The 1105703-nt window shown below is 44.7% G+C and overlaps 5 protein-coding genes across 6 annotated transcripts; 4 read left to right on the top strand and 1 right to left on the bottom strand.

Moving 5' to 3' along the window:
* The first annotated feature begins 52264 nt into the window (after positions 1-52264).
* pprc1 (PPARG related coactivator 1) lies at positions 52265-79179 on the top strand. Its single transcript, XM_041209310.1, has 13 exons — positions 52265-52390; positions 62063-62224; positions 62708-62863; positions 64031-67370; positions 68414-68467; positions 68904-68937; positions 69194-69255; positions 69530-70313; positions 74914-75063; positions 75483-75585; positions 76753-76874; positions 77226-77377; positions 78844-79179. The coding sequence occupies exons 1-13, from the start codon at positions 52295-52297 to the stop codon at positions 78945-78947; spliced, it is 5319 nt and encodes a 1772-aa protein (XP_041065244.1). The 5' UTR covers positions 52265-52294; the 3' UTR covers positions 78948-79179.
* A 14112-nt stretch (positions 79180-93291) lies between these two features.
* Positions 93292-154095, top strand: rrp12 (ribosomal RNA processing 12 homolog). Its single transcript, XM_041210283.1, has 34 exons — positions 93292-93493; positions 94862-95094; positions 95680-95763; positions 96568-96644; positions 108853-108958; positions 109080-109196; positions 110561-110699; positions 110934-111061; positions 116644-116742; positions 116997-117088; positions 118119-118230; positions 128163-128263; positions 128598-128712; positions 130485-130627; positions 131933-132054; positions 132277-132341; positions 135473-135635; positions 136216-136370; positions 136866-136933; positions 137600-137693; positions 138070-138228; positions 138324-138404; positions 140416-140521; positions 140768-140875; positions 141306-141463; positions 141814-141905; positions 144798-144953; positions 148063-148229; positions 148687-148794; positions 149744-149793; positions 150483-150552; positions 153311-153384; positions 153571-153653; positions 153836-154095. Exons 1-34 carry the CDS (start codon positions 93355-93357, stop codon positions 153936-153938), a joined length of 3867 nt encoding a protein of 1288 aa, XP_041066217.1. The 5' UTR covers positions 93292-93354; the 3' UTR covers positions 153939-154095.
* Positions 154096-187503: 33408 nt separating this feature from the next.
* On the top strand, positions 187504-216985 carry LOC121289685 (neurotensin receptor type 1-like). The gene is made up of 4 exons (XM_041209309.1): positions 187504-188398; positions 204575-204873; positions 214601-214726; positions 216860-216985. The coding sequence occupies exons 1-4, from the start codon at positions 187504-187506 to the stop codon at positions 216983-216985; spliced, it is 1446 nt and encodes a 481-aa protein (XP_041065243.1).
* Positions 216986-317719: 100734 nt separating this feature from the next.
* On the top strand, positions 317720-846355 carry sh3pxd2aa (SH3 and PX domains 2Aa). 2 transcript variants are annotated; one of them, XM_041210524.1, is made up of 14 exons: positions 317720-317972; positions 380791-380871; positions 428716-428791; positions 484499-484575; positions 522428-522519; positions 559896-559904; positions 563053-563072; positions 674919-675050; positions 751850-751963; positions 803545-803662; positions 824196-824545; positions 836234-836283; positions 839595-839714; positions 842597-846355. In XM_041210524.1, the coding sequence occupies exons 1-14, from the start codon at positions 317895-317897 to the stop codon at positions 844610-844612; spliced, it is 3333 nt and encodes a 1110-aa protein (XP_041066458.1). In that variant the 5' UTR covers positions 317720-317894; the 3' UTR covers positions 844613-846355. The 2 variants fall into 2 exon arrangements, with proteins under 2 accessions (XP_041066458.1, XP_041066460.1); XM_041210526.1 differs by lacking the exons at positions 317720-317972; positions 380791-380871; positions 428716-428791; ... (2 more) ...; positions 559896-559904; positions 563053-563072 and adding exons at positions 613416-613438; positions 770762-770845.
* A 76299-nt stretch (positions 846356-922654) lies between these two features.
* LOC121289684 (sporozoite surface protein 2-like) lies at positions 922655-958633 on the bottom strand. Its single transcript, XM_041209308.1, has 2 exons — positions 958573-958633; positions 922655-925263 (listed from the first exon to the last, which is right to left on the bottom strand). The coding sequence occupies exons 1-2, from the start codon at positions 958631-958633 to the stop codon at positions 922655-922657; spliced, it is 2670 nt and encodes an 889-aa protein (XP_041065242.1).
* Positions 958634-1105703: the final 147070 nt, after the last annotated feature.

Genomic DNA, 1105703 nt, shown 5'->3' with positions numbered 1-1105703 from the left:
CTTCTCAAGGGCAATTAGGGATGGGCAATAAATGCTGGCCTAGCCAGCAACACCCACATCCCATAAAAGATTTTTTAAAAATTGCATGAAATTGTACTATAGAACAAGTTGACTTCTATCCAATTTGACTATACTACCTCCAGCAGGATCTGGGTAGTTGGGCCATGGGCAGTGAAGTTTCTCTGGGCTAGTTTAAGACTAATTGCTGGATCAGGAACATTGACCAATCCACTGTGAGTTGTCGCATTATTTTAACACAAATTTAAATTACCTGATACCTACTCACTGAATAGTCACAGTGCCTAAGCGGGAAATTTACCATTGTTTGTTAGCTGAAGATTTTGCTGTGAAATAAGGATATTTATGTGGAATTCAGACGAAAAATTCCAGCGACTGCACATGCACAGTTAATTGCGAAAATCAGGAATTTGATGCCCTGCTCCTCCAGATGTTGCACTATACTGGTATCTTGCTGAGAGACTTAGCATTCAAATACGTGGAACAGCATGATGTTGTTGTACTTATCTGATATGTACGTGCTAAACTCACCAAAAAAAGTTAGGGCTTATCCATTCCAGTATAGGTGTGGTCTTAACGGGATGGCAAGTCTTAATTATTGGTAAATAACCCAGCTGGCACTTAAAACTAACTTTTATAAACATGGAGTCTAATCCCATCAGTATTTCATTATTGGAGATTTAAGGTATTAAAAGTGCCATTTAAAACATTTTTCTTGTCACTTTTTTTCTGTGTCCTAATCCAATCTTTATTTCCTTCTCTTTATTTTGCTTTTTGTACCTGACTTGATATTGAATTCACTATTTAACTTATACTTCCTGATTCTGACTCTGTGCTGCTCATTAACAGTTCCTCAGTCTGATTGGTTAAGGAGACACACTGTTTCTTTCTCCGTTCACACAGGTTTCAGGTTCTCTATAGAGGGTGCTCTGTTGTTTGTATGGTTGACTGACAGCAACCTCCAGTCAAAGCCCATATGAAGCCTGTTTAAGTGTAATGGAGTAGCACTGTTCGTTCACCACTCACCATTCATTCCAGCTAAATGTGTCTGCACGCACGTGACACACTTCCCAGCTTGCACTGATACACTGAGGCTTGCTGTGGGCAGGGCCCCTTAGTCCAGGGTCAATCTGAACCCTCATAGAATAACACTTGTTTCAGAAGAATTCTGTACAGCAAGAGTAGCCTTCATGGCACAGCAACCCTGAGTGGCACTGAGGCAGTGTGAGAGTATACAGAATATCACATGCCACATAGCACTGGGCAGGCCTACATAAGGTGGACTTTGATCAACTGCTGTCAATGAACAAACGCACACTCACCATGTTGAACACTTGTGCCCTCTAACATGCTCATCCTCTCTCTCACACACTTGCGTTCTCTTTCACAAAGCTGATCCCAATCTGTTCTCCTTCATGGCCTCTCACACTCTTCACCCATCACAATCCACTCGATAATGCTTTGTAGGATGAAGCCTGGCTGAGTTCCCCATCCTGATCCTGGGTTACAGAGGTGAATTGGAACACTGCTGATGGTATCAGCACAGAGTCATTGAGCTGGAGGCTGAGCTGCAGACACTGTGACACATTCAGGGAAGGGGAAAGTTACTTGGACACTTTGTACCAGGAGGCAGCCACAACCCTTCGGGTACAGTCATCTGATTTGGTCAGTGGTCAGGGACAGGAGGGTGTGACTGCAAGTGAGGAAGGTAAGAGAGTTGAGAAGGTAGAAGTGGAAGAGCTTCAGTCTTTGCAATTGTCCAACAGGTTCAAAGTTCTTGCAGCCTGTATGGACAACAGCAGTGGTTGTAGGGTGGATGAACAAACTGACCATGATACCATGGTACAGGAAGCCATTCAAGCAGGAGGAGTTAATAAGAATGTATTGGCAATAAGAGACAGTATAGTCACAGGAATAGACATAGTTTTCTGCAGCCAAGAGCGAGAGTCCAGAAGGCTGTGTTGCCTGTCCGGTACCAGGGTTCAGGGTATCTGCTCTGGATTGGAGAGGAACTTGCAGTGGGAGGGGGAGTATCCAGTGGTCCTCGTCCATGTAGGTACCATCAACATAGGTAGAACTAGGAAAGAGGTTCTGCTGAGAGCATATGAGCAGCTAGGGGCTAAATTAAAAAGCAGAACCTCAAAGGTAATAATCTCTGGATTACTACCTGAGCTATGAGTAAATTGGCGAATGGTAAATCAGTTCAGAGAGTTAAATGCATGGTTCAAAGATTGGTGTGGGAGAAATGGGTTTTGATTCATGGGGCACTGGCACCAGTACTGGGGAAATTGGGAGCTGTACCATTTTGATGGTCTATATCTGAAATGTGCTGGGGACCAGTGTTTTGGTGAGTCGTATACCTAAGGCAATAGAGAGGGTTTAAAACTAAATAGTGGGGCCGGGGATCAAATGAGGGGAGATGTGGTAAATTAAAGGGAGAGAAGAAGACAAGAGAACAAGGTAACAATAAGAGAATTGATAATCAGAGCGTGGCAGGAAGGGACAGAGAGTAAAAACTAAAGAGTGTACCAGCACATAAGGCTAGAGATTGCAAAAATAATTAAGACAGAATTCCATCTGAATGCACGCAGCATTCGCAGCAAGGTAGATGAATTGACAGCTCAAATAGATATGATCTAATTGACATTATGGATTCATGGTGCAGAGTGACCAAGGCTGGGAACTGAATGTTCAAGGATATTCGACATTTAGGAAGGAAAGGAGATAGGGTAGCGCTGTTAATAAAGGATGAGATCAGTACATTATTGAGGTAGGATCTTAGATCAGAAGATCAAGATGAAGGGCAGAATTCTCTGTTCTGGAGACTAAGTCTGGTGGGGAGCAGGAAAGTTGGCATGATTCCTTCTGGGCAGTGGGGCAGGAGAACACAATTTTTCACTTTTCAGCTCATTAATTATGCATCCGCGAGGAGCTCGGTGAACCACGTGGTGGAGCGGGAAGGAAGTCGCCTGCCCCGCCATTACCATCTGGGGATGAAGGTCTTGGCAACGTATTTAAGGGGCACCCAGACAGACATTCACTCATTGCAGACCAGGAGCTCTGCATTACTCCTGAAGAATCTTCACGGCCGCAGACCGTACTGGAAAAGTTGGTGGATATGAGCGACCACATCCCAGGACATACAAGGGCACCTCTAGCATGGCCTTTTGCCCATCTCTAGATAATAGCACCACCAGGGATACACCCATTGTCACCACAGTGAACCCTATTCACCAGCATCTTTCCCTTCCAGAGCCCCCACTGCATCTAGCTACTCAGGCCCTTGCTCCTCATGGCCCTGTGCCAATCAGCGATAGGCACTCCTTCTCCTCATCTGGATGACAGTCATTACCAAGGCAGGGTTGTCTGCAGCCTGCATCATCGACGCCTCAGTGGATGTGTGGACGAATTGAAGTGATACATTTAGTGACCATGTCCTGTGCAAGTTTCCCTCCATCTCAGACCCAGTGGCCAGCGCTAAGCCCTGTGCCTGGCCTCCGTCTGGACATGGCATCCCCACCCCACCCCTTCCAGGTGAAGGACATCCTGGGGGACCAGAGATGGCTGTTCCTGCCATTCATACATAACCGTGTATGGAGACATTGCTCTTTGACCAGGGTGATGAGAGCCATGTACAAGAAGCCTCAAAGGGACACTTTCCGCTTGTCTCCACTATCCATGAAACTATAGAGAGACCATTGCCTCGGCAGCATAGAAAGACTAACCACATGATTCCTTGTCAGCCATGACCATTCACCCAGGAGGATGGAGGTTTGGAGTTATGAGTTGGCTGCTGTCCACCAGCCGTACCCCTTGGGGCCATCCACCTCCTTCCCTCCCTCCCTTCATCCCTGCCTCTGACAGCAGCTGATGGCAAATGGGACAGAATGAACTGCAGCTCCACACCTTGCTGGGTCTTGATGTTATGAGACCCATGATTCGGGAACAACCTTCTGCAATGTGACCTTCGCCCTAGACAAGAGAACACAAGTGAGCACCTTTGACATCCAGTTGCCTCAAAATTATTCGTGTGTCCCCTTAATCGATCACATGTGCTGACTTTAAACTCCACCCACCCAAAAAGACCCTCCCACCTCGAGGGATCTCACTGACTTACTAATTGTGTGGTTGAGGACAGATTTGAAAAATTGTTCGCTCCATCACCTTCTACCCTCCCACTGTCACCTACCAACTTTCCCCATCACTCTTGTCCCATCCAATATCACCATTCCTCTCTCCTCTGTCACCCTTGAACCTTCCCCTGGTTACCCGGACCCTATTACAATCCATCTCCACATGCCTTTCCTCCCCTCAGAGCCGACGCCATTACCATCCCCATGCCCACCCTGACCTTGCCCCCTCCTGTTATCCGAGACACCTGTCTTACCCACCTGGTGAGATCTTCACCTACTAGACTCAGCCTGGACCTGGCACCCTACCACATCCCACTGCCCCTTCTGACTGTGACTGTTCCCCTCCTATAACCACTACCCTGAGTTCTCCCCCCAGGACCCCACTGTTGACACCACTGACCCCACCCTCTAAGACACCCCCCCCTCCCCCACCTTTTGCAGACACTCTCGTTTCCCCCCTTCCCAGACGTTTGCCCCCCCCCCCTCTGCTTTACTTGACATTGCCCCCTCCTTCCCCAGGCACTCTTGCCACCCTTCCCCCTGAAGCCTACCTCTCTTGTCCAGCCTTGGCACAGTGTTTGCTAACAGCCCTCAAAATTACATGAGGTTCCAAAGAAGGAGAGAGCAACATCTACGGACCTCAGAGTCATGGAAGAGGTGAAGCTTGCTGGGTGCATGCCACTTATATAGAGTTATGAAACTGAACATTCTAAATTATCGCTCGCAGGGAAATAATTACGGTAACGTGGCCTTTTAATGAATGTGCAGGTGATGCTAATGCAACTGGAATTCCTAACTTTTGTTTTTGAAAGTTCCACCCACCTTGAGAGTCGGGAGAACAAAATTCCAACAGTTTATCCTGCTGTCAGGAAACAGATATTATACCTCCTGCCAAATTAAGTGCCCCTGCCCACCACAATTTTGGCTACTGGCAGGAATGTAAAATTCCACCCATAGATTCAGCTTGGGTGGTACTAAGAAAGAGTAAGGGGCAACAAAGCTTGGTGAGAGTTGTTTATAGGCCACCCCAACAGTAGTAATAAAGTAGGACATGGTGTAAATCAGGAAATTAGAGGTGCGTGTAACAAGGGTAACACAGTAATCATTGGGGACTTCAACCTACATACAGACCGCGTAAATCTAATAAATAATAATGCTGAGGAGGACAAATTCCTGGAATGTATACATGATGGTTTCTAGAACAGTATGTTGAAGAACCAACTGGAGAACAGGCTAGTTTAGGCCTAGGATGGTGCATGTAAAAGGGCTAATTAATCTCATTGTAAAGGAGCTTTTAGGGAAGAGTGGCCATAATATGAAGGAATTTTACATTAAGTTTGGAAGTGATGTAGTTGAATCCAAAACTAGGGTCTTTAAACAGAAGAAACTATAAAGGCATGAGGGGGAAGTTGGCCATGGTAGATTAGGAAACCACGTTAGAAAATATGATGGTAGACAGGCAATAGATAACAATTAAAGAATTAATACATGTTTTATTGCAAATATGCATTCCTTTGAGGAAGAAAAAACCAGCAGGAAAGGTTATCCAATGTGGCAAACAAGAGAAGATAGAGATTGTAATAGATCAAAGGAAGAAGCTTATAAAATTGCCAAAAAGTAGTAAGCCTGAGCATTTGGAGCTTGTTAGAATTCAGCAAAGGGGGCCAAGAAACTGATAAAGAAAAGGAAATAGAATACGAAAGTAACCTAGCAAGAAACATAAAAACAGACTGTCAAAGCTTATGTGGGTATGGAAAAAGGAAAATATGAGCAAAGACAAATTTGGGCTCATTACAGGCAGATACAGGAGAATTTATAATGGGGAATGAGGAAATGGCAGAGAAACTAAACAAATACTTTGAATTGAATTTTCTGATCCTGCCGGTGTCAGGTTTCATGGCGGTGGGAGCATTAAATTCTGGGAGAAGTTAAAAGGCAGAATCCTGCCAGCAGGAAATCAGTTCAGAATTTTCCCCTCACCACTTTCATGGGAGGCTGATGGTGGGTCAGGTTTCCTGCTGATCCAATTCAGGGACACCGTTTACATGCATTACCATGTCATGAATATTCATTTTAAATGCTACTCGCCGGAATCACACTCTCCCTCCCAATTATGTGCCACAAAAGTGGGAAATTAGAGCAGTCTAAATCCTGACTGGATATAAGTGGCGTGCAGGTGTCCACCCTCACTTCGCTCATAAGGTGAGTGCAACATTCGGCATCGACCTCTAACAACACTGCTCTGGTTTCTCAGCAATGCCAGTGTTGTGCCACACTGTTAGGACTGGTCTGCTCCACAGTGGGTGCCTTCCTATTCTGGAAGGACAGCACTCTGTGTGTGTTGCGCATCTCAGGCAGGGCTGCACTATGAAACAGAGACCACCATTGCAACCAGTGGGGCTGTGAGGGAGGGCAGGTGGTGGATGACAGAGGCATGGGGTATGGTGGGGTTGTTGGGGCAGTGGTTGTGGGTGAACAGTGGCAGGCAAAAAGGAGACCGAGAATAGGGAAGCTGGAGTCCAACATGGAAGTCTGGAATGCAGACACAGAATGGGGTGGATGAGAATCGAACTGTATGAATGGGAGAGGGTGCATGCAGACTCAGGCATGTGGGGGTGTTTGTGTCAGTGTGGTACAAGAGGGATGGGTTGCACAGTGACTCATGGGGGTGGAAGGGGAAGGGAGACTGTGTTTTGATCAGTCATAAAGGAACAGGAGAGCTCATTGAAAGACAGTCATAGTCCTTGATCTGGGGCCAAGAGGTTGGATTGAGAGATTAAAGGCAGTTGGGACTTTGTGCATTTCACAGTCAGGGTTAGAGATTAAAGGTAGTCCCGGGGCTTTGCAGGTCATGCTGCAGATCTATGCATGGCATGTATGTCACAGTCCTGCTCCAGGGAGGAACAAGGCCTGTGTGCTCAACTGGGATGAGGCACATTGTGCTGTGCAGGGCATGTTCATTGTCTTACAGTCAGTGGTGTCTGAATCGCTACTGGCCGGAGATGGGATGATCATGGTCAGGGGAGGCATCTGCAGCCTGTAAACTGTGAAAAGGTAATAAAGAGGGTGGGTGCCCAAAGCTCTCCTTGGGGGGGGGGGGGGGGGGCAGGTGGCTGCAGGGCATGGGGGGGTTCTCCTCTGTCACTGTACACACAGCCTCAAGATGTGGAGAGGTGAGGTCCACATGGGGCATGGGGACATCAACAGTGATCGGTTCAGCAGGGAGGGCTGGAATATCCACAAAAATGACAATAGCATCCTGGGTTAGTGGGGGAGGCTGGAGAATAACCTAGGGAGATATACCTCCCTATTGGGAGGTTCCAGGAAGATTGGAGGGACCCGAACATTGATAAGGGGAGGGTCGAAGCTGGTCTCGAAGTAGAAATGTAGCACTACCATCTTGAAACCCAAAGTTATTGCGCAGTTTAAAATCAAAACTGGTAAAGAATCTGCATGGGAGAAGACTGAGGTAGTGTGGGAGGAGCCCACGGTAGAGTAGGGGCCCCTTCAGGTGGCACCCTCAAAATGCTTAGAGTCAGAGCTGAGAGAAAAGAGGAAGACTTCCTTGACAAGGTGTAATTGGAGCCACTGCATTATGGTGCACTGTAACGAGAGACAGCAGGAGTCACTGGCTTCACAATAAAGTTGCGCCATTTGAGCATTAACAGAGAAGTCTGAGAATGGAAAATGGACAGCTGCTGCATATCTGCCAGATCATCAATGAAATCCTCTAATGTGCTTTCTCCAACTGGCATGGATAATGGGCCAAAGGGCATCCAGTCATTGCTGAAGTGCAAGTTGAGTTAATCAGTATACCAGATCAGATTTCAGGAGTGCCTTTGGTACATTTCATGAATGCGCCCAAAACTCTTCCAACCACTGTGGGATCGTCATGCCAAGTATCAGGATTGGCATCTTGGTCGCCGAGATCTGTGAGTTTGGGCCTCAGCTACGAGGCTGTATCAGTGAAAAGCTAGTAGCGCAGATGCAGCTCCAGGACATGACAGTGGCTTTCTCTTTGTGAGTGGGAGGTCCACTGTATTTCACAGAATCACAGAATCATAGTGCAGAAGAGGCCCTTCGGCCCATCAAGTCTGCACCGACACGTGAGAAACACCTAACCTACCTACCTAATCCCATTTACCAGAACTTGGCCCATAGCCTTGAATGTTATGACATGCCAAGTGCTCATCCAGGTACTTTTTAAAGGATGTGAGGCAACCCGCCTCCACCACCTTCCCAGGCAATGCATTCCAGACCGTCACCACCCTCTGGGTAAAAAAGTTTTTCCTCACATTCCCCCCTAAACCTCCTGCCCCTCACCTTGAACTTATGCTCCCGTGTGACTGACCCTTCAACTAAGGGGAATGGCTGCTCCCTATCCACCCTGTCAATGCCCCTCATAATCTTGTACATTTCGATCAGGTCGCCCCTCAGTCTTCTCTGCTCCTACGAAAACAACCCAAGTCTATCCAAACTTTCTTCATAACTTAAATGTTTCATCCTAGGCAACATCCTGGTGAATCTCCTCTGCACCTCCTCCAGTGCAATCACATCCTTCCTATAATGTGGCGACCAGAGCTGCACACAGTACTCCAGCTGTGGCCTCACCAAGGTTCTATACAACTCCAACATGACCTTCCTACTTTTGTAATCTATGCCTTGATTGATAAAGGCAAGTGTCCCATATGCCTTTTTCACCACCCCACTTACATGCCCCTCTGCCTTCAGAGATCTATAGACACACACGCCATGGTCCCTTTGTTCCTCAGAACTTCCTAGTGTCATGCCTTTCACTGAATACTTCCTTGTCAAATTACTCCTTCCAAAGTGTATCACCTCACACTTTTCAGGGTTAAATTCCATCTGCCAGTTATCTGCCCATTTAACCATCCCATGTATACCTTCCTGCAGCCCAAGACAGCCAACCTCACTGTTAACCACCCGGCCAATCTTTGTGTCATCTGCAAATTTACTAATCCTACCCCCCACATAGTCATCTATGTCATTTATATAAATGATAAATAATAGGGGACCGAGCACAGATCCCTGTGGTACGCCACTGGACACTGGCTTCCAGTCACCAAAGTATCCTTCTGTCATCACCCTCTGCCTCCTACAACTAAGCCAATTTTGAATCCACCTTATCAAATTACCCTGTATCCCACGTGCATTTGCCTTCTTTCAGTCGCCCATGTGAGACCTTGTCAAAGCCTTTGCTGAAATCCATATAAAGTACATCAACTGCACCACCCTCATCTACACACCTGGTCACCTCCTCAAAAAATTCAATCAAATTGTGTTAGGCATGACCTCCCTCTGACAAAAACAATGCTGACTATCCCTGATCAAATCTTACCTCTCCAAGTGAAGAGAGATACTCTCCTTCAGAACTTTCTCCAATAGTTTCCCTACCACTGACGTGAGACCATAAGACCATCAGACAAAGGAACAGGAATTAGGCCATTCGGCCCATCGAGTCTGCTCTGCCATTCAATCATGGCTGATGAGTTTCTCAACCCCATTCTCCCACCTTCTCCCCGTAACCTTTGATCCCCTTACCAATCAAGAACCTATCTATCTTGGTCTTAAATACACTCGATGACCTGGCCTGCACAGCCTTCTGTGGCAATGAATTCCATAGGTTCTCTGGCTAAAGAAGTTTCTCCTCATCTCTGTTCTAAAAGGTCTTCCCTTTACTCTGAGGCTGTGCCCTCGGGTCCTAGTCTCTACTACTAATGGAAACATCTTCCCCAAGTCCACTCTAGCCAGGCCTTTCAGTATTCTGTAAGTTTCAATCAGATCCCCCCTCACCCTTCTAAACTCCATCGAGTATAGACCCAGAATCCTCAAATGTTCCTCATGTGTTAAGCCTTTCATTCCTGGGATTGTTCTCGTGAACCACCTCCGGACTCTTTCCAGGGGCAAAACATCCTTCCTGAGATATGGGGCCCAAAATTGCTCACAATATTCTAAATGTGGTCTGACCAGAGCCTTATAAACCCTCAGCAGCACATCTCTGCTTTTATATTCTAGTCCTCTTGAAATAAATGCCAACATTGCATTTGCCTTCCTAACTACCAACTCAACCTGCAAGTTAGCCTTAAGAGAATCCTGGACTAGGACTCCCAAGTCCCTATGCACTCCAGATTTCTGAATTCTCTCCCCATTTAGAAAATAGCCCATGCCTCTATTCTTCCTACCAAAGTGCATGACCTCGTACTTGCCCACGTTGTATTCCATCTGCCACTTCTTTGCCCATTCTCCTAATCTGTCCAAATCCTTCTGCAGCCTCCCCGCCTCCTCAATACTACCTGACCCTCCACCTATCTTTGTATCATCTGCAAACTTAGCCAGGATGCTCTCAGTTCCTTCATCTAGATCATTAATGTATAAAGTGAAAAGTTGTGGTCCCAACACTGACCCCTGCAGAACTCCAATAGTCACCGGCCACCAGCCTGAGAAGGACCCCCTTATCCCCACTCTCTGCCCCTGCTGCCAGACAGCTAATCTTCTATCCATACTAGTACCTTGCCTCTAACACCATGGGCTGTTATCTTACTGAGCAGCCTCCTGTGTGGCACCTTGTCAAAGGCCTTCTGGAAGTCCAAGTAGATAACATCCATTGGCTCTCCTTTGTCTAACCTACTCGTTACCTCCTCAAAGAATTCTAACAGATTTGTCAGGCATGACCCCCCCTTGATGAAACCATGCTAACTTTGCCCTTTTTTACCATGCACTTCCAAGTATTCTGAAATCTCATCCTTAATAATGGACCCTAAAATCTTACCAACAACCGAGGTCAGGCTAATCGGCCTGTAATTTCCCGTATTTTGCCTCACTCCCTTCTTAAACAGGGGGGTTACATTAGCGATTTTCCAGTCCTCTGGGACCCTCCCTGACTCAAGTGATTCCTGAAAGATCACCACTAACGCCTCCACTATCTCTTCAGCTAGCTCCTTCAGAACTCTGGGGTGTAATCCATCAAGTCCAGGTGATTTATCCACCTTCAGACCTTTCAGTTTTCCTAGCACTTTCTCCTTAGTAATGGCCATCATACTCACCTCGACTCTCTTGAACTTTGGGGATGTTACTCGTGTCTTCCACCGTGAAGAGTGACGCAAAGTACTTATTCAGTTCCTCCACCATTTCTTTGTTCCCCTACTTCTACTACTTCTCCAGCCTCATTTTCCAGCTGCCCAATGTCCACCTTTGCATCTCTCTCACCCTTTAAATATCTAAAAAAAACTCTTGCAATCTTCTTTTATATTACTGGCTAGTTTATCCTCAGGTTTAATCTTCTCCCTCCTTATTTCTTTTTTAGTTGTCCTCTGTTGGTCTTTGTAGGCTTCCCAATCCCCTGGTTTCCCACTGCTCTTCGCCGCATTGTATGCTTTCTCTTTAACTTTTATGCTGTCCCTGTCTTCCCTTGTCTGCCATGGTTGCCTCATCCTTCCTTTAGTATGCTTCTTCTTCGTAGGGATGAATTTTTGCTGTGTCTCCCAAATTACTCCCAGAAACTCCTGCCATTGCTGTTCCACTGTTTTTCCTGCTAGGCTCATCTCCCAGTCAATTCTGGCCATGCCTCTGTAGTTGCCTTTATTCAACTATAATACCGTTATATCTGATTCCAACTTTTACCTCTCAAATTGCAGAGTAAATTCTATCATATTATGGTCACTTCCTCCTAAGGGTTCCTTCACCTTAAGCTCTCTTATCAAATCTGCCTCATTACTAAATTGCTACACATCACTAAATCTAGAATTGCCTGTTCCCTAGTGGGCTCCACCACAAGCTGCTCCAAAAAGCCATCTCGTAGACATTCCACAAATTCCTTTTCATGGGATCCACTACCAACCTAATTTTCCCAGTCTACCTGCATATTGAAATCCCCCATGATCACTGTAACCTTGCCTTTCTTACATGCCTTTTCTACCTCCTGGTGTATCTTGTGCCCCGCATCCTGACTACTGTTTGGAGGCCTGTACATAACTCCCATTATGGTTTTTGTACCTTTGTGGTTCCTCAACTCTACCCACACAGATTCTACATCATCTTACCCAATGTCATTTCTTGCTATTGATTTAATTTAATTTCTTACTAACAAAGCAACCCCACCCCCTCTGCCAACCTGCCTATCTTTTCGATAGGATGTATATCCTTGGATATTTAGCTCCCAGTCCTGATCCCCTTGCAGCCATGTGTCCGTGAATCCCACCACATCATACCAGCCAATTTCAATCTGCGCCACGACTTCATTTACCTTATTTCGTATACTGCGTGCATTCAGATGCAACACCTTCAGTCCTGTATTTCCCGTCCTCTTTCTCATTGTCATCCCTTTATCTGATGTGCTTGAAGTTAGATTCCTAGCCCTTTCCAAACACTCTGTCCTATTTTGTGTTCAGGGGACTTTAATAGCCTCTCCTGGCTCTCCTTTCTTTTCAGGTTTTTCATATTTTTCCATGAAGTTGAATCCACCCCCCCACATGCTAACCTGCTGCTTTGTTTCCCATTAATCATACTTCTTGGAGTTTTACCCTTCCCTACCACCACCCCCCCCCCCCCCCTTCTAGTTTAAAGTCCTGTTGACCACCCTATTTACCCTTTTCGCTAGAACATTGGTCCCAGATTGGTTCAGGTGGAGACTGTCCCACCGGTACAGATCCCTCCTGTTCCAATACTGATGCCAGTGCCCCATGAAATGGAGCCCCTCTTTCCTGCACCACTCCTATAGCCACGTGTTCACTTCCCTTATTCTCACGTCCCTATGCCAATTTGCACGTGGTTTGGGTTGTAATCTGGAGATTATAACCCTTGAGGACCTATTCTTTAACTCACTGGCCTGTAGTTCCCTGGCTTATCTCTACAACCCTTCTTAAATAGCGGAACAATATTAGCTGTTCTCCAGTCCTCTGGCACCTCCCCGTGGCCAGAGAGGAATTGAAAATTTGGGTCAGCCCCTGCGATCTCCTCCCTTGCCTCCCTCAGCAGTATGGGACACAAATCATCTGGACCTGGATATTTGTCCACTTTTAAGCCTGCCAACACCTCCAATATCTTGTCACTCCCTATATCAATTTGCTTAAGAACCTCACAGTCTTTCTCCCCGAGTTCGATACCTTCATCCTCATTCTCTTGGGTGAAGACAGATGTGAAGTATTCATTCAACACTCTAGCGATGTCCTCTGGCTCCACCCATAGATTGCCCTCTTGGTTCCTTATGGGCCCTACTCTTTCCCTGGTTATCCTCTTCCCATTGATATACTTATAGAATATCTTGGATTTCCCCTACTTTTACCAGCCAGAGCTTTCTCATATCCCCTCTTTGCTCTCCTAATTGCTTTCTTAAGCTCCACCCTGCACTTTCTGCATTCCACTAATGCCTCTGCTGATTTGCTTCTCTTGTTCCAGCTAAAAGCCTTTCTTTTCCTTCTCATCGTGACATGAAAATCTCTGGTCATTCATGGTTCTCTGGGCTTGTTACTCCTTCCTATCACCCTACAGGGAACATGTTGAGCCTGTACCCTCCCCATTTCTTTTTTGAACACCCGCCACTGTTCCTCTTACATTTCTCCACAAGTAGCAGTTCCCAGTCTACCTTGGCCAGATCCTGCCTTATTTTACTAAATTCCACTCTCCCCAATCCAAAACATTTTTTTGCAACTTGTCGATTTCTTTTTCTTTAACAAGCTTAAACTGTACCATGTTGTGGTCGCTATCGCTAAAACGCTCGCCCACCACCACCTCAGCCACCTGTCTGGCTTCATTCCCCAGAATTAGGTCCAGCAATGCACCGTCCCTTGTTGGACCCTCTACATATTGACCTAAAAAGTTCTCCTGTACACATTTCAAGAAATCCACTCCATCCAAGCCCTTAACAGTTTGTCTATCCTAATTAATGTTGGGAAAGTTGAAATCATATAACCCTATTTTTATTGTTTTTACACATCTCCACAAATTGTGCACATATTTGCTCCTCAATCTCCCGCTGACTGTCTGGGGGTCTGTAATAAACATCTAACAATGTGGCTTCCCCTTTTTTACTCCTAAACTCTACCCACAAAGCTTCATCCGTTGCCCCATCCAAGATATCATCTCTCCTTACTGCAGTAACTGACTCCTTAACAAATAATGCAATGCCTCCTCCTCTTTTACCCCCTCCCCTGTCTTGCCTGAAGCTTCTATATCCCGGAATGTTGAGCTGCCAATCCTGCCCTTCCTTCAACCATGTCTCAGTGATGGCTACTATATCATAATTCCACATGTCAATCCTCACCCTTAACTCATCCGTTTTACCTGTAATACTCCTGGCATTAAAGTAGAGGCCATCCAGCCTTGCCTTACTCCCTTGAAGCTTAATGCAGCTGTACTCCCTCTGACTTGATTGTTTTACTGTATTATGATGTATCCCTATTCTGCTAACATTCTGTGTCCCCTCCCCCTGCCAAATTAGTTTAAACTCCTCCCAACAGTCCTAGCAAACCTGCCCGCAAGGATGTTAGTCCCACTCTGGTTCAGAAGTAGACTGTCCCGCTTGTACAGGTCCCATCTTCCCCAGAAACAGTCCTAGTGATCCAGGAATCTAAAACTCTCCCTCCTGCACCAACTCTTAAGCCATCTGCGCTACTCTCCTATTTCTGAGCTCGTTAGCAAGTGGCACTGGATGTAATCCAGAGATTATAACCCGAGAGGTCTTGCTTTTTAGTCTACTGCCTAACTCCCTGAATTTTTGATGCAAGACCTCGTCCCTCTTTCTACCTATGTCATTGGTACCGACATGGACCTCTGCCTCATCACCCTCCCCCTTCAGGATGCCCTGCAGCTGTTAAGTGACATCCCGGACCCTGGCACCAGGGAGGCAACATACCATCCTGGAGTCACGTTGACGGCCACAGTAGCGCCTATATGTTCCCCTGACTATAGAATCCCCTATTACTATTGCTCTTGCTCCCTTCCTCCCCTCCTGTACAGACAGGCTGCTTGTGGTGCCAGAAGCTTGGCTTTGTCTGCACTCCCTGGCGGAACCAGCGCCCTAATCAGCCTGCAAAATGGAATACCGATTTGCGAGCGGAACCCCAGGGGACTCCTGAACTACCTGCCTGTTTCTCTTGGACTGCCTGGTGGTCATCCATTCCATTCCATCCTCAAGTCCCTTCATCTTTGGTGTGACCACCTCTCTAAATGTGCTCTCCACGATGCTATCAGACTTGCGGATGCTCCACAGTGTCCCCAGGCACTGTTCCAGCTCTGAAACCCGAGCTTCCAGGGGCTGCAGCTGGACACACTTCCTGCACAAATGCTGGTGCCAGGCACTGGAAATGTCCCTGGCCTCCCACATGGAGCACGAGGAGCACACCATGGCTTTGAGCGCACCTGCCACGACTTATCCCTTTAAATTAAACCTTTTAAGTCAATTACTCTAGGGCCCTTCTTTCCTGATCCTCATTGCTGTAGAATATACAAAACTGCAAACCACAAAAAGACCCTAAACTATAAGCGATTCAAGTAGTAAATACCTTACCCACTAATTACAAGTGATTCCTTTCCCTTGTAGCTTCTACTGCTACAGCACGCTCTGAAGATTTAAGAAGTTGGACAGCAAGGAAAAAAGTGCAAAGAGCACCTTGTACCCTGTGCACCGAATTTCCGCTTTGCACCAAATTGCAAATATCCGCTCTGGCTGTGCCCCACTCAAGGTGTGCTCTCTTTCTCCTGTTCGTGTGCAAGCATATTTGCCCAGTATGTGTTAAGCTGTTGCAGCTATCGGTCCACAGGGAGAAAAAGGAGTTAATAATGGAGCCTGTGCGCAATGCTGCCTTCTTGATGGCAGTGACCTGACTGAGGAGGAGAAGGGCCCAGCGCCGGCGAGCACAGCTTCAAGACGAGGCCTGGCCTGAGGTCCATGGTCCAGGGGAGCCCCAGCAAGACCCAGAGGCTGAGGAGGTTAGACCCATCCCATGGAGGAGACTCACACGATCAAGGATCTACTGAAGAAGACGTTCCTATCTGGAGATGAGTGATAAACAACGCCGCATGCGTCTGCGCTTGTCAAGAGACGTGGTGGATCATATCTGTCACATTCTGCAGGAGGATCTAATGCCCCATGGACTGGGAGAACATCCCCTGCCAGTGCCCCTGGAGATCACTGCCACGTTCAATTTTTTTGCCAGCGGATTGTTCCAGGGACCCACAGGGGACCTATGCAGCATCTCACAGTCCTCAACACATTAATGTATCAAGGATGTGACAGATGCCGTCTACAGTAAGGTTCATCATTATGTGAAGTTCACACTCAATGGAGCTAGCCAAGCTGTTAGATTTCGGGGGTTTGCAGCTATCTCAGGCTTCCCTGGAGTACAGGGTGCAATCGATTGCACGCAAGTCGCTTTGAGAGCTCCTTAGCAGCAGCCCCTGATGTTCATTAACAGGAAAGGGTTCCACTCCATCAATATTCAAATGGTGTGTGATCATTAGAAGCACATCGTGCACTTTTGGGCTAGGTACCCTGGGAGTTGCCATGACTCATAAATCCAGAGTCACTCTCAGGTGCTTCACATATCCAAAGAGCCTCAGCGATCACAGGGCTGGCTGCTTGAGCATAAGAGGTACCCACTGAAATGATGGCTCATGACACCCATGCATCATCCTCAGAGTGCCTCAGAGGAGAGATACGATGTGGCGCAGAGCTCAACATGATCCATCATAGAACAGACCATTGGCATCCTGAAGATGTGTTTCTGATGTTCGGGCCGCTCAAGCATGGCTCTGTGGTACGCTCCATAGAGGGTGTCCCCCATCGTTGTGGTCTGTTGTGTCCCTCACAACCTGGCGCTTCAAAGGGGGGGGATCCCTTGCCAAAGGGAGACATGGGGGAGGCTGAGATGTCCTCTGATGATGAGGAGCAGGGAGGGCAGAGACCAGCAAAGGGAGATGGAGGTCAGCTCCCATGTGAGGATGCCATCGTAGAAGCACGACGTGGAAGATGTGCCCGTGACACACTGATAGCCACAAGATTCCAGGAGAAGTAAGGTGCAGGCAACAGGACACAGCCACATCTCCTCTGTCTCTTGGTGCCATCCCAGTTCACAGAAAGGCCTTTACAACCAGTAACATCGAGAGCAAGTTCAGCATTTGGACTTGCACTTTCAATCCTCATGATTCACCAGGACATAATCTTTGAATCTTTGGAAAGGTCAGCGGTGAACCCTGTACCCGTGCACTCTGGCAATGAAAGTCGACACACCAGCACAAACACTGTGTCAAATGACTTGATGCAGCCATCGCCACCTTAATAAGGAACTTTTTGTGGACACTGAGATGTGCGCACGGTTGGAGAGACCAGCATGGCTGCAGATCTTTGGCATTGCCAATGAAGACAGCCTTCTCATTATGAGAAAGAATTACAGCCAATCCTCCAGGGCTATTGAGTGTTGTGTTGTCTCGTAAGGAGTGGAGCTTAATAACACATTTGCAAACATGTCCAGCAAAGAGTTTGACATATCTCCCTGACATAACATGGGGGTCGAGTAATTTTCATGAGTCAGGTAGACATCACATGAATGTGAGGCTCACAAAGGAAGGTGATCACTGATTGGCAACATGGCTGACCCTTACAATAAGAGGGCATGTAGATCCAGAAGCATGATGCTTTCAAATGACAAGTCCATTGTCATGACTGCAAATGTATTTACAAAGGTGCATGATGTACACAGTGATTGAACACCTGTGACCCAGAAGTAATGTCAAAGTTTCATAATTTTTCTAATTCCACCACTACATCTCGGTGCATCCCTGACATCCACAGCAGATGTGGAGGCAGCCTGCTGACTGCTCCGCCCTGTTGTCTTTGATGAAATCCTGTAGAGGGTCTGGACTTGGAGAGCCCTGGCCTGCTTTGGGTATCCTGCTGTGGGGCACTGTCCTCGGCCTGCACAGCTGGTGGTAATGGACCACAGGCAGAGGGGATTCGGATCATCCTGGACACTCCTGGAGTCACCTGGATAGATGGCCTCTGGGTCTCCAGTGGGTCCCCCTCCATATGAGTGCACAAGGGCCCCTGCCTGACCCTCTGAGCAGAAGAGGTACTGGAAGGAAGTCAAGGTGCCCTGCTCCCTCTCGCCTAGACATTGATGGATCCCACCAATGCCTGTAGCGATGGAGTGCAGGTTCAAGCACAAATTCAGCAGGATCTGCTGGACCAAGGTCTCTAAGGCAGCCGCCATGCTTTCAATGGCGACCTTGAGGCACTCAAAAGTCGGAGCCACGGCATCAGACTGGACGTGGACGGACTTCTCCATCCTTCGCTCTAGTTTGTTGACTGCATCGGCTGTTGTTGCATCTCAAGGAAGTTAGAGATGGCCACTTGCACAGGCTCATCATCTGACTCAGACTCAGAGGCTGTCTGATCTCCAGCTGCCCTCCAAATACCAGAGACCTGGGCTGTCACTGCCTCTGAGAACTGCGGAGATGTGTCAGTGAGGTGTTCCCTAGAATGTGACCCCATGCTGAACCCAGATCTATGGCCCACCAGCATGTGTGTCTCTACGCTGATGGAGGGTGCAGACGAACGCACAAACAGGTCTTCATCTGAAGCATCCTCAGCATCCTCCTCTGAGGTGGCCTGGAGGATGGGGCTTATGGTTGGTCTGGGGCTCAGTCTGGACTGCTGGTGCCTGTCAGAGACAGGAGATAGATTTAGGTCAAAAGCAGCAGAATACAACATTGCCTGTCCCTCACTGTGAATGTCAGGTTGTGATTAACTCAATGAGGACTCATCCGTACTGGCTTTCTGGGACAGGGCGAACTCGCCTTCCCCACAGGAGTGATCTTTGTCTTCACCTGCCAGCTCGGTGGCATCCTCTTCAAACTGGGCTTCTGCTGTCCATCCTCCAGTCTAGGATATCACCTTTTGGTTGTGAGTGAGCTCGGCCTGCATTAAGTTAAATGGAATGGAACGTGATGAGAAGAGATGGAGGAGAGGTTGGGAAGCATGCATGCCTGCTGTAAAGGCTGAGCCCTTCACAGTAAGGACTGAGGATGGAGCTTGTGCAAAATGATAGATGGGATGCTGGTGATGTTAAAGTGTCCGTGAGACAATCAGTGCTGATGAACACTCAGACCCTGGAAGCTTGTCTAGGAAGTCTTTATTAAAGTCGTGATATCACGGAGAGCCTAGTCGCATACAATGGAGCAAACCAGTCTCTGACTAACACCTCTTTAAACACATAGATATAGCAAAAGGTTCATGACAGAAACTTGGGCAATTACAATAGTTTCAAATGGCTTCAAAGGATAGCGATCAGTGTTAATGATTTAACGATTAGGACAATGCCGATGGTTCAGCAAATAGAGAGTGTTAATGGTTACATATCCTGGGCAATACACACACAATAGTTTTTTTCTCTCTCTCTCTTAGATTTTACCACCATATCTGACATCCGGAGCCCCTTAGTCTGGGAAGGTAGCACTGGCCCTTTGATTTGCTAATTTATGTGCTGGCTGCGTGACTGTTTGGGGACATTCTACAGTAATTTCATTATACATGTATTTTAATTTCCTTTCCCAATTATACGTAGTTTATTTCATTCACAATTATACGTGTATTTTATTTCATTCACAATTATACGTGTATTTTATTCCTCCACACCCACATAGAGCAGGAGGAGCATACCACGACTTTGAGTTCTTCTGCCAAGACTTACCCCTTTAAATTAAATTAAACCTTTTGTAAGATACTTAATATCAAATAATATCAATTATTCTAGGGCCCTTCTTCACTGCTTGTCATTGTTACAGAATATAGCTCTTACAAATGATGAACCACAAAATAAGACCTTAAAACTATAAACGATACAAGTAGTAAATACTTACCCGACCGTACTCATGGTACTCAAAGGATCACCTTGTTCCCTCCTCATCAAACTCCCTCAGTCACCAAACTCCAATTTAAGCACTCTACTGCAGCCCAACACAGCACTCCAGCACAAACAAAGTCAGCACTGTAAGATGTCTCCCCCGCTAATATTGTGTGAGGTCCCTGAGTGTAACCCTTTGAGTGCATGATGTCACGATGAGAGGGTGAGATTGGAGTGAACTGAATGTTGATGTATCCTGGCGGAGCAGATGAGATGATTCATCTTCTTCCCTCACTGGATGGCATTTCTTGGGTGGGTGCCTGGTGAGCTGACCTCCCTTGCAACCGCCTCCTAGGCCAGTGAGGTGAGACAGATGGGTTTCCTGGAGCCATCCTTCAGGTAGAGAACATCCTGGTGCTGGCAGACTCCATGGATGAGGACCTCAAGGGAGTCATTGCAGAACCTGGGAGCATTGTTTTTCTCTATAGAGCCATATCAAGAAGTTCCCTGCACACAGCTGGCTTGCTGAGAGTGATCTGTGTGTGCAGGTGGCGTTTAAATATGGTGACCGGACCTATAACTCCATTAGGTAACGGTGGGGCAGATACATCAGTGCCCAGCCCGCCATGTGATTCGGAGAATTAGGCGATTTCCCATCCCGCCACCCAGCGGGAAATGTGCCACAAAACCCAGCCGCCACCGCACTTAGTTTCTGGAATGGAAAATTCTGCCCTTTGTGTCTGTCTTCACGGAGGAAAATACACAAAACCTCCTTGAAATACTAGAGAACCAAGAGACTAGCAAAACTGAGGACCTGAAAGAAATTAGTATTAGTAGAAAAGTAATATTGGAAAAATTAATGGGGCTGAAAGTTGACCATCCCCCTGGACCTGATGATCCACACCCCAGAGTGTTAAGTGAGGTGTGGAGATAGTGAATGATCATCTTCCAAAATTGTATAGATTCTGGAACAGTTCCTGCAGATTGGAAGGTAGCAAATGTCACCCCACTGTTTAACAAGGGAGGAAAGAGAACACGGAAAGACAGACCTGTTAGCCTTACATCAGCAGTGGGGAAAATAGCAGAATCTATTATAAAGGATGTGATAACTGAGCACTTAGAAAGGTGACCTTATTCAAACAGAATTATTACAGGGCTCGACAAGGTAGGTGCAGGGAGGATGTTTCCCCTGGCTGGGGTTCTAGGACCAGGGGACACAGTGTCCGAATAAGGGGCAGGCCATTTAGGACTGAGATGAAGAGGAATTTCTTCACTCAGAGGGTGGTGAATCTTTGGAATTCTCTAACCCAGGGGCCTGTGGAAGCTCAGTCATTGAGTATGTTCAAGGCAGAGATCGATAGATTTCTATGTATTAAAAACATCAAGGGATATGGGGATAGTGCAGGAAGATGACATCAATGTAGAAGATCAGCTATGATCTAGTTGAATGGCAGGGCAGGCTCGGGGGGCTGAATGGCCTATGCTCCTATTTCCTATCCTGGGGAAACACTTTCCTGGCACCATAGAAACATAGAAACTTAGAGAATAGGAGCAGGAGTAGGCCATTTGGCCCTTCGAGCCTGCTCCTCCACTCATTATGATCACGGCTGATCATCCAACTCAATAGCCTGATCCTGCTTTTTCCCCATATCCTTTGATCCCTTTTGCCCCAAGAGCTATATCTAACTCCTTCTTGAAAACATACAATGTTTTGGCCTCAACTACTTTCTGTGGTAGCGAATTCCACAGGCTCACCACTCTCTGGGTGAAGAAATTTCTCCTCATCTCAGTCCTAAATGGTCTACCCTGTATCCTCAGACTGTGACCCCTGGTTCTGGACTTTCCCACCGTTGGGAGCATCCTTCCTGCATCTACCCTGTCTAGTCCTGTTAGAATTTTATAGATTTCTATCAGATCCCCCCCGTCATTCTTCTGAACTCCAGTGAATATAATCCTAACCAACTCAATCTCTCCTCATATGTCAGTCCCGCCATCCCATGAATCAGTCTGGTAAACCTTTGCTGCACTCCCTCTATAGCAAGAACATTCTTCCTCATATGAGGAGACCAAAACTGAACACAATATTCCAGATGTGGTCTCACCAAGGCTCTGTATAATTGCAGCAAGATGTCCCTGCTCCTGTACTTGAATCTGCTGGCTATGAAGGCCAACATACCATTTGCCTTCTTTACCACCTGCTGCATCTGCATGCTTAGCTTCAGTGACTGGTGTACAAGGACACCCAGGTGTCGTTGTACATTCCCCTCTCTCAATTTATAGCCATTCAGGTAATAATCTGCCTTCCTGTTTTTGCTACCAAAGTTGATAACCTCACATTTATCCACATTATACTGCATCTGCCATGCATTTGCCCACCCACTCAGCTTGTCCAAATCACACTGAAGTATCTCTGCATCCTCCTCACAGCTCACCCTCCCATCCAGCTTTGTGTCATCTGCAAATTTGGAGATATTACATTTAGTTCCCTCATTTAAATCATTAATATACATTGTGAATAGCTGGGGTCCCAGCACCGATGCCTGCGGTACCCCACTAGTCACTGCCTGCCATTCGGAAAAAGACCCATTTATTCCTACTCTTTGTTTCCTGTCTGCCAACCAGTTTTCGATCCATCTCAATACCCTACCCCCAATCCCATGCGCTTTAATTTTACATGCCAATCTCTTATGTGGGACTTTGTCGAAAGCCTTCGGAAACTCCACTGGCTCCCCCTCATCAATTCTACTCGTTACATCCTCAAAAAATTCCAGTAGATTTGTCAAGCATGGTTTCCCTTTCGTAAATCCATGCTGACTTTGTCTGATTCTGCCACTGTTTTCCAAGTGCTCAGCTATTAAAACTTGTATAATGGACTCTATAATGGACTCTAGAATTTTCTCCACTACCGACATCAGGCTGACTGGTCTATAATTCCGTGCTTTCTCTCTACCTCCCTTTTTAAATAGTGAGGTTACATTAGCTACCCTCCAATCTGTAGGAACTGTTCCAGAGTCTTTAGAATCTTGGAAGATGACCAGCAATGCATCTACTATTTCTAGGACCACTTCCTTAAGTACTCTGGGATGTAGATTATCAGGCCCTGGGGATTTATCAGCCTTCAATCCCATCAATTTCCCCAACACCATTTCCCTACTAATATTGATTTCCATCAGTTCCTCCTCTCACTAAACCCTGCGTTCCCCATCATTTCTGATATGTTATTTGTGTCCTTTTTGAAGACAGAACCAAAGTATGTGTTCAGTTGGTCAGCTATTTCTTTGTTCCCCATTATAAATTCTCCTGTTTCTGACTGCGAGGGACCTACATTTGTCTTCACCAATCTTTTTCTCTTCACATACCTATAGAAACTTTTACAGTCAGTTTTTATTTTCCCCGCAAGCTTACACTTGTACTCTATTTTCCCCATCTTAATCAATCCCTTGGTCCTCCTTTGCTGAATTCTAAACTGCCCGCAATCCTCAGGTCTGTTGTTTTTTACTGGCCAATTTGTATGCCTCTTCCTTGGATCTAATACTATCTCTAATTTCCCTTGTAATCCATGGTTTGGCCACCTTTCCTGTTTTATTTTTGCTCCAGACAGGAATAAACAATTGTTGCAGTTCACCCATGCGCTCTTTTAATGTTTGCCATTGCCTATCCACCGTCATCCCTTTAAGTAACGTTTCCCAATCCATCATAGCCAACTTGCGCTTCATACCATCGTAGTTTCCTTTATTAAGATTCAGGAACCTAGTCTCAGAATCAACTACGTCACTCTCCATCTTGATGAAGAATTCTATCATATTATGGTCGCTCATTCTCAAGGGGCCTCACACAACTAGATTGCCAATTATTACTTTCTCATTACACAATACCCAGTCTAGGATGACCTGTTCTCTGGTTGGTTCCTCAACATATTGGTCCAGGAAACCATCCCGTATACACTCCTGGAAATCCTGCTCTATGGTATTGTTACTAATTTGATTTGCCCAATTTATATGCAGATTAAAGTCACCCATAATTACAGATGTTCCTTTATTGCATGAAATTTTAATTTCATGTTTAGTGCCATTCCCAACATCACCACTACAGTTTGGGGGTCTATAAACAACCCCCACTAAACTTTTTTGCCCCTTAGTGTTTCTCAGCTCTACCCATACAGGTTCCACATCGTCGGATTTAATACTTTTCCTCACTATTGCTTTAATTTCCTCTTTGACCAGCAATGCAACTCCACCACCTTTTCCTTTTTTTCTGTCCTTCCTAAATACTGAATACCCCTGTATGTTCAGTTCCCATCCCTGGTCACCCTGCAGCCATGTCTCCATAATCCCAACTATATCATACCTGTTTACATCTATTTGCGCGGTTAATTCATCCACTGTATTCTGAATGCTCCTCGCGTTAAGGAACAAAGCCTTAAGGCTTGTCTTTTTAACATTACTTGTCCCATTCCCACTATTTTTCACTGAGGCCCTGTTTGATTCTTGTCCTTGATTTCTCTGACTATCACTTTTCTTCTTCCCCTTTCTGTCTTTTGTTCTTGTCCTTAATTCCCCCTCCTCTGACTCCTTCCATAGGTTCTCAAACCCCTGCCATTTTAGTTTAAACCCTCCTCAACCACTCTAGCAAATATTCCCCCAGGACCTCAGTCCCGGTCCTGCCCAAGTGTAACCCATCCAGTTTGTACTGGTCTCACTTCCCCCAGAACCGGTCCCAATGTCCCAGGAATCTGAAACCCTCCCCCTCACACCATCTCTTCAGCCACGTATTCATCCAATATATCCTGCTATTTCTACTCTGACTAGCATGTGGCACTGGAAGTAACCCTGAGATCACTACCTTTGAGGTCCTACTTTTCAACTTACTTCCTAACTCCCTATATTCTGCTTTTAGGACCTCATCCCTTTTTTTAAACTATGCCGTTTGTACTTATGTGTACCATGATCACTGGCTGTTCACCCTCCCCCTTCAGAATGTCCCGCAGCCACTCTGAGACATCCCCGACCCTAGCACTAGGGAGGCAACATACCATCCTGGAGTCTCATTTGCGGCCACAGAAACGCCTATCTATTCCTCTTACAATTGAATCCCCTATAACTATTGCATTCCCACACTTTTTACTCCTGTGCAGCAGAGCCAACCATGGTGCAACAAATTTGGCTGTTGCTGCTTTCCCCTGAGAGGCCATTCCCCTCAATAGTATCCAAAGTGATATATCTGTTTTGCAGGGGAATAGCCACAGGAGATTCCTGCACTGCCTGCCAAGCCCTCTTGCCCTGCCTGGTGGTCACCCATTCCCTTCCTGCCTGTGGTCTCTTAGCCTGCGGTGTGACCACCTCTCTATACATGCTATCCATGATACTCTCTGCCTTGCGGATGTTCCACAATGTCCCCAGCTGCCACTCCAACTCCGAAACCCAGGCTTCCAAGAGCTGCAGCTGGAGGCATTTCCCGCATGCATGCTGGCCCTGGGCACTGGAAACGTTCCTGGCTTCCCACTGTCATGGAAAAATGGAGTGAACACTCAGACCCTGGAGGCTTGTCTAGAAAGTCTTTATTAAAGTCGTGATATCACGGAGAGCCTAGTTGCATACAACGGAGCGAACCAGTCTCTGACTAACACCTCTTTATGCACATAGATATAGCAAAAGGTTCGTGACAGAAACTTGGGCAATTACAATAGTTTCAAATGGCTTTAAAGGATAGTGATCAGTGTTAATGATTTAACAATTAGACAGGACAATGTCGATGGTTCAGCAAATAGATAGTGTTAATGGTTACATATCCTGGGCAATGCACACACAATAGTTTTTTTTCTCTCTCTCTTAGATTTTGCCACTGTATTTGACATCTGGAGCCCCTTAGTCTGGGAAGGTAGCACTGACCTTTTGATTTGCTAATTTATGTGCTGGCTGTGTGACTGTTTGGGGACATTCTACAGTAATTTCATTATACATGGATTTTAATTTCCTTTTCCAATTATACGTGTAGTTTATTTCATTCACAATTGTACGTATATTTTATTTCATTCACAATTATACACGTATTTTATTCCTCCACAGTCCCTCCTTGTTAATCTTTTCTTTTAGATTAATACCAGTGAGGAATAATATCTTCATCATCATACGGGAGTTCATAACCATGAGGAAAAGGCTGGTCCCTGGCACAGTAAACTTTCTCTCCCCACCAATGGGCTTCGCTGGGGCCAGTGCGCATCATTTGGGGAATGATTGGGGCACCCCCTAATCCAGTAGAGACACTATTGATAATCTGGGAGCAGCAAATCTGTAAAGTAACACACGCACAGCACCCTATGATACATGCTACGACTATCCCAATTAAAAAGTATAGCAACCAACTTCCCCAACCGGAAAACCAACCTAGTATTGTAGACCACTGAGAATCTTTTTTATAAAAATTGCTCGAACTTTCCCCAGCCTTCTTTATTTCTTGTACCTTGTCCATGCTGTCCCAAGTCAGTGATATTGTCAGAGACATTGGGTACATAAGTGCAGCACTCTGAGCCTATCATAGCACAAGTGCCACCTTTTTCAGCTAGAAGGAAGTCAAGGGCAATCCTGTTTTGTAATACAGTTAGGCGTAATGCTATCATTTCAGTGGTGCTAGCTGAGATCTGCTTCTGTGTTTTAATCAGAGCATCAGCCGTTGAATTAGCGACTTTTTCAAACACAGCTGCCAGGTTGATAATTTCACGTGAATTACAAGCCGATCCATAAGGGGCCAAAGCAATCATCCAGAATCGTTCAGATTCCGAGATGCCACAGCGATGTAGGCACCGATGTGGGTGCATATCTGATTTACCTACATGGCGAAGACAGGGATTGAAATATGCTAGGTAGCAACAGCCACTCCAGGTGGGAGTGGTTTCGTTCTTTTCCGAATTTCCTACAGGCACATTAGAGAAAAGGGATAGTTGAGGCATCCCAGGCAACCAGGGGTAAGCTTTATCTCCACAAACCCAGTATGTACCATTAAGAGGGTCTGGTGGATGTTCAGTACCAGCGGGCTTTCAGACAGATAGGTCAAAGATGTATGATACTGTAGTATGACAGAAGCTTCGTCCCAGATCATAAGTGCTGAGTGTAAGGTTGGGACACCAACAGGTGGCATTTACCGGCTCTAGTAGGGGTCTAATTCTAATCCCATGTTCTGTATAGTTTCACCCATTGGCAGGTGGAGAGCGACGGAATCAACCCCTAAACATATTGTGCTACGGTGTTACAATATTAAAAGTTCGAACGTCAGCATACTCATTTAGAGGAACAGCATGCCAATTACCCGTCTCACCCCCATGTTGGGGAGTCTGGGAGCATTTCCAACAGGTGCCCTGTCCTACCTCTCTAGCATAGGTGCGGCATAGAGACAAAAACGTGTTTGGGTGAGGGTCCCTTGGGTATACCCCGCGGAATATAAAAAAGAACAGTATCCAATATATAATACAAGTTAAATCACTTAGTAACAGTTGCTGTACTATCGCCGGACAATATTTTTTTACAGCAGGTGACGTGGATCCAGTCTCCCTTCCCTTCAACCTTCAAAGCTGTCCGAGCTGTTAGCAACATGAGGTAGGGTCCTTTCCACCTAGGAGAAAGAGAGTCTTTATTTAGATTTTTTACATACACTTGATCACCTGGCTGGAAGTCATGTATATGAGTATCTTCTGCGGTCACCTGAGCCTGCCTTACCCTCTCATGCAATTCAGCTGCAGTTTTGCATAGTGCTTGGGCGTAAGTCAAAGTCTGTTCATTGTTCCATACTAAGGCTAATTTTTCGGCACATACAGGGGGCTGGGCTCCGGTAGTCATAGGATGTCCCATAAGACCTTCATGGGGCGTTATTCCAGTGGCTCTATTTTTTCTATTTTGCATAGCATAAAGCACTACTGGGAGTGCTTCTGGCCACAGGACTTTATTATCCCGACAAACTTTAGACAGGGCGTTTTTTAATTCCCCATTTTCCCTTTCTACCATCCCTGAGGACTGTGGCTGGTAGGAAATATGCAATTTCCACTGAAATCCCATAACCTGCGCTAAGTCTTTTACTATCTTTCCGGTAAAGTGAGTCCCTCGGTCACTATTTATTCCCATAGGTATTCCGTCTCCAGGTATTATTTCTTTCCACAATATTTTCACTACCATTCGAGCATCATCTTTTCGTGTGGGGTAAGCTTCTACTCCATCGGGTGAACATGTCTACTATCACTAACATATACTTATATCCCAAGGCCGGAGGCATATGTACAAAATCAACTTGTAAATTTTCGAAGGGTATCTTGGGCATTGGGAGGTGATCATACTTGGCTGCTGGCCCTTTGTTATTCCGCCGGCAAATTGAACAAGAGCGAGTGATTTTTTTGTATGGTTGGGGTTATGCCTGGCGCAAACCATTGTTGGTTAATCGCATTTTGCATCCCTCCTTTGCCCATGTGTGCCTGTGCATGCACTAGGCGACACAGGGGCAAAAAACAGACTTCAGGGACATACCACCCGCCCATCTGGATGAAACCAAACTCCTTCCTTAGGACTGCATTGTGCCCGGTCCCATGATGGCTTTTCCTGTTGAGTAGAGTTTTGTTGCGCTGTCTGTAGTTCAGAAGACTCTAAAACAGGAATGGGAGGGTGGCTGGATATGCGGAGAGCTTACAGGAGAGGTACTTGTGCGGCAGCTACTCCCTTGGCTGCCTGGTCAGCATGGGCTTTCCCTTTGGAGATATCATCAGTTAAATTAGTGTGTGCTTCACATTTAATAATTGCCAGGCGCTTGGGCAACTGAATTGCTTCGAGGAGGTTTAATACAAGTTGGGAATGCTTGATGGACTTTCCCGCTGATGTAATAAAACCTCGATTTTTCCATATCTGTCCGAAGTCATGCACAACACCAAAGGCATAGCGGGAATCGGTGTAAATATTGGCTATCTGATCACCGGCCAGGATACAGGCTCAGGTGAGGGAAAAAAGTTCCGCTGCCTGCGCTGAAGTGCCAGGGGGCAATGCATAGGCTTCCACAGTGTGGTGCGGGTCCACGAGGGCATAACCGGCGAGGAGTAAATAGTCTCTTGGTCGATGAGAAGAGACGTCGGTGTAAAAGATAACATCCGGATCGAGCAGGGGATTCATCCGCAGATCCTCCCTGGGGGAAGTGGTTCGTTCCACCACTGTGAGGCAGTCATGCTCCACATCAGTTGAGGGCTCTGGCACAAAGGTGGCAGGATTAATTGCAGGTGATCAGCAATAAGTGTAATTGGAGTGTGATAGTAAAATTACTTCCTATATTTACGTCATGAAGCAGTAAAATGCTGTGTAGCGGCGGAGTTTAAAAGTAACATGACAGCATGGGGTACTTGCACCTTACAAGGGTGGTCGAGGACCAACGGTAAAGGTTTTTCGACCATGGCAGCGGTGGCTGCGACGGCAAGGAGACAAGCAGGTATTCACAGTATGACAGCAGGGAGAGCCGTAGAGTAGTAAGCAACTGACCTCCATTCTCCTCCATGGTCCTGTGTAAGCACTCCCGTGGTGATTCCTTACTTCTCACAGATGTGCAACTGAAAAGGGCGCGCATAGTTAGGTAGTCCCAAAGCCGGGGCTGTTGTTACAGCTGTCTTGAGGGCTCGGATTTCTGACTCCCGTTCTGGAGTCCATTGAACGAGTGCGGGTGCTTCTTTCAGAGTAGCAGCATGGAGGACAGCATCATGCAGGTGATAATCGGGTATCCATTGTCAACAATAGCCAACCATGCCTAGAAAAGAAAGGACTTCCTTTTTAGTCTTAGGAGGGGGTATTCGTAGGATAGTCTGTATCGCTCAGGTCCTATTTGCCGAGTTCCAGCCTTCAAGGTGAATCCCAGGTACTGGACTTGCGACTGGCAGAACTGTACTTTAGACCTCGATACCCTGCGGCCTCTTGTAGCTAAGAGTTGGAGCAAAGTCACTGAGTCCTCTACACAGTCTTCCAGGGTAGGTGAGGCCACTAAAAGGTCATCAGCACACTGTATCAAGGTAGAGTTTCCATTCAGACAGCATTCTTCCAAATCATATTTCACAGCAGCTGCATACACAGCAGGGCTCTCTGTATACCCTTGGGGAAGCCGTGTCCAGGTATACTGTCGTCCTTTATATGTAAAAGCAAACAAATACTGGCTATCAGGATGGAGAGGGATGGAAAAGAATGCAGAACACAAGTCAACTACAGTGTAGACCGCAGCTTCAGATGGGATAGAGGATAGAATCACATTTACATCGGGCACCACCAGGGCTTTGGGAATCACGAGGTTATTTACAACTCGCAAGTCCTGCACAAAACACCATTCATCTGGCTGTCCAACTTTAGGTATAGGCAGTATTGGTGTGTTACAGGTGCTGACAGTAGGCTTGAGAAACCCTTGTTGGAGCAGGGAGTCTATGACTGATGCAATGCCCGCCTCGGCTTCAGGGGTCAGTCGGTACTGTCGAACGCAGGGCAGCACAACTCCTTTCGTAGTATGACACGGTGGTCCGGGGCAGTGAGCACTCGGCCTACATGAGTTTTGTGCAGGGCCCACAAATTGCTATTGATTATGTCCAATGCTGGAGGGCCAACAAGGCTGGGCTGCCCAGGGGGCTGCTGCTGCTGAAATTCAGCAAGAGGGTCGATTAACTGACAGGAAATACCAGAGCGGTATATTCTACCCTCAGCAGGTCCAAACCACTCAAAAGATCCAATGCATTCAGAGGTACAGGCCGACTCTAACTGCTTAATCATGGGACCTATGTGCTTTGCCAGGAAGGGGGGCCGAATAGCAAGTGTCAAGTGGGGCGCTGAATCAAGGTCCATACGGTACAGGGTCTGCTGCTCTGTGGTTAGGTGCACTGGGACGCCGATGCCCACTTCCCCGAAATAAAGGTAGGGGTCGGGGCTGATGGAGGTTAATTGTTCTGCAAGACCATTGGCCCTTTGGTGATACTCAGGGCCATCTTTCACTGTAATCCACGCAGTACAGTGTAAGCGAGAGTAATACTGCACCACCTGTAACAGGCTTTTCAGAGTCCTAACAGGAGTTAAAAACGGCAGCTTATCAATTTCCTGCCACAAGCGGCCCATTTTTGCCGTATAAGGGTTACCCTCAAGTTGCCAGCAGTATAAGGTCGGTTCGGGCTCGGCTTCAGGGGTAAGGAGTAGGGACACTAACTGATGGGTCTGGGGCGAGGGTATCTCCATATACATGCCCTGAGGGGTACAGTAGATAGTGGCTTCTAATTTGCACAGGGTCTGGCGTCCTAGCAGGGGTAAGGGAGTGGTTGCTGATACTATCAGTGTCTCCTCTACATGGTTGTTTTTTAATGGCAAAACAACCCGTTTCGATAAGGGCTCTGATAAAGGAACACCAGACACTCCCACAGTCACTACCCTGTTCTGACTAAGGGGTAATCCCAGGGAAGGGGGTACAGAGGACAGGGTAGTGCCAGTGTCCACCAAGGCTCATAAATGAGTATCTCCTATTCTAAGGGTTACCATAGGTTGTGCTTTAGAGTCTTGGGAAAGTGATATAACCGCTCCCTGTACCATAACCTCCCCTGGGCCCCGCTAATCTTGCGGAAAAGGGTTATTATAAGTAAAGGAGGGAACTTCAGTTATCGGCTGCCCATGTGGCATAGCAAGCTCCTTGGGGGGAGTAGATTGGCAGTCCCGGGCCCAGTGCCCTTTCTTCCCGCACTTACGGCAAATGTCTTGGGATTTGTCCTGTCTTGGACCCCTAGCCTGTCCCTTACGTCTGCCCTGTTCCTGACGATAGAATTGGGTCTTTTGTTGTTTGGGGCCCTCCCGGGGGCTGGCAAACAGTCCCTCACGGTCCATATTGGCCAAAGTAGTGGTAATTCCGGACCAGAGCATAGTTTGCCAATTTAGATTTCGCATCTTAAAGGCCTGGGCTTGTTGGGGCAGCATACAGTTCAGCAGCGTCTGAATAGCCAAGGGCCGGTTGCCCTCCAAGGGAACACCTGCATACTCCTCCCAGATATTACAGAATCTGGCAATAAAATCAGGGGCGCTCTCATCTTTCGTCCGCAAACACCGAGTTACTTCCCCCAGGTCCCCATGTCTCTGTGCTGCCCCCATAATGGCAATTTGTCCCCTCCCTCGCAACCAAGGCTCTAAACTTTCATTTCCCATGTCAGCTTGCTTCTCAACGGACCGCCAATCCCCATTTTCCCCAGGTGGCATCGGAATGGTATCCCTCAGTGTGGCCCAGGAGCTACCATAAGCAAATTTAACAAGGCTTGTAAGTCGCCTGGAAGGGGTTGAGCACACATGTGGAGCACACATTTGCTCCAACCAATTGAGGAAGGCTGCGGGACGCTTAATGGGGTTGGGTGCCTCGGCTACCATGGCGCAAGCCTCAGCTGGGGTCCAAGGTTTAAGTATGGCCATGTCTCCGATCATTATTTTAGGGGCCTGAAATGCATGAGAGGCAGAGTCAGCTGCTATCTGTCTAGAGATGCTTCGCATGATGGCTCCATTTAGCCGAGTCGCTTTCTTACTTTCACTATCAGATTCCGACCCCCTGAATCGGGAAGGGTGTTTACGCTGGTCATCTGTCGGGACGGGATTTGATGGTCCTGGACCCACTTCTGCCTCTGCTCCAGCTTCCGCACACCCGGTCTCGCCACTCTATTAGACTGTCTGCAAGTCGCTACCATCTCTATTAGTTCTTCTGTCAGGGAATCAGGGAGAGGAAGCTGACAAGGGCTGCCAGAAACGGGCGACATGAGTCTAGAGAACTGGGGATAAGGCCCCAGTAGTCCGCAGTTAGTGGGATAAGGCGGAAGGGCAGAGGGGTTTTCAGGCTCTGGAGCTGGAGTTTTCTCCTTTAGGCTGGTATCAGGGGAACCCCTCGGTTGGTTGGGGTCTCATTATCAGAAGCCTGTTTATTCTTTTGTTTGGGGGGCTGATGCCGCTTTGCAACCTCCATCCATTTTTCAAAACAACCCAGCATATAATCAAAATCCCAAGTAGGATCTCCGGCCCCATTCGCAACTCCATCCCACCAGGTCTGGATGAGGGGTATTTTAAAACTGCCGCCAAACGGCCATTCCCCTTGTGTCCAGCCATATAAGTCACTACTAAAAGACACCACATACCTGACATCTCCCGCTTCTGTTATAACATCGGCTGGCGACCCCGGGGGGGCCAGCGGCTCTCCTAGCTTCTGCCGAGCCCTGGTTACCATTTTCATACGTTTTTCCATTCTCTTGCCCATCTTCAAAGTTCCTGATTTGGGTTTTGGCTTCGGTCTGTTTTTGAAATCCTGAGGAGCCAGGGATGCGGCAGATGACTCCCTGCTGCTACGATTTCCCATTTTATCTGGAAAGGAAACACACTTAAACAGCGCAGCGTGTTTTCCCTACCTATGTGCTCACCGTGTTTAAGAGTTCCTCAACAGGTCCTCCAACTCTTTGGGTCTTTCAAATCTTTTTGGTCGGTAGCTACCCTTTTTACTCGCAGTCCCCCTTTCAGCTGGGATGCTAATTCACTGCAATCCCCCTTTCAGCTAGGATGCAGTTCGTACTCTCCCCAACTTAGGAGAGTCTCTCCCTTTCTCTGTGAGGGTTTTTTTTCAGAGATCCGATGGTCCAGGTTTTCAATTACCTCTCCAACTTAAGAGGTTACCTCTCCAATTTAAGAGGTTACCTCTCCAACTTAAGAGGTTACCTCTCCAACTTAAGAGGCCACTGGATCCCATCCTCGTCACCATCTGTCACGGAAAAACGGAGTGAACACTCAGACCCTGGAGGCTTGTCTAGGAAGTCTTTATTAAAGTCGTGATATCACGGAGAGCCTGGTCGCATACAATGGAGTGAACCAGTCTCTGACTAACACCTCTTTAAACACATAGATATAGCAAAAGGTTCATGACAGAAACTTGGGCAATTACAATAGTTTCAAATGGCTTCAAAGGATAGCGATCAGTGTTAATGATTTAACGATTAGACAGGACAATGTCGATCGTTCAGCAAATAGATAGTGTTAATGGTTACATATCCTGGGCAATGCACACACAATAGTTTTTTTTCTCTCTCTCTTAGATTTTGCCACTGTATTTGACATCCGGAGCCCCTTAGTCTGGGAAGGTAGCACTGGCCCTTTGATTTGCTAATTTATGTGCTGGCTGCGTGACTGTTTGGGGACATTCTACAGTAATTTCATTATACATGTATTTTAATTTCCTTTCCCAATTATACATGTAGTTTATTTCATTCACAATTATACATGTATTTTATTTCATTGACAGTTGTACGTGTATTTTATTCCTCCACACCCACATAGAGCAGGAGGAGCATACCACGACTTTGAGTTCTCCTGCCAAGACTTACGCTTTTAAATTAAATTAAACCTTTTGGAAGATACTTAATATCAAATAATATCAATTATTCTAGGGTCCTTCTTCACTGCTTGTCATTGATACAGAATATAGCTCTTACAAATGATGAACCACAAAATAAGACCTTAAAAACTATAAACGATACAAGTAGTAAATACTTACCCGACTGTACTCATGGTACTCAAAGGATCACCTTGTTCCCGCCTCATCAAACTCCCTCAGTCACCAAACTCCAACTTAAGCACTCTACTGCAGCCCAACACAGCACTCCAGAGGAGACAAAGTCAGCACTGGAAGATGGCTTGTTTTTATACTCTCTGAATCTAGCCTCTTAAAACCTGTTTAAGCCAGTTATCTATTTAACTCGTAGCTGCAAGCAGAGCCTGTATAAATTCTGTTTTAAAGCTGGCCTTAAACTCACATTCTTCCAACCCAGACAGCAACTTTTAGTTAATTACTGAATTAAAGAAAGACTAGACTTTGGATAGAAATTAACCCTTAAATTCCCTCAGTCACCAAATTCCAACTTAAGCACTCTGCTGCAGCCCAAAGCAGCACTCCAGTGCAGATCACACTCCTGATGTGCCTTGTAGATGGTGGACATCCAGGCTTTGGGGAGTCAGGAGGTGAGTCATTTGTCACAGGATTTCTAGCCTCCGACCTGCCCCTGTAGTCACAGTATTTATATGGCTAGTCCAGCTCAATTTCTGGTCAATGGTAACCCCAGGAAGTTGATAGCGGGGGATTTAGTGATGTTAATGCCGTTGAATGTCAAGGGGCAAAGGTTAGATTCTCTCTTGTTGGAGATGGTCATTGCATGGCACTTGTGTGGCATGAATGTTACTTGCCACTTGTCAGCCCAAGCCTGGATATTGTCCAGGTCTTGCTGCATTTGGACAGTATCTGAGGAGTTGTGAATGGTGCTGAATATTGTGCAATCATTAGCGAACATCTTCTCTTCTGATCTTATGATGGAAGGAAGGTCATTGATGTAGCAGCTGAAGATGGTTGTGCTGAGGGACTACCCAGAGGAACTCCTGCAGTGATGTCCTGGAACTGAGATGATTGACCTACAGCAACCACAACCATCTTCCTTTGTGTTAGGTAAGACTCCAACCAGTGGAGAGTTTTCCCCTGATTTTATTGCCAGAATATTGTCAGCCTTTGCAGTATCCAGTACCTTCAGATGTTTCTTGATATCATATGGAGTGAATCGAATTGACTGAAGACTGGCATCTATGATGCTGGGGACCTCCAGAGGAGGCTGAGGTTGGATCATCCACATGGCACTTCTGGATGAAGATTGGGCTCCCCCAACATTGAGGATGGGGATATTTGTTGAGCCTCCTCCTCCAGTGAGTTGTTTAATTGCCCACCACCATTCACAACTGGATGTGGCAGGACTGCAGAGCTTAGATCTGTTCAGTTAGGTTGTGGAATCACTTAGCTCTGTCTATCACTTGCTGCTTATTCTGTTTGGCACACAAGTAGTCCTGTGTTGTACCATCAAGGGTACTCTAGCATTGGATACCATTCCTTTTCCTCTCATGCGAATGTGTTTAGTCTGTAACAAAATGACCTCCTGTTTGACAGCCTCCCATTGCACATTTACTGTTTTCCCAATTTAACCAGCTTGCACCAGATGGTTCATTAGCATAGGAGATACGAACATATGAATTGGGAGCAGGTGTCGGCCACTCAATAAGATCATGGCTGATCTGATTGTAACCTCAACTCTGCATTCTCGCCTACCCACAATAACATTTCACTCCCTTGCTTATCAAGGATCTATTTACCTCTGCCCTAAAAATATTCAAAGTCTCTTCATCCACTACCTTTCGAGGAAGAGAGTTCCAAAAACTCAAGATCCTCTGAGTGAAAAAAATTCTCCCCATCTGTTTTAAATGGGCAACCCCTTATTTTTAAACAGTGACCCCCTAGTTCTAGATTCTCCCACAAGAGGGAACATCTTTTCCACACCCACCCTATTAATACCCCTCAGGATCTTATATGCTTCAGTTAAGTCACTCGCCTCTTAGTCTTCTAAACACCAGCGGATACAAGCCTAGCCTGTCCAAGCCGTCCCTCATTAGACAACCCGCCCATTCCAGGTATTAGTCTAGTAAACCTTCTCTGAACTGCTTGCAAGGCATTTACATTTTTCCTTGCATAAGGAGACCAATATTGTACACAGTACCCAAATGTGGTCTCACCAGTGCCCTGTATGACCGAAGCATAACCTCCCTTATATTGTATTCAGTTGCCTTCGCAATAAACAATAAGATTCTATTAACATGATTTCCCTTTCACAAAGCCATGTTGACTCTACCTGATTGCCTTGAATTTTTCTAAATGACCTGCTATAACATCTTTAATAATGGTTTCTAACATTTTCCCTGTGACAGATGTTAAGGTAACTGGCCTGTAGTTTCCTGCTTTCTGTCTCCCTCTCTTTTTGAAAAAAGGAGTTACATTCACTCTTTTTCAATCTCATGGAACCTTCCTCGAATCTTTGGAATTTTGGAAAATTAAACCAACACATCAACTATCTCACGAGCCACTTCGTTTAAGACCCTAGGATGAAGTCCACCAGGACCTGGGGATTTGCCAACCCACAGTTCCAACAATTTGCTAAGTCCCACTTCCCTGGTGATTGTAATTTTCTTCAGTTCCTCCCTCCCTTCCATTTCCTAATTTACAGCTATTTCTGGGATGTTACTTGTATCCTCTATAGTGAAGACCATTGCGAAACACTTGTTCAATTCATCTCCCTATTTTCCATTATTAATTACCCAGACTCACTTTATAAAGGACCAATACTCACTTGTTAACTCTTTTCTGTTTTAAGTATCTATAGAAACTCTTACTATCTGTCTTTATATTTCTAGCTAGCTTTCTCATGTACTCTCATTTTTCCTCCTTATTAATCTTTTAGTCATTCCTTTCTGCTTCTTATATTCTGTCCAATCTTCGGACCTGCCACCCATCTTTGTGTAATTATATGCTTTTTCTTTAAGTTTAATAATATCTTCAATTTTATCAGTTAACCACAGATGGTGGGTCCTCCCCTTGGAATTTTTCTTTCTTGTTGGAATGTATCCGTTCTGTGTATTCTAAAATATCCCCTTAACTATCCTCCACTACATCTCTATTGACCTATCCTCATTTGCCAGTTCACCTTAGCTAGTTCTACTTTCATGCCTTTATAATTGCCCTTATCTCAGTTTAAAATATTAGTCTTAGACCCACTCTTCGCTTCCAAACTGAATGTAAAATTCAATATTTTGATTGCTGCTACCTAGGGGCAACTTCACTATGAGGTTATCAATTAATCCTATTTTGTTGTGCAACACAAGGTCTTGTATAGTCTGCTCTCTAATTGGTGCCAGAACATGTTCTAGGAAACTATCCCAAAAACATTCTTTGAATTCCTCATCTGGGCTACCTTTGCCCATTTGATTTTCCCAGTCTATGTAGATTAAAATCCCCCATGATTATCGCCATACCTTTCTGACAAGCTCCCATTATCTCTTCCTTTATATCCTGTCCTATCGTGTGGTTACTGCTAAGGGCTCTAATGCCATTCCCCACAAGTGATTTCTTGCCTTTATCATTTCTCATCTCTACTCAAACCGCTTATACACCCTTGTTTCCTGAACTTAAGTTATCGTTCTCTAATGTGCTAATACCATCATTAATTAACAGAGACACCCCTCCACCTTTCCCTAGCTTCCTGTCCTTCCTAAATGTCACATACCCTTCAATATTCAGGTCCCAATCTATGTCATCCTGCACCCAGATTGTACTTATGTATTTCTATTTGCAATATCAGTCCATCTGTTTTGTTTCAAATGCTACGTGCATTCAGATACAGACCCTCTGGGTTTTGTCCTTTTATTATTTTTGTAGCATCTAGCCTTATCCTGCTGATTTGCTTTTAGATTTTTACTCTCTGTCTCTTCCTGTCACAGTCTGTTGATCATTTCCACATTAGTACCTTTCTCTCTTGCCTTGTCTCTACTCTTTGATTTACTGCATGTTCCTAAATTTGATCCCTTGGCCTTGCTATTTATTTTAAAACCCTCTCTACTTTCCTAGTTACGCAGCTTGCTCGAACACCAATCCCAGCATGGTTCAGGTGCAGACCATTCCAACGGTAAAGCCCCCACTTTCCTCAGTGCTGGAGCCAGTGCCCCAAGAAGTGGAACTCACTTCTCTCATACCAGTCTTTGAGCCACATATTCATCTCTCTGATTTTATCTACCCTATATTAATTTGCATGTGGCTCAAATAATAATCCAGAGATTTGAGGCTCTGCTTTTTAATTCGGTACCTGGATCCTACACTCTCTATGCAGAATCTCTTTCCTAGTCTTACCTATGCCATTGGTACCTAGATGGACCACGACCACTGGATCCTCTCCTTCCCACTAAAAGTTCCTCTCCAGACCTAAGCAGATATCCTGAACCCTGACACCGTCCGGGCAGACAACACAACTGTTTGGACTCATGCTGTCGCCTATAGAGAACAGTATCTATCCTCCTGATTATACTGTCTCCTATCACTACCACATTCCTCCTCAGCAGCACCCCCCAACTTGAATGGCATCCCCTACCATGGTGCCATGGTCAGTTCGCTCATCTTCCTTGCAGTCCTTCTCCTCATCCACACAAGCAGCAAGCACCTCGTGCCTGTTGGACAAAGTCAGGGGCTGAGGCTCCTCCATCACTACATGATGGTTCCCCATACCTGCCTGACTCGCAGTCACACCCTCCTGTTCCTGACCAGTTCTAAAGTTCTGTCTAACTTAAGAGGAGTAACTGCCTCCTGGACCAGAGTGTCCAGGTAACTCTTCCCCTCCCTAATGCCCCACAATGTCCGCAACTCAGACTCCAGCTCAGCAGCCCAGAGCAGAAGTTGCCTAAACTGCAGACACTTTCTGCTGACGTGGTTGTTCAGCATTACAGTGCATCCCACAGAGCCCCACATGTTACAGTCTCAGCACACTAGCAGCCCTGCCATTTTTTTCCGTCTTTATTTCTTTAATTCGTCAGTTAGTGAATTATTTACACAGATAAAGGAATAGAAAGTTGCACTCACCTATCTTGGAGACAAGGAAGGAAACACACCAAGCACTGGAGGCTGAAAAAAAAGCAGAAAAAGGAGCAGCTCTTTCCTCCTCTGCACTGAATTCCCACCTGAACCAAATTCCCAACTCCTCACATGGGCCAGATTTCCATTGCATCTTTGGGTAGGACTTGCTGAAACAATTGACCTATTACCTGGAGCAAAATGACAGCCCAGCTTTTCAGTCCCCACCAATCAGCTAAGGTTCTAGTCACTTTGTAATAACATGACAGAATGGACAGGTTCCAACAAGAAACAGATAAACTTTGTTACAGAGAGCTTTTCAGGTGCTACATGCTCATCAGGAAGCCCCAATCCGGGATTGCCTGTGCTTAGGGCTCATTGGTCGGAGATTCCCAGAACATCACGTGACCCCTTATAGACAGCAGGAGAGGCTATACCTTCAGTTACTATATTTGTTGCCCCTTTAGTTTTTCACAATTTCTATTTACAGGGAAACATTTGAATCTCTATCAACATATACATATACACAACTTCAGGTGATTAAAGATAAAGACTCTTAGGTGCTCTCCTTATAAGGCTAGAGCAGCATAGCTCTATCACTTGAGATTCCTCAACAGGATCGACAGGGTCTGGAACTGCAGCATGAGACACATCATTAGAAAATGGCCTCCTGGATTTGGCAACTTTACAGAGACATCGAGCATGTCTATTCTAGGTTGATCTGTCACCTCAGGAATTAACGGTTCAATGTTAATCACAGACGGAATAGTTGGTTGTTGGAATGTCTCTAGTATGAATACAATCTATGTTCTTACAAATGATTCTATCTTCCACTTGCACTTGGAAAGATAATGGACCAGTCTCTGAGACAATGGTTCCAGGAACCCAACAAGGTCCACTTCTGAAATGTCACATGAATACTGTGTCACCTACACTGAATGTGCGAGCTTTGCTGTGTATGTCATGTTTCAATTTTTGCTTATTCTGATTCTGCTCTACCTTTCCCTCTAGATTTGGAAACACCAGTCTTAACCACATACATAGGCGGCATTTCAGCAATAAGTTGAGACAGTGTTGAAGCTGTAGTCAAATGTGGCATTGTATGATAACTGAGAAGGAAGAGGGAAAATCGAGATTCAAGAGTACCTTCTGATAACCTCTTCATACCAGACCTGAAAGTTTGTCAGCTCTCAGCTAAACCATTTGATGAGGGATGGTAGGGGGCTGTTTTAATATGTCTGATTCTATTCAGATTCATGAATTTCTTAAACTCTGTACTGGTAAAGGCTGTACCGTTACCAGAAATGACGATTTCTAGTAGGCCATGTATTACCATCAGACCATAAGACCATGAGACATAGGAGCAGAAATTAGGCCATTCGGCCTATCGAGTCTGCTCCGCCAGTCAATCATGGCTGATAAGTTTCTCAACCCCATTCTCTCGCCGTCTCCCCGTAACCTTTAATCCCCTTACCAATCAAGAACCAATCTATCTCAGTTTTAAATACACTCAATGACCTGGCCTCCACAGCCTTCTGTGGCAATGAATTCCATAGATTCACCACTATCTGGCTAAAGAAGTTTCTCCTCATCTCTGTTCTAAAAGGTCTTCCCTTTACTCTGAGGCTGTGCCCTCGGGTCCTAGTCTCTCCTACTAATGGAAACATCTTCCCCATGTCCACTTTAGCCAGGCCTTTCAGTATTCTGTAAATTTCAATCAGATCCCCCCTCATCCTTCTAAACTCCATCAAGTATAAATCCAGAGTCCTCAAATGTTCCTCAAGTGTTAAGCCTTTCATTCCTGGGATTGTTCTCGTGAACCTCTTCTGGACACTCTCTCCAAGGCCAGAACATCCTTCCTGAGATACGGGGTCCAAAATTGCTCACAATATTATAAATGTGGTCTGACCAGAGCCTTATAAACCCTCAGCAGCACATCCCTGCTTTTATATTCTAGTCCTCTCGAAATAAATGCTAACATTGCATTTCCCTTCCTAATTACCGACTCAAATGCAATGTTAGCATTTATTTCGAGAGGACTAGAATATAAAAGCAGGGATGTGCTGCAAGTTAACCTTAAGAGAATCCTGGACAAGGACTCCCAAGTCCCTGTGCACTCCAGATTTCTGAATTCTCTCCCCATTTAGAAAAGAGTCTATTCCTTTATTCTTCCTACCAAAGTGCATGACCTCGTACTTGCCCACGTTGTATTCCATCTGCCACTTCTTTGCCCATTCTCCTAACCTGTCCAAATCCTTCTGCAGCCTCCCTGTCTCCTCAATACTACCTGTCCATCCACCTATCTTTATATCAACTGCAAACTTAGCCAGGATGCCCTTAGTTCCTTCATCTAGATCATTAATGTATAAAGTGTGGTCCCATCACTGATCCCTGCGGAACTCCACTAGTCACCGGCCGCCATCCTGAGAAGGACCCCCTTATCCCCATTCTCTGCTTCCTTCCAGGCAGCCAATCTTCTATCCATGCTAGTACCTTGCCTCTAACACCATGGGCTCTTATCTTACTGAGCAGCCTCCTGTGCGGCACCTTGTCAAAGGACTTCTGGAAGTCCAAGTAGATAACATCCATTGGCTCTCCTTTGTCTAACCTACTCATTATCTCCTCAAAGAATTCTAACAGATTTGTCAGGCATCACCTCCTCTTGATGAAACCATGCTGACTTTGCCCTATTTTACCATGCACTTCCAAGTATTCTGAAATCTCATTCTTAATAATGGACTCTAAAATCTTACCAACAACCGAGGTCAGGCTAATCGGCCTGTAATTTCCCTTCTTTTGCCTCACTCCCTTCTTAAACAGGGGGGTTACATTAGCGATTTTCCAGTCCTCTGGGACCCTCCCTGACTCAAGTGATTCCTGAAAGATCACCAATAACGCCTCCACTATCTCTTCAGCTATCTCCTTCAGAACTCTGGGGTGTAATCCATCTGGTCTAGGTGGCTTATCCACCTTCAGACCTTTCAGTTTTCCTAGCACCTTCTCCTTGGTTATGGCCACCATACTCACCTATGCCCCCCGACTCTCTTGAACTTTGGGGATGTTACTCGTGCTTTCCACCGTGAAGACTGACGCAAAGTACCTATTCAGTTCCTCCACCATTTCTTTGTTCCCCACCACAACTTCTCCAGCATCATTTTCCAGCAGCCCAATGTCCACTTTTGCCTCTTTCTTATCCTTTATATATCTAAAAAAAACTCTTGCATTCTTCTTTTATATTACTGGCTAGTTTACCCTCAGATTTAATCTTCTCCCTCCTTATTTCTTTTTTAGTTGTCCTCTATTGGTCTTTGTAGGCTTCCCAATCCCCTGGTTTCCCACTGCTCTTCGCCGCATTGTATCTTTAACTTTTACGCTGTCCCTGTCTTCCCTTGCCAGCCATGGTTGCCTCGTCCTCCCTTTAGTATGCTTCTTCTTCCTAGGGATGAATTTTTGCTGTGTCTCCCAAATTACTCCCAGAAACTCCTGCCATTGCTGTACTGCTGCCTTTCCTGCTAGGCTCATCTCCCAGTCAATTCTGGCCAGCTCCTCCCTCATGCCTCTGTAGTTGCCTTTATTCAACTGTAATACTGTTACAATGATTCCAGCATTTTCCTCTCAAATTGCAGGGTAAATTCTATCATATTATGGTCACTTCCTCCTAAGGGTTCCTTCACCTTAAGCTCCCTTATCAAATCTGCCTCATTACACATCACTAAATCTAGAATTGCCTGTTCCCTAGTGGGTTCCACCACAAGCTGCTCCAAAAAGCCATCTCGTAGACATTCCACAAATTCCTTTTCTTGGGATCCACTACCAACCTAATTTTCCCAGTCTACCTGCATATTGAAATCCCCCATGATCACTGTAACTTTGACTTTCTTACATGCCTTTTCTATCTCCTGGTGTATCTTGTGCCCCACATCCTGACTATTGTTTGGAGGCCTGTACATAACTCCCATTATGGTTTTTTTACCTTTGCTATTCCTCAACTTTACCCACACATATTCTACATCATCTGACTCTATGTTATTTCTTGTTATCGATTTAACTTCATTTCTTACTAACAAAGCAACCCAAACCCCTCTGCCAGCCTGCCTATCTTTTCGATAGGATGTATATCCTTGGATATTTAGCTCCCAGTCCTGATCCCCTTGCAGCCATGTCTCTGTGATGCCCACCACATCATACCTGCCTATTTCAATCTGCGCCACAAGCTCATTTACCTTATTTTGAATAATGCGTGCATTCAGATGCAACACCTTCAGTCCTGTATTTCCCGTCCCCTTTCTCATTGTCGTCCCTTTATCTGATGTGCTTGAAGTTAGATTCCTAGCCCTTTCCAAACACTCTGTCCTATTTTGTGTTCAGGGGACTTTAATAGCCTCTCCTGGCTCTCCTTTCTTTTCAGTTTTTTCATAATTTTCCATGAAGTTGAATCTACCCCCCATTCGTTAACCTGCTGCTTTGTTTCCCATTAGTCATACTTTTTGGAGTTTTACCCTTCCCTCCCCACCCCACTTTCTAGTTTAAAGTCCTGTTGACCACCCTATTTACCCTTTTCGCTAGAACATTGGTCCCAGATTGGTTCAGGTGGAATGGTCCCAATGGTACAGATCCCTCCTGTTCCAATACTGATGCCAGTGCCCCATGAAATGGAGCCCCTCTTTCCCGCACCACTCCTTTAGCCACGTGTTCACTTCCCTTATTCTCACGTCCCTATGCCAATTTGCATGTGGCTCAGGTAGTAATCCGGAGATTATAATCCTTGAGGACCTGTTCTTTAATTTAGTTCCTAGTTCCTTATAATCCCCAAACAGGTCCTCCTTTCTAGTCTTACCTATGTTATTTGTCCCGACGTGGACCACAACAACTGGATCCTCCCCCTCCCTCTCCAATATTCTTTCAAGCCGATCAGAGATGTCCCTCACCCAGGCACCGGGCAGGCAACATACCATGCAGGACTCTCGATCCTGCTTACAAAGGATACTATCAATTCCCCTAATTATAGAATCCCCTACAACTACCACTTGTCTTTTTGCTCCCCCCTCTTGAATGCTCTCCTGTGTTACGGTGCCGTGGTCAGCTGGCTCATCCTCCCTACAGCCCTGTTCCACATCCACACAGGGAGCAAGTACCTCGTACCTGTTGGACAAGGTCAAGAGCTGAGGCTCCTCTGTTCCTGAACACAGGATCCCTCTATCTGCCTCACTTGCAGTCACACCCTGCTGACCCTGACCACTGACCGAACTTGAGGTACTTATTCTACCAGGTGTGACCACCTCCTGAAACAAAGCGTCCAGGTAACTCTGCCGCTCCCGGATGTGCCACAGCATCCGAAGCTCGGATTCCAGCTCATCAATTCTGAGCTGGAGTTCCTCCAGCAACCAACACTTGCTGCAGATGTGGTCACTGCGGCTCGCAATGGGATCTGCCAACTCCCACATCATTCAGGTACAGCACATCACCTGCCCAGCCATTTCAATTTAGTTAATTAATTTATTAATTAGCTGTGCAGTGTTTTTTCTTCAATTTGGTGCAGATTTCCTACCAAATAATCAGGTCACAGCTTTCCTGTGACGTCACTTTTTCCGTTTTGGCTTCAGTTACTCTGTGCCCCGAGGTCACTGCTCCGGTGCTCCTCCATCGCCGTGTCTGCTCCCTGGAGACAAAGCCGCAAATCCCCAAGGTAAGCTAGATTTATACTCACTGCTCCGGTTCTCCTCCCTCTGAGTCTGCTCCCAGGATTTACTCACCAATCAGCTGCTTTTTCTTTAAAATTCGCTTTCAGAAGAGTGTCCCTCACAGGTCTGGTGTACTCCTGAAGGCACTGCCTCTTCCTCTGTCTTTTCTTTTTAGTTTTGAGGAGGAGGGAGGGATGGAAACACTACAGCACTGTAATGTTTGGGGCTATTCCGTTCTTTGACAGTGGGTCCTCCTCGATTCCCTCCTGAGTCGCAGTGGCTGCGGTGATTTCTCCCAGAATGCTTCAGTCACTTATCACAAGCGCCCTCTGTTGTATGCTAATACAATGATACAGCTTCTCGATAGTTGTGCTCAATGTTGGTGATCTAACTTCGTATACATCCATCCATTTAAAATATGCATCGATGGTCAACAAAAACATGGTACCTAAGAATGTTCATACGTAATTGATATGTAGTCTAACCCAGGGTCGACCAGGCCACTCTCACAGATGCAGTGGAGCTGAAACAGACAATTTCTGTTGTTGCTGACAATGGAGACAATGCTTAATGTTACGATCCCCAGCTGAGGTTACCACAGGACAAACCTGATCCCAGAGTGGAACCCAGACTGATAGATCCTAACATTTAATTTGTTCATTTAGATACATGGAGAGGGGCTACTGAACAGAATCATCAGAGTCAGCTAATGAACTTTTAACAAAAGCACAAAACATTTACTAAACAAGATAAGATGAACTATATTACAATACTCCACCCACAACTTTCCCTTTACAGATACATATAGATTCATAAGGATAACACAGGTTACAAAAGCTATCTTATACTCTCATGTTCACAGTAAGTATATAGTCCATGTAAATCTCTGGCACCCTGTGGTCAGACACACCACACTCTGAAACCAAGTGACAGGTGCCACCTCAACCAAATGCTATGGATCTCTCCTCAACTCTCCCACAGACGATTGTCCCACCATTAGCCAAATGGTCTCACTGAATTCTGTCTTTCACACAAAGGTTTCCAATCTCCACTCTCTATGGACTCGCTTTGGGATCTTCTCCCAAACCAATGCTTTCTCTCAGATACCTTCTGCAAGGGTTTACCTCCAGGGCTTTCAACGCTCCTTGCAATGTTCCTCTCCCCTGGGTCACCACATGCATTCAAGCTGTCTTCCACACACTCTTTCGCACACTGACTCAGCCGCCAACAATGCCACAGCTTCACATGTCCATAGCAAAGAGTTACAGACCATCAGCTGTCTCTTTAGACTTTTTGGCCTCTTGAAAGCTGTTCTTGCTTTAAATCCACTTTATGTAGCTTTTGCCTCTTTAAATCTGAAGCTTGGAACCTTTCTCCCTGTCCCTCACTCTTAACTTAACGGGAGCTTTTCCAGAATAGAATGTCTGCTTGGGACTTTCTCCTGTTCCACTCCCCTGGATTTTGGGGTCTTTTCTTTAGCTTTGGGCTGGCTATCTGTCCATTTTGCTCCAGTCTCTCCTGGAAGCTACTTTCAAAACCAACTGAACTCAAACAGCTTCCAAACCAAACTGCTGTTTCTACTTTCTTCTGTGTGTGTCTGTGGGAGGGGCTTGCCTCTCTGGACCCCTGTTGCTAGGCAACAGCCAGTTTCTCTACTTTTGTTTGTTCAACTTGGCAGTTTCTGTACTGTAGTGGTTAGCACGTTCACCCACATGCGAAAGGTCCCCAGTTCGAAACCGGGCAGAAACATTATGGGCTTGGCCTAAATAGCCAAGTGGTTATGGTACTGGGTTTGTAACCCCAAGATCAAGAGTTCAAATCTCACCATGGAAAACAATGAAAGAATGTTAGATTCCCTTTTGAGTTCTGGTATGATAGCCAAGTGGTTATGGTACTGGGCTTGTAACCCCAAGATCAAGAGTTCAAATTTCACAATGGCAAACTATGAAACAATGTAACTATGGCTTGGCCTAAATAGCCAAGTGGTTATGGTACTGGGCTTGTAACCCCAAGATCAAGAGTTCAAATCTCACCATGGCAAACTATGAAACAATGTAACTTCATCTGAATAGGAACAGATGGAAACGTCTTTGTACTCGAAAGAGTTACCTGCAACAGTTGTAAAACTCTCATTAGAAATATAAGCACCTTTTATAGTGAAACTAAAACTCAATTTGACCTTTTCTTAAAACACAGATGTGGAAGTGAAAAACAAACTTACTTAAACTATCTCTATTTCCTAATATTGACCATGCTTTCAATGTCACTGTCAATGCCTGGCCACCAGACATAGCTTCACGCAAGCATTTTCATCTTTGATATGCCTGGATACACACTGTGAAGCTCTGTCAAGAGTGGTTTTCCACCTTGTGATGGGAAGAACTCTTGATCCTCACAACAAAATTCCATCTTGACAGCTTAACTCTGTGTCCCTGGCATGGAATGGTCTCAAATCTTCAGATACTGGCGAATTTGACCGTCTTTGCAAAACAAAGTCTCTGACTTTCTAAAATATTGGATCTCTGTTCGTCTAATTTATAATTTGCTTCACACACACAGGCGAAGGATCCAAGAAATTCAGTAATAGCACAACTTCTTGTGGAACAGAAGCATGTACAATGCTATCTGGTAATGGGAGACAACTGAGTGCATCCACTTTTGCAATGTGTAAGCCAGGGGGTACATAAAAGTATACTCATATACAGATAATATCAGAGCCCAATGTTGTATTCTTGCTGATGCTATTAGCGGAATGGTCTCATCTTCACTAAATAAACCCATTAATGAGCCTTTCTGATCCATTTTCCATTCTATGTGATAACACAGCTCCTACACCATAAGGAGAAGAATCACATGTTAATACCAACCTTTTCGATGCAGTGTATCAATAAACATGACAAATGCAACAGTTTCTTTACTTTCACAAAGGTTTCTTCCTGTTGTGAATTCCGCGACCAATGGTGATTCTTTTTTAACAAGTGTAATGGTGCTGTCACAGCTGATCAGTAAGAAGCGACTATAATAGTTGATCATATCCAGGAAGGACTTGAGTTCAGTTACATTGAATGGGGAAGGTGCATCTTTGATTGCCCAAAATTTCTCTTCTACAGGATGCAAACCCACGGCGCCCACCCTGTAACCCAGATAAGTAACATCTGGTGCTTGAAACATGCATTTTTCCTTCTTTAGCCATACGCCAGCTTCCATGAACCTTCTTAGCACCTCCTCCAGATTGGTCAAGTGTTCATTCTCAGTTGACCCCATGATCAGAACATCATCTTGGTTTACTACCACTCGGGGAAGTCCTTGCAAAAGACTCTCCATTGTTCTCCGGAAGACAGCACATGCAGAAGATAGCCCAAAGGGGGTGAGTGTGTTGACAAAGACCCTTGGGTGTGTTAATAGCCACATATTCTCTCAACGTGCTATCCAGTTCTAATTATTAGTAGGCGTGGCTCATGTCCAATTTTGTATTGGACTTGCCTCTGGCCAGTTTTGCATATAAGCCATTTATTCTTGGAATGGGGTGCTTGTCTAGTTTTGCTGACTTATTTATGGTCAATTTATGGTCCCCACAAATGTGTGAGGTTTTGTCAGGTTTAACCACTGGAACTATGGGTGCTGCCCATTCCAAGAATTGGACAGGTTGGATGATGCCCAGCTTTTCTAACTGACACAGTTCTGCATCCACCTTCTACTTCAACTCATAAGGAACAGGTCTGGCCTTAAAGAAACATGGTGTCGCCTGAGGATCCACATATATCTTGGCCTGCACGCCTTTTGACTTCTCTAATTCATCCCAAAATACACTGTCATAGTTCCTTAGCAATTCAGGGACTCCTCTTGTTTTCAGGTGAAATATCTCAGACCAGTCAAGCTTGATCTTCCATAACCAGTCGGCCTAAAAGACTGGGTCTTTCTCCTTTCACTGTTATCACAGGCAGCTGGGCTGTCTGTTGCCTAGAAGGTGCTGGCACTGTGGCGATGCCCTTTACCTGAATAGATTCTCCAGTGTATGTCTTCAGTTTAGCGGTTGTCTGCTCCAGGTTTATTGGCAGTCTATCTGCATTAAAGCATTTGAAAGTGTGCTCTCCCACCACTGTAGTTGAGGCTCCCGTGTCCACCTCCATTATTAGTGGTTTCTCATTAGCTTGGATTGTGACAGTGATAGGTTTGGTTTTTACAGTGGTGACGTTACACAGGGAATAGATGTCAGTATTGGCAGCTTCAGGTTCTGCTGTAATTTTTCAATCAATCATGTTGGTTTGCTGCTTTATGGGCTGTTTTGACTTTGCCCTGCATTGCCTTACTATGTGACCTTTCTCATGGCAGTAATGGCATTCTGCCGCCTTGAATTTACAGGTGTCCTGTCCGTAGTAGCCTCCAGACCTGTAAGAAATTAATCTTGGAGTCGCTGCTGAAGTGTTTCTACTCAGCCTTTTCATGTTTCTAACAGCAGACATTGCCTCTTGCTTCAAGGCTGTGTCTCTGGTTTTCACGCCACACCCGGCAGTAGGTTCCCGCCCTACTTGATGGAAATTACCCTGTTATATACGTTGCAGCACTTTCCATGGCAATTTCCACGGCACACTTAAAGTCGATGTCAACCTCTGCGAGTAAACGGCACTGAATGGCATTGTCCTGAACTCCACAAACTAATGGGCCCTGCAGCTTATCTTTTAATGTATCCTCAAAGTCACAGTGTTCTGTCAACTGATAAAGGTCTGCCACATGGATTATGATGGACTCTCCCAGGGCCCTTACTCTGGAATTAAATTTAAAATGCTGCATTACTACGGAAGGCTTCAGCTGGAAGTGCGTTTTCACGAGGTCCACTAATTCATTATAGGACTTAGAATTGGGCGCACTCAGGTCTGCCAGGTTGTGGATGAGATTGTATGTCTTACTCCCACATACACTCAAAAGGAGTGCTTTCTGCTTTCCCTCCACGGTAATTTTATTTGCTATGAAATAAAACCCAAGGCGCTCTATATACTGGCTCTAGTCTTCCAGTCTCCTAGTCGCACAATAAGGATTGATTCTGTAGAATAGTGGCATGATTAGTGAGTAGTCTTTTCTTTTTCTTAAGATTCGATGTACTTACAGTAACAAGGTGAGGTGCAGCGTCGGAGCTATCCCATTCTCGTTGCCAAATGTAATGACTTAATGGAGCAGACAGGTTTCAACAAGAAACAGGTAAACTTTATTACAGAGAGCTTTTCAGGTGCTACATGCTTAATCAGGACTCTCGTCAGGAAGTCCCACCCTTCGGATTACCCAGGCTTAAGGCTCATTGGTCGGAGCTTCCCAGGACATCACATGACCCCTGATAGATAGCAGGAGAGGCTATACCTTCATTTAATACACATTTATTATGGAGTCTGCCAAACGAAGTTAACTTGGAGCCAAGCTTCAAATGTGAGGCAAGCCATATTGATGTAACAAGTTTCCACTCAATCTCCCAAATAGAACTAGATAACTGTTAAGTGTTCAAATGCATTTTCAATTTGTCCCGCTATTTGTAAGGTTAAATCTCATTCTTCTGCACTGCCACATTCACGTGCTGGGCATGTCACAGCTTATTCACTTAGGCTGAAGATGGCTGCACAGAAATGAACCTGAAGAAGGGTCATACAGACTTAAATGTTAACTCTGTTTCTCTCGCCGCAGCCACTGCCAGACCTGCTGAGTTTTTCCAGCATTTTCTGTTTTTATTTCATAAATGAATCTTGTCTGTTGGCAAAAATATTTAAAACAATCTATTAATATCAGAACTAATTTGTGCCAGTGATGTGACAAACCTCACAACAGATACAAACTTCTAAATACATTGCTAATTAATTTGGATGAATACTTTGCAAGTGAACCTGTGTTTTAACACAGACTGCAGAGGCCAGAATGCCCTTCAGAGAATGCTAACGAGAATCAGAACTAAGCTTCCATTCCACAAACAAGTCCAGGATTAGCTGACAGGAAGCCAATTCTCTTTCAGTACAGTTTGTGGCAAGTCATTTATTCATCATAGGCCAGCTCTTTCCAGAATATTCTGATAATGCAGCTGCTAGATTAACAAACTGAATCCAGATTGGGAATGTTATCAGTAAAGCTCACTGCCATTCTCCCACAACTGTGAAGAAGAATTTTGGGCTTTAAGTTTTATGTCACAGTGTGAGAATCTTTTTAGTTTTAACACCTAGTGTCTCAAATTTACAGGAGCAATGGGCAGTGCACCTCAATGTACTGACACCAAACTAGGAAATTATATTATAAAAGCAAAAAACTGTGGATGCTGGAAATCCAAAACAAAAACAAAAATACCTGGAAAAACTCAGCAGGTCTGGCAGCATCTGTGGATTGTCCTGCTTTCTACCCTTAATTAGCACATTCCTCAGATAATATCACCATCTTCAATACCTCTTTGTCCTTTTGTCTGTGACATCTTTTTGTTATCTCCATCTATCACTGGCCTTCTATCCAGCTCTACTTATCCCACCCACCTTTAAACTAGCTTATATTTCACCTCTCTTCTATTTTTACTTCGTTCTGTTGAAGGTTTATTCAGACTCGAAACGTTAACTGTGCTCCTCTCTGCAGATGCTGCCAGACCTGCTGAGTTTTTCTAGGAAATTATATTTATCAGAATAATACCTGATAGAACATATGGAAAAATATGAAATTCTGCAGGTGGACGGAAAGGGCTGGAATAGCAATGGGGCAGAGAAGGCTACAGCCAGAGGCAAACGTTACAGCCTGGGGCAGAGTGTACAGCCTGGGACAGAGGGTACAGTTGTGGGGTAGAGAGTACAGCTGGGGGACATGGGGTACAGGTGGGGGCTGGGGGAGACAACCTGGTGCATTTGGGGTTGAGCCAGGAGGTGGTAGAGCCAGGGGGCAGGGGCACAGCCAAGGGCAAGGGACTACAATCAGGAGGCAGGGGTACAGTGAGGGCCAGAGGTTACAGCTAGGGGCAAGAGGGTAGAGCTAAGTGTTGGACACAGAGACTGGCATTAGGCTTTGCCAGGATCAAAAATGGCGGCGTCCATGCCATGCTGATTGATGGGTGTGGGGGCAGGGAGGCGGAAGCGGAAGTCGAGGCCAGGGGGCGGAGTCAGTCAGGCCGGGTCGGTGGCTGCAGATGGAGGCGCCATGGGCTGCGGGAGCCTGGAGCCGGCGGCTGAGGGAAGCCGACCACCGAGGCACCGAGTGCAGCAGGCCCGAGTCCGGCTCAGAGGTGAGCAAGAGCCGCCCTGGGGTCTGGGTCTGGCCGGGGGAAAGGCCCCGGCCGCGGCCTCCCACCCGGGAACCGGCTCCAGGAGCCGGCGTGTGACACGTGTGCGGCCGGGAGCCGTGGACCGGGGGCTGGGCGAGGCCGGGGTCCAGGGGGAGCGGGCTGGTCTGTGAGGCCGTTATCGGTGTGGTGTGGCGTGGTGTGGTGTGGTGGAGGGGCAGGGGAGCCGGTGTTGGGCCTCAGCCCGCGGCCGCCACATGACTCCCGGGGGGCGGCCTCCTCGAACGGGACATGAGGGTGAGCCGGGGGTAGGAAACTACCCCCCCGCGGGCCTGGGCGGGGAGCGGCACCGCGAAGGCTGAGGCCATTCAGCCCATGGTGTCCATACTAGCTCTCAGCCAGTCGCATTCATCCTGTAAATGTCTTCTCCAAATGTGCCCAATTCCACCTCAACACAATATTGCAAAGAGATGTGAGGAGAGAGCGAGAGGAATACCCCGAGCCGAGCAGTCAGCAGCACCCAGAGGATCCAGCATCTAGTCTATACTCAAGTAGCAGTGAGGGTAAAATAAAAGAAAGGGTCCAAATTCTATTTAGCTAACATGTCTGGGGAGTTCAATCCTGCGATTTGCACATCCTGTGCTATGTGGGAAATCCTAGTCGCTCCTGGTGGTCTGGATGACCATGTGTGCAGAAGTGCCCCCAACTGGAGCAACTCAAGCTTCGGATTTTGGAGTTTCAGCAGCAGCTGGGGGCACTATGGTGCATTCATGAGGCTGAGAGGTTTGTGGATAACACGCTTAAGGATGTGGTCTTAAGGAAGTGCAGGCAGAGAGGGAATGGGTGACTGCCAGACATAAGAAGGGATCCTGGCAGCCAGTGAGGGAATTCTCCGAATGCATCTCACTCACAAACCGTTTGGAAAACAGTGAGAGTGATGGTTTCTCTGTGGAGGCTGACCAGAGCTGAGGCCATGGCACTGTGGCTGGTCCAGCTGCTCAGGAGGGGGAGGAAGAAGTGTGGAAGACCAGTAGTGGTAGGGGATTCATTAGTGAGGGGAGTAGACAGGCGCTTCTGCGACCGTAGACGTGACTTGATGATGGTAATGTGCCTCCCAGGTGCTGGGGCCAAGGATGTTACGGAACGGCTGCAGGGCATTCTGAAGGGGGAGGGTGAATAGCCAGAGGCCGTGGTCCATGTTGGGACCAATGACAACGGAAGAAAGAGAAATGAGGTCCTGCAAGCAGATTTTAGGGAGTTAGGTAGGAAACTGAAAAGCAAGACATAAAAGATCGTAATCTCCGGATTACTCGGTGCCATACAGTAGTGAGTATAGGAACAGAAGGATAGAACAGATGCATTTGTGGCTGGAGAGATTGTGCAAGAGGGAGGGTTTAGATTCCTGGGGCATTAGGACCATTTTGGGGGGGAGGGTGGTTGGGACCTGTGCAAGTTGGACGGGTTGAATCTGAACAAGAATTGGACCAATGCCCTCACGGGGAGGTTTGCTAATGCTGTTGGGGCGGATTTAAGCTAAATTGACAGGGGGATGGGATCCGGAAAAATAGTTCAGAGGGGAAAGAAGCTGTGATGGAATTAGAAGTTAAACGCTAGCGAGTGAGTCTGCAAAGCAGAGGAAACATAGGCTAGATACGGAAGAAGTGAGTTTAGCAAGGCGAAATGGAATATATAATACAAGGTGCCTGAGGAACAAGACAGGTGAGCTGAGGGCACAGATGGGCACGTGGGAGTATGATAGCTATGACCGAGACTTGGCTAAAAGAAGGACAGGAATGGCAGCTCAACATTCCTGGTTACAGGGTATTCAGATGAGATAGAGAGGGAGGGTGTCGCAATATTGATCAAGGAATCAATTATACAGTGAGGAGAGATGATATCTTGGAAGGGTCATCAAATGAGGCCATATGGGTAGAAGTAAAAAACACAAAAGGGGCAAATACACAGTTGAGTGTATACTATAGGCCCCCAAACAGTCAGGAAGAGATATAGAGGATCAAATATGTAATCAAATTTCAGAGAAGTGTAAGAATGATAGGGCAGTAATATTAGGGGATTTTAACTCCCCAAATATTAACTGGGATAAAAGCAAAGAACTGTGGATGCTGGAAATCCAAAACAAAAATACCTGGAAAAACTCAGCAGGTCTGGCAACATCAGTGGAGAAGAGCACAGTTGACGTTTCGAGTCCTCATGACCCTTCAACAGAACTAAGTAAAAATAGGAAAGGGGTGAAATATAAGCTGGTTTAAGGGAGGTGGGGGGTGGTTGGGACAAGAAGAGCTTTAACCTATAGGTAAAGGGCCAGTGATAGGTGAGATAACCAAAAGATGTCACAGACAAAAGGACAAAGATGTGTTGAAGGTGGTGATATCTAAAGGAATGTGCTAATTAAGGGTAGAAAGCAGGACGAACAAGGTACAGATAGCCCTAGTGGGGGTGGGGTGAAGGAATTTAAAAAGGCTAAAATGTAGAGCTAAAACAATGGATGGAAATACTTTTAAAAATAATGGAAATGGGCGGGAAAAGAAAAATCTATATATTGGAAAAAACAAAAAGGAAGGTGAAAATCGGAAAGGGGGTGGGGATGGAGGAGAGAGTTCATGATCTAAAATTGTTGAACTCAATATTCAGGCCCAAAGGCTGTAAAATGCCTAGCCGGAAGATGAGGTGCTGTTCTTCCAGTTTGCGTTGAGCTTCACTGGAGCAATGCAGCAAGCCAAGGACGGACATGTGGGCATGAGAGCAGGGTGGAGTGACGAAATGGCAAGCATAGGGAGGTCTGGGTAATGCTTGTGAACAAACCGGAGGTCACCCAGTCTGCGCTTGGTCTCTCCAATGTAGAGGAAACGGCATTGGGAGCAACGAATGCAGTAGACTAAGTTGAGGGACGTACAAGTGAAATGCCGCTTCACTTGAAAAGAGTGTTTAGGCCCTTGGATGGAGAGGAGAGGGGAAGTGAAGGGGCAGGTGTTGCATCTTCTGCGGTTGCATAGGAAGGTGACATGGGAGGGAGGTTGAGGAGTAGGGGGTGATGGAGGGTGTCATGGAGGGAACGATCCCTACGGAATGCCGCCAGGGAGGATGAAGGGAAGATGTGTTTGGTAGTGGCATCATGCTGGATTTGGCGGAAATGGCAGAGGATTATCCTTTGAATGCGGAGGCTGGTGGGGTGACAAATAGGGAAGGGGGGCCCTGTCATCTTTCTGGGAGGGAGGAGCAGGTGTGAGGGCGGATGCGCGGGAGATGGGCCGGACATGGTTGAGGGCCCTGTCAACCACAGTGGGTGGAAAACCTCTGTTAAGGAAGAAGGAGGACATGTCAGAGGAACTGTTTTTGAAAGTGACATCATCAACAGATGTGACGGAGGCGAAGGAACTGAGAGAATGGGATGGAGTCCTTACAGGAAGCGGGGTGTGAGGAGCTTTAGTCGAGGTAGCTGTGGGAATTGGTAGGCTTGTAATGGATATTGGTGGACAGTCTATCACCAGAAATTGAGACAGAGAGGTCAAGGAAGGGAAGGGAAGTGTCAGAGATGGACCATGTGAAAATGATGGAGGGGTGGAAATTGGAAGCAAAATTAATAAATTTTTCCTAGTCCAGACGAGAGCATGAAGCAGCACCGAAGTAATCATCGATGGACCCGAGAAAAGAGTTGTGGGAGGGGGCTGGAGTATGACTGGAACAAGGAATGTTCCACATACCCCATAAAGAGACAGGCATAGCTGGGGCCCATGCGGGTACCCATAGCCGCAGCTTTTATTTGGAGGAAGTGAGAGGAGTTAAAGGAGAAATTGTTCAGTGTGAGAACAAGTTCAGCCAGATGGAGGAGAGTAGTGCTGGATGGGGATTGTTCGGGACTCTGTTCGAGGAAGAAGTGGAGAGCCACCAGGCCATGGAGGTGTAGAGGGATTGGATGTCCATGGTGAAGAGGAGGCGGTTGGGGCCAGGGAACTGGAAATAGTTGATGTGATGTAGGGTGTCAGAATCACGGATGTAGGTGGGAAGGGACTGGACAAGGGGAGAGAGAAGGGAGTCAAGATAGCAAGAAATGAGTTCCTGCCCCACGGAACTCATTTCTTGCTATCTTGACTCCCTTCTCTCTCCCCTTATCCAGTCCCTTCCCACCTACATCACCAACAATTTCCAGTTCCCTGGCTCCAACTGCCTCCTCTTCACCGTGGACATCCAATCCCTCTACACCTCCATCCCCCACTGGGATGGTCTGGTGGCTCTCCGCTTCTTCCTCGAACAGAGGCCTGAACAATCCCCATCCACCACTACTCTCCTCCGTCTGGCTGAACTTGTTCTCACACTGAACAATTTCTCCTTTAACTCCTTTCACTTCCTCCAAATAAAATGTGTGGCTATAGGTACCCACATGGACCCCAGCTATGCCTGTCTCTTTATGGGGTATTTGGAACATTCCTTGTTCCAGTCCTACTCCGGCCCCCGCCCACAACTCTTTCTCCGGTACATCGATGATTACTTCGGTGCTGCTTCATGCTCTCGTCTGAACATGGAAAAATTTATTAATTTTGTTTCCAATTTCCATCCCTTCATCTTTTTCACATGGTCCATCTCTGACACTTCCCTTCCCTTCCTTGACCTCTCTGTCTCAATCTCTGGTGATAAGACTGTCCACCAATATCCATTACAAGCCTACCGACTCCCAGAGCTACCTCGACTAAAGCTCCTCACACCCCGCTTCCTGTAAGGACTCCATCCCATTCTCTCAGTTCCTTCGCCTCCGTCGCATCTGTTCTGATGATGCCATTTTCAAAAATAGTTCCTCTGACATGTCCTCCTCCTTCCTTAACCGAAGTTTTCCACCCACTGTGGTTGACAGGGCCCTCAACTGTGTCCAGCCCATCTCCCGCGCATCCGCCCTCACACCTTCTCCTCCCTCCCAGAAACATGACAGGGTCCCCCTTGTCCTCACTTATCACCCCACCAGCCTCCGCATTCAAAGGATCATCCTCTGCCATTTCCGCCAAATCCAGCATGATGCCACCACCAAACACATCTTCCCTTCACCCCCCTGGTGGCATTCCGTAGGGATCATTCCCTCCGTGACATCCTGGTTCACTCCTCCATCACCCCCTACTCCTCAAACCCCTCCCATGGCACCTTCCCATGCAACCGCAGAAGATGCAACACCTGCCCCATCACTTCCCCTCTCATCTCCGTCTAAGGGCCTAAACACTCTTTTCAAGTGAAGCAGCATTTCACTTGCACTTCCCTCAACTTAGTTTACTGCATTCGTTGCTCCCAATGCGGTTTCCTCTACATTGGAGAGACCAAACGCGGGTGACCGCTTTGCAGAACACCGGTCTGTCCACAAGCATTACCCAGACCTCCCTATCGCTTGCCATTTCAACACTCCACCCTGCTCTCATGCCCACATGTCCGTCCTTGGCTTGCTGCATTGCTCCAGTGAAGCTCAACGCAAATTGGAGGAACAGCACCTCATCTTCCGACTAGGCACCTTACAGCCTTCTGGACTGAATATTGAGTTCAACAATTTTAGATCATGAACTCTCTCCTCCATCCCCACCCCTTTCTGATTTCCCCCCCCCTGCCTTTTTGTTTTTTCCAATAATTTATATAGATTTTTCTTTTCCCAACTATTTCCATTATTTTTAAATGTATTTCCATCCATTGTTTTATCTCTACTTTTTAGCCTTTTTCGATTCCTTCACCCCACCCCACCCCACCCCCACTACGGCTATCTGTACCTTGCTCGTTGTGCTTTCTACCCTTAATTAGCACATTCCTTTAGATAATATCACCACCTTCAACACCTCTTTGTCCTTTTGGTTATCTCCACCTATCACTGGCCTGTTACCTAGCTCTTCTTGTCCCAATCACCACCCCCCTTAAACCAGCTTATATTTCACCCTTTCCTATTTTTACTTGGTTCTGTTGAAGGGTCATGAGAACTCGAAACGTGTACTGTGCTCTTCTCCACCGATGCTGCCAAACCTGCTGAGTTTTTCCAGGTATTTTTGTTTTTCTATTTATTAACTGGGATAGTTTTAGTGTGCAAGTCAGGGAGGGAGCAAAATTCTTAAGTTGCATCCAGGAGAACTTTTTTAGCCAGTACGTAGAAAGCCCAATAAGGGAGGGGGAAGTTTTGGGCCTAATATTTGGAAATGAGCCCGGGCAGGTGGAGGACGTATCAGTAGGGGAGCATTTAGGAGATAGTGACCATATCTCAGTTAGATTTAGGATAGTTCTAGAAAAGGATAATGTTGGGCTGGGAATAAAATTTCTAAACTGGGGAGAGGCTAATTGTACTAAGATGAGATACGATTTGGCACAAGTGGACTGGGAGCAGCTACTTGCAGATAAAACTGTGTCAGAGCAGTGGGAGGCATTCAAGGAGGAAATAGCGAGAGTATAGGGCGAATATATTCCAGGAAAGACAAAGGTGTCAGGAGGCAAGACTGGAGAACCCTGGATGTCAAGGGACATAAAGTTTAGGATTAAGAAAAATGGAAAAGCTTATGGCAGACACTGAGGGCTCAATACAGCAGAGTCCCTAAAGGAGTATAAAAGTGCAGAGGGGAATTTCAAAAAGAAATTAGCAAAGCTAAGAGTGCATGAGAAATGGTGGGTAGAATGGAGGAAAACCCAAAGGGGCTTTTTAAATATATAAAGAGCAAGAGAATAACTAAGGAGAGAGTAGGGCCAATTAGAGACCATAGAAGTAATGTGTGTGGGGACCTGGAAGATGTGGGTACAGTCCTCAAGGAATACTTTGCCTCAGTCTTCACAATGGAAAGGGACGACGCAGGTATAGACATCAGGTGGAGGACTGTGAAATATTAGAGAGAGAGGAGGTATAAGCTGGTCTAGCGGTCTTAGAAGTGGATAAATCCATAGGCCCAGATGAGATGTATTCCAGGCTGTTGAGGGAGGCAAGGGAAGAGATATCAGGGGCCCTGGCAGTAACCTTCAAATCCTCTGTGGCCACAAGTGAGGTGCCAGAGGACTGGAGGACTGCTAGCATTGCCCCATTATTTAAAAAGGGAGGAAGGGATAGACCAGGAAATTACAGGCCAGTCTGTCTAACCTCGCTGCTGGGGAAGTGACTGGAAAGAATTCTGAGGGACAGAATATATCTGCACTTGGAGAGACACCGATTAATCAGGGATAGTCGGCATGGATTTGTTAAAGGAAGGTCGTATTTGACAAATTTGAATGAATGTTTTGAGGTAACCAGGAGAATTGATGAGGGTAATGCATTTGATGTGGACTACATTTACTTTAGCAAGGCTTTTGATAAGGTCCCTCGTGGCAGACTGGCCAAGAAATTAAGAGCCCATGGGATCCAAGGCAAAGTGGCACGTTAGATCCAAAATTGGCCAAGAGGCAAGAAGCTGAGGCTGATGGTAGAGTGATGATTCCGGTGGGGTTCTGCAGGGCTTGGTGCTGGGGCCTTGCTGTTTGTGGTGTACATAAATGATTTGGACTTAAATGTAGGGGGTATGGTCAAGAGGTTCACGGATTACAAAAAAATTGGTCGGGTGGTAAATAGTGAGGTGGATAGCTGTAAACTGCAGGGGGATACCAATGGACTGTCAGGTGGGCAGGGCAGTGGCAAATGGAATTCAACCCGGAGAAGTGTGAAGTAATGCACTGGGGAGGGCTAACAAGGCCAGGGATTACGCTGTGAGTGGTAGGACCCTGGAAAGTACTGAAGAAATGAGGGGCCTTGGTGTGTATCTCCATAGATCCCTGAAGGTAGCAGGGCAGGTAGTTAAGGTGGTTAAGAAGGCATATAGGATACTTGCCTTTATTAGCCGAGGCATAGAGTGCAAGAGCAGGGAGGTTATGCTGGAGCTGTAAGACGCTGGTTAGGCCACAACCGGACTACTGTGTGCAATTCTGGCCAGCACATTATAGGAAGGATTTGATTGCACTGGAGAGGGTGCAGAGGAAATTTACCAGGATGCTGCCTGGGCTGAAGGCTGTGAGCTATGAGGAAAGATTGCATAGGTTGGGGTTGTTTTCCTTGGAGCAGCGAAGGTTGAGAGAGGACCTGATAGAGGTGTATAAGATTATGAGGGGCATGGATAGGGTGGATAGGAAGGAACTTTTCCCATTAGTCGAGGGGGTCAGTAACCAGGGGACGTAGATTTAAGGTAAGAGGTAGAAGGCTAAGTGGGGAGTTGAGAAATTTTTTCACCCAGAAGGTTTGGGACTCTGGAACTCACTGCCTGAAAGAGTGGTTGAGTCAGAAACTCTTAATGTTCATTTGCGCTGCCATAGCCTCCAGAGCTATGGGCCCAGGGTCGGAAAAAGGGATTAGCATTGTCAGATGTTTGTTGACTGGCACGGACACAATGAGTCAAATAACCTCATCTGCGCTGTAAACATCTATGAGATGAAGTGAATGGACAAAACTTTGACAAATGAATTTCAATGTGAGGTCATCCACTTTGGACTTTATGAATGGTGAAAAGCTAGAAACAGTGTGGAATTGAAAAGAAACTTGGCAGTCTGGTACATAGATCATTAAAATGTTATGAAGAAGGTACACAAAATAATCAAAAGGCTAATGGAATGCTGGCCTTTGTAGCTAAAGGAGGTAGGAGTCATTTTTTTGGTTATGCAAAGCTGAAGTGGCACTCCATCCACAAACATTCACTCCCTCCATCATCGACACACAGCAGTAACAGTGTGTACCATCTACAAGATGCACTACAGGAATTCACCAAGGCTCCTTCAACAGCACCTTCCAAACCCACGACCACTACCATCTAGAAGGGCAAGGGCAGCAGATAAATGCACCCCCCTGGAAGTTCCCCTCCACATCACGCACCATCCTGACTTGGAAATATTTCACTATTCCTTCACTGTCGCTGGGTCAAAATCCTGGAACTCCCTTCCTAAGAGCACTGCGGGTGTACCTACACCACATGGACTGCAATGGTTCAAGAAGGCAGCTCACCACCACCTTCTCAAGGGCAACTAGGGGTGGGCAATAAATGCTGACCTGGTCAGCGAAGCCCGCATCCCGTGAATGAATTTTTAAAGTAGTTAGACTGCACCTGGAGCATTGTGAGCAGTTCTGGGATGGATATATTGGCCTTGGAGTGATTTACCAGAATGAAACTTGGACTCCAAGGGTTAAATTACAAGAAGAGATTACACAAACTAGGGTTGCATTCTTCAAATTTGGAAGTTTATTTGATTGAAATTGTCAAGGTATTAAGGAAGAAAGGTTAGATACACTATTTTCGCTGATCGAGGTATCTAGGATGAGGGGGCAAAATGGTTTCTTCCTGAACGTATCTCGCGTCTCAAACTCACTCCCACTCCCAAATGCCTACCTGTCAGGTTTCACCCCTGCTCCCAAGGAGCAGATATAGAATTGACTGGTGACATTGGAGCTCAGAAACCATCCTGTGTAAAATATCAAAAAAGCTGGTGATGTGGATAAGTCAGTGAGTGAGAAATAAAAGTAGGAATTGAGCTGTGTTGCTTGGGTTTTGAGGGGAGGATTGTCTGATTTCAGGTTTAGTAGCAGGCACCTAGAGTTTGCTTCATACAAAATCTTGGTCTGTTCCTAGAGGATTGTGAGAACACACCTATTGATTCACCTGTATATCCATTCTCACGGCTCTTCATTCTTTGCAATCGTTTTAGGGTGACAATCTGCAGGATTGTCATTCATCTTCCAGCCTCCCTTACCTCACCATCGCAGGACTGGAGACCACAGATCCAGAGACTGGAGGGATTTTGGGAAGTTTTTCCAGCTATATTGATCAGTCCATAATCTCCATTATTGAGGATACATCACAAACAGAGGTGGGTTAAAAGTCGTATTTGCGCTGATACATCTTCGTGCTGTGGGGTATGAGCTGACCCTGTGCCTGTTAATGGCAAACTAACTCCCATTTCAGTGCATTCTCCGTCAGGTATGGCTTTGCTAAGAATGTCCTGGATTCTCAGTGTTGTAGTGACACTGTTTGTGTCATTTCAAATCCCAACAGCCCTCTAGGCATCCGAGGCAGCTTTTTCCCCTCCTCCCCTCTGGCACTCAAACCAACCTGCCCCCTCTCTGGTTGCCCCTGGGTGCTGACAGGTTGAGACACTGATATGGGTCAAATGCATCCTCTATCTTCCTGGTCTGAGCAGTTGACCCCCTGGTTGAGGGAATTCCGAAGTGTTGAGATTATCTTTCTTTGCGGCTTTACTCCTCGCTTACGTCAATCTTGTATTCACACTGCTCGTTCCGACTCTCGCTGGGTGCACAGTTCTTGTCTCGTATTGACACTTATCTATTTCCAGATTAAACCACATCTGGATGAGGAGAATGAGGCAACACTGCTGACGGCCCTGACTGAGATACTGGACACCTTCGATGATGAAAATGCCTCACCCTTTGATTCAATTCCTGACTCTGAGATATTTGCCTTACCAAAGGGTGAGCTGGGGTGCTCTCTGGTAAGTGGGGATAAGGGTGCTATCTAGTGTAAGGGATGTGAGGGCAGGGAATGGCTGGGCAGTGCTATGGGGGGAGTGGCTGAGTGCTGTGCAGGGGGGCGGGGAGGAATGGCTGGGCGCTGCGTGGGGGGGAGTGGCTGAGTTCTGGGGCGGAGGGGTGAGTGGCTGGGCAGTGCGTGGGGGGAAGCAGCTGGGCAGTGTGAGGATGCTCTCAGTTGTGAAGAATTGCTGGTTAATATTAGGATGATAAAGAGGAAGTGAACATGTTCATTCAGCCTCTCAAATCTGATCAGTTATATCACGGCTGATCCGTGTCAATTCTACCTGTTTTTGCTCCGTATTTCCTGATGCCCCTACCAACAAAAAATTATTAGTACAAAAACAAAATACTGCTATTGCTGAAATCTGAAATAAAAACAAAAGCGCTGGGAAAAACTCAGCATTCTGCTAATATCTGTGGGGGGAGAAAGCGAGCTAACCTTTCGTCAGACCAAAACGCATTAATCTGTCTTGAAAGCTCCAGTTAACTGGTGGCATCCTCAATGTTTTGGGGCAAGAGTGTCCCAGATTTCCACCCCACTCTTTGTAGAAAAAGGGCTTTGAGACTTCACTTCCAAATGTCTCATTTTAATATTGTGTCACCTGGTTTTGGATTCCTTGTCAGATAGGATAGTTTTTCTGTATTTATCCTATTGAATCCTCAACTCATTTTAAACACATTAATTAGATCACCACTCAACCTTCTAAACTGAAGGGAATACAAATACCTATGCAACCTGTAAGTATAATGTAAACCCCATAGTGCATAGGTATAAAAGATCATCAGAAAGGTTAATGGAATGTTGGCCTTTATCTCAAGGGACTGGAACCACAAAGGGGAGGAAGTGATTCTGTAATTATATAGATGCTTGTTTAGACCCTCTCTGGGTAACTCTGCAGTTCTAGACTTCACACCTCTGGAAGGATATATTGGCATTGGAGTGGTTACAGCACTACTTGCAAGTCCAGCAGTTCACTGAATGGCTCAGATACACCTAAATCATTGTATGTTTCGACAGTTCCGGTCCCGCCATTTACAAATATGGTGAATAAGTGATTCTTGTATTGAGCTGTCTTGCGCGCTCATTCTTTTTCATGCTCTCTCACACTCTTGTCGTTCCCTCATAGGTTGGGCACCAGTCGTATGCCATGCTTCCGGATTCGGGAAAGGAACCTTGTGGGCACTTGATCCCAGCTGCTGTCAAGGGTCCGAATGCCCTGTGGCGATCAGAGAAGCCGGTGAGCAGAAGCTTTGGAGAGGAGATTTTGCAGCAACGTAGCGATGGTGAAGAGGAGGAGGAGGAAGAGGATCTGATCAGTAATGGTCAGGGTATATCAGAGTCAGGCAGTGAACTGCTGCACTTGCAAGCAGTTGAACAGCTCAATACAGCTGGGTTGGAGAGCAATGTAACGCTTGTAATTGGGCCGAATTTGCCATGTGGTTACAATGTTGAGCATGCTTCACTGTCTGACCTGGTCAAGTATATTCAGCCTTACTGTTTGCCCAATGGGGTCTTATGCCTGGAGACAAGCACAGACTCAGTAGGCAGTACGATCGAACTAGAAGTTCAGGTGGTCCAGGAGGGTGAGCTACCAATGGTGCTGTGCGAGAACGGTGAATGCCTGATGGAAGCAAAAGGTGAGAGTGGCAAGGGGCGGGATGCTGAAGAGTCCATGCTAGCCAACGACTCTGGCCCAGAGAACCTGCCACAAACCTCAAAGCAACAAGAAGCCTTGCCTGCCCCCTCAGTGCATCTGGAGGATCCCCCAATAGCCTCCTTAAGGAGGAGAGGGCGGCCGAGAAAAACAGCAAAACCCACCGAGACCCCGGTTATTGGAGTCCAGCAGAACATCACTGAAACACCTCGTACACGCTCGAGCCTCCAGACACGGCTTCAAGCAGCAGAGAACAAGAGGAAATCCTCCACTGAGGCTCAGCCACTGCTGGCACACAAGAAACAGGGACAAATGGCTGTTCCTTTACAAGAATCGAGACTTTTAGCCCAGCAGATGCAAGAGATGGAACTTGGCATGAGGAGAATCCAAACCAGAGGGAGAGCTGCTGCCAGGAGAGAGAGTAGGCAAGGGGCTACAGGCATCAACATTGGACAGGGCCCAAGAAAACCATCATCTGAGACCCAGTCTACACTGAGCGGCTGGAGCTTTTCCCAGGCAGAGGAAGAGGCAATGGAGCCGCATCCTGGGTCTGGAGAGACTGGTGCAAAACAGGCCATACGCCCTGAGCAACCACTGGGCAATGAGCCCTCCCTGACGCCCCGGGCAACCGAGTCCGCACCGACGCCCTGGGCAACCGAGTCCTCCCCAGCACCCCGGGCAACCGAGTCCGCACCGACGCCACGGGCAACCGAGTCCGCCCCGGCGCCCCGGGCAACCGAGTCCTCGCCGACGCCCCGGGCAACCGAGTCCTCGCCGACGCCCCGGGCAACCGAGCCCTCGCCCACGCCCCGGGCAACCGAGCCCTCGCCCACGCCCCGGGCAGCCGAGCCCTCGCCCACGCCCCGGGCAGCCGAGCCCTCGCCCACGCCCCGGGCAGCCGAGCCCTCGCCCACGCCCCGGGCAGCCGAGCCCTCGCCCACGCCCCGGGCAGCCGAGCCCTCGCCCACGCCCCGGGCAGCCGAGCCCTCGCCCACGCCCCGGGCAGCCGAGCCCTCGCCCACGCCCCGGGCAGCCGAGCCCTCGCCCACGCCCCGGGCAGCCGAGCCCTCGCCCACGCCCCGGGCAGCCGAGCCCTCGCCCACGCCCCGGGCAGCCGAGCCCTCGCCCACGCCCCGGGCAGCCGAGCCCTCGCCCACGCCCCGGGCAGCCGAGCCCTCGCCCACGCCCCGGGCAGCCGAGCCCTCGCCCACGCCCCGGGCAGCCGAGCCCTCGCCCACGCCCCGGGCAGCCGAGCCCTCGCCCACGCCCCGGGCAGCCGAGCCCTCGCCCACGCCCCGGGCAGCCGAGCCCTCGCCCACGCCCCGGGCAGCCGAGCCCTCGCCCACGCCCCGGGCAGCCGAGCCCTCGCCCACGCCCCGGGCAGCCGAGCCCTCGCCCACGCCCCGGGCAGCCGAGCCCTCGCCCACGCCCCGGGCAGCCGAGCCCTCGCCCACGCCCACGCCCCGGGCAACCGAGCCCTCGCCCACGCCCACGCCCCGGGCAACCGAACCCACCCCGACGCCACCATTTCCTGTCTCTAACTCATCATCTCCCACAGTCCTCGAAATCGCTGGCAATGAACCCAAACTGCGACCAATCAGCCTTGAGCAGTATCGATTACGACTCCAGCAGCGGAAACAAGACGGTGTCTTCTCTGCACATGAGAAGCCATGGATCAGCCTTGACCCTGGCTGCAAGAATGCTTGGCCCGTTGTCCCCATTCAGTCCATCGTCCATGGGGAGCTCAGCGTTCTGCCATTGGAAACCACTGGGCATGTGGTCAACAAACAGTCTAAGAGGCATAATGGGCAGCCTTTGTCCCCTCCCGCCCAAACTCTGGCCCCTCCCGCCCAAACTCTGGCCCCTCCCGCCCAAACTCTGGCCCCTCCCGCCCAAACTCTGGCCCCTCCCGCCCAAACTCTGGCCCCTCCCGCCCAAACTCTGGCCCCTCCCGCCCAAACTCTGGCCCCTCCCGCCCAAACTCTGGCCCCTCCCGCCCAAACTCTGGCCCCTCCCGCCCAAACTCTGGCCCCTCCCGCCCAAACTCTGGCCCCTCCCGCCCAAACTCTGGCCCCTCCCGCCCAAACTCTGGCCCCTCCCGCCCAAACTCTGGCCCCTCCCGCCCAAACTCTGGCCCCTCCCGCCCAAACTCTGGCCCCTCCCGCCCAAACTCTGGCCCCTCCCGCCCAAACTCTGGCCCCTCCCGCCCAAACTCTGGCCCCTCCCGCCCAAACTCTGGCCCCTCCCATTTTACCCCAGCCTATCCAGGCCCTGACCTCACCTGAAATACTGACCCTGCCCACTCTGACCCCACCTGCCCAGTCCCCACCGTGCTGTGTCACCCAAGAACAACCATGTGAGTTTCAGTACAAGACAAAGCAGAAAGTGGTGATCTCTCCAACGCTCCAAAGGGGCCTGAACCCCTTGGCCAAGACCCAGATCCCAGCCCTAGAGCCTTGGCCAGTCCAGGCCACATCAGTCCAGACACCCTTTGTGCAATCTACAGCAGCCCTCAGCCCACCAACTCTGATCCAGGTAGCTCCAGAGTGTCCCTCAGCAATTCCTGCAGTCTCAGCCCAGCTGGTTGCAGTCAGGACGTGCATTGCTGCCATGGAGGAGGATGTTCCAAATCCGCAGAATGATTTGCTGTCAGCGGAATCTGTCCAGACGTCCACAGTGCAGACCCTGCCAGTCAAATCTGCACCAGTGCAGCAGCTTCAATCATCCAGGGCAACCCTAGAAGAGGAAAAGGCCGATCAGGGCACACTGAGCTCCTCCATGGAGGAGACCAGGGCAAAGGACATCGCCAAAGGTATGCAAATAGCAGCTGATAGGTCGAGGGCGGGTGCACAGTTTGCAAATGTATGAGGAGGGTGTATTCCAATAAATCGTGACCAGTGTTTGTCTTGGGATGTCCTGCCCTGGTCTGATTGACTGAGATGTGAAACCCCCAAGGTGTGTCTTCTACCTTGGCTCTGGTCTGCAGGCATTGCCTTGGCCTCTTTACCAGGCTCTTTCTCCACTACTAGTTATCCTTAACACTGCCACAGCCAGCCGCTACTCAACTACAGGCATTACTGTTGGGCCCACTGGGCACTAGGTGTGCATTCACACTTTTATCAAGGGCGTTTGACAATGATCTAAAGCAGTTCCCCTGCCATGGGGCAATTAGACTGCGCTACCTCAGGTCAGCAAACGTTGGTGTGATCAGTAACTGACTCCTGGGGTATCCAGTCTGTTGGCCCTGTAGATAAAAGGTGGACCCTGATAACCTCCAGCTCAATGCAGCCTGAGAAAAGCCATCCTTTGGTATGTTTAATCTCTTAACCCGCTGCCGCGAATTTAACTGCAAGCCCAATAACAGCATTGCCACTCTCTCTGGTCCAGGAGAGTATTGCCCAGGCCCTATCTCCATATGTAATTAGAGTTTTCACTAATTGTGCACTTCACAGTAATAATTATTCACACTAATTATACATTCTATGTTGATGACAGTAACACACTGACACTGCCAGATAAAGTCACATTCAGGGCTGGAAATTCCAGCTGATGTTTGAAGCCTGAGAGACAGAACTCCGTGTAGAAATCACCAGTTTGCAGTGTTGATTGGGGGGGGTGGGTGTGGTGGTGGGGGAGGCGTACTGACACTGGCCTAAACCCCTGTTTCCTGCCCTGTTGGTGCTCACTAGCCAAAAGTTTCCAGTTGTTTGGGTTTGAGGATTTTATGGGGCAGCTGGTCATGGGGGGAGCAGGTGTATTGGGGGCAGGGACAGCGATATAGGTCCATAGGGGGGGGTGGGTACACTGGCTGTTTTTGTTCAGTCACTGATGGTTTCTCTTCCCCACTCCCGCCAGGTATCGAGGCGGCCGATCTGATGAGTTTGTTGGAACAGTTTGAAGTCAACGAGGGTGAGGAGAGTTTCTGTGGTGCAGTGGGCGGTGGGTTGGGCTGCGAGTGGCAGGAGGGCAACAAGCAGTGGGTGGGGCAATGCAGACAGTGGGGTGGCGGTCGGGCAGCATGGCAGCGGTTGCGGTGGTAGGTGGGCAGTGGGTGGGGTGGTAGGTGGGCAGCGGGCAGTGGGTGGGGTGGTAGGTGGGCAGCGGACAGTGGGTGGGGTGGTAGGTGGGCAGCGAGCAGTGGGTGGGGAAACAGGCGGCAGCGAGCAGTGGGTGGGGTGGTGGACAGTGGCTGGGGTGGCAATTGGGAAGCGAGCAGTGGCTGGGGTAGCAGACAGTGGGCGAGGCTGGGCATGATTGGTGGCTTGGAGCTGTGCGTGGAGTCAGAGACTGCGATTGGCTGCTGTTTCCTGACTGATTTTTTTTTCCCCCCCCCCCAACTTTTCAGTGACAGAGGAGCCACCCCTTGGAAACAGCAGTGGGTGAGTACAATCTAACCTCAAAGAATCAGCCTGTCCTTCCTTCAGTGTCTGTCCTAAGAGGAGTGCTGCACGTCATGGTGCTGAGAGAATACAAGTGTCTCTGGGATTATGGGTGGGAGGAGGGAAGCAGGAGAGCATGTCTGCTCCTGTGTTTGAGTAGGTGGGGGATAGGAAGAAGACTAGTGTACATGTTATTCCGGGTTGTGGGGGATGATTCTCTCTATTGGCAATTCCCTGAACCGTGTTGTGTTTTCAGGTCGGAGGAAGAGAGGAAACAATTTGATCACTTATTTGGGGCGGAATTGGCAAGTACTGCAGGTGAGTCTTCAAACCACCCGGCAGAGAAGTGGGGTGAAGGTGGGACAAGTTGGCAAGTTCTGGATTGGTGGGGGGGGGCATTTTGGGGGGTGTGCGGTGCTTGGTGTGAATGTGGGTGGGGTTAGGGGCCAGGGGTTGGGGCGTGTGGACGGGTGGTGGACTGAGAATGCCAGGTGCTGAGTTTCCCTTCAAGCTTTTGTTGTGTCTGTAATCCTGAGCAGAAAGCGGTTTTTTGAATTGTCCACTTTTTATGATGATCTGTGTCTCTTGGCAGGTTTGACACCTCCAGCAACCCCGCCTCACCAGATTTGGAAATCACTCCCCGCAGCAGGATTTCTGGGGAAGCGGAAGTTTCAGGGATCAGCTGAGCCTTCCCCAGGTTCTCAGTTCAGGACTGTGAAGCTCATTGAACCGAAACGTCTGCCACAGAATAACCGGTCGAAGTGTTTGAGCAGTGAGAGTCTGCAGCCTGCCACCAAGACATCGCTCACTGCCTCCTTCGGCTTTGGGGATCATGTATATTGTTTACCCAGATTTAGCAGCCAGTCATCATCACACAACATCTGTCTGCCAGTCATGGCCCAGCCAGATGTTGCCTGCCGCTGGAACGTTAAACACCAAGCAAGTATTACCATTAAACCCATTACCTCATGGAATCGTCAATGTTGGAGCCCCACTCACCGGGTCCTGACAGCTGAAGAACAACAAGCGTCTGATCCTGGCAGTGATGGGAACACAACAGATTCCCAGGAAACAACGCAGGAAGACCGGGTGTCCTCTAGCACTCTTCCTAATGGAACTACGAGCGTGGAACCTGATAGCTGCTTGCAGGACAGAAGGAACGTTGGATGTGACACCACCCTGGGGCTCAAGGGAGGCAGCTGTGCAATGCTATCTCCCTGTAGAAATGGAGAGACTGAGGGGGACAAACCCTTCGATTCTCCCCATCGTTGTTCAAGGACTCGGACCTCCACACGCTACAGACGACAGCGATATCACAGCTCCTCCAGCTCCACGTCCCGGTCCAGATCCCATTCCCCTGTACAGAAGAGGAGACGGTAAGATTTAAATGAAAGCTCTTCAGTTGAACAAGCTTCTACATGTGTCGAAACATTTGTGATTTAATCTCTGGACCGACCAATCCAGCATGAACCCTCTCAAATTATTGAAAGGGATCCAGGTACACAGATCATTAAAATGTCATGAGCAGGTTCAAAAAATACTCAGAAAGGCTACTGGAATGCTGGCCTTATGTCTGCAGACGAGAATCCAAGGGGGTAGAGGGCATGCTTCAGCTATGCAAAGCCCTGGTTAGACCACACCTGAAGTAAGATCATAAATAGGAATTGGCCATTCAGCTCTTTGAGCCTGCCCTGCCACTCAATAAGATGTACCCATAACTCTTGACCCAGCCAATAACCCAGCCTTCACTGCTCTCTGGGGTGGAGGATTCCAAAGATTAACAACCCTCTGAATGGAGAAATTTCTCATCTCCGTCATAAATGGAGACCCTCATTTTTAAACTGTGCCCCCTAGTTCTAGATTCCCCCACAAGGGGAAACATCCTCTCAGCATCTATCCTGTCAAGCCTGCTTAGAATCGTTTTATATTTCAACAAAATCACCTCTCATTCTAAACTCCGAGTACAGGCCCAACTTACTTCTTGGCAATCGCAAATCTTTGCAGCTTTGTTCATCTTTTCTTTCAATTTGATACCATCCTTAACTTCCTTACTTAGCCACAGACAGTGCATCCTTCTCAGTGTCATCTTTTCTCAATGGAATATATCTTTAAGAATGATAAAGTATCTTCTTAAATGTCTGCCACTGCTCTCTACTGTCTTTCTTTTTAACCTATTTTCCCAGTCCACTGTAGCTAACTGTCTTCTTACCTTTGTAATTGCCTTTATTTAAATCTAAGACATTCATTTCAAACAAATTTCTCACCTTCATACAGAATGTGAAATTCTGTCATGTTATGATCACTCTATCTAGAGGATCCTTTACTTTGAGATCATTAATTAATCCTGCCTCATTGCACATTACCAGGTCTAAAATGGTCTATTCCCTGGTTGCTTCCAGAAAGTATTGTTCTAAGAATGTCCCAAATGTTCTATGAACTCACCCTCAAGGTTACCTCTGCCAATTTGATTTGTCCAATCTATATAAAGATGAAAATTGCCCACTATCATTGCAGTACCTTTCCTACAAGCCTCCATTATTTCTTAACTTATGCACTGTTCTACAGTGTGACTACTGTCAGAAGGCCTATAAACTACTCCCACCAGTGTCGTCTTTCCTTTGCTATTTCTTATCTCTACCCAAATTGATTCTGCATCTTGATCCTCTGAATCAAGATTGTTTCTCAGTACCGTACTGATCTCATCCTTTATTAACAGAGCTACCCCACCTGCTTTCCCTTTCTTCTTGTCCTTCCGAAATGTCAAATATCCTTGAATATTCAGGTCCCGTCTTGGTCACTTTGCAACCATGTCTCTAATGGCTATCATACAAAAATGTTTATTTTTATTTTGTTCTATCAGTTCATTCATCATAGTACCAATAGTGTGCATTCAGCTAAAGAACCTTTAATTCTGTTTTTTTTTTAGCATTTTTACCTGCTCTGACCTTATTTGCTGGTGCACTGTTAGGTTTGTACTCTGTCCCTTTCTGTGCATTCTGTCCATTTCTGTCATACTCTGGTAATCATTATCCACATTGTTGCTCTGCACTATTGCCTTGTCCTTTCATTTTAACTTTCCAAATCTCCCCTTGCGTGAACTTTCTCCCCTGCCCTCTATTTAGTTTAAAGCCCCCTCTAGTGCCATAGTTATCAGTCGCCAGAACACTCGTCCCAGCATGATTCTGGTGTAGACCGTTCCACTGGTATAGTTCCCACTTTCCCTAGTACTGGTGTCAGTGCCCCGTGAAACAAAACCCATTTCTCCCACACCAATCTTTGATTCACACATTCAACTCCCTAATCTTAATTTCCCTATTCCAATTTGCTTGTGGCTCATGTAGTAATCCAGAGATTATCACCTTTGTGATTCTGCTTTTTAATTTTTTTCCCTAGCTGCTCATAATCCCTGTGCAGACCCTCTTTCTTGGTTCTCCCTATGTTGTTAGTACCACATGGACCATGACAATTGGATCCTCCCCCTCCCACTGCAAGTTCCTCTCCAGTCCAGATGCCCCAAACCTTGGCACCAGGCAGGCAACACAGCTCTAGGGACCCTCACTCTCAGCTGCAAAGAACTGTATCTATCCCCCTAACTATACTGTCACTTACTATTACATTCCTATTCATTCTCCCAACTTGAATGGCTCCCTGCACTGCAGTGCCAGGGTCTGTTTGCTCATTCTCCCTGCAGTCCCTACTCTCATTCACACAAGTTGCAAGAATCTTGAAGCTGTTGGCCAATGTAGGGCTGAGGCTCCTCCATTTCTGCCTCCTGGATTCCCATACCTGTCTCTCTTACAGTCACACCCTCCTCCCTTGACCACAGACCAAAACTGAAGTAGCTAGCCTAAGGGGTTTGACTGGCTCCTGGAACAAAATGTCCAAGTAACTTTCCCCTTCCCTGATGCATTGTGGTGTCAGAAACTCAGGCTCCAACGCATCAATATGGAGCTGAAATTCTTGGAGCTATAGACACGTACTGCAGATGTGGTTGCCGTGGACCCATTGGTGTCCTGCATACCCCACATGCTACAGCTGCAATGCATCACCTGCCCTGCCATATTTAATGTATATAATTTAACTACTTAGCTTTCAAGTTTAGCAATATCACTCTACTATTGTCTGTAGTTATACCAAGCAGCTTAACTGGTTAATCTATAAATTTAATTCAATACTTATATCTCTCCAGTGCTGGTTTAAACTACTGCCTGCCTTTGGAGAGATAAAGTCTTAAAAACGCGCCGAACAATCACCTATTTGCCCACTTAAATCTTTAGTGCTCACCAGATTCTGGAGGCTGAAGAAAAATAAAAAGCAGCAACTCCTTCCCCCTCTGCACAGAATTCCCACATATACCAAATTTCCAAGCTAGTACTTATGCCTCGTTGCACTCAGGCCTTATCACACCCTGTGCTTTTGCGTACTATGAGCAGCTCTGGGCAGCACCCCTTAGGAACGATGTATTGACCTTGGAGGGAGTGCAGCGTAGATTTATCAGAATGATTCCTGGACTCCATGGGCTAAATTACAAGGACAGATTAAACAAACGAGGGTTGTGTTGCCTGGTACAAAAGCAAAATACTGCAGATGCTGGAAATGTGGGAAGTGTCATACGGACTTGAAATGTTAATTCTGTTTCTCTGTCGATGCTGCCAGACCTGCTGAGCTTTTCCACCATTTTCTGTTTTTATTTTGTATTCCCTGGTGACATATTAGAAATGTTCACGGTATTAAGGAAAACAGATGGGGAGATAAAAACTATCACCCTGATTGGTGGGGTCTAGGACCCGGAAGATAGTCTAGAAATTCGAGCCAGACTTATCAGGAGTGAAATTAGAAAACGTTTGTGTACACAGAGTGGTAAAAGTTTGGAACTCTTTCCGTCAAATGGCAATTGATACTAAATCAATTGTTAATTTGAGATTGATAGACTTTTGTTACCCAGCCTTATTAAGGGATATGGGACAAAGGTGGGGTATTTAGAGTTAGGTCACATAAACCATGGTCTCACTGAATGGGGCTAGATGACTTCATCCTGTTCCTTGCCCCTCCAGTGGCCACTGGTTTGAAACCTTTGAAGCCACAGCCCCTGCCCTTCTCTCTTCCCCGTCCCCCCCTCACCACCAAACTGTGTTAAAGAGCCAGCCCACAATCATTGTCCCCACCTTTCAATCACAGTAAAGGGCTAGCGTCAGTATAGAAGCAATAACTGGTCAATAAAGTTGACAAGGGAGGGCACCAAGCAAAATTGTCTTGAATATTTCTTACTGAACGACAGAAAAAGAGTGTGCTCTGTAAGTTTTAACAGCGGCGACCAATCCTGAGCTCTGTAGATGTCGTGAGCTGGTGGAGGATGTTCTGAGACCAGCTGATGTGGCTCAACCTCACGGCGGTGCAGTGATGGTTAGAACAAAATCACCCCACGGGCCTTGGCCAAGTAAATGCAGTGCTCCAGGTGTGACCACGATGTTCCCTGCAAAGACCAGCACCTGCACCTAAATTCAGTGTGAATCTATGAGCACATGGACCAGACTGACACTTCCACGTTTCCTACATTACAACGGCAATCACACTCCAAAACAACTTCATTTCCTGGAAAGCACTTTGGCTCATCATGAGGTTGTGAAACTTTTGGATGACTGTAAGCATTTGCAGCCAATTTAAGAAACTTGTCCAGGGAGTAATGAAGAAAGCCTCATGGTCCAGTTCAATATTAACCTACTGACAACAGGAGTAACCTTCTGTTCTGTTTTTGGAAAAGCTGCTTTTTATAAAGAGAGAGCTGGTTACATTGGATGCAGCAAGAAAACAGAATCTAGAAACATCAGCCTCCTTTTGCTTTGGCTAGACCACAATGGATTCAGTCTCCACTCTGTCTTGGGTGCCATTTAATGCTGTCTGGTCACAGGGATGGTTTCTGGGAGGGGAGGGAATGAGTTAATGTTTGGCCATTAACCCCTTTCTTTTTGGGAACAGATACTGCAGGAGGCGATCCCGTCATTCCCGACACAGTTCACGATCAGATTCCAGATCCAGCTCACGTTCCAAATCGTGTTCTAGATCCAATTCAAGATCTGACTCTGGATCCAGGTCCAGATCCTCGCGAAGGCGCAGTGTTCGAATGAGGTGATGAGTCACTGACTCTGGGTATGGGGTTTGTGGGGGTAGCCTTCACAGGGGGCATTTCCCAGGCGAGCATGCAGGTGGTGGGGGGGCGATGATATTGTGTGGGGTGGAGGTTATGGGGCAGGTTATTCATATGAGTGGGCGTCAGTGTGGGGGGTTGGGTGCCTCCCTGGGGCTGGTGTGCAGGGTGGTGCTTATCTCCTAGGGCAAGTGGGAGTGTGAGGTTTCCTGGTGGGGATTCCTGCACTAGATGTATGGAGAGGGAATTTTCTGGGTGGGAGTGGACCTGTCGGGTTTACCTGGGTCTGGGGTAGCTCTGGGACAATGGGGGTCTCTGTTTTGTTCTGGCTGCCCTGGCTCCCCTGTCCTGTTGTTGCTCTGAGTGTTTGAGTAAATTTTAACAGTTGCTGTTCTTCTAGCTATTTCACAGATGCTTATGATTCATACACTGAAGAACCGAGAAATCAATATTCAAGACAAGAAGCTCGTGCACAGAAGAGTAACCGGAGGGAGCTCGCTATAGTAAGTACAGCACACAACATCCCACTGTTGCTCGAACAGCTTTGCTTAGATTGGGCCAGCAAGACCAGTGCCTCCTGCTCTGTGGGACATGACCCCTGCCTCAGGATCCGCCGCTCTGTGGGACATGGGACATGACCACAGGATCCGCTGCTCTGTGGGACATGACCCCTGACCACAGGATCCGCCGCTCTGTGGGACATGACCACAGGATCCGCCGCTCTGTGGGACATGACCCCTGACCACAGCATCCACTGCTCTGTGGGACATGACCACAGGATCCGCCGCTCTGTGGGACATGACCACAGGATCCGCCGCTCTGTGGGACATGACCCCTGACCACAGCATCCACTGCTCTGTGGGACATGACCACAGGATCTGCCGCTCTGTGGGACATGACCACAGGATCTGCCGCTCTGTGGGACATGACCACAAGATCTGCCGCTCTGTGGGACATGACCACAAGATCTGCCGCTCTGTGGGACATGACCACAAGATCCGCCGCTCTGTGGGACATGACCACAGGATCTGCCGCTCTGTGGGACATGACCCCTGACCACAGGATCCACCGCTCTGTGGGACATGACCACAGGATCCACCGCTCTGTGGGACACGACCACAGGATCCGCTGCTCTGTGGGACACGACCACAGGATCCGCTGCTCTGTGGGACATGACCACAGGATCCACCGCTCTGGGACATGACCACAGGATCCGCCACTCTGTGGGACATGACCACAGCATCCGCCGCTCTGTGGGACATGACCACAGGATCTGCTGCTCTGTGGGACATGACCACAGGATCTGCCGCGCTGTGGGACATGACCCCTGACCACAGGATCCGCCGCTCTGTGGGACATGACCACAGCATCCGCCGCTCTGTGGGACATGACCCCTGACCCCAGGATCCCCCGCTCTGTGGGACATGACCTCTGACACCAGGATCCCGCGCTCTGAGGGACATGACCCCTGACCCCAGGATCCCATGTTCTGTGGGACATGACCCCAACCCCATGATCCCTGACTGCAGAGTACAATCCCGTAGCTTTTTCCTCTTTGCTTTCCCCAAATAACTGGGCACTGATGAGTGTAGGTTTCAGTAGTTTGCGCCACAGTGATTCTGAGCCAAGGGGCAGGATTTCCAGTCACATCCAGATCTATTTTTAAACAGGAGGAACGGCGGGTTGTTTATGTGGGGAAAATCCGGAACGGAATGATGCGTGAGGAACTGAGGAGACGATTTGAGGTGTTTGGAGAAATTGAGGATTGCAACATTTATTTCAGAAATGAAGGGTAAGATCAGAACCTGTTGGGTGTTGGTCAGGGAGAGCTGTGCTCCCTCTTCCCCTCGCGGCCATATTGAACAATACCTTGAGCATTTTTGGAACATCTTTGTGAGCACCTTGGACACCTCACTGTCGGCCTTTGTGGGCGGACTCTAAAACAGCACCAGCTTTCTCTATGACCATGCCCGCCTTCTCCGGTGCTTTCCCCTAGTATATGCAGTTTGCGATTGTTCTCTCTGCTGTTTTGTTAAAAATTTTGTTAAACCTTGTCTCGCAGTCAGAGTTTTAGCAGCAAGTCAAGAATTTCTATTCAGTCTGGTTCTTTGAATCTTTTCTAACTGGAGGTGATTTCTTTCAGAGATAACTACGGGTTTGTCACATACCGTTACACGTGTGATGCCTTTGCTGCTATTGAGAATGGCCAGACATTACGCAAGCCTGATGAGTTGCCCTTTGACCTCTGTTTTGGTGGCCGGCGACAGTTTTGTAAAACCAATTATGCAGATCTAGGTGAGTTCAGGAAAATGCAAACCGAAATTTTAACCATCAGTTTTATGATCCCACCTCCCCCATCCCACCACAACCGGGCATCCTCTAGTAACTGGAGTTGCCTCAGTTCACTCCTTCCTGGGGAGTCTCATTGATCTGGGGGGCGTTGTGGGAGGGCAGGGTGTGGAGATCACTCCTCTTACGGACTTGACTATCCAGCACTGGAGTTGAATCTGGGGATACTCCTCACTGTATTGGGGTGAGTGCTGCTGGCCAGGTTAGCATTTATTGGTCATCACTAATTGCCTTTGAGAAGGCGGTGGTGAGCTGCCTTCTTGAACAACTGCAGTCCGTATGGTGTAGGTACACCCACAGTGCTGTTAGGAAGTGAGTTCCAGGGTTTTGACCCAGTGAAAGTGAAGGGACAGCGATATATTTCCAAGTCAGGATGGTGGGGAACTTCCAATTGGTGGTGTTCCCATCTATCTGTTACCCTTGTCCTTCTAGATGGTAGTGGTCGTGGGTTTGGAAGGTGCTGTCGAAGGAGCCTTGGTGAGTTGCTACAATGCATCTTGTAGATTATACACACTGCTGCTACTGTGCATTGGTGGTGGTGGGAGTGAATGTTTGTGGATGTGGGGCCAATCAAGCGGGCTTTGTCCTGGATGTCAAGCTTCTTGTGTTGTTGTAGCTGAACTCATCCAGGCAAGTGGAGTGTATTCCATCACACTCCTGATTTGTGCCTTGTAGATGGTGGACAGGCTTTGGGGAGTCAGGAGGTGAGTTACTCGTCACAGTATTCCCAGCCTCTGACCTGCTCTTGGCCCGCAGTATTTATATGGCTGGTCCAGTTCTGTTTCTGGTCAATGGAACCCCCAAGATGTTGATGGTGAGGGATTCAGCGATGGTAATGTCATTGAACATCAAGGAGCAATGGTTAGATTCTCTCTTGTTGGAGATGGTCATTGCCTGACACTTGTGTGGCATGAATATTACTTGCCATTTATCAACCCAAGCCTGAATGCTATCCAGGTCTTGCTGTATGTGAACACAGGCTGCTATGGTAGTGAAGAGTTGTGAGTGGTGCAATTATAAGTGAACTTCTGACCTTATAATGGAAGAGCGAGGACACTACCCTGAGGACCTCCTGCAGTGATGTCCTGGAGCCAAGATGACTGACCTCCAACAACCACAACCATCTTCCTTTGTGCTAGGTATGACTCCAGCCAGGAGAGTTTTCCCCGGTTTCCATTGACTCCAGTTTTGCTAGGGCTCCTTGATGCCACACTCGGCCAAATGCTGCTTTGAAGTCAAGGGCAGTCACTCTCGTCTCACCTCTGGAGTTCAGCTCTTTTGTCCATGTTTAAACCAAAGCTGTAATTGGGTCGGGAGCTGAGTGGCCCTGGAGGAATGCCGGGTTACTTCTCACCGTAATGCGGCTGATCCTGATGATATTTCAAAGAGTAATTGGTGAATTTTTTTTTCAGATTCCAGTCATGCGGACTTCAATTCTTATTCAACCAAAAGCAAGTTTGACTCTTTAGACTTTGACACTTTACTAAAACAGGCCAAACGGAGTCTTCGGAGGTGACAGCAGCGACAGTGGAGGAGGGGAAGGAGTGTGGGGAGGGTCGAGTCCGAGGGGACTGCATGTCTCCTGTTTACATGCTGCTACTGGATCAGATTAAGATTTATATAAACTCTGGGCAGGTGTGTGAATGACAGACTACAAGTGGTAACTTGCATTTCTTGACCAACTGTGTGTGAAGCTGTGTACACCTTCAGAGTGAAAAAAGAAGCCTCTTTTAACAAATCTAATAAAATATCACAAATACTAAATGCTGCTGCTCATCATTTTAAAGCATCATATGTGGGGTAGGAGAGGGAGACTCTGGGGGAACAGTTTGAGGGAAAGAGAGTGAGGGGGGGTGGGAGAAGGAGGGATGGGGGTGGCAAGAGAGAGACAAGCACTGTGAGGTGAGGGAGGCAAAGAGTCAGTCCCACGAACTTAGCCCATGTGTTTCTCCAGCTCTGTCTTCTATTCTCACAAAGTTGGCACTTTTATTGCTTCCTTGTCCCAGACCACTGGTGACGCAGTGATATAGGATGATTCAACATACAGGGGAACGACATTGTGACTGATTTGGATGCAGTAGACAAGGAAAGGCTGTTCCAGTAGCTGAGGGTACAAGGACTAGGGGACATAGATTTAAGGTTTTGGGTGAGAGATGCGGGGGGGATGAGTGAGTGAGCTTTTTCACTGTGAGTGGCCGAGACCTGGAGCTTGCCGCCTCTGAAGGTCGTGAAAGCAGAGATGATCAGTGATTTCAAAAGGGAATTGGATTGGCATTTGCGAGAAATTTGCAGGGCTACAGGGATAGAACAGGGGAGTGGGAATGACTGGGTTCATTTGCAGAGAGCTGGCATGGACTTGATGGGCCAAGCGGCCCATCCTTTTATACTCTAATGATTTTGTGAATGAGGCTATTCAGCCCATTATGCCTGTGCCAGCTCTTTGATAGAGCTATGCATCCCCTTGCTCTTTCCCCATTACCCTGCAAATTTTTGCTTCAAGGATTTCTCCAATTCCACTTTGTGTTGCTATTGAATCTGCGTTCACCTTGCATGAGATGCATTCCAGGTCACACTAATCTGCATACAAAATGCTTCCTCATCGCCAAGTGTTCTGGCAAATAGATCTCTGGTTTCTGGCACCTCCTTATTTGCTTTGTTAAAAGCCCTTTTTTTGCCTGCAAACTTTGAAATTTTATCCAAGGTCTTCTATAAGCATGTAAATAATAGAGTAAAAGAAAGGCTAGGGCCGATTGGATGAGAGAGGAGACTTGCATGTGGAGGCTGGAGAAATAGCGGACCTGCTACCCAGGTCGAGGTGAGAGAGGAGTATCTGGTACACTCGAATTTACAATTGAGAAGTTAAGCTATCTTTACTTAAAATTGATAAGGTACCAGGACAGGATGAGATGCATTCAGCAATACTGAGGGAGGTGAGAGTGGAAATTTCAGAAGCCCTGCTGATAATCTTTCGGTCTTCCTTAGACATTGGAGGGCTGGAGAATTGCGAATGTTACACCTTTGTTCGAAAAGGAATGGAAGGATAATGCAGGCAAGTAAAGACCAGTCAGTTTGACCTCAGTGGTAGGGAAACTTCTGGAAATTATAATTCGGGTCAAAATCAACAGTCACTTAAACAGGTGTGGGATAATTAAGGAAAGCCAGCGTGGATTCATTAAGGGAAAATTATGTTTAACTCCTTTGGTAATTGGTTGATGAGGGCAATGCTGTTGATGTGGTCTATGTGGATTTAAAAAGGCATTTGATACAGTGCCACACAATGGACTTGTGAGCAAAATTCTTGCCCATGGAATAAAAGGGAAAGTAGGCAATTAGATAAAAAAAATTGGCTCAGTGACAGGAAACAATAGTGATAAACAGTTGTTTTTCAGATTGGATGAAGGGTTTGTAGTGGAGTTCCACAGGGGTCAGTGTTGGGACCCTTGCTCTTACTGATATATATTAATGACCTAGATTGGTGTGCAGGGCAATATTTCAAAATTTGCAAATGATACAAAGATTGGAAGTGTTGTCAACTGATGAGGATAGTCTTGAACTGCAAAATGACATTGTCTATTGGTGGATTGGGCAGACAAATGGCAGATGAAGTTCAATGTAGAGAAGTTGAGGTGATTCATGTTGGCAGGAAGAATGTGGAAAGATAGCATAAAATAAAGTGGGAAACTCTAAAGGAGGTGCAGGAACAAAGGGACCTCAGTGTACATGTACATAAATCATCGAAGACGGCAGGGCAGGTTGAGAGAGCAGTTAACGTATATGGTATCTTAGGCTTTATTAATAGCATTGAGTACAAGAGTAAGTATACACAGAAGGAGGTCATATTAAACTTGTATACAACACTAGTTATCTGAAGTACTGCGTCCAGCTCTGGATGCCATACTTGAGGAAGGATGTGAAGGCATTGGAGAGTACAGAGGAGATTTATAAGAATGATTGCAAGTATGAAGAACTGTAGCAATGAGGAGAGGTTGGGACTGTTTTCCTTGTGGATAAGAAGGCTGAGAGGAGACTTGATAGAGGTATTCAAGATCCTGAGGGGTATGGACAAGGTAGATAGTGAGAAACTTCCCACTCAGAGCATCAAGGACTAGAGGGCACAGATTCAAAATAATTGGCAAAAGGAGTAAATGTGATGTGAGGAAAAAATTTTTCAGTCAGGGTGGTTGGAGTCTGGAACAAACTTCCTGAAAGGGTGGTGGAGGCATGTTCAATTGAGGTATTCAAAAGGGAATTGGATTGCTATCTGAAAAGAGAATTTGCAAGGTTATGGGGATAAGGCAGGGAAGTGGGTTTAGGTGGAATGCTCTTTCAAAGAGCCGGTGCAGAATTGATAGGCTGAATGGCCTCCACTGTAACAATTGTGTACCCAAGTCCAGGTCATGAATATATATCCAAAATAAATGGGAAACACCATTGTGTATTCCCCTCCAGTCTGAAATACAACCATTCACCACTATCTGCTTTCTGTCCCTTCAGTACATTTTGTTTCCATGTTGTCATGATTGCTTTAATCTCATGGATTTAAATTTTACTAACAAGTCTATTATTGGAACTTTATCAAATGCCTTTGAAAGCCCATATACACATTAATTGCATTCACTCATCAGCCCACTGTTAGTTCATCAATGAACTATCAAATTAATCAAGCACGATTTGTATTTGTGGCAAATCAGTGCTTTCTGTATTTATTAATGAATATTTAATTTTGTCCGAGATTATTGTCAAATTTTCCCCACCCTTGGGCTTACTGGTTGTATTTGCCAAGTTTATCCCTCACCTATTTTGCACACTTGTAACATTTGCTATTCTCCAGTCCTCTGGCACCACCTCTGTATTTAAAGCCAAAAGGAAGATTATGGCCAGTGCCTCTGCAATTTACGTTTTTGCGTCCTTCTGTAAGCAAGGATATACCCCATCTGGACCAGGTGATGTTTCCACTTTGAAGACTACCAATCCCCTTTACCTGTTTTTATCTATCCAATTTCTCTACTTCATTACTGCATCTTCATTGACAGCATTCTTATTAACTCAGACATGCCCTCTTCCTTCCACGGGATAGCTTTTTACTCCCTAATCAGCTCCAAACTTCCTTTGACTACCCTTTTATTATTATATTAGTATTCGAGGGAAGACTTTTGGGTTCTCTTTTATTTTACCCTCCATTCTCATGCTCTCATTTACCTTAGATCTCCTCTTTCTATTTGGCTTGTTTCTCTACTGAATTGAAGAAAATAGACTTGTATTTATATAGTATTTTTCACAATTCTTAAAACACTTTGCAGCCAGTTAAGTACTTTTGGAAGTATTGTCACTGTTGTAATGTAGGAAACACAGCAGCCAATTTTCACTCAGCAAGCTCCCATTAACAGCAATGTGGTAATGACCAGATAATTGTAATCTTGATTGAGGGATAAATATTGGCCCATAAATGCTGGTTTTTTTTGTTTAATTAGAACTTCCAAAATCTTTAGTCATCCAGGGGTCTCCAGCTTTGGATTTCTTTTTGTTTTCCTTGTGGAAATGTCTAACCTGTACCCAAATTATCCCCCCCCCTCGCCTTGAAGGTCTCCTATTGCTCAATTATTATTTTTCTTGCCAATCTTTGATTCCAATCTACCGTTGCCAGATTTCTTTCCAAAACTCACTGAAGTTAGTCCTCCTTTTGGGTGTTTGAGTTTGATTATTCCTCCTTGACCTTTTCCATAATTCCAAATCTAATGCTTACTGTTTCCCAAAAGCTTCCTCACTGAAACTTGCTGCACTTCATTCTCCAGAACCAGATTCAGCACCTGTTTTCTTCCTTATTAGGTTGGAAACACATTTATCAAGGAAGTTTTGTTATTGGAATTCCTACCCTTTTTGTTCTTTCCCCTGCTACTATGCCTGTCTATATTAGGATAAAAACAAAAAAACTGCGGATGCTGGAAATCCAAAACAAAAACAGAATTACCTGGAAAAACTCAGCAGGTCTGGATAATTGAAGTCCCTCGACTTTTTATCACTACCACTACCTTTTCAGTTTTTGCTTTCTGGAATTTGCTCCTCATCTCAATCTTAAATGGGCGACTCATTTTTAAATTGTCCCCCCAGTTCTGGATTTTCCCACGAGGAAACCACTCTCCCAGCATCTACCTTGTCAAGTTTCCTCAGAATCTTACAAGGTCAATAAGATCACCTCTCATTCTTCTAAACGCCAATGAATATGGGCCCAACCCGCTCAACATTTCCTCATAAGACAATCTCTTCCCAGGAATTGGCCCAGTGAACTTTTTCTGAATGCTTCCAATGCATGTTTATTCCTCAAGGAAGGAGACCAAAACTGTACACAGTACTCCTGGTGTGACCTCACCAATGCTCTGTACAGTTGTAGCAAGACTTCTATTGTACTCCATCCCCCTTGCAATAACAGCCAACATGCTGATTCCCTTAATCATTTGCTGTACCTGCATGCTAACTTCTTGTGATTCAAGTACCTGGACACCCAGATCCCTCTGCACCATAGCGCCTCTCCATTTAAATAATATTCGTCCCACCAAATGTGACAACCTCACATTTACCCACGTTATAATCATCTGCAAAATTTTGCCCACTCATTTAACCCATCTATATCCAGAATTGTCCAAAACTTGCTTTCCTACCTATCTTTGTGTCGTCAGCAAATTTGGGTACAATACAGTCTGTCCCTTCATCCAAGTCATTAATATAGATCGTAAATAGTTGAGGCCTCAGCATGGATCCCAGGGGCACGCCACTTGTTTGAATTTGCCAACCTGAAAATGACCCACTTATTCCAACTCTCTTCCTGTTCGTCAATCCTCGATTCATCAACCCCAACACCGTGAGCTTTTACCTTGTGCAGTAACCTTTTTTGTGGAATCTTGTTGAATGCCTTTTGGAAATCCAAATACACTACATCTACTGTTTCCCCTGCATCCACATTGCTTGTTACATCCTCCAAGAATGCAAATAAATTTGTCAAACGCAATTTCCCTTTCACAAAAGCATATCGACCTTGCCTGATGGTATGATTTTCTGAATGTCCTACTATTTCCTTAAGAATAGGTTCCAACATTTTCCCAATGGCAAATGTTAGGCTAACTGAATAATTGTTTCCTGCTTTCTTTCCTTGAATGATGTTACATTTGTGGTTTTGAATCTGCTTGGACCTTTCCAGAATCTGGGAAATTTTGGAAGATTACAACCAATGCATCCACTATCTCTGCAGCTACCTCTTTGAAGACTCTAGGATGATTGAAACATATAAGATCCTGAGGGCTCTTCACAGGGTGGATGTGGAGAAGATGACTAAAAAGAAAGTAAAATCGATCATGTCCTTGAATTCATCCAAACCATTGAATATACAACAATCCCTCTGGGTTCTTCCAGAGCAGACAATGAACATTCTGAAAGTAAGCATACGGATGTGGAGAGGATGTTTCCTCTTTTGGGAGAATCTAGAACTAGCGGTCACTGTTTAAAAATAAGGATTTACTCATGACAGATAAGAAAATTTTTATCTGAGGTTTGAGAGTCTTTGGAACTCTCTTCCTCAAAAGGTAGTGGTAGCATAGTCTTTGAATATTTTCAAGGCAAAGCCAAATAGATTCTTGATAAACAAGAGGGTGGAGTATTACAGTCAGATCAGCCATGGTGGAGCAGGCTCGAAGGACTGAGTGACCCACTAGTGCTCCTAAATCATATGTTCATGTGCAAGCCATCAGATCCCGGGGATTTGTCAGTCTTTAGTTTTCCTAGTACCTTTTCCCCAGTGATCAAGATTGTTTTAAGTTCCTCCCTCCCTTTTGTCTCTTGATTTTCTGTCTTCTACCGTGAAGACAGATACAAAATACTTGTTCAAAGTCATTGCCATTTCCTTGTTTCCCATTATTAATTTCCCTGTCTCACCCTGTAAGGGAGCAAAACTCAATTAGCTACTGTTTTTATACAGAGATAAAAGCAAAAAACTGAGGATGCTGGAAATCCAAAACAAAAACAAAAATACCTGGAAAAACTCAGCAAGTCTGGCAACATCTGCAGAGAGGAACACAGTTAACGTTTCGAGTCTGCATGACTCTTTAACAGAACTAAGGAAAAATAGAGAAGAGGTGAAATATAAGCTGGTTTAAGGGGTGGGGGGGGTGCGTGGGACAAGATGAGCTGGATAGAGGGCCAGTGATAGGTGGAGATAACCAATAGATGCCACAGACAAAAGGACAAATTGGTGTTGAAGGTGGTGATATTATCTAAAGGAATGTGCTAATTAAGGGTGGAAAGCAGGACGGGCAAGGTACAGATAGCCCTAGTGGGGTTGGGTGGGGGCGAAGGAATTGAAAAAGGCTGAACAGTAGAGATAAAACAATGGATGGAAATACATTTAAAAATAATGGAAATAGTTGGGAAAAGAAAAATCTATATAAATTATTGGAAAAAACAAAAAGGAGGGGGAAATTTGGAAATTGGGATGGAGGAGAGAGTTCATGATCTAAAATTGTTGAACTCAATATTCAGTCCAGAAGGCTGTAAAGTGCCTAGTCGGAAGATGAGGTGCTGTACCTCCAGTTTGCGTTGAGCTTCACTGGAACAATGCAGCAAGCCAAGGATGGACATATGGACATGAGAGCAGGGTGGAGTGTTGAAATGGCAAGCGACAGGGAGGTCTGGGTAATGCTTGCAGACAGACTGAAGGTGTTCTGAAAAGCGCTCACCCAGTCTGCGTTTGGTCTCTCCAATGTAGAGGAAACCGTATTGGGAGCAGTAAACTAAGTTAAGGGAAGCGCAAGTGAAATGCTGCTTCATTGGAAGGAGTGTTTGGGCCCTTGGATGGTGAGGAGAGGGAAAGTAAAGGGGCAGGTGTTGCACCTTCTGCGGTTGCATGGGAAGGTGCCATGGGAGGGGGTTGAGGTGTAGGGGGTGATGGAGGAGTGAACCAGGGTGTCACGGAGGGAACAATCCCTACAGAATGCCGCCGGGGGGGTGAAGGGAAGATGTGTTTGGTGGTAGCATCATGCTGGAGTTGGCGGAAATGGCGGAGGATGATCCTTTGAGTGCGGAGGCTGGTGGGCTGATAAGTGAGGACCCTATCATGTTTCTGGAAGGGAGAAGAAGGTGTGAGAGCGGATGCGCGGGAGATGGGCCGGACATGGTTGAGAGCCCTGTCAACCACCGTGGGTGGAAAACCTCAGCTAAGGAGGAAGGAGGACATGTCAGAGGAACTGTTTTTGAAAGTGGCATCATCAGAACAGATGCGACGGCGGCAAAGGAATTGAGAGAATGGGATGGAGTCCTTACAGGAAGCGGGATGTGAGGAGCTGTAGTCGAGGTAGCTGTGGGAGATGGTAGGCTTGTAATGGATATGGTGAACAGTCTATCACCAGATATTGAGACAGAGAGGTCAAGGAACGGAAAGGAAGTGTCAGAGATGGACCATGTGAAAAAGATGGAGGGGTGGAAGTTGGAAGCAAAATTAATAAATTTTTTCAGGTTCAGACAAGAGCATGAAGCAGCACCGAAGTAATCATCAATGTACCGGAGAAAGAGTTGTGGGAGGGGGCCAGAGTAGGACCGAAACAAGGAATGTTCCTCATACCCGATAAAGAGACAGGCATAGCTGGGGCCCATGTGCGTACCCATAGCCACACCTTTTATTTGGAGGAAGTGAGAGGAGATTAAGGAGAAATTGTTCAGTGTGAGAACAGTTCAGCCAGCTGGAGGAGAGCAGTGGTGGATGGGGATTATTCGGGCCTCTGTTCGAGGAAGAAGCGGAGAGCCATCAGAACATCCCAGTGGGGGTTGGAGGTGTAGAGGAATTGGACGTCCATGGTGAAGAGGAGGGGGTTGGGGCCAGGGAACTGGAAATTGTTGATATGATGTAGGGTGTCAGAGGAATCACGGATGTAGGTGGGAAGAGACTGGACAAGGGGAGAGAGAATGGAGTCAAGATAGCAAGGAATGAGTTCCGTTGGGCAGGAACAGGTTGACACGATCGGTCTGCCAGGACAGTCCTATTTGTGGATTTTAGGTAGGGGGTAGAAGGTAGAAGCGGGCCATCTGAGGTTGGGAGACTATCAGGTTGGAAGCTGTAGAAGGAAGATCTCCAGAGGAGATGAGGTCAGTAACAGTCCTGGAAACAATGGCTTGATGTTTAGTGGTGGGGTCATGGTCCAGGGAGAGGTAGGAGGAAGTATCTGCGAGTTGACACTCAGCCTCTGCGAGGTAGAGGTCAGTGCGCCAGACAATAGCACCACTGTACATCAAGCCATTGTTTCTAGGACTGTTACTGACCGCACCTCCTCTGGAGATCTTCCTTCCATAGCTTCCAACCTGATAGTCTCCCAACCTCCTACCCAAAATCCACAAACAGGACTGTCCCGGCAGACCGATCGTGTCAGCCTGTTCCTGCCCCATGGAACTCATTTCTTGCTATCTTGACTCCATTCTCTCTCCCCTTGTCCAGTCCCTTCCCACCTACATCCGTGATTCCTCTGACACCCTACATCATATCAACAATTTCCAGTTCTCTGGCCCCAACCGCCTCCTCTTCACCATGGATGTCCAATCCCTCTACATCTCCATCCCCCACCGGGATAGTCTGGTGGCTCTCCGCTTCTTCCTCAAACAGAGGCCCGAACAATCCCCATCCACCACTACTCTCCTCCGTCCGGCTGAACTTGTTCTCACACTGAACAATTTCTCCTTAAACTCCTCTCACTTCCTCCAAATAAAAGGCATGGCTATGGGTACCCGCATGGGCCCCAGCTATGCCTGTCTCTTTATGTGGTATGTGGAACATTCCTTGTTCCATTCCTACTCCGGCCCCCTCCCACAACTCTTTCTCCGGTATATCGATGATTACTTCAGTGCTACTTCATGATCTCGTCTGGATCTGGAAAAATGTATTAATTTTGCTTCCAATTTCCATCTCTCCATCATTTTCACATTGTCCATCTCTGATACTTACCTTCCGTTCCTTGACCTCTCTGTTGACAGGGCCCTCAACCATGTCTGGCTCATCTCCCGCGCATTCACACTCACACCTTCTTCTCCGTCCCAGAAACATGATAGGGTCCCCCTTGTCCTCACTTATCACCTCACCAGCCTCCACATTCAAAAGATCATCATCTTTTGATGATGCCATTTCTGCCAACTCCAGCATGATGCCACAATCAAACACATCTTCCCTTCACCTCCCCGGCGGCATTCCATAGGGATCGTTCCCTCCGTGACACCCTGGTCCACTCCTCCATCACCCCCTACACCTCAACCCCCTTCCACAGCACCTTCCCATGCAGCCGCAGAAGGTGCAACACCTGCCCCTTTACTTACCCTCTCCTCACCATCCAAGGGCCCAAACACTCCTTTCAATGAAGCAGCATTTCACTTGCACTTCCCTCATCTTAGTCTACTGCATTCGTTGCTCCCAATGTGGTTTCCTCTACATTGGAGAGACCAAACACAGACTGGGTAACCTATTTGCAGAACACCTTCGGTCTGTCTGCAAGAGTTACCCAGACCTCCCTGTCACTTGCCATTTCAACAGTCCACCCTGCTCTCATGCCCACATGTCCATCCTTGGCTTGCTGCATTGTTCCAGTGAAGCTCAACGCAAACTGGAGGAACAGCATCTTATCTTCTGACAAGGTACTTTACAGCCTTCCGGACTGAATATTGAGTTCAACAATTTTAGATCATGAACTCTCTCCTCCATCCCCACCCCCTTTCCAATTTTCCCTCTCCTTTTTGTTTTTTCCAATAATTTATATAGATTTTTCTTTTCCCACCTATTTCCATTATTTTTAAATGCATTTCCATCCATTGTTTTATCTCTACCTTTTAGCCTTTTTTGATTCCTTCACCCCACCCACCCCCACTAGGGCTATCTGTACCTTGCTCGTCCTGCTTTCTATCCTTAATTAGCACATTTTTTCAGATAATATCGCCACCTTCAACACCTACTTGTCCTTTTGTCTGTGTCATCTATTGGTTATCTCCACCTATCACTGGTCCTCTATCCAGCTCATCTTGTCCCACCCCCCCTAAACCAGCTTATATTTCACCTCTTTTCTATTTTCCTTAGTTCTGTTGAAGAGTCATGCAGACTCGAAACGTTAACTGTGTTCCTCTCCGCAGATGTTGCCAGACTTGCTGAGTTTTTCCAGGTATTTTTGTTTTTGTTTTGGATTTCCAGCATCCTCAGTTTGTTGTTTTTATTTTAGAATACTGAAAGGCCTGGATAGAATGGACGTGGGGAAGATGTTTCCATTAGTAGGAGAGACTAGGACCCGAGGGCACAGCCTCTGAGTAAAAGGAAGACCTTTTAGAACAGAGATGAGGAGAAACTTATTTAGCCAGAGACTGGTGAATCTATGGAATTCATTGCCATAGAAGGCTGTGGAGACCAGGTCATTGAATGTATTTAGGACTGAGATAGATAGGTTCTTGATTGGTAAGCGGATCAAAGGTTACGGGGAGAAGATGGGAGAATGGGGTTGAGAAACATATCAGCCATGATTGAATGGTAGACTCATATCAGCCATGAGAGCAGACTTGATGGGCCGAATGGCCTAATCTCTGCTCCTATGTCTTATGGTTTTATAATATGGCCTTGCTGATGCTCACAAGCCCTGAGAATGTGTAAGGTTCAGCATTCTCTCTGTCCCAGCCTGAACTTTAAATGTTAACTACTTAGCAATTGTGGTTTTGCATGCTGGGATGTTTTAAGTCAAGTCCCTTGACCATTACTGTATTCCTTTGTTTCCCCCTAACAGTCCCCCTATCTAAGGAAAGATATACTGGCATTGGAGGCATTCCGGAGAAGGTTCACTAGATTGATCCTGGTATGGAGGGATTTTCTTATGAGGAGAGGTTGAGTAGGTTCAGCCTGTACTCATTGGAGTTTAGAAGAATGAGAATTGAAACATATAAGATTCTGAGGGTGTTTGACAAGGTAGATGCTGAGAGGGAGAGCCTAGGACCAGAGGGCATAATCCCAGTGTTAGGGGATGCCCATTTAAAACAGAGATGAGGAGGAATTTCTTCTCTCAGAGGGTAGTGAATCTGTGGAATTCTTTACTGCAGAGGTTGGGTCATTAAGTATATTCAAGGCTGAGATAGACAGATTTTTAATCAGTGAGGGAATCAAAGGTTATGGGTAAAAGGCAGGAAATTGGAGTTGAGGATTATCAGATCAGCCATGATCTCATTGGATGCCAGAGCAGACTCGATGAGCTGAATGGCCTACTTCTGCTCCTACATCTTCAGGGGTTTTTTTTTTGGAAAAATATTCTTCATTCATAAAATATCTGAAAGAACATTAGAAAACATTTCTAAATGGTCATCACAAAAAGTGCAATCAGATTCAACTTTTACACATGGATCATGAGATGCTTCAATACAATTAATGCATGTTACAGTCATTTCAATATGGTCATTAATATTTCTCACAGTGCAAGTGAATGGTAAACCAGTAAAAAAATGGAAGTAGACACAGGAACTTCCACTACCGTAATTGGAGAACACACGTTCAGATATTTAAATAACGGTGAACATCAATTAAATCTGGAACAAACATCTGCCAAGTTGAAAACATACACAGGTGAAAAAATCCAAGTAAAAGGTATCAGCAGAGTAACTGTCCATTATAGAATTAATCGGCACATCTACCAGTGCTGGTATTGAGAGGACCAAGCCTTCTAGGGTGAAACTAGTTAAGGGAAATTAACCTTCATTGGCCAGTGAGATTTGAAAAAGAAGCTGGAAGAGTTCATATCTTGAAAAAGGAACAAGGCAAAGTTTGGCAGAAAGAGCATGGAGAGCTCAAGGGCCACAACTGGATGAAAAAGGAGTGTGTAAGGACTCAACGACCTGAAGAAATGCAGTCTATCTCAAACAAAAACATGGAAGAACAGCAGAAGAAACTCAAGGAGACCCTGCTGAATGACAGAGATCAAGACGAAGTGAGTAACCTTTGCAAGGGGAAGGAAAACCTGTTGAAAGACCTTCACACACAACAAAATCCCTCAGGTTAAAGTCTGTGCCTCTGAACCAGAACAAAGAGAAACAGAATTCAGCACCTTTCTGAACAAACTGAAGAAATAGTTGACAGAAAAGACACGTCAATTTTCAAGTTTCTAGGAGGCCGCCAACAAATACAAAATGAAGTCAAAGAGGCTTTAATAACTAAAATCAGACAGCTTTCCAAGAGGCGAGCAGATAATGAAGGTTTGAGAGACTCAGCTACTGAACTAAGACAAGTTGAGGTTTCACCTGAGAGAAGTCCGGCCAACAGTGAAGTCAAAATGAAGGACAAGTTCCAAAAAGACAATAAAATAGTGGCTGGTAGCACCTATAAACACTCGAAGGAGGCAATAAACAAATTATCGAGCTGTGCCTACTTTGATATTATTCCAGTCCCTCACACTCATTTGCTGGATGATAATGCCGAAGATAATATCAAAGAGGTACTAGTTACTTCCAAGGCCTTATCTGGAAAGAATTATAGATGCTGCAGACAAATGTGAAGGAGTTAACAAGTGTTTCATTGGAGACCAAGTTTGTTTGCTTTCTTTTCCACTACAGAATGAACCCCACACAACGATAGGGGCAACACCTGCAGACAAGACTGAGCCTAATATTTCCAAATTTGGAGGAAAAGGTGGAGGAGTCAAGGAAACTAAAAAGCTGCACATGACTTGCATAGTCAGAGAAGCAGTATATTTGAATTCAATAAAAATCTGCAATTAAAAGTCTGATGGTGACCATGAAACCATTGTCGACTGTTGTAAAAATCCATCTTAGCCCCCCCTTTAATCCCTTTTTCTATCCTCTTTCCCCAAACGCTAACCCCTCCCCTACCCCACCTCCCACAAGATCCATTTGTCACTTGTTTCATGTTCTTTCACAGAGTGCCAACCCTTGTTCGGCTATTCACACATTCTGCTTTCTTACCTTTATGCCACTATCAGCACCTTCTTTAGTCTTCACCACTACCGTTAACAGTCCCATTATCTTGTGTCCATGACATCTTTGTCAATCTCTCCTTGGCCCCCACCTATCGCTGACCTTCTATCCTGCTTAACCTGCTCCACCCCACCTTAAACAGTATAAATTCCATCACAGTTCTACTTCTCTGTATCTCTGAAGAAGTCATACAGACTTGAAACGTTAACTCTGTTTCTCTTTCCACAGATGCTGTCAGACCTGCTGAGTTTTTCCAGCATTTTCTGTTTTTACCCTATTCTTCTGTATTCAATTCGCCTCACAAATTATAACATTCCATTAGATTTTCTGATCCCTACTGTACCTGCATACTAGCCTTTTGCAATTCATGCACAAAGGCACCCAGATCCCTCTGAATCTTAAAGTTTGGCGATGTGACTACAGTTCCGCTCCGGGCCACAGGGGGCGGTGTGACTGCAGTTCCGCTGCGGACCACAGGGGGCGATGTGACTGCAGTTTTGCTTCGGGCCACAGGGGGCGGTGTAACTGCAGTTCCGCTCAGGTCCACGGCGGGGGTGGTGTGACGGCAGTTCTACTCCGGGCCACAGGGGGCGGTGTGTGTGTAGTTCCGCTCTTGGCCACAGGGGGCGGTGTGAGTGCAGTTCCGCTCCAGGCCACAGGGGGCGGTGTGACCAGTTCCGCTCCGGGCCACAGGGGGCGATGTGCGTGCAGTTCCGCTCCGGGCCACAGGGGGCGGTGTGAGTGCAGTTCCGCTCCCGGCCACAGGAGGTGATGTGCGTGCAGTTACGCTCCGGGCCACAGGGGGCGGTGTAAGTGCAGTTCCGCTCCGGGCCAGCGGGGGCGGTGTAAGTGCAGTTCCGCTCCGGGCCACAGAGTGAGCTGTGTACCTGGTGCTTGCTGGCTGGAGCCTGGGACTCAGTTCGAGCCGGGGCGGGGGAAGGTTGGAGAGGATGGTGCGGTGCGGGCGGCTGCGGTCCGGAGTGAAGCCCAAGCTGAAGCGCTGGCGGAAAGGGCAGAGCAGCGAGTCCAACCCGGAGACACACCGCTTCCGGGAGGCTGCGCGGAGCCGCTTCTTCAGCAAACCGGCAGGTGAGAGGCTGAGGCCCCGGCGCATGGAACTCGGCCTTGGGCGGCAGGAAAACCCGAGGCTTCAAGCGCACGTGTGGGAGGCGTGTGGCTGAGTTCAGGCACATTAAACACCGCCCGCACCCCAATCAGGCTTCCCTCACAGACCGGCCGCCAGCCCCAGCCCGGGCCCCGGCCCGTGGTTAGGTACAGGGTAAAGCTCCCTCTCTCCCAGCCAGGTTACTGTACACTCTGTTGTGCTCGGTGGCTTGGATTATATTTTACCCGTGGCCCCAGGCTCTGCCCCGGGTGGGGAGAAGGTGAATTCTGTTGCTTGGTTTGGGGTTGGCTGGAGGAGGGAGCAGAGAGGAGTGTGGCTGCCAGTGGGTGCTGACTGGAAGCTCCTTCCCCTCTTCCTGCTGCACTTGGAGTTCTAGTTTTTGTCACGGGTGCAGCAGTTGATGGGCCGAGTTTACCTGACTCTAACTGATAGGCCTGGAACCAGTGTAACTTTATCTCTGGGTTGTGGAGACGCTGCTGGAGAGGCCGAGCTCGGTGTAAGAGACGGCCTTTGGATGGTGAGGAGACAGCTGTTTGGCTCAATGTGAAGGCGAGCAGGCAGATGGTCTGATGTTGCTCAGTAAATTTGCTATTAACTTTAACAGAGGGATCTGGGAGTTCAGATGCATAATTCCCTGAAAGTGGCGTCACAGGTAGACAGGGTTGTAAAGAAAGCTTTTGGCATACTGGCCTTCATAAATCGAAGTATTGAGTTATAGGAGTTGGGATGTTATGGTGAGGTTGTATAGGACATTGGTGAGGCCAACTTTGGAGCATTGTGTGCAGTTCTGGTCGCCTAACTACAGGAAGGATAACAGTAAGATTGAAAGAGTGCAGAGAAGATTTACTAGGATGTTGCCGGGTCTTCAGGAGTTGAGTTACAGGGAAAGATTAAACAGGTTAGGACTTTATTCCTTGGAGCGTAGAAGAATGAGGGGAGATTTGATAGAAGTTTACAAAATTATCAGGGGTATAGACAGAGTTAAGTGCGAGTAGGCCCTTTCCACATAGATTAGGAGAGATAAACACGAGAGGACATGGCTTTAGGGTAAAAGGTTTAGGGGGAACATTAGGGGGAACTTCTTCACTCAGAGTGGTGAGAGTGTGGAACGAGCTGCCATCTGACGTGGTAAATGTGGGCTCACTCTTAAGTTTTAAGAATAAATTGGATAGTTACATGGATGGGAGAGGTCTGGAGGGTTATGGACTGGGTGCAGGTCAGTGGGACTAGCGGAATATTATTTCGGCACAGACAAGAAGGGCCGAATGGCCTGTTTTTCTGTGCTGTACTGTTCTATGGTTCTAACTTCTGACCTTGTGTGTTTCCTCCAGGAAAGAGTGATCTGACAGTAGATGTACTGAAACTGCACAATGAGCTCCAGTCCAACAGTTTATCATTTGGCCCAAGAGAGACTTCGGCAGAAGAGCCTCTTGCTGAGTGTGAAGAAGGTGCCCTCACAGAGAAAACCTCTGGCACCTTCCTCAGTGGACTGTCTGATTGCAGCAACCTGACATTTAGTCGAGTTCAGCGCTTATGGGAATCCAACTCAGCAGACCACAAAGAGGTGAGTGTGGACTACACTTTTCCAGAGCCAGGTACTCAGGGCATTGTGTGAGTGCTGTTCATCTGTGACGCTGAACAGTGAGTGTGGAGTTATTCAATTCTTGCTGAGACAAAAGGCCTGATTGAGGCCTCAGTGTTCAAGTAGAGATGCTGGAATTTGACCACGAACAAGGACAGTGTGTCCATTCGTACACTGTGCGCGTTGTATTCACGCACACTCTGCGCGTTGTATTCGCGCACACTCTGCGCGTTGTATTCGCGCACACTCTGCGCGTTGTATTCGCGCACACTCTGCGCGTTGTATTCGCGCACACTCTGCGCGTTGTATTCGCGCACACTCTGCGCGTTGTATTCGCGCACACTCTGCGCGTTGTATTCGCGCACACTCTGCGCGTTGTATTCGCGCACACTGCGCGTTGTATTCGCGCACACTCTGCGCGTTGTATTCACGCACACTGCGCGTTGTATTCGCGCACACTCTGCGCGTTGTATTCACACACTGCGCTGTATTTCAGTGTACTGAATTTGGTGTGCTGCATGTGCGAACTGAGAGAGTTCATACTGACTGCCTCTGTTTGTTTCCCAGATTTGTGCCGTTTTGGCTGCTGTTACTGAAGTGATTCGCTCTCAAGGTGGAAATGAGACAGAGACAGAATATTTTGCAGCTTTGGTAAGTGTTCATCCCGTGCTCCTCATCTCTTTACCCACCCATGACTGTCATCTCCACTGGTGACCTGTAATGGCGAGGTGAAGGAGGTCTCAGCTTTATAAAATGATTCTTCACAGACAAGACACGTTTCAGACCCAGTTGTTTTTTTGTCAATTCCCCTGCCCCCCCCTTTCCCTTGGACCGATTGGAGGAGGGCGGGGATATATATATGGGTGGCGGTGGGCTGATATCTCTGGGTGTGCCTGAGTGGTTGGGGGCCTCTGAGTGATCAGGCTGTTTTTTGGATTGTGAATTGTGCATGGGAACAGGGTATTATATTCACCAGTGAGCTGTGTCCATGCTCCCCAGTCTCATCCAGTAGAAATTACTGGCCGTCCACAGAATACAATGAAAACATTGCAGGCTGGGCACTAATTTTGATACAAATACTGTGCATGCAATCTGCAAAAACAAGGGCATATTTATTTAATGCCAAAAGATTAAAGTTCACTTGTTTGCTGTGTGAATGATTGTTCAGACCCAGTGACAGAGCCTGTTGTTTATTTGCCAATCAGAAAAGCAGTTAGCCATATTGGGATTTTCTAGAGTCACACTTGGAGGCACTTGTCTTAGTCCCACAGGTGTGCTGGATGAAGAAAGATGTGCTGTGAAGGCTTTATGGTTATGGAACTCACAGACCAAGTAAAGACCCTCCACAAGAAGGGCCGTTGTGATTAATTGTTGCCATGTAGGATAGAAGGCAGTGAATGTGATAGCTGTGTGAACCCCCAGCCTGACTATCTCATGTTCATGTCTCTCTGCCAGATGACCACGATGGAAGCGGTTGAATCAGAGGAGTCATTTGCGGCTGTTGCCTACCTGCTGAACCTGGTAATGAAACGGTAAGTGCAAACATTGCAGAGTTCTGGGGTGTTGGTGAGTAAGGTGTGGTGAGTCTGAGTGGCATTATGAGTGGAAATTGCTGCAGTGCTGGCCATAATTTTCCAATATCCCTTAGGTACAGGAGTACCAGAGGACTGGGGAATTGCAAAAGGAGGATGAGGGATAAAGCCAGCAACTGTAGTCAGTTTAACCTCATGGTGGGAAGCTTTTAGAAACAATATTCCGGGACAATGTTCACTGTCACTTGGATGAATGTGGATTAATTAAGAACAGCCAGCCACAGACTTGTTAAAGGCAAATCGTGTTTAACTTGATTTGAGTATTTTGATGAGGTAACAGGGAGGATTGATGAGGGCAATGCAGTTGTTGTCTGTATGGACTTGCGCTTTGATTGAGTGCCACATAATAGGATTGTCAGCAAACTTAAAGCCCATCAAATAAAAGGGGCATGGATATGAAGTTGGCTCAGTGAAAGGAAAGAAGAGTTGCTTTTTGGACTGGAAGAGGGTGCCTAGTCTGGTTTCCCAGGGGTCAGTATTGGGGCCACTGCTTTTCTTGATCAATATTAATGAACGAGACTTGGGTTACAGAGCACAATTTCAAAATTTGGGGATGGCGCAAAACCTGGAGTTATTGTGAACTGTGAGATAGGCTTCAAAAGGATGTAGACAGATTGGTGGAATGGGGGGGAAAATGACAGATGAAATTTGATGCAGAGAAGTGTAAAGTGATTCATTTTGTAGGAAGAATGTGGAGAAACAATATAAAACAAAGGAAACAATTCTAAAAGAGGTCCAGGAGCAGAGGGACCTGTGCGTACATATACATAAGTCATGGAAGGTGACAGGACAAGTTGAGAGAGTGGTTACAAGCATAAAACATCACTTTTTAAAATTCATTCATGGGGATGTGGGAGTTGCTGCCTGGGTCAACATTTATTGCCCAGCCCTAGTTGCCCTGGAGAAGGTGGTGGTGAGCTGCCTTCTTGAATTGCTGCAGTGCATGTGGTAGGTACACCCACAGTGCTGTTAGGGAAGGAGTTCCAGGATTTTGATCCAGCCACAGTGAAGGAACTGAGAGTGGCTTGGAGGGAAACTTCCAGGTGGTGGCGTTCCCATCTGTCTGCTGCCCTTGTCCTTCAAGATGGTGTTGGTCATGGGTTTGGAAGGTGCTGAGTAAGGAGCCTTGGTGAATTCCTGCAGTGCATCTTGTGGATGGTACACACTGCTGCTGCTGTGCAACAGTGGTGGAGGGAGTGAATGTTTGTGGGTGTGATGCCAATCAAGCGGGCTGCTTTTTCCTGGAAGATGTCAGCTTCTTGAGTGTTGTTGGAGCTGCACTCATGCAGGAGAGTAATCTATCATGCTCCTGACTTTTGCCTTGTAGATGGTGGACAGGCTTTGGCGAGTCAGGATGTGAGTTCCCCGTTGCAGGATTCCTATCCTCTGACCTCTTGTAGCCACAATATTTAAATGGCTAGTCCAGTTCAATTCCTAGTCAATGGTAACCCCCAGGCTGTAGATAGTGGGGATTCAGTGATGGGAACACCATTGAATGTCAAGGGGCAATGGTTAGATTCTCTCTTGTTGGGAATGGCCATTGCATGGCACTTGTGTGGTGCGAATGTTACTTGCCACTTGTCAGCCCGAGCCAGGTCTTGCTGCATTTGGACATGGACTGCTTTAGTATCTGAGGAGTCGTGAATGGCACTGAACATTGTGCAATCATCAGCGAACATCCCCACTTCTGACCTTATGATGGAAGGAAGGTCATTGATGAAGCAGCTGAAGATGGTTGGGCAAGGGCACTACCCTGAGGAACTATTAATAAGGGCATAGAGTATAAAAGCAAGGAGATTATATTGAATCTGTATAGAACACTGGTTCAACCTGAACTGGAATATTGCGTCCAGTGCTGGACGTCACACTTTAGGAAGGATGGGAAGGCATTTGTAAGAGTGTAGAAAAGATTTGCAGAAAAGGAAAGAGAATTGTTCCAGGGATTAGAAACTTCAACAAAGGGGCGAGAAGAAGATTGGAGAAACCTTCTTTCGAGAAGAGATAATTGAGAGGAGTTTTGATAGAACTGTTCAAAATCATGAGGGGGTCTGGGCAGAGTAGAAACAGAGAAACTGTTCCCACTGGTGGAAGGATCAAGAAACAGAGGACACAGATTCAAGGTGAATGGCAAAAGAACCAAAGGCGACATAAGGTAAAACATTCTATACAGCGAATGGTTAGGATATGGAATGCACTTCTTGGGAGTGTTATGGGTGGTTATGCTGGAATTGTATAAAACACTGGTTACGCCACAACTGGAATACTGTGTGCAGTCCTGGTCACCACATTATAGGAAGATTGTGATTGCACTGAAGAGGGTGCAGAGGAGATTTACCAGGATGCTGCCTGGGCTGGAGGGTCTGAGCTATGAGAAAAGATTGGGATAGGCTGGGGTTGTTTTCCTTGGAGCAGTGAGGGTTGAGAGGGGACCTGATTGAGGTGTATAAGATTATGAGCGGCATAGATAGGGTGGATAGGAAGGCACTTTTCCCATTAGTCGAGGGGTCAATAACCTGGGGGCATAGATTTAAGGTAAGAGATAGAAGGCTAAGAGGGGAGTTGAGGAGAAATTTTTTCACCCAGAGAGTGGTGGGAGTCTGGAACTCACTGCCTGAAAGGGTGGTTGAGTCAGAAACTCTCGTAACATTTAAGAAGTATTTAGATATTAACTTGAGTTGCCATAGCCTCCAGTGCTGTAAAATGGGATTAATGTTGTCAGATCTTTGTTGACTGGCGCAGACACAATTGGCTGAATGGCCTCGTCTGTGCTGTAAATGTCTATGAGTTTAAATTTACTCATGGCTTTCAAAAAGAATTGGATGATTATCTGGAAACTAAAATTTGCAGGGCAATGGAACAAGCTTACCTGGGCACAGCTGTCAGGGGTTCAGTGGACTGAATGCCCTCCTCCTGTACTGCAATCATTCTCTGGGGTTTACTGAGGATGTAACTGGCAGAGTAGATAAAGAGGAACTGATGGATATGGTCTATATGGCTTTTAAAAAACATTCTGTAGGTGCCACACCAAAGATTGTTGCACAAGGGCTCATGTCATTGGGGGTATTGTGTTATCATAGATAGAGAATTGGTTCAAGACCAGAAAACAGTATGAGTAAAGGGAACATTTTCAGGTTCCCAGGCAGTAACTAGTGGAGAGTTGCAAAGAACAATGAGTTAGATGAAGTTTAATGTACAATATTCAAATTTGCTGATGATACAATGCTCTGTGGGAAGGTAAAAGTGAGGAGGTCACAGTCTGCAAAAGGATAAAGTTGGATTAAGCGCGTAGACAAGAAGTTGGCAGATGAAGTTTACTCTGAGGAATTTTTAAAAAATGTATTAATTCATGGGATGTGGACATCGCTGGCTCGGCCAGCATTTATTGCCTGTCCCTGTCGTCCATGTGGTGTAGGTACACCCACAGTGCTGTTAGGGACAAAGTTCCAGGATTTTGACCCAGGAACAGTGAATGAACGGTGATATATTTCCAAGTCGGGATGGTGTGGACTTGGAGGGGAACTTCCAAGTGGTGGTGTTCCCATGCACCATCTGCCCATGTCCTTCTAGGTGGTAGGTTTGGAATCCTTTACCTGGCCTGATCTACTGTGACACCAGACCACAGCAACATGCTTGACTCAGCTGCCCTCTGAAATGGTTTAGCAAGCCGCACAGTTATATCAAACCACAACAGAAAAGTTGATAAGGAAAAAAGCAGGATGGAACATCAACCTAGGCACTGGAAACAACAACGGCAAACCCAGTCCCGTCAACCCTGTAAAATCCTCCTTACTAACATCTGGGGGCTAGTACCAAAATTGGGAGAGCTGTCTCACAGACTACTCAAGAAACAGCCTGACAGTCATAGTCATGGAATCATACCTTACAGACAATATCCCAGACACTACCATCACCATCCCTGGGTATGTTCTGTCCCACCAGCAGGATAGACCCAGCAGAGGTGGCAGCACAGTGGTGTACGTGCAGAAGGGAGTTGCCCTGAGAGTCCTCAACACTGACTCCGGACTCCATGAAGTGTCATGACATCAGGTCAAACATCGGCAAGGAAACCTCTTGCTGATTACCATATACCACTCTCCCTCAGCTGATGGATCATTGCTCCTCCATGTTAAAACCTCTTGGAGGAAGCACTGAGGGTGGCAAGGGCGCAGAATGTACTCTGGGTGAGGGACTTCAATGTCCATCACCAAGAGTGGCTTGGGATCACCACTACTGACCGAGCTGGTTGAGTCCTAAAGGACATAGCTGCTAGACTGAGTCTGCAGCAGGTGGTGTGGGAACCAACAAGAGGAAACAACCAACTTGACCTCATACTATCCAATCTTACCCAATTAGCCTTGCAAGGTAAATTCGGGCAAAGTCAGCATGGTTTCATCAAGGGAAGGTCATGCCTGACAAATCTGTTAGAATTCTTTGAGGAGGTAACGAGTAGGTTAGGTAAAGGAGAGCCAGTGGATGTTATCTACTTGGACTTCCAGAAGGCCTTTGACAAGGTGCCGCACAGGAGGCTGCTCAGTAAGATAAGAGCCCATGGTGTTAGAGGCAAGGTACTAGCATGGATAGAAGACTGGTTGTCTGGCAGGAGGCAGAGAGAGAAGGGGGTCCTTCTCAGGATGGCAGCCGGTGACTAGTGGAGTTCCACAGGGGTCAGTGTTGGGGCCACAACTTTTCACTTTATACATTAATGATCTAGATGAAGGAACTGAGGGCATCCTGGCTAAGTTTGCAGATGATACAAAGATAGGTGGAGGGACAGGTAATATTGAGGAGGCGTGGAGGCTGCAGAAGGATTTGGACAGGTTAGGAGAATGGACAAAGAAGTGGCAAATGGGATACAACGTGGGGAAGTATGAGCCATGCACTTTGGTAGGAAGAATAGAAGCATAGACTATTTTCTAAATGGGGTGAGAATTCAGAAATCTGGAGTGCAAAGAGACTTGGGAGTCCTAGTCCAGGATTCTCTTAAGGTCAACTTGCAGGTTGAGTTGGTAGTTAGGAAGGCAAATGCAATGTTGGCATTTATTTCAAGAGGACTAGAATATAAAAGCAGGGATGTGCTGCTGAGGCTTTATAAGGCTCTGGTCAGATCACATTTAGAATATTGTGAGCAATTTTGGACCTCGTATCTCAGGAAGGATATGTTGGCTCTGGAAAGGGTCCAGAGGAGGTTCACGAGAATGATCCCAGGAATGAAAGGCTTAACATATGAGGAACGTTTGAGAACTCTAGGTCTATACTCGATGGAGTTTAGAAGGATGAGAGGGGATCTGATTGAAACTTAAAATACTGAAAGGCCTGGATAGAGTGGACATGGGGAAAATGTTTCCATTAGTAGGAGAGACTAGGACCCAAGGGCACAACCTCAGAGTAAAGGAAAGACCTTTTAGAACAGAGATGAGGAGAAACTTCTTTAGCCAGATAGTGGTGAATCTATGGAATTCATTGCCATAGAAGGCTGTGGAGGCCAGGTCATTGAGTGTATTTAAGAGCGAGATAGATAGGTTCTTGATTGGTAAGAGGATCAAAGGTTACGGGGAGAAGGCGGGAGAATGGGGTTGAGAAACTTATCAGCCATGCTGGAATGGCGGAGCAGACTCGATGGGCCGAATGGCCTAATTTCTGCTCCTATGTCTTATGGTCTTATGATCTACCTGTCACAGATGCATCAGTGACCACCAAACTGTCCTTGCGGAGACCAAGTCCCATTTTCACATTAAATATACCCTTCATCATGTTACGTGGCACTACCACTGTGCTAAATAGAATAGATTTTGAACAGATCTCACCACTCAAAACTGGGCATCCATGAGGTGCAGTGGGCCATCCGCAGCAGAATTGTACTCAACCACAATCTGTAACTTCTGGGCCCAGCATATTCCCCCGCTCTACCGTTACCATCAAGCCAGGGGATCAACCCAGGTTCAATGAAGAGTGCAGGAGGGCATGCCAGGAGCAGCATCGGACACGCCTAAAAATGAGGTCTCAACCTGGTGAAGCTGTAATTCAGTACTACTGGTGTGCCAAACAGTGGAAGTAACAAGTGATAGATGGAGCTAAGCAATTCAACATCCAATGGATTAAGACTAAGCTCTGCAGTCCTGCTCCATCCATTCGTGAATTGTGGTGGACAATTAAACAACTCATTGGAGGAGGAGGCTCCACAAATATTCCCATCCTCAATGATGGGAGAGCCCAGCATGTCAGTGTAAAAGATAAGGTTGAAATTTTCGTAACAATCTTCAGCCAGAAGTGCCGAGTGGATGATCTATTTTGGCCCCCTCTGGAGGCCCCCAGCTTCACAGTTGTCAGTCTTCAGCTAATTGGATTCACTCCATGTGATATCAGAAAACGGCTGAAGGTGCTGAATAGTGCAAAGGCTATGGGCCCTGACTAAATTCTGACAATAGTACTGAAGACTTGTGCTCCAGAACTTGCCGCACCCCTAGCCAAACTGTTCCAGTACAGCTACAATAATGGCATCTACCCGGCTATGTGGAAAGTTGCCCTGGTATGTCTTGTACACAAAAAGCAGGACAAATCCAACCCAGCCAGTTACAGCTCCATCAGTCTACCCTCGATCATCAGTAGAATGTGTCATCAGATTGCTATCAAATGGCACTTAGCAATAACCTGCTCACTGACGCTGAGTTTGGGTTCTGTCAGGGCCACTCAGCTCCTGACTTCATTACAGCTTTGGTCCAAACATGGACAGAAGAGCTGAACTCCTGAGGTGAAGTGTGAGTGACTGCCCTTGACATCAAGGCAGCGTTTGTCCAAGTGTGATATTGAGGAGCTCTAGCAAAACTGGAGTGGGAATCGCGGAAAGCTCTCCACTGGTTGGAGTCATATTTAGCGAAAAGGAAGGTGGTTGTGGTTGTCGGAGGTCAGTGTTTTGATATGGCAGGTGGTAATTACCGCCCTGATCAAATCCCAAAGGGAAACTTGGCCAAATTTGTCTTCCCCAGCATATCCCCACAAATAGCTTTGTGTGACTGCATGAGCTTTTCCAAATCACTTTGACACCTGGCTGGAAGGTAACTCAATATTACATTTACATTTTTAAACAGTCCTTCATTGTCCAATTTAATTTGAGGAAAATCAATTTCATAATCCTTCATTTCTATCTCCTTTTCCTTACCTACCACTACTAAAACCTCCTTTTGGTTACCTTTCCTGTCAAAGTACTTTTTAAGCATATTTACATGACACACACTCTGGTTCTTTCTTCTATTTGGAGTATTTATTAAATAATTAACTTCATTCGGTCTCTTTTCAATCCGGTGAGGCCTACTGAACCTTGCTTTTAGTGGTCCACCTGATATTGGGAACCAGACTAACACCTACTCCAGCAACAAAACTGCAAGCTTTTGCCCTCTTATCTGCACTTGTCTTTATCACTTGCTGTGATATCTTTACATGTTCCTTAGCTACCTCACATGCTCTGTTCAATCGCTCTCTGAATTTTATCACACAACCCTGGGGAGAGTAGTTTCCAAACTTTGACCCACTAGTTTTTCATGAATCAAGTGGCCCCCTTACTTCATGACCATAGAGTAATTCAAAAGGACGAAACCCTGTTACTTCATTAAGAACACCCCAATAGCAAATAACAAGAATGGAATCCCTCGATCCCAGTCCTGTGGGTAGCCTTGACTATATGCTCTCATCATAGTTTTTAAAGTTTGATGCCATCTCTCTGAAGCACCCTGTGATTCAGGATGATAAGCTAAGGACTTAAACAGCTTTATTTCTAGGCTGTTCGCTACTTCCTTGAATCCTGATCCAACTGTATTTCTTTTGGTAACCCATACCTTGTAAAATAATTGGTCAACTCCTCTACAGTTCTCTTTGCTGCAATATTTTGTAAAGTTATCGCTTCCGGAAACCTTGTAGACATAATTGTCAGCAAGCACTGAATTCCACTTTTGGCCCTACACAATCAATCAGGACCCTGGTAAAAGGCTCCTTAAATGCTTGAATCGGAATTAAAGATGCAGGTTTAATCACTGCTTGAGGTTTTCCTGTCACCGGACACGTGTGACATGTTCTACAGAATTTGACTGCATCTTTACGCAATCCAGGCCAATAAAAATGTTTTTGTATTTTTAGTCTTAGTTTTCCTAATGTCCAGCTATTGGAATTTCATGAGCCACTCTCAATATTTCATTTCTGTATCCAGCTGGCATTATTTGATCTACCAGCACCCACTTCTCAACTGCTGAGTATGAAACAGTCTCCATTTTCTCATTAACATTATTTTTAAGGGCATAACACTGCATCTCAGAATAATCTGTCGAATATAACTGCTTTATTTGTGGACCTTTCTGCTGTAACTCCACTACTTTCACTGAGCTAAACACTTCAGCCTCACTCTATCCAACATTCTCCTCCTGAACAATCTTTACAAAGACAGACCCTGCTGACTGGATGTCAGCGTCCTTCCCCTCTTCCTGTTTCAACCTGTGAGTTTGTGATCTCTTTACTATACAATCTGTAAACAATCCAGGATGCTCTTCCTGCAACATGTCTGTTGATTGTGTCCTTATAGGCTGCTCGACTACAGTAGGCATCACCAACATCTGTGACACAGCTATATCATTTCCCAAGATAAATTGAACCTCTGCAATGGGCAATTTTTCCACTACCCCAACAATCACCTTGCCTATTTTCAACTTACTTTTTTTATTACACAATGGAATATGTTTAGTTTCTCCATGAAATCTAAGTGTTAGTACTCTTTCCTGCAAATCCCCCCTCTGGCCAACAAATAACACTACCCCATAACATTAAGGACTGACTAGCCCCTATGTCCTTTAAATTTTGGTGCCTTTACCTGGTCCACCCTGTTCACATGGAAAGACTTTCCCTTCATATATAAAGTCTTTAAACATGTCTATAACCTGCCCTTCAGAGAACTCCCTTGGGTAAATTGTGAATACATTCCCACTCCTTTACCTACCACTGATTCTTCCTACTCTAGCTTTACACAAACCACTGGTTTTTCTTGCCTCTGAATCTCTTAACCCACAGTACTTTTATTTCCAGAACTTTTCTGTGTTCCAGTTACTGCAGTAGATTTTTCCTGTAACCTCCAACACATTGACTTTGTGTGTCCAACCTTATTATAATGGCAACTTTTAAGTCTTCAAGTGTCACTTCTACCCTCAGCACTTTTCTGGTCTGAGGACAAGTTTCCTGAGAATTCCCAGCTGTCCCTTCTCTTCCCTGACTACCTGCCTTCCCATGTTCTGTCCTTGGATTTAAAAGGGTGACGGAAAAAAGGAACTGCTCTATGGACTAGCTCATAATCATCAGCTATCTCTGCTACTTGCCTTGCCGGTTTAAGCTACTGTTCTTCCACATGGCTTCTAACTACCGAAGGAAGTGAATCTTTAAAGCCTTGCAAAAGAATTATCTCTCTTAGAGCTACATATGTTGTCTCTACCTTTAATGCCTGTATCCACTTCTCTGGGCTGGCTAGAAGCTGCTTCTTCACAAGCCTGTCCACCTTTCAAGATCTCAATCACTCACATACAACTTCCAATCTTTCCTTAAATATATTTCTCCCCTTTGATCTCTAAATCCCATAGTTTCAACCTTGCTTTGGAAGTCATTTTTCCCAGAATAGAAAAATCTTTCATCTCATCTTTATGGCCAGCATTTTTGGGAAACATAAACTTAATAGCTTTGCCTTATTTGTGTATGATTTTGCCAGTTGTAAAACATCATATCATGCATCTTTGAAATTCAAACAGCTCTCAACTTATCTACAAATGTAAATGTTAGCTGTAACCTATTTACTTGTCTTAATTAGCTCATCCATTTCCTTTTCAAAATGACTGCTTTTACACAAAGGGTTCCTTTAATGGTTCTAACCTTGCAGTCTGACTGTCTTTAGTTTAATTAAATTAGTCACACACACAAACATACACGCACAAGCCTGCTTCAGTACCCCACAGTGATATTAGGAAAAAAATGAAATTTCCTTTACAATCAGTCATCTCAGTCCTGGCTAATCGTTGCATGAGTTCCTCGGGGTTGTGTCCTAGGCCCAGCCGCCTTCAGCTGCTTCATCAAAGACCGACCCTCCACCTTAAGGTCAGAAGTGGGGATGTTCAGTACCATTGTTGACTTCTTAAAAATTGAAGCAGTCCATGTTCATATGCAGCAAGACCTGGACAACATTCAGGCTTGGGCTGGTAAGTGGCAAGTAGCATTAGTGCCTCAAGTGCTAGGCAATGACTATCTTCAACAAGAGAGAATCCAACCATCTCCCCAAGACATTCAGTGGCATTACCATTGCTGAATCCCCCACTATCAACATCCTGGGGTTACCATTGGCCAGAAACTGAACTGAACTAGCCATATAAATACTGTGGCTACACAAGCAGGTCAGAGGTTGGGAATTCAGCGGCGAGTAACTCACCACCTGCCTCCCAAAGCTTGTCCACCATCTACAAGGCTCAAGTGTTCTGCATCTGTGTCCCCCCCCCCCCCCCCCCCCCAGCTCCTTCTGCGACTGCCCAAACAACCCCTGGCTCCTTCCATGCCCACCCCACTCCCCCGCCCTTCCCCCTTAGAGAGAATGTAGCAAAGGTTCATTGGATTGATTTCTGGGAGAACGTTGTCCTATGAGGAAAGATTGTGTTGAATAGGCCTATGGCCTCTGGCTTTTAGAAGAATGAGAGGTGATCTCATTGAAACAAGATTCTGAGAGGGTTTGATGGGGTAGATGTTGAGAGGTTGTTTCTCTAGGTGAGTCTAGAAGTGGGGGCAGAGTCTCATGATAATGGGACGGCTAGGACTGAGATAGGAACATAGGACTTAGAAGCAGGATTAGGCCAGCTGGCCCTTTGAACTTGCTCTGCCGTTCAATAAGATCATGGCTGATCTGGCTGTGGCCTCAACTCCACTTTCCTGTCTGTTCCCCATAATCTTGACTCCCTTGCCTATCAAGAATCTGTCTAATTCAGCCTTGAATAAATTCAATGACCCAGCCTCCATTGCTTTCTGGGGAGGAGAATTCCACACACTGACGACCATCCTGAGAGAAAAAAAATTCCTCATCTCAGTCTTAAAAGGTGTCCTCTTATCCTTAAACTGTGTCCCCTAGTTCTAGTCTCTTCCATGAGTAGAAACATCCTCCCAGTATCCACCCTATCAAGTCCCCTCAGGATCTTATATTTTTCAATAAGATCACCTCTCATTCTTCTCAACTCCAATGGGTATTTGCCTGATCTGTTCAACCTTTCTTCACAAGATAACCTCTTCATCCCAGGAATGAGTCCAGTGAACCTTCTCTGAACTGTTTTTAAAGCAATTATATCTTTTTTCAAATAAGGAGACCAAAACTATACACAGTGCTCCAGATGTAGTTTCACCAAGGCCCTGTACAGCTGCTGTAAAGCTTCCCTACTTTTATATTTCGTTCCCCTTGCAATGAACGTCAATATTCCATTTGCTTCCCTAATCACTTGCTGTACCTGCTTACTAACTTTGTGATTCATGTGCCAGGACACCCAGATCCCTCATTACCACCAAATTCTGCAATATCTCTTAATTTAAATATTACACTGCTTTTCTATTCTTCCTGCCAAAGTGAGCAAGTTCGCATTTACCCACATTATGCTCCATCTGCCAAATTTTTGCCCACTTACTTAACCTTTGCAGACTCTCTACCTCCCCTTGAAAACTTATTTTCCTACACATCTTGGTGTCATTGGCAAATTTAGCTACCATACATTCGGTCCCTTCATCCAAATCATTGATGTTGATTGTAAATTGTTGAGGTCCCAGCACTGATCGCTGTGGCACTCCACTAGTTAGAGCTTGCCAACCTGAAAAATACCCATTTATCCCTACTCTGCTTCCTGAGGTGAGGGCAAATTTCAGAGGAATATGAATCTTTGGAATTCTCTACTCTCAGTTCTTGAACATAATCAGGATAGAACGGTGGACTTTTGGACATAAAGAGAAATAAGAAATATGGGGGTAGAACAGGAAAGTGAAGTTGATGTGGATCGAGGGGCCGAATGGCCTGCTGCTGCTCCAGTTGTTTATGTGCTCATGCTGTAACTAAGAGTGTCTCTCTTGAATCCAACTGTATTATTATTCTGTTTGTTGATTGCAGTGTTCCTGGTCCTGTCCTAATAAAGAAGTTCTCAGACACAGCAAAAGTTTTTATGAATCTCTTGGCTGCTCAGACGGGCTCAGGATCCACAGCAGCTCTGCGATGGGTGGGTGTGATCTATGTGTTTTAATTGAAATGGTCATGTAGTGTTGCCCCGTGGTACTCTCACGGTGTTGTAAAAGTGTTGCGTTTTCATTATGATGTGATCTTATTTCCTTGTCTGACAGATTCTCTCCTGCCTCTCCACACTGCTGCGCAAACAAGATTTGGCTGTTTGGAGCTTCCCCTCGACACTCCAAGTTTACCATGGCCTCCTCAGCTTCACTGTACATGTTAAACCAAAGGTGAGTTGGCCAATCAGGATCTGAGGTGATGAAATTACTTGGCTGATGGGGTGTTCCTAATCCATCTGGACTGTCACTGGACTGCAGACGCAGAGCAATGGAGACGAGCTGATGGTATGAGTCCAATGGATGGGGCGGCTGAGTCTTGTGTTGGGCACTGCCATTTGGTGTTGGTGACACTTGTGCCACATAGCCTGTGGGTTAGCAGGGGAAGAACTGAGCGGGGGCTGTGTTGAGTGGAACAGAGAGGTTCACAAAAATCTCAGGTTTAAAAGTAACAATTGATTTAGCATGTGGAAGAGAGCTCCAAACTTCCTCCTGCCTTTCTGCATAGAAGTGTTTGCTAATTTCACTCCTCAAAGGTCTGGCTCAAATTTTTAGACTCAGCCCCATAGTCCTCAATTCCCCAACCAGCAGAAACGGTTTCTCTCTATCTACCCTATCTGTTCCCCTTAATATCTTGGAAACTTGGATCAAATCACATCTTTACCTTGTGAATTCCAAAGAATACAACCCTAGTTTATAATCTCGCCTTGTAATTTAACCCTTGGAGTCCAGGAATCATTCTGGTAAATCTATGCTGCACTCCCTCCAAGGCCAATATATCCTTCCTAAGGTGCCAGCACAGTGTGATCGAACCAGGGCTTTGTATTTCTGTTCATGACATTTTAATGATAAATGTAATGGGCCTGCTAAGTCTCTTTGGGCTCAGTGCCTCCTTGTAATTTTATGCTTCCATCTACAGAGCTTGCAAATTATCGGTAAATTTCTATCCCATCAGCAGGGTTGTTAATGAACACAGTGAATAATTAAGACCCCAACACAGCCTTGCAGGACACCAATTGCAACATTATGTCCATTATCTCTACCCTCTGTCTTCTGCCACATTTCTAACCAGGTCAATAATTCTCTTTCAATTCCATGAGCTTCAATTTTAGCTAAGTCTCTTATGAAGGACTTGATCAGATGTTTTCTGGAAGTCTATAAAAATTTAATCCATAGACGTTCTGCTGTACACTGCTTTGAACTTTTTGAAGAAGTGACCAATTAGGTTTCTCAGGCAATGCCCTGCCCTTATCAAATCTCATCAGCCGAAAATATTTCAAGGTATTCACCCTATCCTTAATTATACATTATAATAATTTTCCAACATTAGATGTTAGCCCAATTGATCAATAATTCCCTGGTTTCCCCCTCTCACCTTTCTTAATAGCCGAGTGACATGAGCAATGTTCCTGTCTAAAGGAATCGTTTCCTAAATGAGAGATGCTGTATGTGGGACCAGGCAGATACTGTGTGTGAAGTGGCCTTCAGGGCAGTATAATTTCTGAGGTGTTGCTGACTGTTTGCTTCCTCCCACCCAGGTTCGTAAGGAGGCACATCGTGGAATCTGCTCTGTACTAAAGGGAAGTGACTTCATGTTTGGAGACTCAGCTCCGCCCCACCACCCAGCCGCGCAATCAACCGCCAGATTCTGCATAAAGGAGATTGAGGAGTCTGGAGGTTTGTGGTGAGGGAGTAAAGGAGGATTTCTCTGGGGTGTGGGTTGGTGCTCTCTGGGTGAGGTGGCTGGCCTGGGAGTAGGGAGGCTGCATGGGTGGGTTGGAAACCTGGTTGGGATGGCTATCGGTTTTAATGGTTGGGATCGGAAGTAGGGCCGGTGTATGAATGTTGGGTTGTGGGGGAGCACTGGTTGATAATACCCATTTTTTGAACGGCTGTGTGTGTTTCTTACAGGCAGTGATGAAGGTACTACGACTCTGCACGTGTTGGGTTTGCTGAAGGACGTCCTCCCTTGTTTCCCTGTCAGCTGTGTAAAGTCGTGCTGTGAGATTCTGCTCAGGGTCATGACTCTCAGTCATGTGGTAAGGTGCACAGTTAAGACTCATAAACCCAAAATTCCTGGTTCCTTTAACTGGACAGGATAGTGAACATTAATCATAGAGGCCATTCTCCCCATCGAATCTACACCTGCTCTTGCAAAGAGCAATTGAATTAGTCCATCACCCCAAGTCTTTCCTCATACCCCTTTAATTCTCCCTCCTTCAGATATTCATCCAATTCCCTTTTGAATACGATTACAGTAAGCACTGACTTTAAGTTACCCTGCTAAAAGTTGTTCTGCTTTAATGTCATTTATTCTTTAGGGCCTTTTTTCCAATTTGTGTCACTATTTTTGGTTTTACGTTGCCTGCACTCTGGCCCCCATGTATTGCTCCTGCCTCCCCTATTGCTGCACTCTGGGCCAGCTACCACCATTTTCTGATGCCAGAGCCGCTGTTGCAGTCACCAGAGGCCCAATCTGTGAGGAGAGCAGGAGGCCCAAGATCTGGGAGCAGGAACGCAGGGCAAGGGCAGGAAGCTGCCAGCTGCTGATCAGGTGATGAAGTATGAGTTACCTGGGATGGGGGAGGGATGTGGGCGGAGGGAGTGAGGCCCCCCTGTTCCTTTTGTGACCTCCTACCCAACCCCCTTGGCTCCTTCTTCCAAAGGGAAATTTGGTCATACTATCGCAACGATTTTACAATTTATGTTTATCACGAGAAGGTATGTGTACTGAAGTCAGGAGTAAAGATTCCACTACTGCTTTTGGAGATTTTAAATATTAAATTAAAACATTTACTAACAAAAGATAAGAAAGCTTCAACACACAAGATTAAAGTTATACAGTTATATTTCTATGAGATGCCCCCCTCATTCTTCTGAAATAGTCGACTCAATCTCTTCTCATACGTCAGTCCCGTCATCCTAGGAATCAGTCTCCCTCTATAGCAACAACATCCTTCCTCAGATAAGGAGACCAAAACTGCACACAATATTCCAGGTGTGGTCTCACCAAGGCCCTGTATAATTGCAGCAAGGCATCCCTGTTCCTGTACTCAAATCCTCTGGCTGTGAAGGCCAACATACCATTTGCCTTCTTTACCGCCTGCTGCACCTGCATGCTTACCTTCAGCGACTGGTATACGAGGACATGTCTCGTTGCACATTCCCCTCTCTCAATTTATAGCCATTCAGATAGTCTTCCTGTTTTTGCTACCAAAATGGATAACCTCACACTTATCCACATTATACTGTATCTGCCGTGCATTTGCCCACTCACTCAGCTTGTCCAAATCACACTGAAGCATCTCTGCATCCTCCTCACAGCTCACCCTCCCACCCAGCTTTGTGTCATCTGCAAATTTGGAGATATTACATTTAGTTCCCTCATCTAAATCATTCATATATATTGTGAATAGCTGGGGTCCCAGCACTGATCCCTGCAGTACCCCACTAGTCACTGTCTGCTATTCGGAAAAAGACCCATTTATTCCTACTCTTTGTTTCCTGTCTGCCAACCAGTTTTCTATCCATCTCAATACACTACCCCCAATCCCATGCACTTTAATTTTATATGCTAATCTCTTTATGGGACTTTGTCGAAAGCCTTCTGAAAGTTCAAATAAATCACATCCACTGGCTCCCCCTCATCAACTCTACTAGTTACATTCTCGAAAAATCCCAGTAGATTTGTCAAGCATGAATGTGACAATAGCTGAAGGAGCATTGGGTCAAGGCGTTCCTGCCTCCCTGGAAGTTACAGAGCTCTTCCTCCATTCCCTCAGCATTCTCCTCTTCTGACTCACCCTCTGTGGCTTTTGGAGCTGCATCAAGATCCTTTTCCTCCAGTGGGTCCCCCCCTGCCAGTGCCAGATTGTGGAGAGCGCAGCATGCGACCATGATCAGCGACAATCATTTCCATACAGACGAGGCCAGCCAGGCTGACCGAGCCAGAGGATTTGCAGCAATTGTTCCCCCGCATCCAGGATGCAATCGACTGCATACATGTGGCCATCAAGGCGCCAGTGGATCAGCTGGATGCCTTTGTCAACAAGAAGGGATTCCACTCCATGAACGTGCAGATAATGTCTAACCACAGGATGCAGATTCTGCAAGTCTGTGCAAGTTACCCTGGCAGTACCCATGACACATATATCCTGAGACACTCCTAACTGCTAAGGCTCTTCAGTGTTCCAGCCTGGCTAGATGGATGAATGGCTTCTGGGTGACGAGGGCTATCCGTTGAAAAGGTGGCTTATGACGCCTTTCTGTCACTCAAGAACCGAGGCAGAGCAGCGGTACAATATGGGTCATGCCTCCACAAGGGCGGTGCTGGAGAGGACAATGACTGGACCATTTCGGAGGTCCAGAGCGGGTGTCACTGATCGTGGTCGCACGCTGCACTCTCCACAATCTGGCACTGGCAGGGGGGGACCCACTGGAGGAAAAGGATCTTAATGCAGCTCCAAAGGCCACAGAGGATGAATCCAGTAGTGAGTCAGAAGAGGACAATGCTGAGGGAATGGATGCAGACCTCTGTAACCTCCAGGGAGGCAGGGACACCTTGATCCAGTGCTCCTTCAGCCATTGTCACATTGACATGATCGATATTGGTGTTGATGGTCCACTCCAATAGACATATTAACCAAACCAAACTGAACAGAAGATTACCTGTGAACAGCCCCCCTTGTGCTCATGGTACCTTAAATTTACGTTTGCGAGTGCTGCATCTTGGTTCAGACTAGCTGTCTTGAATCGAATTAAGACACATCCACAGATTAAACCTCTATTTTAAAAGAAAAATATTTTCCAATAATATATACATTAATAGTTTCATGACAGTGCCAACATAGTGCTTATGCTCCACATGGACTCCTCCACGGCTGAGATAGTGGCATGCAGACCCTCATGGATCTCTGCCAGATCGCCTGGCACATGCCGCTGGACGTCCAGCGCCTGCCGCCTGATGGATGACTTTAGAGGCTCATCATCTGCCTTCGACCCAGCATCATCCTGGCCTCAAGCAGTCCTCCGACTGCTGGCGCCTTGGACACACTTTGCCTCCACCTGCACCTCAAGTGAGTGTGAAGTGCCCTCACTAATGTGCACTGACAATGTAGCTGCGCTTTAACGCCCAGTGAGGTGCTGGTACCTGTGCTGGTGACTGGTTCAGAGTGCTGAGTGTGGCGCAGGTGCAGATGAAGCCCGGCGGCCCTCTGGCATCAAGGGTGGCTCTTCGGGGTCCTGAGATTGAGTGCGTGTTGGTGAATCTAAAAGGGAGAACAAGGAAATATTGTTAGTTAAAGTCATCACACTGTCACTGTATATGCCAGGCACCCTGGTGAGACAATGGAGATCTGCATCACGGTGCCATCGTCTTTCAGAGATCAATGGGGACTCCAGGTTCGAGGCTCCCATCAATGAAGAAACTACATTAAAATGGTTGCACATTCCGAAACTCTCACCTCTGTGCACTGTAGTCTTACCTTCGTCTGCCACCCGAACCTCTCCATGTCGGCTGCATGGGGAGCGTGCTGACTTTCCAACTCAAGGGTGTTCTCCTTGAACCTGGTCAGCAGCAGCAGGTTGGGCGGGTCACCACCTGTCCATAACCTCTCCGACTGATTATGGCTCGTCTTCTCCTGAAAGGACAGAAGAGCATTGATTAGTCCACTCTCTACCTGCAGCGCCATTGCAGACTGGCCAACCCCACCTGAGGAACACCTTGCAGGGCACATCAGCGTTGTGGCCCTTGAACCACAAAGCACTCAGTCCAAGCAGCCAGGGCTCACCCGCTTGGCCAGCTCCAGCATCATTGACAGTTGGCACTCAGACTCTAACACCCTGAGCTCCACAGAAGGACAGCCAGTCCCTAAAACACTTCTGCACACCAATCCATGTACAATGTCATGACTGCTGACCAGGCGGCCCCCTCCTCCCAGGCTTTCTTCGTCCGATGTGGTGGCCTCCTCCTTCCGTCCCCTCCTGGCAGACACTTCCTCCAGGAGCATGGCGAGGCCCTCATTCGAAAAGACTGCCCACCCATCCTGCCCTCTTGCCTGGCATCTCCAGCCAAGGCCATAGGAACCATCTCCGTAACGCAGACTGTATGCTTCTTCACCGGCAACCTTCAAGGGGCTGCCTGTGCCATTTTTAAACTGCCCATCAGGTCACCATTGGACCCAGCGCATGGCGCGCCCGGCCCTTCCTGACCATTGGGAAGCCGTGTTTCGCGCTAGGCAGGCCTTAATTGGCCAGCCAGTGTGAAATAGTGATCATGGGCGGCGGCCGGTTTCCCAGCTGATTCCAAACCCGCCAGCTGACCTGAACATTTAGGCCATAGTCTCTGTCCTTGAACCCCCTTTAAATTTTACAATTTATTTTATATTGTCTCCCCTCATTCTTCCTACTAAAGTGTGTTAGGATATTTCTTTACTCCTGACAAGTTTAAGGAATAGTGCATAAAGGTTATTTTCCACTGGAGATGAGATCCTGTAAATCCCAAGTGCAGATGAAGGCAATTTTGGCCTGGTTTTGATTTACTTTTCATATTTCTCAATTATATCTTGTACTTTGATCCATATTTAAATCTGTGCCTTGGGATCCCTGGACCTTTTGTGATCAGGAGATTGAGACATCTGTCCTGTGTTTGTTGCTGGGGCGAATGTCCCACTGTTTCCACTTCCTGTTATCAGTTCTGAGTAGAAGGCTATGGGCAGCAGCTATCACTGTTGCTATTTACGATTCACTGGTCACTGAGAGACCCACTTCATTCTGGCAGCTGCTATTCTGAGTTGCCCTCGGGTGCTGCCCTGGAGCGCCACTTGTCAGAGCTGTGGAAATGGGATGAAGTGAACTCTCTCGTTTCTCTGTCTCTATGAGGTATGGCGTTCAGTGAGGTGTTGTCAGCTCAGAGTGGAGCCTGCAAGGATTGGCTCTGAAAAACAGCAGAAGAGTGAGCTCACCCTCCTTATCCCAGTCCAAGGCCTTGCTTCCTCCATGAGCATCATCACGTGCTGTTGAATTGCAAATGAAGGTGTTGCAACAGCTCATAGAGCAATTGTAACCCAGGGGTCTTTGCACCCAAACCCTTGCTGCCCCTCCCTGAGACCCTCACTGGCCACCTAGCCCCCTCCCGTCAAAGAACCTCGCTGGTCCCTTAAGGCCCCAGCCGAACCCTGAAACCCTCACTGGTCCCCTCAACTCCCCGCCCTGGCAAAGACTCACTGTCCTCCAAGACCCTCGCAGGTCCCCTAAACCCACCTCCCCCAACCTGAGACCCTTGCTGGCCCTGCAACCCACCCCACCGGGCTACCTCTGCTCTCCGAGACCCTTACTCCAAACTACCAACCCTCCAAGACCCTCGCTGCTTCCCCCCAGAGACCCTTACTGGCCCCCAATATCCTCAGACTCACAGTGCCCCCAGAGCCCCTCTCTGCCTACCCCTCCCCACTGAGCCCCTCATCGTCCATCCTCCCTACGGACACACTCGTCACCCCTCCTCACCCCAAAGACCCTTGTCGCCCCCTCAACCCCCCCGGAGACTCTGTTCGCCTCTCCTCCATGCCCCATTCCCCTCGCGGCTGACAGTGCAAGCTCCCATGTCACCCTCTTTGTTTTGCAGATGGTGACGGCGTGTGCAATGCAAGCATTCCACGGACTCTTTGTCGCCAAACCAAACCCAGCAGCCCTGACAGCAGAACTCAACGCTCAGATCATAACTGTGAGTGAAGACCCCAACAATGGGATGGGCACATGGGTGATCGAGGGAGGGGTGCACGTTGGAGTGGTCAGGGCACAGGTGACCTGGAAGGATTGGGCAGTGTATGTGTTTACCTGGGGTGGGTTGTGAGGTATGAGTAACCCTGGGAGAGGTTGGGTGGCCTATATGGGGACAGGGAATGGTCAGTGGTTTTATGTGAGCGGTGCTTGTGTGTATTGGTTAGCATTTGGATGAATGCTGTATTTCCTCTTCAGGCTCTGTATGATTATCTGCCGAATGTGAGTGACCTACAGCCTAGCATGGCCTGGCTCACCACCATGGAGAAAGCTCATATCAACCTGTGCAGGTAGTAAATTTGCTTCAGCAACTGAGTGACAATTTCACCGCACTTGGGGAAGCAGGATAGCATGCAATTCAGGCAGCAGGGAGTGTTTATTTTGGGTTCTGCAGCAAGGCAGAGTTTAGGATGTGGGGTTTATTTTGGGGTCTATAGGGTACGGAGTTTTTTTGGGGTATGTGGTGGCCAGGATTTGTTTTGGGGCCTGTAAAGTATGGGGTTTATTTTGGGGTCTTTGGGGTACGGGGTTTATTTTGGGGTCTTTGGGGTACGGGGTTTATTTTGGGGTCTATAGGGCATGTGGTTTATTTTGGGGTCTGTAGGGTATGGGGTTTATTTTGGGGCCTGTGAGTGATGGGATTTTTTTGGGGGTCTGTAGGATACGTGGTTTATTTTGGGGCCTGTGGACGATGGGGTTTATTTTGGGAGTCTGTAGGGTACAGGGTTTATTTTGGGGGTCTGTGGGTGATGGGGTTTATTTTGGGGTCTGCAGGGGTACGGGGTTTATTTTTGGGGTCTTTGGGGCACAGAGTTTATTTTGGGGTCTGTGGGTGATGGGGTTTATTTTGGGGGCTGTAGGGTACAGGGTTTATTTTGGGGCCTGTGGGTGATGGGGTTTATTTTGGGGTCTGCAGGGGAACGGGGTTTATTTTGGGGTCTGCAGGGCTACGGGGTTTATTTTTGGGGTCTCTGGGGCACGATGTTTGTTTTGGGGTCTGTAAGGTATGGGGTCTATTTTGGGGTCTGTAAGGTATGGGGTCTATTTTGGGGTCTGTAAGGTATGGGGTTTATTTTTGGGGTCTGTAGGGTAATGGGGTTTATTTTTGGGGTGTGTAGGGTATGGGGTTTATTTTTGGGATCGATAGGTTACAGGGTTAATTTTGGGGTCTGTAAAGTATGCAGTTTATTTTGGGGTCTGCGGGGGACAGTGTTTATTTTGGGTGGTGGTGGTGCGGGATTTTGTTGTCGCCCTGTGCTCATTGATCCTAAGTGTGCCTTTTGACCCTCTCATGTACCCACTCTGACCTCCTGTTGTTAGGTTGCAGGATTCGTTATGTTTGGCTCATCTCCCTCGTCTCTTCTCCACAGCCATCAGTTGCCTCCTGTCACCCCACTCACAGCTGATGGCAGCTGCAGCAGATACCATGAAGGTAGGCTAGAGTCATTGCCTTTGCTGCAAGGTCATTTTTCCCTAGTCACAAAAATATATGGGAATGATCCCTCAGAGGTACCTGATGCAGGGTTCGAATCATATGCTGTAAAGATTTTGGTGCAAACAGAACATGTGAGAGAATCAGGTTGATGCACACAAATCATTGTGGCCTGAATTGATGATTGAATTTTTGAGGGCAGAGGAGGTAAATTGTGTCGGTCAGCTTTTGCGGGGTCAGTGTACTGAATGTTTCAACTCCTGTCTACAGTGACCTGAGACCCCAGGTGTTGAGAGTCCCAGTAAAATGTTTACAGCACAGGAGAAGGCCATTTGGCCCATCGTGTCTACACCGGCTTTCCAAATGAACATTATGAACTAGTGCCATTGCCCTGCCTTTTCCCATACATTTGCACATTGTTTCTATTCAAATTACCATCTAATGCGCTCTTGAATGCCTCGATTGAACCTGCCTCCGCCACACTTCCAGGCAGTGCATTCCAGACTTGAACCACTCGCTGTGTGAAAAAGTTTTTTTCTCATGTCACATTTGCGTCTTTTGCAAATCACTTGAAATCTGTGCCCTCTTGTTCTTTATCCTTTTACTAGTGGGAACAGCTTTTCCCTACCTACTCTGTCCAGCCCCCTCATGATTTTGAATATCTCTATCAAATCTCCTCTTAGCCGCCTTCTCTCCAAGGAGAACAGTCCCAGCCTCTCCAATTTATCTTTGTAACTGAAGTAAACCTCTTCTGCACTCTCTCCAATGTGTTCACAGCCTTCCTATAATGTGGCGCCCAGAACTGTACATAATATTCCTGCTGAGGTCTAACGAGTGTCTTATATAAATTCAGCATAACCTCCCTGTTCTTTCATGCCCCTATTAATAAAGCCCAGGATACTATATGCTTTATTAACTGTTCTCTCCACCTGTCCTGCCACCTTCAATGACCTATGCACATATACACCCAGGCCTTCCTGCTCCTGCACCCCCATCAAAATTTCACCCCTTATTTTATATTGTCTGTCCATGTTTTTCCTACCAAAATGCATCACCTCACCCATCTCCACCATGAACTTCATCTGCCACTTCAACTTGTCTATGTCCTTTTGAAGTTCTACACTGTCCTCCTCACAGTTTACAACACTCCCAAGCTTCGTATAATCCACAAACTTTGAAATTGTCCCCTGCACACCAAGATCTAGGTCATTAATATATATCAGGAAAAGCAGTGGTCCCAATACCGACCCCTGGGCAGCTCCACTACAAACCTTACTCCAGCTCGAAAAATATCCATTGACCATTACTCTCTGGTTCCTATTTTTGAGCTAATTTTTTAATCTATGTAGCTACTGTCCCTTTTATTCCATGTATAACAACTTTTCTCACAAGTCTGTTGTGTGGCACTGTATCAAATGCCTTTTGAAATTCCATGTACACCTCTCCACGACCTTTTGTGTCACATCTTCAAAAAATTCTAGCAATTAGTTAAACACAATTTCCCCATTAGAAATGCATGCTGGCTCTTCCTTATCAACCTTTATTTTTGCATGCGACTACTAATTCTATTCGGAATAATTCTAGAGTCTTGCCCACCACTGAAGTTAAATTGACTGGTCTGTAATTGCTGTGTTTATCCTTACAACGTTTTTTGATCAAGGGCATAATGTTAGCAATTCTCCAGTCCTCTGGCTCCACCCCGAAGTCCAGGGAAGACTGAAAAATTATGGCCAGTGCGCCTGCAATGTCTACTCTCACTTCCTTCAATATCCATGAATGCATCTTGCCTGGTCCCAGTGCCTTGTCAACTTTAAGTACCGACAGTCTATTCAACACTTCCTCCTTATCAATTTTGAACCCTTCTGGTGACAGTTTCCTCATCTGTCACCACGGCCAGGGTAGCATCTACCTCCTTGGTAAAGACGGATGCAAAGTATTCATTTAATACCTCAGCCATGCCCCCTTCATCCATGTGTAAATTCCCTTTTAGGGCCCTAATTGGCCCTACTCCTCCTTTTACCACCCTTTTACTACTTATATGCCTATAGAAGACTTTGGGATTCCCCTTTATGTTGGCTGCCAGCCCTTTCTCATAATCCCTCTTTGCTTCTGTAATATGCTTTTTCACCTCCCCTCTGAACCTTCTGTATTCCTCTTGGTTCTCAGTTTCTACCTGACACTTATTCTTCTTTAACTTACTTTCTAGCTCCTTTTTCATCCAGGGAGCTGTGGATTTGTTTGCCCTACCTTTTCCCTGTTGATGGAATATATCTTTGACTGTGCCCAAACCGATTCTTTTTTGAAGATATCCCATTCTTCAGCTACAGTTTTTCCTGGTCTTTCGTTCCAGTCTATCTGGCTGAGTTCTGTTCTTGCACCATTGAAGTTGGCTCTTGTCCAGTTAATTATTCTCACTCAGGATTGTTTATCGTCCTTTTCTATCATCATCCTAAAATGTACAATGCAATGGTCATTGTCTCCTAAATGTTCCCCACTGACACTTGTAAATGAGGTAGGCCAAATAGATCAAGAACCAGGTCTTTTCCTGTTGAATTGGACAGATAACTGCTGTAGAAAATTCTCCTGAACACAATCCAGGAGCTTTTGCCTCTCTCCACCCTTTACATTACCACTGCCCCAGTATGCATTCAGGTAATTAAAGTCACCCATTATAACTACTCTATCATGCCTGCATCTCTCTGTAATTTCCCTGCAGATTTGTTCTTCTACGTCCTTCTCACTATTTGGCGGTCTATAGACTACACCAAGCAATGTAATTGAACCCTTTTTGTTCCTTAGCTGTAGCCAAATGGATTCTGTCCTTGAACCCTCTGGAGCATCCTCTTCCTCCTGCACTGCAATGCTCTCCTTAACCAATACTGCCAGCCCTCCTCCTTTCCTTCCTTTCCTATCTTTCCTGAATACCTTGTACCTGGGAATATTTAACACCCAGTTCTGCCCTTTCTTGATCAGGTCTCTGTTATCACCACAACATCATATTTCCACATGGCAATCTGTGCCTGTAGCTCCCTAGTCTTATTTACTGTACTCCGTGCATTCATATACATGCATATATAGTAACCTTGATTTAGATTTTGTTGCTTTCTCCTTCACCCAAACTTCACCTATGAACTTACTATTTTCTGTACTTGTGCTATCTGTCCCTCCCAGTATTTTGTGCACCCTGGTATTCCTCTCTAATATTCTGTCTCAAATCTGTGCCCTCCAGTTCTCAACACTTCCGCCAATGGGAACAGTTTCTCTCTATCTGCTCTGTCCAGACCTCTCATGGTTTTGAACACCTCCATCAAATCTCCTCTCACCCTTCCCTTCTCCAAGAAGAACAGTCCCAACTTCTCCAATCTATGTAATTGCACATCACTGGAACCATTCTTGTGATTTTTTTTCTGCACTGTCCCTAATGCTTTCACATCCTTCCTAAACTGTGATGCCCAGAACTGGGGGGGGGGGAGGTGGTGGTGTATTGGTATTGTCACTGGACTGGTAATCCAAAGACTCAGGGTAATGCTTTGGGGACTGGGGATCGAATCTGGAATTAAAACCCGAATGATTGTCGTAAAAACTCATCTGGTTCACCAGTTTCCTTGAGGGAAGGAAATCTGCCGTCCTCATCTGGTTTGGCCTAGCTGTGACCCACAGATCTGTAGTAATGTGTTTGACTCTTAAATGATCTCTGAAATGGCCCAGGAAGCCACTCAGTCACAAAAAGGAATGAAACCAAATGGACCACCCAGCATTGACCTAAGGACCAGAAACAACAGCGGCAAACTCAGCCCTGACGACCCTGCTAAGTTTTCCTTACTAACATCTGGCGGCTTGTGCCAAATTTGGGAAAGCTGTCTCACAGACTGGTCATGCAGCAGTCTGACAAAGTCATCCTCACGGAATCATACCTTACAGATAATGTCCCAGACATCACCATCCCTGGTTATGTCCTTTCCCACTGGCAGAACAGACCTAGCAGAGGTGGCACAGTGGTATAGTCAGGAGGGAGTTGCCCTTGGAGTCCTCAGCTCTGACTCTGAACCCCATGAAGTCTTATGGCATCAGGTCAAACATGGGCAAGGAAACCTCTTGCTGATTGCCATGTACCACCCTCCCTCAGCTGATGAATCAGTGCTCCTCCATGTTGAACACCACTCATAGGAAGCACTGAGGGTGGCAAGGATGCAGATTGTACTCTGGTTGGAGGACTTCAATGTCCATCACCAAGACTGGCTCAGTAGCACCACTACAGACTAAACTGGCTGAGTCCTAAAGGACATAGATGCTAGGCTGGTTCTGCTGCCAGTGGTAAAGGAACCAACAAGAGGGAAAAACATACTTGATCTCATTCTCACCACCCTGCCTGCCACAGATGCATCTGCCCGTGACAGTATCGGTAGGAGTGACCACCGCATTGTCATTGTGGAGACAAAGTCCTGCCTTCACATTGAGGATACCCTCCATTGTGTTGTGTGGCACTGCCACCGTGCTAAATAGGATAGATTTTGAACAGATCTAGAAACTCAAGAATGGGCAACAATGAGATGCTGTGGGCCATCAGTAGCAGCAGAATTGTACTCAACCACAATCTGTAACCTCATGGCCCAGGATATCCATCCACTCTACCATTGCCACCAAGCCAGGGAATCAACCCTGATTCAATGAAGAGTGCAGGAGGGCATGCCAGGGACATCACCAGGCATACCTAAGAAATGAAATTTCAACTTGGTGAAGCTACAGCACAGGACTACTTGCGTGCCAAATAGCATAAGCAGCAAGTGAAAGACAGAACCAAGCGATTTCACATCCAGTGGATCAGATCTAAGCTCTACAGTCCTGACACATCCAATCGTGGATGTTGGTGGGCAGTTAAACAACTCACTGGAGGAGGCGGCTCCACAAGTATCCCCATCCTCAATACAAAAACAGAATTACCTGGAAAAACTCAGCAGGTCTGGCAGCATCGGCGGAGAAGAAAAGAGTTGACGTTTCGAGTCCTCATGACCCTTCGACAGAACTTGAGTTCGAGTCCAAGAAAGAGTTGAAATATAAGCTGGTTTAAGGTGTGTGTGTGTGTGGGGGGCGGAGAGATAGAGAGACAGAGAGGTGGAGGGTGGGGGGGGGTGTGGTTGTAGGGACAAACAAGCAGTGATAGAAGCAGATCATCAAAAGATGTCAACGACAATAGTACAATAGAACACATAGGTGTTAAAGTTAAAGTTGGTGATATTATCTAAACGAATGTGCTAATTAAGAATGGATGGTAGGGCACTCAAGGTATAGCTCTAGTGGGGTTTTTTTTATAATGGAAATAGGTGGGAAAAGGAAAATCTTTATAATTTATTGGAAAAAAAAGGGAAGGGGGAAACAGAAAGGGGGTGGGGATGGGGGAGGGAGCTCACGACCTAAAGTTGTTGAATTCAATATTCAGTCCGGAAGGCTGTAAAGTCCCTAGTCGGAAGATGAGGTGTTGTTCCTGCAGTTTGCGTTGGGCTTCACTGGAACAATGCAGCAAGCCAAGGACAGACATGTGGGCAAGAGAGCAGGGTGGAGTGTTAAAATGGCAAGCGACAGGGAGGTTTGGGTCATTCTTGCGGACAGACCGCAGGTGTTCTGCAAAGCGGTTGCCCAGTTTACGTTTGGTCTCTCCAATGTAGAGGAGACCACATTGGGAGCAACTAATGCAGTAGACTAAGTTGGGGGAAATGCAAGTGAAATGCTGCTTCACTTGAAAGGAGTGTTTGGGTCCTTGGACGGTGAGGAGAGAGGACGTGAAGGGGCAGGTGTTGCATCTTTTGCGTGGGCATGGGGTTGTGCCATAGGAGGGGGTTGAGGAGTAGGGGGTGATGGAGGATTGGACCAGGGTGTCCCGGAGGGAGCGATCCCTACGGAATGCCAATAAGGGGGGTGAAGGGAAGATGTGTTTGGTGGTGGCATCATGCTGGAGTTGGCGGAAATGGCAGAGGATGATCCTTTGAATGCGGAGGCTGGTGGGGTGATAAGTGAGGACAAGGGGGACCCTATCATGTTTCTGGGAGGGAGGAGAAGGCGTGAGGGCGGATGCGCGAGAGATGGGCTGGACACGGTTGAGGGCCCTGTCGACGACCGTGGGTGGAAAACCTCGGTTAAGGAAGAAGGAGGACATGTCAGAGGAACTGTTTTTGAATGTAGCATCATCAGAACAGATGCGACGGAGGCGAAGGAACTGAGAGAATGGGATGGAGTCCTTACAGGAAGCAGGGTGTGAGGAGCTGTAGTCGAGATAGCTGTGGGAGTCGGTGGGTTTGTAATGGATATTCGTGGACAGTCTATCACCAGAGATTGAGACAGAGAGGTCAAGGAAGGGAAGGGAAGTGTCAGAGATGGACCACATGAAAATGATGGAGGGGTGGAGATTGGAAGCAAAATTAATAAATTTTTCCAAGTCCTGACGAGAGCATGAAGCGGCACCGAAGTAATCATCGATGTACCGGAGAAAGAGTTGTGGAAGGGGGCCAGAGTAGGACTGCAACAAGAAATGTTCCACATACCCCATAAAGAGACAGGCATAGCTGGGGCCCATGCGGGTACCCATAGCCACACCTTTTATTTGGAGGAAGTGAGAGGAGTTGAAGGAGAAATTGTTCAGCGTGAGAACAAGTTCAGCCAGACGGAGGAGAGTAGTGGTGGATGGGGATTGTTCGGGCCTCTGTTCGAGGAAGAAGCTAAGGGCCCTCAGACCATCCTGGTGGGGGATGGAGGTGTAGAGGGATTGGACGTCCATGGTGAAGAGGAAGCGGTAGGGGCCAGGGAACTGGAAATTGTTGATGTGACGTAAGGTGTCAGAGGAATCACGGATGTAGGTGGGAAGGGACTGGACAAGGGGAGAGAGAAGGGAGTCAAGATAATGAGAAATGAGTTCTGTGGGGCAGGAGCAAGCTGAGACGATCAGTCTACCGGGGCAGTTCTGTTTGTGGATTTTGGGTAGGAGATAGAAGCGGGCCGTCCGAGGTTGGGCGACTATCAGGTTGGAAGCTGTGGGAGGGAGATCCCCAGAGGAGATGAGGTCAGTGACAGTCCTGGAAACAGTGGCTTGATGTTCAGTGGTGGGGTCATGGTCCAGGGAGAGGTAGGAGGAAGTGTCTGCGAGTTGATGCTCAGCCTCCGCGAGGTAGAGGTCAGTGCGCCAGACAACAACAGCACCACCCTTGTCAGCGGGTTTGATGACAGTGTCATGGTTGGACCTGAGAGAACGGAGTGCAGTAAGTTCAGAGAGAGACAGGTTAGAATGGGTGAGAGGAGCAGAGAAATTGAGACGACTAATGTCGCGCCGACAGTTCTCAATGAAAAGATCGAGAGAAGGTAAGAATCCAGAGGGAGGGGTCCAGGTGGAGGGAGAATATTGGAGACGGGTAAAAGGATCCGTTGAACTGGGAGAGGACTCCTGCCCAAAGAAGTGAGCCCGGAGACGAAGACGGCGGAAGAAGAGTTCAGTATCATGCCGAGCCCGAAATTCATTGAGGTGAGGGCGTAAAGGTATGAAACTAAGTCCTTTGCTGAGCACTGAATGTTCAGCATCGGAGACGGGAAGGTCAGGGGGTTTAGTGAATACACGGCTGGGGTTGCGATTGGAAGAAAGGGTGGGGACGGAGGGACAGGCAGGGGTGGAGGGTCCTAGATGGGTGTTGGTGTCGATGAGTTGTTGGAGCTTGCGTTCCTTAGCACTTGAGAGAAAGAGAAAAAGTTTCTTGTTGAGGCGTCGGATGAGCCGAAGGATAAAATGAAACTGGGGGCACGCGCAGCTTTGAAAAAGGGTACGGCGGTGCTGCTGGAGGGAGAGGTCGAGTGTGTTCATATGGCGGCGCATGGCACTGAGTGTGGATTTCAGAATGTGACGGGAACAGCAGTCCGAGAAACGTTTTATGTCCCGGAGATACCTGTAATCCTGGGTGGGTTCGAAACATGAGGGGTGGAATTTCAGTTGAAATCCACGTGGGGTAAGTCGGAGACGGAGACAGTCACTGAGAAAGGAGATATGGCTGTGAAAGCGGGTTTTAGTAAACACCTTGTCAAACACTAGGAGGGAAATGGAAAGCAATGAAGGTGAACAAGGCAACAAAGAGATACGGAAATCTTGTCGCAGAGAGGAACAGAACTTCTTCAAGGAGGTACTTCAATGATGGGGAAGCCCAGCATATCAGTGCAAAAGATAAGGCTGAAGCTTTTGTAGCAACCTTCTGCCAGAAGTGCTGAGCGGATGAACTATCTTGGTCTCCTCTGGAGGTCCCCAGCATGACAGATGCCAGTCTTCAGCCAGTTTGATTCGCTCCATGCGATATCAAGAAATGGCTAAAGGCACTGGACACTTCAAAGGCTATGGGCCCTGACACCATTCATTTGTAATCCTGAAGACTTGTGCTCCAGAACAAGTTGCACCTCCAACCAAGCTGTTACAGTACAGTTGCCATCTACCCGGCTATGTGGAAAATTGCCCAAATATGTCCAGTACACAAAAAGCGGGACAAATCCAACCCGGCCAATTACCGCCACATCAGTCTACTCTCAATCATAAGTAAAGTAATGGAAGGGGCCATCAACTGTGCTATCAAGCAGCAATTGCTTAGCAATAACCTGTTCATGATGCTCATTTTGGGTTACATTAGGGCCACTCAGCTCCTGACCTCATTACAGCCTTGGTTCAAACATGGACAAAAGAGCTAAACTCCAGAGGTGAGGTCAGAGTGCCTGCCCTTGACATCAAGGCAGCATTTAACTGAGTGTGGCATCAAGGGGCCCGAGCAAAACTGGAATCAATGGGAATCGGGGAAAACTCTCGGCTGTTTGGAGTCATGCCTAGCACAAGGGAAGATGCTTGTGGTTATTGTTCTGTCATCTCAATTCCAGGGCATCAGTGCAGGAGTTCCTCAGGGTAGTGTCCTAGGCCCAACCATCTTCAGCTGCTTCGTCAATGACCTTCCTTCCATCATAAGGTCAGAATTGGGGATGTTCGCTGATGATCACACAATGTTCAGCACTATTCGTGACTTCCCAGATACTGAAGCAGTCCATGTCCAAAAGCAGCAAGACCTGGACAATATCCAGGCTTGGGCTGACAAGTGGCAAGTCACATTCACGCCACACAACTGCCAGGCAATGATCATTGCTGACAAGAGAGAATCTAACCATCGCCCCATGACATTCAATGACATGACCATCGCTGAATCCTCCACTATCAACATCCTGGGGTTTATCATTGACCAGAAACTGAACTGTACTAGCTATATAAACACTGTAGCTACAAGTGCAGGTCAGAAGCCACGAATCCTGTGGCGAGTAACACACATCCTGACTACCCAAATCCTGTCCACGATCTCCAAGGAGTGTGATGGAATACTCCCCACTTGCCCGGATGAGATAGCACCACCAACACTCAAGAAACTTGACACTGGTCAGGACAAAGCAGCCCGCTTTTGTGGCACCCCATCCACAAACATTCAGTCCCTCTACCACTGACGCACAGTAGCAGCAGTGTGTACCATCTACAAGATGCACTGCAGGAATTCACCAAGGCTCCTTAGGCAGCACCTTCCAAACCCACGACCACTAACATCTAGAAGGACAAGGGCAGCAGACACAAGGGAATGCCATCCCCTGGATGTTCCCCTCCAAGCCACTCACCATCCTGACTTGGAAATATATCGCCGTTTCTTCACTGTCGTTGGGTCAAAATCCTGGAACTCCCTCCCTAACAGCACTGTGGGTGCACTTACACCACATGGACTGCAGCAGTTCAAGAAGGCAGCTCATCACCACCTTCTCAAGGGCAATTAGGGTTGGGTAATAAATGCTGGTCCAGACAGCAAAGCCCAAATCCTGTAAATTAATTTAAAAAAATACTGAATGTAATTAAGGTTTCTGATTGCTCCTGCTTAATGCTGTTTGTACAGGTGTTGCTGAGGGAGTGTGTGGCTCCATTCGCTACTGATATCGGAGTCTTTGTTTCATCCTCCCCCTCGGGACATGCCTCCCACATCTGTAAGATGTTCAGGTGAGATGTTTGAGCTCTCAATGGTCTTACTGTGACTATCCCACTTGCTGTCTCTGCATGTAGGAAATAGGGTCACTGTGGAGGAGTGGGGTGGGGGGGGCTGGACAATTATGTGGATATGGTCAGTATGGGGAAGGAGGGGTCAGTATGGGGGTGATCAGTGTGGGTGAGGGGGGCTGGATAGGTTCAGTCGGTGTGGGAGGGTTAGTGTATAATTCATGATATCTCGTCTTGCCATCAAGAAATTGATTGATGAGAAATAAATCTTTTTATTGTGCTGTGATTGATGTTATCCCTGTCATGTGGTGCTGATTGGTTGCTGTTTGTATTGCAGGGCAGTGGAGGATGGGCTGGCCTATCGGTTCTACTCTTCCTGGGCCTTTGTTCTACAGGTTCTTGGCACATTCTTTGAGGTCATTGGCGCACAAGCCTATCCGGTGATGAAGCAGGTGAGAGAGAGAGAGAGTGAGGCCTGGGACGGATGGTGAGTGAGTGAGGCCGGGAACGGATAGAGAGAGAGAGAGTGTGAGTGAGGCCGGGGACGGATAGAGAGAGTGAGGCCGGGGACGGATAGAGAGAGTGAGGCCTGGGACGGATGGTGAGTGTGAGTGAGGCCAGGGACGGATAGAGAGAGTGAGGCCTGGGACGGATGGTGAGTGTGAGTGAGGCCAGGGACGGATAGAGAGAGTGAGGCCTGGGATGGATGGTGAGTGTGAGTGAGGCCGGGGACGGATGGAGAGTGAGTGAGGCCGGGGACGGATGGAGAGTGAGTGAGGCCGGGGACGGATGGAGAGTGAGTGAGGCCAGGGACGGATGAAGAGTGAGTGAGGCCTGGGACGGATAGAGAGAGAGAGAGTGTGTGTGATTGAGGCTGGGGACAGATGGAGAGAGAGAGAGTGAGGCCGGGGACGGATGGAGAGTGGGTGAGTGAGGCCGGGGACGGATGGAGAGAGAGAGAGTGAGGCCTGGGACGGATGGTGAGTGAGTGAGGCCGGGGACAGATGGAGAGAGAGAGTGAGCGAGGCCGGGGACAGATGGAGAGAGTGAACGAGTGAGGCCGGGGACAGATGAAGAGAAAGCAAGTTAGGCCTTGGACAGTTGGAGAGAGAGGGAGTGAGGCCGGGGACAGATAGAGAGAGAGTGAGTGAGGCCAGGGTCTGATGGAGAGTGAGTGAGTGGGAGTGGGGCAGATGGAATGTGAGAGAGAAAGAGTGAATGAGGCTGGGGACAAATGGAGAAAGTGAGTGAGGCAGGGCACAGATGGGGAAAGAGCGAGGCCAGGGGCAGGTGGATGGAGAATGAGTGAAGCTGGGGACAGATGGAGAGAGAGCGCGAGGCCACGGACTGATGGAGAGAGGGAGAGAGAGATAATGAATGAGGCCGGGGACAAATGGAGAGAGGGAGAGAGTGGGTGAGTGAGTGAAGCTGGGTACAGATGGAGAGAGGGAGGGAGTGAGTGAGGCTGGGGGCAGATGGATAGAGAGAGTGAGTGAGGCAGGGGACAGATTGAAAGAGGGCGAGTGAGGCCGAGGACAGATGGAGGTAGCGAGTGAGGCCGGGGACGGATGGAAAGAGTGAATAAGTGAGGTTGGGGGCAGATGGATAGAGAGTGAGTGAGGCCAGGGACAGATGGAGAAAGTAAGTGAGGCAGGGCACAGTTGGGGAGAGAGTAAGGCCAGGGGCAGGTGGAGGGAGAGTGAATGAGGCCAGGGACATATGGAAAGTGAGTGTGAGGCCAGGGACAGACGGAGAGAGAGAGAGTGAGTGAATGAGGCCGGGGACAGAGGGAGGGAGAGAGAGAGAGTGAGTGAATGAATGAGGCTGGGGACAGAGGGAGAGGGGCCAGGGCAGGTGGAGAGAGAGGGAGATGGAGGCTGCTGATTGATGAAGAGAGAAAGTGTTATCAGGGGCAAATGGAGAGAGACTCAGAGAGTGAGTGGGTCTGAGGGCATTTGCTTGGAGATAGATCTGGTTAGTGAGCCTGAATTGTTTTTTAATAAAAGATCAAGAATTACATTTGTGTGGCATGGCTTCATGACATTAGAGTGTCCGAAAGCACTTTAAAGTGAATGAAGTCCTTCTTCATGTATAGGTCATCACTGTTATATTGGAAACAACAGCCAATTTGAGCACAACAAGCTCCCACAAACAGCAATGTGATGATGAGCAGATAATTTGTTTTGCTTTTGACTATCTGTTCTGACCATGTCTCTGTTTTCAGTGTCTGCAGGCTCTGTCTGATCTGCGAGAGACTCCACATTTCCCCCATACTGGTGAGCTGGAACGAGCAGTGGGAATGGCAGTGGAGAGCATGGGGCCTGAAGCTGTTCTACAGGCGATCCCCCTGCAAATCGATGGCACTGAGTGAGTGATGTATTCGTGGGAAAGGGAATAAAAGGAATACTGGCAAAGTGGAAACCAAATTGGCTAAGGGACAGAAAGCAGAGGGTAACAGTGAATGGTTGTTTTTCAGACTGGAGCGAGTGTACATTGGTGTTCCTCAGGCGTCAGTGTTAGCACCACAGTTCTCTTTGATAGATATTAAAATTTGGGTATACAGGACATAATTTCTAAGTTTGCAGCAGGCATGAAACTCATATATAACTAACAGTGAGGAAAACAGAAAGGGACTTAAGGAAGACATAAGACATGCTGGTGAAATGGACTCACATGATGGATGAAATTGAACACAGAAATATGAAGTGTTTTTTATGAAGTCTAAGGAAAGGCAATGTAATCCAAATCAATTTTAAAAGGGATGCAGGAACAGAGAGATGCGGGTGTATGTACACAACTCTTTGAAGATGGAAGAACAAGTTGAGAAGATTGTTAAAAAAGCATATGGGATTCTTGGCTTTTTAAACAGAGGGTTAGAGTACGAAGCAAGGGGGTGATGCTAAACCTGTTTAAAAACACTGGTTTGGACCCAGCTGCAGTATTGTGCTCAGTCCTGGGCCTTTCAAGTGAAGAAGGATGTCAAGATCTTGGAGATTTACTGGAATGGTATCAGGGATGAGGAACTTCACTTCTGTGGGAGGAACTGAAGAAGCTGGGATTATTCTCCTTAGAGCAGAGATTTGATAGAGGTGTTCAAAATCAGGAAGTGTTTTTGATAGAGCGAATAAGGAAAACTGATTTCCAATGGTAGAATGGTCAGGGACTCTGATTTAAAATGAAAGACAAAAGAACCAGAAGAGGAGGAAGGCTCCTCAATGTCCCCTCCCCTCTCACTGCCTCCATAACACCCAACTGCTCGCCTGCTAATTCTCGACCTCCCTGCCTCCCGCCTCGCTGCCTCACTGACCCCCCCCCTCACTCACTCCCTCCCTGATTCCTCCTTCGCCGCAACTCCAGAAACAACACTGTATCCAGTGAGGATGGGACCTCAGGCTTTACCTGCTGGTCTGAGGTGTCTGCTGGTGGGGTGGCAGGTGGGATGCCCTGCTGGGGAGGGCATTTCTGCACTGGTGGGGGAGTGGGAGGCAGGTGGGTCTGGGCAGGTAGGCATGTGCTTTCTGAGAGGGAGTCCATTGTGCAGTTTAGGCGACACCCAGGTGCCAGAGCTAAGACAGATCTAGCTGCCTGGCGTCTGCAATATGTGGGATTTAGGTCGTGTATGTGTTGCACTCACTGGTTGCCTTCTCTAGCTAACATGCCTTTTTATTTTAGGGAGAGGTTCGACTTCCCCCGGAGCTGGCTCATTCCTGTGATCCGAGACCATGTCAAACACACGCAGCTCACGTTCTTCAACAAATACTTTCTTCCCTTGGCAGCAAATCTCAAGAACAGAGGTAGTTGGGGGTGAGGGGCGGGGAGGGGGTGAGGGGCAGGGAGGGGGTGAGGAGAAGGGAGGGTTGAGGCCACACTGACATGGGAGTGTGGTATGGAAGGTCTGTGGGGAATGGGCGAAGATGGAGGAAATCCTGGCATTGTTTGTGGCTCCAGCCTTTAAATGTCTCTGATTGTGCTGCCTGTGTGTCCTGATCCTGAACTGATTCTCTTTCTTTCTGCAGCTCTCGAACTTGCTCAGTCTGGCCATCCCCTTGAAGCTAAAATTTATGACACATTACAGTGGCAGGTAAGGCCCTGCAGATGGACCTAGTGAGAGCAGTGAATCAATATAGAAAGGGAAGGACAGTGATTTATCCCTGTGCTTTCCTTCTCATAATTCCGTTCAATATCTGCCTGCTGCGGTTTGTTAAACGCTGCCTTCTCACTTGGAGCGCAGTCTAGTTTAGGGCAGTGAGGTGCAAGTCCATTCTATCTTTGGGTGGGTGGCTGGGTTCCAGGATTTTTTATTCGTGCATGGGACGTAGGCATTGCTGGCAAGGCCAGCATTTATTGCCCTTGAGAAGGTGGTGGTGAGCTGCTTTTTTGAACCGCTCCAGTCCATGTGGTGTAGGTAGATCCACAGTACTGTTAGGGAAGGAGTTACAGGATTTTGACCCAGCGACAGTGAAGGAATGGCAATATATTTCAAGTCAAGATGGTGAGTGACTTGGTGGGGAACTGCAGGTGATGGTGTTCCAGCTGACCTCTTCCTTCTAGATTAGTGGTTCTCAAAGTGTGGTCCTCAGGGATCCTCCAGTTGTCCAGTGAGTCCAAAATACAAATCCCACAACATCTTAGATCAAGGCCAACACAAGAGAAGAGACCCAAACTATCATACCCACCACTCACATGAGGTTTGTTTTAACGTGGCAGGTGATGTGAGCCAGGTGGATCAAATCCACGAGGGAAACTTGACCACGATATCGCACTGGTTTTGCAATTTGCATTTATTTCGAGATGCTTGCGCTGAATTCGGAAGTAATAAGTCCACCAAGACTTCAGAGATTTAAAGAAAAACTAAATTAAGCATTTATTAACTAAGGAAAAGATTTCAAGCACATACATAGGTCTACAAATTACTACTATAATAATTCCTAAAACCCCTCATTAATCTGGCTTCCAGTTACACCCCTGTTAAAGCAACAGTAAAAATAAAATAGATTTTAAACAGATCCAGGCAAGTCAACATAATACCCTGGTCAGTAGAATTCAAAGTGGCTATTCCCAGCTTCGATTTCTGTAGACAGCAGCTTAATGCACAAATACTGGAGGCTTCTCACACTTCTGTTAGATCTTACAATGCCTTCCCTGAAAACATACTCTCGTTCTCCTTTATACATGTTTCTCCATTTTAATGTAAATTCCATTGATCCCTTATGTCTTTGGAGCTTTACCTTTCTTGTAATATAAATATTTTCATGGTACTAATATTGTCAGTAACCTTTGGGAAAATTAAACACACTGCTTGGCCTAGCTTCTCTGGCTAGGTGTAAACATCCTACCATCTCTTTGAAATTCAAACTGCCCTGATTTATCTAAAAAAGCAAATTCCCCTTACCTTACATTCTAAGACTTCAGTCATGTTTACATTTTTAGCATTTCAAACCTAGCTTTTTTTGATGAATCAAACCCTCCAGACCAGCTGTCTCCAATTCAATTAAATCTCTCACACACACAGAAACTATCCAAACCCCACTATTAACCTCATTTTACAATAAATCACAACAATATTATGAGAATTATTATACTTTCATGACATGTTACACAGCCAGATCAGCTCCCACGTATATGGCACATTAGTCATAACTGCACGCAACAACAATGTAGCTTTCTAAATAAGATTTTTATGAAATCTTGTTTATAAAACTACATTGTTGTTGCTCACACCTATGATAACTTGCGCCCCACACAAGTTACAGTTTAGTTTGTTTGATTAATATAAATGTAAGATAAGTATTGATGATTGTATAACATATATTAGAAATGTTCAACTCAATGTATTGTCTTGTGATATTAATGTTTACAATATGAAAATGTCTATACTTTTGTTTCTACACGAATTAATTTACTTCATAAATTCTCATGAAGTCTGATTTTTTTTTATTAGTGGAAAGTGAATGTAGGCGGCGCATAGGACTTGTAGGCAGTCCAAGCAGTCTTTTGCCCTGCCTAATTGGTCCACAGATGGAAAAATTTAGGAACTGTTGTTTAGGTGGGACTAGTCATGGGTTTGCAAGGTGCTGTCGAAGGAGCCTTGGTGAGTTGCTGTAGTGCACCTTTTGGATGGTATACACTGCTGCTACTGTGTGTCAGTGTTAGAGGGAATGAATGTTTAAGGTGGTGGATGGGAGGTCAGTCAAGCGGGCTGCTTTGTCCTGGGATGGTATCGAGCTTCTTGAGTGTTGTTGGAGCTGCGCTCACCCAAGCAAGTGGGGAGTATTCCAAAAAACAAAAAACTGCGGATGCTGGAAATCCAAAACAAAAACAGAATATCCTGGAAAAACTCAGCAGGTCTGGCAGCATCGGCGGAGAAGAAAAGAGTTGACATTTCGAGTCCTCAAGACCCTTCGACAGAACTGAGGAGTATTCCATCCTGACCTCTAACACTCCTGACTTGTGCCTTGTAGATGGCGGACAGGTTTTGGGGAGTCAGGAGATGAGTTACTCGCGTTAGGATTCATGGCCCCTGACCTTCTCTTGTAGCCGCGGTATTTATATGGCTAGTCCAGTTCAGTTTCTGGTCAATGGTAATCCCAGGATGTTGATAGTGGGAGATTCAATGAAGCTAATGCCATTGAACGTCAAGGGATGATGGTTAGATTCTCTTTTGTTGGAGATGGTCATTGCCTGGCACTGTGTGGTGTGAGTGTTACTTGCTGCTTATCAGCCCAAGCCTGAATGTTATCCAGCTCTTGCTGCACATGCACACAACTGCTTCAGTTTCTAAGGCATCTCAAGTGGTACTGAACACTGTATTCAGCAAGCATCCCCGCTTTTGACCTTGTGATGGAAGGAAGGACATTGATGAAGCAGCAGAAGATGGTTGGCCTGAGGGCACTACCCTGAGGAACTCTTGCAGTGATGTCCTGGAGCTGAGATGACTGACCTCCAACAACCACAACCATCTTCCTTTGTGCTAGATATGATTCCAACCAGCAAAGAGATTTCCCCCCAGTTCCCATTGACTCCAGTTTTGCTCGGGCTCCTTGGTGCCACACAGACAGCTATTGCCTTGATGTCGAGGGCAGTCACTGTCCCCTCACCTCTAGTATTCACTTTCTTTTCCCACGTTTGGACCAAGGATTTTCCTCAATGTTGTTGCCTTTATTCGAGCTCTGGACCGTTTGCTGATCACTTTAATGTTTGTATTTTATTTAGATTTGGACATTGCTGCCAGGATTCTGCACTAAACCCACAGATACAGTGGTGGCTTTTAAAGGTATTGCAAGGACCCTGGGCACGGCCATCAGTGACCGGCCAGACCTCCGACTCACCATCTGTCAGGCTCTTCGCACTCTGGTCAGCAAAGGCTGTGAGAACGGTGAGTTGTGGCCTTGTTATCAGAGATTTCACCTGGACAAATACTGATTGAGCTCCAGAAACAATCCAATTCTGGTCTGATCTGATCCATATCCAATTGCTGTCTTATCTGGATCCAGGCCCAATCCCAATCCAAATCATGTCCAGCCCTGACTCAGGTCAACTGGTCCTCTTGGGAGAATTTTGCTGGTTCTGGATTGAGACAGTTATATTGTATGCCTAGACTATTGCTGCTGCACCTGAGGAACTCTGCAGGCCGTTGTATTCAGTTTGCAGATGTTCAAAGAGCATTTGGAGAATAGTTCCATCAACCAGGAGAGTTTCACCCTGGCTAGTCCCATTAACCGGGAGAGCTTCACTCTGGCCAGTCCTATCAGCAGGGCGGAAGGTCAGACTATACAGCAGGAAGATTTCCTATGGTGGTTGTGGGGTGAGGCAGGCTTTAGGGGAGATTCTGGTTGGGAATAGGAAAGTGGTACTCTGTTAATGGGAGCTATTGAGCTGAATGACCTGGGAGAGGTAGGATGGGACTCGTGTCAGAGTGATTGCCAACTCTTGTCATTTGCTGTTTATTCTTCCAGAGGCAGATCGGGCTGAAGTGAGTCGATTTGCCAAGAATTTCCTGCCAATCCTGTTTAATGTTTATAGCATGGAACCAACCAGCGGAGAGAGTACAGCCTATAGGCTGCCTGTACTCGACACAATCAAAGTATACCTGACCCTAGCTGACCAGCAGGTGAGTTCATCATCACAAACCTGGAAACATTTACAAATCTTGCCTGATTTGATTGATGGGAAATCAGAGTTTGGCAATCTTTTAGCCTGTGACTGGGCCCTTCGACCATGCTCCCTCAGGACTCACGTTTGCACTGACGCTGCCAATCATACTCAGGCTCTCAATCTTACGGGCCTCATGATCCCACTCGCGCTCACAATCCACCCAATTCTCTCACCGCCCCCCCCACTCTCTCAACACCCCACCTGATGCTCTCACCCCTCCGCCCGACTCTCTGGCCCCCCCCGCCCGACTCTCACCCCCCCACCTGTCTCTCGCTCCACCCCCCCACCCCCCGACTCTCACGAGCTTTGAGTTGCATTCTCTGAGCCGAGAAGGTGTGAGAGTTGTCTGAAATGGAGTGGGGTTTGTTGATTTATCGACTCAGTGTTAATGCTGTCATTGAGCGCAGACTAATAGATTGCACTGTTGGCTAATGTCTTTCAAATGTTTCAGCTGGTGTGTGGATTCCTAGATAAGGCTAGTGAGAAGCTGAAGAATTTAGAGAGTTCAGAGTTCACAAGGTAAGGAGAGAATCAGTAAAACAACAGAGCCAATGATGTTGGGTAGATCGCCAGGACGCTGACCGGGCGCCGCGCACCAGGACGCTGACCGGGCGCCGCGCACCAGGACGCTGACCGGGCGCCGCGCACCAGGACGCTGACCAGGCGCCACGCACCAGGACGCTGACCGGGCACCGCGCACCAGGACGCTGACCGGGCGCCGCGCACCAGGACGCTGACCGGGCGCCGCGCACCAGGACGCTGACCGGGCGCCGCGCACCGGGACGCTGACCGGGCGCCGCGCACCGGGACGCTGACCGGGCGCCGGGCTCCGGGACGCTGACCGGGCACAATGCCCCGGGACGCTGACCGGGCGCAGGGCCCCGGGACGCCGACCGGGCGCCATGCACCAGGACGCCGACCGGGCGCGGGGCCCTGGGACGCCGCGGTCCAGGCATGAAGAGACTTTTCCTGACTTCCTGCTCTTCAGTGCAGTCAATAGTTTAATGTTGGGTGTATTTGTTGCAATGTTATGTTTGTCAAATAGTCATTGAGTTAGATTATTGTATCACTAAAATGAAAAAAATATTTCTTACATAAACTAAAATTAAAAAGCTGTGACTAAATGATCTAATTTCTAAGATTAAAGAAAGACAAGTGTATTCTGAACTTGCTGGTTTCCTTTAGGTTGTCTGTAATGGATCTAATTGTGGCGATGGCACCCAAGGTCACTGAGCCCAGTATGAATAACATTTACCAGACCATCATCCCATTCCTGCAGGTATGTAGTGACGTCATAGATGTCTTCTTGAAAGTACCACAGGCATGCTGAGCGTGCTATTTACCCGGTTTCAAAGAATTGACTGCAAAAGTGGTCAAGTCCAATATGTGTTGGTGTAGCATCCACAGTACTTTGCACTTAAAATGAAGGCCTGGCTGTTCAGGGGTGACGTCAGGAAGCACTTCTTTACATAAAGGATTGTGGAACTCTGGAAATTGTTGGGCAAATGACTTAAGCTAAGCAGATGGGGATCAAACCACAGATTGGTCATGATCTAATTGTTTGGCAGAAGAGGCCTGATGGGCTGAATGACCTACTCCTGTTCCTGTTTATATCTGTGTGACCTGACTGTGCTGCTTTCCTCTTCCTGTGTCAGAGCAAAGATCACCGTACCCAGAAGAAGGCCTATCGGATCCTTGAGGAGATCTGTGGTGGGGAGAAGGAGCCGTGCAGACTGTTTGTTCACAAGCATTTGGAGGAGTTGAAGCAAACACTACTGGATTCCTTAAAGAGTGCAGCTTCTCCTGCAAAGAGGGTGAGTCTGCTAGTGAAAGGTGGAAGATTCCTGTCTGTGAAATAGGATATTGAGGCAATCATGGAGTTAAACTCACTCTTATTTTCTCTTTCCAGCCAAGGCTGAAGTGTCTGATTCATATCGTCAAACAGCTGTCAGTGGAACACCAGGAGTTCATTGTAGCACTGCTTCCTGAGGTAGGACACAGTCAATCATTCGAACAGCTTCTTTCCCATCTGGTTGTAGACTGACATACCTGGAGTGCTATCTTGTGGGGGTATTGCCTTTCAGATTGTATTGTTTCCCAGTTCAGATTGTTGTAGAAGATCCCATGGGACTTATGGAGGAGCAGGGAGCTTTCCTGGTGTCAGTGTTGGCATTCCTTCCCTCAACCAGTATCTCAGAAACAGATGATTGCTGGTTGTTCCTAGTGCTGTGTTTGCTGCCATATTTACTCACAAAACAGCAGTCATTGTATTTCAAGTAGTCATTTATGAGTTAAGTATCTAGCTACTGTTCAAATGCAAAACATTAAATAAACTTATAAAACCTCTGAACTGAAAAGATTGGAACGACACATTTTTCAAGATAAAATTTGTAACCATGAGACCAGAAATGTGAGGTTTTACCCATTGGGAAACATTAAATAGCCTCTGAAAAAGAGATGGCTGAAGGGAGACCCAATACAGGTCTTTAAAATTATGAAAGGCTTTGGTATCGTGAATACAGAGACAGCAAAACGAGGGCCATCAGCTTATAAGATAGCCACCAAGAAATCCAACAGGGAATCCAGAAGATATTTATTTACCAGAATGGGGAGAATATGGACCTTGTTACCACAAGGAGTAGTTGAGGTGAATAGGAACATAAGAGATAGGAGCAGGCCATTCAGCCCCTGAAGCCTGCTCTGCCATTCATTTAGATCATGGCTGATCTTCTCAATGCCACTTTCCTGTATTACCCCATATCCTTTAATATCTTGAATATGTGGAAATCTATTGACCTCTGCTTTGAACATGCTCAATGACTGGGCCTCCAAAGCCCTTGGATAGAGAATTTCAAAGGTTCACCGCCCCCTGAGTGAAGAAATTCCTCCTCATCTCAGTCCTAAATGGCCTGCCCCTCATTCTGAGACTGTGCCCCCTACTTGTATATCCACCTGCCCCCGCCAGCCAATCTAGGGGAAACACTTTTCCTGCATCTACTCATCTACTCTGTTGAACCCTGTGAGAATTTTGTACACTTCAATGCGATCACCTCTCGTTCTTCTAAACTCTAGAAGATTACAGGCCCAGTCTCTTCAATCTGTCCTGAGGACAATCCCACCATCCCAAGAATCAGTCTGGTGCACCTTCATTTTACTCCCTCTATGGCAAATATATCCAAGTATGTCAAAAATAAAATCTTTAAAAAAAAATATTTTATGGGATGTGGGTGTCACTGGCAAGGCCAGCATTTGTTGTCCATCCCTAATTGTCGTTGAACTGAGTGGCTTGCTAGGCCATTTCAGAGGGCAATTAAGAGTCAACCACATTGCTGTGGGTCTGGAGTCACATGTAGGCCAGACCAGGTAAAGATAGCAGATTTCCTTCCCTAAAGGACATTAGTGAATCAGATGGGCTTTTATGACAATCAACAACAGTTTAATGGTCAATATTACTGAGACTAGCTTTTAATTCCAGATTTTATTAATTGAATTCAATTTGAACCCGTGTCCCCAGAGCTTCAGCCTGAGCCTCTGGATTGCTAGTCCAGTGACGTTTAGTACTCTGCTACTACCTCCCTCAAATGCATTGAGATGCATTTGAAGGAAGACAAGATAAACATGAGGTTATAAAGGAATGGAGGGTCATTGCTGATGGTTAAATGAGGAAGGGTGGGAAGAGGCTCAAGTGGAGTATAAATGCCAGCTCATTCTGATTGGGTCAAATGGCCTGTTTCTATGTTGTGTATTTTGTGTCATTATTTGGCACTATCAAAATAGAATAACTGGATCATGTCAGAGACCGAACCCACGTGCTTGCGCTGTGAACATTCCATGTCATAGTTTTGAAATCCAGGTTGAATTGCGGGAATGCAGTGATATTAACACTAGCCCATTGTATTGGCACTACTGTACAGGGTAGCTGTTTCACGATGTTGATGTTTGATGATTAGTAATGTTTAACATGGCCACACAATTAATTCTGAAACCCTTCTAATCTGAAGGTTATAATCTGCATGAAAGAAGTCTCGATTGGAGCTCGTAGAAATGGTTATACCTTATTGGTTGAAATTGGACAGGCCTTTTTGAGGTTCTATGAAGACACGAGGGGTGAGTTTTTATTACTTACTATCTCTAGCAGCAAATTCTTTCTGCATTGCTTTTTAAATTGATGCTGATTCGATGTTGCGGTGTCAGTAGCAGTAAGGAGCTGTTGGGGTCAGGACTATTGTGAAACTTTGCCTGAGCCCAGTGGTGCACATGTCAATACTCTGGCTTTCCATCTTGAAGGGACTGAGAGGGATTGAGAACCTTGTGAGGATGTAAAATTCCTAACAAGCTGTGTTTATTTTGTAGAAGCTGTTAGCCAGTATCTGGCATTGATTTATGCTGGTTTAACCGGATCCGTTACTATGATCAGCTGCACCGTTCTTGCACTCACTCGCCTGGTGTTCGAATTCAAAGGTATAGTACAAGAAATTTAAACATTTAACACAAGCTGATATATCCCAACCCTTCTCTCCTATCCTCATTGTATATCAGTGAGAATTCTGTCAGTCATCTGTTGGCAAAGATGTGAAACCATATTCTGCCCATTTAATGGTGTAATTTGGTGTTGGAGTGGCCCAGCCAGTGGATCTGTGTCCTGTGCAACGTCCTCCCTGAACTTGTAGGCCAGACTTAGGTGCTGTATGAAATGTTCATGAGTGTGGCTGCTGGACCAACCTTTGCTGGAGAAGAAGGGAAGGTTGGATTATTGTGTGAATTGGAGGAGATACTGTGTGTAGGATACTGCTTGGGAAATGAAAAAGAGGCACAGCAAGTGGCTAACAGCAGGATCTGTTGGAGCTGACACCAGGACTAAAGATTCTGATTTTCTCCCTTTCGCCCTCAGATAAAATGGACATGGTGAGCATTGAGCAGCTGCTTCAGAACATCTGCCTCCTGCTTCAATCCAAAACACGGGATGTCGTTAAGTCAGCCCTGAGTTTTATCAAAGTTGTTCTGTTTATCATGGATACAAGGGTTCTCGCTCAGCACCTTCAGGCCTTGGTGAGCAACACTATTCACTGCCGCTGGCCTCTCAGTGCCCCCCGTAACCCAGCTACTCTCCTCCCCCGTAACCCAGCTACTCTCCTCCCCCAAAACCCAGCTACTCCCAGCCCCTGTAACTGCTGCTCCATGCCTCCAATCTTGCAACTTATGATGGCACATTGAATAAAGTGCATTCTACCTCATTTCTCCACTCCTCCCTTACCTCCTGCTGCCTCTGTCCTTCTGCCCCTCCCCATCTCCTCCCTGTACTCTTGTGCCTGTCACCCTCACCCTCCATTGTTGCTTTTCTTCCTTGCTCTCCCCTTCTCCCTCATCCTTGCTCTAAATTCTTGTTCTTTCATTGTCAGATGGAGAGTATTGGTAGTATGCGAGATGATATGAGGCGGCATTTCCGTGTGAAATTGAAGAATATCTTCACAAAATTCATTCGCAAGTTTGGGTGAGTGCAGAAATTTAACAGCAGGTATCATTTTCCTGCTAGCAAAGATTGAACGTGGTTTCACAGTGGTTACATGAATTGTGGTGGACAGTTAAACAACTAATTAAACAACTAGGCTCCATCATTATCCCCATCCTCAGTGATGGGGGAGCCCAGCACCTCAGTGCAAAAGATAAGACTGAAGCATTCACAGAGATCTTCAGCCAGAAGTGCTGAGTGGATAATCCATCTCGGCCTCCTTCGGATATACCCAGCATCACAGATGTCAGTCTTCAGCCAATTTGATTCATTCCGTGTGATATCAAGAAACGGCTAAAAGCACAGGATACTGCAAAGGCTATGGGCCCTGAAAATATTCCGGCAATAGCACTGAAGACTTGCGCTCCAGAACTTTCCACGCCCCTAGCCAAGCTGTTCCAGTACAGCTACAACACTGGCATTTATCCGGCTATGTAGAAAATTGCCCAGGTATGTCCTGTATACAAAAATCAGGACAAATCCAACCTGGCCAATTACTGCCCCATCCATCTACTCTCGATCATCAGTAATGTAATTGGAGGAGCCATCAACAGTGCTATCAAGTGGCACTTGCTTAGCAATAACCTGCTCACTGGTGCTCAGTTTAAGATCTGCCAAGGCCACTTGGCTCCTGACCACATTACAACCTTGGTTCAAACATGGACAAAAGAGCTGAACTCAAAGTGAGGTGACAGTGACTGCCCTTGTCATCAAGGCAGCATTTGACTGAGTGTGACATCAAGGACCCCTAGCAAAACTGGAGTTAATAGGAATTGGGGAAAAGTCTCCACTGAATAAGAATCACAGAATTGTTACCACGTAGAAGGAGGCCATTCAGGCCATAGTGTCTGCACCAGCTGTCTGAGCATTTTAACTTAGTGCCAACCTCCTCTGACTTTTCCCCGTAACCCTGCACATTGTTTCTATTTAAATAATCATGCAATGCCCTCTTGAATGCCTCAATCAAACCTGCCTCCACCACACTTCCAGACAATGCATTCCAATCCCTAACTACTCGCTGTGTGAATAAGTTTTTTCCCACCTCGCATTTGTTTCTTTTGCTCTGGTTCTCGATCTGTTTACAAGTGGGAACAGTTCCTCCCTATCTACTGGTTGGAGTCATACCTAGCACAAAAGAAGATGGTTGTGGTTGTTGGAGGCCAATCATCTCAGTTCCAGGACATCACTGCAGGAGTACCTCAGGGCAGTGTCCGAGATACAGTCATCTTCAGCTGCTTCATCAATGACCTTCCTCCCATCATAAGGCCAGAAGTGGGGGTGTTCGCTGATGACTGCACAATGTTCAGCACCATTCCTGACTCCTCAGATACTGATGCAGCCCATGTCCAAATGCAGCAAGACCTAGACAGCATTCAGACTTGGGTTGATAAGTAGCAAGTAACATTTGCACCACACAGTGCCAGGCAATGACCATCTCCAACAAGAAAGAATCCACCCATTGCCCCTTGACATTCAATGGCATTACCATCGCTGAATACCCCACTATCAACATCCTGGGAATTGCCATTGACCAGAAACTGAACTGGACTAGCCATATAAATACCGTGGCTATAAGGGTGGGTCAGAGGCTGGGAATTCTGCAGAGAGTAACTCAGCTCTGGACTCCCTAAAGCCTTTCCACCATCTACATGGCACAAGTCAGGAGTGTGATGGAATATTCTCCAATTGCCTGGATAGTGCATCTCCAACAACACTCAAGAAACTGGACACCATCCAAGACAAAGCTGTGTGCTTGATTGGCACCACATCCACTAACATTTACTCCTTCCACTGCCAATGCACAGTAGCAGCAGTGTGTACCATTTACAAGATGGACTGCAAAAGCCCACTAAGGCTCCGTAGGCAGCACTTTCCAAACCCACAGCCTCTACCATCTAGAAGGACAAGGGCAGCAGATAGCTGGGAACACCACCAACTGCAAGTTCCCTTCCAAGTCATTCACCATCCTGACTTGGAAATATATCGCTGTTCCTTCACTGTCGCTGCGTCAGAATCCTGGAACTCCCTTCCTAACAGCATTGTAGGTTACCTACACCACATGGATTGCAGTGGCTCAAGAAGGCAGCTCACCACCACCTTCTCAAGGGCAATTAGAGATGGGCAATAAAAATGTCAGCTTAGCCAGCAATGCCCACATCCCGTGAAAGAATAAAAAATAAAAACAGTAACCCCTTGACCCTGGGAGGACTTGGCACACAGAGATCATGAGATAAGCTTGTGAATTGGTTTAAATTAAGGCTGCACAAAAGAAACATTTATTCCAGAGAAGATGCATATTTGACAGATCTTTCTACTTTTATATCAGTAGATTTTGGGTCAGAATACAATGACTGGAAGCTGCCATAAAGCCTTGTGCCTGCCTCCAGTCTTATCCCAACCTCAGTGCTCATTCCTCCCCTGCAGCCCATGCCTTTTCCACCGGACCCCCTCTTCTGAGTTTTGGCCAATTGGTTCTGATGGGACCAGAGCTGAGCATCAGTGAGCTGAACCATTTAGTTCACAATTAATGGCAACTTCTATCACTTTATTAATGATTAGGAGGAAGCTGGTCTGCTTTGATTTGTCCTTTTTTTCCATTGGGTCAATGCCAGTGTTGTCACAATGTTGGAGCAGCCTAGCTTGGGTAGTTTCTGAAGAGTTCTCGGGAGCTGAACTGTTATAAATCAGGAGTCTTTGAGCTCTGTGCAGCTATTAGTAAAACTCTGAGCTGGGTGCTGCCCATTACTGAGTGAGCTGTTCACTTGCTGTAGCTCTGTTTTGTGACTCTCTTTTGAAATTATGAATTGAAGAACCTGCATTTATTGTTTTCCTTTGGTTTGCTTTTCACCTACATCCCTCTTTCCAACTCTTCAGATTCGAGATGATTGACAGCATGGTTCCAGAGGAGTATCACAGGGTACTTGTCAACATTCGCAAGGCAGAGGCACGGAATAAGAGGCACCGGGCACTGAAACGAGGTGTGAGAGACTCAGATAGTGAAGACGAAACTCCAAACTGGAATGGGGACAGGTGAGGAGTATAATAATCTCCAAGGGATGAGTGACCTCACAGCTCAGCACAGCATAGAGCTCAGAGGATCTGTAGCTTCCTTCACATGGAGTAATAAAAGACTTTTAAAGCATTTTTATAGCACTTTTCACAACCTAAGTTCACCTCAAAGTGCTTTACAGCCAATGAAATACTCTTCAAACATGGCCACTGTTATAATGTAGAAAAAACAGCAGTCAATTTCCACAGGCCAAACTCTCTCAAACAGCAATGAGATCATGTTTTATTGATGTTGCTTACGAACATACAAATTAGGGGCAGGAGTAGGCTGCTTGGCCCCTCGAGCCTGCTTCCACCATTCAATAAGATCATGGCTGATCTGATTTTAATCTCAATTGCACGTTCCTGCCTACCCAATAATGTTTCAACCCCTTGCGTATCAAGAGTTTATCTAGCTCTGCCTTAAAAATATTCAAAGACTCTACTTCCACTGCCTTTTGAGGGAGAGATTTCCAAAGACTCACTACCCTCTGAGAGAAAAAACTTATCTGCATCTTAAATGGGCGACCCCTTATTTTTAAACAGTGATCCCTAGTTCTAGATTCCCCCACAAGAGGAAACGTCCTCTCCAAATCCACCCTGAAGTCCCCTCAGGACCTTACATGTTTCAATCAAGTCGCCTCTTACTTTTCTAAACTCTAAACTCGTTTTAAAGGAAGTGGCTGCAGAGATAGTAGAGACATTGGTCAAAGTATTCCAGAACTCTCAAGATTCCAGGAGAGTCCCAGCGAATTGGAAAACCACGAATGTGACACCCCTGTTCAAGAAGGGAGGGAGACAAAAAGCAGGAAACTATAGCCAAGTCAGCCTAACATCTGTCTTTGGGAAAATGCTAGAGTCCATTATTAAGGAAGAAATAGCAGGACATTTATAAAAGCTTAATGCAATCAAATAGAGTCAGCATGGTTTTGTGAAAGGGAAATCATGTTTGACAAATTTGCTAGAGTTCTTTAAGGATATAACAAGCAGAGTTGATAAAGGGGAACCAGTAGAGGTAGTGGATTTGGATTTCGATAAAGTGCCACATAAAAGGTTATTGCACAAGATAAGAGCTCATGGTATTGGGGGTAATGCATTAGCATTGATTGAGGATTAGTTAACACACAACACAGTCGGGATTAATGGGTCTTTTTGGAAAGATGTGATTAGTGGACTGCCACAAGGATCAGTCCTAGGGTCTCAATTATTTACTATCTATATTAATGACTTGGAGGAAGGGGCAGAGTGTAATGTATCCAGATTTGTTGACAGTACAAAAATAGGTGGAGGGCATGTTGTGATGAGGACATAAGGAATCTGCGAGGGGATATAGACAAGTTGAGTGAGTGGGCAAAAACTTGGCAGTTGGCGTTTAAGGTAGGAAAGCGTGAGTTCATGCACTTTGGTACAAAGAATCAAAAGGCAGACTATTATTTAAATGGAGAGAGACTCCAAAAAAGTAGAGCACAGAGGGATCTGAGTGTTCTTGTGCTTGAAACACAAAAAGTTAGCATGCAGGTGCAGCAAGTAATTAAGAAGGCAAATGGAATTTTGGCCTGTATTGCTAGGGAGTTGGGTTTAAAAATAGAAAAGTCTTGTTACAACTGTACAGAGTGTTGGTGAGGCCGCACCTAGAGTTCTGTGTACAGTTTTGGTGCCTGTATTAAGAAAGGATATACTGGCATTGGAGGCGGTTCAAAAGAGATTCACTAGGCTGATTCCTGGGATGAAGGGGCTGACATCTCAAGAACAGCTAAACAGGTTAGGCCTTTATTCATTAGAATTTAGAAGAATGAAGGGTGATCTTATTGAAATGTACAAGATTCTGAGGGGGCTTGACAGGGTAGGTGTTGAGAAGATGTTTCCATTATTGGGGAATCTTGAACTAGGGGACATAGTTACAGAATAAGAGAATGCTCATTTAAAACTGAGTTGCAAAGGAATTTCTTCTTTGAGGGTAGTGAATGTGTGGAATTCTCTTCCCCAGTGAGTTGTGGAGGCTAGATCGCTGAAAGTATTAAAGAGGAGGTAAATAGATTTTTGAAATATTGGGGAGTTGAGGGCTACGAGGAGCTGGCACGAAAGAGGAGTTAAGGCCTCAGTGCAACACTCCATCAGTACTGACCTTCTGACGGTCCTTCCTTCGATAACACCTTCCAAGCCCGTGACCTCTACCATCTAGAAGGACAATGGTAGCAGGTGAATGGGAACACCACCAACTGCAAGTTCCCCTCCAAGGCACACACCATCCTGACTTGAAACCATATCATTTTTTCTTCACGGTCACTGGGTCAAAATCCTGGAACTCTCTTCCTAACAGCACTCTCGGTATTCCTATACGACATGGATTTCAGTGGATCAAAAAAACAGCTCACTACTACCTTCTTGAGGGCAATTAAGGATAGGCAATAAATTCTGGCCTAGCCAACGATACCCATTACTCATCATCGAAGTTTTAAAAAGCTCCCTCCGTACTGACCATCCAACAGTGCAGCTCTCCCTCAGTATTGACCATCTGACAGCGCAGCGCTCCCCCTGTACTGACTGTCCGACAGTGCAGCCCACCCTCAGTGCAACACTCCCTCAGTACTGTCCCTCTGACCGTGCAGCACTCCCTCAGTATTGTCCCTCTGACAGTGCAGCACTCCCTCAGTACTGACCCTTTGACAGTGCAGCACTCCCTCAGTACTGTCCCTTTGACAGTGCAGTGCTCCCTCAGTTCTGACACCCTGTCAGTGCAGCTCTCCCTCAGTACTGACACTCTTGACAGTGCAGCTCTCAGTACTCACCCTCTGACAGTGCAGCTCTCCCTCAGTACTGACCCTCTGACAGTGCAGCTCTCCCTCAGTACTGACCCTCTGACAGTGCAGCACTCCCTCAGACTCCTGACTGTGAGATGTGAGTTCCAACTGAGCCATGGCAGATGTAAGAGTTGTCAGTGCGTTATTCTCTTTGTGATTTCAGCCTTAGTTGAGAGATAATGTCAAGGAACTTAGTCTGTGCGGGGTATCAGTCTGTTCCAGTGTAATTTGGGGTCGTTTGAGATTCAAGACCTGCTTGACTTAGTCTGTTGGTATGATTTCTACTCCAGTATTGAAGAGATCCTGGCTGAGACTGATTCTGAAGACGAGAGATATGAGAAAGGAGAGAAAGCAACAAAGAACCGGATGACCCACAAGAACCGCGCGTGGCTGAAGGAAGGCGAGGAGGACGATCCCCTCAATTTCCTGGATCAAAAAGTGGCACAGAGAGTGCTGGGTAAGAATACAAGTGACAGGAGCACAAGTAGGCCATTCAGTCCTTGTCATTCAGTAAGATTGTGGCTACTCAACCTCGGCTGCATCTTCCAACCTTATCACAAATATCTGGATTCTCTTAAGTGTTCAAAAAGTGCAGGAAGGAAGAAGGGTGGGGCAGGTGGGGTGTTTGAGCAAGGGGAGGGAGAGTGTTTGTTGTGGGAGGTAGTACTGGAGGGAGGGGGTGTGAGATTTTTCTGTAGAGTGGCTGCAGGAGCACAAGCCAGACTGCATTTCTGGATGGTGTGCGGACTGTGTCATTGTGGGGGTGAGGGGCTGGTGCCTGTGCCAGGTGTCTGGGGCTGGGTTAAGGGCCAGGGGCTTGACATTGAGCAGTTGGGCTGATAAATTCCCAGGTAATTGTGTTTGTGACAGTAGCAGCTTTTCTTCCACCTCATTCAGTCTTCAATCTTTTACAGCCACTAAACCAGAGCTGAGGAAGAAAGCCAACATCAAACATGATTTCCCAGTGACCTCAGATGGCCGATTGGTCATCAGTCAAGAGGCGAAGGACAAACAAATGAATGGTGAATATTCTCAATATTTTTACTTTCTCCGTAAATAGAGCCCGGACTGAGAAGCCCTCCTCCTTTGGCCAGCTGAGTCAGAGACCACTCTTACTCCCTCCAACTCCCCTTTCCTGGTCAGCGTCAGCTGAGCTGCCCCCTCTTGTCAGTGTGGCCCAAGGTGCCGTGTCCAGTCAGTGTGACCCCCAGGTGCTGTGTCTGGTCAGTGGGGCCCAAGGCGTCCCCTCTGGTCAGTGTGAGGCCCGAGGTGCCCCCTCCGGTCAGCGTGCGGCCTGAGGCGCCCCCTCCGGTCAGCGTGCGGCCCGAGGCGCCCCCTTCCGGTCAGCGTGCGGCCCGAGGCGCCCCCTCCGGTCAGCGTGCGGCCCGAGGCGCCCCCTCCGGTCAGCGTGCGGCCCGAGGCGCCCCCTCCGGTCAGCGTGCGGCCCGAGGCGCCCCCTCCGGTCAGCGTGCGGCCCGAGGCGCCCCCTCCGGTCAGCGTGCGGCCCGAGGCGCCCCTCTGGTCAATGTGTTATTCTGTAGATCACTAATTCTGCAAGCAAACTCCATTGGTGATTTTTTCAGTTTGACTCTGAAAAGTCTTGAAACAGGAAACACACAGATCAGTCGGTGTGAAGAATGGCAGAAACCAGCTGCTGAATTTTCTGTTAGTTAGACTCAGACGCGCACTTTTCCTGCCCGGGGAGTTGACGTGAGTTTACCCAGTTAGAGGTGTGAGGGCTATACAAGGGGTCTCCCAGTTGGGGTGGTGCAGATTCAGTACATCTCCAGTCAGGGTGAGATGGAGGAATGTGGTGTCTCCTGATTGGGAGGGGGTCCTGGTCAGGGTGTTGTTGGAGTGGGGGACGGGTTGCGGGGGGCATCTTGCTCTGCTTTGTGTGCTGGAGCCTCTTACTAGGTTGGTTGCTCCAAGTTAACTTGATGATGACGGCAAAAATTCCTTTGTTATCAGGTTCCGAAGACGAAGCAAATGAAATTTTGGAGGAGATTGGAGTGAAAACAGTGAGTGTTTGTCCTCATTTAAACAGAACTTTGTTCAGCTTCTTCCAGTGTTGAGTGACAGCTATTTGGCACTTCATCATAATCACCCTTCCTCAGGGCAGCCTTGATGCTCCTCATCTGCTTCCCACCCACCATCCCACTCCACCTATCTGTCCCCCCCACCTCAGCAGTCTGTGTTCCCCCCCCCCTCCCCAGTCTCTGTGTTCCCCCCTCCGCCACCTCCCTCCCCAGTCTCTGTGTCCCTCCCCGTCCCTGTCTCCTCCCCACTCCCCATTCTCTGTGTTCCCCCCCACCTCCCCCCCCAGTCTCTGTCTCCCCCCCATTCCCCAGTCTCTGTGTCCCTCCCCTGTCCCTGTCTCCTCCCCACTCCCCATTCTCTGTGTTCCCTCCCACCTCCCTCACCATTCTCTGTGTCCTCCCCACCTTCCTCCCCAGGCTCGGCGTCCGGCCCCGCCAGGCTCGGCGTCCGGCCCCGCCAGGCTCGGCGTGTCCCCCCCCCCCCCCCACCCCCGCCAAGCAGAATCAAGATACCAGGACAAAGGCATATGCTCTGGAAAGAACATGAACAAGTGACAGATGGCCCTTGTGGGGGTGTGGTGGGGGGAGGGAACAGTGGTGGGATAGAAGATTGAAAATAGGATATAAGGGAGAGCGAACGGAGTTAATGTTTTTAATTTGTGCCTTTATAGAAACCTGTAAAGAAGCGAAAGTTTCAAAGTGCTGATGATGATGTGATGCAGACAGATTCCTGCTATAAAGGTAAGTGGGAAATTTTCTCTGGACCGCTTTCCTCGGTTTAATGTATTCAGTTCCCATTCCCTCTAAGAGCATAAATGTGTTTAGATGGTGGCCATTGGGCACCTGAGGCTGCTCTGCCTCTCAATAAGATTGAGACTCATGGAATAGGAGGGCCACTTTCCAATTGGATAGAAAATTGGCTTAAGGACAGAAAACAGTGAATCATAGTAAATGATTGTTTTTCAGACTGGAGGATGGTAGACACTGATATTCCCCAAGGGTCACTGCTAGGACCACTGCTTTTTTTGCTGCAGCTAAATAACTTGGATATTGAAATACAGAGTAAAATTTCAAAATTTGCTGATGAAACCAAACTTGGAGGAGTGGCTAACAGTGAGGATAATACTAACTACCTGCAACATGAAATAGATAGGCTAGCAGAACAGGCAGACAAGTGGCAGATGATCGATGGACCAAATGGCCTCCTCCTGTGCTATAATTCACTCTGCGAACATGCCTGATCTTCAACCTCAATTCTAAAAGATGTGCAGGAGCAGAGGGGCCTGGGGATATATGTGCACAAATAGTTGAAAGTGGTAGGCAGGTTGAGAAAGAGGTTAAAAAGGCATATGGGATCTGGGCTTTATAAATGGCAGCATTGAGTACAAAAGTAAGGAGGTAAACCTTTATAAAACACTGGTTTGGCCTCACTATTGTGTCCAACTCTGGGCACCACACTTTAGGAAAGATATTAATACATTTGAAAGAGTGCAGAAAATATTCACGTGAATGGTTCCAGGGATGAGGAACTTCAGTCATGTTGGATAGATTGGAACAGCTGAGATGATTTTCTTTAGGGAAGAGACGTTTGAGAGGAGATTTTTTTCATGAGGGGTCTGGGAGGCATGGATAGGGAGAATCTGTTCCCATTGGTAAAGGGTTGAGGATCAGAGGACATAGATTTAAGGTGAATGGCAAAAGAACCAAAGACAACATGAAGGAAGAATAATCCCCCACAGCTCATGGTTAGGAATTCACTATGAGTGTGTGCTGGAGACAGATTAAATCAAGGCTTTCAAAAGGGAATTGGATCAACATCTGAAAGGGAAAAAAAATTGCAGGGCAATGACAAAAGAGCAGTGGAGTGGGATTAGCTGAGTTGCTTGAAGGGCCAAATTACCACCTGTACTGTAACCATTCTATAGTTGCCTCCAACTCCACGAACGCTTATCCTGTGCACAAACGTTTCATGTGGCATTTTATTGAAAGCCTCCTGAGCATCCAAATATAGTGCATCAACTAGCCCCTCTTTACCCTGCTAGTTATGTCCTCAAAAAACTATCAAACATGATTTCCCTTCCACAAAATCACGTTGACCCTGCCTAATTGTTTTATGATTTTCTAAGTTCTCTGTCACCATTTCCTTAATAACGGATTTCAGCACTTTGCCAGTGACTGATGTCAGGTGAACTAGTCTGTCATTCCCTATCTCCTTTTCTTGAATAGTAGGGTCACATTTGCTGCCTTCCAGTCCATGTGTACCTTTTTAGAACATAGGGAATTCTGGAAGATCAAAACCAAAGCAGCCACTATCTCTGTAGCATCCTCATTAGTAGCCTAGGATGTAGGCCATCAGGCGGCCACGTTTTGTCAACTTAAGTCCCATGAATTTCTCCAGTAATATTTCTTTAATTTTTTTTGTTCTTGGGATGTGGGCTTCGCTGGCTACATGAGCATTTATTGCCCATCCTTAGTTGCCCTTGAGGACGTAGTGGTGAGCTGCCTTCTCAAACTGTCCATGTGGTGTAGGTACACCCACAGTGCTGTTAGGGAGGGAGTTCCAGGATTTTGACCCAGCAACAGTGAAGGAACAGTGATATATTTCCAAGGCAGGATGGTGAGTGGCTTGGAGGGGAACTTCCAGGTGGTGGTGTTCCCATCTACTTGCTGCCCTTGTCCTTCTAGATGGTAGAGGTCGCAGGTTTGGAAGGTGCTGTTGAAGGTATATCCCTAAGTTCCTCATGTTCACTAGACCTGTGGTTCCCCATTATTTCTGGAAAGTTTTTTGTGACTTCCACTATGAAGACATATATAAAGTATTTGTTTAATGTGTCTGCCATTTCCGTAGTCCCCCTGTATTCTGCCCATTTCTGTCTCTGGACCAATATGTACATCTGTTTACCCTACGTCACTTTATGTGGCTGAGGTAGTGATTCGGAAATTCTTACCTGAGAGCTTCTGCTTTTTAATTAACCAGCTCCTTAGACTCTCAGCAGAACATTCCTCATTCCTACATGAATTGCGACAACTAGACCCTCTCCATCCCACTCCAAGATCTTCTCCAGCCATGGGGAGATATCCTTCAGCCTAGCACTGAGCTTTGTTTAGTATAAGAGTTCAATCCACACACCCCTCCATGGCTTGCTATCATGTTCAATTATGGACATAAAGTAAAGGATGTGCTGGCTTTTACACTAAGTGGGTATCTTTGGGTTCCAAAGAGGAATGTTAGGTAAGAATTAAGGAGACTAGGTTGTGGCCAAGGCAATAAGAGTGTGAGGTGGGGGTGAGTGTCAATGAGGGACTGTGGGGCATGGATATGGTGGTGGGGGGTGCTGTTGGTGAGGGCCTACGGTGGGTGGGTGAGGGTCTGCTGGGGTCAGAGAAAGTTTGGGTTTTCTCTGTTTACATGCTCTCTCTCCTCTCTCCCCCACCGCCCCCCCCCCCCCCACCCCCCCCCCCCCCACCCATCTTTATTAATCTGTGGTGAATGTTTCAGCTGGAGGTTCTGGGATTCACAGGTCGACACTTACAAAGAAAAATAAAGAGCACGGTGCAGAATATAAATCACTGGTGAGTGTGAACATTCTACAGTTGTGAGGAATCAGCTATATCACACTCTGTGTGATTGCTGCATAGCCTCAATGGTGTAAAACTAATTTTTATATTAATTTGTTTGTCTCTGATGCAATTTTAATAAGTCTGCTGTTTCCTCACTAAATCTGATAAAGATTTTGACATTTTCCCCATTATTTTCAGAAAGGAAGAGGGGATGTGAAACTCAGAGGAAAGCCGGATCCTTTTGCCTATGTCCCACTTAACAAATCACAGCTGAATCGAAGGTGAGGCTTGGGTACTGATGGGAGGTAGTGATCAGGATCCTGCTCTCAGCAGTGTGTGTCTACAGGGTGATGAGTGTGAATGGAGGCAAGGTTGGCACAGTGATTCATGTGGATGCAATGTTCCCATTTTTGCTGGGTTTGAATATTTGTTCTAAAAAAAATTCTCTTCTTTGTTTCTGAAGGAAAAAGGCGAAGATTTGTGGCCAGTTCAAGGGTCTGGTTAAAGCTGCGCAGAGAGGGGCAGGAGCTGGCCGCAGATTACAGAGGAAGAAAAGGACAGTATGATGATTTAGTCAACTGGGAGAAGCTGCTGCTGTTTGAGAACTCAAGTGACTAACTCATTACTAATTTTGTGCATCAGTGATGTCTGGATACAGAATCTCAAAGCCCTAATCTTATTTTCCTGTTAATGGAATGAAATTAAATATTTTCAGAACTCTCACTAAATGCAGCCTTCATTGAACCTCAGCTCTTGGAGATTCAGAAACCCAGTTGGGTGATGTAAGGCATGGATCGTTAGTTGTTGAGGATTCACAGAGTCATCCTTTGACAGGAACTGCTCTGCAGAGTAGATTCTGGCCACAGTTTCCCCTTCTCACTGCAACCTTCTCATCATCAGTTTCTCCTGGGCGCAACCTTTATAGAAAGACACATTCCATGTATTCAATTAGTGTGAACATCAGATGACCAGAATCAGCTACATTTTGCTCCATCTGTGCCCAGCTACAGAGATAGAATTTTAATTTATTTATGGGACTTGGTTGTCACTGGCATGACCAACATTTATTACCCATCCCTAGTTGCCCTTGAGAAGGTGTTGGTGAGCTGCCTTCTTGAACTGCTGCTGTCCCTGTGGTGGAGGTAGACCCACAGTGCTGTTAGGGAGGGAGTTCCAGGATTTTGACCCAGCGACAGTGAAGAAATGGCAATATATTTCCAAATCAGGATGGTGAGTGACTTGGAGGGGAACTTGAAGGTGGTGGTGTTCCCGTGGGTTCCAAAGGGAAATGTTGGGTAAGACTTTAGAGGACTAGATTTTGTAGGGCAGTAATTATCTGTGGGAGGGAGTGCGGGGAGCGGATATGGTGAGGGTCGGTGTGGGAGGAGGGGGGTGAGGATCAACGGGTAAGGAGAGGGTCTGCAGGGGGATTGTCAGTGGGGTCTGCGGGCAGGTGGGTGTCATTGAGGGTCTGCTGCCCTTGTCCTTCAGGTTTGGGAGGTACTCCAATCTTTCTGCGTGAGGAGCCACAATTCCATTTTTTTTTCTCACTCGGGATCAATGGGCAGATTTCAGAAAAATACATGAATTTCAAAAAAAAGTTAAGTATGAAGAAAAGACACAACTTGCTGAGCAAAAATAAAGCAATATCCAAGCAATAAATTGATAATTTTACAAAAACGTTATGAATAAGACCATTAGAGTGGAAGAGGGTGTGCGTGTGTCCGGCTTCTCCCAGTCTCAAGCTGTTTACTCACTCATCCTGACCCACATGATAGTGGGTGGCAATATGTGTTGGGGGTATGGGGTTGAGGGTGACTGAGAATCCTGAGATTGGGAGTGAGCCAGGCACATACACTCACTCAATCTCTCTTTCGTCCCTCCCCCACCACCTCAGCCCAGCAGCCCCTCTCTCTCTCCCCAGGTCCCACAACACTTTCTGTCCCCCAGGCCCTGTAGCATCTTATGCTGGCCCTGGGCCCCACAGCACCTTCTCTCGCCTGTGCCCAGCAGCACCTCCCTCTCCCCCACAGCACCTCCCCACCCCAGGCCCCATAGCACCTTCTCTCGCTCGGGCCCCACAGCACCTTGTCAGCAGCAAACGTGGGAGAGTAACAGCCTGTGATCAAAGGAGCAGCCCCTTTGCAGAATCTTCAACTTCAATTACCTGTCTTAGTGGCATTTTGAACAGTGGCCTTGGGGTCACATAGAATGGCTTCAGGGGCCACCGTGGTTGGGCAAGCCTATAGATGGTACACAGGGAAAAGCTGCCAATGTGTGTTGGGGAAGGAGGGCTGCTTTGTCCTGGATGATGTTGAGCTGCTTGTGTGTTGTGGAAGGTGCAATTGGAGACTATTCCATCGCACTCCTGACTTGAACATTGTGGATGGTGGACAGCCTTGGGGAGTCAGGAGGTGAGTTGCTTTGCTTCTGACTTCCCAGCCTCTGGTCCCATTAGGATATTTATTTTTTAATTCATTCATGGGGCAATTGCCCATCCCTAATTGCCCCTGTTTCGAGGGCATTTAAGATTTCTTTCCCTAAAGGACATTAGTGAACCAGATGGGTTTTTACAACAATCGACAATGGTTTCATGGTCATCATTAGACTTTTAATTCCAGATTTTAATTGAATTCAAATTCCACCGTCTGCCATGGTGGGATTCAAACCCAGGTCCCCATTACCCTGGGTCTCTGACTTAGGCCAGCAACAATATCACTACGCCATAGCCCCCTGCTTTGTCAATGGTATCCACCACCCCACTCCTCAACCCCAGTATGTTGAAGGTGGGAGATTGTGCCGGTAATGTAATTAATTATTTGTCAAATGGGGATGGTGCTGGGAGGTGATGGCATAGTGGTATTGTCACTGGACTGGAATTTCAGAGACCCAGGGTAATGCAGATGGTGAAATTTGAATGTAGTTGGCTCTTGCAATGTAGTTGGATCTTAAATACTCCCTGAACAAGGGCAATTAAGGATGGGCAATAAATGCTGGTCTGGTCAACATCCCATCCCATCCCCTAACCACATCACATGAACGAATAATAATTGCTCATGTTGGAGCTGGCTGTTATCTGGCACTTGTGTGGCACAAGTGTTACTTGCTACTTGTCAGTCCAAGTCTGAAAGTTGTGCAAGTCTTGCTACGCTTGCTACCACGCTTGGATGTAGATTGAGGAGTTGCGAATGTTACAGGACATTGTGCAAGGTCCTTGTAGAAACTCGCCTGCATGTTGGAGCATATATTGGAGCATAGACACAATTGGAGCTATTTGAGTTGAGAGAAGGATAGAGAGGACATGTTCTGAATCACTTGTTGGGGTTTCTAACATCAAGAGAAGTGAGTTTCTCACAGAAAACCCTGCATCCTGCTCATACATTTCCATTGAATGCTTCCCCTGCCAGATAAACATGTAATGTTTTTCTTTGTGATCCGCTTTCGGCGAGCCTGCTCGCTTGTAGGGAAGCTATGTCATGTTCAACCTATCAAGTTCCATGTCGATCCCAGCCTGTCATGATCACGTTATCAACTGCAAGTTATCTTTCCTGATACATGGTCCTGTCGTTCCAGCTTGCACCTTTGTTCTTTTGTTTGTTTGCCTCATGCGAAGGATTTGGTCCGCTTGTTGAGCAGACACCATACTATGCTGCAAGCACCCATTGAAGCAGACAGACTGTGGTGGGTCAGCACCTTACTATTTGGAGGCTGTCCAACTTGAGGTGGGCGGTGGCCGACCAGTGGAACGTTATGGTCCTTCCCACCATCAGAAATAACTCGTAGCACCCATTCCCTATGCCAGTCATGTCGGGTTTAATCACTTGTAGCTGCTGCTTCTCATGTTATGTAACTGGAGTGCCCTTTCCAAGGTGCAAACCTGGACAACTTGTCTTCATCTTAACCCTTTTAGCTCCCCTAATCATTCTACGCTGTACCCCTTCCAAGGCCGATTTATACTGCTGGAAATCCAAAATCAAAACAGAAAATGCTGGAAACACTCGAGGTCAGACAGGATCTGTGGAGAGAGAAACAGAGTTAACATTTCAAGTCTCTACATGTTAAAAGGGCTGTTTTGATAAATTCAGATTCAATTTACTTTAGCGCACGGCCTAATAACTGGAACCCAAATTACCCCTTTAAACTGATTTAGGTTAACAGATATAACCACCTGGCAAAGACTCATACTGAATTAGCAAAAATACCAAAGTTTATTGATTATAAGCAAAAGAAAACAATACATTTGTCAATCAAAGACTCATCAATCAACTAAAGACCACTGCTTGGGAGGGTGGTGGAGGTGGGTTGCCTCACATCCTTTAAAAAGTACCTGGATGAGCACTTGGCACGTCATAACATTCAAGGCTATGGGCCAAGTGCTGGTAAATGGGATTAGGTAGGTAGGTCAGGTGTTTCTCGTGTCGGTGCAGACTCGGTGAGCCGAAGGGCCTCTTCTGCACTGTGATTCTGTAATCAATCAACTTAATGAACTAAAACTTATCAACTAACTAGTAAGAGGAAATAAAGGTAAGGTATACTTCCCAAAACTCTCTAGACCTCACATCTTCAAATGGATGGTCATTCCAGAAGTGGAAAACAAGCTCAACCCTTCGTGCTGATAAGGTAATCACATCTGTCTCAGAAGAACACTGCACCTTCCTGGGACCCACACGAACAGAAATGCTCCTCTGTCCCTTGCCCAGCATTACAATCGTGATCTCTGCACTGACAGGAAACTCATTCCTGTCCACGAAGATCTAAATTGGTTCCTCTATACTTGGCATATATAACAATATGGTTCCCGTAACCCCTTTTTATACCTGAAAAGTGATGTCAACCCATCTCAGCCCATGTTGTAAATGGCTAGTTGGTCAATAATGTTACAAGGGTTAATTTCATTAGTTCTGGCTAATTGCAAATATTACTTAAACTTAAGACATTGAACTGTTTCAAGATGTGTTCCTTATCTTAATGCCTTACAAGCATCTCATTCATCAAGCCAAGACTGAGTCAGTCAAGGCCGGTATGCTCTTGATACAGCGGGGCTCTTGGTTAGTTCAGGTTCTTCCTCTCCCAGCCTCTGCATTTTTAATCCTTACAGAAGGAAGTTAGTGGAAAAAATACAGGAAACTGACTTTATTAACTATTGATTATCAATTACTTATTCTTCAATTACAGGGTAATTGAGTTATTTTCTTATAATATAATCATTGGTTCCCAGTCGGTGACTATAGTCCCGTATTAAGTTAGCTTGTGAAAGGTTAGCAACATCAACTTGGCTTCTTTTCTGCCCACATGTTAGTATAAAATGGCGACTTAACCAAGTCAGTTATTTGCAGGATACATGTTTATAACAATCCTTTAATAATAAAAATGGTTGAGTTAAGCAAGCACACTAAATCCTATCAAACAAAAATGTAAAATCTAGGCTAGTTACAAGCCAGTGATCTTTCATCAGAACTGGAAATAGTTAGAAGTAACAGGTTTTCCCTTCCAAATAAAAGATGTTGCTATGGAAACCTGCATGGGTCCTAACAAAGCCCATTTCATGGGGCATGTGGCACGTTCTTTGTTTGAATCCTATTCTTGAAGTTTGATGCCTAAAATTTAACTTAGTCACTGTAAGTGAGATCTGATCGAGACTAGGTATAGGTGAGGCATCATTTATCTCCTTTCAATTCCAGATCCCTTGAGCTAAAGGGCCACATTGCATAGCACCTCTATACCTCTATCAAATCTCCTCTCAACCTTCTCTTTCCCTTCAGGTTGCTTACCCAATTTCCTTTGAAAGCTACGATTGAATCTACGCCCACCATTCTTTTGGGCAGTGTATTGTAGGTTGAAAACATCTGCGTAAACTTTTTTTCCTCGTAGCCTTTGGTTAGTTTTCCAATCCCCATTATTCCTAATCCTCTTGCTCTTGACCTTTCCACTATGGGAACAGTTTTTCTCTACTTACTTTTTCTAGGCCCCTCATGATTTTGCACACTTATCAAATCACCTAAGGGTAATAGCCCTAACTTCTCTAATCATGCAACTGAAGTCCCTCATCCTGGAAACCATTCCAAGTGGAATGTAACTCTTTCGAGTACAAACTTGTTTCCATCTGTTTTTCAGATGAAGTTACATTGTTTCATAGTTTACCAGTGTGAGATTTGAACTCTTGATACTCTTTCGAGTACAAACCTGTTTCCATCTGTTTCAGATGAAGTCACATTGTTCCATAGTTTGCCATTGTGAGATTTGAACTCTTGATCTTGGGGTTACAAACCCAGTACCATAACCACTTGGCTATTTAGGCCAAGCCCAAGTGGAATGTAGGTGCAGCTGGCAATGTTAGCATTTATTGCCCATATCTAATGACCCTTGAGATGTTGGTGTTGAGCTACCTTCTTGAACCACTGCAGTCTGTTTTGTGTCAGTATACTCAGTGATGTTAGGTTGGGAGTTCTGGGATTTTGGCCCTGTGACATTGAAGGAATAGTGATATGGTTTCAAGTCAGGTTGAGAGAGACTTGAAGGGGAACTTGCAGGTGGTGGTGTTCCCATGCATCTGCTGTTCTTGTTCTTCTAAGTGGTAGAGTTCATAGGTTTGGAAGATGTTGAAGAAGCCTTGGCAACTTGCTGTAGTGCATTTTGTAGATTGCACACAATATATGACAAACCTTCCTAATGGCCATAACCTAAATAAGGTGAATAAAATAATATTCAAAACCAAATAAAACCCCAAAAACCCAGACAGCGATTCGTTGTTGGTCATTGTGAAGGAGGGAGGTGCTCAGTGGAGAAATTCAGTAAAACCAGGCTAACAAGACCAGTTTTAAAAAGAGTGACAGCATTACTAAGTAATGACAGACTGACAAACTATTGGAATGAGGGCGGTCTCAGCCAAACTACATCATTCTGTAAAACAAAAAGTTAATCCTTGCATTCTGTAATACTGAAACTAGAAGGACTGATAGATCCTGGAGGCAACCAATGAATTGGTGTTTGGCTAAGTGTCAATGAGACATAAGGTTATGAATAATGAACCCCTTAATCCCCTGTCCAAATAGTGCAATGTTTTCAAAGTCTATCAACATGGGATGACCCACATACACCAATACGCCAATGTGTATTTCTGTAAGTAGCCTGTGACACAGCCAGTATATATGGTATTTTTGTGAAATAAAAAAATGCCATTCTGCTGGATAGAAATGCAATCCAGCCCAATGTGATGGAGATCTGACCTGCAAGTACAAGCGTTCTATATGAAATCAAATTGGCCTTGTCTTTATTTGGTTCCTATGATTCTTTAGCAAACATTGACCATGAACTTATGGTGAGAATGTGGAATTCGCTATCACATGGAATAGTTGAGATGGGCAGCATTGATGAATTTAAAGAGAAGCAAAGTAAGAAAATATAAGTGGGAGAAAGGAATAGAAGGGTCAGCCGAGAGGGTGAGAGGAAGTTGGAGGAGGGACACTTGTATGGAGCCAGTATTCACCAATTGGGCCAAATGGCTGGTTTCTGTGCGATTATGGAATTTGGCACTAATGTCTATTACAGACAAGACCAGGGATAGTTGATATGAGGTGAGTGTTTGCAAGTTGTGCCATGAAGAAATATTAATGTCTATAATGTTATTGGAAATTATTTTAAAATTAGAATTGTAGTTATGTGTGTGGCTTAATTGGATTAAAACCAGCCAGCCTGGGTGCTTTGATGTACAGCAGTTTTGAGATGTTAATTAGGTATATGTAAGGAGGTTAAAAGGTAAAGTGCAATTTGCATTTTTAAATAAACCATTCAAAAGATTGGGTGAAATCTTGCACCTGGCTGGTTGGTGCCAGGCAATGTTTTTGCTGACAACTGTGTCTGCAAAAGAAACGAATTGAAAGGAATCTCATTTTTGAATTCATAAGATCAAATGTGCTTTGCCTGGTGTTTATTTAAAGTCTACGGTTTACTGTTGACTTGGTGAAGATTTACCTGGGAGTGATTAATTTGGGGATTTGTTTAACAGTTATGGTAGTAATTTGTAGACATGTGCATGTGTTTAATTTATTGTTAAATTAATAACTTTAATTTAGTTTTATATTAAAAACATTGAGGCTTGGGGGTTTTATTCCTGGATTCAGAGCTGCATCTCAAATATACCAATTGAAAATATAGATTATGACAGTTGTTTAAGTTTCCCTCTGGGATTTAAACAACTCAGCCTTTACCAACAGCTGTGTCACAACAGTTATTGTAGTTGATTAGACCTTCCTCCCCCAAAAACTCAGTATTTCTAAAAATCTCAATTCAACAAAACTACCCTTGTCAATCAGAAGCACAAGATTCACTGTCTGTCGAGCCTGCCATCCACCATGTTTCCACTCCTTCTACCATCTTTAGAAACAATTGGGAGCAACTAATATCCTGTCCCAAATGCAAAAACAAATTATTGTGGATGCCGGAAATCTGAAATAAAAATAGAAAACGTGCAACAGGTCTGGCAGCATCCGGAGAGAGAATGGAAATAACATTAATTACCTCTCATCATCAGAATCTGCAGTAATTCAGCAATTCCTTACCATTGATATTTATTCTTCCAGATCTGGCATAGTTTCCACTATGACACTCTACCACACGTCAGTTCATTGGCTCTGCCATTCCCTGGTCCTAGAAAGGCTGAGATTTGAAGCTTTCTCATAGGTGGTTTCCTGGCCCAGCACCTCAATAAGACTGTCATGGGGGCAGCTTCAATCAAAATATCTGACTTCACAATCACAATCTTAATAAAGAGATATTGAGAAAAAACAAAACATTTAAATATTTAATCAGAGATTGCCATGAATAAGAACAGAGCAAAATAATTGGAGAAAAAGAGAAAGGGAAATGTGTATGAAAGTGATTTTAATGCCCAGCAGGATCTTCCTGCAATCCATGTCTTAGGCAATTTGAGAGTAGTTTAAATCACAAGTGAGAGGGATGACATGAGTGTGGAAATCAGGCAGAAGGACTGTGATATAATTAAAGAAATTAGCATAGAAAGGGAGGAGGTTCTAAGTGGTCTGGCAGGCTTAAAAGTAGATAAATCTCCAGGCCCAGATGAAATGTATCCCAGGCTGTTGAGTGAGGCAAGGGAGGAGATTGCAGGGGCACTGGCAATAATTTTCAATACCTCTCTGGCCACAGGAGAGGTGCCAGAGGACTGAAGGACAGCCAATGTGGTACCGTTATTCAAGAAGGGAGGAAGGGATAAACCAGGGAACTACAGGCCAGTCAGTCTAACGTCAGTGGTGGTGAAACTATTGGAAGTAATTCTGAGGGACAGAATTAATCTACAATTGGAGAGGCAGGGATTAATCAAGGACAGTCAATTTGGTTTTAAGGGGAGGTCATGTCTGAGCAATTTGATTGAGTTTTTCGAAGAGGGTGAGCAGGTGTGTAAATGAAGGCAATGCATTTGACATAATCTACTTGGACTTCAGCAAAGCTTTTGATAAGGCCCCACATGGGAGACTGATAATGAAGGTAAGAGCCCATGGGATCCATGGCAATTTGGCAAATTGGATCCAGAATTGGCTGATTGGCAGGATGCAGAGGGTGATGGTCGAGGGGTGTTTTTGTGACTGGATGCCTGTGTCCAGTGGGGTTCCACAGGGATCGGTGTTGGGCCTCTTGCTGTTTGTGGTATATATAAACGATTTAGACTTGAATGTAGGAGGGTTGATCAGTAAGTTTGCAGATGACACGAAAATTGGTGGGGTGGTAAATAGTGAGGAGGATAGCTTTTTGAATACAGGAGGATATGGATGGGCTGGTCAGATGGGCTGATCAGTGGCAAGTGGAATTTAATCCAGATAAGTGTGAGAGGTGATGCACTTGGGCAGGATAAACAAGGCATGGGAATACACGATGAATGGTAGGACCCTGGGAAGTATCAAAGATCAGAGGGACCTTGGTGTACATGTCCATCGGTCCCTTAAGGTAGCGGGCAGGTAGATAAGGCAGTTAAGAAGGCATATGGAATACTTGCCTTTATTAGCCAAAGCATAGTATATAAGAGCAGGGAGGTTATGCTGGAACTGTATAAAAAGCTGGTTAGTGCCACAGCTAGCGTGCAGTTCTGGAATCCGCATTTAGGAAGGATGTGATTGCACTAAAGAGAATGCAGAGGAGATTTACCAGGATGTTGCTGGGCTGGAGAATTTTAGTTATGAGGAGAGATTGGATATACTGGGGAGATTGAGGGGGGACATGATTGAGGTGTATAAAATTATGTGGGGCATAGATAAAGTAGACAGGAAGGAACTTTTCCCCTTGGTGGGGTGATCAACCGGGGCCATAGATTTAACGTAAGGGTCTGGAGGTTTGGAGGGGATGTGAGGAAGAATTTTTTCACCCAGAGGGTGGTGGGAATCTGGAACTCACTGCCTGAAAGGGTGATAGAGGCAGAAGCCCTCATAACATTTAAGAAGTATTTGGTTGTGCACTTTGTGATGCCATGGTATACAAGGCTATGGGCCTAGTGCTAGAAAATGGGGTTAGAATAGTTAGGTACTTGTTTGACTGGTGCAGACTCGATGGGCCGAAAGGCCCTTTTCTGTGCTGTAGACCTCAATGACTAAACTGCTTTGCAACCAAATCACCGAAGTAGATTCAGAGTAAAAGTGAAATGGATTTATACTTTGTGCTGCTGACTATTATTTATTACTTGCAGCAATGTAACAATTCTCATTCATGCTCCTATTCAGTGGGCTGAAGGTATCAGAAGCTGGTTGTTGATCTGGTGCTTTATTCATGAATATGAAAGTGTTGCTTTCTCCGACTGCATATCTGTTGCATATTAGCTCTCTGCCTCTGATGTTCCAATTAGCAGCAGACTGAGGGGAGGGGACTGAGAGTTTTCTCCTAGTGACACTGAGTGAATCATTCTGTCAGCTCTCAGACTGCAGGAGCATAGTTCTGTCAGATGGAAGAGCAAAACAAATTGTATGCTGAGGTAATGAAGAAAGAAAAACCTGCAGTAATTCAGCAATTCTTTACTATTGCTGGTCATTATCGCAGATCTGGCATAGCTTCTGCTGCCACTCTACCACGCATCTATTCCTTGGCTTTGCTGCAGTTGGTTCGTCACAAGACCCAGAAAGACAGAGATTGCCCGTGGTGGGACATCAGTGATTCTAATGTGATCTTTTATAATATTTTACTGCACATCGATGAGCGCAGGCTTTATGGGGGAACCATGGCACAGTGAGTACAAGTAGTGAATGTAAGAACAGAAACCATGAGGCCAGTTCCAGAATATTTAGATTCTTAAACCTGGACCATTTGGGTCCCGTTCTCTGCAATAGATTGTGATCCAAGCATGTGGTGGGTATAAAATGGGATCAGACTTAAGTTTGCTCACTGGGAGCCATGAGCGTCAGATTCCTGTCCTCAGAAAAATTATAGGCATTTGGTGAAAATGTCATTCCCTCCAATACCTGCATGCATGGAATGCTTATCAATATGTTTCACAGCAGAAGTGGACTGTGGATTCATCCTCACAATCCAAAATCATAGCCATTGACCTGTCGCTGTGACCAAGGGTGGGGAATTAATCAGTGAAACAAATTGGGAGCTAAAAAGAAGGGAAAAAATTGTGAAGCAGACAGGACCTGAGAACTGAGAGTGGACTGACTGTTTACTAATGAGTGTACGATTGTGCTCACCAGTTACCTGTAAGTGTGTACTGGCTGTGTTCACAAGTGCTCCACTGAGTTTGTTATCGACTGTGTTCACCAATGAGTGTGGATGTGTTCATTGGTAAAAATGTAATGGATGTAGTGTATATGATCTAGTGATCTTTGTGGCTTGGATTCCCCCATTCTTGATGTTAGTTTGAATCTGGCGCCAAGTCAATGGGACCTCCAGAAATAGTTATGTCATCAAGCAGGATAAGCAACCAGTTACATTTAAGTATTCTCAAAGACAGCAAACCAGAATGTGAAATGCACTGATTATCCTTAACTTTTAATTAAGTTTCACAGAGAGTGAAATAAATGATTGGAACATGTACATGGGATTAAGGTAGAAGCTAAAATATCTTAAGCAAACTTTAAAAAATGTTATTTTAAAAATATGGGGATAATTAAAATCATAATAGAGCAACTTGGCATTCCAGAAATACAAAATTAGTTGATCAAGACCAGAAAGGTTTTTCAACAGTAATTATGAACTTGTATGCTGTTAAAAACTCAGATATAACTCCATTCAATGGAGTGTAACCATTTCAAGGGTTTTGCGGTGAGACATATAGTCTGGGGTCTTCAACAGTGTATTTTTTGGAGAAATGTAGAATTACTGACAGCAACTTTTGGATTCTGTGTTTAACTCTGCACATGTGGACTCAAAAAGATGTTGGTTCAGAGGCTTAATGACGGCAAACACTAACAGTTTGGCTATCATTATTATAGATAAACCTGGTCCTATGTATTGCTAGAGTTTATCACAAGAGATGTGGAATATAAAAGCAAAGGGGTAATAATAATGTAAAACCTTAGAGCTCTGATTGGATTGAGGTGACATTTATGGGAAGGATATTGGAGCTTTAATGATTGAGGCAGAAACTGTGTCTACATTCAAACTTAAAATTGGTTATGTAGATAAAGAAAAATGGGATACAGGGATATGGGAGCAGGATGGGTAACTATTTGTCCATGTGGAAGATAAATATTGACATGGACTGGTTGGGCGAATGTTTAACTGTTAGGTTTTCTAGTTAGATATGCTAGGTGTGTATTCAAAGGGCAGGTGGGTGTTGGGTAGGCCCAGGAGAAGCCGGGAAATGGCCCCCCACCCGTGATCGGCCCCCAACTGTGATTTCACACTGGCTGGCCAATTAATGGCCCATCAGTGTGAAAGATGTATCAAGGAGCTGAGCGCTGCTGGGATGGGGGTGAGAAGAGTGAGAACGCTAAAGTCTGTGCATGCGTGGGGTAGCGTGCACTGAAAGCTCCCTAAGGGCACAGAGCTGCCTCAGGGAGCTAAAAAATTGTGGATTCAAATATAAAGATTTTAAAAATGAGAGAAATATGCCCCCACATGTGATTCAGTCATATTAAAAATGATGTTTAAAAATTTTTATTTATTTTTTAATTACTGTTGGAAACCACATCCCACTTATGGATGAGGTTTCCTAAAAATGCAAAGACTGCTTGGCTGATTTGCCCTCCCACCAACCGAACGGTTGAATGGGCAGTGAAAAATAAGTTTAACTTAATTGATTAAGGGCCTTAATAGGCTTCTTAACTATCAGTGGGCTCTGCCAATTCTCTCACACACCCGCTGACCAAAGTATCATGAGAGTGCACGATGATGTCTGGACACTCGCTCAATGCCATCGCATGTGATTTTACGTCTGGTCAGGTTGGACACGTACGTGCCTGTGGGATGTAAAATCCTGCCCAATGCGTTTGTGTGTTGGAATGTGTGTCTCAATGTATATTTGTGTGTTTGATTGTGGGTGTGAATGTGTGTGTGTTTGTGTGAATCTATTATTACTTCCAAACTCAGAAACAATTTTCCATTGCATCTGTGCTGACACTTTGTTAAAACAATCCATACTAATCCATTATTCCACAGTTTCTCCATCATTCTGTATGCAATCGTTCATCACTGACATCACTGCTTTAAATATTTACCTAATTTTCTCCTGAAAGATGCAATGGCCTCTGTCTCAACCAATCCCTGTATCAAATCATTCGAGGCTCCAACAGTTCCATGTAAAAAAATTTCTCCAGTCCTCTCTCCTCACTTTCAGAATGATAATTCTAAATTAGTGACTTAGGTGAATTCCGATGAAAGGTTATCGCCCTAAGACATTCACTTTGTTTCTCTTTGTTTTTGTGCTAAATTAATGACCCCTTATCATTGGCTCCCAATCAAAGGAAATAGCCTTTCCATTTTCATCCCATTAAAATGCTTCAAAACTTAAAAACTTCTATTAAGTCTACTCTTACTACCTCTGTCTGCTCCAGTGTCAGTCCAGTTCCGATATCCCAAGTCTCAGCTCAGACCATCTCTCTCCCTGGCATCGTTCAGGTTAATCAACTGTTACCACTCTATAGCCTTAACATCATTTCTATAAAGGGTTGTGTAAAACAGCTCACAGTCTATATCTGTAGCCTATGCAATGATTTGTATAAATATATCATTACTTCTCTGTACTTGTACTGTAGGGCCCCATTCATAAAACTCAAAATTCTGCTAACCTTTAATGACTGTAGTTACCCTGCACAGACACTTTCTGACAATTTGATCCATTGGGTCTTGCTGTTTATCCACATCATTCAGAGTCTTTTCATTAAGTATTAACTCCCATTCCTTGTTTTTCTTCCAAAATGCATTCCCTCACACTTATTCCCATGAAAGTGCATGTGTGACTTTTCTGCCCATTGCTGTTCATCCTGAAATTTTTACTCCTCATTGTTTGTCAAACTTCCTGCTTTTACGCTTTACCCAAGTCCAAATCATCTTTCAAGAACAAAAGTAAACCCCAGGTTACAGTACTATCTCCACTACCCTATCTCCACACCAACAAACTCCCTTTTGCCTTAATCTTTTGTTCCATTATCATCAACCAACATTTTATCTGCTACTACATTTCCACTTTTACAATATGCTTGAATCTTTCTAACATAGAAAATAGGAGCAGGAGTGGGTCATTCAGCCCTTAGAGCCTGATCCACTATTCAATATGATATGGCTGATCCTCTATCTCAACGTTGTACTCCCGCACTATCCCCATCCCCCTTGATGCCTTTTACAGCCCAGAAATCCATCTAGTTCCTTCTAACATAGAAGTTACAACACAGGAACAAACCTGAAAATCCACAAGAACACATCTGCAGAATTCCCTATATCTATACTGGGGGGAGGTAGTGGGGATGTCACTCAACTAGTAACCCAGAGGCTCAAGCTAATGCTCTGGGGACACAGGTTCAAATTCCACCATGGCAGCTGGTGGAATTTAAATTCAATGAATAAATCTGGAATATAAAGCTAGTCTCAGTAATGGTCACCATGAAACTATCAATTGTTGTAAAAATCTATCTGGTTCACTAATGTCCTTATGGAAGGAAATCTGCTGTCCTTACCCAATCTGGCCTACATGTGACTCCTGACCCTGTAATTGACTCTTAACTGCCTGCTGAAATGGCCGAGCAAGCCATTCAGTTCAAATGCAATTAGGGAAGGGCAACAAATGCTGGCCTTGCCAGCGATGTTCACATTGCATGCAAGAATAAATATTTAATCAAGCATTTCAAAAAATTCTCTTTGTCAAAAAAATGTCTTTAACAAATCCACGGCTGTCCTTGATTAGCAAAAATTATCTAAATTTCTATACTTCTAAATGCTTACTCCTTTTATCTTGGATTGTAGATTTCAAAGATTTGCTCACAACCATTGTTAGAATGATATATACTTACAACTGATTTATACTTCTCTCCCTTTGTTACATCAGCTACTCTCCATTTTCACTGCATAAATTGTATATTGGTTACAAAATTGTGACCAGGGCATCTGCATAGTGAGATAGCATGTGAAAACTATGGAGCAAGTCTGTAGCTTGATCTTCAGCGCCACATTATGTTGACTCTAATGAACTGAACTGGACTCAGCTACAGTTTCTGACAAGGACAAGAGCAGTAAGACCATGTAACATCATAAAGGTTCAATAAAACCAAGCCACCTTTCACCTCTTGTGAGGTGAAATAAGACAAAGCTAAATAGTAGAATGATGATACTGAACCTCATCCCTCCTATTCACATCTTTAAAAGCTCCTTAAAGCTAGCTCTCTGGACCTGGGACCCTTCCATTCCCAGGGATCTAGGACCTAGCTGGATAGTGTTTGAGCTTCCTATTTAAAATAAATTTTTTTATCAATGCAAGAATAGTTTTATATTGAATATCCTGATTTAATAGGCTCCTTTTAATTCACATAAACTCTGCATGTTTTGTCCCTCAATTATTCCACCTCACTCTACAGGTGACACTTCCATTTTTGTGTCAGTCAAACATACACATTGAGAGTGCCCAATACCACAGTGCTGTTATTAACCTAAATTCTCTAGCTTTGAAAAGAGGCTTACTTTTAGTCCCCTTTTCGCTGGAACATATTTTTGTTAAAAATATTTCACTGTTGAAAGTATGTAGACCATAACTGTTCACAAAACTGGTTAACTGATGATGGTTTGATCATCTGTAAACTGTGCTCAGATTATCAATGGCAAAGTTTCAAAAACAGTTTCTTCTTCCACTTGTGGATAAAACCTCCCTGTCACATTTTGAAATTTTGACTATTTGGCCTGGAACAGATTTTTGGTTTAAACTATAAGATCCATTTGATATGAATTCTGATTCAAGAATAATTTTCCAAAGATCTAGCATTATATTTTAGCAGGGAAAGGATTGGAATTGTTGGGACGCAGGGAGACTGAGCATGTAAAGGAGATCACCTGAAAGGACATGGTCCAATTATGAAAACCGTTATCTATATCAGCTCATCATGCCAGCCTGACACTTAAAGTAAACATAATGTCTTAATAACAACTTCATGTCACATCAGAGAGGAGCTGACAGAGAGCTCACACTTGGGTGATTGGGAGAAGGAAAAGTGGTAGCTCAATTGTAATAGCCTTATCAACTTGTCCTGTCACCTTCATAGATTTGTGTATGTACTCTCCCTGTTCCTGCATGCTCCTTAGAATTCTAGCATTTAGTTTATATTGCCTCTCCCAATTATTCCTTCCTATCTAGCACAGGCTTGACATTTGCAGCATTCATAAACCAGTTCTCCTGGCACTGGAGCTATTTCCCAGCCAGTGTAGTTATCTGCAACTCTTACTCAATATGCAGCACAGAGAACAGAGACTTTCACATTTAATGCTTATTCAAGGCTCTCTGAGCAGACAACAGGCTGGGGAAAATCGTAGACTGCCCTTTGCGTTCTCAGTTTCTTCTGCTCTGTCTGCAGTACCAGAACCTGCAGGATACAACATCAACTGCATTTATGTAGTACCTTTAATGTAGTCAAGCATCATGTTTCATAGGAGCAGCTATCAAATAGAAATTATGCATTGAGCCACATAAATAGAAATTAGGACAGATGACAAAGTTTGGTCAGAGGTAGGTTTAAGGAAGTGTTTTCAAAGAATCCTGGAATGATTACAGTACAGAAAGAGGCTCTTTGACTTGTCATATCTGTGCTGGCTCAATGCAAGATCAACTCATCCACCACCCCCCCCCCCCCCCCCCCCCACCCCCCGTCCCTGCCTCTGCACCTTTTCCTCATAGCCGTACAAACTTTTCCCCCTCAGATAACAATCCAATTTTCTTTGAAAGATACAATCAAATCTGCCTCCATCGCGCTCTCAGGCAGTGCTTTCCAGATCTTAACCAGCTGCTGTGTAAAAATGTTCTCCCTCATATCACCATTGCTTCTTTTGCCAATTACCTCAAAGCTCTGCCCTCTGGTTTTCAATCCTTCCATCAACAGGAACAGTTTCTCCCTATCTACTCTGTCCAAACCTCTCATGTTTTTGAATACCTTGATCAAATTCTCTCAATGGAGAGTAGCTCCAGCTTCTCCAATCTATGTAACTGAAGTTCCTCTTCAATGGAACCATTGTGAATCTTTTTTGCACCCTCTCTAATGCCTTCACGGCCCTCCTAAAGTGTGGTGCCCAGAACTGGACGCAATACTCCAGTTGAGGCCAAGACAATGTTTTAAAAGAGAGGAGAGAGAACACAAGAAATAGAAACAGAAGTAAAACAACGTCTATACCAGCCTTAAATGTATTTTAACAATGGAGCACCACAATCCTCTAGGGTAGAGAATTCCAAAGATTCATATTCTTTGAGTGAAGTAATTTCTCCTCATCTCAGTCCTAAATGATTGGTCCCTTATCCTGAGACTGTGCCCCCATGTTTTAGATTCCCCGACCAATGGATCAATCTCTGTTTCCACCCTACCAAGCCCATTCAGAATTTTGTATCTTTTTATGAGATAACCTCTCATTCTTCAAAATTCCAGAGAATATAAGCCCAATTTACTCAGCCTCTCATCATAGGACAACCTCCTCATCCCAGGGACCAATCTAGTGAACCTTCGCTTACCACCTCCAATGCAAGTATATCCTATCTTAAATATGGAGACCAAAATTGCACACGGTACTCCAGATGTGGGCTCACCAAACCCTGCACAACTGTCGCAAGATGTCTTTATTCTTTAATCTAATCCCCTTGTAATAAAGGCCAACATGCCATTTGCCTCCCTAATTGCTTGCTGCACCTCCATGTTAACATTCGCCGTTCCTTATAAGTTTCACACTGTTACAATCTTTGGCCAGACCCCGGGACATTGTGGGGTGGGAGATGAGACAGAGTCAATAATGTTTTCTTTATAGTTTCAGATTCAAGATGCTGACCAAATGAATAAAATGACAAGATTCAACGGGTTTTGAAGAAACAAAAATAAACTTTGCTTCTACAAATTCAGAAAGGTAACACAATTTACAAATATGTATCTGATACTCTTAACATTCAGGGTTAATGTGAGGTACATGTGAGTTAACAGACAAACTATGGTTGGACACGCCACACTACACAATAGATGACAGATGCAACCAAATCCGATTCCATGGATTTCTCAACAACTCATCCAGACGTTTGTCACATTGTCACAACTCACTGGGGATAGTGCACTGCAATATCAAGTCCTACTGCTTCCTGAGAGATAACAAATGTGATAAAGTTTGATCGACCCACCTAATTGTTTAATTTAGGTTAACAGAATACAAGCACCAGGTTTGTAAACTTAATAAGTAAATAATTGTTTATTCAACAAATTGTCTTTAACCAGTGGCAAAAGAAAGAAATATGAACTGCTAATTTCTAACTCTATAACCTAAACTCTACCCCTGCTTAAATCCCTATACACATACATACAAGGCACATAAGACACAGATAAACATGGATTTTAAAGGTGGGATATAACAGTTCAATAGCACCAATTTTGGAGTATAGGATTTGATGAGTTGCTTTTGATCGATGTCTTCCAAATCCCTTTCAGTTCTTTGTTGATGACATGAGGTGGTCTTCCAGCACTTTCAGGTTTCAGTTCACTGATTGAGCACTTGCTTTTCAATGTCTCTAATGGTGATTTTCCCCTTTTCCTCTTGACAGGGGTTTTCAGAGAAAGCAGGTTATAGAGATATGAGGAGGAAAAGCCAGCTCGCTATTATTATAGAATTCTGGAATCTACCACACGCAGGAGCAAGAGGTTTTAGGTCTTTTTCCTTTCAGGCTAGGAACTATTCTGCTGCACTGTTCTCACACAAACCCTGGTCACCTGGTCAGGAGCCAATTAAAATGTTGTTGCCAGGCAGTTCCCCATTAGACCAGACTCCTCCTTGGCACCATCCTGTCTTTCATGGCACATTCTGTTCCAGGACAGCAACTTTGTATATATCACTCACACTGTTCCAGTAGACACTTACTTCAAATTTCAGCCATTGCAATTTTAGTCCACAGTCCAACAAAAATAAAAAGATGCATTCTTTACATGCCTCTATGCTTAAAAGAGATGAAACACCATTTTAAAAATGTGTTTCATCACAAGGTATGTGACACATGGAAAACAAAACACAAGACTTACTTCCATTCATCCTCCCCCAACCCTTGTACAATCTTCAGCATTTCTTACTCCTTTAACTTATTTTAGTATTTTACACCTGGGACAATGCATCCGCGATCACATTATCTTTACTGGCAATGTGAATGATCTTTATATTGAATGGTTGAAACAATAGACCCCATCTAAACAGTCTCTCATTTTGAGTTTTAAACTTTTCAATGATCGCCAACTGATTACAGTCAGTGTGCAATAGTGTTTCTTTGTTATTGTGTCGAACATAAACTTCAAACGTTGAAGAGACAATAACAATGCTGGAGTTTCTTTTTCCACTGTAGCGTACTTCCTCTGATATTGATTTAGTTTCTTGGAAAGCTACCCCACCGGCTTTTCTATCCCTAATTTAACATCTTGTAATAGGACTGCACCTACCCCCAACTCACCAGCATCAATGGGCAATTTAAAAGTTTTGGTAAAGTCAGGTTCATTTATTTGAATCATTTATTAAGATTGCCTTCAACTTTTCAAAGGCTGCTTGGCTTTCTGCTGACCATACCATTTTTGCCTGTTTTCCTAACAAATTGGTGAGAGGTACAGCTATTGTGCTGAAGTTAGGCGCAAACTTCCTATAAAACTACACATTCCCAAAGACCTCATGATTTCTTGTTTAGTTTTAGGAATGGGAAATTCTATTAGAGTATTCACTTTTGCTGTTCTTGATAACATTTGCCCTTGTCCTACGTGGAGACCTAGGTAAGTTACCCTTTCTTTTGCAAATTTGCTTTTGACCGGATTTATGACTAAGCTAGCCAACTGCAATTGCTTAAACAGGTCCTCTAATTGCTTTACATGTTCTTCCCACGTGTTACTATGTATTACGATATAACCTAAATAAACCACACGGTTAGGTACTTCAGCTATGACTTGATTCATAAGTCTCTGGAATGTAGCTGGGGTGTTTTTAAACCAAAATGGCATTGGTACAACCCACTTGGTGCAACAAAGGCAAATACTCCTTTAGCCCTTGATGTTAATGGCACTTGCCAGTACCCCTTCAATAGATCAATTTTAGAAAGAAATGAGGCACTGCCAACCCTATCGATGCAATCTTCTAACTGAGGAAATTGGATACAAATCTGTCCTCATTACTACATTCACTTTCCAGTAGTCTATACAAAATCTAGATGGGGCTTGGCCTAAATAGCCAAGTGGTTATGGTACTGGGTTTGTAAACCCAAGATCAAGAGTTCAAATTTCACAATGGCAAACTATGAAACAATATAACTTCATCTGAAACAGATGGAAACAGGTTTGTACTCGAAAGAGTTATAAGGTGTGAAAGAAATTTGCATTTTAGCTTGGCCTAAATAGCCAAGTGGTTATGATACTGGGTTTGTAACCCCAAGATCAAGAGTTCAAATCTCACAACGGCAAACTATGAAACAATGTAACTTCATCTGAAAAACATGTTGCTTGGCCTAAATAGCCAAGTGGTTATGATACTGGGCTTGTAATCCCAAGATCAAGAGTTCAAATCTCACAATGGCAAGCTATGAAACAATATAACTTCATCTGAAAAGGATGGAAATGTGTTTGTACTTGAAAGAGTTACATTTTAGTTCAAATCTCACAATGGCAAATTGTGAAACAATGTAACTTCCTCTGAAACAGATGGAAACAGGTTTGTACTCAAAAGAGTTACAGTTGAGGCCTATATATAAAAAATCAAGAGTTCAAATTTCACAATGGCAAACTATGAAACAATATAACTTCATCTGAAACAGATGGAAATGGGTTTGTACTCGAAAGAGTTACAAAATCAAGATGATCCACCTGACTTAGGAACCAGCACTACAAGTGAACTCCAGCTGCAATTGATTTTCCAGCATATATTGGATTTCTGCTTCTAACTGAGCTTGTTTCTCTGGGCTCAGCTGATAAGGATGTTGTTTTATTGGCACTGAGTCTCCTTTTTTTATTCATTCATGGGATATGGGCTTCGCTGGCTGGGCCAGCATTTATTGCCCATCCCTAGTAGCCCTTGAGAAGGTGGTGGTGAGCTGTCTTCTTGAACTGCTGCAGTCCTGTGTTCACATCATATCTAGCTGATGTAGTACATCCAGGTGTATCCCTAAAAATTCCCTTATACTTCCGAAGTAACCCTTATTAGATCTTCCTGTGGTCCTTCCTCTAAATATGAGAACACAGTATCTAACTGTCTCAGTACTGTCTTATTGGTTAGTGGAATTGTAGGAGGTTCGCTCTGGGCACTGTCTACTTTTTCTGCCTCTCTTACTGTCTCTGTCATCCTCCATTACTCCTACCACCTGGCACACATGCTCTTTCCCATCATCTTCTCTGCGATGATATTGCTTCAACATATTTATGTGACATAACTGTTTCTTCTTCATACATAGAGTCTTAGAGGCCTACAGTACAGAAGGCCCTTCGGCCCATCAAGTCTGCACCAGTCAAACAAGTACCTAATTATTCTAATCCCATTTTCCAGTGCTAGGCCCATAGTCTTGTATGCCATGGCAGCGCAAGTGCACGTCCAAATACTTCTTAACTGTTCTGAGGGTTTCTGCCTCTACCACCCTTTCAAGCAGTGAGTTCCAGATTCCCACCACCCTCTGGGTGAATAAATTCTTCCTCATCCCCTTTAAACCTTTTGCCCCTTACCTTAAATCTATGCCCCCGGTGATTGATCCCTCCACCAAGGGGAAAAGTTCCTTCCTGCCTACCCTATCTGTGCCCCTCATAATTTTATACACCTCAATCATGTCCCCCCTCAATCTCCTCTGCTCCAGGGAAAATAACTTCAGTCTATCCAATCTCTCCTCATAACTAAAACTCTCCAGCCCAGGCAACGGCCTGGTAAATCTCCTCTGCACTCTCTCTAGTGCAATCACATCCATCCTATAATACGGATTCCAGAATTGCAAGCAATACTCTAGCTGTGGCCTGACCAGCGTTTTATACAGTTCCAGCATAACCTTCCTCCTCTTATATTCTATGCCTCAGCCTACTTAACCACCTTATCTACCTCTCCCGCTACCTTAATGGACCGGTGGACATGTACATCAAGGTCCCTCTGATCCTTTGTACCTCCCAGGGTCCTGCCATTCATCATGTATTCCCGTGCCTTGTTTGTCCTGCCCAAGTGCATCACCTCTCACACTTATCCAGATTAAATTCCATTTGCCACTGATCAGCCCATCTGACCAGCCCTGTAATCGAAAGGCTATCCTCCTCATTATTTACCACCCCACCAATTTTCGTGTCATCTGCAAACTTACTGATCAACTTTCCTACATTCAAGTCTAAATTGTTTATATATACCACAAACAGCCAGGGACCCAACACCGATCCCTGTGGAACCCCACTGGACACAGGCATCCAGTCACAAAAACACCCCTCGACCATCACCCTCTACATCCTGCCAATCAGCCAATTCTGGATCCAATTTGCCAAATTGCCTTGGATCCCATGGGCTCTTACCTTCGTTATCAGTATCCCAAGTGGCGCCTTATCAAAAGCCTTGCTGAAGTCCAAGTAGACGACATCAAATGCATTGCCCTCATCTACACACCTACTCACCTCTTCAAAAAATTCAATCAAATTTGTCAGACATGACCTCCCCTTAACAAAACGATGCTGACTCTCCTTGATTATTCCCTCTCTCTCCAATTGTAGATTTATTCTGTCCCTCAGAATTGCTTCTAATAATTTCACCACCACTGAGGTTAGACTGACTGGCCTGTAGTTCCCTGGTTTATCCCTTCCTCCCTTCTTGAATAATGGTACCACACTGGCTGTCCTCCAGTCCTCTGGCACCTCTCCTGTGGCCAGGGAGGTATTGAAAATTATTGCCAGTGCCCCTGCATATTTCCCCCCTTGCTTCACTCAACAGCCTGGAATACATTTCATCCGGACCTGGAGATTTATCTACTTTTAAGCCTGCCAGACCACTTAGAACCTCCTCCCTTTCTGTTTTTAATATAATTTCTTTAATTATATCACAGACCTTCTGCCTGATTTCCATACCCATGTCTTCCCTCTCACTTGTGAACACCGACACAAAGTATTCAATTAGAACCCTGCCTATGTCTTTTGACTCCACCACAAATTACCTCTATGGTCCTTAATGGGCCCTACTCTTTCCCTAGTTATCCTCTTACTCTTAATGTACTTGTAAAATATCTTTGGATTTCCCTTTATTTTACCTGCCAATGCTTTTTCATGTCCCCTTTTTGCTCTTCTAATTTCCTTTGTAAGTTCCCCCCTACACTCCTCTAGGGCTTCTGCTGTTTTGCGCTCTCGGTATCTGCCATAAGCCTCCCTTTTTCTCTTTATCCAATCCTGTATATCCCTCGACATCCAGGGTTCCCTGGATTTGTTGGTCCCACCTTTTGTCTTTACTGGAATATGTTGGCCCTGTACTCTCCCTGTTTCCTTCTTGAATGAGTCCCACTGCTGTGACGCAGATTTACCTTAAAGTAGCTGCTCCCAGTCCACACTGGCCAAATCATATATGATCTTATTAAAATCAGCCTTCCCCTAGCTTAGAACTCGGACTTCTGGCCCAGCCTTGTCCTTTTCCATAACAACCTTGAATCTAATGGAGTTACGATCATTGTCTGCAACATGCTCCCCTACTGATACCTCTACCACTTGCCCAGCTTCAGTAACTAAAATTAAGTCCAGGACCACCCCCTCTCTTGTAGACCTTCTACATACTGACTTAAAAAGCTCTCCTGGATGCATTTTAAGAATTCCGCTTCCACTAAACCCATCACACTATTACTAATCCAGTTAATGTCAGGGAAGTTGAAACCCCCCACTATTACTATCCTATTATTTTTATACTTCTCTGAAATTTGCCCGTCTATCCGCTCGTCTATTTCTCTCTGACTGCTTGGGGGCCTATAGTATACTCCCAGCATTATGATTGCTCCTTTTTTGTTTTTCACTTCTACCCATATGGCTTCATTTGAGGAGTCTTCTAAGTTGTCATTCCTCCTTACTGCTGTAAATGATTCCTTGAATAATATTGCGATACCCCCTCCTCTTTTACCTCCTTCCCTGTCTCACCTCATGCACTCAGGATAAGCCATTTCACTAACTCTACTAGCTATCTTGTTGGGGCCACTGAATTTCGCTTTCAGGGGTTCACCCTGCAAAGGCAACAATACCAAAGCTTCAACACCTGCTTGGAATGTTCTAGTTGTAGCATGTTTGCCTACCCATTCTTTCATTTTAGCTTGGGAAATTTTTAAGTGCTCTCGTGCTACTTTAAATGCTCCTGTGAGTCTTTCTAGAAACATGGACACGTAATCCAACATGGAAGATTCATCTTTCTACTTTAGAAACTTTGCCTTAATCACTTTTAATAGATGTCTTATTTCCTGACCATTGGTCAATTCAATTGGACTAAATCCAGTAGATTTACATGGAAAATCTCTGGTAGCAAATAGTAAGAAATCTAATCCTTTGTCCCAATCCTTTGGGTATTCCTGGCAATAGGTCTTAATCATGGCTTTGAGAGTCTGATATTATCTCTCTAAAGCTTCCTGTGTCTGTGGATGATAGGTGGTAGCCTTTAGTTGTTTGATATCCAAACTGCTGATTATGCCCTGGAAAATTTTAGACATGAAGTTAGAACCTTGGTCAGATTGTATTTCAATTGGTAGGCCATAATGAGTGAAAAACTGAGTTAACTTCTCCACTACCATCTTAGCTGTAATTGTCCTTAAAGGAATAGTTTCTGGAAATCAGGTTGTCATATCCATGATTGTAAGGAATACTGATGCCCTGCTTTCGTTTTGGGTAATGGTCCTACACAATCTACTAATACAGCACTGAATGGTTCTTCAAAAACTGGCATAGGTATTAAAGGTGCTGATTTGATTACATATTGAGCTTTACCTGCTACCTGACATGTATGACATGTTTTGCAAAATTTCACTATGTCCTTACGAAATCTTGGCCAGTTAAAATGTCTGTTTATCGATGCTTGGGTTTTCCATATTCCTACATGTCCTGCCACAGGGATTTCACATACTACTTGCAATATCTTTTTATGATATTTTGGTGGTACCACTATCTGATGAATAACCATCCATTACCCATCTGCAGGTCTGTGAGGGTGTCTCCATTTCCTCATCAGAACTCCATTTTTAATGCAATAGCACTCCGGAACTCCTTCAGCCTCAACTTCGGTGTGAGCTGACTGTACTAACTTGTTTAAATCTGGATCTGCTTTCTCAGCCTCAATTAATGAAGACCTGCCGAACACTTCATTTGAATTATCCTCATCCTTAAAGAAAGTTTTGGCTACTCTAACATCTGGTCGTGGTATTCCTTTGACCTCTGGTGATGGATTTTGTTTAGCCATTGCCCTAGTCAGCAAACATGATGGAAAAATACCAGGAACTTGTTCTTATAACTGCTCCATCTCTTTAGCCTCTCTCGGACTTTCCGTAATTATGGACGAAGCTATAACCTTCACTCCTGCCAAAATATTCCCCAGGAGTAAATCAATTCCATGCATGGGTAATTTCTTAACCACTCCTACAACCACCGATCCAGACAACAAATCACACTCCAATTGCACTTTGCAATGGAACTGGATGTACTCTCCACTTATCCCGTTTACTAATACTTTTGCTTCCATTGAACTCTCTGGGGGGAGAACTAGGTCTTTCTCCAGCAAAAGAGTTTGAGTAGCTCCTGTGTCCTATAATACAGTTATGGGTTTAGCTGCATCATTTGATGAGAAAGGGGTTATCTTTCCTTTAGACAAAAACCCTTTATATCTCTCATCTACCTTACTCACTTCACCTGCATTCACAGCAGTGTTTACCTCCGGACCTTATTTGTAGTTAAAGCTACAATTTGACCCATGGCATTTTCTTTTTGAGTTCCTTTTTTGAACTCATTCTTACAAGCTCCAATAAGTCCCATGGGCTTTCCTAGCAACTTCCAGCATTCTGAATGACTGTGCCCCCTTAGGTCAATGGAAACAATGGAATTTCACCCCCACCCTCAGTATCTTCCTTCCTGATCTGGGGAGGAAATCTCAAGGTATTCCCAGCTATCCATTCTTTACCCTGGCTACTTGCCTTCCTTTCACTCTCCCACTTTCTTTCCTTTTCAAATTTATCGGGTGATAGAAAAATGTTTTAGTTTTAAGGATCAGCTCATAATCGTCAGCCATTACTGCTGCCTGTCTAGCAATTGCAACCCTTTGGTCTTCAACATGGTTTCTTATTACAGAAGGTACGGAGTTTGTAAATTCTTCCAAGAGAATGGTCTCTGAGAACTTCATAGGTATTTTCAACTCCTAATGCTCATGTCCACCTGTCAAAACTACTTTGCTTAACCCTTTGACCTTCAATGTAAGTTTGCGCAGGCTGTTTCCTTAAATTTTGAAACTTTTGTCTGTATGCTTTAGGGACCAACTCATACGCACCCAAAATGGCCTTTTTCACCACATCATAATCCCTAGAAACCTCCTCTGACACTGAAGCATAAATTTCCTGTGCTCTACCTGTCAATTCGTTCTGCATGGGCAATGTCAGTTTTCCTTTGGTCAGTTCATCTGCTTAGCTATGAAGTGAAATAAAGAATGCTTCATCATCCCTTTCCTCAAACCTTGGAAGAGATTATACATATTTAAACATCTCACCACTGGGTTAGAGTCATAAAGTCATAGAGTTATACAGCGCAGAAACAGGCCCTTCAGCCCATCGTGTCTGTGCCGGCCATCAAGCACCTATCTATTCTAATTCCATTTTCCAGCACTTGGCCCGTAGCCACATATGCTATGGCATTTCAAGTGCTCATCTAAATACTTCTTAAATATTGTGAGGGTTCCTGCCTCTACCACCCCCTCAGGCAATGTGTTTCAGAAAAACATTTTCCTCAAATCTCCTCTAAACATCCTACACCTCACCTTAAATCTGTGCCCCTTTGTTATTGACACCTCTGCTAAGGGGAAAAGTTTCTTCCTATCTACTCTTTCTACGCCCCTCATAATTTTGTAAACCTCTATCAGATCCCGAAGCAGCCTTCTCTGCTCTGAGGAAAACAAGCCTAGCTTATCCAGTCTCTCTTCATAGCTGAAACTCTCCAGCCTAGGCAACATTCTGGTGAACCTCCTCTGCACCCTCTCCAGTGCAATCATATCCTTCCTATAGTGTGGAGACCAGAACTGCAGCACTCCAGCTGTGGCCTAAGTAGCATTTTATACAGCTCCAACAGAACCTCCTTGCTCTTATATTCTATGCCTCAGCTAATAAAGGCAAGTATCCCATATGCCTCCTTAACCACCTTATCTGCCTGTGCTGCTGCCTTCAGGGATCTATAAGCATGTACACCAATGTCGCTCTGATCCTCTGTACTTCGTAGGGTCCTACCATTCATTATGTATTCCCAAAATGCATCACCTCACACTTTTCAGGATTAAATTCCATTTACCACTGCTCTGCCCAACTTACCAGTCCATCTATATCATCCTGTAATCTAAGACTTTCCTCCTCACTATTAACGACATCACCAATTTTTGTGTCATCTACGAACTTACTGATCAAACCTCCTATATTTGTGTCTAAATCATTAATGTACACTACAAACAGCAAGGGTCCCTGCACCAATCCCAGTACACTACTCGTCACAGGCTTCTAGTTGCAAAATCAACCTTCAACCATCACCCTCTGTCTCCTGCCACTAAGCCAATTTGGGATCCAATTTGCCAAATTGCCCTGGATCTCATGGGCTTTTACCTTCTTGACCATTCTCCCATGTGGTACCTTGTCAAAAGCTTTATTGAAGTCTATGTCCACTACATCAACTGCACTACCCTCATCTACACAACTAGTCACCTCCTCAAAAAATTCAATCAAATTTTAGCACCTTAGTGACTAGAAGCCAGTGTCCAGTGGCGTACCACAGGGATCGTGCTGGGTCCCCTGTTATTCATCATTTGTATAAATGACATAGATGATTGTGTGGGGGGTAGGATTAGTTTGTAGATGACACAAAGATTGGCTGGGAGGTTAACAGTGAGGTTGAGTGTCTTGGGCCACAGGAAGATATAGACGGGATGGTCAAATGGGCAGATAAGTGGCAAGTGGAATTTAACCCTGAAAAGTGTGAGGTGATACACCTTGGAAGGAGTAATTTGACAAGGAAGTATTCAATAAACGACATGACACTAGGGAGGTTCTGAGGAACAAAGGGACATTAGCGTGTGTGTCCAAACATCTCTGAAGGCGGAGGGCCATGTTAGTGGGGTGGTGAAAAATGCATATGGGACACTTGCCTTTATCGATCGAGGCATAGATTACAAAAGTAGGGAGATCATTTTGGAGTTGTATAGAACTTTGGTGAGGCCACAGCTGGAGTACTGTGTGCAGTTCTGGTCGCCACATTATAGGAAGGATGTGATTGCACTCGAAAGGGTACAGAGGAGATTCACCAGGATGTTGCCTGGGATGAAACATTTAAGTTATGAAGAGAGGTTGGATAGATTTGGGTTGTTTTCATTGGAGCAGAGAAGACTGAGGGGTGACCTGATCGAGGTGCACAAGACTATGAGGGGCATAGACAGGGTGGATAGGGAACAGCTGTTCCCCTTAATTGAAAGGTCAGTCATAAGGAGACACAAATTCAAGGTGGGGGGCAGGAGGTTTAGGGGGGATGTGAGGAAAACCTTTTTTACCCAGAGGGTGGTGACTGGGCGAGTGGTGGAGGCTGGTTGCCTCACATCCTTTAAAAAGTACCTGGATGAGCACTTGGCACATCATAACATTCAAGGCTATGGGCCAAGTGCAGGTAAACGGGGTTAGGTAGAAGGTCAGGCGATTCTCACATGTTGGTGCAGACTCGATGGGCCGAACGGCCTTTTCTGCACTGTGTGATACTGTGAAATTTGTTAGACATGATCTCCCCCTGACAAAGCCATGCTGACTATCCCTGATTAATCCCTGCCTCTCCAAGTGGAGATTAATCCAGCCTCTCAGAATTTTTTCCAATAATTTCCCTACCACTGATGTTAGACTCACTGGCCTGTAATTACCTTATTTATCCCTACCAACCTTCTTGAATAATGAAACCACATTTTCTGTCCTCCAATCCTCTGCCACTTCTCCTGTGGCCAGAGAGGATTTGAAAGGTAGTGTCAGAGCCCCTGCAATCTCCCCCCTTGCCTCACATAGCAACCTGGAATACATCTCACCTGGGCCTTTTTAGCCCACTAAAACCACTAATACCTCCTCCCTTCCAATGCTAACTTGTTCAAGTATATAACAAACTCCTTTCCTGATTTCTACACCTACATCATCCTTCTCCATAGTGAACACAGATGAAAAGTAATCTTTCAAAACCTCACCTATGTCCTCCGGCTCCATGCACAGATTGCCACTTTGATCCCTAATGGGGCCTACTCTTTCCCTGGTTATCCTCTTGCCCTTAATGTATTTATAAAGTGCCTTGGGATTTTCCTTTATCTTGTCCACCAGTGCTTTTTTATGCCCCCTCTTCGCTCTCCTAATTACTTTTTTAAGTACTCCCCTACACTTTCTATACACCTCTGGGACTTCTGCTGTTTTCAGTCCTCTATATCTGCCATAAGCCTCTTTTTTTTCCCTCATCCATTCCTCTATATCTCTTAACATCCAGGGTTCCCTGGACCTGTTGGTTCTTCCCTTCATCTTTCCTGGAACATGTTGGCCCTGAACTCTCACTATTTCCTTTTTGAATGATTCCCACTGGCCTGATGTAGACTTTCCTACAAGTAGCTGCTCCCAGTCCACTTTGGCCAGATCCTGTCTGATCGGCCTTCCCCAAATTCTGGTCCATCTTTGTCTTTTTGCATAACTACTTTAAATTTTACAGAGTTACGGTCACTATCCCGAAAACACTCCACCACTGACACTTCTACCACTTGCCTGGCTTCATTCCCTAAGATTAGGTCCAGGAACGCCCCTTCTCTTGTGGGACTTTCTACATGCTGGCTCAAAAAGCTCTCCTGGATGCACTTTAAAAATTCTGCCTCCTCTAAGCCTATCACATTAAGACTATCCCTTTTAGTATTGGGGAATTTGAAATCCCCTACTATTATTACCCTATTATATTTACACTTCTCTGAGATTTGCCTACATATCTGCTCCTCTATCTACCCCTGACTGTTTGGAGGCCTATAGTACACTCCCAGCAAAGTGATTGTCCCCTTTTTGGTTTTAAGTTCTACCCATAAGGCCTCATTTGAGGAACCTTCTCAGCTACCATCCCTCCTTATTGCAGTAATTGACTCCTTGGTCAATAGTGCAATGCCACCTTCTCTTTTACACCCCCACCCCCCGTCATGCCTGAAGATTCTATACCCTAGAATACTGAGCTGCCAGTCCTGCTCTTCTCTCAACCATGCCTCTGTGATAGCAATAATATCATGTTCCCATGTGTTAATCAATGGCCTCAATTCATCTGCCTTACTTATAAGACTTTTTGCGTTAAAATAAATGCAGTCCAGCCTTGCATTTTTCCTTTGAGCCTGAACAGGCCTATATATGCTCTGCCTTCCAGACTGTCTTAGTTTCTCTTCTATATTTGGTTGTGCATCACCCCCTATTGCCCCTCCACTCTGTATCCCATGCCCCTGCCAAATTAGTTTAAACACCGCCCAACAGCACTAGCAAACCTCCCCACAAGAATGTTGGTCCTGTTCCAGTTCAGGTGCAACCTGTCTGACTTGTACAGACCCCACCTTCACCAGAAACAAACCCAGTGATCCAGGAAACTAAAGCCCTCCCTCCTGCACCATCTCTTCAGCCATGCATTCATCCTCTATCCTCCTATTCCTATGCTAACTAGCACGTGGCACAGGGAGTAATCCAGAGATTACAACCTTTAAGGTTTTGCTTTTTAATCTGCTACCTAGCTCCCTACATTCTTGTTGCAGGACCTCATCCCTCTTTCTACCTATGTTGTTGGCACCAATGTGAACCACGACCTCCAATTGTTCACCCTCCCCCTTCAGAATGCCCTGCAGCCGTTCTGTGACATCCTTGACCCTGGCACCAGGGAGGCAATACCATCCTGGATTCACGTCTACGGCCACAGAAGCATCTGCCTGCACCCTTCATTAATGAGTCTCCTACCACTATTGCTCTTGCACTCTTACTCCTCCCACCTTGCGCAGCTGAGCCACCAACTGTGCCATGAACTTGGATCTGGCTGCAATCTCCAGAGAAGCCTTCACCCTCACCATTTTCCAACACAGAAAAATGGTTCTTGAGTGACATGCACTCTGGGGCTTTCCTGACTACCTGCCTACCTCCCTTCTTCTGACTGGTGGTTACCAATTCCCTCTCTGACTGCACTTCCTTAAGCTGCGGAGTGACCACATCTAAAAACGTGCTCTCCACGTAACCCTCAGCCTCACGCATGCACCGCTGTGTCTCCAGCTGATGCCCAAGCTCCAAAACCCATTGGTCAGCTGGTCAAGCCGGTGGCACTTCCTGCACATGTGGTCATCCAGACTGCAAGGAGTATCTAAGAGTTTCCACATGCTACAGGCTGTACAGCACATGGGGCTGAGCTTCCTTGCCATATTTTTAGTTGTTTTTAATTAAAAGACCATTCCCTTAAATTTAAGTCCTGCTCTGCTCAGTGTAGCCCCGCTCAGCTCACTGAAGTCTCGCTCTTTACAGCCCCATTCTGCTCACTGAAGTTTCACTCTTTCTGATCTGGAAATAAGTCCTATCTCACTTACTGGCATCCCTTTTATAACTGCCAGCATTCTAAGCTAGAATTCTCTGACTTTCTCTTTTTCTCTTTCTGTTCTTTCCTATTCAGGTTTATGTTTCTCCATTTCTAACCTCACCATTTCTAATTTCCTCTGGAGATCAAGTTTTTGCATTTCCATTTCTTTCCTTTTCTTTTTCTTCTGCCTCTAGTTCCAATTTTTTCATTTGCAACTGAATTTGAGCTCATTCTATTGAACCACCCCTTGGAGAACTGGGTCTCTTGGGTATTCCTTCCAATTTCAAATGCTGTACCATCTCTTTGATTATCTCTGCCTTCCTAGCTTTGGCAGGCAATCCTACTCTTAGTTTACTTAGGTTGAAAATTTTAAAAATCAAGGCATTGACAGACTGGGAGCCAATGTATGTCAGTGAGCACCGGTACCATGGTGAATAGCTACCCTCGGTTTAGTTGGTAATGGTGGATGAACATTCTGGGTTTGGGCTGGTAGCACTGGTGTTTCATTGGCACTTCAGTTTCCCAGTGAACTGATGAGACAGTAAGAGCTGCAAAATACCACCTCAACTATCCCATTTTCCTGGCATATATCCTGCCTGAATGAGTGCAGCTTCAACAACACCCAAGAAGCTTGACAGCATGCAGGACAAAGCAGCCCGCTTGATTGACACCTGATCCACAAACATTCACTCCCTCCACCACCATGCACAGTGGCAGCAGTGTGTACCATTAACAAGATGCACTATAGGAATTCACCAAGGCTCCTTCGACAGCACCTTCCTAACCCACAACTGCGACCATCTGGAAGGACAAGGGCAGCAGACACAAGGGAACACCACTACCTGGAAGTTCCCCTCTAAGCCACCCACCATCCTGACTTGGAAATATATCACCGTTCCTTCACGTTCCTGAGTCAAAATCCTGGAACTCCCTCCCTAACAGCACTGTGAGTGTACCTAAACCACATGGACTGCAGCGGTTCGAGAAGGCAGCTCACCAACACCTTCTCAAGGGCAAATAGGGATGGGCAATAAATGCTGGCCAAGCCAGCAAAGCCCACAACTCATGAATGAATAAACAAAAAGGGCTCTTAAAGTTGGATTCCAGACTGGTAATGATTTAATCCATATATGTGACTTAAATATGCACTCACACACACAAATATCTCTTGCAGTATCTAATCTAACTGTTCTTTCCTTTAGTAGCATCTGTTTACTCTGAAAGGGAAACATCCTCAGGACTCAGACTCATTGATAACCAGTGCTGATTTGGAACAATCAATGCGGAGACAAGTGTGCGTGACATGATGGCCGATGCATTGGGTCACCCAGGACTCCAGTGATCCTGATTGAACTATGAAATAAAGAAGTCAATTCAAATTACTGAGAATCTCCAAAATAAAAGGAAAGATGTTCTGCTGATTTGTGAATTGAGTTGGTGCAATAAGTCACTGTCAACCTAAGCAAATCTCTCAAATTCTGTCCAATTTATCACACAATATTTGGATTTTCCATTGAATATTTTTGAACCAATATTCCAGTCTTATTAAATATGACAACCACTTGAGGAAATCATGACTGGTGCAGCCTAACCTTGGGATACCCATGTCATTACACTAGCCTGCATTTTACCAACTGCATTACATGGATTTTAGTGGATAAAATTACATTCTAATTGACTTTAAATCTAACTCTAGTATTTGGAAATGAATTGGTCTATGGCTGGTCATGTGGATCCCTGCATGATACACATCAAGTCCTTCACTAATGCATCAAACCTAAGAGACTCAATTGAACTCAATAAAAATTCACCAACTCAACAGCACCTGCTGATTGGATCCAAGCAGCAGGAACCAGGCTATGTAACAATTCCAGTCACTCTATTTTATGTTTTACTTTTTCTCTTTGGTGTATTTGCAAATGGTTTGAGCATTCTGACACTGCTGAAGAATGGACGGATGAAGGCTAGTGCCATTCGCTTCTACCTCCTTAGCCTGACATTGGCCGATCTGCTGCTTTTATTGACCATACCAGTGACTGTGTACAGGTACTACTGGCAGTACTATCCCTGGCTGCTCAGTAACCCTGTCTGCAAACTTTACTTCATGGTCCGACAGATCTATTGTGCTACAACTAGCTGGACTATTATTGCTTTTACTGCTCAGCGTTATATTGTCATTTGCCATCCAATGTGGTCAATCACTGGTCTACGACAATCTCGAATGGTTTATTTATTGGCAGTGATCTGGGTCTTGTCAGCCATCTCATCTGTACCATTTGCCATTGTTTATGGGCAATCAGCTGCCTGTGTCTTGGACTATACTGCCACTTCACAGGATAAGACTATCTTCTACTCCACTGTGTGTGAGATGTTTGAGCAAGAGCCATTTACCATCTACAAGACTGTGGTCCAAATGAGGAGCATCCTATGCTTCTTAGTTCCACTCACCGTGATCATCATCCTTCACCTGTTAATATTTCGACATTTAAGTGTGAATAGTCGCCAGCGGGAGGAGATGGGATTAACACATTCTTGGAGCGGTCAATGCTCAAACCCTCTCACCAGTTCTGGAAGTCTGCCTGGAACAGAAAGGAAGGCCCTTCAGCTGATGGGTGAGTAAATATTTTCATTATCATTCTTTGCAACTATCAGGACCAACTTCTTTCAACACATTATAGGGAAGGGAACCTTGTGACATGGATTAATATTTGGCTGGGATGTAGGAGATAAAGATTGGGATAATAGGTCTGTATTCTGTATGACATGGTGTGACAAATGGATCTGTATTGGGGCCTCACCTTTCTACTTTGTGGAGGGCAGTTAGGGATGGGCAATAAATGTCAGCTTTGCCAGCGATGCTCACATCAAGAATGAGTAAAATAAACCCATATTTATCAATGACTTAGATTTAAGAATAAAGTTATATATCTCAATGGGAAAGTGAGAAAGTGATGCTTCAGTTGTACAGAGACTTGGCCAGTCCTCATCTGGAGTAACTTGATTCAGTTTTGGTCGTTAAACCTCAGGAATGATATAATAATCTTGGGGGAAATCCAGCACAGTTTCAGAAGAAATATACCAGGGATTTAATTATGAGGATAAATTTCACAAACTTAGCTTGTGTTTCTTTGAATTAGGAACGTTGAGTGGTGTTGTAATTGAGGTGTTTAAAATGATTAAGGATTCAATAGGGTAGATCGAGAGAAGCAAATTCCTCTGGTGAGGAATCCAGAACAAGGGAACAGTTAAAGTTAGAGCTAGAGCATTTAGGAGTGAAATTAGGAAACACTTCTTGACACAATAGGTAGCAAAAATCTGGGGCTGGGATTTTCCATGCTGGCTGGTGTCAGGCGTGTTCGGTGGTGAGAGTGGGCAATATGGTGCAATTGGTTTCACGACATTGTGAAACCAGTTTGTGATCGTCCACTCAACCTGCCAATGGCAGGCTATGTTTCCAGTCATCGGACATCAAGAACCTCATTGTAATGCATCTGCATATCATTATTAGGCCAGCCCGCCAGAATCATCCCCCCACCCTCACTGGATCACCCATCCACATTGGTGGATGAGCACGCTGATGTGTTTCACAATAGCACATAAAAGGTGTGCACTTGGCGGGCTGCACTTTGGGGGGAACTCAGAGGTGAGTACACAGCAACGACATGCATTGCTTGCCAGGGTAAGGTGGGTGAGGTAAGCGGCCATGCTTTTGGGACACCTTATATAAAATGATCTTTTCTCTGCAGCTGAAACAGTTCAGGTGCAGTCACATTGACACGCATGGAGTTGGGCCTCTAGCTTATCTGCCCACTCAAGCAATGCAGAGACATCAAAGTGCCACCAAGTGCTCCAGAGCTTTTCACCCCATGGACACAGACTGCAAACTCTGAGCATTTTAGAGGACTCCAGAACAATTGGATGACTGGACACATTGTACAATCTCCTTGCTAAAGCTGGCCATGGAACAGTCACTGCTGGAGGTCATCACAGCCTCTTGCAATGTCAGTGTGTCGGTTTGGACCAGTCTCCCCCATGGTTCAAGCTAACAATGCAGCCTTGCAGTGCAGGTTAGGAGAATGCCCGCACCTGAGCTGAGAGCACAGCATGCAGTCCAATGGGCAAAGCTGCCTGCCAATCGGTTGGGTGGAGTGTGTCAGAGGTGGGTGGGGTTTTGGGTAGCCAATAAGTGTCCTACTCACTGGCCATCCAAGTGGTGGCCAGCACTCTCCAGGAAGCATTAAAGGGTGTACGCATAATTTCCAGGGACCGTGCACGACACCTACGTCCTCAGTCAGTCACAGATCCCTGAAGTCTTCCAGGGTCCACAGAAGCTGCAGGGATGGCTCCTCGGGGACAAGGGCTACTCGCAGAGGCCGTAACTGATGACACCCGTGCAGCAGCCTCAGACTGCACCAGAGCGATACTATAATGAGGCTCATGCAGCAACTCGCAACTTGGTGCAGCAGACCATCGGGATGCTGAAGATGAGGTTCCGGTGCCTGGAATGGTCTGGTGGAGCCCTGCAATACAGTCCACAGAGGGTGTCACACATTGTCGTCTCCTGCTGTGCCCTTTAAAACCTGGTGCTGCAAAGAGGAGAGGAGCTGGCTGAGGAGGAGATTGAGGAGCTGGAGATCTCCTTTGATGAGGAGGACATCATCGGGATGAGGGTGAGGAGGTCCACAAAGGTGGCGATGACGAAGCTGAGGCCCTTGCACTGGCTAGACAAGGCACTTGTGCTCGGGAGGCCCTCATAGCTGCTAGGTTTGTAGAGGATGATGATGACATGCAGTGAGGAGAACCCATTGATCCTCACATCGCATCTATGAATGTTTGACTCCAGCCTAGCTTATGGCAGCGCACATATCCTCTGTGAGAATGCTCCTGTCATGGAGATGCAGTGGAGGCACTAATAGTCACTCGATTGCAGGAAGATGATGACAACAGGCAGTGAGGACACTCCATAAATCTTCACATAGCCTCTGAGAATGTCTGACTCCTGTCTGGCTGAGGGCAGCTTGATTGTGCTCTGTGATCAGGGTTATATCATAGAGACAGAGCCATGAAATTTCAGAAGCATCTGATGCTTTGTCCTCCTTCAGGACCTGAGCTCTCCAGAAGCACACAGAGAGAACGATGGTACTCTGTGATGCCTACCCACTACATTCTGGCAGCAATGACAAGCACCACCAGGCATCAGTAATGTGTCCAGGGAGTGTGAGGCCAGACCATCACTTTTGTCTGAAGGCTGCACAGAGCACAGGGAAGAAGCCCTGACTGGACTGAGCCACCTGCCTTTATCTTTTGCAGAAAGGTTTCACATCTGAGTGACAAGAACACTGCTCATCAGAACAAGGAGCCATAGGCAGGGAGACATTCTTGGGAGATTATTTACAATAGTGAACATTATGTACAAGTGATTAACACCCGTACCCAGGCTGTGCAGGGACAAATAGCCAAGTGGTTATGGTACTGGGTTTGTAACCCCAAGATCAAGAGTTCAAATCTCACAATAGCAAACTATGAAACAATGTAACGTCATCTGAAACAGATGGAAATGTGTTTGTACTCAAAAGAGTTACATCTTGGCCTAAATAGCCAAGTGGTTATGATACTGGGCTTGTAACCCCAAAATTAAGAGTTCAAATCTCACAATGGCAAACTATGAAACAATGTAACTTCACCTGAATAGGAACAGATGGAAACGTGTTTGTACTCGAAAGAGTTACATCTTCTTAATGGCTTGGCCTAAATAGCCAAGTGGTCATGGTACTGGGTTTGTAACCCCAAGATCAAGAGTTCAAATCTCACAATGGCAAACTATGAAACAATGTAACTTCATCTGAAACAGATGGAAACGTGTTTGTGCTCGAAAGAGTTACATCTTCTTAATTTCTGGTCATAAACCAGCTGATCGCCACCATGTTGTGGTATCGGCTGGTCGCTTTGACCCCTCCCCCGGACTTTGTCACAAGAATCCAGAAATTGTTAGTCGACTTCTTCTGGGACAAAAGATTGCTCTGGGTCGCTGCTGAGGTTCTGAGTCTCCCGCTTAGGGAGGGTAGTCAGGCGCTAGTGTGCCTACGCACACAGGTGGCGACTTTCCGCCTTTAGACCCTGCAGCAATACCTTTACGTCGAGGCTCCTCCTAGATGGTGTGCCCTGGCTACATATTTCTTCTGTCAGGTGCACGGCCTGAATTATGATGTGCAGCTCCTGTTTATAGAGCAGAGGGGCCTTGGTGGCTCCTTGCAGGCGTTGCCCGTCTTTTACCAGGACCTGATCAAAGTCTGGAACGTGGTCGCCTCATGATGCAGCTCTCCCCGGTCAGGAGTAGTGGCTATCGTCAGAGAGCCGCTGCTCAGGAATCCGCCCCTCCGTCCTTTTCAGTGGTTGGCGGAGAGGAGGGCTGTGGCCGCAGGGGTGACCAGGATCGGGGACGTGCTGCGTGGCGGAGGATTGGGCTGGATGCTCCCGCAGGAGTTGGCGCATGGCACGTCTGTGAGTGTCCAAGTCGCAGCCGATGCCATCCAAGACCTGAGAACGGTCGTGCTCGGACCCGATGTAATTTTGGGTCTTGAGGTGGCCCAGCTGCGCGGTGGTCTTCCGTCTGAGCGTTCCCCTGTTCGGACAGAATTCCACATTGGCCCCAAGCCCCGAAACCTCCCTCGGGTGCTGGTGCCCCGCAATATGAGCCGCCTCGGGGACATGCTCTCTGTGCCCTTTGGCACAGCAAAGAGGAGCATTTTGTATGGACTGCTGCACACCTTCCATTTTCTCGCCCTTGTCCACCGCCCGGACACGCCCTGGTGTGCCTTGTTGCCGTCCGGCGGCGGAGACCCCGATGGGAGGCCCTCTACAGAGGTGTCCTCCCCCTTTCTATCAGGGACCTGGGTTGGAGGGTGTTACATGCAGCAGTCCCCTATAATAGGAGAATGCATAGGTTCACGAACTCTCAGGACACATGCCCTTTTTGCGGTCTTGTGGAGTCCGTGGACCATGAATATATAGGGTGTGGTAGGTTGCACTCCCTTTTTAGTTATTTGAAAAACCTTTTATTGATGTTTTGTTTGCACTTCAGCCCCACGCTCCTGATCTATGGACACCCAGTGCGGAAGGGGGTCGGGAAGGAGGAGGACCTCCTCATGAACCTGCTCCTGGGCCTGGCCAAGTTGGCCATTAACAGGTCCAGGCAGCGGGCAATCGACAGGGGAGTCCCGCCCGATTGTTTATCCCTCTTCCGTGGCTACGTTCGCGGCCGGATGTCCCTGGAGAGGGAGCACGCGGTGTCTGCTGGCACACTCGAGGTCTTCCATGCTCGGTGGGCACCACGGGGACTGGGGTGTTTTATTGACCCCTTTAATCACATTTTGATTTAAAGTTTGTAAGTTTCCTTTAAACTTTGTTCTTGGTTTTACAGCTGACCTGAATTAGGGGCTGTGCCTGATTTTTCCCAATTTTGTTGATTTGGTTTAATTGTTTTGACTCTATAAGAGTTACATCTTCTTAATTTCTGGTCATAAACCAGCTGATCGCCGCCATGTTGTGGTATCGGCTGGTCACTTTGACCCCTCCCCCGGACTTTGTCACAAGAATCCAGAAATTGTTAGTCGACTTCTTCTGGGACAAAAGACTGCACTGGGTCGCTGCTGAGGTTCTGAGTCTCCCGCTTAGGGAGGGTGGTCAGGCGCTAGTGTGCCTATGCACACAGGTGGCGACTTTCCGCCTTCAGACCCTGCAGCGATACCTTTACGTCGAGCCTCCTCCTAGATGGTGTGCCCTGACGACGTATTTCTTACGTCAGGTGCACGGCCTGAATTATGACGTGCAGCTCCTGTTTATAGAGCAGAGGGGCCTTGGTGGCTCCTTGCAGGCGTTGCCTGTCTTTTACCAGGACCTGATCAAAGTCTGGAACGTGGTCGCCTCACGACGCAGCTCTCCCCCATCAGGAGTAACGGCTATCGTCAGAGAGCCGCTGCTCAGGAATCCGCCCCTCCGTCCTTTTCAGTGGTTGGCGGAGAGGAGGGCTGTGGCCGCAGGGGTGACCAGGATCGGGGACGTGCTGGGTGGCGGAGGACTGGGCTGGATACTCCCGCAGGAGTTGGCGCGTGACACGTCTGTGAGTGTCCAAGTCGCAGCCGATGCCATCCAAGACCTGAGAACGGTCGTGCTCAGAGCCGATGTAATTTTGGGTCTTGAGGTGGCCCAGCTGCGCGGTGGTCTTCCATCTGAGCGTTCCGCTGTTCGGACAGAATTCCACATTGGCCCCAAGCCCCGAACCCTCCTTCGGGTGCTGGTGCCCCGCAATATGAGCCACCTCGGGGACATGCCCTCTGTGCCCTTTGGCACGGCAAAGAGGGGCTTTTTGTATGGACTGCTGCTGCACACCTTCCATTTTCTCGCCCTTGTCCGCCACCTGGACACGCCCTGGCGTGCCTTGTTGCCATCCGGCGGCGGAGACCCCGATGGGAGGCCCTCTACGGAGGTGTCCTCCCCCTTTCTATCGGGGACCTGGGTTGGAGGGTGTTGCATGCAGCAGTCCCCTATAATAGGAGAATGCATAGGTTCACGAACTCTCAGGACACATGCCCTTTTTGCGGTCTTGTGGAGTCCATGGACCATGCATATATAGGGTGTTGTAGGTGCACTCCCTTTTTAGTTATTTGAAAAACCTTTTATTGATGTTTTGTTTGCACTTCAGCCCCACGCTCCTGATCTATGGGCACCTGGTGCGGAAGGAGGAGGACCTCCTCGTGAACCTGCTCCTGGGCCTGGCCAAGTTGGCCATTAACAGGTCCAGGCAGCGGGCGATCGACGGGGGAGTCCTGCCCGATTGTTTATCCCTCTTCCGCGGCTACGTTCACGGCCAGATGTCCCTGGAGAGGGAGAACGCGGTGTCTGCTGGCACACTCGAGGCCTTCCGTGCCCGATGGGCACCACGGGGACTGGGGTGTTTTGTTGACCCCTTTAATCACATTTTGATTTAAAGTTTGTAAGGTTCCTTTAAACTTTGTTCTTGGTTTTACAGCTGACCTGAATTAGGGGCTGTGCCTGATTTTTCCCAATTTTGTTGATTTGGTTTAATTGTTTTGACTCTATAAGAGTTACATCTTCTTAATTTCTGGTCATAAACCAGCTGATCGCCGCCATGTTGTGGTATCGGTTGGTCACTTTGACCCCTCCCCCGGACTTTGTCACAAGAATCCAGAAATTGTTAGTCAACTTCTTCTGGGACAAAAGATTGCACTGGGTCGCTGCTGAGGTTCTGAGTCTCCCGCTTAGGGAGGGTGGTCAGGCACAGGTGGCGACTTTCCGCCTTCAGACCCTGCAGCGATACCTTTGCGTCGAGCCTCCTCCTAGATGGTGTGCCCTGATGACGTATTTGTTCCATCAGGTGCATGGCCTGAATTATGACGTGCAGCTCCTGTTTATAGAGCAGAGGGGCCTTGGTGGCTCCTTGCAGGCGTTGCCTGTCTTTTACCAGGACCTGATCAAAGTCTGGAACGTGGTCGCCTCACGACGCAGCTCTCCCCCATCAGGAGTAACGGCTATCGTCAGAGAGCCGCTGCTCAGGAATCCGCCCCTCCGTCCTTTTCAGTGGTTGGCGGAGAGGAGGGCTGTGGCCGCAGGGGTGACCAGGATCGGGGACGTGCTGGGTGGCGGAGGACTGGGCTGGATACTCCCGCAGGAGTTGGCGCGTGACACGTCTGTGAGTGTCCAAGTCGCAGCCGATGCCATCCAAGACCTGAGAACGGTCGTGCTCAGAGCCGATGTAATTTTGGGTCTTGAGGTGGCCCAGCTGCGCGGTGGTCTTCCATCTGAGCGTTCCGCTGTTCGGACAGAATTCCACATTGGCCCCAAGCCCCGAACCCTCCTTCGGGTGCTGGTGCCCCGCAATATGAGCCACCTCGGGGACATGCCCTCTGTGCCCTTTGGCACGGCAAAGAGGGGCTTTTTGTATGGACTGCTGCTGCACACCTTCCATTTTCTCGCCCTTGTCCGCCACCTGGACACGCCCTGGCGTGCCTTGTTGCCATCCGGCGGCGGAGACCCCGATGGGAGGCCCTCTACGGAGGTGTCCTCCCCCTTTCTATCGGGGACCTGGGTTGGAGGGTGTTGCATGCAGCAGTCCCCTATAATAGGAGAATGCATAGGTTCACGAACTCTCAGGACACATGCCCTTTTTGCGGTCTTGTGGAGTCCATGGACCATGCATATATAGGGTGTTGTAGGTGCACTCCCTTTTTAGTTATTTGAAAAACCTTTTATTGATGTTTTGTTTGCACTTCAGCCCCACGCTCCTGATCTATGGGCACCTGGTGCGGAAGGAGGAGGACCTCCTCGTGAACCTGCTCCTGGGCCTGGCCAAGTTGGCCATTAACAGGTCCAGGCAGCGGGCGATCGACGGGGGAGTCCTGCCCGATTGTTTATCCCTCTTCCGCGGCTACGTTCACGGCCAGATGTCCCTGGAGAGGGAGAACGCGGTGTCTGCTGGCACACTCGAGGCCTTCCGTGCCCGATGGGCACCACGGGGACTGGGGTGTTTTGTTGACCCCTTTAATCACATTTTGATTTAAAGTTTGTAAGGTTCCTTTAAACTTTGTTCTTGGTTTTACAGCTGACCTGAATTAGGGGCTGTGCCTGATTTTTCCCAATTTTGTTGATTTGGTTTAATTGTTTTGACTCTATAAGAGTTACATCTTCTTAATTTCTGGTCATAAACCAGCTGATCGCCGCCATGTTGTGGTATCGGTTGGTCACTTTGACCCCTCCCCCGGACTTTGTCACAAGAATCCAGAAATTGTTAGTCAACTTCTTCTGGGACAAAAGATTGCACTGGGTCGCTGCTGAGGTTCTGAGTCTCCCGCTTAGGGAGGGTGGTCAGGCACAGGTGGCGACTTTCCGCCTTCAGACCCTGCAGCGATACCTTTGCGTCGAGCCTCCTCCTAGATGGTGTGCCCTGATGACGTATTTGTTCCATCAGGTGCATGGCCTGAATTATGATGTGCAGCTCCTGTTTATAGAGCGGAGGGGCCTCGGTGGCTCTTTGCAGGCGTTGCCCGTCTTTTACCAGGACCTGATCAAAGTCTGGAACATGGTCGCATCACGACGCAGCTCTCCCCCGTCAGGAGTAGCGGCTATCGTCAGAGAGCTGCTGCTCAGGAATCTGCCCCTCCGTCCTTTTCAGTGGTTGGCGGAGAGGAGGGCTGTGGCCGCAGGGGTGACCAGGATCGGGGACGTGCTGGGTGGCGGAGGACTGGGCTGGATGCTCCCGCAGGAGTTGGCGCATGGCACGTCTGTGAGTGTCCAAGTCGCAGCCGATGCCATCCAAGACCTGAGAATGGTCGTGCTCGGACCCGAAGTAATTTTAGGTCTCGAAGAGGCCCAGGTGCGCGGTGGTCTTCCGTCTGAATGTTCCCCTGTTCGGACAGAATTCCACATTGGCCCCAAGCCCCGGACCCTCCCTCGGGTGCTGGTGCCCTGCAATATGAGCCGCCTCAGGGACATGCCCTCTGTGCCTTTTGGCACGGCAAAGAGAAGCTTTTTGTACGGACTGCTGCTGCACACTTTCCATTTTCTCGCCCTTGTCTGCCGCCGGACACGCCCTGGCGTGCCTTGTTGCCGTCCGGCGGTGGAGGCCCCCGATGGGAGGCCCTCTACAGAGGTGTCCTCCCCCTTTCTATCGGGGACCTGGGTTGGAGGGTGTTGCATACAGCAGTCCCCTATAATCGTAGGATGCATAGGTTCACGGACTCCCAGGACACATGCCCTTTTTGCGGTCTTGTGGAGTCCGTGGACCATGCATATATAGGGTGTTGTAGGCTGCACTCCCTTTTTAGTTACTTGAAAAACCTTTTACTGATGTATTGTTTGCACTTCAGCCCCACGCTCCTGATCTATGGACACCCGGTGCGGAAGGGGGTCGGGAAGGAGGAGGACCTCCTCGTGAACCTGCTCCTGGGCCTGGCCAAGTTGGCCATTAACAGGTCCAGGCAGCGGGCAATCGACAGGGGAGTCCCGCCCGATTGTTTATCCCTCTTCCGCGGCTATGTTCACGGCCGTATGTCCCTGGAGAGGGAGCATGCGGTGTCTGCTGGCACTCTCGAGGCCTTCCGTGCTCGGTGGGCACCGCGGGGACTGGGGTGTTTTATTGACCCCTTTAATCACATTTTGATTTAAAGTTTGTAAGTTTCCTTTAAACTTTGTTCTTGGTTTTACAGCTGACCTGAATTAGGGGCTGTGCCTGATTTATCCCAATTTTGTTAATTTGGTTTTATTGGTTTTAACTCGAAAGAGTTACATCTTCTTAATCATTTTGTTAATTTAGTTTAATTGTTTTAACTCTATAAGAGTTACATCTTAATCGTCCTAACCCTGCAGCTATGTCTTGCTGCTCCCCGGACATCAGCAGCAGAGGTGGGGACAGTCTGCTGACTGCTATGCTCTTTCTGTGATGACCTTGGTGTGTGTCCTCTGGAGGCCTGAGACTTGGAGGAGCCCGACTTGCTTTCGGGGCCCTGCCGTGTGGCAGTGGCACCCTCCTCCTGTCGAGCTGTGGAGCTGGAGCTGATGGTGTCGCAGGAATAGGGGATTCGGATGGCCAGTCACTCCCAGAGTCACCTGGGTGGATGACCTTGCAGTGTGCACCTGCTGATCCTTCTCCCTATGGGTGCGCGAAGACCCCAGATTGCCTGGGGAAGGGATAGCTGGATTGAGACCGTGCTGCCCAGCATCCCTCTCGCATACACACTGTTGGAGGCCAACTATGGCCTCAGCGATGGAGTGCAGGCTGTGCAGCAGTGCAGGAGTGACATTCTGGACCAAGGTCTCCATGGCGGCTGCCATCCTACCAGTTTTGACCTCAGTGCATTGGCAGGCCAGGCTACTACCTCAATGTGAAGGTGGACGGAATCCTACGTTGTGCTCTGCAATCTGAGGAGTGCAGTGGACATCCCTTCCTGATGTTCCCGAGCTTGCCTTTGCAGCTCCAGCAACTGAGGCATGACTGAGCCAAGAGGCTCGTCATCTGACTCGGATGCAGCAATGTTCTGGTCTCCAGCAGTCCTCCGAGTGCCGGACAGCTGGGAAGACCTTGCCGCCGCCTGCTGAGGATCAGAAAGTGCAATGTGCTCACCAGATTGTGATCCCTAGGCTATTCTAAAACTAGATCCCATGAGGTGTGCGTCTCTGCACTGTTAGAGGTTGTGGGTGAGCGCTGTGATGGGTCTTCAAGGAGGGTGCCTTCAGCTTCCTCTTCTTCAGGGTTTGAATGGAGGCTCAAAGTCATGGACTCCGTCGGCTGTTTCCAAGATGTGCCTGTGAAAGCAAGGAGAGATAATTAGTGCATGGCAGTGGCCTGTGAAACAGGACACATCACTCACAGCATGGTTGTCTGATACGTTGCACTGCTGGATCCCCACTTGCTTGACCATCACCAACCTCACCGTCAGCACATGAAAGGTCCAGATCCTCACCAGCCAGCTGGATGGCTCTGTTTTCAAAGTCTGTGAGGGCCTTGATTTCAGGCATTCCTCCAGCAGTCTGCGACCTCTCGCTCTTGTTGTGTGCCAGCTTGTCCTGCATGGATAGAGATGGGGAGTGTAAGCAGGATGCCTGCCAGACCAGATGATAAATATGCCTGGTATGTATGGGTGGTGAGTGGTGCCATGGATGGGATGAGAACAAGGAAGGCATGTGTGAGAGAGTGAATGGTGATTCCCTTGAACTGACAGTGAGTGAGGGCCCTGTGGATGTGGGATGGGCTTGTGAATGTGTGAATTGAGAGTGATGAGAAGAATCACTTACCCTGGCAAAATGGAGTTCATTCATCCTCTTGCGACACTGGATGACTTTCCTCTTTTGAAGGGCATTGGTGCTGACCACCACTGCCACCACCTCCTAAGCTGGGTTGGTCATGCCGCAGCCCATCCTGCAGCCAGAACGGGGATATAGGACATCCTGGCGGGACTCCACAGCATCCAAAAGGCTTTCCAGTGACGCGTTGCTAACCCTTGAAGTTGCAGTCTTCTTGGCTTTTGTGGACACCTTCCCTGCACCAGTCGTTGCCTGGAAGCACTGAGATGTGGTGCATGTGGCTGGACTTTAAATATGGAGCCTGGTGTGATGAAGCAGCCAGGTGATGGCGTGGCGGTCGAATGAGAGCAGGGGGGTGGGACTTACTGGATAGCGCTTTTAAAGATCTGCATGGGCATGATGGACCAAATGGCCTCCTTCTGTGATGTATGAGTCTATGATTGTGTGAACTGAAACTTTCAAGATTGGATTTTTTTTTTTGGATATCAGTCAGGGTACAGGTCAGCCATGATCTTACAGGATGGCAGAATAGGTCTACTGCTATTTATATGACCTTCAACTCATTCAAAAAAATAATGAACTAGATAAAGAGAAATCTGTACAGCAGATTTATACAATCTTTTGGGGGCAATAAAAAACCAAAGTTAATTGTCATTGTGAGAAGTTGGGAAGGTTTCAGATGTAGCTGCCTGTATGGGTTTAGCTACTTTATGTTTCTACTAAAGGAAATGGGGCTAGTGGCCCCTGTCATGTCAGCCTTCCACTATCACCAGCAGTCAGTAGAATCAATTGGCCTTAGTGAATCTAGCAATTTTGCTCAGACTTCTATTGACCACACAATAGTGCGAGTCAAGAATCAGTGGGCAGAATCATCCCAGATTTGCACTAAGTGCGCTGGTGGGCAGGTAAAATGACATTTTACCTGCCGGCCACGTTGGCAGGTTTTCACGTCGTATCATCCCAAACCCGCCACATTATTTATGCATTCCTGGGAAACACGCTGTTTCCATGGCGGGCAGACTCCGATTCGCCTGCCATGCCGTCACCTCGCCACTTCTTTACGCCAGGCACCACATTTAAAGTACAGTCGCACACAGTGCTTCCAGCCCAGGACTACAGAAAAGAAGATATGGCCCCGAAAGACAAGAAGACTGCAGCCCTCAACCGTCTTTTGTACACTGTGGAGGCCAGCTGTGATGTTCTCTCCCCTCACTCTGGCCACAGGAGGGGCAGCAACATTACCACTCTGGCTTGGTAGGAGATGGCAGTGGTGATCAGTGCCAATGTTGTACAGAAGAGGTTGGCCATCCAATGCAGATAGAGGGTGAATGATCTATCCATACAACCAGGGTAAGGCAACCATCTCATCACTCTAAACTCACATTCAAGCCCATCACACATTCACTGGCATCTCACTCACTGCCAGTTCAAGGGACATCACTACTCACTCTCTCACACATGCCCTCACATCTCCATCTGGCCTCATCTCCTCTGGAGGCTGCCTCCTCAGCCCTCACCATCTTGAGGCCGCTTGTACAGATCAACATGTGGCCTCCCACATACCCTGGTATATCCCCCCTTCCCCAGTACAGCCCTCGCCTGCAGCCTCTTCCCTTGCCTAAGACCACTTCTCCCCCTTCCCCGAGCAAGCCCTAGCCCTGCAGCTATTGAAATCACATGTGGCTGATCTGGTAAGTAGAGACCTGCTGTGAGCCCCCCTAAAAGTGATGTGGTGCTGTCAGTGAAACTTGGAGCTGTTGACTGTGAGCGCTAACTGAAGCAGGGTAGGCAAACAAACCTTGAAGTCCTGAGTGAAGTGCAGGTCGCCAGGTGCACGTCGCCTATGTGTTGTTGTGTTTTCCCTCTGACGTGCATGGATGATCCAGTGGGCGGGGGGAGTGGGGGTGGGGGGGGGGGGGGGGGGGGGGGGGGGTGAGATTTTGGTGGACTGGCCTAATAATGATATGCTGATGTTTTACAATAAGGTTCCTGAAGTCCGATGGGGGAACGTGGCCTGCCAAAGGTGGGGTGAACGAACGATCGCGAACTGGTTTCACACCATCGTGAAGCTGATCGCCATATTGTCCGCTCACACCACCAAATAACCCTGGCGTCGGCAGGCACGGAAACTCCCAACCAGTGGCTCTAAGGACTATTAAACCCGAAATAAAAGCAACTTTGGCTGATTTCAGCTGTGACTCATAAAACTGGCACGAGTGTTCCAGGACAATAATAACAACAGAAGCCCTGGCTTCTGCTCCTGGATGCACTGCGGTGACCTGTGATGGAAAGTATGGACATCAATCAATGAGATGCTCAGCTGCCACCTTCCTTCGAAAGGGAAAAAAAGAACTTGCATTTCTATAGTGCCTTTCACAACCACTTTGCATCTCAAAGTACTTTTGAAGTGTAGTTACTGTTGTAATATTGGAAATGCAGTAGCCAGTTTGCATACAGCAAGATCCCGCAATCAGCAATGTGATAATGACCAGATAATCTGTTTTATGTTTGAAAGATGAGTGTTGGCCCAGCACACTGGAGATAAGTAATCTGCTCTTTTGTGAAATGGATCCTTGGGAGTTTTTACATTCACCTGAGCAGGCAGACAGGATCTCAGTTTAACATCACTTCCAAAAGGTTACACCTCTGATAGTACAGTGGTCCCTTAGTACTACACTAGGGCATCAACCTTGATTTTGGTGCTAAAGTCCTGAAGTGGGACTTGGACCCATAATCTTCTGACTGAGAGGCAAAAGTGCTACTCAGTGAGCTATGGCTAATGCCAGGACTGCAAGTTCTGCCGATGGTCACTCTCTGTCATATAGGTGAGGTCCTGGAGAGGAGCTGGCCATCGATTGACAGCAAAATGGGATTGTGTATAATAGTGGAAGGCAGTAAAGAGGAGGGGTGGGGTGGAATTTTAACAACTCTACAGACTTGTAAAACTTATAGAGGGGGATAATGATAGGAGCCTGACTGACATGGACACTGACAGGGAAGGAATGTATAAATCTCCTTAACTTTATGACTCAGCAGCATGCTTTCTTGCACCTGTACTGATTGGCCTTTTAGGAAGAGATGAACAGGTCACAGTTGAATTATTTTTAAACATTTAAAAGCTGTTATAAAAGTATGTGTTTGGTGCTAATTAAATATCTACTGGTGACTGCTGAGTTATTCCTAATAACTGGTGGGCAGTTTAAACTCTCATGGGAAAGGGCTCTACATCAATGATGCGGCTGGAATACAGACACCAGTAAATAGCTTTTTTTATTAATTACTCCTTTCGGAGATGAATTAAAAAGTAAAAATATAATTTGTTTGACATGAAAGCTATGCTTCCGTTACTCAGAAACCATCTCCATAGTGTTTCTACGCAGTTACCATGGGAGACTGAATGGCTGCATGCAGAATGGGAGGCAGGTAGCTCCACAGCCTTTCATTCACAGTCACAGCACCATACAGTAGTAATGGAAATAGCAGTAGTCAGGCTGTGTTAGATGAATGCCACATTGAAAGTTTGGTGATGCATAAAGAACAGCTCTGCTGTTAAGGACCGACAGATTCCTTATCATAAATCATTAAAACTTATAGCACAGAAGGTGGCCACTCAGCCCATCGCACCTGTGCTATCTCTCTAAAAGAGCAGTTGTGCTTAGACCCACAACCCAACTTTTTCATTCTATTCCTGCTTGAGCTGTGGTTGTAGAGTATTCAAGGTCTAAATAAAATCAAATCTGATTATCCTGACATTTAAATATAAGTAGACAACTAAAAAAGAATACAATATATTAATTGGAAATATGAATTCTATTTTAAGCACTGAATTCCAACTTAATGGTTTTACTTAATTTGAGTTATTGGATTCTTAGTTTAAATTTAGCAATGGGAGGGAGGGCCTGGGAGGTGTGGAACGGGGGCTGAGGACGACATGAGAGGGATGAAAAGAATAGGGATTTAAAGAAGCGCTATTGCAATTCATTAATTCATGTGTGTTCCGCTTGAAGGCAGGTCCTTGGCCCATTGTAAGCTGGTGCTTCATCTTGAGCCGCTTTCTTGTTAGTGGCGGATTGCCATTGCCTTCCTCTCTCAGGGGCAGAGGGGCAAGGAGGGAGGACCAAAGTCTTCCTCAGCCAGAACAGGAATCAAACCCATGTTGTTGGCAGTATTCTGAAGCACAGGCTAGCCATCTATCTAGACAACTGAGCTAACCAGCCCAGTGCTATTGTAATAAAGTATTAATTTCACTGCAAATGTTTTGCAATTCTCTGCTAGTGTTCATCTTAACAGCAACCCTTGGAGAATATTTCATTTTGCTAGATGTTTTGATAGACTGAATAAGAGGGAAGTACCAACTTTACAGGCCAGCTGGAATGAGAACCATAAAGGTCCAAAGTCCTCAATAGTCTGTATAAAAAAGAAATTAAACACAAGATTGTGGGCCACGTTTACATTTTTGTCTAAGATGATTTTAGAATTGCTGCTCTACTGCTAAGGGCAGTGTTTAGTTAAGATTCTAAGAGTCTTCCACATACAAATACAAAGAAGGTTTCTGCAGTGAATCCTAGATGATGTGTTTCCAGTTCTGTGGTCAGCTTTGATGTTTCCATTTGCATTCTTCAGATATCCTTGGGCTGGGAAATAAAGCAGCTCTAAATATATATAAAGAAGTCAAGGAATTTAAACCTTTCAAGATCCACCAGAAAGATCATTTTACTCATTCTCACTTTGCAGAGCACGCAGCAAACCATCAAGATACATCTGTCCTAGGCTTTCAAAATGAGACCAGGGAAAGGCAATGGCTCAGCTAGACGAACAGATTTCAGTCAGTCTTTGATCATATTTCCTTTACTGATTTTCCAGCACGTAATTTCTGAAAATGCACAAGTGAAATAGGTTGAACCATGCACAATGAGAAGGATGAATGTTACTCTTTGGGATATTGGTTGATTGTGTCTTTTCTTTCATTTCAGGAGCTGTCGTTGTTGCCTTTTTCGTTTGTAACTTTCCTGATACAGCTGCCACCCTGATGCACATTTATACGGAGAACTGGTCTATAAGTGTTTACAGAACCTACACCTGGCTGAAGTCATACTTATCACTGCCACTATGGTATGTGAACAGTGCTCTAGACCCGATCCTCTTTTGCATTTCCTCTTCCTCCTTCCGTAGTGCTGGCAAGGAAAGCCTTGCACCCTTACTCCCCAAGATCGGCAGGTCACTGAATGATCACAAGCTACATGGTTCATGCAATAGCCTCTCCCAGAACTGGGCAAGGAATCAGCTGATAGTCCCCTCACTCACATGCAGGTCCACCTGGACTCTGAGCTCCTGCAGTGGAGAACTCCCCGATCCATTTAATGCACAGCAGAGAAGAGGTCTCGAATTGCTTTCCTTGAGAGGTCTCTTAGAACAGGCTCACCAACAGACCCCTACCCACAGGAGTCTCAGACCAGCAGGTCCTCTCCCTCAGAAGTCTCTTAGACCAGCAGATCCTTTCCCTCAGGAGTGTCTTGGACCAGCAGATCCCCTCCCTCAGGAGTCTCAGACCAGCAGATCTGCTCCTTCGGGTGTACACCTGATTAGCTCCCCTCCTCAAAGGCATTTTAGCAGAGTGGAGATCAGCATCTCTGCTTTATGAAGTGTCTTTCAAAGTACCAAGTTCTTCACTTTGCACAGTCTTTCAGATCTACAGCTCTCCTTCCCTCTTGTTCACTTACGTATTGCTTGTTACAATTCCAGAAGAGACATGTAAGCTTTAAAAAGGGATTTGAATTCCCAGTGACTGACTGAAAGGCTCACATGACAAGATTTCAAATGTTAAGACTTTTATTGTAATAAATGAACTAAAAGCAACATTGACTAAACACTATTTAGTAATTGGCCAATATACTAAACTACAGAAAAGATATCTCACACTTTAACTTTTAATACCACCAAAAATTTCACACCGCAGTTATACTTTACATCCTACTCTCAGTTGAATGATAGTTTTCACAAGAACCAGTCCAACATCACTCCCAGCTTCCAACGGGTTTGCTTCTTCCTGTTTCACTAGTTGTTATGTCCAGCGGCCATTAAAAGGTGCTTCTCTCAGTTCCTGGAGAAGCCCCAAACTTACTAACAGCAGTAAGGCCTACTCCAGTAATTCTTTCCTTGCTTGGATGCGCCAGGATGAACAGGAAGCATTTTCCGCATTCCTTAGATGGTCAGTGGATGTGTCTCTTTAACCAGAGTTTCTACTCACAGAAGCACTGAATTGTTACAGCGCAGAAGGAGGTCATTCGGCACTCGCTGTCTGAATGAGCAATTCATCTAATGCCATACTCCTGCCTTCTCCTCATAACACTGTACATTATTTCTCTTCAAATAATCATCTAATTCCCTCTTAATAGACTTGATTGAACCTGCCTCCACGACACTTTCAGGCAGTGCGTTCCAGACCCTAATCACTCGCTGTGTGGAAAAGTTTTTTGTCATTTTGCTTTTGTTTCTTTTACCAATTACCTTAAATCTGTGCCCTCTGGTTCTCAATCTTCCTGTCAATGGGAACAGTGTCTTCCTAGCTACCCTGTCCAGGCCCCTCATGATTTTGAATACTTTTATCAAACTTCCTCTCAGGCTTCTTCTCTCCAAGGAAAATAGTCCCAACTTCTCCAATCTATCTTCATAACTGAAGTTTCACATCCCTGGAATCATTCTTGAAAACCTCTTCTGAACTCTCCAATGCCTTTACATCCTAAAATGCAGTGCCTAGAACTGTACACAGTATTGCAGCTGAGGTCTAACTAGGTTTCTTCCATTCATTCATGGGATGTGGGCTTCACTAGCTGGGCCAGCATTTATTGCCCATCCCTAGTTGCTCTTATACAAGATTAATATAACCTCCTTGCTCTTGTACTCTTTGCTCCTATTAATAAAGCAAAGCATACTGTATACTTTATTAACTGTTCTCTCCACCTATCCTGCCACCTTTAATGATTTATGCACATATACACCCAGTTCCCACAGCTCCTGCACACCCTTTAGAGTTGTACTCCTTATTTTATATTGTCTCTCCATGTTCTTTCTACCAAAATTAATCACCTCACATTTCTATGCATTGAACTTCATCTGCCACCTATCCGCCCATTCCACCAACTTGCCTGTGCCCTTTTGAACTTCTACACTGTCCTCCTCACAGTTTACAATGCTTCTGAGTTTTGTATCATCCACAAATTTTGAAATTGTTCCCTGTACACCAAGATCTAGTTCATTAATATATATCAGGAGAAGCAAGGGTTCCAATACTGACTCCCTGGGGAACTCCACTACAAACCTTCCTCCAACCCGAAAAACATCCTTTAACCATCACTCTGTTTCCTGCTACTCAGCCAATTTTATATTCATGTCTCTTTTATTTCATGAGCTATAACTTTTCTCACAAGTCTGTTGTGTGAAACTGCATCAAATGCCTTTTGGCAGTCCTTGTACACCACATCAACAACATTGCCCTCATCAATCCTCTCTGTTACCTCTTTGAAAAACTCCAGTAAGTTAATTAAGCATGATTTTCCTTTGATAAATCCATGCTGGCTCTCTTTAATTAACCTGCATTTGTCCATGTGATGGTTAATTCTGCCCCAAATTACAGTTTCTAGAGGTTTCCCCACCACCAAAGTTACTGGTCTGTAGTTGCTGGGCTTATCCTTACCCCTTTTTTTTTGAACAAGAGTGTAGCATTTGCAATTTTCCAGTGCTCTGGCACCACCCCCGAGTCTAAGGAAAACTGAAAGATTATGGCCAGTGCCTCTGCAATTTCTACTCTTATTTCCTGCAGTACCCTTGGATGCATCTCATCTGGTCCTGGTGTCTTGTCAACCTTAAGTTCAGATAACCTATCTAGTATCACCTCCTTATTAATTTTAAACTCTTCTAGTGACTGAATTTCCTCCTCTTTCACCTGGGTAGCATCTTCTTCCTTGGTAAAGACAGATGTGAAGTTTTCATTTAGTACTTCAGCCATGGCCCCTTCGTCCATGTGTAAATTCCCTTTTTGGTCCGTCATCATCTATACTCCTCCTTTTAGCATTTTTTTACTATTTATACGACAGTATAAGATTTTGGGATTCCCTTTTATGTTAGCTGCCAGTATCTTTTCATACTCTCTCTTTGCTTCTCTTATTTGCTTTTTCATCTCCCCTCTGAACCTTCTATATTCAACCTACTTCTCAATTATAGTTTCTACCTGACACCTGTTATAAGCACACTTTTTCTTCTTTATTTTAATTTATATCTCCTTTGTCATCCAGGGAGCTCTGGATTTGTTTGCCCTACCTTTCATTTTTGAGGGAATATACCTTGACTGTGCCCGAATCATCTCTTCTTTGAAGGTAGCCCATTGTTCAGCTGCTGTTTTCCTACCAACCTTTGACTCCAATTTATTTGTTCCAGGTCCATTCTTACCCCCACTGAAATTGACTTTCCTCAGTTAATTATTCTTACTCATTCTTTGTCATTTTCCATAACCATCCTAAACGTTATGATACAATGATCATTGCCCCCTAAATGTTCCCTCATTGACACTTGATCTACATTTTTAAAAAAAATGTTGTTCATAGTATATGGGCATTGCTGGCTAAGCCAGCATTAATTGCCCATCCCTAATTGCCCTTGTTCAGAGGCATTTAAAAGTTAACCACATTGCTGTGGGTCTGGAGTTACTTGGCCCACCTCATTCCCAAGGACAAGCTCTACCAGTGCCTCCCTTCTCATTGGACTGGACACACTGTAGAAAATTCTCTTGAACACACTCTAGGGACTTTTGCCCCTCTCTGCCCTTTATACTACCATTATCCCAGTCTATATCCGGATAATTAAAGTCCCCCATTATAACTATTCTATAATTTTTACACCTTTCTGCAATTGTTTTGCAGATTTGTTCCTCTACATCCATTCCACTAGTTGGTGGACCAGAGACTACACTGAGCAATGTAATTGCACCTTTTTTGTTTCTTGGCTCTAGCTAAATCAATTCTGTTCTTGACCCCCCTGGGACATCCTCTTTCTCCAGCACTGCAATGGTCTCCTTAATCAATAGCACCACCCCTCCTCCTTTCCTTCCTTTCCCATCTTTCCTGAACACCTTCTATCCAGGAATGTTTAATCCCTAGTCCCTTGAGCCAGGTCTCTGTTATAGCCACAACATCATAATTCTACATGTCAATCTGTGCCTGTAACACCCCCATCTTATTTACCGCACTCCGTGCATTCACATACATCATAAAGTAAACCTGATTTAGACTTTATTACTTTCTCCCTTATTCTGACCACACCTATTAATTTACTATTCTCTATTTTAATGCTATCTGTCTCTCTCAGTATTTTGTGCACTGTGGTAGTCCTCTCCTGGTTTTCTCCTGTTTCCCACACCCCTGCTGAGTTAGCTTAAACTGTCCCCAACAGCACAAGCAAGGAACTTAGTCCCAGCTCTGTTCAGGTGCAACCCATTCAGCTTATACAGGTGCCATTTCCCCCAGAGCCAGTCCCAGTGTCCCAGGAAGCTAAGACTCCTCCTCCTGCACCATCTTTCCAGCTACGCATTTATCTTATCCTCCTATTTCTGTACTAACTTGCGCATGGTATGGGAGTGATCCGGAGATTACCACTTTTGAAGTCCTGCTTGCTAATTTTCTACCTAGCTCCCCAAATTCTGACTGCAGGACCACATGTCTCTTTCTACCTTTGTTACCAATGTGGACCACAACTGCTGACTCTTCACCCTCCCTCCTTCAGGTGCTCTGCAGCCGCTTAGTGGCATCCTTGACCCTGGCACCAGGGGGGGAACGCACCATGCTGGATTCACATCTATGGTCACAGAAAAGCCTATCAATTCCCCTAACTATTGAATCACCTATCACTATTGCTCTTCCAGTCTTGCTTGTATCCCACTGTACAGCTGAGCCAGCCGTGGTGTCATGGACTTGGCTCTGGCTGTACTCCCCAGAAGAACCATCACTCCCATCAGAATTCAGACCAAATACTGATTGGAGAGTGGGATGTACTCAGGGACTCCTGCACTACCTGCCTGTTCTTTGTTTGAGTATCTAGTGGTCACCCCTTCCCTTTCACTGTGCACACGCTTAAACTGTGGGGTGACCACATCTATAAACATGCTATTCACATAGCTCTCAGCTTCACAGATGCATCTCAGTGATACCAGCTGCTGCTCAAGTTCTACAAACTGGAGCTCAAGCTTCTGCAACTGATGACACTTCCTGCATAAATGGTAATCCAGGATATGGGAAGCATGCTGGAGTTCCCACATAGCACAGGATGGGCACTCTCGAGGTTGGAGCAGTCCTGCCATTTCTTTATGTATTATTTAACCTTGCTCTGCCAAAAAAAAATCCCTTACCAATATGAATACACCTTACTATGATTTATAAAACCTACAAGTACTGATAAATCCTACCAATGCAATTTACTGGTTGTAATAAATCTTACTTAAAAATAAAAGATAATACTCACCAATTTCTCACCTGTTCCTTATTAATACTTCATATATTTATCGATTTTAATCTTCCAGTTGTTGTGACAGTATCTAAGCAGATAAAGTAACCAGCCAATCAACTTACGTCCTTCCTGTGATGTCACATCTTGACTTCTGTTTCCGAACTCTAGCAGCAATGACAACAGCACCCAACCCCAACTGTCCCTAACTTTGTCTCACCCCTGCTCTTTTTCAAGCCCCAACTCTCCCTGGAACTATCACCACATCTCCCACTGGTTTTTGTCTCTGATTGGGTTTTTGTTACTGTCTCTCCCCCAGTAGTCCACAGAGAACTCATAGCTTCCTCTCTGCTGACCACATACAAACCGCAGTTTTTCACCTCTGTGTGAGAACACTCTCTCTCTTCCTTTTCTGCCCAAAACTTGGATACTGAAAGTCTACCCACAGTCAGTACAGCTGCTCTTACCACTGCTCAGTTTGTCCAGAACATTTTGCACCTTCTTCCCAGTAAGTCAATCTGGGCACCCCCAAACCCCATTCCCATAGCAACCAAGCCACCCAGGCTTGTTGTCGAGCAGAATTTAGAGCAGGTCAAATTACCCTCTTCATTCCTCCAGTTTACATTGAATTAAAGAGACAGACCCAAAACATAACAATCTTATAAACTTCGTATTCGTGGTACTTCTCCCAAAAAAGATGAACACATTTACTGAAAATTATTACTGAAGTAATATTTTTTTTCAACAATACTATTAAAACATAGCATTGTAAACACGCTAATCATTAACTTACTACATACAATACAAGTAATAGTTTCTCATTTTTGTTGCAATTGACCATTAAACAGTCCATCTTGGCAGCTTCACAATGTTTAACCTGTACCAACTAAATGCATGAAACACTTAAAAGTCCAAGTCCAATTTATGTAAATTCTTAGTGCCCCAGTGCTCTCTTCCAAACAAGAGTTCATTTTGCTACCAGTGGCTTGACTTTCATTATTTGCCGTAGCAAATCTCCTTTCTCATTCCATGCAGGTTTTACAATGTTTCCATTATCTAGTTAAATTTGTCAAGAACAACATTTCCTTTTCTCTAGCAAATTCCACAAAAGTCTGATTCTGTTTCTTCCACAGACTTCTAAAATTTCATCTGTAAGCTTTTGGCACTAACTCACGTACATTGAGAATGGCAGTCTTCACAGTATTATTACTAGATTGCAGATCTGAAAGCGATGAATACATTTCTAATGCTTTCCCCGCAAATACGCTTTGTAATAAGACCGTCCAAATTTCCAGAAGCAGTTTTCTCAAATGACAAAAATACAATTCCACACCTTCCTCACTGAATTTAGGCACTAGGCAAATACTTGCCAAATGAAAACCAGGGGTTGAATCTGAATCATTGTCAAGTTTTCATTTTACCCCCCTGTTTGCGTAACTTAAGATTCGCTTTGTCAAAATCAAATTTCCTTGCTTCTTTTTCTCTCTGGAATTCATTGTTTTCTTTTCTCTTCGAAACTTAAATTGAAGTTTTTGCATTTCCCACTATTTCTCCAATTCAAGTTGCTTCACTTGTAACAGAAGTCTAACTAAATCAACCTGTGTGCTATACGAATTACTCTTTACTTCCCCAAGGTTCAAGTGTTAAACCAACAGTTTCTGCCTTTTTAGTGCCAACTTTTAAATCTATCTCCAACTTGTCTGTTAAAGCCTTCAAATTAACCTTTGTTAACTATTGCAAAGCATTCACAGATGGGTCTTCTCTTTCGAGAAACGCTTAAGCAATAGATATAGCCATAGAATCATAGAAAATTATGGTGCAGAAAGAGGCCATTCAGCCCATCACGTCGGCGCCAGCCATTAAAAGAAGAAAAAAGAAACTAGCTGCTCTATTTTAATCCCATTTTCCAGCATCTGGTCCATAGCCTCTCAGGTTACAGCACTGCAGATGCAGATCCAGGTACATTTTAAAGGAGTTGTGTTTCGGCCTCAACCACCCATTTAGGCAGTGCAACTGTGAAATCTTCTTTATTTAAACTCTGGCTAGTTCCAGTATACTTGTTTTCAGTCTCTGGATTTGTACCCTGCAAGAGCTCCCAATTTTGTTACAATCCCTGTAGAGATGGATAACTTTTAAAAGTATATCTTTCCATTGTTTACAGGTGTGAACATCTTACACCTTCTTCCCAGTAAGCCAACCTTGGTCCCCACCCCTTTGTCCTTATAGTAACCAAGCCACCTAAACTTGTTGGGCAGAATTCAGAGCAGGTCACATGACTCCCTTCATTCCTTCAGTTTACCTGGAATTAAAGAGACAGTCTCGAAACATAACAATCTTATAAACTTCACATACCTGATGTTCCGAATAATGGAATCCTAACCATCTAAATGGAAAGAAATAATTCTATCTCTATATTGTGTAGCGATATCATCAAAATAGTTCAGTGGATAAATGCCTCATGTGTTATTGAGCCACACAGACCAGGCAAATGGTAGGTTCAGTTCCACGTTTGGGCTGTAAAGAACACCATAATTGGCCTCAGCATGCACAAACTACCTGAGCTAGTGAGGGGAAAGTCACCTGATCACTATGTATAGTGGGACATCAGGTGAGAGCAGATTCTTGATTCACTGTGATGCAGACCGTGGGATATAGTCTGCCCACATTGCCAGTCTGGACTGCAATGAGGGGTATGCAGCATCTGTGGAACTGTATTCCAGTGACAGCTGCAGTCTTTAGAAAAGGAGACTGGAGAAAACTTCAATTAATGCTAGGAACTGAGTCATGAGTGCAAATTCAAAGTTGGATTTTGACAGTTTATCCTCTGCACAATATTTAATTGGATCAGTTGGGTGATTGACACAGACACAAACTCAACACCGTTCAAGGTTGTTCAACCAAAGTACTGACAAATTCACAAGACAAAGTTTCTGTTTGTCCAACATGGAGAGCACATTCTCACCAGAGGACACAGTCCTCTTACCTAGCTTATCTTATTTCATTGGCTGTAAAGCACATTGAAATGACCTGAGGTTGTGAAAAGTGCTATAGAAATGCAAGTTCTTCTTTCTTTGGCTCTTAATGCCCTCAGAGTAACTAGGGATGGCAATAGATATGACCTTAGCAAGAATAAACAACCTCTCCTTCACGGTTCAGGAGTACCATGGGAAGAAGGGGTTTTCTCAGCCCTCAAGAGGAGGAAACAGTTGGAGGGAGGCCTGTGACCTATACCAACCTATGAGAAAGTGCCTTGGGCATATTTCTATTGACCATGGTTGATAGGAAGCTATGAGGACAATGTCTGTCCAGTGCTTGCTGAAATTCTATAGTTGGCTGTTGCTAATTACTGTAATGTCCCCCACCTGTTCGCACCCCACTCCTGTCATGTGCCCCCTCTTCCCTTCTCCATGCTCCTGTCAGGTAACTCAGTTCCTCTTCCCTCTCCAACTCATGGCACCATCTCCTTCCTCTTAAACTTGTGTCCTGCAAAATTGTTTCCTCCCTGACATGTACAGGAGACAGATTTCTCACAACTGGTTGCTTTGTATGTAACATGTGCATGCTTACTCAATGTTAATAAAGTACCAGATTGGTTAAGAATGTTTTGTCTTGCTTTTGAAATTGATTTTTTGACGTGGGCATCATAGGGAAGCTGGCATTTTTTGCCTATCCTGGCTTCTCTGCAGTGATGGTTACAGGCCTCATCCTTGAACTGCTGCTGCGGGTACTTCTACAATCATGTTAGGTTGCGGACCCTATGTTTCGGATCCGGTGATGATGAAGGTTTACCACTGTATGTCCAAGTGAGGATTGTGTGTGACTTGGAGGAGAATTTGGAGGTCACGGTATTCCCACAATATTGCTTTTCTTGTTCTTAATGCTGGTAGAGGTTAAAAGGGAGAAAGGTGCTGTTTAAATAACTTTAGTGATCTGTTGAACTGTATTTTGTACATACCCCAGCTGCAGTGCACTGGTGCTGACAGGGGCACAGGATTTTGTAGGTGGAATTGGTTTTGGGCAGTAGAGTAGTATGGGTGATAGAGAATCCAGTGGTAAAGAGATATAAATTTGAGCTGCCAATTCGTTATTGATCATATTGTGTTGCTGCCAAGGCCAATGTCATTCCCTCTAAGTTTAGTGGCAGGGACAGCAATCACTGCCCTGTCCTGGATGGTTTTGAGTTTCTTATTGAGGCTACACCTAGCGGGCAAGTGATTAGTATTGCATTACACACCTGGCTTGAGCCTTTTGGGACAGTGGAAAGGTTCTGAGGAGTCAGGAAGTGAACCATTTCCTCAATCTCTATCCTACTTTTGCAGCTATGGTGGTGTTATGGCTGGTAACATTCAGCTTCTGCCCAGGATGTTATGGGCAGAGAAATCAGCAATGGTGATGGTGATGCCACTGAAAATCAAAGGAGTTGAACTAGGCTTTCTCTTGTTCAAGATGGTCATTACCTGGCTCTTAGATGCCAAAAATGTTGACTGACAATTGTCAGCCTAAACCAGATCCTCATGCAGGCTGCCATGGGCACCTTTACCATCAGATATGTTATAAATGGGTCTGAACACAATGAAATCATCAGTAAACACATGGACTACAAATCTACAAATGGAGGGCAAGTCATTAATGAAGTAATTGAAGATGGATGGGTTGAAGGTGCTTCACTTAGGAACTCCTGCAGTAATATCGTGAGGTTGGAATGATTGGCCTTCAAAAACCACAATCATCTTTTTTTTGTATCAAGTAACTCCAGTCTTTGGAGGCTTTTCCCTCTGACCACCAATGACTTTAGTTTTGCTAGGGGCTCTTTGGTGGTATACTTGATCGAATGCTGCTTTGGTGTTGACAGCAATAACTCTCACCTCTCCTCTGACATTCAATTCTTGCATTTCTACCTGGTGCTGAGTCCATCATTTTACTTATGATTTGGGGAGGCTGATAGGGCAGTAGTAATTGGCTCATTAATGTTTTACAGGCTGTGCACCACGTGGTGCACATACTGTGTCTGATCTAGCAGCCATTTCCTTTCATACATCATAATGCATTCCATTTTGAACATTACTTGGCTTTCCTTGGCATCTCTTTATCTGGAAATTTCTGCAGTATTTATAGGTCAGAGGTTTGGTTCTGATTCTGAGACTACGGGCCGAATTTTCCGAGCCCGCTGGCAGTGGGCATAATAGGTGGCGTGTGCGGAAAATATGGCGCGGCCTGCTTCACAACGGCGGGATGGTAGGTCTCGATCATCCGCTGAGCCCACCGACGGCCAGCCACGTTTCCTGTCATGGGTCAGCGGGGAGCTAATTGTAATACATCAGTATATATTAAAATGTCATTCCGCCAGGCTCTTGGAACCCCACCGTATTGTCCGTCCATGTCGGTGGGAAAGCACGCCAACGTGTTTCACAACAACATGCAGGTGACATGCACTTGGCGGCCTTCACTTTTGGGGAACTGAGGTGAGTGAGCAGCAACTTTCTCCACAGCTCGCCCATTATTTACAGGCCTCAGGGGTGCCAGGGTTTGGGGCAACTGATGCCTAGCCTTGGAGGTGACTGCTTGGAGGGTGGGGGTTGGGGGGTGGGTGGTGGTGGAGGTGTCTTGGGGCAAGGGCTGGCCAGCTTTGGAGGCGACTGCTGAGGGGGGGGTGGTGTCTGGGGGCAAGCGCTGGCCAGCTTCAGAGGCGACAGCTGAGGTGGGGAGGGGTGTCCAGGGGCAAGTGCTAGCCAGCCTCGGAAGCGACTGCTGCGGGGGGGATGGTTTCTGAGGGAAAGTGCTGGCCAGCTTTGGTGGCAGCTGCTGGGTGGGCGGGATGTCAAGTGCTGCCCTCGTGCTTCAACCCGCACATAGGCAATCGAGGTGAGGGGCAGGGTAAGCAAGGGGAATGGCCATGCATTCGGGACACCTGTATAAACTGGCTATGCCTCTGCAACTGAGATAGATCAGGTGCAGTCACAATGGTATGATTGGGGTCGGGCTTCTAGCCTGCCCGCTTATGCAAGCAACATGGAGGCATTGAAGGGCCACCAAGCGCTCCATACCTTATCCCCGGACCCCCTTCCCCCTTAGCATCCCAGTCCACCACCACTTTATTTGACCGGGGAGCAGTTGGACTGCACACATTGTACAATATCCTCGCCAACGCTGGCCATGTAGCTGTCACTGCTGGGGGCGCTCACAGCCCTTTGCAATCTCAGCATCCCATGTCATAGGTTGACAGAGCAGCCATGCAGCGCACTCATCTCTGGCCATCCGAGGGGTGACCAGCACTCTCTGGGAAGCATTAAGGGGCGGTCACATAGGGCTAGGAAAAGTGCTAAGTACAGCCATGATAATCACATCTCTCTCTCTCTTTAATGCTGCAGGAGGACCACATCAGGATCCTGGTGACCTAGCTCTATGCCTGATGGTCGACAAAGACAGTAGAATACGGAGGAGAGAGCGACGACACACCTGGTCATGCAAAGGCAGGAGCAGCAACCTCATGAAAAGGGATAGCAGGGGCCCCCGCACATGTTGCCCAGGAGCGAGAGCAAGCCGTGGCTGGTGCCTAGCGACACCCAGGATCTATAGATGCCGCCTACCATTCCTGCAGATGACTGAGAACCAATGTCGCTGATGTCTGCACATGTCTAGGGACCTGGTAGCTCACATCTGCCACTTACTGCAGGACTTGGTGCCAAGTGGACATGGAGGGCATCCACTGCCAGTGGCTGTGAAAGTGACTGCGGCGCTCAATTTCTATGCCAGTGATTTTTTTTCAGGACTGCACAGGTGACCTCTACGGGATTTCAATATCAGCCACCTACAAATGCTTCCATGAGGTCACAGAGGCCATCTTCTCCGTTGCACACAACTTTGTGCATTTCGCCCGGGACCAGGACAGCTAGGATGCCATGGCCATTGGATTCACCCTGATCTCAGAATCCCCACAGGTGCAGGGTGCAATTGACTGCACTCATGTGGTGTTCAGGTCTCCGTCACTACACTCAGTGGACTTCATTAACCAGAAGGGTCTCCACTCACTGAATGTGCAGTTGGTATGCGACCACCAGAAATGCATCCTACAGGTATATGCACGGTTTCCAGTGAGTGTGCATGGCGCCTACACCCTGAGTCGCTCACAGATCCCTGCAGTCTTCCAGGGCTCCTTGGGAACAAGGGCTACCCACAGAGGCCGTGGCTGATGACACCCGTGCGGCGGCCTCAGACTGCTGCTGAGCGATGCTATAATGAGGTTCATGCAGCAGCTTGCAACTTGGCAGAGCAGACCATTGGGATGCTGAAGGTGCGTTTCCAGTTTAATGCTTCCCTGCAATACAGTCCACAGAGGGTGTCACACATCGTCGTTGTCTGCTGCACCCCAGTGCTGTAACGGGGAGATGAGCTGGCTGAGGAGGAAATGGAGGAGCTGCAAGTCTCCTCTGGTGAGGAGGATACCGATGGGGATGAGGGTAAGGGGGTCCTCGGTGGTGACAACGACAAGGATGAGGTTCTTTCACTGGCTAGATGAGGCAGGCGCGCTTGGGAGGCCCTCATAGCTGCCAGATTTGTGGAGGATGATGATGACGACATGCAGTGAGGTATCCCTGTAGATCCTCGCATTGCAGTTGTGAACCTTTGACTCCCTCTGGCTTATGGCAGTGCCCATACCCTCTGTGAGAATGCTCCTGTCATGGATATACAGTGGAGGCCCTAATAGTCGCTCGATTGCAGGACGATGACAACATGTAGTGAGGACACTGCATAGATCTTCACATAGCCTCTGAGAATGTCTGACTCCTGTTTGGCCAAGGACAGCTCGCTTGCGCTTCATGATCAGGCCACCTCAGAGACGCATCTGATGCTGTGTCCACCTTCAGCACCTCAGCCCTTTAGGGGCTGGTGCACAGCATCACTGGTCATGGATGCTGGTTTGATGGGGGCCAGCCCCACCTTAAAAGGTGCTGAGAGCACACAGAGAGAATGACAGAAATATGTGGCGCCTGACCACTACATTCTGGCAGCAATGACTAACACTGCTGAGGTGCAGGGATCAGTAATGCTTCCAGAAATTGTGAGGCTGGACCATCACTGTGGTTTGAAGGCTGCACAGAGTACAGGGAAGACACCCTGGACTGAGACATCTGCCTTTATCTTGTGCAGAAAGGCTTCACATCTGAGTGACAAGAACACTGCTCATCAGAACATTCTTGGGAGTTTATTGACATTAGTGAACAGTATGTACAAGTGATCAACACCTGTGGCCAGACTGTGCAACTCTTTTACCTAAGTTTCCTAATCTTATCTTGGTGCTCCCCGGAAATCCACAGCAGAGGTGGAGGCAGCCTGCTGACTGTGACACCCTGTCTGTGATGACTTTGGTAGGTGTCCTCCGAGAGGTGGAGGTCCCTGGCCTGCTTTCAGGGTCCTGCTGTGTGGCAGTGGCACCCTCCTCGGCCTGTGAAGCTGGAGCTGTGGAGGTCACAGGAAGAGGGGGTTTGGATGGACTCCCAGAATCACCTGGTTGGATGGCCCCGGAGTGTGCACCTGCTGATCCTCCTTCCTATGGGTGTCCAAGGATCCCTGGCTGACTCGTGAGCGGAGGGTGTAGCTGGAGTGAGATCGAGCTGTCCCGCACCCCTCTCACTTACACACTGTTGGACGCCAACTATGGCATTGGCGAGGGAGTTGAGGGATGCAGCAGTGCAGGAGTGATGTCCTGGACTAAGATCTCCATGGTGGCTGCCATCCTGCTAGTGTTGACCACAGTGCATTGCAATGCCGGCGCTATCATCTCAGCCTGAAGATAGCTCCATCATGCCTTGCAATCTGAGGAGTGCAGTGAACATACCTTCCTGATGTTCCCTTGCTTTTGCAGCTTCAGCAACTGAGACATGACCAAGTCCAGAAGCTCATCATCTGACTTGGACTCAGCAATGTTCTGGCCTCCAGCAGTCCTCCAAATCCCGGGGACCTGGGAAATCCCTGCCTCCACCTGCTGTGGATCAGAAAGTGCGATGTGCTCACCAGATTGTGATCCTGTGGCTACTTTAAAGCTAGGTCCCACCAGGTGTGTGTCTCTGCACTAGTGCTGGGTGTGGGTGAGCGCTGTGATGGGACTTCAGGGAGGGTGCCTTCAGATTCCTCTTCAGAGATTTCTTCGGGGCTTGACTGGAGGCCCTGGGTCATGGACTCTGTTGGCTGTTTGGCAGATGTGCCTGTGAAAGCAAGGGGTGATAATTAGTGCATGGCAGTGGTCTGTGAAAGAGAACACATTATTCATGGCATGGTTGTCTGATGGATGCTGCACTGCTGGATTCTCACTTGGTAGAGCAGCGCCGACCTTACCGTCAGCACAGAACCTTTCTGGTCATCACCAGCCAGCTGGAAGGCTTGTTTTCAATTTCTGTCAGAACTTTGATCTTCTGCGACCTTTCCCTCCTGTTGTGAGTTGGTTTGTCTTGCATGGAAAGGGATGGGGAGAGTGTATCAGGATGTCTGCCGGGCCAGATGATAAATATGCCTGGCCTGTGTGGGTGGCATTGCCGGAGGTCACCGGTAACGGTTGTTGGCTTAGTACAAAGAGGAGAATAGTCAATCCTCTCTTAACTCTAAATTTGCTTTATTCACGTCGTTAGAGCATCTATATATAGCTTATACGTCTGGTTAAATATAGACATGCAGTTTACAGCAGGTTATACAGTTTTATACCCAAAACTAGTATCTAAATGCACACCCACTAGGTTTCTCTGACACTCCCTGAGTGGTCACAGAATATAAAAGCTAATACCCAAAAAGGAGAGCTGATGCTGGCCAGGCGTTCCGTTCTCTCTCTCTTTCGATGTCGTCTCTACGTTGCCAACGTTGGTTCTTCTGCTTCTGTGATGGTTGGCCTCCGGAGTTCTCGCTGCTTCTATGCCCAAAATCCTCCATTCTTATTCCGAAATCTTATCTCTCCAAGCTGTGGTTTAGGTCTGCTTGCCTAGTCCATGGCATATTCTCATTGGTTCTGTTCCAAGACTTAGGTAGCATTAACCTCGTTATTCCTTTTCTAAATAAGGACTTGTGTCTCATCACATTTCCTTTGTCTTTGCTAATTCAAACTGGTTCCAGCCAGCTCAGGCCAGTGTCTGAGCTCAGGTTACTTCAGTTCAAAAGTTGCTCAGGAGTTTCTCCGCAGCCCCTGGCCAACAGTGGTGAGCAGTACCATGGATGGGCTGAGGCCAATGATTGTGTGTATGAAAGTATGAATGGTAATGTCCCTTGCACTGGCACTGAGTGCGTGGTGGGTTTGAGAGTGTGTGGGTTGGGAGTGATGAAAAGAGTGATTCACCCTGGCGGAACAGAGGAGATCATTCATCCTTTTGTGGCACTGGGTGGCTATCCTCCTCTGCAGGGCCTTTGCATTGATCACCGCTGCCACTGCCTCCCAAGCCGGGTTGGTGACTTTGCTTCTATCCTGCAGCCAGAGCGGGGGTTGAGTACATCCCGGTGGGCCTCCATGGCATTCAGCAGTCGCTCAAGGGACCTGTTGTTTAAACGGGGGACTGCAATTTTTTTCCCTTTGCTGGCCATGTGTCCTTGGCAGTGATGGTGTGGTGGCAATGAGCGCATTGCTGGAAGCTGCCTTTTAAAGATGGCGGCTGGCGTGATGTTACAGTGGAGTGATGGCAGGTGGAAGGATGAGAGCCCGCTCCCCATGGAAATGGCGTGTTTCGCGGGAGCAAATAAATAATGAGGTGGGTTTGGGATGATACAGCGTGAAAACCCATCATTTTCTTTGGTGGGTAGGACTCCATTTTACCCACCCACTACTGCACTCAGTGCAATTCTGGGAAAATTCTATCTATAGATTCATGAACGTTTACAGCAAAGAAGGAGGCCATTCTGACCATTGTGTCCGCTGGTCAGCAAAGATCTGACTAGGTATGTGCTAGGTATGACTCCAACCAGTGGAGAGTTTTCCCCCTGATTCCCATTAACTCCAGTTTTGCTAGGGCTCCTTGATGCCATACTCGGTCAAATGCTGCCTTGATGTCAAGGGCAGTCACTCCCACCTCACTTCGGGAGTTCAGCTCTTTTGTCCATGTTTGAACCAAGGCTGTAATGAGGTCAGGAGCTGAGTGGCCCTGGTGGAAGCCAAACTGGGTATCAGTGAGCAGGTTATTGCTAAGCAAGTGCTGCTTGATAGCATTGTTGATGACCCCTTCCATCACTTTACTGAAGATCGAGAGTAAGCTGATGGGCAGTAATTGGCCAGGTTGGATCTGTCCTGCTTTTTGTGGACAGGACACACCTGGGCAATTTTCCACATTGCCAGGTAGATGCCAGTATTGTAGCTGTACTGGAACAGCTTGGCTAGGGGCATGGCAAGTTCTCAAGCACAGGTATTCCAGTACTATTGCCGGAATATTGTCAGGGCCCATAGCCCTGTATATACCCCATAGTTGTGTACCCTTAACAGGACGGTCGAACAGTTGGCACAATGGTTGTTGGAATGGATGACTGCTGTGCACCAGCAGCCAGCTGCATCAAACCCACCTGAAGGCCAACCCAGGGCTGTTCAGGTCCTTGAGGAGGGTTAAATTACTGAGAGCTCCTCAGCATCCTCATCTTCCTCCACCTTCCCAGCCCCTCCATTAGACCTCACCTGCTGCACATGTGCCAGTTACTACGGCTGCCCATGCAGAGACTGCAATCTGAAGGAGGTCCCCAACAGGTGCCTGCTCAAAGAGGCAGGCCACCACATTCCTCATTGCCGTTTAGACCGAGAAGTGAATAGCCTGACTTCACCTCCTCTGAGGCAACAAGGGGGCACTTTGTAGAAGTGTGCGAGAGCGAAGGGTGCTGTCTCACCTAAAGCACTCATGGGTTCATCGTGGTTACACTTTTCACATCGTATATTGCACATTTGAGCATTTCTATAATATATTTACTTACACTTGTGCGTGACTTGGCGCGTGTTTGTACACTAGAGCTCAAAAAGAATGGTAACGTTTTGGAGGGCAGCATGCTGAGGTCCACCTCAACATTTTGTCACCGGATCAACGTTGTGGGCTGATTTTTGATGCTTTACAGGTCTTCTTTCTTCTCTGTTGTATCACATAAGATTCCAGAAGTCAAAGGCTCAAGCACTGAGTTGCTCCTTGTATCTTTCATTGTCCATCCAAGCCTGATTTTAGGGGAGGCTCAATGATCAGATTCCACGAACAAATTCTGAGTAACAGGTACATCTCAAACATGAGTGCTGGGTGCAAGGCAGTCACCCACACTGCAGTGTTATACATCAGCCTAGGTGTAGGCATTGCAGTTTGAGAGGTCGTGTATCATGCAGGTAATATTGGGCAACTGCTGTGTCCACCACTTTGGCTGAGTTTGCACTGCAGGTGTCACACGATGTGCTTTGTGTAGTAAACAGAGGTTAAATAGAAAGCAGGGATGTTGCATCTGGCTCCCATGTCAGAAACTGGACCATTTGCTGGAACAAATGTGTGCAAGACCTTTATGGGCATGGTTTGATTATGGACAATTTGGTGGCATGGGCCCCTCATTTATAATCAGGAGAGGTGAACCCTGGGACAGGCAGTCATCAGCACTGAGAGGAGAGTGTGAGAGGAGGACCCTGGGATGGGAAGTCAGCAGCACCTAGAGGAGAGTGCAGTCAGCAGCACCTAGAAGAGAATGTGAGAGGAGGACCCTGGGACAGGCAGTCAACAGCACCTAGAGGAGGGTGCAAGAAGAGGACCCTGGGACAGGCAGTCAGCAGCACCTAGAGGAGTGTGCGAGAGGAGGACCCTGGGACAGGCAGTCAGCAGCATCGAGAGGAGAGGAGGGTCCAGAGACAGGTAGTCAGTAGAACCTAGAGAGAACAAAAAAGCTATAAAAACAGTGCAGAAAGCAGTGAGCAGGGGTGACTGAGGGAGGAGTTGCTCCTTTTCTACCTTCCCTCAGAAAGAAGAGTGGCAGTCTTGGTAAGTAGGACCTGGTGATTAAGTTAGAAAAGTGTAATATTTTTAAACAAATCATGAATAAGGGATAATTTAGGGCCAATATTATAAAATAATATAAATAATTCAATGTAGAATAAAGTTAACGTAAGGGAAGTTGAGTTAAGACATGGCAGGGCAAGTGGAATGCGTGTCCTGTAATATGTGCAAAGTCATGGATGTTACCAGTGTCCTAGCTGACCACATGTGCAGGAAATGCTGCCAGCTGCAAAAACCTGAGCTCTGGGTTTCAGAGCGCGAGTGGCGGCTGGAGTCACTGTGGCCCATCCGCGAGGTTGAGAGCTATGTGGATAGTACGTTCAAAGAGGTGGTCACACTGCAGTTTAAGGGCCTGGAGACAGAGAGGGAAGGGGTGACCACCAGGCAGCCCAAGAGAAAGAGGCAGATTGCGCTGGAGTCATCTGGGATCCCGCCCACCAATTGGTTTTCCATTTTGGAAGCTGGTAAGGGCGCTGGTTCTTCAGAGATGTGCAGTCAGAGCCACATTTGTGGCACTATGAGCAGCTTGGCTCTAGAGGATGGGAGGAAGAAGAAAAAAAGAGCTTTGGGATAGGGGATTCATTGGTAGGGGAATAGACAGGCTATTCTGTGGCCATAGACATGACTCTAGGTTGGTATGTTGCCTCCCAGGGTCAAGGATGTCACAGAGCGGCTGCAGAACATTCTTCTGGAGGAGTGTGAACAGCCAGAGGTCATGGTACACATTGGTACCAATGACTTAGGTAGGAACAGGGATGTGGTTCTGCATTCAGAATTTAGGGAGCTAGGTAGAAAATGAGCAAGCAGGACCTCAAATGTAGTAACCTTCAGATTACTCCCAGTGCCATGTGCCAGCGAGTACAGAAATAGGAAGTTAAGGCAGATGTATGCATGGCTAGAAAGATGGTGCGGGAGGGAGGGCTTTAGATTCCTGGGGCGCTGGGACTGGCTCTGGGAGAGACGGCACCTATACAAGCCGGAAGGATTGCACCTGAACAGAGCTGGGACTGAGTTCCTTTTGGAACATTTTGCTAGTGCTGTTGGGAGGGCTTTAAACTAACTTAGCAGGATGAAAGGAACCAGGAAGAATATTAGAGAGGAATACCAGTGTGCACAAAATACTGGGAGGGACAGATAACACCAGGATAGAGAATAATTAGTTAATAGGTAAAGTTGGGGTGAGGGAAAAAGTGACAAAATCTAAATCAGGATTATGATGCATGTATGTGAATGCATGGAGTATAGTAAATAAGACTGGGGAGATACAGGCACAGATTGCCATGCAGAAATATGTTCTGGCGATCACAGAGACCTGGCTCAAGGAAGGGCAGAACTGGGTGTTAAATATTCCCGGGTACAAGGTACTCAGAAAAGATAGGAAAGGAAGGAAAGGAGGAGGGGTAGCAGTATTGGTTAAGGATAGCGTTGCAGTGCTGGAGAAAGAGGATCTCCCAGAGGGTTCAAGGACAGAATCAATTTGGCTAGAGCTAAGGAACAAAAAGGGTACAATTATATTGCTTGGTGTAGTCTATAGAGTAGTTATAATGGGGGACTTTAATTACCCAGATGTAGACTGGAATAGGTAGTGTAAAGGGTGGAGAGGGGCAAAAGTTCCGAGATTTTATTCAGGAAAATTTTCTACAGCATTATGTGTCCAACCCAACAAGAAACGACGCACTTTGACCTGGTTCTTAGAAATGAGGTGGGCCAAGTAGATCCAAGTGTCAGTGGAATACATTTAGGAGACAGTGATCATTGTATTGTATGTTTTAGGATGATGACAGAAAAGGACGATAGGCAATCCAGAGTAAGAATAATTAACTGGACAAGAGCCAACTTTGATGGGGCAAGAACGGAGCTGGGCCAGATAGCCTGGAACGAAAGATTGGTGGGAAAAACTAGCTGAACAATGGGCTACCTTCAAAAAAGAATTGGTTCAGGCACAGTCAAGGTATATTCCATCAAAAGGGAAAGGTAGGGCAAACAAATCCACAGCTCCCTGGATGAAAAAGGAGATTGAAATTAATATAAAGAAGAAAAAATGCGCTTATGACAGGTGTCAGGTAGAAAATACAATTGAGAACCAGGGGGAATGCAGAAGGTAGAGAGGGGAGGTGAAAAATCATATTATAGAAGCAAAGAGGGATTATGAGAAAAGACTGGCAGCCAACATAAAGGGGAATCTGCGGAGTCTTTTATAGGTACATAAATAATAAAAGGGTGGTAAAATGAGGAGTAGGGCCAATTAGGGACTTAAAAGGGAATTTATATATGGATGAAGGGGCCATGGCTGAGGTATTAAATGAATACTTTGCATTCATCTTTACCAAGAAGGTAGATGCTTCAGGCCATGGTGACAGACAAAGAAGCTCTGTCACAAGAAGGGTTCAAATTAATGAGGAGAAAGTGTTGAGTAGACTGTCAGTATTTAAAGTTGACAAAGCACTGGGACCGGATGAGATGCATTCATGCATATTGAAGGAAGTGAGAGTAGAAATTGCAGGGGCACTGGCCATAGTTTTTCGGTCATCCTAGAATCAGCAGAGGTGGCAGAGGACTGGAGAATTGCAAACATTACTGAGTTCTGTTGAAGAGTTATACAGACTCGAAACGTTAACTGTGTTCCTCTCCGCAGATGCTGCCAGACCTGCCGAGTTTTTCCAGTTAGTTTTACTTTTGTTTTGGATTTCCAGCATCCGCAGTTTTTTGCTTTTTGCTTTTATGCAAACATTACAGCCTTGTTCAAAAAACGTTGTAAGGATAAGCCCAGCAATTACAGACCAGTCAGTTTAGAATATAAGAACATAAGAAATAGGAACAGGAGTATTATTTTTACTTCAGTTGTGGGCAAGATTCTAGAAACAATTATTCGGGATAGAATTAGTAATCACATGCAAAAATATGGGTTGTTAAAGAAGGGCCAGCATGGAATTCTAAAGGAGAAATTGTGTTTAACTAATTTGTTTGAGTTTTTCAAAGAGGTAACAGAAAAGGTCGATGAGGGTAATGCTTTTGATGTGGTGTACATGGACTTTCAAAATGCACTTGATATAGTGCCACACAGGAGGATTGTGAGAAAAGTTATTGCTCATGGAATAAAAGGCACAGTAGCAACATGGATACAAAATTGGCTGAAATATAGGAAGCAGAGAGTAATGGTCAATGGATATTTTTCAGGCTAGAGGAAGGTTTGTAGTGGAGACCCCCAACGGTCAGTACTGGGACCCTTGCTTTTCCTGATATATATTAATAATCTAGACCTTGGTGTGCAGGGTACAATTTCAATGTTTGTGGGTGATAGGACGCTTGGGAGTGTTCTAAACTGCGAGGACAGTGTAGAACTTCAAAAGGACATAGACAATTTGGTGGAGTGGGCACACAGGTGGCAGATGAAGCTCAATGTGAGAAGTGTGAGGTGATGCATTTTGGTAGGAAGAACATGGATAGACAATATAAAATAAGGGCTGAAATTTTGAAGGGGATGCAGGAGCAGAAAGACCTGGTTGTATGTGTGCATAGATCACTGAACGTGGCAGGACAGATGGAGAGAGCAGTTAATAAAGCGTATAGTATCCTGGACTTTATTAATAAGGGCATAGAGTATAAGAGCAAGGAGGTTATGCTGAATTTATATAAGACTCTCATTCGATCTCAGCTGGAGTATTATGTACAGTTCTGTGTGCCACATTATAGGAAGGATGTGAACACATTGGAGAGAGTGCAGAAGAGGTTTATAAGAATGGTTGAAGGATGAGAAACTTCAGCTGTGAGGATAGATTGGAGAGGCTGGAACTGTTCTCCTTGGAGAGAAGAAGGCTAAGAGGAGATTTGATAGAGATGTTCAAAATCATGAGGGGCTGGACAGGGCAGATAGGGAGAAGATGTCCTGCTCGTAAAAGGATCAAGAACGAGAGGAGACAGATTTAATACTGAATGAACATTTTGCATCAGTCTGCAGAATGGAACAGGATGATGCAGGTATAGACATCAAGGTGAAGGACTGTGAAATATTATAGGAAATTAACATAGAGAGAGAGGAGGTACTAGTGGTTTGGTGGCCTTAAGCAAAAACAGAAAATGCTGGAAAAACTTAGCAGGTCTGACAGCAGCTGTGGAGAGAAAGACAGAGTTAACATTTTGAGTCTGTAGGATTCTTCTTCAGAGCTTTTAGTGACCTTAAAAGTGGATAAATCCGCAGGCCTGGATGAGATGTATCCCAGGCTGTTGAGGGAGGCAAGTGAAGAGATATCAGGGGCCCTGGCAGTAATTTTCAAATCCTCTCTGGCCACAGGTGAGATGTCAAAGGACTGGAGGACTGCTAACGTTACGCCATTATTAAAAAAGGAAGGGATAGACCAGGAAATTACTGGCCAGTCAGTCTAACCTTGGTGGTGGGGAAGTTACTAGAAAGAATTCTGAGGGACAGAATATATCTACACTTGGAGAGACACAAATTAATCAGGGATAGTCAGCGTGGATTTGTTAAGGGAAGGTTGTGTTTGACAAATTTAATCAAAGTTTTTGAGGAGATAACCAGGAGTGTTGATGAGGGTAATGCATTTGATGTGGTCTACATGGACTTTAGCAAGGCTTTTGATAAGGTCCCTCTTGGCAGACTGGTCAAGAAAGTAATAGCCCATGGGATCCAAGGCAAAGTGGGACGTTGGATCCAAAATTGGCTGAGAAGCAGAGGGTGAAGGTAGAGGGATATTTCTGTGACTGGAAGTCCGTTGCCAGTATGGTTCCGCAAGGCTCAGTGCTGGGGCCCTTGCTGTTTGTGATGTATATAAATGATTTGGACTTAAATGTAGGGGGTATGATCAAGAAGAGTGTCAAAAATTGGAAAGGTGGTAATTGGTGAGGAGGTTAGCTGTAAACTGCAGGAGGATATCAATGGACTGGTCAGGTGGACAGAGCAGTGGCAAATGGAATTCAACCTGGAAAAGTGTGAGGTAATGCACTTGGGGAGGGCTAACAAGGAAGGGGTTACATTATGAATGGTAGGACTCTGAAAGGTACTGGAGATCAGAGGGACGTTGGTGTGCATATCCACAGATCCCTGAAGGTATCAGGGCAGGTGGTTAAAAAGGCATATGGGACACTTGCCTTTATTAACTGTTAAGACTGCTTGGCTTTTTCACCTGCCCACCAACCTTAATGTTGGACGGGCAGCATTGACAATGACACTAATTTATTCGTTAATGGCCTTAATAAGCCTATCAGTTTTTGACGAGCACACAGCCAACTCTGGTGTGCATCTGCCGAACGAAACATCGTCAGACAGTGCAATGCACGCCTGATTTCATCGCATGTCATTTTACATGCCGGCACGTTGGGCTCGCCCTTGCATGCTGACTGAGAAATTCAAGCCATAATCCTCATGATATTGGAATTTATTATAAAATAGAGTAATAGTAGGATGTATCTATGTGTCTATATGTGTCTCTGTGTGCGTGTGTATGTGTGTGTGTGAGACTTAATTGAATTAGAGGCAGCTATTCTGGATGTTTTGAAGTAAGAAGAGAAGTTAGGTTTGTAATGTTAATTAGGTTAACATGGGGTAGTTTAGAAACATAGGTGTGAAGGGAAAATTTGCATTTTTAAATCAACCAGACTAGATTGTTTTCAAAAGAGGGAGTGAAATGTATTACTTAGCTGGGTGAAGTTTAGAAAGAGAGTATTTATTTTCCCCAAAGATTACTGGTAAAACTTAGTGCTATGAGAGATTTTTATTATCAAAAAGATAAAGTCCAAAGACATAGTGAAACGATGGGAATTTGGATTCAAAGGGGAAAATATGTATAAAGAAAGGAAGGCTGTGTGTAAGGGTAGGCAGTCTAAGAGTCATCAAGTGTGAAAAGCCTTCAGCGTCTATACCTCAAATTTCTGCCTTCAGGGGCTGAAGTTAAGAGAATTTACTTTGCATTCGACTGTTAGAAGATAAGAAATAGGAACAGGAGACAACCATTCGGCCCCTCGAGCTTGGTCCGTCATTCAATAAGATCATGGTGATCCTCTTGTGTTTCGATTTCCACATTCCCATCTAACCCTGATAACCATTGATTCCCTTGCTTAACAAGAATCTATCTATCTCTGCCTTAAAAATATTCAATGACCCCACCTCCACTACTTTCTGAGGCAGAGAGTTCCAAAGTCGCACAACCCTCTGAGAGAAAGAATTTCTCATCTCTGTCTTAAAAGGGCGACCCTTAATTTTAAAACAGTGTCCCCTAGTTCTGGACTCGCCCAAACGAGGAAATATCCTTTTGACGTCCACCCCTTGTCAAAGCTGTTCAGGATCTTGTATACTTCAATCAAATCACCCTCACTCTTCTAAACACCAGTGGAAGGAAGCCCAGTCTATCCAACCTTTCCTCATAAGACAACAAACTCAGTTTCAATATCAATCTAGTAAACCTCCTTTGAACCCTATCCAACGCATTTACATCCTTCCTTAAATAAGGGGACCAAAACTGCACACAGTATTCGAGGCGTGGTCTCACCAATGCCCTGTATAACTGAAGCATAACATCCTTACTTTTATGTTCAGTCCCTCTCGTAATAAAGGATAGCATTCCATTAGCCTTTTTAATTACTTGTGGTAGTTGCATACTAATCTTTTGTGACTCATGTACTAGAACATCTAAATCCTACTGCACCTCAGAATTATGCAGCCGTTCTCTATTTAAGTGATACTCTGCTTTTTTGTTCTTTTGTTCTGTTTGTTCAGGGTATTGTTTACTTTGCCTGGGTCTTTTAAAATATATATGTTTCACTGTTGCTTTCAGGAAGGTGTAACTGGAATCAGATTAACTAGAGGATTAAAAAAATACTGTAGCAGTAATTTGTATGCATATGTATGTGCTTACAATCTTTTCTTTTATTAATATAGGTTTAAGTTAGTTTTATAAAAATCTCTTAAGACTTGATGGCCTTATTATTACTGAATTCAAAGCCCACATCACGAAACATACAAATTAAAAATTAGTTGTGACAGCTGTTTCAAGTTTCCCTCTGGGATTTGAACAGCTCAGCATTTACCATCTGCTGTGTCATAACAAATTGAAAAGTAGGGAAGTTATACCAAACCTGTATCAAACATTGGTTAGACTGCACTTAGAGTACTGTGTGCATTTTGGTTGCCATATTGTTAGAAAGGAAACAAAGGCATTGGAGAGGGTGCAGAGAAATTTTACAAGGATGCTACCAGAAATGTATGGGTAACACATCAGGAAAGGACTGACAGGCTGGGTTTATTTTCTCTTGAAAAAGGCAGCTGAGAGGGGGTGACCTAATAGAGGTCTTTAAAATTCTGAAAGGTTTTGATTGAGTGGTAAGAGCATAACTAGCGGCCATCCATATAAGATAGTCACGGGAAATCCAATCAGGAATTCAGGGGAATCTTCCTTACCCAAAGAGTGTTAAGAATGGAACTCATTACCTCAGGGAGTGGTTAACATGAATAATGTAGATGTATTTAACGGTAAACTAGACAAACATTTGAAAGAGAAAGGAATAGATAGTCATAGTGGTAGATTTAGAGAAGGAAAAATGGGAGGAGGCTTGAGTGGAACATAAACACTGGCGTGGACTCATTAGGCCAAATGACCTGTTTCTATGACATATATCCTATGTAATTCTATGTATAATTTCATTCCAAAATGAAAATATGTCAAATTCTGTTTGATATCACTCGTAAAGTACCTTGAGATGTTGTACAACATTAAAGATGCTATATAAATACAGGCTGTTGCCGTTGTTGAAACAAAAAATAGGCAGGTAATCCACTGTGCCAGATTAACACCCAGGGAGTGAAGAAAAGTCATAGCATCACAGATAGGGTCACCCAGGTAATGATACTAGGTTTCCTACCCTGAAGGGTAATACTACACCTTTCTTGGTTGTTTTGTCTGTCAAAAGAATTAATGTTTTGTGATGGAATAAGTGAGTTGTTTGGTGGTACAGAACTTGAGTATTGCTGAAAGAAGACACATGTTGTCAAAGCTTTTCGTCTTGCACTCATCAGGACAGTTTGCAAGAATACCAATTGTAAAGGGAACAACAATTTTTACTTCATCAGAAGAGAATGACTAATGGGAAACAAAGCAGCAGGTTAGCGTTTGAGGTGGGGGGGGAGCTTAAGGTGAAGGAACCCTTAGGAGGAAGTGCCCATAATATGATAGAATTTACCCTGCAATTTGAGAGGAAAAATCTGGAATCAGACGTAACAGTATTACAGTTGAATAAAGGCAACTACAGAGGCATGAGGGAGAAGCTGGCCAGAATTGACTGGGAGATGAGCCTAGCAGGAAAGACAGTGGAACAGCAGTGGCAGGAGTTTCTGGAAGTAATTTGGGAGACACAGCAAAAATTCATCCCTAGGAAGAAGAAGCATACTAAAGGGAGAACGAAGCAACCCTGGCTGACAAGGGAAGTCAGGGACAGCATAAAAGCTAAAGTAAAAGCATACAATGCGGTGAAGAGCAATGAGAAACCAGGGGATTGGGAAGCCTACAAAGACCAACAGAGGACAACTGAAAAGAAATAAAAAGGGAGAAGATTAAGTATGAGGGTAAACTAGCCAGTAATATAAAAGAAGATTGCAAGGGTTTTTTTAGATATATAAAGGGTAAGAGAGAGGCAAAAGTGGACATTGGGCTGCTGGAAAATGACGCGGGAGAAGTAGTAGTGGGGAACAAAGAAATGGCGGAGGAACTGAATAGGTACTTTACGTCAGTCTTCACGGTGGAAAGCACGAGTAACATCCCCAAAGTTCAAGAGAGTCAGGGGGCAGAGGTGAGTATGGTGGCCATTACCAAGGAGAAGGTGCTAGGAAAACTGAAAGGTCTGAAGGTGGATAAATCATCTGGACCAGATGGATTACACCCCAGAGTTCTGAAGGAGATAGCTGAAGAGATAGTGGAGGCATAAGTGGTGATCTTTCAGGAATCACTGGAGTCAGGGAGGGTCCCAGATGACTGGAAAATCGCTAATGTAACCCCCTTGTTTAAGAAGGGAGTGAGGCAAAAGATGGGAAATTACAGGCCGATTAGCCTGACCTCGGTCATTGGTAAGATTTTAGAGTCCATTATTAAGGATGAGATTTCAGAATACTTGGAAGTGCATGCTAAAATCGGGCATGGTTTCATCAAGGGGAGGTGATGCCTGACAAATCTGTTAGAATTCTTTGAGGAGGTAACGAGTAGGTTAGACAAAGGAGAGCCAATGGATGTTATCTACTTGGACTTCCAGAAGGCCTTTGACAAGGTGCCGCACAGGAGGCTGCTCAGTAAGATAAGAGCCCATGGTGTTAGAGGCAAGGTACTAGCATGGATAGAAGATTGGCTGTCTGGCAGGAAGCAGAGAGTGGGGATAATGGGGTCCTTCTCAGGATGGCGGCCGGTGACTAGTGGAGTTCCGCAGGGGTCAGTGTTGGGACCACAACTTTTCACTTTATACATTAATGATCTAGATGAAGGAACTGAGAGCATCCTGGCTAAGTTTGCAGATGATACAAAGATAGGTGGAGGGACAAGTAGTATTGAGGAGATGGGGAGGCTGCAGAAGGATTTGGACAGGTTCGGAGAATGGGCAAAGAAGTGGCAGATGGAATACAACGTGGGCAAGTGTGAGGTCAGGCACTTTGGTAGGAAGAATAGAGGCATAGACTATTTTCTAAATGGGGTGAGAATTCAGAAATCTGGAGTGCAAATGGACTTGGGAGTCCTAGTCCAGGATTCTCTAAAGGTTAACTTGCAGGTTGAGTTGGTAGTTAGGAAGGCAAATACAATGTTGGCATTTATTTCGAGAGGACTAGAATATAAAAGCTGGAATGTGCTGCTGAGGCTTTATAAGGCTCTGGTCAGACCACATTTAGAATATTGTGAGCAATTTTGGGCCCCATATCTCAGGCAGGATGTTCTGGCCCTGGAGAGGGTCCAGAGGAGGTTCATGAGAAGGATCCCAGGAATGAAAGGCTTAATATATGAGGAACATTTGAGGACTCTGGGTGTATACTCGATGGAGTTTAGAAGGATGAGGGGGGATCTGATTGAAACTTACAGAATACTGAAAGGCTTGGATAGCGTGGACGTGGGGAAGATGTTTCCATTAGTAGGAGAGACTAGGACCCGAGGGCACAGCCTCAGAGTAAAGGGAAGACCTTTTAGAACAGAGATGAAGAGAAACTTCTTTAGCCAGAGAGCGGTGAATCTATGGAATTCAATGCCACAAAAGGCTGTGGAGGCCAGGTCATTGAGTGTATTTAAGACAGAGATAGATAGGTGCTTGATTTGTTAGAGGATCAAAGGTTACAGGGAGAAGGCGGGAGAATGGGGTTGAGGAACTTATCAGCCAAGATTGAATGGCGGAGCAGACTTGATGGGCTGAAGGGCCTAATTTCTGCTCCTATGTCTTATGGTCTTATGGTCTTATAGAATGCCGATTGGTTGTCAAATGGACTCTGATTGGTAGAGGCATTGCCATGGAGAATGCACCAGAGAATGGCTGTTGCCTATTTTGTTTAGTTGAAACAGGCGCAACGTGTGTACACATTCTGTCTGTCTGCAAAGAACAGGTCTCTGTGTATTCATACATATGGCTTCTAGCATGCATAAGTATGCCTTGCTGCGAGCCCAACTGATAATTTTAAATTGGTTGGCAGCGTAATTTTTAGCGCACTCAGGATTGTTTAGCAAATGTTGTCCAATCATGGAATCACATCAAATGTTGGACATTCTGTTTTAAGTCATGTAAGCACGAGCTGGTTGGGTACAGTCTGTACCCTGCCTGTTGTAAACAGCAGCTGGGACATGCTGTTTGATATGATCAGCCAGTCTTTGGGATGTCCAGCCTAGATACCTAACATCACACAGGCACTGAAATTCATAAACCATATTACTCATTTGTGTGATAGGCAGAATGTCTTTTTGGCTTGACGGCAGCATCCTGTTAGTGGCCAATACCACTCATGTTGCTCCTGCTAGCTTCACCTATTGCTGAAATTTTTGAGATACCTTATCCTACCAGGGTAATCTGAGGTAGACTGGGCACATTTCAGGGCTGAAAGTGATGGCCTTAAGCCCATTCATGTGTTTGTGCAATAGGCAGCAAGCAATGATCTGATCAGGGCAGCTTGTATCTTGCAGGATGGCTTTGATGCTCCCTATTTCACCATCAGGCTTGCATGTAAGCAAATGGCCTTATTTACAAGGTTGCCGATAAGGCCAATCTTATAGCGATGGAACTGTATACTTAAAAATAAATACACATGTACAATTTTAAAAACTGTAGCATTTATAAAGCAATAATTAAGAAAATGTAAGGGTTTAAAAATGCAACGAAGTAAACTTTTTAAAAGCTGAATAATGCAAAACTTACTTAAGTTGCAATATTCTACATTGTTAAATTCCTACATTGGTAAATGAAATAAATTTTATGTTTTTAAACTTATTTTATTTTAAAAGAAAAATGTAACTTTCTACTTGTTACCTCCTCCCTGCCACCAATATGCTCCCTGAACCTCCTGCTCCCTGATTTTCCTGCTTCCTGAATCTCCTGCCCCCTGATCCTCCTGCTCCCTGAAACTCCTGCTTCCTAATTTTCCTGCTTCCTGAACCTCCTGCCCCGATCCTCCTGCCCCCTGATCTTCCTGGTCGGTGCAGGTCCTCCTCCTCCTCCACAACCCTCAGCACTGTGGTCTCGCCCCCTCCCCCGTCTTCAAGTTGTAGCCTCTTCCCCTTCTCCTACCCACCCTCTCACAGAACCTCCTACTCCATGACTCACCCACTTGCCGTTTCCCCCTCCTGTACCTGTGTTCTCATTCAAGATCCCGCGCAACTCAGAGATTGGGGAGGGGGGTAGGCTGCAACTCGCAGCTGCTCCAGAGGCTACTCCAAAGTGGCACCAGGCCAGTTACATGGGAAACAACATTACAACAACTCTCACAATGCTCAATGAGATGACAGGAAAGGGAGAGTTGGGGAGCCAAACTCGGTGGGGATGAGAGCAGTCACAGACTCACCGGCCTTGCAACGAAGAACACTGCATTAAGGTAAAAGCAAAAAAGTGCAGATGCTAGAAATCCAAAACAAAAACAAAAATACCTGGAAAAACTCAGCAGGTCTGACAGCATCTGTGGAGAGGAACACAGTTAACGTTTCGAGTTCGTATGACTCTTCAACAGAACTAAGAAAAAATAGAAATAGGTGAAAAATAAAAAATAGGTGAAATATAAGCTGGTTTAAGGGGGGGTGGGACAGGTAGAGCTGGATAGAGGGCCAGTGATAGGTGGAGATAGCCAAAATATGTCATAAATAAAAGGACAAAGAGGACAAGGATTAAGGTGTCAGGTTGCAGTTTTTTAGCACCTTTCACAGAAGCTTACAGAACAGAGGAAAAGCTGCTGGTGAGAAGCAAAGAGGAAAGAATTGGAACTCTCCCAGGAACTGGTCTTCTCTCTTCTGCAGGAAATTATGGGGAGCAGAAGTAAAAATCTCTATGGGGAAAATAGTTTTACCAGAGCTATTTAAACCATTTAAAGGGTTTGGATACAAGAATCTCTGGAATTTTGGATCATCAGGACTGTTGTGACCTGAGGGTGAGGGGACTTTGTTGAGCGTGCCTTGTGGATAATCGGAACTGGAAAACTCAGACAGAATGGAAAGATTCTCGAAGGACCCACTGGAAGTTTCGACCTGGCATAGCGGGGTGTGGTGAACCTCTGCTGGAGAGCTAAGAGTTAGTGCCAGTAGCTTACTGACCGAATTTAGACAATGTAATTTTGTGATTCTGTTATAGAACAAGCCAGACTAATAATCTAGAGAACGTAAGTTCAAATCTCACCCTGGCATTTGAAATTTTGAATTCAATTTATAAAGCCTGGAATTAAGTATTTATTGGTAACCAGCAAGCCGCTGGTTTGTTGTTAAAAAACCAACTGGTTCACTAATCAAGAGAGACACTTCCCACTAAGGGTGGCAGAAGTGTGGAACTCTTGCCCACAAAAGCTGTAGATAATAGCTCAAGTAATTTTAAATCTGAGGTTGAGTAATTTTTGCAATAAGAGTATTAACAGATATTGAGCCAAGGTCAGTGGATGGAGTTAGAACACAGATAAGCCATGATATAATTAAATGATCATTTGGTAGCTCAGAGCTTGAATATTGCTGAAAAAAGAGATATGTTGAAGCTTTTCATCTTGCACTCAACAGGACACTATAAGAGTACCAATATAAGGGGGAAACAACAATTTATACTGTATGTGAAGAAAGTGCTGATTGGTTGGCAAGTGGCATTGCCATGTAGAATGCACCACTGATGGTGACTGACAGTTAACTGCCAAGCATTGTTTGAATTTTAAACCAGGCAGCTTGACACTCATTGGTTAAGGAATGGCCCTGAAGAACGAGTCAGCAAATGGCTGTCACTTATTTTGTTTAGTTGAAACAGACACAGACATATATACATGTTCCTTCTATCTGTATTAATATATGTAGCTTCCAGTACATGCAAATGTGCCACGCTGCAAGCCCGACTGACAATCTTACATTGGCTGTCAGCATAATTCTTAGCACATTCAGGATTGTTTAGCAAATGTTATCCATTTGCAGAATCACATCTAATGTTGGACACAGTGTTTTGTGTTTTGCAAGTATGGGCTGATTGGGTACGCTCTGTACCCAGTCTTTGGGACGTATGGCCTATGTACCTAGCATCACACAGGCACTGAAATTCATATACACATTACTCGTTTGTGTGAGAGGCAGAATGTCTTTTTGTCTTGACAGCAGCATCCTGTTAGTGGCCACACCACTCATGTTGCTGCTGCATAGTAACAGCGTGAAATAGCTAGCTTCACCTGTTGCTCAAATTTTTAAGATACCTTAGCCTTCCAGGGTAATCAGAGGTAGACTGGGCACTTTTCAGGGCCGAAAGTGATGGCCTTAAGCCCATCCATGAGTCTGTGTGATATACAGTGGGCAATGATCTGATCAGGGCAGCTAGTATCCTGCAGGATGGTTTTGATGTACCCTATTTCAGCATCAGGTTTGCATGGTGAGTAAATGGCTCGGGTCCTATTTACAAGGCTGCTGTGAGAAATCTGCCAGGGGGTTCTCTGCCACAATCCACCGCAAGCCTTCGCTTTGGGATTCTTACAGTTCCACACACTATAAAATTGGTCTTTTCTTTGGAGAGGTTAGGGTTCCCTTGTTGAATTTGCTTCAATAATTTATTTGTCGAGAAGTGGCACAAAACAAATCCCAACTGTGTTCCCTTAACCCAAGGGAGTAGGAGGATGGAGCTCTTGCTGACTCATGCATCCAGGTCCCAGAAAGAACTTGGCGCTGGAAAAGAGTGCATAGCATATGCGTGAAGAAACATGGAAGATGGGAATGAGACCCTCATGCATAGAGGCTATGGAAGCCAGTCACCATGAGTAGCCAGAGTCCAAAGGGAGGGCAGAAGGTCAGGAGAAAGAGGATGCTGCCTGCGCACCAGGAAGGAGGAGAAGGAGAGGCAGGACAACCAGGTACTACCCTGTGGGAAAGGTGTATGGACCTCGGACATCTTACCTCAATATGACAGAGTGCCAAAGGTGACTGAAGCTAAGCCATGAGGTAGTGAAAAAGATATGTCACATGGTCCAGCAACAACTTGAGCCACAATCCATCGACCTGTATGCCCTGCCAGTGGATGTGAAGGTAACTGTTGCTCTCCATTATTTTACTTTAGGCTCTTTCCGGGGATCATCAGGGGACCTGTCTGGTGTATTCCAGTCAGCAGCACACAGCTGCATTAAGGCTGTAACCATTGCCCTGTTCGCTCATGTGGGAGAGCACAATGATTTGTCTATAGATTTGATGTCTCGGATGCAGAGGCCCATGGCCTTTGCTGAATTAGCAGTCTTCCATAATATGCAGGGTATCATTGATTGTACCCATGTTGCCATAAAAAGCCCCAACTCAATATGCTGACACTTTGGTCAATTGGAAGTCCTTCCACTCAATTGATGTACAGGTGGTTTGTGACCACAAGGTCTGCCTTTAAGAGTGTGTTTAAGTTCCCTGGCAGCTGCCATGACTCCTTCATACTAAGGAGCTCACAACTCCCTCAGCTATTTCAGCCACCAATGGTTGGCTTCTAGGGGACAGAGGCTTCCCCTTAAGAAGCCCACAAACAGACACCATGCGTATTGACAACAGTATTTATATCGTCATCGGAAGTACCATCGAGCAGGCAATTGGCATTTCAAAGGTGTACTTCAGATACCTTGCTCACCAGGTGGAGCTCTGCAATATTCCCCAACAAGGGTATCAAGAATAGTAGAGGTGTGCTGCATGCTGCACAACACGACACAGTGGAAAGGCATACGATTCGATAACGATGACACCATGGGCAGAGCTCCAACTTCTGAGGAGGAGAAAGATGATGAGAAGGAGGCAGAAGCCCCTGTCCATTCAGAAGATTCCAAAATGGATGAGGATGAGGAGGCCGCCAATGGCAGAGCAGCTGGGGGACATGGCCCAGTTGGCAGGGCTCACTCTGTGCAGGAGGGGATCATCATCAAATGGTTCCTAATGCAAAATAGACGCTCAAAAGATCCTACGATACCACAGTTGCCATCAGCCACTCCCTGGTGACCTTCCTCTACATAACCATCAGCGAGTTGGAATCAGTCACATTCAGATAGCTGAAACCCTATCATAACCGTGGACCTCATCGTATTGCAAACACACATAGCAAAAAGTATTCACAACCTGCTCCTCTCAAATGAACAACAAATATCACAGAATCACAGAATTTTAACAGCACAGAAGGAGGCCATTTGACCCATTGGCTAGAATTTTGTCCGACTCGGCGGCAGGCGGGCAGCCGATTGCCACCATCGAAACAGGCCATGCCGCTATTTTCCACAGGCGGGCCAATTAAGGCCCACCCAGCGGGTTAGTGACTCCTGTGGGGAACAGGAAAATAGTCGCGGGGTAGGTGTGTTCAGACCGCTGGTTCCAATGGGGAACTGGCAGTTTGTATAAAGAGTGGCCAGGCAGCCTGCTTGAGGCAGTGCGCCATGGCCACTCAGGGAGAGAGAGAGACAGCTGTCATAGGACACGAGCATAAGCAGGAGGACAGGGGCAGGCTGCAGGAGAGGCCAGCGGTGGGGGGGCCAGTGTGCCCCTCATTCTCTGATGCGTGCCTTGCTGTCCTCCTCCAAGAGGTGTCCAGCTGTTGGGATATATTGTATCCAGATGATGGGAGGAGGAGGGCCCCCCCATGTAACCAGCCAGGCGTGGGAGGAGGTTGGTGACGCTGTAAGCGCCCTTGATGTGCGGCGCACAGGTATGCAGTGCCGCAAGAAATTCAATGATTTGCTGCACTCTGGAAGGATGAGTACCATGTCAGCCTTGGCCATTTGACCCAGAAGATAGCCTTAGCCTTTGAGCACACCAACCGCCCCCGCCCCCCCCACCCCTCCCCCCACATCTTGCTGTCGTTACTGAATTGGGCATTTGGCACACGCTGGGTAGGCAAACGGGTACTGACCATGCTTACGTCAGCCTTAGTGGTTGAGGAGAAGATGGGTTCTCCCCGTGGCATATGTTGGTGTTTGTCGCATTTGAGTAGTCAGAGGGCAACCTGCAGGGGAGGCAGCTAGACACATACTCAGAACTCAAACACATGTCATATTGATGGTGACGAGATGGTGGAAGGGGAGCCTCAAGGTGTCGTGGCCAAGTGCCATCTGCTGGCCTTGGCGCAGCACCTAGTTGCAGCTCCTTGCCATGGGCGCTAAGACCCGTGTGCTATTCAAAGTGATGGATGCCGAATGTGTCCAAGGTGGCCATTGGGGGAGGGGGTTGCAACCAGCTGAACTGTCTTCTGGGGACTGATCACCAGTATTGTGGACAGGAGCCACTGGAAGCCTCAGATGGGCCACTGTGGTTGGGGTGCGGCGTGCACATGCAGAGTATATGAGTGATCAGCCCCAATAAATCCTCTTCTCTGTTCTGCAGGCAAAAACTGAACACAATCAGCCAGAGCGCCAGAGGACTGGAGGTGGGCACGCGCTGCTCCAGCACCTCATGACCTTTGAGGAGCAGGCCATGGAGCTGAGGAGGAGGCAGGAGGCCAGGGTGGCAGGTGGCAGTGAGGCTGGGGTCCAGTGGCAGGTATTTGAGGTCCACAGTCCCATCCACTCTGTCTGCCCACCATCCAAACCACTGATGGCTGCTGCAATCGTTAATGCTGCAACGCTGCTCATTCACAGACTGAGACACTCTGACGTGTGGGTCTACACAAAGGTCCCTCGTCCCCTTGAGGAATCACATCTCCACCACCTTCCAAAATCACCTTATCCCATTTGTGACCACTATCCCCATGGCCTAACATGTCATGGCATCGCTGCTGCACATCCAAAGACTTATTGCATCTTAGGGGGGTTGGTACCTCCACCACCCTTCCAGCCAGTGCGTCCCACATTACTCTGTCCAAAAGGTCCTCAGCACCTCACCTGTCAACCTCATGGCACTCAACTTAAATAAATGCCACCACGTTACTCATCCCAATGCCAAGGGGAAATATTGTCTTCTGTCCACCCGGTCTATGCCCCTCCTAACGGTATGAAGGTCAATAATGTGACCTGTCAATCTCTTGTGATCCATGGCAAATGTTACAAGTGTGCGCGATGTTTCCTCAGCAGCACAACTATCCAGTCCAGCATGCATCCAGGTCAGGTGCCTCTGCACTCTCCCCACTCCAATGGCACATAACATGCCTTGTGGCATTCCTGAGGCTATCTGACCAGCCTGTCTGTATGCGCGTCTAATGTTTGGGCCTCCACTTGACTCTTTTCCACCCCACCAATGTTCGTCTCCTTAGGGTCTTGAAGGGTGAGCGACTTATGAGGCTGGGGGGGGGGAAAGGATGAAAGGTTTAACTGACTACACTAACTAATGCACTGTCCTTGTTGTTAATTTCAGCATCACCACCACATGGTCGCGCCCAAAGACACTGCAGATCCCCCTCCACACCTGAGGCCCAGGACATGCAACTTGCGGCACGTCATTTCAGCCAGCCAGGCACCAGCGCAGACACAAACACCTCGGTGGGAAATTTACCGTCGGCTAGTGCCCCGGGTCACAGTGGAGAGGGCACTTCACAATTGCTGGAGGAGATGGTCAGGACAGAGAATGCCGATGGCGCCAGCAGCCGGAGGGCTGTAGGGGACCAGGCACATACTAAGTCCGGTACTGATGACGTGCCTCTGGAGTTGTCACCAATACAGCAGCTGCAGGACAAGTGGCAGGAATCGCGTTTGCATCTGGCAGGGTTGCATGAGGGTATGCTTCAGTTGGTCTCTGTGATGGAGGAGTCCAGGCAGAGTGCCCATGAAGGCATGAACCTCAGGGCAGAGCTTCAGGCTTCCTCCACTGAGAGATTGGTGATTCTCATGGAGAGGGGGGTTTGATCGGATGCAGAATCTTCTGATTGGGTTACGCTCTGACCTGCAAGACCTGCAACGGTACTGGCCACGGGTGGTCATTCCCAATGTGGGAGATGTTGTGGGCACCAAGCGTTGGCACTCAGTGCCTATGCATCTGCGGTGAACAGCAAGGTCCAATGGGACCTCACGTCGGCGCAGCAGCTGTCTGTCGTCACTGCGAGCTCCTCTCAGGGCGCTCCAGATGAGGGCAGCAGCTCCTCTGCCCCTTTGCCAGTCAACGTTGCTTCCGTTGAGGCTGCGACAACTGGGGAGGTGCCAGTTCTGGAACTGGCCACTCCCTCCCAGGTGGGACCAACACAGGCTCCACGGACCAGAGGACACCCACCAGGGTCATCGACGCCAACAGGACAGCAGAGTTAGCAGGCTGTCTCACAAGCCACTCCGACTGATGGGGCGGCACCTAGACGTAGCACCCGCAAACAAAAGCAAAAGGCATGTTAGGCACTCAACAGGTATGTCACTGGTGATTTTGTGTTGGCCTTAGAATAGGGAAAAATATACTTATGTTTGCAACGGAGAAGTTTCTGTTATAATTTGGACATAATAACGTCCACTTTTCTGACCATGGCTGAGGGTGTTTCCTTTGTGCTGCATTTGTCTTTTTCACAGACATATCATGAGTGTTTGAGTGGACATCGATGTTTCTGTATGAAGCCCTTAGTTGCACCTGATAAGGTGGAAGATGTAGCACCTAAGTGCCACGTGTGGAAGTGCCAGGCAAAGCTGCTCCAGCTGATCCATGTGTGTGGAGCTAGCTGAAGGTTCGTTGGATTAAATTGTCCTGGGTGACCCTGCCTCCTTGGCGTAATAGCGGGTCGGCGTGATGCCCCTCATCATCACCCTGTGCTTTCTCATCCTCTGAGCCACTGCTGGATTCATCATGTGCAGCCTCATCCAGTGCGTCAAGGTCTTCATCGTCAGCTGCATCCCCCCTTTCCAGCGGAAGATTGTGCAGAGCGCAGCATGCTACCACTATCAGAGAGACGCGATCTGGGGTGTACTGGAGTGCGTCCCCTGAATGGTCCAGGCAATGGAAGCGCATCTTGCGAAGACCAATGACTCTCTCCACCACAGCCCTTGTGGTGCCATGGCTCCTACTGTACCACTGTTCAGCTTCTGTTCTTGGACGGTGGAGTGACGTCATGAGCCACCTTCTGAGGGGGTAGCCCTTGTCACCTAGCAGCCAACCATCCAGCCGAGCTGGAGCACTGAAGAGCCCCGGCACCTGGGAGTGTCTGAGGATGTAGGCATCGTGGGAAGCTACCTTGCACAAACTTGCAGAATCTGTATCCTGTGGTCACACACTATCTGCATGTTCAACCCTTCCTGTTGACGAAGGCAGTGGGCTCACCTGCTGGCGCCTTGATGGCTACATATGTACAATCTATTGCACCCTGGACGTGGGGGAAGCCAACAATGGCCAGGAAGCCTCTGGATCGCTGTGCCTGACTTGCCTGGTCGCAGCAGAAGTGGATGAAGGTCAATACCCGTCTGAACAGAGCGTCTGTAACCTGCTTGACACAGGTGTGGACAGCTGATTGGGAGACACCGCAAAGATCATCCACCGAGCCCTGGAAGGAGCCAGTGGCATAGAAGTGGAGGGCAACTGTGAGCTTCAGAGCTGCTGGCATTGGGTGTCCACCCACACAGTTAGGAGATATCTCAGGGCCAACCATCTGACAGATATAGTTGACTGTCTTCCCTGAAGTTTGGAGCCTCCTTTGGCACTGCACCTCAGTCATATTGAGGTAGCTGCTTTGCCACCTGTATACCCTGGCAGCAGGATAGTGGCATCTTCTGCAGCCCCTTGCACCTTGGACAACCTCTTGGCCCTACACCCCTTGTGCCTGCTCCTGGCCTCCCAAAGGTGGCTCCCCTGGAGGTTGATTGTCCAGTCCTGGCCTCCTCTTTATTCCATCTCTCCCTTCCTCCTCAGAGGAGCTGCCTCCAGTGGAGATGTCAGAACCCATAGCCCCAGGCTAAATGGAGGCCTCCGGAAAGCTGCAGGCCCAGGAAAGATTACTGTCTACAGATTGGTTTCAAAGTACACAAAAAGCTCTTGGAAATTGGTGTGAACTGCTCACAATCAAACAGGCAACTTTAAAACACTTTCTGCAATTAAAACTTCGTGGAAAACATGAACAACCCCTCTGAGTCCACATATCCCACCAGTGCATGAGTTTTATTAAAAAAATCTCCTACCGCCTGTCCGTTGGGCCCGTGCGCCGACCCGAAGTTCGCACGGGCCCCTCAAAATCCTGGACAATTGGCAAGTTAAGGGCCTTAACGAGGCCTTTAATTAATGGCGGGCGCGCGTCTCGCTGCTGAGTGCAGCCGCCGACTGAAATATCGCGATGCCTCGTGCTGATGTGCGGGCTCCGCCACCTGCAAGTCAACCAGAAAATTTTGCCCATTGTGTCTACACCGGCTCTCCAAATGAGCATTATGGCCTAGTGCCATTGCCCTGCCTTTCCCCCATTCCCTTAAACATTATTTCTGTTCAAATAATCATCTAATGCCCTCTTGAATGCCTCGATTGAACCTGCCTCCACCACACTTCCAAGCAGTGCATTCCAGACCCGAACCAGTTGTTACGTGAAAAAGTTTTTGCTTACATCACATTTGCTTCTCTTGCAAATCACTTTAATAGACTATTGACGTCTACAGCACAGAAGGAGGCTATTTGGTCCATTGTGTCTGCGCCAGTCAACAAATATCTGACTACACTAATCCCATTTTCCAGCATTTGGCCCATAGCCCTGGAGGCTATGGCAGCACAAGTGAACATGTAAATACTTCTTAAATGTTACGAGAGTTTCTGACTCAACCACCCTTTCAGACAGTGCGTTCCTGACTCCTACTACCCTCTGGGTGAAAAGATTTCTCCTCAATTCCCCTCTTAGCCTTCTACCTCTTACTTTAAATCTATGACCCCTAGTTATTGACCCCTCTACCAATGGAAAAAGTGTCTTTCTTTCCAGCGTATCTATGCCCCTCAATCTTATATACCTTTATCATGTCCCCTCTCAACCTTCACTGCTCCAAGGAAAATAACCCCAGCCTATCCAATCCTTCCTCATAGATCAGACCCTCCAGCCCAGGCAGCATCCTGGTAAATCCCCTCTGCACCCTCTCCAGTATAATCAAATCCCTCCTATAAAGTAGTGACCAGAACTGCACGCTGTACTGCAGTTGTGGCCTAACTAGTGTTTTATACAGTTCCAGCATAACCTCCCTGGTCTTGTATTCTACGTCTTGGCTAATAAAGGCAAGTATCCCATATGCCTTCTTAACCACCTTATCTACCTGCCCTGCTACCTTCAGGGATCTGTGGATATGCACACCAAGGTCCCTCTGATCTTCAATACTTTTCCAGAATCCTGCCATTCATAGTATAATTCCTTGCCTTGTTAGCCCTCCCCAAGTGCATTACCTCACACTTTTCGAGATTGAATTCCATTTGCTACTGCTCTACCCAGTCCATTGATGACCTCCTGCAGTTTACGGCTATGCTCCTCACTATTTACCACCCTACCAATTTTTGTGTCATCCGCATACCCGCTACATCATCATTGATCATACCCCCTACATTTAAGTCCAAACCATGTATGTACACCACAAGCAGCAAGGGCCCCAGCACCGAGCCGGGTGGAACCACACTGGAAACAGACTTTCAGTAACAGAAACTTCCCTCTAGCATCACCCTCTGCTTCCTGCCTCTCAGCCAATTTTGGATCCAACGTGCCTTTTTGCCTTGGATCTCATGGGCTCTTACTTTCTTGGCCAGTCTGCCATGAGGGACCTTATCAAAAGCCTTGCTAAAGTCCATGCAGACCACATCAAATGCATTATCCTCATCAATGTCCTGGTTACCTCCTCAAAAAATTCAATCAAATTTGTCAAATATGGCTTTCCCTTCACAAATCCATGCTGACTATCCCTGATTAAGCCGTGCCTCTCCAAGTGTAGGTATAATCTATCCCTCAGAATTCTTTCTAGTAACTTCCCCACCACCGAGGTTAGACTGACTAGCCTGTAATTTCCTGGTCTATCCCTTCCTCCCTTTTTTAATAATGGGACAACATTAGCAGTCCTCCAGTCCTCTGGCACCTCACCTGTGGCCAGAGAGGATTTGAAAATTACTGAAATTATGTCCCTTAACTCCCTCAACAGCCTGGGTTACATCTCATCCGGGCCTACGGATTTATCCACTTTTAAGGCCACTAACCAGGTAGTGCCTCCTCTCTCTCCGTTAATTTCCTCTAATATTTCACAGTCCTCCACCCAGATGTCTATACTTGTGTCGTCCTTTTCCATTGTGAAGACCGATGAAGTCTGTACCCACATCTTCTGGGTCCACACACAGATTACCTTTATGATCCCTAATTGGCCCTACTCTTTCATATTCTCTTACTCTTTATATATTTAAAAAAAAAACCTTTGGGTTTTCCTTTATTCTACCCACCAATGCTTTCTCATGCATTCTCTTAGCTTTCCTAATTTTGTTTCAAAGATCCCCCTTGCACTTTTTACACTCCTCGAGGGACTCTGCCGTATTGAGCCCTTGGTATCTGCCATAAGCTTCTCTTTTTTCCTTAATCCTAACCTTTAGTCCCTTGACATCTAGGGTTCTCTGGACTTGGTTCCGCCGCCCCCTTTGTCTTTATGGGAACATATTTGCCTTGTAGAGAACAAAGAACAAAGAAAAGTACAGCACAGGAACAGGCCCTTCGGCCCTCCAAGCCTGCGCCAATCATATTGCCCGTCAAACTAAAACATTTTGCACTCTGGGTTCTGTAGCCCTCTATTCCCATCCTATTCATGTATTTGCCAACCTGCCTCTTAAACACCACTATCGTACCTGCTTCCACCACCTCCTCTGGCGGCGAATTCCAGACACTCACTACCCTCTGTGTAAAAAACATGCCCCCCACATCTCCTCTAAAGTTTTCTCCTCTCATCTTAAATCTCTGGGAAGAAGCTTCTGACTATATACTCTGTCCATGCCACTCATCATTTTGTAAACTTCTATCAAGTCGCCCCTCAATCTTTCGCTCTAGTGAGAACAATCCGAGTTTCTCCAACCTCTCCACATAGCTAATAACCTCCAGACCAGGCAGCATCCTCTGCACCCTCTCCAACACTTCCATAGCCTTCTGGTAATGTGGCGACCAGAATTGCATGCAGTATTCCAAGTGTAGCCTAACCAAGGTTCTATACAGCTGCAGCATGACTTCCCAGCTTTTATACTCAATACCCCTGCCGATGAAGGCAAGTACGCCATATGCCTTCCTGACTACCTTATCCACCTGCATTGCCACTTTCAGTGATCTGTGGACCTGTACACCCAGATCCCTCTGCCCATCGATGCACTTAAGGGTTCTGCCATTTACTGTATAATTCCTACCTGTATTAGACCTTCCAAAATGCATTACCTCGCATTTGTCCGGATTAAACTCCATCTGCCATTTCTCCGCTCAAGTCTCCAACCGATCTGTATCCCGTTGTATCCTTTGACAATCCTCTTCACTTTCTGCAACTCCTCCAACCTTAATGTCATCTGCAAACTTACTAATTAGCCCAGTTACATTTTCCTCCAAATCATTTGCGTATACTACAAACAGCAAAGGACCCAGCACTGATCCCTGCGGAACACCACTAGTCACAGCTCTCCATTCAGAAAAGCACCCTTCCACTGCTACCCTCTGTCTTCTATGACCAAGCTAATTCTGTATCTATATTGCCAGCTCACCTCTGATCCCATGCGACTTTACCTTCTGTATCAGTTTGCCATGAGGGACCTTGTCAGAGGCCTTACTGAAATCCATGTAAATAACATCCACTGCCCTTCCATCGTCGATCAGCTTTGTCACTTCCTTGAAAAACTTGATCAAGTTAGTGAGACACGACCTCCCCTTCACAAAACCATGCTGCCTCTTACTAATACACCCATTTGCTTCCAAATGGTAGTAAATCCTGTCACGAAGAATCTTCTCCAATAATTTCCCTATCACTGATGTAAGGCTCACCAGCCTGTAATTTCCTGGATTATCCCTGCTACCCTTCTTAAACAATGGAACAACATTGGCCATTCTCAAGTCCTCTGGGACCTCAACCGTAGCCAGTGAGGATACAAAGATTTCTGTCAAGGCATCAGCAACCTCCTCCCTTGCCTCCCTCAGTACTCTGGGGTAGATCCCATCTGGCCCCGGGGACTTATCCACCTTAATATTCTTCAAGATGTCTAACACCTCCTCTTTTTTGATCTCAACATGATCCAGGCTATCTACATACTCTTCCCTAGACAAATCAACCGTTAACTCCTTCTCTTTGGTGAATACTGATGAGAAGTACTCATTTAGTATCTCTCCCATTTCTTCTGGCTTGTACTCTTGCTATTTCCTCCTTGAATGCCTCCCACTGCTCTGATACAGTTTTATCTGCAGGTAGCTGCTCCCAGTCCACTTGGGCCAAATCATATCTCATCTTAGTAAAATTAGCCTTTCTCCAGTTTAGAACTTTTATTCCCAGCCCAACCTTATCCTTTTCAATAACTATCCTAAATCTAACTGAGTTATGGCCACTATTTCCAAAATACTCCCCTACTGATACATCTTCCACCTCCCTGGGCTCATTTCTGAATATTATGTCCAGAACTGCCCCTTCCCTTGTTGGGCCTTCTACGTACTGGCTAAAAAATTTCTCCCAGTTGCAACTTAAGAATTTTGCTCCCTCCCTATGTTGCACACTACAACTTCCCAATTAATATTTAGGTAGTTAAAATCCCCTATTGTTACTGTCTTATTATTCTTACACTTCTTTGAAATTTGATACATATTTGATCCTCTATCTTTCCCTGACTGGGGGCCTACAGTACATACCCAACAGTGCATTTGCCACTTTTGCGTTTTTTTACTTCTACCCATAAGGCCTCATTTGATAGTCCTTCCAAGATATCATCCCTCCTCACTGCGATAATTGATTCCTGATCAATTTTGTGACCACCCCCTCCTCTTCAATCTCCTCTCTATCTTGTCTGAATACCCTACAACCAGGAATGCTGAGCTGCCAATCCTGCCCTTCTTTTAGCAAAGTCTCAGCCATAGCTATCATACTCGCATGTGCCTATCTGTGCTCTCAGCTCAACTGTCTTATTCCTCAGGCTCCTTGCATTAAAATATATTCTATTTAGCCTTGCTAAACTCACTTCTTTCTTATCTAGCCTGTGTTTCCTCTGCCTTCCAGACTCATTCACTAGCGTTTTAGCTTCTAATCCCACCTCAGCTTCTCTCCCCTCTGAACTACTTTTCAGGATCCCATGCCCCTGCCAATTTAGTTCAAATCCGCCCCAACAGCATTAGCAAATCTCCCCGCGAGGATGTTGGTCCTGTTCCTGTTCAGATGTAACCTGTCCAACTTGTACAGGTCCCACCTCCCCCAGAAATGGTCCCAATGCCCCAGGAATCTAAAGCCCTCCCTCCTGCTCCGCCTCCCCAGCCACGCATTCATCTGCTCTATCCTTCTGTTCCTGTACTCTCTACTGCGTGGCACCAGGAGTAATCCGGAGGTTAGGACCTACCACCTTCGTTTAAGGCCCTAGGATAAAGTCCATCAGGATCTGGGACTTGTCAGCTTTTAGTTCTAATAATTTTCGCAGTAACCTTTCCTGAATATTGTAATTATCTCAAGTTCCTCCCTCCCTTTCACCTCCTAATTCACAATTATTTTTGTTATTTATATCCTCTACAGTGAAAACAGATGCAAAATATCAGTTCAGTTGATCCGCTATTTCCTTATTTTCCATTATTAATTCCCCATTCTCACTCTATAAAGGACCAACACTCAATTTACTTAAATACGAACAGAAAGTTTGGAAATATTCAGCAGGTCTGGTCATATCTGAGGAGAGAGAAACAGAGATAACCTTTTGAGCCTGTATGATTCTTCTTCAGAGCTCACTTTACTTACTCTTTTTCTTTTCAAACACCTGTAGAAACGTTTACTATCTGTTTTGATATTTCTAGCTGACTTCCTTTTGTACACTAATTTCTATCTCCTTATTAATCTTTTAGTCATTCTTAACTTTTTTTATATTCTGTCCAATCTTCTGACTTGCCACTCATCTTTGTGGAATTATACACTTTTTCTTTCAATTTTATACTATCTTTAACTTCCTTAGTTACCACGGATGTTGTGTCCTTCCCTTAGAGTCTTCCTTTCTCACTGGAATGTATCTTCTCTGAATATTCTGAAATATCTCCTTAAATGACTGCCACTGCATCTCTGTTGACCTATCCCTTAACCTAATTTCCCAATTCACTTTAGCCAACTCTGTCTTCGTGTCTTCATAATTGCCCTTATTTAAGTTAAAACACTAGTCTTAGATCCACTTTTCTCTCCCTCAAAGTGAATATGAAATTCAATCAAATGATCACTGCTACCTAGGGGGTTCCTTTACTGTGAGGCCATTAATTAATCCTGTTTCATTGCACTATACCAGATCTAGTGTAGCCTGCTCTCTGATGGGCTCTAGACGTGTTGCTGTAAGGAACTGTCCTGAAACTACTCTATGAACTCATCATTTACCAATCTGATTCATCCATTATATACTTAGATTGAAATCACCCCTGATTATCAATGACCTTTCTCACAAACTCCCATTATTTCTTCTTGTATACCCCATCCTACAGTGTGGTTACTCTCTGGGGACCTATAAACCACTACGTCAAGTGACTTCTTACCATTACTATTTCTCATCTCTACCCAAACTGATTCTTCATCTTGATTCCCAGAACTAAGGTTGCCTCTCATTATTGCACCAATATCATCCTTAATTAATAGAACTACCCCATCCATCTTTCCTGAGCTTCCTGTCCTTTCTAAATGTCAAGTGCTCTTAAATATTCAGGTCCCAGTCTTTGTCATCTTGCAGCCACGTCTCTATAATGGCTATCAGATCGGACATATTTATTTCTATTTGCACCGTCAATTCATCTGTTTTGTTACGAATGCCACATGCATTCAGATACAGAGCCTTTAATTCTGCCTTCTTACTGTTTTCATAATCTCCAGCCTTGTCCGCTGGTGTACTCTTACATTTGTATACTCTGTCCCTTCCTGCCACACACTGATCATCATTATCCTCGTTCTTACATTGCTCTCTTGTCCTGTCTTTACTATTTGATTTATCACATCTTCCCAAACTTGAACCCGCACCCCCACTATTTAGTTAACTGCCCGAGTTATATGATTCTCCAGGACATGGGTCATAGCATGGTTCAGATATAGACCATCCCAATGGTACAGCTCCCTCTTTCCCCAGTACTGGTGCCAGTGCCCCATGAATTGAAACCCATTTCTACCATACCAATCTTTGAATCATGCATTTAACTCTCTAATCTAATTTACCCTACACCAATTTGCTTGTGGCTCAGGTAGAACCATAGAACACTACAGCCACAGAAAACAGGCCATTCAGCCCTTCTAGTCTGTGCCGAAATATTATTCTGCTAGTCCCATTGACCTGCACCTAGTCCATAACCCTCCAGACCTCTCCCATCCATGTATCTATCCAGTTCATTCTTAAAACTTAAGAGTGAGCCCGCATTTACCACGTCAGATGGTAGCTCGTTCCACACTCTCACCACTCTCTGAGTGAAGAAGTTCCCCCTAATGTTCCCCCTAAACCTTCCCCCTTTCACCCTAAAGCCATGTCCTCTCGTGTTTTCCTTTCCTAATCTAAGTGGAAAGAGCCTACTCACATTTACTCTGTCTATACCCCTCATAATTTTGTAAACTTCTATCAAATTTCCCCTCATTCTTCTATGCTCCAAGGAATAAAGTCCTAACCTATTTAATCTTTCTCTGTAACTCAACTCCTTAAGACCCGGCAACATCCTAGTAAATCTTCTCTGCACTCTCTCAATCTTACTGATATCCTTCCTGTAGTTAGGCAACCAAAACTGCACACAATACTCCAAAGTTGGCCTCACCAATGTCCTATACAACCCCACCATAACATCCCAACTCCTATACTCAATACTTTGATTTATGAAGGCTAGCATGCCAAAAGCTTTCTTTACAACCTTGTCTACCTGTGACACCACTTTCAGGGAATTATGTATCTGAACTCCCAGATCCCTTTGTTCCTCCACACTCCTCAGTGCTTTACCATTTACTGTGTATGTCCTACCTTGGTTTGACCTTCCAAAATGTAACACCTCAAACTTTTCCGCATTAAATTTCATCTGCCATTTTCTGGCCCATTTTTCCAATTGGTCCAGATCTCTCTGCAAGCTTTGAAAGTCTTCCTCGCTGTGCACAACGCCTCCAATCTTAGTGTCATCAGCAAACTTGCTGATCCAATTCACCACATTATCATCCAAGTCATTGGTATAGACAGCAAACAACAATGGTCCCAGCACAGATCCCTGAGGCACACCACTAGTCACAGACTTCCAAACTGAGAAGCAATCATCCACTACCACTCTTTGTCTTCTCCCACACAGCCAATTTCGAATCCAGTTTACAAACTCTCCATGGATACCAAGTGTCTGAACCTTCTGAACTAACCTCCCATGTGGGACCTTGTCAAAGGCCTTACTAAAGTTCATGTAGACAACATCCACAGCCTTTCCTTCATCTACTTTCTTGGTAACCTCCTCGAAAAACTCTACAAGGTTCGTTAAACATGACCTACCACGCACAAAGCCATGCTGACTATCCTTAATCAGGCCTTGGCTGTCCACATAATTATATATCCAATCTCTCAGAACACCTTCCAATAATTTACCTACTACTGATGTCAGGCTCACTGGCCTGTAATTACCTGGTTTACTTTTGGAGCCTTTTTTAAACAATGGAACAACATGAGCTACCCTCCAATCCTCCGGCACCTCACCTGTGGCTAAGGACATTTTAAATATTTCTGTCAGGGCCCCTGCAACTTCTACACTAGTCTCCCTCAAGGTCCGAGGGAATATCATGTCAGGCCTGGGGGATTTATCTACCTTTATTCGCTGTAAGGCAGCAAGCACCTCCTCCTCTTTAATCTCTATTTGTTCCATGACACTATTGCTTGTTTCCCTTCCTTCCTTATGCACTATGCCAGTTTCCTGAGTAAATACTGATGCAAAAAAACTGTTTAAGATCTCCCCCATCTCGTGAGGCTCCACACATAGACGACCACTCTGATCTTCAAGGGGACCAATTGTGTCCCTTACTATCCTTTTACTCTTAATATACTTGTAGAAACCCTTCAGGTTTACCTTCACATTATCTGCCAAAGCAACCTCATGTCTTCTTTTTGCCTTCTTGATTTCCATTTTTAGTATTTTCTTACATTTTCTATACTCTACAAGTACCTCATTTGCTCCTTGTTGCCTATACCTGCTATACACCTCTCTCTTCTTAACCAGATCGCTAATATCCCTTGAAAACCAAGGTTCCCTATGCCTGTTAACTTTGCCTTTAATCATGACAGGAACATGCAAACTCTGCACTCTCAAAATTTCGCCTTTGAATGCCTTCCACTTATTGAACACATCCTTGCCAGAAAACAACTTATCCCAATCCATTCTTCCTAGATCCTTTCCCATTTCCACAAAATTGGCCTTTCTCCAATTTAGAATCTCAACTCAAGGACCAGACCTATCCTTATCCATAATTAGCTTAAAACTAATGACATTGTGGTCACTGGACCCAAAATGTTCGCCTACACATACTTCTGTCACCTGACTTGTCTGGTTCCCTAATAGGAGATCAAGTATTGCATCCTCTCTCGTTGGTACCTCTATATATTGATTTAGAAAACTTTCCTGAACACATTTGACAAATTCCAAGCCATCCTGCCCTTTTACAGTATGGGAGTCCCAGTCAATATGTGGAAAGTTAAAATCTCCTACTATCACAACTTTCTGTTTCTCACATCGGTCTGCGATCTCTCGACAGATTTGCTCCTCCAATTCTCTCTGACTATTGGGCAGTCTATAATACAACCATATTAGTGTGGTCACACCTTTCCCATTCCTCAGCTCCACCCATATGGCCTCTGTAGACGAGCCTTCCGGGCTGACCTGCTTATGCACATCTGTGATATTTTCCCTGACTAGTAATACAACTCCTCCCCCTTTCATCCCTCCCCCTCTATCATGTCTGAAACAACGGAACCCCGGAACATTGAGCTGCCAGTCCTGCCCCTCCTGCAACCAAGTCTCACTAATAGCAACAATGTCATTATCCCACGTGCCAATTCACGCCCTAAGCTCATCTGCCTTTCCGACAATACTCCTTGCATTGAAATAGATGCACCTGAGAACATCTCTATCATGTACAGACCCTTGATTTCTGTCTATACATGCATTCCTCTCTTGACCTTTATCCTCCTCCACCTCACTATCTGCTCTAACACTCTGGTTCCCCTCCCCCTGCAATCCAGAGATTATCACCTTTGTGGTTCTGCTTTTTAATTTAGCCCCTAGCTGCTCATACTCCCTCAGCAGACACTCTTTCCTAGTTCTACTTACATTGTTTGTACCTACATGGAGCAAGGGCACTGGATCCTACCCCTCCCACTGTAAGTTTCTCTCCAGCTCAGAGAAGATGTACTGAACTCTGGGCACTGGGTAGGCAACATAGCCATTTCGACTCATGCTCTCAGCTGCAGAAACCTTTGTCTATCCCTCTGACTATACTGTCCCCTATTGCCACTATATTCCTATTAACTCTCCCTACTTGGATAGCTTCCTGTACCACAGTGCCATGGTCAGTTCACTCATCCACCTTGCAGACACTGATTTCTTCCATACAGGTTGCAAGAACCTCAAAACTGTTGGACAAATGCAAAGCTTAAAACTCCTCCACTTCTACCTTCTCAATCCCCTTACCTGCCCCGTTCACAGTCATACCATCCTGTCCGTGACCATTGACCAAGAACCTAGCCTAAGTGGTGTGAGTTCCTCCTGGAACAAAGTGTCCGAGTAACTTTCCCTTTCCCTGAACGTGTCAGTGTCTGCAGCTGGGCCTCCAGCACAATGATTCCAAGCCAAAGCTGCTCAAGATGCAGACACTCACTGCAGACGTGTTTGCCCTGGATAACATTGGCATCCAGGAGCTTCACATTCCGCAGTTGCAACACATCATCTGCCCTGCCATCTTTATTATGTGTTAATTAATTTATTTTTCTTAATTAATTTATAATTAATAAACCCTATTACTCCCAATAAGCTTATTACCACTAGTAAAATTTACTAACTCTAGTAATGTGGTTGACTCTTAACTGCCCTGTGAAATGTCCTAGCAAGCCACTCAGTTCAGGGGCAATTAGGGATGGGCAACAAATGCTGGCCTTGTTGGTGATGCCCATATCCCATGAGAGAATAAAGAAGAAAAAAACCTTACAATTACTAATAAATTACAAGTTTTGAATTATAAATGAGCAAAATACTCACCAACGAATCATTCAACTGTTTCTCTGTGAAATCACTCTTTTTATTTTTCTCCGAATACAATTGGTCCATAGACTGGACTGGATAGCTCTTTTAGCCTCTCTCCAGCCCTCTCTCTTTCACTCCCTCTTGTGCTTTTAGCCTGTCCGCACATCACGTTCTGTTAGCCTCTCGCCAGGTCTCTTCCTCTCTCTCCCTCACGCACTGTTTTAGTCTCTCACCAGATCTCTCCCTCATGCTGCTTCTTGCACTCTTAGCCTCTTGCTGGGTCTCTCCCTCTCTCCCCCTCTTGCTTTCTTTTAGTCTTTCACTGGGTTTCTTCGGTGAAAGTAATAAAGTGACATCCCTATTTTCCTTACCAAAATGTACCATCTCATACTTATCTGTGTTAAACTTCATTTGCCAATTATTTGCCCATTCTGCAAGTTTATTAATGTTCTCCCGTAATTTGTTGCAGTCCTCCTCAGTATTGACTATCCCCCACAATTTGGTGTCATCCATAAATTTGGAAATTGCATGTCAAAGTCCATTAATGTCAATTATGAGCAGTAGTGGTCCTAGCACTGATCCTTGTGGAAAATCACTTCCCACCTTCTGTCATTCTGAATAATTACCCTTTACTCCCACTCTCTGCTTTCTGTCATGAAGCCAGCTAGCAATCCATTCTGCCATTGTGCCCTGACTCCACATTTTCTGAATGTAATTATTAGTCTATTCTCAAACACATTTTGAAAATCCAGATGAATTACATCTATTGCATTACTTTGTCTAGGGGACCTGAATTCAAATCCCACCATAGCAGATGGTGAAATTTGTATCCAATAAAAATCTGTAATGAAAAGCCTGATAGTGACTACATTGCCAATTATTGTAAAATCCCAGGTGGTTCACTAATGACCTTTGGGGAAGGAAATCTGCTGTCTTTACCTGGTCTGGCCTACATGTAACTCCAGACCCACAACAATGTGGTTGATGCTTAAATGCCCTCTCAATAAGGGCAATTAGGTGTGGGCAATAAATGCTGTCCTAGCCAGAGATGCCCACATCCCATGAATAAATAAATTTTAAAAATCCATCTTGATTATTCATTATTATTTTTCTCACTTCTGGATGTTCTTCTAATCTCTCCTTTAGTAAATATTCCATTATTTTTCCCACCACTAACGATAAGCTGACTGGTCTATAATTCCCTGGACATGTTATATCCCTCTTCTTCAATATAGGGATTACATTACCTATCTGCCAGTCCTCTGGCACTATGTGGAGAACTTCCCTGTTCTTCAAATGTCATGGCATTTTTTATGTCCACCTGAGAGGGAAAATGGGATCTCACTTTAATGACTCATCTGAAAGACAGCACCTATGACAGTGCAGCTCACCCCTCAGTACTGCACTGTAATGTCAAACTTGATTATGTGCTCATGTATCTGAACTGGGATTTGAACCACAAACTTTGACTCTGAAGTACAATGGCTTCCTCTGAGTCAAGGCTGACACTTATGAACCCCAAATGGGTGAACATCGTACGGGCAGTGTCCATAAGACCATAAGACATAGGAGCAGAAATTAGACCAATCGGCCCATCAAGTCTGCTCCACCATTCAATCATGGCTGATAAGTTTCTCAACCCCATTCTCCCGCTTTCTCCCTGTAACCTTTGATCTCCTTACCAATCAAGAACCTATCTATCTTGGTCTTAAATACACTCAATGACCTGGCCTCCACAGCCTTCTGTGGCAATGAATTCCATAGATTCACCACTCTCTGGCTAAAGAAGTTTCTCCTCGTCTCTGTTCTAAAAGGTCTTCCCTTTACTCTGAGGCTGTGCCCTTGGGTCCTAGTCTCTCCTACTAATGGAAACATCTTCCCCACGTCCACTCTATCCAGGCCTTTCAGTATTCTGTAAATTTCAATTAGATCCCCCTCATCCTTCTAAACTCCATTGAGTATAGACCCAGAGTCCTCAAATGTTCCTCATATGTTAAGCCTTCCATTCCTGGGATCATTCTCATGAACCTCCTCTGGACCCTCTCCAGGGCAACACATCCTTCCTGAGATACGGGGCCCAAAATTGCTCACAATATTCTAAATGTGGTCTGACCAGAGCCTTATAAAGCCTCAGCAGCACATCCCTGCTTTTGTATTCTAGTCCTCTCGAAATAAATGCCAACATTGCATTTGCCTTCCTAACTACTGACTCAACCTGTAAGTTAATCTTAAGAGAATCCTGGACTAGGACTCCCAAGTCCATTTGCACTCCAGATTTCTGAATTCTCTCCCCATTTAGAAAATAGTTTATGCTTCTATTCTTCCTACCAAAGTGCATGACCTCACACTTCCCCACGTTGTATTCCATCTGCCACTTCTTTGCCCATTCTCCTAACCTGTCCAAATCCTTCTGCAGCCTCTCTGCCTCAATACTACCTGTCCCTCCACCTACCTTTGTCTCATCTGCAAACTTAGCCTGTATGCCCTCAGTTCCTTCATCTAGATCATTATTGTATAAAGTGAAATGTATAAAGTGTGGTCCCAACACTGACCCCTGTGGAACTCCACTAGTCACCGGCCGCCATCCTGAGAAGGGCCCCCTTATCTCCACCTCTGCCTCCTGCCAGACAGCCAATCTTCTATCCATGCTAGTACCTTGCCTCTAACACCATGGGTTCTTATCTTACTGAGCAGCCTCCTGTGTGGCACCTTGTCAAAGGCTTTCTGGAAATCCAAGTAGTTAATATTCATTGGTTCTCCTTTGTCTAACCTAATCGTTACGTCCTCAAAGAATTCTAACAGATTTGTCAGGAATGACCTCCCCTTGATGAAACCATGCTGACTTTGCCTGATTTTACCATGCACTTCCATGTATTCTGAAATCTCATCCTTAATAATGGACTCTAAAATCTTGCCAACGACCAAGGTCAGGCTAATCGGTTTTTGCCTCACTCCCTTCTTAAACAGGGGGGTTACATTAGCGATTTTCCAGTCCTCTGGGACCCTCTCTGGGTCCAATTGTTCCCAAAGGTCGTTTTTGGAAAGAAAGTGTCTCTAAAGTGTTGTTGTGCCCACCAATTGGACAACTTGTCCATTCTCACCATTTCCACGAGACAACATCCTACAATAAGAGGAAAATGTCAATAGTGAGAGTGCCAAACAATGTAACTTGCACATGTAGGAGTCTTGGTCTGACAGATGGTGCCTTGGTTTATCTGTTGTTTAAGTGCACAAATTATAGTTTAAACATTGATTGGCAAATAAAGATGATAGTTTTTCTTTCAAGACAGGATTTATTGTAAAATATTGAATTTAGGCTCACCACAGCAACCTGAGTTCATTCCTGCTGAGATAGGCATTTGGTATTCAAACTGGACCTCCAGTATTTAAGGTAAAAGTCCGATACAGACTCGAAATGTTAACTATGTCTTTCTCTCCACAGATCCTGTCAGACCTGCTGAGTTTTTCCAGCATTTTTTGTTTTTGCTCCAGGTTTTAATACCTGAAAAAAGTAAGTAACCAAAGAAATAACTGACATGAAGAGAAATATCACCCAAACTCTTGACGGTAATGGTGTGAAAGCCTTGGTGTAAAAAGACAGATAAAGGTGGTCAAATCATCTGTTACACAGACACAGGCTCTTAGATTGGTGTCATCAATTATCATACTCTAGGTGTAATCCTTGTACACTGATAAAGAATGCATCTCAAACTTTGTGACACTAGGTAATGTATAACAAAACTGATTGATGCCAATCAAATAAGGGAGAAAAAAGGGGCCCAACATTTAGTATAAAGCCCTGGGTCCATGATCATTTGCTTTCAAGACAGTGCCCAGCATTATACTAACACAACTCAGATGGTTTTCACTTTCTCAATTTCCTCCATTCCTCTCTCAAAGATTTTTCTTTGTTTATTCATTCTTGGGATGCAGACATCCCCGGTTAGAACGACATTTATTGCCCATCCCTAATTACCCTTGAGGAGGTGGTGGTAAAATGCCTTCTTGAACTGCTGCAGTCTATGCGGCGTAGGTAATGTTATGATATGACAGGTGATATTTGTGACCAAATCCACAAGGGGAGCTTGACCATGCTGTCACAATGGTTTTGCAATTTGTATTTATTATGAGAAGGCTTGAGCACTGAAGTCAGAAGTAATGAGTCCACTACCACCTTTAGAGATTTTAAAGATTAAATTAAAACATAAATATTAACAAAAGAAGAACAAACCTAAACACACACAAGATTACAGTTACATGGTTATAATAGTTCCCAAAATTTCTACTTAACCAGACACCCAACTATACACCCCCTTTAAGGCAACAGTCCATATAGATTCCAAATTTATAAAGTTATCCAGCAGTTTTATCACAAGCACCCACTGGACAAAGTAACAAAATAACTTTGGTTACTCGAACAGCAAACTTCTTCTGGGTGGCTAGAGGCTTATCCCCCAAGTCTGTTTCACATGGTGCACCTTTCAAGATCTTACATGGCCATACCTCACACATCCTTCCATTCTTCTTTAAATATATTTCTCCCTTTTTGATCTGTAAATCCCATTGTTTCAACTTGCCTTTACAAGTTACATTTTCCAGAACATAAAAATCTTTTATGTCATCATTATGGCCAGCACTTTTGGGAAAAAATCAAGTAATAACCTTGCCTTATTTATCTCGCCAGTTGTAACATTTTTTATGTCCCTTTGAAAATCAAACACATCTCCACTTATCTAAAAATGCACATTTCATTCACAGTATTTGCTGACCTTAGCCTCGCTTTACTCATCTCCATTTCAAATGCCTATTTTACATCTAACTCCTTTGATAATTTGAACCTTGCAGACTAATCGTCACTAGTTTAATGAAATTAACCACACATACAGAACCACACACATTCACACAAACATAAGCCTGCTTTAAAGTATCCCACAATAGTATTAGGAAAAATATGATAGTTCCTTGACATCTCCATCCTTATGAAAAAATGAAACATCATAATTTTAAAAGATGGTTTCATTTTCTCAACATATTTCACATTATTTACTATACTTATCTATGTACACAAAATTATTACACTACCAGGTACATGCATTAACATGACAATATATACAAGTCCTTTGTTTCAACAGAGGTCATTTCAGTCCATTGTCGATATTTCAAATGTCCAATTTCCTTTGAAGTTTAAACTCTTGACAATGCATCTGCAATTACATTTTCTCATCCAGCCCCATGTATAATCTGTAAATTAAAGGGTTGCAATATTAAACTCCATCTGAACAGTCTTGCACTTTGGTCTCCAAATTTGTCCAGAAAACTTAAAGGATTGTGATTTGTATAATAATTGTTTTTGAAGGATTGATTGCAACGAGCCTTGAAATGCTGCAATGCCTAACACCAGACACCCAACTATACACCCCCTTTAAGGCAACAGTCCATATAGATTCCAAATTTATAAAGTTATCCAGCAGTTTTATCACAAGCACCCACTGGACAAAGTAACAAAATAACTTTCAATTCCTGTTTCATCTTCTTATAACAACACAGCACCAATACCCAAATCACTTACATCAATTGCCAACTTAAACTGCTTGGCATAATTAGGTGCTACCAAAACTGGTGTAGTAGACAACACAGTTTTTAAACTGTCAAATGCATTCTTACACTCCTGTGTCCATTGAAATATCTTGTTCCTTTTTAATGGTTCAGTCAATGGAGCAACCACACTGCTAAACTTCGGTACAACTTCTGGTAAAATCCATTCATGCCCAGAAATCTCAAAACTTCCCGTTTTGTTGTAGGCACTGGCAAATTCATGATGGCTTTTACTTTCACATCTTTTGGAGCCACCAAACCATATCCAATGGTATGGCCTAGATATATAACTGACGCTTTTGCAAATTCACTCTTAGCCAAGCTCACCACCAAATTAGCTTCTTGCAGTCAAACAAAAGTGCTTTCTGATGTTGTAAATGCTCCTCCCATGTTTGGCTGAAAACTACCAAGATGTCAATATAAACGTGCACAATTGTTCAGCCCTGCAATTACTTTGTCAGTCTTTGAAACGTTGCTGGTGCATTCTTCATACCAAATGGCATAACTTTAAACTGATATAGTCCATCTGGCATTAGAAAAGCTGATATCTCTTTTGCTGTCTCCGATAATGATAATTGTTGATACCCTCGCAGCATGTCAATCTTTGTGATAAACTCTGATTGTCCCACTTTCTCAACATAATCTTCCAATCATGGAATAGGATATGAATCTGCTTTTGTCACTGCATTCATTTTTCAATAATCCACACACAGGGTGGAATTTCCTAGCCCACTGGCAGCAGGTGTGATAGGTGGCGTGGGCTGAAAATATGGCGGGACCCAATTCACGATGGTGCAAAGGCAGGATGCGATCTTCCACTCAGCTCGCTGATGGCGGACCACGTTTCCTGCCAACGGTCGACGGAGAGCTAACTGTAATACATGAGCATGATATTAAAAGGCCATCCCGCCAGGCTCTTGGAACCCCACCGTATCATCCATCCACATCGGCAGGAAAGCACGCCAATGTGCTTCACAACAGCACGCAGACGACATGCACTTGGCGGCCTTCACTTTGGGTGAACTGAGGTGAGTGAGCAGCAGCGTTCACCACAGCTTGCCTGTTGTTTACAGGCCTTGGGGCTCGTGGGGCGGGGGAACTGATGCCTGGCCCCACAGGCGACTGCTGAGGGGTGGGGGGTATCCGGAGGCAAGTGTTGGCCAGCCTTGGACGTGACTGTTGAGGGGTGGGGGTGTCTGGGGGCAACTGCTGGCCAGCCTCGCAGGCGACTGCTGAGGGGTGGGAGTGTCCGGGGGCAAGTGCTGGTCAACCTCAGAGGTGACTGTTGAGGGGTGGGGGTATCCGGAGGCAAGTGTCAGCCAGCCTTGGACGAGACTGTTGAGGGGTAGGGGTGTCTGGGGGCAACTGCCGGCCAGCCTCTCAGGCGACTGCTGAGGGGTGGAGGTGTCTGGGAGCAAGTGCTGGCCTTCCACGGAGGCAACTGCTGAGGGAGGTGGGGGGGCCAAGTGATGCCCTGGCGCTGCATCCCGCGCACAGGCAATCAAGGTGGGGGGGGCAGGATAAGCGAGGGACACCTGTATAAACTGACTATGCCTCTGCAACTAAGACAGGTCATGTGCAGCTAAAGTGATATAATTGAGGTCAGTCTCCTAGCCTGCCCACCCAAGCAAGCATTGCGGAGGCCCCATAGGGCCACCAAGCACTCCTTACCTAACCCCTTCCCCGCCCCACCCCCGGCACAGACTTCGAGTCCACCACCACTTTATTGGACTGCAGAGCAGTTGGACTGCACATATTGTACAATCTCCTCACCAATGCTGGCCATGTAGCTGTCACTGCTGGAGGCGCTCACAGCCCTTTGCAATCTCAGCATCCTGGTTTGGACCAGTGTCCCCCAAGTCGCAGATTGACAGGGCAGCCAGGCAGTGAACTCATCTCTGGCCATCCGAGGAGTGGTCACACAAGGCTAGGAAAGGTGTTAAGCTCAGCCACATCTCTCTCTCTCTTTCATGCTACAGGAGGACTGCGTCAGGATCATGGATCCTGGTGACTTGGCTCTATGTCTGATGGCTTACAGAGACCGTAGGAGATGGAGGAGAGCACGACTGAGGCACCTGGTCATGCAAAGGCAGGAGCAGCAACCTCATGAAGAAGGGGCAGCAGGGGCTCCCGCACATGCTGCCCAGGAGCGGCAGCAAGCAGTGGCTGGTTGGCACCTGGCGACACCCAGGGTCTATAAACGCCGCCTACCATTCCTGCAGATGACTGAGAACCAGTCTCGCCGACGATTGCGCGTATCTAGAGACCTGGTGGCTCACTTATACCACCTATTGCAGGACTTGGCACCAAGGGGACATCGAGGGCATCCACTGCCAGTGGCTGTGAAAGTGACCTTGGTGCTCAATTTCTATGCCAGTGGCTCCTTTCAGGGCTCTACAGGTGACCTCTGTAGGATTTCACAATCCGCCACCCACAAATGCACCCATGGGCTCATGGATGCCATCTTATCCATGGCACACAACTTTGTGCATTTCACCCAGGAGCGGGATAAGCAGGATGTAAGGGCCATTGGATTCGACCTGATTTCGGGATTCCCACAGGTGCAGGTTGTGATTGACTGCACTCATTTGGTGTTCAGGTCTCCATCGCTACACTCAGTGGACTTCATCAACTGCAAGGGCTTCCACCCACTGAGTATGTGACCACCAGAAAAGCATCCTGCAGGAATGCGCACGGTTTCCAGGGACTGTGCATGGCGCATACATCCTGAGTCGCTCGCAGATCCCTGCAGTCTTCCAGGGTCCAAAGAAGTTGCAGGGTTGGTTCCATGAGGACAAGGGCACAAGGCTACCCGCAGAGGCCGTGGCCGATGACACCTGTGCGAAGGCTTCAGACTGAGGCCCGTGCAGCAGCTCGCAACTTGGTGGAGCAGACCATCGGGATGCTGAAGATACGGTTCCTGGACCGGTCTGGTGGAGCCCTGCAATACAGCCCACAAAAGGTGTCATGCGTTATCGTCGTCTGCTGCACCCTTTACAACCTGGTGCTGCAACGGGGTGAGGAACTGGCTGAGGAGGAGGTGGAGAAGCTGCATGTCTCTTCCTATGAGGAGGATGGTGACGGGGATGAGGGTGAGGGGGGTCCTCGCTGGTGACAATGACGGGGATGAGGCTCTCGCACTGGCTAGAGGAGGCAGGTGCCCTCATAGCTGCCAGGTTTGTAGAGGATAATGACAACATGCGGTGAGGTGCCCCCGTAGATCCTCACATCGCAGTTGTGAACGTTTACCTCCATCTAGCTTATGGCAGTGCCCATACCCTCTGAGAGAATGCTCCTGTCATGGAGATGCAGTGGAGGCCCTAATAGTTGCTGGATTAGAGAAGGATGATGACAACATGCAGTGAGGACACTCCATAGATCTTCACATGGCCTCTGAGAATGTCTGACTCCTGTCTGGCCGAGGGAAGCTCACTTGTGCTCCATGATCAGGGCCATCTCAGAGACGCAGTCATGAAACTTTAGATGCATCTGATAAGCCCCCACCCACCATCCATCTTCCACAAGAGACACCCACCTGGTCTTTCACCTTTCCCTCCTGTGCCTCCCTGTCCTCTAATCCTCTCCCTCCTCTCCCTCCTGCGTAAAAAGGGGGAGGTTATTTCAACCTTTCTCCCCCCTTCCCTCCCCAGGCAGGAACTATATTTAAAAAAAAATATATAATTCTCCTTAACTGTCCTAATCCTGCCGTTACGTCTTGGTGCTCCCTAGACATCCACAGCAGAGGTGAAGACAGCCTGCTGACTGTGACATCCTGTCTGTGATGACTTTGGCGGTGTCCTCTGGCGGGCTGAGACTTGGAGGGCCCTGGCTTGATTTTGGGGTCCTGCTGTGTGGCAATGGCACTCTCCTTGGCCTGTGAATCTGGAGCTGCAGAGGTCACAGGAAGAGGGGATTCGGATGGGCCAGTCACTCCCACAGTTGCCCTGGTGGATGGCCCCGGAGTGTGCACTTCCTGATCTTCCTCCCTATGGGTGACTGTGGGGCCCTGGTTGACTCCATGAGAGGAAGGGTAGCTGAAGTGAAATCGAGTTGCCTCGCACCTCTCTCACCTACACACTGTTGGAGGCCAACTACAGAACCATAGAAAAGTTACAGCACAGAAGGAGGCCATTCGGCCCATCTTGTCCATGCCAGCCTGAGGACACCAGGTGCCCTTTCTAATTCCACTTTCCTGTGCCCGGCCCGTAGCCCTGCAGCTTACAGCACTTAAGGTGCAGATCCAGGTACTTTTTAAAAGAGTTTAGAGTTTCTGCCTCTACCACCAACTTGGGCAGTGAATTCTAGACAGCCACTACCTTCTGCATAAAAAAGTTCTTCCATGTGTCCCTCCTACACCTTCTGCCACTTATCTTGAATCTATGTCCCCTGGTTCTAGAACTCTCCACCAAGGGAAACAATTTTATCCTGTCCACTCTATCTATTCCCCTCATAATTTTGTACACCTCAATCAAGTCACCTCTTAGCCTTCTTTGTTCTAAGGAGAATAACCCCAACCAATCTCTCCTCATAGCTACACTTTTCTAACCCTGGCAACATTGTTGTAAACCTCCTCTGCAGTCTCTCTAGAGCTATTACCTCCTTCCTTTAATGTGGTGACCAGAACTGCACACAATACTCCAGTTGTGGCCTCACCAGTGTTTTATACAATTCCAACTTTTATATTCTATACCTCTGCCAATGAGAGCATTCCATTTGCCTTCTTTACAACCTTGTCTACTTGAAATGCTGCCTTCAGGAACCTGTGTACTTATATGCCAAGATCTCTCACTTCATCTACCACTCTTATATATTTCCATTTATTGTGTAATCCCTGTAACTGTTTGACCTCCCTAAATGTATGACCTCACACTTCTCTATGTTAGAATCCATCTGCCATTCCACCAACCCACCTATACCATTTTGGAGATTATGGCTATCCTCTACACTATCCATTACTTGGCCAATATTTGTGTCATCTGCAAATTTCCCAATTGTGCCCCCCATGTTCATGTTCAAATTGTTAATATATAACACAAACAGCAAAAATCCCAACACCGAGCCCTGTGGAACACCAGTTGAGTCAATTTTCCATTCCCGAGAGCATCCATCGACTATTACCCTTTGTTTCCTGTTACAAAGCAATCCTTTTATCCAGTTTGCCACATTACCCTAAATCCTATGGGCTTTTACTTTCCTGACCAATCTTTTATGTGGGACCTTGTCAAATGCCTTGCTAAAATCCATTTACACAACATCCACTGCACTACCTTCATCAACCCTTGTTGTCACTTCCTCAAAGAATTCAATCAAATTTGTGAGGCAAGACCTTCCTTTAACAAATCCATGCTGACCATCCCTGACTCGTCCATGCCTTTCCACATGACAGTTAATCCTATCTCTCAGGATTGATTCTACTAATTTGCTCACCACCGATGTAAGACTAACTAGCCTATAATTGTTTGGCATTTCCTTTGATCCCTTTTTAAACAATGGAGCTACGTTTGCATTTCTCCATTCCTCTAGTGCCTCCCCTGTATCTAGTGAAGATTGGAAAATCATCCTCAGAGCATCTGCTATCTCCTCCCTGACTTCCTTCAGCAGCCTCGGAACCAATTCATCTGGCCCTGGTGACTTATCAACTTTCAAGGATTTCAACCCTCTGAGTACTTCCTCTTTCTCTCTCTTTATGACTATCCCGTCCAATATCTCGCAGTGTTCCTCCTGGACTACTATATCTACATCCTCCCTTTCCTTTGTAAACAAGAAAACAAAATATTCATTCAAAACCCTTCCCACAGCCTCTGCATCTACACATAAGTTTCCATTTTCATCTCTGATAGGTCCCACTTTTTCCTTAACTAACCTTTTAGCATTAATGTATCGGTAAAACATCTTTGGGTTATCTTTAACTTTACTTGCTAATCTTTTTTCATGCCCTCTCTTTCTTTTCCTTATTTCCTTTTTTACTTTGTCCCTGCACTTCCTATATTCGTCTAGGCCATCTGCAGTGTTTAGTTCTTTGTGCCTATCATACGTTTTCTTTTTCTGTTTGATTTTCCCCAGTATTCCTCTAGACAACCAGTGGGGTCTAGATTTGGCAGTACCACTCTTATTTTTGTAGGGGACATATCTACTTTGTACAATTAGGATCTTGCTTTTTAGAGCTTCCCACTGGTATTCCACTGTTTTATCCTCCGGCAGTGCTGTCCAGTCCACCTCAGCCAAGTCCCTTCTTATTTCTGCAAAATTTGCCTTCCCCCAGTTCAAGACTTTTACTCCTGCCTTATCTCTGTCCTTTTCATGGTAATGCTAAATCTAACTGAATTGTGATCACTGTCCCCGATATGGTCACCATTTGTCACTTCACCCACTTGCCCTTCTTTGTTCCCCAAGACTAGGTCTAGAATTGCATCTCCTGTCATTGGGGTTGTCACTAATTGGTTGAAAAAATTTTCCTGGACACACTGCATGAATTATTCTCCCTCAGTGCCCCTTATATTGTTTGAATCTCAGTTGATATTAGAATAGTTGAAGTCTCCTACCATTATTGCCCTCTTGTTCTTACAAGCAGAAATTTGCCTACATATTTGTTCTTCTATCTCCCTTTCACTATTTGGGGATCTGTAGTATACTCCCAGTAGTGTGACTGCCCCTTTTTTATTTCTAAACTTAATCCATAAAGCCTCGTTTGTTGATCCATTTAGTATATCATCCCTTCTCACAACTGGAATTGATTCTTTAACCATTAGTGCTATTCCCCTCCTTTTTTATCTCCTACTCCATCATATCTGAAGACTCTATAATCAGGGATATTAAGCTGCCAGTTTTGTCCCTCTTTTAGCCAGGTCTCCATTATCGCAATGACATCCTGCTGCCATGTGTCTACCTGTGCCCTTAACTCATCAACCTTGTTTGTAATACTCCTTGCATTGAAGTATAAACAGTTTAACCCCGTCAATTTCCCTTGCTGGACACTTTTTAAACTACTTCTCCTGTAACTCCATGTCTATCACAACGTCCCTAGCTAATGTTCTACCTCCATTTTTCTGATCTGAATCTGACCTATCTGATCCTACTCCTGGGATCCCATCGCTTAGTTTAAATAGTACCCAAAAGAACTAGCAAAAGCCCCTGCAAGGACATTGGTCCCAGCTCTGCATGGGTACAGCCCGTCAGGTTTATACAGGTCCCACCTTCTCCAGAACTGATCCCAGTGCCTCAAGAATCTGAATCCCTCCCAGCTACACCATCTCTCCAGCCACGTGTTCATTTGGTCTATCCTCTTATTCCTGCTCTCGCTAGCATGTGGAACTGGGAGTAATCCTGAGATTACTACATTTGAGGTCCTGCATTTTAATTTATCTCCTAACTTCCTGTACTGAGCTTGCCGGTCCTCATCCCTTAGTTTACCTATGTTGTTGGTATCAATGTGTACCAAGACCACTGGCTGTTTACCTTCCATCCCCAGAATATCCTGCAGCTGCTCCGTGACATCCTGGACCCTGGCACCAGGGAGGCAACATACCATCCTTGATTCACGTTTGTGGCCACAGAAGCGTCTGTCTGTGCCCCTAACTATTGAATCCCCTATCACTATAGCCCTGCCACTTGTTTTCCTCCCGCCCCTGTGAGCAGCAGAGCCACCCACGGTGCCGTGAACTTGGCTGTTGCTGCTTTCCCCTGAGAGGCCATTCCCCCAACAGTATCCAAAGTGGTATATCTGTTAGAGAGGGGGATGACCACAGGGGACTCTTGCACCACCTTCCTGAGTCTTTTACTGTTCCTGATGGTCACCCATTCCCTTTCTGGCTGTGTAATCTTCACCTGCGGTGTGACCGCCTTGCTAAACGTGCTATCCACGACTTACTCAGCATCACAAATGCTCCACAATGAGTCCACCCGCAGCTCCAGCTCTGAAATCCAGTTAGCTAGAAGCTGCATTTGGACACACCTTCCACACACATGGTCACCAGGGATGCTGGAAGCGTGCCCCATTTCCCACATCCCGCAGAAGGAGCGTATCACAGGTCTGAGTTCTCCTGCCATGACATCCCTCTTGATTAAGCTAGTTACTCCTCTTAAAAAATATGTTAGCTTGGGGCCTTATTTATGTTAGCTAGAAACCTTGTTTCTTGACTAATTATACTTGTACAGTACTACTCTATACTTTAAAAAAAAATTTTTTTTAGCTCCTAGCTCAGTATTAAGCCATGAATTACTTTAATAGATTGAAAAAAACTCACCAGGATTTACTCACCCATCAGCTGCTTTCTTTTTAAATCCATTTTCGGAAGAGTGTCCCTCACAGGTCTGATGCACTCGTGAAGATACTGCCTCTCCTTCTCTCTCTTTTTTTTGGTTTGAGGAGCAGGGAGGGATGGAAACACAACAGCAATGTAATGGTTGGGGCTATTCCATTCTCTGACAGTGGGTCCTCCTCGATCCTTTTCTGAGTTGTGGCGACTGTGCTGACTTCTCCCAGAATGCTTCTCAGTCACTTCTCACTACCGCCCTTTGTTGGATGATGGCATTAGTGATGGAGTTAAACCTGCGCAGCAGCGCAGGAGTCACATGCTGGACCAAGGTCTCCATGGCGGCCACCATCCTGCCAGTGTTGACCTTGGTGCATTGCAATGCCGGTGCTATCACATCAGCCTGAAGACAGTCGGACTCCTCCTTGCAATCTGAGGAGTGCAGTGAACATCCCTTCCTGATGTTCCCTTGCTTACTTTTGCATCTCCAGCAACTGAGACATGACCGAGTCCAGAAGCTCGTCACCTGACTCAGACTCAGAATGTTCTGGTCTCCAGGAGTCCTCTGAGTCCCGGGGACCTGGGAAGTCCCTGCCTCCGCCTGCTGTGGATCAGAAAGTGCGATGTGCTCACCAGACTGTGATCCCAAGGCTACTCTAAAGCTACGTCCCACCAAGGTGCATGTCTCTGTGCTGATGGAGGGTGTGGGTGAGCGCCGTGACGGTACTTCAGGGAGGTTGCTTTCAGATTCCTCTTCGGAGGTTTCTTCAGAGCTTGCTTGGAGGCTCTGGGTTGTGGACTCCTGGGTTGTGGTCTGCTGCTTCCCAGGTGTGCCTGTGAAAGCAAGGGGACGTAATCAGTGCATGGCAGTGGCCTGTGAAAAAGGACACATCACTCACCGCATGGCTTTCTGATGGATGTTGCACTGCTGGATCCTCACTTGGTACAGCAGTGCTGACCTCACTGTCAGCACAGGGCCAGCCAACAGGATGGCTCTGTTTTCAAATTCTGTGAAAAATCTGAATTCCAGCATCCCTCCACCTGTCTGTGACATTTCCCTCCTGTTGTGAGCCAGTTTATCCTGCATGGATAGAGATGGGGAGAGTGTATCCAAACACCTGCCGGGCCGGATAATAAATATGCCTGCCCTGTGTGGGTGTTGAGTGGTCCCATGGACGGGATGAGGACAAGTATGATGTGTGTGTGAAGGAGTGAGTGGTGATGTCCCTTGCACTGGCAGCGATTGAGGGCCCTGTGGGTGTGGGATGGGTTTGTGAGTGTGTGAATTGGGACTGATGAAAAGAGTGACTTACCCTGGCAGGACAGAGGAGATCATTCATCCTTTTGCGGCACTGAGTTGCTGTACTCTTCTGAAGGTCTTTGGCGCTGATCACCGCTGCCACCACCTCCCAAGCTGGGTTGGTGACATTGCTACCCATCCTGCGACCAGAGCGTGGGTAAAGCACATCCTGGCGGGCCTCCATGGCATCCAGCAGTTACTCGAGGGACCCATCGTTGAGCAGGGGGCTGCAGTCTTTTTGCCTTTGTAGGCCATGTCTCCCAGGCAGCGGTGGTGAGCTGGTGGCAATGAATGTTTGCTGGTGGCTGCCTTTTGAAAATGGCAGCCGGCGTGATGCAACAGCGGAGTGATGGCGGGTGGAATGAGAGCCCACCCGCCATGGAAATGGCGTATTTCGCCGAAGTGAATATATAATGAGGCAGGCTCAGGAAGATATGATGTGAAAACCCATAATTTTCATCAGCAGGTAAGACTCCATTCTACCCACCCGCTACACCATTTAGTGCAATGCTGGGAAAATTCAGCCTATAGTCTTTGTGTTCCATCTGGTTTTGGCACCATCACAATAAGCAAACTCCAGTCACTGCAACTAGACTATATGATATCATTCTGAAGCATGAATTCGATTATTCAATTTCTTTTTGTACTCAAGATAATTTTATTGGATTTAATCTGAAAGGATGTTGCCTTATTGAAATTGAATCTCCCACATCTACGTTACATGTAGCAAAATTTGTCCTCCCCAGCTTATTTCCACAATTAGCTTTGTGTGACTGCAATTGCTTTTCCAAATCACTCTGACACTTGTCTGGAAGGTAACTCAATATTACATTTAAGTTTTCAAGTACCCCCTCAATGTTCAATTTGATTAGAGGAAAATCAATTTCAGAATCCATCATTGCCACCTCTTCTCTTTATCTACCACTACTAAAACCCCCTTTTGGTTATCCTCCCTGTCAAAGTACTTTTTAAGCATATTCATGTGACATACCCTCTGGTTCTTTCTTCTATTTGGAGTATTTATTAAATAATTGACTTTGCTCAGTCTCTCTTCAATCTGGTAAGGCCCTCTAAACATTGCTTTTAACGGTCCGCCTGACAGTGGGAAACAGACTAACACCTACTCTCCAGCAACAGAACTATGAGCTTTTGCCCTCTTATCTTGCACTTGCCTTCATCACTTGCTGTGATATCTTTAAATGTTCCTTAGCCACCTCACATGCTCTGTTCAATCGCTCACTGAATTTAATCATATAATCCCGGAGAGTTGTTTCTGAAATCTGACCCACTAGTTTTTCATGAATCACTTAAGTGGTCCCTTACTTCATGGGACCAAAGAGTAATTCAAAAGTACTAAACCCTGTTAATTCATTAGGAGCATCTCTAACAGCAAATAACAAGAATGGAATCCCTCAATTCCGGTCCTGTGGGTAATATTGACTATATGCTGTCGTCATAGTTTTTAAAGTTTGATGCCATATCTCTAAAGCACCCTGTAATTCAGGATGATAAGCTGAGGACTTAAACTGTTTTATCCCCAGGCTGTTCGTTACTTCCTTAAATAGCTGTGACATGAAATTTGAAGCCTGATCCGACTGTATTTCTTTTGGTAACCCATATCTTGTAAAATATTTGGTCAACTCCTTTACAATTCTCTTTGCTGTGATATTTCATAAAGTTATCACTTCCACAGACCTTGTAGACTAATCCATAATTGTCAGCAAGTACTGATTTCCACTTTTGGTCCTACACAATCAATCAGGACACTGGTAAAATGTTCTTCAAATGCTTGAATCGGAATTAAAGGTGCAGGTTTAATCACTGCTTGAGGTTTTTCTGTCACCAGATACATGTGACATGTTCTACAGAATTTGACTGCATTTTTATGCAATCCAGGCCAATAAAAATGTATTTGTATTTTAGCCTGAGTTTTCCTAATTCCTAAATGTTTAGCTTTTGGAATTTCATGAGCCACTCTCAGTATTTCATTTCTGTATCCAGATGGTATAATTATTTGATACTACCACCCACTTCACATCTGATGGAATATGAGGCGGTCTCCATTTCCTCATGAACACATAACTTTTAAGGTAATAACATTCTGGAATACATTCTGCCACTGTTTCCGAATAAGCTGTCTGATACAACTTCTTTATTCGTGAATCCTTCTGCTGTAACTCTACTAATTTCACTGAGCTAAACACTGCTGCCTCATTCTCTTTAACCTCCTCTTCCTGTACAACCTTTTCAAAAACAGATCCAGCTAATTGGATGTCAGCATTCTTTCCCTGCCTTTTTGATTCCTCCTCCTCCTGTTTCAACCTAAGAGTTTGTGATCTCATTACTATGCAATCTGGAAACAATCCTGGATGCTCTTTCTGCAATATCTCTGTTGAATGCATTTCCACAGGCTTCTCGACTGCAGTAGGCATCACCAACATCTGTGACCCAGTTATATCATTACCTAGATAAATTGAACCCCTACAATGGGCAATTTTTCCACTACTGCAACAATCGCCTTACCTGTTTTCAACTTATTCTTTAAATTTACCTTCCACAATGGAATAGGTTTAGCATCTCCATGAATTCCACCTATTACCACTTTCCTGCAATACTGTTCTAGACAATAAATAGCACTATCCCATAACATTAAAGACCAACTAGCCCCTGTATCCCTTAAAATTTTAACATCTTTACTTGCTCCACCCTGCGCACATGGAAAGACTTTCCCTTCACACACAAAATCTTTAATAATGCATATACCACATGAGCCCTACCTACAAACCTACCAGTGTAAGAGCAATGTCCAGATTTCTTGTGGCCATTTCATCTGCTTAGTTATCTTCTCAAATTAAATAAAGAACGCCTCTACATCCCTTTCCTCAAACTTCGGAAGAGCGCGTACAAATTGAAACACCTCCCAACTGGGCTTTGGGTTAAAAGTGGCTGTTTCACCATCTCAACCTTCCTCAACAACTGAAGTCTTTTTTAACTTGTTAGAGAACATGCTGAGGCTCATTCTCTCTACTTTGCCTGAAATTGTGTGTGGCTATCAATCTGTAGCCAGAGAACCCTCATCCGAGCGGACTTTATCCTTTATTTTATTATGCCCATCCTCCAAAACCCATCTCTGCAGACAGAATGTATCTGTTTGTCCTCTATTTGTCTGTGTGTCCGTCTGTGTGTGCTGGGGCAATTCTTTAGGAAGAGATAGATAGTTATACTTCTTGATTACAATTGTGTGTTAACCGGTACTTGCAAGTTGTTAAAAGAAATTTTGTTTTAAAATATCACAGAATCACAGAATTTTAATGGCACAGAAAGAGGCCATACGGCCCATCATGTCTGCACTGGCTCTCTAAATGGATATTATGAACTAGTAATATTGCCCTGCCTTTTCCCTGTACCCCTGCACATTGTTTCTATTCAAATAATCATCTAATGCCCTCTTGAATGCCTCAATTGAACCTGCCTCCACCACATTTCCAGGCAGTGCATTCCAGACCTGAACCACTCATTGTGTGAAAAGGTTTTTTCTCATGTCACATTTGCTTCTTTCGCAAATCACTTTAAATCTGTGCCCTCTTGTTCTTGATCCTTTTACGAGTGGGAACAGTTCCTCCCTTTCTATCTGTCCAGTCTCCTCCTGATTTTAAACATCTCAATCAAATCTCCACTTAGCCTTCTTCTCTTCAGTCCCAACCTCTCCAAACTACCCTCATAGCTGAAGTTTCTCATCCCTGGAACCATTCTTGTAAACCTCTTCTGCACTCTCTCCAAAGTGTTCACATCCTTCTCATAATGTGACGATCAGAATTGTACACAATATTCGAGCAGAAGTCTTATAAGTGTCTTATGTAAATTCAGCATAACCTCCTTGCTCTGGTACTCTATGCCCCTATTAATAAAGCCCAGGATACTTTATGTTTTATTAACTTCTCTCTCCACCTGTTCTGCCACCTTCAACGATCTATGCACATATACAACCAGGTCGTTCTGCTTCTGCACCCCTTCAAAATTTCACCCCTTATTTTGTATTGTCTGTCCATGTTCTTCTTACCAAAATGCATCATCTCACACTTCTCTGCATTGAACTTCATCTGTCACTCCACCAACTTGTCTATGTCCTGTTGAAGTTCTACACTGTCCTCCTTGCAGTTTACAACATTCCCAAGCTTCGTATCATCTGGAAACTTTGAAATTGTCCCCTGCATACCAAGATCTAGATCATTAATCTATATCAGGAAAAGCAAGGGTCCCAATACTGACTCCTGGGGAACTCCACTACAAACATTCTTCCAGCCCGAAAAATATCCATTGACCATTCCTATTTTTGAGCCAATTTTGTATCCAAGTTGCTACTGTCTCTTTTATTCCAAGAGCAATAACTTTTCTCAAAAGTCTGTTGTGTGGCACTGTATCAAATGCATTTTGAAAGTCCATGTACACCACACCAACAGCATTACTCTCAAGATTTTCTGTTACCTCTTCAAAAAACTCCAGCTAGTTAGTTAAACACGATTTCCCCTTTACAGAGCATTGCTGGCTCTTCCTTATTAACCCATATTTTTGCATGTGATTATTAATTCTATCCCAAATAATTGTTTCTAGAATCTTGCCCAGCACTGAAGTTAAACTACTACTCCTGTTCCTATTTCTTGTGTTCTTATGTTCTAAACTGAATGGTGTGTAATTGCTGGGCTTATCCTTGCAGACTTTTTTGAACAAGGCTGTAATGTTTGCAATTCTCCAGTCCTCTGCCACCTCCACTGAGTCTAGGGATGACTGAAAAATTATGGACAGTGCCCCTGAAATTTCTACTCTCGCTTCCTTCAATATCATTGGATGCATCTCATCCAGTCCGGTGCCTTGTCAACTTTAAGTACTGACAGTCTATTCAACACTTCCTCCTTATCAATTTTGAACCCTTCTAATGACAGAGTTTCCTCATCTGTCACCATGGCCTGAGTAATGTCCACACACTTGGTAAAGACGGATGTAAAGTATTCATTTAATGCCTCAGCCATGGCCCCTTCGTCCATGTATAAATTCCCTTTTAGGTCCCTAATCGGCCCTACTCCTCGTTTTACCACCCTTTTACTATTTATGTGCCTATAGAAGACTTTAGGATTCCCCTTCATGTTGGCTGCCAGTCTTTTCTCATAATCTCTCTTCGCTTCTTTAATATGCTTCTTCACCTCCCCTCTGAACCTTCTGTATTCTGCTTGGTTCTCAATGTTTTTTCTGCCTAACATAAACATACTTTTTCTTCTTTACCTTAATTTCTATCTGCTTTTTCATTCAGGGAGCTGTGTGTTTGTTTGCCCAACCTTTCCCTTTCGATGGAATATACCTTGACTGTGTCCAAACCAAATCTTTTTTGAAGGTAGCCCATTGTTAAGTTTTTCCCAACAATCTTTTGTTCCAGTCTGTCTGGCCCAGGTCTGTTCTTGCCCCATTGAAGTCGGCTCCCATCTAGTTAATTATTCTTACTCTGGATTGTTTATCACCTTTTCTATCATCATCCGAAAACGTACAATACAATGATCACTGTCTCCTAAATGTTCCCCACTGACATTTGATCTACTTTGCCCATCTCATTTCCAAGAACCAGGTTCAACAGTGCATCTTTTCTTGTTGGATTAGACACATACTTCTGTAGAAAATTTTCCTGAATACAATCTAAGAACTATTGCACCTCTCCACCCTTTGCACCACTATCCCAGTCTACATTTGGATAATTAAAGTCCCCCATTATAACTACTCTATAATGCCTGCATCTCTCTGTAATTTGCCTGCAGATTTGTTCTTCTATGTCCTTTTCACTGGTTGGCACCAGATAATTGAACACCTTTTGTTCCTTAGCTCTAGCCAAATTGATTCTGTCCTTGAACACTCTGGGACATCCTAGTTCTCCTGCACTGCAATGGTCTTCTTAACCAACACTGCCACCCCTCCTCCTTTCCTTCCTTTCCTATCTTTTCTGAACACCTTGTACCCAGGAATATTTAACACCCAGTTCTGCCCTTCCTTGAGCCAAGTCTCTGTTATTGCCAGAGCATCATATTTCCACATGGCAATCTGTGCCTGTAGCTCCCCAATCTTATTTATTATACTCCGTGCATTCACATACATGCATCATAATCCTGATTTAGATTTAGTTACTTTTTCCCTCACCCGACTCCAGCTATTAACTTACTATTCTCTATACTAGTACTATCTGTCCCTCCCAGCATTTTGTGCACTGTTATTACCTCTCTAATATTCTCTCCTGGTTCCCACACCCCTGCTGAATTAGTTTAAAGCCCTCCCAACAACATTAGCTTTTGAAAAAAGCCTGGTCATAATCTCTTTTCTTCTGGGTACTAGAGGTATAGGTACACAATTGGCCATTTTGATGAGAAAATTAAACATTCAAATTAATGGTGTGTCTTGAGGAGTTGTAGGGCTTGATCATTCGGACAATCCTCTCATCCAGGTTGTACATAAATTGGAGGTTCTTGCATGATTTGAAACACGGATAGCGGGTGATTGGATGCAGAATAATAATTGGTAAGGGTTAAAAGGGTGAAGGCCAGGGCCAGAATTTTACATTATGTGTGCTGGCTCGGCGGGAGTGGGAGGGGGCAGCTGGGAAGCCGACTGCCACCCGTGATCAGCTCTGCACCGCGATTTTATTTGGTGGGCCAATTAAGGCCTGCCCAGTGTGAGATGCAACAGTGGCAACAATGAGAAGGGGTGGGCAAGGGCAGGAGCTCAATGTCCGCCGGATCCAATGGCCACCCGGCATCTGATTCAAAAACAGCCGTGGCAGCCATGCGAAGGCTGCCAGTGAAGCACACGCACCTTGTCATGGATCTCTTTACTGGTGAACACAACCTGGAGGCCTGGAGGGAGAGCAGTCGGCCCTGTGTTTTTCTGATGAGTGTCTCGCTGCCCTCCTGCAGGTGGTGGCAGCACAGGGAGAGATCCTTGTCCCCAGGGGACGGGAGGCGGAGGCCCCCCCACCTCACCAAAAATGACTGGGAGGAGGTGGCATCTAGGGTGAGCTCCCATGATGTGGTGAGGTGCACATGGGTGCAGTGCCGTAAGCGGTTCAATTATCTCCTGTGATCGGGAAGGCTGAGTATTGTGTTAGCATGAGTCACTTAGCACAGCAGTTAGGAGCTGCCCACCACCCCAACTTGGACGTCAGAGGTCTTAAAGTGTGAGTGGCAAATGTCAATGAGGCAGTATTTGGGCCCTGGCTGCTTGGAATGAGTGTGTTGTGGCTTCAGGGTCACGAGTTGGCTGAGTCTTGCAAGGTATTCCTCAGGTGGCGTTGACCAGGCTGCAGTGGCAATGCAGGCACAGGATGGACTAATCAATGCACCTCTGTCCTTTCAGGAGAAGACAACCCATAACAATGCCGAGAGGTTGCCGACTGACGGAGGACCACCCCATCTACTCATTCTAACTCGACATGAGAAGGAGGCCCTGGAGCTGGAGAGATGCCATGTGCCTAGGTCAACCAGCTGTGGTGAGGTTAGGTGCCACAGGGAGATAAGAGTGGCAGCGCACTGAGGTCAGCATGTCTGTAATAGCAAACATTCCACTGTAGTCTCTATATTGGTGTGAGCCTCGAACATGGAATCCCCATTGATAATGGAAAGACGAGGGCACCCTGATCCGGGCGCCAGGCATGCACAGTAACAGCATAATGACTTCAACTAATTACATGTCCTTGTTCTTCCTTTCAGGCTCACCAGCAGCCCATCAGGTCGAGGAGCCTGAAGGCCCACAACTGACCCCAAAGGACAGCAGCCATTGAAACACACCTGCGTCACACACTTTCAGCCAAGCAGGCACCAGCACCTCGGTGGGCATTACATCGGCGGCTAGTATCTTGGTACACATTGGTGAGGGCACCACCCTTGCTTGAGGTGCAGGCGGAAGCAAAGAGTGCCCAGAGCATTGGAAGTTGGAGGAATGCTGGGGACCAGGAGCATGCTCAGTTGGTGGCTGATGATGTGCCTCTGGAGTTGTTCCTGAGGCAGCAAATTTTGGAAGTCCAGCAGGGTGTGCGGGGGGATCTGGCAGAGATACATGAGGGAATGTTTGCCATGGTCTCTGTTGGGGAGGAGTCCTTGCGGAGCATTAGCCTCATGGCCGAGCGCACTGCCTCCTCCATGGAGAGAGTGGCGACTCTCATGAAGGGGCTCCTCCAAGAGCTGAATCAGGGTTTCCTGGGGATATGCTCGAATTTGCAAGCCCCCACACCGGCAATGACAGGTGGCCACTGTCAGCGTGGGAGATGGATTTGGACACTGAGTATCCCAGCTAAGTACCCATCCATCAATGGTGATCAGGGAGATCAATGTGGCCTAACATTGGCGCATGAGCTGCTTGTTGTCTCTGCGGGCTCCTCTCTGGGTGCTCTGGATGATGGCAGCAGCTCCTCCGCTGCTCTGCCAGTGACCTTGGCATCCGATGAGGCTGCGGCGACTGGGGAGATGCCAGCCGTGGCACTGGCCGCTCCCTCCCAGGCGGGGCCAGTACAGGTTCCAAGGGCCAGAGGATGCCCGCCAAAGTCATCACAGCCAACAGGACAGCAGAGTGAGAAGGCTGTCTCCAATGCCAATGCCGGCGAGGGGAGAGCACCTAGATGTAGCACCCGCAAGTGAAAACTTAAAGCACCTTAAGCACAACACAGGCTTATCACTGGTGATATTTTTTAACCCTACTTTTATGTTCAACTTGTATGATGGGTAACACCTATCAATTTCATTTGTAATATGTATACCTGGAATCACATCATTGAATGTGTTTCTGTTCAACAAGGGTACTTCATTAGTTCTGCAGGTGCAGGGTAACTCATGATGTTATGAATGACTTGTTTGTCATTGAACTTTATTGAAATGGCACAATGTGCATATTGTTCACCAAGCAAATGTTCCTGTCAGGTATCGGGTGTGGAGCCTGCAACCCTGACATGTGGTGGTGGTTCTTATTTGATAGGCTAACTGAAGGAGCATTGCATCAAGGTGACCCGGGTGTCCCTGCTTCCCTGGAGGTTGCCTAGGTCAGCATCTATCCCCTCAGTGTTCTCCTGACCATGCTCGTCCTCGGACGCACTACTGGACTCATTGTCTGTTGTCAGAGCAGCTGCGTCAACATCTTCTTCCTCCACTGCGTCCCTCTTTTCCAGCTCCAGATTGTGGAAAACGCAGCATGCAACCATTATCAGTGACACATGATCTGGAGGGGTATTGAAGTGCACCCATGAACAGTCCAGGCATCTGAAGCGCATCTTGAGAAGACCTATGGCTCTCTCTACCACAGCCCTGTGGAGGCATGGCTCCTATTGTACTGCTGCTCGGCCTCTGTTCTTGGATGTGGAGAGGTGTCAAGAGCCATATTTTGAGGGGATAGCCCTTGTCACCCAACGGCCATCCATCCAGCAGGCTGGAGCACTGAAGAGCCTCAGCACCTGGGAGTGTCTCAGGATATGAGTGTTACGCGAGCTGCCTGGGTACCTTGCACAGACTTGCAAAATCTGCATCCTATGGTCACACACTATCTGCACGTTCATGGAGTGGAAGCCCTTCCTGTTGATGAATGCATCCGGCTCACCCACTGGCGCCTTGATGGCCACATGTGTGTAGTCGATTGCACCCTGGATGTCGGGGAACCCAGCAATCACTACAAAACCTTTGGCTCGCTCTGCCTGGCTGGCCTCATCCATGCGGTAGTGAATGAAAGTCAATGCATGCCTGAACAGAGCATCTGTCACCAGCTTGACACAGCTGGGGACAGCTGACTGAGAGACTCCGCAAAGATCACCCATCGACCCCTGGAAAGAGCCGGAGGCATAGAAGTTGAGGGCAACCATGACCTTCAGCGCCACTGGCATGGGGTGTCCACCCGCACAGTTGGAGGTGATCTCAGGGCCGATCATCTGACAGATGGAGGTCACGGTCTCCTTTGAGAGGCATTGCTCCTCAGACATATTGAGGTAGTTGCATTGCTGCCTGTAAACTCTGGCAGCAGGATAGTGGCGTCTTCTGTGGCCCCTCCCACCTTGGACTTCCTGTTGGCCCTTTGTGCCTGCGCCTGTCCTCCCACAGGTCACTCGCCTGGAGGCTGAATAGGGACACCAGGCCCCCTCCCCCTTCTGGCCCTCTCTTCCTCCTCAGAGGAGGTGCCTCCAGCGGAGAATATCATCCCAATTACCAGGGTAAGGGAAGGCTGTCTGATACCTGGAAGGACCCAAGTGGTATGACTTCTCCGGAGTCCTGAACTGAAGCCTCTTATTTCTATCAAAGCAGCTCTGAAGCGAAATGAAGATGTCCTGTTCACACAGGCAAGCAGCAGCAACTTTGAAGCTAAAGTACAACCAACTCGCATTGGCAAGCCCACTCACCCCTCTTATCCCGCCTGTGGATGAGGTTTTTGAAAATGTGGCCTACCCGCCTGCCAGTTGCGCCTGTGTGACGCCTTGAAAATCGCACGGGCTGCGTAAATTCTGAGACAATTGGTGTCTCAAGGGCCTTAACTAGTCCATTAATTAATGGCAGGTGAGCCTCCGTGTTCATTGCGTGCCTGCCTAGCGAAATATTGCGAAGGTGCATGGTGACGTCGGGACGCACGCCTGACATCATCGTGCGTCATATTACGCTCGGGCATGTCGGGCATATGCCTGCACGCCCAACGTAAAATTCTGGCCCAGATTTTAGTCAATGGTATTGGTGGGGAGTATATACCCGTACCTTTGTACCAGGTGCACTTGGAATGTGACCTATTGGCCAGAATTCTCCCATCCAGCTGTGGCGGGAGAGCGCGGAGAATCCAGTGGTAGGCAGAAAGTTGAAAACATGCCATCGTAAGAACAAGCCGCAATTCTCCTGATGGTGTGTTCATGGTGAGTTGGTTATCCCACCAACTAGTGGCACGAACGCCATTTGCATTCATTAGCATCATGAATATTCATTAAAACACCTGCTCGCCAGAATCTTGCCAAGCCTTCCAATCTCTGTCACGCCAGTGGGAAATCACGTTGGCCTCAAACCCATTTGAAAAAGGGTGGCATACACAACCCGGACCTCAGTTCACCAGTAACTTCGAGGTGAGTGGAAGATGTGTGCCATAGCGCTGTCCTGATCTTGTTGCAATGAACGCCACTCTGTTGGGGTTGTAGGGTTGGACTGCTCTTTCTCTTTGCTTTCATTGTCCCAGGGAACACCACTGTGCTGTGGTACTCATGCAGGCCTCCACTTTCAGAGACCAGCACTTCAACCTGTGCTGTGAGGTGAGGGTCAGATTGATGAACATGACGAGGGCAATGGGGAGGGAGGGTGGGCTGTGGAATGGCAGTAAGAGGGAAGGGCAAACATGATGGGGCAACGGGGAGGGAAGGATGTGGAATGGCAGTCAAGGGGAAGGGCGAACATGTCTCTCTGGAGTCACCCTCTAACCTCTTGTTGCCATAGGAGTGAGCAGGAGTCTGCTTAGAAAGCAAGGAAGAATACCTCCTCGCAATGAAAGGCACTTAAAGCCAATGGCTTCATTAGCACTGTTATAAGGCTACTTGGAACTCAGTGATGTCGACCATCCCTCCCCCATCTGTGCTCTCTCATACCTGTTGTTTGTTAGCTTAGCCTGTATGAAGAAGAAAAAGAAGCATATGATGAGGCGAGATGGAGCACGGGTTGGGTGAGATGTATGTCCCTGCGTGCAGTGAACCCTCACCAGAAGGGCCAGAGAATGAAGTGTGAGCAACATGATAGTGGTGATGTGAAATTCTCGGTGAGAGAATGAGTGTTATGTGTCTCCTGTTAATGGTTGCGTAAGAGAGTAGCCATTTGAGTGCATGATGCCATGATGAGAGTTTGATATTGGAAGATGTTGAAGGATGATTTACTCTGGCAGAGCGGATGAGATCATTTATCCTCTTCCTGCACAGGGTGGCACTTTGGGCGTGGGCACCTGCAGTGTGTCGGTCTCCCAGGCTGGAGTGGTGAGACTGCTGTGCTGCTTCATGAAATGGGGTGCTGTCTTATTCGTCAGGCTCTTGGCCTTCCTCTTCTGGCTGCCAGATATCTGTGGTGGGCTGGAAAGAGTGAGATTGTGTGTTGGACTGGCCTTTAAAAATGGTGCCCAGACCTGCGAACCTGCCAGCTGATGGCGGCTGCAAGAATCAGCTCCCAATCCATCAGGCGATTTGGACCGATACATGCCTTTGCATAACTAATGAGGCTTCAAGTGCAGAATCGGGCACGAGTTCCCGCTATTCCAGTTGGCGGGTTGGGCTGCTAAAACTGCCCACCACCACACTTAGTCTCATTTATAGACGGTTCTGTTCAACAAGCCAATGCAGAGTTAAATAAGATAGCGCAATCAGCCTAAACTGAAGCTGAGGCTAAGGCAGTTCCAGAATATTATTATGTTAGAAATGGAATTCTAATGCGAAAGTAGAGACCTCCTCATAAACCTGCAGCTGAGGAGTGGATGCTTGTTCATCAAGCAGTGGTACCACCCAAATATTGTAGAGATATTATAGATAGCATATGGCAGGACATGTAGGGATACAGAAAACATGGATAAACTGGCAATTTTACTGGTCATAAGGACGTGGTGCAGTTTTGTAAAATATGCCATATGTGCCAGATGATAGGAAAACCACAACATACAATCAAACCTGCATCCTTAATTCCTATACCAGTTTTTGAGGAACCATTCAGTAAGGTGTTATTGGACTGTGCGAGGCCGTTACCAAAAACAAAAGCAGGACATCAGTATATCCTTAATATTACGGATATGACAATTTTAATTTTATTTTTATTTGTTGTTTATTTGCTGTAAGGTTGGATGGGCAGTGAAAAATTTATTTAAATTACCTTTTTAATGGCCTTAATAGGCCTTTTAATTGTTGGCAGGAACAGAGTTACATGACGGGGACATATTTTATAACATTTTTTAAATCTTTATTTTTAATGTTTTAAACTGTTCATCTCCCTGAGGCAGCTCTGTGCCTCAAGGAGCTTTTCCAGCGTGCACCCACACCCATGCACGAATTTCACGCTCGCCCTCCTCCTCCCCCACACAGGCAGTGCTGCCACTCCTGTTTCACACTGGGCTGGCCTTAATTGGCCCACCCATGTGAAATTGCAGGTGGCAGTTGCCTTCCCAACTGCCCCCACCTGTCCCCGCTGAGCCCGCCCAATGAGGGAAAGCCCTCCCCTATGTGTGTCTATGTTCCAGGAATGGCTCTTGGGAGCCTGCAAAGTGGCTCAAGAACATCTTAAAGTTTTTCAAACAAAGAAAGTAAAAAAAAAGAATGGGCAGATAAGCAAGCTGTGACCCGAATATTACAACCAGGGGATGAAGTGTTCGTGTCAGTGCCATTACAGGGGAAGCCCCTGAAAGTACGGTCCATACAAGGTAATTAAGAGGGTTGGTAAAGTAAATTACTTGATAAATACACCAGCTCGCAGGAAAAAGAATCAGCTGTTTCATATCAACATGTTAAAACGATACTATCATAGGGAAGAAGATAGGAAAGAGCAGGTATGTCAGGTTATAAGCATACTAGAGACAATGAGAGTTAGGTAGGAGGAGACTTAGACAATTCACAAATTGAACCTCCTACTATCTGGTTAGCTAACACTGAAATATTAGGACAGTTAGATAACATATTCTCATTCTTAGAGGCAGATCAACGCAAGGATCTAATGAAGTTACTTGCAAAATTTAAAGGAATCTGTAGGGATAAACTAGGGTCTACAACTTTAGCCACACATGATGTGGATGTAAGGGAATTTTCTCCTATAGAGAAACAAGCAAAAGTAAGCAGAAATTCAGTATGTTAGAAAATCACCTAATTGGGCCTTGTCAAAGCAGTTCATGTTCTTCAGTAGTGTTAGTGCCTAAACCTGATTGGTCAACCAGATTCTGCATAGGCTTTAGAAAGGTTAATGTGGTAACAAAAACGGATTCTTACACAATCCCTCGTCTAGAAGATCGTATTGACAGGGTTGGTAGTGCCACGTTCCTTATTAAGATAGATTTGTTGAAAATATACTGGGCAAGTACCTTTAACATCGCTAGCTAAGGAAATATCAGCTTTTGTCAAGCCAAATGGCCTATACCAATGTCGAGTAATGCCATTTGGGCTAAAACAATGCTCCAGCAACTTTTCAAAGACTAATGAATCAGGTGATCACTAATGTTCCTAACTCTGTGGTTTAATTGGATGATGTATTGGTTTATAGCAATACATGGCAAGACCATTTAAAACAATTACAGTCGGCACTGGTGTACTGCTTTGGGCTGCCTTAGAGTCCATCAGTTGGAGTTTGACGAGAGAGAGGAGGTGATTCTTTCATTTTCTACATTTCCTCAGTAAGAAGAGTGGCGGCCTTGGTAAGTAGGATTTGATAAGTATTTGTTCTGTCCTTAATATTTCTAAACTGGAGGAAGTAAAAGTAAAAGGAGTAAGTTAAGGGTAAGCCATGGCAGGACAGCTCGGCCAAGTGGAATGCTCCTCATGTGCGACGTGGGAAGTCAGGGACACTTCCAATGTCTAAGGCAACCATGTGGGCAGGAAGGTCTCCAGCTGCACCTACTCGAAATCCATGTTTTGGAGCTGGAGCTGTGCCAAGAGTCACTGTGGAGCATCTGCAAGGATGAGATATTCATGGATAGCACGTATAGTGAGATAGTCACACTGCAGGTAAAGAATGCAAAGGCAGAAAGGGAATGGGTGACTGCCAGACAGAGTAAAAGCACTAGGCAGGTGGTGCAGTAATCCCCTGAGTCCATCTCCCTCGCTAACAGATTTTCCATTATGTGTACTGCTGGAGGAATGGCTTCTCAGGGGAATGCAGCAAGAGCCAAGTCTGTGGCACCACAAGTGGCTCAGCTGCACAGGGGGGGTAGATAAGAAAGTGGTAGAGCAATAGTGATAGGGGATTCTATCATAACGGGAACAACTAGATGCTTCTGCGATAACAGATGTGACACCAGTATAGTACGTTACCTTCCTAGTACTAGGGTCAAGGATGTCACTGAGCAGCTCCAGGACATTCTCAAGAGAGAGAGTGAACAGCCAGAGGTTGTGGTCCATATCGGCACCAACAACATAGGTGAAAAGAGGAAAGAGGTCCTGAAAGCTGAATATAGGGAGCTAGGAAATAAATTAAAAAGCAGGACCTCAAAGGTAGTAATATCAGAATTACTCCCAATGCCACGTGCCAACGAGATCAGGAATAGGAGAATAAACCGGATGAATGTATGGCTGGAGAGATGGTGTAGGAGGGAGGGATTTAGATTCCTGAGGCATTGGGACCGATTCTGGGGAAGACCTCTACAAGCTGAACGGGTTGCACCCCAGCAGGACTGGGGCCAATATCCTCACAGGTGTATTCGCTAGTACTGTGGGAGAGGGTTTAAACTAGATTGCCGGGGGAACCTAACAAATTTGATTGAATTTTTCAAGGAGGTGACTAGTTGTGTAGATGAGGGTAGTGCAGTTGATGTAGTCAACATGGACCTCAGTAAGGCTTTTGACAAGGTCCCGCATGGGAGAATGGTCAAGAAGGTAAGAGCCCATGGGATCCGGGGCAATTTGGCAAATTGGATCCAAAATTGGCTTAGTGGCAGGAGACAGAGGGTGATGGTAGAATGTTGTTTTTGTGATTGGATGCCTGTGATGAGTGGTGTACTGCAGGAATCGGTGGTGGGACCCTTGCTGCTTGTAGTGTACATTAACGGTTTAGATGTGAATATAGGAGGTATGATCAGTAAGTATGCAGATGACACAAAAATTGGTGATGTCATAGAAAGTCAGGAGGAAAGCCTTAGATTGCAGGATGATATAGATGGGCTGGTAAGATGGGCAGAGCAGTGGCAAATGGAATTTTATCCTGAGAACTGTGAGGTGATGTATTTTGGGAGGACTAACATGGCAAGGGAATACACAATGAATGGTAGGACCCTAGGAAGTACAGGGGATTGAAGGGACCTTGGTGTACATGTCCGTAGATCCCTGAAGGCAGCAGCACAGGTAGATTAGGTGGTTAGGAAGGCATTTGGGGACTTGCCTTTATTAGCCGAGGCATAGAACATAACAGCAGGAAGGTTATGTTGGAGCTGTATAAAATGCTAGTTAGGCCACTGCTGGAGTAATGTGTGCAGTTCTGGTCACCACACTATTGGAAGGATGTGATTGCACTGGAGAGGGTGCAGAGGAGATTTGCCAGGATGTTGTCTGGGCTGGAGCGTTTCAGCTTTGAAGAGAGGCTGGATAGGTTAGGGTTGTTTTCCTTAGAGCAGAGAAGGCTGAGGGAGGACTTGATAGAGGTATACAAAATTATGAGGGGCATAGAGAGGGTCGATAGGAAAGAATTTTTCCCCTTAGCGGAGGTGTCAATAACCAGGGGGCATAGATTTAACATAAGGGGTAGGAGGTTTAGAGGGGATTTGAGGAAAGATGTTTTCACCCAGAGGGTGATTGGAATCTGGAACACACTGCCTGCGGGGGTGGTAGAGGCAGGAACCCTCACAACATTTAAGAAGTATTTAGATGAATACTTGAAATGCCATAAAAACAAAAAACTGCGGATGTTGGAAATCCAAAACAAAAACAGAATTACCTTGAAAAACTCAGCAGGTCTGGCAGCATTGGTGGAGAAGAAAAGAGTTGACGTTTCGAGTCCTCATGACCCTTCCACAGAACTGAGTGAATATAAGGAGAGGGGTGAAATATAAGCTGGTTTAAGGTGTGGGGGGTGGTGGTGGGAAGAAGTGGGGGGGTGGGTGTGGTGTGATTGTAGGGAAAAGCAAGCAGTGATAGGAGCAGATAATCAAAAGATGTCACAGACAAAAGAACAAAAGAACACAGAGGTGTTGAAGGTGGTGATATTATCTAAATGAATGTGCTAATTAGGAATGGATGGTAGGGCACTCAAGGTACTGCTCAAGTGGGGGTGGGATGGAAAGACTAGCAGGGCATAAAAGATTTAAAATAATGGAAATAGGTGGGAAAAGAAAAATCTATATAAATTATTGGAAAAAACAAAAGGAAGGGGGAAGAAACAGAAAGGGGGTGGGAATGGAGGAGGGAGTTCAAAATCTAAAGTTGTTGAATTCAATATTCAGTCCGGAAGACTGTAAAGTGCCTAGTCGGAAGATGAGGTGCTGTTCCTCCAGTTTGCGTTGGGCTTCACTGGAACAATGCAGCAAGCCAAGGACAGACATGTGGGCAAGAGAGGAGGGTGGAGTGTTAAAATGGCAAGCGACAGAGAGGTTTGGGTCATTCTTGTGGACGGACTGCAGGTGTTCTGCAAAGCGGTCGCCCAGTTTACGTTTGGTCTCTCCAATGTAGAGGAGACGGCATTGGGAGCAACGAATGCAGTAGACTAAGTTGGGGGAAATGCAAGTGAAATTGCTGCTTCACTTGAAAGGAGTGTTTGGGCCCTTGGACGGTGAGGAGAGAGGAAGTGAAGGGGCAGGTGTTGCATCTTTTGCGTGGGCATGAGGAGGTGCCATAGGTGGGGGTTGAGGAGTAGGGGGTGATGGAGGAATGGACCAGGTTGTCCTGGAGGGAACGATCCCTTCGGAATGCCGCCGGGGCGGGTGAAGGGAAGATGTGTTTGGTGGTGGCATCATGCTGGAGTTGGCGGAAATGGTGGAGGATGATCCTTTGAATGCGGAGGCTGGTGGGGTGATAAGTGAGGACAAGGGGGACCCTATAATGTTTCTGAGAGGGAGGAGAAGGCCTGAGGGCGGATGCGTGGGAGATGGGCCGGACACGGTTGAGGGCACTGTCAACGACCGTGGGTGGAAAACCTCAGTTAAGGAAGAAGGAGGACATGTCACAGGAACTGTTTTTGAAGGTAGCATCATCAGAACAGATGCGACGGAGGCGAAGGAACTGAGAAAATGGGATGGAGTCCTTACAGGAAGCGGGGTGTGAGGAGCTGTAGTTGAGGTAGCTGTGGAAGTCGGTAGGCTAGTAATGGATATTGGTGGTCAGTCTATCACCAGAGATTGAGACAGAGATGTCAAGGAAGGGAAGGGAAGTGTCAGAGATGGACCACGTGAAAATGATGAAGGGGTGGAGATTGGAAGCAAAATTAATAAATTTTTCCAAGTCCTGACGAGAGCATGAAGCAGCACCGAAGTAATCATCGATGTACCAGAGAAAGAGTGGTGGAAGAGGCCCGGAGTAGGACTGGAACAAGGAATATTCCACATACCCCATAAAAAGACAAGCATAGCTGGGGCCCATGCAGGTACCCATAGCCACACCTTTTATTTGAAGGAAGTGAGAGGAGTTAAAGGAGAAATTGTTCAGTGTGAGAACAAGTTCAGCCCAACGGATGAGAGTAGTGGTGGATGGGGATTGTTTTGGCCTCTATTCGAGGAAGAAGCTAAGGGCCCTCAGACCATCCTGGTGGGGGATCGAGGTGTAGAGGGATTGGACGTCCATGGTGAAGAGGAAGCGGTTGGGGCCAGGGAACTGGAAATTGTTGATGTGATGTAAGGTGTCAGAGGAATCACGGATGTAGGTGGGAAGGGACTGGACAAGGGGAGAGAGAAGGAAGTCAAGATAACGAGAAATGAGTTCCGTGGGGCAGGAGCAGGCTGACACGATCGGTCCACCGGGACATTTCTGGTTATGGATTTTGGGTAGGAGGTAGAAGCAGGCCGTCCGAGGTTGGGCGACTATCAGGTTGCAAGCTGTGGGAGGAAGATCTCCAGAGGAGATGAGGTCAGTGACATTCCTGGAAACAATGGCTTGATGTTCAGTGGTGGGGTCATGGTCCAGGGACAGATAGGAGGAAGTGTCTGTGAGTTGACACTCAGCCTCCACGAGGTAGAGGTCAGTATGCCAGACAACAACAGTACCACCCTTGCCAGGAGGTTTGATGACAATGTTGGGGTTGGACCTGAGAGAACGGAGTGCAGTAAGTTCAGAGAGAGACAGATTAGAAGGGGCGAGAGGAGCAGAGAAATTGAGACAACTAATGTCACGCTGACAGTTCTCAATGAAAAGATCAAGAGAAGGTAAGAATCCAGAGGGAGGGGTCCAGGTGAAGGGACAATATTGGAGGTGGGTAAAAGGATCCATTGAATGGTAAGAGGACTCCTGCCCAAAGAAGTGAGCACGGAGACGAAGACAGCGGAAGAAGAGTTCAGCATCGTGCCGAACCCGAAATTCATTGAGATGAGGGCATAAGGGTATGAAACTAAGTCCTTTGCTGAGCACTGAACGTTCAGCGTCAGAGAGGGGAAGGTCAAGGGGTATAGTGAATACACGGCCAGGGCTGGGATTGGAAGATGGGGTGGGGACGGAGGGACAGGCAGGGGTGAGACTTCGTCTCATCCGATGCCTCAACAAGAAACTTTTTCTCTTTCTCTCAAGTGCTAAGGAACGCAAGCTCCAACAACTCATCGACACCAACACCCATCTAGGACCCTCCACCCCTGCCTGTCCCTCCGTCCCCAGTCCATCTTCCAATCCCAGCCCTGGGCGTGTATTCAATATACCCCCTGACCTTCCCCTCTCCGACGCTGAACTTTCAGTGCTCAGCAAAGGACTTAGTTTCAAACCCTTACGCCCTCATCTCAATGAATTTTGGGCTCGGCACGATGCTGAACTCTTCTTCCGCCATCTTTATCTCCATGCTCACTTCTTTGGGCAGGAGTCCTCTCACCATTCAACGGATCCTTTTACCCACCTCCAATATTCTCCCTCCACCTGGACCCCTCCCTCTGGATTCTTACCTTCTCTTGATCTTTTCATTGAGAACTGTCGGCGTGACATTAGTCATCTCAATTTCTCTGCTCCTCTCACCCATTCTAATCTGTCTCTCTCTGAACTTACTGCACTCCGTTCTCTCAGGTCAAACCCCAACATTGTCATCAAACCCGCTGACAAGGGTGGTGCTGTTGTTGTCTTGTGCACTGACCTCTACCTCGTGGAGGCTGAGCGTCAACTCGCAGACACTTCCTCCTACCTGTCCCTGGACCATGACCCCACCACTGAACATCAAGCCATTGTTTCCAGGACTGTCACTGACCTCATCTCCTCTGGAGATCTTCCTCCCACAGTTTCCAACCTGATAGTTGCCCAACCTTGGATGGCCCGCTTCTACCTCCTACCCAAAATCCACAAACAGAACTGTCCCAGTAGACCGATCGTGTCAGCCTGCTCCTGCCACACGGAACTCATTTCTTGTTATCTTGACTCCCTTCTCTCTCCCCTTGTCCGGTCCTTTCCGTGATTCCTCTGACACCTTAAGTCACATCAACAATTTCCAGTTCCCTGGCCCCAACCGCTTCCTCTTCACCATGGACGTCCAATCCCTCTACACCTCCATCCCCAACCAGGATGGTCTGATGGCCCTTAGCTTCTTCCTCGAATACAGGCCCGAACAATCCCCATCCACCGTTACTCTCCTCCGTCGGGCTGAACTTGTTCTCACACTGAACAATTTCTCCTTTAACTCCTCTCACTTCCTCCAAATAAAAGGTGTGGCTATGGGTACCTGCATGGGCCCCAGCTATGCTTGTCTTTTTATGGGGTATGTGGAATATTCCTTGTTCCAGTCCTACTCCGGGCCCCTTCCACCACTCTTTCTCCGGTATACCGATGATTACTTCGGTGATGCTTCATGCTCTCATCGGGACTTGGAAAAATTTATTAATTTTGCTTCCAATCTCCATTCCTCCATCATTTTCACATGGTCTACCTCTGACACTTCCCTTCCCTTCCTTGACATCTCTGTCTCAATCTCTGGTGATACACTGTCCACCAATATCCATTACAAGCCTACCGACTCCCACAGCTACCTCAACTACAGCTCCTCACACCCCACTTCCTGTAAGGACTCCATCCCATTCTATCAGTTCCTTCGCCTCTGTCGCATCTGTTCTGATAATGCTACCTTCAAAAACAGTTCCTCTGACATGTCCTCCTTCTTCCTTATCCAAGGTTTTCCACCCACGGTCGTTGACAGGGCCCTCAACCGTGTCCGGCCCATCTCCCACGCATCCGCCCTCACGCCTTCTCCCAGAAACATGGTAGGGTCCCCCTTGTCCTCACTTATCACCCCACCAGCCTCCGCCATTTCCGCCAACTCCAGCATGATGCCACCACCAAACACATCTTCCCTTCACCCCCACTATCGGCATTCCGAAGAGATCGTTCACTCTGGGACACCCGGTCCACTCCTCCATCACCTCCTACTCCTCAACCCCCACCTATGACACTTCCCCATCATGCCCACGCAAAAGGTGCAACACCTGCCCCTTCACTTCCTCTCTCCTCACCGTCCAAGGGCCCAAACACTCCTTTCAAGTGAAGCAGCAATTTCACTTGCATATCCCCCAACTTAGTCTACTGCATTCGTTGCTCCCAATGCCGTCTCCTCTACATTGGAGAGACCAAACGTAAACTGTGCGACCGCTTTGCAGAACACCTGCAGTCTGTCCACAAGAATGACCCAAACCTCTCTGTCGCTTGCCATTTTAACACTCCACCCTGCTCTCTTGCCCACATGTCTGTCCTTGGCTTGCTGCATTGTTCCAGTGAAGCCCAACGCAAACTGGAGGAACAGCACCTCATCTTCCGACTAGGCACTTTACAGTCTTCCGGACTGAATATTGAATTCAACAACTTTAGATTTTGAACTCCCTCCTCCATCCCCACCCCCTTTCTGTTTCTTCCCCCTTCCTTTTGTTTTTTCCAGTAATTTATATAGATTTTTCTTTTCCCACCTATTTCCATTATTTTAAATCTTTTATGCCCTGCTAGTCTTTCCATCCCACCCCCACTACAGCTGTACCTTGAGTGCCCAACCATCCATTCTTAATTAGCACATTCGTTTAGATAATATCACTATCTTCAACACCTCTGTGTTCTTTTGTCTGTGACATCTTTTGTTTATCTGCTCCTATCACTGCTTGCTTGTCCCAACAACTACACCACCACCCCCAACTTCTCTCCCTCCCACCCCCCACCCCTCACCCCCACCTTAAACCAGCTTATATTTCACCCCTCTCCTTATATTCACTCAATTCTGTGGAAGGGTCATGAGGACTCGAAACATCAACACTTGAAATGCCATAGTATACAAAGCTACGGGCCAAATGCTGGTAAATGGGATTAGAATAGATAGGTTCTTTATGGCTGGCACAGACACAATGGGCTGAAGGGCCTGTTTCTGAGCTGTATAACTCTATGACTATGACTATGACTCTGAGTAGGGAGACACAAAAGATGGAAGCAAAGATAGGAATGAGAGACAGAAAAGTAGAAAGCAAAAGTGGAAGGCAGAGGAAGCAAGGGCTATCAGCGAATAGGGCCATATTACAAATAAAGATGTGTCAAAATGTGAAAAAGACAAGTCTAAAGGCACTGTATCTGAATGCAATGGAGCACTTGCAGTAAGGGAGACAAATTAACAGCGCAAATAGATGTAAATGGTTATATCACGATTGCGATTACAGAGACATGGACGCAGGGTGACCAAGGCTGGGAACTGAATATCGAAGGGTGCTCGATATTTAGGAGCATTAGGCAAAAAGGAAAGGGAGGTGGTGTGGCATTGTTAGTTAAGGATTAAATCAGTGTGATAGTGAGAGAGGACATTAGCTCAGAAAATCTAGATGTTGAGTCAGCCTGGGTAGAGCTAAGGAGCATCAGGGGGCAGAAAACATTAGTGGGAGTTGTCTATAGGCCTCTAAACGGTTGTGGTAAGGTAGGGCACAGCATTAAACAGGAAATTAGAGATGCATGTAACAAGGGTAGTATAGTAATCATGGGTAGCTTTAATCTACATATAGACTGGGCAAACTAAATTAGCAATAATATTGCGGCGAATAAATTTCTAGAGTGTGTACAAGATGGTTTTTTAGACCACTATATCAAGGAACTGACAAGGGAACAGGCTATCCTAGATTTGGTATTGTGCAATAAGAAGGGTTTAATTAATAATCTTGTTGTGTGGGGTCCTTTAGGGAATAGTGACCATAACATAGAATTCTTCATTAGGATGGAAAGTTAAGTAGTCCAATCTGAAACTAGGGTCCTAAATCTTAGTAAGGGAAACTACAAAGGTGTGAGGCATGAGTTTGCTAAGATAGATTGGGGAACTTCATTAAAAGCATGATGTTGGATAGGCAATGGCTAATCTTTAAGGAATGAATATATGCATTGCAACACTTATACATTCCTTTCTGGCGCAAAAATGCAGGAAAATTGGCCCAACCATGGCTAACAAAAGAAAGAATGGATAGTATTAGATCCAAAGAAGAGTCATATAAAGTTGCTAGAAAAAGTAGCAAGCCTGGAGATTGGGAGCAGTTTAGAATTCAGCAAAGGAAGACCCAAGGGATTGATTAAGAGTGGAAAAATAGAGTATGAGAGTAAACTTGCAAGGAACATAAAAGGGGACTGTAAAAACTTCTAAAAGTATGTACAAAGAAAAAGATTAGTGAAGACAAATGTAGGTCCCTTACAGTCTGAAACAGGAGAATTTATAATAGTGAACAAGAAAATGGCAGAGCAATTAAACAACTACATTAGTTCTCTCTTCAAGGAGGAATACAAAAAACTTCTCAGAAATACAAGGGAACCAAGGGTCCAGTGAAAAGGAGGAATTGAAGGAAATCAGTATTACTAGAACAAAAACGCTGGAGAAATTAATGGGGCTGAAAGCTAATAAATCTCCAAGTCCCGATAATCTACATCCCAGGGTACTAAAGAAGGTGGCAATGGAAATAGTGGGTGCATTGGTTGTCATCTTCCAAAATTCTGAAGATTCTGGAACAGTCCCGGCATATTGGAGATTGGCAAATGTAACTCCACTATTTAAAAAAGGAGGGAGGGAGAAAACAATAAATTATAGACCAGTTAGCCTAGCCTCAGTGATAGGGAAAATGCTAGAGTCTATATAAAGGATATGATAACGGGACACTTAGAAAATATCAACGGGGTTAGACAAAGTCAACATGGATTAATGAAAGAGAAATCACGTTTGACAAACCTGCTGAAGTTTTTTGAGGACTAGCAGAATAGATAAGGGAGAACCAGTGGATGTGGTGTATTTGGATTTTCAGAAAGCTTTTGATAAAACCCCACATAAGAGGTTAGTGTGTAAAAGTAAAGCACATGGGATTGGGGTAATGGCATGGATTGAAAATTGGTTAGCAGACAGGAAAGGTTATCGGGAAAAGTTAGACAGACTGGGCTTGTTTCTATTGGAGCTTAGAAGAATGAGGGCTGACTTGCTTGAAGTATATAAGATCCTGAATGGCTTTGGCAAGCTGGACATGGAACGGATGTTTCCTCTTGTGAGTGAGTCCAGAACTAGAGGGCACTGTTTTAAAATTAGGTGTCACCCTTTTAGAGATGAGGAGGTTTTTTTTCTCTCAGCAGGTTGTGCGACTTTGGAATTCTGCCTCAGAAGGTAGTGGAGTTGGGGGTAATTGAATGTTTTTAAGGCAAGGGGATCAAATGTTATTGGGAGTAGATGGGAATGTGGAATTCGAAACACAAACAGATCAGCCATGACCTTATTGAATGGTGGAGCAGGCTCAAGGAGCTGAATGATCTACTCCTGTTCCTATTTCTTATGTTTGTATGCACTCATCCAGGCAAGTGGAGAGTATTCCATCACACTCCTGACTTGTGCTTTGTAGATGGTGGACAGGCTTTGGGGAGTCAGGAAGGGAGTTACTCGCTGCAGGATTCCCAGCCTCTGACCTGCTCTTGACACAGTTTTTATCCCTACACCGCAACCTGTACCTTAGAAAGATGCTCTGCTTAAATAGAAATTTCAACAAGGTCTCCACTTGCAGCAAATAGATAATCAGCAGACTTGCAGACTCTGAAAATAACAGTCCAATTTTCAGTCGAGATTAACAGTGGGATTTGAGTTTTCAGCTAAAGAAAAATGTGAATTAGGAACTAAAGGGGCTAAAAGAAATGAGCACACCAGTAAGTTCAGTGACATTTTACTGCCCATCTGTTTAATAATTGGAGTACTTAGAGGAGCTGAGCAGTGCGAGTAACTACAGTCTGTTATCTGTTATAAAGATAACGTACACTTGCATCAATAGTCACAGCTGCTACCAATCCTAATCTTTCAGCTCTCAGTCTCCCAATAAGTGTTCTACTGTGGGTTTCAGCATGACAAGCATCAACTTGAGGGGGGAAAATACAGAAAGGGCAGAATTTTCTGCCGGCCGGGCGGGCGGGCCTGACCCAATCTCCGGCGGGCGGGGAGCTGATCCCCGCTGGAGAAGCGGGCCCCGCCTCCATTTTACGTGGGCGGGCCAACTAAGGCCCACCTAGCGTGACATCCGGCGGGAAGCGCTATGTGCTTCCTGTGTGGGCGGGGGGGGGGGGGATTCCCCAAAAGCGAGAGCACGAAAGAGTGCACATCTCCCTGAGGCTAAGTGCTGCCTCAGAGAGATGGGACATGTTCATAATTTACATAAGTTTATTAAACTTTTTAAATCCCTACATGAAACCTCATCCCGCTGGTGGATGAGGTTTCACGTTTTTTCTATTGCCCGCTGGGGCTCCTGGCCTGCCCGCCAACCTTAAGATCCTTTAATTGTTTAAATGATCCTGTCAATGGCCTCAATTGGCCATTGACAGGTTGTCGGGTGCACAGCTGATTTGGCTGCTCCCTTACCTTTCTGAAACTTTAAATTGGGCGAGATGACGTCAGGGGTTTCCCCCGACGTCATCCCGTGTCATTTTACATGTCGGCGAGCGGGCCCTGCCCCCTGCTCGCCGACGGCAAAATTCTACCCAAAAACTCTCAAGGGAGAGAAGAACTAGAAAATACATTGAGATGATGGGAGCTGAGCTACTTACCTGTGGATCAATGGTTTAATTATTAGGTGTTGTAGTAAGCCATATCAAGTAAAAGATTCAATATCCAGACTGTCTTTAACAGGTCTCAGCTGGAGTAATTTTGTAATGGAAATAAAATTCATGTACCTTTAGCAATAGCAGGAGAAAAACAGCTAGAGTTCTCACTGATCTTTAGGCTATTGAAAAATGCATGTGGAGGTACAAAAGCAACTGCAACAACACTCAAGAAGCCTGACACCATCCAGGACAAAGCAGCCTGCTTGATTGGCACCCCATCCACGACCTTATACATTCACTCCATCCACCACTGATGCACAGTGGCAGTAGTTTGCAGCATCTGCTGCAGGAAATCACCAGGGCTCCTGTGCATTCTTGGACACGTCTCCCTCATCTTAATGCCTGACTTCTCTCCTCGGGGTGAGACGCACTGCTGGGACCTGTAATAGAAGCACAATGCAGTCATAAGATGAAGTCATGCTGACCATCCTCATTCTTAATTGCCTTTCTCTTCAGCTGCTTCATCAATGACCTTCCTTCCATCATAAGGTCAGAAGTGGGGATGTTCACCGATGAGTGCACAATGTTCAGCGCCATTCACGACTCCTCAGATATGGAAGCAGTCCTTGTCCAAATGCAAATAGGCTGACAAGTGACATGTAACATTCGTCAGGCAATGACCATCTCCAACATCGATGTTACCATTAAATCCCACACTATCAACATCCTGGGGGTTAGCATTGACCAGAAACTGAACTGGACTAGCCATATAAATACTGTGACTACAAGAGCAGGTCAGAGGTTAGGAATCTGGCAACATGTAACTCACCTCCTGACTCCCCAAGGCCTGTCCACCATCTAAGAGTCAGGAGTTATTTTATTTTGTTCATAGGTTGTGGGCATTGCTGGCTAGGCCCTTGTTCAGAGGGCATTTAAGAGTCAACCACATTGCTGTGGGTCTGGAGTCACAGGTAGGCCATACAAGGTAAGGACAGCAGATTTCCTTCCCTAGTGAACTAGATGGGTTTTTACAACAATCAACAATGTGATCATCATCAGACTTTTAATTCCAGATTTTTATTGAATTCAAATTTCACCACCTTTCATGGTGGGATTTGAACCCAGGTCGCCAGAGAATTACCCTGGGTCTCTGGAATACCAGTCCAGTGACAATACCACTATGCCACCAACTCCCCATGATGGAATGGAATACTCCCCACTTGCCTGGATGAGTGCAACTCCCACAATACTCAGGAAGCTTGACACCATCCAGGACAAAGCAGCCCGCTTGATTGGCACCACATCGACAAACATTCACTCCCTCCACCACTGACGCACAGTAGCAGCAGTGTACCATCAACAAAATGTACTGCAGGAATTCACCAAGGCTTCTTCAACAGCATTTTCCAAGCCCACTACCATCTAGAAGGACAAAGGCAGCAGACACATGGGAACACCACCACCTGGAAGTTCCCCTCCAAGCCACTCACCATCCTGACTTGGGAAAATATCGCCGTTCCTTCAGTGTCGCTGGGTCAAAATCCTAGAACTCCCTCCCTAACAGCACTGTGGGTGTACCTACACCACATTTACTGCAGCGGTTCAGGAAAGCAGCTCACCACCACCTTCTCAATGGCAATAAATGCTGGCCCAGCCAGCTAAGTCCACATCCTGCGAATGAATAAAAAATAAAGCTATCCCAGAATTGGTCTGCAGATAGTTGATGCCTCCCTGGCAGCACATAATCAGGCATATCATCCAACACCATTACCACCCGAGATACCATTACCCAGGCCCGCCTCTCCCTCTGATAGCCTTTTCTATCATCTGCACAATCATAGCAACAGCATAGCCTTGTGCACCTGTGAGGGGGGCTTGACATCATCCATACATTCCCATCGAGGCATTCTCACAATTTGTATTGCCCTCTCCTTCACAGTTTTAAAGTTGTGGTGTTGTGGGGTTCCAACTCCAGTCTTTTTCAGCTCTTGGGCCTTGTGCCTTTCTCCTGAAAGGACAAGAGCGAAAGGGTAATGTGGTGTCTCAAGGAGGCATAGAGATGGAAGCATCCTCCAAGAAGTCTCCAGGGAGACCTCCTCAATGGCATCTTTTAACATTCAGTGTTCGCTGTGCCCTGTGTCAACCAAAGCCTGGCATGTTGCATACAGCAACGCCAGGCTCCAAGCCTAGTAGGGAAATCTCATTCAACTTGCCAGAATGCAGCAAGTCATTGAAGTGCTTTCTGCACTGTACCCAGGTTCACTGATAGTCACCAGCTAAGGTTATCGCCGCCACGATCTGAACCCAGGTAGCTGGAAGCAACTCATGGCCTGCAGGGAAGAGAATGTCCTTGTACTCTGGCCTCACTTGCCAAAATCTCTAGGGCATGGTTTGGGCGCTGTTCCTCCCAGACTGCTGCCTAGATCTGGAAAAACTCAGCAGGTCTGGCAGCATCGGCGGAGAAGAAAAGAATTGAACTCTTTTCTTCTCCGCCGATGCTGCCAGACCTGCTGAGTTTTTCCAGGTAATTCTGTTTTTGTTTTGGATTTCCAGCATCCGCAGTTTTTTTGTTTTTATGCTGCCTAGATCTGCCATTCTGGAATAAGGGTGAAAGAGGTACATGGGTCAATATGTGTGATACTTATGGCATGTTTCATCATTAGCTTCAAGGGCTGGAATGCAGGTGAAGGGATGATGCTGAACATGTGATATTTGAGGAGGGAATCGTTGAAGGTGGCAAGATAGGTTGAGAGAGTGGTTAATAAAGCATAATAGTAAATCCTACATTTTATCAGTAGAGGCATAGAGTACCAAAACCAGGAAGTTAGTTAAACCTGTTGTCATGAATGTGCAATTATGATGTTACAGATTTTAAAGTACGTTTCTGTTTTCAAATCTTTACAATGAGATTAAAAGCCTTTTTCCAAATGGAAGTATTGACAGACAACATGGAACTTTTCTGTGTTTGTTCAAACCTTGTCAGACTCATATCTCTAGAGCTGGGGGCAAAGAGTCATTAATAGGCAAAGATTCCTCCAGGGATGTCCCTGCTAAATCTGCTAAAAGGTGTGAGAAACCCTTTTACTTCTGAGGGAACAGGAGACAGAAGGGACTTCAAAGGACCACTATGTAATTAAGTTCTTTGCCGTGAAACAATGGTTCCTTGCAAGCTAACTTTGCAGCCATTTTTGTGTTTTTTGAACTGCATAAAGGAGGTTGTAAGAAGCCATCTTGGATGGCAGGGTGCAGAACTCCAGGAAGAACTCTGCGAGACAACATCTGAGAGGATGCTTGGCCAAAGGATAGAACAAGGAGAAAGGTATGAAGAAATCAAATGCTGTTCTGCTGAAAGATTCTAGGTAATCTGCAAGTGTTGTAACTGCAGAACTAGTGAGGAATCAGAAACCTATCTCTCCCAAAAACCTGATCTGCTGAATCCGACAGAAAAGGCAAATCTCTGAATATTCACTTACAGAAGCCATTACAGCTGCTGAACTGAACCTTAAGTTTCAGCCCCTCCACTTCAGAAAGAAGGGACTCAAGTAATGGGCCTGCAGCAATATCTCACAGAGACTGATTTGAAATCTGATCTTTAAGTATCTTTTTTTCCATCACTGCATTTTAATCTTTGTATCTGCATTTTAGTTAATAAATTTATCACTTTTGCTTAAGTAACTTACAGCAGTTTTTTTGTAATAAACTAACCGTTATCTTGTAGAAGACTGAAGCTTTGCTACTGGTTAATTTTAAATTGAATCATTCACAAATTAAAAGGGGGCTACATGCACACACACAAATTCTTAGCTTACGGGCCACTTTGAGGGAACACCTTTTAAGTGGTCATGTCACTGGAGAAAAAACTGCTTTGGACTCAGCTGGAGTATTGCATCCAGTTGTGGGTGTCACATGTTAGGAACGATGTGAAGACATTAGAGAGGGTGCAGAAAAGATTCATGAGAATGGTTCCAGGGATGAAAAACTTCAGATATGTAGAAATATTGGAGAAATTGGGACTGTTCTCCTTGCTGAACAGAAGATCGAGAGGCGATTTGATAGACGTTTTCAAAATCATGAGGAGTCTGAACGGGGTAGATAGGGAGAAACTGTTCCAATTGGTGGAGGGATCGAGAACCAGAGGACACTGATTTAAATGAATTGGCAACAGAAGTAATGGCAACATGAGGAAAAACTTTTCCACACAGTGAGTGGTCAGGATCTGGAATGCACTGCCTGAGGATGTGGTGGAAGCAGGGACAATTGAGGCTTTCAAAAGGGAAATGAATCATTATCATTAGCAGAACTATGGGGAAAAGGCAGGGGTGCGGCACTTGGTGAATTGGCCTTTCATTCGATGAAAATCATCTTTGAATATACAGTATTCAATACACACCGATTGCACCATGCCGCACCGTGTTACATCCCATGCACACACAGACTGAACTGTGCCACACCCCACAGACACATCGACTGCACTCTGGCACACTCCATACACACACTGACTGCATCATGACACACTTCATATACATACCGACTGCACCATGACTCATCCCATACATACACTGACCGCACCGTGACACACCCCATGCACACATAGACTGAACTGTGAGACATCACATATGTACATCGACTGCACCGTGACACACACCATACACACATCAACTACATTGTGCCACACTCCATACACACACTGACTGCCCTATGCCACACACCATGCACACACTGACTGAACTGTGACACACCCCTTGCACACACCGACTACACTGTGGCACACACCATAAACACACCTACTGCACTGTGACACAGCACATGCACACACATACTGCACTGTGACACACCACATACACACACTGACTGCACCGTGACACACACCATACACAACCCCTACTGCACTGTGACACACCCCATGCACACACCGTCTGAACCATGCCACACCCCATACACACACCAACCGAACCATGCCACATCCCATACACACAGAGACTGAGCAGTGCCACACCCCGTACAAATACCAACTGCACTGTGGCACACCCCATACACACACCAAATGCACAATGCCACACCCCATACACATACCAAAAGCACCCTGTCACACCTCCTGTACATCCACAGGTCAAAAAGGAGACAATTAAAGGTGATCTTATTGAAGTACAAAAGACAGAGGAACTTGGAAATGTGGGAGAATATTGAAAAATAAATTTAGGGCTACTAAGAGAAATACTTGCATGAGGAATGATCATCATGTGGAATGGACCTGTAGTAGTGGAGGTTGAATACCTTAAAAAAACAGAATCCTGTGATTTGGGCTGCGCAAGAGGAACTTTGAGCTCTCTCTGGACAAGCAGAATTGCTTTCTTCACTCTGTTATCTTGAATTTGCTGCCCCAACTGAGGTCAGCCAACTCACCACTTGCAGATTTGTAATTCTCAAGTAATTTGTCTGCCACTAGAGAGTGTTATATGATAACTAAAGCCTTGTAGTTTACAGAAATTGGAGACTTGTACCTTGTCTTGTGCTGTGTCCTATCCCTGTTCCTGGATTCAAGACATTGCAAATCAGTTGTTCTCACCTCTGTTCTCCATTCTCCTTTGGAGTAGAGTCTCATAAATTTAACCCTCCTACAGTTTAAATGATTCATTAAACCAATCTGATCAGGTGGTTAATTTCATGCTGTCTCCAAAGTAAAGCCTTTTACTGTGTACAATGTCATATCAAAAGGTCACAGGAGGTTTTTATTTAATTTACTTTCAGGACACGTGTAGAACTAAATCTATTTCCCATTCCTGGTTGCCCTGACAAGGTGGTAGTTGGCTACTGCAGTTTTTGTAGTGATGTTGTTCCGTAGCCAATTTTTGATGGCATTAAGAGTTGTCCATGTATTATAATCACATGAATGCCAGATAAGATAGGAATGACAGGCTCTCTTCCCTGATTATTGTTTCTGAAACTTTATCCACAACTGATGTAAAAGCAACTGGACTTCAGTTGAATAACAGAGTCACATTTCCCACTCTCAATCCTCTGCACATTCACATATGTAGGCAGGTTGGAAGATTATGTCAAACCCTTCCGACATCTCCACCCCACTTCCTTTAGCAACCTGGGATACAAGCCATCCAGACCAGGTGACTTATCTGCCCTATGATTAGGCAGCCTTTCCAGTAACTCCTCCCTCTCAATTTTCACTCTATCCAATCTACTATTCCTTTTCTACCAGTATTTTGTCAGATTCCACCTCCTTCTTAGTAAACACCAATGCAACATACTCATAAAGTATTCTAACCTTGCCCTGCATGTTCAAGCACATATCACCTTCTTTGTCCCTGATTATCCACTCCACCTCTTACTACCGGCTTATTATTTACATGCTGGTAGAACATTTTTGGATTCCCTTTCATGTTGGCCGTCATTCTATTCTCATATTGTCTCTTTGACAGTCTTAATTTCCTCTTTACCACGCCTTTTAACCTGTTGTATTTTACCTGGTTCTCACTTGAAGAACACACCTGACATGCATCATACATTTTTTTTTTAGAACCAAAGAAAAGTTATGGTGCAGAAAAAAACTAGCCGATTATTTTAATCCCACTTTCCAGCACCTGGTCCGTAGCCTTGCAGGTTACAGCATTAGCCTCATCAATCTTCCTTGTTACTTCCTCAAAAAATTCTATTGTTATTAAGACATAATTTTCCCCTAACCAAACCATGCTGACCATCCCTGATCAATCCATGCCTTTCTAAGTGACCATTTATCCTGTCTCTCAGAAATGATTCTAATAATTTGCCCACCGCTGAAGTCAGACTGACAGGCCTATAATTTTCTAGCCTATCCCTTGCATCTTTTTTAAATATTGGTACAATGTTCGCAGATTTCCAATCCTCTGGCCAGCACTTATTGCCCATACCTAATTGTCCTTGAGAAGGTGGTGAGCTGCCTTCTTGAACCGCTGCAGTCCCATGGGCAGAATTTTCTTGTGCGTCCCAATGTCACCACTCGTCATTCCTATCTTTCATTTGGCAGGCGTGCACCGAAGTTGACTGCGTGCTTGCTAAACTGTCAAAGGCCTGTTAAGGCCATTAATAAGCCAATTAAGCAAATTGACAAGGCTGCCTGTCCAACCTTAAGGTTGGCAGGCAAGTGAAGAGCCCAGGCGGCCTTCACATTTTTCATGAAACCTCATCCATGGACGGAATGAGGTTTCATGAAGGGTTTATTAAATTAATAAATATTTTTTGAACATTTCATAAACATGTCCCAGCTCATGTGATGCTGTCACATGAGGAGACATGTAAATGATTTTTAACTTAATTTATTTTGAAGTTTCAAATTGAACTTAATCTCCCTGAGGCAGCTCCGTGCCTAAGGGAGATTTCCACGCATTTTCATGCGCATGTGCGAAAGAGTGCAGGCCCAGACTCTCCCTCCTCCCCCCACCCGCGCAGGTAGTGCTGAGCACTACCAGGCGTGCGTCATGCTGGGTGGGCCTTAAATGGCGGCACACAGCCGATCGCAGGCGGCAATCAGCTCCATGCCTGCCCGCGCCCGTTCCTGACCAGCCCACCCGATAGGCATAACATTCTGCCCCATGTCTTGTAGGAATACCCATAGTACTGTTAGGGAGGGAGTTCCAGGATTTTGACCCCAGCAACAGTGAAGGAACAACAATATAGTTCCAAATCAGGATGGTGTGTGGCTTGGAGGGGAACTTGCAGGTGGTGGTGTTTCCATGCATCTGCTACCCTTGTCCTTCTAGGTGGTAGAGGTCATGAATTTGGAAGGTGCTGTCGAAGGAGCCTTGGTGAGTTACTGCAGTGCATCTTGTAGATGGTACACACTGCTGCCACTGTGTGTCGGTGGGTGCAGGCAATGAATATTGAAACTGGTGGATGAGGTGTCAATCAAGCTGTCTGCTTTGTTCTGGATGGTGTCAAGCTTCTTACATGGTGTTGGAGCTGCACGCATCCAGACACTACTCTGAGGAACTCCTACAGCAATGTCCTGTGTCTGAGATGATTGACCTCCAAAAATCACAACCATCTGTCATATTATTATAATGATATAATACCTTGGGCTTATTTACTGTACGAGACATAAGGCACCAATTGCTTATAAGGGATTGGATGAACACATTGTGAGTTTATTTATTAAGACTAGGCACGTGAGAGCAATTATACATGATAATGTTGAAATTGTGCTGCAACAGAATGCATGCTTTAAGTTGGGAATTAAGCACAATTGTCCCCAGTAGGGGAAGGATCAGGGAATCATTGCAAGAGTATATAAACCAGTTCATTTTGGGTGCCTGAGAGTAATAGAAGAGCCTGTGACTTTACTTTGCTGTCTTGGAAATAAACCTGTTTTCAGGTACAGGCTACTTCATACTCATTCTTCCTCAACATACAATTATTGGAAATAACAATACATAACTATAAAGCTTGATGACATCAACAGTGTGTGTGCTCTGCTTAAAGCAAAAGTGAAACTAAACCTGGATCACATGACATACTTCTCCTCTAATGCTGTTACGCTGATATCCCTTAACATAACCTTTTTTAAAAAGATACTTTCCTCCCTTCTAAAGAAGTGTGCCCTGAGAGGAGCCTGCAGAAACGATAGGCAGCTTGTGTGCCAACATGAGGTCACTTTGAACCTCCCTGCTCACCATTGATGGATGGGCACCTAGCTGGGATACTGGGTGCCCAATCCATCTCCCACACTGACACTGGCCACCTGAGGTCAATGCCGCTGTGAGGGCTTGCAGGTCTGAGCACATCCCCAGGAAGCCCTGATTTTTCTCCTGGAGGAGCCTCTCCATGAGAGTCGCCACTGTCTCCGTGGAGGAGAGCGCGCTTGGCCATGAGGGTCATTGCATTGCTCATGCTCCGTATGGACTCCTCCATCATGGAGACCCTGGCACGCATTCCCTCATGTATCTCCGTCAGATCCTCCCGCACACCCTGCCGGACTTCCAGCATCCGCTGCCTCAGGGACAACTCTACAGGCACATCATCAGCCACTGACTGAGCATGTTCTTGGTCCCCAGCAGTCCTCCGACTGTCGGCGCCTTGGGCACTCTCTGTCTCCAACTGCACCTCAAGCAAGTGTGAAGTGCCCTCACCACTGTGCACCAAGATACTAGCCAACCATCTTATCCCCACCGAAGTGCTGGTATCTGTGCTAGTGCTTGACTGTCTAAGAGGGTGTGACGCTGGTGTGTTTATATCTTCTGGGCCCTCAGGGGTCAATGGCTGTCCGTCTGCCTCCTGAGTCCATGCGTGCTACAGTGAGGCTGAAAGGAAGAACAAGGACATTTGATTAGTAGAAGTTGTTACACTGTTGCTGTGCATGCCTGGCACCCGGATCAGGATGTGCTCCTCCTTCCAGTATCAATGGGCAACCCATAGTGGATGCTGAAATCAATATACAGTCAACAGTGGAATGTTTGCACTGACAGACATTGTGACCTCAGTGCTTGGCACTTTTACCTCCCAGTGGCACCCCAGCCTCACCGGGGCCAGTTGACCTGGCCGTATGGCACTTCTCCAGCTCCAATACCTCTTGCTCATATCTCATCATGATGAGAAGGTGGGGCTGCCCTCCGCCCGTCTGCAGCCGCTCTGCATTATTGTGTGCTGTCTTCTCCAGAAAGGAGAGAGGAGTATTGATTAGTCCACCCTGTACCTGCATTGCCATTGCAGCCTTGCCACCCCTCCACTTGAGTGAAACGATGCAGGGCACATCTGATTTGTGACCCTGGAGCTGCCATATACTCACTCTAAGCAGTCAAGGCTGACCCCCTTGCCCAGATGCTGCCTCCATCACATTTCCTACTGACACTGTAAGACCTTCCAAACCCACTAACACTACCACCTAGAAGGACAAGGGCAGCAGATAGATGGGTACACTGCCACCTGGAAGTCCCCCATGATCTGCATGTTCATGGAGTGGAATCCTGTTGATGAAGGCTCCCAGCTCACCCGCTGGCACCTTGACAGCCACATGTTTGAAGTCGATTGTACCCTGGATGCGGGGGAACCCAGCAATTGCTGCAAAGCCTTTGGCTCACTCTGCCTGGCTGGCCTCATCCGTGCGATAGTGAATGAAAGTCAATGCATGCCTGAACAGAGCGTCTGTCACCAGCTTAACACAAATGGGGACAGCTGACTGAAGACTCCACAAAGGTCACCCACCGACCCTGGAAAGAGCCAAAGACATAGGAGTTGAGGGCAACCATGACCTTCAGCGCCACTGGCTCCGGGTGTCCACCCACACAGTTGGAGCTGATCTCAGGACCGGTCATCTTACAGACAGAGGTCACCCTCTCCCTTGAGCCTCCTTTTGGCATTGCACCTTGGACATATTAAGGTAGCTGCATCGCCGCCTATAAACCCTGGCAGCAGGATAGTGGCGTCTTCTGTGGCCCCTTCCACCTTGGACTTCCTGTTTTCCCTGCGCCTGTCCCCTCGCAGGCGGGTCCCCTGGAGGCTGAATATGGATTCCTGGCCTCCTCCCCCTTCTGGTCCTCTCTTCCTCAGAGGAAGAGGCGCCTCCAGCGCAGATCATAATCTCCATTCCCAGGGTAAGGGAAGGCTGCCCGATACCTGGAAGGCCCCAAGTGTTATGATTTCTCCAGAGTCTTGAACTGAAGCTTGTTCTTTCTGTCAAAGCAGCTCTGAAGATAATTGAAGTTTTTCTGTTCACACAAGCAAATAGCAGTAAGTTAAAAACTAAAGTTACAACTACTCGCATTAGTGAGCCCACTCATCTCTGTTAACCCGCCCCTGGATGAGGTTTTTAAAAATGCGGCCTACTTGCCTGCCCGTTGTGCCTGTGTGACGCACTGAAAATCACATGGGCTGGGAAAAATCATTCTCAATTGCTGCCTCAAGGGCCTTAACTGGCCCATTAATTAATGGCGGGCGCGTCTCGGAACTCATAGCGCACCCGCCTTCCGAAATATCGCGATGGCACGTGATGACATCAGGACGCATGCCCGACGTCATCGTATGTCATTTTACGCATCAGTGTGTCTGGCCTGCCCCTGCATGCCGACCTGAAAATTCTGCCCCATGGATTGTTACTAGTGTGAAGGCATGAGATGCCGGTAGACCTGCAATTGCTGGGCCTTAGTCTCCACTCTGTAAAACAACTGTGACACCCAGGAGGATTCATTGTACTTGCACTCCAGGACTATGGATCCTGCACATGGAATTACAAAACTGTTATACACTGAAAGTTTCACAGCAGTAAGTTTTGCCATGGCCTTCCATGTCTGTGGATACGTGTCTTTTAGAATTCACAGGGGTATTATGTGGGTAATTGCCCTTATGTCAATCTTGGCCAGTAACAAATAGTTACCGACTTTCTTAGGGCAGATAATTTGAATCATGGCAAACACTTTGTACGGTTTCTTTTATTCATCCATGGAATGTGGCATCACTGGCTAGGACAGCATTTATTGCCCTTGAGAAGCTGGTGGTGAGCTGCCTTTTTGAGCTGCAGTCCATGTGCTGTAGGTACACTCACAGTGCTGTTAGGGACGGAGTTTCAGAACTTTGAACTCGTGACAGTTAAGGAATGGTGATATTTTACAAGTCAGGATAGTGAGTGGCTTGGAGGGGAACTTCCAGGTGGTTGTGTTCCCATCTGTCTGATGCCTTATCCTTTTAGGTCGTAGTGGTTGTGGGTTTGGAAGATGCTGTCTAAGAGGTCTTGGTGAGTTTCTGCTGTACATCTGATAGATGGTACACACTGCTGCAACTGTGCATTTGTGGTGAGGGAGTGAATGTTTATGGATGGGGTGCCATTTAAGCATAAGAACATAAGAAATAGGAACAGGAATAGGCCATTCGGCCCCTCAAGCCTGCCCCGCCATTCAATAAGATCTGGCTGATCTGCCCCAGACCCCAACTCCTCTTTTGTGCCAGCTCCTCATAGCCCTCAACTCACCAAAATTTTAAAAATCTATCTACCTCCTCTTTAAATACTTTCAGTGATCTAGCCTCCACAACTCTCTGGGGTAGAAAATTCCAGGCATTCACTACCCTCTGAGAGAAGAAATTCCTTCCCATCTTAGTTTTAAATGAATGTCCTCTTATACTGTAACTACGTCCCCTAGTTCGAGATTCCCCCATTAGTGGAAACATCTTCTCAACATTTACCCTATCAGAATCTTGTATGTTTCAATAAGACCACCCCTCATTTTACTAAATTCTAAATGAATAAAGGCCTAACCTGTTTAGCCGTTCTTGAAAGTCAACCCAGTCTAGTGAATCTCTTTTGAACAGCCTCCAATGCCAGTATATTCTTTCTTAAATACGGGCACCAAAACTGTTCACAGTATTCTAGATGCAGCGTCATCAACACCCTGTACAGTTGTAACAAGACTTCCCTATTTTGAAATTCCAAACTCCTAGCAATACAGGTCAAAATTCTATTTGCCTTCTTAATTACTTGCTGCACCTGCACGCTAACTTTTTGTGTTTCATGCACAAGGACACCCAGAACCCTCTGTGCTGCACTTTTTTTGGAGTCTCTCTCCATTTAAATAATAGTCTGCCTTTTGATTTTTCCTACCATAGTGCATGACCTCATACTTTCCTACATTAAACTCCATCTGCCAAGTTTTTGCCCACTCACTCAACCTGCTTATATCCCCTTGCAGATTCCTTACATCCTCATCACAACATGCCCTCCCACCTATTTTAGTATCGTCAGCGAATTTGGATACGTTACACTCTGCCCCCTCCTCCAAGTCATTAATAGATAGTAAATAATTGAGGCCCTAGGACTGATCCTCGTGGCAGTCCATTAGTTACGTCTTTCCAACCTGAAAAAGACCCTTAAATCCCAACTCTCTGTGTTCTGTGTGTTAACCAATCCTTAATCCATGCTAATACATTACCCCCCACACTTTGAGCTCTTATCTTGTGCAATAACCTTTTATGTGGCACTTTATCGAATGCCTTCTGGAAATCCAAACACACATCTATCGGTTCCCCTTCATCAACTCTGCTTGTTATATTCTCGAAGAACTCTAGTAAATTTGTCAAACATGATTTCCTTTTCACAAAACCATGTTGATGCTGTTTGATTGCGTTAAGCTTTTCTAAATGTCCTGCTATTTCTTCCTTAATAATGGACTTTAGCGTTTTCCCAATGACAGATGTTAGGCTGACTGGCCTACAGCTTCCTACTTTTTATCTCCCTCCCTTCTTCAGCAGGGATGTTACATTGATGGTTTTCCAAGCCGCTGGGAACCTCATGGAATCCAGTGAGTTCTGGAATAATTTGACCAATGCCTCCATATCTCTGCAGCCATTTCCTTTAAAACCCTTGGATGCAGGCCATCAGGTCCTGGCAGATTGTTTGCCTTTAATCCCATTAGTTTCTCAAATACTATGTCCCTCGTGACTGTTGCAAGATCTTTCCTTCCATTCACTCCTTGCCTATCTGATACCTTTGGAGTGTTTATAGTGTCCTCCACCATGAAGACTGATGCAAAATATTAGTTTAAATTATCTGCCATTTCCCTGTTCCCCTTATCAATTCTCCAGTCACATCCTCCAAGGGTCCCATGCTCACTTTAGCTATTCTCTTTTTATATACCCATAGAAGCTCTTGCAGTTTGTTCTTATATTTCTTGCCAATTTACTTTCATAATCAATTTTCTCCCTCTTTGTCAGCTTTTTAATCATCCACTGCTGGTTCCTAAAAAATTCCCAATCCTCTGGCCTACCATTAGCTTTCGCCACATTGTATGCCTTAGTTTTTGACTGGATACTCTCTTTGACCACCTTTGTTAACCACGGGTGGTTCATCCTTCTTATTGAGTCCTTCTTTTTGACCGGGATAAATTTTTGCTGAGCGTTACGAAATATCTGCTTAAAAATCTGCCACTGCTCATCCACTGACATTCCCCTTAGCCTATTTTCCCACTTTAGATACTTTCTTCATACCTCTGTAACTGCCGTTATTTAAGTTGAGGACATTGGTTTGAGATCCGAGTTGCTTGCCTTCGAAGTGAATTTGAAATTCTACCATGTTGTGATCGCTAACCCCTAGATGATCCTTAACTACAAGATCTCTTATTAATCCTACCTCATTACACATTACTAGATCTAAAATAGTTTGTTCCCAGGTAGGTTCTGCAATGTATAGCTTTAAGAAGCAATCCCTGATGCACTCTACAAATTTGCCTTCCATGTTACCCCTGCCAATCTGTTTTGTCCAGTCAATATGCAGATTAAAATCACCCATGGCAATTGTAGCACCCTTCTTATACGCCGCCATTATTTCCCAATTTATACTTTGTCCTACAGTGAGGCAACTCTTCGGGGGCCATTTGATGACTCTAATCCCGATTTCCACCCAAACTAATTCCACATCACAATCTATTGCACCAGATCACTACTCACCACTGCACTGATACTTCCCTTTATTAACAAAGCTACCCCACCTCCTTTTCCTTTTTGCCTATTTTTCCGGAACATCGAATACCCTTGAATATTGAGTTCCCAGTCTTGGTCACCCTGCAACCATGTCTCTGTAATAGATATCAAGTGTTATTCATTTATTTCTGTTTGTGCCGTCAACTCATCTACCTTATTACAAATGCTGTGAGCATTCAGATAAAGAGCCTTAAGCTTTGATTTTTTACCATTTTTGCTCATTATGGTTCTAATTTCTGCTGAACTCTTCTGCTTATATTTTCTGCCCCTTCATGTTACACTTTGATTATTGTTTGCCTCTTCATTACCCTGCACCTCTGCTCTCTCGTTTCTTTTTGATTTTCTAAACTTCCCTTCAATTGAACCCTTCCCCCCACTAATTAGTTTAAAGCCCTATTTACAAACTCTAGTTATACGATTCACCAGGACACTGGTCCCAGCATGGTTCAAATGAAGCACGTTCCAACGGAACAGCTCTCTCCTTCCCCAGTACTGGTGCCAGTGCCCCATGAATCGGAACCCATTTCTCCCACACCAATCTTTGAGCCATGCATTTACCTCTCCAACTTTATTTACCCTATGCCAATTTGCACATGGCTCAGCTAGTAATCTGGAGCTTATTACTTCTATAGTTCTGCTTTCTAATTTAGCCCAGAGCTGCTTGTAGTCCCTCAGCAGAACTTCTCTCCTAGTCCTACCAATGTCATTGGTACTTACAAGGACTATGACAACTGGATCCTTCCCCTCCTACTTCAAGTTCCTCTCCAACCCAGAAGAGAAGTCCTTAACCTTGGCACCAGGTAGGCGACACAGCCTTTGGGATTCTCTGTCTTTGCTGCAGAGAACAGTATCTATTCCCCTAACTAGGTTATCCCCTATTCCTTGTAGATTTCTCTTTTTTCCCCCAACTTGAATGGCGCTCTGTCCATGGTGCTGTGGTCAGTTTGCTCATCCTCCTTGCAGTCTGTGTCCTCATCCACACCGGGAACAAGAACCTCATACATATTGGACAAGGCCACTGGCAGAACTAAATTCTGGATCCCCGCACCTGCCTTGCTTGTAGTCACACCCTCCTGTCCCTGAGCACGGACCAAATTTGATGTAATTAATCTAAGGAGTCTGCCTCCTGAAACACAGTGTCCAGGTAACTCTCCCTCTCCCTGATGTTTCGCAGTGTCCACAGCTCGGACTCCAGCTCATCAACTCTGAGCCAAGGTTCGTTGAGCAGCTAACATCTGCTGCCGATGTGGTCACCGTGGAGCACACCGGTGTACACCAGCTCCCATGTGCTACTATTGCAACACATCACCTGCCCAGCCATCTCTATTCCATTTAATTAATTTGGCTGTTAAGTATTTTAAAAGTGAATTTCTTAACTGTACTCTTCAGCTGTAATAATGTCTCCTGATTTAAACTGCGTGCCCAATCAAAAGAGACAGGGAGGCGATACCCACCAATCACCTACCAGTTTTCCTTTGACGTCACACACTGGCTCTGACAAGTAGAAACAGGTTGAAGGGGCTGTCTGCCACCGGTTTTTATCTCCCGCCGCTGCTGCCCTCCTCAAGCAGGTCCGCTCTCCATGTGCTCCCGGTTCTCCTCTCGCTGTTTTAAACTGTGAAAATCCCAGCTTTCCTCTTGCTGTTTTAAACTGTAAAAATCCTAGCTCTCCTTTCACTGTTTTAAACTGTGAAAATCACAGCACTCCTCTCGCTGTTTTAAACTGCAAAACCCCCTCAGTCACCAATCTCCAACTGAAGCTTCCTACTACAGCCAAACAGAGCACTCCAGTGCAGACAAAGTCAATGCTATCAGATAGCCCACTTTTATACCCTCTGAACCTAGCCTCCAAAAACCTGATTAAGTCAGTTATCTTAATTAACTTGTTGCAGTTGCAAGCAGAACCTGTATGAGCCCTGTTTTAAGGCTAAACTAAAACTTACCTTCTTCCAACCCGAACAGCAACTTTTAGTTAATTGCTAAGTTAAAGACCAGACTTTAGTTAGAATTTAACACTTAAACTCCCTCAGTCGCCAATCTCCAACTGAAGCTCTCTACTGCAGCCAAACACAGCACTCCAGTGCAGACTGGAGTCAAAGCAGGCTACTTTGTCCTGGATGGTGTCAAGCTTCTTGAGTGTTGTTGGAGCTGCACTCATCCAGGCAAGTGGACAGTATTCCATTACACTCTTGACTTGTGCCTTGTAGATGGTGGACAGGCTTTGGGGAGTCAGGAGGTGAGTCACTCGCTGCAGGATTCCTAGTGTCTGACCTGCTTTTGTAGCCACAGTATTTATATGGTTAGTCCAGTTCAGTTTCTGATCAAAAGTAACCCCCAGAATGTTGATAGTGGGGAATTCAGTGATGGTAATGCCATTGAATGTTAAAGGGGCAATGGTTAAATTCTCTCTTAATGGAGATGGCCATTCTCTGGCATTGTGTGGCGCTAATGATACTTGCCACTTATCCGACTAAGCCTGGATATTGTCCAGGTCTTGCTGCATTTGCGCGATCATCAGTGAACATCCCCACTTCTGACCTAATGATGGAAGGAAGGTCATTGATGAAGCAGCTGAAGATATTTGGGCCTAGGACACTACCCTGAGGAACTCCTGCAGTGATGTCTTAGAACTGTGATGATTGACCTCCAACAATCACTGCCATCTTTGTGCTAGGTATGCCCCAGCAGCTGAGTTTTCCTCCTGATTCTCATTGACTCCAGTTTTGTTAGGGCTCCTCAATGCCACACTCTGCTCAATGCTGCCTTGAAGTCAATGGCAGTTACTCTCACCTCACCCCTGGAGTTCTATTCTTTTGTCCATGTTTGATCCAAGGCTGTAAAGAGGTCAGGAGCTGAGTGGCCTTGTCGGAAGCAAAACTGAGCATCAGTGAGCAGGTTATTGCTTAGCAAGTGCTGCTTGATAGCACTGTTGATGACACCTTCCATCACTTTACCGATGATCGAGAGTAGACTGATGGGGTGGTAATTGCTCAGGTTGGATTTTGTCCTGTTTTTTGTGGACAGGACGTACCTGGGCAATTTTCCACTTTGCCGTGTAGATGCCAGTGTTGTAGCTGTACAGCAAGACCTTGAATAGGGGCGTGGCATGTTCTGGAGCACAAGTCTTCAATATTATTGCTGGAATATTGTCAAGGCCAGTATCCAGTGCCTTGATGTCATGTGGAGTGAATTGAAATGACTGAAGACTCGCATCTGAGATGCTGGGGACTTCAGGAGATGGAGATGGAGATGGATCATCACCTCAGCATTTCTGGGAAAAGATTGTTGCAAATGCTTCAGCCTTATATTTTGCACTGATGTGCTGGGCTCCCCCACCATTAATGGTGTGGATATTTGAGGAGCCTCCTCCTCTAGTGAGTTGTTTAATTGTCCACCGTCATTCACGACTGGATGTGGTAGGACTACAGAGCTTAGATCTGTTCTGTTGGTTGTGGAACCGCTTAGCTCTGTCTATTGCTTACTGTTTATGCTATTTGGTGTTTTAGCTTCACTAGATTGACACCTCATTTTTAGGTATGCCTGGTGCTGCTCCTGGCACGCCCTCCTGCACTCTTCATTGAACTAGAGTTGATCCCCTGGCTTGGTGGTGATGGTAGAGTGGGGAATATGCCAGGCCATGAGGTAACAGCCTGCTGCAATGTCCTAGTGAAGCCCAACGCAAACTGGAGGAACAGCAACTCATCTTCCAATTAGGCACTTTACAACCTTCCAGACTTAACATTGAGTTCAATAACTTCAGACCATGAACTCTCACCTCCATCTTTACCCCCTTTTTAAAATCTGATTTTTTGTTTTTTTTACTTTTTATTTTAATTTTTAATTTTTTAAAATCATTTTTCCCCAACCACCACCACCCCCAACCCTGGCAGGGCCATATGTCACTGGTTCTATCTCCTGTTTTCAGAGTACTGACTCTTGTTCTGCTATTAACACATTTTGAGGAAGAGAGTTCCGAAGACTCACAACGCACAGAGAAAAAAATTCTCATCTCTGTCTTAAATGAGCAACCCCTTATTTTTAAAGCCGTGACTCATAGTTCTAGATTCTCCCACGAGAGGAAACGTCCTCTCCACATCCACCCTTTCAAGACCTCTCAGGACCTTAAAGGTGTCAGTCAAGTCACCTCTTACTTATCGAAATCGGAGTGGCTACAAGCCTAACCTATGCAGTCTTTCCTCAGAAGACAACCCATCCATTCCAGGTATTACTTTCGTAAACCTTCTCTGAACTGCTTTTAATGCATTTACATCTTTCCCTAAATAAGGAGACCAGTACTGTACACAATACTGCAGATCTGGTCTCACCAATGCCCTGTACAACTGAAGCATAACCTCCCTACTTTTGTAATCAATTCCCCTATCAATAATAACATTCTATTAGTTTTCTTAATTACCTGCTATACCTGCATACTAACCTTCTGCAATTCATTTAATTCATTGCCACTTCTCTTCCAGGAATGCCTACCTTGAAGGAGTACTGCTCTTCTCTGACAAGATTTCTATTTGTCTCTTTCACCCTGCTCACCTTCATTGCTTTCTGTTTCTCTCCTGGTGTTTGACAAGGTGTTTACCAAAACTCACTTTCACAGACATATTTCCTTCCTCAGCAACTGTCTCCATCTCCAACTTATCCCACGAGGATTCCAACTGAAGTTTAATCCCTCCCATTTCGAATCCACCCAGGATTACAGGTATCTTTGGAATGTACAATGTTCCTTGGACTGTTGTTCTTGCCACATCCTGATATACATTCAATGCCATGTGCCGCCATATGTACACACTCAACCTCTCTTTCCAACTCACTCAATCTCAAAGCTGTCCTTATCCCATTTCATTTTATTCTTAGGGCAGAATTTTGCCCTTGTCGGGTGGACTGGGCGGAGGCGATCGGGAAGCCGCCCACCACCTGCAATCGGGACTAGACTGCGATTTCACACTGTTCATAATGATATGTTAAAATTTTTATTTTATTTTTAATTAATGGCCTGTGGATGAGGTTTCCTAAAAAGTGCAAAGGTTGCTTGACCTTTTTGTCTGCCTGCCAACTGTAAGGTTGGATGGGAGAAAAAATAACATTTATTGGCACTTTCATGGCCTTAAGAGGTCTTTTAATTGTCAGCGGGCGTGCTGCCAACTCCTGCACGTGTCCGTCGACCGAAATATCGTGTGAGTGCGTGGTGAAATCGAGACGTTTGGCCAACATCATCGCATGCCATTTGATGCTCGTTTGGGTTGGGTGTGTGCCTGCTTGACGAGCGTAATATTCTCGCCTTAGTTTCATCCAACACCTTAAAAGAAACTTTATCTCTTCCTTTCAGGTGTTAAGGAATGCAAGCTCAGCCTCTTCCCATCCCTTTGACCTCATCCGTCCTTCTAATCCCAGCCCTCCTTATGAACGAACTAAGCCCTCTGACCTTCTCTTTTCTGATGCTGAATGTTTTGTACTCAGCAAAGGACTCAGTTTCATCCCCTTACACCTTCGCCTCCTTGAATTTTGGGCTCGATATGATACTTCCATTGTCTCTTTGTCTCCGTGCTCACATCGTTGAGCAGGAGTGCTCCACCCGTTCAATGGATCCTTTCACCCGCCTCCAGTACTCTCCCTTTCCCTGGATCTCTCCTCATCCTCCTGGCCTCTTACCTGTTCTTCATTTTTTCATTGGGAACTGTTGGCATGACATTGGTGGTATTAATTTCTCTGCTTCTCTCACCCACTCCAATGTGCCTCCTTCTAAACTTGCAGCACCCTTCCCCTCAGTCCTCCCCCTCCTCCTCCACTCCTCAACCAACCCTGCACCCCCTCCCCATTCATCAACCCACCCTGCACCCCTTAGCCCCACTTCTCTGTCCCCTCTCCCCCTCACTCTGCCTCCCCCTCCCAGCCCACCCCATTTTCTGCCTCTCCGCCCCCCCCACTGCTCCCCACCTCCACCCACTCCCCCAGCCCCTCACTCTGTCCCCTCCCCCACCCTACCCCCTCACTCCTCCACCTTGCTCCCTCACTCTGCCTCTCCCCCCCACCCCCATCCCCTCCACACCGCCACCCCCTCCCCCCACTCCACCACCCACTCCCCTCACTCCGTCACCCCCTCCACACCCCACCCCTACTCCTCCACCTCCTCCCCTCACTCTGCCACCCCCAACTCCTCTGTCCCCTCCCCCTCTCCACCCCCTCCTCCCTTTCTCCCACTCCACACCCCACCCCTTTCCCCCACTCCACACCCTCCCCCCTTTCTCCCACCCCACCCCCTCCCCCCTACTCCCCACTCCTCCAACCCCCCCATCCCTCCACTACTCCACCCCTCCACTCCTCCCTCTCCCCCACTTCTCCCTTTCCCCCAATCCACCCCCACTCATCCACGCCCCCCACTTCTCCACCCCCTCCCCACAATCCTCCATCCCCTCTCCCAATAATCCAACCCCTCCCTCCTCCCCCAATCACCCCCTCCCTCCCCCAAACTCCCCCTCCCTGCCCCCCATACCCCAATCTCCCCCCTCCTGCCCCCAATCCCCCCTCAATCTCTGCCCCGACCCTCAATCCCTCCTCCCTCCCAATTCCCCGCCCCCCTTCAATCCCTCTCCCCGCCCCCCTTCAATCCATCTCCCCATCCTGCTCCCTCTCAATCCCTCTCCCCCATTCCCCCTCCCTCCCCCAATCTCCCCCCACCCTAATCTCCCATTTCCCCCCACATCCCTTCCTCCCCAATCCCCCATCCCCAATACCCCTCCCCATCCCCTCTCACCTCCAATTCCCCATCCCCCATCCCATCCAATCCCCTCTCCCCCTCCCCATCCTCCCTCCCAAAATCCCCCCTTTCCTCCCCCCCAATTCCCCCATCAATCCCTCCTTCCCCCAATCCCCCCTTTCCTCCTCCCAACACACCCCCGAATTCCTCCCCACCCCTTCCTTCCCCTCCTTCCTCCTTCCTTCCCCCTTCCTTCCCTCCTCTCAGTCCCCTGTCCTCCTCTACTCCACCCTCACAGAACCCTTATTTTTCCCTCTTGGCGTCGCACAACCACCCGCGCTCGCGCGCCGTTTAAATCTCACGCTGCTTGCTGGTGGGAGCGGCTAAGTAGGGGCGTGGCCTGATGACCCTTCTCTTTGCTCTGATTGGTGAGTTTCAGTTGCTCGAGGGACCAAGCTGCCCATGATTGGCTGTTTGAAAAATTCGTCAGACGGCGGGGGTGGGAGGTTGGAATTACCCAGACAAAAAAGAGGGCACCGGGAGCGAGAAACAGCACATCGGTAGTGGGAGGAAGGCGCAGGCGAGACCGTACATCGAGTGAGGGGGAGGAGAGTTTGGGAACTTGCAGTAGCCGCTGTCTGAGCCGGTCACCAGGCGCGGATCTGCGGGGAGCGTGTCGGGAAGCGGAGAGAGAGAGAGAGAGAGAGAGTGGAGCAACTGGGAGAATGCAGCCCCCGGGCCGTGCAGTGATGGATGTTCGGGTCCAGGACGTGAAGAAACGGAGGAACCCGAACAAACACTACGTGAGTGAGGAAGTGGGAGCGGCGGAGGGTCGCGATGTGGGGGGGCGGTGGGGGGTTGGGAAGCTCCATTACACAGCCGGAGTTGCAACTGGCTCTGGATTGTTCCAAAGTCAGGGTGAAGAATTTAACAAAAAAAAAGCACCATTTCCCTCCCACCCGCTGTGGGCTCTGTCTGATCTGTTTAACTGGAGGTCGTGGGGATTTTAAAAAGTCTTTCATGGGATGTTGTGTCACTGGCAAGGCCAGCCTTTGTTGTCCACCTCTAATTGCTCTTTGAGAAGGTGGTGATTGCGTTTATCCTTTGGGATTTGGAGATTTTAAATGTTTACATTTTAGCTCAATAAGGTGTGAATTCCATCAAAGTAGTAACTTTAAAGGTGTCAGTCAGATTTTCTACAGTTTGTGTTGTCTTAAATCAAGCTTCAGTAACAATGGCAAGGATTTATGTTTCTTGTAGCCTCACAAACTGATTTTCCTATGTTCCAATTTACTATACAGAATTCTCAGTTTTAACATCGATTTTATTGGTGCCTCAATTGTATTCAGTGCAACTTCAGTGGAAACATGCAACATCACTTTGTCGAGAATCTAGGCTGACTTGACTAGATCTTTTGATCAGGTGTTGTAATGGCTAATAATATGGGATTTGTGATGGTTGACTCCAGCAATTCATGATTGAGATGAGCCGGTGGTTTAGATATCTATTGTTGCTGTTACAATTTTTTTTCTTTAGATAATTTGGAAAGATGCATATCCCAATGGTTCAGTGAATTTGTGCATTGCCTGTGTTCAGGAAGGCATGGTTGAGTTTGAGTTAACTGAACTTGATATGGACAGTGTTAGGCACATTACTGTTGGGGCCACAGTGTTATGATATGTTAGGTGGTATTTGCCAGGCTGACCAAACTTAAGGGAAACTTGGCCATGCTATCACAATGATTTTGCAATTTGTATATGTTATGAGAAGGCTTGTGCACTGAAGTCAGAAGTAATGAGTCCACTACCGCCTTTAGAGATTTTAAAGATTAAATTAAATCATTTATTAACAAAAAAAACTTAAACACATGCAGTATTACAGTTACACAGTTCCAAAATTTCTACTTAACCAGACTCTCAGCTACATGTCTAATACCCCTTGTCCTCACTTTGCACCCCACCAGCCTCTGGAGCATCATTCTTTGCCATTTCCACCAACTCCAGCATGATGCCGCCATCAAACATATCTTCCTCTCGTTTAATCACATTTCTTCTTCTCTACAGATGCTACCAGATCTGAGTTTTTCCAGTATTTTCTGCTTTTGTGCCAACTACACATCCCCTTTGAGAGAACAGTCCAAATAGATTCCGAATTTATAAAGTCATCCAGCAATTTTACCACAAGCACCCACTGGACAATGGACTTCAAAAGGCTTTTAACACAACTTTGGTTACTGGAACAGCAGACTTCTCCAGGGTGGCTAGAGGCTTTTTCCCCCAGAATATAAAAATCTTTAATAAAAACAAAAAAACTGCGGATGCTGGAAATCCAAAACAAAAACAGAATTACCTGGAAAAACTCAGCAGGTCTGGCAGCATCGGCGGAGAAGAAAAGAGTTGACGTTTCGAGTCCTCATGACCCTTCGACAGAACTAGGCGGAGAAGAAAAGAGTTGACGTTTCGAGTCCTCATGACCCTTCGACAGAACTGTCGAAGGGTCATGAGGACTCGAAACGTCAACTCTTTTCTTCTCCGCCGATGCTGCCATATAAAAATCTTTCATGTTTTCATTATGGCCAGCAGTTTTGGGAAAAATCAACGTAATACCCTTGCCTTATTTATCTTGCTAGCTGTAAACATTTTCCACATTTCTGTGAAAATCAAACACTTCTCCATTTTTCTAAAAATGCAAATCTCATTTATGCCATATCTACTGATCTCACCCTAGCTTTACTCATTTCCTTTTCAAATACCTATTTTATACCTCGCTTCTTTGATAATTTAAATCTTGCAGTTTAATTAAATTATCCCCACACACACAGCCATACATACACACCAGTCTAGTGACAATACCATTATGCCACTGCCTCCCAAACTAAAGAGGGAGGTACGTTTCACGTTAACAAAGAATGAAAATATGTCTCGATATTTTACTCCACACTACTCTCAGATAAGCAGTATTAAAGGGATGGCTTCAAAGTTGCTCCTAGTCTCCAGCAGGGGTTCACCAAACTCCTCCACACCAAATCAAAACTTTGTCCTTCAACAATCGCTTTGCTCTGCTTGAGCTTTCCCAGCTATGATTATTGCCAGCAATGCACACCTTGTCGAATCTCTGCCCTCAGTTCGTGACAGTCTGAACAATCCAGAATTCCAAAGATTCCTGTATCTGACCCCTTTAACTGGTTTAAGTCAGCTCTGGTATAACTGTTTTTCCTGTAGAAAGCTTTCCTTCTGCTCTCATATGAATATATGAAATAAGACTAGAAGTAGGCCATTCGGTCCTCAAGTCTGCTCCATCATTCAATAATATCATGGCTGACCTGTTTGTTTGTTTCCACATTCCCATCTACCCCACTGTCCCAATAACCTTTGATTTCCTTGCCTAACAAGAATCTATCTACCTCTGCCTTTAAAATAGTCAATGACCCCATTTCCATCTCTTCTGAGGCAGAGAGTTCCAAAGGTCCACATCCTTCAGAGAAAAAATTTCTAATCTCTGTCCTAAAAGGGCAATCCCTAATTTCAAAACAGTGCCCCCTAGTTCTTCACCCACAAGAGAAAATATCCTTTCCGCGTCCACCTTGCCAAGACCATTGAGGATCTTACATACTTCAATCAAGTCACCCCTCACTCTTCTAAACTTCAATAGAAACAAGCTCAGCCTGTCCAACCTATCCTCATAAGACTCATTCCACGTATCAATCAGGTAAACCTCCTCTGAACCACCTCCAACGCATTTACATCCTCCTTTAAACAAGGAGACCAAAACTGCACACAGTATTTGAGACGTGGGCTCAGCAATGCCCTGTATAACTAAAGCAGAACATCCTTACCTTTATGATCAATCCCTCTCTTAAAAAAGGATAGCATTCCGTTAGCTGCCTTGATTACATGCTGTACATGCATACTAACTTTGACTCACACACTAGAACACTTAGATCCCTCTGCGTCTCAGAATTCTGCAGCTGCTCTCCGTTTAAGTAATCCTCTGCTTTTTAATTCTTGGTGCCAAAGTGAAAAACTTCACGTTTTCCAACATTATACTCGATATCTGCCAGATTTTTGCCCACCCACTCATCCTATTTACGTTGTTTGCAAACTTCTAAAGCCGTCTTCACAAAGGTAGGTGAGTATGTTGTCATCTGCAAATTTAACTATCATGTGTTTGCCCCCCCTTATCTGAGTCATTGATGTAAATGGTACAAAGTTGAGGCCCCAGCACAGACCCCTGCTGGACTGCACTCATCACATCCTGTGAGTCAGTCAAAGACCCATTTATGCATAGTCTTTGTTGTCTGCCAGCCAACCAACCTTCTCTCCATGCTAATATGTTACCCTTTACACATGAGCTTTTATTTTCCGCAATAACCTTTGATGTGGCATTTTATCAAATGCCTGCTGAAAATCCAAGCACAAATGTCTACAGCTCCCCTTTATCCACGGTGCATGTTACTCCTTTAAAGAACTTTAATAAATTGGTTAAACATGATTTCCCTTTCACAAAACCATGCTGACTTTTCCTGATTGCCTTGAGTTTTTCTAAGTGCCCAGCTAAAACCTCTTTAATGATCAATTCCAGCACCATCCCATGACAGACAGCAAGCTAACTGGCCTATAATTTCCTGTTTTCTCCCTTTTTGAATAGAGGGGTTATATTTGCTGCTCCAGTCTGATAGAACTTTTCCAGAATCTAGGGAATTTTGGAAAATTAACACGAACGCATCTGCTACCTCATTAGCCACCTCTAAGGCCCTAGGATGAAGTCCATCTGCACCTGGAAACGTGTCGGCTCGCAGCTCCATTAGTTTGCTCAGTACTGCTCCCGTCATGTTTGTAATTTCACCAAGTTCCTCTCTCCCTTCCACCTCCTGATTTACAGCTATTACTGGAATGTTCTTTGTATTCTCCAAAGTGAAGACAGCGGCAAAATGTTTGTTCATTTCATCCGCCATTTCCTTATTATCAAATATTAACTCTCCATTCTGACTCTAGAGGACCAACCCACTACTTTCTTCATTTTTAAATACCTGTAGAAACTCGCTATCTGTTTTAACATTTCTAGCTAGCTTCCTCTCATATTCTTAATTTATTTTTCTGGATTAACCTTTTAGTCATTCTCTGTTGTTCTTTATATTCTGACCAGTTGTCTGACCTGCCATTCATCTTTGTGCAGTTGTATGCTTTCCTTAACTTCTGTCGTTAACCACAGAGATGGGTCCTCCCCTTAGAATTTTTCTTTATAGTAGGAATATACTTATTGTGAGTATTCTGAAATATCCCCTAAAATATCTGCCACTGCTTTCTATTGACTATCCCCTAGCCTAATATCCCATAAGACATAGGAGCAGAAGTAGGCCATTTGGCCCATTGAGCCTGCCCTGCCAATTCAATGAGATCATGGCTAATCTGATAATTTTCAACTCCTGCCTTTTCCCCATAGCCCTTCATTGCCTTTCTGATTCAAAACCTGTCTATCTCAGCCTTGAATATATTTAATGACCCAGCCTCCACAGCCCTCTGGTAAAGAATTCCAAAGATTCACTACCCTCAGAAGAAATTCCTCCTCATCTCTCTTAAATGGGTGGCCCCTTGCTCTGAGGTTATGCCTTCAGGTCTTAGACTCTCCCACAAGGGGAAACAACCTCTCAGCATCTACCCTGCCAGGCCCCATAAGAATCTTAGTTTCAATAAGGTAGCTCTCATTCTTCTAAACTCCAATGAGTATAACCTACTCAACCTCTCCTCACTAGAAAATCCCTCCATACCCAGGGTCAAATGAGTGAACCTTCTCTGGATGCCTCCAATGCCAGTACATCTTTCCTTTGATAAGGGACCAAAACTGCTCACAGTATTCTAGGTGTGGTCTAACTAGTGCCTTGTATAGTTTTAGCAAGACTTCCCTATTTTAATGCTCCATTCCCTTTGAAATAAAGGCCAACATTCCATTTGCCTTCCCTATTACCTGCTGAACTTGTATGATAGCTTTTTGTGATTCATGCACAAGAACCCCCAAATCTCTGTGCTGCAGCTTTTTTTTCATTCAAATAATATTCAGCTCCTCTATTCTTCCCGCCAGAACCTTACATTTTCCTGCATTATATTCCATCTGCCAAGATTTTACCCACTCACTTAACCTGTCTATATCCCTCTGCAGAATCTGTGTCATCCTCACTACTTGCCTTCCCACCTATTTTTGTGTCATCCGCAAATTTGGCTTTAGTACATTCATTTCCCTCATCCAAGTCACTAATATATATTGTAAATAATTGTGGCCCCAGCATTGATCCCTGTGGTACTCCAATTGCCACCCTGAAAATGCCCCCCTTCTATTAGTTATTCTATCCACGCTAATATACTACCCCCAACACCATAGGCTCTTAACTTGAGGTACCTTATCGAATGCCTTTTGGAAATCCAAATATATTACATCTACTGGTTCCCATTTATCTATCTTGCTTGTTACCTCAAAGAATTCGAATAAACTCGTCAGGTATGATTTCCCCTTCATGAAGCCATGCTGACTCTGCTTGATTATATTATATATATATCTAAATGCTCTGCTATTACATCTTTTATAATGGACTCTAACATTTTCCCAATCACAGATGCTAAGCTAACTGGCCTATAGTTACCTGTTTTTTGTCTTCCTCCCTTTTTGAATAAGGTTGTTACATTTGTGGTTTTCCAATCTGTTTTCCAGAATCTAAGGGATCTTAGAAAATTAATACCAGTGCATCCACTATCCCTGTAGCTACTTCCTTTAATATCCTAGGATGCAACCCATCAGGTCCAGGGAAATTATCGGCTTTTAGCCCCATTAGTTTCTCTAGTTCTTTTTCTCAAGTGATAGTTATTGTATTTTTTTCCTCCCCCCCACCCCCCCATTTTTCCCCCTTGATTATTTAGCATTTTTGGAATGCTGTTAGTGCCTTCTGCCATGAAGACTGATGCAAATTATTTATTCAACTCCTCTGCTATTGCCTGGTTCCCCATTATTATTTCCCCTGCCTCATTCTCTAAGAGGCCTATGTTCACTTTAGGGGACCTCAGTGTTCATCATCAAGAGTGGCTTGGTATCACCACTACTGACCGAGCTGGTCGGGTCCTAAATGACATGGCTACTAGACTGGGTCTGTGGCAGTGGTGAGGGAAGCAACAAGAGGGAAAAACATACTTGACCTCACCCTCACCAACCTGCCTGCCGCAGATGCATCTGTCCATGACTGTATCAGTAGGAGTGACCACTGCACAGTCATTGTGGAGACGAAGTCCTGCCTTCAAAATGAGGATACCCTCCATTGTGTTGTGTGGCACTATCGCTGTGTTAAATGGGATAGATTTCAAACAGATCTAGCAACTCAAGACTGGGCATCCATGAGGCACTGTGGGCTATCAGCAGCAGCAGAATTGTACTCAAACACAATCTGTAACCTCATGGCCTGGCATATTCCCCACTCTACCATTACCATCAAGCCAGGAGATCAACCCTGGTTCAGTGTAGAGTGCAGGAGGGCATGCCTGAAGCAGCAACAGGTATACCTAAAAATGAGGTGTCAACCTGGTGAAGCTATAGCACAGGACTACTTGCATGCCAAACAGCATAAGCAGCAAGCGATGGACAGGGCTAAGCGATTCCACAACCAAGGGGTCAGAGCTAAGCTCTGCAGGCCTGTCACATCCAGCCATGAATGGTGGTGGACATTTAAACAATTCACTGGAGCAGGAGGCTCCACAAATACCCCCATCCTCAATGATGGAGGAGCCCAGCACAGTAGTGCAAAAGATAAGGTTGAAGCATTTACAACAATTTTCAGCCAGAAGTGCCAAGTGGATGATCGATCTTGGCTTCCTCTGGAGGTCCCCAGCATCACAGTTGCCAGTCTTCAGCCAATTCTATTCACTCCATGTGATATAAAAAAAATGGCTGAAGGCACTGGATACTGCAAAGGCTATGGGCCTTGACAATATTCCGGCAATAGTATTGAAGACTTGTGCTCCCGAACTTGCTGTGCCCCTAGCCAACCTGCTCCAGTACAGCTACAACACTGGCATCTACCCAGCTATGTGGAAAATTGCCCAGGTATGCCCTGTACACAAAGCAAGACAAATTCAACCCAGCCAATTACCGCCCCATGAGTCTACTCTAGATCACCAATAAAGTAATGGAAGGGGTTATCAGCAGTGCTATCAAGTGGCACTTGCTTAGCAATAATCTGCTCACTGACACCCAGTTTGGGTCCTGCCAGGGCCACTCAGCTCCTGACCTCATTACAGCCTTGGTTCAAACATGGACAAAAGAACTAAACTCCTGGGGTGAGATGAGAGTGACTGCCCTTGACATTCAAGGCAGCATTTGACCAAATGTGGCATCAAGGAGCCCAGGCAAAATTGGACTCAGTGGGAATCAGGGAAAACTCTCTGGTTGGATTCATCCCTAGCCCAAAGGAATATGGTTGTGATTGTTGGAGGTTAATCATCTCAGCTGCAGAACATCCCTGCAGGAGTTCCTCCATGTAGTGTCCTCAGCCCAACCATCTTCAGCTGCTTCATCAATGACCTTCCTTCCATCATAAGATCAGAACAGGGATGTCCGCTGATCATCGCACAATGTTCACCATTCATGACTCCTCAGATACTGAAGCAGTCTGTGTCCAAATCCAGCAAGACCTTGGGCTGACAAGTGGCAAGTAAAATTCGTGCCATACAAGTGTCAGGCATTGAGGATCTCCAACAAGAGAGAATCTAGCCATTGCCCCTTGATGTTCAATGGCATTACCAATGAATCCCCCACTATCAAAATCCTGGGGGACCATTGACCAGAAACTGAACTGGACTAGCTGTATAAATACTGTGGCTGCAAGAGCAGATTAGTGGCTAGAAATCGAGCAATGAGTAACCCACCTCCTGACTCCCCAAAGCCTGTCCACTAACTACAAGGCACAAGTCAGGAGTGTGATGGAATACTCACTTGCCTGGATGAGTGCAGCTCCCACAACACTCAAGAAGCTTGACACCATCCAAGATAGAGCAGCCTGCTTGATTGGCACCACATCCACAAACATTCAGTCCCTCCACCACTGAGGCACAGTGGCAGCAGTGTGTACCATCTACAAGATGCACTGCAGGAATTCACCAAGGCTTCTTTGACAGCACCTTCCAAACCCACGACCACTACCACCTAGAAGGACAATGGCAGCAGATGGGCACACCATCACCTGGAGGCTCCCTTCCAAGTCACTCACCATCCTGATTTGGAAATATATTGCTGTTCCTTCACTGGTGCTGGGTCCAAATCCTGGAACTTCCTTCCTTACAGCACTGTGGGTGTACCTACACCATATGGATTGCAGTGCTTCAAGAAGGCAGCTCACCACCACCATCTCAGGGCAACTAGGGATGGGCAATAAATGCTGGCCCAGCCAGCAAAGCCCACATCCTGTGAATGAGTAGAAAAAATTAATAATTACAGTAAATTGTAGTGTACGTAAGTATTTTCTTCATCAATTTAGAATAATTCTTAAATATTTATTAATTTTGTTGTGACACAACAGTTGGCTGAGTTATTTAAAACCCCAGAGAGAAACTTTAAACAGCTGTCATAACCTATATTTTCAATTTGGTTTGTTTGAGATGTAGCTCTGAATTCAGAAATGAAATCCACCAAGCCTCGAGTTTTTTTATATAAATTAAACATATATTTATTTAACAAGAAATTAAACACGGATCTACAAATTACTACCATAATAACTATTAAACAAATTCCCCAATTAATCACTCCCAGGTAAATATTTTCACCAAGGCAACAATAACCCATTGACATTAAACAGACAGCAGGCAAAGCACATTTTTTTTGTTTTCTTTGCAGACAGTTGTAGGGCTTACAGGCTGCTTTGATATTACATGCCTCTATCCCATACACCCCCACACCCACACACCTTTTTTTTTGTATATACCTAGCAATTCCTTTGCAAATTCTCATCGAATCACCAGGCCCTTTGAACTCCACCACTTCTAACAATAAAACCCCCTTCATAGTACCAGTTTTATTAGTAATATAAACATATTGCTTGGTGTCTTCTAGTTGGTTGCAAAATTTCACCCCCAGTCTTTGACTGGTTTATGCAACAAAATGCAAATGTACCCTCTACCTTACTGTTTAACATCTCAAAAACTACTATACATCAAAGCATCTGGACTAGCTACCTTTAATCCAATTAAGACACATACACAGTCACCTACAGACACAGACCCTACGACAGGTCCAACTTAAAATAATTTCCAATAACATTATATACATTAGTAACTTCATGACCCAGTGTAGCTTGGCCACATGTAATGTGCATCCTGCAGAATGTGGGAAGTTGTGCAGGCACAAAGTGTCCTCTATGACTACCACTGCAGGAAGTGTCACCAGCTGCAGAAACTTGGGCTTTGAGTTCTAGGCTGTAGTGGCGGTTGACGTCAGTGTTGCATTCACAACGCTGAGGATTATGTGGATACCACATTTAGAGAGGTGGTCACAACAAAGCTAAGAAGTACACAAGCAGAGAGGGAATGGATTACCGCCAGAGTATCTAAGACAAACAGGCAAGTAGTACAGGAATCCCCTGAGGCTATTTTGCCATCTAACTACTTTTCCATTTTGGGTACTGGTGAATGAGATGGTTCCTCAGAGAACTTTAGGAAGAGCCAAGTTTGTGGCACCACAAGTGGCTCAGCTGCACAGGAGGGGAGGAGGGAAAGTGGAAATGCCATAGTGGTAGGGGATTCCGTGGTTAGGGGAACAGACAGGCATTTTTGCAGCTGTAGATGTGAATCCAGGATGGCATGTTGCTTTCCTGGTGCCAGGGTCAGGATGTCACAGAGCGGCTGCAGGACATTTTTTTGGGGTAGGGTGAGCAGCCAGAGGTCGTGGCCCACATTGGGGCCAATGACCAGTAGGAAAAGGGGTAAGGCACTGAAAGCAGATTTTAGGGAGTTAGGAAGGGAATTAGCAAAACCTCAAGGGCAGTAATCTCAGGATTACTCCCAGTACCATGTGCTAGTGAGTGTAAGAATAGGAAGATTGAACAATTCAATGCATGGCTGGAGAAATTGGGTAGGAGGGAGGGCTTTCGATTTCTGAGGCACTTTGAATGGTTCTGGGGCAGGTGGGACCTGTACAAGAAGGACGGGTTACACCTTAACGGAACTGGGTCTAATGTCCTCGCAGGGAGGTTTGCTAGTGCTGTTGGGGAGGATTCAAACTAGATTGCCGGGGGGATGGGAATGAGGGGGAATTCAGAGTGGAGAGGAGGAAAACTGGCAGTGGGAGGTAGAGAAGTATCAACTGATAATGAGGATATATCAGAGTAGCACCAAAGTAGATAGAATACTTGGAGAGTTTGATAGAATTAGAGTAGACAATAGTGAGTCATTAGATGGGGTCAGAATAAGGGGGAAGGTTTAAAAAAAAATCCTAAATCAGGCTAATGTACATGTATGTGAATGCATGGAGTGTGGTTAATAAGATTGCTGAACTGCAGGTTGACAAATGGAATTACGATATTGTTGCTATAATAGAGATCTGGCTCAAAGAAGGGCAGGACTGGGCGTTAAATATTCCTGGATACAAGGTGTTTAGGAGAGACAGGAAAGGAAGAAAAGAGGGTGGGGGAGTGCCAGTATTTATTAAAGATGGCATTACAGTACTGAAGAGAGGAGTTTCCAGAGGGGTCAAGGATGGAATCTCTCTGGCTGGAGGTGAGGAATGAAAAAGGTGCATTAACGTTGACTGGTGTAGTGTATAGACCACCAACTAGTGGAAGGGATGTGGAGAAACAAATCCGCAAAGAAACGACGGAGCGGTGCAAGAATTATAGAGTAATCATAATGGGGGACTTCAATTATCCTAATATAGACTGGGATAGGAATAGTGCAAAGGGACAAGAGGGGCGAGAGTTCCTGGAGTATGTTGAAGATAATTTTCTGCAGCAGTATGTTTCCAGCCCAGTGAGAGGACATGTACTTTTGGACCTGATTCTGGGGAATGAGTTGGCCCAAGTGGGTCACATATGAGTGGGAGAGCCTTTAGAGGATAGTGACAAGGCTTAGGTTGGTCATGGCAAAGGACAGGGAACAATCCAGCAGGGATAATTAATTGGTGGATAGCTGACTGTGATGGGATGAGAATGCATCTGAGTCGAGTGAGTTGGAATCAATTGTTGGCAGAAAAGGTGGTGGCTGACCAATGGGCCACCTTCAAAGAAAAAGTATTGCAGGCAACGTCGAGGTATATTCCCTTGAAGGGGAAAGGTAGAACAAATAAATCCAGTGCCCTGGATGATGATGAGAGATAGAGGCGAAGATGAAAATGTAGAAGGCACGTACGACAAATTTCAGGTAGAAAATACAATGGAGAGTCGGGCTGAATATAGAAGGACCAGATGGGAAGTGAAGAAACTAATAAAAGCAAGAGAGAGCATAAAAATAGGTTGACAGCTAATAAAAGGGAATCTCAGGGTCTTCTATAAGCATGTAAATAATAAAAGGGTGGTAAAAGTGTAGGGTGGATAAGGGACAATAAAAGGAACTTGCATGTGCAGGCTGGAGAAATAGTGGAGATATTGAATGAGTGCGTTGCATCTTTACAGAGGAAGAAGATGCCACCCAGGCCAAGGTGAGAGCAGAGGTAACTGGTACATCAGAAAAAATTACAATTGTGAAAGAGGTGGTGTTAGAAAGGCTATCTTCACTTAAAATAGATAAGGCACCAGGACCAGATGAGATGCATTCTAGGGTACTGAGGGAAGTGTGTAAATTGCAGAGGCACTAGTGATAGTCTTCCATTCTTCCTTTGACACAGGTGGTGCCAGAGAACTGGAGAATTGCAAATGTTGCACTCTTGTTCAAAAAGGGGTGCAAGGATAAAGCTGGCAACTATAGGCCAGTCAATTTGACTTCAGTGGTAGGGAAACTTCTGGAAACTATAGTATGAGATAAAATCAATAGTCACTTAGACAAGTGCAAGATAATTAAGGAAAGCCAGCATGGATTCATTTGAGGGAAAATCATGATTAACTTACTTGCTGGAGGTCTTTGAGAGGGTTGACAAGGGAAATGCTGTTGATGTGGTTAATGTGGATTTTCAAAAGGCATTTGATACAGTGCCACACAATAGATTTGTGAACAAAATTCTAGGTCATAGAATCAAGGGGAAAGTAGGCACATGGACAAGAAATTGGTTGAGTGACAGGGAACAGAGAGTGGTGATAAAAGGTTGTTTTTCAGATTGGAGGAATGTCTGTAATGGAGTTCCCCAGGGGTTAGTGTTGTAACCCTTGCTCTTCCTGATGTATATGAATGACCTGGACTGTGCTGTGCGGCGCTTGATTCCAAAATTTGCAGATGATAAGGTTGGAAATGTCAACTGTGATGAGGATAGTCTTGAACTTCAAAAGGACATAGACATGTTTGTGGATTGGGTAGACAAGTGGCAGATGAAGTTCAATGCAGAGATGTGTGAGGTGATTCATTTTGGCAGGAAGAGTATGGGAGAGAATATGGGAAAAATAAAGAGCGAGCCTCTAATGGAGGTGCAGGAACAGAGGGACCTTGGCGTATATATACATAAGTCATTGAAGGTGGTAGGGCACATTGAGAGCAGTTAATAAAGCGTAGAATAAAAGGCATAGAAGGCTTTATTAATAGGAGCACTGAGTACAAGAGTAAGGAGGCCATGTTGAACTTGTGTAAGACATTAGTTAGGCCTCACCTGAAGTACTGCATCCAGTTCTGGGTGCTGTACTTGAAGTATGTGAATGCATTTTAGAAAGTACCGAGGGGATTCACAAGAGTGATTTCTGGGATAAAGGTCTGTAGCCATGAGGATAGTTTGGAGGGGTTTGGACTGTATTCCTTGGAGAAAAGAAGACTGAGAGGTGACCTGATAGAGATAATCAAGATCCTGAGGGGTATGGACAAGGTAAATAGTGTGAAACTTCCCACTCGGAAACATTGCTACCTGAAAAGAAATAATGTGCAACGTTACGGGGATAAGGCAGGGGAGTGGGACTAGGTGGAATGGTCTTTCCGAGAACCAGTGCTGACTCAATGGGCCGAATAGCCCCCTTCTGCATTGTAAAGATTCTGTGTTGCAGAGCTTGCAGCTCAGCCTGGGTAGCCCGAGCTGCAAACACTTACTGCCGAAGTATTTGCCCTGGATCTCAATGATATCCAGGAGCTCCCATGTGCTGCAGCCTTGGCACATCACTAGTCCTGCCATGTGCACTTAATTGTATTGTTCACTTATTTCTGTTGCTTTTTAAAATATATTTGATTACCATCCTAAACCTTAGGAATAGAATAGACCTTCAACAATTGCCAGATACTCATCAAAAAGCTAGCTCCTAAAGGTAGAAAAACAAAAGGAAATGAACATCACCTCCTTTCCCCCTTCCCCAACTCCCCACTCACCAAATTCTTAGGTTTGCGCTCAGCTGCACTTGTTTGCCCATCAATTCCTGCAGAATGGAGAAGACTTGTTCCTGGGAAAGTTCTGATACTTCTTTTCCCTACTTTGCAGCAGCTTTTCTTCAGCTGTGTGAGGTACTAAAACTGCAACTTGACACCTCAACGGGTTTCTATTTGAGCTTCTCGCCCTTCTCAACCTCCCATCCCTATGGCAGCCTGAAGTCACCTGGGCACTTATCCAAACTTCAGTATTTACCAGGAATTCAACACCCTGCTTTTCAGGACTACCTGTTTTACTTTAAAGGGACAGTTTAAAACATAATTGTCCTGTAAATTCAGCGTTCATGACAATATAAACAGGGTGGTGGAATGGGCAGACAGATGGCAGATGAAATTTAAAGCAAAGGAGTGTGATTAATTTGCAGACTATGAAATGGTTCAAAGGGCAATACTCCATGCTTATGAGCTTGTCCCTGAAGTTTATCGAAGGACCATAAGGAAAAAGCCTAGTAATTTATTGAATTTGCAAGGGAAAAAGAAATGCTGTGGGATCAATAGTTTTGCTTATTAAAGTTGGAACACACTTTTATTAACGTGAAGGAGATAATGATTATGGAAGAATTCCGAAATAGCATTCCAGTAACCATTAAGACATATTTAGATGAGCATCACATATCGTAGATCTGAGAAATGGCAGTTTGGTTGATAGCTATGATATCTTAGAATTACATGTAGGGAAAATGTCATATGGGAATGAACAGGGAAATTGAAGGAATAGAAAATCAGGTGTTGGAAAAGGTACTGGTTCTAATGAACAGCCAGAAGGGCACCAAAATAAAAAGGAGACAGGCTAGAACTAAAAGTTATGGATAGAAAATAGAATGCTTCAATTGCAATAAAACTGCACATACTAAAGCTAATTGCTGGAAACTAATTGGGGGACCTATTGCAGTAATAGGGATGCCTAAAGATGCTTTGGGGAAAAAAAATAACTTGGGGAAGGAGACAAGTGACAAAAGTAGCCATAGTGAAAGTGAAGGCTCAGAATCTACCAAAGAGGTAGAGAAAATTCCTCGGAATAGTCAAATAACTTCAGAGAAACAAATTACGGAAGGGTTTAATGATTTTGTTCAGAGGAAAGGTATTCCCTTATTCTTCTAATCAAGGAGGTAAACCAATGAAGATGTTGAGAGACACTGGAGCAAGTCAGACACTGATGCTGGCTGATGATACAGTTTGTCTATCAGAGGGGATAATGAAGGGAAAAAATGTTAATTGGATGTATCCATGGATGCTATAAATCGGTTCTATTATATAAAGGATTAAAGAGTAATTTAGTAACTGGAGAGAACACAGTTGGGGTAGTGCATAAAATGCCTATAGCAGGAATTGATTTTATTTTGGGGAATGACCTGACTGGCGCAAAAATATTATTTCACCTAAGGGTGTTGAAACAACCAGTGGAATTGAAAGAAACTGAGAAGCTACAGGAGGCACATCCTGTATTGTTTCCTGACTCTGTAGTGTCTAGATCTCGGGCCTGTAAAATAGACAGGAAGTGGAAGAATCTTTGAAAAAGGGGAGATGAAGTAGAAATTTAGTTGTCTGACACAATTTTTTGAAAACCCAAGCAAAAAAGGAGGAAGAAAATGAGGCTGACATGTTTAGCCCATCTTCTTTATTAGAAATGCAACAGGCTGATCCTGAGTTAAGAGAACTGTATCTAACAACCTACTCAGACTGAATCAGAACCGTCTCCAATACCAGCAAATGAGAAATGTGCGGTAGTTCCAACTGAGTATCATAATGGAATTTTGAGTGGCTCATGAAATTCCAGTGAGACGTAGTTTAATTCTGCCAGACATGTCGTACGTGTCAGGTAGTGTGGAAACCCCAATTGACAAGTAAACCTGCATCTTTAATTCTGATATCAGCTTTTGAAGAACCAGTTAGCAGGGCCTTAATAGGCTGTGTAGGACCGCTACCTAAAACCTGAAGTGGGAATTAATATCTTTTAACAATTATATATGTTTGGACAAGATTTCCTGAGGCAGGGCCCTTGGGAAAAGTTACAGCAAAAGTGATGGTGAAAAAGTTAGTTCAATTTTTTTTACAAGATATAGATTACCTAAGGAAAGACAATTAGATCAAGGGTCCAACTTTGTGTCTAATATTCAAAAACATAATGAATAACTTGGGAATAAAACAACTGAAGTCTTCAGCTCATCATCTGCAGTCACAAGGAGCATTAGAAAGGTGGTATCAAACATTGGAGACCATGATTAAAGCCTATTGTCAAGAATGTGCTAATGATCAGAAGAAAGGAATTCTATTTTCCCTGTGTATGCTCCTAATGAGTCCACTGGTTTCAGCCCTTTTGAACTGATCTCTGGGCATGAGGTAAGAGGACCCCTCAAATTAATGAAGGAAAAAATTATAAACCAAAGCTCTCAGACTGCACTTTTGAGCTATACGCCAAATATCTAAGAGAGATTAACCAAAGTATGTGAATTGGCCAAAGAACATTAGAAAATTGCTCAACAAATTAAAAAAAGGTGGAGCAGATAAAAATGCTTGAAATTTTGTCACTGGGGGCAAGGTATTAGCATTATTTTCTGTTTCTGGTGAACCATTAAAAGCGGGGTTAATTGGACCTTATCAAATCAAAAAGGAACTCAGTGACGTAAATTAGATAGTGAGTACTCCAGGAGGAAGAGTCGGTGATTGTGTCACGTTAATATGTTAAAGCAATACTATGACAGGGAAGGTCGGGTAAGAGTGTATTTACAGTGATAAAAGTAGCAGGGAGTGAAATAAAAAATATCAGAAACTAAGAATGAGCCAGAAGTCAAAAATTCTAAAGTCGACCCTCCAGTAATCAGATTGAATAATAGGGAGGTGCTTAAAAATTTAAATGTAATATTGAGCTATCTTCCAGAAAACTGTTGGTGACTTACGAAAGCAGTTACAAACTCATGAATCAATTTGTGTGAATAAGCCAGGGAAAACATCCTTGGCCGGACGTAATATTAAGGTAGGGGATGCATTACCCATAAAGTGAAATACTTACAGACTCAACCCACAGAAGTTAGCCCAAGTGAGGGGAGAGATCAAGTTCATGATGGAAAATTAAGGTACAGTAGCTGGAGCTCACCTATTGTAATGGTACCAAAACTGGATGGGTCATAGTGATTATAGATTATCACAGAGTTAATGCGGTAACAAGGGTGGTTTCATATCCAATTCCATGGTTAGAAGATGGTGTTGAGAAGATTGGACAGGCAATATTCATGTCAAAATCCCTTCCATAAATCAATTTTTGAGAAGTTCCATTAACCGATACAGCTGAAGAAGTATCAGCTGTTGTAAACCCAGATGGACTTTATCGATGCAAAGTCATGCCTTTCAGAATGAAAAATGCATCAACAACTTTTCAAAGATTAACCACGAAAGTCATTTGAAGGATTATGCCACTGTATGGTATATCTTGATGATTTGGTTGTGTTCAGCGAAACCTGGGAGGAACATTTACAGCACTTGAATGAATTGTTTGATCGGTTAGAGCCTGTTTGGTTATAAACTTGGCAAAAAAGTGAATTTGCCAAAATGAAAGCATTGTATTTGGGCCACACTGGGACAAAGACAAGTAGTACCTGGAGAAGTGAAGATAAGGGTTATCTTAGATTTTCCAGGGCCTAAGACAAAACAAACGATTTTGCGGTAAGAGGAATGAGTGGATTGTAAGAGGAATGAGTGGATTCTATCAGAAGTTATTTTGAAATTTCAACACTCATGGCTCCTCTGACAAGCTTGTTAAAGCAAGGCAAGAAATTTGAGTGGCCAAAGTGCTTTTGACATCTTGAAAGTTGTACTGACTATCGCACCGATTTTAGCAGTGCCGAATTATGCTAAGCCAATTAGACTGGTTGTGGACACCAGCAACGACGGTGTTGGTGGAGTTTTATTACAGGAGGATGAGATGGGGATCAAATGCCCAGTTAGCTACTTTTCTCTGAAGTTGAATTCTTGCCAGCAAAAGTATTCGACTGTGGAAAAAGTGAATGAGTTTGGTGTTGGCTCTACAACATTTTGAAGTCTACATCTCTAACAACTCTACAGAGACTATTGTTTGTATGGACCATAATGCTTTAACTGTTTTAGCAGAATTTCATACCAAGAATCTGAGACTATTTTGTTGGAGTTTAACGCTACAATCATGTAATTTGAAAATTATTCATGTAGCAAGGAGAGACAATATTGTAGCAGATGCTTTAACAAGAGTTTAAATGTGGAGGAACATGGACGTCGTGAACAGAATGTACTTGTGTGAAGTATAATTTTTATTGCCAAGTCATTTTTTCACTCTCTCATTTTTACAGTGCAGATAGTCCAAGTTGGTCCATCAAGTCTGCACTGACTCTTTGAAAAAGTATTCCATCTAGGGGAGGATATGGAGTAGTGATATTGTCACTGGGCTAGTAATCCAGACACTCAGGATAATGCTCTGGGGATCTGCGTTCAAATCTTGCCACGGCAGATGGTGGAATTTGAATTCAATAAAAATCTGGAATTAAAAGTCTCATGATGACCATGAAACCATTGCCGATTGTTATTAAAAACCCATCTGGTTCACTAATGTCCTTTTTAGGGAAGGAAATCTGCTCTTCTTACCTGATCTGGCCTACATGTGACTCCAGACCCAGAGCAGCAATGTGGTTGACTTTTAAATGCCCTCTGAACAAGGGCTGTTAGGGATGGGCAATGAGTGCTGGCTTAGCCAGCGACACCCATACCCCATGAATGACTTAAAAAAAAAGTCCCACTCCCCTGCCTGTAACCTTGCACATTTCCTCTTTTCAGAGAGCAATCCAACTCCCTTTTGAATACCTTGATTGAACCTGCCTCCACCATCCCCTCAGGAAGTTTATTCCAGACACCAACTACCAAAAATGGTGCAATGGTGTAAAAATTTTTCCTCACATCACATTTGCTCCTTTTGTCAATTATTTTGAACCTGTGCCTTCTAGTTCTTGATGTACTCTTGAGTGGGAATGGCTTCTCACTATTTACCCTCTCCATATCCCTCAGGATCTTGAAATCCTCTATCAAGCCTCCTCCTAGCCTTCTTTCTTCCAAGGGAGAGAGTCCCAAGCTCTCCAATATATCCTCATAGCTACAGTCCTTCATACCGGGCATCATTCTTATGAATCTGCTCTGTACTCTCTCCAATGCCTTCACATCCTTCTTCTAGTATGGCACCCAGAAATGGATGCATTACTCCAGATCAGGCCTAACTAGTGTCTTATATAAGTTCAAAATGACTTCCTTACTGTTGTACTCAATGTCCCTATTAATAAAGCCTAAGATACTATATGCTTTATTAACTGCTCTCTCAAAACCCCCTGCCATCTTCAGTGACCTATGTACGTATACACTGAGGTCCCTCTGTTCCTGCACCTCCTATGGAGGCTCTCCCTTTTATTTTATATTGTCTCACCATATCTTTCCTGCCATGTATGTTTGATGTAAATACATGTTTACTGCTGGAGTAAGGTCTGTATAGTGATAGTGATAAGAGGAGATTGTTTAATTGAAAATGTCTCTTAAAGATGCTTTTCATTTTTTTCTATGGAGAGCTGTTATGAGCAATGCATAATTTTTGACTTGAATATATATATATGTAATTGTGTTCTAAAAAGTAAAATGGTTTTAGTTTCCTTTACGTTCATGTGAGTCTTGGCGCCTGGGTGTCTGTATATACTTCTGACTGAAAGGTCTGGTCTTATGGGTTTGTCTGTACATCTACATTTTTAATGAGGTTTTACAACCTCTGAAGGTAAACAGATGGGTTAAAAGTTTAGTGATTCTGGGGGGGTGGGATAAACTTTCCTGTTGTGTAGCGACAGTGGTCCAGGGAAAAAGACAGTTCAGTGTGTGCCAGAGAGAGGGACATGAATTCTACGTTCCCTGATAAAGACTACAAGGCTATTGGGAACAGCAGTTGACTTGAGTGGTCAGTTATAGAACTCTAAAGTGATCAGTTTTGCAGAGTTACAGCTGGAAGACTGAGTTTAGAATATGGTTTTTGGGTGTCTTGGGGAGAGATAAGTTGGGTGAAGAGCATCAAGTCAATGCTCAGGAATTCACCGGGAGAAAACCGCTTGCAACTGTGCCAGTCCCACACGAGAAGCCTTTGTGTCAAGCTAGTGGGAACTCCTCAATGGATTGTCTGTAAAAATGCCACTGAGGTAAAGGAATAGTGTGAATTTGAAGCATCATCTTGTATTTGTATTGAGACCTTCCCAATCTTTTTGTGTGGTGTATTATCGTTAATTTTTCTTGTTTAATAGGCATTTTATTCTTTGTGTTAATAGTTCATCAGACTCCTGTCCAATCTGTTCAGTAAATTTCCTCCACAGTTTCTTAAGTTAGGATCTATTAAGCTAGGTTTCATTCTGGAATCAGCTGGAATTGTAACAGTTCAAAAAGGCTTTCTGCCTACCACACAATTGAGCAACGTCATGTGTGAATTTCAGTGCTGGTGTGATGTCAAGTATATGGGAGTATGTCCCAACGACTGGCTTATCAAACCAAATAGCCTGTTCCTTCAGTTTGCAATAGGCAGAGTACAGACCTTACTCAACCAGCCCACGCTTGCAAAACCAGAAACAAAATGTCTACTGCTAGATGTGATTCCGTGATTGGGCAGCAATTACTGAACAATCCTGAATGTGCTAATAGCTGCACCAGCAACCAACTTAAGATAATCAGTTGAGCTTGTAACATGGCTCATTTGCTCTTTCTGGAAGTGACATACATTCAAACACAGGGACATGTTCTCTGCAAACCAAAGGAATATGTTTAATTCTTGTACCTTTTTTGAATTATCTATTTGCTTAGGGAGCCTATGCTTCCCTGTTACTTTCTCCATGGCAACACCTTGGCCAACCAGAGTAGACTTGCTAACCAATCAATACCCTTTCTCCTGTAGTATAAATTGTTGAGATTGTTTGAAATTTGGTGGCATTGTTTGTCATGACAAGTGGAAGATGAAAAGCTTTAGCAATATGACTCTTTTCAGCAATATTCAATTTCTGTTTTACCAAGTGATTGGATGAAATTTATATGTACTTCAGTGCTTGTAATGTAGGAATGGTGTCTTAATTTGTAATTTTAATTTAACATTACCCTTTTAATTTTCTGGCCACCACTTGCCTGTCACCTGCTGAATTTGTTTTTGTTATTCATGATTGTTATATGCTTGCACATTTTTAACCTGATTACTTAGTGTATAAGTGTTTATTAAGTTTTTCCATTGTCAGGAAGTAGAGAGAGCTTAAGTAAGTTATACTTGTATTTGTGGGTGTTAGGAATGAGTTTTAGCTTTAAAGTTTTAAGTTTGATTTGAATTTCTGTATCTGTGTTAAGAAAAGTCAAATGGAGTTTGTTCTACTTAGAAAAGCTGCTTGCATTTCTAATGAGATGTTTACGACCCCTGTAAAGTGAAAGTGTAAACACAAGAGGAGGAAGAACAGTGCTGTTGCCTAGCAACAGGGGGCCAGATAGGCAGGTTCCTCCCACACCCGCATGAAGAAAGATGGCAATTTGTTTTGGAAGCTGTTTGAGCTTAGTTGGTTTGAAGGTAGCTGTGAAGCAGAAGCGGCCTAAAGGGGGACAGATAATGAGCCCCAAACTAAGAAAAACCCAAAAAGTTCAGGGGAGTGGAAGAAGAGAAAGTCCAAAGAAGACCTTTTAGCTGAAGGAAGGACAGGAACCTTGGGGAAAGGTCCTGTTAAGTGAGGTTAAGAGTGAGGGGCATAGAGAGAGGTTTCAAGCTTTAGATTAAAAGTCATAACAGCTTGCAAGAAAGTTAAAAAGACAACTGAAAGTCTGTAATTCTTTGCTATGGGCATGTGAAGTAGTGGTGTACTGTTAAGGCTTAGTTGGTGAGAGAGTGCGTGGAAGACAGCTTGAGTGCATGTGGTGACCCAGAGAAGAGGAACATCAGAAGGGGAGTTCGAAACCCTGGAGGTGAACTCTTGTGGAAAGCATCTGAGTGAAAACGTCAGTTTGGGAGAAGATTCCAAGGCGAGGTCCTGGAGAGTGGAAACTGGAAACTCGTGTGAAGGATGGAATTCAGTGAGACTGGCTGGCTGAAAGTGTGACAAGTGCCTGGGGGGAGTTGAGGAGAGATCCATAGCATCTGGTTGAGGTAGCATCTGTCACTTGAGGTCAGAGTGTGGTGTGTCTGACCACAAGGTGCCATTGGTTTACATGGACTGGGTACTTACCGTGTACATTTGAGTATAAGGTAGCTTTTGTAACTTGTGTTATCCTTACAAATCTGTATACATCTGTAAAGGCATATTTGTGGGTGAAGGACTATTGTAATATATTTAATCTTTTCTTGATTAATGCATGCTTTATTCTTTTGTTAAAAGTTAATTAACTGACTCCTAAGCCTCTGTTCAGTAGCTACTCTCCACATATCTAAATAAACAAAAATAAAAGTTAGGATCTATCAAGCTGGGCTTCACTGTACGATCAGGCTTGTCCTGGGGTAACCTCAGCTTGGATCATAACACCATATCTTTACTTACAAAATATATTACTCCACAGTCTTATACATTGAACTGCAAGTGTCAACTAATTGCTTGTTATGCTGGCCTTTAGAAGGAATTGAATATTTCTTTAAGGTGCCTATTGAATGGAGTCATTGCCACTCTTTAACAGACACAATTAGTTGTCAGTCTGATTTTTAATAAGCTACATATTTTGCTAATTTTGGAAAGTGGAAACTTTTCAGACTGAGTGAAGCCTTTATTCAGCCTGTGCTCTGAAATTGGTGTTTAAGGGATCACTGTGCAAATGAGAGAATTTCCTGAATGCAAACTGTGGCCTTACTTTGGCAACTTTAACTTAAATAAGTTTTCTGGGAACTTCAAAACCATGATTTACAGTAATGTGCAGTACATTTCACTCATGAAGTAAACACTTCAGTACATGTCAAACTATTGGCTTTGTAGCAAAACAAACGGCCTTTTCAGTTGCAATGTAAATGTGCCATGTTCTCAATCCACTCACTGCCTGAGGTGTTGTAAGGAAACTCTGGCAGAGTGAACGCTCCTTATAACCACAATCATTTGCTGAAAGCTAGGAAAATGTCTGATGCTCCTTTCTGATGTATTACAAGGCTTGATTTATATGCTAAATTTACACATCTTTGTTCCACAAATTTATTTGTTGTGAAACACTTGGTGATATCGTGCAGACATAATCATGCTTTGTGATACATGCTTATTTTCCTGAACTTCAAACTGCCTCAACTTATAGTTGTGTGTAAAATAGGAAACATACCCACTCTGGTCAAAGTGGAGGAGTAAATAAGGATTAAAGACAAAGTGTTGGAAAAACTCAGCAGGGCTGGTAGTATCTTTGGAGAGAGAGAGACAGAGTTAACATTTTGAGCCCAATATGACTCCTGTTTGAATTTCATATTGGGCTTGAAACGTTAACTCTGCTTCTGTCTTCACGTGCTGCCAGATCTGCTGAGTTTTTCCAGCATTTTCTGTTTTTATTTCAGATGTCCAGCATCTGTACTATTTTGCTTTTGAGCAGATAAGGATTGTCTGGATGTGCATTTTCCCAGAACACTTCATCTTATTTTCATCCAGGATTAAACTCCTTACAGTTGTCAAGTCATCAGCACAGTGATGCAATACACCATTGTGCAATATCCTGACATTAGAAACAGGAGTAGGCCTTTCAGTTAGATTCTTTGCTTCATATCTGTAATTGATCCCTGGCACCCACAGCTGTTTGGGGAAAGAGTGTCCCAGATTTACACCATTCTTTGTGTGAAAAGGTGCTTGCTGTTTTTGCTCCCAGTTTGGTCCAGGTTTATTTTTTAAGTTTGTGACCTCTTGTTCTTGATTTCCCCCACCAAAGGAAATTATTTCTCTGTTTCTACCCCATCAATTCCTTTCAACATTTTAAACCAATCGACGTTTTAAACCAATCAATCATATGTTTCCTCCAAAGTGAACTTCCACACATTGAGTCACGCATGGACCTTGGTGTGCAAATCCACAGATCCCTGAAGGTAGCAGGGCAGGTAGATAAGGGGTTAAGAAGGAATATGGGATACTTCCCTTTAATTGTTGAGGCATAGAATACAAGAGCAGGGAGGTTATGCTGGAACTGTACAAAATGCTGGTTAGGTCACAACTGGAGTACTGCGTGCAGTTCTGGTCACCACATTATAGGAAGGTTGTGATTGCAGAGGAGATTTACCAGGATGCTGCCTGGGCTGGAGGGTCTGAGCTATGAGGAAAGATTGGATAGGCTGGGGTTGTTTTCCTTGGAGCAGCAAAGATAGATTGAGAGGTGACCTGATAGAGGTGTATAAGATTATGAGGGGCATAGATAGGGTGGATAGCAAAGCACTTTTTCCATTAGTAGAGGAGTTAATAACCAGGGGGCATAGAGTTAAAGTAAGAGGTAGAAGGCTAAGAGGGGAGCTGAGAAATTTTTGCACCCAAGAGCCTGAAAGGGGATTGAGTCAGAAACTCATGTAACATCTAAGAAGTATTTAGATATTCACATGTGTTGCCATAGCCTCCAGGGTTATGGGCCAAGTGCTGGAAAATAGGATTAGTGTAGTCAGATCTTTGTTGACCGGTGCAGACACGATGAGCCGAATGGCCGCCTCCTGTGCTGTAAACGTCTGAGTCTGAGCTCAATTTGCCATAAGTTTTACCCATTCACTTGATCTGTTTATGTCGCAATGTAAGCCGCTCTTCTCATCTGCTTTATTTACTAAGCCTTGTAACTTAGTGTCATCTGCAAACTTTGATATATATCTATCTTCTTTCATCCAAATCAAAAGTTGAAGCTCCTGAATAGATCCTTGTGAACATATAAATATACAAACATGGAGCAGGAGTAGGCCACTCAGCCTTTTGAGCCTGCTTCGCTATTTAATAAGATCATGGCTGATCCAGTTGTAACCTAGACTCCACATTCTTGCCTTCCCCTGATAACCTTTCACCCCCTTGCTTGTCAAGAATTGATCTGTCTCTACCTTAAAAATATTCAAAGGCTCTGCTTTCTCTGCCTTTTGAGGAAGAGTTCCAAAGACACTCAACCCTCAGAAAAAATTTTCCTCATCTGTCCTAAATGGGCGACCCCTTATTTTTAAACAGTGGTCTTTGGTATTAGATTCTCCCACAAGAGGAAATATCCTCTCCACATTTACCCTGTCAAGACCCATCAGGATCTTATGGGTTGCCTCTTACTCTGTGGCGGAAATAACAGTAAGCAGGGCCCTGTGCTCAGCTTCATTTTTGGCCACCAACACCTCCCAGCCCCGGCCCAGGACCCAAAAGGTGAAGCCAAGAAAATGCAATAATTAATCAGTGCTTCTTCACTTGTAAAAACATACCTGGATGAAAATATGTTGGAAAATCTCAGCAGGTCTGACAGCGTCCATGGAGAGAGGAACAGAGATAATGTTTCAAGTCTGTATGACTCTTCTTCAGAGCCGTATGAATAATTGCCTTGTTGAAATCCAAGCTTGCCTCTTGTCTGAGTGATGGTAAAGATGGTAAATATTGTGACGTGGAACTTGCTGACGAAATACCAAGGATAGATTATTGACCAGATGCCCACTTGAACACCAATATGTCAGTCTGTTGGTGTAATTTTGTTTAGAAACAGAGACCAACTGGAGCCCTACTCTGATGCCAACAGTTTATTGAAGCAAAACAGCACTGATGACACATCTGTTACCTTGGAGACCCGAGAAACATTGCACTTTACTGAGATCTCATCACTTATTGGAAAATCTCAACTGTGTTGCTCAGTGGAGGAACATGAGATGCTGTTGTGGTTTCAGGCTGGCCCATATTACAATCATTTAAATTAAATTCAAATTAAAGCTCTGCTCGAGGTCAGTGTTTCAACCTCTGGTCAAACTGGCCAGGGTTTTATTGAAACTCCTCTCCCCATCAAGGCTTGCTGCTTATTAAGAGAGAATGGGAATGTCTGGAGTGCGTGTGTGCACTGCAGTCCCTCCTGTCTCAGCTCTTCTTCAAAATAGCTTCATGGGATCTTTTACATCCAAAGGTGGCATCTCTGACAGATCAGAACTTCCCTGGAATGTCTGTATGGGAGTGGGACTTGAACCCACAACCGACTGACTCAGAGGCCAGACTGCGATTACTGGAGCCACTACCTCCACCCTTAACCTGTGGACCTGGCTATTCATTTAAACACCCAGTGAGTGGTCCCTACTTGCATTAGTGATCATGGGCTGAGGGGAGTGGACGGACTTCACTACTTTTGGGCAAAGCGAATTGGCTCATTTTGTGCCCCTAGCAGTCTGCTCTTGGCTTGTTAGCAAGTGGCATGCTTTGTATCGGAGAGAGAGAGTGTATGTGGGAGGAGAGGGATTTATCAAAACAAAAGGGGGAAATTTAATTGTTGTGGCAACCTGGTTTGGAAAAAGCGCAATTCTTGTGAAGGTTTGACAGACTGAGACAGACCCGCTTTGTGAATTGATCATTTCTCAGCAAAGCGAGTGCATCTAAAAGATGTTTTCTTTGGGTATGTTTTTGTAGCTGATCAGAGGCAGAGACGTTGCTGAGACCACCCTGGGTGCTGGTTATTCCTGTCACACACAGGACTCAGTCCCAAAAATAACACATTTACTCGACGCTCCCCTCTTATCTCATCCTCATCCTCAACCAACATCACAAAGCAGGTTAACTGGCCATTCATTTTATTGCTTTTTGTGGGATTTTGCTGTATGAAAATTAGCTGCCCTATTCGTTCATATAACATTGGCCGCATCTTGGAAAAAGTAATTCATGTGATGTGCTTTGCAAAATTCCTCAATGTGATATGGTGCTACATAAATGCAATATTTGTATTGTAGGGAAGCGAGGAATGGAAGTTCATGAAGCCCTTGGGACACTACGCACTGTCTAAATAAGAGAACAAACAACTAATGTGCAGTGATGATTTGTTTAGTATAGAATTACATAGAAATTACAATTAGGAAACAAGCCATTCATCCCAACCCCTCCATGCTGTCATTTAACCTCCATGAAAATAGAGTTCAAATCACATTTCATAGAATTGCAGAAGAAGCCTATTCATCCTATTGTGCCTGTGCCATTTCTTTGAAAGACCTATCCAATTAGTTCCATTACCTGCCCCTTTCCCATTGCCCTACATTTTTTCTACTGCAAGTATTTACCCAATTTCCTGCTTCCAATGCCCTTGCTACTGTCCCATCCTTTCCTATTTAAATACTTCTATCATATCACTCCATAATCTGTGTTATTCTAATGAGAAAAATCTAAAATTTTCAAGTCTCCTTATTTATATTTCTTCATACCAGGTAATATCCTAGTGAATCTATGATTAATTGCTCTCTTCATTTATTGGCTAGTTGATGCATTATAACTCATACAAGGGTTTTATTACTCAATTGAGTGAGGCCGTGAAGATAAATACAGATGTGAGAGCCATTTGGCCAATCTAATTCATCCTTCCACTGAAACCTGCAGATGTTCCATCATAACAACAAACAACAATATCACCTTGGATTTATATAGAATCTTTATTGTAGAAAACTGCCCCAAGAGCTTCATAAACTGTAATCAGACAAAAGTGATTGGCAAATCAAAGGAGGAGCTATTAGGACCTTTGGATCCTAATGAAGTCAATGGAAGTGAAGATCAGAAGAGTTGTAAAACTGGCTGCTGACTTGCCAGCATCTGTTTCCACTATCGTAGAATGTCAAAATGTAAGCTATCAAGATTTCACCTGTATAAAAATATTACAGGGGGCCCACACATTGTGATTTGTCCTGGCCCCCTCCCCAGAGGCACAGTCTCAGGATAAAGGGTAAATCGTTTAGGACTGAGATGAGGAGAAATTATTTCACTCAAAGGGTAGTGAGCCTTCGGAATTCTTTTCCCCAGAGGATTTTTGATGTCTTGGGAAATTGGGGATATGGGAAGCAGGCAGGAAAGTGGAGTCGAAGCTGAAGCTCAGCCATGATTGTATTGAATGGCAAAGCAGGCTTGATGGACCATATGGTCTACTCCTGCACCTATTTTTTGTATTCTTGTGTACATTAAACCTCCTCCTTTCTGTGGACCATGTGGTCTATTCCTCCTATTTCTTGAGTTCTTGTGTACGTTAAACCTCCTGCTTTCTGTAGCTTGCAACAATGTTGAACGCACCATCTTCCACCAGCATCTCTCCACTTGCTTGATTCAATTTTTTCATTTCCCATTGCAGCCTGACATCAACAAAGGCTTCTCTTTCTGCCTCCACACCATCACTTCTGGAGCCTCCCCTGTTCTGCGTCTACATTTCTGTTCCTTGTGACATCCTTTGCCGACGTTGGTCAACTTCATTTGGACAGTGATGAAATCCAGTTCTATCTCCACCATCCATCTTGACCCCTCCACTGCCATTTTGTTGGATGGATTATAACTTCCAGTATCAGATGAGCTGGAATTTCCTCCAGCTGAACATGGAATGTTAAATCTATTTTCTTTGGCCTTAACTACAAACTTTGTTACCTAGCCACCAATTGTATTCTTCTCCCCAGCTACTGTCTCTGATTTGAGCCAGTTGTTCACAATCATGGTGTTCTATTCAACCTGAACTGAGTTCCTGATCCCATACCTTCTTCATCACAAAGACCACCAACTTCTACCTCACTCTCCTTCACTCATTCAGTCTATCCACTGTTGAAACTCTCACCCATGTGGTTTTTACTTCTAAACTCAACTATTTTGATGCTCTCCTAGCTAGTTTTCCATTCTCCATGCTCTATAAAGCTCATCCCACTCTTTAACTAAAATTCTATTTTACGTCATGCCCTACTTACTCGTTCTTGTCAATCTCCTCCCCATTTCTGTATGCTACTCCAGCCATTTAACAAATCCCATCCCTTACCAAAATAACTATTTTCTCTGACCGCTTTTGTGTCCCTTTTGTCTCACTCTCACTTGTGATCAGCCCACCTAATAAATTTTCCTTTGCCTTTGCATCTATTTTTGACTGATTACACCTTTTGAAGTACGTTGGAAGTTTTTTCATATAAGTGTTGTATAAATGCAAGTTGGTGTCGCTATTTTTCAGTGAGTGGTTGTTTGCTGTTTGAATGTAAGTGCATTACCTAATCTTTGAAAACTTTCTGAAAATCCATTTCTTCAACAAAAGTTTGGTTGCCCCATCTGCCACCTTCAACATGTGCTCCCTCCACCATCGATAGACAGTAACAGCAGTGTGTACCATCTACAAGATGCACTGCAGGCACTTGGCAAGGCTCCTTCAACAGCATCTTCCAAACCCAAGACCTCTATCACTTAGGAAGACAAGAGCAGCAGATGCAAGGCAACACCACCACCTGCAAGTTCCCCTGCAAGGCACACACCATCCCACCTTGCATGTGTTGCTCTGATCTCATCACTTTACAGGAGAGCACTGAGAATGCAGGCTTGGTAGACTTGCAGTTTGGTGTTCTCAGGTTGCTGTTGACTCTGAGCTTTTGTCTGATCCTTTTAATTTATCTTCCTACATTACAACAATGACTACACTTCTTAAGTACTTCATTTGCTGTAAAGTGGTTTGCAATGTCTGATGGTTGTAAAGGGTGCTTTACCCTATCTGCTAACATTCACTCTCACACTCTACCAGCGACTCAATGGTAGCAATCATCAAAATGCAGTGCAGGAACTCGCCAAGCCTCCTTAGATCACAAACTCATGACCACTATCATCTAGAAGGACAAGGGCAGCAGTCACATGGTAACACCACCATCTGGAAGTTCCCCTCCAAGCCACTCACCATCTTGACTTGGAAATATATCGTCGTTCTTCACTGTCACTGGGTTAAAACCCTGGAACTCCTTAACAGCACTGTGGATGTACCTACACCACATGGAAGGCAGCTCACCACCATCTTCTCAAGGGCAGTTAGGGATGGGGAAAAAATGCTGGCCTAGCCAGTGATGCCCACATCTTATAAATGAATTTAAAAATTCATCTACCTACCACCCTTTCAGGAATATATTTCAGATTGCAACAACTTACTGTGTTTAAAAGGAAATTTGTTTCCTCATGTCTGCTCTGGTTTGACTCTTTTGCCAATAACCTTTCAAGCTGATTCCTCTGGTTACTGACCACTTTGGCATTGTAAAGTTCTCGTGAGTTCATCGATGTAAGCCATTTATGATTTTGAACACCTCTAATGAATCTCCCCTTCTGCTTCTCTGCTCTATGGCAACCAATCTCGATTTTGTCAGTCTCTCCACATTGCTGAAGTCCCTAGTAGCAACTCTCTTGTTCTCTCTAAGACTTTGGCATTTTTCCTAAAGTGGGGTGCTCAAGATTGAACACTGCTCCAGCTGAAGCCTAAACAGTGTTTAATAAAGGTTTGCCATAACTTATTTGTCTTTATGCCTCTTAATAAAGCCAAGGATTCAATTTTGTTTTAACAGCCTTCTTACCTTTCCTGCCACTTTCAAGGAGTGTGCACACGAACCCCAGGTTTCTGTTCCTGTACCCCGTCAGAATTGCACCATTTAGTTTGCATTGCCTCACCTCATTCTTAACAAAATACATCATTTCACACTTGTATTACATTTCATCTGCATGCCTGCCTATTTCGCCAGTCTATGTTCAGGAGTACATACTTGGCTTATATGGAAACTGGATTACTTTGGGTGAATACTACTAGTGAGGGTGTCATTATGTTAATTCACTACACCTTATCAGTAGGTAGTAGGTGGATCAACTTTGGGACTCTTGAGTAACAAGTGGTTGGTTACAAAGCAGAGTGGTAGTGTGGAAGTAAGTTTATTCTAACTCCTCTTTTGCAGAATATACATTGAAGTGGAAAATCATAATTTTTTCCAATCTAATTGTACATTTCATTACAATACCAGAATTTATTGTTTGAATCTTGTAGCTCCACCTCAATGAAGATTTTGCAGAACCTACGTCTTGAGCGTACACAGTGCAGCGAATCAATGTTTCGCATCCCTTGACATTCAATAGTACAACCATCATTGAATCTCCTACTGTCAACATCCTGGGGGTTACTATTGACCAGAAACTCAACTGGACCAGCCATATAAATAATGTGGCTACAAGACCAGATCAGAGGTTGGGGATCCTGTGCTGAGTAATGTGCCTCCTGACTCCCCAAAGCCTGTCCACCATCTGCAGGGCACAAACAAGTCAAGAGTGTGACAGAATACTTTTCACTTGCCTGGATGAGTGCAACTCCAACAATATTGAAGAAGTTTGACACTGTCCAGGACAAAGCAACCCGCTTGATTGGCACCCCATCCACAAACATTCACTCCCTCCACCTACGATGCACAGTGGCAGCAGTGTGTACCATCTACAAGATGCACTGCAGAAACTCACCAAGGCTCCTTAAATAGCACCTTTTAAACCCACGACCACTACCACCTAGAAGGACAAGGGCAGCAGACACATGGGAACACCTCCGCTTGCAAGTTCCCTCCAAGCCACTCACCATTCTGACTTGGAAATATATCGCTGTTCCTTCACTATCGCTGGGTCAAAATCCTGGAACTCCCTCCCTAACAGCACTGTGGATGTATTTACACCACATGGACTGCAGCTGTTCAAGAAGGCAGCACACCGCCACCTTCTCGCGGGCAATTAGGGTTGGGCAATAAGTGCTGGCCTAGCCAGTGAAGCCCACATCCTGTGAATGAATAAAAAAAGTTCAGTAACTGGATGACTACTTCTATTTGATAACTTGAGGTACATCAGTGCTTCCTAAAGTTGAAGCTTATCAGCTGTAAATGTAAATAATCAGTTTGCACTGATGGGGTTACCCAAAGTAGGAGTTTTGAACCATGGTTGAATGAAAGGACTTTTTTTTTGTCCCAACTGGAATACCGAAACATGGAGGTGAAAACTAATCAAATTTGTACATCTGGAACAATAAGGAAAATATATCCTTGTACTTCAGTTTTCAGGTAAAAGCAGCATGTTGTATGTACAGTTCTTGGTTGGACAGGTATCTTCCTTGGCAATTTACTGTATTCTGAATTAGCTGACACAACAATAGACCTCTGTGCTGGTAGAGTGGGAAAAGGAAAGTAGGCCAGAGTTTGTGTTTCTGAGCACAAGCCAACAACTGCTACTAGAAAAATCATGGATATGGTATTCAGCAAGGATGGGATTTATCTTGGCTGTAAAAAAACAGCCAAATGCACAGGCTCTCAAATAATACCTAAATACCCCGGGGAGCTTCCAGAGGATTGTCACCAATACTGGAACAATGTCTAGAATTAGAAGAGTGCAAGAGGGATATGGGCCTAAAATTGACTGATTGAAAAGGAGCTGTTTCCTTGATCCTTGTATTTGTTTATTTATTTTGTGGAGGGAAAGTCCTTCGCTCACCTTGTAATTAGTTAGGTAGTTGCCAGCCTGTGTCGTGGTGTATTTATTGGGTGCCTGAGGATTACTGATCTAGTTATACTTGGAATAAAAATAAATGCATTATTTATTCTTGCATAAGTTGGGATTTCTACCTCGAGTACATGCTGAGATAGTTGCACAATTTATGGCTGTTTGGAATTAAGGAAATAAGATGTGTGTCAGCTTGCTATAAATACTTTGAGGGATTGTTTACATGGAACTGTGACAGGAAAGGGAGCTTAGTCCTTGAAGCAGTTACAATAGGAAATCTATCAATGTGCTAAACTCCTCCAGATGTTGGTTGATGTTGCACTTTGATTAACTGCTTCTATCACAGCTCATTCCTCAGTTAAACTGAATAGTGGGGGCAAGGGATCAAATTTGGGAAAAATGTGATAAACCGAAGAGTAGAGACAATGCAAGAGAAAAAGGTAAGATGGGAAATAATAAACCGATCATGACTGGAAGGGACACAGTACTATTCGAAGAGAAAGTCAGCAGATAAGGCTAGATGCTACAAAAATAATGAAAGGACTGTTGCGGACACAATGGGCTGAATGGCCTCCTGTGCTGTAAACACCTGACTCTGAGAAAAACCTAAAGACTCTGTATCTAAATGCATGTAGCATTTGAAACTAAACAGATGAACTGAGCGCAAATAGAAATAAATAAAGTATGATTAGAGAGGGGTGACCCAAGTTCAGGAAACCAGATTGTAGAAGCAGTTTGGGTTGAGATGAGCAATGATAAAGGCAAGAAATCACTTGTGGGAGTGGTATACAGGCCCCCTAATTGTAGCTACACAGTAGGACGGAGTATAAAAGAAGAGATAATGGGAGCTTGTGAGAAAGGTACAGCAATAATCATGGGGAGTTTAATCTACATAGACTATAAAAATCAGATGGGCAAAGGTAGCGTAGGTGAGGAGTTAATAGAATGTTTTCAGGATAGTTTTATAACAGCACGTTCTGGAGCCAACCAGAGGGCTAGCTATACTAGATCTGGAAAAACTCCATCTGCAGTTTTTTGTTTTTATACTAGATCTGGTATTGAGCAACACAATAGGATTAATTAATAACCTCCTAGTTGAAGGCACCCCTAGGTAGCCATGATCATATTATGATTGAATTTTACATTCTTTTGAGGGAGAAACGAGTGCGTCTAAGACTAGTATTTTAAACTTTAAATAAGGGCAATTATGAAGGCATGAAAGCAGAGCTAGCTAAAGTGAACTGGCAAAGGAGGTTAAGGGATATGTCAATAGAAGTTAAGTGGTAGACATTTAAAGGGATGTTTCAGAATACACAGAATATATACATTCCAATAAGAAAAAAATCCCAAGGGGAGGGCTCACCATCCGTGGTTAACTTAAAGTTACCATATCAAACCGAAAGAAAAAGTATATTATGCAAAGACTGGTGGCAGGTCAGAAGATTGGAAAGAATATGAAGAACAGCAAAGAGTGACAAAAAGATTAATAAGGAGGGAGAAATTAGAGTACCAGAGAAAGCTAGCTAGTAATATAAAGACGGATAGTAACAGTTTCTATCGATATTTAAATAAGAAAAGAGTTAACAAAGTGAGCGTTGGTCCTAAGTGCGTCTGGGGAATTGATAATGAAAAGTAGGGAGATGATGGATGAATTAAACAGGTATTTTGTTTCGGTCTTCACCATAGAGGACACAAGTAACATCCTGGAAATAGCTGTAAATCAGGAAATGGGAGGGAGGGAGGAACTTGGGGGAAAATCACAATCACCAGGGAAGTGGTATTGAGCAAACTGGAGCTGCAGGCTGTCAAATCTCCAGGTCCGGGAAGTCCAGGACTTTACCCTAAGGACTTGAAAGAAGTGTCTGGTGAGATAGTTGATGCATTGGTTTTAATTTTCCAAAATTCCATAGATTCAAAGAAGGTTCCATTCTATTGGAAAATAGCAAATGCATCTCCTTTATTCAAAAAGGGAGGGAGAGAGAAAGCAGGAAACTACAGGCCAGTTAGCCTAACATCTGTCATGGGGAAATTAAGTTATTATTAAAGATGTTATAATATGGCACTTCAAAAAATTCCAGGCAATCAGGCAGAGTCAACATGGTTTTATGATAGGGAAATAATGTTTAACTAATTTATTTCTTTTTTGAAGGAGCCACAGTTGCTGTGGATAAAGGGAACCGTTAGACGTGCTGTACTTAGATTTCCAGAAGGCATTTGATGAAATGCCACATCAAAGGTTATTGCGGAAGATAAACTCTCATGGTATAGGAGATAACATATTGGCATGGATAGAAGATTGGCTAGCTAACAGGAAGCAGAGTAAATGGGTCTCTTTCTGGATGGTGGGATGTGACAAGTGGTGTGTCACGGGGATCAACGCTGGGGCCTCAACTTTTTACAGTTTATATAAATGGGATGAAGGTCTGGAAGGAATGGTTGTTAAATTTGTGGACAACACAAAGATAGGTAGGAAAGTAAATTGTGAGGAGGACAGAAGGAGGTTACAAAGTGACATAGGTTAAGTAAATGGAGTATAATGTGGAAATGTTCATTTTGGCAGGAAGAATAAAAAAGAAATAACAGAAAATGATTGAATAACTCTCAGTAGGTCTGACAGCATCTGTGGAGAGAGAAACATAGTTAACGTTTCAAGCTCGTGTGCCTCTTCTTCAGAGCCATATGGACACGAAACATTAACTGTTTCTCTCTCGCGTTTTCTGTTTTTATTTCAGATTTCCAGCATCTGTTGTATTTTGCTTTTACATTAGAATAAAATAGAAGCTCATTATCTAAATGGTGAGAGATTGCAGAGCTCTGAGATGCAGAGGGACCTGGGTGTCCTTGTGCATGAATCCCAAAAGACTCGTATGCAGGTACAGCAATAAGTAGGAAAGCTAATAGAATGTTATCATTTTTGTGAGGGGAATTGATTACAAAAGTAGGGAGGTTATGTTTCAGTTGTACAGGTCACTGGTGAGGCCACATCTGGAGTATTGTGTACAGTACTGGTCTCCTTATTTAAGGAAAGATGTAACTGCTTTGGAAGCAGTTCAGAGAAGGTTTACTAGACTAAAACCAGGAATGGGTGGGCTGTCTTATGAGGAAAGGTTGCACAGATAGGCTTGTATCTGCTGGAATTTAGAGGAAGAGGCAACTTAATTGAAACATACAAGATCCTGAGGGGTCTTGACAGGGTGGATGTGGAGAGGATGTTTCCTGTTGTGGGAGAATCTAGAACTAGGGGTCAATGCTGAAAAATAAAGGGTCACTCTTCTAAGACAGATGAGGAGTAATGAGTCTTTGGAAGTCTCTTCCTCAAAAGGCAGTGGAAGCAGAGTCTTTGAATATTTTTTAAGACATAGCTAGATAGATCCTTGATGAACAAAGGGGTGAAAGTTTATCGAAGGTATGCTGGAATGTGGGGTTGAGGTCCTAATCACTGTCATGATCTTACTGAAGGAGCGGGCTCGATGGGCTGAGTGGCCTACTCATCCTAATTTGTACGTTAATCTTGTTTGTGGCATCTTGAGACTGCCCTGAATTTGACTATTGTTTACAACATGAAGTTGCCTGAAATTAAATCAGTCAAGTTTGAAATTAAGCTTTTAAAAAAATTCAGATCGGCCAACCATTCTGTCTGTTATCCTCTATTGACAGTAGTTGAAGTTAAAGCTGTGGTTTTAAAAATGGGAATGGCTTTTCCTCCACATAAATCCCAATGTGCGCAAGAATTGCTTTACACAACTGCATTTATTATACTGTGTGCATGTTCACGACAAGAATAATGAACAGCTATTTGCGGTAAAATTGAGAGATGTCGTAAGCTATGGTATCATAGAAACTGTATCCTCTGGTTATTGATCCTCCTGACACCGAATGCAGTTTCTCCTTATTTACTCTTACCAAAACTGTTGTTGATTTTGAATACCTAAATCAAATTGTCTCAAGTTTTTCTGCTCTTAAGGTGAACAGCCCCAACATCTCTAACCTCTCCATTTAACTGAAGTTACTCATCCGTGGCACCAGTCTAGTAAATGTGTCACCCTTCCGAAAGTATAGAGCCCAGAATTGAACACACTGCTCCTGCTGAGGCCTAACCAGTGTGTTATAATGGTTTAGTATAATTTGGGTGTTCTGTGCCTCTATTAATGAAGTCAAGGATCCCATGTGCTTTTTTTTTAAACAACCTTCTTGTGCCCCCTTTTAAAATTGCATCATTTAGTTTATATTGTCTCTACTTATTCTTCCTATCAAAAATGGATCACTTCACCTTTTGTTAAATTTCATCTTCCACTAGTTTATTTCCTGAAGCCTGTTACTACTCACTGTTTATCAGATTTCCAAATTTTGAGTTCACTGAAAATTTTGAAATTATGTCCTGTATACAAAGTCTAGGTCATTAATATTTTGAAAAAGATGTGGTTCTGATACCAGCACCTGGGAACACCACTATACTTGCCTCCAGAAAAACAATCCATCACAAACATTCCCTACTTTTTCCCTTAGCCAATCTTGTACCTACTCCATTACTGCCTATTAATACCGTGAGTATTAATTTTTCTGACAAGTTTATTATGTGGTACTTTACCAAACATCTTTTGAGAGTCCATATGGACAAAATCAACCACACCACCCTCATCTGCCTCCTCCTTACTTCATTAAAGGGCAGGCTAGGCAAAGATGATTAACCTTTAACAAATCCATTGTTATTTGTTAATCCACACTTCAAAGTTTCCCCACCATTGATGGTATTCTCGACTGATTGTTGGTTGCCGAGTGCATCCCTCTCCCTTTTTTATTTTGAACAGTGGTGTAATATTTGCAATCCTCCAGTCCTCTGGCACCAACTCCAGTCTAAGGAGGATTGGATGATTATAACCAGAGCCTCTGTAATTTATACTCTGCTCTCAGTAACCCAGGATGGATCTTTCCAGACTTTTTTACTTTGAGTGTTGCCAACATGTTAAGTAATCTCCTTTTATTTGTTTTTAATCCACTAATATTGCTGCAGCATCCTCTTCTCTATTGAGGATAGATGCAAAACACACACTCTCTCTCAGCTGTGCCCTCTTCATCCAAAAGCTGGTCTCCTTTATGGTTGCTAATCTGCCCACCTTCCCTTTAGCTACCTTTTTTCTCTAATTATATGTTTGTAAAAGATTTTTGGGCCTACTTTTAAGTTAACACGAATTTATTTTTGCACTTCCTTTCCTTGTCCCTCTTAACCATTCTTTGGGATTCCCTGTCTATTTCTGTATTCAGCTTGGTTCTGTATGGTATCAAAAGCCCATCTCTGATCACTTTTTTTGTATCACTTTTCACCAATACCCCCTTGCACACCCCAACCCTACCTCCTTCTGATGTTGTCCATTTGTCCCTGAGGAAAAAAACTATTCCCCATTTCGCTTACGGCTGCATATTCAAAATCCCAACTGACTAATGGGTCTGTGACAGGCAGGAGGAGGTTAATTTAAACAGCCCTGATTTCTCCTCTTTCTACCTGTCTGTAAACAGGAAGTTGTTTTGATTTGCTTCCCCCTTTTATAAGCAGTGACATATTTCCCAGCCCCTCAGTTTTGGTGTGATGCAGCTTCCTATTAACCCCACAACAAACTCAAGGTAGGGAGTCAGGAGGTGGGCCTCTCATCGCACTATTCCTAGCCCCTGACCTGCTCTTGTAGCCACAGTATTTATATGGCTAGTCCAGTTCAGTTTCTGGTCAATGGTAACCCCCAGGCTGTTGATAGTGGGGGATTCAGTGATGGTAATGCCGTTGAACATCAAGGGATGATGGTTGGATTCTCTCTTGTTGGAAATGGTCATTACCTGACACTTGTGTGGCATGAATGTTACTTGCCATTTGTCAGCCCAAGCCTGGATATTGTCCAGGTCTTGCTGCATTTGGATATAGACTGCTTCAGTATCTGAGAAGTCGCGAATGGTGCTGAACATTGTGCTATCATCCCCACTTCTGACCTTATGATGGAAGGAAGGTCATTGAAGCAGCTGAAGATGGTTGGGCCTAGGACACCACCCTGAGGAACTCCTGGAGCTGAGATGGTTGACCTCCAACCAGCTCAACCATCTTCCTTTATGCTAGGTATGACTCCAACCTGGGAGAGTTTTCTCCCCTGATTCCCATTGACTTTAGTTTTGCTAGGGCTCCTTGATGCCTCACTCGGTCAAATGTTGCCATGAACGTCAAGGGCAGTCAGTCTCTCCTCGCCATCACCCAAATTAATTGTGCAGCACCAAGCTAGCCATCAGATGACTAATTGTTTATTTCACTTTTCAGTGTTTTTCCCCCAAGCTAATGCACCTCTTCACATATCTGTGCTTTAATGAGACATAGATTGAAACCCCTTAGTACAGGAACATAACATAAGACATAGGAACAGGACTAGACCATTTGGCCCCTCAAACCTTCTCTGCCATTCAATAAGATCATGGCTGACCTTGTGTTTTGATTTCTGCATTCTCATATACCCCTGATAACCTTTGATTCTGGTTAAGTTAGGGAATTAATCTACCGCTGCCTTAAAAATATTTAATGACCTCGCCTCCACCACCATCACCTGAGGCAGTGTGTTCCAAAGTCGCACAACCCCCAGAGAAGATAATTTCTCTTCAACTCTGTCCAAAAAGGGCAACCCCAAATTTTAAAACTGTACCCCCTAGTTCTGGACTCCCCCACAAGAGGAAACATCCTTTCGATGTCCACCTTGTCAAGGCCATTCAGAATCTTGTATACTTCAATCAAATCACCCCTCGCTCTTCTAAGATAATGGAAACAAGCCCAGTGCATCCAACCTTCCCTCATAAGACAACCCACTCATTCCTGGTATCAATCTAGTAAACCTCCTCTGAACCACCTCCAATGCATTCACATCCTTCCTTAAATAAGGAGACCAAAACTGCACACAGTATTCGAGGTGTGATCTCACCAAAGTATAACTGAAGCATAACATCACTTCTGTGTTCAATCTATCTCGTAATAAAGGATAGCATTCCATTTGCCTTAATTACTTGCTGTACCTGCAAGCTAACTTTTTTTGAAGCTCATGTACTAGAACATCCAGATCCCTCTGCACCTCAGAATTATGCAGCTGTTCTCCATTTAAGTAATACTCTGCTTTTTTGTTCTTCCTGCCAAAGTGAGCAACTTCACATTTTCCCACATTAAACTTAATTTGCTAGATCTTTGTCCACTCAATGAACCCATCTATATCCATCTGCAACCCCATGTCCACTTTACAACATACTTCCCTACCTATCTTTGTGTCATCTGCAAATTTTGATTACCATGTCTTCACTCCCCTCATCTAAGTCATTGATGTAAACAGTAAAAAGTTGAGGGCCCAGTACAGACCACTGGGACTCCAGTCGTCATATCCTGCCAATCCGATAAAGACCCATTTATGTATACTCTCTGCTTTCTGCCAGCCAGCCAATCTTCTATCCATGCAAATACATTACCCACTACATGATGCGCTTTTATTTTCCGTAATTACCTTTAATGTGGCAGCTTATCAAGTGCCTTCTGGAAATCCAAATACAGTACGCCTACAGGCTCCATTTATCCACTGCGCAGGTTACTCCTTCAAAAAACTCCAATAAATTGGTTAAACATGATTTTCCTTTCTCAAAACCAAGCTGACTCTTCCCGATTGCCTTGAGCTCTTCTAAGTGCCCAGCTATAACCTCCTTAATGATCGATCCCCACAACGACGTCAAGGTAACTGGCCTGTAGTTTCTTGTTTACTGCCCCCCCCCACCCCCAGCTTGAATAGAGGGATTATATTTGCTACTTTCCAGTCTGATGGAACCTTGCCAGAATCTAGCGAATTTTGAAAAATTAACTTTGGTGCATTGACTACCTTAGTTGCCACCTCTTTTGAGCAACCTAGTTACATTAAAGATGCACCATTTTATGTAGGTGATTAACTCACTAACCGTACCCCCACTGCTATACATTTTACAATGGACGTTGAAAGTTGCTGCACAGCTTTGGTAACAGATAAAGGTATGTTGGTTGTCCAAAATAATCTTTAATACATTTCCCCAACCTGACTTGTGTCTCTGTTTTGGGGGATTCAATGTCTGTTGTCCCTGTTTCAATGGGTCCAGGTCAGTGTCTAGGCTTTGGCTGGTTCTGGCTTTTGGGGTAGTGTTTGGGTTTGGGCAGCCTGGGCCTAGGTTTTAGGAGATGTCAGTTTGACGAGCCCACCTTTTTGACGTCTGGGTTTTGGACAGCCTGGCTCCAGTTTTTGATTCTGATTTTTGGAGGTTCTGGGTCCTCCATTTTGGAGTTTTGGGTGGTTCCGGTCTATGTTTCCAGTGGTCCAAGTCCATGTTTTGGGTATTTAAGTCCGGGGTTTTGTGACAGCCACCTCTGGGTTTTCTGCATGCAGTTTTGAATTTTTGGTGTCCAGGCATTGAGTGGTCCAGGTCTGTGCTTTGGAGAGTTCGGGGTCCCATGTTTTGTGGGGTCTGTGCTTGAATAGGGATTTAGGGGAGAGTCTGATTTTGGGGATCTGCATTTGAGGATCCATGTCCAGGTTTTGATGGGAGGAAGCCATTTGCATCTCCCTTCAAATTGGCCACCTCTTGTAGTGATTGGTGATGGTGGCAGTGGGACCTGCCAGAACAAGTGCTACAGCTCCTCAATCATCGATTTTGTCTGTATAAGGGTCTGGCACATAAAGGGTAAATGTGGGACACCATACTGCCCACACAGTGATGTGGGAAGGCACATGACCCAGACCCAGGTTAGTATGGTGCTGAGCAGACATGTATATAGACCTGAGCATGGAGACAGCTCCTAGCCTGTGCTCTTTATTGCACATGTGTAAATAGTTCTGATAGTTCATGAAGACTTATAGTTAACCTACAGGGGTTGCACAGTGGTGCAGTGGTTAGTACTGCGGGCTCTCAGCTCCAGGGGCCCAGATTCAATCCTGACCTCTGGTGTTTGTCTGTGTGGAGTTTGCATGTACTCCCCGTGTTTGCGCAGGTTTCCTCCCACCATCCAAAGATGTGCTGGTTAGGTGGGTTGCCATTAATTGCCATCAGTGTGTGACCGTGTGTGTCATGTGATGGACTGGTGTCCATTGCCTGTTGGGATAGGCTCTGACTCCCGCGACCCTGAATTCGATAAAGCTGTTCTGGACAAGTGAGTGAGTTAACCAACTTTGGAGATTAAGGCAACTGATCTATAGGTAGCACCCTCCTAACTTGGTGACAGCATTGGGATAAAACAGAACCCCGCTAAAGTGCAGAGACAAACCAAAATGCTGGAGGATTGAGAAAAATTCAACAAAGAGGCGCCCGCAAACACTCCAGAGAAAGGCGTGGAAGCTGAAGGCAGATATTTAAAATTCCTTGCTATAGCAGAAGGCTCCATTAAATCTCCTTTGGAAATCCAGCTTGAGTGAAGTGTCAACAGAACCTGCAAGGGTGAGTTTTTTTTTAAATTCTAGGCAGCAAGTCCTGAGAACTCCGTTAAGTAATTCAGAATCAGTAGTGCCATGTGAAAGAAACCCATCGTTAAATCTGATCCCCGAGTGGTAGACTGAACATATAGCGTCTGAATTCATCCGAAAGGAAAAAGAGAACAAATTAATTAAATATTTCAGGGACAAATTTTATGAAAAGCAGAAGCTCCAATTTGACTGACTTGACACTTTACAAAGAGCTGAATAAAAGAAGTCACCAGGCAGACATTGTTAAAACTTTTTTTCAAGAGTGCCATTGCCATTTTTCAGAGCCTGCCAAAACTAGCAATTGTGTAAAACCCCTTTTTTATCTGTGAGTGAACAGCGACACTATCTTGAAATTCAGACTGCTCCTAAAGCCGCATACACTTTAAAAAATTTTTTGATATGGAATACAGTTCCACACTTTGAAGTCAATTTGAACTAATCCAAGGCCCAGACCAATCACAAAATTGGGGACTTGGGAGGAAAAGGTTCTTCAGATTTAGCATCACTTCAGCTCTAATGAAAAGTCAGAAGGCCTGCAAGCAAAGAAAGATCTAACCCTGGAAAAGGCAATCCAGATAGTTAGACAGTCAACTCCATGAGCAGCACAGGACATAACAATCTTAAGGAGAGAGAATAAAACATGGTGCAGAGGCCAACCCTCAGTCCAGCTTCTCAGGCCACAAAGACGCAGAGCCACTCAGTCAGGGGAAGCAATTCCTGAACAGGCCAGTGCTATGGTGTGAAGCGCCATCACACGGGAGATCACTGCAAATGCAGCCCAATGCAACAGGATTAGACGCTTTGGCAAACGGCGCAAGGCAAAAACTCTGAAATGCATAGAGGTCGAAACTGCAAACCCAGAAGAAAGACAAAATGCTTCTTGGGTGAGGCCAAAGATCTTGATTTCTCATTTTGGAATGTAGACATTTCTATCAATGGCCATGTAACATTTTAAATTAGGTACAGGAGCTGAGCCAGCGTGACTGCACTGTTGGACAAAAAACTGTGGCTGAAAGACCTCTGGCTTTGGACAATAGACACACCACTTTTCAAGCCCTGAGGAATCCAACTTCCAGTCATTAGTTTGATCCTGGAACCACTGGGGTATGGCGGCAAAGAGATCTTCAAGCTGATGTGTGTCATCCATAACCAGCCTTTCTCTCCCCTGAGCAGGGATGCGTGAGTAGCTTTGGATCTCTTCAAGATGGCAGATGATGTCAAGACGACCACTCATTAACTACATAGAACTGCACATTCCAGAGTACTGAAAACAAAAAGTGCGTATCCTGACTAGAACTTCAGCTCTGAACCATCTTCTCGCTTTGCAGAGCAGGTTTGTGCATTCTCATTTCAGGTCCCAGAAAACCCTCAATTGTCAGACCAGCCAACCACCCAGGAGGTAACCACAATGCCTCTGTTGGAAGAGGACTGATCAGTCTGAGAAGGCTCTACCTCTGGCTCTGATGATGGTACAGCAGGTCAACAATGCACTGCAACTCCCAGCTGGCATGTGCTATGACATGGCAGATGGTGTGCCAGGCGGATCAAATCCATGAGGGAAACTTGTTCATGTGGTCACAATGATTTTGCAATTTGTATTTTATTTAAAGATGCGTGCCCTGAATTCAGTAGTAATAAGTCTATCAAGACTCTGGAGATTTTTTAGAAAACTAAATTAAACATTTATTAACAAAAAAGATTTCAAGCAAATACATAGGTCTACAAATTACTACTATAATAACTCCTAAAGCCCCTAATTAATCTGGCTTCCAGTTATACCCCTCTTAAGGCAACAGTGAAAAATAGATTTAAATAGATCCAGGTAAGTCAAACCCAATACCCTGGACAGTAGAGTTAAAAGTGGCTTTTCCCAGCTTTGGTTTCTGTAGACAGCAGGCTTAATGCACAAGTACTGGAGACTTTTCACACTTCTGGTACATCTTGCAAAACCTTCCTCTCTGATACATAGCCTCTTCTCCTTTATCCATGTTTCTCCCTTTTAATGCAAATTCCTTTACCTTTTTCATAGCATTAGCACCATGAAAAGGTTCATATCAGTAACCTATGGAAAAAATAAACACACTGCTTGGCCTAGCTAGGTGTAGCATCCTACCATCTCTTTTTGAAATCAAAACTACCCTGATTTATCTACAAATGCAAATTCTCCTCACCTCATTCTAAACTTCAGCCATGTTTACATATTTAGCATTTCAAACCTAGCTTTCTTTTGATAAGTCAAATCCTCGAGACCAGCTGTCTCCAATTATGTCACTCACTTGCGTGCTCTTGCCCACCTGCTCCCGCTCTTCATACCCCACTATAAAGCATAATATTATGAGACTTCTTATGCTGAAAGCTGGTAGTGCCTGACCATGAAAAGCAGAGGTGAGTGTACCATAAAACTCACCTTGCCACAGGAACATGCTTCCTCAGCCACAAAGGATATCGAGATGACCCACATGACAATGGAAAAAGTGAAATAAATGACACCCTGCTGGAAATGAGTTAGAGTAGCAGCAACCACTGATCAACACAACAGTTGAACTGACCAAGTGCTGTTCAGCATGAAGGAATGAAAGAAAAGAATGAAAGCTCAGTCTCCAGACCAGCAGGGAGAACCAGCAACGACAGAGCCGAACACTCCTCCAATAGAACTGCAAACGTGATATGAAAGGTTATTAGGCCTCCAGTCTGCCTGAACCTCAATTCAAGGAATTGAGGGGGGGGAGATGGGGTAGTGGTAATGTAGGTGCAGTGCTGCTGAATCTGGGAATGACAAAGGGATGCATGCAAGAATCCAGAAAGCAGCAGGCCTAGTAACAACCAAAATGGCCCCTTGAAGACAAAGATAGACATAATGGTCACTGAAATAAATACAAATCCAAAGATGGTCATCACTGAACCTGGCCAGCAGATGGAAAGGTGGGTGGAGCAATGTCTTGAGCTCTGCATAACAGAGTAAGTTGTCACTGAAGAAGCTTTCAGTGCCATTCCAGATTTCCTGTCATGGAGGGGCTAGACAGCAAGCCCACCACAGCAGAGCTCAACAAGGCCAGTGACCACCTTGCCAGTGGTAAAGCCCCAGGAAGCAATGGAATTCCACCTGAAATCACCAAATATGGAAAACCAGTACTGCCGCGGCATCTCCATGAACATGAGAGAGTCTGGAAAGAAAGATTTGTGCCTCAAGACATGTGATGCAAAAATAGTCACTGTACAAAAAGGGGATTGCAGTAACTGCAACAATTACTGAGGCATTTCCTTGTTAAGTATTGCGGGGAAGGTCTTTGCTCATGTTGCCCTGACTATATTGCAGACCCTGGCATCATGCATCTACCCTGAGTCTCAGTGCGGTTTCAGAGCTGGCAGATTGACAGTTGACATGATTTTCTCACTTTGGCAGTTACAGGAGAAGTGCCGTGAATAGTGCACATGACTCTGCATTAACTTCATAGACCTCACCAAGGCCTTCGACTTTGTCAGCAGAGACAGACCCTTTAAACCACTACGGAAAAGAGGCTGCCCACCTGGACTCTTGGGCGTCATTTCTTTTTCATGAGAACATGCACAATTTCGTCAGTTACAATGGAGAATCATTGACATTTTCAATATCAGCAGTGGGGTAAAGCAGGGCTGTGTCCTGGTGCCAACTCTTTTTGGTATACTGTCTATGCTGCTATTATATGCTTTCAGCGACACAAATGATTGAGAAGTTGAGAAGTCGAGGGTGGGCCAACAGCAAACTAACTGAAAATGCAAAGCTCCGTGTATACCAGGCTTGTGTTCTCAGCACTTCCTTTACAGTAGTGAAGCATGGACAACTTATGCAAGACAAGAAAAATGGCTGAACAGTTTCCACCTCCGCTGTATTGGACGAATTTAGGGCATCTCCTGCAAGACAGTGCCAAATATGGAAGCCTACTTTTGATTATCAGTAAAGTGATGGAACAATGCTATCAAGTGGCACTTGCTTAGCAATAACCTACTCATTTGATGCTCAGTTTGGGTCACTGACAGAGTCACTCAGCTCTTGACCTCATTAGAGCTTGGTTCAAACATGGACAAAAGAGCTGAACTCCAGAGGTGAGGTGAGAGTGACTACCCTTGACATTAAGGCAGCATTTGACTGAGTGTGGCATCAAGGAGCCCTAGCAAAACTGGAGTCAGTGGAAATTGTTATGGCACAGCCGAGGGGTAAATGCTGAGTTGCTCAAATCTCAGAAAACTTGAGACAACTGCCACAACTATTTTGCAATTTGTATGTTTCGAGATGCGGGCTTTGAATTCAATAGTAATATTACTGTTGAGTCTTATAGGTTTTACAAAACTAGATAAAATAATTTATTTTATTAATAAATGTTTAAAGCATGTACATATGTCTACAACTCACTACTATAATAACTTCTAAATCCCCTAATTAATCTAACTCCCAGTTACACCTCTGTTAAGGTAACAATAAGACACAGATTTTAAAAGACCCAGGCAAAGAAGCATGATACCCTGAACAATCAAGTTCAAAGTGAGTTTTCTTAACTTCAGTTCGTTGTAGACAGCAGCTTGAGGTGTAGATGCTGAAGGTGTATCTCAATTGTTAGATGTTAGAATGCCTGCCTTTACATGCAGCCTTTTCTCCTTTATACATATTTTCCCCTTTGAATACAAATTCCCATTGTTTCACTATGTCTTTGGATTTTACCTCCATGATCATAACTATCATAGAATCAATTTTACCAGTAATCTTTGGGAAAATTAAACACACCGTTTTTGAATTTCACCTGGCTAGGTGATACATTTCACCCCCTCCTTTGAATTCAAGCTAGTTTAGTTTATTTAAAAATGTAAGTGTCCATTTACACCTTACAATCTAAACTTCCGCCACATTTACCTACTTAACATTTCAAACCTGGCTCATCTAATACATCAAAGCCTTCAGATCAGCTGCATTTAATCCAGTTAAGTCTCTCACACTGTTGTGGCACAGCAGGTGGTAAATGCTGAGCTGTTCAAATCTCAGGGACTTGAAACAACTGTCATAACTCATTTTCAATTTGTATGTTTCGAGATGTGGGCTTTGAATTCAGTAATAATAAGACCACTGAGTCTTAAGAGGTTTTTATAAAACTAAATTAAACATCTATTAATAAAAGAAAAGATTGTAAGCACATATATATGTCTACAAATTACTGCTACAATAACTTTTAAATCCCCTAGTTAATCTGATTTCCAGTTAACACCTTCGTTAAGGCAACAGTAAAACACACAGATTTTAAAAGACCCAGGCCAAGTAAACAATACCCTGAATAGTTAAATTCAGAATGAGTTCTTTGATCTTCAGTCCCTGAAGGCAGCAGTTTGATACATACAGGCTGAAGATGTTTCACACTTGTTGAATCTTAGACTACCTTCCCTTACACACAGCCTTCTCTCCTTTATGCATATTTTCCCCTTTGAATGCAAATTCCCAATGTTTCACAATGTCTTTGGACTTTACATCTCTAATCATAAATTATCATGCTACCAATTTTGCCAATAATCTTTGAGAAAACTAAACACTGTTTTCATAACTACTTCTGGTTAAGTGTAATATTTCACTCCCTGCTTTGAATTCAAGTTAGTCTAGTTTATCTACCAATGCAAATGTCCCTTTAAACTTTACATTCTAACACTCCACACATGTTTACCTATTTAGCATTTCAAACGTAACTTCTCTTCTGTTACATCAATCTTCAGGCAAGCTGCCTTTGATCCAATTAAGTCTCACTCTTATGTACTCATCCCACCATTACTCTCTTTTACAATAAATTCCAATAACATTCAGGAAATTATCATATCTTCCTGACATCCCCCTCCTTACACAAACCCTTCACATCAACAGAAATCATTCCAGTTCAGAGTCCAGGTTTTTAAGTGTTCAATTTTCCCTTTAAGCTTCAAACTCTTGATAAAACATCTGCAATCAGATTTTTTCGTCCCACTTCATGTATAATCTGTAGATTAAATGGTTGCAGTAATAAACTCCATCTGATTAGCTTTGCACTTTCGTCTCCAAATTTGTGCAGAAACTCTAAAGGATTCTGGTCTGTATAAACAATTGTTTCTGATGAATTGTTTGCCACATAAATTTCAAAATGCTGTAATGCTAAAGCCAAACCTAAAGTTTCCCTTTTGTTTGTTGAATATCTTCCCTGTTGTACATTCAACTTTCGTGAAAAGTATCCTGTTGGTTTTTCAATTCCATTTTCATCTTGTAACAGTATGGCCCCAATGCCTATATCACTTGCATCAACGGCCAGCTTAAATTATTTGGCGTAATTGGAAATAAAAACGGAATTACCTGGAGAAACTCAGCAGGTCTGGCAGCATCGGCGGAGAAGAAAAGAATTGACGTTTCGAGTCCTCATGACCCTTCGACAGAACTGTAGTTCTGTCGAAGGGTCATGAGGACTCGAAACGTCAACTCTTTTCTTCTCCGCCGATGCTGCCAGACCTGCTGAGTTTTTCCAGGTAATTCTGTTTTTGTTTTGGATTTCCAGCATCCGCAGTTTTTTGTTTTTTGTTTTTATCTTGGCGTAATTGGACGCTGCCAACACTGGTGTCATAATTTAAACTGTCAAATACCTTCTGACACTCCTGTGTCCGTTGAGACCTCTTGTTCTTTTTTAATAGTTCAGCCAATGGAGCAACCACACTGCCAAAACTTTTACCAAATTTCTTTTAAAATCTACTCATGCCCAGAAATCTCTCAACTCCTCATTTTGTTGTAGGCAGGGGGAAATCCATGATAGCCTTGACTTTCACATCTCTCAGAGTCACCTTACCATGTCCAATGATATGACCTAGATACGTAACTTGCGCTTTCGCAAATTTACTTTTAGCCAAGTTCAGCACCAAATTAGCTTCTTGTAATCGAAAAAACATTCTTCTAGATGATGTAAATGCTCCTCCCACATAGGACTGAAAGCTAACAAGTCGTCAATATAACAGCACAATTGCTCAGACCACAATTACTTTGTTCGTCAGCCTTTGAAATGTTACAGGTGCATTCTTCATATTAAATGGCATGACTTGAAACTGATAATTGGCTTTTTGACATCAAATGGCCAATACCTCCCTTGCCCTTTCTGATAACGGTACTTACCAATATCCTTTTAGCAAGTCAATCTTTGTGATAAATTTTGATTGTCTCTCTTTCCCAATGCAATCTTCCAACCTCGGTATAGAATATGAATCTGTCTTTGTCACCGCATTCGCCTTTCAATAGTCTACACGCAGTCTTTGTGTTCCTCTTGGATTCGGTACCAGTACAATAGGTGAACTGCTTGGCCTAAATAGCCAAGTGGTTATGGTACTGGGCTTGTAACCCCAAGATCAAGAGTTCAAATCTCACAATGGCAAACTATGAAACAATGTAACTTCATCTGAAACAGATGGAAATGGGTTTGTACTCGAAAGAGTTACAATAGGTGAACTGCTTGGCCTAAATAACCAAGTGGTTATGGTACTGGGCTTGTAACCCCAAGATCAAGAGTTCAAATCTCACAATGGCAAACTATGAAACAATGTAACTTCATCTGAATAGGAACAGATGGAAACGTGTTTGTACTTGAAAGAGTTACAATAGGCGAACTCCAGTTAATGCAACTAGACTCAATTATATCACTTTGAAGCATGAAGTCAATTTCTTCCTGTACTTATGGTAACTTTGCAGGTTTTAATCTATAAGGATATTGTTTTACCAAAGATGAAACTTCTACAGGCACATCATGTATAACTAAATCTGTCCTCCCCAACTTATTTCCACAAATATCTTTGTGTGACTGCAATAACTTTTCCAAATCACTTTGACACTTGTCTGGAAGGTAATTCAATAATATGTTTAAATTTTCAAGTACCCCCTCATTATCCAATTTGATTAGAGGAAAATCAATTTCAGAATCCTGCATTTCTATTACTTTCTCATTATCTACCACCACTCATACCTCCTTTTAGTCCTCTTCACTGTCAAAGTACTTTTTAAGCATATTTATATGACACACTCTCTGACTCTTTCTTCTATCTGGAGTATTTATTAAATAATTTACTTCACTCAATTTCTTTTCAAACCTGTAAGGCCCATTAAACCTTGCCTTTAATGAGCCACTCAGTACTGGTAACAGAACTAATGCTTTCTCCCGAACAACAAAACTACAAACTGTAGCTTTCCTCTCTGCTTTCGTTTTTATCACTTACTGTGATATCTTTAAATGTTCCCTAGCCAACTCACATGCTCTGTCCAAACTCTCTCAAGTTTGATATGTAGTCCAGGAGAGTAGTTTCTGAATTTTGACCTATCAATTTCTCATAAATCAATTTCGGTGGTTCCTATTACCTCATGACTACAGACTGGTTTGAAAGGACTAAAACCAGTCGATGCATTAGGAGTATCCCTGATGGCAAATACCAAGAATGGGATTCATCTATTCCAATCCTATGGATAATCCTGACAGTATGCTCTCATCATACTTTTTGGAGTTTGATGCCATCTTTCCAAAGCCCCTTGTGACTCAGGATAATCTGTTGACTTAAGTTGTTTTATCCCCAAACCGTTCATTACTTCTTTAAACAGCTGTGACATACAATCAGATCAGGGTTCAAATTTTATTTCCTTGGGTAAACCATATCTTGTAAACAAAAAATTCAGTTAACTCTCCCACAATCTTCTTTGTTCTATTTCTCAAAGGTTCTCTGGAAACCTTGTAGACACATCCATCTTTGTCAGCAAGTACTGATTTTCACCTTTTGTCTTAGGGAAAGGTCCAACACAATCGATTGTGACCTTATTAAAAAGATTCTTCAAATGCTGGAATTGGAATTAAAGGTGCCAGCTTAATCACATCTTGTGGTTTCCTTATCACCTGACGTGTGTGGCATGTTCCACAGAATTTGATTGCATCCCTATGCAACCCAGACCAAAAAAAAATGTTTTTGTACTTCGTCTGTGTCTTTCTAATTCCAAAATGTCCCCCCATTGGAATTTCATGAGCTATCCTCAATCTCATTTCTTTAGCTAAATGGGATAACAATCTGATGTGCCTCCCTCCAGCTTTCATTTGCTGAAACATGATCTGGTGACTGTTATCTCATTAAAACATTACCCTTAAGGTAATAGTATTCTGGAATACATTTTGCCTCTGTTTCTGAGCAAGCTGTTTGATATAATTATTTTATCTGTGCATCCTTTTTCTGCAACTCCACTAACTTCTTTGAGTTAAACACTCGAGCTGAATTGTCCTCTTCTTTCCTCCTGAACAATGTTATCACAATGCCAGCTATTTAGACTTCAAAGCCTTCCCCCTGCCTTTGAACTTGCTGCTCTTGTTTCAACCTACGAGCCTGTGATCTTATCACGCAATCTAGAAACAATCTTAATGCTCTCCCTGCAACACATCTGTTGAAAATGTCCCTACAGGCTGCTCAGCTACCTTAGGCATCACCCACATTTGTCTGCAGCTATATCATTACCCAAGATGAATTGAATTCCTGCAGTGGGCAATTTTTCTACCACTCCAACAGTCACTTTGCCCATTTTTAGCCTTCCACAAGGGAATAGATTTAGCATCTCCATGACCCTACTTATTATCACTTGTTCCTGCAATACCCCCTCTGAACAACAAATATCACTATCCTACAACATTAAGGATTGACTAGCCCCTGTGTCTCAAAATTTTAACTTCTTTACCTACTCCACCCTGTACACATGGAAAGACTTTCCCTTCGCATGCACAATCTTTAAACATCTCTGCATCCTGCCCCTGAGAATTCCCTTGGGTAAATTGTGAATACATTCCCACTTCTTTACCTATCACTGATTTTTTTCCTGTTTTACCTGTACACAAACAACTGTTTTTTCCTGTGCCTGAACCTCGGAACCCACAGTACTTTTACTTCCAGAACTTTTCTGCACCCGCATAATTCCAACAGATTTTTCCTGCAATTTCCAGCACACTGACTCCATGTGTCCAACTTTATTACAATGAAAACACCTTAATTTGCAAATGCCACTTCCACCCTCAGCACCTTTTTTATTCTGGGAAAAAAAACTCCCTGGGAATTTCCAGTTACTCTTTCTCTTCCCTGACTACCCACCTTCCTTTCACCTTCCCACTTTCTATCCTTTTCTGATGTGAAAGTGTGACAGAAAAAAGGTTTAGGTCAATGAACTAACTCATAATCACCAGCTATCTCTGCTGCTTGCCTTACAGATTCAACTCTGTTCCTCCACACGAGTTCTAACTACTGGAGGAATTGAATCTTTAAATTCTTCCAAAAGAATTACTTCTCTTCTTTCTTATTGTGTCCACGGACAGTCTATACATGGTCTAGCCAGAACTGGACACGTTTTTGTGCCTTGTTGTTGAATTCGGCAAGATCTGCAACAGTGCAGGGTTCCTCTAGTGATAGGCATTGCAGGAGATGTTGCATGGTCTGTGGCTCAGTTCCACATTCACAAGTTGTCGGGCTGGTTGTATATTCCCCTTTGCTTAGTAATACCTTTGAACGACCTACACCTAAGCCCTAAGTCTGTTAAGGCACTTCCAGGTTGCTCAGTTGCAATTAGCTCCTGGGGGAAGGCATTCATCTGGTAGAATTTCCATCACTGGGGGTTGTTCGAGACTGGTGAGCTGGTCTTTCCACAAAGCAATGAGAGCTTCAGATGGGGTTGATTGTAATGGAACAACACTGTTCATGAAGCTCTTCCTTGACTTTAGGTGGCTGGGTGTAGGTGTATGACCTTGTAGAGGGTGCTTCTCATCTGATGTTTGACGGAGTCGCTCTTTCTTGCTGGCTACCATTCTTCTTATATGGGGGAGCGATACCCGCCAGGATATATAGGCTGTTGGTGTTTGTTGGTTTTAAACAACCTGTGATAAGTCGGCAGCTTGCATTCAGAATGGCATCCATCTTCTTGGCATGAGTAGATCTTTTCCATGCAGGGCAGGTGTATTCGGCAGTGGAATAGCAAAGAGCAAGTGCGCTGGTTTGCAATGTTTTCGAGCTTGCTCCCCATTTTGTGTTAGTGAGCTTATTCAGGATGTTGTTTTGTGCGCTCACTTTTGCCTTTGTCTTTTCGATGTGGTTCTTGAAGGTGAGGCATCTGACTCCTAAGTAGATAGGGTGTTCGCAATGTGTCAGTGTTGCTCCACACCAGGTTACTTTAAGCTGGCATTTGCCTTCACGGTTTCTGAGGTGGAATGCACAAACTTGCATCTTTGATGGATTTGCGCGAAGGTGGTTTTCTTCATAGAAGGATGTTAGTTCCTCCAAGGCCTCAGAAAGCATTTTCTCCATGGTGTTAAAATCAGTGCTTTGGGCAGTGACACAAGTCATCAGCATGTATAAAATGGCGTGTGACACCGTCCATGGATTGGTCATTCATGTAGATGTACAGCAGCAGTGCAAGCACGCTTCCCTGAGGAAGACCATTCTTCTGAATACGCCACTTGCTGCGCTTCTCACCTAGTTCAACATAGAACCGGCGATTCTGAAGCATGCTTTCTAATAGCTCAGTTAAGTGAATATCTTTTGTCACCTCTAGGATCTTGCAGAGGAGATGTCTATGATTCACTGTATCGTATACTTCTCTAAGAGCTGCATATGTCATGTCTATCTTTAATGCCATATCCTCTGGTCAAAATTACTTTGTTTTGCTCTCTCAAACTGAATATAAGTTTGCCCAGGCTATTTTCTCATAGTCCTAAATTTCTGCCTGTATGCCTCGGGAACAAACTCATATGCACTCAAAATAGCATTGTTTGCCACATAATTCATCAATACTATTTCTGACAGCAAAGCATAACCTCGTGCCCTACCCGCCAACTTGGATTGGAACAACAATGTGCAGTTTTTCTGTGGCCATCTTCTATTTAGCTATCTTCTCAAGCAAAATAAAGAATGATTCCACATCTCTTTCCTCAAACTGTGAAAGAGCTTGTACAAATTTAAACATCACCCCATTGGCTTCTGATCGGGAAATAAGTCCTTCCTCATCTCCTGATGTCTTTTTTTTAAAACTGCTGACATTTTAAGCTGGAATTCTCTTTCTTTCTCTCCTTCTCTTCCCTACCTGCCTGCCTGTTCCCTATTGAAATGCCCTTTCTCTTTTCTTTTCCTGCTGCCTCTGGCTCCAATTTTTCATTTGTAACTGAATTTGAGCCCATTCCAATGAACCACCCCTTGGAGAACTCAGGGTCTCAGGTATTCCTTCCAATTTCAAATGCTGTGCTATACTTTCAATTATGTCTGATTTCCTCACTCCTTCAGGTAATCTTAACTGTAACTTATCTGCCGATTCCATTAACTCAGCTTTATTTACCTTTTGTAAACTAATCAGAGTTATAACTTCAACTCCCAGACGAGACTTTGCAAAATGCCTTTGACAATTACAGCCTCACCATACAAAAAAACCTCCCACCAACTCCTGAATTCAAAGTGCTTCTTGCTATCTTCACCTTGAGATTCATCAATTCTTACTCCCAACCAATCAAGGAATTTCAAATATATCCTGCAAGGAGCCCCCAAATTTTGTTATGATAAATCATATGGTGAATGCTGAGCTGTTCAAATCCCAGAGGGAAACTTGAAACAGCTGTCATAACTCATTTTCAATTTGCATGTTTTGCGATGCAGGCTTTGAATTTAATAATAATGGATAGAACCGAACCCCCACCCCTGTCAGGCGGGGGATTGTGCAGGGGTGGGCACGCACCCGATCGACGCCCCTGATTGGGTCCGCGCTGTCATTTTACATGGGTGGGCCAATTAAGGCTGTGCACTCCCTGTGTGGATGGGGTGGTTGGTGGCGTAAGAGAGCGACAACCTCCCTGAGGCACAGAGGTGCCTTAGGGAGATAAGTTTTAAAAATTTTAATGAAGAAGACAATATTTAAGACATGTCACATGAGCTGGGACATGTCAATGAACTTTAATGAAAACATTTATTTGATTTATAAACCCTTCATGAAACCCCATCCTGCCCGTGGATGAGGTTCCATGAAAAATGCGAAGGCTGCCTGGGCTCTTCACCTGCCTGCCAGCCTTAAAGTTGGTTGGGCAGCTTTCTCAATAGGGTTAATTAATGGCCGTAACAGACCTTTGAGCCGCTAAACTGAAAATCTAAATGACACGCGGTGATGTCGAGATGCACGCCTGACGTCACCCTGCGTCATTTTATGCCTCAGCGAGCGGTCCCCTCCCCCACTCGCCAAGCCAAAGATTCAGCCCAATAAGACCACTGATTCTTAAGAGGTTTTCATAAAACTAAATTTCTGTGAATAAAAAAAAGTTTTTAAGCACATCTGTAAATTTCTGCTACATTAACTTTTAAATCCCCCAGTTAATCTGATTCGCAGTTGCACCTTCGTTAAGAATAAGGCAACAGATTTTAAAAGATTTAGGTAAAGTAAACAATACCCTGAACAGTCAAATCCAAAATGAGTTTTGAGCTTCGGTCCCTGAAGACAGCAGTTTGGTACATACAGGCTGAAGGTGTTTCACACTTGTTGATTCTTAGAATGCCTTCCCTTACACACAGCCTTTTCTCCTTGTATACATATTTTCCCCTTTGAATGGAAATTCACATTGTTTCACCATGTCTTTGGACTTTATATCTCTAATCATAAAAATTTATCATACCAGTTTTACCAGTAATCTTTGGGAAAATAAACATACTATTTTATAACTTCTGCTGATCAGGTGTAATATTTCACTCCCTGTTTTGAATTCAAGCTTGTCTAGTTTATTTATGAATTCAAGCTTGTCTAGTTTATTTATAAATGTAAATGTCCTTTTTACACCTTGCATTCTCTCATTCCATGTTTATCTATTTAGCATTTCAAACCTGACTTCTCTTCTGTTACATCAAAGCCTTCAGACCAGCTGCCTTTAATCCAATTAAGTCTTGCGCACACAGGCGCACCCCACTATTATTCCATTTTACAATAAGTTCCAATAACATTATGGAAACATGGAAATTATTACATCTTGCACGCATAGACCATTATTTTACAATAAATTCTAATATTATTATATCTACCTGACAGAATCAGGGAAAACACTCTGCTGGTTGGAGTTATATTTTGCACAAAGGAAGATGGTTGTGGTTTTTGGAGGTTAATCATCTCCAGGATATCACTGCGGGCGATCGTCAGGGTAGTGTCCTAGGTCCAATCATCTTCAGCTGCCTCATCAATGACCTTCCTTCCATCATAAGGTCAGAAGTGAGGATGTTTGCTGATAATTGCACGATGTTCAGCACCATTTGAGACTCCTCAGATATTGAGCAGTCCATGTCCAAATGCAGCAAGACCTGGACAACATCCAGGCTTGGGCTGATAAGTGGCAAATAACATTTGTGCCACACAAATGCCAGGCAATGACCATCTCCAACAAGAGAGAATCTAATCATTGCCCCTTGATATTCAATGGCGTTACCATTGCTGAATCCGAATATCAACATCCTGGGCTTACCATTGACCAAAAACTGAATTGGACCAGCCATATAAATACTGTGGCTATAAGAGCAGGTCAGAGGCTAGGAGCCCTGCAGCGAATAACTCAACACCTTACTCCCCAAAGCCAGTCCCCCATCTACAAGGCACAAGTTAGGAGTGTGATAGAATACTCTCCACTTGCCTGGATGAGTGCAGCTCCAACAGCACTCAAGAAACTTGACACCATCCAGGACAAAGCAGCCCGCTTGATTGGCACCACATTCATAAACATTTACTCCCTTCACCATCGGCACACAGTGGCAGCAGTGCATCTACAAATGCACTACAGAAACTCACCAAGCCCCCTTAACACTTTCCAAACCCAGGATTAATACCATCGAGAAGGACAAGGGCAGCAGACACATGGGAACGCCACCACCTGCAAGTTTCCCTCTATGCCACTTACCATCCTGAGTAGGAACTATTGCCGTTCCTTCACTGTCGCTGGGTCAACATCCTGGAATTCTCTCCCTAACAGCACTGTGGGTCTATCTACACTACATGGACCGTAGCGGTTCAAAAAGGCAGCTCACCACCACCATCTCGAGGGCAATAGAGGTGGGGAATAAATGTTGGCCTAGCCAGTGATGCCCACATCCCATGAATGAGTTAAAGAATACATAGAAGTACACCAGCGTGCCTGGACGCCAACATGTTTTCCCCCTGAAGCCGTTGGCTAGATCATGTGTGCCGGCTGGGTGATGGCCGTATTGCCAAAGACGTTCTGTGGTGAGCTTACTATCTGCATGAAACCAACAGGTCACTCGCATCTGTGATAAAACGACATTTGCAAGCAAGACTTCAAGCTGACTGGGATCAGAGACAATGCATGGGAAGTCCTTGCTGCTGACAGGAGTGTCTGGAGATGAGCTGTCAGGAAGGGCATGGAAAAAAAGAGGATGAAAGAAATGACCAGACGGTGGAAAAGAGATGCCGCCGCAAGAAAAAAACATCAGTCAACCTTGGGCCAATGCTATTTGTCTGTGCCAGCTATGGAAGGGCCTGCCACTCATGAATCAGTCTCTACAGCCACAAACAGATGTTCAACCCAGGAGTGACATACACCTAAGTGCACTCCATCATCTCTCAAGACGGGTGGACGCCGTCACTATTTTTTTGGTGCACTTCCTTTTTACCTTTGTTGAAATGTCTTAAGGGGAACTTGGATAAGTACATGAAAAGGGAGAAAGGAATAGAACGATATGTTAAGAGGCGTAGATGAAATAGGGTGGGAGGGTCTTGTGTGGAGGCTAAGCACTAGCATAATTTTTCTCACCTGTCAACTTGGGCTGAATCATTAAAAAAATTTGCATTTGTATGGTGCCTTTTGTGGTTGTTTCATAACAAATAAAGGACTTTTGAAATGTAGTCGCAATGTAGTGAATGTGGCAGTCAACTTGTGCGCAGTAAGGTCCCACAAACAAGCAGTGTGGTAAAGACTAGGTAATTTTTTTTCAATGATGTTATTTGAAAGATGAAGGTCAGCGAAGGAACCAGGGAGACTCCCTTGCATTTTTGAAGTAGTGCCATGCGATCATTTACATCTTTCGGGGGGGCTGTAGGGGCTTCAGTGTAAGGTCTCACCTGAAGGACAGTACCTCCAGCTCCCTCAGTACTGCACTTGTGTGTCAGTCTGGATTTTAAGTCTTTGGAGTGACTTGAACCTGCAACTTTTTTGACTCTTGGGTGAGATTGCTACTGACTGAGCCATGGCTGACACATTCTTATTTCACCGAACTTTGACAGTTTCTGGCCTAACATCCTTATCCTTGTCTTATCTTTACCTTGTTATGTTGAATTCAAATGTGTTGTGGTTGCTATTTCCCAATTGTTTTCCTACCCTAGCATGAATTACTTGCCCCATTCCGTTTCTCAGAAGTAAATCATGCAGTATATTGTACTTTGAGCTCGAAATGTACTGGTCTAGAAAGCTATCTTGAATGCATTTTATAAAGCATTTCTCACTTTGACCACATACGTTATTTTCATCTCATTCCTGGAATACTTAAGATTATTAATTTTATTATCCTGTTTGTTCTTGTATGCTCCGAACTGCTTGCATGGTTACTTTCCTAGCACGTTTCCCCTATTTGACTCCTAATGCACACTGGGATTTGGGATGAGGAGCTCTGATCAAAGACTGAAGCACTAACATTGTTTCTCTCTCCACAGATAATGTCTGACCTGCTGAATATTTCCAGCATGTTGTTCTATTGTCTGGATTTTTCTGTTTTAGTTTCTATTTTATCAATCTATCTTTACAAATTCTGTCATCTTATAACCACCTAGAACATTCTAGCTCTGAAAGAGTTCTTGTTTAATACTGTATCCACCTCCTTAGTTCATGTATTCCTCCTGACATAGAATCGAGGAATGTGAACAGTTATATCAGAATCTAAACCATGCATCTACTATAGGCACTATATAGCTAGAGTTTAAAATACAGGGGAGAGTCATTTGATCCATTGTGCCTCTGCTGGCTCTTTAATAGAACAATGCAAAACTAATTCCACTTTGCTGTCCTCTCTCCATTGTCATATATCTATCTTTGCTTTAAATATTTTTTTCAGTTTTTTTTACTTAAAAGGAATCTTCTCTGGCCTAACCACTCCCTTGGCAAAACATTCCATTCTGAACAACCCATCAATTTTAAAACTGCCATTCAGAAAAAAATAACCCCTTGTTACTGATTCCCCAGCCAGACACGGCAGTTTTTCTTTCTCCATCCTTTCAAAACTGTACAATTACAAAATCGCCTTTAACATTTGCTCCCATGCTACCTCATAGCTGTAGCTTCCTACTTCTAGCAGCATCCTGCAGAATATGCACTGATTACAATAACTTGACAGTCCTATCTATAATGGGGCGCACGGAACTACACCATGTCCTGAACTTGTGGCTTAAGTAATATTTTGTATAAATATTTCATTACTCTATTTTATATTTTTGACTTTATTGACTTTAATAACAAATTTCATCGGCCTATATAGCATAACCCATCTGCATTATGTTTTCAGGAAATTGTATTTTAATCGATTGATTTTTCTGTTCCTTCATACTCTTCAATATCTTTCCACCATCCATTTCTTGGCATGAGATGGGATGAAACAGCTAGCCTGAAGGAGAGAAAATGACTTAAATTGTGATGATAGGAGAAAAAAAGCACAAACTCCATTTAACAAAACACTAATTTAGGACTGATATCAGGTTTAACCTTGGTCTATAGATGGCCTGATGACTTCAAAGAAGCTCCATGTCATGACAGTCAGCATATAGTTTCATCCCTTGGACGCTTGGTGGGCAGAGAAAGCCCTTTATCTTTCAGATTTGTCTTTGGGCACCTGCCTTGAGCTTTTGGAATGCTGACATCTTGACTTCCAACCTTGGGTTGTTCTGCACAATGAAGGCTACTCTCCTTTGTTCTAGGGTGTCACATTCTTCGGCATTGTTTTCATTGAACCTGTCCTGGTGATGATGATGCTTGAACCCAATGGCTTGGGCACAGGAGTCTAGTACAACTGACTTTATTTGGTCCCACTATTCTGGAATTGAGTTGAATATGTGAAGATTTTCCAGTTTAGTCATGAATTGCACTTGGTGTTCTTCTCTTTGATCAGGCTGCTTTTTAGGGTTGAGACATTCTTCTTCCTCTTGAACTTTTGGGCCTTGCAATGTCTTGGTGCTAGGTGAATGTTCATTGCCGATTGAGCAAGTCGATGATTTATCCAACAGGCATCAGTCCCCCCCATGGATCGCGATTCAGTCACTTCAATCTATCTTTCTTCTACCAAGCAAACACGTAGGCCAGGAGGTACCAATGCTTTGACCTAGTATGCTTCCATGCAATTTGGTATTTGCCCTTGTGGTGGAAGCGTGTTTGTTATCATGCAGCCATGCAGAATGCACATTGTCAGCAGGACGATGCAATTTGCATTGGCTTTTCTGACTTCATTTTTCCCAGTGGTTCTGCACCAGACATCAGAGTCACAGCTAACCCTGCCAGAAGCACAATCTTTCTTTTGGGATGGCATTGAGGACTTCTAGGTCAGAATAGAACTTTTTTTCTTAACAACATTATTGAAGTTGAGTATTGGGGCATAAGCGCTGATGACGATGCTACTTGGTTATATCTGAGATGTAGGTGAAGTGCATTGAGTGTTTCATTTATACAACTGGGAGGTTCTGGCAGTGCATCCAAGATCCTATTCTGGATGACTAATTCAAGTTTGTTGGCACAAAGGTCACTGACAGCCCCTCCAGTAGGTATCCTCCCAGCTTGTTCCTTCAGCTGCCCTTCCCGAGGAAGACTGGTCTCTCACTGAGGGCACTGATGTCAATTTGGAGTCTTGGTAGTTCACATGATTGCAGTTCTTATTTGTGGCTTTTCTTTCACTCAACAGAGGGGACCTTGGTTTAGCACATTTACAAGATGGAAGGCTATTGTATACACAAGGGCTTCCTTTTGTGGTGAGGTAGCTGGAGCCAGCTGACCAGTCGGATGCCCAAAGTTCCTCTTCAAGGATGATTCCAGGCATGACTTTGAAGGCCCTGGACGTCGATTATCATTAGCTGACGGCAGAAGAATACGGTGACACCTTTGGCTGGCATGCATCACCGCAGTAATCAGTGTTTTGGCAACAGATGCCAATGCCAAAAACAACCACCCACAATGACACTTGGCAGTTTCATATGAGACACCTGTGTCAGAACCTGCTTCTCAATGGTTGACCACCATCAGCCAAGTTGCACTATATGGAGATACTTCATCTGAAATGAATTTGTTTACTCTGTGCCCATCATCTTTTAAAGATAGAAGGATACCGACAATATCTAATTTCTGGGCGATCACACTTTTTAGATTATCTGAGTGTTCTAACATTTCAAGTTTAATTTCTTTTGAGCACAAAGATGATGCTCCTGTAGGGTGTGGTTCCCAAGCCAGGAGAAAGTGGGCTTGCCTCAAAGGGGCTTGCCTGGAGCTTATTGATTTCCATAGCTGATATTTCAGAATGTCTTCCCCATTCTTCCTCAGTACTTGAGGAAATATATGATCTTGTTCTGGGATTTGTTGGTTTTAAAACCTTTAGCATAACAACTACCGTTGTTGCATTGACTTCAACATTTAGCAAGAGATTGGATGTTTGTGTAAACTGGATAAGTTGGTGAATAACTCTGGAAGTATTTGAAACTATTTGTCTTGAACTTTTCTACAAATTAAAATTCTGACTCCACTCTAGCTTTTTAAATTGTTTTCATGGTATATGAGTGTTGCTAGTTAGGCCAGCACTTGTTGCCCATCCCTAATTGCCCTTGATGCTGGTGATGAGACACCACCTTGAACCACTGCATTCCATCTGCTGTAGGTAAATCCTCTGCTATGAGGAAGGGCTGTATGCTGCAAGGGGTGGTATAGTGGTATTGTCACTGAGACCCAGAGTAATTAATCCTCTGGGGACCCAGGTTTGAATCTCACCATGGCAGATGGTGAAATTTGAATTCAATTTAAAAAAAATCTGGAATTAAAAGTCTGATGACCATGAAACCATTGATTGTCATAAAAACCCATCTGGTTCTCTAGTGCCTTTTAGGCAAGGAAATTTGCCGTTCTTACCTGGTCTGGCTGACATGTGACTCCAGACCCACAGCTGTGTGGTTTATTCTTAAGTGCCCTCTGAACAAGGGCACTTAGGGATGGGCAATAAATGCTGTCCTAGCCAGCGATGCCCACATCCCATGAGCAAATAAAAAAATAAATCATTTTTGTATTGCAATTATCCTGTCTTGCTAACATGTTTTGGTTCCTCTTTATCGCCTTTAAATAGCTTTACAAATTACCAACTGCAACCTGGAATCAGTCCCTTTTATCCTGAATCCTTTTATATGGTTGTTTTTAACCAGTTGTTAATTAAGTTAACTTAAGTTGTTTTAAGTTACCCCAATTCGTCCATTTTGAGGATTGCCTTTAATCTTTGGAGTTAAACTAATGTTACACATGTAACATTACCTATACTGGAAAACTTTCAGTCATACAGAAGTTAATTTCTTAATTTTCCTTCATTTATTTGCCTTTTTAAAGCCATGTGGTGTTCTCCTGCTTACTGTGCTGATTATCAGAAAATGTTAAATTGATGACAGGTAGTCTCAATCTCAACTTGTCTCTAGTGCAATAGCTTAAAATTTAGATTAAAATAAAATCCTATTGAACATTCACAAATACTTAGCACACGTCCATTCCTAGTTTATATTGGTCTTATTACATGCCTGCATGTGCAAATTAAAAAAAGAAGCTAGAAATCTGCATGATAACTTGGCATGGAACAGTGAAATAAAAACAAAGTGCTGGAAACACTCAGATCATTCAAAATTCAATGAAAAGACTACATCTGAAACATTAACTCTCCGTAGAGGTTGTCTTATCTGAGGAATTTCAGCATTTTTGTTTCTGTTTCAGATTTTCAGCATCTCTAGTTGTCTGCTTTTGATTTAGGTGGAATAATGAAATTGATTCTGCAGAGATTGTTGGTGGTCATGGTGACAGGATGTACTTATGAGAAAGTTCCAACACTGAATCTGTGTGCTCTATATTAAAATGTTCTGTGAATAGGTGTTCCCAAGCTGTTTTATAGAACTGTGTGTGGGAAGAAATACACTTATTTTAAGAATATATTTTATTTTTACAGGTTTATGTTATCCAAGTGAACTGGTCAGATAACACGTCAAGTATCATCTATAGACGTTATAGCAAGTTTTTCGACCTCCAGGTAACCATCTATTTCATGCTATTTAACTCCTAACCAATGCAGAGTTGCTGGCAACTGCAGCCTGGCAGACTGACAGTGGTCATTCTTCAGACCTTTTGTTTTTAGAGGGCATGCAAGACATACTGTTTCTCAACTACCTTTTAAAGAGATCTATGTATAATTAATGCACTTCATTATATTGGCAGCTGTAAAGTGGTGCGCGTTTTCCTCCATCAGGCAGAAAGAAGCTAGGTTTCAGTTTGTCGAGCCAGGTTGGTGGATTCATTCTTTTTGATAGTTAATGGACTCAGCTGCTTCAGTAATGCACAGTTATGTCGGTCAAATTTGCAGATCATGTCGGGTGAATTGGAGGATGCAGTTCAGAAATTAAGATTTGAGTAAGAGACCGGAACAGTGACACATGGAATTTTTTTTATTCACTCGCTGATGAAGCCAGCATTTAGTGCCATCCCTAATAGCCCTTGAGAAGATGGTGCTGAGCTGCCTTCTTGAACGCTGCAGTCCATGTGGTGTAGGTACACTCAAGTTAAAGTTATGCCATTTGGTATGAAGAATGCACCAGCAACATTTCAAAGAATGACAAACAAAGTAATTGCAGGGCTGAACAATAGTGCTGTCTATATTGGCGACTTGGCAGTTGTTTTCAGTCAAATGTGAGAAGAGCATACAAAACAAATTGAAATGATAGTGTGGCCAAGTTTCCCTTCTGGATTTGGTCAGCCTGACAAATACCACCTGCTGTACCATAAGAGAATCCTGCAGGGGGTAACTCACCTTCTGATCCCCCAAAACCTGTCCACCAGACAGAGAGGGAGTTCCAGGATTTTGACCCAGCTACAGTGAAGGAATGGCGATATATTTCCAAGTCAGGATGGTGTGTGGCTTGGAGGGGAACTTGCAGGTGGTGATGTTCCCATACATCTGCTGCCCTTGTCCTTCGAGATGGGAGCAGTTGTGGATTTGGAAGTGCTGTCTAAGGAGGCTTGGCGAGTTCTTGCAGTGCATCTTGTAGATGGCATATACTTCTACTGTGCATCAGTGGTGGAGGGAGTGAATGTTTGTGGATGGGGTACCAATCAAGCAGGCTATTTTATCGTGGGTGGTGTCAAGTTTCTTGTGTTATTGGAGCTGCACTCATCCAGGCAAGTGGAGAGTATTCCATCACAATCCTGACTTGTGCCTTGTGGTTGGTGGACAGGCTTTGGGGGATCAGAAGGTGAGTTACCCCCTGCAGGATTCTCTTATGGTACGGCAGGTGGTATTTGTCAGGCTGACCAAATCCAGAAGGCAAACTTGGCCACACTATCCCAACAGTTTTTCAATTTGTTTTGTATGCTCTTCTCAGATTTGACTGAAAACAACCACCGAGTCGCCAATATAGACAGCACAATTGTTCAGCCCTGCAATTACTTTGTTTGTCATTCTTTGAAATGTCGCTGGTGCATTCTTCATACCAAATGGCATAACTTTAAACTGATATAGCCCATCTGGCATTAAAAAAGCTGATATCTCTTTTGCACCGGTACTTGCCAATATCCTCTTGGCCCGTCAATCTTAGTGATAAACTCTGTCCCACTTTCTCAATACAATCTTCCAACTGTGGAATCCGCTTTTGTCACTACGTTTACTTTTTGATAGTCCACACACTGTCTTTGTGTTCCATCCAACTTTAGTACCATCACAATAGGTGAACTCCAGTTACTACAACTAGGTTCTATGATATCATTCTGAAGGATGAATTCGATTTCTTTCTGCACTTCAGATCATTTCATTGGATTTAATCTGAGGATGTTGCCTTATTGAAACTGAATCACCCAATTCACATCATGGGCAGAATTTTTCGCTCAGCGGGTGGGTGCACGCTCGAGCGTGAAGTAATGAAAGATGATGCATGATGGAGATGGAGGCATGCCTGACATTAATTAAAAGGCCAATTAAGACCCTTGACACACCACTTGTCTCCGACTTCACATAGCCTGTGTGATTTTTCGGCTGTTGCACAGACAAAACGAGCAGGCAGGCCACAATAAGCCAAAGCTCATCCATGGGCAGGATAAGAAGGGGTCAGTTGCATGAGAGTGGTGGAGTTTTGGACCTAACTTGCAGCTGGTGGCTTCTGTGAAATGGACAGTTTCATCTTGCTTCAGAGCTGCATTCTGAGCATTTCTAGGCTTCATTTCAGGACTCATTGTTGTTTTTACAGGCCCCTGGAGGATTCAGACCGCGTGGGCCCTTCCAGGTATCAGACAGCCTTCCATAACCCTGATAATGGGAATTGTGACCTCCATTGGAGGCACCTCCTCTGAGGAGGAAGGGAGGGGCGGAAGGGAGAGGAGGCCAGGTGTCCCAATGCAGCTTCCAGGGGAGCAACATGTGGGAGGAGAGGCGCAGGCACAAGGGGTGCAGGGCCAATAAGAAGTCGAAGGTGGAGGGAGCTGCAGAAGACGCCAGGGTTTACTGGCGGCGATGCAGCTACTTCAAAATGTCCAAGGTGCAATGCCGAAAGGAGGCTCCACCTTGCAAGGGACACAATGACCTCCATTTGCCTGATGATTGGGCCTGAGATCAGCTCCAACTGTGTGGATAGACACCCCATGTCAGTGGCTTTGAAGGTCACAGTGGCCCTCAATGTCTATGCCTCTGGCTCCTTCCAGGGCTCATTGGGAGACTCCACAAAGATCTCCCAATCAGCTGACCACAATTGCGTCAAACTGGTGACAGAAGCTCTGTTCAGGCATGCATTGACTTTCATTTACTACCGCACGGATGAGGCCAGCCAGGCAGAGCGAGCCAGAGGCTTTGCAGTGATCGCTGGGTTCCTTGCATCCGGGGTGCAATTGACTGCACACATGGCCATCAAGGCGCCAGCGGGTGAGCCTTTGTCAACAGACAGGGATTCGACTCCATGAACGTGCGGTGTGTGTTCACAAGATGCAGATTCTGCAAGTGTGTGCAAGGTACCCTGGCAGTTCCCATGAAGCTTGTATCCTGTGACACTCCCAGGTGCCGAGGCTCTTCAGTGCTCCAGTCTGACTGGATGGATGGCTGCTGGGTGATGAGGGCTATCCCCTCAAAAGGTGTCTCATGATGCCTCTCTGCCACCCAAGAACAGAGGTCAAGCAGCGATACAACAGGAGCCATGCCTCCACAACGACAGTGGTAGAGAGAACCATAAGTCTTCTCAAGATGCTTCTGATGCCTGGACCGTTCAGGGGTGCACTCCAGTATCCTCCAGAGCGTGTGTCACTGTGCAGAGCGCAGCATGCAACCAGCATCTGCCACTGGCAAGGGACGACCCACTGGAGGAAGAAGATTTTGACGCAGCTGTACAGGCAACAGATGGAGTCCAGTATGAGGATGAGCACAGTATGAACTCTGACCTGGGTAACGTCCAGGGACACCCGGGACTCTTTGATCCAACGCTCCTTCAGCTAGCCTACCAAATAAGAACCCCCTCCACATGCCAGGGCTGCAGGCTCTCATAATCGATCCCTGACAGGTCCGTACTTGGCCAACAACATACACTTTGTGCCTTTGCAATAAAATTTCAGGAGACACACGTCCATTACACAATGGCCTTCCCTGCACCTACAGAACAAATGAAGCATAGAGGTCAGTAGCACAAAACAACAACTCATTTAATTGTGAATGTGAAACATAGCTGAAATGAACATTAACTGATGTTTTTAATCACGCCATGAAAAACTTTAAAGCAAAATGGGGGAACAAAATATCACCCGTGATAAATCCGTCTTGTGCTTAAGGTGCTTTACATTTACATTTGCAGGTGCTATCTCTAGGTGCTCCCCCTCACTGGCACTGGCATTGGCATTGGATGCAGCCTGCTGACCCTGCTGTCTTTTTGGCCTTGATGACTGTGGCGGTTGTACTCTGGCCCTTGGAGCCTTTGCTAGCCCTGCCTGGGAGGGAGCAGCGACTGCCATGGCTAGCAGCTCCCCAGTTGTCGCAGCCTCATCGGATGCCACGGTCACAGGCAGAGCGGTGGAAGAACTGCTGCCATCATCCGGAGCACCATGAGAGCAGCCCACAAAGATGACAGGCAGCTTGTGTGCCAAAATGAGGTTGCATTGGACCTCCCTGATCACCATTGATGGACAGGCACCAAGTGGGATACTGAGGTATGCCTACCTTTCACACTGACGCTGACCAGCTCAGGTCATTGCTGGTATATGGGCTTGCAGGTCCGAGTGCATCCTCAAGGATCCTTGATTAAGTATCTGGAACAGCCTCTCCATGAGAGTCGCCACTGTCTCCATGGAGGAGGCATTGCACTCGGCCATGAGGATTAACGCAGTGGTCATGCTCTGCAGGGACTCTTCCACAATGGACACCATAACATGCATTCCCTCATGTATTTTCGCCAGATCCTCCTGCAAATCCCGCTGGACTTCCAGCATTGCCGCCTAATGGAAGACTCCAGAGTTCCATCATCAGCTATCGACTGAGCATTGTTCTGGTCCTCAGCAGTTCTCCGACTGCCTGCACTCTGGGCACACTCTGCCTCTGCCTGCACCTCAAGTGTGAAGTGCCCTCACCAATGTGCACTGAGATACTAGATGAATATCTTATGCCCACCAAGGTGCTGGTACCTGTGCTGGTGCTTGCTTGACAGAGGGTGTGACATATGTGCATGCTCAGCATGGTGGCCCTCTGTGGCCAGGGGCGGGCCATCAGGATCCTCATTGCGACCGCCTGCTGTTGAGTCTGAAAGGGACAAGATGGACATGTCATTAGTTTAAATCATGGCACTGTCACTTTGTGCATGCCAGGCACCCTTGTGAGACTTAGATATGCATCATGGTGCCCTCTTCTTTCGATTTATCAATGGGGACTCCAAGTTCGAGGCTCACAATGTAGAGACTACACTAGAATGATTGATTGCAATAGCTGACATTCTCACCTCAGTACACTGTACTCTTATCTTTGTCTGGCACTCTAACCTCACTGCGGCCACTTGACCGAGATACGTGGTGCCTCTCCAGCTCCAGGGCCTCCCACTCATAATACGTGAGGATTAGGAGGAGAGGGGGTCTCCTGCCAGTCTGTTACCCCTCAATATTGTTGTGGGATGCCTTCTCCTGAAAGGAGGTAAGAGCATTGATTCGTTCACTCTGTATCATAGTGCCATTGCACCATGGCCAACCTCACTTGAGGAACCTCTCGCAGGGCTCAGCTGATTCGTGACCCTGGAGGCACAAGGCACTCAGTTCAAGCAGCCAGGGCTCACCTGCTTGGCCAGCTCCTGCCTCATTGAATTTGGCCACTTACACTCTTAACGCCTCTGATATCCACGGGGTGATGGGCAGCTCTTAAATGTTCTGCAAGGTGACCCATGCCAACATGGCACTCGCCCTGCCTGATAGATTATTGAAGCCCTTCAGGCACTGCACCCTTGTGCACCTCACCACGTTGTGGCTGCTGACCCTAGATGCCACCTTCTCCCAAGCATTTTTGGTGAGATGTGGGGGCCGCCGCCTCCTGTCTCTGGAGACAAGGGTTTCCCTCCTAGCTGCAAGGCACTCATCTGAGAAATGTGGGGCTGACTGCTTTCCCTCCTGCTGTGTCCAACTGCAATGGGATCCATGGAGACTTCAATGTTCTTCAGTGGTCAGCCTTCCAGGGGCTGCCTGGGCCAGTTTTGAATTGGCGGCCGTGTTGCCATTGGACCCGGTGGACATCATGCCCCAGCCCGCCCCTTCTTGCAAATTCCCTAGCCACCTTTCACACTCGGCGGGCCTTAATTGGGCCGTCAGTGTGAAGTTGCAGAGCACTGCAGATCATGGGCGGCTTCCTGACCGCCTCCGCCAAGACTGCATGCCTAGGGTAAAATTCTGCCCCATGTTTAGCTAAACTTGGACCCTCCCACAGCTTATTCCCACAAATTGCTTTGTGTAACTGCAATAGCTTTTCCAAATTGCTCTGACGCTCGTGTTAAAGGTTACTCAATATTACATTTAAATTTTTAAGTACCCCCTCATTGTCCAATTTGATTAGGGGAAAATCAATTTCAGAATTTTTCATTTCTACCTCCTTTCCCCTTATCTACCTCTGCTAATTCCTCCTTTTGGCTATCCTCCCTGTCCAAGTACTCTTTAAGCACATTTACATGACACGTTCTATGTTGCTTCTATGTGGAATATTTATTTAATAATTTACTTAACTCGGTTTCTTTTCAAACCTGTAAGGGCCACTAAACCTTGCCTTTAATGGTTCACCTAACACTGGTAACAAAACTGACACCGTTTTTTCCCCAGCAACAAAAATACAAACTTTGGCCCTCTTAATCTGCCTTTAATTTAATCACCTGCTGTGATATCTTTTAAATGTTTCTTAGCTAACTGACATGCCCTGTTGAATCTTTTTCTGAAGTTTGTCACATAATCCAGGAGAGTAATTTCAGAATTTTGACCCACTAGTTTTTCCTGAATCAACTTAAGTGGTCCCCTTACATCATGATCACAGAGTAATTCAAAAGGACGAAATCCTGTTGATTCATTAGGAACACCCCTAATTGCAAATAATAAGAATGGAATCCCTTGATCCCTGTCCTGTGTGTAGTATTGGCTATATGCTCTCATCATGATTTTTAAAGTTTGATGCCATCTCTCTAAAGCACCCTGTGATTCACGATGATAAGCTGCTGATTTAAACTGTTTTATCCCCAGGCTGCTCATTACTTCCTTAAACAGCTGTGACATGAAATTCGAAACCTGATCCAACTATATTTTTTTTGGTAGCCCATACCTTGTATAAAAAACAATTTGGTCAACTCCTCTACAATTCTCTTTGCTGTAATATTTTGTAAAGTTATCGCTTCCGGAAACCTTGCTGACAATTATGGATGTGTCTACAAGTACTGATTTCCACTTTTAACCTTACACAATCAATCAGGACCCTGGTAAAAGGTTCCTCAAATGCTTGAATCAGAATTAAAGGTGCAGGCTTAATTACTGCTTGAGGTTTTCCTGTCAGCTGATGTGACATGTTCTACAGAATTTGACTACATCTTTACGCAATCCAGGCCAATAAAAATGTTTTTGTATTTTTGCCAGTGGTTTTCCTAATTCCCAAATGTCCTGCTATTGGAATTTCATGAGGTACTCTCAATATCTAATTTCAGTATCCAAATGGTATAATTATTTGATGTACTACCTCCCATTTTTCATCTGCTGAAACATGAGACAGTCTCCACTTCCCCAATAACACATTACCTTTAAGGTAATAACATTCTGGAATCCATTCTGCCTCTGTTACTGAATAAGCCGTCTGATATAATTACTTTATTTGCGGGTCCTTCTGCTGTAAGTCCACCAACTTAACTGAACTAAACACTTCATTCTCTTCAACCTTCTCTTCCTGTACAATGTTTTCAAAATTGTACAGCTAATTAAATATCAACATCTTTTCCCTGTCTTTTAAACTCCTCCTCTTCCTGTTTCAAACTGAGAATTTGTGATCTTGTAACTACACAATCTGGATACAATCCAGGATGTTCTTACTGCAACATCTCTCTGAATGCATTACCACAGGCTGCTCAACTACAGTAGGCATTACCAACCTCTGACCCAGCTATATCATTACCTAAGATAAATTGAACCCCTGCAATGGGCAATTTTTCCACTACTCCAACAATCACCTCACCTGTTTTCAACTGATTCTTTAAATTTACCTTCCATGATGGGATAGATTTAGCATCTCCATGAATTCCACTTATTACCACTTTCCTGCAATACTCCCTCTGGATAACAAACAACACTACCGCATAACATCAAGGACTGACTAGCCCCTGTGTCCCTTAAAAACTTAATATGAACATTTAACATACAAACAAGGAGCAGGAGTAGGCCATTTCGCTCCTCGAACCTGCTCTGTCATTTAATAAGATCACTGGCTGATCTGATAGTAACCTCAAATCTGCATCCTGCCTACCCATTGTAACTTATCACCCACTTGCTGACCAAGAATCTATCCACCTCTGCCTTAAAAATATTCAAAGACTCTGCTTCCACCGCCTTTTTAGAAAGAGAGTTCCAAAGACTTATGACCCTCTGAGGGGAAAAAAAATTCATCTCATCCCTGTTTTAAATGGGTGACCCCTTATTTTTAATCATTGCTGCACCACCCTGTACGCATGGAACGCCTTTCCCTTCACACAGAAAATCTTTAAACATTTCTGTAACCTGCCCTTCAGTGCACTGTTGGGTAAATTGTGATCACATTTCCACTTGTTTACCTATTGCTGATTCTTCCTGCTTTAACTATGTACAAACCACTGGCTTTTCTTAATTCTGGATCTCAGAACCCACAGTACTCTTAATTCCAGAACTTTTCTATGTTCCAACTACGGCAATAGGTTTTCCCTGTAACCTCCAGCACGTTGACTTTGTGTGCCCCACCTTATACTGAGAACAGCTAAGTTTTTGAGTCACTTCTACCTTTTAGCACCTTTCCTTTTTAGTCTGAGGAGAAACTTTCTGAAAATTTCCAACTGCTCCTTCTCTTCCTTGACTAACTACCTTCCTGTCACCTTGCCTTTCTATCCATCATAGATCTAAACCCTTTTAAATCAAAAAACTAACTCAATCGTCAGCTATCTCAGCTGTTTGCCTTGCTGTTTTTTACCTTTTGTTTCTCCACATGAGGTCTAACTACTGAAGGAATCGAGTCTTTAAATTCTTCCAGAAGAATTACTCCTCTAAGAACTGCATATGTTGTCTCTACCTTTTAATACCTGTATCCACTGGTCAAAATGGCTTTATTTTACTCTCTCAAGCTCAATACAAGTCTGACCAGGAACTAACTCCTATATGAACTCAAAATAGCCTTTTTTGCTGTCTCAATCCACTGATATCCCTTCTGACAGCGATGCATATACCTGATGAGCTTTACCTATCAACCTAGACTGTAAAAGCAATGTCCAGGTTTCTTGTGGCCATTTCATCTGCTTAGCTATCTTCTGAAATGAAATAAAGAACACCTCTATATTCCTTTCCTCAAGCTTCGGAAAAGCCTGCACAAACTTAAACATCTCCCTACTGGGTTTTAAGTTAAAAGTGCTTGTTTCCTCATCAGAACCTCCCTTGGCATCTGAGATCTCTTCTTAACTTCCAGCTTTCTAAGTTGATATTCTCTCTCCCTTTCATTTTCTCTTTCTTCCATTGCTAATTTTTCCAATTCCAATTTCTTTTCCTGTTTTCTTTTCCCCCTGCCTTTCTACTTGCTTCCTTTTGAAATGCTCATTCTCTTTCCTTCTCCTTTTCCTCTAATTCAATTTATTTTAATTTCCATTGCTTGTTCAAGTTCAAGCTTCTTCATTTCTAACTGAAGCCCCACTACCTCCAGCTGTGACTCACTAGTTCCAGGTGTGCCTTCCAATTTCAAATGCTGTGCTATGACTTCAATTATGTCTGCTTTCTTTGCACCTGTGATTAATCCTAACTGCAATTTATCCAGCAATTCTGTTAACTCTGGTTTACAAAAAGTAACTAAGGTAATCACAGTTATATCTTCTACTCCCAGAAAAGTTTTATCAATGGGTAAAGCCATATTTGCAGTCTCACCAGTTTAAAATCCCTCAACAGGGTTCACTGTCCTTCTCGTACTTGTAGCTTAAGATTCACAACTCCAAGCCAATCAAATAATTTCAAAAATCCTGCAAGAGCCCCCGGTTTTGTTATGATACGGCAGATGGTATTTGCCAGCCTGACCAAATCTACAAGGGAAACTTGGCCACGCTATCACAATGGTTTTGCAATTTATATTTATTACGAGAAGAGTTGTGCACTGACTTCAGGAGTAATGAGTCCACTAACACCTTTAGAGATTTTAAAAATTAAATTAAAACATTTATGAACAAAAGAAAAGAATTAAAATGCTTACATGGTTACTTAATATAACAAATCCCAAAATTTCTAATTAACCTGACTGTCAACTGCACCCCTTTAAGGCAACAGCCCTAGAAGGATTTTAAGTTTGGAGGCATCCAACAAAGTTACCGCAAGCACCCACTCGACAGTGAAATTCTAAAGGCTTTTAACACAACTTTGGGTAATGGAACAGCAGACTTCTGCAAAACCGCTAGAGACTGTTTCCCCAAGTTTGTTTCTCATGGCGTATCTTTTAGATCTCTTAAATCCCATTGTTCCTGCATGCCTTTGGAATTTACTTTTCCCATAATATAAAAACCTTTCATGTTACCATTATGGCCTTTTTCCTTTTTAGAAAAATAAACGTAATAGCCTTGCCCTTCTTATCCTGTCAGCTTTAAAATCATGTTTCTTTGAAAACCAAATAACTCCCCTTTTATCTTAACATGCAAATTTCATTCACATCCTATCTGCTGAGACTTTTACCCTAGCTCATTCCAGTTCTTCAAATACCCTTTTTTATATCTAACTCTTTTGATAATTTCAACCTTGTAGTATATCCAACTCTAATTCAATTAAATCAGCTAACCATAGAACCACATACTCGTGCATAACTATAAGCATACTTTTACAATACCCTACAATAATATTATGAAAAATAAAGCAGTTTAGTGACCATTCCTAGCCTCTGACCTGCTATTGTAGCCACAATATCCATATGGCTAGTCCAATTCAGTTTCTGGTCAGTAGTAGCCCCCTGGATGATGTTAAGGGGGGGATTCAGTGATTGGTAATGCCATTGAAGGTCAAGGGATGATGGTTAAATTCTCTCTTGGAGGTGATCATTGCCTAGAACTTGTGTGATGCAAATGTCACTTGTCACTTGCCACTTGTCAAACCAAACATGGATATTGTCCAGGTCTTGCTGCATTTGGACATGGACTGCTTCAATATCTGAGGAGTCACAATTGGTGCGGAACGTTGTACAATCATCAGTGAACATCCCCGCTTCTGACCTTTATGATGGAAGGAAGGTCATTGATGAAGCAGCTGAAGATAGCTGGGGCTAGGACACTACCCTGAAGAACTCCAGCAGTGATGCCCTGGAACTGAGATGATTGACCTCCAACAACCACAATCGTCTTCTTTTTGCTGGTGAAACTAGTGGAGTTTCCCCCTGATTCCCATGGATTCCAGTTTCGCTAGGGCCCCTTGATGCCCCACTCAGTCAAATACTGCCTTGATGTCAAAGGCAGTCACTCTCATCTCCCCTCTTGCGTTCAGCTCTTTTGCCCATGTTTGAACCAAGGCAGTAAAGAGGTCAGGAACTGGGTGACCCTGGCAGAACCTAATCTGAGCATCAGTGAGCAGGTTATTGCTAAGGAAGTGCCACTTGATAGCACTGTTGATGACCCCTTCCATCACTTGAATGTTGGTCGAGAGTAGACTGATGGGTTGTTAATGGCCGGGTTGGATTTTGTCCTGTTTTTTGTGTACAGGACATACCTGGGCAATTTTCCGCATTGCTGGGTAGGTGCCAATATTGTAGCTGTGCTGGAACAATTTAACAAATAAATATAAAGCACTACACCATTGGAAGATGAAATAGGCAACACGTACACCATGCATGATGTTGAAGTAGCTAATGATAAAGTCGAACAAGTTGGTGACTTCTCAGTAGGATTGGCACTCAACATGTCCAATAGGTCAGTAATGAACATGGTCATTATAATTTTAAAGTACAGAGCAGAATTGTGGAGAAGCCAGGATGCTTTAATCAAACTATACAGTGCTCTGGTCAGACTTTACCTTCCACATTTTGTCCAGCTCTAATGGGAGAGAGAAGGCGCAAGACTGACTTCCAGTCTGAAGTTTCAGATAAGATTGATAGGAGAAACTGACGGAAAGAAGTAATCATCCTTGAAAAGGGATATTGAAGAGATGATCCTATTACCAATCTTGCATCCAACCAATAAACCCAGGCTGCAAGAATATTATCAGGGATCATAGGTTTAAACTAGTAAAAGGCAAATCTAGGACTGATGGGAAGATTTCTTCCTAGTGATCAACATACAGATTGGACTCCAAGCAGCGTAACTACAAACACTGGAATCACTTAACCCAACAGTAAAAAGACCTTGAAATTGTTCTTGTAAAGGAAAGATCATTCCCCCATTTCCCCCCCCCCAAATATTACTGTGGGATACTTTAAAGCAGGCTTATGAAGACTGTGTGGTTTGAATCGTAAAAAGGGGTTAGGCGTAAAACAGGCATTTGGAATAGAGATGGGTAAGCTAGGGTGAAGTCTCCGAAAATAGTGTGAATGGAATTTGCATTCTTAGATAAGTTGAGAGGTTGTTTGATTTTCAAAGGAACATAAGATGCTTACTGGCAAGGTAAATTAGGGTTATTAAGTTTATTTTTCCTGAGTGCTGTCCGTAATGACAACATGAAAGATTTTTATATTTTGGGAAAAGTAACTTGTAAAGAAAGGCTGAAACAATGGGATTTACAGATCAAAAGGGAAGAAATTTATTTAGAGAGATGGAAAGCTGTGTGGGGTGGTCGTGTGAGATCTTGAAAGGTGCACTGTGTGAAACCGACTTGTGGGAAAAGCCTCTAGCCACCCTGGGGAAATTTGCTGTTCCAGTAGCCAAAGTTTTGTTAAAAGCCTTTGGAGTTCTGTTGTCGAGTGGGAGTGAGAAAGAAGCTGTGAAATCCCTCACTTACAGCAACAGTGGATATTTGTGGTAATATTGCTGGATGTTTTATAGATTAAGAATCTACTGAGACTGTTGCCTGGAAAGGATGGTTTAGTCAGTCTAGTTAAAAAGCAACCTTGTGAGAACTGCTATAAAATTAAATGTAACTGCATAACTATAGTCTTATGTGTTTAAGTTCTCTTTTCTTTTGTTAAATGTTTTAATTTAATCTTTTTAAAATCTCTAAAGGTGGTAGTTGACTCATTACTTCTGACTTCAGTGCACAAATCTTGCAATAAATACAAATTGCAAAATCGTTATGTTAGCATAGCCAAGTTTCCCTTTGGGATTTGATCAGCCTGTCAAATATCACCTGCCATAACATGACATTTTGGATTAACAAAATGAGTTGGATGGCTGGTCTCCTTAATCCAAAATCGCCTTGTGGCAGGGAATCACTTTTAAAAATATAAAGCATGGAATAAGAAAATGTTATTTCATTCCTCAAACCTCCAGCAGACAATGCTCGTACAATCTGCACTATTATAGATTCCATCTAATTTTTATAATTTCTTGCAGGCAAATGTTTGTATAACTATGCTGTAATTATCAAAGTTAATCCAATGAAACACAACAGAAATTATGCATGGAGTTTCATTAGCTCACTGTTCAATACTAAACTGCTGTCCACAAAGAATATCCAGCACGACAGAAATTGTTTATGTGGAGTGTTTGATCAAATTATTATATACCTATCCTTTTAATGTCCAGTTGTAGACCCAAAAGTACATTTGGCCAGCTTCGTTATGAAATAGTAAAATAAACCAGAATCACAAGCTACCTTCGGGACTTGATGAACACAGATTCTTTTGCATAATTAAATTGCTATCAATCACAACCAAATTGAAGAGAGAAATTTCAATTCTGCACTGTGACACTTGAGCAGAAAATTTGAATCAGGAATTGTTCCTAGTGCCATAATTAGAACCAAACCATCACCAATTTCTGGGACTGAAAGTAGAAGTTCAGACAGTATGCCCAGAAAAGCCTCGTACACTTATTTTTTTCTGGCTCTTTTACAGCTTTCAAGCGTTTGTTGACTTCAATGTTTTTGGTATTGCTCTGAGGCATCGACTTATATGTTGCTGTGATTGTAGGTTATTATGTGTTCATCAGAATGGAATATCCTAAATGGAGTTTAAGAAAACAATATCAAACATCGGTAAAAGCAAAATATCCTGGATGCTGGAAATCTGAAATAGAGACAAAGTGCTGGAAAAACTTAGCAGGTCTGGCAGTATCTGCTGAGAGAGAAACCGAGTTAATGTTTCAAGTTGAATATGACTTTCTTTGATAATGAGTTCCATAGATGTTGTGACTGGTGAATGTTGAATGTTTTGGAGGTTCTTACAAAATTCATACAGTCCTCTCTGAATATTCCCAGTAGTCAAATTTAGAGCTGGCTAAATGAGAAATCCCTCAACATGTGTCACTATTTTTAAGCACGATTAACTGGTTTAGCGATGGAACTCTGGAAACGTGAAGCAGTGAGAATTCATTCTTTAGATCAATACTGTTTAACAGAGTTTTAGGGCTTATTTGTTTACCAAGGCTGAATCTTAACCATTAATCCAGTTGTCTGTTAAAAACTCAGCCTTCCATGTGTCGGAAAATGCAGAAGCAGTTGATGTGCTTGTTTAAATAAAAAAAAAATAGATCAAACAATATTTTGCAATCATTCTTTCTCATAGAATTGGGATCCATAGATGATAAAAATTTAACCAGAAAATGTGCCACATGTGTGTGTTGGAAGCTAGTGGACAGGGTGAAGGAATTGAGAAGTAACCTTTTCAGTTCCTGTGATGTAGAGAGAAAAAGCAGGTATTGTGCTAACAGGAAATGATTTGGAAGGGAAAAAAAACTGAGCTCTGAAAGCTTCTATTGATCTGAGGGGCCTCGCTAGATTGCAAAGGTGCTGTGTATCATTTGCCAGAGCTATGCAGCACAGATCTAGGAGTTAATGGTGTGTACAACAGAGCAGTGTTGCATATGTATCCATTGTTAAAACAGTGAAACATTGGGATAAGGGGAATTTATGGTGTTTGCTGCTATAACTAAATAGAAAATTTTTGAATGTTCATATGTGCAGCTAAGACTATGTGACAGGATCATGGTTTAGAGAATTACGAGAATGTGGAACTCGCTGGGCAATGCGAAAGCATAAATGCATTTAAAGGGAAGCTAGATAAGCACGATAGAGAAAGGAATAGAAAGTTATGTTGATGGGATTAGATGATGGAGGGAAGATGCTTTTGTGGAATATAATCATATTCATGGACCAGTTGGTCAGAATGGCCAGTTTCTGTGAATGCTATGTAATCACCACCTTAAACATAGTGCAGAACTTTGCTCAGGAATCGCTTTTAAATGAATTCATGCTATTCGTTGCCCATACCAAAAGTACAGAGGTGGCAGAAAACCTGCTCTTCAAACCTGTAAACATGCTGTTGCCTTTCTGGGTATACGGGCCTTCGCAACTTTTGATTCCTCCTTTGTGGGTGTGCATCTCAGTCACTGATGAACTGACTGAAATTGGACAATTACCAAGTGGATGTGAGGCCAATTCATCAATTTTGCTAAGGCAAGATTTAATTGTATAATTATATGGAGTTGCTGTTTATTCAGTAGTGTATAGGGTAAGGATTTTCAAGGGACATTTAATAAATTTATGATTGCTAATTAAAATCAAGGTGCTTGGGATTGGAGCCAACTCTTGCCTGGATAGGAAGAGGCTAAACATTGGAATAGAAGGGATGTTTTTTGAATTCTTGGAAAGTGGTGCCACACAGGGATCAGTGTGACCTTTTTATCCATCCTGGATTTTGGAACTAAGATGAGTATATCCAAGTCATAGACAGTTGATGCTAAATGAGTAGGCACAGTGGGGGCTGAATTCAATAGCACACAAAAATAGGCGACAGTGTTGCAATACACAAGGGGATAATTTCAGTTAAGACATCCATAACGATGTCTCGCAACATTGTTTCTCGTTGAGGTTCAGGTAGTAAGATTACGCTCTGAACACCCTGAGCTGATATCTCCTCTTGAGAATCCCTTCTGAACTTTTCTCCTCTGCTCCTCATGGACCTGTCTGCAGCTTTTGATATTAATGACCATAGCATCTTGCAACGTCTCTCTGCTGTCATCCAGCTGGGTGAACTGCTGGTTCCATTCTTATCATTCTAATGAGATGACCCTTGCACCTTGGGTAAAGCCTGTGTTTTCTTCTTTGTGCAATGTCCCTTTTAAGACCAAAGTGAAACTTAAGGTAATTTTGGAAAGAGGGGTAATTGGTTTTCTGATTATGACATAATTAGGATCTGAGAAGTTAAACTCTGGCTGAGGTTGCTATGGAGATGAAAGCTAATTGCAGTAGTGCCCAGTTCCAGCCTGTCTTATAATGCTGGTTTCTGAGTGTGTAGCTCAGACTGCAGAATTTGAGAGGGGAAGCCAACAAAGCTCTCTACGAATAGATCAATTTTCTGTTTGGCAGTAGGAAGAAAATACAATTCAAGATACTCTTGGTGAAACCTTAATGTGATGTGAATAGCTCAGGCACACTGAAGAGCTCAGTATTTGTGTTAGGGGTCCAGACTGTAAATGGGTATGTTGGTTGGTTGGTTGAAAAGCAACTGTGAAAAATTATGCCATTAGGACTGATGTGACCCGGATTCTTAGATGTGTGCCTTGTCGGATGGAATACGGCTGCTGGGGAAAGCGACTTGAGGGCCAAATCCATTGAGTGGGAAGAAAATAGATCCTACGTACTGGAGGCTAAATTGGAAAGACTGAGATTGAATATGGTGCCATAATTATGCGGAAGTGATGCGAATGCTTACAACTGCATGAGAGGTATCTTTGTATCGACTATATAAAGTGAAGTTTATCTTTTTATTTGAGATATCATTTACCTGTTAATATTTGAATTATGTTGGTTTATTATAGTAAAAGTTTTGAAAGTGAAATCTTGTCCATTGGGTTTCTTTCTGTTGGTGGTTTTCGGATTCCTTTCTTTTAAAAAGTTACTGGGGGTTGTAACACAAAGCGTAGCCAACTTGCAGCAGCTTCTCCTATTGCTCCTGCCCAGTTACCTGTGGTATCCCCAAAGATCTATCCTCATCCCCCTCCTAATTCTCATCTACATGTGTTCCTTGATGACATAATCCAAAGGTGCAGCGTAAGTTTTCACATGTAAGTTGATGACTCCAGCTCTACCTCACCACCAGCTCTCTTGACTCCTCAACTGTTGATAAATGATCAGACTGCTTATCTGATATCCAGTGGATGAATGAATATTTCCTCAAATTAAATATTGGGAAAACTGAAGGACTGTTTTTGGTCCCCAGCTCTGATTCTCCCTCTCCCTGCAATAGTTTGAGACCAAGCCATCTCTTTGCATCCTTGGTGTCACATGTGATCTGGAGATAAGCTTTCAACCTTGTCTTTTTGTGCCATTGCTAAGATTGCCTATTCCCATCTCTAATGGCGCTTGCCTTCGCTCCTGTCTCAACTCATCTGCCACTGAAACCCTCATTCGTGCCTTATTCACCTCTAGAATTGACTATTGCAACCCACATTCTACCAGTGTAAACTTGAAGTCATCCAAAACTCTGCCCATGTTTTAACTTGCACCAAGTCCTGTTTCTGCCATATCTGTGCTCACTGACCTATATTAGCTGCCAGTTAAGCAATGTTTTGATTTTAAAATATTCATCCTTGTTTTCAAATCCCTCCATGGTCTTGTTCCTCCCTGTCTCCAATGCCAAAATCCTCTGGGTATCTGCGCTCTAATTCTGGCCCTAATTATAATTACTTCACCATTAGTGGTTGTGCTTTGGCAAAGTTGCAAGCTTAATTGTAGTCTCTTGTTTAATTATACTTCTGCAGCTCAATATTTAAAACATCTATAAAAGCTCCTCTCAATACTTAAAACATAGGAATTAGGAGCAGGAGTAGGTCACTCGGCTCCTCAAGCCTGCTCTGCCATTCAATAAGATCATGGCTGATCTGATTTTTAATCTCATGTTCCTGCCTACCCCCAGCTAACCTTTCACCACCCGCCCCCCAATAACCTTTCACCCCCTTGCTTATCAAGAATCTATCTACCTCTGCCTCAAAGATATTCAAGGACTCTGCCTCAACCACCTTTTTGAGGAAGAGAATCCCAAAGCCTCACAACACTTTGAGAGAAAAAAAAATTCTCCTGATCTCTGTCCTAAATGGGCAATCCCTTATTTTTAAACAGTGACTCTGAGTTCTGAATTCTCCCACGAGGAAATATCCTTTCCACATTTACCCTGTCAAGTCCCCTCAGGACCTTATATTTCAATTAAGTCGTCTCTTACTCTTCTAAACTCAAGCGGATACAAGCTTAGGCTGTTTGGTCTGTCCTCATAAGGTAACCCTACCATTCCAGGTATTAATCCAGTAAACCTTCTCTGAACTGCTAACGCATTTACATGCTTCCTTAAATAAGGAGACCATACTGTACACAGAACTCCAGATGTGGTCTCACCTATATAACTGAAGCATAGCCTCCCTACTTTTGTATTCAATTACCCTTGCAATAATCAATAACATTTGATAGCTTTGCTAATTACTTGCTGCACCTACATACTAACCTTATTATGTGTGCGCAAGGGCACCCAGATCCCTTTGCATCTGAGCTCTGTAATCTCTTGCCATTTAGGTAATATGCCTCTTTTATATTTGCCCTGCCAAAATGGACAGCCTCACATTTTTCTGCATTATGCTCCATTTTCCAGATCTTTGCCCACTCATCTAACCTATCTATATCCTTTTGTAGCCTTCTTACGTTCTCGTCACAACTTAGTTTCCTACCTACCTTTTTGTCATCAGCAAATTTAGCAACCATACCATTGGTCCCTTCATCCAAATCATTTATTGTTGAGACCCCAGCACTGATCTCTGTGGCACCCCACTCATCACATCCTGCCAACCAGAAAATGAGCCATTTATGCCTTCTCTGTTTCCTGTTAGCTAGCCAATCTTCTATCCATGGCATAATGTTACTGCCTATTCCATGAGCTCTTAATTTCCGCAAGAACCTTTGATGAGGCACCTTATCAAACGCCTTCTGGAAATCTTAAGTCCAAGGCATCCATTGGTTCCCCTTTATCCACGCACATGTTACTTCTTCAAAGAACTCCAATAAATTGGTTAAACATGATTTCCCTTTCACAAGGCCATGTTTACTCTGCCTGATTATGTTGAGCTTATCTAAGTGCCCTGTTGTAACGTCATTAACAATAGCTTCTAACATCTTCCCTATGAATGATATTAAGCTAATCAGCCTATAGTTTCCTGCTTTCTGTCTCTCTCCCTTTTTTGAATAAAGGAGTTACATTAGCTATTTTCTATTATATTCTATTTTAATAGAATTTTCCCTGAACCTAGTGAATTTTGGAAAATTAAAGCCAACACATCAACTATCTCACTAGCCACCTCTTTTAAGACCCTAGGGTGAAATCCATCAGGGCCCAAGGATTTGTCAGCCTGCAGCTCCAGTAATTGGCTCAATACCACTTCCCTGGTGCTTGTAATTTTCTTGGATTCCTCCCTCCCTTCCAGTTCCTGATTTTCAGCTATTCCTGGGGTGTTACATATGTCCTCTGTAATGAAGGCTGATGCAAAATACCTATTCAATTCATCTGCCACCTCCTTATTTTCCATTATTAATTTCCCAGACTTACTTTCTATAAACCAACGTTTACTTTGTTAAACAAAAACAGAATTACCTGGAAAAACTCAGCAGGTCTGGCAGCATCGGTGGAGAAGAAAAGAGTTGACGTTTCGAGTCCTCATGACCCTTCGACAGAACTTTGTTAACTCTTTTTTAAAATATCTATGGAAACTCTTACTGCCTATCTTTGAGAGAAAGCTAGCTAGAAATGTACTCTAATTTTGCCCTCCTTATTAATCTTTTAGTCATTCTTTTTTGTTTTTTATATGCTGTCCAATCCTCTGACCTGTCATCCATCTTTGCAAAATTATATCCTATTAGGAACTAGAGAAAGTTTAAGTAAGTTTTATATTTCTATTTGTGGGTGTTAGGAATGAGTCTTAGCTTTAAGTTTAATTTGTGTTTCTGTATTTATGTGTTAAGAAAGGGGGAAACTTGAGTTTTAGTTTCATTTTAAAAGTTGCCTGCTAGTCTGAGAAGGCTTTGTTTGTGTACCTGCATTTCTAATGAGGTTTCATGACTCTTGAAGTAGAAAAATTGGGCTGTTGCCTAGCAACAGGGGGCCCACAGACACTGGGAGAAACATAACAGTTTTTTTAATTCAGTTGGAACCACGGGCCAGGAAAAAGCTGGACACAGCAGGGGAAACTACAGAGAGCAGACTTCCCAAAAGAACAAAAGAGTCCCAAAGTGGGGCAGAAAGGAGGGGTCCCAAGAAGACCGCTTAGTCAAAGGAAAAGAACAGGAATCTGGAAAAGGTCCTGTTAAGTGAAGTTGAGGGAGGAGTTGAGAAATGCTCTAAGCTTAAAGGAAGAAAGCGGCAGGATGCAGACTTGAAGCAAAATAGGCTTGCATAAAGCCAGAAGATCTGAGGAAACAGCAAAGGTTGGTGACTCCTTATTATGGGCATGTGAAGCAGTGTTGTTCTGTTGGCATGGCTGAGAGTGCATGGAAGGTAAAACCTGAATGCATGTGGAGATCCAGGGGAGAAGAACATAGGAAGGAGAGTTTGGGACCCTTGTGGAAGGCATTGGAGAGAAAATGTCATTTGGAGAGGATTCAAAGTGGGTATTAGAGTGGCGATTGGAAACCCTCGTGTGAAAGATGGAATTCAGTGAGACCAGCTGGCTCACAGTGTGACAAGCGTTTGGGGAGAGTTGATGAGAGGTCCATAGCATCTGTTTGGGGTGGCATCGGCCAATTGATTTCAGAATGTCGTGTGCCTGACCGCAAGTCGCTTATTGGTTTACATGGACTGCGTGCTCAGTGAACATGAGAGAATAAGACAGCTTTTGTAACTTGTGTTATCCTTAAGAATCAGTATATATTTGTAAAGTTATAGTTGTGGTTGAAGGAGTAATGTAATATAGTTCGTCTTTTCTTGTTTAATAAATGTTTTGTTAATTTGTTAAAAGTTCAGCTGACTCCAGTGACTCTGTTCAGTAGCCATCCCCCACATTGCTAAACAAAAAATAAAATTAGTATCTATCAAACCAGGTTCCACCCTGGGATCTGGCTTGTCCAGTAGTAATATCAGCTGGGGTCATAACTTTCTCCAGCTCTGCTTTCATGACCTTGTAATTGCCCTCATTTAAGTTTAAATTACTAGTGTTAGATGCAGTCTTCTCTCCCTCAAAATGAATGTAAAATTCAATCATATTATGATCACTTGGGCTGACTAGTGGCAAGTAATGTTCGCGCCACACAAGCTTCAGGCAATGACCATCTCCAACAAGAAAGAACCCAACCATCATCTCTTGATGTTCAATGGCATTACCATCACTGAATCCCCCACTATCAACATCCTGGGGGTTACCATTGACTAGAAACTGAACTGGACTAGCCATATTAATACTGTGTTGTTGGTACCTACTTGGACCATGATGACTGGATCCTCCCCCCCCACCCCCCCCCCACCCCTCCCGCATCTGCAAGTTCCTCTCCAGCCCTGAGCACATGTCCCAAACCCTGGCATTGGACAGGCAACACAGCCTTCTGGACTCTGGCTCTTTCTGCAGAGAACAGTATCAATCCCCCTCGCTATACTTTCCCCTACATCCCACTACATTCCTTTTTTGCTCCCTCTGCTTGAACAGCTTCCTGAACCATGGTGCATAGCTAGCCTGCTCATCCATTTTGTAGACCTTGCATTCATCCACACAGCTTGTGAGCACTTCAAACTTGTTTAACAATTGCAAAGTCTGAGGCTCCTCCACTACTGTCTGCTCAGTCCCTTTACCTGTGTCACTCAAGGTTACATTCTCCTGTCCATTACTGTTGACCAAAACAGACGATCCTATTCTAAGAGATCTGCCTGTCTTCTGGAACAAAGCGTCCAGGTATTTCTCCCCCTCCGTTATGTTGCGAAAGTCTGCAGTTCAGTTTGCAGATCAATAACCCTGATCCAGAATTCCTCTAGCTGCTTACACTTCCTGCAGGCATGTTTGTCCTGGATTGCCTTGGCGTCTACAAGAACCCACATACCACAGCTGCAACATAACACCTGTCCTACCATTGTTACCTATGCTATTTAGTTAATTTAATTACTTTCTTAATTAACTTAGAGTAATTCCTATGTATTTTACAATTTACTGTGCTTATTAAATGCTAGTACCAGTGACAACTAAAAGTTACACGTTTCTTAACTACGCAGGTGTGTGTTTTAGGTGTTTAAAATTAAAATAAAATAATTAAGGTTTTAGTTCTATTTTATTTAGATCTGCCTGAACCCCTGTGTCCTTAGCTGGCTATTAACACACTGCCCCTAACACAAAGCATTTAACAGCCAATCAACTTATTATCAACTTACAAAAATACAGTGCCTATACTATTTTAAACCCGAGGAACAGAATAAACCTTAACCAATTACTAGATACTCACCAAACAGCTAGCTGCTTCTCCAATCAATCAAATTGCTTCTTTGATATGATGTCACAATTTGTTTTCTCATGCTGTTTTCAGACTCCCTGCTGCCTCTCATCTTGCGCTGTTTTCAGACTCCCTGCTGCCTCTCCTCTCGCGCTGTTTTCAGACTCCCGGCTGCCCCTTCTCTCGCGCTGTTTTCAGACCCAAAACGTCTATTAAATCTCTCCTCAATGTTTAAAATATCAATAAAATCTTCAAAGCAATTGCTGCTCCATTGAAGAGTCCCGATCTCAAGTCTCTTCTCATCATTAGTTTCCCTGGCATCATTCTGGTGAATATGCGCTGTGTATATGCTCTATAAACTTTAATGTTCTTTCTCTAATGGGATACTTGTATCTACCTTCAGTACTGTAACTATGGCTTAATCCATGTGACTGAAATGAATGGAAAATATATCTCATCTTGAGTATCTTTGGAGAAAAACCTTGCCAGTTCAGAAAGGCAGTTTGTCCCCAAGAATCCATCCCTTTTTAATTAGCGTAGGGTGGGTAGGTTAAAGCCAAGAATTTACTGTATGGAATGTAGACATAGACATGTTTTGTAGCACAGTATGGTCTGATGCCAAAATGCTGTGAAATTGGATGCTCTTGTCGTTTCACAGCTTAAGTTCCTTTAGCACCGGGTTGGAATATAGGAATATTCAGAATTGAAAGACCACTGTGGTAAATCTAGTAGATCCAAAGTACAAAAAAATGCTGTACTGCAGTTGATTGCCTATCCTTGATCACTGCTTTTATCAAAAAACAATTCAGCTGGAAATGAATGCATGCACCTCGCAGTGTAAAGTAGTTATTATCTAAATGGTGAGAGATTGCAGAGTTTTGAGGTTCAGAGGGATCTGGCTATCCTAGTGCATGAATCACTAAAGGCTAGTATGCAGTTAGAGCAAGTAATTAGGAAAGCTAATAGAATGTTATCATTTATTGCGAAGACAATTGAATCCAAAAGTAGGGACTTTATGCTTCTGTTGTACAGGGCACTGGTAAGACCACATCTGGAGTACTGTGTACAGTATTGGTCTCCTTTATTTAAGGAAGGATGTAAATGCAATAGAAGGTTTGCTAGAGTAATATCATGATTGGGTGGGTTGTGTTATGAGGAAAGGTTGGCCGGGTTAGGCTTGTATCCACGAGTTTAGAAGAGTAAGAGGTGACTTGATCGAAACCTTTAAGATCCTGAGGGTTGTTGACAGAATGGATGTGGAAAGGATGGTTCCTCTTGTGGGAGAATCTAGACCTAGGGGTCATGGTTTAAAAATAAGGGTTCATTCATTTAAGACAGATGAGAAATTTTTTCTGAAGGTCGTGAGCCTTTGGAAGTCTCTTCCTGAAAAGGCAGTGGAAGCAGAGTCTTTGAATATTTTTTAAGGCAGAGCTAGATAGATTCTTGATTAACAAGGGAACAGAAGGTTGTCAGAGGTAGGCAAGAGGGTACAGTCAGATCAGCCGTGATCTTAATGAATGGCAGAGCAGGCTTGAATGGCTGAGCGGCCTGCTCCTGCTCCAAGTTCGTATGTTAGATCTATTCTTTTTCTGCGCTTAAGGCTGAGACTCCTGATTAAAACTTGTGATTATAATCAACTCAATAATTTGGAGTAGAAGGTGGCATAGTGGTGATGTCACTGGGCTAGTAATTCAGTGGCCCAGGCTAGTGCTTAGGAGACATGTGTTTGAGATCCATCATGGCAGCTGGTGGAATTAAATTCAGTGAAAAAAAAATCTGGCATTTTTTTAAAAAGAAAGCTGCTCTTGGTAATAGTGACAATGAAGCCATTGTCGATTGTCAGGAAAACCCTTCTGGTTCACTAATGTCCTTTAGGGAAGAAAATCTGCCATCCTTACCCGGTCTAGCCTACATGTGACTCCAGACCCACAGCAATGTGGTTGACTGCTAAATGCCCTCTTAAAAAAACCTGGTAAAAATTTTGATTTAACGTTGTTAAGTTTCCTTTGCATTTTGTCTTTCGTTTTTGTAGTTTCCCTTAAAGAGGCTGCTTTTACTTTGTCCCTGATTTTACTAATTTAGTTTAATTGTTTTGACTCAGAAGAGTTACAACACAGCACTACTTGCATGCCAAACAGCAAGTGATAGAGCCAAGAGATTATACAGCCAACAGATCAGATCGAGATTCTGCAGTCCTGCCACATCCAGTCATGAATGGTGGTGGACAATTAAACAACTCATTGGAGGAGGAGGCTCCACAGATATCCCCATCCTCAAAGATGGAGGAGCACAGCACATTAGTGTAAAAGATAAGGCTGAAGCATTTGCTGCATTCTTCAGCCAGAAGTGCTGAGTGGATGACCCATCTCAGTGTCCTCCAGAGATCCCCAGCGCAAGGCACTAGTTAGACCACACCTAGAATACTGTGAATAGTTTTGGTCCCCTTATCTAAGGAAAGATGAACTGGCATTGGAGGCAGTCCAGAGAAGGTTCACTAGGTTGATTCCTAGTATGGAGGGATTTTCTTATGAGGAAAGGCTGAGTGGGTTGGGCCTGTCCTCATTGGAGTATAGAAGAATGAGGGGTGACCTTACTGAAACATAAGATTCTTAGGGGGCTTGACAGGGTAGATGTTGAGAGGTTGTTTTCCCCTTGTGGGAGAGTCTAGGACCAGAGGGTATAATCTCAGAGTAAGGGGTAACCTATTTAAGACCGAGATGGGGAAGAATTTCTTCTGAGGGTAGTGAATCTGTGGAATTCTTTACCATAGAGGGCTGTGGGGGCTAGGTCATTAAGTATACTCAAGGCTGAGATAGACAGATTTTTAATCAGTCAGGGAATCAAAGGTTATGACAAAAGAGCTGAAGTCAATGAGAGTGACAGCCTTTGATACAAGGTGCAACGTTTGACCTAGTGTGGAATCAAGGAGCCTGAGCAAAACTGGATTCAGTGGGAATTGGAGGGAAAACTGTCCACTGGTTGGAGTCATATCAAGCGCAAAGGAAGATGGTTATGGTTGTTGGAGGTCAATCATCTCGGTTCTAGGACATCACTCAGGAGGTCCTCTTCAATGTCCCAGACATCGCCATTACTATCCCACTGGAAGGACACATCCAGCAGAGGTGGCGGCACAATGGTATACAGTTGGGAGGGAAATGCCATGGGAGCCTTTAACGTAGACTTCAGATCCAATGAAGTCTCATGGCCACATGTTAAATGTGGGCAAGGAAACCTCCTGCTGATTACCATGTACCGTGCCCCCCCACCCCACCCCACCCACCCCCCTTCCCTCAGCTGATGAATCAGTACTCCTCTAATGTGACTTGGAGGAAACACTGTGGGTGGCAAAGGTGCAGAAAGTACTCTTGGTGGGGGACTTCAGTGTCCGTTACGGGGAGTGACTCCGTAGCACCAGTACAGACTGAGTTGACCGAGTCCTAAAATTCATAGCTGCTAGACTGGGTCTGTAGCTAGTGGTGATGGAACAAGCAAGAGGGAAAAACAAACTCAACCTCATCCTCACCAACCTGCCTACCACAGATACGTCTCTCCATGACAGTACCGGTAGGAGTGACCACTGCACAGTCCTTGTGGAGACGAAGTCCCATCTTCATGTAGAGGATACCCTCCATCATGTTGTGTGGCACTACCACTGTGCTAAATGGGATAGGTTTCGAACAGCTCTAGCAACTCAAGACTAGACTGTGGGCCATCAGCAGCAGCAGAATTGTACTCGACCACAATCTGTAACCTCATGGCCTGGCATATCCCCCACTCTACCATTACCACCAAGCCAGGGGATCAACCCTGATTCAATGAAGAGTGCAGGACAGCATGCTAGGAGCAGCACCAAGTATGCCTGAAAATGAGGTGTCAACCTGGCGGAGGTACAAAACAGGACTATTTGTATGTCAAACAGCATAAGCAGCAAGTGCTGGAGCCAAGCGGTTCCACAACAAATGGATCAGAACTAAGCTGTGCAGTTCTGCCACATCGTCCTGAATGGTGGTGGACAATCAAACAACTCACTGGAGGTGACGACTCCACAAATATCCCTATCCTCAATGATTTGAGGAGCCCAGCACATCAATGCAAAAGATAAGGCTGAAGCATTTGCAACAATCATCAGCCGAGTGGATAACCCATCTTCGCCTCCTCCAGAGGTCCCCAGCATCATAGATGCCAATCTTTAGCCAATTTGATTCACTCCATGTGATATCAAGAAACAGCTGAAGGCACTGGATATCGCAAAGAATATGGGGTCAGACAATATTCCGGCAATAGTACCAAAGACTTGTGCTCCAGAACTTGCTGTGCCCCTAGCCAAGCTGTTCCAGTTCAGCTACAACACTGGCATCTACCCGGTAATGTGGAAAATTGCCCAGGTATATCCAATACACACAAGTAGCATAAATCTAACCCAGCCAATTACCATCCATCAGTCTACTCTCGATTATCAGTAAAGCAATAGAAGGCGTCATCAACGGTGTTACCAAGCAGCACTTGCTTAGCAAAAACCTGCTCACTAATCCTCTGTTTGGGTTCCGCCAGGGTCACTCAACTCCTGACCTCATTACAGCCTTGGTTCACACATGGATAAAAGAGCTGGACTCCAAAGGTGAGCTGACAGTGACTGTCCTTGATATCAAGGTAGCATTGGATCAAGCATGGCATCAAGGAGCCCAACAAAACTGGAGTCAATGGGAAATGGGCACAACTCATACTATTGGAGTGATACCTAGCAGAAAGAATAATGGTTGTGGTTGTTGGAGGTCAGTCATCTCAGTTCCAGGACATCACTACAGGTGCTCCTCAGGATAGTATCAGCATCTTCAGCTGCTTCATGAATGACCGACCTTCCATCATAAGATAAGAAGTGGGGTTGTTTCCTGATGTTTGCATAAAGTTCAGCACCACTTGCAACTCTTCGTTACTGAAACAGTTCATGTCCACATGCAGTAAGACCTGGACAAAATCCAGGATTGGGCTGACAAGTGGCAAGTAACATTTGCGTCACACAATTGCCAGGCAATGACCATCTCCAACAAGAGATAATTTAACCATCTGACTTTCAATGGCATTACCATCACTGAGTCCCAAACTATCAGCAACCTGGAGGTTAACATTGACCAGAAACTGAACTGGACCAGCCATATAAATACTGTGGCTACAAGAGCAGATCAGAAGCTAGGAATTTTGAGGTGAGCAACCCCCCTAACTCCCCAAAGCCTGTCCACCATCTACAGGATACAAGTCAGGAGTGTGATGGAATACTCTCTGACTGCCTGGATGAGTGCAGCTCCCACAACACTGAAGAAGCTTGACACTATGCAGGACACAGCAGCCAGCTTGATTGGCACCCCATCCACAAACATTCACTCTTTCCACCATCGATGCACAGTAGCAGCAGTGTGTACCATTTACAAGATGCACTACAGAAACTTGCCAACGTTCCTTAGACAGCACCTTCCAAACCCACGTCTGTTACCATCTAAAAGGATAAGGGCAGCAGACACATGGGAACACCATCACCTGGAAATTCTCCTTCAAGCCACTTGCCATCCTGACTTGGAAATGTATTGCCGTTTCTTCACTGTTGCTGGGTCAAAATCCTGGAAACCCCTCCCTAATAGCATTGTGGAGGTACTTAAACCATTGTGGACTTTACCTGTTCAAGAAGGCCGCTCACCACTACCACTTCAAAGACAATTAGGACTGACAATAAATGCTGGCCTAGTCAGCGACGCCTACATCCCATGAATGAATAAGAAAAGAAGCTGCTTTATCAGTGACCTTCCCTCTACCATGTGGTCAGAATTGGCTGTGTTCACTACTGATTGCACCATTCGCCATTTCTCAGATACTGAAGCAGTCCGTGTCCTATGCCGCAAGACTTGGGCTGACAAGTGGCAAGTAACATTTGTGCCACAAGTGTCAGGCACTGACCATCTCCAACAAAAGAGAATCTAACCATCTCCCCATGACATTCAATGGCATTCTCATGGCTGAATTCCCGACCATCAACATCCAGGGGGGTTACCATTGACCAGAAACTGAACTGGATCAGCCACATAAATACTATGGCTACAAGAGCAGGTCAAAGGCTAGGAATCCTGCAACGAGAAACTCCGCTCTTGACTTCCCAAATCCTGTCCACCATCTACAAGGCACAAGTGAGGAGTGTGATAGAATAATCTCCACTGACCTGGATGAGTGCAGCTCCAACAACACTCAAGAAACCTGACACTATGTAGAACACAGCAGTCTGCTTGATTGGCACCCCATCCACCACCTTCAACATCCACTCCAACGCACAGTGGCAGCAATGAGTACCATCTACAAGATGCACTGCAGGAACTCACCAAGGATCCTTTTGACAGCACCTTCCAAACCCCTGACCTCTACTGGCTAGAATGATGGGGGCAAGCAGTAGAAGGGAACACCACCACCTGGCAAGTTCCCCTCCATACTACTCACATCCTGACTTGCAACAATATCACTGTTACTGGATCAAAATCCTGGAACTCCCTCCTATGGGTGTACCTACACCACATGAACTGCAGTGGTTTAAGAAGGTCGTGAATGGCCTTCTCAAGGGCAATTGGGATGGACAATAAAAATGCTGGCATAGTGAGTGACACCCACAACCCGTGAAAAAATTAAAAGCTGACTTTTTATGGGGACTAATTTGAATTTTGCGAACTTTGTAGTGTCCCCTCAGCCGAATCGTCTCCCCTGTTAAAAAAAAACCTAGTGTTGCTAGTCGGTTGAGGTGCCTTATCCCTGGGATTAATTCAGTTAATGCCCTCATTATCATCCCTGAAGCTGCAAATTGCCATATTTGTTTATTGTGTTAAGATGAGCCTGAGCCAGTAACTCTGTAAAACTCATAATCACCCTCTTCCATTTGAATTTAATCTTTCTAGCAATGCAAACCAGGTGCACACCAGTTTGTCATTACTGCTGTTGTACAATGTACTAATGATTTTGGTAACCTTTTTTCATATGCAGCAAGTTGTTATGATATGGAGTGTGGTGCCAGAAAGAGATTTGGAAACTGGTTCAGTAGTAGCTTTCAAAAGGGACTTGGATAAGTGCTTGAAAAGGAAAATCTTTCAGGGTGATGGGCAAAGAGGGGGAAATTTGCCAGGGTCAGAATTATTGCCCTTTTTTTTAATATTATCTTATGCATAATTTCTAACTGTTTAATCCTAGGGCTGAATTTTGCACTGTTTGGGTGGGCACGTGCTCAACCCGATTGGGTGTGAAATCGCGTGAGATGATGTCGGGCAAGCGTCCTGGCGTCATCCCGAACTCACGCGATATTTTGATTGGCAGGCGTGCCCACCATTAACTAAAAGGCCACTTAAGGCCATTAAAAAGGCAACTGACCAAGATTTCATGCTGCCTGAGTGATTTTGTGTTCGTCGCATGGGCAAAACGGGCAGCTGACATTTTGCAGAACCTCAGCCAAGGGTGGGATGAAAAGGTTCTGCAGCATTGCCATTGTGAGTAGTGAGGAGTTTAGGAGGTAGTTTGCAGCTGATGACTTCATCGTTAGCACTTCCAGGCTGCATGTGAGGACTCATTGGTGTCTCCAAGGCCCTGCAGGATTTTGACCGTGTGGACCCCTCCAGGTATCAGACAGCCTTCTTTTACCCTGGTAATTGGGGTTATGGTCTCAGCTGGTGGCACCTCCTCTGAGGAGGAAGAGAGGGGCAGAAAGGAGAGGAGGTCGGGTGTCCCTGTGCAGCTTCCAGAGGAGCAACCTGTGGGAGGAGAGGTGCAGGCACAAGGGGCACAGGGCCAGCAGGTAGTCCAAGGCGGAAGGGGCCGCAAAAGACACCACTATCCTGCTGCCAGGGTTTACAGGTGGCGATGCACTACCTCTACATGTCCAAGGTGCAATGCTGAAGTAGGTTTCACCTCTTGAGGGAGACCATGACCTCCATTTGTCAGATGATTGGGCCTCAAATCACCTCCAACTGTGGGTGGACAGCCATGCCGGTGACTCTGAAGGACACACTGGACCTCAACTTCTATGCTTCTGGCTCCTTCCAGGGGTTCAGTGGGGGATTTTTGTGGAGTATCCAAACAGCTGTCCACAATTGCGTCAAGCTGGTGACAGAAGCTCTGTTCAGGTGGGTAAGGACATTATTCATTACCATAAGGACAAGGCCAGCCAGGTTGAGCAAGCCAGAAGGTTTGCAGCGATTGCTGGAATCCCCCGCATCCAGGGTGCAATCGACTGCACACATGTGGCCATCAAGTCGCCAGCGGGTCAGCCGGGTACCTTCAAGAGGAACGGATTCCACTCCGTGAACGTGCTGATAGTTTGTGACCACAGGACGCAGATTCTGCAAGTCTGTGCAAGGTACCCTGGCAGCCCCCATGATGCTTACCTTCTCAAACACTCCCAGGTGCTGGGGCTCTTCAGTGCTCCAGCCCGACTGGATGGATGGCTGCTGGGTGACAAAGGTTATCTCTTGAAAAGGTGGCTTATGACACCTCTCCACCACCCAAGAACATAGGCAGTGCAGTGTTATACTAGGAACCATGCCTCCATGAGGGCAGTGATAGAGAGAACCATAGGTCTTCTGAAGATGCGCTTCTGATGCCTGGACCATTCAGGGGAGCCCTACAATATTTCCAGAGGGGGTGACACATAGTAGTTGCATACTGCGCTCTCCACAATCTGGCACTGGCAGAGGGGAATCACTGGAGGCAGGGGATCATGACACAGCTGCACAGGCCACAGACGATGAATCCAGCAGTGAGTCAGAAAAGGAGCACGATGAGGAGAATGCTGAGGGCATGGAGGCAGACCTCGGCAACCCCAAGGGAGACAGGGACGCCTTGATCCAACGGTCCTTCAGCTCAGCTACCAAAATCCTCTCCCACCTCATGCCAGGACTGCCTCCGTCTAGGGTATCCGAAATGCCCCTGTCTTGTGAACCCAAAGTCCACTCGGTGCCTGTGCGATAAAATTTAGAGCCACTCACATCCAGCATGAGATACTGGCATACCCTGCACCAGAAATAAAAGGTGAAGCATACTCAGGCCATCACAAAAGCAAATTTAATGTTATTATCACATTGACCTGACCATTACTGTTGATGTCCGCACTAGTAGACACATAAACCAAATATAACTGAACAGAAGATCACCCGTGAACAGTCCCTCATATATGCTCATAGTGTCTTAAACTTACATTTGCGAGTGCTGCATCTTGGTGCTCCCCCTCGCTGGCAGCAGTAATTGGAGATTGCCTGCTGACTCTTTTGTCTTGTTGGCCTTGATGACCTTGACGGTCGTCCTCTGACCAGTGCAGCCTGGGAGGGAGCGACCAGTGCCTTGCCTGGCTTCTCCCCAGCCATCGCTGCCTCATCAGATGTCATGGTCACTGACAAAGGGGTGGAGGAGCTGCTGCCATCATCTGGAACTGAGAGGAGCCCACAGAGAGGACAAGCAGGTTGTGCTTCAATGTGAGTTCGCTGTAGACCTCCTTGCTCGCCATTGATGGACGGGCACTTAGCTGGGTACACCTGTTTTGCCTGTGTGAGGGCTTGCAGATCCGAGCACAACCCTTGCAGATTCGAGCACATTTGTCCCTGGAGCTGCCTCTCCAAGAGAGTCACCACCCTCTCAATGGAGGAGGCAGTGCACTCGGCCATGAGGGTCAACATAGTGCTTATGCTCCTCATGGACTCCTCCGCAATGGAAACCATGGCATGCATATCCTCATGGACCTCTGTCAGATCCTCCCGCACATCTCGCAGGACATCCAGCATCTGCCACCTAATGGACGACTCCAAAGGCTCATCATCTGCCTCCTGGCCTTCAGTTCTCCGATTCACGGTGCCCTGGGCGCACTCTGCCTTCACCTGTACCTCAAGCGAGTGTGAAGTGCTCTCACTAATGCACCAACAATGTAGCCGACAACCTAACGCCCACTGAGGTGCTGGTATCTCCGCTGGTGCCTGCTTCAGTGAGTAGGTGTGGGTGTAGATGAAGCCTGGTGGTCCTCTGATGTCAGGGGTGGCCCTTTGGGGTCCTGAGAATGAGTGCGTGCTGGTGAATCTAAGGGAGAACAAGGACATGTTATTAAAGTCATCACTCTGTCACTGCGTATGCCAAGCACACTGGTGAGACAATGGAGATCTACATTACGGTGCCATTGTCTTTCAATGATCCATGGGGACTCTAGGTTTGATGCCTCCATTAACGAAGAGACTACGTGAGAATGATTGCACAAGCCAAAGCTCTCTCCTCTGTGCATTGCGCTCTTACCTTCATCTGGCACCCCTGCCTCCCCACGACCAGTTGCATGGGGAGTGTGCCAGCTCTCCAGCTCAAGAGTCCCCTGGTCAGCAGCAGCAGGCTGGGCGGGCCTCCGCTTGTCCATGAGCTCCCTGATTGGTTATGGATTGTTTTCTCCTGAAAGGACAAAGGAGCATTGATTAGTCCACTCTACCTGCCACATGATTGCAGTCTACAAGGGAGTTGAGGGTTATGGGGTCTGGCAAGAAAATGGAATTAAAGCCACAATCAGATCAGTCATTATCTTATGGAATGGTGGAGCAGGCTCAAGGGACCAACTGGCTTATTTCCTGTTCTTATTTCTTATGTTCAAATCCGACCATGGCAATTGGGGAATTTAATTTCAGTTAATTGAATAAAAAGCCTGGGAGCAAGTGGCCGCCTGGTCAGCAACTGATTTATCATTAACTACTGTCCCAAAAGCCTTGTAGTTTTTCTTCTGAGCTTAAAATCCATGTCTTCTCTCTCTGGCACACACTGAACATGCCCTCTCTCAACTCTGGTCTTTTTACCCTGTGTCCGTGTCACTGGGTCACTGTCACTAGGCAACTGTCAAGTTTTATTCTACACTTTTTTCAGAATCACAGCTTTTAACACCTTTTAACCCATCTCTCTAACTACAAGGGTTATAGGACCTCATTAAAAAAGTATATATACAAACAAACCCAAAAGACCTGACCTTTTAGTCACAAGTCTCTACAGGCTCACAGGCATCAAGGTTCATAAACAAAACACCATTTTGACCTTTCTCAACACATAAATATATATGACACATCTAATAGTCTCACTCTTTCTGCTGAAACTTATGTCACACTCATCACACACATTTTCTTTTAACTTTAGTGTCATATCTGCTTGTATTAGATGTTAGAGTGGACTTTATATATTTAGAGGTGCACGTCCGTGTCCATCCATGTTATGATGATCATTGACCAGAGCCCCAAGTGTTGGTAAGATTCAGTTAGGGACTAATAGTGTTTTGTTTAAAGTAGACAAAGTTCGGGATTCAAGACACAAGATTCCACAAGTTTTGAACAAACAAAAATAAACTTTACAAGGTCAGGAGAAAATGCAATTTACAATATCTAGCTTATACTCTAACATTCAAGGTTAAGATGGGGTGCATGTGAATTAACAGGCAAACTGTGGTCAAACACACCATACTGCACAATAAATGCCAAATGCAACCAAGACAGAGTTCATGGATTTCTCAACACCCAGGTGTCAGTAAACACCAAGTCAACCCATCTTGTTGAAACTCTGTCTCACTCATGAGGGATTTCCGTCTTCACCTTTGAAGATCTAACCTAGGAATTCTCTCCAAAAGCCACTCCAACTCAGGCACCCTCAACAATGGCTAACTTCACAGGATTTCAATCTCGTCTTGAGATTCTGTTCCCCTGGATTTCCAGTATGCACTCAAGAACCAACTCACAAGCATAACTTCAACTCCTAGGCTATGCCGAGCATAGTACTACTTTGCAAAAAGGGGTGCCTTCGCCCCAGTGTCACACAGCATAAAATCACCAACCTTCTGCTGCCTTCTTGGATTTTCAGGGCTCCTCCCCGAGCCCTCTTCATTTAAAGTCTGCCAGCTACAGCCCTTCTCTGATTGGAACCTCTTTCTCTACTCTCCTCCTTTTAAACTTAACTGGTACTTCTTCCTGTCCCCATCAGGGACCCTTCTTTTGGGACCTCACCCGGTCCCTTGCCTGGGACAGTTTTCTTCAATGGCGATCTGCTCCCGGCCACGTGGCTTGGGTTTTTTCCTCTATGCACAAGTGCCCTAGGCCCAAGAACATAAAAATGCAGATTTGCACACATGCAGCCCGCTCCTGGTCTGTGCATGTGTGAAAACCGGAGGTCTGTTGGGATTTCGAGTTCCCGACTCCTGCTCTCAGACTCAGTAAGTGTAGCTCTCATAACTTCCTCATACTACATTCCTCCTCTAACTTGCTCCGACTGCCTGGATTTTATATCCCTGCAGCACAACCTCTCCAGCCTTTTCTCACATTATACATCATATAATCTCGATTTATATGTAACTAGAAACACTTCAATCGAGATTAGTTTAACAGAGCACCAGAGCAGTCCATTAACTGTTTTCCCATGAATTCATTCTATATAAAAGTGAAAAGACTTCTCTCTCCTGCATTATTTCCCAAGAGATGGGTGTCTAAAACTATTTGCATTAATAAGCTGTGCAACCAGATCAGAGATTGGTTTGGTTTCCAATCCCATTGTTCTAACCATTGAGAAACTTTAGACATCAACTTAAATGGAAAACAAAAATGAAAGTACAGGGATTTTTAAAAAAAAATTATGGGACCTGTGCATCACTGACAAGTCCAGTATTTATTGCCTATCCCGAGCTGCTCTTAGAGAGCTGTTGAGAGTCAACCACATTGCTGTGGGTCTGGAGTCACACACAGGCTGGACTGGGTAAGGACGACAAGCTTCCTCCCTTAAAAGGATATTAGCTATTAGAACAAGATAAGTTTTCAGTGACAATCTGATAATTACATGATCACCAGAACTGATACTAACTTTTTACTTCTGGTCCCTATTCTGATACTGGGCTGTGGGAGTTGTTTTCTAATGAGCACCATTGGTTCTAATTTGGCTAAACTAGATACTGCTAGATACTGGGATTAGCCACAGATCTGTAAGCTTTTCAGTGATCTAAAAGGAAAATGAATGATGCACAGCTGGCACCTGCTCTGCACTAAAGAGACAATTTCCTGTTGTCTCGAAGGGCTGGGTAGGGCTTCAGCTATTCTCAACTGGCTTTAGTAACATTTCCATAACCTATTTATAGTAATTATAAAATATTAGCATCTGAATTACAGCAAGCATTGTGTTTTTAAGATGCTTTGGTTTTTAGAGGAAAGAATAGAATTTATTTTTTTAAAAAAAAAATTTATCATGAAAACCATAATGTACATTGTCTCGAAATAGAAGCAAAGAATTTGCATTTAGAGTCCTAGCTTCACTGATATCAAACGTTCCCCAATCAATACATTTGTGTCTTGAGTACCGTATGAGATTATGCATTGTTGTGTTAAATCAGCATTGTAAAGCATGCTTGCATTATTTGAGTAAGAGAGCTGGATGATGGCAACTTTTAATCCATTTGATCTAATCTATCCAAAACACCCATTTTCCCATTACAACATTTGTCCTGGTTGTGACCAGCCTTTCTGGTGACCCATTTCAGCTGACCATCACTTTTTCTTGCATACATCTATATGATCCCTTCAGGGATGAGGATATGAGGAAAGGGAATAGAGGATTATTGTGTTAGATGTAGATGAGGAAAGATGGGAGAAGGCTTGAATGGAACATAAATGCTGGCATGGACTGCGTGGGCCAAATGACCTGTTTCTGTGCTGTGTATCCTATGTAATGTCTGTTTCCATGGCTGAAGAGCCCTAGTTTGTACAGTTGTTACTCATATATTACCAATCTAACACTGAAGATTGAAGTGAGGCAACCTGGTAACAGAGGTTAGTATTGATGTCACACTGAGTTGCTTATCTCTGGAATGTTCTCTGAGAAGGTGTTGTGTATCTCAGTAGAATTGAAGAGTATGGGGGGTATAGATATACGGATCACTAAAAGTAACAATGCAGATTCTTAAGTCCATTTAAAAAAAACAAACACCATCGTTGGGGTTGATTTCTAGAGAAATAGAATTAAAAGCTAGAGAAGTTGTGTTAAACTTCTATATAACCATAAACAGATTTGGTCTTTATAATCTAGAAAGGATGTAGAGACACAGGATGAGGTGCAAGAAATTTACAATAGCTAAACTGAGAGGTTATACTATTGGGGAAGATTGAACAAGCTAGGACTCTTTAGAAAAGAGGAGGCTGAGTAGGGAGACCAGATAAGAGGTTTTTAACATTATGAAAGAGTTTGATAGATATGATACAGAGGTGATGTTTCTACTTGTGGGTGAGACCAGAACGAGGGTCCATATGTCTCACATAATTGCTAATAAATCCAGCAGAGAATGGTTAGAATGTGGAACCTGACCCCAGAATAGTTGAAACGAATAACATAAATGCATTTAAGAGGAAGCTAGATGGGCAAATTGGAGGAGATTGAAGTAAGAGAATACATTGATGGGGTTAGATGTAGAAGAGTGTGAGGAGACTCATGTGGAGCCTAAAGTTTGGCATGGAACCATTTTATCTGAATGCCTTGTTTCTGTGCTGTAAATGCTTTGTAATACAGGTACTTTGTAATTCCCCTAGATCAGTGGTGGGCATGGGCCGCATGTTCCAAGAGCGGCCCACAAGACATTTTGTTGACTGTTGCCCATGCAAGGTTGCCAGATTCTGCTGGTTTCCGTCTGTAGTTTTTTTCCAAGCTGTAGTACTGAAGTGACACGCATGCAGAATTAAGGTACATGAAGTGAGGGACAACATTGACTGTGAGAGTCGCATGCTCCCTCTGCATCCAATCAGAGCACTGCCATGGTTCAATTGGCATGTCCTGTAAATTTTTATTCATGGGTTCATGGTTAGTGCACTTGCCTGATTTCAATCTTGCTGCCCACTGAGATGAAGGAGGGCCACTCTTGCGGCCCACTCACTAGTTTGGGTTGCCCATCACTGCCCTAGATCCTTTCGTGCCTCTAACCCATTTAGTCTTTTACCTAAAGCATTATGTGACTCCCTTAATCGTCCTACCTAATTGAAACACTCCACACTTACTTATATTGAAATTGTTACAAGTATCTAGTTTATGGTCTGTATTAATATTTTAGAGATAATTTTTAGATCTGGGGAGGTTAAAACTTTTAACTATAGAAAATGGGATAAAACAACTGAAGCAGCTTGGAGGCTGGGGCCATGTTGACTTAAGGGGTTAACAGCTAGAAAGGTAAGAGCTGTAACACAGCCAGTGGGCTTATTTAGCTGGAGAAATTATAAAGGAGGGATAATTGACTTGGAGGTCAGTTTGAGGATAGACCAAAGCAGGCCATGTTGTTATGGAGATGAGTGGAGATTAAGAAGATTGTCTGGTTTCAATTTATCCATGTGTTTGCTGGGAAAGGAGGAAGAGGGAGAATGAAGAACTACAGACCTGTTAGTCTGATGCCAGTAGTAGGGAAAATGTAAGAATCTATTATAAAGGATGTGATAACTGAATATTTAGAGAAGAATGGTAAAATTGGTCAGAGTCAACATGGGTTTATGAAAAGGGAATCATGTTTGACAAACTTGTTGTATTTTTTTTTGATGGCTAGCAGAATAGATAGAAGGAGAACCTGGGGAAATGGTGTATTTAGATTTTCAGGATGCTTTTGATAAGTTCCCAAACTGGAGGTTAGTAAATAAAATTAAGGTGCATGGGATTGGGGGAAATATACTAGTGTAGATTGAGAACTGGTTAGCAGACAGGAAGCAGAGGGTAGGAATAAACAATCATTCTCAGAAAGGCAGGCTGTTACTAGCAAGGATCAGTGCTGGAGGCACAGCTGTTGACAATCTATATAAATGATTTTGATGTGGGGACCAATTGTAATATTTCCAAATTTGCTGTTGACACCAAACTGGGTTGGAATGAGAGTTGAGGAGGAGGATGGAAGGAAGCTTCAAGAGAATTTGGACAGGCTAACTGAATGGGCTAGAACATGGAAGATGGAATATAATGTGAATAAGTTATTCACTTTGGTAGAAAAACAGACAATATTTCGTAAATGGTGAGAGGTTGGGAAGTGTAAAGGGACCTGGGCATCCTTATTCATGACTCACTAAAAGCTAGCATGCAGGTGCAGCAAGCAATTAGGAAGGCAAATGGTATGTTGGCCTTCATCACAAGGGGGTCTGAATACAGCAGTAAAGATGTCTTGCTGTAGTTATATAGAGCCTTGGCGGGATCTCACCTGGAGTATTGTGCACAGTTTTGGTCTTTATCTAAGGAAGGATATATTTGCCATAGAGGGGGTGCAACAGAGTTTTACCAGATTAATCCATGGGATGGTGGGATTTTCATGCGGGAAGGGATTGAGGAGACTGTGTCTGCATGTCCTAGAGTTTTGAAGAATGAGGGGTGATCTAATTGAAACTTACAAAATTCTTACAGGGCATGATGTGTGACAGGGTGGATGTAGATGAGGTGTTTCCTCTAGCTAATGAGTCTAAAATCAGGGGACATAATCTCAGGATAAGGGATAGGCCATTTGAGTCTGAGATTAAGTGGATTTTTTCACTTGGAGGGTGAATCTTTGGAATTCTCTATCCTAAAGGGCTGTGGGAGTTCAAATCATTGAGCATGTTCAAGACAGAAATAGATAGGTTTATGGAGACTAATGGCATCAAGGGATATGAGGATAGTGCAAGAAAGTGGCATTGAGGTGGGTGATCATTGAATTGATTGAATGGCAAAGCAAGCTCAACAAGCCGAATGGCCGCCTCCTTTTCCTTTGTTCCTCTGAGAGTGAATGTTCAACATGGAAGAGGCTGGATGTTGATAAGGTGCTACTGTTGGCAGGCAAGCCCTGGGAGCCATTCAGTGCAGCTGAGGGTTGCTGTTTGGACCTTGCATGTTTTGCAACTCACGGAGAAACCCCTGGAGCTGTTTTGTGCAGTTAGGGCTCAGGAGAAGTTCTGAGGAGCTGAGAAGTTGGTGGAAAGTCACTGGTTCCATGCTGGAGAGGGTTAGAGCTCAGAAGAAATCCTGGGAGCCATTTATTGCTCGGTGTAGCCAGGAAACTGGACTTTGGAGAAACCAAGGAGCAGTGCCAGCTTAGTGAAGCTAGTGGTCTGTGAAAGAGCAGGAATTGTGCTTTTAATTAGAAGCTGGAGTGCACCTTTGTGAATCCTGTGGAACACTGTCTCAGGAGGAGAGATTGAACCACTGGACGTTGAGCAGTTGTTGAGGGAGTCTGGATTTTGAGGGAATTTGAAGGCTGGATCTTTGCAAATGAAGAGTTGAAATCCCTCTTGAGGGATACTGAGTTTTAATGACTCAGTGGTCATTGACATCTGGAAGGGTTGCTGAGAAATCATGGGATTTGTTTGGCTGCATCTGCCATTTTAATGTGCAGTGAAGTATGTTCGACCACAGTTTGCCAGTTAATTCATGTTTACCTTCGGTTTCCTGGAGAGTATAAGATTGATATTGTAAATTGTTTTACTTTTCCGACTTTGTATAGTAAGGTTTATTTTGCTTGTTTAAAACCGTGGAATCTTGCGGCTTTATTCTCCTGGTGTGTAACTGGGATTCCAAACTTTCTACTTTAAACAAAAAGTTACTTGTCTCTAATGGGTAGTAACAAAGTTCATTTTCCAAATAGATGCTCAGTCAAGGTCATTGGATAAGTTAAAATTCTTTATATCACAATGATTGATATAAATATATAAAGCTGGAACTAGTGGGGTGCCACAGGGTTCAGTCCTTGGGCCCCAACTATTTACAATCTATATTAATGACTTGGATTCGTGGATGGAAAGTACTGTAGCTAAATTTGCAGATGACACCAAAATAGGTGGGAAAGTAAGTTGCAATGAAAAAATAAATTTACAAATGGATACGGACAGGTTAGGTGAATGGGCCAAAATTTGGCAGATGGAGTTTAACGTGGATAAGTGTGAAGTTATCCATTTTGGTCGGAAGAATAAAAAGGCAACTTATTATTTAAATGGAGAGAAACTTCAGAATGCTTCAGTGCAGAGGGATCTGGGTGTCCTTGTGCGTGAATTGCTGAAAACTAGTATGCAAGTACAGGAGATAATAAGGAAGGCAAATGGAATTTTGGCATTTATTGCTAAAGGAACAGTATAAAAATAAGGAACTGTACAAGGCATTGGTGAGACCTAATCTGGAGTACTACGCACAGTTTTGGTCCCCTTACTTGAGGAAGGATATAGTTGCATTGGAGGCGGTTCACTAGATTGATTCCAGAGATGCGGGGCTTTCCCTATGAGGAGAGATTGAACAATTTAGGCCTATACTCACTAAAGTTTAGAAGGATGAGAGGAGATCTAATTGAGGTATATAAGATGCTAAAGGGGATAGATACAGTAGTTGTGGAGCGGATGTTTCCCCTTCTGGGGCATTCTAGAATGAGGGGCCATAGTTTTAGGCTAAGGGGTGGTAGATTTAAATCAGATGAGGAGGAATTACTTTTCTCAAAGGGTTGTGAATCTGTGGAATTCACTACCTCAGAGTGCAGTGGATGCCGGGACGCTGAATAAATTTAAGGGGGAGATAGACAGATTTTTAATTAGTAAGGAGTTGAAAGGTTATGGGGAGAGGGCGGGAAATTGGAGTTGAGGCCGAAATGAGATCAGCCATGATCGTGTTGAATGGTGGGGCAGGCTCGAGAGCCTGAATTGCCTACTCCTGCTCCTAGTTCTTATGTTCTTATGATTGAATCATGTTCTGTGATTTTGGTTTGTTTCTCTGTAAAGAGTGAAATCCAGTGACCTCACGTATAATATACAAAAAGAAGCATTTCATTGTAACTCAGCACATATCGTTGCCAAGTTTGGCTTATGGACTCTGTGACAAAGGAGTTAATTTATAGGGGAGTAGACAGTTTGACTAAAAACTGAGACTGAAGCTGGACAGAGAGAAGATGACAGAAGACGACACAGTCCAAAACATAATTTTAAACCTCATAATTGTCACAATGTAGTATAAAATAGTTTTGACGTTTTTAAACATTTTGAGTTAAGCTTCCAGGATCCAGGTGTTCAGCTGTGGAGAGTTGAAGAAATAGAAATGTAGGAAATGGGAGCAGGAGTAGGTTACTTGGCCTTTCAAGTCTGCTCCACCATTCAACATGATCATGGCTGATCCTCTAGCACAACACCATACTCCTACGCTCCCCACATACCCTTGACGCCTTTCGAGACCAGAAATTTCTTTCCTCCTTGAGTATATTCGGTGACTTCACCTCCACAGCCTTCTGTGGTAGAGAATTCCACAGGCTCACCACCCTCTGAGTAAAGACATTTCTCCTCATCTCAGTTGTAAATGGTCTACCCTGTATCTTGAGACTGAGTCCTTGTTCTAGACCCCCTAGACAGAGGAAATATCATCCCTGCATCCAAGAGATCTCTTCTCATTCTCCGAAACTCCACCGAATACAGGCCTAGTTGGTTTCTCATATGACAATCCTGCCATCCCAGGAATCAGTCTGGTGAACCTTCACTGCACTCCCTCTTTGGAAAGTATATCCTTTTTTAGGCAGGGAGACCAAAACTGCACATAATACTCCAGTTGTGGTCTCACCAAGGCCCTGTACAGCAGAAAGACATCCTTGCTCTTGTACTCAAGTCCTTGCAATGAAGGCCAACGTACCATTTGCCTTCTTAACTGCTTGCTGCACCTGCATGCTTGCTTTCAGTAATTAGTGTACAAGGACACCCAAGTCCCTTTGTACATCAGCATTTCCCAACCTATTTAAGTAATACTCTGCCATTATGTTTTTCCTATTGAAGTGGATAACTTCACACTTATCTACTTTATACTGCACTTGCCATGTATTTGCCCACTCACTCAGTCTAAATTGCCTTGAAGCCTCTTAACACCTTCCTCATCGCTCACATTCCTACCAAGTTTTGTATCGTCAGCAAACTTGGAAATATTACATTTTGTTCCCTCCTCCAAATCATTGATATATATTGCGAATAGTTGGGGCCCAAGCACTGATCCCTGCAGTAACCCACTAGTTACCGCCTGCCACTCTGAGACTCCCATTTATTCCTACTCTGTTTCCTGTCTGCTAACCAATTCTCAATTCATGCCAATATATTACCCCCAATCCCATGTATTTTAATTTTACACACTAACCTCTTCACGGAATCACAGAACTTTAACAGCACAGAAGAAGGCCATTTGGCCCATCGTGTCTGTGCTGGCTTGCCAAATGAGCCATTGCCCTGCCTTTTCACTGTACCCCTGCATATTATTTCTATTCAAATAATCATCTAATGCCCTCTTGAATGCCTCGATTGAACCTGCCCCACCCACACTTCCAGCAGTGCATTCCAGACCCTAACTACTTGTTGTGTGAAAGTTTTTTTTCTCATGTCACATTTGCTTTGTTTATAAATCACTTTAAATCTGTGCCCTCTCTTTCTTGATCTTTTTACGAGCAGGAACAGCTTCTCTCTTACCTACTCAATCCAGCCTCCTCATGATTTTAAACATCTCTATCAAATCTCCTCTTAGCTGCCTTCTCTCCAAGGAAATTTGTAACTGAAGTTCCTCATTCCTGGAACCATTCTTGTAAACCTCTTCTGCACTTTCTCCAATGTGTTCACATCCTTCCTGTAATGTGATGCCCAGAACTCTGTACGCTACTCCAGCTGAGGTCTAACGAGTGTCTCATATAAATCCAGCATAACCTCCTTGCTCTTGTACTCTATGCCCCGATTAATAAAGCCCAGGATACTATCAGTGGTGCTTGTTAGCACCACTACTGACGGAGCTGGCTGACATAGCTGTTAGACTGGGTCTGTGGCAGGTGGTGAGGGAACCAACAAGAGAGAAAAACATACTTGACCTCATCCTCACCAACCTGCCTGCTGTAGATGCATCTGTCCATGACAGCAGCGGTAGGAGTGACCATCAGAGTCATTGAGGAGATGAAGTCCCGCCTTCAAAATGAGGATACCCTCCATTGTGTTGGGTGGCACTACCACTGTGCTAAATGGGATAGATTTCGAACAGATCTGGCAACTCAAGACTAGGCATCCATGAGGCGCTGTTGGCCATCAGCAGCAGCAGATTTGTACTCAAACACAATCTGTAACCTCTTGGCCTGGCATATGCTCCACTCTACCATTACCATCAAGCCAGGGGATCAACCCTGGTTCAATGAAGAGTGCTGGAGGGCATGCCTGGAGCAGCAACAGGCATACCTAAAAATGAGGTGTCAACCTGGTGAAGCTATAGCACAGGACTACTTGCATGCCAAACAGCATAAGCAGCAAGTGATAGACAAAGCTAAGTAATCCCACAACCAACAGATCAAATCTAAGCTCTGCAGTCCTGCCACATCCAGTTGTGAATGGTGGTGGACAATTAACCAACTTACTGGAGGAGGAGGAGGCTCCACGACTATCCCCATCCTCAATGATGGAGGAGTCCAGCACAGCAATGCAAAAGATAAGGGTGAAGCATTTGCAACAATCTTCAGCCAGAAGTACTGAGTGGATGATCCATCCAGCATCACAGATGCCAGTCTTCAGCCAACTTAATTCACTCCACGTGACATCAAGAAACAGCTGAAGGCACTGGATACTGCAAAGGCTATGGGCCCTGACAATATTCTGACAATAGTACTGAAGATTTGTGCTCCAGAACTTGCCGCGCCCCTAGCCAAGCTGTTTCAGTACAGTGGCATCTACCTGGCTATGTGGAAAATTGACCAGGTATGTCCTGTACGCAAAAAGCAGGACAAATTCAACCCAGCCAATTACCGCCGCATCATTCTACTCTCCATCAGTAAAGTAATGAAAGGGATCATCAACAGTGCTATCAAGCGGCACTTGCTTAGCAATAACCTGCTCACTGATGCCCAGTTTGGGTTCCCCCAGGGCCATTCAGCTCCTGATCTCATTACAGCCTTGTTCCAAACATGGACAAAAGAGCTGAACTCCCAAGGTGAAGTGAGAGTGACTGCCCTTGACATCCAAGGCAGCATTTGACCGAGTGTGGCATCAAGGAGCCCTAGCAAAACTAAAGTCAATGGGAATCGGGGGAGAAAACTCTGAGTCACACCCAGCGCAAAGGAAGATGGTTGTGGTTGTTTGAGGTCAGTCATCTCAGCTCCACGACATCACTGCAGGAGTTCCTCAGGGTGGTGTCCTAGGTTCAGCCATCTTCAGCTGCTTCATCAATGACCTTCCTTCCATCATAAGGTCAGAAGTGGGGATGTTTACTGATGATTGCATAATGTTCAGTACCATTCGCGACTCCTCAGATACTGAAGCAGTCCATGTCCAAATGCAGCAAGACCTGGACAATATCCAGGCTTGGGCTGACAAGCGGAAAGTAACATTTGCGCCACACAAGTTTCATGCAATGACCATCTCCAACAAGAGAGAATCCAACTATCACCCCTTGATGGTCAAAGGCATTACCATCACTGAATCCCCCACTATCAACATCCTGGAGGTTACCATTGACCAGAAACTGAACTGGACTAGCCATATAAATACTGTGGCTACAAGAGCAGGTCAGAGGCTAGGAATGATACGACGAATAACTCACCTCCTAACTCCTCAAAGCCTGTCCACCATCTACAATGCACAAGTCAGGAGTGTGATGGCATACTCCCAACTTGCTTGGGTGAGTGCAGCTCCTACAACATTGAAGAAGCTGGACACAGAGCAATCCAGTTGATTGGCATCACATCTACAAACATTCACTCTATCCACCACCAATGCACAGTAGTAGCAGTGTGTACCATGTACACGATGCACTGCAGGAATTCACCAAGGCTCCTTAGGCAGCACCTTCTAAACCTACGACCACTACCACCTAGAGGGACAAGGGCAGCAGATAGATGGGAACACCACCATCTGGAAATTCCCCTCCAAGTCACTCACCATCCTGACTTGGAAATATAGCGCCATTCCTTCAGTGTCGCTGGGTCAAAATCCTGTAACTCTCTTCCTAACAGCAGTATGGGTGTACTACACCACATGGACTGCAGTGGTCCAAGAAAGCAACTCACCACCACCTTCTCAAGGGCAACTAGGGATGGGCAATAAATGCTGGCCCAGCCAGTGAAGCCCACATCCCGTGAATGAATAAAAAAAATGTTTTATTAATTGCCCTCTCCCCCTGTCCTGCCATCTTCAATGATCTGTGCACACATACACCCAGGTCTTCCTGTTCCTGCACCCCCTTCAAAATTTCACCCCTTATTTTATGTTGTCTGCCCATGTTCTTCCTCCCAAAAGGCATCACCTCACACTTCTCCGCATTGAACTTCATCTGCCACCTATCTGCTCACTCCACCAACTTGTCTATTTCCTTTTGAAGTTCTGCACTCTCCTCCTCGCAGTTTACAGTACTCAAGCTTTGTTACATCCTCCTATGTGGAACTTTATCAAAAGCTTTCTGAAAATCAAAATACACCACATCTACTGGTTCTCTTATCTATCCTGCTAGTTTAGTTGTGTCCTCAAAAAGATCCAGTTGGTTTGTCAAGCATGATTTTCCTCTAATAAAACAATTATTATTATTTTTAAAATTTATTTTTGTTTTATTCTTTGTTTTATCCCCTGTTTTTAGCCTTTTCAATCTTATTTCCCACCACCGTCATCCCCCCCACCTGTCCCCTGCAAGGGCCATCTGACACTTTCCAGAGCGCTTACCCTGGTCCGGCCATGATCACATTCTGCTTTCCACTCTTAATGTCACCATTAGCACTTCTTTCAGCCAGAACCACCACTATTAACAATGCTTTGGCCTTTTGTTTATGACATCTTTCGCAATCTCTCCTTTGCTTTCACCAATCTTTGACCTTCTACCCAGCTTTACCTGTTCCTCCCCCCTTAAGCAGTATATATTTCACCACATTTCTACTTCCCTTCAGCTCTGAAGAAGATTCATATGGACTTGAAACATTAACTCTCCATAGATGCTGTCAGACCTCCTGAGTTTTTCCAGCACTTCTTGCTTTTGTTTCAGATTTCCAGCATCTGCAGTGTTTTGCTTTTAATTAAGAAGGCGAATAGAATGCTATTGTTTATTACGAGACAGATCGAGCATAAAAGTAAGGGTGTTATGCTTCAGTTATACAGGGCACTGGTGAGACTGCACCCTGAATACTATAGGCAGTTTTGGTCTCCTTATTTAAGCAAGGATGTAAATGCATTGGAGGCGGTTCAAAGGAGGTTTACTAGATTGATACCTGGAATGAGCGGGTTGTCTTATGAGGAAGAAGGGTTGGACAGACTGGGCTTGTTTCCATTGGAGCTAAGAAGAGCGAAGTGGTGATTTGATTGAAGAATACAAGACCCTGAATAGCCTTGACATGGTAGATGTCGAAAGGATGTTTCCTCTTGTGGGTGAGTCCAGAAAAAGGGAGCACTGTTTTAAAATTAGGGGGCACCCTTTTAGGACAGAGATGAGGAGAATTTTTTTTCTCTGAGGGTTGTGCGACTTTGGAATTCTCTGCCTCAGAAGGTGGTGGAGGCAGTGTCACTGACTATTTTTAAGGCACAGGTAGATAGGTTCTTGTTAGACAAGGGAATCAACAGTTATCGGGATTAGATGAGAATGTGGAAATTGAAACACAAGAAGGTCAGCCATGATCTTATTGAATGGCGGAGCAGGCTCAAGGGGCCGAATGGTCTACTGTTCCTATTTTTTATGTTCCTTCCACTGGGCATTGTCAGTGCCTTCCCATTCTGGACAGAAAGTTTATGTATAGAATGACTAGCTTACATTTATGTAATGCTTGAACAGAAAAAGTGCCAAGGCCCTTTACACAGCAAGGAGAAATGGATACTGAGCTATAATGGGAGAATTAGAAAAATTATTTGAAGCTTGATCAAAATAGAGTATTTTGGAAAAAAATTGCATCCTTAGGAAAGAGGTGTAGAATTGAGTGCCAGGGAGTAGGCCAAGACCACTGAAGTTCTGCTATCAATAATGGGGCAAAGTGAAGATGAGATGCGGAAGACTGAAAGTGCGGTTGGGATACCAAGTTGGAAGATGTTCCAGAATTCGGGTGAGCTGAAGACGATAAAGGGAATTTGAAGATTAAGACAAGGATTTTAAATTCAGTTATGTTGGGTACCCAAGACAAATGTAACAGAACAAGGATAGAGACTTTGGGACAGGGCCTGAAGAGCTGAATTTTGGCCAAGCTGGAATTTATGGAGGATGGGAGGCCAGAAGGAGGGCACAAGAGAAATCTAAGCTAGAGATGACAAAAACTTCAGAATTTTGGTGATGGCGGCCTGAGATAGGAGCATGATCCAGTTGGAAACCCCAGGGCTTTTCCACTAAATAGCTGAGGCAGAATTTGTTTCTTTTTAAGGGAAATTGGATAAATATTTGTAGCAGGAGAAGATGCACGGCTGTGGGGAAAGAGAGATTAGTTTTAGATTGTACCTGTGCAGGATCTTTGGAGCAATCAGCTGAGTGATCTGTGTTGTAGATTTCTGATTCAGTGGCTCAATAAATTGCTCTCCAGGAATAATTCTGATGTTATTATGTTGAATGTATTGCAATACTATACTAAGTGTGGGTTTTAATAGTGCTTTATTTATCGATGTGTAACAAACATTCTGTGCTCTTACCTGTTTTCTTTTTCCAGATGCAGCTGCTGGACAAGTTTCCTGTTGAAGGAGGGCAGAAGGATCCTAAATTGCGCTGCATCCCTTTCTTGCCTGGTGAGGAGCAGCTTAGTAATCCATCTATTGCTCTCTGCAACTTTAAATCTTAGTGCTGTTTGGAGATCTGTTCAGTGCAGCCTATGGCATAACTGGCCCAGTGCTGTCTGCAGCTAAATTACATAGAATTACAAAGAGTATACAGCATAGAAGCAGGCCATTTGGCCAAACTGGTTCATGCTGGTGTTTATGCTTTTGTAACATGCTTATGCCCCCAGTCTTCCTCAGCCAACCTATAGAACTCAAATAGCCTATTCACTTGCAATGAGTCTAATCCTTTCATTATTTTAAGGACATAACGAACTAGTAATAGGCCACTTGGCCCTTCAAGCCTGCTCTGCCATTCAGTGAGATCATGGCTGATCTGATTGTAACCTCCCGCCTACCCCCATAACCTTTCACCCCCTTGTTAATCAAGAATCTATCTAGCTCTGTCTAAAAAATATTCGGAGTCTCTGCTTCCATTGCCTTTTCAGGAAGAGGGTTCCAAAGACTCACGGCCCTCTGAGAAAAAAATTCTCCTCATCTGTCTTAAGCAATGCCTTATTTTTAAAAAACCCCTAGTTCTAGATATCCCGACAAAAGGGAAGATCCGCTTCACATCCACCCTGTCAAGACTCCTCAGGATCTTAACAGTTTCAATTAAGTCACTTCTTATTCTTCTGAACTCCTGTGGAAATCAGCCTAACCTGTCTAGCCTTTCCTCATTGGACAATCCACCCATTCCTGATATTAGTCTAGTAAACCTCTAACACGTTTGCATTCTTCCCTAAATAAGGAGAGCAATGCTGAACACAGTACTCCAGATGTGGTCTCACCAGTGCCCTGTACAACTGAAGCATAACCTACCTATTTTTGTATTCAATTCCCTTTGTTATAAACAATAACATTCTATTAGCTTTCCTAATTACTTGCTGTACCTGTATACTAAACTTTTGTGATTCATACACTAGGACATCCAGATCCCTCTAAATCTCAACTAGGTAACCTCTTGCCATTTAGATAATGTGCTTTTTTATTCTCCTGCCAAAATGGACAATTTCACATTTGTCTACATTTATACTCCATTTGCCAGTTATTTGCCCACTCACGTAACCTATCTATGTCACTTTGTAGCCTCCTTACTTGTTCCTCACAATTTACTTTCCTACCTATCTTCCTGTCGTCAGCAAATTTAGCAACATACCATCTGTCTGTCCCTTCATCCAAGTCATTTATATAAATTGTAAAAAGTTGAGGCCCCAGCACTGATCCCTGTGACACACCACTCGTTACATCCCGCCAACCAGAAAAAGACCCATTTATGGCTACCCTTTTTTCAGTTAGCGGGCCATCTTCTATCCATGTCAATATATTACCCCCTACACCATAAGGTTTTCTTTTCTGCAACAACCTTTGGTGTGGCACCTTATCAAAAGGCTTCTGGAAATCTAAGTACAGTACATCCACTGGTTCCCCTTTATCCACAGCACATGTAACTCCAATAAATTGGTTAAACATCAATCATGTCTCCTTGAATGGTGGAGATGGATATTGTTAGTGTACATGTGAGAAAGCTGAACCCATGACTGTGGATCTTATTGCCAAGGGGAAGCATGCAGAGGAAGGGGCCAATGATTGGACTTTGTGGAACTCTAGGAGTCATGGTGTAGGTGTAAGAAGAAAAGCCATTGCTGAAAATTCTCTGGCTACAATTGGATAAGTAAGAGTGAAACTAAATGAGGGTGATCTTGCTGAGGTGGACAACGGAAGAGCAATATTGAGAGAGGCTGTTGACTGTGTTAAAGGCTGCAGGGAGGATGATGAATGATCTTACTCCACAGTAGTAAAGAATGTCAGTTGTGACCTTGGTGTTGTGGCAAGGAATGAAACCTTATTAGGGAATTTCACATGCAGTTGTAGGAAAGATGGGCACAGATTTGAGTAGGGACAAGAAGTTCAAGACCTTTGGAGAGAAAAAAGGAAATTGTAGGTGGGGCAGTGAAGGGTAGATTTTTCTTTGAATGTTTTTTGAACTTTTTGAAAGCAACATGAGGGACCCATTGACAATGTCAACTAGAATGGGGGCCAGGAGGGCATGGTCAGCAGTTCAGCAGGACTGGGATTAAGGGAGCAGGAAATGGGCCTCCTGAATTAGATGAGTTCAGAGTGGTTATGAGGGAAGCTGAGAAAGAAATTTGACAAAGACCTGTGTTCACGGCTTGGAAGCAGAGGGCTGGATGGTGGGAAGGGGAAAGCATGGAAACAAATGGGGCAACTATAGGGATAGTTTCAGAAGTTCATGTGCTACAGTCAAAGGTTATTGGAGGTATGGTTGGAGATGGCACGGGAGGGAGATTTATGGAGACATTTGATAGGGAAGAAAGTAAGTTGGAGGTTATCTTTGCTTTCTTGGGTGATGCTGGAGTAGCTGATAAACCTGATTTTTGAATGTGACGTGTGTGTTTGTGTGGTATCTGGTGAAAAAAAACATAAGTTGTTATTGTGAAACTGTTGTGTGTAAGTGTGAATGGTGTGACTGACTGAAACTAGTAATAAATGACTGTATAAAGGAACAGTTAATTACAATACTTATAAGCTCTTCCCTCGTGCAGTGTCGTATTTATTTTTATGTAACCACAGTGCAGGGTACAGCAGGAATTCCAACAACCACTATAGTCTGCGGACTCCACCTTTATTTAATTAAGGGTTGTCACGAATGCTAAATGGCATGGTAATTGTGGTGGTTTCTGTTCCATCATTCAGGTCCACTTGTCAAGTTTAGATTGTTCACCCTTCTTTTCCTCTTCTACTCCCACTCCTTCACTAATTTATAAGATTATGGCTGGAAAAAAGAGAGATGCTTTTGAAGTTTTTTTGTTTTTTACTCATCAGGACAAACTCAAAAATGCTAAATTTCAAAGGGAGCAACAATTTGTACTGCACTGTGGTTGGCAAGTCAACTTTGGTTGAGCTGTTGTCATAGATCATGCACCAAGGATCTGTTGTCCCACAAGCTTTTGTTTAATTCAAAAAAAGAACAAAGCCTGGACATATTTCTGTTGCCTACAGACAATAGGTTCCTCTGTATGAATATGTATAACTTCTAGCAAGTGTAAGTGAGCCATTCTGTGAGCCAAACTGAATCTTAAATTGGTTGTTAATGTAATATTTATCACATTCAGGATTGTTCAGCAAGTATTGTCTAATTGTGGAATCAGACTGAGTGTGAGACATTATGTTTTGAGCTTTTCAAGCACAGGTTGGTCGAGTATGTTGAATACTCTACCTATAGTGGACAGCTGAAAAGGCGGGCTGTTTGATACGATCTGCCAGTCATTGGGATATACAGCCTATGTACCTGGCATTACACAGATACTGAAATAGGATACATCGGATCTATCCTGCGGGCTAATGGCTACCCTGATAGATCATTGCTCACTGTGTATTGCTCATACTCACGAATGGGCCTAAGGCCATCACTTTTGGACCTGAAAAGTGCCCAGTCTACCTCAAATTACCGTAGAAGGATAAGGTATCTCAAAAATTTGAGTGACAGGGGAAGCTAGCCATTTCAAGTGTTGCTTTGCAATAGCAGCACAAGACATTTTCCACTAACAGGATGCTGCAAACTAAAAAGACCTTCTGCCTACCACTCAGATGAGTAATGTGGTATATGAATTTCAGTGCCAGAGCAATATCAGCTACATAGCTCCCAACAACAGGTATATCATATCAAACAGAACACCCCTTCGGGTGTTCGCAATAGGTAGAACGCTGACTGTACTCAACCAGTCCATGCTTGCAAAGCTCAAAACATAATGTCTAACATTAGATATGATGCTGCAATTGGATAGCGCTTGCTGAGCAATCCTGAGTCTTAAGAATTCCAATAATAACCAAGTTATCAATCAGGTTTGCAATGTGGCTCACTTAATGCTTGCTAGAAGCTACATTTATTCATATGCAGGGACTTGTTCTGGCATTGCTTTTTTTTGTATTAAACCAAAGTGTGAGGGGCAATAGCTCCCTGGTGCATTCTCCATGATAATGCCCTGACCAATCAGAGTTGAATTGCTAACCAATTAGCACTCTTTTCTCATGCAGTATAAATTGTTGTTTCCTTTGAAATTTGACATTCTTGCATCTACCCTTTTGAGTGCACGATGAAAAATTTTGACAGCATGTATCTTTTTTCAGCAATACTCAAGTTCTGCAGTACTAAACCACTATTACTGAGATTAGGATGACCTTTGTCATATCCCATGAATACCTGTGTCCTTTGTAAGCTTCTGAACATTAAGTAAAACAAAGAATCCTGCATAGACTATACTGAAACTATGGAGCCTCCTGCTGGTCTCTAATAAGGAAGGTGTCACAGCTTTGCTTTGTAATTTCATCTGTTGACATTTGTCGGTGAAAGATTTCAGCTGAAAGAGGCTGATGGAATGCACCCAATCTTTCTCTCTGGGTTGTAATACCTGGTTGTTGTTGAGCTTATATAAAGGAATGGTGCATCTAATGCAGCGATTTATTCTGAGACATGCGCAGATTGAATGTGAATGTGTAAACTTTACCTAAACCATGAATGTTTGGGTTGGATTTCCTTGTTCAGAAAAATTGCAGTTCTGGAAGTGAATAATGTTCTGCTGTACCATTTGCTGATGAGGTAAATGGTGTTGGCTTAAAACATTTGTGCTTAGTATCAGCAACATAACAGGCTGGTTACATTTGCTGTTGAAGGAAAGAAAATCAAACCATGACAAATAATTATCCCGTCTCTATTTGCACTATCCAGAAATTATCTGCTCTGAGACCTTTGTCTCGGGAGACTGCAGACTCATGGTTTTTGAAAATGGTATTCCTCATTGTAAGTCTATGGGAGCCCTTCCTGTTTTTATTAGTATTACATATTTTTCATACTGTTGGTTGCACTTCACTTTGCCTTGCTATTGTTATGGCACTGCCGATGGTAAATGCCAAGTTGCTCAAGTCCCAAAGTGAAACTTGAAACAACTGCCACAACTTGTTTTGCAATTTGTATAAATTTTGAGATGTGTGCCCTGAATTCAGTAGTAATAAGACTCCCAAGCCTTATAGGTTTTTACAAAGCTAGATTAAACATTTATTAATAAGAGAAATGATTTTAAACACATACATAGATCTACAAATTACTACTATGACAACTTCTAAATCCCCTAATTAATCTAATCCCCAGTTACACTTTCGTTAAAGCAACAGTAAGACACACAGATCTTAAAAGACCCAGGCAAGGTGATCCACAATACCCTTAACCAGACAGATTCAAAGTGAGTTTACTTAACTTTAGTTCTTTGAAAACAGCAGCTTGATATATATATAGATATATATATGACACTATGAATGTGCCATCACTGGCAGCTTTAGCTTGGATCCAAAGGTCAGCCAATGAAGTCCAGCTGCTCTAAAGTTTTTTTGGGTTTTTTTTGTTGTAGGGGTGGGGGGGGGGGGCATTCAGCAATTTGGAAGACATCACAATTGCATAACTGTTTTCAACACTAATATTTTTTATGTCCTTTAGTTAAAGCCTAAATCAATGGGAAACCTGTTTTTAATGCAGATGATAGACTGGAGATGTAAGTGATACCTTATTGAATGCCATCAGGAGCCTGAACAAACTCTCAAGAAAAAAATGCTCTACTTTGTTTTTGTGCTTAAATCACATATCTCTACAGTAACATCTTCAAAGAACCCCAATAACTCCAATAAATTTTGTCAAACACTATTTCCCTTTCACAAAATCATGTTGACTCTGCCTGATAGTATTATGATTTCTAAATGTACTGTTACTACCTCTTTAATAACGGATTTTAGCATTTTCCCAATGACAGGCGTTAGACTTAACTGGCCTATAGTATCCTGATTTCTTTATTTTCCTTTCTTCAACAGAGGTGTTACATATGTGGTTTTTCAATCAGCTGGCTCCTTTCCAGAAAACTGTAATGGACAGGTGCCTCTGTAACATGTAGATTGGTGAGGGCAAGGTCAAGTAGGTTTTTTCCCCTATTATTGATTCCCTCACTATCTGCTGCAGAGCCAGTCTGGCAGATATATCCTTCAGGAATTTGCCTGCTTGATCAGTAGAGGTGCTCCTGAGCTACTCTTGATGGGCACCCAGAATGCATTCTGTACCTTCTCCCCAAAAGTGTTCCACATAGAAAACTGATTCATCGGGATGAGGGAAGATGGTAGGTGGTTATCAGCAGCTGGTTTCCTGACCCATGTTTGATATAATGCCAAGAGGCATCATGGGGGTTCCAGAGTCAATATTAAGGATTCCAATAGCAATTTCTTCCCAAACAGGTTTCAAAATGCATGGGGCGGCATTTTCCCTCAACACCACAAGCAGCCATTGAAGAAGCAAAGACAGGTGAAAAATTCAGAAAAGGTTGCCCCGCAATGTAATTACTGTCTATCTTCGTGTTTGATTGAGAATCATGAGGGATCTATGCTCCAACACTGCTTCGCAACAGGGGCAAAGGACCAGTTCAATGAGGAGCTTGATACTAGTATCAGCAGAATTTCTAAGTTAGATATCTACTGGGGGATTTCAACACATAGTGGGTGTAGACCATAAGACATGGCCCTCCTGCCTTGGACATCATGGCCTGGGAAAGTTAATGAGAATGGATAGATTACTTGAGCTTTGCTGCTATCACAAATAACTAACGCTGCCTTTTGGAGCAAAGTGTCCTGGAGACATCCGAGGTCAGAGCATTGGCATTACCAGATGTGACTTTCTAAACAGCATTCTCAACACATGCAGCTTCCACAGTGCTGACTGTGATAAAGGTCACTCCCTGATGTGCATTAGGGTGAGGTTTTTTCCTTTATCCTTTCATGGGATGTGGGTGTCACCGGCAAGTCCAGCATTTGTTGCCCATCCCTAATTGCCCTTGATCTGAGTGTCTTGCTAGGCCATTTCAGAGGGCAGTTAAGAGTCAGCCACATTGCTGTGTGTCTGGAATCACATGTAGGCCAGACCAGGTAAGGACATTAGTGAACCAGATAGGTTTTTACAACAATCGATGATAGTTTCATAGTCGCTATTACTGAGACTAGCTTTTTTTGTATTCTAGATTTTAGAAAGCTAGTGTCAGAAATGCAACTCTTTGAAGTTTTATCATTCAAAACAGCCTTTGTCAGACAGCGGATCTTATCTGAATGCATTGTTATAATCAAATCTCTCAAGACTGAAGTTTCCTTTTACAAAATGGAAGGATTTGGCATGATTTGGACATGTGGATGCTAACCTGAGATTTTTTTTAAAGGGTCATAAGTTCACCTTGGAACTGTCAACAAGCAGGTCTCTTCCAAGAAATCACCTGACCTTTATGGTAGTTGAGAAGGAATTGTTTGTATTGAACTGCAAAGACTTAAATGAAATGCTCGGAGACAAAAAGGCAATCACATGGGAGAGAGGAAAAAAACTTAAGTTGTGAACCTGCTTGTTCTTTTGGAAGCAGTCTTGTTGGAGAACTAGCTGAGAAATAATGCTGCCTTGACTGGCTCCCTCCGCTACCTTGCCTAAAATTGAGTAGCTATCAACCTGTAGTCAGAGAATCCTCATCCAAGTGTAACTGGTCTGCATTTGGACCTGCAAAGCTGGACCAGTTGGTGAGAACTTCCAGACATCTACCAGTTGCCTGTCTTCACACGAGGAAACTCCAGGTCGACAGTGTTAATGACCCCTTCTATTACTTTACTGATGATGGAGAGTAGACTGATGGGGCGGTAATTGGCCGGGTTGGATTTGTCCTGCTTTTTGTGGACCGGACATAGCTGGGCAATTTTCCACATAGTCGGATATATTCCAGTGTTGAAGCTGTACTGGAACAGCTTGGCTAGGGGCTCTGTTCAGTAGCCACCCTCCACATTTCTAAACAAAAATTAAAATTTAGAATCTATTGAGCCAGTTTCCCCCCTGGGATCTGACTTGTACAGTAGTAACATCAGCTGGGATCGTAACAGTATGATGCTTTGGTGAGACTACATGTGGAATGCTGTGTGCAGTTTTGGCAAATGGAGTATAATGTGGGAAAATGTGAAATTTTAGCAGGAAGAAGAAAAGGGAAGCATATTATCTAAATGGTGAGAGATCGCAGAGCACTGAAATGCAAAGGGATCTGGGTGTCTTAGTGCATGAATCACAAAAGGCTAGTATGCAGGTACAGCAAGTAATTAGGAAAGCAAATAGGATGTTATTGATTATTGCGAGGGGAATTGAATACAAAAGTAGGGAGGTTATGCTTCAGTTATACAGAGCAGTGGTGAGACCACATCTGGGGTACTGTATACAGTATTGGTCACCTTATTTAAGGAAGGATGTAAATGCATTGGAAGCAGTTCAGAGAAGGTTTACCAGACTAATATCTGGAATGGGTGGGTTGACTTATGAGGAAAGGTTGGACGGGCTAGGCTTGTATCTGCTGAGTTTTGTAAGAGGCAACCTGACAAAACATATAAGATTCTGAGGATTCTTGACAGGGTGGATGTGGAGAGGATGTTTCCTCTTGTGGGGGTATCTAGAACTAGGGTCACTGTTTAAAAATAAGGGGTCGCTCATTTAAAATGGAGATGAGGTGGAATGTTTTCCCTGAGGGTTGAGAGTCTTTGGAGCTCTCTTCCTGAAAAGGCAGTGGAAGCAGAGTCTTTTAATACTTTTAAGGCAGAGGTGGATAGATTCTTGGAAAGCAAGGGGGTTATAGGCTATCAGGATAGGCGGAACACGGATTTGAGGATACAATCAGATCAGCCATGATCTTATTTTAATTGTGCAGCAGATGCCAGGCTTGAATGGCCTACTCCTCCTTGTTCGTATGTTTGTCTTCGTATTTAAGGAAGGATGTAGTCGCATTGGAGGCAGCATCCAGAGGGTTCGCTAGATTGGTCTCTGGGATGAGAAGATTGATGAGCAGCTGAGTAAATTTGGTTTATATTCTCTGGAGTTTAGAAGAATGAAAGGTGATCTCATTGAAGCATAAGATGCTTAACATGCTTTAGGGTAGACAGAAGTTGTTTGCACTGGCTGGGTAGTCTTGAACGTGGGTACTCAGCCTCTGGATGAGAGGTTGATTATTTAGGACCAAGATGAATTGAAATTTCTTCATTAAAATGTGAATCTGTGGAATTCTCAGGCCTCAGATAGTTGTGGATGCTTCATAATTGACCATATTTAAGGCTAGGCTACACAAACCTTTGATGGCATAGGGAATTGAGGGACATGAGGAGCAGGTGGGAAGCTAAAGCTGTAGCCCAAGATCAGCCACGATTGTATTGAGTGGCAGAGCAGGCTCAAGGATCATATGATCTCTGCCTGCTCCTATCTTTTGTGTTTCCTGGTGGGACAGGACATATCCAGGAATGGTAATCGAGGAGTTTGGGAAATTAGCTTTAAGGTGTGATTTGGTGAATGTGACTGTCAGGCTGTTGCTTGTGTTATGGCACAGCCGATGGTAAATGCCAAGCTACCCAAATCTGAGTCATAACAATTTGCAACTTGTACTTATTTCAAGATGCATGCTTTGAATTCAGTACTAATAAGACCACCAAGTCTTTAGGTTGCTTACAAATCTAAATTAAACCTTTTATTAAATAGAAAAAATGTTTTTAAGCACATACATAGATTTACAAATTACTACTATGATAACTCCTAGCTCCCCTAGTTAATCTAATTCCCAGTTACACCTCTGTTAAGGCAACAGTAAAAGGCACAGATTTTAAAAGACCCAGGCAAAGTAACACTACCCTGAACTGTTGAATTCAAAGTGTGTTTTTCTCAACTTCGGTTCCTTTGAAGACAGCAGCTTGAGGCTTAAATGTTGGAGGCTTTTCACACTTGTTAGATCTTAGAATTCTTTCCCTTGCACACAGCCTTCTCTCCTTTATACATATTTTCCCCTTTGAATGCAAATTCCCATTGTTTCACTATGTCTTTCAACTTTACCTTTATATTTATAAAAATCTACCATCTTACCAATTTTACCAGTAATCTTTGAAGAAAAATAAACACAATTTCTTAACTTCTGGCTAGATGAAACATTTCACCCCCCTTCTTTTGAATTCAAGCTAGTCTGGTTTATTTAAAAATGCAAATGCTCCCTTTACACCTCACCTTCTAAAACTTGCCCCATGTTTACCGACTTAATATTTCAAACCTAGCTTCTCATCTGAAATGTCAAAGCCTTCAGACCCACGTGCACGCATGCATGCACGCAAACACACACATCCACACACACACACACACACACACACACACACACACACACACACACACACATTACCCTACTTTACAATAAATTCCAATAACATTATGAAAATTATTATATCTTCCTGACACTTGTTAATCTGTCAGACAGCTCTCCATATTTTGGCACAAGCCCCCAGATGTTAGTGAGGAGGAATTTGTAGGGTCAGTTCAGCACAGTGTGTCATTGCAGTTTCCGGTTTATAGGTTGATGCCTGGTAGTATGTCTGGTTCTATTTGTTTTTGACTTTTCTGTAACCATTTGGTACAACTGAGTGGTTTGCAAGAGGACAGTTAAGAGTCAAACATAAATTAAAACAAGTGCTGAAAAAACTCAGCAGGTCCGGCAGCATTTGTGGAGAGAGAAACAGTCACTATTTCAAGTCCGTATGACCCTTCTTCAGTGCTAAAGAGTAGAATTGTGATGAAATTTATACTGTGTAAGGGGAGGGGCAGGGGGGAGGTGGCAGTAGAGCAGGTGCAGCTGGATAGAAGGTCAGGGAGAGATTGACAAAGATGTCAAAGACAAAAAGACAAAGTGAGTGTTAATGGTAGAGGTAAAGGATAAAGAAGATGCTGATTGTGGCATAAAGGTAGGAAAGCAGAATGTGTGAATAGCAGAACAAGGGTCAGCAATCTGAAAGAACAACATGGAACAAGTAACAGATGACCCTTGTGTGTGTGGGAGGCGGCGTTGGAGGGAAAAGATAGAAAAGGGGATAAAAACGGGATAAGATAATTAATTAATAAAAATACATTTTTAAAAGTAGATAAAAAAATAAATTTTAAAAAAGGGATGAAGATAGAGGAGAGAGTTCATGGTCTGAAGTTGTTGAACTCAGTGTTAAGTCTGGAATGCTGTAAAGAGCCTAATTGGAAGATGAGGTGCAGTTTCTCCAGTTTGCGTTGAGCTTCATTGGAACATTGCAGCAGGCCAAGGATGGACTTGTAGGCATGAGAGCCGGGTGGTGTGTTGAAATGGCAAGTGACAGGAAAGTGTTCTGCAAAGCAGTCACCCAATCTGCGTTTGGTCTCCCCCAATGTAGAGACCACCAACTGGAAGCAACAAATGCAGTAGACCAAGTTGAAGAAGGTACAAGTGAAGTGCTGCTTCAGCTGAAAGGAGTGTTTGGGCCCCTGCACTGTGAGGAGGGAGGAGGTAAAGGGACAGGTGTTGCACCTTCTGCGATTTCATGGGAAGGGGATGAGGTGCTGGGGGTGATGAGAGGACCAGGGTGTCCCGGAGGGAACAGTCGCTATCGAATGTTGACGGGGGTGGCTGGTTGGGGAGATGTTTGGTGGTGGCATTATGCTGGAGTTGGCAGGAATGTTGGAGGATGACCCTTTGAGTGCACAGGCTGGTGGGGTGAAAAACGAGGACAAGGGGTCCCTTTCATGGTTCTGGAAGAGAGGGGAAGATGTGAGGGCAGAGGCATGGGAGATGTCGGACACAATTGAGGGCACTGTCAACTACAATGGGGGGGAATCTCTGTTAAGGAAGAAGGAAGACATGTCAGAAGCGTCGTTTAGGAAAGTGGCATCATTGGAACAGATGCGACGGAGGCGAGGAACTGAAATAATGGATGGAGTCCTTTACAGGAAGCAGGGTGTGAGGAGCTGTAGTCGAGTAGCTGTGAGAGTTGGTGGGCTTGTAATGAATATTGGTGGATAGTCTATCACCAGAAATGTAGACAGAGAGATCAAGGAAGGGAAGTGTTGGAGATGGACCATGTGAAAGTGAGAGAGGGGTGGAAATTGGAAGCAAAATTAAGAATGAAGCGGCACCGAAACAGTCATTGATGTACCGAAAAAAGAGTTGTGGGAGGGGTTCTGAGTAGGTCTGGAAGAAGGAATGTTCCACATACCCCATAAAGAGACAGGCATAATGGGGCCCATGCAGGTACCCATGGCCACACCTTTTATTTAGAGGAAGTGAGACAAGTCAAAGGAGAAATTGTTCATTGCGAGAACAAGTTCATCCAAATGGAGGAGTGTGGTGGTGGATGGGGATTGTTCGGGCCTCTGTTCAAGGAAGAAGTGGGGAGCCCACAGACCATCCTGGTGGGGGATGGAGGTGTAGAGGGATTGGACGTCCATGGTGAAGAGGAGGCAGTTTGGGCCAGGGAACTTGAAATTGTTGATATGATGTAGGGCATCAGAGGAATCGTGGATGTAGGTGGGAAGAGACATGACAAGGGGAGAGAGAAAGGAGTCAAGATAGGAAGAAATGAGTTCTCTGGGGCAGGGACAGGCTGACATAGTCGATCTACCAGGACAGTCCTGTTTGTGGATTTTGGGAAGGAGGTAGAAGCGGGCTGTCTGAGGTTGGGATACTGAGTTTGGATGCTGTGGAGGGAAGATCTCCAGAGGAGATTTCATCACATTTCTACTTCTCTTTAGCTCTGAAGAAGACACGATACGTTAACTCCACAGATGCTGTCAGGCCTGCTGAGTTTTGCCAGCATTTTCTGTTTTTATTTCAGATTTCCAGCATATGCAGTATTTTGCTTTTATATGAGAGTCAAACGTATTGTGTGGTCTGGAGTCACATGTAGACCAGATCAGGCAGGTTTCCTTCCCTAAAGCGTATTAGTGAACTATATATGTTTCATGCCATTGTTTTATGGCCACAGGTACTGGGACTAGCTTTCAATTCCAGATTTATTAATTAATTTGAATTTAATTTCCACCAGCTGCTGCAGTGGCATTAGCCGGGGCCTCTGGATTATTACAACAACTTATATTTGCTTAGTGCCTTTAACATAATGAAGTGTTCCAAAGCACTTCACAGGAGTGTTATAAAACAAAGCATGACACAGATTTACTAAGGAGATATTAGGTCAGATGACCAAAAGCTTAGTTAGAGGTAGATTTTGAGGAGTGTCATAATGGAGGAAAGTGAGGTGGAGACGTGTAGAGCTTAGGACATCGACAGCTAAAGGTACAACTACCAGTTTCGTTAGCTAGTTGTTAGTCCAGTAACATATATCTAATGCCACTATTCCTTACTGCTGTGTTCAGTTTATTCAGCAGGGTGAAGGTAACTAACTCCCTGTGTAAATGATGTTTATTCAGCTAAGTGAAGGTTACTCACTCAAGCTGCTGTGTTCTGTCTAATGGGGTACACTTAAACACTAACGGTACTGAGTTTGATTTCCTCTGAGCAGAGTTAATTTTTCAGCGTAATTGTTTCTGTTTCCAGTTTATTCCAAACTAGGCTTAATTCTTGTGTAGCCTTCTAGTTGTGATTCAACAAGGCTAAGAGTTTCAAAAGGTTCCCATAACTTCTTGTGCTGTAGACTGTTCTGCTTACAGCATGCAGTTAGATTAACAACTTCAATTTTGAGACGTGTAAGGAAGTGAAGAGCAGATTTATTTTCCTAAATGAGTAGGCAGTATATAAAGACCTGACTAAATGTTTGTGCTTTGTTTGTTGATGTAAAGGATTCCTTGCTGCTCTCGAAGCCTGCCTGAATGCTTCCTTTGTGAATTGTTGAGTTTTTTTTTCCAGACTTCAAAATAATGAAGCATTAACCAATCCCACCGTGTGATCTGTGGAGCATGTTCTGAGTCCAGCCCTCTGCAGTGGGTTGAATTTTTCCACCTTGTGAATCACAGAATTTTAATGGCACAGGAGGAGGCCATTTGGCCCATTGTGTCTGCACCAGCTCTCCAAATGAGCATTATAACCTAGTGCTATTGTCCCGCCTTTTCCATGTACTGCATATTGTTCCTATTCAAATAATCATCTAATGTCCTCTTGAATGCCTCAATTGAACCTGCCTCCACCACACTTCCAGGCAGTGCATTCCAGACCCAAACCACTTGTGTGAAATGTCACATTTGCTTCTTTTGCAAATTATTTTAAATCCGTGCCCTCTCATTCTTGATCCTTTTATGAGTGGGAACAGCTTCTCCCTATCTACTCTGTCCAGCCCCCTCATGATTTTGAACACCTCTATCAAATCCCATCTTAGCTTCTTTCTCTCCAAGGACAACAGCCCCAACCTCTCCAATCTATCCTCATTGCTGAAGTTTCTCATCCCGGGGACCATTCCTGTAAACCTTTTCTACGCTCTCTCCAATGTGTTCACATCGTTTCCATAATGTGGCGCCCAGAACTGTATGCAATACTCCAGCTGAGGTCTAACGAGTGTCTTATATAGATTCATCATAATCTCCCTGCCCTTGTACTCTATGCCCCGATTAGTAAAGCCCAGGATACTATATGCTTTATTAACTGCTCCCTCCACCTTCCCTGCCACCTTCAATGATCTATGCACATATACACCCAGGTCTTTCTGCTCCTGCACCCCCTTCAAAATTTCATCCCTTATTTGGAGATGGGGATGTGGTAAAGGAGCTGGGAAAATTGGGGGAAGCCATTTTGGGATGGTTCCCTGATGTATTCCCTCCACTGGGGAAGTTTCCCATGGGCAAAGTGGACCAGATTGATTGCCTGTACCACGGAGAAGAGCAGCTAATTAAGTCAATTACAGACCAAATTAAGGTGCGATGTTTGAGGCCAGGCCAGCATTTTGTGGCAGCAGAGGAGCCCCAGAGATGTGTGCAGAGACAGCCATTGTAATGGAAGCAGCCTCCCTGTGGCAGCCTGTAGGCCATTGATGTCAGAGGCCACATATCCCTAAGAGGGACTGTGGCCAGGAAAATCCACATCAGCAGTCAAAACTATCCACCATAGGGTTGATTGCAGCAGGAGCTTGCCCTCAGTCCTTTATGGGACAAAAATTACAGAGGTGGGCAATTAGGAGGTCACCTCCAGGAAGATTGTGCATTCGGGCAGTCTCCGGGGAATGTCAGGACCCCCATTTGGTCCTGATGTTGGAACCCTGAAAATCGTGAGAAAATTCAGCCCAGTATCCCTGGGAGGTGAACTTATGTTCAACAAGTCGCAGTTTTCATCCTTTAATTCTGGCCGCCTTCTCAAAATTGTTGGGAGGAGAGAAAATGTTCAACCCAATTTTCGCAGGGAGAGCGGACCTTTGTGAGAAAGGCAGTGGTGGCGGGAGACAAGAACCGTGGCAGAGAGCCCCTTCAGCCTGTTTCTATCTGTCAGAGCTGAAGTGTGATGTCAAAGGAAAACAGTTAGGTAATTGGTGGGTATTTCTTCTGTATTTCTTTTGATTGGCCAAGCGGTTTAAATCAGGAGATGTTATTACAGCTGAAGAGTACAGCTAAGAAATTCACTCTTAAAATATTTAGCAACCAAATTAATTAATTAAATGGAATAGAGATGGCTGGGCAGGTGGTGTGCTGCAGCTGTAGTATGTGGAAGCCAGTGTGATCCACAGTGACCACATCTGCAACAAGTGTTGGCTGCTCGATGAACTTCGGCTCAGAGCTGATGAACTGGAGTCTGAGCTGCGGACACTGCGACACATCAGGGAGGTAGAGAGTTACCGGGACACTGTTTCAGGAGACAGTCACACCCCTTAGATTAATTACATCAAATTTGAACCATGGTCAGGGGACAGGAGGGTGTGACTGTGAGTGAGGCAGGTATGGGGATCCTGAATTTAACTTTGGAGGAGCCATAGCCAGTGCTGATAAGTACGAGGTTCTTGCTCGGAGGAGGGGTGGCAATATTGGTTAAGGAGAGCATTGCAGTGCTGGAGAAAGTGGATGTCCCAGAGTGTTCAAGGACAGAATCAATTTGGCTATAGCTAAGGAACAAAAATGGTGCAATTATATTGCTTGGTGTAGTCTATAGACCCCCAAATAGTGAGAAGGATGTAGAAGAACAAATCTGCAGGGAAATTAGAGATATGCAGGCATTGTAGAGTAGTTATAATGAGAGTCTTTAATTACCTGAATGTAGACTGGGACAGTGGTAGTGTAAAGGGCGTAGAGGAGCAAAAGTCCTAGATTGTATTCAGGAGAATTTTCTTCAGCAATATGTGTCTAATCCAACAAGATTGGATTGTTGGACCTGGTTCTTGGAAATGAGGTGGGCCAAGTAGATCAAGTGTCAGTGGGGGAGCATTTAGGAGACAGTGATCATTGTATTATACATTTTCGGATGATGATAGAAAATGATAGGCAATCCAGAGTAAAAGTAATTAACTGGACAAGAGTCAAACTCGATGGGGCAAGAACGGAGCTGGACGAAAGAGACTGGATCAAAAGATTGGCAGGAGAAACTGTATCTGAACAATGGGCTACCTTCAAAAAAGAATTGATTTGGGCACAATCAAGGTATATTCCATCGAAAGGGAAAGATAGGAAAAACAAATCCAGAGCTCCCTGGATGAAAAAGGAGATTGAAATTAAGATAAAGAAAAAAAAGTGTGCATATGTTAGGTGTCAGGTAGAAAATACAATTGAGAACCAAGAGGAATACAGAAGGTCCAGAGGAGCCGTGAAAAAGCATATTAGAGAAGAGGGATTATGAGAAAAGACTGGCAGCCAACATAAAGGGGAACCCCAAAGTCTTCTATAGGCACATAAATAGTAAAAGGGTGGTAAAAGGAGGAGTAGGGCCGATTAGGGACCTAAAAGGGAATTTACACATGGATGAAGGGGCCATGGCTGAGATACTAAATGATTACTTTGCATCCGTCTTTACCAAGGAAGTAGATGCTACCCAGGCCATGGTGACAGATGAGGAAACTCTGTCACTAGAAGGGTTCAAAATTGATAAGGAGGAAGTGTTGAATAGACTGTTAGCACGTAAAGTTGACAAGGCACTGGGATCGGATGAGATACATTCAAGGATATTGAAGGCAGTGAGAGTAGAAATTGCAGGGGCACTGGCTATAATCTTTTAATCTTCCCTAGACTCGAGGGTGGTGCTAGAGGATTGGAGAATTGCAAACATTACGACCTTGTTCAAAAAAGGTTGTAAGGATCAGCCCAGCAATTACAGACCAGTCAGTTTAATTTCAGTGGTGGGCAAGATTCTAGAAACAATTATTCGGGATAGAATTAGTTGTCATATGTAAAAATATGGATTGCTAAGGAAGAGCCAGCATGGATTTGTAAAGGGGAAATCATGTTTAACTAACTTGCTGGAGCTTTTTGAAGAGCTAACAGAAAAGGTCGATGAGGGTAATGCTGTTGACGTGGTGTACGTGGACTTTGAAAAGGCATTTAACACAGTGCCACAAAACAGACTTGTGAGAAAAGTTATTGCTCATGGAATAAAAGGGACAGTGGCAATGTGGATACAAAATTGGCTGAAAAATAGGAAGTAGAGAGTCGTGGTCAGTGGTTATTTTTCAGGCTGGAGGAAAGCTTATAGTGGAGTTCTCCAGGGGTCAGGATTGGGACCCTTGCTGTTCCTGATGTATATTAATGATCTAGATTTTGGTGTGCAGGGTACAATTTTAAGGTTTGGGGACGATATGAAGCTTGGGAGTGTTGTGAACTGCAAGAAGGATGGTGTAGAACTTCAATAGGTCATAGACAAGTTGGTAGAGTGGACAAATAGGTGGCAGATGAAGTTCAATGTGGAGAAGTGTGAGGTGATGCATTTTGGTAGGAAGAATATGGACATAAAATAAGGGGTGAAATTTTGAAGGGGATGCAGGAGGAGAAAGACTTGGGTGTATATGTGCATAGATCATTGAAGGTGGCACGACAGGCGGAGAGAGCAGTTAATAAAGTATATTGTATGCTGGGCTTTATTAACGTGGGCATAGAGTACAAGAGCAAGGAGGTTATGCTGAATTCATATAAGATACTTGTTAGACCTTTGCTGGAACATTGTGTACAGTTCTGGGCACCATATTGTAGGAAGGATGTGAACACATTGGAGAGAGTGCAGAAGAGGTTTACAAAAATGGTTCCAGGGATGAGAAACTTCAGCTGTTTCTCGGTGAGGATAGATTGGAAAGGTTGGGACTGTTCTCCTTGGAGAGAAGTAGGCTGAGAGGAGATTTGATAGAAATGTTCAAAATCATGAGGGGGCTGGACAGAGTAGATAGGGAGAACCTGTTCCCACTCATAAAAGGATCGAAAACGAGAGGGCACAGCTATAAAATGATTTGCAAAACAAGCACGTGAGACGTGAGAAAAAACTTTTTCACACACCGAGTGGTTCGGGTCTGGAATGCACTGCCTGGAAGTGTGCTGGAGGCAGGCTCAATCGAGGAATTCAAGAGGACATTATTTCTATGCACATAATCAGCTATTGTGCAAGGGTCGGGGAATAGATGGGGCAATGGCACTAGGTCATAATGCTCATTTGGAGAGCCGCTGCAGACATGATGGGCCGAATGCCCTCCTGTGCCATTAAGGTTCTGTGATTCTGTACCAATGAAATAGGTAGGACCATGAAAGAGGATCTGCTGCGGGACTGTGAGCAACTTGGGGCTAAATTAAAAAGTAGAACCACAAAGGTAATAATCTCTGGGTTTCTACCTGAGCCACATGCAAGTTGGCATAACGTAAATAAGACTAGAGAGGTAAATGCATGGCTCAAAGATTGGAGTGGGAGAAATGGGTTCCAATTCATGGGGCACTGGCACTAGTACTGGGGAAGCAGAGAGCTGTTCTGTTGGGACGTGCTTCACTTGAACCATGCTGCGAATAGTCTCCTGGCAAATCGCATAACTAGAGCTGTAGATAGGACTTTAAACTAATTAGTTGGTGGGGGGAGGGTTCCATTGAAAGGAAGTTTCAAAAATCAAAAAGAAACCAGAGAACAGAGGCACAGGCTAGTGAAGAGATGAATGATAATCAAAGTATGACAACGAGGGGCAGAAAATATAAGCAGAAAAATGCAGCAGAAATTAGAACCGTAATGAGTAATAATGGTAAAAAAATCGAAGCTTAAGGCTCTTTATCTGAAAGCACGGAGCATTTGTATCAAGATAGATGAGTTGACGCCACAGATAGAAATAAATGAATATGACTTGATAGCTATTATAGAGACGTGGTTGCGGGTGACCAAGATTGAGAACTCAATATTCAAGGGTATTTGACGCTCTGGAAAAATAGGCAAAGACAAAAATGAGGTGGGGTAGCTTTGTTAATAAAGGAAGGTATCAGTACTGTGGTGAGTATTGATCTGGTGCAATAGGTCATTATGTGGAATCAGTCTGGGTGGAAATAAAAAATAGCAAGGGGAAGAAGTCACGGGTGGGAGTTGTCTATTTGCCCCTGATGAGTTGCCTCAATGTAGGACAAAGTATAAATTGGGAAATAATGGAGGCATATAAGAAAGGCGCTACAGTTGTCAGGGGTGACTTTAATCTACGTTTGAATGGACAAATCAGATTGGCAGGGCAACATGGAAGGCGAATTTGTAGAGTGCATCAGGGATTGTTTCTTAGAGCTATGCATTGCAGAACCTACCTGGGAACAAGCTATTTTAGATCTAGTAATGTGTAGTGAGGTAGGATTAATAAAAGATCTTGTAGTTAAGGATCGTCTAGGGGGTAGCGATCACAACATGGTAGAATTTCAAATTCAGTTTGAAGGCGAGTAACTCGGATCTCAAACCACTGTCCTCAACTTAAATAACGGCAATTACAGAGGTATGAAGAAAGAGTTGTCTGAAGCAGGCTGGGAAAATAGACTCGGGCAGGTCAGTGGATGAGCAGTGGCAGATTTTTAAGCAGATATTTCGTAATGCTCAGCAAAGATTTATCCCGGTCAAAAAGAAGGACGCAGTGAGAAGGATGAACTGCCCATGGTTATCAAAGGCGGTCAAGGAGAGTATCCATTTAAAAACTAAGGCTAACAAAGTGGCAGAAACCACTGGGCGGCCAGAGGATTGGGAATTTTTTAGGAACTAGCAACGGATGACTACAAAGGTAATAAAGAGGGAGAAAATTAATTATGAAAGTAAATTAGCAAGAAATATAAAAAGCAGCAAGATCTTCTCCAGGTATATAAAAAGAACACGTGGCTAAAGTGAGCGTGGGACCCTTGGAGGATTTGACTGGAGAATTGGTAACAGGAAACAGGGAAATGGCAGATAATTTAAACCAATATTTTGCATCAGTCTTCACAGTGGAGGACACTATAAACATTCCAAAGATATCAGATAGGTAAGGAGCGAATGGGAGGAAAGATCTTTTAACAGTCTCTATCACGAGGGACAAAGTATTTGACAAACTAATGGGACTAAAGGCAGACAAGTCACCAGAACCTGGTGGCCTGCCTCCAAGGGTTTTAAAGGAAATGGCTGCAGAGATAGTGGAGGTATTGGTCGAAAGGTATGAAGAACTCACTGGATTCCAGGAGGGTCCCAGTGGATTGAAAAACTGTTAATGTGACGCCCCTGTTCAAGAAGAGAGGGAGATAAATAGTAGGAAACTGTAGGCCAGTCAGCCTAACATCTGTCATTGGGAAAATGCTAGAGTCCATTATTAAGGAAGAAATGGCAGGACATTTAGAAAAGCTTTATGCATTCAAACGTGGCCAACATGGTTTTGTGAAAGGGAAATCATGTTTGACAAATTTGATAGAGTTCTTTGAGGATATAACAAGCAGAGTTGATAAAGGGGAACTGGAAGCTGTGGTGTATTTGGCTTTTCAGAAGGCATTCGATAAGGTGCCACATAAACTGTTACAAGATAGGAGCTCATGGTATTGGCTAATGTATTAGCATGGATTGAGAATTGGTTAACACACAAGACAGAAAGTCGGGATTAATGGGTCTTTTTCAGGTTGGAATGATGTAACTAGTTGAGTACCAGAAGGATCAGTCCTAGGGCCTCAATTATTTACTATCTTTATTAATGACTTGGAGGAGGGGGCAGAGTGTAATGTATCCAAATTTGCTGATGACACAAAAATAGGTGGGAGGGCATATTGTGATGAGGACATAAGGAATCTGCAAGGGGATATAGATAGGTGAGTGAGTGGGCAAAAACTTGGCAGATGGTGTTTAATTTGGGAAAGTGTGAAGTCATGCACTTTGGTAGGAAGAATCAAAAGGGCAGTCTTTTTAAATGGAGAGAGACTTCAAAAAAGTGCAGCACAGAGGGATCTGGGTGTTCTTGTGCATGAAACACAATGTTAGCATGCAGATGCTGCAAGCAATTAAGGCAAATGAAATTTTGGCCTGTATTGCTAGGGCATTGGAGTTTAAAAGTAGGGAAGCCTTGTTACAACTGTACAGGGTGTTGATGAGGCCACACCTGGAGTACTGTGTACAGTTTTGTCCCTGTATTTAAGAAAGGATATACTGACATTGGAGGCAGTTCAAAAGAGATTCACTAATCTGATTCCTGGGATGAAGGGGCTGACTTATCAAGAATGACTAAACATGTTAGACCTTTATTCGTTACAGTTTAGAAGAATGAGGGGTGATTTTATTGAAACGTACAAGATTCTGAGGGGGCTTGACCAGGTAGATGTTGAGAAGATTTGGGAATCTTGAACTAGGGGACATAGTTACAGAATAAGGAGACACTCATTTAAAACTGACATGGGAAGGAACCTCTTCTCTCAGAGGGTAATCAATGCCTGGATTTCCACAACCCCGGAGAGCTGTCGAGGCTAGATCATTGAAACTATTTAAAGAGGAGGTAGATAGATTTTTGAAACATCATGGAGTTGAGCTCTATGAGGAGCTGGCATGAAAGAGGAGTTCAGGCCTGGGGCAGATTAGCCATGATCTTATTGAATGTTGGGGCAGGCTTGAGGGGCCGAATGGCCTACTCCTCCTCATTCTTAAGTTCTTATGTTCACACATGGAAATCCATTGATACAGAATTTGTGGAGTTTGTTTTGTTGTCATCTGGGTGTTGGCTATTTTATTGTTGTCTGGCTAGACCACTGTACTATAGCAGCTGCACATCATGGTATTGTTAAGCACAGAAGATGACCATTTGCCCCATCATACCTGTGCCAGCTGTCAAATGGAGCAATGCAATGAGTGTCATTCCCTGCCTTCTCCCTGTAACCCCACACATTCATCCTTTTCAGATAACAATCAAATAATGCCAATTTCTAAGAAAACAAGAACTGAAACTGATATTTGGAAAGCAAAACTTCTGGGCAGACAAACTGGTTGAGGTTATACAAAGTGATGCAGAGCCTTCAGGGTCGGTATAGCGGTTGATGAGTCCAGTGGTGCAGTACAGGCATGCTAAAGGAAGTGAGAGCCCAGATCCAGAAGCTGTTTCTGTTACTTGAAGATAATATTGAATCGACACCAACCAGGCTGAGTTGAGGAGGTCCTGTACAGCTCTGTCATTTGTGGTGAAGACCACACCTGTGGAACTGTGATTGGCTGTGCACGGCTGTTGCTGGGGGCTACGTTTTTTTTTATTCATCCATGGGATGTGGGCTTTGCTGCTGGGCCAGCATTTATTGCCCATCCCTAGTTGCTCTTGAGAAGATGATGGTGAGATGCCTTGAACCGATGCAGTCCATGTGGTGTAAGTACACTCAGTGCTATTAAGGGAAGGAGTTCCAGAATTTCGACCCAGCGACAGTGAAGGTACGGCGATATATTTCCCAGTCAGGATGGTGAGTGACCTGGAGGGGGACTTCCAGGTGGTGGTGTTCTCATCTATCTGCTGCCCTTGTTCTTCTAGATGGTAGTGGCCGTGGTTTGAAAGGTGCTGTTGAAGGAGCCTTGGTGAATTCCTGCAGTGTATCTGCAGGTGGTACACACTGCTGCCACTGTGTGTCGGTGGTAGAGGGAGTGAATGTTTATGGATGTAGTGCCAATCAAACGGACTGCTTTGACCTGGACGATATAAAGCTTCTTGCGCTGTGGGAGCTGCACTCATCCAGGCAAAGTGGGGAGTATTCCATCACACTCCCGACTTGTGCCGTGTAGATGTGGACAGGCTTTGGGGAGTCAGGAGATGAGTTACTTGCCGCAGGATTCCTAGACTCTGACCTGCTCTTGTGGCCACAGTATTTATATGGCTAGTCTAGTTCAGTTTCTGGTCAATGGTAACCCCAGGACGTTGATAATGTTGATTCAATGATGGTAATGCCATTAAACATCCTAGGAGAGGAGCTGAAATTCTTTGAGGATTACTGTTTTAAAGGACTTAGTGACCAAGATTGATATATATGTTGTGTGCACTGTTGTGCCAATTTGTCACATCTGTTAGTTGTATCTGCCATTTAATGTGTGAATTTATATTTATAATCAACTGCAATTTGCCTGTTAATGTTTAACTTCTGATGTTTCTGGATGTTGGAGTATAGGAGGTTATCTAAGATAGTACTTAGTACTTAGTGTTTGCTTTGTTTGACTCCTGTGGAGTAAAAATTCTTTTTTTAAACCATGGAATCTTGTGGCTTCATTCTTTTAGTAACCTACTGGGATTTCAGATTTCTTTTTAAAAAAACTTACTGATCTCAGTCGAGATCCGTAACAGTAGGATGTGGTGTTCCACAGGCCAGCACTAGGAACATTACTGTTCACTATTTACATAATGATTTGCACTCTTGAAATGGAAGCACTGCAGCTGATATGGAGGACTCCTTGGAAAATAAGAGTTTAATGGGATAGAGGTGGAAAGGAATTTGGGCCTATAGCTATGGAAATCAAACAAAGTAGAATTGAAACCCAAAATTATGTTAAACTTGCATCAAATCTAGTTAGTGTGCTTGGAATACTGAACAGTCAGAGGCATTCCAACTAGAGGAAAAAGCAGAGGAACTGAAACCAGTGCTTCCTGGATGACGAGGGACATATGAACATATAAATTAGGAGCAGGAATAGGCCACTCGGCCCCTTGAGCCTGCTCCACCATTCAATAAGATCATGGCTGATTGAATTTTAACCTCAAGTTCACATTCCTTCCTATCCCTGATATCCTTCCACCCCCTTCCTTATCAAGAATCTATCAACTTCTGCCTTAAATATATTCAAAGATTCTGCCTCAACCACCTTTTGAGGAAGAGAATTCCAAAGTGTCTCAACCCTCAAAGAAAAAAAAAATTCCTCATCTGTCCTAAATGGGCAAGCCCTTATTTTTAAACAGTGGCCTGTAGTTCTAGATTCTCCCACAAGAAGAAGCATCCTTTTCTCATCCACCCTGTCAAGTCCCCTCAGGATCTTATGTTTCAATCAGGTTGCCTCTTACTCTTCTAAACTCCAGCAGATACAAGCCTAGCCTGTTTAGCTTTTCCTCATAAGACAGCCTGCCCATTCCAGGCATTAGCCTAGTAAACCTTCTCTGAACTGCTTCCAATGCATTTACATCTTTCCTTAAATAAGGAAACCAATACTGTGCACAGTACTTAAGATGTGGTCTCACCAATGCCCTTTATAACTGAAGCATAACCTCCCTACTTTTGTATTCAATTACCCTTGCAATAATCAATAACATTCTATTAGTTTTGTTAACTACTTGCTGTAACTGCATACTAGCCTTTTGTGATTCATGCACTAAGACACCCAGATCCCTCTCAGAACTCTGCAATCTCTCACCATTTAGATAGTATGCCTATTTTTTATTCATCCTGCCAAAATGGACAGCCTCACATTTGCCCACATTGTACTCCATTTCCCAAACTCTTTGCCCATTCACCTAACCTATCTAGATCCTTTTGTAGTCTTCTTAAGTCCTCTTTACAACTTACTTTGCTATCTACCTTTGTGTCATCAGCAAATTTAGCACCCATACCTTCAGCCCCTTCATCCAAGCCATTTCTATAAATTGTAAAGAGTTGATGCCCCAGCTCTGATCCCTGTGGCACCCCATTCGTCACATCTGCCAATGATGGGAGATAGAGAACATAATGAAACAAAAAGAGGGTGTATGATGCATGCCCGGTGGATTCTGAGATGCTGGTTATATTTGCAATGTGATGTCAGAGGACAAGGTATTAGGTGGGGGTCAGAGTAAGAGACAACGCAATGAGGTCACTGGATCAAAATCCTGGAACTCCATTCTTAACAGCACTACAGGTGTACCTACACAAGATAGACTTCCATGGTTCAAGAAGGTGCCTTGCCATCATCTTTTCAAGGACAGTTATGGATGAACAACAAATGCTGGCCTTGCCATGATGTGCTCATTCCACAAAAGAAAAACAAAATTAGGTTTACAGTACATGCATATGAACACATGGAGTGTGGTAAATAAGGTTATTGAGCTGCAGGCACAGGTAGCAATGTTTGAGTATGATCTGTGGTGATAATGGAGACCTGGCTCAACAAAGGGCACATGACTGGGTAATAAATATTCCTGGATACAAGATGTTCACGAAAGATTGGGAAGGAAAGAAAGGAGAAGGCAGTATTGAGTAAAGAGAATGTTACAGTGCTGGAAAGTGTGGATGTTCTAGAATAGTCAGGGGCAGAATCGATTTGGTTAGAGCTAAGAAGCAATAAACCGTAACACTATGGATATGTTTTTTAGGCCACCAACTGGTGGGAAAGATATAGAGGAACAAATTTGCGAGGACATTACAAGAGGTGCAAAACCAATAGGTGCAAAATGATGACTTTACTGCTATTCCAGTCTATATTAGGATTAAGGGTAGAGAGGGAGAAAGAGGTTCTGAAGTTAGTTCAGAAGAATTTTTTGCATCAATCTGTTCCAACAAGGAAGGAGGCATTGCTGGATCTGGCTCTGGGGAATGTGGTGCGACAGCTGTATCATGTATCAGTAGGGGAAGATTTCAGGGAACAGTGATCATAGCTAATTTAAACCTTATGATACCATGGAAAAGGACAAGGACCAATCCAGAGTAAAAATAATTAATTGAGGGAAGGCCAATTTCAAACAAGTGAGAAAGGATCTGGCTGTGGTAAATTGAAGTCAAAGATTGGCAGGCAAAACTGCAATTGAACAAAGAGAGGATGCCTTTAAAGAGAGGATGGTTTGGATAATGTTGGTACATTCCCACGAGGAATGATGAAAGAATAAGATGAAACAGTAAAAGAGTCCAGGAAAATACAATTGAGAATCAGCCCCTATATAAAAGGTTCAGAGGGGAATTAAAGAAAAAACATAAAAAGAGAATCCAAAAGTCTTCATATAAATATGAAAAGACTAAGAGGAGTGGGACCTAAAAGGAGATTAATGCGTGAAGGCAAAGGGCATGGCTGAAGTACTAATTGAGCACATTACATTTGCCTAGAGCAGCATCTTCTTTCTTGGTAAAGTTGCAGTGAAAAAGGAGGCAGTTAAGACACTGGATGGGCTAATAATTGTTAAGGAGGTGGTGGAAAGGCTGGTTCTTGGTAAGTCAGTATACTGGATCAGATGCTGAGGAAGTGTCCTGCAGTCAGCATCACGGTGAAACAGCCTGGGAGGAGTGTCCTGCAGTCAGCATCACGGCGAAGCAGTCTGGGAAAAGTGTCCTGCAGTCAGCATCATGATGAAGCAGTCTGGGAAGAGTGTCCTGCAGTCAGCTTTGTGGTGACGCAGTCTGGGAAGAGTGTCCTGCAGTCAGCTTTGTGGTGAAGCAGTCTGGGAAGAGTGTCCTGCAGTCAGCATTGCGGTGAAGCAGCCTGGGAAGTGTGTCCTGCAGTCAGCATCATGGTGAAGCAGTCTGAGAAGAGTGTCCTGCAGTCAGTTCTTGTTGAAAATGACAAGAGTGACATCACAAGACAGCGCGAGAGAGCGGTGGAGAGATCAGAACCAGCTCGAGTGTGGGGAAGCTTCAAAAAGTGACGTCAGTATAAAGGTGAGAGCTGATTAGTAAGTCATGGGTAAGTGCTTTTCTCCAGTTTAAAATAGATTAAGCTAAAGAGAGGTAAGAGTTCCAGTTATTTTTTAAAGTATGTAAATAAGTTAACATTTTTTTTACTGTCTTTAACTTAAATTAAGGGTTTTTCTTTCTCAACTAGAGGCATGACAGAGCAGCTCAGTCCTGTGTCATGTACCGCCTGCAACATGTGGGAAGTCCTAGACGCTCCTTGCGCTCTGACCGACCGTATGTGCAGGAAGTGCCACCAGCTGCAGCTAATTGAGCTCCGTGTTTCAGAGCTTGAGCGGCAGCTGGAGGCACTGAGGTGCATTCGCGAAGTTGAGTGTTTCGTGGATAGCACGTTTTTTAGACGTCGTCACCCCACAGCTTACAGAAGTGCAGACAGAGATGGAATGGGTGAACTTCAGTCAAAGGAAAGGTTTCAGGCAGGTCGTCAGGAAATCCCCAGGGTTCATCTCTTGAGAACCGTTTTTCTGTGTTGGAAAATGGTGAGAGTGACAGTTTCTCTGGGGAGTGCAGCCACGCTCATGGCACTGTGAGTGGCTCAGCTGCACAGGGCAGGGGGGAAAAAGAGGGGAAGAGCAATAGTGGCAGGAGACTCGATAGCAAGGGGTTCAGCAGGCGTTTCTGCGGCCGTCGATGTAACTCCAGGATGGTATGTTGCCTCCTTGGTGCCAGGGTCAAGGATGTCACTGAACGGCTGCAGGGCATTCTAAAGGGGGAGGGCAAACAGACAGAGATCGTGGTACATATTGGTACCAACGACATAGGTAGAAAGAGGGATGAGGTCCAGCAAGCAGAATTTAGGGAGCTAGGAAGCAGATTAAAAAAACAGGACCTCCACGGTAGTAATCTCTTGATTACTTCTGGTGCCATGTGTTAGAAATAGGAGGTTAGTCCAGATCAATGCATGGCTGGAGAGATGGTGCAGGAGGGAGGGCTTTAGATTTCTGGGACTTTGAGACCATTTCTGGGGGCGGATGGACCTGTACCATTCGGCGGGTTGCGCCTGAACCAGGATGGGACCAACATCCTTGCGGTGGGTTTGCTAGTGCTGTTGGAGAGGGTTTCAACTAACTTGGCAGAGGGATGGGATTCTGAGAGGAGTTTCAGCAGGGTGAGATGCACAGCCAAAATTAGAAGAGAGCAAGTGAGTCTGGAAGGCATAGAAATTATATGCCAGTTAAGGTACGAGGAAATTTGGCGAGCCTGAATGATATTTATTTTAATGCAAGGAGTCTGACGAATAAGGCACATATTGTCACATGGAAGTATGATGGCACGAGTTGAGGCCACAAATTAACACATGGAAGTATGATGTCATTGCTGTCACAGAGACATGGTTGAGAGAGTGGCGGGATTGGCAGCTGAATATTCCAAATATAGGGTCTTCAGGCAAGGCAGGGAAGGAGATAAAAGAGGAGGGGGTATCGCAATATTGATCAAGGAATCAATTACAGCAGTAAGGAGGGATGACATCTTAGAAGGTTCCTCAAATGAAGCCATATGGGTAGAACTGAAAAACAAAAAAGGAGCAATCACATTGCTGGGAGTGTACTATCGGCCCCCAAACAGCCAGAGAGAAATAGAAGAGTAGATATATAGGAAAATGCCAGAGACGTGTAAAAATAATAGAATAATAATAGAGGGATTTCAACTTCCCCAACATTAACTGGGTTAGTCATAGTGTGATAGGTTTAGAGGGAGCGGAATTCTTAAAATGCAACCACGAGAGCTTTTTAAGCCAGTACGTAGAAGGTCCTACAAGAGAGGGGTAGTCCTGGACTTAATTTTAGAGAATGAAGCCGGGCAAGTGGTAGAGGTATCAGTGGTGGAGCATTTTGCAGATAGTGATCATAACTCCAGTAGATTCAAGGTTATTATGGAAAAGGACAAGGTTGGGCCAGAAAGCGGAGTTCTAATTGGTGGAGCGCCAATTTTAGTAAGATCAGATATGATTTGGCCAGAGTAGACTGGGAGCAGCTAGGTAAGCCAGCGTCAAAGCAGTGGAACTCATTTAAGAAGGAAATAGGCCATCATATTCCAGTAAGGAGTGTGGGACCAACAAATCCAGGGAACCCTGGATGTTGAGGGATATATAGGATTGGATAAAGAGAAAAAGGGAGGCTTATGGCAAAACTGAGAGCTCAAAACATCGGAAGCCCTAAAGGAGCATAGAATGTGTGCAAAAACATTGACAAGTGAAATAAAAGACAATCCAAAGTTATTTTACAAGTGCATTAAGAGTAAGAGGATAACTAGGGAAAGAGTAGGGCCCATTAAGGACCATAGTGGTAATTTGTGTGTGGAGCCGGAAGACATAGGTAGGGTTCTAAATGAATACTTTGTGTTGCTGTTCTAAATGAGAGGGATGATGTGGGCATGAAAATCAGGCAGAAGGACTGTGATATAATTAAAGAAATTAGCATAGAAGGGGAGGAGGTTCTTAGTGATCTAGAAGGCTTAAAAGTAGATAATTCTCCAGGCTCAGATGAAATGTATCCCAGGCTGTTGAGTGAGGCAAGGGAGGAGATAGCAGGGGTGCTGGCAATAACTTTCAATATCTTCCTGGCCACAGGAGAGGTGCCAGAGGACTGGAGGACAGCCAGTGTGGTACCGTTATTCAAGAAGGGAGGAAGGGATAAACCAGGGAACTACAGGCCAGTCAGTCTAACATCAGTGGTGGTGAAACTATTGGAAGCAATTCTAAGGGACAGAATTAATCTACACTTGGAGAGGCAGGGATTAATGAAGGACAGTCAGCATGGTTTTGTTAAGGGGTGGTGATGTTTGATCAATTTGATTGAATTTTTCAAAGAGGTGAGTAGGTGTGTAGATGAGGGCAATGCATTTGATGTAGTCTACTTGGACTTCAGCAAGGATTTTGATAAGGTCCCACATGGTAGACAGATAACGAAGGTAAGAGCCCATGGGACCTAAGGCAATTTGGCAAATTGGATCCAGAATTGGCTGAGTGGCAGGAAGCAGAGGGTGATGGTTGAGGGGTGTTTTTATGACTGGATGCCTGTGTCCAGTGGGGTTCCATAGGGATCGGGTTGATCAGCAAGTTCGCGAATGACATGAAAATTGGTGGGGTGGTAAATAGTGAGGAAGATAGAAAACAAAAACAGAATTACCTGGAAAAACTCAGCAGGTCTGGCAGCATCGGCGGAGAAGAAAAGGGTTGACGTTTCGAGTCCTCATGACCCTTCGACAGAACTTGAGTTCGAGTCCAAGAAAGAGTTGAAATATAAGCTGGTTTCCCCACCCCCCCACACACCTTAAACCAGCTTATATTTCAACTCTTTCTTGGACTTGAACTCAAGTTCTGTCGAAGGGTCATGAGGACTCGAAACGTCAACTCTTTTCTTCTCCGCTGATGCTGCCAGACCTGCTGAGTTTTTCCAGGTAATTCTGTTTTTGTTTTGGATTTCCAGCATCTGCAGTTTTTTTGTTTTTATCTCAGTGAGGAAGATAGCCTTAGATTACAGGAGGATATAGACGGGCTGATCAGTGGCAAATGGAATTTAAGCCAGATAAGTGAGAGGTGATGCACTTGGGCAGAACAAAGAAGGCATGGGAATACACAATGAATGATAGGACCCTGGGAAGAACCGAGGATCAGAGGAACCTTGGTGTACATGTCCACCGGTCCCTTAAGGTAGCGGGACAGGTTGATAAGGTGGTTAAGAAGGCATATGGGATACTTGTCTTTATTAACCGGGCATTGAATATAAGAATGGGGGTGGGGTTATGCTGGAACTGTATAAAACGCTGGTTAGGCCACAGCTAGAGTATTGCTTACAGTTCTGGAATCCACATTATTGGAAGGATATGATTGCACTAGAGAGAGTGCAGAGGAGATTTAGCAGGATGTTGCCTTGGCTGGAGAGTTTTAAGTTATGAGGAGAGATTGGATAGACTGGTGTCATTTTCCTTGGAGCAAAGGAGATTGAGGGGTGACATGATTAAGGTGTATAAAATTATGAGGAGCATAGATAGGGTAGACAAGAAGGAACTTTTTCCCTTCGTGGAGGAATCACTAACCAGGTGGCATAGATTTAAGGTAAGGGTCAGGAGGTTTAGAGGGGATGTGAGGGAGAGTTTTTTTCACCCAGAGGATGCTGGGAACCTGGAACTTACTGCCTGAAAGGGTGGTAGAGGCAGAAACCCTCATAATTTTCAGCAAGTATTTGGAAGTGCACTTGTGATGCCATGGCATACAAGGCTATGGGACTAGTGCCGGAAAATAGGATTAGAATAGTTAGGCACTTATTTGACCGGCGCAGACTTGATGGGCCGAAGGACCCTTTTCTGTGCTGTAGACCTCTATGACTCTATGCATCCAAAGTTACTCGGGGAAATAAGGGTGGGAATGTTGAGGGCACTGGCCATAATCTTCCTTAGATTACAAATGTTGTTGTTCTGAAAAGGTTACAAGGATAAACACAGCAACTACAGGCTAGTCAGTTTAACTTTGGTAGTTGGAACGCTTTTAGAAACTATAATCTGGATCAAAATTAGCAGTCAATTAGACAAATGTGGATTAATTAAGGTGAGCCAACACAGAGTTGTTTAGGCAAAATGGTATTTAGCTGACTTTTTTTGGAGGTATGACGATATGAGGATGAGTAACGTGGTTCATGTGCTGTACATGGATTTCCAAAAGGTATTTGATAAAGTGTCACATAACTGGCTTGTCAGTAATGTTGAAGCTCATGGATTAAAAGGGACAGTGGTAGCATGGATATAAACTTAGCTAAGTGACAGGAAGCAAAGTGGTGAACAGTTGTTTTTTGGATTGGTGGAAGGTGTATAGTGGGGCTCTACATGGCCAGTATTAGGCCCAATACTTTTTTTGATCTATTTTAATGACTTAGACTTGGGTGTACAGGGCACAATTTCAAAGCTTGCAGCTGACGTAAAACTTGGAAGTATTGTGAACTGTGAGGATAATGATAAACTTCAAAAGAACGTAGACAGGCTGGTGGAATGGGGGGACTGGGCAGACAAATGGCAGATGAAATTTGATGCAAAGAAGTGTGAAGCGATGCATTTTGGTAGGAAGAACAAGGAAAGGCAATTTAAAAGATATCGCTCCGAAGGAGGTGCGGGAGCAGAGGGCCTGGGGGTATATGTGCACAAATAGTTGAAGGTGGCAGGGCAGATTGAGAAAGTGGTTAATAAGGCGATGGCATAGTGATATTGTGGCCAGACTGGTAATCCAGAGACCCAGGGTAATGCTCTGGGGACCTGGGTTTAAATCACGCCACGACAGATGATGGAATTTGAATTCAGTAAAAACAATCTGGAATTTAAAGTCTAATGATGACCATGAAACCATTGTCGATTGCTGTAAAAACCCATTTCGTTCACTAATGTCCGTTAGGGAAGGAAATCTGCTGTCCTTACCTGGTCTGGCCTACATGTGACTCCAGACCCACAGCAATATGGTTGATTCTTAACTGCCCTCTGAGCAAGGGCAATTAGGGATGGGCAATAAATGTGGCCTAACCAGCATTGCCCACATCCCATGAACGAATTTTTAAAAAGCGTTAGGGATCTTGGGCTTTATAAATCGGGGCATAGAGTACAAAAGCAAGGAAATTATGGTGAACCTTTATAAACAACAGCCACTTATATTTATCTAACACCTCTAATATAATAAAACATCTAAAGGTGCTTCATAGAAGCATTATAAAACAAAGTACGACATCGAGCCGCATTAGAAAATATTAGATGACCAAAAGCTTGGTCAAAGAGGTCATTTTTAAGGAGTGCCTTGAAGGAGGAAAGTGAGGTAGAGAGGTGGAAAGATGTGGAGCGAGTATTTCAGAATTGGTGGCTGAACTGAAGGCACTGCAACCAATAGAAGGCTGGTTAGAATTGCCAGAATTGCCACGAGAGACCAGAATTAGAGGAGCCATAGCTCGGAAGGCCATGAAGGATTTGAAAACGATGAGAATTTAAATATCTAGACATTGCTTGACCCGGAACCAGTGTGGGTCAATGAACACATGGGTGAAAGGGGAATGGGAAATGGGAATTGATGCGAGTTAAGACATGGGTAGCAGAGTTTTGGATGCCTTCAATTTTACAGAGGGCAGAATGTGGGAAACCAGTCAGGAATGCATTGGTATACTGGAGTCTAGGTGTAATGAAGCCACGAATGAAGGTTTGAGCTTGACAAGGGCCAAGTTGGGTGCTGTTATGGAGGTGGAAATAGCTGGTCTTCATGATGGCAAAAGCTTACATACAAAATAGGAACAGAAGTAGGCCTCTCGGCCCCTGGAGCCTGCTCCGCCATTCAATAAGATCAAGGCTGCACTGATTGTATTTCAAATTCTACATTCACACCTACCCTCGATAATCTTAGATTCTTGTTAGGCAAGGGAATCAATCTACCTCTGCCTTAAAAATATTCAATGACCCGCCTCTACCACCTTCTGAGGCAGAGTTCCAAAGTTGCACAATGAGAGAAAAATTCTCCTAATCTCCATCCTGTTAGGGCGACCCCTAATTTTAAAACATTGCCTCCCTAGTTCTGGATTCTCACACAAGAGGTAACATCCTTTCCATGTCCACTTTGTCAAGACCATTCTGGGTCTTATATATTTAAATCAAGTCACCCATCTCTCTCCTGAACTCCAGTGGAAACAAAAATAAAAACAAAAAACTGCGGATGCTAGAAATCCAAAACAAAAACAAAATTACCTGGAAAAACTCAGCAGGTCTGGCAGCATCGGCGGAGAAGAAAAGAGTTGACGTTTCGAGTCCTCATGACCCTTCAACAGAACTGAGTGAATATTAGGAGAGGGGTGAAATATAAGCTGGTTTAAGGTTAGGGGGTGGGGGAGAGGAGTGGGGGGGCGGTGGGTGTGGTTGTAGGGACAAGCAAGCAGTGATAGGAGCAGATAATCAAAAGATGTCACATAGAAGAACAAAGAGGTGTTGAAGGTGGTGATTTTATCTAAACGAATGTGCTAATTAAGAATGGATGGTTGAGGTAATGATGTCCTGCCATCCTTTCTTAATTAGCACATTTGTTTAGATAATATCACCACCTTCAACTCCTCTTTGTTCTTCTTTCTGTGACATCTTTTGATTATCTGCTCCTATCACTGCTTGCTTGTCCCTACAACCACACCCCCACCACTTCTCTCCTCTCCACCACCCCCCCCCCCCCCCCCCCCCCCCCCAAAACCTTAAACCAGCTTATAATTCACCCCTCTCCTGATATTCACTCAGTTCTGTTGAAGGGTCACGAGGACTCGAAACGTCAACTCTTTTCTTCTCCACCGATGCTGCCAGACCTGCTGAGTTTTTCCAGGTAATTCTGTTTTTGTTCCAGTGGAAACAAGTCCAACCTATCCTTACAAGATAACCCCTTCATTCCAGGTATCAATCTAGTTAACCTCCTCTGAACCGCCTCCAATGCATTCACATCCTTCCTTAAATAAGAAGACTAAAACTGCATACACTATTCAAGATGTGGTCTCACCAATGCCCTGTATAACTGAAGCATAATGTCTTTACTTTTATGTTTAATTCCTCCTGTAATAATGGATAGAATTTCATTAGCTGCCTTGATTACGGGTTGTACCAGCAAGCTAACTTCTTGTTACTCATGCAGTAGAACACCTAGATTCCTCTGCATCTTGGAATTCTGCAATCATTCTCCATCAAGTAATACTCTGCTTTTTTTATTCTTCCTGCCAAAGTGAACAACTTCACGTTTTCTCACATTATACTCCATCTGCCAGATTTTTGCCCACTCACTCAACCTACCTATATCTGTCTGCAAACTTCTTATTTCTTCTTCACAACATCTTTCCTACCTACCTTTGTGTCGCCTGCAAATTTAGCTATCATGTCTTTACTCCCCTCATCTGAATCATTGATGTAAATTGTAAAAAATTGAGGTCCCAGCACAGACTCCTGTGGGACTCCATTCGTCACATCCTGCAAATCAGACAAAGACCCATTTATGTGTACTCTGTTTTCTGCCAGCCAGCCAATTTTCAATCCATACTAATATGTTACCCCCTACATTAAGAGCTTTCATTTTCCGCAATAACTATTGATGTGGTACCTAATGAAATGTCTTCTGGAAATCCAAGTACAGTATGCCTACAGGCTCCCCTTTATCCACAGCCATGTTATTCCTTCAAAGAACTCTAATAAATTGGTGAAACATTTCTCTTTCAAAAAGCGATGCTAGCGCTATCATCGATTGTTGTAAAAACTCAACTGGTTCACTAATGTTCAACCTTATCTAGCCTGGCCTACGTGTGACTCCAGACCTATAGCAACGTACGTTTGCTACAATCTTCAGCCAGAAGTGTCGAGTGGATGATTCATCTCGGCCTCCTCCAGAGGTCCCCAACATCACTGATGCCAGTCTTCAGCCAATTCGATTCACTCCACTTAATATCAAGAAACGGCTGAAGGCACTGGATACTGCAAAGGCTATGGGGCCTGACAATATTCTGGCAAAAATACTGAAGACTTGTGCTCCAGAACTTGCTGCACCCCTAGTCAAGCTGTTCCATAACAGCTACAATGCTGGCATCTACCCAGCTATGTGGAAAATTGCCCAGGTATGTCCGGTACACAAAAGCAGGACAATTACTGCCCCATCAGCCTACTCTCCATCATCAGTAAAGTAATGGAAGAGGTCATCAACAGTGCTATCAAGCGGCACTTGCTTAGCAATAACTTGCTGGCTGACACCCTGTTTGTGTTCCGCCAGGACATTCAGCTTCTGAGCTCATTACAGCCTTGGCTGAAACATGGAAGAAAGAGCTGAACTCCTGAGGTGAGGGGAGAGTCACATCAAGGCCGCATTTGACCGAGTGTGGCATCAAGGAACTCTAGCAAAACTGGAGTCATTGGGAATCGGGGGGGGAAAACTCTCTGTTGGCTGGAGTCATACCTAGCACAAAGGAAGATGGTTGTGATTGTTGGAGGTCAGTCATCTCAGCTCCAGAACATCATTGCAGGAGTTCCTCAGGATAGTGTCCTCGGCCCAACCATCTTCAGCTGCTTCATCATAAGGTCAGAAGTGGGCATGTTCGCTGATTGCACAGTGTTCAGCACCATTTGCGACTCCTCAGATATTGAAGCAGCAAGACCTGGACAATACCCAGACGTGGGCTGACAAGTGGCAAGTAACATTTGCACCACATAAGTGCCAGGCAATGACCATCTCCAACAAGAGAGAATCTAACCATCGCCCCTTGATGTTCAATGACATTACCATCGCTGAAATCCCCACTATCAACATGCTGGGGTCTACCATTGACCAGAATCTGAACTGGACTAGCTATATAAATACTGTGGCTACAAGAGCAGGTCAGAGGCTAGGAATCCTGTGACAAGCACCTCCTGACTCCCCAAAGCCTGTCCACCATCTACAAGGCACAAATCAGGAGTGTGATGGAATACTCCCCACTTGCCTGAATGAGTGCAGCTCCCACAACACTCAAGAAGCTTGACATCATCCAGGAAAAAGCAGCCCGCTTGATTGACACCACATCCACAAACATTCACTCCCTCCACCACCGATGCACAGTGGCAGCAGTGTGTACCATCTACAAGAAGCATTGCAGGAATTCAGCAAGGCTCCTTAGATAGCACCTTCCAAACCTACGACCAGTACCATCTAGAAGGACAATGGCAGCAGATAGATGGGAATACCATCACCTGGAAGATCCCCTCCAAGTCACTCACCATTCTGACTTGGAAATATATTGCCGCTCCTTCACTGTCGCTGGGTCAAAATCCTGGAACTCCCTCCCTAACAGCTGTGTGGGTGTACCTACACCACTTGGACTGCAGTGGTTCAAGAAGGCAGCTTACCACCACCACCTCAAGCGAACTAGGGATGGGCAATAAATCCTGGCCCAGCCAGTGAAGTGCAATGTGGGAAGGAATTTGAGGTTGGAAGCCCATCCCTGGGTTAATTGTGACAGAGGTAGACACCCTTGTTAGTCAAAAATTTATCAGGGTAGGCAGAAAAGTAGCGTTAAGACCACAGTCAGATCAGCCGTGATCTTGTCGAATAGAGGAGCAGGCTTGAGGGGCTGAATGGATTAATCTTCCCAATTTGTTTCTTCATATGTATGTATAATTCAGCTCAACTGTTATATGCAATTGTGGGACCATGCTTTGTAAAGGGTGCAGAAAAGATCTACAGAAACTGTTCCAGAGCTGAGAGGCTTCAGTTTTGTGGATAGATTGGTGAAGTTGAGGTTGCTCTCCTTAAGAGAAGGGGAGATTGAGAGGAGATTTTTTAGAGGTGTTCGAAACCATGAGGGGGTCTGGGCAGAGTGGATAGGGAAAAACAGTGCACATTAGCAGAAAAGACGAGGATCAGAGGACACCAATTTTACAGTGATTGGCAAAAGTAGAGTAGGCATGAAGAAAACTTTTTAGAGTGTGTGGTTATGATCCAAAAGCCACTGCCTGAGTGTGATGGTGGTGGCAGATTCATTTGTGGCTTTGAAAGGGAATTGGATAATCAACTGAAGAGAGAGAATATGCAGAGGAAAATGTGGGGACGTGTGACTGGCTGAGTTGCTCTTGCAGAAAGCCAGCATAAAAATCGCAGAATCTTAATGGCACAGAAGGAGGCCATTTGGCCCATCATGTCTGCCCCAGGTCTCCAAATGAGCATTATGATCTAGTGCCATTGCCCTTCCTTTTCCCCGTACCCCTGCACATTGTTTCTATTCAAATAATCATCTAACACTCCCTTGAATGCCTTGATTGAACCTGCCTCCACCACACTTCCAAACAGTGCATTCCAGACCTGAACCACTCATTGTGTGAAAAAGTTTTTTTCTCACGTCACATTTTCTTCTTTTGCAAATCACTTTAAATCTGTGCCCTCTCATTCTTGACCCTTTTATGAGTGGGAACAGCTGCTTCCTGCCCCTCTCCCTGTCCAGCCCCCTCATGATTTTGACACCTCTATCATATCTCCTCTTAGCCTTCTTCTCTCCAAGGAGAACAGTCCCAACCTCTTCACTGTATCTTCATAACTGAAGTTTCTCATCCCTAGAGCCATTCTTGGAAACCTCTTCTGCACTCTCTCCAATGTGTTTACATCCTTCCTATAACGTGACAACCAGAATTGCATACAATACTCCAGCTGAGGTCTAATGAATATCTTATGTAAATTCAGCATAGCCGCCCTGCTCTTGTACTCTATGCCCCTATTAATAAAGCCCAGGATACAATACGATTTATTAACTGCTCTCTCCACCTGGCCTGCCACCTTCAATAACCTATGCACATATACAACCAGGTCTTTCTGCTCCTGCACCCCTTCAAAATTTCATCCCTTATTTTATATTGCCTGTCCATGTTCTTCCTATCAAATCCATCTGGTTCACTAATGCCCTTTAGGGAAGGAAACCTGCCGTCCTTACCTGGCCTACATGTGACTCCAGACCCACAGCAATGTGACTGACTCTTAAATGCCCTCTGAACATGGGCAGTTAGGGATGGTAATAAATGCTGGCCTAGCCAGCGATGCCCAGATCCCATGAACGAATAAAAAAAATGCATTACCTCACACTTCTCCACATTGAACATCATCTGCTACCTATCTGCCCACTCCACCAACTTGTCTATGTCTTTTGAAGTTCTACACTGCTCTCCTCGCAGCTTATAACACTCCCAAATTTCGAAATTGTCTCCTGTGTACCAAGATCTGGATCATGAATATATATCAGGAAAAGCAAGGTTCCCAGTACTGACCCCTGTGTAACTCCACTTCAAACCTTCCTCCAGCCTGAAAAATATCCATTGACCATTCCTCTCTACTTCCTATTTTTGAGCCAATTTTGTATCCACGTTGCTACTACCCCTTTTATTCCATGAGCAGTAACTTTTCTCAAGTCTGTTGTGTGGCACTGTATTAAATGCGTTCTGAAAGTCCATGTACACCACATCAAAAGCATTACCCTCATCGACCTTTTCTGTTACCTCTTCAAAAAACTCCAGCAAGTTAGTTGAACACGACTTCCCCTTTACAAATCCATGCTGGCTCTTCCTTATCAATCCATATTTTTCTATGTGACTACTAATTCTATCCTGAATGATTGTGTTTCAAGAATGCTGCCCACCACTGAAGTTAAACTGACTGGTCTGTAATTGCTGGGCTGATCCTCACAACCTTTTTTCAACAAGGGCGTAATGTTTGCATTTCTCTAGTCCTCTGGCTCCACCCCTGAATCTAGGGAAGACTGAAAATTTATGGCCAGTGCTCCTGCACTTCCTATTCTCACTTCCTTCAATATCCTTGGACGCATTTCGTCCGGTCCCAGTGCCTTGTTAACTCTAAGTACTGACAGTCTATTCAACACTTCCTCCTTATCAATTTTGAACCCTTCTAATGACGGAGTTTCCTTGTCTATCACCATGGCCTGCATAGCATCTACCTTCCTGGTAAAGATGGATGTGAAATATTCATTTAATACCTCAGCCATGGCCCCTTCCTCCATGAGTAAATTCCCTTTTAGATCCCTAATCAGCCCTACTCCTCCTTTTACCACACTTATACTATTTATATGCCTATAGAAGACTTTGGGATTCCCTTTCATGTTGGCTGTCAGTCTTGTCTCATAATCCTTCTTCGCTTTTCTAATATGTTTCCTCACCTCCCCTCTGAACCTTCTGTATTTCACTTGGTTCTCAACTGTATTTTCCACCTGACACCTGTCATAAGTACACTTTTTCTTTTTTATCTTAATTCCTATCTCCTTTTTCATCCAAGGAGCTCTGGATTTGTTTGTCCTGCCTTTTCCTTTCGATGGACTGTGCCCGAACCAATTCTTTTTTGAAGGAAGCTACAGTTTTTCCCACCAACCTTTCATTCCAGTCTATCTGGCCCAGCTCCTGGCAAGGAACCCCATCAAAGTTGGCTCTCGTCCAGTTAATTATTCTTACTCTGGATTGCCTATCGTCCTTTTCTATCATCATCCTAAACATACAATACAATGATCACTGTCTCCTAAATGTTCCCTCACTGATACTTGATCTACTTGGCCCACTACATTTTCAAGAACCAGGTCCAACAGTGCCTCGTTTCCTGTTGGATTGGACACATACTGCTGTAGAATATTTTCCTGAACACAATCTAGGAACTTATGCCCCTCTCCACCCTTTATGCCACCACTGTCCCAGTCTACATTTGGGTAATTAAAGTCCCTCATTGTAACTACTTGCTTATATCTCTTTGTAAAATTTCCCTGCAGATTTGTCCTTCTACATTCTCCTCACTAATTGGCAGTCTATAGACTACACTGAGCAATGTAATTGCACCCTTTTTGTTTCTTAGCTCAAGCAAAATTGATTCTGTCCTTGAACCCTTTGGGACATTCTCTTTCTCCAGCACTGCAGTACTCTCCTTAACCAATACCACCACCCCTCTTCCTTTCCTTCCTTTCCTATTTTTTCTGAACACCTTGTACCCAGGAATATTTAACACCTAGTTCTGCCCTTCCTTGAGCCAGGTCTCTGTTATCGCCATAACATCATATTTCCATATGGCAATCTGTGCCTGTAACTCCCCAATCTTATTTACTATACTACGTCCATTCACATACATCATGATAGACCAAATTTCGCTCTCCTGTGCTGTGACCATACTATGATTCTATAAGTGAACTGAGAGGGTAGAATTATCTAGAAACATAAAACAGCCTTGGAACTTTCCTCCAGAGAAGGAAGGTCTGAGGTGATCAGATGATGTTTCCACTTATGGAAAAGTGCAAAACTAGGGGCCGTAAATATAATCACACAATTTGTGTAGTGGAGAAGGGAGGCTATTCGGCCCATTGCATCTGTACCACCTACATGATTGAGAAATTCTCTTAGTGCCATTCTCCTGCCAGAGAATGGCTGGGATTTGGAGCTCACTACCAGAAGGAGTAGTTAACATTACCACAGTGGCATTTAAGGGGAAACTAGATAAATACCTGAAGGAGAAGAGATTAGAAGTATATGGCAAGATAGAGTAAGGTGGGAGGAGGGTTGTGTGGGCTGCAAATATTGATGTGGACTTGCTGGGCAGAATGAATGGCCTTTCCTGTCCCATAGTTCCATGTAATATATTTTCAGTCAGTAGAAGTGCCGTTTTCTGCTTGTGATCAGATATCTGGCTTTGATATGATTTTACTGTGAATATGGTCAACAAGTAAAATCTAGGAATGGGATGGCCCTCAAGTGCTCCCTTATTCATCTTGGTACTGACTTGTCTATCACAAAATGACTTTCACATAATTAAATTCAAGCATTACTCAGTTGCCCTTGGGTTGGACCTTGTATTCACCAAGACCCACTCCAAGGACTTGAGCATGCAGTCCAACTAACACTGCAGAGCAGCACTGAGAGTGTTGTAGTCAGAGGTTCAGCCGTTTGGATGACGTGTGTGGGGTATCTAAAGACACTCGACACAGAGTCAGCTGTAGGCGAATTAAGCAGCAATTTAGCAGTTTATTCATTACAAGTATGCAAATAGAAATGCTTTCTCAGCTGCTCTAAGAGGCAATTCGAAGTTACACAGCTTCTGTTGATTATTTATACTATCTTTGGGACAGTCACCATTAACTCTCAACATTCTTATTTTGTACATCTAATTCATTACATCCCCAATTACAAACGAGTTTACATTTTTACATAAAGACGGAATTACTTTCATCACCTTCGCAGTTATAGAGGAATTTGTAAAACAATCACGGAATGACCTGACCGTTAGCCCAAACGATTTTCCAAAACATGGGCTTTGCTTATCTATCCTGATGTTTCATTGCTGTGCCTAGTCACCTTCATGTCTTGACCCTGAGGTCAAGCTATCAGTTTATAACAGTATATCTCATACACCATTGATCAATTTATTTATCCTGACCCAGAGGTCATATTCCTTTAGCTTTGTCATGGACTGACCCATTAACTAGTCATTCAAGGTTATATTCATTCTAGTTTTTTTTTATTGCAAGCACTTTTAAAATTTATATCTGCAACTTGGCCAAGCCTGGGTAATCCCATGATGCAATCTGATATGCCCGTTCAGGTGTTAAACCTCAGTCTGTTTATCTGTTCAGGTGAATGTAAAAGTATCATATGCCATAGACATGAGGAAAACCTTCTTATGGAATGCATAATTTAGATTTAGAATTCACTGCCCGATTGGGTGGTGGATACAGGTTCAATAGTAGCTTTCGGTAAGGGATTAGATAAAAAATTTGAAAGGGAAATAATTGCAGGGATATAAGGGAATAGTGGAGCAGTGGGACTAAGTGGATTGTTCTTTAAAAGAGCTAGCACGCACCTTGTTGTGCTGAATGGCTTACTTTTGTACTGTACTAATTTGAGTCTAAGAGCTGGGGAGCTATATAAGAGTGCAAGTTCTTTAAAATGGTGTATTTTTTTTCAGTTTCCCAAAAGAAAGTATCTAATCAGTGCTACATAGAAAAATGGCACTTAAGCATCCTGGGCAAGTACAAACTCACTCCCATTTAGGTGTGGGCATTTGCTCATTTATTTCATCAGAATAAACATTTGCCAGTAAATGGGAATGAGTGGATTGAATGTGGCACTGGACATTCTGTAGCTGCAGGATATGGGACATTATAGTGACTGTTAATGTAAGTTCATTCACAAATACTCAGCCAAGCTGATTGTTCTGTAAAAATAGCCTGACTTGTAGAACTTTTTTTAAAATTCCTTAACAATTTCTGAACTTGAAGTCAATGGAGGATGACAGGAGGAAGGAAACATTAATGGTGGGAAGTAGCAGGCGAGCCTTGCTGAGCTGAAATGTTAAGAATGGATTTGTGAGAGCCAGTACCTCCTCAGGAAATGAACTGGGAAGAGGTGGGGAGAATTGAGCGAGAAGCCATGAAAATGAATTGAGAGGCCGGGACACTGCATTACCTCCATTTCCTGGTGAAGTGCTGAGCTTGGCTTTTTCTCAGAAGGCGGATTCCAATTGACAGAAAAAATATTACTATAGCTACAGAGTGGAAACATTAACCATTTGTTCCAATAAACCTTCAAAAAAATTGCTGGTTCTGTTTTTTTTTTTAAAAATCACTATCATTACCCTTTAATGTCCTTTAAGATAACCTAAGTTTGGAAGTTGTGCTAGAATAATGTCAAACCCATGAGTGTTGTTAAAATAAGACTTGCATTTCTGTAGCATCTGTACATCTCTTACATCTCATTATAAACAATAAATTACTTGAAATGCAGTGACTGATATGAAGGCAAGTAACAGTAATGAGATCTATTCTGAATGATCTTGGTTAAGGGAGAAATGTTAGCGAAAGCATTTGGGGGAATTTCTTCCTTTTCAAATGATGCTTTGAGAATGTTCCATCAACCTGCAGGTTGGTACTTGCAATGATGCAGCATTCCTTCGAAACTGAACTAGAATAGCATTTTGTGCTAAAATCTTGGAATGGGCCATGAACACATAACCTTCTTATCCAAAGATGCGTTGCTACCAATGGAGTCAAACTGACAACTTTATGCATGTGGTTTTCAACTATTTCTAAGTGGCAGTACGTGTAGTGAGTCATTTCATTGAAGAACTATGAGTTATTGATCATGTTGTAGTTCTTATTGTTTATCATCAGTCAAGCACTAGCAGGTGTTTAATTTACTTTTTCCCAGTGGCTGTAACTGACTTTCTTCTGTGACTGGAAAATATGGTAACCTGGTGGAGCAGTGTGCCTGGTCCACACAGGGCTTTGTTGAGAGTTGTGATGGACAGTACTTCTGCTTTTGACTTCTACTGGTAAGACACTCATGTTGGGTGTGTGGGGAACATTTCAAAAAGTACTTTAGAACTGCATGATTAACTGAAAACTGATAAAAGAACTTGTTCACTGCCTTCAGCTGGAGATAAAGTATGATCGCTCGCGAAATGTAATAACTATAGTTATAGGAAAGGAATTGAAATCACTCTGGCACAGGCTGAAATGAATTTAATACGTTGCACTGGGCAGCAGCTTACTGGAGCGCAGACTAAGACCATGAGACATAGGAGCAGAAGTAAGCCATTCGGCCTATCGAATCTGCTGCACCATTCAGTGAGATCATGGCTGATCTGATAATCCTCAACTCCACTTTCCTGCCTTTTCCCCATAACCCTTGATTCCCTTACTGATTAAAAATCTGTCTATTTCAACCTTGAATATACTTAACGACCCAGCTTCTACAGCTCTCTGCTGTAGAATTCCACAGATTGACTACCCTCTGAGAGAAGAAATTCCTCCTCATCTTGGTTTTAAATGGGTGACCCCTTACTCTGAGATTATGCCCTCTGGTCCTAGACTCTCCCACAAGGGGAAACAACCTCTCAGCATCTACCGTGTCAGGCCCCCTAAGAATCTTACATGTTTCAATAAGGTTGCCCTTCATTCTTCTAAATTCCAATAAGTACAGGCCCAACCTACTCAACCTCTCCTCATAAGAAAATCCCTCCATACCTGGGATCAACCGAGTGAACCTTCTCTGGACTGCCTCCAATACCAGTATACCTTTCCTTAGATAAGGGGACCAAAATTGTTCACCATATTCTAGGTGTGGTCTAACTAGTGCCTTCTATAGTTTTAGCAAGACTTCTGTATTTTTCTACTCCATTCCCTTTGAAATAAAGACCAACATTCCATTTGCCTTGCCTATTACCTGGTGAACTTGTATGCTAGCTTTTTGGGATTCATGCACAAGGACTCCAAATCCCTCTGTGCTGCAGCCTACTGCAATCTTTCTCCATTTAAATGATATTCAGCTCCTCTATTCTTGCCAAAGTGCATAACCTCACATTTTCCCACATTATATTCTATCTGCCAAGTTTTTGCCCACCCACTTAACCTGTCTATATCCCTCTGTAGACTCCTTGTGTCATCATCACCACTTGCCTTCCCACCTATTTTTGTGTCATCCGCAAACTTGGCGATAGAACATTCACTTCCCTCATCCAAGTTATTAATATATATTGTAAACAATCGTGGCCCCAGGACTGATCCCTGTGGCACTCCACTAGTTACAGGTTGCCATCCCAAAAATGCCCCCTTTATCCCAATTCTCCATTCTATTCACAGAATCATAATCTCATAGTGCAGAAGAGGCCCTTTGGCCCATCGAGTCTGCACCGACACGTGAGCAACACCCGACCTACCTACCTAATCCCATTTACCAGCACTTGGCCCATAGCCTTGAATGTTATGACGTGCCAAGTGCTCATCCAGGTACTTTTTAAAGGATGTGAGGCAACCTGCCTCCACCACCCTCCTAGGCAGCGCATTCCAGACCATCACCACCCTCTGGTAAAAATGTTTTTCCTCACTTCTCCTCCTGAACCTTCGGCTCCTCACCTTGAGCTTGTGTTAATTAGTTAGCCAATCCTCTACCATTCTAATATACTACCCCAACACCATGGCTCTCATCTTACTAAATAGCCTGATGTGCGGTACCTTATCGAACACCTTTTGGAGATCCAAATATATTATGTCTACTGGTTCCCCTTTATCTATCCTGCTTGTTACCTCCTCAAAGAATTCTAATAAATTTGTTAGGCATGATTTTCCCTTCATGAAGCCATTCTGACTCTGCTTGATTAGATTATGCATTTCTAAATGCTCTACTATTACATCCTTTATAATAGACTCTAACATTTTCCCAATGACAGATGTTAACCTACCTATAGTTACCCGTTTTTGAATCAGGGTTTTACATTGACTGTTCTCCAGTCCTATGGGACTTTTCCAGAATCTAAATTTAGGCCTTGCCTAAATCCAGGGATAAAATATAAAAGCAAAATACTGTGGATGCTGGAAATCTGAAATAAAAGCAAAAAATGCTGGAAATACTCAACAGATGAGGCAGCATTTGTGAAGAGACATAGATAATGTTTCAGATTGTGATGATAGGGATAAATAATTGGCTCAAATCATGAATTGTCAAACATGAATTCCCTTTCATAAAACCATGTTGACTGCCTAATCACATGATTTTCCAAGTGCTTTGTTAACAGATCCTTAAAAATAGGTTCTAGCATTTCCCTTATTACTACATTTCTATATTCTTAATTTTATTGTTTGCAGAGTGAGAATCCACATTGGTCCAAATATATAATCATGAGGGCTCCATCTGGTGCCATCTGTCTGTGTTTAACTTGACAAAATCTTTCATTTATGAAGAACCTTCAATTTAGAAAATCATCTCAAAGCATTTCAAGAAGGGGATATTAGGAGGGATAACCAAAAGATTGGTGAAAGAAGTGGGTTGTATAGAAGGCGTTCAAGGGGGAAGAGGAATTTGAAGGGGTTTAGGGCATGAGTTCCAGAGTGGGAACCTAGGCAGCTGAAGCAGCTGAAAGCTATTAATGGTAGGGAGGAGACCTGAGTGATTGAAGACCCTGGTATAGGGGTGGGGCTATGAAAGGATTATAACACATGAGACAATTTTAAACTTGGTGTTTGGGGACTGGGTGCCATTGTAAGTCGGAAAGGGCAGGGACAATGAACATGCAGATAGAACATGTGCAAGACGGTTTCCAATGGGCTGACGTTAATAGAGGGTAGATGATGAGAAGCTGGTCAAGAAACTATTGAAATAAGTGGAGCCTGGAGGTAACAGTGGCACGGATATAGATTTCGGTGGTCAATGGACTAAGGCAGGGTGGATGTAGAAGCAGATAGTTTTTGTGTTAGGTAGGATATGGAGTCTAAAATTCAGCTCATGGTCAGATAGGATGCTGAGGTTGTGAACAATCTGGTTTCAGCCTGAGACAAAGGAAGGGAAAGGAGTTTGTGGAAAGGGTGCAGAGTTGGTGGTGGCTGAACACAATAGCTTCAGCCTTCCTAATGTTTTGGTGGAATAAATTTGTTTCATTCAAGACCGGGTAGTGCTGCATTTTGCTCCATGAGCATTGTTTGCTTATGCCTCTGTGATGCATTTTGGGATGTTTTTCTACAATAAATGCACTATATAAGTACAAGTTATCCTTGTTTAGTTCTTTGGAACATTAGTGAGAATGAGAAACAATTAATCTCAGACAAATTTAAATCGCTCGTCACTCAGTATTAACCTGACTTTTCCTGATTTAAACATAAAACACCTTATAGATATCATCTGCCTCACTTACTGCTCTATTATAGACTCCTGCATTTGCTGCTTTTTATCACTCAGCCAGATCTAATTTTAAGGTACTTAGCCACTCCTCTTCCCTTTCCCTTTTTGTCCCTTTAGCACAATCTGCACCGTGTAAATTTACCCCTCTACCCCAGTCTCTGATTCTTTTTGCTTTTGTCTCTGATTCCCTAGTACAGAGCTTCTGGTAACTCACTTTCTTCTGCAGGCTTCTGGCTGTTTGAGTCAAATGCTCCTCTGTCTGCCAGAGTGGTCCTCTAGGTTAATCACCTCATAGTTTGCTGGAGTGATACTGCTCAACTTCACTTTTGGGCATTGGCTTTTCTGTCCTTGATATCTCATGGATTCAACAATTGGTTGCCAGCATTTTAAATACTGTTTTTCTCCCTCCCTGGATTGCCACCCTCTGACATAAGTATCAATAGAAGATACCAGATGGTTGTCCAGCGTTTGACATGGATATTCAGTGTTCAGATGCTTTACTAGAGTGATAAATATCCTTACCACTCTGCGACCTCACAATGCTCATTGGCTTTTGGTATTGCTATAGCAATAAGAACTGAATTATTATGCTACCATTTAAATAATGTTGGTTGGAGGTCTTGTGGCACAGTGGATAGCATCTCTGCCTCTGAGTCAGAGGCTCTGGGTTTGAGTCCCACCCCAGGATTTGATGGCTAAGGAAAGTATGTTTAAAATGTGATCAAACAGGTTGATTATCAACCTGCAAATCCTTCCAACATGTGTCAATGGTAAGCTATGTGATAGAAAGAAAGTTGAAGCCTCTACTATCACTATCCATAGCTCCAGACTACAATATGTATGCAAAAGTGCATTTTACCACAGTAACTCGGACTTTGAGTGAACTAATGCACCACCGCAGCATGATAATTATTACTGGATTAGTAATCCAGCAGCCTGAACTAATGATATAGAGACTTGAGTTCAAATCTTACTACGCAAGATGGGAAATTTAAATTCAGATTGCCATAAAAATCTACCTGGTTTACTAATGTACCTTTCAAACAAAGTCCCTGACTCCTCCACCATCTAGCAGAGGCTGAGGAATAGTGATATACAATTAGAGGAAATGGCAGTGGGAGTTATCAATATTGACCCTGGAATCCCACCAAACATGGGCCAGGAAACCTCTTGCTAATTACTACCGTCCACCCACCATCAGCTAATGATTCAGCACTTCTCCATGTTCAACACTGCTTGAGAGAAGCACTGAAGACAGCAAGGGCACAGAATGTATCCTGGGTGAGGAACCTCAACCCATCACCAAGAGTGGCTTTACAGCATGACTACTGACTGAACTGAATGAGTCCTCAAAGACTTAGCTGCCAGACTTGCCCTGCAAGAGAACCAAGATGAGAGGAAAACTTACTTGTCCTCATCCTCATCAACCTACCTGTTGCAGATGCATCTGTTGGTGACTATTAATAGGAGTGACCAGCGCACAGTCCTTGTGGAGATGAAGTCCCATCTGCACACTGAAGACACACTCTGTTGCTTGGCACTATTGCCGCGCTAAACGGGATAGATTCAGAACAGATGTAGTAAACAGTCGCTTGGTAGTATAGGACTAGGGTATTGTTGAAAAAAAGAGACATGCTGTCGAAGCTTTTCATCTTGCACTCTTCAAGGCAGATGCAAGAATGCCAAATTTCAAAGGAAGCAACAATTTATATTCATGAGAAAAAGGTGCTGATTGGTTGTCAAATCAACGCTGGTCAAAGCATTGCCATGGAGAATGCAACAAGGAACTATTGTCCTGCAATCTTTTGTCTAATTCAGAAACGGCACAATGCCTGGACATGTTCCTTCTGCCTGCAGAGGACAGGTCTCTGCATATGAATATATGTAAATTCTAGCAAGTATAATTAAGCCACATTGTGAGCCTGACTGATAATGTTAAGTTGCTTGTTCGTGTAATTCTTAGCACACATGGGATTGTTCAGCAAATGCTGTAGAACTGCAGAATCACACCTAACATTAGACAATGTGTACTGAGTTTTGCAAGCCTGGGCTGGTTGAGTATGGTCAGTATTCTGCCTATTGAGAACAGCTGAAGGAACATGCTGTTTGATGTGGTCCAACATTCAGTGGGACAGCCTGGCATTGCGCTAGCACTGAAATTTCATGTATCACATTACTCATTTGTGTGGTAGGCAGAATGTTTTTTTTTTTAGTTTAACACAGTATCCAGTTAGTAGAAAATGCCACTTATGTTGCTTAGCATCAATGTGAAACAGCTAGCTTCACCTGTTGCTCAAGGTAATTCGAGGTAGACTGAGCACTTCTAATGTTTGAAAGTGGTGGATTTAGGCCCACTCATGAGTATGCACAATACACAGTGAGCATGCACAATACAGAGTGAGCAATGATCTGATCAGGGTAACCATTACCCTGCAGGATAGCTTTGACCCGCCCTATTTTGGTATCAAGCTTGCACAGTGAGCAAATGGCTTAGATCCTTTTTACAAGATTTTCGATAAGGCAAACCATCGAAGCTAGCCGTTTCATGCTGCTTTTATGCAGTAGCAACACGAGTGGTATTTTTCACTAACACGATACTGCTGTTGAGCCAAGAAGACATTCTGCCTAGCACACAAATAAGCAACGTGATGTATGAATTTCAGTGCCAGAGTGATGCCAGGTACATAAGCTGTACATCCCAATGATTCGGATCATATCAAACAACATGTGCCTTCAGCTGTTCACAATAGATAGAGTACTGGCCATACTCAACCAGCTGTGCTTGCAAAGCTCAGAACATAGCGTTTAACGTTAAATGTGATTCCACAATTAGATAGTACTTGCTGAACAATCCCAAGTGTACTAAGAATTACAGTAACAACCAATTTAAGGTTGTCCGAGCTCCAATTTGATTCATTTACACTGGCTATATTCATATGCAGGGACCTGTCCTCTGCAGGCAAAAGGAACATGTCCCCAGACATTGAGCCCTTTATTTGAGTTAAATAAAAGCTTGGGGGACAATAGTTTCTTGGTACATTCTCCATGACAATGCCTCAACCAATCAGAACAGACTACCTGCAAATTGTTGCTCCCTTTGAAATTTAGCATTCTTGCGTCTGTTCTGATGAGTGCAAGACAAAAAGCTTTGACAGCTTGTCTTTTTTTAAGCAATACAGTATAGTAGTTCAAAACTGGGCGTCCATGAGCCACTGTGGGCCATCGGCAGCAGAAGATCCCACCACAATCTGTAACCTCGAGGTCTGGCATTTCCACCCCCTACCAACCCATGTTTAATGCAGAGTGTAGAAGAGTATGCTGGGAGCAGCACACGTTGCTAACTATGAGGTGCCAATCTGGTGATGCTACAGCATTGGATTAGATGTGTGCTAAACAGCAGAAGAAACACACCATAGTCAGAATTAAGCAATACCACAACCAATGGGTCAGATCAGAGCTTTGCAGATTTGCCACATCCTGCCCTTAATGCTGGTGAGAAATCAGAATTACATGAGGACACGGCTCCATGGAGATCCCCTTAGTGATGGCAGAGCCCAGCATGTGAGTTTTTTTTTTATTCCTTCATGGGATGTGGACGTCTCTGACAAGGCAAGCTTATTGCCTTTAAGCTGAGTAGCTTGCTTCAGAGGGCATTTAAGAGTCAGCCACATTGTGGGTCTGGAGTCACATGTAGGTCAAACTGGGTAAGAATGGCAGATTTCCTTCTTTGAAGGGCTTTAGTGAACCAAATGGTTTTTGCGACAATCAATCATAGTTTCACAGACTAGCTTTGTATTCCAGATTTTTAAAAAATTAATTGAGTTCAGATTCCATCAGCTGCCATGGTGGGATTCGAACCCATGTCCCCAGAGCATTAGCCTAGGCCTTTGGATTACTCGTCCAGTGACTCTATGCCACCGACTCCCCATAGTTCAAGAGATGAGGCTGAAGCGTTTGGAACCATCTTCAGCCAGAAGTGCAAAGAGGCTGATCCGTCTCAGCCTAAGATCCTCATCATCATGGCTGCAAGGCTTCAGTTAATTTGATTCACTCAACATGTGATATCAAGAAATGGCTGAGTGCAATGGACACAGCAAAGACTAAATGCCCCAACAACATTGGAGCTATAGCTTGGAAGATTTGTGTTCCAGATCTAGCCACACCTCTAGCCAAGCTGTTCAAATGCACCTACAACGCTGGCACCCACCTGATAAAGTGGAAAATTTTGCTGGTATGTCCTGTTCACAAAAAGCAGGACACATCCAATTTCTGGACCTCAATCAATACAGCCTTGTTCCAAATATGGCTGAAAGAGCTGAATTCCTGAGTTGAGGTGAGAGTGACTGCCACCTTAAAGAATCAGTCTCTCCATCACGGGTGCACATTAACAGCAATCTATAACATCTACAAGATGCGTTGCAGCAACACGTCCAGGCTTCTTCTACAGCATCATCCAAACCCACAACCTACACCACCTAGAAGAACAAGGAGAGCAGATGTGTAGGCCCACCACCATCTGCAAGTTCCCCTTCAAGTCACACACCATCCTGACTTGTAAATATATTGTCGCTGGGTCAAAACCTTGGAACTTTCTACCGAATGGCCTGTGGATGCAACTTCACTGTTTAGACTACAAAGTTGAAGCAAATGGCTAATCACCACTTTCTCCAGGGCAATTAGAGATGGGCAATAAATTTTGGCCTTGCCAGCGGTGTCTACATCCTATGAATTAAAATAAAAATTATATGCCCATAAAGAAAAAAAAGTTTCATCTGCACTTATTCATCCAAAGTAACAACTAGACTGTATTCAAATATCCTGACTGTACAGACGCCTGTGGTTTCTCAGATTCTTCCAGCCTCTCTCAGTTCCTTGTACACTCTCCACATTCTTTGCTATGGATGGGGGTGGGGGCAAATGGTTTATTTTCAACTGTGGTCTGAAATGTTCCCTTGGTTAGTTTTCAAACCCTGTGGTTCTCCACAGATTACTTCAATATTCTGAAGCTGGTGACTCAACACGTCACAACAGAATGCTCTATTTTTGAATTCCACAAAGTTCCTTTAATCTAACAGTTCTGTTTGTAGAGTTTGAACTTGGGTTCAAATCAGGCTAGTTGACCTAAATTAATGGCCCTGATCTTCCGGCCTCCGGATTGACAGAGACTAAATTTTTTTAATATTCATTCATGGGATGTGGGCGTTGCTGGCTGGGCCAGTATTTATTGCCCATCCCTAATTGCCCTTGAGAAGGTGGTGGTGAGCTGTCTTTTTGAACCGCTGCAGTCTTTGTGGTGTAGGTACACCCACAGTGCTGTTAGGGAGGGAGTTACAGGATTTTGACCCAGCAACACTGAAGGAACAGCGATATATTTCCAAGTCAGGATAGTGAGTGGCTTGAAGGGGAACTTCCTGGTGGTGGTGTTCCCATCTATCTACTGCCCTTGACCTTCTAGATGGTAATGGTTGTGGGTTTGGAAGGTGCTGTCTAAGGAGCCTTGGTGAGTTCCTGCAGTAGATGGTACATGCTGCTGTCACTCTCACTGTGCGTTAGTGGTGGAGGGAGTGAATGCTTGGGGAAGGGGTGCCAATAATGCGGGCTGCTTTGTCCTGGATGGTGTTGAGCTTCTTTAGTGTTGCGGGAGCCACACTCCCCCGCCGCCAAAAATGTACTACAAGACCCCTTGGAAGGCCCAATGCACTGACTCCATGGGAATTGCCTGGGAAGTTTAAACTTCTGATGGGCAATTCTCCTGCTCTCAGAAACCCTCCAAAAAAAACTCTCCAACTCTGAGTTAGAATTGGACTTTTCAGATGGATCCAACTTACATACCTGAATTGTTACCCAGGAAATGTTAGACAGAAAAATCCTAGTCTAACTCCTGGGTAACTATAGAATTGACATCCCCAATTCCCCCTTCCAACCCCCAACTACCTGCCGATCCGACCTAACTACCCCACCGCTCAGCTTGCCTCCCCCTGAACCTGACCTGACTCCACCCCTCTGACCCGACGAGCCAATCTCACTATCCTATCTAGCTGCCACCCTGCCCTCTTACGTACCTCACCACTCTACCCTCTTACCCATTTACCTCTCCCACCCTACCTCTCCCACCCTACCTCCTTACTGACTTACCTTCTCTCTCTAGCTTTTCAAAGAAACTTTGGGGAAATTTAAGCTCTTAGCAGAATACAGCAGCTAGTGCCGTAAAAAGGGGATGTGGCTCCTGCACAGATTCCCTTTGCTGATGTCTCCGAGGTTTCCTGTGTGGAGTGATTTTGGAAGAATCCTCCATCGAAATGTTGCCCAGAAAAATCGGAGGAAGGTAGGTGGGTATTCTTCTTCCTGATCAGGGTCAGAAAAGGGGTTCTGACCCTAATCGGAAGATTTGGACCAAAACTTGCTGTCAGTCACAACTAGGTTACTTTCATGAACCCTTCTTTAATTTATGTAGTTTTTCTATACTTGTTTTAGTGCTAACTTTGTGATGAGTCAGGATATTATTGATTTCTTACAGCAGGTTGTCTGAAGCTGTCTTGATTTAAAATTAGGGCAATTTTAAGAATTTGTTCTAATGAATTCCCTGTGTAGTTTTCACTCCCCTCTAAATCACTGAGGCGCTTTTGCATTTCTTGGTATAATCTCACAGTATTAACTTGTTTTACAAACAGTATTGAGCAGCCTCAGGGTCGTGGCTTGTCTCTTCATAGTAATGCAATGGGCCTTTCTTGCCTACTTAGCTAGTGACTGTCTCTTTGCCGGTTTATTTTGGTATAATTACAGTAACCTAGATTAAAAGTTGTGAACAAGTTTACAATACTGGAAATATTCCATGATTGTTACTCAATTGTGAGTGTGCGTTTTGTACTGGGTCATCTTTGAATATTTTCCATATTCTTTTGTAGCCTGTCATTTGATACCATGAATGTGTTACACACGATGACAATGTTTGGTGGAATTGAAGGATTGCTTTACAATTCAGGAATTAGCTAAGGTGCAGTCAGTTAATGTACCAGCATATTTTTTCCTAAACATTTACAATGTAGCAAGTTGCAAGCCTCAATTTATTGAGTTTTGATTTCCAGTCAGAAGTTGACTATAGGGTAATATTCAAAAGCCTCAAGTTGCAATTACAGCATGGCTTCTGGAACTTTGAACTCAATTGATTTGTTGATATAAAACTGTAGCCCAACATCTCTTTTTGTTGTCTCTAGGCACTTAGCAAAGAATCAGTTAACACTTCTGTGTCTTTTGCATCCTGCTTCTGAGAAAGTTTACTGGATCCATGGGGTACACATGCCTCATACCATTATTTCTTTGTATTTGTTCAACAGTAACATATAAATTGTATTTGTTCATGTTGGACTTCAGTGGACATCGTCAGCCTATTTGTAACACAGTCTTTGCTGCATCTTCTGACTCTATAACTTTCTTCCCTCATACTGAGACTGTGATCACAGTATCATTTATATATCCAGGAATCGAAAGGTTTCAACAAAGGTCTTTTGGATCCAGCTTAACATTTCACTTCATTTTAACCTAGCTCCTTTTATCACTACTCTGCTTTTTCCCTTTGACCAGTTACTAACCTACCTCGTAACCTAGCTTTAATTGAGTGTTGCTGAGAAAGAACATTTTGTCAAAGCTTTTTGTCTTGCACTCATCAGGACACTCGCAAGAACATCAATGTCAGGGGAAGCAACAACTTTTTGCTATATGAAAAGAGAGTGCTGATTGGTTAGTAAGTGGACTCTGGTAGAGGCGTTGCCAGGGAGAATGCACTAGTTAATGGTGACTGACAGTTAACTGCCAAGCATTGTTCGAAATTTAAACCAGGCAGCTTGACTCTGACTGGTTAAGTCATTGCCCTGAGGAATAAACCAGCGAATGGCTATCACTTATTTTGTTTAGCGTTGTTGCTTCCCCGACAATGGTGTTCTTGTGATTGTCCTGATGAGTGCAACTCAAAGTTTCAACAAATTGTCTTTTTTCAGCAATACTCATTCGGTACTACCAAATGACTATATGTCCACCTTAAATTAGCGATGGCCTTAGATTGTAGAGCAATCAGTCTTGTACTTTTATCAAAGCCCTTTTAAAAGTCGTATGATCTGACTTTCCTCTCTCTGGGGTACTTTGCCCTCAAAACTTATACGTTTGGTCAGGCAAAATCTATCTCCTTTAGAAGCCTTATTTTTCTTTTATCAGGTTATTGTCATACAGGTTTTCTCTTGGTGTTTTTGACTGTTGACATCATTAATTTGATAAATTCAGACTTATAAGTGCATAGTTGCAGGTAAGGCTATGTTCTAGCTTATTAGAAACAGTTGGTGGATGGAAGTTCCACTCTTACCCAATTAAGGCTGCCCCAGCATAATATCACAGGGACAGCTGTATTTCTGATCAGCAAGGTGCCAAATGATTTTTAGTTTGGGGCAGGGGCAAGGGCAGGTAATCCGACCCCCCCTAAAATCCACCTCTAAGCTACAGGGTTTGAAAACTTGGTTTTAATTACTGTGGTCAAAATATTGGTTTAAAATTTGCAGGAATCTGTATTTTCCACATCATTATGTATTTGTTTTACTGGATTTTGAGCAAATCAAGTACTGAGGTTCCAGGCCTTTGCCAATGGTTGGCTGTTGAGTTTATTAGTTGAAATAATAGTCACTCATTTGCTTTGGTTTCAGGCAAAATCCTATTCAGAAGAAGCCATGTCAGGGATGTGGCCATGAAGAGACTGAAGCCCATTGATGAATATTGCAGGGTAAGCATACAGTGAAAGCAGGCACCTCACAGGTTTCATAGAGTTAAAAGCACTTTTACTTTTGGATATTGGGTTAGTGGTGCCATCCTCGATCCTGAGGAACTGCCTCAGAAAAGAAGTGATGCCAAACTGTCCTTTGGGTCACCCAGGATTTGCATACATCTGCTGCACATGCATCCTTCCAATCACATTGGAACCAATTTAGAGCCTGTCATCTACACATGCAGAATCAGCTGCTCTATCAGGGCAATGGCATAGTAGAGGCCATGAGTTGAATTTTCTCCTCCTGATGCTGAGTGAATCCATGTCAGGATGCCCAAAGTGGAGGCATGTGGGGCCACAATTTTAAAGTTACTTGCCAATTCCCAACAGACACCACATTCCCCAGGGTGGGAAATATGGCACTCATGTAAAGTGACATCAGTGTCACCATTTAAATGTCTGTTGCAAATCTGATTTCCCTGACACTGACCGGTACTTTTTCAAGGTGGGTGGGTTTCCTTAAAGTTGTGGGAAGTCAATTTGTTAATCTTGGAGGAAGCCTGCTGTGGAGTCAGGAATCCTTGGACAGGTAAGTTTAAAAGCTCTTGCCAACTTCAAATATCATAATGTAATGATGTATGATAAGTTAAAGTTAAAAAGGCAATGATTGATCATAGGGCTCTGTCCTTAAAGGGTAAATGACTATTAAATTGACCAGCATTGTGTAAGCCTTCACATGCATTAGAGTACTTTATCCAATGAATATACTCCTCTTTTGCCTTCAGCAGTTTTGAATATCATATTTAGATGTCATCTGGACACTGAGTATTACAATGATTTAAAGTGCAGAGGCATCTTCAGATTTAGGAAAAAACTGACAGTTGCAAGTCTACTTTGATTGACACTCCATTGAGCCTTTGAAAAGATCAGATGGCTGGACATTTGGTAAGGCAACTTTGAAGAATTCATTGTCTTGAGTTCTGTGGGCTCTATTCATTCAGTTTTTTTCTTAATTCTTTCATGGGATATGGGTGGCATTGTCAAGGCCACCATCTGTTGTTCATCCCTAATTACCTTTGAACTGACCTTGCTAGGTCATTTCAGAGGGCAGTTAAGAGTCAATCACATTGCTGTGGGTCTGGAATCACATGTAGGCCAGACCAGATAAGGATGACAGATTTCCTTCCCTTAAGGACATTAGTGAACCAGATGGGTTTTTATGACAATTGATAATTTCATTGGCATCTTCCACCAGCTGCCATGATGGGATTACGATCCATGCCCCCAGAACATTAGCCTGGGTCTCAATGCCACCATCTCCCTCAGCTGTCTAATGTAATCTCATATGAATGCATGGCAGAGCTCCAGGTGCCACTAATGGATCTAACTTAGCAGGGGCTGTTGACACAACTGTGGAGAGGACTGTGTGCTTTGTTAGCTTTATGAGCATATAATAGGATTTAATGTTTTGAAGGGGCTTTTGATTAGCTTTGTTTATTTTGACTGATTAATGAGCACTTCAGACAAGAAAGTGTTTTACAGGGATGAGAAATTTCTGTCATTTGGTAATATTCTGACTTTTGGAAAACCAAATTCTACTATTTTAATTTTTTTTTCAGTCTCCCACCTGGCCCAGAGGAGCTGTCACTCAGCTCCTCTCTCTTGAATTCGCCAGCATTCTGACAGACTTTCTGTGTTTGGGAGATGCAGAGGCCATGCCCTCAATAGCTTCTGCTCCCATGCGAAGCCTCCAGAGTACTTACCTCCTGAATCATCGGTCTGGTGCCTCCTCCGCTACAGGAGTCGATGCTGCCAGACTAGGATGAGAGTGGGGCCTGGACTGGGGTGGAGATTGAGAGTGGGTTCGGGGGGAGGGTGGAGACCGAGTAGAAAACTTAACAAATGAACAAATAGGAAGAAGGAATGAAAAGCACGAATCACAAGTTCAAAGGTACTAATCAAAATGATGGCAATAAGTTTAAAAAAATTTAAATGTTGGCCAATTTGTTGTACGTATATTTCAAAACTCTTTGACACCATCTTGAAGTCTGAGTTAAAAAAATATAGCAGTGGAAATATTGCAGGCAATGTCAGGGTATATTTCCTTGAAAGGGAAAGATCGGACAAATAAATCCAGAGGGAGATAGATGTGAAGATGAAAAGGAAGAAGTGCATGTACGACAGATGTCATTTAGAACATAAAATGGGGAATCAGGCTGAATATAAAAAGGACCAGACAGGAAGTGAAAAAGCTAATAAGAGAAGCAAGGGGAGAGCATGCAAAGAGACTGGCAGCTAATGTGAAAGGGAGTCCTGAGATCTTAATAAGTATATAAACAATAATATGGTGGTAAAAGAAAGAGTAGGGCTGTTTAGGGATAAAAAAGGAGACTTGCACATGGAAGCAGGAGAAATAGAGGTATTAAACTAGTACTTTGCCCCTGACTTTACAAAGGAAGAAGATGCTACCCATCATGAGGTGAGAGAGGAGATAACTGGTGCATGAGAAGGATTTACAATCAAGAAGGAGGCGTTAGAAAAGTTATCTTTTCTTAGACTCATAGATGTTTACAGCACAGAAGAAGCCATTCGGCCCATCATGTTCGCGCCGGTCATCAAAGATCTGACTACACTAATCATTCCAGCACTTGGCTCATAGCCCTGGAGGTTATGGCAACACAAGTGAATATCTAAATACTCCTTAAATGTCACGAGAGTTTCTGACTCAACCACCTTTTCAGGCAGTGAGTTCCAGTTTCCCGCCACTGTGAGTGAAAAAGTTTCTCCTGGACTCCCCTGTTAGCCTTCTACCTCTTACCTTAAATCTATGCCTCCTGATTATTGACCCCTTTACTAATGGAAAAAGTGCCTTCCTATCCACCCTATTTATGCCCCTCATAATCTTATACACCTCTACCAGGTTCCCTCTCAACCTTCATTGTTCCAAGGAAAACTACCCCAGCCTATTCAGTCTTTCCTCATGGTTCAGGCCCTCCAGCCCAGGCCACAGAAGAGCCTGCCTATACCCCTCATTGACAAACCCCATACCACTATTGCCCTTCCACACTTCTTCCTCCCGTCCACAGCAGCTGGACCACCACAGTGCCTTTGCTCTGGTTGGCTTCCACAGAGGAACTGTCACTCTCACCGTTTTACATTGCCGAAAAATGGTTTGCGAGCAAGATGCACTTGGGGGGATTCCCTCAGTACCTGCCTGGTTCCCTTTTCTGTCTGGCAGGTACCCATTTCCTCTCTGCTTGCACTTCCTTAAGCTGCAGAGCTCTGAAGAAGAGTCATAAGGACTCAAAACATTAACTTTTTTTTTCTCCACAGATGCTGTTAGACCTGCTGAGTTTTTCCAGCATTTTCTGTTTTTGTTCCTCCTCTCGTACTCTCCTCTAGGTGCTGCTGACTGCCTGTCCCAGGGTTCTCCTCTCAGACTCTCTCCTAGCTGCTGCTGACAGGTGTACTTGCAAGAGAGGGCTCTGATGATTCCATGTCTGCCTCCTGGGGAGTGAACTGAAGGTGGATGTGGTATGAGAGAATGGTGAGAATGACTGAGGGCAGAGTGAGTTAGTAGGGTGGGAGGGTGAGGGTTTGATGGTGTCAGTAGAAGGGGTGGCGTGGTGGTTGGTGGGGACTCGGACGCAGACATAAACACTGGGGGTGGGAAGGAGAAAGTCGGGGAGGTTAATGTGGATGGGGTAGGATTTTCGGGAAGGAAGGGAATGTGCACGTTAATCAGGACATCGCTGAAAGAAAAGGCTTGAAGGCTGTTAGGTCACAGAGGGGAGCTGGAATGTGATGCTGGGCTGGGTGGGGGGGTGGGGTCAACAATAGTAGGGGAAAGGAAATGGGTGACTAGGAGAGGGGAAAGGATGGGAGAGTGAAAGAAAAACTAATACTACCATGCTGGCTAAATCGAAAGTGAAATGAGAGTCGTGGTGGGTGAGATCAGGTGCTGTTTGGGAGTGTGATCAGTGAGTGGGCAAAGATGCAGGTCAGCTCAGATGGTCAACTGAAAGCGAACCCCAGCAGGCAGCATTGAAAATGCTCAGGACATTGAGATGAGTGTGATACGGGAAGGATCCACGTGCGTGGGAGAATGTTTGCATGAGGCTCCAAAAGACCCTGTCTCTCACACACACGCACACTTCTCCCTCCAGAATAACTTGTTGGCTGGTTGTAGTTGCCGGCTTTATCTTTGCACCCCTTTTTGAACAATGGTGTGACATTCGCAATTCTCCAGCCCTCTGGCACCATCTCTGTGTCTAAGGAAGACTGGGAAATTCTCACCAGTGCCTCTGAAATTTCCACTTTCGCCTGCCTCAGTATTTCTGAATGCATCTCATCCAGTCCTGGTACCTTATCAATTTTAAGTAAAGATAGCCTTTCTAACATCTCCTCCTTCTCAATTGTAAATTCCTCGAGAGTACTAGTTACCTTCTCTCTCACCTCAGCCTGAGTAGCATCTTCTTCCTTTGTAAAGACAGATGCAAAGTACTCGTTAAATACCTTTGCTACTTACCCTGCCTCCACATACAAATCTCCTTTTTTATCTCTAATCAGCCCTACGCTTTCTTTTACCACCCTTTTATTATTTATATGCTTATAGAAGACCTTGGGATTCCCTTTAATGTTAGCTGCCAATCTCTTTTCATGCACCCGCTTTGCTTTTCTTATTAGTTTTTTTCACTTCCCCTCTGGTCCTTCTGTATTCAGCCTGATTCTCCATTGTATTTTCTACCAGACATCTGTCATACATGTACTTCTTCCTCTTCATCTTCAATCGCTCTCATCATCCAGGCTGTTCTAGATTTATTAGTCCTACCTTTCTCCCTTCAAGGGAATATACCTTGACATTGCATGCAAAGGTGGCCCATTGTTCCATCTTTTCCGCCAACATTTGATTCCAACTCACTTGACTCAAGTGCATTCTTGTCCCATTGAAGTTGGCTTTCCTCCAATTAATTATCCCTGTTCAGGATTGGTCCTTGTCCTTCTCCATGGCCAACCTAAACTTATGATACATTGGTCACTGTCCCCTAAATGCTCTCCCACTGTTATTTGATCCACTTGGGCAACTCATTCCCCAGAACCAGGTCTAATAGTGCCTGCCTCTTGTTGGACTGGAAACATACTGCAACAGAAAATTATCTTGAACACACTCCAGGACATATCGCCCTTCTTGTCCCTTTGCACTATTCCTATCCCAGTCTATATTTGGATTATTGAAGTCCCCCATTATAATTACTGTATAATTCTTGCACCTGTCTGTAATTTCTTTGCATTTCCCCTCAGGTTTCTATCCCCCTGCTAATCTAGTTTAAATCCTCCCCGACAGCACTACTAAACGTCCCTGTGAGGATATTAGTTCCAGTCCTGTTAAGATGTAAGCCATTCTTCTTGTACATGTCCTACCTGCCCCAGAACTGGTCCCAGTTCCTCAGAAATCTAAAGCCCCCCCTCTTACTCCATTTCTCAATCCACCTGTTGAACTGCTCAATTTTCCTGTTCTTATGCTCACTAGCATGTGGCACTGGGAGTAATTCTGAGATTACTCATCTTGATGTCCTGCTTCTCAATTACCTTCTTAACTCCCAAAAACCTGCTTTCAGGACCGCATTCCTTTTCCTATGCCTATGTCATTGGCCCCCAATGCAGGCCATGACCTCTATCTGCTCGCCCAAAAGAATGTCCTGCAGCTGCTCTGTGACATCCTTGTCCTTGGTACCAGTGAGGCAACATACCATCCTGGAGTCACGTCTATAGCTGAAGAAACGCGAGTCTGCTCCCCTAACCGTGGAATCCCCTACCACTATAGCACTTCCACTCTTCCTACTCCCCTCCTGTGCAGCTGAGCCACCCGTGGTGCCACGAATTTGGCTCTTGCTGCAGTCCTCTGAGGAATCGTCTCGCTCACCAATATCCAAAATGGAAAAGGAAGGGGTTGGAGGGTGAGATAGTACAGGAATCCCGAGGCTATCTGCCTGTTTCCCTCAGATATTCTGGCAGTCACCCATTCTGTCTCGGCCTGTCTACTTCTTGGCTGCAATGTGACCGCTTCACTAAACATGCTATCCACATAATCCTCAGCCTTGTGGATACAGATGCAGCATGGTGACTCCAACCCCAGCTCAAATTCTTCAACCCGGAGCTCTCGTTTCTTCAGCTGGTGACTTCCTGTAGAAGTAGTCATCGAGGGGACTTTGTGCCAGCACGATTTCCCCGCATCCTGCAAAATGCACATTCCACATGTCTAAGCTGCACTGATGTACCTTTAACTTTATATAAAGCATTTACTTACCTGTCACTCACCAATTGTCTCCTCCTCTCCCTCTTGCGTTCTTTATGAAGTCTCGCTACTATCCTCCTCGTGCTCTGTATGAGGTCTTGCTGTTCTCTCCCTCTTGCGCTTTGTAAGAAGTGTATAATGTAAAATGTGAGGCTACCCACTTTGGTAGGAGGAACAGATATGCAGAGTATTTCATAAACGAAGAGAGATTAGAAAGTGGAGATATACAAAGGGACCTGGGTGTCCTCATCAGCGAGTCACTGAAAGCCAACATGCAGGTGCAGCAGGTAATTAGGAAGACTAATGGTATGTTGACCTTTATCGCAAGAGGATTTGAGTACAAGAGTAGCGAAGTATTGGTTCAATTGTATACCTTGGCTAGAATGCATCTGGAGTATTGTGTGCAGTTTTGGTCCCCTTACCTTAGGAATTATAATACTGCCATAGAGGGAGTGCAACGAAGGTTCACCAGACTTGTTCCCAGGATGGTGGGACTGTCCTATGAAGAGGGATTGGGGAAACTGGACCTGTATTCTTTAGAGTTTCGAAGAATGAGAAGTCATAGAGGTCTACAGCACAGAAAAAGGCCCTTCTGCAAGTCTGCGCCAGTCAAACAAGCACCTAACTATTCTAACCCCATTTTCTAGCACTAGGCCCATAGCCTTGTATGCCATGGCATTGCAAGTGCACATCCAAATACTTCTTAAATGTTATGAAGGTTTCTGCCTCTACCACCCTTTCAGGCAGTGAGTACCAGATTCCCACCGCCCTCTGGGTGAAAAAATTCTTCCTCACTGCCCCTTACCTTAAATCTATGCCCCCTAGTTATTGATTCTTTCACCAAGGGGAAAAGTTCCTTCCTGTCTACCTATCTATGCCCCTCATAATTTTATACACTTCAATCATGTCCCCCCTCAATCTCCTCTGCTCCAGGGAAAATAACCCCAGTCTATCCAATCTCTCCTCAACTAAAACTCTCCAGCCCAGGCAACATCCTGGAGAAGAATTTTCCCCCCGTTGTGGGGGTGGGTGGGGGGCGAAGCTCAGGAGTGGGCATATATGGGCGTACCTCCGATCGGCACCCTCAATTGGGGGGCATGCCGCCATTTTATGTGGGCGGGCCTTAATTGGCGTGACGTCCACCAGGAAGCGCTATGTGCTCCCTGTGCAGGCGGGGTGGGGATTCCCTAAGCCAAGAGTGCACTCTTTCACACATATGCGCGAAAGAGTGCACTCATCTCCCTGAGGCTAAGTGCTGCCTTAGGGAGATCGGCGCCAAATTCAAAAAAGTGAAACGTACAAAAATAAAATTTCCTTGACATGTCCCCTCATGTGACATGTCCATCACTTTTAAATTAAACTTTTATTAAATTTTAAAAACCTATGTGAAACCTCATCCCGCCCATGGATGAGGTTTCATGCTTTTTCTGAAGCCCAGCCTGCCCGCCAACCTTAAGGTTGATTTGGCTGTGCCCCCACTGACCTGAAAATTGAAATGACATGGGGTGACATCAGGAGTTCCGTCCGACGTCATCCCGCGTTAGCGAATGGGTCACACCTCCCACTCGCCAAACTCAATATCCTGCCCCTGGCAAATCTCCTCTGTGCACTTTCTAGTGCAATCACATCCTTCCTATAATACGGATTCCAGAACTGCACACAATACTCTAGCTGTGGCCTAACCAGTGTTTTATACAGTTCCAGCATAACCTCACTGCTCTTATATTCTGTGCCTCGGCTAATAAAGGCAAGTGTCCCACATGCCTTCTTCACCACCTTATCTACCTGTCCCGCTACCTTAAGGGACCGGTGGACATGCACACCAAGGTCCCTCTGATCCTTGGTACTTCCCAGAATCCTGTCATTCATTATGTATCCCTGTGCCTTGTATGTCCTGCCCAAGTGCATCACCTCACACTTATCCGGATTAAATTCCACTTGCCACTGATCAGCCCATCTGATCAGCCCGTTTATATCCTCCTGTAATCTAAGGCTATCATCCTCACTAGTTACCCCACCAATTTTCGTGTCATCCACAAACCTACTGATCAACCCTCCTACATTCAAGTCTAAATCGTTTATATACACCACAAACAGTAAGGGACCCAACACCGATCCCTATGGAACCCCACTGGACACAGGCATCCAGTCACAAAAACACCCCTCAACCATCACCCTCTGCTTCCTAAACAAAAACAGAATTACCTGGAAAAACTCAGCAGGTCTGGCAGCATCGGCGGAGAAGAAAAGAGTTGACGTTTCGAGTCCTCATGACCCTTCGACAGAACTTGAGTTCGAGTCCAGGAAAGAGCTGAAATATAAGCTGGTTTAAGGTGTGTGTGTGGGGGGCGGAGAGATAGAGAGACAGAGAGGTGGAGGGGGTTGGTGTGGTTGTAGCGACAAACAAGCAGTGATAGAAGCAGAATATCAAAAGATGTCAACAACAATAGTACAATAGAACACATAGGTGTTAAAGATAAAGTTGGTGATATTATCTAAACGAATGTGCTAATTAAGAATGGATGGTAGGGCACTCAAGGTATAGCTCTAGTGGGTTTTTTTTTTTTATTTTTTTTTTATATATAATGGAAATAGGTGGGAAAAGGAAAATCTTTATAATTTATTGGGAAAAAAAAAAGAGAAGGGGGAAACAGAAAGGGGGTGAGGATGGGGGAGGGGACTCACGACCTAAAGTTGTTGAATTCAATATTCAGTCCGGAAGGCTGTAAAGTCCCTAGTCGGAAGATGAGGTGTTGTTCCTCCAGTTTGCGTTGGGCTTCACTGGAACAATGCAGCAAGCCAAGGACAGACATGTGGGCAAGAGAGCAGGGTGGAGTGTTAAAATGGCAAGCGACAGGGAGGTTTGGGTCATTCTTGCGGACAGACCGCAGGTGTTCTGCAAAGCGGTCGCCCAGTTTACGTTTGGTCTCTCCAATGTGGTCTCCTCTACCTTGAGTGCCCTACCATCCATTCTTAATTAGCACATTCGTTTAGATAATATCACCAACTTTATCTTTAACACCTATGTGTTCTATTGTACTATTGTTGTTGACATCTTTTGATATTCTGCTTCTATCACTGCTTGTTTGTCGCTACAACCACACCAACCCCCTCCACCTCTCTGTCTCTCTATCTCTCCGCCCCCCACACACACACCTTAAACCAGCTTATATTTCAGCTCTTTCCTGGACTCGAACTCAAGTTCTGTCGAAGGGTCATGAGGACTCGAAACGTCAACTCTTTTCTTCTCCGCCGATGCTGCCAGACCTGCTGAGTTTTTCCAGGTAATTCTGTTTTTGTTTTGGATTTCCAGCATCCGCAGTTTTTTTGTTTTTAACCCTCTGCTTCCTGCCACTCGGCCAATTCTGGTCCAATTTGCCAAATTGCCTTTGATCCCATGGGCTCTTACCTTCATTATCAGTCTCCCATGCAGGACCTTATCAAAAGCCTTGTTGAAGTCCAAGTAGACTATGTCAAATGCATTGCCCTCATCTAGACAGCTGGTCACCTCTGAAAAATTCAATCAAATTGGTCAGACAGGAGCAGATAACCAAAAGATGTCTGTACCTTGCGTGTCCTACTATCCATTCTTAATTAGCACATTCTTTTAGATAATATCACCACTTTCAATGCCTCTTTGTTCTTTTGTCTGTGACATCTTTTGATTATCTGCTATTACTGCTTGCTTGTCCCTACAAACAACGCCCCCCCCCCCCACCCCACCCCCCCCCACCTTAAACCAGCTTATATTTCACCCCTCTCCTATTTTTACTTAGTTCTGTTGAAGGGTCATGAGGATTCGACCTGCTGAGTTTTTCCAGGTATTTCTATTTTTGTTTTGATTTCATATCCGTTGCTAGAATTATATCTCTCAAGACTGAAGTTTCTTTTTACAAAATGGAAGTATTTGGCATGAACTGGACATGTGGATGCTAACCTGAGATTTTTTTTAAAAGGTCATAAGTTCACTTTGGAACAGTCAACAAGCAGACCTCTTCCAAGAAATCACCTGACCTTTATGGTACTTGAGAAGGAATTGTTTGTTGTATAGAACTGCAAAGACTTAAATGAAATGCTGGGTGACAAAAAGGCAATCACATGGGAGAGAGGAAAAAAACTTAAGTTGTGAACCTGCTTATTTTTTTGGAAGGCAGTCTTGTTGGAGAACCAGCTGAGAAGTAAAGCTGCCTTGACTGGCTCCCTCTCTCTACCTTGCCTAAACTTGAGTGGCTATCAACCTGTAGCCAGAGAATCCTCATCCGAGTGTTACTGGTCTGCATCTAGACCTGCAAAGCTGGACTAATTGGTGAGAACTTCCAGACATACACCAGGACCAGTGGCCTGTCTTCACAGGAGGGAACTCCAGGTCAACAGTGTTGAGACCCTGCAGACTTTATTTTATAATGCCCATCCTCCAAAAGCCATCCCTGCAGAGAGAACTCTATATGTTTGGCTCTGTGTGCTGGGGAATTGTTTCGGAAGAGATAGATAGTTATACTTCCCGATTAAAATTGCATGTGAACCGGTACTTGCAACTTGTTAAAAGAAGTCTTGTTTTAAAATAAATTAATCATTCTGAGTTTTGATAGAAGCCTGGTTAGAGTCTCTTTTCTTCTGGGTACCAGAGGTATAAGTAAACAATTGGTCATTTCGGTGAGAAAATTAAACACCTAAATAAATAGTATGGCCTGCGGAGTAGTGGGGCTTGATAATTTGCGCACTCCTCCCATCCAAAAATCCAGTTGATTTCAGATTAAAATTATTAATTATAATTAGCACCTACTGCTTTTTGTGGGAGAGTTCTACACTTCTAACATCCTTTGCATGTAAAAATGTTTCCTAATTTCTCTGCTGAATATTGGATGCTTGAAGTAAATTTCCCAGCTTTCTTTGACGGCTCTTCTCAGCCCTGTGGTCATAAAAGCATGGTGAGAGACAAGAGAAGCAATGTCATGGGAGCTCTATCACCCCCAAACCCTCTCCACCCTTGGAATTCCTGCCTATAATCATTGTGAGGGCATCATCATCGGAACTATTAGTAGTTCAAGGAAAAGGCCAGCCATGATTTTCTCTGAGTAACTCAAGATGGGCAGTAAATCTTGTACATCGTTCACACTTACTTCTTATTGTTTTTGGAATGAGAAAGAGAAGCCAGGCAGGCTGAGTGTGCCCACTCTACAGTGCCTTTTATGTGAATGCTGTGGTGCGTGCAATTGCTGTGATGTTCAGATGCTGTGAACCCATTATGGTGCCATAGTTTTGCATACTTCCTGGGGCCTAATACTTTCCTGTGCTCAGTTTCTTCAGTGCTGGATTACACTGCACTTTAAGAACTTATGAACAAGGAGCAGGAGTAGGCCATTTGGCCTCTTGAGCCTGCTCCACCATTCAATAAGACCATGGCTGATCTGAAAGTAGCCTCAAATCTGCATCCCGCCTACCCCCAATGGCCTATCACCCCCTTGCTTACCAAGAATCTATCCACCACTGTCTTAAAAATATTCAAAGACTCTGCTTCCACCACCTTTTCAGGAAGAGAGTTCCAAAAACACAGAACCCTCAGAAAAAATTTCGCCTCATCTCAGTTTTAAATGAGCAACCATTTTTAGAGTGACCTTTTTCTGCCAGTATCTATGGATGCTCTGTGCTCAGTAAGTAAGCATCAGCTGCACAACAGATTTCTGAAGTTCAGGACAGAGGTAGAAAACTCTGGGGAAAAGCGAATAAGGCACTGTATGTAAAAGCAAAGAAGTGATGATGTATTTATATAATTATTTGGCAACAGTTGGAGTAATGTGTGTAGTTAAGTTCACCCCACTGTTGGAAAAATATTAATCCCTTGCTGGGGTTGAAGGGAAGATCCATTAGAATCATACTGAGAATGGGAGGCTTTGGTTGAGCAGTTTGGAAAATTAAGATTTATTTCACCACCACAGAGAAGATTAAGGGAATCTAAATTTAATAGAAGCTTCCAAGACACTGAAGCTTTGAGCAGATAAAAAGTGAAAGATTGTTTCCAGTGGTTAGTGAATCAGTACTGAGGGGTTATAAACTCAGAACTATTGCCAAAAAAGTAGCAGCGGCAATAATATGGGTGTTTAATGTGGGGTTGGGATGAGTAGGACTGTACCTTTTTTTTTAACCTTTTTTTGTTACAGGTGCGTAGTAGGGTTGGTTTCTGTTGGTACTGGCTGCCTCAGAGCAAACCATTATTACAGTAGGGACCGGAAGCTGACGTTAGGCCCATAAATGCAAGCAACACACATCTGCTCAGAAGTGTGAGTGCTTCTTGCCCTGTGATTTTGAGGATATAGGAGGCCATGTAGAACCAAAATATGGTGGTTATGCAGCCCAATTTCTAGGTTAATTGCTGCAAAACAGTTTTTGATCAACTATTTTAACATAGCCGTGTTTGTTATATTGAAGTAATTTAAGAAGGAACCATAGGGCAGAGTAATGTGCCTCTGGTGAGTCTGCTGTGTGGTTGCACTAACTATCAATTTGGAGCAATCTGCATATTAATGAGGGCTGAGATGAAATGCAGACCTCATCTAAAGCGACCTTGAACTGTGCACTGAGGTTACAGGAAGAGGCAGAATTGTGCGTTCTTGGCATTGTACTGATCTTCAGTGAATGATGAGAGAGTTGCATTGTTTGTGCGTATGAGTCTGACCTAGGTTCAACATGAAACAAAATGTCTGATTGCTGGCTTTTGTACATTAACAGTGTTGTACTGATCAGTAATGAATGGAGGAACACAAGGCCAGGTTAGTGACTGATGAAATAATCTGGTAGTCTGCAGAATGTTGTTGAGGGAGGAGCGCCACTGAGCCTCTGAACAAGCAGAGCATTGAGCAGTCACTTAAACGTGTGCCCCATGATTTCCTTTTTGGAAATGTTCTTCTCTACTCTGTATTGTTACTGTCTGTATGAATATTTCAGTAGAGTTCACATTACATTGCAGCCAACATTAGCTGGAGTTTAAAATGAAGCATTCATTATTATAATTGGCTATTTACTGTAAAAGGCTTTTGGGACCCGATCAGTTTGTGTATGATACAATGGAATTGGAGTCTTCATGAATAGGGTACTTGGAAGCTTTCCTCAATGACTTGCAAAGTTTACCCTGCAGATAGTTAAGTAATTCAGAGCAAGAGGGTCCTGGGTTTGATTATATGCTGAGTTTATTGGTCTAAACCAGGACATACTCAGTGATATTACTGCATTCTGTTCTCACAGGTGCAACCCTGACTTTGTTGTCAAACCAGCTGACAAGGATGGTGCTGTGTTTTCTGGTGTACCGATCTCTACCTTTCAAAGGCTGAGCACCAGCTGTCAGACACTTGCCCTTATCTTCCCCAGGACCATGACCCCACCACCGAACATCAAGCCATTGTTTGCAGCACTGTCACTGACCTCATCTGTGGAGATCTTCTGTTCACAGCTTCCAACCTCATTGTCCCACAACCCCTCACAGCCAGCTTCTACCTCCTTCCCAAAATCCACAAACAGGACTGTTCTGGTAGACCCAGCCTTTTCCTGCCCGACTGAACTAATTTCTCTCTAGCTTGATTATTCTCTCTCCCCTTGTTAGTCTCTTCCCACCTACATTTGTGATTTTAACAATTTCCACTTTCTGGTGCTAGCTGCATCCTCTTCTCAAAGGAGGTGTAGTCCCTCTACGCCTCCATCTCTCACCAGGACAGTCTAAGGGTTCTCTGCTTCTTTGAACAGAGGCCCTAACAATCTCCATCCACCACCACTCTCCTGTGCCCGGTGAACTTGTTCTTTCATTGAGCAATTTTTCCTTTAACTTGTTTAACTTGCTTCAAATAAAAGGTGTGGCTATGGGTACCTGCATGGGCCTCAGTTATGCTTGTCTTTTAAGGGGTATTGTGGAACCCACAACTCTTTTTCCAGTATATCAATGACTGTATTATGCTGCTTCATGCTCTTGTCTGGACCTGGAAAAATTTATCAACTTTGCTTCCAATTTTCACCCCTCTGTCACTGCCACATAGTCCATGACTAACATAGAAACATAGAAAATAGGAGCAGGAGTAGGTCATTTGGCCCTTTGAGCCTGCTGCACAATTCAATATGATCATGGCTGATCCTCTACCTCAGTGCCATGCTCTTGCTCTCTCCCCATTCCCCTTGACACCTTTAGAGTCTGGAAATCTATTTCCTTCTTAAATATATTCAGTGACTTGGTCTCTACATCCTTCTGTGGTAGAGAATTCCACAGGTTCACCACCCTCTGAGCGAAGACGTTTTTCCTCATCTCAGTCCTAAATGGCCTACCCTGTATCTTGAGGCTGTGGCCTCTGGTTCTAGACACCTCAGCCAGAGGAAATGTCATCCCTGCATCTAGTCTGCCCAGCCTGTTAGAATTTTATGGGCAGAATCTTCTGGCTGGCGTGCGGGTGGTGGAGCCTGCACCCCAGCGCTTAAAATATCGCGCGAGTGTCCCGACGTCAGCGCGCGACATCACTATATTTCGGTCGGGGGGCTCGCTATGCAGCGGGACCTGCGCCCACCATTAATTAAAGGCCTCGATAAGGCCCTTAACTTGACAATCGTCGATGATTTTAGAGGGCCCCGTGCGAACTTCGGCTCGGCGCCCGGGCCCAATGGGCAGATGGATAAGTGATTTTTTTTTTTTACAAACCTCATCCAGTGGCGGGATGAGGTTTGATTGCGTTTTAAGAACATTTAAGAAAGTTTTTGTTTATTTCATTAACATGTCCCATCTTGTGTGACATTTTCACATGAGGGGAACATGTTAATGAATTTATTATTGTTCTATTTTTTATATTTGCCAGCCTTTCAGCGATCTTCCTGAGGCAGCACTTTGCCTCAGGGAGATGTGCGCTCCTTCGCACGCATGCTTGAAAGAGCGCACTCTGACAGTTGCCCCCCCCCCCGCAACTGCCCGCACAGGAAGCGCATAGCGCTTCCCATTGGGCGGGCCTTAATTGGCCCGCCCACTTAAAATGGTGGTGGGGCTCGTTTTGGCGGCGGCGATTGGCTGCCCGCCCGCCGCCAAGCCAGTGGGGCCAGCCCGCCCATCAAGGGCAAAATTTTGCCCCATATGTTTCAATGAGATCCCCTCTCATTCTTCTAAATTCCACTGAATACAGGCCTAGTTGACACAATCTCCCCTCATACTACAATCCTGCCATACCAGGAATCAGTCTGGTGAACCTTGGCTGCACTCCCTCTATGGCAAGTATATCCTTTCTTAGGTATGGAGAACAAAACTGTACATAATACTCCAAGTGTGGTCTCACCAAGGCCCTGTACAGCTGCAGTAAGACTTCCTAGCCTCTGTACTCAAGTCCTCTCACAATGAAGGCCAACATTTCATTTGCCTTTTTAATTGCTTGCTGCACCTGCATGCTTGCTTTGTGATTGGTGTACAAGGACACCCAGGTCCCTTTGTACATTAACGTTCCCTAATCTATCACCTTTAAATAGCACTCTGTCATCATGTTTTTCCTGCCAAAGTGGATAACTTCACACTTATCACGTTATAATGCATCTGCCAGGTATGTGCTCACCCACTCAACCTATCTAAATCTCCTTAAAGCCTCTTAACATCGTTCTCACTACTCACATTCCCACCTAGTTTCATGTCATCAGCAAACTTGTAACTATTACATTTTGTTCCCTCATTCAAATCATTGATATATATTGTGAATAGCTGGGGCCCAAGCACTGACCCCTGCGGTACACCACTAGTCATGGCACTCCGAAAAAGACCCATTTATTCCTACTCTGTTTCTTGTCTGTTAACCAAATCTCAATCCATGCTAATATATTACCCCCAATCCATTGTGCTTTAATTTTACACACTAACCTCTTATGTGGGACTTTATCAAAAGTTTTCTGAAAATCCAAATACATCTCCTCTACTGGCTCTCCCTTATGTATTCTGCTAGTTATTTCCTCAAAAAACTCCAGTAAGCTTGTCTAGTATGATTTCCCTTTCATAAATCCATGTTGAATTTGTCTAATCCCGCTGATCTTTTTTAAGTGCCCTGTTATCACATCCTTCATAATAGACACTAGCATTTTCCCTAATACTGATATTAAGCTAACTGGCCTGTAATTCCATTTTCTCCCTCCTTTTTCAAATAGTGGGATTACATTTGCTACTCTCCAATCTGCCGGGACTGTTTGAGAACTGACAGAATTTTGGAAGATGACAACCAAAGCATCCACTATTTCCATCACCACCATTGTTTTAGTTATACTAATTTCCTTCAATTTCTCCTTCTCATAAACCTTTGGTTCCCTAGCATTTCTGGGAACGTATTTGTGCCTTCCTCCGTGAAGACAGAACTAAATTGCTCTGCTATTTCCTTGTTCTCTATTACAAATTCTCGTGTTTCAGATTGTAAGGGACTTACATCTGTCTTCATTAATCTTTTTCTTTTTACATACTTACAGGAGCTTTTACAGGCTGCTTTTATGTTCCTTGCACGTTTACTCTCATATTTCCTCCCTCTTAATCAATCTCTTGGCCCACCTTTGCTGAATTCTAAACTGCTCCCAATCCTCAGGCTTGCTAAAATAAAAGCAAAATACTGAGGATGCTGCAAATCTGAAACAAAAACAGAAAATGATGGAAAAACTCAGCAGGTCTGATAGCATCTGTGGAGAGAGAAAAACAAAGTTAACGTTTCGACTCTGCATGGCTCTAAAGAAGGGTCATACGGACTCGAAACGTTAACTTTGTTTTTCTCTCTCCACAGATGCTGTCAGACCTGTTGAGTTTTTCTAGGATTTTCTGTTTTTGCCTCAGGCTTACTGCTTTTTCTAGCAACTTTATATGACTCCTTTTTGGATCTAATACTATCCTGAATTTATTTTGTTAGCGATGATTGGGCCACTTTTCCTGTTGTGTTTTTACACCAGAAAGGAATATATAACTGTTGCAATTAATTCATTTGATCCTTAAATAGTAGCCATTGCCTATCCAACATCATGCCTTTTTATGAAGTTCCCCAATCTCCCTTAGCCTTCACATGCCGCACACTCTAGTAGTTTCACTTGTTTAGATTTAGGACCCTAGTTTTGGATTGGACTACTTCACTTTCCATCCTGTGAAAATTCTATCATGTTATGGTCATTGTTCCCTAAAGGTCCCTGGACAACAAGATTATTAATTAATCTCTTCTCATTGTGCAATACCAAATCTAGGATAGCCTGTTTCCTAGTTGGTTCCTTCACATTCTGGTCTAAAAAAAAACATCTCGTACACACTCCAGGAATTCATCTGCCACAGTATTATTGCCAATTTGGTTTGCCCAGTCTATATGTAGATTAAAATTACCCATGCGTGCTGTAGCACCCTTGTAACATTCTTTAATTTTCTGCTTAATGCCATCCCTACCTTTATCATGACTGTTTTGAGGCCTATAAACTATTCCCACTAATGTTTTCCATCCCTCGTTGCTTCTTAGCTCCACCCAGAATGATTCCACATCTAGGTTTTCTGAGCCAATATCCTCCATCTATTGCAATGATTTGATCCTTAACTAACAACGTCTCCCCACCTCCTTTTCCTTTTTGCCTGTCCTTCCTAAATATTGAATACCCTTTGATATTCAGTTCACAGCCTTGATTGCCCTGCAGCCATGTCTCCATAATCACAATCATATCGTACACGTTTACATCTGTTTGTGCTGTTAATTCATCTACCTTATTGTGAGTGTTCTGCGCATTCAGATATTGCCTTGACACTTGTCTTTTTAACATTTTTATACATCACTTTTTGTACAATGGCCCTATTTGCTAATAGCACTTGTTTACCCTGCCTTCCACTTTTGCTTTCTACTTTTGTCTTTCATTCCTATTTTAGTTTCCCTCTCTTGTGTCTCCCCACTCAGGTTCCCATCCCTCTGCCACTCTAGTTCAAACCTTCCCCCCACAGTACTAGCAAATACCCCTGGGAGGATATTGGTCCTGGTCCTGCTGGGGTGCAACCCGTCCAACTTCTACAGTTCCCAGCTTCCCCAGAATTGGCCCCAATGCCTCAGGAATTTAAATCCCTCCCTCCTACACCATCCCTCCAGCCATGCATTCATCCAGTCTATTCTCCTAATCCTGATTTCGGTAGCACGTGGCACTGATTAGAAACTAGATGGTGAAGCTATCTCACAGGACTACTTGCGTGCCAAACAGCATAAGCAGCAAGTGATAAACAGAGCTAAATGATCCAACAACCAATGGATCAGATCTAACCTCTGCAGTCCTGCCACATCCATTTGTGAATGGTGGTGGACAATTAAAAAACTCACTGGAGGAGCAGGCTCCACAAATATCCCCATCCTCAATGATATAAGAGCCCAGCCTATCAGTGCAAAAGATAAGGCTGAAGCATTTGCTACAATCTTCAGTCAGAAGTGCCGAGTGGATGATCCATCTCAGCCTCCTCCGAGGTTCCCAGCGTCACAGATGCCAGTTTCAGTCAATTCGATTTACTCCACGTGATATCAAGAAATGGCTGAAGGCACTGGATAGTGCAAAGGCTTTGGGGTCTGACAGTATTCCGACAATACTACTGAAGACTTGTGCTCCAGAACTTGTCCTGGAACAGCTTGGCTAGGGGCATGGACATCTACAACACAGACATCTACTTGACTATGTAGAAAATTGTCCAGTTATGTCCTGTATGCAAAAGTCAGGACTAAATCCAACTCGGCCAATTACCGCCCCATCAGTCTACTCTCGATCATCAGTAAAGTAATGAAAGGGGTCATCAACAGTGCTATTAAGCAGCACTTGCTTAGCAATAACCTGTTCACTGACGCACTGGTTCAAACATGGACAAAAGAGCTGAACTCCCGAGGTGAGTTGAGAATGACAGCCCTTTGCATCAAGGCTGTGTTTAACCGAGCGTGGCATCAAGGAGCCCATCAAAACTGGAGTTAATGGGAATCGGGGAAAATTCTCTGCTGGTTGGAGTCATACCTAGCACAAAGGAAGATGGTTGTGATTGTTGGAAGTCAGTCATCTCAGCTCCAGGACGTCACTGCAGAAATTCCTCAGGGTAGTGTCCTCGGCCCAAACATCTTTAGCTGCTTCATCAATGACCTTTCTTCCATCATAAGGTCAGAAGTGGGGATATTCGCTGATGATTATAGGATGTTTGAGAGTCCTCAGATACTGAAGCAGTCCAATGTTCAAATGCAGTAAGACCTGGACAATATCCAGGTTTGGGCTGGCAATTGGCAAGTAACATTTGCGCCACACAAATGCCAGGCAATGACGATCTCCAGCAAGAGAAAATCCAACCATCGCCTCCTGATGTTCAATGACATTACCATCAGTAAATCCCCCACTATCAACATCGTGGGGGTTACCATTGACCAGAAGCTGAACTAGACTAGCCATATAACTGCTGTGGCTACAAGAGCAGGTCAGAGGCTAGTCAGAGGAATTGTGCGACGAGTAACCAGCCTCCTGACAACCCCCCCCTCCCCAAAGTCTGTCCGCCATCAACAAGGCACAAGTCAAGAGTGTGAAGGAATACTCCCCACTTGCCTGGATGAGCGCAGCACCTACAACACCCAAGAAGCTGAACACCATCCAGGCCAAAGCAGCCTGCTTGATTGGCACCAGATCCACAAACATTCACTCCCTCCAACACTGAAGCACAGTAGCAGCAGTGTGTGTACCATCTACAAGATGCACTGCAGGAATTCACCAAGGTTCCTTCGACAGCACCTTCCAAGCCCACAACCACTGCCATCTAGAAGGACAAGGGTAACTGATAGATGGTAATACCACCACTTGGAAGTTCCCCTCCAAATCGCTCACCATTCTGATTTGGAAATATGTCCCTGTTCCTTCACTGTCGCTGGGTCAAAATCCTGGAACTCCCTTCCTAACAGCACTGTGGGTGTACCTACACCGCATGAACAGCAGTGGTTCAAGAAGGCAGCTCACCACCGCCTTCTCAAGGGCAATTAGGGATGGGCAATAAATGCTGGCCCAGCCAGTGAAGCCCACTTCCCATGAATGAATTAAAAAAAAAAACTGGGGTGGGGGGGGGGGGAAGTAATAGCGAGTATTGTGAGTATAGAGATAGGAGGTTCGTCCGGAAGAATGTGTGGCTGGAGAGATGGTGTTGAAGGGAGGGCTTTAGATTTCTGGGACATTGGGACCGTTTCTGGGGGCAATGGGACCTGTAGAAGGCAGACAGGTTACACCTAACCAGAATGGGACCAACATCCTCGTGGGGAGGTTTGTTACTGCTGTTGGGGAGGGTTTAAACTAACTTGGCAGGGGGATGGGATCCTGAGAGGAGGTTCAGCAGGGGAGGATGCACAGCCAAAATTAGAAGAGAGAGCAAATGAGTCTGGAAGGCATAGAAATTAAAGGCCAGTTAAGGCACAAGGGAGTTTGGCAAAGCTGGATGGTATTTATTTTAATACAAGGAGTCTGACGAATAAGGCAGATGAGTTGAGGGCACAAATTAACACATGGAAGTATGATGTCATTGCTGTCACAGAGACATGATTGAGAGAGGGGCAGGATTGGCAGCTGATTATTCCAGGATATAGGGTCTTCAGGCGAGACAGGGGAGGGGGTAAAAGGGGAGGGGGTATCACAATATTGATCAAGGAATCAATTACAGCAGTAAGGAGGGATGATATCTTAGAAGGCTCCTCAAATGAAGCCATATGGGAAGAACTGAAAAACAAAAAAGGAGCAATCACATTGCTGGGAGTGTACTATCGGCCCCCAAACAATCAGAGAGAAACAGAAGAGCAGATATGTAGGCAAATTTCAGAGAAGTACAAAAATAATAGTATAGTAATAGTGGGGGATTTCAACTTCCCCAACAGTAACTGGGTTAGTCATAGTGTGTTAGGTTTAGAAGGAGCGGAATGCTTAAAATGCATCCAGGAGAGCTTTTTAAGCGAGTACGTAGAAGGTCCTACAAGAGAGGAGGTAGTCCTGGACTTAATTTTAGAGAATGAAGCCGGGCAAGTGGTAGAGCTATCAGTGATGGAGCATTTTGCAGATAGTGATCATAACTCCAGTAGATTCAAGGTTGTTATGGAAAAGGACAAAGATGGGCCAGAAATCAGAGTTCTAATTGGGGTTCCAATTTTAGTAAGATCAGATATGATTTGGCCAGAGTGGACTGGGAGCAGCTACTTTTAGGTAAATCTGCATCAGAGCAGTGGAACTCATTCAAGAAGGAAATAGGGAGAGTACAGGGCCAACATGTTTTAGTAAAGATAAAGGGTGGGACCAACAAATCCAGGGAACCCTGGATGTTGAGGGATATACAGGATTGGATAAAGAGAAAAAGAAAGGCTTATGGCAGATACCGAGGGCTCGAAACAGCGAAAGCCATAGAGGAGTATAGAAAGTGTAAGGAAATTAGGAAAGCTAAAAGAGGGTATGAAAAAACATTGACAGGTAAAATAAAGGAAAATCCAAAGTTATTTTACAAGTGCATCAAGAGTCAGAGGATAACTAGGGAAAGAGTAGGGCCCATTAAGGACCATAGTGGTAATTTGTGTGTGGAGCCGGAAGACGTGGTAGGGTTCGAAATGAATACTTTGTGTCTGTGTGCACAAGTGAGAGGGACGATGTGGGTATGGCAATCAGGCAGAAGGACTGTGATATAATTAAAGAAATTAGCATAGAAAGTGAGGATGTTCTAAGTGGTCTGGCAGGTTTAAAATTAGATAAATCTCCAGGCCTGGATGAAATGTATCCCAAGGTGTTGAATGAGGCAAGGGAAGAGATAGCAGGAGTGCTGGCAATAATTTTCAATACCTCTCTGGCTGCTGTGGAGGTGCCAGAGGACTGGAGGACAGCCAATATGGTACTGTTATTCAAGAAGGGAGGAAGGGATAAACGAGGGAACTACAGGCCAGTCAGTCTAACCTCAGTGGTTGGGAAACGATTGGAAACAATCCTGAGGGACAGAATTAATCTATACTTGGAGAGGCAGGGATTAATGAAGGACAGTCAGCATGGTTTTATTAAGGGGAGGTCATGTCTGATCAATCAGATTGAATTTTTCGTAGAAGTGATCAGGTGTGTAGATGAGGGCAATGCATTTGACGTAGTCTACTTGGACTTCAGCAAGGATTTTGATAAGGTCCTGCATGGGAGATTAATAACAAAGGTAAGAGCCCATGGGATCCAAGGCAATTTAGCAAATTGGACCAGAATTTGTCGTATGGCAGGAAGCAGAGGGTGATGGTTGAGGGGTGTTTTTGTGACTGGATGCCTGTGTCCAATGGGGTTCCGCGGGATCGGTGTTGGGCCCCTTGCTGTTTGTAGTCTATATAAACGATTTAGAATTGAATGTAGGATCGTTGATCAGTAAGATTGCGGATGACACGAAATTTGGGGGGGTGGTAAATAGTGAGGATGATAACCTTAGAATTCAGGAGTATATAGACAGGGCTGGTCAGATGGGCTGATCAGTGGCAAATAGAATTTAATCTGGATAAGTGTGAGGTGATGCACTTGGGCAGGACAAACAAGGCTCAGGAATACACGATGAATGGTAAGACCCTGGGAACCGAGGATCAGAGGGACCTTGGTGTGCATGTCCACTGGTCCCTTAAGGTAGCAGGACAGGTAGAAAAGATGGTTATGAAGGCATATGGGATACTTGTCTTTATTAGCTGAGGCATAGAATATAAGAGCAGGGAGGTTATGTTGGAACTGCATAAAACGCTGGTTAGGCCACAGCTAGAATATTGTGTGCAGTTCTGGAATCCGCATTATTGGAAGGATGTGATTGCACTAGAGAGAGTGCAGAGGAGATTTAGCAGGATGCTGCCTGGGTTGGTTAGTTTTAGTTGTGAGGAAGGTTTGGATAGACTGGAGTTATTTTCCCTGGAGCAGAGGAGATTGAGGAGGGACATGATTAAGGTGTCTAAAGTTATGAGAGGCATAGATATTGTAGACAGGGAAGAACTTTTCCCCTCGGTGGAAGGATCAATAACCAGGGGGCATAGATTTAAGGTATGGGTCAGGAGGCTTCGAGGGAATGTGAGGAAGAATTTTTTCACCCAGAATATGGTGGAAATCTGGAACTCTGCCTGAAAGGGTGGTAGAGGCAGAAAGCCTCATAACATTTAATAAGTATTTGGATATGCACATGCAATGCCATGGCATACAAGGCTATGAGCCTAGTGCTGGAAACTGAGATTAGAATAGTTAGGTACTTGTTTGATCGGCACAGATTCAATGGGCCAAAGGGCCTTTTTTTGTGCTGTAGACCTCTATGACTCTAATCCTGAGATTTATTACCTTTTGAGGCCCTGTTTTTCAATTTATTTCCTAGCTCCCTATATTCTGCTTCCAGGACCTCATCCCTCTTGTTACCTATGTCATTGGCACCACTATGGACCATGACCTCTATCTGTTCACTCTCTCTCTTCAGAATGTCCTGCAGCTGCTCAGTGACATCCTTGACGCTGGCATCAGGAAGGCAACATACCGTCCTGGCGTCATGTCTGCAACCACAGAAATATCTATCTGTTTCTCTTATGAGTGAATCCCCTGTCACTATTGCTCGACCCTCACACTCGTTTTCTCCCCCACTGTTTATCTGAATGCATCGCAGTATACGAAATAAGGTAAATGAGCTTGTGGCGCAGATTGAAATCGGCAGGTATGATGTGGTGAGCATGACGGAGATATGGCTGCAAGGGGATCAGGACTGGAAGTTAAATATCCAAGGATATACATCCTATCGAAAAGATAGGCAGATTGGCAGAGGGGTAGGGTTGCTTTGTTAGTAAGGAAATTAAATCGATAGCAAGAAATGATGTAGGGTCAGATGATGTAGAATCTGTGTGGGTAGCGTTGAGGAATTGCAAAGGTTAAAAAACCATAATGGGAGTTCTGTACAGGCCTCCGAACTGTAGTGAGGATGTGGGGCACAAGATACACCAGGAGATAGAAAAGGCGTGTAAGAAAGGCAAAGTTACAGTGATCATGGGGGATTTCAAAATGCAGGTAGACTGGGAAAATCAGGTTGGTAGTGGATCCCCAGAAAAGGAATTTGTGGAATGTCTACGAGATGGCTTTTTGGAGCAGCTTGTAGTGGAGCCCACTAGGGAACAGGCAATTCTAGATTTAGTGATGTGTAATGAGGCAGATTTGATAAGGGAGCTTAAGGTGAAGGAACCCTTAGGAGGAACTGACCATAATATGATCGAATTTACCCTGCAATTTGAGAGGAAACATCTGGAATCAGATGTAACGGTATTACAGTTGAATAAAGGCAACTACAGAGGTATGAGAGAGGAGCTGGCCAGAATTGACTGGGAGGTGAGCCTAGCAGGAAAGATAGTGGAACAGCAATGGCAGGAGTTTCTGGAAGTAATTTGGGAGACACAGCAAAAATTCATCCCTAGGAAGAAGAAGCATACTAAAGGGAGGACGAGGCAACCATGGCTGACAAGGGAAGTCAGGGACAGCATAAAAGCTAAAGAGAAAGCTTATAATACGGCGAAGAGCAGTGGGAAATCAGGGGATTGGGAAGCCTACAAAGACCAACAGAGGACAACTAAAAAAGAAATAAGGAGGGAGAAGATGAAATGAGGGTAAACTAGCCAGTAATATAAAAGAAGATTGCAAGAGTTTTTTTTAGATATATAAATGGTTAGAGAGAGGCAAAAGTGGACATTGGGCCACTAGAAAATGATGCTGGAGAAGTAGTAGTGGGGAACAAAGAAATGGCGGAGGAACTGAGTAGGTACTTTGCATCAGTCTTCACGGTGGAAGACACGAGCAACATCCCCAAAGTTCAAGAGAGTCGGGGGGCAAAGGTGAGTATGGTGGCCATAACCAAGGAGAAGGTGCTAGGAAAACTGAAAGGTCTGAAGGTAGATAAATCACCTGGACCAGATGGATTACACCCCAGAGTTCTGAAGGAGATAGCTGAAGAGATATTGGAGGCGTTGGTGGTGATCCTTCAGGAATCACTGGAGTCATGGAGGGTCCCAGAGGACTGGAAAATCGCTAATGTAACCCCCCTGTTAAAGAAGGGAGTGAGGCAAAAGATGGGAAATTACAGGCCGATTAGCCTGACCTCGGTCGTTGGTAAGATTTTAGAGTCCATTATTAAGGATGAGATTTCAGAATACTTGGAAGTGCATGGTAAAATAGGGCAAAGTCAGCATGGTTTCATCAAAGGGAGGTCATGCCTGACAAATCTGTTAGAATTCTTTGAGGAGGTAATGAGTAAGTTAGACAAAGGAGAGCCAATGGATGTTATCTACTTGGACTTCCAAAAGGCCTTTGACAAGTTGCCGCACAGGAGGCTGCTCAGTAAGATCAGAGCCCATGGTGTTAGAGGCAAGGTACTAGCATAGATAGAAAATTGGCTGTCTGGCAGGAAGCAGAGAGTGGGGATAAGGAGGTCCTTCTCAGGATGGCGGCTGGTGACTAGTGGAGTTCAGCAGGGGTCAGTGTTGGGTCCACAACTTTTCACTTTATACATTAATGATCTAGGTGAAGGAACTGAGGGCATTCTGGCTAAGTTTGTAGATGATACAAAGATAGGTGGAGGGACAGGTAGTATTGAGGAGGCGGGGAGGCTGCAGAAGGATTTGGACAGGTTAGGAGAATGTATTCCATCTGCCACTTCTTTGCCCAATGTGGGGAAGTGTGAGGTCATGCACTTTGGTTAGAAGTTTAGAGGCATGGACTATTTTCTAAATGGGGAGAGAATTCAGAAATCTGGAGTGCAAAGGGATTTGGGAGTCCTAGTCCAGGATTCTCTAAAGGTTAACTTGCAGGTTGAGTCGGTAGTTAGGAAGGCAAATGCAATGTTCTCATTTATTTCGAGAGGACTAGAATATAAAAGCAGGGATGTGCTGCTGAGGCTTTATAAGGCTCTGGTCAGACCACATTTAGAATATTGTGAGCAATTTTGGGCCCCGTATCTCAGGAAGGATGTTCTGGCCCTGGAGATGGTCCAGAGGTTCACGAGGATGATCCCAGGAATGAAAGGCTTAACATGTGAAGAACATTTGAGGACTCTGGGTCTATACTCGATGGAGTTTAGAAGGATGAGGGGGGGATCTGATTGAAACTTACAGAATACTGAAAGGCCTGGATAGAGTGGACGTGGGGAAGATGTTTCCATTAGTAGGAGGGACTAGGACCTGAGGACAAAGCTCAGTGTAAAGGGAAGCAACTTCTTTAGCCAGAGAGTGGTGAATCTATGGAATTCATTGCCACAGAAAGCTGTGGAGGCCAGGTCATCGAGTGTATTTAAGAGCGAGATAGATAGGTTCTTGATTGGTAAAGGGATCAAAGGTTATGTGGAGAAGGTGGGAGAATGCGGTTGAGAAACTTATCAGCCACGATTGAATGGTGGAGCAGACTCAATGGGCCGAATGGCCTAATTTCTGCTCCTATGTCTTATGGTCTTATGGTCTGAGCCACTCGTGAGCCACGGATTTGTCTCTCATTGCATTCCCCTGAAGAACCATCTCCCCCAGCAGTAGCCAAAACAGAAAATATGTTAGAGAGGGAGATGGACCCAGGATACTCCTGTACTGCTTGCCTAGCAGTTTTACTTTGCCTGGTGGTCACCCATTCCCTTTCTGTCTGTGCACTCCAACTGCGGTGTGACCACCTTACTGTACATGCTACCCACAAAGACCGCATCCTTGCAGATGCTGCACAGTGTCTCCAGCCCGGAAACGCAGATTTCAAGTAGCTGCAGCTGGATTTTCTGCACATGTGATTGCCCTGGACACTGGAAGTGTCCTTGACTTCCCACGTTGCAAAAGAGGAGAATTCCACTTGGCCATGCTGCCCTGCCATGATTTACCCTGAAATTACTCCCTTTACTTTCTCCAGTTTAGAGAATATTAAGGACAGAAGAAATGCTTACTAGGTCCTACTTACCAAGGTTGCCACTCTTCTTACTGAGGAAAAGTAGAAAATGAAAGGATGCCTCTTTCCCTCTCTCACCAAACTCCAGCTGAAGCACTCTAATGCAGCCCAAAGCAACAGTCCAATGCAGACAAAAGCAGCATTGTAACTCTTTTGAGTGAAAACAATTAAACTAAATTAACAAAATCAGGGACAAAGCAAAAGCAGCTCCTTAAAGGGAAAACAGCACTGTTGATGGCCTGCTTTTATGCTGTCTGATTCTAGCTGCTGAAAACCTGTTTAAGCCTGTTATCTAATTAACTAGCTGCAGCTGCAAGCAGAATCTGTCTAACCCCTGTTTTAAAGCTGGACTAAAACTCACCTCCTCCTCACCCAAAGGGCAACTTTAAGTTAGTTGCTAAATTAAAGAAAAATTAGAGTTTAGATAGAAATTAACCTTTAATCCTTGAATGTCCCTATCTCTCCAAACTCCAACTTAAGCACCCTGATGCAGCCCAAAGCAGCGCTCCAGTGCTTCCCTTTCCTTCATTGACTTCCTTGTCTCCATTTCTGGTGACATACTGTCCACCAATATTCATTACAAGCCCACCAACTCCCACAGCTACCTCACTACACTTCCTCTCAGCCTGCTGCTGTAAGGACTCCATCCCATTTTCCCAGTTTCTCCACTTCTATTGCATCTGTTCCAAAACCATGCTTCTGACATTTCTTCCTTTATCAGGAACCGAGATTCCCCCTTACTGTGATTGACAGGGCCCTCAAATGTCTCCCACCCATCTCCTGTATATCTGCCCATCTCCTCCCTTCTAGAAGCATGATAATTCTCCCCTTGTCCTCACCTTTATTTCCACCAGCCTCCACATTCAAAGGATCATCCTCTGCCATTTCCACCAACTCCAACATTGTGCCACAACCAAACCCACCTTCTCCTCACCTCCCCTGTCAGCATTTCGTAGGGACCATTCCCTCTGTGACACCATGGTCCATTCTTCTACCACCCCCAACATCTCACCCCCTTTCCACTGCAACCTTCCCATGCAATCGCAGTAAGTATAACACCTGCCCCTCTACCTCCTCCCTCCTCACCACCCAAAGCCCCAAACACTGCTTCCAAATGAAGTAGTGCTTCACTTGCACTTCTTCCAATTTAGTCTATTGTATTCGCTGCTCACCATGCAGACTGCTCTATATTGGGGAGACTAAACACAGACTGGGTGACTGCTTTGTGGAATACCTTCGCTCAGTCCACAAGCATGGCCAGACTTTCCTGTTGCTTGCCATTTTAATTCACTATCCTCCTTTCATTCTCACATTTCTGGCCTTGGTCTGGCTGCAGTGGTTCCAGTGAAGCCCAATGTAAACTGGAGGAACAGCACCTCATCTTCTGATTAGGCATATTACCGTCTTCCAAACTTAACATTGAGTTCAACAACTTCAGACCATAAACTCTGTCCTCCATTTTGATATTTTTTCCCAACCTCCTCCCCCCACAGGGCCAGCCTGTTACTTGTTATGTTCTGCTTTCGGAGAGCACTGACCCTTGTTCTGCTATTAACACAATCTGCTATCTGACCTTTTTTATGCCACTATTAGCACCTGCCTTTGTCTTTAACACTATCATCACCACTTCCTTTGTCTTGTGTCCATGACACCTTTGTCAAATCTCTCTTGAGCTCCTACATATCCCTGACTTTCCATTTTGCTCCACCTGCCCTCTCTTCAAAGTCTAAAACCCATCACATTTCTACCTCCCTTCATCTCTGAAGATGAGTGACATGGACTTGAAACGTAAACTATGTTTCTCTCTCCACAGATGCTGCCAGACTTGCTGAGTTTTTCCTTCATTTTCTGTTTTTACTTCAATGATACTATAATTGCTCTCCAGAACCCTGTAGTGAAGGAGAGCAGATATTAGTTGTTGCTTTGCAATGATTTCAGCAGGTAGTGGACGTTAGCCGAAGTGGCTTACTCCTGTTCGTATACCTATATTGTTAGACATTAGGCATGGGTGGAAACAGTTTTGCCTGTGACATCCCTATGCTTTGATGGTTTGACCATCATTGTCTAATTGCACACACAAATGACAAGCAATTATGTCAGCAGTTTGGAGTTTCCTAGATTTTAATGAAACACGGCTCTGTAAGGAGTTACTGTCTTCAGGAGAGTGAAGAAAATAACACTGTATTCTTTGCATGATTCCACAACTCAGTGGAATCTACAATACAACACTACAATTTCAATAATTACAACATTTTCCTCAAGTCCCCTCTAAACATCCTGCCCCTTACCATAAATCTATGCCCCCTGGTTATTGACCCCTCCACTAAGGGAAAATATTTCTTCCTATCTATGGCCCTCATAATTTTGTACACCTCAATCAGGTCCCCCTGAGCTTCCTCTGCTCCAAGGAAAACAATCCCAGCATATCTAGCCTCTCTTCATAGCTGAAATGCTCCAGTCCAGGCAACATCCTGGTGAATCTGCTCTGCACCTTCTGTAGTGCAATCACATCCTTTCTATAATGTGGCAAACAGAAATGCACACAGTACTCCAGATATGGCCTAATTTACGTTTTATACAGATCCATCATAACCTCCCTACTCTTGTATTCAGTGCCTCGACTAATAAAGGCAAATATCCTATATCCATTCTTAACCACCTTATCTAGCTATCCTGCTGCCTTCAAGGATCTATGGATATGCACACTAGGGCCCCTCTGATCCTCTGTAATCCTTAGGGTCCTATCATTCATCGTGTACTCCTTTGTCTTGTTAATCCTCCCAAAATGCATCCCTTCACATTTGTCAGGATTAAATTCCATTTGCCACTGTTCTGCCCTTCTGACCAGCCTTTCTGTATCATCCTGTAGTCTAAGGCTTTCCTCCTCACTATTTACCACACCACCAATTTTTCTGTCATCTGTAAACTTACTGATCATACCTCCTACATTCATGTCTAGATCATTAATGTACACTACAATCAGCAAGGGTCCAAGCACCGAACCCTGTGGTATGCAACTTGACACTGGCTTCTAGTCACAAAAACAACCTTCGACCATCACCCTCTGCCTCCTGCCTCTAAGCCAATTTTGGATCCAATTTGCCAAATTGCTCTGGATCCCACGTGCTCTAACACTCTTGACCAGTCTGCTATGGGAGACCTTGTCAAAAGTCTTACGGAAGTCCATGTAGATTACACCAACTGCACTACCCTCATCTACACACCTAGTCACCTCCTCGAAAAATTCAATCAAATTTGTTAGGCCTGATTTCCTCCTGACAAAGCCATGCTGACTATCCCTAATTAATCCCTGCCTCTCCAAGTAGAGATTAATTCTGTCACTCAGAATTGTTTCCAATAGTTTCCATACCATTGATGTTAGACTCACTCATTGATGTTAGACTCATTTATTCCCTGGTTTATCCCTACCACCCTTTTTGAATAATGGTACCACATTACTGTCCTCCAGTCCTCTGGCACCTCTCCCGTGACCAGAGAGGATTTGAAAATTAATGTCAGGGCCCCTGCAATCTCCTCCCTTGTCTCACACGGTAGCCTGGGATATATCTCATCTGGGCCTAGGGATTTATCCACTTTTAAGCCTGTGTTACAATCCCAGCTGAGGCTACCCCTGGACAAGCCTGGTCCCGGAATAGAACCCAGCTTTATAGATCCTAACTTTTATTTGTTTGTATAGATACATGGAGAGTAGCTACTGAATAGAGTCACAGGAGTCAGCTGATGAACTTTTAACAAAAGAATAAAACATTTATTAAACAAGAAAAAATGAACCATATTAGAATACTCCTTCACCCACAGCTATACCTTTACAGATATATACAGATTTGTAAGGGTAACACAAGTTACAAAAGCTATCTGATACTCAAATGTACATAGTAAGCACCCAGGCCATGTAAACGTATGGCAGCTTGTGGTCAGACATACCACACTCTGACCTCAAGTGACAGATGCTACCTTACCAGATGCTATGGATCTCTCCTCAGCTCCCCTCAGATGCTTGCCACACCGTGAGCCAACTAGCCTCACTGAATTCCATCCTTCACACGAGGGTTTTCAATCCCCACTCTCCAAGACCTCGCCTTGGAATTTTCTCCCAAACCAACGCTTTCTCTCAGATGTCTTCCACAAGGGTTCACCTCCAAGGTTTCAAATTCTCCTTCTGATTTTCCTCTTCCCTGAGTCACCACAAGCATTCAAGCTGCCTTCCATACACTCTGTCTCCCTGACTCAATTGTCAACAGTACACCACTGCTTCACATGCCCATAGCAAAGAGCTACAGACCTTCAGCTGTCTCTTTGGACCTTCCTGCCTCTTGCAAGCTGTTTTCACTTTAAATCTGCTTTCTGCAGCTTATGTCTCTTTAAATATGAAGTTTGGAGCCTTTCTCTCTGCGCATCACTCTTAACTTCACTTAACAGGACCTTTTCCAGGTCCCTGTCCTTCCTTTGACTAGAAGGTCATTTTTGGACTTCCTCTTCTCCTGGACTTTTGGGGTTTTCCTTAGCTTGGGCCTTGCTACCTCTCCCCTTTTAGGCTGCTTCTGCTTCACAGCTGTCTTCAGCCAATTAAACTCAAACAGCTTCCAAAACAAGCTGCTGTTTTCTATCTGTGGGAGGGACCTGTCTCGCTGGGCTCCTGTTGCTAGGCAACAGTCCATTCCTTCTTCCCTTGTATATTTACTTTCTCTTTAGGGGTCGTTAAACTCCTCATTAGAAATGCAGGTGGCTTTTTAAAAGTGAAACTAAAACTCAATTTGACCTTTCTTGACACAGATTCAGAAATACAAATCAAACTTAAACTTTAAAGCTAAAACTCATTCCTAACACCCACAAAGACCAATACAACTTATTATAACTATCTCTATCTCCTAACAGCCCACTAAAACCACTAATACCTCCTCCCTCTCAATGCTAATTTATTCAAGTATATCACAGCCCCCCTCCCTGATTTCTATACCTACATCGTTCATCTCTATAGTGAATGCAAAGTACTAATTTAACACCTCACCTACGTCTTCCGGCTCCTCATACAGATTGCCACTAATGGGCCCCACTCTTTCCCTCTTGCCCCTAATAGACTTATAAAATGCCTTTGGATTTTCCTTTATTTTACTCTCAAGTATTTTTCCATGTCCCCCCCCCTCTTTGCTCTCCTAATTTCTTTTTTAAGTAGCCCCCTGCACTTTCTATGCTCCTTTAAGGCTTCCGCTGTTTTGAGCTCTTGGTATCTATTATAAGCTTCCCTTTTTCTCCTTATCCAATCCTGAACAGTCCTCGACATCCAAGGTTCTTTGGACTTGTTGGTCCTACCCTTCACCTTTACGGGGCCATGTTGGCCCTGCACTCTCAGTATTTCCTTTTTGAGTGACTCCCACTGCTCTGATGTAGATTTTCCAAGTAGCTTCCCCCAATCCACTTGGGCCAGATTCTGTATTATCATATTAAAGTCAGCCTTTCCCCGATTCAGAACCTTTATTTCCAGTTCATCTTTGTCCTTTTCCATAATTACCTTAAATCTTACTGAGTAATAGTCACTATCACCAAAATGCTCCCCCACTGACACTTCTTCTAATTGCCCGGCTTCATTCCCTAAAATTTAGCCCAGTATTGTCCCCTTTCTTGTAGGACTCTTTATGTGCTGGATTAAAAAAAGCTCTCCTGGATACATGTTAAGAATTCTGCCCCCTCTAAGCCTTTCACACTTTGTCTATCTCAGTTAATATTGGGGAAGTTGAAATCCCCCACTATTATTACCCTATTACTTTTGCATTTCTCTGAGATTTGCCTACATATCTGCCCTTTATATCTCTCCCTGACTGTTTGGGGTCTATAGTACACTCCCAGCAATGTGATTTCCCCCTTTTTGTTTTTAAGTTCTACCCATATGGCCTCATATGGGTAGAACTTCCTAAGATATCCCTCCTTTATTGCAGTAATTGACTCCTTGATCAATATTGCAAACCCACCTCCTCTTTGACTCCCGGTCTCGCCTGAAGATTCTATACCCCGGAGTATTGAGCTGCCAGTTCTGCCCCTCCCTCAACCATGCCTCCATGAGGGCAATGATATCATGTGTTAATCAGCACCCTCAACTCATCTACCTTACTCTCAAGACTCATTGCATTAAAATAAATGCCATCCAGCCTTGCCCTGCTCTCTTGTGCCTTAACTTGACTATATATGCTCTGCCTTCCGGACTGACTTGGTTTTTGTTCTATACCCACCTGTGCATCACCCCCTACTATACCTCCACTCCATATCCCATTGCCCTCCCAAAGTAGTTTTAATACCCCCCAACAGCACCAGCAAACCCACCTTCACCAGAAATGGACCCAGTGATCCAGGAATCTAAAGCCCTCCCTCCTGCACCAACTCTTCAGCCACACATTCATCTCCTCTATTCGACTATCTCTGAACTCATTAGCTTGTGGCACCAGGAGTAATCTAGAGAAATCTTTGAGGTTCTGCTTTTCAATCTGTTAGCTAGCTCCCTAAATTCTTGTTGCAGGACCTCATCCCTCTTTCTACCCATGTTGTTGGTACCAATGTGAACCATGACCTCTGATGGTTCGCCCACCGCCTTCAGAATGCCTGCAGCCGTTCAGTGACATCCTTGATCCTGGCCCCAGGGAGGCAACACCATCCTGGAGTCACATCTGCGGCTGCAGAAACTGTACCCCACACTAATGAGTCTCCTACCACTAGTGTTCTTCCTCTATTTCTTCTCCCCACTTGTGCAGCTGGGCTCTGGCTGCACTCCCCAGAGGAACCGCCACTCTCACCATTTTCCAACACAGAAAAACTGGCCTTGAGTGAGATGCAATGTGGGGCTTTCCTGACTACCTGTCTGCTGCCCTTCATCTGACTAGTTGGTGATCACCCATTCCCTCTCTGACTGCACTTCCTTAAGCTGTGGGGTGACCACATCTAAAAACGTGCTATCCACGTAACTCTCAGCCTTGCGGATGCACCGCTGTGTCTCAACTGACGCTCAAGCTCCGGAAACCTGGCCCTCAAGCTGGGCAAACTGGTGGCACTTCCTGCACGTGGTCATTTAAAAAATTAATTCACAGGATGTGGGCTTCGCTGGCTGGCCCATCCCTAGTTGCCCTTGAGAAGGCGGTGGTGGGCTGCCTTCTTGAACCGCTACAGTCCATGTGGTGTAGGTACACCCACAGTGCTGTTAGGAAGGGAGTTCCAGGATTTTGACCCAGTGACAGTGAAGGAACGGCAATATATTTCCAAGTCAGGATGGTGAGTGACTTGGAGGGAAACTTCCAGGTGGTGGCTTTCCCTTCTATATGCTGCCATTGCCCTTCTAGATGATAGTGGTCGTGGGTTTGGCAGGTGCTGTCTAAGGAGCCTTGGTGAATTCCTGCAATGCACCTTGTAGATGGTGCACACTGCTGCTACTGTGTGTCGGTGGTGGAAGGAGTGAATTTTTGTAGACGTGGTGCCAATCACATGGACTGCTTTGTCCTAGATGGTGTTGAGCTTCGAGAATTGTGGGAGCTGCACTCATCCAGGCAAGTGGAGTGTATTTCATCACACTCCTGACTGGTGCCTTATAGATTGTGGACAGGCTTTGGGGAGCCAGGAGGTGAGTTACTCGTTGCTCGATCCCTAGCCTCTAACCTGTTCTTGTAGCCACAGTATTTATATTTCTAGCCCAGTTCAGTTTCTGGCCAATGATAACCCCCAAGGATTTGATGGTGGGGGATTCAGTGATGGTAATGCCATTGAACATCAGGTGGCGATGTTTGGATTGTCTCTTGTTGGAGACTGTCATTGCCTGCCACTTGTCAGCCCAAGCTTGGATATTGTGCAGGTCTTGCTGTATTTGGACATGGATTGCTTCAGTATCTGAGGAGTCGTAGAAGGTGCTGAACATTGTGCAATCATCAGCGATTCTGACCTTATGATGGAAGGAAGGTCATTGATGAAGCAGCTGAAGGTGGTCAGGCCTAGACACTACCCTGAGGAACTCTTGCAGTGATGTCCTGGAGTTTGAGATAACTGACCTCCAACAACCACAACCACCTACCTTTGTGCTAGGTATGACTCCAACCAGTGGAGAGTTTTCCCCTTGATTCCCATTGACTCCTGTTTTGCTAGGGCTCCTTGATGCCACACTCGGTCAAATGTTGCCTCGATGTCAAGGGCAGTGACTCTCACCTCACTTTGGGAGTTCAGTTCTTTTGTCCATTTTGAACCAAGGCTGGAATGAGGTGAGGAACTGAGTGGGCCTGGTGGAACCCAAACTGGGCATCAGTGTACATGTTATTGCTAAGCAAGTGCTGCTTGATAGCACTGTTGATGACCCATTCCATCACTTTACTGATGATGGAGAGTAGACCGATGGGGCGGGAATTGGCCGGGTTGGATTTATCCTGCCTTTTGTGTACAGGGCATACCTGGTCAATTTTCCACTTTGCCGGGTTGATGCCAGTGGTATAGCTGTACTGGAACAGCTTGGCTAGGGGTGCGGCAAGTTCTGGAGCACACGTCTTCAGTACTATTGCCGGAATATTGTCAGGGCCCATAGCCTTTGTAGTATCCAGTGCCTTCAGCTGTTTCTTGATATCATGGGGAGTGAATTGAATTGGCTGAAAACTGGCATCTGTGATGTTGGGGACCTCCAGAGGAGGCTGAGATGGGTCATCTGCTCAGCACTTCTGGCTGAAGGATGTTGCGAATGCTTCATTCTTATCTTTTGCACTGCTGTGCTGGGCTCCTCCATCATTGAGGATGTGGATATTTTTGGAGCCGCCTCCTCCAGTGAGTTTTTTAATTGTCCACCACCATTTACAACTGGATGTGGCAGGACTGCAGAGCTTAAATCTGATCGGTTGGTTGTGGAATCGCTTAGCTCTAGCTTTCACTTGCTGCTTATGCTCTTTGGCACACAAGTAGTCCTGTGTTATTGTTTCACCAGGTTGACACCTAATTGTTAGTTATGCCTGGTGCTGCTCCTGGCATGCCCTCCTGCACTCTTCATTGAACCAGGGTTGATCCCTTGGCTTGAGGTAACGTTAGAGTGGGGGATATACTGGGTTATGAGGTTACAGATTGTATTCAAGTAGAATTCTGCAGCTGCTGATGGTCCACAGCACCTCATGGATGCCCAGTCTTAAGCTGCTAGATCTGTTTGAAATCTATCCCATTTAGCACGGTGGTAGTGCCACACAACATGATGGAGGGTATCCTTGATGTGAGTGACTTTGTAGCGCTCACTCCTACTGATACTGTAATGGACAGATGCAACTGCAGCAGGCAGGTTGCTGAGGATGAGGTCAAATATGTTTTTCCCTCTTGTTGGTTCCCTCACCACCTGCCGCAGACCCAGTCTAACAGCTATGTCATATAGGGCTCAGTCAGTAGTGGTGCTACCGAGCCACTCTTGGTGATGGGACATTTAAGTCCCCCACCCAGAGTACATTCTTCGTCCTTGCCACCCTCAGTGCTTCCTCCAAGTGGTGCTTAACATGGAAGAGTACTGATTCATCAGCAGAGGGAGGGCGGTACGTGGTGATCAGCAGGAGGTTTCCTTGCCCATGTTTGACCTGATGCTATCAGACTTCATAGAGTCTGGAGTCAATGTTGAGGACTCCCAGGATAACTCCCTCCTGACTCTATACCACTGTGCCGTCACCTCTGCTGGCTCGGTTCTGCTGGTGGGACAGAATACCCAGGGATGGTGATGGTGGTATCTGGGACATTATCTGTTAGGTATGATTCTGTGAGGATGACTATTCCGGGCTGTTGCTTGACTCATCTGTGAGACAGCTCTCTCAATTTTGGCATTAGTCCCCAGATGTTAGTAAGGAAGATTTTGCAGGGTCGGCAGGGCTACGATTGCCGTTGTTGTTTCTGGTGCCCAGGTCAATACCAGGTGGTCCATCCGGTTTCATTCCTTTTTTGTGACTTTGTAGTAGTTTGTTACAACTGAGTGTCCTGCTGGGCCATTTCAGAGGGCACGTAAGAGTCAAGCACTTTGCTATGGGTCTGCAGGCACATGTAGGCCAGATCAGATAAGAACGACAGATTTCCTTCCCTAATGGACATTAGTGAACAAGATGGGTTTTTACAACAATTGACAATGGAAGCTGATCTCATTGCTGCAGATTGTATTGCCATGGGGCAGATTGTGGATAAAGATATACCAAAGAGAGTTCTCTGAAATAAAAAGAAAATGTTGGAAACATCAAATCAGGCAGCATCTGTCAAGGTAGAAAAAGAATTCATGTTTCAGTTTGATGACCTTTCATCAGAGCTTAAAGAGGGTTCTCTGATTGTTCCCTGGGTACATTGCAAACTTCCCTAGATATTTGGGTAAGTGAAAATACTTTCAGGAACATGGTGGGGGTGGGAGCACAGTAAGTGGGCTATAACTCACCAAAACACACAAGCCAAAATATTTGGAGTTTATAAGATGTTCTGAAACTCCAAAATGTAACACAGACTTCCAGTTTAAATCAGTAAGCCGAAAGATACCTGTTTTATCTTTTTCTCAGAAACTATAATTTCAACTTTGCTTAGCAATGAGACAAGTATCGTATCAATATTTGTAATATTGTGATGAATGTTTGTGTGATTATATATTGACTTTGCTTTAGTATGTAACTCTCCTTATTTAATCCTCTCTAGTCTCTGGTCCGACTGCCATTTCTGATCTCTCAATGTGATGAAGTACTCCGATTTTTCGAGCCTCGCCCAGAGGATTTGAATCCACCAAAGGAGTAAGTACACAGCAGAAAGCTGATGAACCTTAACTGGCGTGTGCTGATAGATGAATGTGAAGTGCACTCAAGTCTCTGGTATAATTTGATGCTGAGCCAACGTGTCAAGGTTCTAGTAAGGTTAGAGATTAGAAACTGGTTGAACATATGGGAAGATGGATGGAAAAAGACTAGCTGCTTCATCGAGACACTCTCTTTTGGTCAGGGTGAGTCAAATGCAAACCCCAGTAGCTGCACAGTTGTTAGGTTGTTTGGTGTCTTACCAAAAAGTCTGCAGGCTTTTATAGTTAAACATAAAACACAAATCATTTATTGATAACCCATAACTATATACATATCCAAGATACAGCCCTGCATGGGTGCTGTCTCCATGCTGGTTCTTTGCAGACTCGACTCTCACAGTCTACCATCATGTGACTCTCGACATCACAATGTGAAGATCCCGCATTAATCCTTGCTCTGCCCGACTACCCTTGTACTGCACCTCCCCTTGAGTGCTTACCCAAATATATTTACAACGTAATCTTTACTTGCTACCCCTTCTCAAGTCTCTGACTTTATAAATTCAGATGGCTTGGAGGCTTGACAATTCTTCCAGATCTTGTTCTGTCACATTTGGAAGAATGGTAGTCTCAACTGCTTTGAATTGACTTTGTTAGTTTGATGTTGAAATTTTAGTACTCTGTGATTGCGGCACTTGTTCCACCTCCATGTGATTTGCTTCCTTTGCGTTTATGTACTCCTTTGAGTTCCGTTTCTTTTTATCAACAGCCCCGGTTGCTTTGTTTGGACATCGTGGGTTTGTTCCGTTTCTTCCGAAGGGAGTGCTCACTCTGTTCGTTCCTAGAATGGGTTCAGATTTTCTTTTTCCATGGGGTCCGCCATGTTCTTGCTGGACATTGATTTTTTAAAAACGGACCTTTCATTTTCACTTGTTTCACAATTTCAGCCATCTCATTTTTCCACAACGCAATAGTTTGTGTTTCTGGATCTGTTGTGGACTAAAAATTGATAGAGATTGAAAACTGTAATTCATCAACTGCTCCTACCAGTATGGAACTGGGTCCTTTTTCATTTAGAAATTTCTGCGAGACTCCTCCGCAGTATTGAGGAAGCGCTGTACTATTGGAGGTGAGACTTACTGAGGCCGAATTACTGTCTCAGGTGGATGTGAAAGGCGTTCAAGAGGTAGGAATAGTCGAGACTTTCCCTGCAACTGACATCGCAGATTACCTGATTGTTTATCAGTTTTGTTTGTAGGATGTTGGTTGAAAATTTTTGAAAAAGAGGCCAATAAGGCATACCACCAGCATGTGACAGGGATTGGAGGTGTTGATAAACACCCAGTGTTTTTCTTCTAGTTCTTTGATTTTCAGCATCGTAATGACATTTTCTGATCTTATTTCTGTCTTCTTTTTCTCCGCTTGCAGCAGAACTTTGTCATTGTCCTTCATTTTGGTTTCATTGTTGGCCAGGTCTGTCACTGGCGAATTCTTACCTTGTTTCAGTTCTGTAATTGTACTACTCATGGTTTCGTCATCTGCCTGCAGCTTGAAAAGTTCTACGGCTTGTTTCAGGGTTTCATATTTTCCTTTCAGGTGGTTCTTCACCTCTTCAATCTCTTTTTTGTATCTCATGGCTTCCTCCGGAATATTGAACATTGCTGAGTCTTCTCTGCCAATTGGTTTCTTAGTTCGTGCAGAATGTCATTAAACTAATTTTGCCTCTCTTCATTATTTCTGGAGGAAAAGCCTTTGACCTGAGGGATCCTTATTGCATGTAAAGGTCCTTCAACAGGTTTTCCTTTTTTTTGTGAAGTTCAATTGCTTTGCCTTGAGTTTTCTTGTAATTCAACAGAGTCTCCTCGGATTTCTCCTGCTGTTCTTCCATTTTGCTGTTCAAGACAGCCTTCATTTTTTCATGCTGCAGAAGGATTACATACTCCTTTTTCATTTGATCTTGAAGGACGATTAGCTCTCTCAGCTGTTTATTTTCTTGTTGATCGCGTGCCAGCTCTGTGCTTCAGTCCATTGCTTTGTCGCTACCAATGCAGCTTTTTCCTGAAGTATTATTCAACATCTTTTTTAGCTCATGTTTATCCAGAGATATGTATTGATTCTTCAAAGAATCTTTCAGGGCAGCGACTTCTTTCAGTACCTTTCTGCCTGCAGTTGTACTTGGCTATACTTCTGGTTGAGTTCTTCCAGCTTGGCTTTGATACAAGCATTTTCCTGTGGAATAGCTTCATTTTCTTTTTTCAGGTTTTGTATTTTTGGGTTACCTCTGATAGCTTTCCTTCATTCACAGCTCACCCCATGCTGCCACCTGCTGTTGCAGTTTGGGTAATTGGTCGGCATTTTCTAAAAGCTCTATTTTTAAGCCTTTTGACTGAACCTCAGCCTGTTCTTTCTTCTGCACTAAACTCTTTGGCTTGTGCATTTCATTGCGCTGACGTGGTTTGTGACCATCTTGTGACTTGCTTGAGTATTGCCTCCTCGGCCTGGGGCCTCCTGCCTCCCTCGGCCTGGGGCCTCCTGCCTCCCTCGGCCTGGGGCCTCCTGCCTCCCTCGGCCTGGGGCCTCCTGCCTCCCTCAGCCTGGGGCCTCCTGCCTCCCTCGGCCTGGAGCCTCCTGCCTCCCTCGGCCTGGGGCCTCTTGTCCCTTCAGTGCTTTATTGTGATGTTGTAGACCATTTTTTAAGGTCTGTGCTCTCCACAACTTGAGAGTTTAAAAAATTTGCCAAATGTGGTTGAGGATTCATCTATACCTTGTCTTAGGATTACTTCATCTGCTAATACACCAAACAAGTATAAGCACATATTAACTTTAACTTTTTCTGATTTCTTATTTGATCTTGATGTACTCCTGTAATTTAAAAAATGTCTTCTCCAAAACTCCCAATTTTGGTCTGGTTTGGTTTTAGCCTAAATTGGCCTGGTAACTTTCATTTACTATCCATGGCTGTTCTTTTTATAGCAGGTGAGCTCCTCTTTAAATTCTTTTTTGTCTTGAAGATTGCTCTGTAGTTGCCCTTTTTTTTCTCTCTCTGTTCTTCCGTAGTTTATCAGGTTTTGGCAGGCTTCCACTTTGCTGACGGGGCCGTTTTTTTTTTTCAAACTAATCGATTCTCCAGAAAATTTCAAAACCAGCCGTTTGGGTCAGCTACCTGCCCCTCCAAGCCTGGGAAAGTAATTGGAAGGTGGTTTCTTAAACCCTGCCTACTGTTTTTAAAAACTTTTTTCCTTCAGTCCAGCTCAACCGCCACATGTTATGTGGACTTGCTGCTGCAGCAATCTTGTGACTGCACCCTGGATGTGCTGATTCTGATTACTGCCTATTTTAAAAGGTAATCTCAACTTTTTGACTGTATTTTGCTCACCTTTCTTGTGATCTGGCTATGTCTCTTGACTCTGCATTCACTCGGGTTCTTCTTTTCATCTACACAGTGGATTTTCCTGCTACCTCTCAGCCTTTTTTCCCTTTTTTGAATTTTGCTCAGTTTCTTTTTGATATCGCTAGTCCCTTGACTCTGCATTCGATCAGGTCACCACATGCCCTCGTGGAGTCCTTCAGCCTCCATGTCTGCAATGGAATTTTTTTAAGGCGATCTCCAACTGTGTCTTCAATTTCGGTCCACTTCCCTCAGGTCATGCTTCAGTTTCTTAACTTCTTCAGGCTTTGAGATTCTGAGTCCCTTCTCCAGGTTCTCTTGGATTTTGAGGTCTATCTTTCACTGCCACCATGTTGTAAGGTTCTTTGGTGTCTTAGTAAGTGGTCTGGAGGATTGTACGGTTAAACATAAACCATTCAGTGGTAACCCATAACTATATACATATCCAAGATACAGCCCTGCAAAGGTGCTGTCTCCATGCTGGCTCCTTCCAGACTCTACTCACACAGCCTATTATCATGTGACTCTCTACATCACTACGTGGGTGGGCACTGTTTCCCCAGTCCCACATTAATGTTTGCTCTGCCCGAACACCCTTATACAACATGCACTCACTGTGGAGCTTTGTTATCTCCTGCAAAAATAGATCGAAAGTCCCTAGAATAAGTTGGCAAGCATTTTTGGAAATGCCTCTCCAACCCCCAAAGAGTCAAAAACAAGCTTTTAAAATTGTTTTCCTGGATGTGGGCATGTTGGCAGGACATGTGGAATAAAGTCCAAGAAAGGTGAATTGATTCAGGGCTATTTAGAACCTTTGGGCCAAAAGTTGGATCAATGAGTTTTGAGAAGGGGCTGGTAGCCAAACTAGTATTAGCACTTCAATGGGAAATTAAGGGGAAGATGTGTGGGAACAGGTGATGTGAGAGAGAAAGCCATAAGAGAGTAATCATCCATATACCTTGATTAGAGTGGCTGAGTGGTCTATCCCTGCCCTGAATTCTGGGCATTCAGCATCTGCATCAATTAATTCCCTAGTGAAGTGAAACTCTGATGCAGAGAGTGAGGGGCTCAGGGTACGGGGAGCTCGGAGTGCAGGCGTGCGGTCGGGAGGTGGGTCAGGGTGCGGATGGTGCAAGGTGTGGGTATATGAAGAGCAACAGAGAGGTGGTGTGTGGGGAACATTAGCTGAATCATGAAGCCTGGGGGCTCCAGGTAACGGGCCTCATGTCACAGCTGGAGGAAAGTTGCATGGGTTGATGTGCGGCTACTGCTAATGTCACATTATAAATATGTCTCTCTAAACAGCTGGAAGCGTCTTTAGGAGGGTTTGGAGGAGAGGTAAAATGTGGGCTCCACATTGAGGTAAATAAGCGCAAAATGCTCACCTCAAAGGCTGCCTTCAGGAAAACCAATCTTGCAATGGGATCTCAAGCTGGTGCTATGTCCCTTATTTGCAAATGCAAAGGGCCTGGTGAACAATGACGGTTTTTCTTTACTTTCCCAATAAAATAGGCCATGCAATTCTGGCAAAACCTTCAACAGAACCTTCCAAACCCCCGACTACTATCACTAAGAACAAGGACAGTAGGCGCATGGGAACACCACCACCTGCAAGTTCTCCTCCAAGCCACACACTATCCTGACTTGGAACTACATCATCGTTCCTTCACTGTCACAGGGTCAAAATTCTGGAACCCCCTCCCTAACAGCACTGTGGGTGTACCTACACCACATGGACTGCAGTAGTTTAAGAAGGCAGCTCACCACTTTCTCAAGGCGTTAGGGATGGGCAACAAATGCTGGTCTTGCTAGTTTGCTCTCATCCTATGAAAGAATAAAAATAAATGTGCATACCTAATGTATTGGAGACTTAGTAAAGCATTTAGCATCTGAATTCATATGCCTTTAATAATTTACTCCTCCTCAGTCACAACTGTAGAAGCATATTATTGGGACAGTTTTTTTCCATTTCTCATGCATTTTCTGCAGCTGTTTTAAATGATATTGAAAGCTTGTGCAGAACCAAAGGGAATGTTTTTATTATGGCTGATGCACACTGGAAAATAAGTTGATCCAACTCAAACCCATGATAGCTTACAGACAAGAAAATCTTAGATGCAGAGGTGAAGGGCCCAGTGCCTTGAAACACTGTCCTGTCATTGATTTGCCAACTGTTACTTGAACGTTTACAGGTAAAACCTGTTCTCTAAGGCCAGCTGTTCCTTTTAAATGTGACATTCATGAAGTCACAGTCTTTGACCTTGCTGCCTGACATAGTTTAGTTGATGTAATGAGCACCACACACTCCTTCAGCAAATGGCACCTGCAGTCCATAGTCAAACATCAGCCTTCACTGAAATTTTGGATAAATCATAGAATTGATAAGCACAGAGTAGCCAGTTAACATGAACATTGTAAAACATGGCTGCTAACAGAGTTACAGTTAATTTGTAAAATTGAGATAATAACAGTTTGGAATTTGTAAGGAAGTTGCTAACAGGATATTCTGCTAAAATTATAGTCATGAAGTTTGGTCCTTGGTGATTAGTATGAATGAGAATATCAAATATATGGAGTGTGAATTCTATATAATGTGTGTGAATGCTGGAGGATCCCTGAGATTGGAATCACTAGAAAGTATAAATTACTGTGCAGTAATAATGAAAGGTTCTTTAATTTAGGATTCTGCAGAAATTTATCATTGTACATAATGCAAGATGACACCGTGTAAAATGGATATCATTCACTCCATTTTGCTTGCATCTCTTTTATAAAGAACTCAATATTTACAGGACATAGAAACATAGAAAAAAGGAGAGTAGGTTATTTGGCCCTTTGGGCCTGCTCTGCCATTCAGCATGATTATGGCTGGTTTTCTATCTCAAAGCCATACCCCGCTCTCTCCCCATACTCCTTGATGCCTTTAGAGTCCAAAAATCTATCTATTTCCTTCTTAAATATATTCAGTAACTTGGCCTCCGCAGCCTTCTGTGGTATGATCTGCCAGTCTTTGGGGCATGTGGCCTACATACCTAACATCACATTGAAATTCATATACCACATTACTCATTTGTGTGATAGGCAGAACGTCTTTTTGGCTTGACAGCAGCATCCTGTTAGTGGCCAATATCACTCATGTTGCTACTGCGTAGTAGCAGCGTGCAACAGCTAGCTTCACCTATTGCTCAAATTTTTGAGATACCTTACCCTTCCAGGGTAATCTGAGGTAAGACTGGGCACTTTTCAGGGCTGCAAGTGACGGTCTTAGGCCCATTCATGAATTTGTGTGATATACAGTGCAAAATGATCTGGTCAGGGTAGCCATTATCCTACAGGATGCCTTTGATGCGCTCTTTTTCAGCATCAAGCTTGCATGGTTAACAAATGGCTCGGGCCCTATTTACAAGGTTACTGGTAAAATCAATCTTATAGCGTGTGGAACTGTAAGAATTCCAATGCGTATATCGACCAGTGAAGGTAGGTTTGCGGTAGACTGTGGTGAAGAACCCCTGGAAGATTTCTCAACTAATACATCAAGGAAGTGGAGTTCATTTGACTGCTCCATTTCAAAGGTGAATTTGAGCACAGGATGTAGCCCATTAAGACGTGTAAGGAAATTATTACATGCAGCTGCAGATTTAAATATAGTGAACGTATCATCCGCATATCAGAAATAAGTGAGGGGTAGGAGCTTGGGTGTCATTCCATCAAAGAGACATTTCTCATGGGACCCAACAAAGATGTTTGTGAGAGCTGGACCCAGAGGGGATCCTATGGCAACACCATCTATTTGGGTATACATGGTGTCATTAAAGCTGAACTCAGCTGTGCGAGTTGCCGAGTTCATAAGTTCAGTGAATACTGATTGATGGACTTGTGGCGGGTCCTAGGTCATCATGATATAGTGCTGCAGCGCAAATATCTATGGCTTCCTTAAGTGGAACATTGGTGACTAAGCTAGCAATGTCAAATGACCACATGAACACAGCATTGCTATTGATATGCAAGTGCTGTATGGCCTTTGTGTATGTAGAAAACTTGCTCAAAGCTGGTTGTAACAATTCACCCAACCTTTTGATCAATTCATGTTGTGCGGAAACAGTCATAGGTAAGATAGGTCTTAAAGGGACATCACTTTTGTGTGCCCCTGGGCAGCCCATAAATATGCGGATGCAATGAGCCATGAGGAACACAGGTACATGGCAACGATCTCTGGACAAAAGGTGTTTGTGGTAAAAAGGCATAATAACCCTCACGAGGCAGTTGAAGTGTAACTTGGTATCGGAGAGAGATGAAGCTGCCTTCATTCCTAATGGTGTGGACTCGATGGCTGTGACTCTTCTGCTGTGTTTGACAATCATTTTTCCGTCGTGTGCACACAAAAAAATGCTGAGACTATGAAGCTGTTATGTATGTTGCGTGGCAGCTCATTGCTCTTACACAAGTTGTCAAGCAAGCATTTTTTAGCTTACTTTTGAACAAGGCTATCCAATCCTGTTGAGCAACAGGTCCAATGGATATGAATTTGGGCCCATTATTAAGAATTGTGTGTATTTTGTTGATATAGTCATGCTTGTTGGGGATGACTAATTCTGTCTCTTTGCCAGGTTTACTGATGTGTATGTCCGGGTTGGTCTTAAGCCCCTGCAACACTAAGGCGTTCGTGTTGCATGTGAAAGTCAGACAGGCTGTTTGGAATCCTGCAATGTGCATATGCTAGATCAGTTAGGTGCGCTTTCAAGGATTCAGCATCTTCAGTGGACGCTGGTTTGTGGTGGGTTAATTGGGAGTGGAGGAGTTTGAACTCTGCAAATACCTCTTTCTGTATAAATTGTTGTTTTCCCCTCAGCCCTCCTAATGAGTGCTAATTTAAAAGCTTTGACATGTCTCTTTTTTCAGCAATACTCAAATTCTGTACTACCCAATGACAATATGTAGGAATGCTGTTTAATAATGTGAATATTGCAGTCCCTGGTGCAATACCAGGTCATGAAGTTACAGATTGTGGTTGAATATAGTTTTGCTGCTGATGGACCATAGCTCTTCATGGATGCCCAGTTTTGAGCTGCTAGATCTGTTCTGACTCTATCCTGTTTAGCATCGTGGTAGTGCCACAGAACATGATAGAGGGTGTTCCCAGTGTGAAGACGGGACAGTAGCCATTCCTACCAATGCTGTCATGGATGGATGCGTATGCGATAGTAAATTGATGAGGACAAGATCAGGTAGGTTTTTTTCCCTCTTGCTGGTTGCCTCACCACCTGCCGCAGGCAGATATGCCCTTCAACAGAGTCAGTGGTGGTGCTACCGAGCCACTCAATGATGGGAATTGAAGTCCCCTACCAGTTTATATCCTGTGCCGTTGCTACACTCGGCACTACTTCCAAGTGGTTTCAATGTGGAGGAACACAGATTCATCAGCTGAGATGGGGGTGTGGTTGGGGGTAGGTGGTAATCAACAGGAGATTCCCTTGCCAGTGCTTGACCTGCTTTTTCCCCCCCCAAAATATACTTTATTCATAAAATTTGTAAAAGTACGTTACAAAACATTTCAACTTGAAAATTACCAAATGTGATAAAAATTTGATTTGTCTCCATAAAGTATGTTCCACTCTTAGATGCCTCTATACAGTTATATTTACAATATACATTCCATGTCAGGCATACAGCCTGAAGGCAAAAACATTTCAAATGGAAAAATTACAGCAAGTGCAGAAGAATTCAACTTTTCTTGTACAGCATGTTCCAATCTGAGGTGTCTCGATACAATTTCAATGCACTTAATATTCACAATATTCATTCCATGTCAGGAATACAGCCTGAGGGGTTCTACAAATTTTTCAGCCTGTCAGTGTACTATGGCTGAAAAGCCTTAGGCAGTGACCTTTCCCAGTTGCGACTCTTTGACTGCTCAAAAGTGAAAACAGCGCGGAGAGAGAGTGAATAATGAGTGGGGGAGAGAGACAGAGGCCTCGCTATCAGCGGCAGGGGCGAGACCAGCTCTGGGTGAAAACAGCACGAGAGAGAGTGAATTAAGAGAGAGGCAGAGGCCCACTATCAGCAGCAGGAGCGAGAGCAGCTCTGGGTGAAAACACCGCGTAGAGAGTGAATTAAGAGCGAGGAAGAGAGAGACAGAAGCCCCCCCCAAATCACCGATTCAAATCAAAACTGGGAAAAACCAAAGAGTGACAGGAGAGCAGGTAGGTGATTGGCTGGTGACTATTTCAGCTTTTAGCTTCGTTTTAGATTTAAGTTAACAGCTGAATAACTATCACTTGTTGATTATTATTAAATTAGTAACTTAAGGATGGGGGGAAATTAAATAAATAATAAAAGTAAAACAATAAAAAAGAGTGAGAGTGGAGTGGCTGTATAAAGAGTGGGAGTTTACCTATGAGGGAGTGGAATGGCTGTATAAAGAGCAGGAGTGGAGTGGTGGATAAAAAGCGGGAGTTTATCTGTGAGGGAGCAGAGCGGCTGTATAAAAAGCGGGAGTGGAGCCCCTGTATAAAGAGCGAAGCAGTTGTGTAAAGAGCGGGAGTTTACCTGTGAGGGAGCGGAGCGGCTGTATGAAGAGCGGAGCGGAGTTTACCTGTGAAGGAGCCGGTTCTCACCCAGACACTCGGCAGTGCTGGAATTCAAAAGGAGTGACGTCAGGGCAAGGGATTGGTAGGTCGTGGGTAAATTGTTTTTTTTTCCACTTTAAAGTGACATTACAGAAGGTTAGAGTCTCAGCATTTGTTTTTTTTAAGAAAAATTAAATAGTTTTCAACTTGACTTAAATTTAAGGAAATAGTCTTTTAATTAAAAACAAACAAAAAGTATGGCAAGGGAGCTCAGTTGTACAGCCTGCAGAATGTGGAAATTCTTAGACACTCTTTGCAGTCTGGATGACCACATGTGCAGGAAGTGCCACCGGCTTGACCAGCTGACCAATGGGTTTTGGAGCTTGGGCATCAGCTGGAGACACAGCGGTGCATGCGTGAGGCTGAGGGTTACATGGAGAGCACGTTTTTAGATTTGGTAATGCCACAGCTTAAGGCAGTGCAGTCAGAGAGGGAATGGGTGACCACCAGTCAGAAGAAGGGAGGCAGGCAGGTAGTCAGGAAAGCCCCAGAGTGCATCTTACTCAAGAACCGTTTTCCTGTGTTGGAAAACAGTGAGGGTCAAGGTTCCTCTAGAGAGTGCAGCCAGAGCCAAGTTCACGGCACTGTGGGTGGCTCAGCTAAACAAGAGGGGAGGTGTAAGAGTGCAAGAGCAATAGTGGGAGGAGACTCAATAGTGAGGGGTTCAGACAAGTGTTTCTGTGGCCATAGATGTGACTCCAGGATGGTGTGTTGCCTCCCTGGTGCCAGGGTCAAAGCGCTCACAGAATAGCTGCAGGGCATTCTGAAGGGGGAAGGAGAACAGTCAGAGGTGGTTCAGACTGGTACCAATGACATAGATAGAAAGAGGGATGAGGCTCTGCAACAAGAAATTAGGGAGCTAGGTAGCAGATTAAAAAGCAGGACCTCAAAGGCTGTAATCTCTGGATTACTCCCTGTGCCACATGCCAGTGAGTATAGGATTAGGAGGTTAGAGAGGATGAATGTGTGGCTGACAAGTTGGTGCAGGAGGGAAGGCTTTAGCTTCCTGGATCACTGGGTCTGTTTCTGGCGAAGGTGGGGCCTATACAAGTCGGAAAGGTTGCACCTGAACCGGAATGGGACCAACACCCTTGTGGGGAGGTTTGCTAGTGCTGTTGGTGGTGGGTGGGAGGTTTAAAATAACTTGGCAGGGGGAATGGATACAGAGTGGAGGTACAGTAAGGGATGATGCACAGCCAAATATAGAAGAGAAATTAAGTCAGCTGGAAGGCAGAACAAATATAGACCTGTTAAGGCACAAGGCTGGATTGCGTCCATTTTAACACATGGAGTCTTAGAAGTAAGGCAGATGAATTGAGTGTTGATTACCACATGGGAATATGATATTGTTGTTATCACAGAGACATGGTTGAGGGAAGAGCAAGACTGGTAGCTCAATATTCCAGGATGTAGAATCTTCAGGTGTGACAGAGTGGTGTTGCAATTAATCATGGAGTCAATTACTGCAGTAAGGAGGAATGGTTTCTTACAAGGTTCCTCAAATGAGGCCATATGGGTAGAACTTAAAAACAAAAGGGGGCAATCACTTTGTTGAGAGCATACAATAAGCCTCCAAACAGTCAGGGGGAGATAGAGGAGCAGATACGTAGGCAAATCTCAGAGAAGTGTAATAATAGGGTAATAATTGTAGGGGATTTCAACTTCCCCAATATTAACTGGGATAGTCTTAGTATGAAAGGCTTGGAGGGGGTGGAATTCTTATTGCTTCCAGGAGAGCTTTTTCAGCCAGCATATAGAAAGTCCTACAAGAGAAGGGGCGGTACAGGACCTAATCTTAGGGAATGAAGCTGGGCAAGTGGTAGAAGTTTTAGTGGGGAAGCATTCTGGGGATAGTGACCATAACTCTGTAAGATTTAAGTTAGTTATGGAAAAGGACAAGGATGAACCAGAAATAAAGGTCCTGAACTGGGAGAAGGTCGATTTCAATATGATAAGACAGGATCTAGCCAAAGTGGACTAGTAGCAGCTACTTGTAGGAAGGTCTACATCAGACCAGTGGGAGTCATTCAAAAAGGAAATAGTGAGAGTTCAAGGCCAATATGTTCCTGTAAAGATGAAGGGTAAGACAACAAGTCCAGCAAACCCTGCATGTCAAGGGTTTTATGAGACAGCCTTTTGGTAAAGCTGAGTTATTTAAAAAAAAATCCCAGAGGGAAACTTTAAACAACCTTCATAACCTATAATTTTAAGTATTATGTTTGAGATGCAACTCTAAATTCAGGAATCAGACCGCCAGTTCTTGATATATATTAAACTAAATGAAACATTTTATTAATTTGCACAAGTTAAATATATACACATGGCTACATAATACTACGATCATAACTTTTAACAAATTACCAAACTAATCTCCATTAAGACAACAGCAACCCATAGATTTAACCAGACCAAGGTAAAGCATTTTCACCTTATAAATTCAAAATTAGGTTCTTTTTATTTTGGTTCCTGTGGAGACAGTTATAGGCTTACAGCTACTTTGATCTTACATTGCCTCTGCTCTGCACACACAAAAACTGCTGAAGTTAAACCTAGCATAGCACATTGAATGTATTGTATCACCAGCCTCTTCTAACAATAAAACCCCTTTCATAGCACCAATTTTATTAGCAATATAAGCATATTGCTTGATCTCTGCTAGTTAGGTGCCAGATTTCACTCACCGTCTTGAATGCTCTATTCAAAAAATGCAAATGCACTCAACTTATATCTCAAAACTAGCACACATCAAAGATCCCAGACTAGCTGGCATTAATTCAGTTATGATACACCTACAGACTAAACCTCTATTTTAAAAGAAAAATATTTTCCAATAATGTTACATACATGAATAGCTTCATGGCATCCCCCTCCCTATCGAAAAGTGAACCATGATAATTCTAAAAGAGCTTCATTTTAATAACCCATCCCACACTATCTTCTATACTCATTACGCTATTACATTACCGATGCATGCATTAACATAACAATATATTATATATATATATATATATATATATATATATATATATACACACACACAAGTCCTAAGCATCAACAGAAATCACACCAGTTAAGTATCTAGGTTTTTGTTTTAAATGGCCCATTTTCCTTTAAGCTTCAAACTCTTGATAACGTATATGCAAACAGATTTTCTCTTCCAGCAATATGTATAATACATAGATTAAATGGTTGTAATGATAGACTCCATCTGAAAAGCCTTGCGCTTTTATCATGAAATTTGTCCAAAAATTTCAAAGGGTTATGGTCTGTATAAACAATTGTTTCTGATGAATTGTTTGCAACATAAATTTCAAAATACTGCAGTGCTAACATCAAACTCAAAATCTCTTTTTCAATCGTTGCATACCTTCTCTGTTGTACATTCAGCTTCCGTGAAAAATACCCAATCGGTTTTTCAATTCCAGTGTCATCTTCTTGTAACAGTATAGCCAATGCCTATATCGCTTGCGTCAACAACCAACCTGAATTGCTTGGCATAATTGGGTACTGCCAACACTGGTTTTGAATCTGTTGAATGACTTCTGACACTGCAGTCTCCATTGAAACTTCTTGTTCTCTTTTTAAATAGTTGTCAGTGGAGCAACCACTTGGCTAAAATTTGGTACAAATTTCCAGTAAAGTCCAGTCATGCCCAGAAATCTCAAATCTTCTCATTTCGTAGGCACTGGGAAATCCACGAGAGCCTTGACTTGTGCATCTCTTGGAGCCACCTTACCATGCCCAATGGTATGGCCTAGATATGTAACTTGTGCTTTTGCAAATTCACTTTTAGTCAAGTTCATCACCAAATTAGCTTCTTGTAGTTCAGTAAACAATTCTTCTAAATGCTGTGAATGCTCCTTTCATGTCTGACTGAAAACGATTAGATCATCAGTATAAACCGCACAATTGCTTAGGCCTGCAATTACTTTTTTTGTCAGTTTTTGAAATGTTGCAGGTGCATTCTTCATACTAAATGGCATGACTTTAAACTGATATAGTCCACTTGACGTTACAAAAGCTGATATCTCCTTTGCTCTTTCCGACAGTGGTACCTGCCAATATCCTTTCAGCAAGTCAATCTTTGTGAGAAATTTTGATTGTTGCACTTTCTCGATGCAATCTTCCAACCGTGGTATGGGGCATGAATCCGGTTTAGTCACCGCATTCACCTTTTGATAGTCCACACACAGTCTTTGTGTTCCATCCGATTATGGCACCAGTATAATAGGCGAACGCCAATTACAACAACTAGACTCAATGATAGCATTTTGAAGCATGAAATCAGTTTCTTTTTGTATTTGTGATAACTTTGCTGGATTTAATCTATAAAGTTGTTGCCTTATTGGAGATGACATTTCTACACTTTACTCATGTAAAGCTAAATGTGTCTTTCCCAATTTATTTCCACAAATAAGCTTGTGTGACTGCATTAGCTTTTCCAAATCACTTTGATACTTGCTTGGAAGGTAACTCAACATTTCATTTAAATTTTCAAGCACCCTCTCATTATCCAATTTGATTAGAAGAAAATCAATTTCAGAGTCCTGCACTTCTACCTCTATCTCATCATCCACCCTCACTATTACCTCTTTTTGGTCCTCTTCCCTGTCAGAGTACTTATTACGCATATGTACATGGCATACCCTCTGCTTCTTTCTTCTATCTGAAGTATTTATTAAATAATTTACTTCACTCAACTTCTTTTCAATCCTGTAAGGCCCATTAAATCTTGCATTTAATGAATTACCTAATATTGGTAACAAAACTAATGCTTTTTCTCCAGAAACAAAACTGTGAATTTTAGCTTTCTTATCTGCTTTCACTTTCATCACTTGCTGTGATGTCTTTAAAGGCCCCCTAGCCAACTCACATCTTTTCCTGAAATTTGATCCGTAATCCAGGAGAGTAGTTTCTGAATTTCGACCTACCAATTTCTCATGAATCAATTTCAGTGGTCCCCTTACCTCATGACCATCAACTAGTTCAAAAGAGCAAAAAACCAGCCGGTGCATTAGGAGTGCCTCTAACAGAAAATAACAAAAATGGAATTCCTGTATCCCAATCCTGTGCATAACCCTGACAGTATGCTATTATCAGTTTTCAAGTTTGATGCCATCTTTCCAAAGCTCCTTGTGACGCCAGATGATAAGATGTTGACTTAAACTGGTTTATGCCAAAACTGTTTATTACTTTCTTAAGCAGCTGTGACATGAAATTTGACCTGATTTTATTTCCTTAGGTAAACATTATCTGGAAAAAATTTAACTCCTTTACAATCTTCTTAGTTGTAATAGTTCTTAAAGGCATCGCTTCAGGAAACCTGGTAGACACATCCATTATTGTCAATAAATACTGATTTCCAGTTTTAGTCTTAGGGAGGGGTCATACACAATCAATCACAACCCTGGTAAAAGGTTCTTCAAATGCTGGTATTGGGATTCAAAGCTCCAGCTTAATCACAATGGTTTTCTTGTTATTTGACATGTATAACAGATTCTACCAAATTTGACTACATCCCTATGCAACCCTGGCCAAAAAAAAACTTCTGTGTTTTGCTGTGTTTTCTTAATTCCTGAATTCCCCCCATTGGAATTTCATGAGCAATCCTCAGAATCTCATTTCTATTCCATAATGGGATAACAATCAGATGCACCTCCCTCCTGCTTTTATTTGCTGAGACTTTCTCATTAAATTACCTTCCTGAAGATAATAACATACTGAAATACATTTTGCTTCTGTTTCTGAATAAGTTTTCTGATATAACTATTTTAATTGCAAATAATTTTTCTGTCATTCCACTAACCTCTTTGAGTTAAACATTTCAGCTGAATTATCCTGTATTCCTTCCTCTTGAACAATGTTATCAAATACCATGCCAGCTAATTGGATTTCAACACCATCTTCTTGCCTTTGAACTGCCAGTTTACCTTGTTTAACTTGTTCTTCCCGATGAGCTCATTATAACACAATCAAAAAACAATCCAGGATTTCCCTTCTGTAACACCTCTGTTGAAAAACAGTTCTACAGGCTGCTCAACTACCATAGGCATCACCCACATTTGCGATCCAGCTATATCATTACCCAGAATAGCAATGGGCATTTTTTCCAACACTCCAACTATAACTTCACATGATTTACATTTGTTCTTTAAATTTACCCTCCACAATGGACTACATTTAGCACCTCCATTGAACCCTACTTATTATTACCTTCTCCTGCACTTCCTTCAAATAACAAATATCACTATCCCACAACACTAAGGACTGACTAGCCCCTGTGGCTCTTAAAATTTTAACATTTTTACCTACTCCACCCTGTACCATGGAAAGACTTTCCCTTCACACAGAAAATCTTTAAACATTTCTGCAACCTGCTCCTCAGAATTCTCTTGAGTAAACTGTGAACACATTCCTGCTTCTTTACCTTTCACTGTTTCTTCCTGTTTCACCTGTACACAAACCACTGGTTTCTCCCCTGCCTGAACCACAGAATCCACAGTACTTTTACTTCCAGAGCTTTTCTGCACCCCAACTTTTCCAAAAGATTTTTCCTGCAATCTCCAACATTTTGACTTTGCGTGCCCCACTTTATTACAATGCAAACACCTCAATTTTCGAATGTCACTACTACCTTCAGCATCTTCCTTTTTATTCTGAGAAAAAAACTTCCCGGGAACTTCCAGCTACTCCTTTTCTTCCCTGACTACCTACCTTCATTTCACCTTCCCACTTTTTATTCTTTTCCAATTTGAAAGGATGACGAAAAAAAGATTTAGCTCTATGAACTAACTGATAATCATTAGCTATCTCTGCTGCTTGTCTTACAGAATCAACCCTCTGTTCCTCCGCATGAGTTCCCGCTACTGAAGGGATTGAATCTTTAAATTCTTCCAAAAGAATTACTTCCCTAAGAGCTGCATACGTTGTTTCTTTTTTTAACGTCGTATCCATAGTCAAAATTGCTTTGTTTTATTCTTTCAAACTCAATATAAGTTTGCCCAGGCTGTTTTCACATATTCCTAAATTTCTGCCTATATGCCTCAGGCACCAACTCATATGCACCCAAAATAGCCTTTTTCACCGCATCATAATTCACTAATATTTCTTCTGATAACGAAGCATATACCTCAAGCGCCCTACCTAACAACTTAGACTGTAATAATAATGCCCAGTTTTCCTGTGGCCATTTCATCTGTTTAGTTAGGTTCTCAAATGAAAAGGTTCTATGCAACACAAGAACAGGACAGAGAGGGATGAAAATCCAGCCAGACTCCAGATTTGATTGGAAAGCTTTCGGATACCCACCCATTGATTGAAACTGCGCCAGTGATGTTTGTGTGGGGCAGTTAGATCAAATTGCGGATTCTGTCCGCAAACCCCATTTTGGAGAGCACATCCATCAAGTAGGTGTGCAATATTCTGTTAAAGGCTTTCTCCTGGTCCATGCCAATGAGGTAGGTATCCACCCACCTGTCCGGCACATAGGCAATCATATCCCTGAGTAGCGCGAGGGATCAGGGATCTTCCTTCCGGGTACAGCACATGTCTGGTTGGGATGGACCATCAACCCCAGAACAGACTGGATCCAATTGATAATGACCTTGGACAGAATTTTCTAGTCCATACTCAGCAGTGAAATGGGCTACCAATTTGTAATTTCTTCCCTTTCCCTCTTCCGTTTGTTGATGAGGGTAATGACGATTTCCCTCAGGATTCTGACATGCTGCTGGTCATAAGCATACTGTTGTATATTTCCAGCAGCTCTGAGCTGATCCAGCCCACAGAGCCAAACACAACTCAGCCGGTAAGCTATCGCTTCCAGGAGTTTCATTTCTTCTCAAAGGACTTGAGGGCTTTGGGACACCCTGGTCCACTCCTGCATCATCCTCAACATCTCATCCCCTTCCCATGGCACTTTCCCATGCAATCGCAGAAGGTGCAACACCTACCCCTTTACCTCCTCCCTCCTCACCATCCAAGGCCCCAAACACTCCTTTCAGGAGAAGCACCTTCTTCAATTTGGTCTACTACATTCGCTGTTCCTAATGTGGCCTCTTCTACAATGAGGAGACTAAGCGCAGGCTGGGTGACTGCTTTCTCTCCCCTGTCCTGTTCGTGTGTTGCAGAGCATCTTTTGCTGAGCCCATCAGGAAGGATGCGGGCATAATAGTGGTGATGATTCCAGGCAGCAAAGGTACTCAGGTCAAAGCCTCACTGTACATGGATGACGTCATTGTCTTCTGTTCGGGTCCGCACATAGACTGATGAGCATCTATGACCAGTTTGAACTGGCCTCGGGAGTGAAGATAAATCGCAGCAAGAGTGTGGCTATGTGCTTTGGGAACTGGCCTAACCAATCCTTTGTTCCCTTTACCACTGCAGATGAGCAGATACCTGCAGAACACCTTCGGTCTGTCCACAAGCATGACCCGGACATTCCTGTTGCTTGCCATTTCAACACATCATCCTGCTCTCATGCCCACATGTCCGTCCTTGGCCTGCTGCAATGTTCCAATGAAGCCCAATGCAAACTGGGGGAACAGCACCGTATCTTCCGATTAGCCTTTCAGACTTAACATTGAGTTCAACAACTTCAGACCATGTGCTCTCTCCTTCATCTTCACCCTTCTTTTAATTTTTAATTTTTATTTACTAATTTTTATTTTTATTCATTTATTCATTTTTTATCTCCTTGTTACTATTTTTTATATCCCTATTCCCCAATCTCTGCCGCTCCCCCATCCCACCCCCACAAGGGCCATCTGTTACTTGTTCCATGTTGTTCTTTCACAGAGTGCTGGCCCTTGTTCTGCTAGTCACACATTCTGCTTTCTTACATTTATGCCACTATCAGCACCTTCTTTAGCCCTTACCACTACCATTAACACTCACTTTGCCTTGCGTCCATGACATCTATGTCAAACTCTCCTTAGCCCCCACCTATCTCTGGCTGTCTATCCAGCTTCTTGTGCTCCATCCCGCTTAAGCAGCATAAATTTCACCACGGCCAGAATTTTTCCCTCGTTGGATGGGCTTGGTGGGAGCAGCGACCGCCACCTGTGATCGGCTCTGCACCTCGATTTATACACGGCCCGCCCTACGTGGATCACGAGTGGCAGCGCTGAGTGCTTTCTGTGAGGGTGGTGGGAGGAGGGAGAGTGGGCCTGGTGCGCAGTTCGCACAAGCGCATGAAAGAGTGCTTCAATTTCCCTGATGCACAGAGCTCACATGAGATGGGACATGTTTTTAATTCCAAAATAAAGCTATTATTTAATGTTTGTTTGCTTTAGGAAACCTCATCCCACTTGTGAATGAGGTTTCCTAAAAATGTAAAGGCCACTTGGCCTTTTTGCCTACCTGCCAACCGTAAGGTTGATCTTAATTAATCCCTTAATGGCCTTAATAGGACGTTCACTTATCGGCGGGCATGCAGCCGAATCTGGCATGTGCCTGTTGAACGAAATATTGCACGAGTGCGCAATGACGTTGGGACGCACGCTCAGGCCTGTCAGGCCTGCACCCTGCACGCCGAATGTAAAATTCTGCCCCATAATTCTATTTCTCTTTAGCTCTGAAGAAGAGTCATACGGACTCGAAACATTAACTCTGTTTCACTCCCCACAGATGCCGTCAGACCTGCTGCGTTTTTCCAGCATCTTCTGTTTTTATTTCAGATTCCCAGCATCCCACAGTATTAGAACATAAGAAATAGGAGCAGGAGCAGATCATTTGGCCCCACAAGCCTGCCCCGCCATTTAATAAGATCATGGCTGATCTCTTGCAGTCCTCAGCTCCTCATGGCCCTCAACTCGCCGATATTTCAAAAATCTATCTACCTCCTCTTTAAATACTTTCAGTGATCTAGCCTCCACACTCTCTTGGGTAGAGAATTCCAGACATTCACTACCCTCTTGGAGAAGAAATTTTTTCGCATCTCAGTTTTAAACGAGTGTCCCCTTATCCTGTAACTATGTCCCCTAGTTTGAAATTCCCCCACTAGTGGAAACATCTTCTCGACATCCACCATGTCAAGTCCCCAAAGAATCTTGGACGCTTCAATAAGATCACCTCTCATTCTTCTAAACTCTAATGAATAAAGGCCTAACCTGATTAGCCATACTTGACTCAACCTGTCTATACCCCTTTGCAGATTCCTTATAATTCATCATAACATGCCCTCCCACCTATTTTTATATCGTTAGCAAATTTGGATACATTACACTCTTCCCCCTCCTCCAAGTCATTAATATGGATAGTAAATAATTGAGGCTGTAGGACTGATCCTTATGGCACTCCACTAATTACGTCTTTCCAATCTGCCAAAGACCCGTTAATCCCAACTCTGTGTTGTGTGTGCTAACCAATCCTTAATCGATGCTAATACATTATCCCCAATACCATGAGCTCCTATCTTGTGCAATAACCTTTTATGTGGCATTTTATCAAATGCCTTTGGAAATCCAAATGTAATACTTCTACCGGTTCCCCTTCATTAATTCTGCTTGTTATATCCTCAAAGAACTCAAGCAAATATGTTAAACATGATTTCCCTTTCACAAAAACCATGTTGACTCTGTTTGATTGCGTTAAGCTTTTCTAAATGTCCTGTAGTATTTTAACTGCAATAAGCCAAATCATTTCGTACACAAGTTTTTGGCTAGAAAGAAGCTGAACAATCCTATACAGATGGCCAATGGAGAGTTAACAGCTGAAGAGTCTGACGAATCGCGATATACAACAGGTTGGTTCTGTCAAGTCTATTGGTGATAAATCGTTTGTGATTGTTAGAAAGATGACTACAACATCATGACCTTCACAGACCTGTGTGAAGTGGCTCAACATGGCGATCCAAAAATGAAGCCTTCAAAAGGAAGGTTGAGGCTGCATGATGGCACGGTACTCATACCGAGAGGACAAATTAATTTGAGAGCCCAATGCAAAAGCAAGAATGAAGATCTGGAGTTCCAGATCATAGATGTTATGCAAAAGCCACTCATCTCAGCTGGAGCAAGTCTAAACCTTGGACTGGTAATCTTTGACCTGCCAAAAAAGATTTACAATGTGTTGCAGCGTACATGACCATTGACTGCTGAACAGATCCTAGAGGAATACTAATATGTGTTTACAGGGTTTGGATGTCTACAGGTGAATATCATCTCAAAGTAGATGATGTGTGAGATCAATTCAGCATCTATCAACAAGAGCTTCAGTTGCCCTCAAGTGAAGCCTAAAAAAATAGAAGATCTGGACTGCAGTGGCTCAAGTAGGCAGCTCACCACCACCTTCTCAAGGGCAATTAGGGATAGGCAATAAATGCTGGCCTAGCCAGCGACACACAACCAAAAATGAATTTTTAAAAAAAGGGAGTAATCGACAAAGTGACACTCCTTCAGACTGGATTTGCAGCATTGGAGCAGTGAAACAACCAGGAAAGCTGAAAGCTGAGACCAAAGGATCTAAATAAAGCTAGAAGGACAAGGGCAGCAGATAGATAGGAACATCACCACCTGGAATTTCCCCTCCGAGCTACTCACCATCCTGACTTGGAAATTTGCTATTCTTTCACTGTCATGGGAAGAAATTCTGGAACTCATTCCCTAACAGCACTCTGGGTGCACCTACACCACATGGACTGCAGTGGTTGAAGAAGGCAACTCACCACCACCTTCTCAAGGGCATTTAGGGATGGGCAATCAATGCTGGCCTAGCCTGTGATGCCCACATTTTTTTTTTCATTCGTTCATGGGGTGTGGATGTTGCTGGCTAGGCCAGCATTTATTGCCCAATTGCCCATTCCTAATTGCCCTTGTTCTTAGGGCATTTTAAGAGTCGACCACATTGCTGTGGGTCTGGAGTCACATGTTGGCCAGACCAGGTAAGGTTGGCAAATTTCCTTCCCTAAAGGGACATTAATGAACCAGATGGGTTTTTACAACAATCAACAGTGGTTTCATGGTCATCATTAGATGTTTCGTTCCAGATTTTTTATTGAATTCAAATTCCACGATTGCTCGTGGTGGGAATTGAACCCGGATCCCCAAAAGCATTACCCTGGGTCTCTGGATTAACAGTCCAGTGACAATGCCACTCCGTCACCGCCTGACCCCCAAATCCCATGAATGAATAAAAAAAAGCGCTGACTAACCCATGCCAACCATCGAAGGAATTTTGCCGCAACTTGCCAAGGCAAAGATCCTGACTACCCTAGATACGAAGGACAGTTACTGGCAAGTGAACTTGGATGAAAGCAGCAGCTTTCTAGCTATATTCTGGTCGCTGTTCAGGAGATACAGATGGTTGCACCTGTGTTTGGCATTTCCACGGCTCCAGAAGAGTATCAAAACAGACAACATGAGATAGTCAGTGACCTTCCTGCAGTGGAAGTAGATCTGCTAGTGTATGGACCTGGAGACACAATGGAAGAAGCCATAGTTGACCACAATCAGAATCAGTGCATCTGCTGGAGAGAGCTCACCAGATGAACCTGAAGCTGAACATGAAAAAACTGCAACTGAAGATGTCTGAAGTCAAGTACATAGGTCATACAGCAAGACGCCATTGCCCAGATCCTGACAAGTTGAGAGCTACAGCAGCGAACGACAGATGTGAAAGCAGTGTAATGATTTGTTGGGTTCGTGAACTACCTAGCAATATTTTTGCCTAATTTGTTGTCAGAGTGTGAGCCATTATGCAAGCTCACTGCCAAGGATGTGCAGTGGTATTGGGGCACAGAACAAGAAGCAACGTTCTCTAAAATCAAACAACTAGTGATGACAATGCCAGTGCTGAAGTACTATGACATCAATGACAAAGTCACCTTGTAGTGTGATGCCAGCAAGAAAGGGCTTGGAGCAACTAATGCAGCAAGGACAACCAGTCACATTTGCATCCAGGGCTTTAACGCAAATGGAACGACGCTACCCTCAGATCAAGAGAGAGTGCCTGGCAATTGCTTTTGCTTGTGAGCATTTTCATCAATACCTGCTTGGGAGAGACAAAGTAATAGTGGAGTCCAACCACAAGCTACTTCAAAGCATTTTTCTCAAACTGCTGCTATCTGCTCCAAAGCATCTGCAAAGAATGTTACTTTATTTACTGAGATGTCATCTGGACATGACATACAGGCAAGGGAAACAGATGAACATCACTGACATGCTGTCGAGAGCACCACTCCCTATGAAGAAAATTGAGGATGCTACAAAAAAATGTGAAATCTTTCAGATTCAACATGAAGCAGCAGCTCAAGATGCTCTGGAAGTCATCGATCCAGCAGAGACATTGAATCTGACAGACAAGCACCTAGCTCAACCATGCAAACTAACCAACAAGATGCAACTCTCCAAGTTCTGAAAGAAGTAGAGATGACGGGATGGCATGAGAGCATCAAAGACACACCTGTGGTCACGAGCATATTGGGCATGCAAAGATGAATTGATAGGCCAAGATGGCATCTTGTACAAAGGAAATAGAGTCATTATCCCTAAGGAGGTGAGAGGAGAGATGCTGAAGCGCATCCACGCAAGCCGTCAAGGAATTGAACTGGGTCTGAGGGATGCGAGAGAAGTGCTCTACTGGCCAAACATGAGCAATGAAATTAAGCACTATATCAGCCAGTGCAGTGCTTCTAACGAGTACCAAGCTAAACAAGCTAGAGGGCTGCTGATGACACACAGCATTCCAGACAGACCATGGAAGAAGCTGGGATTAGACCTCTTCACTCTAGCAGGAGCTGATTATCTTGTCACTGTAGACTACTATTCTAACTACTGAGAGTTAGACTAGCTGACCTCAACAATGACCAGTGCGATAGTAGAATGCCTGAAAAGACACCAGTCGTTACGGCATTCCAGATGTTGTGATCAGTGACCATGGCCCTCAACTCATGAGTGAAGAATTCAGCCACTTCACCAAGGATTGGAAAATTCAATACTATACATCATCTCTGTACTATCCCCAGTCGAATGGAAAGGATGAGGCGGCGGCGAAAATTGCAAGGCAATCATCAAGAAATCGAGCACAGATGTATGCAGGGCAATCCTTAAGTGGAGAAACGCATTGACTGAAGGCATGGAAAGTAGTCCAGTCCAAAGATTAATGTCACATTGCACCCAAACTACTCTTCCAACTGCAAAAAAGCTACTAAAATCAGAAGTAGAAATTGGTGCGAGTGAAAAAAATCAAGGTGAAACGACAGAGCGCCAAATTTCATTTTGACAAGTCCGCCTAATCATTACCTGAGTTGAGCATTGGAGATCCAGTCAGGGTTCAAACCTTCAATGCTCTAAGCAGGAGTCAGCCCACATGGGAACTTAGGACATGTGCAGAGCAGTTGTCAGCTTGATCGTACGCAGTGGAAGTGAATGACCAACTATAACGGTGCAACCACAGGCATATATGTACAACTAGAGGAGCTGCTCTTTACCTCAGGCAGATGGGATCTCACCAGCTGCACAGAGTACAGAATGACCATCACTCCCAGAGGTGTACTGGTCCCCAACAACGTGGAACAACAACAACCGTTAAGGCTGAGATAGACAGATTTTTAATCAGTAAGGGAATTGAGGGTTATGGGGAAAAGGCAGGGAAGTGGAGTTGAGAATTATCAGATCAGCCATGATCTAATTGAATGGCAGACCAGACTTGATGGGCCGAATGGCTTACTTCTGCTCCTACGTCTTATGGTCACCAAAGCCACAAAAAGTGCCACAGGAACGATACTTACTGGAAAAGGAACATCACGCAGATGATCAGACGATGACAACGCACGCGGGTACCATTGAGACCAGCACAATTCAATGACTATGCAATGCATGAGCAGAGACTGACAAGAATAACACACATTTGTTAATGCATGAGAACAGTTTTGGTATAGTGGGTAAGTTGGGGAACTCTCAATTACAGGAAATCTCAATTACTCTCAATAGCACATGCAAATTTGACCTTTGTTCGTCATGAAAAAGGGAGTGCTTGGGTTTTGAATTGCAATCATTAATGCTTTCTAGATTGCCATAGTCATGTGACCTCTGCCTGCAGAAGATACATCCAGTTCAATTAGGAGATTATATTAGAGACACTGTATTCTTTGAATCCATAACAAAGCCTGCCAGTGAAACCAAGAAGGCATGGCTCGAGATAGTGGAGAAGGTCAGAAATGTAGTGCCACACTCCTGGATTCAGTGGCAAAAGTAGTTTCATGACCTGGGGTAGGATGGGTGAGTACACTGGCACATTCACCTACATCCTGATGTATGTGTAACCTCAACTCCCTCTGCTTTGTCAAGCCTACTCCAGCACACCTTTCCTTTCTCAATCTTTTTTTGAAAATGCACCCATCCTTCTCCGTTTCTAAACTTTCTCACAGCTCCGTCTGCCCATTCACCACTGACACACTCTCTCATATTCATGTAATGTCATGCCTTTCCCTCATAGTTAGCCTCAACAAATCTCAACACATGGCATTAGTCTCACTCATAGGACTCTTTTCCTGGTTTCAGGAGAAGAGTGAACAGAACATAAGGGACAGGCAGAGAACTGGAGGTGGTCCTCCAGCCATATTGCAACTTATAGCTGCAGAGGAAGAGGCATTAGAAATCCGCTGAGCCTCAAGAAATGTGGCCTTTTGCATGGAGCACCAAATGTGGCAATAAAATGGTGCAATAGGGTCCTCACCAATACTTTGCATGCATGCTTGAATATCACCATATATAGAATTCATGATATTCAGGCCTTGGCTGTTCATTACCCCACTGAGCTGCAACAGGGTGCTCTCCAGTTCATTGCTAACAGGCAATTCTCGGTGGGGGATGAGAGGGATGATGGTGAAAGGGGACATGGAATTGGGGATTTGACTCAGAATGCTCCTATTTCTCACCTGTTGCTGTCCCCCATTTAAAGTGTGTGTCCTGTCTGAAAGTGGACTTGTATCATGTGGGTAATTCAGCTGCTGCGTAGCCTTCGCCATCTGTGGGAGAAAGTTAGGAATAGGCACCATGTCCTGAATGTTTGCAGTCTTTGTCGTTGACCAGCTTGCTCTTAGACATAGGCATACTGCCACCCAGTGGCTGAACCCATTCTACTGCATCATGTAACAATGGTGACAACTAAAAAGCAGTTGCTATACCAGAGATCCACCTGTAAATTCTTTTTCCTTTTTTTCTGTTTAGCGCATTATTTAATGCATGTTTCTATTTTTACCAAAGTGGACCTGATCTTTTTACTTTATTTGTTCTGGGATTTAGGCAAGGTGGACAATTTCATGCCTTGAGAAGATGGTAGTGGTCCTTTTCCTTGGAGTGCTAGAGCTACAATGCTCCCATATCAGGGCAGTATGTGGATCTGCAACTAATGATGTTTGATGATCTATGAGATCACTGCTGTTGTCTTCCTGGGTTGTTGAGAGTAGATGTTGCCAAAAAAACTTGGCGAATTTATGCAGTATGTCCTTAATTAGAAAATATATATTGTAGCCACAATATACTGGTGGTAGATATTGAGCTTAGTGGCAGAGGTGCTGATCAAGTGAACTCTTTTTCCTTGCGTGGTGCTGAGTTTCTTGAACCGTGGGTATTACCCTGGATTACCAGTCCAGTGACAATACCACTACCGGCTCTTCGTCGTGAATGGCGCTGAACATTGTGCAATCATCAGTGAACATCCCCAATTCTGACCTTATGGAGGGAAGGTCATTGATGAAGCAGCTGAAGATGGTTGGGCCTAGTACACTACACTGAGGAACTCCTGCAGTGATGTCTTGGAGCTGAGATGATTGATCTCCAATAACCACAACCATCTTCCTTTGTGCTAGGTATGACTCCAACCAGTGGAGAGTTTTCCCCTGATTCCCATTGACTCCAGTTTTGCCAGGACTCCTTTATGCCCCACTCAGTCAAATGTTGCCTTGGATGCCAAGGACAGTCAGTCTCACCTCACCTCTTGAGTTCAGCTCTTTTGTCCATGTTTGAACCAAGGCTGTAATGAGTTTAGGAGCTGAGTGGTCCTAGTGAAACCCAAACTGAGAGTCAGTGAGCAGGTTATTGCTGAGTAAGTGTTGCTTGATAGCACTGTTAATGACACTTTCCATTACTTTGCTGATGATTAAGAGTAGACTAATTGGGCGGTAATTGGCCGGTTTGGATTTCTCCTTTGCTGAGTAGATGCCAGTGTTGCAGCTATACTGGAACATCTTGGATTGGGATGCAGCAAGTTCTGGAGCACAAATCTTCAGTACTATTTCCGGAATGTTGCCGACTCACATCTTTTTCAGTATCCAGTTCCTTCAGTAGTTTCTTAATATCAGGTGAAGTGAATCGAATTAGCTGAAGGCTGGCATCTCTGATGCTGGGGACCTCAGGAGGAGGCTGAGTTGGATTATATACTTGGCACTTCTGGCTGAAGATGGCTACAAATGCTTTAGCCTTGTCTTTTGCACTGATGTGCTGGGGTTCCCCATCATTGAAGATGGAGATATTTGTGGAGCCTCCTCCATTTTGTTATTTAATTGTCCATCATCATTCACCACTGGATGTGGCAACTGCAGAGCTTAGATCTGCACCATTGGTTGTGGGATTGCTTAGCTCTATCTATAGGAACATTGGAACAGGAGTAGGCTATTCAGCCCCTCAAGCCTGCTCTGCCACTCAACTAGATCATGGCTGATCTTCTACCTCAGTGGCATCTTCCTGTGCTTGCCCCGTATCCCTTGATGTCATTGGTATCTAGAAATCTATTGACCTCTGCTTTGAACATACTCAACGAATAAGCCCCCACAGGCCTCTGGGGTGGAGAATTCCAAAGATTCACCACCTTTTGAGTGAAGAAATCCCTCCTCATGTCAGTCCTTAATGGCCTGCCCCAGCTTCTTAGACTGTGTCCCCTGGTTCTAGATTCCCCTTCCCCTCCCCCCACCATTCAGGGGAAACATCATTCCTGCATCTACCCTGTCGAGCCCTGTAAGAATTTTGTACACTTCAATGTGATCACCTCTCATTCTTTTAAACTCCAGGGAATGCAGGCCCATTCTCCTCAATCTCTCCTCGGTGGACATAGAAACATAGAAACTAGGAGCCAGAATAGGCCATTCGGCCCTTCGAGCCTGCTCCGCCATTCATTATGATCATGGCTGATCATCCAACTCAATAGCCTGCTCCCGCTTTCTCCCCATACCCTTTGATCCCTTTTGCCCCAAGAGCTATATCTAACTCCTTCTTGAAAACATACAGTGTTTTGGCCTCAACTACATTCTGTGGTAATGAATTCCACAAGCTCATCACTCTCTGGATGAAGAAATTTCTTCTCATCTCAGTCCTAAATGGTCTACCCCATATCCTCAGACTGTGACCCCTGGTTCTGGACTCCCCCACCATCGGGAACATCCTTCCTGCATCTACCCTGTCTAGTCCTGTTAGAATTTTATAGGTTTCTATGAGATCCCCTCCCCCATTCTTCTGAACTCCAGCGAATATAATCCTAATTAACTCAATCTCTCCTCATATGTCAGTCCCACCATCCCAGGAATCAGTCAGGTAAACTTTCGCTGCACTCCCTCTATAGCAAGTACAAGGAGATAAGGAGACCAAAACTACACACAATATTCCAGTTGTGGTCTCACCAAGGCCCTGTACAATTGCAGCAAGACATCCCTGTTCCTGTACTCAAATCCTCTGGCTATGAAGGCCAACATACCATTTGCCTTCTTTACCGCCTGCTGCACCTGCATGCTTACCTTCAGCGACTGGTGTACAAGGACACCCAGGTCTCGTTGCCCATTCCCCTCTCTCACTTTATAGCCACTCAGATAATAATCTGCCTTAAAAACAAAAAAACTGCGGATGCTGGAAATCCAAAACAAAAACAGAATTACCTGGAAAAACTCAGCAGGTTTGGCAGCATCGGCGGAGAAGAAAAGAGTTGACGTTTCGAGTCCTCATGACCCTTCGACAGAACTGTTCTGTCGAAGGGTCATGAGGACTCGAAACGTCAACAATAATCTGCCTTCCTGTTTTTGCTACTAAAATGGATAACCTCACATTTATCCACATTATACTGCATCTGCAATGCATTTGCCCACTCCCTCCGCTTACCCAAATCACACTGAAGCATCTCTGCATCCTCCTCACAGCTCACCCTCCCACCCAGCTTTGTGTCATCTGCAAATTTGGAGATATTACATTTAAGTCCCTCATCTAAATCATTAATATATATGTTGTGAATAACTGGGGTCCCAGCACCGATCCCTGCGGTATGCCACTAGTCACTGCCTGCCATTCGGAAAAAGACCCATTTATCCCGACTTTGTTTCCTGTCGGCCAACCAGTTTTCGATCCAACTCAATACTCTACCCCCAATCCCATGCGCTTTAATTTTACATGCCAATCTCTTATGTGGGACTTTGTCGAAAGCCTTTTGAAAGTCCAATTAAACCAGGGGATTGGGAAGTCTACAAAGACCAACAGAGGACAACCAAAAAAAGAAATAAGGAGGGAGAAGACTAAATATGAGGGTAAACTAGCCAGTAATATAAAAGAAGACTGCAAGAGTTTTTTTAGATTTATAAAGGGTAAGAGAGAGGCAAAAGTAGACACTGGGCTGCTGGAAAAAGACACTGGAGAAGTAGTAGTGTGGAACAAAGAAATGGCGGAGGAACTGAATAAGTACTTTACGTCACTCTTCACGGCGGAAGACTCGAGTAACATCCCCAAAGTTCAAGAGAGTCTGGGGGCAGAGGTGAGTATGGTGGTCATTACCAAGGAGAAGGTGCTAGGAAAACTGAAAGGTCTGAAGTTGGATTACACTCCAGAGTTCTGAAGGAGATAGCTGAAGAGATAGTGGAGGCGTTAGTGGTGATCTTTCAGGAATCGCTCGAGTCAGGAAGGGTTCCAGAGGACTGGAAAATCGCTAATGTAACCCCACTGTTTAAGAAGGGAGTGAGGCAAAAGATGGGAAATTACAGGCCGATTAGCCTGACCTCGGTCGTTGGTAAGATTTTAGAGTCCATTATTAAGGATGAGATTTCAGAATACTTGGAAGTGCATGGTAAAATAGGGCAAAGTCAGCATGGTTTCATCAAGGGGAGGTGATACCTGACAAATCTGTTAGAATTCTTTGAGGAGGTAACGAGTAGGTTAGACAAAAGAGAGCCAATGGATGTTATCTCCTTGGACTTCCAGAAAGCCTTTGACAAGTTGCCGCACAGGAGGCTGCTCAATAAGAACAGAGCCCATGGTGTTAGAGGCAAGGTACTAGCATAGATAGAAAATTGGCTGTCTGGCAGGCGGCAAAGAGTGGGGATAAGGAGGTCCTTCTCAGGATGGCGGCCGGTGACTAGTGGAGTTCCGCAGGCGTCAGTGTTGGGACCACAGCTTTTCACTTTATACATTAATGATCTAGATGAAGGAACTGAGGGCATCCTGGCTAAGTTTGCAGATGATACAAAGATAGGTGGAGGGACAGGTAGTATTGAGGAGGTGGGGAGGCTGCAGAAGGATTTGGACAGGTTAGGAGAATGGGCAAAGAAATGGCAGATGGAATACAACGTGTGCAAGTGTGAGGTCATGCACTTTGGTAGGAAGAATAGAGCCATAGACTATTTTTTAAATGGAGAGAGAATTCAGAAATCTGGAGTGCAAAGGGACTTGGGAGTCCTAGTCCAAGATTCTCTTAAGGTTAACTTGCAGGTTGAGTCGGTAGTTAGGAAGGCAAATGCAATGTTGGCATTTATTTCGAGAGGACTAGAATATAAAAGCAGGGATGTGCTGCTGAGGCTTTATAAGGCTCTGGTCAGACCACATTTAGAATATTGTGAGCAGTTTTGGGCCCCGTATCTCAGGAAAGATGTTCTGGCCCTGGAGAAGGTCCAGAGGAGGTTCACGAGAACGATCCCAGGAATGAAAGGCTTATAAGGAACGTTTGAGGACTCTGGGTCTATACTCAATGGAGTTTAGAAGGGTGAGGGGGAATCTGATTGAAACTTACAGAATACTGAAAGGCATGGATGAAGTGTACGTGGGGAAGATGTTTCCATTAGTAGGAGAGACTAGGACCCAAGGGCACAGCCTCAGAGTAAAGAGAAGACCTTTTAGAACAGAGATGAGGAGAAACTCCTTTAGCCAGAGAGTGGTGGATCTATGGAGTTCATTGTCAAAGAAGGCTGTGGAGGCCAGGTCATTGAGTGTATTTAAGAGCGAGATAGATAGGTTCTTGATTGGTAAGGGGATCAAAGGTTATGTGGAGAAGGTGGGAGAATGGGGTTGAGAAATTTATCAGCCATGATTGAATGGCGCAGCAGACTCAATGGGCTGAATGGCCTAATTTCTGCTCCTATGTCTTATGTCTTATGGTCACATCCGCTGGCTCCCCCTCATGAACTCTACTAGTTACATCCTCGAAAAATTCCAGTAGATTTGTCAAGCATGATTTCCCTTTCATAAATCCATGCTGACTCTGTCCGATTCTGCCACTGTTTTCCACGTGCTCAGCTATTAAATCTTTTATAATGGACTCTAGAAATTTCCCCACTACTGACATCAGGCTGACTGGTCTATAATTCCCTGTTTTCTCTCTGCCTCCCTTTTCTAATAGTGGAGTTACATTAGCTACTCTCCAATCTGTAAGAACTGTTCCAGAGTTTATAGAATCTTGGAAGATGACCGCCAACGCTTCCACTATTTCTAGGGCCACTTCCTTAAGTACTCTGGGATGTAGATTATCAGGCCTTGGTGATTTATCGGTCTTCAGTCCCATCAATTTGCCTAATACCGCTTCCCTACTAATACTGATTTCTTTCAGTTCCTCCCTCTCACTAAACCCTGTGTTCCCCGACATTTCTGGTATGTTATTAGTGTCCTCCTTTGTGAAGACAAAACCAAAGTATGTATTTAGTTGGATAGGTATTTCTTTGTTCCCCATTATAAATTCCCCTGTTTCTGACTGTCAGGCACCTACATTTGTATTCACCAATCTTTTTCTCTTCACATACCTATAGAAACTTTTACAGTCAGTTTTTATGTTCCTCGTAAGCTTACTCTCCTACTCTATATTTTCCCCTTCTTAATCAATCCCTTGGCCCTCCTTTGCTGAATTCTAAACTACTCCCAATCCTCAGGTCTGTTGTTTTTTCTGGCCAGTTTGTATGCCTCTTCCTTGCATCTAATACTATCTCTAATTTCCCTTGTAAGTCATGGTTTGGCCACCTTTCCTGTTTTCCTTTTGTGCCAGACAGGAATATACAATTGTTGCAGTTCACCCATGGGCTGTTTGAATGTTTGCCATTGCCTATCCACCGTCATCTCTTTAAGTAATGTTTACCAATCCATCAGAGCCAACTCGCGCCTCAAACCATCTTAGTTTCCTTTATTAAGATTCAGGACCCTAGTCTCAGAATCAACTACGTCACTCTCCATCTTGATGAAGAATTCTATCATATTTTGGTCGCTCATCCCCAAGGGGCCTTGCACAACTAGACTGCCAATTATTCCTTTCTCCTAACACAATATCCAGTTGAGGATGGCCTGTTCTCTCGTTGGTTCCTCAATATATTGGTCCAGAAAAACATCCAATATACACTCCAGGAATTCCTCCTTTACGGTATTGTTACCAATTTGATTTGCCCAGTCTATATGCATATTAAAATCACCCATAATTACAGATGTTCCTTTATTACATGCATCTCTAATTTCCTGTTCAACTAGGGGGAACAGCTGCTCCCTATCCACTGTGTCCATGCCCATCATAATCTTGTACACCTCGATCAGGTCGCCCCTCAGTCTTCTCTGCTCCAACAAAAACAACCCAAGTCTATCCAACCTCTCTTCATAACTTAAATGTTTCCTGCCAGGCAACATCCTGGTGAATCTCCTCTGCACCCCCTCCAGTGTAATCACATCCTTCCTATAATGTGGCGACCAGAGCTGCACACAGTACTCCAGCTGTGGCCTCACCTCCAATATGGAACTCCCTACTTTTGTAATCTATGCCTCGATTGATAAAGGCAAGTGTCCCATATGCCTTTTTCACCACCCCACTAACAAGCCCCTTCATCTTCAGAGATCTATGGACACGCCATTTGTTCCTCAGAACTTCCTAGTGTCATGCCATTCATTGAATATTACTACCTTGTCAAATTACTCCTTCCAGAGTGTATCACCTCGCACTTTTTAGGGTTAAATTCCATCTGCCACTTATCTGCCCATTTGACCATTCCGTCTATATCTGGCTGTAGCCCAAGACACTCATGCTCACTATCAACCACCCGGCCAATCTTTGTGTCATCTGCAAACTTACTAATGCTACCCCCCACATAGTCATCTATGTCGTTTATATAAATGATGAATAATAGGGGACCCAGCACAGATCCCTGTGGTACAGTACTGGACACTGGCTTCCAAGCTAAAATTTGATTGAATTTTTTGAGGAGGTGAGTAGTTGTGTAGATGAGGGTAGTGCAGTTGATGTAGTCGACATGGACTTCAGGAAAGCTTTTGACAAGGTACCACATTGGAGAATGGTCAAGAAGGTAAGAGCCCATGGGATCCAGGGCAATTTGGCAAATTGGATCCCAAATTGGCTTAGTGGCAGGAGGCAGAGGGTCATGGTCGAAGGTTGTTTTTGAGATTGGAAGCCTGTGATGAGTAGTGTACCGGGATTGGTGCTGTGACCCTTGCTGTTTGTAGTGTACATTAATGATTTAGGTGCAAAAATAGGAGGTTTGATCAGTAAGTTCGCAGATGACACGAAAATTGGTGATGTCGTAAATAGTGAGGAGGTAAGCCTTAGATTACAGGACAATATAGATGGGCTAGTAAGATGAGCAGAGTAGTGGTAAATGGAATTTAATTCTGAGAAGTGTGAGGTGATGCATTCTTGGGAGGACTAACACAGCAAGGGATTACATAATGAATTGTAGGCCCCTTGGAAATACAGAGGATCAGAGGGACCTTGGTGTACATGTCTATAGATCCCTGAAGGCAGCAGCACAGGTAGATAAGGTGGTTAAGAAGGCATATGGGATACTTGCCTTTATTAGCCGAGGCATCGAATATAAGAGCAAGAAGGTTATGTTGGAGCTGTATAAAACGCTATTTAGGCCACAGCTGGAGTTCTGTGTGCAGTTCTGGTCTCCACACTATAGGAAGGATATGATTGCACTGGAGAGGGTGCAGAGGAGGTTCACCAGAATGTTGCCTGGGCTGGAGCGTTTCAACTATGAAGAGAGACTGGATAGGCTAGGATTGTTTTCCTTAGAGCTGAGAAGCCTGAGGGGGTACCTGATAGAGGTATACAAAATTATGAGGGGTATAGATAGGAAGAAACTTTTCCCCTTAGCTGAGGTGTCAATAAGCAGGGGGCATAGATTTAAGGTAAGGTGCAGGAGGTTTAGAGGAGATTTGAGGAAATTCCTTTTCACCCAGAGTGTGGTTGGAATCTGGAACCCACTGCCTGAAGGGGTGGTAGTGGCAGGAACCCTCACAATACTTAAGAAGTATTTAGATGAGCACTTGAAATGCCTTAGCATACATGGCTCCGGGCCAAGTGCTGGAAAATGGGATTAGAATGATAGCCGGCACGGATACGATGGACCGAAGGGCCTGTTTCTGTGCTGTATAACTCTATGACTTTATGACTCTAACCCAGTGGTGAGATGTTTAAGTATGTACAAGCTCTTCTAAGGTTTGAGGTAATTGATGATGAAGCATTCTTTATTTCATTTAAGAAGATAGCTCAGCAGATGAACTGGCCAAAGGAAAACTGGATATTGCCCATGCAGAGCAAATTGACAGGTAGAATACCGGCAGAGGAGTTTTCTAGGGATTATGATGTGGTGAAAAAGGCCATTTTGGGTGCGTATGAGTTGGTCCCTGAAGCATACAGACAAAAGTTTCAAAATTTAAGGAAATAGCCTGGGCAAACTTACATTGAATTTCAAAGGGTTAAGCAAAGTAGTTTTGTCAGGTGGATACGAGCATTAAGAATTAAAACTACTTATGAAGTTCTCAGAGACCATTCTCTTGGAAGAATTTACAAACTCCGTACCTTCTGTAGTCAGATACCATGTTGAAGACCAAAGGGTCGCAACTACTAGACAGGTAGCAGTAATGGCTGATGATTGTGAGCTGATCCTTAAAACTAAACCTTTTTTCCATCATCCCCAAAAATCTGAAAAGGATAGAAAGTGGGAGAGTGAAAGGAAGGCAAGTAGCCAGGGTATAGAATGGTTAGCTGGAAATACATTGACATTTCCTCCCCAGATCAGGAAGGGAGGTACTGAGGGCAGAGGTGAAACTTGAAGGTCTAAATGTTTCCATTGTAATAAAGTGGGACACCGTCGCTCAGAATGCTGGAAGTTATGAGGGAAGCCAGTGGGACTTATTGGAGTTTGTAAGAATGAGTCCGAAAAGGGAACTCAAAGAGAAAATACCACGGATCAAATTGTAGCTTTAATTACAAATAAGGGTCTGGAGGTAAACACTGCTGTGAATGCAGGTGAAGCGAATAAGGTAGATGAGAAATATAAAGGGTTTTTCTCTAAAGGAAAGTTTCAAATGACACAGCTAAACCCATAACTACATTAAGGGCCAAAAACAAAAATAGCTGGAAAAACTCAGCCGCTCTCACAGCATCTGCGTAGATGAATACAATTAACGTTTCGAGTCCATATGACTTTTCATCAGAACTAAGGAAAACTACATTAAGGGACACAGGAGCGACCTGGTTTTCCTTCCAGAGAGTTCAATGAAAGCTAAAGTATTGGTAAACGGGATAAGTAGAGAGTATATCCTGGTTCCATTGTACATAGTACAATTGGAGTGTGATTTGTGGTCTGGATCAGTGGGAGTAGTTGTAGGAGTGGTTAGGAAATTACCTGTGGATGGATTTGATTTACTCCTGGGGAATGATTTGGCAGGAGTGAAGGTTACAGCTTCGCCCATAATTACGGAAAGTCCAAGAGAGGCTAAAGAGATGGAGCAGTTACAAGAACAAGTTTCTGGTATTTTTCCATTGTATGTGGTGACCAGAGCAATGGCTAAACAAATCACCAGAGGTCAAAGGAATACCACGAACAAATGTTAGAGTAGCTGAAACTTTCTTTAAGGATGAGGATAATTCAAAGGAAGTGTTTGGTAGGTCTTAATTAATTGAGGCTCAGAAAGCAGATCCAGAGTTAAACAAGTTAGCACAGTCAGCTTATGCAGAAGCTGAGGCAGAAGGAGTTCTGGAGTGCTATTACTTTAAAAATGGAGTTCTGATGAGGAAGTGGAGACACCCTCACAGACCTGCAGATGAGGAATGGATGTTGTTCCATCAGATAGTGGTACCGCCCAAATATCGTAAGGAGACATTGCGAGTAGTACATGAAATCCCTATGGCAGGACATGTAGAAATACGGAAAACCCAAGCAACGATAAACAGTCACTTTACCTGGCCAAGACTGCAATTTTGTAAAACATGTCATACATGTCATGTGGCAGGTAAACCTCAACATGTAATCAAACCAGCACCTTTATTACCCATGCCAGTTTTTAAAGAACCATTCAGCCTTAGTAGATTATGTAGGACCATTACCCAAAACGAAAGCAGGACATCAGTATACCCTTACAATCATGGATATGATGATCTGATTTCCAGAAGCTATTCCTTTAAGGACAATTACAGCTGAGATTGTGGCTACTAATTGAAATTCGTCTGACCAAGGTTCTAATTTGATGTCTAAAATTTTTCAGGACATAATCAGCAATTTGAGTATCAAACAACTAAAGTCTACCGCCTGTCACCCACATTAGGGAGATAATATCAGACTCTCAAAACCATGATTAGACCTATTGCCATGAATATACAAAGGGTTATTTGCTACTAGAGATTCACCAAATGAATCTACTGGATTTACTCCATTTGAATTGATCTGTGGTCCTGAAATAAGACGTCCATTAAAAGGAAAAGTTCCTAAAGCAGAAAGATGAATCCTCCATGCTGGATTACGTGTCCATGGGCAAAATGTTTTGCTCAGCTGGTGGGCACGTGCCCATCCCGCTCGTGTGAAATGACGCACATTGACGTCGGCTGAGTGTGCCGATGTCAACGTGCAGTTACGCGATATTTTGGTGGGCGGGCGCATGCTGGAGTCGGTAGCACTTCCGCTGACAATTAAAAAGCCTGTTAAGGACATTAAAGAATCAATTAACATAAATTTTTTGCTGCCCATTCAACCCAATGGTTGGTGGGCAGGCATAAAGGCCTTTTGGAAACCTCATTCACGGGTAGGATGAGGTTTCCAAATGCAAATAAAAATAAGGTAAATTTTTAAAATTTAACCAATAACATGTCCCTGCTCATGTGACAGCTCTGTGCCACAGGGAGATTTTCAAGCGATCACTTGTGCACATGCGCGAAGTTTGTGCTTGCCCTGCTCGCCCTCCTACCCCTCACACAGGCTGCTGCTCGCATTTCACACTGGGCGGGCCTTAATTGGCCCACCAGCATGAAATTGCGGTCTGGCCCCAATCCTGAGTGGCGGTCGGTTTCCCAACCGCCCCTGCCAAGCCCGACCGACATGGGCTAATTTCTGTCCTATGTTTCTGGAAAGATCTATAGGAGCACGTAAAGTAGCACGAGAGCACTTAAAAATTTCCCAAGCCATAATGAAAGAATGGATAGACAAACATGCTACAAGTAGAACGTTCCAAGCAGGAGATGAAGTATTGGTATTATTACTTTTGCAGGGTGAACCCCTGAAAGCGAAATTCAGTGGCCCCTACAAGATAGTTAGGAGAGTTAGTAAAGTGACTTATTTGGTAGATGCTCCTGAGCGTAGGAAGAAGAAACGGTTATGTCACATAAACATATTGAAGCAACGTCATTGCAGAGAAGATGATAAGACAGAGCAAGTGTGCCAGGTAGTAGGAGTAGTTGAGAATGAGTCAGTAAGGGCAAGGTAGAAGAAGAAGTAGACAGTGCCCAGAGCGAACCTCCTACAATTCTACTAGCCAATACGACAATACTGGGACAGTTAGAGACTGTGTGTTCCCATATTTAGAGGAAGGACCACAGGAAGATCTAGTAAGGTTACTTAGGAAGTATAAGGGAATTTGTAGGGATGTATTACTGGAGGTATTACATTAGTTAAACATGTTGTGGAAGTAGGAGACTCGGTGCCAATAAAACAACAACATTATCAGTTGAGCCTGAAAAACAAGCTGAGTTAGAAACAGAAATCCAATATGTGCTGGACCATCAATTGATTGAGTCAAGCCAAAGCTCCTGGTGTTCAGTGGTAGTTCTGGTTCCTAAGCCAGGTGGATCAACTAGATTTTGTAAAGACTATCGGAAAGTGAATGTAGTAACGAGGACAGATTCGTACCCAATTCCTCGGTTTGAAGATAGGGTCGGTAGTGCCTCATTTCTTTCTAAAATTGACCTATTGAAGGGACACTGGAAAGTGTCATGAACATCAAGGACTAAAGAAATATCCGCCTTTGTTACACCAGGTGGGTTGTATCAATGTCTTGTCACGCCATTTGAGTTTAAAAATACCCCAGCTACATTTCAGAGACTTCTGAATCAAGTCGTAGCTGAAGTACCTAACTGTGTGGTTTATTTAGACAATGCCGTAATATATAGTAACATGTGGGAAGAACATGTAAAATAATTAGAGGACCTATTTAAGCAATTGTAGTTGGCTGGCTTAGTCATAAATCTGGTCAAAAGCGAATTTGCAAAAGAAAGGGTAACTTACCTAGGTCACCTTGTAGGACAAGGGCAAGTGTTGCCAATAACAGCAAAAGTGAACACTCTAATAGAATTTCCCATTCCTAAAACTAAAATAGAAATCCTGAGATTTTTGGGAATGTGTGGGTTTTATAGGAAGTTTGTGCCTAACTTCAGCACAATATCTGTACCTCTCTCCAATTTGTTAAGAAAACAAACAAAAGTGCTATGGTCAGCAGAATGCCAAGCAGCCCTTGAAAAGCTGAAGGCAATCTTAAGAAATGAACCAGTGTTGGCCGCCCCTGACTTTACCAAACCTTTTAAATTACAGTTGATGCTAATGACTTGGGGGTAGGTGCAGTCCTATTGCAAGCTGATCAATTAGGGGTAGAGAAGCCGGTGGGGTAGTATTCCAAGAAATTAAATCAATATCAGAGGAAGTACTCTACAGTGGAAAAAGAAAATCTAGCATTGTTGTTGTCTCTTCAACATTTTGAAGTTTATGTCCGACACGATAACAAAGAAACACTAATCCACACTGACCATAATCCACTCGTGTTCATTGTAAAGTTTAAAACTGGAAATGCAAGATTGTTTAGATGGATGGTTGAAACAATAAACTCCAATTGTTTACATTGCCGGTAAAGATAATGTGATCGCAGATGTATTGTCTCATGTGTAAAACACTAAAATAAGTTATAAGGGGTAAAAAATGCAGAAGATTGTATAAGGGGGAGTAAGGATGAATGAAAGTAAGTCTCATGTATTGTTGTCCATGTGTCACATGCCTTGTGTGAAACACATTTTTGAAATGGCGTTTCATCTCTTTTAAGGGTGGAGACAAATTAGGAACATATCTTTTTTTTTCTGTTGGGCTGCGGTTTGGGATTGTAAAGGCTGTAGTTTGAGAGACATGTCCACTGGAACAGGATGAGAGATATGTACAATGTTGCAGTCCTGGAACAGAGCGTGCCATTGAAAGACAGGATGGTGCCAGAAAGGAGTCCTGGACCAAGGGAGCTACCTGACAACAGTATTTTAATTGGCTCCTGACCAGGTGACCAGGGTTTTGTGTGGTAACAGTGCAACAGAAAGTTCCTGGCCTGCAAAAGGAAAACATCTAAAATCTCTCTTCCATATTTCTCCATAACCTGCTCTCTCTCTCTCTCTCTCTCTCTCTCTGAGGAAACCCCTGAAAATAGGAAAAGGGGATAACCACTGTTAGAGACATTGAAAAGCAAGTTCTCAATCAGTGAACTAAATACTGAAAGTGCTGGAAGACCACCTTATGTCATCAACAAGAACTGAAAGAAAAAAACAAAAAAACTGCGGATGCTGGAAACCCAAAACAAAAACAAAAACAGAATTACCTGGAAAAACTCAGCAGGTCTGGCAGCATCGGCGGAGAAGAAAAGAGTTGACGTTTCGAGTCCTCATGACCCTTCAACAGAACTAGGTGAATCCAAGGAAGGGGTGAAATATAAGCTGGTTTAAGGTGTGTTGGGGGGGTGGGGGGGGGCGGTGGTTTGGGTGGGGGGAGAGAAGTGGAGGGGGGTGGTGTGGTTGTAGGGACAAACAAGCAGTGATAGAAGCAGATCATCAAAAGATGTCACAGACAACAGAACAAAAGAACGCATAGGTGTTGAAGTTGGTGATATTATCTAAACGAATGTGCTAATTAAGAATGGATGGTAGGGCACTCAAGGTATAGCTCTAGTGGAGGTGGGGGGAGCATAAAAGATTTAAAAATATTTAAAAATAAAGGAAATAGGTGGGAAAAGAAAAATCTATATAATTTATTGGAAAAAACAAAAGGAAGGGGGAAGAAACAGAAAGGGGGTGTGGGGATGGAGGAGGGAGCTCAAGACCTAAAGTTGTTGAATTCAATATTCAGTCCGGAAGGCTGTAAAGTGCCTAGTCGGAAGATGAGGTGTTGTTCCTCCAGTTTGCGTTGGGCTTCACTGGAACAATGCAGCAAGCCAGGGACAGACATGTGGGTAAGAGAGCAGGTTGGAGTGTTAAATGGCCAGCGACAGGGACGTTTGGGTCATTCTTGCGGACAGACAGCAGATGTTCTGCAAAGCAGTCGCCCAGTTTATGTTTGGTCTCTCCAATGTAGAGGAGACCACAATGGGAGCAACGAATGCAGTAGACTAAGTTGGGGGAAATGCAAGTGAAATGCTGCTTCACTTGAAAGGAGTGTTTGGGCCCTTGGACGGTGAAGAGAGAGGAAGTGAAGGGGCAGGTGTTACATCTTTTGCGTGGGCATGGGGTGGTGCCATAGGAGGGGGTTGAGGAGTAGGGGGTGATGGAGGAGTGGACCAGGGTGTCCCGGAGGGAACGATCCCTATGGAATGCCAACAGGGGGGGTGAAGGGAAGATGTGTTTGGCGGTGGCATCATGCTGGAGTTGGCAGAAATGGTGGAGGATGATCCTTTGAATGCAGAGGCTGGTGGGGTGATAAGTGAGGACAAGGGGGACCCTATCATGTTTCTGGGAGGGAGAAGAAGGCGTGAGAACTGAAAGAATTTGGATAACATTGATCAAAATGAACCCATCGATTCCTGTACTCCGGATTGGTGCTATTAAACTGTTTTATCCCACCCTTAAAATCCATGTTTTATGTGTGTGTGTGTCTAGGCATTTAAGAAGAGGGTAGAGTTTAAGTTATAGTGTTAGAAATTAGCAGTTCACATTTCTTTCTTTTGCCACTAGTTAATGACAATTTGTTCAATAAACAATTATTTACTTACTAAGATTACAAACCTGGTGCTCGTGTTCTGTTAGCCTAAATTAAATAGTTAGGTAGAATTGGGGAAATCTGTTGGTTTGGTCAAACTTATCATATTTGTTGTGGCTCGGGGAACAGTGGGGCTTGATATTACAGCGAACTATCTTCAATGAGTCGTGACAATAAACAACTCCTACCAAAGTTTGCTGCTCCCTGCTGTTTCTTAGCTCGACCAAAAGTGATTTTACATTTTGATGTTCTGATCTAAGATGATCTGTCACTAATATACTGAACCCATCCTTTATTAACAGTGCAACACCATCCCCTATTCCTTTTTGCCTATCCTTCCTGAATGTCGAATACCTTTGAACTTTCAGTTTCCAACCTTGGTCACCCTGCAGCCACATCTCTGTAATGGAAATTAGGTCACATCTGTTTACTTCTATTTGTGCCGTCAATTCATCTGCCCTGTTGCGAATGGTGCTTGCATTCAGGTAGAGTGCCTTTAATTCTGTCTTATTATTTTCGCAACCTTGAGCCTTAACTGCTGCCTTGTTCTCATGTTGCTACTCTGTCCCTTCCTGCTACAATCTGATAACTATTTCCCTTATTGTTATCCTGCTCTTTTACCTTTTCCTCTCTCGCTAAAATACTGGTCCCAGCACGGTTGAAGCAAAGACCGTCAAAATGGTACGGCTCCCACTTTCCCTAATATTGATGTCAGTGCCCCAGGAATCAAAACTTATTTCTCCCACACCAGTCTTTGAGCCACGCATTTAATGCTCTAATCTTATATACCCTATGCCAATTTGCTCAGACAACCCAGAGATTATTACCTTTTTGAGGTCCTGCTTTTTAATTTAGCCCCTAGCTGCTCATGCTCTCTAAACAGAACCTCTTTTCTGGTCCTGTCACTGGCACCTACGTGGACCTCAACTACTGGATCCTCCCCCTCTGACTGCAAGTTCCTCTCCAGCCCAGAGAAGATGTCCTGAACCCTGGCACCAGGCAGGCAACCGTCTGGACTGTAGCTCTCAGCTGCAGAGAACAATGTCAATTCCCCTCACCAAACAGTTTCCTACTACCACTACATTACTCTTAGCTCCCCTGCTTGAATGGCCTACTATACAATGATGCCATGGTCAGTTTGCTTATCCACCCTGCAGTCCTGACTGTCATCCTTACAGGTTGCAAGCACTTCAAACCTGTTGGACAATTGGAAGAGTTGAGGCTCCTCCACTTCTACCTTCTTGATCCCTTTGCTATCACACCCTCCTATCCCTGACCACTGACCAAAACTGGAAGACCCTATGCTAAGGGGTGTGACTACCTGCTGGAACAAAGTGTCTGGTTAACTTTCCCCCTCCCTGATGTGTTGCAGCAGCTCAGCCTCCAGCTCAAGACTCTGAGCTGAAGCTCCTCAATCCACAGACACTTACTGCAGACGTATTTGCCCTGATCACACTGACGTCCAGGAACTTCCACATCCTGCAGTCACAACACATCATCTGCCATGCCATCCTTACTGTAGCTTAATTAATTAACAAATTAATTATTTTCTTAATTCATTTTGAATTAAAGTAATGCCTCCTTTCACCCGACTTGCTGTACTATTTTAAACCTTAGTAATCCGATAAATGTTATCAGTTTAGAATAAAATAAATAATGAACTCACTAGTTTCTTGCTTCTCTTCTGCTTGTGTCTCAAAATTAATTATAAGGTATGTACTTCACAGTTATTTAAAAGTTTACATTACACTCAGTTCCTAATAACAGTTACTCACCAACCAAAAAATTTACTGCTTTCCCATGAGGTCACTGTTTGAATTTTTTTCTCTCAAACTCAGCGAGCGCTGGAAGCTGAAACTGCATTCCTCCATAGCTCCCAAACAGGTCAGCCTCTGTGCAGTTGCTTTTCCCGGCTGCCTCTGAGTCAGTGAGTTCTCGATAAAGTCTCACTCTTCACAGCCCCACTCTCCTCTCTGAAGTCTCGTTCTTTACAGCCCTGCTCTCCCTGCTGATATCTCGTTCTTTAAACTCCTCTCTTCATGATGAATTCTCATTGTTTATATCCCTCTCACCTCGCTGAAGTCTCATTCTTTTCAGTGCTGCTCTCCTAGCTGAAGTCTCACTCATTTATATCATGCAGCAATTGCATGCTGCTTCTGTTGTTTTGCATGCAAATAGTCCTGGGTTATAGCTTCACCAGGTTGACACCTCATTTTTAAGTATGCTTGGTGGTGCTCCTGGCATTCCCTCATGCATTCTTCATTGAACCAGGGTTGATCCTGTGGCTTGATGGTAATGGTAGAATGGGGGACACGCTAGATCATGATGTTACAGATTGTGGTTGTATACAACTCTGATGCTGCTGCTAATGGCTCACAGAGCCTCATGGATGCCCAGTTTTGAGTTCCTACATCTATTTGAAATATATCCAATTAGCATGGTGTTAGTGCCACACAACCTGATGGAGAGTATCCTCAGTGTGAAGACCGGACTTCGTCTCCATGCAGACTGTGTTGTGGTCGCTTCTACCCAATACTGCCATGAGCACCACCACCTGGAAATTCCCCTCCAAGCCACTCACCATCCTGACTTGGAAATACAAAACCATTCCTTCACTGTCGCTGGGTGAAAATCCTGAACTCCCTCCCTAACAGCACTGTGGTTGTACTTACACCACATGGATTGCAGTGGTTCGAGAAGGCAGCTCACCACCACCACCTCAAGGGCAATTAGGGACGGGTAATAAATGCTGGCCTAGCCAGCGATGCCCACATCCCATAAAATGAATAAAAAATAAGCAAACACAAAGGGCATCTGCAAGAGATAAATTGGTGAGGACGAGGTCAATTATGTCTTTCCCTCTTGTTGGTTCCCTCACCACCTGCTGCAGACCCAGTCTAGCAGCAATGTCCTTTAGGACTCTGCCAGCTCAGCCAGTAGTGGTGCTACCGAGCCACTCTTGATGATGGAGTTTGAAGTCCCCCACCCAAAGTACATTCGGTGCCCTTGCCACCCTCATTGCTTCCTCCAAGTGGCATTCAATATGGAGGAGCACTGATTCATCAGCTGAAGGGAGTGGGGGTGGGAATGGTCGTTGGTAACTAGCAGGAGGTTTCCTTCCCATGTTTGATGTAATGACATGAGACTTCATGGGGTTTGGAGTTGATGTTGAGGACTCCCAGGTCAACTCCCCCCTGACCGTATACCACTGTGCCGCCACCTCTGATGCGTCTGTCCTGCTGGTGGGACAGCACATACCCAGGGATGGCGACGGTGGTGCCTGGGACATTATCTGTAAGGTATGATTCCGTGAGTATGACTATGTCAGGCTGTTGTTTGACTAGTGTAATGGTGACCATGAAACTATTATCGAATTTTGTAAATAATCCATCTAGTTCACTAATGTCATTTAGGAAGAAAATCTCCAATGCTTACCTGGTCTGGCTTATATGTAACTCCAGACCCACAGCAATATGGTTGACTCTTAAATGCCCTCTGAAATGGTCAAGCAACACACTCAGCTGTATTAAACTGCTACGAAGTCTAAAAAGAATGAAACCGGATGGACCACCAGGCATCGAACTAGGCACCGGAAAAGACAGTGGCATTCCCAGCCCTGTCGACCCTGCAAATTCCTCCTTACTAACATCTGGGAGATTGTACCAAAATTTGGAAGGTTGTCCCAAAGACTAGTCATGTAACAGCCTGACATAATCATACACACAGAGTCATACCTTAGACAATGTCTCAGACACCACCTTCACCATTCACCATTCCTGGGCATTGAAAGGAACATATCATTTATTGTTGGAATGTCGATTTTAAAATTACAGTGGCCACAGTATGAAAGACATGTCCACTGGGACAGGATGAGAGATATATACAATGGGCAAAATTTTCCCCCGTCTGGGGGGAAGTGCATGGGCAGGTGTGGGCTGGCAGCCCTCCAATCGGCCCCTCTATCGGGGGCTCGCCACCATTCTTAGTGGATGGGCCAATTAAGGCCTGCCCAGTGTGACATCTGCAGGGAAGCCCTATGCATTTCCTGTGCAGGTGTTGGGGGATTCCTAAAATTGGAAGTGCGCTCCTTCATGCATGTGCGCGAAGGAGCACTCCAATGTACCTGAAACTAAATGTTGTCTCAGGGAGATTGGTTCCCAAAGTAAAAAAGTTACTGCAGTGAAAATTTCATTCACCATCCAATGTCACATGAATTGGGACATGGACATAACACTAATTAAAAGTGTCTCTTAATTTTTTGATTTAGCAGTGAAACCTCATCCCGCCCGTGGATGAGGTTTCATGCATTTTCAGGTGGCAGCCAGTGCTCCCGACCTGCCCGCCAACCTTAAGGTTGGACAGGCAGGTCCACCAATGAGCTTAATTGTTTTTTGAATGGCCTAAATAGGCAGTTGACAGGTTGGCGGACACACATCCGACTCGGATGCATGCCTGCCGAATAGACATTCTAAATGACGTGGGGTGACATCGGGATGCAGGCCTGACGTCACCCGGTGTCATTTTACACGTCAGCTAGTGGGCCCTGCCCCCGCTTGCCGACCGGAAGATACTGGCCAATGTTGCAGTCCTGGAACAGAGTGTGCCATGAAACATAGAAACATCGAAAGATGGATGGTGACGGAAGGGAGCCCTGGAGCAAGGGAGCTGCCTGACAACAGCATTTTCATTGGCTCCTGACCAGGTGACCAGGGTTTTGTATGGTAGCAGTGCAGCAGAAAGCTCCTGGCCTCAGAGAGAAAACATCTAAAAACTCTTTTTCACATAAATCTCTAACCTGTTCTCTCTCTGAGGAAACCCCTGAAAATAGGAAAAGGGGAAAACCACTGTTAGAGACATTGAAAAGCAAGTTCTCAACCAGTGAACTAAATGCTGTAAGTGCTGGAAGACCACCTTATGTCATCAACAAGAACTGAAAGGAATTTGGAAGACTTCAATCAAAATCAACCCATCGAATCCTGTGCTCCAGATTGGTGCTATTGAATTGTTTTATCCCACCCTTAAAATCCATGTTTTGTGTGTTTTATGTGTTGTATCTGTGTGTGTGCATGCAAGTCTCTCTAGGGATTTAAGAAGGGGGTAGAGTTTAAGTTATAGTGTTAGAAATTAGCAGTTCATATTTCTTTCTTTTGCCACAAGTTAGACAATTTGTTCAATAAACAGTTATTTACTTATTAAGTTTACAAACCTAGGGCTCATATTCTGTTAAACTAAATTAAACAGTTGGTAGAATTGGGCAATCTGGTGGTTTGGTCAAACTTTTCACATTTGTCACGGTTCAGGAAACAGTGGGGCTTGATATTACAGCACACTATCCCCAATGAGTCATTACAGTGTGACCTGACCCACCAACAGAACAGACCCACCAGATCCAGGTAGAAAGAGTGAGACTTCAGCAAGGAGAGCTGGGAATGAAAAGTGAGTCTTCAGTGAGGAGAGAGGAGCTGTAAACAGCAAGATTTCTGTGAGGACAGTGGGGCTGTGAAGAGCGAGACTTTACTGAGAACTCACTGACACAGAGGCAGCCGGGAAAAGCATTGGCAGAGAGGCTGACCTGTTTGGGATCTGCGGAGGAATGCAGCTTCAGCTTCGGTTTGAGAGAAAAAAATTCAAACAGCAAGCTCTTTGATGAGGTGAATAACCACTGTCAGGTAGATTGTAAATAGTATGGGAGCTATCCTTGCTTGACCCCAGTCTGGAATTTGAAAGTGCCTGTTTCAGATCTCCTACTCAACACATTTGCAGTCATATCATCATAAAGCAATCTCAGGACTGTGATGAAATTCCTTGAACATCCAAATCTTTGGAGCACCTTTCACAGAGCCTCGCGATTTACTGAGTCAAATGCTGTGGTCAGGTCAATGAATGTAATGAAGAGTTCTGGTGGTGTTCTTGACATTTTTCTTGGATTTGCCTGTCCACAAAGACCATGTCCGAGGTTTCTCTAGAAGGTCTAAAGCCACATTGTGTCTCTGGGACGACTTTCTCAGCCACAGGAAGTAGGTGATTTGAGAGAATGTGTATCACGATTTTCTCTGATATTGTCAAGATGGTTATGAATCGTTTCCACAGCATGATTTATCTCTCCTCTTGAAAGTAGTTGCAAATGTTGCATTCCTGATGTCGGGAGAGGGGAAGAAGTTATTTTTCCTCCCAAATCTATTGAATGAGTGGATTGAGTCTTGATGTGAGCAAATGTCCACCAGCTTTGAAGATCTCAGTTGGAATACTATCAGGGCCGCAGGTTTTGTTGTTTTTCATCTGTTTGATTGTTTGTTGCAGCTCTCCCATTGATGGTGGTTCAACCAATGAATTGGAGAGTATCAGGTATGATTGTGGATTCATGATTTAAGAGTTGTTGAAAATGTCCTTTGCAGCGTTGACAGATGGCATTGTCATCTTTAAGAAGAGAAACATCATCCTGTGAGAGAAAGCGGATTTTGTCGAATTTATCTTGGTCTATAGATGATCCTGGGGGCTTCAAAGGCTTTGCATGTCCTGATCAGCATTTTGTTGGATCTCTCAAGCTTTCCCTTCCCTCCACATGTCCCGGATCTTCCGGATTTGTCTTTGGGCAACAGTCTTGAGCTGTTGGAATGCTGTCTTTTTGACTTCAGACCTCGGGTTGCTCTGCCAGGCAATGAAAGTTGCTTGTTTTTGTTTCAGGAAGTCACATATTTGAGTATCATTTTCGTCAAACCAGTCTTGGTGATGACAATTTTGAACCCAATTCTCTGAGGCCATTTAGCTTGATGTCTGTTGTGGGGAATTTGTTAGAATTGATCATGAAAGAGGTTATAGCTGGGCACTTTGAAGAGCTCAAGGCAATCGGAAAGAGTTAGCATGGTTTTGTGTAAGGAAAATCATGTTTTACCAATTCACTGGAGTTTTTTGAAGGAGTAACATGCACAGTGAATAAAGGGATCTTGTAGATGTACTGTACTTGGATTTCCAGAAGGCATTTGTCACGTGAAAGGTTATTATGGAAAATAAAAGCACATGGTGTAGGGGGTAATGTATTAACATGGATAGAAGATTGACTGGCTGGCAGAAAGCAGAGAGTATGCATAAATGGGCCTTTTTTGGATTGGCAGGATATGACGAGTGGAGCCCCATGGGTCTGTGCTGGGGCCTCAACCTTTTACGATTTATATCAATGACTTAGATGAGGGGAGTGAAGACAAAGTAGCTAAATTTGCAGATGACACAAAGAAGGGGAAGAAAGTATGTCGTGAAGAGGATATGAGGTTGCAGATGGATAGATAGGTTGAGTGGGTGGGCAAAGATCTAGCAAATGGAGCTTAATGTGGGAAAATGTGAAGTTGTTTACTTTGGCAGGAAGAACAAAAAAGCAGAGTATTACTTAAATGGAGAACAGCTGCATAATTCTGAGGTGCAGAGGGATCTAAGTGTTCTAGTGCATGAGTCACAAAAAGTTAGCATGAAGGCACAGCAAGTAATTTAGAAGGCTAATGGAATGCTGTCCTTTATTATGAGATGGATAGAACATGAAAGTAAGGATGATGTTATGCTTCAGTTATACAGGGCATTGGTGAGACTGCACCTCGAATACTATGTGCAGAATATTATGCTTGGTGTGCAGGCGCACGCCCAACAGAACCAAGCGTAAAATGATGCACGATGACGTCGGGCTTGCGCCCTGACGTCATTGAGCACACGCGCGATATTGTGGAGTGGGCTGAGCGCCAGCCGATAATTAAAAGGCCTATTAAGGCCATTAATAATCTAATTAAATTCAAATCTATGCTGCCTGCCCAACCTTACAGTTGGCGGGCAAGCAAAAAGGCCAAGTGGCCTTTACATTTTTAGGAAACCTCATCCACGAGTGGAATGAGGTTTCTTAAAGCAAATAAATGTTAAATAAAACCTTTATTTTGGAATTAAAAACATGTCTGATCTCATGTGAGAGTCACATGAGGGGACATGTTTTATTAAGTTTTTACTGTTTTCAATAATTTTTTAAATCACTTCCATGTCCCATTTCTCGTGTGTACGAACTGCGCACTAGGCCCGTCTACCTCCCACCGCCTGCACAGGCAGCGCTTAGTGCTGCTGCTCATAATTCATGCAGGGTGGGCCTTAATTGGCCCACCCGCTTGAAATCGCAGTGCGGAGCTGATCGTGGGCGGCGATCGGCTTCCCGACCGCCCCCGCTGAGCACCCCCGCCAAGGGCAAAATCCCGCCCTGTGTGTTTTGGCCTCCTTATTTAAGGAAGAGTGTAAATACGTTGCAGGCAGTTCGAAGGAGGTTTATTAGATTGTTATCTGGAATGAGTGGGTTGTCTTATGAGGAAAGGTTGGACAGACTGGACTTATTTCGTCTGGAGTTTAGAAGTGTGAGGGGTGATTTGATTGAATTATACAAGATTCTGAGCGACCTTGACAAGGTGGACGTCAAAAGGATGTTTCCTCTTGTGTCCAGAACTAGGAGGCACTGTTTTAAAATTAGGGGTCGCCCTTTTAGAACAGAGATGAGGAGAAATTTTTTCTTTCAGAGGGTTGTGTGACTTTGGAATTCTCTGCCTCAGAAGGTGGTGGAGGCGGGGTCATTGACTATTTTTTAAGACACAGGTAGATAGGTTCTTGTTAGACAAGGGAATCAAAGGTTATCGGGGTTATATGGGAATGTGGAAATCGAAACACAAGATGATCGGCCATGATCTTATTGAATGGCGGAGCAGGTTCGAGGGGCTGAATGGTCCACTCCTGTTCTTATTTCTTATTTTCTTATGGGTACAGGAGTTTAATACAACTGACTTTATTTGATCCTACTGTTCTGAAACTGAATTAGATGTGTGAAGATTTTCCAGATTAGTCATGTACTGCACTTGGAATTCCTCCCTTTTGTCACACTGCTTTTGGCTGAGACAATGATCATCTTCCTCTTGGACTTTTGGTTCTTGTGATATCTTGGTGCTAGGTGGATGTTCATCACTGATCAAACATATTGGTGATCTGTCCAGCAGGCATCACTCCCCCGACATGTTTTGAGCGATGCAGGCATCATTTATATCTTTGACCTGAGCAAAGACAGAATCCAGGAGGTGCCAATGCTTTGATCTATGATGTCTCCATATGCTTTTTTCGCTGAATCTTTTTTATCTGTCCTTTAGATAGAAGAGGGCGTTTGTTTTTAATGCAGGTAATCTGAGCTTTGCACTTTGTCAGCAGGAGGATGCCGCTTGCATTGGCTTTTCCCACCCGGTTTTTCTCAATGTTTCTGCACCAGATACCGAAATCATGGCCAACCCATGGCAGTAAAGTCCCCTAGAAGGACTCTAAATTTTGCAAATTAGAATGTTAGAGCAGCCATGGATAATCTCAAGAGTGACCACCCAGAAAGTGGAACCGCAGTCATATCATGCGAGTTGTCAAGATTCCAAATTGACATCAGTGCCTTCAGTGAGACCCACCTTCCTGGGAGGAACAAGCAGGGGGGCGGGGGGATACACCATCTACTGGCAAAGGAAGGCTGTCAGCAACCTTCATACCCATGGAGTTGGTTTTGCCATCTGGAATAGGATCTTCGATGCATTCCAACTGTATAAAGGTATTCCACAAGAATCAGTGCTGGGACCACTGCGGTCTACAATTTACATTAATGATTTGGACTTTGGAATCAAAACACAATTTCTAAATTTGCAAATGACACCAGATTGGGCAGGATAGTCAGTACTGAGGATTGCACCAAATTACAGCAGGGCATTAATAAACTGGCAGAATGGGCAAATATTCAACACAGATAAGTATGAAGTAGTACATTTTGGTAGGAAGAATAGGGAAGTCACTTGTTACTTGGGATGTGTAAGTCCAGGCGGGGTAGAGGAACAAAGTGATCTCAGAGTACAAATACATCAATCACTAAAAGTTGTGCCACAGATTAGCAAAGCCATAAAAAAGCAAGCCAATCACTAGACTTTATTTCTAGAGAGAAAGAACTGCAAAATAGGGAAGTTATGCTAAATCTATATCAAATCTTGGTTAGAGCACACTTGAGAGTACTGCATGTAGTTTTGATCATCATATTATAAAAAGAGATATAGAGGCACTGGAATAGGTGCAGAGAAGATTTACAAGGATGATACCAGATATACATGGCTATATGGATTGACAATCAATGTCAGGAAGACCAAAGTTATGGGCCAGGATGTAGAGATTCCACCTTCTATCAACATCGACAGACTCACTCTGGAGGTTGTCGACAGCTTCACATACCTTGGATCAACAGTTACCTGCAACCTGTCCCTTGATGCTGAAATCAGCACCAGGATTGTCAAGACCACAGCTGTCATCAAAGTTGTGGGGTTGAGTGGGCCAAAAGCAAACCAAAAATACAAAGCTCCTTGTGTACCAGGCTTGTTTTTTTAGCACCCTCTTTTACAGTAGCAAAGCATAGACAGATTCTTTAGGGGTACAGAGATTATTGAAGCAGGCAGGAAGGATATTTGATGAGCAGATCTGTCTTGATGAAATCTGCTCTCAAAGTATTTTGGGGAAAGTGAAGAATGTCACGAGTAGTGAGAATCACCCCTGTCTCAGGATCACTGTTGGATGCATTCAGGGAAAAGGCTACAATTCCTCAAATGCAGGACAAATTGGTTCCTGAACTTAAGATAAAGGCAAAATACTGTGGATGCTGGAAATCTGAAACAAAAACAAAAAATGCTGGAAAAACTCAGCAGGTTTTCTAAAGAAGAGTCAAACGGACTTGAAACGTTAACTCTGTCTTCCTCGGCACAGATGCTGTCAGACCTGAGCTTTTCCAGCATTTTTTGTTTTGGTTCCTGAACTTGCTTGTGCCCTTCTCTATAAGAACTTTTAACAGGATTTGATGCATGGACAAGGATATACATTCAGGGTGGGAACTTACTGACTGATTATTTTAATACATTGAAATAGTTTTTATTACATATATAATTAAAGTTAGATCTTTGTGATAGAGTAATTTTCTTTCTTTTATTATTATTATTCATTTATATATAATCTTGCAAACGAGCACTGTACCCTAAATGGATTTTTGTATGGATAAGAAAGTGAATTGATTAATTGATTATGCAATTCAATAAAAGCAGTTGAACAGCTTCCACCTCTGCTACTTCAGACGAATATTGGGCATGTTTTCTCTCTTGAGCCAGTGGCGACTCCATTGCCTGAGTCATATGATGGCCGCATCCCCAAAGACATGGTATCTGGCAAGCTTGCTACCGGCATGAGACCAACAGATTGCCCATGTCTGCTGTACAAGGACCTCTCTAAGCGAGATCTCAATATGACTGGGGTTGGAGTCGATGCACAGGAAGTCCTTGCCGCTGCCTGGAGACAAACAGTCAGGAAGGTTGTGCTGGGAAGAGTGCCTTGAAGTCAGCATCACGGTGAAGCAGTCTGGAAAGAGTGTCCTGCAGTCAGCATCATGGTGAAGCAGTCTGGAAAGAGCGTCCTGCAGTCAGCATCACGATGAAGCAGTCTGGAAGGAGTGTCGTGCAGTTAGCATCGCGGTGAAGCAGTCTGGAAAGAGTGTACTGCAGTCAGCATCATGGTGAAGCAGTCTGGAAAGAGTGTCCTGCAGTCAGCATCATGGTGAAGCAGCCTGGGAAGAGTGCCCAGCAGTCAGCATCATGGTGAAGCAGTCTAGAAAGAGTGCCCTACAGCCAGCATCGTGGTGAAGCAGTCTGGGAAGAGTGCCCTGCAGTCAGCATCGCGGTGAAGCAATCTGGAAAGAGTGTCCTGCAGTCAGCATCACGGTGAAGCAGCCTGGGAAGAGTGTCCTGCAGTCAGCTCTTGGTAAAAATAACAAGAGTGACATCACAAGACAACGCGAAAGAGCAGCAGAGAAATCAGAACCAGTGCGAGTGCGGGGAAGCTTCAAAAAGGGACGTCAGCACAAAGGTGAGAGCTGATTGTTGAGTAGTGGTTAAGTGTTTTTCTCCAGTTTAAAGTAGATTAAGCTAAGGAAAGGTAAGAGTTCTAGTTTTTATTTAAAGTACATAAATAAGTTAACTTTTTTTTACTGTGTTTAACTTAATGTAAGTGTTTTTTTTTCAACTAGAGGCATGGCAGGGCAGCTTAGTCCCTTGTTATGTACCGCCTGCAACATGTGGGAAGTCCTAGATGTTCCTTGCACTCTGACCGACCACGTGCAGGAAGTGCCACCAGCTGCAGCTAATTGAGCTCCGAGTTTCGGAGCTTGAATGGCAGCTGGAGGCGCTGAGTTGCATCCGTGAGGCTGAGAGTTTCGTGCATAGCATGTTTTTAGATGTCGTCACCCCACAGCTTACGGAAGTGCAGACAGAGTGGGAATGGTTGACCATCAGTCAGAAGAAAAGTGCCTGGCAGGTCGTCAGGAAATCCCCAGGGTGCATCTCGCTCAAGAACTGTTCTTCTGGGTTGGAAATTGGTGAGAATGACGGTTCCTTTGGGGGTTGCAGCACGCTCATGGCACTGTGAGTGGCTCAGCTTCACAGTGGGGGAGGAAAAAAGGGGAAGAGCAATAGTGGTAGGAGACTTGATAGTAAGGGGACAGACAGGCGTTTCTGCGGCCGTAAACATGACTCCAGGATGGTATGTTGCCTCCCTGGGTGCCAGGGTCAAGGATGTCACTGAACGGCTGCAGGGCATTCTAAAGAGGGAGGGCAAACAGATAGAGATCGTGGTATATATTGGTACCAATGATAAAGGTAGAAAAAGGGATGAGGTCTAGCAAGTAGAATTTAGGGAGCTTGGAAGCAGATTAAAATACATGACCTCAAAGGTGGTAATCTCTGGATTACTTCTGGTACCATGTGCTAGTGAGTATAGAAATAGGAGGTTAGGCCAGATGAATACGTGGCTGGAGAGATGGTGCAGGAGGGAGGGCTTTAGATTCCTGGGACATTGGGACTGTTTCTGGGGGCGGTGGGACCCTGTACAAGGTGGACAGGTTACACCTGAACCGGAACGGGACCAACATCCTTGTGGGGAGGTTTGCTAGTGCTGTTGGGGAGGGTTTCAACTAACTTGGCAGGGGATGGGATCCTGAGAGGAGGTTCAGCAGGGGGAGATGCACAGCCAAAATTAGAAGAGAGAGCAAGTGAGTCTGGAAGGCATAGAAATTATAGGCCAGTTAAGGCACAAGGGAGTTTGGCAAGGTTGGATGGTATTTATTTTAATGCAAGGAGTCTGACGAATAATGCAGAAGAGTTAAGGCACAAATTAACACATGGAAGTGTGATGTCATTGCTGTCACAGAGACATGATTGAGAGAGGGGCAGGATTGGCAGCTGAATATTCCAGGATATAGGGTCTTCAGGCAAGACAGGGAGGGAGGTAAAAGGGGAGGGGGTAACACAAAATTGATCAAGGAATCAGTTACAGCAGTAAGGAGGGATGACATCTTAGAAGGCTGCTCAAATGAAGCCATATGGGTAGAACTGAAAAACAAAAAAGGAGTAATCACATTGCAGGGAGTGTACTATAGGTCCCCACACAGTCAGAAAAATAGAAGAGCAGATATGTAGTCAAATTTCAGAGAAGTGTAAAAATAATAGGGCAGTAATAGTGAGGTATTTCAACTTCCTCAACATTAACTGGGTTAGTTATAGTGTGGTAGTCATAGGTTTAGAGGGAGCAGAATTTTTAAAATGCATCCAGGAGAGCTTTTTAAGCCAGTACGTAGCAGATCCTACTAGAGAGGGGACGGTTCTGGACCTAATTTTAGGGAATGAAGCCGGGCAAATGGCAGAGGTAGATAGTGATCATAACTCCAATAGATTCAAAGTTGTTACGGAAAAGGACAAGGTTGGGCCAGAAATCAGTTCTAATTGGGGGAAGGCCAATTTTAATAAGATCAGATATGATTTGGCCAGAGTGGACTGGGAACAGCTACTTGCAGGTAAATCTGTGTGAGATCAGTGGGACTCATTCAGGAAGGAAATAGGGAGAGTACAGGGCCAACATATTCCAGTAAAGAGAAAGGGTGGGACCAACAAATCCAGGGAATCCTGGATGTTGAGGGATATACAAGATTGGATAAAGAGAAAAAGAGAGGCTTATGACAGATACTGAGGGCTCAAAACAGCGAAGCCCTAGAGGAGTGTAGAATGTGTAGGGGGGGGGGGAACTTAACAAGGAAATTAGAAGAGCAAAAAGGGGGCATGAAAAAACATTGGCAGGTAAAATAAAGGAAAATCCAAAGTTATTTTGCAAGTGCATTCAGAACAAGAGGATAGCTAGGGAAAGAGTAGGGTCCATTAAGGACCATAGTGGCGATTTGTGTGTGGAGCTGGAAGATGTAGGTAGGGATTTAAATGAATACTTTGTGTAGGTATTCACAAGCGAGACGGACGATGTGGGTATGGAAATCAGGCAGAAGGACTGTGATATAATTAAATAAATTAGCATAGAAAGGGAGGAGGTTCTAAGTGGTTTGGCAGGCTTAAAAGTAGATATATCTCCAGGCCTGGATGAAATGTATCCCAGGTTGTTGTGTGAGGCAAGAGAGGAGATAGCAGGGGCACTGGCAATAATTTTCAATACCTCTCTGGCCACAGGAGAGGTGCTAGAGGACTGGAGGACAGCCAATGTGGTACTGTTATTCAAGAAGGGAGGATGGGACAAACCAGGGAACTGCAGGCCAGTCAGTCTAACCTCAGTGGTGGGGAAATTATTGGAAGCAATTCTGAGGGACAGAATTAATCTATACTTGGAGAGGCAGGGATTATTGAAGGACAGTCAGCATGGTTTTGTTAAGAGGAGGTCATGTGTGAGCAATTTGATTGAATTTTTTGAAGAGGTGACTAGGTGTGTAGATGAGAGCAATGCATTTGATGTAGTCTGCTTGGACTTCAGCAAGGTCTTTGATAAGGTCCCGCATGGGAGATTGATAATGATGGTAAGAGCCCATGGGATCCAAGGCAATTTGGCAAGTTGGATCCAGAATTGGCTAAGTGGCAGGAAGCAGAGGGTGATGGTCGAGGGTGTTTTTGTGACAGGATGCCTGTGTCCAGTGGGATTCCACAGGGATTGGTGTTGGATCCCTTGCTGTTTGTGGTATATATTAACGATTTAGACTTGAATGCAGGAGGGTTGATCAGTAAGTTTGCAGATGACATGAAAATTGGTGGGGTGGTAAATAGTGAGGAGGATAGCCTTAGATTACAGGAGGATATAGACTGGCTGGTCAGATGGGCTGATCAATGGAAAATGGAATTTAATCTGGAAAAGTGTGAGGCGATGCACTTGGGCAGGACAAAGAAGGCATGGGAATACAGGATGAATGGTGGGACCCTGAGAAGTACTGAGGATCAGAGGGACCTTGGTATGTATGTCCACCGGTCCCTTCAGGTAGCAGGACCAATAGATAAGGTGGTTAAGAAGGCATATGGGATACTTGCCTTTATTAGCTGAGGCTTAGATTATAAGAGCAGGGAAGTTATGCTGGAACTGTATAAAATGCTGGTTAGGCCACAGCTGGAGTATTGCGTGCAGTTCTGGAATCCGCATTATAGGAAGGACGTGATTGCACTAGAGAGAGTGCAGAGGAGATTTAGCAGGATGTTGCCTAGGCTGGAGAGTTTTAGTTATGAGGAGAGATTGGCTAGATTTGGGGTTATTTTCGCTGGCGCAGAAGAGATTGAGGGGGGACCTGATTGAGGTTTCTAAAATTATGCGGGGCATAGATAGGGTAGACAGGAAGGAACTTTTCCCCTTGGTGGAGGGATCTATAACCAGGGGGCATAGATTTAAGGTAAGGGGCAGGTGGTTTAGAGGGAATGTGAGGAAGAATTTTTTCACCCATAGGGTGGTGGGAATCTAGAACTCACTGCCTGAAAGGGTGGTAGAGGCAGAAACCCTCATAACATTTAAGAAGTATTTGGATGTTAACTTGCGGTGCCATGGCATACAAGGCCATTAGAATAGGTACTTGTTTGACTGACGCAGACTGGATAGGCCGAAGGGCCTTTTCTGTGCTGTAGACCTAGAGTAGAGAGAGAGCTGTAGAAAAAGCAGAAGACAAAATAAATCATCAGATGGCGGAAAACAGAGCCCGCTGGAAGGAAAAAGCATCAGTTGACCTCAGGCCAACTGCAGACTGCCACTCATGAATCAGCCTTTACAGTCACAACAGACAATGCCCAATCCCGAAGCGACAAGCACCCTGAGTGCAGTCCATCATCTCCTGAGACTTACAGATGTCAGACATATCAGGAAAGTATTGACAGGCTGCGGCTCTATTCTCTTGAAAAAAGGCAGCTCATGGGTGACCTAATAGCAATCTTTAAAATTATGTAAAGTTTTGACAGAATAGGTACAAGGAGAATGGGGAACATTCTCCTTATGGGGAACAGCATAATTACAGGCCATCAAGATAAGATAGTCATCATGAAATCCAAGGTGGAATTTACAAGAAACCTCTTTATCTAGAGAGTGTTAAGAATGAGGAATTCGCAACCATAGGGCGTGGTTGAAATGATTAATTTAGATGCATTTAAGGCAAAGTTAAACAAGCATTTGATGGCGAAGGGAATAAATGGTTACAATGATAGATTTAGATGGGAAAAGATGGGAGGAGGCTTGAGTGGAGCATAAAGACTGGCTGCTTGGGCCGATTGGCCTATTTCTGTGCGTAAAATCTATGTCATCCTATGTAAGGTTTTGGACACTGGTTACCACCGGGAGGCTGGTGACTGGAGGTGGTTAGGCCTCTTCTTGTTGGAGTTGGTCATAATTTGGCACTTACTTGGTATGAATGTTACCAGCCACTTGTCTGTCGAACCTGCATGTTGAGCAGGGCTTATGAATAGACATGATCTGCTTTATTATTGAAGGAATTGTGAATGTTACATCACTTGGACAAGATACTCCCCTAAGGATTTGGGTTAAAGAATATTACTGATCCTGTTTATTAAGTGACTGTATGCAATGTTTTTTCTGGATCGGTGATGTGAAGCTGGTGAAGAAGACTGGCCCTGTTAGTCTTTGATGTCAGTGATTGGACTGAACCCAGGAAATAATGGACTGTATTTAGTCAGCCAAATTATGATTTTATTAATTGGATGTTTTGGGAGCACAACAATTTTGTCTGAGGCCTATTGCAGTAAATGCTAGTGTAGATTTTCATCCCCACTGCCTGGCATTCATAGAAGGCTCCTAATTATTCCATAGATTTCTGACAATGATTGCTTATGCTTTTCTTGCCTTTAAGTTGGATATAGTTTAATTTGTTGCAGCTGATGGGCCTGGTGGTTTTGTCATTGTACATAGCTTATCATTCAGAAGAGTGAGAAAGGAGGGAAAAAATGCGAGTTTGTTTCTAATGCGTTCAAAGTGTTATATTTCTCTTTTGTGTCATCAGTTCTTTGTTCACTGTCCAAGTTGGATGTCCTGCTCCGTTATCTCTGCCTGGATCACGTCCCTCCCATAATCATCTTTTTACCAGTGGAAGCAATAATGACAGAGGAAGAGAAATAAAGATTAGCTATGAATCTCTGCCACCAGGAAGGAAATATTTCACTATATTGCAAATGCAAGCACTACTTCCTAAGTATTTTAACTGTATGCAATCCCGAAACCAAGTTAGTGAGAACCCCACACAGCAAAGAGGGAGAATTGCAACTAACACAAAAGCCTCCTACAGGCATATTAACAGAAAAAGGGTGGTAAAAGGAGGAGTAAGGCCGATTAGGGACCAAAAAGGGGATATTATGGAGGAAAGCTGAGGCATTAAATTAATACTCTGCATCTATCTTTACCTAGGAAGCTGCTACCCAGGCTATGGCATAAGAGATAATTCAGACACTAGAAGGGTTTAAAATTGATGAGGAGGAGCTATTGCATAGGTTATCTGTACTTGAAGTTGTTAAGTCACCGGGACCAAATGAGATGCCTCCAATGAAATATACTGAGGGAAGCGAGAATGGAAATTGCAGACACTGGCCATACTATCTCAGAGTTCCTTAGACGCAGGAGTGGTGCCAGAGGATTGCAAAATTCTGAAGGTTACAGCCTTGTTCAAAAAAGCAGTGGGCCGGCAAGGGCTCAGAACGGCAGAGGGAGCAGGATGACGGAGGGCTCGAGATGATGAAGGGCTAGAGACAACGGAAGGCTCAGGGTGGCAAAAGCTCGATACCAGGGAGGAAGTGACTAATGAGGACCGGCAAAGGCTCAAGGCAGTGGAGAGGAGCGGCCCAGCAAAGTGGGCCAGCAGGATTCATCAAAAGAAGCAGCCCAGAGGACCAGGCCAGTGGCATACAACAGACGCCATTGATGGCAGCTGAGCGAGTAACTCACCATTCATGCAGGTTCAAACCGGTTCTGGCTTAGGCTGATGGATGCACGCAATGACGTCAGCGATGGAAGAAATGTCAACAGTCACAGTGCGGGTCCAGTGCTTATGCACAACTGTTCCTGGCCCATGTCCGGTTGTTACAGGATTAGACAAGGGAACCAAGTGGCAAGCATTCAAGCCCTAAGTGATGTGGCTATGCCTTCAGATTACACTAGTTCACCAGCCTGGCTACTCCAACAGCAACATTGCCATGGAGTACAGATGATTAACTGAGCCTGCACACAAGAGTTGACTTGATTCTGAACCTTCATTGGCAGCTTATGTGGGACACAGTGATCTGACAGAATAGTTAGGGAGAAACTGTTCCCATTGTTGGAAACATCGAAAACCAGAAGACACCGATTGCAAAAGTAGCAACGGTGACATGAGGACAAACTTTCTTACACAGTGAGTGGTTGGGATGTAGAATGCACTGCCTGAGAGTGTGGTGGATGCAGATTTAATTGTGACCTTCAAAAGAAAATTGACCCATTATCTGTGATTCTTTGACCCCCAAAGAGACCATTCTCCCTCAGTGGGGTAGTGTTGTATGTTGTTGCCCTAGTTGTAACTGAACTAGGGTGAACCCACATTTCCTATGTTCCTGTTTAGGGTTCTTCCTGCCATAACCTTACCTTCAGCAGTACCTTCGTGAGCCTTGATGCGAGTTTTTGTTAATGGCTCAGGATATTGAACAAAAAACCTTTCTGTTAATCAATCTTAACCACAGGAATTACTCTATATCTTAGCAGGATTTCTCCTATCTTCAGTGAACGATAGAACATTGCAATATCAGATCTCATTTAAGTTTATGAATGAGCAAATTTACTTATCAAAATATGAACAGGTTAATAATCAAAAGCTTATTTTTATTCACTCGTGGGATGTGAGCGTAGCCCTTGAGAAGGTGGTGGTGAGCTGCCTTCTTGAACTACTGCAGTCCATGTAATGTAGGTATACCCACAGTGCTCTTAGGAAGGGAGTTCCAGGATTTTGACCCAGGGACAGTGAAGGAATGGATATATATTACCAAGTCAGGATGGTTAGTGACTTGGAGGGGAACTTCCAGATGGTGCCCTTGTTCTTCTAGGTGATAGAGGTTGTGGCTTTGAAGGATACTATTATGAAAGCCTTGGCGGATCGCTGCTCTGCATTTTGTAGAGGATAAACAATACAGCCATAGTGAGCTGGTGGTTGAGGGAGTTAAAGTTTAAAGTGGTCCATAGGGTATTAATCAAGCGGATTACTTTGTCCTGGATGGTGTCAATCTTCTTGAGATCTGAAGCTGCACCCATTCAGACAAGTGGTAAGCATTCCGTCATATTACTGAATTGTGCCTTGTAGGTAGTGGACAGGCTTTGGGGATTCAGGAGGTGAGCTACTTGCCGCAGAATTCTCAGCCTTTAACCTGCTGTTGTAGCCCCAGTATTTATATGAGGAGATGGTGGTGTAGTCACCTTGTGGACTTGTTATCCAGGCGCCCAGGCTAATGCTCTGGGGGCATGAGTTCAAATCCCATCATGGCAGTTGGTGGAATTTAAATTCAATTAATGAATAAAACATCTGGAATTAAAAACCAGACTCAGTGATGTCATAAAAATCCATCTGGAAACCTGCCGTCCTTACCCGGTATGGCCTATATATGATTCCAGACCAATAGCAGTGTGTTGAATCTTTGTTCACTCAATTGCATCAGACTTCTAAGAAAATGTCTAATAATTAACCTCGGCACCAGAAAGGTCAAGGACACACCTTGCTCACTCGAACCCAAAGTCCTCCTCACTAACACCTTGGGCTTGTACCAAATTTGTGCCAAAGGCTGTCCTACAGCTCCCTGACAATCGTACCGGAGTCATTGAATCATACTCATAGACGTCTACAGCACAGAAGAAGGCCATTTGGCCCATCATATCCACACCGATCAACAAAGATCTGACTACACTTATCCTGTTTTCCAGCACTTGGCCCATATCCTGGAGGCTATGGCAACACAAGTGAATATCTAAATACTTCTTAAATGTTACTAGAGTTTCTCACTCAACCACCCTTTCAGGCAGTTCCAGACTCCCATCACCCTCTAGGTGAAAAAATTTTTCTTCAACTCTCCTTTTAGCCTTCTACCTCTAACCTCAAATCTATGACCTCTGGTTATTGACCCCTCTACTAATGGAAAAAGTTCCTTCCTATCCAACCTATCTATGCCTCTCATAATCTTATATACCTCTATCCAGTCCCAACTCAACCTTTGCTGCTCCAAGGAAAACTACCCCAGCCTATCCAATCTTTCCTCATAGCTCAGACCCTCCAGCCCAGGAAGCATCCTGGTAAATCTCCTCTGCACCCTCTACAGTGCAATCACATCCTTCCTATAATGTGCTGACCAGAACTGTATGCAGTACCCCAGTTGTAACCTAACCAGTGTTTTATAGAGTTCCAACATAACCTCCCTGCTCTTGTATTCTACGCCTTGGCTAATAAAGGCAAGTATCCCATATGCCTTCTTAACTGCCTTATCTACCTGCCCTGCTACCTTCAGGAATCTATGGATATGCACGCCAAGGTCCCTCTGATCTTCAGTTATTTCCAGGGTCCTACCATTCATAGTGCAATCCCTTGCTTTGTTAGCCCTCCCCAAGTGCATCACCTCACACTTTTCCAGGTTCAATTCCATTTGCCACTGTTCTGCTCACATGACCAGTATATTGATGTCTTCTTACAGTTTACAGCTATCCTCCTCACTATTTACCACCCTACCAATTTTCGTGTCATCCGCAAAGCAGAGTCCATAGAGGAGTATAAAAAGTGCAGAGGATAACTTAAAAAAGAAATTAAGAAAGCTAAGAGAGTGCATGAGAAAGCATTGATGAGTAGAATAAAGGAAAACCCAAAGGGGTTTTTTAAATATACAAAGAGCAAGAGAATAACTAGGGAAAGAGTAGGGCCAATTAGGGATCATAGAGATAATCTGTGTGTGGACCCGGAAGATGTTGGTACAGACCTCAGTGACTACTTTGCATTGTTCTTCACAATGGAAAAGGACAGCGCAGGTATAAACATCAGAGTGGAGGACTGTGAAATATTAGAGGAAATTAACATAGAGGAAGCACTAGCAGGTTTAGCAGCCTTAAAAATGGATAAATCCGCAGGACCAGATGAGATGTATCCCAGGGAGGCAAGTGAAGAGATATCAGGGGCCCTGGCAGTAACTTTCAAACCCTCTCTAGCCACAAGTGAGGTGCCAGAGGACTAGAGGACTGCAAACATTGTCCCATTATTAAAAAAGGGAGGAAGGGATTGACCAGGAAATTACAGGTCAGTCAGTTTAACTTCGGTGGTGGGGAAGTTACGAGAAAGAATTCTGAGGGACAGAATATATCTGCACTTGGTGAGACACAAATTAATCAGGGATAGTCAGCATGGATTTGTTAAGGGGAGGTCATGTTTGACAAATTTGATCGAATTTTTTGAGGAGGTAACCAGGGTTGTTGATGAGGATAATGCATTTGATGTGGTCTACATGGACTTTAGCAAGACTTTTGATCAGGTCCCTCATGGCAGACTGGTCAAGAAAGTAAGAGCCCATGGGATCCAAGGCAAAGTGGCATGTTGGATCCAAAATTAGCTGAGACGTAGGAAACAGACGGTGATGGTGTAGGGATGTTACTGTTACTGGGAGTCTATTTCCAGTGGGGTTCCGCAGGGCTCGGTGCTGGGGACCTTGATGTTTGTGATTTACATAAATGATCTGGACATAAATGTAGAGGGTATGATCAAGAAGTTTGTGGATGACACGAAAATTGGTAGGGTGGTAAATAGCGAGGATAGCTGTAAACTGCAGGAGGATATCAATGGACTGGTCAGTTGGGCAGAGCAGTGGAAAATTGAATTTTGCTCAGAAAAGTGCGAGGTAATGCACTTGGGGAAGGCTAACAGAGCAAGGGATTACACTATGAATGGTAGGACCCTGGAAATAACTGAAGATCAGAGGGACCTTGGTGTGCATATCCACAGATCCCTGAAGCTAACAGGGCAGATAGTTAAGGTGGTTAAGAAGGCATTTGGGATACTTGCCTTTATTAGACAAGGTATAGAATAAAGAGGAGGAAGGTTATGCTGCAACTGTATAAAATGCTGGTTCGGCTACAACTGGAGTACTGCATGCAGTTCTGGTCACCACATTATAGGAAGGATGTGATTGCACTGGAGAGGGTGCAGAGGAGATTTACCAGGAAGTTCCCTGGGCTGGAGGTTCTGAGCTATGAGGAAAGATTGGATAGGCTGGGGTAGTTTTCTTTGGAGCAGCGAAGGTTGAGAGGGGACCTGATAGAGGTGTATAGATTATGAGGGGCATAGATAAGGTGGATTGGAAGCAACTTTTTCCATTAGTAGAGGGGTAAATATCCAGGGTCATAGATTTAAGGTCAGAGGTAGAAGGCTAAGAGGGGAGTTGAGGAGAAATTTTTTCACCCAGAGGGTGGTGGGAGGCTGGAACTCACTGCCTGAAAGGGTGGTTGAGTCAGAAACTCTTGTAACGTTTAAGAAGTATTTAGATGTTCACTTGCCATGGTCTCCAGGGCTATGGGCCAAGCGCCGGAAAATGGGATTAGTGCAGTGAGATGTTTGTTGACCGGCGTGGGCACGATGGGCCAAATGGCCTCCTGTGCTGTAAACGTCTATGAGTCTATTTTTTTGCAGCTTCTCTGTGACCTCGCCACAGCTTACCTTCCCACCTAGCTTGATATCATCAGTAAACTTAAATACATTACTCTGGCTGGACTTTTCTGCCCTTTTGGCATCAGGCATCATGGCAGGAGGGATGGGAGGGCGACAATATGGCGAGAAGGCCAAAAATCAGCTTCACATCAGTGTGAAAACACAGCGGGGTCTTCCGATTGTGTCCACAATGGCAGAACGCCAATCCCACTGGAGGCTGGCGTGAACCCACTTTGCATCCCCTTAGTAGGATGCAAACTGAGGCCCGACTCGTATAGTTTCCCCCACGCTTCATTTTCTGTTACGCCAGTGGGAAAACACGTCTAGACATATGTGACGTGCAGAAGTCAAAGTTATGCTAGGGCCTTGCTAAGATCACAGACAGCCGAGGAGCAGAAGATGCTGGAACCCTACAGCTACCGGCGGGAGAGGAAGGTGTAGATTTTACTGGGAAAGGAAGGTGTACCAGGAGGTATTTGCGGGGGGGCGTTGGGGTGGGAGGTGGGTGGGTGGTGTTGGTGGCTTATTGGCATGATGTTGGAAGTGGGGGATGAAGGTGTTGGGGGCGGGGGTGGGGGTTGAGGTTGGGAGGGGGAGGAGGGAGTACAGAGGGTGTAGGGCATAATGAGGGAGAATGCAACAAGTGGGGAGGTAGGTGTAAAGGGGGAGGAAAGTGTAAGGGAAGGAGTTCAGGGGTTGGGGGGGGGTGTTGCCAGAGGAGTGAAGGATTTCAGAAGGGGGAAAGAGTCAGGGGGAGGAAGGAATCCGGAGGGGGCGGCGGGGGGGAGAAGGGAGTAAAGGTGGAGGAGGGAGGGGGTGGGGAAATGTCCAAGTGAACATACAAGGGAGCGGTCTGTGGAGTTAAGACTGCCTCCTGGGGAGCAAACTGAGGGTGGGCATAGTAGGAGGGAATGGTGAGTATGAGAGGGGGCAGAGTGAGCCAGAAGGCTGGGAGGGTGAGGGTGCGACAGTAGCAGTAGAAGGGACGGCGAGGGTGTTTGTTGGGGACTCAGAGGTAGTCATGGAGCCTGGAGGTGGGAAGGAGGAGGTCGGGGAGGTCAGTGTGGTGGGGATGGGATTCTCAGGAAGGTAGGGAACATGCATATTCACCTGGATATCCTGGAAAGAAAAGGGTTGGCAGGTAACAGTGGGGAGGTGGAACGTGATGCCGGGGGTGTCAGCAGTGTTGGGGGGAAAGGACATGGGTGACTCAGGGAGGGGAAAGGATGGCAGAGCTTATGAGATACTTGACAACGGCCATGTTTTTCAAATCGAAAGTGAGTGGAACTTCATGTTAGACGGGCACAGGTGCTGCATGGGAGTGTGATCAGTGGATGGGCGGAGATGCAGGTCAGCTCAGGTGGACAAATGAAAGTGAACCCCAGCAGGCAGCACTGAAAGTGCTCAGGACATTGTGATGAATGTGACGGAGGAAGGCTCCGTGTGCGTGGGAGAGTGCTTGCATGAGGCTTTGTCACACACACTCCTCCCTCCAGAATCACTCGTATCTGGCTGTTTGCCCCTGAACTGCGAAGCCTGTAAATGAAACCGAAAGACATTACACATTATTCAGTAAAGTGAATATATTTTTATCTTATATAGTGACAAAATGTGGTCACCTGTGCTGCCATTGTGATCAGACTTTCTTAACTTTTCAAGGCCCACCACTTCTTCTAGGTGCCGCCCTGACAACTGCAGCAGAGGTGGAGACAGCCTGCAGTGGTCGGCCCTGTTGCCTCTGATGACTTTGGTATGCATCCTCTGGCCTTGAGGGCCACGGTTTCCTTTGGTTGTCCTCCTGTGGACTAGCTGCTTCCTTTGCAGTGACACAGGACAAGGTTGAGGGGATCACAGGCAAAAGGGATTTGGAAGGAGTGAACAGCTTCTGAGATTCCGAAGTGGAAGACCCAGGAGTGTCCAGCTGCTGCTGCTCCTCCCTTTGGGTGCCCGAGCCTGACTCCGTGAGGGGAAGGAGCAACTGGAGGGATGTCAAGGTACCCCATTTGCCTCTCACGTTGCCACTGCAGGAACTCACCCATGCCTACCACGATGGAGTGCAGAGCTGTGTGCATCTCCACATTCCGCTGAATCAGGGTCTCCATGGGGTCCACCATGTGCTCATCAGAGAGCAGGTGGATGCACTCCTCTGACTCACGAGCTACCCTGTTGACACTTCCAAAAGCTCTGCATGATGTTCTCCTGCATTCTGCTTACTCTCCACAATAAATTGGAAGGCCGAATCCAGAGGCTCATCATCTGACTTGGAGCTCACAGATACCTCTTCCCAGCAGTCCACCGATTGCTGGGGAGCTCAGTTAAACCTTCCTCCCCCTGCTTTGGATGCATGTCCATGTGGTGACCACCGATTGTGACCCGAGCCTGCTCTCGATCTAAGTCCCACCGAGCTGTGTCTCTCTGCACTGGTGGAGGGTGTGGGTAAGCACTGTGATGGGTCTTCCAGGCTGCTTATTTCCAGCTCCTCAGTGGAGGAGGTGTCCTCTTGGCTGGAGGTGAAGAAGTGGATGGACTGAAGGACTGGCTGGCTGAGGGTGCCAGTCGCTTGGCAGAGCTCCCTGTGAACCAACGAAGAAATAATTAGTGCATGTCAGCAGAGTCCAAAGCAGGAGAGAGAGCACTTGCAGTTGCGTTGAGAGAGGGATGATGTGGTGCAGGATCCTCATAAGGGTGTTCACCACCAATCTCACCGTCACCGCAGGCAGGGTCCATGTCATCACCAGCTAGCTTGATGGCACGCTCCTGAAAGTGAGTGAGGGGCCTAATGTGGGCTACTCCAGCCCTGGTCTGGGACCTTGTCCTGCTGATGTGAGCCAGCTTCTCTTGCATGGAAACAGATGGAGAGTGTGTGAGCAGGACTCATGGTGCTGCGTGGAATGTTTGTGTGGTGAGCGGAGCCATGGACAGGATGAGGATGTGAGCACCAGAGGATATGAGCCTGACGTAGATGTGAGGGTGCGTGTGAGAGTTCATAGTGCTGTCCCTTGAGGTAGGAGATCCCTGTGGGTGTGCGATAGGTGTGTGTGTGAGTTGAGAGTGATGAGGTGGTTGACTTGCTCTGGCAGAGCAAATGAGAGCATTCATCCTCTTTCTGCACTGGATGGCTGACCTCTGTGCTGTGCAGTGGTGCTGACTGCCAGCCAGACTAGTGGCTCTGTTGGACCTCCTGATTACCAAAGGAAATGGCCAAGGAAATAGTGGATGCATTGGTTTTAAAAATTCCAAAATTTGGTGGATTCTCGAACAGTCCCGGCAGATTGAAGGGCAGCAAATGTAACCCCACTGGAGGGAGGGAGGTAGAAAACAGTGAATTACAGACCGGTTAGCCTAACCTCAGTAGTAGGGAAAATGCTAGACTCAATTATAAAGGATGTGATAACAGGACACTTAGAAAATATCAACGGGATTAAACAAAGTTAGCATGGATTTATGAAAGGGAAATCCTGTTTGACAAACCTACTGGAGTTTTTTGAGGATGTAACTGGCAGAATAGATAAGGGAGAACCAGTGGATGTGGTATATTTGGGTTTTCAGAAAGCTTTTGTTAAAGTCCCACATTAGAGGTTAGTATACAAAATTAAAGCTCATGGGATTGGGGGTAACATATTGGCATGGATTGAGATTATCTATTCTGCCAGCAGACAGGAAACAGAGAGTAGGAATAAATGGGTCTTTTTCAGAGTGACAGGCGGTGACTAGTGGGACACCGTAGGGATCAATGCTTGGGCCCCAGCTATTTACAATATATATCTTTGATTTGGATGAGTGAATCAGATGTAATATTTTCAAGTTTGCTGATGACACGAAACTTGGTGCAAATGTGAGTGATGAGGAGGGTGTTAAGCAGCTTCAAGGTGGTTTAGACAGGTCGAATGAGTGGGAAAATACATGGCAGATGCAATATATCATGGATAAGTGTGCAGTTATCAACTTTGGTAGGAAAAACATGATGGCAGAGTAGTATTTAAATGGTGATAGATTGGGAATGTTGATGTACAAAGGGACCTAGTATCCTTATACACCAATCACTGAAAGCAAGCATGCAGATGCAGCAAGCAGTTAAGGCAAATGGTATGTTGGCCTTCAAGTCCAAGAGGACTTGAGTACAGGAGCAAGGATGTCTTACTGCAGGGCGTTGGTGAGACCACACCTGGAATATTATGTGCAGTTTTCCACAAAGGGAGTGCAGTGAATGTTCACTAGACTGATCCCTGGGATGGCAAGAATGTAGTATGAGGAGTGATTGGGCTGACTGGGCCTGTATTCAGTGGAGTTTAGAAGAATAAGAGGGGATCTCATTGAAGTGTATAAAATTCTGACAGGGATGGACAGACTGGATGCAGGGATGATGTTTCCTCTGGCTGGGGTGGGGTCTATAACAAGGAGTCATAATCTCAGGGTATGGGGTAGGTCATTTAGGACTGAGATGAGGAGAAACTTCTTGAGAGGGTGGTGAACCTGTGGAATTCTCTACCACCGAAAGTTTTGGAGGCCAAGTCACTGAATATATTCAAGAAGGAAATAGATTTCTGGATTGTAAAGGCATCAAGGGGTATGGGGAGAGCGCAGGAGTATGGCATTGAGATAGAGGATCAGCCGTGATCATGTTGAATGGCGGAGCAGGCTCGATGAGCCGAATAACCTACCCCTGCTCCTATTCTGTTTCCTGTGGCTAGAGTGGAGTTTGGGGACTTTGCAGCGGCCTTGACTGAGTGCAGCAGGCACCTCAGAGGTGTCATTAAATTTGGGGGCTGTTGTCTTCTTTGCTTTTGGGGCCATGTGTTGTTTGGAGCTGTCCTGGCCTGAAGACATGAAGTAGGCATGCGCTCTGTTGCGATTTAAGTATGGCGCTCAGAGCAAGGAAGCGCTGAGTTCATGACATGGCGCGCAAACCTGAACCCGCCCGCCAGTGGTCTGGCGTGTTTCCCATGATTACATTATTAATGAGGTGGCCTGTGCCAGGAAATGGGACAATATGGAACGAAAAGCCGCCATTGCAGCCGATGGTTAAAACATCCTTGTTCCCGCCCGCTACTGCATTTGTGCAAATCTGGGACAATTCCACCCATTCTGTCTCTTCATCTAAGTCATTAATATAGATTTTATATAGCGGAGGCCCCAGCACTAATCCTTGCGGCACTCCACTATTCACTGCCAGCCAACTTGGAAAGGCCCTGTTATGACCACTCTGGGATAGCTTCTTAGAACAGCATGTTCTGGAGCCAACCAGAGAGCAGGTGAACAAGACCTGGTATTGTGCAATGAGATAGGATTAATTAATGACCTCACAGTGAAAGTGCCCCTAGTTGCAGAGACCATAATATGATTAAATTTTACATTCAGTTTGAGGGAGAAAGGAGTGGGTCTGAGACTATGTTTTTCAGCTTAAATAAAGGCAATTATAAGGACATGAAAGCAGAGCTGGCTAAAGTGAATTGGCAAGTTAGGTTGAGGGATAAGTCAATAGAGATGCAGTGGCAAATATTTAAGGGAATATTTCAGAATACACAGAATAGATACATTCCAATGAGTAAGTAAAAGTCCAAGGGATGGACACACCATCTGTGGTTCACTAGAAAGGTTAAAGATAATATCAAACTTAAAGGGCAGGATTGTCCGCTCGGCATGTAGGGCGCGTGCCCGACATGCATGACCATGAAATAGTGCGCGATGATGCCGAGCATGTGTCCCGAGATCATCGTGCACTTGCACAATATTTCAGTCGGTGGGTGCGCGCACGAGTTGGCAGCGCGCCCTTTGACAATTAAGAGGGCTACTAAGCCCATTAATCAATTAATTAAATTGAATTTTTCGCTGCCCGCCCAACCTTATGGTTGCATTTTTTGCAAAATCTCATCCTGAAAAAACAATAAAAAGTTTTGAAACCCATTTTTCACACGTTCCTGTTCGTGTGTCAGAGTCACATGTGCGGACATGTTTTCCTTATTTTCAAAATCCTTACTTTTCATTTAAAAAAATTTCAGCTCCCTGAGGCAGCTCTGTGCCTTCAGGGAGCTTTCACTGAATGCACCCCCGTGCATGCGCACACTTCAGTGCTCGCGCTTCTCCTGCTCCCACCCCGGCAGTACTGAGTTTATCAGTGCGTGTTTCACGCTGGCTGCCCGTTAATTGGCCAGCCAGCATGAAATTGCAGTCGGGGCCCGATCGTGGACGGCGGATCGTTTCACTGCCGCTCCCGAGCCGGCCCGCCGCGCCTGCCCAATGAGGGGATCCTGCCCAAAGGAAAAGTATATAATTGTGTAAAGATAGGTGAAGGTCAGAAGATTGAACAGCAAGGGATGACTAAAAGATTAATAAGGAGGGAAAAATTAGAATATGAGAAAAAGCTAGCCAGAAATATAAAAACAGATAGTAAGAATTTCTATAAATATTTAATAAAGAAATGAGCTAACAAAGTGAGCATTGGCTCTATAGAAAGTGAGTCTGGAGAATTGATGACGGAAAACAAGGAAATGGCAGACGAATTGAACATGTATTTTGCATCAGTCTTCACTATAGAGGATACAAGTAACATCCCGGAAACAGCTATAAATCAGGAAATGGAAGGGAGGGAGGAACTTTGTAAAATTACAATCACCAGAGAAGTACTACTGAGTAAATTGTTGGAGCTGTGGGCTGGCAAGAGCCCAGGTCTTGATGGACTTCATCCTAGGGTCGTCAAAGAAGTGGCTTGTGAGATAGTTGATGCATTGGTTGCAATTTTCTGAAACTCCCTAGATTCAGGAAAGGTCCCATTAGATTTGAAGAAAGCAAATGTAATACCATTATTCAAAAAGAAAAGGAGACAGAAAGCAGGAAACTACAAGGCAGTTAGCTTAACATCTGTCATAGGGCAAATGTTAGAAACTATTATTAAAGAAGCTTTGGCAGGGCACTTGGATAAGCTCATGGTAATCAGGCAGAATCAACATGGTTTTGTGAAAGGGAAATCACGTTTAACCAACTTACAGGAGTACTTTGAAGAAGTAACGTGCTGTGAACGAAGGGGTACCGGTGGATATACTGTACTTAGATTTTCAGAAGGCATTTGATAAAGTGCCACATCAAAGGTTATTGCGGAAAATAAAAACTTATGGTTGGGTAACACATTGGCATGCATAGAAAATTGGCTGGCAAACAGGAAGCAGAGTAAACATAAATGGGTCTTTTTCAGCTTGGCAAGATGTAATGAGTGGTGTGCCACAGGGATCAATACTGTTTACAATTTATATAAATGACTTGGATGAAGGGATGGATGGGATGGTTGCCAAATTTGCTGCTGTTACAAAGATTAATATGAAAATAAATTTTGAAGAGGACATCAGGAGACTACAAAAAGATATAGGTCGGTTAAGTAAGTGGGCAAAGACCTAATGTGGGATAATGTGAAATTGTTCATTTTGGCAGGAAGAATAAAAAAGAAGCATATTATCTAAATGGTGAGAGATTGCAGAGTCCTGAGGTGCAAAGGGATCTGGATGTCTGGTGCATGAATCATAGAAGGCTAGTCTGTAGGTATAGCAAGTAATTAGGAAAGCTAATAGAATGTAATCATTTATTGCGAGGGGAATTGAATACAAAAGTAGGGAGGTTATTCTTCAGTTATATAGAGCACTGGTGAGACCAAATCTGGAGTACTGTTTACAGTATTGCTCACCTTATTTAAGGAACAATGTAAATGTTTTGGAAGTAGTTCAGAGAAGGTTTACCAGACACATTTCTGGTATTTTTGGGTTGTCTTATGAGGAAAGATTGTCCAGGTTAGACTTGTATGTGCTGGAGTTTAGAAGAGTAAGTGGTGACTTGATTAAAACATACAAGATCCTGAGGGACCTTGACAGGGTGGATGTGGAGAAGATGTTTGCTCTTGTGGGAGAATCTAGAACTAGGGGTCACTGTTTAAAAATACAGAGTCGCCCATTTAAAATGGAGATGAGGTGAAATTTGTTCTCTGAGGGTCATGAATCTTTGGAACTCTCTTCCTGAAAAGGTGGTGGAAGCAGAGTCTTTGAATATTTTTAAGGCAGAGATGGATATATTCCTGGTAAGCAAGTGATAGGTTATCGGGGGTAGGTGGGATGCAGATTTGAGGTTACTATCAGATCAGCCATGATGTTATTAAATGGCGGAGCAGGCTTGAGGGGCTGAATGGCCGAATCTTGCTCCTTGTTCGTAAGTTCATAACCGATCCTGTACCTATGCTAAAATGTTACCCCCAATTCCATGAAATTTTCTCTGGCCATTTAATCTGTGTGGCACTTATTGAATGCCTTTCAGAAATCCAGGTACATTACACCTATTGGTTCCCCTTCATCAACCCTACAAGTTACATCCTCAACAAACTCTTAGGGCAGAATCGTCCCAGAAAGGATGGCCAAGAAGTTAAGAACCCATGGGATCCAGGGCAATTTGGATCCAAAATTGGCTTAGTGGCAGGAGGCAGAAGGTGATGGCCAAAGGTTGTTTTTGTGATTGGAAGTCTGTGACGAGTGGTGTACTGCAGGGATTGGTGTTGGGACCCTTGCTGTTTGTCATGCACGTTAATGATTTAGACATGAATATCGGAGGCATGATCAGTAAGTTCGCTGATAACACAAAAGTTGGGAGTGTTGTAAATAGTGAGGAGGAAAGCCTTAGATTACAGAAGGATATAGATGGGCTGGTAAAACGGAAGGAAGTGGCAAATGGAATTTAATCCTGAGAACTGTGAGGTGATGCATTTTGGGGGGTCTAACATGGCAAGGGAATACTCAATGAACGATAGGACCTTAGAAAGTACAGAGGATCAGAGGGACCTTGTCCATAGATCCCTGAAGGCAGCAGCGCAGGTAGATAAGGTGGTTAAGAAGACATATGGGATACTTGCCTTTCTTAGCCGAGGCATAGAACATAAGAGCAAGGGAGGTTATGTTGGAGCTGTATAAAACACTAGTTATGCCACAGCTGGAGTACTGTGTACTACACGATAGGAAGGATGTGATTACACTGGAGAGGGTGCAGAGGAGATTCACCAGGATGTTGCCTGGGCTGGAGCGTTTCAGCTATGAAGAGAGACTGGATAGGCTAGGGTTGTTTTCCTTAAGGCAGAGAAGGCTGAGCTATACAAAATTATGAGGGGCATAGATAGGGTCGATAGGAAGAACCTTTTCCCCTTAGTGGAGATGTCAATAACGAGGGGGCATCGATTTAAGGTAAGAGGCAGGAGGTTTAGAGGGGATTTGAGGAAGAAATTTTTTACCCAGAGGGTGGTTAGAATCTGGGACACACTGCCTGAGGGGGAGTTAGAGGCAGGAACCCTCACAACCTTTAAGAAATATTTAGATGGGTACTTGAAACGCCATAGCATACAGGGCTCCAGGCCAAGTGCTGGAAAATGGGATTAGAATAGATAGGTACTTGTTGGCTGGCATGGACACAATGGACTGAAGGGCCTGTTTCTGTACTGTATGACTCTAATTGCACTAAGTGTGATAGGTGTGAAAAATGATGTTTTACCTGCCGGCAACAATGGCGGGTTTTCACGCCAAATCGTCTGCTTCCCGCCTTATTAATTATGCAGGCACAGGAAACATGCCATCTCGCTGGCAAGTGGCCTCTGAATCACCCAACACGCTGTTACCTCACCGTTTCCTCACTCCGGGTGCCATATCTAAACGGCAACCACGCTCATAGTTCTCAATGCTTCAGCCTAGGATTGCTGCAATGAGGACATGTCCCTGAAAGCCAAGAAGAGTTCAGTGACCCATCACTGGAATGCCATTTGGAGGCCCATCGTGATGTCCTCCACCCGAGCTTGGCCGCATCAACATCCCTATCAACAATCTGAGGGTTACCATTGATCAGAAACTGAACTGGACTAGCCATATAAATTCTGTGGCTACAAGAGCAGGTCAGAGGCTAGGAATCCTGTGATGAGTAACTCACCTCCTGACTCCCCAAAGCCTGTCCACCATCTACAAAGCATAAGTCAGGAGTGTGATGGAATACACCCCACTTGCCTGGAAGCTTGATATTGTCCAAGACAAAGCAGCCGCTTGATTGGCACCACATCCACAAACATTCACTCCCTCCACCATCAACGCACAAGACAGCCTCCTCAGCCCTCACCATCTTGAGGCCACTTGCACAGATCAACATGTGCCCCCCCCAAACACACCCAGGGATACCCCCTTACCCCAGTACAGTCCTCGCCCTGCAGCCTCTTCCCTTGCCAAAGGTCACTTTTCCCCCTCCACCAAGCAAGCCCTAGCCTTGAAGCCTTTTGAAAAGCCACCCCGCCTTATGGTGGGTCTGGTAGGTGGAGACCTGCCCATCAGCCCCCTAAAAGTGATGTGGTGCTGTCTGCGAAGCCTGGCGCTGATGACTGCAAGTGCTGTCCAAAGCAACATAGGCAAACAAACCCCCAAGTCCCGAGCTAAGTGCAGCTCGCAAGGTGCACGCGTTGCTTATGTACAATTGTGAAACATGTTGGTGTGCAATGAGGCCTATGTGCCCAGATGATACAGCGTGGGAGGATGATCCTGGAGAGCAGGGCTTATAATGAGATGCTAAAGTATTGAAATTAAGTTCCCGATATGCGGCAGTGGGAAATGCAGCCTGCCATTGACAGGTGGAGCGGACGATCGCAAACTGGTTTCACAACAGCATAAAACTGATTTTTGGCCGCCTTGCCATATTGTCCATTCATGCTGCCAAATACGCCTGACGCCAACAGCAGCCGAAAATTCAGCCTTGAATAAATTTGGTGAACAGGATTTTATTTCAGTAAGACCATGTTGACTTGTCCTAACCATACTATGCTTTTCTAATTGAATTGTTAAGACTTCCTTAATTATTATGGGATGATTGTGGCATAGTGGTAACACCGTTGGACTAATAATTCAGAGACCCAGGTTAATGCTCTAGGGACATGGGTTCATATGTAGCTAGTGAATTAATAAAGCTGTAATGTAAAACTAGTCTCAGTAATGGTGCCCATGCTACTATCATTAATTGTTATAAAAACCCATCTGTTTCACTAATACCCTTTAGGGAAGGAAGTCTGCCAGGCTTAAATGTGACTCCAGACCTCACAACAAAGTGATTGACTCTTAACTGCCCTCTAAAGTGACCTAGCAGTTAGAGATGGACAACAAATGCTGGGCTTGCGGCGATGCCCACATCCCATGAAAGAATATAAAAAAAGTAGATTCCAGCATTTTCCCAACAACTAACTAGCCTGTAGTTAATTGCTTCCTCTCTTCCTCCTTTCTTGAAAAGCCGTTTAACACTTGCCAACTTCCAATCTATTGGGATCGTTCCTGAATCTAAGGAATTTTGGAAAATCATAGCCAGCGCATCCACTATCTCTGCAGCTATCTCTTTTAGAACCCTAGGGCGTGGGCCATCAGGTCCCAGGGTTTTTCTGATTTTAGGCCCTTAAGTTTCTCTAAGACTTTCTCTCTGCTGATATTAATTTCTTCAAGTCTCTTGCTCTTTTTAGCCGCTAGGTTACCATCTATTTCTGGTATGAAACTTGTATCTTCTACTGTGAAGACACAAAATATTTGTTCAACGCCTCTGCCATTTCCTAATGCAATTAATAAACCTTATTACTTAAAGACTCACCAGCTACTTGATTTCCTTCTGCTAGCATCACTTAAATATAGGGAAGTTAACTGAATGTTTTACTTAGGCTTATTTTTTTTTTTAACAAAATTGAAATTTTAAATTTTCCCAGCTCCTTAGACTAATTCCCGAACTTTAGAGAAACAGAAATAAAGCTACAATAGTCAGCAGCCAAGCACCTGAGGACCTTCCTGTGAAGTCACAGTTTGATTTTTTTTCTCACTTTTTCAAACCCGAGCACACCCAAGTCCACTCCAGCTGCTGAGTCTTTCCACAGGACACTGGTCCCAGCCCAGCTCAATTAGAGCCCATCCGAATGGGACAGCTCTCTCTTTCCCGAGTCCTGATCCCAATGCAGCATGAATCAAAACTCCTTTTTCCCCACACTACTCTTTGAGTCAGGTGTTTCATTCTCTAATCTTCTTGACTCTGTGCCAATTGGCATGTGGTTCATATGACAATCCAGAGATGATTACCTTTGACATTCTGCGTTTTAAATTTGAATCCTAACTCCTCAAACACTCTCGGCAGAAAATCATCCCTAGTTCTGCCTATGTAATTGGTTCCTATGTAGACCATAACAACTGAACTCCCCCCCCTTGCACTCCAGGTTAATTTCCTGGTTAAAGACAATCAGCTCCAGGGGAATCCAATATTTCTCAGGTGATGCACTAACATATAAAACTGCAGCAACGGTGTGACCTGGTCAACCCTTCTAGAATATGCCCCACAGGGTTGGCAACAGTAAATAGTGCTTTTTCACCCAGTACAATTCTTATTATTTATTTAAGCTACAAGTCCTATGTTTATAATTTGTATTCTTGACAAATGTATTTAACTTGAAATCAACGACAGTTGCTGTAATTATGGACAGTTGCAGAGGAACCGTTATTCCTGTAATAATCAGAGACGTTATACATATTGCCATGTGCCCCACTCAGAATGCATCTGGTGAAAAGAACAGGCACTGTATATTATCCATTATGCTGTCTCTGGAGCTCCAGAATCCATTACTTAATTAGGTGAAAGCCTTTCGGTCCTAAGTTGTCTTAATGGAAATGGCTATGAGCAGATGGGTGACTGTAGCAATCTCAATTTCATGATCCTCCCGAAGAACGCTCTGCACCAAAACTAAGACTCACACTCTCAGTAACTAAACAATGGGAAGAATTTTCCTCCCGTTGGGGGGGAAGTGCAGGAGCGGGCACGGGCGGGCGGGCGCGCCTCTGATCTGCACCCCCAATCGAGGGCGTGCTGCCATTTTACGTGGGTGGGCCAAATAAGGCCTGCCCAGGGTGACATCCAATAGGTAGTGCTATGCACTCCCTGCGTTGGGGGGGCGTGGGGGGCGGTGGTGGTTAGCAGGATTCCCTGAGCTGAGAGGGTGCTCTTTCACACGTGTGCATGAAAGAGTGCACTCATCTCCTTGAGGCTAAATGCTGCCTCAGGGAAGATCACCGCTACATTTAAAAATGGTGAAGGGACAAAAATGAAATATCCCTGACATGTCCCCTTTTGTGACACTGTCACATGAGTTGGGACATGTCCATCACTTTAAAGCATAGATTTATTAAAATTTTTAAAACTGTCATGAAACCTCATCCTGCCCGTGGACGAGGTTTCATGCTTTTTCTGAAGCCCGCCAGGGCTCCCAGCCTGCCCGCCAAACTTAAGGTTGCATGGGCAGGTCCATTAAGTTTCTCAATTACTTTTTCAATGGCCTCAGTTGGCTGTTGACAGGTCGGTGGGTGCACAGCTGATTCGGCGGTGCCCCTGCCGACCTGAAAATTGAAATGACGCGGGGTGATGTTGGGAGTTCCACCCGACATCAAACAACGTCATTTTGCGTGTCGGCAAGCGGGCCCCGCCCCACGCTCGCCGACCTAAAGATCCTGGCCAATGTGTATTTAAATTCACAGCTATAAATAAAAGTAGTGTGTAGTACTACACAGTTTAGCCTACCAAGAACCTCAAATGACATTCTATGACAAACCAATGATCTTATCTGAAGTTGTATCCACACTTAAAATCTATCTAATTTTTGATCATATCTATATTATTATGTTGATGTATCTTATTTGGTTCCATTCTTAGCTGTCTGTCATATCTGGAGGTTATGCAGCAATGGCTTCTTTTCTCAACCATGAACAGTTACTTCTGGAGTCCCCAACAATCTAACCTTGTTCTGTCCTCTTCTTCATCTTCATGGTGCTGCTCGGCAGCTTCAGCTAAAGCTTCCGTATGACACCAAGCTCTACCTGTCCACCACCTCTCTCTACCCCCACTACCTGTGTTGGCAGCCTGCTTTTATGACATAAAATCTTGGATGAGCCACAATTTCCTCCAGTAAACTTGGAAGACTGAAGCCATTTTATTTGGTTGGTACCACAAACTCTGTACCCTTAATACTGACTCGGTCTCCCTCCCCAGCCGTTGTCTCAGATTGTTTGTAATTTCAGCATCCCATTTGACTGCAAGCTGAGCTTCTGATCCATACCCTCTCCCATTACAAAATCTGACTACTTCCATCTGCTGCTGCAACCTTCATCCATGCCTTTGTTAACTTAAGATTCAACTATTCCAGTGTTCTGAACCAGACTCTCTTCCTCCACCCTCCATAAACCAGCTAATCCAAAACTTTGCTGTGTGTATCCAAACCATTTACCTGTCAACCCTGCACTACCTGATCTGCATTGGCTCACAATCTCCCAATGCCCCCATTTTAAAATTCAGAATGACTGTTGCCCCTAATTGTCAGCCAATGAGTTAGAGGTATGGCGGGACTTACAACTAACAGTTTAATTACAGTCTATTTCAAAAGAATCTGTAGTTATTAGAACTCGAGACTGAAACTACCGCAACATCTCCCGATAAAAGCAGGGTGATTTCTTCAGTAAAATACAGTGGGTGCAGAATTGTTACTTCTTAAGGGAAATTAGGGGTGGGCAACAAATGCTGGCCTAGCCAGTGATGTTTGCATCCAATCAACGAATAAAAAAAAGACAAATGATGTGAGTAAAATCAATCCTATTAATTTACAGCAGTGCTGCCTCCAGGCAAGATTAATGGGGAAATTGGCCAATTATCTCCATTCTGGCCGGAAATTGTTATTGGTATGGCTGGGAAAGCAGTTAAAATTCAGTGTCAAGGTTAACAATCCATTCAACAGTTTCAACTGGTGCAGTGTGAATCGTTGTGATGCTATCAGGAAATAATGCAGCTTTATAGTGCCTGATTATAGACAGAAGTACAAAGTATTGGAGAACTGGACTCTCCTGTTTGGTCCTTAAAGAGTTTGTAAACAGAGTCATGGCCAGGCTGAGGTGTGGTGACTGTTAGAGAAATCATTATGCACTTAATACAGTTTGGCTGAGACCATTTCTTCAAACATTTCCTTATCTTGTTGCTGATTCTTTCCTTTTTTTGCCTTTGATGTGCTGACCTGATCGCTGTAGAGAAATCCAATTTGATGAATCCACCTCATGTCGTTTGGTTTTTACAGACTGCAGCCAATTGTAGGATCATGGAACATTATTCTAGAGTGTGAGAGCCATGCTGTCTGCTTTCCATCCGCATAGATTTATTTCCTTGGCAGGACTCACGGCGACTAGTGAATTACCCATAATGTACTCCATTAGAAAACTGCTTCCTTCACATTAACTCTCAAAGATACTTACTACATTTGCCATTCATAATTGCCTCCAAAATCCACATAATCATTCCCTGTGGACTAACCTTCAGCACGGAGTCCCTCAGAGAATTCATATTTGTTTTGTATAATTATAATGTTATTGTGGAGACACATTACTGACCCTAGCTGCCTGTGCTGTCAAACTGGACACAAGAAGTGTAGGCCAGTAAGATTGTTGTTGAGCCGCATGACATTTTATTTTAAATTCTGTATGATTTTTATATCTTGTGTACATTATTCATGCAAAGGCTATGGACTTGATAACATCACTGCCATTGCCCTGAAGTTACGTGCGCTACAGCACTTGACAAATAGCCTGCTCACCAGCATTCAGTTTAAATTCTGCTGTAATTATTTGGCTACAGGCCTTATCACAGCCATAATCCAGCATAGATACAAGAGCTAAGAATAGCCGCCCTCAACATCAAGGTATTCAAACAAGTGAGCACCAAAGAGCCCTGGCTTTTAGTGGCTTAATGAAAAGGAGCCAGCAAAGGTTTTGACTAAAGGTGGAATTTTCTGTGCCCGCTGGTGTCGGGCTTGTTTGGTGGCATGCAGAGAAATGGCGAGAAGGCCAAAAATTAGCTTCCTGATGTCATGAAACCAGTTTGCGATCGTCCGCTCAGCGGGCCGCATTCCGCGCCATCGGGCATCGGGAATCTCATTGTAATACATCTGCATATCATCATAAGGCCAGCCCACCAAACTCACGAGCGCACCCCCCCCTCCCCCCTCCCCCACACACACAGCCCACTCCCACTCCTGCTGGATCATCTGCCCACGTCAGCGGGAAAACACGCCAGTGCAGAACACGCATTGACAAGTGTGACGTGCTGAAGTTGGGACTTACCGCTAGGGCCTTGCTCACATTGCGGACATCCGAGGAGCAGAAGCGGCTGGAGCCCGACAGCAACGGCACACTGGAGTAACATCCATAGCATGCTGGGTGGATTCTCATGGACTTGTCTCTGCTGTGAATCAACTCATGGGAGTTGGAAAGTCACCGTTGATACTCACAATGGAAGATGGTCAAGGGGGTGGGAGAGGAAGGTCTAGGATCGACTGGGAGAGGAAGAGGTGGGGGGTGAGGATGGGAGGGGGGGAATGAAGGCATTGGGGGGTGAGTTCGGGAGGGGGGAATCAAGGTGTCGGAGGGGAGGGAGTACAGGGGAGGAAGGGTAACGGGGAGAAGGCAGCTTCAACTGAGCTCCCTGGCACTCAGAGGACTGTTGGGGAAGAGGTATCTGTGAGGTCCGAGTCAGATGACGAGCCACTGGATTCGACCTTCCAGCTCATCCTGGGGAGTCAGCAGAAGGCGGTACATCATAAGAGCTGTTGGAGACCCTCAACTGAGTGGCTCGCAAGTTGAAGGAGTGTGTCTGCCTGCTCTCTGATGAAGTGGTGCCCACGTGTGCACTTATGGAGGTCTCGGGGAGGATGGCGGATGCTATGAAGACACGGAGATGCGCAGTAGCCATGGGTGAGTTCCAGCAGTAGCAACAAGAGGGTGAAATGGGGCACCTTGATGTCCCTCTAGGTGCTCCTTCCCCTCAATGAATTAGGCCAGGGCCCTCCGGCACCCGAAGCGAACAGCAGCAGCAGCTGGACGTCCCTGGATCATCCACTCAGGAATCTGAGAGGTTGTCCACTCCCTCTGAGTCCCCTTTGCCTGTGAGCCCCTCAGTCTCATCCTCCGTCACCACAGAGGGAGCAGCCAGTGATTCTGGAAGAAAATGTGTGTCTGTGGCAAGGTCTTTCAGAGCCTTGAGCAAGCACTCTCTCACGCACACGGATCCTTCCTGTATCACACTCATCTCAATTTTCTGAGCATTTTCAATGCTGCCTGCTGGGGTTCACTTTCAGTTGACCATCTGAGCCGACCTGCATTTCCGCCCACCCACTGATCACACTCACATGCAGCACCTGACCTCGCCCACCAGGACTCTCATTTCACTTTTGATTTGGACAGCATGTGCTAATTCGGTTTTACTTTCATTCCCCCATCCGTTACCCTCCCCCAGTCACCCATTTCCTCTCCCCCATCACAGCTGACACCCCCTGGCATCACCTTCCACCTCCCCTTCCGTGGCCTACCAGCAATAGCCCATTTCTTTCGGCGATGTCATGATGAAACTGCACATTCCCAAAAATCCCACCCCTATCCATGTTAATCTCCCCGAATTCCTCCTTCCACATCTAGATTACTGGGTGCAGTTTTGGTCTCCACGTTTAAGAAAAGATATACTTGCATTGGAGGTGGTACAGTGAAGGTACACTAGATTGGTCTCTGGGATGAGGGGGCTGTCCTATGATGAGAGGCTGAATAAATTGGGTTTATATTCTCTAGAGTTTAGAAGAATGAGAGGTGATCTTATTGAAACCTACAAAATTCTGAAAGGGTTTGACAGGGTGAATGCTGAGAGATTGTTTCCGCTGGCCGGGGAATATAAAACACGGGGGCACAGGATAAGGGGCCAATCAGTTAGGACTGAGATGTAGAGAGATTACTTCACTCAAAGGGTTGTGAATCTTTAGCATTCTCAAAAGACAACTCGCCAATTCCAGGTATTAGCCTGATACAAAAACTAAAATACCTGGAAAAACTCAGCAGGTCTGTCAGCATCTGCGGAGAGGAACACAGTTAACGTTTCGAGTCCGAATGACCCTTCAACATTAGCCTGGTAAACCTTCTCTGAACTGCTTCCAACTCATTTAAATCTTTCCTTAAATAAGGAGACCAATACTGTACAAAATACTCTAGATGTGGCCTCACCAATTCTCTCTGTAAATGAAGAAAAACCCCCATGCCCTTGTATTCAATTCCCTTCACAATAAACGTTAACAATCTCCAGACCACATCTGGAGGATTGTGTACAGTATTGGTCTCCTTATTTAAGGAAAGATGTAAATACTTTAGAAGTAGTTCAGAGAAAGTTTACTAGACTAATACCTGGAATGGGCGGGTTGTCTTGAGGAAAGATTGGACAGGCTAGGTTTGTATCCATTGTTGCTTAATAGAGTAGGAGGTGACTTGATTGAAACATATAGATCCTGAGGGGACTTGACAGGGTGGATGTGGAAAGGATGCTTCCTCTCATTGGAGAAGCTAGAACTCAGGGTCACTGTTTAAAAATAAAGGGTTGCCCGCTTAAGAAGAATATGAGGAATTTTTTTTCTAGAGGGTTGTGAGATTTTGGAATTCCCTTCCTCAAAAGGTGGTACTTGAATATCTTTAAGGCAGATAGATAGACTCTTGACAAGCAAGGGGATGAAAGGTTTTCAGGGGTAGGCAAGAATGTGAAGTTGAGGTTAAAATCAGATCAGCCATGATCTTATTAAATAATGGAGTCGGCTAGAGGGGCAGAGTGGCCTACTCCTGCTCCTAATTCTTATGTTTGTACGTTCATTCTGTTAGCTTTGCTAGTTGCTGCACCGGCATACTAACCTTTTGTGATTTATGCACTGGGACACCCAGGTCCCTCTGCATCTCCGAGCTCTGCAATCTCTCACCATTTAGAGACTATGCTTATTTTTTATTCATCCTGCCAAAATGGGCAACCTCACTCTTTCCCACATTATACTCTATTTGCCAGATTTTTGCCCACTCACCTAAAGTATCTATATCCTTTTGTAGCTTTCTTATATCCTCTTCAAAACTTACTTTCCTACCTATCTTTGTGTCATTAACAAATTTTGCAGCTATCCCATTGGTTCCTTCATCCGCATCATTTATATAAATTGTAAAGATTTGAGGTTGTAGCACTGATCCCTGTGGCATACCACTCGTCAAATCCTGCCAATCAGAAAGTGACCTATTTACGCCTACTCTCTGTTTCCTGTTAGCTAACCAATCTTCTATCCATGCCAACATACTTAGCTTTTGTTTTCCACAATAACTTTGATGCAGCGCGTTACCAAATGCCTTCTGAAAATCTAAGTACATTACGTCCACCAGTTCCCTTTTATCTGTAGCACATTTGACTCCTTTAAAGAACTCCAATAAGTTGGGTAAACATGATTTCCATTTCAGAAAACCATGTTGACTCTGGCTGATTGCCTTGAATTTATCTAACTTCCCGGCTATAACATCTTTACTAATAGCTTCTAACATTTTCCCAATGATAGATTTTAAGCTAACTGGCATAAAATTTCCTGCTTTCTGTCTTCCTCCCTTTTTGAATAAAGAGTTACATTAGCTATTTTCCAATCTAATGGAACCTTTCCCAAATATAATGAATTTTGGAAAATTAAAACCAATGCATCAACTATCTCACTAGCTACCTCTTTTAACATCCTAGGATGAAGTCCATCAGGACCTGGGACCTGTCATCCCACAGTTCAAACAATTTGCCAAGTACCACTTCCCTGGTGATTATAATTTTCTTGAGTTAGTCCCTCCCTTCCAATTCCTGATTTACAGCTATTTCTGGGATGTTATTTTTATTCTGTATAGTGAAGACCAATGCAAAATACCCGTTCAATTCATCTATAGACTCTGGAGCAGTTCCTACAGATTGGACCGTGGCAAATGTAACCCCACTATTTAAAAAGGAGGGAGAGAAAAAACAGAAAATTACAGACCAGTTAGCTTAGCATCAGTAGTGGGGAAAATACTAGAGTCTATTATAAAAGACGTGTTAACAGAACACTTGGAAAGCATTAACGAGATTAGACAAAGTCAGCATGGGTTTATGAAAGGGAAGTCATGCTTAACTGATCTATTGGAGTTTTTTGAGGATGTAACTAGTAGAATAGATAAGGGAGAACTAGTAGAAGTGGTGTTATTTGGATTTCAAGAAGGCTTTCAATAAGGTCCCACATAAGGGGCTAGTGGGCAAAATTAAAGCACATGGGATCGGGGGTAATATACTGGCATGGATTGAGAATTGGTTGGCAGACCGGAAACAGAGAGTGGGAATAAATGGGTCTTTTTCCAGATGGGAGATGGTGACTAGTGGTTTACCGCAGGGATCAGCGCTTGGGCTCCAGCTAATCACGATATATATAAATGACTTGGATGAGGAAACCAAATGCAATATTTTCAAGTTTGCTGATGACACAAAACTGCACGGGGTTGTGAGGAGGATGCAAGGAGACTTCAGGGCGATTTAGACAAGTTGTGCGTGTGGGCAAACACATGGCAATTGCAGTATAACGTGGATAAATGTGAAATTATATGTGAAAAACAGAAAGGCAGAGTATTATTTAAATGGTGATATATTAGGAAATGTGAATGTACAAAGGGATTTGGGTGGCCTTGTACACAAGCCAATGAAAGTGAACAGGCAGGTGCAGCAAGCAATTAGGAAGGTAAATGGTGTGTTGGCCTTCATTGCAAGAAGGTTTGAGTTCGGAAGTAGGAATGTCTTCCTGCAGTTATACAAGGCCTTGGTGAGACCATACCTGGAGTATCTCGTGCAGTTTTGGTCTCCTTGCCCAAGAAAGAAGTTGTTGAACTCAACGTTAAGTCCGGAAGGCTGTAAAGTGCCTAATCGGAAGGTGAGGTTCTGTTCCTCCAGTTTGCATTAGGCTTCACTGGAACATTGCCTAGATCATGAACTCTCTCCTCCATCCTCACCCCTTTTTTAAATCTCCTCCTTTCAATATTCATTTCCATATTTTAACTTCTATCTTTTCATTCTTATTTTTTATCCACTTATTTTGATTTTTATTCATTTTCATTTTTATTCATTGTTTTATCCCCATCTTTTATCCTATTTTCAATCTTTTTTCCCACCACCGTTCCCTCCCACCACCCCGCCCCCACTTGGGCCGTCTGCCACTTGTTCATGTTGTTCTTTCCAGAGTGCTTACCTTTGTCCTGTTATTGTCACATTCTGCTTTCTGACCTTAATGCCACCACCACCTTTAGCCAGTACCGCTACTATTAATACCCCTTTGTCCTTTTGTCCATGGCATCTCTGACAACCTCTCCTTTGCCTCCACCTATCACTGGCCTTCTATCCAGCTTCACCTGTTCCACCCCCCTTAAACAGTATAAATTTGATCACATTTTTACTTCTCTTTAGCTCTGAAGAAGAGTCATACGGCTACAGAATGTTAACTTTTTTTCTCTCCACTGATGCTGTTAGGCCTGCTGAGTTTTTCCAGAATTTTCTGTTTTTGATTGAGGCAAAAGGTATGTTGGCCTTCATGGCAAGAGAATTTGAGTTCAGAAGTAGGGATGTCTTACTGCAGTTATACAGGGCTTTGGTGAGACCACATCTGGAGTATTGTGTGCAGTTTTGGTCTCCCTACCTAAGAAAGGATATGCTTGCCATAGAAGGGTGCGCAGCAAAGGTTCACTTATACCGAGATGGCTGGACTGTCATATGAGGAGAGATTGCTTCGACTGGGCCCGTATTCACTACAGTTTAGAAGAATGAGAGGGGATCTGATTGAAATGTATAAAATTCTAACAGGGCTAGACAAGATGCCGGGGAGGATGTTTCACCTGGTTGGGGAGTCCAGAACCAGGGGCCACAGTCTCAGGATATGGGGCAGGCCATTTAGGACTGAGGTGAGGGAAAGTTTCTCTGCTCAGGGGTTGGCCAACCTGTGGAATTCTCTACCACAGAAGGTTGTGGAGGCCGGGTCACTAAGTATATTCAAGAAATAAATTGATAAATTTTTAGATATTAGGGGCATCAAGGGGCATGGAGAGAAAGTGGGAATATAGTGGTGTGATAGAGGATCAACCATGATCATATTGAATGGTAGAGCAGGCTTGCAGGGCCAAATGGCCTACTCCTGCTCCAAGTTTCTATGTTTGTGTCTGCCATTTCCTTATTTTCCATTATTAACTCCCCAGACTCACTTTTTGTGCTGAGGATAAGGAATCTGCAAGGGGATATAGATAGGTTGAGTGAGTGGGCAAAAAATTGGCAGATGGAGTTCAATTGTGGGAAAGTGTGAGGTCATGCACTTTGGTAGGAAGAATCAAAAGGCAGACTATTATTTCAATGGCGAGAGACTCCAAAAAAGTGCAGCACAGTGGGATCTGGGTGTTCTTGTGCATGAAACACAAAAAGTTAGCAAGCAGGTGCAGCAAGTAATTAAGAAAGCAAAAAGAATTTTGGCCTTTATTGCTAGGGGGTTGGAGCTTAAAAATCGGGAAGTCTTATTACAACTGTACAGGGTGTTGGTGAGGCCGCACCTGGAGTACTGTGTAAAGTCTTGGTTCCCGTATTTAAGAAAAGATATACTGACATTGGAGGCAGTTCAAAAGAGATTCACTAGGCTGATTCCTGGGATGAAGGGGTTGACTTATTAAGCATGGCTAAACAGGTTAGGCCTTTATTCATTAGAGTTTAGAAGAATGAGGGATGATCTTATTGAAACGTACACGATGCTGTGGGGGCTTGACATGGTAGATGTTGAGATGATGTTTCCACTAGTGGGGAAATCTCAAACTAGAGGACATAGTTACAAAATAAGGGGACGCTCATTTAAAACTGAGGTGCAATGGAATTTTTTCTCTCAGAGAGTAGTGTGTGTCTGGGATTCTTTACCTCCAGAGAGTTGTGGAGGCTAGATCACTGAAAGCACTTAAGGAGGAGGTAGATAGACTTTTGAAATATCAGGGAGTTGAGGGCTATGAGGAGCTGGCATAAAAGAGGAGTTGAGGCCTGGGGCAGATCAGCCATGTTCTTATTGAATGATGGGTAGACTTGAGGGGCTGAATGGCCTACTTCTGCTCCTATTCCTTATGTTCTTAGGATCAACGCTCACTTTGTTAACTCTTTTCTTTTAAAAAATATCTATAGAAACTCTTACGGTCTTTATATTTCTAGCTAGTTTTCTCTCATACTCTAATTTTTTCCCCCTTATTAATCTTTTAGTCATTCTTAACTTTTTTTTTGTGTTCTGTCCAATCTTCTGACCTGCCATCCACATTTGTATAATTGCATGCTTTTTATTTAAGTTTGGTGCTATCTTTAGCTTTTGGATGGGTGGGTCCAGTGGGTACAAATTGTTAATATTGCTACATGTTTTTATTTTTATAGCGTCGGATTATTGTTTGAGACCTGAAAGTACAAAGTCTTGGGACATTTTAATGAGTCAACTGCTGGCCAAATGACTGCATCTTCCGGTCAGCGAGCAGGGAGTGAGGCCAGCTTACTGACATGTAAAATGATGCGGGGTGATGTCGCCACGCGTCATTTAGATTTTCAGTTCGGCGGACACGCAGCCGAATCAGCTGTGCGCTCGCCAAACTGTCAAGGGTCTATTAAGGCCATTAAATAAGTAATTAAACTGATTAATGGACCTGCCCATCCAACCTTAACCCAGGCAGCCTTCAGAAAAAACATGAAACCTCATCCACAGGCGGAATGAGGTTCCGTGAGGGTATTAAAATTTGTATGAAATGTCTAAATAAAGAAAATTGACATGTCCAAGTGTCACATGAGGGGACATGTCAGGAATATTTTTTTCTGCCTTTGATAAAATTTTGAATCTTAAGCCGATCTCCCTGAGGCAGCACTTTCATCCCCCGATAGGGGGAAAATGCTGCCCTAAGTTTCTGCTTCAGTGACTGAAATAATAGCTCCCACTGGTGGCAGAGAATTGGCCTTGCAGCATTTCAGTTGACTCTCCTGGTCTGATGATTGCTGAGTATTTGTTAAAATAATCATTTCAACCCTTCCAAAATTCCAATCGTGTTAGGAGCATAGACGTGTTGTTACCAGAAGATAATTGAATATTCATCACGATTTCCTGGAACTTAGCTGATTGATTTTTTTTGTCGGGAGCCAAGAAGAAATTCCAAAGCAAAAAAGACCTAAGTATTTCTTTCTTTTAGTTTAAAACTGAGCTTTCCCTGGCATTTGTAAGATTGCGCTCATCTGATTAAGCTGAATAACTTGCATATATATTTGTATAATCCAGTGTTGTCATCATTTTAAACAGCTGAATGCTGCTTTTTCTAAATAATTCATTCTGTGAATCTGTCTATATATCTATGTCTCAATCTTTTGCTTCTCTTGCCAGCTCTGTGATATAAAATATAATATAAATATCCTTCATCCTAAATTTACCTTACTTCAGTGACTGATTTCAAGTCTGTCACATGGAATGAAAGCAATATGAGAAGATAATTTAAGAATAGCATCCAAATACCAATATTTCCAAAACCATTTTGCAGCAAATACCATCTAACTGAAAATCTTTCAAAAGGGCTGACTCGATGGACTGAATGGACTCCTTCCATGTTGTACTTATTCTGTGATTTCACTGATCCATTGTTCCTTCCTGTGGTATTTAAATGGAGAGGGACTGCAATAATGCTGTTGCTACAGTGGAATCTTGATGTCCTTGTACATGAATCATGAAAAGTCAGCATGCATGTGTAGCAAGTAATTAGGAAGACAAATGGAATGTTAGCCTTTGTTGCAAGGGTGAACAATGTATAAAGATTGCTTCACAAGGTTGATTCCTGGGATGAAGGGGTTTTCTTATGATGAAAGGTTGATCAGTTTTGGCCCATGCTCATTGGAGTTTAGAAGTATGAGAAGTGATCTTACTGACTCTGAGCCGGTTTGACAGTATAGGTGCTGAGAGGATGTTTCCTCTCATGGGGGAATCTAGAACTAGGGGACACAGTTTCAAATTAAGGGGTCCCTCATGTAAAACGGAGATGGGAGAAAATTCTTCTCTCAGAGGGTCAGCTAGTGTTTGGAACCCTCTTTTCCAGAGAGCAGTGGAGGCTGGGTCATTGAATATATTCTAGGCTGAGTTTGATAGATTTTTGATTGACAAGGGGGTGAAAGATTATGGGGACATGCTGGAAAATGGAGTTAAGACTGCAATCAGATCTTATTGAATGACAGTGCAGTCTCAAGGGCCTGAATGGCAGACTCCTGCTTCTATTTCTTAATGTGTTTTTATGCTCTTATATTGGTACAGTGGTTATCACTGGATTTCGCTGATCCAGTACCATGAGTTATGTTTGAAACATATTTGGATGATCCTAGTTTTTAACGATCAATCTATCTTTGTAAATTATTAATTGTTAAATGAAAGACAAGGTAACTTTTTAACCAACCAACAAAAAAGGAAAGTGAGGAACTGGAGTATAAGTGTGTGTCATTGTGGTAAGTGCTATTCAACAACCTGGGACATAGGAGAAATGGTGTTCTGTGAGGAGACTTGTGTCTCCATCTAATGATTGTTGTTGAATGTCTGAGCATTCACATTGATATTTAGATACTGAATAAAACCCTGTCTCTATAGTGTACCAAATATTAGGAACAGAGAGCTGCTTTCTGACTGAAGCAAGCAGATAATCGGAGGTCAGTGCCACAAGACTTTAGCTTTGGGGCATGAAATTCTGGAACCAGGCAGCTTGGGGTTCTGGCACAATGAGACCCATTCTCCTTGCTAGTAGTTGCACAGTCACGTTCAAGTGCATCACAATTAACCAATTTATAGAGAGAATAGTGCTGATAGTTAAAATATGATTTGTCCTATTATTTAGAATTTGAATTGATGCCTTGGATATTTTCTCTGAACTTTCAGATGCATTTATTTCAACTCATGTTGCCAGGGAGAACTATGTATTTATTTCTTTTCCATTTTACTCTTCAACTCTGACAGCAGATTTCATCTCAGTGATCCTGTCCACTGGCTGGAATATAAAACCTAATTCCAGGCTGGGGTCTGCTATAGCACAAATACAAAATTATTTAATTTATCGTCTCAAAGGCTGCAGGTTTTTGATACTGAATTTTACACCAAACATTTCATTTTGAATCCCAAAAAAATTTATTCATAATTTGTTACTGGATGAATTTGATATTTAATGAAAATAGCAACCACAAGCCCCTTTAAGCAGTAGATGGTATGATCTCAAAGCAAATCACATGATTCTGCAATCCCTGTTGGAGCAGTCGAGCTATTTTTCCTCTTGCTGTCTGGTTCTGAATGTGCTGTAGTCAGGCTTCCCTCAGTCTCGCCCTGTTCCTGAATGATGAATAATGAGAGAAAGTGGAGGGAGCTGCAGGTACCAGCTCAGGTCTCACCATCAGACACACCACTAATCATGTCTCTCTGCTGCTGTTTGTTTTACAGAGAATGTGGAGCAATAAGGAAAAAATCAGGTAAGCATTGTTTTTCTAATTATAATTTTATATGGTGCACATATATTGCCACAGATAAATATATATTGTATATATATTGCCATTGAAAAGTTATGATGTTCAAGCTGAATGTCCAAAGGAAGCAGCCACTAATGAACACATAAAGTAAGTGTGCCAGCCAGAGGCTGACCTCCATACAGGTGCTCGCACCAGCTGGTGATTGCAATAACTCAAATTTAAAGACACACAAAGCTGGCTGAGTTATTTTCTTACTTAGATGTCTATAATAACTCAGAGAGATTCTATGTGTGTGCTCGTGGACCTAAAACTAATTGAAACATAAACTTCATACATGTACCTTCTATCAGACCTGAAAAATGAAGCCTAGCCGCATTTTCCTTCTCGGAGTTTTATGGCAGCCATTCAGTCGAATCAAATTGTTATCTGCCTTCTTTCACATTCCCCAGAATTGATCAAAATTGAGTATTGCAGCAATGTAATTGTGCCAGAAATTGCTGCAGAATTGCACAGCTCTTTTGGAAGCTTGTTGTTAAGATTGGACTGACGAAGGTTGGGCTGGGATTGCATTTTTGTCTGTGCTATGAATCACAATCTGTGAAAGCTACTTATGACACTTATCATCGAGGTTTAGGAAAGGCCAGCATTGAAATTCTGTGTAACTTTGTGATAGTGAGCACAATTTGAAGAGCTTCCAGTGCATCCTTTCATGGATAAAAACTTCATCACTTTCACAGTATTAATCTTAACAGATTAGCTGAGAGTTTGAAAGCTTGTGTAGTACAAAATGTGCAAGTGTAACTCTTTCTGTGCTCAGTGCATATAGCTGATGCTCTTATTGTTTTTATTACAGATGTTTGCTATAGTTTGACTTCAGTGTTACTTTTATAGCTCTTGTTAGATTTGAGGGGGGATAACCTTTCTGTGCTGCCGCACAAGAACAATTGCACGTGTACTCAATTTACTCAAGTGGCTATTCTTCACCTGTGAATGTGCAAAATTTGTCTCAGTGGGCTGCTCAACTTCTGTTAGGGGGAGGGGTGATATTGTGGCTGAGTTTGATGATGCCTTTTCTCCTTAGTTCACCTAGGCAGTTGCCAACTGAATCGCAGTCAAGAATCAATCATACAATCATAGAATGATTACAGCAAAGTAAAGGGAGTCATTCAACCTATCTTGTCCCTGCTCACTTTGCAAGAGCAACTCAGCTAGTCCCACTCTCCCACCCTTTCCTCATAGCGGTGAAGTTTTCAAGTACTTATCTAATTCTCTTTCAAAAGCCATAATTGAATCTGCCTTCACCACCCTCTCAGGCAGTTCTTCCCAGATCCTAACTACCTGCTGAGTAAAAATGTTTTTCCTCAAGTTGCCTTTGGCTCATTTGCCAATCACCTCATATCAGTGTCCTCTGGTTCTCGAATGGGAGTAATTTTTCTCTAACTACTCCATCTAGATCCCTCATGATTTCGAATGCCTTTACAAGTCTCCTCTCAACTTTCTCAAAGGGAAACAACCCCAGCTTCTCCAATCTGTCCATGTAACTGAAGTCATCCTTGGAATTATTCTCATAAGTCTTTTCTGCACTCTCTTCAATGCATTCTCATCCTTCCTAAAGTTTGGTGCCCAGAATTGGATGTAAAACTCCAGTTGAGGCAAAGCCAGTGTTTTATAAAGGTCCTTTGCTTCATAACTTCCTTGCTTTTGTATTCCATACTTCTATTTATAAAGGCCCCACCTTCAATGATTTATGCACATATACCCCTAGGTCCACCCTCTAGAATTGTACACTTGTACAATTGTGCACCCCCTCTAGAATTATACACTGTTGTGATCCTTGGCCAAACCCCCAAGTTGTTGGTGAGATCCAGTTAGGATCAAACAATAATGTTTGCTGAAAGTAGGCAAAGTCTGAGATTCAAGACACTTGCTAATAGAATAAAGCCACATGATTCCACGAGTTTTGAACAAACAAAAAATAATCCTCACTATACAAGGTCAGAAAATTATTTGCAATCTGTATCTTATACTCTTAACATTCAAAGTAAGTACATTGAATTAACAGGCAAACTGTGGTCGGACACACCACACTACACAATAAATGACAGGTGTGACCAAAACAGATTCCATGGATTTCTCAACAATCCACCCAGACGTAGGAAACACTTTGAGTCAACCAAGCTCACTGAAACTCTGTCTCTCATGAGGGTTTCCAATCTTCACTCTTGAAGATCTCGCCTTGGAATTTTCTCCAAAAGTCAATCCAACTCGGATGGCTTCCACAATGGCCCGCTTCACAGGGTTTCAATCTCGCCTTCCAAATTTCCTTGATTTCCAAGTACACTCAAGCACCAACTCACAAGCATGATTTCAGATCTTCAGCCGTACTAAGCAGAACATTACTGCTCTTTAAGGGGTACCCTTGCCCGATTGGCCTACACCATCGAGTCGCCAACCTTCAGCTGCCTTCTCAGATCTTCAGGGCTTTTTTTGAGCCCTCTTTGATTACCAGGACTTCTCCTGAGCCCACTTCACTTAACGTTTTCTCCCAATTGGAACCTGTTTCTCTGCTGCTTGCTTTTCTTAACTTGGACTTGTTTCTGTCTCCTGCCTTTCTTCCTTACCTGAGATTCCTTTTGGGATTCTCCTTGTCCTCTCTCCCTTGTCCCTTACTTGGGACACTTCGAGGGACCTCTCCCTATCCTGTCTCCCTTGTCTCTCTCTCTGGGACATTTGTTGGCTATGGCGCTCCGCACCTGGTCACCTGATCTGGGTTTTTGCGCCATTTTTCTTTTCTACCTATGGGCAGGCATGCAGGACCTGTCCTGGCCCTGATGGATGTAAAGATGCCGAACTGAGCATGTATCCTGCTCCCGGCCTGCGCATGTGCAGAGAGTCCGAGGGCTGTTGGTAACTTAGAAACATAGAAAGTAGGAGCAGGAGTAGGTCATTCAGCCCATTGAACCTGCACCACTGTTCAATTTGATCATAGCTGATCCTCTTTCTCAACGTCATGCTCCCCTCCCCATACCACTTGATGCCTTTAGCATCTGGAAATCTATTTATTTACTTATTAAATATATTCAGTGACTTGGCCTCCACAGCCTTCTTTGGTAGAGAATTCCATAGGTTCACCACCCTCTGAGTGAAGAAATTTCTCCTCATCTCAATCCTGAATGGCCTCTCCCATATCCTCAGACTGTGACCCCTTGTTCTAGACCCTCCAGCCAGGGGAAACATCCTTCCTGCTTCCAGTCTGTCCATCCCTGTCAGAATTTTTTATGTTTCAATGAGATCCTCTCTCATTCTCCTAAACTCCAGTGAGTACAGGCCTAGTCAACCCAATCTTTCTTCATATGACAACCCTGTCATTCCAGGAATCAGCCTGGTGAACCTTGGCTGTACTTCCTCTATGGCAAGTATATCCCTTCTTAAGTAAGGAGACCAAAACTGCACACAATACTCCAGGTGTGGTCTCACCAAGGCCCTGTACAGCTGCAGTAAGACATCCTTACTCCTGTACTCAAACCCTCTTGCAATGAAGGCCAACATTCCATTTGCCTTCTCAATTGTTTGCTGCGTCTGCATGCTTGCTTTCAGTGACTGGTGGACAAGGACACCCAGGTCCCTTTGTACATCAATATTTTCCAATCTATCACCATTTAAATAATACTCTGCTATTCTGTTTTCCCTGCCATAGTGGATAACTTCACACTTATCCACATTATACTGCATTTGCCATGTATTTTCCCACTCACTCAACATATCTAAATCATCTTGAAGCTTCTTTACATCCTCCTCATTACTCACATTCCCACCTAGTTTTGTGTCACCTGCAAACTTGAAAATATTACCTTTGGTTCCCTCGTCCAAATCGTTGATATATATTGTGAATAGCTGCGCCCAAGCATTGATCCCTGTGGTACTCCACTAGTCACCCCCTGCCACTCTGAAAAGGATCCATTTATTCCTATTCTTTGTTTCTTGTCTGCTAACCAGTTCTCAGTCCATGCCAATATATTATCCCCAATCCCATGTGCTTTAATTTTGCACACTAACCTCTTATGTGGGACTTTATCAAAAGCTTTTTGAAAATCAAAATAAACTACATCCACTGGCTTGCCCTTATCTCTTCTGCTAGTTATGTTCTCAAAAAACTCCAATAGGTTTGTCAAATATGATTTCCCTTTCATAAATCCACGCTGACTTTGTCCAATCCTGTTGATATTTTCTAAGTGTCCTGCTTTCACATTCTTTATTACAGACTCTAGCATTTTCCCTACTACTGATGTTAGGCTAACCGGTCTGTAATTCCCCATTTTCTCCCTTCCTCCCTTTCTAAATAGTGGGGTTACATTTGCCATATGTTGGGAGTGTTCGAGAATCTGCAGAATTTTGGAAGATGACAACCAACTATTCCCTCGGCCACCTCCTTTAGTACCATGGGATGTAGATTATCGGGCCCTGGGGATTTATTGGCTTTCAGTCCTGATAATTTCTCCAGCGCATTCTTTTTTTTTACTAATGCCAATTTCCTTCAATTCCCCCTTCTCACTAGACCCTTGGTTCCCTAGCATTTCTGGGAAGTTAGCTGTGTCTTCTTCTGTGAAGACAGAACTAAAGCAGTTGTTTAATTGCTCTGCCATTTCCTTGTTCTCCATTATTAATTTTCCCATTTCAGACTTTACGGGACCTACGTTTGCATTCACTAATCTCTTTCTTTTTACATATAGAAACTTTTACAGTTTGCTTTTATGTTCCTTGCAAGTTTACTCTCATACTCTATCATCTGCGTTGACTGTCATTGGTGAGCGCACTGCCTCCTCCATTGAGAGAATAGCGACCTTCATTGGGAGGCAGCTCGAGGGACAGAATGAGGGGTTCCTGGTGTTGCGCTCGGACCTGCAAACCCTCACACAGGCACTGACCTCTGGTGGTCAGTATCAATGATGGAGATGGATGAGGCACCCAGTATCCCAGTTAGGTGCCCGTCCATCAGTGGTATGCAGGGAGGTCCACAGCGACCTCATGTTGTCGCACGAGCTGCCTGTTGTCTCTGCAGGCGCCTCTCATGGCACTCCAGATGATGGCAGCAGCTCCTCCTCCCCTCCCCCAGTGACTATGGCATCAGGTGAGACTGTGATGACTGGGGAGATGCCAGGTGTGGCACTGACTGCTCCCTCCAAGGTGGGGCCAGCACAGGCTCCACTGGCCAGAGGACTACCGCCAAGGTCATCAAGGCCAACAAGACAGCAGAGTCAGCAGGCTGTCTCCAATGCCAGTGCCAGCGAGGGCAGAGAACCAAGGCATAGCACTCGCAAGCATAAGTTAAAGGCACCATGAGCACAAGAGGGACAGGTCATGGGGGATTTTATGTTTATTTATGTTTAATTAATGTGTACTGGCCTGGGACTTAAGACCAGAGAAGTTGATGTAAATAGTTTGTAATTGTCAAAATGGGATAAATTTTTTTGTTTTTGTTGTCATGGCCTGAGTGTGCTTCATCTTTCCATTTTAATGGTGTGGGGAATGCCCGTATGTATCGCTGGACATAGGTGGCTCTGAACTTTATTGCACAGGTACTGAGTGTTCTTTGCTTTCAAATGAAAGGGTCCTTTCAGACATCTGGGAGGAGGCAGCAGCCCTGGCATGCGTTGAAGCTGTTCTTCGGTAGCCTAGTTGAAAGAGCAATGGATCAAGGTGTCCTTGGTGTCCCTGCCTCCCTGGAGGTGACTGAGGTCTGGTTCCACTCGCTCAGCGTTCTCCTCACTGTGCTCATCTTCTGACTCACCACTGGACTGATCCTCTGTGGCCTGTGCAGCTGCGTCAAGATCCTCTTCCTCTAGTGGGTCCCCCCCCTGCCATTGCCAGATGGTGGAGAGCGCAGCATGTAACCATGATCAGTGACACCCACTCAGGAGTTTACTGTAGTTCTCCCCCTGAATGGTCCAGGCGTTGGAAGCACAATTTGAGAAGATCTATGATCCTCTCTACCACTGCTCTTGTGGAGCCATGACTCGTAATGCTTCTATGCCTCTGTTCTTGGGTGGCAGGGAGGCGACATGAGGCTTTCTTCAACTATAGCCCTTGTCACCCAGCAGCCATCCATCCAGTCGGGCTGGAGCACTGAAGAGCCTTGGCACCTGGGAGTGTCTGAGGATGTAAGAGTCATGGGAGCTGCCAGGGTACCTTGCACAGACTTGCAGAATCGGCATCCTGTGGTCACACACAAGTTGCACGGTCATTGAGTGGAATTCCTTCCTGTTGACGAAGGCACCCAGCTGACCTGTTGGCACCTCGATGGCCACATATGTGCAGTTGATGGCACTCTGGATGCAGGCGAACCCAGCAATCGATGAAAAGCCTCTGGCTCGCTCAACCTGGCTGGCCTTGTACGTACGGTAAAACATAAAGGTCAGTACCCACCTGAACAGAGCTTCTGTCACCAGCTTGATGTAACTGTGTGGACAGCAGATTAGGAGACTCCACACAGATCCCCCACTGAGCCCTGGAAAGAGCCAGAGGCATAGAAGTTGAGGGCCACTGAACTTCAGAGCCACTGGCATGGGGTATCCACCCACACAGTCAGAGATGATCCCAGACCCAATCATCCGGCAAATGGAGGCTACACTCTCTCTTCTCTCCTGAGGTAGCTGCGTCACTCCCTGTAAACCCTGGCAGCAGGATAGCGGTGTCTTCTGCGGCCCTTTCCACCTTGGCCCTGCGTCCCTTGTGCCTGCGCCTGTCCTCCCACAGGTCCCTCCCTTGGAAGCTGCATTGGGACACATGGCCTCCTTTCCCTTCTGCCCCACTCTTTCTCCTCATAGGAGGTACCTCCAGCGGAGACCACAATCCCCATCACTAAGGTAAAGGAAGACCTTCTGACACCTGGAAAGGTCCACATGGCTTGAATCCTCCAGGGGCCTGGCAGACAGCAATGAGTCCTGAAATGAGACCTAGAAATGCTAAGAATGAAGCCCGGAACAGAGATGAAGCAGCCAAGTACCAGTAAACAACTAGCTGCAAACTATCTCCAAAACTGCTCACTACTCACACTGGCAATGCTGCTGACCCTTTTAATCCCGCCCTTGGGTGAGGTGTGAGAAAATGTCGACTCGCCGCCTGTTCGTTTTGCCCGTGCAATGAACAGAAAATTGCACAGGCAATTGGATTGTTCATGGCCTTAAGTGGCCTGTTAATTAATGGCAAGTGCCGCACAGCGCCTGCCTTGTGGAACATTGCGCGAGTGCGTGATGATGTCAGGATGCTCACCCAATGTCACCACACACTATTTTGCTCTCATTTGGGTCGGGCATGCGCCTGCCCGCCCACGGGATGAAAAATTCAGCCAGTGGTCTCACCAATGCCATGCATAACTGAAGCATAACATCCTTACTTTCATGTTCAATTCCTCTTGTGATAAAGGATAGCATTCCATTGCCCTTCTTAATTACTTGCAGTACCTGCATTTTAACTTTTTGTGACTCATGGACTAGAACACCTAGATCACTCTGCACCTCGGAATTGTGCAGCTGTTCTCTGTTTAAGTAATACTCTGTTTTTTTATTCTTCCTGCCAAAGTAAACAACTTCACATTTTTCCACATTATACTCCACCTACAGGATTCACTGCAGGAATTCACCAAGGTTCCTTAGATAGCACCTTCCAAACCCACAACCACAATCATCTGGAAGGAGAAAGGGCAGCAAATAGATAGGAACACCACCTGATGGAAGTTCCCCTCCAAGTACTCACCATCCTGACTTGGAAATATATCTCCGTTCGTTCACTGTCGCTGGGTCAATCCTAGAACTCCCTTCCTAACAGCACTGTGGGCATACCTACACTGTAGTGGTTCAAGAAGGCAGCTCACCACTACCTTCTCAAGGGTAACTAGGGATGGGCAATAAACACTGGCCCAGCCAGCGAAGTCTACATCCCATGAATGAATAAAAAAAACCTGCCATATTTTTGCCCACTCACTCAACCTATTGTTATCTGTCTGCAACCTCCTTATGTCCTCTTCATAACATACTTTCCACCTATCTTTGTGTCATGCAAATTTAGCTATCATGCCCTTGCTCCCATCATCTAAGTCATTGACATAAATTGTAAAAAGTTGAGGCGCCAGCACAGACCCCTGAGACTCTGCTTGTCACATCCTGCCAATCAGAAAAAGATCCTTTTATGCATACTCTCTGTTTTCTGCCAGCCAGCCAATCCTCTATACATGCTAATATGTTGCCCCCTATACCATGAGCTTTTATTTTCCGCAATAACCTTTGATGTGGCACTTTATCAAATGCCTTCTGGACATCCAAGTACAGCACGTCTACAAGCTCCCATTTATCCATAGCACCCATCACTCCTTCAAAGAACACCAATAAATTAATTAAACATGAGTTCACTTTCACAAAACCATGTTGACTCTTCCCGATTACCTTGGGCAGGATGTACCCAACATGCACGAGCATGGATTAGCACACGATGATGTCGGGCAAATGTCCTGACGTCGTCGTGCACTCACGCGATATTTCAGTTGGTGCTCGCGAGAGAGAGTTGGTAGTGCGCCCACCAACAATTAAGAGGGCTGTTAGGGGAATTTTGGAAAATTAGCACCAATGCACCTACTACCTCATTAGCCACATCTTTTAAGAACCTAGGATGAAGCTCATCAGGACCCAGAGGCTTGTCAGCCCACAGCTCCATCGGTTTGCTCAGTAACACTTCCTTAGTGATTGTAATTTCAACAAGCTCCTCTCTTCCTTCAACCTCCTGATTAATAGCCATTACAGGTATGTTTCTTGTATCCTGTATAGTGAAGACAGAGGCAAAATATTTGTTCATTTTATCTGCCATTTCCTTATTATCTACTATTAACTCCCCATTGTCATTCTCTAAGGACCAACACTCACTTTACTTACTCTTTTCCTTTTTAAGTACCTGTAGAAACTCTTGCTATCCATTTTTACATTTCTAGCTAGCTTCCTTTCATACTCTAATTTCTTATATCTGATTACCTTTCAGTCATTCTCTGCTGTTCTTTATATTCTGACCAATTATCTTACCTGCCACTCATCTTGCGGAGTTGTATGCTTTTTCCCTAAGATTGATGCTTTCCTTAACTTCAGTTAACCACAGATGGTGGGTCCTCCCTTTAGAATTGTTCTTTATAGTAAGAATATACTTATTCTGAAATATCCCCTTAAATGTTTGCCACTGCTTCTCTATTGTTCTATCCCCTAGCCTAGTTTCCCAATTCACTTCAGCTAGCTCAGCTATCAGGCCTACATAGTTGCCCTTACTCAAGTTCAAAGCACTACTCTTAGACCCATTCTTCTCCCTTTCAAACTGGATGTAAAATTAAATTATATTGTGGTCACTGCTACCTTGGGGTGCCTTCACTTGAGGTCATTAATTAATCCTATCACATTACACAATACCAAGTCTAATATAACCTGCTCTTTGGTTGGTTCCAGAACGTGCTGCTCTAAGAAACTATCTCGAAAGCATTCCATGAACTCCTCATCCAGGCTACTATTGTCAATCTGATTTTTCCAGTTTCCTAAATTGTGGTTACAGTTAGGGGATCTGTAGACCACTCCCACCAGTGATTTCTTTTCCCTACTATTCCTCATCTCCACCCAAACCGATTTTGTATCTGGATTGCCTGAATCAAGGTCATCTCTAACTATTGCACCGGTGCCATCTTTGATTACCAGTGCTACCTCTCCACCCTTACCTAGCTTCCTATTCTTCTTGAATGTCATACACCCCTCAATATTCAGGACTCATCCTTGTCATCCTGCAGTGCGTCTCCATAATGGCTATCAAATAATATTTATTTACTTCAATGTGTGCTATCAATTCATTTACTTTGTTATGAATGCTATGTGCATTCAGATTCAGAACCTTTAGTTTTGTCTTTTTGTTACCTTTGTAATATTTAACCTTGGCTATTGGTGTATTCTTAGGTTTTATCTCTTTCTGTCCCTTCCTGTTATTCTATGACCCTCATTTCCCATATTATTATCACGGTCTTGTGCCTTGAATCTACCCTTTGGTTTGGCACATCTACCCAAGCTTGATCCCTCACCCTCTTGTATAGTTTAAAGCCTTCTCCAGTTCTACTAGTTATGTGATGCTCAATAATATTGGTCCCAGCACAGCTCAGGTGTAAACTGTCCCAACAGGACAGCCTCCACTTTCTCCAGGATTGGTGCTAATACCCTGCAAACTGGACCCCGCTTCTTCCACACCAGTCTTTGGACCACTCATTAATCTCTCTAATTTTATTTGTCCTATTCCAATTTGCATGTAGCTCGGTAATATGTTATGATCCCAGCTGAGGTAACACTGGACAAGCCTGATCCCAAAGTGGAATCCAGTTTGATAGATCCTAACTTTTATTTGTTTGTTTAGATACGTGGAGAGTAGCTACTGAACAGAGTCACAGAAGTCAGCTGATGAACTTTTAACACAAGTATAAAACATTTATTAAACAGAAAATATGAACTATTTACATTACTCCTTCACCCACAAGTATACTTATGCAAATATATACAGATTTGTAAGGATAACACAAGTTATAAAAGCTGGCCACACCCATATCCCATGAAGTAATAAAAAAAAATTGGGAAATGTTAATGTACTAAGGGACCTGGGTGTCCTTGTACACCAATCACTGAAAGCAGGCAGTTAAGAAGACAAATGGTATGTTGGCCTTCATTGCAAGAGGACTTGAGTACAGGAGTAAGGATGTCTTACTGCAGGTGGAAAGGGCCTTGGTGAGACCATACCTGGAGTATTGGATGCAGTTTTGGTCTCCATACCTAAGAAGAGATATACTTGCCGTAGAGGGAGTGCAGCGAAGGTTAAACAGACTGATCCCTAGGATTGCAGGATTGTCGTATGAGGAGAGATTGGGTCGACTAGGCCTGTATTCACTGGAGTGTAGTAGAATGAGAGGAGATCTCATTGAAACATATAAAATTCTGACAGTGATGGACAGACTGGATGCAGCGATGATGTTTCCTCTGGCTGAGGGTCTAGAATAAGGGGTCACGGTCTCAGGATATGGGGCAGTCTATTTAGGACTGAGATGAGGAGAAACTTCTTCACTCAGAGGGTGGTGAACCTATGGAATTCTCTACCACAGATGGCTGTGGAGGCCAAGTCTCTGAATATATTTAAGAAGGAAATAGATTTCTGGACTCTAAAGGCATCAAGGGCTATTGGGAGAGCCCAGGTGAATGGCGTTGAGATCGAGGATCAGCAATGATTATATTGAATGGCGAGTTGGCTCGAAGGGCCAGATGACGTACTCCTGCTCCTACTTTCTATGTTTACAGATACAATCGCTCTCCCCAAGCTTTTTTCATGCATTTACAGACATAGCCACTCTCCCAAGTTGTGTTTCTGGTGTTTACGAACATGGTCACTCTCCCCATCTGTATTTCCTGTGACCAAAGAAGTCACTCTCCCCAAAATGTGATTACAGTCTTCCCAAGCTGTGTTTCCTGTGAATATAGGCAGTCATTCTCCCCAGGTGTATTTTCAAAAACAGTACTCTCCCCAAGCTGTGTTTCCTATGATTACAGAGCCACAGTCCCCTGCTACTCATTCTTGTATAATTTCAGAAACAACTTCATCTTTTAAGTCATGTTTTTCTGCAGTTAGTAACAGCATGTACCTCAATCTATTGTTGTTTTCTATTCAAGATACAGCTCATGACTGTTGCACAATCAGTATTAAACAGGCCCAGTGTATTCAATATATAATTAATGCAAACAAAAACAAACCTAGTTGAGTGGCTTTTTTCAGAACATGTCTGCATTGCTCAAAGATGTTTAAATTAGGGACTCAGCAACAGCTAGTATTATCATTTTCATACTGTTAATGAGTGAGATATTAAAGTAGGAATTGAAGCTGAACAAGTTAAGATACAGGAGATTTTTGATATATTTGGGATGTGGGAAGACGGGTGTCCAATGAAATGCTAGAAGACATTAATAAATAATCAAGTTTTTAAAAAATGTATTCACAGGATACGGGCTTAGCGGGCTGTGTCAGCATTTGTTGCCCATCCTGGTTGCCCTTGAGAAGGTGGTGGTGAGCTTCCTTCTTGAACCGCTGCAGTCGATGTGGTGTAGGTACATCCACAGTGCTGTTAGGAAGGGAATTCCAGGATCTTGACCCAGCGACAGTGAAGGAATGGTGATATATTTCCAAGTCTGGATGGTGAGTGACTTGGAGGGGAACTTGCAGGTGGTGGTGTTCCCACCTATCTGCTGCCCTTGTCATTCTAGGTGGCAGAGGTCTCAGCTTTGGAAGGTACTGTTAAGGGAGCCTTGGTGAGTTGGTGCAGTCCACCTTGTAGCTGGTACACACTGCTGCTACTGTACGTCAGTGGTAGAGGGAGTGAATGTTTAAGGTGGTGGATGGGGTGCCAATCAAGGGGCCAACGTGTCTTGGATAGTGTTTAACTTCTTGAATTTTGCTAGACTCACCCAGGCAAGTGGGGAGTATTCCATCACACTCCTAACATGTGCCTTGTAGATGGTGGACAGGCTTTGGAGAGTCAGGAGGTGAGTTACTCTCCACAGAATCACACAATGCAGAAGAGACCCTTCGGCCCATCGAGTCTGCACCAACACGTGAGAAACACCTGACCTACCTACCTAATCCCATTTACCAGCACTTGGCCCATAGCCTTGAATGTTATGATGTGCCAAGTACTCATCCAAGTACTTTTTAAAGGATGTGAGGCAACCCTCCTCCACCACCCTCCCAGGCAGCGCATTCCAGACTGTCACCATCCTCTGGGTAAAAAAGTTTATCCTCACAACCACCCCTAAACTTCCTGCCCCTCACCTTGAACTTGTGTCCCCTCGTGTTCCCCAACTAAGGGGAACAGCTGCTCCCTATCAACCTTGTCCATGTCCCTCATAATCCTGTACACCTCGATCAGGTCACCCCTCATAGACTTCTCTGCTGCAACAAAAACAACCCAAGTCTATCCAACCTCTCTTCATAACTTAAATGTTTCATCCCAGGCCACAATCTGCATCCCCTCCAGTGCAATGACATCCTTCCTAAAATGTGGTGACCAGAACAGCACACACTACTCCAGCTTTGGCCTCACCAAGGTTCTATACAACTCCAACATGACCTCCCTGCATTTGTAATCTATGCCTCGATTGATAAAGGCAAGTGTCCCATGTGCCTGTTTCACCACCCCACTAACATGCCCCTCCGCCTTCAGAAATCTATGGGTACACAGGCCAAGATCCCTTTGTTCCTCAGAACTTCCTAGTGTCATGCCATTCATCGTACTTCCTTGTCAGATTACTCCTTCCAAAGTGTATCACCTCACGCTTTTCACTGTTAAATTCCATCTGCCACTTATCTGCCCATTTGACCATCCTGTCTATATCTTCCTGTAGCCCAAGACACTCAACCTCACTGTTAACCACCTGGCCAATCTTTGTGTCGTCCACAAACTTACTAATCCCACTCCCCACAGTCATCTATGTCGTTTATATAAATGACGAATAATAGGGGACCCAGCACAGATCCCTTTGGTACGCCACTGGACACGGGCTTCCAGTCACTAGGGCAGCCTTCTGTCATCACCCTCTGTCTCCTACAAATAAGCCAATTTTGAATCCATCTTATCAAATTACTCTGTATCCCATGTGCATTTGCCTTCTTTATAAGTCTCCCATGTGGGACCTTGTCAAAGGCTTTGCTGAAATCCATATAAATTACATCAACTGTACTACCCTCATCTACACACCTGGTCACCTCCTCAAAAAGTTCAGTCAAATTTGTTAGGCATGACCTCCCTCTGACAAAGCCATGCTGACTATCCCTGATCAAACCTTGCCTCTCCAAGTGAAGATAGATTCTCTCCTTCAGAATTTTCTCCAATAGTTTCCCTCCCACTGATGAGAGACTCACTGGCCTGTGGTTCCCTGGCTCACCTGTACAACCCTTCTTAAATAGCGGAACCACATTAGCTGTTCTGCAGTCCTCTGGCACCTCCCCTGTGGCCAGAGAGGAATTAAAAACTTGGGACAGAGCCCCAACGATCTCCTCCCTTGCCTCCCTCAGCAGTCTCAAATCATCTGGACCTGGAGATTTGTCCACTTTTAAGCCTGCCAACACCTCCATTATCTTGTCACTCCCTATATCAATTTGTTCAAGAATCTTGCAGTCTCTCTCCACGAGTTCCATACCTTCATCCTCATTCTCTTGCGTGAATACAGATGTGAAGTATTCATTCAACACTCTACCAATATCCTCTGGTTCCACCCATAGATTGCCCCCTTGGTCCCTAATGGGCCCTACTCTTTCCCTGGTTATCCTCTTCCCATTGATATACTTATAGAATATCTTGGGATTTTCCCTACTTTTACCAGCCGGAGCTTTCTCGTATCCCCTCTTTGTTCTCTTAATTGCTTTCTTAAGTCCCACCCTGCACTTTCTGTACTTCACTAATGCCTCTGCTGATTTGCTCCCCTTGTACCTGCTAAAAGCCTCTCTTTTCCTTCCTAGCCTCTGACCTGCTGTTGTTGTCACAGTATTTATATGGCTAGTTCAGTTCCTGTTCAATGGTAACCCCCAGGCAAATGGAGAATAACGTGGAAAAATGTGAAATTGTCCACTTTGGCAGGGAGAATAAAAGAGAAGCATGTTATTTACATGGCAAGAGGATGCAGAGGGTCCTGGGTGTCTGAGTGCATGAATTGCAAAAGGCAGATACAGTAAGTAATTAGGAAAGCCAATAGAATGGTATCGATTATTGCGAGGGAAATTGAATACAAAAGTAGGGAGGTTATGCTTCAGTTGTACAGGGCACCGGTGAAACCACATCTGGGGTACTTGTTACAGTATTGGTCATCTTATTTAAGGAAGGATCTAAATGCATTGGAAGTTCGGAGAAGGTTTACCAGATTAATGACAGCATCGGCGGAGAAGAAAAGAGTTGACGTTTCGAGTCCTCATGACCCTTCGACAGAACTTGCGTTCGAGTGCTTGGACTCGAACGCAAGTTCTGTCGTAGGGTCATGAGGACTCGAAACGTCAACTCTTTTCTTCTCCGCCGATGCTGCCAGACCTGCTGAGTTTTTCCAGGTAATTCTGTTTTTGTTTTGGATTTCCAGCATCTGCAGTTTTTTTGTTTTTACCAGATTAATACCTGGAATGGATGGGTTGTCTTATGAGGAAAGATTGGACAGGCTAGGCTTTATCCATTGGAGTTTAGAAGAGTAAGAGTAAGATAAGATCCTGAGGGCTCTTGACAGGGTGGATGTGGAGAGAATTTTTCCTCTTGTGGGCAAATCTAGAACTAGGGGTCATTGTTTAAAAATAAGGTGCAGAATCACCCCAAATTTACACTGAGTGTGAAAGCGGGTGGGTAAAATGAGGCTTCTCACTCTGTATTGTCCCAAACCTGCCGCATTACTTATGCATTCCTGGGAAACATGCCATTTCCATTGTGGGCGGGTTCTCATTCGCTCTGCACGCCATGACCTTGCCACTTCATCATGCTGGGCGCCACATTTAAAGTGCAACCGTGTGCACACCTCTCAGTGCTTCCAGCCCATGACTGTTGCATGGAAGACATGGCCCCAAAAGGCAAAAAGACTGCAGCCCCCAGGTTCAATGACACGTCTCTCGAGTGCCTTTTGGATGCAGTGGAGCCCGCCGTGATGTCCTCTACCCCTGTTCTGGTTGCAGCATGGGCAGCAACATCACTAATCCATCTTGGTGGGGGCGTTGGCAGCGGTAGTCAGTGCCAGTCACCTGCAAAAGAAGACAGCCACCCTGTGCCACAAGCGGATGAATCCGCCAGGGTAAGTCACTCTTCTCATCACTCTCAACTCACACACTCACAAATCCATCACACATTCACAAGGCCTTTAGTCACTGCCAGTTCAAGGGACATCACCATTCACTTTCTCAAACACACCTTCATTGTCCTTATCCTGTCCATGGCAGCACTCACCACCCATACATGCCAGGCTTACTTGTCATCTGGCTTGGCAGACACCCTGCTTACACTCTCCTCTATTCATGCAGGACAAGCTGGCACACAACAAGGAGAGGTTGCAGACTGGTGAAGGAATCCCTGAAGTCCTCACGGTCTTTGAAAACAGAGCATCCAGCTGGCCATTGAGGATCTGGACCGTTGCTGTGCTGACTGTGAGGCTGGTGATGCTCAACCAAGTGAGGATCCAGCAGTGCAACATCCATCAGAAAACCATGCCGTGAGTGATGTATGCTATTTCACTGGCCACTGCCTTGCGCTAATTATCTCCTTGCTTTCGCAGGCACATCTGAGAAACAGCCAACAGAGTCCATGACCCAGAGCCCCCAGTCAAGCCCGAGGGAAGCTCAGAAGAGGGTTCCACTGAAACACTTCCTGAAGACTCATCACAGTGCTCACCCACACCCTCCACTAGCACAGAGCACACACCCTGAAGGGACCTAGCTTTTGAGTAGCCTCAGGATCACAATCTGATGAGTACATCATCCATTGCAGGCGATGGCAGGGACTTCCCAGTTGTCTGGCACTCGGAGGATTGCTGGAGGCCAGAAATCTGCTGAGTCCAAGTCAGATGACAAGCCCCTGGACTCAACCATGTCACAGTTGCTGGAGCTGCAAAGGCAAGCTCGGGAACATCAGGAAAGGATGTCCGCTGCACTTCTCAGATTGCAAGGCACGATGGAAGAGTCTGTCCACCTTCAGGCTGAGGTGAGAACGCTGGCATACGAACTCACCGAGGTCAACACTGGTATGATGGCGGCCGCCTTGGAGACCAGGACATCACTCCTGCACAGACTGAACTCCATTGCCGACCCTATAGTTGGCCTCCAACAGTGTTTACGCGAGAGGGGCGCGGGGCAGCTCGATCTCACTCCAGCTATCCCTTTTCCTCAAGGAGTCAACTAGGGGCCTTTGTGCACCAACTAGGGAGGAGGATGAACAGGTATGTTGCTCCTCCCCCTACCTAGCCCGCGCCTCTGTTGCTTGCTTCTCTGTCGTCTCCGCTGTCTGTACACCACGAGGCATACAGCTATGTCACCAGGCTCCATTCTCCTAATGTACTCCAGCAGGATGAAAAAGAGAGACGCGTGGGTTAGTTTGGGTAAACTAAGAACTTCTCTTGGTTAAATCTGAAGCCCCCCTTAACGCTACCCAGAGAGTGCTGGCACCACTTGGATGGCCAGAGTTTAGTGCGCTGCATGGCTGCCCGAAACCCCACCCACCTCTGCCTTACTCCACCTGACCGGTGGAGTGACTGGTGGCAGCTTCACCCATTGAACCACATGCGGTGCTCTTGGCTCAGGCACAGGTATTCTAACCTGCACTGCAAGGCTGCACAGTTTGCTTGAACCATAGGTGAGACTGGTGCAAACCGGGATGATGACTTTGCAAGGGGCTGTGCGTGCCTCCACCAGTGACTGCTCCATGACAATCTCCAAGGAGATTGTACAATGTGTCCAGTTGTCCAACTGTTCTGTAGTCCACTAAAACGCTCATTAGTTTGCAGTCTGTGCCCAAAGGGCGAAAAGCTGTGGAACACTTTGTGGCTCTGTGTTGCTTGAGTGGGCAGATAACCTAGAGGCCCAACTCCACACATGTCAATATGGCTGCACCTGAACTGTCTCATCTGCAGAAGAATGGTCACTTTATACAAGGCTTCCCTAATGCGTGGCTGCTTCCCTTTCTCCCCACCACTCCCACCCCACATGTGCTCATGCACTACCTTCAACCACAGGGCAGCCCTCACCCCCACACCTCCAACATCCCTCAACCTGTCCAACAGGTAACCCAGGCATGGGCTGCGTATCATTACTGTGTACTCACCTCCGAGTTCACCCCAAAGTGCTGCCCACGAAGTGCATGCCTTATATATATGCTGTCGTGAAACAGCAAACAAGCTGACGTGGGGGGTATGATCCAGCGTGGGGGGGAACGATCCCGGCATGGGCGGATGATTCTGGCGTGGGGGGACGATTCCAGCGTGGGCAGACAATTCTGGCGAGCTGGTCTTATAATGATATGCAGATGTATTACACTGAGGTTCCCAACGACCGATGGTAGAAAATGCGGCCCGCATGGGTTTCATTCCATCGTGAAACCGATCTTTGGCCGCCTTGCCATATTGTCTGCTCACGCCACCAAGCACGTCCGATACCAGTGGGTACGGATGATTCCGCCCAAGGGTCACCCGTTTAAAGCAGAGATGAGACAATAATTTTTCTCTCAGTGGGTCCTGAGTCTTTGGAACTCTCTTCCTGTAAAGGTGGTGGAAGCAGAGCCTTTGAATATTTTTAAGGCAGAAATGGATAGGTTCTTGGTAAGCAAAGGGGTGATTGGTTATTGGGGGCAGGTGGGATGCAGATTTGAGGTTACTATCAGATCAGCTATGATCTTATTAAATGGCGGAGCAGGGCCGAGGAGCCGAATGGCCTACTCCTCCTTCTTATACTAGTATGATCATATGATAGTGAGGGAAGTGGAGAAAGCTTTTCACACAGCAGGTGGTGAGGACTTGGAATGCACTGCCTGAATATGATGGAGGCAGGTTCAATCAAAGCGTCCAAGAGGGAATTGGATTATAATCCAGAAAGGAAGAATGTGCAGGGTTACAGGCAAAAGATCTGGGGGGAATGACGCTCGGTAAATTGCTTCTTCAGAGATCCAGCAGAAACATGACAGGCTGAATGGTCTCCTGTGCTGTTAGCATTCTGTGGTTTTGTTTTATATCCTTGTCTTTTTTTATATGTATATATAAGCTGATGCTGCTGCTCCTATTTGTTGAGTCGTAATGTTGTTAACCAGCCTTTTATGTGGTACTTTGTCAAGTGCTTTCTTATAATCCAAATAAATAATATCGATTTCATTCCCTTCATCAACCTTCTCTGTTACTCCATCAGAAATTCAAGATTGATCTATCTTTTACAGATCTGACCTGGCTCTCCTTAATTCACTGAAACCTCTCCACGTACTTGGTTGATTTTATCCCTCTGATTAATGTTTGTAAAACTTTACCCACCACAAATGTTAAACTGAAATAAAAACAGAAAATGGTGGAAATATTCAGTTCTGGTAGTATCTGTGAAGAAAGAAACAGAATTAATGTTTCAGGTCATGAGTTTTCACCAGATTGTTCTGACTCGTAATTGCTCGGAGTGTCCTTACACCGTTTCCTGAATAACAGTCACAGTTGCCACGCTCCAATCCTCTGGCACCTCCCCCTGTATATAGGGAAAATTTGTACACCATTTCTCTCCAGCTTCTTTAGTTCCTCCTCCTGTGTTTTGAGAGTGTGAGAAACTTGCCTAGCCTTGCAATATATTGGTTTTGCATCGGGCCTAATTCAGATGTGCACTTTCACACCAATTCTCTCTCCATAGCTGTCTTTGAATATATTGCTGTAACTCATGAAGCTTCTTGATCTCGACTTGAAAAAGACATTTCCAGTCTAACTTCAGCTTATGAAGCCGGCCTTTGCCTATTAAATTTGGTTTGTTGACATTTCTCACTGTTACAATGTGTGACCTGAGGGACTTGCCCTTATTTTGGCTATTACACTCTATTTGTTCTCATATTTCTAACACCTTGCCTGAGTAGGTTTACAGTTGAACTGTGTTCTCGGGTAGTGGTATGTCACTGAAGTTGAGTGATCGTTGTGGCATAAATACTACACAATCCTAGCTCATCTTCACTTAAGCACTCACTGAATACAAAATTGTGAACTCCACCCTGTGATGTCACTGTTTTGCACTACCACAGGAACAAATTCTCTTTCCTGCTTTGGTTTCTCTTGATGAACAGTTGCAATATAGCCTGTTTTGACAATTAAACCATTTGGCATTTTGTACGGACATGCTTGTGCGGTGTGGTTGCCTTTACAGTGATAACAATTCACTAAAGCACTATTAATAGCACTCTTCTAACCAGATTTCCCTTGATGAAACCTTCCGACAGTGGACATAAGCTGTACTGCATAGGCTGAAATTCCTGAGCATTCTTTGGTGCCGTCTGCATGGTAGAAACAATCTTACACATCAGTACAAATGTAAGATTTTGTGTGTTTAGTAACTTCAGCTGGATGCTTTCATCCAAAAATACAAACACAAATCTCTCTTGTAATGCATGGTCTAATGTGCCAAAGTTGCATTGTAATGATAAATTCTTCAGTGCCACATTGTACTCAACAACTGTTTCATTATTTATTTGGTTTCTGGTACCAAATTTGTAGCTGTCTGCTGAGTCTAGTGATTTGGGATTAGAATGTTTCACTAACTTGGTGATAATTATTTTGAATGGCTTATCCTTAGCCCTGTTGGGAACAAGATGATTTGTTACACCTCTGGCCAAATTCTGTTTGAAAAATTGTTTTTCTCCTTCAAGCCAATAAAGCAATTAGCTGAGCTGCCCATCCAACATTAAAGTTAGTGGACAGGCGAGGAGCCCAGGCGGTCTTTGCATTTTTCATAGAGCCCCATCCATGGGTGGGATGAGGTTCCATGAGCGCTTTTAGAGTGTTTGAAAAATTTTTAATAAAATTAATGGACATGTCCCAGTTCATGTGACAGTTTCACATGAGGGGATATGTCCTTAATTTTTTTTACCTTTATTCGATGTTTTATAAGTGAAAGTGCCTCAGGGAGATTTCTGTGCTCTTTCACGCGTATGCACGAAAGAGTGCACTCCCAACTCAGGGAATCCCCTCCCTGCCCGCACAGCGCTTTCGGGTGCGCATCAAGCTAGGTGGGCCTTAGTTGGCCCGCCCACATAAAATGGCGGCGCCCAGCCGATTGGGGGTGCTGATTGGTTGTGTGCCTGCCTGCCCCCACCCCCGCACAACATCCCCCCCGACAAGGAGAAATTTCTCCCCCATATGTAACAGTGACCCAGGAAAACATTTTACTCCGGTTGTGTGTAACAGTGTTACAGGAGCTAAGTCAGCCTAATCAGGACAAACCCACCACAGCCAGTGTAGTCAGTAGTTGAATCAGCTAGTCAATAGGACTCTAGCAGCCTATTCAACTGAGCGCAGCCACACATTTTCAGTAAGAATGAGGCTGAACATAATCTAATCGGAAATCTGTACCATCCTAACAGGCCACTGGAAGTTAGCTCTTTTTGTTCACCACAGTCTCTACTGCTGTTTGCAGTAAAAATATTTACGTTTTAAAGCCATTTTGTCACTAACATTTAAAAAAATTCATTCACAGCATGTGGGCTTCACTGACTGGGCCAGCATTTATTGCCTATCCCTAGTTGCCCTTGAGAAGGTGATGATGAGCTGCCTTCTTGATCTGCTGCAGTCCATGTGGTTTAGGTGCACCCACAGTGCTGTTAGGAAGGGAATTCCAGGATTTTGACCCAGTGACAGTGAAGGAACCACGATAAATTTCCAAGTCTAGCGACAATTACTAGTCCAGCGACAATATCGCCACGCCATCGCCTCCCCAGGATAGCCAGATCACATGCTTAATGACATCATCATGCACTAGGCACAACGTGTGACATATGAATGCAGTACAAAAAATGAAGGGGCCTTTGTTTGTTCAGGTGTACAATGGGTTGTCATCAGCCAGACTGCACTCACAGTCTTCCCTTTGTTACCACTGGGAAGCTATCATTTGCACGTGACCGTTGAAATGTTCCAAATTAGTGCTTGGAGGCAGTTTGTGGTTGAGGTGATCGGGAAATCGATCAGCTTCTACATGGAACCAGCCAACAGTTTGAGCCTGTGGGACTGGTGACATGGGAAAAGGCCTTGAATGGATCAGCAGCTTGGGTATCCCAAGGGACAATTGATTAGGCTTCTGAATGTGAGTGGTGAACGACACAAGCTCAACCTGCTTAAACCTCAAAATTGCAATTGGGATCCTTTCTATGTCAAAGATGCATATAGCAAGTGGTCTCTCACCTGAAAGAGTTGTGGGCTCTAGGACCTCACCAAGGTGATGACAGCTGGAGCCCAAGCAAGATTGGGACAATCGGTGATTGGTGCTGTTATCTGGATGTTACTGCACCGTCTACACCTGGAAGGTATTCAAATCAGCCCAGAGCAGTTTCAACAGCTTTTGAAATAGGACATGTAAGTGGTGCATCTTTAAAACAGGCATGGGGCTTGGCCTAAATAGCCAAGTGGTTATGGTACTGGGTTTGTAACCCCAAGAACAAGAGTTCAAATCTCACAATGGCAAACTATGAAACAATGTAACTTCATCTGAAACAGATGGAAACGTGTTTGTACTCGAAAGAGTTACAAACAGGACATGATGGAAAAACTCAGCAGGTCCTGCAGCATCTGTGGAGAGAGAAACAGATTTAAAACAGGCATGTGAAATCAGGAGTGCTCAATGTAAGACTGACCAAAACTGCTACACTGACAAAATTCTTACAGGGTCTGGCAGGGTGGATGTAGATATGATGTTGCCCCTGGCTGCTGAGTCTAGAACCATGGGACACAGTCTCGGATTAAGGGGCAGGCCATTTGAGACTGAGATGAGGAGGAATTTCTTTACCCAGAGGATGGTCAATCTTTGGAATTCTCTACCCCAGAAGCCTGTGAAAGCTCAGTCATTGAGCCTGTTCAAGACAGAAATCAATAGACTTCTACAGACTAATGACATCATGGGATATGGGGATAGAGCAGGAAAGCGACATTGAGGTAGATGATCAGCCATGATCTAATTGAATGGCAGAGTAGCCTCGACGGGCCAAATGGCCTACTCCTGCTCCTATGTTCCTATGAAAGGTGGGGTATTCAGAGGAATAAAAGTTAAGAATATAGATACACTAATTATTGATATTAGGGGCTGGATGGATTTAACCGTAAATATGTCCATGGTATTCAAATTCTTCACCACAGTGCACATTTTGTCTGGAAGCGATTATGCTGAAGAAAAAGGATAATTTTTGTGATGCCTCAGTGATCAAAACAAGCAAGGGCACCATTGTAAATATGTCGGTCAGGATCAGCTGAGTTAATAATTGGTACTGTACAAACAGTTCTCAATTCAAGTTCAGCAGGGACAAGTGTTTTGCAATGCTTGTTTGTGATGTGATTTTGCAGGTAGTTTTCACTTTTTGTTGAATTGTTAAATAAAATTAAAAAACAGATGATGAAATGCCATTGTGTTTAACATGACAATGTTTTTCCTCTCTCAAGTCCTGTGTTCAAATGCAGCTCAAGCAAATAAAGGGCACGCTTTCTTGGAGGGTATGGCTGGTAAATGGGGCAGGCATTCTTCTTTCATCTCTGGGTGTTGACTTAAATAAGCTGAGACAAATGGGTTGAATGTCTTCTCTCTGTTGAAATCAACTGTGTGCCTGGTGTTGCCCTTTTACCTTTGAGAGTTAAATCCAGTCTGGTTGTTGAAGAGTAGCAGAAATCCATTTACAGGTGCCCACAGAATTCCATCCAAACAACCTGACTAAAGGAGCAGGGTGGGTTGTATTTGGTGTTGACAGGAAGTAATATTCAAGATAAATGCGAAATACTGCAGATGCTGGAAATCTGAAATCAAAACAGAAAATGCTAGGAAATTCAGCAGGTCTAGCAGCACCTGTGGAGAGAGAAGCAGTGTTAATATTTCAGATTGATGATCTTTCATCAGAACTGGTTAAAGTTAGAAATGTAATGGCTTTACGCAAGTGAAAGAGGGAAGAGTGGAAAAAGAACAAAAAGGAGGGTCTTTGGTAGGTTGACGAGAGGACAGATTAAATAACAAAAGCCTCCTTGGAGAGAAGAAGGCTAAGAGGAGATTTGATAGAGATGTTCAAAATCATGAGGAGGCTGGACAGAGTAGATAGGGAGAAGCTATTCCCACTTGTAAAAAGATCAAGAATGAGAGGGCAGAGATTTAAAGTGATTTGCAAAAGAAGCAAATGTGACATGAGAAAAAACTTTTTCACACAACGAGTGGTTCGGGTCTGGAATGCACTGCCTGGAAGTGTGGCGGAGGCAAGTTTAATTGAGGCATTCAAGAAAACATTAGATGATTATTTAAATAGAAACAATGTGCAAGGGTATGGGCAAAAGGCAGGGCAATGGCACTGGGTCATAATGCTCATTTGGAGAGCCGGCATAGACACAATGAGCCGAATGGACTCCTTCTAAGCTGTTAAAATTCTGTGATTCTGTGAGTTGGTGCAAGGCCAAAAGGGAGTGGTAGTAACAGAAAATATTGGAAAAATTTAGCAGGCCTGGCAGCACCTGTAGAGCGAGAAACAGAGTTTATGTTTCGAGTCCATCTGACTTCTTCAGAGCTGAAGAGAGGGAGAAATGTCATGGATTTTATACTGTTGAAGAGCAGGGAGGAGCAGCTGCCATCCAAAATCATCAATGAGGAAAACAAGAGTAAACCTGAAACCTTTAAAAAAAAAGGAACCAGAACAGGGCGGAGATTACAGTCTGAACTTAATGTTGAGTCCAGAAGGCTGTAAAGTGCCAAATTGAAAGATGAGCTGCTCTCCTTCGAGCTTACTTTGAACTTCATTAGAACACAGAAATAGGCCGAAGACAGTGTGAGGCCAAGGGAGAAAATTAGAACGACAGGTGACTGGAAACTCGGGATAATGCTTGCGGACAAAATGGAGATATTTCAGAAGTGGTCACCCAATTTTTGTTTGGTTTCCCCAATGTAGAGCACAATTAATTGTAAACAACAAATTAGATTATAAGAAATAGGAACACGAGTAGGCCATTTGACTGCTCCAGCCTGTTGTGTCATTCAATAAGATCATGGCTGATCTGATTGTGGCCTTAACTCCACTTTTCTGCCTGTCCCCATAACCCTTGTAGATGAAATTCTGTTTAACTCAGCCTTTGAATATATTCAATGGCCCAGTCTTCACTGCTCTCTGGGGCAGAGAATTCCAAAAATTAACAATCCTCTAAGAGAACCCTCACAGTGACGTTGTTGTGGGAAACTATTAGAGAATATTCTGAAGGAGAAAATCTATCTTCACTTGGAGAGGCATGGTTTGATCAGGGATAGTCAGCATGGCTTTATCAGAGGGAGGTCATGCCTAACAAATTTGACTGAACTTTTTGAGGAGGTGACCAGGTGTGTAGATGAGGGTAGTGCAGTTGATGTAGTTTATATGGATTTCAGCAAAGCCTTTGACAAGGTCCCACATGGGAGACTTATAAAGAGGGCAAATGCACATGGGATACAGGGTAATTTGATAAGGTGGATTTAAAATTGGCTTATTTGTAGGAGACAGAGGGTGATGACAGAAGGCTGCTTTAGTGACTGGAAGCCCGTGTCCAGTGGCATACCACAGGGATCTGTGCTGGGTCCCCTATTATTTGTCACTTATGTAAACGACGTAGATGACGATGTGGGGGGTAGGATTAGTAAGTTTGCGGACGACACAAAAGATTGGCCAGGTGGTTAACAGTGAGGTTGAGTGTCTTGGGCTACAGGAATATATAGCCCAAGACATGGCCTTGGGATGGTCAAATGGGCAGATAAGTGGCAGATGGAATTTAACCCTAAAAAGTGTGAGGTGATACACTTTGGAAGGAGTAATTTGACAAGGAAGTATTCAATGAATGGCATGACACTAGGAAGTTCTGAGGAACAAAGGGACCTTGGTGTGTGTATCCATAGATCTCTGAAGGCAGAGGGCCATGTTAGTGGGGTGGTGAAAAAGGCATGTGGGACATTTGCCTTTATCAATTGAGGCATAGATTACAAAAGTAGGGAGGTCATGTTGGAGTTGTATAGAACCTTGGTGAGGCCACAGCTGGAGTACTGTGTGCAGTCCTGGTCATCACATTATGGGAAGGATGTGATTGCACTGGAGGGGGTGCAGATGAGATTCACCAGGATGTTGCCTGGGATGAAACATTTAAGTTATGAAGAGAGGTTGGATAGTCTTGGGTTGTTTTCGTTGGAGCAGAGAAGACTGAGGGGGCGACCTGATTGAGGTGTATAAGATTATAAGGGGCATGGACAAGGTGGATAGGGAGCAGCTGTTCCCCTTAGTTGAAGGGTCAGTCACGAGGGGGGATAAGTTCAAGGTGAGGGGCAGGAGGTTTAGGGGGGATATGAGGAAAACCTTTTTTACCCAGAGTGTGGTGATGGTCTGAAATGCACTGCCTGGAAGGGTGGTGGAGGCAGGTTGCATCACATCCTTTAAAAAGTACCTAGATGAGCACTTGGCACGTCATAACATTCAAGGCTATGGGCCAAGTGCTGGTAAATGGGATTAAGTAGGTAGGTCAGGTGTTTCTCAGGTGTCAGTGCAGACTCGATGGGCCAAAGGGCCTCTTCTGCACTGTGTGATTCTGTGAGAAGAACTTCCTCTTCATCTCCATTGTAAATGGCAGGCCCCTTATTTTTACACTGTGCCTCCTAGTTCTAGACTCCCCCATGAGGGGACGCATCCTCTAAGTATCCATCCTGTCAAACCCCCTCAGAATCTTATGTTTCATTAAGATCACCTCAGTCTTCTAAACTCCAGTGAGTATAGGCCCAACCTGCTCAACCTTTCCTTATAAGACATCCCCTTCATTCCAGAAATCAACTTTGTGAACCTTCTCTGAACTACCTCCAATGCAAATATGTCCCTTCTTAAATAAGGAGACCAAAAGTCTGCACAGTACTCTAGGTGGATTCTTACCAGTGCACTGTCCAGTTGTAGCAAGACTTTCCTTCTGTTATACTCCATCCCCCTTGCAATATAGACCAGCATTCAATTTGCCTTCCTAATTGCTTGCTGTACATGGGAGGTAAAGGGAGGTGTTGAATCTCCAGTGCTTGTATGGAAAGATGCTATGAGAAGGGGAGGGGTGTTGGGGGTGATTGAGGAGTGGACCAGGGTGTCATAGAGAGAAAGGAGAGGGAAGGAAAAGATGTGTTTTGTGATGGCATTACTTTGAAGGCAGCAGAAATGTCAGAGGATGAGCCATTGAATACGGGTGGAAAATGAGGCCAAGGAGAACCCATCATGGTTCTGGGTGGGAGGGGAAGATGTGAGTTTAGAAGTGCGAGAAATGGAATGGAGCAGGTCACGGACCCTGTCAACCATGGTGGCGGGTAATCCTTGGTTGAGGACCAAGGAAGACATACCAGAAGCACTAGTAAGATAAGTTGTATCATCAGTACAGATGTGACAGAAATGGAGACACTGTGAGAATGGAATGGAGCTCATAAAGAAAGCTGGATATGAGGAAGTGTAGTTGAGGTAGCTGTGGGAGTTAGTGGACATCTGGTAAATATTCATTGATTGCCCATCACTAAACATAGAGACAGAGAAGTCAAGAAAAGAATCAGATGAACCATGTGATGGTGAGAGGTGGAAATTGGAAGCAAAGTTGATGAAAGTTCAGGGCGAGAGCAGAACATTTAAAAAAACGTGTCCATGGGACATGGACATCGCTGGCGAGGCCAGCATTTATTGCCCATCCCGAATTGCTCTTGAGAAGCCAGCTTCTTGAACTGTTGCTGTCCATGTGGTGTAGGTACACCCACAGTGCTGTTAGGGAGAGAGTTCCAGGATTTTGATCCAGCGACAGTGAAGGAACGGCGATATATTTCCAAGTCAGGATGGTGAGTGTCTTGGAGGGAAACTTGTAGGTGGTGGTGTTCCCATGCATTTGCTACCCGTTTCCTTTGAGGTGGTAGAGGTCGTGAGTTTGGAAGGTGCTATTTACAGGCCTTGATGAGTTCTTGCAGTGCATCTTGTAGATAATATACATTGCTGCTACCGTGCGTCTTTAGTGGAGGGAGTGAATATGAAGGTGGTGGGTGGGGTGCCAATCAAGCATGCTGCTTTGTTCTGAATAGTGTCGAGCTTCTTGAGGTGTTGTGGGAGCTGAACTCATCCAGTCAAGGGTGGAGACTGGTTGGGCCTCGCTTCAAGGAAGAAGCAGAGAGCCCTCAGAATTTCCTGCTGGTGGATGGAGGTGTAGAGAGCTTGTAATACTCGAGAACTGCAGTACAATGTGTACTGTTCTAGGTTGAATGCATAGCTTTCTATATTTATACCAGATAATGGAAGTCCTTTTATATGGTTATGTGACAGTGTACTGCTCATTATATCAAGTGTTCTTGTGTGTACTTTTATTGTGCATTGTGTGTTGTGCATCTTCATTGTGATGTTAATAGGGAAGATACAGCTTCCATGTTTTTGCTGTGAATTATTACAAAGTGGTAACAAATAGATTCTGATAATTTGTGATTTTATTTGAGGGCACATTTTCTGCAGACACGAAGCCTGTTTGGAAACATTTTACTTGCTTGTTCAAATTTCAACCGAGTTGTAGTTGCATTTCATAAATATCAACTTTAAGTGAAACAACATTAAGGGAATCATAGGTTCCATTGTTTAAGAAGGGTAGCAGGGATAATCCAGGAAATTACAGGCCGGTGAGCCTTATGTCAGTGGTAGGGAAATTATTGGAGAAGATTCTTCGTGACAGGATTTACTATCATTTGGAAGCAAGTGGGCGTATTAGTGAGAGGCAGCATGGTTTTGTGAAGGGGAGGTCATGTCTCACTAACTTGATTGAGTTTTTTGAGGAAGTGACAAAGATGATTGATGATGGAAGGGCAGTAGATGTTATATACATGGATTTCAGTAAGGCCTTTGACAAGGTCCCTCATGGCAGACTGGTATGGAAAGTAAAGTTGCACGGGATCAGAGTTGAGCTGGCAAGACGGATACAGAATTAGCTTGGTCATAGAAGACAGAGGGTAGCAGTGGAAGGGTGCTTTTCTGAATGGAGAGCTGTGACTAGTGGAGTTCCGCAGGGATCAGTGCTGGGACCTTTGCTGTTTGTAGTATACTTAAGTGATTTGGAGGAAAATGTAACTGGGCTAATTAGTAAGTTTGCAGACGACACTAAGTTTGGAGGAGTTGCAGAAAGTGAAGAGGGTTGTCAAAGGATACAATGGGATATAGATTGGTTGGAGACTTGGGCGGAGAAATGGCAGATGGAGTTTAATCCAGACAAGTGCGAGGTAATGCATTTTGGAAGGTCTAATACAGGCAGGAATTATACAGTAAATGGCAGAACCCTTAAGTGCATTGATGGGCAGAGGGATCTGGGTGTACAGGTCCACAGGTCACTGAAAGTGGCAATGCAGGTGGATAAGGTAGTCAGGAATGCATATGGCATGCTTGCCTTCATTGGCAGGGTAATTGAGTATAAAAGCTGGGAAGTCATGCTGCAGCTGTATAGAACCTTGGTTAGGCCACACCTGGAATATTGCGTGCAATTCTGGTCACCACATTAGCAGAACGATATGGAGGTGTTGGAGAGGTTGCAGAGGAGGTTTACCAGGAAGCTGTCTGGTCTGGAGGTTATTAGCTATGAGGAGAGATTGGAGAAACTTGGATTGTTCTCACTAGAGCGAAGGAGATTGGGGGGTGACTTGATAGAAGTTTACAAAATTATGAGTGGCATGGACAGAATAGATAGTCAGAAGCTTTTTGCCAGGGTGGAAGAGTCAATTACTAGGGGACATAGATTTAAGGTGAGAGGAGAAAACTATAGAGGAGATGTGCGGGGCAAGTTTTTTACGCAGAGGGAAGTGAGTGCCTGAAATTCGCAGCCAGGGGAGGTGGTGGAAGCAGGTACAATAGTGGTGTTTAAGAGGTAGCTTGACAAATACATGAATAGGATGGGAATAGAGGGATACGGACCCCCCAGAAGTGCAATGTTTTAGTTGATGGGCAATATGATCGGCGCAGGCTTGGAGGGCTGAAGGGCCTGTTCCTGTGCTGTACTTTGTTCTTTGTTCTTTGAATCAATGTTAAAACCGAAGTTAGGTTCTTTCTGACATTCCTCACCTGAATTTTGGACATATCTCGCCCAGAAAAGCAAATGTACAAGTTGAAATACTGTACCATACATATGCAGTCCTCTGCATTCCTGGCTGAAATAACTTGCAAAGTAAAATAAATCACTAGATCACTAAATACAAAAAATACTGAATAAATTCAAATTAGGTAACACTCACCAGTGTCTGTTTCCTCTTAGGCTGTCCCCTGGGTTAGGGGATGACTTGCTTCCACTCTGGTTCAATGGGTTCTGAGATGGCTGATAAGTCCAATGCATGATCTGCAGATTCTGCTACTGTACATGTGGGTCATATTTTGCTCAGGGAGTCATCTAGATGAGTTGTTTGGTGGTATTTGCACCATTTTCACCACTTGAACTTTGCCTCGTATGTTTCCAACGGAGTCTCTCTGTGCTCGGTGACTTCGCAAATGAACCTCCTTCTATTTTGATCAGCCACCATGAGTCAGTAGCGATGACCTCTTCAGAGATGCTTTGAGAATATCCCTAATGCTTTTCAGTAGAGGTGGCTTTGAGTGATTAGTGCCTCGATGCTGGGCATATTGGCTTGCCACCTTCAGCAAATGCCTCTCTGTCTTTAAAATGGCCTTTCTGCTTCACCTGCTGCAAAGTTGAAAAAGGGCCAACTTGGGGCTCCAAAGTTAATCATAAGATTTCAGAGTCAGGCTCCTGAAGGCTAAATACTGCACATTGTGTTTTTCACCCAAACAAACCCTGAAATCGAGGAAACGAATTTTACCTGTGTGCAGTCTAGGAGCAAATACCTCTTTCTCAGAGATTTTATAATGGCATCTCTGTCTCACCCTATGTAAAGTTCCAGAGCAGGCACATATGGGGTTTCAAGTCAGGATGGTGTGTGACTTGGAGGGGAACTTGTAGGTGGGCGTGTTTCTGTGCATCTGCTGCCCTTACCTTTGTAGGTGGTAGAAGTCACGGGTTTGGAAAGTGCTGTTGAAGGAGCCCTCGTGAGTTGCTGGAGTGCACTGTATAGGTGGTACACATTGCTGCCAATGTGCCTCAATGGTGGAGGGAGTGAATGTTTAAGGTGGTGGATGGGGTTGCCAATCCATTGGACTGCTTTGTGCTGGATTGTGTCAACCTTCTTGAGTCTTGCTGTTGCCACACTCATCCAGGCACTCCTGACTTTTGTCTTGTAGTTGGTGGACAGACTTTTGATGCTGATTGTGGGCGCTTCAGAGATGAAAATAAAATAAAAAGAGTAAGTGGTTACTTAATTGGAACCTTTAAGATCCTGAGGGTTCTTGAAAGAGTGGATATGGAGAGGTTGTTTCCTCTGGGAGAATCTAGAACTAGGGGTCACTGTTTAAAATAAGGGGTCACTCTTTAAGACAGAGATGAGGAGAAATTTTTTGTCTCAGCGTTGAGAGTCTTCGGAACTCTCTTCCACAAAGGCAGTGGAAGCAGAATCTTTGAATATTTTTAAGGCAGAGCTAGATGGATTCTTGATTAACAAAGGGGTGAAAGGTTATCGGGAATGTGGAACTGAGGTTACATTCGGATCATTGATGATCTTATTGAATGGCAGAGCAGGCTCAAGGGGCCAAGTAGCCAACTTCTGCTCCTAATTCCTATATTCATTTTTTTGTATTGGGCAATTTGCCACATTGTCAGGTAGATGCCAGGGTTGTAGCTGTACTGAAACAACTTGGCTTGGGGCGTGGCTAGTTGTGGATCAGAAGTCTGCAGCGCTACTTCCGGGATGTGGTCAGGGCCCATCGCCTTTGCAGCATCCAGTGCCTTCAGCCATTTCTTGATATCACATGTTAGGAATCAAATTGGCTGAAGACTGGAATTTGTGATGCTGGGAATCTCCAGAGGAGGCCGAGATGCATCATCCACTCAGCACTTCTGACTGAAGATGGTTGAAAATGTCTTTTGCACTGATGTGCTGGACACACCCATCATTGAGGATGGGGATATTTGTGGAGCCTCCTCCTCGGATTAGTTGTTGATCTTTTGGTTAGATGTTTAATTGTCCACCACATTCACGGTTGGATGTGGCAGTTTTGCAGAGCTTTGATTTGATCTGTTGATCTGTTGGAATCATTTAGTTCTATCTTTTGCATGCTGCTTCCGCTGTTTGGCATGCATGTAGTAATGGACCATAGCTTCACTAGGTTACCTTCTTATTAGTTATGCCTGGTGCTGCTCATGGCAAGCCTTCCTGCACTCTTCATTGAGTCAAGGTTAACCCCCCCATCCCACCCAGCTTGATGGTAATGGTAGAGTGGATACGCTGGGCCAGTTTACAAATTGTGGTTGAGAACAATTCTGTTGCTGCTGATGGCCCACAGTTCCTCATGGATGCCAGATATAAGCTGCTAGATCTGCTTTGAATCCAGCAAGTTGTTTAGCAGGCGGTAGTGCCATACAACACAATGGAAGGTATCCTCAGTGCGAAGACGGAACTTTGGGCGGAATTGTCCCAGATTAGCGCTAAGTGTGGTAGTGAGCGGGAAAAATGACTTTTTACCCGCCAGCCGCAATGGCGGCTTCTCGTGCCGTATTGTCCCAATCTTGCTGCATTAATTAATGCATTCCTGGGAAACACGCCATTTCAATGGCTTCATCACGCTGGGTGCCATACTTAAAGTGCAGCAGCGTGTACACCTCTCAGTGCCTCCAGCTCATGACTGCTACGTGGAAGACATGGCCCTGAAAGGCAAAAAGACTGCAGACCTCAGGTTTAATGATTCGTCCCTCGAGCACCTTTTGGGCACAGCGGAGGCTCGCCGTGATGTCCTCTACTCCCGCTCTGGCCACAGGACGTGCAGCGACTTCACTAATCCAGTTTGGGATATGATGGCAGCAGTGGTCAGCGCCAAAGCCCTTCAAAAGAGGACAGCCACCCAGTGCTGCAAGAGGGTGAATGATCTCTGTTCCGCTGGAGTAAGTCACTCTTCTCATCACTCACAACTCACACACTCACAAAACCATCACACATCCACAGGGATCTCACACCTCAAAGGACAACACCACTAACTCTCACACACAACCTCACATCTCCATCAGGCTCATTTCTACTTAAGCTCGCGTCCTCATCCCATCCATGGCTCCACTCACCACACAAACATTCCACGCAGCGCCATGCATCCTGCTCAAACTCTCTCCATCTATTTTCATGCAGGAAAAGCCTGCTCGCGTCAGCAGGGAGAGGTCTCAGACCAGGGGTGGAATGGCCCACATTAGGCCCCTCACTCAGGAGCGTGCCATCGGGCTAACTGGTGAGGACCATGGACCCTGCCTGCGGTGATGGTGAGGTCGGTGATGAACACCCTCGTGATGTTCCTACACCGCCTCATCCCTCTTTCAACACAAATGTGAGTGCTCTCTCTCCTGCTTTTGACTCTGCTGCCATGCGCTAATTATCCCTACTTTGGTTCACAGGGAGCTCTGCCAAGCGACCGACACCCTCAGCCAGCCAGTCCCTCAGCTCCATCCATGCCTCACCTCCAGCCAAGAGGACTCCTCTATTGAAGAGCTGAAAATAAGCAGCCTCACAGGGCTTATCCACACCCTCCGCCATTGTAGAGATAGACACTTCGGTGGGACCTAGATCTAGAGCAGGCTTAGGTTCACAATCTGGTGGTCACCATACAGACACGTGTCCACAGCAGGAAGCCTTTGGGCACTTACCGTGAGGAGCGGCAGCTGGACACCCCTGGTTCATCCACTGAGGAATTTCAGAGGCTGTCCTCTCCCTCCAAGCTCCCTGTGCCTGTGGCCCCCTCAACCTCATCTTCTGTCACAGCAGAGGGAGCAGCTGACCCACAGGAGGACAGCCGGAGAAAGGCAGGGCCCCCTCGGGCCTTGGCTCTCCAGAGAACCCATGCAAAAGACATCATTGGCAACAGGGCTAACTATTCCTCAGGCTGTCTCCACTCCTGCTGCAAATGTCAGGGCAGCAGCTAGCAGTTTAAGGTGTTCATTTGTCACTTTACAAAAACGTGGGGGTTGTTGATAAGCCCCCAAACGGTAATGGAGGAGTAAGGGAAGGCATTAAACAGGAAATTAGAGATGCATGCAATAATGTCATCATGAGTGACTTTAATCTACATATAGATTGGACAAACCAAACTAGCTATAATACTGTGGAGGATGATTTCCTGGAGTATGTATGTGATTGTTTTTGAGACCAATACTGGTCAAGTTGAGGTTGAGGAACCAACTAGGGATCAGGCTATCCTAGACTGGGTATTGTGCAATGAAAAAGGACTAATTACCAGTCTTCTTGTGCAGGGTCCCTTGTGGAAAAGTGACCATAAAATGATAGAATTATCCATTAAGATGGTGAGTGAAGAAGTTGAATCAGAAACTAGGGTCCTGAACCTAAATAAAGGGTATGAGGTTCAAGTTGGCAATGATGGATTGGGGAATCTTACTAAAAGGGTTGACGGTGGATAGGCAATGGCTAATATTTAAGGAATGTATGCATGAATTACAACAATTATTCATTCCTGTCTGGCACAAAAAAAAAAGGCTTAACCATGGACTATAAAAAAAATTAGGGACAGTGTTAGATCCAAAGAGGAGACATATAAAATTGCCAGAAAAAGCAGTAAACCTGAGGATTGGGAGCAGTTTAGAATTCAGCAAAAGTGGACAAAAAATTTTGATCAAGAAGAGGAAAAAGGAGTTTGAAAGTAAACTTGCAAGGAACATAAAAACTGACTGTAAAAGCTTCTATAAATATGTGAAGAGAAAAAGATTAGCAAAGACATATGTCAGAAATGGGGGAAATTATAATGGGGAACAAAGAAATGGCAGAAGAATTGAACACATATTTTGGTTCTGTCCTCACAAAAGAGGACACAAATAATTTCCCAGAAATGTTAGGGAACCAAAGGTCTAGTGATAGGGAGGAATTGAAGAAAATCAGTATTAGTAAAAAAAAGTGGTGCTAGAGAAATTAATGGGGTTAAAGGCTGAAAAATCCCCAGGGTCTGATAATCTACATCTCAGAGTACTAAAGGAAGTGGCCTGGAAATATTGAATGCATTGGTGGTCATCTTCCAAAATTTTATGGACTCTGGAGCAGTTCCTACAGATTAGAGGGTGGCACATGTAACCACACTATTTAAAAAAGGAGGGAGAGAGAAAACAGAGGATTACAGGCCAGTTAGCCTAACATCAGTAGTAGGGAAAATGGTAGAGTCTATTGTAAAAAACGTGGTAACAGAACATTTGAAAAGCATTAACGGGATTAGACAAAGTCAGCATGGATTTATGAAAGGGAAATCATTCTTAACTGATCTACTGGAGTTTTTTTGAGGATGTAACTAGTAGAATAGATAAGGGAGAACTAGTAGACATGGTGTATTTGGATTTCAAAAAGGCTTTTGATGAGGTTCCACATAAGAGGCTAGTGGGCAAAATTAAAGCACATGGGATCGGGGGTAATATACTGGCATGGATTGAGAATTGGTTGACAGACCAGAAACAGAGAGTGGGACTATATGCGTCTTTTTCCAGATGGGAGACGGTGACTAGTGGTGTACCGCAGGGATCAATGCTTGGGCCCCATCTATGCACGATATATATAAATGACTTGGATGAGGAAACCAAATGCAATATTTCCAAGTTTGCTGATGACACAAAACTGGGCGGGGTTGTGAGGAGGGTGCAAGGAGGCTTCAGGGCAATTTAGACAAGTTGTGTGTGTGGGCAAACACCTGGCAGTATAAAGCTTATAAATGTGAAGTTATATGCTTCGGTGTGAAAAACAGAAAGACAGTATTATTTAAATTGTCACATATTGGGAAATGTGGATGTACAAAGGGATCTGGGTGTCCTTGTACACCAGTGAATGGAAGTAAACAGGCAGGTGCAGCAAGCAATTTGGAAGGCAAATGGTATGTTGGCCTTCATTGCATCGGAAGTAGGGATGTCTTACTGCAGTTATACAAGGCCTTGGTGAGACCACACCTGGATGTATTGCATGCAGATTTGGTCTCCCTACCTAAGAAAGGATATACATGCCATAGAGGGAGTGCAGCAAAGGTTCACTAGGCTGATACCGAGGATGGCAGGACCGTCGTATGAGAAGAGATTGGTTCGACTGGTCATGCATTCACTGGATTTTAGAAGAATGAGAGGGGATCTGATTGAAACGTATAAAATTCTAACAGGCTAGACAAACTGGATGCAGGGAGGATGTTTCCCCTGGTTGGGGAAGTCTAGAACCAGGGGCCACAGTCTTGGGATACGAGGCAGGCCATTTAAGACTGAGATGAGAAAATTTCTTCAGGGTGGTCAATCTCTGGAAATCTCTACCACAGAAGGCTGCGGAGGCCGGGTCACTGAGTATATTCAAGAAAGAAATTGATTAATTTTTGGATATTAGGGGTATCAGAGAAAGTGGGAATATGGTGTTGAGATGGAGGACCAGCCATGAACATATTGAATGGTGGAGCAGGCTCATAGAGCCAAACGGCCTACTCCTGCTCCTAGTTTCTATGTTTCTACAATCTGGAAATATATGTACTTCCACTGAATAATATGCAATGGTGTCTTTCAGCTTCATTGACAGGCTTTGCTCCCTCTGCATCCCACCACCTCCCCACGCCACTGGCAGTTCAGCTACATGCAGCTGGCCCACAAGCGATTCTGGAGGGAGGTGCATGTGTGCGGCAGGGCCTTTTGGAGCCTCGTGCAAGTACTCTCCCACATACATGGATATTTTCTGTATCACAGTCACCTCAATGTCCCGAGCATTTTCAATGCTGCCTGCTGGGGTTCGCTTTCAGTTGACCATCTGAGCTGACCTGCATATCCACCCACGCACTGATCACACTCCCACGTGGCACCTGATCTTACCCACCACGACTCTCGTTTCACTTTCAATTTAGCAAGCATGGTGATAATACAGTTTTTTCTTTCGCTTCCTCATCCTTTCCCCTCCCCCAGTCATCCATTTCCTTTCCCCCATCATTGCTGACCCTCCTGGCATCATGTTCTGGCTCCCCTCAATGACGTAACAGCCACAGCTATTTTCTTTTGGGGATGCCCAGGTGAACGTGCATGTTCCCTTCCTTCTCGAAAATCCCACCCTCATCCATATTAACCTCACCGACCTCCTCCTTCCCACCCCCAAGGTGCGTGTCTCCGAGTCCTCATGAACCACCCTTGCCATCCCATCTACGGATACCGCCACACCCTCACCCCCCCACCCTACTGCCTCACTCGGCCCTCAGACATTCTCAGTATTCCCTCATACCACGTCCACCCTCAGTTCGCTCCCCAGAAGGCAGCCATGGACTCATCAGACCTTGCGCGTTCACCTGGACACTTCTGCATGTCACCACTTGTTAAGACGTGTTCCGCACCGGTGTGTTTTCCCACTGATGAGAGGGGATGATTCCAGCAGGCTGGCCTTATAATGATATGCAGATGTATTACAATGAGGGTTCTTGATGTATGATGGCGGGAAATGCAACCTGCCATTGGCAGGCTGAGTGGACGATTGCAAACTGGTTTCGCAACGTTGATTTTTGGCCACCTTGTCATATTTTCTGCTCACACCGCTGAACACGCCCGACATTAGTGGGCACAAAAAATTCCGTCCTTTGTCCCTACAAGGACTGTACAGTGGTCACTTCTACCAATTTTGTCATGGGAGGATGCATCTGTGACAAGCAGATTGGTGAGGGCAAGCTAAGTTTTTACCTCACCACCAGTCTAGCAGCTATGTCCTTCAGGGCTCTGCCAGCTCAGTTTGTGGTTGTTATTGCTACTTTTGATGATGGGCATTGAAGTACCAACCCAGAGTACATCCTGTGCCCTTGCTACCCTCAGTGCTTCTTCCAAGTGGCATGCAACATGGAGGAGCACTAATTCATCAGCTGAGGTTTGGGGTGGGAAATGGTAAATGGTCATCAACAGGAGGTTTCCTTGTCCATGTTTGACCTGATGTCTGAGGCTTCATGGGGTCCAGAGACAGTGTTGAGGATTCCTGACTATACACCACTATGCTGCCACCTTTTGTGGGTCAGGACATACCCAGGGATATTGGCTGTAAGATATGATTTGGTGAGTATGACCATGTCATGCTGACACTTGATTAGCCTATGGGACAGCTCTCCCAATTTTGCCATAAGCCCCTTAGGAAGGAAGATTTTGCAGGGTTAACTGGGCGTGGTGTGCAGTTGCAATTTCTGATGCCTCGGTCTGTCCCATTTTATTGGCTATTTTGTAGAGGTTTTGGTACAACTGAGTGGCTTGTTGAGCCATATCAGCGAGTAGTTAAGAGTCAACCACATTGCTATGGTTCTGGAGTCACTTATAAGCCAGACCAGGTAAGGGTGGCAGATTCCCTTCCCGAAAGGGCTTTAGTGAACTGGATGCTTTTTTACAACAAAATATCACCATTACTGGGTCTAGCTTTTAATTCTAGAATTTAAATTCCACCAATTGGCTTGGTGGGATTTGAACCTATATTCCCAGGGCATTTGCCTGGGCCTCTGGATTACTAGTCCAGTAACATTGCTACTACATCACTGCCTTGCTATGCAAAGAGCATTAAAAAGCATATGTGATCCTTGGCTTTATAAACAGAAGCATAGAGTACAAGGTAATGGATTTTGCTAAACCTTATAAATCATTAATTAGGCCCCAGTTGAAATATTGTGACCAATTCTGTGAACCACACTTTTGGAAGGATGTCAAGGCCTTAGAGTGGGTGCTGAGGAGATTTGCAAATATGGTATCAGGGATGAGGAACCTCAGTTGTGTGGAGATTCAGTAAAAGCTTGGAGTGTTTTTCTTAGAGTGGAGAAGACTAAGCAGAGATTTAATGGAGGTAATTCAGCAATAGTAATAACATTTCCCCTCATAACTAACAGTAATACAATAATACATAACACTCCGATATCTTACCTGTTGTTTGGGATGAGGGTGTTGCTGCTGAGGTGTTAATGGGTTATCCATTTGCTGCATATGACTGCCCAGAGTGAGTCATCGATGGATGTTTACCTCCATTCCTCCCTTGGAGAAGATGCCAGCACTCTGCTCTGTGTTTCCTATTCTATGCTTTTTGTTCTCCATTCTGCTAGATTAACTCTCCTCACTCTGTTCTCCTTCATCAGTAGTATGACAATGATCTAAAGATAGATTAGGTTATTGAGAAAACTCACCCCTCTACATGCCGTCATCCTGTCTCTTCAGTACTTTGGCCCAAGAGATCCTTGCTTTGCTCATTTTGCCTGAATTTTTCCAGTTCCTGGTTTTCAATAATGTGCTTATTCAAAAGCTGTTTAAGCTTTGTTCCAAGGGTAATCTGACAGAAAGTTTTATGCACACACATTTGACAGGGGATAGCTTCCAAAATTATCTTAATTACAAACACATTAGGTTGGCCTTGGAGCAACATTTTTATTTCCTACACAAATCTGAGTTGAGTTCCTGAACCATAGTATTGTTTGCATGGGCCTTGAGTTCAAACACCACCTTCTTCACTTAACTTTATACTGCTTTAAATCTAATCAGAATGGTACTCAAGCAGAGCTGAAACTAACTGAAGTGCAATTGGACCCATGCTTCCACGTAGAACTATAAATGAAATGTTTGCTAAAGTTCCCACAAAACTTTGCAGCTTGCTTTTGTCACGTGGTAGAGGGTGTCCAATAGTAATGATGCTTATATTGAAAAAGGAGGATATGTGACTTCTGAATCCACTTCAGTTTGAGACTGGGAAGAAAGGACTCTAGCTGCAGTGAGTGGGGTCTAAACTGTTGTGACATTTGTTGTAAGATCAATAACTATGCATAACTCCCCGAACCTCCTGTTTCAAATAGCTGTGCCCCAGTATTAAGACCTAGGGAGGCAATTCACCATAGCTTTGTAGATGCCTCTTCCAGGCTTGTTGCAGATCAAAACTTCATATGGATCAGAATATGTATTGATCAAGGCACTTCCAATTTCTTCAACTCGTGTTAATCCTCTTTCATTCTCAGGACTGGATCTTACAGCCCTCAGCAGGCGTATTTGAAAACGGGGTGGGGGGGGGCTCGTAAAATAAAAGAGGTGACCATTTTCCTAGACATTCCTGCCCTGTATCCCATATTACAGTGGACAGGGAAGGTGTCAGACAACCTACCAGCCGTTGGGCCTATTGAGACCATTAAGTGGTCAATTAATGGCCACTAAAGGGCCTCATTCCCCCTCAGCCGCTATTTTTATGTGCAGCAGAGGAAAGTGGAAGCAATGTGGGCAGCCCGGCAGCTTTCGCTGTAGGGCTGCTGTTGAGCAAAAAGTGGGGAGCACCAACCTTCGGGGCGCCCGGTGCCCACAGGAGGCAGCCCCGCAACCACCAAGATCATACCCATCTTTAAGCCCCCCTCTAGGGCCCCCTGGCATCTATCACAGGCCCCCCCTCCCACAAGGGTCTGCAAGGCAGGCCCAACCAAAATCCCTGAAGTCTTGGATCTATGACACTTTTGCTTCGGGGACTGCTCGTAGTCCTAGCAGTGGCCATTCATCGGTACTGTTGTTGCTGGGACCACAAAGCTGCCAACCAACCAGATTGGCTGGCAGCTCTCTAGGGTGAGACTTCCTCCCTGATGGGGGTGGAAGTCCCAGCCTGAGTCGACTAAGTATGCCCCCAACGTAATATTACTGCAAGGCAACTGGGTTTTTAGTGAGCGGGCTGACGATGGACTTTGTGGTCAGGGAAGGGGGCGTGGAGAATACTTCGCTCATGTTTTGTATTGGTTGTTTCTACAATGTGAACATCTCTTCTTGTATGATAATCACCTCTCTACTGCCTGTCTTCCACACCGATACATGGGGGATTCAGGATGCACTGCAGGCACTCAACCAAGCTTCCTTCAACATAACTGGTGAATGACCAGTGTTGTAGAGTGTTGGATACCATTCGGTAGGTCTTAATGAAGTCTTCATAGCCTTAAGTAGGTTATCTCTATGTATTTATTAACTACAAGAATTAAACATATATATGCGCAGTAAAAGGTCCAAGCTATGAGCTGTTTCCATGCTTGCTTGTGTACACGGCTCTTTCCAACACTAGATTGACCCCCTAGGTGTGGGTCATATGTTCTTTGACATCACTGTGGGTGGTACTGTTCTCAGTCCCACGTTAACCCTATATGTGCCAGACCTTTATACTACACCCCTTCCCCCAAGTATTTAAAGTTATTGCTGAAAAAAGAGATATGTCTAAGCTTTTCGTCTTGCACTCTTCAGGACACTCGCAAGAATACCAATATAATGAGGAAAACAACAATTTATATTCTGTGAAGAGAGTGCTGATTGGTTGGCAAGCGGTGTTGCCATGGAGAATGCATCATTGATGGTCTCTCTGAACTTTGTCTTTCACACAAGGGTTTCCAATTTCCACTCTCCAAGAACCCGCTTTGGAATCTGCTCACAAATAATGCTTTCTTTCAGACGCCTTCCTCAAGGGTCCACCTCTAGGTTTTCAAACTCTCCTTCTGATGTTCCTTTCCCCTGGATCATCACATGCATTCAAGCTTCCTTCCACACTCAGATACTCAGCCATATCAACAGAACACCACTGCCTCACATGACCATAGTAAGGAGTCACCAATCTTTGGCTGTCACCTTGGATTTTCTGGCTTCTCACAAGCCTATTTTGCTTTAAGTCTATGACATGCAGTTTTCTGCCTTTAAGCTCAGAGCTTTCCTCTACTCCTCACTCTTAACTTCACTTAATAGGTTCCTTTCCTTTGATTACAAGGTCTTCTTGGAACTTCCTTTTTCCCTTTAGGACCTACTCCCTCCAGTTTTCTGTCCCAGTAGACTGCTGACAACTTAGTTTCTCCATTGAGATCCCGAACTCACTCAACATTCACTGTTAAAGCAACTTGTCTTAGACTTATTTTCCCCAGCAATCTGTTAGTATGTCCAGCCAGAGAGAGAGAGACTTAAACTGCTTCTTTCACATTAGAGCATAATGGCCAACTGAACTCAAACTGCTTTTCTGTTTCTTTCTGTGTGTGCCTCCTGTTGCAACAGCATAGTTTTCCTACTTTGCATTGTTTTTACTTCCTTTCAAGAGTCATAAAACCTCATTAGAATGCAGGTATCTTTTAAAGTGTAACTAAAACTCAAGTTCCCCTTTCTTAACACACCAACACAGAAATACAAATTAAACTTAATGCTACAACTCATTCCTAACACCCACAATATAAATATAACTCATTTCAACTATCTCTAATTCCTAACATCATATCTCGTTCACATAACTGTTGGAGGAGTGGTAGGCTGTATTGCTGCAGGTAAACTCAAAGGCTTTCAATACTTCAACAAAGCTGGTTGAGAATTCATCAGTGTGCTGCGTTAGGATTACTTCATCAACAAGTTCACCAAATCAAAATAAAAAAGGTATTAATCTGGACTTTTTCTAACTTTTTACTTTGACCTGGGGTAAAAATTTTAACTTATTGGGCGGGCACGTGCCCAACCCGACCGAGCGTAAAATGCTGCGCCATGATGTTGGGCAAGCGTCCCGATGTCATCACGCTTGTGCGCGATATTTCGGTCAGCAGGCACACACCGGAGTTGGCAGTGCCCCCGCCAACAATTGAAAGACCTGTTAAGGCCATTAAAAAGTTAATTGAAAGAACTTTTTCACTGCCCATCCAACCTTACGGTTGGCGGGCAAGCGAAAAGGCCAAGCAGCCTTTGCCCTTTTTTGGAAACCTCATCCACGGATGGGATGAGATTTCCAAAAGCAAGTAAAAATAAAATAAGAACTTTATTTTTTCATTAATAACAGGCCCCTGCTCATGTGACAGAGTCACACAAGCGGGGACATGTTTTATAACATTTATAAAATCTTTATTCTTTTTAAAAAATCTGTTCATCTCCCTGAGGCAGCTCTGTGCCTCAGGGAGATTTGCAAATGGCACTCGTGCGCATGCGCAAAGGTCGCACTTGCCTGGCTTGTACTCCCCACTCCCCCCCCCGCCCCCCGCTTGCACAGGCAGCATTGAGCGTTGCCGCTCGTGTTTCAGGCTAGGCAGGCCTTAATTGGCTCGCCAGTGTGAAATCGCCTTCCGGCCCCGATAAGCAGTCGGCTTACCGACCGCCCCTGCCAAGCCTGCCCAATATGGGCGAAATTCTGCCCCTGGTGTACTCCAGAAGTTCAAAATTTCTCTCCTCTAGGATGCCCAATTTTCCATTAGGTTTGGTCCTTGGATGATTCCAAACTGATCTGTAAGTTGGATTTTTGATCCATGCATAAGAATTTTAAAGTGCAGGCTCAACTTTCAGAAGTTGCTGAAATTCAAGATGGCGCCCCCGTTTGTTTGAAGACAGGGGGTCTACATGTGCATTGCCGGTTTGGCGGACTCCTGCTGCAAAGGGGTCACCCTCAGCCTTGAAAAATTTTAAATAATGGCTGCTTGAATCGACGAGCTGCAGACTTCTCCATTTTAGCGCTATGCTTTGAGATTGCAATAGCGTCAAATCCTAGCCTTTGCTGGTCTTTAAAACTGATTGTTTAGTCTCGATTCTTCCAAATTAATTTTTTTCCCCTTTCTCGGAGTGAGCTCAGACGCCATGTGTTCAAGTGCCGACTTGGGAATCTGGTTTTCCCAACGGAGATTTTAAATGGAAATCTCCAACCACTGAACTATTTAGAAGTTTCTTTGCACTTTATCCTGGAATTTCAAAAGCTTTGGCTTACCTCTGCTTGGTCTACTGTCTCTGCACTCTGGAAATTAAAGTTGGACTCCCAGGAGATCCTATGGAGTCTTCTGCTGCAGTGAGGAATTAAAAATTTCTGCCTTCAGCTTCCAAGCCTTTATTTGGAGCTACTGTCTGGCAATTTTCCTCTGCGCATCTGCTTCTCGAGCTTTTCTTCAGGTCAGAATGCTTCATCAAATTTTTTTTTAGTTTTGCCGGATTTTAGTACCTTGCATTTTTTGTGAGGTTTTCGGTTTTTCTATTCGCTGCTGCCATGTTGGTAGGTGTTGGATACTGTCCAGTAGGTCTCAATGAAGCCTCCGTATTCTTAAGTAGGTTAACTGTGTGTATTTATTAACAACAATAACTAGGTACATATATATGCAATAAAGGGTTTAAGCTAGGAGCTGCTTCCATGCTTGCTTGTGCACACGGCTCTGTCCAACACTAGACTGACCCCTAAGTGTGGGTCATGTGCTCTATTAGATCACTTTGTGGGAGGTACTGTACTCAGTCCCTATATGTGCCAGACCCTTATACCACAACCAGGACCAAGAACCATATCAATTTTTTTTTGAGGGCTCTTTTTGAGATTTTCTTAAAGGCTACTTTTTGGTTTTCAGCAGCTCCTTAGATCTCAAGATTTAAGTTAAAAATCAAGCATCTTTTGAAGCAGGAATTTGCAAACTCGCTCTATACCTCCATTAAAGGATATTAAAGAATATTAAAGAAACGAGAAACTTGGTGCTGGGCTGTTGGCCAAGGATCCAACAACAATTAAACACTTTTCCTTCATTCACCACCCCCGGCCCCTCACCCCACCCCATCGTACTCCTCCAGTGGCTAATATTAAAGCAAGCTCAAGGCTTGGAAGGTCAAGCTCTTCTGGATTGACTGGACTCCCAACTTACTCTACATATCAAAATTTCTTTAAAAAAAAGCACATGTACGACAACCAAAAAAAGAACTTGGATATAGATACTTCTTTTAGACCATAAGACAGACATAGGAGCAGAAGTAGGCCATTCAGCCCATCGAGTTTGCTGCACCATTCAGTGAGATCATGGCTGATCTAATAACCCTCAACTCCACTTTCCTGCCTTTTCCCCATGACCCTCGATTCCTTTACTGATTAAAAATCCGTCAATCTCAGCCCTGAATATACTTAAGGACCCAGCCTCTACAGCCCCCTGTGGTAAAGAATTCCAAAGATTAATTATCCTCTGAGAGAAGAAATTCCTCCTCATCTCTGTTTTAAATGGGCAACCCCTTACTCTGAAATTATGCCCTCCAGTCCTAGACTCTCTCACAATGGAAAACAATCTCTCAGCATCTACTCTGTCAAGCCCTCTAAGAATCTTAAATCTTTCAATAAGGCCGCCTCTCATTCTTCTAAACTCCAGTGAGTACGGCCCAACCTACTCAACCTCTCCTCATAAGAAAATCCCTCCATACCTGGGATCAACCTAGTGAACCTTCTCTGGACTGCCTCCAATGCCAGTACATCTTTCCTTATATAAGGGAACCAAAACTGTTCACAGTATTCCAGGCGTTGTTTAACTATTGCCCTGTATAGTTTTAGCAAGACTTCCCTATTTTTATACTCCATTCCCTTTGAAATAAAGGCCAATATTCCATTTGCCTTCCCTATTACCTGTTGAACTTTTATGCTAGCTTTTTGGGATTCATGCATGAGGACCCCCAAATCCTTCTGTGCTGCAGCTTTCTGCAGTCTTTCTCCATTTAAATAATATTCAGCTCTTCTAGTCTTCCTGCCAAAGTGCATAACCTCACATTTTCCTACATTATATTCCATCTGCCAAGTTTTTGCCCACTCACTTAACCTGTCTATATCCATCTGTAGACTCTGTGTCACCCTCACCGCTTGCCTTCCCACCTATTTTTGTGTCATCTGCAAACTTGGCGATAGTACATTCATTTCCCTCACCCAAGTCATTAACATATATTGTAAATAATTGTGGCCCCAGGATTGATCCCTGTGGCACTCCACTAGTTACAGGTTGCCAACCTGAAAATGCCCCCCTTATCCCAACTCTTTGTCTTCTATTTGTTAGCTAATTTCCTGGTTCGCCATTTATATTTCCCCAGCCTCATTCTCTGAGGGGCCTATGTTCAATTTTGTCTCTCTGTCTTTTTTTATATATTTAAAGAAGTTCTTCTCCCTCTTTATTTTTTGGTCATCTTTTGTTGGTTTTTAAAAATTTCCCAATCTTCTGGCTTACCTCTAATCTTTGCCACATTGTGTGTTTTTTCTTTCAATTTGACACTATCCTTAACTTGCTTGGTTAACCATGGTTGGTTTATCCCCTTCCTAGAATCCTTCTTCCTCATTGGGATATATCTTTGTTATGATCATGAACTATTTTCTTAAACGTCTGCCATTGTTCATCAATTGTTTTTTCTGCTAAACTCCTTTCCCTGTCCACCCCAGCCAACTTTGCCTCCATTCTTTGTAATTACCCTTATTTAAGTTTAGCACAGTTGTTTCCGACCCAAGTTTCTCACTCTGAAACTGAATGCTAAATTCTACTATGTTATGGTCACTGTTTCCTTTGGGTTCGGTTACTCTGAGATCATTTATTAAACCTGCCTCATTACACATTACCAGATCCAAAATAGCCTGATCCCTGGTTGGATCTACAACATATTGTTCTAGGAACCTGTCCCGAATACATCTATGACTTCTTGCTCATGACTACCTCTACCAGTTTGATTTTCTCAATCTACATGAAGATTAAAGTCACCTATGATTAATGTATTGCCTTTTTTACACACCCTCATTATGTCCTGATTTATTCTCTATCCTACAGCATAGCTACTGTAGGTGCAGAAACATGTAAAGAAAAATCTAAGGGGAATAGAAAAAACTGGATTTCCCCCACAATATTTTTTCTCCCTCAACCCCAATGCTCTTTACTTTAAAATTTGCTTCCAAAATAATTCATTGGACAGCTATAAAAGAGGAAGAAAGGCCACTGGAAAGGATTTACCTTTTTCTTTCTTGTTTGGTTATGGTTGTTCCGGCAGCGGTTTGTAAACTTGAAAGCCAGGCCCGGAAGTTGGATTTTAGATATTAAAAAGAAAGTCAGGAAATCATACACATAAATCGACAAAATAAGCTGTAAGTGTGCAAGTCAGCAATGTTACTTGTTACCTTCTCCCCCTGTCTCTTTCTCTGTCTTGCCCTGAGAGGCCTCCTCTTCCCCCCAATCCCCCCTCTCTTTCCTCAGTGTCTCTCTCTCTCTTCCTCGTGCTCCCCCCATCTCTCTCTCACTCATGCTCTTTCTCTCTCTCTCTCACTCTCTTATTCCCTCTCTCTCACAGACAAAGCTGGTGATGCTATACCTGCACTGGATCCATTCCCATGTTGGTCACCCTCTCTCCTGTCTCTCCCATGCTGCTGCTGCAGCTCTTCTGATCACAGGTTCACCCCCCTGCTCCTCCAATTGTAAATTTTGACTCTGGAGGAGTAGCAACATTGGGAGAGAGAGAACCTGTTGTCGGAGAAGTTGGAGTAACAAGATTGGGAAAGACAAAATTTGTGTAGAGCACACATTGAGAGTATATGTTTGAAAATTGCACACCCAAAGCCTGAAAGTTGCTGTTTGTTAAAATTAATAGGTGGAAAATCATAGGCTGGGCTTGTGCAAATTCACTAAATGAGCTCTTTTATGCTGCTGTTGAACCAGGCACCTGGGATCAACACTCAGAACTCCGAGGTCAGTTATGTGAGCTGCTGCACTATCACTGGCACAGTTGCATTGAAAATTCTTCGAAGCTGCACAAGAGAGGGTGTATGTACTAGTGGATGGAATATATTATGATCTGTTACATATCAGTGTAAGATTGAGGAGTGGATGTTATGTAGCAGCACTCACAAACAACAAGCTGTTTGCTCAATTGTTTCCCTGCCAGACATATTTTTTATTAAAAAAGACACAAACATCTTCTATGTTCCTTTAAATAACGTACATGATATACAGTGGTACTCAGTGTGATTGTAACCCTGCTTCCCACAATGGACAACTGCTTAGCTTTTTAATTACAATTCATCTCATCTTTTTCTGAAGAGGGATTGTTCTGAAGCGCTGGCTGGAGATGGCAGGGGTGGTTTCCTGATGTGTGGGTGAGGAGCTGGTCAGAGGTGGGGTAACTTATTGTAGCACATGACAGTCTCTGGGAGACAGCATTGCAGCATTTGGAGTTAGATTTGGGAGGAGATTCCTAGGACCCGAGTGCATGCACTGGTGCACTGTGATGTGAGATTCAGGGCTGGTGCCATTTGGTCCTGAAGTGCAATTAGTGAATTCAGAGGTGCCAGGTGGAATTTAATTCCCCACTGTGGGAGCAGGCTGGGAGACGGATTTGGGGCGGTGGTGGTGGTGCATCGTTATGGAATTGGGATGGAAGGTGGGAGGTGGATTTCCTGTTGTCTTCCTGACTCCTGCCCTCGAGCTCCCCCTCCCTCCTACCTCCCACCCCTCAGGTTAAGTCAAAGGTGGGGAAGGTCAAGAATGGCCTTCCAGAAGCCAACTGAGACATTTCAGTGATCACAGTTAAAGGCCACATAAGGACCTTATCGTGCTATTATTGATATTCTACCAGGGCCTGGGGTTAACTCTACTCCAAGTGGGCAGGCTACCCAGTGAAACCTGGAGGCCTTTCCAAGGGGCTAGGGGTGGGGTGTGGTTGCCCTCCTGAGGCCTCCCCCAGTGGCAAGAACTGCTCCTTCTTTGAAAGAAACCCCTGCCCTCACCGACCAATTCTAGTTCCAGCCCCACGCCAGGCTCTGCCTCAATGATCCTAGCATGCATAACCCACTTACCTTAATTCTGGGGCTTCCTCCATGGCTGATGCTCCAGGGTCTGCTGCAATACCAACAGTAGCCATTATTCCCAGTGGCGCTGCTGTGACTGAAGACTGTGAGCCCTCTGAGTGACTGGCAGCTCTTGGAGGCAGGCTCTTCGCCTTCAAAGGCCCAGAAAAACCGACAGCAAATAGTAAACTGCCTGATTAACATTTAATTGTACCGGAGCTTCCGAAAATGGCAGTGGCAGGGTTCCCACTGTTTTTCCAGCCTGTGGATGAAGCCACCACCACAGCCATTAAATTCAGCACATTGAGTCTACTGATAACCAGTCAACTTTTACAAAATGACCAGAAGTGCAGTGTGACAATATTCATGTGTGTGTGTGTATAACTGTGTATATAATTATATATGCAATTATATAAATTTTGAAGCTTTAAAATAATAAGCTTTCTGCCCTGATGTATGATTCTTTCAATCTATTGTGCAAAATTACACTAAGAAGCATTTAAGAAAAGCAGGCTAACTGATCAGGCCCGTTCCAGTTGGCTCCTATTACAGCTAATTTTAGTTTTACATTTTTAACTGTATTTTGCTCCATGCATTAATTGACTAGTGAGTTTTACATTTTTGTATATTTTCTGCTTTGGGTAGTTGTCCCTTTTTTTCTGATTGCTATTGTTGTTCAGATCATTGCGTGTGGAATGATGAGGAATGGTATTCCTTCAAGGATTTCAAACCAGCTACATAACTGAAATAGCAGAAGGGGAGCCTTTGTGGAGCCAACAGATACTAATGGAGTGACATCTGAGACATTTGATTTCAGCTGTCATTGCTCCCGGACCTACAGTTTTGACCCTCTACATGTACCTGGACATGTCAGTCTTCACAACAGCAGTTCCATCTGCTGCACAGTGCCCTGCAGGCAATATCTGCTTCAGGATGGCTCATCAGTAGAAGCGGAGGTTGGCACAACTTGAAGATTTTGTAATACTTCAGCATGTCAGGAAATAGTTATATCAGGAAGTCTGCAGTCCATGGCTGAATCAAATAAGTAACAAACCTGTTGTTTGCAAGATGCAACACTTTCTTTAATCCTGTGAAAGGGATGTGTCTCATAAATTCATAGACCTTTGCAGCACAGAAGGAGGCCATTCGCCCCTTGTGCCCATGCTGGTCAACAAAGATCTGACAACACTAACCCCATTTTCCGGTGCTTGGCCCATAGCCCTGGAGGCTATGGCAACACAATTGAATATCTAAATACTTCTTAAATGTTGCAAGAGTTTCTGACTCAACCATCCTCTCAGGGAATGAGTTCCAGACTCCCAGCACCCTCTGGGTGTAAAACATTCTCCTCAACTCCCCTCTTAGCCCTCTGCCTCTTACATTAAACCTATGCCTCTGGTTATTGACCCCTCTACTAATGGAAAAAGTGCCTTCCTATCCACCTTATCTACACCCCTCATAATCTTATATACCTCTATCAGGTCCCCTCTCAACCTCCACTGCTCCAAGGAAAACAACACCAGCCTATTCAGTCTTACCTCATAGCTCAGACCCTGTGTAATTTGAACAGGGTGCACATTGTGGCGCAGAGAGAGGCTAATCGGCTCATCTTGTCCATGCTGGCTCTCTGTAGCACACTCCAATCAGTCCCATTTCCCCCCTCTATCCTGGTAGTCCTGTAAATTTATTACACTCAAATGCTCATCCAATTTCCTTTTGAGGTAATTGATTATCTCCGCTTCCACGCCCTTGTAAGCAGCAAGATTTGGTCATTATCACTCACTGCATGAAAAATGTTCTTCCTCGCATCCCACCTACATCTCTTGCCCAGAACCTTAAATGTATGTCTCCTAGTCCCTTTACCATCAGCTAATGGAAACAGCTTTTCTTTGTCTCCTTATCTAAATTTGTCATCATATTATGCACCTCTATCAAATCTCCAGTCAACCTCCTTTGCTAGAAGGGGAACAGCCCAGCTTCTCCACCATGGTGAGTGGTGGTAGAACCCTTGTTATTCGAGTATATCCAAGCCATGAGTAACTTCATTGTCTTTTATGGGTCCTCCCATGACTGAAGTTTCCAGTGCAAGATCAGCATGGACATCTACAGAACTGGAGTTCATGTTGTTGGTAGTGTTTGGGGAACTTCTGCAGCTGTGCTATCTCTGGCCTTCCTCTGGGCATGTTGGATATTATGAGTCTGGCGTAAATGGTTCTCGAGGCATGCTGAACCAAATTTCAGGTTGAAATTTTTAGGTTGTGCTGTTTTCTTAAGAGACCTCTTTTTTTCCCAAGGTCTGCAATGCAGAAGTTTGTAAGGCTTTTTTTAAGATATCCTAATATTACTTTTACTGATGACCTTGATGTTGTTTAACCTGAGACAGCTCCACAGATAATCTGCTTGAGGATTCTGTAGTCATCAGCGCCCATCTAAGTTGAGTTTTTTCCAAACTAACCTCGTAGCTAAAATCTCTAATTTCCTAGAACCATTCTGGTAAATCTCCTCTGCACTCTTTTTTTCTTCATTCTTTCATGGGGTGTGGGCAAGGCCAGCATTTGTTGCCCATCCCTAATTGCCCTTTGAACTGAGTGGCTTGCTAGGCCATTTCAGAGGGCAGTTAAGAGTCAACCACATCGCTGTGGGTCTGGAGTCACACTTAGGCCAGACCAGGTAAAGACGGCAGATTTCCTTCCCTAAAGGACATTAGTGAACCAGATTTTTACGACAATCGATGATAGTTTCATGGTCACCATTGACTAGCTTCATTTCCAGATTTATTAATTGAATTTAAATTCCACCGGCTGCCATGTTAGGATTCCAACTCATGTCCCCGGAGCATTGACTTGGGCCTCCGGATAACAAGTCCAATGACATTACCACTATGCCACCATCTCACCAACTGCATCACCATCTCTTAAGGACTCTCACATCCTTCCTAAAATGTGGTGACCAGAACAGTATGTGATTTTTCTAGTTGTGACTTGACTAGAGCTTTATAAACGTTCAGCTTAATTTCCATGCTTTTGTTCTCAATACCCCTATTTATAAGGCCCAAGGTCCCATATGCTTTGCTAACTCTCTCTCAATCTGCCCTGTCACCTTCAAAGATCAATGCTCGTGAAACTCCAGATCCATCTGTTTCTGTACACTCTTCAGAACTTTGCCGTTAAGTCTGTATTGCCTCTTCTTATCCCTTCTGCCAAAATGCATCGTTTCTTCTATGTACACTTCTATGTATTAAATTGTGTCTGGCACTGTTTCCCTATTCTGCTAGCCTGTCTATGTCCTGTTGTAGCTAATTGGTATCACCCTCACTGTCATCACACCTCCAAGTTTAGTGCCATCAGCAAATTTTACTCTGTGTTCCAATATCCAAATCATTTATATATATATATGAAACAAAACATATCAAAAAAGCAGAGATCCTAGCACTGAACCACGGATCAATAAGCCCCACCCCACCTCTACCCAATTACTATTTAATGTTATTTGCCATTCTGTTCTCATATTCTCCCTTTGTCTGTATTATTTTCCACTTCACTTCTCCACTCAACTCACTGTATTTGCCTTGGTTCTCACTTGAAGAATTCACCATTTGTTTTTGTTTAATCATATTTTCTATCTCCCTCATCCAAGAAGCCCTAGCTTTGGTTCCTTTACCTTTTGCCCTTGTTGAAATATATCTGTCCTGTACCTGAAACAAATAACTTACACATACCAAAAAAAAAGGCTCAGTACATTCCATCTCAGTGTCTAAGTCGCATCCTTGCTTCATGTAGAAAGATAAAAGTCACCAATGGAGCAGTCCTTTTGAGGGCAAACAGTCAAGCATGTTAGTGCTAATCAAGTAAAGTAGGCTTCACTGGTTTGGGGATGTACATAGGCAGAAGATGCTATATGGAGAGGTAGTCTGTGTCAAGAGACTAGCAGGATTTCCAAAGTTCCGATGCAAGGATGTTGTCAAAAAAGACATGAGATCAATTACAACAAGTGGGAAAATTTAGCTGATGATTGATGTAGATGGGGACAGTGGCTATGGGCAGGAACTCGCCATCACGATGACAGGTGGTTTCAGAAGCGCCAAAACAGACGCCAGTCCTACAAACAAGGCATCAGCAGAGATCATCGTGCGCCAGGGCAACTGACAGACTTTGCCTTTCCAGAATTAAAAACAAAAAAGTGCTGGAAAAACTCAGCAGGTCTAGCAGCATTTGTGGGGAGAGAAACAGAGTTAACGTTTCGAGTCAGTATGACTCTTCTTCAGAACTAAAGAGAAGTGGAAATGTGATGGATTTTATACAGTTTATAAGAGGGTGGAGCAAGCTAGAAGGTCAGGGATAATTGGGATAGGGATAGGGCATCCACAATATTTTGCTTTCATATTTTGCCTTTCCAGAATTGGCTTATTCAGCCATCAAAAGAAGTGAAGCAGATGATCTTGTCTGACCAAACATCCTTGACAACACCCTTGAATCACCAAAGTTTTGAGGCTGCATTCCAATCATCTCTCCCAGATGCAAGGATGCCAATTGCATTTTAAAAAAAAATCATTCATGGGTTGTGGACATCGCTGGCTGGGCCAGTACTTATTGCCCATCCCTAATTGCCCTTGAGAAGGTGGTGCTGAGCTGCCTTCTTGAACCGCTGCTGTCCATGTAGTGTAGGTACACCCACAGTGCTGTTAGGAAGGGTGTTCCAGGATTTTTACCCAGTGACAGTGAAGAAATGGTGATAGAGTTCCAAGTCAGGATAATGTGTGACTTGGAGAAGAACTTGCAGGTGGTGATGATCCCGTGCATCTGCTGTCCTTGTCCTTCTAGCTGGTAGTGGTCATAAGTTTGGAAAGGGCTGTCATGTATACTTGAAGCATCTATCTCCTGAAAGATCACCCATTGTTCCGTTATAGTTTTCCTGTCAATCTTTGGTTCCATTTTACCCTGGCTAGATACCCTCTCATCCCATTGAGGTTAGTCCTCTTCCAAATTCGAGGTTCTACTTTAGATTGTTTCCTGCTCTTCTCCACTGCTAATCTAAATCTTATGATAAGATCATTCTTATCCAAGTATTCCCCCACAGACACATGGTCCACTTGATGCACTTCATTTCCCAGCACCAGATCCAACTAGATTCCTAGTTGGGCTGTGTACATACTGGCCAAGGAAGTTCTCCTGAACACATTTCAGAAATTCCTCTCTTCTCACTATTTACTCTAACACTATCTCAATCTATATTTGAGTAATTAAAGTCCCCCAATATCACCGGTCTAAAGTTCTTGCACATCCCTGTAATTTCCCTGCAGATTTGCTGTTCCATCTTTCTCCCACTATTTGGAGACCTGTAGAAGACCCTCAGTACCTTTATCATATCCTTTTTGCTTCCTAACTCCAACTGAATGGATTCCGTCTTCGCTCCCTGAAGAATATCCTCTTTTCAACACTACTACACTAGGGGCATCAAGGGGTATGGAGAGAAAGCGGGAGTATGACGTTGACATAGAGGATCAGCCATGATCACACTGAATGGCAGAGCAGGCTTGAAGGGCCGAATGGCCTACTCCTGCTCCTAGTTTCTATGTTTCTATGTCTACAATATTTTCCCTAATCAGTACTGCTACCCAACCTCCCTTTCTTCCTTCCCTACCTTTTCTGAACACTTTGTATTCTTGAAAATCAAATACCCAGTCCTCACCATTTTTAAACACAAAGGATTTGAACTTGTTTATTGTTCAAGTTGCATCTGACCATACAAACCTCATAATGCCTGCCAATAATAGTTATCCAAGAATCAGCTACGCTTGCCTGTATTGTATCTGTCCCCAGTGACCATGTTATTAAAGAAGCAGTACTGGATGACTTGAAGAAAAAATGTGTGACCTGCATCCTAACCCAGCAGGAGATAGAAGAGACTTCAGCCTCAGTACCTCAGGATCTAATTGTTGTTTTGGACTATGTACTTTAAGTAGTATTTCCCAGAAGGTTCAGTAGCTTCCATGCTGAAGGATGAGCTCATCTTTGGAATTCTTTACCCAGAGGGCTGTGGATACTCATCAATGGGTATATTCAAGACTGAAATCGATTGATTTTTGAAAGATAAGGGAATCAAGAGATACCATGAGAGGAAGGAAAGTGGAGATGAGTTTGAAGATCAGCATGACTTTACTGAATGACAGAGCAGACTTGGGGCCATCTGGCCGACTCCTGCTCCTATTTGTTCTGTTCTCATATTATGTTCAGCAAAAAATGTGTGCAAAAGTGAAAAACACTAAGGGCAATATTTTCCCCCCATCGGGGGTGGGTGAAGTGCGGGAGTGGGCGCAAGCGGATGGGCTTTTGATCACCATCCCTGGTCGGGGGTGTTCCACCATTTAACGTGGGCGGGCCAACTAAGGCCCACTCAGCGTGATGTGCGCCGGGAAGCGCAATGTGCTCCGTGTGCGGGGGGTGGGTGGAAATTTTCCTAAGCGGAGGTGCCCTCTTTCACACATGTGCGTGAAAGAGCACACAGATCTCCCTGAGCCAAAGTGCTGCTTTGGGGAAATCGGCTCCAATTTAAAACTTTGAATAAAGATTAGGAAAAAAATTCTCTGCCATGTCCCCTCATGTGACACTGTCACACAAGTTGGGACATGTCCATAACTTTTATTGTAAAATATTCTGCATTGTTTAATTCACTCATGAAACCTCATCCCACCTGTGGATAAGATTTCATGTTTTTTCACAAGCCTGCCTGGGCTCCCGGCCTGCCCGCCAACCTTAAGGTTGGACAGGCAGGTCTATTAATGAGTTCAGTTGTTTTTTTAATGGCCTTTGTAGGCCATTGACAGGTTGGTGGGCATGCATCCAACGAACTACAATCTAAATGATGCAGGGTGACATCGGGACGCACGCACAATATCACCCCGCATCATTTTACGCGTCGGCGAGCGGGCCCCGCCCCCGCTTGCCAACCAGAAGATGCTGGCCTAACCTTTACCTTTTCACCTTGTCCCTGCACCAACAAATCTTTTCCTCATCAGCAGGCAAAATGAGAGACCAGGATGACTGCATTCACTTGGTCAGTGACATTGTTCCATGTGGGCTACACTGGAGAGTGGCTATCATTCCCGCATACAGCCATGCTTCTTTTGTGCACCTTCCGCAGCAGGACTTCTTACCTTTCAGCACCAAAGGCAACTGTGATGTTCATTATCTCCACAGTTTCAATGTGAATAATTAGCCCACTTTTTAGCCAGCCCCCTTTAATAGCAAGCTGTATCCCTTCAGACCTTGTTGCCTTATGTGGCTTTAAAATCCTCAGCCAAAGAATTTCAGACTGTAATCTCTGTCCCTATTTTGTTCCCTTTTTCTCTTCAGGTTTCGGTTTTAATCGCATTTTCCCCTTGTCTTTCCCTTTGGACGGCAGCTGTTCCTCATTCAGGTGCTTGTCCCATTACCATTCCTTCTGGCCTTGCATCACCAAATCTTTTGTCATTTAATCTCTCCTGCCATCACCCTATCAGAGACTTTCCCTTTTGTTCATTTTTCACCCTCCCCATTTTCATTTGCTTGAAACCCATTACATTTTTAACTTTTCCCAGTTCCCAGCCATCAACCTGAAATGTTAACTGTTTCTCTTTTCACATATGCTGCCTGAAACAGATGGTCCAGTCATTTATCTAATTGCTGTTGTGGGAGTTTGCCGTGCATAAAAAGGCTGCCGTGTTTCTGTTGCCAGAGGGACAGTACTTCGAAAGCATCTCATTGAATTTTACGTACGAACATATGAATTAGGAGGAGTAGGCCCTTTGGCTTAAGTACCTTGTTAGTCAAGAATCTATCCAACTCAGTCCTAAGCATATTCAATGACTTAGCCTTCACTGCTCTCTGGGGAAGAGAATTCCACAGACAAACGACCCTTTGAAAGAAAAAAATTCTCCTCATCACCATCTTAAATGGGAAACCGGTTATTTTTAAATTGTGTCCCCTAATTCTAGCCTTTCAGCATCTACCCCGTCAATTCTCACATTCCCACCAAGTATTCTGTCGTCAGCAATCTTGGAAATATTACATTTGGTTCCCTCATCTATATCATTGTATATATATTGTAAATAGCTGGGGCCCAAGCACCGATCCCTGTGGTACCCCACCATTCACTGCCTGCCATTCCAAAAAAGACCCATATATTCCTACTCTCTGTTTCCTGTTTGCTAACCAATTCTCAATCCAGACCAGTACATTACCCCCAGTCCCATGTGCTTTACTTTTACACACTAACCTCTTAATGTGGGACTTTATCAAAAGCTTTCTGAAAATCCAAATATACCACATCAACAGGTTCTCCCTTATCTATTTGCCTAGTTACGTCCTCAAAAAAACTCCAGTAGGTCAAACGTGATTTCCCTTTCATAAATTCATATTGACTTTGTCTAATCGCGTTGATACTTTCTAAGTTTCAACTCTTTTCACTGCGATGCCTTCATCTTTAAAGGAATTCTGCACTTCTGACTTCAGCCAGGAACCCACCCGAACTGCAACTTCTTGGTGAAAGAACCAACAGTAGATTTGGACTTTCTGGACTCTGGTAATCACATGTGAACTATATCCATTCCTGTGGCTCTTTTTACTGTTGTCATTCATAGTTGTAAGACCCCTGGGCGGAATTGTCCCAGATTTGCACCAAATGTGGTAGCGTGCAGGAAAAAGGATGTTTTACCCAGGCCATAATTGCGGCTTTTCACGCCCTATCGTCCCAGTGCCTCCTCCTTAATTATGCATTCCCTGGAACCACGCCATTTTGCTGGCGGGCAGCTTCCGATTCACCCGCCACACCATCACTTCACCGCTCCTCACAACATTTAAATGCAGCTGCATGCATACCTCTCAGCGCTTCCTGCCCGGGACTGCTGCACAAAGACATGGTCGCGAAAGACAAGAAGCCTGCAGCTCCCTGATTCAGTGATGCATTCGTGGAATGACTTTTGGACGCCGTGGAGGCCCACCGTGATGTCCTCCACTTCTGCTCTGGGTGAGACCCAGCAAACAAGGTCACCAATTCTGTATGAAAGGCAGTGGTCAGCACCAACATCCTGCAAAAGAGGACAGCCACCCAGTGGAGAAAGAGGATGAATGATCTCCTCCATTCCGGCAGGAAAAGTCACTCTGCTCACCATTGTCAACTTACACACTCACAAACTCATCACGCATCCACAGGGATCTCAAACCTCAAGGGATAACACCACTAACTCTCACTCAAACCCTCATATCTCCATCAGGCTCATATCCTCTCGAGCTCGAGTCCTCATACTGTCCATGGCTCCGCTCACCACACAAACATTCTATGCAGTGCCATGCATCCTGCTCACACTCTCTCCATCTACTTTCATACAGGAGAAACCTGCTCACAACGACAGGGAGAGGTCCCAGACTGGGAGTGGAAACCTCCACATTAGGCCCCTCTCTCACTTTGAAGAATGTGCCATTCTGCTGACTGGTGAGGACATTTACCATGCCACCGCGGTGATGGTGAGGTCGGCGGCGAACACCCTCATGAGGATCCTGCACCACATCATCCGTCTCTCAACGCAACTGCGAGTGCTCTCCTGCTTTTGACTCTGCTGCCATGCACTAATTATCTCTACTTTGCTTCACAGGGAGCTTTGCCAAGTGACCGACACCCTCAGCCAGCCAGTCCTTCAGCTCTATCCAGGTCCTCACCTCCAACCAAGGAGGCACCTCGTCCATTGAAGAGTTGGAAATAAGCAGCTTGGAAGAACCATCACAGCACTTACCCACACCCTCCACCACTGCACCCACACCCTCCACCACTGCAGAGATACACACCTCAGTAGGACCTAGATCTAGAGCAGGCTCAAGTTCACAATCTGGTGGAAACCTCACAGACATGTGTCTGCAGCAGGACAAGGCAGCTTCAGCTGAGCTCCCGGCACTCAGAAGACTGTTGGGGAATAGGCATTCGTGAGGTCCAAGTCAGATGATGAGCCTCTGGATTCAGCCTTCCAACTCATCATGGAGAGTTAGCATCATGCAGAGCTGTTGGAAGCCCTCAACAGAGTGGCACGCGAGCCGGAGGAATGTGAGCCCTGCTCTCTGTTGAAATGGTGCCCACATGTGCACGTATGGAGGTATCCATGGGAAGGATGGAAGACTCCATGGAGACCCTGGTCCTGCAGAGCACGGAGATGTGCTCAGACTTGCACTCCATCACGGTAGCCGTGGGTGAGTTCCTGCAGTGTCAATGCGAAATGGAAATGGGACACCTTGATGTCCCTCCAGTTGCTCCTTCCCCTCAAGGAGTCAGGCTGAGGCCGTTGAGCACCTGAAGGGAAGAGGAGCAGCAGCTGGACACCCCTAGGTCATCCACACAGGAATCTTAGAGGCCATCCTCTCCCTCCAAGTCCTCTTTGCCTGTGACCCTCTCAACCTCATCCTGTCATTGCAGAAGGACCAGCTGGCCCACAGGAGGACAGCCAAAGCAAGCCAGGGCCCCCAAGGCTTCAGATCTCCAGAAGACCCATGCTGAAGTCATCAGAAGCAACAGGGCCAACCATAGCACAGGCTGTCTGCAGCCCTGCTGCGGATGTCAGGGCAACACCTATAAGAAGTGGTGGGCCTTGACAAATTGAGACCTGATCACAAGTGGTTGTATGGATGAACACATTTTGTCACTCTGTAATCTGAAAATGTACTTACTTATAATGAATAATGTGTAATGGTATCTTTCAGCTTCAGAATCCTCCCTCTGCGCCCCCCTCCCCTCCCACCAACCAACCTCCAGACCCACTAGCAGTTCAGCTGCATGAAGCCAGCCCACGAGTGATTCTGGAGGGAGAAGTGTGTGTGTGTGTGTGTGTGTAGCAGGGCCTTTTCAGAGCCTCGTGCAAGCACTCTCCCACACACGCAAATCCTTCCTCAGTCACATCCGTCTCAATGTTCCAAGCATTTTCAATGCTACCTGCTGGAGTTCTCTTTCAGTTGTCCATCTGAGCCGATCTGCATATCCACCCACCCACTGATCCCACTCCCATGCAGCACCTATTCGCACCCAACACAAGGCTCCTTTCACTTTCGATTTTGCAAAATTGTACTGGTGAAGTATGTCGTTAGCTCCCCCATCCTTTCCCCTCCCCCATCACCCATTTCCTCTCCCCCATCTCTGTTGACCCCCCAGCATCAGCTTCCACTTCTCCATTGTCACCTACCAGCCAGAACTCATTTCTTTCCAGGATGTCCAGGTGAACATGCACGTTCCCTACCTTCCTGAGAATACCACCCCCATCGACCTCCCCAGCCTCCTCCTTCCCAGCCCCAAGGTCTGTAATGCCACCGAGTCCCCACCAACCTCCCTCACCGTCACTTCTTCCACTACCAATGCACCCGCACCCTCTCACCCGACTGCTCACTCTGCCCTCTCTCATTCTCACCGTTTCCTCCTACCACACCCATTTGCTCTCCAGGAGGCAGTCATTGACTCCACAGACCCTCCCTTGCATGTAGGATGTTGGATCTTCTTGCTGCTCATGTTCAGATCAATCAATGCCCCACTGCCTTGCACTAACTACTTGCTGTCGGTTGATGGTCAAATGTCTTTTGAAGTTTGTCAGCTTTCAGTCATGTATGCTGATCTTTCAGAAACCACTGAGAAAAATATTCCTTGCTACTTTATAAGAAATGGATTTTTGATGTCAAAATGCTATGGCAGTACTCTTAGGGTTAACTAGGGTGCTTGAGCAGCAGCTGCTTTCTGCCTTGTAACACTGTCAATGAGCATGCAACAACAAGCCTCATACAGTAGGAATGATCATGTGGCTTATGATGTTTCTGTGTATCTCCTTTGGTTTGTCTAATAGGAGCTTTTCCTTTCTTCTACCCTCACCCTAAAACGTGCCTCAGCAAAACAATCTGTAACTAGGAGCGGGCCGCCTGGCTGTAGAATTCACCAGCTGCAGAATTACTGCCAGTGACAGTCTGTAGCTGGCCATCAGGATACATGGCTGAACTGAGCTGAGCTGTTTTACATCAGTACCTCAACTCAGCCTAGAATGTTGGGATAAGGGCTGTCTTCTCCGTGTTACACATGTGGGAGTCAGGGTTAGTTGTCTGATCAGGATTTCTTTGCATTAAGGTGTGTCATAATGAAGGGAGGCGCTTATTCTTTGTTGCATTAGAGTGATGTACAGTGTTGAGATTTATGACCCTTTCGCTGGACTCCTGGGCCGGCCTGGGTTGATTGCTCTTTGTTGTTTGGAAATGTAACTTTATACTGAGGGCGGGGTGTGTGCACTGGAGCTGTCAGTAAAGACATTACTGAAGTATGATTAAAGTGGAATGAGTTCTGGCATAAATTGACATTCAGTCAGGAGACAATAAACACTTTCCTATGACTTCCAGAAAAGGCATATGGAACGCCCAGGAAAGCAGAGAGCAGCTCTGTTAACAACGGTTCTCGCTGAGTTTGTCAGCATTTGGAGCGGGTGGACTAGATTCTGTTGGAAGTGTGAAAGCTGAGTGCATACTAATGTAGATCATTTATTTAGTAATTACTTTGGGGTTATGTGAGAAAGCAGATGAGATAACAAAGCTGGCAAATGTAACTTTTCCGTATCTGGCTATTATGTAAACAGCCCCCCCTCCCTGGTCCGTCCCACTCATGTGTTTCTATTTAAGGCTTTAAGAGCAGTCAATTGCTATTGGTGTTCTCATCCCCCACACTGCCTCTGGTCTCTCCCTGGCAGAGAGGGACGGACGGGCTGTTTATTATTTTTAACTGTGCCTCTGTAGCGGCTGCTGGCAATCTCCCTGATTATGTGTGTGAGATGAAATTGAGAGCTGTGGATGTCTTTGGACTTATGCTAACATCTTGTCTGGGATTAAAGTTTCAAGAATCTTGAATTAAACGCAAGTCTGAAGATTCAAATGTTATGCAGTGCAGCAGAGGGGCTGGAAGGAAGATTCTATATGGCCAAATCTTTAAGAATATGCTGTATACTGAGCTTGTATTCTGATTGGTTGAGGGGTGCTAAAGATTTGGCCTATCGTGTGTGGGATAGTTTGTCGCTTGCAAGGAGCCATGGCCGCGAGTTGGCTGACAGCTTGCTTTTTCCCTACTCCAGGTTCGGAGACTGTGTCAGAGTCCATGGTTTTGGATCAGTATATGGTGGTTGCCAACTATGAGAAACAGGAGAACTCTGAGATCAGCCTAAAGGCAGGAGAAGTGGTGGATGTTATTGAAAAGAGCGAGAGTGGTAAGTAAGAGAAATAAGTTTTTAAAATCTTCCTTCTTTCTCTCTCTCTCGCTCTCTCTCTCTCTCTCTCTTCCAGACCAAGTACTGTACATTACTTCCATCTGTGTCTGCCTTTGGCTGAGTATGAGGAGCTCCCTGTTGCTTTGGGCTCGAGGCCAAGATCTGCCTCTCTCTGTAGGAATGTCTGCAAAGTTCTGTATTAATTAAGAATGTAAAAGTGCTGTAAACACAGTCTATATCACAATACTGTACACATTAGACTGTAACCAGCTCTGATAACACACTTCAATGAAATGCAAGGTTATTTTATTCCCCCCTGAGCCCCTCTGCTATAAATGTGTGGTTACAGTTTGGAATTGATCCATTCTTTTATGAAAATTCCTTTAACATCTTTTTCTCTTTTTCCCTTTTGACACCAATATATAATTGTGTCTGTATGTTTTTGTGATAAAGCGGATTCCCGCAATATGAGCCAGATCTGCTGGTTTCTGTGCTGTTTAGTGAAGTGTGTTTGTATATGTCGAGAACTTGGCTGTTGCACCAGCGGCTGTATTGCCTGCAATGTTTGGATAGTGACTGGCACACGCACTGTGTGCTGCATTGTGTCAGTGTGCAAAGAAGCTGTTCTGTCAGAATTGAGCTCTGAGTAGGTGATACTACACTGGTCTCTGTCAGTTCCCCCTTGTCCTCTACACAAGGCACAAACAGCAAGGCAGCCTATGACCTTTACTCCATTTCTTTTTAGTGACAGTGAAGGTTTGAGTTCAGCATTTATTACTTGAATATTTTGGGAGTTAATGTGAAAACTGCATGTCTTGTGGCAAAACACTGACTAAATCCATGGAAAAAGCTTAATAGACAGTGGTTTCAAGAAGTTTTCTGTTTTGCCATTTGAGCACTCTGCCCAACTGCAGCAAGATGATTTCCCCCCCACCATATTCCAGTGAATAAATAGGCAAATCCAGCCGTGTGTACAGTAACTAGGTAATCCAGTGCATTGTGTACAGTAATCAGGTAATCCAGTGCAGTGTGTACAGTAACCAGGTGATCTAGTGCACTGTGCACAGTAACTAGGTAACCCAGTGCACTGTGTACAGTAACCGGGTGATCCAGTGCAGTGTATACAGTAACAGGGTGACCCAGTACAATGTGTATAGAACTAGGTAATCCAGTGCACTGTGCACAGCAACCAGGTAATCCAGTGCAGTGTGTACAGTAACCAGGTGATCTAGTGCACTGTGCACAGTAACTAGGTAATCCAGTGCACTGTGTACAGTAACCAGATAATCCAGTGCAGTGTGTACAGTAACCGGGTGATCCAGTGCAGTGTATACAATAACAGGGTGACCCAGTGCACTGTGTACAGTAACTAGGTAATCCAGTGTACTGTGTACAGTAACTAGGTAATCCAGTGCACTTTGTACAGTAACTAGGTTATCCAGTGCACTGTGAGCAGTAACCAGATAATCCAGTGCAACATGTACAGTAACCAGATAATCCAGTGCAGTGTGTACAGGAACCAGGCAATCTAGTGCAAGGTTTTTCTTTTGTTTCTGTAATTTGCATGTTCATGCATTGTAATGCAAACTTGCTTGGGATGGACGCTGTCTAGTTAAATAATCACCATGCTGTAAAAAAATTCAAACAATGAATTCTCATCTTGTGGCAGTTGACACCTGTTTAAAATGCGGTGTTTCCAACCATCCTTTTCTCTGCACCTGCACCAATATCGTTTCTCGTCAGGAGAACGAAGAAAGTCCATGCTCAGAACAGAACTCATCCATTTTGCTCCTAGAAAGGATAGAACAGAGTATTTTCTAAATATTGAAAAGCTAGAAACAATAATGACCTAAAGACACTTTGGGATCCAGGTACACAGATCATTAAAATGTCATGAATTGCCACAGAAATTAATAAAAAGGGCTAATAGAATGCTGGCCTTTATATCTAGAGACTAGAATCCAAGGGATAGAAGTCATACTTCTGCTACACAAAGCCCTGGTTAGACCATACCTGAAGTTACTGTAGAAAGTTCTGGGCACCATACATTAGAAAGGATATATTGACCTTTCCGGGGGGTGGGGGGGAGATTTTTTTTATTCATTCATGAGATGTGTGCATCGCTGGCTAAGCCAGGATTTGTTGCCCATCCCGAGTTGCCCTTGAGAAGGTGGTGGTGAGCTGCCTTCTTGAACTACTGCAGCCCATGTGGCGTAGGTACACCCACAGTGCTGTTAGAAAGGGAGTTCCAGGATTTTGACCCAGCGACAGTGAAGGAACGGCGATATATTTCCAAGTCAGAATGGTGAGTGACTTGGAGGGGACTTGCAAATGGCGGTGTTTCCTCGCACCTGCTACCCTTGTTCTTGGTGGTTGAGGTTGTGGGTTTGGAAGGTGCTGTCGAAGGAACCTTGGCGAATTGCTATAGTGCATCTTGTCGATGGTACACACTGGTGCTGCTGTGTGTCAGTGGTGGAGGAGGTGAATATTGAAGGTGGTGGATGTGGTGCCAATCAAGTGGGCTGATTTGTCTTGGATTGCATCAAGCTTCTTGAGTGTTGTGGGAGTTGCACTCATCCAGGCAAGTGGGGAGTATTCCATCACACTCCTGACTTGTGCCTTGTAGATGGTGGATAGGCTTTGGGGAGTCAGGAGGTGAGTTACTCTTTGCATAATTCCCAGCTTCTGACCTGCTCTTGCAACCACAGTATTTATATGGCTAGTCCAATGCAGTTTCTGGTTAATGGTAACCCCCAAGCTGTTGATAGTGGGGGATTCAGTGATGGTAATGCCATTGAATGTCATGGGGAGGTGGCTATATTCTCTCTTGTTTGAGATGGTCATTGCTTGGCACTTGTGTGGCATGAATGTTACTTGCCACTTGTCAGTCCAAACCTGGATATTGTCCAGGTCTTGCTGCATTTGGACACGGACTGCTTCAGTATGTGAGGAGTCACAAATGGTGTTGGGCATTGTGCAATCATCAGTGAACATCCACTTCTGACCTTATGAGGGAAGGAAGGTCATTGATGAAGCAGCTGAAGATGGTTGGACCAAGATCACTACCCTTGAGGAACTTCTGCAGTGATGCCCTGGAGCTGAGGTGACTGACCTCCAACAACCACAACCATCTTCCTTTGTGCTAGGTATGACTCCAACCAGTGGAAGGTTTCCCTTTTGATTCCCATTGACTTCAATTTTGCTAGGGCTCCTTGATGCCACATTCGGTCTAATGCTGCCTTGATGTTCTCAGCTCACCTTGGCAGTTCAGCTCTTTTGTCCATGTTTGGACCAAGGCTGCAATGAGGTCAGGAGACTGATGGGGTGGTAATCGGCCAGGTTGGATTTGTCCTGCTTTTAATGTACACAATATACCTGGGCAATTTTCTACATTGTTGGGTAGATGCCAGTGTTATGGCTGTACTGGAACAGCTATGCTAGGGTTGCAGCAAGTTCTGGAGCACAATTCCAAAATGTTGTCCGGGCCCATAGCCTTTGCAGTATCCAGTGCCTTCAGCTGTTTCTTGATATCACATGGTGTGAATTGAATTGGCTGAAGACTGGCATCTGTGATGCTGAGGACCTCTGAAGGAGGCCGAGATGGATCATGCACTGGCTGAAGATGGCTGCAAATGCTTCAGTCTTGTCTTTTGCACTGATGTGCTGGGCTCCCCCTTCATTGAGGATGGGGATATCTGTGGAGCCTCCTCCTCTAGTGAGTTGTTTAATTGTCCACCATTCTCGACTGGATGTGGCAGGATTGCAAAGCTTAGGGTGATCCTTTAGTTGTGGGATTGCTTAGCCCTGTCTTTTGTTTGCTGCTTCCACTTTTGACATGTAAGTACTCCTGTGTTGTAGATTCATCAGTTTGACACCTCATATTTAGGTATGCCTAGTGCTCCTCCTGGCATGTCCTCCTGTACTCTACATTGAACCAGGGTTGATCACTTAGACTCATAGATGTTTACAATACAGAAGAAGGCCTTTCAGCCCACCATGTCCATGCCAGTCAGCGAATATCTGCCTACACTAATCCCATTTTCCAGTGCTTGGCCCATAGCCCTAGAGGCTATGGCAATGCAAGTAAGTGTCTAAATTCTTCTTAAATGTTACGAGAGTTTCTGACTCAACTGCCCTTTCAGGGAGTGAGTTCCAGACTCTCACCACCCTCTGGGTGAAAAAGTTTCTCCTCAACTACCCTCTTAGCCTTCTATCTCTTACCTCAAATCCATACTCTTGGTTATTGACCCCTCTGCTAATGGAAAAAGTGCCTTCCTATCCACCTTATCTATGCCCCTCATAATCTTATACACCTCTTTCAGGTCCCCTCTCAACCTTCGCTGTTCCAAGGAAAATTACCCCAGCCTATCCAATCTTTCCTCATAGCTCAGACCCTCCAGCCCAGGCAGCATCCTGGTAAATCTCCTCTGCATCCTCTCCAGTGCAATCACATCCTTCCTATAATGTGCTGACCAGAACTACGCACAGTACTCCAGTGTGGCCTAACCAGCATTTATACAGATCCAAAATAACCTCCCTGCTCTTGTATTCTATGCCTTGGCTAATAAAGACAAGTATCCCATATGACTTCCTAACCGTCTTATCTACCTGCCCTTCTACCTTCAGGTCCTTCTGTTTTTAAGTGCTTTCCAGGGTCCTACCATTCATAGTGTAACCCCTTGCCTTGTTAGCCCTCCCTGAGTTCCTTAACCCACACTTCTCCGGGTTGAATTCTATTTGCCACTTCTCTGCCCACCTGACCTGTCCATTGATATCCTCCTGCAGTTTACAGCTATCCTCCTCACTATTTACCACCCTACCAATTTTCGTGTCATTCGCGAACTTCTTGATCATACCCACTACGTTTAAGTCCAAATCATTATGTACACCACAAACAGCAAGGGCCCCAGCATTGAGCCCTGCGGAATCTCACTGGAAACATCCTTCTACCATCACCCTCTGCTTCCTGCCTCTCAGCCAATTTTGGATCCAATGTGTCACTTTGCCTTGGATCCCATGGGCTCTTACTTTCTTGATCAGTCTGCCATGAAGGACCTGATCAAAAGCCTTGCTCGAGTCCATGAAGACTACATCAAATGCATTACCCTCATCAAATTCCTGGTTACCATCTCAAAAAATCGATCAAGTTTGTCAAAGACAACCTTCCCTTACCAAAAACAGAAAATGCTGGAAAAACTCAGCAGGCCTAACAACATCTGTGGAGAGAAAAACACTGTTCATGCTGCTAGATATGTTGAGTTTTTCCAGCATTTTCTGTTTTTGTTTCAGATTTCCAGCTTCCGCAGTACTTTGCTTCCCTTAACAAATCCATGCTGACTATTCCTGATTAATCCATGTTTCTCTAAGTACAGATATATTCTGTCCCTCAGAATTCTTTCTAGTAACTTCCCCACCACTGAGGTTAGACTGACTGGCCTGTAATTTCCTGGTCTATCCCTTCCTCCCTTTTTTAATAATGGGACAACGTTAGCTGCCCACCAGTCCCCTGGCACCTCACCTGTGGCCAGAGAGGATTTGAAAATTACTGCCAGGGCCCCGATATCTCTTCCCTTGCCTCCCTCAACTGTCTTGGCAGGCCTGTAGATTTATCCACTTTGCTTGGTGGTAATGTTAGAGTGAGGGATATGCCAGGCCATGAGGTTACCTCCCTGACGCTTTCCATTTCAACACACCACCCTGTTCTCATGCCCACATGTCCGTCCTTGGCCTGCTGCAATGTTCCAGTGAAGCTCAGCGCAAACTGGAGGAACAGCGCCTCATCTTCCGACTAGGTACTTAATAGCCTTCCGGACTGAATATTGAGTTCAACAACTTTAGATCATGAAGTCTCTCCTCCACCCCACCCCCACTGGGGCTATCTGTCCCTTGCTCGTCCTGCTTTCTACCCTTAATGTCCCCATTAGCACATTTCTTAGCTAATATCACCACCGTCAACACCTCTTTGTCCTTTTGTCCATGACATCTTTTGGCGATCTTCACCTATCACTGGCCCTCTATCCAGCTCTATCTGTCCCACCCTCCCTTAAACCAGCTTATATTTCACCTCTTTTCTTTTTTTCCTTAGTTCTGATGAAGTGTCATTCGGACTCGAAACGTTAACTGTATTCCTCTCCGCAGATGCTGTCAGAGCTGCTGAGTTTTTCCAGGTATTTTTGTTTTTGTTCATGAGGTTACAGATTGTGGTTGTACACAATTTTGTGGCTTCTGATGGTCCAGAGCGCCTCATGGATGCCCGGTTTTGAATTGTTAGATCTGTTCAAAATCTATCCCATTTGACACGGTGGTAGTGTCACACAACACGATGGAGGGTATCCTCAATGTGCAGATGGGACTATGTCTCTACAAGGACTGTGCATTGGTCGTTCCTACCAATATTGTCATGGATTGATGCATCTGCGACAGGTAGATTGGTGAGGATGAGGTCAGGTAGGTTTTTCCTTCTTCTTAGTTGCTTCATTACTTGCTGCAGACCCAGTTTAGCAGCTATGTCCTTTAGGACTTGGCCAGCTTGGTCACTAGTAGTGCTACAGAGCCACCTTTGATGATAGACATTGAAGTCCCCACCTAGAATACATCTTGCACCGTGCCACCCTCAGTGCTTTCTCCAGGTGATGCAAGTGGTGTTCAACATGGAGGAGCACTGATTCATCAGCTGAGGGGGGATGGTAGTTGGTAACCAGCTGGAGGTTTCCTTGCCCATGTTTTCCCTGATGGCATGAAACTTCATCAGGTCCAGAGGTAATGTCGAGGAGTCCCAGGGCAACAGCCTCCCAACTGTATGCCACTGTGCCATCACCTTAGTTAGGTCAGTGCTACCAGTGAGACAGGACATACCCAGGGCTAGTGATGGTGGAGTATGACACATTGCCTGTAAGGTATGATTCCATGAGTATGACTATGTCGGAGTGTTGCTTGATTAGCCTGTGAGACAGCTCTCCCAATTTTGGCATTAGCCTCTAGACGTTAGTAAGGAAAACTCTGCAGGGTCAACAGGGCTGAGTTTGCCATTGTCACTTCTGTTGCCGAGGCCAATGCAGAATGGTCTGTCCAGTTTCATTCCTTTTAGACTTTGTAGCAGTTTGATACAATTGACTGGCTTGCTAGGTCATTTCAGAGGGCATTTTAAGAGTCAACCACATTGTTGTGGTCTGGAGTCACATGTTGGCCAGACCAGTGAGGACAGCAGATTTCCTTAGTGAGCCAGATGGGTTTTTACAACAATCGACAATGGTTTTGTGGTCCCTATTAAACTAGTTTTTAATTAATTGAATTTAAATCCTACCAGCTGCCCTGGTGGGATTCAATGCTGTGTCCCCAGAGCATTTGCCTGGGTCTCTGGATTACTAGACTAGTGACATTACCACTACTCCACTGCCTCCTCAGAAGCATAGATTTACCGGAATGATTCCTGGACTCCAAGGTTTAATTTACAAGGAGAGATTATACAAACTAGGGTTGTATTCCCTGTATTTTAGAAGTTTAAGAGGTGATTTGATCAACATTTTCAAGATAATAAAGGGATCAGATAGCATAAATAGAGAGAAATTGTTTCTGCTGGTTGAGGAGTCTGATCTTGTCAGGAATTAGAGACATATCTTGTCAGGAATGAAATTAAGAAACACTTCTACACACAAAGGGTGGTTGAAACTTCTGACTCTCTTCCGCAAATGACAGTTGATGATACATCAATTAATTGTAAACAAAGGTGGGTATATGGATTTGGGTTGCAGATAAACCACGATCTCAATGAATGGCAGAACAGACCCTAGGTCTAAATGGCCTACTCCTGTTCCTATAACATTCCTACTGTAGTGCGCTAATAAATGTCAGCCTGTGAGAAACCACAGATCCCATGCCAGCAAGTGATAGGATTGTCTGTAGCAGGGCATATTGGAGGTTATTCTCCAGTCAATGGGTATTAGAAGTTTCTCTGCAGCATTTTAGTTAAATTTCATAGCTGCCCATTCTTCTCACCAACAACTTCTGACCTTCAAAGCTTCACTTTCGTGCAGAAACATTGGGCGGGGTTATGCGGCCCTGCCCGCTGCTGGGATTGTCCAGTCCCGCCAAAAGTCAAGGGACTTTTGGCTGGGCCGCCGGATCTCCTGCGACAAGTACCGCCACGACTGGGCCGGAAAATCCCGGCCATTGACTTTGAATTTTTTTTCCTGAAGCACAGAAACAAACAAACACACACCCTCACCTAAGTACTAATTATTTGGATCCTTTGACAGGCAAGTAGTTTTTAAAAGGATTGATAACCTGTCTGGCGAGGTGTGCCTTTGGTGTCTTCCCCAGCTGCCGTGTCAGTATTTTAAATACTTTGGGCCACCTGTGTGTGGGGAAGAGACCTTGTGGTGAAGAATCTCCTTTTTCACCATCTAAACCACAGAGCCAGATTTGAACAGGTCATTTCAGTGAAGTATCGATAGATCAGGGAAGCCAGCCAGAGATTTGCTGAAAGACTTTGGCATTTACAGCAGCTTTGCTTCATATTGGTCACTTGAAGCTTTCAAATCTAAGTGCAGCAAAGCAAGCACTGAGTTGGTCCAGGAAAGGTGACAGTTCCCTATTTTGTGTTATGGACCTGGCTTCCGAAATATATAACAATCAAGTGGTGGCCATCACACGGGAGCCAAGAATTGGAAGAGGGAGGGAGGGACAGGAGAATCACAAGGGTGGATGAGCGAGATCACAGAACACCAAGGGTTAAAACTGCAATAGCTTCATGTGTCAAAAATTATTTCCTGTGTTTTTAGTGCAGAATCAGGATGCTCAGAGACCCATCATTCTCATTCCATAATGCAGCAAAAACCCTATTTTCCATGTTTTGTCTGAATTACTGTCAGTTAGATTTTTCTATTTTCCTGTTTCTTTAAAACCCCATTTTTAATCACGTTCCTTTTTATAAAATCTTTTACTTGATCGGTGATTGTTAATCCTGACTACAATCATATAATCATAGAATGGTCACAGCACAGAAGGAGGCCCATGTATCCATGGTGGCTCACTGCAAGAGTGACATAGTTCGTCTCACTCCCTTAATGTTTCCTGGTAGCCCAGCAATTTTTTTCTCTTTAGATAATTATCCAATTCCTTTTTGAAAGCCATAATCTCAGGCAGTGAATTCCAGATCCTTACAACTCACTATGTCAAAATGTTTTTCTCATATTCTCTTTGGTTCTTTTGCCATTCATCTTAAATTGGTGTCCTCTAGTTCTCAACTCTTCTGTCAATGGGAACAGTTTCTTTCTATCTATGCTGTCCAGATCCCTCATGAATTTGGGCACTTCTATCAAACCTTTCATTCTTCTCTTTCAGGAGAATAGCCTCAGCTTCTCTAATCTATCCACGTAACTAAAGTCCCTGGAACCATCCTTATAAATCATAGAACAGTTATAGCACAGAAGGAGGCCATTCGGCCCATTGTGACCATGACAGCTCTCTGCAAGAGGAACTCACTGAGTCCCACTTTCCTGCTTTTCTCCTCTAGCCCTGCAAATTTTTTTCTTCAGATTCCCCTTTGAAGGCCTCGGTTGACTCGGCTTCCACCAATCTCTCAGGTAGTGCATTCCAGATCCTAACCACTCACTGCATGAAGAAAATTTTCCTTATGTTGACTTTGGTTCTTTTCTCATTGCCTTAAATTGGTGTCCTCTGGTTCTCAACCCTTCCACCAATGGGAAATGTTTCTCCCTATCTACTTTGTCTAGATCCCTCATGATTTTGTGCATTGCTATCAACTCTCTTAATCTTCTCTCCTCCGAGGATTTTCCAATCTATCCATATAACTGAAGCCCCTCATCCCTGGAAGCATTCTTGTAAATCTTTTCTATACCCTCTCTAAAGCCTTCACATCCTTCCTAAAGTGTGGTGTCCAGATTTGGACACAATACACCAGTTGAGGCTGAACGAGTGTTTTCCTTTTGTTCTTAAGTAATTCGATTCACGTTGTGGTAAATTTGGCAACACTGAAACAAATTAGACACTTAACCAGTTTCTCAAAGTTCACACTGACAATGTTTTCATTCTGGTTATGAACTTTCCTCACTGCTCAGGGAATTTAAAAAATCATTGCTAGTGTAAACAGGCAGGCAGAGAAGGCTTTAGCCTCTCCACAGTCCAAATGGAGGCAGCACCAATGGCAAGCAACAGGCCATTTGCTTTTATCGCCTGGACCATGGCTGCTGGAGATGGCCGACAAAAACACTGCATGATAAGTATTTTTCCTAATTATAAGTTGGTGTATGAATTTCCTTTTCATAAGGAATTCAACGAGTTCAAGACTGCTCTATAATCTGATAACATGATGTTTTGCCACCTATTGAAAAGAACAGGGGAGGATAGTGGGCCATTCAAATTGCTCTTGCTATTAAATAACATGGTAAAAGGATCATTGTAAATCTTGTTACACACTAACCCATTGGCTGCATACACAAGACTAGATGTCTGGATCATAGTGGTAAAGATCTGCCTATGGATGCTACCTTTTGAAATGAGCACATGGAAAACGCATTAGAAGAAATTGGTAACAATGTTGATAGCTGCAGGTAACATTTGTGTAAGTTGCCCACTACCTTAAATTGTAATCTCAAAATTAAAAGGCAGAAGAATAAAATAGATGAGAATCAAGCATGATGAGAAAATGTTAAATATTTCATTTCCCAGGGCAATACATGACGCAAGAGAAAAGGTAATAACCAAAAAGAGCGGATGGGGTTGAGGTAGTGAAGGATGGGCAGCAGATAAGGGATGATAGGAAAAGGTGAAATCTTCATTGGCACAAAGGATTGGAAATTGCCAGTAGATATGGAGGCAAGACTGTTTACCAGCATTGGCACCAGTTTGAGGTTGGATATGACGTGGTGATCAGAATTGCTAGAGGCACTGAAAATTCCACGAAAGGTAAAACAAAGAGACGCATGATATAGAAATGCTGAGATCTTCCAAATTGGTAGCTAAGAGATTATAGGGCAAAACTGTGAGATGTGGGTAACGAGGTGGGGTGTCAGAGTTTTGTGAAAACAATGAGATTCTTGAAGAGCTAAGGTAAGAGATGCAAAACCTGACAGTGCGAAGCAGGAAAATGAAGTACAACAGAAAGGGTATTGGGGTGGTTTGAAAAAAACCCTTGCATTTATAAAGTACCTTGTCACATCTCTCAGAAATGCCCAAAGCTTACAGTTAACTACTTGGAAAGCTGGTATGCAGTGACTCTGTTATGTAGGTAAACATGAGAAAGAGTTGGAGGCTGGGAGTGAAATTCGGAAACACTTTGACACAAAAGAATGGTAGAAGTTTGGAACTCTCTTGTATATATGGCAATTGATGCAAGATCACTTTAAATTTAAAATCTGAGATTGATAGGTTTTTATTATCCAAAGATATCAAGGGATATGGAGCAAAGGGGTAACATGGAGCTATGTCGCAGATCAGTCATGAGCTCATTGCGTGGTGGAACAGGCTCAGGAGGTTAAATGGCCTCCTCCTGTTCCCATGTTCTTATGACCTGAATAGAGAAACAGCTGGTTCATTTATTGTGTGATGTGTCAGAGACAGTAATCAATAACTTGAATGTGCTGCTAGTAATTCTTTCAGGAAGAAGCTGGATCTTCCTTGATGACTAAGTAGGCAAATCCAGCATGTGGTACGATGTTGAGCCACATTAGCCAGGAAAGTGCAAGATTACAGCCTTGGGATGTCCTGAGTTGGCATTAGTCAGGACTTCGGGGAAAAAAAACCCCAGAAAATATGAAAAACAAAAAGAATTGGATGAAATCTGGCTAGGGAGAGGAATGCTCTTTATTGCTATTTGGCCAACTCTACCAGGGAGTGTTGTGCCCATGTTGGGTGAGGCCTGGATCAGTTGTGCCAATACTGGATTAACCAGCCAGCGCACATGCCTGGATCTATTCACCACAATTCCGAAAAATTATTGGACAGTTGCAAGTGCCTGTGGACCTATAATACATCATGACTGCTCACCTGCAGGGAATGAGCAGTACAAGGGGAACATTGGAGGAGTGGAACAGGAGAAATCACTTCCAGAGAATCTTTGTTTTTAGTTGCTGATCTTTTCTTTCCTTTAGAAGCACCAAGGAATCCCCATTATTCTTCAGTGTTGTTTAGATGCATTTACTCACTCTTCCTTTTGGCTAACTACACCGAGTCTCAGCCAGTTGTGTTGTATATTGAAGGATGTCTCATTTATTTTCTGTTATTATCATAACATAAGTATTTTATTTGCATTGCTCTGTGTCAATCCAAGATTGTAAGGTAAAAGAGTCTGCTCACTCACGTATCTGTTTAGATTGGAAAAGGGAGATTTTCTTCTTCTCTGATATACACAATGGCCAGGATATTTCGGATGGTGGAGTTTCCTTTCCCTTTGGAGAAGACGGCGGGGAAAACATGTCCGCCCATACTACTTGCCCCGCAGCCATTTCATGTTCCGTGGGACTTCCGCCACTCAGAATAAGGAAGTCCTGTCTCAGAGAGCTTTTGGCCAATCTGTTTGGCTGCCAGCTCTCTAGTCCCTGCAGCACCAAAAGCTTCTGCGGAAAGGACTGCGACTGCAAGCAGTCCCCAAAGCCTAAATCCTGTGAGTCCAGGGCCAGGTCAGTTTTGGGGGTCTTAGGGTGGGGAGAGTAGTTGAGGCCTGGGGAGAGGACAGAAGGGGATTTGGCTTTTAGTGGGGAGGCCAGGAGGGTAGGGGGTGGAGGGAAACCCCGCAGGGGTCAGACCTTTTTGGGGGGTGCCCGATGTTAAAAGGAGGCTGCTGATCGCCTCACCCCCACACCTTCCTGCCCGAGGCCTGAGCAGGGTTAATTTATTTTCGGCATCTTCCCTAAAGCCTTCACATTTTCCCTATAGTGTGATGTCCAGAACTAAAACCTCCCCAACTTGGAATGCTTGTGACCAAATCATTTCTGAATTTTGGCATTCTCCAGATTATAAAATGATGTTAGAATGCCTAACTACAAGTGTGTGAACTGGAGAACACTGCAGATATAAATACTGGCCTGAAACATAAAACAGTAATAAAATAATATAAAATACTATACAGCAATAGTAAGAATGGTTTTACTTATCCAAAAACTGTATCTTCCATGTTTCCACTCCCAAAGTACTGTAATAAAATAATGCTGTGCGTTGCTTGGGTGTGCTCAAAAGATTTCTCGAAACTGGTGTTTCCAAACACCAGATTTCAGGACAGGACAGGTTACAGTGTACCTCAGTTGAAGCCGGATTAGCATCTTATAAGGGTTCAGCATAAGCTCCTTGTTTTTGTACTCTATATCTCCATTTATAAAGCCCAGGATCTCTGATATCTTATGAACAACTTTCTCAACTTGCTCCACCACCTTCAACAATTTGTGTACGTATATTCCCTGGTCCCTCTGCCCCTGCTCACACTTTAGAAATCTGTGCTTTATTTTATATTGCCTTTCCTCATTCTTCCTACCAAAATACATAACTTCATACTTCTCTTGCATTAAATTTCATCTGCCACATGTTCGTCCATTCCACCAGCCTATGTCCTCTTGAAGCCTATCACAATCCCCCTTAATTCACAGTACTTTCAGGTTTTGTATCATCTGTAAATTTTGAAATTATACCCTGCACATATGAGTCTAGGTCATTAATAAAGATCAAAAAAAGCAGTGGTCCTAATGCCGACACCTGGGATACCCCATTATAAATCTTCCTCCAATCCAAAAAACAACTGTTCACCAATACTCTCTGTTTCCTGCCACTCAACCAACTTTGTATCCATCTTGCAGCAGTATCTTTTATTCCATGGACTTTACCTTTGCTGACAAACCTGTTATGTAGCACTTTATGAAGTGCCTTTTGGAAGTCCATATATACCACATCAACCACATTACCTTCATCACGCTTCTCTGTTACCTCATCAAAAAACTCTATCAAGTTAGTTAAACCCTTAACAAATTCATGTTGGCTTTCCTTAATTAATCCACACTTGTCAAAGTGACTATTAATTTTGTCCTGGATTCTCATTTCTAAAAGCTTTCCCATCACTGAGGTTAAACTGATTAGCCCATAATTACTGGGCTCATCCTTATAGCCTTTTATGAACAGGGGTGTAAAATTTTGCAATATTCCAGATCTCTGGCACAACTGCCTTTTCTAAAGAGGATTGGAAAATTATGGCCAGTGCCACTGCAATTTCCCTCATTTCCTCGTGCACATCTGTTCCAGTCCCGGTGACTTATCAACTTTAAGATATCTTCTCTTTAAATTGCTTTTTAACCTAACCAATGTCCCAACTACCTTCTCTTTCACTATGACTTTGGGCAGCACCATCTTCCTTGGTAAAGAGAGACAAGTAGTCATTTAGTACCTCAGTCGTACCCTCTGCCTCCATGTGTTGATCCCCTTTTAGGTCCCTAATCGGCCACACCTTTCCTTTTACCACCCTTTTATTATGTTTATATCTATAGAAGACATTTGGATTCTCTTTTATGTCAGCTGCAAGTCTCTTCTCATACTCTCTCTTGGCTTCTTATTTCTTTTTTCTCTTCTCCTCTGAACTTCTGTATTCAGCCTCATCTGCACATGTATTATCAAACTAACTTCTGTCATATGCTGCCTATTTTTGCTTCTGCATACTGTCTGTTTATTTCATTATTCAGGGATCTCTGGCTTTCTTTTACCCTCATGAGAATTTACCTCAACTATACCTGAACTATCTGCTCTTTAAAAGCAGCCCATTGTCCTGCGACAGTTTTTCCAGCAATATTTGACTTCAGTTTACCTGGCTGGATCCATTCTCATTCCATTGACCTTCCTCCCACATTATTATTTTTACTCTCGATTGCCCCTTATCCTTTTCCATTGCTAACCTAAACCTTATGGTACTATTCTATGATCGCTGTCTCCTAAATATTAGTCCACTGACACTTAATCCATCTGACCCACCTCATTCCCCAGAACAAGATTCAGCAATGCCTCCTTTCACGTTGGACCGGAAACATACTGATCTAGAAAAGTCCCCTGAATACACTTCAGAAACTCTTCTCTCTTCTTTCCCTTAACACTATTTCTTTTCCAGTCTATATTAGGATAAATGAAGTCCCCCATAATAACTATTCTATAGTTTTTGCACCTCTCTAATTTCCTTACAAATTTGTTCCTCTGTCTCTTTCCCAATAGCTGATGGCCTATAGGATACACATAGTAATGTAATTGTGCCTCTATTGTTTTTTTTAACTCTAACCAAATTGAATTCAGTGGAAGAAAAATAATTCTGAGCAGGTTCATTCTTCCTCTTATTTGAAGTTTTTTTTGCGCCCATCCTAATCCAAACCCCGGATCACAAAGTAAATTTACTCAACTCAGACGTTTCCTTATAGAGAGCTGTGAGTGCAATATGATTCTTGTCTGCATGCTAGTTATTGGAAAATGTATATGTGTGGGTGCTGTATGTAGTGTTGGTAGGCTGGTAATATTTAAGCCAAATGTTACAGGACATGATTGCCTTTTCACATAAGATGGATATTTAGGTGGTGAACACGTAGAGCAGTGTGGCCTTATTTTGTGTGCACGTGTGTGTGTGTTTGTGTGTGTGTTGACAAGGCTGTGTGTGTTTGGGAGGTTATAGCCAAGACATTCGAGTTCCATTCTGTGAATTTCCTTACGGATCTGGATAATCAAGGTTAGAAGTATGTTGAGTGTGAGAATGGATTTAAAAAAAACATTTTTGGGGAGTATTGTGTTATTCTGTGAAGAAGGGTATGTGTATTGTGTGTATGTGTAAATGATTTAATTAAGCTGGGGAAAGATTACTAGAGACAGGTTGTCTGGGAGGCTTAAGATATGAAAGGACTGGGGCGTTAGGTTTGTGCATTTGTAATGAGATATTTTGGGGGGGTTTGAAGTAGAAGTAAAAAAGTTGAATCTAACATTTGCATTTGTAGATAAGTTGAGAGTTTGTTTGAATATCAAAGGGAAGTCAGAGGTGACAAGAAACATTTTTGCATCTTACAGGAATTCCATGAGTATATAGAAGAGGGTAAATTAGATTTTATTGATCCAAAAGCAGAGACAAAATAAAAACATGAAAGATTTTATAATTGGAAGGATTTGAGTTTCAAAGAGGTGTGAGAACAATAGAACCTGAGATGAAAGGTGGGAAAAGGTATTTTAGCGTGGAGAGCTTAGTGGTTGGTGGTTGGCTGTTGGCTGTTGGCCATATGAGGAAGATATCCAGGAAACAGCGCTAGGTTGTGAGAAAGTGCAGTTGGAATCAGCCATCCAGTCAAGCCAGAAAGTCTTGGGCTGCAAAAAGCAGTCTTGTTCTGAAGTCTTGGTTTCCCACAGCAGAGTGGGAGAGAGTTTAAGAGGTCATGTGGCATGCCTTTATTAAAGCTACAGCAGTTTGCCTTGGGTAACACTACTGGATTTTTATAGTTAAACATCTACAAGGGTGTGTTGCCGGAACATGTTTACTTGAGGGTCTGACCAAGTAGGGAGTCTTTTGGGGGGGGATGTTTTGTAAGACTAATTTTAACTGTGTTGCTGTAATCTTGTGTGCTTATGTTTTCCTTCCTTCCTTGTTAATAAAACTTTTCCTTTTAATTTTTAAAATCCCAGAGGTATCACTTGACTTCTTGTAGCTGAGATCAGTACATTTTCTTCTCATTTTCAGAATACAAAAACAAGCCCAAGTTTCCCTCTGGAATTTGGTTTGTTCAGTAGTTAATATCTGCTGTGGTCATAACATGAGGAAATGCCCTGCCAAGCACCTTTTTCTGAAGGGTGAGCCCAACAATTTAAAATGTACCCAAACACCATAGCACAAAGAAGGAATATGGCCTCCCCAATGATTCTGGCAGTTTACTCTATGACTGTCCGGTCACCATTGCGCTTTGACTGTCTAACCTTCACGGTGCTGTGACTGCCCAATCTTTACCGTGCTGTTACTGTCCAATCTTTACCGTGCTGTTACTGTCCACTCTTCACCATGCTGGAAGTGTCCAATCTGCACCGTGCTGTTACTGTCCAGTCTTCACCACGTTGTGACTGTCCAATCTTCACCGTGCTGTTACTGTCCAGTCGTCACTGTGCTGTGCTGTGACTGTCCAACCTTCACCGTGATGTGACTGTTCAGTTGTCAGCATGCTAGGACTGTCCAGTCTTCACCATGCTGTGGCTATCCAACTGCGCTGTGACTGTCCAATCTTCATCATGCTCTCAATGTGCAAATTTCATCATGCTGTGACTATCCAATCTGAACCGCACTGTGACTGTCCAGTCATCACTGTGCTGTATTATGATCCTAGCTGACGTTATAACTGGACAAGCCTGATCTCAGAGTGGAATCCAGCTTGATAGACCCTAACTTATATTTTTTGTTTAGAAACATGGAGAGTAACAGAGTTATAGGTGTCAGCTGATGAGCTTTTAACAAACAACTAAAACATTTATTTAACAAGAAAAGATAAACTATATTACAAAACTCCTTCACCCACACCTTTACAGATATACACAGATTTGTAAAGATAAGGCATATTACAAAAGCTATTTTATACTCTAATGTTCACAGTAAGTACACAGCCCATGTAAACCAATTGGCCTGCCTGTGGTCAGACACACCACACTCTGAAATCAAGTGACATGCCACCCCAAACAGTTGCTATGGATCTCTCCTCAACTCCCCCCAGACGATTGTCACACTGTGAGCCAACCAGTCTCATTGCACTCCATCTTTCACATGAGGGTTTCCAATCTTCACACTTCAAGAACTCACTTTGAAATTTTCTCCCAAAACAATGCTTTCTCTCAGACCCCTTCCACAAGGGTTCACCTCCAGGGTTTCAAACCCTCCTTTTGATGTACCTATCCCCAGTCACCACATGCGTTCAAGCTTTCTTTCATAGACACTCTCTCAAATTCTCAGCCATACCAACAGTATACACCACTGCTTCATATGCCCTTGTAAAGAGTTATAGTCCTTCAGCCATCTCTTTGGACCCTCTGATTTCTCACAAGCCATTCTTACTTTAAATCTGCTTCTTGCAGCTTTCTCCCTTTAAGCTTGGAGACTTCCTCTGCTCCTTACTCTTAACTTCACCTAACTGGACCTTTTCCAGGTTCCTGTCCTTTCTTTAACTAGAAGGCTGTTTGGGATCTTTCCTGTTCCATTCCCTTGGATTTGGAGACTTTCTTCTTGGAAATTGCTATCTGTCCCTCCGCTGCAGTCTCTCTCTGACAGCTACTTTCAACTGAAGTCAAATTGCTTTCAACTGCTGTGTGTGTGTGTCTGTGTGTGTGTTGGAGGTTGGGGACAGCACAGTGTTCCTCTACTCTGTTGTTTGCTTTAACGTCTCTTCAGGAGTCGTAAAAAATACTTAGAAATGCACGCCACTCCTCAGATACTGAAGCAGCCCATGTCCAAATGCAACAAGAACTGGACAACACCCAGGCTTGGGCTGACAAGTGGCAGGTAACATTCATGCCACAAAAGTGTCAGGCAATGACCATCTCAAACAACAGAGAATCTAACTGTTGCCCCTTGACACTAAACCGCATAACTTTCGCTGAATCCCCCACTGTCAACATCCTGGGGTTTACCATTGACCAGAAACTAAACTGGACTAGCCATATAAATACTGTGGCAACAATAGCAGGCCAGAGGCTAGAGGTCCTGCAGCAAGTAATTCACTTCCTGACTCCCCAAAGCATATCCACCATCTATAAGGCACAAGTCAGGAGTGTCATGGAATACTCCCCACTTGTCTGGAAGCTTGACTCCATCCAGGACAAAGCAACCTGGTTGATTGGCACCCCATCCACAAACATGCACCCCATCGCACCTCCACCGACGCACAGTGGCAGCAGTGTGTACCATCTACAAGATGCACTGCAGAAACTCACCAAAGCTCCTTAGATGGCACCTTCCAAACCCACAACCACTACCATCTAGAAGGACAAGGGCAGCAGATAGATGGGAAAACCACCATCTGGAAGTTCCCCTCCAAGCCACTCACCATCCTGGCTTGGAAATATATCGCCGCTCCTTTACCATCATTAGGTCAAAATCCTGGAACTCCCTAAAAGCACTGCAGGTGTACCTATATCACATGGACTGCAAAACTTCAAGAAGGCAGCTCACCACCACCTTCTCAAGGGCAGTTAGGGATGGGAAATAAATCCTGGCCTAGCCAGCAAAGCCCACATCCCTTAAATGAATTTTTAAAAAGTACTGTGATTGTCCAGTCTTCACTGTGCTGTGACTGTCTGGTGTTTACCATGCTGTGACTGCTTAATCGCCATCACACTGTGGCTGTCCAATCTTCACCGTGCTGTGACTGTCCAGTTGTCACCAGGTTGCCATTGGACAGGCCCCCACCCCCACCCGGCTCCTCCTGACCATTGGGAAGACTGTATTTCACGCTGAGCAGGCCTTAATTGGCCAGCCAGCGTGAAATTGCTATTGTGGGCTGACCGTGGTCGGGGGCTTGTTTACCGACTGTTCCCGAACACGCACGCCCGCTGAGGGAAAAGTTCATGCCAATGTCCCAGACACCTCCATCACCATCCCTAATTATGCACTGTGTCACCAATAAGGCAGACCACAAGTGGCGGCACAGTGGTATACTATTGGGAAGAAATTGCCCTGGGATCCCTCAACGTTACTGCATGAAGTGCCATTGCATCAAGGCAAACATGGGCAAGAAAACTTCCTGCTGGTAACAACCTACTGCCTCTCCTCAGCTGATAAATCAGTACTCCTCCATGTTGAACACCAATTGGAAAAAGCACCGGGGATGGCAAGGGCCTAGAATATAGTCTGGAAGGTGGTCTTCAGTGTCCATCACCAAAAGTTGCTCGGTAGCACTACTATTGGCCGTGCTGAACAAGTCCTGAAGAACGTAACTGCTAGGCTGGGTCTGTGACTGCTGGTGAAGGAATCAACAAGAGGGAAAAGCCTACTTTGCCCTCACCAATCTAACTGTTGCAGATGCATCTGTCCATGACAGTATTGGTAGGAGTCCTTGTGGAGACAAAGTCCTGCCTTCACATTGAAGATACCCTCCATTGTGTTATGTGGCACCATCACCATGTTAGATTTCAAACAGGTATAATAAGTCAAAACTGGGCATCCATAAGTTGCTGTGGGCCATCAGCAATTGCAGAATAGTATTTTATTACAATCTGTAACCTCATGACCCAACATATCCCCCAATCTCCCATTTCCATCAAGTTGGGGGACTCAATCATGATTCAATGAAGAATGCAGGTGTGCATGACAAGAGCAGCACTAGGCATGTCTAAAAATGATGTCAACCTAGTGAAACTACTTGCAAGTGATAGACAGAGCCAAGTGATCCCATAACCAACGGGTCAGACCTAAGCTATGCAGTCCTGCCACATCCAGTATTTGTTATTGGTGCTGGACAATTAAACAACTAACCAGATGAGGAAGCTCCATAAGTATCCTCATCCTCAATGATGGAGGAGCCCAGCACATCACTGCAAAAGATAAGGCTGAAGCATTTGCAACCATATTCAGCCAGAAGTGCTGAGTGGATTATCCATCTCCTCTTTCAGAGGTCCCCAGCATCACAGATGCCAGTCTTCAGCCAATTCAATTCACTCCATGTGATGACAAGAAATGACTGAAGGCACTGGATACTGCAAAGGCTATGGGTCCTGACAATATTATGGAAATAGTACTAAAGACTTGTTCTGCAGAACCAGCTGCACCCCTAGCCATGCTGTTCCAGTACAGCTACAATATTAGCATCTACCTGACAATGTGAAAAACTGACCAGGTACGTCTTGTACACAAAAAGCAGGACTTTTGCAGCCCGGCCAATTACTGCCCATCACAGAAAAGCGATGGAAGTTGTCATCAAGTGTGCTATAAAGTGTCACTTACACAGCAATAGCCTGCTCACTAACGCTCAGTTCGGGTTCCTGTAGGGCCATTCAATTCCTCTAGTCACAGCCTTGGTTCAAATAAGGACAAAAGAGTTGAACTAAAGAGGTAAGGTGAGAGTGACTGCACTTGTCATCAAGGCAGCATTTGAGTGAGTGTGGCATGAAGAAGCCTAACAGAACTGAAGTCAATGGGAATCAGGGGGAAAGCTCTCTGCTGATTGAAGTCATACTAGCACAAAGGAAGACGGTTGTGGTTGTTGGCGGTCAATCATCCCAGTCCCAGAACATCGCTGCAGAAGTTCATCAGTCCTAGGCCCAACCATCTTCAGCTGCTTCATCAATGAACTTCCTTCCATCATAAGGTCAGAAGTAGGGATGTTTATTGACGATTACACGATATTTAGCTCTATTCACGACTTCTCAGATACTGAAGCAGTCCGTGTCCAAATGCACAAAGACCTGGACAATCAGGCTTGGGCTGACAAGTGGAACAAAGCAGGTTGAGGGGTGATCTCATTGAGTTGTGCAAGATTATGACAGGTTTAGGTAAGGTGGAAAAAAAAAAGCTGTTTCCATTAGCTGATCACACAAGGACCAAGGAGACACCAATTTTAGGTTTTGAGGAACACAGTGATCAGGAAAGTGATGAAAGTGGTCATCAACAGTGCTATCAAATGGCACTTACTCAGCAATACCCTGCTCACTGGTACTCAGTTTGGGTTCTGCCAGGACCACTGAGCTCTAGACCTCATTACAGCCTTGGTCCAAACATGGACAAAAGAGTGGATTTCCAGAGGTGAGGTGATTGCCTTTGACACAAAGACGTCATTTGACCATATGTGGCATTAAGCCCCAGCGAAATTGAAGTCAATGGAAATGAATGGGAAAACTCTCACTGGTTAGATTCATATCTAGCACAGAGGAAGATGGATGTAGTTCTTGAAGGCCAAATATCTCAGCCCCAGAATATGTTGAAGCAGGAATTGCTCAGGCTAATGTTCTGGGCACAAATATCTTCAGCTGCTTCATCAATGACCTTCCTTCCATGCTTAGGTCAAAATTCAGGATGTTGGCTGATGATTACACTGTGCTCAGTACCATTCGCACCACCTCAGATGTAGCAAGACCTGAATAACATTCAGGTTTAGGCTAATAAGCAGCAAGTAACATTCGCACAGCACACTGCCAGGCAATGACCATCTTCAACAAGACAGAATATGAACAACTTCTCTTGACGTTCATTGGCATTGCCATTCCCGAATCACCGCCATCAACATCCTGGAAGTCACCATTGACCAGAAACTTAACTGGATCAGTCATAAGTATAAAACCATAGAACCATAAAGTTACGGTGCAGAAAGAGTCCAATCAGCCCATCATGTCTATGCCAGCCAAAAAGAGAAAAAAGAAATTAGCCGCTCATTTTAATCCCAATTTCCAGCATCTGGTCCGTAGCCTTGCATGTTACAGCACTTCAGATGTAGATCTTGGTTTCTTTTAATGAGTTGAGCATTTCAGCCTCAACCACCAACTTAGGCAGTGAATTCCAGACACCCACCACCCTTCGGGTGAAAATGTTTTTCCTCATGTCACCTCTAATCCTTCTACAAATCACCTTAAATCTATTCTCCCTAGTAATTGACCCCACAGCTAGGGGAAACAGGTCTTTCCTGTCCATCCTGTCTAAGCCGCTCAAAATTTTGTACATCTCAATTGGGCCACCCCTTAGCCTCCTCTGTTCTAAGGAAAACAACCCTAGCCTATCCAATGTCTCCTCATCGCTGCAATTTTCAATCCCTTGCAACATTCTTGTAAATCACCTTTACACCTTCTCTAGATCAAATATGCCCTTCCTGAAATGTGGTGCCCAGAACTGTACACAAAATTCCAGCTGTGGCCTAACCAGCGTTTTATGCAGTTCCATCATTACATCCCTGCTTTTGTATTCAATACCTTGCCCAAGAAAGGAGAGCATTCTATTTGCTTTCTTTACCACCTTGTCCACTGCCCTGCCACCTTCAAGGACCTGTGGGCATGCACTCCAAGGTCTCCCACTTCCTCAACCCCTCTCAACAATTTCCTGTTTATTGAGTATTGCCTTCCTTTGTTTGCCCTCCCCAAATGCATTACCTCACACTTTTCTGGATTGAATTCCATTTGTCACTTCTCCGGCCATTGAACCAAACCATTGATATAATTCTGGAGTCAACAGCTATCCTCTTCACTATCAACTGCAAAGTTCCCAATCATGCCTCCCACATTTAAGTCTAAATCATTAATATGTACAACAAACAGCAAGGTACTCAACACTGAGCCCTGTGGAAACTGCCTTCCAGTCGCAAAAACATCCATCGACCTTTATCCTTTGTTTCCTGTCACTGAGCCAATTTTGGATCCAACTTGCCACCTTCCCCTGTATCCCATGAGATCTCACTTTCCTGACCAGTCTGCCATGTGGGACCTTGTCAAATGCATTACTGAAGCCCATGTAGACAACGTCCACTGTACTACCCTCATCAATCCTCCTTGTTACTTCCTCAAAAAATTCTATTAAGCTAGTAAGACATGATCTCCCCTAACCAAACCATGCTGACGGTTCCTGATTAATCTGTGCCTTTCTAAGTAACAGTTCATCCTGTGTCTCAGGATTGTTTCCAGTAAGTTGCCCACCACCGCAGTCAGACTGACCGGCCTATAATTTTCTGGCTTATCCCTCACACCCTTTTTAAATAACGGTACAGCGTTCGCAGACCTCCAATTCTCTGGGACCCCTCCTGTATCTAATGAGGATTGGAAAATGATCCTCAGAGCATCTGCTATTTCCTCCCTGTCTTCCTTCAACAGCCTGGGATGCAATCCATCTGACCCTGGTGATTTATCCACCTTCAAGGATGCCTGACCCTCCAGTATTTCCTCTCTCACTATGCTTATTGTATCTATTATTTTACACTCCTCCTCTTTCACTAGAATGTCTGCATTATCCCTCTCCTGAGTGAAGACAGAGACAAAGCCCTCAATGAGAACCCTGCCCACATCTTCAGCATCAACCCACAAGTTACGATGTACATCTCTGATAGGACCTACCTTTTCCTTAGTTATTCTCTTGCTCTTAATGTACTGGTAAAACATCCTAGGATTTTCTTTGATTTACCTGCCAATACTTTTTCGTACCCTCTCTTTGCTTTCCTAATTTCCATTTTTACTTCATCCTTGTACTTTCTATACTCCTCTAAGCTTTCTACAGTATTAAGTCATTTGTGACTGTCATAAGCTTTCTTTTTCTACTTTATCTTGGCCTGTTTGCTTCTGGATAACCAGGGGGCCCTAGATTTGGCAGTACCACCCTTTTTCTTTGTAGGGACATGTTTACACTGTGCCAGTAGAATCTCACCTTTGAATCCCACTGATTTGACACAATTTTTCCTTCTAGTAGCTGTATCCAGCCCACTCTCGCCAGCTCACCTCTCAGCTTTGTAAAATTTGTCTTCCCCCAAGTTAGAACTTTTACTCTTGTTCTATCTTTGTCCTTTTCCATAGTGATGCTAAATCTAACAATATTATTGTCACCTTCTCCAAAACGGTTCCCCCCTGCTACTTCATCCACTTGCCCAGCTTCATTTCCTAAGACTAAACCTAGAATTGCGCCCCCTCTCATTGGGCTTGTCGCGTGCTGCCTAAAAATGCAGTTCAAGAATTTTGTGCCTTCTGTGCCCTTCAACTAGGGTAGTTGAAGTCCCCAGTGATTATTGCCCTATTGTTTTTGCACTCAGAAATTTGCCTACATATTTGCTCTTCTAACTCTCTTCCACTATTTGGGAATCTATAGTACACTCCTAACAATGTGGCTGCCCTTTTTTTATTTCTGAGCTCAACCCATATGGCCTCATTTAATGCTTCATTTAGCATATCATCCCTCCTCACAGCTGTAATTGATTCTTTAACCAATAATGCTACACCCCCACCTTTTATCCTCTTCCCTATCCTGCCTGAAAACTCCATGTCCAGGGATGTTGAGCTGCCATTTTTGCCCCTCCTTAGGCCATGTTTCCGTTATAGCGATGATATCATGCTGCCATGTATCTATCTGTGCCCTCAGCTCATCGACTTTATTTACTATGCTCCTTGTATTTACATATATAACTTTTAACGCTACCAAATTCATGTGCTGTACATTTTTAAACTGTGCTGCTTCTATCTTTCAGAGTCACTCACTAATTGTCTATCTCCCGTTCCCTGCTCTGAATATGCCTTCAGGTTCCCATCCCCCTCCCTCATAAAAATACTTTGGCTATGAGAGCAGGTCAGAGGCTGGAAATTTTGTTGTGAGTAATTCATCTCCCCAAAGCTTGTTCACTATTCTAAGACATAAGTCTTAGATGGACTGGTCTCCACTATCCTGGTTGAGTAGCTGCTACAATACTCAAGAAGCTTGACACAGCCAAAACAAAGAAGCCTGCTTGATCTGAACCCCATCAACCACCTTACACACTCACTCCCTGCACCATCAGCATACCATGGTTGCACTGTGTACCATCTACAAGATGCATTGCAGTACGTCACCAGGGCTCCTATATCAGCACCTTCCAAACCCACAGCCTATACCACCTAGATGAACAAGAGTAGAAGATGCATGGGAACACAACCACCTGCATGGTCACATCCAAGCCACACACCATCCTGAATTGGAAATATATTCCCAGTGCTTCACTGCTGCTGGGTCAAAATCATGGATCTCCCAAACTAACAGCACTGTAGGTGTACCTACACAAAATAGACTGCAATGGCTCAAGAGGGTGACTCACCATCACTTCTCACATCCAATCAAAGATGAACCTCAAACTCTAGCCTTGAAAGAATAAAATAAAAATTCCAAGTCGGTATCATACGTGGCTTGGAGGGGAGTTTTCAGTTGATAGTGTTCCTATGTACCTAATGCCCTTGTTCTTTTATATTGTAGAGGTTACAAGTTTGCATCGTGCACCCAAAGATGACTTAAGATAATTGGCAAAAATCCAGCGGAGAAATGAGAACGGTTTTTGAATGGCACGTTGTTATGATCTGGAATACACTGAAAGTAACAGTGGAAGGAGATTCAATAACTTTCAAAAAAGAATTTGATAAATACTTGAAAACGAGAATTTTGCTGGGTTATGGGGAAGGAGCGAGGTGGGTGTGGGACTAATTGGATAGCTCCTACAAAAGAACTGATATAGGGACAATGGGCCAAAAAGCTTCCTTCTGTGCAGGAAAATTGTGCATTTGCCTGATGCTGAAAAATTTCTCAGTATCTGGAAAAGATGTTTTTAGTTTAAAAACTATAACAGATGAAATGGAAAGAAAGGAGCTGGTTCTGGATTTCTTGATATAAATTTGAACATATGCCTCAACTACAGGGATGTCTTGTTAATACCCAGAGTCAAATCACAAAGGGGCATCTGGCCACATTTCTTCAACAAAGTGTTAGTTACAGAAAGTAACACACTTATTCAACGAATAATGTGGGAACAATAACTGGAAATTAATGAGAGCAGACAGCTTCCAGCAGCATCATGTATTTTAAAGTTACCTTGCATAGCAACAGTCATAACAGCAACCTAGTGACGGACTCAGTGTGGTGTCTTCTTGCAGCAGAGCTAAGCAGGATGAGGAGCAAACTTGATCTGTTCCTCAGGTTTGCTAGATATGTACCTGTTACAACTGTAACATGTCATTCCAAGATATTCACAGGCCTACATACAAAGTAATTTGTGGTACATAATGTGCTTCAGAAGCCAATACAGTGCTATATGAATTCAAATTGTTCTTGCTTTTTTATGCTATCTCATTTCTGGAGGGGAAATATATATAACTGGTATGAGGTCTAAAATGAAGTTTTCTTACAACTGGGTCACAAGTATTTCATATTTAGCAAAGCAACTGATAATTGCAGATACTGTAGACTTCCTTTCCTCTTTGCTGCTCTGTTTGCATAAAGAATGAAGATATTATTCCCCTTGGAGAGCTGGCTTTCCACATGCCTCGTTTAGTGGGTTAGGGAATTAATGTATTTCCCGTTACTTCAGTTTACGAGGCCTAACTGACCAGACCTGTTTTGCTGGGCTGTTAACTGGTTTTAGTAACTGAATGGAGCTTTTAAGATCAGATCTTCATCCAAATCTGCAGTGTTATTTCCCTGGAGCACCTTCAATTTAGAGGACTTCAGCATTTGCCCTTTTGCTCCTAGCTGTTCAGCACATAATGAGATTGAGAGTGAGACAGTTTCTGGGGCACTGACTGCACCAGATTTATTCACAACAGCATTTTACAGCCTGTAAAACATGCAGTGCTTCAAAAAGCTCACTTTCATCAGCATCACCGCTACACAGGTACTATATAACCTTTAAATAGCAATTTTATGAGTCTCCACTGCATTCTAGTCATTGGGATCAAGTTGTGTAAATGACAGAGTACATCAGGGTTATCTGAGTATGGTAATTACACAGTAGCAAAAGTGATGTGTTAATATTTAAAACTATTGCTATGACCAAAGAAATGAGGTGTAGAACAGTCCCGGATGTGTTGATGATATTGCACAGGAATTTCACAGGAGCAGCACATTAGTCAACTTGAGGATTATGCTAATAGTTGTGTGGTTTAATAGTCTTCTAGGTGCCACATTGTGACACTAATAGTGGCACTCATGTATGCAGTGCCATGTGTTGATGTCCATGCACGACATGCAACCTGTGGAGTGTACATACTGTGGGTATGGTGGGGTGGAGCATGATGACTGGTTGCACGGCTTATAATTGTGTCATGGTACCAGTTTCTCTTGGGTGTTACCTCCATGTTCCTGGCCACACAGTTAGAAAAATTCCAAACAGAACTCTGTAAAGAAATGCCCCCTGGAAAGTAATTGCAGTGCAGTTAAACAACCAATAAACCCACACATTCAGTCTCATATGTTTTTGTTTTTTTAAGCACATTTTTTTTTTATTGCCAGGAACCAAGCAGTGTGCAAAGTGTATATGAACACTATTGTAAGAAAAGCAGAGTGACCTAGAGATGTGGCTTGGTGTTTACATATGCCTACTGCTGCCAATTTGCAAGCAGTGATTAAAGAGCATTTCCATAGACTCCAGTGTCTTCTTAAATTTCTTTTTCTGAACTATGTTCATCAACGATGGACTAAGCATCAGCATGGATATTGGGAGTAACATCAAGCTCATCTGGAGACAATCTCCTTCAGCAACCTCCCCCTTTAACACATTCCTAGGGGGCTAGGGGGCTCAGGCCCAAAACATATTACATTCAGTTTACATTTATCTTTTTATTTCTGAAAAAAAGCGACCTTTCTAAGTTTTTCATCCTGCACTCATCAGGACACCCGCAATAATACCAATATAAGGGGAAAACAACAACTTTTACTGTGTGTGAAGAGAGGGCTGATTGGTTGGCAAACAGCATTGCCATGGAGAATGCACCAGTGATGGTGACTACAATTAACTGCCAAGCATTGTTTGAAATTTAAACCAGACAGCTTGACCCTGATTGGTCAAGGCATTGCCCTGTGGAATGAGTCAGCGAATGGCTGTCATATTTTGTTCAGCTGAAACAGGCGCAATGTGTGTACATGTTCTTTTTGACTGCAAAGAGCAGGGCCCTGTGTATTAATATATTTAGCTTCCAGTGATTGCAAATGTGCTAAACTGCGATCCTGACTGACAATCTTAAATTGGTTGTCAATGTAATTTTAGCACATCTAATATTGGACACTGTGTTTTAAATTTTTCATGCATGAGCTGGTTGGGTGCAGTCTGTACACTGCCCGTTGTGAACAGCGGCTGGGCCATGCTGTTTGATACGATCCGCCAGTCTTTGGGTTTTGCGGCCTACATACCTATTACCCCACTGGCACTGAAATCCATATATCACATTACTCATTTGTGTGATAGGCAGAACATCTTTTTGGCTTGAGGGCAGCATCCTGTTAGTGGCGAATACCACTTGTGTTGCTACTGCATAGTAGCAGCATGAAACAGCTACCTTCACCTGTTGCACCTGTTCCTGATGTGACATTTTTTGACATTTATTTGGAGAAAGACAACCTGTATTTGGGAAAAACTACCTAGATAGTCAATATCAACAACAAACAGATGAACACGGATCAGATCTAAACTCTGCAGTCCTGCCACATCCAGTTGTGAATGGTGGTGGGCAATTAAACAACTCACTGGAGGAGGAGGTTCCACAAATATCCACGTCCTCAATGATGGAGGAGCCCAGCACATCAGTGTAAAAGATAAGGATGAAGCATTCGCAACAGTCTTCAGCCAGAAGTGCCAAATGGATGACCCATCTCTGCCTATCCGGAGGTCCCCAGCATCACAGATGCCAGTCTTCAGCCAATTTGATTCACTCCACATGATATCAAGAAACAGCTGAAAGCACTGGATACTGCGAAGGCTATGGGCCCTGACAATATTCTGGCAATTGTACTGAAGACTTGTGCTGCAGAACTTGCCGCGCCCCTAGCCAAGCTGTTCCAGTACAGCTACAATACAGGCATCTACCCGGCTATGTGGACAATTATCCAAGTGTGTCCTGTATACAAAAAGCAGGACAAATCCAACCCAGCCAATTACCGCCCATCAGTCTATTCTCGATTATCAGTAAAGTAATGGAAAGGTTCATCAACAGTGCTATCAAGCAGCACTTGCTTAGCAATAACCTGCTCACTGACGTTGAGTTTGGGCTCTGCCAGAGCCTCTTGGCTCCTGACCTCATTACAGCCTTAGTTCAAACATGGACAAAAGAGCTGAGCTCTCGAGGTGAAGTGAGAGTAACTGCCCTTAATATCAAGGCCGCACTTGACTGAGTGTGGCATCAAAGAGCCCGAGCAAAACTGAAGTCAATGGGAATCGGGGGGAAAACTCCCCGCTGATTGGAGTCATACATAGCACAAAAGAAGATGGTTGTGGTTGTTGGAGGTCAATCATCTCAGCTCCAGGACATCAGTTCAGGAGCTCCTCAGGGTAATGTCCTCGGCCCAACCATCTTCAGGGATCCTGCGATGAGTAACTCACCTCCTGACTCCCCAAAGCCTGTCCACCACCTAAAGGCACAAGTCAGGAGTGTGATGGAATACTCCCCACTTGCCTGGATGAGTGCAGCTCCCACAACACTCAAGAAGCTTGACACCGTTCAGGACAAAGCAGCCCACTTGATTGGCACCCCATCCATAAACATTCACTCCCTCCACCACTGACGCACAGAAGCAGCAGTGTGTATCATCTACAAGATGCACTGCAGGAATTCACCAAGCTCCTTCGACTGCACCCTCTAAACCCATGACCACTACCATCTAGAAGGAAAAGAGCAGAAGATAGATGGGAATGCCACCACCTGGAAGTTCCCCTCCAAGTCACTCACCATCCTGACTTGGAAATATATCGCCGTTCCTTCACTGTCGCTAAGTCAAAATCCTGGAACTCCCACCCTAACAGTACTGCGGGTGTACCTACACCACACGGACTGCAGCCATTCAAGAAGGCAACTCATCACCATCTTCTCAAGGACAACTAGGGATGGACAATAAATGCTGGCCCAGCCAGTGAAGCCCACATACCACGAATGAATTAAAAAAAAGATTGAGGAAACTGGGCCTGTATCCTCTAGAGTTTTGAAGACAGAGGTGATCTCATTGAAACTTACAAAATGATTACAGGGTATGACAGGGTAAATGTGGATAGGATGTTTCCCCTGGCTGATGAGTTTAGAATCAGGGTATACTGTCTCAGAATAAGGGGCAGACTATTTAAGATGAGGAAGAATTTCTTCACGCAAAGGTGGTCAATCTTTGGAATTCTGTACCCCAAAGGGCTGTGGAAGCTCAATCATTGAGCATGTTCAAGACTGAAATCAATAGATTTCTGGATACAAATGACATCAAGGGATATGGGGATGGAGTGGGAAAGTGGTGTTGAGGCAGAAGATCAGCCATGATCTAATTGAATGGCGGAGCAGGCTGAATGGGCTGAATAGCCTACTCCTGCTCCCACCTCCTATGTTTTGCAAACATTAAAAAATCACATGAAACTAGTGCAAAGTTGGGAAAGCAAAGGAAAGTTGCTTTTCCGCCAAAAAAAATTAAGTACTGTGTTTTTCACTCCAATTGCTGCCTCCATTTGGAGACAAAAATTCTGTTCCTGGAGTTAATCTCCAACATTGCACAAGGAGAGCGAAGAACAAACAATATCTTAAGGTGAAGTGGGGTTTAAAGGAGAAAATTGGAGGGCTATGGGGAAAGAAAAGGGGAGCGGGGCTAATTAGAAAAACTCTCAACTAGCCTCACAGTCACGTTGAGCTGAATGGCTTCCTCTGTTCTGTCTCATTCTATCATTCTAGAGGTCAGTGATAATTAGGCCATGGGTCGTAGGCATGAGATTTTTAATAAGATATTTCTCTAGAGTACAGGCTTAGGATTTGTGGAGATGTAAAACTGAGGTGCAGCACTACCCTCATTGGCACAATTAGAGGGCTGAGTGGCAGCATGATTAAATTGCTAGGGAAGGATAGTCACTTGAGTCAGCTAAGGGAGCAGGGATTAAATACAACATTAATAGGTAAATTAGAAAAAAAAATGAGTGAGATGAGACATTCGTTGGAAAAGTCAAAATGGGCAGAGTCTTGCCCTTGCCAAGCGGGCTCGGCGGGGGTGGTCAGGAAGCCGCCCACCGCCCGCAATCGGGGCTGGAAGGCAATTTCATGGGCCACTTAAAGCCCACCGCACGTGAAACCCAAACGCTGCCACTGTGCGGGCAGTGGGGGGGCGGGGGGGGTGGGATGCGCAGGCATGCATGGTGGTGAAGCTGAGACAGTTCACTAATCTGTTTCTCAAAGTCACTTGGTGGCCAGAGCCTATAATTATAGTTGTGAAAATATCTATTCTATATATATATATATATACACATACATGCACATATATTATATACACATGGACATACATATATCTATATACACATGCATACACATATATATATATTTTTAATATACATATATTAGTTTATGGACTCAAGAATTGTGGGAATAATATCAACACCCAACTCGAGAGGTGGAGTGATAAAGACTGAAAAACTACAGGAGGACATAGGCTGTCAGATGCAGCTCAGCACAGAAAAATATAGAGCAAAATTTTTAGCTCGGAAGGCGCACGCCCGACCGTTCTAGTGTGAAATGACGCGCGTTGACATCGGGCAAGCGTCCCAGCATCAAAGCGTGACAGTTCGGTCGGCAGGCACGCACGGGAATTAGCAGTGCGCCTGCCCACAATTAAAAGGCCTGTTAAGGCTATTAAATGATCAATTAAGTTAAATTTTTCATTGCCTGTCCAACCTTAGAGTTGGTGGGCAAGCGAAAAGGCCAAGCGGCCATTGCAATTTTTAGGAAACCTCATCCACGGGCGGGATGAGGTTTCCAAAGCAAAAAAAAAATTTTAAGTTTAATTAATAACATTACCTGCTCATGTGACAGAATCGCATGAGGGGACATGTTTTATTACATTATTTATTTCTTTTTTTAAAAATGCTTCATCTCGCTGAGGCAGCTCTGTGCCTTAGGGAGATTATAAAGTGCACACTCGCATGCCTGCACTACCACCACCCCCCCCCCCCACCTCCGCCAACGTCCGCACAGGCAGCACTGAGTACTGACGCTCGCGTTTCACATGCGGTGGGCTTTAATTGGCCTGCCAGCATGAAATTGCCTTCCGGCCCCGATTGCGGGAGGTGGGCGGCTTCCTGACCACCCCCGCCGAGCCCGCTTGGCAAGGTCAAGATTCTGTCCATGAAGTTGCCTAAAAACAAAAGGGAAGTACACTTGGGAAAAGTATTTCATTTACTGTGGAGCTTTGGGACATCTTACTGCTATTGAAGACACTATTAAATGGAAGTTCTTTCTTTTAAGATGTATTTTAATATTTTTTGAAATTAAGAATAGGGAAAGGGCATGCACCTTGAATGGTAATATTTTAAATGGAGAATCGGAACAATGAACACACAAGTTATTGAAATCTGCAATGCAAGCAGATTTAAAAGGAAACTATTCTCACGCATAGAGAACATCAAGAACTAGAAGGCAAAGGTTCAAAATAATTGGCAATAGAAGTAAATGTGATATTAGGAAAACTTTCTTCACCCAGAGGGTGGTTGGAGTCTGGAATGAACTTCCTGAAAGGGTGGTGGAGGCAGGTTCGATTGAGGTATTCAAAAGGAAATTGGATTGTTATCTGAAAAGAGAGAATGTGCAAGGTTACGGGGATAAGGCAGGGGAGTGGGACTAGGTGGAATGCTCTTTCAGAGAGCCAGTTCAGAATTGATGGGCCGAATGGCCTCCTGCTGCACTATAAAGATACTGTGATAGCCTTTGGTTTGTACCTGTAGAGAATTCAAAAGCAAGAAGGTCATATTAAACTTGTGTTTTTGATCATCACATTATTGAAAGGATATAAAAACAACGTGAAAGATACATTTTAAAAATATTCTTTCATGGGATGGGGGGGGTCGCTGGCAAGGCCAGCATTTGTTGCCCATCCCTAATTGCTCTTGAATTGCGTGGCTTGCTTGGCCATTTCAGTGGGCAGTTAAGAGTCAACCACATTGCTGACTACGTAAGAATGGCAGATTTCCTTTCCTAAAGAACATTAACGAACCAGATGGGTACCAGGATGCTGCCTGGGCTGGAGGGCCTGAGCCATGAGGAAAGATTGGATAGGCTGGGGTTGTTTTCCTTGGAGCAGCGAAGGGAACCTGATAGAGGTGTATAAGATTATGAGCAGTATAGATAGGGTGGATAGGGAAAAAAAACTTTACTACAATATGTGTCTTATACTCTAACATTCAAGGTAAGTAAGATGTATATGTGAATTAACTAAGAGTGGTCGAACACACCACACTACAGAGTAAATGACAGAAGTCCATGGATTTCTCAAGAATCCACCCAGATGTCAGTAAACATCAAGTCAAACAATCTCATTGAAACTCTTTTCTCATGAGGGATTCCCAGCTTCTCCATGGAAGATGTCTCCTTGGAATTCTCTCCAAATGTCATTCCCACTCAGACGGCTTTAACAATGGTCTATTTCACAGGGTTTCAGTCTCACTTTCCGAGATTCCTTTTCCCTGGATTCCTGAGTACACTCAAACACTAGCTCACAAGCACACTGTCAGACCTATGGCTGTGCCAGGTAGAATATAACTGCTCTAAAAGGGTACCTTTGCCCCAAGGCCCTCTTTACTTAAAGCCTGCTCCCTGCAGCCATTTCTGTAACTTTTGAACTTAAGTGGACCTCTGCCTGTCCTGTCTGTGTGACATTTCTTGCCTGGTAGTCTCCTAAAACTGACTGCTTCAAGAAGAGTTGTTCACTGACTCTTGAACTGTTTTGGTGACCTATCAAAACACTCCCAGAGGGCCCCACCTTTGTTATTAGGCAGGAACCAAGGTAACGTGCATTGAAACATCCTGTATCTTAAATATTATAGTCTCCCCAGATTGCTAATTTAGCACCCAGGAACACAAAGAGCAATGATCTTATGGCAAACCAATCCCCTTTTAAGAAAGAAAGCTTCACTACAGTGAAGGTTTCTTTACAATGGCTATACAGTTTCTTGACAAGAAATACTTAACATCATAACTTTTAACATAGTTTATTACATACTATACCGATAAACTTATCATTTTGTTTCACAACTGCATCTGTTGTACTATACAATTCACAAAGACTTAACCAAAACAAAAGTCAATACATATAACAAATAGGATTAGCAGGGTTTAAACATCACAGAATTATCATAACTTAATGTTCTTCTTATTCTTAGTCTTTAACTCGGCAAAGAATGTTTCGTTTCAGTCCACAGTCCAAATGTCATCCTTTCCATTAGCTGTAGGCATAAATCTACCTCTAAACTCATTACTCCTTTCACAAAGAAGTTCTAACAGTTCATCAGCCTTGGTTTTTATTTCTGCATTCAACCAAGTGTTCTGATTCATCAGCAATTACTTTTCTTGTGACTGGCACTCAAGTGTTCTCACCAGTTCTCATTTTCCACCAGCAAATTCATCTTTTGTGGGTGAGAGTTGGCTCTCTACCCTGATCAGTTTTCCTTCAATTGACCATTATTGGCAATAAGCTTCTTTTGTTTGTCCACAGCAATTTTTTAGGAGTTTGGTAAGATCAGTGTGACCAAGTGCCTGCTGCAATACATTTGTTGCCATGTTACTGTCTCTGCTAGCCAAACATTACCCAATAAAAAAAACCTACCCCTTCTTTAGCTAACCTAGGAACAGTTCCCACTGTAACAATTCCATTTCCTAAGTCACTTCGTAAATTGACTTTACACAAAGGAACAGGTTGATAAGTTACATGAATATCTCCTGTTAATCCTATTTCCTTCATCAAACTATTTGGAACACAAATTATATCATCAGCCACCATCAGTGACTGATCTGCCCCAGTATCTCTTAAAATATTAATTGGTTTACTTAAATAAAAACAAAAAAACTGCAGATGCTGGAAATCCAAAACGAAAACAGAATTACCTGGAAAAACTCAGCAGGTCTGGTAGCATCGACGGAGAAGAAAAGAGTTGACGTTTCGAGTCCTCATGCCCCTTCAACAGAGAGGTTTACTTATTTTGTTGGGGGAGTAAGGGAACACTTCTCCCTTCAAAATAAAACATTTAGAACCTCCAGTAGCCTGACTCAGTTTAGCAGTAGTCAAGGAAGAATTCTTTTGACTATCCTGAGCCATATCCTCTATTCTAATGTGTACTGAGGGAACATGTTTCAGCTGTAACACTGCTACTGTTTTAGTATCCATTTCCTCATCTGCTCCAGCCATTTCTGAGGTTTTTTTAAGTGTTCTTACTACTGCCACTCTTTTACCTTTCAGCTTCCAACAATGGGCTTTGATATGGCCTGTCTTATGGCAATAAAAGCATTTCAATTTATTTCACCCCTTTTATTCTCTACACCATCGTGTTACTGGATTGGGAAACCATCTGCCTCTCCCATAAAGCTGGATTCTTTCCTGTTCTTCCAGTTTTCCTTTTGGTTTACAGATGAAGATCTGCTGCCCCCTGGCTGCCTATGTGATATATCACTCCTATCTGCCAGAACTGCTGCTTCTTGTACCTTAGAAACTTATGGTCTTCCAAGTATGACCTAAAAGCTATTGGGATGCTATTTTGAAATTCTCCCATTATCATGAGCTCCCTCACATTTTCAAAATTTTGTTCTAAAATTCAGGGATCAAAACCACCACTCCCACAACATTTCTTTTTCTCGAGCAAATTCTACAAAGGTTTCATTTGGTCTTTTCTTTAAAGCCCAAAATTACAGCTGATATGCTTCAGGGACAAGCTCGTAAGCTTTAAGTACTGCAGTTTTAACTATCTCATAATCTGAAAATTGTTCTTCTCAAAGACTAGAATATTTATCCATAGCCTTCCCAGCCAACACGCTTTGCAAACTGAGAGTCCATGTGACCACTTTAGTTGGTTAGCCACATTTTTGAATGAGATAAAATATTTCTCAACCCTGTTTTCAGCGAATTTAGGCATTAGACGTAGATTCTTTGTTATATCAAAGCTCAGAATGGAGCATGATTCCTCATATAAACCACATAACTTTCTGTCACTCTGTACCCTAAGTTTTTCTCTAGCCAGTTCATGCTGTCTGATTTATTTCCCTCTTTGAAACTTGAGCTTTATCATTTTCATTTCTTTTTCCATCTCAAGTTGCTTCATTTCTTTTCCCTTTTCAAGTTCAAGTTTCTTCATCTACAACTGAATTCTAGCTAATTCAACTGAATTCACTTTTGCTTCTTCCAATTCCAGATGCTGTGTTATTACCTCGACTATTTCTGCTTTCTTAGCCAATGCTTTTAATTCTAACTCTAACTTTTCTGCTAATGAAATTAACCTAGCCTTGGTTAATTGTTGCAAATCACTTAAGGATAAATCTGCCCTCTTCAGAAAAGGCTTAGGGATTCAATCAATATTGTAAAATTCACCACGGGCAGAAATTTTCGCTCGGTGGGCGGGTGCGCTTGAGTGTGAAATGACGCACATTAAAGTCAGCTGAGTGTGCCGGTGATAACACACGGTTGCGCCATAGTTCGGTTGGCGGGCGTGAGCCAGAGTCGGCAGCGTGCCCACCGACAATTAAAAGGCCTGTTAAGGTCATTAACTAATAAATTAACCTACATTTTTCAGTGCCCATCCAACCTAACAGTTGACAGGCAGACAAAAAGGCCAAGCAGCCTTTGCATTTTTTTGGAAACATCATCCCACACATGGATAAGGTTTCCAAAAGCAAATAAAAATAAAATAAAAGTCTTACAAGTGAATTAATAACATGTCCCTGCTCATGTGAGAGTGTCACATGAGGGGACATGTTTTATTACATTTTTCTTCTTTTAACAATGCCTCATCTCCCTGAGGTGTCAGAGATTAATCACACCAAGGCATTGTTAATACATAGAAACCCCATTTATTACTTGCGCACAAGAGAGAACAATACAACGAGAGCTATTATACCGTCTCAAAGCAGAATACACAAACACTTGCTTAAAAGCATTTTACAGCCAATCAATAAAGTTTGCACATCTCAATCCGCTTATTTGCAAAAATTTACTGACCAATCCATATTCCAGTAAATTTCCATTCCCACCACAACAGACATTGTGGTTACGCAAATGCTTATCACAACTTTAATTACATTCGGCCTGAGAAAGAACAACATGGAATGTCTCAGGGCTCATCCTACAACAGTAGTCAGACAAGATGGTATTGTTCTTCAAGGTTGAAGTATTTTTCTCTTAGGCCATGGCATTTAATTCAATTTCTCCATTAACCCTTTTAGTACTAAGTGGGCTCCCTATAGTTGTCTAGGCCACCACAGAGGCAGTTCTGTGCCTCAGGGAGATTATGAAGCCCTCACTCACGCGCATGTGTGAAGTTCACGCTCGGCCCACTTGCCCTCTTCTCGCACAGCTCGCGTTTCATGCTGGGCAGGCCTTAATTGGCCTGCCAGTGTGAAATCACAGTCCCGTGGCGATCGCGAGTGGCAGGCAGATTCCTGACCACTCCTGTCGAGCCCTCCTGCCAAGGGCAAAATTCTGCCCAATGGAAACTTATAAACCCTAACCTCAGCAAGTATCAGCATTCGTATTTGTCTGTGGATCCGAGATCCCGGACAATCCCCCAGTTTATGTTACAATCCTTGGCCAGAACCCAGGGTGTGGAGGAGATCTGGTTAGAGTCCAATAATGTTTTGTTTAAAGTAGATGAAGGTTGAAATTCAAGACACCTGCTTTTGGAATAAAGCCACAAGATTCCATGAGTTTTGAAGAAACAAAAGAAACAAACTTGACTATACAAGTTCAGAAAGACAAAACAATTTACAAGGTGTATTTTATACTCTTAACATTCAGGGTAAGTATGAGATACATGACAATTAATAGAGAAACTGTGGTCGAACACACCACATTACAGAATAAATGAGAAATGCAACCAAGACAGAGAGACCCTCCCACTCGGATAGCTTTTAACAATGGTCCACCTCACAGGATTTCAAGCCCGCCTTCTGAGATTCCTTCTTCCTAGATTCCTGAGTTCACTGGAACACTAGCTTACAAGCACACTCTCAGATCAATGGCTGTCCAAGCAGAACACCACTGCTTCAAAGTGGTACCTTTGCCCCAGTGGCCCTCTTAAAGTCTGCTCCCTGCAGCCCTTTCTCTAACTTTTGAACTTAACTTGGACCAATGCCTGTCCCTGCCTCTGTGACACATCTTGGCTGGCAGACTCCCCAAAACTGACTGCTTCAAGAAGAGTTATTCATTGACCCTTGAACTGTTCTGATGACCTAACAAAACACTCCCTGAGGGTCCCACCCTTGTTACTAGGCAAGAACCAATGTAACAAACATTGGAACATCCTTTATCTTAAGTGTTACAATCTCCACAGGCTGCTAATTTGGCACCCAGGAACACAAAGATCAATGATTTCATGACAGACTGTTCTCCTTGGAGATTTGATAGAGATATTCAAAATCGTGAGGGGACTGGACAGAGTAGATAGGGAAACTAGAAACCTAGCTTTAATGCCTTTCTCTTTCAGATGCTGATTGACCTGGTGTGAATTTTCAGTATTTTCTGTTAAGACAAGAAGGATCATGACCCAGAGGGCACAGATTTAAGGTGATTGCAAAAGAAAATGGAAACATAAGGAAAACATTTTACGCAGCACATATTTAGGATCTGGAATGCACTGCCTGAGAGTGTGGTGAAGGCAGATTCAAACACGACATTCAAGAGGAAATTGGATCATTATCTGAAAGAGAAAATTGTGTAGGTTTGTGGGGAAATGGTAGGGGAGTGGTACTGGTTGGGTCGCTTTTGCAGCGCCATATATTTTTATGATGGGCCGAATGGCCTACTGTGCTGTAACCATTCTACGAATAACAACAGCTGTTGTGAGTCCTACAGGTCTGAGCCACTGATGCAGGTGTTGTTGCAACACAAGGGACCAGTTCTATGCTGATTTCTTATTACCCTGCATTTATCTGCACATATCCACAAGACCTGGAAAGAATTTGGCTCTGGCTCAACATTTAAATTTATTGCCTCTGGGAAAGAGTGAAATGCATTTAAAAATCCATCCTGCTGAGGTCCAGGAAGCCTTCCCCCTTCTCGCTAGACCCTTGGATCCCTCATATTTCTGGGAAGTTGTGTGTCTTCTTCCGTGAAGACAGAACTAAAGCAGTTGTTTCCTTGTTCTCTATTATAAATTCTCCCATTTGAGACTGTAAGGGATCTATATTTATCTTCACTAATCTTTTTCTTTTTACATACTTATAGAAACTTTTACAGTTTGCTTTTATGTTTCTTGCAAGTTTACTTTCATATTTTTCCCCTCTTAATCAATCTCTTAGTCCTCCTTTGCTGAATTCTAAACTGCTCCCAATCCTCAGGCTTGCTATTTTTCTAACAACTTTATATGACTCCTCTTTGGATCTAATTCTATCCTTAATTTCTTTTGTTAGCCATGGTTGGGCCGCTTTTCCTGTTGCATTTTTTTGTGCCAGAAAGGAATGTATAATTGTTGCAATGTGTACATTCGTTCCTTAAATACTAGCCATTGCCTATCCACCATCATGCCTTTTAATGAAGTTCCCCAATCTAAGCCAACTCATGCTTTATACATTCATAGTTTCCTCTGTTAAGATTTAGAACTCTAGTTTCAGGTCGGACTACTTCACTAATGAAGAGTTCTATCATGTTATGGTCACTGTTCCCTAAAGGACCCCACACAACAAGATTATTAATTAACCCCTTCTCATTGCACAATACCAAATGTAGGATAGCATGTTCCCTAGTTGGTTCCTTGACATACTGGTCTAAAAAACCATCTTGTACACACTCCAGGAATTCATCCGCCACAGTATTATTGCTAATTTGTCTTGCTCAGTCTATATGTAGATTCCTTTTGGCTTTACAGTGGATTGATACAGCTGAGTGGCTTGCTAGAATTTTAGAGTCAACCACATTGTTGTGAACATAAGAACATAAGAAATAGGAACAGGAGTAGACCATCTGGCCCCTCGAGCCTGCTCTGCCATTCAATAAGATTACGGCTGATCTTCTGTGTTTCGATTTCCACATTCCCATCTAACCCCGATAACCTTTGATTCCCTTGCCTAACAAGAATCTATCTACATCTGCCTTAAAAATATTCAATGACCCCGCCCCGCCGCCTTCTGAGGCAGAGAGTTCCAAAGTCGCACAACTCTGAGAGAAAAAATTTCTCCTCATCTCTGTCCTAAAAGGGCGACCCCTAATTTTAAACAGTGCCCCCCTAGTTCTGGACTCACCCACAAGAGGAAACAGCCTTTCAACGTCAACTTTGCCAAGGCCATTCAGGATCTTGTATACTTCAACAAATCACCCCTCACTCTTCTAAACTCCAGTAGAAACAAGCCCAGTCTGTCCAACCTTTCCTCATAAGACAACCCACTCATTCCAGGTATCAATTTAGTAAACCTCCTTTGAACCATCTCCATTGCATTTACATCCTTCCTTAAATAAGGAGACCAAAACTGCACATAGTATTCGAGGCGCGGTCTCACCAATGCCCTGTATAACTGAAGCATAACATCCTTATTTTTATGTTATATCCCTCTCGTAATAAAGGATAGCATTCCATGAGCTTTCTTAATTACTTGCTGTACCTTCATACTAACTTTTTATGACTCATGTACTAGAACATCTAGATCCCTCTGCACCTCAGAATTATGCAGCTGTTCTCCATTTAAATAATACTCTGCTTTTTTTGTTCTTCCTGCCAAAGTGAACAACTTCACATTTTCCCACATTAAACTCCATTTGCCACATCTTTGCCCACTCATTCAGTATCTATATCCATCTGCAACCTCCTCATGTCCTCTTCACAACATACTTTCCTATCTATCTTTGTGTCATCTGTAAATGTAGCTACCATGTCTTCACTCCCCTCATCTAAGTCATCGATATAAATTGTAAGAAGTTGAGGCCCCAGTACAGACCCCTGTGGGACTCCACTCATCACATCCTGCCAGTCAGAAAGAGACCCATTTATACATACTCTCTGCTTTTTACCAGCCAGCCAATCTTCTATCCATGCTAATATGTTACCCACCACACCATGCGCTTTTATTTTCCATAATAATCTTTGATGTGCCACCTTATCAAATGCCTTCTGGAAATCCAAGAAAAGTACATTTACAAGCTCCCCTTTATCTACAGCGCATGTTACTCCTTCAAAAAACTCCAATAAATTGGGTAAGCATGATTTTCCTTTCACAAAACCATGCTGATTGTTCCCGATTGCCTTGAGCTCTTCTAAGTGCTTCCTTAATGATCGATTCTAATAACTTCCCCACGACAGATGTCAAACTAACTGGTCTACAGTTTCCTGTTTTCTGCCTCCCTCCCTTCTTAAATAGAGGAGCTATGTTTGCTACTTTCCAGTCTGATGGAACCTTTCCAGAGTCTAGCAAATTTTGGAAAATTAACACCAGCGCATCGACTACCTCATTAGCCGCCTCTTTTAAGTCCCTGGAATGTGTTCCATTGGGACCTGGAGACTTGCCAGCCCGGCAGCTCCATCAATTTGCTCAATAACGCTTCCCTAGTGATTTCAATTTCACCAATTTCCTTTCTCCCGTTCACCTCTTGATTTGCAGCTATTACTGGAATGTTTTTTGTATCCTCTATAGTGAACACAGAAGCTAAATATTTGTTTATTTCCTCCGTTATTTCCTTTTTATCTACTATTAACACCCTATTGTCACTCATTAGAGAACCAATGCTCACTTTACTTACTCCTTTCCTTTTTAAATACCTGTAGAAACTCTTGCTAACCATTTTTACATTTCTAGCTAGCTTCCTCTCATACTCTAATTTTGTTCTTTTCATTAACCTTTTACCATTCTCTATATTCCACCCAATAATCTGTCCTGCCACTCATCTTTGCGGGGTTGTATGCTTTTCCCTTAAGTTTGATGCTTTCCTTAACTTCTTTAGTTAACCACAAATGGTGGGTCCCCCCCCCTTAGAATTTTTTTTTATAGTTGGAATGTACTTATTCTGAATACTCTGAAATATCCCTGGAGTTACATGTTTGGATTCACATGTAGACCAGACAAGAATGGCAGATTGCTTTCCCTAAAGGACATAGTGAACCAGATGAGTTTGTACAACAATCAATGACGGTTTCCTAGTCACCATTACTGAGACTAGCTTTTACTTCCAGAATTATTACTTGAATTTAGATCCCACTAGCTGCTGTGGTGGGATTTGAACCCATGTCCTCAGATCATTAGCCTGGGTCTCCAGATTACTAGTCCAATGACATTACCACTATGCCACCATCTCCCCATAACTGCTTCCAGGTCAAGTGTTGCATGCCACATGGACCAATATTTTTTATTATTTAAATTATATTTGATACCTTTATAATTGATGCAGCCTCTTAACAGTCAATTTCAAGCATTAAAAAAATTGCAAATTCCCCAAACGTTTTAAATTAATTACAAATTGCACTTAATATTTTTGCTTCCAGGTCGATTGTTCTATAAGTCATCAATATAGATTGTAAATAGCTGAGACTTCAGCACTGATGCTGTAGCACCTCATTAGTAATAGTCTGCTAACCTGAAAATCACTTGTTTATTCCTACTCTGTTTTCTGTCCTTTATTCAGTGCACTATTCATTTTAATACAACCTTATGAGCCCTCATCTTGTGCATCAACCTTTTGTCTGGCACCTTATTGAGTGCCTCTTGCAAATCCAAATATACTACATCCATTGGCTTCTCTTTATCTATCCTGCTAAATCCTCAAAAGGCTCTGATAGCTTTGTCAAACATTTCCCTTTCACATAATCATTTTGGCTCTGCTTAATCACATTATGATTTTCTAAGTGCTCTGTTACCACTTCCTTGATGATGGATTCCAGCATTTTCCTGATGAATTGTGTCAGGCTAACTGGCCCGTAATTCCCCATTTTCTGACTCCATCCTTAAATAGTGGGATAACATTTTCTACCTTCCAATCCACTGGAACTGTTCTAGAATCTGGGGCAGAGTTTTTAGGTTGGCGTGTGGGCGTGCGCCCAACTCAATTGGACTAAAAATCGCGCGTGATGACATCGGCCGAGTGTCCCGATGCCATCCCACGCTCTCACGATATTCCGGTCGGCGGGTATGTGTGAAAGTCGGAAGCGTGCCCGCCAACAATTGAGAGGCCTATTAAGGTCATCAAAGTTGCAATTGTCGCCGATTTTTCGTGGTCCGTCCAACCTTACAGTTGGCGGACGGGCGAATTGGCCAGGCGGAATTTGCATTTCTCATGAAACCTCATCCAAGGATGGGATGAGGTTTCCGTTATTAAATTTAAAAAAATAACTTGTGGACAGCATTTTTACCATGTATATGTTCAGGTGGCTGATTGTGATGCATGGACATCTTTTTCATGATTTTAAAATCTTTATTTATTGGTTTTAAAGTCTTCAGCTCCCTGAGGCAGCTCTCTGCCTTCAGGGGGCTTTCATTCAGCGCTTGCCCCTGCCTGTGCTTACGGTCAGTGCCCACCCTCCTCCTGCCCCCACCCTAGCAGCGCAGAGCATTTTGGTGTGTGCTTCACGCTGGCTGGCCAGCCATTAATTGGCCAGCCAGCGTGAAATATCGGTCAGGGGCTGATTGCAGTCGGCGGTCCATTCCCTGGCAGTTCCCATGCTCACATGCCAACCTAAAAATCTTGCCTCTAGAGAAATAATGTCAGCCTTTTATTGAAATAATAAAAATCTCTGAGCACTTTTCTCAGCTTCTTGTACATTACATTTGCCTTCATTGTGAATTCTGAGTGAACAACATTCTAGTATTTGGCTCCTGTGGCAGCCTGGCAATAAGTTTTACAAGATCGAAGCCAATGTTCCGTCACATGTATCGTGCATTGAGCACTAACATGGCCCCTAAAATCCTGCCATATGCTAGAACCAGTAGAGCTTTCCAAAGTCCAAAGTGACTTTTGAAGCGTAACTACTTGGAGTGAAATTTTGTGAAAATTGTTTTTCCAGGGCCCTGCAGTGCTATTGGTAGATTGTTGATTTCCATGGAGACAATACGGAACAACACTGATTTTACAAGGCCTTTGCTTTTTGAGTAAAGCACACATCAGTTTTATTTTTTCACAATTTAACTGAAGAAAAGTTCCCCTGGAGGCTTTGAGGTTTATGCTTTCGCTACTCATATTTAAAGACTTGGATTTTCACAAGAGTGTTTTTAAATATTGCAGGCTTTTTCTTTGGGCGTATGGCCAACAAAGATAAGGGTGAAGAGGTCCTAAAAACTTTGGATCCTTGTACTTGAGTGGATAGTCTGTGGTAAGCTCTTCACTGACATCATTAGGGTGAACCTGCAGCTTGGCTAAGTAACAAAGCAGAGTGTTTCAAATGATGATCTGACCCCTAGGATATATTCCATAAATGTTTCATTGTGACAAGCAGGTCACTCAGCCTCACAGTGAGTTGGAGGAGGTGGGGGGGTGGGGGGGGGGGGGGGGGGGGGGGGGGGGGGGGGGGGGGTGGTGCAGGGGCTATTGGGAACGGTCTGTTTAATATGATAGTAATGCATGCCACGTAGCACACAATGCCACTGATTTGTGGTGACTAAGTCACATTCCATTTCATTCCAGGTCTTCTGGTGGTCTCTCGAGGCAATAATTCCACAAAATGTCCATTGCTCCATTAAAAATGTGAAAGATCTGTGTTAGAATATTATTATATTTTCCTCTTTGTATGTATTTGATTTTTTTCTCTGCTCTTGAACCCCAAATACAGAAGATTCACGGTCAGTACATGGGATTTAGTTGAAGTGGAGAAAAGTGTTTAGCAGCAATTAAGGAAGGATTCTGAGCTTTGGAAGTGTTAAGGCAACACTGGACCTTGTTCTGGGGTATGTAGTGGGTAAGGTGGATCCTGTGTCAGTAGGGGAACATTTAGGGAACAGTGATCATAATACCATAAAGTTTAGGTTAGCCTTTTTTATGTCTTGGGTAAATGAGTTCGTTGGCCAACCGTACTCAAACCGCACACCTTCCTATGTTTTCTTCAATCAATAACGGGGAGAGACTGATGTAAGAGTAAACAGTGGTGGTTTATTAAAACATAGGGCAGAGCACCAGATCATATGTGCTCACTCAGAAACCTCCAGAACTAGACTACAGTTCCCAGTTGTCTGCGCTGTACAGTGATTCATCAGTGCTACCACATGATCAATGCACTTGCATTCTCTTAAAGGGACAGGGTACCTCGCTTTACCACATCCCCCCTCCTTTATTTAAAAGTACAGTTAACAATCTTAAAACGCATTAAATATTTACATAATAACTTATTTACAGGTCAAGTCTCTCAGGAGGCTTTCTTGGATGTGTTGATCATCTCAGTTCAACAACCTAGGCTGGTTTTTCCAAGACCTCCTTTTCAGGGGACAGTTGTCCACTAGGTTCCTCAATGGAAATTGGCAGGTTTGTCTCCCAGATCCCCTCAGGTCCACAAGTCCCACTGGTACTTCCAAATCGTGTGACCTGTCCTCTACATGCAGCACAGACTGAAGCGTAGATGAAGATTGCATTTCTTCTTGTGGGACTGGTGTTCCTTTGCAGAGATGATCCAAGCATTGTCTAATTATTCGGCCGTTTCCTGATACATTACAGGAGAGGGGTCCAATTACTGCACTCACCTTGCCTAACAGCCAATTGGGCCCATCTCCAAAGTTCTTAGCAAGGACCGCATCTCCTACTGTGAAAATTCCTTTGCGGCCATGACCATCAGGCCCAGTCTCCTGCACAATCTTAGCTTTTCTCCACCCTCCCCTCTAAGTTCAGCCAGGTAAGGGTCAGGCAGGTGCGGGGATGTCTCTTCATTAGTAGTTCTGCAGAGGCAATGCCAGCCATTTTGTATGGCGTGATCTGGTATGTGAACAAGAACCAGGACAATCTCGTGCCGATGGAATCCCCTTCCATCTTTTTCATTCCGCATTTAAAAGTTTTGACTGACCACTCATCTATGCTGTTCGATGCTGGGTGGTGGGTGACGTTTTGATATGGGTGATGTCGTTATGGGTCGTAAACTTGTGGAACTCCCTGCTGGTAAAAGCAGTCCCATTGTCAGACACAAGGACATCCGGCAATCCATGCACTGCAAAACTCTTCCACAAATGGTCTATGGTGGCAGCCAACGTGGGCTTCCTTGACTTCCACCCATTTGGAGTGGGAGTCAATCAGTAAAAGGAACATTGTGCCCAAGAAGGATCCCACGAAATCAACATGGATGCGCACCCACGGCCTCCCTGACCATTCCCATGGGTGCAATAGAGCTAAGGGCAGGAGCTCTTGCACCTGCTGGCATTGAGGACAGCTTTTGACCAGGGTTTCTATGTCCAAGTCCATGCCTGGCCACCACAAATAGCTGTGTGCAAACATCTTCATGCTGCTAATGCTCAGGTCAGCACTCTGTAGCTCAGCTAATGCCAGCCTTCGCCCCCTACCCCTCCCCCCACCCCTCAGGGGCATGATAACCCTTGCTCCCCAGAGTAACATGCTGCCCTGGCAGGACAGTTCATATTTGCGATCAGAATAGGGCTTCATCTCCTCGGACTTGGATCCACCTGACCAACAATTCAAGACCTGCTCTTGTACGTTAGACAGTAGTGGGTCCTGCCTTGTCCACTCACGGATTTGTCTGGTCTGAATAGGGGAGGAATCCAGAAAATTTAGCACTAAGACCAGTTTTGGGGAATCGGAGCCTCCCCATTATTAGCTGGCAGGGGAAGGCGACTTAGTGCATTGGCATGTGCAATTTGACTACCCGAATGGTGAACAAAAGTGTATTTGTAGACGGCTAATATTAGTACCCATCTCTGGATGCGAGCTGATACGATAGAGGGTATCGCTTTATCTTCTCCAAATAATCCCAGTAGGGGCTTGTGGTTGGTTGTAATATGGAAATGGCGACTGTGGAGATATTGATGAAACTTCCGGATGCCGACCACAATAGATATCCCTCCTTTTCAATCTGGGAATATCGTCGCTCTGCGACACTGAGTGTGCGAGATGCATAATCAATGGGTCATTCGGAGCCATCTGCCATCCGATGTGAAAGGATATTCCATAAGGGGAGACATCACATGTTAAAATTAATTCCTTCTTTGGGTCAAAGTGGACCAACAAGACCGAGGATTTTAACAATCGCTTCACTTTCAGGAAGGCATCCTGGTGTGGGACTTGCCAACTCCATTTCTGGTTCTTCTTAAGCAGGCTGTACAATGGGGCCAGTACAGTTGAGAGATTTGGGAGGAATCGGCTGTAGCAGTTTACCATGCCTAAGAAGGCCTTAAGCTTGTGGTATTTCTCGGGGCAAGTGCCTCGCGAATGGCTTGGACTTTTTCTTCCACAGGATGTAGGCTCTGCAAGTTAACCTTGAGGCCCAAGTAAAATACCTCCTTTAGCTTGGAACAGACTCTTCTCTCATTTTAAACGCAGCCCCACTTGTGCGAAGCGTGTGAGCAGCGCTTCTAGATTTGCAAAGTGTTCATCGTTGCTCAGACCATACGTCATCCAAGTAAACGATAACATGGAGCATAATCCTTGGAGCAAGTTTTCCATTGTTCTTTGGAAAATAACACATGCTGAGAAAACCCCAGAGGCTTGACGTGTAAATTGATACAATCCTCGATGCGTCTTAATGGTGATGAATTCCCTAGAGTCCTTTTCCAACTCTACCTGCTGGCTCATGCACTTGTGATGCCATGGCATATAAGGCTATGGGCCTAGTGCTAGAAAATGGGATTAGAATAGTTAGGTAATTATTTAACCGGCGCAGACTCAATGGGCCAAAGGGCCTTTTATAGTCATCGCATAAACGCATGCTTTGGTCCGGTTCAGTACAGGTACGATGGGTGCCGCCCGTTCAGAAAATTGCACTGGTTGTAGGATGCCCAATTTTTCCAGTCTGGCCAGTTCGGTTTCAACTTTATCCCGTAAAGCATAAAGGACTGGTCTGACTCTTATAAATCTGGGGGTTGCGTTTGGGTCTGCATGGATCCTGGCCTGTAGCCCTTGAATCCTTTCTAACTTGCCTTTGAAAACGGAAGCACACCTTTGCAACAATTCCTGTAAGCCTTTCATTATAATTTGAAAAATTTCGGCCCATTTCAATTTAATCTTTTCGAGCTAGTTGCGGCCTATTAATCTGGGGCCCTCTCCAGCTACTACTATCAAGGGCAACCTTCCATATTGATCTCCATACGTCACCGAGATTTGATATAACCCTTCCAGCCTTATTTTTTCACCTCAGTTTTATGTCCGAAACTTCTAACTTCAAAGGATGGGTTCCTTTACTCAGATATCTAAATGTATGTTCTCCAATGATGGACATCGACACTTCCGTATCAACTTCCATCTTAATGGATTTTCCGTTAACTGTAATGACTACTTGGGATTGGCTCGGTTCTACCCACTTTGAGATTATATAACGAATGGATGTCTGATTCTATTTCTTCTGGCTCTTCCATGAGGCATATTTCACGATTTTTCCTTCTGCCTTTATAGTATTGTTTTATCCTTTCTCTGCAGTACCACATTATGTGGCCACAGCAGTGGCAGGAAAAGCACTCAACTTGTTTGATTTGTCGTTCGCTCACTGGAGGCCTGGATGTATTTCTCACATTCATTTTGTGGGTTTTCACTGCAGTACCATTGATTTTCAATGGTCTGGAAATGGAGAACATTTCCCGTCCGTCCGAAGTTTTCAGGCTTTTTGTTGCCAGATTGTCCCACTCGACCAGATGGACGGTGTCATTTTGTATCGCTTTTATAACTTTGGAGTTTCTAACAGCACTCTCCATCGTGGTAGCTAATTCTAATGCCTTATTGAAGTCTACACTAGGCTCGACTAGCAAACGCCTTTGGATAGTATCATCTCCAATCCCGAATCAGCTGGTCTCTCAACATATCACTAATGGACGTTCAGAATTTGCAATGTTCAGTTAATGCCTTTGAAACGGCGGATCAGTCCATACGTTTTGCTTCCGCATGAGGACAAAAGAATGGCCCTCTTCTTCTCCTCCCCCGCGATGTCATTAGCGGTTAAAAAAAGAACGCTAGGCGTTCGACATACTGAGACCAGTCATCCGAAATGGGGTCAATGGAACGCCATGCCCGAACTGCAGCATCGTGAGCGACTGCAAGGGGACTGCACTTCCAATAGGCTTTCCAGGTAATGACGAATTTAGGTGTTTGGCTTACCGCGGAGTCACCCTCTCTCTGGGGTCAGCTATAATTTTCTGCCTATAACCATTTTTTATGTATTTACCATTCTAAGTGTATTGCCACTTTAAGAGTAGTCACCTCTTCTTTTAACTCTGTCTCTGTAGCTGTCGGCTTTTCTGTGCTGTCGGCTTTTTGCACTCTTTTCGAGTTTTGACGGGTTCCCTGCGATTCTGCAGAGTTTTTTTACATTTTAAACTGCAGCACTGTTTTCTGCTTTGAGTGCCAGCTGTCGCCTATTTTAGAACATATGTATAGATGCTCTTTCCACTGCTGTGCTCACCCATCTTGGAATTTATTTTCTTTTGTTCTTTATCCTCGTCGCCACTTTTATGTCTTGGGTAAATGAGTTCATTGACCAACCGAGCTCTAACCGCACACCTTCCTTTGTTCTCTGCAATTGCTACTTGCAATCAATAACGGGGAGAGACTGATGTAAGAATAAACAATGATAGCTTATTGAGACATAGAGCAGAGCACCAGATCATATGTGCTCACTCAGAAACCTCCAAAACTAGACTTACAGTTCCCAGTTGCCCGTGCTGTACAGTGATTTGTCAGTGCTGTCACATGATCAGTACACTTGCATTCTCTTAAAGGGACACTCACTTTACTACAGCCTTGGAAAAGGACAAGGAGCAATCTGAAGTTAAAAAACGTAACAAGAGGGGGCCATTTGCAATGGAGTAAGAACTATCTGGTCCATGTAAAACAGTAACAGAACAATAGGTTGTCTTTGAAGAGGAGATGGTTTGGCGACAGTCGAGATACGTTTCCACGAAAGGGCAAGTTAGGACAAGCAAAGAGAGAGACTAAGATGAAGCAGAAAAAAATATGTCTTTGACAGATGTAAGGCTGATAATAAGGAAGCCTTGCTACATTTGTATAAGAATTTGGTGATACTGCACGTTTGTAGTTTTGTTCTTCATTTTTAAGGACAGATATATTTGCATTGGCAGTGATATAGCGAAGGTTCACTGAATTGTTTACTGAAATGAGAGGGTTGTCCTAAGGTGAAGGGCTGAGTAAATTGGGCCTATACTCTTTTAATTTTGTCCGGGATTTTTGTTTCTCGGAAAAGTGTGGTTTAATTAAGGAAATCCATCACAGATTTGTAAAAGACATATCATCTTTGATGAGGTAACAGTGAGGGTTAATGAAGGTTTTTTTTTATTTATTCAGGGGATGTGAGCTTTGCTGGCTGGACCGGCATTTATTGTCCATCCCTAGTTGCCCTTGAGAAGGTGGTGCCTTCTTGAACTGCTGCAGTCCATCTGGTGTAAGTACACCCACAATGCCGTTAGGAAGGGAGTTCCAGAATTTTGACCAAGTGACAGTGAAGGAACGGCGATATATTTCCAAGTCATGATGGTGAGTGACTTGAAGAAGAACTTCTAAGTGGTGGTGTTCCCATCTATCTGCTGTCCTTGTCCTTCTAGATGGTAGTGGTCATGGGTTTGGAAGGTGCTGTCCAAGGAGCCTTGGTGAATTCCTGCATTGCATCTTGTAGATGCTGCTACTGTGTATCGATGGTGGAGGAACTAAATGTTTGTGGATGTAGTACCAATCAAGTGGGCTGCTTTGTCCTGGATAGTGTCAAGCTTCTTGAGTGTTGTGGGAGCTGCAATCATCCAGGCAAATGGAGAGTATTCCATCACACTCCTGACCTGTTCCTTGTAGATAGTGGACAGGCTTTGGGGAGTCAGGAGGTGAGTTACTCGTCACAGGATTCCAAGCCTCTGACCTGCTATTGTAGCCACAGTATTTATATAGCTAGTCCAGTTCATCTTCTGGTCAATAGTAACCTCCAGGATGTAGATAGTGGGGGATTCAGTGATGATAATGCCATTGAACATCAAGTGGCAATGGTTGGATTCCCTCTTGTTGGAGATGGTCATTGCCTGGCACTTGTGCGTCGCGAATGTTACTTGCCACTTGTCAGCCCAAGCCTGGATATTGTCCAGGTCTTGCTGCATTTGGACATGGACTGTTTTAGTATCTGAGGAGTCACGAATGGTGTTGAACATTGTGCAATCATCAGCAAACACCCCCATTTCTGACCCTATAATGGAAGGAAGGTCATTGATGAAGCAGCTGAAGATGGTTGGGCCAAGGACACTACCCTGAGGAACTCCTGCAGTGATGTCCTGGAGCTGAGATGATTGACCACCAACAACCACAGCCATCTTCCTTTGTGCTAGGTATGACTCCGACCAGTGGAGAGTTTTCCCCCTGATTCCCATTGACTCCAGTTTTGCTAGGTCTCCTTGATGCCACACTTGGTCAAATATGGCCTGGAAGTTAAGGGCAATCACTCTCACCTTACCTCGGGAGTTTAGCTCTTTGGTCTGTGTTTGAGCCAAGGCTGTAATGAGGGCAGGAGCTGAGTGGCCCTGGCGGAACCCAAACTGGGCGTCAGTGAGCAGGTTATTGCTAAGCAAGTGCCGCTTGATAGCATTGTTGATGACCCCTTCCATCAATTGCTGATGATTGAGAGTAGGCTGATGGGGCAATAATTGGCCAGGTTGGATTTGTCCTGCTTTTTGTGTATAGGACATTCTGGGCAATTTTTCACATGGCCGGGTATCTGCCAGTGTTGTACTTGTACTGGAACAGCTTGGCTAGGGGCGCTAGGTTGATGATGTTGATGTGCTGTACATTGACATCCAAAAGATGTTTGAAGTGCTACATAATAGGCTTGCCAGCAAAGTTAAAGTCTATGGGATAAAAGTGGTAGCATGGATATTAAGTTAGCTTAGTGGTAGGAAACAGAATATTGGTGAATGGTTATTTTTTCGACTGAAGGAATGTGCTTAGTAGGGTCTCTTGGGTCAATATTAGGACTTACTGCTTTCCTTGATCTATGGCAAAGTATGGCAGGAAGGAACAGAGAACGCAGCCTTAAGAATGCACCAGCAGATAAGACCAGAGAGTGCAAAAATGATAAAAAGAGAGTTAAAGGCTCTGCATCTCAATGCATGCAGCATTCATAACAAATTGGATGAATTGTTAGCACAGATATAAATATGTATGACCTGATAGCCATTACAGAGATACAGTTGTAGGTGACCAAGGCTGGGACCTAAATATTAATGGGTATTTGACACTTTGAAAATTAGGAAGCTAAGATAAGGTGATGGAGTAGCCCTGATAATTAAGGATGACATTAGTACATTAGTTAAAGATGACCTTGACTTGAAAGAGCAAGATGTAGTATCAGTTTGGAAAGAGGTAAGAAATAGTAAAGGTAAGAGGGCACTTGTGGGAGTAGTTTATAGGCTCCTAACAGTAGTTACTCAATAGGACACGGTATACAGGAAGAAATAAATGGGGTGTGTAAGAAAGGTACCGTAATTATCATGGGTGATTTTAATCTACATGTAGATTGGTTGAATCAGATTGGCCTAGAATATGAGTTCATAGAGTGTATTCGGGACAATTTCTTAGAGCGGTATGTTCTAGAGCCAATCAAGGAGCAGGCTATTCTGGACTTGGTAATGAGACAGGATTAATGAATAACCTCATGGTAAAGGAGCAATCATAACATGATAGAATTTCATGTTCAGTTTGAAGGGGGGATGTCTGAATCTAAGACTAGTGTTTAAAACCTGAATAAAGGTACGAAAGCAGAAATAGCTAACGTGAATTGGGAAACTAGGTAAGGCAGTAGAGACGCAGTGACAGCTTTTAAGGAGATATTTAATAACTCTTAGCAAATATTTCTCCTAGTGAGAAAGAAAGACTCTTTGAGAAGGAGGCGTCACCCGTGGTTGAACAAGAAAGTTAAGGATAGTATCAAGTTGAAAGAAATACTGTACAAATCTGCAAAGATTTGAGGTTGGTCAGAAGATTGGTCAAATTTTAAGAACCAGCAAAGAATGGCAAAAAAAAATTCATGAAGAGGGAGAAGGAAGCATATGAGAGGAAGCTAACTAGTAATATATAAGCAGGTAGCAAGAGGTGTTTATTATAGACCCCCAAATAATCAACAGGAAATTGAGGAGCAAATATGTGCACTTGTGGAGGTGTGTAAAAACAATAACAATAGAGTAATTATATTAGGTGATTTCAACTTTCCTAACTTTAATTGATTGGGTAGACATAGTGTTAAGGGCTTGGATGGAGTGGATTTCTTGAAATGTGCACAAGAGAACTTTTTAGGTCAATATGTAGAGGGTCCAACAAGGGACGGTGCATTGCTGGACCTAATTCTGGGGAATGAAACCAGACAGGTAGCTGAGTGGTGGTGGGCGAGCATTTTAGCGATAGCGACCACAACATGGTAGAGTTAAAGTTTGATATAGACAAAGAAATCGACATGTTGCAAAACAATGTTTTGGATTAAGGGAGAGTAGATTTTGGTAAAATAAGGCAGGATCTGGCCAAGGTAGACTGGTAACAGTTACTTGTGGGGAAATCTACAGAGGAACAGTAGGGGGTGTTTAAAAAGGAAATGGGAAGGGTACAGGCTCAACATGTTCCCTCTAGGGTGATAGAAAGGAGCAACAAGCCCAGAGAACCATGGATGACCGGAGATATTCAGGTTACGATGATAAGAAAAAGAGAGGCTTTTAGCAGGTACAAGGGAAGCAAATTAGCAGAGGCATTAGTGGAGTACAGACAGTGCAGGATGGAGCTTAAGAAAGCAATTAAGAGAACAAAGAAGGGCTATGAGAAAGCACTGGCTGGTAAAAGTAGGGAAAATCCCAAGATATTCCATAAGTATATCAATAGGAATAGCATAACCAGGGAAAGAATAGGGCCCATAAGGGACCAAGGGGGCAATCTATGGATGGAGCCAGAGGACATCGCTAGAGTGTTGAATGAATACTTCACGTCCGTCTTCACCCAAGAGAATGAGGATGAAGGTATCGAACTCGGGGAGAGAGACTGCGAGGTTCTTGAGCAAATTGATATAGGGAGTGACAAGGTGTTGGCAGGCTTAAAAGTGGACAGATCTCCAAGTCCATATGATTTGTGTCCCAGACTGCTGAAGGAGGCTAGGGGCTCTGATCCAAATTTTTAATTCCTTTCCGACCTTGGGGGAGGTGCCAGGGGACTGGAGAACAGCTAATGTGGTTCCGCTATTTAAGAAGGGTTGTAGAGATAAGCCAGGGAACTACAGGCCAGTGAGATAGTTTCTGAAAGTTCTGAAGGCGAGTATCTATCTCCACTTGGAAAGGCAAGGCTTGATCAGGGATAGTTAGCATGGCTTTGTCAGAGGGGGTCATGCCTCACAAATTTGATTGAATTTTTTGAGGAGGTGACCAGGTGTGTAGATGAGGGTAGTGCTGTTGATGTAGTTTATATGGATTTCAGCAAATCCTTTGACAAGGTCCCACATGGGAGACTTATAAAGAAGGCAAATGCACATGGGATACAGGGTAATTTGATAAGGTGGATTCAAAATTGGCTCAGTTGTAGGAGGCAGAGGGTGATGACAGAAGGATGCTTTGGTGACTGGAAGCCAGTGTTTGGTGGCGTTCCACAGGGATCTGTGCTGGGTCCCCTATTATTTGTCATTTATATAAACGACATAGATGACTATGTGGGGGGTTGGATTAGTAAGTTTTCGGATGACACAAAGATTGGCCAGGTGGTTAACAGTGTCTTGGGCTACAGGAAGATATAGACAGGATGGTCAAATGGGCAGATAAGTGGCAGATGGAATTTAACCCTGAAAAGTTTGAGGTGATACACTTTGGAAGGAGTAATTTGACAAGCAAGTATTCAATGAACGGCGTGGCACTAGGAAGCCCTGAGGAACAAAGGGACCTTGGCGTGTGTGTCCATAGATCTCTGAAGGCAGAGGGGCATGTTAGTGGGGTGTTATGAGACACTTGCCTTTATCAATCGAGGCATAGATTACAAAAGTAGGGCGGTCATGTTGGAGTTGCATAGAACCTGGTGAGGCCACAGCTGGAGTACCGTGTGCAGTTCTGGTTGCCACATTATAGGAAGGATGTGATTGCACTGGAGGGGATGCAGAGGAGATTCCCCAGGATGTTACCTGGGATGAAACATTTAAGTTATGAAGAGAGGTTGGATAGACTTGGGTTGTTTTCATTGGAGCAGAGAAGACTGAGGGGCGACCTGATCATGGTGTACAAGCGTATGAGGGGCATGGATAAGGTGGATAGGGAGCAGCTGTTTCCCTTAGTTGAAGAGCCAGTCACAAGAGGGCATAAGTTCAAGGTGAGGGACAGGAGGTTTAGGGGGGATGTGAGGAAAAACTTTTTAACCAGAGGGTGGTGAGGTCTGGAATGCACTGCCTGGGAAGGTGGTGGAAGTGGGTTGCCTCACATCCTTTAAAAAGTACCTGGATGAGCATTTGGCACGTCATAACATTCAAGGCTATGGGCCAAGTGCTGGTAAATGGGATTAGGTAGGTAGGTCAGGTGTTTCTCACATGTCGACGCAGACTCGATGGGCCGAAGGACTGCTTCTGCACTGTGATTCTGTGCTTCTGTATGAAGAGTTTGTACAAGTATTTAAATAGGAAAAGAATAACTAAAACTAGTGTTGGTCTCCTAGAGAGTGAGCCTGGGGAATTGATGATGGAAAACAAGGAAATGGAGGAATCATTGAACAGGTATTTTGTGTCTGTCTTTACTGTATGAGACTTGGAAAACATCCCAAAGATATTTGAAAATCAAGAGGTGAACGAGAGGGAGGAACTTGAAACAATCGCCATCGCTAGGGGAAAGGTGCTGCGAAAACTATTGGACCTAAAGGCTGACTAATTCCCAGGACTAGATGTCCTGCATCCTAGGATCTTAAAAGAAATGGCTGGAGAGAAAGGAGATGCATTTTTTATAACCTTCCAAAATTCCTTAGATCCTGGAAGAAGCTCAGTGGATTGGAAAATAGCTAATGTAACATCTTAATTCAAGAAAGGAGAGACAAAGCAGGAAACTACAGGCCAGTTAGCCTAACATCTGTCATAGGGAAATTGCTAGAATCCATGATTAAGGAAGTTATCGGGGGATACTTAGAAAATCATGATTTAATCAGGCAGAGTCAACATGGCTTTGTGAAAGGGAAATCATGTTTAACTAATTTATTAGTTTTTCTGAGGAGTTAACCAGCAAGGCGGATAAAGGGGAACCTGTAGAGGTGGTTTACTTGGATTTCCAGAAGGCATTTCTATCAAATGCCGCATCAAAGGTTACCACACAAGATATGATTACATGGTGTAGGGGGTAAAAATTTAGCATGTATAAAGGATTGGTTAGCTAACAGGAAGCAGAGAGTAGGGATAAATGGGTCTTTTTGGGTTGGCAAATTGTGACAAGTGTAGTAACACTGGATCAGTGCTGGAGCCTCAATGATTTACAATTTACATCAATGATTTGGATGAAGGGACCAAATGAATGGTAGCTAAATTGTTAATGACACCGAGATAGGTAGGAAAATAAGTTGTCAAGAGGGTGTTAAGAGGCGTCAAGGCAATTTAGGTAGGTTGAGTGAGTGGGCAAATATATGGCAGATGCAAGATAACGTGGTAAGTGTGAAGTTATCCATTTCAATAGGAAAAATAGTATTATTTAAATGGTGATAGATTGGGAAATGTTGATGTACTAAGGGACCTGGGTGTCCTTGTACACCAGTCACTGAAAGCAAGCATGCAGGTGCAGTAAGCAATTAAAAAGGCAAATGGTATGTTGGCCTTTGTTGCAAGAGCATTTGAGTACAGGAGCAAGGATGTCTTACTGCAGCTGTATAGGGCCTTGGTGAGACCATACCTGGGGTATTTTGTGCAGTTTTGGTCTCCTTACCTAAGAAAGTATATACTTGCCATAGAGGGAGTGCAGCAAAGGTTCACCAGACTGATCCCTGGGATGACAGGATTGTTGTATGAGAAGAAATTAGACCGACTAGGCCTGTATTCACTGAAGTTTAGAAGAATGAGAGGAGATCTCATTGAAACATGACATTCTGACAGGGCTGAACCGACTGAATGTAGGGATGATGTTTCCTCTGGCTGGGGAACACAATCTCAGGATACAGTGTAGACTATTTAGGACTGAGATGAGGAGAAACTTCTTCACTCAGAGGGCAGTGAACTTGTGGAATTCTCTACCACAGAAGGCTATGGAGGCCAAGTCATTGAATACATTTAAGGAGGAAATAAATTTCTGAACTCTAAAGGTGTCAAGGGTAATGGGGAGAGAGCAGGAGTATGGCATTGAGATAGAGGATCAACCATGATCATATTGAATGGCAGAGCAGCTTCAAAGGGCCGAATGACCTACTCCTGCTCCTATTTTCAATGTTTCTAGGTAGTAAGTCTGCAAAGGGATGTAGACAGGTTAAGTGAGTGGGCAAAAATTTGGCAGATGAAGTATAATGTGGGGAAAACGTGAACTTGTTCACTTTGGCAGGAAGAATAGAAAAGCAGTATAGTATTCAAATGGCGAGAGATTGCAGAACTCAATTGGACAGTGGAATCTAGGTGTCCTGGTACGTGAATCACAATAAGTTAGGATGCAGGTACAACAAGTGATTAGAAAAGCAAATGGAATTTTGGCATTTACTGCAAGGGGAATGAAATATAAAGTGGGGAAGTTTCACTGCAGTTGTACAGGGCCTTGGTGAGGCCACATCTGGAGTACTATGTACAGTTTTGGTCTCCTTATTTGCAAAATGATACAGTTGCATTAGAAACTGTTCAGAGAAGGTTCACTTGACTCATTCCTGGGATGAGGGGCTTATCTTACGTAGAAACATTAAACTGATTGGACCTTAACTCATTGTAGCTTAGAAGAATGAGAGATGATCTTATTGAAATATATAGGGCCATAATTTCTGAGCTCCAGGGTGTCGGATTGGGGGGGGTACCCCAAAGGTGCACTGGGGAACCCTTCAGATGTTCACAGGTAAGGTTTGCATGACAATTGCCCAGAAGTGTAAACTTCCCCTGGACAATTGCTCTGCACTGAGAACCATCTGAAAATGCGATTTAAATCGCAAATTTTGGATGTTCCGACTGAATCACTTCAGTAGTTACCCAGAAAAAGTTAGAAGATTAAAACATTTTCTAACTTCTGGATAACTATTGCACAGACCCAGACTGACTTCCCCACATCCCTGAACACCCGCACCCAGGGAACTCTCAGCACCGCAACCAACACCCCCCCCCCCCCCCCCCCCCCCCCCTCTCAACTATCACCCCTTGAGACTCCTCCCACCCCCAAAGGACTACTTCCTCTGACAGGTGCTCCCCAACTCATGAGATTCCCCTGCCCACTTGGGGACACTTACCCTGCCCCCGCCAGGTCCGACTCTCACCCCCTCCCTCACCACCCTTCCAGGCCCGACACGACCCGACACATCCCCACGCTGCCCCACCCCCCGCACTAAGGCCCAACCCGACCTGACCGAACCTGATAGACCCCCACAGGCCCTGTTTCTCAACCTGACCCAACCTCTCCCCGCCCCCACCCCTCCAAGCCCAACCCAACCTGACTCATCCCGTCTCCCCTCTCAGCCCTTAGTTGACCCGTGTGGCACCTTATCAAAAGCCTTTTGGAAACCCAGGTATACTATATTTAGTGGTTCACCCTTATCTGCCTTACTAGTTACATCCTCAATAAACTCCAATAAATTTGTTAAACAGGATTTCCCTTTAGTAAAACCATGTTGACTACATCTACTGGTTCCCCTTTATCCACCCTGATTGTTAAATCCTCAATGTGCTCATAAATTTGTCAAGCCCGATTTCCTCTCACAAAATCTTGTTATAGGAATTTAAGACTTAGGTCCAGGAGTAAGCCATTCGGCCCTTTGAGCCTGCTCTGCCATGTGATAAGATCGTGGCTCATCTGATTGTGGTCTCAACTCCACTCTCCTAAATGCCCTCCCATGTTCTGGTCTCCTTTGTCTCCCTTGTCTATCAAAAAATCTATCCAACTCAGCCTTGAACAAACTCAATGCCCCAGCCTCCACTGCTTTCTGGGGAAAAAAATTCCATAGGCTAACAACCCTCTAAGAGAAAAAAATTCTCCTTATTTGTGACTTAAAAGAGAGACTCTTAATCTTAAACTGTATCCCCTAGTTCTAGTCTGCCCTACAAGAGGAAACATCCTCCTAGTGTTCATGCTATCAAGTCCCCTCAAGAACTTATATGTTTCAGTAAGATCATCCCTCATTCTTCCAAACTCCAATGGGTATAGGCCCACACTGTTCAACCATTCTTCATAAAATGCGCCCTTAATTCCAGGAATGATTCGAGTGAATCTTCTCTGAACTGCTTCCAATTCCTGATTGTATTATGATTTTCTAAATGTCCTAATGGATTCTATCATTTTCCCAATGACAGACGTCATGCTAGCTAGCCTATAGTTTGCTGCTTTCTGTTTCACTTCTTTCTTGAAGAGGCATTCATTTGCTGCTTTCCAATCTGCAGGGACCTTTCCAGTGTCTAGGAAATTTTAGAAGATTACAACCAAGGCATCCACTATCTCTGCAGCCACTTCTTTTAAGATCCTAGATGCAGGCTATCAGGTCCAGGGGACCTAGAAGCCCAAGTCCCATTAGTTTTCCCATGACCTTTTCTCTTGTGATAGTGAATGTTCTAAGTTCCTCTCTCCCTTCTGCATTTGATTTTCAACTATCCTTGAGATGCTTTTTGTGTCTTCTACTGTGAAGACAGATATAGTTTCCTTCGACAGCACCTTCTAAACCTGTGACCTCTACCACCTAGAAGGACAGCAGCAGATGCATGGGAACACCACCACCTCAAACTTCCCCTCCAAGTCACTCACCATCCTAACTTGGAAATATATCGCTGTTCCTTCACTATAGCTGTGTCAGAATCTTGGAACTCCTTCCCTAACAGCACTGTGGGTGTACCTACACCACGTGGACTGCAGCGGTTCAAGAAGGCAGCTCATCACCACCTTTTCAAGGGCAATTACGGATTGGCAATAAATGCTGGCCTAGCCAGCGATGCCCACATCCCATGAACAAATTAAAGAAAAACTTGCTCAAAGACCCTGCCATTTCCTCATTTCCCATTATTAGTTCCCCAGTCTCACCCTCTAAGGGATCAATGTTCACTTTAGCTACTCATTTCCTTTTATATACTTTTAGAAGCTTTTACTGTCTGCTTTTATATTCCTTGCTAGTTTTCTCTTGTACTCCAATTTCTCCCTCTTTTTTAGAAACCGGCAAAGCCCGAGTAGAAATGTAAAACTTTCCCAATCTTTTGCCCTTCCACTAATCTTCACAGCATTGTACACCTTTTCTTTCAACTTAACACCTCCTTAACTTCCTTAGTTAGCCAAGACTGGTGCATACTTCTCATAGAGTCTTTCTTTCTCAATGGAATATATTTTTGTTGAGAGTAATGAATTAGCTCCTTAATGCCTGCCACAGCTTCTCAGCCCTCTTACCTTTTAAGCTACTTTTCCAGTCCACTTTAGCCAACTTTGTCTTCAGACCCTTGTAATTGCCTTTATTTAAGTTTAAGACATTTTTCACAAATCCACATTTCTTAATTCTCAAACTGGAGGTGAAATTCCATCATGTTGTGATCACTTTTGCCTAGAACATCCTTTACTATGAAGTTATTAATTATTTATGTCTCATTAAACATTATCAGGTCCAAAATAACCTACTCCCTGGTTGGTTTCAGAAAGTATTGTTCGAAGAAACTGTCCCGAAGACACTATGAGCTCATACTCCAGGCTACATTGCCAATTTGATTTGACCAGTCAATGTGAAGGTTAAAGTTACCCATGATTATTGCAGCACCTTACTTGATGTATACTGTGGGGAAATGGTGGCATAGTGGTAATGTCACTGGACTATTAATCCTGTGACCTAGGCAAATGCTGAAATAAAAACTGAAAATGCTGGAAAAACTCAGCAGGTCTGGCAGCATCTATGGAGAGGGATAAAATTTCCTTTATCTCTCCACATACGCTGCCAGAACTTTTTGAGTGTTTCAAGCATTTTCTGTTTTCATTTCAGATTTCCAGCATCCACAGTATTTTGCTTTAACCTATGCAAATGCTCTTGAGGCATGGGTTCAAACCCCACCACAGCTGGTGGGATTTAAATTCAATTAATAAATCTGAATTATAAAGCTAATCTTAGTAATGGTGGCCATGCAACTATCATCGATTGTTGTAAAAACTCATCTAGTTTTTAGGAAAGGAAATCTGCGATCCTTACCTGGTCTGGCCCACGTGACTCCAGACCCAGAGCAATATGGTTGACTGTTAACTGCCCTCCGAAATGGCCTAGCAAGCCACTCAGTTCAAGGGCAATTAGAGATGGGCAACAAATACTGGCCTTGCTAGCGATTCCCGCATCCCGTGAAAGAATAATTAAAATAATCCTATTCAACAATGTCTCCCCTTTATGTATCTTATTCCTCTTTTCTACTTCTATGCGCTGGTGTCTACTTCCCTGCCAATTTATTTTAAACCATCCCTGTGAACACGTTGGTCTTGGTCTTGTAGAGTGCACCTCATCCCTTTCGAATAGGTGCGTTTTGTCCCAGAACTGATCCCAATGCCCCAAGAATCTGAACACCTCCTTCCTTCACCATGTCTCAAGCCACACATTGATCTTCCCTCTCCTTTCTATTTCTACTCTCACTAATGCATGACTCTGGGGACACGATTTTTAAGTCGACGGGCGGGCTGGATTGGCGGGCCCAGGATCGGCTGGGGAACGGACCGTTGACCGCAATTGGCCCCCGACTGCAACTTCATGATGGCTGGCCAATTAACAGCTTGGTGCTGCCAGGCTGGGGGAGCAAGGGGAGCGGGTGCTGACATCAGTGCAGGCGAGCGCTGGTAGAAACCTGCCTGAAGGCAAAGAGCTGCCTCAGGGAGCTGAAGACCTGAAAAGCATTAAATAAAGTTTTAAAAATCAGGAAAAAAAATGTGCAAGCATCACAGTCAGTCACCTGAACAAATACATGATAAAAATGCTGTCCATAGATTTTACTTTTTCTTTCATTTAATAAGGGAAACCTCATCCCGTCCTTGGATGAGGATTCATGAACAATGCAAAATCCACCTCGCCAATTTGCCTGTCTGCCAACCTTAAAGTTGGACAGACCATGAAAAATCAGAGAAACGGCACCTTTAATTACCTTAATTTGCTCTTAATTGTTGGTGGGTGTGCTTCCAACTTCTGCAAGCACCTGCCGACCGAAATATCGCGTGAGCGTGGGATGACGTTGGGACGCTAGCCCGACGTCATCTTGCATGATTTTGAGTCCAATTAGGTTGGTCGCACGCCCACCCACCAATTTAAAAACTCTGCCCTGGGAATAATCCAGAGGTTACTAATTTTGCAGTCTTACTTTTTAACTTCCTCCCTAGCTCCTGAAAGACAATATACCTCTGATCTCTCAGCAGCAGCAGTTCATCCTGGGTCATGTGGTAATATGATCTTCAGGGATGTGGCCAGGGACCAAGATACTGAATCCACGCAATATCTCTCCTTGGTGCAGAGGACTGTAGAGGCTAGGTCTTTAAGTGTATTCAAGATTGAGATAGACAGATTTTTAATCAGTAAGGGAATCGTGGGATATGGGGAAAAGGCAGGAAAGTGGTGTTGAAGATTATCAGATCAGCCATGATCTCATTGAATAGTGGAACAGATTTGATGGGCCATTCAGCCTAGTACTGCTCCTACATCTTATGGAATAAAAACAGAGAGCGCTGGAAATACTCAGCTGGTCTGGCAGCATCTGTGGAAAGAGAAACAAAGTTAATGTTTGAAGTCAAATAGAACATAGGAGCAGCAGTAGGCCATTTGGCCCTTCAGCTCTGCTCTGCCATTCAATAAGATCATGACTGATCTGGTTGTGGTCTCAATCCCAGTTATTGAACCTTGCACTTTTCAAACAGATAGCCATCTTTATGAGGTATATCTCTGCAGGTCTGTCAAATTGTCATGTGGTTCCTTTACATTGTTTTATATTTCAGTGAGTTGAAATAATGGGAAAAAGAATCTGAAATAGAATCAGTAAATGTAAATCATGTGGGCCTGGACACCAGATGCCTTAAAGTTGGCCATTTCCTTGGTTACACACATTGCAGTTGCATAGGTTTATTTGCCAGATTTCATGATCTGTACTTGCCAGCAGCAAGTTTCCAAGCCACCACTGGAACCAAATTCAAGCCTCAAATCTCAGAAGATGCTGATTCCAGAAAGGATTCTGTGTTGAATTTGGTGGATTTTTTTTAAAAGTGCTTTGATGGGATGCAGGCAGGCCAGCAAGGCCAATATTTGTAATCCATCCCCAATTCCCATTGACGAATAGCTTGCTAGGCCATTTCAGAGGGTAGTTAAGTGTCAACCATATTGCTGTGGGTTTGGATTCAATTCCCTTACTGATTAAAAATCTGTCTATCTCAACCTTGAATACACTTAAAGACCTAGCCTCTACAGTCCTCTGACTGAAATAAGGATGGAAGGTTTCTTTCCCTTAAGGGGATTAGTAAACTAGATGGATTTTTTGCAACAATCAATGATAGTTTCATGGTGATTATTATTGAGACTGTTCCAGATTTCTTTTAATTTTAATTTAAATTCTACCAGCTGCTGTGGTGGGATTTGAACTTTTGCCCCCAGAGCATTAGCCTGAGCCTTTGGATTACTATCCCAGTGGCATTACCACTATGCTACCATCTCCTCATTAATCAGACTACAGCACGAGGACTATGTGTGAGATTTTGAATCAGTTTTTTATCTGTCTTATCCAGATATCACATGCTATACTGTTACAATGGTAACTGAGGGATCTTGGTTTTCACAGACGTGTTAATGTCTTGCAGTTTTCCCTGTATGTCCTAACTGTAGGAAATCCCAAAAACTCCAGCTAAAGTGCTGCAAGGATTTATGGAACATTACTCCAGGGTCCTAGTCCTCTGGAAATTGCCTCACTGTGTCATGAACTTGAGTTGTTTTAAAGCCGTGGTTTTCATTTCTGGACAGGGTATCTTTCCCAGTGCCTGGAAACATACTTAGGTGTTATGATTCTGGACCAGACCCCCAAGTTTTTGGTATGATCCACTTAGGGACCAGTAACATTTTGTTAAAAGTAGACAAAGTTTGCGATCCAAGACACTTCCTGAGAGAATATAACACAAGATTCCATGATTTTTGAACAAACAAAATAAACTTTTCTATACAAGGTCAAAAAATAAAACAATTTACAATATCTATCTTATACTTTAACATTCAGGGTTAATATGGGGTATATATGAATTAACAGGCAAACTGTGGTCGAACACTCTACACTGTGCAATAAATGACAGATGCAACCAAGAAAAATCCCATGGATTTCTCAGCAACTCACCCAGATGTCAGTTTTCACTGAGTTACACAATCTCTTTAAATCCTGCTTCCCTATGAGGAATTGCAGGTCTTCACTCTTCCCTTTCAAAGATCTAATCTTGGAATTCTCTCCAAAACTTGCTCTGATTCGGACTCTCAGAGGATCGTGAGTCTTTGGAATGCTTCCTGAAAAGGTGGTGGAAGCAGGGTCTTTGAATATTTCTAAGGCAGAGATGGATAGATTCTTGATAAGCAAGGGAGCAAAAGGTTATTGGGGGTACGCGGGATGCAGATTTGAGGTTACTATCAGATCAGCCATGATCTTATTAAATGGCGGAGCAGGCTCGAGGGGCTGAATGGCCTACATCTGCTCTTGTTCTGGCCTTGTTCTTATGTCCGTATGTACCTCGCAGGGTTTCATTCTTGTGTCCTAAGACTCTGTTCTCCTGGATTTCCAAATCTGCACTCCAATGCACGCACAAGCACAGCTCCACTTTTTTAGCCACGCCAAGCAGAATGATGCTCCAAAGGGTTACCTTTGCCCCATCGCCCCACCCCACGGAATCACCAATTTTCCACTGCCTTTTCAGTTCTCCAGGGCTTCTCCTGGGCCCTCACTACTTGGAGCCTGCCAACTGCAGCACTTTTACTGCTTGGAGTCTCTTTCTTTGCTCCTCTTTCCAGTGGTTCTTACCAGTGGTCTCCTCCTCCTAGTGTCTCCTTCCCCAGTTCTTTCTCTCTCGCCCTCTCTCTCTCTGGGAGCTTTCCGTGTCCCCTCTGCTTGGGTTCCCAATTGAGACCTACCCCTGCCCTCTGTTTGGGACTGCTCTCTGGTATGCCGCCCCGTTCCTGGGTTGTGTGATTGGGTTGTCGCCATTTTACTTTCTTTTTCTTCATGCAGGCTAACTGGGCAATTGTCCTTGGCCTGAAGAACTCCAAACACTGGACTGCACATGCACCATCCAATCCTGATCTGTGCATGCGCAGAAACCTCTGGGGCATGCTGGGATTTGTAGTTCCCAGCCTCCGCTCGAGAATCAGGTAAGTTTGGATCTCGTAACAAGGGCCTGTGAGCACAAATTCACATCACATCTGTTAGTGGGCCAAACGCTTGGGTGCTGGTTAAAGGAAATTTTGAACACTTCCATCACTATGGCAATATCTCATGTTTTGAGATTCGCACCACAAAGACACCTTGGTGTGATCTTTACTAAAATCCTTTTCTTCTGGTAAACATAACTCTTAATGGGCTAAATTCACAAGATAGAAAATCTTGGGAGATATGGAATAAGATTCAGATGGGATGAGGAATCAATATGTTGCAGACAGTAAAAATAACACAACATTCTAGTGATCATTCATATTTGTATTTATTATTTCTGCGATACCTCTGTTTGTCTAAACTGAATCAGGCTGGTGCATTCCACTCAAGTGAGGGGGGTTGTATTCAGTTGAACTGAAAGCTGATATAGGAGTCAGGATGATGAGAAAAACAACAGATTTCTGGGAAAGGAAATTTTATTCTTGGCTGAAGAGCAAAATACTGTGTTTTTGGTTTATTATAGTCTGTAGCTATACAAAAAGTAAAGCAAAGGGCAATCATGTTATGAGCATATCATTTTTTATTACACTTGTTACTTTACTGGTATATTCAATGTCACTTTACAAAACCTACCTTGTACATTTTATGCATTAATCGGTCTACATTCACACTTTTCAGGGAATTATGCATTTGAACCTCATGGCTCATAGGGTTATGACTAAATATTGTCACCACTATCCCAAACAAATTTTTACAAAGTACCATCTTTTGCCTTTTAAGTTCTAGTAGATGTAAAAGACCGCATGACAAATTTTCAAAGAAGAGCAGGAAATTCTGCTGATGTGTTTGCTAACTTTTTCAACCCTCACACACCAGAATAGCTAGCTAGTCATTGATCACATTGCTGTTTGTATGACCTTGGGTGCACAGATTGGATGCAACATTTGCCAATGTAATTAAACAATAATATATTTCAAAACAATTCATTGGCTATGAAACACTTTGGGATTGCCTGAGGATGTAACGTGTGACAGGTAAATATAACTATTTTCTTTGTGACAGTGAGAGAAATATCTTGAGTTTTAGAGTATTGGTTCTAGAATTTTCCAAGTTGGAAAAATTTCTTGCAAGTCACTTTAAGGAGCTGATTATGAAAAGGATCAGCAGTATTAGGTAATATGCAGAACGCTGGAGATGTTATAAATCATGCTTTCTAAATTAACTTAATTTCCTGTTTATTTCTAAAGATAGACAATGTATTGGTAGGGAAAACTGTAAGTGAACAATGGATTATCTTTAAAGAAGAGAGTTTGGGTATAGTTGAGATTCATTCTCATTATTGCAAAAGGTAGGACAAACAAAACCAGAGCTCCCTAGATGATGAAAGAGTTAGTTGTCAGGTTGATAATACCACTGAAAACCAGGCTGAATATAGAAAGTTCAGAAAGCAAGTAAAAAAAGAAATAAAAGCAGCAAAACGAGAGTATGAGAAGAGATACACAGCAGGCCTGGCAGAATCTGTGGAGAGAGAAACAGAGTTAATGAGTGGAATTCTACGGTCCCAGTGGCGGGCATCATGGCGGGCAATGTGGTGGATGGGACCGGAAAATTCAGTGTGGCCAAATGTCAGTTCCCCACCAGCGTAAAAATGGATAGCAATTTTCTCCTCAGCACTTTCACGGCAGCTCGGGTTGCCTGCCACACCATGTCGGGATTGGCATTTGCATGCCTTTCCATGTCATGAATGTTCATTAAAAACCCAGCTTCCTGGGATCATGCCCCATTTCAAATCTAATAGCCACACCGACAGCTAATTAGACCATCGTGAATCACAATCAGATATAACTGACGTGCACCTGGTGAGCTGTACTTCACTCGCAAATTCAAGGTTTGTGTGTGCAATAGCTGCCTACCTTTCACTTCACTGCTCTGACTCCATGCCATGGCTGCTCAGGCAAGACCAGCAGCAAGGGAAGGGAAGAGCTGGAAGGTACACACTTGACTGGGAAGGGGGTGTTTGACAGGAGGGAAGGGGTGGACAGAGACACATGACTTGTGAGGGAAAGGGAAAGGGGAAAGGGAGGCATGTGGACAGAAACACAGGAAGGAAGAGGTGGACAGAGTCATGAATGAGGGGTGGGTATGCTAAAGGGAGGATAAGCCTAAGGCAGTCCTGGCGCAGTGTGCACCATGTAACTGTGGCCAGAAAGCAGAGACAGTCCTGAGGCAGTGTGCACTCATGTAATCAAGGCCAGAAAGCAGAGACAGGGGAAGTGATGGCGTAGTGATATTGTCACTGGACTAGTATCCGAGAGACCCAGAGTAATGCTCTGGGGACCCGGGTTTGAATCCTGCCATGGCAGATGGTGGAATTTGAATTCAATAAAAATCTGGAATTAAAAGTCTGATAATGACCCTGACAAAGTTGTCCTCACAGAATCATACCTTACAGATAATGTCCCGGACACTGCCATCACCATCCTTGGGTATGTCCTGTCCCACCGGCAGGACAGACCCAGCAGAGGTGGCAGCACAGTGGTATACAGTCAGGAGGGAGTTGCCCTGGGAGTCCTCAACATTGACTCCGGATCCCATGAAGTCTCATGGCATCAGGTCAAATGTGGATAAGGAAACCTCCTGCTGATGGCCAATTACCGCCCTCCCTCAGCTGATGAATCAGTGCTCCTCCATGTTGAACACCACTTGGAGGAAGCACTGAGGGTGGCAAGGGCGCAGATTGTACTCTGGGTGGGCGGACTTCAAGAGTGGCTCAGTAGCATCACAGCTGGCCGAGTCCTAAAGGACATAGCTGCTAGACTGGGTCTGTGGCAGGGTACCAACGAGAGGGAAAAACATACTTGACCTCATCCTCACCAACCTGCCTGCCTCAGATGCATCTATCCATGACAGCATCGGTAGGTGTGACCACCACACAGTTGTTGTGGAGGCGAAGCCCCACCTTCACATTGAGAACACCCTCCATTGTGTTGTGCGGCACTACCACCGCTCTTAATGGGATAGATTTCAAACAGATCTAGCAGCTCAAGACTGGGCATCCATGAGGTGCTGTGGGCCATCAGCAGCAGCACAATCTGTAACCTCATGGCTTAGTATGTTCCCCCACTCTACCATAACCGTCAAGCCAGGGGATCAACCCTGGTTCAATGAAGTGCGCAGGAGGGCATGCCAAAAGCAGCACCAGGCATACCTAAAAATGAGGTGTCAACCCAGTGAAGCTATAACATAGGTCAACTTACATGCCAAGCAGCATAAGCAGCAAGTGATAGACAGAGCGAAGTGATCTCACAACCAGTGGATCAGATCTAAGCTCTGCAGTCCTGCCAAATCGGTTGTGAATGGACAATTAAATAACTCACTGGAGGAGGAGGCTCCACAAATATCCCCATCCTCAATGATGGAGGAGCCCAGCACATCAGTGCAAAAGATAAGGCTGAAGCATTCGCGACAATCTTCAACCAGCAGTGCCGAGTGAATGATCTATCTTGGCCTCCTCCGGTGGTCCCCAGCATCATAGATGCCAGTCATCAGCCAATTTGATTCACTCCACGTGATATCAAGAAATGGCTGAAGGCACTGCATTCTGCAAAGGCTATGGGCCCTGACAATATTCCGGCAATAGTTCTGAAGACTTGTGCTCCTGAACTTGCCGAGCCCCTAGCCAAGCTGTTCCAGTACAGTTACAACACTAGCATCTACCCGGCTATGTGGAAAATCGCCCAGGTATGTCCTGTATACAAAAAGCAGGACAAATCCAACCCAACCAATTACCGCCCCATCAGTCTACACTTGAACATCAGTAAACTAATGGAAGGGGTCATCAACAGTGCTATCAAGTGGCACTTGCTTAGCAATAAACTGCTCACTGACACCCAGTTTGGGTTCCACCAGGGCCAATCAGCTCTGACCTCACTACAGCCTTGATTCAAACATGGACAAAAGAGCTGAACTCCAGAGGTGAGGTGAGAGTGACTGCCTTTGACATCAAGGCAGCATTTGACCGAGTGTGGCATCAAGGAGCAAAACTGGAGTCAATGGGAATCAGGGGGAAAACTCTCCACTAGTTGGAGTCATACCTAGCACAAAGGACGATGGTTGTAGTTGTTGGAGGTCAGTCATCTCAGCTCCAGGACATCACCGCAGGAGTTCCTCAGGGTAGTGTCCTCAGCACAGCCATCAGCTGCTTCATCAATGACCTTCCTTCCATCATAAGGTCAGAAGTGGGGATGTTCGCTGATGATTGCACAATGTTCAGCGCCTTTCGCGACTCCTCAGATACTGAAGCAGCCCATGTCCAAATGCAGCAAGACCTGGACAATATCCAGGCTTGGGCTGACGAGTGGCAAGTAACATTTGCGCCATACAAGTGTCAGGCTTATAATTACATGCAAACATATTAAAATGATGTTCCCAATATCCGGTGGCAGGAAATGCGGCCTGTCATTGACAGGCTAGCGGACAATCGCAAACTGGTTTCACGATGGCGTAAAATAAATTTTTGATCTTACCATATTGTCGGCTTACGCCTGCCATAATGCCCGACGCCAATGGGGGCAGAAAATTCCAGCCCTGGTGCCCTTACCTGGTCTGGCTGACATGCAGCTCTTGACCCATAACAATGTGGCTGACTCTTAATGGCTTGCTAAAATGGCCCAGCAAGCCACTCAGTTGACACCACGACTTTCTCAAGAATAGTTTGGATAGCCAAGAAATGTGGCCCTGTCAGTGACATCTATCCTGTAACCAAATGAATAAAAAAAATTTAAAAACAGTATGCAAATGGCGTTAGCCACCACTTCCCAGGGCAGTTGGGGCCCTGGAAGCTGCAGTTGGAGTGTGATTCTTCTGTTCTCGACATTGACTGCAGACATTCTGACAGGCTTCCCAATGCGCTTCCCAAGCATTTTGTTTTACATATCCACCTGTGTTTTTCTGTAGTCTTCCCTGTCAAATTGCTTACCTGAGTTCGCAACTGCAGAATCCTTTGAAGCATTGCCCCTGGCAAGCTGCCAACTGGGGTAATCTTGCACCCTGTCCTGGCTGCGGGCCATGCATGCCTGGTGTCTCACCGAATGTAGATCCCCCCTCTAAGCTATCCTCTAAATTACATGTAATATTAGCAGCTGTGCTGGTGGCTGCATGTGTGAAATTGATTGATGGTGTGTCTTCATCATCACTGCCTTCTTGCTTTTCTCCATTGCCTGGGCAGGTTGTACTTGGATATCTTAAAGGAGAAAGTTACATGGATATAGTTATGGAATTGTGAGGAGGCAAAGTAAGAGGAATATGCTTGCACCATCAGCAGCTTGTAAATCAGAAGAGAATTTGAGATAAGGAGAGATTGAACGTGAGAAGGAATATTTGATATAAGGTTAATGTCATCTTTGTTGGTTTTCAGCCCATTGCTGGCCATAGCATCAGTACCATCTCTGTCATCAGGGTTAGGACATGCAGCTGTACCTGTCCCCATCTGGTCATCTCCTGTTGTTTCTGGTTGTGCCACCTTGTCCTGCAAGAGAGAGGAAAGTGTGTCAGTGAGTGTGGTGCAGTCCTTTTGGGTGATCTGGCTGTATTGGTTTAATATCTGGCAGTCCAAGAGATGTGGATGTGAGGCTTGCAGCAATGCTAGGTATGTGGGAGTGTGGTGAAACATAAGAATAACAGGTATGAGTCCTGCTTGATAGAGATTGTTGGTAGATGAGTAATGGGGATGTGATGAATTGAGCAGTGTCTGAGGCTAGTATTGCAGTTGGCCACTCATGTGAAGTCATTGAACTTTTTGTGGCACTGCATCTAGGTCCTCAAGGCTTGATTCCTTCCATTGACCTCCAAAGCTATCTGCTCCAATAGCCTTCTGAGTGTATTCTGGAGGACTTCTGACTTCTGCAGATACAGGAGAAATCTCCTTCTTTCTACATTCTCCACCAAGGCCTCTAATGCAGCGCCCAAAACCTTTGAGCTCACCCTTTCCCATGTTCTGCCATTCTTCACTGTTTCCCAGGTCAGTCACTTCCTGCACAACTGCTAGAACCTGCTCCAGCCACAATGCACTTCCCTGTAAGAGCTGCAGGCTAGCTTTAAACAGTTCAGGCTAGCTTTAAATGCTGCTAATGGTGACCTTAATAAAAAATATAAGATTTTGAGGGGGCTTGACAGGATAGATGCTGACAGGATGTTTCCCCTCTTGGGGGAATCTAGAACTAGAGATACAATTTTAAAATAAGGGGTCTTTCATTTAAGAGGAGAAATTTCTTCTCTCAGAGGGTTGTTAGTCTTTGGAATTCTCTCCCCCGATGAGCAGTGGAAGCTGGATCATTGAATATATTCAAGGTTGAGTTAGACAGATTCTTAATTGACAAGAGAGTCAAGAATGACGGGGGACATGCAGGAAAGTGGAGATAAAGCCACAATCAGGTCAACCGTCATCTTTTTGAATGGAGGAGCAGGTTCGATGGGCCAAATAGCCTACCCCTGCTCCTATTTCTTATGTTCTTATATCTGGAGCCTTGTAATGTGCTATCTAAATATCATTCAGTTATCTTAAATGCCTGTGATGTTTTTTAAGAAAATGTTCAGGCTGCAGAATATGCTTCAATCGCTGCTGTGAGAACAAATATTAAACCCAAGACAAAGTTTTTCGAGAGGTTGAGATCTTCAAATAAAACTTTAATGAATGAATTAAAAGACAATTTAGTTGATAAATATAATTATCTTGCTGTGAAATAGGTATTTTTTAACATTTCACTTAACATGTTGATCCAAATCCCGCAGTCCCAATAGTGTGGAGCACTGAGGAGTTCGCCGCTATTGAGGGCCACAATAATTCAGCAACTTTCAGGGTAATGCTTGAAACTGGATATTGTGGTTCACTTAAAAGGGCACTGGGGGAGCCCACATTGATGGTCTGCTGCGACCTGTTAGCATGTAAATGTGGCCTGTATTCCACAAGTATTTGCGCTGATTTATTGAGGGCTGTTCTGGGCGTAGAGCCTGCTCAGGAGTGCAGCCCTTTAAATCAGCAGGAGTGTGAAAAGTACCTTCACCCCAGCGCTCCACCCCACCCCTTGCCCCTGCTACTCCTCCCACTCAGCCCACTTCTCCCCTGCCAATTACACACTGAGCTCCTCAGTCCCTTCAAATACATCAATGGTAAAAGGAGTAGGGCCGATTAGGGACCAAAAAGGGGATTTACACATAGAGGCAAGAGGCATGGCTGAGGTATTAAATGAATACTTTGCATCTGTCTACCCAAGAGGTAGATGCTACCCAGGCTATGGTGACAGAGGAGGAAACTCAGTCACTAGAATGGTTTAAAATTGATAAAGAGGAGGTATTGGATAAGCTTAAAGTTGATAAGTAACTGGGACTGAATGAGATGCATCCAAAGAATATTGAAGGAAGTGAGAGTGGAAATTACAGATGCACTGGCAATAATTTTTCAATGTTTCTGGATTCGGGGGAGGTGCCTGAGGACTGGAGAATTGCAAACATTATGCACTTGTTCAAAAAAGGTTGTGGTGATCGCCCTGCAATTACAGACCAGTCAGTTTAATATCGTTAGTGGGGAAAATTCTAGAAACAATTATTTGGAATAGGATTAAAAGTCACATGGAAAAATGTGGATTGATTCGGAAGAGTCAGCATGGATTTGTTAATGGAAAATCGTGTCTAATTAACTTGCTGGAGTTTTTTGAAGAGGGAACAGAGATGGTTGATGAGGGAAAGGCTGTTGATGTGGTGTATATGGACTTCCAAAAGGTGTTTGTTACAGTGCCACACAACAGACTTGTGGAGAAAGTTATAGGTCAGAGAATAAAAGAGACAATAGCAACTTGGATACAACGTTGGCTGAGGGATAGGAAACAGAGAGTAATGGTTAACGGGTATTTTTCAGGCTGAAAGGTTTGTAGTGGAGTTCCACAGGGGTCGGTATTGGAACCCTTGCTTTTCCTGATATATATATATATATATATATATATATATATATATATATATATATAAATGATCTAGATCGTGGCATGCAGGGGACAATTTCAAAGTTTGCGGACAACACAAAACTTGAGAGAATTGTAAACTGAGAAGAACAGTGTAGAACTTCAAAAAGACATTCACACATTGGTGGTGTGGGCAGATAGGTGGCAGATGAAGTTCAATGCGGAGAAGTGTGAGCTGATGCGCTTTGGTACAAATAACATGGAGAGACAATATTCTAAAGGGTGTGCAGGAGCAGAGAGACCTGGGTGTATATCTACATAAGTCATTAAAGGGGCAGAACAGGTAGAGAGCTATTTCTAAAGCATACAGTATTCTAGGGTTCATTAATAGAGCCATAGAGTATAAGAGTAGGGAGATTTTGATGAACTTATATAAGACACTGGTTAGACCTTAGCTGGAGTATTGTATACAGTCTGGGCACCACACTATTGGAAGGATGTGAATGCATTGGAGAGAGTGCAGAAGAGGTTTACGAGAATCGTTCCAGGGGTGAGACACTCCAGTTATGAGGAAAGATTGGAGAAGTTGGGACTGTTTTCCTTGGAGAGGAGAAGGCTAAGCGGAGACTTGATAGAAGTTTTCAAAATCATGAAGAACCTGGACAGAGTAGATAGGGAGAAACCGTCTCCGCTTGTAGAAGGATCAAGAATGAGACGGCACAGTTTTAAAGAGTTTTGCAAAAGAAGCAAATGTGAGGTGAGAAAAAACTTTTTCATACAGCGAGTAGTTAAGGTTTGGAATGCGCTACCTGGAAGGTAGGTTCGATTGAGACATTGAAGAGGGCATTGGATGATTATTTAAATAGACACAATGTTCAGGGTTATGGAGAAAAGGCAGGAAATTGGCACTAAATTAAAATGTTCAGTGAGCTGGTGCAAATACGATGGGCCGAATGGCTTCATTCTGTGATTCAGTGGTGCGGGTGTGGGGAGTTTAGGAGCAGAGCCATTGGGTGCTGGGAGTGGGAGGGTGTTGTGATGGGGTTCAAGCCATTCAGAAGTGGGGGGTTGGAAGCAGAGCCAAGGGTATCCGGGAGTGGGGTGAGGGGGGCGGTGAGCAGAAACGGGGTGTGGGGAATCAGACCTGAGCCAGAAGTGCTGGAGGGGAGTGAGAGTTAGAAGTACAGTCCTTTAAATAAAACATTAAAAACAATTATATACCTGCCACTGAGCTGAAGGCAGAACTCAAGAGGCATATCTTGAGCTTGTGATGTCAGAGGGGTGTGGCTTTGCTGAACTTGCACCTCAGCACTTGGCCTCCCTACTTAACTCCCAGATGAATCCACAAGGCAGCTGGGAGAACAAGTACTCACTGCAGCCTACAAAATAGGTAAGAATGTAGTTTTAAACAGAGTGGCGTACGCCTTCTCTTCCCCCGGATCACAAGATCCAGACCATTATTTTGCGCTTTGGAAATTTCAGTTCCCGAAAAATGATGGACGGTTATTTTTGCAAATGCAGTTTGAGTGATTCAGTTGGTTGACTGGCAAAACATGGTAGTGGAAATTGACAACAAAAATTAATGGGCAATGTTGACAATTTAAAATCGGAAAAGCCGAAACAAAAGTCTGATAAAAATTATGACAACAGGAAATAAGGTTTATCGACAGGAAATGCATGCTTCATGCGAGATTTTTTATTAAGTCTTATAAATATGTGATTATTATATGAAATGCCTCTTTTCTGCCTTTGATGAACTGGTATTAGTAGGTGAAATGGAACACTACCTTCCAACACTACAGAAACTTTCTTTGCCTCTTGCCTGCAACACAGTTTGACTTCATTTCGGGATGAAAAAAAGGAAGGACTTGTGTTTATACACTGCCTTCCACTTAAGAGGTCTCAAGGTGCTTTACAGCCTTTGAAATAATTTTGAAGTCTAGTTACTCTTATATCTGCAGTTGCAGCAGCCAAGATCCCACAAAAGTATTGAGAAATAATAATTGGACAATTTGTTCTTTGAAGAATAAATACTACCAAGGCACTTGGAGAATTCCCCTTCTCTTTTGCTAAAAAGTGGAGATGGATCTTTTATCAACCTGAGAGACATACAAAGCTTCAACTTAACAACCCACCAAAGGACGGCACCCCCAACAATGCAGTACTTGTTCAGTACGGCACTGGGAGTGTCAGCCTAGGTGATGTGATCAGATTTCAAGAGTGGGACTTCAACCCACAACCAACTAACCTAGAGGCAATAAGACCAAAACCTTCTGAAATGGCAAGGGCAGTCTAGATTATTGAGCCAAAGGCTGACACCTCACATTTCCCATAGACATATATTCATAACATTGAACCTTCTTTATTCTCAGTACCACTATCAGGTTTACCTCCAGAGGGGCATTTACTGTATATGTACCAATAACCTGCAGAATAAATTACAAATTGATCTCGCTACCAGTGACTGACCTATAACCACCAGTACTTTTACATAGTTAAACAGCTAAAATTGCTTTCTACTGCCACAGCCCAAGTTTGGCAGGATAATTGTATTTTTCATGGTTCAGGTGAGCAAGGTATGAAAATATCACAAACCTAGTGCTAGGTTTCACTGAAATCCCAACAGCAGCACTGAATTCGATAAAATTTGCTTTCTCCTCGACAGGTTGGTGGTTTGTAAGTACAGCGGAGGAGCAGGGCTGGGTCCCAGCTACGTATCTAGAGTCACAAAATGGAACCCGCGATGACCTGGACATCAGCACTACAAGAGCTGGAGAAGGTAATGCAACCATTACTCTTTGCATAACATCCAAAAGTACCAGTTGACACTTCACTGAATCAGTGCCCAGTGGTATGGGCTAAATTACCTGGACTACAACAGTGCCTAGTGGCATGGGTTTAATTTCCTCAGGTAGATCATTGCCCAGTTGCATGGGTTTAATTTCCTCGGGTAGAGCATTGCCCAGTGCCATGGGTTTAATTTCCTCGGGTAGAGCATTGCCCAGTGCTATGGGTTTAATTTCCTCAGTGTATGGTGTAACAGAAGAAGATAGTAGTTAAAGTAAACATTGGTCCCTTACATCCTCAAAGAAATCTAATAAATTTGTTAAATGTGGTATCCCTTTCATAAAACCATGTTGACTCTGCCTGATTGTATTAATAATGTGAAACCAGAATTAATAATGAAACCGGTAAATGACAGAGTATTTTCTATTTATTTTAACAGCAGAAGACACAAAAAATATCCCAAGAATAATAGGAGAAAATTAAGGGGAAGGGCAGGATTTAAAACACTCACTACCACTCAAGGAATATACTAGGGGCGGATTTTCCAGTCCTGCGACTTTCACGCTCAAAGTTAATATCAAGAAGGTCCTAATATAATCAGGCAGAGTCAATATGGTTTAAAGAAAGGGAAACCAAATTTGACAGGATTCATTAGAGTTCCTTGAGAATGTACCAAGCTGGGTGGATAAAGGGGAACCAGTAGATGTAGGGTGGAATCATCCCAGATTTGCATAAGGTGCAGTAGCGAGTGTGAAAAACAACTTTTTACCCACCAGCTGCAATGACGGGTTTTCATGCCATATCATCTGCTTCCCACCTCATTAATTATGCAGCCACAGGAAACATGCTGTCTCGCTGGTGGGCGGTCTCTGAATTGCCCACCACATCATTATCTCACAATTTCCTCACTCTGGTGTCACATCTAAGCTGCAGCCGCGCACACAGTTCTCAATGCTTGCAGCACAACGAAAGCCAAAAAGTGTTTGGTGGACCCGTCACTGGAATGACTTTCGGAGACCTGCCGTGTTGTCCTCCATCCCCGCTCTGGTCGCATGAGGTCCAGCAATCTCACTACTCTGGTTTGGGAAGCGTTACCAGTGGTGGTCAGTGCCAGCGCTGCACAGAAGAGATTGGCCATCCGGTGTAAAAAGATGAATGATTTCATCCATGCTGCCAGGGTAAGGCAGCCATCTCATCACTCTAATCTTACACACTCACAAGGCCATCACTTTCACTGACATCTCACACACTGCCAGCTCAAGGGACATCACCATTCACTCTCTCACACACACCCTCACATCTCCATCTGGCCTAACTTCCAATGAGGATTATTTATGCTGAGGAATGAGGAAAATTATGCTGACAACCAATTTAAGCTGGTCAGTCAATCTCACAGTGAAGTGCCTTTGCGTGTACTAGAAGTAACTTATTAATACACAGGGCCCTGTTCTTTGCAGACAGAAAGAGCATGTACACACATTGTTTCGGCTAAACAAAATAAGTGATAGCCATTTGCTGGTTCATTCCTGAACAGTCAGAATCAACTGCCTGGTTTAAATTTAAAACAATGCTTGACAGTTGACTGTCAGCCACCATTAACTGGTAACGCCTCTACCAATCAGAGTCCACTTGTGAGTAAATCAGCACTCTTCTCTTACAGTATAAAGCTGTTGCTTCCCCTAACATTGATATGTCTTTTTTCAGAAATACTCAAATTCTGTACTACCAAAAGACTATTTGAATGAAACAAAAATAAACATAGCTGGAAAAACTCAGCAGATCTGACAGCAGGGCTATTTGAATGACCTAGATCTTGCTGCACAGGGCACGCTTTCAAAATTTGTGGATGATATGATGTTTGGAAGCATTGTGAACTGTGAGGAGGTTAGTGTAAAGTAGGCTTGTCCAACTCATGGTCTGCTGGCTGGGTGCAGCCCCAGATGCCTCTGAACTTGGCCCTCAAAACTTATTGCACATTCGACTGACTTATGTATGAAAAATGCTGTAAAACTCCTCATCAAATCAAAGGCTGGCTTCTCTCTGAGAGAAACCAGCCATGTGATTGGATGAACAGGAAAGAGTGGGAAGGTAAGTTTTGAAGGCACGTTACAGGGCCCGGAGCATGGCACGAGGCAGCCGGAGCGGGGTCCAGGTGAGTCTGAGCAGGATGCGAGGCAGTCGGAATGGAGCCCACTGGCGTCTGAGTGAGTGAATGACTGGAGACAGTGTGAGAGAGAGGTGTGAAGTTGGGGGCTGGTGGGGAGACTGTGAGGGAGGAGGGAGTTGAGGAGCAGAAGAGAATGTTGGGGGTTAGGAGAGTGTGGTGGGGGAAGAGAGTGTGAGCAGGGGAGAGAATGTGAGCATGATAGGGGTGAGAGAGTGTGAGCATGAGGGGCTGAGGCAGAGTGTATTGGGGGGAGAGAATGTTGGGGGAGAGAGCGTTGGGGAGGAGAAAGTATGAGGGGGATAAGAGAGTGTGAGGGGGATAAGAGAGTGTGAGTGGGAGAGGGAGAGAGAGGGAGAGTGATGGGGAGTGGAAGAGAGAGTGTGTGCAGGGGCAGAGTCCATAAGTCTGGCTCATTCCCAGTATCAGGGTTCTCATTCACCCTCACCCACGTACACCATCAGGCACTCTCATCCACTCTCAGTGAGTGAGGGTGAGTGAGTGAGTGAGTCCCCTGAGAGTGAGCCAGACGTACACAGTCTCACCATGTCACCCTCTAATACTCATCTTTATTTATTACTACTTGTTTTTTTGCTCAACAAGTTGGCACTTTTCATACCTCAGCTTTTGTTTGAAATTCATGTTTAATGTTGTGCCAAACTTTATCTTTCCAAAATTTGCCCATCAACCCCTTGAGTGAGAAAAACTTTGAAATGTGCCTCCCCCTCCCATGTGAAAAGGTTGGGCAAGCCTGGTGTAGAGCTTCAAAAAAACATTCAAAAAAGACAAGTTGGTGGACTGGACAGACAAAATTTAATGTAGAGAAGTGTAAAGTGATTCACTTTGATAGGAAGAACGCAGAGGGATAATATAAAATAAAGGATACAATTCTAAAGGAGGTTCAGGAACAGAGAGACCTGGGTGCATATGTGCATAAATCTTTGAAGATGGCAAGACAGGTTGAATGAGCAGTTTATTAAGCATACAGCATTGCTTTATTAAGAGGGGCATAGAGTATAAAAGCAAAGCAGTTATGTTAAACTTGTAAAGAACAGTGGTGCTGCCTCAATTGGAGTATTGTATCCAGTTCTGGGTGCCACGCTTTAGTGAACATGTGAAGGCATTAGGGAGAGCGCAGAAAAGATTCACAAAAATGCTTCCAGGGATAAGGAACTTGAGTAATGAAGATAAATTGGAGAAGTTTGGACTGTGTTCCTTGGAGAAGAGGAGGTTGAGAGGAGATTTGATAGAGATATCCAAAGTGAGGGGTCTGGGCAGAGTAAGTAGGGAAAAATGGTTCCCATTGGTGGAAGGATCGAGAAGAAGAGGGCACAGATGTAAGGTAATGGGCAGAAGAAACATAAGGAAAAGCATTTTCACACAGCGAATGGTTAGGATCTGGAATGCACTGCCTGAGAGTGAGGTGGCGGCAGGTTCAATCAAGACATTCAAGAGGGACAAAAACAAAAAATGCTGGAAAGACTCAGCAGGCCTGACAGCATCTGTGGAGAGAAAGACAGAGTTAACGTTTCGAGTCCGTATGACTCTTCTTCAGAGCTAAAGAAAAGTAGAAATGTAGTGAAATATATACTGTTTAAGGAGGGCAGAACAGGTGAAGCTGGATAGAAGGCCAGTGATAGGTGGAGGCAAAGGAGAGATTGCGAAAGATGTCACAAATAAAAGGTCAAAGGGTTGTTAATAGTGGTGGTTCTAGCTAAAGAAGGTGCTAATGGTGACATTAAGAGTGGAAAGCAGAATGTGATAATGGCCGGACCAGGGTAAGCACTCTGGAAAGTGACAGATGGCCCTAGCGGGGGTCGGGTTGGGGGAAAAAAGATCAAAAAGGCTTAAAGCTGGGGATAAAACAATGAATAAAAATGGAAATAAATTTTAAAAATAGTAATATTGAAAATAAGTGGGAGGAAAATAAATAAATTAAAATTGAGAAATAAAAATGAATAAGAAAAAAGATGGGGGGAATCAGAAAGGTGGAGGAGACAGTTCATGGTCTGAAGTTGTTGAACTCAGTGTTAAGTCTGGGAGGCTGCAAAGTGCCTAATCGGAAGATGAGTTGCTATTCCTCCAGTTTGCGTTGAGCTTCACTGGAACATTGCAGCAGGCCAAGGACAGACATGTGGGCATGAGAGCAGGATGGTGTGTTGAAATGGCAAGCGACAGGAAGGTCTGGGTCGTGCTTGTGGACAGACCGAAGGTGTTCCTCAAAGCGGTCACCCAGTCTGCGTTTGGACCACATTGGGAGCAGCGGATGCAGTAGACCAAACTGAGGGAAGTGCAAGTGACACGCTGCCTCACTTGAAAGGAGTGTTTGGGCCCTTGGATAGTGAGGAGGGGGGAATATAAAGGGGCAGGTGTTACACCTTCTGCAGTTGCATGCGAAGGTGCTGTGGGTAGGGGTTAAGATATAGGGGGTGATGGGGGAGTGGACCAGGGTGTCCCAGAAGGAACGGCCCTTACTGAATGCCAACGGGGGGGTGCGGGGTGAAGGGAAGATGTGTGTGGTGGTGGCATCATGCTGGAGTTGGCGGAAATGGCGGAGGATGATCCTTTGAATGCGGAGGCTGGTGGGGTAAAAAGTGAGGACAAGGGGAGGGAGAGGAAGATGTGATGGCAGAGTCGCAGGAGATGGGTCCGACACAGCTGAGGGCCCCGTCAACTACCTTGGGTGGGAAACCTCGGTTAAGGAAGAAGGAGGACATGTCAGAAGCATTGTTTTGGAAAGTGGCATCATCGGAACAGATGCGACTGAGGCAAAGTAACTGAGAGAATTGGCTGGAGTCCTTACAGGAAGCAGGGTGTTAGGAGCTGTAGCCGAGGTCGGTGTAATGAATATTGGTGGACAGTCTATCACCAGAAATTGAGATAGAGAGGTCAAGGAAGGGAAGGGAAATTTCAGAGATGGACTATGTGAAGGTGATAGAGAGGTGGAAATTGGAAGTAAAATTGATAAATTTTTCCAGGTCCAGACGAGAGCATGAAGCGGCACCGAAACCGGCATCAACGTACAGGAAAAAGAGTTGTGGGAGGGGGTCTGAGTAGGACTGGAACAAGGGATGTTCCACATACCCCACAAAGAGACAGACATAACTGGGACCCATGCTGGTACCCATAGCCACACCTTTTACTAGGAGGAAGTGAGACAATTTTAAGGAGAAATTGTTTAGTGAGAGAACAAGTTCAGCCAGATGGAGGAGAGTGGTGGTGGATGGCGTTTGTTCAGGCCTCTGTTCAAGGAAGAAGTGGAGAGCCCTCAGACCATCCTGGTGGGGGATGGAGGAATAGAGGGATTGGATGTTCATGGTGAAGAGGAGGAGGTTAGGGCCAGGGACCTGGAAATTGTTGATATGATGTAGGGCATCAGAGGAATCGCAGATGTAGGTGGGAAGAAACAGGACAATGGGAGAGAGAATGGAGTCAAGATAGGAAAAAATGAGTTCCGTGGGGCAGGAACATGCTGACACGATTGGTCTACCAAGACAGTCCTGTTTGTGGATTTTGGGGAGGAGGTAGAAGCGGGCTGTCTGAGGTCGGGAGAGCATGAGGCTGGAAGTTGTGGAGGAAGATCTCCAGAGGAGATGAGGTCAATGACAGCCCTGGAAACAGTGGCTTGGTGTTCGGTGGCGGGCTCATAGTCCAGGGGGAGTTAGGAGGAAGTGTTGGTGAGTTGGCGCTAAGCCTCTGTTGAGGTAGAGGTCAGTACGCCAGACAACAACAGCACCACCCTTGTTGGCAAGTTTGATAACAAAGTCAGGGTTGTACCTGAGAGAACAGAGTGTGACGAGTTCAGAAGGAGACATGTTAGAATGGGTGAAAGGAGCAGAGAAATTGAGACGGCAGGTATCACACTGACAATTCTCAATGAAAAGTTCAAGGCAAAAGGCCAGAGGGAGGGGTCCAGGTGGAGGGAGAATACTCGAGGTGGGTGAAAGGACCCACTGACCGGGGTGGAGAAGACTCCTGCCCAAAGAAGTGAGCATGGAGACGAAAGCGGCGGAAAAAGAGTTCAGCATCATGCTGAGCCCGGAATTCATTGAGGTGAGGGCTTAAGGGTATGAAATTGAGTCCTTTGCTGGGTACAGAACTTTCAGCATCAGAAAGGGGAAGGTCAGGGGGTGGAGGTGGAGCAAAATAGAAAGTCAGGGATAGGTGGGAGCAAAGGAGAAATTTGACAACGATTTCATGGACACAGGACAAAGAGAGTGTCAATGGTAGCATTAAAGACTAAAGAAGGTGCTGATAGCAGCATAAAGGTAAGATAGCAGAATGTGTTAATAACAGAACAAGGGTCAGTGCTCTGTGAAAGCACAACATAGAAACAAGTGACAGATGGCCCTGTGTAGGGCGGGGTGGGAGGTAGTTGGAGGAAAAAGATTTTTAAAAAATTAAATGAATAAATAAATAAAAAATTAAAATGTGTAAAGATGGAGGAGAGAGCTCATGGTCTGAAGCTGTTGAACTCTGTGTTAAGTCTGGAAGGTTGTAAAGTGCCTAATCCGAAGATGAGGTGCATCAAGGGGTATGGGGAAAGAGCCGGAGTATGGCATTGAGATAGAGGATCAGACATGATCATATTGAACGGCAGATCAGGCTCGAAGGGCCAGATGACCTACTCCTGTTCCTATTTTCTATGTTTCTTTTCAATGTTTGCCTTGGGCTTAACTGGAACATTGCAGCAGGCCAAGGATGGACATGTGGGCATGAGAGCAAGATGATGTGTTGAAATGGCAAGCGACAGGAAGGTCTGGGTCATGCTTGCGGACAGACGGAAGGTGTTCCACAAAGCGGTCACCCAGTCTGCATTTAGTCTCCCCAATATAGACCAGACCGCATTGCGAGCAGTGAATACAGTAGACCAAATCGAAGGAGGTGCAAGTGAAGCGCTGCTTCACCTGAAAGAAGTATTTGGGTCCTTGGACGGTGAGGAGGGAGGAGGTGAAGGGGCAGGTGTTGTACCTTCTCGATTGCATGGGAAGGTGCCATGGGAAGGGAATGAGGTGATGGAGGAGTGGGTCAGGGTGTCACGGAGGGAACAGACCCTGTGGAATGCTGTCGGGAGTGGGTGAGGGAAAGATTTGTTTGGTGGTGGCACCATGTTGGAGTTGGCAGAAATGGCGGAGGATGATGCTTTGAATGCGGAGGCTGGTGGGATGAAAAGTGAGGACAAGAGGAACCTTATCATGGTTTTGGAAGGGAGGGGAAGAGGTGAGGGCCAAAGTGTGGAAGATGGATCAGAATCATCCTCCCACACTGGATCATCAGCCTGGGTTCACTATTGTATATAAGTGACATGCACCTGGCGAGCTGCACTTCGCTTGGGACTTGGAGGTTCATTTGCCGCACCTTGCTTCAGTCAGCACTCGCATTCATCAGCGTCAGGCTTCACAGACAGCACCACATCACTTTTAGGGGGCTCACAGGCAGGTTTCTACCTACCAGAAAAACCATAAGGCAGGGTGGGTAGCTTCTCAAAAGGCTGCAGGGCTAGGACTTCTTTGGGGAAGGGGAGAAGGGACCTCAGGCAAGGGAAGAGGCAGTAGGGCAAGAGCTGTAGTGGGGTATCCCAGAGTGTGTGAGGAGGGGGGGGGCACAAGTTGATCTGTGCAAGTGGCCTCAAGATGGTGAGGGCTGAGGAGGCAGTCTCCAGTGGAGATGAGGCCAGATGGAGATGTGAGGGTGTGTGTGAGACAGTGAGTAGTGATGTCACTTGAGCTGGCAGTGAGTGAAATGCCGGTGAATCTGTGATGGGCTTGTGAGTGTGTCAGTTTAGAGTGATGTGATGGCTGCCTTACCCTGGCAGCAGGGGTGAGATCATTCATCCTCTTTCTGCACTGGATGGCCAACTTCTGTGCAACGTTGGCGCTGATTATCACTGACTGCCACTGCCGACCAAACCGGTGGTGAGATTGCTGGACCTCCTGCGGCCAGAGCAGGAGTGGAGACATCACGGCAGGCCTCTGCAGGTCATCCCAGTGATGGGTGACTGAACGCTTTTTGGCTTTCATTGTGCTTCAAGCCTCCACAGCATCCAAAAGGCATTCAGAGATGCTTTATTGACTCGGGGAGCTGCAGTCTTTTTGTCTTTCGGGGCCATGTCTTCTGTGCAGCAGTCCTGGCCTGGAAGCACTGAGAGCTGTGCACGCAGCTGCACTTTAAATACGGCACTCAGCGTGAGGAAGCAGTGAGGTGACAGCGTGGTGGGCATATGAGAGCCCATCGCTATTGAATCGGCATGTTTCCTGGGAATGCATGATTAATGGGATTGGGATGATATGGCATGAGAAGCCCCCATTGCGGAAGCGGGTAAAACGCTTTTTTTCCTGCCCATTACTGCACTTAGTGCAAATCTGGGATGATTCCACTCATTAACTCTGTTTCCCTCTCCACGGATGCTACCAGACCTGCTGAGTTTCTTTTGCATTTTCTGTCTTTATTTCAATTTAAATTTTAGCTAATCTCTGTCAACCATGCCTACCTTCATAAGTGGCAGAAATTTTAAAAATCAGCAAGTCTCCCACCTTTTAACATTGATGAGTTGTCCATTTATTACATATTTCCATGCGTAGGGGAGAAGGGACAAAGCTGCCTCTGCCTGTAGTTCACCAATCTTATTTACCGAACTTTATGCATTCACATACATGAACATTAGCCCTGATTTAGGATTTTTACTTTCCCCTTTACTCTGACCCCTTCTAATGGCCTACTCTATTTCTGTCAAACTCTCCAAATATTCTGTCTATCTTGATACTACTCTTTGATATATCTTCCTCTCAGTTAATACTTCTGTACTTTCCACTGCCAGTTTTTCTCCCCTCCTCTTTGAATTTCCCCGCAGGCTCCCATGCCCCTGCCAATCTAGTTTAAGCCCTCCCCAGTAGAAAACCTCCCCGCAAGGACACTAGTCCCAGTCCTGTTAAATTGTAACCTGTCCTTGTACAGGTCCCACCTGCCCCAAAACTGGTCCCAATGTCCTCAGAAATCTGAAGGCCTCCCTCCTACTCCATTTCTTCAGCTGCGTAATGAATTGCTCAATCTTCCTATTCTTATGCTCACTAGCACATGCCACTGGGAGTAATCCTGAGATTACTGCCCTTGAGGTCCTGCTTTTTAATACCCTTCCTAACTCCCTAAAATCTGCTTTCAGAACCTCATCCCTTTTCCTGCCTATACCATTGGTCCCAAGTGGACTACAACCTCTGGCTGTTCACCCTCCCCGAAAAGATTGTTTTGCAGCTGCTCTGTGACATCCTTGACCCTGGCACCAGGGAGGCAACATACCATCCTGGAGTCAGATCAACAGCCACAGAAACGCCTGTCTGCTCCCCTAACAATGAAACCCCCTACCACTATAGCATTTCCACTCTTCCTCCTCCCCTCCTGTGCAGCTGAGCCACCCATGGTGCCAGAAGCTTGGCTCTTGCTGTAGTTCTCTGAGGAACCATCTCGTTCACAGTATCCAAAATGGAAAAGCAGTTAGAGAGTGAGATGGCCTCAAGGGATTCCCACACTACCTGCCTGTTTCTCTTAGATACTCTGGCGGTCACCCATTCTGCTTGTGTACTTAATAGCTGCGGTGTGACCACCTCTTTAAGCATGCTATCCATGTAATCATCCTCCTTATGGATGCACCACAGTGACTCCAGCCATCGCTTGAGTTCTGTAACGCAAAGTTCAAGTTTCTGCAGCTGATGACACATCCTGCAGGTTTAGTAATTGAGGGCATTTAGTGCCTGCACAATGTCCCACATCCTGCAGGATGTACATTCCACATGTCTGCACACAGAAGGAAAAGTTGACTTTAGACCTGTGGTTCCCAAAGCTCTCCACCACTGAGGGTTGTCTTTGCCTCATGTCTTGGTCTGGTGATAGAGCATGATTACTATGATTCGTCAACAAATTTTGTGTTATGCAACTACCTGGATGACTGAAAAAAAATATGATAATTGAACAGTTGCTCATTTATCTAATAATTTACAAGCCACCTGCATATAAAATGTTTGTCCCTGGGTGGGCTAAAACCAACAACCTTTTGCTTAACAGCCAAACGTGCTAACCGATTGTGCCACAGAGACACTACCAGGATGGTTAAAGGCGAACCAGATGGACTTTGGTCTTTTCTCACCCTGCAGTTCCAATGTTCTTATTGCATCTAAATGTTTCCACCTACTAATTCATTGTGTATTGATGAAGTGCTACTCATTTTCTCACTTAGTTGTTAAAGTTGTTGTCTCTTCATGTAATTTCCATATTGTGTTTGATCAACTATTTCCAATTCATTTTCAGTGATTGTTTTGAATCATTTTGTTGTACAACAACAAATTGGATTTTAACTCTCTGAGTACTGTAGGTACAAATACTGTTCTAATAATCATAAGGTAATTGGTGCTAAAAAGTTGCTTTGTAAATTTAATCTGAGTTACATCATCTAGCCCTGGACGGTGTCAAGCTTTTGAGTGTTGTTGGAGCTGCACTCATACAGGCAAGTGGGGATTATTCCATCACACTCCTGACTTGTGCCTTGTAGATGGTGGACAGGCTTTGGGGAGTCAGGAGGTGAGTTACTCGCCACAGGATTCCCAGCCTCTGACCTGCTCTTGTAGCAACAGTATTCATATGACTGGTCCAGTTCAGTTTCCGGTCAATGGTAAGCCCCCAAGATGTTGATAGCAGGGGATTCAGTGATGATAATGTCATTGAAAGTCAAGGAGCTATAGTTAGAGCAGGATTAAGTAAGAGCATGAGTAGGCCATTCAGCCCATCGAGCCTGCTCCACATTCAATAAAATCATGGCTGATCTGATGGTGTCCTTAACTCCACTTTCCTGCCTGCCTGCCTCCAATAATTTTTTACCCCTTTGTCAAAGAAAAATCTATCCAACTCAGCCTTGAAGGTATTGAATGATCCAGACTCCATTTCTCTCTGTGGAATTCAAAACACTAACGACCCTCTGAGAGATGAAATTCCTCCTTCCCTCCGTCTTAAATGGGAGACCCCTTATTTTGAAGTTATGTCCCATGAGGGGAAACATCCTCTAAGTATCCACCCTGTCAAGCCCCTTCAAAATCTTATGTATCAATAAGATCACCTCTCAGTCTTCTAAACTCCATTGACAATAGGCCCAACATGATCAACATCTGCTCATAAGACAGCCCTGTCATCCCAGGAATCAATCTAACTGCTTCCAATGCAAGTGTATCCCTCTTCCTTCAGGGGAGATGGTGGCATAGTGGTATTGTCACTGGACTAGTATTCCAAAGACCTCGGGTAATGCTCTGGGGACCTGGGTTCAAATCCCACCATGGCAAAAAAAAATCTGGAATTACAAGTCTGACGATAACTACGAAACAATTGTCACACAAACCTATCTGGTGCCCTTTAGGGAAGGAAACCTGCCATCCTTAGCTGGTCTGGCCTACATGTGACTCTAGACTCACTTGATAATGGGGGATTAAGAGTTGACTGTTAATTAGGGATGGGGAAATAAATGTTGGCCTAGGCAGTGATGCCCACATTCCATGAATTAAAAAAAGTTAAGGAGATCCCTCTGCACTGCAGCATTCTGCAGTCTCTCTCCATTTATACAATATGCAGGAATAATTCTGAGGGTTGCAAGGGTGCAGAATGTACTCTGAATGTCCATCACCAAGAGTGGATCAGCAGAATCACTACTAGCTGAGCTGGCCAATTCCTAAAAGACACAGCTGCTAGACTGGGTCTGTGGCAGGCGGTGAGGGAAAGACACACTTGACCTCATCCTCACCAATTTGTCAGTCGCAGATGACAGTATCCATGACAGTATTAATAGGAGTGACCACCTCACAGTCCTTGTGGAGATGAAGTCCTGCCTTCAGTCTTGTTGTGTGGCATTACTACCATGCTAAATGGGATAGACTTCAAACAGGTCGAGCAACAGGACTATGCATCCATGAGGCGCTGTGGGCCATCAGTAGTAGCAGAGTTGCACTTGAACACAATCTGTAACCTCATGGCCTGGCATATCCCCCACTCTACCGTTACCGTCAAGCCTTGGTTCAATGAAGAGAGCAGGAGGACATGTCAGTAGCAACATCAGGCATACCTTAGAATTAGGTGTCAACCTGGTGAAGCTACAACGCTTAATTGCCAAAGAGCATAAGCAGCAAGTGGTAGACAGAGCTAAGCGATTCCTCAACCAACGGTTCCGATCTAAGCTCTGCAGTCCTGCCACATCCAGTCGTAAATTGTGGTGGACAATTAAACAACTCATTGGAGGAGGAGGCTCCTCAAATATCCCCATCTTCAATGATGGAGGAGCCCAGCACATCAGTGCAAAAGATAATTGCAACAGTCTTCAGCCAGGTGTGCCGAGTGGATGATCTATCTGGCCTCCTCTAGATAGATGCCAGTCTTCAGCCAATTTGATTCACTCCACATGATATCAAGAAACAGCTGAAGGCACTAGATACGCAAAGGCTATGGGCCCTGACAATTTTGCAGCAAAAGTACTGAAGACTTGTGCTCCAGAACTTGCCATGTCCCAAGTATAGCTACAACACGGGCATTGACCCGACAATGTGGAAAATTGCCCAGGTACGTCCTGTACACAAAAAGCAGGACAAATCCAACCCGGCCAATTACTGCCCCATCATTCTACTCTTGATCATCAGTGAAGTGATGGAAGGTATCATCAACAGTGCTATCAAGTGGCACTTACTTAACAATAACCTGCTCACTGACGTCCAATTTGAGTGACTAGTATTCCAAAGACCTCGGGTAATGCTCTGGGGACCTGGGTTCAAATCCCACCATGGCAAAAAAAAATCTGGAATTACAAGTCTGACGATAACTACGAAACAATTGTCACACAAACCTATCTGGTGCCCTTTAGGGAAGGAAACCTTCCATCCTTAGCTGGTCTGGCCTACATGTGACTCTAGACTCACTTGATAATGGGGGATTAAGAGTTGACTCTTAATTAGGGATGGGGAAATAAATGTTGGCCTAGGCAGTGATGCCCACATTCCATGAATTAAAAAAAGTTAAGGAGATCCCTCTGCACTGCAGCATTCTGCAGTCTCTCTCCATTTATACAATATGCGTTGAGTTCTGCTAGGGCCACTCAGCTCCTGACCTCATTCCAGCCTTGGTTCAAACATGGACAAAAGAGCTGTACTCCTGAGATGAGGTGAGAGTGACTGCCCTTGACATCAAGACAGCATTTGACTGAGTGTGGCATCAGGGAGTCCTAGCAAAACTGGAGTCATTGGGAATCAGGGGGCAAACTCTCTATTGGTTGGAGTCATAGCTAGCACAAAAGAAGTGGGGTTGTTGGATGTCAATCATCTCAGTTCCAGGCCAGCACTGCAGGAGTTTCTCAGGGTAGTGTCCTCGGCCCAACCATCTTCAGTTGTTTCATCAATGACCTTTCATCATAAGGTCAAGAAGTGGGGATGTTCGCTGATGATTGCACAGTGTTCAGCACAGTTTGCGACTCCTCAGATACTGAAGCAGTCTATGTCCAAATGCAGCAAGACCTGGATAATATTCAGGCTTAGATTGACAAGTGTCAAGTAACATTTGCACCACACAAGTGCCAGGCAATGACCATCTCCAACAAGAGAGAATCTAACTATCACCCCTTGATATTCAATGACATTACCATTGCTGAATTCCCCACTATCAACATCCTGGAGGTTACCATTGACTAGAAACTGAACTGGACCAGCCATATAAATACTGTGGCTACAAGAGCAGGTCAGAGGCTAGGAATCCTGCAGCAAGTAACTGACCCCCGAATCCCCCAAAGCCTGCCCATCATCTATAGGGCACAAGTCAGGAATGTGATAGAATACTTTCGCCTTGCCTGATTAAGCTCAGCTCCCACAACACTCAAGAAGTTCAACACCGTCCAGGACAAAGCAGCCGGCTTGATTGGCATCCCATCCACAAACATTCACTGGGTCAGAATCCTGGAACTCCCTCCCTAACAGTGGGTGTACCTGCATCACATCGAGTGCAGAAGTTCAAGATGACCACAATCTTCTCAAGGGCGATTAGGGATGGGCAATAAATCCTGGCATAACCAACATTGCCCACATCCCTTGAATGAATATTTAAAAAATTCTGCTTTTTTAATCTTCCAGCCAAAGTAGACAACTTCACATTTTACCACATTAAACACCATTGGCCAAATTTTTGCCCACTCACTAAACCTATCTATCTATGTCTCTTTGCAGACTCTGTATCCTCCTCACAACTTGCGTTTCTACCTAAATTGTATATTCTGCATATTTGGCTACAATACAGTCCCTTCATCCATGTCATTCATATAGATCGTAAACAGTTGAGGCCCCAGCACTGTTACCTGTGGCACCCCACTCGTTAGATTTTGCCAACCTGGAAATCATTCATTTATCCCGTTCCTGCTTCCTGTTACTTAGCCAATCCTCTATCCATGCTAATATATCACCCCAACACTATGAGCTCCTGTCTTGTGCAGTAACCTTTTATATTATTTTTATAAACTCTTCGCCAGGTCCTTGTAGATGTGAGCACACAGTACAAAGTGACTCAAATGTGATGCCTCTAAAGTTGTTAGAATGGGAATGTGTGGATATTTCCTAAGGATGGAAGGCATTCAGTACTCAAGAGTGTTAAAAGAGCTATTACTTATCAGTTATCTCATTGTCAGTACTAAAAATGAAACTACTTGTGATATCCAGGCTGGAAGAATGGGGTGATTTGACGTAACTGAGCAGCTAGCTCTGAGAAACCATTATTGTGTTGTGTGTCTCTCTGTGCAGTAGAAAAGAAACATCTTTATGATTTGTTAACTTTTGATTTAAAAGCATTGTGCCAGTGTATGTTTCCAGTACAGACATTGTGGGGAAGGATCTTCTATGGCACTGGCTAGCATCCTGGGTCCTCACTTCCAGCTTACTGACTTTTACAAAGAAGGATAAGAGTAGCAAATGCACAGGAAAACCACCACCACTGTTTCATTCCAAGTCACGCACTTTTCTGACTTGGACATGTACCACAATCCGTTCATTGTCGCTGCATCAAAATCCCGGAATTCCCTACCTAGCAGAATTGTGATAGCATCATCACTAAAAGAAATGGAGTGATTCAAGAAGGGTCAAGGCCCATCTAGGGCAACCAGGGTTGGGCAATAAATGCAGCCTTGCCACCAGCATACCCTCTAAATTCTTTTGAAGTGAGCAAGTGATTTAAGTAACATTCATGCCACACAAGTGTCAGGCAATGACCATCTCCAACAAGAGAGAATCCAGCCATTGCCCCTTGATGTTCAATGGCACTACCATCACTCAATCCTCCACTATCAACATCCTGGGGGTTACCATTGACCAGAAAATGAGCTGAACTAGCCATATAAATATTGTGGCTACAAGAGCAGGTCAGAGGCTAGCAATCCTGCAATGAGTAACTCACCTCCTGACTCCCCAAAGCCTGTCCACCATCTTAAAGGCACAAGTCAGGAGTATGATGGAATACTCCCCACTCGTTTGGATGAGTGCAGTTCCAACAAAACTCAAGAAGCTTGATACCATCCAGGGCAAAGCAGCCCGCTTGATTGGCACCACATCCACAAACATTCACTCCCTCCACCACCGATGCACAGTAGCAGCAGTGTATACCATCTACAAGATGCACTGCAAAAATTCACCGAGGCTCATCTGACACCACCTTCCAAACCCACACCCACTACCATCTAGAAGGACAAAGGCAGCAAATAGATGGGAACACCACCACCTGGAAGTTCCCCTCCAAGTTACTCACCATCCTGACTTGGAAATATATAGCTGTTCCTTCACTGTCGCTGGGTCAAAATCCTGGACCTCCCTTCCTTACACCACTGTGGATGTGCCTACAGCACATGGGCTGCAGTTCACCACCACCTTCTCAAGGACCATTAGGAATGGGCAATAAATGCTGGCCCAGCCAGCGAAGCCCACATCCCGTGAATGAATTTTTAAAATTGTACACTCTCAGATTTTTTTCTTGCATAGCTGTGTATGCTCAGTAACTAAAAGTGGACAAGTCGTGCACGACCTGCATGCGCACTTTCAGCTGCGCAGATTAGAGTTTGCCACGGCAACCAGTTTGTGAGAACAAATTTTAAAAAAACATTCATGTAAAAGTGACAATAGTGCTCAACTTTTTCACCACTGGGTCATTAACAACACATAAACATGGCCTAAGGATGCATCTGAGTGGTCATAGTGCAAGCATTACCCAGACCTCCGTGTCGCTTGCCATTTTAACACTCCACCCTGCCCTCTTGCCCACATGTCTGTCCTTGGCTTGCAGCACTGTTCCAGTGAAGCTCAATGCAAACTGGAGGAACAGCACCTCATCTTCCGACTAGGCACTTTACAACCTTCCGGACTGAATATTGAGTTCAACAATTTTAGATTTTGAACACCCTCCTCCATCCCCACCCCCTTTCCGTTTCTTCCCCCTCCTTTTTGTTTTTTCCAATAATTTATATTGATTTTTCTTTCCCCACCTATTTCCATTATTTTTAAATGTATTTCCACCCATCGTTTATCTATACCTTTTATGCCCTTTCAGTCTTATTTCATCCCACCCCCACTAGAGCTATCTGTACTTGCTTGTCCTGCTCTCCATTCTTAATTAGCACATTCCTTTAGATAATATCACCACCTTCAACACCTCTTTGTTCTTTTGTCTGTGACATCTTTTGGTTATCTCCTCCTATCATGGCTGCTTGTCCCAACAACCCCCCCACCTTAAACCAGCTTTTCACCCCTTTCCTATTTTTACTTAGTTCTGTTGAAGGGTCATGAGGTTGAAACGTCAACTGTGCTCTTCTCCGCCAATGCTGCCAGACCTGCTGAGTTTTTCCAGGTATTTCTGTTTCTAAAATAGTTGTTTAATTACTCTGCCATTTCCTTATTCTCTATTGTAAATTCTCCTGTTTCGGACTGTAAGGAACCTACGTTTGTCTTCACCATTCATATTCTTCTTATTCATTATTCATCTATTCCTTTTTTGCTCCTGGACTTAATTATTCCAATGCTCTTAAAACCTCCCATATTTCACTCTGCATAAAGTTCAGCTCTTCCAAAATTCTGCTGCCAAATTCTAACAAACACCATGACTCCTTCACCTATTACAACTGTGCTTGCTGACATACATTGGCTTCTGGTCTGGGAACACCTTGAAGCTAAAATTCTCATCCTTTATTTTCAAATCACACTATGGCCTTGATCTTCCCCACTTCCAAACTCCACCAGCTCTACAACCCTCCAAGATCTCTGTGCTCCTCCAATTTCTTGTCTTTTATACATACCTGATTTTAATCGCTCCATCATTGGTGGCTGTACCCTCAACTACCTAGGCCATGGGCTCTGGAATTTCCTCCCTAAACCTCTGCCTCTTGCTACCTATCTCCTCCTTTCAGAAGCCTCTTCAAACCTCCTTCTTTGGTCAATCCTTTGATTACTTGTCCTAATATCTCCTTTTGTGGCTCATTATCAAATTTTGTTTTGATAATGCCCCTGTGAAGCACTTTGGGATGTTTTACTATGTTAAAGATGCTACATAAATGCAAGTTGTTGTTAAAAACATAAGAAATAGGGCTTCAGTAGGCTATAGGGTCTTTGGAGCCTGCTTCACCATTCAGTAAAGTCAAGGCTAGATCTGTGCCTCAATCCCACTTTCATACTCCATCCCCAGAATCCCTTAATTCCCTTGGTACCAAAAACGTATCAATCTTAGTTTTGAATATATTCAACAACTGAGCATCCACAGCCCTCCGGAATAGAGAATTCAAAAGATTCACAACCCTTTGAGTGAAGAAATTTCTCCTCATCTCAGTCCTAGGTGGCTGGCCTCCTTATTCCAAGAATTTAACCCGAGACTTTCCAGTCAGAGGAAACAGTTTCTTGGCATCTACCCTGTCAAGTCCTCTAAGAATTTTATATATTTCAGTGAGACCACCTCTCACTCTTGTAGAATATACACCCATTCTACTCACTTTCTCCTCATAGGATAATCCTCTCATCCCAGGAATCAATCTGCACCTTCATTGCCCCATCATTAAGGCAAGTGTATCCCTTTTTACCTATGGAGACCAAAACTGTGCACAGTGCTCCAGGTGTTGTCTCACTAAAGCCCTATATAATTTAAGTTGTTGTTGTAGACAATTCTTCATACCATGGACAGTTTATTGGCAAGGCAGAGGGGACTCAGGCCTGTGCTTCCCCACCCTCAGCACAATTAGTTACCAGCGAGGTTTCGATCATTTATTGTATCCACTGGGTGTTAAGAGTGGGAACACAATTTGGGGAAATGCAGCTGTCTTAAAGGGGGCTTTTATACCCTGCAAGAACTAAACACAAAGAGGAGCTTGGACGAACTAAAACTATTTCTAATGTACAGAGTCATAAATGTCTAAGAATATGCATAAAGCAGTGGTCAGCTTTGGCTGTTCTACAGTATAAGGATTATTTATATTGGTTCAATTCCAAAATTTCTTCCAGCCATGATCCTTGTAATTGTTTTGTGAATATGTTCATCTGTAATATGTAAACACTCTCCTGTTTGTTTTTGTGTGTTTTTTCACATTTCCTTCCATGCTTGTAGTCACTAAGAGACGCAAAGCCCATCTGCGGCGGCTGGACCGGAGGTGGACTCTGGGAGGAATGTGTAACCGCCAACAAAGCCCAGGTGAAGAAAGCCCTGTGCCCTGCTACGGCATGTGCAATGTCATGTTTAATTCTGTGACTGCAGAGAAAGAGAGGTGGTGTAAAACAAAATACTTTGCACACTCCACAATACTTCTCTTTAAAATAAGGATATTCCAATCTCTGAAGCAGCTGGATAGCATGCATGTCTTGTGCTTGTGTCTCGTACCACTCTGAGCAGCTTCTGGCATTTTTAATCTGTCTTTTCACTCTTTATAGTTACTGCTGCATGTCTTTATTTTCAGCACGTACCAGTGTGTGCGGGAACAAATAGCATATTTCAAAACCTGGGTCAGATTAAAGGATGTAAATTTTAACATTGAGGTAAAGCAGTAGAGGAAAGTTCCTAAATAAATCTACAAGTTAAATTTTTAAAAAAACACCTAGCTAGAGGACTGTAGAAATGAATTCTGTGAACCGAAATAAGACCATAAGTCGTAGGAGCAGAAGGTGGCCATTTGGCCCTGTTACGGCACAGCAAATGGTAAATGCTAAACTGCTCAAATCCCAGAAGGAGACTTGAAGCAGCTGCCGCAACTATTTACAATTTGTATTTGTTTCGAGTTGCAGGCTTTGAATTCAGTTTAAAAAAAAGGCCACCAAGGCTTAGGGTTTTCTTTTTACAAAACTAAATTAAACTTTTATTAATAAAAGAAATAATGTTAAGCACATACATAGATCTATAAATTACTACTATAACTCCTAGCTCCCCTAATTAATCTAACTCCCAGTTACACCTCTGTTAAGGCAACAGTAAAAATATGTTGGGGAGGTGGTGGAATAGTAGTTGTGTCACTGGACTAGTAACCCAGAGACCCAGGGTAATGCTCTGGAGCCTGGGCTCAAATCCCACCATGGCAAATGATGAAATTTGAATTCAATAAAAATCTGGAATTAAAAGTCTGATGACCATGAAATGAATGTTGTTAAAATCTGCAGTCCTTACCTGGCCTGGCCTACATAGGCAATGCTGCCCACATCCCATGAATAGAAAATCATAGATTTTAAAAGACTGAGGCAAAGTAACATGATTCGTGCAGACAGCAGTACAGGCACAGAGGCTGGAGGCTTTTCATACTAATTAGATCTTAGAATGCCTTCCCTTGCACACAGCTTTCTCTCTATTCTCTATTCATATTTTCCCTTTGCAAATTCCCATTCCTTTTTTAAAATTTGTTCATAGGATGTGGGTGTCGCTGGCTAGGCCATCATTTATTGCCCATTCTTAATCGCCCTTATTCCGAGCAGGGCATTTAAGAGTCAGCCACATTGCTGTGGGTCTGTAGTCACAAGTAGGTAAGGATGGAAGATTTCCTTCCTTAAAGGGCATTAGTGAACTAGATGGGTTTTTATGACAATCAGCAATGGTTTAATCATCAGACTTTTAACTCTAGATTTTCGTTGGATTCAAATTTCACCATCTACCTTGGTGGGATTTGAACCTGGGTCCCTGGAGGATTAATCCAGTGACAATACCACTCTGCCTCTGCCTCCCTCTATGTGTTTTGAACTATACCTCTCTAATAATAAAAATCTATCTTAGTACCAATTTTACCAGTAATCTTTGGGAAAAATAAGCGCACTGTTTCTTAACTTCTTGCTAGGTGAAACATTGCAACCCCAGTTTCGAATACAATCTAGTCTGGTTTGTTTCAAAATGCAAATGTTCCCTTTACACGTAAGATTCAAAAACTTCACCCATGTTTACCTATTTAACATTTCAAACCTAGCTTCTCTTATGGCAAAGCCTTCAGACCATCTGTCTCAAATTCAATTAAGTCCCACACACACAGGCACACACACATACATTGACACAGACCCCACTATTACTCTACAATAAATTCCAAATAACATGAAAATTATTATATCTTCCTGACGGGCCCCATCAAGTCTGCTTCGCCATTCAATGAGATCATGGCTGATCTGACAATTCTCAACTCCACTTTCCTGCCTTTTCCCCATAGCCTCCGTTACTGATTAAAAATCTGTCTATCTCAGCCTTGAATATAATTAATGACCCAGCCTTTACAGCCCTCTGAGGTACTGACTTCCACAGATTCACTTCCCTCCGAGAGAAGAAATTCCTCCTCATCTCTGTCTTAAGTGGGTGCCCCCTTACTCTGACATTATACCCTCTGGTCCTAGACTGTCCCACAAGGGGAAACAACCTCTCAGCATCAACCCTGTCAAGCCTTCTAAGAATCTTAAATGTTTTAATCAGGTCACCTCCTATTTTTCTAAACTCCATTGAGTACAGGCCCAACCTATTCAACCTTTCCTCAAGAAAATCTCTCCATACCTGGGTTAACCTAGAGCCTCCAATGGCAGTATATCTTTCCTGTTCACAGTATTCCAGGTGAGGTCCAACTAGTGCCTTGTATAGTTTTAGCAAGACTTCCATAATTTTATACTCCATTCCCTTTGAAATAAAGGCCATCATTCTATTTGCCTTCCTTATTACCTATTGAACTTGTATGCTAGCTATTTGTGATTCATGCACAAGGACCCCAAATCTCTCTGTGTTGCAGCTTCCTGCAGTCTTTCTCCATTTAAATAATATTCAGCTCCTCTACCCTTCCTGCCAAAGCGCATAACCTCACATTTTCCCACATTATATTCCACCTGCCAAGTTTTTGCTCACTCACTTAACCTGTATATATCCCTCTGTAGACTCTTTGTGTCACCCACCACCACCGCCCCCCCGGCCATTTGCCTTCCCACCTATTTTTGTGTCATTCACAAACTTGGCAATAGTACATTCACTTCCCTCATCCAAGTCATTAATATATATTGTAAATAATTTTGACCCCAGCACTGAGCCTTGTGGCACTCCACTAGTTACAGGTTGCCAACCTGAAAATGCCCCCCTTATCCCAACTCTCTGTCTTTTATTAGTTAGCCAATTCTCTATCCCTGCTAATATAAAGGCTACATAAGTAGCCTTATGTGTGGTACCTTATCAAATGCCTTTTGGAAATCCAGATATATTACATCTACTGGTTCCCACCCTTTCTAAATAAGAGTTTTACGTTGGCAGTTTTCCAATCCTCTGGGATTGTTCCAGAATCTAAGGATTCTTGGAAGATTACTACCAGTACATCCACTATCTCTGTGGCCACTCCCTTTAATATTCTAGGATGCAACCCATCCGATCCAGGGAAATTATCGGCCTTTAGCCCCATAGTTCACTAGTACTTTTTCTCTAGTGGTAGTTATTTATTTCCTCCCCACCCCCTGCGTTTTGTCCCTTGATTATTTAGTATTTTTAGAATGCTGTTAGTGTCTTCTACTGTGAAGACTGATGCAAAGTATTTATTCAACTCCTCTGCCATTTCCTGGTTCCCCATTATTATTTCCCCAGCCTCATTCTCCAAGGAGCCTATGTTCACTTGGACCTCTCTGTTCATTTTTATATATTTAAAGAATCTCTTACTGTCCATTTTTATATTACTTGCAAGTTTACCTTCAAAGTTTATTTTCTCCCTCTTTATTATTTTTTTAGTCATCTTTTGTTGGTCTTTAAAACTTTCCCAGTCCACTGGTTTACCACTATTCCTTGCCATATTCTATGTTTTTTGTTTCGATTTGATACTATCTTTAACTTCCTTGGTTAACCATATTTGGTTTATCCCCTTCTTTTTTCCTCACTTGGATATATATTTTTGTGAGTCCTGAATTATTTTCTTAGACGTCTGCCATTGTTCATCAACCATCATTTCTGCTAAACTCATTTCTCAGTCCACTCCAGCCAACTCTGCCCTCATTCCCTTGTAATTACCCTTATTTATGTTTAGCACAGTTGTTTCCGACCCAAGTTTCTCACTCTCAAACTGAATGCTAAATTCTACCATGTTATGGTCACTGTTTCCTTGGGGATCTTTTACTCTGAGATCATTTATTAAACCTGCCTCATTACACATTACCAGATCCAAAATATCCTGATTCCTGGTTGGATTCACACTGTCCCAAATACACACTATGAATTCTTGTTCATGGCTACCTCTGCCAATTTGATTTTCTTAATCTACATGAAGATTAATTTCACCCATGATTAATGTACTGCCTTTTTCACATGTCCTCATTATCTCCTGATTTATTCTCTGTCCTATAGTATAGATACTATCAGGGGGCCTATAGACTGCTCCCACCAGTGTCTCTTCCCCTTGTTATTTCTTACCTCCACCCATGTGGATTCTACATCTTCCGATCCAAGATCCTTTATTGCTATTGTGCTTATTCCATCTTGTACTAACAAAGCTACCCCACCACCCTTTCCTTCCTGCCTGTCCTTTTGAAAAGTCACATACCCCTGAATATTTAGTTCCCAACTTTGATATCTTTGTAACGATGTCTCCGTAATGGCTATAAGATCATATCCATTAACCTCTATTTGTGCCGTTAATTCATTTATTTTGTTCCGAGTACTATGTGCATTTAAGTAAAGGGCCATTAATTTTGCCTTTTTACCATTTTTTCCTCCTTCGACCCTATTTGCTGCTTTTTTTATGTTTCTACACTCTGTCCCTTCCTGTCACACTCTGGGTATCATTACCTAAATAGCTGCCCTGCAAGGCTGCCATATCCTTTTGCTTTGTAAGCCTCCATATCCCCTCTCCAGAACCTCCCCACTTCTATTTAGTTTTAAAGTTCTCTCTATTCAATTCACCAGGACCTCGGTCCCAGCATGGTTCAAGTGAAGCCCCTCCCACCGGAACAGCTCCCTCCTACCTCAGTATTGGTGCCAGTGCCCCATGAACTGAAAACCATTCCTCCCACACCAATCTTTGAGCCACGCATTTAGTTCCTTGACTTTATTTACCCAATGCCAGTTTGTCTGTGACTCAGGTAGTAATCCGGAGATTGTTACTTTGGAGATTTTGCTGTTTAATTTAGCTCCTAACTCTTTAAATTCTTTCAGCAGAACCTCCTTTCTAGCTCTATCAATGTCGTTGGTACCAATGTGGACGTTGACAACTGATTTCCCCACCCCCCCCTCTCTCATTCCAATTTCCTCTCTAGCCCTGAGGATGTGGCCTTAATCCTGGCATCAGGCAGGCAAAACAGCCTTCGGGACTCATGCTTACAGCTGCAGAGAACGGTTTCTATCCCCCTAATTATATTGTCCCCTACCACAAGTACATTCCTATTTCCTCCCCAACAGGCAATGTGGTTGACTCTTAAATATCCTTTAAACTAGGGCAGTTAAGGATGGGCAATAATTGCTGGCCTAGCCAGCAACGCCCACATCCTATGAACAAATAAAGAAACTTGAATGGCTCCCTGTACCACGGTGCTGTGGTCAGTTCGTTCATCCTCGCCTCAGCCCCTGCTCTCATCCACAGAGCTTGTAAGAACCTTGTGATGTTGGACAGTTGCAGGGGCTGAGGCTCCTCGAAAGCTACCCCTGGGTCCCCATACCTGCTTCATCTGCAGTCACACCCTCCTGTCCTTGATCACAGACCAAATTTGAATTACCTAATCTGAGAGGTGTGACCGCCTCCTGGCACTAAGTGTCCAGGTAACTTTCCCTCTCCCTGCTGTGGCGCAATGTCTGCAGCTTGGACTCCAGCTCCTCAACTCGGATCCAAAGTTCCTTGAGCTGAAAACACTTACTACTGATGTATACACTCTGGATCACCTTGGTGTCCAGCAGGTCCCACATGCTGCACAATAGTGAAATTAAATAGTCATAGTGATAAATAGTGATTTTTCTGTAAGGGATGGTGGGTATCTATATTGTAAGATCTGGGATTTGCTTTAATTTAATTTTAAGAAAAAATACATGTTGTCAAAGCTTTTCATCTTGCACTCATCAGGACATTTCGCAAGAATACAAAAAGTAAAGGGAACAGCAATTTATACTGCATGAGAAGAGTGTGCTGATTGGTTAGCAAGTTGACTCTTGGTCAAGGTATTGCCCTTGGAAATGAACCATAGAATGGCTGTCACTTATTTTGTTGAGATGAAAAAGACGCAGTGTGTGTACATGTTCCTTTTGTTTGCAAAGAACAGGGCCCTGTGTACTAATAAATGTAGCTTCCAGCACACTTAGATGTGCCACACAGTGAGCCTGACCGATAATCTTAAGTTGGTCGTCAGTGTTATTCGTAGCACATTTAGGATTGTTTGGCAAATGTTGTCCAATTGCAGAATCATATCTAATGTTGGACACTGTGCTTGAGTTTTGTAAGAACAAGCTCGTTGGCTATGGTCAGTACTTTGCCTGTTGTGAACAGCAGAACGGACATGTTGTTTGATATGGTCTGCCAGTCTTTGGGACTTATGGCCTACATACCAAGTATCACACCCGCACCGAAATTAATATACCACATTGATAGACAGAATGTCTTTTGGATTTGAAGGCTGCATCCTGTTAGTGGCCAATATCACTCGTGTTGCTGCTGCATAGAAGCAGTGTGAAACAGCTAGCTTTACCTATTGTTCAAATTTTGGAGATACCTTACCCTTCTAGGTAATCTGAGGTAGACTGGGCACTTGTCGGAACCAAAAGTGGTGGCCTTAGGCCCATTCATAAGTTTGCGTGATATACAGTGATAAATGATCTGATCAGGGCTGCTAATATCCTACAGGATGCCTTTGATGCGCCTTATTTCAGCATCAGGCTTGCATGTGAGCAAATGGCTTGGGCCCTATTTATGAGGTTGCTGATAGGTGTCATGACTCACTGGAGATAGTACACTGCAATATCAAGCCCCACTGTTCCCTGAGCTGCAACAAATGTGATAAGTTTGATCAACCACCTAATTGTTTAATTTAGGTTAACAGAATGCAAGCACCAGGTTTGTAAACTTAATAAGTAAATAATTGTTTATTCAACATTGTCTTTAACCAGTGGCAAAAGAAATAAATATGAACTACTAATTTCTAACTCTATAACCTAAACTCTACTCCTTCTAAAATCCCTATACACCTATACAAGACACACAAGACACGAAACGTGGATTTTAAGGGTGGGATAAAACAGTTGAATAGCACCAATTCCAGAGTACAGGATTCGATGGGTCGATTTTGATCGATGTCTTCCAAATTCCTTTCAGTTCTTTGTTGATGACACAAGGTGGTCTTCCAGCACATGTAACCTTTAGTTCACTGGTTGAGCACTTGCCTTTCAATGGTCTCTAACAGTGATTTTCCCCTTTGCCTCTTGACAGGGGTTTTCAGAGAGAGAGCAGATTATAGAGATGTGAGAAGGGAAAGCCAGCTAGCTATTATTGTAGAATTACTAGAATCACACACACAGGAACAAGAGGTTTTAGGTCTTTTTCTTTTCAGGCTAGGAGTTATTCTGTTGCATTGCTCTCACACAAACCCTGGTCAGGAACCAGTTAAAACATTGTGGCCAGGCAGTTCCCCATTAGACCAGACTCCTCCTCGGCACCATCCTGCCTTTCATGGCACACTCTCTTCCAGGACAGCAACATATATATCCCTCACACTGTTCCAGTAGATATCTCCTTCAAACTGCAGCCATTATAATTTTAATCCACAGTCCAACAGAAATTAGAAGAGAAGTTCTTTACATAAGGCCAATCTTATAACATGGAACTGTAAGAATCCCAACATGTATATTGACCAGTAAAGACTTGCGGTGGATGGTAGTAGATAACCCCCTGGCAGATTTCTCAAATAGCACAGCAAGGAAAGAGAACTCATTTGACTGCTCTATTTCAAAGGTGAATGTGAGTGTAGCTGGAGCCCATTAGGGTGTATAAGGAAATTGTTATATGCAGTTGCGGATTTCAGTGCCAGTATGATGCTAGCTATGTAGGCCGTGCATCCCAAAGACTGGTGGACTGTATCAAACAGCATGTCCCTTCAGCTGTTTGCAACAGGAAGTTACTGACCATACCAACCATCCTGTGCTTGCAAAACTCATAACATAGAGCAGAATTTTTCCGTTGGCGTGTGAGGGTGGGTCCTGCACATCTGTGCATAAAATGATGCTTGGTGACGTTGGGTGAGCGTCCTGACGTCAACGCGTGACATCGCAATATTTCAATGGGCAGGCACGTGATACTGTCTGATGCGCGGCCGCCATTAATTAACGGGCCACTTAATGCCCTTGAGTGTTCAATCGACGCTGATTTTTCAGCGCCCGTGCAGTCTTTGGGTCGGCGCATGGGCGCAACAGGCAGGCGGGTAGGGCACATTTGTATTAACCTCATCCACGGACAGGATAAGAGGACTCACTGGGGTTGTAAGTGTGCACTGTCAAGTATTAATTTTTGAAAGTTTTTCAAACTTGCCTGAGTTACCTGCAGTACTTCGAAACGCATACCAGCTGCTTTTTCTGGACTTTTAACTTTCAGGTCAGCACTCTGCAGTGAGGAATCTTTTCTGGGCATGAGCATTGCAGGAAACCTTCCCTTAACCTGGGAATGGGAGCTGAACTGTCCACTGGAGGCAGCTCCTCTGATGAGGAAAGGAGGACTAGAAGGAGGAGGAGGCCAGGGGTGCACATTCAGCCTCCAGGGGAGCCACCTTTGGGAGGACAGGCGCAGGCACAAGTGTGCAGGGCCAACAGGAAGTCCAAGGTAGAAGGGGCTGCTGAGATAGCCACTATCCGGCTGCCAGGTTATACAGGCGGCAAAGCAGCTACCTCAATATGTCTGAGGTGCAGTGCCAAAGGAGGCTCCATCTCTCAAGGGAGACAGTTAACTCTACCTGTCAGATGATTGGGCCTGAGATCTCCATTGACTGTGGACACCCCATGCCAGTAGCTCTAAAGGTCATAGCTGCCCTCAACTTCTATACCTATGACTCCTTCCAGGGGTCGGTGGGTGATCTTTGCGGTGTCTCCCAATCAGCTGTCCACACGTGTCAAGCAGGTCACAGACGCTCTGCTCAGGCATGCATTGACCTTCATCCGCTCCTGCTGGGACAAGGCAAGCCAGACATAGCGAGCCAGAGGCTTTGCGGTCATTGCTAGCTTCCTCAGCGTCCAGGGTGCAATAGACTGCACACATGTGGCCATCAAGACGCCAGCGGGTGAGCCCAGTGCCTCCATCAACAGGAAGGGATTCCACTTCATGAACGTGTAGATAGTGTGTGATCACAGGATGCTGATTCTACAAATCTGTGCAAGGTACCCAGACAGCTCCCACGACGCCTACATCCTCAGACACTCCCAGGTGCCAGGACTCTTCAGCGCTCCGGCTCAGCTTGATGGATGGCTGCTGGGTGACAAGGGCTATCCCCTCAGAAGGTGACTCACGATGCCTCTCTGACATCCAAGAACAGAAGCTGAGCAGTGGTACAATAGGAGCCATGCCTCAACAAGGGCTGTGGCAGAGAGTACCATCAGTCTTCTCAAGATACGTTCTGATGCCTGGACCGCTCAGGGGGCGCACTCCAGTACCCCCCAGATCGTATCTCGGGGATAGTGGTTGCATGCTGCGCTCTCCACGATCTTGCGCTGGAAAGGGGGGAACGCAGTGGATGATGAAGATGTTGACGCAGTGTCTGCAGCTGCGCACTATAAGTCCAGCAGTGAGCCCGAGGATGAGCGCGCAGAGGGAAATGCTGAGTGGGTAGATGCTGACCCAGGCATACTCCAGGGAAGCAGGGACACCTGGGAAGCTTTAATCCAACGAACCTTCGGCTAGCACAGATGGTCCACCAGGACAATACTGGGCTGTCGGCTCAATACTCGACACCTAAGTGCAAAATTTGCCAGGTTAGCAACAGTAACTAAGGGCCTTGTTAACAAGGCTGAATGTCCAACAAAGTACTCCTTAGTTTTGGAAACCATACACATGCAGAAGAAACGAGGCACCCTCAGCCATGGTGACATATCTGAATTTAATGTGTCAAGCAAAGCAACTTATTATAAAATAAAGACAATAGTGTTACAAATCAAATAAAATCATAAGGGCCTCATCTCGGGCCAACACAAAAGCACCAGCGAGAAACCCGTGGTCTGCCAAAGGTGCCCTATGCTTTTGTTTCCGGATGCTACGTCTTGGTGCTGCCCATCACTCAGAGTGGCATCTGAGCCAGTCTGCTGACTCTGCTGTCCTGTTGGCCTTGATGACCATGGCAGTCATCCTCTGGCCCGTGGAGGCTATGCTGCCCCCCCCCCCCCACGGGACGGAGCTGCCAACTCCGCATCTGGCATCTCCCCAGTCATCGCAGCCTCACCAGGTGATATGGTCACAGCGAGAGGGCTGGAGGAGCTGCCACCCTCATCTGGAGCACCCTGAGAGGTGCCTGCAGAGACGACAGCTGCTGCGCTGACGTGAGGTCACTTTGGACCTCCCTGCTCACCGTGGATGGATGGGCACCAAGCTGGGAAACTTGATGCCCACATCATCTCCCACATTGGCACTGACCATCTGAGGTCAGTGCCGATGTGAGGGCTTGCTGGTCAGAGCATATCCCCAGGTAGCCCTGATGGGTCTCCTGGAGGAGCCTCTTCATGAGAGTCGCCACTTTCTCCATGGAGGATGCATGGTGCTCGGACATGTGGCTCATTGCTTCGGTGAGCGTCCATGTAAACTCCTCCACCACGGAGACCAAGCCAAGCATAGCCTCATGTATCTCCCCTGGATGCTCCTGCACACCTGGCCGCATTTACTGCACTTGCTGTGTCGCGGACAACTCCAGAGGCACATCACCAGACACAGACTGAGCATGTGCCTGGTCCCCTACAGTCCTCCAACTGCTGGCGCCATGGGCACTATGTCTCTGCCAACTCCTCCAGCAACTGTGAAGTGCCCTCACCGCTGTGCCCCGGGACACTAACCGATGTTCGAATTCCCACCAAGGTGCTAGGAACTGCGCCTGTACCTGCCTGACAGAGATGATGTGATGCTGGTGAGACTTCAGACCCCTCAGGTGTGAGAGGGGGCCTCTGCTGCTCCTCCTCCCAGCCGTGCTCCGCTGATGCTGAAAGGAAGAACGAGGACAGTGGATCACATAGCATGGAGACAATGACAAAGTTCATCCCTGTCCCCCGGATCATTATGTGCTCATCCTTCCATAACCAATGGTCAAGCCATGTTGCAAAATTAAATCATTTAACATTCAGTACTGCTATGGCTGTTGGGGAAACAATGCTGACCTCACTGTTGGGCATACATACCTGGCCGTGGCACCCCAGCCTCACCGACAGCAGTGGACCTGGGAGCATGGTGCCTCTTCAGATCCAGGACCTCCCGTTCGAAACGGCTTAGAATGGTGATCTGCGCCTGGCCACCGCCAGTCCTCACACGCTCTGCCGTGTTGTGAGCATTCCCCTTATGAAAATGAGAGAAGAACAAATTGAACATGGACTCTGTTCATGCACGGCCCACCCCAACCAGAGTGGGACATGTCAGGGCTCCAGTGCCCCCTCACCCCGCTGCTGCCGAACACACAAAGATGTTAGGCTTGCTCCCCACCCCCACCACTCCCTTGGACACATGCTTCCTACATCACATTAAGCACCACATGGTATATCCTTCCATTGCAAGGAAGTGCAAGCACGTGGAGGCAGAGCGCAGCAGGTGGTTCATTGCCACGTCACCTTGAAGCTCCTGACTTGGACATGTCCTGGAGTTCTAACACAGCACCTAGGTGCAGCTCCTCTAGGTTGCCCCCACACTGGTCATGTGGGACTCAGTGTAACACATGTTGCAGCAGCATAACACATCTCCTCATCACCTTGTCAGGCTGACCTCAGCATGGGAAATATCTGCTTTCCCACCCAACAAAGGACAAATGCCGTCAATCATTCAATACAGTCACAACACTCGGACTTGGTGATGGGGGGGCAGCAGAGGGGTAAGCCAACCTGCTGGGTTAAATGCCCAATGCCAACATGGTACTCAGCCTGCCAGAGCACAACAAGTCATTGAAGCGCTTGCAACACTGGATCCAGGTGCGCCGCACCACGTTGCAGGAGCTCACCACCTCCTCCCAGGCACGTTTCGTCATGTGGGGGGTCCTCCTCCTGCCATCCTGGGGAACCAACACCTCCCACCGTGCTGCCACTTCCTCGAGGGGAGCAACAAGGCAGTCATCTGAAAAACGAGGGGTACACTGGCCCCCCCCGCCCTACCCTCAGGCCTGGCCTGTCCCGCTTCCCTACCCTCCAGCCTGGGATGGTCCAATGACCCACCCTCCGGACTGGCCTGCTCACCAGAAGCCCTCTGCTGTGGCCTTGCGCTAGCCATTGTGATCAGCCTAGAAAAGTCTGCCAGGCCTTCATTTAAACAGGCTGCTGGGTCGCCATTGGACCCAGTGCATGCTGCCCACTCCCGCTATCTTCGGGAGTTAAGAAATACGCTGTGCGGTCCTTAATTGGTCTGCCTGCATAAAATGGCGCCCGCGATCGGGTCTGTGCCCGCTCCACCCATGCCCCTCCCCCCAACCCCCCAACCAGAAAATTCAGGCCATGGTGTCCAACATTAGATGTGATTCTGTGACATTTGCTAAACAATTCTGAGTGCGCTAAGAATTAAACTAACAACCAATTTAAGATTAAGCTCACAGTGTGGCTCACTTTTGCTTACTAGAGCCTACATGTTTAAATACACAGTGCCCTGTCCTTTCTAGACAGAATGAACATATACACAAATTGTGCCTTTTTCAACTAAACAAAATATCCACAGTATTCTGCTTTTAGTTTAGATGTCAGACATTCCCTGGTTTATTCCCCAGGGCAAGGCTTTGACCAATCAGAGTCAACCTACCTGATTTGAATTTAAACAAAGCTTGGCAGTTAACTGTCAGTCATCAGTTAACTGGTGCATTCTCCATGGCAATGTCTCTACCAGAGTCCACTTGCCAACCAATCAGAACTTTCTTCTCATGCAGTATAAATTGTTTCCTTTTGGTATTCTTGTGAATTACCCTGATGAGTGCAAGGTGAAAAGCTTCAACAACATGTCTTTTTTCAGCAGTACTCAAGTTCTGTACTACCAAACGACTGTTTAATTTTCAGTCTTAGGTCAATTACAATTACAGACTAATTTGAGAGTAGATCTAAAGGGACTTCCAGCTCAGACTAGTTACAAAACCACATGGGTACAAGGGTGTTTTCACAAGCTTCTCAGGCTTTATTAAGTTTTCCACAATAAGTGCAAAATCATGATACTTAGCAAAGGGCAGTGGTCAGCAGTAGCATTCACAATGGACCACCAGTCCTCAACCTCTGGCTGACTGGGCGGCTTGTTTCTTGATTGAAGTTTGTCTCTGTCTTCTCTTCTTGCTGACAATGCACACTTTGTATCTTACAAATCTTTAATTTATAAATTGTTCCACACTTGGCTCTGTCCCATATTAGGTAAAACCCCATTTCTGTCTATCTAATTAGTCAGTCATTAGCCAACTGCCCTTCCAGGATGGTACCTTGAACCTTGTTTAGATCATTGTCATTCCGGAGGCTCCAGATTCACCATTGCTTGCTGTTTATTCATTAAGCAAAGGATATTTACATCGTCTGAGTTAGTCCTTTTCACCACTTATTCACCTATTATGGCTTGTACAGGACTGTAGCTTACATTCAGCTGACCTTATCTACCATGCTTTGTGGCTACGTCACATATAGAATATAATTTTAACTAATACACGTAAGGATATGACAACTAAGTTCAAACAGTACTATAATAAAATAAATTCAATCCTATAATTCTACAGAAAGCTTGTGTGGCTAAGAGTGGGGGACATCGACTTCAATGCCAAAAATTTGAAATATGTTTTTCATAGCAGTTTTGACAATATAATTAACTAGTAATCTCACTCTAATAAATTATAATGAAGTAATTTTCCTTATGCTGCTACTCTTGTTCACCATCTGTGGAATCTATCTGATCTGACTCTCTATCTTTGAAGGCTTCAGGCAAACTTGCTGATTTCAGCATTAGTGCTTTTTATTAACTGAAACATTCTGGGGTTGGGTTACCAATTTTTGTGCCATATCCAATGCTTTGCCCTGCACGTCTAGTAAGGGAATTCTAGTTGAGGTGTAGATCCAAATAGATTTTTGTCCTTTTTCAGCCTGTGGAGCAGCTCCCTGAATTTTCCATTTTAGTCTGGCAAATGCTAAGTGGCAAGGGAGCAACAATGGAAATAGGCTCTGTTGAGTATGTGTGTGAATTTGTGTGTTGGAAGGACTGAGGAAATAAAACCAACTAAATATAACTTCTTCAGATATTTCACTTTACCATGGTATTTATAGAATTGTGTTACTGAAGCTTTCAACACATTAACGGAATTGCAATAACCAAACCACCTCTTCTCAAAAAGCCCAGTATTGCACATAGCAGCAGTTTCTTGAAGCAGAATTTTGGTAGAATTTAATTTGTTTTGTGTGGGAAGTGCCAACTGTAGGAATGAAATCTTATTCACCTTCTCCGAAGTACTGTGAATAATGTTGAATATGTTACATGGTTAAACAGTTTATAGGACTTTGAATGATTCTGAGGGAATAAATTCTTCCTCGTCTCCATCTTAAATAAGAGACCCTTATTTTGAAACTCTGTTTCGAGTTCTAGATTCCATCGCAAAGGGAAACATCCTGTCAGTATCCACCCTGTCAAGCCCCCTCAGAATCTTAAATGTTTCAATAAGATCTACTCTCATTCTTCTAAACTTCAGTGAATGCAGATCCAACTTACTCAAACTTTCCTTATACGACATGCCTTCGTTGCAGGAATCAGCCTAGTGAACCTTCTCTGACCTGCTTCCAATGCAAGTTAATAAGGAGAATAAAACTGTACACAGTGCTCCAGGTGCAGTCTCACCAATGCCCTGTGGAGTTGTAGCAATACTTCCCTACTTTTATACTCCATCCCCCTTGCAATAAAGGCTAACATTTAATTTACCTTCCTAATTACTTGCTGTACCTGCATGCTGACTTTTTGTGATTCACATACAAAGATACCCGGATCCCTCTGTACAGTAGCATTCCGCAGCCTCTTTCCATTTAAATAATATTCTGTTTCTCTATTCTTCCTACCAAAGTGCACAACCTCACATTTTCCCTCATTATACTCAAATTTTTGCCTGCTCACTTAACCTCTCCATATTGCTTTACAGATGTTTTGTCCTCCTCACAACTGGTTTTCCTATCTATTTTTGTATCGTCAGCAAATTTGGCTACCATACACTTGATCCCTTCATCCAACTCATTAATATAGGTTGTAAATAGTTGAGGCCAACAACACTGATCCTTGTGGTACCCCACTAGTTAGTTTGTCAACCTGAAAGTGACCCATTTATACCAACTGTTTCCTTTTAGTTAGCCAATCCTCTATCCATGCTAATATATTACCCCCAGCACCATGAGCTCTTATCTTGTGGGGCACCTTAACAGAAGCATTTTGGAAATCAAAATGCACATTATCTATTGGTTCCCATTTATCAAACCTGCTTGTTGTTACGTCCTCAAAGAACTTTAATAAATTTGTTAAACCAATTTCCCTTTCGGGGGTCTTGTTAATCCGGAGTCCCATTAGTTTTCCTAGTACCAAGGGAACAATTCTCACTTAGCTACTCTCTTCCTTTTTTATACTTGTAGAATCATTTTTTAATATGTGCTCTCTCATTCTAATTCTAATTAACCCCTCCGTATTAGTGTTTTAGTCATCCTTTGCTGGTTTAAAAATTTTCCCTATCTTCTTGCCCACCAGTAATCTTCGCAACATTATACATCATTCTTTTTCAACTTGATACCATCCTTAACTTCCTTAGTTAGCCACAGATGGTGCATTCTTCTCATAGACTCTTTCCTTCTAAATGGAGTATATCTTTGTTGAAAGTTATGAAGTATTTCCTTAAATACCTGCTGCTGCCTCTCTACCATCTTACCCTTTAACCTATTTTCCCAGGCCACTGTGACCAACTCTGTCTTCATACCTTTGTAATTACTTATATGTACATTTATGACACTAGTTTCAGACCCAAATTTCTCACCCTCAAACTGAATGTGAAATTCTATCATGTTATGATCACTCTTGCTTAAAGGATCCTTTAATCCTGCCATATTCCACATTATCAGGTCTTAAATAGGCTATTTATTCCTTGGTTGGCTCCAGAGCTCATTGTTCTAAAAAAAAGTCTTGACTGTTCTATGAACTCAACCCTAAGGTTATCTCTACCAATTTGATTTGTCTAATTTATATGAAGATGAAAATTGCCCACGATTAATGAAGTACCTTTCTTACAAGTCCCCCCCAGGACAAAGCAGCCAATTAATTGGCATCACATCCTCCAATTTAAAAACGGTCACTCCCTCCACCACCAATGCACCGTGGCAGCAGTGTGTACTATTTACAAGATTCACTGTAGCAACTTGCCAAGCCTCCTTTGATAGCATCTTCCAAACCTGCAACCTTTACGACCTAGGAGCAGCAGATGCATGGGAACACCATCACAACCTGCAAGCTCCCCTCCAAGCCACACACCATCCTGACTTGAAACGATATCACCATACCTTCACTGTTGCTGGGTCAAAATCCTGGAATTCCTTCCTAACAGCACTGTGGGTACTTACACCAGATCGACTGCAGCTGTTCAAAGAGGAGGCTCACCACCACCTTCTCAAGGGCAATTAGGGATAGTTAACAAGTGATGCCCACATCTGAATAACTTTTTAACAATTCTTAATTTCTACATTGTCCCACTGTGTAACTAGTGTTAGGAGGCCTAAGCCATACCCACCAGTGATTTCTTTCCCTTGCTATTTCTTATCTCCACCCGAAGTGATTCTAAATCTTGATCTTCCAAGCCAAAATCATTTCTCATTACAGTATTGACCTTATATTTATTAACAGAATTACCCCATCTGCTTTTCCTTTCTTCCTGTCCTTCTGAAATGTCAAATACCCTTGAATATTCAGTTCCCAGCCACCTTGCAGTCACATCTCTGTAATGGCTGTCACATCATACCCATTTATTTCAATTTGTGCTATCAATTCATCTTGTTACAAATGCATGCATTCAGATAAAGAACTTTTAATTCTATCTTTTTTCATTCTTTACTACTCTGACCCTATTTGCTGGTGCATTCTGATGTTTGTATGCTCTGTCCCTTCTTGTCATACTCTGCTTATCCCTGTATTTCCTAACCTTCACTATAGCCTTGTCCTTTCTCATTAACTTACTAAATCTCCTTATGTGAACCCTCCCCCCACCCCCACTATTTAGCTTAAAGCCCTCTTTACAGTCCTAGGTACCTGATTTGCCACAACACTGATCTCAGCGGGTTTCAAATGAAGGCTGTCCCAACAGTACAACTCCCTCTCTCCTCAGTGCTGCTGCCAATGTCATTATGACTATCATCGTTCATTCAATGTCATTGGGTCAAAATCCTGGAACTCCGTCCATAACAGCACTGTGAGTGTACCTTCACACAGACTTAGTTCAAGAAGGCTTTCTGAAGGTCAGTTTGAGATGGACGTTAAATGCTGGCTTTGCAGCAATGCCCATATCTCATTATTATTATTATTATTATTATTATTATTATTATGATGAATTAAAAAATGCTCAACCTTTCTAGCTATTGAAATCCAGTCGTCTAGTTAGGGCTTAAGCTTAAATGTTTTCTGCTAGTGTTCATTTCAGAGCAACATCTCAGTGAGTACAGGTTCACCCCACCTGTGTGTGCTAATAATGTGTAATGTACCCACCCAGTGTGTGGCATCGACTTTCTTCCCTCTCTTGCTCTGTTCCATCTCACTGTTTCCACTCTCTTTCCCAATTACAGCTTTGTTCACTCTAAGGAGCAGTATCCTTAGCCCAACTATCTTTGGTTGTTTCATCAATTACCTGTTCTCTGTCAGAAGGCCTGATATGGAGCTAATAACTTCTTAATTTTAGTGCAAAGCAGTGTGAAGTGATGTACTTTGGAAGAAAGGATGAGGAGAGGTATTATAAACTTCTTTATTCTCTCATGGGACAAGGCCAGCATTTGTTGCCCATCCTACTTCCTCTTGAACTGATTACTGTGCTAGGCCATTTCAGGGGGCAGTTAAAAGACAATCACATTGCTGTGGATCTGGAGTCACATGTAGGTCAGACCAGGTGAGTATGGCAAATTTCCTTACCTAAAAGGCATTAGTGAACCAGGTGGATTTTTACAACCATCAGCAATGATTTCATGGTCACCACTTGAGACTAGCTTGATATTCCAGATTTATTAATTGAATTTAAATTCCATCAGCTGCCATGGTGAGATTTGAACCCATGTCCCCAAAACATTAGCCTTGGCCTCTGGATTACTAGTCCAGTGACATTACCACTATGCTGCCATCTCCTCATAAACTAGATGATACAGTGTTGATTGGGCTGCAGGAACAGAGAGACCTGTGATTTAAAAGTTCAAAAATCTTTGAAAGTGGCTGGACAAAATGGATCAGACATTTATAAAAGAAGTAATAGCTAGGATCCTTAGCCTTATAAATAGAAACTTAGCATACCAAAGCAAGAAAGTTCTGCCAAACTGCTATAAATCAGTGGTTAGTCCCTGGCTGGAGCCTTTGTGTTCAAATCAGATTCGTCAGAATTTTACCAGAGATTAACTTGCTCAATCTCTGAGGCTCCATGAAAGTCAGCTCTATGAACAACACATGGGAAGCAGATGCCCTGTCGCGACCAAAATAGTGATTCATCATCGAAAATGGTGTTATGAATTTCCAATCAACAAGAGCAACCAGTGAGAGAGACGGAAAGAAAGGGAAGCCATTCGAGCCAACAATCTGCGGCAAGAGCGAGTGTGGCCCTGGGTGAAAACAGTGTGTGGAGAGAGAGTGAATAAAGAGTGGAGGAGAGAGAGAGAGACAGAGGCCCACTATCAGCGGCAGGAGCAAGAGCAGCTCTGGGTGATAACAGCACGGAGAGAGAGTGAATTAAGAATGGGGTGGGGGGAGAGGGAGAGAGAGACAGAGGCGCCCTCCCCCACCCCAAACACTGATTCAAACCAAAACTGAAAAACCAAAGAGTGACATCACAGGAGAGCAGGCAAGTGATTGGCTAGTGAGTATTTCAGCTTTTAGCTTCATTTTAGATTTAAATTAGCAGCTGAGTAACTATCCCTTGTTGATTATTATTAAGTTAGTAACTTAAGAATAGGGGGAAATTAAATAAATAATAAAGGTAAGACAATAAAAAAAAAGAGGGGAGCTGTATAAAAAGTGGGAGTTTACCTATGAGGGAGCAGAGCAACTGTATAAAGAGTGGAGTGGAGTTTACCTGTGAGGGAGCGGAGCGGCTGGATAAAGAAGGGGAGCAGAGTGGCTGTATAAAGAGCAGGAGTTTACCTGTGAGGGAGCGGAGCGGCTGGATAAAGAAGGGGAGCAGAGTGGCTGTATAAAGAGCAAGAGTTTACCTGTGAGGGAGCGGAGCGGCTGTATAAAGAGCAGGAGTTTACCTGTGAGGGAGCGGAGTGGCTGTATAAAGAGCACGAGTTTACCTGTGACGGAGCGGAGTGGCTGTATAAGGAACTGGAGCAGAGTGGCTGTATAAAGAGCAGGAGTTTACCTGTGAGGGAGCGGAGCGGCTATATAAAGAACGGGAGCAGAGTGGCTGTATAAAGAACAGGAGTTTACCTGTGAGGGAGCGGAGCGGCTATATAAAGAACGGGAGCAGAGTGGCTGTATAAAGAGCACGAGTTTACCTGTGACGGAGCGGAGTGGCTGTATAAGGAACTGGAGCAGAGTGGCTGTATAAAGAGCAGGAGTTTACCTGTGAGGGAGCGGAGTGGCTGTATAAAGAGCACGAGTTTACCTGTGACGGAGCGGAGTGGCTGTATAAGGAACTGGAGCAGAGTGGCTGTATAAAGAGCAGGAGTTTACCTGTGAGGGAGCGGAGCGGCTATATAAAGAACGGGAGCAGAGTGGCTGTATAAAGAACAGGAGTTTACCTGTGAGGGAGCGGAGCGGCTATATAAAGAACGGGAGCAGAGTGGCTGTATAAAGAGCACGAGTTTACCTGTGACGGAGCGGAGTGGCTGTATAAGGAACTGGAGCAGAGTGGCTGTATAAAGAGCAGGAGTTTACCTGTGAGGGAGCGGAGCGGCTATATAAAGAACGGGAGCAGAGTGGCTGTATAAAGAGCACGAGTTTACCTGTGAGGGAGCGGAGCGGCTGTATAAAGAGCAGAGCGGAGTTTACCTGTGAAGGAGCCGGTTCTCACCCAGACACTCGGCAGTGCTGGAATTCAAAAGGAGTGACATCAGGGCAAGGGAGCACGATAGGTAGGTAGCTGGTAAATTGGTTTTTTTTTCTACTTTAAAACGACATTACAGAAGATAAGAGTCTCAGCATTTTTTTAAGAAAAATTAAATCGTTTTCTACATGACTTAAATTTAAGGAAATAGTCTTTCAATTAAAAACAAACAAAAAGTATGGCTAGGGAGCTCAGTCCCGTGTGATGTACGGCCTGCAGCATTTGGAAACTCTTAAACACTCCTTGCAGTCTGGATGATCACATGTGCAGGAAGTGCCACCGGCTTGACCAATGGGTTTTGGAGCTTGAGCATCAGCTGGAGACACAGATATGGTTACTCCACAGCTTAAGGAATTGCAGCCAGAGAGGGAATGGGTGACCACCAGTTAGAAGAAGGGAGGTAGGCAGGTAATCAGGAAAGCCCCAGATTGCATCTCACTCAAGAACCATTTTTCTGTGTTGGAAAATGGTGAGGGTGAAGGTTCCTCTGGAGATTGCAGCCAGAGCCAAGTTCATGGCACAGTTGGTGGCTCAGCTGCGCAAGGTGGGAGGAGTAAGAGTGCAAGAGCAATAGTGGTAGGAGACTCAACAGAGAGGGGTTCAGACAAGTGCTTCTGTGGCCGTAGACGTGACTCCAGGATGGTGTGTTGCTCCCCTGGTGCCAGGGTCAAGGATGTCAACAGCTGCAGGGCATTTTGAAGGGGGAGGGTGAACAGTCAGAGGTTGTGGTTCACATTGGTACCAACAACACAGGTAGAAAGAGGGATAGCTCCTGAAACAAGAATGTAGGGAGCTAGGTAGCAAATTAAAAAGCAGAACCTCAAAGGTTATAATCTCTGGATTACTCCCTGTGTCATGTGCTAGTGAGTATAGGATTAAGAGAATAGAAAGGATGAATGTGTGTCTGAAGAGATGGCGCAGGAGGGAGGGCTTTAGTTTCCTGGATCACTGGGTCTGTTTCTGGCGAAGGTGGGGCCTGTACAAGTTGGACAGGTTGCACCTGAACCGGAATGGGACCAACATTCTTGCAAGCAGGTATGCTAATGCTTTTGGTGGGGGTTTAAGTTAATTTGGCAGGGAGATGGGATATAGAGTGGAAGTACAGTAATGGGTTATGCGCAGTCAAATATAGAAGAGAAACTAAGTCAGTCTGCAGGCAGAGCAAATATGGACCTGTTAAAGCACAGATGAATAATGCAACTGGGTTGCATCTATTTTAATGCAAGGAGTCTTAGAAGTAAGGCAGATGAATTGAGGACATTGATTAACACATGGGAATATTGCTATCACAGAGACATGGTTGAGGGAAGGGCGGGACTGGCAGCTCAATATAGATTCTCACAGAATAAAATTGCGCAAGGACAGCAGTGGAGACACAGGATAAAAGAGCACAAGGAGAGCAACGGAGACACAGGATAAGAGAGCGCGAGGAGAGCGGCAGAGACACAGGATAAAAGAGCGCGAAGGCATACCTTGTGGTTAGGAAGCATATAACCTTAGTTGTCAGTGGTACTAGCATTAATAAACACAGTAAATTGTAGCATACGTAGAAGAAAGTAATTAAAGTAAATTAAATAACAGAAGTTAGAATGGCAGGACAGGTGTTATGTTGCAGCTGTGAGATGTGGGAGCTTTTGGATGCCAAATCGATCCATGACAAACACATCTGCAGGAAATGTAAGCAGCTTGAGGAATTCCGGATCAGGATTATTGATCTGAAAGCCGAAATGCAGACAAAGGTGCAACATAAGGGAGAGGGAGAAATACCTGGCTACTTTGTTCAGAAGAAGTTCCTCTTAGAACAGGGGCATCAGTTTTAGTCAGCAGTGGGGGAAGGAGAATGTGACTGTCAGAGAGACAGGTAATGGGACCGAGCAGGCAGTAGCGGAGGAGCCTCACACTTTACAATTGTCTAACAGGTTTGAGGCACTTACAACCTGTGTAGATGAAAGCGAAGTCTGCAAGGCAGATGAGCAGGCTGGCCATTGCACTGTGGTACAGGAAGCCATTCAAGCGGGGGGTGCAAAAAGGAATGTAGTGGTATTAGGGGATAGTATAGTGAGGGGATTGACCCTGTTCTATGCAGCAAAGAGTGAGAGTCCAGACGGCGATGTTGCCTGCTCAGTGCCAGGGTTCAGGACATCTGCTCAGGGCTGGAGAGGAACTTGCAATGAGAGGGGAAGGATCCAGTTGTCGTGGTCCATATAGGTACCAATCACATAGGTAGATCTAGGAAAGAGGTTCTGCAAAGTCAGTGTGAGGAAGTAGGTACCAAATTAAGAAGCAGAACCTCAAAGCTAATAACCTCTAGATTATTGCCTGAGCCATGTGCAAATTGGCATAGGGCAAATAAGATCAGAGAAATGAATGCCTGGCTCAAAGACTGGTGTGGGAGAAGTGGGTTCTGGTTTGGGGGCACTGGCATCAGTACTGGGGAAAGTATTGTTGGGACGGTTTACACCTGAACCGTGCTGGTATGATTGTCCTCGCAAATCGCATAACTAGGGAAGGGCTTTAAACTAAAAAAAAGGGGTGAGGGATCAAGTTTGGGTTGAGGTAGCAATTCAAGGTGTAGAATCAAGACAGGAGAGCAAAATAGTAATATGAGAAATGAGGATCAGAGAATGGCAGGAAAGGACAGAGAGAAAAAAAAAGCCTAAGAATACATCAACAGTCAAGACTAGATGTTACAAAGGTAACAAAATGACAGAAGATAAAAGCAAAATACTGCGGATGCTGGAAATCTGAAACAGAAACAAAAAGTGCTGGAACAACTCAGCAGGTCTGACAGCATCTGTGGAGAGAAAGACAGAGTTAACATTTCGAGTCCGTCTTACCCTTCTTCAGAACTAAAGAGAAGTAAAAATATGGTGAAATATATACTGTTTAAGGGGGGTGGGACAGGTGAAGCTGGATAGAAGGCCAGTGATAGGTGGAGGCAAAGGAGAGATTGCAAAAGATGTCATAAACAAAAGGTCAAAGGGGTGTTGATGGTGGTGATAGTGGCTAAAAGGAGGTGCTAATGGTGACATTAAGAGTAGAAAGTAGAAAGAGGTGGCTAATGAAGTAGTTGATGTGCTGGTGTTAATTTTCCAAAATTCGCTAGATTCTAGAAAGGTTTCATCAGATTGGAATGTAGCAAATATAACCCCTCTATTCAAGAAGGAGGCAGAAAACAGGAAACTATAGGCCAGTTCGCTTGATGTCTGCCGCGGGGAAATTATTAGAATCAATCATTAAGGAGGTTATAGCTTGGCACTTAGAGGAGCTCAAGGCAATAGGCAAGAGTCAGCATGGTTTTGTGAAAGAAAAATCATGTTTAACCAATTTATTGGAGTTTTTTGAAGGAATAACATGCGCAGTGGATAAAGGGGAGCCTGTAGATGTACTGTATTTGGATTTCCAGAAGGCATTTGTTAAGGTGCCACATCAAAGATTATTACAGAAAATAAATGCGCATGGTATGGTGGGTAACATATTAGCATGGATAGAAGATTGGCTGGCTGGCAGAAAGCAGAGAGTATACATCAATGGGTCTTATTCTGATTGGCAGGATGTGACGAGTGTAGTCCCACAGGGGTCTGTACTGGGGCCTCAACTTTTTACAATTTACATCAATGACTTAGATGAGGGGAGTGAAGACATGGTCGCTACATTTGCAGATGACAAAGATAGGTAGGAAAGTATGTTGTGAAGAGGACATGAGCTTGCAGAAGGATATAGATAGGTTGAGTAAATAGGCAAAGATCTGGCAAATGGAGTTTAATGTGGGAAAATGTGAAGTTGTTCACTCTGGCAGGAAGAACAGAAAAGTAGAGTATTACTTAAATGGAGAACGGCTGCATGATTGAGGTGCAGAGGGATCTAGGTGTTCTAGTATGAGTCACAAAAAGTTAGTATGCATGTACAGCAAGTAATTAAGAAAGCTAATAGAATGCTATCCTTTATCACAAGAGGGATTGAACATAAAAGTAAGGATGTTATGCTTCAGTTATACAGGGCATTGCTGAGACTGCGCCTTGAATACTGTGTGCGGTTTTGATCTCCCTATTTAAGGAAGGGTGTAAATGCATTGGAGACGGTTCAAAGGAGGCTTACTAGATTGATACCTGAAATGAGTGGGTTGTCCTATGAGGAAAGGTTGGACAGACTGGGCTTGTTTCCACTAGAGTTAAGAAGAGTAAGGGGGGCGATTAGATTTAAGTATACAAGATCCTGAACGGCCTTGATAAGGGGGACGTTGAAAGGATGTTTCCTCTTGTGGTTGACTCCAGCACTGTTTTAAGATTAGGAGGTGCCCTTTTAGGACAGAGATGAGGAGAAATTTTTTCTGAGGGTTGTGCGACATTGGAATTCTCTGCCACAGATGGACAGAGGCAGGGTCATTGAATATTTTTAAGGCGGAGGTAGATAGATTCTTGTTAGGCAAGAGAATCAAAGGTTATCAGGGTTAGATAGGAATGTGGAAATTGAAACGCAAGAAGGTCAGCCGTGATCTTATTGAATGGCGGAGCAGGCTGGAGGGGCCGAATGGTCTACTCCTGTCCCTATTTCTTCTGTTCTTATGTTGTTATGACTTGGTGGGGGGAAGGGGGGGTGTAAAAGAGGAGGTGCCATTTCACTATTGATCAAGGAGTCAATTACTGCTGTAAGGAGGGATGGTTTCTTAGAAGGCTCCTCAAATGAGGCCATATGGGTAGAACTTAAAAATACTAAGGGGGCAATCATTTTGCTGGGAGTGTAATAGGCCTCCAAACAATCGGGGGAGATAGAACAGATGTGTAGGCAAATCTCAGAGAAGTATAAAATTAATAGGGTAATAACAGTAGGGGATTTCAACTTCCCTAATATTAACTGGGCTAGTCTTAGTGTGAAAGGCTTAGAGGAGGCGGAATTCTTAAAGTGCACCCAGGAGAGCTTTTTGAGCCAGCATGTAGAAAGTCCTACAAGAAAAGGGGCAGTACTGGACCTAATCTTAGGGAATGAAGCCAGGCAAGTGGTAGGAGTGTCAGTGGGGGAGCATTTCAGGGGTAGTGACCATAACTCTAAGATTTAAGGTAGTTATGGAAAGGGTCAAAGATGGACTGGAAATAAAGGTCCTGAATAGGGGGAAGGCCGGATAAGACAGGATCTAGCTAAAGTGGACTGGGAGCAGCTACTTGTGGGAAAGTCTACATCGGGCTAGTGGGTGTCATTCAAAAAGGAAATTGAGAAAGTTCAGGGCCAACATGTTCTCATAAAGTCCAGGGAACCCTGAATGTCAAGGGATATAGAGGATTGGATGAGGGAAAAGAAAAGGCTTATGGCAGATACAGAGGGCTGAAAACAGCAGAGGCCCTGGAGGGGGATAGAAAGTGTAGGGGAGTACTTAAAAAAGCGATTAAGAGAGCAGAGGGGGCATGAAAAAAAGACCGGTGGGCAAGATAAAGGAAAATCCCAAGGCATTTTATAAATCTATTAAGGGCAAGAAGATAACCAGGGAAAGAGTAGGGCCCATTAGTGGCAATCTGTGCGTGGAGCCGGAGGACATAGGTGAGGTTTTAAATGATTACTTTTCATCTAAGTTCACTATGGAGAAGGACGATGTAGGTGTAGAAATCAGGGAGGGGGAACTGAGATATACTTGAACACATTAGCATTGAGAGAGGAGGTATTAGTGGTTTTAGCAGGCTTAAAAGTGTATAAATCCCCAGGCCCGGGTGAGATGGGGAGAGTATTTTTCCTTAGTTCTGTTGAAGAGTCATGAGGACTCGAAACATCAACTGTGCTCTTCTCCACCGATGCTGCCAGACCTGCTGAGATTTTCCAGGTATTTTTGTTTTTGATTTTGTTTTTGTTTTGGTTTAGAATAGATAGGTGCTTGATGGCTGGCACAGAAGGGCCTGCTATGACTCTACTATACCTACCGGTTTATAACCAATGTCCTCACTGTGCGAGAGTCCACAAGACTAAGGTAGGGTTTATAAGCTATCTGTGAACCTACAGCCAACACTGACATCTCCTTTCAACACAGCCATTGATAAGGAAGAATCATAGAATCATCCTCGACATGAGCGATTGCTGCTGATGACTAGGGATAAGGGCTTCGGTCATATAGAGAAACTAGAGAAATTTGGATGGCTATCTATTGAGCAGAGAAGTCTAAGGGGAAGTTTAATAGGGAGGTTCAAAATTATGAAGGTTTTTGGCAGAGCATATAGAGACAAACAGTTTCCAGTTGACTCGGGGGAGGTAAGAAGGTCAATAACCAAGGACATAAATTTAATATAATTGGAAAAGAACCAAAGAGGAGATGAGGAAAAATATTTTGTGCAGTGAGTTGTTATGATCTGGCATGCACTACCTGAAAGGATGGTGGAAGCAAATCAATAGAAATTCTCAAGAGGGAATTAGATATATATCTGAGAAAGAAAAAAATTGCAGGGATATGGAGAAGAGGCTGAAGAGCAGGACAAAAGATCTAGCATAGGCACTGTGTACCGAATGGCTGCCTTCTGAGTTGTAATGTTTTATGTTTCTCTGACTGTGCAGTGTTCAGTGAGCAGGTTAGGTATCAGGAGTTTGATGGATTACTCTCTACTTGCCTGGATGAGTACAGAGGAACAATACTCAAGAAGCTCAAAACTATCCAGGACAAAGCACCCTGCTTGAATGCTAACAAAAACAGAAAATGCTGAAAAACTCAGCCAGTCTAACAGCATCTGTGGAGAGAGAAAAAAAAAGTTAGCATTTCGAGTCCGTATGATTTCAGAGCTCTGAAGAAGAGTCACACGGACTCAAAACGTTATCTGTTTTTCTCTCCACAGAAGCTGTTAGACCTACTGAGTTTTTCCAGCACCTATTTTTGTTTCAGATTTCCAGCATCTGCAGTATTTTGCTTTTATCTGCTCAAATGCTACTTCATCCACGAATCTAGATATCCACCACCTAGATACCATGGCTGAACCCTATCTACAAGATACACTACAGCAACTTGCCAAGATTTCTGCAGCAGCACCTCCCAAACCTGTGACCTCCATCACCTAGAGGGACAAGGGCAAGTCCATGGGAATGTTATCACCTCTAAGTTGCCCTCCAAGTCGCACACCATCCTAACTTGAACATATATTGCTGTTCCTTCATCGTCACTGATGAAAAATCTCTGAACTCCCTACCTGGCACCACTGTGGGAGTATCTTTGCCACATGGACTGCAAGGGGTGGGGGAGGTGGGGTCAAGAAGGAAACTCACCAAACCTTAAGGACAACTAGAGTTGGGAAATAGATGTTGGCTTTGCAAGCGACACCCACAGCCTGAGAAGGAATCAAAGAAAAATGGCTACCTTCTGTTATTTTCTTTGGGCAGGATTCTCCCCCTGTCGGGGGCAAAGTTGAATGGCAAGTGCGCACAGGCATGTTTCTGATCGGTGCCCCCAATCGGGGGCTCAATGCCATTTTAAGTGTGTGGGCCAATTAAGGCCTGCCCAGCGTGACGTCTGCACGGAAGCGCTATGTGCTCCCTGTGCGGTGGGGTGGGGGGGGGAGTGGCGGTAAACCCCAAAATTGAGAGTCCACTCTTTTGCGCACAAAAGAGCACACTCATCTCCCTGAGGCTAAGTGTTGCCTCAGGGAGATCAGCTGTTCTGACAAATTAAAAATAGAAAGAAATTCCTGACATGTCCTCTCATGTCCCAACTCATGTGACATGTCCATAATTTTCGTTAAAACTTTATTAAACTTTTCTTAACAACCTACATGAAACCTCATCCTGCCCGTGGATGAGGTTTTATGCTTTTTCTAATTCCTGCTGGTGCTCCTGGCCTGCCCACCAACATTAAGGTTAGACGGGCAGGTTCGTTAATGAGCTCAATGACTCCGTCAATGGCCTCAATTGGCCATTGACAGGTCGGCGGGCGCGTAGCTGATTTTGCTGCGCCCCCGCCTACTGGAGAATTTAAATGGGGCTCGATGACGTCAGGGGTTCCGCCCAACATCACCACGTATCATTTTACGCGTCGTCAAGTGGGCCCCGTCCCCCCCGCTTGCCGGCGGGAATATCCTGCCCTTTGAGTTCTTAAGGAAATCAAGGAAATGCAATGGATTTTCAAAAGGCTTTTGATAGAGCGCTGCATCAGAGACCTGTTAATAAATTAAGGCACATAGTATTAAAGGGAATGTGGTAGCATGGATAAGATGTTGGTTAAAGAACAGAAAGCAAAGTAGTGGTTAATGGTTTTTTTTTGGAATGGTGGAATGTAAACTGTATTAGCTACATATACACATATAAACTAGGAGCAGGAGAAGGCCTTTTGGCCTTTCGAGCCTACTTCACCATTCAATATGATCATGGCTGATACTCTATCTCAACACCATATTCCCATTTTCTCTCCATACCCCTTGATGCCCCCAATATCCAAAAACTTATCAATTTCTTTCTTGAATATACTCAGTGACCCGGCCTCCACAGCTTTCTGTGGTACAGATTTCCACAAGTTGACCACCCTCTGCACGAAGAAATTTTTCCTCATCTCAGTCCTAAATGGCCTGTCCCGTATCCTGAGACTGTGGCCCTGGTTCTAGACTCCCCAACCAGAGGGGACATCCTCCCGGCATCTAGTTTGTCTACCCCTGTTAGAATTTTATATGTTTCAATCAGACCCCCTTTCATCCTTTTAAACTCTAGTGAATACAGGCCCAGTCGAACCAATCTCTCCTCATACGAGTGTCCTGCCATTCTCAGTATCAGCCTGGTGAACCTTCGCTGCACTCCTCTATGGCAAGTATATTGTCCCCCATGGGTCAGTGGGACTATTGCCTTTCTCAATATATGTAAGTGACCTAGAATTGAGTATAGGGGGCACAATATCAAACTTTTCAGAAAACACTGGTTAATTATGATGAGGATTATAAATGATTTCAGGAGGGCAGAGTCAATGGATTAGGCACATAGAAGCCAGCCTCAGTTTAATTTGAGAAATATGAGGTGATACATTTTGGAAAGGAGAATAAGGAAAGGAAATATACAGGAAATTGTAAACTTGGAAAGGAGGAGAGGAACAGAGACATTGGGGGTTACATTGCATAAATCTTTAAAAGTGGGAGGACAGGCTCTATTGAGTATAAAACCAAGCATGTTAAATGTGAACAATTCATAGGTCAGTTTACAGAATATGGAATTCATAGAATCATACATCACTTATTGTCTCTGCTGAGGAAGAGGACAGTGCCTTAGAAGATATGAAATGTAAAGATTGTGACGCTGTACAAGAACAAGGGTGAACGTAGTGATTGTGACAACTATCAAGTTATCCCTGCTGTGCATTGGGAAAGTATTTGTCCACATTGCCCTTGTTAGACTGCAGATCATGGCTGAATGCATCTATCCTGAATCCCAGTGTGTTTTCAGAATTGGAAGATGCACAATTGATATGATGGTCTTAGACGGACAGGACAACATCAGAACCCTTTGAGATCCTTAGTGGGGCCAAACAGGGTTATGTTCTGCAACACTCTTTGACAGACTATTCTCTTTGCTGCTGTCAAATGCCTTCAGTTCATCTGCTGTGTATATCTACTGATATACAAGAACTGACGGAAAGCTGTTCAGCCGTGCCTGCCTGAGATCCAAGATGGAACCACACCAAGTCCTCATTAGAGAGTTGCTCTATGCCAATGGTGCGCATAGCATTCCATACCAAGTAGACCACCAACGTGCAAACCATCATCTCCATGACCAAGAGACAGCCCAGGAGGTGCCATTTAGCCTACCACACCTCTATCGCAAGAATAGGGAGGTCGCTTACTAATTGGACAGTGCAACTCTAGGTGAGGTAGAGGAACAAAGGGAACTCTGAATACAAATACATTGATCACTAAAGGTTGGGCCACCCATTAGCAAGGCTATTAAAAAAAAGCCATCCAAGCAATAGGCTTTATTTCTAAAGGGATACAGTTGAAAAGTAGGAAAGTTATGCTAAACCTGTATCGAATATTGGTTAGAGAGTACTGGGTACAGTTCTAGTTCCCATATTATAAAAAGGATATAGTGGCACTGGAGAGGGTGCAGAGAACATTTACAAGGATGATACAAAGTATGTGAGTATACTTGTCAGGAAAGGATTAATAAGCTGGGTCTCTTTTATCTCAGAAAAAGAAGGCTGAAGGCTAACCTCATAGAGTCTTTCAAATTCTGAAAGGTTTTAATAGAATGGATACAGAGAGAATGTTTCCTCTACATGCATACGAATTAAGAGCAGGTCACTTGGCTCCTCGAGCCTGCCCCACATTCAGTAAGATAATGGCTGATTTGATTGTAACCTCAACTCCACATTCCTGCCTACCCCCGATAATCTTTCTCCCCCTTGTTAATCAAGAATCTATCTAGCTCTGCCTTAAAAATATTCAAAGACTCTGCTTCCACTGCAGGGAGAGAGTTCCAAAGACCCACTACCCTCAGAAAAAAATTCTCCTCATCTTGGTCTTAAACGAGTGACCCCTTATTTTTAAAACAGTGACCCCTAGTTCTAGATTCTCCCACAAGAGAAAACATCCTCTCCACATCCACCCTGTCAAAACCACTCAGGATTTTAAAGATTTCAATCAAGTCACCTCTTACTCTTCTAACTCCAGCGGATACAAGCCTAACCTGTCCAGCCTTTCCTCATAAGACAACCCACCCATTCCTTGCATTAGTATAGTAAACCTTCTCTGAACTGTTTGGAAAGCATTTACATCTTTAAGTAAGGAGATCAGTTCTGTACACAATACTCCAGATCTCACCAGTGCCCTGTACAACTGAAGCATAACATCCCTACTTTTGTAATCAATTCCCCTCACAATAAATGATAACTTTCTATTAGCTTTCCTAATTACTTGCTGTACCTGCACACTAACCTTTTGTGATTTATGCACTAGGACATCCAGATACCGCTGAATCTCAGAACTCTGCAACCTCTCACCATTTAGATAATAAGCTTTTTTATTACTCCTGCCAAAATGAACGATTTCACATTTGACAATATATTCCATTTGCCAGGTCTTTACCCATTCACTTAACCTATCTATGTATCTTTGTAGCCTCCTTATTCCCCTTCACAACTTACTTTCCTACCCATCTTTGTGTCATCAGCAAATTTAGCAACGGTACCTTTCGTCTCTTCATCCAAGTCATTTATATAAATTGTAAAAAGTTGAGGCCACAGCGCTGATCCCTAGGGTACACTACTCGTTACATCCTGCCAAGCAGAAAAAGACCCATTTATGCCTGCTCTCTGTTTCCTATTAGCTAGCCAATCTTCTATCCATGCCAATATGTCATACACCAAGAGCTTTTATTTTATGCAATAACCTTTGCTGTGGCACCTTATAAAATGCCTTCTGGAAATTTAAGTGCGGTACATCACCGGTTCCCCTTTATCCACAGCAGATGTTACTCCTTTGAAGAACTCCAATAAATTAGTTAAACCTGAATTCCCTTTCACAAAACCATGTTGACTCTGCTTGAATGATTGCCTTGAATTTTTCTAAATGTCCTGCCACAACATCTTTAATAATAGCTTCTAACATTTTCCACATTAACGGAGTGGTAAGAATGTGAAACTCGCGACCACAGGGAGTGGTTGGAGCAAACAGTATAGATGCATTTAAGGGGAAGCTGGACAAACATTTGAGGAAGAAGCAAGTAGATGGACATGATGATGGATTTAGATGACAAAAGATGGAAAGAAGTTTGACTGGAGCATAAACACGCATGGACAGTTGGGCGGAATGACCTGTTTCTGTGCTGCATATCCTATGTAATTTTGGGCCCCTTTTGGAAGGATGTCAAGTCCAAGAAGAGGGCACAAAAGAGATTCGCTGAGATGATCCCAGGGATTAGAGGCTTTAATTAAGAGGAAAGACTAGAGATGCTAGACCTTTTTCATTACACAAAAAGGAGATTTGATAGAGGTGTTCAGTTACGATAGGTTTTGATCATGTAAATGAGAAAAAAAATATTTTCCATTGGCAGTGAGATGGTAATGAGAGGGCATCAATTTTAAATTATCATCAAAAGGGCAAGCTTCGGAGAATTTGCACAGAGGTTTCTTGGGAACATGTCTGACCAGATACAGTGGGGTAGCAGAATATACCATAATATTCAAAAGGGAAGTTGCTAAATTTAATGAAAGGATAGGTTTTAACTATCATGGGGAAACGGAATTAAGAAGAGAGCTGTTTCAGCAAGCTGGCATAAGCATGATGAGCTGAATGGCCTCTTTCTGTGCTGTAAAACTCAACTGATAATTCAGTTTCTCAGCATTATATTGGATTACTTACATTGCTTAATTCAAAAGTTTGGATAATTCAAGTTTAAGCTTCAAAAGTGGGTGAATTATCAGAAGGTGTTGACATATTAATAGTTTCTGATTCCAACAACTTGTCAGCACCATAGAAACTGATTCCTATATTTCACTCTCAACTCTTGTTAATTATGTCTCAGAGAAATTGTTTAAAAACCTTGTACTAACATTGTTGTTGTATTTATTTGTGATAGAGGAGAAATACATTACTGTGCAGCCATATGTCAACCAGGGCAAAGACGAGATTGGCTTTGAAAAAGGCGTCATGGTGGAGGTCATACAGAGGAACTTGGAAGGCTGGTGGTTTATCAGGTGAGCTTTGTTTTACTGGTGCATTGCACAGTTAATCTCCTTCATACAATGCTGTGAATGTCCATATATTTTAACACTCAGGCACAATCTAAATATTGGAGCAACATCATAGTTGGCTTATTTGATAAAGTATTATACATAGATATGGGTATTAGAAAGAATAAAGGAAAAAGCTCATATTTAAAGTGTCTTTTATGAGCTCGGGACATCCCAAAGCGCTTTACAGCCAATTAAGTATTTTTGGAGTGTAGTATTGTTGTAATGCAGTAAATAGTCAGTTTCAAGCCTCAGGCCTGTGATCTTCAACAAATAGGAACATAAGAAATAGCAGTAGGAGTAGACCATGTGGGCCCTCAAGCCTCCTTCAGCATTCCATATGGACACGGCTCATTATTGACCTTCCACTCTTCAGCTTGCTGTGCATATTCCTCAATTCCCTTTGAGGCCAAAAAGCTGTCTATTTTGAGCCATTTGCTTATAATGTGAGCTTGATGCTGAAATAGGGCACATCAGAGATAGCCTATGGGATAATAGCTACCCCATCAAGGTCATTGCTCCCGCTTCCTCGCTTCTAAGTCCACCACTTTTGGATGTGAAAATCTCCCAGTCTACCTCAAATTACCCTAAAAGGGTAAGGTATCTTAAAAATTTGAAGCTAGCCGTTTCACACTTCTACAATATAGTCGCAAGACGAGTGGTATTTTGCACTAATAGAATGCTGCCATCAAGCCAGAAAGACATCCTGCCCACCACACAAATGTGTAATGTAGTATATGAATTTCAGTGCCTGTGGGAGCCCAGGTACGCAGGCAGTATGCCCCAGCAACTGGCAGATTGTATCAAGCAGCAGGTCCCTTCAGTACCGACTGTACTTAACTAGCCCATGTTTGCAAAACTTAGAACATGATGTCTAACTTCAGATGTGTGCTAAGAATTACACTAACAACCAATTTAAGATTATCAGTTGGACTTGCAATCTGGTTCACTTAAACCTCTTCTTTTAACCTGATACTAAACTGTAAATGAGTTTCTGTTGAAGAAGCAGTGAGACTGTTATACTGGGCTACCACACGTCTGAGCTAGACTGTACCCCCAGTCCTGGCCACTGCCTATTGACTCCAGCTAGGAAAATAATTTTTCTTTTATTGTTCCTGGAATGTGGGCATCGCTAACAAGACCTGCATTTGCTGCCCATCACTAATTGCCCTTGAAAAGGTGGTGGTGTGCTGCCTTCTTGAACTGCTGCAGTCCATGCGGTGAAGACACATGCACACTGCCTTTAAGAAGGGATTTTGGCCCAATAATCGTGAAGGAACAGTGATATACTTCCATGTCAGGATGATGTGTGGCTTTGAGGGAAACTGTTTGCATATGTCTTCTTCCCTGTGTAAAGGTTGCAGGTTTGCAAGGTGTTGCTGCAATGCATGTTGTAGATGATATAGTTTTCCCCCTGATTTCCATTGACTTCAGTTTTACTAAGGCTCCTTGATGCCACACCCTCTTAAATGCACCTTGAATCAAGAGCAGTCATATCTGGAATTTGGCTGTTTTGTTCATGTTTGGACCAAGGCTATAACGGGACCAGTAGTCGAGTGGTACTACTGGAACCCAAGTTGAGCACTGGCGAGCAGGTCATTGCTGAATGTGTGCCAATTTATAGCACTGTCAGTGACCCTTTACATCGCTTGGCTGATGATTGAGAATTGACTGATGGGATGGTAATTAGCTGGATTAGTTTTGCCTTATTTTTTGTGGATGGGCAAATTGTGCTTAACTAATTTGCTTGAGTTTTTAAATGAGGTAAAAGAAAGGGTTGATGAGTGTAAAACTGTTGATGTGTACATAAACTTCCAGAAGACATTTGATAAAGTGCTACACAACAGACTTGTGAGCAAAGTTAGAGCTCGTGGTATAAAAGGGATAGTAGCAACATGGATACAAAATTGACTGAGTAACCGGGAACAGGGAGTACTGGTTAATGGTTGGTTTTTGAAATGGAATAAGGTTTATCGTGGAATTCCCCAGGGTTGGTGTTAGGGTACCTGCTCTTCCTGAGATATGTATTAATGACTTAGACCTTGGTGTACAGGGCACAATTTCAAAATTTGCAAACAATACAAAATTTGGAAGTAAAAGCAAAATTCTGCAGAATGCTGGAAACCTGAAACAAAAACAGAAAATGCTGGAAAAACTCAGCAGCATCTGTGGAGAGAGAAACAGAGTGATATTTCTACTTCTCTGTAGCTCTGAAGAAGGGTCCGATGGGCTCAAAACATCAACTCTGTTTCTCCCTCCACAGATGCTGTCAGACCTGCTGAGTTTTTCCAGCGTTTTCTGTTTTTGTTTCAAAACTTGGAAGTATTGTGAGCTGTGAGGAGAATAGCGTAGAACTTCAAGAGACATAAGCAGGCTGGTGGAATGGATGGACAAGTGGCAGATGAAATTTAATGCAGAGAAGTGTAAAGTGATTCATTATGGTAGAAAGAATGCCAAGAGACAATACAAAATAAAAGGTGCAATTCTAAAGGGAGTGCAGAAACAGAGGGGTCTGGGTATACATGTGCATAAATCATTAAAGGTGGAAGGCCAAGTGAGAAAGCATGTAATAAAGCATATGGCGTCCTAGGCTTTATCAATAGGTGCACAGAGCACAAAAGCAAAGAAATTCTGTTAAACTTGTATAAAACACTGGTTCTGCCTCAACTGGAGTATTGCGCTGGGGAAAATGGCGGCAGAGTGGTAAAATAACTGGACTAGTAATCCGGAGGCTGATCATCATATAAACCCATTTGGCTTAATGTACTTTAGGGAAGGAAATCTGCCACCCTTGTCTGGTCTGGCAAACACATGAATCCGGACTGACAGCCATGTGGTTGCCTCTTAACTGCACCCAAGGGCAATTAGGGATTGGCAACAACTGCTGGTGAGGCCTACATCCCATGAACGAATTTTTTAAAAAGTCCTGTGCAGCACACTTCAGGAGGAATGGGAAGACATTAGAGAGGGTGCAGAAAAGATTCACGGGAATGGTTTCAGGGATGATTGGATAGATTGGGGAAGTTGGGACTGTTTTCCTTGGAGAAGAGAAGGTTGAGAGGAGATTTGATAGAGGTATTCAAAATCATGAGATGTCTGGACATAGCAGATAAGGTGAAACTATCCCTATTGGTGGAAGGATCGAGAACCAGAGGGGACAGATTTAAGGTAGTTGGCAAAAGGAGCAATGGTGACATGAGGAAAATCTTTTTCATGCAGCGAGTGGTTGGGATCTAGACTGCACTGCCTGTGAGTGTCGTGGAGGTCGGTTAAATCGAGGCATTCAAAAGGGAATTGTGTTATAATCTGAAAAGGAAGAATATGCAGGGCTGTGGGGAGAAAGCAGGAGAGTGGCACTAGATCAATTTCCCTTTCAGAGAGCCAGCACAGATTCAACAGGCCGAATGGCATCATCCTGTGCTGTAACCATTCATGATTCTGTAGGAAATAGCTGGTTAATTTTCCACATTGTCAGGTAGACGCTAGTGTAATAGCTGTACTGGAACAGTTTGGCTAGGGGCGTGGCTGGAGCATAAGTGTTGGAGCATAAGTCTTCAGTATTACTGCTGGGATGTTGTCAGAGCCCATTGTCTTTGATGTATGCAGTGCATTCAGCCATTTCTTGATATCACATGGAGTGAGTCGGATTGCTGAAGATTGGTATCTGCAATGTTGGGAACCTAAGGAAAAGGCTGAGTTGAAGATACTTGCAAATGCTTCTGCCTTGTCTTTTGCATTGATGTGCTGTAGCTTCACCAGGTTAGAACCTTATTTTTAGATATGCCTTGGTGCCATTCCTGGCATGCTCATTAAACCAGGGTTGACTCCTTGGCTTGATGGAAATGGTAGAGTAAAGGACATGCCATATGGTTACACATTACGGTTGAATGCAATTCTGCTGCTACTGATGGCCCAGAGTGTCGCCTGGATGCCCAGTTTTTATGTTCTGAATCTGTCCCATTTATCACAGTGGAAGTGCCATGCAGTATGTTGGATTTATCCTCAGTGTGAAGACAGAACTTTGTTTCCACAGTGACTTTGCAGCCATCACTCTGACCAATATTATCATAGACAGATGCATCTGCAACAGCTAGATTGATCAGGTTGTTGATTCCTGTTAGTCTTGTTGGTCCTATTGCCACTTGCCACTGCTCAGTCTGGCAGATATGTCCTTCAGAAATCTTTGTAGTGGTGCTACCAGGTCACTGTTGGTGATGGGCACTGAAGTCCCTCACCCAGAGTACTTTCTGTGCCCTTGCCATCCTCAGTGCTTCTTCCAAGTGGCATTCAACATGGAGTACTGATTCATCAGCTGAGGTGGGGCGATTGTGGTAACCCATGTTTGCGAGACTTCATGGGGGTCCGGAGTAAATGTTGAAGACTCCAGGGCCACTCCATCCCAACTCTGCACCACTATGCCGCCACCTCTGGTGGGTCTATCCTGCCAGGGGCAGGGCATACCCAGCGATGGTGATGGAGGAGTCTAGGATTCTGGTTCTAAGGTATAATTCAGTCAGCAGGACGATATCAACCTTTTGCTACCAATTTTGGAAAAGTGTTAGTGAGAAGGACTTTGCAGAATCAGCTAGGCAGGACTGAGCAGTCCATCCGGTTTTATTCTTTTTTTGACTTTTCTGTCATAGTTTGATAGAACTAAGTGGCTTGCTTGGCCATTTCAGAAGGCAGTTAAGAGTCAACTTCATTGCTGTGGGGCTAGAGTCATATGTTAGCCAGACCAGGTAAGGACAGCAGATTATGAACATACATACATATTAGGGTCAGGAGTAGGCCACTTGGCCCCTCGAGGCTGCTCCGCCATTCAATAAGATCATGGTTGATCTGATTGTAACCTCAACTTCACAATGCCACCTACCCCCGATAACCTATCACCCCTTTGTTTATCAAGAATCTATCTGCCTCTGTCTTAAAAATATCTCAAAGACTCTGCTTCCATTGTCTTTTTAGGAAAAAAGTTCCAAAGACTCACGACTGTCAGAGAAAAAAATTCTTCTCATCACTGTCTTAAATGGCTGACCCCTTATTTTTAAACAGTGACCCCCTAGTTCTAGATTCTCCCACAAGAGGAAACATCCTCTCCACATCCACCTTGTCAAGACCCCTCAGGATCTTATATGTTTCAATCAAGTCACCTCTCACTCTTCTAAACTCCAGTGGATACAAGCCTAACCTGGCCAATCTTTCCTCATTAGACAACCTGCCTAATCCAGGTATTAGTCTAGTAAATCTTCTCTGAACTGGTTCCAATGCATTTACATCCTTCCTTAAATAAGGAGACAAATACTGTACACAATACTCCAAATATGGTCTCACCAATGCCCTGTATAACCAAAACATAACCTCCCTGCTTTTGTATTCAATTCCCCTCACAATAAACAATAACAGTCCATTAACTTTCCTAATTACTTGCTGTACCTGCATACTAAACTTTTGCAATTCGTGCACTAGGACATTTAAATCTCCATGCATCTCAGAGCTCTGCAATCTCTCACTATTTAGATGTATGCTTCATTTTTATTGTTCCTGCTAAAATGGAAAATTTCACATTTGACCATATTTTACTCCATTTCCCATTACTTTACCCACTCATTTAACCCATCTATATTTCTTTGTAGCTTCTTTATATACTCTTCACAACTTATTTTCCTAGCTATCTTTATGCCATCAGCAAATTTAGCAACCACACCTTCGGTCCCTTCATTAAAGTCATTTATATAAATTGTAAAAAGTTGAGGCCCCCAACACTGATCCCTGTGGCACACCACTCATTACATGCTGCTAACCAGAAAACAACCCATTTCTGCCTACCCTCTGTTTCTTGTTAGATAGCACAGAAAATGCTGGAAAAACTCAGCAGGCCTAACAATATCTGTGGAGAAAAAAAAGAGTTAACGCTTCGAGTCCTTATGACTCTTCTTCAGAGCTAAAGAGAAGTAAAATGTAATGAAATTTATACTGCTTAAGAGAGTTGGAGTGGATGAAGCTGGATAGAAGGCCAGTGATAGGTGGAGGTGAAGGAGAGATTGCCAGGGACAGATGTTATGGACAGCAGGACAAAGGGGTGTTAATGACAGTGATACTGGCTAAAGGAGGTGCTGATGGTGGCATTAAGGTCAGAAAGCAGAATGTGATAATGGCAGGACAAGGGTTAGCACTCTGGAAAGAACAACATGAACAAGTGACAGATGGCCCCGGGGGGATGGGATTGGGGGAGGGGACGGTGGTGGGAAAAAAGCTTGAAAATAGGTTAAAACAATGAATAAAAATGAATTTAAATAAAAATAGAAATGAAAATAAGTGGATAAAAAATAAAAATTAAAAACTTAAAATTAAGAAATGAGAATGAATATTGAAAAAAGTGGATATAAAGGGGGTAAAGATGGAGGAGAGATTTCATGGCCTGAAGTTGTTGAACTCAATGTTGAGTCTGGAAGGCTGTAAAGTGCCTATCGGGAGATGAGGTGCTGTTCCTGCAGTTTGTGTTGGGCTTCATTGGAACATTACAGCAGGCCAAAGACGGACATGTGGGCATGAGAGCAGTGTGGTGTGTTTAAATGGCAAGTGAAAGGAAGGTCTGGGTCATGCTTGCGGACAGACCGAAGGTGTTCTGCAAAACGGTCACCCAGTCTGCGTTTGGTCTCTCCAGTGTAGAGGAGATCGCATTGGAGCAGCGAATACAGTAGACCAAATTGAAGGAGGTGCAAGTGAAGTGCTGCCTCACTTGAAAGGAGAGGTCGGTATGCCAGACAACAACAGCACCACCCTTTTTGGCAGGTTTGATAACAAAGTCAGAGTTGGACCTGAGAGAATGGAGTGCGGAAAATTCAGAAGGACAGAGGTTAGAGTGGGTGAGAGGAGCAGAGAAATTGAGACGGCTGATGTCACGCCAACAGTTCTCAATGAAAAGGACAGGTGAAAGGCCAGAGGGAGGGGTCAATGTGGAGCCCTTATTTTTATTTCTATTTTTATTTAAATTCATTTTTGTTCATTGTTTATCCTATTTTCAAACTTTTTTCCCACCACTGTCCCCTCCCCCAACCCTGGGGCCATCTGTCACTTGTTCATGTTGTTCTTTCCAGAGTGCTTACCCTTGTCCTGCCATTATCACATTCTGCTCTCCGACCTTAATGCCACCACTAGCACCTCCTTTAGCCTGTATCACTATCATTAACACCCTTTTGTCCATGACATCTCTCGCAATCCCTCCTTTATCTCCGCCTATTGTATCCAGCTTCACCTGCTCCACCCCATCTTAAACAACATAAATTTCATTTTATTTTACTTCTCTTTAACTCTGCAGAAGAGTCATAAGGACTTGAAGCATTAACCCTCTTTTTTCCTCCACGGATGCTGTTAGACCTGTTGAGTTTTTCCAGCATTTTGTTTTGTTTTAGATTTCCAGCATCCACAGTATTTTGCTTTTATCTCCTATTCATGCTAATATGTTCACCCCTACGCCACGAGCTTTTATTTTCCGCAATAAAATTTTTTTTTTTGCTTATGCAAAGGATGTGGGCATCTTGCCCATCCCTAATTCACAGAATCATAGAATCACAGTGCAGAAGAGGCCCTTTGGCCCATTGAGCCTGCACCAACACTTGAGAAATACCTGACCTACCTATCTAATCCCATTTACCAGCACTTGGCCCATAGCCTTCAATGTTATGACATGCCAAGTGCTCATCCAGGTACTTTTAAAAGGATGTGAGGCAACCTGCCTCCACCACCCTCCCAGGCAGGGCATTCCAGACTGTCACCACCCTCAGGGTAAAAAAGATTTCCTCACATCCCCCATAAACCTCCTGCCCTTCAACTTGAAGTTATGCTCCCTTGTGACTGACCCTTCAACTAAGGGGAACAGCTGCTCCTATCCGCCCTGTCAATGCCCCTCATAATTTTGTACACCTCGATCAGGTCACCCCTCAGTCTTCTCTGCTCCAGCGAAAACACCCAAGTCTATCCAACCTCTCTTCATAACTTAAATGTTTCATCCCAGGCGACATCCTGGTGAATCTCCTCTGCACCCCCTCCAGTGCAATCACATCCTTCCTATAATGTGGTGACCAGAACTGCACAGTACTCAAACTGTGGCCTCACCAAGGTTCTAAACAACTCCAACATGACCTCCCTACTTTTGTAATCTATGCCTCGATTGATAAAGGCAAGTGTCCCATATGCCTTTTTCACCACCCCACTAACATGCCCCTCTGCCTTCAGAGATCTATGGGTACACACGCCAAGGTCCCTTTGTTCCTCAGAACTTCCTAGTGCAGTGCCATTTATTGAATACTTCTTTGTCAAATTACTCCTTCCAAAGTGTATCACCTCACACTTTTCAGGGTTAAATTCCATCTGCCACTTATCTGCCCATTTGACCATCCCGTCTATATCTTCCTGTAGCCTAAGACACTCAACGTCACTGTTAACCACCCGGCCAATATTTGTGTCATCCGCAAACTTACTAATCCTAACCCCCACATAGTCATCTATGCCATTTATATAAATGACAAGTAATAGGAGACTGAGCACAGATCCCTGTGGTACACCACTGGACACTGGCTTCCAATCACTAAAGCATCCTACTGTCATCACCCTCTGCCTCCTACAACTAAGCCAATTTTGAATCCACCTTATCAAATTACCCTGTATCCCATTTGACTTTGTCTTCTTTATAAGTCTCCCATATGGGATCTGTCAGAGGCTTTGCTGAAATCCATATAAACTACATCAACTGCACTACCCTCATCTACACACCTGGTCACCTCCTCAAAAAATTCACTCAAATTTGTTAGGCATGACCTCCCTCTGACAAAGCCATGCTGACTATCCCTGATCAAACCTTGCCTCTCCAAGGGAAGACAGATATCTCCTTCAGAACTTTCTCCAATAGTTTCCCTACCACTGACATGAGACTCACTGGCCTGTAGTTCCCTGGCTTATCTCTACAACCCTTTTTAAATAGCAGAATCACATTAACTGTTCTCCAATCCTCTGGCACCTCCCCGTGGAGGATTTTAAAATTTGGATCAGAGCCCCTGCGATCTCCTCCCTTGCCTCCCTCAGCAGTCTGGGACACAAATCATCCGGAGCTGGAGATTTGGCAACTTTTAAGCCTGACAACACCTTGTCACTCCCTATATCAATTTGCTTAAGAACATCACAGTCTCTCTCCCTGAGTTCGATACCTTCATCACCGTGAAGTATTCATTCAACACTCTAGCGATGTCCTCTGGCACCACCCATAGATTGCCCCCTTGGTCCCTTATGGGCCCTACTCTTTCCCTGGTTATCCTCTTCCCATTGATATGCTTATATACTATCTTGGGATTTTCCCTACTTTTACCAGCCGGAGCTTTCTCATATCCCTCTTTGCTCTCCTAATTGCTTTCTTAAGCTCCACCCTGCACTGTCTGTACTCCACTAATGCCTCTGCTGATTTGCTTCCCTTGTACCTGTTAAAAGCCTCTCTTTTCCTTCTCATCGCAACCTGAATATCTCCGGTCATCCATGGTTCTCTGGGCTTGTTCCTCCTTCCTATCACCTTGGAGGGAACATGTTGAGTCTGTCCCCTCCCCATTTCCTTTTTGAAATGCCCTTTAGGGGCATTTAAGAGCCAGCCACATGTAAGCCAGACCAGATAAGGACAGCAGATTTTCATTAGTGGACCAGATGGGTTTTTACAACAATGTGGTCATAATTAGACTTTTAATTCCAGAATTTTTTTACATATAAAATTCAAATTCCACCATCTGCCATGGCGGGATTCAAACCCAGCTCCCCAGAACATTATCCTGGGTCTCTGGATTACTGGTATAGTGACAATACCATGACACCATCACCTCCCCTAATGATGTGGCACCATATCAAATTTCTTCTGGAAATCTGAGTATAGTACATCCACCAGTTCCCCTTTATCCACAGCTCATGTTACTTCTACAAAGAACTACAATAAATTAGTTAAACATGATTGCCCTCCCACAAAATCATGTTGACTCTGCCAGGTTACCTTGATTTATCTAAGTGCCCTTCTATAACTTTGTATGTAGTCATCAGGTAAGTTTAGGATGAATCCTGCTGTCGTCCACCTTTCCTCATAATAGCTTTAGCTTGCTAATGCATACCATGTAAGCTTACATATATAGTATGGGCGATTGATTCTTGTGAAACTGTACTTTAATTATATTCAATACGAGTGGAATAATGAATCGGGTGGTAGTGGATTGGTTGTCTATTACACACCCTGTCCAATTTATCATCCCCTTTAAGTCAACGAAAAGAAAAATCATGGGGAAATAATGGGTAACCTTTTAGATCACAGAATCACAGAACTGGTAAAGCACAGAAGGAGGCCATTTGGCCTGTTATGACTACAGCCGGGTTAATTACTGCGCAAACCAAATCCCAGAGGGAAACTTGACTTATGGGCCACAATATAATTTTTTGTATTCTGATAATAAGAAGAAGACATACTGATCTCAGCAGTAAGAAGTCCAATAACACTTTGGTTTTTTAAAAATTAACAGTAAAAATTTTATTAACAAGAAAGAGAAGAAAACTTAAGCACACAATATTGCAGTTACACAATTAAGGTTAGTCTTACAAAACATTCCTCCAAAACTCTCACTTGGTCAAACCCATAAGTAAACTCTTTCCAGGCAACACTCTCTTATAAATGTTTAAATATAAAATCCATAAATATTACACAAGGCAAACCGCTTTAGCTTCAATAAAGGTGTGCCACAAGACCTTTACCCTCTTCCACTCCATGGTGAAATTCACTAAAATTGCCTGCTGCAGCCCAAGACTTCTCAACAGTTCAAACAGCTCCAGCTATCTTTAGCCATTTCCAGCTTAACAGCTTTACAGCCATCTCTAACTCAACAGCTATCCATGGTAACTCTAATATACCACTTTTCCCTTTCACCTCAATCCCATTGTGCTCACACACCTCTTTGAAACTCAAACCATTCCAAATGTAAGATCTTTCATGTTTCCACCTTGTCAACAAAAACATATCACCACTACTATTTAACCATGAGCTCCTGCAAGGTGCAAACATTTTCCTTTGGACCTCTGACTCCCCCTTGAAATTCAACCAACCTCTCAACTTATCTAAAAAATGCAAATGTTAGATCTAACCTATTTACTTTTGCCTAAACTTAACACCTCTATCCTTTTCATATTTCCAAACCCCCAGACAACCCAACTCCTATCAACCTCTTGCCCAGCTTAATTAAAACACACACACGTGCGCACACACACACAGACATCCAGCCTTATTTTTTTTACAAAATTTGACAATAAGTAATTAAATCCATTCTCACAGGCCCATCACGTCTGCACTGGCTCTCCAAATGAGCAACTCCCCTTGTTCCATTCTCCCACCTTCTCCCTGTAACCCTACATATCCTTTCTTTTGTTTTCTCTCCACTTAATTTTATTTGAGTAATCATTCCTGGTCATGTATTCCAGTTACCCTCCAGCTCTATTTTGTTGCTTATTTAAAGCCTTAAAGAGCACACAGTTGAGATTTACCAGGATGATGCCAGGGCTGGGAAACTATAATAAGAGATTTGAGATACTGGACCTATCTCTCTGGTGCAGATGACATTTAATAGAGGTTTTCAGTTTTGATAGTGACTACAAAGATTAATACTTCTGGCAGGGAGATGTTAAAACCATCAGTAATGCAATGAAGAAAAGTTGAAACATTTCTTGACAAATTTGAGCATAAAATGCTTGACCACATGAAATCTAATTGTAATTTTTTGGTGGGGCCTTATATTCTGATTGCTGTGCAGGCACAGTCGCTGCTTTCTATTCCTGAGTTTGCTTTTGTTGTTCTTTGAGCTGTAATATCAGTGTTAAATGTGCACTGAGGGAATTTGGGCTCTTTGGTATCTGGGCTCAACAGCCAGTCTTGCTGCCTTTTACTGAAACACATCCAACATATCTCCCAGAATGCTTTTGTCAGCAGATTCCTCATTTCCTGTCTCCTTTTCTCACTATTCCCCTCTGGAGTAATTCCAGAATTTCAGAGCTGGAAAGCAGATGGCAGGAAGTGACTTGCAGACACTCGGGTATTTCACTCCATAACCTGTTTGTATGTTCGTCGCCTGCATTTTGCAAAAGCAAAGCTTGGTTTGGGCCACAGTGAAGTTTTGTTTGTTCACTTGTCTGATTTTCAGAAAAAAACAGTTTGAATTGTGCTGTAACATCTTTGTATTCATTCAACTTTTATTCAGACGGTCTGTTTGGCACATTGATTTATGTAGTTGGAAGGTAACCAACTGTGGGTTGCGCATTTAAGGAATTATCACTGCACTAATACAATATTCTTCTGTTTTTAGAACTCAGATAGATTTGTCTCAGTTAATAGTTGAACCGAGTCTCTGCTTTTGATTACAGTAACGGTGACTGCTGCCAAATTACCTCATTATACACAGAAAGCAAGAATATACAGCAAGGTTTCTCTCCTGCTGCTGTACATTTCCTGTTACTTCATCTATCTACACTATTAAATCCTCATTAAGGTGCATTCCTTTCTCAATATCAGGGTTCACAGCTAAAAGATGCCTTTGTCCATCACTCTGGCTCATTCAGATGGACTCCTTTGGATGGCATGTGGAACAAAGGGTTAGGATTGCTATTATAATAATTAATAATATTTGGTTCTAACGCTGGGTTGGAGATTACAGTACGAAAGGTCAAGGTGCATTACATGCTGGTGAAAGTCCTAAGGAGGAATTTTCGCAGCCCATTGCAGCAGTGTGGGGCGGGATATCCTGCCTCCGGCCGCTTTCCCCAGGGCAGGCTGCATCTGATACCGGCAATTTACCAGCGGCGGCGGCAGGAAGGCAGTGAAGTCGCTAATGAGGCAAATATCAGCAATTTTCCTGGAGGCAAACGGGACCCACACAGTGTCAGGAACTATCAGGTTACAGGAGGCAGGGCGGACTTCAAATGGTGCAAACAGCCAAGCCCGAGCTCCTCCCGAGGCAGAAGCTTGTTATTGCAGTTGTCTCTCAGGAACTCTGTCGTGGTGAAGATATGTCTTCCGGTCCTTTCAGCCATCTCTGCATTTGGGTCTTAACTGCAACTTGTGACTCTATTTTCATTTTGTCCCGTCCCTGCCTGTTTCCATTAGGGGGGTGGGATGGACTGAGTCTCCTGTGGCCTGCTACTCTCCCTTCTTACAGCGACTACTGATACACTGCCTTTCTGTGACTCTCCATTCAATGTGGCGTGAGTGAGCGAGGAAATCAGTCAATCAGCCGTTAGACCTATTATATAATTAATCCAAGTATGACCCTGTTTTATTTGGGCCAGATTAGGCTGGAGGTATGGTTATACCTGCTGTCATTTGTTTGGCATGTTAAAGGGATTGCATAATGTTGCGTTTGGCACTTGTGGAGAAATCACAAAACAGCAATGAAGCATGATGGTCCTTTCCAAAACCCTTGGAATTTATAGCAGTTTAATATTTAGCACCAACTGGATTCTATTGCTCTCATTCACCAACATTATATCATTTGATTTTTTTCCATTCACTTTCGCAATGGATTTATTACTAAGCTAAATGGTATATTTTGAGACTTAGAAGTCTGGAGTTCTGCTACTCCAGAAGCAAGCTCCTGGAGTCACTCATTGTCTGAAAGAGTTGATTAGCTTGAGTGTTGGTCTCCACCTATCTACAGTCAATAGGTTTTCAAAATTAGCTCCAGAGGTTAAAATTTAAATTAATTGTTCTGATAACAAAACAATCTAAATATTGTGATCATTGAACCCTGGGCCCCACTTAAGAGCACCTGGTGATCTCTACCTTGGTGTTCCTGCAACCTAGTTGTTGTCTTGCATACTTGACCAATTAAAGATGATTCCAGTTATTTCAGCATGCTGTACTTTAAGGTCTAATGAATAAAACTGACTGCCCAGATTCCCATAAAATAACCAAAATGTTATTTCTATCTAAGAAAAAGTTGTACTTTTGTGATCCTTGGACTTTAAGATTAAAGAATAATAGAGCTCAGAAGGCGGCCATTTGGCTCATCATGTCTACGCTGCCTGTTTGGGGTCAGCCAGCTCTTTACCCATAACCCTGTAATATTTTTCCTTTCAAGTATTTGTCCAATTCCCTTTAGAAATTTAATGTTGAATCGATTTCCACCACACTTTCATGCAGTACACTGCAGATCACAACTCACATTAAAAAATATTGTTTCCTAATGTCAACTCTTGCTTTTTCCAATCACCTTAAATCTCTGTCTGCATGTAGGTATTAACATTAGAAGATAACGAATAGGAGCAGGACTAGACCATAAGGCCCCTGGAGTCTGCTGATTCTGGCTGATCTTTGGCCTAAACTCCACTTTCCAGCCCACTCCCCGTTTCCCTCGGTTCCCCGAGAGGCCAAATATCAATCTATCTCAGCCTTGAGTATCTTTGATGTTGGAGCCTATGTGTGACTCCAGACCCACAGCAATGTGGTTGACTATTAATTGCCCCCTGAAATGGCCTAGCAAGCCATTTTATCAAACCACTACAGAAAAGTCAAATAAGAATAGAACAGGACAGCCCACCCATCATCGACCCAGGCATCGGAAATAACAAAGAAACATAGGAACAGGAGTAGGCCACTCAACTTACTGAGCCTGATCAGCCATTCAGTTAGATCATGGTTGATCATCTACCTCAACTCCACTTTCCTATCTCCTTAATGTAATTAGTCTCCAGAAATCTATTGATTTCTGTCTTGAACATGCTCAATGATTGAACTTCCACAGCCCTCTGGGGTAGAGAATTTCAAAGCTTCATCACCTTCTGAGTGAAGAAATTCCTCTTCATCTCCATCTTAAATGGCCTACCCCTTATCCTAAGATTATTTCTCCTGTTTTTAAACTCATCAGCCAGGGGAATCATTTTATCTACATCCACCCTGCCACGCCCTGTAAGAATTTTGTAAGTTTCAATGAGGTCACCCCTCATTCTTCGAAAGTCTTGGAAATACAGACCCAATCTCCCAATCTCTCTTCATGGGACAATCCCACCATCCCAGGGATTAATCTGGTGAACCTCTATTGCACTCCCTCTATGGCAAATAATCCTTCTTTAGATAAGGGTACCAAAACTGTACACAAAACTCCAGGTGAGGTCTCACTAAGGCTCTATGTAACTGCAGCAAGACATCTTTACTCCTGTACTCAAATGCTCTTGCAATGAAGGCCAACATACCATTTGCCTTCCTAATTGCTTGCTGCACCTGCATGCTAACTTTCAGTGACTCATGAACAAGGATACCAAGGTTCCTTCGGAGATCAACACTTCCCAACCTCTCACTATTTAAGAAATACTCTGTGTTTTTGCTTTTTCTACCAAAGTGAATAACTTCACACTTGTTCACATTATGTTCCTTCTGCCATGTTCTCGCCCATTCACTTAGCCTATCCGAGCCCTCTTGAAGCAGTGGCGGATTTACAGTTGGTGGGGCCCTGTGCTCAGCTTCATTTTTACCCCCCGCCCCCACCCTCCTGAGACCCAAAAGGCAAAGCCAAGAAAATACACAATTGATCAGTGCCTCTTCACTTGTAAAAACATGCCTGTAAGAATAATTGCCTTGTTGAAATCCAAGCTTACCTCTTGTCTGAATTATGCCAAAGATGGTGAATATTGTGATGCGAGGTGAGCAAACATGGAACTTACTGATGAGAAAAGCCAAATACCAAGGACAGATTACACATAGAGAGAAGGAGAGAGAGAGAGTGTCTGCAGGTAGGAGAGGGAAGCCGAATAGATGCCCGCTCAAACACTGTTATGTTAGCCTGTTGGTGTTACGACATAGCAGATGGTAAATGCTGAGCTGTTCAAATCCCAGAGGGAAACTTGAAACAACTGTCATAACTAATTTTCAATTTGTATGTTTTAAGATGTGGGCTTTGAAGTCAGTAATAAGACCACCAAATCTTAGCGGTTTTTATAAAACCAAATTAATAAGAGAAATTATTTTAAATACGTACTTAGATCTACAAATTACTACTATGATAACTTCTAAATTTCCTAATCAATCTAACTCCTAGTTGCACTTACGTTAAGGCAACAGTAAGACACATAGGCTGGGATTTTCCGGCCCCTGTCATGGGTGGGACCCGCCGCACGCGAAGCGGCACCCCAGCCAGAAGCCCATTGACTTGCAGCGGAACTGCAAGATCGCGGAGGCGAGCGGGTACGGAAAATCCCCCCCATAGATTTTAAAAGACCCAGGCAAAGTAAATGATACCCTGAACAGTCAGATTCAAAGTGAGTTTCCTTCACTTCAGTCCCTGGAGGCAGCAGTTTGGTACATACAGGTTGCAGGCTTTTTCACACTTCTTGGATCTTAAATTGACTCCCTTACAAACAGTCTTCTCTCCATTATACATATTTTCCTCTTTGAATGCAGATTCCCCTCTTTGAATGCAGATTCCCATTGTTTCACGATGCCTTTTGAACTTTACCCCTTTACTAATAAAAAATCTATCATAGTACCAATTCCACCAGTAATCTTTAGGAAAAATAAATAAACATACTATTTCTCACTAATTCTGCTATGTATACATTACACCCTCTCCTTTGAATTCAAGCCACTATAGTTTGTTTAAAAATGCAAATGTTCCCTTTACACTTCACATTCTCAAACTTCCCATGTTTACCTAATTAACATTTCAACCCTCACTTCTCTTCTTACATTAAAGCACCCAGACTAGCTGCTTCTCATTCAATTAAGTCTCTCACACACACACAGGCACATCCCACTATTACTCTATTTTACAATAAATTCCAATACCATTCTGGAAATTATCATATCTCCCTGACATGGTATAATTTTGTTCAGCGATGGAGACAGCAGACTGGACCCCTGCTCCAATGCCAACAGTTTCACACAATCCCCGAATCTTAATGGCACAGAAGGAGGCCATTTGGCCCATAATGTCTGCACCAGCTCTCCAAATGAGCATTATGACATAGTGCCCTGCCTTTTCCCCATACCCTTGCACATTGTTTCTATTCAAATAATCAATGTTGTCCTCTTGAATGCCTTGATTGAACCTGCCTCCACCACACTTCCAGGCAGTGTATTCCAGACCCGAACCACTCATTATTGAAAAAGTTTTTTCTCACGTCACATTTGCTTTTGCAAATCACTTTGAATCTGTGCCCCCTCGTTCTTGATCATTTTACGAGTGGGAACAGCTTCTCCCTATCTACCCTGTCCAGCCCCCTGATAATTTTGAACATCTCTATCAAATCTCCTCTCAAGTTTCTTCTCTCCAAGGAGAACAGTCCCAGTCTCTCCAATCTAGCTCTGGGCTGAAGTTTCTCATCCCTGGAACCATTCTTGTTATGTAAGAACCTCTTCAAACCTCTTCTGTACTCCAGTGTGTTCACATCCTTCCTATAATATGGTGCCCAGAACTGTACACAGTATTCCAGCTGAGGTCCTGGGTACAAGGCTTTTAGGAGAGACAGGGAAGGAAGAAAAGGTGGGGGAGGAGTGGTAGTGGCAGTATTGATTAAAGATGGCATTACAGTACTGGAGAGAGAAGATGTTCCACTGGCGTCAAGGACAGAATCTCTCTGGCTAGAGATAACAAATGAAAAAGATGCAATAACATTGATTGGTGTAGAATATAGAACACCAACTAGTGGAAGGGATGTACAGAAACAAATTTGCAAAGAAATTACAGAGAGGTTCAAGAATTATAAAGTAATCATAATGGGGGACTTCAATTATCCTGATGTAGACTGGGATAGGAATAGTACAAAGGGACAAGAAGATCAGAGTTCCTGGAGTGTGTTCAAGATAATTTTCTGCAGCAGTATGTTTCCAGCCTAATGAGAGGGCAGGCACTATTAGACCTGGTTCTGGGGAATGAGTTGGCCCAGGTGGATTAAATAAGCGGGAGAGCATTTAGGGTACAGTGATCATTGTATCATAAGGTTTAAGTTGGCCATTGAGAAGGACAAGGAGCAATCCAGAGCAGGGATAATTAATTGAGGGAAAGCCAACTTCAATGGGATGAGAATGCATTTGAGGCGAGTAGGCTGGAATCAAATGTTGGTGGAAAAGGTAGTGGCTGAACGATGGGCCATCTTCAAAGAGAGAGTATTACATACAATGTTGTGGTATATTCCTTTGAGGGGAGAAAGGTAGGACAAATAAATATAGAACAGCCTGGATGATGAGTGAGATAGAGGTGAAGATGAAAAGGAAGAAGTGCATGTATGACAGATGTCTGGTAGAAAATACAATGCAGAATCAGGCTGAACATACAAGGACCAGAGGGGAAGTGATAAAACCAATAAGAAAAGCAAGGAGGGAGCTTGAAAAAAGACTAGCAGCTAACATAAAAGGAAATCCTAAGGTCTTCTGTAACATGTAAATAATAAAAGGGTGGTCAAAGAAATTAGAGATAAAAGTGGAGACTTGAATGTGGAGGCAGGAAAAGTAATGGAGGTATTAAATGAAGAGGATGCTACCCAGGCTGAGGTGAGAGAAGAGGTAACTGGTACACTTGAGGAATTTACAGTTGAGAAGGAGGAGGTATTAAAAAGGCTATCTTTACTTAAATTTGATAAGGTACCAGGACTGGATGAGATGCATTCTGGAATACTGAGGGAGGTGAGATTGTAAATTTCAGAGGCACTGGTGATAATCTTCCAGTCTTCCTTAGACACAGGGCAGATGCTGGAGGGCTGGAGAATTCTGAACGTTATACCCTTGTTCAAAAAGGGGTGCAAGGATAATGCTGGCAACTAAAGACCAGTCGGTTTGTCCTCAGTGGTAGGGAAACTTCTGGAAACTATAGTTCAGGATAAAATAAATAGTCACTTGGACAGGTGCGGGATAATCAAGGAAAACCAGCATGGATTCATTAAGGGAAAATCATTTTTAACCTACCTGCTGGAGTTTTTTGAGGAGGTAACAGAGAAGGTTGATAAGAGCAATGCTGTTGATGTGCCACACAATAGACTTGTGAACAAAATTCTAGTTCATGGACTAAAAGGGAAAGTAGGCACTTGGATAAGAAATTGGCTGACTGACAGGAAACAGAGGGTAGTGATAAATGGTTGTTTTTCACATTGGAGGAAGGTCTGTAGTGGAGTTCCCCAAGGGGTCAGTGTTGGGATCCTTGCTCTTCATGAGGTATATTAATGACCTAGATTGTGGTGTGCAGGGCATGATTTCAAAAATTGCAGATGATACGAAGATTGGCTGTGTTGTCAACTGTGATGAGGACAGTCTTGAACTTCAAAAGGACAAGGACATATTGGTGAATTAGGCAGACAAATGGCAGATGAAATTCAATGCAGAGAAGTGTGAGGTGATTCATTTTGGCAGGAAGAACGTGGAAAGACAGTATAAAATAAAGTGGGAAACTCTAAAAGAGGTGCAGGAACAAAGGGACCTTGGTGTATATATACATAAGTCATTGAAGATGGCTGTTGAGAGAGCAGTTAATAAAGCATATAGTATATTAGGCTTTATTAATAGGAGCATTAAGTACAAGAGTAAGGAGGTCATGCTGAACTAGTATAAGTCACTAATTAGGATTCATCTGGAGTACTGCGTCCAGTTCTGAGAGCAATACATGAGGAAGGATGTGAAGGCACTGGAGAAAGTACAGAGGAGATTCACAAGAGTGATTCCAGGGATGAAGAACTGTAGCTATGAGGATAGATTGGAGAGGTTGGGACTGTTTTTCTTGGAGAAAAGAAGGCTGAATGGAGACTTGATAGAAGTATTCAAAATCCCGACTGGGATTGACAGAGTAAATAGTGAGAAACTGTTCCCACTCTAGAGTACATCAAGGGGAGGCGGTGGTATAGTGGTATTGTCACTGGACTAGTAATCCAGAGACTCAGGGTAATGCTTTGGGGACGCAGGTTCAAATCCCACCATGGCAGATGGTGGAATTTAAATTCTGAACAATGGCAGTTCGGGATGGGCAATAAATTCTGCCCTAGCCAGTGATGCCCACATCCCATGAATTAATATGTATTAAAGAAAAGAACTAGAGGGCCTCGATTCAAATAATGGGCAAAAGGAGTAGAAGTGATGTGAGGAAAAGTTTTTTCACCCAAAGGGTGATTGGAGTCTGGAACGAACTTCCTGAAAGGGTGGTGGAGGCAGGTTCGATCGAGGTATGCAAATTGGATTGCTTTCTGAGAATAATGAATGTGCAAGGTTACGAGGATAAGGCAGAGGAGTGGGATTAGGTAGATTGCTCTTTCAGCGAGCCAGTGCAGACTCAATGGGCCGAATGGCCTCCTGCACTGTAAAGATTCCATGATTTTACATTGCTTGGCAAGAGGCACAATTTTAGATTGAATGGATATTATATTCAGCTACAATACAGTATATCTCAGAACAGTTCTGTGTCACTGGTTGTTTAAGGCTTGCTATTTACAGTAATTGATCAGTTTGTAAATCATCTTTTTACAGATATCAAGGGAAAGAGGGATGGGCACCAGCATCTTACTTAAGAAAAGTCAAGGATGAACTTGCTGTGAGGAAAAAGCCTCTTACTGGGCCAGTGGAGATAATTGGAAACATAATGGAGATAAGTAACCTGCTGAACAAAAAAACATGCAGTGAAAAGGATGTTCAGACAGAGAATGAATCCAACCTTTATGACCATCCTCCACTAACTGCAAAGGAAATCAGCCTTCCGCTGCTTTGCGAACAGACCAATGGTAATGCAACTGTATTGACGACACCAGAAAATAAACTCAGCCGCGGAGCACCGGGATCCCCAGCTGTTGCCAGGGTCGCCCCACAGAGAGCAGAGATAGGTAGGTGATTGAAATGATTTCTCTTTATGAAACATAACTCCAGCATTCAAAAATGTTTACAATTTGCCAATTTCCTGAGCTAAAATCTTGCACTCACTGGGCAGAATTTAGCCCTTGACAGGCAGGTGGGCCCCACCGGCTCAGCGGCGGGCGGGCAGCTGAACTCTGCCGCCGAAACGGGCCCCGCTGCCATTTTGAGTGGGCGGGCCAATTAAGGCCCACCCAGTGGCCTGCCCGACAGGGAATGCTATACGCTTCCTGTGCCGGCGGGGGTGGGGGGGGAGAGAGGGATTCCCCAACTGTCAAAGTGCGCTCTTTCATGCATGCGCGCGAAAGAGCGCACTGCTCCCTGAGACTAAGTGCTGCCTCAGGGAGAGCACTGAAAGTTTAATAAACCTAAAAAAATAGCAAAATAAAAAAAGTATTAACATGTCCCCCGTCCCCCCCCCCACATGAGATGGGACATGTTAATAAATATTACATGAAATTTATTAAAGTTTTTAAAAACAGACATGAAACCTCATCCCGCCAGTGCTTTCAGTTTCTTGCTGCTGGAAAAATAGTTTGGAATTCTGTTCTCTCGACTTGCAAGGTGGGTTGAAGGCCGGTCGTAACAACAGGGGACGTAACACTTTCATTCTCAGCTTGGACATCTCAGGAAAGGTCAGAAATCTCACAATGATCATGGAAGTAGCATTACTAATCTTCTGCTCTAACGATGGGGTCATCCATAGAAGGCATAGTAACCTTGGCAACATGTGGCTGCTGTGGAATATGATTAGCACTTCCTTAGCGCATGTCCTTTAGCAACTCTATATAGTACAGTCCTTTCAATCATGGCATTGTCAAGTCAGTGGGCATGGCAGCTTTCAAGCAGATGGATACACTCATGTCAGTATGACACCAGCTTAATAAGTCAGCCCGTACACAAATAACATTCGCCAGTGGTTGTGCTTGGACATCTCAAGAGGGAGCAGCATCCGGAGAACTCCATTTCTCCCATCACCAGCTCTCATAACTGCATAATGCAGAGGCCTCATCTTGCCACTGACCCCTAGTCATCCTTTGTACATCAGGACACAGTGATCTGTAACCCTACATCATTTAGGAGATAGTGAACATTGTATTGTACGTTTTAGGATGATGATAGAAAAGAACGATAGGCAATCCAGAGTAAGAATAATTAATTGGACAAGAGCCAATTTCAATAGGGCAAGAACGAGCTGGGCCACATAGACTAGAACGAAAGATTGGCAGGAGAAGCTGTTGCTGAACAATGGGCTACCTTCAAAAAAAGAATTGGTTTGGGCACAGTCAAGGTATATTCCATCGTAAGGGAAAGGTAGGACAAATCCAGAGATCCCTTGATGAAAAAGGAGATAGAAATTAAGATTTAAAAAAAAGCTTAAGATGGGTGTCAGGTAGAAATTACAATTGAGAACCAAGAGGAATACAGAAGGTTCAGAGCAGAGGTGAAAAAGCATATTAGAGAAGCGAAGAGGGATTATGAGAAAAGACTGGCAGCCAACATAAAGGGAAATCCCAAAGTTTTCTATGGGCATATAAATAGTAAAAGTGTGGTAAAAGGAGGAGTAGGGCCAATTAGGGACCTAAAAGGGAATTTACACATGGATGAAGGGGCCATGGCTAAAGTAGTAAATAATTACTTTGCATCCGTCTTTACCAAGGAGGTAGATGCTACCCTGGCCATGGTGACAGGCGAGGAAACTCTATCACTAGAAGGTTTCAAAATTGAAAAGGAGGAAGTGTTGAATAGACTGTCGGTACTTAAAGTTGACAAGGCACTGGGACCAGATGACATGCATCCAAGGACTTTGAAGGAAGTGAGAATAGAAAATGCAGGGGCACTGGCCATAACCTTTCAGTCTTCCCTAGACTCAGGGGAGGACTGGAGAATTGCAAACATTACACCCTTGTTCAAAAAAGTTTGTAAGGATAAGCCCAGCAATTACAGTTTAACTTCAGTGTGAGCAAGATTCTTGAAACAGTTATTCTGGATAGAATTAGTAGTCACATGGAAAAATATGGGTTGATAAGGAAGAGCCAGCATGGATTTCTAAAGGGGAAATCATGTTTCACTAACTTGCTGGGGTTTTTTGAAGAGCTAATAGAAAAGGCTGATGAGGGTAATGCTTTTGATGTGGTGTTCATGGACTTTGAAGACATTTGACACAGTGCCACACAACAGACTTGTGAGAAAAGTTATTTCTCATGGAATAAAAGGGACAGTCGCAACATGGATACAAAGTTGGCTGAAAAATAGGAAGAGAGAGTAATGGTCAATGGATATTTTTTGGGCTGGAGGGAGGTTTGCAGTGGAGTTCCCCAGGAGTCGGTATTGGGTCCCTTGCGTTTCCTGATATATATTAAAAATCTGGATCTTGGTGTGCAAGGGAAAATTCCAAAGTTTGCGGATGATACAAAGCTTGGGAGTGTTGTGAACTGCGAGAAGGACAGTGTAGAACTTCAAAGGGACATAGACAAGTTGGTGGAGTGGGCAGATAGGTGACAGATAAAGTTTGATGCAGATAAGCGTGAGATGATGCATTTTGGGAGGAAGAACATAGACAGACAATATAAAATAAGGGGTGAAATTTTGAAGTGGGTGCAGAAGCAGAAGCACTTGGGTGTATATATATATTGATCATCGAAGGTGGCAGGATAGGTGGAGAGGGCAGTTAATAAAACATATAGTATCCAGGGCTTTATTAATAGGGCCTTAGAGTACAAAAGCAGGGAGGTTATGCTGAATTTATGTAAGACACTCATTAGACCTCAGCTGGAGTATTGTGCACAGTTCTGGGGCCACATTATAGGAAGGATGTGAACACATTGGAGAGAGTGCAGAAGAGGCTTACAAGAATGGCTCCAGGGATGAGAAACCTCGGCTACGAAGATAGACTGGAGAGGCTAGGACTGTTCTTCTTGGGGGGAAGAAAGCGAAGAGGAGATTTGATACAGGTGTTCAAAATCATGAAGGGGCTGGACGGAGTAGATAGGGAGGAACTGTTCCTGCTCGTAAAAGGATCATGAACAAGAGGGCACAGATTCAAAGTGATTTGCAAAAGAAGCAAATGTAACCTGAGAAAAAAACTTTTTCACACACGAGTGGTTCGGGTCTGGAATGCACTGCCTGGAAGTGTGGTAGAGACAGGTTCAATTGAGGCATTCAAGTGGGCATTAGATGATTATTTGATAGAAGCAATGTGCAGGGGTACAAGGGTACAGGGCTTGGCCTAAATAGCCAAGTGGTTATGGTACTGGGCTTGTAACCCCAAGATCAAGAGTTCAAATCTCACAATGGCAAACTATGAAACAATGTAACTTCATCTGAAACAGATGGAAACGGGTTTGTACTTGAAAGAGTTACAAGGGTACAAGGAAAAGACGGGGCAATGGCACTAGGTCGTAATGCTCATTTGGAAAGCTGATGCAGACATCATGGGCCAAATGGTCTTCTGAGCCATTAAAATTCTGTGTTTCTGTGATCATGCCCCCAAAGCTGCGAAGTTTGTTTGCATTGTCCTCACAGAGAGTGCCTTACCAGGATGATAGTTTGATTAGTTACATTCAGGACCCGGCAATCGTCAGGAGCCTGACATGCTTCTGTCCTGGATGAGCTTTGCATTAGGGAGAAATGTGGCCCAGTCAGTATTGACACAACAGCCAATAACAACATCTCCCCTTCATAGATCCTGCTGAGGACTTAGGAGATGTGCAAAAGCTTCGCTTTCAAAGTGTCACAGTCCTCCACATGGTCCAGCTCTCAAATGCTAATTCTTTCTTAGTGCACTCAGTGATTTAGGGCATAGTCAGGCAATGAATTCCATAACAAGTTGGGTGCCTTGCCTTGACACAAGGATCACGTAAACACTGCGAAGCAACCGTCCAGGAGCAATGCAAGATCCTCACAGGTTAGGAGATGGCTTCATCAAGATGAACACACACCTCTGACACACACAATCATACCCCTCCTGCAGACATTTGTAATTTTCCCTGACAATTGACCCTAACCTCCCTAGTTCAGCATCATGCATGGGAAGAGTGGGAACCAAGCATGGAATGACATTCAGCACAGAGGCAAAACAACCTGCAGAGAGGCATGGACATTTATGGGGTTCGTCGTTTGATGCCACTTCCAAAAACTCACCAACAAAGTAATCACCATTGCAAACTGCACATTGGAAAAACGATTATAACAATAGTCATGATAAATACTTGTGCCATCTACAAACAACAGACATCAGTGCAACAGCAGCAGGATAATCACTAACCTTGATGAGCAATTCTCCTGAGCCCAAATAATATCTGCCTGAGATTTAAGGCTAACAGGTGTATTGGCCAACCACCATTGTCACATACGATGTGCCTTTGCTGATGTCGCAGATGTGGAAATAAAGGCAACTCATTGTGGTGAGAATATGTGAGAATTAATGCCCTTCCCTGACTTCTTGAGGAGAAGGGGCACCTGGAGGGAAGTTGAGGTACGCTATCCCACCCTGGCCTAGCCACTTCTGGAATGCACACAAGGCTAGAGCGATAGTGTGCAGGTCGGAGCACAAATCTGGCCGAACCTGGGTCTCCAAGGCATCCGCCACCCTTCCCATGGAGACTTTGATGCGCTTTCATGCTGGAGCCACGACATCAGACAGAACATGGACAAATGGACTCCTCCATCCTTCGTTCCAGTCTGCCGATGGCTTCTGACAACACTGCCTGATGTTCCCCTGCCTGTCCCTGCATCTCCAACATTTCTCTTAGGGCAGGTTCCAGAGGCTCATTATCAGACTCAGTCTCATTAGGGGTCATGTTTCCAGCAATCCTCCAAGTGTCAGAGACCTCAACTGTCACTGTCTCCGCCTGCTGTGGACACATGTCTATGAGGTAATCACCAGATTGTGATCCCGAACCTAATCTAAAACTAGGTCCCACCAAGGTGTGTGTATCTGTACTGGGTGCAGGTGAACGCAGTGGCAATTCTTCATTTGAGGGTAGGTCTGCTTCATCCTCAGAGGTGGTCTGGGGACTGGGGCAGAGTCTTCCTGTTGAGGCCATCCTCCCCCTTTTTTTATACTGGCACCTAGAATAGAGAGAAGAGAGAATTAGTGATTGAATAGGCTGGCTCATACATTAAAGATCATTCAAATTCATTGCCCACAGGTTGTCAATGAACACTGTATGCACCCTCACTGGCTTGTTGGGAGGCCAGTCTCACCTTGTGCGCAGGAACAATCCCTGCCCTCACCAGCCAGCTCAGCGGCCTGTTTTTTAAATGGTGAGAAGGCCCACAACTCTGGGGTTCCCCCACCAGTCTTGGCTCTCTCCCTTTTGTTATGTGAAATCTTATCCAGCATAATAACAGATGGATTGGCTGTGGTCACTATGCATGAAGGAGCAGTTCAGAAGCATGCATGCCTGTTGCGTCTACTAATTGCCTTTGCTCTTTTTATTATTATTTTAGTAACCATTTGTTGACCTTTAAAGGTTTCCCAATCTTCCAGCCTGCCACTGACCTTTGCAATTTGGTATGCCTTAGTTTTTGCCTTTATATTATCTTTAACTTCCTTGCTTAGCCATGAATGCTTTTTCCCCCTCTTATCATCTTTCTTCCTCTTTGGAATATATTTTACTTGGGAGGAATTGAATATCTCCTTAAATATCTGCCACTGTTCATCAACTATCCTACCTTGTAGTCTTCCTGCCCAGTCCACTGGGGCCAAATCTACCCTAATGCCTATGTAGTTACCTTTGTTTAACTCCAGAACACTAGTGTGGGACTCAAGTTTCTCGATCTCAAACTGAACTTGAAATTCTAGCATACTATGATCACTCTTCCCTAGAGGATCCTTTACTATGAGATCATTAATTAATCCCATCTCATTACACAAAACCAAATTCAGAATAGCCTGCTCCCTGGTTGGCTCCACAACATATTGCTCCAAGAAACAACCTCTAATACATTCTCCCTCGAGGCTACTCTTGCCAATTTGATTAGTCCAGTCTATATGCATATTAAAATCACCCATGATTATTGCTGTGCCTTTCTTACATGCTCCCAGTATTTCCTGGTTTCTACTGTGCCCTACTGCTGAACTACTGTTTGGGGACCTATAGATTACTCCCACCAGGGATTTCTTTCCCTTGCTATTTCTTATTTCAACCCAGACTCTCTCTACATCTAGCTCTCCAGTGTCTATTTCATTCCTCACTATAGCACTGATCTCTTCCGTTACTAACAAAGCTACACCACCTCCTTTCCTTCCTGCCTATCCTTCCGAAACACTGAGTACCCTTGGATATTCAACTCCCAAACCTGTTCTCCCTGTAATCACATCTCAGTAATCGCCAACAAATCATACCTATTTATCTCTATTTGCGCTGTTAACTCCGATGCTATGCGCATTAAGATACAAAGCCTTTAGGTTTGCCCTATTGTCAATTTTCCCTGCTCTTATATGATTCTTTGGTGCAATATGGTGTTTACACACTCTGTCCCTTCCTTTCACTTTTTGGTAACAATCAGCCTCGTTTCTAACCTGCACTCTTGCCTTCTCCTTAAACTTTGATTTTTTATATTCCCATGCAGCTGAACCCTCCCCCCCCGCCACTATTTAGTTTAAAGCCCTATCTACAACCCGAGTTATGCAATTCGCCAGGACACTGGTCCCAGCATGATTCAAGTGGAGCCCATCTGAACAGAATAGCTCCCTCTTTCCCCAGTACTGGTGCTAATGTCCCATGAATTCAAACCCATTTCTCCCACAGCAATCTTTGAGCCACGCATTTACCTCTTTAATCTTATTGACCCTGTGCCAATTAGCTCGTGGCTCAGGTAGTAATCCAGAGATTATTACCTTTTTGGTTTAGCTTTTTAATTTAACCCCTAGCTGCTCGTATTCTCGTATATGGATGGGAACCCCACCAACTGGAAGTTCGCCTCCGAGTCACTCACCATCCTGACTTGGAAATATATTGCTGTTCCTTCACTGTCGCTGAGTCAAGACCCTGGAACTCCCTTCCTAACAGCACTGTGGGTGTACCAATGCCACATGGACTGCAGCGGTTCAAGAAGGCAGCTCACCACCACCTTCTCAAGGGCAATTAGGGGTGGGCAGTAAATGCTGGCCTAGCCAGTGACACCCACATCCCATGAATGAATAAAAAAAAGGTTAATACTTAGCATTTCACATGTTGAAACATGGTACGGTACACAAGTTCAGTGCATGTCGGCCTGTCATATCATGGATCCCGGGATTTTTCGGGTCTATTTCATCCAGGACAGAGCAGCCCACTTGATTGGCACCCCACCCACCACCTTAAACATTCACTCCTTCCACCACCAATGCACAGTAGCAGCAGTGTGTAACATCTACAAGATGTACTGCAGCAACTCACCAAGGCTTTATCTACAGCAACCTTCCAAACCCGCATTCTCTACCATGCAGAAGGACAAGGGAGCAGATGAATGGGAATACCACCATCTGGAAGTTCCGCTCCAAGTCACACACAATCCTGACTTGGAATTATGTCACAGCTCTTTCACTGTCACTAGATCAAAATCCTGGAACTCCCCTACACTACATGGACTGCAGCATTTCAAGAAGGCAGCTCACCACCGCCTTCTCAAGGGCAATTAGGGATGGGCAACAAGTGCTGGCCTAGTCAGCTAAATTACTAAATTAAAAACACCTGTGTCAACACAACCCTCAACTTCTAACGAAATATTTGTAATTCATGAACAATGGGAAGAGTGCTTCTGGCTCCCTCAACTTGTATCCTTTTGGCTGGAGCTCCTGGTACATCTAGCCCTCAAGTCATCCTTCTAGCCAATCACCATTGCAACCTGCTAATACTAGACTCACTGGAGCCCAAATATGTCATAGAGATCTACAGCACAGAAAAAGGTTCTTCGGCCCATCAAGTCTGCACCAGTCAAACAAGTACCTAACTATTCTAACCCCATTTTCTAGCACTAGGTCCATAGCCTTGTATACCATAGCATCACAAGTGCACATCCAAATACTTCTTAAATGTTATGAGGGTTTCTGCCTCTACCACCCTTTCAGGCAGTGAGTTCCAGATTCCCAGCACCCTCTGGGTGAAAAAATTCTTCCTCACACCCCCTCTAAACCTCCTGCCCCTTACTTTAAATCTATGCCCCCTGGTTATTGATCCCTCCAACAAGGGGAAAAGTTCCTTCCTGTCTACCCTATCTATGCCCCTCATAATTTTATACACCTCAATCATGTCCTCCCTCAATCTCCTCTGCTCCAGGGAAAATAACCCGTCTACCCAATCTCTCCTCATAACTAAAAGTCTCCAGCCCAGGCAACATCCTGCTAAATCTCCTCTGCACTCTCTCTAGTGCAATCATATCCTTCCTATATGCAGATTCCAGAACTGCACGCAATACTCTGGCTGTGGCCTAATCAGCATTTTATACAGTTCCAGCATAATCTCCCTGCTCTTACATTCTATGCCTCGGTCAATAAAGGAAGTATCCCATATGCCTTCTTAACCACCTTATCTACCTGTCCCGCTACCTTAAGGGACCGGTGGACATGCACACCAGGGTCCCTCTGATCCTCGTTACTTCCCAGGGACCTACCATTCATCATGTATTCCTTTGCCTTGTTTGTGCTGCCCAAGTGCAGCACCTGAAACTTATCCAGATTAAATTCCATTTGCCACTGATCAGCCCACCTGACCAGCCCATCTACACCTTCCTGTAATCTAACACTATCTTCCTCACTATTTACCACCCCACCAATTTTCATGTCATCCGCAAACTTACTGATCAACCTTCCTACATTCAAGTCTGAATCATTTATATATACCACAAACAGCAAGGGACCCAACACTGATCCCTGTGGAACTCCACTGGACACAGGCATCCAATCACAAGAACAACACCCTCCACCCTCTGCTTCCTGCCACTCAGCCAATTCTGGATCCAATTTGCCAAATTGCCTTGGATTCCAAGGGCTTTTACCTTTGTTATCAGTCTCCCATGCGGGACCTTATCAAAAGCCTTGCTGAAGTCCAAGTAGACTACGTCAAATGCATTGCCCTCATCTACACACCTGGTCACCTCTTCGAAAAATTCAATCAAATTGGTCAGACATGACCTTCCCTTAACAAAACCATGCTGACTGTCCTTCATTAATCCCTGCCTCTCCAAGTGTAGATTAATTCTGTCCCTCGGAATTGCTTCCATTGTTTCCCCACCATAACTTCACATGTTCTTTCTTGAAGTTACATTACAATATTAGCACTTAAAGAAATGCCAACTTAAAGACTTTCTTTAAAACCTCCCAATAGTATGTACAAATTAAGACTTTTGAACACTAAGCTTATGCCAAGTACAATTTGCTAATTTGAGCCTTATTAATTACACAGATGTGTCAAGGAGGTAAAAGCTAAGAAGGTGCTTTCTCAATGCTTATAGGATAGAACAATCTGGGATTTTTGACCCAGTTATGATTGTATAAGGATTATCTTCAACCTGGGAGCATATTATCATTGTGGTTCAACAAGGTCCATTTTGGGACCATCTTCATATAAAATCTAGATCTAAAAGTTACAAGCACAATGGCCAGAATTGAAGCTGATGCAAAACTAATGAAATTGGTCGGCAGCAAAGCTGAACAGAATAAGCTACAGGAGAATTTGAATATACTTGGGTATTGGGCAGACAGGTGGCAGATGAAATTCAATGTAGAGAGATGCAAAAAGCCTCACGTCAGGACAACGGAAAGAAAATCATCTGCTTGGAAAATGAAAGAGATCTGGAAATCCTGGTTGATGATAAGTTGACAATAAGTTACAACAGTGCTCATTAGAAGTGTGTAAAGCAAATCACTTGTTGGGATGTATTGAAAGCTCAACATTGAGTCTAAACATTGAGATAATTCTTCCACTTTATAAATCATTGCTGTGGACCATGGCCTTTGGCAGCACCCTTAACATTTCTGCTGCCGATGCCCCATACAGGTAAGTTTTTTTAAAAACCTACTTATTTTGAAGGTGATCTAACAATCTCTTTAGGGTCTGGCTATTAGACTGCATGTAAGCTTGGTGTTGGCTGCCTTAGGGCAAACCAGTCTTGTGTTGGAGCCTCAGCAGATGTTGGTCTTTTTACTTGCATGTGCACACAATCTCAAGTGTGGGCCCTGGAAGCCTTTTTTTTGGCCTTTACCAATATGGCAGGCATTGCATTTCCAACTCATAAAGAGCATGCATGTTCTGCCTACCATTTTGGAGGCTGCAGAAGCTGTTTAGCGACACAGCAGAATTTCTAAGCCTTCATGTTTCTGAAACTTCAAGTAAAAACAGAGGGTAGCAGTGGAAGGCTGCTTTTCTGAATGGAGAGCTGTGACTAGTGGAGTTCCACAGAGATCAGTGCTGGGACCTTTGCTGTTTGTAGTATACATAGATGATTTGGAGGAAAATGTAATTAGCAGAGGCTAATTAGTAAGTTTGCAGACGACACTAAGGTTGGAGGAGTTGCAGATAGTGAAGAGGATTGTCAAAGGATACAACGGGATATAGATCGGTTGGAGACTTGGGCGGAGAAATGGCAGATGGAGTTTAATCCGGACAAATGCGAGGTAATGCATTTTGGAAGGTCTAACACAGGCAGGAATTATACAGTAAATGGCAGAACTCTTAAGTGCATTGACAGGTAGAGGGATCTGGGTGTACAGGTCCACAGGTCACTGAAAGTGGCAACGCAGGTGGCTAAGGTAGTCAGGAAGGCAAATGGCATGCTTGCCTTCATTGGCAGGGGTATTGAGTATAAAAGCTGGGAAGTCATGCTGCAGCTGTATAGAACCTTGGTTAGGCCACACTTGGAATATTGCGTGCAATTCTGGTCGCCACATTACCAGAAGGATATGGAGGCATTGGAGAGGGTGAGAGGAGGTTTACCAGGATGCTGCCTGGTCTGGAGGTTAATAGCTATGAGGAGAGGTTGGAGAAACTCGGATTGTTCTCACTAGAGCAACGGAGATTGAGGGGCAACTTGATAGAAGTTTACAAAATTATAAGTGACATGGACAGAGTAGATAGTCAGAAGCTTTTTGCCAGGGTGGAAGAGTCAATTACTAGGGACATAGATTTAAGGTGAGAGGAGAAAACCATAGAGGAGATGTTCGGGGCAAGTATTTTACGCAGAGGGTATTGAGTATCTGGAATTCGCTGCCAGAGGAGGCGGTGGCAGGTACGATAGTGGTGTTTAAGAGACAGCTTGACAAATACATGAACTGGATGGGAATAGAGAGAAACGGACCCCGGAAGTGCAAAATGTTTTAGTTGACGGGCAATATGGTCGGCTCAGGCTTGGAGGGCCGAAGGGTGTATTTTTCCTGTGCTGTATTTTTCTTTGTTTAAAATTTGCTTAATTTGTTTCCCTTCTCTTGGTGTGAGCACATTGAATTGCAGCTCCTTCCTGGGCCACCTTGGACTGGCTAATATTGAGTGCAGGCATCATTCAATGTACAGCCCTCAGTAATATTTCCCACTATGCATCAATGCATATCATTTCCACTCAGTATTCTGACTAATGATGCAATATTTACAAACTACTTGTCGTCTGAAGAGACCCCAGACTGCCTTGTAGTTAAAACTGTTTCTTCAATAAGTACCAATATTGTCCTCTTTTCACAGGTTCCCCAAACCTAAGGCAGAAGCCGCCACCACGCAGAGAAGCCAGCTTGGTACGTATTGCTTTTGTTTTACTGTCACATCAACAATATACTTTTTCAGTAGCACCTTCCAATCTCATAACCTGTGCCCCTAAACGGGCAAGGGCAGCAAGTGCTCATGGGAATCCTGATTTGGAACTATGGTGTCATTCCTTCATTGTAACTGGATCACAATCTTGTAACTCACTCGCTGACAGCAATGCGGGTGTAGCTACACCAGATGGACTGCTGCAGTTCAGGAAGATGGCTCACCACCACCTTTTCAAGAGCAACTAGGGATGGACATAAGTGATCACCTTGCCAGCAACATCCACATCTCATCAACAAATTTTTAAAAAATCTGTCCATTGGGGTGTAGTGCTGGGACTACTTTTCATTTTACTTCCATTTGTAATACGTTGGCTCACTTAATTTGATTCTATTTGTACTATACAAGTTTGAATTTGAAGGTTTAGTTTGGGTTCTTTGCCTAGTTCACTTTGCACCCTATATTGATTGATTTAATTGTGCTTGGTTTAGCTTGGGTTGCCATGTACTGGCTCATTTCTAATTGGTTTAATCCACTTTGTGTTCACTTTACTTTAGTTGAGACACTTTCATTTTTGGATTTACTGGAGGAACAACCCCTGAATGCCAGCCCTTTCACTCTGTTCAAACCAACAAAGAAACAAGGAGAGACACTCATTGGCACCTTGGGGCACTTTCTGTGTGGATGTGAGGGTTGTGGACGCACCATCATTGGAAATATTTAAGGCTGAGATAGGCAGAGTTTCGGTCTTTCAAGAAATCAAGGGATATGGAGAGTGGGCAGGAAAGTGGAGCTGAAGCCTAAGATCAGCCATGATCAGACTGAATGGCAGAGCAGGCTCAATATGCTGTATGGTCTTCTCCTGCTCTTATTTCTTTCTTCCCTCACAAGGACATCACCTATCTGTTACTCTTTTTCACTGGAAAAAGCTGCTGGATGTCAATGCCTCCTGCTATCTTCTTCAGTCCCATTTGTTGTTCTTTAACACGCTTATTTCAGTGTCATAAGCAAATTTGATATTATGGTCCACATGCCCAAGTCTATATCTCTATATACCAAGAAGAAACAGCGCAGGAAGAGATTACACAAACTAGGGTTGCATTCTTTGAACTTTAGGAGTTTAAGGGGTGTTTTGATGTAAATTTCCAGCACATTAAAGAGAACAGATAGGTTAGATGGAGAATAATTATTTCCAATGGCTAGGGGGCACACTCTAACCATTAGATGCAGGCCTTTCAGGAGTGAAGTTAGGAAACATTTCTTCACCCAAAGGGTGTCGGAAGCTTGGAACCTTCTTCCACAAATGGCAATTGTTGCAAGATCAATTATTAATTTAAAGCCTGAGACTGAAAGACTTTTGTTAATCAAAGATATTAAGGGATGTGGGAAAGACAGGTAATTTGGAATTAGGTTGCAGATCAGCCATGATCTCAGTGAATGATGGCACAGGCCCCAGGAGCTAATTGGCCTACTCCTATTCCTATGTTTCTAGGCACAGATCCTGGGATGCACCACTTCCACTATCAACACGTTCCCAATCTGAGCAACACCCTAAAACTCTAGCCTCTGCTTCCTTCTGAAGCCATAGACTGGTGGAGAAACGCAACAAAACAATGAGAATATACATTCCAGTGAAAGGTGTTGAAGGTTATAAACTGAGAGCTCTGGGCCTGCTAGTACATTATTCCCAGAAGACACGAGTGAAGGTAGATAAAGTCATAACACCATAAGACATAGGAGCAGAAATTAGGCCATTCGGCCCATCGAGTCTGCTCTGCCATTCAATCATGGCTGAAAAGTTTCTCAAGCCCATTCTCTCGCCTTCTCCCCATAACCTTTGATCCCCTTACCAATCAAGAACCTATCTATCTCGGTCTTAAGTACACTCAATGACCTGGCCTCCAAAGCCTTCTGTGGCAATGAATTCCATAGATTCACCACTCTGGCTAAAGATAAAAGTGGACAGTTCAGTTTTGGGATATAAATAGAGGCACAGACTACAGGAATAAGCAGTGATGAATTTGTAAATTATTGTGGGCAGGTTTCTGTATCTCATGATAGAAAAGGACATTAAAGCTAATAGGGGCCAACATAGATTGACCAGGACGATACCCAGGTATCAACAACTACAATGATGAGAAGAGACTTGAGGTACTGAGACTGTTTCTGATAGAACAGAGAAAGCTATGAGATTTGATTAATATTTTCCCCCTGACATCATCCCACGTCATTTTCACGTCAGCAAGTGGGCCCCACCCCCTTCTTGCCGACAGAAAAATTCAGCCCGTAGTGAAACAATGGGAATTTGCATTTAAAGGGGAAAATATGTATAAAGGAGCGAAGGTTGTGTGTAAGGTCAGGAATTCTAAGATCTAACGTAAGTGTAAAAAGTCTCCAGCATCTACGTCTCAAGTTGCTGTCTACAATAAACTGAAGCTGAGAAAAACTCTTTGAATCTGACTGTTCAGGGTATTGTGTGTTACTTTGCCTGGGTCTTTTAAAAACCTATGTGTCCCACTGTTGTCTTAACGAAAGTGTAACTGGGGTTTAGATTAGTTAGGGGATTTAGAAGTTATCTTAGTAGTAATTTGTAGGTCTATGTATGTGCTTAAAATCATTTCTTTTATTAATAAAGGTTTAATTTAGTTTTGTAAGAAACCTATAAAACTTGGTGGCCTTTTTACTGAATTCAAAGCCTGCATCTCGAAATATGTACAAATTGCAAATAGTTGTGGCAGCTGCTTCAAGTATCTCTCTGGGAATTGGGCAGCTTGGCAGTTACCATCCGCCTGCCATAGCAGTAGATACTGTTGTTATGTGGGAGAGTTTGGGGAAATACTTGAAACACAGGACCAAGGAAAGAGTGGGCCACTGGGATTTATATTGCTTTAGCAAAAAATCAACACAAATGTGTCAAATGACCAACTCCTGTACATATCTGAATAGTTCCAGACCAACTAGCCCTTTTGTTGGTGTCAGGTAAGACCAGATTTAGCAGAGGGCTGTTAGCAGTTTCTTGCTACATCCTTAGTTAGGGAATGGCTTGTTACATGGAAAAGAATCCTACAATAAATGGAAGCAAAAAAATTAATGAACAATTTCATATTTGTTGCCCTTTCTGAAAATCTGAAATACTAAATGTTAAAAATGGGAAGGAGCAAGAGTACATTTATTAGCCAAATAAACTGAAATTTTCTTTTACTTTTGCTCCACGCTAGATCTAATGACAACAGTTGTGCAAATACCAGGTTCATCTCAAGGCTTCTAACCAGGGTTGACTTAATGTATTGCACAGGGGTTCCAGCTTCCAAAGCCTCCAGAGCCACCTGCTGTTGAAGTGGAGTACTACACCATTGCAGAATTCCAGACGCACATTGCTGATGGGATCAGTTTCCGTGGAGGGCAGAAAGCCGAGGTACACAGCATGTTTAAACAATCTCCAATAGAACCTAGCACAGGGAAGCTTAATACTTATATGCAAAATGTTTTGATCCTGTGGAGTCCAACAAACTAAATCAAATTTACTAAATGACTCCCCCAACAAAAACACAATAAATAAGATTTCACTTTTTATAACTTTTACTTTAACAATCAACCCAAAGTCAACATAAATTAAACATGAGTTAACAGGCAAATTGTGGTCACTATGAACTGTAAATTACACTTTAATTAGCAGAAAAAACAAAGATAGATCTCAGATTTACTAACTGTCTGCTTAGAATTTGTTCTTCTTCTTGCATTCTGTGCCCAACCTACAGTGCTATGATCTCCACCACAGGTGGGGCAAAGAGGCAGGTTCCTGAATCCACTGCAGCCTGAACAAGGGTTGAATCCCAGTCTGTTGGCATCAATCTGACCTGTCTAGCCAACTGTCCTACCATCTCCCCAAGGAGTCCAATTTGTAGTGGCAACATACAGTTTTAAGTGCAATGGTGTGGTGGTATTGTCACTGGACTAGCAATCCAGAGACCCAGGGTAATGCTTTGGGGACCCGGCCTCAAATCCCACCACGTTAGATGGTGGAGTTTGAATTCAATAAGAATCTGGAATTAAAAGTCTGATGATGACCATGAAACCATTGTCGACTGCTGTAAAAACCTATCTGGTTCACTAATGCCCTTTAGGGGAGGAAATCTTCTGACCTACGTGTGACTCCAAACCCACATCCATGTGGTTGACTCTTAACTGCCCCTCTGAACAAGCAGTTAGGGATGGGCGATAAATGCGGGCCTAAATGAATGAAAAACAAAACAATCAACATCCTGGGGGGTTACCATTGAGCTGGACTGGCCAAATAAATACTGTGGCTACAAGAGCAGGTCAGAGGCCAGGAATCATGCAACGAATAACTCACCTCCTGACACCCAAAGCCTGTCCACCATCTACAAGGCATAAGTCAGGAGCCTGATGGTATACTCTCCACTTGCCTTGTTGAATGCAGCTACGACAGCACTCAAGAAGCTGGACCTCGTCCAGGGCAAAGCGGCGCACTTGATTGACACCACGTCCACAAACATTCACTCCCTCTGCCACCGACGCACAGTGTGTACCATCTACAAGATGCACTGCAGGAATTCACCAAGGCTCCTTAGACAGCACCTTCCAAACCCACAACCACTACCATCTAGAAGGACAAGGGCAGCAGATAGATGGGATCATCACCACCTGGAAGTTCCCCTCCAAGTCACTCACTATCCTGACTTGGAAATATATCGCTGTTCCTTCACTGTTGCTGAGTCAAAATGCTGGAACTCCCTCCCTAATAACACTGTGGGTGTACCTACATCACATGGACTGCAGCAGTACAAGAAGGCAGCTCACCACCATCTTCTCAAGGGCTACTAGGGATGAGCAATAATTGCTGGCCCAGTCAGTGTAGCCCACATCCCCTAAATGAATTTTTAAAAATGCATGTTGTAGTCTGGAGCTATGGATAGTGATGGTAGAGGCTCCAATTTCTTTCCATCACATGTCTGATCAGGAATCTCTCCTTCTCTTGCTACCTGCCATTGCATACATTGGAAGGATTTACGAGTTAATATTCAACCTGTTTGGCAACATTATAAATGTACCCTCCTTGGCCATTGAGTCCTGGAGTAGGTTTTGAACCTGACGCTTCTGGCTCAGAGGCAGCAACATTACCACTGTGCCACAAGCCCTCCTCCCTATTTGAATATGTGACACCAATTCCAGCCACAAAGTTCTTCAAAACTCTGAACTTCCTTGAACCAAATTCCAGCTCCTTTTCTCTGAGGCTTCAGTTGTCATCCCATAGAAATAGCTTTACTTTATCTGTGCTCCACAGGTACAATATCTTCCAAAAGGCACCCTTCTCTAGATCCCTCTTAGCTCAGCTCCCGATTCAAGTACTTTTGGTCTTTTCCAGCTGCATCATGACTTTCTTCTCCTCATAGCCTACCTGCATCAATCTCCACTGCTGAGATCATCTCACGGCTCTGTCCTTTTGTCTGTTTTCTACTTCCCGAGCAACCTGAGGTCACAGTCGATTTCCCAGAAACCTGAAACCTTAGCTTCTTTTTCAGTTCGGACCTGTCTTAATAAAACGAGCTTTGAGACCAGAGTTAACACACCTAACAAAACAGCCAACAAGCCTCCTGTGCAGGCAACAGCTCACACATGCTTCCTCTCTGGTCCTGTAACCGTGAAATTCATCACAAAAAAATTAGTTCATAGCAATTCTGTAATTCTATCACCTTTAAAGGAAAACGAGCTTACATTTCCCAGGAAATGGTTTTGGATGGCAATTTTAATTCAGCTTCCTTTAGAAATTTGCTGCCAGAACTGAAATTATTTCATGGAAGTGTTTTTGCAATGTGTTTATGATGAATGTAAATACAGAATTGGTTAAGTGTCTAGCATCAAATGCCAGGGAGGGGGGTTTGCCTTAAGTTTCCAGTCTTTCATTATCAATACCCACAAATTCCACTCGGGCGACAGGTTCCTCGTCTGTGTAATTGCTAAGACACGGCAAAATCTAAATTTTTCTTTTCTAGACTTTTTTTAATTCCTTATATGGTTTACAAAATTACAGTATTTAAACCTTTTTGAAACACTCATTAATACTGCAGTTTTGCAGTTTGAAATATTTTTATATTATATATTATATTTTATATTTTATATTATAACTAAAGCTTGTCGGTAAGCAGGGATTTGGCACAAAACTATATGGATATGTACATTCTCTTGTGGCACTAGCACCATGCTTTATGCACCATCTTTGTCTCATTGCCCCTTTGATACCTGCCTAAAGTAATTGTTTACATATTTAATCCTTAGGTCATTGAGAAAAATTTAGGTGGCTGGTGGTATGTGCAGATTGGGCAGCAGGAAGGTTGGGCACCATCTTCATACATTGACAAGAGGAAAAAGCCAAATCTGTCTAGAAGAAGCAGCACACTGATCCGGCCAAAAATTCCTCCCCCGGCACCACCCACCAAAAACAAGCCAAACTCCGAGGAAATGGGTTCAGGAAATGAGAGTGAATGCATGCAGCAAAAACCCAAGTTCGAGGAACCAGAGTATGATATTCCTACTGCAATCTTCGACTCTGAGCCCCTGACTGAAATGAAGTTGGCTGCTGATGAGCAGGCTAAAGAAGATTCATTAAGTCAGGACCAGACAGAGTCCAGCCAGCAGCAAAGCAAACCATGCCCACTCTCCACACTGCGGAAAGCCCACTTCAAAGTGGGTGAATCTTCAGAAAGCTTGTCTCGCGAGGACCAGCTTGTATACCCTCCAAGTAATAAGGAATGCAACCAAGAAGGCAGCAGCAGTAGCTTAGAATGTAATCGCGTTTATGAAACTGTTACTCAAGTTGCTGCTGCATTGTCAGCATCTGAGACCAGCTCTTCACCAAAATACATTTCATCAAAACACTCTTTAAAAGACCTTCACTTAAAATCTGAGAAAAAAACTGATGCTAGAAAAAGTGGTGAGAGTTACTGCAAATCCATCTCTGATATAAGTCCTTGCACAACACAGAAAACTGGGCCAAAGAAAGACAAGGAGGTGTCTGAAACAAATGCACACACAGAGCAGAATGCTGCTCCCAGTCCCATAACCAGACCTAAGCCTTCTGTGAGACCAAAGCCTTTACTGGTGAAACCAGAAGCACAGAATATGGAGATCAGCACCATCAGGCGCCACCTTAGGCCCACAGGACAGCTGAAACACAACTCCAAAGGGGCAAAAACTGATGATGCAGAAACTATCTCATTAACGTCCTCTGAAAATTCAGAAGATTCTTTCACCAAAAGTACAGTGGACCTTTCCACAAATGCATCACCCAGCCAAGCTGGACTGGGCATACCAAGACCTAGTGAACAGGAAACAGAATCTCTGTGCCAGTACAAAACGGTGGATAAATATGAGAAAGTTCAGGACAATGAAATCAGTTTTCCAGCAGGAATAATGGTGGAGGTTCTGGAAAAACAGGACAGTGGTTGGTGGTTTATTAGAATTGGAGACGCTGAGGGATGGGCCCCTGTCTTCTACTTGGAACATGTTGGTGGCATGCCAGCACAGAGTGCTGGAGAGTCTGGAACATCTAGTGGGGAGAGGCCAGTGAATGAAAACCAACTCAATAACATGGAGAAAATAGACAACAAGGTCCAGGCATTAAACAACATCAACCTTGGTCTAAGGAGAGCAACACCCCCAATTCCTGCAAAACCCCCTGGAGGGTTTACAAGGCTAGGGACGAGCATGAATGGTTCAGTAAAAATGAGAAATGGGTTGAAACAGGTAGCTGTGAGGCCACAATCTGTTTTTGTTTCCCCCTCAAGCAAAGAAACTAACAACCTCGCTGGATCACTCAGGAGGAATGAATCTATGGTGTGCCACGAGAATATCAGGTCCACAGTGAACATCCGGCGTAATGCATCCTTCAACAACATCCGGTTACGGAAGAAGACTGAGGAGTCTGACACTCTACACTCAGCTACAGTGTCAGTTCCCAACCAGGCAAAGGTCAGACCTTCAGAAAGGTGTGGAGTAATCGAATCAGATGCCATGGGCAGAACTTCCCAGAAAAATGGAATTCCTGTGTCAGCTGTGAGACCAAAGCCAGTGTGCATCCAGGAGAAACCTCAGTTCATTCAGAACAACTGGAGGGAGGTGTACGTTACAATCGCTGACTATCAGGGAGATGAAGAGACCATGGGTTTCCAAGAAGGCAGCTCTGTGGAGGTGCTGGAACGTAATCCCAATGGTTGGTGGTATTGTCAAATAATAGATAGTGGACGCTCTCAAAAGGGCTGGGTGCCTTCGAATTATTTAGAAAAGAAGTACTAATATTTCTTTGTTTTTTATATGAATATGTTTAATTTATAGATGCAATGTGCATTTTCTAATAGAACTGTCAGGCAGACACTGCAAGCCTGCAATGGAATAAATGTCGCTATATTTCAACTGCTGGATTGCTGAGCTAGTCTATACCAGTGAAACTGTAACATGAAGGTGATTGAGTATGTGGAAAGCCACCTGTAAACAACTGGAATCGTGTAGTCTGTCTGCACATGGTGAATTCAGGACATGAAAGCGTCAAAGTGGAGCTAATTGTTTACAGCTGGACAAAGGCGAGTTGCATTCCCATATGCAACAGATTTACTCAAAAGCCGGACCTTTGAGCAGAGTTGGATGTTTTAAATTAATTATTATTGTTTTTATTATATACTTCTAACAGAATAGGCAGGAGTTATTCTGGATTTTTTTTCACTGGTGCCTTTAGCATGCCCAAAGTACATAAACTGAGAATTACCATTCTTTTCACTGTGCCAAAAATGTCAGAAGTTAGTCTGTTAGAAATGTTTTGACTTGATGGGGTCTCACCAGCCAGAGTGTGGTGGAGGGGAGACAAAAGGGAACCAACACCATCCGCAGTGACAGGTGAGTCAGGAAGCCTCAATATTTGCAAATGTGCAGAGATGCTGGTTGCATTGACAAACTGTTTCACAGTAGATGTCATTTTTGTTGTTTCATCACAAGATTTCTCTGGTTTTGCCCTACAGATTCTAGCCATGTTTATGCTCTTGCTTTAGTTATTTAGGCGACACACACTCTCCAGAATGACAGTAGTGAAGTTAGTGTCTCTTCTATAGTGGCCCAACAATATTGGACCCTTTTTGTACTTGGAGTGTTATTAAGGTGAAGTTTTCAGCAGAGCTCCTGACATTCAGAAACCATGTGGCCCCAACATGCTCTGCCCACACTCTTTATTTGGAGCAAATCTATGCATCAGAGTATAGACCTCGGATTCAATATTCTTTTTGAACATATCACAAAAAGAACAATTTTCACAACTTAATAAAACACATAGAACCTCAGAAACTTGAGTGATGTGAGCTTTATCTGCAGTTTGTTGGTATGGTGTATTTATTTGTAAAATGTTTTCTACTAGTTTTTTGCATAAATTCTCCAGAGGAGGGAAGATCTTTTGTATATAGTATTGCTGCATAACACTGATTAAACAAGGTCATTAACATGAGACTTGCACCCTGGTTCACAAGTGAATGTAGAGAGATATGGTCAGGTGAAAGATGCAGCTTTTTCTGCTAAACACCATATTGCTTTTTTTCCCTTGTTATCAGCAGAGGTTGAGACTCAGGGTACCATTGCTTGATGCTTAACACTGCAGTACACATTTACACATGAAGGGACATGACTCTGCAGATTTGATTCAATAAACTGAAGTACAAATTGGTACCATAATACATTAATTGTGCTTCTACACGTGTTGTCAACTGTAGTTAGATGACCCTTTTTGAGTAGAAATGAGAGACACCAATTAAAAGTTGCCACGACTTTGGCAGCAGCTGTGAGTGACACATGGGCTAGAAACTTTCGGGCAATGTTGTGGGCTGGAAGGATATGATGCTTCCTCGTCAGCTAGGCAGTATTACTCAGCACTGTGTTGCTCAGTCCTGTTTAGTAAAACCTTTTGCCAACAGCAATGCTTTGCTTTGCTACCATTACTCTACAGATGTACTAATGCCATTCAAATTGGTACATCATTGCCAGATGATGCACAAACATTTGTTCTGGGAACTGAGGAGAGTCCCTTTTATTAGATTATTATTGTAGCACACACACCATCCTTTAAAGCTCAGTGGTCTTCTCTTTCATAGGTAAGTTGTTTATTCAGGAATAAAGCATTTTTTAAATGATATAATGCACACCTTGTAATCATTCTTGAAGTTATGTAATATATAATAAACACAAGTTTAAAGGAATTAAAACTTACAGAGGTGTGCTGGGAAATTACAGACGCATTAAAAATGCAACTGAACAGCACACATCTTAGCAGACAGTTCCTGCCAGATTAGACTCACTGAGTTATTATGTCAAGGATGGCTGCATTCCTTCAAACTAAATAAATAGGTTTTTAAAAAAAGCATTAAGACTTGTACAGCTTTTCTGGAAGTAGCTTCAGGTTAGAAGAATCCACTTTTCTAACATTGATTGACTTCAACATAGATACTTCAGTAAAAGTTAGTCCTCTTGTGCATTTTATAACCGGTTCTTCTTGAGATGTTGCAAGATTGCATAATTTTATTCTGAATGCATTTAAGCAATAAGACCAAACCTGTCCATTTATCATATTTGAATTTCCTAACAGCCCATTCCTGGATTCTTCCAACCTCAAGCTTTTACTGCAGTCTAACTTCACAAGGGAATTTTGTATAATCAGCATAGAGTTTTCATAATCCTGAAATATAGATAGATTGTACAAGTAAGTGTAGAACATAGCTAGATTCAGCACTAGGCATCAATTTCAGTTTTATGTTCTTGTATCAGATTCAATTATTTACTTCTGTTTCTATATTAAAATTTATGCCTAAAATACATAAAGTGAGGAAATGTGCAATATAGAATTGGTGTAAATTATTGAGGGTAAACTTTGATATTGGGCAGTCGCTGGACAGTTAATGAAGGTTAATTGATGCTTTTGCAATTTGAAGCAGGGTTTCTAACAGCTTCTCTGTAGGAGCAATCTAGCAGTAAATCTGGAATAAGACAAGTTGGGGATGGCAGTGTGATTTGGATGTTGAATAGCAGGGTCTGCTATTAGTGGATGGTATATCATGAAAAGTGGTCAAGCCTAGTACTATCAGCTTTAATGGTCTGGGCATGCATTAGTGCAAACAAGGCAAAACAGAATAGTGATCAGAGAGAGAGAGCTGTTGTCAGGCACCATTGGAATCCTGATTTCAATTTAGATCAGGAAATGGAGAGCAAGACTTATTTCTATTTTTTAAAGTAATTTATGCAACCAAGTACTGATGATTCATTAGCCTTGCTTTAAAATAGCATAGTCCCGCTGGATAATATGATCCATTTACATTGTGCTTTGTTATATCAAACAATGGTCTGAGTATTTCATAGTTTACGAATAAAATGTGTTGGGTTGAACTATTGACACCACTGTGTATTTTTAGGTATTGCACTATTAGCCCGGCCATCCAAAAAGTAAGGAAGTGTGGGCAGAGAGTGAGGTTTGGAAGAAACGTACTTTTTATGGAATGGTACAGTAGCTGGGAAATTGGGGCTGAGGATTCACTGTCACCTTTCTCCACTCCCCTGGTTCGGTCTTATACCTGTTGGTTGTAAACAGCAGAAAGAACATTTTGTGACTCTGGAAATTGGCTCTTCAATTGTGATTTCAGGGCCTGAGTAGTGAGGGGCTGCTGGAGAAGAGGGCAATAGTCTGGAGGTGCATGACAAGTGAAATAGAGCCCGAACATGATACAGAATCAAGGAATCATAGAGTGATTACAGCTCAAAAGGAGGCTCTTCGGGGAGGTAGTGGCATGGGGTATTGTCACTGGACTAGTGATCCAGAGAACCAGGGTAATGCCCTGGGGACCCAGATTCGAATCCTGCCACAACAGATGGTGAAATTTGAAATTCAATAAAAAATCTGGAATTAAAAGTTTAATGATAACCGTGAAACCATTGTCGATGCATCCATAACCCTCGGGATTCAAACCCTCTAGAGAATTCTAAAAATTCATAACCCTTTCAGTGAAGAAATTTTTCCTCATCTCAGTCCTAAATGATCAGCCCCTTATCCTGAGACTCTGCTCCCTTGTTCAGCATTCCCCAACATCTCTGTATCTACCCTGTCAAGCTTCTTTGTAATCTTGAACATTTCAATGAGATCACCTCTCATTCTTCTAAATGCCACAGAATATAGATCCAATTTACTCAGCCTCTTAATATAGGACAACCCTCTAAACCCTAGAACCAATTTAATGAACCTTCGCAGTACTGCGTCCAATGCAAATGTATTCTTCCTTAAATAGAGAGACCAAAATTACAAACATTATTCCAGGTGTGGTCTCACCAAGGCCAGTACAATTGTAACAAGACTTCTTTCTTGTACTCCAATCCCCTTGCACTAAAAGGCAAAATATCATTTGCTTTCCGAATTGCTGGCTGCACCTGCGTGCTAATCTTTTGTGTTCCTCTTAGAGTACACCCAAGTCTCTCTGAACATCAACATTTCCAAGTTTCACACCTTTTAAAAAAAATTCTGCTTTTCTATTTTTATGGCCAAAGTGAATAACCTCACACTTCCCCACATTGTACTCAATCTGCCCCCTTGTTGCCAACTCACTTAACCTATATATATTTTTGCAGCCTCTCTGTCTCCTCACAGCTTACATTTTTGTATGTAGCTTTGCATCGTGACCAAACTTAGATACTTGACTCTCTGTCTCTTCGTCAAAGCCATTAATATAGATTATAAATAACTGAAACCCCAGCACTGATCCTTGCAGCATTCCACTAGTCACAGCCTACCAACTTGAGAATGCCCCATTTATCCCTACTCGCTGCTTCCTGTCCATGAACTAATCCTCTATCCATGCCAATATATCACTCGCAACTCCATTGAGCCCTTATTTTGTGTATTAAACTTCTTTGTGACACCTTGTTGAATCCCTTTTTGAAATCCAAGTATCCCACATCTACTGGTCCCCCTTTATCTTCATCTCAGCCGTTGTTTTGATGGTGTGACCATTTATTTTTGTAGTTTCTGATTGATTTGTTCTTGAAATCCTTTGAGCTTTGTGTTGTTTGACAGGTCAGAAGTCTTGAATTTTCTCCATACCTGTTGCAGTTGTTGTTCATTTGAGGTCACCTCAGCCACCAGTTCCCAATGAGTAAGCCTGTGGTCTGTCCAGCATTCATTGGATGTAACCATAGCACATGTAATATGCACATCTTTTCAATCCCTGGTCCCATTTGTTTGTTTATTCTTTCACGGGATGTGGGCTTCACTGGCTGGGCCAGCATTTATTGCCCATTCCTAATTGCCCTTAAGAAGGTGGTGGTGAATCGCAGTCCATGTGGTGTATCTACACCCACAGCACTGTTAGGAAGGGAGTTCCAGGATTTTGACCCATGGCAGTGAAGGAACGGCAATATATTTCTAAGTTAGGATGGTGAGTGGCTTGGAGCTGAACTTGCAGCTTGTGGTGTTCTTACACATCTGCTGCCTCTGACCTTCTAGGTGGTAGAAGTCATGAGTTTGGATAACCTTGTTGAAGGAACCATAGTGAGTTGCTGCAGTGCATCTTCTGGATGATACATATTGCTGCTACTGTGCATTGGTGGTGAAGGGAGTGAATATTTAGTTGGTGGATGGGGATGGTCCTGACTATCTCATAGTCTGTTAGGTGCCAGGACTTCAATCTTGTTTTTTTACGTTCGTTTATGGGATGTGGGCAATGCTGGCTGGGCCAGCATTTATAGGCCATCCCTAATTGCCCTTGAGAAGGTGGCGTTGAGCTGCCTCCTTAAACCACTGCTGTCCATGTGGTGTAGTTACACCCACAGTGCTGTTAGGGAGGGAGTTCCAGGATTTTGATCCAGCGACAGTGAAGGAATGGCGATATATTTCCAAGTTTGGATGGTGAGTGACCTGGAGGGGAACTTCCAGGTGGTGGCGTTCCTATGCATCTGCTGCCCCTGACCTTCTAGGTGATAGAAGTCATGAGTTTGGAAAATGTTGTTGAAGAAGCCATGGTGAGTTGCTGCAGTGCATCTTCTGGATGATACATACTGCTGCTACTGTGCATTGGTGGTGAAAGGAGTGAATATTTAGTTGGTGGATAGGGATGGTCCTGACTATCTCATAACCTGTTAGGTGCCAGGACTTCAATCTTGTTTTTTTAAATTCATTTACAGGATATGGGCATCGCTGGCTGGGCCAGCATTTATAGGCCATCCCTAATTGCCCTTGAGAAGGTGGCATTGAGCTGCCTTCTTGAACCACTGCCATCCATGTGGTGTAGATACACCCACAGTGCTGTTAGGGAGGGAGTTCTGGGATTTTGACCCAGCGACAGTGAAGGAACGGCGATATATTTCCAAGTTAGGATGGTGAGTGACTGCCCTTGTCCTTCTAGATGGTAGAGGTTGTGGGTTTGGAAGGTGCTGTCTAAGGAGCCTTGGTGAATTCCTGCAGTGCATCCTGTAGATGGCACACACTGCTGCTACTGTGCATTGATGGTGGAGGGAGTGAATGTTTGTGGATGCGGTGCCAATCAATTGGGCTGCTTTGTCCTGGATGGTGTCAAACTTCTGGAGTGTTGTGGAAGCTGCACTCATCCAGGCAAGTGAGGAGTATTCCATCACACTCCTGACTTGTGCCTTGTAGATGGTGGACAGGCTTTGGGGGGTCAGGAGGTGAGTTACTCGCCACAGGATTCCAAACTTCTGACCTTCTCTTGTAGCCACAGTATTTATGTGGCTAGTCCAATTCAGTTTCAGTTTAATGATCAGCCCAGGATGTTGTTAGTGGGGGATTCAGCGATGGTAATGCCATTGAATGTCATGGGGTGATGGTCAGATTATCTCTTGTTGGAGATGGTCATTGCCTGGCACTTGTGCGGTGCAAATGTTACTTGCGGCTTGTCAGCTCAAGCCTGGATAGTGCCAGGTCTTGCTGCATTTGGACATGGACTTCTTCAATATCTGATGAGTTGCAAATGGTGCTGAATATTGTGCAATCATAAGCGAACTTCCCCACTTCTGACCTTATGATGGAAGGAAAGTCAATGATGAAGCAGCTAAAGATGGTTGAGCCTAGGACACTACCCTGAGGAACTCCTGCAATGATGTCCTGGAACTGAGATGATTGACCTTCAATAACCACAACCATCCTCCTTTGTACCAGCAGAGAATTTTCCCCGATCCCCATTGACTCCAGTTTTGCTAAGGCTCCTTGATGCCGCACTGGGTCAAATGCAGCCTTAATGTCAAGGGCAGTCTCTCTCACCAAGATATCTTGAAACTTTGTTTGGTGGAGAACTATGTATGTGACCGCAAGATTGTACTCAGCGCACAGAGTAAGGAGGCATATTGGTATTGGACTTTGCAACCTACTCCATGCTCTCCAATGATGTTTGGCCAAAGTGCGTGTTAGTCCCCCACCCTGACATTTAAACCACTGAGACGCATGATCTTTGACCGTGATGGTACAGTTGTCAGAGCTGCATTTAGATTGGAATAGAAGATTTCTTTCGCTTTGTCCTTGGAATCTAATGTAGATGGATAAGTGCTGATGTGGGTGGCAGTTCGATTGCCTTTGAACTTAAGATTGAGTGTCATAAGATGCTTATTGATCTCAACAGCGACTTAGTGGAATCTCTTCATGAGTTTGTTTTTAAGGGAAAGGACCATGGATTCTGCATTCCTCTTGTGATTCCTTTTTTCACAGGAAAGTATAGCCACCTCCATGTTCTTTGATTTATCCATCATCTGCTCTGTGGATCTCTTTAAGAGTGACTATGTCAATGTCTGGGTGAGAGATATCAAGGTGACTATCATTCTGAGTTATCCACAAATGACCTAATATTCTAGGATTTTGTTTTGATTGTTTTTGTGAGTTTTGACTGCATATGGGCAATCCTGCTGGATCCAGTTTCTCAGTTGAGTTTGGAGTGAGACAGTCTATTTTTAGGGTGACTTTTCTAGCTCTTTCCCCTGGTGACGTGAGCAGAGCTAATCCTCAAAAGGCTGCTCATGCACATCCACTAACTTCAAACCACCCTTCTCGAGTGGAGAAGTTAATTGGTAGCTGCTGTCTTTGTTTCAGGTTGTGACTAGAAGCTCCTGGATATCATGACCTGCTTCTGTCACCACTTGCTGATCATCATATTACAGAAAGCTGTAAAGTAAGTTTATGGGGATTTTTAATGATGTTGAGGCACCACCTTCTGCCTTACCTCACCCAAAAGCCCTGACTGCTTATTCATCAGGAGAAGGCCTGCTTATTTTACAGCTAACCTCCAAAACCTAGAGCTTGTTCTGGCTATCTGCCACCCACCAATGTGGTTGATAGCTGCAGCTCACCCCAACACACTAGCACTACTCCTATATCTAATGAGGATTGGAAGATTATGGGCATTGCCTCTGCAAATTCCACCCTCACTTCCATCAGTGTCATCAGATGTGTATGATCTAGCACTGGTGACCATCAGCTTTAAGTATAGAAAGCCCCTCTAATACCTCATCTTTATCAACTTTTAGCTTATCCCAATTTGCATTATGATTTCAGTAAAATACAGATGCAAAGGATACATTTAGAACCTCAGCCATGTCCTCTGCCTCTATGCATAGATCCCCTTTTTTGGCCCCTAAATGGTTCACCCTCCTCTCACTACCTTTTGACTATTAATATGCCTCTAGAAGACTTTTGGATTCCTTTTTGTTAGTTGTTAGTCTCTTCTCATGCTCTCTCTTTGCTTCTCTGATTTCTTTTTTATTTCCCCTCTGAACTTTCCATATTCAGCCTAGTTCTCACTTGTATTGTCAACCTGACACCTGTCATCAGCGTGCTTTTTCCATTTCATCTTACTGTTTAGGCAGAATCATGTGAATCGAGTCAAGAACCCGACTGTGGCCGGAATTGCATGTCAGAGACATGCATGGCCAGTTGGCAGGACACCTATGTCGATTTTACCAGCAGCAGTTCATGAATAAGCTGCCACTGGGTTTGCCATCCTGCTCAGGATGGCCGCCTGCTCACTCAAACTGCCAATCCAATCAGAGGGCCAGCAGTTCAGCGGCCTCAACTCTCAGCCCCATCACCAAGAATGGCTATCGCTGAGGCATGCATGGGCCTTGGAGCCTATGGTGGGTAGGCTGAAGAAATCACTTAAAAGAATATAAATGTATAGCAATGGAAGGAAATTGCCTGACTTAATCATTGGCATCAGGGAGATACATTTCCTACCCATGATCTCCTCTTTGAATGTAAAAATACTCCTCACCGATCCATTGTACAGTCCACGCCACCACCGCAACCCGCTCCCCTCCCTCCCCCCCCCCACTCACCCGCCACCCCCTGCCAACCCGAGCTTCTGGGAGGCAGCCTGCATTCAGCTAGCGGCCTTCTCACCTGGCAAGGGGGGTTTCAATATGCCATCAGCAAAATGCTGACAGCCTGGTAAAATGCCTGCTAATGGGTCATTTCCATATTTAAATTTGCTTCCCAGGAGGTATGTTGGAAGCCAGTCTTGCCGTCAGTAAAATTCCCCGATGGGACCACGTCAGAGAGCCAATGTAACCTGGCTTTGCCTACCCACTCCAGCATGACCCCGCCTTCTGGAGGCCAGTAAAATTCTCCCCTCTGTTTCTGTTGTCATCCTGGGAGTTCAGGCTTTGTTTCCTCTACCTTTCCCCTTTCATGGGAATGTATCTTGACTGCATCTGGACCATCTCCTCTTTAAAAGCAGCCCATTGTCCCATTATATTTTAGTCTGCTACTCCTTGATTCTAATTGACCTGGGCTAGATCTGAAATTGGCCCTCCTCTAAGTATTTTTACTCCAAATTGCTCCTTGTCCTTCAATACTACCCCTTCAACAGTGCGGCACACTCTCGGTAATGACCCTCCGTCAGTGTAGTGCTCCCTCAATACTGCCCCTCAGTACTAACTCTATTAATGCAGCTGTCCCTCAGTTCTGACCTTCTGATAGTGCAGAACTCCCTCAGTGTTGCAATGGAATAAGCTCTGGAGGGCTTGATCTCAACTTTCAGACTTAGAGGCTAACACATCTCAATAAGCTAATTCCTTTTGACAGTGATTTCATGCTATATTCAATCTCAATCAAGCACCAGATTAGGTTTTACAAGAATCTATCTGATATCACTTTTTTATTTCCAGATTTGTTAAAAATAATTAAATTCTCAAACTACCAGGGTGGGATAATTTTCTGGATTATTAATTGAGTAGTGCAAAGCAATTCATTACCATACTTTTAATGAAGGTTCTATATAAAATAGTTCATACGCATGTTCACATCCCATGAGCGAATAAAAGAAAAAACAGCAAACTCTTGAACTAATTCTGTGTAATGTAGCCTTTAAGACCTACTTGCCTCCATTTTGAACATTCCCTAAAGATTGTTACTACCACAAGTCAGACCTGTTTCTCCCAACCTCCCTCTTTCTAGACCATGGGCTGGAATTTGGCAGACCTTTAAAAATGGCATGTGATACCCAGATCTGGAAGTCACAACCCTGTTTCCGACAAATCCCATTTTCACGTGTAGGGGAAAGGAGGCAGGGCATGACTCATACATGGGAAACCCAAACCCAGTAGGGCCATTTGAACTCAGTGCTGAGTTCAAACAGGCCCCATTTTTGCTGCAGTGGAGACCTTAAACCGCTGTGTGAGAGTTATGGCTTTATGGAGAAGATGTAAATGCTCATGAAGAGGGATAAGGTCTGTAGAACTATCAAGCTATGAAATTATTTAAATTCCCATACCCTTAATTTAGAACTAAACAGCCTGTCAGTGAGAATGGGAAAAATAATCTGTTCTAGCAGTTACAAAACTTTTTGTTGACATAACTCCAAGAGTTATCATTAATGGTTGGCTGCTTTCCACAACCTACAATAATCCCAGCAGGGGGTATTGTAAATTCACAGTTTGATTATCAGCTCAAAGAGGTTATTAAACAACTAGCTGTTTTGTATGGTTTATGAATACAAGTCTGTTTTCATAAGGGATTAAATACTTAAAAGGGCTTTTAAATTTTTGAATGAAAAAGAGTGGTTTATTTACAATAATAAAGCCTGTAACAGGTATATAGACTTTTATTTCATCTCAATATGGCTCCCGTGGTCTGCCCATGGTGGATCCTGGGTGAGTTGGCTTAGAGAGTGTAAGGGCAAAGAGTGCTGGGTGAGTTGGCATTAAATTGGCATAAAGGGGCTTGAAGGTGGGTGGGGTGCATGAGTTGGTATGAATGGAGATTAGGAAGTGAGTAGGTGATGTGTGAGGGGTGAGGGCAAGCAGGCATAATACTTAACAATACAACTGGGACAAAGTCCCAGAGAACTGAAGCGGGGCCTTTGTGTTCGGCAGCCTCTGCGGCCACCGCCTATCTGGGGTCGCAAGCCTGACTCTGTCTCTGACACCCACTCCCATCCCCACCCCACCCTTACCCCCTGGAGCAAACATTGGACCTGACAAGGCACCTTTTCCCAAAGTGGGTGTGGTGAGCTGGGAAATTTCCCAACTCCCACTTCCACCTCGAGTGAAAATCCAGCCCCGTATCCTTTCACTGTCATATCCTGCACTAAGGATGAAAACTCTCCCCTCTCTTGTTGCATTATCCTTCAGATGCGTGTGACTGATAGTTAGCATTTAAGTTCTATCTGTGGTTGTCTTTCGTTGAGTGTTGGCAGATCCCATGGGTAGAATGGAACTGCTTATCAATATCCCAAGTGCTTCAAACATATAGTTGGCAATTGAGGGATTAAGGATTTATAGCTATTTTCAGTTCAGGTTCCCTCCAGTCTTGGTAAAAGTGAGCTCAATACCAATCTTGCTCTTCAGTTCCTGTGCTACAGGCTCGACCTTGATCTTTGATGTTGGACAATAAATCTTTGGATTTATATCTGTAGATTCATAGCTGTTGTGTATTTGTTGCTTCACTTCTATCTGTATCCTTGGTTAATAACATCACACTGTTTAAAATTGAACAGGTAATGATTATTTCTCCATTAGAATGAATGGTCCAACATGTAAAGTTCTGAATCTATAACTTTAACTTTTATCATTCACTTCCCTTTGGTGAGATGCCTTAAACTGAACATCTGAATATTAAATTCTGAATATTGAATTTTAATTAAAAAAGGAAATACTTGTGTTTATTCATTCATGAATGCTCTGCCCAAAGGCAGGCCCTTGGCTCACTATCTGCTGATTCTTCATCCTGAGCTGTTTATCTTGGTGTTTTGTCAGTGGCGGTTTGTCATTGCCTTCCACCTTCCAGCTCAAAAGCAAGGAGACAGGTCCCAGGTCTACCCAGTCAGAATGGGAATCAAACCTGCACTGTTGGTGTTATTCTGAACCACATGCTAGCCATCTAGCCAACTGAGCTAATCACCTAAAAGATTGAAGCAGCTACACTCCTTAGCTTAACATCTCAGCCAAAGGATGGCACATATAACTATGCAGAATTGCTTCCATAGTGGACTGGAGCACTAATTTACATATATTCTCAAGCCCTGGGGCTTAAAGACACAGCCTTTTGACTTAGGGGATATTAATATGGAATTGATTGCATTTTAAAAATATAGATGATAGCTAACACATTGGGTGGAATTTAATGTCCTCCCTGGAGGTGTGTTTGGAGATGGGGTTGATTTACTTGGGAGGGAGACTGCCGGGTGTGGATCCTGCCACCTTCCTATCTCTGCTGCCAATTGAGGCCCTTGAGTAGGCAATTAATGCCCACTTAAGAACCTTCTCACCCTGCCACTGTCATTCAACCAGCGGTGGGCAGGGCAGTCAATTTGCAGGAAGCCCAAGAAGCAAACTTTGGCATGTTTGCTTGCAGGGACCCAGGGGTGGTCCCTCGTTCAAAGACACTCAGTGCCTGATTGAGGGAGGTAATATCTGACCCCTCTCCCTGCCTCTCCCACAACCCCATTTCACCTTCATTCACCTGTGGCCTGGGACCTTCACTGATCCTGGCCCTCTGGTGGGTATATTGCCAGCAGCTGCCACTATTTCCTCAGAGGTGCTATTTGCAATGCACAGTTGCTGGGCCCCTGATTCGCCAGCAGCTCTGGTCCATGGCTGCTGAAGCAAAACCTTATGCCCCTCATTACCACTAATTATAATTAGCTAACCTGGAAAAGACCAAGGGATGGGACATGGTCTGAATAGTTCAGTACACTTGGCAGTGCGTCTGCCTTTTAACCCAGTAGAGGCATCATGTGCTAATAACACAGGAACTCGAGAGGACTGAGAATGTAATGCTGTGATTTTTAATTTCCGTTATCAACAGAACTACTTTCTCGAAATATGGTTGAACAGAATTTAAACTGTCCTGATTGAGGTTGCATCCTCAAACCATTTCATTACACATTCCTCAAGAGGCATGCACATCCTGTATTTGCCTTAACTCATTTGCCTATTTACAAGCCAGATGTAGTCTATATATTGAAACTGCTTTTATTACATATACAAGGGAAGATATACATACCAGGTGATGTGGAATTAGATCTTTGTAATATTCAGAGCCTGATGTCAAATTGTGCAAAGCAGCTTGGGTATGACTAATTCTAGAAATTCATTCATTGCTTTCATAAGTGCATGGGAGTACTGAAAATTAAATTTCAAACCAACATCAAGCAGAAGTTCAAAGTTTGACAAGTATTTTTCAATAATTTAATAAACAAAGCAATAAAGGCAAAATCATTGAGATCATTTAAAGTATAATTATGCAATAGGACAGACTGGGGGCAGGATATTACCAGTTGGTTCAGGGCTCCAGCATTGGGATTGAATGAGAGTCCTGAGCCTGCAGTTGCTTGGAGCCAGACTGGCACTGGGATATTCCTGGGGTTGCCTACTATTTGACCACCTCCAAGCTCACTGTCCTATTAGGATGGCAGGCAAGATGTAAATGCTGCTGGCCCAACCAGAGGGCCGGCAGCTCTGAAGCGCCTCCAGTGGCAGCTTTGAGAACTAAGGATCTCTCAAAGTTAGATTCTTATTGAGTATGCACCTGTGTAAAAAGCAGGCACCATTTGATTTCCATTAACTCCAGAGAGTCCCTTTAAAGAAACACATAGTAAATGGGTATGGATCCATAATAATGGTACACATAATGCTCTTTTTCTATTTGTTTTCCATATGTTCCCATATGATTTGTGTTGACCAAGTTTGGATTGAGTGCATTCTTGTCTTTCACAATGGTACAGATAAAACATCCCAGGAACTTTGATTTTTCTAAGATAAGTCAGTGTTAGGACCTAGTGCAATTTTCGAGAAATATCTATTTCAAATGTTGATAAACCATAAGTCATTGCACCATTCAGTGGTTATTATTCAGGCCATTAATACAAAACAGAGAGGCTGCTTCTCCTTCAGGTTCATTGCTTCAAATCTGTAGTATTGACTTGTTATCTAATTGGTTGTAAAGAGGCTTTGATTTGTGACACTTTTTTATAGTTTTTCTAAAATGTCCACATTGTGTCTGTAACTCCCCAGAACAAAGATAACATTAAATTTGGAACAGTTATGGTTAACTTTTATAATAGTGTCTTGTTTGTGTGAGAGAAGAAATTCATCAGAGCAGTTGACCAACAGCTTGAGGTTTTAATGTGGTGCTCATTTGACTCCTAATTATATTGTGTTTGCCAAGCCTCTGACTTAAGAACCAATGCCAAAAAAAGAGTTTACAATCTCCTTCAGATCTCTGGCTGCCAAATTACCTTGTAGCCTTGTGGTTCTGGGGAGCAAGTCCCACCTGCAGATACCTTGTGGTCCTGGACGGTGATATTCTTTTCTACGTTTAGTGACAAAATACTCTTGCTACTTTAGCAAATGATACATTATTGCCTCTTGTAATGTATTCATATGTTATGAACATGCATAGTGTGCAATGATATCATTAAACATGTGAACTGACCATCTTGGTGTCTGTCTTTCATTGCAAGTGCCTCTCAATATGTAACAGATTTTGGCAATGAGATGAAATCAAAGTACAAAAGCATTGGCAGCAGATGGCAATAGAAACTGTGATGAACAAAATCAGCTGGCTCCCAGTGACCTACCTGCTCAGACAGTGGAGATTTCAAGATTTCAACTGGATTGTGCTGAGCCTCACTGTTCCTGATATCATGTGGCCATGCTCAGTCTAATTGGCTGCAACAAGGTCCTGATGTCCATCTGATTTTAACCGCCAACTAGACTGGCTTTGGGTGAGTTTATTCTACGTGTGCTGACTTTAGCTTCTGCATCAGTGTTAAGGACATCCACAATTGCATTTCAAATGTCACAATATGGCAGTAACCACAGGATACATTGGAAAGCTAGAAATATATGAATGAGCTCGAGAACCATTCCGTTCATATATTGAAAGATGGACATGTTTTAAACAGCCAATAACATTGTAGAACTTGGAAGGTGAAAGTGAAGGGGTCCAGACTCAGAGTAAGGCAAATTCTTAAGCACAAGGAAGCAATTTTGCTGATGGAGATTGGCCCAGAGTATGGCATACTAACAAATCACCCTGCTGCCAACAAAGCAAAAGATTTTTTGGTATGCCATTGAGAAAGTGGTGGTGAGCTGACCTCTTGAACCGCTGCAGTCCATCTGGTGTAGGTACATCACAGTGCTGTTACGAGTTCCAGGATTTTGAACCAGCAACAGTGAAGGAACAACAATATAGATCTAAGTCAAGGTGGTGTGTGACTTGGAGGGCAATTTGCAGGTGGTGGCATTTCCATGCAGGTTACAGGTTTGGAGGGTGCTGCCGAAGGAGACTCGGCGAGTACCTGTGGTGCATCTTGTATATGGTAGACAGTGCTGCCATTGTGCGTCTGTGGTGGAAGGAGTGAATGTTTCAGGTGGTGATCAAGCAGGCTGCTTTGTCATAGAAAGTTTATGGCACAGAAAGAGGCCATTTGGCCCATCGAATCTGTGCCGGCTGAAAAACAAGCCACCTTCCGGTATTTGGTCCATAACCCTGCAGGTTCCAGCACTTCCGGTGTATATCCAGACACCTTTTAAATGAGTGAAGATTTCTGCCTCTACTACCCTTTCAAGCAGTGAGTTCCAGACCCCTACAACCCTCTGGGTGAAAAAACTTCCCTCATCTCCCCTCTAATCCTTCTACCAATCACTTTAAAGTACTGACCTCTCTGCTAAAGTAAATAGGTTCTTCCCATCCACTCTGCCCAGGCCTCTCACAATGTTGTACACCTCAATCAAATCTCCCCTCAGCCTCCTCTGTTCCAAGGAAAATAACCCCGGCCTATCCAATCTTTTCTCATAGCTGCAATTTTCCAATCCTGGCCACATCCTTGTCAATGTTCTCTGTCCCCTCTCTAATGCAATTACATCCTTTCTGTAATGAGGGGACCAGACTGCACACTGTACTCAAGTTGTGGACTAACTAATGTTTTATATAATTCTAGCATAACATCCCTGTTCTTATATTCTATAGCATAGCTGATAAATGAAAGGATTCCATATGCCTTCTTAACCAGCTTTTCGACCTGTCCTGCTACCTTCAGGAATCTATGGACATTCACTCCAAGGTCCCTCACTTCCTCTACATCTCTCAGTATCCTCCCATTAATTGCCGTGTTTGACTTCCCCAAATGCATCACCTCACACTTCTCTGGGTTGAATTCCGTTTGCCACTTACCAGCCCACCTGACCAGTCCACTGATATCTTCCTGCAGTCTACAGCTATCCTCTTTGCTATTAACCACACAGCCAATTTTTGTGTGATTTGCAAACATCTTGATTATTTCCCCTGCTTTTACATCCAGATCATTAATATGGGTGGTCCTGAATGGTGTCAAGCTTCTTGTGTTGTTGGAGCCTTCAGGCAAGTGGAGAGTATTCCATCACACTCCTGTACCTTGTAGACGGTGTACAGACTTTGGGGAGTTATTGCCACAGAATTTCCAGCCTCTGACCTGCTCTTGCAGCCACAGAATTTATGTGACTGGTCCAGTTCACTTTCTGGTTGATGGTAACCCCAGGATGTTGATAGTGGGAGATTCGGTGATGGTAATGCCTTTGCATGTGAAGGGGAGATGGTAAATTCTGTCCTGTTGGAGATGATCATTGCCTGGCGTGTGTGGTGTAAATGTTACTTGCCACTTATCAGGCCACCATCATTACCACCAATCCTTGTCCAAGTTTTGCTGCATAAAGTGGATTAATACAAGTCATCAATTATTGGACTATTTTACAAAAAGGAATGCTTACTTGAAGAAATTGCTGGAGGTCTGTTATGACCACAGCCAGCATTAATTGCTGCACAAACCAAATCCCAGAAGGAAACTTAGCTTACGGGCCACAACCTTTGTTTTTGTATTCTGAGAATGAGAAGAAAACCTGATCTCAGCAGTAAGAAGTCCAGTAATACTTTGGGGATTTTAAAAATTAAAAGTAAAAGCTTTATTAACAAGAATAAAAGAAAACTTAAGCACACAAGATTAAAGTTGCACAATTAAGCTTAATCTTACAAAAATTCTCTCCAAAAAGACTCTCCACTTAGTCAGACCCACAAGTAAGCACCTTCCAGGCAACACTCCCTTGTTGTTCTAGATGTTTAACTATAAAATCCAGTAATATTACCCAATGCAAACTGCTGAAGCTTTAATAGAGGCATGAAATATGACCTCTCAACTCTCTCCCACTGAAAACTTCTGGTTTGACTGGGTGGCTGATTCAAACGACATCTCCTCCCAACCCAGAGCTAACAGCTGCCAACTCAGCTCCAGTTGCTACCTCAATAGCAACTATAAAATACCTTTTTTTCCCTTTCATCTCAGGTTCAATTGTTCTCACACCTTTTTGAAACTCAAATTCTTCCAAATATAACATAATTCATGTCTCTATTTTGTTTTTGCTTTTAGGTCAATAAAACATAATATCATCCTTTCCATTTACCTATGGCACTCCTGCAAGCTGCAAACATATTTCTTTATACATCTAACTCCCCTTTGATATTCAAACAAACTCTCAATTTATCTAAAAATGCAGATGTTAGATCTGACCTATTTACCTGTACCTCAAACCACCACCTCTATCCTTTTCATGTTTCAACCTCCCCAGACAACTTGTCTCCTATTAATCTCTGCCCAGCTTAGTTAAGTCACACACACACACACACCTCCACAGAAGAACACAATATTCCCCAAAAATATTTTTTAAAAATTTCAATTTTTCACAGGTCCTAGAAGAGAGGCAAAATCTTGTATTCTTGTATTCTGATGGGTTATACGCGATGTGGAAAAAAATCATTTTTCTCTTTGATTTATTTTGAAAATATTTGAGTGTGTTAGAAAGTTATTGTTTAAAGAAAGGGGAATCCATTAATGGTACGCTTAGTTAAGTACTTTGAGCACATATAAATAGGGGATAGCTGGGACTTTGGGAGTGTGGGAGGAGAGCTGTAAGACTGAACAAAGTCAATAAACAAAAAGCTCTGTGTCTTGCTTTTGACTTCACCAACTGGCTTGGATCCTATTAACATCGCTGATGACACCTTCCATCACTTTGCTGATGATTGAAAGTAGAACGATGGGATGGTAAATGGCCGGTTTGGATTTGTGCTGCTTTTTGTCGTCAGGCTATTCCTGGACAATTATCAGGTAGGTGCCAATAGTTGTACTGAAATAGCTTGGCTAGGGGTGTGGCTAGTTCTGGAACACAAGTCTTCAGTACTATTGCCGGAATGTTGTCATGGCCCATAACCTGTACAGTACTTCAGCTGGTTCTTTACATCGGAAGGAGTGAATCAATTGTCTGAAGGTTGGCATCTGTGATACTGGAAGCCTCAGGAGGAGGCTGATATGGATAATCCACTAGGCACTTCTGACTGAAGATGGTTACAAATGCTTCACCTTTGTCTTTTGCACTAATGTATTGGGCTCCCCCATCATTGAGGATGGGGATATTTGTGGAGCCTCCTCCTTCTCCTGATGTGCCATTCAAAACAATAATCACTAAGGTGGAGTAAAATTTCAATCCTAAGACACTAGGATAACAGACAACTACAAATTTGGAACAAGAAACCAGAAAAAATAGCAAAACAGTTGTTGAATACTTTGTGGCACTGAAAGATTTCTCATTACTTTGCAACTTTGGCACATTCTTAGACTGTGCTTTACAAGACAGATTTGTATGCATTGGTGAATGAAAGAATCCAAACAATGTTACTAAACACAAAATGTTACATTTGATGTAGTGCTTAAGATTGCCTTTTCCCTGTAGGTGACTAGTATAACTACTCTTCACAGTCAGAAGGCTTCTGTCAAGCTTAAACCTACTCTGATGAATTGTTAGAAACACGTGGAAAATGGAGTGCAATGGAGTTCAGTATAAGGGCAAGTCCCTCAATAGCTCATTGTTGTAATGAGCTACGTCAACGAACAAACTTTAACAGGTAAAGTTTGGCTTTGCAAGCTGAAGTTAGACTCGGAGCATGTTTTTAGGTTGAGATGACTTAGGAGCTTCAACTATTGAACAACATTATCAAGGACAGTTATGAAGGTATAATCAGTGTGGAAGCACACGTCCGAGTCAGGCTTGATACAAAACCAGTATATTGCAAGGCTAGGCTGCTTCCTTATGCTCTCAAAATCCAGATTGAAAAGTAGCTGAAAAAGCTGGAGAGAAATGTGCTATTGAAAATCCCAATCGTAGTAGTGCCCAAATCAGACAATGCCATAGGTCTGCACTGGAGTGCTGTGTTTGGCTGCAGTAGAGACCTTCAGCTGGAGATTGGTGACTGAGGGAGTTTAAGGGTTAAATTAAGGATTAAATTCTATCTAAAGTCTAGTCTTTCTTTAATTTAGCAATTAATTAAAAGTTGCTGTTGGCATTGGAAGAAGGTAAGTTTTAGACCAGAGAGGAGAGGCCAGTGAGAGCAGTATAAAAGGGCGTGCGAAACAGAGGCCGAGACTGGAGAGGAGTGACATACCTTCAGGACCTTCAGGTAGTGGAGTTCGAAGTGCCATCATGATTCAAAAAGTGATGTGACACAGGGTAGGCAGCTGATAGGTAAGTAGGGTCAGGTGAGTACTTCTACTTCTACGTTTTCTACTAATTAAACTGCTACAGTCCATTAGCTTAAACAAAAGCTAATTTGTTAATTTTTGGACTGCAGTGGGAGTGTTTGGAGTGGAATAAGGCCCCTCATGTAGTTAGTATTCTTTAAAGGGAGTAACTAACGAGCTTAATCTAAAGGGAAGTCATGGCAGCAGAGCTCGCACCAGTGATATGCACCTCCTGTGCTATGTGGGAAGTCATGGATACTTCCAGTGTCCCTGGCTATCATGTGTGCAGGAAGTGTGTCCAGCTGCAATACTGGCTAACTGCATTTCAGAGCTGGAGCTGCGGGTGGATTCACTGTGGAGCATCTATGATGCCGAGATTGTCATGGACAGCATGTTCAGTGAGGTGGTCACAACACAGGTAAAGACTGAACAGGCAGAAAGGGGATGTGTGACCACCAGGCAGAGTAGAGGAAGACAGGTAGTACAGGAGTCCCCTGTGGCCATCCCCCTCTCTAACAGATATACCGTTTTGGATACTGTTGGGAGAGACAACCTCTCAGGGGAAAGCAGCAGAAGCCAGGCCCATGGCACCACGAGTGGCTCTGCTACACAAGAGAGGAGGAAGAAGAGTGGCAGGGCTATATTGATAGGGGATTTAATAGTAAGGGGAACAGACAGATAATTCTGCAGCCGCAAAAGAGACTCCAGGATGGAATGTTGCCTCCCTGGTGCCAGGGTCAAGGACGTCTCGGAGAGGCTGCAGCACATTCTGAAGAGGGGAGGGTGAACAGCCAGTGGTCATGGTACATATTGGTACCAACGACATAGGTAAAAAAAAAGAGATGAGGTCCTACAAGCTGAATATAGGGAGTTAGGACATAAATTAAAAAGTAGGACCTCAAAGGTAGTAATCCCAAGATTACTATCAGTGTCACATTCTAGCAAGAGTAGAAATAACATGATATATTGGATGAATACATGGCTGAAGAAATGGTGTAAAGGGGAGAGATTCAGATTCCTGGGATGTTGGGACTGGTTCTGGGGAAGGTGGGACCAGTATAAACAGGACGGGTTGCATCTGGGCAGGACCAGGACCAATGTCCTTGGGGCGGGGTTGGGGGGGGGGGGGGGGGTGGCGGCATTTGCTAGTGCTGTCGGGGAGGGTTTAAACTAGAATGGCGGGGGGATGTGAACAAGAGGAAGGGGAAACAAGGATAGAAACAAAAGACATAAAAATAAGAAGCAAAAGTTGAAGGCAGAAAAAACAAGGACGAAAAACAAATGGGGTCATAGTGCAAAATAAAGCTAAGATGACTAACAAGATTAAAAAGACAAGACTAAAGGCATTGTATCTTAATGCGTGGAGCATTCGCAATAAGGTAGATGAATTAACAGTGCAAATAGATATAAGTGGTTATGATATAGTTGCAATTATGGAGACATGTCTGCAGGGAGACCAATCGGAACTGAAAATCCAGGTTTATTCAATATTTAGTAAGGACAGATAAATAGGGAAAGGAGGTGGGGTAGCACTGTTAGTAAAGGAGAAAATCAATGCAATAGTGAGGAAGAATATTGGCTCAGAAAATCATGATGTGGAACATGTTTGGTTAGAGATAAGAAACACCATGGGGCAGAAAACGTTGGTGGGGGTTGTCTATAGGCCCCCAGACAATAATGGAGATGTAAGGGAAGGTATTAAACAGGAAATTAGAGATACATGCAATAAGAGTACAACTGTAATCATGGGGGACTTTAATCTACATTTAGATTGGACAAACCAAACTAGCAATAATACTGTGGAGGAGGATTTCCTAGATAGTGCATGTGATGGTTTTTTAGACCAAGCATTGAGGAACCAACTATAGAGCAAACTAAAACAAAAACAGAATTACCTGGAAAAACTCAGCAGGTCTGGCAGCATCGGCAGAGAAGAAAAGAGTTGATGTTTCGAGTCTTCATGACCAGGTTTTTCCAGGTAATTCTGTTTTTGTTTTGGATTTCCAGCATCCGCAGTTTTTTGTTTTTATCATTATAGAGCAAACTATCCTAGACTGGATACTGTGCAATGAGAAAGGATTAATTAACAATCTTGTCATGCAGGGTCTCTTGGGGAAGAGCGAACATAAAATGATAGAATTATCCATTAAGATGGTGTGCGAAGAAGTTGAACCTGAAACTAGGGTCCTGGAAATATTGGATGCATTAGTGGTCATCTTCCAAAATTCTGTAGACTCTGGAGCAGTTCCTGCAGATTAAAGGGTGGCAAATGTAACCCCACTATTTAAAAAAGGAGGGAGAGAAAAAACAGAGAATTACCGACAAGTTAGCTTAACATCAGTAGTGGGGAAAATACTACAGTCTTTTACAAAATATGTGGTAACAGAACACTTGGAAAGCATTAACGGGATTAAACAAAGTCAGCATGGGTTTATGAAAGGGAAATCATGCTTAACTAATCTACTGGAGGTTTTTTTTTGAGGATGTACAGTAGAGTAGATAAGGGAGAACCAGTGGATGTGTATTTGGATTTCAAAAAGGCTTTTGATAAGGTCACACATTAGAGGCAAGTGGGCAAAATTAAAGCACATGGGATTGGGGGTAATATACTGGCATGGACTGAGAATTGGTTGACAGACCGGAAACAGAGGGCAGAATTTTCAATTAAGGCTCGCCCAGCGTGATGTCCGGCAGGAAGCTCTATGCGCTTCCTGTGTGGATGGGGGCATTCCCCAAAAGTGATAGTGTGCTCTTTCGCACATGCGGACGAAAGCGCGCACATCTCCCTGAGGCAAAGTGCAGCCTCAGGGAGATCGCTTCAACTTTGAAAAAGATTAAAAATAGAAAAAAAAAATTCCCTAACATGTCACCCTCATGTGACAATGTCACATGAGATGGGACATGTTCATAATTTACACTATAACTTTATTAAAATTTTTGACACCCTGAATGAAACCTCATCCCGCCGGTGGATGAGGTTTCATGTTTCTTCTATTTGCCGCCGGGGCTTCTGACCTGCCCGCCTACCTTAAGGTTTAAATGATCCTGTCAATGGCCTCAATTGGTCATTGACAGGTCGGCGGGCCCGCAGCTGATTTTGCTGTGTCCCCGCCTTCCTGAAAATTTAAATGGGGCGGGATGACATTGGGGGTTCCGTCTGACGTCATCCTGCGTCATTTTATGTGTCAGCAAGTGGGCCTTGCCCCTGCTTGCCAACGGCAAAATTCTGCCCAGAGAGTGGGAATAAATGGGTCTTTTTCCGGATGGCAGGCGGTGGTGTACTGCAGGGATCAGTGCTGTGCCCCCAGCTATTCACGATATATATAAATGACTTGGATGTGGAAACCAAATGCAATATTTCCAAGTTTGCTAATGACACAAAACTGGTGGGGTTGAGTTGTGAGGAGGATGCAAGGAGGCTTCAGAGCTATTTAGACAAGTTGTGTGTGGGGGCAAACACATGGCAGATGCAGTGTAATATTTATAAATGTGAAGGTATATACTTCAGTGTGAAAAACAGAAAGGCAGAGTATTATTTAAATGGTCACATTAGGAAATGTGGATGTACAAAGGGATCTGGGTGTCATTGTACACCAGTCAATTAAACAGGTAGGCGCAGTAAGCAATTAAGAAGGCAAATGGTATGTTGGCCTTCATTGCAAGAGGATTTGAGTTCAGAAGTAGGATGTCTTACTGCAGTTATACAGGGTCTTGGTGAGACCACACCTGAAGTATTGCAGTTTTGGTCTCCCTACCTAAGAAAGGATATACTTGCCATAGAGGGAGTGCAGCAAAGGTTCACTAGGCTGATACCAGGGATGGCAGGACTGTCATATGAGGAGAGATTGGTTCAACTGGGCCTGCATTCACTAGATTTTAGAAGAATGAGAGGGGATCTGAGTGAAATGTATAAAATTCTAACAGGGCTATACAGACTGGATGCAGGGCGGATGCTTCCCCTCATTGGGGAGTCTAGAACCAGGAGCAACAGTCTCGGGATACAGGGTAGGCCATTTAGGTCTGAGATGAGGAAAACTTTCTTCACTCAGAGGGTGCTCAACCTGTGGAATTCTCTACCACAGAAGGCTGTGGAGGTCGGGTCGCTGAGTATATTCAAGAAAGAAATTGATAAATTTTAGATATCAAGAGGTATGCAGAGAAAGTGGGAATATGGCGTTGAGATAGAGGATCAGCCATAATCATATTGAATGTCGGAGCAGGCTCGAAGGGCCGAATAGCCTACTCCTGCTCCTAGTTTCTATGAGATGATATTGGGGACTGTAAATTCCCAATCAACCAGGCAGTGGACAAGTATCCATTACCAACCTCCCAAGATTTGTATGTGAAGTTAGCAGGGTCCAAGATACCCACAGCTCAAAGTGGATTGAAAAAGTCAACAGTATCTTATGATAAAAACACACATTGGGATCATACTCCTACACAGAATTACTCTTCTCCAAAAAATCTTCCAAGTGTTATGATCGCACTGATATTAATACTGGGAAAGTCAGATCCCAGAGTGAAACCTGGCTTGGTACTTTTGTTTTGAAACCATGGAGGAAAATTGCTGAACAAATTTGCAGGAGTCTGCTTATAAACATTTAATTTAAAAAAATAAAATATTTATTAAAACGAGATAAATGAACAATATTACATCAGAGAAAAAGGTTGGAAAGTTCTCAATACAAACACAAGAAGACAATTCAAATTCACACCATTCCTTTATCCCAGCAATATCTTTACAGACACATAAACCAGTGAAGAGTTACCACTAGCTTGACATAAAGGCTTTCTGCTCAGGATTGGCACAGTTGCAAACCATTTTCTTCCAGTGAATTCCTCAGCATTCACTTGATGCTTCTCAACCAACTCGTATCTCTTCCCGAGACATCCAAAACTGTATTCTAAACTCATTGTTTCTTCAACTGTAGAGCAACCAAATGAGTTCCCTAAACTCAGTCTTCCAGTAGCATCTCTGCTAATCTCACTTTACTGAATCCTATAACTGATTATTCTCAGAGTTTAAAATCCATGGCTTCTCCCTCTGACACACACTGAACCCATCCCCCTCTCAACTCCTGCCTTTTTCCTTGCGCCTGTGTCACTGGATCACTGTTACTAGGCAACAATAAAGCTTTTCTACTTTGTATTTTCTTTTTTCAGAATCTGTGAACTTTCAATCCCTTTTAACCCATCGCTTTAACCCCAATGGTTGTAAAACCTCATTCAAAATGTATATATACAAACACAAAAGACCTCAACCTTTTAGTCACAAATCTATCCCATTCACCAAGGTTCATAAACAAAACCTAGATGAAACCAAAATCATTTTTACTTTTCTCAGCACAAGTATAAGCAAATTCAAATTAAAATTATACATTGTTCATAATGCCTCCCCACAGAAAAAAAATGAAAAGGCATCTTTAAGCGACATTTCATTTTTTATTAAACAATCCCCCCTTATCACTGTCTCTATCTTAATTATACAGACCTTACTCTAGCAGTAACGATGTATTTACATTAAATATACAAGGATACCTGACTTACAATAAAAATTGTATTCCTTACAACTCCATTCTGATCATGACATTCACGTTCCTCCACATTTAAACTCTTGATAAAGTGTCTGGCGTGATATTGTCTCTTCCTGCTACATGAATAATTTTTAAACTATATGGTTGTAGCATTAAACTCCAATGAAATAGTCTCAGATTCTTGATATGAAATTTTGCTAAAAAGGCTAGAAGATTATGGTCTGTATAAATAATAGTCTTTGCAGAGTTGGTGGAGATGTAGATTTCAAAATATTGCAGAGCCAATACCGAACTCTAAGCCACAGTTGAAAACTTTTGCAGGCAAGAATTCAACTTCAAGAAAAGTAACTAACTGGCTGTCTGAGCCCCATCCTCCTGTAATAAAACTGCACCATAACCTACGTCGCTGGTCTCAACAGCCAGTTTGAAAAGCTTAACAAATTCGGCACTGCTAATACCCGTGTAGTAGTCAGTACAGCTTTCAAGCTGTCAAAGAGACTTTGGAATTCTTTTGTCCACTCAAATTTCTTGCCTTTCTTTAACAAGCTTGCCAGCAGAGCCACTACAGTGCTGAAATTCGGAGCAAACTTCCAGAGAATCCACTCATGCCTATAAATTGCAAAATCCCTTATTTTGTCTTAGGCAGTGGAAAGTCCAAAATAGCCCTCATTTTTGCTTCTCTAGGCACTATTTGGCCGTGTCCCATAATGTAGCCCAAATAAGCTACTTTGGCTTTGCCAAATTCATTTTTTGCCAAGTTAATGACAAAATTGGCTCTTTGTAACCTATCAATTAATTTGTTCAAGCGTTGGCTGAACACAATCAAATCATCAGCCACACATTAGGAAAACCTTGTATAAAGTGACCATTCCTCTGCAGCTGAGATAGTTCAGATGCAGCCACATTGATACGTATGGAGTCAGGATTCTAGCTTATCTGCCCACTCAAGCAATGCAGAGGCATGAAAATGCCATGAAGTGCTCCAGAGCTTTTCACCCCTTGGGCACAGACTGCAAACTAATGAATGTTTTAGTGGACTGCAGAACAGTTGGATGACTGGGCACATTGTACAATCTCCTGACTAAAGCTGACCCTAGAGCAGTCACTGGTGGAGGCACTCAACATCCCGGTTTGGACCAGTCTCCCCCATGGTCCAAGCTGAAGCGCAGCCTTGCAGTGCAGTTTAGAATAATGCCTGAGCTGAGAGCACAGCATGCAGTCCAGTGGCAAAGCTGCTGCCAATCGATTAGGTGGAGTGGGGTGGAGGAGGGGGGGTTTTGGGTAGTCATGCAGCACACTAACATCTAGCCATCCAAGTGGTGGCCAGCACTCTCCAGGAAGCGTTAAGAGGCCTTCAGACTTAACCTAGAGAGGTTCTTAGAACACCCAAACTAACCCACGTGTCTCTCTCTCTTCTGTCCTGCAGGAGGAGTACATCAGGAGCATGGAGCCTGGTGAACTAGCTGTATGCCTTGTGGCGTACAGAGAGTGAAGATGAGAAGAGAGCGATGGAGGTGCCTGGCTGTGCAGGGGGAGGAGCAGCACCCTGAGGAGGAAGGGGCAACTGGGGCTCCCGCACATGCCACCAAAGAGTCAAAGCGAGCCATCTCTGGTCGATGCCTAGCTAGACCCAGGATCTCCAGACATCATCTTTCATTCCTGTAGATGACCAAGAACCAATGTTGCCTGAAGACTGCGCATGTCTAGGGAACTGGTCGGTCACATCTGCCAACTGCTGCAGGATATGGCGCCATGGGGACTTGGAGGGCATCCACTGCCAGTGGCCATGAAAGTGACCACAGTGCTCAATTTTTACGCCAGTGGCTCCTTTCAGGGCTCCACAGGTGACCTCTGTGGGATATCACCAGCCTCCACCCACAAATATATTCATGATGTCATGGATGCCATCTTCACAAGGGCACACAACTTTGTGCATTTCACCCAGGACCAGGAAAGCAGGATGGAAGCGCAATTGGATTTGCTCAGATCTCGGATTTCCCACAGGTGCGGGGTGCGATCGATTGCACTCAGTTTGCGCTCAAATCTCTGTCGCGACACACGGTCAACTATGTTAACCGCAAGGGATTACATTCGCTGAATGCGACCACCACAAGCACACCCTGCAGGTCTCCGCATAGTTACCAGGGAGTGTCCACGACTACTACATTCTCAGTCACAGATCCCTGACATCTTGTAGGGTCCACAGGGGCTGCCGGTTTGGCTCCTGGGGAACGAGGGTTACCCACAGAGGCCGTGGCCAGTGGCCTCAGACTGCAGCAGAGCAAAGGTACAACAAAGCTTCTTCAACTGGCAACTTGGTGGTGCAGACCATTGGGATGCTGAAATGAGGTTCCAGTGCCTGGACTGGTCTATTGGAGCCCTGCAATACAGTCCAGAAAGGGTGTCACACATCATCGTCCCCTGCTGCGCCCTTTACAGCCTGGCGCTGCAACCGGGGGAGGAACTGGCTGGAGGAAATGGAGGAGCCGGAGGTCTCCTCCAATAAGGAGGACGAGGATGAGGGTGAGAAGGTCCTCGAAGGCAATGATGACGCCAATGAAGTCTTCGCACTGGCCAGATGAGGCAGGTGTGCTTGGGAGGCCCTTATAGCTCTAGATTTATGGAGGTTGATGACAATATGCAGTGAAGAGACTCCATTGATCCTCACATCACATCTATGAATGTTTGACTCCAGTATGGCTTATGGCAGCATCCATACTCTCTGTGATAATGCTCCTGTCATGGAGGTGCAGCTGAGGCCCTAATAGTCACTCGACTGCAGGAGAATGATGACAACAGGCAGTGAGGATACTCCATAAATCTTCACATAGCCTCTGAGAATTTCTGACTCCTGTATGGCTGAGGGCAGCTCGATTGCGCTATGTGATCAGGATCATATCATGGAGACGCAGCCCTGAAACTTTAAATTTTCTGATCCTTTGACCGCTTTCAGCACCTGACTCCTCCAGGAGCACAGCGTCACTGGTCACACACCTAAAGAGATGGGGGCTAGCCCCCCCTTAAAGGTGCTGAGAGCACAGAGAGAGAATGATGGAACTCTGTGATGCCTGCCCACGACATTCTAGTAGCAATGACAAGCACCATCGAGGTGCAGGCATCACTGATTTGTCCAGGGAGTGTGAGGCTGGACCATCACTTTGGTCTAAAGGCTGCACAGAGCACAGGGAAGAAGCCCTGGACTGAGACACCTGCCTTTATCTTGTGCAAAAAGTTTTCACATCTGAGTGACATGAACAGTGCTCATCAGAACAAGGAGCCATAGGCAGGGAGACATTGTTGAGAGTTTATTGACAATAGTGGACATTATGGACAAGTGATTAACACCCATGCCCAGGCTGTGCAACTATATCTTCTTAACCTTCCTAACCCTGCCACTACGCCTTGTTGCTCCCTGGACATTCACAGCGGAAGTGGAGGCAGCTGCTGACTGTGATGCCCTGTCTGTGATGACCTTGATTGGTGTCCTCTTTTGGGCCAAGACCTGGAAGGCCTCGGCCTGCTTTTGGGTCCCACAGTGTGGCAGTGGCATTTTTTTCAACCTGTGGAGCTGGAGCTACTAGGGTCACAAGAAGAGGGGATCTGGATGGGCCAGACATTCCCAGAGTCATCGGAATGGATGGCCCTGAGTTGATACAACTGCTGATCCTACTCCCTATGGGCACCTGGGGGCCCCAGGCTGACTCCTTGAGGAGAAAGGGAAGCTGGAGTGAGATCGAAATGCCCCTCACCCTTCTCGCTACACATTGTTGGAAGTCAACTATGGCATTGGCAATGGAGTCCAGCCCACATAGTGGCGCAGGAGTGACATCCTGGACCAAGGCCTCCATGACAGCTGCCATCCTACCATGTTGACCTCGGTGCGTGGCAATGCCAGCGTTATCATCTCAGCCTGAAGGCAGACAGACTCCTCCATCGTGCCTTGCAACCTAAGGAGTGCAGTGGACATCCCTTCCTGATGTTCCCAAGCTTGCCTTTGCAGCTCCAGCAACTGTGACATGACCAAGTCCAGAGGCTCATCATCTGACCCGGACTCAGCAAAGTTCTGGCCTTCAGCAGTCCTCCGAGTCCCGGGGACCTGGGAAATCCTCCACCTGCTGCGGATCAGAAAGTACGATGTGCTCACCAGATTGTGATCCCGAGGCTACTCTAAAGCTAGGTCCCACCAAGGTGTGTGCCTCTGTGCTGGTGGAGGGTGTGGGTGAGCACTATAATGGGACTTCAAGGAGGATGTCTTCAGATTCCTCTTCAAAGGTTTCTATGGGGCTTGATTGGAGGCTCTGTCTGGGTTGTGGACTCCGTCTGCTGCTTCCCAGATGTGCCTGCAAAAGCAAAGGGGGGATAATTAGTGCATGGCAGTGGCCTGTGAAAGCGGACACATCACTCACGGCATGGTTGCCTGATGGATGTTGCACTGCTGGATCCTCACTTGGTACACCTTACCGTTAGCAGGGGACCAGTCCAGATCCTCACCAGGCAGCCGATGGCTCTGTTTTCAAAGTCTGTGAGGACCTCCATTTCAGGTATTTCTCCATCAGTCTGCGACCTCTCCCTCTTGTTTTGGACAGAATATAAGCAGGGCGTCTGCCAGGCCAGATGATAAGTACGCCTGACATGTGTGGGTGGTGAGTGGTCATATGGATGGGATGAGGACAATGGAGAGAGAGTGAGAGAGTGAATGGTGATGTCCCTTGAGCTGGCAGTGAGTCTGGGCCCTGTGGATATGTGATGGGTTTGTGAGTATGTGAGTTGAGATTGATGAGAAGAGTGACTTACCCTGGCGGAACAAAGGAGATCATTCATCCTCTTGTGGCACTGGGTGGCTGTCCTCCTTTGCAGGGCAATGGGGCTGACCACGGCAGCCACCGCCTTCCATGCTAGATTGGTGATGCCGCTGCCCCTCCTGCGACCAAAGCGGGGATAGAGGACATCCCAGCGGGCCTCCATCGTGTCCAAAAGCTACTTGAGGGATGCATCACTAAACCAGGGGAGCTGCAGTCCTTTTGCCTTTCAGGGCCATCCTGTCTTCTGTGCAGCCATCCTGGGCTGGAAGCACGGAGAGTGTGTGCACGTGGCTGCACTATAAATATGGTGCCTAGTGTGATGAAGCTGCGAGGTGATGGCATGGCAGCTGAATGAGATCCCACCCACCATCGAAACGGTGTATTTCCTGGGAATGCATAATTAATGCGGCAGGTTTGGGATGATACGGTGTGAGAAGCTGCCATTGTGGCTGGCGGGTAAAACGTTGCATCCCCCACCCGCTACCACACTTAGTGCAAATCTGGGACGATTCCGCCATTGATTCCCACTTAAGGTTTTAGGTTGAGGTCCTACACAGTCTATTAAGACTCTGCAAAACAGTTCTCCAAAAGCTGGTATCGGAGTTAAAGGCGCAATTTAATTGATAATTGGGGTTTCCCCATTACCTGATATCTATGAAAAAATTTAACCTTGTCTTTATGCAGACCTGGCCAATAAAAGTGTTTATTATTTTAGCCTGTGTTTCCCAAATACCTTTGTAGCCTGCCATTGGAATTTTGTGAGCCACTCGTAAGACCTTGTTACCGTCCTGATATGATCCCCAGCTGAGGTTACCACTGGACAAGCCTGATCCCAGAGTGGAACCCAGGTTGATAAATCCTAACTTTTATTTTTTGTTTAGATATGTGGAGAGGGGCTACTAAACAAAGTCACCAGAGTCAGCTAATGAATTTTTGACAAAAGAATAAAACATTTATTAAACAAGAAAAGGTGAACTATATTACAATAATACTTCACCCACAACTATACCTTCACAGATATATATAGATTTGTAAGGATAACACAAATTACAAAAGCTACCTTATACTCTCATATTCACAGTAAGTACACAGTCCATGTAAACCAATAGGTGACCTATGGTCAGACACACCACACTCTGAAACCAAGTGACAGATGCTACCTCAACCAGATGCTATGGATCTCTCCTCAACTGCCACGCCCCCCCCTGCACCCCCCCCCCCCCCCCCCCCCCCCCACCGGCCAGACGCTTGTCACTCCTTGAGCCAGTCAGTCTCACTGAACTCCATCTTTCACATGAAGGTTTCCAATCTTCACACTCCAAGAACTCACTTTGGAATTTTCTCCAAAACCGACGCCTTCTCCCAGACGCCTTCCACAAGGGTTCACCTCCAGGGTTTTAAACTCTCCTTCTGATGTTCCTCTTCCCCTGGGTCACCACATGCTTCCAAGTTGTCTTCTACATGCTCTCACTGACTCAGCTGTTAACAATATACCACTGCTTCACATGCCTATAGCAAAGAGTTACAGACCTTCAGCTGTCACTTCGGACCTACTTGCTTCTTGCAAGCTGTTCTGGTTTTAAATCTGCTTTCTACAGTTTCTGTCACTTTAAATCTGAAGCTGGATCCTTTCTGCCCCTTCATTAACAGGACCTTTTCCAGGTTCCTGTCCTTCCTTTGACCACAAGGTCTGCTTAGGACTTGGCCTTGGGACCCTTTGGTTCTTTTGGGAAAACTGCTTTTACTCTGCAGCTCCCCCTCCCAGTGTCCAGTCTCTCTAGAATCCTGGCTTCAAACTGAACTCAAAACTGCTGTTTCTTCAGTCTGCATGTGTGTCTATGGGAGGAACCTGCCTCTCTAGGCCCCTGTTGCTAGGCAACAGCCCTGTTTCTCTACTCTTGTTTGTTTAACTTAGCTGCCACAGTTGTAAAACTCATTAGAAATGCGAGCACCTTTTAAAGTGAAACTGAAGCTCAATTTGACCTCTTAACACACAAAGACAGAAACACAAGTCAAATTTGAACTTTAAAGCTAAAACTCATTCCTACTACTCACAAATACAAATATAACTTACTTAAACTATCTTTATTTCCTAACAATACCCAGATGGAACTTGATGAACTGCTGCCCATTCCTTATCTGCTGGTATTTGCGGTGGTTTCCCTTTCCTCATTAGCTCTTTGCCTTTTAAATAATAACACCCAGGTATTGGTTCTGATTCAGTCTGAGTAGGCAGTTTCATACAGTTCTCTCAGCTCAGGATCAACCTGTTGCATTTCTAATAAAGAAGATGGGCTAAGCATATCAGCCTCATTTTCTTCACCTTCCTCCTTTTTTGTTTAAGTTTTCAAAAATAGTGTCAGACAACTGAATTTCTACTTCATCTCCCCTTTTTCAAAGTTTATTCCACTCCCTGTCAAATTTTATGGGCCCGAGATATAGACGCTACAGAGTCAGGAAACAATACAGGATGTGCCTCCTGTAGCTTCTCAGTTTCTTTCAATTCCACTGGTTGTTGCAACACCCTCAGTGAAATAATATTTGAGTCAGTCAGGTCATTCCCCAAAATAAAATCAATTCCTGCTGTAGGCATTTTATGCACTACCCCAACTGTAATTTCTCCATTTACTAAATTACTCTTTAATCTAACTTTATATAATGGAACCGATTTATAACATCCGTGGATACATCCAATTAATATTTTTTCCCTTCATTATCCCCTCTGATAGACAAACTGTATCATCACCCAGCATCAGTGTCTGACTTGCTCCAGTGTCTCTCAACGTCTTCATTGGTTTACCTCCTTGATTAGGATACCTTTCCTCTGTGAGCAAAATCATTAAACCCTTCCATAATTTGTTTTTCTGAATTTACGTGACTATTCCAAGGGATTTTCTCTACCTCTTTGGTAGATTCTAAGCCTTCACTTTTCACTTGCTGTATGGCTACTTTTTTGTCACTTGTCTCTTTCCCTAAATTAGTTTTTTCTAAAGACTCTTTTGGCGTTCCTATTACTGCAATAGGTCTCCCAATTAGTTTCCAGCAATTAGCTTTAGTGTGCCCAGTTTTATTGCAATTGAAGTATACTATTTTCTTTTCATTGCTGATAGGTTCTAGCCTATCTCCTTTATTATTTTGGCATCCTCCTGTCTGTTCTCTAGAACTAGTAACTTTTCCATCACCAGATTTTCTATTCCTCCAATTTCCCTGTTGATTCACATATTACCATTTCCCCACATGTAACTGTCTATTTGAGATATCATAGGTAACAAACAAAATTGACACTTCTTGGATCTTTGAAACTTGACATTCATCTAAATATGTCTTAATGGCTACTGGAATGCTATTTTGCAATTCTTCCATAATTGTTATTTCCCTCACATTTGCAAAATATTTTTCTAACTTCAGTGATCAAAACCACTGGTCCCACAGCATTTCTTTTTATTTTTATTTATTTCTGTGGGACTGTGGTTTTAAAAATTGGACAGTGGCTTTAAAAACTACCATAGCTGCAGTTGAAAGATGTTCACTGGAACAGGATGAGAAATATACAATATTGCTATCTCCTGGAACAGACTGTGCCAGGTTGGACACAATGATGCCAGAAAGGGGTCCTGAACTAAGGGAAACTGCCTAGCAACAACATTTTAATTGGCTCCTGATCAGGTGACCAAGGTTTTGTGTGATAGCAATGAGCAGAGAGGATCCTAGCTTGTAAAAAGAACACACCCAAAACTTCTCTCCCATGTGTATGTAAAATTTCAGTAAATCTACAAGGCTAGTTAGCTGGCTTTTTCTTCATATCTCTGTAACCTACTCTCTCTGAAAAAACCCCTGTCAAGAGGAAAAGAGGGATAATCACAGTAGAGACATTGAAAAGCAAGTTTTCAACCAGTGAACTACAGATTAAAGTGCTGGAAGGCCATCATGTTGTCATTAACAACGAACTGCAAGGAATTTGAGAAGACCTCAATCAAAATCAACCCATCTAATCCTGTACTCTGGACTGGTGCTATTGAACTCACCCATAAATCCATGTTTTGTATGCCTTATGTGTGTGCGTGTGTTTATGTATTGGGGTTAAGAAGGGGTAGAGTTTAAGTTTTAGAGTTAAAAGTTAGCAGTTCATATTTCTTTCTTTTGCCACGAATTAAAGACAATTTGTTCAATAAACAGTTATTTACTTTTTAAGTTTACAAACCTGGTGCTTGTAATCTGTTAACCTAAATTAAACAGTTAAGTAGAACTTGGCAATTTGGTGGTCTGATCAAACTTTTCATTTGTCCCGGCTCGGGGAACAGTGGGGCTTGATATTACAGTGCACTATCCCTAGTGAGCCGTGACACCTAACAAATTCTGCAAGTGTTTCATTCAGTCTTTTCTTTAAAGTCTGAAATTTCAAGCAATATGCTTCAGGAACAAGCTCAAAAACATTGAGTATTGCCCTTTTAACCACTTCATAGTCTGCAAATTGCTATTCTGGCAGACCAATGTACACGTGCATAGCTGTACCTGTCAGGACACTTTGTAACATTAAGGTCCAAGCATCCCTTGGCCACTCCACCTTCACAGCTATCTTTTCAAATGAGGTGAAATTTTTTCACCTCCAAACTGTAAATTTAGGCACTTGGTGAAGACTCTTCATTATATCAAAACTCTATTGCTCATCCAAACTACTAGCCCCTCTTTCACTCTATACCCTAAGCTTTTCTCTAGTCAGTTCATGCTGTCTGATTTCTTTCTCTCTTTGAAACTCAAGCTTTTGTATTTCCATTTTTCCTTTTCCTCTTTTTCCAACTTGAGCTTTTTCATTTCCATGTCACTTATTCTTTCCTTTGCTTTCTCCTGTTTTACTAACCTCTCTCTGGAGTTCAGGTTCAAGCTTCTTCATTTGCATTTCTTTTTCCATTTCAATTTGCTTCATTTGCAACTGAATTTTAGCTAACTGTAGCTGTGAGACACCAATTTCAGGTTTCTCTTCTTTAAATTCTAAATGCTGGATAATTATGTTAATCATATTATCCTTACGAAATGCTACTTTTATTTCCATATTCAATAACTCTTAGTGTAGCCTTAGTTGAGGCTTTCAACTAATCTACTGTTACATCTTCTACTTCTGGAGAAGTCTTAGCAAGTGTCAAAGCCATTTTCCAACCAGTGTAATATGCATCAAAGCAAATGCTGTTCCTATGCCCAGCACCTCCACATATTCATTTCTTTAAGGAATCACAGATCCCAGTTAAATTCAAGGATTTTTGATCCTGGAAGAGCCCCTACTTTGTTACCATCCCAGCTGAGGTTAATACTGGACAAGTCAGATCCCAGAGTAAAACCTGACTTAATAGATCCTAACTTTTTTTTAGGAGCTGTGGAGGAAAGTTATTGAACAAATTCACAGGAATCTGCTGATGAATTTTAATACAAAGAAAATATTAATTAAAACAGGAAAAGTGAACTATATTACACCAGACAAAAAGCTGGAAAGATCTCAATACAAACATAAGAAGACAATTCCTTTACCCCAGCAATATCTTTGCAGACACACAAACCAGTGAAGAGTTACCACTAGCTTGACATAAAGACTTCTTGCTTGGGACTGGCACAGTAACAAACCGTTTTCTTCTGGTGAATTCCTGAGCATTCACTTGATGCTTCTCATCCAACTTATATCTCTCACCAAGATACCCAAAAAACTGTACCCTCAACTCACAGTTTCTTCAACTACAGAGCAACAAAATGAGTTTCCTAAACTCATTCTTCCAGTAGCACCTCTGTTAACCTGATCACTTTACTGAGTCTTATAACTGATTATTCAGTTCACTACAGTCCTAATATCCTTGTGGTTTTTTCTTCTCAGAGAGCTTAAAATTCATGGCTTCTCTCTCTGACACACATTGAACCCACCCTCTCCCAACTCCTGTCTTTTTCCCCTGTGTCTGTGTCACTGGATCACTGTTGCTAGGCAACAGTAAAGCTTTTTTACTTTATGTTTTCTTTTTTCAGAAGCATTGAACTTTCAATCCCTTATAGCCAATTTCTAATTTCAGGTGATGTAAAACCTCATAAAAATGTATATATACAAACACAAAAGACCTGAAACCTTTTATTCACAAGTTTATCCAGAACCCCAAGTACCAAGGTTCAGCAACCAAAACTTAACTGAAACTGAAATCATTTTTACCTTTCTTAGCACACAAATATATATGAACTCAACATGAAAGTATACAAATGTTCATAACACAATGTATTATAGTGTATTATAGTTTGTTAGAAGTGCCATGTGGCTTGTGCAATTGGGATGAGATGTTGACTGCAATTGCTTGAGGAAGAGAAAATTCAAATATTGGATGAAGTGTTATTGTCATGGATGCTTTTAACGAGGTTTCTCCAAAGTTGTCTGTGAACTATGTATTAGTATGAGGATGTGTAGTTCTTACTCTTGGAATTTAAAATAACCCAGCAACAAAGCCTTTTGTATTTATGACAGAAACGTTAATTTTTTTCTACACTCTTGCTCTGAAAGTCACTTAAGAAAAAATGACACCACACACACATGCAAATACATACACAGAGATTAATTACAGCTGAAGATTAAACAAGATTTAATACTTTTTAAAAAATGCTATGGATCTCAGCCTCTGTTTCAATGCAAGCCTGTTATTTCATAGTCACATTGTTACCTTGTCTGAGATGGAGGTTTTGAAGTTGTAGGTTTGTGTCTGCAGCAGGGATGGCTTCCACTATCACATTGCCAGAGATTGCTTTATCAGGTGAGCACTTTGGCAGGTGGAATCAGGTTTATAGGGAGGAGAGTAGGTTCCTTGCTTTTGGTTCTGCTGGCATGACACTTTTAGTGGCCTAGTTACTTACAGCAGACCACTAGCTGTTTCTGGATGTCTCTCCCTCTCTCCCTGGGTTGAAGCTCTTCAATATGATTCTCTGTTGTAGGATGCTTGCCCTGCCTTTTCTATGCTTTTTGCAGGTAAGCCATGAGGGCCACTGTCTCAAAATGCTGAATCACATTCCAAATAAGGGAACTGGTTAGACCATGCCTGCTCTTAACCTGATCTTAGCCACTGCCTGTTTGAGGACCCATTGAATTCTAAATGTCTTTTATGAATCCTCTTGCAGTAAGCAAAGTCTAGTCTACGTCTGGGTGGTAGTGGTTGAATCCATGTCATATGGTCATCAGAATCCATTTTGTTTCTGTCCTTAAAAATCAGTTCAAGGTTTTCTTTAAAGGCAATCTTAAAATTCATTTTCTTTTGAAGTTCATTACCCCACCATGAAACAGCGGTGGCATATCTCTACCCATTGAGGAAAAATGGGTTCCATTTTAATTTTTTTTTACAGGTTTTTCCTTATGAAATGAAAGATAAAAGAAACCCACATGTTCTAATTTTTTGGGTACACATAGTTGGCTGATGCAACACAGTTTCCTATTGCATTCTTCCTCTCCTGATATTTCCCAATCATGTTTCATCTGGTGAATGGCTTCTACGGTTATAGCACAAAAGTTCAGTTGGGACCATCAGTTGTAAGATTCCTAAAACAATTAATATTTGAGAAAAGTGTAGAATTCATGCTGGCTATTAAAGCAGTGTCAAATATCTCCAGGTTGCTTTTGTATGAAGCAAAAACAAAAAATGCTGGGAAAACTCAGCAGGCCTGACAGCATCGGTGGAGAGAGAGAGAGACAGAGATAACATTTCAAGGCCATATGACTCTTCTTCAGATCTGAAGAAAAGTCATACGGATTCGAAACGTTATCTCTGTCTCTCTCTCTCCACAGATGCTGTCAGATCTGCTGAGTTTTTCCAGCATTTTTTGTTTCCGTTTCAGATTTCCAGCATCCACACTATTTTGCCTTTATATTGCTTTTGTATGAAGGCTTTTAGTATGCAAATTATATTGCCTGATTGGAGAAAGATGTTGTAAAACTGTTAACCGTTGCTTAGCTGTGTCCAAAATCCAGGAGCTTGTTAGGTCAGGCTCAATGAGAATTCAGATTTCTAGGTTGCTGGAGTGGGGTGCTTTTTTTTGGAGTTGTCAGCAGCACTTTAACTCCCTGCTTGAGGGGTGATGTTTTCCCCAATTTGATTAATGAGATGATGAGTTGGTCCCCAATCTGCCCCATGTCTTTTAGGTCTCCCTTGCTCACAGGTGGCTGGCTAGCTTCTGCTGCCATACCCTGTGGCTCTTCAACTGAGTGAGACACCTTCCTCATCTGACAGCAGATACCCAGTTACATTCTCATAGCTTTCCAAGCTAACTCTGCTGACTACTTTCTGCCACAAAGCTCTGTGAGGATTATAGTAGATTTCTTCCTCTAGCTTAAAACTAAGCAAATCTTTCAGCTTCTTTTCCCCTCACAAATCCCAAACTAAGCTCAAGCCCCACCCACATTTTGTGCAATGAATGATAAAATTTGTATTTTCTCTGCTTAACTGCCCTGACTAACATTCATGTCCTTTGTCTCTACACCAAACCAAAATCAGAACTGCATTCATGCATATGGATTTAAACATCAGAAACACCCCTAGTTTCTAATGACACTTTGTACTCCCATGGTTTCTGTACATCTGCTGGACCCAAAACTGATTCCCAGCTTCTGGTAGATGCTTTCTCTCTGTATGTTCCAAGCTGACTGACTGCTGGCTGCTTGCTTCTGTGAGCAGGCTACGCACACACATAAATTAAACAATGTACCTTCTAACCCCTCAGCCCATCTCCATGACAATGTAGTATGCTTTGGGCTGGTTCAAACAGAAATGCAAGCTAATTATTTCACCTTTAACACAACATGACAAACTGTGACGAACATGAATGATTTATATCTCTGATAGATATAATTTCCTTTTCTCCCAGAAGTGCTAGTCCCACCAAGAAGCCTTCTTGATTATCAACTGTCTCTAGTTTCTTTTAATTTGGGAACTGCATAAACAATTTAAACATTTTACTGCCTCCATTGCAAACATTGGGTCAAACATTGTTCAAATTTCACACTTACACCTCTAACCTTGTAAAATAAACATAGGTTACCTTTTAACTGTAATTAACCCAGGCTGGTTTGACTTGCATATACTAGTTTCTTAAACAAGTATTTCTATTTATCATATATTTAACACTTTAATCTCCAACCTAAAAGTTATATTCCTAAACGATATGAATTATGGAATCAGATATTTGAAAGAACAGAAGAAGACACAAAAAAGCATCGCAAGGATAGTAGAAAAGCAGGGGGCAAAAGGGCGGAACATAAAACAATCACAATCATGAGAGAAAATGTATTAGGAAAACTAATGGGTCTAAAGACTGACAGGTCCCCTGGACTTGATGGACAGCATCCTAGGGTCTTAAAGGAAGAAACTGCATTGGTTGTAATCTTCCAAACTTCCCTAGATTCTGGAAAGGTGGCAGTGGATTGAAAACTACAAATGTAATGCCACTATTCAAGAAAGGAGACAGAAAGCAGGAAACTATAGGCCAGTTAGCCGAACACCTGTCATTGGGTAAATGCTGGAATCCATAATCAAGGAGGTAGTAACAGGACATTTAGAACATCATAATACTATCAGGCCGAATCACCACAGTTTTGCGAAAGGGCAATGGTGTTTGACAAATTGCCAGAGTGAGTGTGGGTTTTGGCAATTTCGTGCACATTGGGAATTCGGTGAAGAGGTGCTCTTTGCAATTTTTCTTTGCTTTCCAACTTCTTAAATCTTCAGAGAGTGGTCTTGCCCTGCTGCAGCAGTAGAGGCTACAAGGGAGAAAAATGACTAGTAAGTAGTGGGTAAGGTCGGGTAAGTATTTACCATTTATCGCTTATAGTTTAAGGTCTTTTTGTGGTTTATAGTTTGTATATTCTGTAGTAACGAGGATCAGGAAAGAAGGGGCCTAGAGTAATTGATTTAAAAGGTTTAATTTAAAGGGATAAGACATGGCAGCAGAGCTCAAAGCCATGGTGTGCTCCTTGCGCTCCACGTGGGAAGTTGGGAACATTTCCAGTGCCCAGTACCAGCATGTGTGCAGGAAGTGTGTCCAGCTGCAGCTCCTGGAAGCTTGGGTTTCAGAGCTGGAACAGCGCCTAGGGATACTGTGGAGCATCCGCGAGTCTGAGAGCATCTTGGATAGCACATTTAGAGAGGTGGTCACACTGCAGCTGAAGAGACTTGAGGAAGGAAGGGATTGGGTGACCACCAGGCAGTCCAAGAGAAACAGGCAAGTAATTCAGGAGTCCCCTGGGTCCCGCTCACAAATTGATATTCCATTGTGGAGGCTGATGAGGGTGCTGGTTCCTCTAGGGAGTGCAGACAGAGCCAAGCTTCTGGCACCACAAGCAACCTGTCTGTACAGAAGGGGAGGAAGAGAGGAAGAGCAATAGTAATACGGGATTCTATAGTCAGGGGCACAGATAGGCGATACTGTGGCCGTCAATGTGACTCCAGGATGGTGTGATGCCTCCCTGGCGCCAGGGTCTGGGATGTCACTGAATGGCTGCAGGGCATCCCGAAGGGGGAGGGTGATAAGGCAGAGGTCATGGTACTTTTGATATCAATGACATAGGTAGAAAGAGGGATGAGGTCTTGCATCAAGAATTCAGGGAGTTAGGCAGCAGACTGAAAAGCAGGACCTCTCGGGTTGTAATCTCTGGATTTCTCCCAGTGCCACGTGCTAGCAAGCTCAGAAATAAGAGAATAGCGCAGATGAATACGTGGCTTAAGAGTTGGTGCAGGAGGGAGGGTTTTAGATTCCTGAATCACTGGGACCATTTCTGGGGAAGTTGGGACCTGTACTAGTGGGATGGTCTACGTCTGAACCAAAGCAGGACTAACATACTTGCGGGCGGGTTTGCTAGTGTTTTTGGGAGGAGTTTAAACTAATTCGGCAGAGGGAGGGGATATAGAATATTAGCAGAATAGGGACACATCATAATACAGTAAAACAATCAAGTCAGAGGGAATACAGCTGTATTAATTTTCAAGGGAGTAAGGCAAGGCTGACTGGCCTTTAATACCAGGAGTATTACAGGTAAAACGGATGAGTTAAGGGTGAGGATTGACACGTGGAATTATGATATAGTAGCCATCACTGAGACGCAGTTGAGGGAAGGGCAGGATTTTCAGCTCAACATTCTGGGATATAGAATCTTCAGGCGAGACAAGGGAAGGGGTAGAAGTGGAGGAGGCATTGCATTATTAGTTAATGAGTCAGTTACTGCAGTAAGGAGAGATGATATCTTGGAAGGGGCACTGAATGAAGCTTTGTGGGTAGAGTTTAGGAATAAAAAAGGGGCAACTACGTTATTAGGTGTTTATTATAGACTCCCAGATAGTCAGTGGGAAATTGAGGAGCAAATATGTGCACAACTTGTGGAGGTGTGTAAAAACAATAACAATAGGGTAATTATATTAGGTGATTTTAACTTTCCCAACCTTAATTGGGATAGACATAGTGTTAAGGATGAAGTGGATTTCTTGAATTGTGTACAGGAGAACTTTTTAGGTCAATATGTAGAGGGTCCAACAAGAGACGTGCAATACTGGACCTAATTCTGGGGAATGAAGCTGGACAGGTGGCTGAGGCGGTGGTGGGGGAACATTTTAATGATAGCGACACAACATGGTACAGTTTAAGATTGTTATGGACAAAGAAATAGACGAGTTGCAAAAAACATTTCTGGATTGGAGGAGAGTGGATTTTAGTAAAAATTAAGGCAGGATCTGGCTAAGTTAGACTGGGAACAGCTACTTGTGGGGAAATCCAAGCTCTGCAGCCCTGCCACATCCAGCCACAAATGGTGGTGGACAGTTAAACAACTCACTGGAGGAGGAGGCACCACAAATATCCCCATCCTCATTGATGGAGGATCCCAGCACATCAATGCGAAAGTTAAGGCTGAAGCATTCGCTACAATCTTCAGCCAGATGTGCCATGTGAATTATCCATCTCGGCCTCCTCCAGAGGCCCCCAGCATCACAGATGCAAGTCTTCAGCCAATTTGATTCACTCCACATGGTATCAATAAATGGCTGAAGGCACTGGATACTGCAAAGGCTACAGGCTCTGACAATATTCCGGCAATAGTACTGAAGACTTGTGTTCTAGAATTTGCTGTGCCCCAAGCCAAGCTGCTTCAGTACAGCTACCCGGCTATGTGGAAAATTGCCCACGTATGTCTAGTACACAAAAAGCAGGACAAATCCAACCCAGCCAATTACCGTCCCATCTATCTACTTTCAATCATCAGTAAAGTAATGGAAGGGGTCATCAACAGTGCTATCAAGCGGCACTTGCTTAGCAATAACCTGCTCACTGATGCCCAGTTTGGGTTCCGCCAGATCCACTCAGCTCCTGATCTCATTGCAGCCCTGGTTCAAACATGGACAAAAGGGCTGAACTCCAAAGGTGAGGTGAAAGTGACTGCCCTTGACATCAAGGCTGCATTTGACCGAGTGTGGCATCAAGGAGCCCTAGCAAAACTGAAGTCAATGGGAATCAGGGGAAAAACTCTCCGCTAGTTGGAGTCATACATAGCACAAAGGAAGCTGGTTGTGGAGGTCTGTCATCTCAGCTCCAGGACATCATCGCAGGAGTTCTTCAGGGCAATGTCCTTGGCCCCACCATCTTCAGCTGCTTCATCAATGCCCAACCTTCCATCATTAGGTCAGAAGTGGGGATGTTCACTGATGATTGCACAATGTTCAGCACCATTCACGACTCCTCAGATACTGAAGCAGCCCATGTCTAAATGCAGCAAGACCTGGACAATACCCAGGCTTGGTCCGACAAGTGGCAAATAACATTCGCGCAACACAAGTGTCAGCCAATGACCATCTCCATCAGGAGAGAGTCCAACCATTGCCCCTTGATGTTCAATGTCATTACCATCACTGAATCCCCCATTATCAACATCCTGGGGGTTACCATTGACCAGAAACTGAACTGGACTAGCCATATAAATACTGTGGCTACAAGAGCAGGTCAGAGGCTAGGAATCGTGGGATGAGTAACTCACCTCCTGACTCCCCAAAGCCTATCCACCATCTACAAGGCACAAGTCAGGAATGTGATGGAATACTCTTCACTTACCTGGATGAGTGCAGCTCCCACAACACTTAAGAGGCTTGATACCATCCAGGACAAAGCAGCCCACTTGATTGGCACCACATCCACAAACATTCACTTCCTCCACCACCGATGCACAGTAGCAGCAGTGTGTACCATCTACAAGATGCACTGCAGAAATTCACCAAGATTCCTTCGACAGTCCCTTCCAAACCCACAACCCCTACCATCTAGAAGGACAAGGGCAGCAGATATTAGGAACACCATCAGTTGGAAGTTCCTCTCCAAGTCACTCATCATCCTGATTTGGAAATATATAAACTGCACACAGTATTCGAGGCGCGGTCTCACCAATGCCCTGTATAACTGAAGCATAGCATCCTTATTTTTATGGTTGATTCATCCCATAATAAAGGATAGCATTCCATTAGCCTTCTTAATTACTTGCTGTACCTGCGTACTAACTTTTTGTGACTCGTGCACTAGAATACCTAGATCCCTCTGCATCTCGGAATTCTGCAGTTGTTCTATATTTAGGTAATACTCTGCTTTTTTATTCTTCCTGCCAAAGGGAACAGCTTCACATTTTCCGACATTATCCTCCATCTACGAGATTTTCGCCCACTCAACCTACCTATGTCCATCTGCAACCTCCTCTTCACAACATACTTTCTGACCTATCTTTGTGTCACCTGCAAATTCAGCTATCATTCCTTCACTCCCCTCATCAAAATCATTGATATAAATTATAAAAAGTTCAGGCTCCCGCATAGACCCCTGAGGAACTTTACTCATCACACCCTGCCAATCATTTATGCATACTCTCTGTTTCTTCCAGCCAGCCAATCTTCTATCCATGCTAATGTGTTACCCCCTTTTATTTTCTGCAATAATTTTTGATGTGGCACCTGATCAAATGCCTTCTGGAAATCCAAGTACAGTACGTCAACAGTTTCCCCTTTATCCACAGCTCATGTTACTCTTTTAAAGAACATCAGTAAATTGGTCAAACATAATTTCCCTTTCACAAAATCATGCTGACTCTCCCCGCGTTTCTCTAAATGTCCAGCCATAACCTCTTCAATGATTGATCCTGACGATAAAGATAGGGAGGAAAACAAGTTGTGAAGAGGATACAAAGGGCGGAATCATCCCAGATTTGCAGAAAGTACGGTAACAGGTGGGAAAATGTCAATTTTGCGTTGTATCATCCCAATCCTCCTTCATTAATTATGCAGCCACATTAATTATGCTGGAGGGCGGTCTCCATTTTGCCCGTCACGCCACTATCTTGCCGCTTCCTCACACAGGGCACCATATTTAAACTGCAGCCACACGAACGCTTCACAATGCTTGCAGCCCAGGACTGCTCCGGTGAAAACATGGCCCCAAAAGTCAGGAAGAGTGCAGCCCCTAGATTCTGTGATGCTGCATTCTCCTCTACCCTGGCTCTGGCTGCAGGAGGCCCATCTGTCTTACCACTCTGGCTTGGGGGATGGTGGCAGAGGTGGACGGTGCTAATGCTACACACAAGTGGTCAGCTATCAGTGTGGAAACAAGATGAATGATCTCATCCGTGCCGCCAGGGTAAGGCAACCATCTCATCACTCTAAACTCACACACTCACAAGGCCATCACACATTCACTGGCATCTCACTCACTGCCAGCTCAAGGAGCATCACCACGCACTCTCACACACACACCCTCACATCTCCATCTGACCTCATCTCCTCTGGAGACTGCCTCCTCAACCCTCACCATCTTGAGGCTACTTGCACAGATCAACATGTGCCCCCACACACACGCTGGGATACCCTCCTTTCCCAGTGCAGCCCTTGCCCTGCAGCCTCTTCTTTTGCCTGAGGCCATTTCTCCCCCTTCCCCAAGCAAGTCCTAACCCTGCAGCCTTTGAAAAGCCACCCACACCTTATGGCTGGTCTGGTAGATGAGACCTGGCCGTGAGCCCTCCTAAAAGTGATGTTGTTCTGCCTGCGAAGCCTGTCACTGATGACTGCAAGTGCCGCCTGAAACACAGTAGGCACACAAAGCTCAAAGTCCCTAGTGAAGTGCAGTTCGCCAGGTGCATGTCGCTTATGTAGTTGTGAAACACACCAACGTGCCTGGATGATCCAGCATGGCAGGATGATTCTGGCTGATTTTTGACCTTCTCGCCACATTGTCCCCTCTGGCCGCCATGATGACCGACGTCAATGGGGGTGGAAAATTCCATCAGTAATGTGGGAAAATGTGAGATTGTCTACTTTGGCAGGAAGAATAGCAAAGCAGAATATTTTTTAAATGGATAATGTGTCCCATAATATACCAATGAACAAGTTCAGAGAATGTGGAATTAGGGCAGAATAGATTGTTAGCTGGCTTTAAGACAGAAAGCAGAGTGGGGATAAAGGTTAGTTATTCAGATTAACCATGCCAATGGCGGGCAGTAAAAGCATGGCCAGCCATGTGATGGAAAGAAAGTTGGAACATCTACCATCACTATCCATAGCTCCCGTCTGCAACATGCATTGAGCATGTGTATTGTCACAGCAAGTCAGACTTCCTAAGTGATCTGCAATATACTACCAGCATTCAGAGTGCCCAAAGTTGGCAAGTGGTGTTCCACATGAATCAGTGCTATGATGGTTGCTGTTCACAATTTACATTTCCAAGTTGGCCTCTGGAATCAAAACTCAATTCCTAGATTTGTGTGGGGGGTTGGGTGGGGGAATGGTCTTTATTCTTTCACAGATTGTGGGTGTCACTGGGTAGCATTTATTGCCCACCCCAAATTGCTCTTGAGAAGGTGGTGGTGAGCTGCCATCTTGAACCGCTGCAGTCCATGAGGTGTAGGTACACCCACAGTGCTGTTAGGAAGGAGTTCAAGGATTTTGACCCATCAATAGTGAAGGAACAGTGATATAGTTGCAAGTCAGGATGGTGTGTGGCTTGGAAGGGAACTTGTAGATGGTGGGGCTTCCATGCATCTGTTGTCCTTGTTCTTCTCAATGGTAGAGGCCACGGGTTTAGAACGTGCTGTTGAAGGAGTCTTGGTGAGTTCCTGCAGTGCATCTTGTAGCATCATTGCTACCACTGTGCATCAGTGGTGGAGGGAGTGAATATTTATGTTGGTGGATGGACTGCTAATCAAGTGGGCTGTTTTGTCCTGAAAGATGTCGAGTTTCTTGAGTTTGTTGGAGCTGCATTCATCCAGGCAAATGAAGAGTAGTCCATCATACTCCTGACCTGTGCCTTGTGGACAGACTTTAGGGAGACAGGAGGTAAGTTACTCACCACATAATTCCCCCAGCCTCTGACCTGCCCTTGTAGCCACCATATTTATATGTCTGGTCCAGTTCAGTTTCTGGTCAATGGTAACATCAGGATATTGATAGTGGGGGATTCAGCAATGGTAATACCATTGAATTAAAAAGATAGTCTCTTGTTGGATGTGGTCATTGCCTGGTACTTGTGTGGCATGAATGTTACTTGCCTCTTATCAGCCCAAGCCTGAATGTTCTGTCATCATATGGCAGGTAGTAATTGCTAGGCTGACCAAATCCCAAAGGGAAACTTGACCAAGCTATCACAATGATTTTGCAATTTGTATTTGTTACAAGAAGGTTTGTACACTGAAGTCAGAAGTAAGGAGTCTACTATCACCTTTGCAGATTTTAAATCTTGAATTTAAATGTTTATTAACAAAGTAACAGAAAAATTAAATGCACAAGATTACAATTCCACAGTTAAATGTAGTCTTACAACATTTCACAGAAGATTTCTACTTAACTATAGTCCCAAATAAACACCCTTTTCCAAGCTACTGTCCAAATAGATTCTTAATCTATAAAACATCTAGTAATATTACTGCAAGGTTGCTACTGTTGCTATAAGGGGGGTATTTCACAACTTGTCTCTCCTTCAACACTGGAAATCCAAGGCTTTTTAACAAAATCTTGTTTTCTGGAACAAGTGAACACTTCTTTGGGGTGGCTAGAGGCTGCTTCTTCACAAGTCTGTCTTCACACATTCCACCTTTCAAGATTTCACATGGCCACTCGCATACAGCTTTCAAACTTTCCATAAATATATTTCTCTCCTTTGATCTCTAAATTCCATTGTTTCAGCCTTGCTATGGAAGTTACTTTTCCAAGAATATAAAAATCTTTCATGTCATCCTTCTGGCCAGCACTTTCAGGAAAATTAAACTTAATAACTTTGCCTTGTTAGATGTTTGAATTTCAAAGGGACATGACCGGATGTTTTACAACTGGCAAAATTGTAGATAAATAAGGCAAGGCCAGCTGTAAGACATCCAGTCATGTTCATTTGAAATTCAAACATCTAACAATTCACTTCTCGCTTATCTCCTAATACAAATTCCCTTTCATACTATACTGGAATCTCATCTTAGCTCACCCATCTCCATTTAAAAATGCCTGTTTTTATACCTAACCCCTTTGATGATTTAAACCTTGCAGTCTGACTGTTTTCAGTTTAATTAACTTAGTCACACGCAAACACAAACACGCACACACACAGCCTCTACAAACATCCTTTAAAGTATCCCATAGTGATATTAGGAAAAAGATGAAATTTCCTTTAGTGTTGCCAAGGTTTTGCTGCAGATGGACACAGACTGCTTCAGTAGCTGAGAAATCATGAATGTTGCTGACCATTGTGCAATCATCCTCAAACATCCCTACTTCTGACCTTATGATGGAGGGAAGGATGGAAGGCTGAGTTGTCATGTAAATAGGGATGCATTATGTGAAGTGGTGGCACCTAATTCTTTGAGAGATAAAATCCTGGCAGATCTCTATACTAAAAACACAGTTGATGAAGCAGCTGAAAATGGTTGGGACTAGGACACTACCCTGAGGGACTCCTGCAGCAATGTCCTGGAACTGAGATGATTGACCTCCAATAGCCACAATCATCTTCATTTGTGTTAGGTATGACTTCAATCAGTGGAGCATTTTCCCCCTTATTTCCATTGACTCCAGTTTTGCTAGGGCTCCTTGATGCCACACTCAGTCAAATGCTGCCTTGATGTCAAGGGCAGTCAATCTCACCTCACCTCTGGAATTCAGTTCTTTTGTCCATGTTTGGACCAAGGCTGTAATGAGGTCAGGAGCTGAGTGGCCCTGGCAGAACCCAAACTGGGTATCAGTGAGCAGGTTATTGTTATTTAAGTGCTGCTTGACAGCACTGTCTACGATACTTTCCATCAGTTTGCTGATGATGGAGAGTAGACTGGTGGTGCAGTAATTGGTCAAGTTGGATTTGTCCTGCTTTTTGTGGACAGTACACACCTGAGCCAATTCCCTACATTGTCGGGTAGATATCTGTGCTGGAGCTGAAGAAAAACTGGCTGGTCCTGTGTGGAGGCTTAAGATTACCACTGGCCTTATTAAATGGCATTCTGATTCCAACTTTACAGAGTCTCCATGTTGAAAAGTCGACCGCAGACACTGAATGGCTGGATAGACTTTGGAATGTGTACAGGAACTGAAACCATTTCACAGTCATCATAATGAGTTGTTATGTGAATAGGGTTGCATGAAGTGGAATCATTGAGTGGCGGTACCTAGTTCTTTAAGAGATAGAATCCTGGCAGATCTCCATTGTGAAAAGACAGCCATAGTCAATATAAAATCTAGAGTCAGAGGATTTGTTTATTGGCCTGGTCCAGGCAGTGATCTAAAATCAATGGTAAGCAAATGTACTATCTGCCAAACTTGTAGAAACAAGCTTCCAAAAGCACCTGATCAACCATAGTCATTCGCCAGTCATCCATTCCAAAGAGTTCACAGAGACTTCAGTGAAAAGAAAGTGACAATTTCTTGATGTACATCAATAGTCACTTGAAGTGGATCAAATTGAAACATGTAGGTCAAAAGACCAATGCTGTACAAATAGACGAGTTATCGTCTATTTTTTGAGAAGTTTATCTCAGTTATCCTCAACTTTGTTCTGATTCTTCCAAAATTTCACAAAGCAAACAGTTTTAACTCATCCATTATTCAGGCATCAAAAGGGAGCAGCTGAAAGGGGCATTAGTATAGTCAAAGAAGCACTCAAGAAACAAGTGCGTCATGGGTGTTCAAAGTTAAATACTAAATAGCTGCTGCTAATTTCCTCGTGAAGTATAGAACAACTCCACACTCCCCTACAGTTGAGCTTTTGATGAAGAAAAGGTTAAGGGCTCATTTGAGTCTGGCTCTATCAAACTTGACAGTAAAAGTTGAATCAAACTGTTCAGTCAAAAAAAGTCAGTATGACATAAACAAAAGAAAATGTGGTTTCAGTGAAAATGAACATGTCCGTGCTCTGAATTCCCCTCACAAGTTACACAGTGCAATTTAGGAAATGCAGTAGGACTGTGTAGAAGTAAAGTACTTAGTTAAAATTGACAGAAAAGTGAGGGATGAACCAAAACATGAGCACAATCTACTTAACCATGAGCTTATGGGAGAGTGTGAGCCAATTCAGTCTTGTTGCAAAGTATGAATTTCTCATAAAGAAATGGGATCTTCTGTGAGCATTGAACCAAAACCAAACAGTCCAAGACCTGACGCCAAATCAAAACCTGTAATGAGATCAGGAAGGCTTTGTAAACATGTTGCTAAATTTAATTTGTGGAAATTAAAGAAAAAAAGTCTGTTGTACTCATGTCAAGGGTGCATAGTCGCAAACATTTATTTATCTGTTTTGCACAATTGAAGTACTGTTAGTAAAACAAGAAGTATTTTATTAAAGAAAACTATATTTAAGAAAGAGGAAGTAGTGGAATGTATTCATGGCAATGAATTTTTCAGTAGGCGGGCGGGCTCAGTGAGAGCGGCCAGGGGTGATTGTGGAGCCTATCGCCACCCACGATTGGCTCCACGCCACCCTTTTACACAGGCTGGCCAATTAAGGCCTCAGGGAGATTGAATTGATGTTCTGTTAATTGAATAAAAGGTTTAAAAATGTATTTAAACATAGCCCCTCATATGACTGTGTTACATGAGATGGGACATGTTTTTATATTTATGAAAAGTTTTATTCATTGAATAAAAGCTTTAGGAAACCTCAACCCACTCGTGGATGAGGTTTCCTAAAATATGCGAAGGCCGCTTGGTCTTTTCCGCTGTCCACCAACCTTAAGGGCAGCGTTAACGAGTACTTCATTTACTTTATTAATGGCCTCAATAGGCCGTTTACAAAATTGCGGGCATGCAGCAACTCCGGCACAAGCCTGCCGAACGAAACATCACAACTCAGCGCGATGACATCGGGATGCACACCCAACGTCATTGCGCGTCATTTTACGCGTTGGCTTGTCGGGCCTGCCCCCACAAGCCAACTGAAAAATCCTGCCCCATATGTTATGGGCATTGCATAGTGCATTAAACATGTGACTGACCATCATGGTCTTTGTCTTTCTTTGCAACTGCCTCTCAACATGTAACACCCCTCAGCTCCCTTTCCTGATGTATTATATCCTAGATGGTTATCCCTTCATAATACAAATATTCTTAGAGCTTCCCAACCCCAAATACATAGCCACTGTATTTGACTGCATTAAAGTAGATGTAACACACCAAGCCCAGTCTCCTAACTGTAAATCACCAGTAACTTACTGAGTTGGTTCAAATTTGTCACATCATTCACAGTTTCATGTATCCCACAAACTTATAGCAATGGTTGCACAACAGAGCTGAGTAAATATCCTCTTACCCCATTCCTGTCCATTCCTCTTTGTTGTCCCAGAGAACGTGTTGTTATTGCTCAAACCGGTACCCATTTTCCTCACAACTCCTCCATGTTTGAATCTCTCCAATTGAGCTTCTGCTTCAGCCACAGCCTTAAAATAGACCTAATCAAAGGCATTTTTCGGTGTCTACGGTGCACTATACCTCCTAGACCTTTGCCATGGTCAATCACACCATCCTCCTCTGTCTTGACCATTTCATTGCTTCAGTGTTGTCAGATTGTTTGTCCAATATTTAATGAGCCACAATTTCCTTCAGATAACTATTGTAAAAAAGGAAGCCATCATCTTTGTCCCTACCACAAATTCTGCTCCCTTACTGCTGAACAGGATTGAACCTCCAATTCCATCACAAAGACCATTTATTTCCAACTCTGTGATATCATCTGCCTCTGTCCCTGCCTCAACTCATTTGCCAACAAAACCCTAACGATGTCCTTTTTTCTCTAACAGAGACTCAACTATTCCAATGGTCTCTTGGCCTCATATTTCCTGATCTCCATAAAAATCAGCATATCCAAAACTCTACTGCCTGTATCCAATCCCATACCAAATACCTGTGCTTGCTGTTCTATAGTTGCTTCCAGTCTATCAATGCCTTCAATTTGAAATTCTCTACATCAGGTTTTCATCTCTCTTCTCCATTTCTGTAGTCTTCTGTAGTCCTTCAGTGCCAGAGGCTATCCATTCCTCTAACTCTGGCCTCTTGTGCATCCCTCACTTTTTTCCCATAATTTGTTGCTGTGCCTTCAGGCCCCTTATTCTATGTCATTTCCTCCCTAAACTATTCCACCATCCTATCCCTTTCATCTCCTCCTCTAAAACCCTCCTTAAAACCCGTCACACCAATACACCAATCTAGGTCTTGGCAACAACTCCCCACCTCCCCCCTGCCCCACCCACCCCCCGCCAACCCCCCCAATATTGCTTCAGCATTCAAACTGCTAAAACGTAACAAATGCTTTTCAACAAATAAGGTAAGAAATGTCTTTATATTTATTTAAACTAAAGTGAAGCAGTTAGTCGCTGTGTAGTGGACTGTAAGAGAATGAAGGGAAATTCTAGACTGTACTGGATACGCCTTTAGGGAAAGCTGTCATTTTCAGGAGCTTCCATACATAGAGTCATTCTCTCAGTGGATCGTCATAAAGCCCATGGCTGTGGCAGAGGGTATCACTAGCCTGGTTAACAGATACATCAACTGAACTCAGCGAGTTAGCCGCTTCAAACTCTGAACAGGATGGTGATTGAGGTTTTGTTATTTGATTCAGAAGGTTGGCAAAAGCTGAAACTTGCTCAGATATCTTCCCCCATCCAGTTTGTGTACGGTGCTGCAGTGTATTCAGGTCACTGTGCAGCTGAACAAAACCAGTCTGGAGAACATCCCTGACATTCTCAATGCAGAGTATTCTTGGTAGTGTCTTTGCTCCTGGCTGTCTTGGGATTTTGAGTAAATTGTAATGCATATCTCTTGACCCATGTGCATGATGTTCTACATATGGTTCCATATGTCCATTTGATCCTGTGCAGATTCCCCTGAGAGATGCATGATCCTGTTCATTCTCTCCCTCTTCTCTATTAGGTCCTTCCAATGTCAAAGGGATTTGTAGGCTATCATGAGTGGCCTCCTCACTCATAGTGCTACTTGGATTGGTGTCTTCTGCTATGGTCTCTGATGATATAGATGAGTCATCTGTGTTGAAAGGAGAGAGGAAAACATCAGTGGTTGATTGTGGCCCGAAATTGCCCATTGTCATTGAACTGATGAGAGATGTAGTGTTCAATGCACATTGACAAATGTCCCATTAAGTTATAATAAAAAGACTGGGTTTTTTAAGGTGCTACATACACAGAGTTGGAGTATTAGAAGCATTTCCTTAAAAATTGATGAGGACAAAAAAGCAGAGAGGTGGACTGAAACTGCTTTTAGGAGGAGATCGATAGGTTAGCAAAATGAGCAGGTGAAAAAACAATGGACCCACCCCACTTCCATTATACGTATTAAATTAGACTTTGGGAATCTCTGTAAGTTGTCCTGATTGGGGGCCATAAGTTTGTCAGAAGATCAGCGGAATCTTCATTTATAAGGTTTCTCCTGATTTTACACTGAAAAACATAAGAAATGGGAGCAGGAGTAGACTATTTGGTCCCTCAAGCCTGCTTCACCATTCAATATGGTCATAGCTGATCTTCTGCCTCAACTTCACTTTCCTGCCTGCTCTCCATATCCCTTGATTCCCTGAAAGATCAAAAATTTGTCCATCTCAGCGTTGAATATACTCAACAATGGAGCATCCACAACCCTCTGAGATGGAGAATTTCAAAGATTCATAACTCCCTGAGTGAAGAAACATGATAGGAAGAGACAGAGCACAAACATAAGAGTGCACCAGGAAAAAGAGGGGTCAGAATAAGGAAAATGTTAAAAGACAGCCTTAAAGGCTCTTTATCTGAATTCATGCAGCGTTCAATACAGATGGATGAATTGATAGCCAAAATAGAAAGAAAAGATTATGATATAGCCATTACAGATACATGGGGCAGAAGCTTCTGCTCTAACGTGTAAGCTCAGTGGTGGGTGGGGAAGTTGGAGTGATTCCCGTTGGGTGACGGGACAACTGAACATGTGTGATCTTGCACTGTTCAGCTCATTAATTGTGCATCTGTGCAAAGCATGGTGAATATTGTGATGGACCAGGTAGGAAGTCACCCGCCCCACCATTACCTCATGAGGTCAAAGGTCCTGGCACCCGGACAGCCATTTAAAGGGCACCCGGACAGCCACTGCAGGCCAGGAGCTCCGCACTGTGCTTCAACTGCAATGTCAAAACGAAGAAAGCGACGTGCTGCCCCACAGTTCAGCAATATTTTCCTGGAGACTCTCCTTCAGGCCAATCAGAAAAGGTGGGAGTCCTGCTTCTGCTGGATTGGAGCAGAAGGCCCTCCCAATTTTTAAGATATATTTTTTCATGGGCTATGGGTGTCATTGGCAAGGCCAACATTGTCACCCATCTCTAATTGCCCTTTGAACTGAGCGGCATACTAGGCCTTTATAAAGGGCAGTTAAAAGTCACCACATTGCTGTGGGTCTGGAGTCATATGTAGGCCAGACCAGCTAAGGATTGTAGATTTCCTTCCCTAATGGACATTAGTGAACCAGATGGGTTTTTACAACAATCAATGATGGTCACAATGGTCAGTATTACTGAGACTATCTTTCAAATTCAGGTTTTATTAATTGAATTTAAATTCCACCACCTGGCACAGTGGGATTTGAACCCATGTCCCCAGAGCATTAACCTCAGTCTCATGGATTAGGGTTAGTCCAGTGAATTAGCACTATGCCACCATCTATCTCCATCTGACCATGGTGACCTGGGAGGAGGTTGCCAGGGTGGTTAGTGCCCGGAGGGGTCCAAAAAAGAACTGGCTTGCAGTGCAGGAAAAGGATGAATGATCTGCTGTACTCCACCAGGGTAAGTGCACTGTCTACGCACTGCAAGCTCAGACTTTCATAAGGGCATCTGGCAGCCTTAGGGTTAGAGTGCACAAGGATGTTACATATGACCAGCAGTCGGGAGATCAGCACTGAATGAGTGCCAGCCACTTTAAGCTCTCCATCTTATATTAGTTCCAGGACAAACGGCTCCTTAATAACTTAGTGGGGAGGGCTCTGCATCTAGAATAGGAATGCATGCTCCTGAACTGCTTCTTCACCTAATGACCTCACAATCATCTTGTTTTCTTTCTGCAGGACAAGATAGCGCATAACAAGTGTGAGCTGGGCAAGGCTGGATGAGGGAATGGTAGAAATCTGTCCACTCAGCAGCTTTGAGGAGCAAGCTGCTGAGATTGCTGGTGAGGAGCATGACCGCCAGTGTGAAAGGCGAGATTGAACTCCACCAAGAGCCAAGTGAGGATGCATCTAGTCTCTAGCTCCAATATCCATGCACTAACTGCAAGCAATATTTAATGTATGAGCCTTCTTAGTCAATCATTAAATCTCTCTTTTCTCTATTCCAGGCACCAGCAAAAAACTGGGGAGATCCCGACAGACATGCTGCAGCCGCAGCTCCCAGCCCACCTCTGAGGAGGAACCTACAGTATCCTCAGAGGAAGCACTGTCACTGCATTCACCTGCACACTCCACCAGCATAGATACATGCACCTCGGTGGGTTCTAGTTCCAGAGTAGGCTTGAGGTCAGAATCTGGAGTTAAAAATGCTCCCCGGGTGAGGTCCCCCAATTTGTTATGATCCCTGATGAAATACCTCAAATTGTTAACTTTTCAAATGGGTCCCCAATTTTGTTATGCTCTGGGTGAGGAGGGATGAATGGCTTCCCTTCTTTATTCATCCCCCTCGGTTGGTAAATTTAAAAAGGATCCCTTCCCTTGTGGATACCTTTCCCAGTCCAAATGCATTTGTGTTTTAGAAGGAGCCAATTTAACCAGGCTTTCTTCATTCAAAGAAAGAATAGTTTATTAGCTACTAAAAGCCCAAGAAAAAATAATAAAAACACAACACATATACATGCAGATAAGAAATGAGAAGTTGAGCCCAAAAAAAATGTTAAAAAAGATATATGAACCAGTCTTTGGCTTGTCCATAAGAAGTATGTGGCAAAACATTGTGGCCATTAAGTTGGTGATTCTGGGAGTGCTGATTTTGGCAGTTGAGCAGTTGGTTTGGAAACACTTGATTCTGCAGCTTAGCTGAAGGAGTTGTCCTATTTCCTTTCTGGCTATGGCTTTGCTGACTTTCCTCCAGCAACAGAGAGAGAGACTTTTTACCTGAAAGCTGCAGGGATGCCTAGTTAATGTTCCGCTGTGATTCTCACAGCACACACTAGCACACCAGAACTAGAACACACAAATCAGGCCATAGCTGGCTTTTTAACCCCTTTTCTTGTGTATTCCTGAAAGGGAAAAGCAAACATGTCTTTTTCCCAGAATCTGCCTTCTTTCAAGTCAGACCATTTCCACATTCTGAGAGATAACTCAACAGAAGGCGGCTTTTGCTGAGATGTGGTAATCAGTCTCCATTATTTCTGCAACCACATGAGATTAAAGTTCAGTCTTTTGCATTATATCTCTCTCTTTCAAGTGTCTCTGTCTGAAATAGGCCTTGACACTTTTTTTAGATGCAACATTCCAATGTTCTCTTTGGACTAGTCAGTCAAGTATAATCCACATAGGAATTTTCCAGAAAGTGGTAACTTTACGTACTTAGCCAGCTTTTGGTTTTATGTTCTTGTAAAAAACACGTCTTGCTTAAAAGGTCAAAATGCCAATAAGTAATTCAGAGTTGTGATTTACTGCTGTGACACTGGTGAGCACATCATAGACACAGGTCCACTGCTGGCAGGGAGAGTGACAGCCGAGGTCTCTGACATTCTGAGGACTGCTGGAGACCAGGCCCCTGCTGAGTCCAAATCAGATGATGAGCCTCTGGACTTAGCCCTGACAGACTTGTTGGAGATGCAGAGACAGGCAGGGGAACATCAGACAGAGTTGTCAGAAGCCATCCGCACACTGGACTGAAGGCTGGAGGAGTCCGTCACATTCTGTCTGTTGTTGTGGCTCCAGCATGTGAGCACTTGGCTGTCACCATGGAAAGGTGGATCCCATCTTGGAGAACCAGGTCCAGCAGGATACATAGTTTCTGCCAGATATGTGCTTGCACCTGCACTTTGTAGCTCTAGCCATGAGTGCAGTGCAGCAGTGGTGAGGCGAGAGGGGAATGGGCCACCTCAACCTCCCTCCAGATGCCCCTTCTCTTCAGAGAGGTGCCATTGAGCACCCACAGGGAGGAGGAATGCCAGCCAGCTGCCCCAGGGCATTTGTCCCAGGACACTCCAAGGATGCCCTCCACCTCCCTCTGCCACTGACCCCATCTCCTCCAGCAGGTCAGGCTAAGGAGGGTGCACCTATGTCTGAACAAGAGACCCTTAGCTGGAGTCCTCTAGGCCTCGGGCCACCAGAGGAGCCCACCCAAGTCATCTCAGTCAACAGGGCATATGTCAAAGTGATACAATAATTCTCATAATGTTATTGGAATTTATTGTAAAATAGAGTAATAGTGGGTTATGTCTATGTCTATATGTGTGTGTGTGTGAGATTTAATCAAATTAGTCTGGTGCTTTGATCTAAGAATAGAGGTTAGGTTTGAAATTTTAATTAGATAAACATGGGGAAGTTTAGAAACATAGGTGTCAAGGGAACATTTGCATTTTGATAAAGTCCAAAGACATAGTGAAACAATGGGCATTTGCATTCAAAGAGGAAGATATGTATAAAGAAAGAGCAAGGGCTGTGTGTAAAGGAAGGCATTTTTAAGTTCTTACAAGTGTGTGAAAAAGCCTTCAGCATCTATGCCTCAAGCTGCTGTCTTCAAAGGATTGAAGTTAAGAAAACTCACTTGGAAGTTGACTTGTTCAGGGTATCATGCTTCTTCGCCTGCGTTTTTAATATCTGTGCGTCTTACTGTTGCCTTAATGAAAGTGTAACTGGCAGTTAGGTTGAGTAGGGGATTTTGAAGTTATCATAGTGGTAATTTGTAGATCTATATATGTATTTAAAATCATTTCTCTTATTAATAAATGTTTAATCTAGTTTTGTAAAAATCTACAAGGCCTGGTGGTCTTATTACTATTGAGTTCAAGACACGTATCTCAAAATTTATGCAAATTGAAAATTAGTTGTGGCAGTTGTTTCAAGTTTCCCTCTGGGATTTGACCAGCTCAGCATTTACCATCTGCTGTGTCATAACACATGTGTCAGCAGGCTGCCTCCATCTCAGCTGTGGATGTTGGGTCTGCACCTAGACGTAGCGGTAGGGAAAGAAAGATTAAGAAGAATGCACACAGGTGGCATGGGTGTACAATCATTGTATATAGTCTGAAAATTTATAAATATATTTTGAATTTAACCATTTGCAAGTCTCATGGCTTTCATTTTTTTAATAGTTGCTTCAAAGCCAGTTAAGGCTTCAGAATGTTGGCGCCCATCTGAGTCCAATCAGGAACTTCTACTGATTCAGTTCTCCCACTTTATCATCAGAATGATTAGTATATAATTCCACATGTATAAGATTAAGTAGTGGCATCAGTTGTTAATGCGCTTGCCTGGCCAATACTCCTGTCAGCCAATTCTCATTGCTCACCATGCTGTGGCCTAGGGAGATGTGCTCATCGAGCTCATAGCATCTTCTGCTGCCGTTGTACTGATGTCAGCTGTGTGTGAATGACACTATTACTTGTGTATTTAAATCAGCTATACGTGTGCCAAGGTTCATTGTGAATGCAGTTTCAGGGGTGAGAGACTGTAGTCGGACATTGTAATCATAACAATTGAAATCCAGAGGCTTACCCATCCTCATGCCCACATGTCCGTCCTTGGCCTGCTGCAGTGTTTCAGTGAAGCCTAGTGCAAACTGGAGGAACATCACCTTATCTTCCGATTAGGCACTTTACAGCCCTCCAGACTTAACATTGAGTTCAACAATTTCAGACCATGAACTCTGTCCTCAATCTTCACCCCTTTTGTATTTCCCTTTTTTAAAAAATATTTTTATTTTTTATCCACTTATTTTCATTTTTATTCATTTATTCATTGTTTTATCCCTTTTTTATGCCCTTTTTTTTATCTTTTTCCCCAACCACTGCTCCCTCCCCATCCCGCCCCCAAAAGGGCCATCTGTTACTTGTTCCATGTTGTTCTTTCACAGAGCTTGTTCTGCTATTAGCACATTCTTTCTTACCTTTATGCCACTATCAGCACCTCCTTTAGCCCTTACCATTACTATTAACACCCCCTTTCTCTTTTTGCTCGTGAAATCTTTGTCAGCTGGACTCGAAATGTTAACTCTGTTTCTCTCTTCGAAGATGCTGTCAGACCTGCTGAGTTTTTCCAACATTTTCTGTTTTCATTTTGGCTTACCCCTCCTGTTTGGAGGAAGATGTGGGTGGGCACATTCAATGTTGAATGCCTTTCCTTGTTGATATGTCAATTTCAATGACCATGCAGCTGAATGAGGTAAGTCAGGACACAATGGGTACATTAGTCTTAACTGCAAAAGGTGTTTGGATATAGGATTATGAGGTGTGTGTGCTGAAGCCTTTGCCAGACCTCACATGGAGAGTTGTTTGACCTGGTTGCCTCCTTATCAAGGGTGTCAGTAGGCCTCGGGAAAAGGGATAACACTCAAATCGAGTTAAAAACCATTGCATGACAGGGCTTTTACTGAATTAGGAGAGAGAGACTAGAATGGGCTTGTGTGCTGGACTGCATTGAGGACTGTGATGCTATCAATGTGATGTATAGCCAGCTCTCTCCGACCTCTGCAGGATCCGTTCAGGAAACATTTCCACATTAGCTGGTGTGTCCAAAATGACAGCTTGTGGTCTCGCACTAATGCTAAGGTCATCTAGGAAAGACTTTTAAGGGTTTCAATGATTGCAGGGTCCCGAGTGGTTGAATCTCAGCAACTCATAGTCCAAGTACTTATAGTGAGGATACTACAAACAAACCTCAAAACCTTAAAGCATGATAAAGATGTCAAGGGTCCTGGGTTTATTATGTGCGAGTGTCGATTGTGGGCAGGAGCATGATCATGCCTCATCAATCTGCATTGAGGGGACATTTGGTGGTCTCATGCTGCTACTTCATGTTGACCAATCCATCTGGCTATGCCTGAAAGAGTGATCTATCTGGTTGACCCGCTTTGGGAGCAGATGTCATGGTGACAGGAGTGCATCTCTGGCTAAATATGTCAAACTGCTCATAAGCTGCCATGCACATGGACTTGGTGAGGACATGGGCAAAATCACTATTCCAGTTAAAATTGCCTCAAGTTGTGAGGGAAAGGAGTGCTGTGCAGGGTCTACAGCAGCCATGTATCATCATAGCTAGGCATTTAACTGTTGTTTAACACATTCAAATGATCAATCCAACATCAGGGCAGATGGTGAGTGGTGACATTTCATTAAGCTCTAAGAGAACATAAGAACATAAGAAATAGGAGCAGGAGTCGGCCATTTGGCCCCTCAAGTCTGTCCTGCCATTCAATAAGATCATGGCTGATCTGCCCCAGGCCTCAACTCCTCTTTCGTGCCAGCTCCTCATAGCCCTCAACTCCCCGACATTTCAAAAATCTATCTACCTCCTCTTTAAATATGTTCAGTGATCTAACCTCGACAGCTCTCTTGGGTAGAGAATTCCAGACAGTTACTACCCTCTGAGAGAAGAAATTCCTTCGCATCTCAGTTTTAAATGAATGTCCCCTTATTCTGTAATTATGTCCCCAAGTTTGAGACTCCCCCACAGTGGAAACATCTTCTCAACATCTACCCTGTCAAGGCCCCTCAGAACCTTGTACGTTTCAATAAGATCACCCCTCATTCTTCTAAACTCTAATGAATAAATGTCTAACCTGTGTAGCCATTCTTTATAAGTCAACCCCTTCATCCCAGGAATCAGTCTAGTGAATCTCTTTTGAAGTGCCTCCAATGCTAGTATATCCTTTCCTAAATACAGAGACCAAAACTGTACACAGTACTCCGGGTACAGCCTCACCAACACCCTTAACAGTTGTAACAAGACTTCCCCATTTTGAAACTCCAAACCCCCAGCAATACAGGCCAAAATACTATTTGCTTTCCTAATTACTTGCTACAAATGAACGCTAACTTTTTGTGTTTCATGCACAAATACATCCAGATCCCTCTGTGCTGCACTTTTTTGGAATCTCTCTCCATTTAAATAATAGTCTGCCTTTTGATTCTTCCTACCAAAGTGCATGACCTCATACTTTCCAAAACACTGAACTCCATCTGCCAAGATTTTGCCCACCCACTCAACCTATCTATGTCCCCTTGCAGATTCCTTATGTCCTCATCACAAAATGCCCTCCCACCTATTTTTGTATCATCAGCAAATTTGGAAGCATTGTACTCTGCCCCCTCCTCCAAGTCATTAATATAGATAGTAAATAATTGAGGCCCTAGGACTGATCCTCGTGGCAGTCCACTAGTTACGTTTTTCCAACCTGAACAAGACCCATTAATCCCAACTCTCTGTGTTCTGTGTGTTAACCAATCCTTAATCCATGCTAATATATTACCCCTAATTCTGTGAGCTCCTATCTTGTGCAATAACTTTTTATGTGGCACCTTAATGAATGCCTTCTGGAAATCCAAATACACAACATCTACCGGTTCCCCTTTATCAACCCTGCTTGTTATATAACCTCAAAGAACTCTAGCAAATTTGCCAAACATGATTCCCTTTTCACAAAACCATGCTGACTCTGCTTGATTGTGTTAAGCTTTTCTAACTGCTATTTCTTCCTTAATAAAGGACTCTAGCATTTTCTCAAAGACAGATGTTAGGCTGACTGGCCTATAGTTTCTTACTTTTTGTCTCCCTCCCTTCTTGAACAGGGGCGTCACATTCGTGGCTTTCCAATCTGCTGGGACCCTCCCTGAATCTGTTGAGTTCTGGAATATTTTGACCAATGCCTCCACTACCTCTGCAGCTACTTCCTCTAAAACCCTTGGCAGTGAGTGGAAAAAAGGACGTTTTACCCGCCAGTCGCAATGGTGGCTTTTCACGCTGCATCGTCCCAATCCCACCTCATTAATTATGTGTTCCTGGGAAACAAGCTGTTCTGATGGTGGGCGGGCTCTCATTCCCCCGCCACCCCATCACTTTGCTGCTTCATCATGTCAGATGCCATATTTAAAATGCAGCCACGCACAAACCTATTAGTCCTTCAAGAGCAGGAATGCTGCATGGAAGACATGGCCCCGAAAAGCAGGGAGACCTGGCTCCCTGGCTTAGTGATGTGTCCTTCAAGCACCTTTTGGACACGGTGGAGGCTTGCCGTGATGTCCTCTATCCCCACTTTGGGTGAAGACCAGCTACCAAGGTCACCAATCCAGCATAGGACCCGATGGCAGAGGTGGTCAGTGCCAATGACCTGCAAAAGAGCACAGCCACCCAGTGCTGCTAAAGGATGAATGGTCTCATCCGTTCCGCCAAGGTCACTGTCTCTTCTCATCACTCTCAACTCACACACTCACAAGCCCATCACACATCCACAGGGATCTCAAATGACAACACCACTAACTCTCACACACACCCTCACATCTCCATCAGGCTCATATCCTCTGGAGCTCACATCCTCATCCCGTCCATGGTTCCGCTCACCACACAAACATTCCACGCAGCGCCATGTGTCCTGCTCACCCTCTCTCCATCTGTTTTCATGCAGGAGAAACTGGCTCACAACAACAGGGTGAGGTCCCAGACCGGGAGTGGAATGGCCCACATTAGGCCCCTCCCTCACTTTCAGGAGCGTGCCATCACGCTGGCTGGTGATGACATGGACCCTGCCTGCGGTGATGGTGATGTCGGTGGCGAACACCCTTGTGAAGATCTTGCACCACGTCATCCCTCTCTCAATGCAACTGTGAGTGCTGTCTCTCCTGCTTTTGACTCTGCTGATTATCTAATTATCTCTCCTTCAGTTCACAGGGAGCTCTGCCAAGCAACCGACATTCTCAGCCAGCCAGTCCCTAAGTTCCATCCAGGTCATCATCTCCAGCCTAAAGGACTCCTCCTCCATTGAACAGCTGGAAATAAGCAGGCTGGAAGACCCAGCACAGCGCTTACTCACACCCTGAACCAGCGCAGAGACACACACCTTGGTGGGACATGGATCTGCAGCAGGCTCGGGTTCACAATCTGGTGGTCACCGCATGGACAAGCATCCTCAGCAGGAAAAGGCAGGTTCAGCTGAGCTCCCCGGTACTCGGAGGACTGCTGGGGATCAGGCATATGTGAGGTCCAAGTCAGATGACGAGCTTCCAGATTTGGCCTTCCAACTCATCCTGGAGAGTCAGCAGAAGGCAGGGGAAGTGTTGGAAGCACTCAACAGATTGGCTCATGAGTCAGAGGAGTGTGTCCTCCTGCTCTCTGATGAAGTGGTGCCCACATGTGCACGTATGGAGGTCTCCATGGGAAGGATGGTGGATGCCTTGCAGACCCTGATCCAGCAGAATGCAGAGATGTGTGCAAACCTGCACTCCATCGCAGTAGCCATGGGTGAGTTCCTGCAGTGGCAATACGAGAGGGAAGCAGGGCAGCTTGACCTTCCTCCAGTTGCTCCTTCACCTCAAGGAGTCAGGCTGGGGCTCTCAGGCACCCAAAGGGAGGAGGAGCGGCAGCTGGACACCCCTGGGTCATCCACATCTGCCTGTGACCCCCTCAATCTTGTCCTCTGTCACCTCGGAGAGAGCAGCTGGCCCACAGGAAGACAACCAAAGCAAGCCTGGGCCCTCAAGACCTTGGCTCTCCAGGGGACCCAAGGCAACATCATCAGAGGCAACAGGGCCAAACATTGCACAGGCTGTCTCCACCCCTGCTGCAGATGTCAGGGCAGTACCTAGAAGTCTAAAGCATTCGAAAGTTAAGGAATTCTGATCACGGTTCTATCTCTTTTGTCATTGACATTTTGTCACTTTACAATCTGGAAATGTATGCCCTTTCACTGAATAATGTGTAATGGTGTCTTTCAGCTTCATTGACAGGCTTCACTTGTCCTCCCACTGCATCACCCCACCACCGCCGCCCCAACTACCATTCCAGCTGCACACAGCCAGCCCACGAGTGATTGTGGAGGGAGAAGTGTGTGTCTGGCAAATGCGCAAGTACTCTCCCACGCAAGCGGATCCTTCCCGTATCACTCTTATCTCAATGACCTGTACATTTTCAATGCTGCCTGCTGGGGTTCACTTTCAGTTGACCATCTGAGCTGACCTGCACCTCTGTCCACGCACTGATTACACTCCCATGCGGCACCTGATCTTAACCACAACTCTCGTTTCACTTTCAATTTAGCAAGCATGGCACGTCTAGTATTTTTCTTCAGCTTCCCCGTCCTTTCCCCTCCACCAGTCACCCATTTCCTTTCCCCCATCACTGTCAACTGCCCTGGCATCACCCTCCACTTCCCCACTGTCCCCCACCTTTTCTTTCGGGGATGTCTGTGCACATTCCCTTCCTTCCCAAAAATCCCATCCCCATCCATATTAACTTCACCAATCTCCTCCTTCCCACCCCCAGGGTCTGTGTCTGCCTCTGAGTCCCCACTAACCACCCTCGCTGTCCCTTCTACTGATACCATAGCATCTTCATCCTCCCACCCTGAAGCCTCACCCTGCCATTGGCCATTCTCACCATTCCCTCGTACCATGCCCACCCTCAGCTCACTCCCCAGGAGGCAGCCATGGGAGCCCTCCCTTACACGTTCACCTGGACATCTCTCCTTCCAGACTCTTTCTCCTTTTGGAACTTCTTCCCCGCTTGGAACTCCTTTCCTGTTGGAACTTCTTCCATACTCCAGGCTGTCCCCCCAAACAGAACTCCTCCCACCACCCCCCACACTCCCTCTACCCTGGACAGCCCCCCCCCCCAACACCCCCCCCCCACCCCCCCGACTTTAGTCCTTCTCCTTTCCTGACCTCCTCCCTTCACTCCTATTTCTTCCTCCACCCTTACCCCTTCCCCTCTCTGGCTCCTTCATCCCCCCAGGCTCCTTCCTGTCTCTGGACTCCTTCCCCCCTCCAATTCCTTCCCTTACACCTCTCTCCCCAGTTGCTGTCTTCTCCCAAGTTACGGACCCCCCCCCCCCCCAACCGTCTCCCTCCTCCCTTCTAACCTCACCCCCAACACCTTCATTCCCTTCTCCCAACATCACCCTCCTGAAACCTTTGTTCCCCCCTTCCCAACCTCACTCACCCGACACAGTTTCCTCTCCCATTCGAACCTAGACCTTCTTCTCCAACCCCCCAGTACATCTTCCTTCCCTAAACACAGCTGGACCTTCCTCTCCACCCCCTCGACATTCATCCGTTGTGAACAGATACTCAACAGCGACTTTCCACCTTCTGTGAGCTGCTTCGCAGTGGAGCCATGTCCATGAGAATTACTCAGTTTGCGATGGGCATACTTCCAGGGTCCCATTGCTGTTGGGCTCCAGCATCTTCTGCTTCTCAGATGTCCATGATCTGAGCAAGGCCCAAACAGTAAGTCCCTGACTTCTGCATGTCACACTTGTCAAGATGTGTTTTGCACCGGCACATTTTCCCACTGACGTGCTCGGATGATCCAGCGTGAGGGGATGATTCCGGCGGGCTGGCCTTATAATGATATGCAGATGTATTACAATAAGGTTCCTGATGTCTGGCGGCAGGAAATGTGGCTCACCATAAATATGCAGAGCGGAAAATTGCAAGTTGGTTTCACAACGTCATGAAACCGCTTTTAGCCTTCTCATCATATTGTCTTGCTTACACCACAAAATGAGCCTGAAGCCTGTGGACACTGAAAATTCTGCCCTGGATAGAAGGTGCTCAGGAAAGATGGGAAAGGAAGAAAAGAGGGAGGGGTTGATTAAGGAGAACATTGCAGTGCTGGACAAAGAGGATGTCCCGGGAGGGTCAAGGACAGAATCTATTTGGCTAGGGCTAAGGAACAAAAAAGGCACAATTAAATTGCTCGGTGTAGTTTATAGGCCACCAAGTATTGGGAAGGATGTAGAGGAATAGAGGAACCAATATGCAAAGAAATTGCAGAGAAGTGAAAAAATTACAATGGACGACTTTAATAATTTGAATATAAGGTGGGATAAGGGTACTGTAAAGGGCAGAGAGAGGAAAGAGTTCCAAGAGTGTGTTCAAGAGAATTTTCTACAGCAGTAAGTGTCCAGTCCAATGAGAAAGGAGGCATTGCTGGACCTGGTTCTTGGGAATGAGATGGGCTAAGTAGATAGGAGAACATTTAGGGGATAGTGATCATTGTACCATAAGGTTTAGAATGACTATGGAAAAGGACAATGAACAATCCAGAGTAAGAATAATTAACTGGGGAAACCCAACTTCAATGGAATAAGAACAGATCTGGGCCAAATAAATTGGAGTCAAAGGTTGACAGGAAAAATGGTAACTGAACAATGGGCTACCTTCAAAAAGAGATGGCTCGGGCACAGTCAATGCATATTCCCTTGAAAGGGAAGGGTTAGACAAACAAATCTAGAGCTCTGTGAATTATAAAAGAGATAGAAATTAAGATAAAGAAGAAAAAGTGCTTATGACAGATGTCTGGTAGAAAATACAGTTGAGAACTAGGCTGAATATAGAAAGTTCACAGGAGAGTTGAAAAAGCAAATAAGAGAAGCAAAGTGGGAGTATGAAAAGAGTCTGGCAGCTAACATAAAAGGGAATCCCAAAGTGTTCTATAGGCATATAAATAGTAAAAAGAGTAGGGCTGATTAGGGATCAAAAAGGGGATTTACACATGGAGTCAGAGGCAATAGCTGAGGTATTAAAGGAGCTGAGGTATTTTCCATGTGTCTTTACCAAGGAGATGCTACCTAGGCTACGTTGAAAGAGGAGGTAATTCAGACACTAGAAGGGTTTAAAATTGATAAGGAGGAGGTATTGGATAGGCTGCCTGTACTTAAAGTTGATTATGCTCCAGGACCAAATGAGATGCATTCAAGAACACTAAGGGAAATAGAGTAGAAATTGTGGAGGCACTGGCCATAATTTTTCAGACTTCCTTAGACTCAGGGACTAGAGGACTGCAGAATTGCAAACGTTGCACTCTTGTTCAAAAAAAGGATGAAAGGGTGTAAAGATAAGTCCAGCAACTACAGGCCAGTCAGTTTAACTTTGGTGGTAGGGAAACTTCTAGAAACAATGGGAAAAATTTTCCCATCCTGCCCGTGGCAGGTTTTGTAGTGGGTGGGAGCAGAGAATCCAGTGACAGGCAAAAAGTCGGAAATCCTCAGCTTACAATTCTCCTGATGACATGTTTATGACTGGTTGGTTATCCCTCTGATTGGTGGCGTGAACGCCATTTGCATTCATTAACATCTCATGAATGCTCATTAAAACAGCTGCTAACCAGAATTTTGTCATGCCTTCTAATCTTGCGTCACACCAGTGGGAAATTACGTTGGCCTCAAACCCATTTGGAAAGGGCTGATATGCACAAGTCGGACCTCAGTTTACCGGTAACTTCGAGGTGAGTGCAACATACATAGGCCACCTGTCATAGTGCTCTGCAGGTCTTTTTGCAAGGGACACCACACTGCTGGGGCTGTAGGGCTGGTTTGATTCTATTCTTTGCCTACATTGTCCTGAAGAATCTCGCAGTGCTGTGGTACTCATGCAGGCCTCCATTTTCAGAAATGAGCACTTCAACCAGGGTTGGGCAGTGAGGCGAGGGTCGGGTTGATGAAGGTGGGCAATGAAGAAGGAAGGCTGTGAAATGGCAGTGAGGGGGAAGGGTAGGCACGAGGGGGAAACGAGGAGGGAAAGTTGTGAAATGGCAGTGAGGGGGAAGGGTAGGCACGAGGGGGAAACAGGGAGGGAAGACTGTTGAATAGCAGTGACGGGGTAGGGCGAACACAAGGGGTTGCCCTCTAGCCCCTTGTTGCCGCAGGACTGAGCAGGAGTCTGCTTAGAGAGAAAGGAGGAAGACCTCCTTAGGATGAAAGCCACTGAAAGCCAATGGCTTCATTAGCACTGTTAAAGGGCTACTCAGAACTCAGTGCCTTCACATCACATTTGCTACATCTCAAGAGTAACACATAGGAAAGTGGAATTTGGGAATGCAGGCAATAGTGAAGGAGGCACAGCTGTATCATACATGGCATTCCATCAATGAGGGCCTGTCACGTGTTCACCAGATTTGAAACTCCTAATAAGCCAAAGGGCATTCACACATTGACAATGTTATGATTGTTGGAGGTCAATCATCACAGCTCCAGAACATCACTGCAGGAGTTCCTCAGGGTAGTGTCCTCAGCCCAACCATCTTCAGCTGCTTCATCAATGACCTTCCTTCCATCATAAGGTCAGAAGTGGGGATGTTCGCTGATGATTGCACAATATTCAGCACCATTCGCGCCTCCTCAGATACTGAAATGTCCGAATGCAGCAAGACCTGGACAATATCCTGGCTTGTGCTGACACATGGCATGTAATATTCACATCACACAAGTGCCAGCCAATGACCATCTCCAACAAAAGATAATCCAACCATTGCCCCCTGGTGTTCAATGGCATTACCATCATTGAATCCCCCCTCTGTTAACATCCTGGGGGTTACCATTAACCAGAAACTGAACTGGACTAGCCATATAACTACTGTGGCTACAAGAGCAGGCCAGAGGCTAGGAATCATGTGATAAGTAACTCACCTCCTGACTCCCCAAAGCCTGTCCACCATCTACAAGGCACAAGTCAGGAGTGTGATGGAATACTCTCCACTTGCCTGATGAGTGCAGCTCCCACAACACTCAAGAAGCTCAACGCCATCAGGACAAAGCAGCCCACTTGATTGGCACCACATCCACAAACATTCACTCCCTCCACCATCGACACATCTACAAGATGCACTGCAGGAACTCATCAAGGCTCCTTAGACAGCACCTTTCAAACCCACAACCACTACCATCTAGAAGATAAGGGCAGCAGGTAGATGGGAACACCACCGCCTGGAAGTTTCCTTCCAAGTCATTCACCATCCTGACTTGGAAATTTGTCCCTGTTCCTTCACTGTCACTGGGCCAAAATTCTAGAACTCCCTCCCTAACAGCACTTGGGTGTACCTACACCACATGGACTGCAGCGGTTCAAGAAAGCAGCTCATCACCACCTTCTCAAGGGCAATTAGGGACGGGCAATAAATGCTTGCTCAACCAGCGAAGCCCATGTCCTATGAATCAATAAAAAGAAAAGTTGCTGGAGCTGCTCAGGCAAGCTCGGGAACATCAGGAAAGGAGTCTGCTGCACTCCTCAGATTACAAGGCACAATGCCAGCAGTCAGCAGGCTGCCTCCACCTCCGCTGTGGATGTTCGTGGAGCATCAAGGCATAGTGTCAGGATTAGGAATGTTAAGAAGATGTAACTCTTTTGTTACAGAACAAGTAAACTAAATTAATCAATCAAGGGACGAAGTAAAAGGCAGCCCCTAAGAAGATGGAGCTGCACAGCCTGGGCACGGGTGTTAATCACATGTATATAATGTTCGCTATTGTAAATAAACTCCCAAGAATGTCTCCTTGCCTGTGGCTCCTTGTTCTGGTGAGCAGTGTTCATGTCACTCAGATATGAAACCTTTCTGCACAAGATAAAGGCAGGTGTCTCAGTCCAGGGCTTCTGCCTTGTGCTCTGTGCAGCCTTCAACCAAAGCCTCACAGTCCCTGGACACATTACTGATGCCTGCACCTTGGCAGTGCTGGTCATTGCTGCCAGAATGTAATGGGCAGGCGTCACAGAATTCCGTCATTCTCTCTGTGTGCTCTCAGCACCTTTAAGCTGCGACTGGCCCGCATCTCTTCAGCATGTGTGACCAGTGACACTGTGCTCCTGTAGCGGTCAGGTGCTGAAGGCGGACAAAGCATCAGATGCTTCTAAAGTTTCACGGCTGTGTGTCTATGATATGACCCTGATCACAGAGCGCAATCAAGCAGCCCTCAGCCAGACAGGAGTCAGACAATCTCAGGGGCTATGTAAAGATCTATGGAGTGTCCTCAATGCATGTTGTCATCATCCTCCATGAATCTAGCAGCTATGAAGGCCTCCCGAGCACACCTGCCTTGTCTGGCCAGTGCAAGGGTCTCATCGTTATCATTGTCACTTTCGTGGATCTCCTCACCTTCATCCCTGTTGATGTTCTCCTCCTTGGATGTCCTCCTCCAGCTCTTCCATCTCCTCCTCAGCCAGCTCCCCTCCCCATTGCAGCACCAGGTTGTAAAGGGCGCAGCAGGGGACGATGATGTGTGACACCCTCTGTGGACTGTATTGCAGGTCTCCACCAGACCGGTCCAGGCACTGGAACCTCATCTTCAGCATCTTGATAGTCTGCTCCACTAAGTTGCGAGTTGAAGAATAAGCCTTGTTGTACCTTCGCTCTGCTGCAGTCTGAGGCCAACGCACGGGTGTCATCAGCCACGGCCTCTGTGAGTAGCCCTTGTCCCCGAGGAGCCAAACCGGCAGCCTCTCTGGACCCTGGAAGATATCAGGGATCTGTGAGCGACTGAGAATGTAGGATTCATGGGACAGTCCCTGGAAACTGTGCACACACCTACAGGATGCATTTGTGGTGGTCAGCGAATGTAAGCCCATGACTTGGTTGACCGCTTATTGCGATGGAGATCTGAGCACCACGTGAATGCAGTCAATAGCCCTACGTCTGTGGGAAACCCGCGATCTAGGCAAATCCAATTGCTCTTACATCCTGGCTGTCCTGGTCCTGGGTGAAATGCACAAAGTTGTGTGCCCTCGTGAAGGTGGCACCCGTGAACTCATGGATACATTTGTGGGTGGCAGATTGCGAAATCCCACAGAGGTGACCTGTGGAGCCCTGAATGGAGCCACTGGCATACAAATTGAACACCGTGGTCACTTTCATGGCCACTGGCAGTGGATGTCCTTCGTGTCCCTGTGGCGCTAAATCCTGCAGCAACTGGCAGATGTGACCGACCAGTTCCCTAGGCGTGCGCAGTCTTTGGCGACACTGGTTCTTGGTCATCTGCAGGAATGAAAGGCGGTATCTATAGACTCTGGGCCTGACTAGGCGCCAGCCAGTGACAACTTGCTGTGGCTCTTCAGCAATGAGTGCGGGAGTCCCAGCCGCCCCTTCTTCCTGAGGCTGTTGCTCCTCTCTCTGTGCAGCCAGGTGCCTCTGTCACTCTCTTCTCCATCACCTCTGCTCTTGTAAGCCACGAGGCATAGAATTAGTTCACCAGGCTCCATGATCCTGATGTACTCCTCCTGCAGGATGAAAGAGAGATACATGGGTAAGCTTGGGTGTTCTAAGAACTTCTCTTGGTTAAGTCTGAAGGCCCTTTATCATATCCCAGAGAGTGCTGACCACCACTTGGATGGCCAGAGTTTAGTGTGCTGCATGGCAGAAACTGCACCCACCTCCACTGCACTCCACCTGACCGATTGGCAGCAGCTTTGCCCACTGAACTGCATGCTGTGCTCTCAGCTCAGGCGCAGCATTCTCCTAACCTGCACTGCAGGGCTGCAGTGTTAGCTTGAACTATGGGGGAGACTGGTCCAACCCTGAATGATGACATTGCAAGGGGCTGTGCGTGCCTCCACCAGTGACTGCCCAATGGTGAGCTTTAGCAAGGAGATTGTACAATGTGCCCAGTTGTCCAACTGTTTTGTAGTCCACTAAAATGCACATAAATTTGCAGCCTGTGCCCGAGGGGGTGAAGAAGACTGGAGCATTTGGTGGCATTTTCGTGCTTTTGTGTTGCTTGAGTGGGCAGAAAAGCTTCAGAAGCCCAACTCCAAGCATGTCAATGGAGCAGCAGCTGAACGGTTTCAGCTGCGGAAGAATGCTCAGTTTTGATGAGCTTTTCCAAGTGCCTGGCCACTTCCCTTATTGCCCCTCCCTCCACCCACACCCACACCCCCCCCCCCCACCGGGCGCCCCCCCCACATACACACCACCACCCCCCCCCCCCCCCCCCCCCCAATGTGCTTGTGTGCTTCCGTCAGTCTGAGATGCTTTGCCCCGGTCCCCCTTCCCCGACTTCACTCACACTGGAGCCCTTGCCCCGGCACCGCACTGAAAGCCAGATGGGAAAAAGCGACTTCCCTGTGTCCCCGTGAATGTGCAGTACCTCTTCCTTGATCTCCTATGGGTGATGCTCGCGAATGCTGCGTAAGGTTGTTTGCACTCACCTCCGAGTTCCCTCAAAGTTCAAGTTGCCAGGTACATGCCTTTTAAAGGCAGTCGTAAAGGTCACCATTCTGAAGTCACGCCAATGTGGGAGGTAAATTTGACATGGGGGGATTATTCTGTTGAGCAGGGCTTATAATGAAATGCTAAAGTATTGAAATTAGGTTCCCGACGTGTGGCAGCGGGAAACTCAGCTTGCCGTTGACGGGCGGAGCAGATGATCGCAAACTGGTTCCATGACGTGAAATCGATTCTTGGTCTTCTCACCATATTGTCCCTCCCCTGCCCCCCATGATAACCCGTCGCCAACGGAACTAGATGAATCCGTCCAATGTGTCAAATGGCCTCCTTCTGTGGTGTACCCACTCAATGATTCCTTGACTTTTCTATCTGCCTGTGCTGAGCCCTGCTGACTCCTTGGATGTGGCCACAGCTTCGTTCTGTGCCACTCCACCTCTCCCCATCAATAATGCAAAAAGCCAACTGAGAGGCTCATTCCTTCCTTATGAAGAACAACTCCAAATACCTCACCCTATTCCTTCATTGAGCTTCCCAGCTATTGTGCTAATCTTGGCAGCCTCCATCCCGTCCCACTTATCCTGCCATTGACCTTTTAAAACTCTGCCAGGTGATCAATAATCTTGCTCCACTCTGCATCACCCTCCAGAATGTGTGAGCAATGCCTTCTTCACCCAGAACTTTATTGTGAATGATTGCAACCTAATTGCCTTGATATAAAGGTGGCCCATAAGTGCTGACACTCACTCCCTTCCTAAAGGCTGTCATGCTAAATCTTCCACCACCTGTCCCACCCAAAGGGCAACAAATCTCTCTTATTCACACTCCACTATATTCCTCTGGCATTTTTTTTCCTTTTTGCACTTCACCATGTTTCATCATTGAGGAAGTCCTGTGGCACAGTGAGTAACATCCCTGCCTCTGAGCCAGAAGCTCTGGGTTGGAGTCCCACTCCAGAACTTGATGGGCAAAGAATGTGTGTTCATAACGCAGTCCAACAGGTTGATTATCAACCTGCAAATCCTTGCAATATGCCTGTGGCAGCTAGTAAGAGTGGAAGAGTCTCCTGTTTAGCCATGCTTAATGTGGAGTGGAGCTCCTCAAACTCTAGCCTCCGGAGATAGACTGGTGACCTGTTCCAGGATAAACATGCTACGGAAGTGGACTGAAACACATTCTTTGTCCGCCTCAGGTGTCATTAGACATGGGAAACTTTTAAGTCTTATTCCAACCCTTTCACCTCTACCTTAAAGTCCTCATTTTCTGCAACAACTTACATTTATATAGCACCCTTAATGAATTAAAACATCTCAAGATGCTTTATGGTTGCATTAACAAACAAAATTTGACACTGAGCCACATAAGGAAATGTGTAAAATTTCTCTGAGGTATCCTCACTACTTTCTCCCACGCACCCCTGCAACCTTTGCTTCGAATGGCTTATCACCTGTGATGTCAACTTCCAGCTTGACTCACCTTGTCCTTCCTCCTCTGAGTTTATTGTCTTCCTGCCCTCCCCCCATATGAGGTCTCCTACCCCTCTATCCTCCTCTAGCCTTGCCTCCAATATGAGGCTCATGGACTTCTATGTCACTAAGATTGAGAAGATTGAGACCATTTGATCAGCTGCTTTTGCCACTCCCTTCACTCACCACTGGACCAAACATCTTCTCAGGTAACCCTCTGCTCTAGCCCTGAACTTGCATCTTTCTATAGTTTCTTTCCTATTGCTGAGCTCGTCTTATCCTTGAGACCTGCTCCTGCTCCTTCTACCCTATTCCCACTAAACAGTTGACCACCCAGCTTTGCTCCTTGGCTCCTGTGTTAGCTGACATTGCTATTGCTCTCTCTCCTTTCAATCTGCTGTCATAAACCTCTCCTCAGAAACCAACCCTTGACTTCTGTCCTTGCAAACTATCACCCCAATTCCAAATGTCCCATTCATCTCCAATGTTTGAACATGCTGTCAACCCCCCAAAATCTTTGCCCATTTTCCTCAGAACTCCGTGGGCAGAAGTTTATGGCCTTGTCACGGTGGGAGTGGGGCTGTAAAATGTGGCGAACCTTTCAAAAGTCCATTGACTTCAGCAGGACCAGAAAATCCCGCCAGTGGGGTGGGGGGGGCCATAAATTCCTCATGTGTGGTGTTTCTCCAAACCCTGGCACAGAACTGAAATAGCTTTTATTAAAGGAAAGTGACAAATGACATCCTATAAGACTGGGATTATGGTAAACTAACCCTCCTTGTCTTTCTCAGTGAGCAACCTTTGACACGGTTGACCGCATCATCTTCTTCTATCTCTCCTCTGTTGTCTGGCTGGGTGAGACTGCTTTTACCTGATTCCAAACTTATCTATCTGATTGCTGTCTGTGTCACCTGAAATTAATTCTCTTCTTGCTTCTGCACCTATCCTCTGTAGTCGTTCAAGAATTCGTTCTTGGCTGCCTACTATTTTTCATCCACGTGCTGCAATTTTGAAACATACAACCTCAATTTTCACACCTGTACTGATGACATGCAGTTCTATCTCATCAATACCTTTAACGCATCTCAACTTTCATCCTTCATAAACTTATGCTGCCCATTTCCTAACACATACCAGGTCTTGTTCACCCATTACCCTTCTGCTCACTGACCTACATTGTCTGCTTTACTGAAATAAAAACAGAAAGTGCTGGGAAAAAATCAGTAGGTCTGGCAACATTTGTGGAGAGAGACACAGAGCTCACGTTTCGACTCCATATAACTTCTTTAGAGCTGAAGAGAGGTAGAAATGTGATGGATTTTATACTGTTGAAGGGAGGTGTTGGAGTAGGTGGAGCAGAATAAAAAGTCAGGGATAGGTGGGAGCTCAGGAGAGATTAATTAACAAAGATATCATGGACACAAAAAGGGACTGGTAATGATAGATTTAAAGACTAAAACAATTATTAATAGTAGCATAAAGGTCAACCCCCTTCTGATCACAAGATAGAAGAAGGTGCTAATAGCAGGACAAGGGTCAGCATTTTCTGAAAGTAAAACATGACAACATGATACAGACTGACACTTGGGCAGGGAACACGGAGGGAAGATAGATGGGAAAATCAAAATCAAAAGGGTGGACAGAGCTCAAGGTCTGAAGTTGTTGAACTCAATGTTAAGTCTGGAAGGCTGTAATATGCCTAATCGGAAGATGAGTTGCTGTTCCTCCAATTTGCATTGGGCTTCACTGGATCATTTCAGCAGGCCATGGACAGAAGCATGAGAGCAGGATGGTGAATTAAAATGGCAAGTGACAGGAAGGTCTGGGCCATGCTTATGGACAGACCAAAGGTGTTCACCCAGCCTGTGTTTAGTCTCCCCAGTGTAGGGCAGACTGCATTGGAAGCAGCAAATGCAGTAGACCAAATTGAAGGAGGTACAAGTGAAGCACTGCTTCACCTGAAAAGAGTGTTTGGGCCTTTGGACGGTGAGGGGGGAGGAGGTAAAGGGGTAGGTGCTGCACCTTCTGTGATTGCATCGGAAGGTGCCGTGGAAAGAGGATGAGGTGTTGGGGATGATGAAGGAGTGGACCAGGGCATCCTGGAGGGAACAGCCCATACGGAATGCTGACAGTGGGTTGAGGGGAAGATGTGTTTGGTGGTGGCATCATGCTGGAGTTGGCGGAAATGGTGGAGATTGATCCTTTGTATACAGGGGCTGGTGGGGTGAAAAGTGAGGACAAGGGGAACCATCTTGTGGCTCAGGGAGGGTGGGGAAGGGTGAGGGCAGAGGTGCATGAAATGGGTTGTACATGGCTGAGAATTCTGTCAACCACATTGGGGGGCAAAACGTTGGCTCAGGAAAAAGGAAGGCATGTCAGAAGCGCCATTGTGGAAGGTAGCATCATTGGAACAAGTGCAACAGAGATGGGAGAATGGGATGGAGTCCTTACAGGAAGCAGGATGTGAAGAGGTGTAGTTGAGGTAGCTTTGGGAGTTGGTAGGCTTGTAATGAATATTGGTAGACAGTCTCTCACCAGAAATGAAGACAGAGAAATCAAGGAAGGGAAAAGAAGTGTCAGGGACAGACCGTGTGAAGGTTGTCTGCTTTTCTCCCTTCGTTCATGTGAGGCATGTGATAAATTCCCATAAGTGCAATGGTGAAAGCTCTCTATCTGACCTTGGCTCTAGCACATTCCCCTGAGGAAATGATGGAAGTACATGGTCTGATTGTAGCAGTTGCCAGTGATGGTGTGGCAGAGGCTCCAACTTTCTTTCCATCATGTGGCTGACCAGGAATCTCTCCCACTCTTACAGCTTGCCATTGGCGTGTGCTGGAAGGATTTGCAGGTTGGTAATCAACCTAAGATAAAAGCAAAATACCGCGGATGCTGGAAATCTGAAACAGAAACAGAAAATGCTGGAAAAACTCAGCAGGTCTAATAGCTTCTGTGGAGAGAAAAACAGAGTTAACGTTTCGAGGCCATGATAATGACACAGGATTGGACATGCCTAGCTCTCTTGCCTCACTTTCTGTTCTGCATAAGAAGGGTGGCCATTTTCAAGGACTCCTATAGAGGCTGCCTATAACCCTCTTCCATTCAGAACATACCGTCAAGAAGCAGGAGTAGGCTATTTGGCCCCTTGAGCTTGCTCCACCATTTAATAAGACCATGGCTGATCTGACAGTTACCTCAAATCTGCATCCCACCTACCACCGATAACCTATCAACCCCTTGCTTACCAAGAATCTATCCACCTCTGCCTTAAAAATATTCAAAGATTCTGCTTCCACCACCTTTTCAGGAAGAAAGTTCTAAACACTCATGACCCTCTGAGTGAAAAAATTTCTCCTAATCTCCCTTTTAAATGAGTGACCCCTTATTTTTAAACATCGACCTTTAATTCTAGATTCTCCCACAAGAGGAAATACCCTCACCACATCCACCCTCTCAAGACTCCTCAGGATCTTATATGTTTCAATCAAGTCGCCTGTTGCTCTTCTAAACACCAGCATCTGATGGGGGTGGACAGCAAGTCCAGACTCATTGCGCATGTAACTGACATATTTTCTTTTACAGCTTCTCAACAGCTCTTTAGAGCTGAAAGCATGCAGTTGCTGTTTTCCAACAACCAGTCCTGTATTCCACTGAGTTTAATAGGTTGTGGGTGATCTAACCAGGGTGTTTAAAATGTTAAAGGAATTCAATTAAGACAGAGGAAAGGTTTTCCCTGGCGGGAGAGTCCAGAACAAGGGAGCACAGCCTTAAAATTAAAGCCAGGCTGTTCCAAAGCAAAATCGGGAAGCCTTTTATCACATTAAGTGTGGTCTGAAATTGTTTCCCCAAAAGTCTGTGGATGCTGGGGATCATTCGGAGCTTTGAAAACTAGGATCAGTAATTTTTTGTGTGCGATAATGGTATCAAGGGAAATAGAGCAAAGGTGGGTAAATGGAGCTGAGATGCAGAGCAGCTGTGATCTGATTGAATGGCAGAACAGGTTTGAGGGGCTGAATGACCTCAATCTGTTCTGATGTTCCCTCCTGACAAACCTGACACTAATGTCAAGTTCTGTGTAATAACTCAGTTTATTGCATGAAGCCTCTCATTATGAAGGTCTCAATTATAAGATTGCTGTTCCTGGGATTTTTTATTCAAGTGCATTTTATTCCTTGTTATGGCACAGTAACTATAACTATCTTTCCCCATGACTTATCCAAAGGTTGTACGTTGCACTGTGTGGAATTTAATGCAGCAATTCACTTTCCCTCAAAATTCTATTCTGAGCAGTTCAGTTTTTGAAGTAGCTTTATTTTGAGTGATGTGTTGGAGGCAGGTCATTGCCTCATTTATATTGCAGTTTCTCAGAGGATATTCTCTCCTGACCAATCTGTAATGTGCTTAGGGCCACAGCGTCTGTCTTTTGGTGAGTGCTTGCAGGCTCGAAGCAATGCTTGCTTGGTGTTCACTCAAAACTGCAAAAGTCTCAGCCATTTTATTAGCAGACTCTGCCAGACTGGTCAGTATTGGAGTGACCTGCTCAACACAAATCTTTACCAGCTCCCTTTCACCTTTACGGATAGTTTGAAATTGCTCAACAGTTTCTCTCTCCTCTTTCTCCCCTTTCCAATGACAGAGATCTCTCCGAACTCCCTGTGGGGACCTTCCCTCTGCTGGAGGTTCTGTGATGTTGAACAGGGTTACTGATGCTAACTCCTCTGATTTGCTGGTCATGTGTTGGGCCTTTGCAGAGTATTCCTCCAATTTCTTCACAGATTCTGATGGTAGAATGTTACTTAGTATTGGTGAATACAACAGATCCACCGGGGTGACTTTCAGTGTTGGTTGATTAGTTTGCAATGATTCTAGGGATAATCCAAGCTCTCTGCTTGGAGGCTCTGATGGGATGGTTTGGAATGATTTCTGTTCTCTGGGGGACTCGGCTGGGATGGATTGGAGTGATTCATGTTCTCTTTGGGGCTCTGATGGGATGGTTTGGAGTGATTCCTGTTCTCTTTGGGGCTCTGATGGGATGGTTTGGAGTGATTCCTGTTCTCTTTGGGGCTCTGATGGGATGGTTTGGAGTGATTCCTGTTCTCTTTGGGGCTCTGATGGGATGGTTTGGAGTGATTCCTGTTCTCTTTGGGGCTCTGATGGGATGGTTTGGAGTGATTCCTGTTCTCTTTGGGGCTCTGATGGGATGGTTTGGAGTGATTCATGTTCTCTTTGGGGCTCTGATGGGATGGTTTGGAGTGATTCCTGTTCTCTTTGGGGCTCTGATGGGATGGTTTGGAGTGATTCATGTTCTCTTTGGGGCTCTGATGGGATGGTTTGGAGTGATTCCTGTTCTCTTTGGGGCTCTGATGGGATGGTTTGGAGTGATTCCTGTTCTCTTTGGGGCTCTGATGGGATGGTTTGGAGTGATTCATGTTCTCTTTGGGGCTCTGATGGGATGGTTTGGAGTAATTCCTGTTCTCTGGGGAGCTCGGATGGGATGGTTTGGAGTGATTCCTGTTCTTTGGGGAGCTCGGATGGGATGGTTTGGAGTAATTCCTGTTCTCTGGGGAGCTCGGATGGGATGGTTTGGAGTAATTCCTGTTCTCTGGGGAGCTCGGATGGGATGGTTTGGAATGATTCCTGTTCTCTGGGGAGCTCGGATGGGATGGTTTGGAGTGATTCCTGTTCTCTTTGGGGCTCTGATGGGATAGTTTGGAGTGATTCCTGTTCTTTGGGGAGCTCGGATGGGATGGTTTGGAGTAATTCCTGTTCTCTGGGGAGCTCGGATGGGATGGTTTGGAGTGATTCCTGTTCTCTTTGGGGCTCTGATGGGATGGTTTGGAGTAATTCCTGTTCTCTGGGGAGCTCGGATGGGATGGTTTGGAGTGATTCATGTTCTCTTTGGGGCTCTGATGGGATGGTTTGGAGTGATTCATGTTCTCTTTGGGGCTCTGCTGGGATGGTTTGGAGTAATTCCTGTTCTCTGGAGGGCTCGGATGGGATGGTTTGGAGTGATTCCTGTTCTCTTTGGGGCTTTGATGGGATGGTTTGGAGTGATTCCTGTTCTCTGGGGAGCTCGGATGGGATGGTTTGGAGTAATTCCTGTTCTCTGGGGGGCTCGGATGGGATGGTTTGGAATGATTCCTGTTCTCTGGGGAGCTCGGATGGGATGGTTTGGAATGATTCCTGTTCTCTGGGGGGCTCTGATGGGATGGTTTGGAGTAATTCCTGTTCTCTGGGGGGCTCGGATGGGATGGTTTGGAATGATTCCTGTTCTCTGGGGAGCTCGGATGGGATGGTTTGGAATGATTCCTGTTCTCTGGGGGGCTCGGATGGGATGGTTTGGAGTGATTCCTGTTCTCTTTGGGGCTCTGATGGGATGGTTTGGAGTGATTCCTGTTCTCTTTGGGGCTCTGATGGGATGGTTTGGAGTAATTCCTGTTCTCTGGGGGGCTCGGATGGGATGGTTTGGAATGATTCCTGTTCTCTGGGGGGCTCGGATGGGATGGTTTGGAATGATTCCTGTTCTCTGGAGGGCTCGGATGGGATGGTTTGGAATGATTCCTGTTCTCTGGGGGGCTCGGATGGGATGGTTTGGAGTGATTCCTGTTCTCTGGGGGGCTCGGATGGGGTGGTTTGGAGTGATTCCTGTTCTCTGGGGAGCTCGAATGGGATGGTTTGGAATGATTCCTGTTCTCTGGAGGGCTCGGATGGGATGGTTTGGAATGATTCCTGTTCTCTGGGGGGCTCGGATGGGATGGTTTGGAGTGATTCCTGTTCTCTGGGGGGCTCGGATGGGGTGGTTTGGAATGATTCCTGTTCTCTGGGGGGCTCGGATGGGATGGTTTGGAGTGATTCCTGTTCTCTGGAGGGCTCAGATGGGATGGTTTGGAGTGATTCCTGTTCTCTGGAGGGCTCAGATGGGATGGTTTGGAATGATTCCTGTTCTTTGGGGGGCTCGGATGGGATGGTTTGGAGTGATTCCTGTTCTCTGGGGGGCTCGGATGGGATGGTTTGGAGTGATTCCTGTTCTCTGGGGAGCTCGAATGGGATGGTTTGGAATGATTCCTGTTCTCTGGAGGGCTCAGATGGGATGGTTTGGAATGATTCCTGTTCTTTGGGGGGCTCTGATGGCATGGTTTGGAGTGATTCCTGTTTTCTGGGGGGCTTGGATGTGGTGGTTTGGAATGATTCCTCTTCTCTGGAGGGCTCGGATGGGGTGGTTTGGAATGATTCCTGTTCTCTTTGGGGCTTTGATGGGATGGTTTGGAGTGATTCCTGTTCTCTGGGGGGCTCGGATGGGATGGTTTGGAATGATTCCTGTTCTCTGGGGGGCTCGGATGGGATAGTTTGGAATGATTCCTGTTCTCTGGGGGGCTCGGATGGGATAGTTTGGAGTGATTCCTGTTCTCTGGGGGGCTCGGATGGGATGGTTTGGAGTGATTCCTTTTCTCTGCTGCTGAAATCTGCTGGTAGCCTAAAGTCAAGCACCATAGGGGATAATATTGCTGATCTACTATTGTGATTTCCTGGTGAATCTTTTTGGAATTTATGTTGGGATAATTTCACTTTTATGTTCGTTGGTTGTGAAAATACAATAGTTGGTAAGTTTGGTGGAGATAATCCATGCTCAGTATTGGGGGTGAGTGGTGGTGGGACAGTACAGAACAATGTTGGTATTGATTCATCCTCTGTAATGGTTTGTTGTGGTGGTAAAATAGTATAAAATGAGGCTGGAAATATGCTTTTCCCTTCATTGTTGGGTTGTGGCGGATGAACGATTTGAGAGAGAAATTCCTCTGTTGTGTTGGTGAGTTGCAGAGTTGGCAATGTGTGAAAGGATGCTGAAAATTCTTGCTCTACCCTGATTGACTGTGGTAGTTGACCAGATGATTCCTCCTTTCTGCTGGTAGACTCTGATAGTGAGATTGTTTGAATGAATGTTTGCAGTGATTCCTGGTCTCCATTGTCAGACTGTTGGTGTGGTGTGGGTGGTCGTGTAGACCCTGATCCAATGCTAAGGGATGAGGACTCTGCTGATAGGCCCTTTCTTCTTGTTGTCTGTGGTGGTGGTGGTGGGATGCTGGGGAATACAATTGGTAACAACTCCTTGTTTCTGCTAGTAGGAGGTGGTGGGATTTTTTGGAAGGTTGTTTGCACTCCTTCTTCTCTTTTGGGATCTGATGGCTTCATCCAAGGGAAGGTTGCGTTGGTTGATTCTTCAACTCTGTTGGTCATGTCTGAGAGTGAAAGAACTTCTTCTCTGCTGTCACTGAATATAAGTTCCCCTGAGGAAATGGCTTCAGTGAACTGGATTGACATGTCATCACCTTCCTCTGAAATAGAAGTTAAATAACTTTTAAGAATGGGAGATTTGTTAAAAATAACAGTTGATGAAGGCTGAGTGAAGTGGGAGCAGGTACAAGTAGCACAAGTTTATGGATGATACCTAACTGGGAGAGTCACAAACTACTGGGAACATACTTATCAAATAGGTCTCAAGGATTTGAGAACTGGATTGACAAGTGGCAGAGGTAATTTAATGCAGATGAAAATACAGTTGTGAGATTAAGAAAGGATAGAAAATAAATAGCATTATTGTATAGAACATGCTCATGAGAGGGATATTGTGGTACTGGTGGTTAAACGCCAAAATCATTAGCACAGTGTATGGTGGCAGCCGAGACCAAATAGAATCTTGGGATATAGAGTTAGAGGTACAGAGCATGATCCATTTTCCATATCAGCATTTCTGACATATCTTCCTTTTCCCCAAGTCGAGAATCCCTCTCCATTATGCTTAACAAGACTGTTGACCATGTCCATCCCATTCCCCACATTTCTGCTCTCTCCTTTCCCTCCTCTCAGACTCATGATTGGGTTCCTCTTGTCCTCATCTTCCACCCTACCAGCCTCTACACTCAACAGAGCATCCACCACCTTCTCTGTCACCTCCAGTGTGATGTCACCACCAAATACATTTTCCCCACCCCTCCCTTCCCCTTTCAAGATTTGAAAAAGGATAATTCCCTCCATGGCAGCCTGGCTCACTCCTCACTCACCCTCAACACTCCTTCCACATCACTCTTCTTCACAGCCAGCTCTGAAGAAGAGTCATACGGACTCGAAACGTTAATTCTGTCTTTCTCTCCATAGATGCTGTCAGACCTGCTGAGTTTTTCTCGCACTTTTTGTTTTTGTTTCAGATTTCCAGCATCCGCAATATTTTGCCTTCACCCCTTCCACATCCTCCAGTATCTCCCTGTGCATGGATAGGAAATGCAACATCTGCTCTTTCACTTCATCCCTTCCTATTATCCAGGGCCCCAAATACTGCCTCCAGGTGAAACAGTGATTTACTTGCCCTTCTTTCAGTTTAGTATACTGTAGTCACTGGTAACGATGCAGTTTCCTCTACATTGGTAGACTGAACACAGATTGGGCGACCATTTAGTGGGATATCCCTATTCAGACCCCAATTGATCCCATGGCTCTGATCACCTGTCATTTTAAATCTCTCCCCATTCCCATTCTGACTTCTTTGCCCTCGGTCTCTTACACTATTCAATGGAGTTCAATGTAAGTTTGAGGAACAGTACCTCATTTGTTAATTAGGCATTTTAACAACCTTCCAGAATCAAGACCGAGGTCAACAATTTCAGATCATTGATTGTTAGGTGTCTGCAGTAGCAATTTATCACACCTCTAAACCCATCTTTTGCTCTTGACTCATTCCAACCCCATTTTGCCTTGCACCATCATCCTTTTGTCATTTAAAGTCACCTGTCTTTCAATTTATTACAGAATCTATCATTAGTTTAATTCTCCCCTCCCGCTGCCTCTGTATTTACTTAAAACCTGTCACATTTTTAACTTTTTCCCATTCTGACGATGAGTCATCAAACTGGAACATTAAGTCCATTTCTCTCTACACAGGTGCCACTTGAATTTTCTGTTATCATGGGTGGAATCATCCCAGATTTGCACTAAATGAGATAGTTGGCGGGAAAAACAACATTTTACCCACTGGCCTGAATGGCGGCTTCTCACAGCGTGTAATCCCTATCCTGCCACATTATTCATACATTCCCGGGAAACAGGCCGTTTCGATGGCGGGCGGGCTCTCATTCACCTGCCATCCTATAACCTCACTGCTTCATCACACTGGGCACCATATTTAAAGTGCAGCCTTGCGCACACTCTCAGTGCTCCCAGCCCAGAGTACTGCATGGAAGACATGGCCCTGAAAGGCAAAAAGATTGCAGCCCCCTGGTTCAATGACGCATTCCTTGAGTGCCTTTTAGATGCAGTGGAGGCTCACCATGATGTCCTCTACCCCTGTTCTGGACGCAAGATGCGCAGCAACATCATTAATCTGGCTTGGGAGGCGGTGGCAGCGGTGGTCAGTGCCAATGCCCGGCAAAAGAGGACAACACCCAGTGCTGCAAAAGGATGAATGATCTCCTTTGTTCTGCCAGGGTAAGTCACTCTTCTCAAGGCTCTCAGCTCACACACTCACAAACTGATCACAAATCCACAGGGCCCTCACTCACTGCCAGTTCAAGGGACATCACCATTGATTCTTTCACACATACAGCATCACTGTCCTCATCCCGTCCATGGGACCACTCACCACCTATACAGGCCAGGCATACTTATCATCTGAAACAAAAACAAAAATACCTGGAAAAACTCAGCAGGTCTGGCAGCATCTGCGGAGAGGAGCACAGTTAATGTTTCGAGTCCACATGACTCTTCAACAGAACTAAGGAAAAATACTTTCCCCATCTCTATTCATGCAGGACAAGCTGGCACACAACAAGACGGAGAGATCGCAGACTGGTGGAGCAATGTCTGTAATCAAGGTCCTCATGGACTTTGAAGAGAAAATCAGACTGCTGGCAGGCGAAGATTGTCACCTCCAGAGGCCATTCCAGTGCTGTCGGTGAAGTCGGCGGAGCTCTACTAAATGAAGATCCAGCAGTGCAACATCCATCAGACAACCATGCCGTGAGTGATGTGTCCTCTGTCACTAATTATCTCCCCTTGCTTTCACAGGCACATCTGCCAAACAGTTAACAGAGTCCATGACCCAGAGCCTCCATTCAAACCCCAAAGAAACCTCTGAATAGGAATCTGAAGGCACCCTCCTTGAAGTCCCATCACAGCGCTCACCCACACCCTCCACCAGCGCAGAGACACACACCTCAGTGGGACATAGCTTTAGAGTAGCCTCGGGATCAAAATCTGATGAGCACAACACACTTTCTGATCCACAGCAGGCGGAGGCAGGGACTCCCTAAGTTCCCAGGATTCGGAGGACTGCTGGAGGCCAGAATGTCGCTGAGTCCGCAAAAGTAAGCAAGGGAACATCAGGAAGGGATGTTCACTGCACTCCTCAGATTGCTAGGCACGATGGAGGAGTCTGGCTGTCTTCAGGCTGAGGTGATAGCTCCGGCATTTCAACGCACCGAAGTCAACACTGCCAGGATGGCGGCTGCCATGGAGACCTTGGTCCAGGACGTCACTCCTGCGCGGGCTTAACTCCATCGCTAATGCCGTAGTTGGCTTCCAACAGTGTGTACGCGAGAGGGGTGCGGGGCAGCTCGATCTCACTCCAGCTACCCCTTCCTCTCAGAGTCAGCCTGGGGCCCTTGGACACCCAAAGGAGGAGAATCAGCAGGGTCGTCCACCTAGGTGACTCTGGGAGTGTCTAGCCCAACTGAATCCCCCCTTCCTGTGACCTCCGCAGCTCCAGATTTTCAGGCCGAGGAGGGTTCCACTGCCACACACCAGTACCCTGAAACCAGGCCAGGGCCCTCCAAGTCTCGGCCCTCCAGAGGACACCCGCCAAGGTCATCACAGACAGGGTTTAGCAGTCATCAGACTGCCCCCACCTCTGCTGCTGTTGTCCGGGAAGCACCAAGACATAGCTGCAGGGTTAGGATGATTAAGAAGATGTAACTCTTTTGAGTACAAACACATTTCCATCTGCTCCTATTCAGATGAAGTTACATTGTTTCATAGTTTGCCATTGTGAGATTTGAACTCTTGATAATCTTTTAAATGAAAACAATTAAACCAAATCAACAAAATTGGGATAAATCAGGCACAGCCCCTAATTCAGGTCAGTTGTAAAACCAAGGACAAAATTTAAAGGAACCTTACAAACTTTAAATCAAAATGTGATTAAAGGGGTCAACAAAACAACCCAGTCCCCGCGGTGCCCACCGAGCACGGAAGGCCTCGAGCGTGTCAGCAGACACCGCGTGCTCCCTCTCCAGGGACATCTGGCAGCGAACGTAGCCGCGGAAGAGGGACAAACAATCGGGCGGGACTCCCCCGTCGATCGCCCGCTGCCTGGACCTGTTAATAGCCAACTTGGCCAGGCCCAGGAGCAGGTTCACGAGGAGGTCCTCCTCCTTCCCGACCCCCTTCCGCACCGGGTGCCCATAGATCAGGAGCGTGGGGCTGAAGTGCAAACAAAACATCAGTAAAAGGTTTTTCAAATAACTAAAAAGGGAGTGCAGCCTACAACACCCTATGTATACATGGTCCACGGACTCCACAAGACCGCAAAAAGGGCACGTGTCCTGAGAGTCCGTGAACCTATGCATCCTCTTATTATAGGGGACTGCTGCATGCAACACCCTCCAACCCAGGTCCCCGATAGAAAGGGGGAGGACAACTCCGTAAAGGGCCTCCCATCGGGGGCCTCCGCCGCCGGACGGCAACAAGGCACGCCAAGGCGTGTCCGGGCGGCGGACAAGGGCGAGAAAATGGAAGGTGTGCAGCAGCAGTCCGTACAAAAAGCCCCTCTTTGCCGTGCCAAAAGGCACGGAGGGCATGTCCCCGAGGCAGCTCATATTGCGGGGAACCAGCACCCGAGGGAGGGTTTGGGGCCTATATGGAATTCTGTCTGAACTGGGGAATGTTCAGACGGAAGACCACCGCGCACCTGGGCCACCTCTTACAAACCCAGTACCATAACCACTTGGCTATTTAGGCACAGCCCCAGTAACTCTTTTGAGTACAAACCCATTTCCATCTGTTTCAGATGAAGTTACATTGCTTCATAGTTTGCCATTGTGAGATTTGAACTCTTGATTTTGGGGTTACAAACCCAGTACCATAACCACTTGGTGATTTCAGCCAAGCCATTAAGAAGATGTAACTCTTTCGAGTTAAGATGTAACTCTTTCGAGTACAAACACGTTTCCATCTGTTTCAGATGAAGTTACATTGTTTGCCATGTGAGATTTGAACTCTTGATAATCTTTTAAAATGAAAACAATTAAACTAAATCAACAAAATTGGGATATTGAACTCTTGATCTTGGGGTTACAAGCCCAGTACCATAACCACTTGGCTATTTAGGCCAAGCCCCAGTAACTCTTTTGAGTACAAACCCATTTCCATCTGTTTCAGATGAAGTTATATTGTTTCATAGTTTGCCATTGTGAGATTTGAACTCTTGATCTTGGGGTTACAAACCCAGTACCATAACCACTTGGCTATTTCAGCCAAGCCATTAAGAAGATGTAACTCTTTCGAGTACAAACACGTTTCCATCTGTTTCAGATGAAGTTACATTATTTGCCATGGTGAGATTTGAACTCTTGATTTTGGGGTTACAAGCCCAGTACCATAACCACTTGGCTATTTAGGCCAAGCCATTAAGAAGATGTAACTCTTTTGAGTTAAAACCAATAAAACCAAATTAACAAAATTGGGATAAATCAGGCACAACCCCTAATTCAGGTCAGCTGTAAAACCAAGAACAAAGTTTAAAGGAAACTTACAAACTTTAAATCAAAATGTGATTAAAGGGGTCAACAAAACACCCCAGTCCCCGCCAGGCCTCGAGAGTGCCAGCAGACACTGCGTGCTCCCTCTCCAGGGACATCTGGCTGCGAACGTAGCCATGGAAGAGGGATAAACAATCAGGCGGGACTCCCCCATCGATCGCCCACTGCCTGGACCTGTTAATGGCCAACTTGGCCAGGCCCAGGTCCTCCTCCTTCCCCACATTAAGAAGGTGTAACTCTTTCAAGTACAAACACGTTTCCATCTGTTTCAGATGAAGTTACATTATTTCATAGTTTGCCATTGTGAGATTTGAACTCTTGATCTTGGGGTTACAAACCCAGTACCATAACCACTTGGTTATTTCAGCCAAGCCATTAAGAAGATGTAACTCTTTCGAGTTAAGATGTAACTCTTTCGAGTACAAACACGTTTCCATCTGTTTCAGATGAAGTTACATTGTTTGCCATGTGAGATTTGAACTCTTGATCATCTTTTAAAATGAAAACAATTAAACTAAATCAACAAAATTGGGATATTGAACTCTTGATACTCTTTTGAGTAAACCTGTTTCCATCTGTTTCAGATGAAGTTACATTGTTTCATAGTTTGCCATTGTGAGATTTGAACTCTTGATCTTAGGGTTACAAACCCAGTACCATAACCACTTAGCTATTTAGGCCAAGCTTAAAGGACAAATGTAACTCTTTCGAGTACAAACCTGTTTCCATCTGTTCAGATGAAGTTATATTGTTTCATAGTTTGCCATTGTGAGATTTGAACTCTTGATTTGGGGTTACAAGCCCAGTACCATAACCACTTGGCTATTTAGGCCAAGCCCCAGTAACTCTTTTGAGTACAAAAACATTTCCATCTATTTCAGATGAAGTTACATTGTTTCATAGTTTGCCATTGTGAGATTTGAACTCTTGATCTTGGGGTTACAAACCCAGTACCATAACCACTTGGCTATTTCAGCCAAGCCATTAAAAAGATGTAACTCTCTCGAGTACAAACACGTTTCCATCTGTTTCAGATGAAGTTACATTATTTGCCATCGTACGATTTGAACTCTTGATTTTGGGGTTACAAGCCCAGTACCATAACCACTTGGCTATTTAGGCCAAGCCATTAAGAAGATGTAACTCTTTTGAGTTAAAACCAATAAAACCAAATTAACAAAATTGGGATAAATCAGGCACAACCCCTAATTCAGGTCAGCTGTAAAACCAAGAACAAGGTTTAAAGGAAACTTACAAACTTTAAATCAAAATGTGATTAAAGGGGTCAACAAAACACCCCAGTCCCCGCCAGGCCTCGAGAGTGCCAGCAGACACTGCGTGCTCCCTCTCCAGGGACATCTGGCTGCGAACGTAGGATGGAAGAGGGATAAACAATCGGGCGGGACTCCCCCATCGATCGCCCGCTGCCTGGACCTGTTAATGGCCAACTTGGCCAGGCCCAGGTCCTCCTCCTTCCCCACATTAAGAAGGTGTAACTCTTTCGAGTACAAACACGTTTCCATCTGTTTCAGATGAAGTTACATTGTTTCATAGTTTGCCATTGTGAGATTTGAACTCTTGATAATCTTTTAAATGAAAACCAAATCAACAAAATTGGGATAAATCAGGCACAGCCCCTAATTCAGGTCAGCTGTAAAACCAAGAACAAAGTTTAAAGGAAACTTACAAACTTTAAATCAAAATGTGATTAAAGGGGTCAACAAAACAACCCAGTCCCCGCGGTGCCCACCGAGAACGGAAGGCCTCGAGAGTGCCAGCAGACACCGCGTGCTCCTTCTCCAGGGACATCCGGCAGCGAACGTAGCCACGGAAGAGGGACAAACAATCGGGCGGGACTCCCCCGTCGATCGCCCGCTGCCTGGACCTGTTAATGGCCAACTTGGCCAGGCCCAGGAGCAGGTTCACGAGGAGGTCCTCCTCCTTCCCGACCCCCTTCCGCACCGGGTGCCCATAGATCAGGAGCGTGGGGCTGAAGTGCAAACAAAACATCAATAAAAGGTTTTTCAAATAACTAAAAAGGGAGTGCAGCCTACAACACCCTATGTATACATGGTCCACGGACTCCACAAGACCGCAAAAAGGGCATGTGTCCTGAGAGTCCGTGAACCTATGCATCCTCTTATTATAAGGGACTGCTGCATGCAACACCCTCCAACCCAGGTCCCCGATAGAAAGGGGGAGGACACCTCCGTAGAGGGCCTCCCATCGGGGGCCTCCGCCGCCGGACGGCAACAAGGCACGCCAGGGTGTGTCTGGTCGACGGACAAGGGCGAGAAAATGGAAGGTGTGCAGCAGCAGTCCGTACAAAAAGCCCCTCTTTGCCGTGCCAAAAGGCACAGAGGGCATGTCCCCGAGGCGGCTCATACTGCGGGGCACCAGCACCCGAGGGAGGGTTCGGGGCTTGGGGCCAATGTGGAATTCCGTCCGAACAGGGGAACGCTCAGACGGAAGACCACCGCGCACCCGGGCCGCCTCAAGACCCAAAATAACGTCGGGTCCGAGCACGACCGTTGTCAGGTCTTGGATGGCATCGGCTGCGACCTGGACACTCACAGACGCGCGTCGCGCCAACTCCTGCGGGAGCATCCAGCCCAGTCCCCCGCCACCCAGCACGTCCCCGATCCTGGTCACCCCTGCGGCCACAGCCCTCCTCTCCGCCAACCACTGAAAAGGACGGAGGGGCGGATTCCTGAGCAGCGGCTCTCTGACGATAGCCGCTACTCCTGACGGGGGAGAGCTGCGTTGCGAGGCGACCACTTTCCAGACTTTGATCAGGTCCTGGTAAAAGATGGGCAACGCCTGCAAGGAGCCACCGAGGTCCAGCTGTTCTATAAACAGGAGCTGCACGTCATAATTCAGGCCGTGCACCTGACGGAAGAAATACGTCATCAGGGCACACCATCTAGGAGGAGGCTCGATGTAGAGGTATCGCTGCAGGGTCTGAAGGCGGAAAGTCGCCACCTGTGTGCGTAGGCACACTAGCGCCTGACCACCCTCCCTAAGCGGGAGACTCAGAACCTCGGCAGCGACCCAGTGCAATTTTTTGTCCCAGAAGAAGTCGACTAACAATCTCTGGATTCTTGTGACAAAGTCCGGGGGAGGGGTCAAAGTGACCAGCCGATACCACAACATGGCGGCGACCAGCTGGTTTATGACCAGAACTCGACATCGGTAAGATAGCACTCGGAGCAGTCCTGTCCAGCGCTGCAGGCGAGCGGTAACTTTCGTCTCCAGTTCCTGCCAGTTTGCCGGCCAGGATTCCTCAGCGGGGCAGAGATGGACCCCCAGGTAGAGTAGGCTGGTCCTGCTCCAGGTGAAAGGCCTGAGCTCCTCGGGTAGGGGATCCATCTGCCACTGACCGACCAGGAGTCCAGAACATTTACCCCAGTTGATCCTGGCAGAAGAAGCGGCAGAGTAGACCTCCTGGCACTCGTGCATCCTCCGCAGGTCAGCCGGGTCACTAAACATAAGGAGCACGTCATCGGTGTAAGCCGAAAGGACCACCCCGATGCCCGGCCCGCGCAGACAATCCCGACAACCTCCTCCGCAAGAGGCGCAGGAAAGGCTCCACGCAAATAGAATATAACTGGCCAGACAGGGGGCAGCCCTGACGTACCCCTCTCCCAAAGCGAAGGGGCGCCGTCAGGGACCCGTTAACCTTCACTAGACACTCCGCGACGGTGTACAGAAGTCGGATCCGGGCGACAAAATGCGTCCCGAACCCAAAAGCTCGCAGAGTTCCGAGTAAGTATTCGTGATCCACCCTGTCGAACGCCTTCTCCTGATCGAGAGACAGGAAGGCGCTCGACAGACCAGCCCTCTGGGAATGGTGGATGATGTCCCGGACCAGATGGATGTTATCATAAATGGTTCGGTCCGGGACGGTGTAGGACTGGTCAGGGTGGATCATGTGGTCCAGTACGGTGCCGAGCTGAGAAGACATGGCTCGGGCGAAGATTTTGTAGTCCGTGCTGAGGAGGGAGACCGGGCGCCAGTTTTTAAGAAGGCGGAGATCCCCCTTCTTCGGCAGCAGGGCAATCACGGCCCTGCGAAAATTGGGATATTGAACTCTTGATCTTGGGCTTACAAGCCCAGTACCATAACCACTTGGCTATTTAGGCCAAGCCCCAGTAACTCTTTTGAGTACAAACCCATTTCCATCTGTTTCAGATGAAGTTACATTGTTTCATAGTTTGCCATTGTGAGATTTGAACTCTTGATAATCTTTTAAATGAAAACCAAATCAACAAAATTGGGATAAATCAGGGACAGCCCCTAATTCAGGTCAGCTGTAAAACCAAGAACAAAGTTTAAAGGAAACTTACAAACTTTAAATCAAAATGTGATTAAAGGGGTCAACAAAACACCCCAGTCCCCGCGGTGCCCACCGAGCACGGTAGGCCTCGAGAGAGCCAGCAGACACCGCGTGCTCCTTCTCCAGGGACATCCGGCAGCGAACGTAGCCGCGGAAGAGGGACAAACAATCGGGCGGGACTCCCCCGTCGATCGCCCGCTGCCTGGACCTGTTAATGGCCAACTTGGCCAGGCCCAGGAGCAGGTTCACGAGGAGGTCCTCCTCCTTCCCGACTCCCTTCTGCACCGGGTGCCCATAGATCAGGAGCGTGGGGCTGAAGTGCAAACAAAACATCAATAAAAGGTTTTTCAAATAACTAAAAAGGGAGTGCAGCCTACAACACCCTATGTATACATGGTCCACGGACTCCACAAGACCGCAAAAAGGGCATGTGTCCTGAGAGTCCGTGAACCTATGCATCCTCTTATTATAAGGGACTGCTGCATGCAACACCCTCCAACCCAGGTCCCCGATAGAAAGGGGGAGGACACCTCCGTAGAGGGCCTCCCATCGGGGGCCTCCGCCGCCGGACGGCAACAAGGCACGCCAGGGCGTGTCCGGTCGACGGACAAGGGCGAGAAAATGGAAGGTGTGCAGCAGCAGTCCGTACAAAAAGCCCCTCTTTGCCGTGCCAAAAGGCACAGAGGGCATGTCCCCGAGGCGGCTCATATTGCAGGGCACCAGCACCCGAGGGAGGGTTCGGGGCTTGGGGCCAATGTGGAATTCTGTCCGAACAGGGGAACGCTCAGACGGAAGACCACCGCGCACCTGGGCCGCCTCAAGACCCAAAATAACGTCGGGTCCGAGCACGACCGTTCTCAGGTCTTGGATGGCATCGGCTGCGACCTGGACACTCACAGACGCGCGTCGCGCCAACTCCTGCGGGAGCATCCAGCCCAGTCCTCCGCCACCCAGCACGTCCCTGATCCTGGTCACCCCTGCGGCCACAGCCCTCCTCTCCGCCAACCACTGAAAAGGACGGAGGGGCGGATTCCTGAGCAGCGGCTCTCTGACGATAGCCGCTACTCCTGACGGGGGAGAGCTGCGTCGCGAGGCGACCACTTTCCAGACTTTGATCAGGTCCTGGTAAAAGATGGGCAACGCCTGCAAGGAGCCACCGAGGCCCAGCTGTTCTATAAACAGGAGCTGCACGTCATAATTCAGGCCGTGCACCTGACGGAAGAAATACGTCATCAGGGCACACCATCTAGGAGGAGGCTCGACGTAGAGGTATCGCTGCAGGGTCTGAAGGCGGAAAGTCACCACCTGTGTGCGTAGGCACACTAGCGCCTGACCACCCTCCCTAAGCGGGAGACTCAGAACCTCGGCAGCGACCCAGTGCAATCTTTTGTCCCAGAAGAAGTCAACTAACAATCTCTGGATTCTTGTGACAAAGTCCAGGGGAGGGGTCAAAGTGACCAGCCGATACCACAACATGGCGGCGATCAGCTGGTTTATGACCAGAACTCGACCTCGGTAAGATAGCACTCGGAGCAGTCCTGTCCAGCGCCGCAGGCGAGCGGTGACTTTCGTCTCCAGTTCCTGCCAGTTTGCCGGCCAGGAATTAGGTGTAACTCTTTCGAGTACAAACACGTTTCCATCTGTTTCAGCTGAAGTTACATTGTTTCATAGTTGGCCATTGTGAGATTTGAACTCTTGATCTTGGGGTTACAAACCCAGTACCATAACCACTGGGCTATTTCAGCCAAGCCATTAAGAAGATGTAACTCTTTCGAGTACAAACACGTTTCCATCTGTTTCAGATGAAGTTACATTATTTGCCATGGTGAGATTTGAACTCTTGATTTTGGGGTTACAAGCCCAGTACCATAACCACTTGGCTATTTAGGCCAAGCCATTAAGAAGATGTAACTCTTTTGAGTTAAAACCAATAAAACCAAATTAACAAAATTGGGATAAATCAGGCACAACCCCTAATTCAGGTCAGCTGTAAAACCAAGAACAAAGTTTAAAGGAAACGTACAAACTTTAAATCAAAATGTGATTAAAGGGGTCAACAAAACACCCCAGTCCCCGCCAGGCCTCGAGAGTGCCAGCAGACACTGCGTGCTCCCTCTCCAGGGACATCTGGCTGCGAACGTAGCCATGGAAGAGGGATAAACAATTGGGCAGGACTCCCCCATCAATCGCCCGCTGCCTAGACCTGTTAATGGCCAACTTGGCCAGGCCCAGGTCCTCCTCCTTCCCCACATTAAGAAGGTGTAACTCTTTCGAGTACAAACACGTTTCCATCTGTTTCAGATGAAGTTACATTGTTTCATAGTTTGCCATTGTGAGATTTGAACTCTTGATACTCTTTTGAGTATGTTGTACCCAGGTCTTTTTACCAGCCTCCTAACTCCTGCAGGTCTGGCAGCATCTGTAACTCTTTCGAGTACAAACCCGTTTCCATCTGTTTCAGATGAAGTTACATTGTTTCATAGTTTGCCATTGTGAGATTTGAACTCTTGATAATCTTTTAAATGAACTCTTGATCTTGGGGTTACAAGCCCAGTACCATAACCAGTTGGCTATTTAGGCCAAGCCCCAGTAACTCTTTCGAGTACAAACCCATTTCCATCTGTTTCAGATGAAGTTACATTGTTTCATAGTTTGCCATTGTGAGATTTGAACTCTTGATCGTGGGGTTACAAACCCAGTACCATAACCACTTGGCTATTTAGGCACAGCCTAAAATTGGGATAGTGAACTCTTGATCTTGGGGTTACAAGCCCAGTACCATAACCAGTTGGCTATTTAGGCCAAGCCCCAGTAACTCTTTCGAGTACAAACCCATTTCCATCTGTTTCGGATGAAGTTACATTGTTTCATAGTTTGCCATTGTGAGATTTGAACTCTTGATCGTGGGGTTACAAACCCAGTACCATAACCACTTGGCTATTTAGGCACAGCCTGGGCACAGGTGTAAATCACTTGTACATAATGTTCACTATTGTAAATAATCTCCCAAGAATGTCTCCCTGCCTATGGCTCCTTGTTCTGATGAGCAGTGTTCTTGCCACTCAGATGTGTAACCTTTCTGCACAAGATAAAGGCAGGCGGCTCAGGCCAGGGCCTCTCTCTCTGCTTTGTGCAGCCTTCAGAGCAAAGTGATGGTCCAACCTCACACTCCTAGGACACATTACTGATGCCTGCACCTCGATGGTGCTTGTAATTGCTGCCAGAATGTAGTGGGCAGGCGTCACAGAGTTCCATCATTCTCTCTTTGTGTTCTCAGCACCTTTAAGGTGGAGCTGGCCCCCATCTCCTCAGCATCAGTGATCAGTGACACTGTGCTCCTGGAGGGCTCAGGTCCTGAAGGTGGACAAAGCATCAGATGCTTCTAAAGTTTCATGGCTGTGTCTCTATGATATGACCATGATCACAGAACGCAATCAAGCTGCTCTCAGCCAGACAGGAGTCAGACATTCTCATAGGCTATGTGAAGATTTATGGAGTGTCCTCACTGCATGTAATCATCATCTTCCTGCAATCGAGCGACTATTAGGGCCTCCACTGCATCTCCATGACAGGAGCATTATCACAGAGGGTATGTGTGCTGCCATAAGCCAGGCTGGAGTCAAATGTTCATTGATGCGATGTGAGGATCAATGGGGGCTCTTCACTGCATGTCATCACCCTCCACAAATCTAGCAGCTATTAGGTACCCCTCAGCACTCCTGCCTCGACTGGCCAGTGCAAGGGCCTCATCCCCATCATCACCGCCTTCGAGGACCTCCTCACCTGCCATTCCTGCTGATGCCCTCCTCTAGCTCCTCCATCTCCTCCTCAGCCAGCTCTTCTCCTCTTTGCAGTGCCAGCTTGTAAAGGGCGCAGCAGGGAAAGATGATGTGTAATACCCTCTGTGGACTGTATTGCAGGTCTCCACCAGACCGGTCCAGGCACTGAAGCCTCATCTTCAGCATTCTGATGGTCTGCTCCACCAAGTTGCGAGCTGCTGCATGAGCCTCATTTTAGTGTCGCTCTGCTGCAGTCTGAGGCTGCCACACGGGCCTCTCTGGGTAGCCCCTGTCCCCGAGGAGCCATCCCTGCAGCTTCCGTGAACCCTGGAAGACTTCAAGGATCTGTGACCGACTGAGGATATGGGAGTCGTTCCCTGCGCCTGTGGGAAACCCGAGATCTGGGCAAATCCAATCGCTCTTGAATCCTGTCTCTCCTGGTCCTGGGTGAAATGCACAAAGTTGTGTGCCCTCCCGAAGATGGCGTCCGTGACCTCATGGATGCATTTGTGGGTGGCGGATTGTGATATCACACAGAGGTCACCTGTGGTAACCTGAAGGGAGCAACTGACGTAAAAATTGAGCACTGTGGTCACTCTTGTGGCCAATGGCAATGGATGTCCTCCATGTCCCCTGGCGCCAAATCCTGCAGCAGCTGGCAGATGTGACTGACCAGTTCCCTTGACATGCAGAGTCTTTGGTAACACTGGTTCTTGGTCGTCTGCAGGAATGAAAGGTGGCATCTATAAACTCTGGGTCTAGCTAGGCACCGACCAGCGACAGCTCACTGTGGCTCTTTGGTGGGGTGTGCGGAAGCCCCAGCTGCCCTTTCTTCCTGAGAGTGCAGCTCCTCCCTCTGTGCAGCCAGGTGCCTCTGGTGCTCTCTTCTCTATCAACCTTGCTCTCTGTATGCCATGAGGCATACAGCTGGTTCACCAGGCTCCATGATCCTAATGTACTCCTCCTGCAGGATGAAAGAGAGAGACGCATGGGTTAGCATGGGTGTATTAAGAACCTGTTCTGGTTAAGTGTGAAGGCCCTTTAACGCATCCCAGAGAGTGCTGACCACCACTTGGATGGCTAGAGTTTAGTGCGCTGCATGGCTGTCCAAGACTGCTCCCAACTCCACCCCACTCCACCTGATGGCTTTGCCCACTGGACTGCATGTTGTGGTCTCAGCTCAGGTGCAGGCATTCTCCCAACCCACACTGAAAGGCTGCACTGCTGGCTTGAACCATAGGAGAGACTGGTCCAAACTGGGATGATGACATTGCAAGGGTCTGTGAGCGCCTCGACCAGTGACTACTCCATGGCCAGCTTTAGCAAGGAGATTGTACAATGTGCCCAGTCATCCAATTGTTCTGGAGTCCAATAAAATGCTCATTAGTTTACAGTCTTTGCCTGAGGGATGAAAAGCTCTGGAGCACTTGGTGGCATTTACATGCCTCTGTGTCACTTGAGTGGGTAGGTAAGCTAGAGGCCCTACTCCACGCATGTCAATGTGGCTGCATCTGAACTGTCTCATCTGCAGAGGAATGGTCACTTTATACAAGGTTTCCTTAATGCATGGCTGTTTTCCTTCCCCCCAGTCACGCATGTGCGTGTGCACTACCTTCAACTGCAGGGCAACACTTGCCCCCTTCCCAAGTCGCCTCAACCATGAAATCCAACAGACGACCCTCATGAGCAATGCACAACGTTACTGTGCACTCACTTCCGAGTTTCCCTCAAAGTGCAGCTCGCCAAGTGTACGCCTTATATATGCTGTTGTGAAACATGTCGATGTGCTGATGATCCAGCAGCGGATGATTCCAGTACGCTGGCCTTGTAATAATAGGCAGATGTATTACAATGAGGTTCCTGAAATCCGATGGTGGGGAACATGACCCGCCATCGATGGGCTGAATGGACGATTTCAAACTGGTTTCATGACATTGTGAAACAGATTTTTGACCTTCTCACCATATTGTCCACAGAAAATTCCGCCCCATGACACATCTCGAAGTAGCTCTGAATCTGTACATTACTCACCTGGAGTGCAAGACACAATTCTGATCACTAACTTCTGAAAAAGGCATTCAAGGATTGGTGAGGGTGCAGGGGAGGGCAACTAACCTCATAATTTGGATGAGACACCTGGGTTATGAACATCCCTTGAGTCCCCAAGAGACCAAAAATCTGTCTAACCCAGCCTTAAATGTATTCAACAATGGAGCTTCCACAACCCTCTGGGGTAGAGATTTCCAAAGATTCACACCCTATGAATGAAGCAATTTCTGCTCATCTCTATCCTAAATGATCTACCCCTTAACCTGAGGCTGTGCCCCCACGTTCTAGATGCCCCAGCCTGTGGAAACAACCCCTCAGTGTCTATCCTATCAAGCTCTTTCAGAATCTTTTATGTATCAATTAGATCACCTCTCATTCTTCTAAACTCTAAAAGAAATAGGCCCAATTTACTCAGTCTCTTATCATAGACAGCCCTCCCATCCCAGGAACCAATCTAGTCAACATTCGGTGAACCAACTTCCTTAAGTATGGAGACCAAACTAAACACACTGTTCCAGATGTGGTACCACATCTGTATAATTGTAGCAAGACATCCTTATTTTTCTATTCCAATCCCCTTGTGATAAAGGCCAATATGTCATTAACCTTCCCAATTGATTGCTGTGGTGGTGTGTTATAGTTCAAGCGGGGAGTCAGAGTTGCTGTGGCTACATGCACTCTGAGAATAGATGTTATTGAAAAAAATATATTTTTGGGGAATATTATGTTATTCTATAAAGAAGGCTGGGTGTCTGTGTGTGTGCATGCATGTGCGTGTCTGTATGCGATTTAGTTAAGCTGGGCAAGAGATTGATAGGAGTCAGGTTGTCTGGGGGGGTTTGAAATATGAAAAGGATAAAGGTGTTAAATTGGAGGTACAAGTAAATGGGTTAGATCTAATATTTGCATTTTTAGATAAGTTGAGTTAGTTTGAATATCAAAGGGGGAGTCAGAGGTAAAAAGAAACATGTTTTCTAACTTGTAGGAGTTCGACATGTAAATAGTAGTGGGGATGTTATATTTATTGATCCGAAAGCACAAACAAGATAGAGACATAAAAGATTTTTTTGGAAAGATTTGTGTTTCAAGGAGGTGTGAGAACAATGGAACCTGAGTTGAAAGGGGAAAAGCTATTTTAGAGTTACTGTGGAGAGCTTAGGATAGGGAGATGACTACAGCTGTTTGAGCTGTTGATCTGTAGCTGGAGCTCTGGGCTGGGAAAGGATGCAGCTTGAATTAACCATCCAGTCAAGCCAGAAAAGTCTTGGTCTGCAACGAGCAGTTTTATTGAAGTGGATTCCAGTGCAGGGTGGAAGAGGCTAGAGGTTATGTAGCCTGCCTTTATTGAAGCTACAAGTTTGCCTTGTGTAATATTACTGAATTTTATTTTTAGTTAGCATCTATAAGGGACTGTTGCCTGGAGGTGTTATTTGTGGCCTGACCAAGTACAGTCTTTTTGGTGAATGTTTGGTAAGACTAACCTTAACTGTGTAACTGTAATCTTGTATGCTTAAGTTTTCTTTTGTTAATAAAACTTTTATTTTTAATTTTAAAAATCCCAGAAGTGTTACTGAAGCTCTTACTGCTGAATCAGTACGTCTCGTTTTCAGAATACAAAAAAAAAGGTTATGGCCCATAAGCCAAGTTTCCCTCTGGGATTTGGTGTGCGCAGCAATTAACACCGGCCGTGGTCATAACAACTCTTCCATGCTTGTTGTAGTCTGGAGTTATGGATAGTGATGGCAGAGGCTCCAACTTTCTTTCTAACACATGGTTGACCAGGAATCTCTCCCACTCTTACTGCCCGCCATTGGCATGTGTTAGAAGGATTTGCAGGTTGATGCTCAACCTGATTGGCTGCATTATGAATGCACCTTCCATGGCCATCAAGCTCTGGGGTGGGTTGCAAACCCAGAAACATTACCTACTGCACCACAAGACATCCATTGCTTCTGTACCTGCATGCTAATTTTCTGTTCCTTGTACGGGTACACCTAAGTTCCTCTGAATGTCAACATTTACAAGTTCCACAATTTCTAATTTTTCTTTTTCTGGTTGGATTTTAAAACAAAACTGAAACCCTCTAGTGACCCTCTAAATGGAGACTGCCCAGATGGCTACAATATACAGCTTGCATTCCACCAAGTGGGATAGAAGGAAAAGGCACCCAATCCCCTGGGGAGCATGAAAGACCTCATCTCCTGTTGGCTTTACACTATCCTGAAACTTTGCAAATGTTTCTAAGATGAGACATCAAAATGCAATTACCTTTTCCAAAACAATGACCCCAGACATGGGGCAGAATTCTCTGGTTGGTGAGCGGGGGCAGGGCCTGCTCACCAACACGTAAAATGATGCGCGGTGATGTCAGGCAGGCATCCTGATGTCACCACGCGTCATTTAGATTTTCAGTTTGGTGGATGCGCAGCCGACTCAGCTGCGCGCCCGCTGAACTAACAAAAGGGCCTATTAAGGCCATTTAAATAGTAATTAATTCAATTAGCTGAGCTGCCCGTCCAATCTTAAGGTTGGCGGGCAGGCAAAGACCCCAGGTGACCTTTGCATTTTTCATGAAACCTCATCCACGGGCGGGATGAGGTTTCATGAAATGTTTTAAAAGTCAATAAAAATTTTAAAAATCATTTTTTCACATGTCCCAGCTCATGTGACAGTGTCACATGAGGGGGCATGTTTTAAAAGTTTTTATTTCTCTTTATTTAAATTTAAACATGTCAAATCGATCTCCCTGAGGTGTGGTCTCACCAAGGCCCTGTACAGCTGCAGTCAGACATCCTTGCTCCTGTACTCAAGTCCTTTTGCAATGAAGGCCAACATTCCATGTGCCCTCTTAACTGCTTGCTGCACCTGTATGCTTGCTTTCAGTGATTGGTGTATAAGGACACCCAGGTCCATTTGTACATCAACATTTCCCAATCTATCACCATTCAAATGGTACTCTGCCATTACGTTTTTCCTACGATGGGTAACTTCACACACTTATCATGTTATACAGCATCTGCCATGTATATGCCCATTCACTCAACATGTCTAAATCATCTTGAAGCCTCTTACCATCCTGCTCACCACTCACATTCCCACTAAGTTTCGTGTCATCAGCAAACTTGGAAATATTACATTTGGTTCCCTCATCCAAATCATTGATATAGATTGTGAATAGCTCAGAAGCACTGTGCCCGGATTTGCAAAGTAACCATCCTGAGAAATCTGCAAACCAAGATCTTTTGGGAATAAAACGTGGAAATCTGCTCCTTACAACTAGACCCAGGAAGACAAATTGGCTGTAACATAGAATCACTGCATCAAGACTAGCCAAAGAACAGTTAACCGTATGCTCCTTTGTTTTATCTTTTCCATGAACTGTAAAAAATCCTTAACCTATCTTCTTATTCTACTATCCGTACTGGTGTAAGTGTGGGCCCAGGCAAGGGTGTGTGATGTATGAATGGTGGTTGTGATTTACCTAGTCTTTTTTTTCAATTCGGAAAATTGTTTCACTAAACTTACCCTATTCCTTGTTTAACCTAAGATGACCTATCTGACAATTCTTTACAACCTGAAAGCATTAATAATGGGATTCCTGCAGCATTGGTAAAGCATAACCTAAATTCACAAAAAACTCTGTTACGGTCACACTTAGAGAGGGAGAATAGGGGAGTCATTTCATCTCTCCTCATGTGATTGTAACATAGGAAATATTACTGTCAGTTTCTTTGTCTTGACTGTAAATAGCTATGATCCCAGTACTGATTCTTGCAGCACTCCAGTAGTCACAGCCTGCCAACTTGAAAATGCCCAATTTATCCCTACTTTCTGTTTCCTGTCCATTAACCGGGGGAGATGGTGGCATAGTGGTCATGTAACTGAACTAGTAATTCAGAGGCCAGGCTAATACTCGGGGGACATGAGTTCAATTAATAAATGTGGAATATAGAGCTAGTCTCAGCAATGGTGCCATGAAACGATCATTGATTGTTGTAAAAACCCATCTGGTTCACATAATGTCCTTTTGGGAAGGAAATGTGTCATCCTTACCTGGTCTGGCTGACATGTGACCACAGTGATGTGGTTGACTCTTAACTGCCCTCTGAAATGTTCAGTTCAAGGGCAATTAGGGATGGGCAACAAATGCTGCTTTCCCAGCAACGCCCACGTCCCATGAAAGAATTAAAAAAAAACAATTGTCTATCAATGCAAATATATTACCCGCAACTTCAGGAGCCCTTTTCTTGTGTATTAACCTGTTCTGTGGTACATTATCAAATGCATTTTGGAACAACTTGTTCCCCTTTACCTATCCTATTAGTTATATTCTCAAAAAAACTCTAATAGATTTGTCAAACACAATTTCCCTATTGTATCACTATGCTGACTTTACTGGGGGCTATAAAGAGTGAGACTTCAGTGAGGAGTGTCGGGTATAAAGAGTGAGACATCACTGAGAGAGCCGGCTTCAAAGAGACAAATTCAGTGAGAAGAGCGGGGTATGAACAGTGTGACGCTAGTGAGGAGAGAAGGGTAAAAAAAGCGAGACTTGTGTGAGGAGAGTGGGGTATAAAGAGAATGATTTCAGTGAGACAGCACAGTATAAAGAGCAAGACTTCAGTAAGGAGAGCAGGTAATAAACAGTGAGACTTCAGTGAGTAGAGTGGGGTATAAAGATTGAGATTTCAGTGAGCAGAGCAGGGTACAAAGAATGAGAATTCAGCGAGGAGAGTGGGGTTTAAAGAATGAGACTTCAGCAAGGGTAGTAGGTATAAACAGAAATACTTCGGGGAGGAGAGCGGGGAATAAAGAGCGAGGCTTTAGGGAGGAGAGCGGGGTATAAACAGTGAGACTTCAGTAAGGATTGCTGATTATGAAGAGTGAGAATTCAGTAAGGAGAACAGGCTATCAAGAATGATAATTCAGTGAGGAGAGTGGGGTATAAACAGTGAGTCTTCAGTGAGGAGAGCAGGGGAAAAAAGAGCAACACTTCAGTGAGGAGAATGGGGCATAAAGAGCAAGACCTCAGTGAGAAGAGCAGACGAGAAAGAGCGTGAATTCACTGCAGAGAGTGGGTTATAAAGAGCGAGAATTCAATGAGGAAACCAGGGCATAAAGATTGAGAACAAAAACAAAAATACCTGGAAAATCCCAGCAAGTCCAGCAGCATCTGTGGAGAGGAACATAGTCAACATTTCGAGTCCGTATGACTCTTCTGTTGTTCTGGATTTCCAGCATCCGCAGTTTTTTGCTTTTATAAAGATTGAGATTTCAGTGAGGAGGACGGGCTATAAAGAGAGGGACCTCACTGAGGAGACCAGGGTATAAAGAGTGAGACTTCAGCAAGAGAGCTGGGTATAAAGAGTGCCATGAAGCTTTTAATGTATATAATATTATTGGAAAATATTTTTATTTTTAAATAGAGGTTTAGTCTGTGTGTGTGTCTTAATTGGATTAAAGCCAGCTACTCTGGGTGCTTTGATGTGTACTAGTTTTGATATATAAGAGAGATAGCCTGCATTTACATTTGTTGAATAGAGCATTAAAGAAGTGGGGTGAAAACTACTACCTAGCTAGCAGATATACCAAGCAATATGTTTATATTACTAATGAAATTGGTACGATGAAAGGGGTTTTATTATTAAAAGGTGGAGTTCAAAGAGGCTGGTGATACAATGAGAGTTTACACTCAATGAGCAGTGCTAGGTATAACTTCAACAGTTTTGTGCGTGCAGGGCAGAGGCAAGCTGTTTGTACAGGAACCAAAGTGAAAAGAACCTCATTTTGAATTCGTAAGGTGAAAATGCTTTGCCCGGTATCTGGTTAAGTCTATGGGTTGCTGTTGCCTTAATGGAACTTAGCTTGGGAATTTGTTAAAAGTTATGACAGTAGTAATTTGTAGCCATGTGTATATATATTTTAACCTGTGTAAATTAATAAAATGTTTCATTTAGTTTAATATAAAGCCTCGAGAATTGATTCCTGAATTTAGAGTTGCATCTCAAGCATAACACTTAAAATTATAGGTTATGACAGTGAGGAGAGCGGGGTATAAAAAGTGAGACTTCCGTGATGAGAGCGAGGTATAAAGGGTGAGACTTCAGTGTGCAGAACAGGGTATAAAAAGAAAGACTTCAGTGAGTCAGCAGGGTATAAAGAGTAATAAATCACTTAGCAGAACAGGGTATAAATAGTGATAATTCAGTGAGGAGAGAGGGGTATCAAGAGCAAGAATACAGTGAGGACAGCAGGGTATAAAGAGTGAGACTTCAGTGAGGAGAGCAGTGTGTATAGAGCAAGACATCCGTGAGGGGAGTGGAATATAACGAGTGAGAATTCAGTGAGGAGACAGGAGTATAAAGAGTGAGGCTTCAATGAAAAGAGTGTTACCCACAATAAGAGTTGTGATGGAAGAATTAATTCAGGCAGGTCTTTTAGTTCAATCTGGTTTATTTTCAAGCTCAGTGCTACTACACCAACTGTTCCAGCTGTAATTTTTTATTCTGTTTAGATGGGATAATCAATGCCCATCACCTGTTTAATTAGCAATTGTCTTTAACAAGGTGATTGCCAGGCAGTGCGATTATTTATACATTGCCAAGTGGTTATAATACTGGGTTTGTAACCCCAAGATCAAGAGTTCAAATCTCACAATGGCAAACTATGGAACAATGTAACTTCATCTGAATAGGAACAGATGGAAGCGTGTTTGTACTTGAAAGAGTTACATCAAGAGTTCAAATCTCACAATGGCAAACTATGAAACAATGTAACTTCATCTGAAACAGATGGAAACATGTTTGTACTCGAAAGAGTTACATCTTCTTATTACAGCTGACCTGAATTAGGGGCTGTGCCTGATTTATAAATGGCACGGCAAAGAGGGGCTTTTTGTACGGACTGCTGCTGCACACCTTCCATTTTCTCGCCCTTGTCCGTCGCCCGGACACGCCCTGGCATGCCTTGTTGCCGTCCAGCGGCGGAGGCCCCCGATGGGAGGCCCTCTACGGAGGTGTCCTCCCCCTTTCTATCGGGGACCTGGGTTGGAGGGTGTTGCATGCAGCAGTCCCCTATAATAAGAGGATGCATAGGTTCACGGACTCTCAGGACACGTGCCCTTTTTGCGGTCTTGTGGAGTCCGTGGACCATGTATACATAGGGTGTTGTAGGCTGCACTCCCTTTTTAGTTACTTAAAAAACCTTTTATTGATGTTTTGTTTGCACTTCAGCCCCACGCTCCTGATCTATGGGCACCCGGTGCGGAAGGGGGTCGGGAAGGAGGAGGACCTCCTCGTGAACCTGCTCCTGGGCCTGGCCAAGTTGGCCATTAACAGGTCCAGGCAGCGGGCAATCGACGGGGGAGTCCCGCCCGATTGTTTGTCCCTCTTCCGCGGCTACGTTCGCTGCCAGATGTCCCTGGAGAGGGAGCACGCGGTGTCTGCTGGCACTCTCAAGGCCTTCCGTGCTCGGTGGGCGCCGCGGGGACTGGGGTGTTTTGTTGACCCCTTTAATCACATTTTGATTTAAAGTTTGTAAGGTTCCTTTAAACTTTGTCCTTGGTTTTACAACTGACCTGAATTAGGGGCTGTGCCTGATTTATCCCAATTTTGTTGATTTGGTTTTCATTTAAAAGATTATCAAGAGTTCAAATCTCACAATGGCAAACAATGAAACAATGTAACTTCATCTGAAACAGATGGAAACGGGTTTGTACTCGAAAGAGTTGGACAGAATTTTGTTCTTGATGGGCGGGCGGGCCCCACCAGCTTGGCGGCAGGCAGCCGATCGCTGCCGCTGAAACGGGCCCTGCCGCCATTTTAAGTGGGCGGGCTGACCGACGGGGAGCACTATGCGCTTCCTGTATGGGAGGGAGGGGGGGGTGCATTCCCCAACTGTCAGAGTGCGTTCTTTCGCGAAAGAGCACACATTTCCCTGAGGCAAAGTGCTGCCTCGGGGAGATCGCTGAAAGGCTGGCAAATATAAAAAATAGGACAATAAAAAATTTATTAACATGTCCCCCTCATGTGAAAATGTCACACGAGATGGGATATGTTAATGAAATGAACAAAAATTTTATTAAACGTTTTTAAAACCGCAATCAAATCTTCTACCCACCAGCCTGTTGGGCCCATGCGCTGAGCCGAAGTTCTCACGGGCCCCTCAAAATCATCGATGATTGGCAAGTTAAGGGCCTTAACGAGGCCTTCAATTAATGGCGGGCGCGCGTTCCGCTGCATAGCGAAATATAGTGACTGAAATATAGTGATGCTGCGTGCTGACGTCGGGACGCTCGCGTGACATTTTAAGTGCTGGCGTATGGGCTCCACCACCCACACACCAGCCAGAAGGTTCTGCCCTTTGATAGATTCCCCTCTTTCCTTTTTAAATTAAAACTTGAGAAAACGCTTAAAGAACTTTTTTTCAAACAAACAGAAGGAAATAATGTCATGTATTTCCACATCTATAGTTCCCTTATTACCTTTATCAAATATATATAAATAACTATAAGACAAAGAAAACTTTTTTTCATTGCATCATTATAAAATAGGACGCCCCTCTTCCAGTACATTTAATAATTTCTTAGAGCAGACACTTCTTTTCATAAAACAGTCTGATAGTTGGTGATTTGTGTCAACCCATTTTATCTTAGAGATCTCCCTTCTCTCTGACATTTTTTATGCTGGCTAGGTCTATTCTTAGCCTTTTGTCACTGACATTTTTCGTGGAATGAACATTATCCCAAAGAGGCCAGTTATCAACATAACATTCTATGGGCAAACTTTTCCCACATTGCCCCCTATATAACATTTCTGTCAGTATATTGGATAAGTAAACCCCCTTATCTAATGCTTCTACCAAGGCTAGCATTTCAGCAGCTAAGGTGCTTTTCAGCCCTCTTTATTTTCTTGGCCTCCCAAACCAATGGGCAACATTTATCATTCTTTCCCACCAAGAATATGATAAACCTTGCTGTGCTAGAGTACCCATCTGGAAGATTGGCATGTGAAGCATCGCTAAAATGACCAACCTCATATCTTCTGGATTATCCAAGGCTGGAAACTTGAGCACACACATCTCAGAATTTAATTTTTTAAGTATTTTATTTGCTCTCAGAACTTGCTCAACTGTAGCATGTTTCATCATGGTACTCAGCTCCAACACATCATAACTAGCGTCAGGCCTAGTCTGAGTGCACAACCAGTTCAACTGCCCAATCAATCTTCTCAACTGTTCCGTTTCTTCCTTGATAGCAGGATCCTGTTTTCGTGAGGATCTACCACAAGTTATTGGGATATGATTAACATTTTCTAGATAAGATTGTTGATTCAGTATCATTCCTAACTTGCTCTGCTTTTAGAATATACCCCAAATTCCTTCCAACTTTCTAACTCTTTCCATTTGGCTTCATTTATCAGCTTACTTTCCAATTTATTAGCAACTACTAGAATCTCTTGGTCATAAGGACTTCAACTCCTACTGAAATTCCTAGCTTGCTCTCTGGAAGTCATTCTTGTTAAGCTATGGCCTCAATTCACATTCCTCTTCCTTTCTGGAATGCTACTATGTGATCTTTCTCCTACGCGAGCAGAACTTCGTTCGCAAGTCCATGATTTTTTTCTAGGGTCACGATCACTTTCTAGTCCACTGTCAGATCTCATACTGCGTTTTATGGGTTTCCACATCTTTACCTCGGTTTGCCAATCAATAGGTCTTGTCTCCTGCCCTTCATTCTGCATATTTAGCCAATGTTTGTATTTACCAGAGGCCTTTCCTGCTCTCCCTATGATGGTGGCATCCCTCCACACACTGCTCCCTTCAGGCATGTAAGTTATCTTTGTTCCTAATTTGGGTAGTAGCCTTCTTGGATGAATAGTGTTGTCCTACTTTGTTCATAGTCAATCAATCCTGTATCTGCCGTCGTCTGTTCCTCATAACTACCCAATGTGTGTGTATGTGAAGTGCGTGGTGCCTCCTCGCATTCTATGTCCTGTTCAGAGCCTGTAAATGTATAGTCAGTACCAATTAACTGCAAAGAATGCACCCTAACAGTTTGATTGCCGTGATGCACAATTACTACTTTCCCATCACTCCCTATTACCTTGCCAGGTCCTTTCCACTCTTTCTGGCCTGCCCTTTTATAATATACCATGTCTCCTTGTCTAAACTGCATCTATGATGGTCTTATGCAGTGCCATAGGGCCTGCTGAATTTTCTCCAAAATCTCAGCTTTAATGAAAGCTTTTCTGCCCACATGCAAAGTGTTCAGATGAGGAGAAAAGGTGGAGCTAATGCTAGTCCCTTCTAGAGCAGAGGGAGCATCTGACAACACTGAAGGTAACTCTGGATTTTTTCTGTATGCCAACTGATATGGACTGTACCCCCCAACCATTTGAAGAGAGTTTCTTGCATGCACCGCCCATGACCAGGTAAGGACAGCAGGTTTCCTTCGCGAAAGGGCATTAGATTTTAAAAATTCTTTCACGGGATATGTGCTTTGCTGGCTGGGCCAGCCCTTATTGCCCATCCCTTGTTGCCCTTGAGAAGATGGTGGTGAGCTGCTTTCTTGAACCGCTGCAGCCCATGTGGTGTAGGTACATCCATAGTGCTGTTAGGGAGGGAGTTCCAGGATTTTGACCCAGTGACAATGGAGGAACGGTGATATATTTCTAATTCAGGAAGGTGAGTGACTTGGAGGGGAACTTCCAGGTGGTGGTGTTCCCATGTATCTGCTGCCCTTGTCCTTCTAGATGGTTGTGGCTGTGAGTTTGGAAGGTGCTGTTGAAGGAACCTTGGTGAATTCCTGCAGTGCGTCTTGTAGATTGTACGCACTGCTGATATTGTGCCAGATGTGTTTTTATGGTAATCGATTCATGGTCACCATTACTGAGGCTAACTTCATATTCCAGACTTATTAACTGAATTTAAGTTCCACCAGCTGCTTTGGTGGGATTTGAACACATGCCCCCCACCCCAGACCACTAGCCTGAGCCTTGGGTGTTACTGGTCCAGTGACATTACCACTGTGACACCACCTCCCTATGTTGGCTGTAGAGGTGCAGATACATTTTTGACCTCATAAATGGCAGGGTAAAGACTCCACCAGAACCTTACAGTAATGCTGTGTATCAAATATTAATTCTAGTGCATTCCATCCCCCACTATGTTTTACAGTTCTGATAAGCTTCCCATGCATACCAAGCAAGTCACTCTTCAAAGCAGTAGCCTTTCTAACAAAGTTCTCACTCCCTCCTGCACCCCGATGTCCATAAGATGCATGTTCCCGAATCATGTTCATTCTTGACTGTAGAGTGTAGGGGCGGCGGTGGTATAGTGGCATTGTCACCAGACTAGTAATCCAGAGGCCTGGAATAATACTCTGGGAACATGGCAGCAGGTGGAATTTAAGTTCAGTTAATAAAAAAATCTGGAATTAAAATGCTAGTTTCGGTTGACCATGAGACCATTGCCAGTTGTTGTAAAAACCCATCTGGTTCAGTAATGCCCTTAGGGAAGGAAATCTGCCATCCTTACCTGGTCTGACCTACATGTGACACCAGACCCATGGCAATGCCCTCTGAAATGTCCGACCAAGCCACTCAATTGTATAAAACTGCTGGCACATCTACAAAAAGGATAGAAACAGGACGGATCAAACAGCATCGGCCTCGGCAACAGAAGCGACAACGGCAAACTCTGCCCTGTCAACCCTGCAAAATCCTCTTCACTAACATCTAGGGGCTAGTGCCAAAATTGGGAGAGCTGTCTCACAGACTAGTCACGCAACAGCCTTACATAGTCATCCTCAGGGAATCATATCTTACAATGTCCCAGACACCACCAACACCACCAAAGTCCTGTTTTCACATTGAGGATACCCTCCATCATGTTGTGTGGTCTCATCAAGGTGGTATATAAGCATGGTAAGACATCTTTAATCCTATACTCCAATCTGATTGTCATAAAGACTAACATGTAATTTGCTTCCTAATTGCTTGCTACACCTGCATGCTAACTTTCGAAGAACATGAGGGGAGGTGGTGGTATAGAGGTAACGTCACTGGACTAGTAATTGAGAGGCCGAGGTTAACGCTCTGGGGACGTCGGCTCATACTCAACCTCAATGCAGGAATTTGAATGCAATTACAAATCTGAAATTGAAATCTAGTCTCAGTAATGGTGAGCATGAAACTCTTGTCGATTGTCATAAAAGCCCATCTGGTTCACTTAATGTCCTTTAGAGAAGGAAATCTGCCGTCCTTTCCTCATCTGGCCTACATGTGACTCCAGACCCAGAGCAATGTGGTTGACTCTTAACTGCCCCTCAGAGAGGTCCTCTGAAATGGCCGAGCAAGCCACTTGGTTGTATCAAGCTGCTAAAAAGCCTAAAAAAAGGAATAAAGCTGGACCGACGATCCGGCATTGACCTAGATATCAGAAATGATAATGGCAAACTCAGCCCTCTCGACCCTGAAAAGTCCTCCTGGCTAACGTCTGGGGGGTTTGTGCCAAAATTGGGACAGCTGTCCCACATACTAGTCAAACAACAGCCTGACATAGTCATATTCACGGAATCATGACTTAAAATGTCTGAGATGTCACCATCACCATCCTTGGTTATGTCCTGTCTCACTGGCAGGACAGACCCAGCAGAGGTGGTGGCACAGTGGTATACAGTCAGGAGTGAGTTGCCTTGGGAGTCCTCGACATTGACTCCAGACCCCATGATGTCTCATGGCATCAGGTCAAACATGGGTAAGGAAACCTCCTGCTGATTATCACATACCACCCTCCCTCAGCTGATGAATCAGTGCTCCTCCATGTTGAACATCATTTGGAAGAAACATTGAGGGTGGCAATGGCACAGAATGGGTGGGGGACTTCAATGCTTATCATGAAGAGTAGCTTAGTAGCACCATTACAGACCGAGCTGGCCGAATCCTAAAGGACATAGCTACTAGACTGGGTCTGCGGTAGGTGGTGAGGGAACCAGCAAGAGTGAAAAACATACTTGACCTCATCCTCACCAACATGCCTGCTATAGATGCATCTGTCCATGACAGAGTCGGTAGGAGTGACCACTGTTATTGCATGGCCAATAAATGCCAAGCTGCCCAATCCCAAAAAGAAACTTGATACAGCTGCAAAAATTGTTTTTGCAATTTGTGTGGTATGAGGAGAGGTTCTGAAATCAGGAAATTATGTCCCTAACTACTTGCGATGATTTTATAGTACATTCATTAAAAGGATAAAGAAAAAAAAGCAATTAGACTTAAACACAAGAATAGCTTCACACAGTAAACAGTACTTTTAAAAAGTTCCACAAGATCTTAACTTAACTACCTTCAGAGCTCACCTTCCCCTTTTCTGATCAACAACTATCCTTATGGATTTTAAAATCTGTAGAATTCCAGTAATCTTTGCCACATAGAGCCTTTTTCCTTGGGGTGTCCTCTGAAGCTGACAGCAGCTGCTTATCCAGGTCTGGCCTTGTTCACACTGTCTTCTGGGAGATCCAAACAGCTACCCAATGGAGGTTTCAGTATTTCCTTAAATGCGTTCCTCCCCATTGATCTCTCTATTGTCTCACTCAGTCTCTCAATGCTTTCTTCTCAAACTTGATTAGACTTTTCTTTACTTTAGCTCTTAGGTTTTTTAAAAAAGTAAACTTATCCTACCTTTACCTTATTTAGTTACACCCTTTTACAACTGGCATATTGTTTTTTATTCATTCAGTGGATGTGGGCTTCGCTGGCTGGGCCATCATTTATTGCCCATCCCTAATTGCCCTTGAGAAGGTGGTGGTGAGCTGCCTTCTTGAATCGTTGCAGTCTATGTGGTGTAGGTAGACCCACAGTGCTGTTAGGAAGGGAGTTCCAGGATTTTGACACAGTGACAGTGAAGGAACGGCGATATATTTCAAAGTCAGGATGGTGGCGCACTTGGACGAGAATGTCCAGGTGGTGGTGTTCTCATCTATCTGCTGCCCTTGTCCTTCTAGATGTTAGTGGTCGTTGGTTTGGAAGGTGCTGCCGAAGGAGCCTTGCTCAATTCCTGCAGTGTATCTTGTAGATGGTACACACTGCTGCTATTATGCATTGGTGGTGGAGGGAGTGAATGTTTATGGATTTGGTGCCAATCAAGTGGGCTACTTTGTCCTGGACAGTGTCAAGTTCTTGAGTGTTCTGGGAGCTGCACTCATCCAGGCAAGTGGGGAATATTCCATCACACTCCTGACTTATGCCTTGTAGATGGTGGACAGACTTTGGGGAGTCAGGAAATGAGTTACTCGTCGCACAATTCCTAGCCTCCGACCTGCTCTTGTGGCCATAGTATTTATATGGCTAGTCCAGTTCAGTTTCTGGTCAGTGATAACTCCCCAGGATGTTGATGGTGGGAGATTCAGTGATGGTAATGCCATTGAACATCAAGGGGCAATGGTTGGATTCTCTCTTGTTGGAGATGGTCATTGCCTAACACTTGTGTGGTGCAAAAGTAACTTGCCACTTGTCAGCCCAAGCCTGGATATTGTCCAGGTCTTGTTGCATTTGGACATGGACTGCTTCAGTATCTGAGGAGTCGTGAATGGGGCTGAATATTGCTAATCATCAGTGAACATCCCCACTTCTGACCTTATGATGGAAGGAAGGTCATTGTTGAAGCAGCAGAAGATGGTTGGGCCGAGGACACCACCCTGAGAGACTCCTGCAGTGATGTCCTGGAGCTGAGATGATTGACCACCAACAATCACAACCATCTTCCTTTGTGCTAGGTATGACTCCAGCCAGCAGAGAGTTTCCCCCTGATTCCCACTGACTTCAGTTTTGCTAGAGCTCGGTCAAATGCTGCCTTGATGTCAAGGGCAGTCACTCTCACCTCACCTCAGGAGTTCAGCTCTTTTGTCCATGTTTGAACCAAGGCTGTAATGAGGTAAGGAGCTGAGTGGCTCTGGCAGAACCCAAACTGGGCATCAGTAAGCAGGTTATTGCTTAGCAAGTGCCGCTTGATAGCACTGTTGATGACCCCTTCCATTACTTTACTGATGATCGAGAGTAGACTGATCAATTGGTAATTGGCCAGGTTGGATTTGTCCTGCTTTTTGTGTACAGGACGTACCTGGGCAATTTTCCACATAGCCGGGTAGATGCCAGTGTTGTGGCTGCACTGGAACAGCTTGGCTAGGGGTGTGGGAGGTTCTGGAACACAAGTCTTCAGTACTATTGCCTGAATACTGTTAGGGCCCATAGCCTTTGCAGTATTCAATGCCTTTAGCCTCATAGACGTCGACAGCACAGAAGGAGGCCATTCAGCCCATCCTGTCCGCGCTGATCAACAAAGATCTGACTGCACTAATCCCATTTTCTAGCACTTGGCCCATAGCCCTGGAGGCTATGGCAACACAAGTGAATATTTAAATACCTCTTAAATGTTATGAGAGTTTCTGACTCAACCACCCTTTCAAGTTCCAGACTCCTACTACTCTCTGGGTGTAAAAAATTCTCCTCAACTCCCCTCTTAGCCTTCTACCTATTGCCTTAAATCTATGACCCCTGGTTATTGACCCCTCTACTAATAGAAAAAGTGACTTCCTATCCAACCTATCTATGTCCCTCATAATCTTATACATCTCCATCAGCTCTCCTCTCAACCTTCGCTGCTCCAAGGAAAACATCCCCAGTCTATCCAATCTTTCCTCACAGCTCAGACGCTCCAGTCCAGGCAGCATCCTGGTAAATCTCTTCTGCACCCTCTGCAATCACATCCTTCATATAATGTAATGACTAGAACTGCACGCATTATTCCAGTTGTGGTCTAACCCGTATTTTATACAGTTTCAGCATAACCTATGACGTATTTTATGCCTCGGCTAATAAAGGCAAGTATCCCACATGCCTTCTTAACCACCTTATCTACTTGCCCTGCTACCTTCAGGGATCTATGGATACACACACCAAAGTCGCTCTAATCGTCAGGACTTTCCAGGGTCCTACCATTCATAGTGTAATCCCTTGCCTTGTTAGCCCTCCCCAAGTGCATTACCTCACACTTTTCTGGGTTGAATTCCATTTGCCATCGCTCTGCCCACCTGACCAGTCCACTGATATCCTCCTGCAGTTTACGACTATCCTCCTCACTATTTATCACCTGTTGGCCAGAGGCTGCAGTTGAACTGCTGACACAGGCAAAAGCATCTTTTGACCTGAAGTAAATTGAGTCCAGTCACTGGCCTGAGCTGGCTGGAACCGATTTGAAGTAGCTGAGTTTCTTGAAGAACAAAGGGAATGAGATAAGACACATGTGCTTATTTAGGGAAGGAATAACGAGGTAATGCTACCTAAGTCCTTGGGACAGAGCCAATGAGAAGATGCCACAGATTAGGCAAGCAAGCCAAAACCAATGGGAGAGAGACAGCACACCTTGAAGAGATAAGATTCAGTATAAGAATGGAGAATTTCGGGCGTGATGCCAGCGAGAACTCCGGAGACCAACCATCGCAGAAGCGGAAGAACCTATGTCAGCAACGTAGAGACGCAAGACAGAGAGAACGGAACGCCTGGCCAGCGTCAGCTCTCCTTTTTGGGTATTAGCTTTTATATTCTGTGACCACTCAGGGAGTGTCAGAGAAACCTAGTGGGTGTGCGTTTAGATCCTAGTTTTGGGTATAAAATTGTATAACCTGCTGTAAACTGCATGTCTATATTTAACCAGACATATAAGCTATATGTAGATGATCTAACGACGTGAATAAAGCAAATTTAGAGTTAAGAGAGAATTGACTCTTCTTCTCTTTGTACTAAGCCAACAACCGTTACCGGTGACCTCCGGCAATGCCATCCTACCAATTTTCATGTCTTCCGCGAACTTCTTGCTCATACCCCCTACATTTAAGTCGGAATCATTTATATACATCACAAACAGCAAGGGCCCCAGCACTGAGCCCTGTGGAACCCCACCGGAAACAGATTTCCAGTCACAGAAATATCCCTCTACCATCACCTTCTGCTTCCTGCCTCTCAGCCAATTTTGGATCCAACATGTCACTTTGCCTTGGATCCCATGGGCTCTTACTTTCCTGACCAGTCTGCCATGAGGGACCTGATCAAAAGCCTTACTAAAGTCCATGTAGACCAGATCAACACTCCCAGTTACCTCCTCAAAAAATTCGATCAAATTTGTCAAACACGACCTTCCCTTAACAAATCCATGCTAACTATCCCTGATTAATCCGTGTCTCTCCAAGTGCAGATATATTCTGTCCCTCAGAATTCTTTCCAGTAACTTCCCCACCACCAAGGGTAGACCGACTGGCCTGTAATTTCCTGGTCTATCTGTTCCTCCCATTTTTGTTGCTTAATTGTCTACCACTATTCGCGACTAGAAGTGGCAGACGGCAGAGCTTAGATCTGACCCGTTGGTTGTGGGATCACTTAGCTCTGTCTATCACTTGCTATTTATGCTGTTTGGTACACATGTAGTCCTGTGTCACCAGGTTGACAGCTCATTTTTAGGTATGCCTGGTGCTGCTCCGGGCATGCCCTCCTGCACTCTTCATTGAACCAGGGTTGATCCCCTGGCTTGGTGGTAATGGTAGAGTGGGGATGCCGGGCCATGAGGTTACAGATTGTGTTCGAGTGCAAATCTACTGCTACTGATGGCCCACAGCGCCACATGGATTCCCAGTCTTGAGTTGCTAGATCTGTTTGAAATCTATCCCATTTAGCATGGTAGTAGTGCCACACAACACGATGGAGGGTATCCTCAAAGTGAAGGCAGGACTTCGTCTCCATGACGACTGTGCGGTGGTCACTCCTACCAATACTGTCATGGACAGACGCATCTGCAGCAGGCAGGTTTGTAAGGATGAGGTCAAGTATGTTTTTCTCTCACGATCTGCCGCAGACCCAGTCTAGTAGCTATGTCATTTAGGACTTGGCCAACTCAGTCAGCAGTCGTGCTACTGAGCCACTCTTGGTGATGGACATTCAAGTCCCCCACCCAGAATACATTCTGCATCCTTGTCACCTTCAGTGCTTCCTCCAAGTGGTGTTCAACTGATTCATCAGCTGAGGGAGGGCAGCACGAGGCTACCTTGCCCGTGTTTGACCTGGTGCCATGAGATTTCATGGGATCCAGAGTCAATGTTGAGGACTCCCAGAGCAACTCCCTCCCTACCACTGTGCCGCCACCTCTGCTGGGTCTGTCCTGCCGGTGGGAAAGGACAGACCCAGGGATGGTGATGGTGGTGTCTGGGACATAATCTGTAAGCTATGATTCCGTGAGGATGACTATTTCAGACTGTTGCTTCGCTAGTCTGTGAGACAGCTCTCCCAATGTTGGCACTAGTCCCCAGATGTTATTAAGAAAGACTTTGCAGGGTCAACAGGGCTGAGTTCTCTGTTGTTGTTTCCAGTGCCTAGGTTGATGCCGGGTGGTCCATCCAGTTTCACTCCCTTTTTGTGACTTTGTAGCGGTTTCATACAACTGAGTAGCTTGCTAGACTATTTCAGAGCGCATTTAAGAGTCAACCAAATTGCTGTAGGTCTGGACCCACATATAGGCCAACCCGGTAAGGATGACAGATTTTCTTCCCTCAAGGAATATACCCATACATCCCCCTTTGAACTAACACAACTTAATTCAAAACTATTCCTGTTCTTGTTTTATGTAAAAATCTGATTGAAATTCCTCTTGGTTCATTAACATATCAAAACCACTTCTTATCATTGGTTTTAGAATCTTGCAGTCACTCTGGCTCTTACTCCAATTACCATATTTATACCCCCAACAGCCTGTCTTCCATTACATAAGAAATATGACAGGGTTATTAACAGAAGAAAAATATATTTTCTTGTTTTAATGCCTCCCCCTTTTTTTTTAGAAAATGAACTGTCATAATTCAAAAGGACGGTTTCATTTTCTCAACCTCTTTCCTATTAGTTACTACTTATCTCTATATACTATATTATTACATTATAAGATGTATGCATTAACATGATGATGCACCGAAGGTTTCAGTAAAAATAAAGTCCATTTCACCCCGTTTTCCCCAGGTTTCACATGTCCAATCTTCTTTAGACCTTAAACCCTTGGTAATTTTTAAAAATTCATTCACATGGTGTGGGCTTGGCTGGCTGGGCCAGCAGTTATTACCCACCCCTAGTTGCCCTTGAGAAGGTGGTGGTGAGCTGCCTTCTCGAACTGCTGCAATCCATGTGGTGTAGGTACACACACAGTGCTGTTAGGAAGGGAGTTCCAGGATTTTGACCCAGCAACAGTGAAGGAATGGAGAAATATTTCTAAGTCAGGATGGTGAGTGACTTGGAGGGGAACTTCCAGGTGGCAGTGTTCCCATCTATTTGCTGCCCTTGTCCTTTTAGTTGGTAGTGATCATGTGTTTGGAAGGTGTTGTCTAAGGAGCCTTGGTGAATTCCTGCAGTGCATATTATATTTGGTACAAACTGCTTCTATTGTGTGTCAGTGATGGAGGGAGTACATGTTTGTGGATGTGGTGCCAAACAAGCAGGCTGCTTTGACCTGGATGGTGTCAAATTTCTTGAGTGTTGTGGGAGTTGCAATTTGGCTTTCTTATCCCGCCACATGTATAATTTGCAAGTTAGGTGGTTGTAATAATAGATCCATCCAAACAGTCTAGCAAACTGGTTTCAAAACTTTTCCAAAAATCTTAATGGGTTATGATCAATGTAAACAATTATTTCTGATGAATTGTTGGCACCACAAATTTCAAAATGTTGCAATGCCAGTAACAAACTCGGCGTTTCCTTTTCAACAGTGGAGTATTTTTGCTGATGAATATTTAACTTCTTTGAAAAATATCCCATAGGCTTTTCAATATCTGTGTCATCTTCCTGCAACAATACAGCACCAATATCCACATCATTTGCATCAATAGCCAGTTTAAACTGCTTGGCATAATTCAATGTCACTAAAACTGGCGTTGGTGTCAACACAGTTTTCAGATTTTTGAATGCATTTTGCCACTTTGATGTGCAGTTGAACTTCTTGTTCTTTTTTAAGAGTTCAGCTAATGGAGCCACCACGCTTCTAAAATTTGGCATGGACTTCCTGTAAAAACCATTCATGCCCAGAAATTGTAAAACTTCCCTTTTCATTGAAGGCACTGGGAACTCATCAATCCCCTTCATTTTTACATCTCATGGGGCCATCTGATCATTTCCAACAGTATGGCCTAAATATGTGACCTGTGTTTTTACAAACTCACTCTTAGCCAAGTTCACCACCAGATTACCTTTTTGTAGGCGACCAAATAGTTCTCCCAGATGTTGTAAGTGCTTGTCCCATGTTTGACTGAATACTACCAAATCATCAATGTACACAACACAGTGACTCAGTCCAGCAAGAACCTTATTCGTTATTCTCCGGGAGGTTGCTGGTGCATTTCTGATACCAAATGGCATGACTTTGAATTGATAAAACCCATCTGGTGTTACAAAAGCTGAAACCTCTTTTGCCCTTTCTGATAGAGGTACTTGCCAAAATCCTTTCAGCAAGTCAAACTTTGTAATGAACTTTGACTGTCCCGCTTTCCCAATGCAGCCTTCCAAACATGGAATAGGATATGAATCCGCCTTCGTCACTGCATTCACTTTTCGATAATTCACACAGTCTTTGTGTTCCAGCCAACTTCGGTACCATCATAATAAGTGAACTCCAATTGCTGCAACTCAACTCAATAACATAATTCTTGAGCATAAATTCAATTTCTTTTTGCGCTTGTGATAATTTTATTGGATTCAACCTATAAGGATGTTGTTTGATTGGAACAGAATTCCCGACGACTACATCATGTACAGCTACCATTATTTTTCCTAATTTATTCCCACAGATAGTTCTATGTGACTGCAATAATTCTCTCAAGTCACTTCAATTCTTATCTGGAAGGTGACTCAGTATTTTGTTCCAATTTTTAAGCACTTCCTCATTGTCCAATTGAATTCAAGGAACCAATTTCAGAATCTTCCACCCCTACTTCCTTTCCCTGATTCATCACTACTAATGCTTCTTCTTTTTGGTTATCCTCCCTATTGAATTATTTTTTGAGCATATTTATATGACATATCCTCTGGGTTTTTCTTCTATCTGGAGTTCTTACTAAATAATTCACTTCACTTAACTTATTTTCAATTTGGTAAGGCCCACGATCCTGGCTTTTAATGATTCACAACAAAACTAACACTTTTTCCCCAGCTACAAAGCTATGAGTCTTTGCCTTCCTATCTGCTTCTGCACATGGAGAGTGGACCTGCGTGAGAAGCAGCAGTGGGAGATCGAAACTGTGGCAGAGAGCCCCTTCAACTTGTTTCTACCTGTCAGAGCCAGTGTGTGACGTCAAAGGAAAACAGGTAGGTGATTGGTGGGTCTCTCTTCCCTGTCTCTTTTGATTGGCCAAGTGGTTTAAATCAGGAGAGGTTATTACAGCTGAAGAGTACAGTTAAGAAATTCGCTTTTAATATTTAACATCCAAATTATTTAATTAATTAGAGTAGAGATGGTTGGGCAGGTGATTTGTTGCAACTGTGGGAGCTGGTGGACGCCGGTGCAATCCATGGTGACCACATCTAGAGCAAGTGTTGGCTGCTTGAGGAACTTTGGCTCAGAGTTGCTGAGTTGGAGTCTGAGCTCCGGACACTGTGGCACATCAGGGAGGGGGAGAGTTACCTAGGCACTGTGTTTCAGGAGACAGTCACACCCCTCAGATTAATTACATCAAATTTGGACCATGGTCAGGAGGGTGTGACTGTGAGTGAGGCAGGTATGGGGATTCAGATTTAGCTTTGGAGGAGACTCAGCCAGTAACTTTGTCCAATAGGTACAGACTGCAGGGAGGATGAGCGAACTGACCACAGCATCGTGGTACAGAGAGCCATTCAAGTGGGGGTAGAAATGAGAAATGTAATAGTAATAGGGGATAGCATAGTTAGGGGAATAGATGCTGTTCTCTGCAGCAAAGACAGAGTGTCCTGAAGGCTGTGTTGTCTACCTGGTGCTAAGGTTAATGACATCTCTTCTGGGTTGGAGGGGAACTGGAGTGGGAGGGGAAAGATCTAGTTGTCGTGGTCCACGTAGGTACCAATGGCATAGGTTGGACTAAGAAAGAGGTTCTGCTAAGGGACTACGAGCAGCTCCAGGCTAAATTAAAAAGCAGAATCACTAAGGTAATAATCTCTGGATTACTACCTGAGCCATGTGCAAATTAGAGTAGGGTAAATAAGATTAGAGAGGTAAATGTGTGGCTCAAAGATTGGTGTGGGAGAAATGGGTTGTGATTCATGGGGCGCTGGCACCAATGCTGGGGAAGGAGAGAGCTGTTCTGTCAGGACGGGCTTCATTTGAAGCATGCTGGGAACCAGTGTCCTGGTGAATCATTTAACTAGGGTCGTAGATAGGGTTTAAAACTAATTCGGTGCGGGGAAGGGTTCAATTGAAGGAAAGGTTAAAAAATCAAAAAGAAACGAGAGAACAGAGGTGCAGGGTAGTGAAGAGGTGAATGATAATCAAAGTGTGACAGGAAGGGGCAGAAAATACAAGCAGAAGAGTGCAGCAGAAATTAGAACAGAATGAGCACTAATGGTAAAAAGTCAAAGCTTAAGGCTCTTTTATCAGAATGCACACAGCATTTGTAACAAGATAGATGAGTTGACGGCACAAACAGAAATAAGTGAATATGGCTTAATAGCTATTACAGACACATGGTTGCAGGATGACCAAGACTGGGAACTCAATGTTCTAGGATATGTGACATTCCGGAAAAACACGACAAAAAGGAAAAGGAGGTGGGGTAGCTTTGTTAATAAAGGAATGTATCAGTGCAGTGGTGAGTAGTGACTAGGTGCAATAGATTGTGATGTGGTATCAGTTTGGGTGGTAATAAGGAATAGCAAGGGTAAGAAGTCATGGGTGGGGGTCGTCTATAGGCCCCTGAAGAGTAGAACAAAGTATAAATTGGGAAATTATGGAGGCATGTAAGAATGCGCTACAATTGTCATGGTGATTTTAATCTGCACATTGACTGGACAAATCAGATTGGCAGGGGTAACATGGAAGACAAATTTGTAGAGTGCATCAGCGATTGTTTCTTAGAGCTATACATTGGTGAACCTACCCGGTAACAAGCTATTTTAGATCTGGTAATGTGTAATGAGGTGGGATTAATAAGAGATCTTGTAGTTAAGGATCCTCTAGGGGGTAGAGATCACAACATGGTAGAATTTCAAATTTAAATTGAGGGCAAGCAAATCGGGTCGCAAACCAATATCCTCAACTTAAATAAGGGCAATTACAGAGGTATGACTAAGGGGAAGGTCAGTGGATGAGCAGTGGTAGGCATTTAAGAAGATATTTCATAAAACTCAGCAAAAATTTATCCCGGTCAAAAAAAGGACTCGATGAGAAGGATGAACCACTCGTAGTTAACAAAGTGGTCAATGAGAGTATCCAATCAAAAACTAAGGTATACAAAGTGGTGAAAACTAGTGGTAGGCCAGAGGATTGGGATTTTTTTTAGGAACCAGCAGTGGATGACTAAAAAGCTAATAAAGAGGGAGAAAATTGGTTATGAAAGTAAATTGGCAAGAAATATAAAGACAAGCAGTAAGATCTTCTACCGGTATATAAAAAGAACGAGAGTGGCTAAACCGTGTGTGGGACCTTTGGGTGATACGACTGGAGAATTGATAATGGGGAACAGGGAAATGGCAGATAATTTAAACCAATATTTTACATCGGTCTTCACGGTGGAGGACACTATAAACATCCCAAAGGTATCAGATAAGCAAGGAGCTATTTGGAGGAAAGAACTTGTAACAGTCTCTATCATGAGGGATAAAGTATTTGACAAACTAATGGGACTAAAGGCAGACAAGTCACCAGGACCTGATGGCCTGTCTCCAAGGGTTTTAAAGGAAGTGGCTGCAGAGATAGTGAAGGCAATGGTCGAAATATTCCAGAACTCTCTGAATTCTGGGATGGTCCCAGCAGATTGGAAAGCCACTAATGTGGTGCCCCTGTTCAAGAAGGGAGGCAGACAAAAAGCAGGAAGCTATAGTCCAGTCAGCCTAACATTTGCCTTTGGGAAAATGCTAGAGTTCATTATTAAGGAAGAAATAAATAGCAGGACGTTTAGAAAAGCTTAACGCAATCAAACAGGGTCAACATGGTTTTGTGAAAGGAAAATCATGTTTGACAAATTTACTAGAGTTCTTTGAGGATATAACAAGCAGAGTTGATAAAGGGGAGCTGGTAGATGTAGTGTATTTGGATTTCCAGGAGGCATTCTTAAGGTGCCACATGAAAGGTTATTGCACAAGATAGGTGCTCATGGTGCTGGAGGTAATGTATAAGCATGGATCGAGGAATGGTTAGCGCACGGAACACAGAGAGTCGAGATTAATGGGCCTTTTTCAGGTTGGAAAGATGTAACTAGCGGAGTGCCACAAGGATCAGTCCTGGGGCCTCATTTATTTACGATCTATATTAATGACTTGGAGGAGGGGGCAGAGCGTTATGTATCCAAATTTGCTGATGATACAAAAACAGGTGGGAGGGCATGTTGTTATGAGGACATTAGGAATCTGCAAGGGGATATAGATAGGTTGAGTGAGTGGGCAAAAACTTGGCAGATGGAGTTCAATGTAGCAAAGTGTAAGGTCATGCACTTCGGTAGGAAGAATCAAAAGACAGACTATTATTTAAATAGAGAGAGACTCCAAAAAAAATGCAGCACAGAGGGATCTGGGTGTTCTTGTGCACAAAACACAAAAAGTTAGCATACAGGTGCAGCAAGTAATTAAGAAGGCAAATGGAATTTTGGCCTGTATTGCTAGGGCGTTGGAGTTTAAAAATAGGAATGTCTTATTACAACTGTATAGGGTGTTGGTGAGGCCGCACCTGGAGTACTGTGTACATTTTTGGTTCCCGTATTTAAGAAAGGATATACTGGCATTGGAGGCAGTTCAAAAGAGGTTCACTAGGCTGATTCCTGGGATGCAGGGGTTGACTTATCAAGAACAGCTAAACAGATTAGACCTTTATTCATTAGAGTTTAGAAGAATGAGGGCTGATCTTATTGAAACATACAAGATCCTGTGGGGGTTTGACAGGGTAGATGTTGAGAAGATGTTTCCACTAGTGGGGGAATCTCAAACTAGGGGACATAGTTACAGAATAAGAGGACACTCATTTAAAACTGAGATGCAAAGGAATTTCTTCTCTCAGAGGATAGTGAATGTCTGGAATTCTCTACCCCAGAGAGTTGTGGAGGCTAGATTGCTAAAAGTATTTAAAGAATAGGTAGATAGATTTTTGAAATGTCGGGGAGTTGAGGGCTATGAGGAGCTGGCATGAAAGAGGAGCTCAGGCCTGGGGCAGATCAGCCATGATCTTATTGAACAGCAGGGCAGGCTTGAGGGGCCAAATGGCCTACTTCTGCTCCTATTTCTTATGTTCTTATGTAATTGGTGGAAGGATCGAGAACCAGCAGCACAGATGTGAGGTAATTGGCAAAACAAGCAAAAGTGACATGAGGCAAAACTTTTTTCGCGAGTGGTTAGGATTTGGAATGCACTGCCTGAGTGTGTGGTGGAGGAAGATTCAATTGAGGCTTTCAAGAAGGAATTGGATTAATATCTGAAAAGGCAGAATGTGCAGGGTTATGGAGAGAAGGCAGGTGAGTGGCACTAAGCGAATTGCTCCTTCGAGAGCCAGCACAGACACGATGGGCCAAATGGCCTACTTCTGTGGTGTGACCATTCATTGATCCTATGATTCTGTGTGACCTTATTTCATCTATCAAAATGCACCACCTCTTATTGAAATTCATTTGCCATTTGCACACATCCATTCTGCAGGTTTATGAATTTGTCTCCATTGAATGGTACAGTTGGTATTAGTACACAGCAGATTACTACTTTCTAAATGGTAGAAAGCTAGAAACAGTGGAGGTCCAAAGAGACTTTGAGCCTCTGGTACACAAATCATTAAAATGTTGTGAACTGATACAGAAAATAATTAAAAAGGCTAATGCAATGCTGGAGACTAGAATCCAGTGGTTAGAAGACATGCTTCAGTTATCCATAGCCTTGGTTAGACCACACCTGGAGTTACTGTGAACAGTTCTGGGCACCACACATTAGGAAGGATATATTGACCTTGGATGCATTGTAATGTACATTTACCTTGATACTAACTGGACTCCAAGGCTTTAACTGTGAGGAGAGATGACACCAGCACTTCCCAAACTTTTTTCCAGTGACTTCATGTAAATGCCTCAGACTTTGTGTGACCCCAGACCCAAGAAGTTTGGCAGGGAGGGGTGGGGAGGCGGGTGGTAGTGGTGTGCGTGGGTGGGTGGTTAAGAGCTGTTGAGTGGGGAGGAGTTGGTGGGAGGGGGAAGTTGTTGAGTGGGGAGGGATGATTGGACAGTTGTTGAAGATGGGGGAAGGGGGGTGAGTGATTGACTGGGGGGAGGGGCAGGTGAGATGGGGGTTAAAACTGCAGGATTTTCCCTGATAAGAGTGACAACACATCTTTTTACAGGCTGTGTTTGCAGCAGCAATTGGGCCTCAGAGAACAGTTGATCATGCTATACCCCCTGACTGAAAGGAAATCTGAATATTTTAAAGGGCTTTGGAGTCATCAAACTTCAGTCCAAGTTCCACACCTGCCATTGCTGCCTCATAGCTCACAACTCCAAAAATCTTGTCCCTCGACCCCACTGGGGACTGAGACCCATAATTTGGGAAGCCCTGAATTTCACCAGCTGGGGTTGTATTACCTGGAATTTTAAACATTCAAGGGTGACTTAATGAAAGTGTTCATATATTAAAGGGAATAGATAGGGTAGATGGAGAGAAACAATTTCTTTCAGTTGGTGAGTCTGGGACTAGGGGGCAAAGTCTAATTCTCCTTACAGGGGTCAAATTAAGAAAGATCTCTGCACATAAAGGCTGGTGGAAGTTTGGAACTCTCTTCCATAAATGGCAATTAATACTAGGTGTATTGTTAACTTTAAGTCTGAGACTGATGGATTTTTGTTAGCCAAAGATATTAAGGGAGATGGAGCAAAGGCAGGCTTATAGTGTTAGGTCGCATATCAGCCATGATCTCACTGAATGGGGGAACATGTTTGAGAAGCTGAATGGTCTCTTCCTGCTCCTACATTCCTATAAAATAATACAATTAGACACTGCAGGAAATCATTTGACCCACCATGCCTAAGCCACCTTTTTTGAAAATGAACAAAGAAAAAGTGGGGAATTAAAGAGAAAAATAAGGGAATAAATTGCATTAATATAGTGATAAATAAATAAAAAACCCATAATAGTGAGTTCATAGCGAACACTTAGAGGTCACAGAACTAATCCCACCATGACAGATCAAGGAGCATGAATGAAAGAATGTCAACTAGAACATGAATTAGAATCTGAGCATAGGAAGGTATTTGATCAATAGAACCTCGTTGCTTTGGAATGGGTTTCTTCAGCCCAACGCTTTGAAATGCTGCTGGTGTGAGAGACAGGACCATATTCTAGAAATGACACTCCACTCTTAGTCTGTAGCCATTCAGCAATAGAACATAACCCACCATCCTGGGTCAGCTATCTAATAAAACAAACAACATTCCATTTATACATCAGTATGGAATGTTCCAGAATGTTTCACAATTACTGTGACTCTACAGCATTAAGATGCTTTTGATAGTTGTTTGGTTGTACAGAACTTGAGTATTGCTGGAAAAAGAGACATATCGAAGCTTTTCATCTTGCACTGATCAGGACTCTCGCAAGGACACCCATATTAGGGGAAATAGCAATTTATACCATATGTGACGAGAGTGCTGATTGGTTGGCAAATGGCATTACCATGGAGAATGCACCATTGATGGTGGCTGACAGTTAACTGCCAAGCATCGTGTCATGAAAGGGTTAATGTCTATAATGTTATTGGAAATCATTTTTTAAAATAGAGTTTACTGTGTCTGTGTCTATGTATGTGTATGTGTGTGCCTTAATTGGATTAAAGCCAGCTTGTCTAGAAGCTTTGGTGTATAGAAAGAAGTAGGTTTGAAATGGTAATTACATGAACATAGGGAAGTTTAGAAACTTAGGTGTCAAGGGGGCAATTTGTATTTTTAAATAAAGCATTCACAAGAATGAGTGAAATCTTGCACCTATCTAAAAGATGCCAAGCAATGTGTTTATTTTTTTCAGCTTACTACTAAAATTGGTGGAATCAAAGGATGTTATTGTTAGAAGAGGTAAAAATAAAAGCCTAGTCATACAATGGAAAATTTACATTCAAAGAGAAAGATATGTTTAAAGGAGAAAGGAGATTATGTATAAGGCAGAGGCATTTTAAGATTGATCAAGTGTGAGAAGCCTCCAGCCTGTAAACCTCAAATCTATCTGCAAGAACCCAGAGCTGAAACAAACTCATTTGGAATGCAACTGTCCAGCATGTGCTCTGCCAGGTGTCTCTTTAAGTCTATGAGTTTTATTGTTGCCTTAATGGGGGTGTACCTGAGAGTCAAATTAATTAGGGGATTTTAGTAGTTATTGTAGTAGTAATTTTGTAGACATATTTCTTGTAATAATAAATGTTTAATTTAGTTTAATAAAAACATTCTTGAGACTCTTATTACTTATTACTGGTCTTATTACTACTGAATCCAAAGCCTGCATCTCAAAACATACAAATTGAAAAAGAAATGGGTTATGACAGTTATTTCAAGTTTCCCTCTGGGATTTGAAAAACTCAGTCTTTACCATCGGCTGTGTCATAATACATTGTTTGAAATTTAAACCAGGCATTAACCTGAGGAATGAGTCATCGAATGGCTGTCACTTACTTTGTTTAGCTGAAACAGGCGCAATGTGTGTACCTGTTCTTTCTGTCTGCATAGAACAGAGCCCTGTGTATTAATATATGTAGCTTCCAGTACACGCAAATGCGCCACATTGTGAGCCCACCTGACAATCTTAAATTGGACTGTAAGGACAAGAGTGGTGCTGTTATTGTCTGGCATACTGACCTCTACCTCGCAGAGGCCGAGCGCCAGCTCTCAGACACTTATTCCTAACTCTCCCTGGACCATGACCCCACCAGCGAACATCAAGCAATTGTTTCCAGGACTGTCACTGACCGCATCTCTTCTGAAGATATTCCCTCCACAGCTTCCAACCTCATAATCTCCTAACCTTGGACAGCCCGCTTCTACCTCTTTCCCAAAATCCACAAACAGGACTGTCCCGGTAGACCGGTCATGTCAGCCAGTTCTTGCCCCATGGACCCCATTTCTTCTTGACTCTGTTCTCTCTCCCCTTGTCCTGTCTCTCCTCACCTACATCTGCAATTCCTTTAATGCCCTACATCATATCAACAATTTCCAGTTCCCTGGCCCTAACCACCTCCTCTTCACCATGGATGTCCAATCCCTCTACACCTCCACCCCGACCCCCCCACCCGCCGCCCCCCCCAGGATGGTCTGAGGGCTCCCCACTTCTTCCTTGAACAGAAGCCTGAACAATCCCCATCCACTACCACACTCCTCCGTCTGACTGAACTTGTTCTCTCACTGAACAATTTTTCCTTAAACTTGTCTCACTTCCTCCAAGTAAAAGGTATGGCTATGGGTACCCACATGGGTCCCAGTTATGCCTGTCTTTTTATGGGGTATGTAGAGCATTCCTTGTTTCAATCCTACTCGGGCCCCCTCCCACAACTCTTTTCTTGGTACATCAAGGACTTTTCGGTGCTGCTTCATGTTCTCGTCTGGACCCGGAAAAATTTATCAATTTTGCTTCCAATTTCCACCTCTCTATCACTTCACATGGTCCATCACTGACACTTCCCTTCCATTCTTTGACCTCTCTGAGTTCATTTCTGGTGATAGACTGTCCACCAATATTCACTACAAGCCCACCAACTCCCACAGCTACCTCAACTACAGCTCCTCACACCCTGCAAGGACTCCATCCTATTCTCTCAGTTCCTTTGCATCCGTTGCATCTGTTCCGATGATGCCACTTTCCAAAACTGTGCTTCTGACATGTCTTCCTTCTTCCTTCACAGAGGTTTCCCATCCACGGTGGTTAACACAGCCCTCAGCTATGTTGGACCCATCTCCTGCGCCTCTACCCTCACACCTTCCTCTCCCTCCCAGAACAAGATAGGGTTCCACCTGTCCTCGCTTTTCACCCCACCAGCCTCCGCATTCAAAGGATCATCCTCCGCTATTTCTGCTAACTCTAGCACGATGCCACCACCAAACACATATCCCCCTCACTCACCCCCTCACCTCCATCAGCATTCCTTTGGGACCGTTCCCTCCAGCACACCCTAATCCACCCCTCCATCACCCCTAACACCTCATCCTCTTCCCACAACACCTTCCCATGCAATCGAGAAGATGCAACACCTGCCCCTTTACCTTCTCCCTCCTCACCATCCAAGGGCCCAAACACTCCTTTCAGGTGAAGCAGCGCTTCACTTGCACCTCCTTCAATTTGGTCTATTGCATCTGCTGCTCCCAATGCGGTCTCCTCTACATCGGGGAGACCAAACGCAGACTGGGTGACCACTTTGCAGAACACCTTAGGTCTGTCTGCATGCATGACCCAGACCTTCCTGTCGCTTGCCATTTCAACACACCACCCTGCTCTCATGCCCACATGTCTGTCCTTGACCTGCTGCAATGTTCCAGTGAAGACCAATGCAAACTGGAGGAACAGCACCTCACCTTCCGATTAGGCACTTTACAACCTTCCAGACTAAACACTGAGTTCAACAACTTCAGACCATGAACTCTCTCCTCTATACTCATCCGCTTTTTAATCCCCTTTTTTCTACATGCATTTTTATTTTTGATCCATTTATTTTTATTCATTTATCTGTGGTTTTATCCCCTTTTTTAACCCATTTTGTATCCTTTTTCCCCCACTGTGCCCCCTACCCCCACCCCATTCCCTATAGGGCCATCTGTTACTTGTTACTTGTTGTTCTTTCACACAATGCTACCCTTGATCTACTGTAATCACATTCTGCTTTCTTACCTTTATGCCACTATTAGCACCTCTTTTAGCACCAACCATTACCATCAACACTCCCTTTGTCCTTCAGTTCATGACATCTGTCAATCCCTCCTCTGTCCTGACCTATCGCTGTCTTACATCCAGCTCCACCTGCCCCACCCCCCAAACAGTACAAATTTCATCACATTTTCACTTCTCTTCAGCTCTGAAGAAGTGTCATATGGACTCAAAACATTAACTCTCTTTCTCTCTCCACAGATGCTGCTAGACCTGCTGAGTTTTTCCAGCATTTTCTGTTTTTATTTCAGATTTCCATCATCTGCAGTATTTTGCTTTTATCTTAGCAGTTAACTGTCAATCACCATCAGTGGTGCATTCTCCATGGTGATGCCACTTGCCAACCAATCAGCACTCTCTTCACATACAGTATAAATTGTTGTCCCCCCCCCCCCCCATATTGGTATCATTGCAAGTGTCCTGACGCGTGCAAGATGAAAAGCTTTGACATGTCTCTTTTTTCAGCAATACTCAAGGTGCTTTTGGTGACAGTTTTGGGGGAGGGGCGGGTTTAGCACACTGGGAGAATGTTGTGCTCCTTGAAGAGCACCGCACGATTTTTAACCATCAGAAATGGCCTAGGTTTAACACCCATCTAAAGGGAGAGCCTCTGTGCAGCACTTTGTCGAACATCGACTCAGGTTCTTTGTGCTTCCCATTTTGGAGTCTGAATCCACAATCCTCTGAATCTAGGCACGAAGTGGAGTTACTAACCAAACTGCAACAATTCCTGTGCCCCTGAAACAACTTCCTTCATCTCAAATCACAGTGGCTAGTGCCCAAAGAACCTGCGATATATTTAACTTCAGCGTTCAGGACCTCTGCCTCAACCCAACAAGGTTCTGGGTGAAGACTCGAGCATTGAGATGCTCGGCTCACCCCGCTCTCTATGCCGCTCTTACCTTGAAGCAAGCTGTGCTGGGAAGCTGCAGCGTTTCTTTTTTGGATTTTCTTGAAGAAAACTGTCAGGTTAGAGATCCTGTTGCCCATGAGAATCCCGGCGCACAGAACTCCTCTCTATCCCTTTCTCTCACTCTCTCTTTCCAATGCTCCTCATAACATCGTCTGATTCTCTCATGTCTGGAACTTCCTATTCATTGGCTAAGATACACTTAGGGAAAGTGAGTTCGTGCCCTCAGTTCCCGCGAGTCTTTTTCGATCTTTCTCTTCCACTAATTTTTTTTAAAGATTTCTCTTTCTATATTTCCTCAATCTACATATACTTCTCATTTATTATATACATTTATCCCTTCTATCTTTCCTGTATTTTCTTTCTCTGCCCCCCACCCCAGTATTTTCTTGCTGCTATAGAAACCCTGGGTTTCATTATTAAATCTCTCTCCGTCACTTGACAGAGATGTGTCACTGGCGGGTCAGGAGATGATGGTCGGAGAGGTCCTGTCCCCTCCATCCTTAACTTCCCAGCCAAGGTCAGTGGTGGGGAGTCTACCCCGCTTTCCTGGGTAATCCATTACCTCACTGATCACTCCTAATCTCCCCAAGAATTCCCCCTTTATCTCCATATAAGTGCCCCCAGCTCTGGAATATCGCTTTTCCACGATATCCCTCTTATCCAGGAAATTTCTCCATTATTCTCTAAAACCCTCTGTGGATATCTCGGAAACCCCCCTTAATTCGCCCTCCCCCCCAAAACCACTCAGCCTCCGGGAGAACCCCTTCTCTATTTGTTCCGCCGCAAATCCAGTTAGTTCGGGCTTGACAAAGTCTGAGACACGAGGACCCGGAATCATTCCCCCCTTTCATCTGATTTCCCACATTCGAACTCCTCGGAACTCTAACTGATGTGAGAGTCCTACAGGATATGCAGCAAATCAGCTGTGTTCAATCTAGTTCAGGGATCACTCACATCCGGAGTGTGAAAACAAACATTAATAGTCGCTCCGACTAATTTAAATAAACAAAAACCGTACAATCCCCAAAAGGCCAAACTCCAGTCGCTTTGACCAATCACAGGAAGCCAATGAGAGAGATGATGACATCACACAGGGACATTGGGTTGAAGAACTTAAAAACAAAAAAACTGCGGATGCTGGACATCCAAAACAAAAACAGAATTACCTGGAAAAACTCAGCAGGTCTGGCAGCATCGGCGGAGAAGAAAAGAGTTGACGTTTCGAGTCCTCATGACCCTTCGACAGAACTTGCGTTTCTTGGACTCTAACGCAAGTTCTGTCGAAGGGTCATGAGGACTCGAAACGTCAACTCTTTTCTTCTCCGCCGATGCTGCCAGACCTGCTGAGTTTTTCCAGGTAATTCTGTTTTTGTTTTGGGTTGAAGAACTTGTTCATTGAAAGTTACTCCTCTTCTGTTTTACTGCGGGGTCGCTTTGCTCGCGAACCAGTTACAAGTTTATCTGTGGGCGGGTGAATGGATTACAATATGCTGCAGACGCAGAGACCAATATGAAATAAAGCACATTATTTATTTACACTAAACAGCATGCTTCCCCAAGCCAACCCTAAACTGACATTAACCTGGGGGTCCGCGTTACACAGCTATTTGGTCTTATAGTCACGTGGTCAATCTGCTCACATTCTCTTAAAGGTGTATTACACCTCAGATTACCACATCCCTTTACTCAAAAGTACATTTGACAATATATTAACGATTTACAAAAATGAACTATTTACAAATTCAGTCTCTCCGGAGGTTTTATCAAATGTGTCAATTGTCATAGTTCTAGGGCTTCGGATGGTTTATCTGAGGCCTCCCTCTGAGGAGTTATCTGTCCACTAGGCTTCCCAATAGTAACCTGTAAGTTTGTCCCTTCAACTCTCTCAGGCTCAACAGGTTCTACAGGTGCTTCCAAAGCAACAGGAGTTCCTTCTACCTGTGGCGTCGACTCCGATGGGAATGTTTGGCGCATCCTTTCCCTTTTCTTGAGGTGATCTATATGTCTCCTGATTGTCCAACCTTCAACCGAAATGTGGTAGGACAGGGGTCCTGTCACTGCACTGACTTCACCTGATAGCCATTTGGGTCCACCTCCAAAGTTCATTGCAAAAACTGCTTCTTCTACAGTGAAGTTTCTCTCACAACTGTGGTAATCATGTTCATTTTTCTGGGCCTCCTGTCATCTCTCTACCCTCCCTCTAAATTTTGGCCTTATGAGGCTTAACTGTGTCCTGAGACATCGCTTCATTAATAATTCTGCAGGGGCAATATTGATGGTCATATGTCGCGTGGTTCTGTAGCTGAGCAGGAACATGATAACTTCATTGCGATAGAGCCCCATCTAGTTTCTTCATTCTGGCCTTGAAGGTCTGGACTGCCCTCTTGGCCAACCCATTGGTTGCAGGGTGGTATGGTGAGGTCTTGACATGTGCTATGTCATTGAGAGTTGTAAATCTTTGGAATTCTCCGCTAGTGAATGCTGTTCCATTATCAGGCACTATTATCTCCGGCAAACTGTGTATCACAAAACTCTGATGCAATCTGTCTATGGTGGCGGCAGATGTGGGTGATCTCACCTTGTATACATCCATCCATTTGGAATGAGCGTCGATAAGAAAGGGGAACATTGTGCCCAAAAAAGGCTCCATATAGTCAATGTGGAGGCAGACCCATGGCCTTCCTGGCCATTCCCAGGGATGCAGTGGAGCAGAAGGAGGCGATTTCTGCACCTGTTGGCACTGTATGCAGATCTTGACATTTTCATTCTTTGAAAATGCCAGGGTGAACACTGTGCAATTCTATCAATAATGGCTGCCTTCCTCTGGGAGCACAAAGATTCTCGCTCCCCAAGTAGGATGCCATCCTGGTAGGTGAGCTCATATCTCCTGTTAAAATAGAGCTTCATTTCATCCCTGCAAAACTTGCTCCCTGATGTGAGACAAAACTGGATCGCAGTCTGTCCACTCTCTGATCTGTTTGGCATTCACTGGTGATGAATCCAGAAAATTTAATAATAAGACAAGTTCTTGAGGGATGGGTTTGTTCATATTGCAGTCATTTAGAAGTAATTGGCTCAGCGTGTCAGCATTGGCAGTTTGGCTTCACAGCTGGTGGATAAAAGCATATTTGTAAGCAGTTAGAATCACTACCCACCTTTGGGTGCAAGCAGAGGTAACTGGGGGTTACTGGTGACTATGGATGTATTCGTGGCATTTCTTAACACCAAATATAATGGATAAGCCTCTTTCTCTATTTGTGAGTATCTTCATTCTGCAACACTAAGTGGTCTTGGAATGTAGCAAATGGGCTGTTTGGAGCCATCCGCCATCTGGTGAGAGAGCACTGCTCCTACTCCATGAGGGGACACATCGTAGGTCAAGATTAATTTATTTTTTGGGTCGAAATATACCGACAGGGCTGATGAATGTAGCGACTGCTTTACTGCTGTAAAAGCCTGTTGTTGTGGGAATTGCCAAGTCCGCCTGTAGTCTTTCTTGAGTAATCCGTATAATGGAGCCAGTACTGTCGACAAATTTGGGAGAAAACAATTGTAGTTGTTAACCATTCCCAAGAAGTACTTGAGTTCTGTGGCGTTTCTCGGTGCTGGCGCCTCACGAATAGCTCTCACCTTGTCTTCTACCAGGTGAAGTTTCTGTGAGTCGACCCTATGACCCAAGTAAACCTCATCATTTGCTTGGAAGATACATTTTTCCCTTTTCAAGCGTGCACTGGCTTGTGAGAAATGCTTCCAGGTTAGACATGTGTTCTTTATCAGTTAGTCCTGTTACTAGGACACCATCGAGATAAACCACCACATGGGGCAGACCTTGGAGTAAACTTTCCACAGTCCATTGGAAAATGACTCAAGTCAATGAGACTCCGAAGGGTAACCTGGTATATTTGTATAATCCCCTATTTGTTGATAGTCACAAAATCCTGAGAGGCCTTTCTAGCTCGACTTGCTGGTAAGCGTGGCTCAGTTTCATACGTGTGGGTCCTCCTGCCAGTTTGGAGTACAATTCATCAATTTTTGGTATAGGGTACCTATTAACTTAGTTAACGGTCAACTTGTAGTCCCCACATATTTTCACACTCTGGTCCGGCTTTAGTACTGGAACAATGGATGCTGCCCCCATATGGAAAATTTTACAGGTTGTAAGACTCCCAACCTTTCCAGCCTGTCTAATTCAATATCCACTTTTTCTCATAATGCGCAGGAGACTGGCCTTGACTTCAAGAATCTGGAGGTTGTTCCAGGATCCACATGTATTTTAGCTTGCAGCCCCTGAGTCTTCCCAAGCTCTTCCCTACGAGGCATATTTCTGTAACAATTCTTGCAGATCTTTCATTCTGAGTTGAAAAATCTCAGTCCACTCCAACTTTATTTCCTTAAGCCAGTTCCGACCCAGTAGAGTTGGACCCTCCCCTGCTACCACAATCAGGGGTAGGTTAGTAGACTGGCCTCCATATTGCACTGGAACGTTGCATATACCTTTCACTCATATGTCTTTGCCAGTATATGTCTTTATTCTGGCATCTGAGTTTTCCAGCTTTAGTGAGCAGTCTCCTCCATTTAGATACTTAACTGTGTGTTCCCCTATGACTGTCATGGATGCGCCTGTATCCACCTCCATTTGAATGGGTTTTCTGTTAACTTCTACTGTTACGGAGATTGGATCTGTTTTACCTATTTTCAAGTTGTGTAGCGAGTAAATATCTGACTCTTTTTCTTCTGGTTCCTCCATTATATAAATTTCATGACTTCTGCCTTTTTGTTTGAAATTTTGCCTCAATCTTTCTTTACAATATCGCATAATGTGCCCATTGGGATGGCAGTAGAAACACTTGGTTTATTTAAATTGTTGTTCATTTGTAGGCTGTCTGGTTCCAATTCTGCTATTATTAATGTGGCTTTTATCCATTGAGCTATTGCTTTTTGCTGGCCTGTTAATGGTGGCTGTTTTCCTGCCTTTTCAAGGAGCCCTGTGCTTCCTCGTCATTTCTAGCCGGTGCCTCCCTCCCGATGTGAAGAACGGCGTCATTTTGTGCTCCCTTGATTTCTTCTGAGTCCGACTGCACTTTCCATTGCAAGCACCAACTCCAGCACCTTGCTGAAGTCTAAATTTATTCCTGACAACAGCCTTTTTGAATGGTGTCTTCATTAATCCCACATACTAACTGGCCCCTTAACAGTCATTAATTGACGTCCTGAACTCACAGTGCTCTGTCAGTTGTTTTAAGGCTGCTACATAGCAAGCGACTGAGGGGCATGACATCTTGAATTAAATTTAAAATGCTGTGTTGTTACTGAGGATTTCAGCTGATAATGGCTTTTCACTAGATTCACCTTGGAACCTGGGTGTTGGGTGCCTTTAGACTATGAATTAGACTGTATGTTTTACTGCCACATGTCGACAAGAGGATCGCTCGCCTCTTCTCCTCCCCTGATATGTCATTGGCCAAAAAGAAAAATGCGAGGCGTTCAATATAATGAGACTAGTCATCGATGGTTTGATCAAAAGGTTCGATGTGGCCAAATTGTGGCATACTGGAGGGAGATGGCTTCAACGAATATGGTGAGGGCTTACAATTGTAATGTACTTACAATTGGCCTGCAGAACATGGCTGTTTCACTATGGTTCAATTTTCGGAGCTTTCCTTGGTGTCGTTAACTGGTCATATTTTGCCTCGTCGCCAGTTGTTATGTTTTACTATGGGGTCGCTTTGCTCGCGAACTGGCTGCACGCTTATCTGTCGGCAGGTGAGTCGATTACAATATACTGCAGACGCAGAGACCAACATGAAATGAAGCAATATTATTTATTTACACGAACAACAGAGCACTAACATGATGTGTGCTTCTCCAACCAGACCCTACTCTAGACTAACATTAACATTGGAGCACAGCTATTGGGTCTTACAGTCATGTGGTCAATCTGCCCACGTTTTCTTGAACCACATTGTCATTAACTTTACCCTCTCATCCTTTGTGACATTTCAATTGTTGAAATAATTTCTGAAACGTGAATTGAAACAAATCCTTGGTCTGTGCTCTCTGTGATCATGCAATTTAATTCCAATTGCTACCAAAGCATCAAGCAGCTTCTTGCTTGCATTGTTTTATCTGTAGTGTAACAATGAGCGAGGCAATGTAATTGGAGAATCACAGAATAGCTACAAGCACAGAAGGAGGTCATTCATCCCATCATGTCCTTGCCAGGAGCAACTCACCTAGTCCCACTCCTCCACCCATTGCCATAATCATGAAAATATTTTTACCCCGCTGTTTATCCAATTTCATTTTCAAGGCCATAATTGAACCTGGCTCCACCACACTCTCAGGCATTGTAGTCCAGATCTAACCATTCACTACGTAAAAAGGTTTTCCCTGATGTCACCTTAGCTTCTTTTGCTATTCGCCTTAAACCAGTGTCCTCTGGTTCACAACTCTGCTCCAATTGGATTCCAATTGGAGTCTATTTTGTCCAGACTCCTAATTTTGAAAATCTTTATTAAGTCTCCTGTCAACCTTCCCTTTTCCAAGGAAAATAGTCCCAGTTTCTCCAATCTGCCTGTGTAACTGAAGTCTCTCATCCCTGGTACCATTCTCGTTAATCTTTTCTGCACCGTCTTTAATGCCTTCACATCATTCCTAAAGTGTGGTGCCCAGAACTGGGCACAATATACCAAGAGGCCAACCTAATGTTTTAGGAACTGTTCATCATAACTTCCTTGCTTTTGTACTTTATGCATCTATTTATAAAGCTCAGCATCCCTTCTACATTTGTAATCAATTTCTCAGGCTGCCTTACCACCTTCAATGGTTTTGCATATACCCTGAGGCCTCTCTGCTCCTACAACCCCTTTAGGATTGCATCATTTATTTTATATTGCCTTTCCTCATTCTTTCTACAAAAATGTATCGTTTCACACTCCTCTATATTAAAGTTTATCTGCCACCTGCCTGCCTATTCACCCAGTCTGTCTATGTCCTCTTGAAATCTATCTCTATCCTGCTCACAGTTCACAATCATTCCAAGTTTTGTGTTATCAGCTTTAAGTACAGCAAGCCTTTTTAATACTTCCTCTATTTACTTTTATCACATCCAGTGTCTCAACTACTTCTTTCACAATGGTAGCATTTTCTTTCTTAGTAAAGATGGTTACAAAGTATTCATTTTGTACCTTAGCCACACCCTCTGCCTCGGTGTGTGGATCCTCTTTTTTGAACATTAATCACCGTCCCCCTGCCCCCCCCTCCTTTTACCACCCTTTTACTATTTATATGCTTAGGGAAGATTTTGGATTCTCTTTTATGTTAGTTGCCTGTCTCTTCTCATCCTCTCTCTCTTTGTCCCCCTTCTTTCCTTTTCACTTGCCTTCTGAGCTTTCTATATTTAGCCTGGTTCTCACTGTATTATCAACTTGACATCTGTCATCCTTCTCCTTTCTGTTTCATCTTACTCTCTATCTGTCATCTGGGGAGCTCTGGCTTTGGTTGCCCTACTTTGCCCCTCAAGGGAATGTATCTTTATTGCAACTGATCAATCTCCTCTTTAAAAGCAGCCTGTTGTTCTGTTATAATTTTGCCTACGAATCTTTGATTGTAATTGACCTGGGCCAGATCTGTTCTCAACCCACTGAAGTTGGCCCTCCTCCAAGTAAGTATTTTTACTCTAGATTGCCCTTTGTCCTTTTCCATGGTTAATTTAAACCTATGATGCCATGATTACTATTCCATAAATGTTATCCTGACACTTGAGCCACATGACCCACCTCTTCCCCAGAACTTTTCCCAACAGTGCCTTCTTCCTCATTGGGTTGGAAACATACTGATCAAGAAAATTCTTCTTAACACAGACCAGAAACTCGCCCACATCTCTCCCCTTTACACTGTTACTGTCCCAGCCTATATTTGGAGAATTGAAGTCTCCCATTATTACCACGTTTTGTTTTTTCACCTCTCTGTAATTTGCCTGCAAATTTGCTCCACTCTATCTTTCCCATTGTGAATAATCCAGTGAAAGTGGTAGTTTGGGAATTTGAGTTCAATTTAAGGAAAATTATGGAGAATGGCTGCAGAATTCTGAAGTGCAGAGGGACCTAGGTGTTCTAGTGCATGAGTCACATAAAGTTAGTATGCAGGTATAGCATGTAATAAAGAAAGCTAATGGAATGTTATCCTTTATTACGAGAGGAGCTGAACATGTAAGTAAGGATCAAAAATAGAAAATGCTGGAAAAACTCAGCAGGTCTGGCAGCATCTGTGGAGAGAGAAACAGAGTTAATGTTTCGAGTCCGTATGACTCTTCTTCACTCTGAGTTTTCCAGCATTTTCTGTTTTTGTTTCAGATTTCCAGCATCTGCAGTATTTTGCTTTTATATAAGTAAGGATGTTATGCTTCAGTTATACAGGGCATTGGTGAGACTGCACATCGAATATTGTGTGCAGTTTTGGTCTCCTTATTTAAGGAAGGATGTAAATGCATTGGAGACAGTTCAAAGGAGGTTTACTAGATTGATACCTGGAATGAGTGGGTTGTCTTATGAGGAAAGTTTGGATAGATTGGGCTTGTTTCCACTGGAATTTAGAAGGGTGAGGGGTGACTTGATTGAAGTATACATGATCCTGAACGGCCTTGACAAGGTGAAAGGATATTTCCTCTTGTGGGTAAGTCCAGTACTAGGGGGCACTGTTTTAAAATTAGCGGTTGTCCTTTTAGGATGCCCTTTGAGATGAGGAGAATTTTTATCTCTCAGGGGGTTGTAAAACTTTGGAATTCTCTGCCTCCAATGGTGGTGGAGGTGGGGTCATAGAGTATTTTTAAGGTGGAGGTAGATAGATTCTTGTTATGTAAGGGAATCAATGGTTATTGGGGGTAGATGAGAATGTGGAATTTAAAACATTAAAAGATCAGCTATGATCTTATTGAATGGTGGTGCAAGCTCGAGGGGCCAACGTATATTCATAATTAAATAAAAAACTGACACCAATAAAAGTAGTGCTGAAGACTTGTGCTCCAGAACTTGTCGCACCCCAAGCCAAGCTACTCCAGTACAGCTACAACACTGGCATCTACCCGGCTATTTGGAAAATTGCCCAGGTATGTTCTGTACACAAAAAGCAAGACAAATCCAACTTGGCCAATTACCGCCCTACCAGTTTACTCTCGATCATCAGTAAAGAAATGGAAGGGATCATCAACAGTGCTATTAAGTGGCACTTGCTTAGAGTTAACCTGTTCACTGACGCCCAGTTTGGGTTCCGCCAGGGTCACTCAGCTTCTGACCTCGTTACAGCCCTGGTTCAAAAATGGACAAAAGAGCTGAACTTCTGAGGTGAGATGACAGTGACTGCCCTTGACATCAAGGCAGCAGTTAACCGAGTGTGGCATCAAGGAGCCCTAGCAAAACTGGAGTCAATGGGAATCGGGGAAAACTCTCCACTGGTTGGAGTCATACCTAGCACAAAGGAAGATGGTTGTGGTTGTTGGAGGTCAGTCACCTCAACTCCAGGACATCACTGCAGGAGTTCCTCAGGTTAGTGCCCCAGACCCAACTTCAGCTGCTTCATCAATGACCTTCATTGCATCATAAGATCAGAAGTGGGGATGTTCACTGATGATTGCACGATGTTCAGCACCATTCGCGACTCCTCAGATACTGAAGCAGTCCATGTCCAAATGCAGCAAGACCTGGACAATATCCAGGCTTGGGCTGACAAGTGGCAAGTACCATTCGTGCCACACAAGTGTCAGGCAATGACCAACTCCAACAAGAGAAAATCCAACCATCGCCCCTTGATATTCAATGACATTACCATCACTGAATCCCTCACTATCAACATCCTGTGGGTTACCATTTACCAGAAACTGAACTGGACTAGCCATATAAACACTATGGCTGCAACAGCAGATCAGAGGCTAGGAATCGTGCAATGTGTAACTCACCTCCTGACTCCCCAAAACCTGTCCACCATCTACAAGGAACAAGTCAGGAATGTGATGGAATACTCCCCACTTGCCTGGATGAGTGCAGCTCCTATAACACTGAAGAAGCTGGACACCATTCGGGACAAAGCAGCCGTTTGATTGGCACCATGTCCAGAAACATTCACTCCCTCCACCACTGATGCACAGTAGCAGCTGTGAGTACCATCTACGAGATGCACTGCAGGAATTCACCAAGGCTCCTTAGACAGCACCTTCCAAACCCACGACCACTACCATCTAGATGGAGAAGGGCAGCAGAAAGATGGGAACACCACCACCTGGAAGCTCCCCTCCAAAGTCGCTCACCATCCCGACTTGGAAATATATTGCTGTTCCTTCACTGTCGCTGGGTGAAAATCCTGGAACTCCTTCCATAACAGTACTGTGGATGTACTTACATCACTTGGACTGTAGCGATTCAATAAGGCAGCTCACCACCACCTTCTCAAGGGCAACTGGGGATGGGCAATAAATGCTGGTCCAGCCAGTGAAGCCCACATCCCGTGAATGAATTTTAAAAAAGTGAACATGAGGCTGCCTGTAAAACTCATTTGGTTCACTAATAACCTGATGTCCTTACCCAGTCTGGCTTAATTGTGACTCCAGACCCACTGCAATGTGATTGACTATTAACTGTCCTCTGAAATGGCCTAAACAGCCCCTCAGGTGTATTGAACTGCTACTAGAAGAAGGCCTGCCACTACTTTCTCATGGAAACTGAGGATGGACATTAAATGCTGGCCTTGCTGGTGACATCCACATCCTGAAGTAGACCAGGAGCAGGATTAGACCACATGGCCCATCGAGCCTGCTCCACCGTTCAATATAATCGTGGCTATTCTTGGGCTTCAACTCCACTTCCCCGCCTACTCCCAATTTCCATTAATTCCCTGTGAGACCAAAAATATGTCTATCTTTTTGTTGGGATGTTATGAGTTTTAAACAATTAGAAACGTGTGTTTTAATTTCCTTTGCAAAAGCATAACTGTAATTTTTTAGCACAACCAACTGTTAAAGTTTGAGTTGCAAATCTGGGAAGTCAATCAGTTGTTCTAATGTTTTAACCAATTCCTAATTCGAGTAAACAGGTACATCACTGCATTCTTCAGCTCCTCTCTGAATTTAGCCTGGGTCACAGTGTAAATACATGTGTTTGTGCAGCAGCTCAGGAGCTGCAGCATGCGGGCAGTTTGCTGTAAGATAAACACAGGGTCATAGGGACCTTTATAATAATATGCCCTTGTGATTCTCAACAATAGGAAATAGAGAACACCTGTCAGCCACAAGAGTATAAAACTTCCAGATATAGCAAAGAGTAAAACGATGGATTTCCTTCTGTTCTTCATCTCAGGGTCATTATCTTTCTCCCCACTGCTATGATGCCGGAGTCTCCTGCGAACTCTGCTGGCTCTTAAAATGTGTTTGATGGTTAGAACATTGAGCAACAGAATCAAAGCAAATGGAAGCAATGGGGTGAAAATACGATGGAGCCAGGCAAACAGTGCCCACCAAAAGGAGGAAAAATAACTTGGCTTTACAATACAATCCCAAGGTATGTCGTTGATTATAAACTGAGGTCCAAATACAAAGTACCAGGGGATGCATTTTAACAGGCTCAACAAATACACAGTCATTATGATCACAGCTGCCATTTCCTTGGTGCAATATTTCTTGTTCAGCTTTTGGCAACAAACAGCCACAAATCGATCGAAGGTGAAAGTGACTGTTAACCAAACGGAAGTGTCTGTGGTTGCATTAAGTAGCACTATGATGATACAACACACAGGAGTGATGTCCAGGAAAGAACCTCGGAAATAAATATAACTAATTCTGTATAATATCACATCAAAGATCACCACCAGCAGATCTGCCACTGCCATTGCAATCAAGTACAGGCTGATGCATTGGGAGAGGCCACATTTTCCACGGGATAGGATCACCAACGCCAACAAGTTTACTGTAAAAGAAAAAGTATGGGAATTGGCAATCAGGATCGGAGCAAAACCAGCAGTCTGATGGAGGTGTTACATGGTCCTGGGTCCTCTTTCGATGTTCGGTCAAGTTCAGCTGTGCTGCAATCTCCCATGAGTGGCTTCAGCATCGTATGTCAGGTGTAATGTTAATATTGCTGACACTCACTGGCACTGGGTGAAACACCAAGACCCAATGTGATCTGGATGTCGTACCTTTCATGTGTAACAATCACCTGGGCTTTCATACACCCACATAACAGAATAAAAATCAGGATAGCAATAGAACCACGAAGAGATGCACAAGATAATCTCACAGGTAATGACAACAAAATAGTAGAAGATTAAATAACTACTTCACCTCAATATTTATGAGGGAGAATAACAAGATGGGCATGATATAAGAACAAGAAATCAAAACGAAAACAATATTTAAGAAAGAAAGGAGGTAGATAATTAATAAACTCATTAAACTTGGAGAGGAACAAACCTTGGGAAAGAATTTAATTTGGAATGGGTATTCCCACCCCAACCACTGAAAGCCAATGGGGAACACATCCCATCCATCTCGGCTACCCTGCAGCCATTTGAGGGGAAGAAGCGGGTCCCTCAGGGAGCTCCCGGCCAATCTGACTGGCTAGCAGCATCACTGGGTGCAGTGGTTACTGCTGGGACTATAGACAGTTCCCAAAAAGGGGGGAGGCAGAAAGTAGGTAACTATAGACTAGTTAGTTTAATGTCTGTCGTTGGGAAATTGTTGGAATCCATTATTAAGGAAGTAGTAATGGGGCATTTGGAAAGTTAAAATGCAATCAATCAGAGTCAGCATGGTTTTATGAAGAGTAAATCGTTTTGACTAATTTGCTAGAGTTCTTTGAAGATGTGACAAGCAAAGTGGATAATGGGGATCCTATAGATGTAGCATATCTGGACTTCCAGAAGGCCTTTGATAAGGTGCCGCACAAAAGACTAATACACAGGATAAGATCACACAGAGTTAGGGGTAATAGCTTGGGTAGGCTAACCAACAGAAAGCAGAGAGTCGGGATAAATGGGTCTTTTTCTGGATGGCAAACTGTAACTAGTGGGGCAGCACAGGGTTCAGTCCTTGGGCCCCAACTATTTACAATCTATATTAATGACTTGGATTCAGGGATAGAAGGTACTATAGCTAAATTTGCAGATGGCACCAAAATAAGTGGGAAAGTAAGTTGCAAGGAAGTAATAAGAAATTTACAAATGGATATGGACAGGTTAGGTGAATGGGCCAAAATTTGGCAGATGGAGTTTAACGTGGATAAGTGTGAGGTTATCCATTTTGGTCAGAAGAATAAAAAGGCCTCTTATTACTTAAATTGAGAGAAACTTCAGAATGCTTCAGTGCAGAGAGATCTGGGTGTCCTCGTGCATGAATTGCTGAAAGTTGGTATGCAGGTACAGCAGGTAATAAGGAAGGCAAATGGAATTTTGGCATTTATTGCTAAAGGAATAGAGTATAAAAATGGGGAAGTGTTGTTGCAACTGTACAAGGCATTAGTAAGACCGCACCTGGAGTACAGTGCATAGTTTTGGTCCCTTTACTTGAGGAAGGATATAGTTGCACTGGAGGCAGTTCAGAGGAGGTCACTATATTGATTTCAGAGATGTGGGGCTTGTCTTATGAGGAGAGACTGAGCAGTTTAGGCCTATGCTCACTGGAGTTTAGAAGGATGAGAGGAGATCTAATTGAGGTATATAAGATACTAAAGGGGATAGATACAGTAGATGTGGAGTGGATGTTTCCACTTCTGGGGCATTCTCGAGCGAGAGGCCATAGTTTTAGGCTAAAGGGTGGTAGATTTAAATCAGAGATGAGGAGGAATTACTTTTCTTAAAGGGTCGTGAATCTGTGGAATTCACTACCTCAGAGAGCAGTGGATGCCAGATGCTGAATAAATTTAAGGGGGCGATAGATAGATTTTTAATTAGTAATGGGTTGAAAGGTTATGGGGAGAGGGTGGGAAATTGGAGTTGAGGCCAAAATGAGATCAGCCATGATCATAATGAATGGCCAGGCAGGCTTGAGGGGCTGAATTGCCTACTCCTGCTCCTAGTTCTTATGTTCTTATGAGTGGATGGAGGTAAGTGTGGGGAGGGGATGGTAGGGGCTGGGGAGGCAGAAGGGGAGAGGAGGAAGAGGGAGGGAAGCCTGGGGGAGGGGTGGGGAGGTCCTGGAAATGTGGGGAGTGGAGATTTTGGGGGGTGGGGGGGTGTGGGAGTCAGAATGAAGTGTTGGGGTTCAGATTGGAAAGACCAGGCAGGGAGGGAGCTGATGGTGGTGGGGTCGGGGGGGGTTGGCACATATCTTGGGGTGGGGCACTCAATTGAGAAAGGGTTGAGGATGGAGAAAGGGTGCTGAGATTTGGAAAGCACAATAGTGATAGATGGCCCCCCTTCCTCCTTTTCTTGCCCGAGCCCTGGAAAGGGTAACTTCCCGGGCTCCTCTGCTGCCCCTGGTTTCTTCCCATTGGCCTCAAAATTACCTCATTATAGCCTTGGTCCAAGCATGCACAAGAGAGCTGAATTACAGAGATGAGGTGAGACTGGCTGGCGTTGACATCAAGACAGAATTTGACAAATTGGGGCATCTAGGAGCCCAAATATAATTGAAGTTAATGGGAATCAGGCTGAAGTCATACTTAGCAGGGAGGAAAAATTGTTGAAGCTGTCCTAGGCCCAGCTATTTTCAGCTGCTCAATGTCCTTCCCTCCATCATAAGGTGAGAAACCATAAAGTCATCAATGCACAGAAAGAGGTCCTTCAGCTCATTGAATTCATGCTGATTTTCTGTGGAGCAATCCAATCAGTCCCATTCTCCTGATCGAGCCCCATAGCCCTGCAAGTTTATTTCCTTCAATTGCCCATCTAATTTCCTTTTAAAATCATTGATTGTTTCAGCTTCTGCCACCCTCTTAGGCAGTGAGTTCCAGTTTTGCTCGCTGCGTAAGATGGTTCTTCCTCACACTCCCCCTGCATCTCTGGCCCAAAACTTTAAACCTGTGTCCCCTATTCCTTGAACCATCAGTTAATATGAACATACAAATTATGAACAGGAGTAGGCCATTCAGCCCCTCAAGCCTGCTCTGCTATTCAATAAGATCATGGCTGATCTGATTGTGGCCGCAACTCCACATTCCGGACAACCCTGATAACCTTTGCCTCCCTTGTTAGTCAAGAATCTATCTACCTCTGCCTTAAAAATATTCATTAACCTTTCCTCTCCCATTGCTCCCTTGGAAAGAGAGTTCCAAAGATTCACAAGTCTCTGAGAGAAAATATTCTCCTCATCTCTGTCTTAAATGGGAGGCTCCTTATTTTTAAACTGTATCCCCTAGTTCTAGTCTCTCCCACAAGGGGAAACATCCTCTCAGCATCCACTCTATCAAGTCCCCTCAGGATCATATATGTTTCAATAAGATCACTTCTCAATTCTCTAAATTCCAATGGACATAGACCCAGGGCGGAATCATTCCAGATTTGCACTAAGTGTGGTAGCTGTTCTAAAAAAAAATCATTTTATCTGCCAGCTGCAATAGCAGTTTTCTCAGTGCTCATTACTAATGCATGCACGGGAAACACACTGGATCACTGTTCAGGGTGGCCTCTGATTTGCCCACCCCACCGTCACCACAGGCCTTCAATAATCTGGGCACCATATTTAAAGGATAGAGCTAGCGCACTCTAAGGGATCGGAGGCTGCTGCAAAGTCATGGCTGCCAAAGGGACGAAACATGCTGCTCCCAAAATTTAGCAACACCTCCTTCGGGTGCCTACTGAGCACAGTGGAGGCCCGCCGTGAAGTCCTTTATCCCCGCTCTGGGCGAAGAGCAGCTAGCAAGGTCACCAATCCAGCATTGGAGGCAGTGGCAGCGGTGGTCAGTGCCAATGGCATGCAAAAGAGGACAGTCGAAAGAGAATGAATGATCTCCCCTGTTCCACCAGGGTAAGTCAGCTGGAATATTGTGTACAGTTCTGGGCATCATATTATAGGAAGGATGTGAACAGATTGGAGAGAGTGCAGAAGAGGTTTACAAAAATGGTTCCAGGGATGGGAAACTTCTGTTGCGAAGATAGATTGGAGAAGTTGGGACTGTTCTCTTGGAAAGAAGAAGGCTAAGAGGAGATTGGATAGAGATGTTCAAAATCTGAGGGGGCTGGACAGAGTAGATAGGGAGAAACTGTTCCCACTCGTAAAAGAATCAAGAACAAGAGGGCACAGATTTAAAGTGAGTTGCAAAAGAAGCAAGTATGATGTGAGAAAAAAGTTTTTCACACAACGAGTGGTTTGGTTCCACAGTCCCCTGCCATGCATTAATTATTTCTCCTTGCTTTCGCAGGCATATCTGGGATGTAGCCAAGGAATCCATGGGCTAAGGCCCTGACTCAAGCCCCGAAGATTTCAGAAGAAGAATCTGATGACACCCTAAATGAATGCCCATCACAGCACTCACCCACAGCCCCCACCAGTGCAGAGACACACACTTCAGTGGTATCTAGTTCTAGAGTAGCCTTGGGATCACAATCTGATGAGCATATTGCATTTTCTGATCCAGGCGGAGGCAGGGACTTCCCATGGACTGCTAGAGGCCATAATGTTGCTGAGTCCATATCAGATGATGAGCCTCTGGACTCAGCCACATCTTAGTTGCTGGAGCTCCAAAGGCAAGCTCAGGAACATCAGGAAGGGATGCCAGCTGCACTCCTCAGATTGCAAGGCACAATGGAGGATGGAGGAGTCTGTCCATATTCAGGCTGAGATGATAGCGCCGGCATACCAATGCACCAAGGTCAACACTGGCAGGATGGCAGCCGCCATGAAGACTTTGGTCCAGGATGTCACTCCTGCACTGCTGCACCGGCTGAACTCCATCACTGATACCACATTTGGCCTCCAACAGTGTCAACGCGAGAGGGGTGCCAGGCAGCTTGGCCTCACTTCAGCTTCCCCTTCTTTTCAAAGAGTCAGCCTGGGGCAGTTGGGCACCCATAGGGAGGAGGATCAGCAGGTACACACCCTGGGGCCCCCTGCCCAGGTGACTCCGAGAGTGTCCAGCCAATCAGAAATCCTTGTTCCTGTGAGCCCAGCAGCTCCAGCTCCGCAGGCCAAGGAGGGTGCTACTGCCACACAGCAGGACCCTGAAAGCAGGCCGGGGCCCTCCAAGTTTCAGCCCTCCAGAGGAGATCCACCATGGTCATCACAGACAGGGCGTTGCAGTCAGCAGGCTGTCTCCACCTCTGCTGTGGATATTTGGGGAGCACCAAGAAGTAGTGGCAGGTTTAGGAAGGTTAAGAAGATGTAGCTGAACAGCCTGGGCATGGGTGTTAATCAATTTTACATAATTTTCACTATTGTAAATAAACTCCCAAGACTGCCTCTCTGCCTGTGGCTCCTTGTTCTGATGAATGTGTTCATGTCTCTCAGGATTTTTTTTTTAATTAATTTATGGGATGCGGCTATCGTTGGCAAGGCCAAAATTCATTGCCCATTCATTAGCTGCCCTTGAGAAGGTGGTGGTGAGCTGCCTTCTTGAACTGCTGCAGCTCCTGTGGTGTAGGCACACCCATGGTGCTGTTAGGAAGGGAGTTCCAGGATTTTAACCCAGTGACAGTGAAGGAACTGCGATATATTTCCAAGTCAGGATGGTGAGTGACTTGGAGGGGAACTTCCAGGTGGTGGTAGTGGTGGTGGTCCCATCTGTTTGCTGCCCTTGTCCTTCTAGATGGTAGTGGCCATGGGTTTGGAAGGTACTATCTAAGGAGACTTAGTGAGTTTCTGCAGTACATCTTGTAGATGGTATACACTGCTGCTATTGTGCGTTGGAGGTTGAGGGAGTGAATGTTAGTGGATGGGATGCCAATCAAGCGGGCTGCTTTGTCCTGGCTGATGTCAGGTTCCTTGTGTGTAGTGGGAGCTGCACTCAACCAAGCAAGTGGACAGTATTCCATCACACTCCTGACTTATGCCCTTGTAGATGGTGGACAGGTTTTGGGGAGTCAGGAGGTGAGTTACTTATCGCAGGATTCCTAGCCTCTGACCTACTCTTGTAGCCACAGTATTTATATGGCTAGTCCAGTTCAGTTTCTGGTCAATGGTAACCCCCAGGATGTTGATAGTGTGGGATTCAGTGATGGTAATGACATTGAATGTCAAGGGGCAATGGTTAGATTCTCTCTTGTTTGAGATGGTCATTGCCTGGCACTTGTGTGGCATGAATGTTACTTGCCACTTATCAGTCCAAGCCTGGATATTGTCCAGGTCTTGCTGCATTTGGACATGGATTGCTTCAGTATCTGAGGAGTCGCAAATTGTGCTGAACATCGTGCAACCATCAGCGAACATCCCCACTTCTGACCTTATGATGGAAGGAAGATCATTGATGAAGCAGCTGAAGATGGTTGGGCCTAGGACCCTACCCTAAGGAACTCCTGCAGTAATCTCCTGGAACTGAGATGATTGACCTCCAGCAACAACAACCATCTTCCTTTGTGCTAGGTATGACTCCAACCAGCAGAGAGTTTTCCCCCATTACCCATTGACTGCAGTTTTGCTCGGGCTCCTTGTTGCCACACTCGGTCAAATGCGGGCTTTATGTCAAGGGCAGTCATTCTCACCTCACCTTGGGAGTTCAGCTCCTTTGTCCATGTTTGAACCAAGCCTGTCATGATGTCAGGAGCTGAGTGGACCTGGTGGAACCCAAACTGAACATCAGTGAGCAGGTTATTGCTAAGCCAATGCCGCTTGATAAAATTCTTTTTCACAGAGTCACAGAATCACACAGTGCAGAAGAGGCCATTTGGCCCATCGAGTCTGCACCGATGTGAGAAACACCTGACCTACCTGCCTAACCCATTTACCAGCACTTGGCCCATAGCCTTGAATGTTATGATGTGCCAAGTGCTCATCCAGGTACTTTTTAAAGGATGTGAGGCAACCCGCCTCCACCACCCTCCCAGGCAATGCATTCCAGACCGTCACCACCCTCTGGGTAAAAATGTTTTTCCTCACATTCCCCCCTAAACCTCCTGCCCCTCACCTTGAACTTGTATCCCCTCGTGACTGACCCTTCAACTAAGGGGAACAGCTGCTCCCTGTCCATCCTGTCCATGCCCCTCATACTCTTGTGCAAATCGATCAGGTCGCCCCTTAGTCTTCTCTGCTCCGACAAAAACAACCCAAGTCTATCCAACCTCTTGTCATAACCTAAATGCTTCATCCCAGGCAACATCCTGGTGAATCTCCTCTGCGCCCCCATCAGTGCAATCACATCCTTCCTATAATGTGGCGACCAAAACTGCACACAGTACTCCAGCTGTGGCCTCACCAAGGTTCTATACAGCTCCAACATAACCTCCCTACTTTTGTAATCTATGCCTCGATTGATAAAGGCAAGTGACCTATAAGCCTTTTTCCCAACCCCACTAACATGCCCCTCTGCCTTCAGAGATCTATGGACACACAAGCCAAGGTCCTTTTGTTCCTCAGAACTTTTACAGGATGTTGGCATTGCTGGCTAGGCCAACATTTTTGGCCCATCCCTAATTGCCATTGAGAAGGCAGTGGTGAGCTGCTTTCTTGAACTGCTGCAATCCCTGTGGTGTAGGTACACCCAAAGTGCTGTTAGGGAAGGAGTTCCAGGATTTTCATTCAGCGACAGTGAAGGAACAGTGATATATTTCCAAGTCAGGATGGTGAGCGGCTTGGCAGGGAACTTCTGCCCTAGTTCTTCTAGATGGTAGCGGTCATAGGTTTGGAAGGTGCTGCCTAAGCAGCCTTGGTGAGTTGCTGCAGTGCATCTTGTAGATGGTACACACTGATGCTACTATGCATCAGTGGTGGAGGGAGTGAATGTTTGTGGATGGGATGCCAGTCAAGTGGACTGCTTTGTCCTGGATGGTGTTGAGCTTTCTTGAGTGTTGTTGGAGCTGCACTCATCCAGGCAAGTGGAGAGTATTCCATCACATTCCTGACTTGTGCCTTGTAGATGGTGGACAGGCTTTGGAGAGTCAGGAGGTGAGTTACTTGTCACAGGATTCCTAGCCTCTGACCTGCCACAGTATTTATATGGCTAGTCCAGTTCAGTGTCTGGTCAATGGTAACCCCCAGTATGTTGATAGTGGGGGGATTCAGTGATGGTAGTGCCATTGAATATCAAGGGGCGAAGGTGAGATACTCTCTCGTTGGACATGGTCATTGCCATGGTCATTGCATGGTGCCAATGGTCAGCCAAAGCCTAATATTTTCTCATGTGCCTGTCCTTGGCTTGCTGCAATGTTCCAGTAAAGACCAAAGCAAACTGGAGGAAAAGCACCTCATCTTCCAACTAGGCACTTTACAGCCTTACAAACTTAACACTCAACTCAACAACTTCAGACCATGAACTCTCTCCTCCCTCTTGATTCCCTTTTAAATCCAATTTTTATTTATTTATTTATATTTATTTATTATTTTAAAAGTTTTTTTAAACGTTTAATGATTTATTCATGTTTTATCTTTCCCCCCAACCATTCCCCCCTCCTCCCACTGGACCATCTGTCACTTGTTTTTAGTATTTCACTTGTGTACAGTATTGGTCACCTTATTTAAGGAAGGATGTAAATGCGATGGAAGCAGTTCAGAAAAGGTTTACCAGACTAATACCAAGAATGAGTGGGTAGTCTTCTGAGGAAAGGTTGGACAGGCTAGGATTGTAACTGCTGGAGTTTTGTAAGAGGCGGCTTGATTGAAACATATATGATCCTGAGGGGTCTTGACAGGATGGATGTGGAAAGGAACACTTGTGGGATAATCTAGAACTAGGGGTTGCTGTTTAAAAATAAGGGGTCGTCCATTTTTAGGTATGCCTGGTGCTGCTCTGGTCATGCCCTCCAGCACTCTTCATTGAACCAGGGTTGATCCCCTGGCTTGATGGTAATGGTAGAGTGGGGGATTTGCCAGGCTATGAGAGTACAGATTGTATTTGAGTACAATTCTGCTGCTGCTGATGTCCCACAGCACCTCATGGATACCCAGTCTTGAGTTGCTAGATCTGTTTAAAATCTATCCCATTTAGCACAGTAGTAGTGCCACAAAACACGATGGAGGGTATCCTCAATGTGAAGGTTGTCTCCACAAGGACTGTGCATTGGTCACCTAGAAGGAAAACACAGTTCGGACGAGCACTCTTATTTCCCAGTTTTTACTGGTGTCCCATTTTAAAGAATACCAGTTTAGATCAGTTTAAGTATTCTTATTTCCGTATTTTCACTGTTTTTTTCATTCTGGGCACTCCGACCAATATAGACAGATGCATCTGCAGCAGGCGGGTTGGTGAGGATGAGGTCAAGTATGTTTTTCCCTCTTGTTGGTTCCCTCACCACCTGCCGCAGACCCAGTCTAGCATCTATGTCCTTTAGGACTCAGCCAGCTCGATCAGTAATGGTGCTACCAAGCCACTCTTGGTAGCATACCAAGTCCCCCACCCAGAGTACATCCAGACCAAGTGAGGATGGCAGATTTTCTTCCCTAAAGGGCATGACCCCTTCCATTACTCTACTGATGAATGAGAGTAGACAGATGAGGTGGTAGTTGGCCAGGTTGGATATCTCCTGCTTTTTGTGTACAGGACATACCTGGGCAATTTACCACATAGCTGGATAGATGCCAGTGTAGTAGCTGTACTGGAACAGATTGGCTAAGGATGCAGCAAGTTCTGGAGAACAAGTCTTCAGTAATATTCCCAAAATATTGTCAGGGCCCAAAGTCTTTGCCACATCCAATGCCTTCAACCGTTTCTTGATATCATGTGGAGTGAATTGAATTGGCTGAAGACTGGCATCTGTGGTGCTGGGGACCTCTGGAGGAGGCCGAGATGGATCATCCACTCTGCATTTCTGGCTGAATATTGTTGCAAATACTTCAGCCTCATCTTTTGCACCGGTGTTCTGGGCTCCTCCATCATTGAAGATGGGAATATTTGTGGAGCCCCCTCCTCCTCCTCAAATGAGTTGTTTGATTGTCCACCACCATTCATGACTGGACGTGGCAGGACTGCAGAGCTTGGATCTGATACATTGGTTCTGGAATTATTTAGCTCTGTCTATCACTTGCTGTTTATTCTGTTTGGTATGCAAATAATTCTGTGTTTTAGCTTCACCAGGTTGTCACCTCATTTTTAGGTATGCCTGGTGCTGCTCCTGGCATGCCCTCCTGCACTTTTTATTGAACCAGGATTAACTCCCTGGCTTGATGGTAATGGAAGAGTGGGGATAAGCTGGGCCATGAGGTTACAGATTGTGCTTGAGTATAATTCTGCTGCTGATGTCCCACAGCGCCTCATGGATGTCCAGTCTTGAGTTGGGTCGACAGTCAGACCGGCCATGATCTTATAGAATTGGTGGAGCAGGCTGGAGGGGCCAAATAGCCAACTGCTGCTCCTGTTCAAATGATTGAAATGATCCAAAGACATGTCGCATGATTCTGCATGAATCCATGTGGGAAATACACCAGTGTCACATCCTGGATCAAAGATTTGGAATGGGAATCACTGCAGCAAAGGAGGGAGGAATACCAACTGAACATGCTCTACAGGATAGGGAATGGACTGGTGGAAATGGACAGAAACAAGTACCTGTTGCCCTCCGGCAAATACAAAACCTGAAGTAACCATCTACACAAACTACAAAGACCATTTATTTCCAAGACAGTATATCAACAATCTTTCTCCTCAAGAACAATCCCACAATGGGACAAGCTGCCAAGGGGAATAATCACAGCTCCATCACTGGAAATCTTCAAGACCCATAGTTAGATTGTTTCCATTTAAAAGCTTTCGTATCAGCACTATCATCTCAGCAGGTCATGCCTGGCTTAGCTAGTGCTCCCCAGATAAATGTTGATGGAATACAGATATTAATGCTGACTCAACTAAAGCAAAAGCAGAAGCGCCAATAGAAGATTTTTGGGTTCCCTTTTATGTTAACAGCCATTCTTTCTCATATTTGCTCTTGGTCAGTCTTATTTGCTCTCCTACATTTCACCCCTAAATTGCCCCAAACACTGTCTTTCAGTTGACATGTTAGACCAAGATCCTCTGCCGTGTCCATAAGACATGAAAGAGATCCTAAACTTTAATCAACATTACTTTCTGCTTATTTAAAAATACTTTGCTGGACCAAAAGCATAATTGCTACAGATCACATGATTAACAAGTTGGTTACAGTTCTGGAAACTTCCAACGGAAATTAAAGGACAAAGCTCAACCCTCATCCTTGTGGAATCTTACACCTATCATTGTGTGGACCCATTTCAATCAATGAAACAAGGTAGCAGCAGATGGCCTGTCTCACAGCCTGGACTTATAAGAAAGAGAGAGAGATGGAGCCATTGAAACTCTTTCTACCTGTGGAGGTGCTAATAGCTACCATCTAGCTCCCAAGGTGAACAATGCATTTTGACCAGAGACATAGAAACTGATTGTTAACCTGAAACTGAGCCATCAATGGGCAACACCACATGGCCTAAGCTCATTTGGCCTTTGGAAAGTTTTAATGTTATATTCCTGGACACTCAGGGCAGTCTGCTGTTAACATCCAGCCTGTCAACACCAAAGCAGGATTCTAGGCTGACAACAAAGTCTGCCTCAAGTCTAACCTCCTCAAAGCCTGGTTCTCAGAAAGATTCCTGCCATTGCCTGTAGAGTGGACTAATTCTCTGTATATCATCCTCATCTTGCTGCATCAGCACCAACTTTGAAGGAATTCAGCAACTCCTGCTTTCAGCTAACTGAACCCACCTGAACTTTCACTCCTACATGAAGAAATCCTTACTGAACTTTGACATTCTGGACTCTGACATTCATATGAATTAATATCCATATCTTTATATTTTTTTGTTTTAAGTTATTCCTAATTGTAAAACTCGTTTTCCTATCTCCTTGTGTGAATGTATATAGTTGCGATGACCATCCCCATGGTTTAAATGTGTGAATAGACAATAATTTTTATTTAACTGTAAAGAGAATTTGCTGCGAGTCACTCTAAAATTGACTTCACAATCAGAGGGTTTGGGGAAACATGCCACAGCCTATTTCAAAAATTAAAACACCTCCACTCACAGACAGATGGCGAGAAAAATACAGGAGCTCAGTTTGCCTCCCTCCCCTGTCCTTAACACCTCCCTTACAAGGTCAGACGGATGGAAGAGATTTCAGGACACTATTTAAAAAAGAGTAGACATGCTCCTGGTGTCCTGAGCAACCTTCGCCTCTCAACCATTACCATCTTCACTTTCTGCGAGACATGGGGAGGCAGTGGCATAGTGGTATTATCACTGGACTGGTATTGAATTCAATAAAAAATCTGGAATTAAAACACCATGAAACCTTTGCTGATTGTCATAAAAACCCATCTGGTTCACTAATGTCCTTTAGGGGAGGAAATTTGCCATCCTTACCTGGCCTGGCCTACATGTGACTCCAGACCCACAGCAACGTGGTCAATGCATGGTGAGTAAAATTATTCTGGATAAGGTACTGCAGACGTTCAGTGTCACTGGATTGTCTGGCAAGCTGCAGCTAAATTAGGAACAGGTGAACAGTTATACCACACCTGCCTGGCACACAATCACCCCATATATACTCACTTGGTATAGAACCACCCGTTAGAAACCCAGCCGGTACACGACCTCCTGGAATTAAAACACCATGAAACCTTTGCCAATTGTCATAAAAACCCACATGGTTCACTAATGTCCTTCAGGGGAGGAAATTTGCCGTCCTTACCTGGCCTGGCCCACATGTGACTCCAGACCCACAGCAATGTGGTCAATTCTGAACTACCCTCTGAGCACCCCCCCACATGGGATCTACATCCCATGTACGGATATAAAAAAAAACTTCTGTGCAAATCAGTCGTGTTTCTCTCTACAACACCTGCACTGAAGATGGAATCTACTGATTGTAAAATGCTTTGGGACATTTGGAGCATGTGTGCCATATAAATACAAATTATTTCTTGTTTGCAACCACCAGGCAGCCTTTATAGTTGCAGTATTTAGTAACTTAAACACTTGTGGTTTGTATTATTCAGGCTGGATAATAATCAGAGCAATAAACAACCCTGAGTTAGCTAGTGCTGGCTGTCTATTGTAAATAGTTAACTTGGGTCAATAGCATCCAAATACATAAAAACATGAACATTTCAGAATGTGTAATATGCTTTATTGTCTAATATTATTCACTAAGAAAACACTGTATAAAATGAGAAAGTCAGAACAACAAAGACTAAACCTCCAATAATCCCAAACACCTGTTTAATTGTTGATCTAAACGTACATTCTTACCAAATCCTCAATCCTTTTCTGCATCAAGACACCAATTGTTTTCTCAACACATCTATATTGGCCTGGAATTTGATGTAAATTTGACAGCAAGTTAAATGTGTACATCATTTTTAGTGTATAAAAGTCCCAGCAATTCATGGCAAGAAAGAGATATTCAGCAAACTGAATCATCATAAATTTTTCTCCTTCCATGTTAACATTGCAAAAACTAGAGCTCATCCTTAACCCTATTCTTTCCTGCCTGCACCAACCCCACCCAAAAGTTTGTCCAAAACTTGCTGCATTTGCACTGTTAAAACAAATTAAACTTGCTGCAGAAAATCAGGGTTGGTATTTAATGACATAAAAACACTTGTGAAAAGGAGATTTCAGTTCCTGCAATGCCACACAATATTCCTGGCTAGAAAAGAAATATCTGAAACTGTGGTGTCTCATTCCTGCAGCTAGCAAATTGTTCTTAGGGGTTTAAAACTCAAGAACTATAAATATTGAAGTTTTTATCTTACATTTTTTCCATTTCTTTTCTCTCCCTTAATTCAATCAATCTTTCTCTTTTGTACCTGATTCAACTAATTTGCCCACTTTATTTCACATTCCTTCTCAGTCATTCCAGTTTCTTTGTTAATCTTTAAATCTAGTTGGTGTGGTTCCTTCATTAAGCTACCAGTCGTCCTACTACTCTTTCGGTGCCATTATCAGTTTGTGCTTCTAGTTAGGGAGCAAAAGAATTTTCAAGCTCAAGATTGAGGGAAAGAAAATCTAATGAACAGGGCACACTGTGAGATGTCTTGGTCCAGCGAATTATGAGTCATTATTTATTGCAAAAGGATGCAATGATGACATGTAACATATGTTTTTAATTAAACCCTAGCAATAATTAGGAAGAGAAAATAAACATACAATACAGAAAGTTTTACATCACAAAATGGCAAAGAGAGAGAATAACTGATTTCCGGGGGAGATAGTTTCACAGGATGAAGTATAACTCCAGTTCTGTGTCAAACTGGTTTGAAACGTGATTAGATAAGCTGCACTAAGGGCTGGTGGTCTATTTGAAAGATTTAAAAATCTCCAACAACCATTTAAATCTGAAATAATAATGCTCCACGTTTGTATTGGTTAATTTTTCAGTGCCAGTGAAGTTGATTGGTGGCTGCATCGGTAAAAGAGTACTTGGACTGGAATGGACAAGAGTTAACTTTCTGTGTCAAGTTTCATTTGTTTAACCACAGCAACTTCATGCCATTCAATTTGGTGGAAGTGGATTCAATTGAGGTCTTCAAAAGAGAATTGGATAATTATCTGAAGAGAAAAGATTTGCAGGCCCAAGGGGAATTGGTGGGTAGTGGGACTAGCTATGTTGTTTATACTGGTAGCTGGCATGGTTACGACTGGCTAAATGGCCACTTTCTGTGCTGCAACTACTCCATGATTGTGTGATCTTAATTCATTATGTTCTTTCCCCTCTGAATTCACATCTCTCCTGTCCTCCATACCCTCTCTGTCTCCATGTCAGCTCCCCAAATCTTATCCACGGCTGCCCTTCTGAACCTTGCCAGCTCGCTTGGCCTCACTGTTCCCATCATATTAGTCACAGATACTGCCATCTCTAATCACTCTATTGAATTGTTCTGCATCCACATCACCCTTTCCCCCTGCAGCCCTTCTTTCTCTGTGTCCACCCTGAAAGAAAGCCTGTCCCCAATTCACTGATAACTGCGCTTTCATCATCCCAACTGCCTTTTATCCTCTGCTCACCATAACATTTCTACAGTTTCTGATTTGCTCAATCACCGCTTCAACTCTACTTTCACTGTTACTGTGGTGATTGCTGCTTTAACGTCGGCCTTACTGAGTAAGGGTCAGGTGGTCAGAACAGCCAATCATTACTGAGTGTGGGAATCTCATAACGGGCTGGAGTTTTTCTAGCCTGGGGGTGTGTATTGTAACCTTGCTAGAAGCAGGCAGCTATAAATAAAGTTTGTTGTTCATCCAAAGAAGTCTCTCAGTCGTACATCTCTACAATTACCTAGTCACAATTAAAACCATAACTCTCACTCACCCTGCTGGTATAACCCTCAGCTCCATTCCTTTAAGTCCAGGGGACACAGACCTGAAGGACATGATAGACAGCTGGTTTAGCCATCAACCACCAGCTGTTCACTGCTCCAGGATCATCTGGGAATGCAAAGAAAATCCAAGCTTCTTTTTTCTACAGCAAACCATGCTCTTAAAGCCCTCTGCCTGGCTCCAACAACAAGTGTGAGCAGCTCCTGACATCATTGTCACTAAGAATGAGACCATATGATCAGCTACCTCAGCCACTTTTTTTCTTTCCTCGAGCTGAACAAGCTAACCTTTCACATAGGTTCCACCCTGCCCTATCTCTGAACTTGGATCTTTCTCCAGTTTCTCTCCTATCTCTCCTCATGCCCTCTCCTATCTCATCTTGACCATGAGACCGTATTCTTGACTTATTCTCACTAAACAACTTTCCTTCCTGGCAACCATGTTAGTTGATATTGTTAATGGTTCTGTCCCGTCTCCTTCAAATCTGCAATCAGCACCCCTCTCCTTTAAAAGTCAAAACTTGACCCTTCTACCCTTGTAAACTACCCCATCGAGAACCTGCTTTTCCTCTCCAAACACCTTGAACATATTGTTGCCTCTTAAATCCATGCCCCTATTTCCCGGACCTCATGTTTGAATCCCCCCAAGCAGGTTTCCATCCCATCACTTACCAAAACAACTCTTACCAAAGTCACAAATAACATTCAATATGTTGACCATTCCTCCTCTCAGTATGTCTGCAGCCTTTGATATAGTTGACTGCACCATACTTCTCTCCACTGTCATCTGGCTGAGTGGGATTCCTCTCACCCGGTTCCGTTCTTACCTGTCTAATTGTGCCCACAGAATCACCTAAAATGGGTTCTCTTCCTGCTCCCACGCCATTACCTCTGGTGTTCCCCAAGAGTCAATCCTTGGCCTCTTCCCATTTTTCATCTACATGCTGCCCCTTGGTAATGTCATCCAAAAAAAAATCAACTTCCACAGATAACACTGCACCATGACCCCACCCCTCCCAACCCACCGCCCACCCACCACCCACCCTCAACCCCCACAACTCCTCTTGACTCCTTCACTGTTGCTAAATTATCAGACTGCATGTCTGATTGTTAGGACTGAATGAGTAAAATTTCCTCCAACTATTGGGAAGACTGAAATTATTGTCATTAGTTACTGCCAGAAACTCTACTCCACTGCCTTTGACTCCATCCCTCTCTTGCAACTATCTGACGCTGATTTAGATGTTTACAATCTTGGTATTATATTTGACCCTCAGATATGCTGTTGATCACAAATCAATGCCAACGCTAAGATCATTTATTTCCACTTCTATAAAATCACTCGCTCCTGCCTGAGTCCATCTGCTGCTGAAACCCTCATCAATGCTTTTGTTACCTCTAGACTTGACTATTCCAATTTACTCCTGGCTGGTCTCCCACATTCTACTCTCTATAACCTTGATGTCATCCAAAATTCTGCTGCCCATGTTCTTATTTGCACGATGTCCTGCCCACCCATAACCCCAGCACAGACAGATCTGTAACTGATTTGCACTTTACATTCATGGTAACTGTGCAACGACTTACCAGGGACACCCACAGCAGCAAGAATGGGATAGTAAATAAGGTCCAATTGGTGAATCAGCTTTTGTCGATGCATTTTCTGAGGGGTGCTGTTGTGTCTGGCTCACTGAGCGGAGCTCCTTTTACACTGAAACAAACATCCCTAGGGAACCTAACCACTGGGAATAGTTGGTGTGATTTGCAAAAACAACCATTAACCCTTCATATTTGTGTTGATGGAAGGCAAACAGAAAACCCAGCACTTCCCTCAGCTCTCTGGGAGAGTTAGTGGACTGAATATGGGCAACTGCTCAGCCTCAGAGAGTCATTTGACCCCATACTGTGCTATATTTTCAGTGACTTTTAATACTTCCCGGCTTCTTTAGATTTCAAGGTGTGTCAGGCTGATTGGAGCTTTCTGTGAATTTCTGATGCATGGTGAATAAAATTATTCTGGATAAGGTACTGCAGACGTTCAGTATCACTAGATCATCTGGCAAGCTGCAGCTAAATTAGGAACAGGTGAACAGTTATACCACAACTGCCTGGCACACAATCACCCTGTATATACTCACTTGGTACAGAACCACCCGTTAGAAACCCAGCTGGTACACGACCACCTGTTATACACCCGCCTGGTACACAACCATCGTTTACACCCACTTGGTACACAATCAGCTGCTATCCATCTGCCTGGTACACAACCACCCGTAATACACTCACTTGGTACAGAACCTTCTATCATACACCTACCTGCTATACACCCAGCTGGTACGCTACCATCTGTTTTACAACCGCCTAGTACACAACCAGCTGTTATACACCCACCTGGTACACAACCAGCTGTTGTACACCTTACCCTTGTTCTGCTATTATCACATTCTGTTTTCTTACCTTTATCGCTGTCAGCAGCTTTTTAGCCCTTACCCCTACCATTAACACTCCCTTTGTCCCTTTGTTCATGACATCTTTGTCAAACTCTCCTTTTCCCCCACCTATCGCTGACCTTCTATCCAACTCCACCCCGCTTAAACAGTGTAAATTTCATCCCATTTTTACTTCTCTTTAGCTCTGAAAAAGGGTCATGCAAACTCGAAACATTAACTCTGTTTCTCTTTCCACAGAAGCTGTTAGGCCTGCTGAGGTTTTCCAGCATTTTCTGTTTTTGTTCCAGATTTCCAGCATGGTGCAGTATTTTGCTTTTATCTTAGTGTATAACAGCTGGTTGTGTACCAAGCATTTGTATAACAGGTGGTTGTGTACCAGGCGGGTGCATAACAGGTGATTGTGTATCAGGTGGTAGTATAACAGCTGGTTGCATACCAGGCAGGCGTATAACAGCTGGTTCTGTACCAGGTGGGTGTATAACAGGTGTTTGTGTACCAGGTGGGTGTACAGCAGCTGGTTGTGTACCAGGCGGGTGTATGACAGCTGGTTGTGTACCAGACAAGTGTATAACAGCTGGTTGTGTACCAGGTGGGTGTATAACAGCTGGCTGTGTACCAGGTGGGTGTATAACAGGTGGTTGTGTACCATGTGGGTATACAACAGGTGGTTATGTACCAAGTGGGTGTATTACAGTTGGTACCCTTGGACTCCCCTGGTACACAACCATCTGTTATATGCCAAGCTTTTCATTTATTCTTTCACTGGATGAGTGCTTCTCTGGCTGGGCCAGCATTTATTGCCCATCACTAGCTGCCCTTGAGAAGGTGGTGATGAGCTGCCTTCTTGAACTGCTGCAGTCCATGTGGTGTAGGTACACTCACAGTGCTTTTAGGAAGGGAGTTCCAGGATTTTGACCCAGTGACAGTGAAGGAACGGTGATATATTTCCAAGTCAGGATGGTGAGTGATTTGGAAGAGTACTTCCAGGTGGTGGAGTTCCCATCTATCTGCTGCCCTTGTGCTTCTAGATGGTAGTGGTTGTGTGTTTGGAAGGTGCTGTCTAAGGAGCCTAGGTGAATTCCTGCAGTGCATCTTGTAGATGGTACATACTGTTGCTACTGTGCATCAGTGGTGGGGTGAATGAATATTTGTGGATGGGGTGCCAATCAAGTGGGCTGCTTTGTCCTGCATGGTGTCAATCTTCTTCAGGGTTGTGGGAGCTGCACTCATCCAGGCAAGTGGGGCGAATTCCATCATACTTTGACTTGTGCCTTTTAGATGATGGACAGGCTTTGTGGAGTCAGGAGATGAGTTACTTATCACAGGGCTCCTAGCCTTTGACCTGCTCTTGTAGCCACAGTATTTATATGGCTAGTCCAGTTCATTTTCTGGTCAATAGTAACCCCCAGGATGTTGATAGTGGGGGCTTCAGCGATGATAATACCATTGAACATCAAGGGTTGATGGTTGGATTCTCTCTTGTTGGAGATGGCTGTTGCCTGACACTTGTGTGACATGAATGTTACTTGCCACTTGTCAGCCCAAGCCCATATATTGTCCAGGGTTTGCTGCATTTGGACATGGGCTACTCCAATATATGAGGAGTCATGAATAGTGCTGAACATTGCGTAATCATCAGCGAACATCCCCACTTCTGACCTTATGGTGGAAGGAAGGTCATTGATGAAGCAGCTGAAGATGGTTGGGCCGAGGACACTACCCTGATGAACTCCTGAAGTGATGTCCTGGAGATGAGATGACTGACCTTCAACAACCACAACTATCTTCCTTGGTGCTAGGCATGACTCCAGCCATGGAGGTGCCCTGCACATCTGTGCAATGGATAAGGCTAAAGCTGGTACACAATCATTCATTATACACCCATCTGGTACACAACCAGCTGTTATACACCCATCTCGTATACAACCATTCATTATACACTCGCCTGGTACATAGCCAGCTGTTATGCTCCCACTTGGTACACAATCACCTGTTTCGCCACCTGCCTGGTACACAACCACCCATTATACACATGCCTGGTACAAAACCAGTTGTTATACACCTGCCTGGTACACTACCAGCTGTTAGACACATGCCTGGTACACAACCACCCTTTATACACCTGCCTGGGACATAACCAGTTTTTATATACCTGTTTGGCACACAACCAGCTGTCATACACCCTCCTGGTACACAACCACCTGTTATACACCTGCCTGGTACACAACCAGCTGTTAGACACATGCTTGGTACACAGCCACCCTTAAACACCTGCCTGGGACATAACCAGTTGTTATACACCCACCTGGTACACAACCAGCTCTTATATGCCAGCTGTTATACACTTTTTTGTTACACATTCGCCCATTACATACCTTTCCATTTTACACCAACCTGTTGTGTGTTCATCTGTTATGCATGCCTCATTATAAATGCACCTGTTATTTGCCTGCCAATTTAAGATGTGTCCAATACCTGCCCAAAACAGACTTGCCCTTTATAGACCCCATTTGTTATACAGCCAGCTGTTTTATGTCCATCCATTATAGAACCTACCCATTACAGAAAGAGACACATGGTCAGTGAGGGGAGACTCCAGCCTGAGTGAGACAGAGACCAAATAAATATATTTGGGAATTTGGTTCAAAGTGGGAATTCAGTACATTGGAAGAAAGAAGTGCTTTAGGTAAGGTTTACTGCAAGAAGTAGAGTGTGCTGAGTGGGGAGTTCGGTGAAGGGCAGGGAGGAGGTGCTTTTTTTTCTAATACTCTTTTTCAGCCTCCAATAATTGATTTCCACTTTGGTGCAGCAGAAAGAGCAGGTAAACCAGTAACTGGTATTATTATAAAAGCAAAATACTGCGAGTGTTGGAAATCTAAAACAAAAACAGTAAATGCTGGAAAAACTCAGCAGGTCTGACAGCATCTGACAGCTCTGAAGTAGGGTCATATGAGCTTGAAATGCTAACTTTTTTTTTCTCTCTCCACAGATGCTGTCAGACCTGAGTTTTTCCAGCATTTTCTGTTTTTGTAACTGGTATTGTTCGTTTTATCAGTATTGTAAAGTCTACTAGCAGTGCCAAACCCTATTTGGAGGTGTAAGCTTTATTAATTATAATTAGTGATTGCAGGGTGTGGCACCTTCTGGATAGCAGTTTGATCCAGGGCAAACAAATCTTCAGTAAATGTCTATATCTGTAGGAACTTCAGCTCTGAGTTATTGAGCTGGAGGCCGAGTTGCAGACACTGCAGCACATCAGGAAGGGGGAAAGTTACCTGGACACTTTATTCCAGGAGATGGTCACACCCCTTAGGATTGAGACTTCTGCCTTTGTCAGTGGTCAGGGACAGGAGGGTATGACTGCAAGTGAGGCAGGTAAGGGGACCCAGAGGACAGGAATGCAGGACCCTGCACCCTTGCAATTGTCCAACAGGTTTGAGTTCTTTTCAACTTGTTTGGATGAGAACGGGGGGCTGCAGGGTGGATGAGCTAAGTGGCCATGGCACCATGGTACAGGAAGCCATTCAAGCAGGGTGAGTTGCAAGAAATGCAGTGGTAGAAGGGGACAGTATAGTCAGAGGGGTTGACTCCATTCTCTGCAGCAATGAGCGAGAGTCCAGACAGCCTTGTTGCCTTCTCGGTGCCAGAGTTCGAGACATCTGCTCAGGACTGGAATGGAACTTGCAGTGGGAGCGGGAGGACCCAACCATTGTGGTCCATGTTGGTACCAACAACATCGGCAGGTCAAACAAGGAGGTTCTGCATAGTCAGCATGAGGACCTAGGCACCAAATTAAGAAGCACAATCTTAAAGGTCATAATCCCTGGATTATTACCTGAACCATGATCAAATTGGCATAGGGAAAACCAGTTAAGGAGATGAATGCGTTGCTCAAAGACTAGTGTGGAAGAAATGGGTTCCGGTTTGTTGGGCACTGGCACCAGTACCGGGGAAAGTGGGATTTGTACCATTGTGACAGTCTACACCAGAACCATGCTGAGGCTGGTGTCCTCATGAGTCACATAATTAGAGAGGGTTTTAAACTAAGTAGTGGGGGCAAGGGATCAAATTTGGGAAGATGTGGTAAACCAAAGAGCAGAGACGAGGCAAAAGAGAAAGGTATTATTACGGGAAATGAAAACAGACCGTGACAGGAAGGGATAGAGAGTAAAAATCTAACAGTAAATCAACAGATGAGGCTAGAGGTTGTAAAAAGAACAAAAAGATAAAACTGAAGACTCCGTACCTGAATGTATGAAGTAATCAAAACAAAACAGACGAACTGAGAGTGCACATAGAAATAAATAATTGCGTTTTGATAGCCATTACCTAGACATGGCTGCAGGAGGACATGGATTGGGACCTGAATATTAAAGGATATAGGACTTATAAGAAGGGCAGGAAGTGAGGAAAAAGTGGAGGGGTGGCTCTGTTTGTTAATGATGGTATTAGCACAATAGAGAGGGATGACCTAAGTTTAGGAAACCAGGATGTGGAAACAGTTTGGGTAGAGATGAGAAATGGTAAAAGAAAGAAGTCATTTATGAGAGTCATGTACAGGTCCCCTAATAGTAACCACATGGTAGGGTGGAGCATAAAGGAAGAAATAAGGGAGCTTGTCAGAAAGGCATGGCAATAATCATGGGAGATTTTAATTTACATATAGACTGGAAAAGTCAGATGGGCAAAGGTAGCCTAGGTGAGGAGTTCATAGAACATTTTTGGAATAGTTTCTTAGAACAGCATGTTCTGGAGCCAACCAGAGAGCAGGCGAGACCAGACTTAGTATTGTGCAAAGAGATAGGAATAGTTAAAGACCTGATAGTGAAGGCACCCCTAGGTAGCAGTGACCATAATATGATTGAATTTTACATTCATTTTGAGGGAGAGAGGAGTGGGTCCAAGACTATGCTTTTCAACTTAAATAAGGGCAATTATGAGGGAATGAAAGCAGGGCTGGTTAAAGTGAACTGGCAAATTAGATTAAGGGATAGGTCAACAGAGACTCAGTGGCAAATATTTAAGGGGATATTTCAGAATATAGAGAATAGATACATTCCAATGAGTAAGAAAAAGTCCAAGGCACGGACACCCTATTTGTGGTTAACTAGAAAGGTTAAAGATAGTATCAAACTTAAAGAAAGCCTTTATAATTTTGCAAAAATAGGTGGATGGTCAGAAGATTAGACAGAATATAAGGAACCCCGCAAAGGATTACGAAAAAATTAATAAGGAGGGAAAAAATAGAATATGAGAGAAAGCTAGCCAAAAATATAAAAACAGATAGTAAGAGTTTTTATAAGTATTTTAAAAAAAAATGTGTTAACAAAGTGAGCATTGGTCCTATAGAAAAGTAAGCCTGGAGAATTGAAAATGGAAAACAAGGAAATGTCAGATGAATTGAACATGTATTTTGCACCAGCCTTCACTGTAGAGGATACAAGTGATATCCCAGAAGCAGCTATAAATCAGGAAATGGAAGGGAGGGAGGAACTCTGGAAAATTACAATCACCAGAGAAATGGTACTGAGTAAATTGTTGGAGCTGCGGGCTGACAAGTGTCTGGTTCCTGATATACTTCATCCTAGAGTCTTAAAAGAAGTGGCTAGTGAGATAGTTGATGCATTGGTTTTAATTTTCCAAAACTCCCTAGCTTCACAGAAGGCCACATTAGATTGGAAGATACCAAATATAACTCTATTATTCAAAAAGGAAGGGAGACAGAAAGCAGGGAAATACAAGCCAGTTAGCTTAACATCTGTCATAGGGCAAATGTTAGAAGTTATTATTAAAGAAGCTATAGCAGGGCACTTGGATAAGTTCAAGGTAACCAGGCAGAGTGAACATGGTTTTGTGAAAGGGAAATCATGTTTAACCAATTTATTGGAGTTCTTTGAGCCCGTAACATGTGCTGTGGATGAAGGTGAACGTACTGTACTTAGATTCCTGGAAGGCATTTGATAAAGAGTCAGATCAATGGTCGTTGTGGAAAATAAAAGTTCATGGTATGGGGGTAACATATTGGCATGGATAGAAGATTGGCTGGCTAAAGGAAGCAGGGAGTGGGTATAAATGTGCCTTTTTCTGGTTGGAAAGATGTAATGAGTGGTGTGCCACAGGAATCACTGCTGGGACCTCAACTGTTTACAATTTATATAAATTACTTGGATGAAGTGATGGATGGGATGGTTGCCAAATTTGCTGATGCCACCAAGATAGGTAGGAAAATAATTTGTGAAGAGGACATAAGGAGGCTACAAAAGAACATAGGTAGGTTAAGTGAGTGGGCAACGATCTGGAAAATAGAGATAATGTGGGAAAATGTGAGCAGGAAGAATAAAAACAAAGCTTGTTATCTAAATGGTGAGAGATTGCAGAGTTCTGAGGTGCAGAGGGATCTGGATGCCTGGCGCATGAATCACAGAAGGCTAATGTGCAGGTGCAGCAAGTAATTAGGAAAGCTAATAGAATGTTATTATCTATTGCAAGGGGAATTGAATACAAAAGTAGGGAGGTTATGCTTCAGTTATACAGAGCACGAGTGAGACCACATCTGGAGTACTATGTACAGTATTTGCCACCTTATTTAAGGCAGGATGTAAATGCAATGGAAGCAGTTCAGAAAAGGTTTACCAGACTAATACCAAGAATGGGCAGGTTGTCTTGTGAGGAAAGGTTGGACAGGCTGGGATTGTATCCACTGGAGCTTAGAAGATGAAGAGGCAATTTGATTGAAATATATAGGGCAGGATTCTGACCTTGATGTGCGTGTGCGCGCCGGACATGCTGGAGTGTAAAATAGCGTGCGATGACATCGGGTGAGTGTCCCAACGTCATCGCACACTTGTATAATATTTTGGTCGGTGGGTGCGCATGAGAGTCGGCAGCATGCCCGCCAACAATTAAGAAGTCTATCAAGGCCAATAAAGTTTCAATTAGTGAGGATTTTTCACTGTCTGTCCAACGTAACGTAACAGTTGGCAGGTGAATGAATCAGCCAGGCGGCCTTTACATTTTTGAGGAAATCTTATCCAAGGGCGGGATGAGGTTTCTGAGATTAATTTAAAAAAGATTAAAATGTGTGGGCATAATTTTAACATCCGTATGTTGAGATGATTCATTCTGATGCGTGGACATTGTTTCTGGATTTTACATTATGTTTTTATTGATTTTAAATTTGTCAGCTCCCTGAGGTAGCTCTCTGCCTTCAGGGAGCTTTCCTTCTGCACTCCCCCACGCCCGTGCTGACCTCAGCATTCGCCCTCCTCCCACCCCCTCCCGGCAATGTTCAGCCTTTCAGCGCACCTTTCACACAAGTTGGCCGTTAATTAGCTAACCAGCGTGAAATTGCAGTTGGGGCCAATCCTGGGCTGTGTCCTGTTTCCTGGCCACTCCTGGGCCCACCAACAGTGCCGGCACGTCAAGTTCAAATTCCTGACCATAAGATCCTGAGAGCTCTTGCCAGGGTGGATGTGGAGAGGATGTTTTCTCTTGTGGGAGAATCCAGAACTGGGGGTAAAGATAAGCCCAGTAACTACAGGCCAGTCAGTTTAGTCTCAGTGGTGGGGAAACATCTGGAAATGATAATTTGGCACAAAATGAATAGTTACATGGACAAATGCGCATTAATTAAGGAGAGCCAACATGGATTTGCTAGGGCCAAATCATGTTTAACTAACTTGCTGGAGTTTTTTGATGAAGTAACAGGGAAGGTCAATGAGGACAATGCTGTTGATGTGGTGTACTCCTAGAAGCTATTTGATGAATTGCTGCACAACAGACTTGTGGGCAAAGTTATAACTCGTGGAATAAGAGGAACAGGAGTAGCGTGGAGACAAAATTAGCTGAGTGACAGGAAACAGTGAGAAGTGGTTAATGGATGATTTTTAGATCGGAGGGAGATTTGTTGTGGAGCTCCCCATGGATCAGTGTTGGGACTCTTACTCTTTCTGACATATATTAATGACCTAGACCTCAGTGTACAATACATAATTTCAACATTTGTGGATATTATAAAACATGGAAGCATTGTGAACTGTGAGGAGGATAGTGTAAAAGGACATAGACAAGTTGGTGAAATGAGCAGACATGTGGCAGATGAAATTTAATGCAGAGAAGTGTGAAGTGTGATGGCCCTTGTACTTTTGTGGAAAAACCTATGGGCAGAATTTTACATCCTGTGGACGGACGCACACCCGACCCGATCGGGCATAAAATCAGGCTAGAGCCCCGACGGCATCGCACACTCGGGCGATATTTCAGTCGGCAGGCATGCATGAGAATTGGTGGTATGCCCACCAACAACTAAAAGGCCTATTAAGGCCATTGAAGTATTAATTGAGAGATTTTTTGCTGTCTGTCCAACCTTATTATTTTTATTATGTTTATGTTCATGTGAGTGAGTCCCATGTGGGTGTTAATATGGCAATCACCTTGTTAGAGACAATTGTTAGTTAAACAGGTGATGCGCATTGTTTATCTCATCCAAATAGAATAAAAGGATGCAGCTGGAACACTTTGTGTGGAAGCTAATTGGAAGTTAGTAGCATTGAGGATTGTCTTGAAAATAAACCCCTTGAATCAAAAGACCAGCCTGGATTAATTCTTCCACTACAACCTCTTATTTTGACTGACATGGTAGCAGAGGATGAACTTTAAGTTTTGCTGATTGTTTGCTGTATATGAAAATTTCTGTCTCAATCCTCTGAGGGAAAAGAAGTGTACTGCTACTAACAATTTAAGTTATGGAATGGCAGAAGGATGGTGCAAAATCGCAAGCTTTGACTATCCACCAATTTTTTCTGCCACTAAACCTTAACAGCAATGGAAGACTGAAGTTGAAATGTGGTCCAGGTTACTGCTACACCCCAGAAGAAGCAAGGTATGGCTTTGGCGTTATCATTACCAGCCAAGAGTAAGATAAGGAGTAAGATATTTTCCGAGTGGAAAGAAGATGATTTGGATCATGAAGAGGGATTAAACCATCTGTTACAATTTTTGAATAAGTTCTACAGAAAGGATAAGTTATTGGAAGTGTATGAAGATTGGATGAACTTTGATTGGTTTAGGAAATCAGGTGATCAGTCCATGGAAGAATATTTCATGGATTTTGATAAATGGTACAGGAAACTACAGAGATTTGAACTTGAAATTCCAGAATTGGTATTGGCATTTAAATTACTGGACAGAGCTCTCACTTCCCACGTTGATCGTCTTTTAGTACTAACAGGGTTTTAGTCCCAGGGGAGAGAATCTCTCTTAGATCAAATGGCTGCTGCCTTAAAAGAATTTCTGGGGAAACAGCCATTCTCTGCCATTTTCTTAGCAAATGTGAACAACTATGCTGTAAAACAAAGGATAGAGGATTCAATGGTGGCCAAATTTCACGGTCCACCAAATAATAGATGCAAATTCCAATACAAAGATGGGGTTAATGACAAGAAGTCTGAAAATGGTCGTAACCTTAGCCAATTTGAGAGTCGGGACAAAAATTGTGTCTTGGACAGTGACCATAGGCGTTTAAACCCCAAAAAATGCACGGGGAATGGTTAATTGGTGTGATTCCCAGTATCATTACATGATGAACTACTCACAGCGAAGGAATCATGTTTTTGAAGTGGCCCACAAGACGGATTCATCTGAAACTGAAAATGATGATGGTGACTGCCATGATGGAGTTGTATTGATAACTTAGTGTTTGAATCTGATGATGAGTATCTTGATGGTAGATTCCTTCAACTGTGCAATTCTGGACAGTGGTTGCACTTCTTCGGTGTGCGGCATGGACTGGCTTGACTGCTATCTGGAGTCTCTTGAGGCAGACCGGCGGGAAGTTAAGGTGTATGAAAGCTCTACTTGCCTCAGGTTTGGAGCTGACAATACATTAACATCCTCCAAACGGGTGGTCCTCTCTTGTAAGAAAGCTGGGATCAATCTGTTTATCAGTACTGATGTGGTTTCTAGCGAGATACCGCTATTGTTGAGTTGATCTGTGATGAAGAAGACTCAGATGACACTAGATATGAAGAATGATAGAGCAGTCATGTTTGGAAAAAATGTGGATTTACATTTTACTCGGTCAGGCCATTACTGCTTGCCACTAAGGAAGCCAGAGATTTCTCATCAAAAAGTTCATGAAGTTTTGTTAACTGCTGAGAATAAGAATTTGGTGGAGGAAAAGAAGATCATTTGGAAACTACATGGACAGTTTGAACATCCGGTGCCACAGAAATGGAAGATTCTGCTTCGAGATGCGGGAGTGGTTGATAAAGGATACAATGACCTTAAATGTTTCAGCCCAGGCAACATCCTTGGGAGAGAGCTTCAAATGGAAGTTTTTTTGAAACGTCCCAAAGAAGCTGGGGATGTAGAAGGAAAGCTATAGAAATTGAACAAGTGTGTTTATGGATTGAAGGAGGCATCAAGAGTTTGGTATTTTTCTGTGACGTCTGTCCTGTTGAAAACAGGTTGCAGTCAGTTAAAGGCAGACCCTGCGATGTTCTACCAGCACCATAAGGAGAAGCTAGCTTGGATCTTTATCATGCATGTTGATGATTTCCTGTGGGGAGGCTCTGTAGAATTTGAACAATGGGTAATTGAGAAGATAAAGAAGGAATTCCAGCTTGGAAGCCAGGCTTCAGGAGCCTTTAAATCCTTAGGTTTAGACATTAAGTAGAGCAAGTTAGGAGTGACATTGAATCAACAATCTTATCTAGAAAATGTTAATTATATCCCAATAACTCGTGGTAGATCCACACAAAAAACAGGATCCTGCTACCAAGGAAGAAATGGAACAGTCAAGAAACTTGATTGGGCAGTTGAATTAGATGTGCACTCAGACTAGTTCTGACGCTAGTAATGATGTGTTGGACCTGAGTACTATGATGAAACATGCTATAGTTGAGCAAGTTCTGAGAGCGAATAAAACACTTAAAAAATTAAATTCTGTGAGATGCGTGCTCAAGTTTCCAGCCTTGGGTTATCCAGAGGATGTGAGGCTGGTCATTTTTAGCTATGCTTCATATGGCAATCTTCCAGATGGGTACTCTAGCACAGCAGGGTTTATCATATTCTTGGTGGGAAAGAATGATAAATGTTGCCTGCTGGCTTGGGAGGCCAAGAAAATAAGAATTGTAGTGAAAAGCACCTTAGCTGCTGAAATGCTAGCCTTGGTAGAAGCATGAGATATGGGGGTTTACTTATCCAATATACTGACAGAAATATTATTTAAGGGCAATGTGAGAAAAGTTTGCTCAACAGTTATGTTGATAACTGGTCTCTTTGGGACAACGTTCATTCCACGAAAAGTGTCACTGAAAAAAGGCTAAAAATAGACCTAGCCAGCATAAAAGAAATGTTAGAGAGAAGAGAGATCTGTAAGATACAATGGGTTAACACAAATCACCAACTATCAGACTGTTTTATGAAAAGAATGCCTGCTCTAAGGAATTACTAAATGTATTGGAAGAGGTGTGTCTTATTTTACAATGATGCAATGAAAAAAAACTTTTTTGTTTTATAGTTGTTTATGTATATATATATTTAGCAAAGAAATTCGGGAATTATAGATGTGGAAATATGTGATATTATTTCCTTCTGTTTGTTTAAAAAAGTTTTTTTTAGTTTAACTTAAAAAGAAAAGAGGGGAATCTGTCAATATGGCAATCGCCTTGTCAAAGGCAATTGCTAGTTAAACAGGTAATGGGCATTGATTATCCCATCTGAACAGAATAAAAGGATATAGCTAGAACACTGAGTGGAAGCTACTTGAAAGTCAGTAGCACTGAGGAATTGTCTTGAAAATAAACCAGCTTGAACCAAAAGACCAGCTTGGATTAATTCCTCCATCACAACCTTTTATTGTGAGTAACAGTGGGAACATTTTTTTCAGATTTTCAAAATCTTTATTTTTGATTTTAAAATTCTTCAGCTCCCTGAGACAGCCCTCTGCCTTCAGGGAGCTTTCATTGCATGCTTCTCCGCCTGTGCAGACTTCAGCGCTCGCCCTTCTCCCTCCCCCACCCTGAGCCTTTCAGTGAGTGTTTCATGCTGGCTGGCCGTTAATTGGCCAGCCAGTGTGAAATCATGGCTGGGGGTCGATCACGGGCAGTGGACAGTTCCCAGCCGCTCCTGAGCCTGCCTGCCATGCCCGCCCAACAACCTTAAAATCCTAAACAAAAACAGAATTACCTGGAAAAACTCAGCAGGTCTGGCAGCATCGGCGGAGAAGAAAAGAGTTGACGTTTCTTTTCTTCTCCGCCGATGCTGCCAGACCTGCTGAGTTTTTCCAGGTAATTCTGTTTTTGTTTTGGATTTCCAGCATCCGCAGTTTTTTTGTTTTTAACCTTAAAATCCTGCCCTATATTTATGTTGAGGCAATGGTCTCTTTAAGAATTAAGTTCTCCAGAAAGCAAGGAACTTCTCTTTCCAGCAGGAATTGGTTGAAATTCTGGGTGCTTGCTAAAATGAGCTTAATCTCTGGCTAACTAAAGGACTGCACTAATAGTAATTCAGACTTCTGAGATAGCAAAGCTGAAAAGAGAAAGGGAAAGAGAGTTTTAGATGGAATACTCCAAAGTTAAAGAATATTGGCTCCAGGAGAATTTTGACCTGATGTGGATACACTTAAGGCATTCGTGATGCCCATGTTGAACTGGAAGTCAACAACTGTGGGATGGTTCGAGGAGATTTGATGATTTAAAACTTATCAGAAATAATCAGAAGGCCCAAGAAATGTAAATCCCTTATATGAATCTTTGAATCAGCACTCAGACCAAGTGGTTAATCTTCTAATTTCTGATGTGTCTGACTTGAGTTTATTGGGGGTGTAATTCAAACAGGTGTAGAACGAAAGTTGAGTTAAGAAGTTTGGTTTAAGGAATAAGCATCTGTGTTCATTGTACTTTTAATATCTCTAATGCAAGTGACTATTTAAGATAGTGTAGTCATTAGTAAGCATGATTTTTGTGTCGTAAAATTCTTGGGGTTAAAACCATGAACCTTGTGGCTCCTTTTAGTAAATACCTGCATTTTCATATTTCCAAAAAAAAAATGTTACTGGTCTGTACTGAGATCATAACAACTGGGGGCTCAACAGGATGGAGTATTCACAGGATGGAATATTGTGATGCGTGCGCTGATTAAGGTTTAGGCTAACAGCAGTTCACAGTGAATTTTACTATATCAAGTGAACAGCAGAATGGTTGTGTCAGTTGCTAAGATGTTTCTGGAGAGGGAAGATTTATCCATGGGTACTTTACAACAATTAACAGAGGTTAGGTTAATAGAATTAGCGGCAGAATTGAAGTTGGAGATAAAAGCAGGTGCTAAAGACAGAAACATTGGATATTTTAGCATGGCATTTGGAATTGGAAGAGGAGCCGGCCATACCAGATTAGATACAGCTTGAGATTGTTAAATGCAATTGCAGATGAGTGTTATGACACAGCAGTTGGTTAAGACTGAGTTATTTAAAATCCCAGAGGGAAACTTTAAACAACTATCATAACCTATATTTTCAATTTTTAATATGGGGAGGTGATGACATATTGTATTGTTACGGGACTAATAATCCAGAGACTCAGGGTATTGCTCTGAAAACCTGGGTTCAAATCTTGCCAAGGCAGATGGTGGAATTTGAATTCAATAAAAATCTGGAATTAAAAGACTAATGATGACTATAAACGATTGCCAATTGTTATGAAAACCCATCTGGTTCACTAATGTCCTTTAGGGAAGAAAATATGCTGTCCTTACATGGTCTGGCCTACATGTGACTCCAAACACACAGTATTGTGGTTGACTCTGAAATGCCCTCTGAACAAGGGCAATTAGGGATGGGCAATAAATTCTGGCCTAGCCAGTGATGCCCACACCCATGAATGAATAAAATTGGTATATTTTGAGTTGCAGCTCTAAATTCAGGAATAAGACCAGCAGTTCTTGAGAGGTTTTTTATATCAAACTAAATGATAACTTTATTAATGTACAACAAATTAAACATATACACATGGCTACAAGTTATTACTATCATAACTTTTAACAAATTCCCAAATTAATCTCCACTAAGGCAACAATGACTTAACCAGACACCAGGCAAAGCATTTTCACCTTACACATTCAAAATGAGGTTCCTTTCAATTTGGTTCCTTTGCAGACAGCTGTAAGCTTACAGCTGCTTTGATGCTACATGCCTCAGCTTTGTACACACAGAAACTCCCTTCTGTTATGCCCAGCACTCTCCTTTGAATGTAAATTCTCATTGTATCACCAGGCCCTTTGAACTCCTTTCATATTACCAATTTTATTAAAAATATGAACATTGCTTGATGTCTCCTAGCTAGGTGCAATATTTCACCCCCACTCTTGAATGCTCTATTCAACAAAATGCAAATGTACCCAGACTAACTGGCTTTAATCCAATTAAGACACATAGAGACACACCCACAGACTAAACCTCTATTTAAAATAAAATTCCAATAACATCATATATATTAATAGCTTCATGACAATGAGACAGAAGAAAAGTCAAATTGAACTCAAAATATTAACCCTGTTTCCCTCTTCACAGATACTATGTTTTTCAAGAAAACTCTGTTTTTATTTCAGATTTCCAGCATCTGCAGTATTTTTCTTTTATTGCAGATGAGACAAGTTGAATTGGAAATGGATTCTAAAAGTCTTGAACTAGGGGCACAAAGAGAAAGGGAAAAGAAGCAGTTTCCACTGAATAGAGAAAGGTTTCATTTATATGTGAAGGAAGAACTGATGGATCGGACAGTGGTTTGAATCCAATTCTTGAGTCTTGATTTGGCAAAGGATTTTGCTGGAGCCTAGATTTACTGAAGACAAGGTTTAAAGATAATTTATCTCATCCGAGAAGGCTGCTACACATTTATGGTGGCCCAAGGAGACATGAACTTTGATTTTGCAAGGTATTTTGTTGGGTAAGGCAGTGGATGTTTATTCAAGTCTTTCAGAAGAGTAATCTTCAGATTATGCGACCGTCAAAAAACTGGTATTTAACACATATGAGCTGGTTCCCAAGACATATCAATTAAGATTTCAGGCTGTCAGGAAAAAAACTACCAGGCATTTGTGGAATATGCTAAAGAGAAAGAAATGTTGTCGGACATTTTGTACCATTTAGTGAATTTAGCTGAGACTTTTGAAAATGCGAGGGAATTCATGATTCTAGAGGAATTTAGGAATAGCATTCCAGTAGCTATTAGGCCTCATTTGAAGGACCAGAAAGTTTCATAAATAAGGGAAGCTACAATTTTAGCTAATGGATATGAAATCTCATATAGACAGCCAGGGAGAATTAAATATTCATTTATGAACCCACAAAGAAGTTTGAGGAATCAATAGTTTGAAAAAGATTCTGGCTCTAAGTGGAAGGCTGAAGCTATTATGGTTCATAAGAATGATAATAATGAAGTTAGAAGTGGCTTAAGGAAACCCATTTGTTTTCATTGTGGTAAGCCAGGGCATGTAAAATTGAATTGTTAAAAACTTAAAGAAAAAACAGTTGCAATAGTAGGGATGTATAAGGAGCCTTCAGAAGATACTATTTTAGAAAACAAAATGAATAATAAAACCATAGCAATAGTATAACTGTAAAGTGTCCCCTCAGAACTTACCACATGGTGGACGTAATTGCTCAGAATAGTCAGGGATCTTCTTCCTTATATACTGATGAAGTGAGTCAGGTCACTGAAGGATATGAAAGTTTTCTTCCTAAGGGAGAAGTATTCCCTTACTCCTCTAGTGATATAAGTAAACAAATTAATATATTGAGAGATACTGGCTCAGTTCTCAAACCTTATATGAAACTTTGAAGCAGTACCCAGTCTAAATGGTTAATCTTCCAACTTCTGATGAGTCTGACCTTGGTTCATTGGGTATATAAGTCAAATAGGTGTAGAAGGAAAGTTGAGTTAAGAAATTTGGCTTTCAATATAATCAGTGGTTGTAATATCTTTAGATATTAGACTATCATTATTAGTATTCATGTTCTTGATTTGTGTGTAGTAAAATTATTTTCTTTTAAGCCATCATTCTTGTGGCTTCTCTTAATAAATACCTGGGTTTTCAGATTTCCAAATAAAAAAATAATAAAAATGTTACTGGCCTCTACTGAGACCATAACAAAAGTTATTTATTTTGGTTGGAGAAATGCAGAAAGGCAATATAGACTAAGGTCACAGTTCTAAAGGGGGTGCAGGAACAGAGGGACATTGGTGTATATGTGCATAAGTCATTGAAGGTAGCAGAACAGTTGAGAGAGTGGTTAATAAAGCATACAGCATCCTCAGTTTTATTAAATGGAGCATAGAGTACAAGTACAAGGAAGTTATATTGAACTTGCATACAGCATTGGTTCATTTTCAACTGGAGTAGTGCATCCACTTGCTATGGACAGGTAGAGGCAAACATAAGAAATAGGAGCAGGAGTAATCCACTCAGCCCCTCAAGCCTGCTCCGCCATTCAATAAGATCATGGCTGATCTGCCCCAGGTCTCAACTCCTCTTTCATGCCAGCTCCTCATAGCCCTCAACTCCCCAATATTTCAAAAATCTATCCACCTCCTTTTTAAATACCTTCGGTGCTCTAGCATCCAGGCAATCCTTGGTGGGCCCTGCATTAAGAATACATTTACACACTCCCTCATTACTGACCCTCCGACAGTGCAGCGCGCCCTCAGCATTGGCCCTCCGACAGTGCAGCGCTCCCTCATCATGGTGCGGAAGTGGGACTTGCACCCACAAAAACCTCATGCAGATGAGGGTCCTCAGATATGGATAACTGAGTATTGAAGGTAACGTTCCACTTTTCTAAATCAGGCCTGGATCTTGCATAAGAACCAAGAACGGTTAACCTTGAAAAACAATGCGGGACCTTTATGTGCTAAATTTCCATAAAAAATAAGCCATTATTAACCAGTTATCTAACACCATTACATGCCTTTATTCCATTTCTGTGAAGGTGAACTGGGTATAATATTCAGGAAATTGAAGGGTTTCAAATTAAGGCTTACAAACATGCATTTCAACAATATGAAACAAAAATAGCTTTTTAATCTTTTTGTTCAATCGACTGTCATTAAATTTAATGATGTGGCAGCCTAATGATCTCACTGGAGATTTCACCTGAGTATAAATTGAGCTCAGTTAAATATCTTACAATGGTGTATCAGTTAGATGCAGCTATAATTACTGTTCACCCAAAATGCATTGCCAAGAACTCATTCACCCACTTGACTTCACTCACTATCCTGTTCTTACAGCTTTTAGCATTCCTGTTAAGTTATTTTAACCACATTTTTTAGTTACCTAAACTTGTAAATAGTGTACTACTGTTGGGTGTATACTATCTTGATGTGATGGACTTGATTATAATCTAGAAATATTGTGCCTTTTGAAGCATTTTATGTCAAGAGAATAAGATGAATAGAGTTTATTAATACATTTGTAATTAACACTGTTGTTAAGATATTAGAATATAGCATGAGATGAAAAATGTAGGTTTCCTTTATTGAAAAAGAAAATACAGAACAACTAAACTAATTAAAGAGTCATTTGGCCCATCAACTTTGTGGTAAATCTTTGCAATTCTCAATCCAAAACTTTTCTACTTCACCACTCTCTCCCCAAAGTTCAAATAACACCTGCTTTTCCCCTCTTTCATGAGATACTGTGCTACTTTTCTCTCTATCACATTCAATGCATCTTGAGTATGGGCATCACAGATTTATCCTAACCCTTTATTTCCTCTCTCTTCATCAACATTTTATCCTTGCTTGTCATATGTTTGCATTTTTTCTAAAAGCTTCTTGTGTGTCACCATATCAACATCTTCTGAGAATCCACGTGCAGCACATGCACTGCTGCATTCTGATTACATATCTGATTGTTAATTTCTTCAAAACATTATATTATATCTGTCAAAATAATTTGCTTTTAGCAAATCTCTGCCTGTGCTTGATAAAGCCATACATTGCAAAGTGCTTGCTAACCTATAGTTCAAAATAGTTTGGCTAAAACTAATACTAGACTAGCAAAATTATATGTATATAAATAGTGAAAGATAGTCAAAGGAAAAGTGGGATTGATTAGGGTGCAGTAAGGTTTTGTGGCAGCAGAGAACATGGCTGAAGTATTACAACTGCCTGCACTAAAAAGGACGATAGTGCAAATGTCACAGCAAAGGACGAGTCAGCAGAAAAATGCGATGGTCTAAAAATAGATAAAAAGGAGGGACTGTTAAGCTATACAGCACTCAAAAGTATAAAAGTCCCCTTGTCTAAAAGAAATATATCCTGGGTTGTGGAGGAAAGTAAAGATAGAAGTTGTGGTGGCTCTGACAGCAATATTCCGATTCTCCTTAGAACTGGGAATGGTGCCAGAGGGACTGGAATATTGCAAATGTTACCTCTGTTCAAAAAAAATGAGAAACATAAAGCAGCAACTACAGGTTGGTCAGCCCCACACTGATGATGGGAAACTTTTAAATACAATAATCTAAGATGAAATTAATTAGCACTTGGAAAATATGGTTTTTAAATGACAGCCAGCACTGGTTTGTTAAAGGCAAATCATGTTTGCCTGATTTGATTGAGTTTGCTAATCCGGGAATGGAAAGAATGAATAACAGTCACACAGTTAACGCTGTGTATATTGACTTTCAAAAGGTGTTTCATAAAGTGCCACATAAAAGACTTGTTAGTATATGGAAGCACATGGGATTAAAGGGACATGACAGAACAAATGTTAAATTGTCCCAAGGCAGAAAGGAGAGTAATGGAGAACAATTGTTTTCCATGTTGCAGGAAGATATGTAACGATATCAAAACCACTGCTCTTTTTGAAATATATTAATGAGCTGGATGGACTTGGGGATGCAAAGAATAATTTCTAAGTTTGCAGATGATAATAAACTCAGAAAAGTAATAAACAGTGAAGGAGAAAGTATTAGACTTCAAGAAGGCATGGTGAGTGAAGTGGGCAGACTCAGTTAAAAGCAGCTAAGTGCACAATGGTGTATTTTTGTAATAAGAATGATAAAGTAATGTTAGCTAAATAATACCATTTTAAATGGGATGCAGGAACAGAGAAACCTAGGCTATATATACTGAAATCTTTGAATGTTTCAGTACAATTTGAGAAAGCTGTTAAAAAGAGCATATGACATCTTTCTCTTTGTTAACAAAAGAATCAAGTACAAAAGCAGGAAAGTTATGTTAAACCTTTAAAAAATACTGGTTAGAGTTCAAGTAGAGTATTGTCAATTATGGGCATCATACTTTAGAAAGGATGTCAGTCTTTTAGACAGAATGCAGAGGCGATTTACTAGAAAAGTGCCAGGGATGAAGAGCTTCAGTTATGTGGAGAGACTTTGTTTTATTCATTCATGAGACATGGGTGTCGCTGGCTAGGCCACCATTTATTACCCATTCCTAATCGCCCTTGAGAAGGTGGTGGTGAGCTGCCTCCTTGAACTGTTGCAGTCCATGTGGTGTAGGTACACCCACAGAGCTGTTAGGGAGGGAGTTCCAGGATTTTGACCCAGCGACAGTGAAGGTACGGCAATATATTTCCAAGTCAGGATGGTGAGTGGCTTGGTGGGGAACTTCCAGGTGGTGGTGTTACCATGTATCTGCTGCCCTTGTCCTTCTAGGTGGTAGTGGTTGTGGGCTTGGAAGGTGCTGTCTAAGGAGCCTTGGTGAGTTTCTGCAGTACATCTTGTAGATGGTACAACCTGCTGCCACTGTGCGTCAGTGGTGGAGGGAGTGAATGTTTGTTGATGGGATGCCAATCAAGTGGGCTGCTTGATCCTGGATGGTGTCAATCTTCTTGAGTGTCATTGGAGCTGCACTCATCCAGGCCAGCAGGAAGTATTCCATCGCACTTCTGACTTTTGCCTTGTAGATGGTGGACAGGCTTTGGGGAGTCAGGAGGTGAGTTACTCACTGCAGGGTTCCTAGCTCTGACCTACTCTTGTAGCCACTGTTTTTATATGGCTAGTCCAGTTCAGTTCTGGTCAATGGTAATCCCCAAGATGTTGATAGTGGGGAATTCAGTGATGGTAATGCCATTGAACATCAAGGGGCGATGGTTGGATTATCTCTTGTTGGAGATGGTCATTGCCTGACACTTGTGTGGCATGAATGTTATTTGCCACTTGTCAGCCCAAGCCTGGATATTGTCCAGGTCTTGCTGCATTTGGACATGGACTGCTTCAGTATCTGAGGAATTGCGAATGGTGCTGAACATTGTGCAATCATCAGCGAACATCCGCACTCTGACCTTATGATGGAGGAAGTTCATTGATGAAGCTGCTGAAAATAGTTGGGCCTAGGATACTACCCTAAGGAACTCCTGCAGTGATGTCCTGGAGCTGAGATGATTGACTTCCAACAAATATCCCCATCCTCAATGATGGAGGAGCCTAGTACATCAGTGCAAAAGATAAGGCTGAAGCATTTGCAACAACCTTGAGCCAGAAGTGCTGAGTGGATGATCCATCTCACCCTCCTCCGGATGTCCACAGCATCACAGATCCAGCCTTCAGCCAATTTGATTCACTCCATGTGATATCAAGGAACAGCTGAAGGCACTGGATACTGCAAAGGCTATGGGTGCTGACAATAATCCAGCAATAATACTGAAGACTTGTCCTCCAGATCTTGCCACGCCTCTAGCCAAGCTGTACGAGCACAGCTACAACACTGATATTTACCCGGCTATGTGGAAAATTGCCCAGGTATGTCCAGTATACAAAAAGCATGGCAAATCCAACTCAGCCAATTACCACCCCATCAGTCTATTCTCGATCATCAGTAAAGTAATGGAAGGGGTCATCAACAGTGCTATCAAGCGGCACTTGCTTAGCAAGAACCTGCTCACTGACGCCCAGTTTGGATTCCGCCAGGGCCACTCAGCTCCTGACCTCATTACAGCCTTGGTTCAAACATGGACAAGTTAACTCCTGAGGTGAGGTGAGAGTGACTGCCTTGACATCAAGGCAGCATTTGACCAAGTGTGGCTCCAAGGAGCCATTGTAAAACTGGAGTCAATGGGAATCAGGGGGAAAACTCTGCTGGTTGGAGTCATATCTAGCGTAAAGGAAGTTGGTTGTGGTTGTTAGGGGTCAGCCATCTTAGCTTCAGAATATCACCACAGGAGATCCTCAGAGTAGTGTCCTTGGCCCAACCATCATCAGCTTCTTCATTCCATCATATGGTCAGAAGTGGGGATGTTTGCTGATTTGCACAATGTTCAGCACCATTCGCAACTCCACAGATACTAAGGCAGTCCATGTCCAAATGCAGCAAGACCTAGACAATGTCCAGGCTTGGGCTGATAAATGGCAAATAACATTTGTACCACACAAGTGTCAGGCAATGACCATCTCCAACAAGAGAGAATCCAACCATCTCCCCTTGATGTTCAATGGTATTTCCATCACAGAATCCCCCACTATCAACATCCTTTGGGGGGCTACCATCGACCAGAAACTGAACTGGACCAGCCATATAAAAACAGTGGCTACAAGAGCAGGTCAGAGGCTAGGAATAGTGTGATGAGTAACTCCCCAAAGCCCGTCTGCCATCTACAAAGCACAAGTCAGGAGTGTGATGGAATATTCCCCACTCAGGCAAGTGTAGCTCCCACAACGCTGAAGAAGCTGGACACCGTCCAGGACAAAGCAGCCTGCTTGATTGGCACCACATCCACAAACATTAACTCTCTCCACTACCAACGCACAGTAGCAGCAGTGTGTACCATCTATAAGATGCACTGCAAGAATTCACCAAGGGTCCTTCGACAGCACCTTCCAAACCCGCTACCATCTAGAAGGACAAGGGCAGCAGATGGATGGGAACACCACCAACTGGGAGTTCCCCACCCTGACTTGGAAATATATCGCCTTTCCTTCACTGTTGCTGGGTAAATATTCGGGAACTTCCTTACTAACAGCACTGTGGGTGTACCTACACCAAATGGACTGCAGCGGTTCAAGAAGGCAGCTCACCACCACCTTCTCAAGGGCAACGAGGGATGGGCAATAAATGCTGGCCCAGCCAGCAAAGCCCACATCCCGTGAATGAATAAAAAAAAAACTAGCTTCCTTTTTGTACATACTTAATGGGTGGAATTTTCCCAGAATTGCACTAAATGTGGTCTTGGGCGGGTAAAATTGAGCCCTACCCACCAGCAAAAATGGCAGGTTTTCATGCCATATTGTTCAGTTAATATTTGTGGTGGGCAAAGTTTTAGAAAAAAGAATCAGGGAAAAGGTCAACAGGAACTTGGAGGGGTTTGAATTAATTAAGGATAACCAACATGTGCAATCTACAAGGTGCACTGAAGGAAGTCACCAAGCCTCCTTAGATGGCACCTTCCAAACCCACAACCACTACCATCTAGAAGGAGAAAGGCAGCAGATAGATGGGAACACTACCATCTGGAAGTTCCCCTTCAAGCCACTCACCATCCTGACTTGGTGCTGGGTCAAAATCCTAGAACTCCCTCTGTAACAACACTGTGGGTGTACCCACACCACATGGACTGCAGCAGTTCAAGAAGTCCACTCACCAGCACCTTCTTAAGGGCAATTAGGGATGGGCAATAAATGACGACCTAAACAGTGACACCCACATCCTGTGAATGAATAAAACAAATGGATTTGTAAAATTCAGGTCATGCTTGGTTAATCTAACTGAATTTTTGATGAAATAATAAAGATGATTGATGAGCGGAATGCAGTGGATGTTGTCTATATAGATTTTAAGAAATTGTTTGATGAAAAAAATCATATAAAAGGCTGATTAACAAAATTGAGGCTGGTGAAACAGGACGGTCTGTGTCAGCTTGAATAAAAAATTGGCTTCAGGACAGAAAAAAGTGAGTAGGATGATAGACAGTGGTGTTCCCCAAGGATCAGTGCTGGAACTACTACTTTTTTTGCTACATCTAAATGCCTTGGATATAGAAATACAGAATAAAATTTCAAAATTTGCCAATGATACCAAATGTGGAACATTGTCAATGGTAAGGATGATATGAATTGACCCTGGGGTTGCTAGCAGCCTCCTCATCTGTGCCTGACCAAGGGACCCAGCATTGTGAGTGGACAGCCATGGAAATCCACTTCCCTGCCCTTGTCTCCAACCTCCCTCCTTCTCCCACCACCCCCAACCTTTTTATCCCATCCCATCTTCACTCACCTTAGAACTAGGGTTCCAGGATAATTCTGGACCTCTGGTGGATGCATTACTGACAGCTGCCACCACTTCCACTGATGCTGGTGGTAATGAGAAGCTACTGGCTTCTGCATTAGCCAGCAGCTCTTAGGTGGAATTTCTGCTGCCTAGAACTTCAGTTGTGAGGGAGGTCCAATGCTGGTCACTTAAGTTCATGAAGGGCCTTAACCTAGCCCCATTGACACTCCTCCTCCAAGTTTGGTATCATTGGCAAATTTTTAAATTTCACTGTGCTCCAATATCCAAGTCATTTAGATGTAGCAAAAAAAGTAGTGGTTCCAGCACTGATTGTTGGGGAACACCACTGTCTACCATCCTGCAATCTGGAAAAATAACCATTTGCTCTGACTCACTTTTTTCTGTCGTTAAGCCAATTTTTTTATCAAGCCTCCCCCATGGAATTGATAAGGGTTCTCCAACTTTTAAGCGAGGTCTAATAGAATACTAGCCAATGGCACAGCTCTAAAGAATGTGCCTGGACAGAAGGGGTGCATGTGCATCTATCTTTGAAGGTGACAGGGCATATTGAGATAATAGTTAGCAAAGCATATGGGATCCTGGGCTTCATGAATAAGGCATAGAGTACAAAAGAAGGGAAGTTATGGTGAACCTTTATAAAGCTCTGGTTAGGCTCCAACTAGAGTATTGCATCTAGTTCCGATCACCACACTTTAGGAAAGATGTGAGAGTCCTTGAGAGGGTGCAGAGGAGGTTTACCTGAATAATTCGAATGGTGAGAGAATGTAGCTACAAGGTTAGGTTGATGAAGCTGGGGTTGTCCTCCTTGGAGCAGAGGAGATTGAGGGGAGATTTGATAGATATGCATTAGATTATGTCAGGTTTACATAAGGTAGACAAAAAAAAGCTGCTCCCATTAGCTGGCGGTACAAGGAGTAGAAGGGAAGAGACACAGAGGGAATGTGAGGAACAATGCTTTCACACAGTGATTGGTAATGACCCGGAACTCGCTACCCATGAGGGTGTGGAAGTAGAGACAACCAATGATTTCTAACAGAAATTGGATGGACACTCAAAGGAAAAGAACTTGCAGGATTACATGGATCAAGTGTGGAAATGGAACAGACTCAGTTGTTACAGAGAGCTAGCATAGTCTTGATGAGCCAAGTGGTCTCCTGTACCATGAATGATTCTACGACTCTTTCAGGTCTCAATGTTTTAGATCATCCATTCATAGCTATTTTCCAGATCAGTTGCTCTGAGATCCATCATGGAATGCCTGATCTCTTCCTCCTCCTCTACTTTGGATAACTAATCCACTGGAAATATATTCAAACTCACACCAAACCAATATTATTCCAAGGACCTGATCAATAATTTATATATTTTCCTCCTCTTATTTTGCAGCTAACATAGTGGCAATTGTAATCCTGCCCTGTGGAAAATGTGGCCTAACTAAGTCCATCAGTTGTTACCTGGTATCAACAGCAGTAGGAGATCTGCTGGTCATTATCACTAATGTAATGTCATATAAGATTGTCTATTATTATTTCCAAAGTTCTTTCTTTGACACAACACTCATGTGTCGCCTCATTATGGTTCATTATGCTTTGAGTTAGGATTGTTCATTTTGGCTAGTAGCCGCTTTCACCCTTGATCGTTTTGTTGCCATTTGTTGCCAGCATTTTGTTGACAAAATATTGTGCTGAGAAGACAGCAGCCATCATTATAACAGTTGTGTGCACATGCTACTGTTTAAAATTCATTCCCAGGTACATTGCATTCGGATCTCAATATGTACCTAACACAATGTACAGTGGGATTCCATTCTAACACAAAATTTTTCTATCTCTAAAATGTGGCCAGCATTCACTTTGCTCCATTGCACTTTCACGCCATTGCACCCATTTGGTTTTGCTCTACTTTTCAATATTCTGACTATCAAAAACATTTTAGTGGCAAGTAAAGTTCAGTGGACTCCAAGGCTGCAACCATGGTGAGAATTACAATGATCCTGAGATAGCAAAATCCCATCATTTAAATTTTCACTGTATCTGGTAGCTTTATACTGTTATGGACAATGTATGTTGTGTATTCCTTACATGTACGCATCATAAATACTTTTAACCATGTCAGTTTCAATGATTCTTTATTTAAGGCTTAACAAGCTGGATCAAGGGTTAGGATTAGGGTTAGGGGAATGTTTGGGGTTTAGGATTTAGTGTTATAGTTAGGGTTACCTAAGGTTGGGCAGTAGGTTTAGCCACTTTTTTGGGTCACATTCTGCATTTGCGTCTGCCAAGAATCTTTACTCGCCTTCATCTATTCCTGTACGAGGTTATGTTGCAGAATTCCAGTGTATGGTTAGGATGAGGGGTTAGTGTTAGGGGTTAATGGTTAGAGTTAAGGATATGGTAAAAAGTTAGGCATTAGGGTTAGGGATTAGTGTTAGGGGTTTTGTTAAGGGTTAGGGTTAGGGATTTGGGTTGCAAGTTAGGGTTAGTTGTTAGGTTTAGGAATAGGATTAGCGATAGGGTAAGAATTTAAGGGTTATAATTAGAGTGAGGGCTAAGGGTTAGGGTTAGTGGTATGGGTTAGGGGTGAGGGTGACGGTTAGTTAGCGTTAAGAGTTAGGTGTTAGGGTTCAAGCAGAAGGAAGCAATCCACCTCTCGTGCTTGACTGTTCTGGTTTAGGGGTAGGGTTAGGCTTAGCGCTAATGGTGTTATTAGAGTTTGAGGTTTCTCCTGTTAACTTATTTTCTTTGTTGTTGGCACTCATTGGACCATAGTAATGTGTCACTTAAGTTAGGAGTATCTACTCCTCTTGCATTCAGATGTTCTCCTCTTGTGCTATTTTATGTCGGGTTTAATTGTTATTTTTGGGTTTAGAATAATGGTTAAGATGTTAAAGTAAGAATTACAAATGGAGTTAAGGTTAGGGTATTGGAACTAAGGTTAGCATATTCTGGATGAAGGTTAATTTGAGGGTTAATGAGAGATGGATTATGGTTAAGGTTACAGGAAATAGCATTAAGGGTTAGGGTAAGGATTGGACTGTGACATTACATTAGGATTAGGGATGAGGCTAGGGGTAGGATTTGGGGTAGGTTTAGGGCCAGGCCTATATTTAGGGTTATGATTAAGGGGAAATTGTTTGGGGCCAGGGTTGTGGGTGAGGGTTCGATGAATGGTTAGGGGTAGGATTAGGAGAGGATTTTATTCTCTTTTTCACTGCCTTACTTGGATTTTCTTGCAGCACTATTTGGACTAAGTAATGCTGTACATGTCACTTTTAGTTTAGGTTTTAGAGTTTGGGCAGGAGGGGGAAATTCCCCTCTTGTCCTTGGCTATTCCCTTCTTGGGCTTATTAGCCTATGGTTCAGCCACTTTTCTCAGCTCATGCCCAGTATGCTTGTCCGCCTAGAATTTTTTTGCCATCATAAACCTTCTGTAGTTGCCTGTTTTTAAATTTTCCCTTCTTGAGCATGTTATTCTGCATTAATGTTGGGGTTGGGGTTAGTTTTTGGACTGGGGTTGGGGTTAGTGTTAGAGGTTAGGATTAGAAATTAGGGTTATGGTTAGGATTATGTTTTATGGTGAGGCAGAAGGGGGAAATTCTTCCCTTGTGCTTAGCTGTTTCTGCGTTAAGGCTGTTCAGCCTTTGACTCTGCCACTTGTTTATTTTCTCCTTCATGGGTTAGGGTTAGGATTATTTGTTTTTTATTCATTCACGATGTGGATGTGGACTTTGCTGGCTGGGCCAGCATTTAATTCCCATCCCTAGTTTGCCCTTGAGAAGATTGTGGTGAGCTACCTTCTTGAACTGCTGCAGTCCATGTGGTGTAGGTATATCCACAGTGCTGTTAGGGAGGGAGTTCCAGGATTTTGACCTGGCGACAGTGAAGGAATGGTGATGTATTTCCAAGTCAGGATGGTGAGTGACTTGGGGGGGAGGAGGTCGGGGGTGGAATTTGCAGGTGGTGGTGTTCCCATCTATCTGCTGCCCTTGTCTTTCTAGATTGCAGTGGTTGTGGGTTTGGGAGGTGCTGTTGAAGGAGCCTTGGTGAATTCCTGTAGTGCTACTGTGCGTCGGTGGTGGAGGGAGTGAATGTTTGTGGGTGTGGTGCCAATCAAGCGGGCTGCTTTATCCTGGATGGTGTCAAGCTCCCTGAGTGTTGTAGGAGCTGCGCTCATCCAGACAAATGGGGAGCATTCCACTACATTCCTGACTTGTGCCTTGTAGATGGTGGACAGGCTGTGGGGAGTCAGGAGATGAGTTAGTCATTGCTCAATCCCTAGCCTCTGACCTGCTCTTGTAGCCTGTCATGAAGCTATTAATGTATGTAATGTTATTGGAATTTTTAAACAAAATAGAGGTTTAGCCTGTGGGTGTGTCTGCGTGTGCCTTAATTGGATTAAAGCCAGCTAGTCTGGGTGCTTTGTACAGTAGTTTTGAGATGTAAACTGAGGTAGAGGTACATTTGCATTTTGCTGAATAGAGCATTCAAGGGTGGGAATGAAATCTTGTACCTAGCTAGGAGACACAAAGCAATGTTTATATTACTAATAAAATTGGTACTATGAAAGGAACTCAAAGAGCTTGGTGACACCATGAGAGTTTACATTCAAAGGGGAGTTTTGAGAGGAGTTTGTGTGTGAAAGGCAGAGGCATGTAACATCAAAGCAGCTGTAAGCCTCCAAGTGTCTGCAAAGGAACCAGATTGAAAGGAACCTCGTTTTTAATCATAAGGTGAAAATGCTTTGTCTGGTGACTGGTTAAGTTTATTGGTTATTGTTGCCTTAGTGGAGATTAGTTTGGGAATTTGTTAAAAAGTTATGGTAGCAGTAATTTGTAGCCATGTGTATATGTTTAATTTGTTGTAAATTAATAAATGTCTCATGTAGTTTGACATAAAAAAGCTCTCGGGAGCTGGTAGTCTTATTCCTGAATTTACAGCTGCAACTCAAAACATACCAAGTGACAATATAGGTTATGACAGTTGTTTAAAATTTCCCTCTAGGATTTTAAATAACTCAGCCTTTAAAAACTGCTGTGTCATAACAATTGGAGGCTCTTGGTGGGATAAAAATTATAATCCGTTGATTTGGTTTGGAATCGGTCAATCTTAAGGTTACAAGTATGAGAAATACCTTGAATTCAGGAGTTGGTGAGGTATTTGAGAAGCGATGAGACTACAGGATGGCTTTGGCAATTTTCTAAGACTTGTCTTGAAGAAGAGGATATGACTCTGGGGTTGGAAAAAAATAACCAAAAGTAAGTTAACAGATTTGACAGATAAATTAAAATTAGGCTCACCTGAGGGTGCTAGGAAATCTGATATAATTAAAAGTATAGCACAACATTTACAGTTTGTAGTGAAACCTGACACTAGTGGGTCACAGCTGGAGGTAGTGAGACTTCAGCTACAAATGAAAACACTTGAATTTGAACAAACAAAGGAACTGAAAAAGCTTGTATCGGAAGCAAATGGCAGGGAAATGGCTATTAAAAGGGAAGAGGTAAAAAGGCAGGAGAGAGAAAGAAAACAGGAAAGGGAATTAGAAATTGTGAAGCTAGGGAAGGAGGAAAGAGAAAAAAAAGGAGAGAATTCCAACTGAAAATGTTGGCAGCTAAAAAAGAGACACTAGGAGGTGAGGGAGGATTTATCTCTAGAGTAGAACCCAGTAGGGATATGTTTAAATTGTACAAGCTCTTCCAAAGTTTGAGGAAAAAGATATTGAATCATTCTTTATTTCATTTGAGAAGCTAGCTAAAACAGATGAAATGGCCACAGGAAAACTGGCCATTATTATTACAGTCTAGGTAAGTGGATAGAGCGCATGAGGTATATGCTTCACTATCAGAAGAAATGTCAGTGAATTATGATGTGGTGAAAAGGGCTATTTTGAGTGCGTATGAATTGGCTCCTGAAGCATATAGGTGGAAATTTAGGAATGAGAAAACAGCCTGGGCAAACTTATATAGAGTTTGAAAGAGTAAAACAAAGTAATCTTGACTGGTGGATATGGGCACTAAAAATAGATAACCTATTCAGCTCTTAGGGAGGTAATTCTTTTGGAAGAATTTAAAGATTCAATCCCTTCAGTAGTAAGAACTCATGTGGAGGAACAGAGGATTGATCCTGTAAAACAAGCAGCAGAGATAGCTGATGATTGAGTTAGTTCATAGAGCTAAACCTTTTTTTCATCGCCCTTTCAAATTGGAAAAGAATAATAAGTGGAAAGGTGAAAGGAAGGCAGGTAGTCAGGGAAGAGAAGGAGTAGCTGAAAGTTGCCAGCAAAGTTTTTTCTCTGAATAATAAAGACGGTGCTGAAGATAGAAGTGACATTCAAAAATTGAAGTGTTTTCATTGTAATAAAGTGGGGCACACAAAGTCAGTGTGTTGGAGATTGCAGGAAAAATCTGTTGGAATTGTTAGGGTCCAGGAAAGCTCTAGGATTAAAAGTAATATGGGTTCTGAGGTTCAGGCACAGGAGAAATCAATGGCTTGTGTATAGGTGAAACAGGGAGAATCAGTGATAGGGTAAGAAGTGGGAATGCGTTCACCGTTTACTCAAGAGAACTCTGAGGAGCAAGTTGCAGAAATGTTTAAAGACTTTGTGTGTGAAGGCAAAGTTTTTCCATGTGTACAGGGTGGAGTAGGAAAAGATGTTAACATTTTAGGAGACACAGGGTCTATTCAATCCTTATGTTGTGGAATTGTGATTTTTTTTTGTTCAAAGAGAGTATTGCAGGAGAAGGTAATAATAAGTGGGATTCATGGAGATGCTAAATCTATTCCATTATGGAAGGTAAATTTGAAGAGAAATGGAGGACATGTGAAGTTATAGTCTGACTGGTGGAAAAATTGCCCATTGCAGGAGTTCAATTTATTCTGGGTAATGATATAGCTCGATTGCAAATGTGAGTGATACCTATCATAGTTGCGCAGCCAGTAGAAGTGTTTTCAACAGAAGTGTTACAGAAGGAACATCTTGGATTGTTTCCTGATTGTGTTGTAACAAGATCAAAGGCTCATAGGGAAGAAAAGGAAAAACAAGGGCTGAAAGTTCAAAGGCAAGAAGGTGGTGTCAAAATCCAATTAACTGGCACTGTGTTTGATAACATTGTTCAGGAGGAAAGAATACAGGACAATTCAGCTGAAATGTTTAATGCAAGGGGGTTAGTGGAGTTACAGAAAAATGATTTGCAATTAAAACAGTTATATCAGAAAGCTTATTCAGAAACAGAAACAAAATGTATTCCAGTATGTTATTACATACAGGGAGATATCTTAATGAGAAAGTGGAGGTCGGATCATGTCTCAGTAAATTTAAAGCAGGAGGGAGGTGCATCTGATTGTTATCCCATTAGGGAATAGAAATGAGATTCTGAGGATTGCTCATGAAATTCCAATGGGGGATAATTTAGGAATTAGGAAAACACAGGAAAAGATACAGAGGTATCTTTTTTTTGGCCAGGATTGGGTAGAGATGTAGTCAAATTCTGTAGAACCTGTCATACATGTTAAATAACAGGAAAACCACAAGCAGCGATTAAGCCAGTGCCCTTAATCCCAATACCAGCATTTGAAAAACCTTTTACCAGGGTCATGATTGATTGTGGAGGACCCCTCCCTAAGACTAAAATTGGAAATCAGTATTTACTGACAAGAATGGATGTGTCTACCAGGTTTCCTGAAGTGATATCTTTAAGAAATGTTACAACTAAGAAGATTACGGAGGAGTTAAAGAAATTTTTTACAAGATATGGTTTACCTAAGGAAATACAATCAGATCAGTATTCAAATTTCATGTCACAGCTGTTTAAGGAAGTAATTAACAGTTTGGGCATAAAACAGTTTAAGTCAACAGCTTATCATTCAAAGACACAAGGAGCTTTGAAAAGAGGGCATCAAACTTTAAAAACTATGATGACAGCATACTGTCAGGATTATCCACAAGATTGTGATACAGGAATTCCATTTTTGTTATTTGTTATTAGAGACACTCCTAATGCATCGACTGGTTTTAGCCTTCTTGAACTAGTTTATGGTCATGAAGTAAGGGGACCACTGAAATTGATTCATAAGAAATTGGTGGGTCATAACTCAGGAACTGTTCTCTTGGATTATGTATCAATTTTCAGGGAAAGGTTGAACAGAGGATGTGAGTTGGCTAGGGAGCATTTAAAGATATCATAGTAAGTGAAAGTGAAGGCAGGGTTAGTGTTAGGGACTGGGGTTAGGGTTTAGGGTGAGCGTTAGGATCTGCATTAGGGTAGGGGCTAGGATTAGGGTGACTCTGCATTAGGGTTAGGGTGACTCTGCATTATGGTTAGGGCATTAGGGTTAGTGTGTCAGGATCTAAGGTGCTAGGGTTAGGGCTAGGGAGTGAGGGTTAGGGTCAGAATTGGCATTGTGATGGTGATGGGCCGGGTTAGGCTTTGGTAGGGTATTGGGGTTAGGGGGTTAGGGTTAGAGTTAGTGCATTAGGGTTAGGGGTTAGAGTTATGGTTAGGGTTCGGGGTCAGAGTTAGGTTTAGGGGTTTGGGTTCTGGTTAGGTTTAGGGGTTAGGGTTATGGTTAGGTTTAGGGATAAAGGTTAGGTCTAAGGTTACAGTTTGGGTTAGTATTACAGCTTGGGTTAGGGATAGGACTAGTGTTAGGTTTAGGACTAGGCTGAAGGTTAGGTTTAGGGATTGGGTTAGGGATAGGGCTAGGTTTAGGATTACGGCTAGGGCTAGTGTTAGGGTTAGGGCTGGTGTATGGTTTAGGGCTAGGGGTAGGTTTAGGGTTAGTGCTAGGGTTAGGGTTAGGGGTTTGGGCTAGGACTAGGCCAGTGTTAGGGTAAGGGCTAGGCCTAGGGTTATGGTTAGGGGTTAATATTATGGTAAAGGATTAGGATAAGGCTTTATGGTTAGGGTGAAGGGTTAGGGTTAGTGTCAGGGTTTAGTGGTTAAGGTTAGGTTTAGGATTATGGTAAGTGTAGGGTTAAGATTATGGTTAGGGTTAGTTGTTATGGTTAGGGTTTGGTTTAAGGGTTAGGGTTCATGTTAGGGTTAGTGTTAAGGGTTAGATGTAGGGGTTCGGCTTAGTGTCAGCTTTTAGGGTTAGCTGTTAGGGATAGGGTTAGCTTTCAGTGTTAGGGTTAGAGTTTGGGCTAGGTGATAAGTATTAGTGTCAGGGTTAGGTTTAGGATTAGGGGTTATGGTGTGGGTCTGGGTCTGGGTCAGGGCCAGGGTCATTGTGAGGGTTAAGATTAGGGATTAAGAGTTAGGGATTAGTGTTAGAGTTTAGGATTCATGGTTTCTTGGTTAGGGTTAGGGAATAGGGTTGGGGTTGGGGTTAGGGTTAAAGGTAGGATTAGAGTTAGAGTTTGAGTTGGGGTTAGGGTTCGGTCCAGGATTAGTTTTGAGGTTGTGGTTGGGTTTGAGTTTAGGATTGGTGATAAGTTTAGAGTTAATATTAGGGTTATGGTTTAGGGCTTAGAGTTAGGTTTTAGTGTTAGATTTAGGGGTTAGGGTTATGGTTACGGGTTAGTGTTAACTTTTAGGGGTTACTATTAGGGTTGGGGGTTAGCGTTAGGTTTAGGGGTTAGTGGTAGGGTTTGGTTTAGGGGTTAGGGTCAGGGTTGGAGCTAGGGTTACGGTTAGGTCTAGGGCTAGGGTTCAGATTAGGGCTAGGTTTATGGTTAGGGCTGGTGTTAGGTTTCATATTAGGCTAGGGTTAGTGCTAGTGCTGGGGTTAGGGCTAGGGTGAAGGTTAGGCTTAGGGCTAGGGCTAGGGTAGGGTTTGAACTAGGACTATGGTTAGTGTTAGGGGTTAGGTTTAGGGCTAGGGCTAGCCTTATGGTTTGGGCTACGTCTAGGGTTAAGGCTAAGGGTTATGGTTAGGGTTTTGGCTTAGGGTTAGGGTTAGGGTTAGTGTTTGGGTTATGGTTAGGGTTTATGGTTATGTTTGGGGTTAGGGGTTTGCATTAGCGTTCAAGTTAGGGGTTCAAAGTTAGTTTTAGGGTTAGGGTTTAGAGTTAGGGTTAGAGTTAGCTTTGCGCTTAGGTGTTGGGTTTAGGGTTAGGGTTTGAGGTTCAGGTATGGATTCAGGTTAAGTGTTCGGTTTAGTGTCAGGGTTTGTATTAGTTGTTAGGGGTTAGGGTTAGTGTTTGTGGTAAGTGGTTAGCGTTAGAGTCAGTGCCAGGGTCATGGTCAGGGTCATTGTTAGGGTTAGGGTTAGGGTCAGTGTCAGGGCCATTGTTAGGGTTAGTGTTTGCCACTGACTCTGCATTATGGTTAGGGTTAGGATTAGGTTTATGGGTTAGGGTTTGGTTAGTGGTTATGGTTAGGGGTTAAGATTAATGTTGGGGTTAAGGTTAGGGTTAGAATTAGGGATTTGAGGTCAGGGGCTAAGGTTAATATTGGGGTTAGGGTTAGGGTTAGGGTTAGGGATTAGAGGTTAGGGGTTAGTGTTAGCGTTTAGGATTTATGGTTTAGTGGTTAGGGTTTCTGGGTTAGGGTTAGGGGTTAGGGTTGGGGTTAGGTTTGAAGTTGGGGTCGGGGCTGGGTCCAGGGTTAGTTTTGGGGTTGTGGGTGGGTTTGGATTTAGGGTTAGGATTAGTGTTAGCGTTAGGTTTAGGATTCGGGTTAGGGGTTATGGTTAGGGGTTAGGTTTAGGGTTAGGGGTTAAGGTTAGGGTTAGGATTTAGTGTTAGAGTTAGGGGTTAGGGCTAGGGTTAGGGTTAGTGTTAAGATTAGGAGTTACTGTTAGGGTTAGGAATTAAGCTTAGGTTTAGGGGTTAGGGCTAGGGTTAGGGCTAGGGTTCAGGTTCGGGCTAGTGTTAGCGTTAGGGCTGGGGTTAGGTTTCGTGTTAAGGCAAGGGTTAGGGTTAATGCTAATGCTAGTTTTAGGGCTGGGGCTAGGGCTAGGGCTGTGGCTAGGGTTATGGTTAGGGCTAGGGCTTTGGTTAGGGTTATGCTTAGGACTAAGGCTAGTTTTTGGGTTAGTGCTAGGTCTAGGTTTAGTGTTAGGGGTTAGGAATGGCATAATGGGTTAGGGTGAGGATTAATGGTTAGGGATAGGGTTAGGGTTAGGTTTAGGGTTAACTTTAGGGGTTAGGGTTAGTGTTCAGTGTTAGGGTTTAGTGTGAAATTTAGGGCTAGAAGGTTAGGGTTAGGGATTATGTTACATTTGGGATTATGTTCGGTGTTATGGTTAGGGTTTGGGTTTAGAGTTAGTGTTCAGGGGTTAGCGGTTAGGATTAGGGTTAGGGCTAGGGCTAGGGTTAGGGTTGGAGCTATGGCTAGGGTTATGGCTAGGGCTAGGGTTCAGGTTAGAGGTAAGGATATGGTTAGAGCTGGGGTTAGGGTTCGTGTTAGGCTAGGGTTAGTGTTAGTCCTAGTGCTGGGTTTAGGGTAGGGTTAGGGCTAGGGTTAGGGTTAGGGTTAGAGCTGGGGCTATGGTTTGGGTTATGGGTTAGGGTTAGGGCTAGGGCCAGTTTTATGGTTTGGGCTACATCTATGGTTAAGGTTATTGGTTCTGGTTAGGATTATGGATTAGGGTAAGGGTTAATGGTTAGGGTTAGTGTTCAGGGTTAGGTGTTAGGATTAAGGTTAGGAGGCTAGGGTTAGGGTTTGGGGTTATCATTATGTTTGGGTTAGGTGTTAGTGTTAGGGTTAGGGGTTAGTTTTAGGGTTAGCATTTAGAGTTAGGGTTAGAGTTAGCTTTATTGTTAGGGGTTGGGTTTAGGGTTGGGGTAGAGTTCAGTTTAGAGTTCGGGTTAGGGGTTCGGTTTAGCGTTAGGGTTTGTGTTGGTGGTTAGGGGTTAGGGTCAGTGTCAGGGTCATGGTTGTGGTTAGGGTTAGCCACTGACTCTGCATTAGGGTTAGCATTAGGGTTAGGATTAGGTTTATGGGTTAGGGTTAGGGTTAAGGCTAGGGAGAGAGGGCTAGGGTTAGGGTTAATATTGGGGTTAGGTTTAGGGTTAGGGGTTAGTGTTTAGGGGTTAATGTTAGAGCTTAGTGTTCATGGTGTTGAGGTTGGGGTTGAGATTCATGTTGGGATTGGGATTGGAGTTGGGGCTGGGCCCAAAGTTAGTTTTGGGGTTGTGGGTTGGTTTGGATTTAGGGTTAGGGGTTAGGGGTTAGGTTTAGGGGTTAGGGCTAGGGTTAGGTTTTAGTGTTAGAGTTAGTGGTTAGGGCTAGGCTTAGAGTTAGGGCTGGTGTTAAAATTAGGGGTTACTGTTAGGGTTAAATTTTGGGGTTAGGAGGTTGGGGTTAGGTGGTTGGGTTTAGGTGGTTGGGGTTAGGAGGTTGGGGTTATGGTTTAGGTTAAGGTTATTGTTTAGAGGTTAGATTTAGGTGTTAGGGTTAGGATTTAGGGTTAAGTGTTAATTGTTAGGGATAGGGTTAGCTTTAGGGGCTAGGTTTAGGGGTTATGGTTGGCTTATTGTTGGGGTTAACATTTGTTTAGGCTTCAGTTAGGTTTCGGTCTAGTGTTAAGGTTCTCTTTCCAGGCTCTGTGATTGGAATGAGCACACTTTAAATCCTTTAACGAGGATCTATTGGAGGGCAGCCATGGTTATTCCATTTCCAGGAGAGTATTTTAAAGTTGCTGCAGTTAAAAAGCTCATAGTTGGATCTTGGGATTGAACTGACAGTTCGCCATGAGGCCTGTCCCAGCCCTTGCCTCTCAGCAGTTCATTGATGCTCTCAGCAGAGTGCCGTGGGGGTCTGAAGCATTTATTTAGAAAAAAATAGGGTGTTCAAAGCAGGCCAGTCACCTGAATACTCCAGCTAGGAATAAAGTAATAGGACCCTGGTTTTATTTTATTGGTTTCTGGAACTGGGGCCATGATTAAGAGGGACGTTTGGGGGCATTTGTATTTTGCCACTAGAGGTGAAATTCTTGAACCGGCACAAGACAAACAAAAGTGAAAGCATTTGCCAAGAATGTTTTCATTAATCAAGAATGAAACAGCCACACAGAGCCATACAGAGCCATACAGATCCATTCAAAGCCTGGCAGAGCCAAAAAGAGCCAAACTGACCCAAACAGAGCCAAACAGAGCATGGCAGATCCAAACAGTGCCTGGTAGAGCCAAACAGAGTCAATTAGAGCCATGGAACCAAACAGATTTTCGAAGAGCATGTCAGATACGAATAGAGACAAACAGAGCCAAGCAGGACTTGCAGAGCGAAACAGAGCCTGGCAGAGACAAACAGAGCCTGGCGGGGCCAAACAGAGCCAAACAAATCTGAACAGAGCCAAACAGAACGAAGCAGTGCCTGGAAGAGCCAAACAGAACCAAACAGAGCCAAACAGTGCCAAAGAGAGCCTGGCAGAGCCTTGCAATTCCTGGCAGAGCCAGACAGAGCCAAACAGAGCTAAACTCAGGCTGGCAGAGCCAAACAGAGCCTGGCGGAACCTGGCAGAACCTGGCAGAGCCAAGCAGAGATAAACACACCTAATCAGAGCCAAACAGAGCCTGGCAGAGCCAAACAGAGCTTGGCAGAGCCAGCAGAGCCTTGGTCGAGGCAAACAGAGCCTGGCAGAGCCAAATAGAACCAAAAACATCCAAACAGAGCCTGGGAGGGCCATACAAAGCCAAAAAGACCCACACATAGACAAACAAAGCCTGACAGAGCCAAACCATGCATGGCATGCCAAACAGAGATAAAAACAGAGCCAGGCAGAGCCAGACAGAGGTTGGCAGACACAAACATAACCAAACAGACCCAAACAGAGCTGGGCAGAGCCAAACAGAGAACAACAAAGCCAGACAGAGCCGAGACGAGCCTGGCAGAGACAAAAAGAGCCAAACAGAGCCAAGCTGAGACTGGCAGAGCCAGACAGAGCCAAAAAGAGCCTGGCAGAGCCAAACAGTGACAAATAACACCTGGCAGAGCCAAACAGCACCCAGCAGGGCTAAACAGACCCAAACAGACCAAACAGAGCAAAGTAGACCCAAACAGAGTAAAACAGAGAATAGCAGATCCCGGCAGAGCCAGGATCAGCCTGGCAGCTTGAAACAGAGCCAAACAGAGCCTGGCAGAGCCAAAGAGAGCCTGACATGCCAAGCAGAGCCAAACGGAGCCAAGCAGATTCATACAGAGCCAGAGTCAAACAGAGACTAGCAGATCCAAGCAGAGCCAAACAGCGACTGACAGAGCCAAAGAGTGCCTGGCAGAGACAAACAGAGCCAAACAGACCTATGTAGATAAAAACAAAAAAAAAAAAACTGTGGATGCTGGAAATCCAAAACAAAAACAGAATTACCTGGAAAAACTCAGCAGGTCTGGCAGCATCGGCGGAGAAGAAAAGAGTTGACGTTTCGAGTCCTCAAGAAGAAAAGACTTGACGTTTCAACACTTTGAGGACTCGAAACGTCAACTCTTTTCTTCTCCGCCGATGCTGCCAGACCTACTGAGCTTTTCCAGGTAATTCTGTTTTTGTTTCAGACCTATATAGATGCTGGCAGAAGCAAACAGTGCCTGGCAGAGTCAAACAGAGCCTGGTAGAGCCAAACAGAGCCAAACAGAGCCTGGCAGAGCCAAACAGTGCCAGGCAGAAACAAACAGAGCCTGGCAGAGCCAAACACAGCCAGTCAGAGACTGGCAGAGCCAACCAGAGCCAAGCAGAGCCACACAGTGCCTGGTAGGTCCGAACAGAGTCTGACAGAGACAAACAGAGCCAAGCAGAGCCTGGCAGAGCCAAACAGATCCTGGCAGAGCCACACATAGACAAGGAGATACAAACAGAGCTGGGAAGAGACAAACAGAGCCTGGCAGAGCCACAAAGAGCCAGGCAGAAAGAAACACAGTCAAGCAGAGCCTGGCAGAGCCAAAATGAGCCAAACAGAGCCTGGCAGAACAAACGGAGCCTGGCAGAACAAACAGAGCCTGGCAGAGTGCAACAGAGCCATACAGAGCCTGGCATAGCCATACAGAGCCTGACATAGCCATACAGAGCCTGGCAGAAACAAACAGAGCCTGGCATTGCCATACAGAGCCAAACAGATTCTGGCAGAGCCAGAATTAGCCAAACAGAGCCAACCAGAGACTGTCAGAGACAAACAGAGCCTGGCAGAGAGGAAGAGAGCCTGGCATAGCCAAGCAGAGCCTGACAGAGCAAAACAGAGCCAAGTCAAGCCAAACAGTGCCTGGTAGATCCAAACAGAGTCTGGTAGAGACAAACAAAGCCCAGTAGAGCCTGGCAGAGCCAAACAGATCCTGACAGAGCCATACAGAGATAAGGAGAACCAAACAGAAGCTCGCAGTGCCAAACAGCCCAACAGAGCCTGTCAGAGACAAACAGTGCCAAACAGATCCTGGCAGAGACAAACAGAACCTCGCAGTACCAAGCAGAGCACAACAAAGCCTGTCAGAGCCAAACAGATCCTGGCAGAGCCTTACAGAGACAAGGAGACCCAAGCAGAGTTGGGAAGAGCCAAACAGAGCCTGACAGAGCCAAACAGAATCTCACAGTACCAAACAGAGCACAACAGAGCCTGGCAGATTCAAACAGAGCCTTTCAGAGCCAAACAGATCCTGACAGAGACAAACAGAGCCAAACAGATCCTGACAAAGGCAAACAGATGCAAAGAGAGCCTGGGAGAACCAAACAGACCCAAACAGCTCCTGACAGAGACAAACAGAGCCATACAGATCCTGACACAGGCAAACAGATGCAAACAGAGCCTGGGAGAACCAAAGAGACCCAAACAGATCCTGACAGAGACAAACAGATGCTGGCAGAACCAAAAACATCCAAACAGATTCTAACAGAGCCAAATGGAGCATGTCAGAGCCAAAACAGAGCGAAATAGACACTGACAGAGCCAAACAGAATCTGGCAGAGCCACACTGGTCCTGGCAGAGCCATACAGAGCCCAGGCGAACCAAGCAGTGTCGGGAAGAGCCAAACATAGCCTGGCAGAGCCAAACAGAACCTCGCAGTACCAAACAGAGCAGAACAGAGCCTGGCAGAGTCAAAGAGATCCTGTCAGAGACAAACAGATGCAAACAGATCCTGGCAGAAACAAACAGATGCAAACAGATCCTGGCAGAGACAAACAGATGCAAACAGATCCTGGCAGAGACAAACAGTTGCAAACAGAGCCTGGGAGAACCAAACAGATCCTGCCAGAGACAAACGGTTGCAAACAGATCCTGGCAGAGACAAACGGTTGCAAACAGATCCTGGCAGAGACAAACAGATGCAAACAGATCCTGGCAGAGACAAACGGTTGCAAACAGATCCTGGCAGAGACAAAAGGTTGCAAACAGATCCTGGCAGAGACAAACAGATGCAAACAGATCCTGCCAGGGACAAACAGATGCAAACAGAGCCTGGCAGAGACAATCAGATGCAAACAGATCCTGGCAGAGACAAACAGATGCAAACAGATGCTTTCTGAACCAAACAGAGCCTGGCAGAGCCAAACAGTGCCAGGCAGAAACAAACAGAGACAAACAGAGGCTGGCAGAGCCAATCAGAGCCAAACACAGACAAATACAGCCAACTAGAGCCTGGCAGAGTCAAGGAGAGCCAAACAGAGCCAAGCCGAGCCAAACAGTGCATGGTAGATCCAAACAGAGTCTGGCAGAGACAAACAGAACCAAGTAGAGCCTGGCAGAGCCAAACAGATCCTGGCAGAGCCATACAGAGCCAAGGAGACCCAAACAGAGCCAGGAAGAGCCAAACAGAGCCTTGCAGACGCAAACAGTGCCAGGAAGAGCCAAACAGAGCCAAATAGAGCCTGTCAGAGCCAAACAGAGCCAGACAGATCCTGGCAGAGGCAATCAGATGTAAACAGAGCATGGCAGAGCCAAACTGATCCTGGCAAAGCCATACAGAGCCAAGGAGACCCATACAGAGTCAGGAAGAGCCAAACAGAGCCTGTCAGAGGCAAACAGAACCTTGCAGTACCAAACAGAGCACAACGGAGCCTGGCAGAGTCAAACAGAGCCTGTCAGAGCCAAACAGATGCTGGCAGAGCCAAAAACATTCAAACAGAGCCAAATGGAGCATGGCAGAGCCAAACAGAGCCACAGAGAGCCTGGCAGACACAATCAGAGGCAAACAGAGCCTGGCAGAGCCAAACAGATGCTGGCAGAGCCAGAAACATCCAAACAGATTCAAACAGAGCCAAATGGAGTATGGCAGAGGCAAACAGAGCTGGATAGACACTGGCAGAACCACACAGAGCCTGGCAGAGTCAAACGGAGCCTGGCAGAGCCAAACAGGTCCTGGCAGAGCTAACACAGCCAAACAGATCCAAACAGAGCATGGCAGAGCCACACAGAGCCCAAAAGAGGCTGGCAGAGCCAAAAAGAGATGGGCAGAGTCAAACGGAGCCAATAAAGAGATGGCAGTACCACAAAGAGCCTGGCAGAGGCATAGGGTGCGTGTCAGAGACAAACGGATCCAAACATAACCAAATAGAGCCTGGTAGAGCCAAACAGAGGCTGGAAAAGACAAACACAACCAAGAAGAGCCAAACAGAACCTGCAGAGCCAAATACAGACTGGCAAAGCTGAATGGAATGTGGCAGAGCCAAGCAGAGCCTAGCTGAGCCAAGCAGAGCTTGGCACAGCCAAACAGAACCTCGCAGTACCAAACAGAGCCTGGCAGGGTCAAACAGAGCCAAACAGAGCCTGCCAGAGCCAAACAGAGCCAAACAGAGCCAAACAAAGCCTTTCAGAGCCAAACAGAGCCAAACAGATCCTGAAAGAGACAAACAGAGCCAAACAGATCCCGACAGAGACAAACAGAACCAAACAGATCTTGGCAGAGACAAACAGATGCAAAGAGAGCATGGCAGAACCAATCTGTGCCTGGTAGATACAAACAGAGTCTGGTAGAGATGAACAGAGCCACGCAGAGCCTGGCAGAGCCAACAGATCCTGGCAGAGCCATACAGAGCCAAGGAGACCCAAACAGAGATGGGAAGAGCCAAACAGAATCTCACAGAACCAAACAGAGCACAAGAGAGCCTGGCAGATTCAAACAGAGCCGAACAGAGCCTTTCAGAGCCAAACAGAGCCAAACAGATCCTGACAGAGACAAACAGATCCTGATACAGTCAAACAGATGCAAAGAGAGCCTGGGAGAACCAAACAGAGCCAAACAGATCCTGACAGAGACAAACAGAGCCAAACAGATCCTGACACAGGCAAACAGATGCAAACAGATCCTGACAGAGACAAACAGATCCTGGGAGAGCCAGACACAACAAAATATATCTAAACAGATCATGGCAGAGCCATACAGAGCCCAAAAGAGGCTGGCATAAAAAAGGAGCCTGGCAGAGCCAAACAGCGCCAATAAGAATATGTTAGTGCCAAACAGTGCCTGGTGGACCCAAACAAATTCTGTCAGAGACAAATAGAGCCAAGCAGAGCCTGGCAGAGCCAAACAGATCCTGGCAGAGCCATACAGAGCCAAGGAGACCCAAACAGAGTCAGGAAGAGCCAAACAGAGCCTGGCAGATCCAAACAGAACCTCGCAGTACCAAACAGAGCAGAACAGAGCCTGACTGAGTCACACAGAGCCAAACATATGCTGGCAGAGACAAACAGATGCAAATGGAGCATGACAGAGCCAAACAGATGCAAAACAATCCTGGCAGAGACAAACAGATGCAAACAGATCCTGGCAGAGACAAACAGATGCAAAAAAACCTGGCAGAGACAAACAGATGAAAACAGATCCTGGCAGAGACAAACAGATGCAACCAGATCCTGGCAGAGACAAACAGATGTAAACAGATCCTGGCAGAGACAAACAGATGTAAACAGATCCTTGCAGAGACAAACAGATGCAAACAGACCCAAATAGACGCTGGCAGAACCAAACAGAGCCTTCAGAGCCAAGCAGTGCCAGGCAGAAACAAACAGAGCCAAACACAGACAAACACAGACAACCGGAGCCTGGCAGAGTCACGCAGAGCCAAACAGAGCCTGGCAGAGCCAAACAGAACCTCGCAGTACCAAACAGAGCAGAACAGAGCCTGGCAGAATCAAACAGAGCCAAACAGATCCTGGCAGAGACAAACAGTTGTAAACAGATCCTGGCAGAGACAAACAGTTGCAAACAGATCCTGGCAGAGACAAACAGATGCAAACAGATGATCTCTGAATCAAACAGAGCCTGGCAGAGCCAAACAGTGCCAGGCAGAAACAAACAGAGCCAAACAGGTCCTGGCAGAGCTAAACACAGCCAAACAGATCCAGACAGAGCATGGCAGAGCCACACAGAGCCCAAAAGAGGCTGGCAGAGCCAAAAGGAGATGGGCAGAGTCAAACAGAGCCAATAAAGAGATGCAGTGCCACACAGAGCCTGGCAGAGCCATAGGGTGCGTGTCAGACACAAACAGAGCCAAAAAGAACCAAATAGAGCCTGTTAGAGCTAAACAGAGCCTGGAAAAGACAAAAAGAACCATGAAGAGCGAGACTCAGCCTGCAGAGCCAAATACAGACTGGCAGAGTGAAACAGAACCTGGCAGAGCCAAGCAGAGCCTGGCAGAGCCAAACAGATCCTGGCAGAGCCATACAGAGCCAAGGAGACCCAAACAGAGTCAGGAAGAGGCAAACAGAGCCACAGAGAGCCTGGCAGACACAATCAGGGGCAAATAGAGCCTGGCAGAGCCAAACAGATGCTGGCAGAGCCAGAAACATCCAAACAGATTCAAACAGAGCCAAATGGAACATGGCAGAGGCAAGCAGAGCTGGATAGACACTGGCAGAACAACACAGAGCCTGGCAGAGTCAAACAGAGCCTGGCAGAGCCAGACAGGTCCTGGCAGAGCCAAACAGATGCAAAACGATCCTGGCAGAGACAAACAGATCCTGGCAGAGACAAACAGATGTAAACAGATCCTGTCAGAGACAAACAGATGCAAACAGATCCTGGCAGAGACAAACAGATGTAAACAGATCCTGGCAGAGACAAACAGATGCAAACAGAGCCAAATAGACACTGGCAGAACCAAACAGAGCCTGGCAGAGCCAAGCAGTGCCAGGCAGAAACAAACAAAGCCAAACAGAGGCTGGCAGAGCCAAACACAGACAAACACAGCCAACCGGAGCCTGGCAGAGTCACGCAGAGCCAAACAGAGCCAATCCGAGCCAAAAAGTGCATGGTAGATCCAAACAGAGTCTGGTAGAGACAAACAGAACCAAGCAGAGCCTGTCAGAGCCAAATAGAGCCTGTCAGAGCCAAACAGATCCAGACAGATCCTGGCAGAGACAATCAGATGTAAACAGAGCATGGCAGTGGCAAACAGGTCCTGGCAGAGCCAAACAGAGCCATACAGATCCAAACAGAGCATGGCAGAGCCAAACAGAGCCCAAAAGAGGCTGGCAGATCCAAAAGGAGACTGGCAGAGTCAAACAGAGCCAGAGAAGTGATGGCAGTGCCACACAGAGCCTGGCAGAGCGAAAGAGAGCCAAACAGAACCTGGCAGAGCCATAGGGTGCGTGTCAGACACAGACAGAGCCAAAAAGAACCAAATAGAGCCTGTTAAAGACAAACAGAGCCTGAAATGACAAACAGAACCAAGAAGAGCCAAACAGAGCCTGTAGAGCCAAATACAGACTGGCAGAGTGAAACAGAACCTGGCAGAGCCAAGCAGAGCCTGGAAGAGCCAAACAGATTCTGGCAGAGCCATACAGAGCCAAGGAGACCCAAACAGAGTCGGGAAAAGCCAAACAGAGCCCGGCAGAGCCAAACAGAACCTTGCAGTACCAAACAGAGCACAATGGAGCCTGGCAGAGTCAAACAGAGCCTGTCAGAGCCAAACAGATGCTGGCAGAGCCAGAAACATCCAAACAGATTCAAACAGAGCCAAATTGATGCTGGCAGAGCCAAACAGAGCCAAGGAGAGCTTGGCAGAAACAACCAGAGGCAAACAGAGCCTGGCAGAGCTAAACAGATAATGGCAGAGCCGAAAACATCCAAACAGGTTCAAACAGAGCCAAATGGAGCTTGTCAGAGCCAAACGGAGCGAAATAGACTCTGGCAGAATAAAACAGAGCCTGGCAGGGCCGTAAAGAGCCAAGCAGAGTCAAACAGAGCCTGGCAGAACCAAACAGAGCTAGACAGATCCTGGCAGGGACAATCAGATGTAAACAGAGACATACAGATCCAAACAGAGCATGGCAGAGCCAAACAGAGCCCAAAAGAGGCTGGCAGAGCCAAAAGGAGACTGGCAGAGTCAAACAGAGCCAAAGAAGTGATGGCATGGCACTGCCAAACAGAGCCTGGCAGAGCCATAGAGTGCGTGTCAGAGACAAACAGAGCCTAAAAGAACCAAATAGAGCCTGTTAGAGCCAAACAGAGGCTGGAAAAGACAAACAGAACCAAGAAGAGCCAAACAGAGCCTGCAGAGCCACAGACTGGCAGAGCGTAACAGAACCTGGCAGAGCCAAGCAGAGCCTGGCAGAGCCATACAGAGCCAAGGAGACCCAAACGGAGTCGGGAAAAGCCAAACAGAGCCTGGTAGAGCCAAACAGAACCTTGCAGTACCAGACAGAGCACAACGGAGCCTGGCAGAGTCAAACAGAGCCTGTCAGAGCCAAACAGATGCTGGCAGAGCCAAGAACATCCAAACACATTCAAAGAGAGCCAAATGGAGCATGTCAGAGCCGAACAGAGCGAAATAGACACTGGCAGAGCCAAACAGAACCTGGCAGAGCCAAACTGATCCTGGCAGAGCCATACAGAGCCCAGGCATCCCAAGCACAGTCGGAAAGCGCCAAACATAGCCTGGCATAGCCAAACAGAACCTCGCAGTACCAAACAGAGCATAACAGAGCCTGGCAGAATCAAACAGAGCCTTTCAGAGCCAAACAGAACCAAACAGATCCTGGCAGAGACAAACAGATGCAAACAGATCCTGGCAGAGACAAACAGATGCAAACAGATCCTGGCAAAGACAAACAGATGCAAACAGATCCTGGTAGAGACAAACAGAACCAAGCAGAGCCTGGCAGAGGCAAACAGATCCTGGCAGAGCCATACAGAGCCAAGGAGACCCAAACAGAGCCAGGAAGAGCCAAACAGAGCCTTGCAGATGCAAACATGCCGGGAAGAGCCAAATAGAGCCAGACAGATCCTGGCAGAGGCAATCAGATGTAAACAGAGCATGGCAGAGCCAAACAGGTCCTGGCAGAGCCGGACAGAGCCATACAGATCCAAACAGAGCCTGGCAGAGTCAAACAGAGCCTGTCAGAGCCAAACAGATGCTGGCAGAGCCAAAAAACATTCAAACAGAGCCAAATGGAGCATGGCAGAGCCAAACAGAGCCAAGGAGAGCCTGGCAGACACAACCAGAGGCAGACAGAGCCTGGCAGAGCCAAACAGATGCTGGCAGAGCCAAAAACATCCAAACAGATTCAAACAGAGCCAAATGGAGCTTGCAGAGCCACACAGAGCGAAATAGATGCTGGCAAAACAAAACAGAGACTTGCAGGGCCATAAAGAGTCTGGCAGAGCCAAACAGATCCTGGCAGAGCCTAACGCAGACAAACAGATCCAGACAGAGCATGGCAGAGCCACACAGAGCCCAAAAGAGGCTGGCAGAGCCAAAAGGAGATGGGCAGAGTCAAACAGAGCCAATAAAGAGATGCAGTGCCACACAGAGCCTGGCAGAGCCAAAGAGAGCCAAAGAGAGCCTGGCAGAGCCATAGGGTTCGTGTCAGAGACAAACATAGCCAAACAGAACCAAATAGAGCCTGGTAGTGCCAAACAGAAGCTCGAAGAGACAAATAGAGCACAAACAGAGCACAACGGAGCCTGGCAGAGTCAAACAGAGCCTGTCAGAGTCAAACAGATGCTGGCAGAGCCAAAAACATTCAAACAGAGCCAAATGGAGCATGGCAGAGCCAAACAGAGTCAAGGAGAGCCTGGCAGACACAATCAGAGGCAAACAGAGCCTGGCAGAACCAAACAGATGCTGGCAGAGCCAGAAACATCCAAACAGATTCAAACAGAGCCAAATGGAGCATGGCAGAGGCAAACAGAGCTGGATAGACACTGGCAGAACCACACAGAGCCTGGCAGAGTCAAATAGAGCCTGGCAGAGCCAAACAGGTCCTGGCAGAGCTAACACAGCCAAACAGATCCAAACAGAGCATGGCAGAGCCCAAAGGAGGCTGGCAGAGCCAGAAAGAGATGGGCAGAGTCAAACGGAGCCAATAAAGAGATGGCAGTACCACAAAGAGCCTGGCAGAGCCAAAGAGAGACAAACAGAGCCTGGCAGAGGCATAGGGCGTGTGTCAGAGACAAACAGAGACAACCATAATCAAATAGAGCCTGGTAGAGCCAAACAGAGGCTAGAAAAGACAAACAGAACCGAGAAGAGCCAAACAGAACCTGCAGAGCCAAATACAGACTGGCAAAGCCGAATGGAATGTGGCAGAGCCAAGCAGAGCCTAGCTGAGCCAAGCAGAGCGTGGCAGAGCCAAACAGAACCTTGCAGTACCAAACAGAGCCTGGCCAGGTCAAACAGAGCCAAACAGAGCCTGGCAGAGCTAAACAGAGCCTGGCAGAGCCAAGCAGAGCCAAACAGAGCCAACCAGAGCCAAACAAAGCCTTTCAGAGCCGAACAGAGCCAAACAGATCCTGACAGGGACAAACAGAGCCAAACAGATACCGACAGAGACAAAAAGATGCAAACAGATCCCGACAGAGACAAACAGAACCAAACAGATCTTGGCAGAGACAAACAGATGCAAACAGAGCCTGGGAGAATCAAACAGATCCTGGCAGAGACAAACAGAGCATGGCAGAACCAAACTGTGCCTGGTAGATACAAACAGAGTCTGGTAGAGACGAACAGAGCCACGCAGAGCCTGGCAGAGCCAAACAGATCCTGGCAGAGCCATGCAGAGCCAAGGAGACCCAAGCAGAGTCGGGAAGAGCCAAACAGAGCCTGGCAGAGCCAAACAGAATCTCACAGTACCAAACAGAGCACAAGAGAGCCTGGCAGATTCAAACAGAGCCGAACAGAGCCTTTCAGAGCCAAACAGAGCCAAACAGATCCTGACAGAGACAAACAGAGCCAAACAGAGCCTGACACAGACAAACAGATGCAAAGAGAGCCTGGGAGAACCAAACAGACCCAAACAGATCCTGACAGAGACAAACAGAGCCATACAGATCCTGACAGAGACAAACAGATGCAAACAGAGCCTGGGAGAACCAAAGAGACCCAAACAGATCCTGACAGAGACAAACAGATCCTGGGAGAGCCAGACACAACAAAATATATCTAAACAGATCATGGCAGAGCCATACAGAGCCCAAAAGAGGCTGGCATAAAAAAGGAGCCTGGCAGAGCCAAACAGCGCCAATAAGAATATGTTAGTGCCAAACAGTGCCTGGTGGACCCAAACAAATTCTGTCAGAGACAAATAGAGCCAAGCAGAGCCTGGCAGAGCCAAACAGATCCTGGCAGAGCCATACAGAGCCAAGGAGACCCAAACAGAGTCAGGAAGAGCCAAACAGAGCCTGGCAGATCCAAACAGAACCTCGCAGTACCAAACAGAGCAGAACAGAGCCTGACTGAGTCACATAGAGCCAAACAGATGCAAACAGAGCATGACAGAGCCAAACAGATGCAAAACGATCCTGGCAGAGACAAACCGATGCAAACAGATCCTGGCAGAGACAAACAGATGCAAACAGATCCTGGCAGAGCCAAACTGATGCAAACAGAGAATGGCCGAAACCAAACACATCCTGGCAGAGCCAAACACAGCCAGACAGATCCAAACAGAGCATGGCAGAGACAAACAGAGCCCAATAGAGGCTGGCAGAGCCAATAGGAGCCCAGTAGAGCCAAACAGAGCCAATAATAAGATGGTAGTGTCAGAAAGAGCCTAGCAGTACCAAAGGGGGCCAAAGAGAGCCGGGCAGAGTCATAGAGTTATAAAATAAAAACAAAAAACTGCAGATGCTGGAAATCCAAAACAAAAACAGAATTACCTGGAAAATCTCAGCAGATCTGGCAGCATCGGCGGAGAAGAAAAGAATTGACGTTTCGAGTCCTCATGACCCTTCAACAGAACTAGGTGAATCCCAGGAAGGGTTGAAATATAAGCTGGTTTAAGGTGGTGGGCCGGGGCCGGGGGTTGGGGGGGGGGGGGGGGGGGGGTGGGGGGGGGGGGGGTGTGTGTGGGGGGGGGGGGGGGGGGGGGGTGCGGTGGGGGTGGGGGTGGGGGTGGTGGGAGAGGGAGAGAAGTGGAGGGGGGTGCTGTGGTTATAGGCAAAAGCAGTGATAGAAGCAGATCATCAAAAGATGTCACAGACGGCAGAACAAAAGAACACATAGGTGTCGAAGTTGGTGATATTATCTAAACGAATGTGCTATTTAAGAATGGATGGTAGGGCACTCAAGGTATAGCTCTAGTGGTGGTGGGGGGAGCATAAAAGATTTAAAAATATTTAAAAATAATGGAAATAGGAGGGAAAAAGAAAAATCTATATAATTTATTTGAAAAAAACAAAAGGAAGGGGGAAGAAACAGAAGAGGGGTGGGGATGGAGGAGAGAGATCAAGACCTAAAGTTGTTGAATTCAATATTCACCCCCACTGTCGGCATTCCGTAGGGATCGTTCCCTCCGGGACACCCTGGTCCACTCCTCCATCACCCCCTACTCCCCAACCCCCACCTATGGCACCACCCCATGCCCACGCAAAAGATGTAACACCTGCCCCTTCACTTCCTCTCTCCTCACCGTCCAAGGGCCCAAACACTCCTTTCAAGTGAAGCAACATTTCACTTGCATTTCCCCCAACTTAGTCTACTGCATTCGTTGCTCCCAATGCGGTCTCCTCTATATTGGAGAAACCAAACATAAACTGGGCAACCGCTTTGCAGAACACCTGCGGTCTGTCTGCAAGAATGACCCAAACCTCCCTGTCGCTTGCCATTTCAACACTCCACCCTGCTCTCTTGCCCACATGTCTGTCCTTGGCTTGCTGCATTGTTCCAGTGAAGCCCAACGCAAACTGGAGGCACAACACCTCATCTTCCGACTAGGCACTTTACAGCCTTCCAGACTGAATATTGAATTCAACAACTTTAGGTCTTGATCTCTCTCCTCCATCCCCACCCCCTTTCTGTTTCTTCCCCCTTCCTTTTGTTTTTTTCAAATAAATTATATAGATTTTTCTTTTTCCCTCCTATTTCCATTATTTTTAAATATTTTTAAATCTTTTATGCTCCCCCCACCACCACTAGAGCTATACCTTGAGTACCCTACCATCCATTCTTAATTAGCACATTCGTTTAGATAATATCACCAACTTCGACACCTATGTGTTCTTTTGTTCTGCCGTCTGTGACATCTTTTGATGATCTGCTTCTATCACTGCCTTTGCCTACAACCACAGCACCCCCCTCCACTTCTCTCCCTCTCCCCCAACCCAACACAACCACCACCCCCCCCCCACCGCCCCCCCACCCCACCACCACCACCACCACCACCTTAAACCAGCTTATATTTCAATTCTTCCTGGGATTCACCTAGTTCTGCCGAAGGGTCATGAGGACTCGAAATGTCAACTCTTTTCTTCTCCGCCGATGCTGCCAGACCTGCTGAGTTTTTCCAGGTAATTCTGTTTTTGTTTCAGAGTCATAGAGTGCCTGGCAGGGACAAACAGAGGCAAGAAGAGCTAAACAGAGACTGCAAAGCCAAATACAGACTTGCAGAGCCAAACAGCATCGGGCAGAGCCAAACAGAGACAAACAGAGCCTGATCGAGCCAATCAGAACCAAACGCAGACAAACACAGCCAACCGGAGCCTGGCAGAGCCAAGCAGAGCTGAACAGAGCCAAGCCGAGCCAAACAGCGCATGGTAGATCCAAACAGAGTCTGGCAGAGAAAAACATAACCAAGCAGAGCCTGGCGGAACCAAACAGATCCTGGCAGAGCCATACAGAGCCAAAGAAACCCAAACAGAGCCGGGAAGAGCCAAACAGAGCCTGGCAGAGCCAAACAGAGCCAAACGGAGCCTGTCAGAGCCAAACAGAGCCAGATAGATCCTGGCAGAGACAATCAGATGTAAACAGAGCATGGCAGAGCCTAACAGGTCCTGGCAGAGCCAAACAGAGCCATACAGATCCAAACTGAGCATGGCAGAGCCAAACAGAGCCCAAAAGAGGCTGGCAGAGCAAAAAGGAGTCTGGCAGAGTCAAAACGAGCCAGAGAAGTGATGGCAGTGCCACACAGAGCCTGGCAGAGCGAAAGAGAGCCAAACAGTGCCAGGCAGAAAGAAACATGGTCAAACAGAGCCTGGCAGAGACAGACGGAGCCTGGCAGAACAAACAGAGCCTGGCAGAGTGCAACAGAGCCATACAGAGCCTGGCATAACCATACAGAGCCTGGCATAGCCATACAGAGCCTGACATAGCCATACAGAGCCTGGCAGAAACAAACAGAGCCTGGCATTGCCATACAGAGCCAAACAGATTCTGGCAGAGCCAGATTAGCCAAACAGAGCCAACCAGAGACTGTCAGAGACAAACAGAGCCTGGCAGAGAGGAAGAGAGCCTGGCATAGCCAAACAGAGCCTGACAGAGCAAAACAGAGCCAGGTCAAGCCAAACAGATCCTGACAGAGCCATACAGAGAAAAGGAGAACCAAACAGAATCTCGCAGTGCCAAACAGCCCAACAGAGCCTGTCAGAGACAAACAGTGCCAAACAGATCCTGGCAGAGACAAACAGATGGAAACAGAGCCTGGCAGAGCCAAGCAGAACCTCGCAGTACCAAGCAGAGCACAACAAAGCCTGTCAGAACCAAACAGAGCCTGTCAGAGCCAAACAGATGCAAAAAGATCCTGGCAGAAGCAGACAGATGCAAACAGATCCTGGTAGAGACAAACAGCTGCAAACAGATCCTGGCAGAGATAGACAGATGCAAACAAAGCATGGCAGAGCCAAACACATCCTGGGAGAGCTAAACACAGCCAGACAGATCCAAACAGAGCATGGCAGAGACACACAGAGCTCAAAAGAGGCTGGCAGAACCAAAAGGAGCCTGGCAGAGCCAAACAGCACCAATAAGAAGTTGTTAGTGTCAAAAAGATCCTGTCAGAACCAAAGAGAACCAAAGAGAGCCAGGCAGAGTCATAGAGTGCCTGGCAGAGACAAACAGAGCCAAACACAACAAAATAGAGCCTGCGAGAGCCAAAGAGAGCCTGGCAAACAGAGCCTGCAGAGGCAAACAGAACCTTGCAGTATCAAAGAGAGCACAATGGAGCCTGGCAGATCAAACAGAGCTTGTCAGAGCCAAACAAATGTTGGCAGAGCCAAAAACATTCAAACAGATTTAAGCAGAGCCACATGGAGCATGGCAGAGCCAAACAGAGCCAAGGAGAGCCTGGCAGAAACAACCAGAGGCAAACAGAGCCTGGCAGAGCCAAACAGATGCTGGCAGAGCCAAAAACATCCAAAGAGATTCAAACAGAGCCAAATGGAGCTTGGCAGAGCCAAACAGAGTGAAATAGATGCTGGCAGAACAAAACAGAGCCTGGCAGGGCCATAAAGAGCCTGGCAGAGTCAAACAGAGCCTGGCAGAACCTAACAGAGCCAAACAGAGCCTGTCAGAGCCAAACAGAGCCAGACAGATCCTGGCAGAGACACTCAGATGCAAACAGAGCATGGCAGAGCCAAACCAATCCTGGCAGAGCCAAACAGAGCAATACAGATCCAAACAGAGCATGGCAGAGACAAACAGAGCCCAAAAGAGGCTGGCAGAGCCAAAAGGAGACTGGCAGAGTCAAACAGAGCCAAAGAAGTGATGGCAGTGCCAAACAGAGCCTGGCAGAGCCAAAGGGAGCCAAACAGAGCCTGGCAGAGCCATAGGGTGCGTGTCAGGCACAAACAGAGCCAAAAAGAATGAAATAGAGCCTCGTAGAACCAAACAGAGCCTGGAAAAGACAAACAGAACCAAGAAGAGCCAAGCAGAGCCTGGTAGAGCCTGGCAGAGCCAAGGAGACCCAAACAGAGTCGGGAAAAGCCTGTACCAAGTGCAGTACCAAATAGAGCACATCGGAGCCTGGCAGAGTCAAACAGAGCCTGTCAGAGCCAAACAGATGCTGGCAGAGCCAAAAACATTCAAACAGATTCAAACAGAGCCAAATGGAGCATGGCACAGCCAAACAGAGCAACGGGAAGCCTGGCAGACACAACCAGAGTCAAACAGAGCCTGGCAGAGCCAAACAGATGCTGGCAGAGTCAAAAACATCCAAACACATTCAAACAGAGCCAAATGGAGCTTGGCAGAGCCACACAGAGCGAAATAGGTGCTGGCAAAACAAAACAGAGCCTGGCAGGGCCATAAAGAGCCTGGAAGAATCAAACAGTGCCTGGAAGAGCCAAACAGTGCCAGGCAGAAACAAACAGAGGCAAAAAGGTTCTAGCAGAGCCAAACACAGCCAAACAGATCCAGACGGAGCATGCCAGAGCCACACAGAGCCCAAAAGAGGCTGACAGGGCCAAAAGGAGATGGGCAGAATCAGACAGAGCCAATAAAGAGATGGCAGTGCCACACAGAGCCTGGCAGAGCCATAGGGTGCGTGTCAGAGACAAACAGAGCCAAACAGAACCAGATAGAGCCTGATAGAGCCAAAGAGAGACTGCAGAGCCAAATACAGACTGGCAGAGCCAAACTGAACATGGCAGAGCCAAACGGAACCTGGCAGAGCCAAACACAGCCTGGCAGGACCAAACAGGTCCTGGCAGAGCCATACAGAGCCAATGAGACCCAAGCAGAGTTGGGAAGAGCCAAACCGATCCTCGCAGAGCCAAACAGAGCATTACAGATACAAACAGAGCATGGCAGAGCCAAACAGAGCCCAAAAGAGGCTGGTAGAGCCAAACAGAGCCTGGCAGAGCCATAGGGTGCGTGTCAGACACAAACAGAGCCAAAAAGAAAGAAATAGAGCCTCGTAGAGCCAAACAGAGCCTGGAAAAGACAAACAGAACCAAGAAGAGCAAAACAGAGCCTGCAGAGCCAAATATAGACTGGCAGAGCGAAACAGAACCTGACAGAGCCAAGCGGAGCCTGGCAGAGCCAGACAAATCCTGGCAGAGCCATACAGAGCCAAGAAGACCCAAACAGAGTCGGGAAAAGCCAAACAGAGCCTGGCAGAGCCAAACAGAACCTTGCAGTACCAAACAGAGCACATCGGAGCCTGGCAGAGTCAAACAGCCTGTCAGAGCCAAACAGTGCCAGGCAGAAACAAACAGAGCTAAACAGGTTCTGGCAGAGCCAAACACAGCCAAACAGATCCAGACAGAGCATGCCAGAGCCACACAGAGCCCAAAAGAGGCTGACAGGGCCAAACGGAGATGGGCAGAGTCAAACAGAGCCAATAAAGAGATGGCAGTGCCACACAGAGCCTGGCAGAGCCAAAGCGAGCCAAACAGAGCCTGGCAGAGCCATAGGGTGCATGTCAGAGACAAACAGAGCCAAACAGAACCAGATAGAGCCTGGTAGAGCCAAAGAGAGACTGCAGAGCCAAATACAGAATGGTGGAGACAAACAGAACGTGGCAGAACCAAACTGAACCTGGCAGAGCCAAGCAGAGCCTGGCAGATCCAAACAGGTCCTGGCAGAGCCATACAGAGCCAATGAGACCCAAGTAGAGTTGGGAAGAGCCAGACAGAGCCTGGCAGAGCCAAACAGAACCTCACAGTACCAAACAGAGCACAACAGAGCCTGGCAGAGTCAAACAGCATAACAGAGCCTGGCAGAGCCATAGGGTGCGTGTCAGAAACAAACAGAGCCAAAGAGAGCCTGGCAGAGACAATAAGCGGCAAACAAAGCCTGGCAGAGACAAACAGATGCTGGCAGAGCCACAAATATCCAAACAGATCCAAACAGAGCCAAACAGATGCTGTCAGAACCAAACAGAGCCTGGCAGAGCCAAACAGTGCCAGACAGAAACTAACAAAGCCAAACAGAGCCTGGCAGAGCCAAACAGATGCAAAGAGAGCCTGGGAGAACCAAACAGATCCTGGCAGAGATAAACAGATACAAACAGAGCATGGCAGAACCAAACAGGTTCTGGGAGAGCTTACCACGACAAAACATATCTAAACAGATCACAGCAGAGCCACACAGAACCCAAAAGAGGCTGGCAGAACCAAAAGAAGCCTGGCAGAGCCACACAGAGCCAATAAGAAGATGGCAGTGCCAAGCAGTGCCTGGTAGATCCCAACAGAGTCTGGCAGAGACATACAAATCCAAACAGAGCATAGGAGAGCCAAACAGAGCCCAAAAGAGGCTGGCAGAGCCAAAGGGAGACTGTCAGTGCCAAACAGAGCCAATAAATAGATGGCAGTGCCAAACACTGCCTTCAGAGCCAAAGAGAACCTGGCAGAGCCAAACAGAACCTGGCAGTGCCATACAGAGCCTGGCAGAGCCATAGAGTGCCTGGCAGAGAAAACTAAGCCAGACAGAACCAAATAAATCCTGGTAGATCCAACCAGAGCACAGAAAAGGCAGACAGAACCAAGAAGAGCCAAACAGAGCCTGCAGAGCTGTACATAACCAAGGAGAGCCAAGCAGAGCCGGGAAGAGCCAAACAGAGCATGTCAGAGCCAAACAGAGCCAAACAGATCCTGGTAGAGACAATCAGATGTAAAAAGAGCATGGCAGAGCCAAACATATCCAAGCACAGAATGGCAGAGCGGCACAGAGCCCAAAAGAGGCTGGCAGAGCCAAAAGCAGACAGGCAGAGTCAAACAGAGCAAATAAAGAGATGGCAGTGCCACACAGAGCCTGGCAGAGCCAAAGAGAGCCAACCAGAGCCTGGCAGAGACATAGAGTGCGTGTCAGAGACAAACAGAGCCAAACAGAACCAAATAGAGCCTGTTAGAGCCAAACAGATGGAAAAGACAAACAGTTCAAAGAAGAACCAAACAGAGCTTGCAGAGCCAAACAGAACCAGGCAGAGCAAAAACAGAGCCAAACAGATCCTGGTAGAGATAAACAGATGCAAGCAGAGCCTGGTAGAGCCAAACAGATCCTGGCAGAGCCTAATGCAGACAAACAGATCCAGATAGTGCATGGCAGAGCCAAACAGAGCCCAAAAGAGGCTGGCAGATCCAAAAGGAGCCTGGCAGAGCCAAAAAGAGCCAAAAAGAGGATAGCAGTGCCAAAGAGGGACAGGCAGAACCACAGAGAGTCTGGCAGAGCCATACAGTGCCTGGCAGAGATAGACAGAGCCAAAGAGAACCAAATAGAGCCTGGTAGAGCCAAACAGAGCCTGGCCAAGACAGACAGAGCCTGGCAGAGCCATAGGGTGCGTGTCAGACACAAACAGAGCCAAAAAGAATGAAATAGAGCCTCATAGAGCCAAACAGAGACTGGAAAAGACAAACAGAACCAAGAAGAGCAAAACAGAGCCTGCAGAGCCAAATACAGACTGGCAGAGTGAAATAGAACCTGACAGAGCCAAGCAGAGCCTGGCAGAGCCATAGGGAGACTGTCAGAGACAAACAGAGACAAAAGAACCAAATAGAGCCTGGTAGAGCCAAACAGAGCCTGGAAAATACAAACAGAACCAAGAAGAGCCAAACAGAACATGGCAGAGCCAACCAGAGCCTGGCAGAGCCAAGCAGAGTCTGGCAGATCCAAACAAAACCTGGCAGTACCAAACAGAGCAGAACAGGGCCTGGCAGAGTAACACAGAGCCAAACAGAGGCAAACAGATCCTGACAAGGCAAACAGATGCAAGCAGATCCTGGCAGAGACAAACAGATGCAAACAGATCCTGGCAGAGACAAACAGATGCAAACAGAGCATGACAGCCAAACGGATCCAAACAGATCCTGGTGGAGACAAACAAATGCAAACAGAGCATGGCAGATCCAAACAGGTCCTGTCAGCACCAAACACACCCAAACAGATCCAAACAGAGCATAGGAGAGCCAAACAGAGCCCAAAAGAACCAATTAGAGCCTGTTAGAGACAGAGACTGGAAAAGACAAACAGGACCAAGAAGAGCCAAACAGAGCCTGCAGAGCCAAATACAGACTGGCAGAGCGAAACAGAACCCGCAAGAGCCAAGCAGAGCCTGGCAGAGCCAAACAGAACCTCGCAGTACCAAACAGAGCACAACGGAGCCTGACAAAGTCAAACAAAGCCTGTCAGAGCCAAACAGATGCTGGCAGAGCCAAGAACATCCAAACAGATTCAAAAAGAGCCAAACAGAGCCAAGCCGAGCCAAACAGTGCATGGTAGATCCAAAAAGAGCCTGGCAGAGATAAACAGAGCCAAGTAGAACCTGGCGGATCCAAACAGATACTGGCAAAGCCATACAGAGCCACAGAGACAAAAACAGAGAATGGCAGAGCCAAACAGATGCAATCAGATCCTGGCAGAAACAAACAGATGCAAACAAAGCATGGCAGAACCAAACATGTCTTGGGAGAGCCAAACACAGACAAACAGTTCCAAACAGAGCATGGCAGAGACACACAGAGCCCAAAAGAGGCTGGCAGAACAAAAAGGAGCCTGGTAGAGCCAAACAGCGCACGTAAGAAGATGGTAGTGTCAGACAGAGCCTGGCAGAACCAAAGAGAGCCAAAGAGAGCCGGGCAGAGCCGTAGAGTGCCTGGCAGAGACAAACAGAACCAAATAGAACCTACGAGATACAAACAGCACCTGGCAGAGCCAAACGGAGCCTGGCAGAGCCAAGCACAGCCTAACAGAGCATTTCATAGACAAACAGAGCCAAAGAGAGCCTGGCAGAGACAATAAGAGGCAAACAAAGCCTGGCAGAGCCAAACAGATTCTAGCAGAGCCAAAAACATCCAAACAGATCCAAGCAGAGCCAAACAGACGCTTCAGAACCAAACAGAGCCTGGCAGATCCACACAGTGCAAGACAGAAACTAACAGAGCCAAACAGAGCCTGGCAGAGCCAATCAGAGCCAGACACAGACAAACACAGCCAGCTGGAGCCTGGCAGGGTCAAGCAGAGCCAAACAGATCCTGCCAGAGCCATACAGAGCCAAGGAGACCCAAACAGAGCCAGGAAAAGCCAGACAGAGCCTTGCAGATGCAAACAGTGCCTAGAAGAGCCAAGCAGACCCTGGCAGAGCCAAACAGAGCCAAGCAGAGCCTGCAGAGCCAAACAGAACCAGACAGAGCAAAAACAGAGCCAAACAGATCCTGGTAGAGACAAACAGATGCAAGCAGAGCCTGGTAGAGCCAAACAGATCCTGGCAGAGCCTAATGCAGACAAACAGATCCAGACAGAGCATGGCAGAGCCAAACAGAGCCCAAAAGAGGCTGGCAGAGCCAAAAGGAGCCTGGCAGAGCCAAAAAGAGCCAATAAGAGGATAGCAGTGCCAAAGAGAGACTGGCAGAACCACAGAGAGTCTGGCAGAGCCATAGACTGCCTGGCAGAAATAGACAAGAGTCAAAGAGAACCAAATACAGCCTGGTAGAGCCAAACAGAGCCTGGCCAAGACAAACAGAGCCAAGCAGAGCCAAACAGATGCAAATAGACGCTGGCAGAACCAAACAGAGCCTGGTAGAGCCAAGGAAAGCCAAAAAGAGCCTGGCAGAGCCAATCAGTGCCAAATAGAGCCCATCAAAAACAAACATTGCCAAGCAGAAAGAAACAGAGCCACACACAGCCAAACAGAGGCTGGCAGATTCAAGCAGAGCCAAATAGCGCCATGCTGAGCCAAACAGTGCCTGGCAAATCCAAACAGAGTCTGGCAGATACAAACACAGCCAAGCAGAACCTGGCAGAGCCAAACAGATCCTGGCAGAGCCATAGAGATTCAAGGAGACCCAAACAGAGCCGGGAAGAGCCAAATGGAGCCTGGCAGAGCCAGACAGAACTTGCAGTACCAAAGGGAGCTCAACAGAGCCTGTCAGATTCAAACAGAGCCAAACAGAGCCTGTCAGAGCCAAACAGAGCGAAACAGATCCTAGCAGAGACAAACAGATGCAAACAGATCATGGCAGAGCCAAATAAAGCCAAACAAATCCTGCCAGAGGCAAAGATGCAAATGGAGCATGGCAGAGACAAACTGGTCCTGACAGAGCCAAACACAGCCAAACAGATCCAAACAGAGCATGGCAGAGCCGCAAAGAGCCCAAAAGAGGCTGGCTGAGCCAAAAGTGGCCTGGTAGAGCCATACAGAGACAATAAGAAAATGGCAGTGCCAAACAGAGTCTGGCAGATCCAAAGAGAGCCTGGGAAATACAAACAGAACCAAGAAGAGCCAAACAGAGCCTGGCAGATCCAAACAGAATCTCGCAGTATCAAACAGAGCACAACAGAGCCTGGCAGATTCAAACAGAGACAAACAGAGCCAAACAGATCCTGACAGAGACAAACAGAGCCAAACAGATCCTGGCAGAGACAAACAGATGCAAACAGAGCATGGCAGAACTAAAACAGTCCTGGGAGAGCTTACCACAGCAAAACATATCTAAACAGATCACAGCAGAGCCACACAGAGCCCAAAAGAGGCTGGCAGAACCAAAAGGAGCCTGGCACAGCCACACAGAGCCAATAAGAAGATGCTAGTGCCAAACAGTACCTGGTAGATCCCAACAGAGCCTGGCAGATCCAAACAGAACCTCGCAGTACCAAACAGAGCAGAACAGAGCCTGGCAGAGTAACACAGAGCCAAACAGAGGCTGTCAGAGCCAAACAGAGCCATACAGAACCTGGCAAAGCCATACAGAGCCAAGGAGACACAAACAGAGCCAGGATGAGCAAAACAGAGCCTGGCAGATCCAAGCAGGACCTTGAAGTATCAAACGGAGCAGAACAGAGCCTGGCAGAGTCACACAGAGCTAAACAGAGCCTGTCAGAGGCAATCAGATGCAAACAGAGAATGGCAGAGCCAAACAGATGCAATCAGATCCTGGCAGAAACAAACAGATGCAAACAAAGCATGGCAGAACCAAACACGTCCGGGGTGAGCCAAACACAGCCAAACAGTTCCAAACAGAGCATGGCAGAGACACACAGAGCCCAAAAGAGGCTGGCAGAACAAAAAGGAGCCTGGTAGAGCCACACAGCGCACGTAAGAAGATGATAGTGTCAGACAGAGCCTGGCAGAACCAAAGAGAGCCAAAGAGAGCCGGGCAGAGCCGTAGAGTGCCTGGCAGAGACAAACAGAACCAAATAGAACCTACGAGATACAAACAGCACCTGGCAGAGCCAAACGGAGCCTGGCAGAGCCAAGCACAGCCTAACAGAGCATTTCATAGACAAACAGAGCCAAAGAGAGCCTGGCAGAGACAATAAGAGGCAAACAAAGCCTGGCAGAGCCAAACAGATTCTAGCAGAGCCAAAAACATCCAAACAGATACAAGCAGAGCCAAAAAGACGCTTCAGAACCAAACAGAGCCTGGCAGAGCCACACAGTGCAAGACAGAAACTAACAGAGCCAAACAGAGCCTGGCAGAGCCAATCAGAGCCAAATGCAGACACACACAGCCAACTGGAGACTGCCAGGGTCATGCAGAGCCAAACGGATCCTGCCAGAGCCATACAGAGCCAAGGAGACCCAAACAGAGCCAGGAAGAGCCAGACAGAGCCTTGCAGATGCAAACAGTGCCTAGAAGAGCCAAGCAGACCCTGGCAGAGCCAAACAGAGCCAAGCAGAGCCTGCAGAGCCAAACAGAACCAGACAGAGCAAAAACAGAGCCAAACAGATCCTTATAGAGACAACAGATTTAAGCAGAGCCTGGTAGAGCCAAACAGATCCTGGCAGAGCCTAACGCAGACAAACAGATCCAGACAGAGCATGGCAGAGCCAAACAGAGCCCAAAAGAGGCTGGCAGAGCCAAAAGGAGCCTGGAAGAGCCAAAAAGAGCCAATAAGAGGATGGCAGTGCCAAAGAGAGACTGGCAGAACCACAGAGAGACTGACAGAGCCATAGAGTGCCTGGCAGAAATAGACAAGAGCCAAAGAGAACCAAATACAGCCTGGTAGAGCCAAACAGAGCCTGGCCAAGACAAACAGAGCCAAGCGGAGCCAAACAGATGCAAATAGACGCTGGCAGAACCAAACAGAGCCTGGTAGAGCCAAGGAAAGCCAAAAGGAGCCTGGCAGAGCCAATCAGTGCCAAATAGAGCCCGTGAAAAACAAACATTGCCAAGCAGAAAGAAACAGAGCCAAACGGAGCCACACACAGCCAAACAGAGGCTGGCAAATTCAAGCAGAGCCAAACAGCACCATGCTGAGCCAAACAGTGCCTGGCAAATCCAAACAGAGTCTGGCAGATACAAACAAAGCCAAGCAGAGCCTGGCAGAGCCAAACAGATCCTGGCAGAGCCATACAGAGCCAAGGAGACCCAAGCAGATTTGGGAAGAGCCAAACAGAGCCTGGCAGAGCCAAACAGAATCTCGTAGTATCAAACAGAGCACAACAGAGCCTGGCAGATTCAAACAGAGACAAACAGAGCAAAACAGATCCTGACAGAGACAAACAGATGCAAACAGAGCATGGCAGAACTAAAACAGGTCCTGGGAGAGCTTACCACAGCAAAACATATCTAAACAGATCACAGCAGAGCCACACAGAGCCCAAAAGAGGCTGGCAGAACCAAAATGAGCCTGGCAGAGCCACAAAGAGCCAATAAGAAGATGGTAATGCCAAACAGTACCTGGTAGATCCCAACAGAGCCTGGCAGATCCAAACAGAATCTTGCAGTACCAAACAGAGCAGAACAGAGCCTGGCAGGGTCACACAGAGCCAAACAGAGCCTGTCAGAGCCAAACAGAGCCATACAGATCCTGGCAAAGCTATACAGAGCCAAGGAGACACAAACAGAGCCAGGATGAGCAAAACAGAGCCTGGCAGATCCAAGCAGGACCTTGCAGTATCAAACGGAGCAGAACAGAGCCTGGCAGGGTCACACAGAGCCAAACAGAGCCTGTCAGAGGCAATCAGATGCAAACAGAGAGTGACAGAGCCAAACAGATGCAAACAGAGAATGGCAGAGCCAAACAGATGCAAACAGATCCTGGCAGAAACAAACAGATGCAAACAAAGCATGGCAGAACCAAACACGTCCTGGGAGAGCCAAACACAGCCAAACAGTTCCAAACAGAGCATGGCAGACACACACAGAGCCCAAAAGAAGCTGGCAGAGCCAAAGGGAGACTGTCAGTGCCAAACAGAGCCAATAAATAGATGGCAGTGCCAAACACTGCCTTCAGAGCCAAACAGAACCTGGCAGAGCCAAACAGAACCTGGCAGTGCCAAACAGAGCCTGGCAGAGCCAAAGAGATCCAAACAGAGCCTGCCTGAGCCAAAGAGTGCCTGGCAGAGACAAACCAAAACAGACAGAACCAAATAAAGCCTGTTAGATCCAACCAGAGCACAGAAAAGGCAGACAGAACCAAGAAGATCCAAACAGAGCCTGCAGAGCCGTACATAACCAAGGAGAGCCAAGCAGAGCCGGGAAGAGCCAAACAGAGCTTGGCAGAGACAAACAGAGCTAAACAGAGCCTGTCAGAGCCAAACAGATCATGGTAGAGACAATCAGATGTAAACAGAGCATGGCAGAGCCAAACACAGCCAAACATATCCAAGCACAGAATGGCAGAGCGACACAGAGCCCAAAAGAGGCTGGCAGAGCCAAAAGCAGACAGGCAGAGTCAAACAGAGCAAATAAAGAGATGGCAGTGCAACACAGAGCCTGGCAGAGCCAAAGAGAGCCAACCAGAGCCTGGCAGAGACATAGAGTGCGTGTCAGAGACAAACAGAGCCAAACAGAACCAAATAGAGCCAAACAGAGCATGGAAAAGACAAACAGTTCTAAGAAGAACCAAACAGAGCTTGCAGAGCCAAACAGAACCAGACAGAGCAAAAACAGAGCCAAACAGATCCTGGTAGAGACAAACAGATGCGAGCAGAGCCTGGTAGAGCCAAACAGATCCTGGCAGAGCCTAACGCAGACAAACAGATCCAGACAGAGCATGGCAGAGCCAAACAGAGCCCAAAAGAGGCTGGCAGAGCCAAACCGAGACTGGCAGAGCCAAAAAGAGCCAATAAGAGGATAGCAGTGCCAAAGAGAGACTGGCAGAACCACAGAGGGTCTGGCAGAGCCATAGAGTGCCTGGCAGAGATAGACAGAGCCAAAGAGAACCAAATACAGCCTGGTAGAGCCAAACAGAGCCTGGCCAAGACAAACAGAGCCAAGCGGAGCCAAACAGATGCAAATAGACGCTGGCAGAACTAAACAGAGCCTGGTAGAGCCAAGGAAAGCCAAAAAGAGCCTGGCAGAGCCAATCAGTACCAAATAGAGCCCGTCAAAAACAAACATTGCCAAGCAGAAAGAAACAGAGCCAAACAGAGCCACACACAGCCAAACAGAGGCTGGCAGATTCAAGCAGAGCCAAACAGCGCCATGCTGAGCCAAACAGTGCCTGGCAAATCCAAACAGAGTCTGGCAGATACAAACACAGCCAAGCAGAGCCTGGCAGAGCCAAACAGATCCTGGCAGAGCCATACAGAGCCAAGGAGACCCAAGCAGAGTTGGGAAGAGCCAAACAGAGCCTGGCAGAGCCAAACAGAATCTCGCAGTATCAAACAGAGCACAACAGAGCCTGGCAGATTCAAACAGAGCCAAACAGATCCTGGCAGAGACAAACAGATGCAAGCAGAGCATGGCAGAACTAAAACAGGTCCTGGGAGAGCTTACCACAGCAAAACATATCTAAACAGATCACAGCAGAGCCACACAGAGCCCAAAAGAGGCTGGCAGAACCAAAAGGAGCCTGGCACAGCCACACAGAGCCAATAAGAAGATGCTAGTGCCAAACAGTACCTGGTAGATCCCAACAGAGCCTGGCAGATCCAAACAGAACCTCGCAGTACCAAACAGAGCAGAACAGAGCCTGGCAGAGTAACACAGAGTCAAACAGAGGCTGTCAGAGCCAAACAGAGCCATACAGATCCTGGCAAAGCCATACAGAGCCAGGGAGACACAAACAGAGCCAGGATGAGCAAAACAGAGCCTGGCAGATCCAAGCAGGTCCTTGCAGTATCACACGGAGCAGAACAGAGCCTGGCAGAGTCACACAGAGCCAAACAGAGCCTGTCAGAGGCAATCAGATGCAAACAGAGAATGGCAGAGCCAAACAGATCCTGGCAGAAACAAACAGATGCAAACAAAGCATGGCAGAACCAAATACATCCTGGGAGAGCCAAACACAGACAAACAGTTCCAAACAGAGCATGGCAGAGACACACAGAGCCCAAAAGAGGCTGGCAGAACAAACATGAGCCTGGTAGAGCCACACAGCGCACGTAAGAAGATGGTAGTGTCAGACAGAGCCTGGCAGAACCAAAGAGAGCCAAAGAGAGCCGGGCAGAGCCGTAGAGTGCCTGGCAGAGACAAACAGAACCAAATAGAACCTACGAGATACAAACAGCACCTGGCAGAGCCAAACGGAGCCTGGCAGAGCCAAGCACAGCCTAACAGAGCATTTCATAGACAAACAGAGCCAAAGAGAGCCTGGCAGAGACAATAAGAGGCAAACAAAGCCTGGCAGAGCCAAACAGATTCTAGCAGAGCCAAAAACATCCAAACAGATCCAAGCAGAGCCAAACAGACGCTGTCAGAACCAAACAGAGCCTGGCAGAGCCACACAGTGCAAGACAGAAACTAACAGAGCCAGGCAGAGCCTGGCAGAGCCAATCAGAACCAAACACAGACAAACACAGCCAACTGGAGACTGCCAGGGTCAAGCAGAGCCAAACAGATCCTGCCAGAGCCATACAGAGCCAAGGAGACCCAAACAGAGCCAGGAAGAGCCTGAAAGAGCCTTGCAGATGCAAACGGTGCCTAGAAGAGCCAAGCAGACCCTGGCAGAGCCAAACAGAGCCAAGCAGAGCCTGCAGAGCCAAACAGAACCAGACAGAGCAAAAACAGAGCCAAACAGATCCTTGTAGAGACAACAGATGCAAGCAGAGCCTGGTAGAGCCAAACAGAGCCTGGCCAAGACAGACAGAGCCAAGCGGAGCCAAACAGATGCAAATAGACGCTGGCAGAACCAAACAGAGCCTGGTGGAGCCAAGGAAAGCCAAAAAGAGCCTGGCAGAGCCAATCAGTGCCAAATAGAGCCCGTCAAAAACAAACATTGCCAAGCAGAAAGAAACAGAGCCAAACAGAGCTACACACAGCCAAACAGAGGCTGGCAGATTCAAGCAGAGCCAAACAGCGCCATGCTGAGCCAAACAGTGCCTGGCAAATCCAAACAGAGTCTGGCAGATACAAACACAGCCAAGCAGAGCCTGGCAGAGCCAAACAGATCCTGGCAGAGCCATACAGAGCCAAGGAGACCCAAGCAGTGTTGGGAAGAGCCAAACAGAGCCTGGCAGAGCAAAACAGAATCTCGCAGTATCAAACAGAGCACAACAGAGCCTGGCAGATTCAAACAGAGACAAACAGAGCACAACAGATCCTGACAGAGACAAACAGAGCCAAACAAATCCTGGCAGAGACAAACAGATGCAAACAGAGCATGGCAGAACCAAACAGGTCCTGGGAGAGCTTACCACAGCAAAACATATCTAAACAGATCACGGCAGAGCCACACAGAGCCCAAAAGAGGCTGGCAGAACCAAAATGAGCCTGGCAGAGCCACACAGAGCCAATAAGAAGATGGTAGTGCCAAACAGTGCCTGGTAGATCCCAACAGAGCCTGGCAGATCCAAACAGAACCTCGCAGTACCAAACAGAGCAGAACAGAGCCTGGCAGAGTAACACAGAGCCAAACAGAGGCTGTCAGAGCCAAACAGAGCCATACAGATCCTGGCAAAGCCATACAGAGCCAAGGAGACACAAACAGAGCCAGGGAAAGCAAAACAGAGCCAGGCAGATCCAAGCAGGACCTTGCAGTATCAAACGGAGCAGAACAGAGCCTGGCAGAGTCACACAGAGCCAAACAGAGCCTGTCAGAGGCAATCAGATGCAAACAGAGAATGGCAGAGCCAAACAGATGCAAACAGAGAATGGCAGAGCCAAACAGATGCAAACAGATCCTGGCAGAAACAAACAGATGCAAACAAAGCATGGCAGAAACAAACATGTCTTGGGAGAGCCAAACACAGCCAAACAGTACCAAACAGAGCATGGCAGACACACACAGAGCCCAAAAGAGGCTGGCAGAACAAAAAGGAGCCTGGTAGCGTCAAACAGCGCACGTAAGAGGATGGTAGTGTCAGACAGAGCCTGGCAGAACCAAAGAGAGCCAAAGAGAGCCGGGCAGAGCCGTAGAGTGCCTGGCAGAGACAAACAGAACCAAATAGAACCTACGAGATACAAACAGCACCTGGCAGAGCCAAACGGAGCCTGGCAGAGCCAAGCACAGCCTAACAGAGCATTTCATAGACAAACAGAGCCAAAGAGAGCCTGGCAGAGACAATAAGGCAAACAAAGCCTGGCAGAGCCAAACAGATGCTAGCAGAGCCAAAAACATCCAAACAGATCCAAGCAGAGCCAAACAGACGCTGTCAGAACCAAACAGAGCCTGGCAGAGCCACACAGTGCAAAACAGAAACAAACAGAGCCAAACAGAGCCTGGCAGAGCCAATCAGAGCCTAACACAGACAAACACAGCCAACTGGAGCCTGCCAGGGTCAAGCAGAGCCAAACAGATCCTGCCAGAGCCATACAGAGCCAAGGAGACCCAAACAGAGCCAGGAAAAGCCAGACAGAGCCTTGCAGATGCAAACAGTGCCTAGAAGAGCCAAGCAGACCCTGGCAGAGCCAAAGAGAGCCAAGCAGAGCCTGCAGAGCCAAACAGAACCAGACAGAGCAAAAACAGAGCCAAACAGATCCTGGCAGAGCCTAACGCAGACAAACAGATCCAGACAGAGCATGGCAGAGCCAAACAGAGCCCAAAAGAGGCTGGCAGAGCCAAAAGGAGCCTGGCAGAGCCAAAAGGAGCCAATAAGAGGATAGCAGTGCCAAAGAGAGACTGGCAGAACCACGGAGGGTCTGGCAGAGCCATAGAGTGCCTGGAAGAGATAGACAGAGCCAAAGAGAACCAAATACAGCCTGGTAGAGCCAAACAGAGCCTGGCCAAGACAAACAGAGCCAAGCGGAGCCAAACAGATGCAAATAGACGCTGGCAGAACCAAACAGAGCCTGGTGGAGCCAAGGAAAGCCAAAAAGAGCCTGGCAGAGCCAATCAGTGCCAAATAGAGCCCGTCAAAAACAAACATTGCCAAGCAGAAAGAAACAGAGCCAAACAGAGCCACACACAGCCAAACAGAGGCTGGCAGATTCAAGCAGAGCCAAACAGATACAAACACAGCCAAGCAGAGCCTGGCAGAGCCAAACAGATCCTGGCAGAGCCATACAGAGCCAAGGAGACCCAAGCAGAGTTGGGAAGAGCCAAACATAGCCTGGCAGAGCCAAACAGAATCTCGCAGTATCAAACAGAGCACAACAGAGCCTGGCAGATTCAAACAGAGCCAAACAGATCCTGGCAGAGACAAACAGATGTAAACAGAGCATGGCAGAACCAAACAGGTCCTGGGGGAGCTTACCACAGCAAAACATATCTAAACAGATCACAGCAGAGCCACACAGAGACCAAAAGAGGCTGGCAGAACCAAAAGGAGCCTGGCAGAGCCACACAGAGCCAATAAGAAGATGGTTTTGCCAAACAATGCCTGGTAGTTCCCAACAGAGTCTGGCAGAGACAAACAGAGCCAAGCAGAGTCTGGCAGAGCCAAACAGATCCTGGCAGAGTCATACAGAGCCAAGGAGACCCAAGCAGAATCAGGAAGAGCCAAACAGAGCCTGGCAGATTCAAACAGAACCTGGCAGTACCAAACAGAGCAGAACAGAGCCTGGCAGAGTAACACAGAGCCAAACAGAGGCTGTCAGAGCCAAACAGAGCCAAACCGATCCTGACAAGGCAAACAGATGCAAGCAGATCCTGGCAGAGACAAACAGATGCAAACAGATCCTGGCAGAGACAAACAGATGCAAACAGATCCTGGTAGAGACAAACAAATGCAAACAGAGCATGGCAGATCCAAACAGGTCCTGTCAGCGCCAAACACAGCCAACCAGATCCAAACAGAGCATAGGAGAGCCAAGAGCCCAAAAGAACCAATTAGAGCCTGTTAGAGACAAACAGAGGCTGGAAAAGACAAACAGAACCAAGAAGAGCCAAACAGAGCCTGCAGAGCCAAATACAGACTGGCAGAGCAAAACAGAACCTGCAGGAGCCAAGCAGAGCCTGGCAGAGCCAAACAGATCCTGGCAGAGTCATACAAGAGCCACGGAGACCCAAACAGAGTCGGGAAGAGCCAAGCAGAGCCTGGCAGAGCCAAACAGAACCTCGCAGTACCAAACAGAGCACGACGGAGCCTGGCAAAGTCAAACAAAGCCTATCAGAGCCAAACAGATGCTGGCAGAGCCAAAAACATTCCAACAGATTCAAACAGAGCCAAACAGAGCCAAGCCGAGCCAAACAGTGCATGGTGGATCCAAAAAGAGTCTGGCAGAGATAAACAGAGCCAAGTAGAACCTGGCAGAGCCAAACAGATCCTGGCAGAGCCATAGAGATTCAAGGAGACCCAAACAGAGCCGGGAAGAGCCAAATGGAGCCTGGCAGAGCCAGACAGAACTTGCAGTACCAAAGGGAGCTCAACAGAGCCTGTCAGATTCAAACAGAGCCAAACAGAGCCTGTCAGAGCCAAACAGAGCGAAACAGATCCTGGCAGAGACAAACAGATGCAAACAGATCATGGCAGAGCCAAACAAAGCCAAACAAATCCTGCCAGAGGCAAAGATGCAAATGGAGCATGGCAGAGACAAACTGGTCCTGACAGAGCCAAACACAGCCAAACAGATCCAAACAGAGCATGGCAGAGCCACAAAGAGCCCAAAAGAGGCTGGCTGAGCCAAAAGTGGCCTGGTAGAGCCATACAGAGACAATAAGAAAATGGCAGTGCCAGAGTCTGGCAGAGCCAAAGAGAGCCTGGGAAATACAAACAGAACCAAGAAGAGCCAACTGGAATGTGGCAGAGGCAAACAGAGCCTGCCAGAGCCAAACAGATACTGGTAGAGCGAAAAACAGCCAAACAGATCCAGACACAGCCAAACAGAGCATGGCAGAGCCTAACAGATCCAAATAGACACTGGCAGCAGCAAACAGAGCCTGGTAATGCCAAGGAGAGCCAAAAGAAGACTGTCAGATCCAAACAGAGCCAAACAGAGCCAAACAGAGCTTGGCAGAGCCAGACAGTGACAGGCAGAAAATGGCAGAGCTAAACAGAGTGGGTCAGAGACAAACAGGGCCAAACACAGCCTGGCATTGCCAAACGGAGCCAAATAGTTCGTAAGAAAGCCAAACAGATCTAAACAAAGGCTGGCAGAGCCAAACAGAGCCTGGCAAATACAAACAAATCCAAAAAGAGCCTGGCATAACCAAAACAGAGCCTGGCTGAGTCAGCCAGAGACTGGCAGATCCATACAGAGCCAAATAGATCCTGGCAGGGCCGGAATTAGTCAAACGGAGCCAAAAAGTGCCTGTCACAGCCAGACAGAGCTAAACAAAGCCTGGCAGAGACAAACAGAGGCAAACAAAGCCTGGCAGAGACAGACAGAACCAAATAGAAACTTGCAGTTCCAGAGCCTGGTAGTGCCAAGGAGAGACAAAAGAGCCTGGCAGGTCTAAACGGAGCCAAACAGAGCCTGGCAGGTCCAAATAGATCCAAAAAGAGCCTGGTAGAGCCAACCAGAGCATGGCAGAGCGACAGAGATCCAAATAGAAACTTGCAGGATCAGACAGAGCCTGGTAGTGCCAAGGAGAGACGAAAAGAGCGTGACAGGTCTAAACAGAGCCAAACAGAGCTTGGCAGAGCCAAACAGTGCCAGGCAGAAACAAACAGAGCCAACCAGAGCCTGGCAGAGCAAAACGGAGCCTGGCAGAGCCACACAGTGCCTGGCAGACCCAAACAGACCCAGGCAGTGCCCTGCAGAGCCATGGAGACCCAGACAGAGCCAGGAAGAGCTGAACAGAGCCTGGTAGAGCCAAACAGAACCTCGCAGTACTGAGCAGAGCCCAACAGAGTCTGGCAGAGTCAAACAGAACCTGTCAGAGCCAAACAGAGTCAAACAAATACTGGCAGAGACAAACAGATGCAAGCAGAGCCTGGCAGATCCAAACTGATCCTGGCAGAGCCAAACGCTGCCAAACAGATCCAAACACAGCCTGGCAGAGCCAAAAAGAGCCCAACAGAGCCTGGCAGAGCCAACGGGAGCCAAGCAGAGCCAAAAAGAAGATGGCAGTGCCACTGAGAGCCTGGCAGAGCCACAGAGACCCTGGCAGAGCCATAGTGTGACTGGTAGAGAAAGACAGAGCCAAACAGAACCAAATAGAGCCTTGTAGAGCCAAACAGAGCCTGGCCAAGACAAACAGAGCCAAACAGATCCAAATAGAGGCTGGCAGAACCAAACAGAGCCCAGTAGAGCCAAGGAAAGCCAAAAGGAGCCTGACAGAGCCAATCAGTGCCAAACAGAGCCCGGCAGAGACAAACAGATCCAAACCAGCCAAACAGAGCCTGGCAGATTCAAGCAGAACCAAACAGAGCCAAGCCAAGCCAAACAGTGCCTGGCAGATCCAAACAGAATCTGGCAGAAACAGAGACAGCCAAGCAGAACATGGCAGAGCCAAGCAGATCCTGGCAGAGCCATATAGAGCCAAGGAGACCCAAACAGAGCCGGGAAAAGCCAAACGGAGCATGGCAGAGCTAGACAGAACATTGCACTTCCAAAGGGATCCCAACGGAGCCTGTCAGATTCAAACAGAGCCAAACAGAGCCTGTCAGAGCCAAACAGATGAAACAGATTCTGGCAGAGACAAACAGATGCAAACAGAGCATGACAGAGCCAAACCTAGCCAAACAAATCTTGGCAGAGACAAAGAGATGCAAACGGAACATGGCAGAGCCAAACTGGTCTTGTCAGAGCCAAACACAGCCAAACAAATCCAAACAGAGCATGACAGAGCCACAAAGAGCCCAAAAGAGGCTTGCAGAGTCAAAAGTGGCCTGGCAGAGCCAAACAGAGACAATAAGAAGATGGCAGTGCCCAACAGAGCCTGGCAGAGTCTAACAGTGCCTGGTCGATCCAAACAGACCCTGGCAGAGCAATGCAGAGCCAAGGAGACCCAAACAGAGCCAGGAAGAGCCGAACAGAGCCTGGTAGAGCCAAACAGAACCTCGCAGTACCGAGCAGAGCCCAACAGAGTCTAGCAGTGTCAAACAGAGCCAAACAGAACCTGTCAGAGACAAACAGAAACAGACAGATCCTGCCAGAGACAAACAGATGCAAGCAGAGCCTGGAAGAGCCAAACAAAGCCCAGCAGAGACAAAGAGTGCCAGGCAGAAACAAACATAGCCAAACAGAGCCAAACAGAGATTGGCAGAGACAGACAGATCCAAACGCAGCCAAACAGAGCCTGACAGATTCAAGCAGAGCCAAACAGCGCCAAGCCAAGCCAAACAGTGCCTGGTAGATCCAGACAGAATCTGGCAGAGACAGACACAGCCAAGCAGAACCTAGCAGAGCCAAACAGATCCTGGCAGAGCCATACAGAGCCAAGGAGATCCGAACAGAGCCAGGAAGAGCCGAATGGAGCCTGGCAGAGCCAGACAGAACCTGGCAGTACCAAACAACGCCCAATGGAGCCTGTCAGATTCAAACAGAGCCAAACAGAGCAAAACAGATCCTGGCAGAGACAAACAGATGCAAACAGATCATGGCAGAGCCAAACAAAGCCAAACATATCCTGCCAGAGACAAAGAGATGCAAATGGAGCATGGCAGAGACAAACTGGTCCTGACAGAGCCAAACACAGCCAAACAGATCCAAACAGAGCATGGCAGAGCCACAAAGAGCCCAAAAGAGGCTGGCAGAGCCAAATGTGGCCTGGCAGAGCCAAACAGAGACAATAAGAAGATGGCAGTGCCAAACAGAGCCTGGCAGAGCCACAAAGTGCCTGGTGGAGACAGACAGCCAAACAGAGGCTGGCAGAGCCAAACATAGCCTGGCAATTCCAAACAGAGTCAAACAGAGCCTGGCAGAACGAAACAGAGCCTGGCAGAGCCGAAGGGTGCCTGTCAGAGCTAGACAGACCAAACAGAACCTGGCAGAGACAAACAGAGGCAAACAGAGCCTGCCTGAGCCAAACAGATACTGGCAGAGCCAAAAACAGCCAAACAGATTCAAACACAGCCAAACAGAGCATGGCAGAGCCTAACAGAGCCAAATAGACACTGGCAGCAGCAAACAGAGCCTGGTAGTGCCAAGGAGAGCCAGAAGAAGCCTGTCAGATCCAAACAGAGCCAAACAGAGCTTGGCAGAGCCAAACAGTGACAGGCAGAAACAGGCAGAGATAAACAGAGCATGTCAGAGACAAACAGAGCCAAACACAAACTGACAGAGCCAAACGGAGCCAAATAGTTCCTAAGAAAGCCAAACAGATCTAAACAAAGGCTGGCAGATCCAAACAGAGCCTGGCAAATACAAACAAATCCAAAAAGAGCCTGGCAGAACCAAAACAGAGCCTGGCTGAGCCAACCAGAGACTGGCAGAGCCAGACAGATCCTGACAGGGCCAGAATTAGTCAAACAGAGCCAAAAAGTGCCTGTCAGAACCAGACAGAGCTAAACAAAGCCTGGCAGAGACAAACAGATCCAAATAGAAGCTTGCAGAACCAAACAGAGCCTGGTAGTGCCAAGGAGAGACAAAAAGAGCCCGGCAGGTCCAAATAGAGCCAAGAGACCCTGGCAGAACCAAACAGAGCCTGGAAGAGCCAACCAGAGCATGGCAGAGCGACAGAGATCCAAATAGAAACTTGCAGGATCAGACAGAGCCTGGTAGTGCCAAGGAGAGACAAAAAGAGCCTGGCAGGTCCAAACAGAGCCAAACAGAGCCTGGCAGAGCCAAACAGTGCCAGGCAGATTCAAACAGAGTCAACCAGAGCCTGGCAATGTCGTACACTGCCAAACAGAGACTGTCAGATTCAAGCAGAGCCAAACAGAGCCAGGCAGAGCCTGGCAGAGACAAACGGAGCCTGGCAGAGCCAAAACAAACCTGGTAGATCCAAACAGGCCCTGGCAGAGCCATGCAGAGCCAAGGAGAACCAAACAGCCAGGAGCAGAACAGAGCCTGGTAGAGCCAACAGAACTTCACAGTACTGAGCAGAGCCCAAGAGAGCCTGGCAGTGTCAAACAGAACTAAACAGAATGTGTCAGAACATAATGAGCCAAACAGATCCTGGCAGAGACAAACATATCCAAACGCAGCCAAACAGAGCCTGGCAGATTCAAGCAGAGGCGAATAGCGCCAAGCCAAGCCAAACAGTGCCTGGTAGATCCAAACAGAATCTGGCAGAGACAAACACAGCCAAGCAGAACCTGGAAGAGCCAAACAGACCCGGGCAGAGCCATGCAGAGCCAGGGAGACCCAAACAGAGCCAGGAAAAGCCGAACAGAGCCTGGTAGAGCCAAACAGAGACAATAAGAAGATGGCAGTGCCAAACAGAGCCTGGCAGAGCCACAGAGTGCCTGGTGGAGACAGACAGCCAAACAGTGGCTGGCAGAGCCAAACAGAGCGTGGGAAATCCAAACAGAGCCAAAAAGAGCTTTGCAGAACCAAACAAAGCTTGGCAGAGCCGAAAGGTGCCTGTGACAGCCAGACAGAGCCAAACAGAACCTGGCAGAGACAAACAGAGGCAAACAGAGCCTGGCAGAGCCAAACAGACACTAGCAGAGCCAAAAACAGCCAAACAGATTCAAACACAGCCAAACAGAGCATGGCAGAGCCATACAGATCCAAATAGACACTGGCAGCATCAAACAGAGCCTGGTAGTGCCAAGGAGAGCTAGAAGAAGCCTGTCAGATCCAAACAGATCCAAACAGAGCCAAACAGAGCCAAATAGTGACAGGCAGAAATAGGCAAAGCTAAACAGAGAATATCAGAGACAAACAGATCCAAACACAACCTGGCAGAGCCAAACGGAGCCAAATAGTTCCTAAGAAAGCCAAACAGATCTAACCAAAGGCTGGCAGACCCAAACAGAGCCTGGCAAATATAAACAAAGCCCAAAAGAACTTGGCAGAACCAAAACAGAGCCTGGCTGAGCCAACCAGAGACTGGCAGAGCCACACAGAGCCAATCAGATCCTGGCAGGGCCAGAATTAGTCCAACAGGGCCAAAAAGTGCCTGTCAGAGCCAGTTAGAGCCAAACAAAGCCTGGCAGAGACAAACAGAGCCAAACAGAACCAAACAGAGCCTGGTAGAGCCAAATTGAGCCTGAGAATGATGGACAGAGCGAAACAGAGCCAAATAGAGCCTGGCAGAGCCAAGCAGAGCCAAACAGAATATGTCAGAGACAAACAGAGCAAAACAGAGACTGGCAGAGCCAAACAATGCCTGGCAGAGCCAAATAGAGCCAAACAGATCCAAAAGCGCAAGACAGAACATGGCAGAGACAAACCGAGCCAAACACAGCCTGCCAGAACCAGACAGAGCCAAATAGTTCCAAAGAGAGCCAAGCAAAACCAAACAGAGGCTGGCAGAGCCAAACAGAGCCTGCCAAATCCAAGCAGAGCCAAAAAGAACCTGGCAGAACCAAACAGAGCCTGGAAGTGCCAAACAGAGCCTGGAAAGGCCATACAGATGCAAAGAGATACTGGCAGAGCCAGAAATTGCCAAATAGAGCCAGAAGGAACCTGTCAGAGCCAGAAAGAGCCAAACAGAGCTTGGCAGATACAACCAGAGGCGAACAGAGCCTGGCAGAGCGTAACAGAGCTAAGCAGTGCCTGGCAAAGCCAAATACAGCCAAGCGGTTCCAAAGAGAGCCAGGCAGAGGCTGGCAGAGTGACACATAGCCTGGCAAATCCAAACAGAGCTAAAAAGAGTCTGGCAGGACCAAACAGATCCTGTCAGAGCAAGAATTAGACAAACAGAGCCAGAAAGAGCCTGGCAGAGACAAACAGAGCCAAGCAGAGCCTGGCAGAGCCAAACCAATCCTGGCAGAATCATACAGAGCCAAGGAGATCCAAACAGAGCTGGGAAGAGACAAACAGAGCCTGGCAGAGACAAAAGAACCTCGCAGTACCAAAAAGTGCCCAACAGAGCCCGGCAGAGCCAAACAGATCCGAACAGAGCATGGCAGAGACAAACAGAGCAAAGCAGAGCCTGGCAGAGCCAAATCGATCCTGGCAGAGTCATACAGAGCCAAGGAGACACAAACAGAGACTTGAAGTGCCAGAGACTGGCAAAGCCAAACAGAACCTCGCAGTACCAAACAGAGCCCAACAGAGCCTGGCAGAGTCAGACAGAGCCGAACAGAACCTATCAGAGCCAAACAAAGCCAAACAGATCCTGGCAGAGACCAACAGTTGCAAACAGAGCATGGCAGAGCCAAACAGGTCCTGGCAGTGCCAAACACAGCCACACAAATCCAAAAAGAGCATGGCAGAGCCACACAGAGCCCGAAAGAGGCTGGCTGAGCCAAAATGAGCATGGCAGAGGCAAACAGAGCAAATAAGTAGATGACCGTGCCAAAAAGAGCCTGGCAGAGCCAAGGAGAGCCAATGAGAGACTGGCAGGGCTATAGAGTGCCTGGCAGAGACAAACAGAGCCAAACAGAACCAAATAGTGCCTGGTAGAGCCAAACTGAGCCTGGGAATGACGGACAGAGCCAAACAGAGCCAAACAGAGCCTGGCAGAGCCAAGCAGAGCCAAACAGAACATGTCAGAGACAAACAGAGCAAAACAGAGCATGGCAGAGACAAACAGAGCCAAACAGAGACTGGCAGAGCCAAACAATGCCTGGCAGAGCCAAATAGAGCCAAACAGATCCAAAAGTGCAAGACAGAACATGGCAGAGAGAAGCCGAGCCAAACACAGCCTGCCAGAACCAGACAGAGCCAAATAGTTCCAAAGAGAGCCAAGCAGAACCAAACAGAGGCTGGCAGAGCCAAACAGAGCCTGCCAAATCCAAGCAGAGCCAAAAAGAACCTGGCAGAACCAAACAGAGCCTGGAAGTGCCAAACAGAGCCTGGCAAGGCCATACAGATGCAAAGAGATACTGGCAGAGCCAGAAATTGCCAAATAGAGCCAGAAGGAACCTGTCAGAGCCAGAAAGAGCCAAACAGAGCTTGGCAGATACAACCAGAGGCAAACAGAGCCTGGCAGAGCCTAACAGAGCTAAGCAGTGCCTGGCAGAACCAAATACAGCCAAGCGGTTCCAAAGAGAGCCAGGCAGAGGCTGGCAGAGTGACACAGAGCCTGGCAAATCCAAACAGAGCTAAAACGAGTCTGGCAGGACCAAACAGATACTGCCAGAGCAAGAATTAGACAAACAGAGCCAAGCAGAGCCTGGCAGAGCCAAACCAATCCTGGCAGAATCATACAGAGCCAAGGAGATCCAAACAGAGCTGGGAAGAGACAAACAGAGCCTGGCAGAGACAAAAGAACCTCGCAGTACCAAAAAGTGCCCAACAGAGCCCGGCAGAGCCAAACAGATCCGAACAGAGCATGGCAGAGACAAACAGAGCAAAGCAGAGCCTGGCAGAGCCAAATCGATCCTGGCAGAGTCATACAGAACCAAGGAAACCCAAACAGAGCTGGAAAGAGACAACCAGAGCCTGGCAGAGCCAAACAGAACCTCACAGTACCATAAAGTGCCCAACAGAGCCTGGCAGAGACAAACAGATGCAAATAGAGCATGACAGAGTCAAACAGGTCCTGGCATAGACAAACACGGCCAAACAGATTCAAACAGAGCATGGCAGAGCCAAACAGAACACAAAAGAGGCTGGCAGAGGCAAAAGGAGGCTGGCAGAGCCAAATGGAACTTCGCAGTACCAAACAGAGCCCAACAGATCCTGGAAGAGTGAAACAGAGCCAAACAGAGCCTGTCAGGTCCAAACAGATCCTGGCAGAGACAAAAAGATGCAAACAGAGCCTGGCAGAACAAATCAGATCCTGACAGTGCCAAACGCAGACAGACAGATCCAAACAGAGCACGGTAGAGCCACACAGAGCCCCAAGGAGGCTGGCAGAGCCAAAAGGAGCTTGGCAGCGCCAAACAGAGCCAATAGGAAGATGGCAGTGCCAAACAGATCCTGGCAGAGCGAAAGAGAGCCAGGCAGAGCCATAGAATGCCTGGCAGAGACAAACAGAGCCAAACAGAGACTGGCAGAGCCAAACAGTGCCAGGCAGCAGACTGAGCCAAACAGAGCCTGGCAGGGCCAATCAGAGCCAAACACAGCCAAATAGATCCTGGCAGATTCAATCAGAGCCAATCAGAGCCAGGCCAATCCAAACAGAGCCTGGCAGAACCAAGCACAGCCAAACAGAGCATGTCAGAGACAACCAAAGCCAAGGTGAGCCTGGCAGAGACAAACAAAGCCAAACAGAGCTATGCAGTGCCTTGCAGATCCAAATAGAGCCAGACAGACCCAAACAGTGCCAAACAGAGCATGGCAGAAACAAACAGAGCCAAATATAGCCTGGCAGATCCATACAGAGCAAAATAGTTCCAAAGAGAGCTAAACAGAGTCAAACAGATCCTGGCAGAGACAAACAGATGCAAACAGAGCCTGGAAGAGCAAATCAAATCTTGGCAGTGCCAAACGCAGACAGATAGATCCAAACAGAGCATGGCAGAGCCACATAGCGCTCAAAAGAGGCTGGCAGAGCCAAAAGGAACCTGGCAGAGCCAAACAGAGCCAATAAGAATATGGTAGTGCCAAACAGAGCCTGGCAGAGCGAAATAGAGCCTGGCAGAGCCATAGAGAGCCTAGTAGAAACAAACAGAGCCAAACAGAACCAAATAGAGCCTGGTAGAGCCAAACAGAGCCTAGCAAAGACGAACAGAGCCAGGCAGAGCCAAACAGATCGAAATACACGCTGGCAGAACCAAACAGATCCTGGTAGAGCCAAGGAAAGCCAAAAAGAGCCTGGCAGAGACAAACAGCGCCAAACAGTGCATGGCAGAGCCGGCCAGTGCCAAGCAGAGCCAAAAAGAGCCTGTCAAAGACAAACAGAGGCAAACAGAGACTAGCAGATCTAAACAGACACTGGCAGAGGCAAAAACAGCCAAGCAGATTCAAAACACAGCCAACCAGAGCATGCCAGAGCCAAGCAGATCTGAATAGACACTGGCGGAACCAAACAGACCTTGGTAATGCCAAGGAGAGCCAGGAAGACCTGGCAGAGCCAAACACAGCCAAACAGAGACTGGCAGAGCCATAGAGTGCCTGTCAGAGGCAGGCAGAGCCAAACAGAACCAAATAGAGCCTTGTAGAGCCAAACAGAGCCTGGAAAAGACAAACAGAGCCAGGAAGAGCCAAACACAGCCTGCAGAGCCAAATACAGACTAGCAGAGCCAAACAGAGCCTGGCAGAGCCAAACAGAAGCTGGCAGTGCCAAGCACAGCCAATCAGAGCATGTCAGAGACTAACAGGGCCAAAGAGAGCCTGACAGAGACAAACAGAGCCAAACAGAGACTGGCGGAGCCAAACAGAGCCAAGCAGTGCCTGGCAGATCCAAATAGAGCCAAACAAAGCCAAACAGAGGTTGGCAGAGACAAACAGAGGCAAACAGAGCCTGGCAGAGACAAACAGAGCCAAACAGAGACTGGCAATGCCAGCAGAGCCAAGCAATGCTTGGCAAAGCCAAATGGAGCCAAACAGATCCAAACAGCACCAAACAGAGCATGGTAGAGAAAAACAGAGCCAAACACAGTCTGGCAGAGCCAAACAGAGACAAATAATTCCAAAGAGAGCCAAACAGATCCAAACTGAGGCTGACAGAGACAAACAGAGCCTGGCAAATATGAACAGAGCCAACAAAAAGCCTGGCAGATAAAAACAGAGTCAAAGAGAGCCAAACAGAGCCTGGCAGAGCATTACAGAGCCAAATAGATCCCAGCAGAGCCAGAATTAGCCGGACAGAGCCAAAAAGAGCCTGTCAGAGCCTGACAGAGCCAAACAGAGCCTGGCAGAGACAAACAGGCAAACAGAGACTAGCAGAGCCAAACAGATACTGGCAGAGGCAAAAACAGCCAAGCAGAGCATGCCAGAGCCAAACAGATCTAACTAGACACTGGTGGAACCAAACAGAGCCTGGTAGTGCCAAGGATAGCCAGAAAGACCGAGCAGAGCCAAACACAGCCAAACAGAGCCTTGCAGATTCAAGCAGAGCCAAACACAGCCAAGCCGATCCTGGCAGGCCAAAACAGAGCCAAGCCGAAACAAACAGTGCCTGCTAGATCCAAACAGATTCTGCCAGAGGTAAACAGAGCAAAGCAGAGCCTGGCAGAGCCAAACAGATCCTGGCAAAGCCATACAGAAACAAGGAGACCCAAACAGAGCCTGGCAGAGCCAAACAGAGCCTCTCAGAGCCAAACAGATCCTGGCAGAGACAATCAGATGTAAACAGAGCATGGCAGAGCCAGACAGGTCATAGCAGAGTCAAACACAGCCAAACAGTTCCAAACAGAGCATGGCAGAGCCACACAGAGCCCAAACGAGGCTGGCAGATCTGAAAGGAGACTGGCAGAGCCAATAAAGAGATGGCAGTGCCAAACAGAGCCTGGCAGAGCCAAAGAAAGCCAAACAGAGTCTGGCAGAGCCATAAAGTGCCTGTCAGAGGCAAACAGAGCCAAACAGAAACAAATAGAGCCAAGAAGAGCCAAACAGAGCCTGCAGAGACAAATACAGACTGGCAGATCCAAACAGAACCTGACAGAGCGAAACAGAGCCTGGCAGAGCCAGGCACAGACAAACAGAGCATGTCGGAGACAAACAGAGGCAAAGAGAGCCTGGCAGAGACAAACAGATCCAAACCGATGCTGGCAGAGCCAAACAGATCCTGGTAAATCCAAGCAGAGCCAAAAAGAGCCTGACAGAACCAAACATCCTGGCAGAGCCAAACAGATCCAAACATAGCTGGGAAGAGCCAAACTGGGCCTGGCAGAACCAAACAGAGCCTCGTAGAGCCAAGGAGAGCCAAAAGGAGCCTGGCAGAACCGTACAGAGCCAAAGAGAGCCTGGCAGATACAAACAGAGCCAAACAGAGACTGGCAGAGCCAAACAGAGCCAGTCCGTGCCAAACAGTGCCTGGTAGATCCAAACAGAGTCTGGCAGAGACAAACAGAGTCAAGCAGAGCTAGACAGAGCCAAACATATCCTGGCAGAGCCAAGGGGACCCAAACAGAGCTGGGAAGAACCATACAGTGCCCAACAGAGACTGGCAGAGTCAAAGAGAGCAACACGAAGCCTATCAGAGCCAGAGACAACCAGATCCAGGCAGAGACAAACTGATGCAAACAGAGCATGGCAGAGGCAAACAGTTCCTGGCAGTGCCAAACACAGCCAAACAGATCCAAACAAAGCATGGCAGAGCCACACAGAGCCTAAAAGAGGATGGCATTGCCAAAAGGAGCCTGGCAGAACCAAACAGAGCCAATAAGAAGATGGCAGTGCCAAACAGAGCCTGGCAGGGCTAAAGAGAGACAGACACAGCCTGGAAGAGCCATAGAGTGCCTGGCAGAGGCAAGCAGAGCCTTGTAGAGCCAAACGGAGCCTAGCAGAGCCAAGCAGAGCCAATCAGAGCATGTCAGAGACAAACAGAGCCAAAGAATGTCTGGCAGAGACATACAGAGCCAAACAGAGACTGGCAGAGCCAGACAGAGCCAAGCAGCGTCAGGCAGATCCAAATAGAGCCAAACAGACCCAAACAGCACCAAACAGAGCATGGCAGAAAACAAACAGAGCCAAACATAGCGTGGCAGACCCAAACAGTGCAAAATAGTTCCAAAGAGAGCCAAACAGAACCAAACTGAGGCTGGCAGAGCCAAACAGAGCCTGGCAAATTCAAGCATTGCCAAAAAGAACCTGGCAGAACCAAACAGATCCTGGCAAAGCCAGAAATAGCCAAACAGAGCCACGAAGAGCCTGTCAGAGAGAGACAAAGCCATACAGAGCCTTGCAGAGACACACAGAGCCAAACAGAGCATGGCAGAGACAAACAGAACCAAACACAGTCTGGCAGAGCCAAACAAAGCCAAATAGTTCCAAAGGGAGCCAAACAGAGCCAAACAGAGACTGGCAGAGCCACACGGAGCCTGACAAATCCAAACAGAGCCAAACAAAGCCTGGCAGAGCCAAACAGATCTGAACAGAGCATGGCAGAGACAAACAGAACCAAGCAGAGCCTGGCAGAGCCAGGTCAATCCTGGCAGAGTCATACAGAGCCAAGGAGACCCAATCAGAACCTCACAGTACCAAAGAGTGCCCAACAGAGCCTGGCAGAGACAAACAGATGCCAACAGAGCATGGCAGAGACAAACACAGCCAAACAGATTCAAACAGAGCATGGCAGAGCCACACAGAACACGAAAGAGGCTGGCAGAGCCAAAAGGAGTCTGGCAGATTCAAATAGAGCCAAACAGAGAATGGCAAATTCAAGCATAGCCAAAAATAGCCTGGCAGAACCAAACAGATCCTGGCTGTGCCAGATTTAGCCAAGAAGAGCCAAGAAGAGCATGTCAGAACCAGAGCCATACAGAGCCTGGCAGACAAAAAGATGCAAACAGAGCCTTGCAGAGACACACAGAGCCAAACAGAGCATGGCAGAGACAAACAGCACCAAACACAGTCTGGCAGAGCCAAACAGAGCCAAATAGTTCCAAAGAGAGCCAAACAGAGCCAAACAGAGGCTTGGAGAGCCACACAGAGCCTGGCAAATCCAAACAGAGACAATCAGAACCAAAAAGAGGCGAACAGGGCCTGGTAGAGCTAAGCGGAGCCTGGCAGAGCCTGGCAGATGCAAACAGAGCCAAAAAAGAGCTAAACAGAGGCTGGCAGCGCCAGACAGAGCTAAACAGAGCATGGCACAGACAAACAGACCCGGACAGAGTCTGGCAGAGCCAAACAGAGCCAAACAGAACCTGGCAGAGCTAAACCGAGCCTGGCTGAGCCACACAGAGCCAAATAGAGCCTGGCAGGGACAGAGCCAAACAGGGCCTGCAGAGCCAAACGGAGTCAAACAGAGCCTAGCAAAGCCACACAGAGCCAAACATAGCCTGGCAGAGCTAAACAGAGTGAAACAGATCTTGGCAGAGCCAAACAGTGCCAAACAAAGCCTGGCTGAGCCAAACAGAGCCAAATAGAGCTAGGCAGAGCCAATCAGAGCTAAAGAAAGGCTGGCAGCGCCATACACAGCCAAACACAGCCAAACAAAAGTAAACAGAGCCAATCAGTGCCAAACAGGACCTGGCAGTTCAAACTGAACCAAACACAGCCTGTCAGAGCCAAATAGAGCCAAACAGAGCTTTACAGTATCAGGCAAGCCAAACAGAGCTAAACACAGGCTGGCAGAGCCAAATACAGCCAAACAGAGACTAGCAAAGCCAAACAGGCCTGGCAGAGTCAAATAGAGCCTGGCAAATGCGAACACACCAAAACAGAGCCTGCCAGAGCCAAACCGAGCCAAACAGAGCCTGGCAGAGACAAGCAGAGGCAACCAGAGCCTGGCAGAGTCAGACAGAGCCCATCAGAGCTAAAAAGAGGCAAACAGAGCTTGGCAGAGCCAAGCAGAACTTGACAGTGTCGAACGGAGCCAAATAGAGCCATACAGAGCCAAACGGAGACTGGCAGATCCAAACAGAGTCAAAAAAGTGTTAAGCAGAGATTGGCAGAGCCAGACAGAGATAAACAGATCCTGGCAGAGTCAAACAGACCCAAACAGAACCTGGCAGAACCTGATGGAGCCAAACAGAGCCATACAGAGACTTGCAGAGCCAGCAGTACCAAACAGAGACTGGCTGAGCCATACAGAGCCAAACAGAGACTGGTAGAGCCAAACAGAGCCTGTCAGAGCCAATCAGAGCTCAACAAAGACTGGTAGTGCCATACAGAGCCAAACACAGCCAAACAAAACCAAACAGAGCCAATCAGTGCCAAACAGATCCTGGCAGTTCAAAGCAAAGTCAAACGGAGCTTGGAAGAACCAAACAGAGCCAAACAGAGCAAAACAAAGCAAAACATAGTCTGGCAGAGCCAAATAGAGCCAAACAGAGCTTGGCAGAACCTGAAGAGCCATACAGAGCCAGGCAGAGCCAATCAGATCTAAAGAATGACTGGCAGTGCCATACAGAGCCAAACACAGCCAAATAACACCAAACAGAGCCAAACAGGGCCTGGCAGTTCAAAGTAGAGCCAGACCGAGCCTGGAAGAGCCAAACAGAGCCTGGCAGAACCAAACAGAGCCAAACAGAACCAAACAGATCCAAACAGAGCCAAAAAGAGGCAAACACAGCCAAACAGAGCTAGACAGAGTCTGGCAGAGCCAACCAGAGCCAGCCAGGACCAAAAACATCTAAGTAGAGCCATACAGAGCTAAACAGAGCATGGCATATAAAACAGACCCAGACAGAGCCTGGCAGAGCCAAACCGAGCCTGGCTGAGCCAAACAGAGCCAAATAGAGCCTGGCAGGGACAAACAGAGCCAAACATAGACTGGCAGAGCTAAACAGAGCCAAACAGAGCTTGGTAGAGCCAAACAGTGCCAAACAAAGCCTGGCTGAGCCAAACAGAGCAAAACAGAGCCTGACAGAGCCAAACAGAGTGAAACAGAGCCAGATAGAGCCTGACAGAGCCAAATGGAGCCTGGCAGAACCTGAAGGAGCCAAACAGTGCCAAACAGAGACTGGCTGAGCCATACAGAGCCAGAGACTGGTAGAGCCAAACAGAGCCTGTCAGAGCTAATCAGAGCCAAAAAAAATCAAGCAGAGCCAATCAGTGCCAAACAGATCCTGGCAGCTCGAAGCAAAGTCAAACGGAGCTTGGAAGAACCAAACAGAGCCAAACAGAGCAAAACATAGCCAGGCAGAGCCAAATAAATCCAAACAGAGCTTGGCAGAACCTGACAGAGCTAGACAGAGCCAGGCAGAGCCAATCAGATCTAAAGAATGACTGGCAGTGCAATACAGAGCCAAACACAGCCAAATAAAACCAAACAGAGCCAGTCAGTGCCAAACAGGACCTGGCAGTTCAAAGTAGAGCTAAACTGAGTCTGGAAGAACCAAACAAAGCCTGGCAGAGCCAAACAGAGACAAACAGAGCCAAACAGAACCAAACAGGGCTTGACAGAATGAGACAGAGCCAAACAGAGCCAAACAGCTTGGCAGAGCCAAATACAGTCAAACAGAGACTGGCAGAGCCAAACAGGGCCTGGCAGAATCAAGTAGAGCCTGGCAGAGGCAAACAGACCAAAACAGAGCCTGACAGAGCCTGGCGGAGCCAAACAGAGACTGGCAGAGCCAAATGGAGCCTGCCAGAGCCGAACAGAGCCAAACAGAGCCAACTAGAGCCAAACAGAGCCACACAGAGCCGGGAAGAGCCAAAAAGAGCCTGGCAGAGCCAAAAAGTGTCAAAAACAGCCAAACAGAACCAGACAGAGTCTGGCAGAGCCAATCAGGGCTGAACACAACTTAGTAGAGCCTGGCAGAGCCAAACAAAGTCAAACAGATTTTGTCAGAGGCTAGCAGAACCAAACCAAGCCAAACAGAGCCAAACAGAGACTGGCAGAGCCAAACAGAGACACTGAGAGCCTGGCAGAGTCAAACAGAGCAAATCAGAGCCAAAGAGAGCATGACAGAGCCTGGCTAGGCCAAACAGAGCGTGGTAGAGACTTATAGAGCCTGGCAGTGCCAGACAGAGCCAAACAGATACTGGCAGAGCCACACAGAGCTAAACAGAGCCTGGCAGAGAAAAGCAGAGCCAACAGAGCCTGGCAGAGTCAAACAGACCCAATCAGAGCTAAAAAGAGGCGAACAGAGCCTGTCAGAGTCGAGCGGAGCTTGGCAGAGCTGAATGGAGCCAAATGGGGCCATACAGAGCCAAACAGAGACTGGCAGAGCCTGGCAGATCCAAACAGAGCAAAAAGGAGCTAAGCAGAGCCTGGCAGAGCCAAACAGAGATAAACAGATCCTGGCACAGCCAAACAGACACAACCAGAGCCTGGCAGAGCGAAACAGAGCCAAAGAGCCTGGCAGAACCAAACTGAGCCTCACAGAGCCAAACAGAGTCTTGCAGAGCCACACAAAGCCAGGCAGAGCCAAAGTGAGCCATGCGGAGCCAATAAACGCCAAACAGAACCTGGCAGAGCCAAGCAAAGCGAATTAGAGCCTGACAGAGCCAGGCAGATCCATAAAATAATAAAAACAAAAAACTGCGGATGCTGGAAATCCAAAACAAAAACAGAATTACCTGGAAAAGCTCAGCAGGTCTGGCAGCATTGGCGGAGAAGAAAAGAGATGACATTTCGAGTCCTCATGACCCTTCAGCAGAACTGGGTGAATCCAAGGAGAGGGGTGAAATATAAGCTGGTTTCAGGTGGGGGTGGGGGGGGTGTGGGGCGGTGGTTGGGTGGGGAGAGAGAAGTGGAGGGGGTTGGTGTGGCTGTAGGGACAAGCAAGCAGTGATAGGAGCAGATCATCAAAAGATGTCACAGACAAAAGAACAAAAGAACACAGAGATGTTGAAGTTGGTGATATTATCTAAACGAATGTGCTAATTAAGAATGGATGGTAGGGCACTTAAAGTACAGCTCTAGTGGGGGTGGGGGGGCATGAAAGATTTAAAAATAATGGAAATAGGTGGGAAAAGAAAATTCTATATAAATTATTGGAAAAAACAAAAGGAAGGGGGAAGAAACAGAAAGGGGGTGGGGATGGAGGAGGATCCATAAAATGCCTGACAGAGTCAAACAGTGGCAAACAGAGCCTGGCAGCGCCAAACGGTACCAAACAGAGCCTGGCTGAGCCAAACAGAGCCAAACTGAGCCAGGCAGAGCCAATCAAAGCTAAACAAAAACTGGCAGCGCTATACAGAGCCAAACACAGCTAAACATAACCAAACAGAGCCAATCAGTGCTAAACAGGACCTGGCAGTTCAAAGTAGAGCCAAACCGAGCCTGGAAGAGCCAAACAGAGCCTGGCAGAGCCAAACTGAGTCAAACAGAGCCTGTCAGAGCTAAACAGCGCCAAACAGATCTTGACAAAATCAGACAGAGCCAAACAGAGCCAAAGAGCCTGGCAGAGCCAAATACAGCCAAATAGAGACTAGCAGAGCCAAGCAGAGCCTGGCAGAGTCAAACAGAGCCAATCAGAGCCAAAAAGAGGCAAATAGAGCCTGGGAGAGCCAAGCAGAGCCTGGCAGAACTGAACAGAGCCAAATAGGGCCATACAGAGCCAAACGGAGACTGGCAGACCCTGGCAGATCCAGACAGAGCCAAAAAAGAGCTAAACAGAGCCTGGCAGAGCCAAACTGCTAGACAGAGCCTGGCAGAGCCAAACAGAGCCTGTCAGATCCAAACAGAGCCAATCAGAGCTTGACAGAATCAGACAGAGCCAAACAGAGACTGGCAAAGCCAAATAGGCCTGGCAGAGTCGAATAGAGCCTGGCAGAGGCAAACAGACCAAAACAGAGACTGGCAAAGCCAAATAGGCCTGGCAGAGTCAAATAGAGCCTGGCAGAGGCAAACAGACCAAAACAGAGCCTGACAAAGCCAAGCAGAGCCTGGCAGAGCCAAACAGAGCCAATCAGAGCCAAAAAGAGGCAAACAGAGCCTGGGAGAGCCAAGCAGAGCCTGGCAGAGCTGAACAGAGCCAGATAGGGCCATACAGAGCCAAACGGAGACTGGGAGACACTTGTAGATCGAGACAGAGCCAAAAAAGAGCTAAACAGAGCCTGGCAGAGCCAGCCTGCTAGACAGAGCCTGGCAGAGCCAACCAGAGCCTGTCAGAGTCAAACAGAGCCAATCAACGCTTGACAGAATCAGACAGAGCCAGAGCCAAACAGAGACTGGCAAAGCCAAATAGGCCTGGCAGAGTCAAATAGATCCTGGCAGAGGCAAACAGACCAAAACAGAGCCTGACAAAGCCAAACAGAGCCTGGCAGAGACAGGCAGAGCCAACCAGAGCCTGGCAGAGCCAAACAGAGCCAATCAGAGCTAAAAAGAGGCAAACAGAGCCTGGCAGAGCCGAACAGATCCAAATAGAGCCATACAGAGCCAAACGGAGACTGGCAGAGCCTGGCAGATCCAAATAGAGTCAAAAAAGTGCTAAGCATAGCCCGGTAGAGCCAAACAGAGATAAACAGATCCTGGCAGAGCCAAACAGACACAAACAGAACCTCGCAGAACCTGACGGAGCCAAACAGAGCCAAACAGAGCCTGGCTGAGCCCTACAGAGCCAAACAGAGACTGCTGGAACCAGGCAGAGCCTGACAGAGCCAAGGAGAGATAAGCAAAGACTGGTAGCACCATACAGAGCCAAACACAGCTAAACAAAACCAAACAGAGCCAATCAGTGCCAAACAGATCCTGGCAGTTCAAAGCAAAGTCAAACGGAGCTTGGAGGAACCAAACAGAGCAAAACATAGCCAGGCAGAGCCAAATAGAGCCAAACAGAGCTTGGCAGAAACTGACAGAGCCAGGCAGAGCCAATCAGATCTAAAGAATGACTGGCAGTGCCATACAGAGCCAAACACAGCCAAATAAAATCAAACAGAGCCAGTCAGTGCCAAACAGGACCTGGCAGTTCAAAGTAGAGCTAAACTGAGTCTGGAAGAACCAAACAAAGCCTGGCAGAGCCAAACAGAAACAAACAGAGCCTGTCAGAGCCAAACAGGGCTTGACAGAATGAGACAGAGCCAAACAGAGCCAAACAGCTTGGCAGAGCCAAATACAGTCAAACAGAGACTGGCAGAGCCAAACAGGGCCTGGCAGAATCAAATAGAGCCTGGCAGAGGCAAACAGACCAAAACAGAGCCTGACAGAGCCTGGCGGAGCCAAACAGAGACTGGCAGAGCCAAACAGGGCCTGACAGAATGAGACAGAGCCAAACAGAGGCAAACAGCTTGGCAGAGCCAAATACAGTCAAACAGAGACTGGCAGAGCCAAACAGGGCCTGGCAGAATCAAATAGAGCCTGGCAGAGGCAAACAGACCAAAACAGAGCCTGACAGAGCCTGGCGGAGCCAAACAGAGACTGGCAGAGCCAAATGGAGCCTGCCAGAGCCGAACAGAGCCAAACAGAGCCAACTAGAGCCAAACAGAGCCACACAGAGCCGGGAAGAGCCAAAAAGAGCCTGGCAGAGCCAAAAAGTGTCAAAAACAGCCAAACAGAACCAGACAGAGTCTGGCAGAGCCAACCAGGGCTGAACACAACTTCATAGAGCCTGGCAGAGCCAAACCAAGCCAAACAGAGCCAAACAGAGACTGGCAGAGCCAAACAGAGACACTGAGAGCCTGGCAGAGTCAAACAGAGCAAATCAGAGCCAAAGAGAGCATGACAGAGCCTGGCTAGGCCAAGCAGAGCGTGGTAGAGACTTATAGAGCCTGGCAGTGCCAGACAGAGCCAAACAGATACTGGCAGAGCAACACAGAGCTGAACAGAGCCTGGCAGAGAAAAGCAGAGCCAACAGAGCCTGGCAGAGTCAAACAGACCCAATCAGAGCCAAAAAGAGGCAAACAGAGCGGAGCTTGGCAGAGCTGAATGGAGCCAAATGGGGCCATACAGACCAAATGGAGACTGGCAGAGCCTGGCAGATCCAAACAAAGCAAAAAGGAGCTAAGCAGAGCCTGGCAGAGCCAAACAGAGATAAACAGATCCTGGCACAGCCAAACAGACACAAACAGAGCCTGGCAGAGCGAAACAGAGCCAAACAGAGGCTGGCAGAACCAAACCGAGCCTCACAGAGCCAAATAGAGTCTTGCAGAGCCACACAAAGCCAGGCAGAGCCAAAGAGAGACATGCGGAGCCAATAAGCGCCAAACAGAACTTGGCAGAGCCAAGCAGAGCCAAACAAAACGAATTAGAGCCTGACAGAGCCAGGCAGATCCATAAAATAATAAAAACAAAAAACTGCGGATGCTGGAAATCCAAAACAAAAACAGAATTACCTGGAAAAATTCAGCAGGTCTGGCAGCATTGGCGGAGAAGAAGAGTTGACATTTCGAGTCCTCATGACCCTTCAGCAGAACTGGTTGAATCCAAGGAGAGGGGTGAAATATAAGCTGGTTTCAGGTGGGGGGGGTGGGGGGTGCGGGGAGCGGTGGTTAGGTGGGGAGAGAGAAGTGGAGGGGGGTGGTGTGGCTGTAGGCACAAGCAAGCAGTGATAGGAGCAGATCATCAAAAGATGTCACAGACATAAGAACAAAAGAACACAGAGATGTTGAAGTTGGTGATATTATCTAAACGAATGTGCTAATTAAGAATGGATGGTAGAGCAATTAAAGTATAGCTCTAGTACGGGGGGGGGGCGTGAAAGATTTAAAAATAATGGAAATAGGTGGGAAAAGAAAATTCTAAATAAATTATTGGAAAAAATAAAAGGGGAAAGAAACAGAAGGGGGTGTGGATGGAGGAGGATCCATAAAATGCCTGACAGAGCCGAACAGAGGCAAACAGAGCCTGGCAGCAACAAACAGTACCAAACAGAGCCTGGCTGAGCCAAACAAAGCCAAACTGAGCCAGGCAGAGCCAATCAAAGCTAAACAAAAACTGGCAGCGCTATACAGAGCCAAACACAGCTAAACAAAACCAAACAGAGCCAATCAGTGCCAAACAGGACCTGGCAGTTCAAAGTAGAGCCAAACCGAGCCTGAAAGAGCCAAACAGAGCCTGGCAGAGCCAAACTGAGCCAAACAGAGTCTGTCAGAGCTAAACAGAGCCAAACAGATCTTGACAGAATCAGACCGAGCCAAACAGAGCCAAAGAGCCTGGCAGAGCCAAATACAGCCAAACAGAGACTAGCAAAGCCAAACAGTGCCTGGTAGAGTCAAATAGAGCCTGGCAGAGGCATACAAACCAAACCAGAGACTGACAGAGCCTGATAGGTCCAAACAGAGCCAAACAGAGGCTGGCAGAGCCAAGCAGAGCCAATCAGAGCCAAAAAGAGGCAAACAGAGCCTTGGGGAGCCAAGCAGAGCCTCACAGAGTTGAACAGAGCCAAATAGGGCCATACAGAGCCAAACGGAGACTGGCAGACCCTAGAAGAATCCAGAGCAAAAAAGAGCTAAACAGAGCCTGGCAGGGCTAACCTGCTAGACAGAGCCTGGCAGAGCCAAACAGGGCCTGTCAGAGCCAAACAGAGCCAATCAGAGCTTGACAGAATCAGACAGAGCCAAACAGAGACTGGCAAAGCCAAATAGGCCTGGCAGAGTCAAATAGAGCCTGGCAGAGGCAAACAGACCAAAACAGAGCCTGACAAAGCCAAACAGAGACTGGTAGAGACAAGCAGAGCCAAGCACACCTTGGCAGAGCCAGACAGAGCCAAAAAGAGGCAAACAGAGCCTGGGAGAGCCAAGCAGAGCCTGGCAGAGCTGAATGGAGCCAATAGGGCCATACAGAGCCAAACGGAGACTGGCAGACCCTGGCAAATCCAGACAGAGCCAAAAATGAGCTAAACAGAGCCTGGCAGAGCCAACCTGCTAGACAGAGCCTGGCAGAGCCAAACAGGGCCTGTCAAAGCCAAACAGAGCCAAACAGAGATTGACAAAGCCAAATAGGCCTGGCAGAGTCAAATAGAGCCTGGCAGAGGCAAACAGACCCAAACAGTACCTCGCAGAACCTGACGGAGCCAAACAGAGCCAAACAGAGACTTGCAGTGCCAAACAGTGCCAAACAGAGCCTGGCTGAGCCCTACAGAGCCAAACAGAGACTGCTGGAGCCAAACAGAGCCTGTCAGAGCCAATCAGAGATAAACAAAGACTGTTAGCATCCTACAGAGCCAAACACAGCTAAACAAAACCAGACAGAGCCAATCAGTGCCAAACAGATCCTGGCAATTCAAAGCAAAGTCAAACGAAGTTTGGAAGAACCAAACAGAGCCAAACAGAGCAAAACAGAGCAAAACATAAAAAACAAAAACAGAATTACCTGGAAAAACTCAGCAGGTCTGGCAGCATCGGCGGAGAAGAAAAGAGTTGATGTTTCGAGTCCTCATGACCCTTCGACAGAACTAGGTGAATCCCAGGGAGAGTTGAAATATAAGCTGGTTTAAAGTGGTGGTGGTGGGGGGGTGGTGGGTTGGGTGGGGGGGAGAGAAGTGGAGGGGGGTGGTGTGGTAGTAGGCAAAAGCAGTGATAGAAGCAGATCATCAAAAGATGTCACAGATGGCAGAACAAAAGAACACATAGGTGTCGGAGTTGGTGACATTATCTAAACGAATGTGCTAATTAAGAATGGATGGTAGGGCACTCAAGGTATAGCTCTAGTGGGGGTGGGGGGAGCATAAAAGATTTAAAAATATTTAAAAATAATGGAAATAGGAGCGAAAAAGAAAAATCTATATAATTTATTAGAAAAAAAACAAAAGGAAGGGGGACGAAACAGAAGGGGGTTGAGAATGGAGGAGGGAGGTCAAGACCTAAAGTTGTTGAAACAACAGAACATAGCCTGGCAGAGCCAAATAGAGCCAAACAGAGCTTGGCAGAAACTGACAGAGCCAGGCAGAGCCAATCAGATCTAAAGAATAACTGGCAGTGCCATACAGAGCCAAACACAGCCAAATAAAACCAAACAGAGCCAGTCAGTGCCAAACAGGACCTGGCAGTTCAAAGTAGAGCCAAACTGAGTCTGGAAGAACCAAACAAAGCCTGGCAGAGCCAAACAGAGACAAACAGAGCCTTTCAGAGCCAAACAGAACCAAACAGGGCTTGACAGAATGAGACAGAGCCAAACAGAGCCAAACAGCTTGGCAGAGCCAAATACAGTCAAACAGAGACTGGCAGAGCCAAACAGGGCCTGGCAGAATCAAATAGAGCCTGGTAGAGGCAAACAGACCAAAACAGAGCCTGACAGAGCCAAACGGAGCCAGATAGAGCCTAGCAGAGCAAAATGGAGCCTGGCAGAGCCGAACAGAGCCAAACAGAGCCAACTAGAGCCAAACAGAGCTGGGAAGAGCCAAACGGAGCCTGGCAGAGCCAGAGTCAAATACAGCCAAACAGAACCAGACAGAGTCTGGCAGAGCCAACCAGAGCCAACCAGGGCTAAACACAACTTAGTAGAGCCTGGCATAGCCAAACAAAGTCAAACAGATTTTGTCAGAGGCTAGCAGAGCCAAACCAAGCCAAACAGAGCCAAACAGAGACTGGCAGAGCCAAACAGAGACACTGAGAGCCTGGCAGAGTCAAACAGAGCAAATCAGAGCCAAAGAGAGTATGACAGAGCCTGGCTAGGCCAAACAGAGCGTGGTAGAGACTTATAGAGCCTGGCAGTGCCAGACAGAGCCAAACAGATCCTGGCAGAGCCACACAGAGCTAAACAGAGCCTGGCAGAGAAAAGCAGAGCCAACAGAGCCTGGCAGAGTCAAACAGACCCAATCAGAGCTAAAAAGAGGCAAACAGAGCCTGTCAGAGTCAAGCAGAGCCTGGCAGAGCCAAACAGAACCAAACAGAGCCTGGCAGAACCAAACCGAGCCTCACAGAGCCAAATAGAGTCTTGCAGAGCCACACAAAGCCAAGCAGAGCCAAAGAGAGCCATGCGGAGCCAATAAGCACCAAACAGAACCTAGCAGAGCCAAGCAGGGCCAAACAAAGTGAATTAGAGCTTCTCAGAGCCAGGCAGATCCATAAAATGCCTGACAGAGCCAAACTGTGGCAGAGCCTGGCAGTGCCAAACAGTACCAAACAGAGCCTGGCTGAGCCAGGGAGAGCCAATCAAAGCTAAGCAAAAACTGGCAGCGCTATACAGAGCCAAACACAGCTAAACAAAACCAAACAGAGCCAATCAGTGCCAAACAGGACCTGGCAGTTCAAAGTAGAGCCAAACTGAGCCTGAAAGAGCCAAACAGAGCCTGGCAGAGCCAAACTGAGTCAAACAGAGCCTAGCAGAGCCACACAGACCAAGCAGAGCCAATCAGTGCCAAATAGAGCCATGCAGAGCCAAACAGAGCCTGGCAGAGCGAAGCAGAGCCAAACAGTGCCAATTAGAGCATGGCAGAGCCAGGCAGAGCCATAAAATGCCTGACAGAGCCAAACAAAGCCAAACAGAGCCTAGCAGAGCCAAATGGTACCAAACAGAGCCTGGCTGAGCCAAACAGTGCCAAACAGAACCAGGCAGAGCCAATCAGAGCTAAACAAAGGCTGGCAGCACCATACAGAGCCAAACACAGCCAAACAAACCCAAATAGAGCCAATCAGTGCCAAACAGGACCTAGCAGTTCAAGGTAGAGCCAAACCGAGCCTGGAAAAGCCAAACAGAGCCTGGGAGAGCCAAATACAGCCAAACAGAAACTGGCAAAGCCAAACAGGGCCTGGCAGAGTCAAATAGAGCCTGACAGAGGCTGACAGAGCCAAACAAAGCCAAACAGAGCCTGGCAGAGACAAGCAGAGCCATCCAGAGCCTGGCAGAGTCAAACAGAACCAATCAAAGCCAAAAAGAGGCAAACAGAGTGTGGCAGAGCCAAGCGGAGCCTGGCAGAGCTGAACTCAGCCAAATAGAGCCATACAGAGCTAAACAGCAACTGGCAGAGCCTGGCAGATCCAAATATAGCCAAAAAAGAGCTAAAGAGAGCCAGGCAGAGCCAGACAGAGCTAAACAGAGCATAGCACAGCCAAACAGACCCAAACAGAGCCTGACAGAACCAAACAGAGCCTGGCAGAGCCAAGCAGTGCCAAAGAGAGCCTGACAGAGCCAAACAGAGTGTGGGAGAGCTAAACAGTGCCAAACAGAACCAGACAGAGCCAATCTGAGCTAAAGAAAGATTGGCAGCGCCAAACCGAGCCAAACATAGCCAAACAAACTCAAACAGAGCCAATCAGTGCCAAACAGGTCCTGGCAGTTCAAAGTAGAGCCAAACCGAGCCTGTCAGAGCCAAATAGAGCTTGACAGAATCAGACAGAGCCAAACAGTGCCAAATAGCCTGGTAGAGCCAAATATAGCCAAACAGAAACTGGCAAAGCCAAACAGGGCCTGGGAGAATGAAATATAGCCTGGCAGAGGCAAAAAACTGAAGCAGAGCCTGTCAGAGCCTGACAGAACGAAACAGAGCCAAACAGAGCCTGGCAGAGACAAGCAGAGCCAATCAGAGTTTGGCAGAGTCAAACAGAGCCAATCAGAGCCAAAAAGAGGCAAACAGAGCCCGGCAGAGCCAAGCGGAGCCTGGCAGAGCCAAATAGAGCCAAATAGAGCGATACAGAGCCAAACAGCCACTAGCAGAGCCTGGCAGATCGAAACAGAGCCACAAAAGAGCTAAACAGAGCGTGGCTGAGTCAAGCGGAGCCTGGCAGAGCTGAATGGAGCCAAACAGAACCATACAGAGCCAAACAGAGACTAGCAGACCTTGGCAGATCCAAACAGAGCCAAAAAAGAGCTAAACAGAGCCTGGCAGAGCCAAGGAGCTAAACAGAGCATGGCACAGCCAAACAGACATAAACAAAGCCTGGCAGAGCCAAACAGAGACAAATAGAAACTTGCAGGGAAAAACAGAGCCAAACAGGGCCTGACAGAGCCAAACAGAGTCAAACAGAGCCTAGCAGAGTCACACAGAGCCAATCAGTGCCAAATAGAGCTATGCACAGCCAAACAGAGCCAAACAGAGCCTGGCAGAATCAAACAGAGCCAAACAGAGCCTGGCAGAGCCAAGCAGAGCCAAATAGAGCCTGGCAGAGCCAAACAGAGCCTGACAGAGCCTAAGAACGCCAAACTGAGCCTGACAGAGCCAAACAAATCTTGGCAAACCCAAACTGAGCCTTAGAGAGCCAATCAGAGCCTGGCAGAGCCAAACAGAGCCAAGCGTATCCTGGCAGATTCAAACAGAGCCAAACAGGGCCAGGCAGAGCCAAACAGAGCAAAACAGTGTTCGGCAGAATCTGTCAGAGCCAAACAGAGTTTGGCAAAGCCAAACAAGCCTGGCCGGGCTTTTGTTGCGAGATTTCACCCATTCTTTTGAATGCTTTATTTAAAAATGCAAATTGTCCCTTTGACACCTATGTTTCTAAACTTCCCATGTTTATCTAATTAACATTTCAAAGCTACTTCTTTCTATACATCAAAGCCTGTAGACTGGCTGGCTTTAACCCAATTAAGACACTCACACATACACATGCATAGACACAGACACCACTAAACTAAAGGAAAAATTTCCAATAACATCATAGACGTTAATCTCTTCATGACATACTCATGTGTATTTGACAAGGTCCCAAATGGGAGACTTATAAAGAAGGCAAATGCACATGGGATATAGGGTAATTTGATGAGACGGATTCAAAATTGGCTTAGTTGTAGGAGACAGCGGGTGATGACAGAAGGCTGCTTTAGTGACTGGAATCCAATGACCAGCGGCGTACCACAGGGATCTGTCCTGGATCCCCTATTATTCGTCATTTATATAAACGACATAGATGATTACTTGGGGGTTGGGTGGGGGGAGGGGGGTGGTAAGATTAGTAAGTTTGTGGATAACACAAGTATTGGCCGGGTGGTTAACAGTGAGGTTGAGTGTCTTGGGCTACAGGAAGATACAGACAGGATGGTCAAATAGGCAGATAAGTGGCAGGTGGAATTTAACCCTGAAAAGTATGAGGTGATACACTTTAGAAGGAGTAATTTGACAAGGAAGTATTCGATAAATGGCATGACACTAGGAAGTTCTGAGGAACAAAGTGACCTTAGCGTTTGTATCCATAGATCTCTGAAGGCGGACGGGCATGTTAGTGGGGTGGTGAAAAAGGCACATGGGACACTTGCCTTTATCAATCGAGGCATAGATTACAAAAGTAGGGAGATCATGTTGGAGTTGTATAGAACCTTGATGAGGCCACAGCTGGAGTACTGTGTGCAGTTCTGGTCGCCACATTAGAGGAAAGATGTGATTGCACTGGAGGGGGTGCAGAGGAGATTCACCAGGTTATTGCCTGGGATGGAATGAAACATTTAAGTTATGAAGAGAAGTTGGATAGACTTGGGTTGTTTTCGTTGGAGCAGAGAAAACTGAGGGGCGACCTGATCGAGGTATATAAGATTATGAGGGGCATGGATAGGTTGGATAGGGAGCAGCTGTTCCACTTAGTTGAAGAGTCAGTCACGAGGGAACATAAGTTCAAGGTGAGGGGCATGGGGTTTAGGGGGGGATGTGAGGAAAAACCTTTTTACCCAGAGGGTGGTGACAGTCTGGATGCGCTATCTGGGAGGGTGGTGGAGGCGGGTTGCCTCACATCCTTTAAAAAGTAGCTGGCACGTCATAACATTCGAGGCTGTGGGCCAAATGCTGGTAAATGGGATTAGGTAGGTAGGTCAGGTGTTTCTCATGTGTCAGTGCAGACTCAAAGGTCCGAAGGGCTTCTTCTGCACTGTGTGATTCTGTGATTCTGTATTATTTGTAAGATACTTGAGTTATATTTTTGGTTTTTGTACTTTGGGTTCCTAACCCATTAGAGAGATCCATATGTTAAAGTTTTATGAATGTGTGAATGTGGTGATTAAGTATGCTCATTTCAATTTAGGATTTGTATCCAGGATTGGAAAAGAAAAGCACAGGTAGAGATTTATTTTGACTAAAGCTTACTTCTTTAATGGTGAAAGTGTGTTAGATCACTCTGAACTTTTCAGAACATTAAATTAGAGTACAGCTAAAATTTATTATTGCCTTATGCAGTTTAAATAACCCCCTGATCCAGTGAAAATGGCAGATTAGTTAGCCAGGATTTGGGATTGCTCCCAAAGAGTAAGAGCCACCATCTTGCAGGGCCAGATGAATAAAGTTCAATATGCGAAACCTCCTTTAGATCTTGCAATAGTGCACATTGAGAACCCTTGGATGAAATCAGTCCAGGGAGCTCATGGCCTAAAGATGCCTTTGACAGAAAAAACAGTTTTACAGCACAGGATAGCTTGTTATTTTATCAAAGTACATTATGATTTGATGGACTAACCTCTTGGGCTCTTAAGCTGAGCTGCAATAGATTCTCTGTTTTCCTTCTAAACATGTTTTCAACTCCACATGAGTACAGATGGCATAGCAAGAAATCTGGCAGGTTTATGATTTTAAAAATTCACCTGCAGCTTCAACAAACATCAAATATTGCAGAATGGTGAGGATTTGGACTAAAGGATTTGCCTGTCAAAGACTTGGCCTTTTATGATCTTCTAAGACAATGGCCCAGATCTTCCAGTCTCCAGATCATCAGAGATTGGACATACAATCCAAGGTGCACGTCAGGACCTCACAGAAACCCCAATGCACTGACCGCCATGGGAATTGCCTGTGAAATTTGAACTTCTAATGGACAATTCCCCTGCTCCCAGGGAATGTCAGCGAAAATCGCTGACTCTAAGTTAGAGATGAAGACTTCAGGCAGTTCCAATGTACTTACCTGGATAGTTACCCAGGAAATGTTAGACAGAAACATCGTAGTCTAGCTCCTGGGCACCAACAGAACTGACCCCCAATCACTTGCACTGACCTCCGACTAGACCCATGACCCAACCCGACACAACGAGGCCCCCTGACTAGACCCTTAAACGCCAACCAACTTCCTGACCAGAACCAACTATCCCCCCCACCCGACCAGACCTAACTAACCCCATTACCTGACTACCTCCCCGGCCTGACCTGACTACCCCAAGATCCACCTCCCTACTCACCTACATGCCACATTATTACTCTGCCTACCTGCCACCCTACCCACCTACTAGTTCACCGACCTGCCAACCTACCCACTTACCTCACCCACATACCCACCTACTACCTTACCATTCACTAACATTCATACATTCACACTGGACCTTTAAGCTTACCTTGTGGCAGCTAGTGCTGTAAAAAGGGAGTGTGTCCAGTCTCCCCCACCCCGACACTACTCCACTGCAATGGAGTTCTTCGATGAACTGTACACTCTGCATTCCTGAGAAGCCAGGCTCAGACGGCCCAGCCAGAAATGTGGAGCAGCACTGGGGTGCAGAACAGTACAGTGGGTGCGGCAATCCGACAATGATTGCCACTTCGCAGATGACCAGGGCCAGTGTGTGCAAGTATGGTAGATATGGAAATTATCTCTTAACCAATTATAAGCATCTCTGTCCCTTATGCCTCAGCATCATTTGTTTCTGAAATTGAAATTGATAAAAAATAAAATTGATATGAATTGCTGTTTTAAGCATTTGAGAGGGGAAAATCCACCTGAAGGTTAAGGGAATAATTAATTTTTAATTGAAAGAAACTGGTGGAAAGTCTAGGTGGCTCCTGTGTATCAAGGAAGAAAGAAAGTTTTGGGGGAAATAAAATTAAACACAATTAAACACCGGCAATACTTCTATCATATTGATCTAATCACATGGGTTCAGGCACAATATTTCAGGCTATTTTTGGAAAAATGAAATGTTGTCTAAAATAATCAACAAACAAAATGTACTAACATCTGGGACCAGGATGGAATATTTAACCTAAGGTTGCTATCTCTAATGTTGTATTGGACAGTAAAATTCCTCCAGAGCTCATGAATGAGATCGAATTATACTAATGTAAAATAGAATGAGAGGACATAATTGAGGATGGATGATAGACAGCAAAATCATACCACCAAATGGAATTTTTTTCAGAATAATTTTTTAGTTGAATTAGAATAAATTACCATGGCACAATCAGCAAGAGGGGGAGATGGTGGCGTAGTTGAGGAGGTTGGGGAATGTGGTAATGTCACAAGACAAGTAACTTAGAGAACCATGTTAGTGCTTTCAGGACAAAAACAGAATTATCTGGAAAAACTTAGCAGGTCTGGCAGCATCGGCGGAGAAGAAAAAAGTTGACATTTCGAGTCCTCATGACCCTTCAACAGAACTAGGTGAATTACCATGGCACAATCAGCAAGAGGGAGAGATGGTGGCGTAGTTGAGGAGGTTGGGGAATGTCGTAATGTCACAAGACAAGTAACTTAGAGAACGAGTAACTTATTCACCTAGTTCTGTTGAAGGGTCATGAGGACTCGAAACGTCAACTCTTTTCTTCTCCGCCGATGCTGCCAGACCTGCTGAGTTTTTCCAGGTAATTCTGTTTTTGTTTTGGATTTCCAGCATCCGCAGTTTTTTTGTTTTTATCTTAGTGCTTTCAGGACATGGCTTCAAATCCCACCATGGCAGCTGGGGGAAATTCAATGATGAATCTGGAATTGAAAGCTAGTCTTAGTAATAGTGACCATGAAATTGTCATCAATGGCCATTAAAAACCCAGCTGGTTCAATAATGTCCTCACCTGGTCTGGCCTACATCTGACAGTCACAGTAATGTGGCTGACTCTTAATGGAAATGGCAGAGCAAACCACCCCTTCTTAAGGGCCATAAAGGATGGGCAATAAATGCTTGCCTTGCTAGCAATGTTCACATCCCATGAAAGAATAAAAAATCAATCTGGTATTAATGTACGCTCTAGTGAAAGTCAGAAAAGTGTAGGTGAGGCTAATAAATTTATAGCTTTCTCTTAGAGATGATTGTATCCTTACTTATTCAGCAACCTTTTATAAGTTTTAGCTTTTAAAGGCTTTATAGCTTTTTAAGAAAGCCGCATTCGATGGTCTGGCCACTACCAAGGCACTATGACCTGCAACAGATAGACAAAGATCTCCAGACACCACCTCCCCACCCGATCTTTTGATAAGATCACCTAGAGTTCAAGAATGGCTTTTATTTGATGTCACATATGACATAATATTGGGCTATGGGTGTTCATATCTTCATGTGACTTGTAATGTGTGAAACAACTAGCATTCGAAATGCGTGGTCAGTTTACACTGAAGATAAGCACAATAGATCAATGTGAAATGATTAATGTGGTTCAGGAGAGACAAACAACTTTTAAAATTATAAGGCGTTGACATATACTCCATCAAGGAACAATCAGAATAAAATGAAGCGCAATAGTTCTTGTCGGAGGGACTGAAATTGAAGTTGAATTCAAGTGGGAAATAGAATTTGGACAGGGACAATTGAGTTAGGGAGAAATAATACTTAGTAAGAATTGTGCACAAGGTTACTACAGGTAAAGGGAAATTCGGACAATCTTTTTAAGTCCATGATTTATTGATGATGTCGTAATGTCATTTATAATGTATAATGATTTTCTTTGGCTTTATCATGATATGTTGCTTGAAATGTATGTACTTAGCATGCTAACAACTTAGAATTAGTGGCCTTCCTGCAGATGGATAAGATTGATTGAGAAGTGGGAGATAGCTCCTCTCTCTCAAAGCAGCGTCATTGTAAGAATATAGGATCTGGCAGTGCATGACTAAATGACCCCCAAGCTTTTCAGTAGAACAACTATTCTGCAGAATTTGACAGCTTTCAGACTGCATGCGCTAGGTGCATCACAACTAACCTTTGAGTATGGCAGAATTGACTTTGTTTCTGCTTTAGAAGCTGGGAAATCAAGCAGACTATTTAATATAGCTTATAAAGGCAAGGAGAAATACTATATGACAACCACAATTTCCCTTTTGAATTTTGGATTGGCAAGATGTCCAATATTGAAATGACAGTTCTGCATATGCACAACTGGAACAACCTAAGTTGGTGACAAGACACTGGTGCCCATGCACCATTGTAATGTAGTTCATATCTAAGTGAAACTTTAGAGGATGAGGCAATCAGAGCAATTCCACATATTGGACATCATATACCTTCTCTAGCCTTCCAGCTGAAGTCCATAATCCACAGAACAAGAACATCATAAAAGTACATGTGCAAATTCAATAAGACAACAAGCAGATGGGGCAAGTGATTAAGCAATTAGAAAACTATTAGACAAGTCATTGCTCAGATTGCAGTGTTGATAATTCTGGTTGTGTTATGTTGTGTCAGGAGGTCAATGAAGCAAATTGAAGCAGTACAACAGCAGAAAGAAATATGGAGCGAATTACTAAAATTATTTAAAATGGATAACTAAATTTTTTAAAAGGCCACCTTGGAACATGCAAGCTGAATAAACCCAGCTATTTTTGATGATTCTTTAGTAATAAACAGATGGGTCAATAGAATCATGGAACTAAAGTTTCACAAAAGATGTTTGCTGGCTGCTGGCAAGAACATGGAATAGAACAGAGCTCATTGTTAATGGAATGGGAACCACAAGGTCAGTCATAACTTTGTTGGAATGTTTAAGCAGGAAAAGGAGATCTAGTATCTCTGCTAAAGTCTAGGTTAATGAGTGCTTCACAGGGGCCATTAACCATCAAGGGCTCCATACATCTCCAGTGTAAAAACATATCCCTTTGTGTTGCAAAAGCTGCACCTGATAATGGTCCCAATAGTTAAAATAATGAAATAATGGGTCAGAAGATAGAAACTTGCACAAGCAGGACAGTTGTATACATGGCATCACTGTGCTTGCGTTTGGGTATTAACCAGAGACTGATTTAGTAAGGCTCATTAGTTCTTGAACTGTAGTAAGGATATAAAAAGAGGAAATTTTGTGCGTGTGCACGAAAGAATAATTGACCTACAGTCATTTAGCATTTGTGAATGCCTTTGCATGCTATGTAAGACTGTATTCCGATGAACAACAGAGACATGCTGGAAAATAATGACCATTCAAAGCCTTTTGTGACTACTTTTTACACACGGAGAAGTCAGATTAAGAACATGATGCTCTGCAGCTTTTCAAAGATATGAGTAAAGTCCCGTGGAGACAGCACATAGATCCAGTCACCAAAAAAGTATTCAAGTAATATTTTCTGTTTGTCATCCCAGGTATTTTACAAAAATGTGCCTGGTTATTTTCCAGGCTAAAATATTACGCCTTGGAGAGCAACTTAAAATACAGAATCTGAAGTATTGAGGGCAGAAGGTGCAGAATACACCCAAAAAACTGTAATAGGCAATAGTCACCAGCTAAAGCAAAATTAAACAAAGTTTTCTGTGGAAATTGTCAATCCTATTTGTTACAGGTCTATATAAATTATATTTACTGTATTAAATGAACACCTATAAATTCTCACGCTAGATCATTATAAGAATATAAGAAGTAGGAACAGGAGTAGACCACATGGCCCATTGAGCCTTCTCCACCATTCAGCACAATCATGGTTGATCTTGGGTTTCAACTCTATTTTCCCACTGCTCCCTATATCCCTTAATTTCCTTAGAGACCAGAAATCTGTCCATCGCAGCCTTAAATGTAATTAATGATGGAGCATCCACAACCCTCTGGCATAGAGAATTCTGAAGGTTTACAACCCTTTGGGTGAAATAATTTCTCATCTCAGTCTAAATGAGTAGCTCCGTATCCTGAGACTGTGCCCCTGTGTTTTAGATTCCCTGACCAGCGGAAGCAATCTTTCAGTTGACTCTTCTTCTGAAGAAGTCATATGGACTCCAAACATTAACTCTGTTTCTCTCTGCACAAATGCTGTCAGACCTGTTGCATTTTCCCAGCATTTTCTGCTTTTATTACCAATTTAGTGAATCTTCACTGTACCAACTCCATTGCAGGTATATGTTTTCTTAAATGTGGAGACCAATACTCGAGAGGCCATCGCAATTTTTTTCTTGATGTTATTGGCTACAGTCACTGCCATTCAGTTAAGTTTCCTCCCTTAGAGATTAAACAGCAAATGAGTGTGATCTGCAGAACTGGAAGTGACAGGGCTCTGCAGGAACCGTGATTTCATTGAATCAGTATTTTACCGTTCTGTGATTTTGTGCAGAAATTGGCTGATTTATAATCTGATCAAATTTCGTGACATGGCTGATCATGTTTAACTCTGGAATGCTAAGAGTTTGAATATTTCTCTGCCG

Source organism: Carcharodon carcharias, chromosome 17 (assembly GCF_017639515.1).
Source record: "Carcharodon carcharias isolate sCarCar2 chromosome 17, sCarCar2.pri, whole genome shotgun sequence".
Lineage (NCBI taxonomy): Eukaryota > Metazoa > Chordata > Chondrichthyes > Lamniformes > Lamnidae > Carcharodon > Carcharodon carcharias.
This window is presented reverse-complemented; position numbering and strand designations above follow the sequence as displayed.

Bases quoted from the DNA above. Each gene is read 5' to 3' on its own strand.
- LOC121289685 (XM_041209309.1), top strand. From the start codon at position 187,504: ATGGCTGGTCATGTGGATCCCTGCATGATACACATCAAGTCCTTCACT. The intron at 188,399-204,574 runs GTGAGTAAATAT...CTTTCATTTCAG, and splicing joins GAAGGCCCTTCAGCTGATGG to GAGCTGTCGTTGTTGCCTTT. The intron at 204,874-214,600 runs GCAAGGAATCAG...AGCCTAAACCAG, and splicing joins ATAGCCTCTCCCAGAACTGG to ATCCTCATGCAGGCTGCCAT.
- LOC121289684 (XM_041209308.1), bottom strand. From the start codon at position 958,633: ATGAGCAAGAAGTTCGCGGAAGACATGAAAATTGGTAGGATGGCATTG. The intron at 925,264-958,572 runs GTAACGGTTGTT...GCTTGACTTTAG, and splicing joins GGCATTGCCGGAGGTCACCG to GCTACCAGCAGATTTCAGCA.
- pprc1 (XM_041209310.1), top strand. From the start codon at position 52,295: ATGGAGGCGCCATGGGCTGCGGGAGCCTGGAGCCGGCGGCTGAGGGAA. The intron at 62,225-62,707 runs GTGGGTTAAAAG...ATCTATTTCCAG, and splicing joins AGGATACATCACAAACAGAG to ATTAAACCACATCTGGATGA. The intron at 62,864-64,030 runs GTAAGTGGGGAT...GTTCCCTCATAG, and splicing joins GTGAGCTGGGGTGCTCTCTG to GTTGGGCACCAGTCGTATGC.
- rrp12 (XM_041210283.1), top strand. From the start codon at position 93,355: ATGGTGCGGTGCGGGCGGCTGCGGTCCGGAGTGAAGCCCAAGCTGAAG. The intron at 132,342-135,472 runs GTAAGGCCCTGC...TATTTTATTTAG, and splicing joins ATGACACATTACAGTGGCAG to ATTTGGACATTGCTGCCAGG. The intron at 148,230-148,686 runs GTAAGAATACAA...AATCTTTTACAG, and splicing joins AGTGGCACAGAGAGTGCTGG to CCACTAAACCAGAGCTGAGG.
- sh3pxd2aa (XM_041210524.1), top strand. From the start codon at position 317,895: ATGCAGCCCCCGGGCCGTGCAGTGATGGATGTTCGGGTCCAGGACGTG. The intron at 675,051-751,849 runs GTAAGTAAGAGA...TCTCCTCGACAG, and splicing joins TATTGAAAAGAGCGAGAGTG to GTTGGTGGTTTGTAAGTACA. The intron at 839,715-842,596 runs GTACACAGCATG...TTTAATCCTTAG, and splicing joins GTGGAGGGCAGAAAGCCGAG to GTCATTGAGAAAAATTTAGG.